At 35.2% G+C, this 1,108,537-nt stretch overlaps 4 protein-coding genes across 7 annotated transcripts; 2 read left to right on the top strand and 2 right to left on the bottom strand.

Annotated features, from left to right (window-relative positions):
• Positions 1 to 184,855: 184,855 nt before the first annotated feature.
• On the bottom strand, positions 184,856 to 957,829 carry RAD51B (RAD51 paralog B). Its single transcript, XM_031952787.1, has 10 exons — positions 957,519 to 957,829; positions 952,375 to 952,488; positions 949,834 to 949,950; positions 935,941 to 936,077; positions 918,490 to 918,609; positions 915,272 to 915,455; positions 445,433 to 445,529; positions 274,697 to 274,800; positions 199,767 to 199,845; positions 184,856 to 185,791 (listed from the first exon to the last, which is right to left on the bottom strand). The coding sequence occupies exons 1-10, from the start codon at positions 957,600 to 957,602 to the stop codon at positions 185,775 to 185,777; spliced, it is 1,053 nt and encodes a 350-aa protein (XP_031808647.1). The 5' UTR covers positions 957,603 to 957,829; the 3' UTR covers positions 184,856 to 185,774.
• Positions 957,830 to 964,513: 6,684 nt separating this feature from the next.
• ZFYVE26 (zinc finger FYVE-type containing 26) lies at positions 964,514 to 1,047,449 on the top strand. Of its 3 annotated transcripts, none has more exons than XM_012548949.3 (42): positions 964,514 to 964,569; positions 965,356 to 965,631; positions 975,088 to 975,166; positions 982,757 to 982,846; positions 984,516 to 985,032; positions 985,440 to 985,570; positions 989,410 to 989,574; positions 989,728 to 989,816; positions 990,379 to 990,542; positions 991,543 to 991,737; positions 992,765 to 993,367; positions 993,600 to 993,692; positions 994,872 to 994,940; positions 995,377 to 995,528; positions 997,706 to 997,907; positions 999,861 to 1,000,124; positions 1,001,273 to 1,001,392; positions 1,001,488 to 1,001,652; positions 1,005,488 to 1,005,706; positions 1,006,217 to 1,006,322; positions 1,006,537 to 1,007,282; positions 1,007,797 to 1,007,993; positions 1,008,801 to 1,008,905; positions 1,010,355 to 1,010,477; positions 1,011,020 to 1,011,196; positions 1,013,127 to 1,013,373; positions 1,014,093 to 1,014,191; positions 1,016,436 to 1,016,596; positions 1,017,200 to 1,017,336; positions 1,018,327 to 1,018,358; positions 1,019,040 to 1,019,176; positions 1,019,430 to 1,019,650; positions 1,021,808 to 1,021,955; positions 1,028,181 to 1,028,390; positions 1,031,963 to 1,032,181; positions 1,033,620 to 1,033,817; positions 1,034,567 to 1,034,766; positions 1,035,259 to 1,035,400; positions 1,035,683 to 1,035,742; positions 1,039,981 to 1,040,163; positions 1,041,719 to 1,041,763; positions 1,045,338 to 1,047,449. In XM_012548949.3, exons 2-42 carry the CDS (start codon positions 965,441 to 965,443, stop codon positions 1,045,539 to 1,045,541), a joined length of 7,605 nt encoding a protein of 2,534 aa, XP_012404403.1. In that variant the 5' UTR covers positions 964,514 to 964,569; positions 965,356 to 965,440; the 3' UTR covers positions 1,045,542 to 1,047,449. The 3 variants fall into 3 exon arrangements, with proteins under 3 accessions (XP_012404403.1, XP_031808646.1, XP_023358786.1); XM_031952786.1 differs by having other exon boundaries at positions 989,725 to 989,816; positions 1,031,966 to 1,032,181; XM_023503018.2 differs by having other exon boundaries at positions 989,725 to 989,816.
• A 12,232-nt stretch (positions 1,047,450 to 1,059,681) lies between these two features.
• On the bottom strand, positions 1,059,682 to 1,071,741 carry LOC100923904 (retinol dehydrogenase 12). Of its 2 annotated transcripts, XR_001121037.2 has the most exons (8): positions 1,071,575 to 1,071,741; positions 1,069,206 to 1,069,324; positions 1,068,332 to 1,068,487; positions 1,067,348 to 1,067,452; positions 1,063,900 to 1,064,109; positions 1,062,220 to 1,062,409; positions 1,060,224 to 1,060,553; positions 1,059,682 to 1,060,016 (listed from the first exon to the last, which is right to left on the bottom strand). XR_001121037.2 is itself a non-coding variant. In XM_003756371.3 (7 exons), the coding sequence occupies exons 1-7, from the start codon at positions 1,071,640 to 1,071,642 to the stop codon at positions 1,060,460 to 1,060,462; spliced, it is 942 nt and encodes a 313-aa protein (XP_003756419.2). In that variant the 5' UTR covers positions 1,071,643 to 1,071,741; the 3' UTR covers positions 1,059,685 to 1,060,459. The 2 variants fall into 2 exon arrangements, 1 of the variants encoding a protein (XP_003756419.2); XM_003756371.3 differs by having other exon boundaries at positions 1,059,685 to 1,060,553.
• A 15,290-nt stretch (positions 1,071,742 to 1,087,031) lies between these two features.
• On the top strand, positions 1,087,032 to 1,098,804 carry LOC100923639 (retinol dehydrogenase 11). Its single transcript, XM_003756370.4, has 7 exons — positions 1,087,032 to 1,087,194; positions 1,091,426 to 1,091,544; positions 1,092,522 to 1,092,677; positions 1,093,130 to 1,093,234; positions 1,093,950 to 1,094,159; positions 1,094,604 to 1,094,793; positions 1,097,360 to 1,098,804. Exons 1-7 carry the CDS (start codon positions 1,087,127 to 1,087,129, stop codon positions 1,097,460 to 1,097,462), a joined length of 951 nt encoding a protein of 316 aa, XP_003756418.1. The 5' UTR covers positions 1,087,032 to 1,087,126; the 3' UTR covers positions 1,097,463 to 1,098,804.
• Positions 1,098,805 to 1,108,537: the final 9,733 nt, after the last annotated feature.

The following is a 1,108,537-nucleotide window of genomic DNA, read 5'->3' as shown; positions in this document are numbered from 1 at the left end:
GTTGTGACAATGTTTGTGGGCTTTGTAGAGCTAGAAACTGAAACTGAATGGATGTCCATCAGTGAGAATGGTGAATAAATTGTGGTATATGAATATAGAAATTACTGTTCTGTAAGAAATGACCAACAGGATGATTTCGAAAGGCCTGAGAGACTTACACGAACTGATGCTGAGTGAAATGAGCAGAACCAGGAGATCATTATATACTTCAACTACAATATTATATGATGACCAGTTCTGATGGACCTGGCCATCCTCAGAAACAGACAACCAAATTACCCAGTGGAGCAGAAGGAATGAATAGCATGCCCAGAGAAAGAACTCGATGACTAAAACCAACATTGAATTCTAACCCTTATCATGCCCACCTGCATTTTGATTTCCTTCAAAGCAATTGTACAAATTTCAAAGTCTGATTTTTTTGTACAGCAAAATAAGTTTGGTCATGTATACTTATTGTGTATCTAATTTATATTTTAATGTATTTAAATCTACTATCCTGCCATCTAGGGGGAGGGGGGTGAGGTGAAAATTGGAAAAGAGGTTTGGCAATTGTTAATGCTGTAAAGTTACCCATGCATATAACCTGTAAATAAAAGGCTATTAAATTTAAAAAAAAATAGAGATGGTTTAAAAAAAGATAATTAAATTCAAATTTAATTGTTGAAAATCCAAAATGTCTAATACCATCCTTTAGTTATTTCATTTTTGGAAAAGTTGACTTTAGGAGAAAATCAGCTTATTATATTATGTTTATGAAAATTAATGATATTGAGAAATATAACAATCACATTTTTATAATTATATTTTGTATGTATGTAATAATTATATTTTTTGCTCCTATACAAAGACTAAATTGCATACTTCACATTAAAATATAGCCTGTCATATAGAATAATAGATGTGTTACATTCATTCTCACGTGGAACAAATTTACTAAGTTAATCTTACTTTTGTTAAATAGGATTTGAAATTTGGCTTCACTGAAAAAAAATGAATTTATGCAGTGATTGTAGTAAAATGCATGCTCCTGCATGTACACACACACACACACACACACACACACACAGAAATTGGCCAATGTATCAGCCTGGCCTGGGGAGGCCAAGATATATTGCTATTAGCTATTTAGAGCTCAGAATTTTCCTTACATTTCAAAACTAGCAGGAAAAAGAGAGAGACAAAGACACACACACACACACACACTGAGGGAGGGAGGGAGGGAGAGAGAGAGAGAGAGAAGGGTTTGGATTGTTCACTTTCTATATCTCTGGAATATTTTGGATAGGTAACTGAATAAAAAATAAAAGAGTCCTTATGGTTCATAGGAAGCTATTAGAGGACAGGTACAAATATACTTGCTCTGAAGTATGTAGAAAGTAGAAGGAAGAGGGAAAAAGGAAGGAACCTTTACATTCCAAATCCCCAAAGGAGTGCTACAAAAGTAATGAGAAAAATGACAAAACCCCCATTTTTAGGGGAGCTGACAACCATTCAAACTCAGAGAATGCATTTCAGCTTTGGCTGGGATCTCTTATTAGCTCTGGTCCCTGATTCTTTTCCCGACCCAAGCAGAATAGATTAAAAAACCATAAGGACACTCTGTATAGCCAGTGCCCCAGATTCCTAAATTTTATTACTTATTTAACTCCCAATTATTCTAAATGTTGAAAAATTAAAAATGGGAGTTTCATTTCATTTGTTAGGCAAGAAGTGGGTGGCAGAGGCATACCTTAAGGCAAGAAATTGATGGCCAAAATTGCTGTATTTTAGAGGTCATGATAAAATTTTAATGCAATTCACTTGAGTGAGAATGATGTGTTGAGGGCAGGAAAGGCCTAAAGAAATCATCAAAAATTACAGCTGAAAGAGGCCTAAGATCAGGTAGCTTATTAGTGAGAAAGAGATTGGCCACATCTATCACATTAGGTCAACATGATTGAGGGTCCTGATACTGGCTCATTTTTAATATCTTGACTCCTCTTGATCAAAGTCCAGATCAAGACCTTTTTCTAGTTATTGACAGTCCCCTTCTCACCTCCTCTCAAATGCTTTATATCTACTTTGTCTATGTAATGGGAATTGGCTAGAACACACCTGGCCACTATTAAGGAAACGGGAGGTTCCCTGATGAAAGAACTTGTGATTTGCAGCAAAATTTGGAGGCCTTTTGGTGCCTGAATCAGTTGAAAAAGAGAGCTTTCAGTTCCTATAGTATCCATACAAATTTCTTAATGACAGGGACTACTGAAGTTTAATTTTTTTTTATTTGTTTCTGTGACCCCAGTACCTAGGGCAGCTAGGTGGTCCAGCACATAGAATCCTGGGTTGGGAATCAAGAAGACTCAATTTTGTGAGTTCAAATCTGTTCTCAGACACTTAGCTGTGTGATCCTGAGCAGGGTCAATTAACCTTGTTTGCCTCAGTTTCCTCATCTGTAAAATGAGCTGGAGAAGAAAATGGCCATTCTGGTATCTTTGCCAAGAAAGCCCAAATGGGGTTTTGAAGAGCTGAACATGATTGAAATAACTGAACAATAAAAATTCCCAGTGTCTAATAGTGCCTGGCTCATAATAGGCAGTTAATAAAAGCTTGTAGAATTAAATTCAATGAGCAGGACCAGGAGATCATTATATACTTCAACAACAATACTAGATGATGACCAGTCCTGATGGATCAGGCCATCCTCAGCAACGAGATCAACCAAATCATTTCTAATGGAGCAATAATGAACTGAACTAGCTATACCCAGAAAAAGAACTCTGGGAGATGACTAAAAACCATTACATTGAATTCCCAGTCCCTATATTTATGCACACCTGCATCTTTGATTTCCTTCACAAGCTAATTGTACAATAATTCAGAGTCTGATTCTTTTTGTACAGCAAAATAATGTTTTGGTCATGTATACTTATTGTGTATCTAAGTTATATTTTAATATATTTAACATCTACTGGTCATCCTGCCATTTAGGGGAGGGGGTGGGGGTGGGGTAAGAGGTGAAAAATTGGAACAAGAGGTTTGGCAATTGTTAATGCTGTAAAGTTACCCATGTATATATCCTGTAAATTAAAGGCTATTAAAAAAAAAAAAAAAAAAGAATTAAATTCAATGGACTAGTAACTTTGTCAAGGAAATGAACATTGCATTTTTTTCTTGGCTCTTTTAAGGTTACTGAGTGGAGACACTTAAGAAGGGTAGGAGCAATCTTCAGGGAAGAAAAGGATCAAATGAGTTCTGTAAGATTCTAACTGAAAACAGAACTCTGCACTCATTGATGGTAGTCTCTCCCTAGCACCATTTGCTTTTGTGGTAGGCTATACCTGGGATGAAGAACAAGGGGCAACAAATGTAAAGCACATAATTTATACATACATTGGATCAAATGAAGGCCCTCCTACTGCTAAGTAAACACTGGCCCTTATCTCACAGGAGGGATTCTTGCAAGAATTACTTTGGCTTTGACCCAATAAAATGCCTTTAGAAGCTCACAGTCTTTGCAGCTTTGTAGCCCATCTCTCTCACAGTATCTGTGAGTATCCATAAGACACACACAAACACACAAAATCAAGTTCCACTTCAATAGGCAGCTGTAATTTATTAGCCCAAATGGACATTCATAGGAATGCATCCAGGAAATTTTATTTTGGTAAAAAGGTGTATTGAGAAGAGGGGAGGGGAAGAATGACTGTGAGCAAAGTAGAGAGTTATCTGTGGGACTGGGACTGGGACTGGGACTGGATTATTACTCCAGTCAAACCCAGTTATACCCTGGCTTAGTTTTCTACAGATTTGAATAGACCACAGATCAAATCATATCCCCTGAAAGAGAACATGGAACAGGACTGTCCTGAGTTTTTTCCCTCGACACTGATATCCTAAGCAAAGTTCCACTGTATTTTTTTAAGTCTTTTTTTTTTTAAAGGATTTGGGAGGGGTTTGGTGTGGGTGCCTTAGGGAGGAAGACAGATTACAGCAGATTTGCTGTTAAATGAAAAGATTAACATGCCCGAGATGCTTTGCAGGGGCGTGATGAGATTTGCAGCAGATGAGCTGGTTGCTGGGTGATGCTAATGAAAAGCAGGCCTCGGAGAAGTCTGAGAGCCCCTGTGGGCTGAATGATTGTACCCCTTTGCTGCTCTCCTTCCCTCCCCACCCCCTCAAACTAGCCTCAAATCAGACTCTCTGAATATTTATAAAATCTCTACCAGAAACAGGAAAAGACAGCCTCCCAGCTAGGCTTCTGCCAACTCTCTTCCTGAGCCGCTCTCAGACAAGACCCATTATGTTTTTCTTCCTTTCAGTGAGGAAGACAACCAGAGGTAAAGGAAAAACCAGAGGGGAAGAGAGAGAGAAAAAAGTGCACTCTACCCTACTAGGCTTGATTTTGGATTTAGGAGTTCACTCAGAGTTGAAGGATCTAAACTTATAAGGGTCAGCCTGTTCCACATGCCCTCTCCCTCATCCTTCCCCTCAGAGTTTGTTTTCTATTTTATCCTTCAAGCTGAGATCTAAGTCTCTTCTCCCTCTTCTCTCTGAAGGCCCTTGCCAGCTCCCAGCAGCCCCCCTCCCACCCATCCCCCAAGCATCCTTTCCCTTTCTAGAGTTCAGCACAAAGGGCTTCTCTTCCCAAGGAAGCATCAGAGGGAATGAGGCCACTATGAATTCTATGCTTCTAACATGCAAATGCCATATGAAGGGAGGGAGGGATGAAGGATATGTGAGGGGCTAGGGGGATTGGGTCAGTTGAAGCCCATACAGTTTGCTCCCAGGATAGAATCAATTCAGGATGTGGCTTATTATTACTGAAGCAAACAAATCCAATGGGCTAGTCTGTTGTTGGTATTTCCATTCTCCCAGGCACCCAAGCTTGAAATTTTGCCTCCACTTAGATTCAGACGACTAATTCTACTTTACAATATCTCTCATATCTATGCCCTACTTCCTACTATTCTTGTTCAAACTCTCCTCATTTCTTAGCTACACTAATTAAGGACTTCTAAACTGGTCTCCAAGTCTCTCTCCACTCTACCTCATCCTTCATGAAGATTCCAAAATAATATTCCTAAGATCTGACCATCTCCCTCCCCGCTCAAGAAATAATAGTAATTTTCTGTATTCATGATCTTTCATGATTGAGTTCCAATCATGATTCCTAGACTTAATATACACTACTTCCTTAATGGTATAGCTAGGTGATTCAGTAAATAGAGCACTGAGCCTTTTAGAGTCCAAATCTGGCCTGAATGACTTGCAGGGTGACCCTGAGGAAGTCACTCAAGCCTATTTGCCTCAGTTTTCCCAACTTAAACTGGATAAGGAAATGGCAAACCACTCCATTATCTTTGCCAAGAAAACCCCAAATGAGGTCATGAAAAGTCAGACACAATTAAAATGACTACAAAACAACAACTTTCTTTAATACTCTTTGCATTCCATCCAAACTAGGCTACTATTTCCTAATTTTATTCTGCTTTCTTTTGCTTTTGGACATTTGTGTAAGCTGTCTCTCACAGGCTTAAATGCTTTCTCTTCATCTTTTTCTTACTTTCATTTCCTTATCGTTGGTCATTTAGTCTTCCCCTTTATATTCCCCATCACTTCTTGTTGACTCCTTCCCCTTTAATGTTGACAGATCTCATTGTTTTTATCCCTACAATATCCCTCCCATACATTGCTTCTCTACACTTAACACAATTTTCATTCATCATTTCTTTCCTGGACTATTATAATAACTAGTCTTCCATTTGGTATCTCTGTCTTATGTCTCTGCCCCCCTCCAATCTATCTTCTACTCAGCCATCAAAATGATTTTCTTAGAGTACAGGCCTGATCATGTAACCCTCTATTCTATAAATCCAATAACTCTACATTATCTCTAGAATCTTATGTAAATGCTGTTTGGCACTTAAAGTTCTTCATAACTTGATTGGTTATATTCTACTCCCCTCCCCACACTCTCGGTCTAACCATATAAGCTTGCTGTTTCACACATATAATGCTTCATACTCTGATTCTGTGTCTTTGCCCAGGCTATTCTTATGTCTGGACTGCATTCTATTCTCACTCCCACCTTTTGGAATTCTAAGTTTCCTGGAGGATTCAAGTTCTATACAAAGACTTTCCTTACAAAAATTTGTAAAAACAATTAAGTGTGATTAAAAATTAGAAGGGAAATATTTATCTGAGAGAAATTTCTATAGCAAGTTTCCCTGGGGAATAAGCATGGGGAATTGATCCAAATATATATTCATTCTCTAATAGATACATGGTCAAAAGATATGACTAGGTGATTCTTAAAAGAAGAAAGACAATACTTTATCTTTGAAAATCACCTTGAATTGATTTTTCATATCATACATACATATATATACATATATATATGTAGTAAGGATTGGGCAGTGAGCATGTGTAGTATGGTATTGTTTTTTATGTGGAAGAGGCTAGAGAGTCATGAAAATATGTAATAAAAATGCCTTGGAAAGTCCTTATACAACTGATTCTGATCTGCTAATCAGGTGTTGAATAGGAATAGTCTTTTAATTGACTAAGATTCTTAGAGAATCAATTAAAATTAATTGAAATAATTAATAACCTTAGTAAAGGGGCAGGATATGAAATAAATACACAAAAGTAATAGCCATTATATATTATTACCAGCAAAATACAAAAGAGAAAGAAAGTGCATTTAAAACAACTCTAGAATATATAGTAAATATTAAATATTTAACAATATTCAAAAGTCTAGCTATTGACACACATACAGGAATTATATGAATACAACTAAAAGATAATCTTAACTTTAATAAAAAGAGATCTAGAGAATCGGAGAGATGTGGTTTGTACTTGGATTATGTCAATATCATAAATGTGACAATGCTACCAAAATTAGTTTACAATTTCAGTGTTACATGAAAGTACCAAAGAGTTACCTCATAGAACTAGAAAAGAAAAAAATTCATCTTGAGGAACAAAAATTCAAGAATCTCAAGGGAAAGCCCTGTTGTCTAGCTGTTTTATTTTAAATTATGCTGTAGAAAATAGTATTCCTCAATATGGAAGTCATTCTTGCCCTTTTTAGTAGTATAATTTAGAAAGCTTTCTAGACATAGTCGAAGATAATTTTTTTGTGCTTTAAGTTAGAAATCTAACTCAGTTTTAGTGCTTGCTTGAAAGAGAAAAGTTGATCATGACACACTAAAAATTGACATGATGGTACAGTATTTGATAATCCAAGTAGTCCAATTACTAATGTAAGGGTTCATTTATTCAAATGAATTCTTAATAAATTCATTTATTAAGACTATTGGGTGAACTAGAAAGTCTTCTGACAGAAATTTGGTGTAGGCCAATAATTCACAACATATACCACAAGTTCCAAGTGGATATGATCTCTATAAAAATAAAAGGGTACAACTTAACAAATTACAGGAACAGAAAAGGAGATATCTTTCACAGTTGTGGTCATGGGAAATGTTCTTGACCAAAGAAAGGATCACAGAATATAAAATAGACAATTTTGATTATGTAAAGTTGAAAAAATTTGTAAAAACAATTAAGTGTGATTAAAAATTAGAAAGGAAATATTTATCTGAGAGAAATTTCTATAGCAAGTTTCCCTGGGGAATAAGCATGGGGAATTGATCCAAATATATATTCATTCTAATAGATAAGTGGTCAAAAGATATGACTAGGTGATTCTTAAAAGAAGAAAGACAAACTATTAATGATTATATTTTTAAAATATTCTATAATAATGAAAAATGCAACTCTTTGCTTCCATTTCAAAGCAATCAAATTGGAAAATATGACAAAAAAAGGAAAGTGACAATTATCATAAAGACTTTAAGAGGACAGGTACATTGGTGTCAGCATAATGATGGACTGTAGGTAAAGTTGTAAAGAGGTCTAAGCATTTATGGAAAGCAATTTGGAACTATATTTAAAAAGTCATTAAATTGTACAATACCATTATTAGGCTTATTTACCATAGAGATCAAAGAAAGAAGATTCATGTGCACAAAATTAAGTATAGAAGCCCTTTTTGTTGTATCAAAGAACTAGAAATAAAGTGGGTACTCATCAATTTGGGAATGGCTAAATGAATGATGAATAAGCTAGTTAATTATGAATGACCATAAATGAATTATGGTAGGAGTAAGCAAACTCAGGAGAATAACTTATACAATAACTACAATATTATAAAGGAAAATTGGGGAAGACATACTATGATCAATGCAATGACCAAAGAATCGATGTTTCTCATGCTACCCCACTTTTTGGCAGAGAGGTGATAGACTAGAGAAGCATAATTAGACTAATATTTTCAGACAAGTTCAATGTGTTTTGACTAAATTATTACAAAGGAGAGGTTTTTTTTTTTTTTAAAAGAGAAAAGTTGAAGTGGAGTAGAGAGATGCTGATACTTATAATAAAACAAGGAAAAGAAAGAAAAGTGTTAATGAGTCATTTAAAAAAAAACCAAAATTCAGCAGAGTATACAGATAAACATGTTTAATTTGAAATGTTAAAAGATAAACGAAAAACCCTAAACTATATACAATTTCTTCTTCTTCTTCTCCTTCTTTGTTCATGTATGTTAATACTTGTCAAGTTCATAGTAATAATAAAAAAGTTAATTTTTAAAAAGCAAAAACAAAAAAAATTAAACAAGAGAACAAGAAAGATTTCTATAATTTTCCTCATAGGGTATTGCCAGAGGCCAAGGACATCAAGGTTTCCCAGAAACCAAATTCAATTTCTCTCAGCTATCCTAGACTGGTATAAGGTACCAAATTTGGATGTGAAACTAGTTTCCTTATCTACAAAATAGGAAAATAATACCTACCTAATGTTGTTGTGAGCCTCAAATGAGATAATACGTGTGAGTTCTCATTAAAAGCTTTAAATATAATGTCAATGTCAGCTATTATTAATAAACTGTATGATCTTAGACAAGGCTTTTCATCATTCTGAGAGTCAGATTCCTCATCAGTATATATAACATTGTATATCTCAATATCTATTGCCCAAGAACCCCTCCCTCAGGATTCTCCAGTATGTTTATAGGGGTTAGGGTATCTCTGTCTCTATATTATTGGTTCAAATCTCCACTGATTGCGCTCCCCCACTTTAGTGATCCTGTAATATTCCACTTTGATTTAACCACTTAACAGACTAACTTTTACAAAGGAATAGTTACTTCAAAGGAATAGCAAGAACAAACATACAAATACTCCCCTCCCCTCCCCCCCAACACAGCTGGAGGAGGGGCATAATCCGCTCTACACAAGCTCAATTAAGAGATTAGGTTCACAGTTTAGCTCAGTTCTCACATAGTAGCAGCCTCACCAATTTCAAGTTCAAAGCCCCACTCCCTCACCCCTGGATTTTTATCCCAGCACCCTGTTTTCTCACAGTTTCCCTCCTGAGCTAGAAGAAACATTAGCCTGGAATTGTAGCTCTAAGGTCACCATAGCTTGAGCTTCCAGGACAAGGACAAGGTGCACTCCCATCTTCTAGAGCTGAAAAGAACAAACAAAACAGACCAAAACCCCATGCCCATTTCTCTGGGGCAAAGGACCTAAAAAGGTGGTGGAAGAGAAGGAGAAAATGACCTTTTCTCCATTTGTTGGGACTCATACTTTAGGTGATGTGAAATTATGAGGCTGCTATATAAAATGACCTTGAAGGTCCTGTTCCCTCCATCACTTGATCCAGTAAATTCAATAGATTCGATTGTTTTGAAAGTATTCATGTGCCGCCTTCTCACCAACGGGAATATGCAAATCCACAACAGAAAGGAATGAAAGGGGATGAACTAGGCCCTCAACCTTGGAGTTGGAAACTATCATTTGTTTATACAGCCTGACAAAGAGAAGCTTTAGGCTCTGAACTGATATGGGAGGATTCCCTATGTGTCTGGTAGATCAACATGTTTTCATTCATTCATCTGTCAAGTATTTATTAATTTATATAATAAGAATATAGTATAATTATAATTATAGAATATTATAAAAGTTATATATGGTAAAGGGGGAAATATCATATATGGAAAGGAGCTAGATTTGAAAAGACCTAGATTCAAATCACACACACCTCTCCCCCTTCCATATGGGGCCATATGACAATGGCCAAGTCATTTAGTTTCTTGGTACTTAAGGAAAGTGACAAATTGCAGAAGAGTTGCCATCCTGCAGGAATGGAAGGGCTATCCTCACCTGGGTTTCCTGATACTAAATTATATTACATATCCAAACCTTGCCTTTCCCTCAATTCTTTCTCTTTCCTCGTCGCATCCCTATCAGGTGACAGAGATACCAAGACAAAAAAAGTCCCTGGACTTATGCATCTCTCAGGCATACCTGTCACCTATATATCAAGGTCAGCCAAGAGGCAATGGTGGATGGAAATTTTAAAAAATTAAAGTTAGGGATTGAGAGGGCAAGGAAGCAATTTTCTGTTAGGTTGAGAATCATTTCTTGTGCCACAAAGGTCATTCAATTTCCATCACCTACAAAGAAAGAATATTGGCTTGGTCTGGATTGACAATGGGGAAGATCACGTGAATAACTTAAAAGATTCTTTGAGAATAGTTCAAAAGGTATTGCTTTCTATTCACATGTTCCCATGCTACCAGATCCCTGCCTTTAATTCTAATTCACCCTGCCACAAATGAGTCCCTCCCGGTGCTGTCCTCTACCCCCTTCTCCTCACAGAAACCTTCCCTTCTTTTCTTGTTCTTAGTTCTGAGGTTAGAAGACTGATTTTCTTTCTGCTAAATATAATTTGTGTATAGTTTATCCAGTATTCCCCTTAGATGAGAGGACTCTGGAGTTCTTTCAGAGAGGCAGAGAATTGTTTTTTTTGTTGTTGTTGTTGTTTTTTTTGAGACCACTAGGGTTAAGGATTACACTGCTAATAAATGTCTTCGGCAGATTTGAACTCAGTTCCTCCTTATTCCACAGTTTCTCCCCTATCCACAGTGCACTTAGCTGCTTCTAATTGATTCTTGTAAAGAGAGTAATCAGACATCTAGCTAGAAACACATGGAATACCAGTGCTACCATATTAGTCTATATCTGAGTCACTCTCAGATACAAAGCACATTTCCAAAATGAGAAATTTTTCAAAGGAAAAAATATATATACATAGGCATGAAAAACTATTTTTAAGAATATAATTATAGATTAAGGTTTTATACAAAACAGGCATGGGTGGAAAGTGCAGCCTATATTAAACCATTAGTAACATGACATAGTGAGAAATGCACTGTATTTGAAATCAGAGAAATTGTGTTTGAGGCTTGACCCTACCACTTTTTTACTTATGTGACCTAGGACTGGATGATCTTTAGGGTATCTTCCAGATCTAACTCTGTGACTCCTGATTGTTTTCCAATCAAACATTTTATAGATTATCAGATTAAGCAAGGTACTTTCCAAAATGTCAAGAGGTCAGCTTCCCAAGCCCTGTGCAAATAGAGAATCCACAACAGTTGGAAGACAGTTGATGATGTGTCTGTAGCAAGATTCTCAATCCAGTTCTAAATCTGCCCTTAAAGAGGGTGAGTTTGTGTATGTGTGTGTGTTGTGTGTGTGTTGTATGTGTGTGTATGTGTGTGTGTGTGTTTTGTGTGTGTGTGTGTTGACAACTACCATTTCAATATGATTGTTTCTTTTGGAATCCTTTATATTATTTTAAGCATTTAAAAATATGATTCTGAGAAGGCTTTAGCAAAGAGCTCCATGACACAAAGAAGGTTAAATACACCTATTAAATAAGGGGTCTTAGATAGAAGAGATCTCAGAGATAGCTAGTTCTGTCCCTTTATTTTACTGGAGCCTGTGGCAATTTAAGTCACCCAGGTAGTTAGTAGAAGCCTCAAAATTCCGAACCAGATATTCTGGATCCAAATCTAGCAATCTTTCCCTAGCCACGTGCCATCCCTCCCAATGGATGGCACTGCCTGGCAGCTCAAGGTTAGGAAGCAGCCCAGTTTTTATCAGTTACTTTTTGACTCAGGCAAGGAAGGAAAAAAAAAGTTTTCTCCCTCCCTACTTTGTGACTCAGGCTTATGCCAGGAACAACCTGCACAGTCTTGGGAGGGAATCTAATACCTCACACAGCTCATGCCTTTCACAATAAGACCCAGGCCCCCTCCTCAAAGCTCAGCTCTGGCTTTAGCTTGGGGCTTCTTTTTCTCTCCCAGGCACTCTCCCCTTTCCCTGCCCAGCCCTTTTTCTCTCATGTCTGATTGTTTAGAGAAGGCCCTTCCCAGATTCAAACACACTCGATTGAGCCTGAATGAAGCTCAGAACGGTTATTAATCTTGCTGCCTGGCTACACTCTAAACTCCATTCTAATCCAGCCTCTGTTCTCATGAACAATGAATGCTGTGAGCCTGAGGCAGGATCAATGCTGAAGAGCTGCCTTAAATACTTTTTCCCCCCTTCTACTTTCTTTACCCACATGAGGACAAGGGACAAGGCAATGCCAGCTCTTATTGCAGGGGGAGGGATGTGGACATGGATGGGGAGGTATAGCTTAGGTCACAAGTTGAGCTCCAGGCAAGACAGCCTTTCCCCTTCTGCTGGCATATTTCACTAACTGACCAAACTCCAAACTCCTTGCCCATCCTCTCTGGATCTTGAGGCTAATGTTGATCTGTTGCAAGTTGATCACAAGCCGTGTTATACATTTGATCCATCAGATTTGTGTTAAATCTCTCTGATAATCTGTAAAATGTTTGATTGGAAAAATAAGGATCTTAGGGTCACAGAGTTAGATCTGGAAGACACCCTAAAGGTCAGTCAGTCCTAGGTCTCATAGGTAAAAAGTGGTAAGGTCAAGTGTCAAACACAATTTCTCTGATTCCAAATGCTTTGATTTTCTCCCTGTATCATGCTACTAATGGTTTAATATAATCTGCACTTTCTCGCTTCATATAAAACCTTAGCCTATAATTATATTCTTAAAAACACTTCTTCATAGCCTCGCTATATGTTTTCCATTAAGTTGAAAAATCCCAGCAGTCTCAGTTCATTGTCTAAGAAGCAGATTTCAGAAGTCCCATCCTTCATGCCCATTCTGTCTGTATCTCGACATTAGCCATAGCAGAAGCATGGCAGTCTGGCAAAGTAAGAAAAGAGGTGGGATGTCAATGGCAGGGGGCATGACAGGGTGCTTATATATCCATTGCAATGGTAAACAATGACTTGCTTACTGGTCTCACATTCTGCATGGTATTTCTGTCCTGAATTAGAACAGATGTTATGGGAACATGGAAAGAGCAACAGATATAAAGTCAGAGAAAATAAGCTTCCATCTCTGTCACTTACACCTATACAACTTTGAATAAGTCATTCAACCCTTCTAGCCCTCAGTTTCTTCAAGTGTAAAATAAATTAGATCTCTGTGGCCCGTTCTCATTCTAAATTTGTGATCCTATAGAATCAGTAGCAAAAAGTAAAGTTGTTAAAGGTCTGTCACTTGGTGGAAAAGAAAGGAAGGAAATACATATCTATTAAAAAACCTACTATATACCAGACAGTGTGTTAAGTGCTTTACAATTAGCTCATTTTGATCCTCACAATAAATCTGGGAGATGAGTTCTTTTATTATCCTCATTTTACAACAAAGAAACTGAAATATAGAGAAGTACTTGATCAGGATCACAGCTAGTAAATATCTGAGGTCAAAACCAAGGTATTCTTGCACCTACTTTGAATCCATTTTTTATTCCTTTGCATGGAAAGAATTCAATCATTTTAGAAGGGACAACAGTGAACATATTGTCTGTCCAGCTCCTTTATTGAGGACCAGAAAAGTGAAATGGCTTGTAAAAAGTCACATAGGCAAGGAGTAGCTAAGCTTGGAGGAAAATTCAAATTAGCTATTCTTAATTATCTAATGCCATTTAGTTGTTTGGGTTTTCGTTTTATTTTTTTTGAGACATTTAAAGACAGATGAGTTCAGACTAATTCTTGGGTCAGCATCAGAATACATTTCTCCATTTCTCTTGCCATCTTATTTTTACTGTTTGAATGGATTTTAACTACTGGGTTGAATGATGTTCTTTAAGCCTTAACCACCTAGTTCTTCATTACCTGGATCCAACTAAAATGTCCTTACTATTTCTCATATGCAAAATTCCATTTCTCATCTAAATATCTTTGTATTCCAATAGCTAGAATGCACTCCCTCCTCACCTGGGCCTTTTAGAATTCCTTACCCAAATCAAGTGCTGTATTTATTATATGAAGCCCGACTAGATTACCATAGCTGCTAATACCTTCCCACCTGCACATGACCTTGTACTTTTTTACATACTTTATATCTACTTATATATAACTTTTCCCCAGAATTATCTTGGACTCATGTCTCCTCACTCCCTATAAACCCACAGTTGCCAAATCTTGCCTTTTCTGTCTTCACAACTACTATCTGATCCTTTTTCTCCACTAAAAAATTAACATGTTAATTCAGGCATTCATCATCTTTCACCTAGATACAATATAGATGTAAAGTCTTTCTGTTTTGGCCAGAAACCCTAAAAGTCTTCCCCTTCCCTGATTGATTTTTTTTTTTTTTTTTTTTTGCACTACATAAAAGAAGCCATTCTTTGCCTTAATTCTTACCTAGCCTTAATCACTGAATGGGTGTGGTCTCAGTCAAACTGAGAGTTGTTAAAGACCTTAGCTTTAAAAGACTCAAGTCTCCCATTGCATCCAGGGCCATCTCCAGTCCTCCTGACCTATATCTCGACACTAGACAAAGGATATTTTTGGATAAAATATAAAACTTTGTTTACTGTTTGAAATCCTACATCCTGTATTAACCTATTTTCCCTGCTTCAGGAGGCATTATTTACTGTCCCTCTCCCATATCCAAACTCTGCAATGATCCAGCAAAAGTGGCTTTCTCTCTGTTCTTCATTCATAACATCCCATTACCCATCTCTCATCTCCATCCCTTTGTACTGACTGCTTTCCTAAACTTGAAATGGGCCAGGCTAGGAAGCAAGTCACTGTCCGCCTCATATCATCTCTCTTATAAGATAAGACTAGTTTAGCACCATCTTCTACATCAAGTTTTTTCTGATAATCTCAAGTACTAGTGCTCTTCCTCTCAAATTACCTTGAACTGAACATCTACCGGTATTTGTGATTATTCTTTTTATATTTATGTTATATATGTTTTCATGTGTCTCTCCAATTAGAATGTAAATTCCTTTTGAGAGGGAATTGTTTCAGTGTTCATGTTGGTTTTCCCTGGCACCTACCAGTGCTCAGCACACAATGGACAAGTATTGGTAAATACTTGTGGATTGTGCAATTGATATGTGTATATATTATATTCCCCAGTAAAATGTAAACTCTATGAGAAGAGGGGCTGTTTCATTTCTCTTTTGATATCCCAAGTGTTTGGACCATAGCAGACATTTAATTAATGTTTGCTGATTGATGGACTGATTGATTAATTCTACTGCTTCTAGCTTCCAGTTTATTTGGTCTTAGGGGCATCCAATTCTTTCCATCCAAAAATAAATTCATACAGAAGTAAGTTGAAATTTCAGTTCTAACATCTTAGTTTAGGAATAGTTCCTTTCCTAAGAGTTGAATACTCAAAAAAAAATTAAGGGAGGGATTTTAATGTCTGTTCAAAATCTGTGAATAAGAAGGAAACTGGAAAGTTAGTTTATAATTTTGTTCAGTTGTTTCAGTTATGTTCAACTTTTCATGATCCCATTTGGGGTTTTCTTGGCAGAAATATTGGAATAGTTTGCCATTTTCTTTCACAGCTCATTTTCCAGATAAGAAAACTGAGGCAAACAAGAATAAATGACTTTCCCATGTTCACACAGCTAAGAACTAGCTAAGCTAGTTCACAGAAGCTAAGAATCTGGCCTTGTCTGAGGCCAGATTTGAACTCATGAAGATGAGTCTTCTTGATTCCAAGCTCAACATTCTACCCATTTACAATTAGGGAATGATCTTTTGAATATGGAGAAAAAAGGAGGAAAGACCTCCTCTACTTCACTTTGAAGATTTGCATCAAAATTTATGATGTAGGCAACAGAATGCCAGCATAGATAACTTTTTTTTTTCTAATACCTTGAGATTAATTTATGCCATCACACTTTGGACCCTATGACAGAAAAGGTAACAAAACAATCATCACTCCCACTCCCCAAAAGAAAACCCATGAATTTTCCTGACTTGTTGCATTAGAAAAACCAGGTGGCAAGTTGCCATGTTCAGATGGGGAAAGCGATTCTCAGAAGGGGGAAGCTTCTTACCTAACACAAAGAGGTAACGTGTCTCTCCATCTAGAGTGGGGATTTCCATAAAAGAATACTGTCTTTTGTGGGCTTAGGAGCTTCCTGTGGGAATGCTTCATGATGATGGGGGTTCATGAGAGCTCCTGGGAAAGCTGATCCCAGCATCATCAGTGAGACCTGCTTACCAAGGAAAAGTAATAATTAAAAGAATAAGGAGCAACAAGGGTAACGAAGGAACTCAGAGGGAGTGAATGCAGAGGAGGAGCAATTTTCATTCTGATCCCTGGCAAAACTTCAAACGGTTTCTTGGAGCAAAGCATTCACCAAGAGGTGAAGCAAGAGCTTTCATGCACTATTTAGTGCTTCTGACAGGAAAAAGCTGATGGATTTGGAAATAGACGTGTGCACACATATACATATATTCACACTCACACATAAATACAGACACACACAGAAACATACACAGTCATACTCCTTCCCCATTTCTCTTATTCCAGAAATAATTTTAGAACTCCTTCATTTAAATAATATTCTCTTTTCCCAGGGTTCCTAAAGTCATATAATTTGCAGAGGGACTGGAGTTTTGTCCATCAATGTGGAATATATCTCCTACTATATTTGATTAGAGGAAAAATGCACATTTTAGTATTTCCTTTGTAATGAGAGGACTGAGCTCTCTTTAGCCCATTATAGGCACATCAGAAGTACTTAATAAATGCTTATTAAGTATTATTGGATATACAAAATACTGTTCAGATCCAAACCTCAAACCATGAAAAGTACAGTTTTCAAATGAAGACAAGTTTGTGGAAAGTTATAATAATATTTAATATAATAAGCTAATATAATAATATTTATTTATGGCAGGTTAGTAATAACTCAATGATTGAGTCAGTTTCCTTCCCCTCCTTCCCATTATTCTTTCCTCAATTTATTGTTATTCAGTCATTTTAATCATGTCTGATTCTGCATGACCCCCATTTAGGGGTTTTCTCAGCAAAGATACTGGAATGGTTTTCCATTTCCTTATCCAGCTCATTTTTACAGATGAAGAAACTGAGGCAAACAGAGTGACTTGCCTGGGATCACACAACTAGTGTCTGAGGTCAGATTTGAACCATATTTATCTATTCCCAGAAGAATTGGTCCATTTATACACATTTTACATTCTAACCCAAATTAACCTAATTGTTGTGCCTCATATTACTAGTGCTGCCTTATCTCCCATCTCAAAGCTTTTGTACTGTCTATTCTCCCTGCCTAGGATATACTTTCTTCTTAGGATTTCCTCTACCTCTTTAGGATCTATAGTTTCCTTCAAAGCTCAGTTCAGGCAGCAACTTCCTTCCCAATTAAGCCATGTGCCAGTGCATCTACTGGAAAAATACTTTTTATTTACTTTGTGGAGTTTTGCCCCTAATTAAATATGTACATGATAGTTTCTACCAATAGAATGTAACTTCCTTTGAGGGCACAGACTGTGGTTTGTTTTTACTTTTGTATTCACAGTGACAGGAACATTCTAAAAGCTTACTAATTTGGTTTACCTGTCAGTATTATTGGATAGACAAAAATACTGCTCCTCAAAATGCTCTAATTCCCAAGGCTACCTTACAGATTTGCAGATTGATGTGCCCAGGAATAGTATTTATTTATGGCTAGCTAGTAATAAAAAAAAGGAATTTTGTTCACAATTTGTACAGCAGGTCATGTTACCCAGAGCAAAAGTAGATTGGAAACTGGAGAATGTGATATATTTTTGGTACCTATAAACATAGCTGTTAGGAGGTAGTCTATCGAAATTGCTGTCATGTTTCATTTTCAGCTTGTACCTTCTTTCCATGTAATTTGAAAGCCTCTCATGGCTATTAATTTACTCATTCACCTCATCTATTCCTTGATTTCATTTACTTCACTTGTTTGAATTCACATTTCTGAATTCTGCTGTATAGACAGTTCAACTCCCAACAATGCAATATAGTATTGACCAAAAAGCATAGCGATGAGAAGTCTATTGTGTCCTTCAGGAACTTGGTAATCATGCCAGATTAAACCAAAACTCTCCAGAACAATGAATATATTCAACTTCCTCCATTCAGAATTTAGCCCCAATGTACTTTTCCATCCTTGTTATGTGGTACTCTCTTTCTCAAACTCCACAATCTAATCAAACTGTCCTTTTAACTGTTTCTTGTAGATGGAACTTCATCTTCCATCTCCATTCCTTTGCACTGGCTGTCTCATAGAATGTCCTGGAAGATATTCTCTCCTCACCTCCACCTCTCAGAATTCCTACTATTCTTCAAAGCTCACCTCTGACACTATCTTCTATCCATAGCCTATTCTTACTGACAATACCCTCCCTGTAGAGGGCTACAAATAGTGGGAAAACTCTGGGTAAGGTATAAGACCCTTCAGCCTGGAGGAAACCTGCTGACAATATCTGGTTTGGCTCCCCATTTCCCTTTGGTGTTCTCACCTCCCTCCCTGAGAAGTCAGGGAGGGCATGACCACCTGTGTTCTACTTGAAGCAAGGGATATTTACAGCAGGGTGCTTATAGTTAGCACTTGTAAAGTTCTCTGTTTTGGTTTCCTTGGGGTCTCTGAGAGCAGCTTTCCTTTCAGTTCAGTAGTCACCACAAGTGCAGCCAGGGATTTAAGTCCAAATCCTTTATTGTCTCTTCCTGGGGCTGGGCATCTTGCTGCTAGTTCTTTGCCTTCTCCCCGAATATCTCTGAATCTTCCTGGCTGAGGCTTCTAGTTTATATGCTTTACACTGAGTACAAACCAATCATTATATCACTAGGAAACCTTTATTTGTTGTAGAATTAAATCAATGCTAAACTAGATTTAACCATTGTCTCCTCAATTCCACTTAGTACCTTGTTTCAAGTTCTGGCCCATAACATCTCCTTTTAGGATTAAATCAATCATACTGAACATGCTAAATTAGATAAGTATTGTCTCTATCAATTCCACTGACTTAGGTACCTTGTAAGAATTCTTTGTTTCAAATTCAGAGTTCTGGCCCATAACACTTACTCAGTGTGATTGATGAGATAATGGTTCTCCAATTTGAACATACTTAATATGCTGTAATGATGTAATCATACTGAGATATTTAAGGGCTGAGAGGACTGGAAATGAGAAACTCCATCTTTGACCACCATCCTGTTGGCTCTCCTTCCTTCTTTACTCCTCCACTAAGATCAAAGCTGGTCCCGAAGTCCTCCAGAGAGCTAGTCCAGATACTAAATTTTGGCGCCCAATGTGGGGCATCCAGAAGGACACTACACATGATGAAAAGTCAAAAAGGCCTCAAAGTAGTATAGTAAGGTGAGAAATGGTGAACCAAACCAGACACTGTCAGCAGGTTTCCTCTGAGCTGAAGGGTCTTATACCTTACCCAGAGTTCCCCCACTATCTGTGGCCCTCTACACCTCTCCATAAACTACTAGGCAGCTAAGTGGTACAGTGATGTACAGAATGTAGAACTGGAGTCACAAAGATCTCAGTTTGAACATTATCTTAGACACTTACTAGCTATGTGACCCTAGACAAGCAATTCACTCTTGCTCAGTCCCAGTTTCTCCATCTGTGAAATGAGTATGACAGTTACAATACTTATCTTATAAGATTGTAATTAGGATGAAATGAGACAAAATGCTTTACAAACCTTAAAGCTCAATGTGCATGCTAGCAATTACTATTTGGGCATTGAGGTGGTACAGTGGATAGATTGCTGATTCTGTAGTCAGGAATATTTATTTTCCTGAGTTCAGATCTGAGCTCAGCCATTTACTAGCTCTAGGCAAGTCACTTCAATTTTTTCATCTGTAAAATGAGAGAGGGAAATGACAAACTACTCCAGGATCTTTGCCAAGAAAACCCCCAGTTGGGTCACAAAGCATCAGATGTGATTGAAACAACTGAACAACAACATTATTATTTATCTGTTTTATGTAGATGAAATATACATCTTATAAAATGTTCTTATAAAAAATTAGTTACATGATTTCCACTCCCTCTTCTGATAAAGAGGGTAAACTCTTTAAGAAAATAAACTACTTCATTATCCTTAAGGTCTGATCTTAGCACTATTAGTAGGCACTTAATAAATGCATGCTGAGTGACTGAATTGTAATTTGTATTCGTCACAGAAGGCATATTTAATTTCAGTTTTCTGAACATTTAATCAACCTCACTAATCAATTGTTAATTTAAACCTTTAATAACTCACTATTGCAACTAGACAAAAAAAAAAAAAAAAAAAAAAAAAAAAAAACTCCTTACTGGGTCATTTGATAAGCTCTCCATAACTTGGCTCTAACCTATTTTTTTAGCTTTATCTCACATTACTCTGAATTTCAGTAAAATTGAACTACTAGATTTATTATTCCTTGACCTCAATGCTCTCTCACCTCCATGCATTTTTCTATACTTAGAACCCACCTTCCTTATCTTTACCTTTTTCTTCCTTTCAAGGTTCAGTTCAAATGTTACTTTGAAAAACCTTCTCTCATTCTCTACACACACACACACACACACACACACACACACACACACACACACAAGTTTTCTCTTTCCTTAAATTTCCCTTGATCACTTCGTCTGGATTTCTCTTTTATTCCTATTATACCTTTTCTTGTACTTATTTGTATGTATTCTGCCTCAATAATTCTGCCTCTGTATTCTAATGGGGAGTTCTTTCAGGGAATGGGCTATGTCTTTCAAAAAAAAGATATTTTTGTAACCCTATTAGCATTGCACTTTGCATAAAACACTCAGTAATTGACTATTGAATGAAATACCAACTTCTGTCATGTGGAAGGAATAACTATAGTGGGAGCATAACCAAAAGTCAAGTTCTTTACTTTTTTTTCTGCAGTGCTTTCTTCAGAGTTAACTTTTCTAAAAAGGTGGGTGCATATTGACTTGAAGGAGTACTCAAGTCCTTCTAAATTCAAGAATAGGCACAGGGGAGATTGGCATGAATGTGAAGGGAGAACTAGTTCCTACCCCCCTAGAGTCTGCGTAGGTGGGACTCTTCTAAGCAAAGAGAAACTAGAATATGCTTGAGGTAGAATTAGGTGTCTGGGAATGAGAATAGGTAGTAATGAGGCCTTTGTGATATGAAAACAAAGTGCAAGTTATGGGGATGGTATGAAATTACAATGTGACACAAACAAACAATAAAGAAATTGATCCAATCCAATCTCTCTTCTACATGATAGCTCTTCAAATTCTTGAGGGCAAAGACAGAACTCAATATTCTGTGTGTGTGTGTGTGTGTGTGTGTGTGTGTAAGTACCTAAATATTTATATTTAAATTAAAACAAAGCAAGAAAGAATTTATGGCAATTGAAGGGCTATGCCTTTACTTTTAGGACTGTCTTTCTCATCCATGGAGAATGGAGGATCACCATAGTGATATACAGCACCTAGAAACATCTCATTTCCTGAATACTCAAGATACTTTAATGGATCTATCCTGCATATTTTATGAAAATCTTATTTATTGCCTCTCATATGATCCTAAAAGTGAGTGAGACTATACAACTTTATTCACTTAATGTCAGTCATACCCAACATCTTGATGACAATAGTCTTCTTTGAAAATAAAGGATAACTCTACATTTCCATGATGTCTTATTTTACTCCAGTTCTTTCTTGAAATATGTCATTTAAATTTCTCAGCCTTCCCTTATCTGCTATGTGCCCTATGTGATACTCACTTCAATTCTTTAGAGACTATAGTATTTTTATATTCTATTATTAACACAACAAAACTGGTAGAATTTTGGACTTTTGCTTTTAGGATAAACTTGAAGTCATTAAAGGAGCAAAGTCATCTTGATGGCACTGAAGGACAAAAATAGAAGGAAAGCAGCAAAAAGAATAAATAATGAAAAGATCAAATTAAAAAAATAAATATTTTCTATTAAGGACAGTAGAGTCACTCAGATTCTAACATCAAAATCTTGCAATTTTCTGAAGACAACACAACTTACTTTCCTCCTTCTTTTAAACTCTAGGCTCATTGTCCTTTTTTGATGCCTGTCACAGAGATATGTACTGAGGGTAGCCACTCTAGATTATCCTTTCAATTATACATGAAAATATAAGCACCTCACTATCCAGAGCAATTCTATACAGTAATGTATACCTTTGGTAATCATATATCTACCTATTTTAGGCCTTGCCTGATGATTATGATTAAAAAGTTGTTGAACAGGAAAACTTCCATTTGGGGAGTTATTTTTAATCTTTCATAGAATCTTGAATGATTTTAATGTATAGATAAGAAATACCTTGATGGAGGAAAGTCATGATTTTGTTGTTCAATAGTTTTACTGTTATATCTTTTGTGACCCCATTTGGAGTTTTCTTGGCAAAGATACTGTATTGGTTTGCCATTTCCTTTTCCAGCTCATTTTACAGATGAGGAACCTGAGGCAAACAGGATGATTTGCCTAGGTCACACAGTTAGTGTCTGAGGCCAGTTTTGAACTTAGAAGGATGAGTTTCTTGCCTCCGGGTCTTTTATGCACTGTACCACACAGCTGTTTGTTTGAATAATGATTGGCTCTACCAAATTAAATGCTTTTTTCTTATGGGAAAATGTATGCATAGTCTATAAACCATGTGATCCTTAGTCCCTCTCTCCTTTCTTTTTGTTCTCTGTCACCATGTCTGAAGATCTCTAAGCATTTCTATTACACAGCATCATGATTCTTCAAGAAGCAAACTCTCCAGCCTATTCCAAAAGAGGAAATACATCAACCAAGCACATTTTCTCCATAATCATCCAATAACACTGATAGAATAATGGTACTTTTAAAAAATGGACCATTGTTATTGCAAAAGTAGAAGAAGCTCAGACATTTTCTATGTTTCATTGCTTCATAGATAATCCTGGTGAAAGAATTCATTGCTAAGTAATCAGCCTATAGGTGTTGAGACTGCAGATTTAACTAGGCTGGTCCTCAGAAAGTAAACTTGATCTGTGATTAGGCCATTTTTAAAGCCTTGCCATCATGGTAAACTCTACCAGTGCTTATACTCCCACTGACATGGTCTTTAGTAACCTTCACACCATGACAAGGTATTGGAAGAAGACTTTTTGGGAAAAACACACTTTAAAAAAATTAGAATTTTACAAAGAATGCACTCAAATGTCTAGAGATTATGGGAATAGAAAAACACAGCAAGATGGTGTCCGAAGCACAGCATATAAAATTGAGGAAATGGGTCAAATTCAGCCTCTCTTAACAGCCTGATCTCAGATAAAAAAAGAAAACTCAGTAAGATAGTCATATATACAAAATAAAAGGAACAACATGGTATCTGCTTTGGCGTATCTCCTGTGGACCAAGGACCAAGGAAGAAGACAATATGATTAAGTCACCAGCCTTTATGACTTAAATTTTTTAATTCCTGGGGAAAAGTTTCTCTGAGTTATACACATTGAAATCTAAATCATGAGCAAAATTGTGGAAATGATGACAAGAATTATCATTTTATACTGGCCTTAGGAGAATTGTATTACCCCCTCTACCAACTGAGACTGTCTCCATTTTCAGATAGTCATAAATAAAGTCACAAGAAATGTATAATCTGCCCTACCTAGCTTAATACTTTGAGTTTCTGGTAGTCCTGAAGTAGTAATGGGTCTTTCCTCTTCACTCCATTTAATCTCTGTTCCTTCCCATTTATACCCAGCATAATTAATCAGTTTAGGAAAAACTAATTTTCTAAGTTTTGTTTAAAATGTTTAGCAAAGAATAAATTGTGGTATATGAAAATTATGGAATATTACTGTTCTGTAAGAAATGACCAACAGGATGATTTCAGAAAGGCCTGGGGAGACTTACACGAACTGATGCTGAGTGAAATGAACAGGACCAGGAGATCATTATATACTTCAACAACAATACTAGATGATGACCAATTCTGATGGATCAGGCCATCCTCAGCAACGAGATCAACCAAATCATTTCTAATGGAGCAGTAATGAACTGAACTAGCTATGCCCAGAAAAATAACTCTGGGAGATGACTAAAAACCATTACATTAAATTCCCAATCCCTATATTTATGCACACATGCATTTTTGATTTCCTTCACAAGCTAATTGTACAATAATTCAGAGTCTGATTCTTTTTGTACAGCAAAATAATGTTTTGGTCATGTATACTTATTGTGTATCTAAGTTATATTTTAATATATTTAACATCTACTGGTCATCCTGCCATCTAGGGGAGGGGGTGGGGGGGGGGTAAGAGGTGAAAAATTTGAACAAGAGGTTTGGCAATTGTTAATGCTGTAAAGTTACCCATGTATATATCCTGTAAATAAAAGGCTATTAAATAAAAAAATAAAATAAAATAAAATAAAATGTTTAGCAAATAGCAGTTTGAGATGACTATTCACACTATTCAGTAGAATTAGAAAGGGAATTTAGATTTCTATTCCTTTTCCATAATTCTCAATCTGTGAGGTTTGCTCTGTTTACACAGGGGACACTGAGCCTTTCAAGAATAGACCATGGTCTCTGAATGTTGTTTTTTTGTAATCTGAGAGGGAGTCTATGGATTTTGTCAGACTAACCAAGAGATTCATTACACAAAAAGATGAAGAACCTAGAGGAAAACTTGTGTAGATATTGTGTAGGTCTATGGAGGATTTGTGGGACAACCTGGACAAGAACTGAACAGGATGAGTATGTTTAGAAGTGTTATCATCTACACAGATTGTGGGAAACAGATGGATAAGTTCATGAATTCACTGACGTATATCTATTGGGCATAGTACACATTTAAATTTGATGTGGAACTTTATTTATATTAAAATAATCCCATTTTCAGTCTTATACTGTATGTACTGTATGTATTCATTTTTTCTGCCATCAGAGCCAATCTGGCTTTTGGAGTATTTTCCCCTATCTCAGCAACTTAAAGAGGAAAGAAGTTGGCAGAGCTTTTGCATAGCTCAAATGAGCTCTCAGAATTGGTTAAGGAGGTTACACAGGTGTTATTGCCTCTAACCACTGGGGGGAAAATTATATAAGCAATTGTAGACTAGAGATGGGAAAAAAACACAAGGCTGGGATCTTGTGACTGCAGAGATGTCAAACCATAAAGCTATTTTAGTTACCCTCTCCTCCTTTGCCATCCCATCTTGGCCAAATACCACACTGACGTTCCTCCTTGCCCCATGGCAGGGCAGCTTGCCATATGCAAAACCAATGTCTGTGCAGATCATATACCCACACTGCAGCTGTGTATGGACTATAGAATTTTCAGATGTCTCTGGGCCAAAGTAAACTTCACTTACTAATGGGACTGGGCTTTAGGACAGGAACCATGGCAGGGAGAAAGGTGAGGGGGCGTTGGGAAAAGAAGGAAGAGTGTCCAGAAAGATTTAGTGGTTTTGTTTAGAGTGATTCTCTCTCTTTCCTTTATGTTTCCTAGTGCTGAAGTAAGGACATAGGAAAGGACTGGGTTTCAGTTAGTAAAATAACAGTAATCTTAGAGTTCCTCTGACTAGGGGTATTATGGAGGAAATAGCTGCTTACCAAGCTCTACTGAAAGTAGCAATGAGTTTCGCTCAATAGATTAGTTGGTTTCTTTTGAAATGGCAAAAAAAGGGGGTGTAACAGATGTGAATGGAAAATGTAGGCAAAACCAGAAATAAATACTGATGGGTCAGGGAATTTGAGCATTGAAGGAAACTTCAGAGAAACATGAATTCTCTGACCAACAAGTCATCTTCTATCTCTTCCTGAAGATCTCTAGTGATGAGAGTCTCACTATCTCCTGAGGGAGAACCTATTATATTTCTCAGTAGCTCTAACTGTTATGGAATTCTTTACATTGATCCAAAATCTGCCTCCCTGCAAGTCCTACCCATCAGTGACAGGCTATCAAAGAAAACCATACTGGGCAAATATGAAAAATGTTGAGTTAAAAAATTGGCTGAGGATTGGCTGAGTCTGTTAGTTCAGGGTAAATTATAGGTCAGAGCTGGGTAGAAAGATTAGGAACAACTGAACAAGTAGCAGAAGAAGCCACAAGTCAAGCTTGATGCTTTCATCAAGACTCTAGAAACCTTCAAACATTGAAACAGTAACCAAAAGGAAAAGCAATGGGGAAAGCAGTTATCAAGAATCCAGATCAGGGTTTTAGGCAACAGTGTGACAGGCATTCAAGTGAGGAAAATGAGCAACAGGGGCTTAGGAACCCAGGCAAAATATCTATGACATAAACCTACTTACACAATCATAGGGACTTTGCTACTTGCTACTTAGTTACACTCTGACCTGACAAAGCACACATTCCCCCAAATGCTCTTTCCCAGTGTTAGTCTTAAGGAGGCTCAGGGTTTTGTCACCATTTGCTAAGTTAGAATTGCTCTCTTCAAAATTGGCCTAAGGACTCAGAGGGGTACTCCCTTTGGCCAAAGGATTCTTGCCCTAGAATCCACTGTCCCTGAACACCCACCACAGCTCAAAACTCATTGTTCATGCTAATATAGAACTATTAGCTCAGGATAAATTATGGGTCAGAGCTGGGTAGAAAGTTCCAATTCATCCTCCTACCTATTCCACCTCCATAATCTTGCTCCTATACCCACCTTCCCATATTTTCCAGTTCTCCCTTATGTTTTGCCGTTCTGTTAGAATGTAAGCTCCTTGAGAGTAGGGAAGGTCTTGTTTTCTTGTTTTTGTGTCCCTAGCATTTAACATGGTGTCTGGTACAGTTGGTGCTTTAAAAATGCTATATTAATCAATTTTTTTCTTTTTTAAAGTCTTTATTTTCAAAATATATGCATAGTTTTAACATTCACCCTTGTAAAACCTTGTGTTCCAATTTTTTTTCTCCTTCCCTTCCCCCACTTCCTCCCTTAGATAGCAATTAATCTACTATATGTTAAATATATGCAATTCTTCTATACATATTTCCATAATTATCATGCTGCACAAGAAAAATTAGATAAAAACAAATGAGAAAGAAAACAAAAAGCAAGCAAACAACAACAAAAGTGAAAATATTATGTTGTGATCTACCTTCAGTCCTCACAGTCCTTTCTCTGGATGCAGATGACTCTCTCCATTTCAAGTCCATTGGAACTGGCCTGAATCACCTTGTTGAAAAGAGCTATATTCATCAGAATTGATCATAGTAAAATAGTTATTTTTCTGGGTATAATGAATGTTCTCTTGGTTCTACCCATTTCATTGAGCATCAATTCATGTAAGTCTCTCCAGGCCTTTCTGAAATCATCTTGCTGTATATCAATCAATCAATAACATTTATTAAAAACTTAAAATGTGCTGGGGACAGTACATTGGGAATACAAAAAGATGGGGGGAAATAGTCTCTGCCCTCAAAGAGCTCACAATCTAAAGACATGCAGGGGAAAACAACATGCAAATAAATATATATAAAGCAAACAATATACAGGGTAAGTAGGAAATAAATAACAGAGGGAAAGCTCTAGAATTTAGAGAGATTGGAAAAGGTTTCCAATTAATTTTAGTTAGAACTTAAAGGAAACAAGGTCAAAAGAGGGACTGAATGAGGGAGAGCATTACAGCCTGAGAAAATTTCATGATCAAGAAATAGAGCATTCCAGAAAATGTAAACCAAAAGGCCAGATTAGATCAATACCAGAGTTTCTTTGAAGCATAAGAAGGTCAGGACTGATATGAGAAAAGAAGTGAAAATAAATGACAATGGGTAATACCTGATCAGATGGCAAAATATAGAAAACATTAGGAAGCTGAGTATTTGCTTGACTCAACCCATTTCCCAAAATGTATGTATCCCAAATGTATCCCAAAATCCTTCTATGAAGGAAGGAAATCAGGAAACAAGCATTTGTTATGTGCCTATTCTGCCTGCTGTATCTATCTATATCTGTATTTAATATGCATATCTGTATCTATCTATCTATCTATCTATCTACATTCTGCCTGAATATCTGGCTGGAACTTCAAACTCACTCCTACTTATTTCCTCTCTTTCCTAAAATAAATTTCATGCTTTCTCACCTTTGTACTTTTCCTTACACCATTCTGTCTGCCTAAAATGCTGTTCTTCCATCACTATTAAAATTCTACCCATTTGTCAAGGCTTAATCCAGTATCATGATATCCTGCTGGCTCTAGAAATGATTTCTTCCTTTAAATAATTCCTATAGAGTTTTTCTTCTACCTGTTTTTTGGCGCATCACATTTTAACATGTATTTGCTAAAATTCTAACATCTGCAGATGTGTCACATATTGCCTGTTAGATTGTAAAAGAAAATATCACCTTCCTCTGTACCCTTCTCTCCTTCCTTACTATAATTTCTCTTATATAGGCCCTTCATCACTTTTTATTTAAACCATTGTAATCATTCCCCAATTCTCTCCTTCCTCTCCTATGAGAAGAGATAAATCCCACAACAAATCTGAATGTATCACTCTCATACTCAAAATCTTCAATAACTCTCTGAAATCAAATACAAACTTTTTTTCTGACATTTAAGGCCCTCCACAGAATTCAGGCTTCAATTATTCTTATTTTTCCTTCTACTCCATGACATTTAATTTAAATTCTAATGAAAAACATTCCTTTTCTGCCTCTGTACATTTTCATTCTGTTCCTTATACATTATATATTACCTGTTATTTATATATTATATACTTATATGTTATCTGGTCCCTTCTCACCTTCTATTAGAATCTTTAGTTTTTTCAAGTATCAACTCAAGTATCACCTCCTATGGAGAATTTTCTCTGATTCCCATAATTAGTGCCCTAGTCCTCCTGAAAGTAGCTTGTGTATCTGTAAAAATCTGTAAATCTGTAAAATCTGTAAAAATCTAGTATACTCATTGATCACCATTAGAATGTAAGCTCTGTGGTCAGGGACTGCTTTCCATTGTCTTTAAATCTCCAGTGCCTAGCACATAGTAAGTATTTGTAAAATGCTTGTTAAATGAATGAACAATGATCACCAGTAACATGAGAATTCTTCTGATTCCTTTATAGCATGAGGCAGTAAATTATTATGGTAGACAGTTTATCCTAAGGTTCTGAACCCTAAAACTGCTATAGCACCCAGCATATGGTCAGTGCTCATGTTTGTTGTAGGAATATATTTTAAACCTGTCCCTTTTCTTTCTTTTTATAGTTATTATTTTACTCTAAATCTTAGCCATCTTGTGTCTATATGACAATAAAAACCCCTTAGCAGAACCCTTTCCTCTTCTATTTATTTTATACATGATAAAGTCTTCCTTGAGCTCATTTTGATCATCTTTTTTCCCATCTCAAAAATCTACAATCACTATTAATTTAAGACTCTCCTGCAATTTGTCCACACCTAACCTCTTCTCCTACCTCTCAGGTCAAGCTCTCTGCTCTAGTGAAGCAAGTCAGCTTACCATTGTCCAGACTCTAGTGGGGCCCCTCCCACAGGTGGGCAGAATAGAAGTTGTGGGTGATTTAAGGGTGGGGGATGGAGATACAAGGTAAGCATTCCCTAGGATCCAGAATACAGCCAGTAAGTAAATAAGTCTTGGCACGTTGTGTCTTGATTCTTGAAGCCTTTTTAGGTAAACAGGGGAAAGAAAACAATGTTTGTCGTCTGCAAAAAGAACCAGCCAGGAAAGGAATGTTATTGCCAAGTGTTCTCAGAGGGCAAGACAAACAATGAAGGCAAAAATCTCTCTTTAAAATCAGGTCATGGTTCCCACCTGCTGCTCCTCGGGGCTGAAACAATGGAAGGCTCCGTACTCCTTGAAGGGGATTCTTTTTAAAGCTGCCAATGCTTACGTTCTGGCTGAGCGTGCCTGGCTCCATGTGGCCCACCTCTGGGTTAGGAATACCCAGCTGAATAGTAAGGGGTGGGTATAGGCCAGAAGAAATGGAGGTCTTAGTTTGGCACAGCTGTTGGCCAGTCCAAGAGCCAATGACAGGGAGTTTATTAATGGCAGTGTTCTTTCATCAGCAGCTCATCCCCCTTCCAGGGATGCAGTCACAGAAACACCCACTGGGTTGACCTCTTTGCATTTTCCCTTCTCTACACAGCAGAAGTGTCCCTATAGCAACTGGGATGGGGGACCTCCACTGGGACTAGTCAGGACTTCCATTCTGCTGCCTTTGAAAAAGCTTTGCCCTGTGTCCAACTTCCCTGTGAACTTTATATAATAAAAACAGCAGTTGACAGTTCCCTTAACTCATGAAATCTGAGTGCATACAAGGGGAGAAAGAGAGCCCTCATTACTGAAACACAAGACTTGCCACTTTCCATGGTCCTTTAGCTCTGCAGTTTGCTGCTGCTGACCCCTCTGCCCTTCATGCTACAATAAAGGATGAGGTTGGCGGGAGCTGGGAGGAGGCAGAGGGGTTGGGAGGTTGGGGTGTGAAAGAAAAAGAAATTTACTCCAGAAATTGCCAACTGATTACCCTCAAAACCCCTTTCCATCCTCAGAGGTAGATATGTTCTTCTCAAGGGATTCAGTACAATTCAATCCAACAAACACCTACTATATGCCAAGCTCTGGGGACATATAAAAAAATAAAAGATTCTAATTTCATCTGCTGAAGAACTTTTCTAAGTAAAATGAAAAGGACAGGCAAACTCTCCATGACTAAATCAGGAGTGTTCAAACCTGGAGGCCACAACTTATTTAAAATATTCACATACACACACACACACCTCTCTGTGTGTGTATACCTATTACATATTATAAATAATATATAACCACAAATATATTTAACTGTTATATATTTGTTACATGTTATAATTTATATATAGTAATATATAATATACACACACATATATAATATATATCAGGAGGTTAGATTAATATATAATTATTTTAGTATAATTGGTTTCCCTTTTAATTCTATATATTTTATTTTATTCATTTTAAAGATATGATTCTGAGAAAGGCTCCATGAACGTCACCAGATGGCTCAAACAGAGCATGACAAGAAAAGGTGAAGAACCTCTAACATAAAGTCCTACTGGTAACTGGGAAGTGAAGGTAAATTGACAGAGAAAGGGAAAACACCGCCTTTCCTAGAAGCACCAAATCAGGAGATTTTATCTTTTATATTTTATCTATCAAGATTCTAAAGTATTTTAAACCCGAGAACTTGTCTGTTTGCCACTGAAATGCACTCAGCATCAAAGGGAACATAATAGTTATAAATAGCCATTCTACAACAGGCTTGGAAATAATGACGCTGGAAGAAACCCTTCCACATAGCTGCTGACACTCTTGTGGTCTCCTTTGGTACATAGCCAGGCAATCATTCAGACCCTTGTTGGTCAAAAGTGTTGGAGGTGGGAGTGGGGATAGTATTTTTTGGTTTTGGTTGTTGTTTTAATTAGTTGTCCAAAGGATAGCTCCTTTAACAGTGAGTTTCCAATCAATGCTGGCTTGGCAAGAAGGCATCACAAAAAGGCACCTGGATCTGAACCACGTTCAAATTCTGACTTCAAAACTTTCTACTTGTATGACTTCGGGCAAGACTTTAAGAGACCTTTATATCCTCCTCTGTAAAATTGAGGGAATTCACCTAAAAGATTAAGATCCCATCCAGCTTTCAAGCTATGATCCTGTGATCTGGGAATCTGATGTCAAAATCTATTATTTAATCTCTCTGGGTCTCTATTTCCTCATCTGTGAAAGTAAGAGAGTTAAATTGGCCAGTTGGTCACTAAGGTCTCTTCTTGGGTCTCTAATGATCTAAGTTACTTCTATAACTTTTAGTCTCCATTTCTTCATATATGGAAGCAGAGGAACTCCATGGGTTTGTGGTATAAGGATCCAAAAAGATAAACATAAAGAACCTGTATACTTCAACAAAGTAAAAATATAAGTGGAAGGTATTACCTCTTGTGCCTTAGTTTATTATCTATATAGATGAAAGGGTTAGACTTGATAACCTAAGGCCATTTCCAGCTCTATATCTATGTCATCTTCTTGAATTCAAATCTGGCCTCAAACACCTACTAGTTGTGTGACCCTGGGCAAGTCATTTAACACTGTTTGCCTCAGTTTCCTTATCTATAAAATGATCTGGAGAAGGAAATGGCAAACAACTCTAGTATCTTTTCCTATAAAACCCCAAATGAGATCAATGAAGAATTGGACATAATTGGAAAATGACTGAAAAACTGTTCTAAAGAATTAGTCAATAAGCATTTATTAAGTAACTACTATGTTCCAGGTACTGCATTAAGGAAAGTTTTAAGTTATTAGATTTCTTTATGTATTCAACCAATATCAACTGCTCCATAGCTCTTATCCATTGATCTTAGTTCTGCTTTCTAGGACCAAATATATCAAGCCTAATTTTTAATATATTTGAATATAGAATATATATTCTATAAAGTATATTTAGCCCAAATCTTCTTTGCCCCAGGCTAAATATTTCCAGTTTCTTCAGCCAATCATTAACATGGCTTCGAGTTCCTTCATCATACTGGTTAATATCCTTTAGTCAAGCTCCAGCTTTCCTAAAATATGGTACCCCAAACTGGAAACAATACTGCCGATGTGGTCTGAGTAGTACAGAATACATACAACCAGATTCCAGGTTATATCCTGTATCTAGCCAGTTTGTATATCTCTGTTTGCACCCGTTGCAACTATCTTTTGTCTTTCTTCGTCTTCCTAATGCTTACCTCAGTACCTGGCACATACTAGGGAATTGAAAATGCTTATTGACTTGGATGCTTCCCAGTTTTCTAGAGGAATAGAATGGTATAGTTTCTAAAGAGTTATGAAGATTTGGATTTGAGTTTCACTTTGACATACAATGGGTGCTTAGACTGTAGGCACATTTCAGATAAAATGTTGATCTACATTGGTGGGGAGGAGTTTCATCACCCAGGAGGTCCCTAAACCAGTGGCGGGGAGGGGAGGGGGAGGAAATCCATTTTCTATCTTTAATATCTCATTAGCTTTTTTGGCTACCATATAGCTTGCAGTCCATTCAAAACCATTTCTCTGATCTCCTTCATGGGATCATTCGTCTCAACAGTTCTATAAATGAAGTATTCTTACTTCATCATTTTAAAGATGAAGAAAACTGATTTATGAGATGATAGAGTAACATTTCATATTTCAGTTAAGCAGAAGCAAGATGGCAGAGAATTTGCCCAACCTCTCCCCCAAACCGTTCCAAATTCCTTTAAATCATGACTCTAAACAAATTTTCGAGCACCAGAACATCCAAAAGATGAAATAGAACATATTTCCAACCAAAGAAGGTCAGAAGAAAAGATCTGTGGAACCAGGGTGAGAGCCCAATGTGCAGTGCAACACTAGCACACCCCTGGCCCCAGCAGCATGAGAGGAAAGTAGGAACAAGTCTAGGGACTCTGAATTAACATTAGTACTAGTAACTTCCAGACCTCTCAGCCCAGAGACACCAAAGTCAACTTGGGAGGTCAGCAGAAAAGGTCTGTAGCAAACGGTGGGAGGCCAGGGCACAGTCCCAGCCCTGGCCCAGTACTTTAGCATGCTGGATTTATAGTGGGGTGGAGACAATCCTAACAGTTCTAGGGCAGAAAAGTGCACTTGGGTCCAGGTCCCTAGAAGGATCTCTGAAATCAGCTGCACAAAACTCTTGCAGTTTGGGACTATGCACTCTCCACCATGGAAATAGATCCTACTTTAACAGAGAGTTAAAATCTGTAATAGGCTAGAGAAATGAGCAGACAGAAAAGGTTTCTGGTCATAGAAAGTTATTGTGGTGACAAGGAAGATCAAAACACACTCAGAAGAAGATAACAAAATCAAAGCTCCCATATTCAAAGTCTACCAAAAAAAAAAAAAAAAAAGAAAGAAAAAAAGAATTGGGTTCAGGCCATGGAAGAGCTCAAAAGAGATTCTGAAAACCAAGTAAGTACAAAAAGCTAATGAGGAGAAGAATGCCTTAAAAAACAAAATTGGCCAATTGAGAAAGAGAGGTACTAAAGCTCACTGAGGAAAATAATTCCTTATAAATTAGAATTGAGCAAATGGAAGCTAATGACAATAAGAAATCAAAATACAATAAAGTAAAACAAAAGATATGAAAAAATAGAAAAAATGTGAACTGTATCATTGGAAGAGGAGGGGAATGGGATCCAGGAAGAGGCAGGGATGGTAAAAGAGTGCATATTGGGAGAGGAAGTAGTAACAAAATATTTTTGAAGGGGGACAGGTGAAAGGAGAGAGAATAAATGAGGGGAAATATAGTTAGCAATAGTAATTGTAAAAAAAGAATTTCAAAGCAAGTTTCTCTGATAAGGCTTCATTTCTCAAATAGAGGGAATTGAGTGAAATGTATAAAAAATTAAGAGCCATGTCCCAATTGATAAATGATCAAAAGATCATTTATCTGTGCCCAAAAGGTCTATAAATTCATGCATATCTTTTACCTAATAACACTACTGCTAGACATGAATACCAGAAGAGATTTTTTTTTATAAAAAGAGTATAACATATATGTACAAAAATATTTATAGCAAGCAGCTCTCTTCTCATGACAAAAACTTGGAAACTGAGGGAATGTCCACCAATTGGAGAATGGCTCAATGAAATGTGGTATGTGTTTGTGATGGAATATTATTGTTCTATGGGAAATGATGAACAGATGCTCTCAGAAAAAAAAAAAATCCTGGAAAGTCCTCCATGAATTCATGCAAAGTGAAATGTACTGTATATAAAGCAACAGCAATGTTCTGGGATGACTAGCTGTAAATGACTTTGCTATTCTCAGCAGTACAATGATCCATGACTACTCTGAAGGACTTAAGATAAAAAATCCTATTCATACCCAGAGAAGGAACTGATTGTATCTGAATACAGATTGAAGTTCTCTCTCTCTCTCAATCTCTCTCTCTCTCTCCCTCCCTCCCTCCCTCTCTCCCTCTCTCTCTCTCCTTCTCTATGTCTGTCTGTCTCTCTCTCAATGTTTCTCTCTCTTAATGTCTCTCTCTCTCTCTGTCTGTCTCTGTCTGTCTCTCTTTCTCAATGTCTATTTGTCTATCTCTGTCTCTTTTTCTTAAAGGTTTTTTTTCCCATTGGGGTGGGAGATCTTTGTTTTTTTTTCACAATGTGATTATTGTAGAGATGTTTCGTATAATTTCACATAGGGGTGGGGACAAGGGAGAGAACTTTAGAGAAAACTGTTTCAAATGCAACTGGAAAAATATTGAATAAATAAATCAAATGCAAAAAAAATCATATTTCTATAGCATTTCAAACTATTTTGCCCACAGGTAGATACTATAAGTAATGTTAGCCTCAATTTCCCCTCCTATAAAATGGGAAATAGGCTGAAAGGAGATGGTGTCTTACTCCAGAGCACACAGCAATTGTGATTCAGACCCAAAACTCATGTTTATGATTTGTGTTCAGCAGTTTGACCTTGCTATACATAGTCTAATCATATGTATCCCTGGGGGCTGCAGTGGGATCTCTGTATAACTGAATAAACAGAGCTATCTTTATGCCATAGATAACATTTTCCCAACAAGGTTGGATCTGGATAAGAACTGAGCATCCTGTCCTGTTTTCCATAGAACCTTGTGTAGCTGTGCCTGGTGTAAAATACTCATTGACTTCAAAGGGAATGCTGTGCTTGGATCAGCTTCAAGGAATAGGATAAGAAAAGGGTCTACTGACCTTTTATATTGTAGAATGAGGCCACCTTTGGGGGGGAGGGTGGGGTAAAGAACTCCAGAGGAAGGTTTTTTTTTTTTTTTAAACTGTTGCTATTGTATAGTAAAGGACTGGATGCAAAATGTCTGAAACAATTATCGGAAATGGAGTCTTTCACCTCAAGGTCACAGATTGGAATTCAGCCCAGTTTGGTGAGAGCTGAAAGTGGCAACCACCTGGTCTTATTTGGTGGTCCAAAGGAACTCATTCCTGCCGGTGATTGTATTACACCAGTCTCAAAGGGGGTTGATAGATCATAGAATTGTGGAATCATCATATTATTAGGTTAGAGATGGAAGGTCCCTTAGAGACCACATACTCCAACCCTCTCCATTTGCAGATGAGAAACTGAAGACCAGAAAAGTCAGATGATTTGCTGCCCATAATCAAGTAGATAGGACCAGAGCCAAAGTTCATATCCCAGTCCAATAACTCCAAATTGGACTCTCTTGTTACTCTAGCATGATGATATGTGTCCTTGGGGAAGCAGGGTGGTATAATAAATAATGTTGAACTTGGAATCACAAGAAATTGAACCCTGGCTCTGCCATTCAAATCACTTAAATTTTCTGGGTTGCAAATGGAGGACTCTAAATCTACAATCTTATAATATGAAATGCTTTAAGATTTTGTTGGACCTAACCTCTTTTTTATATAGTGAGACATGGAACTAAAGCTTGAGGCTCTCCCTTACTACCTCCCCACCTCCCTTGGGAATAAATCCATATTAGTGCCAAAAGCATCATTCTGATCCCCACAATCTGCCTCATTCTCAAGCTCCCATTTCTCAGGTTCAACTAAAACCCAACTCAGCAATTAAATTCATTCCAGGCCTGAAATCTAACTCTCTCTTGGGATTTAGGGAATGGTGGAATTGTGGTGGTGGTGAGCAATGTGGGAAGACACTAACACTCCCATGTATTCTGAGGTTAAGGTCTCTTTGGGTGCAGGTCAAGAGAAGCTGGCTGGAATTTGGGCTAAGAAAAATCATCTGCAAAATACTCTTAACTCCTGAATTGAAAGTTCATTTGCCGAATGGCTTAGACCAAAGTGCCTCTAAATACCCTCTCAGGAATCAAACAGACACTGAGCCTGGCTCTCCTGGGACTGTTGTCTGGCCAGATTGATAGCTAAGTCTGATATATATCTCAACCAAATGAAGGACTACCAGGCTACTCCCAGTGTGATATCTCTCAGAGGCAGCAAAATAATAACAAATAACATATATAACAGTAACAATAATAAATAACAGTTTACAAATAGGATCTTACTTGATCCTTAGAATGACCCTGTAAAGTTGTTATTATCACTTCTATTTTACAGATGAGAAAACTGAGGTGGGAAAAGATTAATTATTTAATTGTTTACATAGCAAGGAGTGATTGAAGCAGGATTTGAACTCAGCTGTGTCCCGATTTTGGGATCAAAGTTTTATCCATTATACTACCTTAGCATACCCAACTGCTTGGGTTGGTAGACTTGAAAAGGAGGCAAAGGACATTAATGAGGGGAATAAATGAAAAAAAAAAAAGACCAGAGAGATAGTGACCCCTTTATATCTCCTAAGATTTGGAGGATTCAAGTTACCTCTCTACTTAACCACTTAAAGAACATTAGACCCCCACAGTGAACCTGATCCAGCATCCTCGGAATACACCAGATTTCCCATCACACCTGCCCTCACTCCCTTTCCTACCAATGATGTAAGGGATTTGCACAAACACTAGCCTAGGTATAATACTGTTAATGATCTTGGTCTGTCCCCATTCTATGCACAGTGCATGGGAATGGAGACTGTTCTTTGGATCTAGCCAGCTGTTCTGGAAAGGTTTAAGAAAGCAATCTTTGGCTTATAATGAAAAAAGGAGTGGGGGTAAATGGGAGGGGGAAAAGAAAGAAAAGCAACAGTTCTCTATCCGGGCCAATATTAACTCTAATTGCCAATGTGTATGTCTGACTCCTAAGTAAGTCTGTGTAGTGTTGCTCAAGGCTACCCAGTTCTCCCTTGCCAAGGATTAGAATGGACTTGGGAGAGGAGGTGGAGAGGGGTAGAAAACTTCTGTAGCCTGTCATTAAGCAGCTGTTATTTCTTATGGAAAATCAGGTTAAGCCTCAGAATGTATACAATCCTCTCCCCACCACCTCAACCTTTTTTCCCCTCTTTTTTCCTTTTTTTTTTTTTTTTTTTTTTTTTTTTTTTTTTTACTTTAAAGGGAATGGCGAATTTGAGCAATCTGGGAATTTCAGTTTCTCTCTTCCCCTGAGAAAGCATGACCGATGGCCCATTTTTCAGGCCAAATCTTACTTCTTGCAGCCAGCTGTCAGGAAACCACAGAAGGTGCTTGAAGGAACACAAGGAATAGCTGGTTCTAATCTCAAGAAAAAAATGAATTAACAAGGCAGCTACTTATGGAAGAATGTTTTCTTTGCTTCAGTCCCGGCCTGCATATTTTCATAACATGTGTACTCTGTTACCCGGTCACTTCCCTGTTTTCCTTGGGTAAATAACTGGGCTTTGGAAACAGAAAATTCTAAAAAAAAAAAAAAAAAAAAAAAAAAAAAAAGCCAGGAGTTTCTTGCTTAGTCTTTACTGCCTGAGAACAGGCACCTCTGGGATGGGGGTGGGAGGGAGAGAAGAGAAAATGGACTCGTTTCAAATTGAGCTTGGCCAGTTCTGGATGTGGCTTTTAATTGAAGTTCTCCAGGTAATAGGGTGTGGGAGTCAGAGAATGAGAAGGGGGAAAGGGGAGGTGTACTGCTCAGCCCAAGCCTTGGTTTGGTATTGGCAAGGGCTTGAAGATGTTTGCCAAGTCAAATATGAATCCCTCTCTGAACCTGAGACCGTGTCAACAGGGCATTTTGCGGCTGCCCTTCCCTGCTCATATCAGGCCCACCAGCTGGTAGGGCTGGGCAGCTAGGACGAGAGAGGCCCTGGTTCTTACATGTAGCATCCAGGCTTGCATGAGATGGGAAAGCCAGATGTCTCTGCCTATTTATTTGCTTCCACCTCAGATGTTACCTTCATGCAAAAGCCTCCCTTCTTCTCCTTTGCCCCACACCCTCCAGTCAAACGGAAACTTGTTAAAGACCTTAGCTTAAAAAGACCAAGTCTCTCATTGCATCCAGGGCCACCTCCAGTCATCCTGCTCTATGTCTGGCCACAGGACTCAGATGACTGTGGAGGAGAAAGCAGGGCTGGTGACCTTGCCCAGCCCTCCCTCACTTAAATCCAATTCACTTGCATGTCCTGTTATCACCTCTGTGATGTCATGGTCCTTTTCCAGAATGAAGGACAAGCAACAACAACTCCATTCCATTCTGAGTATTCTATTTATTTTATAAATCTTATCTCCCCTACTAGATTGTCAACTGAGTCATAGCTATCTATTTACTTTTTATAAATCTTATTTTATTGTCATCTTTGGATTCTTTATTTCTGACTTCCTCTCCCACTCCCAGCAAGCTAGCGTTTATATGAATATTAAAAAAGGAAAAAAATTCAGTAAAACCAATTTATACAACATCTGCTACTGACAAAATATGCAACATTCCATAACCTTTGCTTCTGTAATGAGGGAAGGAACATGCATTTTCTAAGGTTTTCTGTATGGCCAAACTTGGTCATTATAATTAAATTCTTATTTATCTTTAAATGTTCCTTAAGTGTCTAGTTCAATATTTGTTTACTGTTGTATGGAGAATTATTAGGATTCCTTTTCTGGAACCCATATTGAAACTATGCTTGGAGATACATGGTTTTAGGCTTGGATTTGTGGGTTTGAGTCCCTAGTGAAAAAGTATCTAAAGATTTCCAAGTCATTGTTCTTTTGTCCATTATCAATGTTACTTATTCGTCCAAATTGCTATCTCCCCAAGCAGGAAAAAATGGTGACTTAATTGATCTTAATGCCTGTATGACTTTGGCAATGGGTAAAAGTACACGAATGTGGGAAGGAGGGAATAGGAAGAGAAAGGAATCAGCATTTTTGGACAGCCTACTATGTGCAGAGCACTGAGTGCTAAGTTCATGTTACAGTTGAAACAAAACAGATAAAGATTAAGTGATTTACCCAACATCACATAGCTGAGTAGGTAACTTTGAGGCTCTATTTGTACTTGTTTTCCTGACTTTAAGCCCAGTACTGTATCCATTATATCACTTTAGTTGTCCCCAAGGGGCAACTTATGGTTCTGGCGATACATTTTGGACTTTATTTATGAAGCTGCAGCAAGACAATTCTTCAGGTTTAATGTTTAGAATAGAATTAATAATCAGAAAAACAACATTCCCTTCTATGGAACCTTCTGTTCAAAAAGAGGCATAAATGAGAGTTGATCATGTTCTACAACCTTCCTGTGTTTGCTCTTTCTACCTGTCAAGGGGGAAAGTAAGGCAGAGCATGCTTACATGTCTGCTCCAAGGACTAGTAAAAACCAGAAGGGAAAGTTAGAATAAACTGGCTACAGTATTTCTGATTCTTTGAGAGACTGTAGTGCTTCAGTCCATCTGCCTGGAACTCTGGTTCCAAACTTAAATACTCTCCCACAACTTGTATATCACACACCATTCATCAAGCAGAAACCAAAAATTCAAAACTGGTGGTTGCACCTTCAAAGATCTGGTTTCCATCTGTCAAATAATAATCTTGGTTTGACTTCTCCCAGGTTTCTTTGGAATGGAGCTTGTCTCACAGCAAGTAGGCCACACCATTCAGGAGGCACACTTTGAACCTACCCTTACCAGATTTGCAAAGTGTAAAGGGAGCAGAGAAACATCTCAAAATGTCCTGAGTATAGACTTTGAAATTCATACCTAGTCAAATGATTCATGTTCTATGAAAGGCTTGTTGGATAAAGAAAAGACTTAGAAGTCAGATAGGGGTATAGTAAAGAGGAAGATCAAGGAGTACCTTCAGTGGACTCAGACTTTCTTGGGCAAGTATATGATGTAGTGGATCAGTCAGAAATTCAGGAAAACCTTAATTTAAATTCAGCCTCAGATAATTACTGGCTTGTGTGAACCCTTATTTGCCTCAAGTTTCCTCAACTGTAAAATGGGGAGACCTGTGAGGATCAATGAGATAATAATTATAAAATACCTGGCACATAGTAAGTGGTGTATAAATGTTAGCTATTATTATTTCTTGAAAATTTAGCTAAAGGATAAGGTACTTTACAATTATCAATTTAGAACTTTAAGGGATCAACTCCAAACTCCTAATTTTCCTTGACCAATATCACAGAAGCAATAATTAACAGAGCTGGCCTGTCAAGTTTTTTTTCTTTCTAAATCCAATGTTCTTTCTACTCCGTCACTATCATGCAAATTAGACTGTATCTAAAAGAAAAATCTAAAAGAAATTAGATTGAATCAAAGAGAAACCATATAGGAAGTCTCATACTAGATTCTATCTTTCTTATATAATTATTTTTGTGCATTTGGAAATGTACATTGGAGGATCAATCATATTTGGAGAGAGACCTGGGAGGGAAACAATGGTTGTGGAAAGAGAATATGTTTTGGAGAAGAGGCAGAAGGATGCTCTATGAGAAGCCTAAGGAATAATTTTTGTTAGCCCACTTTAAAGCCTGAATTCTTCACCTTTTATTTCAGGCAGAATGCTTGAATTTGACACATTTCCATTTGAGAAGTAGAAGCTCCTTTGGTTTCCCATTAGATGACACTAAAATCACTCCTTAGTTCAGGGCAAGCTATAAAAGGGCAGTACGAATGTCCCTTGTCATGAAATCTACTTTTTTTTTAAGACATGACAATGGACAAAGTAGAGTTATCAAGTACATTATGAAAGGAAAAAAGAAGGAAAAGGACAGTAGTTATTATGGGACTCCAACTTGTCACATGTGAATGGTCTAGGAGGATGGAAGTCACTAAAATGTCCTTGACTCCCTTGCCTCAATAGTGAGAAAAATTTAAAATTAATTCCATCCAATTTTAGTCCAAGGTGTGTCCAGAAAGTGACACAATATGTTTGGTCATTAGCATTCTGGAGGAGCAGAGGGAAAAACACCTTTTTAAAATTAAAAAAATAAAGATTTCTTTTTTCCTTACTAAATGCTCCAAAACAGCTGAACACGAAAATTTTCAGACTTGGCATATATGAAGACCTCTGTGAAAAATAATTTCTCAGCTCAATTTGAAAGGAAAAGAATGCTATTTTCATGGCCACATAATTTCTGGGCATGCTTAGTGTATCTGCCTTTACTTTATGATCTTATGATTATTAAAGAAAAGGTGGTTAGGAGAATGGAAGGGAGGGGAGAGGAGACGAAGAAAAGGACAGATTCAAATACAGTCTGGGAAGTAGGAGACTTGACTTATAACATATGTCTTTGGTTAAGGTTCACTATTTCTGAGACTGAATTTCTGCATTCAAAAGTAAGAAAAAAAGGCCATTTGGGAAGAATACTTCTCAGCTGATAAATAGACACCAGCACCTTAAGCCCTCCTGCATGCAAATTTTTTCTTCTGGTGTCTAGATGTTATATTTGTGTTATATGTACTCTTTGGCAAAAACAAACTCCTCTAGTTAATGAAATGTTTTTGATGGGAAATCCATACAAAAGAGGGTGCTTTGTTTACAGGCTTAAGGAGCTTACAACATTATTCAGGACTGCTATAGTGATTTATATTTATGCAATTGCAGTTCATCTTATCCGATCTTAGATAGCTAGCATTTAGAACTATCAATAACAAGGAGAGATTTTCTTCCCCCTATATTTAGAATAATCCCATCGGGGCTGCATAGTACAATGGAAAGATGACTCTGGAGAACTTGGGAAAGTTATTTAATTTCTCTGAACTTCAGTTTTCTCATCTCAAAGTGAGGTGGGGGGTGGAGGAGAGGAATCAATGTGAGAAGAAGAAGAATATTAGACCCAAAGACTATGTATTTATGGCTATCATTATATTTTCTAAACTTGATTTTATCTTTAGGCACTTACCCAATTCCCACCCCACTTCTCATCACCGTAATCCAAACTCCCCTACCTCATAGGAGATTATGCAGCCAGTGTGAGTATCCACATGTCTTGTATTGTGAGGCTATTTGCTTTGGTAGGTTGCATACCAAGAGTGTGACTACTCTTCCCCCTTTGGGTTCTAGAGATTGAGCCAGTGTACTCCCTCCATAATTATTAGTTGATATCAGTTATTCACTCAGACTTAAATAGCTTTTAGAAATAAATATTTATTAAAATGATATAGTAATAATAAGCAGTATAACACATCCTCCCTGCCAAAATCTGTGACATCTCTCTTGTTACAATTTGTGACATTTTTCTTCCGTGACATTTCTCTGGCTCCTAAATCCAAGAGAAAGTAAATTTAAGCTGGGAGGAAATTATATGACAAAAGGGAACCCTGTTCTTTACTTTGTAGGATATTTATGAAATTCCTCTTAGATATGATATTGATTTTCTTCTAAATTCTTTGTGGAGTCATGAATTCATATTCCAGGAAGTTTTTGGTTTTTGATGCTAATAATGCCTAACAATAGCTGCAGCTATTTTAGGAATAGTGTTAGGGTGCTAATTGGAAAAGTCCAAAATCCTACAGGCCCTGCAAAATTCACAAGATTATCCTCTAGCCAAAAGAGAAAGAGAGAAAAGGAAATCGAGGTACAAATCAAAACTGAAGTGCTTTCTCATCTTCCCAAATAATTCTTCTTACAGAGTTTTATTAGAATGCTTTCTTCCTAGTTTATATTTTTAATCTCTTGTATTTGAATAGACTTGATATTTCTTTATAGATTACCTCTACATATGACCAAATTTCCTCAGCCAATTCAAAAACAATTACTGTGCAATGTCACTACTGTCAATCAAAGATTTTTACAATTACTTTTAAGTCTTCCATTGATTGATACATATTCTCTCAAAAGAAAATATTCCTAGGAACATCATAGCCAAATTCCAGAGCTCACAAATTAAGGAGAAAGTATTAGAAGAAGCCAAAAAGAAACAATTCAAATATTGTATAATTACAGTAAAGATTACACAGAATTTGATAGTTTCCATATTAAAGAACCAGAGGGCTTAGAATATGATATACCAGAAGATAAAGGAATTAGGATTACAACCAAGAACACTTACCTAGCTAAATGGAATATAATCTTTCAGAGGAAAAAATGGATATTTAATGAATTAGAGGACTTTCACACATTTCTAATCAAAAGACCAGATCTGAATTAAAAAAAAAAAATTGACCTCCAAATATGACACAAAGGAAACATAAAAAGGTAACAAAGAAACAAGCAAGAGAAAACATAAGAAATAAAACAAGCTTAGACTGTTTATATTTCTATATGACAAGCTAATATTTATAACTCTTAACAATATTACCATAAGGGCAAATAGAAGACATATATGTAGACAGAGGATGTGGAAATAAGGTAACTTTTGTCTGATTGATATCCCCCCCACAAAAGAACAAAATAAAAGGGTGAGAAAGAAAACTGCATTGGAAGAAGGTAGGAGGAATAATAGAGTAAATTATTCCATTTGAAAGAGTCAAGAACTTGGGCTGGTCCCAAGATCTTCCTGAGAGCCAGTCCGTATGGTATATTTTGGCACCCCAGCATGATAGTTCTAAAGCCAGTATATTTTAGCACTCCAATTTGGGTGCTCTAGAAAGCACACTACATTTTGGTGCCCAACCTCCTTAGCAAAAAGCTTAATTTTAACCCCGAATAATTGGAAAACTATAGCAAAGGTATGTTTAAAACCCAGCGAGGTCTTACAGTGGATAGCCTTGTATGAGGATATTGCAAAGGAATTTGTTAGAGATATGCAGAGTCTGACCCCTATAGATGACTTCCAAAAGATAATAAGGACAGGCAATAGTAGAGAGGAGAAACAGAGATACCAAGACACTCATTCAAAAACAAAAGAGAGGCACCCTTTGGTGCCTACCTCCCTTCCTGAGAAGTCAAGGAAGGCGTGACTACCTGTGTTCTACTTGAAGCAAGGGATACTTATAGTAAAGAGGAATGTACATATCTATAGCAGGGTGCTTATAGTTAGCATTTGTGCAGTGTGCTATGGTGATATAATGGTTCTATAGTTGGCACATGCTCAGTGTGCTATAGTGATGTAATCATACTAAGGTAATTTAGAGGCTGAGAGGACTTGAAATAAAGAGACTCCAGCTTTGACCATCCTCATAGGTCTCCTGCCTTTATCACTTCTCTACTAAGACCAAGGACTTAGGCTGGTCCCAAGATCCTCCAGAGAATTAGTCTGGATGGTATATTTTGGCACCCCAGTTTGGAGACTGTAGAAAGCATAGTATATTTTGGCACTCCAATTTGGGGGCTCTAAAAAGCATACTACATTCAATAATAGACAATGGAAAGAGAAATTAAGAATTAATTGGAAATCAAATAATCTAATCCTGAAAAACAAGTGGGTCAAAGAACAAATCATAAAAACAATTAATAATTTCATTAAAGAAAGTGAACAATGAGACAATATACCAAAATTTATGAGATACAATCAAAGCAGTACTTAGGGGAAATTTTATATTTATAAATGCTCATATGAATAAAATAGAGAAAAAACAAATCAATGAGTTGGACATGCAACTAAAAAAACTAGAAAAAGAACAAACAACCATCAATACCCTCATTAAATACCAAACTGAAAATCCTGAAAATCAAAGGAGAGATTATTAAAATTGAAAGTAAGGCAACCATTTGCACTAATAAATAAAACTATAAGCTGGTTTTATGGGGGAAAACATAAAAATAGACAGACATTTGCTTAATCTGATTTTTTAGAAAAGAAAAAAGAAAACCAAATTACTAGTAGCAAAAATGAAAGGGGTGAATTCATCAACAATGAAGAGGAAATTAAGACAATTATTAGTAGTTGTTTTGCCTAATTATATGCCAATGAATTTAATAATCTAAATGAAATGGATGAAAATTTACAAGAAATAAATTATACAGATTAACAGAATAAGAAATTAAAAAAAAAATTTTAGAAAAAGAAATTGAACTACTCATCAGCAAACTTTCGAAGAAAAATCCCCAGGACAGAATGAATTCATAAGTGAATTTTAACCAAAACATTTAAAGAACAACTAATCCCAATACTATCTAAACCATTTGGGAAAATGGATGAAGAAAGTTTCATCAAATTCTTTTTATGACACAAAGGTGGTGCTGATACTTAAACCAGGAAGAGCCAAAACATGAAAGTTTCCCTAATAAATACTGATGCAGAATTTTAAAATAAAATACTACTAAAGAGATTACAGTAATATATCACAAGGATCATACTATGACAAGGTGGAATTTTATATCAGAAATTCAGGGCTGGTTTAATATTAGGAAAACTACCAGCATAACTGACCATATCAATAACAAAACTAACAGAAGTCCTATAATTATTTTAATAATAAAATAATTATTTTAATAAATTTAAAAACAAACCTTTGACAAAATACAGCACCAATTCCCATCAAAAACACTAGAGAATATAGGAATAAATGGAGCTTACTTTAAAATAAGAAGTAATATTTATCTAAAACTATCAGTCATTATTACTTGTGATGGTGATAAAGCAGAAACCTTTCCAAATACAATCAGGAATGAAGGAAGGATGCCCAATATCACCTCTGTTATTTAATATTGTACTAGAAATGTTAATGTTAGCAGTAAGAGAAGAAAAGGAAATGGGAGGAATTAGAATAGGCAATGAAGAAACAAAACTATCACTCTTTGAGAATATGATGGAATACTTAGAAAATCCTAGAGCAGTGGTTCTCAAACTTTTGTTTTCAGTATCTTTATCCTATTAAAAATTATTGAGGATCTCTCCAAAGTGTTTTTGTTTATCTGGATTATATTTATAGACATTTACCATATTGGAAATAAAAACTATTTTTGAATTTGTAGACCTTCTAAAAGGGTTTCAGAGATCCCCAGGATTCTCTAGACCATACTTTGAGAACCACTGTCCTAGAGAATCAATTAAAATTACTTGAAATAATTAACAGTTTTAGAAAATTTTAGGATACAAAATAAATACACACAAATCATCAGCATATATATATATATATATATATGTATGTATGTATTACTAACAAAGCCTAGTAGCAAGAGATAGAAAGAGAAATTCCATTTAAAATAACTGTAGACAATATAAAATAATTGGGAGTCTATCTACCAAGACAAATCCAGGAATTCTATGAACACAATTATAAAATACTTTTCACATAAAATAAAATTTGTCAGATTTAAACATATGGAAAAATATCAATTGCTCATGGGTAGGCCAAGCTAGCTATACCAGATTTCAGACTGTATTAGAGAGCTGTAATTATCAAATCAATTTGCTACTGACTAAGAAATAGAGTTGGGGATACTTTAGGTACAAATTACATTATAATAAATGACCATAGTACTATAGTATATGATAAAACCAAAGATCTAAGCCTCTGAAACAAAAATTTATTTAACAAAAACTGGTAGGAAAACTGAAAAACAGTATGGCAGTAACTACATATAGACCAATATTTCACACAGTATACCAAGATAAGGTCAAAATAGGTACATAATTTACACGTTTATTTGTCAGATTTATGAATAAAAGGAAGAATTTAAGACAAAAGAAGATATAGAGAGCATTAAAAAATCTAAAATAGATAATTTTGATTATATAAAATTTAAAAGGTTTTGTACAAATAAAAATAGTGCAGCCAGAATTATTAGGAAACCAGAGAACTAGGAAATAAATTGCAACAAGTATTTTTAATAAAGGTTTAATTTCTTAAATATATAGAGAACTGAGTAAAGAGGTTTTTTAAAAAAATTTTTCTTTTGATAAGCAATTGGGATTAAGTGGCTTGCCCAAGCTCACACAGCTAGGAAGGTGTTAAATGTCTAATGCCATATTTGAACTCAGGTCCTCCTGACTCCAGGGCCGCTGCTCTATCCACTGTGCCATCTAGTTGCTCCAGCTGAATCAAATTTATAAAAATACAAGTCACTCCCCAATTAGTAAATGATCGAAGGATATAAAAGGCAGTTTCCAGACAAAGAAATCAAAGCTATCTATAGTCATATATTTAAAAAGCTCTAAATAATTATTGATTAGAGAAATACAAATCAAAATAATTCTGAGGTACCACCTCACACAAATCAAAGTAGCTAATATAACAGGAAAGAAAAATGTTAGTTGCTGGAGAAAATGTGGGAAAATTAGAACACTAATTCAGTGTTGGTAGAGTTGTGAATCTATCCAACCTTTTTGAAGAGCAATTTGGAACTATATCCAAAAGGTTATATAACTGTGCTATACCATTTGATCCAGTAATACCACTGATAGGTCAACATCCCAAAGACATCCAGAAAAAACCCAAACAAACCAAAAACAAAGGAAAAGGGCATATTTTTACAAAAATATTTATAATGGCTTTTTTTTTTTTGTAGTGGTAAGAACTAGAAATCAAAGGGATAAATACACATCACTTGGGAAATGGTTAAACAAGCTATGGCATATGCTTGTGATAGAATATTATTGTGCTATAAGAAATGTCAAGCAGAATGATTTCAGAAAAGTTTGAAAGAACATTTATGAATTTATGCATAGTGAAAGTGAACAGAATCAGGAGAATGTTATTCAAAATAATAGCAATATTGTCAAATGAAGAACTATAATTGACTTAACTATTCTCAGTGATAAAATGACCCCCCCCCCAAAATTCCAAAGAACTAATGATCAAGCTTACTATTCACCTCCAGAGAAAGAACTGATATGGATTGAATACCAACTGAAGGATGCTAGTTTTCACTTTATTTCCCTTTTATTTGAGTTATTTGATACAAAATGACTAATATGGAAATGTTTACATAATTACACATACCTCTATTACCTATATCTGATTGCTTGCCATCTCAGAAGGGAAAAAGAGAAAGAATATGGAACTCAAAACTTTAAATAAAAATGTTTAAATATTGGGGGAGGGGGACTGTGTCTAATTGAAACTAATTGTTCTATAAATTTTGAAAGCCTCCAGTTTTTCCCTCTACTCTCACCAATGATAGAAGCTGTATAAGTCCCCATCCTTGGCACAGTCCTGCCAAGGATACTTTGCTGTATAAGTTTAAACTGCCTGAAGATTTGAAAAAGTTACACAAATTTCTGATAAATTCATATCTATACACAGATCCTGCTCTTACAGTCTCTTAGTCTGCCTTTTAAATAAAATATTATATAATCATTTTTTCCATTCCTGAAAAGGCCACACATTTTTAAAAATCGTACCTTTTGTAGAAGATAGGGAGACCAATAAATCATCTGTCCTTTCTCAATTAAAAAGGCAAGAAATACAAATTCTAGTACCATTACCTTTTCTAGTTCACATATAACAAGATCAGGACATCTCTATTTAATGTCAAATACTTTCAGATGTATTATTAATCAGTAAACAACAGGCAGTGGTACTGAGGGAGGCAAGAGCTGTCACTTTTTGGCACTGAGGATAGAGAGTGGAAATTGGGAAATAGATTATAATTTTCTACTCCTTTCTCAGGAGAGTCTTTTCTTTTTTAAAAAAAAATTTACTTAATTTTTACTTAATTTTTAATTTATGGGATTAAACTAGCATTTTCATAACAATATTTTTTAAAAAGATGATTGCACATACAATTGCAAATCTATTATGTACAACTTGATATTATTTTAAAATATATAATAAAGTAATACTGTTTTTAAAAAATTTTTAATCTCTCCCCTCTCTTCTGCCCTCAAGTAAGCTACCATTAGAAACAACTAACTATTCCCCAATTGACAGGCATTCCTCCTTTCAAAACTAGTTCACTAAGAACAGATATAGAAGTTGAAAAATGAAAATATAACTACCTATGCTTTGCTTCTTAGAACCTAAAAGTACTTGAAACTTGAATAAATATATATGGCAGGCTCTTAGAATTTAGTACCATTCTCCCTTTTTGCTCTAATAGCTGCAGCCTCCAGATCAACTCTTGCTTATCAAATCTCTCATCTCCTCAAGATAAATACCCCTCTTTCTCCTATCCTCTTTCTATTTATAAGCCTATCATACACAGACAGCTTCACTTTTCTGCTGGCCAGTAGTTTTATACTAAGCAAATGAGATTTGAACTAAAAGTAAGAGATAAAGAATCAATGAGTTTGCCCACCAAAAAACAAGCAAAAACAGCCTTGAGATCACAAATGCTTGGCCTGTGTAGGATTATAAAAAATTACAAAAGAAGAAGGAGTAAGAATTTTCTGGGGAAAGGGAAGAAGATGTCCCTAGATCTGTCCCTCTGGCTTATTCTCACCAACCCTAGAATTAGGGCTACTTGGTTTAGGTATTCCCACTATATTGAGACATAAGATAAGTCTTGATCTTCTTATGAGCATTTCATTTCTTACTATAATGACTGGTTCTGGGATTTACTTTCCAGTATCTTCTTCTTGCTTTTTCCTCCTTTCTTTCAAAGTGAGATTGCTTTGGGATAGGTTTTGAAGTGTATCCCTTGATTTTTAATAAATCACAATTTTCTGAAAATCTATTTAGGGTTGTGAAGAATACAAAATTGTATACTTCGTGGGCCTTCCTTCAAGATTTTATAGTCTAATTGTGAAAAACAAGTAAGATTACTAATGGCTTGTAATTAAATTCTTTAAGGTTGACAAAACAATGCCCTTTACATATATTGTCTCATTTGAGTCTCAGGTCATTTTACTTCATACTGGGAAATAAATACTATAGGCACTATTATTCTCTTTTGACAGAGGATCAAATAGATAAAGTTCCATGGTCTTATATTTTGACATTATCAAGTGTCAGAGATAGAATCAAACTCAAGTCTTTCTAATGAGAAATCTAACATTTTTTCCATCTAACCTTTCTTTCTATGAAAGAAAATCAAAGAATTACAGAAAAGCAGAGAGGCAATCCTATCAATTTATCAGAGAATCAAAGAACTTCAGAGTTGGAAGGGACCTCAGTAAGAGTAGTATAATAATTCATACCCAAAAAGGAATACCAATTACAAGATATTAAATAAATTGTATTAGTTTGATCTCTGCTTGAAGACCTCCATTATGAGAAAAACCACTGCCTCTTGAGGTGGGATCATTATAGCTCTGAACAGTTTTAATTGTTAGGAAGTTTTTCATGACACCAAGTCTTAATTTGCTTCTTTGTAACTTCCAACTGGGTTCTGCTCTCTCTTTTTGGATACTTTCTAACATTAACACTCAATGAGGTTATAGGGAGCATCTATTTTAAAAAGTTGTCACATGGTCTTCAGAACAGAAAATCTGCAACCATATTAGTCTTTCCAGGCCTGAAGTATATGCTCAACTTAAAACTACAACTGTTACTGATCTCTGGGAAGTAGTATATTTGGCTTTGATGAAGATATATATCAGTGTGTTTTTACAAGTCCATACTTGGAATTTTGCTTCATACAGATGGTATCTGAATTTTTTTTGGTAATTACCCACTTGAAAGCCAGTAGCTACAGTTTGAAAATGGGAGAATACATCTTTTTTTCCCCCTTTCAGTAGGTCTTACCTTGGCTAATTAAACCAGTTTCTGACATGACCTCTGAGTATAGTTTACTTGGATTTTATTTACAAAAGCAAACTTTGGTCCATATGTAAGACAGATGACTGAAGCTTATTCATATTGTCTGTCCATTGATCTACAAGTGGCTTTGTAAATTAAATAGCAATTTTTCCTCTTGCCCTCTGCTTCTGCTTCTCACTAATCACATATGCAAAAGTGAGGTCATTCAGTGGTTTAGCAATCACACCATAGTTCTTAACAAAAGGGTGATAACTGCCAAATGCTAGAGAAATCTTTAGCTCTTGAAGACTTTATAAATACGGACAATTCAGGAATGTTTCTTTCTTCTCTGGGTCAGTTCTCATATCTTGTTGAAATGCTATGTGACAGACATATTTGACAGAGACTATGTAAAACTTAGTGCTTGTCAACTGACAGCTTCAAACCAGCTTCCTCTAGTTAATTCAACACATTCATCAATCTTTCCTCATGTTATTGTTTTCCAAAGTCAATGAGATCATCAAGGTAACACCAATACTTCCAAGTAGTTCATGTCTTCACAACTACTTTCTCTATCAGTTGTTGGAACACAGCAGCTGCTCTTGAGATGTCTTGGGAACATATGTTCAAATTGCTAAATCCAGCTGTACAGATGAAAGACAACTTTTTCTTAAGCTTCTTCAATCCCAGGAATCTACATAAATTCCACCCTGAGAACCACTGACAGCCTAACTGACAATTCAGGGCATTCAAGAAACTTTGGCACTGTTTATTCCTACGTTAGGCAGGTGATTGGTGCAGGGAATAAAATGCCAGATTTGGCTTCTTCCCGAGTTCAAGAATAGCCTCAGACACTTACTAGCTATGTGATCCTGGGCAAGTCACTTAATCTTGTTTCCCTTGTTCCTCACCTGTAAAATGAATTGGAGAAGGAAGTAGCAAACCATTCTAATAGCTTTGTTAATCCCCCCCCAAGGGGATTATGAAGAGTCGATCATGACTGAAAAATGACTTTACAACAATAATTCCTATTTTAATTCTCTTGTTCAAAATCTGTCTTTCCACAGTTATATGCTCCTCCTATTCTTTTTCTATTAGCACCATTATAGATAATACTTATTGGCTCCTAAACTCCTAAACTGAATATTATTATTCAATAGTTCCTTAAAATTGTTTCTAAAATCTTCTATCACAGATTAAAGGGATCTCCTAACATAATTCCCTGAAAAGTGGGAAGTTGGTGAGTTACATTTTGGGAATAGCTCTTTAGGCATACCCCACATTCCAAATATGCAATGAGAACACATTTATCCTCTTGCTTAATTTTTGCCTTAATCAATCCTTCTGTTTTCCAATACTGGAGATACACCAAAGCCACATTTCTCAGGATCCACTTCTGAACAGCAAATTTTTGAACAGCAAATTTTCTTGTGATGTTCTCTTGCTACTACTTTCTATAAACTAGTCAGAATGTGTCAGCTTATTTTCTTGCAGCACTCTGCCAGTATTTTGAATAGATCTGAATTTACCCTTCAGTGATAATTGATGGATCTGATCAAACAAGAAGTACCATGTTTATCTCTCTGTTGACATTAACAACTTATCCTTAGGAAATTTCAGTCCTATTATGGGGTTTCTCAAATATGAGGAATCTATCATACAGGGCATCTAGTCCTTGGCCATTTGTAGGTTGTTCCAGTATTTTTTCTCAAATTTCTTTCAAAGAATTATTGGGATATGATGGTGCCTTGGCAGTCCTTTGTCCAGAAAATAGCATTTACCAAAATTTCACTCTTTACTATACCCCAGCTACAGAGCTCTATGAGTCTAAATAGAAATGAAGTTGTTGTTACTGAGAGCCAAGATGATCTCTTTCTTTGGCTCTTCTTTCCATTTCCTGATAAATCAATGCTCAAAATTCAGTCTTTCACACACCAAGCTTTCATTTCTCTCTCAGATATAAATATTTCTCTTCTGTCCATACATGTCACAGTAGGAACAAAAAATAATTCTCCTTTTCAGGTTATGTCCTAGGGATGTAGTTATTGTCATGGCCTATGTTCCTTTAGTCCTCTATGCTTTTTTAGAAAATCTTTTTTTTTTTTTTTTTTATTTGGTTTCTCTATTTCACAAAAGCAAGAAGTGAAGGGGATAAACATGTCCCAATTTCACTACTGATTGGCTCCGGAGTTTTGATCAGTTCTATTTTCAACCTGGGCCAGTTTTCTCCTCCTTAAGCAATTGCCTAGCCCTCGGGTCCTGAGGATTCATAACATTAGAACTAAATTTAGTGCAGATACTCAATTGACTTATCCTGTAACAACTCAGAACTTCCATGTTCAAGAGCCTTCCTGGTAGCTAGGATTACAGATGTGCACCACAATGCCTGGTAGTCATTTTTATTTCCAAGTACTACCAGGTCCCTATTAGTGTAAATATTGAATCCCTGGAAGTAGTTACACATATTCACACCATTCAAAGTTATAATTATGGAACATAGAGCAGTTTTGTCCACAATTCCATCTCTCACCAGATTTTCTATGGACTCCTCCTGCCTTACAGTGTGGCTGCACTATAATTCCCTTTCCTTACATTTATAAACAAGAAGATGTTTCTGAACTAACTGAGCTTGAGTCGGAGGGAAGACAGGTTTTTTTGTTTCTTTGTTTTGGTTTTTTTGCTGAGGCAATTGGGGATAAATGACTTGCCCAGGGTCATACAGGTAGGAAGTGTTAAGTGTCTGAGATCAGATTTGAACTCAGGTCCTCCTGATTTCAGGGCTGGTGCTCTATCCACTGCACTACCTAGCTGCCCTAAGGGAAGACATTCTTACCAGATCTACAATCATCCTCCATATTGTGCACTGTTTCTAGTAATAATAATAGCTGACATTTATTTAATACCTACCATCTACCAGATACATGTACCTACCATGTACCAGTAACTGATCAAAATACAATAAAGTATGTCAAAGCTCAGGGTCACTTAGATATTTTATCTCTTAGTTGTATATCATCCTCCTAGGTATTTACTTTGTTCCAATCCCAACTATTTCTGTTTTCTGAGGCTTCATTATTCACCTCTTAGTTTCTTTAATCAAGCATTCACTGAAATTATGAAATCAGAGGACTCTTCTCCTTTGCACAGAATGGTAGGCTAGAAGAATATAATCTATGCTTGCTCTGGTATCCCACCACCCCAAAATGCCATTGTTAGTCTTTGCAAACAAGTTTGCCATATGATTTCAGACTGGGTAGTCTTCAGGCCTGTATAGTCCAAAAACTGATCCTTTAAGGCTTCCTACAAATCAACTCTTCTAACTTAGATGTATCAATTCTGTGGTGATTCTGTTATATGGTTGATCTGAACATTCCCAAAGGGACAGGCTTCTTTTCCAAAGAAGTTTATAAAATTAGGCTTGTGATATCCTTCTTTGTCATAGGTGAGATTTTTTTCTGCTGTACCTAACCTCTTACTCACAACCAGGTTTCTTTTTTCTAGGATAAGTAGGCCTTTCTTTGTTGACAAACTCCTCTTGCTCATTAAGTTTTCTACTTTCCTAAGCAAATCCTTCTTCTTGATAGCTTAGGGATAGTGGCCTGGAGATTAATTCCAAGTACTATCTCCTGCTGTTAGCATATGAGGAATTTCTGAGTAATAAAATGAGACTGGTAATTCCTCATTAGTCTCTTCTGGCCAAACATGTTATGAATTATTTTGCAATTTCCCAATCCTTTTACAATTATTTTCAATCTTCTTACAGTGTCTTTATTATGTTTTGAGTCTATTAATATAGAAGATCTATGTGTCTCCATATCTACATGTTAATACACTTCATCCATGTATGCAAACCTTCATTTTCTCAAGAAATTGTTCCATGACTATAGTATTCAACAAACCAACAATGATAATTTAAACATTAAATACGTAGTAACACATAGTGCTAATGCACTGAAGCAATGTCATGCAATAAACCCAGTGTATAAAAAATAAAGCATCCATGCATATTAGTAGCAATAAAACAGTTGCAATAATTGTGCTCATGTGTCAAGGATAAGTATATACTAAGCAACAGCACCTAATGAATTGATATCATTTGTGCATAAACTAAATAAATCTTATAAAAAAACATATACTTAAAGCAATAATGAGTAGCATTGAAACAGGCCTATTATATCATCATTCTATGTATGCAGCAGATTGATCATGAAAGTGGGAAGTACTTAACAGATCATAGAGGTTTTTAAAAATAAAACAAAAAATGTTTGTGGCAGCCCTTTTTGTATTGGCAAGAAACTGGAAATTGAGTGGATGCCCATCAGTTGGAGAATGGCTGAATAAGTTATAATATATGACTGTTATGGAATATTATTATTCTATAAGAAACAACCAGCAGGATGATTTCAGAGCGGCCTGGAGAGACTTACAGAACTGATGCTAAGTGAAATAAGCAGAACTCGGAGATCACTGTACATGGCAACAACAAGATTACATGATGATCAATTCTGATGGATGTGGTTTGGCCAGTTCCAGTGGACTTGTGATAGAGAGAGCCATCTGTACTCAAAGAGAGGACTGTGGAGATTGAATATGGATCACAACATAGAATTTTCCCTTTTCTGTCATTGTTTGATTGCTTTTTATTTTTTCTCATTTTTTTCCTTTTTGATCTGATTTTTCTTGTTCAGCATGATAAATGTGAAAATATGTACAGAAAATATGTACATGTCTAACATACATTGGATTACTTGCTGTCTAGGGGAAGAGTTGGGGGAAGGGAAGAATCAAAACATTTGGAACAGAGGGTTTTGCAAGGGTGAATGTTGAAAACTATCTATGGATATATTTTGAAAATAAAAAGCTTTAAAAAAAAAAGTGAAGCAGAAGATTTTATATTTGATAGAGGTCTATGATCACTATTCATTCCACTACTAGCACCTTAAAGAGAAATCAGAATTCACTACATTCCCCCTAAAATTACTTTCTTCTAACTTTCCTATTCATGCAGATAACTTCCACCACCCTTCCATATCTGAAACTTTAGAATCATTTTGAAGTTTTACCTCTCCTAGATAATTGATTGCCAAATCTTGACAATTTTATCTTTGTAATATCCCTCACATCTGTCTCCTCCTCTCCGCTCCCATTGCTACTACACTAGTTCCTACCTTTATTTTACTTCTTGATTGGCTCTAGCCTATCTGTGGTTCTTCCCTGAGGTCAAAATAATATTATAAGCATAACTCTGACCATATTATTCCCAGTTTTTTTTATTGCCTATAGATAAAATACAAACACCTTAGCCTGAGGTTCTCCATAATCTACTTCCAACTTACCTTTATGACTTTATTTCACAAACCTTATACAAGCTACCTTCCAGAGAAACAGCTTTTCCCTGATCTCATTCTGCCCCCTGCCATCATCTTTTCCCTGCACTTTCAAATAGATACTGTCCCATAGACCTGTATTGCTTTCTCTTCTCACCATCACCTATTGAAATTTTAATCTCCCTCTATGGTCTAGTTTAAGTGCCATCTCCTCCATGATGTCCTATAATCAGGGTGGAACAACCGAAACATCTCATCAAGGAAACAAAGTTTAGAGTGCTACATATACTCCTGCACTTGGTAGAAACAACTGAGCTTAGCCTCTGATAGAAAGAATAATTAGTTAAAATAAGAAACTATCTCAATGACTTTCAATATTTGTGTCACCTAATCTTTGAACCACGTGATAAATTCTCCCTCCCACTCAACTGAATTTGTCTTAATTAGTTCTTGTATTATTTTGGGGCCACAAATTACACAATTGATTTGAAGCTACATTTTGCAAAGTATGTCCATGGAATCAAAATAGTTATGGCTAAGACCTCCAAGTTAAGTGTGAATTTTCTTCTTCAGATTTTCTGAAAGTATTATGTCTGTTCATATGAGGGGAGGTGGTGGTTGATGTAGTCACATGGTTTTCTAGGTCAATGTGTGGCTTTTTCTTTAGTTTAGAGGCTTTTTTCTATTTGAGTCTCACAAAACTGGAGTTAGAGGTAGTAGCTATCCTCTGGGGAAGTAGTTCAGATATAGTGTTTTATCTGAAGCTCTTATATTTCCTCATCATTTTAAAAAAATCTATAGCATACTTAATTTGTGGACCTATCATAATCCTCCATATTCCTTGAGATTGTCCCAAGGCTCATCACAACCTTATTTTTGATTAGTAATTAATATGTGGGCAGCAAGGTAGCACAGTGGATACAGCACCAGGCCTGTGATCAGGAAACGAGTTCAAACATAGACTCACACTCTTATTAATTGTGTGACACTGAACAAGTCACTTAATCCTGTTTACCTCAGTTTCCTCACTGGGAAAATGAACTGGAGAAGAACCACTTCAGTATCTTTTCCAAGAAAAGCTCAAATGGGGTCATGCTGAAACCACAAAATTAATATATATATATTTGTTGAATCGGATATATGCACATTTAAGTACACATACACATGTATATCAATTCCTCTCCCTTCCAGAGTATCTGAAAAATAAGAACCCCAACTCATTAATCAGGTTTTAGTCCAGACATCTTAAGATTTAAACTTTGGATGTCTGTGATACTGGGCACTGGCTCTGTCCCACCTGATGATATTTTTATTCTTGGCTCAGCCCAGAAACTTTAGAGGATAATTAGGGAACCGCGACTAGACAATCATTCCTTTGGATCTCCGAGGCTTTTCAGCCTTCTGAGGTCTCCTATTAAAATGCAAATACCTCCAGGAGGGGGGTCACACTAAGACTTATTAAAGAACGTCTCGGGAGGGGGAAAGGGGAAAGGGAGGGGGAATCATTGAAAATGAGCTGGGAGCAAGGCCCAGGGGAAAGGGGGTGCAGAACGGATACCTCAAAGAGTTCTAAGATGCCAGGAACAGAGCTGGGGGTGGGGGAGGCAAAGATCAACTTCTGCTTGGAATTTGCAGCCCTGCCCAGGGATCTTCCTGGGCTGTTCGGCCTCCTCTCCCAATACGTGGGGGTCACGATGCATCCCACCCCGAACATGCGCTGCCTCCAGGGACCTCCTAATCAGTCCGATTTTATTTTCCCCCTTTCGTTTGTGCTGCGCCAGCACACATTCGGTCCGGAGCACTCTGGGAGCACAAAGCTCATTCCTCCGGCCTCTCCCCGGTTCACAAAGAAGTCAGGACGGAAAACAAAAGAGACCAGAATCCCTCAAACTGGAGCGGGGGCTTGGGGGCGGGAGAGAAAAAGAAGGAAAGAAAAGCAACTTAAGCCAAACTCGGGAACGAGTTCCAACTAGCTTAAATCAATCTGCTCTCTTCCCGCTGGATCCGCCCTGCAAGCCTTTCCAATGGGGGAGTCTAAAATTACCATATTTACAGCATCTGCAGCCAAGCCAAGCACTAAACAAGATGAATAGCAGTGGCAAAACAAGGCCGTGTGTAAAAGTATGCAGCTGCGTCTGGGAACAATATGGGTGCTCGGCGCTGATACTCGTGTCATGCCTTCCCCGTCTGTAGCCCAAGAGGAGAAAAAGAGCAGAAATCCCAGAAAAAATGAGGGGTGGGGGAGAAACAGCAGAAATCCCAGGCCGCTCGGCTAATGGGCAATAGAAATCACTCACAAAGGGGAGAGGGGGAAACTCGGCTAATTAGGGAGTTGGGGACTGGAGGGCACTAAAGAAAGAATGCTGGTAACTTAAGAATGCTCCCTCCTCCGTACTTTTACTCCTCTCCTATCTGCTTCTGTCCACTTAAGGAAAAGGCTGGGAGAAAAGAGCTTGCAAACTATGTCTTCTGAGGCGGGCAGGGCCCCTCCGATTGGGTTCCTTTTGGGTAGGGATGAAAAGATGTGCTCCAGTGAGGTCTTGCTTTGGAATCCCGATGGGGGCAAACATCTGAGAAAAGAATCTGTCCTCGGGGGCTCCTGATAGGCCTTTTCAATGGAACACAGGTCAAGGAAACCTGTTTAAATGAATCCATTCTCCTCAAGGGCTGAAGGTCTGGGCACTTAACACCTACTGAAAGAATCAAAAAGAGGAATTTTTGTTGTATGCTTGTCCTGTAACCGTGGCTTCTGGTATCCTTTCCCTCCTTCCTCCACCCCCCAGCCCATCCTATCACTAAGGGTCTCCAAAGGAAAGCATAGAGTATGGGAAATTCACAGGGGGACAAAGGTGGAGGTAGAAGCATAATGGAAAAGAAGTGAGGGACTAAGGGTGAGATTGACAGAAAGGGAAATGCTGGGGGATTGAAAAAGAAACAGCTTTGGGAGCAAAGGAAGAAAGTGTGGAAAGCTCGCATAATCAAGAGGAAAATCTCTCCTGCATAATTATTTTATTGATTTCACTAGTTATTCTTGTAACCTGACCCAGATCACTTTTAAGATTCTTGAAGCATTTCTATATAGACCAATAATTGTTAACCTTTTTTGTGTCATAGACCCTTTTAGTGGTCTAGATAGACTTTCTCAGAATACTGTTTGTGGCCACAATGGAAGAAAATGTTAAATAGCAGTGAGAGAACAATGAATTAATTGTAATTTTTTTCCCATTCAAATTCACAATCCCCTGAAATCTATTCATTTACATAACCTTGGATGTCCATGGACCCCAACTTAGAAACCCCTAATTTAGACAAAAGTACATTCTTCAGGGGACAGGGAATGAGGAACACCTCATTATATTATATTATAGAATCACCTAATTTCAGAGCTTGAAGGGCCCTTAGTAACCACTAAGCTAGAGAAAACTGAGGCCCAAAATGTTGTCATTTTCCTGAGATTCTCTAGCAAAATTGACTGAGACCCACAACTCCTGAATCTAGTGCTTTCTATAACATGCTCTAAATGCCTGTCTACCTGTGAGCTACAATAGTAACTAATTTTCCTTCCCACTTAAAACTGAATTTGTCTTAATTACTTTTTGTATGATTTTCTATATCATGAATCACAAAGTTGATTGTAGAGTATAAGTAGTAAATCTCTGAGTGCTATTCACCATCTTGATTTCACTACATAGCTAATTATGGCCCAGCAGAGGAATGAATCCTATTCAGATGCCTCATTCTTGCTGTGGATACAATCCTGAGTTCTCAATGGCAAAGCCAGCAGAGGACAAGCTCTAGCAAGTCCTATGCATCAGGCTAGAAAGTCTTCAGGTGCAGACCTGGTGACAAACTATATGTCTGTTATCCAAGGACTAATCTAAGTTTGGAAAGGCTCATTACCAAGTTGTGAATATTTTGGCCAAAGCAATTCTTCAAGTCTAAACTGTAAAGGGAATTGTAATTATTTTAATAAAGAGAGTAGCCATAATGAAGAAATCACAGATTCCTGAAGCATTACCAAAGGAGAACAAAGACATACATTGCTAAAGAGAGACAATATTCTATTATTTAAAAATTAGATTAGAATATGCCAATATTCTAAATTCATTTTTGTTTTTAGTCATGTCCAATTTTGGGGTGACCCCATTTGGGATTTTTTTGGTAAAGGTCTCAGAGAGGTTTGCCATTTCCTTCTCCAACTCATTTTACAGATGGAGAAACTGAGGCAAATAGGGATTAATGACTTGCCTAGTGTCACCTGACTAGTAAGTATCTAAGGGGAGATTTGAACTCAGGAAGATGAGCCTTCCTGACTAATTCCAGGCCTAGCACTCTATCCATTGTGCCACCTAGCTGCCCCAATATACAAATACATATATATATATATATATATATATATATATATATATATACACATAATATCTGTAGATATCTATATTTATATATAGATATAGATACAATATATCTACAATATAGATTCGGAGTGGAAAGGGATTTTAGGGAGCTCTAACCAGGATGGTCTTACACATGAGGAAACTGAGAACAGATGTCAAGTGACTTGCGTAAAATATCACCAGTCACTATTTCCTATAAAGTTCATTCAGCACCGTAGCCATACAGATACCTGGATGAATCTGATAGCCCTATTGCTGTGCTTCTGTTATTTTCATCTTTGAATGAATAATTCCCCCAACATTTAACATTGTCAGACTCAGGTCAAGGTGTTCCCAAGGAGATTTATAACTCACATTAGTTTCCTCTCCGGCCTTGGCAGAGCTTACAAATTCCCTAAAATTTGGTCTCCAAGTAGGCTGGAAAGCAATAGAGCAACCCTTCTCTACTCTTTGTAGTGAGTGCTTCCAAGTAAGACAGTTTCACTGTCCAAAAGACCTGGGTGCTATGGGGAGAGACACAACAGGCATTCATTAGCCAGGCAGCCAGAGGCTCACACCTCTCCAGCAGCCATTTCAAAGGCTGCTTTGGTGCCATGGGAGCATGTTTTCACCACCAAGGCTTTGCCATAGAAAATACTGTTGTGCAACTAAAACACAGAACAATTCTCCACTGTCTGTCCTGTAGGCTTGGTGTATATGCTTCTGTGGGACCAACTACTGAAGTATCTACTCTGACCTTCTTACACTGAAACTCCCCTGGGCTAGGAGAAGTTTATCAGTTGACTTATTCCTCCAAGTACTTCCAGGACAAAACGGGCTGTGTCCCCTAAAACCACCCTCTCTTCCATCTTATCAATAGGGTGTCCTGTTTTTTTGTTTGTTTTTTTGTTAGCTTGTCCTGTTTTTGATCTGTCTTGGACTATACTGTAAGAAGACCCATTCATTTTCTCTTTCAAACCGGATTTTAGCTTCCTTAATAATAATGATAAAAACTGGCATTTACATAGTGCCCTAAGGTTTACAGAATGCTTTATATACTTCATCTTATTTGGGCCTTACAACAATCCTGTGAAGTGTCCACCAAAGATATTATTATCTCTACTTTTGCAGATGTAGAAATTGAGAGAGCCAGAGAGGTCAAGAAATTTTCCTGTGATCAAGCAGCTAATTATCATCAGAGGTGGAATTTAAACCTGAGGCTTTCTGAATCCAAAATCACTCCTGATCGTTATGCTCCCTGCTTCCTATCTCACTTTTATCAATGGGCAGTGACTGAATTCTCCTAATTCCACTCTTACCATATCACATTTTTCCAATGGGCAATACTATCCATTATATGTCATTTTGGTTACATTCCTTAGAACTTTCTTGTTTTTCTATGTATTCTTATTTGCTGTACCCAATTCAAATACACTCACTCATTCAAGAGAGTTGCAGCCTATTCTTTATAATATGGAGTGATTATAATGTTCCAAACCATAGTCCTTTGGGGATGGCAAGTAGATTGTGTGGCTTACCAAAAACTGCATTGAAGTTCCAGACACAGAACCATATGAGAATGGGCAAGCGACTTCCCTCTTTTCTATCTATAAAATTAGAGCCCTGAGTTTTGCCTGCTAAAGGTATTTCAAAATGCTGTCAGGGATGAGTGTGTGTGTATGCTTTCTCCTTTGTTTTAAAGTTTCTTCTCTACTGTGGGTAGGATGTGTGACTGAAAAATCCAACACATGACTCCTTGTGCACCTTTCCATGTTGAATAAGCATACTTCTGGCCCTCCTGCTATTTGCAATGTTCATCTCTATTTGTTAATCAGTCAATAAACATTAATTAAGCACTACTATGTGCCAGGGACTATGCTAAGCACTGAGGATACAAAGAAAAGGAAAAGACAGTCCCTATCCTGTAAGAGTTCACAATCCAATGTAGGAGACAGGAAAACACATGTGTAAAAGTTATGTATGCAAGAAATGGGAAACAATAAAAGAGGGAAGACATGAGAATTAAGAAGGACTGGGAAAGGCTTTGTGTAGAAGATAGGATTTAGTTGGGACCAGGAGGAAGCCAAGGAAGAGATTGAGAGGGAGAGCATTCCAAGCATGTGGAGTGTCTGGAGCTGAGAGATGGAATATCTTTTGCTATGGGAGAGCAAGGAGACCAGTGACTAGATTGAAGAATATGGAGTGAGAGAAGAGGCTTTAAGGTTCACAAAGAATGAAAAAGCAGGGGGATTTCAATTGGTTGATTAACATTAATTAATAAACATTTATTAACACCTACTATGTGTCTAGACAGTGGCTGGTGCTAGGATACAAAGAAAGGGAAAAGATATTCCCTGCTCTTCAGGAGTCCACAGTCTAATGAGGAAAGGAAGGTTGTTCAGGTGATTTCAAAGGTTCACAGATCTTTTAAATAAAAGATTCACTATTATTAACAGGGTAAAAATAAAATAAAATAGTGGTTTTAAAGTTGAAAAAATTTCAGAGACTGTTTAGCCTTAGAATCATAGATTTCAAACTAGAAGGAAATTTTTAAATCAATAAAACCATTTCATTTTTTCAGATGAAACTGTAACCAAGGGAAGTAAAATCACTTTTCCAAGGTCATAAGGATAGCACACATCCACAATAGCTCATCCAACAAAATGGACCATATTTATTAACTATACCATATGGTAGCTTAATACTTTTCTGTATTGTTCTGTGTGTATTTCAGCTTTTGGGGCTCATAGTGGACATGCTACTTAAGGAAATTATTTTTGCCATGTCCAACCTAGTGCAGGACATAGATAATAATTTTAATATTTTGAATGATTTAACCCTTATTTTCCAATGTTGCCCTTCCCTACAAATACTAGATATCTCTGAGTGTTTCTTATCACCAAGTGAGGTAAACATTGGCTGTTTTCCTATATGAAATGAATTCTGAGTTTCTTCTTCCACAAATACACATACATACACCCATACACCCATACACACACATACATGCATAGATGCATGCACATTCTTCCTTGAAAATCTATCTCATAGGTAATAATAAAAAGAGGAGGTAAATTTTGTGTTGCTTTAGACTTATTGCCTCATTTGCTTAAGGTATTGGATATATGCTGAATTGCCTGGTTTGGGGAGTATTTACTTATTTCTACAATCATTATTGGCTTGTTTAATTTACAGAAATGGTCAACTTGAGCTGTTTTTCTTTTATACAGTTTTCTAAGACAAGTCCCCATCCCAGTTCTGCTTACAAACAGCCCATTTTGCTTGATGGTATCATTTTTATTCAATTTCTCCAATTCAGTATTCTCTCCTTCGCCAAGCCTCCAAAGGATATGTGATCCCCTTGCTGCGTCAGATCACTTGGAAATAGATAGCATTGGCTTGGAGACATTCCATACAGGGCTGTAAAATTGTTCTTTCCCTCTAAGTGGGTTGGGCTGTGCCCAAACCTAGTCAAGAGGCTTCCAAGCAACACAAAGCAGGGGACTTCAGTAAATGGGACTGGTGACTCAGTTAATGGTTCTCTTGCATCTGAGTCAGTATTAACCTTCTTTTGGCAGAAGATCCCATGTAGGAGGTACTTCCTTTAGAGGAACAAATAAAACCAAAGTCTTCAACACGAGGGTTCCTGATTCACTTTACAAGTGTAATAGGGATATGGAAGCTTAGTCTGAATCTCCTCACTTAAGCCAAGTTCCAAACTGATATTTTTCTGTTTCTAAGTCATAGGAAAGTTAGTAAAATCAACTGCAAGATTTATGAATCTTGTACAAACTCTTCATGACCCCATTTGGGTTTTCTTCACAAAGACACTGGAGTAGTTTGCATTTCTTTCTCCATCTCATTACAGTTGCAGAAACTGAGGCAACCAAGATTATGTAACCTGCTCAAAGTCACAAAACAAAGCCAGATTTAGACTCAGGTCCTCCTGACTCCAGGTCTGACACGCCATCCATTGCACCACCTAGCTGCCCCACAAACTACCCACCAGGCAAATTTCACAAAAAATCATTTAAATTCTAATGCACATTACATCTTTTTTCTAAGCCTCATGTGAAGAAATGTTCTATTTCAAGAAGAGCAAGCAAGCAGCATGTTATTGTTGCTGTTGTACTGTGAATACATCTATTATTCTTCATATAAAAGGATGCTTTATATGTTGTCAGGTACCTATGATACATGTAGCTATGGAGTATGATTTTTTTTTTTTGAAAACAATGCTTATAATGTCAGGCTTCTGATTGGTCTACAAACTCTTGACCTCCTTTTATTTCTTCATTCCAGGCTATAATTTTTCAACAAATTTTCCCACCATTCTATCATGTCTACTTTTGACTTGAAGTTATAGAGGGTCCAGATATATATTAATTTAATTTAACTAATTTCTTCACACATAATAGACAGGGGGTTCTTAAATACTTACTGAATGGATTATTGATTTGTTAAATCTCTGGATTAATCACAATAGTATAAAGCAAGCAGACTTCTTCCTCCCTCCCCTCCCTACTTAATAGTATTTTATTTTTTCTAATTACACGTACATATAATTTTCAACATTAAGTTTTATATTTGAATTCCAAATTTTCTCCCTCTCTCTATACCCCCCTTCCCAAGACAGCAAACAATCTGATATGGGTTTATATGTGTACAACCACATTAGTCATATTGTGAAAGAATCAGAGCAAAAGGGGAAAACCATAAGAACAGCAACAAGGGAAAAAACGTGAAAATAGTATGCTTTGATCTACATTCAGAATTCCAGAGTTTTTTCCCTAAATGCATTTTCCATCATGAGTCCTTTTTGAATTGTCCTGAGTCATTGTATTGCTGACTAGCATAGCTGATCATCACAGAGGGGTTGTTACTGCATACAATGTTCTACTGGTTCTGCTCATCTCACTCAGCATCAGTTCTTGTAAGATTTTCCAGGTTTTTCTAAAATCCACTTAACTCATTATTTCTTACAGCACAATAGTATTCCATTACATTCATGTACTACAGCTTGTTCAGTTATTCTCCAATTGATGGATATTCTCTCAATTTCTAATTCTTTGCCACCACAAAACGAGTTGCTATAAACATTTTTACTCATGTGGATCCTTTCCCCCTTTTTATGATCTCTTTGGGAGATAGACCCAATAGTGGCATTTTGCACATTTTTATTGCACACCTTTGGGCATAGTTCCAAATTGTTCTCCAGAATGCTTGGATCAGTTCACAACTTGACCAACAATTCATTGTGTTCCAATTTTCCTACATCTTCTCTGACAGTTATTATTTTTCTTTCTGTCACATTAACCAATCTGATAGGTGTGAGATGGTACCTCAGAGTTGGTTTAATTTGCATTTTTCTAATCAACAGTGATTTAGAGCATTTTTTCATGTAGAAAGCTTTTTTTTTTCATAGAGAGTTTTAATTTCCTTATCTGAAAACTTCTTGTTCATATCCTTTGACCATTTATTTGTTGAGGAATGACTTTATTCTTACAAATTTGACTCAGTTCGATGCTAAGTGAAATGAGCAGAACCAAGAGATCATTATATACATCAACAACGATACTGTATGAAGATGTATTCTGATGGAAGTGGATTTCTTTGACAAAGAGACCTAATTCAGTTTCAATTGATCAATGATGAACAGAAGCAGCTACACCCAAAGAAAGAACACTGGGAAATGAATGTAAACTGTTTGCATTTCTGTTTTTCTTCCTGGGTTATTTCTACCTTCTGCATCCAATTCTTCCTGTGCAACAAGAAAACTGTTTGGTTCAGCACACGTATATTGTATCTAGGATATACTACGACATATTCAACATATATAGGACTGCTTGCCATCTAGGAGAGGGGGTGAAGGGTGGGAGGGAAAAATCGGAACAGAAGTGAGTTCAAGGGATAATGTTGTAAAAAAATCACCTTGGCATGGGTTCTGTCAATAAAAAGTTATTATAATAAAAAAAATTAAATAAAATAAAAAATTTAAAAAAAGAAAGTGAAGGAACAACAACAACAACAACAAAACAAATTTGACTCAGTTCTCTATATATTTTAGAAATGAGGGCCTTATTAGAAACACTCACTATAAAAATTGTTTCCCAGCTTTCTCCTTCCCTTCTATACTTGTTTGTGTTTGGTTTTGTTTGCACAAAACCTTTTTTAGTGCAATAAAAATGTTACATTTTACAATTTATAATGTTTTCTATCTCTTGTTTGGTCATAAGTGTTTCTCTTTTCCATAGATCTGACAGGTAAACTATTTCTCTCTTCTAATTTGTTTATGGTATTACCCTTTATGTCTAAATTATGTATCCATTTGAACCTTAGTATATAGAATGAGATGTTGGTCTATACCTAGTTTCTGTCATGTTTTTTTTCCAGTTTTTCCAGCAGTTTTTGGCAAATAGTAAATTCTTGTTCCAAAAGCTGGAATCTTTGGGATTATCATTTACTACTGTGTCTTGTGTACTAAAGCTATTCCACTTCTATTTCTGAGCCAGAACCAAATAGTTTTGATGATTGCTGCTTTATAATATAGTTTTAAGTCTGGCACTGTTAGGCTACCTTCCTTTGCTTTTTTTTTTTTTTTCAATAATTTCCTTGATATTCTTGATCTTTTGTTCTTCTGGATGAATTTTGTTATTATTTTTTCTAGCTCAATAAAATAATTTTTTGGTAGTTTGATAGTATGTCACTGAATAAGTACTTTAATTTAGATAAAACTGTCATTTTGATTATATTAGCTTAGCCTACCCATAAGCAATTGGTATATTTCCAATTTTTTTTAAACCTTACTTTATTTATGTAAAGAATGTTTTATAATGGTACTTATATAGCTTCTGACTTATATAGCTTCTGGGTATGTCTCGATAGACAGCTTCCCAAGTATTTTGTGTTATCTACAGTATTTTAAATGGAATTTCTCATATGTGGTTTATTTTGTATGCTACTATATTGCTAAAGTTATTAATTATTTCAAGTAATTTTTTAGTTGATTCTCTAAAAATACTATTATATCATCTGCAAAAACTGATAGTTTTACTTCCTCATTGTCTTTTTAAATTCCTTCCATTTCTTTTTCTTCTCTTACTGCTAATGGTAACATTTCTGGCATAATACTGAACAATAATGGAGGCAATGGACATCCTTGTTTCACCCTTGATCTTATTGGGAAATCGGTTGAAAATTTTCTTTCTCTGTTTTGGCTCTTCCTTGTTTAGATATTTGTGTCATAAAAGGAATTTGGCAGAACTCCTCCTTTGCTTACTTATCCAAATAGTTTATATAGTATCAGAATTAATTGTTCCTTGAATGTTTGATAGAATTCACTTGTAAATCCATCTGGCCTTGGAGGTTTTTCTTAGGGAGTTCATTGATGGCTTGTTTAATTTCTTTTACTACAATAGATTAGTTAAGAACTGTCTTTCCTCTTCTATTCATCTGGATAATTTATAATTTTGCAACTATTTATCCATTTTACTTAGATTGTTGTGTTTATTGATATACAGTTGAGCAAAATAGCTTCTGATTATTGCTCTAATTTCCTCTTAATTGGTGGTGAATTCACCCTTTTCATTTTTAATACTAGTAATTTGGTTTTCTTCTTCCTTTTTTTTAAAAATAAATTAATGAAAGTTTTATCTATTTTATTGGTCACTTCCCACAAAACCAGCTCTTAGTTTTATGTATTAATTCAATAGTTTTCTTACTTTCAGTTGTATTCATCTCCTCTTTGATTTTCAGAATTTCTAATTTGGTATTTAATTGGGAATTCTTTATTAGTTTTTTTTTTTCCCCTAGTCTTTTTCATTGTATGTCTAATTCACTGATCTCCTCTTTCTGGGTTCATGTAAGTGTTTAGAGATATAATATTTTACCTAATACTGCTTTGGCTGCATCCCATAAGTTTTGGTATGTTGTCTCATTATTGCTATTTTCTTTGTTGAAATTATTGATTGTTTCTATTATCTTTCTTTAGGATTTTTTAGGATTAGATTATTTAGTTTCCACTTAATTTTATTCTATTTCTCTATGACTTTATTACACATAATTTTTATTGCATCGTGATCTAAAAAGGATGCATTAATATTTCTACCTGTATTTTTAGGCATTGGATTATTCTTTTCTTTCCTTGTTTTTTGGATTGTCATTCATAAGTAATCTCTGAAGTAGTTTCAGTTGATTTTCACATTAAAGGCAGATAGATTTAAAATGAAGAAAAACATCAAGTACCACTAAGTTGGTGAAATATTTTGATAAGAAGGGGAGGTAGAAAGGACCAAATGTGAATCAAGACAAGCTCTATCATTTGTTCTTCTACTTTCCACCAAGATGGAGAGAAATATGCAAAAATAGGTTTGAGTCTTGGGTAACCCTAAACTTCTCTTGCTACATTCCAGATATTCTGCTAAGTATTTTGACCTGAAGTAATCTGTTGAATTAATCAATTATTACATATACCTTGGATAAGTATATGCTAAGTTCATGCATAGCACATACCAAATATAAGGTTATTCTGTGCTTTTAAAAATGTTTTATTCAATCGCACAAAGTATAACCTTCAGTATTCTCTTCAAGTAAAGCATCTATCACAAATTAAGAATATGCAAAATGTCATGATAGATTTAACCTTGAAAATTACTTTGCTCAATAATCCATTGGAGATCAATGGACCTATTGAAGATCAACATCAATTGAGGAATAAAGCAGAAGCATAGGTCATAGGAAAACAATGCTAGAGCTGAAAGCCCAAATGGCATTTAATGGAACCCTTTCATCTTATAGATAAGGATACTGAGGCTCAGGAGGTTCTATGACTTACCCAAAGTGTTTTCCAGTGTCATAGAGGAAGTCCTGTAGGAAGTCCAAAGTGAAGATGAGCTGAAATGTGATCTCAAATAATTTCTAAGTATGTGATCCTAGGCAAGCTAATTAACCTCTGCTTCAGTTTCCCAAAACTGTAAAATTTAATATCATTTACCTTATAGAGTTGTTGTGAGAATCAAATGAATTAATATAACATAATGTAAATAATGTAAAAAGCACTTTGTATTGTAAGTGCTATATAAATGCTTATTCCCCTCCTTCCTATTAATAGAAATATTCTCTGAACACTCTTGTTTGCCTATGATATTTTGAGATAATAGGATGCATTTAATATATGTTTATTGCTTCAATTGATAGGTTTTATTAAAGCTTGTAATCACACAGAGCCTTTTAAATAAGAGTCATTGTGATTCAAAGGAGTTCAACATCGCAATCTACACTTGAAAAACAAAATGAATGAAAAATGCATATTGCCACAATTATGACCTACAGTAATCTATTGAATTACTACATCATTACCTATATTTTTTACAGGTGCTATAGATAAAAAATGAGATAGACAAATCAAATAGGTGATATAATGGGATTACATCTGAAGAATAAAATAGCACTTTCCATGATGAAATCCTAAGCTACTCACTACCACAAACCCCCATTTTTTCAACACCTATGTTCTGCAGAAACTCAGAATCCAAATTTCAAATGGATGAGAGAACAAACATTTAAGTACTGAAATAACATAGATAGATATAGAACCAGACCCAGACAGATGGGTAATAGAGACAGAAAGGTAACTCTCTGTTAGGTATATAGATATAAACAGATAAAAGAGAAATGGATAATAGATTTAGATAATAGAGATAGTTATAGATAATATAAATAATATAGATAAAAGACAATAGATACAAATAGAGTTAGATGAGAGATAATAAATGGATGACACACAAAAAAGATGAATAATAGAAATAAATAGATGATAGAAAAACAGATAGATGAATGAGAGAAAGCTATAGAGAAACAGAGTACACCTAGCTAGGTGGTGCAGTGGATACAGCACCAGCCCTGAAGTCAGGAGGATCTGAGTTAAAATTTAGATTCAGACACTTAACACTTCCTAGCTGTGTGACCCTGGGAAAGTCACTTAACCCCAATTGCACAGCAAAGAAAAGAAAAAAGAAAAGGAAAGAAAGAAAAGAAATAGAGAACACATTAAGAAAGAGATGGACAGAGAGAGAGCATTTACTAAGTACTTAGTCTGTATAAGGCACCATAGTGATTATTTTTTCCCCAAAGTTTGTGAAGCCCTTGGAGATCTTGGAACAGGAGGCCTAGCATCTCAATATTAGAAAAGGTCAGCCTGTTCCCTCAGTTATGAATGTCAGTAAACCCAAATAATGCCATCACAGGATCACATGGACAAGTTGTAGGTCCCCAAACAGCAGCCAGTTGAGCAGTAAAATTGTCCAATGAAGGTTTAATTGCCATTTGAGAAAACATCTCCTAAGAAAGCTATGTGCCATCTAGGCTTGGCTTTTTCCTCTGCTTTATAAGGATTGGCAAGTCAAAGGATCTTTTGTTCCATTGAGTTGCTGTTTCAACCCAAGGGGCCTTCTTTTAGGAGGACAGAGATAATAATTGGTTCTGACAGGCAGATGCATTTGTCCAGGTTGGGAGTGAAGGATGTTGCTCCTGAAAGACTGTGACATTTATTTCTCTTTGGAGTAGGTCCAGGTAAGCTATTATCCAGTTAAAGCAAAGATTTTGTTAGCTAGCAATGGTTGTGGCCACGGAAGACCTGGATGCCAGATTTCAGAAAAGAAATTACTTTCCTGAAAGACAGAATTTGGGAGCTGAAAGAAGTTCAGAGTTTCATCTGTTCTCTACTGGAAAAAAACCTCCCCATAATGTGTTTAGTTATCTAATCTGATTCATTAAATATTTATTAAATGCCTACAAAGTGTCCAGGCACTATACTAAAGCCAGGGATATAATTAATAAAAAGAAAGTCTCTGCCCTTAACAAGCTTACAATCTGAAGGGGAGGCAGCATACAAAAGGAGCTAGAAAAGTTGGGGGAATGACACTTTTGGAAAATGGCTGGACAAGTTAGGGTACATAATTAAAATGGAATACAATTGTGTTATAAGAAATGAACAAGATGGTTTCAGAAACATCTGAAAAGGCATTTATAAAGTCATGCAAAGTGAAATGAGCAGAACTAGGAGAATATTGTACACAGTAGCAGTAATTATATAGGGATGATAATTGTGAAGGATTCAGCTACTCTGATCAAGACAATTCCAAAGAACCCCTCATGAAAAACGCTATCCACGTCCAAAGAGAGAACTGATAAACTCAGAATACAGTCAGGATCATATAAAACCAGAAGAGATCTTGGAATATATATAACATTTCCAAAGGACAAAATATATAGGCTTACAACTGAGAACATCTTACTCCTGCAAAGCTGTGTATAAGCTAACAATTAAAAAAAAAGATCATTAATGGAATAGAGGACTTAAATTTTTTGTTTATTTTATTCTGAATTAAGAAATAAAATAAACGTTTTCATAACATAAATAGGAAAACAAAGATGATTGTACATAAAATTCAAAATCTACTATGTACTACTTACTGTTCCTTTTAAATATGTAATAAAGTTATCATGAGACTTTTTTCCTTTTATTTTCTTCCCTCACCCAAGCAATCTTGATGAGAATACCACAGCTGAGTAGGAACCAAGTAGGAAGACAAGAATCAAGAGAAACCTAGAATGGAAAGTTTATTTGAACAATTGGGAAAAGCAGTAAGATCATGAAGTGTTAATCTAATAGAAGGAGAAGAATCAAGTGTTCTTCACAATATTCAGAACAATAATATCTTCAGAAGGTATTGAGGGAGTTAAAAAAACAAACAAACAAAAAAAAAAAACAAAGGATCTAGGATTGGAGTGGTTCTGTTCTATGGGTTTTAATAAGGGAAAGAATGGAAAAAAGTCCTTTAAGCATATTGACCTGCAAAATAATCCTGGAAGGTAGTTGCTAGTAGGTGCAGGAGTGAAGAAAGGAGGGAGAAAAGAGTATAACTTCTGGAATATATGGTTGGATATGTAATATAAATATAGCTGGGAATTTTGTGGTGGAAAGATATCTGACTTGGTATTTGGTCAACCCTGTCTCCAAATGACACTAAGATTTTCTTTTTGTGGAGACTTAGGAGGAGATCTATGCTCATAATGACAGCCTTGGGTAGAAGGAGCAAGCAGGACCTAGGATCCATATCTGTTTCTTTGATACTCTAACCTCAAGGGACTATTGGGCTAAAATTATATCTATATTCCACACATCAAATATATGCTGTATAAGAATTCAGTTCTAAGGAGTTCATAATAAAGGATACTTCCCCTAATAATTCTTAAAATGGAGATAAGTTGCCAGTCTAGCTTCCTCTCATTAACCACTGGAATAATAATAATAATAATTTTGGTGGTTCAGTCTTATCTGACTCTTTCTGACACTATTTTGGGATATTCTTGGTAAGAATATTGGAGTGGGTTGCCATTTCTTTTTCTACCTTATTTTATAGATTTCACGCTAAGGTAAACCAAGTTAAGTAAATTGCCCAGGATTGTACAGCTAATAAGTGTCTGAGGGTGGATTTGAACTCATGAAAATAGTCTTCCTGACCCCAAGCCCAGCATTCTATCCATTTTACCATCTAGCTATCCGATAATAACACTAAAAATAACATTTATTTAGTACTCTTAAGTTTTGCAAGGTATTTTACACATATTGATCCTCACAACAACCCAGGAAGGTAGGTGTTATTATTATCCCTTGTTTACAAATGAGAAAACTGAGACAGGTAAGGAATGTGATTTGTGCAATTTTACTGATAAGCAGTAAGGAAGAATTGGAGGTGGAGAAGAAGTTAAACAGATTAGAATAGAAAATATAATAAACCAGAATAAATGAGCTTTTTGGTTTGGGGCAAGATTTAAAATAACTTCAGTTTACCCAAGGAGAAAAGGATTGTGGGTGTAGAGGAGATAATTGCTCTTATCAATATTTAGCTTTTTAAACAAAGGAAGTCAGGGATATGGCCAGGGTGCTCACAGCTTATTTTCATAAAGAGATTAATAAACTATTTATAAAGGCCTTTTATGCAACTAGTTGATGCAATAGATATAGCACTAGGCCTTGAATCAGAAAGACCTGAATTCAAATTTTGATCTAAGTACGTGGAGATTGTATGACCCTGGGCAAATCATAGTCGCTATATGCCTCAGTTTCTTCATTTATAATTCTTAAAAAAACAAACAAACCTGTTTTTGCCAGTTACATGCAAAACAATTTTAAACATTTGTTTTTAAAACTTTGAGTTCCAAAATCTCTCTTCTTCCCTCCTCACTCCACCCCCTTCATTGAGAAGACACATGAAGTTATGCAAAACAGTTCCATAAAAATCATGTTGTAAAAGAAAACATACCTCCCTTTTTTCCCCCAAAAAAACTCAAAAAAAATAAAGTTTTTAAAAGGTATGCTTCATTCTGTATCCAAACAAATCAATCCTTTCTCTAGGTATGAATAGCATTTTTCATCATAAGTCCGTCAGAGTTGTCTTGGATCATTGTATCTTTGAGAATAACAGTCATTCACAATTGATCATCTTACATTATTGCTGTTACTTTGTAGGTACATAGTACAGTTCACTTTGCATGAGGTCATAGAAATCTTTCCAGGTTTTTCTGAGAGCATCCTGCTCATCATTTTTGATAATACAGTAGTATCCCATCATAATCACATTTCACAATTTATTCAATCATTCTTCAGGTGATGGGCATCCCCTCAATTTCCAATTTTTTGCCCTAAAAAAAGAGCTACTATATTGGGCCAGCTAGATGTTGCTAGATAGAGTACCAGCACTGAGCTCAGGAGGATCTGAGTTCAAATGTGACCTCAGACATTTGACTCTTCCTAACTGTGTGACTTTAGACAAGTCACTAACCCCAACTGCCTCAGAAAAAAAGAAAGAAAAGAGCTGCTATAAATATCTTTGTGCATATGGGTCCTTTTCCCTTTCCTTTTTAAGAAATCTCTTTTGGAGTATATGCTAGTAGAGATATTTTTAGGTCAAAGGGTATGCTAGTTTTACAGCCCTTTTGGCACTCCCAAATTGCTCCACTGATTGGATGAACCAGCTTACAATTCTACAAAGATGCATTAATATCCCATTCCCCCCCCCCCCCCATATTCCCTCCAACATTTTCACATTCTTTTTCTGTCCTATTCATCAATCTAATAGGTATAAAGTAGTTACCTCATAATTTTTTTTAATTTTTATTTATTTCTCCAATGAATAGTGAGATATTTTTCTTTTCAATATGACTATAATTAGCTTGATTACTTCATCTGAAAACTGTTCATCCCTTTAGATCATTTATCAGTTGGGGAATGGCTCTTTTTATAAAGAGTTCCCTACATGTTTGAGAAATGAGACTTTTATACCAGAGAAACTTGTTTCAAAATTCTTTTCACAATTACTATTGTTAATTGTATTTCCCTTATTTATTCTTTTTCTCTTTCTCCTTTCACTCTGTCCCTACTCAAAAATATTTTGCTTTTGGCTATCCCTCTCCCAATATGCCTTTCCTTTTGTCACCCTCTTCTCTTTTACTTGCATCTGACAATCTCCTTCTTCTTTTACTTTCCTGCAGAAAGATTTTTACATTTATTTATAGTTCTGAGGAGATCTGTCATCTGAAAAAGTCTTTGCCTTTTTCTAGTGTCACTCCTGAAGTCTTCTTACCACATGAAGTCCTTTCATTGCCTACCCAGTATGTAGCATTGGAAGTACAGTAGCCTCTTACTCAGAAGTCAGAAGTTGCCTTTTTCTCTGTCTGTCTGTCTCCGATTATCTGTCTCCTTCTCTCTCAGCATGCAGTCACAGAACTGCCCCTCAGGAAAACAGACCTAGATTTGAGTGGAAATGGGGGTTATGTTATAATTTTTCATGATTAAGGTTGTTTAGAAAAGATTTAAGAACATGGAGGAAGTTGTGAGGGGGTAGGCATCGGGTAAATATCTCACTTTTATCCGAACTAAACAAAAGAAGTTTAGACACACCCACCCACTAAGAGTTGCATGTAGAAATAAATCAAACTCAACCAGGAAACAGGCAAGGATAGAGAAGGGATGCTTAAGAGGAGAAAATAATACTAGGGAGGGACTAACTGAAAGCAGAACAAACTTCCTGATTGTAGAGGAGGGATTAAAGAGAAAAGATAAAAGAAGAGATTTGGAAATTAAGGTGTGTGGGGGGAGGAAGTGTCCATCACTGGGGGAATAATTGAACAAACTATAGTTCAGAATAGAACTATTATTGTTCCATAAGAATGATGACAGAGGGAATTTTAGAGAATCCTGGGAAATACAAATTGAGAGAGTTCAGTGAACAGAACCAAGAGAATAATTTATATAATGATACTGTAAAGAAAAAAATTTTGAAATACTTAAGAACTCTAATCAAACCAATAGCGTTTGTGTATTTAAAATATGAAGACATATTTTTAGGCAAAGGTGTGCTAAGGCTTGTTTTGCTTGACTATGCTTATTTGTTAGATTTTGTTTTCTGTTTTTAATTGAGGAGATGGAGAAGAGGAGCTGGAAGGAGAATGGTGATGGTGATGAGAAGAAAAAGAAGGAAGAAGAAGGGGAAGGAGAATTAGAAGGAGAACGAGCAGGAGAGGAAGAGGAAGAGGAAGAAGAGGAAGAAGAAGAAGAAGAGAACCACTGAAACATATTTAGAAGAGAACAGAAAGGAACTCATAAAGAAGAACAGACATGTAGGACAGTTTTGAAAATAACATTGAATTATTATATAGTTTCAAAAAAGCAAACACTATGGGGTCAGAGATTTATGGTGTCATATATAATCTCTATATTCTACTGTGTAGATAGCAATGCCCTTTTTCAGGGTGCTTGTCAAGTTCAAAATTTTTAAAGAGCTTTTTTCAAAGAAAGCACTTGTTGAGTTCCAAGTACCAGTGGTTGTGGCTCAGTAAGTTTTCCCCATTGTTGCATATTTGACTGATAATTCTGGAGAGTATGAAATTAGCACTGGCTTGGTAAAAGCATCCTAGTTCTAAAGGCACAACCGTCATAGAGAGGAAATTCATAATATGCTGCTTTTGTTTTCATGATATATCAAGAAAAAATCAGACAATAGCTAAGGGCTGGCCTGGAGACTAAAGGTAGATTCTTCTGAATCCATGGTTTAGAATCTTTTCACCCAGATAATAGTAAGAAAAAGTCCATTTATCACCTCATTTCCCCAAATTAAAATAATTTAAATAGATTTTCTTTTAACTCATTAATTAAATTCCATTCAGTCAGTTGACAGTGGCTAAAGAAAGATTTTTCTGTGTCCCCCAATGTTGCTTGTCCTCACTAGCCAAATTTGAAGACTGTTGAGTTCATTTATTCATTCTTAGCCAGCCCTGGTTAATGAAATGCCAGGACCTTGCCCTGCCTTGCCCCTGCTGCTGTTTCTGTTTGGTTTCAGTGTGTCCTTTGCTTGATGGTTGCTACAGAACAAGCATATTTTTCTCTTCCTTCTGTGAAGTGTAAAGGTCCCATTCTTGGCAGCTAGTGGCACTAGGGACCCCACTGGAAATCACAGAAATGCCTATAGAAGCAAAATTGCAAAACTGTTTTTCATGTGGAGCAGAGTAGGGGCAAAATAAGGGGCCAATGCTGGAAGCCTGGTGAACTTTCTTTGTTTTTGAAGCCAAGCCTGAGCCTTGGGGGATAAATTCTAAGTCATGAACTGGCTGGCATTTTAGGAAGGTGGAGCAGGGAAAAGTGAGAGAAACATGCAAGCAAAAGGCAGGGAGATTTGTACCCAAGTTGCCAAGCAAATTGACTGACCCTGGTCCAAACCTGGACAAGGACTTCTCTTGATTCTTAAGAACCTTTCCCCTCCCTGAGTCCACCTTTGGGCCAAAATGAGAAAGGCTATTACCATGTTGCTTCCAGCTTGGATGAGAGAAGAAAAGAGAAGGGTCACTAATGAGAAGCTGCTCTTGTGAGGTTCCCACTGTCCTTTCACTGATTTATAGCTGTTCAGGACTTAGGGATGAAATTCCAAAATGAAGGGCATTTGGCCAAATGAAATCATGAAGATTTGCACCTACCTCAATTTTTGTTTTTAAACCTTGGTTGACGCAAAGTTGGAGGAGCATGACCAAACAAGAGCTTTGAAACATGATTGTGTCAGCTTTGTAAAGCGAGAGAACTGAGAAAGAACAAATCTAGTGGAAAGAGCCCTGGGAAAGGGAACTTCTGGTTAAGATGTAGACATGAAGTGTCATAGAGAAGCTCTTCCACATAGGCTCCAAGAGATGATCCAAAAAGAAGCCCAGATTAAATAATTAGTAATAAAGCCAGAGAGAAATTTCAGCCAACTCCAGCAAAGTGTCAGCTAAAAGCCATCCAGAAACCATGGGTACCCAAAGTGGGTCCTTGCAGGGAAGCTAATGCAAGCTCTTATGACCAGAAAGCACAAACAAACATCTTGACCAAATGAGTTTGGTGGACCACAGAGATCTGAGGAGGACACTACAGTTAGAAAAATGGAAACCTCCATCAAGAACTGAGGAAATCAAGGTTAAAATCCTATTGTTCACCTCTGAGCATCCTTATAGTCTCCAGGGACTTCTCCAGCTCTGGACCCCAAGTATCTGCCACGAGACAAGACCCAGTCACATATTTCCCAGCTTCTGTGGCCTGTAGGGTCTTTTCCTGGTTTATACCATTCTGGGACAGAATCTCCTTGATCCTCACCCTGGAGCCTTTTCTAGGGCAGGCCCCAAACTTCAGTCTTTCATGCCTTCTCTGCTTCTGCTCCTGCCACCTTGTGATATGAATCTTCTGGAGAATCATAGCACCTTTGCTATAAATTGGACCTTGAGGGAGGACTTTGAACAGTCCAAAAAATATTTCTCCCTTAATAGAACTTTATGAAGTTACTATTACTCTGCTTGGAATGACTCTTTAGTAGCGAGCATATATCCCTTATAATCTTTTCATTCCCCTCCATCCCAGTGATTCTTAACCCCTAGCTGCCAATTTACAAACCCAGTTCCTCAAGTATACACTCCCTTATTCTTATCCAACTCAATTCAATCCCATAATGTTCCACTTCAGATATGATCATCCCTTCCATTGTACTGTCTGGAATGCCTGCTCCATAATCAACAAGCCTCTCTTTCTCTTAAGTCTCTTTTTTTCTCATTCCTTCCATCTCACTCTTTCTAATCTTCTGTTACTCACTGAGATCTGGCTTCCTCTTGATGACTGCTTCCCTCACTCCTCTTTTCCATACAACCCCTTTCCCTCAAGTGGTCAAGGTTAGGAATAAGGATACTTGTCTCCCAACCCTGTCCGCTAAGCACTTCAACTCATGCCAATGAAAAAATTGAGGCCATTCACTGAGAGCTTTTTCTTCTCCTCTTTCTTTATCTTGTATCACTCAGATATTTATTCCCTACCTCCTCCTTCAATCAAGTAAAGAAGAGGGTTTTCTACAGCTCTCCTTGACCCCATCTCCTCTTGATTTAAAAAAGTTAAACAAACATTATTAAACAAAAAAGGGCATTTTCTCACATAGAGAAGAACACAAAAGAAGGTATCCATATGAGATTGTAAATCTTCATTTCATACAACTTGCTTTAAAAAAAATTCTATGATAAATTTTATGTGTTTTGGGGATTTTTTGTTTTCTTTTACAATTTCATTTTTCTGATACCTACAAAGATAGTTTTCAACATTCATGTACTTTCATTCATGTTACTTTCAAAATTGTCTTGCTCATCCTTTTGAGTTTTTATCTTTTCTGTGCATTAAAAATGTTACAATGATCTTTTTTTTCTTTGACATCACTATTGCTAATCCCCTCTTCCCCAAATTAAAAACTGGGAAAAACAGTTGTAATGAATAAGTATAGTCAAGCAATCCAATCCATATATTGATGATATCCAAAAATACGTGGTTTTATACACTGCATTCATCTCTTCCCTGTTAGGGAAGTAGCCTGCTTCATCATAGGTCCTCTGGAGACATGGTTGGATATTGCATTGATCAGAATTCTTATTTCTTCCAAAGCTGTTTTTCTTTACAATATTGCTGTCTTTTTAAGATCATAAAATAATCATGTAACTTTCTCTTTTTTTCTTCTTCTTCCCTCCTCTCTGCCCTGTCTTAGAGTTAGAGATGATTACTATTAGGCACAAATATGTATGTGTGTCACACACATTTACATATACACCCATACATATATGTATGTATAAATATACGTATATATAAATATGTATTTATGTTTTATGTATAGAGTATGCATATATAGCCTTTATATATGTATAGTATGAATATATATTATTATTATGTATATGTATATATACATACATAATAATTCTATACATCTGTTTATCAGTTCTTTCTCTGAACATAGTATCTCTTTTCATAAGTCCTGTGTAGTTAATTTGGATATTTATAATAATCAAAATGAGTTATTCACTCAAAGTTGTTCTTACTGTATACAACAATTCTTTTGGTTCTGTTCATTTTGTTCTTTATTATTTCATGCAAGTCTATCCATATTTTTCTAAGATCCTTAAGTTCATCATTTTTTATTCCATTGCACTCATATGCCACAATTTGTTCAACCATTCCTGAGTAACCCTGTAATTTTTAGTTCTTTACCACCCCAAAAGAGTTGTTATAAATATTTTTAGACATATAGGTCTAAGCCTATAGATAAAATAATAATACTGCTAAGTATCCTGGAAAAAGTTCAGTTACCAAGGAATTATAGTCAGGATTATATAAGAGCTAGCAGCTTCTATTAAACACCAGAGGAAATCTTAGAATATAATATCACAAAAGGAAAAAAATATGGAGGTACAAGTAGAATTCACCCCTCACTTGGTGATTAGTTCTCATGGATTCAATGATCACCTATATGGAAGTGATTTCTGATCTTGATATCCAGGCCTAGACTCTCTTCTGAGTTAGTCACACATCACCAACTGCTTTTTGAACATCTCAAAATAGATGTCCTTTAGGCATCTCAGTTTACATGTCCAAAACAAAATTCATTATTTTCCCCTAAATCCTGTACTCTTTCCAACTTCCCCATTATTGTCAAGTGCACTATTATCATTCTAGTCACTTAGGATTGCAACCCTGGTATTATTTGCAACTCCTCCACTCTCACTCACACCATTATCCAAATCATTTGCCACATTCACAACATCTCTCATATACATCAATTTTTCCCTTCTTCTATAGCCACTAGTTCAGACCCATATCTCATCTGGATTATTTCAAAAGCCTTCTAATTTATCTCCCTATTCCAAGTCTCTCCCCATTCTCATCCATCTTCTGCTCATGTTACTCCCCTATTTGTTCAAGAACACACAGATTCCAAATGACAGAGTTGAAATTTGAATGCACGTACTCATCTCCAGAGTTTTCTCCACTGAACTAAGCTGCCTTTATAAATCCCCCGAGGAAACAAGTAATAGAAAGAGTTTCCAAATCTCTGGCTTAATTTTTTTTAAAAGTCTAAATACAGGGAAATAGTCTTTGGGGAACTATTCTGAAGGAGTTAGAGCTCAGAAGAATTCTAAGGATCATTTAATCGAATATAATCATTTTACAGATGAGTAAACTAAAGATAAGAAGTAGTTTGCAATTAATTTGTATGTTTATGAGATTTTTAAAACTATATCTTTATTTTTTTAATTCAATAAAAGATGACGTGTTAAAAATAAAAACAACTGTCTTTGAAAGGCTTTCCATAATGAGCTGTACACTTGGACGAATGACAGTTAGTCAGCCCAGTGATCCCAGGATTTGGAGAATGTCATATGTCTCAATATCACATGCTGAGAAATTTGAGTTCTGGTGAATCTGATGATTTTTCAAAACAGTTGGTGGAAAAAAATCAGAATGCTTGACAAGAATTGGGACAGGAATAAGAATAAGAAAGGATAATGTGTAACATAGTTTAGAGTGTTGGAAATTTGGCTCAAGAAGATAGAAATCTTGTCTTAGATATTTAGTTGTTTGGTTATGAGCAAATCATAATATCTGTCTGAATGTCAGTTCTCTCATTTGTAAAATTATAAATTAATTAATAAGCATTCATTAAAGGCCTTAGCATTAAGTGCTAAGTAAGCATTGTAGATACAAAAAGAGGCTAAAGAGAGTCCCTGCCCTCAACGAGGCTACGATCTAACAGGGAGAAACAACATGTAAACTTATATATGTGTATATGTACACATATATAAACATATTTATAGGCACAAATTAAGCTTTAATACTGGATAAATAAAAGTAATCAACAGAAGGAAGGCACTAGAATTAAGAGAAGTTGGCAAAGTTTACCATTCAGTAAAAAAATGGGATTTTAATTGGGATTTAAAAGAAGCCAGGGAATAATACATGTAGTACCAACCTCACAGGATTATTTTAATATAATTCAAGAGAAATAAATTATATGAAACACTTTGCAAATTTTAAAGAGGACTACATAGTCAGTTATTATTATATAATGAAATATGAAATGGAAATGATTCAAGTCAGGGATGAAGATGCACTGTAATGGGAAAAGGAGAAAGGATTGGGGTAATAGCAGAAAGAAGGCATGAACTTTATAGAGAATGAGGGGTAACTAGATGGCGAAGAGGATAGAACACTGACCCTGGAGTCAGACAAAGCTGAATTCAAATAGGACTGTGCATACCTAACACTTCTTCACTGGGTGACTCTGGGCAAATACACTATAGTTATTATTTGCTTTGACTAGTCTGTCTTAGGACTCATACTTTTGTCACATCAGAGCAAAAAACAACAAAAAAGATAGTCTGCAAAAATGGTCTTTTATTGAATTAAAAACTGAAGATATGGTATCAAGACATTTTATTTATTTATTTAAAAGGCAGTTAAAATGTGTGAAGTTGAGCCAAAACTGAAACAGGACTGAGATATCTAATGCCGTTTCAGCAGATATTTATTAAGTAGAAAAGAAGTTCCCTGAAGGTAGGAACTATTTTATGTTTTTTATTTGTATCTCTATCTCTTAGCACAAAGCTTGGAACTTAAATTTAGTAGGCACATATCATGTTTGTTGACTGAATGACTGCTAAGTAAAGAGCTTTGATGGTGACTGGCTGGGGAAAATATTTAGATAAAAAAGGTTAGATAAGGCATCTTGCCCTCTCAAACTTTGTCTAGTATGGGACTCACATTTCCTTGAGAATGACAGAATGACCTAAAGATAAGACCATAAAAGAAAAACCAGGCCTAATATAATGGAACTTTTAAAAAAAATTATCCTTGGAAAAATTTTTATGTGGCTTCCAATCCTTTCTTGTCAAGAGGGCTTCATCAGATAAGACCCTGAGAGCAAACATGAAAGAAAATAAAGAGAATATAAATCAAGAAATTTGTACTTAAAAAAAAAGTAATAATCTTCTCTCCCACCCTTTTCTTAACAAAAACAAAAACAAAAAACAAATCCTGATGTCATTTTGGAAAACTTTTTTATTTGGTCTACTATTAGACACAGGATTTTAATCTTAATGGTTTTTAGTTTCACACATCTTTCTGGTATTAACATAAACATTTACTATCACTAACTTGTGAATGTGCACATTTTAACCTAAATGAGCCATGAACTTTTAGAGGATTTAAGCTTACCTTACTTGCCCAGTTTTCTTATGAGTGGCTTAACAACTTGTGATAATTTTAAAACCACTTGCATCATAGACTTCTTCCAAGCAGAATTGTTTAGAAGAAAGGAAAATCAGTCGTATAATGGAAAGAATGGGTTTTAGAGTCACAGAACCAGCTTTAATCCTGACTGAAAATTACTGGTCAAGTCACAGAATAACTTACTTTGGGCAAGTAAAGAGAAGTAATTCCTCTGAATCTAGTCTGTAAAATAAATAAAAGAGAAACTAAACATGTCTCTAAACCTGTGACCTTAGAAGTCTTTGCTAGATAACTTTAAGAACTAGCTAGATAAAGCAGAGCTAGGAAAATGCTTACACAATGTCAGTGGGGGAAAAAAAAGAAACTAAACACTGTGTAATTATAATGACCAAGCTTGGCCACGGGAAAGAGATGAGGAAATGTGCTTCCCTCCCTTCTTTGCAGAGGTGGACTGGTTGTGGAGCATTGATTATACCATCAGAATGACTTGGTTAGTTTTGCTCAATTGCTTTCTCCTCTATCCCACTCTTTCTTTTTTATTCTTTTTATATAGAGGGTGATAGGGAATGGAGGCTATATTTGGAAATGAAGGAAATGTAAAAACAGAACATCTCAGACACATACACACACATTAAATATAGCAATGAAGATTTTTAAACAGGTTACATAACTCCTCCTAGTGTTAAATCAATTTGAATACAGATTTGACAGACCAAAGAGGCTGGCTAAGATTGCTCCTTTTCCAGTTCAATGATTCATTGGTACCAATAGCATTAGGGCCAAGTGGTTCCCTGATAGGCCCATGAGTTCTTGTATATCTCTGTTTTCTGCCAGCATTGTCAGCCTTGATTATACTATAACTCACCAGGCTCTAACAGAAGAGCAGAGGAAGGAAAATGTATTGAATTGTCTCACTTAACTGATTATCTTTACTCTTTCCTCCACCTACCTCCACCCCAAGATATAGCAACAAATATTTACAATATTGTAAATATTTAATCTTTTGCTTCCCAGTATGTAGAGCCTACTTCTAGGCCCTGTAAGGGTCATAGGACCCTGTTTGTCATTTCATATAGCACAACAGTATTCCATCCCAATCATATAGTATCACTTGTTCAACCATTTCCCAATTGATGAGTATTTTCTTAATTTCCAATTTTTTTGCCACTACAAAAAGAGCTGTCATAAGCAGGATGCTTTCAGAAAAATGTGAGAAGACTTACATGAATTGATATAAAATGAAGTGAGCAGAACTGGGAGAACCTTATACACTGTAACAGCAATATTAAACAATGATCAATTGACTAAAATTGATCTTGATGACTTAGCTGTTCTCAGCGATACAATGATCCAAGACAATTCTGAATGCTATCAACTTCCAGAGAATAGGCTGATGAAATTTGAATACAGATTGAAGCATGCTTTTTTATTTTTTTTAAGTTTCTTCACTATTCTGAGGGGGAAGGGAAGTTTGATCTGTGTTTATTTTTGTAACATGGCTAATATCAAAATGTTTTGGAATACTGTACATGTACAATCTATATCAAATTATTTACCTTCTCAAGGAAGAAGAAGGGAAGAGGGAGAGAGAGAAAATTTAGAACAAAAAATTTTTAAAAGAAATTTTTTTTTTGTTTACACAAAAATGAGAAATAAATAAGAAAAAAGAAAGATATGAAACAAAGTAAGGTCAGAAAGAAAAAATCTAAACTGATTCAAGGGATCAAAGCAAACTTCTTAGAGTTGGGGACATTTGAGTTAAGCTTTAAAGAGTGGATGAAAACAGTGACAAAACTTATTGACCATTCTATAATCATTTTAACATCTTTAAGATGGTTTAAAAAAAAACAAAAAACACTCCTTATTGGTCTACAAAAAGAATAAATTAGGAATATTTGTCACTTGGGGAATGATTCTTGTTTTATAAATTTGAATCAGTTCCTAATATATGGTGTCCCAAAAATCTTACTGCCATTATAAGCCTAATTTGGAAACGATATATATTTTTTTCAAAACACATGCATATATAATTCTCAATATTCACCTCTGCAAAATCCTATGCTCCAATTTTTTTCCTTCCCTTTCCCCTCTCTCCTCCCCCGGATAGCAAGGAATCCAATATGTGTTAAACATGTGCAATTCTTTTACACATATTTCCACAATTATCATGCTGCAGAAGAAAAATCAAATTAAAAAGGGAAAAATAACAAAGAAAACAAAATGAAAGCAAATAACAACAAAAGAGGTGAAAATACTATGTTGTGATCCACACTCAGTTCCTACCATCCTCTCTCTGGGTGTAGAAAGCTCTCTCCATCTCAAGATCATTGGAACTGGCCTGAATTACCTCACTATTGAAAAGAGACACATCTGTCAAAATTGATCAGACACAATAGCTTTTTTCAGAGAAACTTGCTGAAAATATTTTTCCTAGTTAACCATTTTCCTTTTATTTTTAACTGTATTGGCTTAGATAGTTCAAAAACTTTCATTTTATGTCATCAAAATTGTCCATGTTATTTTCTGTATCCTTTCCATCTCTTGTTTGATCACTAACTCTTCCTCCAGCCATATATCATTGAAGTGGACTTAATTAATGATATAGAATCACGAGTCATCCCTGGTGTCTTTAGTTTAAATCTTATCTCTAACATCTACTGACTGTATGACCCTGGAAAAGTCATCCAAGTTCTTAATGTTCCAGGCAATTCTTTAAGATTACATATTGCAGAGCAAGAACTTCTCTGTTTTTTTGTTGGATATCCATCTACCAACAAAATCATGGGTCTGATCTAAAAAAACAGACCCAAATACATATTACATATATATATATATATATATGTGTGTGTGTGTGTATGTGTGTGTATACACATATACAGAGATAGATACACAGAGAGGAGAGAGACATACAGAGAAAGACAAGGAGAGAAACAGAGAAAGACAGAGAGAGACAGAGAGAAACAGAAAGAAACATTCAGAGAAAGATAGAGTCAAAGCTAGAGAGACAGAGACAAAGAAACAGAAGGACAGAGAGACAGACAGAGAGACAGAGACAGAGGGACAGAGAGAGAGACAGACAGACAGACAGAAGAGGAGAAAAGAGAAAGACAGAAACAGAGAAAAGAGGTTTGGGGGGACGTGGGAAAGTTGAAACTTTGTAATGTAATAATGAGGGCCATAAAGGCATTTTTTTCTCTTGCTGTTCTCAGAGTTCTTGGAGAGGCTTGAGATTTTTTTTGGGAGGGGAGGGGGCCTGAGGTGAATCACAGGTAGGATTAATCTGCTTGAGTGGCTATTCTAAATTGTCTCAGGAAAGAGCTTGCTTGTTTCCACATTTTCTTCATGGTCATATGGCAACTTTAATGTATGGACTTGTTGCAGAATAACTACTGCAGGCCCCAGATGTGGGGTACTTTATTTTAATACAACCCATGTAGGTGGGCATTCCTTTTTCTTTTTTAATTAAAGCTTTTTCTTTCTTTTTTTCTTTTTTTATTAAATCTTTTTATTTACAAAACATATGCATGGGTAATTTTTCAACATTGACCCTTGCAAAGCCTTCTGTTCCAAATTATCCCCTCCTTCCCCCCACTCCTTCCCCTAGATGGCAGATAGTCCAATACATGTTAAATTTATTAAAATATATGTAAAATCCAATATATATTTACATATTTGTACAGTTATCTTGCTACACAAGAAAAACGAGGTCAAGAAGGAAAAAAACTGGGGAAGATAACAAAATGCAAGCAAACAACAATAGAAAGAGTGAGAATACTATGTTGTGGTCCACACTCAGATCCCACGATCCTCTTTGGGTATAGATGGCTCTCTTTATCACTGAAAAATTAGAATTGGTTTGAATGATCTCATTGTTGAAGAGAGCCACCTCCATCAGAATTGATCATTGTATAGTCTTGTTGTTGCTGTGTATAATGATCTCCTGGTTCTGCTCATTTCCCTTAAAGCTTTTTATTTTTTAAACATATGCATGGATAATTTTTCAACATTGATCCTTGCAAAATCTTGTGTTCCAAAATTTCCCCTTCTTCCCCCCACCCCCTCTCCTAGCTAGCAAGTAATCCAATATATGTTAAACATATTAAAATGTATGTTAAATCCAATATATGTATACATATTTATACAAATTATCTTGCTGGACAAGAAAAATCAGATCAAAAAGGAAAAAAATTAAGAAAAAAAGCACAAAATGCAAGCAAACAACAACAAAAAAGAGTAAAAATGCTATGTTGTGGCCAACGCTCAGTCCCCACAGTCCTCTCTCCGGATATAGCTGGCTCTCTTCATCACAAGATCATTGGAACTGGTCTGAATTATCTCATTGTTGGAAAGAGTCACATCTATCAGAATTAATCCGATGATCAATCTTGTTATTGCCATGTATAAAGATCATCTGATTCTGCTCATTTCACTTAGCATTAGTTCATGTAAGTCTCTCCAGGGCTCTCTGAAATCATCCTGTTGGTCATTTCTTACAGAACAATAATATTCCATAACATTCATAAACCATAATTTATTCAGCTATTCTCCAACTGATGGGCATCCACTCAATTTCCAGTTTCTTGCCACTACAAAAAGGGCTGCCACAAATATTTTTGTACATGTGGGTCCCTTTCCCTTCTTTAAGATTTCTTTGGGATATAAGCCCAGTAGAAACACAGCTGAATCAAAGGGTATGCACAGTTTGATAACTTTTTGAGCATAGTTCCAAATTGCTTTCCAGAATGGTTGGATTCGTTCACAATTCTAAGGTGGGCATTTCTGATGTGATACCTTTTTCAGGGACTTTTGGGGGCCTCAGAATAAAAGCTTTAATTTATATAATTTTTTGTTTTATTTACAAGGGTCTCATCTGCTGCCTGCAATACTCTATAAATCAAGTAAGACAAGTTTTATTACCATTTTACATATTAGGATGCTCAGTAACTTGCTTAAAGTCACATAGCTAATAAATGACAGAGAAAAGATTCAAACCCAGAGAAAAAATTCAAATCTTCTGACTAGAAGTCCAGTATTCTATCTGTGGTATCATACCTGGGGCTAAGATTAGAATTAATAAGCATTCGATGTTAAAATTCTTTCTCCTCTGCCAAGTGCCTTGAGATCCTCAGATAAAGGGTGCTACAGGAAGGCCATTCTTCATCAGGTTTTGATGAGTGATGTGAACTCTGCTGCTGATGGGAGTGAGTCACCAAATGAGATGTACTCACCATTCCATCTTTGCTTATGTAACTTCTAAACACAGGGCTTTGTGTTCCAAACAATGACTGATCTGCCTGGGGCATACCACAGTCCAACTTCCTGAAGAGAATGTCCACAAGGGAAAAAATGTGTGTGTACATCTGAGCTTAATCAAAGCTCAGTAGGTAGCAGAACTCGTTCCAATCTGTGGTGAATAGATGGCCATGTTCAGAAGCTGACTTCTTCCTGTCTACAGAATGGTCTGCTACATGTATCTGCAGTCTGACGAGCCTCCAGGACAAGGACCCATTCACCCCCACTCAGTGGCTCCACAAACTTCCCATTTGCAAAGACTTTCCGAAACCCAAAGATATCAGAAATTTGGCGCCCAACCCCCAGACAGCTGACAGACTAGGTTCTGCTTGGTTACTTCCAGGCTCCAGATCCTGGAGAAATTGTGACAGACTCACTGGGGGAAAAATAAGGGGAAAAAAAATCAACAACAGTCTTAAGAGATCTGAAAGTTTCTGTAGTTAAGAGGGAACTATGGGGAAGCTGGCACCAGTGCTGGGTATCTGAGTAGTATGGGAATATGCTGTGAAGGATGCTGTCCAGAGACACCATCTTTCATCAAGGGACTCTGAATCAAGAATGTTCAGAAGGGCTCTGTTTTAGATTATGTTCAGCCTGTGGCATCGAGGCATTTTCTAGTCAGATGGGGGCGGGGGGAGAAAATAGACATGACACCATAATGTTCTTCAGAGAGTTAAGGATGGGCAACAAGAGTAATCAGGGTTATTTTTTGGCCACAGAGCTATAGTATCCTGCAAGTCATTGTTGAATCAGAAATGGCAAAACTTAGAATCATCATTTAATGGCACTGCTGGCATCCTGACCCCTGGGTGACTTATCATATTTATAAGCTAGCACAGAGGCAGCTGGTGGCCTAGATATAAGCTGGCAAGGGAACAATGGGAATTTCCATATGAGTAGAATACACTTGGTGTTCAGAGAGGAAGAAAGGAAGGAAGGAAGGAAGGAAGACACCAGGCAATTTGAAATTTATAAGAATACAAGCCATTCTCCAATTGATAAATGGCCAAAGGATATGAACAGATAATTGTCAGGTGATGAAATTAAAATCATTTCTAGTCATATGAGAAAAATGCTCTAAATCACTATTGATTAGAGAAATGCAAACTAAGATAACTCTGAGGTACCAACACATGCCTCTCAGATTGGCTAAGATGACAGGAAAAGATAATGCTGAATGTTGGAGGGGATGTGGAAAAATTGGGACACTGATACATTGTTGGTGGAATTATACACTGATCTAACCATTCTAGAGAGCAATTTGAAACTATGCCCAAAGACCTATCAAATTATATCCTTTGACCCAGTGAGGTCACTACTTGGTCTGTATCTCAAGGAAATCATAAAGAAGATAAAGGACCCACTTGTACAAAAATGTTTGTAACAATTCTTTTTGTGATGGCAAAGAATTGGAAAATCAGTAGCTGCCCATCAACTGGGGAATGGTTGAATAAGTTATGATATGTGAAAGTAATGGAATATTATTGTTCTGTAAAAAATTATGAACAAGCTGATTTTAGAAAGGCCTGGAAAAATTTACACTGATGCTAAATCTTTGTGAATCTCCTATACTTGTGATGAGCTCTCTAAAGGGTGAACACAAGCATTGTTTCTATCAGTTCCACTTAGTAGCTTGTTTCAAGTTCTGGCCCATAACATCTCCTTGTAAGATCAGATCAATCATACTGAACCATGCTAAATTAGGTAATTATTGTCTCTATCAACTCTAATGAGTTAACACTTTGTAAGGATTCCAACACTAAATGAAGTGAGTAGAACCAAGAGAACATTGTACACAGAAACAACAAGATTATGTGATGATCAACTGTGATGGATGTGGCTCTTTTCAACAAAGAGGTGATTCAAGGCAGTTCCAATAGACTTAATGGAGAGAGCCATTTGCATGCATCCAGAAAGAGGAATATGAGGACTGAATGTGGATCACAACATCTTTTTTTCCCATCTTTTTTGTTGTTATTTGTTTGCTTTTTTTTCTTTTCTCATTTTTTATTCCTTTTTTATTTGATTTTTCTGGTGCAGTATGATAAATATAGAAATATGTATAAAAGAATAGTATATGTTTAATCTATATTGGCTTACTTGCTGTCTAGAGGAGGAAGTGAGGGGAAGAGAGAAAGAAAACTTTGGAACACAAGGTTTTGCAAAGGTGAATGTTAAAAACTATCTTTGCATGTATTTTCAAGATAAAGTTATTAAAAATGAAATGAGGCCTTTATTAGAAACACTGGTTGTAAAAAAAAACTTTTTCCCCAGGTTTGTTTCCCATTTAATCTTGTTTGCATTGCTTTTGTTTGTGCAAAACCTTTTTAATTTAATGTAATTGAAGCAGTCCATTTTGCATTTCATAATGTTTTCTAATTCTCAAATTCCTCTCTTCTCCAAAGATCTTATAGGTAAACTACCCCTTGCTCTCCTGTTGCGATACAGTGGCTGCTGGAGGTCTAATTCAGACCTGTAGAATGGATCTCTACATGTGAGAGGATGATGATGATACAAGGAGACTGAGAGGCAGTTGCTGTTCTCTGACCTCTCTCCTCTTCCCTATTCCCTCTGTTTTATTTCATTCCCAATCCACAAGGAACATCTGCATTAGTAAAGGCTGCTTTGCAACTCCTTCAAGTTTATGATTCACAACTGTTGAGGCTCTTGGAGAATTGACCTGCTCCTTCACCTAGTCATGTTCCTTAACACTCTCCTAATTTGCTTATGGTATCACCCTTTACACCCAAATCATATGCCTATTTTGATCTTATTTTGTATGAGGTGTGAGATGTAGATCTATGCTGAATTTCTGATATACTATTTTCCAATTTTCCCAGCAATTTTTGTGAAATAGTGAGTTCTTATCTCAGAAGCTAGAGTTTGGGGAATTATCAAATGCTAGATTACTATCGTTATTGACTATTGTGTAGTGTATCTAACTTATTTCACTGATCCACCACTCTATTTCTTAGCTAGTATCTGCTGCTTTATAATACAGTTTTAGGTCTGGTTTTGCTAGGCAACCATTCTTTTTTTTTTTTTTTCTTCATTAATTACCTTTATATTCTTGTCCTTTTGTTCTTCCAGTTGAATTTTATTATTTTTTTCTAATTCCATAAAATAGGTTTTTTTGGCAGTTTGATTGGTATGGAACTAAACAATTAGACAATTTAGTAGAATTGTCATTTTTATTATTTTAGCTCCACCTACCCATGAGCAGTTGATATTTTTCCAGCTGTTTATATCTGACATTTTTTTGTGTGAGAAATATTTTGTAATTGTGTTCATATAGTTCCTGAGTTTATCTTGACAGGTAGATGCCCAAATATTTTATTTTGTCTACAATTATTTTAAATGGAATTTTTCTTTCTATCTCTTGCTGATAGGCTTTGTCAGTAATATATAGAAATGCTGGTGCTTTGTGTGGATAAACTTCACATGTTCAAAATACAGTCCCCTGTTTTGTTTCCCCAACCAAACTAACTTCCTAACTTCCCCATTTCTATCCTTCCTTCCAGGCACCTAGATTTAAAGCTTATGAGTCATCTTTAGTTTCCTGGTTCTTCCATCATAACATCATTTATATTCCTTTCCTTCTTTCTACCTAGATGGCATCATCCATTAGCTCTCACCTGGATTATTATAATAACCTCCTAAACTGGTTTCCCTGCTCCCAGTCTCTTTCCTCTTTAATCCACAAACCACACAGCTGCCAAACCATATTCCTAAAAAAAGCACAGGTTTGATCATGCTCTTTTCCTACTTAAAAAACTGCAATTTCTTCTTATCTATAGGATAAAATACAAGTTCCTCTGTCTAGTATTTGAGGTCTTTTTCAACTTTGCTCCAGTTCATCTTTCCATACTTATTAATAACTAATAATGAAAAGAAGCAAACAAGTATTAATCAAGCACCTATTGTGTGGTAGGCCCTAATGCTAAACATTTTACAAATGTTATCTCATTTGATTTTCATAGTAATTCTGGGAGTTAGGTACTATTATTATTCCCATTTCACAGATGAGGAATCTGAGGTAGAGACAGGTTAAATGACTTTTCCAGTGTCACACAACTATATACAGATATACATGTGTGTGTGTGTGTGTGTGTATAATATAAATATACATATATATATATATATTTGTATATGAAGTATATGTTAAATTTTGTTCAAACTTTACTCCCTTTTATGTACCACTAATTATGACTTTAAGGCTTTATGCCACCATGCTAATATCCCTAATGCATTCTTGGTCTCATTTTTGGCATCCTAGGCCCCATTCCTCCTACCTAGTTGTAAAAACTTAATGACCTGTAAATAATTTTGGAATAGTCTCATTATGTGATAGTCCTTGGGAAGACCAGGATCTTTAAGCAACTAGAGATGGTGCAGGGAGATTGAAATTTCTTCAAAAATACCCATACAAAACCACTTTCACTGGGTATGTATCTGACTCAATTTAATTCAAAAAGAAGATTTCCAGCGGCATATAAGGAAATTTGTCAAAGGGCCTCTTTGCTAAACTTCAAATACATTCCAATTCTCTTATCTGTTCAGGGAGTCCTTTCCACAGCTGATATGTCAGGCTGGTCCCGTGAATCATTCCTATACCATGGGCAGTGTGGTAGGGAGTACTGATTGTTAAAAGTTCAACGATGCTGCTCTCACCATCAGCAATCTTGGCTGCCAGTTAGAAGTTTTCACAGATCTCTGACCTACTACTCACACAAATAACAACTTTCTATGAAATGCCATGTTCTAATTGGCTCTAATTTGTTTGGTTTTCCTATTATATTCTGAACTTAAAACGAGGTTTCAATAATTGTTTGGGGGCATGAAAAAAGTCTGGTTTCTGCTTATTTACTGGAATTGGAAGCAAGTACTGTGTTCCCTATGCAAGCTGCTACTTGCATCAACTGATAGGTTTTTTTTATATGAGAAAGGTGTTTTGTTTTGTTTTTTATTTGAGAAAGCAGAGCTGAATGACAAGCTAAATAAAGGAAAGGGACGGATAGCACCAAGGCTGGGAACTAAACTCGGGTAGAATTCACGAGAGCTTCTTGCAAATTTGAAGATGAATATTAATTAATCTGGATCTACAGTTCTCACTGTCTGTTAGATACAGATCTCCTTGGCCAGCTCAGAGGACATTCCTAGTCCTTTCTCTCTGCCTCTGGTATCTGAGAGTTGTCCTAGCCCTTTATTTTTCTTTTTGCTATTCAGCCCCTGTATCTCTGGGCCTTGTGTATTCTAAAGCCAAACTTTGGAACAGGGAAAAGTTGGCTCAAAGTCAGTAATTTCAAATTTAGGAGAAAGGGACAGGATTTCTTTTTATCCAGGTTAATTACTCAGTAAACAGTCACTCAAGCAGTTGAAAACTCACAACCAATTATCCAAGTCATCCCCAATTCTCTGTCTATTGATGGAGAGCTCTTAGCCCCCATCCTTCCACTACATTACTAGGAGAGGTAGGATGAAAAAAACTTGCAACTTTTCAAGAATCTGTAGGTAATTGGTAGGGTCCTGGTCTCAAGAGTAAGAAAAGTCTGGATTCAAATTTTACCATACACATTCATAGCTGTATTTATCTGGACAAGTCAAGTCATTTATTTGAGTCTCAGTTTCTTTATCTGTCAGATGATCCCTTTCAGCTTTAAATCTATGATCCTATAAGTAGAGGAAAAGAAGAAGCAGCTTAAAAGACTGTCTCCAGTCTTTTAGGTCTACTAGGCTAGATATTTCTAGGCAAAGTTAGAAGCACTACTACTAGTAAATGATAAACCTATGAGAAGATAGGCTCTCAGGTTTGTCAGGTAATTCAGCTTCTAGAGTAGGATGAAATGAGACACTTGTAGACTATCTATTGATGAATTTGGGAATTCATTGGTATACTGAACTCCCAGATAAGAAAAATTCTATCAATGCAAAGTGATACCTTCTCTTGCAATTTTTTGTTTCTGGTGATTGGCCAAAGCCTAGGCTAAATGACAACTAACTTAAAAAAGGAAGTGGAAAGGATATTCAGAAAGGATAGAACAACCCTGGTTCAATTTAGACAGATCCCCATTTGTTCCCCTATAAGAACACATCTGGGTGGAACACCTGAAAAATCCAAGGGGTACTGACTGACTCCTTATAAACTGCCTCTTTTTCCACCTTTAAGTGGCCAAGAAGTCATGTCATTGACTTGACTCTTAGAACCTGGAACAATTAAGTTTTGAGGACAGCTTCAATTCCTTTTAAGGAAAAACTAGTTCTAAAGCCATAAGATAAGCTAGCCCAGCCTACATGTTGGGGCCCTAGAAAACATAATTTTTAGTACAATAACACTAGACCTCCATATTCTATAATTTTTCCTTATATAGCTTAATTTTGTCACATGATACAGGGTTTGAGGTAACCAACCCAAGGTCAATCACAAATAGGAACATTTGAAGGACTCCCTCACCATCTATAGGGAAATCAATTTGGACTCTGTCGACTCATTTAAATTCCAGCAATGAACACCTTTTGGTAATCATACACTTCCCTGTTTTATGATGATTTTTATCAGAGGATTCTTGCATAGGATTATTTGTATTATGTCTTGCAAAGAATCATGAATGATTCTGATATATGCATGGGAGATATTTTACTGGAAAAGAGCCTCTAAGGCATTTTGAGCTACCAAATTGAATTTTTTTTTTTAAGAAACAAACAATTCAATAGAATCTTATATTTTCTACATTTTTTTGATTATGTGGCAAATGGCAAAGATGTGAATCACTAGTAATAATGATATTTTTTTAAAAGTCTACTTATTTCCTATTATTAACACCTTAATTGAAGATGCTGTATCTACAGCATTATGTACTGATGAACATTATAAAGATAGATCAATAGTTATTGAAGTTTCTTGGTCACCTTCTTGGAAATTATTCATGAGATCTGAGATATTTCCTCATGCATTTGGTAATGGAAAGCACCATTATCCTTCTAGTCTCCAAGATTCATAATCTCCAAGTTATCCTCAACTCCTGTTTCCCTCATCCCATATATCCCATCAGTTGTTGTTTCTATCTCCACAGCATCTTTCACGTCTGATCTCTTCTCTCTACTCATGAAACCACCACTTTAGTTAAGATTCTCATCCATTCTTGCTTAGATTATTGCAACAGATTCCTCATTGATCTCCATTCCTCATGTCTCTCATTACATCAGTCCACCCTATATACTGTTGTCAAACTAATTTTCCTTAAGCGCAAATTTGATTATATTACTTATCTTATTCAACTTTAGTTACTTCCCATTTACCACTAAGACAAAATATAAACTTCTCTGGTTTTTAAAACTCTTCACAACCTGGCTGTAAATCTTATCTTCTCCCTGAATGCCAAATATGACCCTCTATTTCCTATTTCTGTGAATTTACGCTGGGTATCCTGAATGCTTAGATTACTCCTAGTAGTCCCTGCCTATCTTCCTTTAACAAGCAACTTAAGCATCATTGTCTACATGAAAACTTTTCTGATTACCCCAGCTGCTAGTGTTCTTCCTAAGCTACCTTGTTTTAAGTCATGGAATAATCAACTGATGTGTTTTTTCTAGGAATGATAGTGTTGATTTCACCCCTATTCTTAGAGATAGATGTGGAAAGGGAGGTGGAAGGATCTTTAAGTCCAGGTAAGAGGTGGAAGTTGGAGCACAAGCATAGAGAAATATCCCAGAAGTAGCATAACAGGCTTGGGTCCAAGCAAGATAGACCGAGCCACTTTTATCTGACCAATAAAGAAGTTTGTATCTTATTAGACTCCTCTTTTGTGGAGGTGAGTGGCAGAAAGAAGAAAATGGAAATGAACAGTGTTATGGATCAACAGGTCTTGATAACCAGTCAGATGGGTAGTGAGAACAGGGAAAGAATCCAAGATGACTCTGAAGTGTGTAAATTGAAACCCATGTGAAGGATTGCATTTCAAGGGGGAAATGATGAATTTATTTGTGGATATGATAAGTCTGAAGTCTTGGTGGAATAGGATGTTGACTAGACAATTGGAAATGTGGGATGGGAGCTCTGGAGAGAGGTTGGGGTGGAGATTAAGATTTAGTGATAGCTAAAGCTATCTAAGTGGTCAAAGTTGCCAAGAGGGAAAATGTAGAAAAAGGAGAGATGGACAAGAAGAGAAAATAGAAGAATATTTATCTTAAGAAGTCAAAATAAAGACAAAAAGATTATGGAGACAGAAAAAAAGTTTGAAATGTAGAAGAAGCAGGGGATTATATCTCAGAAGTCAAAGGGAAAGACAGCTTTTGGAAGGATGGTGGTCAATAGTGTCAAATTCTGGAAAAGATCACAAAAGACTGAAAAAAAAAGGCTGTTAAATTTGGCAAGAAGTATGCCAGAGACCATAGGGATTCTGAATTTCTTTTTCTAGCATTCATGCTTGCATATTATTGCTCAGTTCAGACTGAACAAAAGTGTCTGCAAATCTTATGGATAAATGCTATATATGGGCAAAGGCAGAGAAGCACATGGTTCGGGAGATACAAGACGCAGGTATAAAAATATGACTCTTGGCTCTTGCTGCAGTGAGCAATTTCCTTTGGTCACTGGAAAAATTGGGCAGGGTGTGGTCAGAGGTATGAAGACAGGATGGTGGCTAAGACATGAGTCTAGGACTAAGTTTAAGTAAATTCTGAATGGGGGTCAGAGATAGGAAGGGGGCTAAAAAGTGCAATCTGGCAAAATAAAAGTAAACTTAAATTTTGCTTTCAGAGAAGATTTTTTTCAAATCCTCCTCTAATACAGGACTGAGCATTTCCTTTTGAAAAATAGTCACCATGACAAAAATTAGCAAGACTTTTAACACTGATCATTTAGAATTGTTACATAAGAAATGTCAAATATATTTAATGTATTGTTTTAAGCTTGACACAGAAAGTGCACATTTACAGGAAAAAAGAATGGTCTTGCCAATGAAATAGATAGTGGCTCCAATAATTCAAAACAACAGATATTTAAGGGGAAAATAAATCATTGTATTTGACAAAGATCATAAGATTTTCTCTTTGAAATAATCTTAGAGATAATCTAATCTAACCCTTTGAATTTGTAGATCTGGAAAATAAGACTCATAAGGACTAAGTCATCTAGGTCACACAAAAGAAACATCTTTTTATTCAAAAGTATTTATCAAGTGCCTACTATGTACCCTAGACTGGCAAAATTAGGGATTCAGACATAAGATCTTTTAACTCCAAATTCAGATAGGAGTGAGGGAAGGGAGGGATAGGAAGTTTTTTCATATAGGAGCATTAGTTTTTCAAGTGTTTCATGGGAAATTCTGAAATTCTGAAGTAATAAGCTTTGGGGGAAGGAAGCAGGAACCTAAAGCTGATTTCATTGCAAAGAGTTTGGTATTTTTTCTTCAAGGTTCTTTAATAAAATAAACAATAAAATCTTAGAAGGATGCAGAGTTAAAGTTACAGGCATGATAATAGCTATTACTTTTAATTTGTAAAGAGCTTTTCAATGTTTCCTTGATCCTGCCTTCTCAAGCTCTCTTCCTATCTGATTCTCTTTACTCACTACCAAAATTCTAGAAAGGCTAGTCTATACTAGCAGCCTTCACTGACTTCCTTATATAACACAAGTCCCAAAGCCCACTGGGACTCGATCCAAATCCAATAAGTTTTTGAGAGCTCTAGAGCATTTTACACCGTTGACTCACTTCTTTCTTCTTGGTATTAGTTCCCCTGTCTCCCTCTTCCTTCCAGACTTTATTCTTTCCTCTTTCTCTCTTTTTTCTTTTGGATACTTCGTCCACTTTATTCAGGCTGGAGATGAGGACATGATTTCATTGACTTAGGGGACTTTCATTACCAATGCAAGTCAGCACTTTCTCTGAAACTCTAGTCTTTGAGGATTTCCTATTGATCACTTCAGTTATTTAGCTTATTAAATTAAACAAATATTTTAAATGCATACTCAGTGTGGAGATCCATGCTAAGTGCTTATGAAATACAAAATTAAAATACAACATTATCCCTGTCTTTATGGAGCTCAAATTCTGATAGAAGAATAGATACAGATAGAAATAACTATCAGGGGTTTGCTGGTAAACGTTTAATAATCAATCAACTCTCCAGAAAAAAAGGGATTCACCACACACTTTTAAATTTAATCTGCGTTGGTAACATTTTCTCCATCATTTTCTTTAGGATGGATAGTCAACAAAACAACAAAACACAAGCTGATTTTGTAACACTTCTGGATTTCTGAGGTATCACACAGCTCACACTGAAAATTTAACTAGTTTCAGCTAGTCCCAGCACAACCCTGGCTGTACTACAAAATAAATCATAATAAATACATAAAAATACAAACTATGTATTTGTTATTTGAGGTCCTAGGGTAAGAGAAGGAGAACTTTGCTGATTTAGGGGAAGAAGAAAGTAGCATTTGAGTTGGGTTTTAAAAGATAAGTAGAGGGACAGTTGGGTGGCGCAGTGGACAGAGCACCAGCCCTGAAGTTAGGAGGAACTGAGTTCAAATCTGGTCTCAGACACTTAACACTTCCTAGCTGTGTGACCCTGGGCAAGTCACTTAACCCCAATTACCTCGGGGGAAAAAAAGATAAGTAGAATTTCAGTCCTTCACTCAGATCCCATTCTAACACTACTTTGTGCACAAAGGTGAACTTGAGTCCTTGAAATGCCCAGAATCTAGAGATGGGGACTTTTGTGCAAGGAAAAGCAGGCATGGACCTGGTAATGGACTTTGTATCTTTCTTCTAAGGACCAGCCTATCTAGGTTTGGAGCGGCTCATCACCATCAAGTCAATCATCAGATGATGACTTTTTTTTTTTTTTAATTGTACTCATATCAGGATAGTCATAGATCCTTGAATTGTCAGATTACAGAGCTAAGGAATTCAGCAATCAATCACCAAGTATTTATTAATCACTTACTATACTGCTAATGGGAATACAAAAAGTGAGAGACAATTTTTGCCTTCCAAGGAGCTAATATTCTAATAAGGGATACAATGCATACAAAGCAATTGTTTTAATCTAGGTATTCTCAGGTATTATAAGTGGACTCACAAGGTAGTAGATTGCCATATCCTTCCTAATAGCAGTGATAGTGTTGCCATTATTATTCTGAGAACAAGAACAAGAGATGGGGAAATACCCCAATATCATGGTGGATTTCTGGATAAGATATGAAGCTTGGTCTGGAATCAGCTAGATATTAAGGGATGAATGTTGTCCTAGCAGAGTAAAAGAACAACAGGAGACGAAGGCAAAAATCAGAACATCAGAAGATCTAATAGATCTTGAAAGAGACAAACAGGGAAATTAAGAAATGGGGTTGTCAATTAAGGATTAGTGGGCATGCTACAAGAAAAGTAGAGTGGCCAGTATTTCGGGTCCCCACCTCTATCTTTCTCCTCCTATACTGACTGATATTTAGAGGGGAAACAGTTCTCTCTCTCTTCTGGCCAACTGGGACTGAAATTAGCTCTCTACTCCAGATGCAAAAGTCCCGATATAGATCTACCATTCCCTCCTTGTCCCCTCCCCTTCCTTCCATCCTTCATCTCCCCATTTGATCTCTCATCTTAGTACAGGAGTCCTGGCTGCATCCTTTGAAATGTTAGACCTCTCATTTTGGTACAGAGGGAACCACTGTTCTGTCTAGGGTGGGTACACGTTTCCCCTCTTCTCTTCTAAATCTCTTGCACTTTACGAGGTTTGTTTTGATAACTGGTTCCCAGAAACCTCTTGGGCTCTAAACCCAGGAAGAAGGGAAAGAAAGAAATCTGGGAGTGGGGGGCAGGGTGAGATGCAAGCAATTAGTGCATTATTTTTTGCTTCTCCCACAATATTAACCTTGTTCTTCAGGGCTGGTGGAGGCAGCCAGCTTCAAACACCTGCTGCTGTTGCATTTATTTGATCAGCTTCATGGTCTGCTAACATAAACCTGATCCCACTGACCTGGAGGAGGATGAAAAAGCTGTGTATGCTGGAGACTGGGGAAATAAAAAAAGAGGGGAAAGAGGATAGTGGGGCTGTCACATGACCCAGCCCCCCTGGATTTAAAGCTCCCTCTTCTGCTTGCTTTTGATTCAGTCAGCCTTGGAAGCTTTGGGAGATTTCCTCTGCCCCCCAACTAGACAAACAGATGTGAAGAAATCTAGGATTCCCATGCTTTGTGAAGAATTCAGTGAAAGGCAGCTAGATCAATGGAAGGGAGCAGGGATGGGGGGTGGGGGGGTGCTTCCTGCTGGCAAACTGAGGGCTGTTGCCCTAGACAGAATAGCTACACATCAGCTGACTGAATAGCAGTCTCAGAGTAATGAGGTGGAGGGGACCTGGGAACACACATTGCAACAACAGATTTGAGGTTAAAAACCTACTCTGAATTCCCATTCTCCAATGGTTGATTATAATGGTGGTGGGTTGGGGAGGGTGTTGGGGAGGGTGATGTGAGCAGGAGCTACCCACAGACACATTTACCTTTCGTTTTTTTCTCTCCCTCACTCTGTCCTGTATTGTTAAACTGTTAGCCTATTTGATATATTAACATTCTTATCTCCTACCTACACGACCTTACATTTCTACAATACTCTTCCTCTCAGAAGCCCTAACTTCTAGATTCTCCCATCCTCCATCACTTCTAGTATTTTTTTTCCTTTTAGAAATAATTTTGTATTACTTTATATATAATTTATATTTATTACTTTCATATGTGTTGTGTCCCCCTTTAGAATATAGCTAATGAAGAGCTACATTTTTTGTCTTTTTATCTCCATAGAAAGCTCTTAATTCTTTCATTGAATTGAATACCACATACTCCTTTCAAGTGTTATTTTGGATGAAGCTATATTGTCAGTTAGGTGATTGCTGGGACTCAGTTTTCCTATCTTATTCAGGTTGGAAGTACGGACAAATTCACAGACTAACTCTATCACTGATTGGTTGCCAGAGCTTTGATCTGATCCATTGCCAACCTGGACCCACGCATCTATATTTGAATAGCCTGGAAGCCTGACTCACCTGATTGGTATTGATCATGATCAGCTTATCCCACTGCAGGCCAGGACTCCCAGACTCAAGTCCTCAGTCTCCCTAGTAACAAGGATTATAGACCTGCACCATCATATCCTGTTTCAGTTATATAATACTGAGATCTTTGCCAGAAGGTGGGCTTGGATTAAAACTATTTCCATTGTGGAATTCAATTCAACATTTATTTATTAAGTATTTACTCCATCCTGGGTACTATAATAGGTGGTGGAAGAGATTAAAAATATGAAGACACAATCCCTGCTGTCAAAAGCTTAACATTTGAATTAGAGGAATAGGACACATACACACAAACAACTATGATACAAGACATGATAAATGTTCAAGGCTACAGAGCAAAAGCTGTGCAAGGTGCAAGGAAGGAAAGGTCCCTTTGGGCTGCAATCATCACAGAAGACTTCATAGAGGAAGTTTTATGAGAGATGGATTTTGAAAGGTAAATAGGAAGATTTGTATGAGACTTTGAAAGAGGAGGGGAGAAGATTTTTCAGGCCTAGCTAATGGGGTGATTGTAAGACCATAGAATAAGAGGTGGAAGGGATTTTGAGGCTCATTTTAATCCATTTTACAGATGAGAAAACTGAGGCCCAAAGAAGTTTGTCACAGACATAATAAATGGCAGGGCCAAGGTCCTGTAACTCCAGTGATGTTGAGGGAAGAGTAGAAGGAGAAAACTATATGAAATAAGCCTGGCAATGGTCAGGTGGTAGATGTTGGAAGGTTGGGGAAAGCCTTCATTACAAAAATATAATATGGTAGGAATGCTTAAAGAAATGAGATAGGACTCTTGGTCCATATAGGAACAGGAAGTGAATACACAAAACTTTGTCTTCATTTGCCTGGAGCTTGAAACTCTATGCAATCAGACGTGTTTTCTAAATTCCACTGAATGTCAATAATTACTAGAGGAAACAGGGAGAACAGAAAGAGAAAGAATGACAGCTGGAGAAAAAAAAGTCCAAGTTTTAAGCTATATATTGGTTGACCTTGCTTTTTTGATGTTCATCTATTTGTTCATTTAATTCATTGAGGCAGAACGACTCAAGTCCAATTTGCTTTGTCTTCTCTCTCAATGGAATGACCAGTACCTACTACTGCAAGACACTTTGCTAGGCAATGAGAGAGATAAAAGGACAAATAAAACACAGCTCTCAAAAAGCTGAGGCTTTAATCAGGGAGATAAGATAGTTATAAGAAGTAACCATGATGCAAAATTGAACATGATAAGTATACAAGTGAAGCATTAATTATTTACTTAAGTTAAATGGTCAAAGGAGGGATATAAGCAAATAGTTCTCAAAAGAATTGCAAATGGTTAACTACTATATGAAAGATTGCTCCAAATCATTAATTGCAAGAGAAATCATAACGCAGAGGTTTTAACTGAAGCCTAGCAAATTGGAAAACAAAATGACTTAAGATGGAAAAAATATTGTTGAAACTGTAAAGTGTCCCAAACATTTTGGAAAGCAATTTGGAATTATTCTAAGTGACTAAAATACCTTTTGCCCCAACAAGCCCACTGTTAGGCGTACAACCTAAACAAATTAAAGATAGAAAAAAATTCCATACACATCAAAATATTTATAACACCACTTTTTATGGTAGTAAAGCATCTCCCTTTGTAGACACGGCACACCATGGGTATAGAATTTTGCCTATACTGTTAGTCTTAGCTGATAGATTAGTTTCTTTCTCTGAACAACAACAACTGCTGCTGCTGCTGCTGCTGCTGCTGCTGCTACTGCTACTACTACTATTATACTACTGCTACTACTACTATTACTACTGCTACTACCACCACCACCACTACTACTACTACTATTACTACTACTACTACTGCTACTACTACTACTATTACTACTACTATTATTACTACTATTAATACTAGTATTTCTACATTCTTCCTTCTTTTTTCTTTAACTTTTTATTTTTTACAAGGAATACTTCTCTGGATAGGGGAAACAGATGGACAAATTTAGAAATAAAGATGATAAAAAATCTAGAGATATCAATAAAAGTTAAGGTGTTTTAAATTTTAAAATAATTCTCATTTGGGGAATTCAGAGGAAAGAAAAATTTCATGGAGGAAATGGCATCTATATTTGGCCTCAAAAAAGAGATAGGTTATAGACAGACAGGAGATACGGTCATAAATTTTGAGCAAGAAGTGATTTTAGGCATCATGTTTTTCAATAGAAGTAGCTGGGTGGATATAGCATTGGGCCTGAAATCCAGAGTCATGGGTTCAAATGGAATTGCAGATAGTTTACTATTTGTGTGACTCTGGGAAGCCACTAAATCTTTATTGCCTCAGTTTCTTCAGCTGTAAAATGAAAGTAATAAAGAGATTTGTTACTGTATAGTTAAGTGAGATATTTGTAAAACACAAGAGTCCTTGGCACAAAATATGTGCTTATTTATTCCTTACCTCCTCAATTTACAGATAAGGAAACTAAAGCATAAAGTAATTGGGTCCAAGATCACACAGGTAGTATGTGACAGAGATGATAGGTGACATCTGACACCAAACCCAGCCCTTCCTACTGGGCTACACTGTCTCTAGTTGGAAAGAATAGGAGGAAATCCAAGATATGTTTGGAGTAAGACAGCACAGCTTAAGCATTGGTTATATGAAGATCAGGTTGGAAAGGCAGACTGTGGTCAGATTATGGGAGAGCTTGAGTACTATGTTGAGAAGAACTGAAAAATGGAAAAAAAATATCTAGAGTAGTTTTTCCCAAGATTTTTTTTATTTTTGGCTGAGGCAACTGGGTTTGTGACTTGCCCAGGGTCACACAGCTAAAAAATGTTAAGTGTCTGAGACCAGATTTGAATTCAGGTCCTCCTGACTTTAGAGCCAGTATTCTAGCCACTGTGCTATCTAGCTGCTCCCCAAAATTTCTTTTACAACAGCAGGTAGTAACTCTTGAATTGTATTGCCCTGAAACAAAACTCTAGACATTTAAACATTGTTATGGTTTTGTCATTAGCTTCAACCCATTTGTTGCTATGAATGAGATACAGCTTGTGAACCAGGATAGTTTTCTACATGAATAAGCGAATGAATAAAAAACATTTATTAAGTATTTATTGTATATGAAGCCCTGAATAAGTGCCGAGGATATAAATAGAAAAAGTTTGATAATCCATGATCTCAAGAAATTCACAACTGGGAAAAGCAACATCTAAAAGAGAATTCAACTTTAGGGTAGATGGGAGGACTTGAAATGTCTTAAACATGTAGCAAGCAGAAAGATCAAGAGGTTCTTTGAGTTCATCATCAAGCTGGTCTGCAAGCATTTAAAGGCAGGATAGATAACTCAGAAAAATTTAGAATATAATGGCAAATGGTTGCTGTCCATTTCACCAAAAGAATTAGAGTTGGTAACTCCCAGGCCATCCAAGTGATGTGAGCTTATTATGTGTCAGGCCCCATGCTAAGTTCTAAGGATAAAAAGAAGGACCAAAACATCTCCTCTCCAGGAGATCTCATTCTAATAGAAAAAACATTCAAACAACCATGTATATATTAGGTCTTTACAGCTTAAATGGGTGGGAAACTCAAAGGGAAAGCACAGAAGTGTAGTGGTGGATGGAAGGGGAGAAAAATCAGTTGAGAGAAAGTCAGATTTGGGTGGTGAGGCCGGTGAATAGGAACGAGACCAGTGAAAAACCCATCAAGAGTCAGGAGATGGAAGGAGGTCAGTATCCAATACCCCCAAGGGAATAAGGTATAAGAAGGGAAGGAAGAAGCCAGTCTGTTGGTGTTTTTCTCTTCTTTAAAATAATAATAGTTCTCTCTGGGAGAGAGGTTTCTCAGGAAGGTTTTCTGGAGGCAGTCTTGGTTTTAGTTGTAAGTAAATAATCACCCAAAATTGCAGCCAGCTGATAAAAGTTCAGATCTTTTATTGTGTCCTTCAATATAGCCCGGTTAGCTCAGAAGCCTATCTCTCTGCTTGGTTCCAAGAGATCTTGCAGCTTTGTCCTTGGCCTCTGCCTCTACTTTCTTCAGCCTCCAGCCAACACCCAGGTGGAAGATGCTATGAATCTCTCTTGCCTCAAAGAGAGGGCTTGTGGGCTTCCTCCCAGAGTGCTCCTCTCGGACCCCAGTCAATGTTCCGGAGAAATTCTTCTAAGCTCTAAGAGCTTCCTCCATATATATGATCTCCCAAAGGTTAACTCTTCCTTCTGGAGGCAGGGCTTAAGGGAGGTGTAAATTCGGATATCTCATACTAAACCGTGTAAACTCCAGAGTCCTTAAATATTTCTTGCTTCTATGAGCTCTCTCAAGGTGTGAACACAAGCATCGTTTCTATCAGTTGTACTTAGTACCTTGTTTCAAGTTCTGGCCCAAAATATCTCCTTCTAAGATCAAATCAATCATTGAACCATGCCAAATTAGATAATTATTGTCTCTATCAACTCTAATGGCTTAACGGATTGTAAAGATTCCAACACCAGTCCTCTCCCTTTTCCCAAAAAGTCATAGAAGGAGGAGGAAGGGATAAGAAAGTTCATAATAAGGTATATGTATATGTATACACACACATGCACACACACACACATAGATAGATATAGATATATACAAGCTGTCCCAAAAATTTTAATAATTTAAAACTGCCCTAAGACTTTTGGGACATTCTGCATTTGCATGTAAATTTTGCAAGGTCCATTCCTCACAACCACCATGTGAAATATATAGCCCAAGTATTATTAGTCCCATTATACCCTCTTATAAATGCACAAAGTAAGCATCTCAGAATCAAAATCAAATCAAACTCAGAATCAACCTCATATTTTGAAATTTCAAGTTCAATGCTTTTTTCCACTGTTCCAATCACATGAGAAATTAACAATACAAAACTTAAGAAAGAGATGGTGAAGCCATTCTAGGGAAACCAAGTTTTGTCCAAAGAGAATCTCTCTTCTAAAATTTCTCTGACCTTCCCTTTTTTGTAGTTCCTTGTTCTTTTTGTATATAAGACAAAGACTCAAGATAACGTTTACTCATTTGGAACTATGCCCCCCAAATTATCAAACTGTGCAATCATAGCTACACAGGTGGTAAGGGAGAGAAATGGGACTGGAACTCAAGCCTTTTGACTACAAGACTAGTGAGAGGTTTTTTTCCTTCCTTTGGAATAATGATGCAGGCCAGATGTAGGCCCACAGGCAATTTTTTTAAATGTCTAAATTAGGTGCTGTGTAAAACCATACCTAGATTTCTGTTGCTTAATGCTCTATGGGATAACTAAATTATAATGGACCCTCAAGAAAACCACATTCTCTTGTATTTAAAAATGTTCAAGAAAGGGAATTCTGGAGCCTCTTATTTTCCCTTCTTTTCTTTGTTGCAGTTCTTAAAAGAAAATAATCATTCAAGATAGGATTTAATGACTAGAAATCCTGGTAGGTAATTTGGAAGTTAAAAACAAATCTCCCTTGAAACGAATTAAGCAGGTGAAAGAGATTTTAGCTGTAGGTTTTTTTTTTTTTTTCAAACCACACCTTATCCGGGCCATGGCTAATCACTTCCTACCAGCCCCAGGCAAATCCCAATTTCCACCCACCAAAATGCCTTTAGTTAATAAACCTTAAACAACAACAAAACCCTAAAGTAGAAACTGGATGCCTGATTGCAGGTTGAGATATTGAAAAGGGCTGTTTGTAAACCCTCCCTCAGAACTGCAAAGAGAACAACAGAATCATTACTGAGGAAGCAAGTTTTAGAAAAAGTGGAAAGAAACTAAATGAACTCCATGAAGTATAATTGAGTGTCAACATGAAGATTAAATAAAACTTTCATAGCTGAAGTCTTATCCCGGTCAGGACAAAGACAAACATTTTCTTGATTGTTATTCACTTTTCAATTGTATTTAACTCTTTGTGAGCCCATTTAAGGTTTTCTCAGCAAAGATACTGGAGTATCTTTTCCATTTCCTTTTCTAGCTCATTTTATATATGAGGCAACTCAACTGAGGCAAACAGGGTTAAGTGACTTGCTTAGGATCACATAACTAATAAGTGTTTGAGGCCAGATTTAAACTCAGAAAGATGAATCATACTGACTCTAGAGCCAGAGGTCTATCTACTCTATCTACCTAGATTTTTTTTTCTCCTGATTAGATCAGATTAAATCCACTGCTATCAGGGACATCAATTTGCTCAACAAGAGTTTATAATCTTTTCTGGGAGAGAGAAGACCTATAGGATGCAGAGATGACAGCAAAATTTTCAGTGGGAGTATTTACATCTTAAAAATAGGCCAAGGTTACAATTCAGGGCTTGATTTTTTTGTTTGTTTGTTTGTTGATTGTCTAGGCTTTAAAAAATGATGGAGAGAACGTTAATTAAACTTAAAAAGAGCACTTTTTGAGAGGGAGGAAGGGGGAAGCCTGTCATTAAATATTTATCAGCACACCCCTGGATCTTAGCATTATTGACCTGAAAGGGCCTTTGGAGACTGACTAGCAATTCTCAATTTTTTTACTTCCCCTTTGGCAGTTTGGTGACCCCTTCTTAGAATAATGCTTTAAGTGCATAAAATAAAATGCATAGTGTCATAAAGAATATTAATTCTAGTGAAATATATTTATCAAAAAAAGTTCACAAACCCCAGGCTAAGTCCATTGATCTTCAATATCATCATTTTACACATTAGGAAATTGAGGCCCACAACTTAAGTGATTTGATAGAGCTCACACGGGTAAGTGGTGTCTTTACTCAGAATCAACTTCATATTTTGAAATTTCAAGTTCAGTGCTTTTTGGACTTTTCCAGTCACGTGGGAAATTAACAATACAAAACTTAGCAAAGAGCCATTCTAGGGAAACCAAATTTTTTCCAAGGAGAATCTCTCTTCAAATCTCTCTGACTCTTCCTTTTTGTAGTTCCTTGATCTTTTTATATATAAGACAAAGACTCAATATAATGTTTGCTCTTATGGAACTATGCACAAATGTATGTGCATACATTTTAATCCAGCAATGTCTCTATTGGATCTGTATCCCAAAGATATCAAAATAAAGGGGAAAGGACCCACATGTACAAAAATGTTTGTAGCAGCCCTTTTTAGTAGTGGCAAAGAACTGGAAACTGAGTGGATGCCCATCAATTGGGGAATGGCTGAATAAGTTATGGTATATGAATGTTATGGAATATTATTGATTATAAATTGAGACCTTTTGGGGGAAAGAGTTGGAGAGACCCTGATGTTAACTGTGTCCCCTTTAATCTGTGGGGGAGAGGTAATTGGCATCTGAAATTCTCCTCTGGGAGGGGCACACCCTTCTGACCATAAGGGAAAGTCCCCAAATAAGTAATCTCATTCAATTTTACATTGAATTGAAAATCAGTCTCTCCTATTCATCCAGTGATAGGCCCCCAGTTTGGGGCCAAAGATCAAAGCAGCCCCAATATATCTAGCTGTATGCCCAGACATTTTTGCAGAAGTTCTAATAGGATTTTGCCCACTAAGAAAGCTATCTTAGCATATTGTTTTCTTAACCCACCTTTGCCAAATTCCTAATCAGGAGCTATTTGCCCTTCTTGGAATTAGCCCACTGACGAAGATATCTTTGTCTCAGTGCAAACCCTTCTTTGCAATAGTCCTGACAGCACCTTGCCCACTAAGAAAGCTGTCTTCTTAATGAAAATAAATTCCTTTTTGCCATAGACTTTGGGTTTGTGAATTACCTCTCAAGGGACCTGCAACACTGACCAGAAGAGGATCTCTTACCCTCAGTCCTCACACCTCATCATGATTATTCTATAAGAAATGATCAGCAGAATGACTTCAGAAAGGCCTAGAGAGACTTACGTGAATTGATGCTGAGTGAAGTGAGTAGAACCAAGAGAACATTGTACCCAGCAACAAGATTATGTGGTAAACCATTCTGATGAACATGGCTCTTTTCATCAGCAAGCTGATTCAGGTCAGCTCCAATGGACTTGTGATGGAGAGAGTCATCTACATCTAGAGAGAGGACTATGGGGACTGAGTGTGGACACAACATCATTTTTGTTGTTGTTTGATTACTTTTTGTTTTTCTTTCTCATTTTCCCCTTTTTAACATAATTTTTCTTATGCAACATGATAATTATGAAATATATATATATATATATATATATATGTGTGTGTGTGTAGAAGAATTACATGTGCTTAACTTATATTGGATTACTTACTGTCTAGGAGGGGAGGGAAAGAGAAAAAAATTGGAACACAAGATTTTGCAAGGGTGAATGTTAAAAACTATCTTTGCATATATTTTGAAAATAAAAAGTTATTATTAAGAAAAAGATACTATTTGCTCAGCACAGATTGGATCTAATTCCTTATTATTTTAGCTCTATCCAGCTAGACTCTCAGTAAGTTTGAAATGGTCCTGAGCTTGCCTGCTCTCAACCTTGTGTTCAAATTGTTACCTATACCTATTTCTTCTCCTTATCCTGACCTATTCTTCCTACTTCTATTCACTAAAATCCTACCTCTCCTCTAAAGACTAACTCTTCCATGCTTTCATAGCACCTTATCCATACTTCTTATGTAATTATAATGTTCTGTTGAATATTCTGCTTGATGCCTATATTATATTTTTGATTGATTATAAATGTTCTTAAGAAAAGGGAAATCTTTGTTCCTTAGAGCTTAGCATCATGCCTAACATATAGCAGATCCTCAATGAACTAATTAATTAAAATGGAAGAGCAAATAGAATATAGTAGGAATCACTGACTTCCTCATGCTCATGAAGTGAATGGCAAAGATTATATTTCCCATTTTACAAACAGGAAAGAACATGAAAGGCCTAATCAAAGGATGTGACAACCAAGGAAGCACAACAAACGAAAAAAGGAAACCAGAAATAGAATCGAACCCGGGACTCTCAAAGCCCAGTTTCCTCCTCTATGAGGCTAGAAGTTTTAGAGGCAGGCAGTATAGAAGAGGCCAGCACTGTCATTAGTTAGCCCAAAAGAACTGCTTTTGATAGTTGGTGACATTGTTATCCCTGATTTTAAAAATAGGGAACTAGTGATTGCCTTAAACTCCCCCAATGATTGGATACCCCAGAGATTTAGTCTATGATTTATTCCCACCAACCCATCATGTTGTCTAACTATAGGTATTTTTCTCTTTGTGACCTTAGGGCTAATTCCAAAAGAGGTGGCTTTTTCCCTAAAATGGACTGTATCCTTTTTAAATGTACCACTAACTCTGGACTTCACAATTCACAAAATACTTTTATATATATGTATGTATGTATATAGATATATAAAATATCATTTTTAAATGTAGGTCTGAATTCCCAGCACTGTGTTCTTAGGACCACCAATTGTTTTTAAGAATCAGTGGTTGTATAATAATACTTCTTGAGTATTTAGGATACCTTTAGTGAAAGGAAAGTTCAGAAAGATGTCAGACCAGGAAATGAAGCCAGTACGTTACCTTGTTGTATCAGATAACAAAGGTTCAATGTAAGTTACCGTAATCCAAGATGAGTCTTGTTTCTTGACTCTTACAAAGCACATTTTGCTTTATACGTTGAATAACAATTTGAGGGGATTTATATTTAGGGTGTCAAGAAATACATCTGTGTGGAACATAATGCTTTTTTAAAAAAACCAATTTCTAAATCTTCAACCATCTCCAAATTAGGAACTCTAAATTTCCTTCTTTACATACTATAAAACTAAAGCCAGGTTTTCACAGCCTAAGCAGGGGCCCTCCTGCATGAAAGTCCTCATCTAGGATTGCAATCCAATCCCTTGGTTTAAAGGAGTTCTCAAAAATTGCTCAATATATGAGCAAGTAGCCCATTTTCTTCACAATCAATTATCGTAAATCAAAATTTAGATTTAGCTTTTGCCACCATATTATATGTAAGAGAGCTTGCCAACCCCCTCCCCCCCCGCCAGCCTTGGACATCACACAGAGCACGGCTCAGGTAATCTGAGGGCAGTCTTGGGAGGGTGAACAAGATGGCGTTGGGAGGAAGGGGTCCCACCTGAAGAAGCAACGTGGCAGTTCCCAGGAGAGGCGTGCCGGACCTTGGAGGGGAGGACCTTGACCATATCCCTATTAGGAAAGGAATGCTCACATTATAGCTACATGTAGCTTGCTATAGAGAATCATGTATTTGCTATAGGTTAGGATGTGTTTACATATGATATAGAAACTAGAAGCAGGCACTGGGGAGATAAAAGGACTTGCAGTCTTTGTAATAAATCAGTCTCACACCACCCTGGCTCTTGCCCTCATTACTCACAGTCTTTGCTATTCTAGTGGACAGGCTCACTTTGAGTGAGTAGAGCAGACCAATGGTTAGGATATGAAACATATTCACTTAGGGGTTGGCTATATTTAGTGGGATGGCTGAGTTTCTACTCACCCTCGTCTCTCACTTTCTTTTGTATCCTTTTCCATTCTTTTTCTGACAGCAATAATCAAATCAATTTTATTGGATTATTGTTGTTCCTTGAAAGGTTATATATTTTTTTACCTCTACTGATTCTTGTTCCAATTTCCCAGACCCAAAATAATAGTTCCTGGCCACCATTCCCCTTATCAGTATTGCTTCCCCTAGTTATTAAAATGTAAGCTCCTTGAAGGCTCACTTTTATATTTGTACTCTCAGCTATTAGCACATGCTTGGAACACTCTTAAGTTTTCTTTTTCATTCATTTGTTCCATATCAGAGTAGGCCCAAGGTGAGGGTTCTAACTAGGAATGAATTAATTCCACCAGAAATGTTCGCTTTTCAGCTGCTAGTACAGTGTCAGAAATATATATAAGACCATTCTAACTAATATCATTCTGATTGATTCCTTTTCTACCAGTTGGAAAACTAATCATAGGTTAAATTCACTTTTATAGTGTCAATTAAACAGTAGAAAATAGTAACAGGATACTATGGAACCTAGATATAGAGGTGAAAGGAACTCCCAAACCATCTAATCCCCAGGAAATAAAATGTCAGTTGCAGAATCTGAACTCAGGTGCTTAGCTTCAAGGGGACCTTTCATACAAGAAAGGAAAAAAGAGGCATTTCATTTCATTTCATTTGAAAGGGTACTTGGTTTAGCGGAAAGAAAAACGCTCTGGGAAGTCAGAGACCAAGAGTTTTGTCCCAGCTGTTACTAATTGATCTGTGTGATATTGAACAAATCATTGTATGTCTTTAGACATCAATCTCCTTTTCTACAAAATTAGGTCTCTTCTGGCTCTATGATTCTGTTTTGTATATCACTAAGTTAGCAACTTGATTCATTATGAATGGTCATATAGTCAAACCACTTTTCTAGGAGAAAGAAGCAGTGGCAAGGGAGCTGTTGAAGGCAAGAGTCATGTTGGTTTTATTTCTATTTCTAAGATCCATAGGGCATTTTAAAAAATGTCCCTAGTAACTAACAACAACAACAACAATAATAACAACAAAAAACAGAGACCATTAGTGCAATAAAAATCCATGGCCGGAGCCCAGCTTGTAGAACAGAGCTTTGGAAATACAAAAGCCTTAGCAGGGACTGTGGGAGAGAGGCCCCTCTGAAGGCCAGGGGATGCAGTCTGATGGCCAATGAAAAGCCTTTCACACACCCCTGAAATCCCTTTTCCAAAATAACCACTTTGAAACCCGTTAATTACAGAGACACAACAAACTCCAGCCTTCTGAACAGGGCTCTGGGCCTTTATCAGGGGAGCCAAGCCCCCAGGACTGACAGCAGCTACTCCCCGAACATGCTTTGTGTTGGGTAAATTAGCTTCAGAAAGAGAATCCAAATTAATTAAAACCGCATGGCAATCCCCTAGTACCCTCCCTCCCTCCCCTCCCCATCTCTTACTCCACCTCTCTCCCCTGGAGACAGAGGCCTGTTCAGTCTAATTTGGGCCAGTGTTTTTGTTTCCTCGGTTTGGGGGGAGAGGGAGGTAATGCATTAATAGGTTGCAGCTGATTTTAATCTTCATGCATCAGAACCTTCTCTTCTTCAGTTTTAAAGGGATTACAAATTGTGTGTCTCCCCAGTGGGGATAGAAGGAAAAAGTACTGGGTGGGAGGGAGGTATGGACAAAGAAGAATTTGGTAATTCTTGATAATTGATAATGTAGTAATTCTTAATCATTCCCCATTATCAGAAACTGATTTAAATAGGACTAGGATCTCCACAAAACTCCAGGGATTAAGGAAAATGCAAAGGACTCATTGCCATGACCCCACCAAAGGAATGCAGAGCCCGGGCTAGCATTGAGGCCATTAAAAAAGTGAGAGGAGCAGTGATCAAGGGCCTGGCATCGGGCCAAAAGGGCAGCTCGGACTGAATGCAGGGAAAGGTCCACATCCCGCCTTTATACTGGGCCAGGCATTCATTTGCTACCCACAAAATCTATTACGGAGAATTGTATTTGTTCAGAACCTCTGCTATAATAATAATAATGATAAAAGATCTTAACCTTCTAAGTTAAAAAATTATAAAATATTTTATTTAAGGAAAATATAAAAAAGATATTTATGTACTGAAGATATTATTTAAAAATAAAAATTATCTTGAAGGCAAGCATGACTTCAGTTTCCAGATAGCACCACAGCTGACAGAATGCTATGAAGAGATGCTGCAATTTTCCAGGCAAGGAAAGAAAACAATGAGATAAAATAATGTAGCTAAGATCACAAAAGAGTATCCATTTGGTGGATTTATTTGGTTTGACTCTTCTTATTTTTAAAAGGGTTCCTTTTTTTAAAAAATCTTATTTTTTAAAATGGGGGGAATGGAAAGGACAAAATTAGTAATAATTTTATCCCACCCTATCCCCCAAAATGGGGCTGTTGAAACATTTTCCAAAACCCATAAGAGAAAACAGAAAAGTTCAGGTGGAAGTGCAGATAAGCAAGGCAGTTTTGAAAGTAATGTGTGGAATTTATTATATACTTAAAACATACTATACTTGTATGTTTTAAAATGGAATATGAAATACAATATGGTATGAACTAAAACTATGATTCTGTGTATAATCCTCTTTTTGTATTCTGCTGTGTATATGAAAATACTTTTTAAAAAAATATTTAAGTTCAAAAAACAAACAAAAACCCCTCAAATTCCACAGCAACATATTGCTATGGCAAAAGTGCCGCATTTGAAGTTGGGGGACCTGTTTTGTAATTTATTGTGTGATCATGAGCAAGCCAAGATTCTTCTTTAGGCCTCAGTGTCCTTATTTGTAAAAGTGAGAAAATTAGACTAGATGACTCAGAGAAGGCTCGGGTTGAAATCATGTAAAGACCAGAATAGTTAGAATCACAGTGTTTATAGTAGAAAATGACTTTTATTGAAAAGGGATTAGATAATGGTTTTAGCAGCAAATGGAAGGCCCAGTAAAGATTTAGAATGGTTTGCTTTTGGGGACCCTTCCAGTGCCATTGACTCTGTCTAAAGAGATTTTCAGGAATCTAATTAGGATAATTACCTTAATTTGTTCTGTCCATGGGGCATTCAGGAGAATCACATCAGCAGCCTTGAAGCTATTACAGGTGAGGGGGTTCAAACCAAGATTACTACCAGGCTGAAGAGGTGTGGATAATTTTTCTGGATAGTCACATTTATTATCATTGTTGAAACCAAGAGAGGTTCTTTTATTTGTCTTGCCTTTTCACACAAAGTCTTCCACAAGTTCCTCATCTTCTATAATGACCTTTTAAGTCCCTTTCAGTTCTTATTCTGTGATCCTGTCACTAAGCAAATCAAACGCAGACCTGGGAATAGAAATCTGTACTACTGAGGCACAGAAGGAGGATATTTGTAGCCACTCTCAGCAGGGAACTGAATGACTGTAGGGGATACTTACCAAATGAATAATTGAGGGTGAGATTCCTTACCTGTGCAACTTTTAAGATTCAGTCAACAAATATTTATTAAGTGCTTACTACTGTGTTCCAGGAACAGTGCTAAGGCTGGAAATACAAATACAAGGAAAAAGAAAAATAGTTTTTGCCCTTAAAAGAGCTTGCATTTTAATTAGAGAAGATAATTCATAAAAGGAAGTTGAAAAGGGGTAGGAAGTGAGAGGAAAGAAGGTACAAGAGAGCATTCTATTGAAAGTCCAAAATATGACTGAGATAGGAGTCTGAAGGCTTTTCTCATTATAGGGAGCCCATTCCAACAAAAATTCACTGAGAGGAACAAGTTGAGGGCAAGGGGGAACTCTTCCAAGTGAGAAGGCAAGTTAGACCTGGTAGAGTAATCCAAAAAGTCAGAAGCAAAGAAGAGGTCAGGCTGGTCATGAGATAGTCTGAGAAAAAGATTAAGAAATGTTTGTCATAGAAGGTATACAAAGTTCTGTCATCAGTAAATTTTAAGCTTCTTGAGGGAAGGCTCTGTTTTGTTTTATCCATAGATTATAAGCAAGGAATTTTACAGTCATTACTTAATAATTATTTGTTGACTCACATTTATTCAAATCCCTTCACAGGTTTTCAGAGACAAATAAGTTGAACTGTTTGTATCAAATGTAGAACTCTTCCTTCCCTTTAGAAATTTTGTGGCTTTTTGGAGGTAGGGCCAGATCTAATATAGTCATGAGCTAAATTTCATGAAGTGTAGGCAGCAAACTCTCTTGAGGGTGAAATTGGATCAGTCATGTTTGTTTTGGGCATTTGTTGATTTACACCTTTAAGAAAACTAGAAGTCAATTCTTTAAAAAAATACTGTCCTGTTTTTGAGATCTGTACACAAAAGCTTTGGCTAAGCAATCAGCAGACATTGTACATAAAGAACAGTTCTAATTAAATGTAAGAAAAACAATTACTTCCATTTATAACTTCTGTTCCGCCAACCAGGGATTCTAATTTTCCTTGTGTGTGAACCACTTTGGCAGTCTAAAGGTAAAAACTCCTCAGAATAATGTTTGTAAATAATTGAAAAAAATACTATATTCAGGAAGAAGTGAAAATAAAGGTGTTTTTTTTCCCTATCCAAATTCAGAGACTCTTGTCACTATATGTCCCTTGATGCTTTTTGTTCATTATCCCTTTAAACTAGCAATTTTTCTCTCAGTAAGTGTGTACCTAGCCTTTGGACAAGAGCCTCAAACAGGTAGTAGACTTTTCATTGATCTTCTATGGTGTTAGCAGAACTGGGGCCTTTCATCCTCTGGCTCTTGACAGGCGTTTATTGACTTTGAACCTATGAAGTAATCCTCAAAAATATCTTCTGACATTGCAAAAAACAGATGATATAATAATATTATATATATTAATTAAATTGATATAGTAATTAAATATAATTTAATATTATATATATATAGAATATTAGTGTTTAAAGAATTGTAAAATATCTTATAAATATTATCCCATTTTATCCTCACAACCACCCTAAAAGCAGATGCTATTGCCATTTTACAGATGAAGATTCAGAGATAGAGGGAAGTAACTTGCCTAGATAGTGTTTGAGTTCAGATTTGAACTTAGGTCTCCAAAAACAGTGCTTTATCCATTGTGTCACCTAGCTCCCAAAGGATCTATAAAAGATCATTGTAGATAAGAAATTGAAAAGGATTTTAAAGTCCATTTAATTCCATTCCTTCATTTTATAGATGAACAAACCAAGACTAAGTGATTTGCCCTTGTCACATAGACAAATATCAGCAGTAGGATTTGAATCCAGGTCTTTCCAAATCTAGCAGTCTCTCCACCAAGTCACACCACTGTAGTAGAGTATTATATGAGGTTAGTAGAACATATTCAGGCCACTGGTAAAAGGCTATAACTAGAATCAGGAATACCTGAGTTTAAATCTGATCCCAGACACTAATTAGTCAGCTCTCTTCACTCTGTTTCTTCATCTGTAAAATGACTCTTTGCCAAGAAAACCCCAAGTAGCATCATGAAGAGTTAGATAGGACTGAAGTGAACAACAAAGAACAAATTCTAGGAAATCACACAGCAGAGATAGGCACTTGTATTTAGCCTCTTCAGAAGCTCTTTACTCAAAGACACCCTGCTGTAATGCCTGAAAACTCCAACTGATGTCGGTTCTTCCAAGTCCCACCGATACACACAATCATTTTGCCACGTGGAGCTGTTTGCTTTTGGCAGCATCAAGGGTATTGGTATTATCTAAGCATGAACAGTCTTCTTTCTCTGATCCCTCTTCAAGGGCACAGAGCAATAAGGAATTTACAGCTACAGGTTTCTCAATTTGAATTCTTTGGGCAACTCCCCTACCTCTCAACTTCTCTGAGATCACAGAAATTATAGGAGTGGTTTCCAAATTTTATGTAATTACAAGACATTCAAGAAACACACAAGAATTGACACATACTCCTCCACACTTTTCATAAAAGTTTAGGCAAATAATTTTAATGGCTGGTATTTTATTCAAATAAATAAAGAAGTTATTATGTTTGGAGCAAATGTGAAATATGCAATGAAAATAATGTAATATGGACATTTACTGATTGATGAAATCTTTTATAATTATCACATTTTATAACCAAAAAAATTAATCACAGTAATAGCATTAATATGTTGAATGAGCTTGGAGTAAAAATTTTGCCAAAATGTAGTGTCATTTATTATATTGCTACTAATAAATCCTTCCCCACTACTAATCACAAAGTGATGAAAAAAATGAGATTTTATTAATGGAAAAAGAAAAAAGTGACTAAGAAGAGACTAATAATGACTATATGACAAAATCTTTATGAGAATCACTTGCATACAAATCAAGAACATTCTCAAAAATGATAATAGCAGAGAAAAAGCAATATTTCACAAGTGATACTTAACAACACAAGTGATAATGTAACAATTGTTACGGTTATAACCCTTGTCATTTTGTAATTAATTAAAAGATGTTATTAACATAACATCCTATTTGTTTATTTTTAAAAAAACACAAAGAAAAACATATTAGAGCAAAATTCTACTTTATTGGTTCTTCTTCAACAATGTGCTCATCCATACAACAAAAACATTCAAAATTTGTTGAAAAATATGGCAACAAAATAATTTTGTTCAATGATACTCTGTCCAGGTGAAGAAGAAAAAAAGGGTGTATCTTCACCAAAGGAAGTTGGCCCTGTGATGGCAAGATGCTACACAGAGCAATTTGAAGAGGAATTGATTTTCTGTGGATAGTAAGGTCTTTCATATGCTTCTATTCAAGGATGACATTGCGCTGGTTGTATCAAGACATTGCAGAGCCTCCTGGAAAAGATCAGTAATGACTCAAAGGAATTGGACTGATCATTCACAGTGAAGACCATGTCAATGAAGAAAGTCTATTGCCCAGATTATAACATTCATTTGGATAGACAATAGTAATTTTCCATCAGTGTATAAATCGGAAACAGTATAAGTGGATAACGTGTTGATGATTCTGGAGTTGAAGAATAGAAAGTAAGTGGGTTGAATTACCTTCAGAAAACTGTAAAGTTCCTTTAATGATAGCCAAACTTCTCATGGAAACCATAGATATATGTTTGTGCATCATAAAATTGAACATTCTCCAAAGAATTAAAAATAAAGAACACACAGAAGGCAACGGAGGGATGAATGGTGGATGCAAACATGTTGCAATTGATAACTAGTGAGGAAATCTGAAGAACAGGAAAAAAAAATGTTGTCTAAAATGTATGTTAGGACAAGGAGATGGGCTGGCCATGTGGCAAGAATGAAATATAGAAGATTGATAGCTTACTGTTATTCCACCGGTGATCTTTTGATGTAAGGACAAATTAAAGAAGATCTTCACCACATTGAGAAGATTCCTGGCAATAAACTTATGGAAGATTGCAGACAAAAGTGACAGATGATAGGCAAATATGTATGAGTTAGGATCTGCATCATTGAATGGAACTTTCAAATTCATGATATTACATTTGAGTAGTTGAGTATTGTCTATGGCTCCTATTAATAAATTTAGACTTTTCATCTTTCTAGGTCAGTATTTGAGGACTTTCCATTAATTTATTTAAATTCTTAACTTTTTCAAAAATATCCATCCAATAGTCACATTTCAGGAGGACATTTCTGTTAGAAAATTAATTTGCCTTATCTTTTTGATTATCACTTCTCTTTTGAGCTCAAATGCCCTTCTGAGTAAGTATATGAAAGCCAATATATTTAGCAACACTCTACAGGTCTCTGTTGTTTTGAACCTATGTTAGTACCATTTTGCTGAGCTTTCCAGGATCATGATTTCAAGGTCTAAAAGATGGTAAAGATCCCTCATTCTTATTTTACAGATCAGGAAACTAAAGCTGAGAGAGATTAAAAGCAGAAAGTGGATTCAAGTGTAACTCCTCTAATTTTTAAACCCCTTCTTCTTTTAATTGGAGCATATTTTGATGTTATTTTTAAACTGCTGTAGCTTTAACAAAAGTTACCTAAGATCAAGGGTGGACTGGAGCTAGATTATACTGGTTCACCAAGCATCAATTTTAAAATTTGTATTCATATGTTAGAAATCAGCAAACGCTACAAATCAGAAATTGATGCTTTTGTTGATTATCAAGACTTAAGAAAATGATACAGAAAAATATTAATATCAAGATTAAATTCAAAAGTGTGTTTTACCATTTTTGAAAAGCCAGTTGTTAAAAACTTACCAAGATATCTTTGTGGGAGGGGGGTAATCTTCTGATGATGAGTGAACCTCTCTGAAATCTGCAAATAAATCAAAGAAAAAAGAAAAGAAGTTAGTACAAAAGTAAGCACAAAAATATTTCTAGCAAGTCTTTTTGTGGTGACAAAGAACAGGAAACTAAGCAGTTAGGGAATGGCTGAACAAATTGTCTATGAATTTAATGGAATATCACTGTGCTGTAAGAAATGATGGAAAGTAGGATAGTTTACTTCCCAGACCTGTGGAAGAGGAAGGAATTATGACCAAAGAAGAACTAGAAATCATTACTGATCACAAAATAGAACATTTTGATTATATCAAATTTAAAAAGTTTTTGTACAAACAAAACTAATGCAGACAAGATTAGAAAGAAAGCAATAAACTGGGAAAACATTTTTACAGTCAAAGGTTCTGATAAAGGTCTCATTTCCAAAGTATATAGAGAATTGACTCTATAAGAAATCAAGCCATTCTCCAATTGATAAATGGTCAAAGGATATGAACAGACAATTCTCAGATGAAGAAATTGAAACTATTTCTAGTCATATGAAAAGATGCTCCAAGTCATTATTAATCAGAGAAATTCAAATTAAGACAACTCTGAGATACCACTATACATCTGTCAAATTGGCTAGGATGACAGGAAAAGATAATGCAGAATGTTGGAGGGCATGTGGGAAAACAGGGACACTAATACATTGTTGGTGGAGTTGTGAATACATCCAGCCATTCTGGAGAGTGATTTGGAACTATGCTCAAAAAGTTATCAAACTGTGCATACCCTTTGATTCAGCTGTGTTTCTACTGGGCTTATATCCCAAAGAGACTAAAGAAGGGAAAGGGACCTGTATGTGCCAAAATGTTTGTGGCAGCCCTGTTTGTAGTGGCCAGAAACTGGAAACTAAGTGGATACCCATCAATTGGAGAATGGCTGAATAAATTGTGGTATATGAATAATATGGAATATTATTATTCGGTAAGAAATGAGCAGCAGGATGATTTCAGAAAGACCTGGAGAGACTTACATGAACTGATGCTGAGTGAAATGAGCGGGACCAGGAGATCATTATATACTTCAACAATAATACTATATGATGATCAATTCTGATGGACCTGGCCATCCTCAGCAATGAGATGAACTAAGTCAGTTCCAATAGAGCAGTAATGAACTGAACCAGCTACACCCAGGGAAAGAATTCTGAGAGATGACTATGAACCATTACATAGAATTCCCAATCCCTCTATTTTTGTCCGCCTGCTCTTTTGATTTCCTTCACAGGCTAATTGGACACTATTTCAAAGTCTGATTCTTTTTGTACAGCAAAATAACTGTTTGGACATGTATACATATTTAGCTTGTTTAACTTATACTTCAACATATTTAATATGTATTGGTCAACCTGCCATCTGGGGGAAGGGGGGATAGGGGGAAGAAGGGGAAAAGTTGGAACAAAAGGTCTTGCAATTGTCAATGCTAAAAAATTACCCATGCATATAACTTGTAAATAAAAAACCATAATAAAAAAAAAAAGAAATGATGGAAAGAATGGTTTGAGAAAAACCTAGGAAGAATTGAATGAATTAATGCAGACTGAAGTAAGCAGAACAAGAACAATTTATACAACAACAATTTATATAATCACATTTTTATTTTTCATTTATTTATTTATTATAGCTTTTTATTTACAAGTTATATGCATGGGTAATTTTTCAGCATTGACAATTGGAAAACCTTTTGTCCCAATTTTTCCTCTCCTTTCCCCCCACCCTGTCCCCCAGATGGCAGGTTGACCAATATATGCATAACCACATTTTAAAGATAAGTTTGAAAGTTTTAAGTGCTCTGATTAATGCAATGACAATTCCAAGGACCAGGTATGAAGCATGCTACCCATCCACTGACAGGCAGGATTCTAAATGCTTCTAGAGTCTGGGATCTGTGTGTGTGTGTGTGTGTGAGAGAGAGAGAGAGAGACAGAGACAGACAGACACTGAGAGATGAGGGAGAAAGAGATAGTGATGGGGGGGGGGGGGGGGGGGGGGGGGGGAGAAGCAGAGAGACACAGAGAGACAGAGATAGAGAGGGAAGAAGGAGAAGGAGAGAGAGACAGAGATAGACAAAGACAGTGACAGGGAAGGAGGAAGGAAGGGAGAAGGAAAGAGAGACAGACAGACAGAAACAGAGATAAACAGAGACAGACAGAGAGAGACAGAGGGTGGAGGGTGGGGGTGAGTGTGATCTTAAGTGCTGACATGCTAAATGCTAGGAATACAAATGCAAGCAAGCTATATAGCCCTTGACCCCAAGGAGATTGTATTCTAGTGGGGAAAAGGGGAGACACATAAGGGGAAGCAGAAAAGGGGGTAGCAGGAAAGAGGGCAGGGATGTGGCCTAGATAGACAAAGCCATAGCAAGTGGAGCTATAGAGGCTTGGAACCCAGGAAGTTAAGGTCAAAGCTATCCTCTGAAAGACTGGGAGGGGATGTGTTCCAGGAACTGAGTCCAGTTTCCTGTGGGGAGGGAGTTGAAATAATCATCATATTGGAGACTTATATGAGACAAATACACACACACATACACACACACAGGAATAGAGAGGGAGTTTATTACTGACGGAAAGGAGTACATGCTCAAATGGCTTCAACATAATTAAAGAAGAAAACATTTTGAATGTTATATACTAATATATAACATAAATATTATATATACGTGTGTGTGTGTGTGTGTATATAAAGCCCCAGCATATTTAGGTAGGAATCATGGGCTATTACATAAAACTTATTGTGTTATACTCCTCCCCCTTCTCCTTCCCCTCCTCCCCCCCCCCCCCCCCTGCACCTCTGATCCATGAGGTAAACAGTCTTTTACTACAAATCAATATTTTGTGCTCTAGATAAACAAGGTTCTTGGTAATTAATACAAGCAATGAACCTTATAGGCAACGAATGTGTATCAACCTGCAGTGGGGGCAGCTGTTGGCAGCTCTTTTCTGAGCCCAGGCCAAAAGCGCACAGACAGGGGCATGTGCCACCTCCCGCGGCCCCTTCAAGGCCATAACCCTCTCAAGTTGGCGGCAGTTACTTTCATTCAGCCCAGAGGCACGTTGCTGTACGTGAGAGAGCAGGTCTGCAGAGAAGCTGCAGAGCTCCTTCAGCAGAGCCTGATTTGAGGAAGGATGGATTTCTTTCATTATGTGGGGGTGGCAGGGGTGAAAGTTGAGGACAAAAGAAATCCTGTCCAATTTCCTGCTAGTGTGTTTCTCTTGCTAATAAGCACTGCTTGGGATCACTTGAAGGGTTTCTTCATCTGTTATCTCTTGCATGTCGCAAGGGACAGAATGGGAACAAGAAAGGTAATTAAACAAGGGGGTTTCTGCGACCTCATCTCAAGAGCTTTCTTAGCCACCTTCTTGAACCTGCCAGTGCTCAGGGCCTCTCTTACCCGCTGGATACAGCGTGACCTCAGGCCTGGGGTGACAGGCCACAGAGAATGAGTCCTTTGGAATCCATATGGGGTTTAGTTAAGTCTTGTAACGATTTACTGGGTACCTTTCATAAAACAAGGTAAAGGTTTTCCAAGTGTTAGGTTTTTAAATTCCTTAAAGATGGGGGGCCTTCCCCGATCCCTCAAGTTATTAGCGTTCTTGAAATCCCTTTGTATTACTTTTAAAAATTTTGGAACACCCCACAGAGTTTATATTTGCTTGTCCCTGCAGGGTTTGTAGATTCCTGGAGGACACCCACCTTTCCAGTCTTCTTACAGTTTGTTTTGACAGAGGACAAATGGCAGAGAGCTGAGACTGTGGGCCAAACAAGGTGCTGCACCCCCAACTCTGGGCAATTAGACCTGAAATGTTCTCTCTTCTCATTCCTACCTCCTGGCTTCCTTCAAGGCTGGAATGAAAATTCCACCTTCTACTAAAAACTTTTTCTGATCCCCCCCTTAATGCTAGTATGTTTCTTCTGTTCACTAACCCAGTGTTATCCTCTGTATCACTTACATGTGCCTAGTTATTTGAATGTTGTTTCCCCCAGTAGGCTGGGAACGTGACTGTTTTTTTGCCTTTGTCTTTCTAGTACTTGGCACACAGTAGGTATTTAATTAATGTTTATTGACCTGATGGGAACATTTTTTTCTGATCTATCTGGGATCTCCCAGTCTTACTAGAACTAAAATTTAATAAACACCGACTGAAATGAAATGGAAAAATACATGATATACTATATAGTGTGAAGAATCAAGGTTTAGCTCTTACCTGAACTTACAGGAACCTTAATTTCCTCCCTATAGAATGGGAATGGGAATACTTGTTCTTCCCATCTCTGAAAGTTTGTTGTAGCAAATATAAAAACTGGTTTGTGACCATAAAGCACTAGGTAAAAGAGGGAGAGATTAGAGACAGAAAAGCAGATAGAGAGAGAGAGAGAGAGAGAATGAGGGAGGGGGAGGGAGGGAGGGAGAGAGAGAGAGAGAGAGAGAGAGAGAGAGAGAGAGAGAGAGAGAGAGAAACAGAGAGAAACAGAGAGAGAGAGAGAGAAAGAAACAGAGACAGAGAGAGAGAAACAGAGAGAGACAGAGAGAGAAAGAAACAGGAGAGAGACAGACAGAGAGAAACAGAGAGAGACAGAGACAGAAAGAAACAGAGAGAGACAGACAGAGAGAGAAACAGAGAGAGACAGAGACAGAAGGAGAGAGAGAGAGAGAGAGAGAGAGAGAGAGAGAGAGAGAGAGAGAGAGAAAGAAAGAAACAGAGAGAGAGAAAGAAACAGAGAGAGACAGAGACAGAAGGGGGAGAGAGAGAGAGAGAGAGAGAGAGAGAGAGGGAGAGAGAGAGAGAGAGAGGAGAGGGAGGAGGGAGAGAAGGAAAGAAAAAGAGAGAGAGATTCATGAGACAAAGCATTCCTTAAGCTCTCAGTGATTTTTCTAATGATTTCTAATGAGGGGGAAAATTTTTCTCTCTAGGATGCTACCCATTCAAAATCTAGGATAGTTTATTCTGGGTTTCTAGGGGGATTTATGCTTGAGCTAATGAAAAGAGTTCACAATCTTTTACTCACTGGACAGACCTGATGTGGTAGTAAAAGATTTCTCTGAATGCCCCATAGAACCACATGTGGGATTGATATGTAATTAAGAGCTATAAATGTTTTTTGTTTCCTGGATAAAAGATACTACTATAATGTTTTATTATGTACCTACTCGACTTTTTAAAAAATTGATGCCAGTTCTTTTATGTTTTTCCTTTTGGGGGTCTATATAAACTTTATTATGGTAGATGCTTAGAAGCAATTTTACCATGCTATAAACTATTCCTGAAATTTCAAAGGGTCACAGATTTAGAGCCAGAAGGGACCTCAGTGGTCAAACTACTTCATTTTACAGATGTGCAAAGTGAGGCTGAGAGATGCTAAATAATTTACCATGACACATGGGTAGGTAGAAAGAAAAAATTCTCTTGAATAAGGAATTCAAACCCAAGACCTTTGACTGCATCTACCAAACTTTTTCTGCCTTTTCCTTTGTGACCAGCTCAATACTTTTTTTTTTTTTTTAAACTAGGTATAAATGTCCTCCACATAGGGATTCATAAGATCATAGATTTAATATGGGGAAAGACCTCTAGAAGCCATCTCGGGCAGAGTTTCCTAAACTTTTTCCACTTGCAACCCTTTTTTGCCCAAGAAATTTTTATGCAGTCCCTGTTTTCTTGGAACCTATAACATAAAATGGTCAATACTAATTTTTTTTAAAAAGTTTTTTTGATATAATCTGTTTCTGACATCACCATAGTAATCCCAAATTCCTTCTCTCCTCTTTTCATTCCATATAACAAATGGTATTTTTAAGAGAGAAAAAAAATCAACATAACTGATCAATAAATTGAAAAAGTCTTAAAATATATGCAATATATAACACCTGCACAACTCCACAAAGGGGTGAGCCTGTGGGGTATCTTTTCATATCTCTTCATTTCAGTCCTTTTTGATCTTTATGATTTTGTTACATTTGTTTTTGATTTTTTATTTTTTGGTATGTCTTTGGTTTATTTGATTGTTTTTTTTTTTTTTTTTTTACATTATTTTAGTTTTACTGTGTATATTTTTTCTTTTGGCTCTGCTCACTTCACTCTGCATCAATTCATAAAGATCTTCCATGATTCTCTGTATTTGTTACATATATCATTTCTTATACTACGATAATATTCTATTACATTCATTTACCACAATTTGTATAGCCATTTCCCAACTGATGGAGGTCAACACTAGTGTTAGCAAACATACTAAGGTTCTACAAATAAACAAATATACAGGTAAAAGAATTTAAATCTAATGCAATCACAGAGTATTTGCATTATATATAAATTTGGTTGTATGGGGAAGGTGCCTTCCTTTAGTTTTTGACTGAGTTTTCAGGTCTCGATCTGGGTCTGGGTCTCTCTGCCTGTCTCTTTCTGCCTCTGTCTCTTTCTAAAATAGAGATGCTATTATCCTTTATTAATTTCAGAAGGGAATTGTGGGATTAATATGTAATTAAAAGCTATACTTTTTTTTTTTTTTACTTTTTTTCCTGGATAAAAGACACTACTATGAAGTTTTGTTATCTACCCATCAACTTAAAAAAGTTAATTCCAGTTCCTTTATGTTTTTCCTTTTGGGAGAATCTATATAAACTTTATTATATATTAATCTTACCTCCTCAAGTTAAAAAAAAAAAAAAAAAAGACCTTCAAGCATCCAGAGCAGCATTTCATTTGAACCATTAGAACATTTTATTCTGTAATCTGTCCCATTACTAGGGGTTGTTAAATAGGTCAAAATGGGAGGAATTTGCATTTAATAATCTTTGTACACATATTGCCTGCTAGTAAAAATCCTGACAGTTTGCTTTTGAAGCAACATAGGGGAACAACAAGAGAACCCTGTTTCTAATTCCAGAGCTTTCCAGATCATTGAGACTCAGTGTGAGATACTGATGTTAATCCACTTTGAAAGGAATTTGGGGAGGGTAACCCAGAGATTCTTAAGCCTTTTCCATAACTATTCTGAGAATTCCCGGGACATATTCCTCCACCTCCTTGCTCTACTTCCCCTTCAATTCTTTTACATAATTTCCTCTCCATCCTCAATCCTATCCCCACCTTTGTGGAGTGAAATTATTTCTCACTTTTCAGAAGTGGTCAATAATTATATTCTTACCTTAGAAATGATTAGATTCTAGTCTAAGCTAAACTCTTGTGCCAAGCTAAAACTGGGTAAAGAGGAGTGATACGGGGCAAAAATAGATGGAACATAAATGGTAATAGTCATAATCAAGATAGATAGATATAGAGATTAGAAAAATAGATAGTCTGTGGTATAGTAGATAAAGAGCTTGCTCTGAATAAGGTCAACATGGCTTAAAATTATGTTTCTATTCCCTATTTCTCTCTATATATTTTTTACTTGATTTTTCTTGAGGGTTTTTATTTTCATTAGGGTGGGATATCCATGGTTTTTTTTTTCCCACAACTTGTCTTTTATGGAAATGTTTTGCATAATGTTTCACATGTGGTTTCTTAATTGTGGGTAAGGATAAAGGAGAGAACCTAGAACTAAAATAATCTTTAAAACAAATTTCAAAAACTGTTTTGAATATAAATGGGGAAAACAATTAATTAATTAAAATTATGCTTCTACATGTTGACTATGTGACACTCACCATATAAGAACAGTTGCCAGTCAGTATTGGTGGGATTTTCCACACCAGTAAATTTTCAACACTGATGAAAACACAGGTGAGAACTAATTAATGATCTGAGAAAGGGCTAAAATTTACACATTTAAAGTTTACAAAATGCTTTACATGTATTTTCTCATTTAGATACCAGCAAAAGTATTATTAAGATTCTAATTTTACAGATAAAGAAATTACAGAAATTGAGTGGCTTGCTCATGGCCACAAAACTAGGATATATCAGAAGCAAGCACTTGAGACAAGGTCTTCATTCTGCTCACTACGTCATTCCCTGAATCACACAATGGACCTTGACTGGCGCATTACCCCTTCTGAGAGAACCAAACCTGCCATGTGAGAGATATTTGGCAGCTGCCCACTAATGTGGTAGGCCTGAATTCAAATCTGGTCTAATAGACTGATTGGCTGTTTGACGCCTGGGAAAATTACTTCTATTTGCTTTAGTTTCCTCATCTGTGAAATGGGAATAATAATGGCACCTATCCCACAGGATTGTTGTGATGATGAAATGAGATGATATTTGTTTAGAAAAAAGGTGTAAAAAATATTTGTACTAAGATAAAATGCCTGGCACATAGTAAGTACTTAATAAATGCTTGTTTCCTGTCTTCCTTTTAAACATGATCTGTGTCAAAAAGGAGACTTCTCAGCCTTGTCACAGGCAAGGAAAACAAAGGGAAGACCCCTCAATAGGCATCACAAAACCCAAGACATTAAAAATTATGCTTCTGAGTCTTGTAAGAGTCCACGCCCTCATTACATGAAACTTTGGATCTGAATGTTGAATTTCTCTGTTCTTTCAGATGTGAGCTTTGGAAGCCAGCAATTATTTGTTTCTAAAATGGAGGCTTCCATCAGGTGGGTGGTCTTGGCTTTTTTGTTTTGTTTTGTTTTGTTTTTCCCCTTCCCCCTTTTCTCTTCTGGACTACCAAGAGTCTTGTTTTTTGCTCTCCCAGAAGAGCTTTAGGGGGCTGTGCTTACAGACCTATTTCAGGGTTTTCCCACAAGCCTTGCTGTTAAGGAGGCTCCATTTGCTTCAGAGAAACTTGGACAACTCCACGGGGAGATTCTGGGTTGCAGCTGTGGCCCCCTCCCTTCTGCAGCAAGCTTTCATCAGTTTTTGTGGGGGTTGAGCATGGCCTGACCTCCAGTCTACAGCGTCTCTCAGGTGGAAAGCTCTGTTCAGCTTGTCTGTGGCTTCAAAGGATTTCCCCTCTTGGAGTTGGAACTGTCATTGATAATGGTTTCCATTTTTGTCAGTGTGTGATCTCCCAGCAGCACCCGGCTTTTCTTTGACAGACGCCTGTTTGTGTGGTTCAGTTTCTTTGGCCGAACTCAAACCACCTTTCTGGTTCAGAAAGCACATTGACATCTTCTACCAATCAGACTCCTTTGATTGCTCAGACATGGCTTTCTCGCTGAGACAAAGGTTACCATTCTAGGAGGATCCATACACCTGGTGAATTCAAATTTGTGAATGTAACAAGGCAAAGGAATCCTTAAACCTGGCTGTATGTCAGGAGAGAAAGATCCTTTCTGAAGAAATAACCATAAGGGAGAACTATTGCTTTGTGCTCCGATTCCTTACAGGAACCTAGCAAACGCTGATTTTAGCATAGCACCCAATTCCAGGGCCTATTATTTAGTCTAAAGGTCAGGCATGTGAAGGGACCAGAAATATGGAAAGGGTCGCATTTCCCAGGGAGTTTCATTAATACATGGCTTGTAGGCAGGAGACTGACTGAATCAGATGGTCTTTTAAGGCCTTTCCCCTTTAATTCTATCATCTCTGTGATTTGATGAGAAATGGCTCACCTTGGTTGGTAAACAATCAGCTAATATGCCAAGTTTAGACCCTAGAGGCAGGGCTTGCCAAGTGAGGGGCTCCTGGAGAACTTTCAAACCCGGATTATCAACCACTATGGCCCCCAAGACAACCCTAGGGAAGCTGGGCATCAAAGGGTGATGGTGAAGGCAACCCAATGAAAAAGGTGGCTAAGTTCCCCGCTGTCTCCTCAGGAAGGCCCCCACTGAGTTTTCTCCTCTGACTTTGGGCCAGCTGTGCTTGCTACTCATTAACACAGATAGGGTTAGGTTGCACGCTGCCCTTTTGCTTCCTCATATTTAAAAAGAGGGCGGCCAAGGGCAACAAAAGTTGTCAGAGCAGCATCCTTCTTCCCCACTCTGATAGCAAAATTGTCTTCCTTCCTTTTGTTCCAACTCAAAACAAATCCTCTAGTAGAACAATAACCAAATAACCACAGGAGGAGGCCAGAGGGGAATTTATTATGCTCTGTCCTGTGGGCAGAGCCCTGGTTGACATTATCTTGCATCGAGGTCTGCTTGGAAGGAAATCTGACAGGGCCATGGGGGCTGTCTTCCTGATTGCTGCTGTCTCTCTGTCCCTGTCCCCAGTGTGCCCTTCCCCACACCCACACCGTATCCTCAGATGGTCTGGGAAGAAGCAAAATCTTGAAATCCCACTGTTGCCATAGTGTAGTCAGCCCACGCTAAGCCTTCGTCAAAGAAACGTTTACCCACATCTCATTAAAGTGGCCCGGTTTATCTTTTGTAAAGGAGCTTTCTATTTTAAAAATTCATTATTTTTAAAATAAAACAAATTCCTCTTCTATTGCTAGATAGTTATAGTGTTCCATTCCTAGCCCTTAGAGGATTGAGAAGGGCAGAAGTTTTCAGAGCTGGAAGGGATCTCAATAGCCATTTTGCCTGACTTATGCCTGAAAAAACAATTCCCAGGTTAATAAACTCAACAAGTGGTTATCCAACCTCTGCTTAAGGACTTCCAACTCAGAGGCATTCTATTCTCCTTAGGGCTAGCTCTAATTGTTACAACATTTTCCCTGACATTAAATTCAAGGTAATGTCTTCAAAACTCCCCACCCATTGCCTCTAGCTCCATATATTACCCCAAGGGGCCAAATAAAATAAGTCTAATTCCTCCTGGAATCTTTTCTTCTACACATCTCTCGTTTCTTCAAATGATCAATCTATGGCATAGACTGAAGGTTCTTTGCCATGTTGGTTTTCTTCCACTGGAAACTAAGTCAATCTGCTTCAAGGCAGGGCTTCCCTTCTTTTTAACAAAGTGGGAGTACATTATGCTGAGTGTATTTATGCTTCTATGGGTAGGGTATGATGGTACTCTTTTGGATACCTTTGACAATCTTTCATTATTTTTTCACATAGGCTGAATTGGTGGAGAATGCTTTTTAAAAAGATTGGGATTAGAACACATTCATTATGATCTACTTTTGATTAATGTTGGAAGAATTAATGTTTTTGAGGTCTAATATATTGTATTTTCTATCTAGAAACTCAACCACTTTGAGTCATCCCATGCTTCAAGCATTCACTATTGCAGAAAAGCTTTTCTAAACTAAAAGTTTACTTGTATTTAGAAAATTGAAAATTTATGCAGTTGTATCATGCAGATTGATTATTTTAGGTCCCAAGGCAAATTGGCCTAATGGGACCTGAGTCTTCTATAAGACTGTAGGCAAGTAAGGATGAGAAATCTGATCTATTCTGACCTCTTCCCTTAGTTTTCTTCCTATCTAGGGAACTCTGGAAATAGTGATAGGTCCTGAATACCTGTGAGCTAAGAATTATCTACTATCACTTATTTCACTTTATAGATGAAGATAGAGACCCACAACCGAATAAAGACAATCAAAGTTAACTAACATCTCAGAATCATGGATTTTGCATTGGAGAGATTTCAGAAGTCATTTATTCAACTCCTGAATCTGAGCAGAAACACCTTCTAGAGTGAATGCTGGACTTGTAGTTAGAGACACAAGTTCATATCTTACCTTAGACACGAACCAGTGCAAGGTACAACCTCTTAGCCTATTTCCTCATTTCTAAGATTAAGATAATTACATCCACTTCTTAGAGTGCTTCATAAGCATCAAAAAAGGTAATATAAGTAAATTATTTTGTCAAGTGTTTAAGTCTTGTATAAATAGGGTAGCCCACAACCCATTCTACTTTGAAATAGTTCCAGTTCTTTTTTTCTTTTTGTTCTGAAATAGCTCCAGTTATGACCCAGATTGTTGAGTCCAGTTTTCTTTGCTCCCAAACCCTCTGCACTAAATCAAACTGTGCTAAATGTCCCTTCTGACAAGGCAAAATGTCATGTTCTCATATGATGCAAATGCCAAGGTCAAGATGATTCATCCAGAGTTGGTTGAATACTTACCTTTAAGTGTTGCAAATTTTCAACTTATCCTCAAAAAGAGAAAAGTGTACAGACATATACACATATCCTTCAAAAGAAAACTTGGCTTTTCCTCCCCTATTTTATTGTTTTTTTATTTAACTCAGTTGTCTGACTTTTTGTGAGTCCGTGAATCTTCTATCCTCCATTATCTCTCAAAGTCTGTCCAACCTCATTTTTATTGCTTCCATGACACCATCTATCCATTTCATCCTCTGTCATCCCTTTCTCCTTTTATATTTGATATTTCCCACATCAGGGTCTTTTTCAATGGGTTCTGTCTGCTCACTATGTGGCCAAAGTATTTAAGTTTCAGCTTCAGTATTTATCCTGAATTAATTGATTAATTAACTATATATTTATTATTTTTAAGTAAATATTTATTTATTATTAATCCTGAATTAATTTTTTTATTGGCAGGTATCAAAGAAATGTTCTTTCTTCTTTTCCCAGGAACCAAAACCTCCTGTGTCTAATAGCTGTGGTTGTTTGATGTTGGGTTTTTTCCTTCTTTCTAGAAAAGGACTAATGACATTATGAAGGTAATGACTTGCAAGTGAATTGAATTTGAGTGAGGAAGCACTGTGCAAAGTCATCAGTCTCACTGTCTCCTCCAGAGTCACTGAAATCTAGTGGCAAGACTTAAGTCAGGATGAATGGAAACAGCAACAGATCTTGTCTTTTTTTTGTTTGTTTTTGTTTTTGTTTTAAATTAGGTCCTTCCCAGGTCTTAGTTTGTCTAAGACAATACCCATTCAGTGATTAAAGGATAGGTAAGAATGGAAGCAAAAGGTGGCCTAATTTGCCTTCTCAAAATAATCAATCTGAGAGGGAAGATCCTTAGTTTCTGGCCAGAACAGAAAACAATTGCTCTTAATAAGTTATTACTGATGGCCAATAAGAAACAACAGGGGCAAGGGGCTCCTTGCCTGCTCTTGCCATTGAGTAATCCAGAAAACTGTTGTTTCTGGGTTTTGGAGTTTGTTTGTTTGTTTGTTTGTTTTTGCTTTGTTTTTCCCTTGATTTCCCTTATGAATTCAAACTTCAAATTGTATACTGATTTCTCCCTTTCACCATGGTCCCCAGAAATCATTTATCTTTACAATTCTCAAATTCCTCATTTCTTTCCTCTTCTTTCATTCCTCCTGCTTGTTACTTCCCTTCCTCTCTCCTTGACACCTCTTGCTGGAAACACTCATAGGCACACACAAAATGTCAAAAACACTTAACAAAAAAAAAAAAAAAAAACTTGAAAACCATTACTTTCTTTTCCGAATGCTTCTTCCAGTTCTTTGCAACCTCCTCTCTCCAGCCACATCTTTTGGCCATAAGGATCCTTTTCCTCCAGGTGTTTCCAGACCCTTCCCAGGGGAGAGCAGCAGCCTTAGGCAATCACTGAATACTTCAGCTACCCCACCTGCCCCTGAGGGAACGACTATTCTGGTGTTTTTTTGTTTGTTTGTTTGTTTGTAATCCTCTAGATCAAAGCAATTTAGATGTAAATTATTTTATCTACCAGAATCCACTTTTTAAAAAGAAATTAGTTTTCTACTTTCACTCCAATACACTATGTTTCCAGCATGGACTTTTACTTTTCTTCACAACAGATTAATATTATTATAGCTTTTTTTCCTCCATCTAGGTGTCCTTTATTGTAGGGCCTTTCAGTGGCGACAAATATTCCTGGGGAGTGCCACACCTATATTACCTATAAAAGAAAATAAAGCCTTCTAGCTCACTCTGTAATGCAGCTCTAAGAGAGCATGGGGGTAGGAATCTATATGATCTGCTCCTAGAACACGGCACACTAGGGGAAGTGATTTATTGTCAGGAGAGAGAAAAATGAGCACCTGCGTTGGGTAAAAGTCAGAAAGTGAAAACAATAAGCATAAAGTGAAACCCAGTCCAATTTCCTTCTGTTGCTTAAATGCAAGATGCATTCCAAAAGGCCTATTTTTGTGGTTCATCTTTCAGCAGTGTCTTTGTTTGGCGTTCAGCACCCTTTATAACCCGATTCCTTTCTACTTTCCCAGTTGTATTATTCTTTACTTACCCTCCCTCACCTTCCCAAGGACCCAGCAATCCTGTCTCCTTGCTGTTCCTCAAAGTAGACCCTCCATTTCTTCACTCCTGGCGTCTTCAATGGCCATCTTCTACCCCTGGAATTCTCTCCCTCCCCAACTTCACCGCTGGCTTCCTTGACTTTGTTCAAGTCCCACTTCAGAAGCCTGTCCTTATTCCTCTTAATTCTAATGCCTTCCCTGTTGGTTATTTCCAATGTAGCCTGTATACATTTTGTTTTAACATGGTTGTTCACATGTTGCCATTAGGCTGTTTGTACTTCCTTCTCTAAGAGGCCATGATGGGAGGTGATGTTGTGGCGAGTGAATTGGATATAAGTGAGGGAGGGCTGGGCAAGGTCACACTTTCTCCTCCAGAGCCCGTCTGGGTCCAGTGGCCAGATAGAGATCAGGATGACTGGAGATGGCCCTTGACCTTTTTAAGCTCTTTCCCAGGCCTCAGTTTGATTGAGGGAATGCCCAATCAATGATTAAGGAAGGCTAGGTAGGCCATTACATTTGGAGCTATAAGAGAGTGAGAATTAATTTTTGCCTTTCCTCATTCCTAGCACAGTTCCTAGAATACATTAGGGGCTTAAGAAGTGCTTACTGACTGACTTCCTTTTCCAGTACATAGGTTTAAACAAATCCTCTATGTTGATTCATAGTACGTAATTGTGTAGTTTTAATTTATAGATTATAACAATAAAAACAACCCAAAATCCTATCTTTTCTTAAGAAGAGGGACTGGGTTTTATTTTTTAAATTGTTTGTGGAAGAAGTGGAATTTCTTTGTATTCTCAACTCAGTACGTTGGTATTTAATAAGTGCTTCTTTGACTTGTTCCAGTTTCAAGGATGGGAGCCTTCATATCCTGAAGGATATAACACCAGATCTGAAATTAGAGAATTGGGATTCAAATAATATATCAACCATTTAACATAGGTGGTATGCTGTTAATAGATAGAGAACAGTCAGGAAGATCTGAACTGTGTGTACAAGACGTACTTCTGGCACAAATGGGCTATGTGACCTTGCGTAAAAAAATTCAGTTTTTCAACACTCTAAGAAATCCTCTAAGATTATAAATTGTAGAAACATTTCTGTTTTCTATTGATTGAGTGATTTTCCTAGAAGAGTTCCTTACATCAATGAAAACACAGGACAAAACCAAAATTACTCACTGTGAATGATTCACTTAAACTTCTAAACCTAAAAAAAAAGGAGAGAGAGAGAGAGAGAGAGAGAGAGAGAGAGAGAGAGAGAGAGAATTGGATTAAATTATCTTTGAGATCTTGTTTTAGTCTGTATTCTGTCCAGATTTTGAGCCCTAAGAGGATGTCTTAGGTCCTGCTTGCAGTTAATGATATAACGACTGTGCTTTGGGAAAAATTATATTTGTACATGTATATATGTATGTATCAAGAAGACAAGGAAGCTCTTCAAATTTTAAAAATTGTTTATTTCCTCATGAGCTCTTTCTGATCTTGGTGCATTCTTATATATAGATACATGGATTGCTGCACACTATAATCCTGCCGAATGTTTAGCAAGTTATCTTGGTTTCTATTTGTTCATATTCAGTAAATTAAAAAAAATTATTTGCCTTATTGACTCAGATATAGATTTGGGAATATAGATTTGGGGCCAGAGTATACCATAGTTCCTGCAGCTGGGATGTCTGAGGATCATGGATCACCTGAGTCTGGAAGGTGCTGGACCTAACCAGCTTGTGCTCCAAGAAACTGTGCTTCTGCAAATGTCTTGGCTGCTGCAGTCTCTGACAGGATACCCTGTCTCCTAAGAGGTTATTTTAGACAGGACTAAGGCCAATAAAAAGTGAATTCCCCAAAGTGGGAAGAGGTTAATAGTTTTGAGGTCCAGGACACATGGAGATAACTTATAAGCATCAAGCAAAACATAATAAGCAAAAAAAAAAATCTGGAATGCAAGAAATAATTTAAGAAAGCCATGCAAAAGTTCTGAATATAGAAAATAATACCAATATTAAAAAAAGTAAACCCTACATCATGCAGCAAATATTAAAGTCATATAGTGGTTTAATTGACCAATTCCAATGATAAGCACAAATTCTGAAAATAATCAGGAGACTTTCAAGTATAAAAGAAAGGAAATTTGAATAATACAAATGCGCCCACCAGAAACTGCAGAAGGCAATGGAATAACATATTTTCCAAAAAAACAAAGGAGCTCAAGATGCAACCCAAAATTATATATCTTGCAGACCGGAACCATCAATAAAAACAAAAAAAAGATTGACATTCAAAATGATGAGTCAAGTCCCCAAATTGTGACAACTATATCTCACCAGGGATCTGGGTAATCCCAGATTATTGAAAAACTGGAGATAGCTTTATAATGCTGCATAACTTCCAAGCCCCTACTAGTGTGCTTCCTATCAGCCTTATGGATTGGTTACCATTTATTCAACTAGCTTTAACTAATTGGGGAAGGGGAGAAGGGAGGGAGAGAAGGCATTTACTAAAATTGTACAATAAATAAAAGTTGATATAGAACATTCATCTAAAAGTCTGTGACACTCTCACCAATATATAAAGAATCTAGAAGTGTATACTTAGAGAGCACATGTGGCAAAGGGGTAACTCAGCTCCTGATTGTTAGAAGTTTGTTTTTTCCCTCTCATAGGGCATTCAAGAAATTTCTTTGGCAGGAATAACTTTTTTGATTGTCTCTTCAGAGAGCTCTGAAGCTGTAGCTGGTCAATCTGTGGCTCTTAATTTAGATATGATCATCAGCTATTCCAGGGATGTTGATGGGAAGGTGAGATGTTCTCAAGATCCTCAAAATTCACAAGGTCCTCCTCAAGGCAAGGACAAAATGCTCTCTTCCCTCCCACCCCATCAAGATGTCTTCTCTTTAAGAGAATTTACCTGGAATGTTTTCTCCTCATCTTCTTTTGACTAAAATCTCTATCTCTACTAAATACTCAATTAATTTGAGTTCTAAATTAGTCTTCCACTTTATAGATGACCCATAATGAATAAGTAAATATTCTCAACTGATCTTAACACTTTTCCTATCAATATTACTCTAATTTGTCAAAAAACATTTATACTTGATCCAAAGTGTTTGATTTATTGGGTGACTGAGACTTGTTCTCATCTTCTTAACTCAGCAAGACACCTTTAACTTACTTTGAATGGGGTAGAAAGAACTTGATTATTTATTCAACCAACACCCCTCTCCCCAGTCCCCCACACTTAAAATATTGATTAGGTGAACAATTCTTGTGTCTCTTTAAAAACAGCCTGCTTCAAATAACTGTATGGACATGTCTACATATATTGTATTTAACTTATACTTTAACATATTTAACATGTATTGGTCAACCTGCCATTTAGGAGAGGGAGTGGGGGAAGGAGGGGAAAAGTTGGAACAAAAGGTTTGGCAATTGTCAATGCTGAAAAATTACCCATGCATATATCTTGTAAATAAAAAGCAAAAAATAATAATTTAAAAAGAACAGTCTGTTTCACAAGAAATGGAAAGGATCATCCAGTCTGAAAGTGTCTCTTCAGTAACTTTCCCAGGATCACAGTAAGTATCTGAGTGTCTTCTTGACTCCAGGCCCAGCACTATCCACAGTGCCACTCAGCTGCGTCTTAATATGTAATATGTTATTCTTTTTTATTTTTAAAATATGCTATCCTTATTGTATTTCTGTCATCTCCCTCCTCAGTCTCACTTTCTGGATCCAGTCACATTGTGACCTATTTCCATTGCTGTTCACATTGCTGATCCAAAGAACAATTCTTTTGCAGTTTAGAAGTATTGTGGCTTTATCTCTGCCACCAGGGAGGTCAGCCCTGACTCATGTAGCTCCCTCCCTGTGGAGGGACTGGGTTGTTGTCTACAACATCATGCACTGTTTGATGGACTGGAGTATGAGAGGAATTAAATAGGACACATAAGTGACATGAGTTCTTCCCTTTAATAACATATTCTGATATCTAATAGAACAGAAGTTCTTAATATCTAGACCAATTCTTAGCCTTCTTAACTTTTAGACTAATGAACTTGGTCTGAAAAAAGTTTTAAATCTCTGCATTTCCATATAATTGGGTTGTTTTTTTTTTTTTTTTTTTTTTTGTGATCCTATGTATTTAAAAAATTATGCTAAGGAAGCTAGGTGGCACAGGTTCTGGGCCTGCATTTATTAGCTGTGTGATTCTGGATAAGTTATTTCATCTCTATCTCAGTTTCCTGATCTGTAAAATGGGAATAATTGTGTGTGTGTGTGTGTGTATGTGTGTGTGTGGATCAGATCAGATAATATTTGTAAAGTGCTTAGTAGAGTATCTGGTATATATAATAGGTGCTTAATAAAATCTTATTTCCTTCCAATCACATAGCAGATATTTAATATTTATTGATTTTATTCTTTCATCTGTGCTTTACTATATAATCCATCTTTTTTTCACTTTCCTGTTCTGCTGAGGCACTAGAGGCAGCTGTCCCTCTAGGAAAAGATAAAGGCAGCCAAGCTTGTTCCTCCTGGCCCCTACCCTTGGGTGTAGTATTACTGGAAGTGGGTGTTTCTGTCTAGGAATGTATAAGGAGGGAGAGATGAATATAAGTCCCACATTGTGTTGTCAGAAGCAGTTCATATATTGCTGAGGGATGGTGTTCCTGGCCCCTTTTCAAGTGAATTTTATTTCAACTTGTCTATTTGTTTTTCCTGGCCACACATCCTGCCCCCTCCAGCGCAGTACCAATGGGATCCAACTCCCCTTTCCTGACACACAGAGCTTGAAACAAGAGTCCTCTGCCATCGGAATTCCTGACCATTTCCAGGTATTTAATGTAATCAGGTGTGTAGCATCTAATGTTAAAGTGGAAAGCAAAGGGACCCAGAGGAATCCTCTGTCCCCGCTGCTCAGTGGCAGACAAAAGGGGAACAGAACAAACAGGATGTGCTTCTGCTGAGGGAACTGCTCCAGCTCGAGAAGCAGGCAAGATGCACAGCCAGGAATAGATGGTCGCCATGAGCTTGGGTGTCAGGGAAGGCCGATGGAAGACAGAAGATGGGGCCAGAAAAATCAGCTTTTGAGATTTTTTTCTTGTTGGTTTTTGATAGAAGTCCTCCTTCAATTTACAAGCCATACAAGATTCCTTCTGCTACCAAGGCAATCCCCTTTTAGTTTTTTCCAAAACATTTGACTGTACTGTCAGTCAATAGAGTTCTGTCATCAGTCAGCTCCAAAATTAAATGTAGGGAGTTTGTATGTTGCCCGTGTATATATTCACATATAGGTTGTGTGACTGTAATTGTCATAAAGGTTTTTTAATGGCTGTCTCAAAAATCTGGTCTATCTCTCTCCAAAAGAGCATTTGATTCCTAGGCAGCTAGATAGAAGATCTTAGTTCAAACCCAGTCTTAAACACTTATTAATTCTGTGACCCCAGGCAAGTCACTCAATCTCAGCCTGCCTCTGTTTCCTTAACTGCAAAATAAGGATAATAATCCTTTTCCAAGGTTGTTGTGAGGATAAAGTGAGATAATATTTATAAAGCACTTGCAAACCTTAAATCACTATATAAATGCTAAATATTTTTATTCCTATAAGAAGAGGAACAGGAAAGGGCCCATGTATCTAGCCATTCTGCTCTCCTCAGAGAAGATACCAAACTGATTTATATCTATCTTCTCCCTCCCCTAAATATTGCTAGTCTAGGGGAAATAATTTCATATTTTAGGTTAAGTTATTTTCTGATGCTGTACCTAAAAGAAGAAAAGGTTAGCTAACAATCAAAGGCTGGACCTCTTCCCATTAAATGCTAATTATTTAAAAGGCCATCACAAATAGTGAATCTATCCACACAATATCAAAGTGAAAGCAGAGAACTTATACACATCAGAATATACCAGAAAATACAGAGTGAATAAGCTCTCCCTTTAGAAGTGAGATGGATTTCTCAGTTCACCCAGGAGATAAAAATCCTTGATGTCATCCAAGGAAAAGTTCTCTAAGGAAGGTAGAAATCAAAGGATGGTGGGGTTCCCCTACATGTTTTTCCTCCAAAGTCTTTCTTTCTGTGTGTATCTCTCTGCGTCTCTCCCTGTAGAAGTCTGGGACCACAGGCGTTATCTCTTGAAGCAGGAAGCCAGAAAATCTCACAAACTCTCACTCCAGCTCAATTATAGGCCAACAACATTGAGTCATCATCCTCTCCTCAATGAGAGTCTTATACACATGCACCAGGTTTGAACCAAGCAAGGGTTACTCATGAATCTGTCAAGACTATTCCTAACACTGAAGCATCAGTTTTGAGATAGTTAAGTAGTTATAATCCATGTATTCTGTTGAGGTTTGAACAACTACTCATAAATCTGAGAGAATGTCAGAATCCTGCACCAAAGTACTAGTTGGCAACATAATAACAGCTGCCATTTATATAGTGCTTTAAGTTTGGAAAGTGGTTTATAAATTATATTACCTCATTTTATCCTCACAACAACCCTGAGAGATTATTGGGTATTATCCCTATTTTACAGATGAAGAAACTGAGGCAGTTAAAAATTAAGTGGCTTATCCAAAGTCACCAACTATTAAGTGCAAACTAGTAAGTGTCTGAGGCAGGATTTGAATTTAGGTTTTCTTGATTCCAGGCCAGTGCTCTAGCCATTGCACCACCTAGTTAGCTTTTAGGTACCATTTTAAAATTTGCATGGCAGTTACCTCATATAATCCTCCTGACAACTCTATGATATAGGTATTATTATTACCCCATTTTACAGATAGGGAAACAGAGGCTCCAAAAGGGATTAGTGTGGAGAACCACTAAGTCAGCTACTTGTCTATTGCTTAGAAGAAAGACCTGGGAAGTTGCTTGTGCTACATAACAAGGTAACAAAGGTTAAGTGATGTGTACAAATGGGAAGCAGTATTTGAAGGCAAATCTCTATCTCAAAGCTGACACTGTATGTGTATGTCTCTCTGTCTATCTCTGGCTCTATTTCTCTCTGTCTCTCTCTCAATATATAGCTACATATCTACATCTATATCTTCTGCCATGCTGCCTTTTTTTTTTTTTTTTTTTTTTTTTGAGGATAAGGACAAAATAAACAAGCATACCTGAAAGAAGAGAAAGTGTGTGTGTGTGTGTGTGTGTGTGTGTGTGTGTGTAGTTCTCTCTCTCTCTCTCTCTCTCTGTTTCTCTCTGTTTCTGTCTCCCTCTCTCTCTCTCTCTCTCTCTCTCTCTCTCTCTCTCTCTCTCTCTCTCTGTTTCTCTCTGTTTCTGTCTCTCTCTCTCTCTCTCTCTCTCTCTGTTTCTCTCTGTTTCTGTCTCCCTCTCTTTTTCTCTTTCTCTCTCTCTCTCTCTCTCTCTGTTTTTCTGTTTCTTTCCGTGTCTCTATTTCTCTTTATCTCTCTTTGTCTCTGTTTCTGTCTTTCTCTCTCTCAGTATATATCTACATATCTATATCTATATATCTTCTGCCATGCTGCCTTATTTATTTATTTTTGAGGATAAGGACAAAATAAACAAGCATACCTGGAAGGAGAGAAAGTGTGTGTGTGTGTAGTGTTCTCTCTCTCTCTCTCTCTCTCTCTCTCTTTCTGTTTTTCTTTCCGTGTCTCTATTTCTCTTTATCTCTTTCTCTGTCTCTGTTTCTATCTTTCTCTCTCTCAGTATATATATCTACATATCTATATCTATATAACTTCTGCCATCCTGCCTTTTTTTCTGATAATAGAGATGAAATAAATAAATATACCTGAAAGGAAAAAATCTAGCAAGACCTCCCAGAGACCCTGTTCATACAGTCTCTGAGTGATAGGCATTGGGAGTAGAAGAAATAAGACAAAGCATGAAGAGCGGGGTTGGATCCTATCTTAAATACTTATTTGTTGTGGAATTCTGGGCAAAAGCACTAAATCTTTATCTGTAAAATGAGAGGTTTGGACTCAATTACCCTAATTTAGGATCCTTTGACTGTCCTTTATGAGTTTTGTGAAGAATTCAAGGGGTTTATTATGGAAACACAGCAACATGTTAAATTGTCAGTAGTTGCTATCCTATTCTTTGACAATAGCTAAAAAAGAAATCCTCACTAACAGTGTAGACACATACAAAAACATGCAACAAATAGGCTATTTTTTTATTCTCCCCAGTTACATGTAAAACAAAAAAAGTTTTTGGTTATAAATATACATTCAGTTTGTACACATTTCCCTTTGAATCATGTTGGGACAGAAAAATCAGAACAAAAGAGGAAAACATGAGGGAAAAAACAAGACCAAAAAAAAGTGAACATAGCATGTGTTGATCTACATTCAGTCTCCATAGTTCTTTCTCTGGATGCAGATTATGTTTTCCATTCAAAGTTTGGGATTGCTTTGGGTCACTGAACTGTTGAGAAGAACCAAGTCTGCCATAGTTGATCATTGCACAATCCTGCTATTGTTGTGTTTTCCCAGTTCTGCTTGTTTTACTCAGCATCAATTCATGTAAATCTTTCCAGGCCTTTCTAAAATCAGCTTGTCCATCATTTTTAAAAATAGAACAATACTTTACTTTCATAAACCATAACTTATTCAGCTATTCCCCAATCAATAGGCATCTACTTCAAATAGGTTAATTTTAAACAATTTTTATTTAGTGATGTGGTATGGAAGTCTGGTGTTGGAAGCAAAAGTGCAAGTTCCATCTCTGCCATTTGCCAGCCAGGTGACTGGACAAAGCAGTTTGTGAACTTCAATCTGCTCATCCATAAACTGGAGATAATCATACTTACCCGACTACAGATTGGAGTCATGAGAAATGTGTAACATAAACCTCAATGAATGGGAGCTGAAGACTAGACTCTCAGGATGGTATATCATGGATGTGTAGGGGAGAATTCTAAAGTATAGAAAATCAACGCATTTTGATTTTTTTTTTAAATAAAAAGCTGAGGGAAAAAACCTGTAGATACAATGTGAAATTTTCTTAAATTGATAACTCCTTCTAGCCCCTCAACAAAGCCCTTCACAAAGACTCCCAGGCTAGCCAGATTTCAAGCCCAAAGTTTTACCTGCCTTTCAATGCTTGCTTTATGACTCAAGATGAGACAGAGTCAACTTCTGGGTTACACAGACAGGGAGGGGTGAGAAAGATGGATCCATTAATCACAAAAGTGGTTATGGGTACTGATAGCTTTGCCAACTACAATCCATAAAAGGAAGAGAAAGAATCTAGAGCTAGGATTCCCTAGATCTGTGCAATGGAATCATACAGAAGGATAGGCTAAGAAGGAAATGTAGACTACTCCCCTTGCTTTATATGTTACAAGTCAGTTAGACTAGAATGCTTTAATGAAGCCCAGTATGTCCACCTAATTTCTAGTTTCTTCTCTTGTCATTAAATATGAAGTCCTATACCCATAACTTGTTTTGCAAATTTTAAAATATTATTAAAAATTGAATTTTTTTTGTTAATTCTTTAACTTTGTATTTCTTCAGTCAATAGAGTGACCACTGAATCACATTGTTAGGGTTATATTAGAAAATAACTAAAGAAACCCCCCATTCATAATGGTCATTTCCCCATAATAATCAATCAATCAAAAAGCAATTGACTGTTTCAGGCATCATAACCTAAGTGATAAGGTTACAAAGAAATGTAAAAACATTTTCCCTACCAAGGAGTTAGCAATCTAATAGCGAATAACACATAAAATAAGTAGGTTCATAGAAGACATATGTGTGTATAATACATATATATATATTTATACATATTATATAAAACAGAGAAGAAGATGATGATGATGATGATGATGAAGAAAGAGGTGGAGGGGAGGAAATCTTGTAGAGGAAGATAGTAATGGCTGGAGTATTGAGAAAAGCCTCTGGAAAAAATTGAATTGAACTGAGCTTTTAATAAGCCAGGGAAGATAAGAAGAATAGGAGAGGAAGCAGAAAATGAGATAGGAAAGGGAGTGTCATGTGCAATGAATAGCAAGTAAGACAGGATAGTGTTAAGGGAAGATAGTAAAAAGAAGATTGGAAAGGAATGAAATTATGAGAAGTATGCGTCAAGTATAAAGACTATTAAATGTTTAGTAGAGTACTTTATCCTGGAGTTAATAGGGAGCCACTGGAATTTTTTTAGTTCAGAGAGGGAAGCAGAATGATATGGGCAAATTTCAACTTTAAGTAAAATCACTTTTGCATTTAGGAACATTTCACATTTAGGAAAATAACTGAATGGAGGATGGGATAGAGTGTGGAGAGACTGGAGACAGGGAAATGACTATTGCAATTTTAAGGTATGATCAGGACCCAAATTATGATAGTGGCTATGTGTGTAGAGAGATAACTTATATGTGAAATGGTATGAAAGTAGAAGCAATTGGATACAGCAACAGATTGCATATAAGGGATGAATGATAATGAAGAATAAAGGATTTATGCCAAGGTTGCAAACTTCAGTGCATGGGTGGATGGGCTTACCTGCCACAATAATAGAAAAGTTCAGGAAATACAAAGCTTTTGTAGGAAAAATAGTGTATTGTTTTGGACACATTGAGTTTAGGATGCTAGTTCCAGTTGTAATATTAAAAACAAAACAAATGACTCCACTATGGTTTTTAACCATTTTGTGAAGCTAAGTTCAGCTACTTGTAAGTCACACATTTATTTGCCCTTCCCACTTTCATCTGACCACAAGAATACCCCACTGCTCCTCCCTGATTGTTTCCCCATGTACTTCACCAATAAGAAACCTGGGGTCACAATCACTTCATTCTATTTTTCCCATTTTTCATTCCCTCCAAATCATATATTAAATGGGTAGAAACCAATGGTCAATGTTCTTAATTAGCTAGAGCCTTGGTCCCAGATTGTTATGCAACTGGCATGCATTGCTTAATGAATGATTGTGTGGATGTAACTACTTGGTACCTTTCTTCCACCATAGTATAGAAGGCAATTGGCAATATGGGACTGTAACTCAGGAATGAGACTAAAGATAGATATACGGTTTGTAAATAATCTATAGAGAAGTAATAAGTGAACCCATTAGACATTATGAACCCAGGAGACATTATCAAAAGCTAGAGGGGGAGGAGAGAGAGACGGAGAGACAGAGAAAGATATATATATGTGTGTGTATATATATATATATACACACACATATATATACAGAGAGAGAGAGAGAGAGAGAGAGAGAGAGAGAGAGAGAGAGAGAGAGAGAGAGAGACAGAGACAGAGACAGAGAGAGAAGGAAGGAGGGAGGGAAAGAGAGGAAAACAAATCCTTGAGGGATATCCAAAGTTATTGATCATGGATTAGATAAAGAACTAAAGTTAGAGCTATCAGACAGGTAAGTGGAAATTTAGGAGAGAGCAGTGTCAACGTTAAATGCTGCAGAGAAGTAAAAAAAGATGAGGATTGAGTAAAGGTCATTGGATTTGGAACACAATGGGAGAAATAGCCAAATTCCAGTACTATGAGTTCTACAGCTACTCTGTACCTCCTAAACTAAAACACTGATTTTTCTCCTATCCTGCCTCCCCATCCATGATTCTCAGAATCAAGTATCAACTAATGTGATCAAAGACATGTCAACCTTCCTATTACTATTTCGTTCCCCTAAATATTCTCATAGAAGTGCCAGTATAATCTTCCTCCCCTCAATTCAATTGTTCCCTACAATCTCCTAGGAAACCTATTCCATGTGTTGCCCCATTCTCCCTATTATACTGACACTGGCTCCCCAAAGAGACTTCAAGATCATTGAGGGTTATCTTATCTCTTTGTGTCTCCAAGGTCCGGCACACTGCCCTTTATAGGCATACCTTGCTTTATGGAGCTTTGTTTTATTGTACTTTACAGATAATGCATTTTTTTTTAAAACAAAATAAAGGTTTGTGGCAACCCTGCATTGAGCAGGTTCATCAACACATTTTGATAATTCTTACAATATTTTAAGCCTTTTCTTTATTTATATGGTGATTTGTGATCAGTGATCTTTGTGGTTACTATGGTAATTATTTTGGGGTTCCAATAATACCCATATAAGATAGTGAATTTAATTGATGAATGTTGCATGTGTTTTGACTGCATTCCCCATTTCTCTTCCTATCACAGGAAGACATTTCCTAAGACACAATATTTAAATATGGCCAGTTAATAACCTTGTTATTCAAAGTGAATAGAAAGTGCTAATTCATGTGGCAAACTCATTGTTATCTTAAGAAATTTCATTAATAACCCCTATCTGAACAATCAGCAGCCATCAATATTGAGGCAAAGGCTCCACCAGCTAAAAGACTGTAGGTCATTGAAGGCTCAGGTGAAGACTAACATTTTTTATCAGTATTTTTTAATTAAGGTACATACATTTTTAAAGTCAATATTATAGTACACTTGATAGATATGGTATATGTATTAGGAAACAAAAAAAAAATCATGTGACCCTATGTATTGTGATATTCACTTTCTTGCAGTGTTCTGGAATCAAACTCACAATATCTCTAAAGCAATCCTGTACAAAGGAAGTACTCCATCAATGTTTGCAGCTGCTGCTAATTGTTTGCTTACTTCAAAAGATCCCTCAAATGTCTTACAAATGATTCCTTGGATTGCTTCATCTGCAATAAAAATAGTCATTTTCTTGAACATGTAGACCATCACATACATGTAACTATTATTATAGTGGAAGAAGGATGTACTTGATGTAATCTCACCAGTTTGCATTGGGCCAGAACCCCCTGGAGGCTCATCAGCATTGGCCATAGACCAAGCTGAGAAGTGATTGGTTTGTCTTTGGTATGATACTTCTGTTTCCATTAACCCTTCTTATGGTGAACTTAAAATGAAAAATATTGTAGAAAAAGTCTCATGTGTAGTTTTATTTTTATTGTTTTGAGTAATTGAAATGATTGAGATTAATTGAGATAATACTTTAGGTTAACCCTTTCATCTGAACCCTCTGCAAGATTTCTTTTTATATTCCAAATTTTTCTCCCTCTCTCCCTTACCTTCCTCTTCCCCAGCACTGAAAGTAATCTGATATAACTTGTAATTGCAAGAATTGTGCAATTCTTTTAAACATATTTCCATATTTATCATGCTGTGCAAGAAGAATCTGACCAAAAGGGGAAAAATCATGAGAAACAAACCAAAAAAGCAAAAAAGATGAACATACTATGCTTCAATCCATATTCAGTTTCCATAGTTCTTTTTCTGGATATAGATGGCATTTTCCATCCTGAGTCTATTGGAATTGCCTTGAATTACTGTATTGTTGAAAAGAGCCATGTCCATCAGAGCTGATTGTCCTATAATCTTGTTACTGTATCCTCTTGGTTCTGCTCACTTCATTCTGCATCAGTTCATGTAAGTTTTTCCAGGCTTTTCTGAAATCAGCCTGCTCACAAAATTTCTCTTTATCCCCTCCCTGAATTTGAGGGTTTTAATCTTTAAAGACACTACATGGTAGTAGATAGAAAGTAAATCTCATAATCAGAAAGACCTGGGTTCATGTCCCAACACTGATACCTGTGATTCCTGGCAAGTCACAACTTCTCGCTGTTCCCAAGGAGCTCTCTAAAATTAAAAGTTCCTCATTGTCATTGAAGTAAGGAGTTCCTTCACCAAAGAACTTCCTATACCTATGAAATCATAAATTGGGAACAAAAAAAAATTAAAAAGAGAAAGCCTTACTAATTCACTCTAATTAAAGTGGAAGATCAGCCTAAATTAATTAAAATCTAGTAAAAATTGTTTTTAAAACATTTGATTACTTTTAGATACAGTAAACACATGATCTCAAAAAGAGAAGAAAATCTGTGGCAAAATTTCATCAGTAATTTTTATCCCTAAAGGTTTTTGAAACCAATAAATATGAAAAGCGGAGTCCACCTTTTCAAAGTATCCTTCTGGTCTCATCCTCAGAAGTGTCCTTCATTCCACTTACTTGCTCAGCAAACTGAGACCTAAGATGGTAGCATGGCTCAAATACAGAATTTGCCTATAATAATCACTTAGAGCGGGAAGGGTTCTTTGAGATCATTTTAGCCAGCCTTAGAAAGGTTTAGAAAGAAATCCCCCAGATTCACACTAAACAATGGAACCAGAATTCAAAACCAGACCCTCCAATTCCAAAAAGTCAGTGCTCTCTCCATTATTTACAGGAGCAGCTAGGTAGCCCAGAGGATTGGAGATAAGGCCTGGAATCAAGAAGAGCTGAATCCAAATCTAGCCTCAGGCACTTATTAGCTATGTAACCCTGTGCAAGTCATTTAATTTCTTTTCCCCTCATTTTCTCCATGGAGAATGGAGATAATAAATAATAAATAATAAAATGGAGATAATAGTAGCACCATCTCCTGATAGTTGTACCATGTCTGGCACTCAGTAAGCACTATATGATTGCTAGCTGTCATTATTATTCTAAGAATCTTTTAAATTCATTCATCATTAAGAACTATTTGTATTTAGCATGAACACTGGATCTGGAGTCAGGAAGGCCTGAATTCAGATCTTCTCTCAGATATTTATTACTTGCATGATCCTTCTCTTAAGACATTTCTTAGTTGTAGTATTCTTCTTTTAAGAAGTCACTTAATGCCTCTCAATATCCCTATCTCTTAAATGGGGATAATAATAGCATCTGCTTCCTTGGTAATACTTTCCAAACTTTACAATGCTATATAATTACTAGCCACTATTATACTTAATGTAATCTTGTAGTATAGAGATAATAAGCCTAAGGTCTGGATCTGGAGCTAGAAGAGACTTCACAGCACAGCTAGGTTCAACCAACTCATTTTAATTATTTATTTTTAGTTATTTTATTTTTTTAAATAGTATTTTATTTTTCCAAATATATGCAAAGATAGTTTTCATCATTCACCTTTGCAAAACCTTGTGTTCCCAACTTTTCTCCCTACCTTTTTCCCTTCCCACACCCCAAGACAGTAAGCAATCTTTCCATAGTTGTCATGCTGTGCAAGAAAAATCAGATGAAAAAGGAAGAAAAATACAAGAAAGAAAAAAACCAACCAAACAAACAACAACAAAAAGGTGAAAATATTATGCTTTGATTCACATTCAGTCTCCATAGTTCTCTCTCTGGATGTGAATGGCACATTCCATCCTGAGTTTATTGGAATTGTCTTAAATCACCACATTCCAACTCATTCAACATAAAACTAAGGTGTAGGGAGAATAGATGATATGTGCAGGGGCCTCAGAGAGAATATTTGAGAGACAATGTTGTCTGATTCAGAACTTATATTAGTTCCACTCTATTATATTTGACTTGATCTTTAACCAATAACTCTACCCCCCTCCCAAGGCCCAAAAGGATATTGTAAGATGTTAATGAGGTATTAAAATTACTCTAATGACGCAACTATGCCCTGATCTCTTTAGGATGGGTGAATAGTTTTCTGTGGTGGAATTGAAAAGAGTAGTCTCTTTTGCATGTGAGAAAATTAGACTTTCTTTGGTGGGACTTTAAATAACTTTCTGTAGAGGAGATCCCTGTGGGGAAGAAGAGGCGATTTCTTTCTTCTCTTCTCTTTCTTTCTACTCCTTCCCATCCTCCTAAAAAAGGCACACTTTGAATTTAATCTCTTTTATTGACTCACTTTTTAAAGTCTAGAAATCAACAAAATAATAAATCAAGCCTTGATTTTTAGCATTTACAGATTTCCAATATGTAAATGTTTATATTGAAACTTTAACCAATGAGCTTAAAATCAACTAGAACTGATTCTAGCATACCTTTGCTCCTCTCACAATCAGCCATATTATTTTGAAGTAAATGATAGGAGGCATTGCATCTAGTAGGGACAGAGATATACACTATGGACAGAAACATATATAATGGACAATTACTTGAAGAAGAAAGCGGGTTTGAGGAAAGGGATCCCTGTGCTCAAAAGGAGGGAAAAGACTTCCAGGTGCTGTAGTTCCAGGATTTGTGAGTTATTTTTACAATATGTATATTCTAAAATTCAAGTTTGGGCCCATATTTGTTAGAAAGTGTGCTTTAGATTTATTAGGGAACAATGTTCTAACTATGCTTTCTTACCTTTTTGTGTACAAGGTGAGTTAATGGGTAATCACACCAATGGGGGCTCATGGGTAATAGTGACAAGACTACAGCACCACGGGCTTATGCTTTAGAGCCTTACGGTAGCTTGTATCTTTACAGATGGAGAAGGAATCAGATGGGAACACTTGGAGAGAGCCAGAGCCAGAGAAGACAAGCAGACAGAAGGCCAAAGGCTGAAGCACAAGCCCTTGGACTCATCTCACACCATCCTGGTGGCAGGCTCTCCTCCTGCACTTCCCCCACTGAGACCAAGGCTGGTCTGAAAGGCTCTCCAGAAAACTGCCCAGCCCCAGGAAGGAGATAATAGAGGATCTGGACTATAAGAAAGCTAACCAGGCCCCAGGAAAGGAGACAAGACTTTGAAAGAGATAATAAAGGATTTGGACTTTAACCCCTGGCTACTCCTGTGGTGATTACTCTCCTGAAATGAAGGCTATTCCAGAGACCCCAAGAAAACCGAACTAAGAACATTACATTTTAAGTTTAAGTGCTAAGGGTCATTCAGGGTGAGTACTACATTAAGATTTTAGGTTTAGAGCTGGAGTGTGTCTGTAGAGGTCATCAATGACAATCTTCTCATAGTACATAGGAGTAATCTAAGACTTAAGTACTCAGATTTGCCCAAGGGATTTGCCCAAGATCATAAAGGGATAGAATCTAGATTTAAACTCCAATCTTCTGATTCAATGCTCTTTCTATTGTGCCACACTACCTTGTTTTCAATATTTTGTTCAGCAAGCCCCATCTTTTTAAAAATTTAAAAATGTATTTATTCATTTTTACATTTAATATTTTATTTTTTTCAATTACATATAAAGCTGATTTTAATATCTTATTGGATTTTTTGATTGGAATAGTATTTTATTTTCCCCAACACATGCAAAAATAGTTTTCAACATTCACCTTTGCAAAAACTTGTGTTCCAAATTTTTCTCTCTCCTCTCCTTTCCTTTCTTCCTAAGACAACAAGCAATCTGATATATTTAAACATGTGCAGTTGTTCTAAACATATTTCCATATTCATCATTCTGTGCAAAAAAAATCATATCAAAATGAAAAAAATGAGCAAAAAATACTGCCACCAAAAAGGTAAAAATACTATGCTTTCATCAACATTTAGTCTCTATAGTTTTTCCTTTGGATATGAATGGCACTTTCCATCATGTCTATTGGAATTGCTTTGATTTCCCTCATTGTTAAAAACAGCCAAGCCTACCACATTAACATTTATTTTAAAAAATTTTTGAGGTCCAAATTGTCTCCCCCTTTCACTACCCCTCCCTAAGAAGAAAACAATTTAATATTGATTATGTATGTGCAATCATACACAACATATTTCCATATTAGTCATGTTGTAAAAGAAGAAACAGGCCATTAAAAATAACAAAAAATAAAAAAGTAAAAATATATTTTGATTTACATTTATTCAGACTCCATCAATTTTTTCTCTGGGTGTGGATAGCATTTTCCATCCTTGGGAATTATCATAGTTAATCATCACACAATCTTACCATTGTCATGTACAATGTTCTCCTGGTTCTGCTCACTTTACTCAGCATCAAGCATCAATTCATATAAATCTTTACAGCTTTTTCTGAAATCTACCTACTCATCATTTCTTATATATAATAATATTATTCCATTATATTCATGTCCTGCAACTGGTTCAGCCATTCCCCAATTGAGGGCCATCTGCATAATTTCCAGTCTTTGCCACTACAAAAAGAATTTCTATAAACATTTTGTACTTTGATTTATATTCATTTAGACTCCATCAATTTTTTCTCTGGATGTGGATAGCATTTTTTGTCTTTGGAAATTATCATAGTTAATCATCACACAATCTTGCTGTTATCATGTACAGTGTTCTCCTGGTTCTTCTCCCTTTATTCAGTATCAATTCATGTAAATCTTTAGAGCTTTTTCTGAAATCCTTTTTTCTTTTACTGGTATTGCTGGATCAAAGGGGATACACAGTTTGATTGTTCTTTTGTCATAGTACCAAATTGCTCACCAGAATGGTTGGATCATTTGCCAACTCCACTAATAGAGAATATGTCCCAGTTTTCCCATATCCCCTCCAACAACCAACATTTTTATTTTTTGCCATATTAGTCAAAAATCTGATAGATGTGAGTTAGTACCTTAGAGCTGTGTTAATTTACATTTCTCTCATAGAGATTCAGAACATTTCTTTATATGACTATAGATAGCTTTGATTTCTTTATCTGAAAACTACCTGTTCATGTTCTTTGATTATCTATCAACTGAAGAATAGCTACCAATCTCTATCTTATTGATACATATATATATATATACACACATATCTATGTAAACTTTTAGTATATGAATTTTTATGTCATTTCTGTAGTCTATAGTCTAGAGTCCCTCATTAAAAAAGATCATTTATATAGTCTTAGAGTTTTATTGATCTAGTTACAACATACTGATTAATAATCTTGTTCACAAATTTTCTGATCCATATAAAAATCACAATCTAATAAAAACTCAATATTTGACAAAAACTGCTGGGAAAATTGGAAACTAATATGGCAGAAACAAGGCACTGACTCACACCTAAATACCCTATATATCAAGATAAGGTTGAAATGGATTCATGACTTAGACATAAATAGTGATATTATAAACAACTTAGAACAACAAAATACAGTTTCCCTCTCAAATCTGTGGAGAAGGAATGAATTTGTGGCCAAAGAAGAACTAGAAATCATTACTAAACAAAAAATAGATAATTTTGATTATGTTAAGTTAAAATTTTTTTGTACAAACAAAACTAATGCAGAAAAAAATTAGAAGGGAAATAATAAATTGGGAAAACATTTTGTCATTCAAAGATTCTGATAAAGGCCTCATTTCTAAAATAATATATAGAGAACTGACTCAAATTTATAATAATTCAAGTCACTTTCCAATTGATAAATGGTCAAAGGATATGAACAGACAAATTTCAGATGAAGAAATTAAAACCATTTCTAGTCATATGAAAAGGTGCTCTAAATCACTATTGATCAGAGAAATGCAAATTAAAACAACTCTGAGGTACCACTACACACCTCTCAGATTGGCTAAGAAGACAGAAAAGGACAAGGACTAATGTTGGAAGGGGATGTGGGAAAGCTGGGACACTAATACATTACTGGAGGAGTTGTGAACAGATCCAGCCATTCTAGAGAGCAATTTGGAACTATGGCCAAAGTGCTATCAAACTGTGCATATCCTTTGGTCCAGCAGTGTTTCTACTAAGCTTGTATTCCAAAGAGATCTTAAAGGAGGGAAAAGGACCCCTTTTGGGCAATGTACAAAATGTTTGTGGCAGCTCTTTTGTACTACACAAGGCAAGGAACTGGAAACTGAAATGATGCCATCAGTTGAAGAAAGGCTGAATAAATTATGGTATATGAATGTTATGGAATATTATTGTTCTGTAAGAAACGACCAACAGGATGATTTCAGAGAGGCTTGGAGAGACTTACATGAACTGATGCTGAGTGAAATGAGCAGAACAGGGAGATCATTGTACATAGCAACAGCAAGATTATGTGAATGTCGAATATATGAATATAAGAATATCAATTCTGATGGACGTGGTTCTTTTCAACAATGAAATAATTCAGACCAGTTCTAAAAATGTTGTGATAAAGAAAGCCATCTATACCCAGAGAGAGGACTGTGGGAATTGAGTGTGAATCACAACTTAGCATTCTTACTCTTTTTGTTGTTCTTGCTTGCATTTTACTTTCTTTCTCAGTTTTTCCTTTTTGATCTGGTTTTTCTTATTCTGCAAGTATAAATATGTATGCATATATTGATTTAACGTATATTTTTTTGCCATGTTTAACATGAATTGGATTATTTGCTATCTAGGGAAGAGGGTGGGAAGAAGGGGGAGAAATTGGAACACAGGGTTTTGCAATAGTTAATGTTGAAAAATTATCAGTGCATATCTTTTGAAAATTAAAAAGCTTTAATAAAATAAATCACAATCTAAGTGAGAAAAAAGTTGATTATATATTGTGTGCATTGTAGGAAAGGAGAGAGAAGAAAAGATTACTGAGGAATTCACAGCTTTTTCTTTTGTCATAAATAAAAATAATCTTTCAACTCTTCTTCACCTTTCCCTACATTAAACATGCCAGTCACTCCTCCCAAACCACAAGACAAATAAAAACTATTCTAGAAGAAAGAAAGGGAGAAAGGCAAACACTGTACTAACAGACAGAGCGGTACAGAAAGAGCACAAATTTTAGAGTTAGGAGACTTTTGTTCAAATCCCAGTTTTCCCACCATCTGTGTGACCTTGGCTAAGTCCTTATATCTAAGAATCTCAGTTTCTTCATCTGAGAAGTAATGACGTTTGAACAAGAAGATCTCTATACTCCTTGCCAGTTTTAACTCCCAGGGCCTTCCTTCCTCTATGGGGTTCAAAGTACTACTTTCTTTTTTTCTTCTCTAATTCATTAGTAGGAGGCTGGGGTTGAGATCTATTTCTTCTATAGCTCTGATAATAATACTGTCTTTTATGTGTATAATGATTGACACTTTCCAATTTCCACTTTCATAATTCTCCTTTGATCTTCACAATAATCAGCTATTGTCTTCAGTTTAAGCTGGATCTTAGAGGTCATATAGTCCTACTTCTTTTATGTAGAAATAAATAGCAGGTTATACCAAGAGTCTAGTTACCAGGGTTTGAATCCAGCTTCAGACACTTATTATCTGTATATATGAGCTGGAGAAGGAAATGGCAAACCACTCTAGTATCTTTGCCAAGAAAACCCAAATAGTGTCTGAAACAACTGGAACAATAAGAATAACAATGATTAGGGGGAACACATCTTCATAGAATCTGTTTTCTCCGCTGTAAAATTATGTTACTTACCTTAAGGAGCAATGTGGTATAATAGAATTGATAATAGGTTTGGAGTGGGGAAGCCCTAGATTAAATTTCTTCCTTCAATCTAACTTCAGGAACTTTGATCTAGCTTTTGATTTAGCTCAACAACTTCCTGGGATTCATCTAATAGAAGCAGAGAATTGGAAGGGAATTGAGAGACCATATGATCCAACTACTACCTGAACATTTATGTGTTCTGATGGGCCAATTCAACAGATTGCTTATTCAACTGCATGGGATATTCTTAGCGATGTGAGCTCTCCTTCCACTTGGCTTTTCCTATCTTATGTCATAAAGAGTTGCTATTGCTGGAGGAATTGCTAGAAATTCCCCATAATCCCCAAATCACTTATCCTTTCCATATGGTATTTGCAAACTACCAACTTCACAGCATTTTTGTAAGGCTATCTTTTCCCATCCCCTTTTTGTAAGCAAAGTAGAGATAGTGGTGAATTGGAGTTAAAAAAATCTCAGTTCAAATTCAGCTTCAGACATTTATTTTTGTGTGACTCTGGGCAAGTCACTTAATCTCTGACACATTTTCCTCATCTGCAAAACAGTTATATTAATATCATCTACCTCTCAGAGCTGTTGGGAGGATCAAACTAAATATAACAATTGTAAAGTGCTTAGTATAGTGCCTGGTACATAGCACTACATAAAAGTTATTATTATTATTAAGTTGAAGATAATAATAGCTTCTACCTCCTGGGATTGTTGTGAGGACAAAATAAGATAATACTCAGAAAATGCTTTGCAAATCTCAAGGTCTCATGTAAATGCTACCTATTATTATTTTTGTAGTAGTAATCTTATTATTATTAATATATTATTATTATTCATAGATGCAATCAAAGGCTTAAAATAACTCTGAACTCATATGGACCTAAATTTGTGAATTTTTTTGGGGGGGGAGGTAATAATTCTCTTTGGTTCATGTTCCCTACCAAGATTTCTCTTCAAAACCTCTATATGGTCTGGTTTTCTGTACTTATCTAGAAAAAAATCACTTTTATCTTAGAAGCACCCATGGTATTGGCACTTGAGGAGGAACTATCCAGTGCCTTTCTTTGTATCCCTAGTGGTTACTACAGAGCCTGGAATGTGTTAAATGTTTAATGAATGTTTATTGACTTTGATATTCATTGATTAAGGAACAGGATGAATAGTTATAACCATAGCGATAGTTCTGCCTGTGCTTTTTATCTTTTTTTCTTCCTTCCTTGAAATTCAGATCATAGACCCTACTCTGCAAAGTCTCACAGCACCAAGTAATTAAGTCCAGTAACCTGAGTACACTGATTTTGCTGGATCTGGGGCCAACTCAGGTTGGCCTTATTCTGGCTCCTCAACTCTGGTGCTCTCTGTTTTGTGGATCTCTTCATTTCTACTGCATAGTCCTATGGTTTCTACATTTTGCTTTGCTGCTACCACATACCTTCCAGCTATGACCTCCATCCAATGCCATGAGCTCTTGCTTCTCTTATTCTTCCCCATCCTCATCTCACCCCCACTTTCTTCCACAAACTTCCTCTCCTTTTTGCTATGGTTTTTCTTTCCAACAATTCCTGCTCAGTGACCTTTGAGTTATGTAGTTTGAGTGTAAAAGATGATGGGAACGGGAATCCTCTCCTAATCAGTGCAATTGCTCTTGTGTCTCTCCTCTTCCATGCAAGGGGGAAGAGAAGAGGAAGAAAAATTTATCTGATTGTTTTTGGCTCTCCAGTTACAAAGATAAGGAAAATGTGGCTCTAAAAGTTAAAGTAAATCGATTATCCAAGATTAGTGGTAGAACAATGATTCTAAAACTGATATTATATAAAAAGTTGTACTTGTTATAGCTGGATCATCTCAAGGTTCCTCATCACAGTTTCGATATATAACTAAATAGATATTTGGGGGGGGTTGTGGAAGGCCATCAGATGACACAGAAAAAGTTTAGAAATTTAGAAATGCATAGAAGTCTGAATTATTATGGCACTAAAAGATAATGCCATAATAATTCCAAGTTCTTCTATGCTACAAAGGGAGGGGTAAAAATTTTACATGAATTTTCCAGATTGCAAGGGTACTGAGTATGGATTCCTGCAATGTGGAAGGGCTAACTCTATCTCCAAGGTAATTCATTTTTTCCATTCATTTATTCATATAATAGTTTATCAAAATCCAGCATTTCCTTACACTTCTTTTTCTTAATCTACAAGCATTTTTAAGTGTTTATTAATAGTGCCATGTACTATTTTTTTTGCCAACTTGCCATCTTCATCCTACCTGGGGACTCTGGGGCCCTCTAAATATAGGACACTATCTGATCTGTCTTTCCCAGGCTAGTGCCTCCATTCTGTTCTTCTTCCCCCTCAGATCTTGGAAGGTGGCATCCCAAAGGAAGGCAATCTATTTCAAAAGACAATAATCAATTGAGGAATGGCTAAAGAAGTTGTGGTATATGATTGTAATGGAATACTATTGTGTTATAAAAAATGATGATCAGAATGCCTTCAAAAACTTCAGAAGACTCACATGAACTGGTACAAAATGAAATGAATAGAACCAGGAGAACATTATACACGATAACAGAAATATTATATAATGATCAATTGTGAATGACAACTATTCTCAACAATACAATGATTCAAGACAATTCTGAATGACATGATAAAAATGCTATTCACTTTCAGAGAAGAACTATTGGAATCTGAATGCAGATTGAAGAATCCTGTTTTTACTTTATTGTTGTTTTGGATTTGAGGGTTTTTTTGTCTGTATTTGCTTTTACAACATGCCTAATATGAAAATGCTTTGCATGTCAGCACATGTGTAATCTATATGAAATTGCTTACTTTCTCAAAGAAGGGGAGAGAAGAGAAGGAAAGAATGTAGAACACAAAATTTTTTTTTAAAGTTAAAATTTTTATTTACATGTAATTGAGAAAAAATAAAATAAAAAAGAGACTGATAAGGCAAAGAAATGTTTTTCATATTCAACAATTATGTAATGCAGAGTCAGTTAACTAAAACACAGGAAACTTCTGTTGACCAGTCAGGTGACAATTCAGAGATGGTCTTGGAAAACTATTGTCAGTTGAAGTTTTATTTTATACTGTACTGTAACTGTCCAGATCCCCTTAAGAACAATTATTTCTTTTTTTTTTCAAGGGATACATTTTTAATAAAAACTTTTATTTTCAAAATACATGCAAAGATAGTTTTCAACATTCACTCTTTTTAAAATTAAAGCCTTTTATTTTCAGAACATATTCATGGATAATTTTTCAACATTGACCCTTGCAAAACCTTGTGAAGAACAATTATTTCAGTGGAGACCATCTGGGAAGTAAGATCAGAGAAAAAAGGCACGAACACATTTAGAGATAGGAAGTTTTGCCTAATGTGCAAGAAGACTTTGAAAATGAATCACAGGCTTGAAAAATAGCATTTATAACCAACTTCATTAGGGAATGAAACAAAAAAAAGTTTGCTTTGGTGAAGCAAGTTAGTTTTTCTCTCAATAATCTGAGTTTGAAATGAGATGGTTAGAAAGAAAAGACTATGAAATTTACTTTGTCTTAATCCTTCATATGTCTTTCTTCTAGTCACAGAAGCTTATGTTTCAGACACCAATAGGAGTAGCCTCTGATTAATCCCGGAGGAGTCCAAATTGCAAGGTTAAAGCCAAACCGGCTTCTGTTCCATTTTTGCTTTAACTTTCACATTGTCCCGTTTCAAGATGACTGCAAATTTTGGATGATGTGAGTATAGAGTGAGAAACTGGAATTATCCCAGATGGATTCTCAGACTCTGGAGGATATTTTCAGGGTCTGGGGTAACAAAGTTCAATTTCTGATTCTAAATGAAGTAAGCACGGATCTGGAAATCATCCAGAAGACTAAATCTAGAATCCCAAGGCAATATGTCTAGAGAATACTTTCCATGGCTATTTAAGATAGGGTCATAGGATCATTTGTGATTAAATCAATAAAGAATTATGTGAATCACAGGAAGCCATTTAAAAAATATACCTATGTTCTGATTCATATTTCCAAGCTTAGCAACTCAGACTTGAAAACAAACACAAAGGCTCTAATGTTAGAGAATTTTACCTGAAAAAAAAAAAAGACAATCAAAACCATGCCAAATTTCCTTACTTAATTGTACTTTTAGAGTTATTGTTGGGGCAGCTAGATGATGCAGTAGAGAGAGGATTGACTCTATCTACTGAGTACATCTTCCTGAGTACAAATCCAAACTCAATTCCTGAAGACTTATCTTCCTGAGTACAAATCCAACCTCCAACCTTAGCTGTGTGACCCCAGGCAAATCACTGAACTCTGTTTGTCTCAGTTTCCTCTTCTGTAAAGTGGGTTGGAAAAGGAAATGACAAATTATTTCACTATTTTTTCTAGGAAAATCCCAAATGGGGGGCACAAAAAATTTTATTCAAAAACAACAGCTATTTTTGGAACCCAGTGATAGCTAATCTGAGGGCAAAGGATTCTCATAGAATGAAAAAATAATGTTGTCTAATCGAACAGTATAAGATTGAGGATGAGGGCTTGGGGATTCTTCCTAGCTGACCTGTATAGTAATCAGCTATCTGTGAGGCTATATTTGGTTAAGGTCTTTGTGACTCAGGCTTAGTTGCTCCTTATGACTTAATACTACTACTACTACTACTACTATTACCACTACTACTAGTACTACTACCACCACTACTACTACTACTATTTTGCAAACCTTAAGGCATGTTTATAAATGATATAGTACTACTCCTACTACTTTGCAAACTTTAAAATACTTTTATAAATGCTATAGAACTAGTACTACTTTGCAAATCTTAAAGGACATTTACCAATGCTAAAATACTACTTTCCAAATCTTAAAGTATATTTATAAATGCTATTGTACTATTACTACAACTACTACTATTACTACTACTACTACTACTACTACTACTACTACTACTACTACTACTACTACTACTATTACTACTACTACAGCATTTATAATTATATGTAGGATTTATAATTATAAATTTGCAAAGCACTTTACAAATATCTTGCTTTACAGTTATCTCATTATCTCATAACTCTGAAAATAAATTGCTTTTCAGGTGAGGAAACTGAGACAGACATAGGTTAAGCAGTAGCCTAGAGTTAGTCACTTATTAGCTATGTGACACTTCAAGTCCAGTTATTTATGGGCAGCCTAGCTGCCTCTATATGTGATAGATAGACAACACTAACTTACTCTTAACTTTACAAGAATGTAGGGTTTTAAGAAAAAAATATAAATTGCTTTGAGCCCCCTAAGAGTTGGGAATATGGTATGGGATGGAAAAATGGAACATGACTCTTGAAGGAAGAATTTATTAACTATGTGCCAAGCACTGTACTAAGCACTTTACAACTATCTCATTTGATCCTCCCAACAATTCTAGGAGATAGGTGATATTCTTTTTTACAAATGAGGAAACTGAGGAGACTGAATTTAAGTGATTTGCCTAGTGTCACACAGCTAGTAAGTGTCTGAGGCTGGATTTGACCTCTTGTCTTCCTGATTCCAAGTCCAATACTCAACCCATTGTGGCTACCTAACTTCCCGAGGGTAAACAAGATCTTTGTAATCAAAAGCTACTTCCTATAAGGAAGAAGTAATAGAAAAAGCACTGTTTAAAAAGTGGGAAGTTCCTCTATTGTTTGAGACATCTTAAGCTTTTGAAAATATGCTCTCCTCCTGGATAATCTCCAAGCTAACAACTGACTTAATTTCAAACTTTTGTTTATGTGACCCCCTTTGTAGGCTGATAGGCAAAGGGCTATGTTTGAGTCATGAAAAAAAAAAGCCTTAGTATCTCAAAAAGCCATTGGGTTTGAGAAAGTTAAGTCAAATTTAAGTCCCTAAAGATTTAGGTCTACCAATTTCTGGTGTGAAACTGTGACTTCTACTGAGCTGAAGTGTAAGAAAAGGCAGGGAAAGCCATGTTGGTTCAATAGTAGGGTAACAAATCATCTCAACTCAGATTTCAAGTTTTGAGGAACTAAACTGGAAGAATTTGCTCTTGTCAATGTGAGACTTCATCCATTATGTCGTAGGCCTCTTGGAAATGTCCCATGGCACTTGACTGAAACACCTGGAGGCAGCCTACTCAGATCAGGAACTCATTATACAAAGAATAATAAGGGAAAGTTTTCCTCTGCGGCTGGCTGGAAGAGCCATTTTCTGGAAAACTTGTAGGACTTTGCAGAGAAGTTGAATCATGTCTGGTAATAAGTGAAGGAATACAGATGGAAGGGCAATTTTCCAGAAGTCGGTCTTTACGAAATGGGAGACCATCCCAGGCAACTCAAAATGGGGTTGTGCCATTTATATCATATACATTAGGTTCTGTTTAATTCATCATTCTGCCCCCAAAATTAGTATCTGAGGTCACTGAGGGAGATACACTAAATATTCAGGAATCTAAAATTCTTCCTCAAAGGATCATAAAATAAGTATAATAGCATAAAATTTGGTCATTCTCATTTTAGTAAATATTACCTACAGCCTTCAAAACTAGTCCTACCTCCAATTCACTAGAAAGTTGAATGAGTAACCAAAGAAAAATATATGCAATAAACTGAGGTATGCACACTGGTTTGGAATAACTTTGTCTTTTTTCTTTTCCTAGGATTATGGAGTATCCTCCTTCAGGGATTAGCTGAAATTTTGAATAAAATATTAGCAAAAAGGGTTCAACAACACATCAAACAAATTGTATACTATGAACATGAGACATTTAAAACATTGAATGTTTTAAAAATAATAAACATAATTGAACATATTAATATCAGAACAACCTTATATGCTTATGTCAATAGATGGAAGAAATAGAAACATCACAAAAATCAACTTATTTTTGTTAAATTCACTAAAAAGCATAGGAATAAATGGATCTTCACTTAATAAGGAAAATAATATCCATATAAAACCAAAACCTAGGTTTACTGGTGATAATAGACATCTCTCCAGTGAGATTAGGGGTAAAGATAAGGCTATACATTATCATCTCTATTCTTGGAAGCTTTAAGTTTTTCTCATCCAGAACAGGATCTTATATTTCTTCCCAGGCATTTCCTCACCTTTAAAATGTGAACTCCTTGAGGTCAAGGACTGTCATTTCTTGTATTTGTATCTCCAGTTGCTTAGTGGCATTAGGGCTTAATCAAAGCTCTATTTTTCTATCTACTTATTTGACATAGGCCTTAAAATGCTAGCTATGGTAATAATGTAAGAAAAAGAAACTGTGGGAATAATCAAAAGCAAAGGAGGAAAAAAGTCACTTTTTTGTAGAAGATAAAGATGCTCTATAGAGAACCCTGGGATACACTAAAAATTAACAGAAGTTGGTAAAGTAGCAGGATCAAAAATTAAACTAAACAAGTCATTAGAATTCCTTTATTATGCTAAACAAACCTAATAGAAAGAGAAAATCCATTTAGAATAACTATAGAATATATCAAATATTTGGAAATCCACCTACTAAGACACACACAGGAAATACAATAACTAAAAATATTCTTTACAGAAATAAAGACAGACAAATTAAGTAGAGAGATCTTAATTGCCCATGATTGGGCTTTAACAATATAATAAAAATAACAATCCTACTTAAATTAATTTACTTATTTAGTATCATGCCAATAAAACTGGCAAAGAATTACTATAAAGAGCTAGGGAAAAAATAACAATTCATTTGAAGGAACAAAAGGTTCTTGAGGGCTTTATGAAAAAGAAAATGGGAAGGAAAGCAGTTTTACAATACCAGACTTCAAATTAGACTATAAAGCGTTTTGGTACTGGCTTAAAAAAAAAATTCAGAAAAGTCAACCAGTCCAACAGAGTGGATATATAACATATCTCAACTTCCAGGATGACTTCTCAAAAAATTACAAGGAAAACTGCAAAACAGTTTGGCAAAAGTTAGGTCTAGATTAACATATATGAAACAGATAATATTATATATCAAGATGAGGTTCAAATAGGTACAACCTATTTTCTGATACATAACCTATTCAGAAATGGAACATTATAGACAAATTAGATAGACAAGAAAGAAAATAACTTTTTCAACTATGGGTAATGAAAGAATTCACAACAAACACAGGACAGAGAGGATCAAAGAAAATAAAATAGACAATTTTGATTACATAAAATTGAAAACTTTTTGCACAAATGACATCAATGCAATTACAATTAACAAGCAAATACCTAATGGGAAAATCTTATTGGAGCAACTTTCTTTGATAAAAGTCTGTTATCCAGATATGTAAGAAACTCATTCAAGTCTATAAGAATGACATTTTCTGATAAGTGGCTTAAGTAAATGAACCGGAAGTTCTCAAAGAAATTTAAGAGATAAGAGTCATGTGAAAAAGTGCTCCAAATTCCAAATAGTTAGAGAAATGAAAATTAAAACACCTCTGAGATTCTATTTCCTACTTATTTGGTTAGCAAAGGTAATTAAAAAGGAAAACATGGAGGTGTTTTGGGAAAACGTTATATTGGTATTTTGTTGGTAGAATTATGAATTAGTTCAAACAATAAGGAAAGCAATTTGTAATTATTCCCCAAAATCATTAAACTGTGTATACCACTTAACCCAGCAATAGCAATGTTAAGCCTGTACCAGAAAGAGATCAAAGAAAAAGGAAGACCCACAGGTTCAAAAATACTTGTGATAATACTTTTAATTATAGCAAAGATCTAGAAACAAAGAATAGTGCCCATCAAAACAAGTAATTGTATATGAATATAATGTAAAAATTTGTAGATATTATAATTTTAATAAGTTTTTATTAATTTGGTTTTTTTTGTTGTTGTTTCTTACATCACCATGGTAATCTCAAGTATCCCCCTGAGACAATCATCCCACATGATAGATGGTGGTTTTTTTAGAGAGGGAAAAGAAATCAGCACAGTTGATCAATACATGAAAGTAGTCCAAAAATGTGTGCAATGCATAATATCAGGCGACCTCCCACATCCATGAAGGAATAGATTGGAAATGTTTTTTCATTTATTTCTTCATCTGAGTCCAGTTTGATTTTTTAATTTTGTTGCATTTATTTTTGGGGGGTATGTTATTCTTTACATTTACATTGTTATAGTTATTGTATATATTGTTTTCTTGGTTCTACTTAACTTTATTTATATCAGTTCATAGAAATATCTCCAAACTTCTCTTTATTCATCATACACATAATTTTTATAACACAATAATATTAAATTAATTTGCAAACAATAATTTGTTTAGCATTCCTCAACTGGCAGATATAATTTGAAATAATATCAAACTATTAACTATCTCAAAAATGCTACTGTTGTCATTTCTTTTGGTCATTTTGGGCCAATTTGTAGGGTGTGAGATGAAAACTCAGGATTGTTTTGATTCACATTTCTCTAATTATTTGTGATTTAGAGCATTTTTTTATATGCTTGTGAATACTTTATAGCTCTTTTTTTGAGAACCATTCTCAACCTTTGACCATTTATTTATTGGGGAATAGCTATCACACATACATATTTATTTATATAAATGTATGTATCTTGGATACCAAACCTTTATCAGAGAAATATGATACAAAGATTTCTCCCCCCCCTCCAATTTGCCTACTTCCCTTATCTTAGATATATTTTCTTTTCAATTTTAAGTAATTAGAGACTTTTCAATTTTAAGTAATCAAAATTAATTATCTATTTTATCTTTTGTAATTGCTTTTATCTCTTGGTTAGTTAAGAATATATCTCCCATAACCGTGAATGGTACATGATATGATTTTTCTTCTAATTTTTAATAGTATAATCTTTAATAGTAAGGTCACAAATTTATTTAGAATGCATTGTGAAACATGGTGTAAGGCACTGATCTAAGTCTAATTTCTGCCAAACTGCTTTCTAGTTTCCCAGGACTTTTTATCAAATAAGGAATTATTCCCCTCTCCCCCCCCACACACACACTCCCCAATCAATTTATATTTGTCACTTTATCAATCATTGGGCTATTGAATTCTATTGTTTCCGAATCATCTTTGTCTAGTCTGTTTCATTGCTTTTGCTCTCTATTCTTTAACACTGAATGGTTTTAATTACTATACTGCTTTACAGTCTTGAAGTGCTATTCCCCATTTGTCCCTATTTCTTTTCATAATTTCCTTCAATTTCCTAAAATTTGTTTCTCCAAATGAATTATAATTATTTACCAAGCTCTGCAAAGTATCACTTTGATAATTTGATCAGTATAAAACTGAAAGTATAAATTAATTTTGATAGGATTGCCATTTATATTTTATTAGCATGGATTGGGCTAGAGCACTGACTATTCTTCCAGCTATTTAATTTGTTCTTTATTTCTTTGAAGAGCACTTTGTTATTGAATCTATACTTTTTGTGTGTTTTGGAAGATTGATCCTCAGATAATCTATGAATTTTATAGTTATTTGGAATGGTATTTCCATTTCTTTTATTGCTTGCATTTTATTATTATTATTATGTAGAAATGCTATTGATTTGGGAGTATTTTGTAGCCAGCAACTTTGCTGAAATTATTGTCTCAATTAATTTCTTTGCTGATTTTCTAAGATTTTTCAAATAAACCATCTCAGAAGACAGGTATTTTTATCTTTTCTTAATCTGTTTTTATTTCTTTCTCTTGTCTTATTGCTGTTGCTAGAATTTTCAGAGCTATATCAAATAATGGTGGGAAAAGTAAGCATCATTGTTTCACTCCTGTATTTTTTGGAAAAAAAATTCTGGTGTATGCCCATTGCATCTAATGCTTGCTTTTGATTTTAGCTTTCTGTGACCATCCTTTGTAGGGTTTTTTAGCAGAGAAGAGTATTATGTTTTGCCAAAAACATCTGCGTCTACTGAGATGATCAATAATGTAATGATATTGAACAAAAGAAAATGCTAAAAGAAATGAAAAGACTTGTATGAACTAATGAAGAGTAAAGTAAGCTGAAGTAGCAGAACAGTTAACTAGTAATGATACTGAAAAGTAAATACACACACACACACACACACACACACACACACACACACCAGTTTTGAAAGGCTCAAGAACTCTGATTAATCCAGTGATCCACTACTCCGCTCTTAACAAAGAAGTCTTAAGAATAAGACACATATTTTTGCATGTGGAAAGCAAATGGATTTGTTTTATTCCACAATGCTTATTAAGCATTGTGGAGTTTTAATTGAGAAGGAGAAGGTAGCTAGTGAGATTTTTACCAAATAAAACAATAAATAACATCAGTGAAACAGTTTTAAAAATTCTCAGCAGAGAATTAAAGGAAATTCAGGGGGAAACAAAAACAAGTCAGACAGGTTTGAAAGTAATATTTTAAATCTACTATAAACTTTCAGGAGGAAAAAGTAAACTGGATGTAGAAAGGCAAAACCAGCCTACCTGAAGCAGCAAGGTACCCTGAGGGAGAGACAGAAGGCAGCAAGTACCAGGCAAGTCAAACCACCCCTCACCTTTGTTCATACTCTGATGGGGGACTGTCCAAGACCCTGAACTCAGGAGCCCTGAGAATAATAACACTAAATAATGACATTAAGAAGAGGCATTAATAACTGTGTTAATTGCTGTTTCCTAAGGACTGGGAGACTTTTTTAACTGACTTGCAGCTAAAATCTCCCATAAATATTTTTTCCTCCATTAAAATGTGAACTCCTTGAAAGCAGGGCCCATCTTTATTTTTCTATGTATAGCCTTAGTGCTTTTTACGTAATAAGCACTTAATAAATGCTTCATTCATTCATTCATGTAATAGAAATACAATTGTGATTTAATATAATTCATTTTTTCCATTTGGCTAGAAGGGACCCCAAACTGCAATGTAGAGGAAACTTTTAAACTGTATTCTTGCATCCAAAAAGAATTGAGAAACCTTTTTCAATTCCTTGAAGCATTAGTCTATTTAAGGTGATTTGCACTGGCCAATAGCATATCAGAATAATATTGTTTATCTCATAGTAAAACTCACTTTAAATTACAAAAATCTATTATGACATAGTTTGTTAATCATCATTATTTTTATGAAGCTACAGCTTTAATGTGACCCCTTGGCCTGGAATGAACTCCTTCATTACTTGCCAACTCTTAAAATTCTTAGTTAGCTTCCTTTAAACTCAGATCAAACTCCACCTTCTTTTTGAGGCTATTATAGAGCACTTCAATTGCTAATGCCTCCCCTCCCAAATTATCTTTTTAAATAAAACATTGCATGCCCACATATGTGCCCATGTCTCCCCATGCAGAATGGGAGGGACCTTCATTTTTTGTCTGTAATCCTAGTGCCTAGCTTAGTGTCTGACTCCCTTTAGTCACTTAATAAACACTCATTCATTAATGAATGTTGTTTGGCTATACTTGGAATCCTAAAAGTCAAACTTGGGGAAAAATTTTCCCGAATCTTTCTAGCATTTTAAGCCTCCATTTGTTGTTAGTGGTGCAATGGATAGAGCACCAGGTCTAGAGTCAGCAAGATCTAAGTTCAAAATACAGATTCAGACACTTCCTAGCTTATGATCCTGCTCGTCACTTCACTCTGTTTGCCTCAGTTTCCTCATCTGTAAAATGAGCTGGAGAGGAAATGGCAAACCTCTCCCAGTATCTTTGCCAAGAAAACCTCAAGTATGGGGCCGTGGAAGTACACACTAAAAAAATGACTCAATATCATATCTCACTCTTTATTAAATGCTCCTTTCTTGTTGATATTCTCTCATCTTAGTATTAAAAGCAGAGAGATGACAAGTGGAAAGCCAATAATCAACAAATTCCCAGACACACAGAGCATCCTTGGCATCCTTCTGCAGTCAGCCCTCCTGCAGCCACAACCCAAAGTGAAGAATTGCCCTGATGATTATTTGATCTTGTTTATTATATATTAAGGGAGGTAATGTGGTAGAATGGTTAGAGAACCAGCCTCAGAGCCATAAAACTGGGGCTCAAGTTAAGTTTCTGATACATCATGGCTAAGTGACCTTGGAAATATCACTTTACCTCTCACTGACCACAGGCAACTCTCAAGGCCATAATTTTCAGAAAAGACTATAAATTGTTAACTTGCTTTGGTAGAGGGAGTTTCCTCACTCATCTAGGACTACTTTGGGTCAATCAATCATAGGGCTAGTCCTTATACACTATTTAGCATACTTTGTTACAGCTAATCAGTTCATTGAACTAATGAAAATATTACTAATTTGTTACCTGCCAGGGTCTGTGCTATTCATTCAAAAAGAGCTGATTAATGCGAAGCAAAGTACTGTATCATTTGTTATGAGGAATACCAAAGTAAAGGAAGATAGGCTTTTCCAGCAAGGAGCACACAATTCCCAACATTCAGAAGATATCACCTTTTCTCTTTAGTACTTGTTTTAAACACAATTACTACTTAACTTTTCTTAAGCACTCTTAAATGGCACATTTTTTTTTTTTCAAATAGTCCTCACCACTTAATCTCCTTTTCCTTTATAATTTGATTCCCAATGGAACTCTTTCTTAATTCTATCCAAGGACTTCCTAATTCTTAAATCTGATAGCCTTTCCTTCTGCTTTAATCTTCTTTGAGCTTTTTTCCCCCCTTTTTAAAAAAAACTGTATTTTTGGTATTGCTGACTCTTCCTAGGCAGGCTATCCTCCTTTCATTATCTCCTGGTCTAGTTAGCTAGTGGATAGAGTGTCTGATATGCAGACAGAAAAACTTGAGTTCATATCCTAAACTGAAACCTTTACGAGTTTTATCACCCTAGGTAAACCATTCACCATGAGTTTTTTCCGATGGAAAATGGGAATAACAATACCACCCCGCTTCACAAGGTTGTTGCAAGGATCACATGAGTTCTATATGTAAAGTGCTTTGCAAATCTTAAATATTTTTTTTAATTGCTCCTTTTCTACTCCTACTCTGATCCAATATCCTCTTGCCATTTCTTCTGTGTGACTAGACTCCTAAGGACTTCCTTGGTTCTTCGATTCATCTATATTTGAATACTCCTGTGCATGGCTTCAGTTATCACTACTGTTCAGATAAATCTCAGATCACTTGCTAGGTCTTTGTGCTGCCCATTCCCAGAATTTTTTTCTCAGGAAGCAATTTCTCAGAAATTGTTCACTTCATAGAAATTATAGAAATCCAACCTGATTAATCAGCCATGTGCTGATGAAATTTTCATTATATAGGGAGGGTTTGTAGATTCAGACTCCTCATAGTCCCTCTTGAATTCATTAACACAAGTTATACTTACTGTTATAATTTGCTAACACTTAAAGTTATCCCAATATAAATTAGTTTGTGAAAATTCTTGTTAAACACTTAACATTTTACCTTGGTTATGCATTGTCCATACAGCTACTTGTACATGTTTTCTAGTAAAATATCCAGGTCTTGGCTAATTTTCTTGTTGCAAGTCATCCTTTTTTAATGAACAGATATCTATCAATTCATCTGTTTCTTACAATGGACACAGGACCTCTGAACCCTTCACAAGGTCATTTTCAAGCCTGAACAAGCCCACCTCTGAATAGATATTTAATCACATTAAGTGAGGAAAGATCAAACAAAAGGAGAAAAGATGACCAAGAACTCAGACACAAGGTTGTTCTTGTTGGATCCCTTTGTACCAGCTGCCACATGAGTGCAATTGTCAGTGGTGACTGGCATTCTTAGGGTTACATGATGCCCTCTGGAGGACTGAAGAAAGAAAAAACTAATTAGACATTTTCTCTTAAAGTAACACAGAATCCTGGCTCTCTGTCTTTCTGTTCCAAGGCAGGAGAGGATCAATGGACCATTAGCATTTGTCAAATGATGCTAAAACAAAAGAATCATGTTCTTTTAGAACCAAGTCACAACATAACCAGAAGAAGATTGAGGGAAACCAGGAATTGGCAACTCTAAGTATATTCTATGGGATAGTTTTTATAACACATTTTAAGTTAAGTTTTTCATTTACTCTTGTGTTCTCTTTTATTTTTGATGCTTAATAAATCTATGGGAGAAGATACTTTCCCTAAAATGGCTCCACATTTAACAGTTAGAAATGTGCCTCTTCTAGGAGTTAGGAATATCTTGAGTCAGAGAGAGCCAATTGCCAAACCTCGATGCTTAACTGATGGATGTGATGGATGACATTGGACCAACAAGGTCAGGGTGGCAGCAGACCCAGTAGCTGGTATGACATACAATCTTTAAATCATCACATGCTGGTCAAGATACTTCTGAAAGATGTCTCTTTAGAAAAGCAATATTGTAACAGGAGTGGCTAGTCTGGGAGACAGAACTCTGAATGAATGGTTGATTTATTTATCAGTTGATTGGCTATGACTAGGGCTTTCAATCTAAAGAAATAATTTCATTCTTTATTAATTGCTACATTCACCTTATTCTTTTAATTTAATAGTGAAATACAAGAAACTCATTAGCCATACTCTGTGACACTGAAACTTAAATTTACCCCACAATGTAGCTAATGATCATCCAAATTCTACCCATATCTTACAATTTTTTATTTTCAATTAGACCCAACTTGTCAATGTATTCAGAGAACCATCTACCTCTTTCTGACAAAAGAAAGGGCCTTCCCACCATGCCCCAGGATTTTATTTTCTGAGTCAGTTACACTTTGGAGTCCTCAATTCCTTTGCATCTACTCTTTTGATTTTGTGGACAATAAAGCATTCAAAAATCTTCCCTCTTGTTATTACAAATCCGGTTAGTCATCCTCTATATCTCCACAGGGGAGCTGTGAGTCTTAATTAATTAATGTGGCTAAAGTGCTTTGAGGTGCCTGGTTGAAAGGTGCTATGTAAGTGCAAATTATTATTTTTTATGGTCATTGACATCCCATCAAAAAAAAAAAAAAGCTTTCTACACCATAGTTAGAGACCTAGACAAAAGTTTCTTCACCTCCATCTTCCTAGCTACGATTATAATCATCGGATAAATGGTAGAGCAGTAAAATCTGTTACCATCTCAACAGCGATCAACTAATTAATTCCATTATCCAGGTTTCTGTTTTCTTCATTCAAGCAGCTTAGGCCTATTTCATTTTACAAACCATCCTCCCCTGTCAGCTCTAGACAAAGGTCACACACAGTATAATTACAGCCCCTCTTGATTAAATATAGGGATTCTTAGGGGTCTAAAAAGTATTGTATTTTAAAATATATATATTTTGGTAAATGCACAATATAATTGGTTTTTTCTGTAATATTAAATGTTTTATTTTATCCATTAAAAAATATTATTTTGAGAAGTGGGTCAATAGGCTTCATCAGATTGCCAAAGGAATCCATGACCCCAAAACAGTAAAGAACCTCTGGTCTAAAAGAAAAAAAAAATCTTTAAAAAAATCTGCTGTTGAGGAATGCTAAAAAAAAAAAAATAAAAATTTATTTTTTTAAATAATAGCTTTTTATTTTCAAAATATATACAATGATAGTTTTCAACATTCACCCTTGCAAAATCCTGTGTTTTCCCTCCCTTCCCCTAGACAGCAAATTATCCAATACATGTTTAAACATTTGCAATTCTTCCATCCATTAAATAATAACTTTAAAAAAAAGAACCATATTGACTTTTTCAGATTAAAGCTAGATAAAATTTTCCTTCTTCATACCCAATGATCATCCAAACCAGCAGCAAGACAAATATTAGTGCTTTGACATTAACTCAATATGATCTTGAAGAAATCATTTCTCTTCCCTAGGCCTCAGTTTACTCATCTGTCAAATGAGAGGGTTGGACTTGATCTCTGGGAATCCCTTCTAGCTTTAACATCCTATGATTGTATGGTCACCACCAACATTCACAGTAAGGGGGTTTCCAGTGTGGTACTGAAGAGTGGGTAAAGGGAATGGTATGAAGGAAATTGGTTACACAGATGCAATGTCTAATATGGAATGACTGCAGACCTTGCCTGATTATCACTATGGCAGTAGGCAAAAGGGGCTGGAAAGTGGAAATGACTCAAAAGAACAGGTTTCCAACTCAGCCTTTACCAACCCAAGTTCCCCTGAGAAAACCTGTTGCTTTACATAGGCAGGAAGCTCCACAAAGGCAGGGGCTCATAATGAAGATGCTTTGTACTCTACCCAGCACACCACAGGCCATCAATATACTATCACTGCTGATGGTGGCCATTGAAATCAGCCCTGTGGGGGAGACTTTGCCTCTCACTGGGAAGCTGTTGACCACAATAAACTTGCTCCTCAGACTCTTTGTTAAAGTCGATTTAGGAAAACCTCAGAGGGTCATGTCTTCATCTGCTTTCATTTATTTTGCCTATTGAAGAACTCCCTCAGTACATTAGTAAGTCCCCATATAAAATGATTTGGAGATCAACAAAAGAACGTGGGCCCCTGGGTAAGCATTCAGAATCGGAAAAACATCTGGACATGGAAGGTCAGGTTCTCATGTGGCCTAACTGTAGGGAAGTCAAAGAAGAAAAATCTGTACATTTATTCCAAATGCCTCATTATTGCAAAGACAGTTGCTGAAGAAAAGATAAAAGGCTCAAAAGCTCTGATCAATGTAATGACCAATTCCAGTAGACCAATGGTAAAGCATGTTATACATCTCCTCAAAGTGAAGTGATGGATTCAAGGTGCACAAAGAGATATACATTTCAGGACTTGGCCAGTGTAAAGATTTGTTTTGCTTGACTAGACATAGTTGTTAAGTTTTGTTTTTTTTTTTTTTGTTTCTTTTTCCCCCAGAAAAATGAAATGGAGAGAAAATAAATGCTTGTTAACTGAAAAAGAACAAAAGTAAGTTTTTTTAAATGGCAGAAGAATTGGAAGGTAGGAGATTAGGAAAAAAAAAAACTAATTCTATTAGCTTTTGTGGAATATGTAAGAAAACAGAAACTTCATATGACCAACATCATATGATTGCTGTTATTGAAATTGAAGACTTGCATAAGCAGTATTCTCTGTAGTTATTATCAAGTATTCCTATTGGTTGTAAAACTGTTCCAACAAGATCGCATGCCGGATTAGTATAGCATGAAGCAGGTTTCTCAACTACTAATGTGCTATTTATTTACTTAACCTAGAGATATCTTCTTTTGTATACTATTAGTCAACAGAAATACTCCAACTCCAAATTAAAAAAAGGTTGGATTCTAGGAGACAGGTCACCCAACCTCAATAATTAGAAGCATGATAGTAAAGATATTATTTTAAGAGTTATTCCAAAATTCAACAATCTTAGCAGCTTAAAATTGGTATAAGAGTTAGAAAATCTGCTAGGAAATAGCAATAGGCCCACTCTTAAACCACTATGGTGAAATGGTTGCCCTAATCAGAGACAATAATAGAGTGGACTCATAAGGAAGAAGCTAGTCTATAAGAGCTTTCATGGTGCTCCCCTGGTGGTGGACTTGACAATGTCATATCCTAATTAAGTACAAACTGTAATAAGTGAAAACCTCTTGATCTAAGGTGATGGAGGGAAGGGATTAATATAATCAATTTGCCAGTTGGAAATAGGTCAAGACCATAGGAGATGATGCTATGATCTTTCAGAGGGCAAGTGACTGAGAGTACTATTGACATAAAGAATACTACTGAATAGAAGCAGCTAACTTGTTCATTAAAGGGTTCATACAGTTTTATGCTCACTATAACACAGCCTTCATTTTCCAAATGGTGATGGTCCATTATTCAATTTCTGTCATTTTTATGAGGATTTCAGTCTCCAATTCAGAAGAGGGCATATGATGTCTCTGATGGCCACTGGCAGTCAGCCTCAATAGCTGTATGCAGTAGAGATGGGTTAAAATTATCCCATTAATCCAGACACCAAAAGAGAGAGTCATTGATTTTTTTGGTCTTGTTCTCTCAATGTCTCAGAATATTCAGCCAGAGCAATGGTCACTCTCTAATATCCAGTATAAAGATTTTATCTGCCCCATTTCTGTTGTCTCTCTTACACATCAGTCACAAATTTCACATCTTGACTCAGTGAGAAGCCTTGTCAGGATCCTCATCCAACAAGACATCCCATTACCAGATTAATAAAAGTCAAAGCAAATAGGTGGCACAGTAGACAGAAAGGTAGACTTGGAATCAAGAAGACCTGAAATTCAAATCCCATGCCATACATTTGCCAATTATATGATCCTAGACAAGGCATTTAACCTTTGCCTTAGATTTCTTATGTATGAGATAATAATGGTACTTAACCTTGCTGGACTGTTGTGAGGATAAAATGAGAGCACTATATCAGGTGCTTTGCAAATCTTAAAGGTGCTACATAAATGTAAACTATTATTTTCCTTGTCATTATTATTAATGTCCACTGAAGTCCACTTATATATATCTCTCTCTTAGCAGAAGGAATTAAGGCACTGGGAAGAGGACTAGAGACCCCAGTCTCTGTTAAAATAATAATCTTCACTTCACAGGGGCCTACCTTGAGTGGAGCATTTCCATTTAGGAATAGAGATTTCCTATGCCCTATCTAGCATATTAGGGGAACCATCTTGCATCACCCAAATCATAACAGGAAACTCTGGATTCTTTTGTTCAATAACAACAAGAAGTTTATTGTGTGACCATTTTGGAGAATCTGTTGCTCCAGAGACCCAATAGTCACTCGATCTGGCTACCCCTAAGTATATACCAAAAATTCTACTCCACTTATGGGTAGAAATCTCTGAAAACATGGGCTCCCATGAAGTGCACAGAGGAAAGAGCAGGAAAGACAGTTGGATAGCATTCCTACTCTTCCAAGAGCTATAGCTTCTCTCCAAAATAGATGGATTTAACAAGGAATTTGTTAGAAGGGAAACATCAGAATGTCCATATTGGGCATATGGGTTCTCTGGAGCCTAAAGAATATAATAAACTTTTTGAGATATATAGTTTTTCGGAAAGCAAGAATCAATAGTTTATTACAGACTATACATGGAATTACAAGATTGAGTGCTATTCCTTGAATTTTCCTAGGTTTCACCAATTTACTATGTCTGGCCTAGGGATTCAAGAGGCAGATAGGCTTTTCAGAAAGGTTTTTTAAGAGAGATACAAGTAGCCTCTAGAGGCTTGGATTCTCAATAGGGCAAGGGCATTCTCCAATGTGAAGATTAAAGAAATTCAAATGTTAGATAAGACAAACTGCAGGTGTTCCCCTTGAAAAGTCACAATATTCACCAAGACTGTTAAAGCAAAATTGACTCATGTTTGACACCACTGTAAGATTCACACAATTTAACACTTTCCTGTTTGTTTTTGTTTTTTAATTAATATGAAAGGTCCAGAAATGCTATTACTGAATCTCAGTAAGTGGAATGTTAAAGATGTAAGATGCCCTTTTTCTCATCAAATACTTTAAAGCATCCTTTAAATCAACCTTGCCTAAATTATTTCTTACTTTATACTAAACTTTGGGATTTAAATGCAAAACATGAATCTTAATATCCTTTCCCTAGTTCCTAAGACTCTTGGGAATGTTTTTGATAGAATCATATATGTAAGTATGAACAGAGGACATGTTCTTATGCAGAATGTAAGGACAAACCTGTGAAGTTAATTAGCAGTCTAGATAGAGAATCTCAATCCTTTTGCCTCATTTATTCTACTTTTACCTCCATGTCTACAAACAATTCTTCCATTCCTAGTATGCTCTCAAATATTCTTGGCTAGGAATTTCTTTTTCTGCACTCCTTTTTAATAGTAATTGCTTGCTTGCTTCCTTCCTTTCTCTCTCCTTCCCCCCTCTTTTTCTTCTTCCCTCCCTTTCTCCCTTCCTTCCTTCCTTTCTTTCTTTTTATGCTTACCCTCAGCATATGCATGCACAATGTGTACTCAATGTTTGCTTATTGATTGATTTCCTGATATGAGGGGAGCTCCATGGAAATAGGCATAGGCTAGAGCTATCCTCTTACTTATAGACTTTTTCTATGAACTTTGAGTAGGGAGTCAACTCTCCTTAGTCCACTGAATTCCAGGGCTCTCTGCCCAGGCTACTCACTAGAATTGCAGTCTGTGTTACTTGTGTGGGTGGAACTTACAATGCAGACATTAGTCTTGGAACTAGATGATGAATCCTTTGATCCGTGTCCCATAGTTCATTAAGTTCATTAGTTGGAAAAAGCTTAGATCTTCTACTGACTCAAATTAAATTCAGATAAATTCAGATGGTAGTGGCTTTGGGGAAAAGGATTAAAAAACAACCAACCTAGCTTTCTCATGTAGGCAAAGATACCAAGAGAAAGGTATGAAGAATCAATCAAACTTAAGTTTGTCAAAAGGAATATTTGCTATGGGAAGCTTTTGAGGATAGTGGATATTTCTATTTACTTTAAGGTTTACAAAGTGTTTTACATACAACATCACATCTGATCTTCACAACAACCCTGTGGGACAAATACAACAGAATATTATTATTTACATTTTACAGATAAGGAAACTGAGTCTATAATTATATGATGCTGCCTTGCTTGCTATTCCTTGTAAATGATACTTCAGCTTCTCACTATTTTCACTGGTTATCCTTCTGCCTAGAATGCTTTCCCTCTTTATTATCTCCCTCCTTATATCAACCTCTTAACTTCCTTCAGATCTCAGCAAAAAAGAAAAAAAAATCCCATCTTCAATAGGAAGACTTTTTTAGTCATCCTTAATCTTGTTTGCACATAGTTGCTTGTGTGTTGTTTCTCTCATTAAACTATGAACTTCTTTTTGTGCATCCTTAACACTTATTACAGTGCCTGGCACACCACAGGAATTTAATAAATAGGAATGGACTAAATGAATCCTTAGGGAGGTTAAGTGACTTATCCATGATTACACAGATGTTAAGTAAAGACAGAATTTGGACCTATATCTCTCTTGATTCCAAATCCAGTTCTCTATTACTCTATAATGCCTCTGAGATATGCTACAAATGTTACACGTAGCTTCCAGTCTTAGTTATTTCCCTAAATCAAATTCACACTGATGGTCTGAGTTCCAAAGGGAGAATTGACAATTACTGCCTTCAGGGATAACACCCATCAGGGTGTGGGACATTTCTAATACTATTGCCTATGATTCCCCATCTGTATTTTCTAATATCATTTAACCAATCATTATCTCCAGAGGACTGATTAACCAGTTAACATCAGTTAGTATTGACATTTCTGTCCCAGAAATACATCCAGGGAATACAGCCCCGGGAAGAAGGGATCAAGCACATGAAAGGGGGTAATTAACTAACTGGGTCCTACAGAAATCAATTCCACCCTTTGCAGAATTCTCATGAAGTTGTCTTCAGTACTTAGCATGCTTAGGTCTAGTCCTGAAATTAAAGATCAATCTGTCCTTTCTCAGCTCCCAGCAAAATGCATTGTTTGTTACTGGCCAAATCTTTCCAGTGTGTGGTATCATTTCTTCCCTCCCTTGTTGACTTTTGGTAAAGCAACAAAAGCTCTGCCTTCCCTAAACACCTGAAATTTGCCTTCCAACCTTGATTTAACTCCCAATATAGTTGTTTGTTTGAACATTTTTGCTAGAATCTCCTTCTCTTATACACTGAAGCTTAGAGCTGTGTATAATTCTTTCAACTTTCAATCATCATCTGATATTATCTGATGTCTGGAAGCACTTCATTATTTCCCAAACAGATTAACTCTATTTTTCTTACCTAAATGTAAGTATGCCTTTGACTGAATCAAAGATCTAACAAAACTTGTTCACATCTAGATTATACATTTTATTGATTTTATAAATCAATCTAATTCAGTCCTTTCACCAAATAAAAGTATCAGATAGTAGTTACATAGCTGGGTGGAATGATTGATTAATTGAATCAAGTAGTCCAAGTCTTCTGTGTTTTCTTAGGATAAGGTGGACCCTTCACTCTTGCACTCAAAATCAAACAGAAAGTTGTTTCAAAAAACAAAGAAAAAAAAAGGAGCTGCAGAGATTCCCAACTCTATAAAAATCTTTGTCCCTTTGGTTTCAGGACTTGTTTGAATCCTTGGATCAAATAGGTAGAGAAATATCAGTATTTGTGTACTCTGCACCATATTCTCCAACATATACTCTCCATGCAATCTTGAGATGTCCTCACCTTGCCCCAGTCCTCTTAGCCTTGTACTGCCGCACCCAAACTAGTAGGGCCAAAGTATGAATCAGTTCAATGACTTCAGCAAACTGTGTGTATGCATGGCATGTTATTAGGTTCTGGGGACACAAAAATAACACAGTTATTGTCTTCAAGGATGTTGAATCTATTTCACTGGATCCAGAGAATTAAGCAGGTCTTGATCAAATTCAGTAACCCTCATCACATACCAACTGATTCTTTTCCTTAGAAGTAGAAATTATTTTATTTTGCCCTTACCAACCAAACTGTTTTTTTTTTTTCATCTAAAACTCTTAATTACTCCTATTATTAGCCCTAAACCAGCGGAGAGAAAAAAGAGCCTTTCTCTAAAACAACCCATTTTCCTTAACTCTGTTACAGCTTCCTTCATTTTATATTTCTTTGCTTTCCTCAGTCAAACAAACATTTATTCCCATGAGCACCACAGGAACTAGAAGAGCCAAGCTCTGAATTCTCCCCTGGTCTCCTGAAACATCAGCAGAAGAGGCAGGCTGGTTCCAATTATGGAATCTTCATTCTTGGCTGTAACACAACAGGTCAAAAGATCCCAGCTGGATTCTCTGATCCTGGGTGGAGTGTTGGCGGTGCTGGCAGGGACCGTGCACAGTGCAGGACTTGCTAATGACTGTGAGTGCACTAGATCAGAAGAGGGTCGGGAGAGAACACATATGGAGGTCCTTCCCTTCAGGTTGCTTGGGTGGGCCCAGGGAATATTTGAACCATTCTTCAATATAACACCTGTTCTTTCCTACTAGCTACAGGCTCAGCATCCTTCATTTGAATTTCCTTTGGCTGAATCCTTAGTTAGCTAAATGTTCATGTTTTCTCAACATGATGGGTGCTAGTTTTTCACCTCAGGCTCCAGAGAGAAAAGAAATTAAGTGGCTTCTTTTTCCAGTTGTTTTACAAAAGGACTGAGGTCTCCTGCTGGTGCCCTGAGAGGCTGGACCCCCCTCTTAGAAGCTAAACTGCTGGAGCTTTGGGGCAATGTGTTTCCCCTCCTTTTCTCCAAAGTTTCCAAAGTCCCACCATGAGAGACAGAATAGCTAAGGCAACACCAAGTAGTGGCTTAGGGCAACAAAGGACATGCAAACAGGATGGCATTACTATGTTAATAACCTCTTGAGAACAACCTCCTGAAGATGCTGGGAGGATTCATGTATTTTTTTTTTTTTTTTTTAAATGGAGAACAGTTCCGCTTTCTATTTTACAGCTACAATTGCATAGAAGGGCTCCTTAAAGGGTTTCAAATGGTAGCCCGTGAAATCCCTAACTGACCCCACCGCCTCTCCTGCCGTTTTATTATCTTTCCCAACTCTGTGGAACAAAGACTCTGGCCGGGTTTAAGGCCTCCAGTGGCTGGGGCCCGCTCTCGGCCTCCTAATCCCTGGGAGCTTGCAAGGAGAATGGCCTGTGGAGATGATGAATCAAATGTTTGCTTCACCTTTTATTCCCTTTCCCTTCTCCTGGAAGCTTTTCAGGTACCGTTTCATGGAGTGCTTTGATTAAGGCCTCCTGGCTAGCAGGCTTGGGGTGTAACTCCTCAGCTCTAGGATGAAAGGGTTGTGGGGTTTATTCCCACACTTTGCATTTTCCTGGATGGGCTGATCTGTCTTTCCCCATGATCCAGGCTGCCTCTCGTCATAAAGAATGAAATGGAGAAATTTTAGGCGGGAGAGAAATTACTTTTTTTTTTTTAATTGACAACCTAGATATTAAATTCTACTGTTAATCAATCAGCATGTATTTAATAAGAAGTTGTAATGTGCCAGTTAACTTATGAGGCACTGAGGATGGGATTTCATCAGTGTATGAAGCTCTATGTGAAAAAATTCTTTGACCAATTCAGATGATAAGCTTTTTTTTGCAAATTGCAGTCTTATAGAACTGCTTAGGACACTGAAAGATTGAGTGACTTGCCCAGTGTCACCCACAGCTAGTATGGCAGAAGGTGAACTTGAACCCAGTTTTTTCTTATTTCAAGGATGGCTCTGTATTCACTATAGCATGATATCCCAGAAAAACTTGTGAATCATTGAGGATACAGAAACAAAAAGCCTTCCAGGAAATTATCTATTATAGATAAAACAAGAGGAATTCAGACAAATTTTTAAAACATACAAAATCATTTTGAAGGGCACTAAAAGTTGGAAAGATAAGGAAAAATAGTCTCATGTAAAAGGTCACACGAGTTTTGAAGGAGAGTTAGGGATTCTAATAAAGGGTAGGCCAGAATGGATGGATCATAGAATATATATAAAGGAGAGTAATGATCTAAGCCAGAGGAGCTAGTTTGGTGACACACTGTGAAGGTCTTTAAGGATTGATATTTTTCAAAGCAGAGGAGAGACATGGTGACAAGTGGCAGAGGAGAAAATGGGGCATATTTGAGAGAAGTTGCAAAAGTGAAAGTGACAGCCCTTGACAACTGATTAGACTCAGAGGAGGGAAGGAGGAGAGATAGTGAGGAGTCCAGAATGACACCCACATTGCCTGGTACTTGGGTGGATAGTATTGCCCTTTACAACAGTGACATGATATTTCTAAAGTGTCTAGCACAGTGTCTGGCACATTGTTGTTGTTTAGTTAGTTTTTTTCTGACTCTTTGTGACCTGATTTGGAGTTTCTTGGCAGAAATACTTGAGTGGCTTGCCATTTCTTTCCCTAGATGAAGAAATTGAATCAGAGTTAAGGACTCAGGGTCTGAGGTTGGATTTTGAATTCACTTTCTCCTGACTCTGGGTCTGTCATTCTGTCCATTAAGCCACCTCGCTGTCCCAGCTGGTGTATAATAGGTGCTTAATAAATACTTATTCCCTTTTCCTTCCTTAGCTTATCTAAATCTCACCACAGTCTTGGAAGGTATATGCTGTTATTATTCTCATCTTATAGCTAAGGATACTGAGACAGGGGTCTTACCCAGGGTCACACCCATCTGAGGCTGGGTTTGAAGTCATGCGATTCCAGGCTCCAGGGTCTATTCACTGGGCAAGCTAGCTGCCTTTGATGAGCTGGTGACTTTTACAAAGAGAGAGGAGAGCACAGGACAGACTTACAGTTAAGTGGCAGGGCACAGAGGATGATCCACAAAGAAGACTTGGGTAAGATTAGCCAGACAGGTAAGAGAACCAGTAGTAGTCATGCAAACACAGGAAGGAGAAAATATGCAAAAAAGGAGGGTGTGCAACAGAGTCAGATATAGGTCAATATATACATATAGGTCAATAAAGATGAGGACTCAGAAAAGACCATGGATTTGGCAGTTATTAGGAGACTGAAAAATTTAGGGAAAATCTTTCAATTGAGTGATGGGATCTGAAGCTAGACTGCAAAGAGCTAAGATATAAAGTGAGAGGAGAAGCAATGTAGGCAATGGATGTGGACAACCTTTTTCTAGGACTTAGAACTATAGTGTGCATGGGTCATAGGATCAAGGGAAGATTTTTTTTAAGCTTGAGGAGATCTGAGAATATTTGTAGCTATCAAGGAAGAAAATAAAAAGATATTGAAGATTAAGGAGATATAATGATTTCAACTTTAGGAAAGAAAGGAAAGAGGGAATCAAAGGATCAAGTAGAGTGGTTGGTCTTGGCAAGAAAGGCCCCTCTTTAACCTAACAATTCTTTTATAATATAACTTTATTGGTTGTATGGTCTAATGGAAAGAGTTTGGATTTGAAGCAAATGGATGTGTATTCAAAGGCTGGATCTTCTACTTAATCATTTTTATGATCCTGAGCAAGTTATTTAACTTATTTGAGACTTAGTTTTCTCATCTGGAAAATTATATGTGTGTGGGTGTATGTGGGAATGGGTATTGGATGGTTCTAAATTTCCTTTACAAGCCCTATGATAATCTAGCCCTATGAGTGTTACTTCCTCTCTTATATGGCCACAGAAGCATCATATTTTAGCATCAAAGATCTCAGGGATTATCTACTCCTACTCATACCATTTACTATTGTTCATATCAGCTCTGAAGCAACATGATTGGTACAAAGAATTTGAAATAGGTGCCCAAGGTAGACCCAGACAAGAGGCTCTTCACTATTGCTACATTGGTAAATTTCTAATATCTCTACTCAAGGTATAAGATGTTTCTCTCCTTTGTACCCCTAGAATTGAGGCCTCTCTCTCTTTTATTTCTCTAAAATGGACCTAGTCCTGTTAATTTGAGTATCTTCAGTCATCAGGCTAAAGTGCCAAAATAAACATTTTTTAAAGCTCAGTGAAACGTAGAACTCTTGAGGGAAGGAACTATTTCTTTTTGTCTTGGTATCCCCAGCACCTAGGACAGCGACTGGCACATAATAGGTGCCTAATAAATGCTTATTGTTGAAATTCAAGAGACTGCACTATAACATCAGAGAGCTATCAAAAGACTTCAGGATACAAACTGGTATTGGAGATATAAATTAGAAAGATAGAGCACTATATTTTAAACTTGGAATGATTTTTAGGAGACTATCTAAACCACTTTCCTTATTTTGAAGAGAGGAGTATTGGCTTCACTAAAGTTCCTAATCAAATTAGGCTCAGAACTAGAAAGATTGTTTTGAGAAATCACTTTTTTACTTACCCATAAGCCTTGAAATCTATTCAGGTAGAAAGAGGCGGTGGTTTGGGCAAGGTGCCCACAGGTTTCTGGTCTAATAGCAAAGGCCTTGAGCAGAATGACCGAAAGCCACACTACTGGTAACTATGTTAATAATTTCCTTCCAAATGACTTTACTTTTCTGACAAACTTTCAAGATGGAGGTGAGAGAGAAAAGGGAGATATGTAACAAATGCTCTAGAAAGCTACAGAGGAAGATTTGAAAGCTACAGAAAGTCCAATTTATTGGGGTCTATCCAATTTCCTTGGGATCTCCTATATTTCATAAGACTGAAAAAAAACCTCAGAGATAAAAGGGACCCTGGAGATCATAATGAAACAAGAATTCCTTCAATGATATCCTCAGAAAGTATTTATCTGGTCTTCCTTTGAAACTCTCCAGTGAATGTATCCCATTCCACTTTTAAATGGCTCAAATTGTTAGGAAGCTTCTACTTCCATTCAGCCAAAATCTGCCTCTGCTATTTCTGTTACCATTGTACCTAGTTCATCCTCTGAAACTAAAGGAAAAAACTAAGGAAATCTTCTATTATCTTCAACCCTTCATCTTCTTGAAGACAGCTATCATTCCCCTCCCCCCCCAACTTCTCTTCTCCAGGTTAAATATCTCCAATACTTATATGGAATAATTTTAAGATCCCTAATAATCCTGGACACATTCCAACTTGGAACTGTTTTCTTAAGACAAGATTTTCAGAACTAAATAAAATATTCTTGACATGTTCTGACCACAACAAAATACAATGGGATTATAATTTCTTTTGTTCTAGATAGGACAATTGTGTAACTGTGTATTCAGAGTTTCCCAGTAGGTAGGGAAAGGGTTTGAAATCCAATACTGTAGTGAATCATGGGAATTGTAGTCATTGTACAGTATTGTTTTCTTCCTGCTAGGCAAGAGAAAATTTCTCTTATGAGTCTATGGCATAAATACACAGGTAGTAAAGTGGTGGAGTCTAAAATCAGTATTTGGGATTGAAGTGAAATGAATGAGAGTGATGGTGGTTGGAGAAAGAGTAGCACATGTAAGTAGTTTTGCAATATAAACTCAGAGACTTGAATCTGGGCATTATGAGCTTGATCTCAGCAGGCAAGGCCTTTGCTTTTTAGAAAAACAATCTGTTAGGGGTGGCTGCAATGGACTGGAGTGCCTGGCTATTGCTAATTCTTTGAGATTAGTAAAATGAGAGTGAAAATTTAACTCCCTGTACTCCTCTGTCTTTTTTAATGGTAGGCAATTTGTACATGATCTCCCCATTTCTTTTGGTTGTTTCTAACTCCTGGTTTAAGATCCCTAATCTTTCATATAAAACAGTGATTAATTATAGCTTTTTCATCATTTAAGTATTTTTATTGTGAATAAGGGGAGTGCATGGGAGATGTCAATGAAGAATCTATAGTAAATGGAGAAAGGAATACAGAGAAAAAAACCATTGTGTTTAAGGAATGAGATTTCTTGAATCTAAAGGTAAGATTTTATATTTGTCCCTGTTAAATTTTGACATTTCTACTTTCTTCTAAAACTCAATTCAGAGTGTTTCTATCTGCAACTCAGAATTTTCTTGATGAGCTCTCTTGATCACTTAGGAACCATAACTCTTCTTGCTTTTCTCAGCCCTTAGTTTTCTTAGCCTTTGGTTCAGTCTAGAACAGTGATCTTGTCTGAACAGAGTCAAAATCAGGATGGGATGACTGAGTCTCTTCTTCAGAAATATATATAATTTAAAATTTTTATATATATACACATAATGCTTTTATTTTTATAACTCATTTAATACCTGATATTTCCCTCTACCCTTCCTAACTGATGAGCTTCCCTTATAACAAAGAAGGGACCAAAAGAATAAAAGTAGTTCAGCAAATTCAACCACCACATCTGATAGTAAATTCAATATTCCTCATTCATAGTTCATCTCTTCTGCAAAGGAAGGATGGAAGAGAATTTTATAAACTCTTTTCTAAGGTCAAGCTTGGTCAGGATAATTACACAGTGGTCACTTTATTTTTTGCTTTTTTCATTTACAGTGTAATATTGTGCATATTGTTTTTCTGGTTCTGCTTACTTCAGTTCTTAGAAGTCGTTAAGGGAACCAAAACGTAGAATCTTGAAAGCATTTAGTTTCCTTCAGCATCTGTAGAAACAAGTATGGTTAGCAAAACTGAATAGAGGAAGCTCTCAGATGGCACACTTCTCCCCCTGCTTGCTCCTCCCCCCCAAAAGAACACCAAGAAAGCTCTTCTCAGGTCTTTTCCCCCTCAGAGACTTCCCCTTGCTGTCAAAAGTCAATAGCTTTCTGGGCCTTAAGTGTCTTAGGGTCTCTCTTTTCCAAATGAATTTGTCTTCAAATTTTGAAATGAAGTGACAAATATGGAAATACGTTTAGAAGAACTATATTTAACTACTGCTTATTGTCTTGGGAAGGGGAAAAGAAGAAGGGGAAGGAGAAAAATTTGGAACACACTAAGGCAAATGTTGAAAACTATCTTTAAATGTATTTGGGAAAAAATACTATTGAAAAAATTTTTTGACATGAAGACACATTTTTGCATTGCTAGTCCTGAACATCAACATTGCCGGTTCATGGTTTCTCTCTCTTGCTCAAAAAGTCTCCAGACTTTTCTCTCTTCTCTTCTTCTTGAAATTAGAACATTCTTATTATTATTCATATCATAGCCTGTCAACCTATTTTTTAAACTTTAAACAATTCCCTTTTAGGCTCCTTCCTCTCTATTTTATCTCCTATGACATCTGTTATTTAATATGTCTTTGGGTTCACTTCCCTCTCTCTTGCCCCCACTTCATGATAAACATTTCTAAAGACACTTTCATATTTGGAAAAAAAAAACTTTCCCCCATATACAGACCAAGCAAAGGGTTATAAATACAGGCCATGATATAAATTAAGTTCATAAATCTAGAGTTGAAATCTAGAACTCAGGAACTATCTAGTTCACTCCTCTAATTTTATTTATTTTTTAAAAAAATTATTCATTTTTAATACACATTGAATTTTACAAATCATTTTGGGAGAGAAAAATCAGAACAAAAGGGAAAAGACATGGGAGAGAAAAAAAACAGAAAAAAGAAGTAAACATAGCATGTGTTGCTTTACATTCAATCTCCATAGTTTTTTTTTTTTTTTTTTTCTGGATGCAGATGGTATTTTCTGTTCAAAGTTTATTGGGGTTGCCTTGGATCACTGAAACCACTAAGAAGAACCAAGTCTTTCATAGTTGATCTTCACCCATTCTTGCTATTATTGTGTACAATGTATTCCTGGTTCTGCTTGTTTTGCTCAGCATTAGTTTGTGTAAATCTTTCCAGGCCTTTTAAAAAATCAGTTTATTCATCAATTTTTATAGTACAATAATATTCCATTATCTTCATATACCACAAGCTTATTCAGTGACTTTCCAAATGATGGGCATCTACTCATTTTCCAATTCTTTGCACATATGGGTCCTTTTCCCTTCTTTATGATTTCCTTGGGAAATTTTATGGAAAGGAAATTAGAACCAAATGAGATTGTACAAAAATACCTTGTACAAAAGCACACACGTATTTGAGCCCAAGTTCACTGAATCCAAGGTCAGTTTTTTATTCTGCCATACCAACCTATTTTAGGGGAGTCATATGTGGGAGGGTTTAACATATTGTCTAACCTTTTTATATTCATTATTACTTGCTTAAATGATACATTAGTTAGACAGACAGAACCACAAGCTAAGACATATCTTTAGCATGAAGCCAGATCATGAGTAGCAAATTTGAATTTTGGATAAAGGTCAGAGTTGAAAGACTTGAGTTCAAATCCTATATGTGTGACCCCAGCTATATCAATCATTCTCTTTCAGTCTCAATTTCCTCATCTATAAAAAGTATAATATAACAGCACTTACCTCTCAAGCCTGTTGTGAAAATCAAATAAGATGATGTCTATAAAGTATTTTGCAAACCTTGAAATACTATATGTACACTAGCTCTTGTTATCATTAGTAATAATGATTATGATCAACAATGCCATTAACATTATTATACAAGATAAATTCTTTAGATATAATAAAGAAATAATCCATTGTTTATAACCAATAAAATAATAATTGATTATTAATAATAATAGCTAATGTACATATAGTATATAGAGTACATATAGTAATGAACATATAGTGTTTAACTTATTTTTTTTCTTTCCATTTACAGTGTAATGAGGAGGAGGGAGAAAAAAAGAAAGGGAGGAGGAAAGGGAAAAAGAGGAGTTATCCAGGCAGAATCTGCTTTCTTCCCATGATAGAGTCTATCCACAGTCCCTAGGAATCTTTTATTCTTTCCCATTTGTTTTTTAATCTAAGACTAACTTTTCCTCAAAATCTCAAAAGCTACACTGTATACTAAAATAAAAAAGTCCAGCTTTCTGATTGCATGTCCTTGGAGAATATGTAACAAAGGATCTTTGGTTGTTTTTGTTAATCTGTCCTTTGAATCTCTAATTCTCCATCAGAAAACAATATTTGTAGTTATAAAGGAAATATTTACCAATGATTTGATCTTAAACACCAGAAGTCAAAGGCTAAAGAGCAAAAGAGCAACAGTCACTTTACCCAAATTTTCCTGCACTTCAGGAGTCCCTACTAAAATCAGTAATTGTTCCCAGATTCTATGATGAAGGAAAAACATTTCCAAAGGGGAAGGAATGGGAAGATGGCGACCTCTGCTTCTGTCAGGATTGAAAACCTTCCCCCAAACAACACCATGTCTATTAGGCCTTTACACTGCAAAATGTTTCCAGTAGAATATTGCTCAAACAGTAGCTTGGAAAACCAGTGAACCTACTAGATCTCTTTTATTCAATTTAGATTGATGATTTCATTGGTATAGGGAACTCTGGAAAAGGAAATTCTCTTTGTCAGTACCTATCTGCAACTTTTCTACCACTTATAGAAATGTCTGAAAGCAGTGAGACATTAAGAAACTTGTCTGGAGTCATTCAGTTAGTGTGGGGCAGAGGCAAGACTTAATTTAAATCCAAGGTATATTACTTGGCCTCTATTGAAATTTAGAGGAGAAAGTTGCTCCTATCAAAGGCCCATTGCCCATGCTATGGACATTAATGGGAATATTATCTTTTGTAGTTTAGGACAAATCATAATTATTATATTTAACTAACACTTATTATGTACCAGACACTGCCCTAAGTGATATACAATTATTATTTTATTTTATCCTCACAACAATCCTGAAACTAGTAGATGCTATTGTTTTTCATAGATGGGAAACTGTGGCCTAACAGAGATTAGGTGACTTAATCAGGCTCAGAGAGCTAGTATGTGTTTGAGTTTGAATTTGAACTTGGGTCTTCCTTATTCCAAGGCTGGCATTCTATCCCCTGTGCCACCTATTTGCCTAGATGTAATATCTTCTGCATCTCTATAGATGAGTCTGCCATTCAGTCTGAGATATGTTTTCATTCTATATTTAAGTGGGAGCAAATTATGTTTAATGGACAAATGGCTCCAAATATCTGAAACATTACTCATAAGGTCAAAAATTCCTGTTTCTCCTTTTTAAAAAAATCATTCTTTATTTTAGTTTTAAATAATAAATAATAATTGTTTTTTTTATTTTTCAAAATACATAAAAAGAGTTTTCAACATTCAATGTTGCAAAACCTTGAGTTCCAAATTTTTTTCCCTTTCCACTTCACTCCTCCTCTAGACAAGTAATTAAATTATAAATTATAGGTTAAACGTACAGTTCTTCTAAACATAATTTCACATTTATCATGCTGCACAAAAAAATCAGATCAAAAATGAAAAAAAAGGAGAAAGAAAAAAAAAAGCAAGCACTGTTTCTCTTAACTTTAATAATCCTAGTCAGAGTCTGTAGACTTTCTTAACCAGAAGTATTTCAAGTGATACTGGCTCTCCACCTAGACTGTGGTCCCTTCACTTGCAAGTTCCAAAACCAGGCTGAAGTGTTCTAACCTTGAACAGAACTCACATTTCTCAGGGTTCTGAGTCACGAGACCCAGATCCACAATTCCACGAATGCTGTTAATGCAATAGTTCAAAATGAAGAGGAACAAAATAACATGAAATGAGACAACTAAAAGGAATAGTGTAACCAGGTACTCTCAAATATTGATACTTCAAAGATTCATAAGCCATGAGGATTGAGGGAAATATGAATGATATGGATGTATCTGAATTGTTTTCAACAGACTAGCTGCCCAATTATAAAAGCAAAGTGAATTTGAGTTTTAACTCAAGAATGTTAATAAGATCTTGTAGAACTATATGAATGCTAACTATTATGATAATCAGGGGCAGCTACGTGGTGGATGTAATATTCATTATTGTGCATTATCTTTTGTAGTTTAGGACAAATCATAATTATTATATTTAACTAACACTAACTCCATGCATGGAGTGCTGGGTCTGGAAGTCAGGAAAATTCATCTTCATGGATTCAAATCTGGCTTCAAAAACCTACTAGCTGTGTGATCTTAGGCAAGTTATTTAATCTTGTTTGCCTCAATTTCCTCATCTATAAATGAGCTGAATAAGGAAATGGCAAAACCCTTCAGTATCTTTGCCAAGAAAACCCCAAATGGGGTCACAAAGATTTGGACAAGACTGAAAAACAACTGAACAACAATAAAGCATCATAGAGACTTAAAATGAAACTTAGGACTAAAATTTTGCAATAGAAGGGCAAACTTTGTTTAAAAGAAACAGAATGATATCCTTGTGGGAATATTAAAGACATTTCAGCCAGATGAAGGATATGAATAATGAGATTACTGGCAAGACAGATTGATGAATGACTTCAACAGTTCAGACATTTGTTGGCTTATGTCCACCAAAAAAAGCAAAGGCTCTGATAGATTCTTAAATTTCTTAGTTGATAATTCAGTTCTCAGAAGATAGAGGAAGATTTTAATCAGCAAGATGGTGGGTTAGTTGCTTTCTGCAAACCTCTTCTACTATTCAATCTCAGAAGAAAGAAATTATAAGGCAAATTTTGTATACTAATACTAATGTAGAGTTAAGTTCACAAGATAAAAAGGCCTGGTTGTAAGGTAAGCCAAAGTGACTCTACCCAAACACTCCTTTACTTATACTCCACGGAAGGCATACCAATTCTGCTGAGCAACATGAAGGAAGAGGAGACATGAAGGAATAGGAAGAATTAGGAGGCTAAAATCTGCTGGACAGTAAGGTGCACAAGGGCTGACTGAAGGCACACAGAAGCCAGCAGAGAGAATTCTAGAAATGGGAGAAAGAATGAGTAAAACCTTCTAAGGAAAACCAAAGTACAATTAGCATATATTATAATGTGGAAGAAAATAAAAGACATATTCTTGTGAGCTCTCCAGATATAGCAGAACAAAAACTTCAGAATAATTCAAAAGAGAAATAAAATTCATTAAATAAAAATTAGGAATGAAACAAGTCAAAATTGAAAGCTCTCAGTGCATAACACAAATTATAAAAACATAATGAGAATAGGTGATATTGAATCCATAATGGAGAATCTCTCATTACAGCTGGAGTAGAGGAAAATTTAACAGAACAAATAAAACATTAAAAGAATTCATAGATTTTATATTTGTCAAATCAAATGATCCAATATGAGAAAAATCTCTAGCATTTCTAATTATAGACAACTAAGTACCAACTGAAAGAATCCACAGATAATAAGAAAAAAAAGTCTGCATTTTAAACTGTAGTGGCTAAGTTTAACGATTTCAGTGGCAAAAAACAAATTTTGTTAACATTGTGAAGACCTTTGATTGGGAATTGATAATATACTACCCAAAACAATGGAGCTTAAAGTTTTCACTCAAAATTATATAGCCTTCAAAACTGAGTCAAGTTATTAGTATTTTTAAAAGATGGACATTCAACAACAACAAAGAAAAAACAGCTAATTTAGACAATAAGAAAACAGAACTGAGTAGACACTGACCAACAAACACCCCCCCCCAAAAAAAAACACCCTAGAAAAGAAAATAAATATACTTATCAAAAAGACACTAAATGCAAAAATCAATTAAGTTCATGTTTATAGGATATAGTTTCCATGGTTGGAATAGTGGACAGACTCTTAAAGTCTTTTGGATAGATGGGTTGTGAAAGAGGGGGAATAGAAGTGGCAGAGGGAAGAGACTAGAAGGAGAGGGTCTTATTGAAGAGCTCTTCTAAGAGGGAGAAGAAATGACTCAGTGGTGGGTGAAGGAATACTTACAGTGTGTTCAATCTAGGGGAAACAGGAGGAAGAATGAGTAAAAACTTCAAAGAGAAGCTGAAATACAATAAGCAAATATTATAATGTGAAGGAAAGTAAGAAACTTTTACAGGGAACTTTGTGCCTGGAGAGCCTGGTTTTTCTGAGTTTTGTGTCTCAATGGGGATAGCATTATATCAAAAAGAATTCCTAAGGTCAGTCGGTATTGAGAATGCTTCAGATTAGAATGTAGAGGCAGAGGTGATGCAGCATGGTCTTTAGGGTGAACTGTGAGGGCAGGTGAAAAGCCTGGACCATGAGATTTAGGGTAAAAATCTAATGTATCACACAGCATTGCTTCTGTCTGACATTATTCCTTCATAAATTGATATTTTTAAGAGGGAGGTATAGCAGAATAAAGAGAGGTGGTACAAACTCTACAATGGCAGTATCATAGAAACTGAACTGATGAGGGATCTCAAACTGGTGATCAGAAATTTCAACCTCATGGGGAACAGAGAGAAAAAGAAAAGTATGAGTATAGCCTGTGAAGCAGGAAATTAAATCCAGATTATACTGGAAGGGAAGAAAAAGAATAGAGAAAACAAAGCAAAGGAAAATTTCTTAGAAAAAGGCACAGAAAAAGAAAGTTACTAAAAATAAGAGGTTGTAGGGGAGGGAATGAGGGAAGACTAAATTACTTGCTGAATATGGTACTTTTACAAAAACAGGTCATGTTCTAAGGCACAAAAAAATTTAAAAGTAAATAAAAAATAGAAATACTAATTATGTACAGACCATGATATAATGGAAAAAAAAGATATAGAAAACATACACAAGCAAAACATACACACCTAACTATGAGTGAGTTAAAGAACAAAATCATGGAAACAATTTAAAAACTATGTGATAGAAAATGATGATGAACCTGCATATTGAAAAATTTGGGATTTAGATAAAACAGTTCTCATAGGAAAAAATCAGATTACTGAGAATATTGATTAATAAAATATTAATAAACTGATAGTTTTAAGAATTAGAAAATCAGAAGGTGCAAGAAGCAATGAGCAGAAACAATTTTGTCTTTGTATAGGCTGTCCCAAAAGTCTTACTGCAGTTTTAAGCTATTAAACTTCAAACCTAAACTTTTGGCATATCCTATACACAATAGGCATTTAATAAATGCTTGTTGAATAGAACTGAATTGAACTTTAATCTCTAGACCTAATGAAATGGAAATAATGGAACCTTGGAAGATGACCATGTCATTTAAGGGTTAATGTGGCAGCTAAGGAAGGGAACATTGGCCAATGAGAACCTAAGCTTTCCAGCATGCACAATATGTCCTGTGTGTAGAGGCTTTCTGGGCATGTGTGATGGAGCAAGTCTATCGACTTACTGCATAGTAGAGTCAAAACTAAGTGTTCATACAAAAAATTCAGAGCTATAATCTCTTGCTTTTTTTTCCTAGGAGCTTTTGAGGAAGAAAAGAGAAGAGACAGCAGCTTTGTCTACCTTGTCTCCTCACCCAGTCACCATGTGTTCCTGATTATACAGCTTCTTCACTTAATGTGTGTTTTGTTTCTTGATTTTAGGGGTAATTGTATCTTGAGATGGGAGTATCCAAACCAACAATGAGATAGGCAGCTACATCTAGGGAGCTTCTAGATGTCCAAAAAGACTAGCAGATTTGTCAAAGATATCTAAGTTCCTGCCAACAACAAGAGTTGATGGAAGCAGTAGGTCTAAGTTTGTTGTGGAAACACATTACAGCAATACTGAGGAACAACCTGCCTGAGTGAGAGAAAAGACTCATTTATGAGTTACACCATACTTAGAAGTGAACTTGGTACAGAATCACAAAGGAGAAAAAACCAAGAATTTCTGTACCTTGCCCCTCCCCATTGTGAGTTGGAGTGGGAAATGTTTTATAATTCCTTAAATTTTAATCCACTTTCCTCAGGGACCAAAGAGAGATTTTATATACTGTTTTTGAATTGAATTTATATACTATATTTTCTATACTTTCTCAATTAATATTGCTTGGCAAAAGCTTCATTATGTTAATTGGTTAATTGATATTAGGGAAATGTTAACTGGCTTAAGGCATGCTGATGGGTGCTCATGACCAAGAGAATTACTAGGTTCTCGTTAGCCGGCATTTTCTTTCTCAGCTGTCATTAATTCTTTTTTTTTTCCCCTTTCATTATTTATTTACTTATTTATTTTTAGTAGTTTTTTATTTACAAGTTATATGTATGGGTAGTTTTACAGCACTGACAATTGCCAAACCTTTTGTTCCAATTTTTCCCCTCCTTCCCCCCACCCCCTCCCCTAGATGTTATGTTAATATATGTTAATATGTTAATATATGTTAAATATATTAAAGTATAAATTAGATACACAATAAGTATACATGTCATTAACTCTTAAATGACATGGTCACCTTCTAAGGTTCCCATTGTTTCCATTTCATTAGGTCTAGAAATTACAGTTCAATTCAGTTCTATTCAACAAGCATTTATTAAGTGCCCATTATATATAGGGTAAGCCAAAAGCTTAGGTTTGAAGTTTAATAGCTTAAAACTACAGTAAGACTTTTGGGACAGTCTATACAAAGACAAAATTGTTTCTACTCATTGCTTCCTATACTTTTTGATTTTCTAATTCTTAAAACTATCAGCTCATTATTATTTTATTAATGAATATTCTCAATGATCTAACTTTTTTCCCCATAAGCATTGTTTTATCTAAATCCCAAATTTTTTGATATAGAGGTTCATTATGGGTGATGTCCTTTGTTTTTGAAGAAGACCAAAATGACATCACCATGTTAGAGTTGAATTATAGTGTCCGACTGTGGCTGATAAGACCAATACTAGCTCTGAGTACTCTGCCACAAGTCGGATACAAATAGTCTCTATGAACATTTGGGATGGCTTCTCTAACTACATTTTGCATTTCTTCTGAACTAATTCATAGTCAGTCTAATACCTCTCCTCTCCCACACTTTCCTTCAGAGCCTCCCAAACACTGAGCTAGCTCTGGTAATGCATGTGTCAATCTCAACATCAATGTGGACATCCATGGAAAGTTATGGATGCCAAGGTAATTGAACTTATCCACAGCATTCAAAACTTCTCCTTTTGCTGTAACTGATGGTTCTAAATATGGATGGTGTGGTACTTGCTGATAGAGTACCTGTGTTTTCTTCATGTTGATTGTTAGGTCAAAATTATCACAAGCAGCAGGGAATTGATCTATACTTTGTTGCATCTCAGCTTTGGATATTGCATAGTGGGTACAATCATCTGCAAATACATCATCCATTAACACTCCCTCCACTTTAAGGTTACGACTAGAACTCTAGTTCTAGTAGCAATCACTCGTTAAGGATCCAATTCACTAATGTATAAGTTGGGAAAATAGTCCCAGAAAAGATGAGACAACTATAAAAAAGAGATTTACTGGTCATAAGTTCGGAAAGGCAAAGATGACTCACGAATGAGAAAAATAATTATTTTACAAATGAGGGAACTGAGGATCACAGCTGTTAATTAGCTTGCCTTTGATCATAGAGCAAATAAGTCTTGACTCCGAGTCTAGCACTTTAGCCCCTAAACTGGGTTACAGTCCTGAAAGGCAAAGATGACTCTAGAAGAATGAGAAAAATAGCACTGATCAAATGAGATCATATGTGTAAAGTGTTTTATAATTCTTAAAACACTACAAAACACCATTACCATTATTATTATCCTTATTGTTGTAGTTGTTAGCATTCACAGGGGGCAGTTTGATAAAATCAAATTTTAAAATATGTGTAAAAATGGAAACAGAAATATTAAACCGAGGACAAATATTGTGAGGACAATGAATTGGGTCAAGAAACTTAAAGTCTAGAATGTGATGAGGCTTGTGAAAAATGTCAAGAAAAAACAAAAGGGATTTTAAAGCTTTGTCCAACACTGACATGACATGGTCACTATAGCAATTGGTTTTGCTTAACTGTATTTCTTTCTGCATTTAGAGGATTCTATTCTAGAGTGAATGAATGAAAAAAAAAAAGCATTTATTAAGCTTTCACTTTGTGCTGGGCACTGGCAAATACAAATGTATGAGACAGTCCTTGTTCTCAAAGAGCTTATATTCTAATGTGGGAAGGAAATTCATGATTTCTAAAACCTGTGGGGAAGCCGGGAAAAGAGTACATAGGCAATGGAGCCTACGGAAGAGTGTTTTAGTCTGAGAGGTATGTGGGAGATCACTAGTATGGTGAGTGAAACAATAGAACAGTTGACAAAAATGACCTTTTCAGAAATGATTGTGACATTAAAAACTACAAAGATCAATATGTGTATTGTACACATACATGCACAAATATATTTAAGACAGGAAAAAGAACAAGGAAAGGATAAGCCTTAGTGTGTATGGAGGAGGGGGAAGGCGAGGTATTATAAGATTAAGAGAGGGGAGAGGATATTTCTTTCTCTTCCATTAAAAAAAATCTTCAGATTGAAAAGTTGAGTGGTTAAAGAGAACTGAAGCCCAAGAGAGGTGGGCACATAGGAAAGAACACGTCCCTTGGCTGTTTTAATCAGAGAAACCAGCTTGGATCACCAGCTTGCACTGGGCCTACCAGCTTCCACGGTGCTAGTAAAGATTAGCTACTTGTGTTAGTGATTTTCAGAATCCTCCGAAAATTAAGGGTACATGAATATGAATTAGATCTCAGGGAATCCAGCCAAAACCAAAGGAGTAAGATTCCCAAAGAAACAGAGCCGGAAGAGATAAGGAAATGAGCTTGAAACATAAGTCATGGGAACTGGAGATCCAGGTAGGAAGGAAGAATACTATGTCAACAAATCTGGGTAAAAGTAAACTGAACAGAACTGACTAATAAGCCAGAGCAGGGAAATGTAGATTAGGAGGCTAGAAAGTCAAAGATGAACTATAGATCAGTAAGCATCTGTAGAAGTCAGTGCCCCTTGATTGTTGGCCAGAGCCTATCAACTTCCTTATATTTTTAATGAATCAGGGGCCTGCCATTCTAAGGCTTGACATGAGGTTGGACACATTCCATTTCAGGGTACTGAAAGAAGTTGCAGGATGTTCCAAAAATTGAAAACCAGGTCATAAGGATCAATTGAAAGAACTAGGCATGTTTACCCTGGAGAAGAAAAGATTTTCATGGGACATGATTATTGTTTCCTAATATTTGACCGATGTACTCAAGAACAATTAGGGATATTTTACATGGTTTCAGGAGGGAAGAAATAGGGCCAATGGATGGAAATCACAGGAAAACAAAAAGAAATCCTTAAAAATCAGAACTATGCAATTATTGGTAGTGACTTTCCCATCTCTAGAGATATTCAGAAAGAGACTAAATGATCACTTGTAGAAATTAGGGAGGAAGGAAATTCATTATTTCTAAAAGTCCTTCCAATTCTGATGCTATGAAATGGAGGTACATTTCAAGTTAACAAAACCATTGTAATGGTTTCCAGAACTCCACAAAACATTAGTGCTGGGAAAAAGGGACCATATGGTTATCTAGTTCAACTCCCCACTTTATTTTTGCAGATAAACTAAGGTGTAGTATAGTTACATGATTTGTTTGAACTTATGCAAACAGTAAATGGCACAGCTGGGATTTGAATCCAGGACTTTTATATCTCTGTGCTATTTTCTTAACACTACTTATTTTACCTCAAGGCTGCTTTGATAAGAACTACTTTTGATCCCTGCCTAAATTCTTTAGTTATCTTTCAAAATTTCCTTTTATTTTGCTCTTCTCTTTATATGTATTTAAACACATTCCCCTCCTCTGATAGAAAGAAATTATTAATCCTTTCTCTTTGAAATATGTACTCTTCATTTCCAATTATTGCTCCTGATCCTTAGTGGATTCTGGTCCCTGAGGACTCCCATATAAACTTTGGCAGTCTCATTTGTATTAGCAATTATCAATGTGATGCTAAAACAACATCTGGGCAAATAAGTGAACCTCTGTTTGCCTCAGTTTCCTCATCTGTAAAATAAAAATAATAATAGTACCTATCTCTCAGAGGATCAAATGAGATAATATTTATAAAGTGCTCAGCACAATACTTGGCACATAGTAGGTGCAATATCTATATTAGTTATTATTATTATTATTAATTCAATGAACATTTCTCATGCACACTGCAATGCAGTGAACTTAATATTAAAATAAAATGAAATACTCATGAAAATTAAGTGAAGTATTCATTTCACTAAAAAATGAAACAAAAAATTATATAGTCTTTAATCTCAAGTAGTAAAGCTCCTTTGGAATGATAAGTAAATTCAAAGGATTTTGAGAAGCAAAAGAGTTGACAGACACAGGTATGGAGACTGATGGCAAGAAAGATTTCTTGTGGGATCTGAACTGAGTCTCAAAGGAAGACAAGGATTCTGGGAGGCACAGATGAGGGGAAAAGAAAAGGATTATACATTTATTGATGAGGGGAATATATTATTGGTACAATGGACAAGTTAGATAGAGTTAATAACATCTTATCTTACAGCCATCTCCCAAGGGAGCATCCCCTTCCAAGGGATGATGGAGAAAGTGCTTATCATCCTTGTCACCAACAATACTAGCTTCCAACCGTCTCCATCGTACAGGTAAAACCAGGAGGCCTAGGGACGGCCATCCTTCCCCACAATAACCACCTCTGCTTCCTACTTCCCCTAAAGTCATCATCCAGGAAAGCAATGCTGGGAAGAAAAATCCTGACAACTGTCTCCATACTTGTGAAAGACATTCCACTTCATCAGAAATCACAGCTACAAAAGAATTCTCGCTACCAAGTCTTTGGCAATATCAAATGGTTCAACATCAGAAATAAATGAGGTTTTATTAATGGAATTGATGCATCTAAACAGAGGATGCAATATCATCTATTTTGCCACTACATTTCTAAGGTACACTGGGCTATAAGGGTTCTTTAAATGGGCGGCCACAGTGCAACAGGAGATTTGAGTGGCCTGGAAGTAATCTCTGTGGGTATAGGGCTGCCTCTTGGGTGGGATCCTGTCCATATTGAGATAGCTTCTTAATGGGAGAAAGCGTTCTTTCTGATTGGCTGTGTGTGTGACCTCACAGACCCTCTATAAGCTCACTGCAGCAACGTAGCTCTGCCGAGTGGATGGATAGCCAAGAAAGGTAAGGAGGTTGACAGTGAACACGTGGGTCTTTGGACCAGGTGTTCACTAGGAAGTTAACAAGTCAGGGCAGTATGTGTAGCCATAATAAAGGCTTTATGTTTGCACGTGGCTGGCTATTCTTGAGCATGCTATCGGTTATTAAACTATGATTCAAGAAATTGTGGCCAGAGGCCTCTGAAGGCCTCAGAGGAGGTGAATTGGTAGAAAATTAGTTGACACTGCAAAGGTCAGTGGCCAGAGGTACCCTGAGGGCCTAGGAATCAGGGGAGACTGGTAATGGTAACTGCTATGACAGCAAGTTACACTGGGCCTTTCCATCTGACATCCTGTATATATTATCTCCCCAGTCAGAATGTGACCTTTCTAAGAGATGGGAATGTCTTGCTTTTCTAGTTGCATCCCCAGCACTTGAACATAGTAAGCTAATTCATTCATTTACTCCATGTTACCAAGTATATTTGAAAGTATGGACTATGAACTCTTTTATAATAAATGTGTCTGGATGAGTTTTCCTGACACCTGTCCCCTTTTCCTTATTTTGACAACAGAGCTAGGATGAATTCATTATGTTCTGAAATCACTTCTAATAAGAACAGAGTGACAAAAGAAACACTGGTATTCTTCATTCATTAATTCTCTGAAATAATATAACTCTTTTGGGGAGCATAGTGGGGGAATAGTCTTACCTTGAAGAACCAGACCAGCTTCCTCGATGGTATAATTGAACACAGAGAATGGAGCAAGTGGAGACTTGGCAATGACAATCTATATGCAAACATATTTGTCCAGAGTTAGTTAAAAAATATTTCAGATCTGGATCTCTTAGATGAATATTTTAACCAATGACTTAAAAGCAGTATTGAGAAACAGTAAGTAATGATATGTTATTTTTTAAACAAACCAACCAAAACTTTTACCAACAGACCAGATACCAACAGGTCTGGGCTGACCAAATCCCTCTGCTAAATGGGGAGATCAGCACCCATGATCTTACTTCACCTTTATTGACTCACTATTAGAGGAATAACTATAATAATTGCAGCTCAGATGCTGAGGCCAAGGTCTGGCCCACTGACTTCTGAAACACTTCTAGAGGCTGAGCTTTATTATTCATTTGTCATCCACTATGATCTCAATGATTCCAAGGCTTTTCCTCTTTCTTTTCTCTCTTTCATGGGGTACAGTGGATGAATTGCTGTTTCTGAAATCAGGAAGATTATCTTCCTGAGTTCAATTCTGGCCTCAGAAACTGACTAGCTGTGTGATCCTGGGCAACCCCCTTAACACCATTTACTTTGGTTTTCTCATCTATAAAATGAGTAGGAGAAGTTAGGCTCAATGTAAATTCATAATATCCAACTTAAACTGGGTCTTATTGTAGCAAGACCTTTTTATCTTCCTTGTCCTACTCTCCATAAGCTTTTTCAAACTTTCTTTCCCATCCTCAAGCTTCCCATATCTCTTCCTACTTTTCCCTCAGATGAGGATCTTGCCTCTTATCTTTCTTAGAAAATTGAGGTCATCTGATATGAATTCTTTATCCTTCCTTTTTCATCCTTTCAAAACCCTTTAACACTATTACCCTGTCCACCTTCCCCCATTATCTGATAAAAACATATCTCTTCTTCTTGCTAAGGCAATTCCATTGCAATATTTACTTAACCCCATACTCTCTTGACTTCTCTAGCAAATTGCAACTCCATTATCTTTCTACTTGTAAAATTTCCTGTCTCTCTGTAACCACTGGTTCCTTTCCTATTGCCTTCAGTCTCCCCATTCTTATGCAACTTTTACCCTATCCTACAATCCTCTTAAGCTTTCATTCTATGTTTCTTGCTTTCATAGCCAAACTCATTGAAAAAAAGCTGCCAACAGTAATTACCTCCACTTTCTTTTCCCACTCATTCTCTTAATCTTTTTCAATCTAGACCTCATTTATTCAATTGAAATAGTTATCAATGATCTCTTAATTGCTAAATCTAAATGTCTTGTTTTGATTCTTATCCTTGACTAAGCCATCAGCTTCTCCTCTTAGATTCCACCTCCTCTATATAGGTATTCCTGATACTTTCTTCTGGTTTTTCTATCAGTCTGAGGGCTCCTTCCATCATATCAGGATCTCTAACTTTGGCTATACAAAAGATTCTGTACTAGACTATCCTTTCCTTTTCCCTCCCTCCCTTTCCCTGTTTTTCTCTCCTGTCTCTTTTACTCTCTCTCTCCGAAAACTCATCAATTCACATGGATGTAATTGTCTTTTCAATGGAGGTGACTCACAAACCTATATTTCCAACCTGTCTTTTAGCTTCAGACCCAAATCACCAACCGTCTGTTAAACATTTCAAGTGTGATATCCTGTTGAGGTCAACAAAGTACTAGAAACAAGGAATAACAAAGAACTCACAATATCTTTCCTCCCACATCTTCCCTCTTCTAAACCTCTCTTTCTGTGGATGATAGCACCATTCTATCAGTACCCCAGGTTCACAATGCTGGCATTTTCCTGGATTCATCACTCTCTTTAACCCTGCAATCCAAAGAATTGCCATATACTGCCATTTTTATCTCACCTTTGACTTATTCTCCCTATTCATCCCATCCTAGTTTAGGATCTTATCAATTGCCTCTTGCTTTAATTTTTGCAACAATCTCCTGATTGGTTTCCCTTCCTCAAATACCTCACCACTCCAGTCTATTCTCCTGATGCCAAAGTGAGTTTCCTTTGATTCAGATTTAACCATGTGACTCCCTTACTCAATCAACTTCAGTGGCTTCCTATGGCTTCTAGGGATAAATATAAACTCTTTTGCTTAGCTTTTAAAACTTTCATAATCTGAAATCAAGCTATCTCTCCCGACTCATTTTATATTACTCCACTTCTGCCCTCTGTGATGTTGCCAAATCTGTCTTTCATTTCTCACATATGGTGCTCCACTTCTTGTCTTCATTTGTTTGCAATGGTTGTGTCCCATGTGCCCATCACCTGTGCCTCAGAGAATCCCTCTGCCTTCAAGATTTAGCTTAAGCACCATCTTTTATATATACTTGTTGTTTTCTCCATTAATATACGAGCTCCTTGCAAGTAAGGGATTGTTTCATTCATTATACTTGAATCCTCATCATTTTGCTTCATATACAACTAGCACTCAATAAATGCTTGTTGATTGACTCACTATATATTTCCTTCAAAGTAGTCACTTCTTAGGCTAAACAAGTAGTAGAGTGATATTACTACTCTGTAAAATATGTTCCAAGCTTCTCCCTTGGAATTCTTGGCAGAGCCTAATTATAAAGCACTGACAAAAATGTCAGTTATGTTTTTAATTTTGGCATTATGCACACACCTAAATTTTAAATCTAAAAAGGTATTATATAATTTAATCACTGCTATTTTCCCCAACCTTGAATTTGACATTCTTATGGCAATTTCCAAAATTTTTATCTATCTTCAAATAATTAACAATTTGTTACCACTAACATTTTAAAAAAGTTACCATGGTCTTTGAGTCAATGTTCTGAAATGGAGGAGGCTAAACATCTATTTCAAACCTGGGTGCCTTACATTTTGTAATTCCCTCCCAAGTCATAACTATGGCAGTATGACTGGGGCATTCCTCTTGAAATAGAAAACTTAAAGGGCACTGAAAATATCATCCTGAAGTTGCTTCTCCCTTCTCACCCTTTTTCTGGATGCTTCCTCCCTTATGCTCCCTCACATTCTGATGTGGTGTCCTAGAAGGGTTACCCCTTTACATGGGTCCAAGTGCAGAAACTACTAGTTATGGCTCATGTCTTTTGCTTCTAAGGATTGTGAGAAGACTTAAGCAATTAGCTACCTACTGCTCCAGTGGTCTTTTATCAAATAGTTTTTATCCTTTTGGGGGAGAGGGGGATAGCTACTCAACTTACTTTTTCCCTTTCTTCCTTCTTTTCTTCCTTTTTCTTTTCTTCTCACCCCTTCCTTCCCTATCTTTCTCCCTTTTCCCCTACTCCTTTCCCTCTTTCCAATTTGCTTTTCTTCCTTCCTTCTTTTTTTCTCATCTTCCTCCTTTCTTCTCTTTTCTTCTTCTTCTTCCTCCCTGCCTTCTTTTCAAATTAGACTTCTTTAAAGAAAAAAACCCAGCCCTTGTAGACGATTTCAACTTTTTGTGAACATGTGTGTGAACGATGTTCACTTTTAAGTGTGTGTCTACATCATCAATTGTAGGAATTGTAAAACATCAACCTATCTTCTTTTACCGATCCTGCCCATGAGGAAGGGTATAGTGTTCTAATAACATTGTGAGCCTCCCCTCCAAAAAAAAGTGTTTGACACTTTATGCCATATGTGGAATCCACTTGGAACCTCTGTGGCTTGGAGGCTTAACTAAGGTTAATAAATATCCAGCAACAAGTGCAGACACAGGGCTCAGAAAGCTTTCTGAGCCAGGCTTTGAGTGATGATACTGTAGGCACCGAAAAAATATTCTGAGAGTAAATGGATTTTTGAGCATGTTGTCATCATTTTTGGCCAGCTGAGTTTTTAATCTCTCCCCTCCCTTTCATGTATGCTATGTTCTAGTCAAACTGGCTGTACTTCCATTCCCCCAACTCAGCATTTCATTTTTTCCCTTTGCATGTTATTAACTGAAATGTATCCCTTTTCAAGGCTTCTTTCTAAGAATCTCCCCTTTCTTCAAGGCTCTGATCAGGTGCTATCTCCTTTGGGAAGAGTTATCTGATTTCTGTAATTTCTAACATTTTCTTCCTCCTCATTTTATTTTGTCTTTACTTCTCGGCTTTACTTCCAGGGTGCTCCTGGAGAATGGAGACTCCTTGAGGGTAGCAAGACTTTTGAATTTTTGTCTTTGTCTCCTTATCAACTAGCACAGTTTCAGACACATATTAAGTGCTTAATAGATGCTTGCCTTTATTGCCATGAGTACTTTTTACTCCTTATTCACATCATCCATAGCCTGATAAAGTTTCTGAAATCAATTCCATTGGCTTGGAAGCTTCAAGAGAAATTTTCTCCTTTTGCTGACCAGATTCAATCACCTTGATTACCTTATATGAGATGATACATGGCATACCTTCTCCATATTCTGATAATTCATATTTCTCCACTTTTTTCTCCCTCAAACCTTGCTTAAAAAATTCACTTACATCTATGAATCAATCAATCAACAAACATTTATTAAGTGTTTACTATGTGACAGACACTGTGCTAAACACTGAAGACATTGCTAAGTGTTGGATACAAAGCCATCAGGAAACCTTCCCTGATTGAACCCTCTTAACTTTAACACTCTTCTGAACCCTGTTTCAATATTTTTGTTCTTAGCTTACATAATAATTAATAATAACTATTTGTATTTCCACTGCATTTTTAAGCTTATAAAGCACTTTTCCACATATAAAATTTTAAGCATTTTTTCCAATTACACAAAAAATGATTTTTAACATTTAAAAAAATTTTTGAGTTTCCAAATTCTCTCCCTCCCTTCTCTTACCCCTCCCTGAAACAGCAAGCCATTTCATATAGGTTATACATATGCAGTCATTAATCATATTATGAAGAAAACATGAACCAAAAAAAAACCCAAGAAAAATAGTTTTTTAAAAAGTATGCTTTGTTCTACATTCACACTTTATCAGTTCTTTCTCTGGAGGTGAACAACATTTTTCATCATGAGTCTTTGGAATTGTCTTGGATTACTGTATTGTTGAGAATAGCTAAATCATTTCACAGTTAATTATTGTACAATACTACTATTACTGTGTACAATGTTTTCCTAGTTCTGCTTACTTTCACTTTGCATCAGTTCATGTAAATCTTTTCAGGCTTTTCTGAAAACATCCTATTTATCATTTTTTATAGTAGTGCTTCTTAAATTTTTTCCACTCATGAACCCTTCTCACTTAAGAAATTTTTATGTGATCTTTGGTATATAGATAAAATATATATGTATGTATATATATATATATATATGCAAATCTGATATTTACTGATAATTAAACATAATTTTGCAACCCCCTATATTCAGTTATGTAAACCCATCCAGGGTTATGACCCACAGTTTAAGAAGTTTTATTCTATAACACAATAGTATTTCATCATAATCATTTATCACTTGTTTAGCCATTCCCCAAGTGATAGACATCCTCTTAATTTCCAATTCTTTGACACAACAAAAAGAGCTGCTATGATTTATTTTGTATATGTGTGTATGTGTATGTATGTGTATATGAATGTAAAATTATTATATATGTACACACACACACACACACACATATATATATATATATATATATATATATATATATATATATCCTTTTCTCTTTCCTTTTTAAAGTCTGTTTGGGATATAGACCTATTTCTAGTATTGCTGGGCCAAAGGGTATTCACTGTTTGATTGTCCTATGGACATAGTTTGAAATTGCTTTCTAGAATGTTTGGATCAGTTCACAACTCTACCAAGAGTGCATTAGTGTCCCGATTTTCCTATATCCCCTCCAGTATTTGTCATTTTTCTTTTCTATAGTTAATCTGATAGGTATGAGGTGGTACCTCTGAGTTATTTTAATTTCCATTTCTTTAATCAATAATGATTTAGAGCATTTTTTTCATGTGATTATGGGTAACTTTAATTTCTTCATCTGAAAATTGTCTGTTCATATCCTTTGGCCATCTATCCATTGTGGATTATAAAGTACTTTCTGTGCACATGCAATAAACAAGAAATAGGCAATGTAAATATCTTTAGTCCTAATTTATAGATAAGGAAACTGAGGCTGAGAGATACTATGTTATTTACCTATGATCCAACAGCTAGGGGACAAGGAGATACTGAAAGTGGAAAGGAGATGAAAATTAGAAAAGATTTGATGCAGGAAGGCTTTCTGTCCCCAGCACGATGAGGGACAATGACACAGTGGCTTCCATTCAAAGGAGAAACATCTGAGTCTGAGCAAGGACTTGAATCTAAGTTTTCCAACTTTAATTAGTGTTCCAATGTTGTTATGTAAATATTCTTAGGCTTACCTTATGTATGTGTGGTCTCATTCTCCATCTGCATTATACATTTCCTGAGGCCATGGATTACTTATTTCTTTTTATTGTGTATACCCTAAAGTGTCTTGAACAATGTTTAGCACAAAGTGGGCATTTAGTAAACTGACTGACATTTCTTGTTACCTCTATTTTATTAAAAAAAAAAAAAATATATATATATATATATATATATATATATATATATATATATATTACACAGAAAAGGCTGTGAAACAGACTGGGTACTTCTCATTTCAGCACCTTTCTTCCTCTTTCTGTCAATTCCTTTAGGTGTTATGTCATGCTTAAAAGTACTCAACTACTTCTTCCTTAAGATATTAACTGAGAAATGATGGATATAATGAATAGGAATGCTAGATTCAGAGTCAGAGGCCATGGGTTTGAACACAAGCTCTGTTGCTAACAACTTGTGTGACTTTAGTTAGGTCAATGTTACACTCTGGGACTTAGTTTCTCAACTGTAAAATGTGAGATTTAGATAAAATTTTTTCCTGGTTCTTATCAGAGGAGGATAGGATAGAGTAATATCATATGATCTTATGACTTGAGTCGGTTCTATTATGGGCACCATTTGAATAGGAAGGTTCCAAGTATGTAAATATCCTTAAGCTTATCTTATGTGTTCTGATACTTGAAGACTGAAGAACCTTTGACAGACAAAGGAATGAATCTACAATCAGAGAACTTCATGTCCCCTAACAGAGACATTTAGGGACAAAGGAGTCTTCCTACTGTCAATGCAGTCACATCATGTAAGCAACTGTCAACTTCTGAGGAATCTGTACAGGTCAAGTCCCTTTCCCCGGGTAACCTGGCAAGCTGAGGAAGAATGCAGAACATCAAGCAAAATCTATTCTTCTCCAAATCTAACATCTAAGCAAGTGAAGGGAGTGAGTCTGAACACAAGTGAAAGTTGACTCCGGTTATTCACAAGCTCCCACAAAAGGCCCACGGGGACGCTGCTGGATCACACATGCCTAACAGTCTAGCTCCAGCACCACCCACAAGCTGGTCAGCTTGGAAGATGGTAGATAGAAAAGTAGATTGCCCAACTAGGTCTCTGCCAAGATTCTTAACATGGGCACGTCTAAAGTCGTCTTTGTTTGGCTTGAACTCATTACAGTGACACTTCCCCCCCTTGTCTTTTTATTTTTTCTGGCTGGATCCAACCACAAGAGACACTAGAAGTGGAAAGGAGATGAAAATTAGAAAGGATTTGATGCAGGAAGGCTTTCTGTCCCCAGCATGATGAGGGACAATGTCACAGTGACTTCCACTTAAAGGAGAGACATTAAATAGTTTTTCTGCATGTGGGTGGATCTTCTCTAGGAAGATTGGGAGGTTTGGGGTTGGTGTTTATCTTCCTTAATCTTTCATAGCATGAGCATTAAAGAGTTTTTGATTTGAAATCAGAAGATCTGGCTCTGATATTTGGTAACCCTGGCAAGAGCATTGGATTTGGAGTCTTCAGACCTATTCAGCTAACGACTACTTAATGTGACCTTAGCCAAGCTATTTTCCCTTCTCTAGGGCTCATTTCCTTCAACAATAAAATAAAAACATTTGGATTAAATGGTCTTTCAATAGTCTTTTCCATATGTAGATCCTCGCTTTTCTACCTATGTGCTAATAAACCATTTGGCTCAGTTTCCTCATCTATAAAATGAGAACAATAATATTAGCACTAAAAAGTTATAATAAAAGATATAAAAAATTATGCCAAGATTTAATTATTTATGTAAAAATAGGCAAGCACATCCATCTCCTTAGTATGAAAATTTGCATTTGTCTTTAATAAATGGTAAAATCATATGTATACCAAAGAATTATTTTGAAATAAATTTTCTTATGATTTATTATTTTAAAAACTAAATAGAGTTGTTGGAAAGGGGAATTTTGTGAACTATAAAGCACAAGACAATTGTGAAGCCATATTCTTTCCCTTTAGGATTCACAGAGCAGTTTGGTTTTACCTACCTTATGCACAGCTCATAAATTATTTTATATTAAAGCTATTTAAGTGCACTTCATATCTTCTTCCTAACTAGAACTCTTATGGGGTCAGGAGTTGTGTCTAATTTAAACTTTATGTCCTCCCTGTTCCCAACAATCTTCCAACTCTGCCCTGGGTCCCAGTATCCAACAGGGTACTACTCTGTTGTTTTTTGGACATTTCAGTCATATGTAACTCTACATGACCCCGTTTGGAGTCTTCTTGGCAAAGATACTAAAGTGATTTGCCATTTCCTTCCTCAGTCCATTTTACAGATAAGGAACTGAGGCAAACAGAGTCATACATCTAGTAAGTGTCTGAGGCCAGATTTGAACTCAGGAAGATGAGCCTTTCTGACTCAAAACTCAGCACTCTATCTGCACCTACTGTACCACCTAGCTATGACTCCACAACACAGTCAATGCTTATTAAGCATATCTGTTGTAACCAGTTATCATTGCCTTCATCAAGATTTCCACATAGATATATTGCCCATAAGGTTGTCTGGACCATCAATAACATTATATTCTAACCAATCCTTGTAAAGTCACAACATCCTACATCTCATTTCAGTTAGTAACTCATTGATCCTATAGAATAGTAGCTGTCAGGGAATGTTATTGTCCAGTCATATCTGATTCCTCATGACCCTCGTTTTGGGGTTTTCTTGGCAAGGATACTGGAATATTTTGGCATAGTTCCTTTGTCAACTTATTTTACAGATGAGGGAACTGAGGCACACATTCAGGTCTTCCTTATTCCAGGCCCAGAAATCCGGATTTTGTAGTATCAGCAAACAATCTTAACTGTGCAATGCCTGTGTGGGGATGTCTTGATAAAGGAATTAGGTCTGTACTGAATGGTACACCTAAAAGTTAGAGCCCTCTGAATTTGTCTATGATGCTGATTATGAAGGGCTAACTGGGGGAAAAGTAAGTTCTGCCTGTGTTTGTCTAGGACGGTATATCTGAACAGGCGGCAGAGAAATGTGATTTTCTTCTCAAGCTTTCCCCTTTTCTAGTTCCATGCCAGGTTTCCCTTCTGATCCTTTAATGCCTCCTTGCAATTCTCCCCCTTCTCCCTTTCACTTCTTTCTCCTCCACTGTCATACATTTTTAACTGAACTGGGAGCTGAAATTTTAAAATTAGAGGAAGTAAGTTCAAATTTTTGCTCTGCTCTTTATTCTTTACTCCCAAGTCATTCTGTTTCTTTAGGATTTTATTTTGTCACCTGCAAGATAAGAAGATTTAACTAGATGGCTTCTAGTTTTCTACCAACTCTAATCTTCTGTAGCAACTTAATTGTGAAAGAACCAAGACAGAGGATGTAGACAGTTATTAACTGAACTGGCAAAAAGGACTTAAATCAGAGAAGAGTTTGGTAAGGAAAAAGTCAAAGGGAAGGGTTGGATTCTCCTTCCTGCCCTTTTTGTTATATGCTACTATGTCCAAAATGTTCAAAGTGTGTGGGACTGGATTAAAGAAAATCTGAAGAAAATCTCTACTTTTTTTCTACTCCCTACCCCCCACACGGATTCCTCCCCAAGGACTCTCTTCCCCAGGGGAGGAGCAGGGCTGTGTGTGTGTTTCTTGAGAATTCCCATCAGAGATCCCTTCATTGTGAGCTTGATATTTGCATCTGCATGGAAAGGGCCTCGTTGAGAAACTGGGAAGGAAATCCATTGAATCTGTAATGTCCTTCAACAGGGCGCCTATTATCTTGGAGGCTTCAATTAGATTCTGCCTTAATAAAACCCAAAGCTAAAGCTAAACAAACCTTTCCTCTGGCTGCGCCAAGTCCCTGCGACAGACACCCTTAATGCCAGAATTTTTCTTCCTTGTCTCAAACTTAGGTTGTTTTTTCAGCTGCTTTGGAACCCAGGAAGGGAGCCAGGAAGGAAAACAAGGCAGTCCCTCTTGTGTCGATAATTCAACAGGCTTTTGATAACCTCACTTCTTCTATCTCCTCAGACCAGTCCACACAACTCTCAGCACTTGAAGACTGGGGCAGCAGAAACACTGTAAGAGGAAGCTTTTTCTGGCTGAAATGAAGCCATTGGAAGCAGTGATTTTAGAATTGTACCCAGAGATCTCCAAAGGAATCCTCTAGTCACTGCCCAGAGAAATCTGATAGAGAGGATGGCAAGGATTCAACTCCCAGTCTATATTTTGGTCTTTTATTGAAAAGAAGCTGCTTCTTCATTTGCAAATGTAGCTCTTTGGGAAAGAAAGTAGCATTACCTCTGAAATATAACCATGGACCTTGGTAATGTGGTATTGCAGAGTTCAATACTATGGTCTCAAGTTGATGATTCTCTGTAATCACAGCAAAGCCTCCTTCAGGGAAGTAGTTTCTAGTATCTTAACACTAATAAGTGATTCTCTCACCTCCTGATGAAAAGCTGGGTCCTTTGAGAAGATGCATAAAACTTCTTTGGACCAAGAGTTAAAATATGAAAGTGTGCATCAAGATTCATACTCAGATCATTATCATTGCTTCAGTAAACTAAATAGTACCATAGTGACCTGAAGTAGTTAATGAATCCAATTCATAAAATCTGCAAATATTAACATTAATATAATAATTTAATATAAACATTAAAGTTGTAAACATGACCATATCTTTTGATGCAGTGGTTCCATTGTTGGAGATATACCTTGAAAAAGTATATAAACAACAGAAGTGGTATCTACCTCTTCAAAGATTTGCAAAGCTGAATTATATATAATTTTAAAAATTGGAACTATCCAAAATGTTTAACAACAAAAGAATGGCTAGGTGAATTGTGGTACATTAATATATAGCACTGTACAGTTGATAGAGAACTAACTTCAGATATAGGAAGACCTGGATTTAAGTTTTGCCTCTGATATACATTAGCTATGTAATCCAGGGTGGTATTCTAGGCAATGATCTTTAAGTTTCAATGGTGCTGTCCTATATTCTCAATGGGAGTTTTTCTATATTAATGAAATCACAGGTCTAGTCCTGTTCTATCCTCCTTACTAATATAATGTAGATAAGTATACATAGAAATTTGGAAAGTTTTTTTTTTTTACACAAAATAATACAAAAGCTAAAAAAGAACCAAAATAATGCAATATGCAATAATTGAGACTATAGAAGAGGAAAAGTGAATAAGATGAATCAATTAATCAGTGGCAAGCCAACAAGCATTAAGTGCCTGATGAGACATGAGACTATGAGACATAAAGAACACTGGATTTGGCATAGGAGAGCAAATCCTTTCATCATTTGCTTTATTAGTGTGACTTTGGATAAGTCACCTACCCTCATGTAAAAGAAAAGAAGTAAACTAGAAGATCTTTAATATTCCTTCTAGGTCTAAGGCTATAATCCTATAAATTAGAGGAAATGATTGGAAAACATAAATTTTATAAAATTTTATAAAACCCTAAGTCTTGAAATTAATCAATTTAAAATATTTGCTAAATAAATTTAGTTGGTTGTAGTGTTAGTCAATGTACAATAAAACATGTAATTTTTTTTAAAGGAAATGTCCATTCTCCAAGTGTAATAGAATCAGAATATTTCTGTGTATGGTGTTATGCAAAAATACCAATAATACACAATCAGATAATTTGGCTAATTAATTTTAAATCACACCAACAGTGATACATTTGAAGGAAACAACATGGGTAATAGGAAAAGCACTAGGCTAGGAATCAGGATTCAAATACCTCAGATATTTATTAGCTGGGTGACTCTAGATAATAGAACCCACCTGAGATTGTTGTGAAGCTCAAATGAGATAATATTTATAAAGTGATTAGCACAGTGGCTGGCACATAGTAGATTGTTAATAAATATTTTTTATCTCATATCCCACAACCCCAGCTAATGTAAATGATAAAATGTTCTATGTTCTAATATTTTTATCTGGTGAGAACAAGTGTTTGATTGAATTTCAGAATCAATCAATCAAAAGTTTAGACTACGTATCAAGAATAGTCCGATAACTCTATTGAATAAATTGGTCAAAGAAGTCCTTAACAAATTGGAGAGGAATGAAGTTCTTCTAGCCATTAGATAAAATAATATAAAATATATTGGGATTTAGTCGAAAGAATTAGACCTACATCTGAGCCTATGAATGTTAGACAAAAGATTTGAGCAGGGGTTGGTTAAGTTTTAGAAGTGCAAAACCCAAGGTTCTTGATAGCTAATCTAAGATTCTAGACATTAGACAAAATGAAAAATTACAAGGACATCTGTGGATTCTTGAGATGAAAAGTTATTTGAGTCAATTTTTGATGGTGAGAGAAATGGTTAGAGACCTCTTATTGCAGGTTTTATAACTGAAATTGGAAATGCTCACACAAAACTCATCCTAAACTTCCTTTTACCATTCAAAGCACTACTAGAGAGTAAGTGATTAAGGTATAAAACCAAGTGATTTCAATGGGATATAAGAGAAAGAAACGGTCAATCAGAAGATAGATGCAATCCTAGTCCAAGTTAAAGGATTCAACTATCATTTCACTAGTATAGAGAGCATTACATAAATAACTGTCTCTATTTAATAGGTTAGCATTTATTCTTTAATAAGGTAGACAAGTACAAGATAGCACCTTTGGCATCGCAAAGACCAGAATGTTAGATTAGGACATAGATCTTCAGTAGCTAGAAAAAAACAAAAACAAAAACAAGCCATGTTACACATGGATTAATGTCAATTATGAGTAGCTTCTCTTTCTCGATCAGGATATGGGTCCAGTAAGTAGTATATTTGGGATGAGCATTACCATATGTCCACCCAACTTTCTCAATGAATCACCACCAGGCATTGAGCAAATCACTTCCTCTTCTCAGAGATTTTGTTTCTCCAAGATGAGGGATGGTGTTCACTAAGCATTTTTTAATAGGTCAAATGTTGTGTTGTGACTATGCATGAATATTAACAGTTTTGGTTCCATGCAGAATCTTTTTTTCATCACATACATTGTATTTGTACTCTGACTGCAAAATATTTTTTTCTTTTAGAATGTAAATTTTTACTTATAAAAATGGGCCAACAATCTTTTTCTCATATCCCAAGAGGTTCCCAAGAACAAGAGAAAATACAAATCATAGTTATTCAGGTTTTTTTTTCTATCTCAAGAGAAATATTTCAATTCCTATCACAATACCTACAAGAAAAAAATCTATTTCTAGTTGAACTTTTGGAAAGATCTTTGGACTTGTAGTCTATGACTCTGAGTTTGAATCCTGATTCTTATCATTTATACAAGTGATCTTGGGAAATTGTTTAATCTCTCTGGGCCTGAGTTATTCATTTATAAAATTAAGATACTGTACCACATGGTCTCTAAGATTATTTCTAACTCCAAATCTAAGATTCTAGTTTTAAAATTAAAAACTTAAACTGAACCCAAAGAGCTGAGGTATTGGAACTCTTTCTCTACTAAAGGGACCATATACTCTGGACTCATACATTCATCATGAATGTTAAATACTGGAGAGCTTGGCCACCTAAAAGAAGGGTCATTACAGATTCTTCTCAACATCTCTGGAAAAAAAATAACACATAGCTTTCTGATCTCCTAAACAGAAAGCCAAGATTGAGGAACTTCATTAGACCAAACACCTATTTCTGACCATAGAATCAGGATGGACAACATGGAGGCAAGAAAGCTACACTTGACTGAATTGCTGCATCCTTTCCATGTTTTGACTAAGTTTTTTCCTTTTCTTCCTCCTTCCTTCTTTCCTCCCTTCCCTTTCTTCCCCCCTTCCCTCCTTCCCTCCCTCCTCCCTCCCTTCCTTCCTTTCTCCCTCCCTCTCTCCTTCCTTTCTCCCTCCTCCCTTCCCCCCTCCCTCCACCCTTTTTCCCTTCTCCTTCCTTCCTTCCTTCCTTCCTTCCTTCCTTCCTTCCTTCCTTCCTTCCTTCCTTCCTCCCTTCCTCTCTCCCTTCCTTCCTCTCTCCCTTTCTTCCTCTTTTTCTCTCCCTCTGTCTTTCTTTCTTGTTTAACAGTTAGATGATCTACTAATATCTCATTTGATCCCACTGCCAAATCTGAACCACCAGACTAGTCTGGTTTACAGCTGTTTTGGAGATGGAAATGATAAAGTGTGGCTATTGATCACATATGTGGGATGAGAGAAAGTGAGCAATTGAGTATGATAATGAGGTTATGAACATAATGATATCCTCATCATTAATAGGAAAGTTTGAAAAGGGAATCCATCCATAACTTGGTTTATAACAAGGAAATCAAACATTATATAAATTGTTCTTTTGTTCTGCTTCATTCTGCTTTAGCTCTAAAAAGTCTCCCCAAGGTTCTTTTAATTTATTTTTAAATAATTTCTGTGGTATAATAACATTTTATTTTATTCATATACTATAATTTGTTCTACTATTTCTCAACCAATAGTCTCATTTTTAGTTTTTGGTTCTTTACTGTGATAATAATAATGATCACTCATTCTGATCTATATCTTGCCTCTAAACCCAGATGGCTCTGGAGGAGAAAGTGAGCCTGGTGACTTTGCATAGCCCATTCTCACTTAAATCCAACTCATGTTGGATATGCATGTCAAGGATTACCTCCCTGATGTCATGGTCCTTTTTTAGAATGAAGGACAAACAACTACAAATAATGGTTTAAAAAAGCACAAATAATAAAGTGTGCTCCTGTGAATTTTTCTATATGTGTTGATATGACCTTGGATAAGCTACTAATTTCTTATTCCTCAGTTTCCTAATCTGTAAACAGGATAACATTAGCATAAGTTAAATAAATATTTGTTGAATCGAATAACGTTAAACTGAACTCAGGGTAGGCTTCATACAACTTAGTGTACTCTATACTCTGCAGCTCCTCATAAAAGACCTTCCTCCTGCCTTTGTGCCTTTTACCTGGCTGCCCCCCAGGGCAATGCACTCTCCCCTCATCTTCTCTAGCATCTGGCTCACCTGGCTTCCTCCTCCCTTCAGCTAAAGTTTCGCCTTCTACAAGAAGTCCATTCCTCTTAATGCTCATTCCTTCCCTCCATTGATTGTTTCCAGTTTATCCTGACTTGTACATAGTTGTTTGCAAGAGGTCTCCCCTAGAAGAGTTGCCTTTCTTTGTGTCCCCAGTGCTTAGTGCAGTAAGAGGCACTTAACAAATGCTTGTTGACTGAGTGATCAAATCTCTGGATTTTTTGTTCTTCCCAGAACAGAGTGCAACAGGTGTGCATGGTCAGAGCTCTGAAAGTCTTCTCCAGCTTTTTAGCTTTCATGTGCTTCTTTGGAGGATGAGATCTCTTTCACAGGGCCCACAGACTTCTGGCTTTCTTTTGATCCAGTCTTAAATTTAATAGGGGGAGAAAGGGCTAGCTAACGAGGCTCCTGTCCTGGAAACAGACATAGGCATTCTTTGCTCAAGGGACATATGGAGGCTTGGTGAGCCTATTTGGTCCAGGAATGACTAGGTGGGGCTGGTGATGTGTGGTGAGGAGTAATCTGGTTGGCTGAGGAGCTGGAAGGATTGATGATTCAAAAGGCATAAAGCCAGAACGGACTTTACATAAAAAAGGATCAATACAATCTTCCCTCCACTATTTTGAGCTTTTCCTTCCTGTCAGCAAGGAGGCAAACAATACTATAAGCCACTGGGTTTTTGGTTCTGGGGGTTTTGAGGGATCATATTCTTCTGAGACAATTATTATCCTTTCTTAAAGATTAATGTGTTTTGCTTAGAGATGTCGTTTAATTTAGTAGATTTTGTGTTTCTCTCCCAGATTGATTTTCACTTCTATGAATGTGCATTCCTATTTACTTGTTCTCTCTTTAATTTCTTTGGTGAAACTTACTACCATGGATTCAAAATTTTCTATTCTGCTAATTATGTCTGCTTTTGAGGTCATAATTTCTTTCATGATTCTTATTTGTTTGCAGCCAGTTAAGAACATCCTGCTGTGATTGCATGTTACCTTGGAAATCAACAGAATTTTCTGCCTCATCAGATGTTGATTCCTTTGTCTTTCAACATTTGTTCAGAGATGTTTGGATACATTTAGATGTCCTAGAGGCTATCTTCCTATTTTGTATTAACGTCTTCCCTCTTGGTTTATCTGTTTGTATTCAGGGTTTTCAGATAAGATTTTTTCCTTCAGAGATTTCTGGTAATTTCAGTTTTTTCCTTTTATAGTTCTCTTTTGATCACTTTCTGGGATTTCCCATGGACTAAACTCCAAAGCTTTCTTATTTTCATCTCATGCTGAGAAATTCACTTTCAGTTTCTGCTCCAAGCGACTTCTAGGGGAATAGAATTAGCTTCATCTGGATTCCAGACGGTGGAATCCAACCCCTTTCCCTCACCCGTATTTCTCCACATACATATGTGGTACCCTGCCCCAAATACTGGTGATAAGACATGCTATTTACCTTCAGAAAGTGAGCCAGGTACCTGCCCCAGTTCTTTCTATTCCTTATCAAGCTTCTACTTTCCTATACCTCATCCTTGTTCTCATAGGATATGTGTGTGTGTGTGTGTGTGTGTGTTTTGAGAGAGGCAGATTTGAACAAGGTGTGTGTGCTAGCAGAAAATACAGCAGTAGGAAGGGAATTATTGAGTGATCCCAAGACAGTCCTGCCAGAGTCAGGGAGGTGCTTGATGAAAACATTAGGGATTAAGAATTAGCCTTCTAATCCTTAATTCATCAGGTTGTTACTTTATTAGGGGTTCTTCATGTGAAAAGAACTGCATTTAGTTTATTTCTTACACATAATTATTATTTTAGAAAGGTTTGAGGGATGAGAATAGGAGAAAATGTCTAATCCTCTATACTGTTGATCACCTGATCTAGAACTACCTTTAAAATTTTTATCTTTGAATGTTTTGTAATTTATATATTAACATAGTAGTAAATATATGAACTTTATGTAAATATACATAATATGTGTGTATATGTGCTAAAAATTTTTATCAATAAGAAGTTCATGATAAAAAAATGTTTGGAGATGCCTCTTTAGAGTATAGTACTAAGGAGTCAGCAGATGTAATACCCATATGTGGACTAAATTAATTTTATTCTGTTCTAAAGTTACAAAGAATGCCCTTGTCCGTAAGGCAACTATCTCACACAACTATATACCATTATGCACAAGAGATCCACATGAAAAAGTATCACTAGATAAGTGTGAATTCATCCCTAGGCCAGTAACTTAATATGCTTACCTTGCTGGAAAAATGGATCAGTATCATCATTCTCATATGAGTAATCATATAATATACATGTACCTTTCTGGAAAAATGGGGTGCACATTTTCTTCTCCACTTATATACAACCACCAGACAGATATCTATTTTTTGGTCACATGCATGTTCTCTGATAAAGACATTATCATAGTGTTAATGTAAAATACAAATATTTAGGTACTTTTTTTTTAAGGGGGTGGTTCTAACCTGTGATTTCATTTGTATGAGGAAGTTTTCGGTGTGGAGATTATCTCTACTGAGGTAGATCAGTAACTTCTTTTTTTTTTTTTAAACAAATTAGTAACCAAACACATAAATACCAACCTGGAACCTAGTGGCACTGATCAAAGCTCTGAACTAGGATCTGAGTTCAAATTCTGACTCTGCTATTTACTAACTTGTGGAACCTTGGACAAGTTACTCACCTCTGTCCAAAACTCATTTTCCTTATCTACAAAATGAAGAGATTGGACAAGATCATCTGTAAAAATCCCCTATTGCCTAGATTTATTGGTCTGTGAATTGGTAATATTTGTGAGGTGCTCAGGTTTTTCAAAACTTAAATAAGTCATACTCACAGGGCTTACACAAGTAGGTTTAGGACAAATTCATAGGAAAATAGAAGTAGAAGAAAATTAATAATTTACCCAGGAACAATTGGAAAGACTGGGAATTAAAAACTTGGTCTCCTGATTTCCATTTCAGTAGCAGGTGTGAGTGTGTGTGTGTGTGTGTGTGTGTGTGTGTGTGTGTGTGTGTGAATGGAGGTGGGGGAGATGTGTTTAGGTTAATAGACAACTACAAACCCTGGCAGCATAACAGTGAACATTTAGATTTCTATGGGAATTTCAATCTTTACTGAAGCTGCTAGTGTTGATCATTGTTAAGGGAGGGCTTAAGGACTGGATGAACTAGTAGTCAGTCACTAGGAATTAAGTTAAACATTTGAGCTTTGTTAAAAAAAAAAATACTCTAAATAAAGCTAAGAGAACTGTAACCAAAACTAACTTTCAAAAGAAGCATGAACAATTATGTTCTGTTTTTTCATGGTCCTCAGGACTTAGAAGCTTCAATCCAACTCAAAACAAAAGCCAGCCAAATATTGTCACAGACAATTTAAAGCAACAGTAACCCATTCCTTTTCTCGACACTAAATCAAAGGCATAAAAATTACAAGAAAAGCCAGATGCACAGGACACCTATTACATGTGAAGCCAAGGCCTTCTGGCAACCAGCAGGGCTTTCTAATCCCTGACTTGTACTATGGGCCCATATAAAGAGCCCTCGTGTCCCAGTGAGTTCTGAAATGGAGCCAAGGCAAAGTTCTAGGCTGGAGGGTCAGAGAGGGAAAGCTCCGGCTGCTTGATTGTTTTGGTGATGAGGTGCCAGGGGCTTGGAGGGTGTGTCTTAGAACTCTAGCCTGAGTCTCTGGGCCTGAGGTGTTACATCATGAGTTGAGCCACTGGGGCTTTCCTTTGGTCTCCTAACATGTTTCTCTGGGTTGTCTTGTCCAAAAACAGCTGGTCAAATGGGAATGGTTTGTGTAATGTACTCCATCCCTGGCACTCTTCAAGAAGGGTGGAGGAAACTATGCTGGTGAGAAATCAACAAGCTCTCTCTTCACAGCAGAGTGGAATTAATCCCCCTGTTACCACATCCTTCTTACTGTTTCCCTAAGTCCTTCTACCCACAAAATAAGGGCAGAGGCCAAGAGGGACGAGGGTGAGAGACATTTTAAGATGAATTTTAGAAAGGCTTCAAAGCATAGAAGAGAGAACAATTCCTCTCTCACCAAGGGGTGTCTTTCTTTAGAGTTTAAACTTGTTCTTTAGAGCTTGGACCAGACCTATTGTCTCAGCCAAATGAACTGTATCGTTTCTGAGGAAAGTAATAAGATATCACAACTAGTTTAAGGCTTTTCACTGAAGTGTTTCTTCAGTGTGGTCTGTAGATCAGCAGCTTGAGCTGTAGGTTAGGACCACCGCCATCTTTCCTCTTCCTCCTCATTCACTGGCCCTCATCAAAGACCCTCGACATCTCTCCCACAGACTACTGAAAACTGGAGTGAGCCCAGGGACAGCACTTACCTGGCTGAGAATAAGGATCACAACCATACTTTTGTCTGGTCTCAGGACTCCCGCAGGACAGTCAGGGAGGACCAGGAACTTGATATCTGCCCTGCCCCCTTTCAGAGGATCACAGAGAGGTGGAAGGGACCAGAGGCCAATTAGTCCAATATTTTAGAGATTTTAGAGATGAGAAAACTGAGGTCTACAAGCACCTACTATGAGTTAGGCCTTTTGCTAAATTCTGGAGAACTCTGACCACAGAGCAAGCAGTCTTTCCACTGTGCCCTTTGCCCTTCACATCAACCACCATAAAGAATAAAGACCCTTCCCTACTTTTTATGTAGGGACTGATAATCAAAAGAGCGTTATCATTGTTTCTAGGGAATGTATAACCTTCTACTGCTTAATGATCTTTAAATCCCTTTAGAATTTTTGTGATTTACTGGGTCTGTATCCCAAAGAGATCATAAAAAAGGGAAAAGAACCCACACGTGCAAAATTGTTCGTGGTAGCCCTCTTTGTAGTGACAAGGAACTGGAAACTCAGTGGATGCCTATCAGCTGGAGAGTGGCTGAATAAGTTGTGATATATGAATGTTATGGAATATACTTGTTCTGTAAGAAACAATCAGCAGGATGATTTCAGAAAGGCCTGGAGAGACTTACATGAACTGATGCTAAGGAAAGTAGGTAGAACCAAGAGAACATTGTATATAATAACAAGATTATGTGATGATCAACTGTAATGGACTTGGCTTTTTTCCAACAATGAGGCTCTTTTCTATTTTTTTTTTATTTTTTATTTTTTTATTTAATAGCCTTTTATTTACAGGATATATACATGGGTAACTTTACAGGATTAACAATTGCCAAACCTCTTGTTCCAATTTTTCACCTCTTACTCCCCCCCCACCCCCTCCCCTAGATGGCAGGATGACCAGTAGATGTTAAATATATTAAAATATAACTTAGATACACAATAAGTATACATGACCAAAACATTATTTTGCTGTACAAAAAGAATCAGACTCTGAATTATTGTACAATTAGTTGTGAAGGAAATCAAAAATGCATGTGTGCATAAATATAGGGATTGGGAATTCAATGTAATGGTTTTTAGTCATCTCCCAGAGTTCTTTTTCTGGGCATAGCTAGTTCAGTTCATTACTGCTCCATTAGAAATGATTTGGTTGATCTCGTTGCTGAGGATGGCCTGATCCATCAGAACTGGTCATCATCTAGTATTGTTGTTGAAGTATATAATGATCTCCTGGTCCTGCTCATTTCACTCAGCATCAGTTCGTGTAAGTCTCTCCAGGCCTTTCTGAAATCATCCTGTTGGTCATTTCTTACACAACAGTAATATTCCATAATTTTCATATACCACAATTTATTCAGCCATTCTCCAACTGATGGACATCCATTCAGTTTCCAGTTTCTAGCCACTACAAATAGGGCTGCCACAAACATTCGTGCACATACAGGTCCCTTAATGAGGCTCTTTTCAAGGCAATTCCAATAGACTTGTAATGGAAAGTGTCACCCACATCCAGAGAGAACTATGGAGACTGAATGTGCATCAAAGCACAATATTCTCATCTTGTTTTGTTTTGTTTTTTGTTATTTGTTTGCTTGGTTTTTTTTCTTTGTTGTGTTTTTTCCCTTTTTATCTGATTTTTCTTGTGCAACATGATGAATATGGAAATGTGTTTAGAAGAATTGCACATGTTTAACCTATGTCAGATTGCTTGCTTTCTCAGGGAGAAGGGAGGTAAGGGGGAAAAATTTGGAACATAAAATCCTTTTTGTAAAGGTGAATGTTGAAACAACATGTACTTGAAAAAAATAAAATACTATTTAAAAAAAAGAATCTTTGTGATTTCAATGGTAGGATATTTAAAATGAAGTTCCTTCCCTGGCCATTATGTCTGCTCCTCTCACATCCCTATCCTTCCATGACACTTTCTGGGAGCCTTGTTGTACTGTTAGCATACAGTACTTTGTAGTAGAGCAGCATTGTGTGCTTGGAAATTACTTTGTATTGAGTTTTTTCCTGCAAATATTGCTTTCCTTGATTAGAATTTCAACCACTTGCAATCAAATCAAATCACTACCACCTATGGCTCCATTTATGCACTAAACTGTGCATCAGTCAACAAGCATTTATTAAACACTTAATATGTAGCAGGCATGAGAGATGGCCAAATCATAAAGAGCTGGCTTTGAAGCCAGGATAATCTGGGTTCAAATCCTGACTCAGATATTTACCTACTTTGTGATAGTTGGCAAATCATTCAATTTATCAGTACTCTAAGCAACTCTCTAAAATTATGAGTTTCAAAGAAAATGCTGATCTCCATTGGTAGAAGTTTCCTCATCTGGAAAAATGATCATTATTCTAGCAAAGATATTACAGATTCAGTCCATATCTTTATCCCTAATTCCTAGGTACTATGTTGTGCAGTGAGAATATAAAGAAAAAAATCTCTGCTGTCAAGGAACTTACATTCTAATGAGGGGAAGCAACATGTATATATTTGGTATATAAAAGAAACATAAAAAGTAGAAATAAGCTAACTTATATTGAAAGGGACTAACAGCTAGAACAGATTAGGTATAAAACATACTTCAAAAATCACTAAACTCTGATGCTATTGCTAATCTTATATGACAGAGAACAAAGAAGAAAAGAATCCATATGTACATAAAAATTTTAGAAATTTGCCTCTTTATAGACGCTGAGGACTTGAAACTTAGGATAAAACTCATCAGTTAGATTTTGCCTGAACAAATCAAATGTCTTTCACATAAAACTGAGAAGGTCAAAGTCTCCCATTGCATCTAGAGCCATCTCCAGTTGTCGTGATCTATATCTGGTCACTGGACCCCGATGGCTCTGGAGGGAAAATGAGGAAGGTGACCTTGCACAGCTCTCCTTCACTTAAATCCAGGTTACTTGCATGTCATGGCATCACCTCCCTGATATCATGGTCTTCAACAACTAAGGACAAACAACTATAACAAATCTGAGAAAATGTATATGATATAGAACGAAGAGAGTAAAACTATATAGCACAATTTCTATAACAACAACAAAACCATAAGAAAAACAATGAACTATACTTAACTATACTTTAATATACTTAACAAGTATATTAAATGCAATGTCCAACTAAGATTCCCAAGGACCAGCATTAAAACATACTACCCATTTCCTGAAAGTGAAGCAATGAACTCAAGGTACAGGAGACACATATTTTTGGACATGACCAATATGGGGATTTATTTTGCTTGACTACAAATATTTAATACAGGGATTTGTTTTTTATTCCTTAAATTTGTTTTGTTATTTGGAGGCAGGAGCAGGGGAGGGAAGGAAGGAGAGAGCTAAGTGCTAGCAGTAGGGTTGCAAATGTGGACAAAAAAAGGAAGAAAAAGAAGAAAGGACAGTCACAGAAGCCTTTTTGTAAATGTCCAAAAGAGATCAGAAGGGAGATCAATAGGAAACAAACAAGAAGGACAACTTTGAAAATGATATGTTAAATTTAATATATATTTAGAGGGAAAAGCTGTATGTCACAGATTCATGAGTATATGTGTAATCTTTTTTCTATGCTCTGCTTTTATGTGGAAACACTCATTTTATTTTGTATTTGTTAAGTTTGTAATACAATTTAAAAAAAATATTTCAAAACTACGTAATTGAGGTTTATAGTTTTTTATACAATCTTCTTTCTTCTTTTCCATTCTTCTTTGGATATTAAAGTGTTTATGTTTGTTGATGATTGTTAAGTTATGTTAAGTTAACAATAAAAAAGAAACAAACAAACAAAAAACCCGCTCTATTCTTTCTCCCCATGGGAATAAGAACTTTCCATTGAAACAGGGTCATACTCCATAAAGAATTGGGAGTTGGTTTGCCATATCAGCCTGAGGATCAGATGGGGAAAGTTAGCGACATAAGCAACTTTGTACAGCTAGGTGGCCATGGATGTCCACTAGGCTGGGAGTCAGGAACACCAAAGTTCAAATTATTCTTAGATACATACTGTGTCTGACCCTGTGACCCTGGGCAAGTCACTTAACTCTGTTTGCCTCAGTTTCTTCATCTGTAAAGTAAGCTAGAGAAGGAAATGGCAAACCACTACAATATCTTTGCCAAAAAAAATCCTAAATGGGGCCATGAAAAGACAAATAGGACTAAAAACACAACAACAAAAATCAGTGAAGATCTAAAAACCTTCCTCACTTTTGCTGACCTGAAATCCCCATTGTCAGATATCAGTTTTTAAGTTAAGATATAAATACCCCCTTAAGATCGTTTGATAGAATTAGTTAACCTTAGGGAAGGGTGAAGCTAATAAACATTTATAAAGCAATTACTATGTGCCAGAGACTGTGCTAAGGTTTTTTACAAGTATTATTTCATTTTATTCTGATTGTTTTCATTTGATCTTCATAACAACCCTGTGGCTTTATTATCCATATTTTATACTTGAGGAAGCTACAGCAAATAGAGTTTAAGTGATTTATCCAAGCTCAAGCAGGTAATTGTCCAAGACAATTTGAACTTGTGTCTTTTTGACCAGGGACCAACCAATGCAGCAAGAAAAAGAAAGCAAGAACTTGATAAAAATGGAAGATTCATCACATTATTTATACAAAAAATCTTACTGGCTAACCATGAGAGAGGGTTGGTCTAGATGGGATTTTCTACATAATAGGTTAACAGTAGGTATCTCTTCTGAATTACCATAAGGAAGGAAAGGATGCAGAAAAACTGAAGTGAGGAACAGAGGATGGGACAAATAATACCCAAACAAAATCCTTATTCTTGAGGGCCTGAGGCCATGCTATGCGCTGAAGCAAGCAGGGAAAGGCACTTACAAGATTATGTTGTCCTGAAACTGTCCCTTTTGCTATCCTTAAGAGGCCTTTGTTGAATTCTTTACATTGACAAAATTATCATGACCCAATAGTTATTATGTTTAATCAGAAGGCCAAGCTATAGATATCAAATCCTGAGGTTATTTTTCTCCTACTGGTACTCCACTTCTTCCTTAACTACTTTTAGAAACAGCCCACAGTGTAACAATTGTAGGTTCATTAGGAACTGCCCTGCTTATGGCAGCAAATTATCTAGGAACTGTGCCTGCTTTATGGTGTCTTTCTCCTTGTTATACCTAATTCATTAGAGACTTAGTCTTTGCTGGTTCATTAGGAATTTAACTCATCTTAAGGCACCCTCCCCCTTATTATAGCATCTTTCCTTTGTTAATTGCTAACTCAGTTTTGGAAATTTTCCCACCAGTAAATGGCTAATAGTAAAATCTATGCCTCTTGATTTGGAGATAGTCTAAGTCTACAAATTCTCTTAAGACTCCCTACAATACTGGCTTAAAACCTTAATATATTTTGGGGTTCAACCCCTGCACCCTATCACTAAAAAAGTAAATTTCACTGGTTTCCCAATTTTAGTCCCAATCCTTATTCAAAATAGACAGGCATTCTTTGAACAGTATAATTTTACTGTCTTTTTATCTATCCTTCCTTTTGACATTGGTTTAATTCATTTTAATTCAAAAACCATTTGTTAGGCACTTACAGTACACAGAGCACCGAACTGGGCATGGGGAGCAAGGGAAGAAAAACAAAGACTAAGATGGTCCCTGACCTGAAGGAGCTTACAATTCACTCAGTTCAGAGGTATAGGGGTAGTGAGTCACTATCACACACACTGGAAAAGTTTTTCCTTCTTACTTCCTCTCCTCTTCATACTCTTTTTTGAACTTTCACTTTTATCAATTATTTTTGCCTGTCTTTCCCCATTTTACAGCATTAGAGCCTTGACAGCAAGACCTGGACCACATATCTGTCTCCTGTCCTTAGCATGGTACCTTGTGCACAATATGGATTTATGAGATGTCTGCTGAAATGAACTGATTGAATTGAATTGAATTGTAAAAATCTATCAAGCTATAAACATGAAGCCATGTCAGCATTAAGAATTATAAGTTGTAGTGAATGGGTTCCAAACTTGACCCCCATCTGTTATTGAGAGGAGTATGAACCAATTCCCAAACCTCTGGACAATGTCCTCACAAATAATAAAATCAATCCCTCCAGGAAGAGGACACATTCTTCTCACTTTGTTCAACTTCTCACATTAAACAGGCAAAAGCTTTGAGTAACATGCCAAAAACCTTGGGCTTGGCCTGATTAGGAGGGAAACATGTGAAAAGCTTTCCCCATTGTCCCCCTAGGGTACCACTTTTAAATAACAACTAATTTTTTCCCTCCTTTTCCTTTTTCCTAGGAGTTAATAATGTTGTAGAAGCAACCCAGAGCTCTGCCTAATTACTGTGGGACAAAGGCCTCTATTATAAAGACAAGAGCCCACATGAGCTCTCTTCAATGCCCTGGAATAGCTTTTCTAATAATAATGAGGAAGAGTGAATGAGAGATAACCATTTATAATGACATTGCAGATTCCTGTACACACAGGCTGGCAGATTCATCCCCTGGGCTTTCAGTAATCCAAATGGAAAGAGATACCAAAGGGTGTGTGGGATGGGGGCTGAAAGGAGAGGGAATACAACAGAAAAGAATGGGGAAAAAATTAAGAAAGTTCTTCATAAACAATGGGTTCAGATATACAAGACATTTGAGATCTTAGCATTCATCAGACACAGCTGCAGAATTTCTGGCTTCAGAAAGAGAAAACACAAGATAAGGGAGTGTGATCTCGGGGACAGATCAGGAGATGGGGATACTAGAGTCTCATATTCCATTCCATGCTCTGCTCTGATTTGCTGAGTGACCTAAAGCAGTCCTCTAAGCTTTCCTTTCTCCTGGTAACATCGGAAACATAACAAAGAAGTTCCCAATTATGCCTGGTCCTATCTAAGGACACTTGAAGGAGACGGAGCCTGTAATGAATGAGCCATCCTGTATTTATTATATAAAAACATGTGCCAGAAGTCTTTGTATACTATTTGCTTTCCTCTCCAGCATCCCTCTCAGGTAAAAAAAATGCACAACAGTTCAACTTTGATGTGGGAGTACTATTCCTCCAGTCCAGGAGCCCAAGGATATATCATTTCATCATTGTGGATACTCCATCTCCAGTTGTAGATCAAAGCCTCCACTATGCTTCAGCATCTCCAAATTGAGCCATTCTTCTGGCTATAAGATAATTGTCAATTGCAGGACCCATGTTCCAACCCATTCAAACAAGCATTAATTACTAATATGGGCAAGGCACAATGAATGAAAAGATAATAAAGAAAATGGCCCCAGAACTCAAGGAACTTGTATTCTATTCAGGAGAACATGTAAAAAGGCAAATGATCTATTTAAAGAGAGTATTATTATTTATTGTGGGTTAGTAATGTTTTCCAGAAGGAGATGGGTACATGAACTGATCCTTGAAGAAAGCTAGATTCTCTAGAGGGTGAAGGCAAGGAGGGAGTGAAGTTCAAATATGGGTAACAGCTTGTGTAAAAGCACTGAGGTGGGATTTGGAATGCTGAATTCAGGGAACTGCAAGTAGGTCAGTTTGTCAGAAAGAAGGGAAGAAAGGAGGGAGGAAAGGAAGAAAGAAAAGAAAGAATAAGGTGAATAGAAAACAAGGAATGAGAGAGGGAAGAAAGGAAAGAATGTAGTAAAAGAATGAAGGAAGAAAAGGGAAAGGGAGGTAAGGAAAAAAGGAAGGAAGGAAGAAAGGAAAAAGGAAATGAAATAATGTAGCAGGGAACAAAGGAAGAAAAGGCAGGAAGGAGAAAGAGAAAGAAAAAATGAAGGAAGGAAGGAAGAACTGAAGGAAGGAATAAAGAAGTAAAGGGAAGTAAAAGAAAAAAGAAAAGGAAGAAAGAAGAGAGGAGGGAAGGAAAGAAGCAAAGAAGGTAGCAAGAAAAAAAGGAAGAAACAAAGAAAGAAAAGGAGTATTTATCAAGTGCCTACTATATGTCAGACACTATGCTAAACATTTCACAAATATCTCATTTGATCTTGACAACAATCCTAGGAGGTAAGTACTATTATAACCCCCATTTTATAGTTTGAAGAAACTGAGATCTTTAGAGATTAAGTGTCTTGCTCAGAGTCACAGAGCTAGTAAGCGTCTAAAACTAAATTGTCCAATGTTCAAATCTTCCTGGCTCCAAGCTCAAGAGCTAAATCTACTGTGCCACCAACTAGAACATAGTATCTAGGGAAAAGAATACTGTGAAATAAATGCAAAAAGGAACCAGATTGTAAATGGTTTTAAATGCCAAATTGAAAGGTTTGAATTTTATCTTAGGGGCAAAAGGGAATCCCTGAAATTTATTGAGCCAGGGGATTGCAAATCCAGGTTTGTGCTTTAAGAAGGCTCTTCTACTTAGAGTCTTTCTGGCTTCAGAGTGCCTGCCTGATCTTTGACTCAGCTTCTATAACCTTTCAGAACCCAGAAGAATTAACTACACACCATGACTAGGCTTTAATAGTGGTTAATATTAAAGCAGGCAACAATTCTGGCACTAATACACATAAAAAAGACAGAGACATAGATGTTTGAAAATTGAACATTACATAAAAAGATGTCATACACAAAAAATCATTTCCCATTGAACAGGCTTGCTTTGTATTATAGTCATTCATTCATTTAAAAAATATTTATTGGCTATGAAAGCTACTCTGCTTAACACTGTTGGGAACACAAAAGATGAATAGGACATGGTCCTTGACATCAAGATGTCATGGAGTGTTAACCTCTGGGATTCAGATGGCAAAACTCATTGTGAAGCTATCTATCTTCACCAGCACGGTACCCTGTTGAGAAATACAGTCTAGTCTAAGTTTTAATGACTTCACACTAGAGTGAATTTCTAATGACTGGATATTCTTAAATGAAGAAAGATTTGGGATGGTTGATAAATACAAAAGATTTCCTGCTAGGTTCTACACATGTTGACTTAGGAGATGACATTTCTATTTCTGTCAGCAGACTAAAACATCTCCTCAAAAGCCATCTATTCCACCAAAAATCTTCATTCCAACTCCAATGGTCCTTTCCAAAAGTGTAAGATGTTAATTCTTTTCAATCAATGTCATGTTGAATAACCGACTACTTCTTAGCTTCAACCGGCCATTTTAGCTGGAAGGAAAATTTTAAGCTTTTTTCACTATTCAGTGAAGCTATAGTGGTGATTGGAAAAATCTTGAGTACTTTCCATCTAGCCCTTCTCTGTGTCTTAGAAGACAAGGATCGGATAGATAACTAAAAACTACAAATAATCCCCAAATCTTTTAAAAGCCATTTCCTTTAATGAAAAAAATGCAAATGAAGGTGGCCTACTTGTACCAGATCTAAAATTATATTATAAAGCAGCAGACATCAAAACCATTTGGTAACGGCTAAGAAACAGAGTAGTTGATCAGTGGAATAGGTTAGGTTCACAAGACAAAATAGTCAACCATAGCAATCTAGTGTTTGACAAACCCAAAGACTCCAGCTTTTGGGATAAGAATTCACTATTTGACAAAAACTGCTGGGAAAATTGGAAACTAATATGGCAAAAACAAGGCATTGACCCACCCCTAACACCACATATCAAGATAAGATCTAAATGGGCTCATGATCTAGACATAAAGAATGATTATACACAAATTAGAAAAACATAAGATAGTTTACCTCTCAGATCTGTGGAGGAAGAAGGAATTTGTGGCCAAAGAAGAACTAGAGATCATTATTGATCACAAAATAGATAATTTTGGTTATATTAAGTTAGAAAGTTTTTGTACAAACAAAAGTAATGCAGACAAAATTAGAAGGGGAGCAATAAACTGGGAAAACATTTTTATATTCAAAGGCTCTGATAAAGGTCTCATTTCCAAAATATATGGAGAATTGACTCAAATTTATAAGAATTCAGGCCATTCTCCAATTGATAACAGACAATTTTTAGATGAAGAAATTGAAACTATTTCTAGTCATATGAAAAATGCTCTAAATCACTATTGATCAGAGAAATGCAAATTAAGGCAACTCTGAGATACCACTACACACCTCTCAGATTGGCTAAGAAGACAGGAAAGATAATGATGAATGTTGGAAGGGATGTGGGAAAACTGGGACACTGATGCATTGTTGATTGAATTGTGAACAGATCCAACCATTCTAGAGAGCAATTTGGAACTATGCTCAAAAAGTTAGCAAACTGTGCATACCCTTTGATCCAGCAGTGTTTCTACTGGGCTTATATCCCAAAGAGATCTTAAAGGAGGGAAAGGGACCCACATGTACAAAAATGTTTGTAGCAGCCCTTTTTGTAGTGGCAAGAAATTGGAAAGTGAATGGATGCTCATCAATTAGAGAATGGCTGAATAAATTATGGCATATGAATGTTATGGAATATTATTGTTTTGTAAGAAACAACCAGCAGTCCTGGAGAGACCTACATAAATTGATGCTAAGTGAAATGATCAGAACCAGGAAATCATTATACACGGCAACAATAAGACTATATACAATGATCAATTCTGATGGGTGGAGCTCTCTTTAATAATGAGATGATTCAAACCAATTCCAATTGTTCAGTGTTGAAGAGAGCCATCTACACTCAGAGAGAGGACTGAGGGAACTGAGTATGGTTCATAACAGCATTTTCATTCTTTTTGTTGTTTGCTTGCATTTTATTTTGCTTCTTTTTTTTCTTGTGTGGCATGATAATTGTATAAATATGTATATATGTATTTGATTTAAGATATATTTCTACCATGTTTAACATATATTGGACTACTTGCCATCTAGGAAAAGGTGGGGGAATTGGAACACAGGATTTTGCAAGAGCTAATGTTGAAAAATTGTCCATGCATATGTTTTGAAAAATAAAAAGTTTTAATTAAAAAAAAAAACAATTTCCTTTATACTACTTTTCAAATGAATTATTTTCTAGAGATACTAAAATAAATAGTGAAGTTTCCTGATTTGTTTTACCTCTTTTTCTAAATATTAATCAATTGTGGAATGGTCAGAAGGTAGTCAATTGATCAATTAACAAGCATTTATTAATAGTAATTCCTACTGTGTGCCAGCCTCCCCTCCACCCATTTTTTTTTTTTTAAACAAACTCTGCTATCAAGGATCTTACATTCTTTTGATCAGTAAGAGAAATATAAGCAAGAAAAGATAAGGAAGAAGAGGAGTAAAAGACATTCAGAGTTCAGGATTTCAATAAACAATCCCTGGAGGATCATGAACTAGATCTACATGGAGTGGGCAGACTGGCCAACAACGGCCTAATCCTTAGATCAAACTCAGATTCTCAGCTACAGGAATTTGCAGGGTGTATCCATGTGACTGGAGGGGGTGTATGTGTGTGTGGTGTTATGAAAACTCTGAAGGTGCTGAGCTGAATTGAGTATGCAAAAAACCCCAAAACAATCTGCCTATCTCACTTTTTTCCCCCTTGCTAGCAGGAAAAACATCTGGTGGATAGGGGGAAGGGAGCCATGTTTTTCTTGTCCTGCCGCCATGCACATGGTTCCTCAATTTTGTTTGTGGTTATCCTTTCCTGATTTTAGGTGCATGAGTCCCCCAAGGGAGTTAGATCCATGGTAGGGTTCCCTAGCAACCAGAATTGGAAGCAGAGTCCATCGGAGGTGGTAGCAATAGTCTCTCCTAAAAGAATCATGGCCTGTGATAGAAGAAGCCCCTGGAGATGAATGTGGAGAGACAGTCACTTGAAGATAGCATCATCTTCAGGAAAAGTGAGCCCTTGGGAGAGAGAAACGGGATGGCTATTAATTCTAGAAATTGTCATATTAGCCGACTAGCTAATTTGAGCATGTTCTAAGAAACAGAATTGGGGCTTCATTGACCAACACCTCCCCACATTGTATATACCTAGAAGATAAATCAAAAAAGTTGAAGATGAAATAAATAGATGAAGACCTCACCCAGGTTACTACTGCCATTTAGAGAAGATAATCTAAGATCTCTATGGTTCTTTTAACTAAAATTCCCCCCGCAAATCAAATTACTTTTGCTTTTGCCAACCTAATATTTCTGTGGTCACTGCACTTGCATTGGCTTTTCCATTGTCAGCTGCTTCTTTGTAGAAGAATGCACAAATGACATGATGGAAAAAGGGAGGGAAAAAAAGATCTTATAGCCACAGATTGGATGCCAATCATCTGCTAATGGAATAGTTTGCCTTGAACCTCATTACCTGAACAGACCCACAAGTTTCTTCTTCAGGACGCTATCATATTAGTTTGGTTCCCAATAGGAAAGAGCCAATAGGACATATGATGCTACTGATTCCCCAATTCTATAGCGCCGGCCATATTTACTTGGATCTCCATGAAAGCTTCTTGTCCAAGTTCCAAATTCAGGGATAGATTTGAAAATATTATGTTATTAGTAACAATTTTTCAGTAATGACGAGTGCTCATTTCATGTGCTTCATTACTGCTGGAAGTAGTGGTGTGTAGATGGATTGGGAGAACATGGAGGAACAGGGGAAGTGGTAAATTTTGGGCTACTTCTACAAAGTTATGGACAACTGGGTTAGCCCAGTATAGAGAATGTTGGAATCTTTACAAAGTGTTAAGCCACTGGAGTTGATTTAATCTTAGAAAGAGTTATTTTGGGCCAGAACTTGAACTAGGTACTAAGTACAATTGATGGAAACAATGCTTGTGTTCACACCTTTAGAGAGCTCATAAGTATCTAAGAACTCAATGGAGTTCACATGTTTGGGAGATTTCAGAGAGCATGCTGGGAGATATCCCACAATCCCACTCTCAGAGAAGTAGCATAAATACAGTTCCAGTGAGCAACTCAAGAGAATTTCTCCGGAACATCAACAGGGCTCTGAGACAGAACTCTCTGGGCGAAAAGCCCACAAGCCCTATCTTTGAGGCAAGAGAGATCCATCGTATCTTCTACCTTGGTGCTGGCTGGAGGCTGAAGAAAGCAGAGGCAGAAGCCAAGGACAAAGCTGCAAGATCTCTTGGAGCCAGGCAGAGAGATAGGCCTCAACTAACCGGGCTAATTTGGAAGGAGAAATAAACGTGTGCATTTTTACCAGCTGGCTGTGATTTTGGAGTAATTATTTATTTCAACTAAGACTAAGGCTGCCCTCAAGAAAACCACCACAGAGAATGCCAGGCATAGAGTCAGGAAAGACCTGAGTTCAAATCCAGCCTCAGGCACGTCTTAGCCATGTGACCCTGGACAAGTCACTTAACCCTATTTGCCTCAGTCCCTCATCTATAAAAATGAACTAGAGAAGGAACAGTAAAGCACTCCCACTTATTTGCCAAGAATACCCCAAATGAGGTCACAGAGAGTTAAGGTAACACTAAACTGTACCTTTTGCTTGATTGGTATCTTCTTTATGGAAATAAAAAAATCTTTCTGGAAGTAATTAGTCCTTTAAAAAGTCCTTAAAATAGCTTGTAAGTAGAGAGGTTTTCTGACCTTTAGTAACAGGAAAACTGTAGCTAAGGAAACTCTAAGTGACTTGACTAAGATAACAGAGAGTATTTTGTAATTCTGAGAATAGAACCCAGCTGTCCTTTTCCCCTAGTTTGCCCCTTTGTTTCTAGCTTGGTGGGTCAGCCCCTTAGCTTTCAAGCAAGGATGTGTGAATGTGGGAAAGCATCTGGGAGTTCTAACTTGGTTTTTGCTTGGGGCTTTATAATGAGGGTCTCTGCTTCTCCCTGAACCTCATAAACATAGCCTTGAGAGAAAGAAATTTGCCAATGTTCAATGGCATATCAAAGAAAGCCACAGAGCAAGAGGAGTCCCCCAGGATGCACACAGCCGCCCTCTCTATTGCCAAACCATGGCCCTAATTCATGAATATGCTTGTACACCAAGAGCCAAAGCCACAAAAATTCCACCATTTCATTTATCTTTGGCATTTCTGTGTGTTGAGAGAGCCTTTGTGTTTTGATTGTTGTTTCATTATTATGGAGATAAAAACAGCAATGTCTCCATCATCAGAAAATTGAGCTTTCATTTCTATTCTCACCATATTAAACACTGCCTCTTCCCTACACCTTAGTTTCTTGAAATAGAACAAAATGCCTTATAAAAACTTTTGGCCAGCCTTGCCCATTGATTTTCTTTTCTCTCTCTCTCTCTCTCTCTCTCTCTCTCTCTCTCTCTCTCTCTCTCTCTCTCTCTCTCTCTCTCTCTCTCTCCTATCTCTCTGTGTCTTTCTCTGTCTTTCTCTGTTTCTCCTTCCTTCCTTCTCTCTGTTTCTCTCTCTATTTCTGTCTCTTTCCTTCCCGCCTGTCACTCTCTCCCTCTCTTTCTGTGTCTGTCTTTCTTTCCCTCTCTCTTTGTCTTTGTCCCTCTTTCTCTGTCTGTCTCTGTCTCACTCCCTCTCTCTGTCTGTCTTGGTTTCTCTTTCTCTGTTTCTGTCTCTTTCCCTCCCTCCCCTCTGTCTCCTTCTGTCTCTCTTTCTCCCTCTTTGTCTTTGTTTCTTCCTCTTTCTCCCTCTCTCTCTTTCTCTGTCTTTCTGTCTCTCTTCTCCCCCCTCCCCCCTACTCTCTCCCCTTTCTTTCTATTCCTCCTTCCTTGAGGTCAGGGGGCAGGAATGGGCCAGTTTCATTTTTGGTGAATTCATTTCTGACTCAGTAAGTTCTTCTTTTCAGGATGGATTCAACAATTTCATTCTTCTGGGGATGGGTCTCTGAAGTAGGATTCCATTTATCACCGCTTTCACCCTTTTCTCTCTCAAGGGAGTTTCCTTAATGTTTCAGTCTTTCAAATATTGCATTTCTAATAGCACTTCTAGTGGTCTTTTAAAATACATATAACTTCTAAAGTTAGTCTTTTTTTGGATGGTAATACACTTTAACCTCTCTGATCTGCTTGCTGCTTTGTAAACTGCCCCAAATTCTGAGTGAATCACATAGATGATACAAACTTCTATTGTCCTGGCTATGACCCTGATTATTGTCCTATATGACCCTAATTAGAAGGCAACAGAATGAGTTTCATACAAGAGAGTTTTGAAATGACAACTACTAGGTTAGAGTCTTCTTACTGGGCTGTTTAGGTAATACTCAAACACAATAAAGCCTGGATATATAAAGCTATTTTGTAAATGCTTGATTATGAGAAAATGACAAGTATATCCCAAGGTAAATATCAGAGCCCTAACACAACATGAGAAATATAGAAATATGTTTCAAAGAATTGCACATATTTAACCTATATCACATTGCTTGCTGTCTTAGGGAGGGAGGAGGTAAAGGAAGGAGAAAAATTTAGAACACAAAGTTTTACAAAAATGAATGCTGAAAACGATCTTTATATGTATTCAGAAAAAATAAAATACCATTAAGAAAGGAATCTTTTCTCCAATATTAAGATTTCATGTCAAAATAGAAAAATACTTTCGGGATCAGAAAGATTTTTTGCAGATTGATGTCCTCAGGTGGAAGAAACTAGTACCAAAGAAATGAGATGCCTTGTCTACAACCAGTCAGAGCCCAGTGACCTGTATTTCATGAATGGACAAATGAGAAGTAGATCTCAGAATTCCCATCTGGTATATTACCACTATGTATCCCTATCTCTCTTTTTCTCATATCCTACATGCATTTTGTGTATGTGTGTGTATAATATGTAATATCCATATAATGGTTGTGTATATTTGCATATGCATGTGTATATCTATATATGCATATATGCACACATACAGGAATACACACATGTGCATATCTGTACTTGTATGAACATATATATATAGAGAGAAATTGTATATCTTTTAAAGTTCTAAATTTTAAATGAGCATTTCCAAATATAAAGTAGAACAGAAAAAGAAAATTATTCATGAAATCATAAATCTCTATTATGTACAACAAATTTGAAATGTAACATTTAAAGCTGCCTTGCTTGTCTGAGATTCCCTTTGAAACTCCTCATTTTGTATATTAAAAAACATTCTTCAATAGTTCTCTTTTCTGTTTTGGCAGCTCTATGCTTTCTCAATTCTGCCTTCTTACCAACTAGAAAAAAAAAAAAAACTAAAAAAGTTTTGTAACACATATGCATTGTAATGAAAAACAAATTTCCATACTGGGTGTGTCAGAAAATAGTATGCTTTATCTTCATTAGCATCTGGAATCAAGGCTGGTCATTGCATTTAACAAAGTTCTTAAGACTTTCAAAGTTGTTTTTCTTTATGGTCATTCCCTTTGTTTCCAGGTCTTTGTTACAGCCACAAGAGATGCTATAAACGTTCATGTGCATATGGGTCTTTTTCCTAGTTCTTTATTCTTTTTAGGGGTATAGGCCTAGTAATGGAACTGCTGGGTCAAGAGGTGCACATGGTTTAATGACTTTTGTAGCACAGTTCTAAAGTGTTTTCTAGAACAGCTCAACCAATTCACAGCTTGACAGCATCAGTATGTCTGTTTTACCACAATCTCTCCAAAGTTATTTTTGGCTATAAGCTTTTATCATTTTCCTTCTGCAATAGCCCTCCAAGCTCCTTTCTTTTTTACAGTGGTAATTTCTAGATCTTATGTGATACTGATTTTGGCTCCTTAGGTATCTAAATTATTTCTTTCTGGCTGCTTGCAACATTTTCTTTGTCTTGAAAGCTGTCTTTTATTTGGGGGTGACTTTCAGGAGATGACTTATAGATTAATTTTCATTTGCTCTCTGACTCTACTAGATCTGGACAGTATTAACTTATGATTTCTTTAATAAATAAATTTCTTTAAATTTAACATTTTTTAAAGTAGGAGTTTATCTCTCAACTTATATCCTCTCTCTTCATATATATACACACACACATACATACATACATAACACATATGTGTATGTGTGTGTATTCCTATATATTCCTATATTATCTATATTTTTGACCTATCAAATTTGTTCTAGTATTTTTTATTATGTCATGGAGTTACATATTTGTTTAGTTCAGTCTAATTTTCAGGAACTTTGTCAATTGAGTAAGGTTTTAAACCTCCCTTCCTAAGCTGTTGATCTTGCTCCTGATCCAGACTTTTCTGCCTAAACTCTTTCTATAGTACCCATAGGCCTTTGGCTGTCTTTGTATTGCCCTTTGCTGGAAAAATGCACTTACTTTGGTTTTTCCTTGGATTTATCAATAATTATTCAGTCTACTTTCTTCTTTATCCTATCTCAAGTTGTTCCATTCCTATTCATGCCACCATTTTGAAAATGTCTTTGGACCACCCCATCTTTTAATAAAAGAGACCTCATATTTGCTTCCAGCAGATAAAAATGCAAAAAAACACAAAAACCAAAAAACTGACAGGTCAAATCTCAGATTCCCTTGGTTTGTGGATCTGTTATGAATCTGCACATGTTTACACATTACCCTTCTATCATTTTGTCCTTATCTGAATTTGTTGTGTTGTCATGTGAATAATGAAAAACTAAAAGATATATTGATTTGTACAGTATATGGGAAAAAAACCCAAGGTTTACTCTGTTTCTGAAAGGGCTGGTTTCACATGTATCTATTCTAATATAACAAAACAGTTTTATTCACTCATATGTATACACTCAAAATCACTACATGTTAGCTTAAAAAAATATGTCCTGCCTGCTTACTTGATGGGAAGCCACAAGCTAAAATTCTCAGACACTGGCCAACAAGTGATGAGATCCAACCAATCCTTAGACCACAGAAGAAATATTTTCAACCACAGAGCTGGCTCAAAAAATAGTTGGAGTTTTTTTTTTTTTTTTTTTTTTTTTTTAATAGGAAACAAAATGTTTCCAGCCCTGAGTCTTTTATTTTGTCCTCTCACTGCTATTGAGCAAAAAAGTCAAGTCCTAAAAATATGAAGCCAAGCAAACACTGAAGAAGTCCAAGACTCATAATATTTTGTTAGAGCAGTGGATCACAAAATGAGTAAATGGTATACTCGATTCAGAATTATCCTTTGAGCTCTATGGGGAGCTAGAAACTCTTGGTGAAATCAATGTGAAATGACTCTTCTGATGCACATTATTCCAGCTTAATTTATTCCAATCACATTCTGTATATGTCAACCTTAATCCCCTGTAGCTTAGCTTCCCTTAAATACATGCAGTGCTCCATGAGAAGAGGATGTCACATCACATTAGTTCATAGCTGAAAACGACCTTAGGAGCCATAGAGACCAACCCCATCATTTCACAGATAAGAAAAATGGGGCCAGGATAGATTAAGTGCCTTGCCCTGGGTTTTCCAGTTAGTATGTATCTAAGGCAGCATTCAAAACCAGGTCTTTCTTATTTCAAGTTTCACACTTTATCCACTTCCTCAAATGACCTCTTACCTTATCACATCATAGCACATCACCAATTTACTGAATGACAACCCGAGTATTATATTTGATACTGCAGAGAAATTAACCCCTTGCCCTCATGTAGACACAAGTAAACAAAGACCATTCATTTTTCATGGCTGGTAAATTTAAATTTTTATTTTTTCCTTTAACTACTCCAGGGAGACTTATGATTTTTTTTTTTTAGGATGAAATGGGCATCTGCATCTATTTCCACTTACTTCACCAACCTTTGTGCAGGCATTCTTTAATATTAATATAAGTTGGTCATTTAGTAAGTGGGAAGAACAACAGAAAGATAACCCATGAACTCTCAGGTCAAGATGATCCTCAGCCTAATGGATTTCCTGTTGTGAAAAGATTGGAAGATCATAGAGGAACATCACATAATCAATCAATAAACATTTATTAAATACCTATTCTATGCCAGACACTGTGCTAAATGCTGAAGATATAAAAAAAGAAACAAAAGGTCCTCAAGGACCTGGAAAATCAAATGGGGAAATAACAAGCACAAAAATGTAAAAACAAGCTATATACAGAATAAGTAAGAAAGAAGATTGAAGAATTAAAAGTTTGGGAAATGCTTCTTATAGAAGGCAGAATTTTAATTAATTTAATTAAGAATTTAATTTTTTTTAATTATTAAAAAAAATCCAGGAAAGCCAGCAGGCAGAGATGAGGAAGGGAAGTAAGCAGCAGAGACAGTCAGATAAAATATCTGGCAGTCTGGAAATGGAGTGGCTCATTTAAGGAACAGCCATGGGGCCAGCATCACTGGATCAAATTTTAGGTGGTGAGGAATAAGGTGTAAAAGACTGGAAAGACAGGAGGAAGCTGAGTTATGAAGGACTTTAAATGCCAAACAACAAATTTCATATGTGATCTTGATAAGCAGGCATGGATAGGTTACGATCTATACATTGAAGGGAACAATTAAAAGGATGAGATTCCATATCCATAGGAGAAAAAGAATGATGAAGAAAAAGATAAAAATGGGTACTCCTCCAACAGCATATATCATAGTCCATGCAGGGCTCCTCTTCCTGGTCTATACTTATCCATGTCTCCCCATAAATCTTCCCTCTGAGCTACACCAAATAGGAAAGTATCAAAGCAACCAGGTGGCATAATGAATAGGGCACTGAATTTGGAGTTGCAAAGACATTTATTAGTTGACCCTGGTAAATTAGGTAATCTCACAGCCTCAGTCTCTTCATCTGTAAAATGAGGATAACAAGGATAACAAAAACTTATAAGTTAACTGGGAGATAACTTAATCACATGAGGGATCAATGAGATAACAGATGTAAGGAGTTTTGCAAACTTTGAAATACCACATAAATTCTATCTTTAGTCAGCATACTTCATTTTATTGCATTTTGCAGATATTGCAATTTTTATGCATCAAGCAAGTCTACCAGTGCCATTTTTCTAAGAGTATGTGTTCATATCATGCCTGTGTGACACATTTTGACAATTCATGCAATTTCCCAAGTTTTTTTTAAAACATTATTATTATTTCTGTTATAGTGATCTGTGATCTTGATGTCACTATTCTAATTGTTTTGAGGTAACACAAATCATGCCCATATAAATTAATCAATAGTGTGTGTTCTGACTGCTCCACCAACTGGTGGTTCTCTATCCCTATTCACTGAGACACAACAATATAGAGATTAAATAAATTAACAACCCTACAATGGCTTCTGAGTATTCAAGTAAGAGAAAAACAGTGAGGCAAACTTCATTGTTATTCTTATTTTAAGAAATTTCCATACCTTACACAGCCATCACTTGATTAGTCAGCCGTCATCATAAACCTCCATCATCAAAAAGATGATTATGACTCACTGAAGGTTCAGATAGAGTTAGCACTTTTTATAGCAATAAAGTATTTTTAAATTAAGGTATGTACATTGGTTTTTTTTATATATAATTCTATTGCATAGTCAATAGACTACACTATAGTGTAAATACAACTTTTATATGCACTGGCAAAAAAAATTTTTTTTAATTTTATTAAAGCTTTTTATTTACAAAACATGCATGAGCAATTTTTTTTTAAACATCGATCCTTGCAGTACCTTCTGTTCCAAATTATCCCCTCCTTCCTCCCACCCTCTCCTCTAGATGGCAGATAGTAATGTTAATATGTTAAATTTTATACATGTTAAATATGTTAAATCCAATATATACACATATTTATAGTTATCTTGCTACACAAGAAAAATCAGATCAAAAAGGAAAAAACAGAAAAAACAAAATGCAAGCAAACAACAACAGAAAGAGTGAGAATGCTATGTACACTCAGCTCCCACAGTCCTCTCTCTGGGTGTAGATGGCTCTCTTCATCACTGAATAATTGGAATTGGTTTGAATCATCTCATTGTTGGAAAGAGTCATGTTCATCAGAATTGATCATCGAATAGTCTTGTTGCCATGTCCTCCTGGTTCTGCTCATTTCACTTAGCACCAGTTCATGTAACTCTCCAAACCTCTTTGAAATCATCCTGCTAATCGTTTCTTACAGAAAAATAATATTCCATAACATTCATATACCATAATTTATTCAGCCATTCTCCAATTGATGGACATCCACTCAGTTTCCAGTTTCTTGGCAAAAATGTTTGTAGCAATTCTTTTTGTGGTAACAAAAATTGGAAAATGAGTAGATTCTCATCAATTGAGGAATAGCTGAATAAACTATGATATATAAAGGTAATGGAAGATTATTGTTCTATAAAAAATGATTAATGCTGATTTTAGAAAGGCCTGGAACGATTTACATGAACTGATGCTGAGCAAAGCAAGCAGAACCAGCAATACATTATACACAATAACAGCAAGAATGTGCAATGATCAACCATGAAAGACTTGATTCTTCTCAGTGGTTCAGTGATCTAAAGCAATCTCAATAGACTTTGGACAGAAAATGTCATCTGCATTCAAAGAAAGAACTATGAAGACTGAATGTAAACCAACACATGTTCACTTCTTTTTTCTGTTTTTTTCCTCTCCCAACATGATTCATAAAACAATGTGTATTAAAATAAATAAATTTAAAGAAAAACAAAAGAAAAAAAACTTTTACATGCATTGGGAAATAAAAGAAAATTATTGTGATTTGTTTTATGGCGGTGGTCTGGAACCAAACTTACAATATCTCTAAGGTATACCTATACTATTATTATATCTATTATTTTTTGACTTGCCGATCTCTTTTCATCCCATACATCTCTGATTCTTCCCTCAAAAAGTTATGTTATAAGCTCTTTTTGTAATGACAAGGAGTTGGAAACCAAGTGGATGCCCATCAGTTGGCAAATGGCTGAATAAATTATGGTATATGAATATTATGGTTTTGCAATGGTGAATATTGAATACAATCCATGCATGTGTTTTGAAAATAAAAGGCTTTATTAAAAAAAGAAGTTATGCTATATATTGTAGAGGCATCATGTTCAAAAAGTCATATTGACTTAAAAATCCACAAATGAACATTATCTATATTTCAATGTATCTTTATTTATTTTGTTAAACATTTCCCATTTATATTTTTATCTGGTTCAGGTCATACTGGGGAATTTTGTGGGTCTCTTGGGGCAAGGATACTGAGAATTTGACACTGATCCACACCATACTAGAAATCTAGTATAGACTATTTGAACAGGAAAAGGAAACAGATGAAGTTCTGGGAAACAAATCACATTTATGACTGACTAAGACATTCAGTGTCTGTGAGGGATTTAAAAAACTATTAGAGATGTCATTTTGCTGAAAGCAGGATAGCCCATTGCTTGCCTTAATTATAACTTATTCCTTTGAAAGGAAATAGCTCTCACCAACAAGTAGGGCCTAGTTGTTGGGTTGGGAATCCTTGTTGGTAAGTGAGCTTTTCATCTTAGAATTCATGATAGAGAGATGCCTCTAGATTTTTGAAAAGTGAATTTCAAAGAGTTGAGAAACCAGAATGTTTAGGAGTTCATGAACCAAAATTCTACAGAATTCAGCCCGGGAGGGATAGGAAGCTCTCAAGAATGAAATTCAGATGAAACAAAGAGAAATGGTTATGCTGAAGAAAAGAGGAAGTTTTTTAAAAAAGACCATGTAGATGAACAAGGAAGCTATGGAGAGGTATCAACTTACTTAAATAGTAAAATAAAATTTGTATTTTCATGTTTCATATGAAGAGGTAGTGTTTCTCTTTGCTAAGACAAATCTTTTTATATGTATAAGTGATTCTATTCCATCCTATCTTCATGAGAAGATTACCAGCTTTATCATTCCTACTCTCTCACTAATCTTTAATCTCTACTAGCTTCTTTCCTACTGCCTACAAATATATCTAATGTTTCTCCCATCCTCAGAAAATACTCACTTGACCCATTCATCTCTACTATCTGATATTGTTGTTATGGCTTAGTCATTTTTCAATTGAGCCTTTCATTTCCCCATTTGAGGTTTTCTTGGCAAAGATACTGGAATGGTTTGCTATTTCCTTCTCCAGCTCATTTTATAGATAAAAAATTGAGGCAAACAGGCTTAAGTGACTTGCTCAGGATTACACAAGTGTCAGAGGCTGGATTTGAATGCAAGAAGATGAATCTTTTTGACTCCACACCTGACACTCTATCCACTATTACTCCACTCTATAAGAGTTAAATTCCTTGGAGAAGGCTATCTTCAATAGATACTTCTACTGTCTTTCTACCATTTTTTTCTTGACCCTATTCGGTCTGGCTTCCCATGTCATCATTTAGTTGAAACTGTATTCTCTAAAGTTACCAATGATCTCTTAATTTCCAAATTTAATGGCCTTTTCTAATTCCTTGTCATTCTTTTTTGATCTCTTTTAACAGGTCTTTGACACTGTCAGTCATAAGTCCCTAAGGCTCTGTTTTGAGCCCTCTTCTCATTACCTTCTATATCATTTTGTGTCATAATCTTCAAAATTATCATCTCTGAGCAGATGATTCTCAGATATATTTGTCTAATCTTAACCTTTTTCTTGACCTCTAATTTTGCATCCGTAATGGACTATTGAACTCTTTAACTGGATGCTAGCTAGCTAGCTAGCTAGATATAGAGCTATCTTAAATGTAGCAGATTAAAAGCTGAACTCATAGTTTTTCCCTCACCCTCACTTCCTCAATTCATCCTAACTGGCAAGGGTACCATCATCCTCCCTGTCACACAGTTACCTAGACATCATTAGGTGCAGCTTTGTCATTCTATCTCATCTCCTACATCGAATTACTCATCAAGTGCTGTACCTTTGTAACATCTCTCATATATGTTCCCTTCTTTCCTCTGATGCTGGCCCTATCACCTCACACTGCAACAGCCTGTGCTGGCTGTTCCTCCTGTCTCAAGTCTCTCCTCTTTAGCCGACAAACTTAACCTCCAAAACAGCTAATCTGACCACATCACCCTCCTTCCTATTCAATACATTCCACCAGTTTGCTATCATCTCCAGAATCAAATTTATAACCTTTCTACTTTTCTGTTCTTTGACCTCTATAATCCAGTTACACTGAACTTCTTATTGTTTGTTTCCTTGAACACAATGCTCCATTTTCCAAGTAAGCATTCTCAGTGGCCAAGAACCCTTCTTTCTTTGTTCTTCTACGTATTCTCTTCCTTCTAGCTCTTCTACTTTCCTATAAGTCTCAGTTAAGATTTCACTTTCCCAGTCCTTTTAAATCTGAATGCCTTATTACTGATATTATCTTATGCATTCCTTGTTTGTACATAACTGCTTGCATGTTGTCTCCCTCTTAGACTGTGAGCTCTTTAAAAACAGGGTGTTTCTTTGCCTTCCCAACATATATCATAATGCCTGGCTCACAGCTGGCACTTTGTAAATGTTTGTTGTTGTTGTTGTAGAGAAGATGGAAGTCACAGCAGATAGTGCCAGATTATGCCCCATTAATGGCAAAAGTGGCAAGGGAAGGGAAGGAAACATTTAAAATGGGGGCATCTATATTTATATTGGTGGTGGTAGTCAGGGGAGGTGGGAGGAGAGATGAGGATCAATAAAGGGAAAAAACAGCTGATCATGCTGGCAGAAAAAAGAAAAAGCTCATATTTTGCTTCTGTTTTTCTCTGCCAGGAAGAATTATCTTTGAACTAGAAAGGATAGGAAAAAATAGCTCAAAGGGAGTAGAAGCCCAAGATAAATAGAAAGATTATGAGAGAGTTCTTGATGAATTAAAATGACCAGGCCCAGATAAACTCTGCCCTAGGGAATTAAAAGAGTTGGCAAATGTTATTGCTAGACTGTTAGGGATTTTGGAAAGAACAACATGGGGTATGATGGAGGTGTGTAAGGAATATGAATGAGCAAATGTACTGATTTTCAAAAGTAACATTTTCAAGCTAATTTTTTTCAGTGAAGTTGGCTGAATCTTGATCTAATTCTAGAACAAACAAATAAAATAATGACTAAACAAGACCTGGAAAAGAAAATGGTGATCCTAAGGAGCCAGCATGGCTTCATCAAATACAGACTATGTTAACCTTATTTCCTTCAATTCACAGGAGTACTATACAGGCAGAACAGATACAGTTCACATATAGACTTTGTCAAAGAATTTGACAAAACTTCTTTCTTGTATTATTCTTGTAGACAAAATAGAGAGTTGTGATTTAGACAGTAGTCTAGAGTAAGCATAGAGTCAAATAAATTTGGAAATGATTGAAACACTAGATTTAAAGAATAGTTTGAGGATATGGGATGAAAAGGATGTAACTAAACATGAGTTCACATGAAAAGTATCTAGGATGTTAGGAGATTCCATATTAAGATATAAGACATGGGATCACAGATTAAGGTTGAAAGAAGCCTTAGGTATCTTCCAGTCTGATCTCCATCTCATTGTGTGGATGAGAAAACAGGAGTCCTGAGTTATTTGCCCAAAGCCACATAGAAGAACTGGAGTCAACAGGATGATATGACTTCCAAAAAAAGTAATGTGATTTTAGATAGCTGTAAGAAAGGAATAGTGTCTAGAATAAGGAAGGTGACAATTCCATTGTCTTCAATTGAATTCAGTCTTTGATACCACATTCTGGGAAGAATAGCAATAAGCTAAAGAGCATCTAGAGAAAGCAACTATGATGGTAAAGAATCAAAAGATTATGTTCTATGGGATCAGTTGGAAAAAGGAAGGCTATTTAACATAGAGAAATTAAGACTTGAAGGTGATAATAAAGCTTTTTTCAAACCTTCAAAGAGCAGTCCTTGAATGGTCCAATCCAAGATTTGAATTGTTCTATTTGGCTCCAGAGGAAAGAATATCTATATTATGAATATTTTTAAAGTAAAATAAAATAAAGGTTTATAACCAAAATTGTTTATATATATATATACACATCCTGAAATAGCAACCAAAACATTAAAGAAAACTTGTTCAGGAATCTCAGATTAAGAACACTTACTCTATAGAACCAAGAAAACATTATATACAGTAATAATAAAATTATGTGATAATCAACTCTGACTTTTTTTTTAAACAATGAGGTGATTCAAGGCAATTCTAATAGACTTGAGATGGAAAGAGTCATCTGCATCCAGAGACAGAGACTGAATGTGGATCAAAATATGAATTTTCACCTTATTTTCTTCTTGTATGCTTTTTTCCTTTCTTGTGTTATTTTCTCCTTTTGACCAGATTTTTCTTGTGCAGCATGAACAATATGGAAATATGTTTGAAGAATTGCACATATTTGACCTATATCAGATTGCTTGTTATCTTGCGGAGGGCAGAAGGATGGAAAAAGAGAGAAAAATTTGGAACGCAAGGTTTTGCAAAGGTGAATGTTGAAAACTATCTTTGCATGTATTTGGAAAAATAAAATGCTATTAAAAAAGAACTTTTATTCTATTCTGTCCCTCTCTTGATAACCTCATCAAATCCTATCACTCCCAGGTCTATGCATATTCAGTCCCAGGTTTTGTCCCAAGTTTCAGTCTTGTATCACTAACTGTCTCTTGGATATTTTTAGCCAAGTATCCAAAAGACATCTTAAACTGTCTAAAACTGAACTCAATATCTTCTCCTTCCAAACCTTCCCTTCTTCCAAACTTTCTCATTTGAATAAAAGCAAATCCATCACAGTCCCGTAAGATCACAATCTCTGCATTTTCCTCAGTGTTTCACAATTCTTCACCTCACATATCCAACTACTACCTCCTACGCATTTCAGGCTTTTATTATTTCCCAGCTAGATTATTGCAACAACTTCTAATTGGTCTCCCTGCTCCCCTCTCTTCCCCCAATCCAGTCAGATCTCCGCACCATTGCCCAAGAGATTTTTCTTAAAGTGCAGATTGAACTATATTACTTCTTGACACAAGTAACTCTGGTGGCTCCCTGTTGCCTCTAGAAAAAACATAGAAGCTTCCTCTAATAGGCTTTTAAAGCCCCATACAAGTTGGACTCAACCTATCTTTATGTCCTGAGTGGACATTACTTTCCCTCCTGCACTCAGAAATCCAGCTAAACTACATTGCCTGCAAACATCTCCCAAGTTCTGAATCCTTACATTGGTTAGCCCCATTATTAGAATCAATTTCCTCCTTACTTTTATCTCATAGATTTCTTCTTTTTCCCTAAGATGTAGCTTAAACACTATCGTCTGCATAAAGCCTTTCCTAATTCTCCTAAATGCTCAGGCCATCCTTCCCAAACTGTTGTGTAATCAGGCGTGTCCAGCTCTTCTTGACCACATGGACCATACTGCCCATGGGTTGTTTTTGTTTGTTTGGTTTGCCGTTTCCTTCTCCAGTGGTTTAAGACAAACAGGTTAAATGACTTGCTGAGGGTCATTAAGTGTTTGACTTTGGATATGAAGTCAGGTCTCCCTGACTCTAGGCTCAGAACTTGATTACCTTTCATTTAGTTAGTTTGTTATATTAATCCTTATTGAATTTATATTTATTCAGTATATAGCTTTGCCTTTGCCATTAGAATGTAAGCTTATGTTGAGCAGAGTTCTTAATAATTGTATCCCTAAAGCCAAGCATGTGTACCAAGCACATAATAAGTGTTTCATAAATATTGGTTCTTTTTTTGATACTGAGTTCCCTTCCCTTAAAATCTTTAAAACAAAGCTGGATAAGATTCATTAATTAAGTTGTAGAAGGGATTCCCTTCTGGGTGCAGGCTGGCCTTTGACACCCCATTTGACTATGAATTCTGAGATTCTTTCACTGAAGAATTAGTCTGCTAATAAAAAAGGTTCATTATTGCTTTGGGGTGATGAGTTGCTCAGCATGGTAACTTACAAATAGTCTACTATGACATGTTGTTGTTGTTCAGTCTTTTCAGTCACATGCGACTCTTCGTGATCTCATTGTGGGATTTCTTGGCAAAGATATTAGAATGGATTGCCATGTCTTTCTCCAGTTAATTTTATGGATGGAGAAACTGAGGCAAACTGGGTTAAGTGACTTGCCCAGAGTCATATACCTGTGTCTGAGACCAAATTTCAATTGAGGAAAATGCATGTTTCTGACTCAAGACCTGGTGCTCTATTCACTGTGCCATCCTGTTCCTCTGTGTACTAAGATATAGAGGAGCTGGAATCTGTGATGGTCGAGGGAGTATTTACACATCTGAAATTAGATATCATTGTTCCTAGATCTGTAGATCTTTACATTCCTAGTGCTGAATCAGTTTTTTAGTATACAATAGGTGCTTAGTCAATGTTTGTTGAATAAATGACCTTTAATGTGAGGCAGAAAGATATTAAGAGATTTAAATTAATGGTCACTCTACAACTTAGTAGAAGAATCTGAATTTGGTATAAAGGACTAATATAATATGAATTTGAATATATGCAATCACTTCAGGGTATTCATCTTCACATTAATTGGGACTTAGCTCTACTTTGTTGGGAAAGGATACTTATTTTTCAGCACCTACATGTGAATATATTAGGAAAAGGGGGAATGAATGTGGCCAGGGAAACCTCAATGGAAAAAATGATACCTGCATTGGGCCTTGGAATAAGAGAGACTTTAAGAGATGGAGGCAAAGGACATTCTAGGGATGGATTGGGTTTTAAGTGAGGGAGGTTGTGCAAAAAAAAAAATCCCTCACCTAATCCAAAGATGGAACAATATGAATAAAGGCACAGAGACAGGAAAAGGTAGGTTGCTACCAGTTCTAACATGTGCAGTGGAATCTAAAATTTAATCTCAGCATCAGAATTAACATGTATTCAAGTTCAAAATGTTTTCCACTGTAGTTGTAAGGCCTAGACTCATTCAATAGGATGCCTCAAACAAGCAAAAAAAAAAATTCTATCCTTGACTACCAGACTCCCATTACTCAAAAAGGTCCAACAATGTACATCCTCCAATGTCACAGTACCTTGTTGTTACTCTCATGAAAGTTAGTGGCTTTTTAAAAATTATATTTCATTTGCCTAACATAAAACAAAGACTGAATTGAGTTTATATACATTACCGTGTTCTGTATAACATACATTATATGTTTGATATTCTATGTATAAAAGAAATAGAGGGTTTCTTTGACTCAGTGAGTTAATATGGGAAAGAATTCATAACTCTTCTCCAAAAGGGCCTGGGAACATGGATTGTTTATTAAATATATGAAGATATATAAGAAAATCCAGATTGTTTTGAAGGTTCTTGTGGAAACTTGTGGGGGTCTCATTGCCACAGAGTTCTTAATTACTCCCAAATTCCCAGTTCAAAGGGACCACATGACAAAATAAATAGTTTTATATTCCCTCTTTTTTCTTCCCACAGTGTCTGTCTTAAAACTAAGAGACTCAGTTACCTTTTGACCCCTAATGTCTGATGTAATAATAGGTATGCAAAAATAATGACCAATAAAGTTTTGGTACTATCAAGTAATTAAAAATATTTAAATATGCTGAAGTTTATTAACAGCATTCCTATTTAATATGGAAAGTGACTTTGCAAGCCATGTAGTCCAACACCTTCATTTTACAGATGAGAAAGCTGAAGCATAGAGAGGTTAGGCTCCTTGTTCAAAGTCATAGTAAACATAGTAAACATCAGAGGGAGATTTTGAACCCAAGGCCTTTCTTCTTATAAGTCATTTCATCTTATAAGTCTAATCATTATAAGCAATATTAACAAACTAATATTTAAAAGGAGGAATGTGTGTATGTGCCATTCATTCTTTCTAAAGAAGTTTACCTACGTGGTGACATCTAAATTAAATTCCAAAATACTACTTTCACCATTCTTTCCTCCTGGGAAAAGGCTCTTCTTCTGGTAACCCTCAGCAGCAAAGAGACGTCTACATTCTGAGGATGCCAGCCTCCCCTCCTGGGACACACAAACTCATTATTAGTGCATGGAAATCTGCCATCCTGCCAGTGAGGGAGTCATGGAGTTTGGCTGAATCAACACATCTCTTTTCAGACAGGGTTCTCTTGGTTCCAAGCTCCTAACCCCTATGAGACATTACTTCCAACCATGTCTGCCATTAAAATGTTTCCTGAGTTTAGGTACATCTGGAAAGTTTTGGAAAATCCCAGAGGAAAGAGACTAGGCCAAAAGATCTCCTTTTCTCATGCCATTCAGGAAACGCTGCTCGGAATGATTGCCCTGCAGGAGAGCCCATTTAACCCTGTGACACTGGGAAGGCTAACTCTTCGATGTTGAGCACTCATAGGGATGGAGAAGAATCTTTTGTGCTGTCAGACAAATAGGATCGATTCTCAGGGAATCTGGTTAATGTGAATCCCACACCAACTTCCTAGAATTCCTAGGCAAGGATGTCTAACCAGAATGTTAGTATTTATCTACCACTCAACTTTGATGCTTTTCCTGCATCTCACTGAGCTGCGATCTCATGCCAAAGACTGACTCTGTGCTGCACTGATAAGGGAAGTGTGGCCAAATGTCACCTTTTTCATACTGATCTTTACCATCTGCATCATATCTAAGAGGATTACAACTTATAGGAAATGGGAAATGACTTTTTGTGACCAAAATAAAAAAATAATAACAATAATAAGGTATCTGAAGTAAAATGTTTACTTTTTTAGTACATTTCAAAGATCCACATTTTGAGGCAAAATAATGCAATCAGGGGACCTGGGTTCAAATTCAACTTCTGATGTTTATTATCTATGTAAGACTCTGGGCTAGTCCCTTATCCTCCTTGGATATAGGTTTCTTCATTTGCAAAATGAAGAGTTTGGGCTAGATGGTCTCTGAAGTCACTTCTAGCTCCAAATCTACCATGCAAACATTGCTGACTAAGAAGTTGGAGGCTTTGAGTTCAAAATCTGCCTCTGATGTTTACTATCTATGTGACTTTGAATGAGCTGCTTAACCCCTGTGGGCGTAGTCTTCCCATCTATAAAATGAAATTGTTGGACTAGATGGATTCCAAAGTTACTTTCCACATGAAATCTTTGACCCCATCATCTTTTCTTATCACTAGTAGGATAAAAGACAAAATCCTGCCTTTTTAGCCTTATTTCACCTGCCTTCCCTTCACTTACTCTACATTGTAGTCAAAATGAATCATTGGTTCCCCAAATATTATCTCCTATCTCCCTCCATTTACATGAATGAATGAAAATACATTTATTAAGAGTTTACAAGTACAAAGCAAGCACTTAATAGAAAAGCAAGGAGTTTTGTACTGAGGCAAATAAACAAGAAGCTTAAGCTATAAATTTGATGGAAAGGTCCAATGGTCCTTACAGAATAGCAGTGAAGCAAATAGCAATGCATCACTGTCAGGGTCCTTTCCATGGATAAAACCAAATCTGTTTCTGATCCTGATCCATTTGATAATACTAAGAATTTTAGTCCAAGGAACTTTTAAAAATTGGCTCCTAAAGAAGCAGGGGCTGCAGCATTTATAGAAGCAATTGTCAATTCACACCTCCACAAAGTATAACTTTATGATGGCTAAGTTAGGGAGGATGTGGCTGTCATGGAAGCAGAACCAATGATGTGCAGAACACTGTTATTCAAAGGAGTTTTGATCAAAAGGTGCTGGTCTGCCTTTGCAGGGCTCTGGGCTGAGGGTGGACAGGTGGTACAAAGGGGTACAATGAATGATGGAAGACTATCAGTCCCAAGAATCTGTATTTTTTACATGAAAGAACCTCAAATGCTTATTAGATGCACGATCCTGGACAAGTTATTTAAAACTCTGTTTTCTGTATTGTAATATGGGGTTAATATTAGTACCTACCTCATAGAGTTGTTGTGAGGATCAAATGAAATAATACTTGAAAAATGCTTAGCACAATGGCAGCACATAGTAGGAGTTTAATAAATGCTTATTTGGGGTGGAGCCAAGATGGTGGAAAGGACACACAAGTCTTTCTGAGCTTTCCTTTACCCTCAAACTATTTTTGCTAAACTCAGCCTAGGAATTAGTGCTCGACTGTCAAAACCTACAAATATTGGGAGTACAACACATTACCAAATGAAGATAATAAACACAGAGGGTAAAGACTATAACCCCAAAGGCTAGAGTCTCTTGAGACCAGGTCACACCCACTAAGCACCAGGAGGGACTCAGCACAATTTCAGCATGCAACTGCTGATCACAGCACAGATGCTGATCTCAGGGCAGATGCTGATCCCAGCGTGATCATTGCTGTCTCACTGCTGCTTCATTGCTACTTTCTGTTGTCTGTTGAGGAAATTTGGTAATACCATAGTGCCCCAAAAGCAGACTGCAGTTGGGTTTTTGTTGTTGTTGTTGTTAAAATGAGTAAAAAGACAAAGCAGGTGGGCTCTAACTATAGATAGCTTCTATACTGAAGGAGAACAGATTTCAAACCCTGAAGAGACTAAAAACAGTTTGTCTCTAGATCCAAAGCTAGATATAATCTGGTCCCCACCACATAAGGCTCTCATAAAAGAAACTAAAAAGCTTAAAAGCTTAAAACTAGTTTAAAAGAGAGCTGGAAGAAAAATGGGGAAAGGAAAGCGAAACTTTTCAAGAGGGTCTGGATAAGGCATGTAACTCATTAAAAGATAGAGTGGAAAAAGAAGACAACTCCCTGAAAAACAGAATCTATAAATTGGAAAAAGAAAATAACTCCTTAAATAATAAAATTGGCAAAATGGAAAAACATTCCATAGAACAAAATAACTCACTTAAAAACTCAATTGGGCAATTAGAAAAAGATATAAAACGAGTGAAGAAAATAATTCATTAAAAATCAGAATTGAACAAATGGAATTGAATGACTCAAGATAAACCTTTGATAAATTTGGTTAGAAAAAGGAAAGAGGAAAATCAAATTGTTAGTCTTAAAAATGAAAAGGAAGAACTTGCCACTAATGAAGAGGAAATTAGAGCAATAATTAGGAATTATTTGTCCAACTTTATGCCCATAAATTTGATAACTTAAATGAAATGGACCTTCAAAAATATAGGTTGCCCAGATTAACAGAGGAAGAAGTAAATTGGTTAAATAGTCCCATTTTAGAAAAAGAAATAGAATAAGCTATTAATCAACTCCCTAAGAAAAAATCCTCAGGATCAAATGGATTTACATGTGAATTCTACCAAACATTTAAAGGACAATTAAATCCAATGCTATATAAACTATTTGAAAAAAATAGAGATTGAAGGACTCCTACCAAATTCCTTTTATGACACAGAAATGGTACTGATATCTAAACCAGATAGGATGAAAACAGAGAAAGAAAATTATAGACCAATCTTCCTAATGAACATTGATGCAAAAATCTTAAATAAAATATTAGCAAAAAGATTACAGAAAATCATCCTCAGGATAATACACCATGACCAAGTAGGATTTATAACAGGAATGCAGAGCTGGTTCAATATTAGGAAAACTATTAACATAATTGACTATATCAATAACCAATTAACAAAAACCATATGATCCTCTAAATGGATGCAGAAAAAGCATTTGATAAAATCCAACACCCATTCCTATTAAAAACATTAGAGAGTATAGGAATAAATGGACTTTTCCTTAAAATAGTTAGTAGTGTCTATTTAAAACCATCAGTAAGCATCATAATGTAATAGTGATAAACTGGAAGCATTCCCAATAAAATCAGGAGTAAAACAAGGTTGCCCATTATCACCATTACTATTCAATATTGTATTAGAAATACTAGATTTGGCAATAAGAGATGAAAAAGAGATTAAAGGAATTAGAGTAAGTAATGAGGAAACCAAATTATCACTCTTTGCAGATGATATCATGATAGAGAACCCCAGAGATTCTACTAAAAAGCTATTAGAAATAATCCACAACTTTAGCAAAATTGCAGGAGACAAAATAAATTCACATAAATCCTCAGCATTTTTGTATATCACTAACAAGATCCAACAGCAAAAAATACAAAGAGAAATTCCATTTAAAATAACTGCCAATACTATAAATATTATCTGCCAAGGGAAAGTCAGGAACTATATAAGCAAAACTACAAAACACTTTCCACACAAATAAAGTCAGGTCTAAACAATTGGAAAAATATTAAGTGCTCTTGGATAGGTCAAGCAAATATAGTTAAGATGACAATACTACCTAAACTAATGTATTTATTTAGTGCTATGCCAATCAGACTCCCAAGAAACTATTTTAATGACCTAGAAAAAATAACAACAAAATTCATTTAGAAGAACAAATGGTCAAGAATTTCAAGAGAACTAATAAAAAAAATCAAATAAAGGTGGTCTATCTGTGCCTGATCTAAAACTATATTATAAAGCAGTGGTCACCAAAACCATTTGGTATTGGCTAAGAAACAGAGTAGTTGATCAGTAGAATAGGTTAGGTTCACAAGACAAAATAGTCAACCATAGCAATCTAGTGTTTGACAAACCCAAAGACCCCAACTTTTGGGATAAGAATTCACTATTTGACAAAAACTGCTGGGAAAATTGGAAACTAGTGTGGCAGAAAATAAGCACTGATCGACACAACACCGTACACCAAGATAAGATCAAAATAGGTTCATGATTTAGGCATAAAGAATGAGATTATAAATAAATTAGAAGAACATAGGATAGCTTGCCTCTCAGAGCTGTGGAGGAGGAAGGAATTTGTGACCAAAGAACTAGAGATCATTATTGATCACAAAATAGAAAATTTTGATTATATCAAGTTAAAAAGGTTTTGTACAAACAAAACTAATGCAGACAAGATTAGAAGGGAAGCAATAAACTGGGAAAACATTTTTACAGTTAGAGGTTCTGATAAAGGTTTCATTTCCAAATTATAGAGAGAATTGACTCTAATTTATAAGAAGTCAAGCCATTCTCCAATTGATAAGTGGTCAAAGGATATGAACAGACAATTTTCAAATGATGAAATTGAAACTATTTCTACTTATATGAAAAGGTGTTCCAAATCATTATCGATCAGAGAAATGCAAATTAAGACAATTTTGAGATACCACTACACACCTGTCAGATTGCCTAAGATGACATGAAAAGATAATGACGAATATTGGAGGGCTATGGGAAAACTCAGATCCAACCATTCTGGAGACCAATTTGGAACTATACTCAAAAAGTTATCAAATTGTACATATTCTTTGATCTAGAAATGTTACTACTGGGCTTATATCCCAAAAAATATTAAAGAAGGGAAAGGGACCTACATGCGCAAAAATGTCTGTGGCAGCCCTTTTTGTAGAAACTAGAAAATGGAAATTGAATGGATGCCTGCCCATAAATTGGAGAATGGCTGAGTAAATTATGGTATATGAATGTTATGGAATAGTATTGTTCTGTAATAAATGACCAGCAGGATGAATACAGAGAGGCCAAAGAGACTTACATGAACTGACGCTAAATGAAACGAGCAGAACCAGGAGATCATTATACACTTCAACAACAATACTACATGAAGTTCTGATGGAAATGACTATCTTTGGCAATGAGAGGATCCAGATTAGTTCCAATTGATCAATGATGAACAGAACCAGCTACACCCAACGAAAGAACACTGGGAAATGAATGTGGACCACAACATAGCATTTGCACTCTTTCTGTTGTTGTTTGCTTGCATTTTTGTTTTTCTTCCCAGGTTATTTTTATCCTTTCCAAATTCATTTTTTCTTGTGCAACAAGATAACTGTATAAATATGTATACTTATATTCTATTTAACATATACTTTAACATGTGTAACATGTATGGAATTGTCTGCCATCTAGGGAAGGGGATGGAGGGAAGAAGGGGAAAAGTTGGAACAGAAGTTTTTGCAAGGGTCAATGTTGAAAAATTACCCATTCATATGTTTTGTCAATAAAAAGCTATAATAATAACAAACAAACAAACAAATAAATGCTTATTCTCTTACCTTCTTCTTATGTCACCCAGCTATGGTTAGGCATATGATAGCACTGGTAAAGCACAGTAATGAAGGTATTATTACTGTACAGATAACTGTCATACCAACTACTATTTCCCCAGTACCTAATGTTGCTCTCTTTGTAACATCTTTCTGATTTACTCTATGCTAACCTCCTACTCCAATCTTTGGACCTGTGAACTTTTATGAATAAAAGCTGTTTAGCTCTTTGCATTCGTTTACCCATTCTCCCTTTCTCCCATTCTAATTTGACTGATTCAAAACACCAATCCCCCATTTCTAAAAGCCTAACATATGTTTAGTAGGATATTCTGTTAGCACCTCAGATTTCTTGGTCCATAATCTAAAAATCCAATATCTGAAGAGTACTCTATCCAGCAGCATGTTGATAAATGTTTAACAAGTGGCTGTCCAAAATTAAAAAAAAAAAGTACAGAGAACACAACTTTTTAAAAAATTGTATCTTTTCATTTACAAAACAAATGCATGGGTAATTTTTTCAACACTGACTCTTATAAAACCTTCTGTTCCAAAATTTCTCCTTCTTCCCCCCACCCTCTCCCCTAGATGGCAGGTAGTCCAATACATGTTAAATATATTAAATTATATGTTAAATCCAATATATGTATACATATTTATACAGTTATTTTGCTGCATAAGAAAAATCAAATTTAGGGGAAAAAAACCTGAGAAGGAAAACAAAAATACAAGCAAACAATAACAGAAAGAGTCAAAATGCTGTGTTGTGGTTCTCAGTTCCCACAGTCCTCTCTTTGGGTGGATGGCTCTCTTATTACTGGACAATTGGAACTGGTTTGAATCAATTCATTGTTGAAGAGGGCCAAATTGATCCTAATATAGTATTGTTGTTGAAGTGTATAATGATGTCCTGGTCCTGCTCATTTCACTCAGCATCAGTTCATGTAAGTCTCTCCAGGCCTTTCTGAAATCATCTTGTTGGTCATTTCTTACTGAACAATAATATTCCATAATATTCATATGCCACAATTTATTCAGCCATTCTTCAATTGATGGGTGTCCACTCAGTTTCCAGTTTCTGGTCACTACAAACAGGGCTGCCACAAACATTTTGGCATATACAGGTCCCTTTCCCTTCTTTAGTATCTCTTTGGGGTATAAGCCCAGTAGTAACACTGCTGGGTCAAAGGGTATGCACAGTTTGATAACTTTTTGAACATAGGAGAACACACTTTTAAAGTTTAATCTACATTATTAACATTTTTCCTATTTCTTAAGTCTAGACAATCAACAAAACAATAAATTAAGTGCCGTTTTGTAGTGGTTGCTGATTTCCAAGGGGTAAATGTTCACATCCAAGAATTTAACAATCAGTTCACTAGCCCTATGAGCTAATTCCAGCATACCTCTTGTTTTAGTTTTCCTCCAGGTCCTCTTTCAAGTTATTCTATTTCTGTTATTGGCATCACCATTCTCCCAATCATCTAGATTCCTCCTTTGCTTTCTGTCTCCTCTGCCTTTAATCCCATTTCAAGGCTCCTTGATTTCTCCTTCAAAGTATTTCTTCTTTATGTTTTATGTGCTATCTATTCCATTCCCACTGCCCCCACACATTTCCCATTATCATGTCACTCTGTTTTTCTGCACAAAGATCTCAACTGGTCTCTTAGGACTTCTGTATTCCCCTTTGCAATCAATCGCACACACCACTGCCAAATTAATCTTCCTAGAGTAGAAACCCAGATTATAGCTTCACTGGTTTACTGATGCTCACAAAATAAAGGCTAATTATGCCGGCTAAACATGGCTTCCTGGGATTCAAAACCATTCACAAAGCCTCTCTACAAAATATGCCCCAAATGGATCTTCCTGGAATAGAAGATCCTCCCCAGAAAATCCACAACTTTTGGACCTATGACTCTCCAATACATATGTACTATTTCAGCCAACGCTTACTGTTTTTTTGGACATTCCCTATCTTCCTTTCTTTCCATAATCCTGCATTAAAAAGTAGATAGAGCACTGGAGTTGGGAGACAAAAAATTCTGGGTTGGAATTTCACCTCACCTATCACAGAAGATTACCAATTGCATGAGCTGAGGCAAGCCTTATTCTAGGCTTAGTCAGTCAATTCGAATTTGTTAAGTGCCCACTACATGCCAGCCCCTGTTCTGAGATCTGGGGATCCCCAAAACAGTAAAAGACAGTTCCTGCTCTCAAGGCACCCACAATCCAATAAGGGAGACAACATGCAAACTTTGAACAAGCAAAGTTAATACAGGATAAATTGGAGATAGAGGGAAGTCACTAGTATTAAGAGGAGTCAGGAAAGTTTTATAGAAGATGGGCTTTTGGAATGAATTAACAATAGCATTTGCTTCACAGGACTGTTGTGAAGATACATAAGATAATGTATGTAAGACATCTGCAAACATCAAAATATTCCAGAATTATGAGCACTAGGTATATACAGTAGGATGGAGGGCTAGGATACAATTCCAGATCTGGAGTCAAGACGACACCTTCCCAAGTTAAAATCTGGCCTTAGTCACTTATCCTGGGCTTAATTCTAATTGCTTAATTCTGTTTGACTCAGTTTCCTCACCTGTGAAATGAGTTGGAGAAGACAATAGCAAAACACTCCAGTATCTTTGACAAGAAAACCCTAAATGGGATCGTGAAGAATAGGATAGGACTGAACAATATAATTATTGTTGTTACAGCTATGTAGCAACAATGCTTTCCTTATAATCTCTACTAAATTTTTAACTGACTTTGGGAAGACACTCCCTTCATCCTTCTCATCTATGGCATCTAGCACAAGGCTTTGAACACTCTAGATATCAGTGGTTCTGCTGATTTCCAAATTGGAATGCTTTCTGTATTTGCAAATGAATTCTTAATGGTAACAACAAAGTTGAATTCTCTAACATGGCTTGAAAGGAAGTAGACTGGTGGGAATGGTGCAGATGCAAATACAGAGAATATTTACTAATCTTGTGTATATGTGAATGAGAAAAACGTGTATATATAATTAGAAGGCACAAAGAAAGCTATTCTTCCAGCTTCAGGAATGAAAGGGCTTATTTGCCGTTAAAGATTTTAAAATGTATTAAACATCATTTTTTGATTAAGAACATAACACCAGATTTTTGTCATATGCAAATGATGTCAAATATATTAAGAGTTCATTAGACCTACTCAGCTAACTTATTACAGGCTCTTTGAAATTCCTGGCTTTTAGACAATTGTAATGGGCAAAGCTTCACTGTAATACAATGCTGGCTTTGTCTTAGATAATAATTATTGCAAATGTTAGGCTGTTTAAATTAGTCTGAGATGTCCTAAGCTTGTTAGGTTCCTGTCTGATGGGTTCAGTAGGACATTTCTTTCCCATAACTCCATTTCTTATCAGAGCAAGGGCACAAGCCAGCATCCACTTGGGTAGAGGTCTCCTTGGGCCTCAGAAATGATGGATGATTTTGGAAAGATAACTGACTCAGGATTGGCTGTAATTATTAACTGAAAAAAATAGGCTAATCCCAGAGATTGGTTGGAAACAAAAGGGACAGCCTCACTTCAACTGTCGCTTGTGTTCTTGGTCTAAAGCAGTTTACCTAGCTTTGACTCCCCCGCTAAACAGGCCTCCAGAAGACTTAAACCTTATTGAAGGGATCTATAATCTCAGTAATAATGTTTGCTTGAAAGTGGCTAGCTAACAGGATCTTCTGCTTTCTATCTCCCCCAACTACTTTAATTGACTGGAGATCCTATATAGAACCACCAGCATGTCAGGACTGGATTATGAGTGAGGCCTAAGGATTGGGAGGAGGAAGAAGGAAGTGTTATTGAGTGTGCCCCTGGCACATTCTCCCTTCCACTGTCTCTAATAAAGAAGGTGATAAATGGCCACTGTTAGAAGTAAAAGTTGTTTGTCCTTTGTTTTCAAAGAGGACTAGTGCCATCGTGGGTCAATGCTTTGACTCAATTCCTCTGAGCATTAGACAACTCTCAAAGATGATAAGTAACAAATGAGCTGCAACTTGTTCTTTCAGAAAGGATTCCCAAACTGAAAAAAAATCATCCTAAGTTTCTGATGTATTGACATACTGACAAGGCTAATATGGAATTAAAAGAAGAAATATAGAATGACCATTTTACAAAGAATAAGGTAAAAAAAAATTCTACATACATACATAAAGAATTAAAAATAAAGAATAAGTAGTTTTGTGTAATTGTAATGAAAGAAGATTTAAGGTCTATAATGGACCATTAGTGAATGTGAACTAAGTGTGCTTTAAATCTACATAAAAAGGAGTAAAGCATTCAGGAATTACAAGATGTCATTTCATTTTACTCATCACTGGCCAGACCATGTTTGGAATTAAGTTCCATAATTTAAGAGGGAATATACTCAACTTAGAGATATTTTATAGAAAAGAGCCAATTTTTTTTAAAGGAATGGAAAACTAAATGTATGAATAGGTATTATTTGTTTCAGAGAAGAGAAGTCACCCAGAATTCTGGGGGCATTTATAGCCATCACTACAGAACACAAGAAAATTTCTGTTTTCTATATTCTAATGGCAGAAATTTGAATTATGTAAGAATTTCCAAATGTTATAAATTTATTTCATCATTTATTAATGCTCCTTATCTCTAAGTTGTTTTCCCACTCCTCCTCCCCAACAATATAGACTCTCCTTTGTCTGAGATAGTGTATCATTAGTATCTGAGCTTTCCCACCCTTCCTTCCCAACAATATAGATTCTCCTTTGTCTGAGATAGTTTATCATCATTATTTGAGCTGACATAGGGATGTATATTTTTTTCCTCTGCACAGTTTCAATTCTACTGCCCCCATTTCTGAGAATACAAAATACTTCAAAATGCCCATCCATCTACGATCTCATTCTTTACAAGGGAGAGTTGGACAATAACTCTATTAGGAAATAGGAAGAAAGACATATAAGGATATTTCAAATAATTTTGGTTCTTCCTCTAGTCCCTTTAAACTCTACTTAGGGGTTAAATATGGAATTATAGGATTGAATGCATTGAAAGGGATCTTAGATAATATCTATTCAAATCTACTTATTTTATGTGTAGCAGTGGTGGTAATCATGGTGAGCAGAGAGGTTCAACTGCTTTCAAGACTGCTATTTACCCCTGACTCATTGTCTACAACTGACTCATTGTCTATACAGGGTTTCTGGTAAAATACACCTTCTCTATTCTGGGAAGTTTTTTGGAAGGATCTGCAATTCTCTCTATATTATTTAGCTCTGAGTTCCCAGTCAGAGGCAGCACATCTGGCAAAACACCTAGTTTTTTTATCTCTTCCTTCTCTGGGGAATTCAATTGCTACCTTCTAACTGCATTCCTAATAAGTATACCCAGATCAGCAAATAAGTGATGGTACTTAACACTGTTAATAAAGATAAAATAAACATCTAAAACAAATAAGGGTAAACAGACTTTCCCCATTATCTACCCAGAAGGAAATGCTTCAAGCTCCTGTGAAGGAGCCCAAAGGAAAGAAAAAGATTCAGAACTATGGCCTTAGAATCTGTCCAAATATACCATGTGCCCACTTGGTCTAAATAGTCTCACTTTATGGTGGCTACCTCTGCCCAAGCTTCTACTTTCTTAGCTCCACACAGCTTTTACAGTCTCTTCTTCCCTAGCTTCATGAGCCTCTCATCAGGAACTGAGCTCATCTTTCTTTTTTACTAATCTTTCTTTCTTTTTTTTTTTTTTTAAACAAAATCGTCTGTGGACAATGAGTGCAAAAAGGTAGGACTATAACATCATAGATTTAGAGTTGGAAAGGACCTTACAGATTATCTAATCAAACCCTCCCATTTCATAAATGAGCAAACTGAGGCCTAGAGAGATGAATTAAATTGTCTGCCATCAAGTAAGTAGTAAGTGGCACAGTTAAGATTTGAACCCAAGTCCTCTAAGTCCAAATCCAGTGTTTTTTTTTCATTATAGCACTCTATTTTTGATTACCTCTTACTAGATGGATGGATTCATGGGAATGTTTATTACTTCATTCTTTTTAAGGATAACTAACTCCATTGCCCAGTTAGGGTCAAAAATTTCAAGCAGGATATGAAAAGACTAGTCATCAAAACAGACTAAGAGATAAAGGGAAGGTTCTAGAGGGAAAGAACTATTTTACCTTTCAAGGAAAATATTCTAACTCATGCATCTTTTTTCTGTCACTGAAGGCAACCACAAACTCATGGGTGAAGGATGAAATTCCTCTCAACTAATTCCAATCTGCTTGCAGGAGCAGCCCAATATTAACATGTGGTTATGAGCAGCAAAGGAACTAGAAAGCCAACAGTAGGGGGTTCCAGGTGGATTCAGTCTCAATCACTTCCAGATCCTCTGGGGACCTCTAACCTCAGTTTTGACTTTCCCAAGCCTTGTAAAGACATTTCTGTTTCTGGAAGTCCCACAGTTTTGCAGTTCAGAATATTCACTTATTTATGACTTACCATCCCCATAGGCCATCAAGTCTGTGGACAGAAATGAGCTGATGATTCAGCAAAAAATGGTTTCAGGGATACAGAAAACATTCTAGGTTGGTTTTTCTAAAATTGCACTGGCAGTGGATAGGTTTGCTGAGGTCCATGAAACAAGGGACCAACACTCTAGCACACTTACTCTTTGTCTCGAATGCCAGCAATGTCAAGCTCTGCCAGACCAATAGGGTAAGCCTACAGGTGTGGACCTTCAAAGGAAAAAAAGCTCTTTTCACAGCACACAAACACAGATTAGATTGGCAGGAACCCCTGACTGCTCTTAAATGCTGTGAAGGTCAGTAGGGGACAGGATGAGGAAAGTGATAGAGAAGTGATCACTGAGGTAACTAAAAGTCCCAAATCATTTACAGAAGCACAGAGCCAAGTTAATTCCTCAGTTTAGTCCATTTTATAGAATAGGCTACATCTGAGACAGTCTATGATATTGAAAAAACAAAAACTGCAGCAGCAAACCTAAACATAGCTATAAAAAAGATCTTGAGTTCTCCTTCCTCTCCTCTACTATCCTCATTTTTTCTGTTTTCAGAATTTAAGAGAAAAAAAAAACCTAATAAAATTCTGTGACTAAAATCCTCAAGTTAATGATAGGAAATAATGGCCTAATATCTTTAGAGCAGCATTCTATGACTCTGTGAGCCAGTGTTCTATAGCATTACCAATGGGGAAATCTTTGCCCTAGAACCTTATTAGGCTTCACCCCATGACCGTGGGGATACTGACTTCCAGTAACACCCCACCAAATGACCCATTCTCATGACTCTTTTTGCATCAGATTCACTTCTGCAACATGTCTAGCAAACAGCATTTCCCAAGTCAAATACAAATAGCAAGAAACATTTCAAAACCCAAATTCTATGAAGGGAAAGAGAATTTTTTTCAGCCAAAGGACAATGCCATGAGTAAAGGGGGAAAAGTCTTGCTTTCAATCACTGCCACCTCTGCCTTCCTTCCTTCCTTCTACTCTGCTCCATGAGGAACAGACTCAAAATGCTTATGGTAAATAAATAGATGTGAATCTTTGACCCTCTGCACCATATTGGGAGATACTACTTTAATAAAATCCAGAGTGTTTAGATCCAGTCCTCTTAGGTAAGGGTGAAACAATAATACCATGGACTTAGGCAGCAGAATCTGTGTTGAACAAATAGTTCACTTGCAGGCATCCTTTTTTTTGCCTTTGGATTTTGAATTTTGCCTTTGAATAAAATATGATCATTAACACCCTTTCCTTTCAGAAATGAAGAATTCAAATTAGCATTACCCATACCCCCAATAATATTTGAATGTACAATAGAATCCATCATACCTAAATGGGCTTCTCCCATATTCACAGCCCTATCACTCAAACTGGAGTCTTGAAAGTGCCCAGGTAACTGAAAATAGAGTAGAGAGGCTACCATTTTACCCATGTTGGAAACCCTAAATGAGATAACTGTGACATACACAATTGAAAACTTACTGCCTACCTCTGCTATATATTCTCCCTGCCCAATTCCCCCAAACCTACAGTTTGTGAAGTTGAACAGAAGATGTAGGATTCCAGGTACATGTCTGGTGAGCACAAGGATAATTACCTTTAGAGAGAATTTTGTGACTGTGTTACTTGTTTACATGCGTAGGTTCCAGAATCTGAAAAGCTAGTCTTTAATATTATAACTTTTAAACTTTTATATAGCAGGTAGGTAGAATGTATTGTTATATTTTTTAAAAATTAACTATCTGCAAAGCTGTGCTAGAACTTTGGAAACTCCCCTATGACCAACAACATGTGATTAGAAGATCCAGGGGTTCTGTTTAATGTGTCTACCACTCAGGTTCTACACATAATTCCCAGATCTCAGTGGCTGCCTTGCCAATATTAGAAGATTACAGGTCTAGAGCCAGAGGGTAGCCAAAAGGCCATCTAATCCAACTCCTTCATTTTATGGATAAGAAAACTAAATCTTCAGTGGGTTTAAAAACTTGGGTTGAAGAAAATTGTGTAGCTGATTCAAAGGGGCCCTAGTGAAGAGGAGAAATTTAATGAGAAGAATATTTGCAAAATATTGAAAAAACTTTTAGAAAATTTGGAGAATAATCTCAAAGTCCCAGTCCAGATTCTACTTCCAGGGTTAAGAGAAAAAGAATCAAGGACAATTAAAGATAGTACAAAAGAATGAAAGAGGATTAAGAAGGCTTAGAATAGTTTGCCAGAAAGGTAAGGTAAGGAAAGGATGGAATGGTAAGAGAAACTATTAGAAGGTAAAGCAAATTGACTAAGTAGATTGGTAGGTGGAACAAACTGATGAAACAGAATTGTTAAAATTTCTTTTCATTATTTTATGACTTTTTGTGACCCGATTTGGGGTTTTCTTGGCAAAGATACTGGAGTGGTTTTTTCTTCTCCAGCTCATTTTTACAGAAGGAAGGAAGAGAAGGGAGGAAGGAAGGGAGGAAGAAAGGAAAGGAGGAAAGGAGGAAGGAAGGAAGAGAAGAAAGGAAAAGAAGGAAAGAAAGAAGGAAGGAAGAGAAAGAGGAAAAGAAAGAAGGGAGAGAAGGAAGAAGGGAGGAAGAGAAGAAGAAAAGAGGAAAGAAAGAATGAAAGGCAGAAAAGAGTCTTCCTTGCATAAGGAACACAAACAAAACAAAATAAATTCATTTAATTCTTTAAAACCAGTAGTTTATACTCTTTTTAGTCTTAGGATACTTTTATACTCTTAAAATGATTGAGAATTCCCCATCTCTCACCAAAGAATTTTTATTTATGTGAGTTATATCTACCAACATTTACTATATTAGAAATTAAAACATTTTAGTATCATTAGGAAGTTTTAACCTTCCAGATCCTTTGAAAGGATCTCAGGATTGAACAGGCGTCTCCAGACTACAATTTGGGAACCACCGTCCAAAACAATTTTGGAAGAATGAGAAGTAAGAAAGATGATTGGAGGAGTAATTTAATGGATGCAGTAAATAGATGCCGCTTCCAACAGACTGGGAAAGAATGGCCTAATTTAGGAAGACCCAAGTCATCCATGGCATCTGGGCCATTGCCAGTACAGTGACTCTGGAGGAGCGAGTGAGGCTGGTGACTTTGCCCTGCACTGCCTCACTTAAATCTAATTCACAGGCAAGTCAAGACATCATCCTCGTGATGTCATTGATCCTCTTCAAGCACAAAGGACAAACGCCGACGACTGGCCAGCCTTGGAGATGAGTGTTTTGGTGAGAGCAATGGACACTCCAGTGAGAGTTAGTGAGTTAGTGGAGGGCTTAGTAAGGGTTGGGAGGCCCAGAAGAGCACTATGGGTATTTGGCCTTGCATTGCCATTGTGAGGTGTGAAGGGTGTTCCCAGGTGTCTGCGTCCAACAAAGTTTGTGGCTTGTGCTACTCAGGCAATTCCTATGCAGCAATGTTCCAGTGTGGGGAGCAAGTAAGGACAGCCATGAAGTCAGTTCCAATCCAGTGCTGCTGATCTGAATTGGACCAGCTGAGCTTGCTTCTGCTTCTCTGTCTCTAAAGAAGCATATTTGATGACAATGGGCAATTTTTTTTCACTAAATCCCCTCTAAATCACCTTCATTCTGGATATAACTCAGATTCTTTGTCTCTGGTTTATTGGAGGTTGGGTTATTGATTTCCATTTTTTCTAATTCCCCGTTGTCTAGTGTATTCCACTGATTTACCTCTCTGTTTTTAACTATTACCAGATGATCTTGATGCCTGCTGCTTTATAATATAGTCTAAAGTCTGGAGGGGCTATTCTCCATCCTCTTTTCATCATTTCCCTTTGTTATTCTAGAATGAGGTTCACTTTCTAATCTGATCAAAGAGCTTGATGATACTATATTTTCCATCTTCCTTAATTAATTAGGTAGATGCATCTTCAAACTCCAAGTCAACAAATGAAGTATAGAATCTTATATTCCTGTTCTTTCTCCACTAAATAAGCTCCAGTGGTTCCTTACGGCCTCCAGTAACCAATACAAAATGCTCTGTTCAGTATTAAAAGCTCTTTACAATCTACTTTTCCAATTTTCTTATGCCTTACTCTCTAACATGTGCTCTTTAGTACATTGATGTGTTCTACAAACAAGACACTCCATCTTCTGACTTCATAGTTTTGTCCCTATGGTTGATTAATTAAAAAAAAATTCTATCTTTTGAATCTCTTCCACTCCTACCATATCACCTTTCATATTCCGGCAACCCCTAACCCTGCTACCATCTGTTTTCTCCCCTCCTAAAGATAAAGTCACACAATTATGCAAATGTGGTCCACTACAAATATAACTAATCTAATCTCAGTTGAGGAGATGGCTCAGAGCCTGGAGTCAGAAAGACTTGAGTTCAAATGCAGTTTCAGATACTTATTAGCTTTGTGACACTTAACCATGTTTACTTTAATCCACTAGAGAAGAAAATGGTAAACCCCACTGACAGTACAGGATCATGAACAAGAATCTTAATTGTGTTCTCAGTTGATACCATGACAATGCTTTAACTTTTCCCTGATTGATTTCCTGACACATTCCCCAAAATTGCTTTCTTAAACTTTCTGTTTTCTCATTAAGCCTTTTTACCACCTTCTCCTTATGACCAAAAGCAAGAGGATCCCACCCTTTAATGAGAAAATCTTCTATGAATCTCACTCCATAAATCAAAATCATTCTACCTAGTTCCCTCATTTTCTTTTTATGTCTCATTGTCTAAGGAAGTCACAGCCCTTCTCACTGTGAAATAGTGAGTCAAACTCCTAGGAAAAAAATACTTTACACTTCTTGCCCTATATTCATATCTTCATTTCCCATTTACTTTTAAATCCTTGCAATACAACTTTCAACTCCAGCAATGGATTGAAATTGTTGTCTCCAAAGTTTAATTAGGCAAATTGCTAAAAAGAAAGGCACACAATCATACTACTACAAACATAACTAATTTAATCTCAGTTGGGGAGGTAGCCAGATGGCTTAGTGGATAGAGTGTTAGGCCTGGAGTCAGAAAGATCTGAATTCAAATCTAACCTTTTAAATCTGAACTTTTAAGTGTTGAATCTAATGGCCTTTTCTCTATCTTTGACTTCTCTTGCATCTTTTGACATTGTTGACCATTGTATCCTCTTGATATTCCCTCCAAATTTGACTTCCAGGATACTGTTTTTTTTATTAATACTTTTTATTTTTCAAAACAAATGCATGGACAATTCTTCAACATTAGCCCTTGCAAAACCTTGTGTTCCAATTTCTTCCTCTTCTCCCACACCCTCCCCTAGATGGCAAGTAGTCCAATACATGTTAAACATGGTAGAAATATATGCTAAATCCAATATATGCATACATATTTATACAATTATCATGCCACACAAGAAAAATCAAATCAAACCAGTAAAAAGAGAGAGAGAGAGAAGCAAAATAAAATGCAAGCAAACAACAACAAAAAAAGTGAAAATGCTGTATTGTGAATTACACTCAGTTCCCATAGGCCTCTCTCTGGGTGTAGATGACTCTCTTCATCACTGAACAATTGGAACTGGTTTGAATCATCTCATTGTTGAAGACAGCCATGTCCATCACATTGTGATCAATCACATAATCTTGTTGTTGCCCTGTATAATGATCTCCTGGTTCTGCTCATTTCACTCAGCATCAGTTCGTGTAAGTCTCTCCAGACCTTTCTGAAATCATCCTGCTGGTCATTTCTTACAGAACAATATATTCCATAACATTCATATACCATTACTTATTCAGCCATTCTTCAATTGATGGGCATCCACTCAGTTTCCAATTTCTTGCCACTACAAACAGGGCTGCCACAAACATTCTTGCACTTACAGGTCCCTTTCCCTCCTTTAAGATCTGTTTGAGATATAAGCCCAGTAGAAACACTGCTGGGTCAAAGGGTATACACAGTTTGATAGCCTTTTGGGCATAGTTCCAAATCGCTTTCCAGAATGATTGGATCCATTCACAATTGCACCAACAATGTATTAATGTTCCAGTCTTCCCAATAACTCCTCCAACATTTGTCATTATCTTTTCCTGTCATTTTAGCCAGTCTGAGTGGTATCTCAGAGTTGTTTTAATTTGTATTTCTCTGATCAATAGTGATTTAGAGTATCTTTTCATATGACTTTGAAATAGTTTCAATTTCTTTATCTGAAAATTGTCTGTTCATATCCTTTGACCATTTATCAATTGGAAAATAGCTTGAACTCTTATAAATTTGAGTCAATTCTCTATATATTTTAGAAATGAGGCCTTTATCAGAACCTTTGAATGTAAAAATGTTTTCCCAGTTTATTACTTCCTTTCTAATCTTGTCTGCATTCATTTTGTTTGTACAAAAACCTTTTAACTTAATATAATCAAAATTATCTATTTTGTGATCAATAATGATCTCCAGTTCTTCTTTGGTCGCAAATTCCTTCCCCTTCCCCAGATCTGAGAGGTATACTATTCTATGTTCTTCTAATTTGTTTATAATATTATTCTTTATGACTAGATCATGAGCCATTTCAACCTTATCTTGATATAAAGTATTAGGTGTGGGCCAATGCCTAGTTTCTACCATACTAGTTTTCAATTTTCCCAGCAGTTTTTGCCAAATAGTGAGTTCTTATCCCAAAAGCTGGGGTCTTTGGTTTTGTCAAACACTAGATTACTACAGTCATTGACTATTTTGTCCTGTGAACCTAACCTATTCCACTGATCAACTACTCTGTTTCTTAGCCAGTACTAAATGGTTTTGATGACTGCTGCTAGTTTAAATAGTTTAGATCTGGTACAGCTAGGCCACCTTTATTTGCATTTTTCATTAATTCCCTTGAAATTCTTGACTTTTTATTCTTCCAGATGAATTTTGTTGTTATTTTTTTCTTGGTCAGTAAAATAGTTTCTTGGGAGTCTGATTGGTATAGTGCTAAATAAATAGATTAGTTAGGTAGTATTGTCATCTTTATCATATTACTTGACCTATCCAAGAGCACTTGATATTTTTCCAATTGTTTAGATCTGACTTTATTTGTGTGGATAGTATTTTGTAGTTTTGCTCATATAGTTCCTGACTTTCCCTTGGCAGATAGATTCCCAAATATTTTATACTATCAATGACACTATTATTTTTTGATTCTCCTACCTTACCTAGTGCTTCTTCTCAATCACCTTTCTCAAACTGTCATCATCATAATCATCTATGTCTCACCCATTAAGCATAAATACCTCCTAAGTCTCTATAATGAGTCCTCTTATTTCTCTCAGTGATCAAATTAGCTCCCACCTGTCTAATGATTGTTTCTAAGCAGATGAGCCCCAAATTCACATGTTACAACCTAATTTTTCTCCTCAGCTTCAATCCTGTATAGCCAATGACTTGCTGGACAATACATACTTAGATATCCTACAGACATCTCAAATTCAACATAACTAAAACAAGGGTTAATATTTTTTCTTCCTAAAATTACTCTTCTTCCAAACTTCCTTATTTTTTAAGTCTTCCACTATCCTTCTAGGTTCCCAGGTTTGCAACCTTGAAATCATCCTTGATTTTTTCTTTTTCCTTATATTCCATGTCTAATTACTTGATAAATTTACTGATAATACCTGCATTACCTATTTCACACCTTCTTCTCCCAACTCACTTGGATGGCACTTTGGTTAGGTACCCTATTATTTCTTGTATAGATTATTGCAACTGCTACTTGCTTCTAGTCTTCATTTTTTAGTCCACAAAATTATTAAATTAATCATATCCCAATAATATAAATATAACCATGTTGTTACCCTACTCACAAATCAATAGATCTGCATTGTTTCCAGGATGTTTATTAGGTGCTAATAGCATGATGCTAACAAACAAGGCAAAATTGATAAGTGTGACAATTGTTTTAAACCTTTGTGGTGAAAAGAATTTTGTTATCAAGAATATTCTCTTTAAGATACCATGGAGAAAGTCCTGAAGACTGCTGAGAAAAAATAAGTGACCTACCTCTCTATATTTACTTCATACTAGCTAGCATTTTTATACCACTTTATGGTTTGTGAAATATTTTACAAATATTATCTTATTTGGTCCTCACATAACTCTGAGAAGTACCCCATTTTAAAGATGAGGAGACAGAGATAGATGGAATTTAAGTGCTGTGTCCAGAGTCAGACAGCTAGCAAGTAAAAGGCAGCCTCATTTGAATTCAAATCTTCCTGATTCCAATACAGAGCTCTATCCACTGGCTGTTTCCTAAACTTGACATTCTATGACTTTTTACAGCTTCCTTCAAAGCTCAGCCCAATTACCATTTCTTACAAGAAGTCTTTCTTGGTCCCCTCCAGTTGTTAATGTTCTTTCTTCCTCAAAATATCTTTTATTTACTTATTGTGTACATATTGTATTTAATCCACCCTACCCCCCTAAATAAGTTCTCTATGGCAGAGACTGTCTTATTTCTGCTTTGCACAGTCCTTTGCATATAGGAGTTACTAAATACTGATGGAATTAAAATTGATTTTTTCCAGGCTATTTAGCTGTTGGGAACAGAAAGGATCATTGCCCAAAGAAACTGTTCTCCAGAGATACTACGTATAAAAACAGAACCAATCCAGTTAGAGAATTAAAGAAAGCCCTGACATAATTGGTGGCTAATTAAAATAGACATCATCTAATCCCTTTGGGAGTATACCCTAGTATTAACCTTTGAGCCTCTGATGTTTAGAAGTCATCACAGAAGTGGAAGATGGGTAGGCTATGTGGCTCCCACTTCTCTATGTTAGATTTCTTAGAAAGACCCTTTTTCTGTGTAGGAGGCATACATTATAGCAGCAGGAAATGGGGGGGGGGTTTGAAGTGATACTTCCAATTAAGACCATGGGGCAACTGTGCAAATTAATTTTTATTTGGGAAGTTCTAATTAAAGTCCCTTCCTGGATATATCCTAATTCAGGACATTGAAAAGCGATGATTTACTAGGTAATTTGAAAACAGTGTCTCAAGAAGCATTCTGTTGTTATTTAGTTGTGTTCAATTCTTTGTGATTCCATTTGGGGTTTTCTTGGCAAAGATACTAGAGTGGTTTGCCATTTCCTTCTCTAGCTCATTTTACAGATGAGAAAATTGAGGCAAACATGATTTGCTCGCAGGATTACACAGCTAATAATTGTCTGAGTTCAAATTTGAACTCAGGTCTTTTGGACTTTGGATCCAGTACTCTATCCACTGCACCACTTTATTGTCCAAGAAGTATTTTGGGAATCATCATTAAAATTTTTTTTTCTAAATGCAAAGGTAAAAATAGGAATCTAGTAAGGATGGTACACGTCTACATGTTCTGCATGGAATATTTTCACCATATTTATTCATTCAAACTTAAATTCTGCAATTTTTTGGCAAGCTAAATTGCCTGGGCTACATTGTTCAGATATTGTGCCTTGGTGAATTCATCCCACCACTTTTGACTGATGTCCTGAAAAAAATTATTTTAGAGTTAACATTCTATCTGTCCCTTTTTTCCATGTTTCTAATCTAGTTACCCTCTCTTGGGGATGCTTTGACTGTAGGAGTGTGGAGGAGGGAAGAGGAGAAGGGGAGGCCAGGGGGTTAGATTTCACACATGAGCAACTCTGAAAAGGTAGAGAACATTTATAACCAAAGCAATGTACTTGGCTCGAATTCTGTGTTCCCTCTGCTATTACTTCAGAGCGTTATACTTAAATAAAGGATTCTTCCTCCCCTGAATTTTCCTGCCACATAATCAAACTTCTTCTTAGATGAGCTCCTACCATGACTAAAATAATTCCCTGCTTGCTGGGAATATTGGAAAGATGAAGCACAAAACATTATGACTTGTATGAATTTTTATAAGGATAAGGGGATTTATATGTAAGTCAAAACAATTGATACTGAATCCCCTTTTGGAAAGAAGAGGGCCAAGGACAAAAAAGTGAGAGAAACAGAGAAATCATCTGTTCTACTGTTATAGTTCTTTCTGTGGAGGGAGGAAATAAGAGAAAAAGGATGTACCCTCTGTTAACCTAGAAATGATGGAAGAAGATTTAATTTCTTCTTTAACCAAAAACACGAAATTTTATACTAATCCACCCCAGTTAGTATAAGACAAGACATATACAAGTATTGTTCCCTTCATCATAGAATACCTTGAATTGTAATGGAAAGAGAGGCAATGTTTCTCTATCTACCAGTCAAAGGTTCCTCTCCTACTCCCACTCAAAACAACTAATGGAACCCTCCCTCAGATTGCATTATTTGAATCTAGAAATCAGGCCCCTTTCCAGGAACATATTCTAATTAAGTTTTCAAGGGAATGTTTAGAAGAGAACCCTTCTCCTGCCCTCACACACAGTGTATTTCCAGGTGACTGGCCTGTAGAAAGTGGGACTTGGGAAAGCTGAGCAGTTGAATATAGCACGTATCATTCTTGACCTTAAAAGAGAAAAGGTGTTTGTATGTGTGTGTGAAGTGATGGTGGCAGATGAGAGGGGGCAACTACTGAAAGGTGTTGGAGTGGTGTCTCCTGAAATTCTCTTTCCATCTAAGCTGCTATCATCATCATTAATAAAAAAGTCAAACCTGGATAATTTCTTTGTCTTCCTAGCTGTTCCCTGAAGTCTCTACTTTCTTCTCCCCCACTTTCTTTTTTCTAAACCAAATGAATAAAAAAATCCCTTTAGCCTGGCTACCACTTTGCATCTATGAGACTGAATGAAGAAAAAAATGAATATTGAAAATGAGTATATAGGTGTCTTTGCCTATTAAAAATGCTCTAGATTTGAGTGTGTAATACTGTGTATGTCTCTGATCAGATGCTCAGAAAATTGTGCAGTATTCAACACAGTTTACCAAGTATTCATTGAGATCCTATTACATTAAAGAAAAAATGAAAACTAGTTCCTGCTTTAAAGAAGGTTACAGACTACTGGGGCAGGGGGAAGAGAACCTAGAGAAAGAGGGCAACCTGTTACAGATGAAAGAAAAGTTACATACAAACTATATGTAAAATAAATTCAAAATCATTTCTGGGGATGTAGATGAAAGAGCATTAACTGAGAAAGGGTGGGGGGGGGGGTAGCAGCGGCAGCCCTATTCAGGAAAGCTCTTGTATTGGAACTGTAACCTAAGCAGAGACTTGAAGAAACTTAAATATGGCAGAGAAGTACATTCTGGGTGTGGGGAGGATAAACTTTTCAAAGGCATAAAGTTGGAAAATGGAATATAATGTTCAAGGAAGAGCAAGCAGTCTACCTTGAACTGAAAGTAGAATGTGCTATTAGTTTGGAAAGTTGGGGGTGTATGGAGAGGGGTTGCAGATTGTAGACTGCTTTGAAGGCCAAATAAGGAAATATGCAGGTTATTCCAAAGGCAGTTGTGCAGAAGAGTGATGTGGTCAGATCCATGTTTCAGGAAGGTCTCTGTGGCAGTTTCATGAAGGATTCATTAGAAGAAGGAGAGCAGTTGGGAGGGTATTGTAATAATCAAAATCCAGGTGAGAGAATCAACAAATTTTAGCAACTAACTGGGTAGGGGAAATAAAGGAAAAGCGAGTCCAGGATGATTACCATCCTGGAAACCTTGGTAACTGGAAAAAAAGAAAATATATTACCACATAGGGGAGTTTGGAAAGGTAGAGGAATAGGTGGAGCTTAAATGGACCATATAAATTTGTGATTGAGATGATAAAAATGAATGTCCAGCATTTGATGATGTAGGGCAAAAGAAAAGGTCATTTCCAAACCATAATCTTTGTACTGTGTTTCTTATTCTTCTCTTCTTCATCCTCCTTCCACCTGAACCTCACATACTGGGCTCTGATAGGTCAGTTTTCAACTTATCTCACCCATTACCCAAGTCTCCATTTCACTTATTGTTTCCAAATCATAATGTTGCTGTACACATTCCTCCCTTCCTTCTAATCCATAGTTCTTCTATTTATATGTTCTCTTCCCCTTGTAGAAGGCAAGGTCTTTGACTACAATTACTGTCTCATGCATTTACATTTACATTGCCCCCTCCCTAACACACACATACTCCCCATTCTTAGCACACTGCCCAGCATTAATAAATGCTTCAGCCTTTTCATCCTTTGGGAGTTATCTGGGATGCTAATGGAATCATCAAATGAAGGAATCTAGGGAAGGAAGAGAAGAGCTGGCTCAGCCCTGGAGCTACCCACTCTTAGGAGGTGGAAATGAATGATGATCCTGTGAAAAAGCTTTCAAATAGGCAGGAGGAGAATCCAGGAGAACCAGAAGCATCATAAATGTTAAAGGGGGAAAGAAAAAAAGGTAGGTGTGGTCAAAGGTGCTGAAAGTGACTGGTAATTAAGAAGGATGAGGATTGGAAAAGTTCCTAGGATTTGGAAATTAAGAGATCACTGGTAAAATTATAGGGAGCACTTTGTTGAGTGATGGAATCTGAAGACAGATTGCAAGGGGTGGAGAGTAAGCAAGAAATGAGGAATGAAAACAAGCATAGAAGGGGCTCCTTACTCACCTCCATCTTAGAAAATCCCTCTCTTCCTTCAAAAGGAAGACTTTCCTCATCCCCTCAACTGCTACTGTCCTCCTTCTCTAGTTACCTGGCACAGAGTAAGTGATTAATAAATGTTTATTACCTTCCCCTTTCTGCCCTTGTTTTAAAAGAAATGATTGTGGAAAGATAGATTGCAACCATATTTTGGAAGGCTCCATTTGGACTTTATTTCTTAGGTAACTAGTTGGATTTTTGTGCCAGACTTGGAGTCAGTAGGACCTGAGTTCAAATCCAGCCTCAGACAAGTCACTAAACCACTGTTTGCTTCAGTTTCCTCATCTGTAAAATGGTGGTAATAATAGCACCTACCTCTCAAGGATCAAATGAGATAATAATTATAAAGTCTTTAGCACAGTATCTGGCACATAGTAAATGCTACTTAACTATTATTAATGAGGCATCAATGGGCTCTTTGAGTGGCAGTTTATGTATATCAGCAAGTTTGGTGAGATAGTATTGTGGGGGAAGGAGTAGAAATTAGAGGTAAAGAGTCTGATTAGGACACAGGACCTGTTCTAGCATTGGGGAAATGGAAATATAAATGGGGGAATGAATACAAGATATAGACAAATGACTTACCTGTCTTCTCTTTGAGTCAAGATACCGAAGAATCAATCTGGTGTTGACACTGTGACTCCAAGTGTTCCCCAGAGCAGCCATCACACAACTGGATCCAGAAGCACCTGAAATTAAGCATGTGTACTGTATAGACATAAGTCTAGTTTTTATTCATTGCCTAGAAAGTACTTCTGGGGGTTATATACAAAGTTAGTGAGTTCAAGAATATTTTTTGGAAGGGGGATATTCAGACTGGTAATTTCAGCAGCATAAGGAAACTCAAAATATGGAAACTTCTTCCATCAAAGCAAATGAGCAACTCATCTGTCACTTATTATAGTATTGCACAAGTCAGTGACTTGTCTAAGATCTTAAAATTAATGTCAGAACTTGAACCCAAGTTTTCCTTATTTCAAAGCTTACCTTCTAACCATGATAGCATCCCACTGCCTAGACTGAAAGTAAATACTGTAAGTTCTGAGTTTAGTCACCATAAAAGCAATTAAATGAATGTTAAATATATCTCCTAATCACTATCCAGGAGTCTATACTTAAAACCACTATCACGATCAATCTCCTCTACAACTTTGTAAAAGCACTATTTTGGCACTATGGCACAACAACTCATGGAAAAAAGTTCAAGATTATGGTTCCCTTCACATGTAGTTTTCTAATGGTCAAATTTTCCTAATTAATAGCAATGATGACCTAGGCTAACATTTATATAATGTTTACTATATATGCCAGGTTCTAAGCACTTTACAATTATTATCTCATTTAATCCTCCTATTTGAGAGGGAGGTGCTATTATTATCCACGTTTTACAGATAAGGAAACTGTGGCAAATAGAGGGTCAGTGACTTCTCTGGGGTCAAAGAGCTAGAAATTTTTTCAGGTTAAATTTGAATTCAGGTCTTTATGACTTCAGGCCTGGAACTCCTAATTCTTCTAATTGTTAATGCTTTCTTCTTTGTCAAATTATCATGCTGTATCTCCACAAAAGAATGCAAGTTCCTTGAAGGCAGGGATTGTTTTTCATGTTTCCTCCCCATATCTTTAGTGTCTCACATAGTGCCTTGCCCCTAATACATGACTAATAAGTGCTTATTGAATTAATTTTGCATAAATATGTCCCTAGTGAAATAAATTAATATGATTCTCCATATGAGTGTAGACAGATAGTGCATCTATTTGAAGTTCCTTGAGATTTTTTAAGTTTCAGAAACCAGAATAATCCTTTTCCTTTACCTCAGTTCCAATCCCTTTACATTTTTAGTTGGTCTTATTTATTTATCTTCTGAATCAGAAATAACTCTTAGATTGATGGGAAAATAATGCATGCATTGTAGGTCAGAAAGGAAAGTATGATGGTATAGAGGTGTGAATGAACAAGTTGTACCAGAGGAGGAAAAAGAGAGTCACTTTCCTGGGCTCCTCTGGCTCTTCTGCAGCCCACAGTACTCGGTATTCTGTCCTGGATGCCATTCTGTGTGCTCTGTTTGACATATAAAGTCCTATCATCAGCATTAGAAAGCATTTATTAGAGCACCAATTTGCAACTATGCTAAGTACAGTGGGTTTCCTGAGAAAGACTCTCCTTTCTGCCCTCTAACATCAATCCAGAGCAGCTGGAATGTTTTCAGCAAAGCCTTTCAAAGTTGGGCTTTTACAATTAAGGCACAGTTGCTCCAATAGCCAAACCAGTCTGTTGGGGAATAGCCTAATGAACACCAAGCACAATAAAGAACACTTCTACCCATTTGAGAAATGACAATCACTACTGGCACTTTTAGAGGTTCTTAAGAACTTTAAGCATATCCTCTCTTCCAGTCCTCAAAATTCAATAAATGCTCCAGCTATTATGAGTCCCATTTTATAAATGAGGAAACTGAGGCTCAAAGAAGTTAAGTAAGTTGCCCATACTCACACAGCTAATAAGCATTGAAGTATTGAAGGATTTTAAGCCAAATCATGATCATGCTGATTTCAAGACCTGTTCTTCTCTCAAATATACTACAATGCTTATGATTATGTTTGTGGCTGAAGTAACTTTTACCTTATTGTAATTATACCTATGTAATTAGACTAGTCAAAAAAAAGAACCCTTAACTTTGTGAGGCCTCAAAAAAGCTTTCTATAAATTAGGACTTGGAGTAACCCCCTATAGATCTGTCTCTAATCCATAAGGAACCAATTCTAAGCTTAGCTTCATCTGATTTATGCAATCATGGACTTGCTCAAAGAGCTGCCCATACTATCTATAAATAGCCTGGAAATATTCTTTATTCTTTGCTTCTTTATTCACTTGTTTTTTCCTCTGACTCTAATTTGCTGGGAAACTTAAATTAGTTGATCAGGAATTTTCAGGGAGGGGAGAAAGGTAATAGTAATGTATAAGTCTCTTAATCCCATGGGACAGAAGGATGAAGTTACTTTTTATTGATAGAAATCATATCCCCAAATCATAAGGTCATAGAGTTATAGGCTTATAAGTAGAAGAGATTTTTGTAATGTTAAACTTTAATTTAACTCATTCATTTCACAGATGAGGAAACAGTTCTACTCATTCCATTGCCCCTTACAGCTTAAAAATATTCTCTTACCAAAAAAGTCAGGATGACAGATTCTTTAAAAAAATGACAAAGCCATCGCTCAAATTAACTAAGTCTCTTGTTCTGCTTTCTCAGCTAATATTAGGCCCCAAGGAAGACTGAAAATTTTTATGGATGATGAGTCTTTGGAAAGACACTGACTAAGGGGATGATGTCAGCATCTTATCAAACATCTGAAGTCTTCACATCCCTCAGGCAAGTGTTTAGCTTCCTCTGTTCTGATGTACACCGATAACCAAGGGCAAAGGGTTTCCACAAATGCAATACGTGTCCTGGTTTGGCAAGCTGCTTAACCTGATTCAGCAAGGCCTTTTCAGCTGGCCCTCACAAAAACCAGGTGGCTTGGAACTGAATAGTCCCTGGATATATGATTGACAACGCTGGACAGAACTGAGAGGAAGGATGTTTCTGATTTGACCTTGTGTAACAGTGACTTGAATTTTAAGAAAACATTGGGAAATTGTTGAAAGATGAGGAGGGGTTGGTTGAGGTCAATTGAAGACAGAAAATAGGGAAAGAGAAGACAGATATAATATTTCATTTTTTTGAAAAATAACGGCTCAATTATAAACTTAGTAACACTCAACAAAATCATATAAGCAAATATGTGAAGTTGAATCCCCTCAGATACTGTTATAAACAGTATATTTTAACAGTATATTATAAACAGTATATAAACAGATGTTATAAAAGTAACATCTTTTGTCTAATACTCTTCCAACCAGGAAACTAAATGATTTTTTAAAAATTATTTTTGCCCTTTTGAATTCCAAATATTTCTATAAAAAGTAATAGAAATCATCTTCATTTTCCATGGAAGAAATTGATGCAAGGAGGAATTTATTTGTTTATTTTTTGGAAAAAAATTTAATCCAGAATTAAAACAGTGAATTGAGCAATACAATGTTCTTTGTCAATGACCTAGTTGACCTGACTGTGAAATATAAAACTGAAGCTCTTATGGCCAGTGGGGAGAGTGCTAAACTTGAAAGTCACAGGATTTGAATTTGGATGCTTGTTCCTTTGCTTGCAACTAGTATAACATTGGACAAATCACTTAACAGTTACTTTAAATCTTAGCCTCTTCATCTATAATAAAAAAGGGAGGAAAGAAGTTAGACTAGATGATCTCCAAAGCCCTTCCATTGTACTCCTTCGAACCTGTGAATATGTCCTCCTAAACCAAACTAAAGTTGCAAAACCAAGGTTATAATTCTTTATGGCTGAGGGTTTTAAACTGCCCAAAGCATATTTTAGTATTTTATTGTGCCCCGTATTGCTAAAAATAAATGATCTGGAGCTTAAAAAATCTTTCCATTAACCAGGGTTTGTTTGTTTTTTTTTTTTTTTTACTTAGCAGCATCTGACTGTAATTGCTATCTTGTGTCTCTTTTAGGGACCTTTGGTAAATCATATAACTAGCTCTGTGATGGTTTTTCCATCTGTAAATTTTAATATTTGCCTCGAGGTAAGAAAAGGTCCTTGGTAACCTTTTAGATGAAGATGACTAGATACACAAAAGTGATGATGGTGATGAGTATGAATATGAAACTAGAAAAGACAAGTTTGGTCATTGCATTGGTGGAATTAAAACTAAAAATTTGGGTTGCAGGAGCATCTTTCAGTACAGGTATCTTTGATATTAAGTGCATATTTTGCTGGGGAGCAAAGAGAGGAGAATAAGTGGGAGTAGGGGTAAGACCTGGGCAGGAAAGCCAATCTTTTATTTAAGCCAAAGGGCTATCCCAATTTACAAATATGCTGACTTTGGTTGGATCCTTGAGCAATCAGGATCATCACTAGTGTATATACTTGGTTTCCCGAAATCATAAACCTACTTACACTAGGTTGTGTCAGCATTTGAAAGGAACTTGAATAGGAGCCTGTAGGAGAGGGAGGCCAATCTCTAATGGGAAATCTCCTCTGAAAATATTTCAATTTATGGCTATGGTACAAGACAGTTTTCAGAGAGCAAAGATAATTTTTAGCAGAGTCTCCACTCTAAAAGACAAATTCTTACATTTTGGAACAGCAAATGTGAAAACAAACCATGGACTCTCAAGCACAATGAGACATAGGTTCAAGGCCAAATACAGTTGGATATCCTTTCACTCCAAATTGAAAAAAAAATTATCAAGACTAGGAAAGAGGAAATGTCAAGAAATTGAATGAAAATTCCTACAAATGCTATCTGGACTTAAATGAATTCATGGAATAAACTTTGTTTTGTTTTTTCTTAACCAGAGTGAACAATATTTGAGGGTTCTATTTAATGGATAATAACGTATGGACTGACTCTGGGTTAGGCTCTGTTTTTGACTCTGTTACTGGGGTGTCGGTGGGAGTGTGAGAGAGAGAAGGTCAGAGAAAAACAGAGAAAGGGACAAAGACAGAAAGCAGGGGAGAAGAGAGACATACAGAGAGACAGAAAAAGGGATAAAAGAGAAAGGGAGAGGGAGGAGAGAAAGGAAAAGAAGGAAAGAGAGAGAGAGGGACAGGGAGACACTGACACAGAAAAATACACATACACATGTAGAGGGAGGGAGGGAGGGAGGGAAAGATGGAGAGACAGAAATAGAGAGAGAGAGAGACAATGAGAAAAGGGAGTGAAAAAGAGAGGGGGTGAAAGAGAAAGAGGAAAAGGGAGGAGAGAAAGGAAAAGAGGGAGGGAGGGACAGAGAGACACAGAGAAATATACATACACACAGACAGAGAAGGAGGAAGGGAGGAAAAGACAGCAATAGAGAAAAAAAAAACAGATAGAGACAGAGAAAAGGGGGTAAAAGAGAAAGAGAGAGGGGGGAGAGAGACACATAGAGAGAGATACACAGAGTCGGTGAGGGAGAGAGGGTAGAAGGGAGAAAGAGACAGACAGACAGACAGACAGAGAACACACATTATAAGTGGGAGGAGTAATGGGAATAATAGTGTGGCAGGACAAATGAGGAGACACTATTAGTCCAGATTCTATTATCATTAGCCAGCTAACTGATCTTGATTAAGTAAGTCACTTAGCTTAACACTGACTCAGCTTCCTCATCTACAAAATCAGGAGGTTAGAGTACATCTAGGTCCCTTCAAACACTGACATTCTCTGTTCATGCTCAGTTTTTTTCAACTTTTCGTTTTCTTGGTAAACAAACTAGAGTGGTTTGGCATTTCCTTCTCCAACTTTTATAGATGAAGAGGCTGAGGTAAACAGGATTAAGTGACCTGCCCGGGGTCACACAGATTCTAAGTGTCTGAGGTCAGATTTGAACTCAGGAAGATGAATGTTCCCTCTATCACCCCATCTAGCCATCTTCCTGAGTTCAAATCTGGCCAAAGATACTCTGGTATTTGTGCTAAGAAAACCATGAATAAGCTAAAAAACAACTGAACAACAGCAAAAGTTGAGTCTTCATGACTCCAGGCCTGGTACTCAATCCTCTGTGTCATTGAGCTGTTCTATCATTTTCTAGTTCTTTGAAATTTTTTTATTCTGGTTCTTAGTCTATTACCCTGCTCCCTCTACTCCCAAGGAGTTAATAATACTTTACATCAGAAAATTTAATTAAAATTAAAAGTTAATAAAAATGTTAGCTCTCCGAGTTAATAATGCTTTACATCACAAAACCTTTTAGAATTACCTGCCTCCAATCTTTTCAAATTGCCTGAAAATTATACTTAGTTCTTTCCTTAAAAGTAAGAGAGGAAAAATATAAAGCATTGTCTCCTGATTTGTTACTGCCACACTATTATTTCCATTGCTTCTCCCACTTCCTATAGTGTCTGTTCTCTCTCTCTTTATCTCTCTCTCTCTCTCTCTCTCTTTCTCTCTCTCTCTCTCTCTCTCTCTCTCATTGTCTCCCTCCCCTCTTCTCTTTTTAGCTATGTAATACTGTTACCATGTAAACATTTACTATTAGTGAATGAAACAAACATAATTCTAGGATATAACAAAAGCATAAAGATAAGAAATTATTTGGGTACATTTTATTTTCTCTCTATTAGATTTCAAACTCTTTAAGAGAAAGGTCTATTTCATTTATATTTCCATAGCCTTCAACTCTAGCAGAGTGTTTTGGACATTGCAATATGCTTAATAAATGCTCACAAAATTGAATTAAACAGAATTGAATTCTGACTGTCAGTTAAAATCCAGTATGTTTGGAAGAAAAAAATAACATGTTATTTGTCTGGCAATCTATTTTAGATGGGAAGGGATTGACAAGAAGATCTCCTCTAGAAATAATGTTTGGATACCTTTTCCTGGCCATTTGTAAAAAACAAAACAAACAAAAAAACTGATATGCAAATGGTTTCAGTTGCTCATGTGTTTTGGTCTTCTAGGTAGATTTTGTTTCCTATTTTGTGGATAAAGGAGTGTAAGGGTCTGCCTTGAATCCTTGAGAATGAACCAGCCCATTCTTTCCACCCTGCCCTTCCCCCCCAAGTTATCTCCTATGGGTCAGGCCTATGGGGAGAGAGAGAGAGAGAGAGAGAGAGAGAGAGAGAGAGAGAGAGAGAGAGAGACACGAAGACAGAGAAGGTCACATGGAGAGATAGACATGTTGAGACAGAGATAGAGAAGCACAGAGAAACAGAGACATAGATAGAGAGATACAAAGAGAGAGACACACACAGAAAGAGAAATAGCTAGAATCGGAGAAATGAGTTATGTTTACTGCAATGCTCATTGATGTCTCACTTGGATTAAGTTAGGTTATATTTAATCTTTTTTTCCGATCCAGTCTCCATTACTATAACGATGGAAACACTGATGGATATAATATTCTCAGAAATTTAAGGAAAGCCATTCAAATAATTTCAAAGTCACTTTTGTATTTAAAACAGAAAAAAAATCAACTCCTTTAAAATCTAAGTTTAAATAGCTGACATTCAAAGTAAAAGAGAAGTAATGTACTGAAAGCCTGTCATAGATGGGAGTCTGATTTGGAGAATGCCTGGTAGAGAGAAAGGTACACTGTGATGAACCCAAGTTCCATAAGGCCAGAGTTGAAATTTTAACAAATGAGGCCACTGGGATAAGCTCAAAAATCTATCTTCTAGTAGAATGAGTTTCCTTAGGGGCTTGTGGTTCACTGGCTGAACCTGGAAGCCAGCTGTGTTTTATGTGAGCTATACTTAACCAGGTCTCCAGAAGTGACATATGACTTTAGGTCTATGACCAAAGGAAATGATATTTTTGACCTATCTCTATAAATAGAGCACTGGAAAAACCCATCATGTTGTAAATGGCCCAGAAAACACACGCTATCTCTTAATTGGGTAGTCACAGTACCTTTGCTGCCATTTTAACAGTGAAAAAAATTGAGCTATATATAGTATTTGGAATTTAAAGAAACTCAAAATAATTCCCATTCTGTTAATATTTTCCCCATTTTGCTTATGAAGAAACTGCAGCATGTAACAGTGAAATAAATTACTTGACTAAAGTCATATTGTTCCTGTTTAATGAAGAACGAAGATTGTTTTTCCTTTTGGGTTAGAAGGCCCTTTTGGTACAAGGTTAGCAACATAAATGCAATTCATACTCTTTTCTAAGAGAAACCTATCCAAGTCTCACTAAGAGATTTGGAGGGGCAGGAACAAAGAGCAGAAAAAAAGGAGGGTGGCAGCTAAGACTTTTTCTTATGTCTTCCCATTGGTATAGAAGAGCAGAAGGGAATTATTGATTCACTCCAGCTGAAGGAGGAAAAGAGCTACATACTAGGTTAGGACATTGCCTTTGTACTACAATAAAGTACTGTTCATTAACACATTGAGATTAGTTCTATAGATAGTTAATAGGGAATAAATACCATAAGGGATCAAATACCTTAAGTTTCCCAAAACATCATTAAAGGAATTTCCAGGACCAACTTGAAGCCAGAAAATGCTAAATTTGGAAAGCACCATATTTTTCCTTGTGACAGCCTTACTGGGGGTCCCCAGCGCAGGGCTTCCCCACCTTATGGAATGACAGGAATCAGGGGCCTCAAAGAAAGTTAGAAAAACAACTGGGTTAGTAAGCATAAGTGAAAGGAAAAGAATATGCCTGTAACTCTAGAATAGAACTCTGACTTCATACTCTAAGGAGAACATGCCCCCAGCATATATGTATTATATCACCATGTTGCACTCTTTTTGGCTGCCAAAAGTCTGGGGAAACACATCTTTAGTGGCTGCTACTTTTTGTAAACTAGGCCCATCAATGACTAAGACCTAAACTACATTTGAATCCCCATCTTTTTTGGAAAATATTTGTTAGAGAAAAGGAAGAGAGGAAGGAAGGGGGGGAGGGAGGGAAGAAGAGAGGGAGAGAGGGAAAGAGGGAAGAAGAAAGGAAGAAGGGAAGGAAGGAAGGAAGGAAGGAAGAAAGGAAGGAAGGAAAGAAGGGAAGAAAAGAGATTAAAAGAGAGAGGAAGGGAGGGAGAGGGAGGAAAGAAGGGAGGTAAAGAGAAAAGGAAGGAGAGAGAGAGGGAGAAAGAAAGAGGGAAAGAGAGAGGAGGGCAAAAAGAGAGAGAAGGAGAGAGCAAGAGAGGAAGGAAGAGAGGGAGAAAGGAAGAAAGGAAGAGAGGAAATAAGGAAGGGAGAAAAAAGAAATAAAGAAAAAAGTTTTAAAAATTTTTATGGAGACTCTTTAAATGACAATATTTTTCTTAAAAACACTATAATTTTAAAGGATACCCAAAGAAGCTTCTTCTTGATTAGTTGTTTAGTTGTATCTGACTCTATGTGACCCCAGAGACTTTTTGTTTATGTAGTTTTCTTGGCAAAGATAATGAAGTGGTTTGCCATTTTCTTCTCCAGCATGTTTCCATTTTACAGATGAGGAATTGAGGCAAATAGGGGTTAAGTGACTTGCCTAGTATCACAAACCTAGTAAGTATCTGAGGCTGGAATTGAATTCAGAACTTCCTGACTCTAGTCCCAATTCTCTATTCTGTACCATTTACTCCTCTACTTGATTCCAGCTTTCATTAGGTAATAATTCTTCCCCACCACCACCTTTCTTAAGATTTTTAGATTATTCTGGCCAGTGCTATTGATCTACACTATACATTTCTATTCATGATGCAGAGGTGAAAGCAATGGTGAGACAGTAGCAGCAAATTCTATGCTAACTCAAGCACTGACCACAGAGGCATCCTCATTAGGAGACAGCAAGGTACAGTTTATAAACTGAGAGAAGCTGGCGACCTGCCTCTATGTTGAACAGTTACTTCTTCATCTATAAAACCTTAAAGGGTAGAATCCTTTCTCTAAGATCCTTTCCACGTCTAGATCTATAATCTATGACACATAGTAGGTATCTAATAAATACTTATTATTGATTTAATCTGTATTCACTTTTTACCCATATGATATTTGTTATAGACAAAGCTGTCTGAGAAAGAAGGAGCACAGCTGCCTTCTCTAATCCCAGATCTGGTTTCTGGGCTTGATTACTTGAAAAAATCATCAGATATGTTAGTTAAGGTAAGGGGATTTGGAGGGGGCTGGGAAAGTCATAACTGTAATAAAGACATCACCTACACCAGAGAGTTTCACAAGCAGCTGAATCAAGCACAAGATGGGATTTGGTAGTATCTTACATTCAAAGACATACGCATAAAACATTCTCAGTGGAAGACAGGGGGCTATTCCCTTTGCCCACATTTGTCTGGAAACTATCCACAGAAAAGGAAACCAACTTGATTAATACAATATGTGTTTTCGCCAATCAATATGATTATGGAGAAGACCAGACTCAGAAGTCAGGGATTCCTCACTCTTTAGCCCACACTTGACCATTAGGTCAGAGTTACTTTTGAACCTCTGATCACTCCTATAGAAGGTCATGCTCTCCTTGCAATCAAGAGAGAATGAAAGAGGAGACAGGGCAATGTTATTTATTAGCAAATAGTCCATCCATCGAAATGAACACATTTGCTTTTGGAAATCTCCAAACCTAGTGCTAGAGAGATACTGTTGAAATCCATGTTTTGGGGGGAAGCCATTCTAGTCAAATTTGAAAGGTTCTTGTCTACTGACTTGAATCCCTTGGGGAAAAGGGGGGGAGAGAACATGGATGGAGAAGAGAAATGGAAGTGCTGTTTAGAAATGTGAGAAACCAGCAAGTTTAAGCTGCTTCCAAAGCATCCACTCAAGACCCTGAGGGAATACATTCAATGTATGTGGGGAACTACTGACAGCTACATGACATATGAAGTGAGCCAAGTTGGGTGACTATGCATAGATTCATAGTTTAGAGAGATATTTCAAATTTCTTAACTTTCACTTTTATTTATACACTAATCAGCCTCCATTGTTCAAGCATCCTTTTAAAAAAAATTAGACTTAAGAAGAAGAGAGAAGAAAAGACATAGAAGCTCTGGGTATGGATCTGTAAAAACTGGGGGCATTCAACTAAAAGGTACTTGTCTAGTCTGCATGTACTCAGGACATATAGTTCACCATCCTATTAGGAAATCCTGACATCCATGAGGCCTGCTTTTGGCAATAGAAAACAGAAAGATCTGGAGAATGTTTTTAATTAACACCTTACCTATGGTGTTAAGATTTATTGTTATTCTTCCTTCCTAGCCTGCTTCCCTGTAGGGAATCAGAGTAATTGTGATATGATCAGAATATTTTGGGAGGTGGGAGGGAACAATGCAAAAATTACCTATTACATATACCCCAAGGGTTTTGAGAACAACAACAAAAAAGAAATTTAGACCAGCTCAATTAAGGAGGTTAAAAAGACTTCTTAACAAACAGAGTTCAGATCTACATAGTGAAAGGTTTTTCTTGGTACTCAGCTGTTATGTTTTATCAAGCTTCCCAGACATTTGGATTTGGCATTTCCTGAATGAAAAACAAGAGAAGCTGCGATGCTCTAGCTATGCACCACTGAGATGCCCTTGTCATTCAAGATACTTAATGGTCACTGTACTAAAAACCATTCTTGGAATGAAGTAGGGAATCAAAACCCAGAAAGAATACACAGGAAAACAAATTATTGAAAGTACAAGCACACTTCAGATTTCTGGTTATAGTGTGAATCTGGTGTAGATCTTCGGGAAGGAGTAGCTTATCACTAGCAAATTTAGGCAGAGTTAATTAATCACTTGTTGCTTGAGCAACAAGCATTTATTAAGTACCTACTTTGCTTCATATTTATTCATAGTAATTCAATCTCTCTGGTCTTTTGGAAGGGAAGACTTTCACATGGTAAACATTTACTGAATATTTGTAGAACTGAAAAAAGTGCAGATATTAACATAGTTATTTAAAGGATAAAATTTTTTTAGTGACACTCTATTATTTCTAAGACGAATGAATGAGCATTTATTAAAGGCCTACCATGTGTCAAGAACTATGCTTAGGGGACAGCTAGATGGCACAGTAGTAGAGTACCAGTCCTGGAGTCAGGAATTCAAGTTCAGCTTCAAACACTTAACATTTACTAGTTGTGTGACTCAGGGCAAGTTACTTAATCCCAATTGCTTCATGGAAGGAAGGAAAGAAGGAAGGAAGGAAGGGAGGGAAGGAAGAAGGGAGGAAGGGAAGAAGGGAGGGAGGAATTATGCTAGTCACTGGGAAAATAAGAACAAATAATGAAATGCTCCTTACTCACAAAGAGCTTATATTCTAACATATGAGATAATGTGTGTGTATTTGACAAGTACTATTCCAAATACCAATTTACCAATATTATCTCACTTAATCTTCACAAGAACCCTGTGAGGTAAGTATAATTATTATTTTCATTTTACAATTGAGGAAACTGAGGCAAGCAGAAGTTAAGTGACTTCACTATAGTAAATGGGTAACATGCCAGGTAAAAACTAGCTAGTAAATGTCAGAGGCTCAGTTTGAATTTAGGTCCTCCTGACTCTGGAACAGCTAGGTGATGCAGTAGGTAGAGTGTTGGACCCAGAGTCAGAAAGTCTCATCTTCCTGAGTTCAAATCTGGCTTCAGATACTTACTAGAAATGTGCCTCTGGGCAAGTCACTTAAACCTATTGGTCTTAATTTCCCCATCTGTAAAAATGACCTAGAGAAGGAAATGACAAACTATTCCAGTATCTTGCCAAGAAAACCACAAATGGGGTCAAGAAGAATGACTGAAGATAATTGAACAACAAACTTCCCAACTCAAATTCCCATCCTTTCCCTACTACCTCACTACTTTATAAGATAGAGATCACTATGTTCCAGGCATGGGAGGAAATCAGGGAAAAGACACTGAGATGAGAGATGAAATTTATTGTGTATGAGAAACCTATAGATCAGTTTGGCTGGATCACAAAATGCAGGAGGGAAAATAATATACAGTGATGATGAAAAGGTAGATTGGAGTCCAGTTATGAAGGGCTTTCAAGTTAAACAGAAGAGTTTGGTGGGACTTGGTGGAAAAAGGGAATGACATAGTTAGATCTCTGCTTTAAGAAAATCACTTTGTGATCAACTGTGATGGACTTGGCTCTTTTCAGCAGTGAGGTGATTCAAGGCAATTCCAAGAGATTTGTGATGGAAAATGCCAATCACATCCAGAAAGAGAACTATGGAAATTGAATGTGCATCAAAGCATAGTACTTTCTCCTTTGTTATTGTTGTTGTGTGTTTGCTTGGGTTTTTTTTTCTCATTTTTTCCTCCTTTGATCTGATTTTTCTTGCATAGCATATGCAAATGTGGAAATATGTTTAGAAGAATTGCATATGATTAACTATACTGGATTCCTTGATCTCTAGAGAAGAGGAGAAGGGGGAAGGGAAAGAGAAAAAATGAACACAAAATTTTGCAAGAGTGAATGCTAAAAACTATTTTTGCATGTATTTTGAAAACTAAAAAGCTATCATTATTCTTTTTAAGAAAGGAAAAGAAAATCACTGTGGCAGCAGAATGAAGGATGGATTAAAGTAGCAAGGGATTCTAGACAGGGAGATCAATTAGAAGGCGGATGCAATCATCTAGCTAAAGGGTAATAAGTGGTTGAACTAAGGTGATGACTTTATGGATAGAGAAAAGAAGTCAGATACAAGATATTTAGTAGATTGGCTATATGTTATGAGAGAAAATAAAATTGAGAATACTAAAAGTATGAAACTAGAAGATTGGAAGAATGGTAGTGCTTTTGACGCAAAATATGGAAATTTTAAAAGGGAGAAAAGTTGGAGAAAAGAGAACAAATTCAGTTTTAGACATCCGGAATTAGAGATGTTTCCATGATATCCACTTCAAAATGTCTGATTGATAGGCAATTATTGAGAGATGACTAGAATGCATTTCCTCCTTCCCTTGCCTTTTAGAATCACTAGATTTTAAAGACTTTGGAATTAGGGTTCAAGACTCATTTATAGATCCTTTTATTGCATTTTTCCTCCCAAAGCCTTTGGTTAAAGGCTTTTTTCTGTACATATTGAGACAATTATGTAGATTTGGATGTTTTTGTCTTTAGCATGATTAATTACATTGATTGTTTTCCTAATGTTGAATCATTTTTGCATCCCTGGCATCAATTTGATCATAATAAATGATTTCTTGTGTGGTTTATTATAATCTGTCTAACCAGATCTCATTTAAATTTTTGAATCAATGATAATGGTCTATACATAATTTTTCTTCTTTGCATTAGCCCTCTTTAGCTATTAGGACTGTATTTGTCTTTTAGGAGGACTTTAGTACTTTCCCAGTTTCTGAGAATAATTTTTGTCATGCTAATACTAATTACTCTTTTTTTTTATTTAATAGCCTTTTATTTACAGGTTATATGCATGGGTAACTTTACAGCATTAACAATTGCCAAACCTCTTGTGAAAAATTGGAACAAGAGGTTTGGCAATTACCCCCCACCCCCTCCCTCAGATGGCAGGATGACCAGTAGATGTTAAATATATTAAAATATAAATTAGATACACAATAAGTATACATGACCAAAATGTTATTTTGCTGTACAAAAAGAATCGGACTCTGAAATATTGTACAATTAGCTTGTGAAGGAAATCAAAAATGCAGGTGGGCATAAATATAGGGATTGGGAATTCAATGTAATGGTTTTTAGTCATCACCCAGAGTTCTTTTTCTGGGCGTAGCTGGTTCAGTTCATTACTGCTCCATTGGAAAGGATTTGGTTGATCTCATTACTGAGGATGGCCAGGTCCATCAGAACTGGTCATCATATAGTATTGTTGTTGAAGTATATAATGATCTCCTGGTCCTGCTCATTTCACTCAGCATCAGTTCGTGTAAGTCTCTCCAGGCCTTTCTGAAATCATCCTGTTGGTCATTTCTTACAGAACAATAATATTCCATAATATTCATATACCACAATTTATTCAGCGATTCTCCAACTGATGGGCATCCATTCAGTTTCCAGTTTCTAGCCACTACAAAGAGGGCTGCCACAAACATTCGTGCACATACAGGTCCCTTTCCCTTCTTTATAATCTCTTTGGGATATAAGCCCAGTAATACTAATTACTCTTGAATACTTTGATAAAATTCTCCTGTGAATCCTGTAGGAACAAGTTTTTCCCCCTCTCCTCCTTTGATAGTTCCTATAGAGGTTGTTCTGTTTACTTTTCTGAAGTTGGATCATTTCTCTATTTCAGTGGGTTTTTAAAAAATCAGTTTGAATGTTTTACATTTTTAGGATATTCCTTTATTTCATGATCTCAGTTTTGTCTACAAAATATATTTAGAAAATTATTTTTCTTCTGGTTTTGTTGTGATGTCACTTTGTTAATTTTCTATTTTATTGTTTTGACTTTTATGCCCTCTTCTCTTAACCAGATTGGATAAAGGGTTATCAAGTTTGTTAGTCTGCTGAAAGAAATGTTTATGTATCATTTCCATTATAGTCCTTTTGGTTACCATTTTATTTCTCCTCTAATTTTCAATACCTCCTCTTTTATGTTTATTTTGAATATATTTGTTAGCTTTTTAATTTTTAAAGATACATAGTCAATTAATTAATCATTTCCTTTTTATTTTGTTTATGCATAATTTTAAGCATTTTTTTTACCCCAAAGACATTAGAATTCCAGAAATTTGGGTATTTTGGTTCCTCATTGTCAATTTTTTCTCCCTGAAGCAAATGAAGTTAAGTGACTTGCCTAATGTCACATAGCTAGGAAGTGTTAAGTATCTGAGATCAGATTTGATCTCAGATTCTCCTGACTTCAGGGCTGGTGCTCTATCCACTGTGCCACCTAGCTGTCCCTCCTCATTGTCAGTTTTGTTCACATAATTATTAATTGTTTTTGTGATTGATTTTTTGAAATGACTGTGATTTTGACCCATTCATTATTTAGAATTTTACTCTTAACTACCCATGTTTATATGTATTTTTGTGTTCTCTGAAGTGATTGTTATTTTTATTGCATTATGATTTGTAAATGTATGTTAATTATTTTTGACTTTTTAAAAAATACTGAATCTCAATCTTATATAGGTTGAAAGTAAAGGGGTGGTGTAGAGATCTTATCCTAATATTAACTCACATGTAAGCTTTCTTCTGCTTTGTTTTTCTTTTATTTTTTCATTGATTATTAGGTATACTTATATAGGATGTCACTTTGAGTATATCTTGAGCTCCCTTATTCTTTGGAACATATTTCATTAAATCTTATATTATTTGAACTTCCTCTCATTTATGTTTCATGATTTTTCTTCTTATTGTTTACAGAATTTGTTATTTGTCATTATAACTATTAAATGTAACCATTGGAGTATGAGCCACAAAGTTTGTTTTTGTTTTTGTTTTACTAGAAGTGATCTGTCGATTCTTTTGATTTGTATTTTGCTTTCTGTGTAAAGATGTTCTGGCCAGTTTTCCACTCTTATTTCATGCTTATAGAGTTCAGGTTTTCTTGACTTGTGTTCTTCTGGGGAGATTTTAAGCTATTTTTGTGCATCCTGTTTCCTGAGTCAATATGTTTTATTTACTTAGACATCATCTTTTCTTTTAAAATCATTGATTTTTGCTTTTCTTCTTCAAGATTGCCTCATTTCTGTGTATTTGTTTCTTTAGTGAAGCTACTATCTTGAATTTGAATTTTTCTAATCTGCCAATTTTTTCCTATTATGTAGGCCATAAACCCTGCTTTCACAATTGTTAATTCTCTATTAAATCACTCAGGAATAATCTATTGTAGTTTCATGTTCTCTTAGGAATCCACAAGGTAGGTCTTCTGCTTCCTCAGATCTTGATATATTTTTCTTTGTTTTGTCATCTTTATTCAGAAATGTTTGGACTAATTTAGATGTCCTGATTTCATTTTGTCTGCTATCAATAGCCTTCCTATTAGTTTATCTGCTTGTGCTCAAAGTTCTTAACTGAGTTTTCTCCCTCCTGAAATCTTTAGTAATTTCAGTGTTTTCCCTTTATATTTCCTCTTTGATGATGGTCTCTGTGAGGGCTAGACCTCAAAGCTGTCTTAGTCTCCTTTCATATTGGGGAATTTACTTGTTACTGGCCTTAACCTTGGATGTCGGTCTCCTTTATTTCAGGTGTGGTATAATCACACACACACACATACACACACACACACACACACACACCACTGGCCCCTCACCCTAGTTCCCTGTATTCCTAATTCTCTGGCTAAATAAGCTTCTGCTTTCTTGTATGTTCACCTCATCCAAACAGGGGGGAGGGCACTGAATGCTTCTTGTTTCCACAAAATGATGGGATGAGGGCAGTACGGGGTTTTCTGACAGATTCTGCAGAAGCAGCAAGTGGATCCCAGAGTAGAAGTCTGGAGGCCCTCTTGGGGAGTCCTTCTAGAATGTGGGAGCGGGTGGGTGAGGCAAAGCTGAATGAGCATGTTAGCCTTCTCTGCTATATCCTCATATTGTTACCTTTTTGGGGTCCTTGGTGTCTTCACTTGTGGAGCCAGCTACATTCACCTTAACTTTTGTGCGTAATTCTTATATTGGGGAGTTTTGATAGTTCTGAAGGATCAAAGAAAATTTGGAGTCCTTTGCTTGTTTGTCTCATGACCATCTAAATCATCTCCTAGTTTGGACCTTATTTTTCTGGGTTCCTGATGACGGGTCCTTTCAGAGCATTGGAAGCCTTCAATGTGCCCAGCCATAATTCTGCAACTGGCTTGCTCTGATGAGGGCACCAGATAGTCTGTCCCTTTTTGATCAGGGTTTGGTTTGTTCCCCTTCTCTCCACTCCAGCTTTCTGATAAGGGGGTAGGTGGTATTTTGTCCCCACTGAGGCTTCCTTGTTCATGGGACACAATAGTTTTTTCTCGGGGTGGGGGAGGGGGGAAGTGGTTCTTCAGGCTGTTGGATGGTCTTTGGTTACTCCCTGGGACTTCCTTGTTCTGGGTTCAAGCTGCTTTTGTTACTCCCCTCCTGAGGTTATTTCAATTGGTAGAGTAGTGGTTTCAGTATCCCCTGGGGCTTCCACACTCAGATCTTTTTGTCATAGGTTTCCCCATTTCTGGCACCATCACAGGTTTCAAGTCTACAATTCATGCTAGATTCTCTGACATTTCTCTGCTTGGTGTTCTTTTGGCTATGTTTTTGTATAGTCCTGGTCTGGATAAAGGAGCTTACGCTTTGAATTTCTTGCTCATCATTCAATCTAGTTCTGTTTTTATATTATTGCTGAAGTAAAAGTAAGAATTGGGATCCTGTGTGACTTACTATGTCACTGTCAATAGACAGAAGCTTTCTATTTTCTTTTCAATTTTTTAATGACTGTGGAATGATTCTGAGTTACTGAATTGATCATTTCAAGGTTTTCTCCTGTCACAAAATTTTTTGTTAATGAAATCATGAAATTTAACCATAATATACCTTGGAGTTTTAACCAGGAGACTTTTTCCTCTTGCTGAGAGCTAACAATTAGCTGGATCAGTGCTTTGTTGTCTCTTTCCCAAAGTTCTAATTGGTTGTCTTGGATGTTAGTATTCAGTATAGCATTAAGGCTATTTTATTTGTCTTCTGGGAGACTTACAGTTCCTTACATTTCAGTTTCCAAGTCAGATGCTATTTTTAAACTGTCAATCTTACCTTCTCTTCTGTCAAATGTTCTTTCTTTTCTGGGTTCTCGCATTACAACTCTAACCTCTCTCAAAGTATTTTGGTTTGAAGATATAATCTGTTATATTTTAAGTTCTGCAAGTACTTTATATTTTTAAATTTTGTGTTGAGAGTTTTTGTTTCTGGCCTAATTTAATTTCTAAAGTTTCTTCTAAAATTTTTATTTCACTTTTTTTTGACATTCTGGAGTTTTTGTTCCTGTTTTAATTAGTCTTCATAATTGTCTTTTTTGATCAAGGTGTTTGAAATTACTTTGTTTCAGGGTATGACTTTTTAAATACTTTTCTGTCTTTTCTTTAAGAATTTGCACATTCTTGCTTCTATCTTTATAAGGCTCTTTGTTCATTAACTCCTGACCTAAGATTCCTCCTTGATCTTTCAGTCTTTGTTTTGTATTCTTGAGTTACTGGTTTTCTTTAAAACTGGGCATTTTCAGCTTTCCTGGCCTTGGAGGTTGGGGGGGCACAAGAAGGGGGTTGAAGGATTACCCCAGGTCCCTGTTCACAATAAACTGCAGGTAGCAAAAATTGACCCAGCTGAGTTTCCAATTCCCCATCTCTATGATATAGTTGGCTCTATGATTCCCTTGTCCTGTGCAACTCACTCCTCCAGCTTTCTCTTTCCTTCACATGGCTGGGCAGAATCACTGTCTGTCTGAGGCCGAGGGGAAAAGGAAGAGGAGTTCCAGATTAAGTTGGTTGTTGTGAGGGAGGTAGAGACCCTCCCCGCCTCAGCCAGATCCCGAGGCAGAAACCTGAAAGTTTGCTTGTGTTTACCACATTGAAGGATTTGAGGTGAGGTAAAGATGTTTACTAAGCTATAAATTCTATTATCTTATTTCTTTGAGATTTTTACCTCGTGCAGTTCTTCTGTTTTACCTTGTGGGTTCAACTTTAGTCACTCTGTAATTGGTTCATAATGCTTTCTGAGGTTTGGGTGATGGAAAGGTTTGGGGAAAATATTCACTGTGCCATTTTGTCAGTCATGTGACCATGGCCAAGACCATATGTTTTAAAACAGAAATGACTATTAGGAAAGTCAGTAATTTCAAACTGTGGTAAACATTTGCAACATTGTAGATCTTTGTTCATTGAAATAGTCATGCCAATCAACATAAGCTTATATCTGAACTGAAATCAAGACTTGGTCCAGTGTCCAGAGTATTGGATCAGAGTAAAGATAAGATTCATCTTTGCAATTTTTCTTTCTTGGTACTATGTGCTCCTTTTGATAATATAGAGGATGTGTCAATACTTGTTTATACTTTGGTGATAATTCAGAAAGTGGAACTGTAGACATTAATCCATAAAGTTATTATGAAATTGCTACAGATTCATCTGAATGATGAAAACTGAGTAAACTAATTAATGAGTCTGGTATGGAACACTATGAAAAGATAAACCTTTTTAAATTAAGCTTCTTCATTTCCTTTGGGAAAATGTCAATATTATTAATAGGAAACTGAAGTAAAGAGAAGCAAAATAATTTACTTTAAGATCATACAGTGAGTCACCAGGGACAACAATGGAACACAGAAATACTTCCCTCCTTCTGCAGGTTCTGGTGCTGTTGGCTCCTTAATCAATCCCAGGGGCTGCTGGGAAGGAACCACAAACAACTATTTATGGTAATGATTCCTACTCTACCTGCTTGACAGCACCCTTAGTTCTAAATTAATAAAACAATAAAAATGAGTGAAATATCTCTAGGGCATCAAGAATTTCTTTAAGCCAGCCCCTAAGGGAAGAAAAATACCTAATAGCATAAAGCAGAGGATGGTCATCTATTCTGCATTTTTTTTAAACTTAAAAGCAATTTTCTTCTTCTACACACACACACACACACACACACACACACACACACACACCCATCAAGCATTTGTAAAAAAAGAAACTCTCAACTTAAATATTTCAAATAATATGGTTATTACAAACAATTTCTGGGCAAGTTTCATCTGAGAGAGAAAGCTAGAGATGAGGGGGGAGAGAAGATAGGAGAGGGAAACAGAGAGAGAGAAAGAGAAGGAGGAATGGAGAAAGATAGAGACAGAGAGGAGGGAGGGAGATATGGAGGAAGGAAAAAGGGGAAAGAGAAAGAAGGGATGAGAGGTTGGGAAGTAAAAGAGAGAAGGAGGAGGAGGAAGAAGAAGAAGAAGAAGAAGAAGAAGAAGAAGAAGGAGCAGGAGGAGGAAGGAAGGAAGGAAGGAAAAGATATAGAAGGAGAGGCACTTTGCTGATAAGCAAAGTGGTGGAGTGATGTGGAAAGGGGAAGAGAAAAAGAGGAGGGGATAAAGTCCTAAGATTCTATGGTATATTAAAAAAAGCAACATTGTCCAAAAGGGTGAAAAGGAACAGATGGCTGTGGAGAAAGTGGCCCTCAATGCTCTGAAAAAAAGGGCAATGTTGACAGATCTTGCTGTTTCCCATTCAAGCCTCAATGTTCTGATGTGGAAAGGGGAGGCCAAGCCAAGGGAGAAATCTCTGTTCCCAGTGATTCTCTGAGAACATCACCATAGCAGAGGGAGAGAGAAACAAACAGATGTGGCAAGGAGCCTGACACTGGCCCAATCCAAGGAGGAAGATGGAGAGGGGGTGGGGGAAGGGATCAATAGCAATCTCCCAGAAAAGCTGAAACAGCTGCCTTTCTCTGGTCACAGAGTCCAGCTTTGGGGAGATGGTTTGTAGCCTTTCACATCCTTCTTTTCAGACCCGGGTTCTGTGGAAGGATCTTTGCCCCACACAGAGGTGAAGAAAAGGACAGTTGCTTGCAGTCAAGCTTTTGACTTGATATTTCTAATCATCATGTAATCCATAGGGAGAGAAACAGCACCATGGGTGGAAGATAAAAATCTCTGTTTCCTCTCCACTCCATAGAGAGATTTCTGAAATGAAACACTTTGGGAGGAAGGATGAGATAAGGATTGAAAAGATGTTAATAGCACCTATAAACTCCAAGGACAAGAGTAGTCAATGCTGGAGAAAGGGCTGAGGAAAGGATGAAATGACTGCTATGACCCCATTAATTTGATAACATTCATGTTTGAGAAGTTTCAAGCACTTTACCAAATAAATACCATGCCCTCGCCCACCAGAGGCCCAGAGCAGAGAACTAACTTGTCTGTGACAACACAAACAATAAAAGAAAAAAATGGCTTTCCCATGAAGGTTCTATCACAGATTGAGCATTTGAGTAGCCAGAAAGCACTCAGGATAGCCAAATAAACAGAGGGTGCTGAAAGCAAATCTGTCTTGATAGACAGTACATATTTATGTATATAAAATAGGCACATGGAGACTGTTTGGGGGCCAATTATTTCTAGTTGCACAACATTTAAGAGTTTCTTTTTTTTTAATTAGTGACTCACAAATCATTAAAAAATAGTATTTTGGACCTCTGGCTAACTGATGTTACAGCCTGTTTGGGAGGTGAATGCCAGTTCTTGCAGATGGATTCACACACATTCCCAGGCCTAGGGAAGAAAGGATTCTAAAGGGGCTTATAAATTTTATATGGCTAAGATGCAATCAGTGCAATTGCCTTAATATGACTGTTCTACAAAATAATCTTTCAGATAACCTCTTGACATTCCCGTTTACAAAAGAATATGTCCCTCCTCCTAGAATACTCCAAAGTGTTGTATACCCATCCTGGATCACTACTAATAAATCTATCCACAGCTCAGTTACATAAGCACTAAATGTCTCTCATACCCTTACTTTCTTTGGCCTCTACAAAAGTGAAATATCGAGGACTTGAAGATCTCACAAAATGGTATAATAGACTCTACTTCAGGGATTGTATTTCAAATTTTGGGACAGGTACCTTCGTGAACATTCCCCCATGTTCCAGGCATAGTTAAATGACCCACATCTATCATCTAAAGCTGCCTTAGCTTTCTGTGGGAACAGTGGATGTTTAAAAAAAAAGGGGGGCTGCTTTATGTAAATACACTCACTGATCTCTGCAGGCATTCATCTTCATCCAAGAGTAGGCCATCTTTTCAACATGAGGGAAGATGCAATAATAGAGCTCAGGCACTATGTATTGTGTTCTACATTGAGGATCACTGAGAAAATCCCCAAATTCAAGTTAAAAAAGGATCTAACTTTTGATAAAATCTTTTCTTTTATTTTCTTTCATCCAAATTGGTCCCTAAATTTAGAAACTTTACTGATCAACCTCATAACTGTAATTAATGCATATTAATCACTTTTAGCCTCCTACAGGCAGTCTTTTGCTGGGGAAATAGCCTGTTTAACATCTGTAACTACACAGGAACAGAAAGAAGTCAGTCAGACTCTGACACTTTTACTGAAACTCCAGCATAGTTAGAAAATTAGAGACAGAAAAGGGTGCTTCCCTTTCTTGGCTTGATATTTTTCTGAACATGTTAGAGAAATAAAACATCTATTAGGTCTGATAATCATTTTTATATTCAAACACATGTCATTGCTTAAATGCATATTTGATTTATTCTTACTCAGAATAATTGATAAACATTTCAATTGATGAGCATTTCTAATGAATAATTTTTTAAACTAATCAAACACTATTTTCCCCTTTCCTCTCCTCTCAGCCCCAGAAGCTCAAAGCTCTTTACAAACATCACTTCATTATTCTTCAAAAGCCCCATGAAAGCCTGAGAGGTAATAGGGACCATTATTCTCTCCTGGCAAGCAGAAAAAACAAGATGAGAGGAAAAAGCACTTACCCGAGCCAACAGATTAAAAGGCAAAAGGGGATATATAAAAATCTAGAGATTTTCCTGACTACCAATCTGTAAGTCATACACCAGGTAATGAAGATATCTCACTGACAGACTAAGACTTTGTAGCTTGTAGAATGTTTGTAATCAGTAGGTCCATAAACAAGAACCAATGTGAGATTGTCTTGGAAAAACCCTAAATGTGAATCAGAAGACTTACAAGAATCCAGCTCTGTACCAGTTAATTTTGTGGCTCTGGGAAAATTGTTCAGTCATTCAACAAGCATTTATTAAGCACTTACTACATGCCAGGTAAGGGAAGTACAAAAAAAGGCAATAGGTCCCTGCCTTCAAAGATTGTTTATTCTAATAGGGAGAGATGACATATAAATAACAAGGTGCATGCAAGATATATACAGAATTGATGAAAGGTAACCTGAGAGGGGAGGTCACAAGCATTGGTAGGATAGAAAAAGGCCTCCTGCAAAAGGAGGAATTTGAACTTGTCATGAAATTTCAGAGAAACTAAGTGACAGAGGTCAGGAGGGGAGAGTGTTGTAGTTGCTGGAATACAGTACAATAGAGGAAGACTGGAAAGATTGAAAGGGGCCAGGTAGTAAAGGGTTTTAAATGCCATTAGAAGAGTTTATATTTTATCTGAAGGTAACAAGAAACTATTTATTGAATTTATTTAGAGTTTAATGAATTGGAGAGAGAGGAGAGTGTGATATGGTTAGATCTATGCTTTGGGGAAACAACTTTAGCAATTGAGTGAAAAATGGATTAGAATGGGGAGAAACAGAAGCAAAGAAATCAATTAGGAAGCTATTCCAATATTCCATGTGAGAGGTATGGAGGATTTGTCTTTGGTGGTAGCTGTGTACACAGAAAGAAGAGGAATTTTATGAGAAATATAGTGAAGTTGGAAACAAGATGCAGTAATGACTTAGGTTATATGGGATGAATGAGAGGAAGAAGTGCCAAGCATGAGTGACCCAAAGGAAAGTGGTGCCTTTAATAGTAAGAAGGAAGTTTAGAAAAGAAGAGGGTTTGGAAAAGGATGAGATAGAATTATATTTAGGACTAGCTGAGTCAATCTTTATCAGTAAGCATTCATTAAGTGCCTACTATGTGCCACAGTGCTAAGCATTAGGAATAAAAAGAAAGACAAAAAACAAAACAAAACAAACAAACAAACAAAAAAACCAAATCCTGTTCCCAAGTAGCTCAGTGCAATGGGGAAAGACAACACAAAAACAACTATGTTTAAAAAATGTGCAGGATAAAGTAGAAATAATATACAAAAGAAAAGGGAAATATGAAAAGCTTCTGTAGAAGGTAAATTTTTACCTGGACTTAAAGGAAGCCAGGAGGCAGAGATGAGGAGGGAGAGCATTGCAAGCATGAGGGGATGCTCAGGAAAAATGCTCAGAGTCAGGGAATGGAGTGCCTTCTGTGAAGAACAGCAAGGAAGTCCAGGGTACAAAAATCAGTGAAAGTGAGGATTTAGGAGGGTACAGTTTAAGTAAGGTGGGAAGGCTGGAAACTTAGGAAAAGGCCAGGCTAGGAAGAGATTATAAAATTTTCTTAAAAAGGATTTTATAGTGGATTCTGAAGATAATAGGGAACCACTGAAATTTATTTAATAGGAGATGACGTGGTCAGATATGTGACTTAGAAAGATCATTTTCATAACTGAATGGAAGATGGACCAGAGTGTAGAAATTTGAGGCTTAGAGACCAATCATCAGGCTATTTCAACAATCCAGGTGTCAGGTAACAAGGATCTGTACTAGGATGATGGCAATGTCAGAGGAAAGAAGGGGTAGGGATACATGGAAAATGCTAAAATTGTCATGACTTGGCAACAGATTGTTTATGGGATGTGTGCAAGAGAGTGATGAGTCAAGGATTACACTTAGGTTTCAAACCTGAGTTACTACTAGGAAAATAATGGTACTCTTGAGGAGAGAGCTTGGGGGAAAAGATTATGAATTCAGTTTGGAACATGTTGAGTTTAATATATCTTGGCACAAAAAATGTTTGTGGCAGCCCTTTCAGTAGTGGCAAGGAACTGGAAAATAAGTGGATCCCCTATCAGTTAGGGGATGGCTGAAATAAATCATAGTATATGAATGTAATGGAATATTATTGTTCTGTAAAAAATGATGAGCAAGCTGATCTCAGAAAAGCCTGGAAAGATTTACATGAACTAATGCCGAGTGAAGTGAGCAAAACCAAGAAGAGAACATTGCACACAGCAACAACAAAATTATGTGATGATCAACTGTGATGGACGTGGCTCTTTTCAACAATGAGGTAATTCTAATAGACTTGTTATGGAAAGTACTATCCATATCCAGAGAGAGAACTATGGAGACTGAATGTCTATCAAAGCATAGTATTTTCAATTTTTGTTGTTGTTGTTGTTTGCCTGTTTTTTTCTTCTTGTGTTGCTTTCCCTTTTGATATGATTTTTTTTTAGCTCAACATTACGAATATGGAAATATCTTTAAAAGAAATCTGCACCGTTAGCCTCTATCAGATTTCCTGATGTCTTGGGGAGGAGGGGAAGAGGGAGGAAAGGGAGAAAAATTTGTAACGTAAGGTTTTGTGAAAAGAAATGTTGCATGTATTTGGAAAAATAAAATACCATTTAAAATGTCTTGGAGGTGAATAATAACAGAATAATAACAAATTAGGGAATTTCAGAGTTCATAAACATGGAAGTGGTTCACCTATGGGTCATTACAAGATCAAAGGTATGAGTTTGGGATACCTCCAAGACATCTAGATAGAGATGTACAAAATTCAGTTGGTAATATAAGACTGAACTTCAAGGGAGATAAATGTGTATGTATACGTATATACATATGTATGCATATATGCATGCATGTGTTTGTATATACATTTATATGTATATGAATCATCTTCAGGATTAATATATATAAATGCATGTGTACATATACATACAAACATACACACATATATGAATTACCTTCAAAGAGAAGATAATTGAGTCCATGGGAGCTAATGAAATTGCTAAATGAAATAGTATAAAGTAAAAAGAGAAAAAAGTCCAAAACAAATCGCTTCATTTCTAAGCCTGAATAAAACAAGGAAATCTCTAAGTCCTTTCTAGTCTTTCTTCTTTTAAGAAGTGGTAAATGGTACAAATTAGAAGATTACTGATTTAAGAGTCATAAAAGATGATCTTAAGTTTTTTTCTAGGTCACTTTATTATTGTCCCCATCTTGTTTCTTTAACTGGGAGCACTTATTACTACAGTGTTGTGGTGTGCTTTAAATAGTCCACTGTTTGCTTTACTTCGCCATGATGACTGTAGAACAAGAGTCTTGCATTTGTAGTCAAGCTTACTATTTTTAGACTTTGGGCAAATCACTTAGTATCATTCTAGTCTCAATTTTCTCATCTATAAAATGAGGAGGCTGGACCAGATAACCTTCAAATCCCTTCCAGCTCTGAATTTAGGATATTATGATCCTGTCATGTTTATAATGAAATTTCATTCTCTCTTAATAGATGGGTTTGGGCCTCATAAAATAAGTGAGAACCACTTTTAAAGGGAACAAAATTAATTTTTAAATTAAACTATTTAATATGTTCATCTCAGGGCCTCCATTTTGGGAGGGATACAGATGGACCAAACTTCATTCCAGATTTGGACACTTTGTCCCTTAGATACCCCCTCCCTTTCTACCCTTTTCAGAGTGTGTTATCTTATCTCATTAGAATGTAGTTTTACATTGTTCCAATGTAGTTTTGTTTCAGTAATTTTGCTTTTCATTGCACTCAAATTCAAATATTCTCTCCAATAGTGCAGATTGCATGGTTGTTCATCCCATGAAACTTTTGTTCATGTCCTCCCTTAAAGCTCTGCATACAGGAATCCAGGAAGCCTTCCTCATTTTCTTTTAATAGCACAATCATGTCAGAAAGAGTACCTTGGTTATCTGTCCATTCATCATTCCTCATCCTTGTCATATGAGCAAAAGATTTTTTTCTATTATTAATTACCCTGATGTCATTTTTTACTCCTCATTTGTTAAAAGTTTCAGCCTACTTGACTTTTACTGAAATCCTATTTTTACGCTTCATTCTGCAAGAGGAAAGATACAAATTGAAGAATATAGATGGAAGAAATGAGAGCAGGGCCCAACACTTTTGTCATGGTCTTGAAGCAGCAAGAAAGTGAAGCAGATAGAGAGTGAAGATACCACTGAAGCTCCACAGGATAAAGATAAAAGTAGAAAAAGATTTGTTTGGTTCTGAGCTACAACCTATACTACTCTCTGAATTCTAAAAAGCCCGAGAAAGGTTTCCCAAGTGATTAAAATCCCCTCAAACAATAGGGCATTTTTCTTTTTTTAAAAAATTCTGGATACATTATGGAACTTATACAAAAGATGATCATATATGAGGGCATAAAAATTTCACAATCAAATGCAGAAAAGCAGAAACAGCAAATGCATCCATTTCTGATCATGATACAATAAAAATTGCATGTAATAAAGGTCCATAGAAAAATAGACCAAAAATTAACTGGAAACCAAGTAATCTAATCCTAAAGAATGAGTGGGTGAAACAACAAACCATAGAAACAATCAATAATTTCATCCAAAAGAACTGGAAACTGATTGGATGCCCATTAGTTGGAGAATGGCTGAATAAATTATGGTATATAAATGTAACAGAATATTATTGTTCTATAAGAAATGATCAGATATTGCTGGTGAAACTGTGAACAAATCCAGCCATTCTGGAAGAGCAATTTGGAACTATGCTCAAAAGTTATCAAACTGTGCATACCCTTTGATCCAGCAGTATTTCTAATGAGCCTATATCCCAAAAACATCTTAAAGCAAGGAAAAGGACCCACATGTGCAAAAATGTTTGTGGCAGCCCTTTTTGTAGTGTCCAGAAACTGGATATTGAATGGATGCTCATCAATTGAAGAATGGCAGAATAAATTGTGGTATATGAATGTTATGGATATTGTTGTTCTATAAGAAATGACCAGGAGGATGACTACAGAGAGGTCTGGAGAGCCTTACATGAACTGATGCTGAGTGAAATGAGCAGGACCAGGAGATCATTGTACACGACAATAAGATTATATGATGATCAATTCTGATGAACATGGCTGTCTTCACCAATGAGACGATTCAAACCAGTTCCAATTGTTCAGTAATGAAGAAAGCCATCTACACCCAGAGAGAGGACTGTGGAAATTGAGTGTGGACCACAACATAGCATTTCCACTCTTTCTGTTGTTGTTTGCTTGCATTTTTGTTTTCCTTCTCAGGTATTTTTTCTTTCTTTCTAGATCCAATTTTTCTTGTGCAGCAAGATAACTGTATAAATATGTATACATATATTGGATTTAACATATACTTTAACATATTTAACATGTATTGGATCACCTGCCATCTAGGGGATGGGATGGGGGGAAGGTGGGGAAAATTTGGAACAGAAGGTTTTGCAAGGGTCAATGTTAAAAAAATTGCCCATGCATATGTTTTTTTTATAGCCTTTTATTTACAGGTTATATGCATGGGTAACTTTACAGCATTAACAATTGCCAAACCTCTTGTTCCAATTTTTCACCTCTTACCCCCCCACCCCTTCCCCCAGATGGCAGGATGACCATTAGATGTTAAATATATTAAAATATAAATTAGATACACAATAAGTATACATGACCAAACTGTTATTTTGCTATACAAAAAGAATCAGACTCTGAAATATTGTACAATTAGCCTGTGAAGGAAATAAAAAATGCAGGTGGCCATAAATATAGGGATTGGGAATTCAATGTAATGGTTCTTAGTCATCTCCCAGAGTTCTTTCTCTGGGCGTAGCTGGTTCAGTTCATTACTGCTCCATTGGAAATGATTTGGTTGATCTCATTGCTGAGGATGGCCAGGTCCATCAGAACTGGTCATCATCTAGTATTGTTGTTGAAGTATATAATGATCTCCTGGTCCTGCTCATTTCACTCAGCATCAGTTCGTGTAAGTCTCTCCAGGCCTTTCTGAAATCATCCTGTTGGTCATTTCTTACAGAACAGTAATATTCCATAATATTCATATACCACAATTTATTCAGCCATTCTCCAACTGATGGACATCCATTCAGTTTCCAGTTTCTAGCCACTACAAAAAGGGCTGCCACAAACATTCGTGCACATACAGGTCCCTTTCCCTTCTTTTTAATCTCTTTGGGATATAAGCCCAGAAGTAACACTGCTGGATCAAAGGGTATGCACAGTTTGATAACTTTTTGAGCATAGTTCCAAACTACTCTCCAAAATGGTTGGATTCGTTCACAACTCCACCAACAATGCATCAATGTCCCAGTTTTCCCGCATCCCCTCCAACAATCATCATTATTTTTTCCTGTCATCTTAGCCAATCTGACAGGTGTGTAGTGGTATCTTAGAGTTGTCTTAATTTGCATTTCTCTGATTAATAATGACTTGGAGCATCTTTTCATATGACTAGAAATAGTTTCAATTTCTTCATCTGAGTTGTCTGTTCATATCCTTTGACCATTTTTCAATTGGAGAATGGCTTGATTTTTTATAAATTAGAGTTAATTCTCTATATATTTTGGAAATGAGGCCTTTATCAGAACCTTTGACTGTAAAAATATTTTCCCAGTTTATTGCTTCCCTTCTAATCTTGTCTGCATTAGTTTTGTTTGTACAAAAACTTTTCAGTTTGGTATAATCGAAATTTTCTATTTTGTGATCAGTAATGATCTCTAGTTCTTCTTTGGTTATAAAGTCCTTCCCCTTCCACAGGTCTGAGAGGTAAACTATCCTGTGTTCCTCTAATTTATTAATAATTTCATTCTTTATGCCTAGGTCATGAACCCATTTTGACCTTATCTTGGTGTACGGTGTTAAGTGTGGGTCAATGCCTAGTTTCTGCCATATTAGTTTCCAATTTTCCCAGCAATTTTTATCAAACAGTAAGTTCTTATCCCAAAAGCTGGGGTCTTTGGGTTTGTCAAAGACTAGGTTGCTATATTTGTTGACTGTTTTATCCCTTGAACCTAACCTATTCCACTGATCAACTAATCTATTCCTTAGCCAATACCAAACCATGCATATGTTTTATAAATAAAAAGCTATAATAAAAATAAAGAAATAAGTAAATAAGCTCTATGCTCTGTCAAAAAAAATGCTCAGCAGGATGATTTCAGAAAGAAATGGAGAGATTTATATGAACTAAGCTAAATGAAGTGCAAAGAACCAAGAATACATTGTACACATCAATAACATGATTATGTGATGATCAACTGTGATGGATTTGGCTCTTTTCAACAATGAAGTTAATTCCAATGGATTTGTGATGGAGAAAGCTATCGGCATCCAGAGAGCAGTCTATTGGGATTGAATATGGATCACAATATGGTACCTTTTTTTTTTTTTTTTTTTTACCTTTTTTGTTATTGTTTGATTGCCTGTTTTTCTTTTTCATTTTTCCCTTTGTAATATGATTTTTCTTTTACAGCATGATAAATGTGGAAATATGTTTAGAAGGTTTGCAATTATACTGAATTACTTGCTGTCCAAGTAAGGAGGATGTGGGGAGCGAGGGAGAAAAATTTGCAACACAAGGTTTTGCAAGGGTGAATGTTGAAAATTATCTTTGCATGTAACTTGAAAAAGAAAAAGCTATTATTATAAAAAATACAGGGTACATTAAGATACCTGCTCTATTTAAACAACTCCAAAATACTAATTAAATACTCCCCTAGATTATCCTATAGCAATACATTGCCATTTAAATATGTCAAATTTTTAAAAAATATATTTTGATGGCCCTTCAAAATTTAGCAAAACAGGATTTAAGCTGTGGCCTTTATTGCTTCTATTAGATGGAAATGGTAAGTTTGGAAAATGACCAGTGCCAATGTAGAACAGTGAAGATGGCAGTGGAAGGAGCTGTCCAGCTTCAGTAAGTTTTAAAAAGAGAATGTCTTTGCCACAAAACTGGTGCATACAAAGAAGAAAGCTGGCTATAGTCAGTTGAAGAAATTCCTTATTGTTCTTATATCAGGCTTGTTTATTTCAGTTTTGATTTCATGAGCTTGACCCTAAATCACATCTGTTTTCTTGCATGTTTAGGTCAAGGTATTGAGAAAATCTATAATGCTTTGTCTTTAACATTTTCTGCTTTCTTCTTTTAAGTCATACTTTTGGAAGGAAAAAAAAGGAAGGAAGGGAGGGAAGAGAAAGGAAGGAAGCAGGGAAGGAAGGAGGAAAGAAAGGAAGAAAGGGAAGAAGGAAGGAAAGAAGGAAGAAAGAGAGGAAGGAAGGAATGAAGAAAGGAAGAGGGAGGGAAAGAGGAAGGGGAGGGAGGAGAAAAAGACAGAAGAAGGAAAGGAGGAGGGGAGAAGAAGAAGGAAGGGAAAGAGGAAAGAGAGAAGAAGGAAGGAAGACAGAAAGAAAAGAAGAAAGGAAGGAAAAAAGAAACAAGTATTAAGTGCTTATTCTGTGGCAAGCACAATGCTAAGCACTTTATAAATATCTTATTGCTCCTCACAACAATCCTCAGAGATATGTAGTATTATTACCCCCATTTTGCAGTCAAGGAACTGAAGGAAAATAAAGATTTGGGGACTTGCCCAGGATTACACAGCTAATATGTATTTGAGGCTGGATTTGAATTCAAGTCTTTCTAATTTTAGGCCCAGTGCTCTATCCACTGTACTACCTTGCTGCCTCTTTTGGTAGAGGGAGATAAGAAATCTTTTGATATGATGAAAACTGGAGGGGGAGGACACTGGGTAAAAAAATCAATATTTGTTTAAAGGAAGAATCAACCCCCGCATAGAGAATAATGCTCTCAGAGTGAGCTTTGAGTGATAGGACAGATTACAGGGCTGAATATAAAGACCTCACTATGCTGCTGCCAGGAAGAAAGACATTTTTGTAATATCTGAACTATTTCTATTGCTCTATTCTTCTATGCATTCACCATGGGAAATGAGTTAACAAATTTGCTTGCTTCCCATCTAGTAACTAAGACACATTTTTTGGTTTATTTGTTTTTAATTTCTTTCAATTTTTGTTATGTTTTTGAGATGCATTAAAAATGCTTTTCATATATGCTGGCAAAAGAAAGTAAAAGGCAGGTAAGTATTCTTTTTAGGGTGAAAAGAGTAACAGCCTGAAGAACTCATGTAGATTTATTAATCTCAAGGGATGTTGGGAGGCAGCTGATCTAAGCTTTCCCTTCCTTTCCTTCTCAATGATCTTCTTGCTGACCAAGTGGAACCTTCTGTCTGGGAGGTCAACTGGTTTCCAGGCTTAGCCCAGGGCCTGAGCTTGCCAACTGTGACAGACTGCAAGGGCCCCACTGAAGTGGTGATTCAGATCCCTCAGCTGCTCAAGGCCAAAGTGGTATGCAATGACTTGGAAATTTTCTGTTTTCCTCATGACCAGAGGGAAAGACCCCGAGACTGAAGCCTTGGCTCATCACCATTTTATATATGGGAGGTGGGAGGGGAGGAAGGAAAAGTTCTGTAACACATTAATTCAACTGGATTTGGAACCCTAAAAACGGAGAGTTCATCAGAAGAAACACTCTAAACTCTTCTCAGTAGAAATGTGAGGTATTACAGGGACATAATAATATTTGCTATCATACAAGTTTGATATTCTGGTCAGTTTTACTTAACTATTTTCTTTAGTACATGGGAGGGTTCATCAGGAATAGAAAACATACTGGGAAATTACTGTTAAGTAAAAATAAATACAAAAGACATAAATAATATGTGTTTTAATAGAATTTATCAGAAGTTAACCAAAAACGTGAATGAATCAAGTATTTATTAAGCGCTTATCAAATGGGATTTGATAAGCTTTGAAGATTCAAATGGGAAAGTAAAAAATTTACCTACTAATGAGGGAAATAATATACAGTAACAAGTCAGATGGAAAGACCCCAGCAAACCTTTTTTAATATCACTTCCATTCATAAATTCATATCCATTTGTGATATTGAACCATTTGCTCCTTCAGAGACCCAGAAAAGAAAGTTATTGACACCCTAGATCTCTGAAGAGGCAAATTTTTTTCTTTTCTTTTTTTTAAAGTGATGGCAGAACTTATTAAGGTCCATTCTCCCTCACATATATGCCTCAGGATGTCCTGATGTTTTACCTAATCTGCCAGCCCGATCTATTGGTGGCAATTGATTAACAGTATTGGTAATAGGAGGAATGATGACTCCTTTCTCCACAAGAATTGTTCCCCTCAATTATGGTCGAGAAATCCAAACTTTCTAATCTGAAGAAAAGAAATCTTCCAGATAGGTATTAAATCCTCTGATCCAAACATATACAAAAGGTCAAATTGCCAATGACCTTATTCAAATTGAATTAAATTCTTCTGGGTAAAGTCTTACTAAATTAGCACCCAAGTAGGAAAAGTAGGATTTGGTTGTTTGGGGAGGTAAGGAGGAATTCAGGGAAAGGATAATACCTTTAGCACATACTATCTTGAAACAAAGCTAACCCTAAGTGACCATAAGGAAGGGGATGGATTTGTTTTTTCTACACTTTGTCCAATGGGAGTAAAGCGGTGTTTGTGAACATGTTTTCAGTCCTCTGAGCCAGTGTGGTGTAATGAGTGGGAAGAGCATGGCAATTAGAGTTAGGAAATCTGCATCCTAATTCTGGTTCTGTGTAATCTTGGGTGATTTGTTTAATCTCTCTGGGTCTTAGTTCCCTCTTCTCTAAAATAGTCTTTAAGGTCTCTTGCAGAGTTAAAATTCTGAGCTATTCAGCTATACTGTCTCCTCTAGTCACTAAAACTACAGTTGGCTCTCTCCAACTCTCTCCTTTGGTTCTCCAGAGCCTATGACACTTCCAGGGTCACCAATGAGTCATAAAATCTTATTTTCAAGCTCAATTGACAAACAGACATGTTTGCTTCCACCAACCCTATATTGTGAAAACAACTTCAGAAAAACAGCTGATAAGACTCCTATAATGTAATAAACTTTACCAGAATGAGTATGATTCAGAATTGCTATTGATGGTGACCAAAAATTGGAAAATACGTACATAAACAGACAATGAATAACACTTTAACTTCCCAGAGACAATAGAAAGGAAGTAATGAAATTTTTCTAGTAAGAGTATTAATACTTCAGAGCCTTGGGCTAGATTTTCCATTGCTCAAAGATTTTGTCTAGTTATGACACAGCCGAGCCATTATACCCCACATATCTGAACCCAGTGCCAATAGCCACTGACTACCTGCATGACTGAGATCATTAAGTGGTGCAGTGGTCAGAGCACTGTCCTGGAGGCAGGAAGATTTGAGTTCAAGTCTGGCCTCAGAAAATTAGTAACTGTGTGATGCCTATTTGCCTCAGTTCCTCATCTGTAAAATGGGGACACACTGGAGAAAGAAATGGCAAATCATTCCAGTATTTTTTTCTTGAAAGACTGAGGGACAAAATCTACGTACAACTGAATAATAACAACAACATATATAACCTTGAACAAACCTGTAAAAGGACACAGGATTTGAAGTCAGAGGACCTCAGTTTTAAGTTTAGCTCTACAACTAATTACCATTTCAGTCCAGACTTTTGTCCCATGGGGATATTTTCAGGGATTGTATTAGTTGAATTTTACGGCCCCTTCCAGCTCTATCATTCTTTGATTCTAGGACATGTTAAGACCACAATAAAACTTCACAGACTTTTAAAATAAAGATCCTAAGATAGAGATCTTTACCAGAAATAAAGACAGTCTTTCTTTACGAATAAGCAATATAAAGAGATTTGCTTCAAGCTATAAAATAAGTCAGGAAAGGTGCCAAAACTTGAAAATAAGCTTAAGATACCAATCAGGAGACTAAAAATTTCATGCATATAATATGTTGAGCATCATCAGAACCAGAATCATTCAGATGTTAAGATGTTAAAAAAATTCACTAAAAAAGGAGTAAAAAATCCAGGATTTAATAACCTTTCCTCCCTCAAATAATAATAATTAAAAGCAATGGCATATATATATATATATATATATACACATATATATATATATAATGATTATTATGTGTCAAGCATTGAGTACTCTATGATTCTCATTTCATTTAATCCTAACATCAATCCTGGAGGGTAGGTGCTATTATTATCCCCATTTTACAAATGAGGAAACTGAGAGAGAGGTTAAGTGACTTTTGCCCAAGGTTCCAGAGCTGCATTTGAACTCAGGTCCTTCCTAACTCTAAGCCCAGTGCTCTATCCACTAAACCACCTAACTTCCTCCAAGAAGAGTTAAATATTTCCTTTATCTTCAATAACATATTTTTTTTTGAGGGGAAGAGCCAGATCTGTGATTTCTTTAGAGAATTCCCACCCTATAAACTCCATATGTCAAAGGAAGAACCTGAAGTCAGGTCCTCTTCATTCCAAGATCTACCTACTCTTTACATACTGTATATAGTTCTTTTTTATTTTAATTAGAAAGAACAAAATACTAGGAATTAGGAGATGTGTAAAGATTATAGATTTTTTTTACTCCTTTTTAAATGAATTTTTAAAAAACATCTCTGCACTTTCTCTGAATGATTCTGGTAATTCTGATAATGCCCAACATATTATACTCATGGAAATTTTAGTTTCTTGATCAGTTGATATGAAAGGGCCATTGGTTCCTTGACATCTTAAATTACTCTGAGATACCATGAGTTCTTACCTCTGCAAAGAAAAAGCACTCAGATTGTAGAGTAAAAAGAATGTTTTTACTAAGATAATCTAATGATACAGGAGCATTATTGATTAAGTACTGGCTGAGAAATCAGAACTAATAGCAGTTGCAGATGCTTGTGGCTACCTTTCTGAGTACTTACAGAAACTCATCCTAGGTTCCAATATCAATGTATCAATGGTGAGAGGCTCAACTTTTTTTTTTTAAATAAGAGCTTTTTATTTTCAAAATATATGCAAAGATAGTTTTCGACATTCACTCCTGAAAAACCCTGTGCTCCAAATTTTTCTCCTTCCTTTTCCCTCCCCCAGAAGAGGTTTAACTTTCTAATCTTGCTTTTCCAGACTTCCTCACTACGCCACCCCCCCACAAACTCTGCCACACAACCAATCCTGGCCCCATTTTGTATGGCTGCTCCATCATAATTAAATTTTTATTAAGCCTACTGTCCCAGAAGGACTTCCTCATTTTAATTCCACATAAGGTATAGCAATTAAGACACAGTGGATTTGTAAGTGGGGTCTGGCCAAAGCCCAGTACATCAATAAAATGAGAAGCAGATAAGCATTTGATGATCTCCAAGGTCACCTTTGGGTAGCTAGGTGGTTGATAGAGTACTGAACTTGAAATCAGGAAGATTCATCTTCTTGGGTTAAGATCTGGCCTCAGATACTAGATGTGTGACCCTGGACAAGTCATTAACCCTGTTTGCCTCAATAACTCATCCATAAAATGAGCTGGAGAAGGAAATGGCAAACCATTGCAGTATCTCTGCCAAGAAAATCCTAAAATCCTGTTGGAAAGGACTGAAAACAACAGTAACAAAGTTACCTTCAGCTCTACCACTCTATGAGTCTGTGATAGGGCACACTGCCTACATGCTTATGGCATAAATCCATTATCTTTATTCTAATCTTCCCTGATCAGGTTGGGCCAATTTTGGAGACTCAAAGATGACTCAAATTATCACAATGGATGCTCCCTGATTGATGTTAACATCTAACTCACCTCTTCCTCCTCAACCCTTCCTCCTTTTTTTTCAGATCTGTATTGTACCTATCCATTTCAATTTAGACTAATCTTGTTAGACAGGAGCAGGGATGGGGAACGCTTTGGTCTGCTATTTTTCAGCTGTGGATACTTGGGGCCACTATTTGTAAAGTACAATCAGAACAGTACTCACATATGTCAAATGCTGAGTGAAACCCAAATTTTTACACCAGAATCATGCATGAAAGACTTTATCTTCTCTGTATCTTTAAACTACAGCATCCTGGGAATTTGTTTGCAAATTGGTATTTATTTTTAAGGCTGTTCCCCCCCCCCATGATTGTTGTAATATATTTTCCATAAAAATAATTCCTTAGAGAAGGAAGAGGATTGTCCAAAGTACCCATTTTTGATAAACAGGGTCTTGGACCCGATTCTGCACAAGATTTGGCAGCAACAACATAGATTTAAGTCAGTGTAGGAAGGGGTTTATCTCATAGCCCCTTAAGTGCTAGTATCATTCACATCTCCTCTGGGAAAGTTCACATTTATTTAAGATGATTTAAGGTGAATGTTCTTTTATTTAATCCACACCCAGGATTGACTGAGAAGGCTAATGGTCGTGGCCAGAAGCAGACACTATTAGAGGGACACTCCCTGCAGACATAACTACCATTGAAGCAAATTGCAGAAACAGTGCTGCTGTTACCATAATTGGGAGGCAAGGCATTTAAAGCCTTAAAGGTAGCATGATAGTAGCTGCTGGCAATGGTCAATATAAGGGCACTGCTTCTTTTCTATTCTGAGGCTTCTTCTAGGAAATTTAGAAAAGGAGAAAAAAAGACAGGGCTATAGACTAGTGTCCCTTATTCTGGTGCTTACTCTGTGATTATAAAGCTGTGATTGTAAAGTTCATAACAGCAAGATACCACCTCATTGGAGTAGGTCAATGTACTTTTGAGGGATCTGGATACCCAGGTGACTTTCTATATATGCCTTTATTTAATATGTTCCCCTGTGGTATGTGTGCTCCTGGGAAAAGCCTCAGACAGTAGTCTTTTATTTTTTAACTGTTGGAGGTCTTAGGAACAAAACACAGCAATGGAATGAGGGACATGTCTGTGTCAATGATCCCAGGCTATAAATAAGTAACATAATCATTAGGGATATTACTCCATCCCCACCATAAGTCTGAAGATTATCCATAAACTGGCAAAACAGTTGCAGAAACTATAAAAGATAGCTGATTAGCTTGGATGCCATAGAACTCTCCCCTTATATGCAAACGGTAACACCTTTAGGAGCAGCCCCAGCTGCAGGAGCCCTGAAGCTTTCCTTCAATAGACACACTACTTCTCTCACCCACAGTTGAGGGATTTTCATAAGCCACCATCAGTTGGTCTTTAGGATACAGTCTATGGTTCTTTTTCTCCCTCTTTTATGATCTCTTTGGGAAACAGATCCAGTAATGGAATGCTATGCACAATTTGATAGCCCTTTGGGCATGTTCCAAACTGCTCTCCAAAATGGTTGAATCAGTTCACAACTCCACCAACAATGTATGTGTCCCAGTTTTCCCACATCCCCTCACCATTCATCATTATATTTTCCTGTCATCTTTGCCAATCTGAGAGGTGTGAAGGGGTACCTCAGAACTGTCTCAATTTGAATTTCTCTAATCATTAGTGAGTTAGAGCATTTTTTTCATATTACTATAAATGACTTTAATTTCTTCATCTGATAATTGTATATTCATATCTTTTGACCATTTATCAATTAGGGAATGACTTGCATTCTTATAAATTTGAGTCCATTTTCTATATATTTTAGAAATAAGAAGAAATAAGAAATTGGATACATAGGCTATAAAAATGTTTCCCAGCTTTCTGCTTCTAATCTTGGATGCCTTGGTTTTGTTTGTGCAGATTTGTTTAATTTAATCTAATCAAAATTATCCATTTTGCAGTTTATACTGTTCTATGGTTCTTTTCAATAGATTTGGCAAGGATGTTAAAAGGTCAAATTTTTTTGTGGGGGGAGAGAGGATTTCTAGATTAGGCAGCTCCTTGGATAGAACAACTTTCTCTACCACTATATTTTAAGGCTGAGATTTTAACCATTTGAAGAGGTTCCCTCATTGCAAAAGGTCTCTGGTGACTTCCATGCTAGCCACTCAACTAGGATCAACTTTAATATCCTATATGAATTAATTCTGCAAACTGAGAGTCAAGTTGGGATGGAAGAAATGCTAATGGAAGTATTTTGAGAGGATTTAAGAAAATTTAAAGGCTTAGCATATTTAGAGATTTAGAACCCATAATTGAGGACTATATAAAAGGATGCTTCTCTAAATAGGAAGAGGAAGGGCTTGGGCTTAATTAGCATTTGTTGTTGTTCAGTCCTTTCAATCATGTCTGGCTGGGTGGCTTCATCTGGGGTTTTCTTGGCAAAGATACTGGAGTGGTTTGCTATTTCCTTCTCCAGTTCATTTTACAGATGAGGAAACTGAGGCAAACAGGGTAAAGTGATTTGCTAGTCACACACTAGTAAGTATCTAAGGTCAGATTTAAACTGTTCTTTCGGACTCTAGGTCTGACATTCTGAGCTGCCTATTTATATAGGGCTTAAAGGTTTCCAAAGCATTGTACAAATGTTATATCACTTTAATCCTCACAACAACTTTGGGAAGTGGGAAAGTATCTTCATTTTACAGAAGAGAAAACTGAGGCAGAGAGAAATTAAGTGTTTTGTTCAGGGACACAAAGCTAGGAAGTATCTGAAGCTGGATTTAACCTCTGGTCTTCCTGACTTCAGGTCCAGAACTCTATCCACTGCACCATGAAGCTTCAAAGATAAGGAAGACCAAACTGAATGACTGTGATGGAAGAAGAACCCTGAACTTTATGTAACTTCCTAACTATGTAGTCTCTCCAGTAAGAATACAAGCTCCTTGAGAAGAGGGGCTGATTTTCTATTTGAATACTCATGGTTTAGGGCAGTGCTTTGTACATAGAAAGTATTTAACAAACATTTTTTTCTTTTGTTCATTAATTCATTCATTTATAAAAAGGGAACATAAATAATATAGGGATTACTAAAAAAGAATCTAGTTGGAGATCTTAGCCTTCCAGAATTTGGCCATATAAGTCACTGGAAACAGTGCTTCAATTGGAACTCTCCTGATGTAATGGTGCAGGTAGTAACTAACCAGGGGAATAAGTCTGCCAAGGTCAGAGATAGAAGTCCCAGGTCTAAGTTAAAGCCATCTCCTCAGTCATGTTAAAAAGCAAAAAACAAAACAAAGAAACAAAAATTTCCCTTAGATTAGGTTAAATAGGATTGGAACAGGAGATTGACTAGTTAATTTTAGAGGTAGTCAAGTTTGCCTCCACTAGAGTCCATATAAATGGAACTTTCCTGAATCTGGCAAACATAAGCAAGTTTTCAATACCCAAGCCCGTTATTAGATCACCAGGGCCTTTCCAGAGGGGACACCCAGCCATATGCCTTGCTGTACAATATATACTCCCTACCACTCCCTTCCTAACTTTTTTTCTTGCTCTGGAAGGCAATAATGCAAAATTTCAGTTAGAGCTTAGTTAATATAAAGATGCAATTTTCTCCAATCTAAATTTGCTGACCCCCTGAAATCTATCCATCAGCTCCTTAAGGGCCTGGAGACTCCAGGTTAAGGCCTTTTTATGTAAACCATAGCTTTATTTTCTTACTCCCAATTTATTTGTGGTGTTTCTTTGTTTGTTTTTTAAATTTGAATCCCTAGTACTTAGCACAATCACTGGCATATGCTTAATAAATACTTATTATTTATTATATTTATTGCATAGTATTCCTCAATTAGAAAGTAAGCTCCTTGAGAGCAGAGACTGTCAAACTTTTACATTTGTAACCCTAGCATTTAATATAGTAGTTGATATGTGTCCACCTGATCCATCTACCTTTCAGGTGGACATTGAAGATGGAAAGTAGCCCTGTGTAAAGGGCTCAGCATCCTTACCCCAGAGGTGCTAGTCTCCCCCGACACACTTGTACCTCAAAAAAGATTATATTATGGAGAACTAATATAGGGTAAGCACTCACAAGATAGAAAAAGTGATACAAGGACACTCTCAAGGTCTCTCTTAAGAATTTTAGAATTGATTGCATGACATGGGAGACACTGGCACAGGACCACCCAGCATGGCGTGCCCTTCATCAGACAAGGCTGTGCTCCATGAGCAAAGAAGAATTGAATTAGCCCAGAAGAAACATGAGATGCACAAAGTTAGAGAGTTCACCCCAAATGTTCATGGATCTATTTGTTCCTGACCTGTGAAAACATTCCAGGCTCGTATTGGTCTGATCGGCCATAAGACACAGTGTAACTCAACTCTAACATAGTAATGTCATTTTGATTCTCTTTGAGAATGAAGGACAACAATCAACCAACCAAGAAAGGTAAATCTCCAGCTTATATATTTTCTTGAAATTATATAAATACATATATATGTATGTATGTATATCTGTGTGTGTATATGTGTATATATATATACATATATAAATAATCTTTTTGCCCAAAGTCTCTCTCCTCACCACTCTATATTTCACAGTTTCCAAAGTAATATTTCTAAACCAATCAATAAGTATTAAGCGCATTTTACATATCAACTACTATGTTAGATGCTAGGGTTACAAATGTAAAAGTTTGACAGTCTCTGCTCTCAAGGAGCTTATTTTCTAATTGAGGGCTACTATACAATAAATATAATAAATAATAAATATTTATGAAGCATATGCCAATGATTGTGCTAAGTACTAGGGATTCAAATTTAAAAAACAAACAAACACCACAAATAAATTGGGAGTAAGAAAATAAAGCTATGGTTTACATAAAAAGGCCTTAACCTGGGGTCTCCGGGCCCCTAAGGAGCTGATGCATAGATTTCAGGGGGTCAGCAAATTTAGATTGGAGAAAAAATTGCATCTTTATATTAACTAAGCAGCCACACCCTAGTAAACCATTTTGGCAGATGGGCTAAACCAGATTGAGGGTAACTTTTCCTACCAGGATCCCAAAGACACAAAAGGGACCTAGGGAATAAATGGACTGATCATGAACAAAGACCAAAAGGTTCAAAGGCTAAAATAAGGAGATCCATGAGACTAGGGAACACAAAGACATATAGCACAGATCATAAGTTGTATGGAAAACCACTTTTTAGACAAGCTTGCTTTACCATCATGAGCCACTTGTAAATACACTGACAAACTGCTTGTCAACCAATAAGGGAGAAGTTCATGCTCTTGTTTGGACCAGTCATCCCAGCTACTTATAGAACATGTTATGTTGCTATCTTAGAAAAGGGAAGAGGGAAGGAGAGGCTTTGGAAGAGGAACTTAAACTATATAATCAGGAAGGTAGAACATTTAGAGAAGAAAAGAGGATGTTGGACTTTGAAAAAAAAAAAGGATGTAAACATGGAATGAAGTCACTAATCAGAACATGCCCTCTACTTAGGACAGAAGGTTCCTTGTGTTTTGCTTTAGACTCCATGATGATTTGTATCTCTAATCCCAAGCTGGCCCTTCCATTTCCTTTTTTGTGCTGAAATTACACTAGCTTGAAATATTCCAGGGGCTTCAGCCCTGTAAATTCTGACTCAAACAGGAGTTTAACAAGGTGCAAACACTACAAGTTACAGAGATCCTATGGACCAGAAACTGCTGCATTGAAAACAGATTAAAATAATAGCTCTTCTATCAGCCAGTGCCCTCCCTATTTTAGCTCAAGGCTTGTCTTCTTGTCAATATACAAAAACCTTTTTCCCCCTGCATGTATTTAGTTAACCATAGAATTACAGGGTAGGACAGAAAGGTGCCACTTGACTTCATCTAAGGTCAGCAACAACTAGACTGTAAGCCCCTTCAAAACAAGTTTTGGATTTTAGTTTCTTATCAGGTACAATAGTAATATTTGCATTTATATAGTACCTATTATGTGTTAGGGACCATACTAAATGCTTTACAAATATTCTCTCAATTGATACTCACAACAACCCTGGTTGTTAAGTGCTATTATTATCATCCCCATTTTACAATTGTGGAAACTGAGGCAAACAGAGTGAATTGGCTAAGGTCACAAAACTGGTAACTATTTACTAGCTCCAGAATTAATGCTCCTCTAAATCATAGGACATCAGAGTTTGGAAATACTTTTAAAATTATTTAATAAAAGTTTTGTCCCAACATCTTCTAGTTGTAACTTCATCCCATTTTAAGATCATATTTCAAAAAACAACAACAACAAAAATCCCTTCTTAAAGGGGTTCTTAAAACTACCATCACCAATATAGAAAACTACTTCCATGCTATTCCTGGCAATAACTTCTGTCTGTTCCTGCTATAAAATGGGGATCAAAATAACATCCCTCACAGGATTGTTGTGAAATTCAAAGGAGAAAGAATTTGTAAAGGGCTAACACAGTGTTTGGCACATAGTAGGTATTTAATATACTTGTTCCTTCTGTTAAAAACTTAAGGGAAAAGGCTAGGACTAAGTGAATGATGAAGGTGAAAAGAATGCTAGTCAGAAGATTGGCTCTTTATTTGCTGTGTGATCTTATTAAGCAAATCATTTATTTAATCGTTTTGACTCAGTTTTCTTATCTGATAAATGGAACTAATACTTGCATTACCTACCTCACGTATTGCAAGGTTCAAGTGAAATATTGTACCTAAAGCAATGTATTATCCATCATACTTTATATAAATGTGAACTCTTTTACTAAAATAATAAGTAACATTTATATCACATTTGTTTACAAGACACTCAATAAACATCTTATTTGGTCCTTATTACAACCCTGTGAGGCTGGTGATTTCTGTTCTGCAGATGAGGGAACTGGGGTCTAGAAATGTTAAATGACTAGTCCAATAAATGAAATAGTCAAGATTTTAAAACAGGTCTCTCGACTTCAAATTCAGTCCTCTCAGGCTGATTTGAACTTAGGTCCTCCTGACCGCAGGGCCAGTACTTTATCCACTATGCCATGTAGTTGCCTCTTAACAATGTCATTCTCAAGAGGCAAATTGGTAATAAAACATTTTCTGGAGTTTAAAGGCATGTAGGAGTGGGGCATGAGTGTGCTGCAATCTATGGTAACTATTTTCAGAACCCCAAATGGAACAATGAAGTATGAGCAAACAGCAAGGACTAGCTTGCAGGAGACCAGGTGACCAAGGTCAGGGAGACATCCCCTCAGCGGGAGGGCTCTGATATGTCCATCTTCTATAGTCAAAGCTCATAGATGCCATGCACATCAGTGTGTGGTCTGTGAGGGAAGCTGCAGGAATACCATTCTGAAGAACTGGCTGTAACTTTGCCATCCAGAGAGGTGTGTGGTATTCTGCTAGAAGTGGAGTAAGGAAAACTTTAATTCCTTTCATTTCCATTAGTCATAAGCTCATAAATGACTTTGTATTCTTCACAAATCATACAGTAGCTCAGAAAACTAACATGGTAATTTTTTTCTGTGTCCTTGTTGAAAGGGTTAAACAGACTAGAGAACTCACCCAGCATTTTAAGTTTTCTGCTTATCGTAACTTTGAGAGAAAGGATTAGGAAATGAATTGGGAATTGGTCCTCTTGGGTTCTGCCAATTACTTCAGAGTAACCTTCTGTAAATCATTCTTCCATGTCAACATTTCCACTTATAAAAGGGGGAAAACTGCCACAAAAATTAATGAGAACATTCGTGAAAAGCCTAAAACTCTTGGAAGGAGGTGCTGGGGCAGCAGAAAAATATTATATTGCCAAGGGACTATTGCAAACTTGGTCCTACACCCAAAACTTTTAATATTTGGAAGAGTTGGACTGGATCATTAGAGATCAGCTATTACAACCAACCATTTTATAGATGGGGAAATACTCAAATTTATATCTTTTCTCCTAATTTTTTTCTTTTAAATGCCAGCCCTTCATTTCTAACTTATTAGCTGGACATCTGGATGTCTCTACCATCAAGTTTAACTTGTCCAAAACTGAAACAATCATTCCCCCCATCCTCCATCTGCTCTCTCTCCTAATTTCCATATCTCTGTTGATGCCACAACTATATTTACCATCCATTCAGTTCAAAACCTTGGAGATATCACTCTTCCCACATCTAAGCAGTTGTCAAATCCTATTTGTTCTACATCTCCAAAATCTTTAGTTTTTATAATTTCTTCTTCTATATTTCCACTGCCACAATTCTTGTTTCGGATCTCATCACATTTCTACATTAACTATTCTAGCAAACTCCTAATTAGTTTTTCTTCCTCTAGTCTCTTCCCTCTCCAAATCATCCTTTGCATAGCTGATCTCATGTACCAGTGTGATCACACTACTTCTTTACCCAGAGATTTTCAGGAATTCCCCTTTGCTTATAGAATAAAATACAAATTCCTTATCCTGCTTTTCAAGGATCTGGTTCCTATATATCCTTTCAGTCTTATTTCATCCATATTTCCTTAATACAATTTCAGAAAAACTGGACTACTAAGCATTCTGCAATTTTGTTATATTTTCTCTCACCTCCATCCATCTGCACATGTTGTCCACTATACATGGAAAGTATTTCCTTTCTACCTTCTCCAGTCTTTTCTGATCCTTTTTCTTCTCCCTGCTGGAAATGATTTCTCCCTCCTTGAATTTGTCATATTTTTGGACTTTGTACTTAATACATAATACATAAGCTCCTTTTTAAACAATAGTTTTTATTTTTACAAATACAGGCAAAGATAGTTTTCAACATTCACCTTTGCAAAACCTTGATTATGAATTTTTCTTCTTCCCTCCCCCCCCCCCGCCCCCAAGTAGCAGGTAATCCACTATAAGTTAAATAAACATGTCTGAGAATGTAAGCTCCTTGAGGACAGGTACTATATCTTATTTCATCTTTGTATCTTCAGCATATGTACTACATATGTTGTTGCTCAGTCTTTTTTTCAGTTGTATCAGATTCTTTGTGACCCCACTTGGGGTTTTCTTGGCAAAGATACTGGAGCGATTTTGTCACTTCCTTTTTAAGTTCATTTTACAAATGAGGAAACTGAGGCAAACAGGATTAACTGACTTGCCCAGGGTCATACAACTAGCAAGGGTTAGAAGTCATATTTGAACTCAGGAAAGAGGCCCAGTGCTCTATTCACTATACCAACTAGCTGCCCCAGTACTTCATATAACAGACATTTAATAATGTGTTGAATTGAATTTTTGATTTGAAATTGAGGCTCACTTAACTCTAAATTCATTTCTCAAACAATGGATGCCAATGAACCTTTCTATCATAGATATGAAATGGGTATGAAGTTGCAGAATCTTCACTCCGTTAGTAAACATTTATTAAATACTTATCATGTGCCAGCACTGTGCTAAGGAGGCAAAAATAGACAAAAAAAAAGGCTTTGCCCTCAAAGACCTTATAGCTCATTGGAGAAAGTCACAATCACCAGAAGATCTAAAAATTCAATCACATTAAGTGGCAAAATAGGCAATCCTGGGTAAAATCTGAGAGAGAAGTTTATATATAAGAACCTATTTTTTAATTGCTCTCTGGCAGCTTCTGTCCTGAGAGGCACCGTTTAGGGACATGTAGGAGAAGAGGGCTGTTCCTAGAACTTATAGAAAAGAATTTATCAGAATTCACAAATGAGGTTAGAAATGGTTCATTCTTGAGTCAGATCTGAGGAATGCTTCAATAAAACCACCCTGTAATGAAAGGACTATTAGGGCCAGTTGAAACTTGTCAGAGACAGGATTGGGGTAGTTAAAATCTTAAGTGCAGCACAATGCCAGGAAGGATCCTTTAAGATGATCATAGAAACTGGACTGAACCTGTAGATTTCCATTCCTGGAATGGAGGGAAGGTGGAGGGGGGAAAGGGAGGGCTTCATCTCAATGGGGAGAGTTGATCTCCCTCCCATAGCAAACAGCCCAGGATGGCACAGCTGGCAAGCAAAAGGACAGTAGCCCAGCTGATATAGAGACAGACCGAATGGTCTGTTTATCCAGAGATACTGATACTCTTCCCTTTAGGTTTGGCTCAGGTTCACTGTGAGAGGAAATGGGAACTAACACAATGTGGTGTCCCAGCAAGTAGGTTAGCAAAATAGAGACAGATGGTGATTGTGGTAATTTAACCCTCCCCTCGGCTTACACCATGTACGGGCTGCAAACTTTTCAATTGCCTCCATTCTAAATTCTCTCTATTGCTTTCTTTCCATTAAACATGTTCATGATTACATATACCAGCCTGCATAAAAAGAAATTACAATAAAATAACAAGAATACAGTAATTTGCTGAAGTCAGAATAGTCTACATTTTTGGCAAAGAGTAGAAGGATTCCTATTAATCTATTAGATAACAAATTCCTCATTCTGGCAAGGAAACAAACTGATTTTTATTGAGTTCTGGTTATTGTATGCTAATTTAAAAATTACAAATATATAATACCTGACAGTATTCTCAATTCACAAAATGAGTCCTCCAGAAAATGTTTATGACCAGTTTAAGGTATTCTGTGGGGTCCCTATATCCTAAAATATATATCACAAATCTCCATCTCCTATTCTCTCCTATCTGTGCTCCTCAACCTCATTCTGAATATGCTCCATTCTAATTCTGCCTGCCATTGTGCCTCTTGAAATTCCCATTCCACAATGAATAGACCTCTCTTCATAAGGGACTTATTCCTCTCATATCCCTTCCATCTATTTTCCCTTATAAAGACCTAGCTTCTTTCAGAAGTCAATGCATCCTTAGCCATCCTCTCCACCACTGACTATATCTTTTTCTTCTAGCTCACATCATATTGGTCTTCAAAGGGGAAAAAGAATACTTGTTGCTCTGCTCCCCCTCCCACCTTTTATAGATTCTCCCTTTACTAACATTGTTCCATGATCTCATTCTTTTAAGGTCACACCTCATTAAATAGATCATGGTGGTTGTTGATTACTGTTCTTCAGGTCATTCTCCTTTTTTCTCAAGAAATTCAGCATCTGGTCATTTTTTTCCTCTCCTCCCAAACTCGTGTCCTTAACCTGTGAGCCACATATATTTTTATGTTGATGTTTTTCCCTCAGAACAGGAGATGCCAGAGAATAATAAAAAATGCGATCTTGTATTTAAGCTTCTCATTAGGATTTTGCACAGGATTGAATATTTTGCTGCTTAATGTGGTCAAATTTTTAGATCTTCTAGGAAGTATGACCTTTTCCAATAGACTGTAAGTTCCTCCAGCGAAAGGATTGTCTTTTATCTATTTTTGTAGCCCCAGTACAGTGCTGCCATTCAATTGGTATTTAATAAATGTTTATTAAGTAAGTGAAGTTTCTGCAACTTCCTACCAATCTCATATTTGTGATAGTGAGAGAGATTCATTAGTATTCATTTTGGGGTGCAAGGAGTTTAGAGCTCAGGAAGCTTCAATTTCAAATAAATGCAATTCAACACACATTATTTAAATGTCTGTTAATATATGCAGTACTGGGGCAGTTAGGTGGTATAGTGAATAGAGTGCTGGGCCTCAAGTCAAGAAGATTCATCTTCCTGAGTTCAAATCTGAACCAAATCGAGGGGAAGCTAGGTATCTGGAGTACTGGGCCTAAATTCAGGAAGAACTGAGCCTCATCTGGCTATATGATTTAGGGCAAATCATTTAACCACTATGTGCTTCAGTTTCCTTACCTGTAAAATGGGACTAACAACAGTACTTACCTTTCAGGAAATGTGTGTTGTGAGACTCAAATAAGATCATCATAAAGAACTTTGCATGGTACTTGGCTCATAGTAAAGCACTAAATAAATGTTAGACACTATCATTACTCCTCAAGACTGACTCTTCATTGAATAGCTAGCACTGATACTGGCTCCTAAGGTCTCTGCCATGGAAGCCAGTTTCTGAAGGATTCTTTTGACCTTTCTCAGCCCAAAAGGTCATAATCTGGTCAATTCTACTTCTCAATTCTCAATTCCCTATGATCAGGAAAGATAAATACAAGAGATAACAAGATAACAACAAGAACTATGAGTTCATGGACATATAGTGTCTAGGTGGGAGAGAGGTAGCCTTGCTCTCCTTACCAGGAGCTTCATAGCTACAGAATATCTGTTTGAACCTTTTATCTGCATACTCTGTTCTGGCTCAGTAGACAATTAAGAGACTCTTTTTAAAAAATTAATAAGAAAACAGTATTCTTGCATATGCTCTGAATTTTGGGGAAGGATTCCTCAAGTATGTTATCAATCAATTAATCAATCAATAATGCCCAGAAGGTTCACTGTCTTCACATGAATTAGAACTAGGAAAAGCCAAAAATTGGTTCCTCATCTTTGACATTTCCTTTTTATCTTTTTATTCCTAACTTAGCATATAGACTACTAAATAGACATTGGGACTAGATCTTTGACTCTATTAATACAGTTATCCCTTCCACACTGTGGGGCTTGAGAGTGTGACACCCTGGAGAGCTAGAAAATCTGCCTAAAATTTTTTGGCCTTCCTTTCATTCTAGAAAAGTCTGAATTTTTTTCTTTTTCTTTTATGGGATCTTTACAGTAATTTGTTGTAAATTTTGGGTTGTTATGATACTATATTCTACATATATTTTTATGTATTTTGAATTTTTCTGTGTCACCTGCTGACCTTTGATGTCATCTGTGGCTTCCACAAAATTGCCCCCAAATTCGTATTTGATTTCTTATGCAGACCCAGGATATATTGTAACTGTGACAGGGAAAGTCAAGATGTGGAAGGGATAGCTGTACAGGCAAGAGCAAAGTCCCTCTACCAATGCCTGTAGGCAATTTTCTGCAATTTATAGATGGTTGTCTGGAACAGTGAGAGCTTCAGTGGCTTAACCAGAGTCATACAGCTAGCATGTGCCAAAGCAAGATATGAACTCAAGTTTTCCTGGTTCTGAGAACAATTCTCTATCCACTTTGCCATATTGCCTCCTAGCAGTGAAGGGATTTTGTGGGCTATCTAATCCAATTTCTTCATTTTATATTCATGTAAAGGTTGAAGCTGTCCAAGAGTATACAAGTAGTGATTTGAATCCTGATCTTATTTCCAAGTCAGTGCTTTTTCCAATGTATCATCTACCTCTTTCCTGGCATATAGTAAGTAATTAAGACATAATTGATTAAATGTTTGCTATTTACTTTTAACGGTTAGTCAGAGAACACAAAACTAGGGCATATTCTCCCCAAAATATATTGAATTTCAGCAGAAAAAGAGTAGGTATATGTGGTAAAAATTTTCAGAGAGATATACATGCAAAAAAAATGCATCCAGAAAATGCACATAATATGTAGGTAACATACAGAGCAGCAACTCAGTGCTCTAACACTAACATCTTATTTTGTCCAAGGAGTGCTTCCTTCAGGTATGTCCCAACTGGTTCTTGCAGTGTCTGCTACTTTCTGCTCTTGCTTAACGCTGCTCAGGGGATTCTGTTTCACTGTCTCCAGTACCTGGTTCAGTTGAAATCCTTGATCTCATCTTCAGGTCACTGCCATAATCTTTTAGGTCTATTTACTTTTACCTGTTATAATTCTTTTAGAAAATGGTAGAAAACCTTGACCAGGATCATCCACAAGCCTTCTCTTGGGTTTTCTTGCCTTATTGTCTTCAGAGTCTTGGTTAGACTAAGCATCCTCTACTCTTCCCAGCAGGAAATTCTCCACCCCCAGCTGCCACATTCTTTTTAAAGAAAAAAAAAAGAGCAGGTCTTCCTAGATAGCTAATGATTTAATAGTTTCTTTGTACTCCACTTTCTGGATCCTGAGTTTGTGGTCTCTGCATCCTCATTCTAGAGCATGGTAACAAATTTTACAAGGTATTTATCACCTGATCTATTTCAAGTTTTTTTTTAAATCTCTTTTTCCAAAGGTCTCTGTTTCTAGGCTTAACCAGTGTGCAAGTTGCTATAGGGTGAATAAAAATAATTTTGATGTCAATGAAGCAACAGCCAGGTCATGACCACATTATGAATAAGTTCTTTTTCTCTGCAGAGATCTTCAATATTCAGTTCTCCAAACTTTCTCCTTCATTCATCAGGGAAGAATTTATGGTGAAGGGTACCTCTTTCACAACCTGCACAGGAAGAAATCAGAAAGAACCCAGGATAGAGGGCTACTTGCTCTCGCTTCTACTCCAGAAAAGTCAATGCGGGAACATAGAAAGCTCAGTGGACTGTCTTCCTAACACCATGTATCATGTCTGCACAGAATCATTTGGGTGACCTAGGCCCAGTCTTTTGGCCTTTTCCACATAACAACACCCAATAAGGACTGTGAGTAACACACATTTTTGTCATATTTCCAGTGGAGATCAGTTCTTCTATGCACATCCTAGCAAAGATCTTATGAAGATCATAGAGGCAACAACCAAAAGAAAACTACAGAAAAAAAGCTGTTTAACTTAGTTAAAAACAGCAAACAGACCTGAATGCTAAAAGGGTTATGTAAAGGAAAACATAAACAGAAGAAAAAACCAAATGTTGAAGAGAAGCTCAAGAGGTTACTCCAAAATATGCAACTCCACAATAAGTACAAATAGAGACTAAAAAGGAAAAGAAAGCTGGAAGAAATGATGTAAGACAATTTTTAAAAAATGAAATTAGAATGAAATAAGAGCTCCATAGGAAAAAACAAGCTGGAAGGAGTATAATAGCTTTGAACAGAAAGCACCCAAACACTGTACTCCCTGGGAAAAATAATGGAGCAATGAGACCTCAATGACTCAATGAGACAATGAGAATTATTAGAACTAAATCAAAAGGTTTTTTGGAAAAGGAGAAAATTCTATGTTATTCCTATCGAAAATAACAGACCTCAAAAACAAACTGAGGAATTAATTTAAGAATCATTAGTCCATACAACTCTCAGATTGGCTAAGGTGACAAGAAAAGAGAATGATAAATGTTGAAAGGGATGTGGGAAAACTGGGGCACTAATATATTGTTGGTAGAGTTGTGAACTGATTCAATCATTCTGGAGAGCAATTTGAAACTATGCCCAAAACTGTGCATAAAATTTGATCCCACAGTGTTTCTACTGGGTCTGTATTCCAAAAAAATAAATAAATAAAAAAGCAAAAAGGACCTACATTTGTAAAAATATTTGTAGCAGCCCTTTTTGTAGTGGCAAGGAACTGGAAACTTGAATGGATGCCCATCAATTGGAAAATGGCCGAATAAGTTATATTATTCAAATGTTATGGTATATTATTGTTCTATAAGAAATGATCAGCAGAGTGATTTCGGAAAGGAGAGACTTGTATGAACTGATGCTGAGTGAAATGAAGCAGAACTAGGAAGGAGAACATTGTACACAGTAACAACAAGATTATGTGATGATCAATTCTGAGGGACGTGGCTCTTTTCAACAATGAGGTGATTCAGGCTAATTCCAATGGTCTTGTGATGGAGAGAGCCATCTGGCATCCAGAAAGAGGGCTGTCAAGACTGAGTGTGGATCACAACCTAGTATTTTCACCTTTCTTGTTGTTTGCTTGCTTTTTGTTCTCTTTCTCATTTTTCTTTCCTTTTTGTTCTGATTTTTATTGCGTAGCATGATAAATATGGAAATATGTATAGAAAATTGTACATGTTTAACATATATTAGATTACTTCCTGTCTAGGGGAGGGGTGGGAGGAAGGGAAGAAGAAAAAATTGGAGCACAAAGTTTTGCAAGGGTGAATGTTGTGAACATAAAAAGCTATTATTTAAAAAAAAAAGAATCATGAGGTTTTTTTTTTTAAAGAATCATCAGACTCTCTGAAAAATATGACTAACCTAAAAACCTGTTTACCATATTTCAAGAAATCATGAAAGGAAACTGTCCAAATGAAATAGAACCAGAAAGAAAGCAAAAATAGAATTCACTGATCATCTCCTGAAAGAAACCCCAAACTGAAAATAGGATCATAGTAGTCAAAATCTAAAAAAATAATATAGCAGGCCAAAGAGAATGAGTTGAAAGGCTACAAATCATAGTCAGGATCATTTTAAGTTATTCTTGGAATATGATATTAAAAAATAGTAAAAAGATAAAAAAAATTATGATGATCATCATAATTGTTGTTACTCATTTCAGCCATGTTTAATTCTTCATGACCCCTTTTGGAGTTTTCTTGGCAAGTATTCTAGAGTGGTTTGCTATTTCCTTCTCTAGCTCATTTTACAGAAAAGAAAATTGAGGCAAACAGGGTTAAGTGACTTGTCCAGAGTGACAAAGCTAGTAAGTCTCTGAAACCAGATTTGAATGGAGGTTTTTTTGGACTCCAGGTCCTGTGCTCTATTCACTGTATCACCTTGCTTAGCAAAATAATTTACATATATTATCTCATTTGATCCTCATGACAGTCCTGTGATCCCCAATAATATCCCCAATAATAAGAATAATATCCCTATTTTCAGATGAGGAAACTGAGGCTCAGTTATGTTAAAATTTTGCCGAGAATCTAGTCACATAAGTAATCTCCAGAGGAAAGATCTGACCCCATGTATTCCTGACTTAGCTCCAACAATGGTTAACCATTTGAGCTTAGTACAACTTAGTTGCTAACTATAACTGGCCCAACAAACTAAGTATATTCCTACAAAGAGAAAAATAGACTTAATTAAAAAGATGATGTTCAAGCATTCCTGATGAAAAATGTCAGAGTTAAGTAGAAACTTTAAAATGCAAACACAGTGGTCCAGAGAAATCTAGAAAGGTAACTGATGCTAATGCTTTGTTTTTGAAGAGGGCTAATGACATCAGAGGATGAAGTGCTGAGTGTGAATTGGATTCAAGTGAGGCAAACTTGCATAAAGCCATCAGCCTCTCTCTCTCTTCCAACGTTACCAAAACGTAGTGGCAAGACATAAGTCAAGACAATAGGAGATGTCCCACAGCGCAGTCATGGCCCTGGCATCTTCAATGTCTGAGAAAGCTCTAAGACCCCCATAGCACCAACTTTAGCTGCCTTCATGGTCTCTAGAGCAGATTATTCTCATTTGCTTATTCTGCCAGGGGTAGTCTTCACATGCTTGGGGGAGGCATCTCCCTGTCTTGCTAACAGATTTAATGTGTGTAGATTATTAACCTGATTTAGTCTGTCTGTCAAGATGGTTTAATTGGAGTCTGGCCACTTTATACACTACAGCTTTTTGGAGACATAGGTGAAAGCTGGGTGATAGGTAGACACCAAAGGCTTGGCAAGCCCTCATACCAGAAGCAGTGGCCATTTGTGTGAATGGGAGAACCTATCAATGCTGAAGTATATATGCCTTCAAATTGGGGGAAGAAAACATATCTCCCTTCAGAATCTGTCTTAAAGAGCTAGACAGAGGGAACTAAGTAATATATAAACATAGGAGTGTAGTTTTGTTTTGTTTTGCTGTTTTCAAGAGAAAAAAAAGGGATGGTATAACATTAAAAGTTAATCAAATATGAGGGAGAAATAGATAGTAACTAGGAATTTCATTAGAGACCTCACTATGCTCCCATCAGACTTAGACAAATCTAACAAAAAGATAAAAGAAGAAAGAAGAATAGAATTTTAGAAAGATTTGATCATTGCTGGCAATTGCTGAAAGGAAATAGAAAGAAATATACACATTTCTTGGCTATGTATGTCATCTTTGCAAAAAAATGAATAATTAACCTCATTAACAGATACATAAAAGGGCAGAAATAGGAAAAGATAGCAGAGTAGGAAGGAGTCTAGTTCTCCCCATTACTATTCCAACTGAACTAGAAAGAATACCAGACTGAATAGTGATCAGGATATCTAACAAAAAAACCACAAAAACACAAAACCAAAAACACAGTGAGTCATATTTCCAACTTAGGTCAGCACAGGGAGACAGAGGCTAGAAGGGACTGGGGAGGGGTCAGAAAGGCCCCACACAGAGCCTCCCAGCACTAGTAGGACTGACCTGGGGCCTATAATGATTAGGACAAGGAAAAATGGGAGATTCCACAGGAAAGGGACTTGACGCTGTGCAAGGAGTAGGAATGTGGCAGTCTGCAGCAGCGGTTCAGACTGCAGAGCAGGATCCTGTATCCACTTACACTTGAAGAGTGCTGGGTCTAAATTCTGCTGACCAGGCCAAAGAGTGATTGTGATCTTTGACTCCAGGCCTGAAGCTTTGTGTCGGGAAAGAAACAGGAATATAAGTGAGTAGTACCAAGGCCATGAATTTCACCTATTTACCTAGACTAAGGCTTGTAGTTGACTGATTGGGGCAGGGAGCAGAGACCGAAAAAACCCCCTGCATTTTGCTGGTCTGAATATGCAGAACCTTCCAGCTAAGGTGTCCTGTGCTGGGACCTATAATAGTCTCCTCAAATTCTATCTAGAGGCAAGCTTCTTGTTGTATTGCTTACACACAAATTGGGATCAGGAACTTTAAAAATGCAAACCAGAGGGCAGTAATTCAGCCTTCACCATAGAACTGACAATTTTAAACACACCAAAAGTTTGCCATTCTCTAGAACTGACCTCCCCTAAAATATTTGAAACTTCCAGAGAAATAAGCAGCAAGATACCAGATAATATTAATCAGGATCAAATAAAGCCCAGATATTCCCTCTAGAAATGTAAAAAAGCCAGATCCTAACACAAAGTCCTGATCTGGGAAGTAAGGCTCCAAGAATGAGTAAACAAACAAAAAACAAAACAAAAAAACAACTCCCATGATAAAAAGTTATTGTAGTGCTAGGGACACCAAAGACACAAACCTAGAAGAGAAAGAAACTCTAAAATATCTATAAGCAAAGCTGCACACAGCTCAGATATTAGATCAACTAGAATCTTTGGAAGAAATAAAGCAAAAATTTTAAAAGGAGTTTAAATTATTGTAGAAATTAAATGAAGGTGTTACATTAAATAATTTGGGGAAAAAACGAGAGCTTCAGAGGAAAAACTTGTAAGGAGAATCAACAGTTTAAGTAGAAGAGGCAGAAAGCATTATCAAAGTAACTAACAGTGACAGAGGAGGAGACCCATGGAGGGGACCCATGAAAAAGAACAAGAATAGTCAATGAAAAATAAAAATTTTGAGGCCATACTGATTTGGAAATTTGTTTATATGACTAGATTATTTTGTTCCTTTCTCTCCACTGAAATGCAGAAAACTTTGTAGTAGAATATTTTAATATTATTAACAATACTGATATTATATTGATAAACATGATATAACATGATATAATATAGATGATAGTATAAAGAGAAAAGAAAAGGAAGATATTAGAATGCCATCTCTAGTTATAAACTAGAAAATGCAGAAGGTATGATGTTTTTCAGGGTGGCCAATTTAATCAGCTAGTATTTATTAAATACCCACATACATGTGGTACTTTACAACAGGCCCCTTCGAATACACCAAGGCATTCATGGGTCTGTTTTAAATGGGCCACCCTGTACAAAGTGGGAACCTAGCCAAAATGCTGGGGCAATCACTTCAGTTCATATGAAAGGTAGGGTGGGTTCTCAGACAACCACAAGTAAAGGATAAACCTCTAGTTTTATATCTCATCTGAAAGTCAGAAAGACTGAAAGAATCTGTTTTCCAGGACTCTGGCTACACAAAACCAAGGATACATTAAACCCTTCCATTTCCAACCAGTAACATCCTATACTATCTACATTCCCAGACCTTTACCCTGCAATTTCCCTGGGTGGATTCCCCCTCCCCCTTATTACAACTGGATCCAAGTTCATTATGAATATTCCCACATAATGACTGAAGTATTATGACCCTTGTGTTACTTATAATTAGCCAATCAAGGATTCTGGTCACTTTTGGCTCTGGGATAATGAATTCATTGTAGTTAGAGAGAGCATTCTCTTACCAGTGCCCTGCTTAACCTGCCAAGAACATTTGCAGCCTTTGCTGATTTATCAAGCCACTTTTGATTGCAATCTCACAAGAGAACTGACTGGGCTTGCTTTCCTGACATTCCCCAGTGATCTGGACTAAGCAAACTTCTGGTACTAGGTGGTCTTTGAATGCAAAGTCTCAGAGTCAACCCAAGTGAGTCATTGCCCAAGAGAAACACTTTCAGAAGTGCTGGCAGGTACTATGACTTTTCTAAGAAATTTCTGATGCCTACCAAATATTGCAGCCCGCACAGGAGGATGTCAGAACAATGTGAAGGGCTGGAAAATGTTATCAGTTCATTTGATGCTTTACTATAGAAACTAAGCTTCTTCAAAGTCAATGTACCCAATTACCTTAATCAGAAGAATGTAGAAAGTTCAAGGGAAGACAAAAATGTAATCTAATTAAGATTCTAGTGATACATGTCTTAGAAGATACTTGCTAATTGATTGATGGGCTGGCTTTTGTGATCCATTCCACTGTATGATTCAGGTTAGTGGAATGGGGGAAAGTTAGATAGGTGGGGGAAAATAAGACAAAGAGAAGGTTCAATTTGGTTTAGCTTCCAATACCTTAACAGATGCCGATACAGAAAACTTGAGTGACACGGTCAGTTTTTGCAAACTGGCATAGCATGGCTCTGTGTTATGCCCACTAAAGAGACAGCAGGCGGCTACTTGGGATTCTGTGTTTGACTGACACATTATCATGACAACCAAGGTATGCTAATAAGATCTGAATTGGGGCATGTTGTGAAAATCCGATCCCAAGACCAGGAGGAGGAGGTGAAAAATCACCCTTGGGCCCAGGCTATCAAGTCAATGTCGCCTGGAGATTTAGAAGTGAATCACCTTCAGCACTGGTGGCCAAAATGTCACCCAGGGGTTGGAATACATTGAATTTGGGTTGCTGAAAAAGCTCCATCCATGCTAACTTACACAAGCTGCAACTATGTCAATTTTTCCAACAAGAGAAATGGATGGAAAGCCAGGTCACATCTTAATAGAGCCCCAGTGAGCTAATGGGTGTGATTATTTCATTGTCTCGGATTCACGCCAGCCCAAGCTCATCAGATAGAAGAACAATCCGGGGGAAACATGACCTCACTTTCAACACAGGATTGCATCGTCAGATGCCAACAGGAATTTAGCGATCCCTTGGCGCAGGTAAAACTGAGTTCTTTACAGTCTAACTAACGAGAAGCATACCAAGGTTGCCTAAAAACAGTAAAGCTAATATTGACATTTAACTTACTAGACACAGTTAGGGTAAGAGAAGCCAGAAAAAACGAACTAAAGCCATCTGTGCTAAGCGTGTCACAACATCCATTATAGGAGAGTATTTAAGACAAATTACCATGTCCTTAAATGATTAAGTACCAGATTTATGGAGAGCTACAGCCTTAACAAGATTTCAGCAATGTTCAGTGGTTATGCTTGTAGGAAGGCAATCAGAAGGCCCAGATTCTACTACCAAACCTTCTATTGATTTATGAGGTCTTTGAGTCAACTTCTGTCCTTCTTTTCTAAGGAACTGCAATCCCTGGGGGAGGGAGGAAGGGAGAAAAATTTGCAAAGGCAAATGTTTAAAACCATCTTTGTATGTATTTGGAAAAACAAAATACTAAAAGAACTGAAATCTTATCACCTGCCAAGTTTTGATATTACTAAGATACTGGTCAAGTTAATAATAGCATTTATATAGAACTTTAAGGTTTACACAAAGTTTTACAAATATTTTCTCATTTTATCCTCAGAACAACACTGGGAAGTATGTGCTATTATTATCCCTATTTTATTTTTATTTTTTATGAATAATACTTTCTTTTTCCCCCAACTATATGTAAAAATCATTTTTAATATTAGAGATTTTGAGTTCCAAATTCTCTCCTTCCTTTTCTTTCTTTCTTCCTTCCTCCCTGAGACGGTAAATAATTTGATATAGGTTACACATATGCAATCATGCAAAAATATATTTTCATATTAGTTATGTTATGAAAAAAACAGATTTCAAAAGTACACACAACAAAGGTAAAAAAAAGTGAAAAATAGAGCACTTCAATCTGCATTCAGGCCCTATCATTTCTTTCTCTGGAGGCAAATAGCATTTTTAATCATAAGTTCTTCAGAACTGTGTTGGATCATTGTATTGCTGTGAATAGCTAAGTCATTCACATCTGTGCATCATACAATTGATTGTTGTTATAATGGATTATTATTAACTAATTATAATGTTATCCTGGTTCTGCTCACTTCATTTTTCATCAGTTCATGTTAAGTATTTCCAGATTTTTTTTGAAATCATCCTGCTCATTTCTTACAATACAACTGTATTCCATTACAATCATATGCCATAACTTGTTTAGCCATCCCCCAATTGATAGGCATCCCCTCAATTTCCAATTCTTTGCCACCATAAAAAGAGCTACTATATTATCCCTATTTTAGAGATTAGGAAACTGAGAGACGGATTTACTGACTTGTCTTGGGTCATTTGCTAGAAAGTGTCTGAGGCAAGATTTGAACTCAATTTTTCCTGACTTAAAGAATTGACTGCATCATTTAGTTCCTTCTAGAAAATTATTGAGATGATGTTCATAGAATGCTTTCACATGAAAAGTGTGCATTTCACAAATGCAAATTATTTAGCCATAAAGCATGATTTACTATAGGCAACTGATTGAGCATCACTTAGTCCCATAAGGGCTTTGCTGTGAAAGGAGGAAAATGCTATTTGGCTCGCTCCAAGAGAGCTATGTGTTGAAGTCATATTTAAATTTTGCATGTTTTTCAATTAGAATTCAGAGAAAAGAAAAAAGAAATATTAACTATTACCATAAGAACTCACTAAGAGTAGAGTTCACTACACATTGAGATTCATGGAAGAGCAAGGATTTTCACTTAAGTGAAATAAAAAATGTAAGAAAGGAGATCTTTCATTTTCACTAAAGAGATTAAGAAGAAAAGTACAAATATGCTGGAGTTCCTTAACATCCCAGAATAATTGGTTCTGGAAAAAAAAGTAACAAAGTTAATTCATATAAAACAAGGACGAATACTTTATAGACAATGAAGAAAAAGATTTCATGGGGATTTTATTTTGAATTTACTTAAAAAATGAAACTAAATATTAAGAAAAATATTTAGCATTGTAGAGAAGAAAATTTGTTATCATAATTGTGTGTTTATTATTAAGACAAAGAATGAATCAAATGTTGTTTTTCTCGATCTATTTTTTTCTTCCAAAATGGGATGATAGGATCAAAGGATCAAAGCATTAAACTCATGTTTAATTTTCCCAGCACTTCTCTATCATAAAAAAGATTGCTGCAAAAATATTCTTCAAGCTTGATTATTTTCCCCAGGGTCTCTCTCAGTCCTCTGGTGATCATCTCCTTTTGAAGCACCTACAACAGCTATTGTGAGAATCTGAGTATGAAAACTTTTAGGGGGAGATGTATGGGATTAGATGGTAGTATTAGACAAGAAGAATGTTTGAATGTAGACTAATTTTATGAGTAGTCAGTTAAATTAAGTCTTATCTTTGACACAAACTAGTTATGTGAACCTGGAAAGACATTTAATCTAGCAGTTTAATATTTACCTATTAAGAGATTCCTTTCTCCCAAAGAGATACTAAAGAAGGGAAAGGGACTTGTATGTGCACGAATGTTTGTGGCAGCCCTCTTTGCAGTGGCCAGAAACTGGAAACTGAGTAGATGCCCATCAATTGGAGAATGGCTGAATAAATTGTAGTATATGAATATTATGGGATATTATTGTTTGGTAAGAAATGACCAGCAGGATGATTTCAGAAAGGCCTGGAGAGACTTACATGAACTGATGCTGAGTGAAACAAGCAGGGCCAAGAGATCATTATATACTTCAACAACAATACTATATGATGACCAGTTCTGATGGACCTGGCCATCCTCAGCAATGAGATGAACCAAATCAGTTCCAATGGAGCAGTAATGAACTGAACCAGCTACGCCCAGCGAAAGAACTCTGGGAGATGACTAAGAACCACTACATAGAATTCCCAATCCCTATATTTTTTGCCTGCCTGCATTTTTGATTTCCTAATTGTATAATTGTATAATTGTATAATTGTATAATATTTCAGAGTCCAATTCTTTTTGTACAGCAAAATAATGGTTTGGACATGTATAATTATTTTGTATTTAATTTATACTCTAATATATTTAACATGTATTGGTCATCCTGCCATCTAGGGAAGGGGGTAGGGGGAAGAAGGGGAAAAATTTGAAAAAAGGTTTGGCAATTGTCAATGCTGAAAAATTACCCATGCATGTAACTTGTAAATAAAAAGCTTTTAAAATTTTTAAAAAAGAGAGATACTTTTCTTATATTTTAAATTGCAAAATAGGGATAGTTCTTCATTGATAGAGGGATTTTTCTCAATGGGAAGTCTGCACACCAATAAATCTGATAAAGAACAGACTAAATCCACCTCATAATTTGGGGTTGAGTAACAAGGATTTCATGTGACTTTCATTTCTCATATCTTCAGATGGCTTAAGGAAAAAAAAAGTATTTGATTTTAAAATCACTTTGCTGACTTATATAAAAGGATGTGAAGGGAAGTAAGAATGAACTCAATGAGTACAATAATGAAAAGAACAACAACAAAATAATCAGAACTGAATAATACAAAACTATAATAAAAAAGTTTGAAGAGAAGAGAAATGGGAAAGCTTTTCCCCTACCTTCTTTGAAGAGGTAAAGGACGATGGGTATAAAATACAACATGGTCCCTTTTGATATATCAATTAGTCTTTCTGAACTTTTTCCCTTTCCTTTTTTATTTTTAATTATAAAATACAGCTATCTGAGAAAGGGGAGAGGAACAAAACATTTGGAATCATAGGTGATATAAAAACAAAATATATCAATAAGATAAATTTTAAATATTTTAAAAACTTCTCTTCCCACAATTTCCCATGATCTTAATTCATACAAATGAAAACTGTAGTAAGAGAATGCTCTGTTAGTTCCAAGAAGGGAGAATTTACTTCTCCCTAGGATGATCTAAGAAAACATTATGAAGGAGAAAGAATTTGAGAAAGATCTTGAGAGAGATGTAGGAATTAGATAACCAGAGCTAGAGGATTAAAGGAGAATTTTAGATAGAGAGAGAGGATATCAAAAGTAAAGGGGTAGAGGAGAGAAAGTAAGATGATGGGGATGTTCATGGAATAAACAAAGAGTCATTTCCTAAGTGATTAAATCAACCAGGACATGGCTGCTGGGGTAATCTGGAAAAGCAACAAAGCAGATAGCAAGGAAATGATCCTGGTAGATGATTAGATAGTATGTGAAGGTGTTATATAAATGTAAATGAAGGAGGATGTGGTTCCTCACCCCTTTCAATTCAGTTGAATGTATTCAGTCACACATAATGAAGCTTATGTAAATAATATTTATCTATACCTTATGATCCCTTCTGAGTTATGAACCTCTTTAACTGGTGCAATTGGACAAGTAAACAAGCTAGCTAGCTCTATCTCTGGGAGCTTTAAGTAGCAGTCTGAAAGTTGAGGAATCTAGACTTGTGAGAAGCTTTGTGGGAAGACCCCTGGTTGGAGAATATAAGGAGATTTTTTCTTCTGCCTCCCATCATTGACCAACATAGTCTGAATAGTGGACTAAGATGAGAAACTACATCCAGCTGGGGGCAAAGATAAATACATCTGAAGACAGTGTGGATACTGAGATAGAAAGACAACTGAAGGAGAAAGTAGCTTCATGGTATAAGACCCTTTGGGACAAAAAGGAGTACTGGTAATGGTATCAAGAAAAAAGCTGAACCTAGAAACCCAGTAAAGACTTACAGATCTAAAACTAAGGGATGCTGTGTGAGGTCTATATAAAAAAGAACTTCAAGATAACACAGTAGTATAAACTTTGCACTACCTTTTGTCACATGTATATCAAATATGTATGCATTATTACCAATATACACTATATATGAACCCATTAACCCTATGGATGGTGTATATACATGTAGGAGAGTGTGCCCTGGGTTTTCAAAGGAAATATTTTATGCCAACTGTTCTTACCATACCACTTTTAGTAAATACTTTTAATGAGAGTTGAATTTATTGGTTGATTGTTCATGCAAAACACACCAATGAAGGCTTGTGAGTTCTTGAGAATTGTCATCCTTTGAGACACAATCCTCAAGTACAAATTAGGTGAGTGTTACATAAATGCTAACTCAGATAATAATTATTGTTGTTACTTCTAGGAGATAGTGACACTATCGGGAGAAGCACAAGAGAAAAGTTGGGATTATAGATTTTGACCTAGGATTCCTTTACACAGAAACATTAATCTGGGCAACTAGGTGGGGCAGTGGAGAGAGGCTTCTACTCAGGAAGACCTGAGTTCAAATTCAGCCTCAGACACTTAGCTACTCGAACGGAGAAAGTCATTTAACCCTATTTGCCTTAGTTTCCTCATCTGTAAAATATTAACTGGAGAAGGAAATGACAAGCCATGCTAGTATCTCTGTCAAGAAAAGGCTCAAAAGGAATCACAAAGAGTCAGACATGACTGAAAGTACTAAACAACAAATAGTTAATCTGGATGAATATGTGAAATAACCAAGGGATGGAGTACTGAAAAAATAGGGAATCAATAATAAAGTTCTAGGGAATATTTTATATTTAATGAATAGATGGAGAATGATTCAGAGAATATAGAAATTAAAAGAGAACCATGGAAAGTAGGAGGCCAAGGGAGAACACAATTTCAAGTTATCTGGTGATATGGAGAAGGAGAAGAAGAAGTAGGAGGAAGAGGAGGAGGAGGAGCAAGAGAAAGAGAAATAGGTAGTTTGAGTTGTAGTAAAGGCAATGGGAAAATCAAGAAGAGTGAAGTTAAGACCACTGGCTTTTGGAACATAGAATTTTAGAATTTTTTTTTATAAAATCTTAAAAAATTATCAATTCAAACACCCTTTATTTTGTAAATTTGTAATGAGAAAAGTGTGACTTATCCAAGATCATATGTAAATTAGTGGCAGACCTAAGACTGGGAAAGCAAGTATTTGTGACCCCCATTTCAATGTACTTTCCACTCTTCACATTGTTCTTTTATAACATTCTTCCATCATTGACACTACCAGCAACAACCAAATCCCTTGACCTACAAAATCTGTTTCTGGGATTCCCCCTGCCCCTATTTTGAGGAGAACATGGATAAGAATCACACATAAAATGTGGATATACAGATAGATTTCAATTTCCTTCTTTGGAGGGACCATTCGTATTGATGAGATCAATGAGGTACATTTAAATCTAAACATCAGATTTGACCACATAGTTCTCAGATTATCCGGATTACTTGTAGATGCACTTGATGGCCTATTGTTATTTTTCTTATAATGTAGAACCAGAAAATGTTTGTTCTTACTAAATTTCTCTTCTGAATGTTAATTAGGCAGGGGGTACTCAATGGGGAATAGGACCTTTCAATTCTGGCCTCAATTATTGCATGTGAATTGCATGTGAATACAGTGTGTACTGTATAAGGGATAGGGCCTTTCATTCTAATAATTTTTCATGCCATAATTTAGCTGACATGTAAACCCCCTGACCCCAAAAAAGATGTGCAGGAAGGAACAGCTGGCTTGAACATAATCCTAGGACATTTCCATATCCTGTGGGATGACTGTCAGCTGTAAATTTGTTTTTGTAGCATAAAAGGCCTAAGATCATGTAAAAATATACATTAAATAAAGCCTGTCTTGGGCAGAAGTAACATCTGGATGACCTAAAGTAATCATTCTACCAATGCATCCCATTTTGAAATGCTGAAAGGATTGTCTATGGAGGTAGTTCCTTCTTCCACTTGAGTGCAATAATCTCTGAAATGGAACAGGGCAGCTGTCTTAATGTATGACATCTCAGAATGGGAAAATAAAGGCGGTTGAATGCATTTAAAGAACAAGAGCAATTCATGGAAGTTGAACAACATCACTGACCATGTAACACCAGAATTCAGATCCCAGGATATAGCATATTTGACCTTGAGAAATTTGTCACAAGGACTTATGATTAGACTTTACACTTGATAGCTCTTCCTAGAGATAGCAGTGAACTGTACTAGTGGAATTTGGGGGAAAACAAAGTCCTGGCCTGCCCACTCCACACTTTATTGTGATTCTCTTATATAAAGGTTTTTTACAGGAGGACTCAACAGATGCCTGTTCAAGATATCATGGATATGTACTGTCCAAGAATCCTGACTGCAACTTTGAAAAAACATCTTTTTGACTTGTGATGGAAAATGCTATCCACATCCAGAGGAAGAACTGTGGAGTTTGAATGCAGACTGCAAGATAGTATTTTCACTTTTTTTTCTTTCTCATGTTTTTTTTTTCTTTCGTTCTCATTCTTTCATAACATGACTAATGTGGAAGTATGTTTAATATGACTGTACATGTATAGTCTATATCAGATTCCTTGATGTCTTGGGGAGGGTGGAAGAAAGGGAAGAAGAGAGAAAAGTTTGGAAGTCAAAATCTTACAAAATGAGTGTTAAAAACTATCTTTACATGTAATTGGAAAAAATAAAATACTATTAAGTAAAAAAAAAAAAAGAAAAAAAGAAAACATCTTTTTGTAATTTTCAACACTTGCAGTTGGGTTTCCAAATTTCCTTAACAGCCCAAACCATCTGTACTGAAGTCATTCCCCTTAAATGACTTCTCTGGAAATGTGTATCAAACACTACACTGTCTCTGAGAGTCTAAAGATTGGAATGATGTGCCCAAAGGATGATCCACATTCATAGATGATATCAACACAAAACCATGTTTCATATCCCAAGAGAGATGAATCACACGGCCTCTTCAGGACAAGCAAGTGATAGTTAAAGAGAGGAAAGCTGGAGACTGGATGAATTATATAGTCAGGGAACTAAGGAAAGACGTTCTTTGCAGTTGCTATCCCATTGCACATGCAGAAAAACAAAAGCAAAAAAAAATAGGTTTCAGAAAGCTAGCTTGAGCTCAAGACATATTTAGTTTGCACCTTATTTTGTCTGTCTCACTTTTAGGCATACTCTCCTCCAAGCTCTTCATGCCATTCCTTATTATACATCTCAGGTTTTTATTTGCTCTCTTGATTTCTTTAGTTGGTAAGCAACATTTTCTTAGATGGTGAATGCAATCTGGGTTCCCCAGTCCAGAACTTCCAAGGACTTTGCTGCTTCCTCCATTAAGTAATTTAATAAGAATTGAAGAAACAGGATAATCTGTATTTATTTTCAGGAACCTAAACCATTGATGAATTGAAATAATCTTTCTCTTTCAGGAATATATAAAACCTGTAAATGATCAGATATCAATTTTAATTTATTTAATTAATATTAATGCTAATAAAAGTGCTATTAGATTTTTAATTTTAACAAACTACCATTTCAACATGGCACATGTTCACTGATCTGAAGTTGATTTGGGGTATTTATTGGTAGTTCTGCTTCCACTTTACATGTACTTAATACACCACCCACAATAAAGGCTTATTAATGTGACTTGTAATTTTTCTTTTAGTAATTTGAATTATACCATAAATAAATTGCAGAAGGCTACTAGTTATCTTTAACAAAACCACAGTAGTACTATTTTAGGACATGGGTCATTTCTTGAACTCTCCTCCAAATGTAGTTCCTTTCTTCTTTAACTATTTTTGAGTTACTGTTAGAAGAGATAGAATGAATGTCACTGGAGACATTCCACTTGGTACCTTCACAAATATTTCTTTTCTTTCTCTATTCTTTATACTATGTTATACTACAAGTCACACAATTCTCTGCAAGTTACAAACAGTACTTAGCATTCTTAGAAGTCAACAGGACCATCTCTTTTTTTTTTCTTACTTTCTTTTTCTTTTCTTTTTTTTATTTAATAGCCTTTTATTTACAGGTTATATGTAAGGGTAACTTTATAGCATTAACAATTGCCAAACTTCTTGTTCCAATTTTTCACCTCTTACCCCCCACCCCCTCCCCCAGATGGCAGGATGACCAGTAGATGTTAAATACATTAAAATATAAATTAGATACACAAGAAGTATACATGACCAAAACATTATTTTGCTGTACAAAAAGAATCAGACTCTGAAATATTGTACAATTAGCTTGTGAAGGAAATCAAAAATGCAGGTGGGCATAAATATAGGGATTGGGAATTCAATGTAATAGTTCTTAGTCATCTCCCAGAGTTCTTTCTCTGGGCGTAGCTGGTTCAGTTCATTACTGCTCCATTGGAACTGAATTGGTTCATCTCATTGCTGAGGATGGCCAGGTCCATCAGAATTGGTCATCATATAGTATTGTTGTTGAAGTATATAATGATCTCCTGGTAACAGGACCATCTCTTAATTGTTCTTTTGCTCAAGGAGAATGAGAATGAATTGAGCACTTGAACTACATCTTTTGTATGGAACAAACATGGTACCCACTTGGCCCATAACATTCCCTCATGCTTAATAGAAAGCAGTATTCTCACCTTCTCAGTTATCTTTCAACAGCTCATGTTAATGGAACTAGGAGATCATAGATTTAGAGCTGGAAGGTAAACATGAAGGTCCTCTAAAATAGTTCTCTCATTTTACAGGGAGGAAACTTGAGGCTTAGAAGTGAAGCAACTTGCTCAAGTCTATACAAGGTAATCAATGGCAGGGATCTGAAATGGTTCTTTGACTCCAAATCCAGGTTCCTCTTCCATTCTGTCCCTTCTGAGATAATCCATCTCTCTTCTTTCCTGAAAGAACTCATGACCTAATTAAATAGCTCCTATGTGATGCATTTTCCCTTCCTTCCTTGTATAATAATGTTCTTTTTCTTCTTTCCTGCCTTCCTCTTTTTCTTTCTTTTCTTTATTTTCCTTCCCTTCCCTTCTTTCCTACCTCATTCCTTTCTTTTTTTCTTTTCCCTTGCCTCCCTCTCTTTCTCCCTTCCTTCCTCCCTCCTTCCATCTTTCTTTTTTTCTTTTTCTTTCTTCTTTCTTTCTTTGCCTTCTTTCTATCCCTTCCTTCCTTCTTTCCTTCCTTCCTTCCTTTTTCCCTCTCTCTTCCTCCCTTAAGCACTTCATCTTTTTTTATTAATATTCCTTTCATTTCCTATGATAAATTGTAGAGAGTTGTAGTTTCCAGTCATTTTATCTTCTCCACTAGTAGGTGGACTAATCTATCATTCTATATATCCATGTCATAATAATACTTCAGCACATTGGTTTGATTTAGGTCTGAGGAATATACAAAATTAACCAATATGATATAAAAAACCGTTTATTCTGCCAGTTGGTGTACCTAATTTACCAGGAAGTAAATGCAGGATATACTTTAAAAGATAATATAATCATAATGCCTTTTGCGCAAGCAGCATATATATGGAAAGTGTGATAGAGTGTTGACCTGGGTTGAATTCCTGCCTCAGATACTTACTGTATGACAGCTGGTAAGTCATTGAATGTTCTAGGCCTTGATTTTCTCATTTGTAAATTAAAGGGATTAGACTAGATGGTATCTCTAGTCCCTTCCAGCTCTAAAATTACACTCCTATACTTTTCATGGGAGGAGGCATAAAGCCTTGATAAACAAGCAGGCATTTTTTTTCAGAAGATTTTTGATTTATAGTTTCTCAGACTCTACACAATTATAAAGGTTCCAAAATATGTTTCGACAGCCTTTCCATAAAAAGCACTTCAAATGGTCAGAGGGGAAAAAATAAAAATTTTTTAAAAATCTGTTTTCATGTCTTACATAGCTCCTGAGAGTGAAATGTTACAGTTGTAGGCTACTTGAAGCTCATTTATACACTGATGTTATTAATCCCCTTCTTATATGTTTGATATAAGCCCTAGGGCACTTGGGAGAGTGATCCAATTACCCAATTCAGAGAATTGCCCTTTTCTTTCAACCAAGTTCAGAGCTCTGAATTTTTGTTCCACCAATGACTTTTTGTTTCCATCAAACAAGGTCACTGAAGAGGCCAATATCTGCCAAGGCCAACAGGGGTTTCATTTACATGCCTGCTAAATACAAGCAACATAAGAACCTCTTGAGAGCATTAAACTAGGGTGTGGGACAACAAGCCTGTTATTTATTTACCAGCTCCCAAAGCCGGTTTTCTGCTGTTCAACAATTTTGGTCACCATTTTGGATTGAGTCAAATGCTCTTCTGTGCCTTTGGAAGAAATGGGTAGGGATTTATCATCAGTGAATGACCTCTGGGGAGATTCTCAGGGCATCCCTGGAAAGTGCCTGGCGGGTCCACAGACAAGCAAAACAGTGACATTTCATGTTCCCTTTGAGCAAAATCTCTGAAATCAACATAGTAAGGAGCATATGAGAATGACTACAGTTTTGTCATTAGTCTTCCTGACCTTTATAGGTCTCCTATTAGTGAATGTTTTTCTACTTCAGATAGGTCTTCCAATCTACCCCACTCCATGAAATGGAATTCCTTATTTAATCAGTGTCAATCAAGAAAGGCATACTTTTATCATTGACTAAAAAGAAAATAATCTGGCCTATACTGTGCTATTATTGGTGACACAGAATATCTGCTGGAATGCACACTGGAATATGTGTTACTTGTACCCACAGAATAACATTTCATATAAACTTTAAATTAAAAACACCATTATTTAAAAAAAACACTAATAAAATTTAAAAATAAATCATTTAACAGTAGTTCAGGGCAAACAAACAAACAAACAAACAATTTGAAATTCATTTATCAAACACTCCCAGGGTTTCTAGATGAGGTTTACTGATTACTAAAATGATATTAATAATTTATAAAGCAAATACAAGCATTTAATAACCTATAGCATCAGTATTCCCATCTTCCCATTTTATCTTTTGTCATTTTTGAAAATCTGAAGAATATAGAATAAGACCTTGTATATCATAGAACTCTCAAGCTCAAATCAAAACAATTCATTACCTTTTCCCTCGAAATAAAATCCACATGAATGCATGTATGCACACGCGCGTGTGCACACACACACACACATATACACACACATACACAAACACACACACTCCTACCTGAACTGTCCTATTTCTGTCAGGGACACTACCAGCTTTCCAGTTTCCCAAACTGGACTCCTCACTATCCCAACACTATATCTATGCATCTTTTCTATCTATAAATACACACATACATCTATAGATCTATATAGATCTATAGATGTGTGTGTATATATATTTATACATACACATACACAAAACATAAAATCAGTTGCCAAATGCTGTTATTTCTGTCTCCACATTGTCTCTTACATTTGTACCTTCCTTATTACTCTGACAACCACCTTCTGAGTCTAATCAGGATCTAATCATCTTTCTACCTGGGTTATGGTAATTGCCACCTCATTGGTTTTCTGCCTCAAGTCTCACCCCATTACAATTCTTTCTCCAATACGTCATCATTGTGCAAGACTCACCATGTCATATTACTATTCAAAAAACTTAACAGCTCCCAATTGCTTTTAAGATGAAATAGAAACTCTTCGGGTTTTTTTTTTTTTTTTGGTAAGTTTTCTATGATATAATCTCAATATATTTTTCCAGCCTCATTTTACACTACCCCTCTTCCAGCTAGCCAAAGTGATCTCTCTGTGTTCCTAATACATTTACTGTCTCTTTGACTTCTGCATTCAACCCTATAGTACACTATTCACTATCATCTACATTAAACCTTTCTTGATCCCCATGAATTCCCCTATATGTACATATCTCCCTGAAAAAAAGCTAAACCTCTAGAGAGCAATGATTCTTTTTATTTTCTCGTTGCATACCTAGAGCCTAGTATTATACCTGTCCCATAGGTGTTATTTATTAGATAATTGTTTGTTGATTGGTTATTAGTAGTTTAAATTTTCTCTACTGAAAACTTCCCATTCATAAACTTCAACCACTTTTCTACTGGTGATTAGCTTTTGTATTTATACATTTGCATCAATTTCCCATATATCTTGGTTATCAGACCTTTTGTTAATAATTATTGAAAAATATGCCTTCTTCATTAGCTGCACTAATTTTATAAAAGAAAAAGTCTTTCAATTTTATGAAACCAAAATTATCCATTATGTTATCTATAATTCCCTCTGTGTTTTGTTAAATTAAGAATTTCCCCCTTGCACAAAGTACTTCCTTCCATTATCCTCTAGTTTTAATAAATGAAAGAACCTTTTATAATTGGGTCATGTATACATCAAGAGCTTCTTATAGTGTATGATATAAACTGTTGGTCTAAAATTAATTTCTGCCAAACTACTTTTAATTTTCTTAGGTTCTTTTGTTACAGAATCCTGTGGTTGGTGTCCCTGGGTTTATTAGGTACCAATTGTTTTTGGTTTTCTATCTAACCTCTGCATCAAAAAACTTTTCTGTTTTTATCTATTACTGAATAGTTTTGAGGAACACTAATTCATTGGATGCCAAATTCTGTTTATATTTCCTTTTAAAAAATTACTTCTTTTGAGACTTTTTACCTTTTATATTGCTAGATGACTTTTGCTATTTTTTTGTCTAAATCTAAAAAATACCTTTGATGGTTTGATAAGTATGATATTAAGCTTATGAAATAATTTAATTAATATAATCATTTAAAAATTATATTGCTATGACCCAAATGTGAACAATACATATATCTCTCTTAACTTTTTTGTTTTCTTTAATTTGTGTGAAGTGTAATATAATTGTATTATTAATGAATCTTGACTGTGATATAACAGATTGATAACCAAATGTTTTTTTGCATTTTGTAGCTATTTTAAAATTATTTTCTTTTTCTATGTTCTGAAAAGCTTTAATATGAAAATTTTGAGGATTTATGCATTTTTACTTTGCTAGTTTGCTACTTACTGAGATCACTAATTGATTTTTTTATTGAATCACCAGAATTGCTGATACAAACCATGACATCATTTGAAATTAGACATAATTTTGTCGACATTTACTACTTCTATAGCCAGAATTTTTAGAACTATGTCAATTAATAGCTGGGATAATGGATATCTTTGCTTTACTCCTGATCACAAGGAAAAGGCTCTAAGTGTTTCTCCATTACAAATAAGGCTAGTTCTTGGTTTTGGATAGTCATTGTTTATCCTATTAAAGAAATGCTGGCTTTTTCCTCGTGCTTTTTAGTGTTTTTTTATGTTAATGAGAGCTGCATTTTCCCAAACATTTTTGCATTTCTTGATATAAGCATATAATCTTTTATTTATTATTAATATTGTCTATAACTTTTCTCACTTTGAACCACCCATTCATTCTCAGCATAAAACCAACTTGATCATATTGTATAATCTGTTAATCTTTTGATACTATATCTGTTTTGTTAATATCTTAGTCAATATTTTAATATCTATGTTCATTAGTAATAATGTTCTCTAATATTCTTTCTCTGATTTACCTCTCCCTATTTTAGGTTTCAAAACCATATTTATCTTGTAGGAACTTGGTAAATCACCTTGGAGCTTTCTCTATTTTGGAAAATAATTTATGTAAAGTAGAAGTTACTTATTTTTGAATGCTTGTTATAATTCACCTATAAGTTCATCTGGATATTTTCCTTTGAGAGTTTATTTATAGCTTACTCAATATCTGTTTCTAAGATTGGGAGATTTAAATTCTCTATTTCTTATTCTACTAATCTGGGTATTTTTTATTTCCCCTTCTAATTAACTAAGGAACTCTGGCATTCTTTTAATTTCTTTGGTGTATTCTTGAAGGCCTCATTAACAAAAACATCTGGAAAAAAACTCATATATTTGCCTTTATATTTAATGAAGAAAGACAAGTTTTTCATGAAAATTAACACTGAAGAAAGGATAGAAAAGTAAAAGATAAGAGAAAAATTATTAAGCTCTATTATTCAGGAAAAAACTAGATTTTTCTTAGGCTAATAAATTCTTCAGAATTAAACTTTCATAAATAACTTTAAAAGATTAAAATATAGTCTAGAAAACTATTTTCCCATATGGTTTTATATTGTTAGATTTTTTTCTAACTATGCCTTAATCAAATTGGAAAACAATATCTTGATTTAGTCAGAATGAGGGGAGCTGATCTATGGGAAATGGATTCATGCCAACAAAATGCTCAGTTGGAAATGAAAAGGCTTGGATTTTAATTTTCAGAGATCCATAGTTAATTTGCTATGTGCCCTAGGGCAGAATGTTTCATTTCTCATTGCCTCAGTTTCTTTCAATGGAAAAGAAGGATGATGAGATATAAGCACTAGTCATCCATTATAATATGCTAATATTAATATTCCTGTTCAGTGACATGCTTTGAGGATTACTTTTTTTAAATATTTGTAGATATAAAACACTACAAAAAGAAATACGGTAAACAAGTCAGTTCTTCTAGAAGTCTTCTAACAGCATTAACAGAGTTTAGCCATCAAGAAGTTTAAATAATCCTTCAAAAAAGCTCAATTTCTTCTTTGTTTAATCCTTCTTCTTACTGTATATCCCACTGAAGTCCTGACTGTCATAATCTATTGGATATTTTTAGGACATTCCTTTCCATTGAATTCAAAGTCTGTATAAATCATCATATTCATTCTGATACTAATGTCGACTAGATTTTCAGTTTCAACGACCTTTCTTAGATCTAGGATGAGATGGGAAATCTGAAAAATCATTATATCCATGTAAGTTTTCTCTCTTTCTCCCAAACTCCAAGGACAGCCAGATGTCAGGATAGTGTGTGTGTGTGTGTGTGTGTGTGTGTGTGTGTGTGTATGTGTGTATGCACACGGCACTATGGATGAGGGGGCTGCTTTCCCCAAACCTGCCAATTGCTGTGGATTCTAGAAAATGTGAAAAGAGAAAGAAAAAACGGTTAACGGCTAGAGTTGAAAACACATTTCTGGTCTCAACATAGCAATAAAAATGAAGTTAAATTCACACACATAGGATTCTTTATGTCAGATGAAATTGGCTGAGTACGTCAAACTAGAACTATATGCAAGAGGATTCTCTGAAAAACATCCAGCAGTTCTTACTGCTCCCTTGAAGGGGCTTATTTAAGGCTAAACAGGGCTTCCCATCATAGCTGTGAGAGATCATTGTCCCTGTTGTTGCCACAGCGCTCTGTGAAGCTGTGGGAAACAAATGACCTCAGAGCCACTACAGTGTGTGTCACTGCAAAAGAAAAGAGAAACGAGGGGCTTGGGGGGAAGGAGGGAGGGGAGTTGCAGCAGAGCCAGAGCTGCCACTGTTCTCTCTTCCAATGATATCCCCCCCAAGCACAGCAGGGAATGTGTCTTGTATGCCTCTGTCCCCTTTGCAATTGCCCTGGGAGACTCAATCCAGCCAGTAACAGGATTAAATTCCTGCTCCCCAAAAGCAAAGCGGTCCTTTTGGATGTCCCAAAGCTCACCCTAGTCAAGGCACTCTAATTGGTTAGTCCTGCAAAGTATTCCAATGATTGCTAGTATCTCATTCTATTTAAGGAGTTTCTTAACATGGGTGAGTATTCACTAATACCAGAAAGAAGGGAATAAAGATAGGGCTTGAAGAATAAGAGAGCAATAAAGATATTGCATAGGAGGGTTGGAAAGGACAAATAAAACAAGTGAAATGAGGACAGCAAAAGAAAGGGGGAGAATGAGTTAAAAAAGAAAAGCATGTGTATGTGAAACGGTTCGAGTTGCAGAAGTAAATGAACAAGGGGAACGAATGACTGTTCAAATTAGTATAAGAGAAGTGGGAACATATACTATAAAAAGTGTGTAAATCAACCAATTGAGTAAATGCATATTTTTGCAATGAAAAATTTGGGGGTTATGTGTATTTATGACCAAGTCTTTCATATCCTCAAGTCATCTCATCTCATCTTACCAGATCTCTGCAATATAGATCAGTGGCTATTGAGGTTATTCTCATTTTCCAGATAACCAAAAAGCACTAAGGTGAAGGACATCTGGGGGTCAATCAATGGCAAAGAAAGGAGGAAAACAGTGTATTAGCTAGAGGGTAATATTGTCATCATTTTTATTTAAATTTCATCATATATAATGTTCAAAGAGTCCACAACCCACTATCACTTTACTATAATTATTCTGGAGGAATGACCTTTCCAGGCTAATGATATATTCTGAGAGGGAGGTTAAAGAGGAACTGTGAATTTATATGGTATAAGCATGGAAAAAATTGAATAATAATATCCCATAATATCTCAACATAATTGTTGCTTTTGATCTTCTTACTTGGTAGAATTAGTCAATAATCATTACTAAGTGCCTGTTATGTGGTCATAAAAAGAGGAGTAAAAAAGACTTTCTGTAGAAGGTAGAATTTAGTTAGGACTTGAAGGAAGCCAGGAGGTCAAGGTAAATTTTGCATATTTCTTAATCAACCATTTAAAAGGATACTTCTTATGTACATAGTAATGTGTGAGGCAGAAAATTTTCTGAGATCATTAAAGTTGTCAAATTTCTATTTGCCTGTTAATACTTGCTATGCAAAGATGCCCAACTCCTCTAGAGAATCATTTTGGATTAACAAAAAGGAAGAAATTTTTTTCTAAAATGTTGGTTCAAAGCTCTGGATTTTCCATTGAGTTCTTAGGATAGTTTTCAGAATAAGGAGGCGGAGTGAGTGCAATGAAAATTTCTCAATGTTTTCCCTTCCCTTTGTAGTCAGTAACTAGTCATTGGACCATTGTCCCAATAAGAACTTGATAAAACCCCATTTATCATTGTCAAGTTTGTACAAAAACAGTACCCTAGCAGATTAGAACATTAAAGCTGAAATATATCATAGAGATGATCAGTTTATTCATCTCTAAAATAAAGGATTGAATTAATTGATACTCAAGGTCTCTTCCAGAATTAAAATATATGATACTATAATTTAACGTTATCTCATTTTACAGATGAGGCTCAAGAATATAAAGAAGTCAGCATAGAGTAAAAAGAATGCTGATTCTTTGTGGAGGTCACAGTTCTAAACCTTGACACTTTCTACTTGTATGACCTTGAGCAAGTAACTCAACTTTTCCCTGGCCTCAGTTTTCACATCTGCAAAATGAATAAATTAATGGCCTCTGAGATTTTATGCAGCTCTAAACCTATGCTCCTCACTGACCTGTCCAACATCACATTCTACAGCTAGAACCACGAATAAAACTCAGGTCTTATGATTCTCTTTGGAACTCTTTCCATAATGCTTGCTATTGTGAGAAATGCATTTGTTATTAAATGGATTGATTCTTTTTTTGGTAGTCACATAGCATGATAATCATCCTCCTTCAATCCTTCCAAAGGAACCTACAGATCCCCTCAGAAGCTTTTATGCCAAGCAGGATGACCTGGAATTCACATTTTGATCCCTGAGTAACCCTTTCTATGAAGTAATCCGGGGTTTCTGTGGTCCCACAAAACATAACATTTTTTGTGTTATATGGGAGGTTACTGTTCCCTCATAGCTTGTGAAATTCAGTGTTTCCTAAGGGAAAACTACAAAAAAGTCTCTGGTAGACAAGTGTAGGAATATAAATCCATTTTGTACTGAAAATATTTTTGTATCAGACTGGCTTCTCACTTTGGCTAATCTTGGTTTTTGTACCAACATTTCCTACAGAGAAAAAAAAAGTATGGGAAAAAGTATTTTTGGCATAAACATAACACTAATATGTATGTAAAAAAAAGAGTAGAAAGAAAAGAGAATCTTGAGTTAGGCAATATTTCTACTAATTTGCCATAAGGCTGACTGTGTCACTTAATTTCACTAAGCCTCAGTTTCTCCATCTGCAAATTCCAGGAAAAAAGTCTTATGTAGGTGATTTCTAAGATTTCTTTCAGCTATAATATTCTGCATCTATGAGATACTATCTCTTACCTTACCCCTTACCTTCTACTGTTTTTAGTCTTAATGGGCATAGAAAATATAGAAACACACTTTTAGCAAAGCCAGAAACAAAAAAGAAGATACCAAAGAAAAGAAGGCAGAACAAAAGCTTTAAAGTTTCATTAAGGACTATCAATTTATGTTTGTGGCAGCCCTTTTTGTAGTGGCAAGAAACTAGAAATCAAGTGGATGCCCATCAATTGGAGAATGGCTGAATAAATTATGGCTTATGAATGGCATGCAATATTACTGTTCTATAAGAAATGACCAATAAGATGATTTCAGAGAATCCTGGAGAGACTTGCATGAACTGATGCTAAGAAAAGTGAGTAAACCAGAAGAACATTGTATACAGCAACAAGATTATACAATAATCAGTTCTGATAGATGTGGTTCTTTTCAGCAGTGAGGTGATTCAGGCCACTTCCAATGGTCTTGTGATGGAGAGAGCCATCTGTACCCAGAGAGAGGATTGTGGGGATTAAATATGGATCACAACATAGTATTTTCACTTTTTTTGTTGTTTGCTCTTTTTTTTTTTCCATTTTTGATCTTATTTTTCTTGTGCAGCATGATAATTGTGGAAATACATATAGAAGAACTGTACATGTTTAATATATATTGGATTTAACATACATATGGGTTGGATTAGATTTGTCATCTGGGAAGGGGATGGGGGGAATGATGAAAAAAATTTTGGAATGCAAGGTAAATGTTGAAAATTATCTATGCATATGTTTTGAAAATAAAAAGCTTTAATATAAAAGGACTAGCATTTTATTGATTAATTACTATCTAGTCCATTCTAATGTGGTTTTGTTTGTTTTTGGCCTTTGAATCAATGACTATTTTCCATTACAGTGTTTACTTCAGACACTTAGATATTGAAGATACATATGCCTTCTATCTATGTATTCTCTCTTGATAATCTTGTCAGTTCCCAGCAATTCAATAAATATCTCTATGCAGACAACTCCCAGATTTATATATCAATCCAAGCTTGGTATTTCTCCTGAACTCCAGTGCTGCATCAAGTTACCTATTGGACATTTTGAATTAGATGCCCCCCAGGCAAACTCAATGTGCCTGGACCTCACTATCTGTCTTCTTATCCCCACTCTATAACACACAACTCCCCACCAATCCCAACCAAATCCATCTTTCTTCCTAATTTTCTTATTTCTTTTGAGGGTTCCATCATCCTTTTAGTCACTTAGATATGCAAGACTGGAGTCATCCTTGATTTTACAATCTCCATTTCACCACTTACCCAATCAGTGGGATCAAGTCAAGTCAGTTCTACTACCAGAACATCTTTTGCATCCATCTTCTCTATTCACATGGCTGCCCCACTGGTTCAGACTTTTCCCCCCATCATTTCTTTTGTGGATTATTAGAATAGCTTCCAAATATGAAGCATGAGTTGGTAGTGCTTTTCTTTGCCTACAAGCATAACCCTAGTGACATCTGTGGCTATTTGGGACCAGCAAAATAGGCTCCATACTAAGTCTAGAGTCCTCTCTTGACCCATATGCTCAGCATCAAGTATTTTCTGATGCCATTGGATCAGTCCATTCCAGGACTCCATAGCACAACTCCATCTCTGCCACTAACTCAAAAGTTGGATACTTTCAGAAAACTGGAAAGTGAATTCTCTACCATTGTGTCACTTCTTGACTTATCTCAGTTCTCATAGTCTTTCATCAGCCGGGTGCTTTCGTTGCCAGTGATCTACAGACAACTCAGAGAAGGTTAACCAGTTCAATGAAATAAAATTCACATGTGCTTTAGGCACAGATTATCTAATCTGGCAGATATGATTACTCTCAGCTATACTGTAATCTGATTTTAATACAGCAGTTTGGGTATGACATGTAGTCTTTATTCCTCTTTTATTTTTACTGTAGCCTTGGAGTCACATGGCCTTTGGGACAAGGTGTCTGCATTCATATTAGTATTCCCTGACCATGGTGAATTTGTAGTTGAATTTGTAAACTTGGCACTGTGAAGAACAGGGAAAAAGTAAATTTGGCTGAACAACACAGTGTGAAAAGGGTGGCAAAGTATAATGTGGATGAAAAAATAGAGTGGGGCCAAGTTTGATGGGCTTTAAAATCCAAATGATGGAATTGATATTCTATCCTAGAGTCAATAGGGAGCTACTGGAGTTTATTAGATATGAGTATAGGAGTGCAGGGTGATTAAACCTGTGCTTAAAACAACCACCGTGTGAAGGATGCATTGTATTGGGGAAAGATTTGAGACAGGGAGACCAATTAGGAGGCCAGTAGTTCAGATAAGAGGTGATGAGAGCTTCAACTGAAGTGGTAGTTGTGTAAATAGAAAGAAGGGGTCAGAACTGAGAGATATTATAAGGTAGGCCAGCCTATGTTTCCTTTTCTAAATTTTTTGTTTTATATTCACAGTGAATTTCCAAAAATATGTATATTAATCAATTGATCCAAATATTCTAGGATTCATTTTATGAAATCGATAATGAGAATGTATTCAAGTTCTTTTAAAAATGCAGATAGTTTGAAATATATATATATATATATATATATATATATATATATATATATATATATATATAGGCAAGGAGGAAGTCTGATAGACTTTTCTGGGTTCATTTCAGCTCTATGAATCTATGGCTTTTTCTTTTTAAACTGTGTCTTTAGGAAGTCATCAAACTTAACCACAGCACAGAAGACAGCCTATTTTCAAATGAAACACTGATAACCACGGCTGAATGATTCTCAATTCATACTGAATGTTAAGATTGTCAAAATAATTGAATACGTTTCCATCTACTAAAAATATGTTCTTTTAGTTTTTTCTACCCCGTCCAGATGCCACGACACAAATTTGGGAGTGGTATGGGAAGGATGTTTATGTCACGATGTCTTTTACAGAAATAGATTTTAGAAACAACTAAACAAAAATCAGGTATTGTTCTTAAATTCTATTTATCAAGCACATGCAAATCTGTAAATAGTAGTCACTATAATGGAAGGAATATGGATATAGAATTTTAAAGCTAGAAGAGAACATAGAGACAAATCATCTAACTCTTTAGTTTTACAAATCAAACTAAAACTCTCCAGAATTTATGTCACTATCCTATGCTTGTACTCTAAATTAGTGCAGAGCTATGGCTAAAACTTAGGACTCCAGATTCTCAGTCTAGTGTTCTTTCCATCACTTTCTGAGATGATGTATCTAATGAACTTCTTCAATTTAGGTGAGATCCTCGGTGACTTATTAAGAGAAGAGCACAAAGGAAAAGGAAAAGAAAACATTTCCAGTACCTCACTGAAAGGGAATGGATGATACCACTACCAAAAGTTAAAATCTGCTCCTGGGATGTGTGCCATTTAAGAAAGAAGGCAGGCTTTTCTTATAAGAAAATGGAATCAGTGTTTATAGTTAAGGAGCACATTTATGTCTAAATCTAAAGCATGACCTATAGGAAAGTTTGGACAGAAAGGATTCATGTCCTTCCCCTTTGAAAAAAAAATAAGGAAATTGCCTGAAATTACAAGATTATTGCACAGATGATCTTATTCAAGAGTAGCAACTACTTAACGGAAATACCATGGAGGAGTCATACCTGACCTTAATAACCATTTTTCATTTTGAAAGTAATTTTTCTAGGTTTTGTTTTTTCAATGAAAAAAGAAAAAAATTCTTTGGGTTCTATAACTATTAATAATTTGATGTTCTATTTTCCTAAGAAAAAGAGACTAGTATATAGTTGATAGGGTATTAGATTTGGAGACATAAAGATCTGGTTTTGAAACTTCAGATACTTATTAGTTATGTAACTCTGAATACATCACTTAACCTTTTGGAACCTTGACTTCTTTGTAAAACAAGAAAATTATATTTGACAATTTCTAAGGTCCCCTCCAGCTTTTTGATCCTTTGATTATATCTTAAAGACCACAAAACCAAAGGGAAAGAAATATAGACAAGAAAAAAGTAATTTAGCACAGAAACTATGAAACAAAAACTTTTTCACTATCTTGTAGAATTAAATAGTTTCTAAGGGAGTAGGAATCAAAATAGAGTAAAAGTCCATGGGTGAGGAGAACTGAGCTAGATTATTACTTGTCAAAATCTCACAGAATATAAACTCCTTGAAGGCAGGCGCTATATTGTATTTTGTCTTTTTATTCCTGGGACTCAATACAGTGCCTTGAATATAGCAGGTGCTTCATAAATATTTATTGATAACACTGTTGATGTTGTTGATCAGTTTCATGCTTTAAGCTGGGGTAGGACTAAATGTTAAAATGTTTAGATGAACAAAACTTAAATCTGCTCCCACTCTGCTTTTTTTTTTTTTTTTTTTTTTTACTATATCAATTTAAATCAATTTAAATGTTGACTTGAATTGGTATCCATTTTCTGATCATCCCAGATTCTGCCTCATCCTATTCTGATATACTGAAGCTAGAGGAAGTATTAGAAAATTTAGCAATTTTAGCAGTTTCCAGTCTGGTTTGGGTTGAGAAATACTGGACTTTACTCTTAAGTAGCCTTCTTAATCTGAAATTTAGGAATTCTATAACCATGTGGTTATATTTAGTGATTATTCAGAAATGATTGAGTTGACTTTAGGCATCTTGGGATTAAGATAATGCTGAAAAATGTCATAAAGAAGTGTAGCTTTCCTAAATTTACTCCAGCAAAGATCTAGGAAGCATACCAGATGTGAATAATGATAAAAAATAATGATCAAGAAAGCCAAAGAAAATAGAAATAACTTCGTCCATCTAGTGCAGGGTGGTTAACAAGGATAAACAGAAGCCTGAGGATGCTGAAAAAGGAGTCATTATAAGAAAGGCAGAAGCCAGTCCAAGCCCCAGTTAATGAGCCTTCATGTGGAACGATCCAAGAAGACCAGAAACCATTAGCATTATGGGTATAGAAGATATAGGTAAGGCAGAAACCTGCTTAAGAACACTAGAAAGTAGGAAGAAGCCAGATAACTGCCAAACAGAGGCATTCATATAGTTGGAGATTTGCACTTTAGATTAATTTGATGAAAGCAGCAAATGAAACCTAGCAGCCCTTTAAAAAGTGTCCTAAAATGTTAGCCTTACTAACAAGCAAACTAAGACAAGCAAAAAAAAAAAAAAAAAAAAAAAAAAAAAAAAAAAAAAAAAAAAAAAGGAAAGAATAAACATAGGCAAAGAAGAAATAAAATTATTGCTTAAGTAGATTAAATAATGATTTAGAGATTCCTAATATCTAGGATATTCCTGATAATTAATGATATAAAATTGAAAAAAATACAATAATTTCAAAATAATGTAGTGGGATATAAAATAACCCCAGAAAATCAACAAACTATATACTACCAGCAAAGGCTAGTAATAAGAGGTAGAAAATGAAATTAAATTCAAAATAATTTTAAAATATAGAAAATATCTGGGAGTATACTTACCAAGATACATAAAGGAATTCTATGAATAGAACCACAAAACTCTCTCTACTGAAATACCGAAAAGTAATGTGAGTGATATCACTTATAACTGTAATGCAAATTAAAACAACTCTAAGGTCCTATCTCACACTCATCAGATTGAAAAAGATGACCAAAAAAAGAGAAAATGACAATTGTTGGGGGGGGCTGTGAGAAGATAGAAATGTTAGTGTACTGTTGGTAAAGCTTTGATATGGTCCAACTATTCTGGAAAACAATTTGGAGCTATACCTTTCTCTTTAGTCCCAATATATTACTACTAGTTTAATACCCCACAGAGTTCAAAGATAAACTGAAAAGACTTGTATGGACACAAGTATTTACAGCAGCTCTTCTTTGCTGTGGCAATAAAATGGAAGCAAAGTGGGTGTTCATTACTTGGGAAATGGCTGAACAAATTATGGTATAAGCTGAAGAGAGGCTTTGATCTGTTGATAGATGGATTCAGAAAAACTGGATAAGACTTGTATGAATAGATTCAGAGGAAAATGATCAGAAATAGGAAAACAATTTATATGACTGCTATATTGCAGAAGAAAATAACTTAAAAGCCCTGATCAGTGTAATGTATAATCAAAACTTCCAGACACTAATGAATCACACTTCACCTCCCTTTGCAGACAGGTGATGGACTGTAGGTTGTCAGTCAATAAACATTTATTAAGTTCAAAGACATTCTTTGCTCTCCAGGGTTCATAGTCTTATAGAAGACTATAAAAGAAACAATATGTAAACAATTATGTACCTGCAAGTTTTAAACAGGTTACAAAATGAGACTATAAGAGGGCTTTCATTCTGTTTAGAAGAGAGAAGGGATTTGGCAGGTGGGGAGCAAAGAGTTGAGAGTTAGTGATAATGATATGAAAAAAGAAGAAAAGAAAAAAGTATTAGTGCCACATTTAAAAAACAAGTAAGAGAAAACTAAATAAAGTATAGAAAATAATTCAGACAAGCATGGCAATGTAGATACTACCAGTGTTAAATGTGATTGATACTTAACAAAGCAAATTATATGAAATAGATTCACAGTTTCACTTACAATTCTCTTTTTTCTATTTTTTTCTAATTTAATATGGAAATGTTTATGTTTATTAATGTTTGACAAGTCCATCATGGATAAACTTTTTTTTTTTAAAGAATTGACTGCTATAAGTTTTGGTAAAACATATGACTAGTAATACAAGAAGTATGAAGAAAGGCAATCCTGCTCTAAATGCAATTGCTGTTTCTTGTTCTTTAATTCACATGGCTTCAAAAGTTATAGAATAGCATCCTAGAACTGATTAAGCAAGTAGGGCTGTGCTAGTTCACTATAGAAACCTAAGTAGATCTAGTTCTTGTCTTTCTGACATCTAAAATCCAAAAAAAAAAAAGAAAATAACAAAATAGCAGACATTGTTATAAATGTAAGCTTCTTTAAGACTGAGATGATTTCATTTTTTCTTTTTATTTCCAGAACCTAACATGTTTCCATATATATAGTAAGGCCTTAATAAGTGTTGGCTAATGTGTTTTGTAGAAGAATATGAACAAGTACAAAAATAATTACAGAAATTACATATTGATATTATGGATAAATAAAAGGTTGAATAGATTCAATATGGAAGTGATTTTGAAATGGGATTGGAACAACTATATAGTTTAAAGCAATTGAAAGAACAATGTGGGATGCTGACAAAAGCATTGATTTGGAGCCCAAGCAGCCAACCTGGGTTCAGTGTGTGCTGGAGTCAACTCAAATGGATTTAGTTCCCAAAGAGATTATTAAATTTTCAGCATGAAAATTTAAACCTTGGAAATTGACAAATAGCATAAATCATTGTTCAATTTATTATTTTTTTATTCTATAGACTTAAAAGTGATGAAAAAATGTTTCTAACATTTACCAATCTATCCTTGTCTGGGGTCCATATCATTGAACAACTAATCGTTATGTAAACATGAGTACATAAATATGCCTCAGTTTCTTTATATTTTAAATAAACATAAAAATGCTGGCAAAAGTTACCTCTCACAGTGCTATGAAGAAAGTACATTGTAAATGTTAAGCAATTAAAGAAATGTAACTGTTATGATTATTATTGTCCTTTAATTAGTTGGGGAAGGCATACATCTTCATTTAATTATGTTCACTTGACAATATATGATATGACAGAAAATTATTTTATTTTATCCACTTGTCATAGGGTTACCATATAACAGCATAGTTTTGAAATAAAATTCTTCATAAATAAGGACCACACAGGTTATTTCATATTCAGTGCAATAGTGAATTATACTAACCCCCTAGCCCTTTCAAAAATGCTTAGCCAGCAGTTTCCCAAGTGATGGGCATTGAATGCTTTGCCAAAGTGTCATATAACAGACAGATGTGGATTCTGTGTCATTTACATCTGGAACTGACTCCTCCAAGAGTCAAATCTTTTCTAGTATACCAAGGAGAGATGAAACTCAAGACTGATTCCTGGCTCAATCATGGTGATAGAATACTAATTTTAAAAGGCTCTCCCTTGCTTAGCCCTCACTCTGCAAACATCAGAATGCAATTTGTTGGACAGATGCACTAATCCACAGATGAAGGTAGTTACAGGGCTCAAGTTTATCCAGCGTTAACAAGCCCTAATAGTCTCATTCAGCTCAGACATAACAAACGGAAATGGCTTTAAATTATCCTTCCCTAGAGACATGATTTCATAAGAGAACAAACTCTATATGCGCACAGAGAGATTTCCAATGTAAACATGAGGTAGAAGCTAATAGCTGCAGTTGGGTTTCAGGCATGGATATGCCAATAGCAGGGGTATTCAATTTCAAAGACATTGGTTTCCTCCCAGTGCAAATGCATGTGTTTTTTTCCTTTTCTTTACTTTTTTTTTCTGACTATATTTTGAGCTGCAAAATATACCCACACTTACATACAAGATGCTTTTACAGAGATTTCTTTTTACCTATGCAATTAATAGATTTTATTCTGCCTTTTCTATTCACGAGTGAGTCTGGACTACAGATGCTCAAGTGCTACATCTTCCTACCAAGAACACAAGACTGATTCTAGTTCTAGCTAAATGAAATTAATATAGTTTCAAGTCACAAGAAGAAAGTCACTTAACCGCTGAAGACCTCAGTTTCTCCATGTGTAATATGAAGGTAGTTGACTAATTGATCTTTAAAGTTTCTTCCAGATTTATGAGTTCATGATTTTGTTTTAAACCCTAGAGGATTTTCAGGGAGTTTTAAAAGTATATTTATGCAATGGGACTGTCTTTTGCTTAGAAAGGCATTAAATCTATCACGTTTGATTATAGGTAGGGTACAGTAGGAGAAAAAAGTCTAGCATGGAATCAGGAATAGCTAGCATTACTATCATTTACATAGTATTTTAAAGTTTGTAAAGTAATTTACAAGGATCATTTCATTTTACCCTTACAACCTGAGGAGTTTTACAGAGGAGAAAATAGAAGCTGAAAGAGGTTAACCAACTTGGGGAGAGCCTGAGGTTGCTTTTGAACTCAAGCCCTGACTCCAGATCCAATGTTATATCCATTTTACTAGTTAAGGTCTAGTCTTGCACTCATGAGATCATATCCTAGCACTATATACAAACCATAGGATTGCAGGCAAATAATTTATACTCTTAGTGTCTCAAAAAAACAACAACAACTCTTTCTTGGTATTATAAATGAGTTTTTAATATGCTTCAGTGGAGGAAGTTCTACACTTGTAATTCCCTACATTGATCAAATCATAGGTCTGTATACCCACTTCTCCACCTTCAAGGAGAAGAAAACTGGGGAAAGAACAGGAATTGTTTCACACAGAAAACAACAGCTAATCCTTACTTCCTGCTTTGGCCTCGGACAAGTCAACAGTCTGAACCAATAAGCCCAAGACTTCACATGTTCTTTTGGTCAAAAAACAAAGCCAGACCCAAGTGAAAAGTTTATCATCAGCTTAGGTAATAAACGTTTATCTCTACTCATTTCACAAACCAAAACCTGGGGGCCCTGAAGCCTTACCATGTGGTAGTATCCATTTGGCTCTGTTTATAGAAGAGGGCAATTATCCACTAAAGTACTAGTGGAGTTTTCTCAAACACTCAGAAATTTGCACATAAACCATTAAAATCCATTAGCATATCACAGCCGCATCAGTTTTCAACCATTCCAGGCAGTTTCAACCTTCTGAAGCTATTAGTGCATTTGAAGAAAGTGAGAATTTAACCCTAGCACTTGTTTCATTAACATGTTGGTGTAAATTACTTGTATTTTACAAGGCAGCTTATAATTTCACATAATTAACAAAATATGTTCCCCTTATGTATCTCCCTGTCTTGTTACAATCACCTATGTGGCAATAAATATCAACACATCCATATATAAATATTGTACATCCCTAAATACATATATGCATGTATACATCCATATATAAATAGTATTTATATATATGTATATACATGTTTAAGTATACATACTTATATGAGTATTGTATATATGTATATGAATATATATCACATATATGGTATATAAATATATATCCATATCCATAAACATATATACATATATATGGACAGAGGAAGAGGGAGAAAGAGAGAGAAGCATGATCATGCAATTGATATAGAGTGGGACACAAAAAAACCTGAGTTCAAATTTAACCCCCTAGTGTAACCATGGGCATGTCTTTTGCACATATTGTTTTCTAAAGCAAAGGTAGAAAGCACCTTGGCCTGAGAATCAGGAGACAAAAGTTTTAAACCTGATGTAACCACATATTTATCCACTGTATTGACCCTTTCTGCCTCATTTTCTCTCTTTTTCTTTTTTTAGGTTATACATGTACATTCATTTCTAACATATTTCCATTTAAGTCATGTTGAAAAAGAAAAATCAGAACAAAAAAGAAAAACCAGGAGAAAAAAAACAAACAAAAAGATGAAAACAGTATGCCTTGATCTGCATTTGGTCTCCATAGTTCTCTCTCTGGATGTGGATGGTATTTTCATCCAAAGTTGATTGGAATTACCTTGGATCAATGAGTTGTTGCAAAGAGCAAAGTCTATCATGGTTGATCATCACATAATCTTGCTGCTGCTGTGTACAATGTTCTGGTTCTACTTGCTTCACTCAATATTAGTTCATATAAGTCTTTCCAAGCTTTTCTGCAATCATCCTATTCATCATTTCTTACAGAACAATAATATTCCATAACTTTCATATACTATAACTTATTTAGCCATTCCCCAATTAATGGACATCAACTCAATTTCCAATTCTTTGCCATCACAAATTGAACTGCTGCAAATATTCTTGCACATGTGGGTCGTTTTCCTTTTTTTATGATCTCTTTGGGATACAGATCCTGTAAAGTCCTGCTGGATCAAAGGGTATGCACATTTTTATAGCCCTTTGGCATAGTTCCAAATTTCTCTTCAGAATGGTTAGGTTAGTTCACAACTTTACCAACAGTGCATTAATATTCCAATTTTTCCACATCTTCTACAAAATGTATCATTTTCCTTTCTGCCAAATTAACCAATCTTACAGGTAGTGGCTCAGAGTTGTTTTAATGTGCATTTTTCTAATCAATTGTGATTTATGGCATATTTTATATGACTATAGATAGCTTTAATTTCTTCATCTGAAAAGTTTTTCATATCCTTTGACTGTTTTATCAATTGGGGCATGACTTATATTCTTATGAATTTGATTCAGTTCCCTATATAATTTAGAAATGAGGTCTTTATCAGAAACACTGGCTGTAAAAATTGTTTCTTAGCTTTCTGATTTCTTTCTAATCTTGGTTGCAATGATTTTGGTTGTGCAAAAACTTTTTAATTAAAGGTAATCAAAATGATCCATTTTGCATTTCATAATGTTCCCTGTTTTTTGTTTGGTCATAAATTTCTCCTTTCTCCAAAGACCCACAGATAAACAATCCTTTGCTCTCCTAATTTACTAATAGTATCACCCTTTATGTCTAAATCATGCACTAATTTTGACCTTATCTTGTTATAGGGTTTTTGATATTGATCTGTGCCAAATTTCTGACATACTATTTTCCAGTGTTCTCAGCAATTTTACTCAAATAGTGAGTTCTTATTCTAGAAGCTGGAAGCTTTGACTTTATCAAAACAAGATTACTATAATCATTGATTTTGTGTCTTATGTACTTAACCTATTCTCTACTGGTCCACCACTCTGTTTCTTAACCAGTATCAAATGATTTTGATAACTGCTGCTTTATAAAATAGTTTTAGATCTGGTAATGCTAGGCGAACTTCCTTTGCATTTTTTTTAGTTCATTAATTCCCTTGATATTCTTGTCTTTTCTTTTTCAGATGAATTTTGTTATTTTTCCTAGCTCAATAAATTATTTTTTGCAATGATTTGATTGGTATAGTATTGAATAAGTAGACTAATTTAGGTAAAATAGTTATTTTTATTGTACATATGTATTTATATTATATATTTTACTATCTTTGCCATGATCGATTGATATTTTTCCAATTGACTAGATCTGACTTTGTGTGAAAAGTGTTTTGTAATTGTATTCATATAATTCCTGGATTTATCTTGTCTGCCTCAGTTCCTTTATCTGGAAAATGAGATTAGATGAAATTTGTCTCCTCAAAATTGCTTTTCAGCTAAAAAACTAGTGTTCACATGCTATTTTTAATAGATAAACTAATTTTATTTGTCTTAAGTTATTAACAATATTTTTGGAGAGTCATGACTTTCAAGAGGAAGGAGATAATAATTCTGGTCAGACCACATTTGGAGGTCTACATTCAATTCTGGGAACCATAGATTAAGAAGAACATTGATAAGCTAGGAAACATTTGGAAGAGGGCAGTCTGAATGGTGAAGGGTCAAATAAAGTCAGCTACCTTAGCATGTTCCCCCTCACTGGAAGTCTTCAAGCAAGTTCTAGATGATAATTTGTTAGATATGCTGATAAAAAAAATCTTTTAATTTGGAGATTACTATTTAATGAATTTCCTCACTCTTCCTTCCTTTCCTCCATCTCTACTTCCCTCTAGCCCTCTTTCCTCCCTCTCTGTCATTTCTCATACATACACACAAACACATTTACACACACAGTGTGACAATGGACCTCTGAGATATATTTAATTCTTCATCCAACTTCCAGGCTGAATCATTTTTAATCTCAAATGAATGAGTACTCAAATTTCAAATTCAAATTTAATGAATATCCCTGCTCTTTTTGAAGAATCCTTCTCATATATGCTACCGTTCTTTGCCTCTAAAGCTGATTTTACTGAGATATATCATTGACTAACTGTGCTGGAAGGGGCCAATTTACAACCATGGGTCCTTTCTATAGTACACAAAAATAAAATGTTGTCTCTTTCATACAGTAGATAGTTAACAAATACTTGTTGAGTTGGACTACTTAAATATGCAATTGGAGGTATTGTTTATAATTCATGTTGTTGGTTAAAGGTTGTTTCTTAAAATCATGGTCAGCTGGTGAGTTAATAAGCATTTATTATGTGTTAAGCTACATACAAAGAATATAAAGAGATACAAAGAAAAGAAAAAAAAAGTTCTTGACCTCAAAGAGATCATATTTGAATAAGGGAAATAATAGATAGATAACTAGGTATATATATATATATATATATATATATATATATATATATATATATACATATACCTGCTCTTCTTCACACACATCTCCATACCTTTGCTCTATTACCTGAAAACCCTCCTTCCCAATCTCTGATTCTGAGAATCCTTGATTTCCTTTAAGATACCAACAACCTTTCTGGCCCTGTCATCTGCTGGTGTCATGGTCCCTCTAAAATATCTTTCATTTACTCTGTATTTTTCTATAATGTATTGATTTGTGTTTATTATCTCCCCATTAGAATATCCTTGTTTGAAGAGACTGCTTTTTCTCTGGATTCTCAGTATTGTTTATCTCAGTACTTAACAGAGTTTGCTATGGATTTGCTGATTTAAATATCTATACAAATTTGACACAGCAACTGACATTGGGTAATAAAAGATAGATGGAACATACTCTTTTCTCAAATAGTTGGGAGGGAGAAGGAATATGCATCATGTACATAAATAACTACAACAGAAGTTATTGGATAACCCAGAAAAGTATTATGAAAAATTTGCTGGGCAATAAAGGAAAATAATGAATGACTTGGCTTAAGGAAGAATGGAATTTAAGCACATAAAGACAGGAAAAGAGATGGGGAGCTTAAAGTATGGAGATGAGAGAAGACAAGAAGGGAATGATGGGGAATGGGAGAGGGAAATTAGAAAGTCACTGAGTTTGCCGGGAATGTTGAATATATGAAGGGGAGTCATATGAGATAAAACTGGAAAGGCTGTAACTAATCTTGGCTTAGGTTGCCACTGATACATTTCCATCTCTCAAGGGCTACAGAAGTAGTGAATGAAGGAATCGGCCACACCAATAGAATCTAGCCATGATTTAAGATCACTCACATTCTCCTCTTGTGTAAATCATTGAGAAACTTCCCTAAGGCACCAAGTCCGGCAGAACTAATAAAGCTCCAAAAAGGGATGAGGTTATATAGAGGCCAAACATGAAACAGTTCCGGCTCTTGATGAGCTTTCATTCTAATGATGGAACACAATGTATGTACAAGTAAATGCAAAGAAACCACAAATAAGTACAAAGTACTTTTCAAGAAGGAAAGAGTGCTAACAATGATAGGAAGGAGAGATACTAATTAGAAAGAATAACTATTACTGCACTAGGAATGCACATATTACAGAAGTAGAAATAAACACTCAGTTGCTGTCTTGTTGAACTCTTTCTCAATTTTTCTTATATTCTGAAAATAGATTTTTTTGTGAAACTTTTAAAAATGTTAATATTCAGATTATTTCAGGTGAGAAGAAGGGAGAGCTGATTAGACACAGAAGTAATCTAACTTTTACCCTGAGACATTTAATATATACATGTAACACTTAAATATTGTTGAGACCCAGTCATTTGGGGAATGACAGGTAGGAAAGGAGAGAAACAAGCATTCACATTATGTAAGAAACCAGGCTAAACATTTTATAAATATTTTCGCATTTGATTCTTATAACAACCCTGAGTCATAAGTACTATTATTGTTTCCATTTCATAGCTAAGGAAACTAAACAGCAGTTTCCTAACAGTTTGTGAACAATATGTTAACTATCATATGTTAAGTGACTTGCTCAGGATCACAGAGATAGTGAGTATTATGGAGCTGAATTTGAATTCAGGTCTTTCTGACTATAGGCCCAGCTATAGCACGCCATCAGCTTGGGGCTGGAAGTTACTAACTATAGGTATTCAAGTACATAGAACAGGAAACAAAAGAAAAAGAACTGGTTAAGGGGACAGTGGGTGGGTGTTAGGATCACGATTAATCCTAAAGAATGATTAGGTTTCACAACAGCCAAATAAAGTTTCTATTCAATATTTAATCGGATTCTCTCCAAATCTAGCAAACTGTAATCTACTTTATTCATTCGGCCTGGAAGAATGGAAAGCATCAGAAGTTTTATGGTGCCAAGAGGTCTAAGTATTTCAGGCTTGAGTCACAGATCACTAAACCATCTCCTACAGTTTTTAATCTAAATCATTTTGGGGTCTGGGAGCACTAAATCTTAAAAATATTATTTAGGTAGACAATTATAGGTTGTGATGGACTGGGGTAGGCATTAAATGAAAATAAACAGAGGGTATGTGCAAAAAGAGGCAATTAGATAGGAATTTTGTATAAAATTCTTCTCTGGTCAGGAAGGAAATTGATATCAAAAGATGATTGTATTCATCCAAGGGCAAGATTAGCACCCAAATTAGAGAGAAATTAGTAAGTAAATATAAAAGTGAAATCTCCCCCACAGCTTACCCAAACACACACAAACATTTAAAAAATAACAACAGTTTATTAAATTAACAAAGGAAATTGCTCCAAATTTAGAGAATAAATTCTTTTTCGAAGTGGATGGGACAGAATCCCATCCACTGCAAATGCAGTATCACAGGTTTAGAGCTTGAAGCCATTTTCATCTAGTTCTACTAGATGTGAATCTGAGGCTCAGAGGTTGTAAATGACTTGGTCTCATAGGTAGTAAGTAATAGTACCAAGGTCCCTCACTGCATCCAAGGTCATCTCCAGTTGTCTTGATTTATATTTGGACACTGGAACTAGATGGTTACAGAGGAGAAAGGAAGGCTGGTAGCCTTGCACAACTCTCTATCACTCAAATCCATTTTATTTGCATGTCATGGTATCATCTCCCTGATGCTGTGGTCCTCTTCCAGAATGAAGGAGAAACAACAACCTCTGTGAGTGGTAGTAGGAGCTGCCCCACTGGGGACCCAACTGTAACTGTCCAGTTGAACAATACAGCTTCCTCCTTCTTTCCTCCCTCCCTTCTTTTCCTTTCTTTCTTATTCCTTCCTTTCCTTTCTTCTTCCTTTCTCTTTTTTTTCCTTCTTTCCTTCTTTTAATTCCTTTCTTTTCCTCCATCTCTCCCTTTCTTTGTCCCTCCTTCCCTCCCTTCTTTCCTTCCTTCCTTTCTTCTTTCTTTCATTCCTTTCTTCTTTCCTTCCTTCTTTCCTCTCTCCCTCTCTTTTTTCTCTTTTCTTTTCTTTATTCTTTCCCTTCCCTCCACATAGGGTATCATACTCTTACCTACAAGCACTCTGCTCAAGGAATGTAAATTTTGATTGCTGAAACTTGGGAGTGTAAGGATTAGATTTCATTCTTAAGGACATGTCTTAAATCCAAATCACTCTAGTTATCATTGAATGACAAACAACAAGCTCCATTTGGTAGTTATTTGGGCCCAATTGGCTCAGAGTGAATGTAAATAGCAATTGTTTCTGTTTTAGCCAGAAATCCTGAGAGTTTTCCCCTCCTAGAGTGATTTTTTTGGTAAAAGAGAACATTTTTGCCTCATTTCTTACCTATTCCTTAATCATTACTTGAATATTGACTCAGTCAGACTGAGATCTGTTGAAGATTTTAGCTTAAAAAGGTCAAGTATCCCATTGCCAGACAAGAATTAAATCCAGGTCCTCTTGGTTCAAATTTAGCACTCTTTATACTATACCACAAGTAAAAAAATATAATAATCCTAAAAAGGAAATGAATAATATTCTAGTAATTCCTCTCTAACTCCCCAAGTTGGAGAAATATATTACTTGTGATAAATAGAGACACATAAGGAAAATTATCCAACTAATCAGACTCCTAGAATTGCTTCTACCATCATGAATCTCTTAGATTTTCCTACTTTCTCTCCTTGCAATGTTACAGTTTAACAGCCAAAAAAACTTAGCTAAAAATTCAGTTTCACTCTACTTATTTATTAGAAAGAATTAGAAGAATAAAGATGAAGTCAGTTCTTTTGGAAATACTAATAATGAATTCACTAACTGATAAAGTGATGATTTCAGGATTAGTGTACACTGATATAAATTTCAAGAAACCAGTAGTTTCTGATTTAGATTTGGAAAGTTTTCCTGCATAATTGATTCAAATATGGCAAGAGTCAGACTTCTGATCTATATTAAGGGAAAAAGTGACATTTATTTTTTAAAGTCCTTGAAAATGAAGGGGGTTCATGGGGTTTCAGAGAAGGTTATGTCTTGCCTAACCTTTGTACCTTGATCCAAACCTAATACAAGTTTCTTGAACTGAAATAGGATGGGGGAGATAGTATTTCTCTATTTAAAAATTTTAAAATATAATCTATGTTACCAGTTGGAGAAGGAAATGGCAAACTATTCCAATATCTTTGCCAAGAAAACCCCAAATAGGCTCATGACATGACTGAAAAATGACTAAACAACAAAATGTTACCACAATTGTGAAGGCCTCTATAGCAGGGAGTTGACCTCTATAGCAGGGAGACAGCATTTCTCTTGCTCTAGCAAAGACACTAGCATCATTCTTACTTTGAGAATATATGTAGAAGGCATTATAGGACTGAAAGGTACCTAAAACTCATGTAGTCTGTACTCCCTACTTCCTTCATTTTACAGATGAAGAACTGACATCCATAGGAGCTCTGGATGTTTAATGATCCAAAAGAGCTGAGATGCAAAACTAGTGCTTATGGTTCATAATTTAAATTCTTTCAAATGTATCAGTAGAATCAGGCTGAATTTTTAAATATTTTGGTTGTCATATTATTTTGTGGAATTGAAATATATAACACTTAAAGGAAGAAAAACAAGACAACCTGCTAAGAGGTTTCAGGTTTCATGATGAAAAATTAGTTCATGTCTAGGAAATCTGATGAAGTGGGTAGTTTTCTTTATATGTCTATATTCTTGTTCCCTAAACTAGTGTATATTCTGTGGAAAGCCTCATCCATTACCCTATTCTATAAGGCACAGAATACCCCCAAAGATGGACAATGATGACTTGCCAATCATCAAGCACTGTATGCTTGACATCTTTTGTGCTTTCCCCATTCTCTTCAACATGTCTATTCCATATGTGGTAGGATGTGGTAGGAAAGGACACTTTCACATTTGGCTGTCTTCATGATAATCTTTTTTGTCTTGGTCTGAACCTTTGAATTCTTTGGTATGATGATTTCTACTGAAATTCCCTTTGATGAAGAACACTGTAAATTCATCTGTGATTCAGAGAGTCTAGCATACCTCAAGAGACAAGACTTAAGTTCGGGTCCCTGACTCAAAAGCCAGAATTGTATGTAGAACTCCACATTACCTTGTATTTGACAATATTATTTCCCCATCTCTTCCTTTTGACCTGAAACTGTGATTTCATTTATGTGGGTTCACGATGAGGAAATTCCCTCCTAAAGCAATGCCTATGGATAATATATATTAGAAAGCTGTTTGGGGGACAGAGAGACACTGATAATCATAGGATTGCATTAACTATTTCATGAGAGTAAGATCCTGATAGTTGTCCTTTAGATTTCGAAGAAGCAGATTCAGAAATTGAGCAGAGATTAGAGGGTTAGGATGACTTCACAAACCCCAATGTAGGAAAAAAACTACCTACTCACAAAGCAGGTATTGTAAATGCTGATTACTCTTTGTCTGGTCCAACAGCTTTGCTGTATACACAGCTATAAACTATTGCAGGTGGAATCCTAAATCTCACTCCCTTGTTAAACCTTTCTTGGCCTGTTATAATTCCTACTTTTGACCTCACTTCTACCTGATACTGTAATTGGTTGTGAAATGGCTTGATTTTGGTCCCTTGTAGCTCTCAGACCCTTTCTCCCACCTTATAGGCCCCATCATCACTATCAGCCTGCTCTGGGCAGATGATTGAGCCTCAATGCAGCCTAAACAGTTTTTATAATGTGACTGAAAATTAATCATGCTTCCAGATGAAGCAAAGAGCAAAAAAAGGGACAGATGAGGAAATACATTATGAACAAAATACTTTGATGATGCTATTCAATTGCATGGATGACCAGTGTCTTAAGATTGGTACTTCATAATGCTTTAACAATATTTGGAAGTCATTGTCTGGTCCAGAATAGACCCCAAAATCACCTGATCTATTTGCTGGAATGGTAGCAGAGTTGACATATTCTATGTGCTCTGAAAGGGTGTAGACTTGCACTAAATTCCAAGGCTCACCCTGGGGACTGATGAATAAAGAAGTAATGCTACACCAATGTAAGAAACTACAATCTTCAGTGACTATTCAAAGCTTTAAGGTTAAGTCTCTTAGAATACTAGAATGAGAGTTAGGGAAGACAGTTTGTTATAAAGACAACCAGTATGAGAATGATAGGACCTGGGTTTAAATACTCATCTTGTCATTAATAACTTAGGTTATCTTGGGCTGTTAGGATTCTTACAATGTGCTAAGACAGTGGAATTGATAGAGACAATAATTATCTCATTTAGCATGGTTCAGTATGATTGATCTGATTCTTCAAGGAGATGTTATGGGCCAGAACTTGAAACAAGGTACTAAGTGGAATTGAGGAGACAATGGTTAAATCTAGTTTAGAATTGATTTAATCCTACAACAAATAATGGCTTCCTAGTGATATAATGATTGGTGTATACTCATTGTGGAGGAGGTCTCAGGGCCAGGAAGGATAAGCCCAGTAGAGGACAAGCCCACTAGAAGCTCATTCAGAGGGAGCTAGAGGCAGAAGCTGGCAGAGGTAAAGGACTAGTGGCAGGAGCTCTCGGAACCAAGGCCTCTTTTAAAAGCTATCCAGGTCCCAGGAAAGGAGACAAGACTTGGAGAGAAAATACAGGATTTGGACTTTAATCCCTAGCTGCACTTGTGGTGATTACTGGCTGCCTCTAGAAGCCCCCCTAGAAGCCTGCTTCAGAGACTATATTTTAGAGAAGAATATTATATTGGGCAAGTCATCTTACTACTTCAACCCTCAGTGTTTCCCATTTCTAAAATGATAAGAAGATTTCTGAGTTTCCTTCCACAAAATAAGTTGTTCAGTCATTCAGTGATGTCCCAGTTCTTGTGACTCCATGGACCATGACATGTCAGGCCCTTCTGTTCTCCATTATCTCTTGAAGTCATCTAAGATCATATTTTTTTATTTCCATGACAGTAGCTATCCATCTCATCCTCTGCCAGTTACTTTGCCTTTTGCCTTCGATTTTTCCCAACATTAGAGTCTTTTTCAATGAATTATGGTGGTATGGAGAATGTGGTCAAGGTATTTAAGATTCTGCTTCAGTCCTGATGAATAGCCTGAATTAATTTCTTCAAGAACTTATATAAGTATCTCTCCAACTTATCCTATATATTCTATATTTATCTTGTTAGTACATGTGTTTATATTTCAGCTTCCCTAGTAATCTATGAGCTCCTTGAAAATCTTTCTTTATATCCTCAGCACTTAACACAATACCTGGCACGTAGTAGGTGCTCAATAAATGCCTACTGACTTGACCTCCATTTTTGAATAAGATCAATTCCTATAATGCTTAATGCTTGTTCTATTACTCTATCTATAGTATTACAAAAGCATCTGTAGCATTTATGTCATGTGGGAAGAAGGGAGGGATTAGAGAAATAAGGAGATAGAAAGTCAAAGTTTTTATGAGTTCCTTAAAGGAGGATTTCATATATTTCTTTTTAGTCAGTAAAATGTTAAAAGAGAGTGAGAGGCAAGACAAAAATGAAATGGAAACAGATAAAATAATTTATGCTGGGTCAACTACAGAAGATCTGGGACTAAAAGAAATATAATAACATCACTTCTCACAGGACTGCTTTATAGAACTTCTCTATTATGTCCAGCAACTCTTTAGTTTCCTTTGAAACTCACATCCCTTCAATAGCTCTGCCTTTTGTGCTTCTTCCTCTCTCTAATTGGAAAGGATGGAGAATAGACACTAGAGAACTCCTTTTGGATCCTCTATTTAAAGAGGAGACTTAGGGTAAGGATTTCATCATTTCCCATGAGTCCTCCTCATTTTTCAGGTTCTTTGTATGCCCTGTCTTCCCATATTAGATTATAAGCTCTTTCAGGGCAGGGACTAACTTTTGGCTATTTTTATATTCCTAGTATAGTGGCTGGCAAGTAGTAGGTGACTAATATTTACTATTGACTATTACACTAGCAAAATCTTTCCCTTCATAAAGCAAGAGAAATGTGCTTTCTTGCCCAAGATAAACTATCTAGCCAGACTTTTTTGAGAATTGATACCTCCTGATATTTCAATCATTTAAAATTATTTGTTTATTATTGTTTTTCCCATTGGACAGCAAGCACTATCTCTTTGTTTGGTCCCAAATAGTCATCAAAGGTAAAGAGCCATGAAAACTGAAGATCTTTCACAGGAAAATACAAAGTGAAAAAATCACTTATTCTACTGAAGTATTCCTGAAATAATAACTTTATATCAAGCCTATAATATTCAAAATGGATTTGATTTTGATTAATGAGATATTCTGTTAAAAACATTTATATTTTGCATTTATATCTATATTTTCTCTATGTGTGTGTATGTGTCAATAAGAGTGTGTTTTTGTGTCTATATAGGGAGAGAAAGATACACCTATTTCAGCCATTTATGTTGGAAGGAAATTATAGTAAATTCTGTTAAATGAAAATTATGGAAGAGAATTTTATATTCTAAATTTTTTGTCAAAAGGGAAAGAGGTCAAGACAATAAACTCAGAGACTAGCTCTTTTTTCTAGATCAATGAAAATATTAAACACAGACATGGCATTTAAGACATTTATATAACGTTCCCCCTTCAACTGGACTTCCTCAGCTGTACAATTAACATGGGAAGAAGTGGTTGAAAATGAGGTAAAAATGGCCACTATAACTACCATTATATATCCCAGTTCCTCTTTTTTCCATGATCAGTATACTAACATTCTCCTTCTCTTCCATCCCCTATCACCTCTATTCATTAAAACTTTCTCTTGAAACCTGCAAACCTGGAAATTACTGTTAGGATATAATTAGAATAAATTGATTTTGAAGCCATTCAGTCTCTGCTCATTAGTAGCTTTTCTAAATGACTGGAAAGTATCCTGGACAAATTAATTTAAAGTCACTACGTAGGCTCCATTAAAGGGAAATGATTGCTAGTGCATAACATTCAGAAACTCCAGCATCTGAGCTGAGTGACCAAGGAAATTGCAGAACTCAATTATGGTGCTAATTAGTGAATGGAGAGATTTCATGAACACTATGAGCAAAAGAATTTTTACCTTGTACAAAATGTGCTTAGTTTCCATGAAGAACTCTTCAATAATCCAGGTAGTATAGAAAAATGTCAAATAAACCCAGTTTAGTGAAGCAACATCTGGCTTTTAAACTTTAAAACAAGCTTAGATGTGCAATGCCAAGGCTATTGTTTTTTATTATGACTTTTCCATACATAAAACCTAAAAATGGTTTCCTGAAAAGAATACATTTTCCAACATCTTAGTTTGAAGTCTCTGAATCCCAAATTAGCCACAACTCCCCATAGGAAATCCGCCAAATACTTATTGAAATGGCCAACAACTGAACCCAATATGCAGTGTCATGATTTAATATGGAAGTCATACATTTACTTCTATACTCTTAAAGTGCTGGCATTAATACTTAGATATCCCATGACTTTCATCATCTTGATGGTTATTGCAGAAACTCTGAATCATGGTACAATGGTTAAATTGAAAGAGGAGGAAATCAGAAATCCTTGATTTTATGACTTACTATCACTCGCTCAAATGAGTTTACTATTCTTTCCTTTACTTGGCCCAAATAAAAGGATTTCTACTTAATCTAGGGTATGATGAATATAAAAATTATGACATCTTAGAACTGGAAGTAACTTAATCATTTAATCCAGGCCCTTGTTCCTAGGAAGAAAAGAAGGCAAACTACCCTTGACAGACGGCTATCTTTAAAAGATCCAATTGAAGGATTTCATAAGTATTTCTTGACTAGTTCTACTATATGACAGTCAACAGGATCATAGATTCAAAAAAGGACCCTAATAGTTAGTGTGACCAATTTCCCATTCGGTGAGGAAATCTTTATAATTAAAAAAAAATTCTTTCTTTTTTCAAATAGATTACCTAAGTTTAGCTTCCTTAGTGGAATCCATTTGATTTTCCTCTTTGCAAGCCCTTAATATCACCCCCCATTATCTTTTTTTTTAAATTAAAAGATAAGTTTTCTTTAACTTTTAGTCATAGATCTTAATTTCCATGCTTTTCACCATTTTCATTGCTTGGAACATCCTCTTTAAAATACAAAAAACAAACAAACAAACAAAAAAAAAAAAAACCAAAAAAAAACTTGGACATGGAAATCTAACACAAAATTCATTTAAAAGTATCCTAATTCTGGATTAGTCTCCCAATATTATATGCCATTATTGCAGAGTTATATTGACTCATATGGTTGATTAGAAAAGCATGAATAATTCTCAGAATATCCTGATAACTTTTCTATTGGAAAAAAACTGGACTTGATTAATCCCTAATGCCATGAAAATGTTATAATTATTTCATTTGCTGAACAAGCATTTAGTAAGCACCTCTAAGGTATAAAATATTACGTTACAAAATGAGACAAAAAAGACAAAGATTAATTATTCCTGCCCCTCAAGGTGTGAAAAGAAAAAAAAAAAGAACAGATAGGTATGTTACACTACTTTCAGGACTGAGGATTGAGAAAGTAGTACAATGCATAAAGTATGTTAGAATCAATTTATTAAGACAGGGTTTCTTAAACTTTTTCTAATATGACTCCTATTTGCCCTAGAAATTTTAACACAAACCAGTCTTGAATCTAAGCCAAGGTGTTTCTGGAACTCTTTGTTCATGCACAGTACAAAGCCTTCAGAACCAAGGCTCCAGTGAAATCGTGCAATGCAACATAGACAAGGACTGCCAGAAACACCTTAGATTCATTATACTTCAGTTTTAATTACTTTTTTGTCATATGTTAAAAAACCTTTTATTTTTGCAAATTTTTTGCAACCTCTACATTCAATTACTACTCACAGTTTAAGAAGCTTTTTACTAAGGCATACTCAAGATATAAAATCAAGCAACAGTTATTAAGCACCTATTATGAGAGGTACTAGATGACACTGTGGATAGAGCACCAGCCCTGAAGTCAGGAGGACTTGAGTTCAAATTCAATCTCAGACACTTGCCACTTCATAGCTGTGTCACCTTTGTGTAAGCAAGTCACTTAACACAAAATGCCTCACCAAAAAATCAAAAAAACAAAACGAAAAGCAAACTCCATTAACTATGTTAGACATCGCTAAGTGCTGTATATACAAAGAGAGAATTAGAAAATGCTCCTTAACCTCCTTTCCAAAATATATAGAGAATTGACTCTAATTCTAAAGAAAGAGAGAGAAGTGGAGGAACTTACAGTAGTACATAGTGAGTTTTGTCAGAAAAGGAAGAAAAGAGATGAGATGACAGCATTAATGGAAAGATAAAAGGAAAATTATTGAAGGATGGAGGAAATATTGTCATTGGTGTGGTTCAGCCCTTAGGAATAACCTCAAGGCTAGCTGGCCTTAGGAATGATGTATTGAATGATGTATTTCTTCCTTTAGGTTATCTTGCCTTAGTTTACTTTATATAGCCAGGATACTGAGCCCACAAGATTGCTGGCTGTCATATAACAATCTGTTGGTCAATGATAATAGGGTTTCTGAGATTAATGAGCAACAGTAATGAGATGCTTAAAGTTAACACAGATGCAGAACAAAATTCACTGTCCACTACTTAACCTAGTGACATTTCAGGTCTAAAAACATACTTCCAAAGGGCAGTGCATCTGCACAAAAAGTCAGAACCAGACCACTCTTCAATTCCACCTCTAACTCAAAAGATTAATAATATATAAGTTACATGAAGCACCTGATTTCTCTTACTTTTCCCTATAAATTTACCTTCTTGCTCCTGGCTCTTTGCTAAATTGTTTTGGAATTTATTTATTTATTGTATTATTATTATTATACCTTTTTATTTACAAAACATATGCATGGGTAATTTTTCAACACTGACCCTTGCAAAACCTTCCATTCCAATTTTTCTCCTTCTTCCCCTCAATCCCTCCCCTAGATGACAGGCAGTTTAATACACATTAAATATGTTAAAGTAGATGTTGAATCCAATATATGCAAACATATCTATACAGTTATCTTGCTACACAAGAAAAATCAAATCTAGAAAGAAAAAACCTGAGAAGGAAAACAAAAATGCAAGCAAACAAGACAGAAAGAGTGGAAATGCTATGTTGTGATCCACACTCACTTCCCACAGTTCCCTCTCTGGGTGTAGCTGGCTCTCTTCCTTACTGAACAATTGGAACACGTTTGAATCATCTCATTATTGAAGAGAGCTACGTCCATCAAAGTTGATCATTGTATAATTTTGTTATTGTCATGTATAATTATCTCCTGGTTTTGCTCATTTCACTCAACATCAATGCAGCATCAATCAAAGTCTCTTCAGGACTCTCTGAAATCATCCTGCTGGTCATTTCTTATAGAACAATAATATTCCATCACATTCACATACCATAATTTATTCAACCATTCTTCAATTGATGGACATTCACTCAGTTTCCAGTTTCTAGTCACCACAAAAAGGGCTGCCACAAACATTTCTGCACATGTGGCTCCCTTTCCCCCTTTTAAGATCTGTTTGGGATATAAGTCTAGTTAGGAACACTGCTAGGTCAAAGGGTATGCACAGTTTTTTTTAATATATAATAACTTTTTATTGACAGAACCCATGCCAGGGTAATTTTTTACAACATTATCCCTTGCACTCACTTCTGTTCTGATTTTTCCCCTCTCTCCCTCCACCCCCTCCCCTGGATGGCAAACAGTCCTATATATGTTGACTATGTCATAGTATATACTAGATACAATATATGTGTGCAGAACCAAACAGTTCTCTTGTTGCACAGGGAGAATTGGATTCAGAAGGTAAAAATAACCCAGGAAGAAAAACAAAAATGCAGAGCTTGCATTCATTTCCCAGTGTTCTTTCTTTGGGTGTAGCTGCTTGATCAACTGAAACTGAATTAGATCTCTTTGTCAAAGAAATCCACTTCCATCAGAATACATCTTCATACAGTATCATTGTTGAGGTATATAATGATCTCCTGGTTCTGCTCATTTCACTTAGCATCAGTTCATGTAAGTCTCTCCAAACCTTTCTGTATTCATCCTGCTGATCATTTCTTACAGAACAATAATATTCCATAACATTCAAGGTATGCACAGTTTGATAACTTTTTGAGCACAGTTCCAAATTGCTCTCCAGAATGGCTGGATCCATTCACAGTTCCACCGACAATGTATCAGTGTCCCAGTTTTCCCACATCCTGTCCAACATTCATCATTATCTTATCCTGTCATATTGGCCAATCTGACAGGTATGTAGTGGTATGTCAGAGTTGTCTTAATTTGCATTTCTTTGATCAATAGTGATTTGAAGCACCTTTTCATATGACTAGAAATAGTTTCAATTTCTTCATCTGAAAATTGTCTGTTCATATCCTTTGACTATTTATCAGTTGGAGAATGGCTTGATTTCTTATAAATTTGAGTCAATTCTCTATATAATTTGGAAATGAGGCCTTTATCAGAACCTTTGAATGTAAAAATGTTTTCCCAGTTTATTGCTTTCCTTCTAATCTTATCTGCATTAGTTTTGTTTGTGCAAAAACTTTTTAACTTAATATAATCAAAACGATCTATTTTGTGATCAATAATGATCTCTAGTTCTTCTTTGATCACAAATTCCTTCCTCCTCTACAAGTCTGAGAGGCAAACTATCCTATGTTCTTCTAATTTATTTATAATCTCATTCTTTATGTCTAAATCATGAATCCATTTTGACCTTATATGGTGCTAAGTGTGGGTCAATACCTAGTTTCTGCTGATCTACTTTCCAATTTTCCCAGCAGTTTTAATCAAATAATGAATTCTTATCCTATAGTTATTGACTATTTTGTCCTGTGAATCTAACCTGTTCCATTGATCAACAAGTTTATTTCTTAGCTAGTACCAGATGGTTTTGATGATCGCTGCTTTATAATATAGTTTTAGATCTGGTACAGCTAGGCAACTTTCATTTGATTTTTTTCCATTAGTTCCCTTGAAATTCTTGACCTTTTGTTCTTCCAGATGAATTTTGTTGTTATTTCTAGGTTAGTAAAATAGTTTCTTGGGAGTTTGATTGGTATAACATTAAATAGATAAATTAGTTTAGGTAGTATTGTTATCTTTATTATATTCATTCAACCTATCCAAGAGCACTTAATATTTTTCCATTTGTTTAGCTCTGACTTCATTTGTGTGGAAAGTGTTTTATAGTTTTGCTCATATAGTTGATAACTTTCTCTTGGCAGATAGAATTACAAATATTTTATACTATTGGCAGTTATTTTAAATGGAATTTCTCTTTGTATCTCTTGTGGTTGGATTTTGTAAGAGATGTATAAAAATGCTGAGGATTTGTTTGGATTTATTTTGTATCCTGCAACTTTGCTAAAATTGTAGATTATTTCTAATAGCTTTTTAATATATTCTCTGGGTTACTCTAAGTATACCATGATATCATCTGCAAAGAGTGACAATTTGGTTTCCTCATTACCTACTCTACTCTAACTTCTTTAATCTCTTTTTCATCTCTTATTGTCAAAGCTAGTATTTCTAATACAATATTGAATAGTAATGATGATAGTGGGCAACCTTGTTTCACTCCTGATCTTATTGGGAATGTTTCCAGTTTATCCCATTACATACGATGCTTACTGATGGTTTTAGATAGATGCTACTGGCTATTTTAAGGAAGAGTCCATTTATTCCTATACTCTAGTGTTTTTAATAGGAATGGGTATTGGATTTTATCAAATGCTTTTTCTGCATCTATTGAGATGATCATATGGTTTTTGTTAATTTGGTTTAGATATAGTCAATTATGCTAATAGTTTTCCTAATATTGAATCAGCCCTACAGATTCCTGGTAAAAATCCTACTTGGTCATGGTGTATTATCCAGGGGATGATTTTCTGTAATCTCTTTGCTAATATTTTATTTAAGATTTTTGCATCAATATCCATTAGGGAGATTGGTCTATAATTTTCTTTCTCTGTTTCTGTGCTACCTGGTTTAGGTATCAGTACCATGTCTGTGTCATAACAGGAATTTGGGAGAAGTCCTTCATTCTCTATTTTTTCAAACGGTTTATATAATATTGGAGTTAATTGTTCTTTAAATGTTTGGTAGAATTCACATGTAAATCCATCTGGTCTTGGGGATTTTTTCTTAGGGAGTTGATTAATAGCTTGTTCTAGTTCTTTTTATAAATGGGACTATTTAAGCAATTTACTTCCTCCTCTATTCATCTGGACAACCTATATTTTTGTAGGTATTCCTCTATTTTAGTTAGGTTATCAAATTTAATGCCATAAAGTTGGGTAAAGTAATTCCTAATTATTGCTGTAATTTCCTCTTCATTAGTGGAAAGTTCTCCCTTTTCATTTTTAAGACTAACAATTTGATTTTCCTCTTTCTTTTTCTAATCAAATTTATCAAAGATTTATCTATTTTGTTGTTTTTTTCATAAAACCAATTCTTAGTTTTATTTACTAATTCAATAGTTTTTTAACCTTCAATTTTATTAATTTTTCCTTTTATTTTTAGAATTTCAAGTTTAGTATTTGATTGGGGGAGTTTAATATGCTCTTTTTCTGGCTTTTTTTAGTTGCAAGCCCAATTCACTGATCTTTTATTTCTCTATTTTATGCAAGTTAGCCTCTAGAGATATAAAATTTTCCCTTATTTTCCCTTACCACCTTGTCTGCATCCCACAAATTTTGGTATGCTGTCTCATTATTATCCTTCTCTTCAATGAAATTATTGTGTCTATGATTGGCTGTTTCAGCCATTCATTCTTTAGGATGAGATTATTTAGTTTCCAATTACTTTTTGGTCTATTTCCCCCTGACTTTTTATTGAATGTAGTTTTTATTGCATTATGATCTGAAAAGAATGCATTTTCTATTTCTGCCTTATTGCATTTGATTTTGAGGTCTTTTATGTCTTAATACATGATTAATTTTTTATAGGTTCCATGAACTGCCAAGAAGAAAGTGTACTCCTTTATGTTCTCCATTCAATTTTCTCCAAAGATCTATTATACCTAGCTTTTCTAGTATTCTATTTACCTTTTTAACTTCTTCCTCATTTATTTTGTGGTTTGATTTATCTAGTTCTGAGAGTGCAAGGTTGAGATCTTGCTATTTCTTCTTGCAGCTCTCTTAACTTCTCCATTAGGAATTTAGATGCTATACTACTTGGTACCTATATGTTTAATATTGATATTGCTTCATTATCTATGCTACCTCTTTAGCAATATATAGTTTCCTTCCTTATCTCTTTTAATTAGATCAATTTTTGCTTTTGCTTGATCTGAGATCAGGATGGCTACCCCTGCTTATTTTTACTTCACTTGAATCATAATAGCGTCTGCTCCAGCCTTTTACCTTTATTCTGGATGTATTACCCTGCTTTAAATGTGTTTCCTGTAAACAACATATTGTAGGATTCTTTTAATCCAGTCTGCTATCCACCTCCACTTTATGGGAGAGTTCACCCCATTCACATTTATGGTTAAAACTACTAACTCTGGGACTTCCAGCCAAGATGGCAGAGAGGACACACACATCTACTTAACCTCTGTCTTTTCTCTCAGAATAATTTATTTCATGACAAGCCTCAGAATTAGTCCTTTACTGAAGAAAAAAAAAAACACAAATAATTACAAAGAGAAGATATCCTCGAAATTCACCAGAAAAGGTTTGTTTTTGTTCTTGGGTGAGGACAGTTAGATAGGACACAAACTGAAGGCAGACAGCAGCAGCACAACAGACAGAGAAAGGCAGGCAGCTCACAGCTGAGCAGACCAGAGCGGGATGGGGTTTGATCTCAGCCGTTTCTACGGCGAGAGCATTACTACAGTGTTGGCTACTTTGCCTTGGCAGCAAGCCAGCAGACCAGCAGAAAAGCTGCAAACACATGGGGTAAAGACTATAACCCCAAAAAGCTAGGGTCTCTTGGGACCTGGCCACACCCACCCACAGTATCTCAGAACGCTCTCAGAGTTTCAGAGCACAGATATCAGCCCAGCCATTGCTGTTCTGCTAGTGCCTCACTGCAGTCCCCTGAAGTCTGTAGAGGAAGCTTGGTAATACCATCCAGCCTCCTCACCCAAAAAAAGCAGACTGCATTTGTTTTTCCTGTTAGTTTGTTTTCTTTGATTCTTCTTTGACAAAATGAGCAAAATATTAAAACGGATTCTAACTATTGATAGTTTCTATATGGATAGAGAGCAGACTTTAAACTCTGAGGAGACTAAAAACAGACTGTCTCTAGGTGAATCCCCAAATGGGGATATGATCTGATCCTCAACACACAAGACCCTCATAGAAAAAATTAAAAAGGTTCTCACAAGAGAGCTAGAAGAAAAATGGGAACAGGAAAGGGAAGCTTGGCAAGAGTCTGGATAAGTTATCCCACTTATTTAAAGATAGAGTGGATAAAGAAATCAAATCCTTGAAAAACAGAATTAGTGAGTTGGAAAAAGAAAACAGCTCTTTAAAAAATAAAATTGGTGAAATGGAAAAAAATTCCATAGAACAAAACAACTCACTTAAAAACTCAATTGTACAATTAGAAAAAGATACAAAAAAAGTGAGTGAAGGGATCAAGTGAGTGAAAGGATCGAAGGGCCTGGAATATGATATTCCAAAAGGCTAAGGAACTTGGTATGCAGCTAAAAATAACTTACCCAGCCAAAATGAGCATCTTTTCCCAGGGAAAACATAGATGGAACATAGTAGGATAGTTTACCTCTCAGACTTGTGGAGGAGGAAGGAATTTGTGATCAAAGACAAACTAGAGATCATTACTGATCACAAAATAGAAAATTTTGATTATATCAAATTAAAAAGCCTTTGTACAAATAAACAAGTGCATACAAGGTAAGAAGGGAAGCAACAAACTGGGAAAACATTTTTACAGCTAAAGGTTCTGATAAAGACCTCCTTTCCAAATTATATAGAAAATTGACTCTAATTTATAAGAAACCAAGCTATTCTCCAATTGATAAATGGTCAAAGGATATCAACAATTTTCAGATGATGAAATTAAAACTATTTCCACTCATATGAAAGAGTGTTCCAAATCACTATTGATCAGAGAAATGCAAATTAAGACAACTCTGAGATACCACTACACACCTGTCAGATTGGCTAAGATGACAGGAAAAAATAATGATGAATATTGGAGGGGCTGCGGGAAAACTGGGACACTGATGCATTGTTGGTGGAGTTGTGAATGAATCCAACCATTCTGGAGAGCAATCTGGAATTATGCCCAAAAAGTTATCAATCTGTGCATACCCTTTGATCCAACAGTGCTACTTCTGGGCTTATATCCCAAAGAGATACTAAAGAAGGGAAGGGACCTGTATGTGTCAAAATGTTTGTGGCAGCCCTTTTTGTGGTGACTAGAAACTGGAAACTGAATGAATGCCCATCAACTGGAGAATGGTTGAATAAATTGTGGTATATGAATGTTATGGAATAGCATTTTTCTGTAAGAAATGACCAGTATGATGAATACAGAGACTTGGAAAGACTTACATGAACTGATGCTGAGTGAAATGAGCAGAACCAGGAGATCATTACACACTTCAACAACAATATTGTATGAAGATGTATTCTGATGGAAGTGGATATCTTCAACAAAGAGAAGATCTAATTCAGTTCCAATTGAAAGATGATAGACAGAGTCAACTACACCCAGAGAAGGACCACTGGGAAATGAGTGTGAACTGTTCGCATTTTTTGCTTTTCTTCTCAGGTTATTTTTACCTTCTGTAGACAATTCTTCCTGTGCAACAAGAGAACTGTTTAGTTCTGCACACATATATTGTATCTAGGATATACTGTGACATATTTAACATGTATAAGACTGCCTGCCATCTAGGGGAGGGGGTAGAGAGAGGGAAGGAAAAAGTCAGAACAGAATTGAGTGCAAGAGATAATGTTATTTAAAAATGCATGCATATGTACTGTCAACAAAAAGTTATTAAAAAACCTATTAATTCTGTATTCCTTACCATCTTATTCTCTCTATATTATACTTTTCTCTTTCCTTTTCCCCTTACCCCTCTCCCCAGTATTTAACTTATGGGCACCTCTTGCTTCAAGTAGCCCTCCCCCTTTAGATAATTGTTTTGGAATATAGTCCAAAATATGTTACAGTCTCTGCAAATAGACAGGCACTGGGATATGAATTTTAAACAAAGGTAAATCTTTTCTTGGAACATTTTTCAGACCCAGAGGAGGTGGGAACAAATGGCAAATTCTACCTGAATATTTTGCTCCTCAAATTTCCCCTTCTCTGCTATGATTCTATTCTATTCTTTCTTTCTCCTTCTGTCTCCTTCTATCTGATGCCTTCTAGCTAAGTTCTTGAAGTCCTAATTCCTTCCTTTATATTGTTAAACTCTTGAATTCCCAGTTCCAAAGCAATTGCCTGGTGCTACAAAGTTCTCCCAAGTCACCATCAAGCTCTTGTTGTACCCAGGAAGATATCCAGGAATTGGTTGTACTTAGTTTTTTAAAATAGATTTTTATTTATTTCATTAAATATTTCTCAATTACAAACAAAAGATTAAACATTCATTTAGAAAAAAATTTGAATTCTAAATTCTGTCCCCCAGTCTTCCCTCCCTCCTTGACAAGAATTTTATATAAAGTATACATGTGAAGTCATGAAATACATATTTCTATATTATCCATGTTGCAAAAAAATGGCAGACAAAAATAAAACGAAAAAATAAGGAAAAAATTTTAAAGCATACTCCACTCTGTATTCAGAATTCATCAATTCTTCTGGAAGTGGATAGTATTTTTCATCCTGGAATGTCTTGGATCATTGTCTTTATCAAAATAGCTAAGCCTGTCACAGTTTAGAATCCTTAAAACATTCCTGTTACTATGTACAATCTTCTTCTGGTTCTGCTCATTTCACTTTACATGAAATCATATAAATCTTGCCAAGTGTTTCTGAAACCATCTTGCTTGTCATTTCTTATTATACAACAGTATTCCATCACAATCACATATCACAATTTATCCAGCTAATCCCAATTGATGGACACCCTCTCGATTTTCAATTCTTTGTCACCATAAGAGAAGGGCTGCCATAAATATTATTGTAGAAATAAATCATTTCCCCTACAATTTAATAGCCTTTTGGGCATAGTTCCAAATTGTTCTCCATAATGATTAGATTAATTCACAACTCCACTAACAATGCATTCATGGCCTAATTTTTTGATTTCCTCCACTTCTGCTTTTGTTATTTTCTTCTTCTATCAGGCTAGTCAATCTGCTAGATATGAGATGGTATTTCAGAGTTGTTTAATTTTCATGTCTCTAATCAGTAGAGACTGGCTCAGTTTCCTATATATTCAAGAAATAGGCCTTTATCAGAGAAATTTGCTGTAATTTTTTCCTGCAATTTGCTGTTTTCCTTCTAGTTTTGGATGAATTAGTTTTATTTGTGAAAAAGATTATTAATTTCATGCAATCCAAAGTATTATTTTACTACCTGTAATGTTCTCTACTTTGTTTTTTTTTTTTTTATAAACTCTTGGTCTATGGATATTTTCCTATGCTCCTTTAATCAATTTACGAAATCACTTTTTATATCTAAAATATGTACCCATTTTCATCTTATCTTGGTATACGGTATGAGATGCCTAGTTTCTGTCAAACTGTTTTCCAAGGACTTTTTGTGAAATGGTGAACTCTTACCCCCCCCCCCCCAAAGCTTAGATTATTGTGTTCTTTTATAATTGTTACATACCTAATCTAGTCCACTGCTCCACTAATCTATTTCTTAACCAGTACCAGATTATTTTGATCATAATCAATTTGTAATATAGTTTGAAATCTGGTGCTGCTAGTCTATCTTTCTTCACATTTAAAAAAATTGATTCCCTTGATATTCTTGACATTTTGTACTTTCAGATTAAAGTTGCTGTTATTTTTTTCTAGCTCTATAAAAAAATAAATTGGTATGATTGGTATGGCACTAAATAAGTAAATTAACTCAGGTAAGATTCTAATTTTTATTATATTGATTTAGCCTACCCACAAACAATTGATATTTCTCCAGTTTTTTACATCTTTCTTTATTTGTATGAAAATAGTCCTTTGGTTTGTCGTGGCAGGTGGAATTTCAAGTATTTTTATATTTTCACTGTTATTTCAAATGAATTTCTCTTTCTATTTTTTCTCTTGGATGTTGTTGATAGTAAATAAAATATTGATGATTTATATGAGTTTATTTTATATCCTGCAACTCTGCTAAAGTTTTTATAGTTTCAGCTGGTTTTTTAAGTTTATTCTCTTGATCAATCTCTATTTTTACATGTAAAAAGAGAGGAATCTTCCAGCTCCAGATATATAGTCCTTTTTTTTGAAGAGAAGAAAAAGATTAGGAGAGCTATTATATATAACAAGATCATAAGCTGTAGTTAGTTAATTATATTACTATAAATTATCTAGTTAATTTAACTATATTATCTTTATTATATTCGCTCAACCTATCCAAGAGCACTTAATAGTTTTCCAATTGTTTAGAGATGACTTTGGCTGTAGTTACAAGGGACCTTAGACCTTCATTTAATATGTTAGGAAATGGAGGCCTAAAAGAGAATGTGGTAAACTGAAACAAACTGAGGCAAACACTTACTCAGGGTTTCACAGCTAATAATTTCTGAGGCCACATTTGAACTCAAGCCTTCCTGACTTCAGCTGCCCCATGTTAAAGATATTAATATAGTATATAGAAGAAATGCAAGGTGACTTTTGATCCTTGTCAGTCAGCAGTCAGTCTCAATCAAAAATTTTGTTATGATCACTACTGATTGTAATATTCTAATTTTCTGACCTGAAGTAAATACCAAAACATCTTTGCTGAATGTAAACATATTATTTTGTTCAAATTACATGCATTTTGGGATTAAGAACAAATATATTACATTCAGTTTCCGAATATTGATTTTTAAATACTGATATTAGTAGCAGGCTCTCTGTCCTAAGAATATGAGTGCTTTCATGTCTTATATTTTCTTCTCTGAATGTCTAATATGCTCTGCATTGACTACTCACAAATTCTGGATGGTTTAAGTAAAATAAATGTTAAAACAAATAAAAGCAAATAAATGAAATAAAAACAAATATATAAAAATAAACTATTATTTATTTTTAAAATGTATTGTAATCATTAATGATAGACTCCTTGACCACTTGTAGCATTGCCTGTACTTTCATTCTCTCTGACTTAATGTTTAAGGTGGGGAGTTGAGTACTCCCTTGCTCTTCCCCCTCTACTTCTAGCTTCTCCCCTTACCACTCAATAACCTCTTCTTTGATGTTCATAGAGTCTGTATCTTCTACCTACTCAAAATCCTGGTAGTCATTTTCTAGAGATGTCCAGGATACTCCCCTTCCTTCATCAATGAGTTCACAATTTTTCCCCTCAATCCTTGCCGACATTATAGAGGACTTCAACAAACACAATGATACTTCTTCCAACATTAACCATTCATTTCCTCAATCTACCCAACTCTCATGACTCACTCCTATAATCAACCTTAGCCACACACAAAGATGGTCAACCCTTGAACCCATTATTACCCACAAGGGCACCACCTCCTATTCAAGAACTCTTTAATCTGACCAAAATCTTTTGGTTTTCTACCTCCTCAATAAGTAACGATTTCCAATTTTTTGACCTCCTCAGTTCTCTCCTAAGCTATCATCCCTGCATTAGCAATACTCTCTTTCCCCATCTTGGTGTCTTGCTGAACCAGTTCAATCCTATACTGTTCTCTACTCTTGAAAGGTTGCTCCCTTATCATATCAACTATTGTACTCTGCCGAACCATAGCTTTGTAGCACTCCTATCACCTGTTGCTTTCACTCCCACATTAATTTTGCTAAATAAAAATGGAGAAAAATCATGCAATCGTTCTGACTGGGTTCATTACAAATTTATATTACACAATCTCGCCTGGGACCTTTATGTAGCTAGGCAATTTTTCTACTCCTCCCATATCCATTTACTATCCCCTTTGGCTCCTCATATCTCCACCCTTTTAGATGAAATCTTGCCTCATTTTTTCCTGGAAAAAAATTGAGGCCATTCACCAAGAACTCCCACTTCTCCCCTCTTCTTCATCCCATATCACTCAAACAATTATTCCATTATCTCCTCCTTAACTCCTACTTCATATAAAGATGTAGTCATAATCCTTGCCCAGGCAAATTCCTCTACCTGCATAAGCTATCCAATTCCTTCTTGTCTCCTCCAGTAGATTTCCCCCTCTATCTTTGTTGTCCTCTCACTTATCTTAAATCTTTCCCTGATTATTGGTACCTTCCCTATTACCTACAAACATAAGCATGTCTCCCTCATTTTCAAACAACTTCTCTCGATCCTTTCATTCCTACTATAGTCTTATATTTCTTTAGTTTTTTGAGGTCATCTAAAATAGGTGCCTTGATTTTCTCTTCTCTTACACTCTTCTTAATTTTCTATACCCTGACTTCCAAGTGAATCATTTCAACAAAAATACTCCATAGAAAATTAACAATGATTTCCTAACTGTCAAATCCAATGGCCTTTTCTCAATTTTTATTTTTCTTGACCCCATTGTGCTTTTGACACTATTGATCACCCTTTTCTCATCTATTTGGATTTCTGGGACATCTTTCTCTCTGGGTTTCCTCCTTCTCAGTCTTTTTTTGCTACATATTCACTCAGGAAATACCCACAAACTGTGAGTGTCCTAACAGGGCTCTGCCTCAAACAATCTTTCTTCCTACCTTTATATCTCTGGAGGGGAACATGAGGCAAGTGGCCTTGCACAGCCCTCCCTTGCTAAAATTCATTTCACTTGCATGTCCTCCCTGATGTTATCGTAGTCTTCAAGAGCAAAGAACAAACAATAACACTGCATCATCTGTAGATGTCATCACCTCTCATTTATTAGTCATTTCTATGTAAATGATTCACAAATTTACCTACCTCGTTCTAATTTGTCTGCTGTCCTCTAGTCTTGTATCTTCAGATGCCTTTTAGATACCTCAAACTGAATATCAAAAAGACATCTTCAATTCAAAATGTCTAACTCATTATCTTTCTCCATAAACCTTCACCACTTTCAAATGTTCCTGCTGTCATTAAGGGACAGCTCCACATCTTTCTAGTTCCTCAGACTTGCAACCAAGGTCTCATTCTTGAACCCTCCTGATTTCTCATATGTCCCATGTCCAATCGGTTGCCAAGGCTGTCAATTTTACCTTTGCAAAATTTCTTAAACACGTGCCCTTTTCTCTTCTGCGGAGGCCCTCATCACCTCAAGCCTTTACTTTTGCAATATGTTCTGTCTGCTCTAAAACTCTCCCCACGCTGGTCCACCTTATATTCAGTCATTAAAGGGATCTTTGTGAAGCATTAACTTGTGAAGGTCTCACAATGTCACCTCTAGAATCAAATGCAGAATCTTGTCTTGGGCATTCAAAGTCTCACTGTTTTTTCTATTCTAGAATTCTGGAGAAGCACACTTGAAACAAGGTGGTTATCTAGTTCAGCATAATGATTAATAGTTCTCTAGTTCAGTACATATACTTAGTACTTAATATAGTTCTACAAGATTGACACCTATGATGATGTAATTATAATAGAGTATATAAGAGCCAACAAGGACTGGACGAGAGACATTTCATCTTTGATCAGGCTCCTGGTGGCTCTCCTTCATTTCTCCACTGAGACCAAGGCCCTCCAGAAGCTAGCCAGGCCCCAAGTGAAGGAGACAGATTGTGAAGAAGATAATAAAAAATTTGGACTTTATCCCTGGCTATTCTCATAGTGATTACTCAGATGACAGGGAGTCTCTCTACATTTCTCCCCTTCATACAATAAAGTGAGAGCCTGATAAATTCATAGATTAAAGATGATTTTGACAATTATAGCATCCATGTGATTCAAGTGTTACCTCTCCTTTTCTGCCACTATTCCTTTGCTATATATTACATACTTGAGGAGCTATAAGGAAAGTTGAGTAGGACTATAGGATAAGATAATTGGCTTCATATTTAGCCTTGAGGTTTTATGGTTCTGCTCCACCCTAAAAAGTAAAAACTAATATAGTATTGATATTATCTGTATAACTGGTTTTCAGATAAGCCTGGAGAAGTTTGAATGTTGCTATGTTTGCAGAAGGAGAATCCAAATTGTGGGAAGAATGCTGATGTGAGGCTTTGTATTTATGTGAAGATCAGAGATATTCTTCTTTTGGATAATGACCTTTACTCCTTAAGAAAACTATACTTCTAGACTTTCTTCGGGATTTATTCTGTTTACACAGGGAAAAAGAATGAAAGACTTTGGAAGTTGCAAACATATAGGAAAAGCTAGCTAGCTCATCATCATGTCCCTGACTTCCAGATTTCTCTTTAGATATTTTAAGAAATTTCCTCTTAGGTGAGAACAGGGCGAGAATAAGTTGAAAAATATCTAACCAACTGGCATTCTAAAAAAAGAAAGAAAGAAAGAAAACATAACAATTTAGGTTTTAGCTTCATTTTTAGGACTATTACCTCTAGTCTGAGAGCTTTCCAAGCCCTTTCTGAGCTGCTATGCACCTTTGGTATCCACCTTTGCTGAACTCTTACTTGGGGTAGTTAGAGCCTGTATAGCAGTTACTATCTCGGCATATAGGCTAAATCAGATTGAGGGTAACTGACAGATCTCTATTCCATCAGTGAGTTAGGGGATGTCTACCCAAAGCATGTGAATACTTCCCTTACCAGGATGGGTGGATAAAAACAGTTTGTTTCCATGGCCATTGGAAGGCCATTTTATTTAGGTGGAAGGAGTCAAACTGGAGAGTGTAAATAGTTAAAGACTTTTGTCCTTAAGTTATGTCAATCATATCTGGCTCTTTGTGAATCCATTTGGGGTTTTCTTAGCAAGGTGGTTTGACATTTCTGTCTCCAACTCATTTTACAGATGAAGAAACTGAGGCACACAGGGTTTCATACAACATGTTAAGTATCTGAGTTCAGATATGAATTCAGGAAGATGAGGCTTCCTGAATTGAGAGTCAGCACTTTCTCCACACTGCACCACCTAGTTATCCTTAAAGTCAAAGGGTTAGCAAACATGGAAGTGGATTTTGCTTTGAATCAAAATTGTGCCCCTAGACCAATACTATTTAGGAGGACTGATAGCTAATAAGCCTAGTCCAGTGCCCCTCTGAGACTGAAGGAAAAAATTCCAGACCTCATGGCTTTTTCCATAGACTCCTCAAGATAGGGAATGAAGAATAAACAATATTTCTCAGGTTATCTAATGCCTCCTGAGACCTAGATTAATATTTAACATGGGCACATAAACACGTCCCTCCTAAAAATGTTTCAGAATTAAAAGTGTATTGACTGATTTTGTCCAAACTTTCTGGCTATGCCTGTTAAGCTCTAGCTATCATTATCTTTGATGATCAGGTCAGGAAATTATCCTCAGGCTAGTGGCATCCACTCTTAGTCACTTTAATGGGATAATCTAAACAAGAGAAAAAAGGGGAATTTGGAAAACCTCTTGACTTAGTGATTAGAAATATCCGTTCTGTCTGTGGAAAATAAGGATAGATAGTAAGACCAGTACTAAATAGCCCATGTTGGCATTAATAGCTGTGTCTCAGCACTGAATCCCATTTCCTTTCATTTAGAAATCTCCCTCAGGATATGAACAATCATTTTGATAGAATGAACTAAACTCATAACACCATTTAATTTTGGCAGTACTTATGCAGAAAGTCTTGCTTTTTAAAATACAGGATTGGGAGACTTGAAGGACATTCCCACCTCACAGCAGAGCAGACTGGCACTTTTCATGTAGCCACAGAATTTACAAGTTCTCAGATAAATAGAAGGTTGATAACTCTAACTTTTCCAAACCATTCCAACAGCTTGGAATATTAGATCTAGTTAAGAGTAGCTTCATGATGCCCTAAAAAATACAGAGAGTTGAATTAGCAAAGATCAATAAACTCAATATAACTATTAATATGCGACCTTAATATATGGGGAAGAAGAGGTTGAACAAGAGTTCAATTATATAAAATAAGAAATTTAAGAAGTCATTTCAGATTTAAAAAAAAAGCCGTCCTTTGGCCAACCATGCTTCCTGTCCCCTGTGTCTCCTTAAAGTGAATGTGAAATTAATCAGTCTATCCATTTACTATTTGGGCTTCTTTAGCCTTGATAAGTATGTGTTTAATTCAGTGATAGGGAGCCACTTACACAGGGAAATTAGAATAAACACTACTTGATATCTGTGCTACTTAAAAATAATAGCATTTCCCCCTCTATACCATAAGAAGCTAAACCTAGGAGTTAGAGGAACAAAGAAAATAAAAGAAAAAAAAAAAAAAAAAAAAAGCACAATCAGTATCAAAAGTCAGAGGGAATGAGGGATATAGAGACATCCCAAAAATAAATGAAGAGAAAAAAAGAGGCCAGTTGGAATTCCTTCATTATATGACTATAGTCTCAATCCTCTGTAGCCACAGAAGAACTTTCTTCCTACCATAGGCTTTTTCTCAGTAGCTCTGACCCTGCTCTAGCGATTAAAAAAAGGAGAGGGAGAAGAGAAGGAAAAAATAAATTGAGGTGGACTAAGTGTTCTTATATGACCTTCTGAAATTCTTCCAGACCTCTGAGGGTCATGACCTATTCTCAGTTTGAGAAACATTCTTTTAGCATGTTAGACCACACCTTAAGGGGTGTGTATTAAGTATTTCATACTGAATAGCACTGTTTAGAGAGGAGAATGGAATGCTTCTCCCAGAGGGGCAAAAAATTTTTTTTTTTTCTTTATGAGTTTGAAAAAGTGCTGATGTTTGATACTGTGCTTTGAAGTACTGCTTCTTTAAAAAAATTCATTAAGTATCTACTTTGTGCCAGGCAATATGTTTAAATAGGCATATAAAGAAAGGCAAAAGACAATCCCTAATCTCAAAGAGCTCATGGCTTCATTTTAGACAAAAAGCAAATATGTACAAACAAACTATTGAATAAGTAGGAAATAATTAACAGAGAGAAGGCACTAGAATTAAGAGAGATTGGGAAAGATTTCCTGTGGAACATGAAATTTTAGGACTCCAAAAAAGCCAGGACACAGAGAGGAGAAGGAGGGAGAGCATTCCCTGGCATGGGGGCAGCCAGAGAACATGTCCAGATTTGAGAAATGGGATTCATGGAATAGTAATGCTATCATTAAAGAGTACCTGGAGGGTAGTAAAGTATAAGAAGATTAGAAAGGTAGGAGAAGACCAGCTATAGCACTAGATTATGAAGGTTTTTGAACACCAAAGAGAGGATTTTGTATTTGACAATTGAGGCAATAGAATCATAGCAATTTATTATATGTGTTGGGGATGGGGGAGAGAGATGATATGGTCAGACCTGTGCTTTAGAAAAATATTGGATGTTGAATGGAGGTTGGAATGGAATAGGGAAAGACTTGGGGCAGGCAGCCTATTGCAAAGTGGAGCAGTTTACAATTGTAAAAGTATAGCTAAGTGGTACAGCCAATAGAGTAGGGTATCAGTCCTGGAGTTAAGAAGACTCATATCCCTGAGTTAAAATCTAGCCTCAGATACTCAGTAGCTGGGTGATTTACCCTGTTTGCCTCAGTTTCTCATCTGTAAAATGAGCTGTAGAAGGAAATGGCAAGCTATTCTAGCATCTTTGCCAAGAAAACCACAAGAAGCCAAACACAGCCTGAAATGACTGAATAATAATGCAAAATGCTTTTGTGTGAAGAAAAAAATCATTACATTAAGTAGTAAAGGATATAAACCATTGCCTCCATTGTAGGTTAACATTTTGATGTCTTAAAAGAGTAGGAAAATGACTTTGGTTTAATTTATGTATAAAAAAATTGTTTTCAGATGGGATCCGAACAATTTTGGACCAAAAAATTCATGATATAAAATCACTTATTTAAAAAATGTAGGTTGGCACTATATTTTTATGTCAAATGTCTGATGGTTTAAAAATGACAAAGAATTTTATTTACTGAAAAAAAAAAAACAAAGACTGTGAAGAAACAGTTTCAAGGACACAAAAAAAGATGGAGGGCTTTATTGGAAATCTAATGTTGCAGGACATTCTGGTCCTGCAACTCATCTGCCCATGCATGTTTTAAGACTTTAGAGAGTAAAACTAAATAAAAATGAGAATTCATATAAGCAGTTGGAATTTGGAGTATGATTAAAAAGGATTGCTGGTTTCCTAAAGGAAATTCTGTGAGTTGTTACATTCTAAGTGAAAAAACAATCAATAAAATTCTGATTTAAGCCATTGGGGAAAATAATATAGAAAATAAATGATAGAGAACTCAAAGAGACTTGTTTATTCTTGCTCAGTCCTTTAGTCATATCCAAGTCTTCATGACCCCATGGCTCTTCTAGCCTCCAACATCTCTCAAAGTCTGTCCAAGTTCAATATTTCCATCATTATTTCCATCTCATCCTTTGCTGTTTCCTTTTTCTTTTCCCTTCATTTTTTCCCAACATCAGGACCTTGTTCAATGAATCCTGTTTTCTCATTGTTTGGCCAAAATATTTAAGCTTCAGCTTCAGTATTTGACCTCACATGAATAGTCTGAATTTCTTTAACTATTGACTGATTTGATCTCCTTGCTCTCCAAGGGACTCTCAAAAGCCTTCTCAAACATCACAATTAGAAAGTATTGATTCTGCAGCATTCATGTTTCCTTATAGTGCAAATGTCTACATTGCTACTGGAAAAACCATAGTTTTAACTATAGGGACTTTTGTAAGCAAGGTGATATCTCTGCTTTTTAGCATGCTGTCCCAGATTTGTCATAGCTTTCCTTCCAAGGAAGAAGAGTCGTTTAATTTCATGACTACAGTTGCCATCTGTGTGATCTTTGAGGTCAAGAGTATAATGTCTAATATTGCTTCTATTTCTTCTCTATGTGCCAGGAAATGATGGGACCAGTTGCCAAGATCTTAGTTTCTTTGATGTTAAGCTGTTTTTAAAAATAATAACTTTTAATTTTCAAAACATGCAAAGATAGTTTTCAACATTTACCCTTGCAAAACCTTGTGTTCCAAATTTTTTTCTCTCCCTTCCCCCACCCCCATCTATACAGCAAGTAATACAATATATGTTAAACATGTACAATTCTTCTATGCATATTTCCACATTTATCATACTGAACAAAAAAAATCAGATCAAAAAGGGAAAAAATGAGAAATAAAACAAAAAGCAGGCAAACAACAACAAAAAGGTAAAAATATATTGTGATCCACATTCAGTCCTTTCTGGATGCAGATGGCTCTCGATCACAAATCTATTGGAATTGGCCAGAATCATCTCGTTACTGAAAAGAGCCACATCCATCAGAGTTGATTATCACATAGTATTGTTGTTCCTGTGTTCTCTTTACTCACTTTACTCAGCATCAATTCATGAAAGTCTCTTCAAACCTTTCTGAAATCATTCTGTTGGCTGTTTCTTATGGAACAATATTATTCTATAGGATGTTCAACTTTAAGTTAGTTTTTCAGAGAGGGAAAAGCAGCCTTGTTGGAATTGTTTGAACAATTTAGTAATATCAATCCCTTGAGTCTTAATTGGTTGAGGAGAAGCTCAATCTCACTGGATTAGAGTTAGGGTTCCAGCTAATATTCTTGACTGTCTTCTAGAGATGAAGAGAGATTGAAGCCTCTTAGCAATAAGTATTACTCTTTGCTATTTCCCTATGGCTTGGGGCAGCTAGATGGCTCAATGGGTAGCTTCAGACTAATTGTGTGACTCTGGGCAAATCACTTAATCTTGTTTGCCTCATTTTCCTTGTCTATAAAATAGGATAGAGAAGGAAATGGTAAACCACTTCAGTATCCTTACTAGAAAAGCCCCAAATAGGGTCAAGAAGAGGTAGCTAGATGGCTCAGCTTCCTGGAGTCAGGAAGACCCGAGTTCAAATTTGGTCTCAGACACTTACTTGGGTATGTGAATTAGGGCAAGTCACTTAAGCTCTCTTTACTCTACTGGAGGAGAAAATGGCAAACCACTCCAGTATCTTTGCCAAGAAAACCCAATGGGCATTTGTGGGGCTATGAAGAATTGGACAGAGTTAAAACAGATAGGTTTTTGTAGCTACTTTATTGATGCTGAGTTTCAATTGCATTATACAGGGTGAATGAACAGCTGACAAGACTAATTTGTCTTGCTTAGTGAGCCATTCTAAGCCATTTGTCATGAACTTTAAATTGAATGGACAATAGAGCATCCTGGAGAGTCAATAACTGGCAATAGCCTAATATTAGCCAAGCTAATAAATTCCTACAATTCTCAGACTGAAAAAGATCCATTAGGGTAAACTTTGTCAATGCCCTTTTAAGAGCAAATCTAAGTTGATGAAAGGATGGAAGGCACCTTAGAGTCTATTAAGTCCAACATTCCCATTTTACAGATGAGAAAACTGAGGTGCAGTGATTTTAACTGAATTGCCCAGGATCACTTGGCTAGTAGGCATTTGAAGCAGTCTTTTAAATTCAGGCCTTCCTGATTTTAAATCCATTACTTTAAAGGCTCCATTATGTGAGCATAAAAAAAAAAAAAGAAGAGGATTTGCTGAGGGCCATCAGAAAAGCAGTCAACATAGAAGTAGCTTTGTTTATTGCAATTGTTATTGATTAAACCAGTAAAAAGCTGTGAGTCCACACAACACTGTTATTCCTTACTAACTTAACTTCCCACCATGTTTCTATAAATACGTGGTCCCTCTCCCCCCAACCCTAAATTCACTGGTAGAAAAGTATGACCTAGCTTTTGTAATGGGCTGAAACTGAGTTGATGCACTGAGGTCCGAGCACTTACGGCTAATTACCAATTGGACAATAATCTATTATCATATGCTTGGAGAAAGAATGGCCCTGCTCACTACTCTATGCTAACTCAATCTATTGGCGTATAGTGAGATTGGAAGGAGGGATTAGAGGATGGAGCAGGACAAGCGAGTATGATTGGGGGGGGGGGGGTAGAAGAAAGAGGAGATTTCTGTATCCACACTCTCTCCTCTCCCTTCGACAAAGAATAAAGATCAAGGACTTTTACTTATCCTGACTCTGGCTGATTCTAAAGTATCCAGGGTGCTAATGAGGCCATCACAAGCTTTATGTATGGATTTTAATATATATTATCTCTACATTTGATTTACTATATAAATTCCTGTGATAATACTATCTTCCCCCTCCCCCAATCCCTGCAATGTTAAGTAAATAGTTATGTTTGAGATAAAAGTGTCATCTTTGTGAGTGGCTGGTTTGTATAAATAAAAATGGATTGATGAGGACTCAAAAAATAAAGAGGTAAGAAGAAGGAGTCTATTCTTCCTCTACAGAGTTATTCCTAAGATGTTAAGAAAAATGGAACCAGACTTGGCTGTAAGAGAGCAGGTTTGAGTGAGTCAATCTAGAGAGTAAGAAAGAATCCATAGGCTTAGGTAAGATTCATAAGGTGTTATATTGTGGGTGGAGATGTATCCCAGCCCTATTTATGCCAATAAGCATTCACTTTATACAAAACATTTTAGATAAAGTGAGGGAAGGGAGGGAGAAATGGAGAGAGAGATTGAACTGGTAAAAAAAATACACAAGGCTGATAGGTTTTATTTCATTACAGGGAAAGAGTAGAGGGAAAAGAGCAGTATGGATTCTATTATACGATTAGCTGGACATTACAATAATTCTGTAAGTTGTGCATCTGGCCAATTTTATTTTGAAATAATCATGTGATTCATATGGAAACTGACTGTCCCATGATGTAGCTTTTAGTTATTTGCAATGCAACTCTCCAAATTCTCTCATTTTCTAGATCCCATCAGGGCTTTCTTAAGAATATTAAAATGCTGACACATTTTAAAATGTGGTAATAGAGCCCCCCACCTTGGTTGAATCATTTTTCATAGAAAATAGGAAACTGCCGGTACTAATTTCTTTCAACTCCCAGATTTCCATGTCATTTGCAAAGCTGCATGAGACAAAACATTCAGTGACTGCTTATGGAAATTTTTAGGTATCAAAAGCTTTAATAATTTCCAGCTAGGAAGGTACGATATAGAAAAAGGTTGTTCTAACAGCAAGCCAAATTCTGAAGGAAAGGAAGAACAAAGACTATTGGGCCACATTTCCAGAGGCTTGTCCAGTCACATCCCTCCTCTGGAGGTGCTGGCAGGCCCAACATAGAGTTGAAAAAATACTACAGCAACTTGGGGTGGTTGGCTTGGAGCTCTTAGGAAAGCCATGTCTGTGGGGTTTAGCCTGGGACACCAAGGCTTGATATGGACTTTCAACCTGTCTGAAGGACTAAAGGATCAGATCTAAGGAGATTAGTCTCTACAAGTCAAGAATGAGGTGCCTATCCTCATTTTCTTTCTATCCTGGCTGCCTAAATCCAATTTATTATATATTAAGCACAAGAGGAAGGAATTTGGAATAAAGCTTTTTACTACTATATAACTGACTTGGAGATGCAAAACCAAATTAATTTGACCTCTGTTTGGTAACTATATGGAAAAGAGTTTCAGTGGCATAGATATTTACTTTACTAAATAATTTCATAAAGTTGAATTCTTACCTACAACTTTATAATCACAGATCTTGTATAAACCAGGGACAAGATACATGGAAATAATTCTTTCTAAAATGTAGAAAACAACATAAATTTAATCTCCTATAATGAGCATGTCACTGGAAAATATAGCGTCATTTTCCAGCACAGTCATTTACCCTCACATATGTAAATTATCAGACAAAATAAAAACATACACACATATATATGCACAAAACACCTTCATTAATATTTCCCACTAAAGGGATTTTAAAAGGTCTCCAATCTAAATTTAAAAAACAGTAATGGAAGGGAACTTCCCTTTGGGTGGCATTTGAATAATTTTTAATAGATTGGCATTTAAGAAGATGTTGCTTGTAGAACTATCAAAGCATTGACCTTTTTATTATGTTTGTCACATAAGGTCACTAAGCTAAGCAATACTAATTCAAATAGTCTTCTTATTCGTTAGAAAATATATGCTTTCCAAAATAATGTAGCATTATTTTCTGTGATACTTAATATTCTTTGTCATTGAATACCTTAAATGAAGATGTAATCTGGCCAAAGGGCACTGGTCAACAATGAATATCAATGTCTATGTGGCCACAGCTACTCTTTGGATATTCATGATGACCCTCACAATAAATGCCAGATGGATAATGACAGGAGATGGAATGTCCGAAAAAAGAAAAGGAAAGAAAAAGAAAGAAAGTGAGAAAAGCAAGAAAGAAAGCAAGTAAGCAAGCAAGAAAGACTATAACAAAATCGGTTTTTTTTTTTCTTTTTTCTTTTTCTTTTACAAGTCCATGGTCTTGTAGTTGACTTCATTTCAGATTTAGGCAGAGGTCTACTTTGAAGATTATGTTCTTTACTTATAATTCATCTAGATTATAGTCGTCTCTCTTTTTGTTGTGACTAATTTTTATAGATTTTCAGGACCCTGGGAATATTTTCTCTCTCCCTCTTTCTCCCTCTCTCTCTCTCTCATTTTGTGTTTTGGTTATTTCAGGTGGTCTGTAATACCTACATCAGTCCATACTGATATATTAAATTTTTTTCTATTCAATGAGAAGAGATCATTAATTCAAAGTAAAAGCTTTCAATAAAATAGCATATTAAGAAAAGAAATATCATAAACCTGTGACATATCCTCCTACAATATACAAATCATCAGTGGAAAGAATGGATTTACCTAGGGATCGCACATGAAGATTATACATAAAGGGAATATTCAGAGATAGGGAACATTTATGAAATCACAACCCATGCTTCCTTTTTAAAAATATTTTTTTATTTAAAGATTTGATTACTAAATTCTATCCCTTTGTCCTTTTCTTTACCCCTTTCGAAGATGGTAAGCAATCAGTTATAGGTTATATATATACAATTATGTAAAATATTTCCATATTAGTTTTTTTTTGGTAGAAAACTCAAATAAAAGAAAAAATGAAATAGAGTGAAAAATATCATGTTTCAGTCTATATTCAAACAATATTAGTTCTTTCTTTAGAGGTGGATAATATGCTTCACTATTAGTCCTTTAGGATTGTTTTGGATTGCTGTTACTGAGAACGAATAAATGATTCACAATTCTTCACTGAATAGTACTGCTGTTACTTTGTATACAAAGTTCTCCTGATTTTTAGTAGGCATCAGTTCATGTAAGTCTTGGCAAATTTTTCTGAAACCATCCTGCTTGTCATTTATTATAGCACAATAACTTTCCACTGCTATCATAAGCCACAGCTTATTTAGCCATTTCACAACTAATGTGCATCCCATTGATTTCCAATTTTTAGCTACCACTAAAAAACCTGCTACAAATATCATTGTACAAATAGTTCCTTTTCCCTTATTTTGGATGTCTTTGAGATATAGATCAACAGTGCCGGACCAAAAGGTATACATATTCTTATAGCCCTTTAGGCATAGCTCCAAATTGCTCTTTAAAATAGCTGAATCAGTTTACAACTCCAATAATTCATTGGTGTCCTGGTTTTCCCCTCAAATATCCCCTCAAATATCCAACATTTTTCTTTTTTGTCATATTAGCTGATAGGTATGGGGTAGTATCTCAGAGTTGTTTCAATTTGCATTTCTCTCATCAATGGTGATTTAGAGCAGTTTTTCATAAGGCTATAGATAGCTGGTGGTTTCACCGGGGTGATGTCTTGGTGTGTAGCACAGACTGCTTTGCTTGCCTAGGGGGCTGCTGCTTTGCAAGAAGGTGGAGCCTCACTGGTAGATTTGTCCCAGGTTTGAAGTCTTGAAGCAAGCCCCTTGCTTTCAGGCTGGCTACTGTTGTTGCTCTTAAATCTAGATCCACTCACATTCCAGACAGAATTTTCTTGCCAGGCTGGTAAAAATACTTCCTTACTCTAGGTCAGTTCTGAGGTGGTTTTCTAATTTTGGAGGGGTAATTTGGAAGGGCTTCAAAGGGATCTTTCTTCATTCTGCCATCATGGCACCAGAAGTCCACAAGTTATAGTTCTAACAATGTAGAACTTCCAAATGTTTCCTCCATCCTTTCTCGTGCTTCCAATTCAGTTACCAAATACTGCAAGAACCTTCTAATTATTTTCTTTTAGTCAGTATTCTTCATTTCTCTAATACATACTCACAGAACCAACAGATTAATATTTCTAAATCCCAAGGCTACAAAAATATGATTTCTTCAAATCTTCAAGAAGGATCCATAATAAACAACTAAACAATATGCAGTAATAAAAGAGAGACAGGGGAAAAGGGGCTGAGGAGGCAAAGAGATCTTCATGTTCTCCGGGATAAGGTTTTGTTTGAGACACAGATGAAATCTTCCTTGATTAAAGTAGAAGAAAAATAATTATTTATTTCCAGTCCCAATTCAAGGAAATATTCTTCCTCTGACATGACTGGAACAGAGATAAGCATATTAGATCTCAGTAGAGTGAATAGAAGGCCAATTTTAAGTCAAGAAAACCTTGATTCAAGTCCCACCTTTGACAAATATTAGCTGTAGATCCAGAGTAAGATACTTGGTTTAAGTGATCAAGTGAGACCCTCGATGTCAATCCATTATTAAGAAGTTACTATGTATCAAATACTGTGCTACTTTTTGGAGATACAAAGAGAAAAAAATGAAATAATTTTATATTCTATCAAGGGAGACATGTACCTTTGAAATACACACAACGTAAATAGATAAATGCTGGACAATTTGCTGACTTCTGGGACGCTTTACTTAGGAGATGGTGCTTTGAGTTTTGAAGGAAAGTGTGCATTCTAAGGGGAGGAAGCGATGAAAGAATGTATACCAGGTGGGGAGGCCTGCCTGTGCAAAGGCAACTGAAAAGAGGAATGTGAGGAGATGGAGCATGACCTCAGGCCACCTGGCCTTGGAAGTGATGTAGTTGGAAATGATGAATTTCTTCCCATAGGTTATCCCGACCTAGATTACTGTATAAAACCTGGATGCTATGGCTACAAATATTGCTGGCTGTCAGATAACAGCCTGTTGGTCAGTGATAATAAAGTTTCTGAGACTAATGAGCAACAATAATGATGTACTTAAAGTTGATTCAGGTGAAAAACAAAGTTGGTTGTTCTTCCCTTGACCCAGTGATGTTTCAGGCCTAAAAACACACCTCCAGAGGGCTCCCCCCCTTACTTCCAGCTCTGCCCAGAGAATTGTGTGTATTGTACTTGCCCACAAAGTCAGAACCAGACCACTCCTCAACTCCACCTCTAAGCCATAAAATTAGCATGTTAGTAACATGAAGCACCTGGTTTCTCTTAACTTCTTCCTCTAAATTTATCTTTTTGCCCCTGGTTCTTTGCTAACTTCTTCAGAAGTTTAGCCTGCTGTTAGTGATGTAATAAATCTCTGCCCCTTAATTTGCAGACAAATTGACTCTGTGGATTTGTTTGCCAGATTTGTGACACTGACTGGGAACCCTAACATTTGTTTGGATGGCATACACCTCAACAAGGGGAGGGACTGTTTTGTGAGTAAGTCTGTAGAAAGGAGTGAGATGTAATAAGGATAAAAAAAAGTTTGGAGCTAGATTGTAAAGAACCCAGTAAAGAAATTTTTATTTGACTCTAGAAATAATAGGAAAATCACTTAAGAAGTTGTGTTAATGATAAGCTAAAGAGGGGAGTCTTAAGGCAAGGAGACCAATTAGGAAACTACTGCCATAGTCCAGGTGAGAAGTAGGGCAGAGGGGTACGCCTGGACTAAGGCGATGTCCATATGATGGAAAGGAGAGTGATATAAGAGATGTTGTGGAGGTAGAAAAAGACCAGGTACAGTTCTGAGCTTAAAGTCAGGAAGAGTCATCCTCCTGAATTCAAATCCAGTCTTAACACTTGCTGGCTTTGTGACCTTAAACAAGTCACTAAAGCCTGTTTGCATCAATTCCTCATCTATATATAAAATGGACTGGAAAAGGAAATGGCAAACCATTCCAGTATCTTTGTCAGGAAAACTCTGAATGGGATCACAAAGAGTAAGGACTTAGGTGACTTTTTAAATCTCAAAGTTACAGATGAGTTGTTGATCTGCCTCAGTGGGTAGAGTTTCTATATCGGAATATCCACACAACAGTGACATCAGAGGCCTCTCTGATAGTCCATAGAGGTTGTTTCCTTTATTCATTGTTCTTTTCGAAAGCAGCACCCACACACACTGCCTTCTTTACCCACATCCCTTAATGTTTTTGTAAGGTATTTGGCCTTATATGAATATTAATTGACAATGATTTTACCTACGGTTTACTGAAAAAATTATTAATCAAGTCCTGGGGGCAAATTCTCTCTCAGGTCATTGTGGAGTGATCAAAAATATTGTTACTGATCTCAAAGAGCAAATATTTTCAAGGAAAAACATCACAGTCTCTACTGCACTAGGAACATTAAGAACTTCGCTAGTCCTGCTTCCATTCTGAATCTTTATTTGATCTACAATCTAACTGCCACTATAACGTTGAATATGTGAAACACTTCATGGTTTCAAAATATTTTACCCATCAATGAGAAAAAAAGAATTTAATTTTGCATTTAACCTTCCAGGTCTACAATGGTAACAAAGCTGCTGCAATGTAATTAATTAATTAGAAGGCGCATTAATCCCAGCTCAACCAGGTCAACAAAAATAAATAATTCTGGAGTGAATCTAAATCAAAACTCCATTATTCTATCTCTCAGAGAAATAAAGGCAAGGCAGTGTAGTAATACCAATGTTCTTTGAAAATATTAATAAAAATATGTTGCGTTTTAATCACCCAGAGAAGAGGTCTAGCAAAAGAATTCTTCTCCTGATTTTTTGCCCAGTGCTAAATGTAATTAATAGCAATGAAGAACTCATACTAGGCATCCACATCAGAAAAAAATGCTCTAGGATGGTTTCAAATCACCCTGCTTAAAAGTTATGAAAGTTATGGTCAAAACAACAATGGATTTGCCTTGTGACTTAAAAAAAACTCCTTGATGAGTATATACAATGTATCATGTTGGCAAACTGGAACCATTTATATCTGTCACCCAAACCAAGCAGGATTTGATTCTAGAGCTTCATTGTGCCCTTAACCACCCATGAAACACTCATCTTGGCTTTCCCTGGGACAGCTTAAGTTCCAGAATTACAAGATTTAAAACCCCAAAACAAACACTTTCTATTCATGACTAGCAAAGTCCAGTAATCTTGCTTTGTCTATCTAGAGCTGATGTTGTCTTCTTAAACTGGTATCCTTGTGATTAACAGGAAAGACTAGCAGGGAGCATGATATAGGGGCTAGAAAAAACCAGTCTCAGAGACGGGAAGAGTGATGTTCAAGTCCCATCTCTAACTTAGACTGGTTGTGGGACCTGTCCATGCTTCAGGCAACTTTGCAAATCAATTGCTAATTTGCCCTAGTAAATTGAAGATTTTGAAGAAGAAATTGCAATTCTAAATTTAAAAAAAACCACAAACAAAACAATATCTAATAAAAGATGAATATAAGGCCATGGTAAATTCCTATAAAATAGTTTCAGGAATGCTAAAACTCAAAATAAATTGAGTCTAGTGAGGGAAGCTAATGATAACAAAGAAGAATGTTTATATTGAGTGTGGAAGGGAGAATTTAATAAGGAATAGAACTTGTACTTAGAGATGGCTAGGGCAATGAAACTGACTACAACAAAAGGGAGAGTTGCTTAATTTTTTATTTATTCCTTTTTTATGCAAAAAAGAATGAGTTTTACATTGAAAATGACAGGAGGAAATGGCTAGGAGAAAACAGAAACCCAAGAAAAGAAACAGTAAGAAAACACCTGAACGAATTTAATGAATTCAACTTATTTGGCCCAGATGATTTACACATATGGGTGCACTGCAAGAAGTAGAAGGTACCAATGACATGTGAAAGTCCATGAAAACCACAATATTGCAGGGACATCAATAAACCTCTTTTAGACTTAGACAAATCTAACAGAAGGTAAATAAGAAAGAAGTTACGGGCCTGAATAGAATTTTAGAAAAATAAGAGAGCCGATTCCTGGTGATTACAAAAATTGAACACATATTAAGGCATGAAATTCTCACAAACAAAAGCAAAAAATGCTAAATATATTTTTCAATAAGCACACTACAATAAAAATATATTAAAGGGCCTTTGCAGAAAAAAATTAAAAATTATTTTATTATTAAATAACAGTCCTAAATAATTAGTTGGTTCAAGAATAAAACACATAAAAATAAAAAATTTTGTCAAAAATATACCAAAGTTAATTTAATATTTATAAACATTATTATCAACAACAACAAAAAAATCCAATAGATTAATTGGTATGCAACTACAAAAAGATTGAAAAGCAGCAAATAAAACCCCAAACTAAACATCAAAGGGCCTTGAGACTTTGATATAGAAGGATCACCTAGAGAAACTAGGCATGTTCAAGATGAAGAAAAGAAAACACATGGGGGACAATATAGCTGTTTTCAAATATTTAAAAGGTTGTTCTATGGAAGATTAGATTTGTTCTATTTTTTTCCCCCACAGAATGGAATCAGAAGCAATGGATAAAAGCTGCTAAGACAGTTTAGATTTAATATAACCACAATTAGAACTGTTCAAGACTGGAATAAGCTAAATTGAAAGCTGATGGGTATTCTTTACTTGAAGGTCTTTAGGCAAAAGCTACATGAGCACTTGGGTATGTTATTCCTTTGATATATAATTCAGACTTAGATGACTGCTAAGCAAAATGCCTTCAGACTTTCTTTGACTCAGTGATTCCATATGCAAAATGTAAAGAATGTCATTGGTCTCTAAACAATCACATTGGGATATATTAAAAATTAGTGATGGGTCAGAGACAAGATGGCAGAATAATTGGCAGCAACCCAATCAAACTCACTAAATATTTCCCTCCAAAATGTAAAATAATGCCTCAAATAAAAATCTGAAGTGACAGAACCAACAAATGGTTCAGATAAGATATTATTCTAGCCTAAGATAATTTAAGCAGTAATGGGAGAGGTCTATAATCCTCGATTGGGAATAGGTCTGGAATGTATGCAACAGCAGAACCAGTTGAAATCCTTGGAGTCTAATCAAAATTGGTTCAAAGAGAGAAGAACACACACACACACACACACACACACACAAAATCTTGCCCAAAAGGGAAGTAGAAGGGAAAGAGAATAAGAGAAAGGGAGAAATGATAAGAGAGGGTGGATTAAGGAAAGTAGTAGTCAGAATCAAATCAGACTTTTGAGGAGAGAAAAGGTAAAAAGATTAATTAAAAGAAGGAATAATAGGAAAAATAGGATGGAAAAAATAGACATACTATACTGATGAACATGAATGGGATGAATGCCCTCATAAAATAGAAGTGAATAGTAAAATTATTAGAAACCAGAATCCAACGATAAATTGTTTATAAGAACACATTTGAAACAAAAAGGCACACAAACAGAATTAAAATAATTAGAACAAAATGTATTATACTTTAGCAAATGTAAAAAAAGCAAAGTCAGCAGTCATGATCTCAAAGCAAAAGCAAAAGTAGACCTAATTAAAAAAGATAATCTAGGAAAAAGTACTCTTTGCTAACAGGTACCATAGGCAATGAAGTAATATCAAAAATCTGTACAACAATTTTCTCTGATACAAGCTTCATTTCAGAAATATATAGGCAACTGAGTCAAATTTATAAAAACAAGAGCTATTTCCCAATTGATAGTCAAAAGACATAAACAGGCAAATTTCAAAAAAAAGAAATCAAAGTTGTCTATAAACCTATGAAACAATATTCTATATCACTATTAATTACAGAAATGCAAATAACAACTCTGAGGAACCACCTCACATTTATCAGAAATGATAAATGCTGAAGGGGATGTGAGAAAATAGATGCACCAATGTACTGTTGGTGAAGCTATATATTGATCCTACCATTCTAGAGAACAATTTGGAATTATGACAAAAGGGATATAAAACTGCACATACCCTTTGACCAAGCAACATTACAGCTAGGTTTGTGTCCCAAAGAGATCAAAGAAAAAGGAAAAGAACCTATATGTACAAAAGTATTTAGAGCAATGATTTTTAGGTTGACAAAGAGTTAGGAATTAAAGGGATGCTCATTAATTGATGAATGACTAAATAAGTTCTGGTATGTGATTGTAATGCAATACTATTGTGATATAAGAAACAATGAGAGGGATGGTTTCAGAAAAACCTGGGAAGACTTAAGTCAACTGCAAGGTGAAATGAGTAAAACTAGGAGATAACTGTACAAAGTAACAATATTATAATGATGATAAACTGTGAGAGACTTAATTATGCTGATCCATACAATGATTCAATTTCATCCTAATTGAAAATGCAATCCACCTCTAACGAGAGAATTGATGAATTCTGTGTATAAACCAAAGTACATAATCCTCTATTTTCTTTTCTTGTTTTTTTTTTTTTTTTTTGGTAGCATGACTAATATAAAAATAAGGTTTGAATGATTTCACATGTATAATTGATATCATGCTGTTTGCTTTTTTGGTGAGTGAAAGAACTTGGAAGGAGGGAGAGAATTTGGAACTCAATTTTTTTTCTTTTTTTTTTTTATTAAAGCTTTTTATGTTCAAAACATATGGATGCATGTTTCAACATTGTTTCAACAATGTTTCAACATTGACCCTTGCAAAACCTTGCCTTCCAATTTTCCTCACTCTCTTCCCAGCCTCTCCCCTAGATGGTAAGTAATACAATATATGTTAAACCGTGATAAAAATATATGTTAAATCTAATATATGCATACATATTTATACAATTATCTTGCTGCACAAGAAAAATCAAATCAAACAGGAAAAAATGAGAAAGAAAACAAAATGCAAGCAAACAACAACAAAAAGAATGAAAATGCTATGTTGTGTTCCATACTCACTTCCCACTGTCTCTTTTCATCGCAAGATCATTGGAACTGACCTAAATCATCCCACTGTCAAAAAGAGCCATGTCCATCAAAATTGATTATCATATAATCTTGTGGCCATGTACAATGATCTCTTGGCTCTGCATCTGCTCATGTTAAATCTCTCCAGGTTACTTTGAAATCATCCTATTGGTCGTTTCTTATAAAACAATAATATTCCATAACATTCATATACCATAACTTATTCAGCCATTCTCCAACTGATGGGCATCCACTCAGTTCCCAGTGTCTTGCCACTATAAAAAAGGCTGCCACAGACATTTTTGCATATGTGGTTCCCTTTCCCTCCTTTAAGGTCTCTTTGGGATATAAGCCCAGTAGAAACACTGATGGATCAGTATTAGCCCTTTGGGCATAGGAACCCAAATTTTTAGACAATGCTAAAAACAAAACAAAACAAAAAAACGAATGATAGGGTATTCACACAATATTTTGGCTCCCTGAATAATGTATCATATAAAGAAAAAAATTACTTGCCATTATGCTACTGAAACTTATGCCTTACCCACTCAGAAAGCAGTAGTTAACATCCATAGAATTTCAAACATCAGGATACTGCGGCAAGTTTCAGAAGCAAAGCAGAAATAAAGTTAAGTCTTGCTTTGTTAGCCATCTAAAAGTCACAAATACTATCACTAAGAGTTATTTACGCACATCAACTTGTTTTAAATTTGCTTTTTAAGGTAGAAAGAGATGCATGGAAAGTCTTTTAGGCTGGGCTAACATGGGGTCTTTTTGCAAGCATCAGATTATCCAAAATATCTGTTTTGATCTGACCAATGAGAGGGAACTTTATCTCTTATGCAGAAGAAAACTATACTCTTTAGATTTATTACCCAGTCACAGATCTAATGCCAAACTATTGTTTCTTCTAATTTGAAATAAAATGGCCATTTACTTTGAATCATGTAGGACAGCCTAGCTGGGCCACAGACTATATTATATATTCCTTCTACACTCCTACACAGATATATGAAAGCTTTGAAGATCTGTCATACTACCCCAGGAGCAAAGTTCTTCAAGCTGAAAGTCACATATAGGAAGAGGCTTACAAAAGTTCTTTCCAAGGATTATCTACTGAATACCATATGGAATTCATTTTAGACATAGATAGGCAAAACGTTTGTTAAATGTTTACTATGTAAAGATACAAATTTAAGCAAACAAGACAGCCCCTGTGCTCAAGAATAATAATAAGACTAATAATAAGAGTCTAATAAGACTTTGCCTACAGGGGTGCTACAAAAAAGGCACAGATTGTTTTTGAAGGCATGGCTGAGAAATGTTGGGAAACTGTGGTGGAAGCCTGACAAGAAAATCACCTATCAGACTTAAGGGAAAAATTCAAGTTGGTAGAAGGTATGCTGTGGAGGTCGCTAGAAAGTGCTACCATTCTGCACAATTTATTTGTGAAAGAGTTTATTTCATTGGTCAGAATATAATACTAATGTGAGTTAAAGAATCCATTCCAGTCAAGTCCTTCTGAATCAGATAGTTCCTTTAAACTCTGGGAGTTATCAGGGAAGAGAGAACCATTATATAGCATATAAAACCAGTTAAATTAGATGTAATTATCATGGGCAGAGGATGCTAGTGGTTATCATAAAGGAACAGAAAACCAAGAATCCAGGGGTCCTCTGTTAGGGTATCACAGATCCTGGTCACTTTGGGAATATTACTGAACTTCAGTACACCAACTATCTTCTTTATAATTAAGATTAAAATGATAATAATACTGACCCATTGGGAGTAGAATAAGGTTTTATCCCTTTTTTGACTTCACAATCATGATGTTACCTATCATATCTATTTTATTAGACCAAGTGAAAACTTCTAGCTTCAAATTGATGACATAAGTGCCGGTAACATACAGTAAGACAAAGGCAAAGTCAGACCCTTTGAAATAAGGAAAATGTTGTTCAAAAAAAAAAAATGCAGAGGGGGGAAAAAGTGTAGCTCTCTTTCAATGACAAGTTGTTCCTTTAAGCCAGCTACTCAGATATGTAAAAAACAGAGTACTCTACTATACCTCTACGATTTTTCTCTAGAATTTTTTTCCTTCTCAAATTTTAATATAGCTCCAGAATTCAACCCACTTATCCCACTACATCCAGTTACTTTTTTCAAGCAGTGTCAACATGAAAAGTCAGTACTTTGCACACATCATTGATGCTATTTTGGGAATAATATCAGAGAAAAAAATAGTCATGAATTGAGTTAATAAGTAAATTGCAAAAGGAACAGGATACCCTTTCAAAAAAGACTGCAAGCTCTCCATTAGACCAAGGATGCAGGATGTCCTAGGTCATTTTAGTTTGTCATGGATTCAATAAAACAGTGACCAGATTTCCTGACAATAAAAATGACAACACCTCCTCTACCCCCTCCCCCACCATGATATCAGCTGTTACCCATTTTAAAGAGATTGGGGGGGAGAGATGACATATACTTATACATATAATCACAGAGCCTTCAGAACAGCTCATTCTTTGCTATTATAAGGGCTACTTAATTCACCTGAGTGTCCTGCAATAATTTCCTTGTTAAACTTAGGTCTCTTGGAATAAACCTGCCCATATCTTCTTTTGTGACTTTTCTCCTTTGAAGCATATGTTAGGTCGCCCTTAATCAGTGATTAAGAGGACATAGCACATTGTTGTTTTACTCTGATTCCCGCTTTAAAACTTTCCAGGGAGACCAAATTTCAGTCAAACAAAAGGCTGGAGGGGGGGGGGGGGGAAGAGTGGTTATCCAGAATGAAAAGCAAGGAATGATGGAGAAAAAAAGGAAAGAGGGAAATGCTATTACCTAGCTACACATTCAGTTTTATATATCATAAAATTGTTCTAGTATTGGAAAAGAGCTTGCGCCATTTTAGGACAACTAGAACTAATAAACCCAACCAATAAGAACTGTTGCTTTCCCTGTAATAATTCTGGACAGATATAAGAGGAAGAAAAATAAATGATAAAAAAAAGAAGAAGAGGGACTGATTAAACCACATGATACAGCAGAACACACAGTCATTTTGGAGCTGGGAACATGGGCTCAGATTCTGTTTCTGCTATTTAGTTTTTGTGTGATGTTAAGTCACTATCTTCACATCATCTTTATGGAATTCTTCTCAATCCAAGATCCTTACCAGTTAGAAAACTTACAAACCACTGGGAGGGCAGGAAGGAAAAGGCAAGAGAAGACTGTGGAAAGAGATGGAGTGTTAATATGAAGAGGAGTTCAGATTACCCACAAAAACCCCAGGAACACTCTAAAAAACAAAAAACAGAAAAAAGAAAGAAAAATGATAAAGAAAAGCCAAGTTTCTCTACTAGGGCCAAAGTGCATAAGACTGTCAGAATCCTACGATACATATGATGGGGTAACTGGCAGGCAAACAACAAATTCCACAGCAGAACCAGTGCCTGTGCAGAGAGCCATAGCTATAACAGGAGTCAGGGACAGCCCAGAACATTCATAACAACCACTCCTGAACACCACTCACAACAAAATCCAGCACTCAGGCAGCCCATGTCTACCTCAGCCTCCCACGACCAAACCAGAACACAGACAACTTGGCTTAAAGTATAATAGAAGATAAGGCCAGATAAAAAATCAATTTATTCAAGCTTTCAGTGCATGCACAATTTATACCTGAGGCACCAGAAGATAAATCACAATTGAAGATAAAACAAAATAAAGATTATTAATTTATTTTGTGTCATAGACCTCTTTGACAGTCTGATGAAGCTCATAACCTTCTTTTCAGAATAATGTTTTTTTTAAATGCATAAAATAAAATTATGTATCTTTGCAATACAATTCAATGATGATGAAAGTTATTCATTTTAAAAAGTTTATGGAGTCCAGGCTAAGAACTCCTAAAAATAAGAGAATAATAGGAAATTATTTTTGCTTAATTACATGCCAATAAAATTGATAACCTACATGAAATGTTTTTATAAAAATATAAAATATTTAAATTAATAGGTAAAAATTAAAGATTCAAATATCAAAAAAAGTAATTGAATAAAACTGAATAAACTTCCAAAGGGAAAAAAATCCAAGAATAAGTTGAACACATTTGAAATTGAATTCTATCAGACATTCAAAAATAATTAATTCTAATATATGGAACTATTTGAGAAAAGATTGAGGAAAAGATACTTTCAAAATCTTTTTATTATACAAATATATTCTTGATAACTAATATAGGAAGAGATAAAATATAGAAAATTATAAAATCATTATCCCTAATGAAAACCAATATAAAACTATTAAAATATTAGCAAAAAGGCTACAACATTTAGTTGCTTAAACATTTAGAAGATTAAACTCCATGACCAGGTTGGAGTTATACCAGCAATGTAGACTTGGTTCAGCACAAGGAAAATTATAAACATCATAGAATATATCTAGAACAAAAAATAATGCAAATTAATGATGACATCAATAGATACTGAAAAAGATTTTAAAAAATCTAATTTTTGTTTTAAAATAAACTAGGAAGCATAGGAATTTATAGTCTTTTTTTTTGAAATGGCAAAACTATGAACCATTATTATATGCACCATAGCAAAGGTTAGAAGCACCTCTAACCTTGTAAGTAAGATCAAAGGGAAAGCAAAGAGGTTGGTTATCTCTTCACTATTATTCAACATAGTTCCAAAAAGCTAAATATAGCAATATATGAGAAAAAAGAAATGGAGAGAACAAGCATAGACAAAAGGGAAAATAAAAACATGTTGGGGGGTTTTTTGCCAATGACTCTAGAAACATTAAAAAAAAACTAACTAAAATTAATTGGAATAATAAATCTAGCAGAGGAGCAAGATAAAAAATAATCCACTCAAATCATCATTATTAACAAATCTAACAGAAGGAAATTCTACACAAAAGAACTATAGCATGTATCAAATATAAATTATGCAAGTACTTCATGAACTCCTACTAAACAATCTTTACAAAAATAAAGACAGACCTAATTATCAGAATAATAGTAATTGCTCATGAGTAGATTGTGCTTTATTTAAAAAAACAATATTGCCTACATTAATTTAATTATTCAATTCTATGCCAATCAAACAGTGAAAAGATTATTTTTTTTACAAAGCTAGAAAAAATAACAATGAAATTAATCTTAGGAAGAAAAGGTCAATAGCTTTAAGAGAAATAATGAAAAAAAAAGGAAAGGAGTTTTGTAATACCATTTTACAAAATAAAAAGCAATATCAAAATCAAAAGCACTAATCATGAAAACAATCTGATACTGTTTTTAAAAGTTGATTGATGAAACAGATTATGTTAATATAAAGAAACAAATGAATTAAGTAGCCTTGGGTTTTTCAAATCTCCAAACAAATTATTTGACAAAAATTATTGGAAAAACTAGGAGCTAATGGCAGAAATTAGATGCTGAAGATGTGAAAATTACACATTTTATACTAAGGTAAACTCTATATAAATAAGTGACAAATATGAAAGTTCACAAGGTTTTTATCATAAACAAATTTGAGGAAGAAAGAAAATATTACTTTTTGGAACTATGGATAGAGGAAAAGTTAATCACTAAACAGAGAGGATCATAGAAGATAAAAATAGATCATTTTTGTTACATTAAAATTTTTACATAAATAAAATAAATGTAACTAAAATTAGAAAAGAAACAGATAATCAAGGGAAAAAAAACAACTTTGCAATGTTTCTCCGATAAGAGCATTATATTTAAGATTTACAGAGATTTCATTCAAATATGTAAGAATGATTATTTTTTCAAGAAAAAAACTGAGAAAAGGACATAAATAGCCAATTCTAAAGAAAGAAGTTCAAACTATCAGCAACAACAACAACAACAACAACAAAAAAAAAAGCCTTAAACTGCTAATAATTAGAGATATACAAAACATTCCTGAGATTGTGCCTTATAATGATTGGATTAGAAAAGGTGGAAAAAAAAGAAAAAAAAAAGGAAATAAGTCATGGAGCAACTTTGAGAAAGTAAGCACACTAAATATATTGTTGAAGTTGCAAAATGACCTAGTCATTCTTCTAAACAATTTGGAACTATGCCCCCAAAGACACTAAACTGTGCATACCCTTCGACCCATTATTGGGCCTGCAATACAGAGATCTAAAGTATTTCTTTTTGTTGTTGTTATTGTAAAGACTTGGAAACCAAATGGGTGTCCATTAAACTAGGGAACAGCTGAACAATTTGTTATATAAATGAAATGGAATGTTACTGTTCTTCAAGAATGATGAAAAAAAAAGTTTCAGAAAAACATGGGGAAATTTAAATGAATTGATGCCGAGTGCCATGACTAAGGGCCAGGAGAACAATTTACACAATTTCAACAATATTAGAAAGACAAACAACTTTGAAAGACTTACTCCAATCAATGCAATGACCAACTGTGACTCCAGAAGACCAATAACGAAGTGTGCTTGCCACTTCTTGGCAGATAAGTGATGGATTCAGGATGTAGAATAAAACATACATTTGTGGGAAACTGTTGAGCTTGACTATGCATGTTAGTTTAAAAAGTTCTATTTTCCTCTTTTTCATAGGAATTGTCAGGGGAGGGTGAAGAAAGAAAAGGAGAGAGTAGGGATAGCTTTGTGAAAAGAAATAAAAGAGGGTCATTGATGGATTTTTTTTAATGAATAGGAAAGAACAGAAGAAAGGCCAGAAGGAATCATAGACCAGCAGGACAGCTTTGAAAGTTACACAATGAATGTATTATATGCTCAAAAATAAAAACAAGGTGTACAGAATTGCAGATTTATGTATAATACTCTTTTCAGTTCTACACATTTGTGTAAATGTGTCTTTGGTGTTTGCTAAGTTGAAAATTAAAAATATAGAAAGACAGAACAAAAGGCAGTCAGAAAAAGCACAGGAAAAGGATGTAACATAAGCCAGTATTTGGCTGATTTTCTTCAAGTATAATATTGTTTCTTTTTGACAAACCAACCATTAGAGAAAAAGAGATAATTTTGATTTTGAAAATGACTGTAACAGATAAGAGAAAGGAATAAGAATGAAACTCTCTTTATCTGACTAATATACTCAAGTAAAGAAGGAGAAAAATAGCATTTAATAATTTGAATATCAGTTTAAAAAATATCAGGTGAAAAGAGGAAGTCAGGTTTGGGGCTTGAGGTGAAAACAGTCCTCCACACAGCTTGGATGTCATCTTTTCCACTCAAAAGTAAATAGGGCATCTGATTTCATTTCCACCCAATACCACACTAGACTGAAGGTGCCAAAACAGGAGGAAGTCAGGAGGCCAAGAGGCACCCAGCAATTTTAGTTAAGGCAGATGTGGCTGGCTTAACTACATTCTTTTTAAAACTACAGAAGCCATTTTCAAGGTTGATTTAGAGACCAGTTTTATTGTTCCTAGCACATGAATTATGAGATGGCAGGTTCCTAGGTGAAATAAGTCTTACACCTACTGATGGCTCCAATCTCTAACATCAAAATAATAAGCCTAAATAACATCTCAAAACCCCAGAAATTCTTGGGCATTTTAGCAAAATCTTACTTTTCCATGAATTCCAACAAAATGAAAACACCATGCATGGGATATGCAATAATATGGCATGTCTAATGGTATGGCTTATGAAGTACATTAAAATCTATTGAAATTCCATAAGAATGGCAGTTGAGACAATAATTCCAATGTCTTGAATTTTTTTTCTTTTTCTTTTTTTGTTAGTAGAACCCTATTTAGAATTCACTATTTATCGGTGGGTCAATTCCTTATTTCTGAATCAATAGGAACATTTTCCAGCAAATGACAAGGACTTTAAACACATTTCAACCTCCCCTTCTTAACCCACAAAAAGGAATTTCATTACAATCATTAGAGGAGGAATGTAAAGAGGCAGAAAGGGAGGTGATTTTCCTAAAAGGATACATGAAACTAGTAATTGGCAGAGGAAAAATTACAATCTCAATCTTCAGAATATTTAGAGCTGAGATTCTTACCCTGGATATGTGAATTGTTTGTTAAAATTTTTGATAACTCTTTTAAAAATTTAAATTGGTTTTCTTTATTTCTATATATTTTATTTTGTGGATTTAGAAACATGAAACTAGGCTTCACCCTCTTATCAAAGGGTTTTCTTCTCTCTCTCTCTCTCTTTCACACACACACACACACACACACACACACACACACACACACCCTAGGTTAGAGATATAAAATATAGCTGGAAAATACAATTTCCTCATTTTATGTATTGATAAAGATAACAGAAACTTCTATAGCATTTTAAAGTATTGCCAAGTTTTTTACTTTTGCTTGTTTGTTTTTTAATTTTTAAAGCTTTTTATTTTCAAAACATATGCATGGATAATTTGTCAACATTGACCCTTGTGTTTCAGATTTTCTCCTCCTTCCTCTCACTCTCTCCCCTAGATGGCAAGCAATCCAATATATATTAAAACATGTTAAAATAAATGTTATATTCAATATATGTAAACATATTGATACAATTCTCTTCCTGCAAAAGAAAAATGAGATCAAAATGGAAAGTAAATGAGTAAGAAAACAATGCAAGAGAACAACAACAAAGATTGAGAATGTTATGTTGTAATCCACATTCAATTCCCATAGTCCTCTCTCTGGGTACAGATGGCTCTCTTCATCACAAGATCATTGAAACTGACCTGAATCATCTCATTGTTGAAGAGAGCCACGTCCATCAGAATTGATCACTGTATAATCTTGCTGTTGCCATGTACAATGTTCTCCTGATTATTCTCATTTCCCTTAGTATTAGTTCATGTAAGTTTCTTCAGGCCTCTCTAAAATCACCCTGCTTATTGTTTCTTATAGAACAGTAATATTCCATAATATTCATATAGTTTAACTTATTCAGCCAGTCTCCAAATGATGGGCATCCACTCAGTTTCCAGTTTCTACCCATTACAAAAAGAGCTGCCACAAACATTTTTACACATGTGTATCCCTTTCCCTCCTTTAAGATCTCTTTGGGATATAGGCTCAGTAGTAACACTGCTGGATCAAAGAATATGCACATTTTGATAACTTTTTGAATATAGTTCCAAATTGCTCTCCAGAAAGGTTGGATTCATTCACAACTCCACCAACAATGTATTTAGTGTCTCACTTTTCCCACATCCCCAAAATTCATCATTATCTTTTCCTGTCATCTTAGTCAATCTGACAGGTGTGTAGTGGTATCTCAGAGTTGTCTTAATTTGCATTTCTCCGATCAATAGTGATTTGGAGCACCTTCTCATATGACTGGAAATGGTTTTAATTTCTTCATCTGAATATTGTCCATTCATATCCGTTGACCATTTATCAATTGGAGAATTTGTCACGTACTTTACACACATCATTTTGCAAACATTCTGAGAAGCAGGTACCATATGTGTTATTATTCTTATTTTATAGATAAAGGAAATTTAGACTCAGCTGGTAACAAAAGTAGTATGTGAACCCAGATCTTCTTAACTTCAAATCTAACAAAAACCCAAATCAAAATCTGATTTCCAGAGAGAAAATTGTTAATGTTCCTTATAGTGTTAAATCCTGTAATCCAACAATATACTCTCCAAGATCTCCCAACTCTGCTTAGAGATCATCTGACTACAATATCTGTAACTCTGAGAATTTAGTCCAAGACTTACTCGATGATTTTGTAACTACCTGAAGTTAGGATCTTCCTTTCTCTGTGCCTCAATTTTTCCACATTTTCTGAAAAACTGGATTTTTAGTTTAGTAAATAATAACCCTGGAAGTTGCCAAATCATGTGAGAAATATACATTTTTTTTCCTGGTATTCACAAACTCTCAAATACCCCCCAAATAAAAATTTGTGTAACAGGCAAGGCAATTGGATCCATATCCAAAAACCGAAATAGCAAGATTGATGAGATTTAGGTTTTGGCGTTTCCTTTTGTAGGGAACCAAATGATAAGGTCTAGATTTAGGGAACCAAAATGAGATTAGGGTTTCTGGTGGTCAGGGAATTAAATGATGAAGTCTAGTGGCAGGTTCGGGGTTCAGGGAACCAAATGGAGAGGTTTGGCTCCCCCATACCCCCTTAGAATTTGGCACAAGGGTAGGGAGTTTTGGAGAACCCCCTTCTGGTGGCACAGAGATTCTTTGTAAAGGAATTTACAAATCCGAAAACCTAGATTGATTTAAAAAAAAAAAAAGGTTTATTATAGGGATTGGGAAGTAAGGTTAGAAATCCTGACAGAGAGGCATAAAGTCTCATTAGGGAAATAGGTGAGATAAAGAAAGGGTAGCACTGGAAAAGAATATTATCCAGTGGGCAGAGGCCTCCTTGGCATAGCAAACATGGCATAGCTGGCATGTCTAGAACCCCTGCAAAGAAATGAGTTTTTAATTGCCATTTTTATAAGGAGCTCTTTGGTTGCAAGGGAGGGCTGATAAAGAAGATCTTTAATTGAATAGGGTTGGAATTCTTTTAGCTCAGGACTGAACCAACCCCACCTAGATAATAAAAGGAAGCTGTTTATCTTGTTTCCCTTAGGTGGAGTCCCTCACTGAGGCAGAGCCCAAGGAGAATTTCTCCTTTAAGGACTTTTAGAGCTTCGGTGTCCCTTCTTCAAGATGACTAACAAGGTATCAACTTTTTGAATTAAAAGCTAATAACTTGCTAACCCTTTCTCCTGATATCCACCACTGACTTGTGTTCTAGGACCCAAACAATGGACCTAGAAATTTCTTTACTGCTGTTGAAGTCTCTATCAGCACATTCACCCTATCCTTCCTCCTGTTCTATGACAATAAATAGTAGAACTCAACTCTGCTTCCTCGAATGTAAAGGAAGGAGAGGTATAGGAAAGTGTAGGGAGCTCTCCGTCAACCAGAGTTAACTAGAGAACACCAGTGTGTGTGTATTGAGGGTTGTATTTGGAGCCAATTCTGTTCCTCCACATCCTGTAAATAAAAGGCTATTAAATTAAAAAAAAAAAAAATAAAAAAATAAAGATACTACTGAATGACAACCCTCACATAAAAAAAAATACATATTTCTTTTCAATTAAAAAAAAAAAGAAATCACAAGGACTGACACTAATAGAAAGTGAATTTGCTATTGTGAGAGTGATATAAACTGAGATCTTTTGGGGGAAAGGGTTGGAAGGGCTCTGATGTGAACTGTGTCCCTTTGGGGGGAAGGATGCTCCTAACTCTCAAATCCTGGGAGGAGCACAACCTTCCCAGACAACTCCCAGATCAGTAATCTCATTCAAATTTGAATTGAATTGAATTGAAAATCAGTCTCTCAGATTCATCCAGAAATTGGGCCGGCCAAAGATCAAAGAAGGCCCAGGCCTCAGAAGGCTAATAAAAGGCGACTTTAAAACCCTAATCTTTGCTAAATTCCTAGCTGGACTTAGCCCACTGAAGAAGATATTTTCTTCTCAGTGTCAACCCATCTTTGTAGAAGTCCTAATAGGACCTTGCCTGACAAGAAAACTGTCTTCTTAGTGTACTGCTTTCTTAGTGTAAATAAAACCCATTCTTTGCCACCTCATGCCTATATTTATTGGGGTTTGCAAATTCTTTCACAAAACCTGCTCAATCTGCCAAGAGGATCTCATTGCTATTAGGGGATCTCTTATCCTGAATTCTCACACCTCATCAAGAAGAGGCTGAGACAGTTTGGAGGTATAGACCCTAGGGGATCTACCATCAAAAAGAGAAATCAGAAAGTGATTGATGGGGGAATATAATATAAACAGAAATATATTAAAATAGAAGAGAATAAATATATTTTAAATAAATATAATAAATAAATGAAAAATAGAAGAGAAATAAAATAAATGTGTATAAAGTCTATACATAAATGTTGCAAGATAAAGAAAATTGATAAGGCATATGGATTTTCAAGAGAGTATAGAAACATGGCAGAGAAAGAGAAAAAAGAACATTGAAAGTAAAATCTAAAAGGAAATAAAATGGCAGTACAATGTCTTAATAATTGCCAGAATAAAAAAAAAACTTGAATACATGGTGATGAACCTCTCCAAAAAGCACAAAAGAAAATAATTAATTGAAAATACAAATATCCTGAAGTTAAGGACAAGTTATAATAAAGTACTATGGTAATCCATACCATACAATACCATATTTTTATTAAGTGCCTACTATATGCCATACTATATGTGTTAAGCACTAGGAATACAAGTAAGAAAAAAAAAAAAAAACAGTTTCTGCCCTCAAAGAGCTTACAATCCAATGGAGGAAGACAACACTTAAAGAAAGCTGAAAAGTAGGAGGGAAATGTAGGAAGAGAAGAGAATATCCAGCTGGAGTGCATGATGATTATGGAGAAAAAACCCAGAAGTACAGCTAATGAGAAATAAAGAGTTGTTTAGGATTCTGAATCCTCTTTAAAAGAAAAATTTGGGAGTTTTCTCCTCGTCCCCCCAATATTTCAATCAGAGGGGCAATTCCACTAAAGGAATTGATTAGGTGTGAATACCAAAGCACAAAAGTGGAAGAAGAGCTGCAAAATGCAATAATGTCAAAAGAATACATTATATCCATATAAAAAAATGCATTGCTCTAAAATAAAAAAATACATAGAGAAAATTTAAAAATCATAGCTTTTCCAGAAGAACATGACAAGGGAAAAAAAAAGAAAAAACCGTTAACATCATCACATAAGAAGTAATAAAAGAAAACAGTACCGAATTCCTAGATACAAAGAACAAAGTGCCAATTCAAAAAATCCAAAGGGCTCCTCTGGGGAAAATGAGGGTTAGTAAAGAAGATTCATTTCAAACTCCAAGTCACAGAGATGAAATTTAACAATTCTAATGACAAGTGGCAAATTCTGCAAGCAATCAGAAGAAAGACATTCAATGATAAAGAAAAGGATATTTGAATAACACAAGGCTATTTTGTATGCACCAGAAACAACAGGAAGAACTTCAATAATATTCTGTATTAAATGAACTTCGGAGGATGAGAGTGGCAATGAAGAATAAGGAGCATGTATTCTAAATGTCCCACTACTACAGATGAGTCTAAGATATTATGAGTGAAAAAGCAATTAGTATTGGAAAAGTTGGTCAAGGATCAAGAAAGAGTTAGATCTCAGTAAATGCCAGAAGATGGAAAAAAATGATAAGGAAAAGTTTTAATAAGAAAGGAATTTTTTTAAACTGTAGAAGAAGCATTCCAAAAAGTACAATAGAGGTGGGTAAGAATAAAAATAGATCAGAGTAAAACACTGTGGGGAGAAAAAAATTGAAGATCTGAGTGAAGAAAAAGGGAATAAGTTTTGCACAATTATAGGTGAGGGTTCAGAATCACTGGGATGGGGAATGTTTTGATAGCATTGGAATATAATAATCATGATGGAAAATTCTGTCAAATCATTTAAAGATACTCACACTACACAAATTGTTCTCTAAAATTAAGAAAGCATTCTACTGGATTCGTTTTATGAAACAGCTCTATCCCTTATACTTACATCAGGAAAAGTAAAAGGAAAAGACAACTATAAACAAATATAATTAATGAATATTAATTTTAAAAATTTTAATAATTCTCTGTGAAAGAGATGACCAATTTGAATTTATAAAAAGGCTGCAAAAAATCTAGAAAAAAATCAAAATAGTCATATTAAAAACAAAAATATCCAAACTATATGATTATCTCAACAGATGTAGAAAAATCTTTGACAAAGTAAAACATTTATTTCTGCTTTTAAAAACCCTACAAAATATATACATAGGTGGCCCTTATTTAATATTATGAAAATTAGGTATCTAAAACTGAAAGGAAGCATCATGTACAATGAGGAAACTCTAAAAAATTCCCCAAAATATGAGAATAAAGCAAGAATGACTACTTTTTTCAATATTATTTAACATATTTATAAAAATATTAGAAATAGAAATAATATGAGAAAGAAATTAAAGGTGTAATGATAGGCAAAGAAAAGATAAAAATTATTTGGCATGATGGTTTGCTGAGATAATCCTTAAAGAAATAAAGAGCAATCTAAATCTTGGAGGAACACTCAATGCTTATGCCTGTGATGAGGTTAGTGTCAGTGTAGAGAGTTGTGGGAATCCCTCTCTGGTTGGTGTAGGTCCAACGTGAAAAAATTCACGAACTCAAAATATTAGACTGACAAAAGGAAGTTTATTGTTGGCACTACAAAAGACAGCTTTTGCTAAGAAGACTGACTTCCCAGTGACAAAATCCTGGCAGAGAGATAAAGGTCCTAGCAGAGAAATCCTGGCAGAAAGATAAACAGAGGTGTTAACACTGAGAAGTGAATGTCTTCTCAGTGGGCAGGGGTCCTGACAGGTATCTATGCTGAGAGAGGTTCCTTGACAAGGTATGGTCCTGCTTTTGGGCCTCTACAAAGAAATGAGCCCCCAAATTACCCTTTAAATAAGAAATCTGAGACTGAAGTTTCAATTGAATGAAATTACTTCATTGTTGTCACTGCCCCCAGGACTAGATTTCCAGTAGAATGAGACCACTTAAGTCTGAGCTAAGTAGGAGTGGTCCTAGACTAATTTTCAACTCAATAGAGGGTTTAACCAGTTACTCAATAGAAATATCAGATCCAGCTCTGCAGCCAAATGAGACCACGTAAGTTTGAACTAAGTAGGGAGTGGTCCTGGACCAATCTTAATGAAACCACTAAATTACCCCCGGGGGGGGGGGGGGGGGCGAGTCCCTGTCAGGAGAGTTTCAGGGCTTACCCCAAAAGTCAAGGACAGTTTCAGGGTTCCCCCATCACCTGGACAGCAATAATATGATTTTAAAAAATAATAATACCACTAAAGTTAATTTTGCAGTTTTAATGTTTTACCAAACTATCAAATGGGTACTTTACAAAAATGTATGAAATAATTATAAAATTCACTCACAGAAACAAAAGAGAAATAACTAAAAGAGATAGGGATGAACAGAGAATAGTATTTCCACAACTCAGCATTTACTTTAAGTCAGTAGTCATCAAAACCACTTGTAATTGTTTATTTTAAAGAAAGAAAAGTAGATCAGTGGAACAGACTAGACAATGGACAATCAGAAACAATACAACTCAATAATCCATTGTTTAATGAATCCCAAAAAATAAATTACTTAAGAAAAAAAATTGATAAGAACTCTTGGGAAAACTAGAAAGCATTCTGGAAGAAATTATGCTTAGATGAAATCTTAAATCATGGTCCGTAAATAAAGATCATAATAATAAAAATTTAAAGATCATTTTTCCATGGTTATGGATAGGAGATTTTTAAAAACAAATTACAAACGATAAAGACTATATTATTTTGATTTTGTGAAACTGAAAATCTTTTGCATAAACAATATTAACGTATCTAAAATAAAAAGTGTAAGCTGAATGGAAGAAAAAATCTGCAGATCTATTTTTTTATTTTGTATCTAAGATACAATAGAGAAATGATCAAAACTCATCCCCCAACATATATGTAGCTAAGGAATATGAATAAGCATTTTTCAAAAGAAGAACTGCAAATTATTAATAACCATAAGAAAAGAATGCTCCAAATTAGGGATATCAAACTCAAACAGAAATGAGGGTCAAGAAATCATACATAAAGAAATCTGTGGACTACATATTGACTTAGAAAACCTATGTTTGTATTTCTTTTTGTTGTTGTTGTTAATATAACCTCACACAAAAAATCACATAGGAACTACATTTTAATCTAAGCACTTGGGAGTGTTGTAGGCCTTATGTGGCACCTTTGCTACAAAGACCTAATAATAAGAGAAATGAAATTCAAAACAAGCCTAAGGTTTTACCTAACACCCTGAAAAAATGGCAAAGATAATAAAAGACAGCTATAATCAATTCTGGAGGAATTGTGGGAAGCTAAGGCACATTATTTTATTATTGATGAACCTGTGAATTGGTACAATCATTCTGAAAAGTAATTTGGAATTCTTTTAATAGTGTGACTAAAACCTTTGATTGAGAAATTATGCTACAAGGCATATACAAAAAAGTGGTTGTTGTAAGAAGTCCTCACATGAACCAAAATTTTTATATTAGTCCATTTTGTAGTAACAAAGAATTGGAAATAAAGTAGATATACATCAATTGAAAAATGGTTAAACAAATTATAGTATATGCATGGTGTTAAATACTACTGTGCTATTCAAAATAATATAGAGAATCATATAAAACTTAAAAGAACTGATATAGAAGTGACATATGCAGATACAAGAAAACAACATGCATAATGGCCCCAGCAATATAAATAAAAATAATCACACAGAAATAACTACAAAACAATTAAAATAAAATGTCACAAAATTACAAAGAATTAGCATGGTCCCAAAGAAGAGATAGAAGAAGACTTTCTCCCCTTCCTTTGCATCCTAGAGGAACCTAAGGCACTAAATACTGAATATATTTTTAGACTTTTCATGCAGTTTTGCTGATATTTTCTCTTCTATTTATTTTTCTCCTTTAAAATAGTCTTTGTAAATAAGATGAATTTTTGGGAAGAGAGAAAATGATTCTTAGAGAAATTTAGATAATTTTTTAGAAACCCCAAATATTAATAAAATTTATTTTATGAAAGAATTTTAAAATGAGTGTGAATTATTTGTCACTTGTTTTACTTAAAGAAATCTGATTCGCCCTTAGCTGCACCTTTCCCTTCACTTGCCAAGCTCAACCTCATATTCCTTGATTTTACTTTTACTGATATAATATTTTTTGCACTTCCTTTTTTCAGACTGGTTAAGTATGGTTCATGACACTCACACCTTATTTTTCCTACACCTCCACCTTTTTGTCTGAATGACTTTCACCTTTGGCATCCCACTTTCAAAAATTTATAAGTTACCTCTTTCCTTCACCTTTCCTTCTTTTCTTTCAGTCTGAATACCATAACAGCTGTTCTCCCTTAATTCACTCAATTACCCTTAGAAAAGAGGAAACTTTTAAGAGATAAATATTCTTGTCACCTTCTGGCAGAATTTACACAATGAGTCATCATTTGGCCTTTTCATGCTATGTATTGTTTGCTTTTAAAAGTTTCTTTGTTTGTATTTCAAAAACTGCTCATTTCCCACTTCTTCAAGAAAAAGGACTAGGACTGATTGATTCTGTTGAAAAAAAAAATTATTGTAAAAATGTACTTAGCTTTAGAGGTTACTTTATTATTGGGTTTTTGCCATTTTCTTTTGTTTTCAACATATTGTATTCTAGTACTTTCTTTCATTTCTAAGCAGTCCTGCATATTTTAAAATGGAATTCCTTAATGTGAGAACTATCTCTTGGCAAGTCTGGAACTTATACATAAGATGTCTAGAGGAGTTAAACTTAATGTTTCTCTTTGTAGGTGTCTAATTTGTCCCCTAAATCTAATTTTTGCGGGTAATTTGTTTGAACTATTTCTTGAAACAAGATATTCAAGCTCTTTGTTTCACGGTTGTTTTTTTTCCCTCCTCTCTGAGAACATAATGATCTTTAAGTAGTATATATGACCTGAATTTACTCTCCCTATTTCTATTGACAAGAGGTATGCAAATTGCTACTATTTCTCTCTTCAGTGTTCTGTGGTTTAATTCTGAGGGTTTGGGGGTACCTAACTAGAACCCTCATCTGTGTACTTTTTCCAGTTGATTATGATTTGATGTCAATTAGCCAGCCAAACCTGTATAGCTTTATTAAAGGAAAGTTTTACTAAGGTGCTATTGTAAGAATAGTTGATATAAATAAAACATTTTCCCTCTTCTTCAAAAAAACATCTACAACACATTCTTCTGACAAAACATAGATAATCAAACGGAAAGAGATCATAGACCACATTAGGCAAAGAAGTAACAAACCTCTCCTAGCTGCTCAAAGTCCTTTTCTTCTCTTTATAGGGTACTCATGAAGTTCCAAAAGGATATAGCTTTTCTTTTGAATTTTTCTTTACATCTTAAAGTTATCTCTGATCAGTGTGTATAATTTGATTTTAGGTCCTAATAAAAATACTGCCAACAATCACTGCTGTTTGGAAGACATTGATAATATGTTAATGAAAAAATCCAAATCATCTAGCCTTCTTCCTTTGAGGAGAAATAAAGGGGAGAAGATACTTTTGTCCTCTCCACACAAACAATTCCGGGTGGAACTTCCCTCTCCTGGAATACTACTAGAATCCCCAAAATACTTCTTATACAATATTGTTTCACTTTCATTGCTCTACACTCCTCCCAAATTGATCAAGAACTTTTTGTTGTTGTTGAGGCAATTGGAGTTAAGTGTCTTGCCCAGGGTCACACAGCCAAGAAGTGTTAAGTGTCTGAGACCAGATTTGAACTCGGGTCTTCCTGTACTTTCAGAGCTGGAGTTCTATCCACTGTGCCACCTAGCCTCCCTGATCAATAACTTTTTTGTACCTAATCAAAATGCCTTTGATTGATTCAACAGTGATGCCTAGACCTTGTTCACTTCAAGTTCACATCTTTGATTGCCTAATTCAAATGAGAAATCTGGGCTTACCATAATGATTTAGACAGTGGTATAGGACTCCTATCATAACACTCAAATAATCTCAACCAGTTTCTCTCTAAATTGTCTCTAAACTTCCCTCATATTTTATAAGAAAACCACAAATGGCTTTCTACTCTTTCCATACTTTTAAATTGCTTAATATTTCTAAGTCTATCTTTATGTTCTTTTTGTCTCTTCTTTATTTCTGACATTTTTCAGAATGCTTACTATCTCATTAGAAATTTTCATCTTCTGTCCTAAACTATTAATTAGCATCTTTTCAAATAAAGAGATCAAATTTTTATTTTATTACTTCCTTATTTAATAAGGTTTATACCACTCTGTACATTCTTATAGTCATTTAATTCCTATTTCTAGAGGTTGAAGCTATTTTGTTATTTTCTTTCCATCGATATATGAGCTTACTTTCTTTTATCTCATTATATTTCCTTTCTCTTTTTTTAAATGTTTAACCATATTCTAGTTCTACTCCTTCTATCCCGAGTGCATCCTTTTAAAAAATCTTACTGATCTTTGGTTTTTACATCACATTTACTTCTAGAATATCATGGATTTATTGTTTTTGTATTGTTTTTCAGTTGCAGCTGAATCTTTGTGATGCTATTTGGAGTTCTTCTTGGCAAAGATGCTGGAGTAATTTGTCATTTCCTTCTCCAAATCATTTTACAGGTGAGGAACTGAGTCAGATAGGGTTCAATGACTTGCCCACAGTCACACAGCTAGTAAGTATCTGCGACCAGATTTGAATTCAGAAAGATGAGTCTTCTTGGCTGCAGGCCTGACACTTTATCTATTCTACCATTGTTTTATACATTTAAAATTAGAAGGGACCTCAAGAGCTCATCTGATCCAGATTTCATATATATTACTTTTATATTATATAATTTATTATATATATATATATACATAATTATATTACATTATATATATGTATATATATATTACTTTTAAAAAGCCACAATACTTTGGAATTCAATATTATCTCATTTGAAGCTATAAAAACATTTTAAAAGTATGTATAAAATTGCCTTTAAAAGCAATATATGCATTTGAAATATGAAAAATGAGCTACAGTGAGACTAAGTAGTTTAAGACCATATAGTATGTTTAAATAGAAGATGGAGGGATATAATCCAAGTTTTTTCTTCAGGCAAAAGGAAATTTTTATGTTTATGGACCAAGTTCTAAGCACCAGAAACTCATTCTCAATTTCTACAATCCCTTGGAAAAACATTGATGATTATGTTTCTTTTTCTCATGGAGGTCAAGGAGAAATCATATTAGCTTGATTAATAAAATAGAAGATCTCTTGACAGTAGTATGTCCCAAAGAAGGAGAAGAAAAAAAAAGCAAATGCAAATGGGGGCATTATGTAATACCACCCTCAGTATTTTTTTTTTTAAATTGTAGGGGGGAAAATGCCATTCATTGTACATTCCTAGAGAACCACCAATCAAGCATGCTAACATAAAAACATGTTTCCTGGCTACAGACTTGCTATAAATAAATTTAATAAGAAGAGGAAAAAATTACTGCACCATTTATAGTTTTTTCAATTCCAGCTGACCAGATCCAGGCCAGGTCTTTGTTTTACAGGAACAGCAGTAGCAAGAGGAGGCCTTGGCCATGAGTATGAAAAAACCACCTTAAGGATTTTGTAAAGAAAAGAAGAGCAAGGTGGGTGAGGAGGGTGGGGGCAAACTTGGTTGAAATTTAATCCTGTTTTAACAAAAATGCAGTAATTAATTTATTTTGTACCTAAGAAATTCAATTTATTAGCTTCTCCCCCCCACTTCATCACCACTTTCAAAGCCACAGAGGCTTGGCTGGTAAAGCCTGAAATTGTTGTTCCATAACCTTTGCTTTTAAATTAAACAAATGACTTCAGGTTTTGGAGCAGTTGTTGACTCAAGGGAAAGTATGCCATTAAAAGTGTGCCAGAAACAGATTTAATTGGTACAAGTCCCAAAAAAATGCTCAAAAGAGCACAGACTTCCCGCATATAGATTTCAGGGAAATTACTCAAAGACCTCAGAGCTTTGTCAGAATTTGAGATGTGAAACAAGGCATCTAAAAGACTCCGTATCAAAAGGGTAAATTCAATTCAGGAGATATTAATCTGATTACTTAAGTAGTTCTGTGAATCGGATATGCTCCATTGTGTACTTTTGTCCAACCTGGACAGATGGAGGAGCCAATGGGTTTGCTTTCTCTGACATATAATTATGTTTTAAGATATGATCAAGTTACAGATACAAGTTTTAAGAAATATTTCATTCAGGAGTGGCATTTACAGTGCTCACCAGTTGCAAGAAACATTGTTCACTTTACTTTTCTGAGTTGTGCTGGGGAGTGCTTGGATCAGGGCCTTGGAGCCCAGTGTTTGCGTTTCAGGCTATAGTAAGTGCTCTCTGTGCACCTGCCTGGAGGAAAAACCAGTCCAGCCGCCTCCTAAGACAAAAGGGCCCTGTACTAAGCACAGAAAACCCAGACATGAACTGACCCTGTCAAACTCTAGCCAGCAAAGAGAATATAATATTTTCATCCAAATCAACAGAAGCTGGCAGGTAGGTTTATGCATTTCCTTTCCCACCACTGATAAGTCTGATTGAGAACTTGTTGTATAAAAAGAAGCCACTCCTTTCTGATTAATCTCCTCCCCTTTTTAGACTTCTTTGTGATGGTATAATTTATTTGTCAGTAGAGAATAATTCCTTTTTTGAAGCATAACAATGTGGGCCCTAGTGACCTAATATAAGAACATTCTCTTACTTCTTCACTATGCCCATTCCATCAGGATCTCATTAGTGTCAATAAGTAAATTTCATGGGCACACTTCCCAGAAAAGTGGGTTTAATTAACTTAAATATTTTTATATAAGTTTCTAAAGATATGCAATACACAAATTTGAAGGCACACATATATTTACAAGAATGTTCATTGCCAGACCCAAAGACTTGAAAAACATGCCTTTCCCTGCCCATCAGAAATCTCAGTAACAAAGACTATATTAAAATTCTCAGCTTTATTGTCTAGTTACGGTAGCCTTCTTTTTGGAAGGCAACTGAATTTCAGCTCACCTGCACTTATGTCTGGGTGTAAGTTCAAACATATCATGCTAGACTCAAGTGGCCCAAGTGTTCTCACTGGGTGAGGTAATTTCTCACAAAGCCAAGATCCAAATTAGGTGGTGTTTCCTGTGCTTAGATTAATACCTTGAGTTTCACAAAGAGAATATGCAATTTCAGCAGAGTTCACAGAGGAATTAACAAGGTGAGTCATGTGCCACAGTCAGAATCAGAAGAACCCACAAGTTTTGATCCCTTACCCCATCTCAAGGAAGAAGAAAAGAAATAAAATATTATTTATTTTGGCCATTTGTTTAAAAAAATCAATCATTTTATATTTAAGATTTAGAGCCTTTGACATCTTTTAGTTTCTTAGTGAGTGAAGAGTAGGAGAGAAGTACCTGAGATTGTTACACTTTGAGGGGTTAACATGTTTTTCTTAGGAAGATGTGGTAAAGGTAACATTGCTTCTACTTCTTTTCCATTACTGGTCCCTGGGGACCTATAAACCAGGTGATCTGCCTAGGGAATTTTGGTTTCCCCTACATAACCATACAACAAGAATAAATTTAATTGTTTGTGTCTGGAGTAAGCGTGCAGCCAAGTGGTAATTTATCTGATTTGGTGCTCATTAAACCGCTGGCCAAGAAAAACAGTTACCCACCACAGGTGCTAAGCTACATGGCGCTACCTTGGCCAGTCTGGCAAACTCTCTGTGAAATCCCAGGCTGATTGACAGAGTGCTGTTTTATGAGTGGGTCATCACACAGGCACCAGGTGGCCTGTGATAGAGATCCAGGGCACAGGAGTATAGCACAAGCTAAATGGTAGAGCTGGCATCTTGGTAGGAACTGACCATCTAATGTGAAGATTACGCAGTTGTCCCAGGAATCACATCTTTTCTCTAAATTCCTTTGGCACCCTCTATCAAATATTGCTTTTATCCTTTTCTGTGTGCTGTGCTAGAAGTGTTACTTAATTTGTTAGTATCCTTTTAGAATCTGTGCCCTTAAAGGTGGAAAGAACTATCCAGTTAGTTCATAAAAGCTAACTTCCTTGGTTTCATAAAAAGAGGAATTTAGCCCCACTGTAGTTATGAATGATAGGTAATGGCAGATATAGTTCTTTTAAGTTTTGCAATGCAAAAAGATAAATCTTTAAAGTTTAGAATCTCATTTAGCCCTCATCCCAACCTTGGGAAATTAGTGCTATTAGTATCCATTTTAGAGATGAAGAAACTAAGGTAGACAGAGTTTAAGGGATATGCACAGGGTTATACAGTTTCTAAATACCAGGTGAAATTTGAATTCAGGTCTTTCTGACTCTAGGTCCAGTGTTCTATCCACAGCACCATGAGCTGTTTGTTAGTGTAGCATAATTTTTGGGGGGAGGCAATTGGTGTTAAGTGACTTGCCCAGAGTCACACAGCTAGGAAATGTTAAGTGTCTAAGACCAGATTTGAACTCAGATCCTCCTGACTTCCATAGACATGATTTTAAGTAGTAGCACACTCATAAGTTCTGATTCCAATTCTAGGGCTTTGCCCTATAACATGCTGCTTATGTCTTCCCTGATGTTCCTTACTAGCATTTTGCCTTGCCTTCTCTTTCACCTTGTCATCTTGTCTTTTTAGTTTCAGACTCTTCTTCGAGTTTCCAACTTTTGACATTAAAAACTTATTTTGTTATTGGTCTACTTGGTTCACCTTTACTTTCTCCCGGATAGCTCATCCCAGTTTGTGAAAGCTGATTATAGCATTTTCATTATAAAATATATTTTTATAAATAATTAAATCGGGGCTTGATTTATTGTTTTGATTGTTTAGACTTAAGAAAGTGATAGAGAAAATGGCAATAATGTAGATTAAACTTAAAAGTGCTGTATGTATATTTTCTTTAAAGAGAGCCAGTTGTTAAACATTTACCAGCACACCTCTGGATCCAAGGCCAGGCAGTTTCCTCTTCAATTCCTTTTGGTATACTGTGGAGAAACTTCCCCAGCAAGTCCCAAAATCCATCCACTATGATATCTGGAAAAAATGTCTGACATATCTGTCATGTCAGGCAGTTGCCTGACATATCTATTAGCTGTCCAACTATTTGAGTTCCTTCCTTGGGAATTGTCTTCTCTTTCTATTACTCCTCTGCCACTTTTCCTCTTAGCATACTCTAAAGAATATATCTGAGAAACCTCCCACTCTGAATAGCTAATCCTGGTGTTGAGTTCACTGATTGACTTATTGAGGTCACTGGGAAGTGCATCTTCCTGGGGCTGGCATAAGCATGCCATTGATATTTTACTGGAAGGATTAAGGACTTTTCCTGGCCCAAGGGACTCGTCAAACATTCATAGCACAGTGAAGATGAGTGAGCCTCAGTTATTAAGGATGAACTGATTGGCTTGGGTTCTTGTGGATCAGAGCCAGCCATTTTACATGGGACTGTAAAACGCAGAGCCCTCCCTTGTTAGAAAGACTCCAGAAGAAATCTATTTCTAAGGGGATGAGAGAAACAGCCTTCTCATGGGGCTCTGCCTTTCTAAGGATTTCATTAATGGCAAAATGGTAAAGTTTCTTAACTAGAGGACCGAGCAAGGAGGATTTCCTGGACAATGCCTGAAGAGATTTCCTAGAAAACAGCAACATTTTGGAGAGAAAAGGATCTTATATACTCTCAGGGACTTGGGAGAGCACCCTAATACATTATAATTGAGAGAGAAAAAAATGCTCGAGATAATCATCCAACCCAGAATTACCCAAGAAGATAGCTAGAAACCTATGGATTTGGGGAGTAGATTTAAGCTAAGGGGCAGAAACCAGCAAATGAGGGTGAAGTCAATGGTCTCACCTATTGGACTCAATATGAGATAGAATCAGCCCATGGTAGATTTCCACACTGTAAGATAATAGCCAGCTAGTGCCATGAAAGTAGGAGATCTGAACTCAGCATGATCCCTGATATGGAGTTTGTAAGGTCTGCAGCAGGGACTAGAGCCACTGCTCAGGGCTTGTCAAGAAGAACATAAACAATGCAGAAAAAAAGCATCACCCCAATTAGGTCAATAGGAGATAGAGGGAAAAAGCCAGGGATTGTGGTGGAAGGCCACTTGGTCATGATCACCCAATTCAGAACTGCATCAAAAGCAGCAGACAGACTACAGAGGAGAAAGCACCAAAGATATCCTTCTCATTCCAACTATGAATACAGGAGGGGATAAGTAACCTAACACTAAGTCACAATCCAAGAACTATTTTTAAAATATGAATAAACAGAAGAAAATGTGGGACGAAATGAAGAAACTATGGGATAAAGGAAGTAAAAAAGGTTAAAGGACAGTAACCTCATAATAATTACATGCAGAGCCTCAAAATAAACAATCATATGGTCCCAGAGACCACAAAAGTGGCAAGGAGAAATGAAGCAAGAGTTTCAAAAATGAAATTAGAGTTTATAAGGAAAAAAATTAGAATAAGTCAATCAACTAAAATTTATTAAGCGTCTACAATGTGTCAAGGCACTGTGCAAAGCACTGCAAAGAAAAGAAATAGCTTAAAATAAAAGAAAAACTTTTTTGAGACATGAATTCCTTGAAAAAATAGGATACAGCAAACAAAAATCAATAATTTCATGAGACAGACAAATTCTTGCAAATAAGGTATAAGACAAAGGCTGGGAAAGAGACTAGGTTAGGTAAATCAAAGCAAATTGTCATATTTTTCTATTATCTGTATCTCTTTTTATATTATCTGTATATGAAAATGTCTGTATAGACAGCTAGGTGGCCTACAAGTTAGAACCCTAGGCCTAGATTAAGGAAGTCCAGCCTCAGACATTTACTAGCTGTGTGACCTTGACCAAGTCACTTAATCTCTCCCTCAGTTTCCTTATTTATAAAATGAGGATAACAATAGCACCTACTTTTCAGGATTGTTGTAAGGATCAAATGGAAAAGATATTTACAAAGCACTTTGTGTAGTACTTGACTCATAATAAGTGCTGTATAAATGCTAGCCTTAGTGATGATGTTGAATGACATTTATTTAGTTCATATTAAAAATATATATATCATATATGTATAAATTATGGACATGAAGCAACTTATATAGAGACAAATCTAACATGGCATATATTTCAGTTTCCTATGAATTACCTTGCCTTTCCCAAGAGTTCCATCTTAAGAATCCACTCAACAAGAGCAACACATAAAACAATTAAATTACAAAAACAAATTCTGGCTCCCCATCCCTCCAACCTATTTCTCTGGACTTTCCTATTTCTGTTAATAGTTTACCATTTTTCTGTTTACTCAGGCTTGAAATATCAGTCATCTTTGATTACTACCCTTTCCTTCATCTCAAAAGACAATCAGTCACCATATAGTATGCATTTTTACCTCCAGAACATGTTTAAGGCCCCTCCTTTCCATGTTCACTGCTATCATCCTGGTTTAGGCCATTCATTACTACACTTTGCTCAGAGGTGATGGCAATAGTCTCTTAACTGCTCTCTCTGCTTGTAATCCATGCTGCATTTGCTTGGGAGTTGGGGGGTTGGGATGGAGGAGCTGTGGGGTTCCAGACCTATGATTTCATTGGTATAGGGGAACTCCCTGATATAGAAACTCCCTCCTGTGATGCATATCATCATCTTATTTGTAACTAACAGTCTTAAGAAGTCGCCCGAGACACTGGGTGGTTAACTATCCTTAGCCACAAACCCAGAATGTTTCAAGGACTGGGCTTGAGGTTAAGTCTTCCTGATACACTATGCTGCTTTTTATCCTGTATACCACTATCCAATTAATTGTAGGTATAACTCTTAACCATATAACCCCTTCACTAAAAATCCTCAATAATTTTGCCACTATCTACAAGGTAAAGTCATAGATCAAAATCCATAGATCTGGAAGGGTAACTAACTTACTGACTCCATATTCCTTAGTCCTTTAAAGGTCTGCCATGTTTTGACCCCAACTTACCTTTCCAGATTGATCTCTCTCACTATTCTGCAAATACCTTAAACACTAGCCAAATTAGGTTAATTATCATTTCTCCCAAAGCCCTGTTCTTTCCCACATCCTTAATTTTGCTAATTCTGTTTGCTCAATGGGCTTGGAATGCTTCCCCACTAGCAAAGAATCAAACCTGAATGACTAGAAAAATGACCTATTACTCCATTTGTCCAGCTCAAATGCCACCTACAGGAAGCTATCCTAAAGTCCCTATTCTATGAAGTTCACTGAATTGTGTTAATATATTTCACAACACTTATATTTTGCCTTGGCTTACTTTTATATGTGTTTTATTTCCTTTATTATGGAGAAAGAACATAGGGAGTTTCTGTATTAGTAGTTTCCTTATACCAATGAAATCATAGGTCTGAACCTCCACAGCTCCCCGCATCCCAAACCCTCCCCTTCCTCCTAATCAAATATGAGATGGATTACAATAAAACAGGACAAGAGAAAGCATAGATACTCATGTTGTCTACAGTGAGATAATGAACACCCACATCACTAAAATCACAGATCTATTAAGGAATGAACATCTGAGTTCAAATCCTGCCTCAGAGACTTACTAGTTTCATAACCCTGACACATCATCTAAACCCTCCCTGCCTCAGTTTCCCCATCTCTAAAATGGGGATAATAAAAGCATTTATCTCTCAGGGTTATTGTAAAGATAAAATGAGTTTGCAAACCTTAAAGCATAATAAAATGGTAATAGTTATTGTTGTGATTGATATTGAAATATAAATAGATAATACCTTCCTCAAAGATGAGAGAAGGGGAATATTCATTTGTGTATTCTCCTAATCTTTTAAGAAGAATTTATTTCTGTCTGGAACAATAGCATAGCAAAATTGCTTATGTGAGCAACCTCATCCAAATGAAGTCAATAAGAATAATTGTGTGGTATGGTTTAATAATGGGTGCTTTTGAATTATGAATAAAGATCACAGGAATTCAGTTTCCATCTGACTAACTTTTCTTTCAAGTTTTGTGTTGGAGTATTAAATAATAAAGATAGGCAAAGGCAAAATCCTCCTTCATGTAAAAGGTCAGATTTTTATATATCAGCCCAAATGTTATTCCTTTAGTTATTGTAGTTATTTCTTTCAGTAAGACTGCAAAAATATTATACACATACCTACTTTTCAGGAATTTGTCTTTTTATAAAGGTAGATCAATGTGACTACTTTCTACTTACTGAATGCCTAAGTGCTGATCAAAATAACATTTATAACTCGTCTCTTTCTCCCCCCAAAAAATAATCTAATAAACATAACACCTGTTTTCTGAAGCCCTGTCATGCCACATTACAAGACAAGCTAATTTGTCCCCTGGGGACAATCCAGAAGACAGCCATTCTTTCATTCATTATAATACTTTTTGCCTTGTGGGCCTCTTAGCCTTGGTGTAAAATTCCATGGATAGATAGAGATATGCAAGTTTCCTTCTCATTGAATTGCTCTAAACCAATAGTTCAGAATTGCTCCAGAGTCTATTGAACTTCTTGGAGTCCCTTCTTGTGGGCTTTTTTTTTTTTTTTTTTTTTAAACTCCCTTCTCTCTGGAGCTTCAATAGAGACTGTTTTTTTTTTTTTGTTTGTTTGTTTGTTTGTTTGTTTGTTTTGTTATTTTGTTTATTTGTTTACTTATACCTCTGTCTGTACTCTTGGCATCTAAACATCCATAATGACATATGCAGATCTGGAAAACTGGCCAGTGAATCCTGGAATCCAAAGAGGGAGGATCTGAGGCAGGGTGTATACTTGTGAGGAAAGAACAAGAAGAAAGGACTTTGGATCATTTGGCTTTTCCTCCCACAAACCAACAAAAAACTGTTTTCTGTGCAGGACATATTAGTCCTCACCTATTTTGACATCCAAATGTCATGCTTCAAATGCTTCTCCATGTGGGACGCTATTCCTCGCCAAATCAGACTCTAGATCAAGAAGTCTGTTGTGGTGTTCAATTTTAATGTTTCTTTTCTCGTTTTGATCTCATAGTTCTTAATTGGATCCTGTTGCTGAAAACCACATAATTTCCTCTCTCATCTTCAATGTTTATAGCCTTTCAGGATTTAAAATATAAGAAGAGTAAGAATAGCTGGGATTGATATAGTACCCTATATACATTATCTCATCTTATTCTCACGACAATGCTCTGAGGTATTATTGTTGTCCCCACTTTACAAGTGATTCTACCTCAAACTCATTATACAAAATTTATTGCATGGTAATGCTGCACATATTTGGGGATTTTTATTCTTCTTCCATAAATCAGGCAATTTCCATTCTGATAAGAGTTACTGGGCATGAAGTCCTGGTTTTTTGTTGGCATCTGCATAGTCCTGAGAGGCTGCAGAGGACAGCATATAGGCCCACCATATGCCATGCATCTCATGGTTCTTTGTCACTCTCTGATATGAGGGGCAATTTCTATGTGGATGTGTTGTATGTCTGCTGCGTCAGAGCTGAAAACAGAAGTCCATGAGGACATTTATGCACCTTCATCCGATAATCATTCTTTCTAAGGCAGCTCCATTTAAGCCTAGGATTTAAAGTCAGGAACTCTGGGTTCTGTTCTTGGCATTGACACTCACTTACTGTGTGGCCTCTGAAACAATTCATTTCCCTTCTTTATCCTTTGGTTGCTTTAGGTGGATTAAGAAATTAATCACTTTAAAGCATTTAAAAAATCTATGGAAATGCTAACATCAGCAAAAGAGATAGATGGTTTCATCCTTGGTAATATTAACCTTGGCACTATGTTGTCAAAGCACAAATTAATCTGTTAACCCTCAAGATGCTCTAAGGAAGTAGTCCTTACAACACTTTCAACCACACCCTGCTGCACAATTTTTTACCAATTTACATTTGGTTTGAATTTTGGCTGAGGAATGGCTCCAAGGTAAACTGGTGAGAGAATTCTGTTAACCTGGCCCATCCATCCCAGCTTTTGTGGTTAATGTATTACAAATTTGGGTACCAGAGGATAGTAAATCACAACTACAAAAATAAAGCTGACAGGATACACAATTTGAGCAGAAACACCAGTGGAATTTTTTTTTAATCGGAAATAAAAAAGACCATTGATCATAATGACTGTCTGAGATTAGCAGGGAACCACATTTTCAAACATCCTGCAGTAAATCCAAGTCGATCCAGCTGGAAATCAACAGTAGTTTTGGATTCTCAGAGTGTGCAGCTCACTTTGAAGTCTTTTTCTTTCACAACCAACAACTCCCAACCCTTCCATCTCACCCTCTCAACCATCCTAAACTACTCTAGCTTGGTCAGATTTGTAAATGCAAGTCCTATATTACAATGTAAACTTACAAATGGACTCCAACTTCTGGTCAGAATGGCTGGCCAGGCAGCATAAATCCTCAAATACTGTCTTTAGCAGATGAAATCAGTTGTCAAATGCCCAGTCACAGGCAGTTTGGTGAACAAAAAGATTTCCATCATTAAAATAAGATTTACTTCATTTTATGGATATTTTCTCCAGCCCTTTCCCTTCCTTTTTCCTTCTCTCCTCCTCCAACTTGAGTTATTTTCTTTCCAATTATTTTTATTTTAGTTTAGATTTCCATGCTCTGTGAAAGAATAACAGGAATGAGAATGAAAAGAGTGTCAGTTTAAAGAGAAAGGGAAAAGGGAGAGAGAGAGGTAGAGAGGGAGTGAGAGAAATGAAGGATGCTCTGAATATTCAGAATGGCAAATAGATCAATTTTTCCTGTACATCCAATTCAACATAAATTAAATGCCCACACTAGGAAACTTAAGGTGACCTAAATAAAATGCTTTCAAAGCCCATTAAAAAATTACAGAAAAGTAAGGCTCATAAAAACCTTAGCAGTGGCTTCTAAAATACAATATAGTGCTGGGCCTGATTCAGGAAAACTGAATTCAAATGTAACCTCAGATATTTAGTAGCTATGTGACTCTGGGCAAGATAATTTTCTGTCTCCTTCAGTTTCTTTAAACAGATATTAGTACATGTAACCACTGTTGAGCATGCATAAGAACTTGTACTTCCAGAACTATGGCTGATCTATAATATGTATTTCTTAAGTCTACAGTTTAAGAGTTTTTCCTCATAATCCTGTAATCTCAAAGAAAAAAATATTATTAGCTATAAGAATATATATACATACATATATATACATATATATGTATATATATAGTTTATAATGGAGATAATAATAGCACCTTCTTCCCAAGGTTGGTTATGAATTAAATGAGATAATAGTTGTAAAGCCCTTACTTAGCACAGTTTCTGGTATATAAAAGGCACTTAATAAATGATCATTTCCTCCCTCTCCTCTTCCCTTCCTTCCTTTCTTCTTCTCCTTCTTCCTTATCCTTTCTTCCTTTCACCTTTCTTTCTTCCTCTCACCTTTCTTTTTTCTCTTTCCTTCCTTTCTTTCTTCCTTCTTTCTTTCTTTTTCTTTCTTTCTTATTTCTCTTTCTCTTCTTTCTTTCCTCCTTGCTTGTTTTTTCCCTAACTTGCTTCCTTTTTCCCTACCTCCCTTCTTTCCTTTCTTTCTTCCTTCCTCTCTTTTCCTTTTTTCCTTCTTTACTTCATCTTTTCCTTTTTTCCTTCCATCATTCATTTCTTCCACAACTTTTCCAGAAGTGTTTCCTAATCTGTAAAGTAAGGAGATTAATTTCTAAGTGATTTCTAAGATCCATTCTAGTTCTAAAATGTAATGATTCTATGTTCTCACAACTATACCAAACAATGCATCTACCTTACATTATGCCCACTGACATCTCATGTTGCTCTAGCCTATTCTACATTGTCTGGCCAGATGTACTATCAGTTGTCTATCCTTACTACTTACACTCCCAAGTGATTACCTCTCTTACTGATTATCTCCCAAGTAACATATAGGTAAGTATATGATCCCTACTTGTTCGAATTTAGCTCATGAGGAAGAAAGAGGTACTATCTACTCCTAAGATGGCAGAGATATTCTTATAGTTCTATGTTATCTCTAAGATTACAAGGAAGAACTCCCAATGTGACCAAGAAATATATTTCTTAGGTCAGCTTGATAACTCCAGAAAAACCAGGGCTTTGGTAAGCCAAATCATTCTTAGTTGTACCAATGTACCAATGTCTAGACCCTAAAGAATGGACAAAATCAAGAATAAGGATTTCTGCTAAGGGATGCTTGGTCCCTTACTCTGGGCTTCAGAGTAGCTAGCTTCTTCTAGCTGCTGAAGCAAAGGAAGAGGTCAGGTATAATGTCATCTTGAAATTCCAGATCAGGAGGAAAGTAGTATAGATTCTTCTGGCATAGAACCCCACAATTCCATAGTGGAATGAAAGCACATTGAGGAGACCAATCTGAACTGAGACAGCGATCTTAATTGGTATGACTATAAAGTCATACAATGAGTGAAGCATTACCAAATACAAGCAAAAGCATACAAAACAAGTTTAATTTTTAAAAAGCACAAAAACAAAGACAACTCTCAACTTTACAAACACCAGATAGGCAGCAGCTGGTCAGCTGAGATGAAAGGAGCCTGAGAGAATGCCTTCCCATCTCCCTACTTCTCCTCCCACAACAGCTTCCCTTCAAGCCAGCAGGGATAAGGCTTTACAGCAGTGTGCAGATGACCTTATTCCAGCTAAGATAGGGACTCTCTTTTGATCTCAGCATGGGGAGGCTCTGGGCCTGCAGCTGACAGATATTAATATCCTAGAATCTTCTGGGGTGGAAAGGATCTTGAGGTAGGATGGTCACTTACAGTCCCTTTTCTGCATTACAGCAGGGGTGATTTCATTTCCTTGAACCATTCCCTGCTGAGAGAGCACCACTCAAATCACTTTATCAGTGGCTACTCTTGGTCACTCTCTCTCTCTCTGTCTTCTCATCATTGCTATTAAAGGAGAACTACTTAAGGAGTATCTTCTCTTTTGCAGCTGAAACCTATTATTTGTCATTTGATAGAAAACAAACAAGACTAATTTGACCCTTTGCTCTTCCTCACATCCTAATGTTTCTTATTGGTTTGCATGTGAGAGAGATAGAAGCAGAAAGGAACTGAAAGAAACAGAGACAGAGAGATAGAATAAGCAGGAAGTGGAGGAGGCACGTAGAAGGCATTTTTTAGGCTTATGCAATATTCAAGTAAGTGCCTACTGTGTGCCAAATACAGTGCTAAATACAGGAAATACAAAGAAAAGCAAAGGTTCCTACCCACAAGAAGTTCTCATTCTAATACAAGAGACAATATGCAAATAACTAACTATATATATACCAACAAGCTATGTACAAGATTAGTGAAATAATCATCAGAGGGAAGGCACTAGAATTAAGGGGGATAGGGAAAGGCTTCGCATAGAAAATGAGATTTAACTGGATATAGAGGGATGCAGGTGTGGGTGACAGCTAGAGGAAATTCCTTTTATCTAGGATGTTGTCCCATAAAGATATCCTTTTCCAAACATCTGTTTACTGGTTGCCAGTCCCCCATAAATGACATCTAACATATCTGTGAAGTTTTGGTAATTGAATGCTCCACATTCCAATGCACACATAGGGTTAAAATGACTTTAAAATAATTCTAACAAACATATTTCAAACATATAAAGCTACAGTAACCTGAAAAACCATAAACAATAACCCTAAAATGGATATCAGTGTTCTAAGGCATTCATCCATTTAATTTCATTGGCAAGTGACTTCATCACAAATCTTTTAGGTAAATGTATCTTTATGCCCTCCATGAGAGCCCTGCTGAATAAAGAACAGCACAGCCTTACAAAAACAATGAGCAGGACTCATCCCATTTTTAGGAGTTCATAACACAAAAAAAGCATTTACAAGTTTCAAGAGACATCTTTTCCACAAGCTGAAAAAAAATTTTTTTTGCTCTAGTTTTCTCACTATACTCTTCTGGGCCTCCTTTATATTCCAATTACAGTCTCTTCTTCAAGTTCTTTCTACAGGAAGCCTTCCCTCATCCCTCTTAATAACAGTGCCTTTCCTCTATTAATTATTTCATATTTATCTTATGTATAGCTTGCTTTGTAGGTATTTGTTTATATTTTGCCTCCATTCCCCATTAGATTATGAGTTCATTGAAGACAGGGACTGTCTTTGCTTCATTTTATATCCCTAGCATTTAGCACAATAAGCACTTCAAAAAGACAAACTTGTCATATTAAGTAGACATTTAATAAATGTTTGTTGATTAATTAATTGAATTTATTCTTAGAAATAACTTCTTCAAATCAGCAATGTCCTATTCCTGTAGAATCATTATGAAGTAGAAGAAAGAGCATTTTCTTTGAAGAGGGCATAGAACATGTGGTCTGGAGTCAGGAGTCAGGAGTCAGTAAGTTCAAATCTAGATTCAAATACCTTCTAAATATGTGTCTCTGGACGAATCATTTAATTTCTTCCTACCCGAGTTTTCTGATCTATAAAATGGGGATAATAACAGTATTTACCTTATTGGTGTTATGAAGTTCACATGAGGAATTATTTATAAAGGATTTTGAAAACCATAAAGTGCTACTTAAATGCTAATTATTATAATAACAAATATTATTTTACATCATCATGATCATTATCCAACTGTACTCATTTCAGTTCTTCAGGGATTTCATTGAGGCAGTCTCATCTCCCTCTCCCTCTCCAAGTGCAGATTCCAGTCCCTCCTACAATTTACCAGACACTTTAAAAAAGATATTATGCCAGGAATAATCAATCACCCTGTAGTCAACCTGATAATGAGTGTCTCTGACATTAACTAGGTTATTCCTTGAATGGTAAATACAAAGTTAAATCTATCACCGGGCCTAAGAAGATGTTCCAGCTGGTAAAGCCTTTTATTTTAAAATGTAAAAGCCATTTGTAGTTATTAAGTATACAAAAATAGGTGGCTGTCTGGATTTTGGCGCAGGGGCCATAATTTGCTGATTTCCATATCAGAAGATAATAGAGGGGCAGCTAGGTGAAATAGAGGATAGAGCATCAGCCTTGATGTCAGGAGTACCTGACTTCAAATGTGGCCTCAGACACTTTATACTTAATAACTGTGTGATCCTGGGCAAGACACTTAATTTCAATTGCCCCTCAAAAAAACAGAATTGAATTGAAAGAAGATATACAAATTATTTAGTTCAACTTCTTTATTTCAAAGAAACCTTTTCAAAGGAAAGTTTAAATAATTTGTTCAAAGTAAAACAAGTTGAAAGCAGCAGGACGAGGATTTGAATCCAGGTCAGCATTTTTTTTTTTTTTTTTTTTTTGCCACTATATCATGCTGCCTAGCAAAGGAAAAGGCTCAAGACAAATGTTCCAAGATCAAGAGAAAGGGGAAGGGAATAAGCCTTTATGTAGCACCTACTATGTGCCAGGCATTATGCTTTATAAATATCATCTCATTTAATCCTCATAACCATTCTGGAAGTTAGGTACTAGATATCTATTTTATAGATGAGAACACTAAGGTAGATGAAAGTTAAGTGACTTGATCTAATAAATGTTTGAAGACAGATTTGAACTCAGTTGCTCCTGACTGCAAGATCAGTGCTCAATCCCCTGTGCTTCCTGGCAACCTTAGAAATATACACTGGGCATAGCCTTGTACAGCATATGTATCGCCTTGAGAGAGTTTTTATTTTAGGGCATAATAGGACAAATAGCATGGTATAATGAATAGGGTGTAAAACTTGAAGTCAGAAAATCTGGATTAAATTCCATCACAAAGTTGATGATGATGGCTCAGTAAATAAAGCACTGGAGTCAGGAAGATTCACATTTGGCCTCCAATACTTACAAATTGTGCAAGTCACTTAACATTCTTTGCATTGAAGTTGTTTGTCCTTAGTTTTTCAATGAGGATAAATGACATTACAAATGACATCTTGATTTGTAAGTGAATTGGAATTAAGTGTGGCAGTTGCATCAAATCATCAACCTCATTCTCCATTCCAGGGAAGAAAGATCCACTGGAGAAGGAAATAGCAAAGCAATCCAATGTCTGCGAAGAAAACCCGATGAACAACATCATGGGTGTGCTACTATCCCTGGGTCATGAAGAATTACACATGACTGAATAACTAAACATAAATGTATGACTTTATACAATAAGGTTTGAATAAAGAAGTTATAGCCAGATGTGAAGGGGGTTGGGCTTGCTAATTAATCAATGGTTAGCCCTGAAGATTTCTGTTCACATTTCTGAAAGACCAGTTTAGGAAACTTAATCTGGGGCGGAGGGGGTGGGGAAGAAGGGGGAGATAGTATATAAGATGGACTGGAAAGTTTCTACAATGAAAGAAATAATTTAAGGGAGCATAATAATTATTTGATAATGCAGATATAGAGTAATGGGGGAAATGGAAAAGGGGAAAAGGAATTAATTACAAGTTTAATGTAAATTATGAAGGAAATAAAATATAGAGATAAGGAAAAAAGAAGTATCAAAGGATTTTTGAGTTCTTTTGCAAGTTTTGAACTTTGGCATCTCAGAATGAAATTGCTTTTTGTTTATTTGTTTTATGAAAATTATAGCATGTCTATAAGCATCTGAAGGGCAGCAAGATGGTGTTCTCTTCCTAACTTCAAATCTGGCCTCAAGCTAGCTATGTGACCCTGGGCAAGTCACTTACCCATTTGCCTCAGTTTCCTCATCTGCAAGATAAGCTATAGAAATAACAAAACACTCAAGTATCTTTGCCAAGAGAGCCCTAAATGGAGTCACAAAGAGATGTATATGCTTGAAAATGACTGAACAACAACATAAGCATCTTATCCAATAATGAATTAAATGCTATTCTTTCTGGAATTTCTCATAGAGAATCAAACACAGAGAATGTAATAATTTGACAGACCCTATAGTAAAGCAGGACAGTTAGAGAACGGGCTTCCAGCCTCAGACATTCACTAACTGTGTGAACCTGGGTAAGTCATTTAACCTGTATTTGTCTTAATTTAATGGAGAAGGAAATGGCAAACCAATATCTTTGGCAAGAAAATTCCATAGGAGGTCATAAAGAGTCAGAGAAGACTGAATAACAGCAACACAGTAAAGCAGACACATTAAGAGGCCAAGTAGAGAAGCAGAAGAAAAGTCAAAAGCTAATCCAAGGACTAACCTCTAAAAATTAACTGGCAGTGGACACATAAACAAGAGACAGTAAAAATGATTAATAATCTTAAATATGTCTCAAACCACTGCCTTTATTCTGAAAGAGAATCAGATCTACAACGATGATGATAACAATAGCATTTATATAATTCTTTAATGTTTGTAAAGAGTTTTTCAGTAGGTATTTTTCTTATTCCCATTTTATAAAGAAGGAAATTGAGACAGACAGAAGCTAAGTCACTTACCTAGGATCACACAGATATTTAAGGGTATGAGACAGAATGTGAATCCAGCTCTTTCCAACTCCAAATCCAACACTATTCACTGAACCACCTAAAATCCCCAAACCACAAACTGATCTAATTCATCTCTCTACTAAGATTTATTGTCAACTGGAATATAATTTCTTGAGTATGGAACAATATTGTGTAGATTTTATATATAGAAGAATTATTGAAATCTTTTTTTTGTATAGTTAACATAAATGACTACATTATTTGCAAAAGTGGCCAACATTATAACTTATTTAATTTCTAAATGGAAATCAACTTAGCTGATCAAAGACTATATTCAAGTAAAAGAAAAAAGCTAATCATATCAGTTCACTAAGCATAGTGGGAAAGCACTGGAGATAAAAACCAAATAAAATACAAATCTAGATGGTGGGTATCTTTTGAATATGGTTTACTTATGACCATAGGGAGTTCTCAGACAGAACAAGGGAGTCTCCAGAAAGGTATTGAATACAGAGCAAGATGAAGAAGACAAATTCACAAAGCTCTGGCTTAGTTCACTGGCCAGAATTTACTAACCATGTCCCTTAGCTATTAACAGGATGCTGAGAGGCAGGTGGAGATATATGTCAGGGTCAAGTTTCAGCCTCCATAGGACAGATCTCTTACCTCCCCACAGGGACAAATCATCGGCTGGAGACACCAGGTCTGCCTGAGTAGTGAGGTCTCTGCTCGGATGAGTTGTAATTTGATTCGTCAAGATAACCTGTGAACAGACATGGAGAAAGTTTGGGAGTGGGGGTAGGGACAGTAGAAGAAAGAAGGAGAAAACAACCAAATTAATTATTAGAGCTATCAAAAAGCAGATTGTAACCTAGGTGAAGAATGATAGCCACATCAGCAGGAAGGCCCTGGCTCTGACTTTCAGCGACTTTATCTCTAAGCCAAAACAGATTATGCTGTCTGTCAGCTACTGATGACGCAGAAATAATAGGTATTCAGGTAGGTTTTTCCTAAGCTTAAACCATCAAATGAAAGTATGATTTAAATTATAAATAAACAAAATTTCAAATTGAAAGATGTTTTGCCTTGTAAATCTGACAGAAAATTGGTAAAAAGTTAGAAAACACCTCTGTCCTCAGTCCTGTCTATATATGTGTTTTAAAACAAACACAAATTGTAACTTCAAGCCATAAAATATAATAGACTACAAGGATTTTTTTCTCTTTGTATTCTCAGCTTCTGGCACACATAGTAGGCACTTAATAAATGCTTGTTGATTAAATTTATTATCATGTTGATGGTGTCTAATAATGATAATAACAATAATAATAATAATCCCACTTAGAAAAATTGTACCATTATCATTCTTCAAGGGAAAGTACCTTTTATCTTACTGACTTATCATGTCATTAATTCCCTTCTTCTTTAATCTTATCTGTAAAAGGGGATGGTAGCTTGCTAAATCTTAAACTTTTATCTTCCTAAAACAGAATAATTATGTCATTTTCTCCAACTAATTGATTTTTAGAAAATGTAACATAAAAGTAATAATGTCTCTTGAGTGAAATTCAGAAATTTCTGATAATGTTGCTCTATCAGTTTATATCACATGGTTATTATTAAAGTTCCTGTCAACAAACTTTAAAGCCATAAAAATAACATTGGTATACAGTCTTGTAGTGTTTCCCCACTAGCCACACTAAAAAAAACCACAATCTTTGAAAACAGTTATACAAAAGTTTCATTGCATGATTTACAAGTTTAAACATTGAATGGGAAAATCATATGATGCTTATAGCAATTATAAAAAGTTAAATTAATCTCTAATCCTTACACAACTGAACGACCATATACAGACCACTCCTTAACCTACATAAATCTCAGTTTCCTCATTTTTAAAATTAAGATAAAAATATAACCATAGTGCCTACTTTGTAGGATTGTTGTGAAGCTCCAAGGAGATAAAGAAAATATTTTATAAACCTTCAGAGCACTATAGAAACATCATCTATTCTAGGTAAGAGCAATCCCAATGTAGCTGAAAATGACTAGCATCTTAGGCATCAATCATTTAGTTAATCAGTCAATTAATCAATCAATCAATATTTAGTAAGCACCTACTAGTGCCAAGCACTGTCCTATAAAAATATCAACTGCTCCCTGCATTTAATCCAGATCTTCAGAAAGACCACTGAACATTATTAGGTAACTATATACATAGAACATCTATTAAACAAGTTGCTTCAGTCCCATCTCAAGGATCAGTGTTGGTTTCTTTTGTGACTCTGACTTGAACAAAAATAAAAATCATCTCCATTCCCTGACACCAAGTTGATGTTTGAAAAGCTTTTCATCCACACTTCTACTCTTGTCTCTTGGGGGCAGTGACACATTATAAATCCTGTACCTGTGACATCTTAATGGGAGACAGAGAGAGTGACTGTATAGTGGGGTCAAGAAAAAAAATTAAAGGGACAAGAAAGGGAAAAGAAAAATATTTTAAAAGACACAGTTAAATTAAGTTTGTGAGTGACTGATTAATCTATAGAAATAACTTATGAATAGTAGATTTTTGTGGTATCTGATTTGTTGTATAGAAATAGATCACTAAACTTTAACAAAATGTTTAAATTTGCTAAGGACAGAACATTTTTTCCATAACTAGAAGTTGTCAGAATCTCAGACAACACAACAACCACAAATCATAAACATTTATATGTCATCATAAAATTTGTATTATCTCATCTGATTATTTGACCTATTTTCCAGAAGGAATGATTCTTCAGAAAAGGAAAAATAGATATGCATTTGTCTATCTTTAATCCATCAACTCATTCGTATTTCAAGTGAATAGCCTTTAATACTGACACTTTTCATTTGTGAGTAATCTAATTTCAAGTGGGAACAGAATTAAAGCATCATAATGAATGTTTTCAGGACAAGAGCTTATAAAAGTCTTTAAATTTCCCCTACTGACTTAAGACTACACAATATTACACACTCTTCAGAATAGTTAAAGAGAAACATGCAAATGATGGAATGTTGAGGGAGAAGAGTAGAGGAAAGAGAACAGTGTATGTGTGTGTGTGTGTGTGTGTGTGTGTGTGTGTAACATACACAACTGGTTGAGCTTCCTTTCCAAGATCTGGTTCTGACTGCCTCATGCTTAGGGCTTCATTTTATTAGTTCACAAGAGTGATCAAAGTGTAATGGTTACATTCACATTAACCAAAAATAACAGAATGACTATTTTATTAATTGATAATGATAAATATAGTTACCAAGTAGAGAAACATTCATAGCTTTTTAAATTTTTTATTTTTCTCAACGGTACATTATTTTTCCAATTATATATATAAAGAGATTTTCAACATTTATTCCTGTAAGAGTTTAAGTTCCAGATTTTTTTTCCTCCTCTCTTATTTCCCCCCTTGTCAAAACAGGAAACAATCTAATATTCATTATACGTATACAATCATTTAAAACATTTCCACCCTGCTCATGTGTGAAAGAAAAATCAGAACAAAAGAGAAAAAAAAAAAAAAAAAACCATGAGAAAGAAAAAGCAAACAACAATCACAACAAAGTAAGGTGAAAAAAAGTATACATCATTCAGTCTCCGTAGTTGTCTCTGGATGCAAATGGCATTTTCTATGCCAAGTCTATTGGAATTGTCTTGGATCACCTTGCTGAGAAGAGCAAAGTCTATCATAGTTGATCATTATATAACTGAGGCTGTGAAACACTCATAATTTAATCAGCACCCAGTGGGAAATCAATTAATATGAGAAGCTTAAGAGAACATACTAGAAAAAGCACTAATTCAACTGGGAAACTGCCTTGATTAAAGCCATGGCTATATCACTCACTAATTGTCTACACACACACACACACATCTGTGCTTATCCTCCATAAGATCCTTCAAGGACTACTTTCTATTTTCAGGGAATTCATTTAATAAATACTTAATAAATTCAACTGGATATTTAAATCGTTTTTTATTTTATGTCAAGACTGCTTGGAAATTTGTTTTGAGCTCCTGATGGGTTCTTTTGCCACTTAATTAAATGAAATTATTATTCAAACCTAAAAGTAAACCTGTAGGTATACCTCTACTATCTATGGTAACACCAGAACGAGAGTTAAATAGAGGACTTAATTTTTCTTCTGTGATAATGTGGTAGGGAAAAAAATTAATAATAGTTCCTACCATCTCAAACTATTTTGACCCTCGCTTTAAAAAAAATAAGATCCTTAAAAAATAAAATGACAGAGTGTTTAAAAAAAGATATCAGAGCTTTCTCATAGTGCTTCTACTAATGATAACATAACCTCTTTTGTATTCTCCCTTTTCTCTCTGAGACTGTCACCACCCTGATGACTCTGGAGGACAGAATAAGACTGGTGACGTAGCACAGCTCTATCTCACTTAAATCCATTTCAATTGCCAAGTCAAGATGCCAGCCTGCTGATGTCAATGGTCTTTCTTGAGAACAAAGTAACAAGTGATTAACTCAGCACTTGGAATTTAAGGGGTAATAAATAATTACTTTTTGTAGGGCAGCAAATTGGTACAGTAGATGTGTGGGGCCTGGAGTCAAAAAAACTCATTTTCCCGAGTTCAAATCCAGCTTCAGATTTCTATTGTATGATCCTGAGGATGTCACTTAATCTTTGAAATGCCTCAGTTTCCTCATTTTTGAAATGAGCTGGAGAAAAAAGTGACAGTACACTCCAATATCTATGCCAAAAAAAAAAAAAAACAAACCCTAATGAGATCATGAAGAATTAAACATGAAAGAACAAGTGTTTTATTTTTTACTTGATTTGAAGGCAATAGCATGGTGTTTGTGTGTTTTTAGAAGTTTCATTCTACAAACTGAGAAAAAAAAAAGTGTTTCCAAGTAGTATCCATTACAAATAATCACAAACTAAACAAAATATCTATGGATTTTCAAGTTAGAATAAAAATGACTGCTATTCAAGAAGTCTATTTAGCCTCTCATCACAAATCAGAAAAAGTCACGAGTCATTGTAATAACACCATTACTAAGTTCTTTCCTATATTCCCTGGCACTTCCATGTGTGACTTGCCCTGTGTTTTTATCATATCTAGAAAAACTGAGGGCTTTGGGCACACATGGCGCTGGTGGAGATTGAGGTCCTGGGGCACCTGAACCTTCTCAGCTGAGCCTGGAGGATAGAGCTCTACTTCTGGGCACTCATTTCTTTGTCTCAGTATCTCTCCCATATCGGCTTGATCGCTCCCCTCCCTCCCCAACCTGTCTGTCAATCACTGCTCCAAGTCTAAACCAGCATCTCTTCACTGAACTACTAAGAGAGCTGCCCCAGCTGCGCCTGTGTCAGAGCACTGGCTGCAGTTCTCAGGGTCTTAGACAGGTTATTTAAACTATATTTATGAAGATAAGTTGGTAAAAGAAGGCAATTCATGTCTCTTGACTTTCTCAGCCATGACCTTTGCAGGACTCTGCTATTTCAACTACCAGGATATAGACAGTTGCACAGCTATTGTCATTCTGTGGAGCATCTGTCCTCCCTGGGAAAAGAATTGATTGTCCACCCATTGCCTCTGCTCTATCACACTATTTGCCAATGAAAATGAAAGGAAAGTAGCAATGAACTCCAATGAGGAGACTTCCCCTGTTCTCCCAGTTAGGCACAATTATTTCAACAATTGGTCTCTAAAAGGAATATAATCCAAGAAGGATTAGATTAAGGAAATTGTGAGATTAGTTTGTGTTCCAAATTCTGATGAGTCACTAAATTCTTTCAGGCTCACTCTAGGTTTATATCTTGCTTAACCCTTCTAAATTGTCACATTTCAATTTACTGAACTCTTAAGAATTCAATTATTCATCATTCTGCTGTGACTGGATTTGTCCAGCAGTTCTGCCCCTATTATAATACTTCTTGTCCTTAGGAGTACTGGGTATCTTATTAATTCATACAATAAAAAATTAAAGAAAGGAAAGAAAAGCAAAGGATTCCAGTGTTCACCTTTCTTTCTCTCCATTGATATCATTTGTTTAGAATAGCAACAGACAAAGTGGGCAGCAAGTTGGTGCAATGGATAGAGTCCTAGGCCTGAAGACCTGAATTCAAATTCCATCTCAGACACTGCCTAGCTATGGCACCCTGGTCTAGTCACTTAACCCTATTTATCTCAGTTTCTTCCTTTACAAAATGAGCTGGAGACTGATATCTTTGCCATGAAAACCAAAATTGGGGTCATGATGAGTTGGACATTACTGAAAACTTGAACTAGATAACCTAGTAGGTCCCTTCCAGAACTAAATCTTTGATCCCACAATCTCCCACTGCATCAGTAAAATACTGACTTATACTTTTTGACGAAGCAAAACACTAGCAATAAAGTAGTTTTTCTTTATTTTCCCCAGTTAAACTGGGATGCATATATCTAATAGTACTGCCACAAGAAATTATGAATATGTAGGACACAAAAGCATTAGATGAATTAATGCAAAGTGAGCTGAACAGTGCCAAAGGGGGAAGAAATACACATACGTGTACACTCACACAATCACATAAAATGACTATAACTAGGTAATCTAAATTAAAATAAATAATTTAGGCTGAATATTTAGTATAATCAAATATTATTCTAAAGAATATCTGTGAGAATGATCCTTCCTCCTTTTTGTTTTTTTTTGGTTTTTTTACAGTAAAAGGAAGCCTGACAAATGAACTATTTTGTGTTGTCTATCCCAGTTACAGTGTGAGGAGCTCTTTAAAAGTCAGAGATGTTTCCATTTATAGCTGCAGCATATAACACAGTGTTTGGCACATACTAAGTATGTAAATGAGTTCACACAGTGGATAGAGTACAAACTTAGAATCAGGGAGATCTGAGTTCAAATTTGGCCTTTGATACTTAGTAGCTATGTGACTCTGGGCAAGTCAATTAATGCTAGTTTATCTCGGTTTTCTAATTTATAAAATGAGCTAGAGAGGAAATGGCAAATTCCTCCAGTATTTTTCCCCAAGAAAACTCCAAATGGGAACACAAAATATTGGACAAAATTGAAATGACTGAACAACAAAAACACTGAAATGCTTTATCATTCATACATTCATTCATTCCTGGAACACATGGCTTGGTACTGATTAGTTTTGCTAGATTGACTTTTTCTGTTTTATTAAAGATATCTTTTATGAATCTAAGCTAGAGTGGTTATAATTGGCACAAAGAAAGAAAGAAGACACCCTTGCTAGAATTTAGAATTTTATATCTCAAAATAACAGGAGCCTAAATATAATTCAACTGTAAGTCTGGATTCCCAGCATAGAGTAACTTACTCTCTCCATCTTTTGAGGGAGAATGAAACCCTTTAACATTTGATAGAAAAAAGTCTTTCCCCCAATCAACATTTATTACTAATACAATTGCTGGCCCAACTTCCTCTTTGGTTTGACATATAAAGAAATGTAATAAAATGTGGTCTACAAATCTCAACTCCTCTTCCTCCCTCCCCTCTCAACTGTCATTACCCAAAGTTAAAAGGAAGGACTTGAGATTTTTCTTAATAAAAAATGGGTTATTTTAGAGAGCCAGTTGCTAAACATTGACTAACATACCACTGGATCATGTTATGCAATGTTTTGTCATAAGGACAGGTCCCTCAATTCTATTTACAGCAAGGCTTTTTCTACAGCTCACCATAGTGGGACAAACAATTTATCTTTTTATTGATCTTCCCTGAGGGTAAGTAAATGACAAATACTTTAAATATGAGGCTAAGTCTTCTCATCTTTAAACTGGATATAATATTTTTACTATCTACTTCACAGAATTATAGCAAAAAGTAGGAGCTACCATTATTATTAACCTCATTTTCCACAGAGAGGAAATGAGGCACAGCAGACTTTCAGTTCTTTATCCAGGATCAGCACCATAACTAGAAGGAGGTAGCTATCCATCCCTCCCTTCACTGCCACCATGGCAGCAAAGTAGTATGGTTAGTAAGCTAAGTAGAATAGAGGGCTTTGATTTAGAATTCCACTGCCTAAAACTGGAGAAAGAATCTCTTTGGATTTTGCTCTGATTTTCTCTAAGATGGAAAATTATATCTAAATTAACAAAATGCTAACAAACCTGATTTCTTTCACACAAGCTGCTCTATGAACCACTTAAGTATCAAATTCTAATAGATAGCAATTAGCTGTCAAGAGCTACTACAAAAATGCAAAGCATACGAGGCAATCCAAAACAAATCTTACTACCTTTTTGATAATATTTGGTGACCCAAGTACATACATACACTTATCTCACTTCTGAGATGTAAAACAGGCTTGGACAACACAATTCCATGGGGAAGAAGTATTACATAAGCAAATAGAATTCAAGTGTTCAGTTGTTTTCTGTCATTTCAGACTCTTTTTGGCTTTTTTTTTTTTTTTTTTTTTTTACAAAGATACTGGAAAGATTTGCCATTTCCTTCTTTAGCTCATTTTACAGTTGAACAGAGGCAAACAGGGTTAAATGACTTGCCCAGAATCACACAGTTAATATGTGCCTGAGTCAGGAAAATGAGTCTTCATGACTCCAGGCTAGATATTCTACCCATTGCACCACCTAACTGCACAAGAATTCAAATAGTGGGCTTTAATAATTAGTGATGTTTCAGCTAAGTAACAGGGTAGATAGAATATTGGGTTTGGAATAAAAAAATACATATTTAAGAGTAAACTCTGGCCACAGATACTCACTAACTCTGTGACCCTGGCCAAGTCACTTAACCCATTTTGCTTCAGTTTCTGTAAAATCTGTAAAATGAGCTGGAGAAAGAAATAGCAAGCCATACCAGTATCTTAGCCAAGAAAACCCATAACAGGGTCACAGAGAAATGGAATTTCTTAACAATACTGATATCTGTGCTGATACTGTTGATTCTTCTTTCTCCCTTCTCCATCTGTCTCTCTCCTCCTTCCTTTATTTCTGCTGGTCTGTCTGTCTCTCTTGGAATAAAAAAATCAATGATGCAATGATAGCCATTTCAGGGCAACTTCTAACCCCCTACTGAGCATCCGCTTCCTTTTCTCTTCCCCTATCCTACCCTAAAGGTGTCACAATCTAAAACAAAGAATCAGAAAAGTTTCAGAATACAAAATGCATACATAGTACAGGTAGGTGCAGTGATTTACATGGCTATTTCTATTTCCCTGTAAAAGAGAATGGGATGGGGGGGACAAACAAGAAATTGTCAGTGATCAAATCACAAATAACTACCTTTCTTTTTTTAATTTTTTTTCATAATTATAACTTTTTATTGGCAGAAGCCATGCCTGGGAAATTTTTTACAACATTATCCCTTGCACTCTCTGTTCTGACTTTTCCCTTCCCTCCCTTCACCCCTCCCCCAAATGGCAAGCAGTCCTATATATATAACTACCTTTCAAAAAGAGATATAGGAGACTTTGATTTGGAGACCAAGAGACTGTCCAAAGCTACAACTGTGAATTTCATTAAAATAAAGCAGAGTCAAAGGAAACTTCATTTTAAAAAACTGGACCTTGAGTTTTTGGCAGCTGGAAGGCACAGTAGATGGAGTGTCTAGCCCAAAGTCATGAAGATTCATCTTCCTGCATTCAAATGTAGTCTCTTCCTAGTTGTGTAATCCTGGTAAAGTCACTTAACACTGCTAGCCTCATTTTCCTCATCTGTAAAATGAGCTGGAGAAGGAATTGGCAAACCACTCCAATATCTTTGCCAAGAAATCCCCAGATGGGGTCACAAAGTACTGGACATAACTGAAATGATTGAATGGTATAAAGGAAGAGAGAGAAAACCCGAGTACTAATCTAGTTAAGATGTATACTTATTAGCTAGTGTGACTCTGGGCAAGTCAACTTAATCTGTTTCCTCAAATGTAAAATGTGGACAGTAATAGCACTGACCTCAAAGAATTGTTGTGAGGGTCAAATGAGATCATATTTGTAAAGTGCTTAGCACAGTGCTTGATACACAGTAGGCACTTAATAAATGCTTATTCCTTTCCTTTCTTTAGCATTCAGGAAGACCTAGTTTCAGAGTCCTATCTCATACTCTGAGATTTTCTTTCAGGAGATTTTCTAAACCTGCAAATTCCAGATGACTTGCAAATCTGCTAGGGTAAAGAGAGCATCCATGGGAGGATTTCCCCATGGTTGTGAAATCATTAGCCTTTTCTGACCTCCATTAGTCCTAAAGCATGTTTAATGTTTCATAAGAAGGTTTACTCTGTAAAATGAAAGTGGCCTCCGTTGTGGCCTCAGCCACAGCACCTGGTGCTTCCCCAGTTGACCAGATGGATTAGAGTTGGTGATTCTCAATTCAACCAAAAGTCATTCAGTTCTTTCTGACAAATAGTCTGCACTATGGAGTGAAAGAAAAAGAAGACAAGGGAGAGGGTGTCCCAAAGGTGGATCTTCCCATACCTGCTGCCCCTTGGATTTGAATGAAGAGAAAAATCATGAAAAATGAGAAGATATTAATAAGTTACAACTTGTACCACTAGAAGGAGTATGTGCATCAGTAAAAATATAGGACCATCAATTTTATATAAATATTTTGATACAGAAACATGATGCCAAATACTCCAAAATTCGACAGTCACAAAAACAAATTTTATTTTAGTATTACTGGCTTACATTTGCTACAATAGGAAAATCTGCAAGTCATTCCATCCTTGTAAAATTACTTTTTTCTCTTACTTCATTTTAGTACATACAAAATGCCAGTGCTAGAACAAAGAACTGAGGATAGAGTATGGCAAAATACAATTTCCATCTTGAAGAAATACGTGACTTTATCTTTTTTTTTTTTTTTGAGAAAATGTGAAAAGTTTTGGGTTTTCCCCTTTTACAATAATTGTGGTAAGAGAACAAAACTCTAGGTTTAGCAAAAGCAGACACCTGTGTGGGAAGTGGACCCCCAAGTTCTATTTCTAGCTTTGCTGCTCTGGTCAACTTTCTTAGCTTCTCTGTGCCTTGACTCTCACCTTTAGAAATGTGACGACCCAAAACCATTTGGTACTGGATAAGAAATAGAATGGTTGATCAGTAGAATAAGTTAGGTTCACAGGAAAAAAATAATCATTAACTATAGCAATCTAGTGTTTGACAAACCCAAAGACCGCAGCTTTGGGGATAAGAAGTCACTATTTGACAAAAAATGTGGGGAAAATTAGAAACTATAATGGCATTGATCCACACCTAATACCATATACCAAGATAAAGTTGAGATGGGTTCATGATTTAGACATAAAGAATGAAATTATAAACAAATTAGGAGAACATAGGATAGTTTACCTCTTGGATCTGTGGAGGAGGAAGGAATTTGTGACCAAAGAAGAACTGGAGATCATTACTGATCACAAAGTAGATAATTTAGATTATATTAAGTTAAAAAGTTTTTGTAAAAATAAAACTAATGCAGACAAAATTAGAAGGGAAGCAATAAACTGGGAAAACATTTTTATATTCAAAGGTTCTGATAAAGGCCTCATTTCCAAAATATATAGAGAATTTATTCAAATTTATAAGAAATCAAGCCACTTTCCAGTTGATAAATGGTTAAAGAATATGAACAATTTTCAGATAAAGAAATTGAAACTATTTCTAGTCATATGGAAAGGTGTTCTAAATCATTACTGATCAGAGAAATGCAAATTAAGACAACTCTGACATACCACTACATACCTGTCAGATGGCTAAGATGATAGGAAAAGATAATGATGAATATTGGAGGGGATGTGAGAAAAGTGGGACACTAATACATTGTTGGTGGAAGAATGGATCCAACCATTCTGCAGAGCAATTTGGAACTATGCTCAAAAAGTTATCAAACTGTGCATATGCTTTGATCCAGCAGTGTTCCTACTGGGCTTATATCCCAAAGAGATCCTAAAGGAGGGAAAGGGACCCACATGTGCAAAAATGTTTGTGGCAGCCCTTTTGGTAATGGCAAAAAAATGGAAACTGACTGGATGCCTATCAATTGGAGAATAGCTGAAATAAGTTATGGTATAAGAATGTTATGGAATATTATTGTTGCATAAGAAATGACCAGCAGCATGATTTCAGAGAGGCCTGGGGAGATTTACAGGAACTGATGCTGAGTGAAATGAGCAGAACCAGGAGATCATTATACACGGCAACAAGAAGACTATATGATGATCAATTCTGATGGGCCTGGCTCCCTTCAACAATGAGATGATTCAAACCATTTCCAATTGTCCAGTAACGAAGAGAGCCATGTACAACCAGAGAGAGGACTGTGGGAACTGAGTGTGGACCACAACATAGCATTTTCACTCTTTCTGTTATTGTTTGCTTGCATTTTTGTTTTCCTTCTCAGGTTTTTTTTTTTTTCTTTCTAGATCCATTTTTTCTTGTAAAACAAGATAACTATAGATATGTATACATATATTGGATTTAACATATTTAACATGTATTAGACTACCTGCCATCTAGGGGAGGAGGTGGGGGGAAGGAGGGGAAAATTTAGAACAGAAGGTTTTGCAAGAGTCAATGTTGAAAAAATTACCCATGCATATGTTTTGTAAATAAAAAGATATAACAGTAAAATTTTTTTAAAAAGATAAGTGTTATATACTTTGTAGTCATTCAAAAAATACTAAATTTGAAAATTCCCAAAGTGTCTTTTATAGGCTTATATGAATAAATTTTCATTAAGTAAGGATCCATTTACTGAAAAATAGATAACTGGACACATGGATTGATAGATATGAATGAAAACAATTAAATAAATAAATAAAATAAAATAAAGAAGAGAAATAGAACAAAAAACCTCAAGTTTGTTAGAAATGAATAATTAATTTTGTCATTTCTAAAATTTAACATCTTAACCATTTATTTACTTGGCAGCTATAAAAAATTACCCATTTATTATATTAGAGAATTATACAATTTGGGACTAGTCCATAGTGCTACAGGCACAAATGATGCAATTTCCAACTCAGTCTTGGAGTATTTTTATAGCACTGAAATTTTGCATATTTAATATATTTTCCTTTCTACTCATACAATGATTCTCCTTTACTAAGTTCAGTCAAAGCATTTACACACAACGGAAGAGCTTTGTAGAGGAGTGGCTGCGTTAGCCTCTGCCATGAACTATGTTACCTGTTACTAGCTTAAGTGTTAAGTGGCTAAGAGGGTGTTTAAGGAGGCTAAATACTATAACTTCTTTTAAGTGCTTCTCCCTTTAAAAACTGTTTTCCTTCCTCAGTTCAAAAAGATGCCAAAAAGTTCCAAAGTATATCTTGGGCTCAAGTTACAAGAAAACCTTTGATAATTGAACTTGAGAGACAGGGTTTCTTTCTCCAAAAGAAAAAAAAATGTGCTTTGAAGAAACAATAATACTTGCTGCAGCATGTAGCAATTCTACATTCTAATGTAATTCTAATTCTAAAGGTCTCATTTCCAAAATATATAGAGAATTTACTCAAATTTATAAGAATTCAAGACATTCTCCAATTGATAAATAAAGAATATGAACAATTATTCATCAGAGAAATGCAAATTAAGACAACTCTGAGATGCCACTACACACCTCTTAGATTGGCTAAGATGACAGGAAAAAATAATGATGAATGTTAGAGGGGATGTGGGAAAAGTGGGACACTAATATATTATTGGTGGAACTGAATGGATTCAACCGTTCTGGAGAGCAATTTGGAACTATGTTCAAAAAGTTATCAAACTGCATATCCTTTGATCCAGCAGTGTTTCTACTGGGCTTATATCCCAAAGAAATCTTAAAGAAAGGAAAGGGATCCACACGTGCAAAAATCTTTGTGGCAGCCCTTTTTGTAGTGGCTAGAAACTGGAAACTGAATGGAAGCCCATCAATTGAAGAATGGCTGAATAAATTATGGTATAAGAATGTTATGGAATATTATTGTTCTGTAAGAAATGAGCAGCAGGATGATTTCAAAGAGGCCTGGAAAGATTTACAGGAACTGATGCTAAGTGAAATGAGCAGAACCAGGAGATCATTATACACAACAACAAGACTATATGATGATCAATTCTGATGGACCTGGCTCTCTTCAACAATGAGATGATTCAAACCAGTTCCAATTGCTTAGTAATGAAGAGAGTCATTTATACCCAGAGAGAGGACTGTGGCAACTGAGTATGGACCACAATATAATTCTCACTCTTTCTGAAATTGTTTGCTTGCATTTTCTTTTGCTTCTCTTTTTTTCTTGTGTGGCACAAAAATTGTATAAATATGTATGTGTATATTAGATTTAACATATATTTCTACCATGTTTAACATATATTAGACTACTTGCCAGCTAGGGGAGGGCATGGGGGAAGGAGAGGAAATTAGAATACAGGATTTTACAAGGGCTAATGTTGAAGAATTGTCCACTCATATGTTTTGAAAAATAAAAATCTTTAATAAAAAAAAAGAAATATGATGAACATTTAGTGGTTATTGTTGCTGTTGTAGTTGTTGTTGTTCAGTCTTTTCAGTCAGGTCCAACTCTTTTTGAACACAGTTTGGGCTTTCTTGCAAAGATATTGTAATCGTTTGACATTTCCTTCTCTAAATGATTTTACAGCTGAGAAAACTGAGGCAAAGAGAGTTAAAGGAGTTGCTCAGGGTTACAAACAATAAGTTTTTGAGGCGAGAATTGAACTTGAAATGTCGTGCCTCCAGCTTCACACTATGTCTACTGTGCTATCTTACCACCCTGATCATTTCACAAATACAGTGAGAGGATTAAGACAACTAACTCTGTATAATACCTTCACATCATGGGACATGTGCCACATAAACATCATATTATTGTGCCAACTCATTGAAACATTTTAATTGACATTCACCAATTTATTGAATGATATTTTCCTTCTCTAAGAAAATTTTGATAATATTTTTTCTTTTTCTTTCCTTTTTAATTAAAAAGTAGAAGAAGGAAAAAAAAACAAAGAGAAAGAGAGATGCAAATTTAATAAAATAGAAATCCCATCACATAGTAAAAAGACCCTGGTCTTGGAGTCACAACACACCAGTGAGCATTCTGGCTCAGCCACTTCATAATAACAAATAAACAGTACTTATTGTCCATTTTGTTTCATAGCCTAGATCACTGGTAGCAGGTGGTTTGATGGTTGTATCTTCAACACAACCTCTACATCCTGTAAGAGCTCTGAGGCCTGCAGCAGGAAGTAATCTATCTTTGCATTAAATCAAGAGCTTGTTCACAGTGACTTAAAATGAAGCTGTGTAGATATAGCCAAGCTATTATTAGTGAAGCTGAAGAAAGTCTTGTTTAAAAGAAAAACTGACAAAAAAGCACCCAGAAATATAAAGTAGGTATAAACCCACAGTCTTTCACAAAGAAACTGGAGTTTTTCCTATATTTCTGTTACTGCTGTGACCACATACATTCAGAGGAAATATACTGCAGGCTAGACATATGCCTGCTTCTTAGCCCAAATAAACACTGAGCTCCATTAAGCAGGTTAGGTCCACAAAGGAGGTCTTTTTTCTTGGCTCATGTCTTTTCATCTAGACATGCAGAGGGACCCAAGTGGAAAACGTCAGATGGTCCGCAGGACAGAAGCATATGACATAACATATTCTGGTGGCCCAGATACACAAGATGGAGCAGGGAGGAGACTGAGGTTAACAAGTTGTACTTCTTGGGCCTGGGAGCTGCTGACAGTCACCAGAGCCACGAGAGCAGAGGGGGTGTGACATTTCCATCTTCCCCAGAACATTTGCGTATTCTTTGGCCCCCAGCAGGAAGTTGCATGTACTGGGCTGAAACTGCAAGCTGTGCTCACAACACCTTAGAATCTGGAGCATTTGCTATTGTGTGCAATTAGCAGCCAGAAGGCAGCCAAAAGGACATCTCAGGTCAGCAAGCGTTTAGGAAAGAAAAAAAACAAAACAAAAACAAGAAGACTAATTTCAGACAGCTTTGAGGTTTAACCAGATATGGAACAAACTTTCCTACTGTGGTATGTTGTATAGTAAAACTTCAAGGGCTAAATCTTTTTTAGTCTTTGAGGTATATTGGGAGGAGAAATTCTGTTTCCTCACCTTTCATCGACCACCCACTAATCTGAAGCAAAGAGTGAAGGAGGTGACTTTCCAACAGCACCCTGAGTTTCTGTTGACTTTTGGGGGAGTAGTCTAGTTATTTGAAAGTACTTTCTTTTCACCATATATTCTCATATTTTGGGGAATCCCCCTCATTTTAATTTTAAAGAAGAAATAGAGACATAAATGACCATGGCAAAATACTGATATTATTAGCTCATTTCCTCTCATTTTCTGAGGGGGCCTTGTTTGGTATTGAGAAAAAGTTCTGTTGAGTAATTCCCCTTTGGTGAGTGTGGGCTTAGAAAATGGCATGTGGCAAGGTCAGAATTTGGTGAATATCAATGAGGATTGATTCTAGCAGTCTTCACCTGATGGGGAACATCAAGTGTGGATATGAAGTTCCACAACATATTCAGATTTCCTGTTATCCTTAGAATCCCAAAAAGTGAAATTAAATCAGGTTTAGGCTTACTGTCCTGGCCTAAACCCTTACCCTTAATGCTGGTCCAGTGCTAAGTGGGCCTCTAGCTAAAAGAATCATAGGGCTATACATTTTGAGCTGGGAGTCACTTTGGATATAATCTAATTCAGGAGTTCTTAATCTATTTTTTTTTTATCTTGGACCATTTGGGCAGTCTAATGAAGTCTTTGAACCCCTTCTCAAAATGATATTATTTTTAACTGCATAAAATAAATGAACTACAAAGGAAACTAATTATACTGAAATACAATTATTAAAATATAGTCTAAAAGTAGGTTCACAAAATGAATGGATGCCCATCAATTGGAGAATGGTTGAGTAAATTGTGGTATATGAATTTTATGGAATATTATTGTTCTGTAAGAAATGACCAGCAGGACGAATACAGAGAGGATTGGCGAGACCTACATGAACTGATGCTGAGTGAAATGAGCAGACCCAGGAGATCATTATATACCTCAACAACGATACTGTATGAGGATGTATTCTGATGGAAGTGGATTTCTTCAACAAAGACAAGATCTAACTTAGTTTCAATTGATCAAGGATGGACAGACGCAGCTACCCCAAAGAAAGAACACTAGGAAATGAATGTAAACTGCTTGCATTTTTGTTCTTCTTCCCAGGTTATTTATACCTTCTAAATCCAATTCTCCCTGAGCAACAAGAAAACTGTTCGGTTCTGCACACATATATTGTATCCAAGATCTACTGTAATCTATTTAACATGTATAGGACTGCTTGCCATATTGGGGAGAGGGTGGAGGGAGGGAGGGGAAAAATCGGAACAGAAGTGAGTGCAAAGGATAATGTTATAAAAAATTACCCTGACATGGGTTCTGTCAATAAAAAGTTATTTAAAAAAAATAAATAAAAGTAGGTTCATAGACCCTGAGTTTAGAAACCCCAATCTAATCCAAATTCTTAATTTTACATCTGAGGAACTGAGACCCAAAGCTTTTCTTTAAGTTATAGTGAAAGATTTGTGATATGAATCCAGGTTGTCTTAATCCAAATCCTAAGTTAGAAACTCCTTTGTACATCAGTGCTTAAAATGATGCAGACAATTCTAGTCCTCACCTTAATCTTCATTCAAACAAACTCTGAAGAGTGAGATATCCTCTGGAAAAGAGTCACATAAATTATTGTATGTCTTTTCAGAAAAGATAAAGCCTGATCTATCTATCCTATGCCCATGGTCACATATATTATAAAACATAAAAATGAACCCCCCAAAGTATATCTGGTTTCTTTATATATAATAGCTCTCTCTTAAGCACAATGAAAGGAAAGCTGAAGAGATGGTGTCATATGGAATAGTGGAAAGAATGCTGGATTTTACATTGAAGTCTGGATTTGAATTTATTCGGTGCTATTTACCTTAGGCAGGACATAATATCTTTGGATCTCAGTTTCTTCATCTTTAAAAATAAGGAAATTAGTTTAGTGTCTCTGAGATTCCTACCAACTCTAAATCTATGAGGTCTCTATTTTCAAGAGGTTTATCCTGCTTCAGTGGATGCTGTCAATGTAGACAAATAAGAAAGACTGATTCAATACATAACAGACGTGCAAAGATCAGACACAGAATATACACATTAAAATGGCTAAATATTTATGTGATAAATCATAGCAGGATTCACTCAGTGAAGATAGAATGAAAATGGATTTTAGTCACTCATTAGATGTTTGTATTGGGTCAGTTATTTAACTCTCAGGCCTCCATTTGTTTCATAAATAACATGAATGAGTTGGATATATGTCCTTTAAAGTCTTTTCAAACTTCAGCAATGTAAAATTCTTAACTTTTCTTTTCAACTTTCTCTATCCTGCATCGAAGGCTGAAGCTTGGCCCAAGGCAAGATGAGCAATATAATAAAGAGAATGGAAACTTAAAAAGAAGTGGATGGTATAGAGAGGACTACTACACTTGGGGAGAGATAAGGAAAAAGGAAAAATATAGCTAGTGCAAGAGTAGTGGCCTAGCAGAAAACTGAGAGGCAAAGGGAATACAGGGTAGAGAGCCTTATAAGGGTTTTCATGAAATGTTAAAAGAACCATATGCAGAACTCTGTTGGTTTGATTATGTTCCCATTGGAGAATTTTCCAATACTCACTAGCAAAAATTGCACAGGATAAAGAATAGATGTTGAAAATAATTTTATCAGAATGATAAATCATGACTTAAAGATCATGTAGAAATTGTCTTTGAGGTTTTTCTTCTTTTTATAGAATATTTTCTGTACATCTTGGGTGATCACCGGTTGTCTTGACCTTTCCCTTGACACTGAACTTCAATGATCTGGAATAAAGAAAGGCCGATGGCTTTGCACATTTCTGCCCCAATCATATCTAATCCATGTACAAGTCAAGACAATCACCCTCATAATGTCATTGGTCCTCTTTGAGAATGAAGAATGAACAACAGCAGCTGAATATAATGCTCTTCAATCATCCTTAATATGAAGTCCCAGTTGGGACATTCTACAGACCACCCAGTCTGTGGCTCTGTAGAACATTAATCTATTAACTTGAGCTTTGTCATGGCCTTATTATGGTAAGATAATACAGTAGAAAGAGGAAAGGATCTGGAACTAGAGTAGTCGGTTTTGAACCCCTGCTCTGAAACTATTTGTGTGACTTTGAACAAGCCACTTCATCTTGGTTTTCTCATCAAAAAGGGGAATAGATAATCAACTACCAGGTTCCTTCTAGCTCTAAATCTAGGATATGATTTCACCAATGGACAATTGAGAAGTCAAATTTTACTCCTAAATTTTAGTTTAGACAATTTTCTCATGTCCCAAATTTGAGTGTTTTGGTTGTCCTTTATCATTCAGCCTAAATTAATAATGTCAATTTATATTTTACATAACATTTTATACTTTTCAAAACATTTCCATATATATTAACCTAACAATTCTCAAACTCACAAAATAATATTCATTCCATTTTGCAAATGAGTAAACAAACACATGCTGTTCTCATTTCCAACTCTGTATAACATGAATGTTAGTTGTTCAGTGGTACCAGTTGTGTTCAACTCTTCATGATTCAATTTGGGGTTTTCTTGGTAAAGAAATTGGAGTTGCCTTCTCCAGCTCATTTTTACAGATGATAAAGAACTGAGGCAAATGACTTGCTCAAAGTCACATGGCTACTAAGTGTCTGATAATAGATTTGAACTCAAGTCCTTTAGACTCCAGACCTGGCACTTATGATAATTATAATTTTTTAAATTGTAGCTTTTTATTTACAAGATATATGCATAAATAATTTTTCAGCATTGACCATTGCAAATCCTTTTGTCCCAACTTTTTCCCTCCTTCCCCCACCCCTTCCCCCAGATGGCAGGTTGACCAATACATGTTAAATATGTTAAAGTATAAGTTAAATACAATATATGTATACATGTCCAAACAGTTATTTTGCTGTATAAAAAGAGTGGGACTTTGAAATATTGTACAATTAGTCTGTGAAGGAAATAAAAAATGCAGGTGGACAAAAATAGAGGGATTGGGAATTCTATGTAGTAGTTCTTAGTCATCTCCCAGAGTTCTTTCCCTGGGTGTAGCTGGCTCACTACTCTGAAACTGATTTAGTTCCTCTCATTGTTGAAGAGAGCTACATCCAGTAGAATTGATCATCATATAGTATTGTTGTTGAAGTATAATGATCTTCTGGTCCTGCTCATTTCACTCAGCATCAGTTCGTGTAAGTCTCTCCAGGCCTTTCTGAAACCATTCTGCTGGTCATTTCTTACCGAACCATAATATTCCATAATATTCATATACCACAATTTATTCAGCCATTCTCCAACTGATGGGCATCCACTCAGTTTCCAGTTTTTGGCCACCACAAAGAAGGCTGCCACATTCTTGCACATACAGGTCCCTTTCCCTTCTTTAAAATCTCTTTGGGATATAAGCCCAGTAGTAACACTGCTGGGTCAAAAGGTGTTCACAGTTTGATAACTTTGAGCATAGTTCCAAATTGCTCTCCAGAATGACTGGATGTATTCACAATTCCACCAACAATGTATCAGTGTCCCTGTTTCCCCATATCCACTCCAACATTCCGCACTATCTTTTCCCGTCATCCTAGCCAATCTGACAGGTGTGTAGTGGTATCTCAGAGTTGTCTTAATTTGCATTTCTCTGATTAATAACGACTTGGATTTTTTTCATATGGTTAGAAATAGTTTCCATTTCTTTGTCTAAGAATTGTCTGTTCATATCCTTTGACCATTTATCAATTGGAGAATGGCTTGATTTCTTATAAATTAGAGTCAATTCTCTATATATTTTGGAAATGAGGCCTTTATCAGAACCTTTGACTGTGAAAATGTTTTCCCAGTTTGTTGCTTCCCTTCTAATCTTGTCTACATTAGTTTTGTTCGTATAAAAACTTTTCAGTTTTATATAATCAAAATTTTCCATTTTGTGATCAATAATAATCTCTAATTCTTCTTTGGTCATACATTCCTTCCTCTTCCACAGGTCTGAGAGGTAAACTATCCTATGTTCTTCCAATTTATTTATAATCTCATTCTTTATGCCTAGGTCATGAACCCATTTTGACCTTATCTTGGTGTTAAGTATGGGCCAATGCCCAGTTTCTGCCATACTTGTGATAATTATTACTAGTACTAATAAAGTCCAACAAGTTATCCTTGTCACTGGGCAAGAAAGAAGTTGGCTGACTAAAGGAATTCAAGTCCAGATAATGTACTTAAGTAAGAGTAAGAACATTATTACCTTAAGAACACTCTAGTAGCTGTGAAGGCCAGATAATAATTTTGAAGTGCTGGCCAAAAGACCTCTACTATTAACTGGTTTGGCATCGTGGTCAGTCCGATGGCAGGATTAAATTGCTCATGACTATTAAAAAACCCAAGAGTGGCAGGGGGTTATAGACTGCTCCAATTTGAAACAGCAGTAATGATCGGATTAAAATGGAAGACAAAGATATATCAGAAATTCTATATACTTTTAATAAGCAAAAGGCAAAAGGTTAAGGCAATATAAGTAGGAGTCAAAAAGAAGGCAAGAAAGAGGCATTTATTAAGCACCTATTATGAGCACTTATTAAACACCTATTATGTACTAAATACTTTATACATATATTCTCATTTGATCCTCATAATAACCTAAAGGGATAGATATTATTATTATCCACACTTTATATTTGAGGAAACTATGGTAAAGAGAGATTGAATCAGTTCACGACTCCACCAACAATGTATTAGTGTCCCAGTTTTCCCACATCCCCTCCAACAGAACTGAGACTCTAATACATTGTTGGTGGATGTGAACTGATCCAACCATTCTGGAGGGTATCTAGAACTATACCCAAAGGGCTATCAAACTGTGCATTTTCTTTGTTCCAGAAGTGTTTCTACTGGACTTATATCTGAAAAAGATTATAAAGGAAGGAAAGGGACCCACATGTGCAAAAATGTTTGTGGCAGCCCTTGTCGTAGTGGCCAAAAACTGGAAACTGAATGGATGCCCATCAGTTGGAGAATGGTTGAATAAGTTATGGTATACGGATCTTATGGAATATAACTGTTCTATAAGAAGTGATCATCAGGATTTCAGAGAGGCCTGGAGAGACTTATTTGAATTGATACTAAGTTAAATGAGCAGAACCAGGAGATCATTGTACATGGCAACAAGATTATTATATGATGATCAGTTCTGATAGACATGGCTCTTTTCAAACAATGAGATGATTGAGGCTAATGATCTTATGAAGAAGAGAGCCATTTGCATCCAAAAAGAATTGTGGGAACTGAATGTGGAACACAACATGGGATTTTCACTCTTTTTGTTATGGCTTATTTATATTTTGTTTTCTTTCTGATTTTTTTCCTTTTTGATCAGATTTTTCTTGTGCAGCATGATAACTGTATATATATATATATGTATATATATATATATACATATATATACACACACACACATATATTGGATTTAACATATTTTAACACGTTTAACATATATTGGATTACTTGCCATCTAGAGGAAGGAGTAGGGGAAAGGAATGGAAAAATTTGGAATGAAAAGTTTTGCAAGGGTCAACGTTGAAAAATTATCTATGCATATGTTTTGAAAATAAAAAGCTTTAATAAAGGACCCACAACTCAAGGATACACAACTAAGTGTCTAAGGCAGAATCTGAATTCGGGTCTTTCTGATCCAGTGCCTAACTACATAGCCCAAAGAACAAAATAAAACAACTCAGTGTTCAACCCAAGTCTTCTTTTTTTTTTTTTTTTGGGGGGGGGGGCAGAGATTTAAAAAGCAAAATCAGAGGAGCATGTAAAAAAATTCTGATAGTTTTTATGGTTGCAAGAATTCCAGCAAATGAAAATGTAAGCTGGATCAATTCACAAAATTTAGATATTTAATGGAATGAATAACTGGATAGGTACATAACAGGAAGAAGTTAAACTCTTATGTACAAAATCAACCAAGGATAAGGCCACATAAAATCCACAGTTATTGGCTCGAATATTTTACCAGGTCTTACAATTACTAACAAAACATTTTATCAACTCCTACTCTGACATAAATGTGACCCCACATTTTCACCAATCAATAAGCATTTTTAAACACATATGTTGTATTAGGCACTGTGCTAAGTACTGGCAATGAACCAAAAAGGTTTGATTAATAACTTAACAAAAAGCAATTCAATATTAAGGAAACACAAGGTCTGAAGTCCCAAGGAAGCTACACAAAGATTAAAATTCCTTAAGAGTTGTAAGATATAAGATGGAAGAAGAGGACTGATTGATAGACATTTTCAGAGTACATAATAAACAATTAGAAAAATTAGAGAAAAACTTTTGAATCAAGCAAACATTTCTTCACCAATTATCTTTTTGTTGGAAAGGAATTTACAGAATATTTAATTCAGCCGCCTCACTTTACAGAAGAAGAAATGAAACCATAATTTGACCCAAGTTCCTCTGATTCTAAAGCCAGTGCTCATAAATAGGGTAGTTTACTTCTTGATATATTGGGAAGATGCAAGAGTGGAATCATCCTTTATGAGTGACATTAGCATAAACCAAGCTTTGACAGTAAAGTACCAAAAGAGCATAAAACAAATGGCTGAGTTGAACAGACAAGTTTATGAAATTGGAATAGGTTTATGAGAGCAATTTAGGACTGCCACTAGAAATTAAAGAAGGATTATCCTAAATGAGCCAGCCTGAACATTTAACATAGTTCATACAAGGAAACAACTGTACATGTATATCAAAAAGTGAGCAAAATATGGCCCAGTGGCTAAACCGTACATTTTGGAAGTTTACAATCTTTCAGGTAATAATAATTAATGAATCCTCTTACTTTAAACACAGACATTCAAATATCATTAAACTATCTATAAAACTATAAAGGAACAAGACTATTATGCCAGACAGAACTATCATCCATAATGACTCAATTACAACACATATGTAAAACTTTAAAAACAGTGCTTTTAATAGATATCATTTCCAATATAAGCAATCTCTATATTTCCAAGCCACATGTATCAAAAAGCTTTCAAAATACAGTCTTAGCAGAAGCCTTCAAAATCAAAGAACAGGATAAGACATACATTATTTTCATTGTCCTATTTGCTACTGTAATTTACAGAGACAATTTCAATTACCCTACAAAGTGTGAGGTTATGTTCTACTATGTTTATTCAACTACAAAAAAGTAACTATGTTACCTACTATGCAGTAGTGTGTAGAATATTATATATAGAATAAAAGCATGATAGTAACTAGTCTGAGAATAATTTGAAATGTAAACTAAGAATATTAACTAGATCATAGCATTAATAGCAATAACAAAAATATTCAAAAGGTATTTTCAAAAACATATCAAAACAGTAATAATAGCAATAAAAATATTCAAAATATATTTTGAAAAATATACCAAAGGTCAAAAGGGATACAGAATTTTAAAAAAGTATTATTTTAATCGCCTTATTAAAACTTAAATCTCAACATTTGAAAATAAATAGAAAAATAAAATTTGATGGACAATCATTTTATATCTGGTTTATATATATATATTTGGAAATTTGTGTTTGTTGAGGGTAGTTCAGTTTGTAAAGAAAAAAATTGCTAAACCAAATAGTTTTTTTTTTTTTGATAAGAGCATAGATTTTGAGGTAGAAGGGAACTCAGAGGTCATCTAATCCTCCTCAGTTTAGAGTTGAAATAAACTGAGGATCATAAAGAATAAATGACTCGTTACAAATAACATTGATAATCAGAAACTCAGCTTCAACAATAAGATGCGAAAAGAGTTTAGAACAAATAGCTGAGTTGTATGTAAAGGTTTATGAAAACAGAATGGGTTTTTGATGGTAATGATATTTGACATGATTTATAAAAATTTCATGCCTGTAAGAGATTGGAAGACTCTTAGAAAATGAAGAAACTAATCAAAAAAAATATAGATGCATTTCATATATTTTTTCACAATTTCAAAATAGATGGTGTTTATTCCAAATAATAACTTAATCATTTTAAAGATAAATGAAACAAATTGTTTAAAACAACAACCAAAAAGTCACATATAGATATATTCTCAAGAGAAAGTCTTTTCTATTTGACTACTGAAGTTCCCAATATTATGACTTTTAGACATAACAAAATTTATATAATCAGATCTTTTGTTGATAATCTGTGCAAATACAAAATGAATGAATTTAGCAAGTGAACATCTTCCATTGGACAAATAACTTCAGTAAGAAATTAGAAATAAAAATCTCACCTTAGATCAAATGTGTGTATATTATTAATTCATAAAAATACTGGTGATTGGGGCAAAGCACTGAAACTTGTTTCAAGGAGAGACCAAATTGATTTTCATGATGTTTTCATTAACTCCAAGAATTTTGTCAAGGGTTTATGGGAAAATGAGTCAGAAATTAAGAGACCCCTTCAAAAATTGCTTTTAAATGTACAGAGCTGAAGAACATAATGGAAAGATGAGCAATAGAATTTTACAATCAGTATTAGAGTACTTAAATAAATATCCTTAACTTTTACATTTGTATTTTACATTAGATTGCTGATTTGGACTCCTTAGGGTATTGCTTCCATATTACATATATGTCAGTTATGTTGCTAATATACTCTATAAGAGTTCCAAGTGGGTTCTAGAAAGCCTGAGTACCACATAAAATGAAACTATTATCAATTATACAGAAAAATAAATTGTAACATTCATTGATAAAAAAAACAAAACTGCAAGTATTTTGTTTCTCAGAGAAAAACATAAGTTGTTTAAGAATTGTTCTATTTTATAAAACATGGAATTTTATGGATAAAATAAAGTATTTTCAAGCATGAAATTAATTAGGTACTCTTATGTAGGAGCCAGTATGACAGTTAGAACACTACTCCCATAATAATACCGAAACTTTATGAAATATTTAGCAATCCAAACAGTGAGGAAGTATGCTCCATTGGTTAGAGTAGAGGACCACAAGAACAGACGTCCTGGCTTCTATTTCTGCCTTTGACCAGCTCAATGAGCTTTGGAAATTCACTGCAAGACTATTTTCACTTCTGTTAAAAGGTGGTGATGAATACATTGCAAGATAGGTCCCAGACAATTGCAAATGACAAAATAAAACTGGACAGTTATCTGACTAAATGTGGGACAGCCACAAAGAGCACCAGGATTTGTAAACACAGCTACAGTTGGAAGAAATTGTTCTTGAACTTAATTATTTTCCAGTCACTCTCATATATGAATGGAAAAATTACCAATGCAATTTTTAAACACTTGAAGATAATATACAGGATATATTTAAACTTAGTCTAACTTGAATTCAATGAAAATTAATAAATCAGTTTATTCTTTATTCCCTTTTATTATCATTTTCCAGGATTAAAAATTACATTGTTTAAAACCACTTAAAGATCTCTAAGAGTTACTCAATAATGACATTTATGTGTATGTATATATAATATGCACACATACACACATACATATGTGTATATATAAAATCTTAATTAAAAGAACAATTGATTTTTATTATCAATATAGAATCACAAAATTTTAGAGCTATAAGAGATCTTTCATATTTCAGTTGATCCAATGCTCATATTTACAGACAAGGAAACTAGAGCCCAGAGATGAAGTAATTTTCTCTGATATATATATATATATATATATAGATATAGATATAGATATATATATATACATATACATATATATATGTATATGTATATATACATATAAAATAAAAATATATAAAAGTATACATATATAATTTTAAAATAAAAAATAACAATGATGACATTAACATTAACACCTCATTTGATCTTAACAGCACTCCAATGAGCTAGATATTATTGCCCACATTTTATAGATGGGGAAACTAATGTTATGCCACAGTTCTCTTTTATTATCCTGATTCAGTTTCCCTAATTGTTCTGCCTCAGTTTATAATTGTTCTGCTCAATCTTGCAAAACTACCCCTCCCTCTTAATCAGAATATTTGATAAGGGTAAAAGCTCTTATGTTTTAGAATATCAGAATGCCTCTCCCCGTCCCAAGCTAATGGAATGTCACATACCATCTTATCAAGATGCCTCTCCCCATCTCCGGGGTGTCTCCCCCATTATGTCATCCCCATCTCTGGTGGTTCGTCCCACCCTGTCAGAGTCCTGTTCCCACCCTCAGCACCCTGATTTCACCTCTGCCTCAGTCTACCCCCTGTGTCTGAGCCATGTGTATTTATGTCTGTGAGAACTCACATTGTTTGCTGGTTTCTTTTGAGATAATAGTCTCATTCAGCCCTCAGACCAAACCATGGATCCATTTGGTCCCAGTAAATCTCTCTTTTTTAAATAAATTATTAAATATTCTCTAATCTCTATCTTGCCTCAGTTTCTCTGGCATTAAATTGTGGAGGCCACAGTGAGACATTAGAAAATGAGAGCAGGATTCTCTATAGGTACATTCTATATAGAGACATGTCTCTATAGAGACAATAGAGACATTCAGGTCTCCACCTTGGGCCTCAGGGTGACTGGGGATCTGAGTTACTGACGTGGAGAAGTTGGTCCTGTGGATTTTTTCCCAGAGCCTCTGGGCTGGAAAGAACAGTTTCCAGCTCAACTGTGCCTGATGGTGGACACTCCATTTCAGTCACGGGAGAGTAAGTCTGGATGTGTTAAGACCTGTTCTGTTCTGTCTGTGGTAGCATCTGGATTCTCAGAATAATGAAATGCTGACGTGCATAAATTCTGAGAGTAGTGTCCAGTAGATACAGTGAGCACTACCTGAGTATCTCCTAAGACACATCTGATTCTGTGTGCCAGCTGGCACAACTCTGGGCATTTCATAGTATAAATCTGGGTGTCTTTTTAAGACACCATCTGGCTCTGGTTTTGAAGACAGAGAAATACACCAAACTGGGACTTGGGGGGAAAAAAGCTCCCTTTGGATTCTGGGAGGGAAGACTCTTGAGCTGACAACTTTCCTCAGGGGCTATTCTAAGGTTTCTAGATTGCCCCTGGTCTGTGGGTTAAATGTTTTGACTGTGCAGTCTATGCTTGTGTGTTCTGTGTGACTTGTTTGTCTATCTTGTTAGTTGGGAGCTCTGCTGAGATTTTATGAATAATGATTAAGAAATTCGGGAATTGGTTATTTCAATGTTGCAACTGTATTTAGTATAAAATTTACTTGCAATTTTAAACATTTAAAAACTGGCACTCTGGCTTTTCTTTGAAGCAGTTTAAAATTCAGGCATGGCTTGGATTGAGCTAGCATAGATAAGGCCTCTGGAGAACAAAAGGAGTTTATGCTAATTGCTTCAAACTCTGGCTGGAGAAAACATTTGATTAGGAATTTTAGGATGATTCTGAAATTGTGGGAAATAATTTTACTATTGCCTTTGCATGGCAGATTTGTCTGAGTACTCTTTTGGGCAGTTTTAAAACTGTGGGAAATAATTTTACTATTGCCTATGCAGGCTAGATTTGGTTATCTTTGAATATAATATCTTAAGAAGTTCTGTCAACTTGCCTGAAAGGAGTCACATGCCTCTAATTAGGTAAAGAAAAGTCTGACTTTTCTAACGGCTCCAATTCTGGCCAAAGTTGGAGCTTAGTCCATTGGGAATAATGGCCACATGGGGCCAGAGAGAAATTCATTATTTAAAATATGACAGGAAAAGCAGTTTTATATTATTGGGAATTTAAAGCTGTATTTGATTGGATTTTAAGTTAAAATATAGGTTATTAAAACAAAATGTCAGTAGTTTACCTTAGGGGAGGTCGTGTTTATATCTCCCTACTTAGATGGTATGTTGCTTTCTAGAAGTATTGGGTAATTTATAAATTATGAGTTATGCCTTAAAAATGTGTCAGATCTATTGGGTATACATATAAGTTTTATGAAATTTGGTTCAAAATTATTTGAGAATCTTGAAGTTTAAAGTTTTTTTAAAAAGTGATTTAAAGACAAGGGACAAGAGAGACTGATTTGCAAAAGCAATTAATTAATAGTTTAAATGGAGCATCTAGTATTGGTTTGGGAACGTTTAAAGTATGTCGGGGAAGGTTTTAGCAAATAGGCATTGGGAGGAGAAATGAAGTTGGGTGGGGTAAGGATAGGCTCGGCTTCTTTGGACATGGAGTGGGGGGAAGGGTGGCCACGTGGAATCCTCCCCATCCCCACCCCCTCACTAAATGTGTTCCAGCCTTTTTCTGCAGAGGTTTGGCTTTGGCAAAAGATTTTAAGAGATAGGCCCGCTTTTAAGTGAATTGACTGATCTATAATTTGGTAGGGCTATTTCTAAAAGTTTAAAGGATATTTTTAAGAATCTTTTAGATTCTTGTATCTGGAATTGGGTATTCTGTATAAGTTTAATTAATTGTATCCTGAGGTTATGCCCATCATTTAAAGGGCTTCTGAAAATTATAGTTTTTCCTTGTCCTTTTGAAAATGTTTCTGTTAAATATGAAAGATAACTTGTGAACTTACTGAAATAAATTTATTATTGTTATCAATATGAGGTTATGGTATTTCTAAAAGTTTAACAGTTTTAAGAACCTCTTCGATTCTTTTATGTAGTATTAGGATATTCTGTATAGGATATTCTAAGTTTTAATTGATTTGTATTGGGTCATCCTGAGGTCATTTAAAGAGCCTCTGAAAATAATATTTTTTGTCCTTTTGAAAATATTTCTGTTATGGACAATATGTAATTTGGGATATTTATCTGTGTATTGGGTATTTTTAAAAGCAAAATGATTTGTATGTATAATGTTCACTTGTGAAATTGTCTACTTAGATATGAAAGAAGTGAACTTAAAGAGAAATTCTTCCTGTTATAAATATAAGGTTATGGTAAATATCTGTTTAGGATTTATCTGAAACTTTAGTTAATGGGATTTGTTATTGGAGATAAAATTTCTTGGGCTTATAGTTAATGCTATTTGGGAGTTTTAAAGCTCCACCCTCTGGCAGTTAGGACAATTAGCTGGAGCAAAAATGAATTAAACCTATTTTATCCTGTTTTGCTGAAAGTTAAATTTAAACTGCTTATGTTATATTTGTGTCCCTGCATTTTTTTTTCCTCCTGTAACTAATTTCTAAAATCAGAGCAATGGTCAATAAAAAACTGTTAATGCAATTCAATTATGTCATACCTTACTATTTCCAACCTAGTTATATGTAATCATTATAGCCTACATACTTGACAAATGAGTATTTACCCTGGTCATCTATCTGCTACTGAATATTTGTGTCTGTGGATATTCAGGTTTTTAAAGGTTTCTAAATGAGGGAACAGTTAACACAGTGAGACCTAACTGCTATTTATTTATGGGGACTAGAGCTGACAGCTGTTTGCCTGTCCTGTGAAGAAAACCTATTAAGCTGCTGGCCAATTCATACTGGCTTCTTCACATTTTATATCAGTCTGTTCTAACCTTAGTTTGTTAGATTTGTGCTTTTTTGTTCTAGATTTTGGTGAAATTACAGGTATTGACTTGCTTCTGGGACCTAGATCAGCTTTGATTATCAGCATGCCAGGTCACACCATATGTATCCTCTATGTGGACTGAGAGTCTCTTGCCAGTGTCCAGTTTGAAGCAGTTTTGAATGAAGCTTCATTCCTTACCCCTGATGGACTGATATGGGGAATTTAGGAACTCTGATTGGGTCATCTATTACTGTATGCTTAAAATTTGGGATGGATTTGTTAAAACTTTGTAACTATTGCTGCATGTTTAAGGGATATTTAGGAAACTTACTTTACTAGTCTGTTATGTATAGGAATTTTGATTCACTCTTGGGATTTATATGTGGAATGGTTATTTGAGAATTCCTTTCCATGAGAAAAAAAAAAGAAGAAGAAACTGGTTAGGAAATTGGGAAACTGATGTATTTTTCTTAGGCACTTATGCCCCACCCCCTATCTCATTAGTTCAGATTGAGTTGGAAATTATTTAAACAGTCCTTTTCTTTTTTACTCTTGCTTAAAATTTACTGGACTATGATTTGCTGGTTGTGTTTTAACTTTGAAATCCCTTATTCTGTTGGAATTGCCCTGGCAGACTAAGTTTTGGGGATTATTTTTTAGAAAAAAACAGAAATCAGACACATGTCTTGGAACTGGCAGTATCTCTGATCTGCTTCTCCACTCCTGTTACCCTAGTTCCTTAATTAGTATTTCAGCATTTTAGTATCAGGCCTCTAATAGTTCAGGGTTGCCTGCCTTGGTATAACTGTATAATCTGCTCAGAAATCTGTTTCCCATTAGCAGCTCCTGTTCTACTGAGAGGGGACAGGTGGAGCTACTCCAGGCCCCACATTTTCCCCCTTTTGGAGTGCCTGACAGACTTGGATTGCCCTCTTAGGATGAGCAGCAGAACTGTCTTGAGCACTGCTACTTCCTATATAAGCAGAAGCTGTTAAATGAACAAATGACCACAGAGGTATCTCACAGTGAACTGTCCATCTCAAACGGGATTCTCTGGCTGAGATGCTCCCCAACTGCAGAGGACCTGCTATTTCTGCAACAGGGAGGCCTGTGTGCCTCCCTAAATGAGGAATGCTGTTTTTATGCTAATAACTCTGGGGTTATCAGGGAGAGACTTGTCCTTGCCATATGTCCTTGCATTTTTCTAGTTTTACTTTGGTTTATTTGCTTTACATAGGGTTGATCAAAATTATGGTGCTAAGACCTTCTAGAGCAGAGGTCCTCAAACTACAGCCCCCAGGCCAGATGTGGCAGTTGAGGACGATTATCCCCCTCACCCAGGGCTATGAAGTTTCTTTCTTTAAAGGCCCACAAAACAAAGTTTTTGTTTTTACTATAGTCCGGTCCTCCAATAGTCTGAGGAACAGTAAACTGGCCCCCTATTTAAAAAGTTTGAGGACCCCTGCTCTAGAGGAAGGTAATTCAATCATCTGAATAGTTAGAAGAGAGAGTGTGTGGAATATTATGCCACAGTTCTCTTTTATTGTCCTGCCTCAGTTTATAATTGTTCTGCTCAATCCTGCAAAACCACCCCTCCCTCTTTATCAGAATATTTGATAAGGAAAAGATCTTATGTTTTAGAATATCAGAATGCCTCACCCCATCCCAAGCTATCAGAATATCAGATACTGCATGGATCCATTTGGTCCCAGTAAATCTCTCCCTTTTAAATAAATTATTAAATACTCTCTAATTTCTATCTTGCCTCAGTTTCTCTGGCATTACAAGAGTGAGGTTCAAGTGTTAGCTATAAATGTCTGTTTTTTCATCCTGAATGTGAGATAATTTTCCATAGTTTTTCTTTACATTACACTGAGGCACAAAAAAATTAAGTGCCCTGTCCAGGGTCATCCATATGAGTGTCTAAAGCAAGATTTGAACTCAGATCTTCCTGATCCCAAGTCCAGCCTTCTATCTCCTATGTCACTCATCTGACTGAAAAAGCTGGTATTGGAACAATATCATCTCAGTTCAAATCTACTTCTCTTTATACTACACCACATTTACCAACACACATTGTTGGTAAACAAACTTGATTCTTCAGTGCTCTAATATTCCAATGCACAGATGCTCCCATTGTTTCCTCCAATGATAACAGATCATAATCACTCTGTGACTTACTTGTACAGATTATCCATATTCTTCAATAAATTGATCAATTTTACCTCTTTACATCTGTCAAATATGTTCCTTCTATCCTTTGACACTGTGAACACTCAAGTATAAGCTGTCCATCACCACATATCTAAATATTGGAATAGCCTTTTGGTAACTCTGCTTGCCTTAGGACTCTGTCCATTCAAATCCATTCTCCAGCTACCAAAGTGATTTTTCTAAAGTTCAGATTCAAACATATCATTCCCTGATCTCCAGTGGCTCCCTATTGCCTTTAGGATCAAATACCAAATCATCTTCTTGATGGTTAAAGCTCTTCATAACCTAACATCTTCCTACTATTCCTATTTTCTTATGCATTATTCTCCAACATATACTATTTCTTCCAAGGACACTGGTCTATTGGATCCACAAATAAAATCCTTCATCATAGATTTGGGTATTTTGTCCAACTGTCCTCCATGTCTGGAATGTTTTCTTCCTCATCTCTTCCTACTAGTTTTCATGAGATCCCTTCAAGTCCCAAATAAAATTCCATCTTTTAAAAGAAGCTTTTCCCAACATCTCTTAATTCTAGTGCCTTCAATCTATTAATTTCTTTTTATTTACCCTGTATAGAGTTTGTTCGGTATATACTTTTTTTACATTGTCTCCTCCATTATCTTCCATAATCCTCCAGATTATCTTTTGCTTTCTTTCTTTAAAAAAATTAAATAAGAAGTTTATTTAAACAACAAGATGTTTGACTTAAAGGGACAACAATGTAGGATAAAATTTTTATATTAATTTATCCCTACTGAGAGATAGAGATTACCCTACATGTAACAGCTACATACAAAAAAGTTGTAAAATCATCTTTGATTTTACAATGATAAAAGAAAAACATTGAAATTATCCAATCAAATAAGGTTTACAAGGATTTTTTTGTGGGTTTTTGTTGTTATTAAACAGTGAGATCAAAATAACTTGCTGGAATACAAAGATAAAAGTTGAATGAGCCTGTCACTAATGGAGAAAAGGGATATTTTCATGGAATCAGTTTAGTTTTTCCTCTCCCACTCTCCATTTGATGTTGATCAAAACACACCATCAGCCATTTAGTTTAAAAAAAAAAAAACAGATTATGTCTCTGCACATACACCACTTACTTTAAATACAATAAAAAAATAGGGGAGGGGAATAAAAAAAGGAGAGAAAACTATACTGCAGTAGTCAGGAAATAGATGATCCAAATCTTGTTTGCTAATTGCAAATGTATTGTTTTCCTTGAGAGCACAGTTGTGGAGTAAAGTTGCAGATGCTCTTTTCAGTAAATAGCTCCTTGTCCAATGATGGAATACATAAATTATATCTCTATCCTCCATTTCCAAATGTGTAAGTATGTTTGTTTTATAATTAGATCGTCCATTAAATCAGAATCTGATCTGCTTCATTGACAAATTCGATCATAATTGGCTTTCATTAGTTTACTAAATGGTGTATGTTTTTTAATCTTAAATTATACCACTGACCCATCCTTCCCTGCCACCTACAAATTAATGTCATTGTTGTTTTTGGTCTTGACACCTTCCTTACGCTTTTCATTGGTCATTGCAAGTCCGGGAGTACCCTCAGCCATACTGCACAAAACAGGAATCAGAACGGATGCTCCAAAGTAATGGGGGCAGCAGCAGGAGAGCGAGGAAGAGGAAAATGATGGTGATAATGGTGAGGAAGAGGAGGAGGAGAAGAAGGAGATGATGGTAATGATGGCAAGGAAGAGGAGAAGGAGGAAGATGATGGTGATGATGGTGAGGAAGAGGAGGAGGGAAAAAAAGGAGAAAAAGGAGGAAAACGAGGAAAAGGAGGAGGAGGAAGTTTTGCTTTTTTTTTTTTTGGCTTTCTTTCCCAGGGTCACACAGCTAGGAAGTGTTAAGTGTCTGAGGCCAGATTTGAGTTCAGGTTCTCCTGACTTCAAGGCTGATGCTCTATCCCCCGTGCCACCTAGCTGCCTCTTTTGCCTCTTTTTTATAACACTGTTGCTTAGCACAGTGCCTGGTCCAGAATAGGCATTTAATCAATGTTTACTAACTAACTCATCATAGGGGGTCCCTGCCATGTGCCAGAGGCCTTCTTCATATGACTAAGATAACCATGGAATGTGTGAGCTATCTGTTGCTTATATTTCACTCTTTTAAAATGATATATAAAAGAAGAATTGCATATATTTAACATAGATTATTTGCTGTCTAGAAGAAAGGTACTGGGGAAAGGAAAAGATAAAAACTTGGAATACAGGATTTTTCAAGGATGAATGTTAAAAACTACGTTTGCATGAATTTTGAAAATAAAAAAGCTATTATTAAAAATAAAAAAATTAAAATGATATATTCATACTTTCTTTGCAAAATCTCTTATTTATAATATCTGTGCATTTACTGTGTGCTTTTCCATTGCCCTTCCAACTTCAAGACAGATAGCAATGTTTACAGATTTTCGATCATATAGTAATCATTGAAAGACTATTAGTGTGAAAAAGTTGGACATTCCCTTAAAAGTTTGGATTCATTTTTTAAAAATTTCTAACAAGACATTCTCATATTCTAAACTAATTCTGGGCTCAGTTCCTTATCCCCTTTTAGTGTAAGGACAAGCTCTATAGGTTATCCATGCAACTCCAGAGCACAGACTTGATGAAAAGCAACTTTGACTCATCCTGAGTTTATTTGTCCCTGAGCGTTTTGATAAAGCTATTCATTCAGTATGATGGTCACAAATGGAATAATAGTAATAGAAACTAAAAGGGCTGTCTTTAGTTTTTAGTGACAGCATGCTAAAAGAAAAGCTTTAAGAAGACACATGATGAGCAAAGGTCAGTAAAGGCTAGGGGCTTTTCCCTTTGATTCTTCAAGCTATGTCATCACTATGATTATCTTTTATTTTCAGTGGAATGGAACTGTTTTTTAAGAGCAAAGACTATCTTTGTGACCCTAGTACCTACAGATCGATCAACAAGCATTTGTTTAGAATATCCTATGGTAGGCACAGTGCCAGGTATTACAAATAGAAAAATTTAAAAGGAAATAGTCTCTACCCACAAGAAGATTCTATTTCCCTGGATGACATACAAGACATTCATATAAATATATACAAATATATATTTAAATATATATATATATAATATATATACAAAGCAATGGGTTGTCAACAATGGTTAAAGGTATCAGGAAAGATAAAGAGATGGAAAATTGATTTTGATGTGAGAAGAATGGAAAAATTGGAAAATTTGGCTTGAGACACACAGAGAATAAGAAAAACAATGTGTAACTTCAGACAACTAGGGTGAAGCCATATCATAAGAGGCTTTAAATGCCAACTGGAGGAGTTTGTAGTTTATCCTCAAGGCAATAGGGAGACATGAGAGCTTTCTGAGTAAAAATGGCATGGTGAAACCTGTGATTTGGGAATAACACTTTTAGACAGCTGTGTGGAAGATGAATCAGAGGAGAGAAACAAGACAGGGAGAACAATTTAGGAAGTCTTTTAATAGTCCAGGTCAGAGATGAACAAAGCCTGAATTCCTCATATCCAGCTCTCATTACCTGGTTGCTGTGTAGAAATAAGAGAGAAGTGAATGGCTATGAAAGATGTGTGGGAGAAAGAATTGACTTGACAACTGGTGGGATATCAGGGCAGCTATATGGCAAAAAAGCATCAGGATTGGAATTGGAAGACTCCTCTTCATGAATTCAAATCCTGCTATAGACATGTAGCTGTGTGAGTCTGGGAAACTCATTTAGCCTCTTTGCTTCAGTTACATCACCTACAAAAGGAGCTGAAAAGGGAAATGGCAAACCACTCTGGTATCTTTGCTAAAAAACAAAAAACAAACAAACAAACAAAAACCTCACATGAGGTCATGAAGAGTTAAATACAACTGAAATGATTGCACAACAAATATAATTAATAAATTGAAATGAATTAAATTGAATTAGATTGGATTCCTTCCTCAAAAATGTTGTGAAAGAATCTTTCTATAGGGAATATAGATTTCCAAAAATCCACTGTCCCATTTTCTTTAGCAATCCAAAACTAGGAATAGGACTTAGGTAGGTTTAATAACTAGAAAAAAAATGACATAGATAGGACTTAACACTAGGTAGGAAAAAAAGGATCATGCAGAGAACTGAAACTAACTCTCCCCCTAACCACAACCTCTTTTCAATGGAAGAATAAGCAAGCTATGATGCTTTTTTTTTATTTGCTTGTTTAATAATATGGCAATTTTATAGAGTTGTTATCTGATGGACGTTTTGTGCCCTCCCAAGGACCACACTGACATAACTAACTACCAATCTTTCTAGTGAATTGAGTCAATTCTCTTTAAGTTTGTGGTCTAAGACTCCTTGTTGGCTTATTGAAAAATTAAAGGGGACTTGGAGTAGAACCGTCAATCAGTAACCAGTATAGGAATGAACCCATTGTGGAATGTACCAAAGGGGGGGAGATTAAGAGAGAAGGAAAGGGGAAATTCAACCTCATGAAATGGCCATTTGTTTGTAGAACAGAGAAAATTTCACATGCAGCATCATTTAGGAAAAGTTTTATTAAAGGCTTCCCATCTTGCTGGGAGAGCAAGTACAGGAACGAAAACAAAAATGCCTCAAATGATCTGCCATTTATTAGAGCTGGTTTTTTTGTGGTTTGTGCTGTATTCCATCAGCTCAGCCAAAGATCACAGGCTAACAGACTGAGACAGTGACTCAGCAGGCTTAAGGCTATGAAGAAGGTCAATTTTCCTGCAAGGTTTATAATTCTTTTACTTCTAAACAATAACTACTTCAACAACCACCTGAATTCCCTACCTTCTCAACCCAATCACAACAAACTCTCTCAATCTTTATTTCTAAAAACAAAAAAGAAATAATAAAAAGGAGAAAGCATAAAATTGTAGATTTCAGAATTGTAAAAGGTTCTTGAAGGCAATCTGGTTCAATCCCTTCGATTTACAGGTGTTTACATTGGGTCCTAGTAAGTTTAATCATTTTGCTAATATTTTACTTAAAATTTTAAGATTAAAATTCATAAAAGAAATTGTTCTATAATTTTCTTTCTCTGTTTTGGCTTTTCTTAGCTTAGTCATCAGCAACATATTTGTGTCATTAAAGGAATTTGGCAGGACTCTTCCTTTACCTATCTTTCCAATAGGAAAATTTATATCTTTTTTCTTTGTTTGAACATAAATGCTATATTACTATTTCAGTTGCTAAAATATATTATCTAAATGTCCCTTAACTTTTGTGTTTGTTTCAAAGTTTCACCTCTAATCTTTTTATCATGAATGCTTGAAAAGCCTATTTTTTCATTAAATGTGTATGTTTTGCCAGTAAGATTACACTTATTTTTGTAGGACTAAGTTATTCTTGATTGTAAGTCTTAATATTTTTGGAATAATGTTACCCAAGATTTCTTGTCCATTATTATTATAGTTGCCAAATCTTGTAAGATACTGACTATGGTTCCTTGGAACTCTTCCTTTCTGGATGTAGAAAACTACTGTTTTGTCCTGGAAGCTCTGAATTTTGATTCTGATATATGGGACTTTTGATTTTGATGGGGGGGGGTGGTTTGCATGTCTTTTTTTTTGCAGTGTCTTATATATATTGTCCTTTGACAAATAGATCTAGGCAGCTTTTCTTTATGCTATGGTGAAAATTGATTTCTTTTTTGATCACGATTTTCAGGGAGTCAAATGATTCTTAAGTTACTTCTCTTTGGTCTGTTTTCTGGACTACGTGATGTTGAAAATGAATTCTTTACAGAGAGGCTTGGAGAAATTTACATGAACTGATGCTAAGTGAAATGAGCAGAACCAGGAGATCATTATACACTTCAACAACAATACTGTATGATGATCAATTCTTTCTTTCTTTCTTAGCCTTTTATTTACAGGCTATATGTATGGGTAACTTTACAACATTGACAATTGCCAAACTTCTTGTTCCAATTTTTCCCCTCTGTCCCCCCACCCCCTCCCTCAGATGTCAGGATGACCAGTAGATGTTAAATATATTAAAATATAAATTAGATACACAATAAGTATACATGACCAAATCGTTATTTTGCTGTACAAAAAGAATCAGACTCTGAAATATTGTACAATTAGCCTGTGAAGGAAATAAAAAATGCAAGTAGGCAAAAATATAGGGATTGGGAATTCAATGTAATGGTTTTTAGTCATCTCCCAGAGTTCTTTCTCTGGGCGTAGCTGGTTCAGTTCATTACTGCGCTATTGGAATTGATTTGGTTGATCTCATTGCTGAGGATGGCCAGGTCCATCAGAATTGGTCGTCATATAGTATTGTTGTTGAAGTATATAACAAATGATGATCAATTCTGATGGAAGTGGCTGTCTTCAGCAATGAGAGGATCCAAATCAGTTCCAATGGATTAGTAATGAACAGAACTCGTTACACCCAGCAAAAGAACACTGAGAAATGAGTATGGACCGCAACATAGCATTTCTACTCTTTCTGTTATTGTTTGCTTGCATTTTTGTTTTTCTTCTCGGGCTATTTTTACCTTCTTTCTAAATATGATTTTTCTTGTGCCGCAAGATAACTGTATAAATATGTATACATATATTGTATTTAATATATACTTTAACATATTTAACATGTATGGGACTACCTGCCTTCTGGGGGGAGGGGGGTGGAGAGAAGGAGGGGAAAAGTTGGAACAGAAGTTTTTACAAGAGTTAATGTTGAAAAATTACCCGTATATATGTTTTGTCAATAAAAAGCTATAATTAAATTAAAAAAAAATAAATTCTTTATATATTTTTCTCCTCACAATATTATGATTTTCCCCCAGTATTTATTATTTTTTCTGGAGATGTAGATTTTTGTTTAGGCTATTCCAATTTTTAGGGAATCTTTATTTTCATATATTTTAATACCTTACTTTTGAAGCTATGGTATTTTCTTTACAATCTCTCTTCTAGCTACCCTATTTATTTATAATTTTTTTATCCATTGATCTATTTATTGAGGATCTAGTTATAATTTCTATAAAGTTATTTTTGTCTTTTGATTTATCTCTTGGTCTTCATCAGATCAATAATTTTTCATACTTTCATACTTTCTTTTTTGCTTCTCACTGCACTCTTAGAATGATCATGCTATTTTTGATACTGACCTTGATTTTCTGGGTTCTTACTGTTGATTTCCCTTCTCTCAGATGAAACTATTCTTTATGATTAGATTCTTTATTTTCCAATGAATTTTGGTCTATTTTTCCAAGTTTTTTATTACATGTAATTTTTATTTTATCATGACTTCAAAAGAATGCATTTATTATTTCTGTCTCTTTGCATTTGAATGTGAACTTTTATGTTATATGGTCAATTTTTGTGTATGTGCCTTATACTGTTGAGAAAAAGGTATGTTTTTAACCTCATTCAATTTTTTCAAGAGATCTATTATACCTAACTTTTCTAAAATTATATCCTTAACTTCTTTCTTCTTTATTTTGGGGTTAGATTTATCTATTTCTGAGTGGGGAAAAATTGAGATCCCTCAGTAATATAGTTTTGCTGTCCATTTCTTCCTATAACTCATTTAACTTCTCCTTTAAGAATCTAGATGCTATACCATTTGGTGCATGTGTTTTTTTTTATTAAAGCTTTTTATTTTCAAACTACATAGATAGTTTTTAACATTTACCCTTGTAAAACCTTGTTTTCCTAATATTTTCCCTCCCTTTCTATCACTCCCTCTCCTAAACAGCAGGTAATCCAATATGTTAAATGTATGCAATTCTTCTACACATATTTCCACAATTATCATGCTGAACAAGAAAAATCAGATTAAAAAGGGAAAAAAATGAGAAAGAAAACAAAATACAAGCAAACAACAAAAAAGATGAAAAAACTATATTTTGATCCACACTCAGTCTCCACAGCCCTGTCTCTGGGTGCAAAGAGCTCTAGCAATCACAAAAACATTGGAACTGGCCTGAATTACTTCACTGTTGAAAAGAGCCATGTCCATCAGAATTGATCATCATATAATATTGCTTTTACTGTGTACAATGATCTCCTGATTCTGCTCATTTCACTTAGCATCAGTTCACATAAGTCTCTGCAGGTTTCTTTGAAATCATACTGCTGGCCCTGTTTGTAGTGGCTAGAAGCTGGAAACTGAGTGGCAATGTGCCAAAATGTTTGTGGCAGCCCTGTTTGTAGTGGCTAGAAGCTGGAAACTGAGTGGCTGCCCATCAATTGGAGAATGGTTGGGTAAATTGTGGTATATGAATGTTATGGAATATTATTGTTCTGTAAGAAATGACCAGCAAGATGAATACAGAGAAGCTTGGAGAGAATTACATGAACTGATGCTAAGTGAAATGAGCAGAACCAAGAGATCATTATATACGTCAACAACGATACTGTATGAAGATGTGATTTGATGGAAGCGGATTTCTTTGACAAAGAGACCTAATTCAGTTTCAATTAATCAATGATGGACAGAAGCAGCTACACCCAAAGGAAAAAAAAAAACCACTGGGAAATGAATGTAAACTGTTTGCATTTTTGTTTTTCTTCCCGGGTTACTTCTACCTTCTGAATCCAATTCTCCCTGTGCAACAAGAAAACTGTTTGGATCTGCACACATACATTGTCTCTAGGATATACTAGGACATATTCAACATATATAGGACTGCTTGCCATCTAGGGGAGGGGGTGGAGGGTGGGAGGGAAAAATCGGAACAGAAGTGAGTGCAAGGGATAATGTTGTAAAAAAAAAAAATTACCCAGGCATGGATTCTGTCAATAAAAAGTTACTATAATAAAAAAAATTTTAAAAAAAGAAATCATACTGCTGATTGTTTCTTACAGAACAATAATATTCATAACATTCATATACCATAACGTATTCAGCCATTCTCCAACTGATGGGCATCCACTCACTTTCCAGTTTCTTGCTATTACAAGAGGGGCTGCCACAAACATTTTTGGCACATGTGAGTTCCTTTCCCTCCTTTAAGATCTCTGTGGGATATAAACCCAATAGAACACACAATATATTTAATGTACCAGTTTTCCCATATCCTTCCAACATTCATCATTATCTTTTCCTGTAACCTTAGCCAATCTAAGAAGTGTGCAGTGAATGGTACCTCAAACTTGTCTTAACATACATTTGTTTGATCAATAATGATTTAGAACATTTTTTCATATGACCATAAAGGGTTTTAATTTTTTCATCTGAAAATTGTTCATATTCTTTAACCATTTATCAATTGGAGAATGGCTTGAACTGCTAAAACTGTGAAGTTATTCTCTATATATTTTAGAAATAAGAACTTTATCAGAATCTTAGATATAATTATCCCCCACCCAGTTTATTGCTTTCCTTCTAATCTTGTATGCATTAGTTTTGTTTGTACAACAACTTTTTAACTTGATATAATCAAAATTATTTATTTTGCATTCTATAAGGTGATCCAGTTCTTCTTTGGTCATAAATTCCTTCCTTTACCACAGATTTAAGAGGTAAATGATCCTTTGTTCTTATAATTTCCTTATAGTATCATTCTTCATGTCTAAATCACGAACCCATTTCAACCTTATCTTGGCATAGAGTGTTAGGTGTGGATCAATGCTTAGTTTCTATCATACTAATTTCCCCAATAATTTTTTGTCAAATAGTGAGTTCTTATCCCAGAAGCTGATGTCCTCAGGTTTATTAAACACTTAGATTATTATAGCATATATTGAACAGTAATGGTAATTGTACATATCTGAAATCAGGATAACTATCCCTGCTTTTTGTCTACTTCATTTAAAGCATAATATATTCTGTCCCCAGGCTTTTATTTTTATTCTGTGTGTTTGTGTCTGGTTCAAATGTGTTTTTTATAAACAAACATATTACAGGACTCTCGCTTTTAATCCACTCTGCTATCCACTTCCGTTTTATGGGACAGTTCACTCCATTCACAGTTATGATTACTGTGTATTTTCTTCCATCCTATTTTTCTTCTTTATTATTTTTCCCCTTTTCCTCCTCACCCATGTTTTGCTTCTGACCTTTACCTCCCTCAATCTACCCTTCCATCAGGACCCCTTTTCTTTATCCTTTCCCTTCCTATTTATTTCCACCCTTCTATACAGCCTCTTCTTTTTCTTTCCCCTTTTTCCTTTCCCCTCCTACTTTCCTCTAGGGTAAGATAAATTTCTAAACTCAATTAACTGTGAATATTATTCCCTCTTTGAGCCAAAGTCAATGAGATTAAGGTTAAAATAATGCTTGTCCCTCTTCCTTCTTTCTCTCTATTGTAATAGATCTTTGTGCCTCTTTTTGTGATGTAATTTGCCTCATTTTGCCTCCCTTTTCTAATTCTCCCATAATCCTTTTTCCACCCCTTAATTTTTTATATCATTATATGAAAGTCAATTTATACCCACACCTTCTGTTTACATATATGCCTTCTAATTGCCCTAATAAAGAAATATTTCAAGAGTTACAATATTGTCTTCCCATATATGGGTGTAAACAATTTAACATTTTAAAACTTTTATTTAATAAATAAATAATTTCTTTCCTATTTATTTTTTATATTTTTCTTGAGTCTTACAGTTGAAAGTGGAATTTTCTGCTTAATTTGGTCTTTTCATTAAAAATGATTGAAAGAACCTTACTTTATTGACTATCTATATTTTCCCCTGAAAGTTTATGTTTAATTTTGCTGAATAGTTATTAGGTACAGTCCAAACTTCTTTGTCTTTCAGAATATCATATTCCAGGCCCTCTGACTGGAATGGGAATGGAGAAGTTGCTAAGTCCTGGGTAATTCTAACTGACTCCTCAATATTTGAATTATTTCTTTCTGGCTTCTTACACTAGTTTCTTCTTGTTTTGATAATTCTGGAATTTAACTACAACATTCCTTGAAGTTTTCTTTTGGGGGTCTTTTTCAGGAGGTGATTTGTGTATTCTTTCAATGACTATTTTATTTTCTGGTTCTAAGATATCAAGGAAGTTTTCATTGATGATTTCTTGAATTTGTCTAGGCAATTCTATTTTCATTATGGTTTTCAGGTAGTCCAATAATTCCTACATTACCTCTCCTGGATTTATCCAGGTCAATTGTTTTTATAAATGTTTTCATTTTTATGGTTAGGGTTAGGGTTTTCAGCTACACACAGCGAAAGAACTCTGGGAGATGACTAAGAACCATTACATTGAATTCCCAATCCCTGTATTTTTGTCCACCTGCATTTTTGATTTCCTTCACAGGCTAATTATACAATATTTCAGAGTCCAATTCTTTTTGTACAGCAAAATAACGGTTTGGTCATGTATACTTATTGTGTATCTAATTTATATTTTAATATATTTAACATCTATTGGTCATCCTGCCATCTGGAGGAGGGGGTGAGGGGAAAAGAGGGGAAAAATTGGAACAAGAGATTTGGCAATTGTCAATGCTGTAAAGTTACCCATACATATAACCTGTAAATAAAAGGCTATTAAATAAATAAAAAAAAAGAATCAGGCATTTAGGCAGAGAATCCATTGCTGATTAGATGGAAGTATTTGAAAGGAAGTATGGTAACAAGGCATCTATTAGAGGGTCCACTAATGAAGAGCAGCCTCTGAGAACTTTTTTTCCATTCAACACAATATATTCAGCTTTCAGAGCCTAAACATCCCACCCTTTCAGAGAAGCACTGGAAAACTGAAAGGAAGACATTTCAATACTCTTTTTGCCAATGGGAGTGGGGGCCCATACAGCAAAAGACAATCCCTCAGTTGTAAGGGACAAGTGGTGTGTGTATGTGTGTGTGTGTGTGTGTGTGTGTGTGTGTATGTGTGTAAAATTTAAAGATTACCAAAATTTTATAAATTAAACACATTTGAAAACCAACAAAAAGAGACAGAACACATTTGCATAATAAAGGGATAGCTGCCACAGGAAATGGAATTTTGGGGAAAATCTTAATCAACCTTGGTAATAGAGATTGGAAATCTCCAACAAGTCTTAAATAAACAATAACCTTAAGTGGCTTTGGTAATTAATATTTATTTCTTGTGAAAGCATCAAGATATACTTGTGGTGGTCATCAGAATATTACACTCTTGTCCTGTAAACAAAACCTTGAAGAGAAACTCCAGAATGAGAGAGGGTGGAAGTAGGCTAATCTGTCTATTCCTACTCTAGGAGGATTCGCCAAACAACTTAAGATTCAGGCAATCAGTCTCATTGGGAAAAGGTTCTCAACAGTCCCTTTCTTTTGGCTAGTTTTGAACACTACTTTCACTGCAGGGTTGCACTATTTAGGAAAGGCGTTAAAAATCCTTTCACTAAGTTTACTAAGTTCAAAGAACAGTTTAAATTGAAATTTTAACAAATGAAACAAATTGGTTAAGTCTCTGCTAATTTTTTCCTCTACTGCCCTGAATAATAGAAGGTTTTACTACCCACAGGGAAAATAGGATGGTCAACCTTTGTTCTATTTTTTCAAGAATTCCCTTAGGTCGAAGTAGAAATGCTGGGAGGAACAAGGGCATTTCAGTTCACTGCACACTAGGTCCTAAATGGATAACATGAGTGGCAGGAACAACTGAGCTTTGAAAAAATCTGGAAGAATGTTTTCAAAAAAGTTAGCAAACCATGGCACTTGAGCATCCTAATTTTACAAGGAAAGAAGGATCTGAGGTTCAGAAAAAACGGAGGTGACTTGATAAAATGCATATACAAAGTTATTTGTAGAAGAAAAAAATGGATGAACTCTTTCAATAAAATAACTTTACTATCTCTTTCCTGACATTGGCCAAGAATGTTTGAGACCTCCTTGATACAGAAGTGATATGATCAAAAAAATGCACACAAGTTAGATTGCATTATGTTTTTCGTATGTATACAAAGACTATTTTCATCTCTCAAAGTGATTTTATTATACGGCAAGGGTCATCAGGAAGCTTCCCTTCACTACCCCCAAAACATGTTTTCTAACAAACTTACTTTCTGGTTTCATATTCTGAGTGAAGGTACACTTTTTTCTTTCTTTCTTTTTTCTTTTTTTTAATCAAGGAGTTAGATTTTTGTATCATTGACCTTAGAGATTACCAAACATAATTTCTCCCATTTTTGGATTAGGAAAATGACATTCAGAGAAAGTAAAAGATTTGCTCTAAATCACAAAGTTTCTAGGGGCAAAACTAGACCAAAGTCAATTCTTTTGGATTCCAATATAGTGGTCTTTGAACTATAAGTTAGTTTCCCACTATAACTAGACAATGAATGGCATTCAGCTGTATCATCTTCCCCACCCTTGGTCAAAGCCTTTTCCATTCTAAAGCACATTGCTAAGGCTCTGATCCTTTGCTGGAAGGCAATAATCTATTTTAAAGGGTATTGGGAGGGAAATATCTTCATTTTTCTTGAAAAAGTCCTCATGCATAGCTATTACCATTTACATAAGTCACATGCCACAATGACCAGAAGGTGGATTCTCACAAATACAATTTTTGAGTGAACAAAACAGTACCATCCCTGCTGTTGCTAAACTTATTGCCTCTTTAGTTGATCACCAAAAATGATTCCATAAAAATACTTTCAAATAAGCTAATAAGTGACAGAGCAGGAGAATAAGTAAGCCAAGAGTTATGGCCCTACTAATGTTCTCAATCAATAATAAGTAACACTGGCTTCCATATTGCCATTTCCTTAAAATGAAAGGATAACATAGAAAAAGAGGAAATAATAAGAAAGTCAAGAATAAAGTTAATGCTTTTGAAGAAACTGAGACTCATTTACCCTTTCTCTGCAAGTTCTTGAACTCATTTTCCCTCACAACTCAGTCACCATACTTGAAGGCATCCAATTCTGCTTGTTTAAGAAAAATAAAATGATCTCTTCTCTGATGTTCTTTCAAGCTGCCAACAGTTGTGAATGGTGGAGCTCTCAAAGAAAAGGGAGTTAAATCTAGTGAGTGATAAAAGCATCAGCTGTCTAGCTAAAGGGAGTGGAATCACAGGTGTGTTCTTCAGTCTTAGTCTCATCCTATCACCAGAGCCAGAAGGATGACATCTGTGGGAGAATATGTATCACCACACTGCTCGTGTCACAGCTGGATAATAGCAGCAACAATAGCACTGAAACAAAATATGTCTATCTTAGAAACATGTGGAATGTGGAACAAGTCTCAAACTTAATCACAATTTAGTTAAGAACAGGATGTGGTCTTACTATTTCAATAGGTCAGCAAATGTTTATTGGATGTCCACTACATTCAGTGCTCAACAAGGAAAAGACTGGATTCTACCCTCATGTATCTGAGGGTATAATGAAGAAGAGAGAGCAGACTTTGTGTGTATGTACAGACATATATATCTATATAAATACATATATCTTAAATTATGGGCCAATATATATGAGATATACCTTTGAATAGCTCTTTTCATATGTACACAGATAACACTAAACTTTCCAGGGATTTATGAAGGGAAGAAAATAATGGGTATGAAGTCTGAGAATGTTTAGTGTAAGTCTAATGAGTAAATAAATTGATGTTTCTTAGAAGGAACACAGGTAGAGAGAAGTTGGGAAGAAATTTTGTTTTTTAAAAGTTAATTTATTATTTTTAAAAATTATACCTTTTTATTTACAAAACATATTCAGGGGTAATTTTTTTCAACATTGACCCTTGCAAAACCTTCTGTTCCAAAATTTCCCCTCCTCCAATACATGTTAAATATGTTAAAATATATGTTAAATCCAATATATGTATATATATTTATACAGTTATCTTGCTTCACAAGAAAAATCAATCTAGAAAGAAAGAAAAAACCAGAGAAGGAAAACCAAAATGCAAGAAAACAATAACAAAAAGAGTGAAAATGCTATTTTGTGGTCCACACTCATTTCCTATAGTTCTCTCTCTGGGTATAGATGGCTCTCTTCATTACTGAACAATTGGAACTGGTTTTAATCATCTCATTGTTGAAGAGAGTCATGTCCATCAAAATTAATCATCGTATAGTCTTGTTATTGCTCTGTATAATGATCTCCTGTTCTGCTCATTTCATTTAGTATCAGTTCATGTAAGTCTCTCCAGGCCTTTCTGAAATCATCCTGCTGATCATTTCTTATAGAACAATAATATTTCATTACATTCATATACCACAATTTATTCAGCCATTCTCCAATTGATGGGCATCCACTGTTCCCAGTTTCTGGCCACTAGAAAAAGGGCTGACACAAACATTTTGGCACATATAGATCCCTTTCCCTCCTTTAAGATTTCTTTGGGATATAAGCCCAGTAGTAACACTGCTGGATCAAAGGGTATGCACAGTTTGATAACCTTTGGAGCATAGTTCCAAACTGCTTTCCAGAATGGTTGGATCTGTTCACAGTTCCACCAACAATGTGTCAGTATCCCAGTTTGTTGGGAGGAAAGTTCAAATAAAAAATACAGCATAATCATGTGCAATGGTAGTGAAGGAAGAATTTTGAATGGTCCCAAGTCAACCTATGAAAGTCAGAAATCATAGAATCAAAGACTACCAGAGCCAGAAAGCACCTCAGAGTTAATCTAAACCAACCTTTTCACTTTATAGAGGAGGAAGTTGAACCCAGAACAGTTAATGATTTAACCAAAATCAGAGCAATTTATTGGCAAAGCCAAGACTAGAACCCATTTGTTCTTTTGACTCCTAATCTGGTGAGGCACCTATGCATGTCAAATATGATCAGATCATTTACAAACCTTTGACTCATGACACTCCAGAATGAGGTAAAGATCATCCATGAATAAGCAACTGCTGATTCAACCACATCAGCAAATTCAAGTGCTCCCAACCCACCATGGGTTTCACTTCTCTACAAGGATGGGATCCAAAATGCCCCCAGGAGGAAGTGAGAGTGAACAGCTGGTACTCATTTGTCTTTTTGAAGATGTACAATTTATACAAATACATACATACAAATACAATACAGAGTAAGTTTGTGGGTGTGTTTATGTGCATGGAGAAATATACAGACATATTCTAATAGTTCAAAAAAAGAAGAAAAAAATGTACATAAGATTGTTTGACAAGTGTGTTGAAAGGGATATTTCCCAGAGGAAAGATAAAATTGGCCAGATTTTCTTTACTAACAGAAAACACAATTCTTTTTTTTTAAATGTTGCTCAAGAGGTTGCTTTGAGATTGTGTCTGAGATTTTTGTTGTTTTTAGCTCTCCTTTCCACTTCAACTATTGCTTTTTTAAAAAAGGCATTTATGTTATTTGCTTAAAACCACAATTAGTTACAGAATGACTAATTAATTTGAAGACTGGTGGAAAATCATTTCATCTCTGAAAGGTTCAGTTTCCCCTCAGTAGGATAGGGAGCAGGAGGTAGTACTAAATGAATTATCTAATTTATGATGATGTAACACTTTGAAACTAATACTAAGTTAAATACTATTATCTTAATTCTTAATTTAATACTAACTTATTAGAGCCGTGTGGACTGGAGTGGACACATATACTAGAATAATCTTTTGCTGAGATTGGTGGTCTCAGTTTAAATTCTGTACTTTCAAGCAAAATTTTGCAAAATGAATTTCCATGAGATTGTGGACTAAATAATGCCAAGCATTGGTATAGCAATCTTCTGACAAAATAACAAATTTCTAGAAGTACTGCTCATTGAACAGACTCAAGACTTTTGTATTCCCTAAGCAAAACCTGGAAATTATAACAAATTCCTCAATTCCTTACTTTTCTCTCTCCCTTCATGTTTAAAAATAAAATAATACTATTCAACAGAAGCTCCACTAGAAACTATGAAACTCTAATATCATAAAATCCTATATGTTGAATAAAGCAAAATGTTCTTCTATTGAAATATGTATTTATTTATTAAAAGAAATTAAAATATCTCTTTGCTCTATAGATGTTTCAGCTTGGATGGCTATTTTCCTTAACTCTTTATCCTAATTTTATTTATAAATTGCCATTAAAACATGATAGACTACTAATCAATTAACTGATATTGATTTGCAGAATCACAGAATTTGGGAGTGAGACAAGACTGTTGGCCATGTAGTCAAAAACATCCTTGAAAGGAATATCTACAATAACATATAACATGATAAATAATCAGCTAGTTCATTCTAAATGATTTCCAATGAGGAGGAAACCCTACATTTCTTAAGGTAGCCCATTTTGCTTTTGGACCGTTCAAATTTAGAAAGTTTTTGTTGACAATTCTAAATTTGCTTTAATTTAAAAGAACATTTAAACCATCTATAGTCACATAAAAAATGCTCTAAATGAGAAATTAAAATTAACACACCTCTGTACCACCTCACACCTCTCAGACTGTCTCAGGAAAAGATATTGATAAATGTTGGATGGGATGTGGGAAAACTAAAACATTAATTCATTGTTGATGGAGTTATGAACTAAATCAGCCATTCTGGATAAAAATGTGAAACTATAACCAAAGGGCTATCAAATGGCATACTCTTTGATCTAGCAGTGCCACAACTAAGTCTATATCCCAAAGAGATCATAAGAGGGGAAAGGATCTACTTGTGCAAAAAAAATTTAGCAGCCTTTTTTATAATGACAAGATATTAAAAAACAATGAGATGCCTATCAACTGGGAAATGGTTAAATAAGTTATGATACCATAACATAATATAATGTTATTGTTCTCTAAGAAATGATGAATAGGCTGGTTTTTCTATCACAACATGATAAATATGGAAATATGTTAAAATGACTGTATATGTATAATTTGTATCAAATTGCTTCCTGTCTTGGGGAGGAAGAAGGAAGAGACAAAATTTTAAACTCAGAATCTTACAGAAATGAATGTTAAAAACTATCTTTACATGTAGTTGTAAAAGTAAAATGGATTGAATTTTTAAATTATAAATATTTTATAAAAATAATTTATTATAACTAAATAAATGTTAAAGAAAACTTTTATTAAAATAAAAATATTATAAATATAAAGAATAAAGGATTTAATTAAAAGTGTAAATCTCTGGACTCAGGCTGAACGAGATTAAAATGTGATTAGAAAATACTTAATGAAATAAAAGGACAATTACAAAAAAAAAAAAAAGGACCTTTGACATGAAACCAAGATGTTCCATCACCATTCTGGCTGTCTTCCTATGAACAGTCTCTAGTTCTCAATGTCCTTTTTAAAGTGTTTTGCCCAGAAATGAACATAATAATCAGGCAAAGTACAATGAATATCACCATCCTTTTAATGGAAACTATGTGGCTCAATTTAGTGATCACATCACCTTTTTCGCGTTCCCATCACAATGCTAGACTGAGCTTGCAGTCTGCAAAATCTTCCTGATTTTTTCATATAAATTTTTGTCTAAATATTTCCTTTATACATTATATTGAGGAGTTTTTTTAAAGCCAAGTATGAGACTTTACATTTATTTCTAATGAATTTAAAATCATTGAATTATTTCTACTGAACCTAATTTTTCATTTCAACCAAATATTCTAATCCATAAAGATTTTTTTTGTATCCTCACTCTCATATGCTATATGTCAATAAACTTCTCAGTTTTGTATTAGCCTTAAATTTGGTAAACATATCATCTATACCTTTGTCCAAATTGTCAACAGAAATGTTAATTAGCACAAGAAAAAGCACAGATCTCTGGGGTTGTCCAGTGAAGCTTTCTAACCATTTGATATAGAAGCATTAACAATTATTCTTTCAGTATACCTTATAGAGAGAGCTAGATTTTCATAACAACTCTTTGATACAATTCAGAAATGTTTTACAATCTCCATATTTAACAAGCAAAGAAATTAGTGCTTATAGAAGTAAATACTAGGTCATATGGCTAATAAAGAGACTAAACAAGTCTCCTAAATGTAGTGCAATGTATTTCCCTGGTGTCATGCAAGATCCTGGTGTGTTAAAAAAATAGAAAAAGAAATGTCCTAATCTCTTCCTTCAAGGAGCTCACATCATCATCTAAGACGAGAAGTAGTTAAATAGATTAGGCTAACTATAGATTAGGAAACTATTTAACAATAACAATAATTATTATTATTATTATAGCTCACATTTCTATTATTATTTTAAAAGTTTTTTCCCATATCTATCTTTGGAAGTAGGTCTTTTCATTTATGATAACAGTTTTATGAGCAGAATGGATGATAAATACCAAATAAGTGCTCTTAACAATATGGGCCATGGGTATTCAGAAGAGAGATTGCTTTCAGTCAGGGATACTCAGAGGGGACTTCATAGAGAACAGCTCTAAAATGGATCTTTAAAGGATCTGAAAGAAGCCTTTTTATACTACCATATCAGTCACTTAAAAAAAAAAAGGCTCTGCTTTGCCATTGCTCAGTTTTTCTCTTTGCCTAAATTGTGTGTCTAGAATTCGATGTTAGCTTTAAAGCTTTTGCAACATCTCTTCAGCTGTAATATCTATAAGTATGTTTTATTAATTGGCTGTGGATGCATTCTTTACAATCAGAGAGACAATGAAAATATATGAGAATTATTATCTTCTGATTCAAAATCTACAGATAAATCAAATCATTTTGGAAGCAAATAATTCACTGTGATAAACTTGAAGTCTTGGTATATGTGGTAGGTAAGTGTTATTATTGTCAATTACACTTGAAAAAGTCAAGACATAAGGAGGTTATATTATGTCTTGCTCAGCATCACATACTGTAATGAATAGGATGCAAATCCTGGATTCAAACACTTTTTCTTTTTTTATTATAGCTTTTTATTGACAAAACATACTCGTGAGTAATTTTTCAGCATTGACCCTTGCAAAAACTTCTGTTCCAACTTTTCCTCTCCTTCCGCCACCCACTCCCCTAGATGGCAGGTAGTCCCATACATGTTAAATATGTTAAAGTATATGATATATATATATATCATATTTATACATATTTATACAGTTATCTTGCTTCACAAGAAAAATCAGATTTAGAAAGAAGGTAAAAAATAACCTGGGAAGAAAAACAAAAATGCAAGCAAACAATAACAGAAAGAGTGGAAATGCTTTGTTATGGTCCACACTCATTTCCCAGTGTTCTTTCGCTGGGTGTAGCTGGTTCTGTTCATCACTGATCAATTGGAACTGATTTGGATCCTCTCATTGTTGAAGAGAACAACATCCATCAGAATTGATCATCATGTAGTGTTATTGTTGAAGTATTTAATGATCTCCTAGTTCTGCTCATTTCACTTAGCATCAGTTGATATGTCTCTCCAACCCTCTCTGTCATCCTGCTGGTCATTTCTTACAGAACAAAAATATTCCATAGCATTCATATACCATAATTTATTCAGCCATTCTCCAATTGATTGGCATCCATTCAGTCTCCAGTTTCTTGCCACTGCAAATAGGATTGCCACAAAATTTTTTCACATGTGGGTTCCTTTCCCTTCTTTAGATCTCTTTGGGATATAATGCCAGTAGAAACACTGCTGGATTTAAGGGTATGCACAGTTTGATAACTTTTTGAACATAGTTCCAAATTGCTCTCCAGAATGGTTGGATCCATTCACAACTCCACCAACAATGCATCATTGTCCCAGTTTTCTCACATCCCCTCCAATATTCATCATTATTTTTTCCTTAGCCATCTTAACCATTCTGAGAGATGCAAACACTTTTTCTTAATGCATAGCAAGTACTGTTTCTACAACATTACACCAAGTCCAAAAATTATGCCCAGTCTTTCAGCTCCTTCTTGTGAGGGATATTATATGCTTTCCATCTTTAGGTAACTCTTTTTTTTTGTCTTCTTAAAGGAAGAAAAGAATAGCTACTGAAGAGCAAGAAGCAGTTTTAGGACCAAGTTTCAGTAGGTCAACTGCAGGAATCTTCCTGTTGTAGGCAATTCATTTCAATTAATTCAATGAAAAATGGGTCAGTTCAAAATTTAAGCTTATTATATCAACAAATTTCATCCACAGGCAGTAGGTCAGGTTCGAGGTTGGCCATAATTTGTTGTTCAGTTTATATGGTTCTATTCCAATACCTTATTTTTTAAAAAATATTTAAACATTTTTACTTAGAAGTCTATTTGTAAGTTGCTTCATTTGGTTAAGTACCATACTAATAAGTCCAAGGCCACAGATTTAAAAATCATTCTGTCCCATGGCTACAGATGTCACCCAAAAGCCCAGCCAGATGTCTTATAAATGAAATGTTGCTGTTTGTAAGGAAGCCAGGCAAAAAATGTGTGGATGGATCTGAGCAGATATATCATCACTCTTGGAAAATCCAATGAGGTCAAAATATAGTAGGTCAAATAATAAGCATGTGAAAGACTTAGAGGTTTTAACGAACTACAGATTCAATGAGTCAACAATAGGAAATGGTAGACAAAAAAAAAAAGGAATTTTCATGCAATGTTCGGTTTTGTAAAAAAGAAGAATACACCCAGATCCCTCTGCTAAAGTGCTTCTCCTTGTAGCATTGAGGTAATCCTGGTTTATTAAATGCTTCCCTAAGTCTGATACCAACTCCTGTAGGTTGGAAAAAGTTGAGGGTGTAATTAAAAAGATGGACTGCAAACCCAAACTGTATGTCTTGTCTTTTTCAGATCAGGCTATATGAAAAAAAATACTCATCCTCATTAACAGATTACTAGGTGATGAGTTTTTCAGTCACAGAAACACTTTAAAAAGTTATGACTTTTTTTTCCCTTGATGGAAAAAAATACCAAGACAGAAAATCATAGATCTTTGAAATATGAAAGTATGAAATATGAAATATGAAAGTAGTGTCCAAAACAAGAGATACAATGATCCCACTCGACTCTGCACTGGTCATGCTACATCTGGATGCTTTTATTATGGTCTAGGGCCATATTCTACATAAAATACTGACAATCTTCACTTAACAATATTATCAATGTTTGGGACAACAAAGTATTCTAAAAGGAACAACTAAGGCTTTGGCGGGGAAACAATGGGATCCAATGTAGAGAAGAGAAAAGGGTGGCCTTTATCAGGGTGTTGGAGAATGGAAGCAAAGTAAGAAAAAGGAGAATTATATAATTGGAACTGAGAGAAGATACTTGAGGTTTTGACTGAGGAATAGTCTATTTGTTGGTAAACACATACTCAATTACACCTGAAAGTGAGGTAAGGAGAGATAGTCTTTTTTTTTTAAATTATAACTTTTTATTGACAGAACCCATGCCTGGGTAATTTTTTACAACATTATCCCTTGCCCTCACTTCTGTTCCATTTTTTTCTCCTCCCTCCTTCCACCCCCTCCCCCAGATGCAAGCAGTCCTATACATGTTAAATATGTCACAGTATATCCTAGATATAATATTTGTGTACAGAACCTAACAGTTCTCTTGTTGCACAGGAAGAATTGGATTCAGAAGGTAAAAATAACCCGGGAAGAAAAACAAAAATGCAAACAGTTTATATTCATTTCCCAGTGTTTTTTCTTTGGGTATAGCTGCTTCTGTCCATCATTGATCAATTGAAACTGAGTTAGATCTTCTCTTTGTCAAAGAAATCCACTTCCATCAGATTACATCTTCATACAGTATTGTTGTTGAGGTATATAATGATCTCCTGGTTCTGCTCATTTCAGTTAGCATCAGTTCATGTAAGTCTCTCCAGGCCTCTCTGTATTCATCCTGCTGATTGTTTCTTACAGAACAATAATATTCCATAGCATTCATATACCACAATTTACCCAACCATTCTCCATGGTTTGATTGGGCATTGATTGATGGGCATCCATTCATTTTCCAGTTTCTAGCCACTACAAAGAGGGCTGCCACAAACATTTTGGCACATACCAGTCCCTTTCTCTTCTTCAGTATCTCTTTGGGGTATAAGCCCAGTAGTAGCACTGTTGGATCAAAGGGTATGCACAGTTTGATAACTTTTTGGGCATAATTCCAGATTGCTCTCCAGAATGGTTGGATTTGTTCACAATTCCACCAACAATGCATCAGTGTCCCAGTTTTCCTGCATCCCCTCCAACATTCATCATTATTTTTTCCTGTTATCTTAGTCAATCTGACAAGTATGTAGTGGTATCTCAGAATTGTCTTAATTTGCATTGATATGAGTGGAAATAGGTTCAATTTCATCATCTGAAAATTGTTTATTCATATCCTTTGACCATTTATCAATTGGAGAATGGCTTGATTTCTTATAAATTAGAGTCAATTCTCTATATATTTTGGAAATGAGCCTTTATCAGAACCTTTAACTGTGAAAATGTTTCCCCAGTTTGTTGCTTCCATTCTAATCTTGTCTGATTTTATTTGTGTGGAAAGTGTTTTGTAGTTTTGCTCAAATAGTTCCTGACTTTCCCTTGGCAGATAGATTCCCAAATATTTTATACTATCGACAATTACTTTAAATGAAATTTCTCTTTGTATCTCTTGCTGTTGGGTTTTGTTAGTGATGTATAAAAATGCTGAGGATTTATGTGGATGTATTTTGTATCCTGTAACTTTGCTGAGCAAAGTTGTAGATTATTTCTAATAGCTTTCTAGTAGAATCTCTGGGGTTCTCTAAGTATATCATCATATCATTTACAAAGAAGGATAATTTGGTTTCCTCATTAACTACTGGAATTGTTATTTTTTTTTAAAAGCAAGGGCTCTTATGTCTACATATGTGATCTTTTTGTATTGTACTGTTTATTTGAATATGTGTATTAGGGAGAGGTGGGTGTTTAAGTTCAGAATAAAATTTAAAAATTGAAGAAAACAAAAAAGATTCTTTAATGGAAAACAATAGGTACCTGAAAGGATAATGAATGAATCAGCTCAGGACTGAAGGAGATAAATATATCAAATGCACCTCACTCAATGCAGATGATATCAAATATTTAACTTAGGGAAGAATGCCAACAGGCTCATTCCATTGAATATAATTAGTGTTGGCCTTCTTGGTTCCAGTCAACCACATAGAAACGTTGAGGCTTACTTCCATTGTTGGTGATTCAGCAACTGAAAGACATGGACATTGAAATGATAAAGAAATTTCCTCACTACCTGCTCAGCCAAAAGAGTCAATGCTTAATTGACCCTTTATCAAATTTTATCTAACTTTTAATCCTCCAGGTAAAATCGTGTAACTTAGTAAATTGCAGAAAAGAATAAGAATTCTGACAAAGTCACTAGACTCAATCAAATTACTTCATACTTTCTTGGATTCTCTGCTGGACTTCCAGTTCTCCATTTGTATTTCATCATTGTTAAATAAACAAGTATCTATCCTCAGATGGACATGGCCAGGCTTGGAACCAAAAGAAATCTTATGAGTTAGTGAGGTGTAGAAATGCTAGGTCCAATGAAGTGAAGGTGACTGGCATCAAGAGGAGTTTCTTATTGGGCAAAATGATTACCAACAAAAAAGAATAATGGAACAAGCTTGTCTTATTTTAGCAGTGGACATATACTAGTTGTTGTACAGAGAATATGGTTAATCAGTTGTTTAGACAGTGCAAAGCTGAAGTGAAATATAAAATGCCTAAAGGGTAATCCTTCAAATTATTTTATGTACTCATAAGATTTGTGTATTAGTGTTCCAGCATGTTCTAACAATAATTATAAGTCAAGTTATTTAATCATGCTTTAGGTGTGTTCTCAAAGGTGTTCTTGTGACAATTCTGTGTTTAGCATTTGTGTTGGATAGAGGAAATACTTATTGTATACCAGATTTATATATTTCATTGAATACCTTTCTACTTCCTTTTTGGGGGGGGGAAATCCTAGTAGTGAGTTTAAAAACAAAATTTAAAAATCCTGTCCCCAGATAACTGGGTGGGGATTAAATAGAGGTAGGAATTAAAGAAGATTAGAAAAGGGAGTTTAACTCATCTCATTAGAAGTCAACCTCCTCCATGACTAAACCTGCTCCAAAAGGTATGCCAAGGTTAAGAAGAGCAGTCCTCTTAGCCAAGAAGGAAGTGATACAGTCCAAAACACTTTGGATGTTAATGAATTGTTAATCTGCTTTGCTGAGATTGTAAACCAATAAAGATGATGTAATTAAAAAACAATAGCTATTGTTCATATAAGGTTTTTTTTTTATTTATAGAGTACTTTTTCTTAGAAGCAAACATAAAATTGATAACATTATTATTCCCATTTTCCAGATAATGATATTGAAACTCAGACTAAGTGATTTTTTAAAATGGTTTTGGTTTTTTTCTTTGTTTTATGAGACAATTGAACTTAAGTGACTTGTCTAGGGTCACACAGGTAATAAGTAGTACTATGTCAGATGCCAAATTGGAACTAGGTCATCCTGACCCCAGGACTGGTATTCTACCCACTGTACCATGTAGCTGCCCCTACTAAGTGATTTTTTCCAAAGTCTCATTATTCTTTAGGTCTTCTCTCTCCCAGTCTTATGCTCTTTCCACTATTCAACACTGTCTCTCTAAAGGGAGTTATAAATTTTAAAAGAGAAAAAAGAAATAGGCTTGAGTTACCCAAAATAGACATTGAGGAACAACATAAATTTGGATAGTATAGTGGGATTAGACTTTGTAAGGCATGAAAGCCAGACAAAAGATATGACTGGATATAATTTTTTATCGTTTTAAATTTAACTTAATATAAATTTAAACTTAATATAATTTTTAAAAGAGGGGAATTTTAAACGATCTCCCAATATAAAGTATTCCAAGCTGTAATAGCTTAAAACTTCACAAAGACTTTTAGAACACTCAGTAAAATATTTAGGGTCACAGAATTTTGGAACTGAGAGTTCATAGACTCCAAATCTCTCTTCTAATAGATGTAGAAACTGAGGCTTAGAAATTAAATGATTTGCCCATGGTCACATAAGCTAGTTGATGACAAAACTGGCACCACAATTTCAGTCTCCTAACTACCTATCTCTTTCTACCACAGTGCCAGCAGACTGAAATGTTGTTCAGTTATGTTTGACTCTTCATAACCCCATTTCAGTTTTTTTAGTAGAGATATTGGAATGGTTTGCCATTTCCTTCTTCAAGACTTGGTAGATTTTAAAAATAAGGAAACTGAGGCAAACAGAGTTAAGTGACATTCAGGCAGGAAATGTCATGCTAGGATTGAACTCAGGAAAAGAAGTATTTCTGACTCTATCCATCCCTGGTAAGAATTACCTAACTGCAAAGAACAGTAGGGTTTTTTTTGCCTGACTTTTCATGACTTCCTTTTGATATGTCCATGAGGATTTCTTTGCAGAGTTACTGGAGTGGTTTGCCATTTCCTTCCCCATTTTTAAGGTTAAAGAAATAAGGAATCTGAAGGCAATATTAGCAACATTCTACTCCCCTATTCTGAGGAAATGGACCTATGTTTCATATCTGTTCTCTGGGAACAAGATTGCAGTTCAACTTAGTTCTACTGTCTTTTATTATTATTCTTATTGATTCCCTTATGATAGTTATTGCTAGAGTGTTCTTCCGATTCTACTTTTTTGCTCTGTATCCATTATACTATTCTTTACTAATTTCTTTGAATTCCTCTTATTTTTTATGACATAATAATATCCCATTATATTTATCTGCCATTTGTTTAGCCATTCCCTCAGATAAGGACACCTATTTTGTTTTCCAATGTTGATTTTAAAACCTCAGGTTTAATTTGTCTGTGAAATGAAATGGTGTACCTCCAGACAAAATGCAGACACAATTTCTCCCATACTACAATAAAAGGTCCTGGGTTCAAATCAGTCACTATTCACTATTTATTATTATAGTAAATTTAGTGGAATATTCAGAAAATCTTGAAACAATCCAATTAGCCACCATATAAGGCATGTATTCTTTCAAGATGACAGGGCAGATAAAATGAAATTGTAACATATTATGTAAACAATTATTTGCTTTATGTCTCTTCCTTCCTTTCCTCCTCCTATTGTAAGTTTTTGGTTCCTGTTAAACACCTGAAGGTCCTGGAGAGACTTACATGAACTGATGCTAAGTGAAATGAATAGAATCAAAAGAATACTACTCACAGGAACCACAAAATTATGTGATAATGAACTGTGATGGATGTGGCTCTATTCAAGGTGATTCAAGCCAATTCCAATAGACATGATGGAGAGAACTATCTCTACCCAGAAAGAGGACTATGCGGACTGAATAGGGATTATAACATAATATTTTCACCTTTGTTATTGTTTACTTACTTTTTTATTCTTTTTTATCTGATTTTTCTTGTGCAGCATGATAAATGTATATTTAAAAGAACTGCACATTTTTAACCCATATGGGATTATTTACTATCTAGAGTAGGGGATGGGGGGAAAGAAGGGAGAAAAATTTGGAACACAAATTTTTGCAAGGGTGAATGCTGTATGGTGCAAGCTGAATACTATCTTTGCATGTATTTTGAAAATAAAAAACTATTATTCAAAATTAAAAAAACAATATAAAAGCCTAAAATTGCAGATAAAGGAAGGATGGTTCTTTTACTAATTCATTTAGTGACAAAGGAACTATATACATGACAAATATAGATAAAAGTCTATTACACGAGTCATATGCATTAACAAAAAGACTGGCAAGAGGCACTCTAAAGCCAGGGAAGTCTTCAAACCAATTAATCAAAGTTACTATTTGGAGTAAGAAAACAGTGCTGGTAACTGTGGTCCATTTTGGTAGTAAAGATTATAAATAGCTAGATTTCTATAACCTTCCAACTAAGAACAAAGAAATGATAGAAACACCTTCATTTTATACCTCCATTGTCCCATTTCATGAATAGATGTTTTCAAAATTAGAGTACATAATCATTTCAAGTCCCATAAGGTAAACGTGATTAAATAAGTGTGAAAGGGAGACTTAGGATAGGACTGTAATACAGTTGCTTATCCTGGTACATTTACATTCAGGAAAACTTGTGTACAAATCCTACTTCTAATGCTAATACAGTTATACTTATAATTAAGCTTATACATTCAGTTATATTGCCTATAATAATGAATATTGTTCAGTATAACATGGAGAACAAAATAATAGACTTGTAAACAAAAGACCTAGATTTATGTTGTCTTCACCAGTTCTACATTGTAATATTTATTGTGTATCTACTGTGTGTAAAGATTATGGATTGGCCCTTGGGGTATATGGAATAATGAAAGAGAACCCCCAGTACCAAAGAATTTGTATTCTACTAGGGGACAAAATAGAAAAATTTTAAAAAAATGACAATTATAAAAAGAGAAAACATTAACACAAGGGAGAGAAGAGTATATCCTATGAAAAGTTGCTAATAATACCTGTTTTTCTTATGAGAAAAAAGCACCAAATTCAAGTTATTATATATATATATATATAAATCAGACATTTATTCCCAATATTCATAGTAATGGCAAGACATTCCTCCAACTTTTAGTTGGCATTATTGCCTCCTTTTTCTGTCATTAGCATTATCTCTCTTTAGTCTTATTCTCGTATTTTTCTTCAGCCAAGAAAGAAGTGGAAAGCAAAGATTTTTGAAAATAATTAATAATTCCCTACATAGGACCCCTGGAAGGTATAAATATGCAAAACAGAACATAAACTCTTAGAGTGGTGCTTAGATTCATGTTTATAGGTAATAAAACTGAATGAAGTCAGAGGAAGAATAAGTTGAAGTTGAAGGATAAAAGATGAGGAAGTTGTAAATTTTTCCATTTCTTTCCATGTGCTATCTCCATGATTTTGATTCATTCACTATTCAACTAATATCTATTTTAAAAACTCTTCCTGTCTATCCACAGCTTGTTAGAATCTAATGGAGAATAAAAAAAAATAAAAGCAGTCTAAGACTTTAAAGAACTTAAAATTGAGTTCAAGATCTGAGATAAAAGACATTTAAAAAAAAGAATAATATTACATACATGATTATGTAATAACAAGAACAATAGCATTTATATGATACTTTAAGATTTTGAGAACTTTTATGAACTTCTCATTCTACTCTTATATCAACCCTGAGAAGTGGGTATTAATATTCCCATTTTTATAAGTGAGGAAACTAAGGCAGACAAAAGGTGAACAGCTTGAGCATGTCAGATAGTTGGTTAAGTATTAAAAGAAGGATTTGAACTGGACTGTTCTAATTCCAAATCCAGTCTTCCATTAACTACACCACCTAATTGTTTATAGCCATCTAACTTACATATAAAGTACAAAAAAAATTTACTAAGAGCTAAAGGAGCATAAACTAAGGAAACATGCAACATGGAATATGGCTGAGATTGATTATTTCTTGAATAAAGTAAATCTCCAAAGAAATGATAGACAAAAACTGGCAAAGTTCTGTGGTGAAAGGATAGGAATTTTAAGAAGAGAAGGCTGATTGCAGACACAATGGAATATGAGAATTTTCAAGTTGAGACATTTGAAAAAACTTCATATTTTTCTTATGACATAATATGACTACAAATCATACAATCTCAAAATCTCAGGATAATTAAAAATACATGGTGTCAATGAGAAGCCTGCAATATAGTTTGAATTAAAATTGTCACTAGAGATGTAGCATCAAGAATGTCATCAGAGAGACACATGACTAGAACGAGTTGGGCCCATTATGTAGTGAGATTAATGGATGTACAGGGAAAAAAGTCAAAAGGAAGACCTTAAGAACAGTGGATAGACACTGTATACAGAATTTAAAGAAGATATATAAATAATAGACATACAGGCTGGGTTATAATTTGCACTATCATACAATGAAACATTATGGATGACGCAAAGTTCTTTCAGGATAATACATATACTGAAGAATATTCTAAATTAAAATATAAAAATAGAATAACTTTGGATTATCTGTTATACTGTTTTCCCAATCCTATATTCTGTTCTACCACTTCAACCAAACAGACGGATAACTAAGATTTACTAAGACAAGATAATTCTAATTTAATGGATAAATAAAATAATCTTGAATATTTGAGAGTCCCCTGCTGAAGTTCAATTCTAAAATAAAATGATTTGGTCACTTAAAAATTTAAGTGTGAATTTTTATTAGCTGTCTATATAATCCATGGCAGCCATAGCATCTGAAGTATTTGTAGCAGATGAAGAGGTGGTGATAGCTGAAACTAAGACAGTCCAATGACAGAACACTGGGGTTGGAATCAGGAAAACTCACCCTTAAAGATCCAAATTTAGGCTCAGACATATATTAGGCGTATGACTCTGGACAAGTCACTTAATCCTGTTTGCCTAAGTTTCCTCATCTATAAAATGATATGGAAAAGGAAATGGAAAATCTTTTAAATATCTCTTAAAAAAAAGAAAAGAAAAATAAAGAAACATCCAAATGGAGTAACAAATTATCAGACTTGACTGAAAGGACACAATAAAAAGAGAAGACATGAATATTGGATTTTGAGAGAACACTTTTCAAAGAGACCAGGATAGGCAGGATGCCATTAGCTAAGATACTATAAAAGAAGTCCAAATGAAATTCTGACATTGCAAATGCAAATTATTTTAATAAAGAATAAAAGGACAAACTCTCTCTTTAAAAGAGAACGAATCTACATAAGAAATGTATTAATGAATTTACATTTTGGAAAGCCAGCTTTAGTAAATGAGAGCAACAGCAACTGACATTTAGAAAGATTCTGAGCTATGCAAAACACTGTAATATATAATCTCATTTGATCATCACAATAATCTTGTGAGGTATATCATGAGATATATCCCCATTTTACAGATGAGGAAAGCAAGACTCAGTTGTTACACGTTGTGTGTGGTCACTAAGAGTAATTAGTAAGTATTAAAGACAGAGGTCAAGTTGAAGATTCTCCTGACTTGAAGATTATTGCTCTTTCAGCCACAGTGTGATGTTTTGCACAGCTCTACCTCATTTAAATGGAATTCACTTTCAAGTCAATATATCATACTCAATGTCATTGATCCTCTTCAAGAATGTAAGACTAACAAAATAATAATATGTTTATGAGGGCTGCTTAAATAACTAGGGGTGAATATAAGAGTGCCATGATTTTGTGAAATTGTCAAGAAGATAAATGTGTACAATAAGTTGAACTGTGGGGGAATGCAAAAAACAACAAAAAAGGTTTATGTTTTAGAGAAACAGTGGCAAGAAAAAGATAAAGGGGTAGGGTAACTACTTAGAGTAATTTGGATGATTATAAAGGAAAAAAGGAAAGCTAATATGTCATACTTTATTCTTATATTTACAGTAAGGGAATAAATTATAGACTAGAAAAGATGGTTTGTCTATAGATAGAAAAGATAGAAAAAATGGAACTAAAGAAATCACTCCTTTCCAGCTATATTCAGGGGTAAAAAAACTTTTCACTCACTAAAGGTTTTCATGCACTGAGCAGAGAAAGGCCTGACTAAAATATTGCCCTTTGAAGTCATGAGGACTAAGCTTCATGGGTTCAAATCACATTTACTAGGTGTGTGATCCTGGGAAAGCCATTTAACCCTGCTTGCCTGTTTGCTCAAATGTAAATGAGCTGATGAAGGAAATGGCAAACTACTTCAGTATCTTTGCCAAAAATAAATAAATAAATAAATAAAAATTAAAAAAAAAACCTCCTATGGGAGTCATGAAGAATCAAATAAAACTGAAAATGACTAAACAACAAATTTAATACAAGCTCCTTGGGCATAGAGACTGTCTTGCTCTTTCTATTTGTATCCACAGTGCAGAGCATGGTGACTGACATAAAAGTATTTATTAAATGTTCATTCATTCATTCAATAGTCTTTCCAAAAATGCAAAGAATGAAAATTGCAATTGGGCTGGAAATGGGTAAACATTCAAATTGTTTAAAAAAACAAGCAGAAGGCATATTATTTCAATTATATGCTTGATTTTGATTCCTTAGGAAATTTCAAAATATATCATTAAAGTTTGAGAGTACAAAAGAAAATGTTATATCCATTTAAAAAAAAAGCAACTTACAAACACAGGACAAAGGAAAAAGTGGCTACAAAGGAAGTTGATATGAAAAAGAGATGGCTATTTTAATGGACAGCAGCCTCAATATGAGTTAATACCACTAAAAAGCTAATATAGAATACAATCTTGGACAATCTTAATAGAAACATAGTGTGCAGAAAGAAGGATATGACCATTTCAATCCACTTTGCCCTTCTTGGACCACATCTGAAGTATTGTATTCAGCTCTGGACACCATAATTTAGTTAAGAACAAAGATAATAAGCTGGAACACATCCACAGGGCAGTAACCAGGATGGCAAGAGCACACAAAATCATACTATATAAATATCAACTAAAAAAGAACTAGGAGTGTTTAGCCTGGAGAAGAAAAAAAAATAGAAAGGATATGATCACTGTCTTGAAATATTTGAAAGGCTGTCATGTCACAAGAGGTATTTGACTTGCTCTGCGTTACCCTAGAAGGCAAAAATTGGACCTGTGTGTGGAAGTTGAAAAGAAGCATATTCTTGGCTACTACAAAGAAAAATTTCCCAATAATTATAGCTATTCCTAAGTAGAATGGGATGCATTAGGTAGTTGTGGGTTCTTCCCTAATGAAGACCTTGACATAGTGGCTGGGAAGACCATTCTGGGCAGAGGTTATAGAGGATATTCTTGTTTGACTTACAGGTTGAAAATAGGTGATGTTTTCTACAACTTTGAGCTGCCAATCTATTCTGAGCCATACCCTGTCTAATTAAAGAGAAAAAGTCATGAAATACAATTTCTAATAACCAAGAGTCACCAAAATCTAGAAATTTACCAATTTGCTATATTTATGAGTACCTAAAATTTTTTCAATAGTTTAATAGGCACCTGTCCAAACCTGTGGTATGATAATGAATCACAGACTACCATAATCACAGAAAAATAAAATGGCAAGTGATTCAAAAGAAAATGGAAAGATGGGTGGCAGGTATAAGTAGGATGAAACATATTACCAAGGATGACTTTTAACTGAAATAACACCAGATTTGGAGTCAAAGGAACTGACTTTGAATCCTGAACTTACTTTCACTGTGTAAATTTAGAAAGGTCATTTGGCCAAAGTAGGTCTCACTTTCGTTGCTTGTAAAATGGAGAAGGGAGAATCAATTAAATAGCTTCTGAGCTTTTCCTTTCCAAATCTGAAGTTCTAAAGAAGAGAACGTTCTTTGTGTATGACATTGTTCAAGAACTTTAGTAATTCTTTACAAATATAAAATGGTCTTAGTTTCTTTATGTATATAATAAATATATTGGATTAGATGATTTCGAAGGGTCCTTTTCCAGCTCTAACGAACATCAGTTCTAAAATTGAGGAGCAGATAAATATTTACTGGCATTGCTATTATAATATAGATGAGCGGGTTAAGCATGACATTTTGTTTTCTTATAATACCAAAAAATAAAGAACTATCTTGCTTCCTTTCTTCCTGGCTTTCTTTCTTTCTTTGTTTCCAGAGTAATAGTGTATCATTCTTTTAAAAAAAATCCTGCCTCTACTCCTACCTTTGCACTTATAAGGCTCTGTTTAGAAAATGAAGATCTAAAGAAAGAAACAGATAGAGTAGTAAATAATAGGCAAGTTAAGCAAGTTGAAATTTCTTTTAAATGTCGTTCTTGCTTTTAACAGCTATTCTTCTAACTACCTATATTTAGATTCAACCTTGAAATTCAGTATGATATTTCAGGGAATAAAATTTGGCCTGGGAAAGTTTCTTTCTTTAAAGTGAATTTCCTTTTATTTATTCTCCCCAATATTAGATCTAAAATGATGACCTATCCACATTCTTTTAAATACTTTAAAAGGTTTCAACTTATTTACTTTAGTCAAAATAGGAAAGAGACTGGGACATCTTCCATTCCTTAAGTATCTTTCCTTTGAAAAAAAACATTGCATGCTTGGACCTTTCACTTCATGCTTTCATGAAGGAATTTTAATGGAACAAGTTTTCTCTATAAGTAAGGATTAGGGGAGAGAAGTAGAAAAGTAAATTGTATTGTACTATGAGTCTAAGTACATTGGAGCTTGCCAATAGTGTTATGTCTATAAACAAAACCTGTGAAGAGCTCTGTGTGAAAAGTAAAACAGGAAAAGATCAATCCCTTTGTTTTTTTCTTGGCCCATCAAGTGGAAATCCAGGATTTGTCAATGAAACTGAACAGAAGTGAATTTAGAATTGTTATCCAATGTCAATCTTTTCCCTGAGAGCACTCGTTCCTTTCACATGTAGTTAATATGAATAACAAGTCTGAGCTGGAAAGGTGATGTGTTTAGAATCAAAGACATTAGTTGCATTGTTTATGCTACAATAATCAAATATGGAACTTGAGAACAGAGGGATTAAGGCAACTGAACATCTGGTTTCTCTTTTTACTGAAACATCATCACTCAATCTGAACAGAGACCATTTGATCTCTCATTGAAATTTGTCAATATGTTCTCGTTTTTGCCTTTTTATATCTTTTTACCTCTATCCATGCATGCATACTCATGTGTGTGAGCATGGGTGGGGCACAAACAAATAATACATTTTACAAAGAGAAGGTGGTTTTCAGACAAATGATCCAAATTTGAATTTTAGTTGTCACTACCCTTTCTGACTCTGGGCAAGTCCTTTTATTCTTGTACCATCATTTGCACATTTGTAAAAAGACATGTTGGAAGAGATTTTGGCAGCTAGTTAGTATAAACCATTCAGAAAATGAAGCCTTAATCCAACACACCCATCAGGTGATGCATATTACATTCTCTGCTAGAAGTTCTTCAAGAATAAGGAAACTATATTTTGAGGCAGCTACACTTGGACAGCTCTACATGGGGACAAGACTTTTCTTCCCTAGTCCGTATTTGACCTCTTTGCAACTGCTACCAATGAATTCTAGTTCTGTCCACTAGTACCAAAAGGAACAAGTCTTCTTTTCCATAGGATAGCTATTCAAATACTTGAAGATTCAGCTGTTACTTATGCCTTTCCACCCCAGGTCGTCTCTTTTTCAAAGTATATATCCCCAGTTCTATTCATCCATTCACATATGGCATGAATATTATAAGACGCTTCATCATCCTGTTTATTACCTTCCTCTGGACACAAGTCATCTTATAAATATCCTTCTGAAACCATGGCAACCACAACTAACATAATCTTCCAAAATGGGGTCTGACAAGGAAAAAAGTATAGTGGAACTTCATGTTCTTGGAAATCCGAATCCCAAAATCACATTAGTTTTTCTGTGTCACATCAATCACGCTGCTAACTCATACTGAACTTTAAGTTCACCAAAACTTCAAGATCTCTTTCAGAACAACTAATGTGTAATCACTTTTTTCCATCTTATATTTGCAAAGTTCATTGCTTGCACCAAGTGTAAAATTTTGCATTATGTCTATGGAACTTCATCTTAACAGATTCAATACAATGTTTTTGCATACCAAGAGACATTTAGATACTAACTCTAAGTCACTGACCTGAATTTTCCTTTCAGATTTGTGTCAGCTGAAAATTTGGTGTCCATACCATGTGTGCCTTTGTTAAGGAAGTGGGAATCTGGGATATAAGTTTTCTCAAGAGTTCTAAGAAAATTGGTTATTTTCATTCAAGCATTTTGAGATCATTGTTGCTAATAAGAATATGACAAGTTGTAATATACTGGAGTGATAATGGATACTTGAATGGTTTTATGATTATAAAACAAATATTAATTTACTTGATAACAGACCAAAGATGAGGATTGAAGACTAAATGTAAGTTAAGAAACTTCTCCAAAAGGATTCAAAGAATGATTCAAGAAAGATGAGAGAAAGACAGAAAGAAAAGAGATGAATTCAGAACTGCATTAGTTAAGCTGAAAGCTTCAAGTAATGTATAAAGTGACTCAACTAGAGACTTCCATTTACAATAACACAATGGAGCCATTAATGACCCATCTTTGAAGCTGACCAACCACAGAGTTTTGAATCCATCTGAGTGTATTATAGTCTCATTAATATATCTCCATTTATTCCACAAAATAAGATACTTTATCAAAAATTTTGTTAAAATCTGTATATATTATATCCACAGCATTCCCCTCATTCACTAGTTTAGTAATCATGTCGGAAAAGGAAAGGAGTTAAATCTGTCTTGACATGTTCTTGATGAAGCCATGCTGGCTCTTTGTAATCACTACTTCCTTATCTAAATGTTCTCCAACTCCTTCTTTAATGAATTATATTACAATTTTCCCAGGAATCAATCAAATTAATTCTCCCATACTGTTAAGCCTATCATATAGATTGATACATGTAATAAACTCAGTGTATGCTGGTAATATTAAACTTAAAACAACTAGGACAATATACAAAAGGCTATAAAATCTGGATGATAACTAGGTATTTTGTGCTCTTCTTCCATTGTTAAAGACAAATGAAATCAGTATCACTGTAGCATTCATTTTGGAAAACATAAATACAAAGAATTATATAGTATTTACAAACATATAATTAAAAGAAAGTGATTTAAATTTCAACTATTTCCCTTCAAATTAAAATAATGTATGTTGAAAATTACAAGAAAGTTAGACTTCTTGACTCAGAAACAAATATAGAAAGCTATATAGAAAATACAGAAATATAGAAAATATAAATAATAGAAAACTATAGAAAGAAGCAGTGTCTCATTTTACCAGTGTTTATTCCAGAAACTTAAAAGCAAAGCTTGTGGAGCAAAAAATCTTTTCTTCATCCTGGGGATGGGTGACTATCAATTGCTCAGAAGGTTGAGGCTAAAAAGAAGAGGCAAACTTAACTTAGGAGAAAATTCAGGGAAGGATCATAAAGATGGGTTAACAGTTTCAGATGGCAGCCAGAATAGTTCATATTAACTTGAGTTGCATTAAGTTAAAGTTTTAGGAATACAGAGATAGTAGTCCCACTGTCACCAGCCCTGTTTAGACCACATCTGAAGTATTATGTTCAGTTACATGATAGTTTAAGAGGATATTGATAAGCTACAGAGTATCAAGAGTATTAAGAAGGTGGTGAAAGGTATTGAATACATATCAAAACAAAGTCAGCTGGAGAAACTGAGGATTTTTAGTTTCAAGAAGAGGACACACAGGGAAAGTGAAAGCTACCTTCTAGTGTTTGAGGGGCTGATGTGTAGAGGAGAGATTAATAGACACATTCTATTTGGCCCCAGAGGAAAAAAACTAGAAGTAATGGGTAGAAGCTGTAAATGGGGAAATTTGAGCCCAATTATCAGGAAAAAGTTCCCAACAATTAGGGCTGTTCCTAACAATTCATGTACCTCTCTGCCTCAAGAGATAATAAATTCACTTTGTCTGCAGGTCTTTAAACAAAAACTTAAGGATCACTTCATTGTGTTATATTCAAGGTCCTTTTCATGTGTGGACTACACTAAATGATAAATGAAATCCCTTGGACCTATTTCTGAAAACTTATGCTTTTGTGAAAGGGCATGAAAATCAATTAAGAAGAAATGGAAAATTTCAAATGTATATGTGACTCATTATTTAGAAGATTCCTATTACTACTATTTTCATAAAGCAAAGAAAGCTTTTGTAATGCAAATAACTACCTTTTAATTTATCATTTATTAAAATACCAGTATTCTTATATTGTGCTTCATTAAAGTGGGTCACACTCAAACTTTAGTCCTAGGTCCTATGATTTTAATGTTTTCCTCTTTAAAAAATTATTTTTCTTTTTCTCTAGTAATTTTATTTCTTTAGTAATAGTTGTATTCCATAGTATGCAAAAAAATAATGATACAATTGTGTTACTCTTCTGTCTTACTGTTACCATACTACTTGATTTGTAACTTTATTGGATCATATACTCGCTAGTGTTCTGAATCAAGTGTTCCATAAAAATCAGCTTTATGTCCCCATAATCATTATAAACTCAGAACAAACTGGGTTATACATTATTTGACAAAATACTTGCTGAAAGGCATACCCTACTTGTTTCAACATCTTTGCCACCTTGGTATTTTAAAATCCCAACCATTCTTCAAGATCCAAATCAGATACTATTTCTTTCAAGGAGAAACTTCTTTTACTTCTCCTCCCTCTCTATCCAAGATGGGATTGAGCCCTCCTTTTTGGTCCTCTATACAGCTCTGTCTCCACCCTCTTTGGGAAATCTTCGTATTGTTTTATCAATCATATAAACAGCAAGGGCATAGTGGATACCAAAACACCCTTAGAATCAGGACAATCAGAGTTCAGATCCTCCTTCTACATATTATCTGTGCAAAATATTTATGCTCAGTCTAGCAGCCAATTGCCTCAAGACTACATAAACTCAACAATTACATTTACATAGTCATTTAAAGTTTTCAAACTACTTGGTATATTTTATCTAATTTTATCCTCAGTACAACTCTGGGAGGCAAGTGCTATTATTACCATATTTTACAGATAAGAAAACTGAGGCTAAGAGATAGAAATGACTTCTGGTATTCCTAATTACAAGTCCAACATTCTATCTACTGCACCACCTTGTGGAAGAATTCACAGAACTATTTCAGATCTGTACAGGAAGTATTCTCACTATTATTATTATTATTATTATTATTAAAAAAAGCTGCTCACCCCCCAAAAACAAAAACAAAAAACTAAACACAAAATCATACTCATTTTTGTACTTTCCTTCCCTAGACTGAAAGCTTCTTGAAGACTAAAACTGTATTTTACAACTTAGATCACTTTCTTATATGGAGAATGAATGAATATTTATATACATGAGAGTATGGGAGATGGGTAACTGGATTGAATAAGCATAAGACTCAAAAAAATGTGTTATGGGAAAATGTGTCTCACATACATTAGTATAGTAACTCTGAAATAAACTTTCATCTTTATACAGCATAATCATTATTAATATTCTTCTTGTCAATCTGGAAGTTTACTTAGGACATTGGAGTCATTGCCCTCTAAACATATCTGCTACAGTTTATTTTACCCCAAATTGTATAAAAGCAGTAGGGTTGAAAAAATTAAAATGAAAGTTGTAAGGGGAAAGATGGTATAGAGGGAGATGGGATCATGTAGAGAAGAAGAATATGAAACAAAAATCCCAAAGCCAATATCTTGGAAGCATCTGTTTGGGAATAATTTCAGCCAGTTGCCTGTCAAGAAAAAGTTGGCTATGATACTAGTTGGTTAAATCTCACATAGCCACAGATGGTTATGTCTTAAGATTTTGTTTCAGCACTCTAAAGTAATAAGGCTCTTGAAAGAGGGGATTTTGTGATGTAGCTACTCTGACACCTAGTGCTCTATACATGCTAAACAGCAAATCTAAAAAAGATATACAGAGTTCTAGACAGGAAAAAAAAAAGTGTCCTATTAAATTTTTTGTTCATTTGTTTTAAATGAAATGCATTGCCTCTAAAAGCCAAAAGCTTTTTAGGCATCAGACATGTGGGTTAATACTGTGGTCAATTCTCACATATACTATTGTCTGAAAAGACAGTGAAATTTTACAGACAGAAAATGAGCTTAGCATACTACCTTGTAAAAAGAAAACCCACCCATTTTAATCATTATTCAAAGAATTCCAGTGAAAATATTTTAAATATTCCTTCAACGAAAATGTAAATATGACAACACTGTGGGTATGAGAACCAAGAAATGAAATCACATAGGCTTGGAAAGGAAAATAACTCCCACAGCACTTTCAAGTCTTCAAAGAGAGAAAAAAGTAAACAAAACTTAAATAGATACTGGAAAGACTGATTTTTAAAAAATTATCTTGCTTTTATAAGCTATGATGCTATTTAAAAATACAAAAAACATTTTCTATCAAAATATTTTTATCATTTTGCTAATAAGCCTTAACTATGTTTAAAACACACAAATGACATATCCATCCCAATGCATATTACTTTGTGAGGTTTGTGTAAAAGTTATTTGACTTGGACAAAGTTATTTGTGGTTAAAAGAGTGATACAATAAAAAAGTATTCCGTTATGACAACATAACATGTAAAATTTCTCTCTGTGGTTTAATTCTCTTTATAATCAAAAGCTGATTATTTCTAAAAATGTTTCTCCCTGGAATGACACTACTATAAAAAGGCAATCCTGATCAGCAGGCCATTCCAGAAAAACTTTGAAAATTAATTTTAGAGGCATAGACTAGGCAAAGTTCTGTTCTTTAGAAAAGATCTACCCAAGAATAAAGAAAAGGAAGATAGTCACTAAATTTGAAATCAAGAATAAATAACTGTACCCCTATTGTTCAGGGTGAAACAATAGCAATGATACAATTTACTGTCAAAAGGAGTACATTTCCAGTTAATATAGCTGTGTGAATGATTATAGAGAAACTCAAGTCTCATACATGAGCTTCAACAAAGGTTATAAAGAGCATTAGACCAAATAATGTTGAGAAATCTAAGGAAAAAATATCATACATTTCAGAGCTGAACTGAAAGACATTCAGAACCTGCAAAGCAATGGGAAAGGAATCTCAATAAAAAAGGCAACTGAGGGAAAAAAGAAGACCAGTAGCCTTCAAGTGTGGACCAGAGATGCTCTAGGGGCACCTAAAGTCTACAACACTCCATATCATGGGGCAGGAAGACAGAAAAGTACAGAAGGATGAAACTTCAGGGTGGTTAGAAATCCTCAAAACTCTGACTGATCCAATTATGAATGCGGAGACAAGAGCTGGCAATGCTCACAGCAAAGATCCCACAAGGGTAAATATTTATAATAACTTTGAAAGAAAAATCTCCAGGAGGTGCTGAAGACCACAGACTACTGGGGGAAGGGCTGTAACTTAGTAACATTCTGAACACATACATACCAGGAAAATAGAAATTAACAACAAGAACCCAGAAAATCAAGGCCAGAATCAAAAATAGCATGATCATTCTAAGAGTGCAGTGGGAAGCAAAAAAGTAAGTATGAAAGTATGAAAAATTATTGATCTGATGAAGACCAAGAGATAAATCAAAAAGACAAAAATAACTTTATAGAAATTATAATTAGATCCTCAAAAAAAGAAAAATTGATTGGCCACAAAGACTTATAAAAATCCTAGAATAAATAGATCAATGGTTAAAAAATTATAAATAAATAGGGTAACTAGAAGAGAGATTGTAAAGAAAATACATAACTTCAAAAGTAAGGTATTAAAGCATATGGAAGTAAAAGATTCCCTAAAAATTGGAATAGCCTAAACAAAAATCTACAATTCCAGAAAAAATAATAAATACTGGGGAAAAATCATAATATTGGGAGGAGAAGAATATATAAAGAATTTATTTTCTTTTTTTTTCATTTAATTATAGCTTTTTATTGACAAAACATATGTATGGGTAATTTTTCAACATTGACCAACCTTGTAAAAACTTCTATTCCAACTTTTCCCCTCCTTCTCTCAACCCCCCTCCCCTAGAAAGCAGGTAGTCCCATACATGTTAAATATGTTAAAGTATATGTTAAATACAATATATGTATACATATTTATACAGTTGTCTTGCTGCACAAGAAAAATCATATTTAGAAAGAAGGTAAAAATAGCCCGAGAAGATAAACAAAAATGCAAGCAAACAATAACAGAAAGAGTAGAAATGCTATGTTGTGGTCCACACTCATTTCCCAGTGTTCTTTTGCTGGGTGTAGCTGGTTCTGTTCATTACTGATCAATTGGAACTGATTTGGATCCTCTCATTGCCGAAGACAGCCACTTCCATCAGAATTGATCATCATACAGTATTGTTGTTGAAGTGTATAATGATCTCCTGGTTCTGCTCATTTCACTTAGCATTAGTTCATGTAAATTTCTCCAAGCCTCTCTGTAAAGAATTTATTTTCAACATCACCTAGTCCAGAAAACAGACCAAAGAGAAGTAATTTAAGAATCATTTGACTCCCTGAAAATCGTGATCAAAAAAGAAATCAATTTTCACCATATCATAAAGAAAAGCTGCCTAGATCTATTAGAACAAAAGACAAAATTTATATATATATATATATATATATATATATATATATATATATACACACACACATACATAAAGAGAGAGAGAGAAAGAGAGAGAGAGAGAGAGAAAGACACTGCAAAAAAAAAAAAAAAAAAAAAAAAGACATGCAAAACTCCCCTCCAAAATCAAAAGTCCCATATACCAGAATCAAAATTCAGAGCTTCCAGGACAAAACAGTAGTTTTCTACAGCCAGAAAGGAAGAGTTCCAAGGAACCATAGTCAGTATCTTACAAGACTTGGCAACTATAATAATAATGGACAAGAAATCTTGGGTAACATTATTCCAAAAATATTAGGACTTACAATCAAGAATAACTTAGTCCTATAAAAATAAGTATAATCTTACTGGCAAAACATACACATCTAATGAAAAAATAGGCTTTTCAAGCATTTGTGATAAAAAGATTAGAGATGAAACTTTGAAATATAAACACAAAAGTTAAGGGGCATTTAGATAATACATTTTAGCAACTGAAATAGTAATACAGCATTTATGTTCAAACAAAGAAAAAAGATATAATTTTTTTTTCAAGATTCTAAAATCTCCAGGAGTCATAATGGAAGTGAAATAAGAAAAACAGAGGGCCTAAGATGGTTTTGTTTTGTTTGGATATTCTCAAGAAAAGAAAGGAGAAAGAGGTGGAATTTACTATTTCTCATAATTAGCATATGCAAGAGAAAGAGCATACAAACATGGAAAAAGGAGGATTAGACATCACATGAAATTAACTCTCCTTTGAATCTGACAAAAGATTGTTCAACAAAACATATATACAGACAAAGAATGGTATATTAATAGTTTATACTTATAAAGGAAGCAGGAGGGAATAGTTAAAAGCAATACAAACTTTAACTTCAGAGAGTGGATCATGAAGTAAAACTGGGGGGAGAGGGGAAGAAAGAGAGAGAGAGAGAGAGAGAGAGAGAGAGAGAGAGAGAGAGAGAGAGAGAATGCAGACTTTAATTCTAAAGAATTAATAATTCAAAGAAAAAATCACAGAAAGAACTGATAATTTCATCAATGAAAATAGACAACATATTAAAAATTTTGGCAATGCACATGAAGCAATGTGTAAGGAAAAACCTGAATTGCTAACGATTTTCATGAACAAAGGAGCAAGAAAATAAATCAAAGATTAAGTCATGATACTCAAAAATACTAGAATAACAATAATGACCACAAAACAACTAAACACTAAAATTGAAATTCTGGAAGATAAAGAAAGAGATTAACAGAATTTCAAACAAAATTCTCAAAAACTTGTTAATATTTAACACAATTCACTCTGATAATGTTTGGATTCCAATTGCTGAACAAACAGTATGAATCAGAGAAATCAATGAAGACAAGCAACTAATAAGTAATGATAAAACCTCTGGACGAATATATGCTATATCATCCATGAGAAACTGGAGAAAGATCTTAGGGAAATAGTAGAGAGAATAGGTAGCAATAATCAATACACACTTATTAAGAATTTATCAAGGTCCCAACGCTGTGCTAAGCATTTGATTCATAATAGAAAAGCAAAAGATGTATGCCTATTTTCTAGGAATTCTTCTTCTAATGGAAGAAAATAAAACACAATCAACTGGGTATATACAATTTACATATAGTGTAAATGGAAGGTAATCTCAGAGGAAAAGGACAAAACAGGAAAGGCCTCTTGCAGACGCTGGGATTTTATCTCAATCTTAAAAGAGGCCAGCAAAGTTAGGAGTTGGAGGCCAGGAGGGAGAATGTTCTGGTTACAAATGACAGCCAGTTCAAAGGTCACAAAAATGAAGCACATTTGGATTATAGAGTAAGTAGAAAGAAACAAAGTGCAAGATGATTAGAAGATAAGAAGGAGCTAGGTTAGAGAGGGCTTTAAAAGAAAACATATGATTTTATATTCAATACTGGAGGTGATAGGGAGCCAAAGGAGCTTATAAATTTGGGGGAATTAGAATGTATGTACATACATATGTGCATACACATACATTATAATTATAATTATTGTTTTATGACTCTACTATACTATATATTATAATGTAATGAATTATATATATTAAATCTTTTGGTTATTGTCAAAAGTTTTTTCTGACTCAACTTCTTTGAGGTAGCCTTCATCACTCTCAAATATGCAAAAAAAAAACTAGAATTTCTTAGAAAATGACATTTATATGCTTTTAGTGATTAGGGAGTCTTGCTATATAGATCATATTCCTCATAGAAAATGGCAAATATGGTTAGAGTCATTGGAGGAAGTGGCTTAATGTTACTGAAAGAAAGTTATTTTTAGAAATAAAAACCTATTTTTAAGATCTGAAGTAAATGTCATAATCTGGAAAGTCTCTAGCCTGTAACTAATTAAAAATAAAGAAGAATACTTGCTTGATTATAAATCAACATATGATTATGATTGAGCTAGATTTCAGTTTACAGTAATTGCAAATGAAATGCCAAATGAAATGCATGAATATATGAATAATATATTCATTATATTCATGTATATATATATGTATATGTATAGTTTCCTGATGTTATTGAGAACATGTATAACCCAGACAAGGACAGGCACATCATGTGCAAAGTATGAATTTCAATATATTTAAATCAGAATGGCATATCACTACCACTGAGAAAATTTTTTCAAGATCATTAAAAATGAAAAAAAGTAATAATTAAAAGGGAAATCAAACATCCAACTCTGGCTTTATTCATTACTCTTTAACAGTTGACAGAGAATAATAGAATAGAAAAAATCAAATCCAACTGAAATAAGTGCTGAATGAGTTCCTGCTGTGTGCTCAACCAATCATATTTATCAATTAAACAAGCATTTATTGTGTCTATTATCTGCCCAACAAAGTGCTAAAATGCTTGGCAAAGCAAAGAAAAAAAGGAAAACAATACTTGCCTCAAGTTTATATTCCACTTAGAACCAATGAAATAACTCATTTCTACAAATATATACAAAGTGATTTAAGGATTGGGATCAGGAGATTGAGATTTTGGGAACAACTTCTTGGGGAAGGTGGAGTTAAATAGATATTCTAGAGAGAATTCATGAAAAACCTCAGGCCAAAATATCATAGGGGAAAAAGATAAAAATAGTAATAGCCAACATTTATATTGTATTTTAAGGTTTTCACAGTACTTAACATGTTATTTTCTTATTTATTTTTTGCATCCTTATGAATTAATGATACTATTATATTAATTTTGCATAATGGAGAAACTGAAGTTCAAAGTTTAAATGAATTGCACAAATTCAAACAGCTAGCAATTATCTAAGACGGGATTTCAACAGTCTTCCCAGTCCAGTATTCTACCAAATACAACAAAATATTGGGATTAAGGAACATTGCATTCTCATTGCTGAAGAAAGCATACACACCAGTGGAATCATTGCTGCACCAAATTCTACATATAGTGTTTGTAGTAATAATAAGCAAAGGGTATTTAAATAATCACAGAACACAACAGTGAACAAATGCAAAGAAAAATACAAACCAACATGAAAAATATTGGAATAGGAGATCAACAAGTTCTAAAGAAATTGGAAAAATTGTATCAAATATAAAACAACAAAAGATTGTGAATTTTAAAATGTAATGGCCTATTATTCATATGTTAAATGGTTTAAGTAGAGATTCTGACATACCTATTATATTATTACCACCACCAATAACAATAACTGATTTCCCTCAAAGAGAAAAAAAACTATAAGGAAAAAAAACCAGAATGGGTACTTTAAAGTAACTTTTAAAAACGTGTAAAATTAAAAACTCAACTAAAATAAGTACCTGTACTATAATTTGAAATGTTTTCAGAATTTTGAGCAGCCAATAAAATCATGTAAATGCCATTGTCTTATCTGAACCAACATTTCTTGAAATATCATAGAATATCTGATAAAGTTAGTGACTGGTTTCACACACAACAAACTTCTCAAAAGTGCATTTCAAAGCAGATCACTCATGGTAAGGTTCATGTGTTCATATATCAAAGTAAACTAACAGAAGAAAAGATGATGTATTTCATTAGCAACTCCCTATCAAAAGTGAGCTCTCCATCATTCATTTTTGATTTGTTTTAATTAAATTAAAATCATTTCTTAAGCACCTATTACATAACAATGCACTCTGAGAGAATTGATGGTAATTCAAAGATAAAAATAAAAGTCTTTTCTTTTAATGGTTGTATAAGGTTTTCAGGGAAGATTAGTACCTTTGTCCTTTTCAGAGCTACTCATTTGTCTTTAATGTCCAACTGTCACCAGACTCTCACCTGTGACTCCAAGAAGCTATAATGTGTACAAAGACTGGTAAAACCCATCTTGGCAGAAAGGTTAAACCAAGATTAAGAAAGGTATCAGTGAGTTAGGGGGATTTCTACTCCAAGCATATGAAGATTTCCCTTTTGGAATGGGCAGATGAGAATAATTTGTGCCAATAGCCATAAAGGCAGCTGTGAAAGTGCTTAGAGCTTGGTGAGATTTTGAAGTTTCCAAAGTTATTCACTGCATCCCAGGTCATTGTCAGTCACATTAATTTTTGTCTTTCCACAAAACTTTGGTGACTATGGAAAAAAAGAGTGAGACTGACAATTCTGCAACTCTGCTTCACTTAAATTAAATGTATGTGTAAGGCTTGGGGTGGGGTGCAGTGGGAAGATAGAAGAAAAAAGAAAGGGGGTAGAAGGAAGAAGGGAGAGAAAAAGGGAAAGGGAGAAGGAGGAAAAGAAGGTGAAAGGAAAGGGGAGAAGGAGGAGGGAAGGGAGAAGGAAAAAAAGGAGAACTGAAGGGAAACGAGGGGGAAAGGGAGAGGAATAGAAAAGGAAGGCAAGAAAGGGGAGAGGAGGAAGAGAAGGGGAAGAAAAGGAAGAAGGAGGAGGGGGGATAAGAGGGCAAAGAAGAAAGGAGAAGGGGAGGAAGAAGAAAAGAGAAGGGGTACAAAGAGGGTAAAGAAAAGAGAAAGGGGGAGATGAAAGAAAAAGAGGAGGAAAAAGAGGGGAGAGGAGTACAGGGTAATTGTATAGCTATAGCCTACACACAGTGTCTCAAAAATCTTGGTGCCAGACCCATATTACAAAAATGTTTGTAGCAGCCCTTTTTGTAGTGACAAGGAGCTGGTAATTAAGTGGATGCTCATCATTTGGAGAAAGGCTGAATAAGTTATGGTATATGAATGCTATGGAATACTATTGCTCTGTAAGAAATGACCAGTAGGATGATTTCAGAGAGGCCTGGAGAGATTTACATGAATTGATGCTGAGTGAAATGAGCAGAACCAGATCATTATACGCTTCAACAACAATACAACAATGATGATCAATTCTGATGGACCTGCCTCTGTCCAACAATGAGATGATTGAGGCCAATTCCAATGCTCTTGTGATGAAGAGAGCCATCTACACCCAGAGAGAGAATTGTGGGAACTGAGTGTGAATTATACCATAGTATTTTCACTCTTTTTGTGGTTTGCTTTCATTTTGTTTTCTTTCTTATTTCTTTCCTTTTTGATCCGATTTTTCTTCTGCAGCACAATAATTGTAGAAATATGTATAGAAGAACTGTACATGTTTAATATATATTGGATTAATTGCCATCTAAAGGAAATGGTTGAGGAGAAGCAGGGAAAAATTTAGAACAAAAGGTTTTGCAAGGGTCAATGTTGAAAAATTATCCATGCATATGTTTCGAAAATAAAAAATTTAATAAAATCTTGGTGCCCATTTATGTTTTAATAGCTGTATGTGAATGTATGTATATGTTTATATATATATGAAAAGACACATATATGTAAGATATCACCCACGATGTCCTTAGTCCTCTTTTTTAAACAAAGAAGGAAGAACAACAACAATTACAACTCAAATAATTTAGTCTCAATGGACCTCCATTTCATCATCTTTAAAATGATGGAACTATTTAAAGATTCTTACACACCAAAATTCTATGCTCATATAAATATTTTTATACAAGTACAGAAGAAATTTTATACTGACACAATTAAAGGAAAAAAATCTGGATCAAATCTGATATTTTGGAAGAACTGGGCCCTGAGTGATATGTAAGATTTTGATGGAGGGAGGCTATTTGAGAAAGAAAAAAAATATTAGAAAAGACATTGAGGCAAGAAAGTACAATGATGATATTAAGGAAAAGTGAAATTCTGGACTGGCTGGAGCATAAGTTTGTTTTAGAGAATAGGATGAAATAAAACTGGATAGCAAGATGTGAGCCAAACTCTGAAGGGCACTGAATGGTGAACTCAGAAGGATAGACAATTCAGTAGACAATAGGTTACCACTGAATGATTACATCACTTTATGGAGAATATTATGCCATGACAATCAAATCAGGGCTCTTGGGAGAATAATGTGGCAACAATATATGGATTATAGAGGCAAGAATCAAGAGACAAGGAATCCAGTTAGGAGGCTATTGTATAATGTAATAAAAACTATTATAGAAAAACAATGAGGCTGTCCACCAAATTAAAGCATGAAAATATCATTGTGTGCCTTGAAGAGAAATAGAATAGACAACTCTAGCCTCTTTTCCCAGAATCCTTCTCCAAAGAATACTTTAATTTCTTCCAGGAAGGGAAATAGTAAGGGTGGGCCAAATGCTTGACCACTGTGCTCTTCTCAAAAAGAAGGGGTACCAAGCTAGAATTATATTTATCTGCACTCTTACATAATGTTAGTCTAAGAGATGCAGTTTTAAAGTCTAATAAACTTCTGATTGTTGTTATGGAGAATGGAGGATCCACACTTAATATCCAAGTCATGACTTCTTTCCAACCAAATACAACTTCCATAACCAACACACATAATGAATAGCAAAGATACCCATTTGTTTCAGGCAATAAAAAAAAGAAACCAGGGAAGGCATACTTAGAAGAATATATGCCAGATATTACAGAATGAAGGAGCTCTTCTATTGGAAATAAAATCCTAAATCTCACTCATAGGGGATAATTTTCAAAGTCTGTAATGGAACAAAGTGGGAGTTAGAAACATGATGGAGACTGCTACATCCTCTCACATCAGTCTTTTCTCAAGAGTCTTATTCTTCCTTCAATAATCTGAAGTAGGATTATCACCCATCTTCTTTTTTTTAAAGGTAGAAGTCTGAAGCAACTTTTGAACCAAGAGTCCAAAGAGATTCCATAAAAATCAAAGAAACTATGAAGAGACTGAAAAAGTCTCCTCTCCATTATCATCCCACTCATTTATGCAGGCACAGGGGAAATGATTTTTGCCAAGGAGAAAATATTATACCAATGGGTTTGGGGATATGGGTTTATAAAGGAACAGATAAAAGAGAGATTGTTAGGTGAAATAAAATTTGCAGAGTAATAAGATGAAAAATAATGAAAAGAGAGGCCTACTTGTACAATGTGAGAGGTAGGGAAGAGTAGTGAATAGCTTCCTGAACTTGAAGAAAAAAAACACTAGATTCAAAAATTGACTCAGACATTACCTTGTGACTCTGGACAACTCACTTAAACACTGCCTTAAGTTTCCTCATCTGTAAAATGGATGGACTAAACTAGATGTCCTCTAAGGTCCTTTCCAACTCTAAAGCTATGATTCTATGCTCCTAACCATAATCTGTCATAAACCAAGTTGTTAATAAATTCTTCCTCCTTAAGTATTTCTGAACACATTTTATGTTGTTTTCCCCTCCACAGAATCTATTACAGCTCTGCCCCAACACTCCTATCTTGTCTTTGTTGGAATGCAAGAATCTCAAAGGCGTGGACTGTTTTGGTTTTATTTCTGCAACCCTAGCACCTAGCACACTTATCTTCCATTATATAAATGTTTGTTGGAGTAAGGAGCAAAAAAAAATAACATGACAGAAAAGCTATATTCTAAAACTCAGGGAAAATTGGCCTTCATCACTAGCTCAACTGAAATGATAATGAAAACTTTTTATGTCTAAACTGATCTTCCTATTTGGTGAAAGTAAAGGCTCTATTGGGTAAATCACACATAAAGTCAATTGATCTGAGATACATATTCATGATAACAAAAAAATGTGCTAGATGATACAAATCATTGAACTAACAGCTAACAGAAAAATAAAATATACAGCTGGGCTTTGTAACAGGAGACTCATATTGCATTTCAAATATGAACCTAATAACACACTGGAAAACATCACCAATTTATATACTAAAAGCCAAATAATATAGAAGCATTCTGGACATCACAACAGATATTTTGCTATCTATAAATATAATAAGCCAGTAAAAATTAAGAGCATGCATAGTCTAAAGAGACTATTTTTATTATTTTTAACTAATATAAATAAACTAACCCTCCTCCTATGTCCATGTAACATATTTTAACTTATATTCTAGATAATTTTTGTTCTAATAATTTTAAATTAAAAATGTAAAATATATTTATCATTTTTGGGGAGAGAAAGAAAAAGGCCTACATGAATTTAGTCTGAGTGAACTGAAGATTGAAATTAATTATACATTAGAGCACATATAGGAAGTATTTGTACTACTCAGAAATTAAGTCTCAACAAACCCATATCACATGAAAACAATAGATCTTTTGCAAACTGGGCACAATATTGTAATTCACTAATGACTCACTACCAAGAGCAAGTTCTTGTGCCAATTAGTACAACAATTTTTTCTTCTATAGAAGACAGATAGTAGATCTTTATTATTAATTTCTGTAGGAAATGATGATAAAGTTTTGAGTATTTAAGAGATACAGAAAGATCAAAGAATTAATCACCTAGGGAGACATAGAAAGTAGGTTGAGAAACAAGAAGTTAAAACAAGTTTTAACAATGCCCATTCATGTTAAAAAAAATTTTTAAATATAATATTAAAAGGACTGTTCTTTAAACATCATAAACAGTATCTATTTAAAAAGCATTATCAGTAATGCACAAACACTAGCAAACTTTTAATAACATCAAGGATAAAACAAAGATGCCAAATATCAAATATCATCAGAAAAAATTTTAGAAACGTTAGACAAAAATAAATTGAGGAGAAAATCTAAGGAAAGAAGAAACAAAATAATTACCTTTTACAAATGATATGGTTGACTTGGGAAATGCTAGATAATCAACTAAATAAACTGAAAAATTGGCAACTTCAGGAAAGAAGCAGTAAATAAAATAAAACCACAAAATCATCAGACTTTATGTATATTATAAGTAAAACACAACAAAAGAGAGAGAAAAAGAAATTCCATGTAAAGTAAATATAGAATATATGCTATTGTTGTATCCATCTAATAAAATACACATATATGAGTTGTATGAATACAACTTTAAAATATAAAAATAATGATGGACTTAAATAATTGGAAAGATATTAATTTTCATGGTTGGGCCAAGTATGAATGTATGAATCAGAATGTAACCCACATTGTCACAGAGATAGAATGTGCATGTAGTAGCACAGTGAAAAATGAATTTCTGGCTAAAAACACAAAAACAGACTTGAACTTAAATGGAAGTTTAGAATTTATCCTAAGTCTTGGAACCATATGGATGGGTGTTGTCAGGGCCTAACATTCCTCAAGCTTACTTTCTGGAGAAAACCTGTGACAAGGGGTTACTATTGTTGCAGCTGCTGAGTGTATTGATGTGACAAAATAGACACCATTGGAGAGATGACCTAAGTGTTTCCTAAGAAATATTTTCTTTTCCTCTATCTACAAAGAAAGGAAATAGCTGTTGTCAACTGTCCTATTCCTCTGGCATTTGCCTTGACTGGTCCACATATAAAAAATCTAAAGAAATCAGCTTTCTGCTAAAGATTTAAGACCTCAGTATAGAGTGTGCAGACAATGTAGATTCACAAATTATATTCTTGATTTGTGTTCTGTCATTGTTCTGTTCATCTTCTATGTACATAAAGAAAAGCTAGGACCTGCTAATCTTTAATTAATGTGGTTAATGTTAATTAAGCACTAAACATTGCCAAAAGAGATTTTGGAAGAATAAGTGAGTCTAGGTAGAAATAGGAAAGAGACTCCACAGGGAGGCAATGTACTCAGTGATTTCTCCTAGGAATTGTAAACATTTTGATGTATGTCCTAGCAGACTCAAGTATAAATAAGTACATTAAGAATAACAGTGACTCATATCCCTAAATATCACAGAGTAAATGGTACAAGCTAACCAAAATCTAAGAAAAAAGATTTCTTATTCCCTGAAAGTAGGTGCCTCTTTATATAGCTATTTTCCTCTCTATATAGATGAGAACTTCATAGGGTAAGGGACTCTATTCAACCATCATCATCATTCACAAAAAAAAAAAAAAAAAAAAAAAAAAAAAAACAAGTAGAAGAATATGGAAAAGCTATTCTCAAGAGATGAAATCTGAAGTTCTACTTCATACCAACCAGACCGACAAAGAAAAAGGAAATGAAAGTTATAGAAGGAGCTATGGGAAGACAGGTACATAATATATTGCTGTTTAAGAACATAAATTGATCTAAGCATCCTTTAAAATAATTTAGAATTATACCCAAGAAGTAATTAAACTGTATATACCTAGCAATAGCATTAATATACCAAATTAGTACCCCCAAAAGACTAATGTAAAAGGGGAAGGAATCATATGTACAAAAAATACTTATAGTACCATGTACTGTGGCAAATAACTAGAAACAAAATGGGTGTCTATTTACTATAAGAATGGCTGGACAAATTATAAATCCAGAAAATAAGAAAATAACTATAGAAAATAACACTAGGGAAACACTCAAAAAAGCCATGAAAATCTAACTAAACTGATAAAGAATAAATTGAGAAGAAACAGAAGAATAATTTGTATAATGAAGACAACTTCACAAAAAATGTCTAGGAGAATTAAGAATACTGACTGATCACACCTCTAAAAGGTCATACTTCATTTAAAATCTCTTGGCAGAAAGGTGATGGACTAGACTATATATTCTTATTTGTTACAAGAAAGAACCTTTTTCTTAATAGAGAGTAATGCCACGTAACAATGTAGTGCTGATAGAAATAAAAAAGAAAGAATTAAATTTATGTATACTTTTAAAAAATCAACTTATACATAATAAAAATTCCTGAAACATGCATGTCTCCTTTTTTCCTGTTCTTTCTATACAGAAAAATTTGTTAATTTATCTTTCTCAATTTCATAATAATACAAAATAAAGATGATTTTTAAAAAAACTATCTCTTCATTAGCATGAACATTCCCCCACAAAATACTGAATGTTAAGTCTGCTATACTCAATGGTCAACAAAGTCAGAATGTAATAGCCAACTGAATGGTGATGAATTTCTACAAAATTAACTTAGATATCAGAGGGCAGACACATATTTGATCATAGAACATGGATTAGAAGCCATTCTCCTTTCACAGAACCTGTCAAAACTTGTGTACCAGCAGCATTGCCTTGTTATTCCTCTCCAACCATTCTGGGACATTTCAGTTAAACTTTGTTGGAGATACAGACATTATAAATGTCCTTATAAAACATAAGGACATTTTAGTTCAGTGCTTCAGTGGTCTGAATTGTCTTTTTCTTTGTCTAACTTCAAACTAATTTTTTTGACCCTTTTGATCAAAACTTAATCAATCTAGTGAGTACTGGGAGATGTTCCCTGGTGGTTTCAAATGAGTCAAGGCAAGAAAATCATTAACCAGCTAGTAGGTATTTGAAAATGGAGAAAAAGCCACCCTGTAAATAAAGCCTTCTTGAGCTACACATTGCAACAGCTGGAAAGATAGATTTCCATATCTGAAATAACTAGGATAACTTGCTATTTGTTCCTTGATCTCTACATATAAACAGAAATAATACAGTGATTTGCTTCTGACAATATACTAACTATTCTATTGTGTTTGTTCTTCAAGAAATGAGAATGTAGGAAGAATATAGGTGTAAGAAGTCAGAAGTCAAGAACCTGAGAAAACAAATATATATTCCTATCATGTCTTATGATATTACTTCAGTTTTTTCCTTCTAATTCTCCCTCTCCACAAACATCTTCATTCCTTGACCTTTTTAGCTTAGTTTTCATTTCTCCAAACCCCCTCATGGAATGATATTTATGAATGATATTTATATTTGTCTTCCTTTCCTTTCTGTTTTCATTTTGTTCACAAGTCAATATTATTTTAGTTATCTTTCCTCCTTATCCTTTATACATGCTGGTAATCGGTATCTCTTATCACTTTTGTTTTCATTTCTTAATTCAGGTTGCCAAATTACTTTTATCAATTACATCACTTTCAGGATGTGTTATTACATATTTTTCATTTAGCACTGTCCAGGTCCTACTTCCCTGAAGGAACATAAGCCCTATGACAAAGTTAATTAATGACATTTTTTACTTTCCACTTCATTTCTCCTTCATTAGCAAGTGTTTTATTGCCTTGAAAAAAGTCTGGTAGCTGTATGCATTCTGCTTAACATCTACTATTTTAACCTTGAAACCCTCCAAAAGCCTTCTCCAAAAAATTCCTACCTCTCCTTTGTCCATTCCCCCATGTTTGTATATTACAACTCCCTTTTCATGTTCCTTGATTTCAATATTTATCCCACATGGACTGCATAAACATTTATTTCCAAACCTAACTTCATCAGCTCTGTTGCTTTTAATTCTGTCACTACCTTATATAATTTCTCCTGAATGTGTTAGCAACGTCTTGTTTGTCAAGTAGTTTCAAATCCAAATCTCTCTTTTTGTCTTATATATTCTTTTACAGCACTTTAAGATGTACTTCTACTACCTACCCATCCAGACAAATCATTGCTTTGAAAGCTGCCATATGAGGGAAGATTTAAGTAAAATTTCATTAGCAGGCATCTAATCCATTCTGTTAACAGATTGGTAGGCACAGAATCATGTTGCTTATTTTGCAAAGTACAGATAACTTTGATCTCTGGCAACTGATTAATGAAACAAAACTGAAGGGAGGAGAAGAAGTAAGAAATTAATTTAATTTTAGGAGCAAGATATAGAGGAGGCTATCAGAAAAAGGAGAAGAAAAGTAAAAAACTGAAATTGTAAAAAAAAAAAAAAGGAAATATGGGAAAAGGAAGAATAAATCAAGAGAAAGAAAGGTTAAGAAGAGAAAAAGGAATATGGAAAGGTGTCATCCAGCTGTAAATTCGTTTGGGAAAATAAGCATGAAGGAAAATGTCTAGTAATAAGTAAATACAGACGGAAAAAGCTTTCCAAAAATGTGTCATCTCATTAAAAACAATTTTTATTAAAATATATTTTGATATATGATTTGTTACAATAAATCATTCTCTTTGGAAACTGATTTTTCTCCTAATCTTCTTAAATTGAGTGACTATATTCAGAATCCTCCAAGATTTTTGTCCTATCAGACCACGCAACTAATGAAAATTAACAGAGACTCTTTAATGATGAAGCAAATTTATGCTAGGTAAGCTGGTTTTACAAGTAGATTGGTTGTGACTATGACACTCAAATAATTTTCATAAGACCTTGTATGCCATGAACTTTAAAACTAATTGATATATCAAGACAGAAAACAAGTAAATTCCCTACCCTTTTTGTGGATTATATTTAGACATTTCCTAAGGCCCTCTCATAGGATCACAGATTTGGCATCAGAAGGAAACTAAGAAGACAGCTAGTCCAAATACATCATTGAAACTGAGGTCCAAAGCAAAAATGATAGAGCTGAGATTCTAAGCCAGATTTTCTGACTGCAAATCCAGCATTTAGTCTTCCTTTTCTAAACTATTTAAACAATAAGTTTGACTAATTGTTGAACAAGAGCTCAGAGAACAATGACTCAAAGAGAAAAAAAAAAACAAAAAACATATGACTAAAGCTTGACCCTCTTGAAAAATCTGAAAAGTTAAGGTTTTTGTGACAGCCAGCTAAAGGATACAATAAAATCCACTTGGTTTTTTCTGATTTCTTTCTTTTACATTAATTTATTTTTCATTTGGGTTAAAAATGAAAATGTTTTATTTTGAGGATCAGGTGAGGAAAAGAAGAAAACAGAGCAAAACCAAAAAGGCTAATTCTCTGATTGATAAATGGTCAAAGGATATGAATAGACAATTTTCAGATGAAGAAACGGGAAACTATTTCTAGTCATATGAAAAGGTGTTCCAAATCATTATTGAGCAGAGAAATGCAAATTAAGACAACTCTGAGATACTACGACACACCACCTCTCAGATTGGCTAAGATGAGAGGAAAAGATAATAACAAATGTTAAAGAGGATGTGGGAAAACTAGGACACTGACATTGTTGGTGGAACTGTGAATGGATCCAACCATTCTGGAGAACAATTTGGAAATATGCTCAAAAAGTTATAAAACTCCACTACATGGCATTCTCATTCTTTCTGTTGTTTGCTTGCATTTTGTTTTCTTTCCCAGTTTTTTTTCCTTCTTGATCTGATTTTTCTCGTGCAGCAAGATAACTGTATAAATATGTATACATATATTGGATTTAACATATATTTTAACATGTTTAACATGTATTGGACTCCCCGCCATCTAGGGGAGAGGGTGGGGGGAAGGAGGGGATAATTTGGAACAAAAGGCTTTGCAAGGGTCAATGTTGAAAAATTACCCATGAATGTTTTGTAAATAAAAAGCTTTAATTAAAAAAAAAAAGTTATCAAACTGTACCTACCCTTTGACCAGCAGTGTTTTTTACTGGGCTTATATCCTAAAGAGATCTTAAAGGAGAGAAAGGGACCCACATGTGCCAAAATGTTTGTGGCAGCCCTCTTTGTAGTGGCAAGAAACTGGAAACTGAATGGATGCCCATAAATTGAAGAATGGCTGAATAAATTATAGTATATAAATGTTATGGGATATTATTGTTCCATAAGAAACAACTGGCAAGATATTTTCAGAGAAGCCTGGAGAGACTTACATGAACTGACGCTAAGTGAAATGAGTAGAACCAGGAGATCATTATACATGGCAACAAGAAGATTATGCAATGATCAATTCTGATGGATGTGGCTCTTTTCAACAATGAGAAGATTCAAATCAGTTCCATTTTTTTCAGTAATGAAGAAAGCCATCTACACCCAGAGAGAGGACTATAGGAACTGAGTATGGACCACAACATAGCATTTTCCATGTTTTCTGTTGATGTTTGCTTGCATTTTGTTTCCCTTCTCAGGAATTTTTTTTCCTTCTTGATCCGATTTTTCTCGTGCAGCAAGGTAACTGTATAAATATGTATACATATATTGGATTTAACATATATTTTAACATATTTAACATGTATTGGACTACCTGCCATCTAGGGGATGGGGTGGGGGGAAGAAGGGAAAAATTTGGAACAGAAAATTTTGCAAGGGTCAATATTGAAAAATTACCCATATATATGTTTTATAAATAAAAAGCATTACTACTAATAATAATAACAATAAAGATGAAAAAAGTAAAAAGGCTACTCACTTCTCACTAGTTTAATTTCTTTTCAAACTCCTTCCCATATAACACTGGCCCCTTCTGTGTAAGTTGAGGTTCACAGTTCCAGGTACAAAACTCCCAAATAAACCAGAACAGGAGAAAAATGATGAGGCAAGTAAGAGAAACATATGGAAATAAGCCAGTGATAGCAGGTTAAGATTTTGGACATAGTCATTACCATGGGTAGCTGAGATTTTGACTAGTAGTGCGAGGCCAATTCCTGACTCACAAGCTAAAAAGACTAATGGGATTAAGAGGGTTATGGATACTGAGAATATGTGAAAGTGGGTAATTAGGAGGGTTAGGAGGATGAATAGGTACAGGACTAGGCCATTTCATTGGTAACATATATATATATATATATATATATATATATATATATATATATATATATTTCCTAAACTGGGCACTGGAAATTGGTCTAGCATTTTGGCTTTAGGATATGGCTGTCATATCTTCAATGAATCAGTAAGCATTCATTAATGCTAGATACTGGCAATAAAAAAGATGGAGTACTTGCATATAATCCTACATTCAAGCTTAAATGAGATCAGAGGAGAAAACATGAATAGATTTAAGTACAACAAATAAATCTAAAATAAATAAAAAATGATAGTGATGGATAAACTAAGAGTTGAGGGAATTCAAGAAAAAGCATCTTCTGTAAATGATGAATCAAGGATAATACCAGCCCAAGAGAATAGAAAATAGTGGTTTCCATAATAGAAATTACAAAAGATTGATAAAAGGGAAGGCAAATAGGGAAATGAGTTCTTTGTTGGACATGCTTAATTCTAGATAGAACTAGTCTATCCAGTTTGAAATATCCAGGCAGTTGATGACACAGGAATATCTTAGAAGCAGGAGACTGAAAGTATATAGTTTTGTGAATGATTGGCATGGAAATGCCAATTAAATCCATGGGAATTTAAGAGGTCACCATCTAGAAAAGTGGAAAGAGAGAAGTGCACCTAATAGAGGATACTTGGTATGGCCTTCAGGTAAGGATCAGTAACTTAAAAGAGGTTGCAAATTAGAGAGGGATAACTGAGAAGAAAAAGGAATGGAGGATCGTTTTTCCAGATACATGGCAAAGAAAAATTCTATCTCAATAATAGAGAAGTGAAGAAAGAAAGAATAGTGGTTGATATGAAGGGTTTTTAAGATGAAGGTGAATGACCTCATTCTCAGTAAAAGTAATAGATGAATTATTAAACTGAGGGCAAAAAGGGAGAAAATAATTTAAAAAAACTTTTGTGGAGAGTGGGTTAATTAATTAGAGGGGAGTAAAAAGATCCTCAGTCCTTGGAGAATTATCTTTGGTGTAATGTGATCTGACAAACCAGAAGAAGCACATGAACATAACAGCAAACATAAACTCAGTTGTATTTCAGGGGTAATCCATATATACCTATATACATATATACATACTCCAGTCTGTAAGTGGAAGGTTGATCCCATGTGAAAAGGGGCAAGTTCATATCTCAAAATAATAGAAGTAAAGGCTTTATTTCAGCATTTGGCTATGTTTCTCCATCTGCATCTTGAAGCCAAATAATCTCATAATCCAGGCATAGTTTTGCAAAAGCCAGTGATTTTAACAAGGATTATAAGTCATCCACTCTATCCTATGTCATTGCCAGTCATCTTTACTTTTGTCTTGGCAATGGAGTTTGATTAATCAGGAAGAAAGATTTTGGGCAATTTTCAAGCTGAAGACTAGGCAATTCTACTTGATTTAAATCCAATTCATGTCCAAGTATAGACATCACCTATGATGGCAGTGGTCATTTTTGAAAATTAAAGACAAACAATTTATAGGTGAAACATGATTTAGGGCATGCCCAAGGGACAAGTAAACCAAATTTGAGAATTATAAAAATACAGCATATGTAGAATTGGAAAGGGCTTCATAAGACATTTTTTTTTCTAATTTATTTCTCAAGAACTATTCACTCTTTAGGAAATAGTCATTCAAATTTTGATGGAAAAATTTTATTAATAAAGAACTCTTGAGGAAGTCCATTATAGCTTTGGATGGCTTTAATTATTAAGTATTCTTTTACATGAAGTCCAATAAAACAATGCTCAGGGAAGACCTTTGGTGTGAGGTTTGTCGAATGCTTTTCAGAATTGCTTTCCACCCCTGCTGTATAAATGGTCACTCAACACCCTACCTGAAAATCAGTGTGGCTTCAAAAAGGGCTAAGAAACTATGAATATGGTTTTTACTGCCTGACAACTCTGGGAGAAATACCAGGAACAGAACAAAGGACGGTACTCAATGTTCATCATTCTGACCATAGATACTGGCTTTTGGAAGATCATGGAAAAATCTGTATACCTGGATTATATACTAATTTCACAATGGCATGTTGACATGGATTCTAGATAATAGATTATGTTCTTGAACTTTCCCAGTCACTAAGGGAGGGAAGGCTATGTACTTGCTTCTATCCATTTTATCAATGTTATTGTCAGAGGTGTTCACACAACAAGGAGAAAAATGGCATCAAGCTAAGTTACCACACTGATATTAAACTATTTAATTTAAAAAGGCAACACATCAAGTCTAAAGAGAAAGAAGAGATGATGTGTGACTTTTTGTTCAAATTGTGTATTCAATACAACCTCTGAATCTGAGATACAAAAGAATACGAATTCATCCTAGTTGGGCTAATTTTGGCCACACAATTAACACCAAGAAAATACTAGTGCTCCATCAGGGAGCACCATAACACGCATCCATCAAACCATTGATGACAGGAAATGAAGACTTTTTGAATGCCGTGGATAAGTGCGCTTACTTTGGCATTATAATTTCTGACTGTATTCATAAATGATGAGGGCAATACACACATTGCCAGAGCTAGCTCAGTATTTGAGAGGCTCTGAAGGAAACATAGGAGAGGAAAAGTAATAGCCTGTCAAATTGAAAGTCTACAGAGCCACAATGCTTACTATGTTATTATAAGCTGATGGCCTGGAAAGATTGCTACCCGCCTGCCAGAAAACTGAATCACTTACATTTGAATTGTCTCAGAAAGCTTCTGAGATCACCTGACAAGAACTCCAATGTGGAATTAAGGACACATTTGGGCGAGTGATTCTATGGAACCACGAAGGAAATAAAATGTTCTCTGAACTCTGATCCTAAAGCATCTCAACTTGAACAACTCCGTTTGTTTTTAGTTTATAGCACAATGACAGCATATGTAGTACAATTCAAAACAAAAGGTAAAAAATAAAATTTCAATGCACAAGGTAAAGCAAAGAAGTTGCTTCACTGGTATAAATAACAATCTGTCATCTTAAAAGAAGTTTTCTTAAATTTCCCATCTGATCACAGAAGACAAAGTAAACCAATGAGTAGAACAGACTATCTGAGTAAAAGGATTTATGGTTCATGAATAGTCACAGGATCAAAGAACTAGAATGTAATATAGCCCTTATGTTCTGGATGAAAAAAGTGATGAACTGAAAAATGAAGTGATACTTGTTTCTCATGGGCAGATAAGTGGCTCAGTGAATGCTTGACCTGGACTCAGGAGAACCTGAGTTCAAATCTGGTCCATATACATCTTAGCTCTTTGATCCTTGGCAAATTATTTAGCTCTATCATGTGTACAGTGAGCTGGAGAAAGGAATGGTCAAGCACTCCAGTTTTGTTTTGCTTTTTTTTGTCAAAAAAAAAAAAAACACATCTCAAAAAAACAAAAAAACCCACACAAGAGAACAGCAACATATATCTCATAATATTGACTCCTTTTGTAACTATAATATAAAAGATAGTTAATATCATTATTTCTACTATTTCTGTTATGTTAAACTGAGTTATTTGTTAGTTTTTTTTAAACATGTTTAAAACAAAAAAAACGCAAAGGAATTTAGTAACTAATAAAGCTAAGACTGAGACATAAGTGTCAGCTAGACAAATTTGTAAACAGCTGAATGAGCTACAAAGATGTCATTAGACTATGTTTTGTTTTACATTTGATGATGATGCTAATAATACTCCAGCAATTGGTAGATATTTTTGAGATGTTGTTTCTGCATTAATGATACTTTGCATTGAAACATTTACACAAATTGATAAAATCCAGACCAAAACAGTTCTCTGGTTCCATCCCCTAAATCTGACAAACAGGAAAAGATTACAATATTTTCATACTCTATATAATTATATGAAACATAAGAAAAGTAAACACAGGAAAATAAAGCAGAATTTATAATGAATTTTGAAAATAAAATGCCAGGAAAACAAATGTAATGTTATATTTCCCTTTATCAATGACTAAATAAAGGCATAGATGGCCTGTTAATGAAAATTATAGATTCCACAAAGATTTAAAAAAAAAAAGAGGGCTAAAACGATGAATAATAGAGTTGGTATCCAAAAAGTATCTCAACTGGAAAAAGATGAGTAAATTTTTTAAAAATTGAGTCAAAAATATTGTATTAGAAACGCTAGCTTTAGCAATAAGAGCTGAGAAAGAGATTAAAGGAATAAGAATAGGCAATGAGGAAACCAAATTATCACTCTTTGCCGATGACATGATGGTATACTTAGAGAACCCCAGAGATTCTACTAAAAAGTTATTAGAAATAATCCACAACTTTAGCAAAGTTGCTGGTTATAAAATAAACCCACATAAGTCATCAGCATTCTTATATATCACTAACAAAATCCAACAGTCAGAGTTACAAAGAGAAATTCCATTTAAAGTAACTACTGATAATATAAAATATTTAGGAATCTATCTGCCAAGGGAAAATCAGAAACTTTATGAGCAAAATTACAGACCACTTTTCACACAAATTAAGTCTGATCTAACCAATTGGAAAAATATTAAATGCTCTTGGATAGGCGAGCAAATATAATAAAGATGACAATATTACCTAAACTAATCTATTTATTTAGCGCTATACCAGAGTCCCAAAAAACTATTTTAATGACCTAGAAAAAATAACAACAAAGTTCATATGGAAAACAAAAGGTCAAGAATTTGAAGGAATTAATGAAAAAAAATCAAATGAAGGTGGCTTAGCTGTACCAGATCTAAAATTATATTATAGAGCAGCAGTTACCAAAACTATTTGGTATTGGCTAAGGAATAGATTAGTTGATCAGTGGAATAGATTAGGTTCAGGGGATAAAACAGTCAACAAATATAGCAACCTAGTCTTTGACAAACCCAAAGATCCCAGCTTTTGGGATAAGAACTTACTGTTTGATAAAAATTGCTGGGAAAATTGGAAACTAATATGGCAGAAACTAGGCATTGATCCATACTTAACACCATACACCAAGATAAGGTCAAAACGGGTTCATGACCTAGGCATAAAGAATGAAATTATTAATAAATTAGAGGAACACAGGATAGTTTACCTCTCAGACCTGTGGAAAGGGAAGGTCTTTATGACCAAAGAAGAACTAGAGATCATTACTGATCACAAAATAGAAAATTTCGATTATACCAAACTGAAAAGTTTTTGCACAAACAAAACTAATGCAGACAAGATTAGAAGGGAAGCAATAAACTGGGAAAATATTTTTACAATCAAAGGTTCTGATAAAGGCCTCATTTCCAAAATATAGAGAGAATTAACTCTAATTTATAAAAAATCAAGCCATTCTCCAATTGAAAAATGGTCAAAGGATATGAAGAGACAATTCTCAGATGAAGAAATTGAAACTATTTCTAGTCATATGAAAAGATGCTCCAAGTCATTATTAACCAGAGAAATGCAAATTAAGACAACTCTAAGATACCACTACACACCTGTCAGATTGGCTAAGATGACAGAAAAAATAATGATGATTGTTGGAGGGATGCGGAAAACTGGGACATTGATGCATTGTTGGTGGAGTTGTGAACAATCCAACCATTTTGGAGAGTAGTTTGAACTATGCTCAAAAAGTAATCAAACTGTGCATACCCTTTGATCCAGCAGTGTTACTACTGGGATTATATCCCAAAGAGATTATAAAGAAGGGAAAGGGACCTGTATGTGCACGAATGTTTGTGGCAGCCCTCTTTGTAGTGGCTAGAAAGTGGAAACTGAATGGATGTCCATCAGTTGGAGAATGGCTGAATAAATTGTGGTATATGAGTATTATGGAATATTACTGTTCTGTAAGAAATGACCAACAGGATGATTTCAGAAAGGCCTGGAGAGACTTACATGAACTGATGCTGAGTGAAATGAGCAAGACCAGGAGATCATTATATACTTCAACAACAATACTATATGATGACCAGTTCTGATGGACCAGGCCATCCTCAGCAACGAGATCAATCAAATCATTTCCAATGGAGCAGTAATGAACTGAATCAGCTATGCCCAGAAAAAGAACTCTGGGAGATGACTAAAAACCATTACATTGAATTCCCAATCCCTATATTTATGCACACCTGCATTTTAATTTCCTTCACAAGCTAATTGTACAATATTTCAAAGTCTGACTCTTTTTGTACAGCAAAATAACGTTTTGGTCATGTATACTTATTGTGTATCTAATTTATATTTTAATATATTTAATATCTACTGATCATCCTGCCATCTAGGGAGGGTGGGGAGTAAGAGGTAAAAATTGGAACAAGAGGTTTGGCAATTGTTAATGCTGTAAAGTTACCCATGCATATATCCTGTAAATAAAAGGCTATGAAATAAAAAAAATAAAAATAAAAAAATAAAAATAAAAAAAAAAATAAAATAAAAATTGAGTCAAAATAGATACAAATTCTTACAACTATTACAAAACGATCAATTTGTTTAGTACAAAACAGAAAAGATATGAATAACTGCTGTTCCCACCACAACCCCCAAAAAGTCTTGGGACTTTGTCAACTTTAATGTGGGTGTGGGTTCATATTCATGTGATAATCAATCCCCCCTAAAATCAATGTGGGAAAATATTCTTGTGACAGTGAAAAAGCCCCCCAAAACAAATGTCATATGAGGATCGAGGAAAAAAGGCTTAGCTTCCAAAAATAGGGAGCTAATAATCTCACTAAAATCTGCACACAATAGCATTCAAGTGGAATGTCATGGTCAGTTCTCAGGACCCCATGTTAGGAAGTAAAATAAGTAATAGGCTGAAGAGCATCCATAGAAGAGTATAACATTAGTGAAAAGTCAAGAAACTATGTAATATGAGAAGCAGTTTAAAAAACAGGGCACAGTTAGCCTGAAAATGAGAAAATGTAGGAGAAACAGGTTAAAGAAGAAAAAGACTTGTTCTGTCTGGCTTCAGAACCATATGTGTAAAAGATACAGAGACAAATTTGTGTTTCAGTGTTAAAAAAGACTTCCTAACAATTTCTAACAAGTGTCAAAAAGTTGTGTGTTCTCCCTCTTTGAGGGGCTTCAAACATGCATTTATAGATCCATTTAATTTTGGCTCAATATCCCACAAAACAACAGCCTTCTGTCAACAAAGAGTATTAGAAGATTTTTTTTATCATTATATAGTACCAATCTCTGAGTCATTTGTGGATGTTAACTGGTTCCCCAAAGTTTCCACAAAGTTTGATTGAAAGCAGGCAAAGAGTTTTGTGTGTATTCTGAATATTCAAAGCAACCATGAAATATTTGTGCATGCTTCAAGGATGGGTCCCCCATTGTACAGGCTGCACCATTAAATATAAATTAGTAGAAGAGAACACTATTAAATACAGATGACTAGAAGAGAATACAACAGCATCTGAATCTAGAGAAAAAACTTATAAATAGAAAATAGAAAAATATATAAAATCATTTTTACATATTAATATATGTACATACACACCTATATTTTAGGCTATTTGTGACTAATTGTAGCCATCTTGGAAGGAATGAAAAAAGAAAGTTATATAACTATATATATTAAAATTAATAGCAAGTTGTATATAATTTCCAGATTCATGTGCAATCATCTTTTTTTTACATGCAATGTTATGGGATGGGGAGAATCATCAGTCAATAAACATTTATTAAAAACTATGTACCAAAAAAAAAAAGATTTTGTGCCAGGCCTCGTAAGCCCTGAGGACACAAAAAGATGCAAAAGAAAGTTCCCACCCTCTGGGAGCTTAAGGAAAAAAATAAACAAATTTATATATATATATATATGTATATATATATATATATGTATATATATATATATACATATATATATATATACATACACATAGTTTATAATCACGCATACATATATACATATATATGTAACCCCAATCAAAATATTGGATGATTTTCTACTCCTTTGTTCAGTAGCACATGTATAGTAGCAGTAAAGGTGACAAATGGTGGGAGTGACCTAAAGCTGAGATTTGGCAGGACTTAAGTGGCAAAATTATAAGGGGACTGAGGATTCAAGAGAGGAAGACAATACAAAATTCACCAAGGAAGTAAGATGAGGTGAAAAAAGGAGAAAGTGGCTAGTGCAGTGGACATGAATTGGGAGAGAATAGAGGTCAACAGATTGAAGGTCATAATGTAGATGAAAATTTGGGTTCTGTAAAAGAGGGCAAAGGGAAAGATTCAAAAGCAATTAAGTACGCAAAGGAAAGGAGATTTCAGAATTCTAGAACATGGAGATACATTATATTTGCAAATTATAGCAAGATCAATGGTATGGCCATCTTTGAATAAGGCAAAGGAGCAGCTAATAGGAAGTTAGAAGATTGAGGAAGTAAGTAGTTACAGGGTTGAAAGAGAGTTGATGTGTATTTTGAATACCCTAGTATGAAGAGAACAGTTGAAAAAATATAAATTATAAAACATGTATTGAGCTCATTGAGAAAAGAGTAGTTTCTTGGAACTCTGTAGACAATGGATACTAGGATTTTGATTAGATAACAGATATGAATAGCATAAACCTGACAGGAAAAGAATTATTGAGTAACGGAAGTAAAGGGAGAGCCCAGAAGTGACAATGGAAATGAAGAATATTCTTAACTTGCTCACCCCATGGAAAAGGTAGCTAGGGAAATATGTCACCAGTAAGAAGTCAGCTTTCAGTAATGGCTAATAAATGAAAGGCATGATTTTTTTGATGATTGAAAAAATTAATTAAAATATAAATTTAAAAAATAAATGTCATCATAGTTTCAGTTATGTTCCTAAGAACCCAGGATATTTTAAAACCCTGAATGTAAAATATATAGAAAACCTTATATTACAAGTATACAATCTAGCAAAAAACTTTTCCTGCCATATTAAAGACTCATAAGGTAAGGTACTATTTTCCTACTCAAGTGACAAGGATCTGATCTGAGGATAAATCTGATCTGGCACAAATATTAAAGGTCACAAGTGTTGAGGCAATGAAAGAGAATATTTTATTTTCTTGACAATAAATAATGTCACCTTAAAATAAAACTTCTGTGAGTGGTTGCATTTCTTACGCAATGAAAACCAAAAGACAAAAAAGTATCCACAATGTCTTGAAGTCCCAAAGCAAACAACAGAATAAGAGATTAAAGAGTTTCTATTTTCATTCCCTTGGGGGGAAAAAACCGTCCCAAAGGCCAATGAATGGCCAGTTATGAATAAGCCTCATGAAGTATTTCCTGTACACTATTGTAAATACCTATGGGAAATAAATGACATATTCAGAAATATTTTTGTCCCCAGATACAAATATCTCCATGTGTCAATTGATGCTTCTTCCTGTTTAGCATTATGTCAATGTATGGAATAATTTTTTTTTACTGACTTGTGTTCTAAATTGTAATAAATGCATTTTCCTGCCATGATACAAGTATCTGGCAAGAAAAAAACAAAATGTTCTCCAAATTCTTAGAACTTCAAGTTTTTATTTACTAAATATACTTTAGAACCCCTGGAGAGTTCCTTTTAATCAAAGCACAAAAAAATAACAACCAAAAGGAATTGAAGTGACTGCTATTTTCATAGATTGACCACAAAACTGGGAAACTATTACTACAACACAGCACAATAAAGAGACTTGCTAACTAAACCCTGAGGGAAAAACCAAAAAAACAAAAACAAAACCCTCCATTTGTTGCATGTGGATATAAGGCCAAAATTTGACGCATTTTATTCTAAATGTCATATGCATAAATTTGGAGGCTGCCATTCTCTTTAACTCAAAACACTGGTGTGCATTTGGACTAGATCCATAATACAGAAGGGAACCATCTGGAACACTAAATATTCTAGTGCCTCACAGGCCAACCATAAATCATGGCTCTAAAAGAATGACCAACTTAACTCAGAAGTTAAGTTTCCAGTCAACTTAAGCCTTTACATCTCTTGATAATCACATGAAAAGGAGTAAACAACACTGGATTTTTATTCATTTCAAAGATTCTGAAAATATTTATTGAGTCATTATTGTACATAATACATTATTTTAGGGACCTCAAAAGAAGTTTACAATCTAATAAAGAGGTTATGAGACATAAACAAATTATAAAAAGTCACAAGTTTGTTGTCATTAAGTCAGGTCCAACTCTTCATGATTCCATGCTATACTTTACTATCTCTCAATGTCTATCCAAATTAATGTTTGGCATTTCCATGACACTATCTATCAGTCTTATGCTCTGCTGTCTGCTTTTCTTTTTTCCTTTGATCTTTCCCAACATCAGGGTCTTTTCCAATGAATTCTATCTTTTCATTATATGGCCAAAATATTTAAGATTTAGCTTTTTTTTTTTTAATTTTGACTTTTAAATTGACTAAATTGATAAAATAGTCAAAACAGTACATTAGAAAAATTATAATGGCAACTACAATATGTAAAATATGGATGGGATATAGAAAGAAAAAGAGTCTACAAAACTTTGATTTGTAGTACAGGCAGTCTCTACAGTTTAAGTGAGCGACTGATCAGGATTTGTACTAGGTTGATGACAAAGTCACTAAAAATAAAGGAAAGAGTGTTAAGAGAGATTATGGAAAGGGAAAATCAAAGACGGCTCCTAAATTACAGGCCTAGAAGAGTGGGAGGAAAATGTTGTTATCAAGAGAATGGAAAGCTGAGCGGAGGGACAAGTTGAGAAGAAAATATGAAAGTTTTAGTTTTGGACAAATTGAATTATGGGTGCCAATAGGACTTGCAAATCACTACAGAACATACCAGAAGAATACACTATAAATGGAAAGTCAAATCAATACTAGTAATGGAAGGAGTAGGAAGACTTCTAGCAAAAAAGTCTGATTTGGGCTGGGTCTTGAAGATGGTTAAAAAAGAAAATAAAGATGAAGAAAGAAACAATCAATGTACACATCACTACAAAACTTCTAAATTTATGCAACACAAACTTGGCAAGTATCATGGGAAATCATGGTCAATCTTCAGGTAATTTAGGTCTAATATTAGAAGAAAACTAAATACCAGTAGTAAATATGACAGTTGCTAAAAGCAGTTTTACTTGACCATATTAGGGGGAAGAAATTCAAGAAAGATATTTAGTGAAATATTTGGTCAAAAAGGTGACAGCTAAGCACAATTTCACCTTGAGTCTACATTACCCAAGGTTGCCCCATCAAATATCAGGGAAGAGTTGAAGTTCTTGTAAATAACCCAAGTCTTTACTCTTCTCAGCTCATTAAGTCCTGAAGACCAGGAACTCAACAAGGTCCTACAAGAAAAATAACTCACCCAAAAGCTTAACAGGGGACTTTGGTAGATAATGTTCCTATTCCAGCAGCAATTTTCATGTTTTTACAAATTACTTAACAATGTCCCTAAGATGTATTACAGCTGTGTTGTCATTTGCATGAGTAAAGGAAATAAACACTTAATAAACACTATAAAAATGTTAAAAAGAGGATGTAGTTTTTTTGTTTCTATAAACACACAGAAAATTTTTGTCATTATCTTGTTTTGGTTTATGTGCACCTTAAAAACAGACTTTAATCAAAACTGTAAGTTATCAAGTCAGCACTACAATTGCTGGAAAGGGCATGTAAATGTATTGCTTCTTGATGGCTTTAAATGAGAAATGAAGGTCATTCTATTTGATCCAGCTTGTTATAACAAACCAAAAGAAGTTTAGGAGAGTAATATGATCAGATATGCACTTTAGGAAAATCACTTTGGAGGAAAAAGGAAGAGGAAAAGATGCTCATTAAAAAAATTGCAACAATCAATCAATCAAATGAATAATGTAATATACCACTGAAGGAAAAACTGATCAAAGTTGGAAGAAAAATAAGAACAGATATCTTGGGCTTTGTTTCTCCATTTTGGAAGAACAGAATCCCAAAACATACATGGAAAATTCTGTAAAATTCATGGAAGGTCTCCTGTTGCAAAGAGGTGACAATGATCACCTGGAATATAAGAGCTACAACAGAAATGATAACATGTTTTAGCACAATCATCTATTCCTCATTATAGGTCAGGATAATCTGTAGTAAGCCAACTAAGGAATCCATTTTTTTTACATGCAGTTTTTCTTGATAAAGAAATTTGATCTGAACCATTAAACCCTGCTTTTGAGTTCCCCAGCCACTCATCTTCTTAAAATTCCCAATGGAAGAATATTTTAAAATGCTTCTTCTTTTATATCTCCATTGAGGGGATTTTCCCTTCATTCACAAGGGCTGGATAAGGACTCAACCCCAGCTCCAGCCAAGAGCTCAGGATTACTACCATATCAAAGAGACAATGCCCTTTCTTCCAAATAAATACACATTCACAATGTTTATGCAAGTAACAGTTTCAATTTCCCCATGCTTTTAAAAAGAAAGGTACCTCCCAACAAAGCTGGTTCCCACAATGTCTAGGAAAAAGGGACTTGCCAATTGAAGTGGACCAAAGCTGTTTCCCTCAGCTATTTGGATGGGACAAGGATCCTGAGGGCTTCAGGATAAATACAGAACAGAGCATCAATTGGAATTTGATCCAAAAGGAGCCTGTCTATATTGGGTAAATCTTCCTGGAAGAAACGGCTGGATCAGAAAGCGCTCCCTCTTTCCAAGTATGACTCTGATATGTCATGAACACAGACTCTTGAATGATGGACACCTGCTTTTGGCAGTCAAGGACATTGTGATAATGGCAATAGAGGAGGAAAACTTCTGTTAACTGACTACAGGTTAGGTGGGGATTTGGATTTGCATAAATTCATCAAGAGTAGCTGCCACAACCTTAGTTAGGATGATCTAATGAGCCCATTTTGAACAAAATATGATATGGAAGGTCACATGTCAGAACTCTTTTCCAATATTTGTCATTGTTGTAAGAGATTCTACTTATTTAGTTTATGAAATATTATGTCTCTGATGAGCACTGACAACACACATGAATAAAAACAGTATTCCAAATGCTTTAGTACATTATAATAATGATGAAACTTTTAGAATATCCTTTATGTTCAGTGGAATGTACTGGATAAAAATTCTTCTATTGGTCATTACACCAAAAAGGAGAACCACTGATTGTCTGATCTTGTTAACTTCAGACCATAGACCATTAGCCAAACTTGTGGCCACTATCTAGGCAATCAGTGTAAAAGAAGAGTTTACCCAACATATGACTCAAGGCTCTCTCACATACCAGTTATGTGGCTCACATGAGTATATGTGTCAGGATCCATATTCCCCACAATAGGTTTGGTAGCTCAATTCCATGCCTTATTTGGGTTATCACTCTTAATGCATTCCATAAATATTTAGGAAAATTTATTTCCCCAAAATAGCAGGGGACAGATAAACTCATGATACCAGGATTAAAAGAAAAATCATGAGCCTATATTAGTCATAAGCATGGTTTCATGAGTATAGTGATTGCGGAGGAGAGAGTAGATCAGGAACGCTTTCAAGAATGATGGTAGAACTGACTTAGTCATGGTTAAAGAACAGAGTGGACAGTGGCAAGAGTAGACAAATGGCATCAAGGATACTGAAGAAGTTGGTAAATAAAATGGCTGGACAGTTGCTTAATGGTGTTTCATTCTTGAAGAGGAACTAAATGACATCACTACATTAGAATCAAGTTAGACTGTGTTTGACTGTGATTGAGCAGACCAATACAAGCTCAGAATGTTCTATGATAGGTTGGGCTATGAGTCCAATGAGAGTCCATGAGAGCATTCAGGATGGATTCTCAATTTGAATATGTCACAGTTTGGTTTTGCTTTTTTAATTAAGCTATTGTAAATGTACTTGGCTCAAAGAACACAGCACGTTCTTTAATAAGTGCATGCCATGCTGAGTGATTCTGTGCAACTGTTTCTTATGTCATGCAATCAATTCCAAAGATCTTCAGAAAGACCTTGAAAGGGTCCCTGGATCATTTTTTCTGACCACGTGTGAGTGTTTACCTTGTATGGAGTGAAGTAAAACATAGCTGGACTCTGACTAAAACAGTGGGGCAGGTGAAACAGGAAATTGCAATTCAACAACTTAAAAGAAATGGAAGAATATCTTCAAAAATATAGCTTGCCCAGATTAACAGAGGAAGAAGTAAATATCCTAAACAGTCCCATCTTAAAAAAAAGAAATAGAACAAACTATTAACCAACTCCCTAAGAAAAAATTCCCAGGACCAGATGGATTTACATGTGAATTCTACCAAACATTTAAAGAACAATTAACTCTAATGCTATATAAACTATTTGAAAAAATAGGGATTGAAGGAGTCCTACCAAACTCTTTTTACGACACAGACATGGTACTGATACCTAAACCAGGTAGGCTGAAAACAGAGAAAGAAAATTATTGACCAATCTCCTTAATGAGTATTGATGCTAAAATCTTAAACAAAATATTATCAAAAAGATTACAGAAAATCATCCCCAGGATAATACACTATGACCAAGTAGGATTTATATGAGGAATGGGGTTTGGTCTAATATTAGGAAAACTATTAGAATAATTATATATCAATAACCAAACTAAAAAAACCATATGATCATCCAAAGATGGAAAAGCATTTGACAAAAAGAAAGCATCCATTCCTAATAAAAAACATTGAATATAGGAATAAATTGACTTTTCCTAAAATAGTCAGAGCATATATTTAAACCGCAGTAACATCATTGCAATGGGGAAAAATTGGAACTTTTCCCAGTAAGATCTGAATGAAGCAAGGTTGCCCACTATCACCATTATTATTCAATATTGTCTTGAAACACTAGTCTTGGCAATAAGACAGAAAGAGATTAAAGGAATTAAAGTAGGCAATGAGGAAATCAAACTATCGCTTCTTTGCAGATGATAGGATGGTATACTTAGAGAACCCCAGATTCTACTAAAAGCTATTATAAATAATTCATAACTTTACTAAAGTCGCAGGGTATAAATAAATCCATAAACCTCAGCATTTTTATACATCACCCAAAGTCCAACAGCAAAGATGCAAAGAGAAATTCCATTCAAAATAACTGTCGACAGATAAAATATTTGGGAATCATCTACCAAAGGAAAGTCAGAATTATAAGAAAATTCAAAAACTTTCACACAAATAAAGTCAGACTTAAATAACTGAAAAATATTAATGCTTCCTGATAGGCTGGAGCGAATATAATAAAGATGACAATACTCCCTAAACTAATCTATTTATTTAGTGCTATACCAATCGAACTTCAAGAAAATATTTTAGTGATCTAGAAAATAACAACAAAATTCATATGGAATAATAAAAGGTCGAGAATCTCAAGGAATTAATGAAAAAATCAAATGAAGGTGGCTAGCTGAAATTTGATCTAAAACTATATTATAAAGCAGCAGTCACCAAAACCATTTGGTATTGGCTAAGAAATAGATTAATTGATCTGTGGAACAGGTTAGGTTCACAAATCAGAATAGTCAACTATAGCAATCTAGTGTTTGACAAACCCAAAGATCCTAACTTTTGGGATAAGAATTCATTATTTGACAAAAACTGCTGGGATAACTGGAAACTAGTATGGCAGAAATTAGGCATAAACCCACTGTACACCAATATAAGATCAAAATGGGTCCATGATTTAGGCATAAAGAACATGATTATAAATAAATTAGAGGAACATAGGATAGTTTATCTCTCAGACTTGTGGAGGGGGAAGAAATTTGTGACCAAAGATGAACTAGAGACCATTATTGATCACAAAATAGAAAATTTTGATTACATCAAATTAAAAAGCTTTTGTACAAACAAAACTAATACAAACAAGATTAGAAGGGAAGCAACAAACTGGGAAAACATCTTCATAGTTAAAGGTTCTGATAAAGGCCTCATTTCCAAAATATATAGAGAATTGACTCTAATTTATAAGAAACCAAGCCATTCTGCAATTGATAAATGGTCAAAGGATATGAACAATTTTCAGATGATGAAATTGAAACTATTACCACTCATATGAAAGAGTGTTCCAAATCACTATTAATCAGAGAAATGCAAATTAAAACAATTCTGAGATATCACTACATACCTGTCAGATTGGCTAAGATGACAGGAAAAAATAACGACAAATGTTGGAGGGGATGTGGGAAAACTGGGACATTGATGCATTGTTGGTGGAGTTGTGAACGACTCCAGCCATTCTGGAGAGCAATCTGGAATTATGCCCAAAAAGTTATCAAACTGTGCATACCCTTTGACCCAGCAGTGTTACTACTGGGCTTATACCCCAAGGAGATACTAAAGAAGGGAAAGGGACCTGTATGTGCCAAAATGTTTGTGGCAGCCCTGTTTGTAGTGGCTAGAAACTGGAAAAAGAATGGATGCCCATCAATTGGAGAATGGTTGAGTAAATTGTGGTATATGAATGTTATGGAATATTATTGTTTTGTAAGAAATGATCAGCAGGACGAATACAGAGAGGCTTGGAGAGACTTACATGAACTGATGCTAAGTGAAATGAGCAGAACCAGGACATCATTATATACTTCAACAACGATACTACATGAGGATGTTTTCTGATGGAAGTAGATTTCTTTGACAAAGAGAAGATCTAATTCAGTTCCAATTGATCAATGATGGACAGAAGCAGCTACACCCAAAGAAAGAACACTGGGAAATGAATGTAAACTGTTTGCATTTTTGTTTTTCTTCCCGGGTTATTTTTATCTTCTGAATCCAATTCTCCCTGTGCATCAAGAGAACTGTTTGGTTCTGCACACATATATTGTATCTAGGATATACTGTGACATATTCAACATATATAGGACTGCTTGTCATCTAGGGGAGGGGGTGGAGGGAGAGAGAGGAAAAATCAGAACAGAAGTGAATGCAAGGGATAATGTTGTAAAAAATTATCCTGGCATGGGTTCTGTCAATAAAAAAAAAAAAAATAAAATTAAAAAAAAAAAGAAATTGAAGTTTAGATTCTCAGAGGGTAAAGCACAATAAGCTAATACTGGTCTTACTTAGTAGGAAAGGTGTCAAGACCAGGCCTAATGATGGATTGTATATCCATTCTCCAAGGCTCAGTTTAACCTAATTCAGAAAGGCTTATAGATTGGCTATATCGGCTATTGATAATTTGATCTTATCTCTCATTAGAATGTGAATTCCTTGAAGGTCAGGGTCTATGCTTTTTTGCCTTGTTTTCTCCAGTACTTAGCATAGTGCCTGGAATATAATAGCTATTTCATAAATACTTGGATGGAGGGAACACCTACCAATCTAAAAACAAATCACTGAAACATTTAAATAAATGGTTACCCATGGGAAAAAAAAAAGAAACAGGAAATTGCAACCCTAGAGCAAAAGTTCAATAAATGAATTTAATTTAGCATTTCTTGTTCTTACTTGAATTCATACAGGCTATTGTTGATCACTATCTTTCATTTTTAAGTCACCACAAACTTAGTTTGATAATCTGATTGATATCAAGGCTGTGAGGCTATAGTTTCTATCCTGGAATCTTTTAATATATTGAAACATTTAAGGTTTTGTTGCTTTGGCAGCTCTTCAGTTGATTTCTCAAAGATTTCTAAATTTTCTTACCAGTCTGGCATTTAAGTTTTAAGTGGGTACTTTTTTTTTTCTTTTACTATATATTGTATTTTGATCTTCTCTTCCCCTTAAAAATTTTGGTCTTCCCTTTTTAAGCTTGAATATAATTTTCCATCCTGAAAACATAAGCAAAATTGGATTTTAGTAGTATTGTTTTTCTTTATAATATATAACCCCATATCATCTCTACCAAATAGATGGCCATCTCTTGGCCATTCTTTTCTTTTTCCTTTTAATACTCTAGAAATAACTTTTAAAATTTTTTTAAATTTTTAAATTTAAATTTTTAAAAAATTATTTACAAGATATATGCATAGGTAATTTTTCAGCATTGACAGTCGCAAATCCTTTTGTCCCAACTTTTTCCCTCCTTCCCCCTACCCCTTCCCCCAGATGGCAGGTAGACCAATACATGTTAAATATGTTAAAGTATATGTTAAATACAACATATGCATACATGTTCATACATTTATTTTGCTGTACAAAAGAATCGGACTTTGAAATAGTGTACAATTAACCTGTGAAGGAAATCAAAAATGCAGGCAGACAAAAATAGAGGGACTGGGAATTCTATGTAGTGGTTCACACTCATTTCCCAGAGTTCTTTCGCTAGGTGTAGCTGGTTCAATTCATTACTGTTCTATTGGAACTGATTTGTTTCATCTCATTTTTGAAGAGGGCCACGTCCATCAGGATTGATCCTTGCAATATTATTAAAGTAAATTTACCTTCTAAAAAGTTAATCTGATGATAAGTGGCTAAATGGAACTACATGGTAGTCACTGAAGTCCTAAAAAGAAAGTAACTGGAGAAAACAAGTCAAGGAAAGAAAAGAATCTTTTAAAATACTGTAGAATCCTGGGGTGAGATTAAAGTGTAATAATAGTCCTGAGTCTGAGAGTGAGGCCAGAGCAAATCCATATTACAACATGAAAATGAATATCTTTTTTTAAGCAAAATGGAACATGAATAATTCTTTTTATTTTTAACAAAGTACTGAGTTAGAAAAATATACTTCCCAAAAAGGGTAAGTCATACAATAATGAAAATACTTAAGTAAGGGAAAACTAAATGTACTGGCATTCCACAGAAACTCAAGAATAAGAAAATGAAAGCAAATGGATAAACATGGAAACTGATTTTTAAAGAATGGAATATGAAAATGAAATGTTAAATGGAAAACATTTCTCTTTGTGATAAACTATTTAGATAAGTAAATGAAACTTAGGGTTCCTAAAAAGTCTATAGAACTGTTAGAAAGTAACTAGTCAAAGTGAAATGTAATTTTGTAAATAGCTTTTTCACTTAAAAGTTGAATATTAACTATTACCTACTTTATGACCATGTCATTGAACTGAGAAAATGATGTCAAAATAATGAAATAAAATAAAAAGACTAGTGGCTCTGAAATTTAAATCTCACTTTTGATTCTTATTCTCTAGGCAATGTTTGAAAAGATACTTAATTCCCCAAGGAATGCAATTTCCTTGATTATAAAATAAGTTAACCAGATACTCTATAGTTTCTGAAATCCCTTGAGGTTCTAGATGTATGATTCTATGGATACCCAAAATAATCTTATTTCTTTGAAGGTACGAGAGACACAAAATGTAACTTCTCATTATCCTCAATGAACTCTAAACCTAGCCATCAAAGGGGATACTGCCAGATTTGTATGACATTAGCAAATATACTATGTTTTGCATTATCTGATGGTAGGTGCAAGCAATAGGAAAATGAAACGAAAAATATAACACTTCCTCGAGGAACACAGAAGCAAAAATATGACAAGTAAACAAATAACTAAGAGAGAGGGTACAATATAATTGAGACAAAGATGTGACCAACATAATGTAACTGAAGAAAAAATTAAGGATATATCACTTGCAGCAAAGAGTATGGTATTTGAGATGACCTTTGAAGAAACAGAAATTTATTAAGAAATTAGAAAAATGTGCATTTCAGGACCAATTTCTGAATAAAATGAATGGAGATGAACAAGTGGTGAAAATAGCTAATAGTCCAGTTTGAATGTATCACAAAGTATGAGAATTCAATTCAATTTAATTCAAAATTTAAATTCTTACTATCTTCAAGGCATTATGCTAGGCACTTAAAATAAAAATTAAACATTTCCTACTTTAAAAGAGATTACATTCAAAATTCAATTTTAAGTGGCTTGGAAATGTTAGAGGAAAAACAGGGAGAAACTTGCATAAAGGTATTTAGTTAAAATAACCCAGGTAAATAGTGTTAAGCCAGATTATAATCTCAAAGTCTCCAGATTTGGACTTCTTATACCTATAATCAATCCATATAGTGAAAGGAAGTAATGAGAAATAAAGTCATTTTTATGGACATTTAAAAATTTCTTTTATTCCTCCTAAAGTTATTAAGAATAATCTCACCTACCTTCAAGGAGAGAAAGGGATCATATATGCAAAAATTTTTGTGGCAGCCCTTTTTGTAGTGGCAAGGAACTGGAAACTGAGTGGATGCCCATCAATTAGAGAATGGCTGAATAAGTTATGGTATATGAATGTTATGGAATATTATTGTTCTGTGAGAAACGACCAACAGGATGATTTCAGAGAGGCCTGAAGAGACTGACATGAATTGATAGAGTGAAATGAGCAGAACCAAGAGATCATTGTACACAGCAACAAGAAGATTATACGATGATCAATTCTGATGGATGTGATTCTCTTCAACAATGAGATGATTTGGACCAGTTCCAATTGTTCAATGATGAAGAGAGTCATCTACACACAGAGAAAGGACTATAGGAACTAAGTGTGGACCACAACATAGCATTTTCACTCTTTTTATTGTTGTTTGCTTGCATCTTATTTTCTTTCTCATTTTTTTTCCGGTTTGATTTGAATTTTCTTGTGCAACAACATAATTGTACAAACACATATGCATATACTGAATTAACATATACTCCTATCATGTTTAACAAATATTAGACTACTTGCCATTTAGGGAAGAGGTGGGGGAAGGGCAGAATTTGGAACACAAGATTTTGCAAGGATTAATTTCAAAAAATTATCCATGTATGTGTTTTGAAAAATAAAAAGCTTTAATAAAAATTTAAAAAAAGGATTAATCTCATCTAACCAAAATCTATTCTATGGGATGGAAAATTTTATTTAAAGCCAGAGGAAGAATCTCAACTCACACTCACACTTCTCTTTCCTCTCCCCCACCTCAACATTCTCTCTCTCTCCTCCACCCTCCCCTCCCTTCTTGTTGTCATGCAAAATCTCTTCTTAAACAATTAATTTGGGAATGCTCTAAAAGTAATTTAATCTGTAGCCTGATTTGTTTTATACCTATGAAATTTGTTTGATGAGATTTATTTTCATAGGGTATGTATAAGACTATGATTGTTTAAGGAAGTTTGTGCAGTGTTTATGACATTGAAGGAAGTATAGGATTATGGATATATGTAATGACCATGTTAGCACACAGAATACCTTAGAATTAGCCGGAGTCAAGATAAGCAAAAGTCCTTAAGTCTTTATTCTTGGTCTTCAGGAGTAGAAGTGAAGGGGATGGAAGTAGGATCTCCCCAACCTCCTTCTTCCTTGGCCACAGCCAAGTGACTCTGCTAGTCTTACTCCATCTCCTAGTCCCTCCTACAATCCTCTGTATACACCAATCATTGAGACAGCACAGGATAGTGGGAAGGGCCATTTTCCAAGCATATGCCCATAGAGTATTGTCCAATCAGAAGTTAGCCTCAAGTGCTCAGCTGTCCTGACCTCAGTGCACCAACTCAATAGTTTTAGCCCTTTAGAGATATGGATATCTTTTAACTTTTACCACCTAAACGGAATATAAAAGACTGTAATATGTGAAAGAATTACTTCTTTGCCACTCTGTCATAATTTTAGCCATAAGAAGGATTATTAAAGTGCTAATTGGGGTTCAAGTTTTCTTTGAGGCTTGAATTTAAGTATTTTTATAATTTCTGTACTGTATACATTTGGCATCAATCCCCGTACATGAACTCAAAAAGGAAATATTTTTTCAATAACAACCACAATAGTTTCTTATTGGTCTGTGAAAAGTAGATGGCTTTTGTTTACAACTTAGAAAAAAATATGAAAAAGTATAAAAGTCAGTTGGTACTGGCCAAAAGAGAAATCAAAATAAAAACTATATTTATAAATGATTCTAAATTAACCATTTCTTTAAGAAAATTCATTTGGCATTTACTTGTATGAAATGGTTATCTCAAATGAGATAATGTATGAAAACTGTTTTGTTAATTTCAAGGAGCTGTGGTAGTCATTTCTGATGTTTTAATAATCAGAAAAACAACATTTTTAAAGTTCCAAGGATACAAAACGCAGGTAAGTCTACTTTGGAGAACTGGGCTTTAGTATTGATCATGCCTTCAACAAGATAAGTGACTCAATTTATTCTCTACCAAATGCATAAATTACTTTGGTTCACTTTGAAAAATTCAATAATAGCATTTAGAAAATGAGTTAATAATTATCATTAGGTCTAATTAGCAGATTAACAAACAGCTATTGTAGAACTGTGAGGCTCATTAAATAAGAGATGCCTTCCAGGTACACAGTAAGAATAGGATTAACTTAAAAGTAAGCTCTATTATAAAAATTTTGCTGGAAGGTCCAGAATTTAATCTTATAATAATGACTAAACCCATCAAAGTTAATTCAATTTGTTCCACAGTTCATTTTTTAGGACATAAGGAACAACTTCCTAACATCCACAAGTTTGTTTGTTTTTTTTTTCCCCTGCCAGTTTCTCTGATACTTTTACGGAGAAATAAATTTAAGCCTAAAAAACAACCCACAATTACAAGATTTATACCTGAGAAAGAAACTTAAAGATCGATTAGTCTTTCTGGCAGGTGATAGGTTAAATAAAAATGCCACAGATATGGTCCAATGTTTCCTGGAACTGGTCATAACCAATCTAGTAAACTGAACTTGGAAGGAAATAGTTTAATAATGCTGCAATAATCCCCAAATCAAAGCCTCCATTAATATTTCTTATGTTCTCCAACTCCCCTGTGTCTGACAATAAGATCAGTTTCATGAATAGGAAAGGTGCCACAAAGGAAGTGATTAAAAACAACAAGAAGATGATTATTTCTTTGTGGCTTTCACTTGAAAATCTGAAACTTGAGTAGAATCCATCTCAGGTTCTTTAATAAATTCCTTCTCTGCTGTCATGCAGATAATTCACATTTTCTCCTACTCAGATTATTGGGCGGTGAAGGAGTAGAGGAAACTAGCCTGTGGTCTTTAGATATTTTCCATAGCTGGACTGTGGGGACAAAAGAAATGAGAAAGCATTCTGTTCTCTCTGGAAGACATATTGAGTAAAGTCTGGTCAAGATTGCAACACAAGCAGGTGACATTCTGCATCACTAAGGAACTAAAATTTTCTAAGTAAAAAGAATAGAAGCTACCAAAACTAAAGAGCATTTGGTAAAGATAATTCACAACTATTACTGAATGAGGAATGGTGGAAAATGAAGGCTGGATTGCAAATTCAGTCCCCAAATGAAACACTGAAAGAAGAGAGAAAACTTGACAAAACTTAAATTGAGCTCATTTTTTCTTGCTAAGATATTCTTTTTTCCTTCTAATCTCAATGCAAACAACCATTCTATGGTGTAAGATGGAGAGTTTCCATTCTGTCCTTGGCAATATTACCAACCAGCAATGATCAATCCCCCCAAAACAATATATTTCCTTGTAATTAATCAACAAGAAAAAAGTACACGACAGAAGAGATGTGGTTTAACATCTCTTTATGTAAATATAACCTAGGATTTAGTTGACAGAAAGTTAAATAGAATACTCAATTGATAACACTATTAAGAAAGACAATGTAATCTTAGTCTACATTATTTGATGTGTTATTTCCAGAATAAGAATAATCATCCAACTTTATATTAGCCAGACCTCAACTGGGATCTTATGTTCATATTTGGGCGCTGGTCTGAGAGATATTTAAAGGATGGTTACCAAGATGGTGAGACATCTGAAAGTCATATTAAATTGCAAATGGTGAATGGAACTGGGATTGTTTAGCACGAATAGAAGTATCAAGTGAGACATGATATCTTACCTTTAAATTTCTGAATTTTTTCTAAAGTAGTGACTATCCCATAGAGCACTCATAGTGACAAGCTTGAATTCTGGCTACTTTCATTAATATATTTGGTAGCTAAGCTTTTCCCATAGGGCACTGAGCATTCACACAGGAAGCTTCTCATAAGGAATAGGCTTTGGTCTCTTGATAAACCCAGGCAAAGGCTTCTTTTTGCAAAAGCCCTCATATATTATATTTAAGCAGCATCTCTGGCGAGGGATCATATTGAAGAATATTTTTACCTAGGTAAGAAATGCCTCATAATCAGAAGAATTTAAAAGAGTGACAATTTTTGCACTTCTTTTAACTTCCTTTGAGCAAGATAGAGGAAATGTTACTTCCCTTTCTTTCTCCCTGCAGTTGTTGCTCATCCATGACAATAATTCACATTATCTTACTCAAAATTAAAAATATGGGAGGCAGGACCGTTACTTGTCTCATTGTATTTAACACAGAATCTGGGCTTCAAGGGTATCTGCTAGAGATCCCATGGTAATCTGGGGGACAGGGTAAATTTGTTCATGAAGAGGGGATTTTTCTAAAGCTACCTAGACAACTGCCACTATAGGTGCCCTGGCAGATGTTAGGTTATACTAGTTCCTCAAATCTAATGAGTGCTTCTAAAGGAGAAAAGGAAAGATTTACACTGTGGGAGTGCTGAGGCAGAGTACAAAAGTGTTAAAAGAGAAAGGTAGAAATAACTGGTCACAAGCTCCAAAACTGGCTATAGTACCCAGAGGTAAAATCTAACTTACCTTCCTATCTTCAAATTGAGTGATCATAGACCTCCTTAGTTTCAGACCAGGACTTATGAATCCTCATAGGTGGGTCCAATCAGCCTTCATTTTGGAGACTACTTAATTATAAAGGAGAACCAAGACCAATAAGTGAAAGCTATTGGGGAGGCATATTTTAGTTAAATATCAAGATAAAATTTCTAGCAATTTGTCAATAAGTATTTCTTAAGTGCCTATTATATGCCACACTAAGGCAGCTAGGTAACTGAGTGGATAGAGCATTAGACCTGTTGGCAGAAAGACTTGAATTCAAATTTGGCCATAAATACTTATTAGCTGTATCTATGTCAACCTATTAGTGTTAATTCACTGGAAAAAAATGGCAAACCATTACAGTATCTTCATCAAGAAAAACCAAGGACAGTATGGTTTGCAGGGTGATATAATTAGACATAAATGAACAACAAGAATAGTGTGCCAACTACTGTGCTAGGTTGTGGGAACCTGAAACCAGAAATGAAATAGTTTCTGAGCTCAAAGGGCTATCTATCTATCCATCTATCTATCTATCTGTTTATCTATCTATTTATCTATCTCTAGAAAATGTAAACAATAAAACCATTTTGCCATTAGGGCACTAGTAACTGGAAACAACAGGAAAGCTTTTGTGTAAGATATAATTCATAAGTTTAAAAGAAAAAGAATTTCAAGAAAGGTAGATGGAGAATTGAGTACCACATAGGAACAAAGAATAGGACAGTAAGTTCAGAGGACAAATGATGAACTTAAGACATAGGAGGAGACATATGTTTTTGAGTAAGCTAATATGGTCATTTGGTATAACAGACTAAGTATATTCCTACTGGGGGATTTTAAAAATTTGTTGGGGGATAGTTGAGCAGAGGGAATATATTAATTTAAAAATACTTGTTACTTGAAAAAAATTAAGAAAAATTCTCTTAAGAGAAAAAAAAGAGATGGCTGCAAGGGAAAAAAGTACAGAGAAAAGAAATGGATTGTTGTTTCTGAGATAAAGATGGACAGTTTGTTAGGATAATAGACATATAATATACATAATAAATCATATGAGGAAAAGAAAAAACATATCGTCAAGTTGCATAGCAGGAGCTTATTTTGCCAGTCTTTTTTTAAACAAACATATGAGTTTATATTTGATCATAAAAGCAATAGGGAATCAGTAGAAAACAAGATGGTCAGACATGAACTTTAGGAAACCGATTTTAGCAGTTGTGTGGACGATGGATTGAAGTTGAGGAGATATATAAGGCAACTGAAAGACTAGGTAATGATCCAGGTGAGAAATGATAAGAGTCCAAAAGATGGCATCTATATGAGCAGAAAGATGGGGGGGGGGGCGCGCAGATGCCTGAAATGTTTCTGGAGTTGAAATGACAAGACTGGGCAACTGACTGCTATGAGTAAGAATGAAGATGTGAAGACAAAGATGAAGTTGAAAAAAGGTGGTATCTTAGAATGAAAGAAATAAAATTTGAAAATTGAGTTTTGTGAGAAAAGACTACTCTTTTGGAAATAAAGAATTTGGACATATTTAAAGACCTAAAAATTTATTTTGAAATGTCTAACAATAGATGAAGGTAGAGGTAGAGTTCAGAACAACTGTAGGTAGATGTACAGTCATAAATATAGAGTTGAAAATTAAACTCAAGGGACCCTATAAAGCCACAGAATGAGAAAAAAAGAGAGCAAAGCAAAGAAAAAAAACTATTAGAAATATTTTTTAAATGACATTGCCTATCTTATCAGTTAGAGTTTCTTAATAGCTGGAAATGCTTAAACAGAGAATGACCATTAGATACTATATATACAAAGTTGGACTAAAAGATCAAAGCTGTCCTAACAACAAGATTTATAATTTTTAACTGATCTAAGACCTATAAATGTAAGTATGGATCTATAAAAAGAAGGGGTCCTCATTATGTTCTTTGAGATTGCTATTATATTATAAATATAATTTTATGATCCTGTGAATAGAAAACCAAAAATGAATTTTATTCCACTTGTTTCCAAAGTCAGTATATATATATATATGACAAATGCATTCATATTCATTCAATAATCTTAACTTTGTGGCATTCAACTCAAAATATATATATATATATATAGAGAGAGAGAGAGAGAGAGAGAGAGCACCAGCCTTGAAGTCAAGAAGACCTGAGTTCAAATCCAATGTTAGACACTTAATACTTCCTAGTTGTGTGACCTTCAGCAAGTCACTTACCCCTAATTGCCTCAGAAAAAAAAAAGTCACTACCCTAAAGAACCTTAACTTCTAATAGAGGAGATTATGCTACAAGTAAGAAAATTTACTCCAATTAGATTCTTAAAGCAGAAAAATAATTTTTTATGAATGTTGTAGTACTTTTATTAATATTTTCATAATTTTAAATATGCTTAAGACCTCTGAAGACAGTGGTCATATATTGTTGTTATTCAGTTGTTTCAGTCAAGTCCAACTCGTTGTGACCTCATTTGAGGTTTATTTGGCAAAAATATAGGATTGATTGGTGATTTTCTTCCCTAGCTTATTTTACAGATGAGGAAACTGAGGAAAATAGGATTAAGTGGCTTACCCAGCATCACACAGACAGTAAGTTTTTGAGACAAGATTTGAACTCAAAGAGAAGTCTTCCTAATTCCAAATCCACTACTCTATAGTAGTGCCACCTAGCTGACAGAGTGATCATACACCCAGCAATACATTAAATAACTTATTTATGAAAAATGTGTGTCATGATTATTTAAAGAATAGAGAACTTCTTTTCATCATCTAAAAATTGTGGAATGTACATAACATCATAGAACGGTGAGACATTTCCCCATCCTTCCACATTTAAGAAAGAAAAAAACAGATATAAGAGAATATATTCTTTCATCAGTAGAAACATAGAGATCAGAACTAAGAAACCGCCATAAAAGATGGAGATGATACTGTAATATATTTAGCATTGCATTGATGATATAGCAAGTATGGTCAGTATAGACTCAGAAGAGATAAAATATGTGTTCAAAATCCATCTCAAAATGGGCAAGCCATTTAACAAGTAGCTCTTTAAGACTCTGAATCCTAGCATTGGTAGAAAGAATTCCCAACCAATGCAATCACAGGCTCAACACAACCCTACCCCCATCCCCAAAATCAGAGGCATGTTATCTGACAACAAATTATCAACAAACATCATCCTGTGATTTGGCTCACTGTTATCATGAAGAGTAATGATTATACCAACATTACTATCAGCTCATAATATGCTTCTATACACGAATAAGTAGCTGAAAAGCACATTGCACAATACTAAAATACTGTGTGAGTCAAATAATAACTTGACAGGCTCATAAACAGTAATATGATATTATTTCTAGCTTACAAATGAATAAACTGAGTTACAAATAAAAGTGAAAACCTATAAAGCAGCCCAACAATAAAGAGCCAAGAATGAGATGCCTTCAGGAATCTGATCAGGAATGTTGGAAGGAGGAGATACAAAACTTAAATATGTAAGGATTTTTATTACTATTTATTATTTATGGATTCATATATGCAGATACTATTTCCTCAATTACAATGCAACCACTCAAAAGATGAAAAGTTTTATTGCTTATCTTTATTCAGATATTTAAGTTGCAGTCTCCCTATTCAGCTGTGTCTACCTTTTGATGACTCCATTTGAGGTTTTCTTGTCAAAGATACTAGAGAAGTTTGCCATTTACTTCTTCAGTTCATTTTACAGATTAGAAAACTGAGGCACCCAGGATTAAGTGACTCACCCAGGGGCAAGCTGCTAAGAACATGAGGGCAGATTTGAACTCAGGAAGATAAGGCTTCTTGACTTCAGTCCCTAGACTCAATCCATTATTTCTTTTCTTTTATGTCCTAGAATAATTAGTGACAGTACTGAGTATTCATTCATTTAATAAGCTTTTTTATTGTAGTAAATATGAAATAAGCGTTGAAAATACATAGTCAAAAGTGAAGTAATATTTGGCCTCAAAGAGTATCTATTCTACTGTAGAAGGAAAAAAAACATGCATAAATAAATTAAATATGACATGTTCAAAGTAACCTCCAGTGAGTAGAGCACTAGCATGAGAGAAGGCCAGAAAAGGTTGTCTCAGGAGGCCATACTTGAGCTGGGGTTTGAAGGAAGTTCGGGGATCTATGAATTTGGAGGCAGTGAGATGGTTCAGTAGTTAAGGCAATATACCTTGAATCACGAGGATCTGAGTTAAATTCGAACCTCAGATATTCCTTAGCAATATGATCGTCGGCAATTTACTTAACTTCTGTTTGCTTTTGTCTACTATACCAGCAAATAGCCAACTACTATATTTTTTCCAAGAAAACTCCATAAGGGTCACAAAGAATTGGACATGGCTGAAAAACTGAATAAGAAGAAGGAATCTCAGAGACAGAAGGAACAAACTATTCAAAAGCTATAGATATGGAATGTCATGTATAGGTTATAAAGAGAAAATCAGTTTCACTGAAAAACTGAGTACAATTGAAATCAAATTGGGAGGGGCATTATATGTAAAACTAAGGAGTTTGCATTTTCTGTGGAACCACCAAAGATTTCTGAGGAGATTGATTACCTGTCCTTTTTAAAAATTTTATTATATTAACTTTTTATTGACAGAACCCATGCCAGGGTAATTTTTTACAACATTATACCTTGGACTCACTTCTATTCCGATTTTTTCTCCTCTATCCCTACACCCCCTCCCCTAGATGGCAAGCAGTTCTATATATGTTGAATATGTCCCAGTATATCCTAGATACAATATATGTGTGCAGAACCAAACAGTTCTTTTGTTGCACAGGGAGAATTGGAATCAGAAGGTAAAAATTACCCGTGAAGAAAAACAAAAATGCAAACAGTTTACATTAATCTCCCAGTGTTTTTCTTTGGGTGTAGCTTCTTCTGTCCATCATTGATCAATTGGAACTGAATTAGGTCTCTTGGTCAAAGAAATCCACTTCCATTAGAATACATCTTCATACAGTATCTTTGTTGAAGTATATAATGATCTCCTGGTTCTGCTCATTTCACTTAGCATCAGTTCATGTAAGTCTCTCCAAGCCTCTCTGTATTCATCAGGCTGGTCAATTCTTACAGAACAATGATATTCCATGACATTCATATACCACAATTTACCCAACCATTCTCCACTTGATGGGCATCCATTCATTTTCCAGTTTCTAGCCACTACAAACAAGGCTGCCACAAACATTTGGGCACATACAAGTCCCTTTCCCTTCTTTAGTATCTCCTTGGGGTATAAGCCCAGTAGTAACACTGCTGGGTCAAAGGGTATGCACAGTTTGATAACTTTTGGGGCATAATTCCAGATTGCTCTCCAGACTGGTTGGATTCATTCACAACTCCACCAACAATGGATCAATGTCCCAGTTTTCCCACATCCCCTCCAACATTTGTCGTTATTTTTTCCTGTCATCTTAGCCAATCTGACAGGTATGTAGTGGTATCTCAGAATTGTTTTAATTTGCATTTCTCTGATTAATAGTGATTTGGAACACTCTTTCATATGAGTGGTAATAGTTTCAATTTCATCATCTGAAAATTGTTCATATCCTTTGACCATTTATCAATTGCAGAATGGCTTGGTTTCTTATAAATTAGAGTCAATTATCTATATATTTTGGAAATGAGGTCAGAACCTTTAACTGTGGAGATGTTTTCCCAGTTTATTGCTTCCCTTCTAACCTTGTTTGCATTAGTTTTGTTTGGACAAAAGCTTTTTAATTTGATGTAATCAAAATTTTCTATTTTGTGATCAATAATGGTCTCTAGTTCATCTTTGGTCACAAATTTCACACAGGTCTGAGAGATAAACTATCCTATGTTCCTCTAATTTATTTATAATCTCGTTCTTTATGCCTAAATCATGGACCCATTTTGATTTTATCTTGGTATACGGTGTTAAGTGTGGGTCCATGCCTAATTTCTGCCACACTAATTTCCAGTTATCCCAGCAGTTTTTGTCAAATAATGAATTCTTATCCCAAAAGTTAGGATCTTTTGATTTGTCAAACACTAGATTGCTATAGTTGACTATTCTTTCTTGTGAACCTAACCTATTCTACTGATCAACTAATTTATTTCTTAGCCAATATCAAATGGTTTTGGTGACCGCTGCTTTATAATATAGTTTTAGATCAGGTACAACTAGGCCACCTTCATTTGATTTTTTTTCATTAATTCCCTTGAGATTCTCGACCTTTTATTATTCCATATGAATTTTGTTGTTATTTTTTCTAGATCACTAAAATATTTTCTTGGAAGTCTGATTGGTATAGCACTAAATAAATAGATTAGTTTAGGGAGTATTGTCATCTTTATTATATTCACTCGGCCTATCCGAGAGCACTTAATATTTTTCCAATTATTTAAGTCTGACTTTATTTGTGTAGAAAGTTTTTTGTAATTTTGCTTATATAATTCCTGACTTTCCTTTGGTAGATAGATTCCCAAATATTTTATGCTGTCGACAGTTATTTTGAATGGAATTTCTCTTTGCGTCTCTTGCTGTTGGACTTTGTTGGTGATGTATAAAAATGCTGAGGATTTATGGAGATTTATTTTATACCCTGCGACTTTAGTAAAGTTATGAATTATTTATAATAGCTTTTTAGTAGAATCTCTGGGGTTCTCTAAGTATACCATCATATCATCTGCAAAGAGCGATAGTTTGATTTCCTCATTGCCTACTTTAATTCCTTTAATCTCTTTCTCGACTCTTATTGCCAAGACTAGTGTTTCTAAGACAATATTGAATAATAATGGTGATAGTGGGCAACCTTGCTTCACTCCAGATCTTACTGGGAAAAGTTCCAATTTTTCCCCATTGCACATGATGCTTACTGACAGTTTTAAATATATGCTCCTGACTATTTTAAGGAAAAGTCAATTTATTCCTATACTCTCAAGTGTTTTTATTAGGAATGGATGTTGGATTTTGTCAAATGCTTTTTCTGCATCTATTGAGATGATCATATGGTTTTTGATAGTTTGGTTATTGATATAGTCAATTATTCTAATAGCTTTCCTAATATTGAACCAGCCCTGCATTCCTCATATAAATCCTACTTGGTCATAGTGTATTATCCTGGGGATGATTTTCTGTAATCTTTTTGATAATATTTTGTTTAAGATTTTAGCATCAATATTCATTAGGGAGATTGGTCAATAATTTTCTTTCTCTGTTTTCAGCCTACCTGGTTAGGGTATCAGTACCATGCTTGTGTCGTAAAAGGAGTTTGTAGGACTCTTCAATCTTATTTTTCAAATAGTTTATATAGTATTGAGTTATTGTTCTTTAAATGTTTGGTAGAATTCACATGTAATCCATCTGTCCTGGGATTTTTTCTTAGGGAGTTAGTTATAGTTTGTTCTATTTCTTTTTAAGATGGGACTGTTTAGATATTTACTTTCCTCTGTTAATCTGGGCAAGCTATATTTTTGAAGGTATTCTTCCATTTCATTTAAGTTGTCAAATTTATTGGCATAAAGTTGGGCAAAGTAATTCGTAATTATTGCTCTAATTTCCACTTCGTTAGTGGCAAATTCTCCCTTTTCATTTTTAAGACTAACAATTTGATTTTCCTCTTTCCTTTTTTTTTAATCAGATTTACTAAGGGTTTGTCTATTTTGTTAGTTTTTTCATAGAACAAACTCTTACTTTTATTAATTAATTCAATAGTTTTTTACTTTCAATTTTCTTGATCTCTCCTTTTATTTTTAGAATTTCAAGTTTAGTGTTTGACTGGGGGTTTTTAATTTATTCTTTTCTAGCATTTTTAGTTGTTCAATTCATTGACCTTCTTTCTATTTTATGCAAGTAGGTCTTCTAGAGATATGAAATTTCCCCTTATTACCACTTTGGCTGCATCCCACCCATTTTGGTATGATGTCTCATTATTGTCGTTTTCTTGGGTGAAATTATTAATTATGTCTATGATTTGCTGTTTCATCCAATCATTCTTTAGTATGAGATTATTTAGTTTCCAATTATTTTTTGGTCTACTTTCCCCTGGCTTTTTGTTGAATGTAATTTTTATTGAACGTGGTCTGAAAAGGATGCATTTACTATTTTGCTTACTGTATTTGAGTTTGAGGTTTTATGTCCTAATATATGGTCTATTTTGTATAGGTTCCATGAACTGCTGAAAAGAAAGTGTTCTCCTTTTCTGTTCCATTTCTGTTTCTCTAGAGAACTATCATTATATTTTCTAGTAGTCTTTTCCTCTTTGACTTCTTTCTTATTTATTTTGTGGTTTGATTTATTCTAATTTGAGAGTGAAGGTTGAGATCTCCACTTTATAGTTTTGTGTCTATTTCTTCTTGCAGTTCTTAATTTCTCTTGTAAGAATTTAGATGCTACACTACTTGGTGATATATGTTATGTTATTGATATTGCTTATTATCTATACTACCTTTTAGCAAGATATAGTGCCCTTCCTTATTATTTTAATTAGATCAATTTTGCTTTTGTTGATCTGAGATCAGGATTATACTGCTTTTTTGGACTTCACCTGAAGCATAGTAGATTTTGCTCAATCTTTTATTACTTTATTTTGTATGTATTCTCTGCTTCAGGTGTGTTTCCTGTAAAAACATGTTGTAGGATTCTTGCTTTTAATCCATTTCTAGCTAACTGCTTCTCTTTATGGGGAGTTACTCTGTTCATTTATGGTTAAATTACTTATCTGTATTATTGCCATCTTTAATTCTGGTTATGCCTTTTCTCCTTCTTTCCCTTACCCGCTTTCCAGTATTAAATTGTGAGACCATTTTGCTTCTCACAGTTCCTCCTTTTAGTATCTCCCTCCTCCCACCTAAGTTCCTCCCTATCTTATCTTTCCTCACAGTTTTGTATTCTTCTGCTTAGCTTATTCCTTCCTTTTCTTCCCTTCTACTTTTCAATGAAGTGGAGACGTTTCACCATAAATTGAATATGTCTAAAATTTTTTCTTAAAGCTAATTCTGATGGCAGTAAGATACCACTATATTCATCTCTCCATTCTTTCTCTCAGATATAATAGGTTTCCTTTGCCTCTTGTGAGATGTAGTACCCCTGCTTTACCCTTTTTCTGGTAAAATGTCCTTTCCACCTCTAGTTTCAAGAACAAGGTATACATGTATTCTTTATACATCTTTACAGCAGAAGTATAGTTCCCAAGATTTCTTTTTACCTTTTTAGGTTTCTTTTGAGTTCTATATTTGTAGATCAAACTTTTTGTTAAGTTCGGGTTTTTTCATCAAAAATAGGTAAAATTCGCTTATTTTGTTGAATGACCATCTTCTTCCCTGGAAAAAGATGCTCATTCTGGCTGGGTAAGTTATTTTTGGTTGCATACTGAGTTCCTTAGCCTTTTGGAATATCATATTCCAGGCCCTTCAATCTTTTAATGTGGATGCTGCAAGATCCAGGGTGATCCTTATTGTGGCTCCTCTATATTTGAATTGGGTTTTTCTAGCCGCTTGGAGTATTTTTTTTCTTTGTTTGAGGGTTCTGGCATTTGGCCACTATATTTCTTGGTGCTTTGATTTTAGGGTCTCTTTCAGTAGGTGATCAATAAATTCTTTCAATGTCTATTTTACTCTCTGTTTCTATTACTTCTGGGAAGTTCTCTTTGATAATTTCCTGGAAAATAATGTCCAGGCTCTTTTTTTCATCATATTTTTCTGGGAGTCCAATAATTCTCAGATTATCTCGCCTAGACCTATTTCCCAGGTCTGTTGTTTTCCCAAGAAGGTATTTCACATTTTTCTCCATTGTTTGAATTTTTTGGTTTTGCTTGACTGATTCTTGTTGTCCCCTCATTCAATTCCATTTGTTCGATTCTGATTTTCAATGAAGTATTTTCTTCACTCACTTTTTTTGTATCTTTTTCTAATTGTCCAATTGAGTTGTTTTGTTCTATGGAATTTTTTTTCATTTCGCCAATTTTATTTATTAGAGAGCTATTTTCTGTTTCCAGTTCACTAATCCTATTTTTCAAGGATTTGATTTCTTTATCCACTCTGTTTTTAAATGAGTGGGATGACTTCTCAAGACTCTCTTTCCAAGCCTCCCTCTCCTTTTCCCATTTTTCTTCTAGCTCTCTTGTGACAGTCTTTTTAATTTCTTTTATAAGATTCATCTGTGCTGAGGAACAAATGATCTCCTCTTTTGGGGATTCACCTGGATACAGTCTGTTTTTAGTCTCCTCAGGGTTTAGAGTCTGCTCTCCATCCATATAGAAGCTGTCAGTGGTTAAGGTCCTTTTCAATTTTTTGCTCATTTTGTCAGAGAAGAATCAGAGACAAACTAGCAAAGTAAAAAAAAAAAAACCAAATGGAATCTGCTTTTTTGGGGGGCAGGGCTGGGTGGTGTTACCAAGCTTCCTCTACAGACTGCCGTGGGCAGCAGCAAGGCACTAGCAGGACTGTGCTGTGCCTGCGCTCTGAGACTCTGAGAGCATGCTAAGACGCTGTGGGGGAGAGGTGGCCAGGTCCCAATTAACTCCAGCTGTTTGGGGTTGTATTCTTCACCCCCGGTGTTTTTAGCTTCTCTGCTGGGCTACTGACTTGCTTCCAGGGCAAAGTATCTAATCCTGTAGCAAAGCTGTCCCTGCAGAGATGGCTGAGATCACAGCCCACCCCCCTCCGGTCTGCTTGGCTGTGAGCTGCCTGCTGTGCTCTCGCTGTAAATGCGCGCCCATGCCCTCAGCTTGTGCCCGATCTAAAACCATCCCTGCCCTCGAGCAAAAACAGACCTTTCCTGGTGGATCTCAAGGATGTCTTCTCTTGGTAACAATTTGTGGGGTTTTTTTCAGTCAAGCATTAATTCAGAGGCTTGTCATGAAGTGAATTCTGAGAGAAAACAAGCTTACACAGCTGTGTGTCTCCCCTCCGCTATCTTGGCCGAAAGTCCCCGATTACCTATCCTTTAACAATGTTATATATGTGTAGAATATAGTGAAGTAAGGGAAATACTAGCTACAGGAAAACTATTGTGGCAGTGGAAGTAAGAGGTAATGATAGTTACGTGAATTTTAAAAGAGGGATTAAATGTAAGAGATATTACAGAAGAAGAAAAGAAGATTTGATAACATACTAAATGTAAAGGATGGGAAAGTGGGAAGAATTTAGTATACCTCCATGATTGTTAACCAGGATGACTCTAAGAATGGTGATTTCTTCAATAGAAACAGAAAAACTATGAAGAAGGAAGGATTTGGGGAAAAAGATAATGATTCATGCTTGGAAGATATTTCACCTCAGATGTTCATAAATAATATAACTCAAGATGACTAATAGGTGATGTAGGTTTGGAGTTCAGGAAAGATACTAAAGTAGAATATCTACAATCGAATATAAATATCGAAAATAATTGTGTTCTTAGGAGTGGTTGAGGTTATGATGAGAAGTTGTCTGTAGACAGGAGAGTAGCATTTCTTGGGATTGGCAGGCCTAAAGACATAGGTGATGTGCTAACAAAGGAGAGTGAGAAGTTATGAGACAGGGAAGAAAAGAACCAGGAAGGAGGAGAATCATGAGAACCCCAGGAGGAGGGAATATCTAAGAAGCTAGAGAGGGTCCATAAGCATCAAAAATACTGTAAAGAGATCTGAAGAAAAGAAGGAAGAGAAATGAAAAAAAAAAAAGATATCCGATTTGGCAATTGTGGAGAAGTGAGATGATAACATGGAAGCAATGAGACTAAGTAGCTTTTTCTGGAGTTTAGTTTTGAAAATAAGGCAAATAAAAGATAGCAGTTAGAGAAGACAGTTCAAAGGTAGATTTTTTATTTTTGTTGTAAGGATTGGGGACTTACAGGTATATTGTAGTACAGAAAGTAATCAAAGAAAACTTAAAAATCAGGGAGAAAAGAGAGGGATAGTCAAAAAGGAAAAGTTCACCAAAAAGATAGGCAGAGGAAAAGGGGCTGCTATATGCAAGAACTATCTCTAAAACTGGAACAACAGGAAAAATAAGGTAGTATGTTCCAGTAATTTGGAGTACAAAGTTGGGGTGAAGCAGGTCACTTGAGATGACTTAACTTTTTTGTCAAGTATAAATCAAGATCTTTTGTTGAAAGGACAAGGAGAAAGAAGATGGTGTAGATACCAGCTTCTCAAAAGGAGGTTCATACTCCCATATGAGATCTTATAATTGAATGTGGGAGTTACAAACCTGATTTATCAGCAAATATTTGGCTTATATGCCTATATACCAAAGATCACATAAAATGTCTTAAGCAAAAAAGAGTCATAAGTGGAAAAAGGTTAAAAAGACCTAGTGTGGATGACTCGAAGATAACAGAGTTTCCAATCAATCCTCAGGAAAATTGGATAGTGAGGCAACTGGGAATGAGTAAAGGGAGTGTGGAGTACAGCAGTGAGAAGCCGATTGTAATTATATAAAATAATTTTGAAGTAAACAGTTGTTTGACTTCCTCCAACAATAACCAGTAACCCAGGAAAATTAATAAAATTAAAGGAAAAAAATTTTTAATTGTTATATTCTGGAATATAGCTAAAATGAAAAGCTAGATCTCTAGACTTCAGGATTATATTTCATATTTGTAAAGTTAAGACTGACATGCCTCCACCAAGCTTTGTAAACTCTGTATACATGTCTTAGCTGTAGTTGTATTTGCCTCATATTGCAAAATAAGTCATCTCTTTCCAAAGTGAAAAACATTTTCCATTGGGAAGTTACATTTGCAAATGTGATGTTGAAATGTTCTTCAAGCAAAAATTTCAATCTCTGCTGCAAGAGAGGGGGAAAGAAGAAGCAAGATTTGAAAATACAGTTTTCGACACAAATTAAATAACCAACTTTATTTGTTTTATCTCAGGCACATCTCATCTCCAGCATCTTACCATTCATTCCATTTTCCCTAATTTTCTAAAGGAAAAGACAGTTGAATTGGTTTTTTCCACAAAAGAAAAATGTGATTTTCACTCAAGCAATAGGGATGATAAACGACTATCTTCCACTGAAAAAAATCAAATTAAAGTAAAGATATGACTGATGATGAAAATGGAAATTATTAAAAAGCTCAAAGAGAACTAAATAAAGCATTCATATCCAACCACCACAGTCTATTATCATATATAGCTTCTAATTCTCTTAGGATATGGCAGCATACATCTGCTACACAGAAACTTAAATTAGTTCCCAGTTACAGTAATGATAATATAATTATGTAACTATTTAATAAAATTAAGTTTCTTAGCCTTGGAAAAGGAGAATGAAGAGAAATGAGTTGGTGTGAAAGAGGAGTTCTGAGCTTGAAATCTGAAAAAGTGGGTTTAAATTCTACTTCTCACACCTAAAACTTCATGACCATGGAAAAGTCATAATCTCACATAACTTTTACTTTTCTCATCAGTGAAAGTTGAGATGAGATAACGTTTATCCAGGATGTTGTGAGGAAAGTAATTTGATAACCTCCACAAACAGATGTAAGTAAATATGTAATTTTTTCTATCAGTAGAGAATATTTTTTATTTATTCCATCTAATTACTTTATTTAAATTTATCAATAAAGAAGATTAGGTACAGGAAAGGATTTAACTGACCATGACAATACCAGAATGAAAATTAACACTTTGATAATTATAAACCCAGTAATGATTTATAAAACTCCTTGTAATTTTTAAGTTTACAAAAAATATCGAATGTCTCAGAGTTTCAAAACCATATATGATATAAATTTAATTTGAGACTTCCCTATTCAAATGATCTAAAATCTGGGCTGGATTCTTATCAATATTATTATAAGTAATTAAATTAATATAGTACCTAAAGGTTTAAAAAGTAACCTTAAACAAAAGTTTAAAAATTCAAAAAACTTCACATAATTGAATATATTCAAAATGGAATCCTATTATAAAGTTAACTCTCTTCTAACATAAAGGTAAAATTAAGGAATAAAATAAAGTAAATTAAGGGTCATTGCAACAAACCTAAGTGATAAATTAACAAGAACATTGAATTAGGAATCAGGGTGTGGATTATAATATTGGCTCTGACATTTACTAAAGCAAATCACAATAACTTCTTTTAACCTCATATTTTTCAGCTGTAAAAATAGAAATAGTTATATATATATGTATATACATATATATGCACTACTTATGTCAATGGGTTACAGTCAGAGAACTAATTTCTGAACTTTAAAACACAATTATTTTTCCATTATTCCATTATTATTGCTACACTGGCCACTTAAGTTATTTGCTCAGTCTCAATGAGACTTTGGGGCCATGAATGGGAAAGGCTTGATAAAATTGAGCTAAGATGATTTTATTATTGCAAAAGAAAAAAAAAATTACAGGCTAGCAATTTAACCTTTAGACAGGAAAGCCCGTAGCTTTTCTAAACCTACTATACAACTTTTGATAACTCTCTCATGGGTCTTCAGGAAGTTATCTTCCTTTAACAATAAAGGTAGAAGGTACTCAAATAAAAGTACTTCATAAAAATTCCTTTGAAACAGTGACCCTTCCTATGACTAGTTAATTAAGAATTCAAAAACAAGACAACAAGGCAGCTGCAATTTATGATAAAGGGTGGCATAGTATTTCAAACATAGCATTATAGTTACTGGAACCAACAAAGCTCCTTACATCCGTTTCATACATAACCTTGGTTTTGTCTGGCCAGTGAGTGACCTGCCGAGAAGTGAGACATCTGAGTTGAAATTTAACCCAGACTCTAACAAAGTTGTATCACACGACTGGAAAACCAGTATTATCACAACTAAGGGGAACCCCCACTTTTCTCACTGTGATTGGACTGGGTAAAGGTGGTTTCTAAAACACAAGTCAAAACCAAAAGTAATTGGTTGGTTCCAGACAGCACTGGAATGCTATCTAAACATTCATGAACTTTCTGAGTCAAACACTCTTATTCTTACATAACTAAGTTAACTTTACAGCCAGCCTTGGGCAAATATTCCTAGATTAAAGAAAGTAAACAAACAACTCTTGTGTGATTAATGACACATACCAAGTTTCTCTCTTCTTAAATGAAGGAAATCTCTTCTCCCATGCAGCTGGCTATTCAACTAGTACAAAGCTTCTCTCTGATTTATACCATAGGGCCAATGCAGTCCGGATTAGATGGGAGAAACTTGGGTGCTTGAACAGCAATTCAATACTTCCTTCCAAGTTTGGAAAGGAAGGTATCCCATGATCTCTTTCTTAATAAAATATGGGCTGGGGAATTGCCAGCATCCCATGACTTATTGAAATGACTTCAAAAATATCTTCTTTTTCTTTAAAAAAAAAAAAAAAGTACTGAGAACTTAATCACCTAATAAAACCAGCATTTCCGTATACAAAAGAAGATAATGAAAATTTTAAATGAAATGAAGAATCTCAATTTCTTATAGCTTGCTTTATTAAGTTCTTTAGTTTCTTTTTCCCCCTCTCTTTTAGTGTATTAACTTCAAAGTTACTTTCAAAGATAATCTACTTGATTTGATTCTTTATGAATTTTCTTCTGTTTTCCTTTAGTAATTTTTTAAAACTTTTTCTTTTTTTCTTCTTTTTTTTTTTTTAACTAAAACTGTAGCTTGCTTCTCTGCTCTCTCTCCCAAAATGATAAAAAAAAAATTTTAAAGGAAAAACAAAGTTCTTGAAAACAAATATACATAATTAAACAAAAAAACATATCCACAACCTGTATGGCGCCAAAATGTCTTGTTTCATTACTTACCTTGAAATCATCAGGAGGCAGAAATCATATTACATCTTTAATTTCTAGAGTAATAGTTCATCATTTTCAAATTTCTTGTTATTCAGGATTGGTTTTTTCCAATGTTGTTAAAATATAAATAGTTAATTTCTGCTTACTTTTTTATTCCCTGTCAGTTCAAACAACTTTTCCTACTTTCCCTGGAACTAGCCCTTTTCATCATTTTTAGGATGCAATAATATTAGTTACATTTACATACCTTAATTTTGTTTATTCATTCCTAACTGAAGAGTAGTCAACATCCAGTTGTTTGAAAGAAATAGAACTGCTATAAATATTTTTGTATATCTGATTCTTTAAATTCTTTCTTTGAATTCATTGGGTTTACATGTGCAGCAGTTTTAATATTAGATCATAACCTAGTGGCTTTTGAGGTACAATTTCAAGTTTCTTTTCAGAAATTCTGGACAAATTCACAGCTCACTATTAGTGCACTATTTATGTGCTTATCCCCCCCCCCCCCCCCCCCCCCCCCCGCCCCATTCCTTCCAACAACAGTCATTTTCCTTAATTTTTTTTTGGTCAACTTTGCTAAACTGATAAAATAGAGCCTCAGTTGTTTTAATTCACATTTACCAACTAATTGTTAGTGATTGTAAGATTTTTTTCAGTTGACTATTGTTAACTTTGAATTTCTTTGTTTGATAACGCATGATTTACTAGCTATATGTTCCTCTTAAGTCATGAAAATACTCTCTGCCTTAGTTCCGTAAATAGAAAATGAGGAAAATAATAGCACCTATTTCACAAGGTTGTTGTGAGGATCAAATGAGGTAATATTTCTAATGTGCTTAACATTGTACCTGGCAAACAATCCACACTTAATAACTACTTATTTTCCCTATTTCTTTCCTTTCATTTTATCTATTAGATAGGCTTTTTTCTTATATATTTGGATCAGATGCCATATATGTTAGATATTGGAACTTTATTAGAGAAACTTTCTTCAAAAATTTTTTTCCAAATTAACTAATTTCCCTATAATTTTAATTGAACTGATTTTATTTATAAAAATTCATTTCATTAATAATCTCACTCATAATCAGTACTATTTTATATGTACAATGCTCTTATTGTTTTTTATTAAATGAAGAATGAAAAAAGAAAAATAGTGAAAGCAACAGAAATAATACTCAGGTTTAATCACAGTAACAATAATTACAACTATTATTATTTGTACTGACTCTTGTAAGGACAATAAACTGCACAGAGAAGTAAACAGAAGAAACAGACTAAGCTAGATTGTCACTGGTAAAGTGTACAACACTTTTTTTTCCCTTTCTTCAAGGATCTTATATTCTTTTTTTATTATTATTATAACTTTTTATTGACAGAACATATGCCTGGGTAATTTTTACAACATTATCCCTTGCACTCACTTCTGTTCCGATTTTTCCTTCCCTCCCTTCACTGCCTCCCCTATATGGCAGGCAGTCTTATATATGTTAAATATGTATTAGCTATACAACACTTTTAAAAGACCTCAAGATTTTCCTTGAAATAAACATAGATAAAAAGATAGAGAAGGAAATGTGAGAGAGAGAGAGAGAGAGAGAGAGAGAGAGAGAGAGAGAGAGAGAGAGAGAAAGAGAAACAGAGAGACGGAGACAGAAGAGACAGACTATATAGGTTAACCTTGACATCAAAACAGATCATTTATGTTCAAAAAGTTCTATATAAAGATGTCCATAGAAATCTTTTTTTATTGTTCTGTTCTTACAATCTACTACATCTACTCCTCATGATTATTGTGAAGGAAGTAATTTGAAGATTTTAAATACTATGCAAATAAGAAGTAATATAATCATATTAAATATATTATAATATCAGCAACCCACATATAATCCCATTAAGGTGAAGCTACCCATCCACAACTTCCCTTCTAATGCAATTTTTGTTTCTAATCTTTCAATACTTGCTATTTATTACAATTAGTTATGCAGTATGTTTAAGCTTTAGTAGCTTTGGAATAACCATATAGTACAATAAAGGCACATAATAATAAAATATAACAGCATATTACTGTGAATTTCTGTTCTATATAGAAATGAAGAGAATAGTATAATGGCAAGAGTGCTCCAATCTAGAAGAGAAGCAGGGTCAGATCCAACTCTGCTTTTTGTTACTTGAGTTATCAGTGTAAAGTCAATTTTTTTTAACTAGGAAAAAATGAGGGCTTTGGATGAGATGATTATACTAAAATTTGGTTATATATTATTTATCACATGTAAATCTTTAACATGGCATATATCTATGTATAGTACATATCAAGAAAATAAATACATATTTACATAACATATAAGAAAAAGTAGATTTATCATATGGCAAAAATAAAACATAAGACATAAACACCTATTATTCTGTGCTCTTTTCTTCCCTTTTATAATTAAACTCTGGAAAAAAAAAAAAAGCTGTCTACATTCATTAGCTATACTTCCCCATTTCGCACTCCTGCTGAAATCATTCACCTTAAAAGATGTCTTTCTCAGTAGACATCCCTTTTTGGCCTTGACAGAATTTATTTAACCATCCCTGTCTTCTAAATAGTTTTTTCCCCTCAGAATTTTTACAACACTACACTGTCATGATTCTGTTTCTACCTCCCTATCTGATTCTTCCCAGTCACCTTACAAGATTATCTTTCCTGCTCTAAATTACTATTGATCAGAGAAATGGAAATTAAGACAACTCTGAGATACCACTACACACCTCTCAAATTGGCTAAGATGAACAGAAAAGATAATGGTGAATTTTGGGAAGGGATATGGGAAAACTAGACACTGATATATTAATGGTTGGTGGAGTTGTGAATGGATCCAACTATTCTGGGGAGCAATTTGGAACTATGCCCCAAAAGTTATCAAACTGTGCATACCCTTTGATCCAGCAGTGCTACTATTGGGCTTATATCCCAATGAGATCTTAAAAGAGGGAAAGGGAGCCACATGTGCCAAAAATGTTTGTGGCAGCCCTTGTTATACTGGCAAGAAACTGGAAATTGAGTGGATGCCCAACAGTTGGAGAATGGCTGAATAAGTTATGGTATATGAAGGTTAGAGAATATTATTGTTCTGTAAGAAATGACCAACAGGATGATTTCAGAAAGGCCTGGAGAGACATGAACTGATGCTAAGTGAAATGAGCAGAACCAGGAGATCATTGTACACAGCAACAACAATATGGTACAATGATCAATTCTGATGGACATGACTTTCCAACAATGAGATGATTCAGACCAGTTCCAATAATCTTCTGATGAAGAGAGCCATCTACACCCACAGAGAGAACTGTGGGAACTGAATGTGGATCACAACATAGTATTTTCACTCTTTTTGTTGTTAAAGTTTTCTTTTGTTTTCTTACTCATTTTCTTTCCTTTTTGATATGATCTTTCTTGTAAAGCAAGATAATTGTACAAATATTTTTACATATATTGGATTTAACATATTTTAACACATATAATATATATTGTGTTACTTGCCATCTAGGGGAGGAAGTGGGGGAAAGGAAGAGAAAATTTGAAACACAAGATCAATGTTGAAAAATTATCTGTACATATGTTTTGAAAATAAAAAATTTTAATAATAATAAAAAACAAACAAACAAACAAAAACAAAAAACAAGATTATCTTTTCATGTTTCATTCCCCATGATAGGACCAGAGTCCCTGATATATCTTTTTCAAGCACTTTACAAATATTATCACATTTTAGCTCCCAAAACAAGTCTGGGAGGTATCTGAGGCCATATTTGAACACAGACCTTTCAGATTACAGGCTCAGCATACTACACACACTGGTCTATCAAGATGTCTATAATTGCATATCTTCATTTGCTCAGATTGCATTGGTGCCTCTCTGTTCAACTTTTAAGGTTCTTAGCAATCAGACCAACATATTTTCCCTAGTTGGTCACTCCTCTTCAATTATTCTAAGTTCAAACCAAAAGAACAAGGTCCTACTCTCAAAGAATTATACTATCTGCACAAGGGTCCTTCTCTTACCCCTGCCTTTTAGCACAGGCTATCTATCCCCTATTTTTGGAAAATTCTCCATCCCCCTTTTTACCCACTAGAATTCCTAACTCCCTTTATGGCTTATGTCATGAGACTCCTCTTTCTAGACTTCTCTGATTTTTATAATTGTTAGTAACATCCAAAAACAACAACAAAAACAAACAAACAAAAACAAACAATCCCCCTACAACTTTGTATTCCTTTTGAATCTATTTTGTATTTGATTACTTGTGTACATGATGCCTTGTATAAAGTAAGCTCTTGGAGGAAAGGAGTTATCTTATTTTTATCTCTGTGTTGCCAATACTTAGCACAGTGTAGTACCTACTAGGCACTTAAAATAGAGTATCTCAGATGTCAAGTGCTATTTTAAGTTCCAAAGCTTAAACTATTTGTGTATACTGATTGACTAATAAATGAACTAACATTGATAGAAAATTAGAGACAAGACTTTTTTTATTCTGTTGAATGGATCTTCTATAGAGGAATGATAAAAGGAAATAGAAAAGAATGAGACACAAGATGCATAGCAAGCAGCAATTTGAGAAAAATGATTACTAATAATCAATGACTTAAGGAAATCTAGCTCTTCCCCCACTCCTTCCTTTTTATAAAGTCGAGATTTTAAAAGTTCAATTTCTTGAAGAATGTTACTGATAATAAGACTAGACTATGATCCCTACTCTAGAAAGTTACATATTGTGTATAGCTCAAACTTCAGTGGGGGATAATTTTTTGAATACATGGCCTAAAATTGGGGATGGTTGGGGTGTAGAGATATTCTGTCCAGAAGGGTCATGATTTCAACTAAAACTCACCTTTGATTGTGTCAGCGAATCGGGGTTGATTGTAACCCCTCAAGACCATCAATTTTGAAGGACATATAAACCGTCAACTTTCAGCCATGATTATTTTTATTTTAAATAACCTTTCAAATGCCCCTCTTTTTATTAATAATTTGCTGGCCTTATTAACAAAATAATTAAATTTTCCAGAAACAACATGTCTCAAACATTTTTAAGCACATAGATGAATTGTGAATTGTACCCTTGGAAGGAGCAACGCTCCTCCAAGAGGTCACTCAATGAAAACTCACTTAAGAACTATTAAAATATAGAAATAAACAAACATATGTATACATATGGCCAACAAGTTAGCCAACTGGTTATAGCACTGAGCTTATGATCAGGAAGATTCATCTTTCTGAATTCAAATCTGCTTATTTACTAGCTACATGACTCTGAGCAAGTTACTTAACCCTATTTGCCTCAGGCCCCATATATATAACATGAACTTGGAAAAAAATTGGGAAACCACTCCAATATCTTTGCCAAGAAAACCACAAATGGAATCATGAACAATTCAGACATTATTGAAAAACAATAACAAAATACATACACATGTAATTTAACTTTTTGCATTTTGGGTACCTATTTTTGAATCCATACTTTGAAATATTAGTGAAGAGAGGACAACTGGATAAATATGTAAATCAAATGAAACAAAAGAAATGTTTTACATTTTCATATATGTTGCTCAGGAGAAAAAAATCCTACTTTTAACCCCAATTAACCCTGTAATTATGTATTCAAATTTATAACAGGTCAGATAGGTTCTGAAGTAAAGCTAAAACCAAAATGCTAATCTGAATCAGTCTCATAAGAATTGAATGGCTTAATGTGTCCGGTTTGGAACAAATAGACCCCACAATGAAGTTATATAATATAATGTAGTTAAATCCCAAATCAGTTCATTTAGCCCCAGAAATTAAATCTTAAAGGGGGAAATTATATAGTTAAGACAAAATATAAATTTGGAATAAAAACTGAAGTTTTAAAGGTAGGCAAGGAGCACAATGAATTGGCTTAAATCTTAAAGGGGGAAATTATATAGTTAAGGCACAATATAAATTTGGAATAAAAACTGAAGTTTTAAAGGTAGGCAAGGAGCACAATGAATTGGCCTTTCTAAAAGGCTACAAAAATCCTAACTACCTTACTGAAGAAAGGATAGTTACTTTTCACTCTCACCCTTTATATTAGCATAATCACCTCACCATATCCTGAATAATCTTATAAAACTAGAATAAAAATAGCATTTAGGGTAATATTGAAAATATTTATTTGAAATTCAAAACACTTAAAATGTATGTACATTAAAGGTAACTAAATTTATTAACAACAGAATATTAGCAAGCAGGATTCCTGGGGCTTTTACTCACTGTTTTTCCAATGACTCACTCTGTGACAGTGTAGATATTGCTTTTTGTGTATTTTCCTTTCTTGGTCTATAAGCTGGAAATAATTATTTAGTGTACACCCCCTTTTAAAGATTCAATGTTCTTTAGCACTTGTTCTCAGATGAAAGCACCTAGAGAAGTGGAAAACTGTTGGTGATTTCCTATAATGTCCTTTCTAGTATTTCATCTATTTGTCTCTTGCTTTTGATGGATTCTGCAGTGAAATCCCAATCTAGCAAATTTGAAGCCACAGGTTTATGGTTTCATTGTAGAAAGGGGGCAGGCTGAGAAGGAGCAAGGCATAGATTTGACACCACAAATATCTCCAATTACCAAATGTGGAAAGCAAAACAATGGGAAAAAAGAGTGTGTCGGGTGAAGCTATTAGTGTGCTTCAAAGCCTCCCCTTTAAGATAAAAGTTCCTCTTTCCGGCATCCAAAGCTGAAATATTGGACAGGCTGCACACCTGCAGTGCATTAATGAGTCCCAGATTCAAGAGGTGAAAAAGGCTCTATTTCATCTCCTTTCTTCATACAATCCATTTTTATAAAAGCCTATGGTAATCTAGCAGCTTAGGTATATGGCATCCTACCTATTCATAAAAGGCTGAACCCTGGATTATCTAACAGCTATTATTCACCACCTAAATCCCACTGCTCATCTATGTAAACACACTTTCATCTCTATTGGTGCAGTTCAAACTCTACAATTTCATTGTGTTGAGAAAAGGAATTGTGTCCAGAAAAAAAAAAGAGCCCACTACCCAATCTCCTTCAAATCTCCCAAAAGAGTTCCCTCAAAGAATACTTCAAACTTAATGCACTTCAAACTTAATGCACTTAATGAAAACTATGAGTTTTCATATCAATCTACTGATTTAAAAAGAAATGCAACTCACTTTTATGCCAATGGCTTAACTTTGTTACCTCCAATATATGTTTATTATACATATATATGTATTATACATATATAATACATATATATATGCTACCAGTTTATTAACTGATTTAGTATTCTCTAAACCCTGTGTACCGAACTCCTCATTATTGTGTTGCTGCTATTCATGCAATCTAAAATTCTAAATCTGCTTCCTCCCTTGAAAGAGTTTTCAGGGGCTGGGAAAAAAGGGAATTTTGGTGGGGGAAGCCCTACTCCTGCTGGTTGGATGTTTTTCTCCCTTCTTGCCTGAATCCTATTTTAATTCATCCTCTGGAAACAATCCTGCTCCAGGTTTAACACAGGTTTAAACATTCTGACTCCTATATAAGTGCTCTCTCCAGAGCAACCCAACTACCATAATTACTGGGTGATATGCAGGTCAATAGTTTGACTCCTTCCCCTCCCTCTTGGGTTTGTCACCTCCCCTTCTTTCCTCTTATTTCCCTTCTCTGGCTCATCCTTTTGCATTTTTTCATTAATAATCTTGTTTTCAAAATTCTGCCTCTGCCTTCTCCCCCAAAACCACAAAATGAAATAAAGTTCACCAGCGACTTGAACAATAAGCTACTGTGACAATTTTCCAGGCAAAATGTTTCTTTAACTTAATTTTAAATTTATATCTTTCATTTTTATATTTTCTCAATTTCTAAATATATCTCTTGTTCCCCTTACTGACCCAGGAATCTATCCCTTGTAATAATGATTTTAAAAGGAAGAAGAAAAAAACATGCAATTCAGTAAAACTGGAAGCATTGTGATACAGTAGAAAAAAAAAGTAATACTCTAAGGATTTCAATTCTCCTACAACATGAGTCACTTTACTTACTCTAATGAACCCAACAGCCTCTAAAATATCTTTCCACTCTAAACCTATGATAATATGAATTAAAAATATACATCAGAAGGAACATCCTGTCAGCATAAACAGTGATCCACAATTCTAATGCCTCATTTCTACAAATTAGAGAGTGATGTGCATTTTTCTCATCTCTTCTTGTTGAATCAATGTGGTGATTATGATTCCAGTGTTTGGTCTAATCTATAGATCTGGATTTTTCCATTTATATTATTTCTTATTAATATGCATATTGTTTTCCTGGTTTTATTTCTTTCATTTTGTATTTTTGTCCATGTTAAGCAAATTTAAAAATCAACAAGAAGATGTAAAAACGGTACCATATGGATTCCTGTATTTATATCAACTTTTTTGTGGTGGCTGAGAATTAGAAAACCACGGGATGCTCATCAAACAAGCTGTGGGATATAATTGTGAGATAATACTATTGTGTTATAAGAAATAACAAAAAGGATAATTTCAGAAAAATCTGAAAATGCTTATATGAACTGATGAAAACTGAAGTGTGCAGTAACAGCAATATTGTGTGATGAAGAAATGTGAATGTCTTAGCTATTTTCAGCAACATAGTAGAGCAACACAATCACAGAAGATTCATGATAAAACATACTCCAAAGAAAAAACTATTACAAACTGACAATAGACTAAAACATGCTATTTTTCACATCCTTCTTCTCTCCCTTCCTTTATTTTTATCTTTCTTTATTGAGTCTTGTACAAAATGATCACTATGGAAATGTTTTACATGATTGCACATGTGTAACATATCAGATTTCTTACCATCTCAGCAAAGAGGGAAGAGAGATCTTAGAATTCAAAACTTAAAAAAAAAAAAAGGTTAAAAACATTGCATTTAACATGCAATGGGGGAAAATGAAATGTATTGAAAGAAACAAAAATATAGGGAACCATTTGTTGTTTTGGTTTTCTTGGAGTCTCTGGGAGCAGCCTTCCTTTCAGTTCAGTAATCACTACAAGGGCAGCCAGGTGTTAAAGTCCAAATCTTTTATTATCTCCTTCAAAGTCTTATCTCCTTTCCTGAGTCCCAGTTAGCTTTCTTAGAGGCCTATTTCTCTCCTTGGTTCCAAGAGTTTAAGCTCCTGCTGCCAGTCTTTTGACTTCTCTCTGAATATCAATCCTGGCTAAGGCTCCTATTTTATATGCTCCACACTGAATATACACCAATCATTATATCACTAGGAAACCATTAATTTGTTGTAAAATTAAATCAATGCTAAACTAGATTTAACCATTGTCTCCTCAATTCCACTTAGTACCTTGTTTTAAGTTCTGGCTCATAACACCATTGACCGACTTAATAAGGGTAAGTGCTATGGTAACCAGTTTTCCAGAAAATGAATGTACTTCTTACATTTTTCAGTTATATCTGTGCCATTAACATTTTCTCTATCATGTTCTTAAGTCTAGACAATCAATAAAGTAATAAGTCAAGCTCTGACTTGTGACATTTGCTGAATTGTGAGTTATTAATGCTCACACTGAAATCTTAACAATCTACTCCAAAATCATTTAGACAACAACCCTGGATAAAGGGAATATTCAGCAACAGGGAAGACACAAAAAGCCAGTCTCATAATCAGAAGAACACAAATTAGAATCCTGCTCCTCAGACAAATTATGTAATCCTGAGCAAGTCCCTTAATTTCTGAATTTCATGGATAACTTTCTAAAGACTGTAAGGGGAAGAAGAGTTGCAAATCTAATTTAGCAGAAAGAGTTCCCTCAGCAGAAGCTAAATAGAAAGGAATCTATCAGTTATCTCCTGAAAGAGACCCTAACTAGAAATACCAAAGAATGTCATAATCAAAGTTCAAACTTCTAGGTTAAAAAAAAGATACTTAAAGCAGTGAGAAAAAAAATTATACCAATATCAAGATCCTACAAAACTATACCATAACTATTAAAAAGGAAAAGAAAACTTAAGATACAGTATTCCAATAGGCAAAGTAAAAAGCTTTACTACAATAATAACTTGCTCTATAAAAGTGACTTTAAATAATGCTATAGGATTTTTTTAAATAAACATTTAATAGAAGACATTTAAATACGTTTGATGAAAAGGCCTGAATGGTCTGAATATCTGAGAACTAAACCACAAAAATAAAAAAATAAAAAACTTAGAAAGGTAAACCTATTCGAGCAACCAAATGGAGCTAAATATGGTAAAATCCTAACATTTCTAATGGGATGGGGGAAGATAATAATGCAGTAATTACAGAGCCAATTGAAAACATTTGGAATCACCCAAAAGAGTTTAGTTTATCCATCTGCATAAGACAAATCAAGTTGATGAAGACTGCCTATTGGTTAGATTATTACATATATTTGAATTAAAAACTTTTAGTGATTATGAAAATGTATGACTATATATATATATATATATATACACACAGATACATAATGTATGTATATACACTTACACAACACATATATCCACATATATACACAAGTATGTTTATACATATACACACATATAAAGGTATGGACAATAAGCTAGTCCCAGAATTGAAAAGGAGGAGTTTCTGCTGGATTGCTTTGAGGATATTGTTCTCTAACTGACCCCCAAATTTATTATGAAAGAGAAAGCACATATTTTTCCTTTTACTGGTATTACTACATGATATTGAGACATGGAATAACATTACTTTTGGAGAACTAGATTAAAAGTATCATAAAAATCAACAAGGAGGTAAATCGTGGGTTTTAGTTAGTTACACCACAAAACAACCAAGGAGGAACTCTAAAGAACAGGGGTAAAGAATGCCATCCAAACAACTCCCGGCCTTGGGCAATTTAGACAAAAAATTTTGGTTCTACCCAAGCTTTAATTTAATGGAATTAAACTTAAATGAGAAATTCCTTATAAATTTAGGTCAGGACAAATAAAGAAGATTAATTTCAACTTCACAAATGAGGTCTAGAAAACAGAAAAAGGGAGTATTCTGAAAATCTCCTATCATTAGCTATTAATAATCATTTCTGTCATCCAATCTCTTAATCTGTAAAATGGGAATGACAATAACACCTACTTTACAGGTTCACTGTGGAGGAATGTAAGAAATTATTTTGACTCCTTCCCTGCTCCAATACATATTAATCATTTTGAATTCTGCATAACTCACATAGGAATAAATAAGTTCTTATAATGGGTCTCAAACTTTAATATAATGTTCACTACTTCTTTATCAAGTTATAAGGCTCATTTGCACAACCACAACATTGCTGACAAAGATTTCTCCATTGGATTTTACTCAAATTCCATGCCTAAACCCAGCACAAATGGGATATATTAATGCCCTGGAAAGGACCCCACTTTTATACCTCCAAACAATTTTCACTTATCCAACATGAATAGTGACCATATGATGACCATTTTATGACTACTTACTTAGTAGAGATGCCCTCTGCTTCACCCAATCCTTAGGTTCACCACTAGTTGATATGGCCCTCAAAAGCTAGGTTCTGTATTTCACAATGTTTCTTTTACATATTTGGATATGGAACCATACAAAAACAAGGTACTGGAAGAAGGGGACACCACAGATCAGGAAGAAGGTCTGAGGTACATCTTAGTCACAGGGGACCATGAAAACTATAATAAAGTGTCATTAACACAGAGTTCTGTCTCAGTCTCTGACTGTAGGTTAGACAATTGATCCTCACAGGATCAAATAAGGAAACACATAAAGTGTATTGCAAACTTTACAACTCTATAGAAATGCTATCTATCATTATGATGATAATGATCATCTTTTATATACATGAAACATCACTTTTTAGTTTCACTAATATTCCCTAATTCCCAAATCAGTGCAGTAGTGTTCCTGACACTCCTAGTTTCCCTAAATAGAGATCTGACACAGTCAATTACAATTACCTAACGCCCATTCCTCTGAGAAGGGCAGGTAGGGGCCACCATAATGTACAGAGTATAAGGCTTGAAGTCAGAAGAGTCAGTCTTCCTGAATTTAAACCTGGCCTCAGACACTAACTGTGAGAGCTTTGTGCAAATCATTTGACCCTATTTTCCTCATTTCTAAAATAAGTTTAGAAGGAAATGACAAATCTCTCCAGTATCTTTGCCTAGAAAATACCCAAGGAGATCACAATCAGACACAATTAAAAAAACTAAAGAGTTGTTTCATGACTAAACAACAACAAAAAATCAGAGCTACGCTCAATATTAAAAGGAAAGTTTGGCAAAAAAATTTAATATTTCTGTACTCTGTTGACTGGTTGGTACTTGAAAAACAGATTCAGTCTTTTGTCAAGACCATAGCTGAAACCTTTCTAGAAACTATGGATGCTTACATTTGGCTAACATAGATTTTGTAAGTCACCTTCATGTTATGAAGAGACATTAATTAAGACATTGTAAAAATGAATCAGCATCCATTAGATAAAAGAAAGTAAAAAAAAGGGCGGGGGGAGGGAAATAATGGCAACATTTTTTTTACTTTCATTTCCTAAGAAGCCATTTGGTATTTTAGGATCCTTAGCAACTCCGTTCCTATTTTAGCAGTCCATCTAGTAATGAAGTAATCACAAAATAGATCTACCTTATAAAAAGGGTGTGCCTACTGGTGAGTAAGGTTTAAAACACAGGCTAAAGAACACTGTAGCCTTATGGATGTAAGCCAAGAAAACTGAGTTATAAAGCAAATATTGAACTTCAATTTGTATTTGACTTAGAGATTGAAAAAATGTCTTGAAATCACCGGTGGCCTGGTAAAACTTACTTTAACATTTCATCCAAAGGAAAGAATTTCTAAGAATACATACCACTTAGTGGAATGCTCAAGGACTGACTGTGAAGAGAAAGAAAACCCTAAATGAATCACCAACAGCTGTCTCTTTAGAACCTCAAACAGGTGTGTTCCTAGGAGATTTTCCTTGCAAAGGCCAGCCCAGTCCAATTTTGTTTAGACTGTGAAATATGATGAATTCATCATCGCATGTGGTAAAGTCATTGATAAATGTATGTAAAGTTCTTAAAGTCATATACATGATGAATAAAAAGAAAATAATCTGTCTGATGAATTTAATACTTAACCTTCTAAATGATTGATGGAATGCAAATATTACACCCCATGATTCTATTTTGTCACTGTAATATGTACACAGATTTCATTAAGTTACATAAAAACATATTGAATCATTTCCCTCATGAATGTTTGTAATAGGATTAAAGAGAGGGATATTAGCCTAATAATTTTCTCTATAACCCCTATCACTGCTATGTACAGTTAGGGTAATTCTTTCCCTAAAAGCCAAGGAAGCAATCTCTAAGATATGATAGGCCCAAAGGGCTAAAGCTCAAGCCTGGTAGCTGGTAACTTCCTGGTGGTTTCAGGAAATGCTGATAAAGTTCCTTTTTCATCTAAATTCATTCATAAAAAGGCCAATCTACCTAGATCCCAGAGGCTTTTAGACTCAATATTGCAAGGCTCAAAAAATCACTACTGAACATTATTGCTGGTTCAGTGGCCAATTGTTCTTAGACCTACTTGGCAACACTGTTGGAGGAGGCACCCTCAAGCCTGCAGCTATTATGCTGTACCAAGTCACCTCCTGAACTTGTTAATGTCTGATAAATATCATATTATAGGAAACTGGGGAGGAATTGAAATGCAATGATCCACCTCCTTTTACTGACATGAACTTTACCAAACTGTCTTTATCTCATTATGAAAGTTAGTTATCAATAAAAGCTGGCTCCATCTTGAAGTCTGATCTCCAGAAATGAGCCTGTCAACATGTTGCTACTTGGTCATATTTTAATAAAGACTTTTTAGTTTGCTTTGGCTTGAGTTTTGCTTTATCAGGGCCAAAGCCTGAACAAAGAATTTTCCTCTTTAACAATCACAACCTGCCCTGCAGAACAGAGATGTTTCCATATAGGGTTCTGGGGGTCAAACTCTAATAGACCCTAGAGTAGCATAGTTGTTGAATATCTTTACTATGAGATGACTAAGATTCTTTTGTTAACTGATAAGTGGTGCTTGAACATCTCACTCCATTCCAATATGGAAATAAACTACCAGGGAAATGTACTGATACAAGCCCATCTTGCAACAGGAGTTTCAAATAATGTATTTCAGGTCGCCACAACATTATACTAAGAGTTAATGAGGAAACCTTATCTTCATTTCCTAATTGAGTATTACATGCTAGATATTTTAAACACTGGATAGAATACAGCAATAGCCTGGATCAAGGAAATGATTTTATCTTTAAATGTATTGAAACATGAAATCTTTTAATTTCATTTCTTTCTTTACCATTTGATGTTTATTACTCTTCAGAGCACCAACAACATACTAAGATATACATAACATATACATAGAGTTTACAGAAATGACCTATCTTGCATTTTGTAAAACTGCCATGAATGGAAGAATGTTCCTATTGCCTACATCTGCTTCTCCACAAAATTTTAATGTCATCCACCATGAAAATATTTGCATCTCTTTCATGAGATCCTGTATACTATATACATTAGACCACATGTTTTAAAATTTATACTAAAAAATTCTGCATGCTTAAAAATATTAGGGTTACAGAATGCCAGAATAAGCCTACCAACCCATAAAGCTAAGAACCTTATTAGTGATTTATAACTTCAGAGAGTTGATTGGGACACTAAGAATTTAAGTGAGTTGAAAAGGCTTAAACTTATGTCTTCCAGTCAGAGGTCATATCTTTATCTTTTACAACAAGGTGCTGCCAGATTCTATAGTAAACACCGGAGTGTTTTTCAATGAGAATACAATGCTCATGAACCTGACTTTGTCCATGGGGATATTACTTAATATGGAAGCATCCATGTGGAAGAGAGCAGACACCTATTTCTGGGGTAAGGTAATCTATGCTAGGTAGAAAAGATAGAATGCTCGTCCAAGAGTAAGGAAGACCTGAGTTCAAATCCTATCTCAAATACTGACCGGCTGCAGCCCAAATTCATTTAACCCCCACCTGTTTGCTTTAACTACTCTTAGCTATAAAATATGGATAACAAAAGCATCTACCTATTTTGCAGGATTTTTGGAAGGCTTAAATTAGGTAATAATTATAAAGCATTTAGCAAAGTACCTAGCACATAACAGATGTTATACAACTGTTAGCTATTATTATTATTACAATAAATCATCATTATTATTGTGCAATACCGTATGGTTGGGAACATTTATCTTTCCATTGATTTTCAAGCCAGGACTGGCAGCATCTTTAAAAACTACCAGATTGTGACAATCTCTCTTTATGGTATACAAGGTGATGGTGAGCACACAAGAACTATGGACACAATGCACTAAACTGGATATGGGGGGGAAATCTACTCCCTCCCCCAGGTTTGAGGCTCTATGACCTAAAAAATTAGGTTTGTGGTCCATTTAGTTTTTCCTTTTGCATTTCTAAGCTCGGGTTATAGGGTTTGCAGATGCTTGAGCTTGCACCACAGAAAGCCTGAATCCAGAATCACAGGCTGTAAATTGCCAGCCCAGCAAGTAGCCTTGGGAAGGTGGAGGGTAGGGATGGAAGGAAGCAGAGTTGAGGAGTGTACTTGGAACCAGGTGACATTCTGTATGCTTTTTAGGTACTAAGTAAAGCTGTAGATGTAAACCTGTACTTGGCTGCCAAAAATGCCATATATGAAGATGGCATATCGGGGATTATGCCCCCAGGTGCCAAGATAATAATGTTTGTGGCACAAAGTGCCTGAACTGAAGTTAAAAAAAACTTCAAATTCAAATCTGACCTTACACACACTCTAGCTATGAGACTCTAAGCAAGTCACTTAACCCTTTTTTCTCAGTTTCTTCATCTGTAAAATGAGCTACAGAAGGAAATGGCTAACCACTCCAGTATCTCTGCCAAGAAAATCCCAAATGGATAGGGCAGCTAGACAGCACATTCTACAGACCACCAGACCCGAGTTTAAATCCAGCCTCAGACACGTAATACTTAACTAGCTGTGTGACCATAGGCAAGACACTTAACCCCGATTGTCCCTCAAAAATAACTATAACAACAAAACCCTTGGAAAATCCCAAATAGTGTTATAAAGAGATGAATGTGACTGAAATTAATAAACAAAAATAACACCTTTTCTACCACAAGTTATTTTTTATAATTCACTGGAAAGTGAATTTTTCCTGCACTTCATTAAGACCCTGACCATAAAAACAGTACAAGCAGAATGAATATAGCTAACAGAATGCATTTGAGAGCATGGAGAAGACAAGACTGGGAGTTAAGACTAAGACACAGCTGCTACTATGTTGACAATTATCAATGGTAAAGGGCATCTTAATGAAAAACAATCAGAGAGGAATGATTTACACAAGGCTATATATAATGAGAAGGAATCCCTACAATGTAAAGATTTAAGGGTTGTAGTTTTATTGGCTACGAGATTTCCCCTTCATAAACCAACAAGAAGCCACTAGATGTCTAAATACAATTAGAATATTTTGATAGGCTTTACCCACCTTATTATTACTTTATTTTTTCAAATCCACACAATCTTCATTGAAAAAACATATATAGTATTTTTGTTCAGTTCAATCATTTTCATCATGGACAACCTTTCAGGACTCAACATGGGATTTTATTGGCAAAGGTATTTGAGTGGTTGGCCATTTCCTTCACCAGCTCATTTTATAAATGAGGAAACTGAGAGTTAAATGACTTGGCCAGCGTCCAACAGTTTTTAAATAGCTGAAGCTGGATTTCAATCCAATTCTTCCTGGTTCCAGGCCCAGGATTCTATCCACTTTTTCACTATGTACCCTTGTATCAGTATAGCCTTGAAGTTATAATATGAGAAAAGTTCATAGAAAACTTAAATCAAAAAATTAGAGCTAGAAGGGATTGTGGATATCACCTGGTACAGGTTTTGTTGCCCTGTTTGTCATCTGGAAAAATATTTACTAAACGTAACTAAATGATAGATACATTAAATATTATTATATAATTTTATTATTGACTACAACTTAATCACAACACTGTAGTAATCTTGGAATTTCACTTTCATTCAGACTAAAGATAAAAAGAACAGGAAGAAATGTGATGGAATATTAAAGAAAATAATGATTTACTGACAAGAACATAGAAAAAACTTACATCTCAATTAAAGGCTGTTACTTTAAACTACTATCTGATTTCAAAATAGTATGTATATTTGAAATATATCAAGGATTGCAAGAACATAACATAGTACAAAATAATCTCATTACCTTGAAAAAAATCTAGATTTTAAAAATAAATACATTACTTCTTATATCAAATTAGGGAATGTTAAAAAAAATCAAAGAAATCATATCTTTAAATTTATTTTAGAAAACATTATAAATAAATGAAAAGTGAAATTCTGAAAAGTGACCAATATTTCATTCAATCTACAATGTGTCAACACTGGGAATACAAATGAATGAATACATTTTTGAAACTCAGTTTCTGATCTCAAGGAGGCCTCAGTCTGATTGGACAGAGAAAAAGAAAACTATGAAAAATCAGATATCTATATAAGAAAAATTAAGAATAGTCTCCTGCAGAAGGCAAGACATTGAGAATTGAAGGAAGGTAAGAAAACTAGATGGGAGAGATGAAATGAGAAAGTATTCCAGATATGAGGGAGAGAGAAGGAATTTTAAAATCATATATGAAGAAAGCTTCAGTTAAAAGAAGTAATCCTATATTTGAAAAATAATTGTGTAAAAAACTTTCTTCAAGTAAAAGAATAAGAATTAATAAATTTGATGAGGTGTGAAAACTGGGGAATAAAAGATTCCCTCTATGGATGTCACATGCAGATTGCCTGCAAAAGAATTTCCAAACCTGAAATTTGTGGCAAAAAGGGATTTATTTACACTAACACAGTTTGCTAAGAAAATTTTCTTAGTGGGCAAAGAATTCTGTTAGGATAATTTAGCAAAGATGGGTTTACACTGAAAAGAAAACATCTTCATCAGCTGACAAACCCTTGGTTACATCAGGTCAGTCTTGGCCTGGAGCTGGGGAGCTGTTTGAGCCACTCAATAGAGGATGTTGACTATACCCCAGGCTGAGATTTCCAATTGAATGAGATTACTTATCTAGGAGTTGTCAGGGAAGGATGTGCCCCTCCCAATATTTGAGAGTCAGGAGCACCCTTCCCCCGGAAAAGGGACAAAGTTCACATCCAGACCTCTCCAACCCTTCCCCCAAAAAATCTCAGTTTATATCATTCCCCCCCTCAAACAGGCCCTCCCAAATTCATTTGGGGCAAAGGGCCAAAGGTCTCATTTTCAGTAGCTGCTTCAAGCTGACATGGGCCATAGAACTGTCTCTATGCTCAATGAGGGGTTCAGGCCAGGAGGGGAAGTGCAAGATCTAAAGACAGCAGCAGCAGCAGCATCTAAGGGGTGTGGAGTGTCCAAGTCAGATATCCCATGATCTTCAGGCTGAAGGAGCAGTTGAAAATTTTTAGCTTGGAGCCTGGAGGAAACAAATCTTACAAGCAGATTAAAAATGGGGTAGCATCCAAGGTGGAGATGGTGACATTTGGGAATTAGGCCTTTGTAAAAAAAAAAAAAAAATTCATAAGGTTCCCTGTGAAGGCTGCCTTGAGGATGCTGACAGCACACCCAACAATCCTGAATGCCCCCACTGCCCACAGAGCTCCCTAGTCTGAAAGGCTAAAAAGGAGTTAACTATTGGCAGGGGCCATAGAATGAAATCAAGAAAAGCTGGGGAGAAAATGGAGTGAGAAAAAGTTAGGTAGAAGGGTGAGAGTAAGAGAAAGAAGGACAGACAATTTCACCCTTCTTTCTCCAGAATTGTTCACAGTAGCATTCTGAAATACCTAAGAAGTAAAAGCTGGACTCTTTGTCACTCTGCAAGGAGTCAGGCAGGCTTAGACAAGGTTTGATCTCTTTTAGCAAGCGCCTTGATACTCCTGAGCCTTCTTAGTCCTGCAGGGAAAAGCTTCTTCCCAATTAGTTAAAGGTGTCAGCAAAGACCAAAAGCAACTTAAAACCAATCTTCCCTGGATGTGTGCCCCTTCTCTAAACAGGATTCAAGAGAGGAAGAGGTTTAACAGTTTCTTCAGGATTTACTTGGGCACAAACTGGGCAAGCCTGGCAAACCTGTCTGATGTTTCTCCCAGCTTGTGACTAGTAAAAATGTGTTTCACAAGGGATTGAAGAGCATTTCTTCCCAGGTGCATGGCCTGATGAAGACTCAAAATCAGTTTTCACTGACTTGTCTCTGGGATTAAGAGTTGGTTTGAGAGTGTTTGAAACCAGCCAAAAGGACAAAATGTATATCCCCTTTCTTCTGCAAGAGCTTGCTCCTGTGGGCTATAAGAAGAGGTGTAAGAATCAGGGAGCTGGAGGATTAAAAGTGTCATGATCGGGGGTGAAAGGGCAGTAACTAAATCTACAATCCCAGTCCCCTTGGATTGAAATGAATCTCCCTTCTGGGGTCCTTTACTAAATATGACTAAAACCTCTATGGGTTTATGGACAGCCTGTAGTACCTATTGAATTTCTCCTGCATATTTAATAGGAGAGTTCTTTGCTGTCAAAAGTCCCCTTTCTTTCCATATAGCTCCATGAGCGTGCAAAACATGAAACGCATATTTGGAGTCAATATAGATGTTCACTCTCATTCCTTTCCCCAGTTTCGAAACTCTGGTCAGGGCAATGAGTTTGGCTTTCTGGACAGATGTCCCAGGGGGCAGTGGCTTGGCCTCAAAGGTGCTATTGAAAGTCACCACATTATAACTTGCCTTTCCCCATTTTCAAAAAAGCTCGACCCATCTGTAATGTCTCTTGACTGAGTGTTGTCAGAGAGCAAAGTGGCAGAATTTAGGTTATGGCACACCCAGAAAGTCAGGTCTTGCCCCTCAGGGCAAGGACTGAGGAGTTTCCTCCGACAGTTTCCATGACATCTAAAGCATAAACCCCTGTGGTTCCCGCAAATAGCAGCTAAGAGTAGGCTCCAGATCTCACTTTAATTCTGCAGCCTCTCTCCTCTGCAACAGTTTTATCCCTATCATTAAAGACTCCAACAGCTGTTTCTAGCAGCTGAGGAGAGAAATTTGAGGGCCCCAAACTGGCTTCTGCAGCTTCCTCCATAGATCTGGGGCAGATTGTTTAAGATTAACATCTCCCCAGGAAAGACCAAGGAAGGCATTGGACCCCTTGAAAAACTGGGTGGGGTCCTCAAAGTAATGGCCAGGTTTTTCTTTAGTCTGAAAGAGATTTGACATTGAAAGAGGCACCTCTGCTTTGAGTGTTTCTCCCTGAGAATCTGCTGCTTCTCCCAGGGGATAGAGGTTAAAATCAGTGTCCTGAGGAGGAGAAAAGGGCGTCCCACTCCTTGTATCAGAGGGATTGAGGAGTGAGGGCTGGGAAGTTTCAGGATCTGGTTCAGTTGAGGGAGATAGAGTTAAAGAGATATTGCTGGACAAAGTCCTGTTCTGGAAGGGACCCAGAAGCCTCATGCTAAGGACTGCATAGAGGTGCAAAGGAGGGATCCTGTGTCCCTAAAGGAGCAGGAAGGAGGGAGTTGATTCCTTCCAGCAAATTTAAACAGCATCCTGCAGTGCTGTTTTAATTTAAACTTTTTTTTGAGCCTCTTAAGCCAAATTTGTCTGTTTTTTAAGAGACTGCCTAAGAAAGAATCCTTAAGGATAGAGGTAGATTGTCCACCCAAATTCCCAGGAAAATTTGGGTTGTTGGAGCTCCACACTTGAAGCAGAATTCTTTGTCTGGGAATGCCCAGACTGGGAATTCCTGTTCTCTAATAGAAGTCTGTCATCTCCCTTTCTAGCGACACCTAAGAGAAGGATGAGGCGCTATAGAATTGGGGAAATCTAAGGCTTGTGGCAAAATGGAACAATCTAAACCCATTCTTTGCCACAAATCTTTTGCCTGTAATCTAGTAAACAATATCTAAATGTAGGCTTTTATTATTACTGTTAATTTATGGAATGTTTGTGCTATATATCAATAAAGAATTAAGAGATCTATATGAAGGACTATAACACCCTGGGATAGACTTTCTGTATAAGACTTAAAAGGATAAATGTCACACAGGATGGCATGTGACCTATAAAATAAAAAAAGGTAACTAGATCAATGGGCCACATACTACTGGTTATTAGTGATGGTTATTATTGAAAAGAAATAACTAAAATAGTAAGAGGGTATGTTCAGGATCTGAGCTGGAGAAAGAGAAGGGCATTGCAGTGAAAGCAGATCACTTTAGTTTTAAATTTAAATACCTAAAAAAATTATTAAAAATAAAACGATCTAAAATTAAAATAATGAGGCATACAATTTTTAAAAGTATAAAAAACAACAAATAAAAACAATTAAATACAAAAATCAAAAATCAAAAAAGTCATCAATTATAATTTTTTTTTTTTTTTTTTTGCTGATGCAATTGGGGTTAAGTGACTTGTATATGGTCACACAGCTAGGAAGCCTTAAATGTCTGGACCACATTTGAACAAAGGTCCTCCTGACTTAAGGCTGGTGCTCTATCCAGTGTCTCACCTAGCTGCCACCAATTATTAATTTTATTATTATTATTATAACTTTTTATTTACAAAACATATGAATGGGTAATTTTTCAAAATTTACCCTGCAAAATCTTCTATTACAAATTTTCCCCTCCTTTCCCTCCCTTAGATAACAGGTAGTCCAATACATGGTAAATGTTAAAGTATATGTTAAATTTAATACATGTATATATATTTATACAGTTATCTTGCTGCACAAGAAAAATCAGATCTGGAAAGAAAGAAAAAAACATGAGAAGGAAAACAAAAATGCAAACAATAACAGAAAGAGTGAAAATGCTATATAGTGGTCCACACTCATTTCCCATAGTTCTCTTTCTCAGTAGATGGTTCTCTTCATCACTGAACAATTGGAACTGGTTTGAATCAAGTCATTATTGAAGAGAGACACATTTATCAGAATTGATCTTTATACAGTCTTATTGTTGCTGTGTATAATGATCTCCTGGGTGCTGCTCATTTCTTTTTCATTATGATTATTATAGCTTTTTATTTATAAGATATACGCATGGGTAATTTTTCAGCACTGACAATTGCAAAATCTTTTGTTCCAACTTTTCCCCTCCTTCCCCTGCTCCCCGCCACCCCAAGATGGCAGGTAGACCAATACATGTTAAATATGTTAAAGTATATGTTAAATACAATATATGTATACATGTCCACACAGTTATTTTGCTGCACAAGAATAATCAGGCTTTGAAATAGTGTACAATTAACTTGTGAAGGAAATCAAAAATGCAGGTGGACAAAAATAGAGGGATTGGGAATTCTATGTAATGGTTCATAGTCATTTCCCAGAGTTCTTTCGATGGGTGGAGCTGGGTTCAATTCATTACTGCTCTATTGGAACTGATTTGGTTCATCTGACTGTTGAAGAGGGCCACGTCCATCAGAATTGATCATCATATAGTATTGTTGTTGAAGTATATAACGATCTTCTGGTTCTGCTCAATTCACTCAGCATCAGTTCATATAAGTCTCTTTGGCCTCTCTGTATTCATCCTGCTGGTCATTTCTTACAGAACAATAATATTCCACAACATTCATATATCACAATTTATTCAACCATTCTCCAATCAATGGGCAATTTCTGGCCACTACAAAGTGTACTGCTACAAACATTCTTGGTGCTGCTCATTTCACTTAGCATCAGTTCATGTAAGTCTCTCCAACTCACTCTGAAATCATCCTGTTGGTGATTTCTTATAGAACAATAGTTTTCCACAGCATTCATATGCCATAATTTATTCAGCCATTCTCCAATTGAAGGACATCTATTCAGTTTCCAGTTTCTTGCCACTACAAAAAGGGCTGCCACAAACATTTTTGCATGTATGGATCCCTTTATCTCCTTTAAGATCTCTTTGGGGTATAAGCCCAGTAGTAACACTGCTGGGTCAAAGGCTATGTACAGTTTGATAACTTTTTGAGCATAGTTCCAAATTGCTCTCCAGAATGGTTGGATTTGTTCACAATTCCACCAACAATGTATCAGTGTCCCAATTTTCCCACATCCCCTCCCAACATTCATCATTATGCTTTCCTGTCATCTTAGCCAATCAGGGAGGTGTATAGTGGTATCTCAGCATTGTCTTAATTTACATTTCTCTGATCAATAATAATTTGAAATACCTTTTCATATAACTAGAAATAGTTTCAGTTTCTTCACCTGAAAATTGTTCATATTCTTTAACTATCAATTGGAAAACGGCTTGATTTCTCACAAATTTGAGTCAATTCTCTATATATTTTGGAAATGAGGACTTTATCAGAACCTTTGAATGTAAAAATGTTTTCCCAGTTTATTGCTTCCCTACTAATTTTGTCTGCATTCGTTTTGTTTGTACAAAAACTTTTTAACTTAATATAATCAAAATTATCTATTTTGTGATCAATCATGACCTCAAGGTCTTCATTGGTCACAAATTCCTATTGTAATACATGGGAGCCACCTGACAGTAGCTGCTGGATGGATATCCAGCAACTTAGACCTGCAAAATGGATCTTTTCTTGTGAGAGGATGATACAAGGAAACTGAGAGGCAGTGGCTGTTTTCTGACCTCTTTGACTGAGAGGCCGCTGCATTGTCTGACTGTTAGGATTCTTACAGGGTTCCAAGTCAGTGGAATTGATGAGACAATGATTCTCTAATTTACATGTGCTTAGTACTTACTATAATTCCACAAGATTCACACCTTTAAGAGAGCATATATAAGAAGGAGCTCTCAGGGCCAAAGAGAGAAACCCATTAGAAGCTGAATCGGAGGAAGCTAGAGGCAGAAGCTGGCAGAGGCAAAGGACTAGCGAGCAGCAGGAGCTCTCAGAACCAAAGAGAGAGAGAGACCTCTATTAAAGCTAACTGGGCCCCAGGAAGGAGACAAGACTTAAAAGGAAACAAAGAATTTTGACTTTAATCCCTGGCTGCACTTGTGGTGATTCCTGGTTGCCTCCAGAAGCCCCCCAAGAAACCTGCTCCCAGAGAATATTACATTTTAGAGAAGAACATTGCATCTGACCTCTCTCCTCTTCCCTCTGCCTCCAATTTATTTCATTCCCAGTCCAAAACACCTGTGTCAGCAAAAGCTGCCCTGCAACTCCTTCAGATGCTATCATCCATAGCTGTGGAGGTTCTTGGAGAATTGATGTTCTGCTTAACAAATTCCTTCCTCCTCCACAGGTCTGAGAAGTAAATTATCCTATGTTTTTCTAATTTATTTATAGTCTCAGTCTTTATGCTTAGATCATGAACCCATTTTGACCTTATCTTGGTATAAGGTGTTAAGTGTGGGTCAATGCCTACTTTCTGCCATGCTAGTTTCCAATTTTCCCAGCAGTTTTTGTCAAATAGTGAATTCTTATCCCCAAAACTGCGGTCTTTGGGTTTGTCAAAAACTAGATTACTATAATTATTGACTATTTTGTCCTGTGAACCTAATCAACTAGTCTATTTCTTAGCCAATACCAGATGGCTTTGATGACTGTTGCTTTATAATATAGTTTTATATCAGGCACAGCTAGGCCACCTTCATTTGATTTATTTATTATTATTTTTTTTTTTGCATTAGTTCCCTTGAAATTCTTGACCTTTTGTTCTTCCAGATGAATTTTGTTGTTATTTTTTCTAGGTCAGTAAAATATTTTTGGGGAGTCTGATTGGCATAGCACCAAATTAAAAAAATTAGTTTAGGTAGTATTGGAATCTTTATTATATTCACTCAACCTAACCAAGAGCACTTGATATTTTTCCAGTTGTTTAGATCTGACTTTATTTGTGTGGAAAGTGTTTTATAGTTTTGCTTATATAGTTCCTGACTTTCCCTTGGCAGATAGATTCCCAAATATTTTATATTATCAACAGTTATTTTAAATGGAATTTCTCTTTGTATCTCTTGCTATTGGATTTTGTTAGTGATGTATAAAAATGGTCTATAGTTTTCTTTTTCTGTTTTCATCCTACCTGATTTAGGTATCAGTACCATGTCTGTGTCATAAAGGAATTTAGGAGGAGTCCTTCATTTCCTTTTTTTTTTTCAAATAGTTTATATAATATTAGTTAATTGTTCTTCAACGTTTAGTAGAATTCACATGTAAATCCATCTGGTCCTAGGGACGTTTTCTTAGGGAGCTGATTAATAGCTTGTTCTATTTCTTTTTTTAAAATGGGACTATGTAACCAATTTACTTCTTCCTCTTAATCTGGATAACCTACATTTTTGTAGGTATTTCTCCATTTCACTTAGGTTATCAAATTTATTGACAAAGTTGGAAAAGTAACTTCTAATTATTGCTCTAATTTCTTCTTCATTAGTAGAAAGTTATCCCTTTTCATTTTTAAGACTACAATTTGATGTTCCTCTTTCCTTTTTCTAATCAAATTTACCAAGGGTTTATCTATTTTGATAGTTTTTTTTCATAAAACCAACTCTTAGTTTTATTTATTAATTCTATAGGTTTTTTTTTAAACTTCCAATTTTATTAATCCCTCCTTTAATTTTTAGAATTTTGAATTTAGTATTTGATTGGGGGGGGGTTGATTTGCTTTTTTTCTAGCTTTTTTAGTTGCAAGCCCAATTCATTGATCTTCTCTTTGTCTATTTCATGCAAGCTCTTTCTCTATTTTATGCAAGTCTTTAGAGATATAAAATTTCTCCTTATTACTGCTTTGGATGCATCCCACAAATTTTAGTATGTTGTCTCATCATTGTCATTCTCTTGGATGAAATTATTGTGTCTATGATTTGCTGTTTCAGTCATTCATTCTTTAGGAATTCTTTAAGTTTCCAATTACTTTTTGGTCTATTTTACCCTGATTTTTTATTGAATGTAATTTTTATTGCACTGTGATCTGAAAAAGAATGCATTTACTATTTTTGCCTTTCTGCATTTGATTTTGAGGTCCTTATGTCCTAATATATGGTCAATTTTTGTATAGGTTCCATGAACTGCCAAGAAGAAAGTGTACTCCTTTCTGTCTCCATTCAATTTTCTCCAAAGATCTATCATACCTAAATTTTCTAGTATTCTATTTACCTCTTTAACTTCTTATTTATTTTGTGGTTTGATTTATCTAATTCTAAGAGTGCAAGGTTGAGATCTCCCACTATTATAATTTTGCTGTCTATTTCTTCTTACAGCTCTTTTAACTTCTTCTTTAGGAATTTCAATACTATACCACTTGGTGCATATATATTTAGTATTAATATTGCTTCATTATCAATAGTATTCTTTAGCAAAATATAGTTTCCTTCCTTATCTCTTTTAATTAAATCAATTTTTGCTCTTACTTGAATTACCTTTGCTTTTTTTACTTCACCTGAAGCATAATATATTCTGCTCCAGCCTTTTGCCTTTACTCTGTATGTATCACTTTGCTTTAAATGTGTTTCTTGTAAACAACATATGGTAGGATTCTGGCTTTTAATCCCGTATGCTATCCGCTTCCGCTTTATGGGAGAATTCACCCCATTCACATTTATGGTTAAAACTACTAATTCTGTATTTCCTACCATCTTATTGTCTCTGGATTACACTTTTCTCTTTCCTTTCCCCCTTACTCTCACTTTCTATGTATATCCATAACAGAAATACAGTTCTCAAGAATTCTTTTTACCTTTTTATTCTTCTGAGTCCTTTATTTGTAGGTCAATTTTTTTGTTTAGCTCTGGTCTTTTCATCAAAAAGAAATAGAATTTACCTGTTTCATTGAATGCCCATCTTCTTCCCTGGAAGAAAATGCTCAATTTAGCAGGGTAGTTTATTCTTAGCTGCATTCCAAGTTCCTTTGCCTTTCAGAATATCAGATTCCAGGTCCTTCGATCCTTTAATGTGGAAGCTGCTAGATCCTGAGTAATTTATGGCTCCTTGATATTTAAACTGTGTTTTTCTGACTGCTTGTAATATTTTTTTCTTGGTCCAATAGTTCTGAAATTTAGCCACAATATTCCTTGGAGTTTTCATTTTAGGGTCTCTTTCAGGAGATGTTCGGTGAATTCTTTCAATGGCTATTTTACCTTCTGATTCTATGACACCTGGGCAGTTCTCTTTGATGATTTCTTGAAAAATAGTGTCTTGGCTTTTTTTTTTTTTTTTTACAACATGGTTTTCAGGGAGACCAATAATCCTCAGATTCTCTCTCTTAAATTTATTTTCCAGGTCAGTTGTTTTCCCAAGTAGGTATTTTACATTTTTTCCTAGTTTTCATTTTTTTTTTTTTTTTGGTTTTGCTTGATGTATTCTTGATGTCCCATCAAATCATTCATTTTCTTTTGTTCACTTCTGATTTTTAGTGAATTATTTTTTTCATTTACTTTTTATATTTGTCCAATTGAGTTTTTAAATGAATTGTTTTTTTCTATGGAATTTTTTGTGCATTTCACAACATTTTTTAAGGAGTTATTTTCTTTTTCCATTTCACAAATTCTGTTTTCCTGGGAGTTATTTACCTTTTCCAATTCACAAATTCTGTTTTCCTGGGAGTCCTTTAGCTTTTCTATTTCACATATTCTGTTTTTCAGGTTGTTGTTTTCTTTTTCTACTTTATCAAACCTATCTTTTCATGAGTTATATACCTTTTCCAAACCCTCTTTGCCGAGTTTTCCTTTCCTTTCCCAATTTTTCTTGCAGCTCTCTTTTGAGATCCTTTTTGAGCCTTGCATGGTGGGGACAGGTTATATCACCCTTTGGGGAATCATCTGGAGACAATCTGCCTTTAGTCTCTTCAGGGTTTGAAATCTGTTCTTGTCTTTCACTATAGAAGATGTCTATAATTAGAGCTTGCTTTGCCTTTTTACTCATTTTTTTTTAAAAAGTTGGGGATCTGCTTTTAGGACAAGGGGTATTGTCCAAGTCTCTTCTATAGGCCGCGAGAAATGGCAGTGGAGTGGCAGTGGCTGCACTAGGATCACGGTGATTCACTCCCAGTGCTGGGTAGATGTGGCCAGGTCCTGTGAGACTCCAGTGTTTTGGGGTTCACTCTTTACCTTTTGTGTTTTTATTGGATGTTTTATAACTTCTCTCCTGACCTACTGGCTTGCAATCAGGGCAGAGTAGCCAACACTATTGTAGAGGCTTCCCCATAGATTCTCTGCAAGACGGAGTTGGCACCAACCAGCAGAGACCGCTCCCTACCTAGAGTCTGAACAGAGTGTGCTGGCCTCTGTGGTCTGCCTCCCTGCCTGTACCTGGCTTCCTCCTTCCATGCCCAACCAAAACAGACCTTTTCTGGGAATCTTTGAAATTATCTTTTGCTGATAATTTGCTGCACTCCCAATATTCATGAATTCTGCCAGTCCAGCACTAATTCAGGGGCTTAATTTTGTAATTAGTGTGAAGATAGTAGGAGTGCTCAAAAAGAAACATCCATGATTATCAATTGTTTTTAAAACACTGAATTTATTGTTTTAAAAAGATCTTTTGCCTCAGCGTAGAGCTCATACCCCATTAACAAAATAAGTTCAAAATGAGTACTTGATTTGGGCATAAAGGATGATACAATAAACAAACTGGAAGAGCAGGGGATAATTTGCCTATCAGATCTTTGAAGAAGGGAGAAATTTATGGGCAAAGAAAAATTAGAGAGCATTATAAAAGGCAAAATTGGGAACTTTGATAACATTAAATTAATTTTTTTTGCGCAAAATGAAACCAACAGAAAACAAAATTAAAAGGGAAGTACAAATCTAAGGGAAAACATTTTTACAACCAGTGTTTCTGATTAAGGTCTCATTCCTAAATTATATGACGAACTGTGCAAAATTTTTAAAAATTCAAGTCATTCCCCAATTGATAAATTGTCAAAAATATGAACAAACAATTTTCAGATGACAAATTAAAGCCATCTATAGTTATATGGAAAATGCTCTAAGTCACTTGATTAGAGAAATGCAAATTAAAATTAAAACAATCCTGAAGCACCACCTCACACCTCTCAGATTGTCTAAGATGACAAGAAAAGATATTGATAAATGTTGGAGGGGATATGGGAAAACTAGGATATGAATACATTGTTGATGGAGTAGTGAAATGATCCAATCATTCTGGAGAGTAAATTGGAACTGTACTTACAGGGCTATAAAACTGGGCATACCTTTTGACCAAGCAGTGCCATTATTGATTCTGTATCCCAAGGAATTCTTAAAGGAGGGAAAAGGGCTCACATGTGCAAAAATGTTTATAACAACTCTTTTTATGGTAGCAAATAATTGGAAAATGAATAGATGCCCATCAATTGGGAATGACTGAACAAGTTGTGGTATATGAAGATAATAAAATTTATAAACCTGGGAAGATATACATGAACTGATGCTGAGAGAAACAAACAAAACCAGGAATACATTGTACATAATAACAGCAAAAATGTGCAATGATCAACTATGAAAGATGTGGATCTTCTCAGCAGTTCAGTGATACAAAGTAATCCTAATAGATTTTGGACAGAAAATGCAATCTGCATACAAAAAAAGAATTAAGGAGCATGAATGTAAATCAATACATGTTATATTCACTTCTTTTTTCTGTTTTTTATCTTTCCCATGGTTTTTCCTGTTTACTCTGATTTTTCTCTCTCAACATATTCATAAAGTAATGTGTATTAAAAATAAATAAATTTGTTGGAAAAAATAAATAATAATGAAGCATTTGGTGAGGAAGTCATAAAGTAGATAATATATTATTTAGTCTTACTAAAAAATAGGAAGTAAAATGAAATTGACAATATCAAAAAATAGAAAAGAATTTTCAACAAATGAAAAAGAAAATAAAGAGTATTATTAGACAATAATTTGCCCTATTATATACTAGGATCTCATAATTTAGATGAAGTAGAAAAATATTTACAAAAATATACAATCACCAGATTAAAAGAATAAGAAATAGAGAATTTCAATAACCAAAAGGCAGCAAAATTAAATAATGAAAGAATAAAATAAATGGGAAGGAAATGAAACTACCAGTAGTATAGTAGACAATAAAAGTTACTGACAAACAGTAAGCATCAAAACTTCTTGGTTTCCTAAAAAACAGAAAACTTGATCAGTCTAATCCAGAAACAAAGGAACAAAGTAGCTTAGTTTTGAAAAGTGCAATGATCCCAACTACTGGGCTAAGAATTCTATTCCACAATACACAAATGTGTCTTCTAAAAAAGGACACAAACAACAAATGGTAAGCTGAGTCCAAAACCAATTTCACTTCATGAAAGCTGGGAAGAATAGAATCCTAGGTCCCAAAGAAATGGGCTGTCAGCTAAGTGTAGGGAGGTGAAATCTAATATAAATTCAATTACGGACTCACTGTATGAATTTGGCAAAGAAAATAAAACAATTATAAATCCATAATCAGTTTTATTTTTTAACTAGAATAAAACAAATACACCAGCTTCCTTGATGTCAATTACTGAGATAGACTATTTCAAAGATTTGGCTCAAAGGTAAAATGATTTATTGGAGAATCAGACCAATGTAAGTTAATAATTCACAGGATTTGATTCTTCTTTCATAATTTAGACCTTATTATCTAGAAACATGCCTGACTGAGCACACACAAAAAAAGGCATCAACAGCAGAAAGAAAATTATTCAAAGTAGGGTTCAGATTATATAAATGTAAGCCTCCTTCAATTCTTTCTGTGTTACTTCTCATTTTACAAGTTGATAAATATGAAATCAATATATTGAATATAAACTTTGTTGAGAATAGGGAAAGTGGATATGAGTATAGAAGTAGAGGAGGAAGAGAGAAAAAAAAAAAGGAGACACTTAAAAATTCCTTAAGCAACAATTAATCACTTATTAAGCAGCTTCTGTGTGCCAGACATCATGCTAAATGCTAGAGATTAGTTGTGTGTGTGTGTGTGTGTGTTGAAAATCACTTTTTAAATGTGTGAAATATATAGGATTAAAAGAGAAGCCAATTATGTTGAAATATAGTTATCAAAATATATGTAAAATAAATGGACAGATCCCAAGTTAAGAACACGTCTTACTAGCACAATCTCCTTTCCCCCCCTCTTCTATATATACAATATAAATGTTCTCCCCAAGGAAGTATATTTAATATAGCATCTATTCAGAATGGTGCCTCCAATTCAACCATGGTTTTTTTCCTTCTTTTCTTTTCTTCACCCTGTTACACTCTCCTTTCTCATAACTTTCTATTTTGAACATTAGTGTTTTGCTTGCATCATATATTTCCTACAAATTTTAAACTGTTTAATGCTATTTTTTGATCTTTGTTTTAATACACTATACAAAAGTATAATGTTATTCTTATTTGTAGAATGTTATGCAGATGAATAAATGTCATTGATGTTTTCTTAATTGCTTAATTAAATGGAATGCAATCTCTGTCTCAAAGCCAACTGATAAGCAATTCTCTCCTTAATGGTGAAAATGAATGCCCTGTCTTGTTTGAAGTTGGTGCAAAAAGGCCAGACCAGGCAAGACATGAGAAAGGCTGGAAATTTCCATCATGTCCCAAATCTCAGCTTGCTCCACCAGACAATTTGTTAAATTTTCCATTAAGTAAAATCTAAAATTCTCTCACTTAACTGGACTGAGTTACTTTGCTACCAATGGAAGAGCTCCTTTCTTCACTTATTATTTAGAATGTGTTATCCTATATATATCTTCTCTGATTTCTCTTTTGCTACAAATATAGATAAATGAGTTTGTTATTCACTGTTTGGAACTTTGATTCCAAAATTATACAAAATAAGAAGTTAGATTTAAAGTGATCATATTTCCAGGACTAATAATATCTAAGGAAGCAAAGGGATATAAATGTAGCTTGGTATCCTCTCTCTCTGAGAAAAACAAAACAACCAAGCCCAAATTCTTACTTCCTCAGCTGAGAAGAACTAAAGTTGCTCTTGGAGAATGGTGTGGGGAAAAGCAGTGAGAAAAATATATAATTTGCCTACCTTGAAGCCATATAATAATACCCTCATGCTATAATCAGGGGGTTGTAAGGGAGACGGAAACAAGTCATAGCAATTCAGTTAAACCTTCTCTTTAGCTTTATTGATAGATCAGAACATAATTTCATCCTTTCCCTGACCAACAACACAAATAAAAATAATTGATAATTAAGTCATCTGCATAAATATAGATACACCACATATACAAAAAGCTCTATTACATACTAGGGCAGCTTGATGTCACATTGGATAGAATGCCACACCTGGAGTTAGGAAAATCTGAGTTCAAATCTGACCTCACATATATACCAGCTGTGAGTTCCTGTGGGCAAATTACTTAATTGCATCACTTTCATCATTTATAAAATAAATTAGAGAAGGAACTAGAAACCACCCCAGTAACTTTGCCAAGAATACCCCAAATGGAATCCTAAATAGTTGGATAAAAACTGAAACAAGTGAAAAACAAAAACTATTATGTACTATTTTAAGAAGTGTTTTTTTTTTCATTTACATTTTCATATACACATGTGTATGCCCTCCAAATAGGATCTTATCTAGTCAAATCATTTTTGGATCAGTGAAGTAAACTAACTCTTGCTATGGTAAGTTTCTCTAAAAGATAGCTAAGTAACAAACACATGAATAATAGATCATTGGCCTAGCATCAAGAAGTTATGAGTTCAAATTGTACTGTACACTATTTGTATGATGCTGAAAAAGTAACTCCATCTCCTTACCTGTAATATGGAAAGAATAACAAATCAATATTTGTAAATCACTTAGTATAGTATATAAGTTATTCCTTTCTTCCCTAACTTTTACACATTCTTCATTCTGTATTCCAAAGTTACCATGCTATTCAGCAGATATATCAACATCAACCAGTTAAGTACAGAACTGGACTGAATACAAATCATTAAAATTTGTGTTTTCCATATAAAGAAACTGAGGAAATTTTACCCAAAAATTCATATAAGAGTCAAATGAGGCTGATGTATCTGCTATTTTCATGAATTAGTGACCAAAACTCCTTCTTTCTTTAAAATGAAAAAAAGACAGAAAGCTAGATGTGAGGCTCTATAAGAATATTAAAGATCAAATGTTTAAATTAAAAGGCTGATATGTATAACCTCAGGCAAAATATAACAGAAGTTAAAATTTATTTAATTTGCTAGATTACTCAGGATTAGATTCTATGGATTGTAAGAACATGATAACAAGTAACAACAATAGTCATTGTAATAGTAAAATATTAGTATTAAAATAACTACCACCCTAATTATCTAAAAAAAAAAAAAAAATGAAACTAGATCAGATTAAGAGTGAAATGTTTGTTCGATGGCCCCAACCAGGACTAACAGAAGATTTTAAAAGGTCATTGAATTTAAGAAAACTATCAAACTCCAAAATGAGGGGAAAAAAATATTTACTGGTATAAAATCTAGACATGGTTGACTATTTCATGCTTGGTTTCATGATTAAATCATTCTCCAAAGGAAAAGAAAATTGCCTTAGTAGAAATTATATATCAATTTTTCTATTATTTCTATTAAGATAATTAGCCTCTTTTTAAAAGTATATGCATTAAGTCATTTAAGTGGGTGTGGCCTATCCCAGTGAACCATTATTTTAAATTATCTCTAACCTTTAAGATTTATAGGGTCTTTTTTTTTCCCCCTGAGGCAATTGGGGTTAAGTGACTTGCCCAGGGTCACACAGCTAGAAAGTGTTACATGTCTGAGGCCACATTTGAACTCAGGTCTTCCTGACTTCAGGGCTGGTGCTCTATCCACTGTGCCACCTAGCTGCTCCTATAGAATCTTTTTGAAATCAAAATTTTGATTTGAAAAAGTTGATTGAATGAAAGGCATGCTGAAATAGGAAAAAAGGTTTGGGCCCCTATCAATCAACCTATTATAACTTAATGATATTTAGATGGTGTGATTAGATTTTCAAATTGTATTGCTGCTTAATTTAAATTCCAAAAGGCTAATGTAATCACTCAGATTTTATTAGTTCCCAGTAGCCTGAAGGAGGGAATTTATATCTGAAATCTAGAAAATCTGTTTTCCATCTAGATAAGATAGATCTTGATAAGAAAGAAAATGGTTTAATCTTGATAATATATTCTGAAAGAAACTAAAATAAAAATCTTCTGCTAAAATCACCATCATCAAAAGCATGTTGATCACCACAGCAAACAGGTTTTTATGAGTATAATCTCACATGAGATACCGTGTAAAACTGACTCATATCTTCATCAAGACTGACTCTTCCTACGCTCACTCTTGATCTCAAAGTCTTTTCCAGCTCATGAGTCTACTGATAACCTCATTCTCGCTCTAATCTTGCATCCCTCCCTATATCCACTGGTTATTTTCTATTGCCTAAAAACATGACCATGTCTCCCTGCATTCACAAAAAAAAAAAAAAAAAAAAAGTCACTTGAACCTAATAATAACTAACATTTTATAACCTTTAAAAGTTGGCAAATTGGTTTAGTCATATCATCTGATTTGGTCTTCACAACAATCCTTCCATGTCCAAATTCTAATTTATACTTTATAATGAAATTCAAAGTGATGATGTAAGTTGCCAAAGATCACACATCTAGTTTGGTGAAGGAGAAAGTATTTGAACTCCTGATTCCAAATGAAGTATCCAACTAATTATGCCACCTATATATAAACCAATCATCCCTCCTAGCCATCATATAAATTCCCTTCTTTGCTAAACTCCTTGAAAAATCCATTCATACTCAATGTCAACAATACCACTTCTTTCACTCTCTTCTCAGCCATCAGCATTCTTAAGGCTTCCAATTTTTTATTATTTATTTATTATTCAAGAAAATCTGCCCTCTCTGAAGTTAACAATGAATTCTTAATTAGGCAATCACACTTAATAATCTCAATTCCTATGGATTTATTTATCTTCCCTATGTAGGTATTTCCTGGATGGGTGGAGCCCTATGAATCATTGCTGTATTCAACATTTTCTCAATTGCCTGTTGGATATATGTAATTGAAAGTCCTATTAGTGAATGTATTTTTCCCAACTTTCCTATGTTGAACTTCTTTATCACTGTCAAGAAAAATACCATATGCTCAGATCCAGGTTCTCAACCAATGTTATTCTCAACCTCACAAATCTAAATCTTGTTGCTCTATTCACATTCATCATATGTGTCCTCTTCTCTCTATAGCCTCCATCCTTGATCAGGCCCTCATCATGTTTTACATGGATTATTTAAATAATTTTCTGACTGGTTTTCCTGCCTGAAGTCTCTCTACAATCCAATCTGTCCTCTATTCAGCAAACAAAGTGACTTTCTCAAAGTCAGACCATCATCCCTCTTTATTAGTTCTTTAGTCACAAGTAGCTCTTAAAACTCCTCGACATCCAAGCTTCTTTCAAGGCTCAGCTCAAATTCTCCTTCCTTAATGAAGTCTTTCCAAATTGCCTTAGTTATTAAGAACAAACTTGGCAAATCACTAGGAAGGAATTTTGTATATATTATATGTTTACTTATCTTTGACAATGTTGTTTTCCCAGAAGCAAGTAAAATCTCTGAGGAAAGCAATTTTATATTTGCATAATCAGAGAACTAGAATGGAAGATGACTTCATAAATGCTGATTGGTCAATTCATTCCTACTTTTAAAATTTCAAGAATCATTCTAAGAACTTTAAAGAACTTTCAGAACCATTATGCCTAAAGTAACAAAAGAATTAAAAACATATGATATAGTCAACAACAATCCCTTGATGTTTTATATTATTATAGAAACCCATGAAATATATATTTACTTACTTGGGTTTTTTTCAATAAAAAGCTTTATACACAGCCAAGTCCTCAAGGAAATTTTAGTGACAGTGACTTTGAAATAGTGTAAAAATTCTAAGTCTAAAACTCAATCACCATCATTAATTGAAACTATGATCTCATACTCCTACATGAAGCACAATTAGTTTTGGAACATAAGTGATTTCTTATAAAACAAAGAAACAAACAAAAGCAAAATTATCTCTACCACTATCTTAATGACTAGCATTATTATGTATGTGTGTGTGTGTAATTATTTCTTTCTTGATTGTTAATAACTAAAAGAAAGGAGCCCTGATAATGTAGATAAACATGTTTAGCTTGAAGTTAAGAGACCTGGGTTCAAATTCCACCTCGGACAATTCTTAAGCATATGAATGACAAGTGACACTTAAACCTGTAAAAGATTCAATTTCTTTATCTATAAAATCAGGATAATATGTGTGCTTCATTCTACTTACTGCCTCTTTACCAAATTCATAATGTTGGATTACTGTAGCTATGATTATTTTCGACCAGAATTTATAACCTCTTGGAAAAGTTATGCTAGGAAACAGATATACAAAGGGCAGTGTTTAACAAAACTATATCCCTGTCCCCAAACTCTCCATGTACAGGTGTACAAGATCCCCAGAGAATGTGGACGGAAGCTTGGAGAGCACAAGTAAACAAAGGGCTAACTCACAGCTTTTAAGTTACTGGAAATCTCCCTTCATGGAGTCCAAAAGCATAGATCTTTGCTGAGTTCCAGGGGTAGATGCCCTTCAAGGCCTTAGATACTACCTTGCCCAAGCTTATTTAGTTTGTCCTTAATATGCCTATAATAGCTACAAAGCAATTGCTGCTAAGGACATTGTCCTTTTTTTTGACTTTTCGATATTTACAGGTTCTTCCACTGGTCAATGAAGAGAGGGAAAAGAAAAGGAAGAAGAGGGGAAAAGATAGAAAGACAGAGAGATAGAGAGAGAGGAGACAGAAAGACAAAGAGATAGAGAAAAATACAGACAGACAGACATAGGGAAGCAGAAAGGCAGGCAGGCAGTGTCTGCTAACACACTCTCCTTTTGATGTGAGCATCAATCAGTGGAATGCTAATGGAATCTAATGTGTGACTTATGGGGGTCCACAGGTGTATTTAATTCTTTCAATGAATCACAAGTTGTTATTTTGGTTTTTTTCTGGCATGAAGTGATTTATATTTGTCCAATGTTCAAAGCTTTTTTTATTTTTTCTCAAATTGATTTAGGACCTGTTTATATCTAGTTTACACTTTTGATTAATCTACTGATTGATTGATTAATTGATTGAGAAGTCTGGGCTTTCTATGATTATATATAATTAGTGAGAATGAAACACTTAAAAATTACTTGCGTATATAATGAAATTATATTAGTTGAGACATAGCAAAAAACAGATAAACATGAAGCTAATGAAAATAAAGAAGGTATATTTATAGGGCTTGAATAGGAATTCTAAACTGTACAAATACAAATTAAATATTTTGAATTTTATGATAATAACATCTTTCATTCATAGGAATCTAAGAACTTTATACATTCTACTATTAATTCTAACAACATGCCTATCCAGTAGTCAAATGTACCAGGATTATTATGCTCATTGTATATTTGGAAAAACCACAACATAAGAGTAGAAATCTATTGCTTCACAAAGGTATGTCATTAGAAGAACTGGAAAGAGAATATACGTCTCTTAATTCATGCCCTAATGTTCTCTTTACCAGACTATCATTATCATCAATGAACACTTAGTTTTTTCCCGCTGGGTACATGGAACCATATACAGAGTTACATGCCAGACAATTTTCTGCTGGGAGAAGAAATTAATGTAACACAGTATTTTGATGGTGGGGAAGGCTCACAAGTTCATCTCAGACCACTCTGATATCTCTATACAAAATCAGATCTAATAATATAGGACATAAAAAACTTTAAAAAATAAGTCCAACGAAATATCAATCCTATTAAACGTAAGATTTTCAATCATTACTAAAAAAAGAAAGTAAAATGAGAAAAATAAGCATATTTAAATGACAAACAATGGGATCTGGAGACCCTATAATTTCAGTCAAGTACAAATCCAGTCAAGACCCACAGTAACAAGTAACTTATAATAACTCTTTGTTCGTTAGTGAGGAATACTAAAGTTAAATCCACTTCTTAATTGACAAGTATCCATGTCATAAAACAAATACTATTCTTGCTCCTGATTGGCCTGGGGGGATAGGAGGAAGGCAGAGAGGGATTAGGCTAAATAAAGTGAAAAGCAAGCCTCTCACTAGAAAAAGTAATATTTTCCCCCATTCCAAAGGGCTAATTCCTTCAGAAAGGAAGTACAATCCATAAATAAATGTTTGTCTTGGTATATGAAGGCTACTGTGCTCTTCTGTGTATTCCTGTCTAGGGAAGGCCATCTGGGTTCTCCAGAATTATCATCACCTTTTCCAATTCCATCATGAATTAATGTCTGCTGGGATCATTACAAAATCCCACCATGAATTAATAAGAGAAGCAAAGAAACTGAATACAATTTTACCCTTGCTAAGTAAATTTTCATTCATTCTATTAAAGGACATCTAAAAATACTAAAAAGTATATGCAAATCTCTAGCAGAGGAAAATTTAGAATGATCCCATTCTCTGAACTATTATTTGGCATTATTTTAGAAATGGTCATCTAAGGCAGTAAGATAAGAAAACAAAATTAAAGCTCTAAATATCTGCAAAGACAAAAGTCTTCTCTTTTTGCATATTACTTTGTACTTAAAACCAGAATGAAATGAAAATGATAGAAATTACTACATAAAAATAACTACAAAATAAACTAGCTATGAGTTCATTAACTCACAAGCTAGCACATGCACACACACACACACACACACAAATTTGAAGCATTCTTTACACATGTAAGAGAAGAAAATAGTCCATTGTTGGGCCATGAGAAAAGATTAAAAGTGATGCTACCAAAATTAATATGAGATTTAGAATTATTACAACCAAATTGAATCAGCAAATCAAAAAATAAAGTTTCATTTGGAAGAACAAAAGATCTTGAATCTCAAGAGACTTTGAAAATATAAAAATAAAAGGAAAAAAAAAAAAGAAAGAAAGAAAGAAAAGAGAGAAAAAAAATTAAAATCATGGTTAAAGGATCTGAATTTAAATCCTAATTCTAGACCTTGCTATTTGTATGACTCTTTCTTGTCATATAAGTTTTACAAGCCTCAATTTCCTCACCAGCAAAATGAAGAGATTATATCAGATGACTTCTGAGATCCTTTCAAGTTCTAAATTTATGAGACAAAAGTAACCATGACTGTATCTGAAAAAAACCCTGTGAATACTACTTTCATGTGACATTGAGTTAAACTACAAAGGTAACATTTAACTACCCTCAGTTTACCAAGTTAATCGACCAGATTTGTTTACTTTGTCTGATTTAGTAAGACAAATGCCCTTTGGAGTGTCTGAAATGTTTTATCTGGCTCTGGGAAAGGAAAACTAAAAGAGGGTTGTGCTTTTATTAATAGATAAGTGTAAATAGCTTCCATCCTATCAAATGAACAGCTAGAACCTTTGGCCACTGTTTACTAAAAATAAAATTAGCCTTGGCTGGCAGGTACTTATCAGATCTGAGAATAATTAACTGTTAACATCTGGTACATGTTTCTGAAAATGCTAGTGGGATACATTAACTTTGGGCTACTTTTCCTAAACAGCCAACATTCATCCCCCTAATATCACCAATGGAATGCAATCTACATTCACAAACAACCTCCCAGCTTAACCAAAGCCTGTTTAGCAGCTTTTTTTTTTTCTTCCTCCACTTCAGACTGACCAGAAAAACAAAAATTATCTAGACAGCTAAAACAAATCACTGAGATACAAACAGGTTCCCACCACACCCTACCTAATATGTCCACCAAAACCTCAGTCTAGAGCACACTGGGAACTTTTCAGACAAAGAAGGGTCATTTCAAGTTAATCAATAATAACATTGTGCAGTTCAAGCTCTTTTTGTGAGTGGACTTCAAAGTACTTCACTAACAATGGATTACAAATCTCACTGACCTGAGAAGCAGGTGGAGTTCCCATAATGCCTGCAGGAAAAAAACAAATAAAATCCTAGAGGGCACAGGCCCACCCTCACTTATCTTAGGATCTCCCGAGCAGAGCCTGGCTTATATATAATAGGGATTTAATAAGTGCTTGTTGGACCAAAGTCAGAAGACTAGTAATCAAATTAAGGATCTTGGAATCTAATTTCTCGATTTTCAAGCTTTGTCATAATCTTTCACAAGTAACAGTTTTCATGTTTTTTTTTTTCTTTTTATTAAAAAAATTTATTAAAAAAAGATATACTTATATTTAAACATTGAAGAGTGCAGTAAATTATTTGAAATATATGACAAGCTACACAACAGATGAGAAATTCAAGGGTTAGAAGACTTAAACTTGGCTCTGTAATTATTTTTCTCTGAAATTCTCCACCAACCACTTCAGGCCTCAAAGTCTCAGCTTTTGATTTTGTAAAATCGAGACAATATTAATCCTATATCAAAGAGTTGTTAGAAGATATAATTAATCGTAAAACCAGTAAAATACCTGCAAACAAAAAAAGCTAAAGAAATGTAAAAGAGAAATTCATAAAAAACAGATTTCAAAAGTAGGACTCTATTAATAAATAGTTTAGATTATCAGTCAAAAATTTTCCCAGTGTTTTAAAAATAATGCTTGCAGTGCATAGCCCTATTTAACAGATGAAGTGATTTTTTTTTTTTTTTTGCCAGTTATTCTGGTCCTTAAAAAATGATCTTAGGGAACCATGGTTCGAAATAAGCAATATAAGTGCTCCCAGGAAAGTACTTAAATTATATCTTCTTTTAAATTAAAAATCCCTATTTTCTATTCATAAGATCACATATTTTTAACACAAGATTTACCTACAAAAACCAATAATTAGGGATATATAGTCTGTCTTTCCCTTTGTGCACTAAATATATTTTGATGAACAGGCAATGAGTCAAACAACTATGTTTGTAGCCATCATAACCAGAGATAAACTAAGGGATGGGATTTGAGCTTGGTGAATGGAGATTATGGAAAAAGATTTATGGAAGGGAGTAGTTTAAGAGTGAAGGCAGAACATGAAGAGCAAAACATAAGAAGAAGAAACAGATGAATGGATATTTATTAAATGAGGTTGTGAAAGAGGTGGGCTATTTGAAGAGACTGCCAGAGATATACCTAGTCTTTATATGGGGGAGGTGGGAGTGAAGGGGAAATTCTGTACATATACATTGGTAGGAAGGAAGGGAGAGAGGAAGAAAAGGAAGGTGGAAGAGAGGGAGAGAGAGAGGGAGAGAGAGAGAGGAAAGAAAAGTGGAAAGGAGTGAGGGAGGGAAAAAGGAAAGGAGGGAGGTGAAGGGAGGAATTATTAAATGGCTATCATATGCCACACACAGTACTATGTGTTTTACATATATTATTTCATTTATTCCTCACAACAAACCCTGGGAGAGCTAAGTGCTGTAATTATCTCCATAGCAGCTTGGGGAAACTAAGGAAGACAAACTCAAGGCAAAAATTGATTGCTTGATCAAGTGATCTGACAAATCAAGACAGATTTGGTTAGAAAGTAAATGAAATATTTAGTTGGCTTCAGTAGGGTTCTAGTGAATTAAAAAGAGCTAAGAACAGTTTGGGTTTCTAATTCTGAGGTCAAAATCCCAAGGAAATCAGAAAAAAAATTCCCATACATACCAACATATTCTTAAGAATTTTTTCATGCTTAACAAAAAACTAGAAATAAAACAGATGTACACAAATGGGGAATTAGCAAAAACGAGTACTATAATATAAATGCAATTCATTATTATAAGAAATTACAAATAAGAAGAATTCAGAGAAATATAAAAGGTAAAGTAAACCAAACTAGGAAAACAATATAATTGATTAAAGCACTGAAACAAATATCAAATAAAGCTATGTAATTAAAGGTCTATTATGTACCAGACAGGATTTGAAGAGATAAAAACATATAGAAATAAAATCATTCCTTGCCATCAAAAAGCTTAGATTTTGAGTGTGTGTTTGTTTGTGTGTGTGTGTGTGTGTGTGTATGTGTGTGTGTGTACCCACATATAAGTAAATTAAATTAAAATTGACATAAGTAGTTTCATGGAATACTACTAGTAAGAGGGACAGGAAAAACCTCACTTAGCATTTGGTAATTAGGATGAGTCCTGAATAGAGAGGTAAAGAAGCAATGTATTCATTCCATTACAATTATCAAACCTCAACTTTCTCAGTTCGTGCATCAGGCCTATCCAACAATAAAGAATATATCTGAAACAGAAAAAGATGATCACAGTCAGATGTAAAAATCCCAGTCACTATGAAGAGAGGTAGTCAAGGGAATGCTTTTGTTAAACAACTGGCTTTGTGAGAAAAAATTTTATTCATGGCATACTTTTAAATTTAAGTTTCACAAGTAAGTTTTTTTCCACCACTTTCTGAATACGAGGCAATCCAATGAAACGACAAATCAAGTCCTAATTTGTCATGTTTGTCCATTTCAAAGGGGTAACAAAATCATTGAAAATTTAAGAATTGGATCTCCAAAGCAAATTTCAGCTGGCTCTAGCACACTTCTGATGAGACAAGGACAAAAAGAATATAACTTCATAGTCAACTGGATCTGCCCATCCAAATTTTTACCACAATCAGCGATTTTTCCAGATAAAATTTCAGGTGAGACGTTGAGCTTAAGCAGGTCTTTTAGCCCCAAACCCAAGTATACTGAAAACTCTGACCAAAAAGATTTACTCATTCATGATTCAAAGACATTGTTCTTCTTTTTTCACTCCTCCTGGCTCAATAACCTCTCCTAAATTCTTATCTTTGATTTTGATACTCCCTCTTCCTTATTTTTGACTTTTGTCTTCATAAAAGGTCTTTGGAAAATGATTTTTGCTTTACTTGTGTCTAAAACCCTCTTTTTCCTTCCCTAACCCCATTTGTTTCCCTGTGTATATGTATGCATATGTGTGTAAATGTTTAACCTACTTTATTTTATTCACATGGAAGCCAAACTCATGAAATATTTGTTCAACCTATAACTTTGCTATATGTTTGTATAATTTTTTCATGTACTCAATTCCACAAAATAATTTTTTAAAAAAATATTTTTTACCTTTTTAAAAAATCTCTATACTTTCCCAAAGTTTAAATCTCATTTCTTTTAGCTAATATAGCTCCACCTTACTTAAGACCCCCATCATCTTTAATCTAGAATATTGTTGTAACCTCCTAACTGGGATCTGTACTCTTTACTCCAGTGTCTGTTATCCTTTGCTGCCATAATAATTTTCCTTAAGTTCAAGCCTCAGAAGGGTTATCTCCTTGTCCACCCAACTCTAGCAGCTTCCTGTTACTTCTAGGATAAATTAAAAAATCCTCAGTTTAGCTTTTAAATCCCTACCTAAGGAAGTTCTACTCCTGCATTCTGCAAAATAGAAAAACTGCACTTCTCTCTATATTCCTCCCCTATAACACCATACCTCCTATTTCCACACTTTTGCACTGGTCATATCATTTATAGAACTACCTTACTTATAGGGTAGCTAAGTGGTGCGAGTTCAAATGTGATATCAGATACTTATTAGCGCTGTGATTCTGGGAAAGACATGAAACTTGTTTTGTTTTTTTTTTCCCTTAATAGCCCAGCCAAAAAATGGAAATATTGACAGCATTTACCTCATATAAAGATTAAAGAAAATAAAATTTATAAAGCACTTATCATGGTGTTTGACACATGATAGGCGCTCTATCAATGCTTATCCCATTCCCTTCCCGCTACACAGAGTCCTTTTCTTCAGTTAAGATGCAGTTCAAGGACCATTTTCCTCATAACACCTTCTCTAATCTTCCCCAACTGCTAGTGCTTTCAATCTTTAAATGACATTATAACTTAGTATTGTGTGATCTTGATTGTGGTTACTTGATGGTTAAACACATTCTTTCTGTAAATACACCCCCACACACACAAGTGTGTGTGTGTGTGTGTGTGTGTGTGTATGTGTGTGTGTGTGTGTATGAATACTTATAGAAACACATATAAATTGACTTGGAACGTATGAATTTTTATTATGGTATTTCTGAGGGTTTTCAGTTGAAGTTTCTTTTAGGTAGTGAGCTGTGGATCATTTCTATTTTTAACTTGTCTATGATTCTAATAGATCTGACTAATTTTCATATTTCTTCAAATACTTTTTTTTCTTTTCTCACGGTTTTGCAAAAGATAGAATGAGTCAAAATCTTTTTCCAATTAAGAAATGATTCTTAAATTATTTCTCCAGAATTGTTTTCTAAATCACTTGTATTTGGTAGAAGACACCTACTTTGTTTACTTCACTTCTCTCTCTCCCTGCCCCCCAATCTTTATGACTGCCCTACTTTTTCATGTTTTTTCCTGGAGTGAATGGATTCTGATTTTTCAAGGGTTTGTCATCTGGGGTAGGGTTTTTTCTTTTTCTTTTTTTTTAGTTATAAACTATTTTTTCTTCTATACACATTTTCTTTTATAGGTCTTTTAAATTTTAACCCTTTCTTCAGGTGTTTCAGTCATTCTTATGATGCTTGAGATAGTCATTTTTTAAACTGGTGTTGTCTTAGCATTTACTATGGAATTAAATCTTTTCCCTTGGATTGACTTTTGAATTTCTCTGGATCAGATGGGAATATTTTTCCTCTAGCTTTCTACTAATGTATATTTGGGAAAATTGTTTTTTTATGTTTTTTTCTGCTTTTGCTGGGTCCAAATTAAATTCCTGGAGATAGTAAATAGAAAAAGTAGGACACAACTGCCTGGGAGCAAATACCAGAGACCACTTCTTCTTAAGGTCTGGGCAGTGTGGATTTGGGATATAAAACAGTTGGGTTTGGCAGAACTTGACTTTTACTTTCTTCAATTCCTCTCCTTATACTAGACAACTTAAATATATATTTTAATACTCTTTTGAACTCTCTACCTTTTAATTTCTCAATCACCTTCACAACAATTCCACCTCATGGCCATACATTAATGGCAAGAGATTGTATCTCAAAATTACCTAAAAGTATTCTACTTAATAAAATTAAAAAAAAAAAACTCTGACATTTTTGTTTTTGATCCTTAATATAATACTATTCAAACTGTCCCTATTTCTCACTCCTATTAAACCATATCTCATCAAAAGGCTGATCATTCTTTGAAATATTACCTTCTCAGGACATTTATAATCACTCTTATTTCACTTTTTCCCTTTTACATAATCCAAATATTAAATCAATTCAAGCTAAACTTTCATATATTCTTGAATCTCTTAAATTTTTGTCTATTTTTATTCTTCTCTTGACAAATTTGAGTCCTAGATTATTCTACAATCCGCACTAATACTCAATGTTACTGAATAGAGCCAGGAAAAGTCATAAAATTTGGCTGAATAGATACACTAAAAATTCCTATATTCCAATTTAAAACTGGGTCCGTGCTGAATCAATGTAATCTATTTTTATTAATATTTACTTGCTTCAATACCCTACTCACAACAGAAACTATATAAAAATTTTTCTTTTCTCAGTCTTCTCACAATTCTCCCTCCTACCATCATCTCAACTGACAACCTAATCTCTTATTTTACATTAAAAAAAGCCATTGCCTCAAGCTTTCTCTTCTCCCATTGTCTTCATCCCCAAATTCCTAGACATTATCTCCCACATTTTCCTCTTATTCTTCAATATTTAATACATCTGCTGAATCAATTGGTACAATAACAAAGAATGAAGTATTAATATATTTAAAAGCTGTTAACCCCCAGTAATCAAGTACAATGTATTATATCATACCAAGTATTAACATCATAACCTGGTAGAATTAAAAGAGCAGTTTTTATTGGCTGGGAAAATCAGCTACATCTTGGGTGTCCACAAAAAGATTAACTTGCTAACATGTAAGTGGTCCAAACCTGGATCCAGAAGTGGAGGAAAAATTCAAATCTTGGAAGGATATACTGCCTCTGAAAATATAAATTACTCTGGAGTAGAAATTTCACTCTTAGTATGTATATTACTAAAACCTAGCCACGTGCCTAAAATTTAGAATGAATTTAATAAATACTTTTGGTTGATTTACTGATTGGAGGTGGTAGGGAATTGGAGGTGGACGTTATCCACTCTATTGTGTTTTTTAAAGAAATGGAATTACATTTCAAAAACAGCTAACCTAGCCAATACAAAATTGATGTATATAGAGGAACAGACTCTGGGAAGCCAACTAAATAAGTGATCACTAGAGACACTGATTCTGGGGATGTGAGAAAGCTTTGTAAGGATTCCTCAGGAAGGAAAGGACAAGAGGAATGAGTAGTCTTGAGTAAATGTCTTTTACACATCTGCCTTCCCCCATTACAATGTAGGTATATGTATAGTATACAAACTCCTCCCATGGAAGCCTTTTGAACTAGTGAAAGAATTGATCCAGGTTTAGGAATAGAATATTGCAGTTACTGGTGTGTCTGCATCATCTTAGAAAATGCCTTCTGAAAGAACAAATTATATCTATTGGCTATTGATAGGATCGATTAGGATGGAGGCTCATGTGCTATAGTTATAGAAATAGGTACTAAGAGAATACCTCTACAACCAAAAAAAAAAAAAAAAAAAAAAAAAACAGCAATTGCCCAGTAGGGATCCAATCTATAAATCTCTGTGTATAAATTGGAAGGAAAAATATACCCAAAGAAGTGCTACATTTATTGTGTACTTGTATCCTCTATATGAATTTTCATTCCTTAAAAGTAGTTAGTAGTTGTTCCATTCTGGAGAGCAATTTGGAACTATGCCCAAAGGGCTATCAAACTGTGCATCCTCTGCAGTGTTTGTAGAGGGACTTATATCCCAAAGAGATCTTAAAGGAGGGAAAGGGTATGTGCAAAAATGTTTGTGGCAGCCCTCTTTGTAGTGGCAAGAAAAGGGAAACTGAGTGGATGCTCATAAGTTGGAGAATGGCTGAATATATTATGGTATATGACTGTTATGAAATATTACTGTTCTACTAGAAACGATCTATAAGAAATGGGATAATTTTAGAGAGGCTTGGAGAGACTTACATGAACTGATGCTAAATGAAATGAACAGAAATAGAAGATCATTATACATGGCAATAACAAGACTATACAATGATCAATTCTGAAGGACATGGCTTTCTTCACCAATGAGATGATTCAAACCAGTTCCAACTGTCCAGTAATGAAGAGAGGCATCTACACCCAGAGGGAGAACTGTGGGAAGTGAGTGTGGACCACAGCATAGCATTTACATTCTTTCTGTTATTGTTTGCTTGCATTTTTGTTTTCCTTCTCAGGTATTTTTTTCTGTCTAGATCCAATTTTTCTTGTGAAGCAAGATAACTATAGTTTTGTATACATATAATAGATTTAACACATAATTTAATATATTTAACATGTATTGGACTACTTGCCATCTAGGGGAGGAGGGGAAAATTTAGAACAGAAGGTTTTGCAAGGGTCAATGTTGAAAAAAATTACCCATGCATATATTTTGTAAATAAAAAGATATAATAATAAAAAAATTAAAATTAAATGTTACATACTTTGTAGATATTAAAAAAATACTAAATTTGAAAATTCGCAAAGTGTCCTTTATAGGCTTACATAAATAAATTTTCTTTAGGTAAGGATACATTTACTGCAAAATAGATATATGGACACATGGATTGATAGATATGAATGAAAACAAACAAATAAATAAAGAGGAAAAGTAGAACAAACAAAAAACAAAACAAAAATTTATTAGAATTGAATAATTCATTTTGTCATTTCTAAAATTTAAAATCTTAACCATTCACTTGGCAGTTATAAAAAATTACCTATTATATTAGAAAATTACACAATTTGGGACTAGTCCATAGTACTTCTTATAGGCACAAATGATGCAATTTCCAACTCAGTCTCAGAAATTTTATATATTTAATATATTTTCCTTTCTACTCACTCATACAATGAGTCTCCTTTACTAAATTCAGTAAAGCATTTACACACAATGGAAGAGCTTTGCAGAGGAGTGGCTAGTTTAGCCTCTAGAATGAGCTAAATTACCTGTTATTAGCTTAAATGTTAGGCGGCTAAGAGGGTGTTTAAGGAGGCTAAATACTTTAACTTCTTTTAAGTGCTTCTCCCTTTAAAAACTGTTTTCCTTCCTCAGTTCAAAAAGATGACAAAAAGTTCCCAAAGTACATCTTGGGCTCAAGATACAAGAAAACCTTTGATAATCGAACTTGAGAGACAGGATTTCTTTCTCTGAAAGAAAAAAAAAATGCTTTGACGAAATAGTAACAGTTGCTGCAGCATGTAGCAATTAAGTTAGGTGCCATTTACCATGATAGACCTTAGTACATATGTCAATAGAAGAAAATTTGTTTTATAAATTTTGAGCACTTACTTTTCTATCAAATTTATCATTTACACAAACTTGTTCAAAGATTCTATGAACAAATAAAATTGACATCTAATATATATTTTAATAATATAATAAATCTAATTATAAGTGGCTGAGAACAATTAGATTAACTAATCCAAGCAATCAATAGCAAAATCAAGATAGGTAAGCAGTCATTTACCTACTGAAATACTATTGAATATATTCTTCAGCATTTCATACTGTCACCTAATCAGTTCCTACAAATTTCTCCTCCTAATATACGAATTATTCCTAAATTTATATATCTCCTTAAACGAGGGAAAAGGACCCACATGTGCAAAAATGTTTGTGGCAGCCCTTTTTATAGTGGCAAGAAACTGGAAACTGAGTGAATGGCTGAATGGCTGAATAAATTATTGCATATGAATGGTATGGAATATTATTGTTCTCTAAGAAATGATCAACAGGATGAATACAGAGAGGCCTGGAGAGACTTGCTTGAACTGATGCTAAGTGAAATGAGCAGAACCAGGAGATCATTGATACATGGTAACAACAAGACTATATGATAATCAAAACAGGATTTGGGCTAGAGTTAAGTGACCTTTCTACTTAAAATAAAAATTTAAATGTGATGTCAAATTATTAAAATTGGTTTCAAATCACTGACAAAAATTGTGGAAGAAGACTTTTCACCAATTGATATGAGCTAGACCAAGCTTTAACTACATCCCCAAAAAAAGAGATGGACATGACCCTCTTCAGCAATGAGATGATTCAAACTAGTTCCAATTGTTCAGTGAAAAAAAGAGAGCATCTCAAAATGTTTGTGGCAATCCTGTTTGTAGTGGCTAGAAACTGGAAAATGAATGGATGTCCATCAATTGGAAAATGGTTGGGTAAATTGTGGTATATGAAAGTTATGGAATATTATTGTTCTGTAAGAAATGACCAGCAGGATGAATACAGAGAGGCTTGGAGAGACTTACATGAACTGATGCTAAGTGAAATGAGCAGAACCAGGACATCATTATATACTTCAACAACGATACTGTATGAAGATGTATTCTGATGGAAGTGGATTTCTTTGACAAAGAGACCTAATTCAGCTTCAATTGATCAATGATGGACAGAAGCAGCTACACCCAAAGAAAGAACACTGGGAAATGAATGTAAACTGTTTGCATTTTTGTTTTTCTTCCCGGGTTATTTCTACCTTCTGAATCCAATTCTCCCTGAGCAACAAGAAAACTGTTCGGTTCTGCACACATATATTGTATCTAGGATATACTACAACATATTCAACATATATAGGACTGCTTGTCATCTGGGGAGGGGGTGGAGAGAGAGAGGAGAAAAATCGGAACAGAAGTGAGTGCAAGGGATAATGTTGTAAAAAATTACCCTGGCATGGGTTCTGTCAATAAAAAGTTATTGTAATAAAATAAAATTAAATTAAATTTTAAAAAAAGAAAGAAAAAGAGAGCATCTACACTCAGAGAGAGTACTGTGGGAACTGAGTATGGACCACAACATAGCATTTTCACTTATTTTGTTGAGATTTGCTTGCATTTTGTTTTCATTCTCAGGTTGTTTTTTTCTTTCTTGATCCAATTTTTCTTGTGCAGCAAGATAACTATATAAATATGTATACATATATTTGACTTAACATAAATTTTAACATGTTTAACATGTATTAGACTACCTGCCATTCAGGGAAGGGGGTTGGGAGAAAATGGAAAATTTTGAACAGAAAGTTTTGCAAAGGTCAATGTTGAAAAATTACCCATATGTATGTTTTGTAAATTACAAGCTTTAATAAAATAATTCTTTTAAAAAAAAAAAATCTATATATCTCAGCGTTGTAAAGGATCACAGTCAGTGGGGAAACTCTGGGTGAGGTATAAGACCCTTCACCCAGAGGGACATTGTTAAATGTCTGGTTTGGCTCCCCAATTCCCCTAAGGGCTCTTGGTCTTCCTGAGAAGTCAGGGGGCGTGAACTTGTGTTGAGATTGAAGCTAAGTGATATCAGGTGGAAGAGTGATACCAGGTGGCAAACTATGTACAATAGCAAGTTGTTTATGTGATCCAACATGCGCAACGTTGTTTCTGTTACATTATATAAAAGGGAAGTTCCTTAAAATAAACAGACTCCATTTTTCCACCATCCTCAGGAGTCCTGCCTCATCACTTCTTCATTAGAAAGGTATATTTTAATCATTCCAGCATGGGGGCTCTAGAAAGCAAAGATATGTTTTTGTTGAGGTCAGGAACCGAATGTTGAGGTGTAGACCACATGTTGAGGTCTACATTTGGGGTACCTAAATGAAATTAGGGTTTAGTTAGGTCTAGTGGCAGGTTTTGGAGTAAAGGGGTCAAACAGAGTTCCCCTGCAACCCCCTTAGATTCGGCGCAAGGATACGGCGGTATTTGAGGTCTAGTAGCGGGGCAGAATTCCCAATAAAAGCATTTATTGGCCCAGAGAGCTAGATTAATAAAAGAGGTTTATTACTGAGTTTAGAAGTAGGAGATAGGTGAAGGTAGAGATAAGGAGGGCACTGAACAGAGGGTCCAGTGGACAGAGGGTCCTCACATGGCGACCATGTTTGTAATTTCTGCAAAGAGGGGTTCCCAGTGTGATCCTTTTAAGTCGGAGACTTAGCTCGAGGGGCTTTGGGGTGTAGCCCCAGAGTTGGCTCAGATCCGGGTGGGGCTGGGACAGGTCCGGACCTTCTATTGGAATTCAAAGGGACCAGGATTTGTGAGTCAAAGGGTAATTTACATTACCTAGGGGGGTTGGGAATCAAAGATTGGAATCTTTCCCGCATCATTTTGTCACCCCAACTTAGGGCCTCTAGAAAGCAGGACACAACATTTGGCACCCAAACTTAGGGCTCTAGGTGAAGCTTCTACACAAATCAGCTCGACTAACATGATCCACAGAGTTTGGTAGAGAAGTCCCTGTGACCCGGAAGGGTAAGTATAAAAATATTCAATCAGGAAGAATTGGTAAGGGTTAATTTAGTCACTTTCGTTTTTCAACAGAAATGAGGCAAATACTCAAAAATGAGCCTCCCTACTGAGGGAAGTATGAAGCAGGCTTAGTTAGGTTAGAAGCAAGGTTTGTTGGTAACTCCAAGGCAGATCACTGAGTTCTCAGATGCTCTGGAGTGCACATCTCTGTGGCTTTGTAAGAAGGAGAGTTTGGAGCCAGAGATGTGGAAGGTAGTGGGAGAATAACTACTGAATACAATGGAGTAAAAATTGGTTTTAATGAATCCCACAAGTTTTAAAACAAGAAAAGATTTTAACTTGGGTGGTCAAACCAGGAAGTATAAGGAAAAAAACAAGCAGAGGGTTGTTGCCTGTAGCCCTAGCCCTGGAGGGTACAGCACCTAGGGCAGAGTTAAGGAAGCTTTTTTTTTTTTTTTTTTTAAGCATTTTACTGATTTCACTGGCCAAAGATTATGGCAAACGCCTATAAATTTGGCATAGGAGGATCACTAGCAACTGAATTTGGGACTTCTCCTCTGGGGTGGAGATTAGGGGATTTTGCTCATTTTTTTAGTGTTAAAAAAAAAAAAAAGATCCCCATCCATCTATGGGAAAGAGACCTCTTACAACAATTAAGTACTTCAGCTTTTTAGGCAGGGCTGCTATAGAAGACCAGCCAGTACTCTCACCTATTCCCAATTCAATGGAAAATTAATACACTGGTGTGGGTGGAACAGTGTTTCTTAATCAGTGAAAAAATTCAGGCCTACTGATACACACTCCGGAAATTCAATTTGGTGATATTTATCCAAATTTTGACTCCCAACAACAGAATCCAGGATCAAGACACTCCTCCAAAAAAAAAAAAAAAAGAAGAAAGAAGGAAGAAGAAGGAAGAAGGGAGAAGGAGAAGAAGAAGAGCCACAGATAACCCTAGAGAACTTCTAAATTTAACTTTATGTATTAAAAAAAATTTTTTTTTTTTTTTTGATGAAGATGCACTGGCTCCAGCAGGCAGGTTTCATAACCCACCAGGAGGGCAGTGTCCAGTGCAAACAGCTCCACTATCATCAGGTGATGTGGAGAGATCCAGAAAGTGGTGAATGGAAGGGGCCTAACAGGTTAACTGCCTGGGGAGTGGGTTTGTTTTTATCTCTACAGAAGGAGAAGGAATCAGAGGGGTACCAACAAGCCATTGTCCCCATTGTCTGCCTTGTGCATGGGAGAGGGATGGAGTGGGGGAAGACCCAAGAGGCATCAGGTGACTGTGCTGACTGTGCCCACCACTGAAAGAGCTTGGCAGTTAACCCTTTGTGTACTCATGAACATCAGAAATAATTCTCAATGAGACTGATGCAAGATTTCACAACCTACAGGAATCATCAGATTCCCTGACACATAAAGTGATGGACAATAGATTGCTTTCGGACTATTTCTTGGCTCCTGAAGGAGGTCTATATGTGATTGTGAATTGATAGTTATTTTTAACACCTTCCTTCTGGGACTCATGGAAATCTTTATAATATTTTGTTTATTCATATTGTTTGTTATATTACTACTTACTTGTATGAAATTACAACTTGCCTGTGTAATTCCTCCCATCATGATGGATTTAGCCGCTGGCATATACCTGCTTCAATTAAAACAAAAGAAAGGTCGAGATGTAGAGGGTCACACAATGGGGGAAATTCTGGGTGAGGTACATGACCCTTCAGCCCAGAAGGAACCTACTGACAATGTCTAGTTTAGCTCCCCATTTCCCCTAAGAGCTCTCATCCTTCCTGAGAAGTCAGGAGGCAGTGACAACCTGTGTTGTGATTGAAGCAGAGTGATACCAGGTGGCAATCTACGTACAATAGCAAGTTGTTTATGTGGTCCCATGTGCACAGTCTTGTTTTTGTTACATTATATAAAGGGAAAGTCATTGAAATAAATGGACTGCATTTTTCTACCATCCTCGAGAGTCTCCAAAAGGTATATTTTAATCACCCTAGTCACCCCCAGCTTTGGGGCTCTAGAAAGCAGGGCACAACACGTAGCAATTTTTTTTTTAACTGAGCTCCAATTACATATATCTACCTGTTTTTCAACTCAGTTCTTCCTGGATCAAGCTGTTGGGTTGTCCACTATTGGAAAATGTAGGTTCATTAAAATATGAAAACAGGATTTGGGCTAGAGGTAAGTGACCTTTCTACCTAAAATAAAAATTTAAATGTGATGTCAAATTATTAAAATTGATTTCAAATCGCTGACAAAAATTGTGGAAGAAGATTTTTCACCAATTGATATGAGCTAGACCAAGCTTTAACTGCAAACCAATAACAGACTGTTAATTGGAAACTAATGCATTGTTGGTGGAGTTGGTGATCCAACAGCTTCTAAAGAACAGTTTGGAACTACATCCACAGGACGATAAAACTGAATAAACAAATCCTTTGGTCCAGGAATACAACTGATAAATCTATACTCTGTATTCCAAAGAGATAATAAAGGAAAAGGGGTAAGAACATATTTCTCCAAAAATATTCATAACAACTCTTTTTGTTATGGATAAGAATTAGAAATTAGAAACTGAACTGAGAAATGGCTGGTAATATATAATTATAATAGATTATTACTGTGGTATAACAAATGACAAGCAGGAAGATTCCAAAAAAAAACTTGGAGTCTTACATGAACTAATGCTGAAGTGAAACAAGAATTATGAGAACATTGGTATACAGTAACAGCAGAACTGTATGATGAAGAATTATGAATAAATTGGCTATTCTGAGCTATACAATAATTTAAGATAACCCCATAGGAATCATAATGAAAATTGCCATAAACCTCAAAAGAACTGATGTTAGCTAAATAAAGGTTTAAGCATGCTATTTTTTTTTCCCTCTATCCCTCTTTCTGGGTATCCTAGGACCAAATGAACCAGAAGTGGAGATGAAGAGAGTATTATGGGGGACAAACAATGCAAAGATATGAGATATAGTGTCTCAAGCAAAAAAAGGATCAGTGTAACTAGATCAGCAAGTGAAGAGTAATGTGTTAAGAAGACCAGGAAAAGCTTTAAATGCCAGAGCATTTTATATTTTCAGTTTTTAAGATAATTAGGAGCTACATGAAATTACTGAACAGAGCGGTAACATGATCAGATTGTGGTTTTAGCAAAATTATATTCATTTTGTTCTTTAGAAAATTATACTCCCCACCCCACAAAATGGAGCATTTCCCTTAAAAGACTGATAAACTTTACCAAAGTACAAAGCAGAAATCTTTATCATGGCTATTTTACCATTATGAGTCTCGGTTTTCTTCATCTGAAATGTGATGGTAATATATTAACTACTTAACATGATTATTTCAAGGATAAGTACTTCATATGACATAAGATGTTCTTTAAGTCTAATCTACATATAATTATCATCACCTACTACTATGAAAAATCCTCTGAGGGGCTTTGCCTATTACATGACCTCTTATGAAGATAATCCTACTGAACTGTGAGACATTAAATGACCATCAAACCTTGCAAACACATATACACATAAATCTCTCTGAACAAGCAAGCTCTTCTCAAACTTTCTGAATCTATTACCTATAAAATTGGACTTGTTTCTTTATAAATTCAACAAAAGTAGATAAAGTACACATTATGTAAAAGGCACTAGGATAGCCATAGAGGACAAAATAAATGTTAACACGGACTCCATTTTCAAGTAGCTTATACTCTAATGAAGGAAAATACATGTACACAAATAATAACACTACAAGAAATGTGAGAGAGGTACAAACCAGAGGGCTAGGCAAAAGGCCAGCAGAAATTTGAAGGAGGAAAAACTTTCAAATGAGAGAGTTAGAAAAGGCATCATTCATGGAGCTGGAAACTAAGTTGCTCCCAAAAAGGAGGTCCTGGCATGAGAGCAAAGGAAACAGCATAAAGCCAGGGGATCAGACAGTACAAGAATGCTTCATTTTGTCAAAATATAGAACTGATGATGGTGAGTAGAATAAAATATGAGTAAAACAATATTTGGCACATTTAAGAAAGACTTGAATAAGGAATCAACTGTTTTTATTTGTAAGCAACAGGGAATCAGTGAAAATTTTTTAAAAGAGGAGGTTTTGGAGGAGTTTCTCAGTTTGCATTTTTTTTTTAAAGAAATATTACTTAGGCATTAGTGTGAAGAGAAACATAGAAACAAAAAAGATTAGTTGAGAAGTTAATCTATGAGAAAGAGAACTAGACCTAGGCAGGAATAAAGTAAGAATTAAGCGGGAATAGTTATGCGTGAATATTTTATTATTTAGATTCTGCTTTGATTTAAAAGTAAAAGCAATTTTGTTTAAGAATCTTAGAGGAGGTTTTATGAAAATCTTGAAAATTTTCAGTGCTCTTAAAAGTAGCCTAATTGAAGGTAAAGTTTGATCGTTGTTCTGATGGTCGGAGATCTGCAAGTTCTTGATCCAGTTTGGATCTGGGTGGCACAACTCTAAAGCTGTTACCTGGTTGGAGGTCCAATAAATGGCTTTTTACTTGAGGTACACTCAACTGGCTTGTAGGCTGGCTCTACATTCTCTTATGGATAGAACCTGCCACCTCTTTTCGGTGATATGTCTTCACCGATCACTCAGGCACAGGTCTTAGCAGAGGCTGCTACCTAAAGCTGTAGTGCTGCTCTGAGGTTTGAGTTACAATTGCTCACTTCTGTTCCTACTCCTCGCCTGATATACAGGCTCAAACCTGTCCCTGTCTAAGTCTTGCAGCTATTGGGTTTTAGGTCCAGCTCTGAAGTCACGAGAGAAGTTTTCACAAAACAGTTTGTCGGACTAAACAATCCCCAATGCCTTCAGCCAGGCTCTCTTTGTGACTCTGGGTTGGAAAAATGAGTCACTATATTTTCTTTTTGGTTTTTCCCATCACAACTCTTGGGGAAAGCTCTTTCCACATCTTTGTTAGAATGGTTGGGCAACACCAGGCTATACTACTTCCTCCAATTTCACCAACTTTGTTGGTCTTCCGATTGTTACTATATCTTTAAAAGTCAAGAGAATCTTGAGCTATTAAGTGTGTCTGTTATTATGTAAAGGATATTAACCAAGATTGTTGAAGACAAACTTTCTGAGAGAAATGAGTTTAACCTTTATCTTGCAAACAAATATTGAGAATTCTTGAGAAATGACTACTTATCCTGAAAAAAAAACTGAATAGTGTGAATATGCTTCCATAATTGAGAAAAAAGTGACAATTATACTTGTAAAAACAATAACAAGCATTTACTAGCACTACTGTGTGCTAGACTATGAAGATATGAATGCAAAGAATGAAACAATTCTTACTTCCAAGGAACTTATATTCTAATGTACCCCAAAGACATATGGCAATATTGAGAATAAAAAGAAATATTGAGAGGATAGTTAAATAAAGCTTTATTTAGATGTTACTGAATGAGCTGCACCTTCAAGAAACAGAAGTATTACATAAGATGAGGTGGCAGTACATTCCAGGATTGGTGGAAAGTCTTTCCAATGGCTTACACAGTGGTGATAGAATTTTGTAGTAAAAATAATGCTTAAGGATGATGTGACAATGATATACGAAAACAAGGAGAAGGCAAAACTTTTATTACGTTTGACAAAAGAATGGCGTTTATACTAGAGATGACAGAAATGTCCTCATTATTTTATTTAATATTGTGTAAGGCAAAGTCATCAACTGAAAGTGGAGGTTTAATAAGAGAAGTAGCACAAATAATAAATTAGAAGGGTTTTATTTACTGCAACTGAGATTATATAAACATAAATTTGAAGTAAATAGTTCAACAGAGTTTCATGACTTCCTAAAGCTCTATTCAGTAGCATGTAAACAGGAGAAAATGAGGCAGAGAGAGAGAAAGAACAATCCAAGATTAGTAACTGACAACATATAACTGACAATCTGACAAATGTTGAAAGGATTCAACTATCTCTCTTGGGCAGAGCTTCCATACTCAGCCAAATTTCTAATATTTAGAGCTCAAACAAGACAGTGACCTAGAGAACAGCATTTCTATCAAGGTCACCACCAATTCTAGTTACAAAGATTCAAAATCTTAGATTATCTTTGACTTTTCATTCTGGATTGCCCCATAAATCCAATCACTTGCCATATCTCATCAGTTACAATACCACGACATCTATTGGAACTGTGCTTTCTCTATACTTATTACTTCATACCAAATACCTGCACAAAGGAACTTATAAAGAATAAATCACTGATCAGATCATTCCCCTAATTCAATAAATTATAGTGGTCCTATGATTATAGAGAATTTCCTTTGTATAAGTTATTAAAGTTTTTCACATCCAAACTTCAACCTATCACACACATTATCTTCTTTCTAAACCTCTGTGTTCTAGCAGTAATTCCAATGGCCTTTTTGCTTTTTTTCTCTCATATGCTTTTGACTTCTGATCTCAGTGATTTCCAATGGCTGCTTCCCATATGTAAAATGTATTTCAAATTCACCTCAATCTCTTAGAATTGCTTATCACATAGTTCCTTCAAAACTCTATTCAAGAAATATCATCTCTATGAAGCAACTCCAGAACTCTCTACTTTTTACTACTCTCTCCTTCACTGTATGAATCTCCAAATCATAGAATTTTTCATTTTGTAATATCTACATCGTATGATGTATATTCTAGATAAGCATATAATATTTGATTTTTTAAATTTGAATTTCCCCCAGCACCTCAAACTAAATTGCATCATTATCATCATCACTATGATGACTATTGATGATGATGAAAATCATCATCATCATCATGATAATTACATCAACAACAAAAATGTTCATAATTGCTATGGGCCAGAACTCTGAACTTGAAACAAGGATGCTTACAAGGTACTAAGTGAAATTGATGACACAATGGTTAGTTATCTAGTTTAGCATGGTTCAGTATGATTGATTTAATCCTACAACAAATAATGGTTTCCTAGTGATGTAATGATTGGTTTATACTCAGTGTGGAGCATATAAGCAGGGACTGAGAAACACAGAGGACAGGTGCAATAGAAGCTCTCAGAGCTAAGGAGACAGAAATTCATTTTACCTTCAGTAAGGCTCTTGGTGGCTGGCCTGGTGTCCTGTACTTCCCCCACAGAGACCAAGGCCAGTCTAAAAGGCTCTCCAGAAAGCTAGCCTGGGCCCCAGGAAGGAAATAATAAAGGATTTGGACTTTAACACTTGGCTGTTACTGAACTGAAACAAAGGCTGCCCCAGAAATCCCAAGAAAACCAAACCTGAGAACACTACATTTTGGCACCTGAACGTGGGACGAAGAACCTTCATCTGTGACCCAGAAATTAGGGTGAGTACAAGAAGGAAACTTTGTAAAGGGTTAAGCAAGTACTTCAGTTAAAATGGGACAAATGTTTAGAAAGGAGCCTTTTCCAATTCAAGGAAAATGTGTAGAGAGCATTGTCAGACTTATGAAAAACCAAAGTTTGATTGTAAACTTGGGAGAGATCATTGAACTTTTAGAAACAGTACGGTATATATCTCCTTGGTTCTCTAAGGAAAAATAATTAAATGCACATGAGTGGAAATTAGTAAGAGAGCAACTATGTCAATTCTACAATGACAATGGACCTGACTCAATTTCCAAAGAAATACTTTATACATATAACCTGATACAACTGGCTTTAGGAAATTATATAAGTTATAGAATAAGGAAAAAGAAGAAAGCACAGGAAGGGGAGCATCCAGATAAACTAGATGAAAGGAATCGGATAAGAATAGAGTTAAGTACAATTCTGAGTGTGGTGCTTCACAGCAGGAGCCATTAGAATATTCCTCATCTCATGAGCATCCCTCCTCAATTAACCTTAAATGGATAGAGGGAGAGAGGCAGAGGCAGTAACACAATCAGCACCACCTATTAAGCAGCCTAAGGTATTAGTTAAAGCAAAAAAAAGACAGGACATATATGATTTAAAAATAAATGTATACCCTGTGATTGAAGACCTTGATTCTTCAGGTCAACAAAAGACAAGATACACTCCTTTTGATCTGGAAAAAAATTAAGGATTTGAAAAAGGGTTGTACTCTTTATGGGGCTACATCATCTTATGTTAAGATGTTACTAGATAATTTGGCTTATGAAATCTTAACCCCTAGTGATTGGAAACCTATAGCAAGGACATGTTTAGAACCTGGACAAAACTTGTGGCTTTTGGAGTACAGTGAACTATGCAGGATACAAGCCCAACACAACAGGCAAACTGAAGTTAATATAGCAACTAGTAGGTAACGGTCAGTATGCAGATAATTTAGCACAGATTAATTACCCCATAGGAGCACATGAGCAAATTGCATCTGTCCCAAGATGCAGCTACAAGAATGATGATAAGACAACTAGCTAAGGAAAATGCTAATGAGGTTTACGGAAGAATTATATGGGGACTAGACAAAGATGCTCCTTTAGAGGAGATTATAAGACTCTGTGCCACAGTGGGCACAAATGCCTTTTATACCCAGACTATGATAAACATGGGAAGACAGGATCCCTCTTGCAAGGGACTGCTAGAGAGAGTCATCAATGTTTTCAGTGTGGAAAAATTGGGCATCTGAAAGCCCAGTGTAGGTATAGAGATAGAGTAAAAGGACAGGGTGAGAGAATAAGACCCAAAATCCTATGTCCAAAATGCAACCGAGGTTTCCACTGGGCCTCAGACTGTAGATTAACCCAGGAAAACAAGAGACAGGACCCAGCTCCAAAACCTCAAACAAAAAACAGGTGGGCATGATGGGAACAGAGGTTACACCCAGAGAGTCTTTAGAAGTTAAAGACTCTGATGTGATCTATCAGCAGAGAAGCAATCTGATAGAAGAAAAGGATTACATGATCAATCAGCCAAAAAGCATTCAGATGGAAAAAAGTGATTATAATTGGGGAGAATACAGGCTTTTTAATCCAACAGAAGGGCAGTGTCCAGTGCAAGCAGCTCCAATGTAATTGCCAGGTGATGAGGAGAGATCTAGAAAATGCCGAATGGAAGGGACCAGATAGATTAACTGCTTGGGGGAAAGGGTTTGCTTGTATCTCTACAGATGGAGAAGGAATCAGATGGGTGCTAATGAGCTATATTCACTTTGTCCATTGGAGAGAGACAGAAAAAAGAGAAAAACCTTGAAACAAAGGAGACCTAAGAAACATCTGACACTGAAAGAGCATGGCTGACAATGAGACTGTTACAGAACTTCAAAACCAGCAGGAATCATTGGATTTACTGAGATAAAACATTGTTGATAAGATGTTGCAGAACTTCAAAACCCACAAGAATCATTGGATTCCTTAAGATAAAAAAAAAATTGTTTATAAGACTGTTATAAAACTTCAAAACTAGCAGGAATCATTGAATTCTCTGACACATGATGAGACTATTGCAGGATTTCAAATCTTGCAGGAATCATTGGATTCCCTACACACATGAAGTAATGGACAATAGATTGTTTTTGGACTATTTCTAGAACTTATGAACTTATGGATATATATAATTTGTCACATAACTACTAGCCTGTGTTATATTGCTATGGGCTTATGTAATTTATGTAATCATGTGTAATAATTCCCATGTTGATTGATTTATGTATACCTCTTTCAAGTGAGCCCCTTCAGAAGCCCACTAATCTGATTTGATTTCCCATTTCCCTTTAGTGTTTTCATCTCCCTTCCTGAAACGTCAGGAAGGTTATGATCACCTCCTTTAATGTTTCACCCCCTTTTTTGAGGAGTCAGGAAAGGCGTGATCACCTCATTTTGGGGGGTTATCACCTCTTGAGAAGTCAGGGAGGGCATGACCATCTATGCTTTAAAACAAAAGAAAGCAGGAGATGTAATGGGCCAGAACTCTGAATCTGAAACAAGGATGCTTACAAGGTACTAACTAAGTGGAATTGATGACACAATGGTTAGTTATCTAGTTTAGCATGGTTCAGTATGATTGATTTAATCTTAAACCAAATAATGGTTTCCTAGTGATATAAAGATTGGTTTATACTCAGTGTGGAGCATATAAGCAGGGACTGACAGCCACAGAGGACAAGCACACTAGAAGCTCTTGAAGCCAAAAAGACAGAAATTCATTTCACCTTCAGTCAGGCTCCTGGTGGCTGGCCTGGCCTCCTGCACTTCCCCCACAGAGACCAAGGCTTGTCTAAAAAGCTCTCCAGAAAGCTGGCCTGGGCCCCAGGAAGGAGATAATAAAGGATTTGGACTTTAACACCTGGCTGTCCTTGTGATGATTACTGAACTGAAACAAAGGCTGCCCCCAGAGATCCCAACAAAATGGAATTGGAGAACACTACACATAATTATCATTATCTTTATGCTGGGCTCCTGGTAGCTAGAAAGACATGATCAAATCGCTAAAATTATATGTCACAAAATAAGTATCCTTTATAAATTAGCAGAAAACAAATTCCTTAAAACAAATAAAAATCCTAGAAAATTCAGCCAAATAAGTGAATTAGAAGCAGAGTAACATTACATAGTGCTATTAAGAACAAGCATCCAAAAATAAAAATTCATCCATAAAAATTAGCATATTACTGGATATCCCCATAGTAAATAATAAACATCATGGAAGGAAAAACTTTAAACCTCTAAAGACCCAGTATGGAAATTAAAACTCTATGGAAAACAAGATGAGATAAACATCATATTCTCTTCTACTTGAGTTGGACCTATGATGCTTTCAGTGAATCAACAAAAAGAGCTTCCAAATTAATACTTTTATTCAATTAAAAAATAGTCATTTTAATTATCTATATAAAAGATCAAAATATTAAAACTACCTTCATATTTTTCCATCTGAACTCCTTCAAAAATATCAAAACAAGATAACAATGAGGAGAGTACCAACAACAATAATTTCAATTGTACCTTTTATTAAGACTTAGACTTATACAAAGCACTACTTAGATAAGTAGTATAAGAATTATTTTCCTCATAGGGAAGCCAAAACTCAGATAAGTACAATAACTTCCTTATGTTCACACAATTAAAAAACTTGAAATACAGAATCTGAATTCAGGTCTTCTAACTGGACTCTTTCCATTACATAATGTCTGATGAATAAATGAAATCAGCATACATAAGGAGAAATGAAATGCCTTCTTTAGATAACTCATTCAGAAAAAACAAAAGGCAAGATTGCCAAATAAGAGCCTGCAAAATTTAGGCCTTTACAAGAAAAATAACAAAGCAGAATTCTGTTCAATTAAGTAATAAACATTATGTAAAGTATACTGTTGATAAAACAGACTATTTTTCAGAAGATATCAGTAGCTGAGCCAGATCCAGAACAAATGGTCTCTTTTTTTCCACAATCTATTATTAAGCCTCAATGAAATTAGAAACAAAAATTCTTTACTAAGTGCACCTGGATTTTCTTCTTCCACCTCTAATCCAAACCATCATTAAAGGGGTAGGAGGAAAGATATTACAAGAAACGTAAATGCATGACCATTCTATCATGAAACTGCCCAAATGTATAGTTTAATACCATTCATCTCATAAATTGCCACACTGGGGAATTAAAAGAAAAAAAGAAACAAAACAAAAACAAAAAACCCCCAACACCTCTCATCAATAACATTCTAGAATTGCAAAACTAAATAGTAATCAGGTAAGTAAGTACTTTAGAATTGTGCAGCCCAGTCATATATGTACAGGACACGGTTCTTCATAAGTTAGAAGGGAACAGTTTGTGCAAAACAAGAACGTTCTGTTTCTTTAAGGTAACCTACCTATTTATGTTCTACTTTTTTTAGAATTGTGGATGACCAAAAAAATGTGAAATTTATTTTTAGAATAGAAAAAAGTATGTTTCCCCTATTTCCAAACTCAAGAGATTTAGATAATTTTATTCAGATTTCCTACCAAATTAGTGCTTGAAATAAAAACAAAAATGTTAAATGTTAGCATAGAAAACAATTTTTAAATGTAGTTCTATTAATTACACTTAAAAGGCATTTAGAATCACAAAATCTTTAAAATAGAAGGGCAATTTCAGATGTGATTGAACCTCCCACTCATTACAGAAATCTCCTCTAACATATCCCTGTCTTCTTTACCTTCTGCTAAAATGGAACCTCCCAAGTTTGTTCTATTGCATTAGAGTTCATATTTTTTAAAAGTGCTTTCGTTAAAGAGAATATAAACATTCTACCCAGAAACCACTAACCATTAGTATAGTTATACCAACAGGTCCTCTCTTCCTATAACGCAGTATAACACAAGTACACACATTTTTTGAGTCATAGATATTAATACCAGTTATTCACTTCAAAAAACACTTAGTTTAGTGTCCAATATATAGAAGGCATTATGCAAGGGACTGAATGAACCAAAGAATTAATAAGGGCTTTTTAAATATTCAGTATGTGTTAAAAGCTAGAGATGCCAAGTGGAAAAACTCAATAATCCCAGATCTAAAGGAATTAACTTTATAATAGTGATAATATACAAAAGAAAATTCAGGAAGGCATAAAATTCCTAAGCATGCAACCCAGGAACTGAAGGCAAAGCCCAGAAGTGTTTGGTTTAATTAAATAGTTAAGATGACAAGGCCAGAGAAATAAAACTAGAGGATCTGAAAAGGCAGTAGCAAAACAGATAGTGAGTCAAGATGTTGGTCTATCTCAATATTTCCATTTCAGTAAAATCTGGAGACAAGTTACAACACAACAAATCTGGAAGGCAAGGAAAGGGAGCATTAATATTGATATTCTTTTGCCCAGTCATGGCAGTGATGTATGACAGTCTGGCTAGAAGGGGAAAAGAGTTAAAAGCCTCTGGCAGTAACAGTAACTCTATTTAGCTAAATACAAATATAGAAATAGTTCAAGTTCTGGTATAGAAATGATGTAAGTTGTGACCTTAAGTACATCCTAGTGGAGGGATACAACATGCACCTGGATAAATAAATATAGGGCAAGTGCAAAACAAATATGAAATAAATTCAAGACAGGGAAGGCATTAACCAAGGAGAGCATTAGCAAGGACTCTATACAGAAGGTGAGTCACATATGGAAGCCCCTGAATGAGACTTAAATGAAGCCAGGGATTCAAAGAGGGAGGGGGAATTCAAAGCATGGGGGGGGAGGAAAGTAGGGGAAATATGCCATAATGAAATGGCATGAAAGCAGGAGATGGAATGTTACACTGAGGTAACAGTTTGGTTGGAATGCAAAGTATGGAAAAAGGATTAATGTAAAACACTTCTAGAAAGGCAAGATGAAACCAGATGGTGAAGGGCTTTCAATATCCAACAAAGGAATTACATTATAGCCTAGCAACAAGGAGTCACCGAAAATTCAAGAGCAAGGAAGTGACAAGGTAAGACCTGTGCTTTAGAAATATTATTTAGGCAGTGTGTGGAACAGTAGCGATAACAAAAACAATCAGAGACTCTCAGAGTAAGAAAAAGAAAACGGGCTTTATTAGTCTAATGAGAAAAGACATCTCCCATCTAACAAGGGGTTTATCAGTATAAGGAGTACAAAGCATATACTGCAAAACATAAGATTAAATAGAATAAAAGCAATTAGAAATATATAGGACTTATCAGCTGCCACAATAAAAGACCACAGGTCCTGGAATCACTGTCTACTGACAATGTGGCCCAAAATAACATCCATAATTTTTGTTTTATGTTTTTGAATGAGAAAAAAATGGACATTTAATGAACTTGCAGATTTTCAAGACTTTTTACCAACTAAACAAGAACTTAACAGAAAATTTAACATATAAAAGCCAACATCAAGGATCAATTTTAAGGAACTCAACATGGAAAAACTTTTAAAATGGACAAATTGTTTATTTTTTTATGTATCATATGTTTAAGATTCATATTAACAGTAAGATCAAGAGAAAGATTAGCAGAGTTACGATAAAAACAATAATCACATAATAAAAATTAGGTGCACAGGAACCACGCACAGAGATATTGGATGAGGGCTCATAGTTCTGAAAACCTACTTACATCAGGAATGGATTCAGTAGATAACACTACATATATACCATAAGAGTATGGTACCCTCCAAAATCTATAAAGAAATAAAGGGGAAGGGATGGGCAGATGAGGAAGCAAAGAGTGAGGGAAGATGATAAGGGAGGGATCCTTGGGTGGGGAGAGGTTAAATAATCAGTCAGTTATGGACCAGAATTGAATTAGTCAGCAGGGATAAGAAAAGACAAGTATGTAGGTGGGGTATGTGTGTGTGTGTGTGTGTGTGTATGTATACATGTATACATAAATATATCCTTTTTTAAACTGTAGCTTTGCTTAGGGGTAGTTGGGGGATGAAAGGAAAAAAAAAGAATAAAATTAATGAGGTAAACAGCAGAGAACCAAAGAACAATTTGCAATAAGGTAAAGAATAAAATAGACATTCATAAATACAATTTCTTTTACATATATATATATATATATTTTCTTTAACCAATTCCTGTTGACATTAAGTTTTCAGTTCTACCTACGATTGTTTGATTAACTTTTTTGGTATCAATATTTCTCCTTTCCCCTTTCCCTCACTCTCCTCTCCCTCCTCCCCTCCCCCCCCATCATTTGTATGTATTTAATGACTCCTTTTGTATCTCTCCTACACAGATGTTTTAGGATAACCTCATCAAACTCATCTCAGGCCAAGCTTTCATTCCGAACTATCAAAATAAAAATGGCAATTATAAAATGGCATATTTTCACATGTAAAAAGTGAAAGATTTTACCTTATTGAGTCACTTATCCTTAATGTTTATATTTCTCCTGGATGTTAGATATTCAAATTTCCCTTAACTTCTGCAGTTTTTTTTGTCACAGATACCTGAAAGTATTTCAGTTCCTTAAATGTTCTCTCTTTTTTTTTTCATTCTGCTTCTATACAATATTGCTGGTTAAGTTACCATTGATCATAATCCCAGCTGTTTTATTCTACAAAATATAGACCTATAATCCTTAAATGTAGTGTTGTGTGTGTGTGTGTGTGTGTGTGTGTGTGTGTGTGTGTGTGTCTGTTACATCTTAGATAATCTTGATTGTTAGATCCTTGTTAAATTATGTTTTTTTCTCATTTCTTCCAATATTTTCTCCTTAATCTGAAGGTATAAAACTTGCTTATGATATTCCTGTAAATTTTTCCTTCTGAGATTTTTTTTCTAGTGGTGATGCAGGCATTTTTTTCCATTTCTGCTTTGCCTTCTTGTTCAAGACTTCAAGGCAATTATCCCTCATAATTTCTTGTAAAATTGTATCAAGATTCCTTTTTTTCCTATAATTTCAAGCAATCTGTCTATTATTTTATCAAGTCTCTTCTAATCTGTTCTCTGGATAAATTGCTTTTCTGATGAGAATTTTTCATTTTTTAATTTTTACTATTTATTTGTGCCTCAAAATTTTGTTTCATTTTTGTTTCATTGTTTTCAATGTGGCAAACCACATTGTACTTATTGAGCAATTAATTTCTTCATAAAGTTTTGGTTTCTCTGTTTCAAGCTAGTTGAATTACTTTTCTTAATTTTTTTGAATTGCTCTTAAATTTTTTCTAGTTTTTCTGCAACCTCTCTGATTTTTAAAGTCCTTTTAAAATTCAGTTAAATATTTTTGTGCTTGCAACCATTTGATGTTTCTCATTTTAGATATATTATCTTCTTCCAAATATGAACTCAGATCTTCTCTATTCCCATAATAACTATGTATATTTGGGTTCTTTCTTCTTTGCTTATTCATTTTCATTTATTTTGTGTCTTATTTCATGTTTGCAGGTTGTTAGTTTAATCAAGTTCAAGTTCTGAGGTATGGGGAATAATGTCTCAAGGCTTAGGTCCTTCTCATTTTAGGGTCTGTCCCAGGACTCAAACTTGAGCGCTCCTCACATCTGATCAGCACAGCTGTGCTTAACATTCATAGACAATTCTTCAGTCTTCTATTTGACTGTCAGTCTTAAATCACCCATTAAACTCCCACAACTCCCATGAGATTTAAGTTTCTAAGATGGGGGCTGTCTACCAGTTCCAAATGATCCAAGAGCTTGTTTGCCGATTCAATAGTCACATTGGAGTTGTTTGCACTTCACTCAGACTGAATTGTTTGCACTTCACTCAGGCTGAATCTCTGGCCTTGGAGTTCAGGGCTTTCATAAGGACTTCTTAAGTTGTCTTAGAAGAACAACCACTTTGTAAATTTACTCTGAAGGAATGTTCTGCTTCTTTCTGTGGAGGAGATCTGGAGAGCTAAAAGTTATCTAACCTATTATGTCAACATCCCAAAATATTCTCTATAAGTTTGTATTTTGATTACATTTGTTTTATCTGTGCAAAATATTTTTATTTTATATAATCAAAATTATATATATATAATATATATGTGTGTGTATATAAATATATATATATATATATATATATATATATATATATATATATATAGTAATGGTCTCTATAGTTTCTTATATCCTAAGTTCTTCCCTTGTCTCTTGTTTTATTGTTCTTTGTTCTCAAAGACAAATAAAATGAACTCACTATGTTAGAGTCGAATTATGTTGTATCCAACTATGGATGATCAGACCAAAACAAACTTAGAATCCTGTACCACAGGTAGAACACAGTTACTTAAATGAACATCTGGGGTGGCTTCTCTAACTTTGGCGTCTCATGTTTCTACTGAGTTAATTCTGTTTTGCTCAGAGATCACAGTGCCAGAGCAAGTCAAAGAAATATTTTTGTGAAGATCTGGAAACCCTTATTATCAGTCAATGTGCCCAGAGAAGACAAGCTTATGATTCTAGGTAACTTTACTGCCAGAATAGGCTCAGATTACCTTGGAAAGGGTACCTTGGGAAGAATGGAGTTCTGAACAACAATTGCAAAGATCATTTATTAAAGAAGACTTGTGAATCTCACGACATTCTTATTAGTAACACTATATTCCATTTACCTACTGCAAGAAGACTTTATGGATGTGCCCTCATGGCAAATACTAGCATTGTGATTATTTTTAAAATATATATAGGGACAGCTTGGTGAGCAGTGGATAGAACACCAGCCCTGAAGTCAGGAAGATGTGAGTTCAAATCTGACCTCAGACACTTAATACTTCCTATTTGTATGACCCTGGGCAAGTCACTTAACCCCAACTGCCTCAGTCAAAAAAAAAAGTTTGAGTGTGTATATATATGTATGTATAAAAGTACACACACACATACATGTAAATGGATAGAGAGAGGTAGACATACAGAGAGAGACAATGAGACAGACATAGAGGATGTGAGAACAAAGAAGGGAATATGTAGTGCAGAGTGCTGGACTAATCATAGACTTAACCTCTCAGAGCTAAACAGTCCCACGCAACAAAAGCAATGACCCCTTGGCAAAAAGACTACTAGAAGAATTAATGTCAACAAATTAGAGATATTCTCTGAGAGGAAAGATGTTGCCAATTAGGAGGATAAGTTGACCCAACATACAGTTGGCAATTATAAAGCAAAAAAGAAGGGAACTACCTGAAGAGTTTTGATGGACAGCACTGCAGTTGCTTATCTGGTTCAGAATACTTGAAAACATGAAGATTGGTTTAATGAAAATGATGGGGAAATACAGAAGACAATAAATAAAAACCGAGAACTCCATAGTTTGTACCTTATATTGGCAAATAGACTACCAAGTATTTTATTATGTCTACACTCATTTTAAATGAAGTTTTTCTTTCTATTTCTTCCTTCTGGATTTTACTGTAAAAGTATACAAATCTTGACAATTTATGTGGGTTTATTTTGTAAACTTCAACATTGCTAAAGTTGATAACTACTTATAATCATGAAAAAATATGTTCTAAATCACTATTTACTACAGAAATCCAAATTGAAACAACTTTGAAGTACCAACTCACTACTATCAGCTTGGATATGTGGCTAATATGAGAAAAAACAAAAATTATGGCTTTTGGAGGGGATATGGGAAAATGAAGACATTAATGAACTGTTGGTGAAGCTACGAACTGATCCAACCAATCTCGAGAGAAATTTGAAATAATGCCCAAAGTTCACATGATAAATTGTACATGTACTTTGAGATTACAGCAATACTCCTATTAGGTCTACATGTCAAGTACATTGGGTATGGGAAAGGGAAGAAGGAAGGAAAAAGGACTTACGCAAAAATATTTACAAAAACTCTTTTTTTCTTATGGCTAACAATTATATATAGAAGGGATGCCCATTAATTGAGGAATGGTCACAGAAGCTGGGATATATAATTTTAATTGTCTATTATTGGGCTATAAGAAATAACAAGAAGGATGATTTCAGAAAAACCTGGAAAGACTTACATAAGTTGAGGCAAAGTAAAGTAAGCAGAACCAGAAGAACATCATATACAGTGACAGCATTTTTGCACAGTGAATAACTATGAATTGTAAGGGTCAGGGGAGGAGTCAGGCACTGCACAATCAGGAAGTAGCAGAGGCATATGAAGCCTGAGATCCACGGATGTGATTTCTGTTAACCATCAGGGACTACCTCATGGGCAGCAACTCTGGTCTCAATGAGATCCACATCATCAACAGGAGGCGTCCCCTTCTCTGATTGGCTGTGTGTGTGACCTCATAGACCCTATTTAAGCTGTGGGATGAGGAAGTAGGTCTCTCTGCCCAGAAGTTCATCAGGAGCTCACTAGGAGTCAGCAGGAGGTCAGCTAGGGGCAAGATGTGAACCCGTAGAATAAAAGATCTTGAGCTTGCACATGGCTGTTCTCCAGTGCTCTATTGTACATTAAACCACCATTCTATGAAATGGTAACCAGAGACCTCTGAAAACCTCCAACAGAGGAAAGCTTGGTAAAATTGGTTTAAGCACTGCAAAAGACAATGCCAAAGATTTCTCTGAGGGCCTGGGAATTAGGAATGACTGACAGTAGTGAATGCTGAGTGGGCATTAACAAGGGCATTCACAATGAATGACTTAACCATTCTCAGCAATACAATGGCCCAAGACAATCCAAAAAGAAAATCATGACAAAATATTTACCAACAGAAAGACCTAATATTGTTTGGATACAAACTTATGTATGCTTTTTTTCAATTTCATTCTTTTTCTTTTATTTATATGTTATACAAAATTACTAATATAGAAATGTTTTACATGATTGTAAATAAATAATGTGGATCTGATTCTTTACTATTTCAGGGAGGAGGAAAAAGGGAAGAGTGGAATTTGATACTCAAAACTTTTTTATATATTTTACAATTTTATTTTAACATGCAATGGAGAAAATGAAATATATTAAATAAAAATAACAAACATTTAATTAAATCTTAACCTATTTGAAAGCAAAGACTATCACAAATATTTATCTTTGTATTTAGGCAGATTATATTTATTTACCCCTTACTTTGTATAAGATACCAGATCCTAACAGTACTTAGTAGAGTGATTTTTTTATAAAGTAAAATCATAAGATTTAGAGCAGGAAGATCATCTACTTGTTAATATTCCTTATAAGTACTAACTCTCCACCCAAGTCCTACTAATTGGTTAAAAAAAATGAAAATAAATATGTCTTTCTGTACATAAGAAAAATATTAAAATACAGTCAGTTACATCACCTCTTTTTAGTGCAATTTCAGTCAGGTTCCAAAATGAAACATTTATTAATAGACAGAGAGAATTTCAAAGCATCATTGACCCTTCTTGTATCTTTTAATCCCATAAATTTTCAAGACAAAAAAAAAAAAAAAAAAAGAGCATAAAACCTTTGCAAGACAACCTTTTCTATTTTCTCTGGAATTCAAAGCCACTTTTATCTGATTTCAATTTTTGTTCAATTCATTTAAAAAAACCATAATTTTTGCCTTGTTCAAAGGACCCTGTATTCCTTTGAATTAGAGAATACTAACACTGGAAAAGTTCAAATAGAAAGAAATATGATATGTTAATATATGATTGGCTGTGGAAGCTGTCACAATTTTCATGAAAAGTTATCATGGGAGCAAACCACTACTGTCATTCTTGGTAATATTCCTAAAATTAGGAGTTCAACAAATCGATTTTTCTCCTGACTTAACACATAAGTGTCAGAAAAGACAAAGAAAAACCAACATGTGTGAATAAATCAGTCACATATAGGGGAAGAACCAGTAGATCACAGTGTCATGCAAGTTAAAAAAGGCAAGAATGCCAGTTAGAGTGATTAACAATGTAACATACAATAGAAAAAATGAAATAAAATGAATTCTGAGAAACTAGAAGTTGAAAAATGTGGAAAAGAAAAAAAAAGTATAGAAGAATAACTAGTAAACACTTGTAATTAAGTAATAACTATGAGTTTTTTTTCCTGATAAATAAGGAACTGGGCACTCTGTGGAAGAAACATATGTCTAGTGCTTGAATTATTAGTTTGATTTCTTGGTGTCTGAGTAATGAGAAGCAGACTATGGAAAATGGGTATTATTGAAATTTTAGAGCTACAGAAATTTAGTATTGTTAATTTTGTGGTAATTATTGAAGCAGAAGGGAATAACACTTTATTGGAATGGAATTAAGAAATTATATTCTTTCAAATCATATAAGTAAAATAGTTTTTATTATATTCCATGGTACAAGAATGTATTATCAAATTCTAACCCAAAGACCACAATCTGATTCATGGACATGTACCAGAGTTTACTCAGAATATTTAGTAAGGCAGAGGTTTATTGCCATAATGTAATAGCTAATTCTATTACTAAAGTGGGTGAAGGGGATTGTGATGATAAGACCAAGTACTACTATATATTTTTATTATATTAGTTCTAAGTTATCCTCTTTCTATTAACTGTAGAATGACCTTCAAATGATTAAATTCATTTTAAACTTACAGGATGTTTCTACCCTAATACCATGAAGGATTAAAAAGATCATAAAATGATTGGATTAACAAAGAGCCTAGTTAGAATAATTTTAGATATACATGGGGAATCCTGTCAACAGGATAAGGAAGAAATGCCTATTGATTTTGTGGGTTTTTATAGAAAGACAAGAAGCTTCTATGGGGAAGTAAATGGGGAAAGGAAGGAACATCAAAGTGAACACATTCACCACTGTAATAGCTCCACATAGACTAGCTGGTTTTCTTTTCACACTTCATCAGTGATGTTCTTTTTTCGTAATTAATAAAGTAATACTTATAGAACATTAATTCATTCAAAGAATATTTAAGACCTATTATGGTCTGGACATATGACATGATGGGTATGTGGAATCACAAGGATATAAATCAAACTAAATATATTAACTTATAGTGTTAGAAAACTGACTGGAAACATTAATTAACTGATTTACAATAACCATCAAGTTAATATGTATAACAGATAGGATTTGAACTCTAGATCCTCCTACTATGCAATGCTATAATTTATTATTCCAATAAAGATTTTCCAAAGTACTTTTAAATTACTGATTCCAATAAGTAATATCAATGACAAAACAATATTAACTATTTGTAAACTAATTTTCTTTTTTTAATTAAAGCCTTTTTTTTATTTTCAAAACATATGCATAGATAATTTTTAAACAATGACCCTTGCAATTGTGTTCCAAATTTCCCTCACCCCCTAGTTGCCCTAGATGGCAAGTAATCCAATATATATTATACATGTTATATATAATATATGTAAACATTTATACAATTATCTTGCTGCATAAGAAAAATCAGATAAAATAGTAAAGAAAATAAGTAAGAAAACAAAAAGCAAATGAACAACCAAAAGAGTGAAAATGCTATATTGTGAACTACACTCAGTTCCCATACTCTTCATCACAAGATCATTGGAATTGGATTCAATCATCTCATTGTTAGAAAGAATCCAGGTAGACTACTTTTCTAATTCAAAAGTTGGAATTAATTTCACAATATGCCATTTGAAATAAAGTAAATATACCAAAAATAGATGTTTGGTATATGTGTAGTTACCTATTACAGAGTAGCTCTGAAAGATTTTTATGAACAACTAATTAGATGCCAAGAGTCAAAGACCAAGGGAAAAAAGCAACTTATTTTTTGACAGTATAGATTGAACCCTCTCACAGGGATCAAGGTTTGAATTCTCAGAATATCTAGGGCAACTGTTTTTTTAAGTAGTACATTTGTATAATTTACAAATTACAGCTGAGATATATAAGGCTATACAAGATATATAAGTGTCAGCTAAGAAAAGCCTCTCTTACTAAATATTAACTTGGCAGGCATTCCATTGGATAACAAGATAAGGAAAGCTCACAACCTCAACTCTACTAAGATTTTTAAATATTAAAGAAAAAATGCTTCCACTTTTCCTCTCAAGATTCAGTTTAGCAGAACACAACAGGGACTCTGCTGCAACCCAGCTGTCAGACCTAATTTCCCAAGTCTGTATGAAAATAGGAACCCCAGCTTGATCATATGATAATTAAATCTGAATTATTACAGGCAGATTTTAAATCCCTAATAATTTTGAAATGTGCTTAGATCGCCCAATAATGAACACAAGTCCAAATATATTGTTGTACGTTCCTTGTGTATCTCTAAGATACATGCTGTGCCAGCCCACATGATCAAGTCACATATATTTACCAAACAGGAAAAGTTACAGAATATTTAGAAGATATAACATTTCATAACTGCTAACTCAGGAAACCTTAAAATAACTATTGTTAATATTTTATAATGTAAATGAGATCTATGTTAATTATCACGCCATGTAACAAAAATTCTTCCTTTCTTAAGAGACACAAAAAAATTATATAATTAAATATACTGAATAACCAACAACGTAGTTTAAGCTTACATCACTCTCAGCAAGATTGTTTCAAGGTCCTCCTTCACTTAAATTCAGTCTCCACATAACTGTCAAAGTGATATTCTTAAAGTGCAGATCTGTCCATTCTACTCCCCTAATTAACTAGTGCCTGTAAAATAGTTCCTTCACAATCCAGTCCTTATTTTTCTAAACTCAATAAACCCATCTGAGACGCTTAATATGTATGACATGCTTTTTCAATAACCTTGTCAGTGTGAGGAGTTCAATTATCATCCCTATACAAATGACTCCCATATGTATAAAGCTCCTGAGTTGGATTCTCTTATGCGTCTTGCTGGATCTTTCAAAATGGATATCCCACAGTAATTTCAAACTGATCATGCTCAAAACTTGTCATTATCTATCCACCCAAAGCCGAGCCCTCTTCAACACATCCCCACTTATGTCCAAAGTATTATAAATCATTGTGATAGTTTCCCAGGTTCACTAGTTCAGTCATTCTCACTTTCCCTGTCTTTTTTTTTTTTTTTTTTATCTCCATAACATCTCTAAAAACAATTCCTTTCCTCACATTCCCACAGCCACCAAATTCTTAATGAAAAGTCTATGGACTCAGATTTCTTCCCTCTCTCAATCATTCTCACAAATACCAAAGGGATATTCCTAACACACTAATCTGATAATATCAATCTTCTGAATTCAAAATACTTCGAAGGACCAAACAATACTCTTCTATTCAGAATTTAAAGTCCTTCATGAACTGGATTGATCTTTTCCGGGTTTGTCAAAAAACTACTCTCTTTCATGCATACAATTATTTCATGCATATAATCTTCTCACATGCAAACCATTATCTAGCTGGTTTTCTTTGTTGCTGGTAACAAATGACACCCCAATATCCATCCTTCAAGGAAGCTATTCTTCATCCCATGAATTCACACATTCCTCAACAGTGTCATACTTACAAAAAAAAAAAAAAAAAAAAAAAAAAAAAACCTAAAGAACTGAGCTCACCAGCATGAAAATAACATGTATTAATAGACTATAAATGCTTACATCATGAATATTAATTGTGTGAATACTGAAGATAAAGTGTACCTTTTATCCTTTTATGGCAGTTTATCTACATACCCTCAAAACCACAGAATGCAAGTTCTTTTAGTGTAAAAATTATTTCATTTTATCTTTGTAATTCCAAAACTTAGGATAATGTCCTTGTGTGAATATTGAAGATTAAGTGTACCTTTTATGTCAGTTGATCTACAAACCCTCAAAATCACAGAATGAAAGTTCTTTTAGTGTAGGAATTAGTTCATTTTATCTTTGTAACTTCAACATTTAGTATAATGTCTAGCACATATGAAAATCTTAATAAATTCTGTAAGAATGACTGATTACTATATGATTGGCAAGGGCAATCCATCTGAAATCTTTTGTTCTTGCTATATGACAAAATCATTTCCTTTTATATTCATACATCTCTTGGATGATACCTCTGATTTGGCTTCTTGTGTGTCACTGACAAGATGTTAAAAAAAAAAATTATGTCATTAGACATCTCTCTCCAGCTCCTTGAGAAAGCCAAAATTTCGATTCTTTAAATATCATGGCCAAATAACATCATGGGAAGAATACAAAAATAAAAAGATGAGTTTTCCAGGATTCAGGTAAGCATAACAGCAAGATTCCAGCAAAATATAGTTCTCATACAAAATAACAAAGAAACAATAGAGAAACTTTTCAGAGTTAACAGAGGCTAAGCATAAGACAAAACCAGCAATCAACTTTTCACTCCCACTTAGGATTTAGCCTAAATCTAGTATAGAACTCATGTAGGTATTGGAGTTATTCCTAAATAAAAATATATATACCCAAGACTCAGAAACTCCCAATGAAAAAAGAAAAGCATAGAAGGAAAAGGAAGGGAGAAGGCGAAAGGAAGAGAAAAAGGGAGACTGGAGAGAGAGAAGGTAGGAAAAGGAAGGAGAGAGGGAGAAGAGGGACATTTAAATATTATGCTGTACTAAGTGCTGGAATTCATAGAAAATAATTCAGACAGTCCTTGAAGATCGCATGACAGAAAGAGGAAACACATATAGAGGAATGGAGGCCAAGAAATATATTTTGGTTAAAAATGTTACAGGAATTAGGAGTAGAGCCATGTAAGAGAAGACAGACATTCCATTTCCAAAAGCAAACACAAAGTATATTTGATTATGGTTCAAGAACTAACAAAGTACAGGGGGATAAAATAAAAGATATATATACTGCAACTTTAAAACTGAAATGGAGATATTTAGGGAACAAAGTGAACTCATAGTTGCCTATGGTTTCAGGACTAGGACTGAGAGAAAACATCAGGAAAAGTAAGATGAGATTCACTGAGAGATGCTGGATTTGCTTTCTTGGACATTTTTATGCAGAAGCTAGACAACCATTTGACCAGAGTGCTATAGGAGGAATCTCTTCCATACATGAGGTGGACGAGATATGTTCAGGGGTTGCTTCCAACTCTTAGATATGTGATTTCCTGACATAGTTAAACCTGCGACTACTCAGTAGCTATTTGGTAGAACTCAGAAAAATAAATCAGTCATTGCAAGAGTCTTGGTTATATTCTAATTAAATTTATACAACAGAAAGAAATATTATCAGAAGTGGATATTGATTCTGGAGGCCTAAGAGAAGAAAGGAAAATAAAAAACCCGTAACCATGGGGCAATCAAAGAAAGAAAAAACAGAACAGAACTATAGGGGAGAATGAAACTATCAAATTGGTTAACTGGCCCTAAAGACATGCAAAAGGCTTGTACAAAGTACCCACAGACTCAGAAATTAAGGGAACTCTCAAGAAAAGATCTACTATTTCCACAATGTCCCCCTTTTTGTGCCTGAAAATTAGTTTAGAAAAACTAACTTAAAAAGCAGTGAACTTTCTGAAAACCATGATTAAAAACATCTTGTTACATTGTATATTAAGAAATCAAAAATAGTTTTGTAAATCTTTAGAATCTGTTTTGCTTAAAAATAAAAATTTCCTTCCTTTCCTCTTTCCCTTCTTTTGCTTCTATGTCACTGCTGAATGAAATGTTTTTGTGTAACCAGTTGAGTTTGTGTAATCTTCTTTGCTTTGACAATTTCAATCAGTCATAAGGTGTCAGATTAATGTCAGCTAATCCCTCAAATCTTTCCTTCTTATCTATGAAGATATTTATTTGTGCTCCCTCATTATATAACATAAGTTTTTGCCTAATTTTTCTTTTTATTCCTCTTCCCCACTAGTGTAATCCTTTTCAACTTTCCTTTTTTTTTCCATAAGATAACCCATATATAATAGAACAACACTCAGGATTTCTAACTGGACTCTCTCTATAAACCCTAATGATGAGAGAAATCAGAGGGGATATATTATTTTCTCACTCATATTTGAATATAAGTAATTTATCCTTTTGAGATTTGATAACTGTTCATTCATGTTCCCTTAACTATCACTCCAGTATTTGTATTTCAAATTCTCTACACATCTATGGTCTTTTCACCAAAAATAGAATGAAATCTACCATTTCATCAAAGTTACAATTCCTTCCATGCCCATCCCCTGACTTCCTTAACATAAAATAGGCTTAATTTTGCTGGGTATAACTCAATATCCTTTGCCTTCTGGAATAATATATTCTGTTCAATGCTTCTTTTGATTTGTGGCTAAAAGATCATGTAATACTGACTATATAGCTCCTTGATATTTAATTTCTTTCTTTCTGGTTGCTTTTAATATTTTTTTCTTAGATTTAGAAGATCTAGATTTTGGCTATGATGTTCCTAAGCATTTTGAATTTGGAGTTTCCTTCAAGAGGTCACTGATTAATTCTTTCCATCTCCCCTTGGCCCTCTGATTCTAAAAGATTTAGGCAGTTTTCTCTGAAGACATCTTAAAATGTTATATAGGATGTTTTTTACATCATTGTTTCATAATGATTCTTAACTTTTTTTTCTTGTCATTCTTTTTTTCCTGGTCAGTTGTTTTTCCTATGAATTGGTACCTTACATTTTCTTCTATTTTCTTTCCAACAATTTGACTTACTTTTAATATTTCTTTGTACCTTATGGACTAATTGTCTTCTGTTTCATCTATTCAAATTAATAGGGAAGTAGTTGCGTGGGCAAGATTTTGTACAAAGAGCTTGGTACAAAGAGCTCAATATTCCCTGCCTAATTCTTTTGTCTATAACTCATTTCTTTTGTAACTTTTCTGGTAAGTACTCTCAATCCATTTATAAAAATATTTTCAACTTCCTCCTAGATGTGTGACACTGGACAAGTCACTTAACCCCAATGGCCTCAGCAAATATATGTGTGTGTGTGTGTGTGTGTGTGTATTAACTTTAAAAAAACAAAAAAGTCTTGTTTTATCTTTTCTAGGAATTTTTAGTTAAGTGCATAACCAGATTATGTTTTGTATCAGATAATACTTTGGAATCATTTTCTTCTATGTTTGTATTTTGAACATATCTGCCACCATAAGTCAGTATGGTAGATTTCTTTTGTTGTTGTTTATCCATTTGTTCAGATTTAATTTTAGATATGATGTTGGTGATGTTCTCCCATACTTCTAAAGGAAAGAAGTGGGCTGAGCCTATTACTGCTTTTTGGGGGGTTCTGTTATTTCAGAATCTCACAGATAGGCTGAAAACATTAAGTTTTCAGTGTTCTCAAAGTGGTCAGATCTAGGACAAAATCTCATTGCTTTCTCCATGGTCTGAGGTTCAGGACCTGGGTCCAGATGTAAATAAGAATATACTACTGTTGGATTCTGCCCCTAGCAGCCAATTGGAATGCCCTATTGGATCAGAAAAGCAAAATTGTACCATCCTTATAAGTCTGAGACTCTTACCTTAATTATTCTTTTGCAGGCTGAGTTAAATTTTGGAAGTGAGACCTTGCTCTGAACCCTAAGTCTGAATTATACCAATGATGCTGCTTTCACTACTGATGCTGTTGCTTCAGCTTTGCTGGTTTTTGAACTTCTTCCTTTTTCCCTATGAAGGCCAGTACTTCTCTACCAGAAAATATCACTGCTAAAAAAAAGGTCCCCTTTTCATTCACCCCAACATTTATCACCCAGAACAAGAGATTGAGTTACAAATCTAACAGTTGGCAGCTGACTTCAACATAATTGCCTCGTATGGGTCTGAGGCAGTGGGGACACAGTATGTATATGAGCCAACCTTACTGCTTAGTCACTAACTGGGTGTAAGAGTTTACCAAAACACCAAGTTCCCAGTCTGATAAGTCCCCAGTGTCCACACAGTTATCTCTCTCCCTTTTCTGATGGGGATTAAACAACCATGAATTTTTGTCAATTTTATCATCTAAATCTTTTAGCCAACAAAGAAGATATTGAAACAGAAGATAATATGGCTACTAGGACAATATGACTAAAAACATCTCTAAATAAAAATTTCAGGACAAAGAAAACTGATTCAACAGATGACACAAAAAAGAAACTAAACAAACATGTGATAAAACAGAAGACTGTATGGATTTCCAAAAGAGGAAAGAACTGCAGTTACTACTGTTACTATGAGAGAAATGAGAATCCTGAAAGGAAATAAAAAGGAGTAATTGGTACGATTTATGACCTACACAAAAGAAATAATAGCCGAAATAGAAACTTGAATTTATAGTAAGTAGTTTCTACAATGAATGAAAAAAGAGGAAAAACTTACTGAGAATATAAATAAACTTAAGTAAAAGAGAATCAGTAAGAATATAAAAAATTGCCAATAATCTACATATTACTTTAAGGTTTTGCAACACTCTTTAACTACATTACTTACTTGATCATTACCACAACCATATAAGGTAAATTCTATTGTTATTTCCATTTCTGGAGCAATTTACCTCCAAATATGGAAGCTGAGATTGAGATATTAAAGTGTTTTTCTCAGAGTCACAGAGATACAAACTTCTTCTTGACTCCAACTCCATTTCAAGCACTCTCTACACTTATCCACTTACTTTTCTAATAGCTTTTGGGTAAGTAAGCAAAGTTCTTTTCAAAAAGATATGATCTATGTATAAAGAAAACACATTGAGCTCAAGGACACTGAGATTACTTAAGGATTAGAGGGTTCTTACAAGAACATAAGTAAAAAAAATTTGACTTGTCATAAAATATTTGTCATATCAAACACCATAATGCTAGAAATAATACAAGAAGCATGCTCAGAAGTTCTGAATATAGCAAACCACCAAGAGAAAGAATAGACTGCCACCAGAAATGTTAAAGTGTGTTAATGATTAACTACAAAATAAAAAAAATAATTTTTTTTAAAAAGAGACAAATTTTCAGAAAGAAGCTTAGGATCATCAAAGAAACTACTAATTCTTTCCAAATGCAAAGTAGAAGAATTACCTTCTTCATTTGAATTTGGGATTCAAGTTCATTTTTCATTTAAGATAGACTTCTATTTTCCTAGACAATAACTTTCCCTAGACAATAGGACCTAGTCATCCTTATGATTTTTCCCATGTGAATATTTGGATGAGCTCTTTTGAATGATTGCTGATTTCATTTTTAAAATGCTGCAAACATTCTGGGGATTCATGTAAGAGATCTTTCAAGGGTTCAAAGGTTTAAAAATAGAAGGAAAAAAATTTTTCTTGGAAGAAATACTTTGAAAAGCATCTGTAAGTAAACGTGTGATACCCTAGGTAAACAGAGGGAGAAAAGAGGAGGAAAAGAGGGAGGGAAGGAGAGAGGAAAAGAAGCAAGGGACGGAGGGAGAGAGTAAGAAAGGGAAGAAGGAAAAAGGCAGGAAAAGAAGGAGGGAGGGAGGGAAGAAGAGAAAGGAAGAAGTTAGGGAAGGAAAAGAAAGAAAGGAGGGAGGGAAAGAAAGGAGAGAGAGATCTCCTCCTTTTACTTCTTGATTAACTCAGATTGAATGTAAAATAGCAATTTTTTTTCTGCTTAGACCAGAAACCCTGAGGGTGTTCCCTTTCCAGATCTATTTACTTATTTGTGTTTCTTATTTATTGCTTTGTTGTTGATGCTTTTTGGATTAGGTGAGAGTCCATTCTTTGCCTTGATTGCTTCCTAACCTTAATGAATGAATGGGTACAGCCTCAGTCAAGTTGAGATCTATTGAAGATCTTAGCTTAAAAAAGTCTAGATTTTCTACTACATCCAGACACAATTCTAGTCGTCTGGATCTGTATCTGACATTTGGACCCAGATGGCTCTGGAGGGGAAAGTGAGGCAAATGTCTTTGAACAGTCCTCCCTCACTTAATGCAATTCACTTGCATGTCACCTCCCTGATATCAAGATCCTCTTTGAAAATGAAGGACAAACAACAACTATAATTATGTAACCTATAAAGAAGAATATCAAGAGCATATTACTATATTCAGTGAATAACTCTTCTATTTAGATTCTACCTTGTGCAAGCTTGTAAATAGCCTACCAAAATACATAATTAAATTTCTGTTAAAGCTATATTTCTAAGATAAAGTATTAATGATAGGAAATCTCACATTTCCTATCTGTAGTTCATAAATTTCTGGTCCCTATTTATCTTAGTTTGTAGATTTCTTTCTTAAGGACAAACCACACCTAAAAAACAAATCAATCTGGCTCTCAATAATATACTCATAATATGGTCCAGGCTAAACCCCACTTAATCACTGTTTCAGCCCTGATTAGTTCAGAAAATTAATAGTAATTATTTCTGTTTTGGCAAAAAAAAAAAAAAAAAGAAAAGAAAAGAAAAGAAAACAAACAAACAAAAAAAAAAAAAAAAACACATCCTGAAGACTTTCCCTTCCCAAACTGATATTTTTAAAACTAGGTAAAAGAAGCTTTTCTCTGCTTCATTTCTTACCTAGTTTAATAGAAAGCAGGAATTCATTTTTGTTTCCGCTAACTGGAAATTGGAATAGTGAATAACTAGACTGAGGAAAGGCAACTTTTCTCACACTTTTCATTTGGACAAATCTTCCCATAGGCAAACAAGTGGCTATATACTGTCCAAGAAGGACGATATAAAATTCTAACCTAAAAAAGTCCAGGTAATTTGGACAAGAAATAAATTTGGGCCTCTAAGATATCCAAGAATAAAGACTGAGGTAACCAGAAGTAAAATGGGTTACACAGGATAAATCAAACTTATGATTTAGAACACAGGTAAAGAAAAGAATGATCAACAAACCTAGATAACACTAAAGTCATTTGGATGGTTTCATGTATATATTAAATATGTATTTCTATAGACAATAAAATTTTATATCTTAATTGTTATTATTTTTCTGGTAGCATTGTTGATCTAAATTGTTGTCTTAAAAGATAAAGACAACCTCCAGGCAGAATCAAAAAAAAAAAAAAAAAAAAAAGTGAAAATTCAGTTATTTGAGAAAACTTTTGCTCACATTTTTAAATTGTATTTTAAACAAGTATTTAAACATTTATTTCAACAAAGAAGCTTCTAAATGTAATTGTGAATTGTATAGATTCAGAAATCACAACTGAGGAACTGGTTTTTTGAATAAATTACTGTGTAACTTTTAGCTCTCCAAAGACAGAGAAAACTTCAATTCATAAGAAACTTTTCTCTCATCAATTTAAAATCAAGTGAGAACAGAGGACAGGGGGGAAGGAAGCATGTGTTATAAGAATCCAAATTGCAAAAGTAAAAAGGAAATCTCAAAAGCTAGCACAGATCTTAAAAAAGAAATTATCTCTGGATGAATATTTGTCATAAAGAGTCTTTCTTAATGTATGTATGTATGGCATGATCTGTTTAGTGTGAATGGTAAACTGCTTTGAATTTAGCTGTCTTATTTTTGAATAGGGAAAACCTCCAACTACAAAATTTTTAACAAAGTACTTATTTCATGAAAAGGAGAAAAAAGGCTCCAAATTAAATGAATTGCTAGAATCTGTTATATCTTGGTAAACTGCATTAGACTGGGAATTAAAAATTAGAATGTTTGCCATCCATCCCAACACAGACCAGGCCCAGGAAAGGCTGAGTATTTTGCTAAGCATTATTTATTGCTTTACGAGGTAAAGTATGTCCAAGATAATTTATGGCTAGAACTAGAAGTTGTTAGGTTAACCCCTTACTTCTGACCATACTATGTTTGGTATTTTAAAGTTTATATCTGTAATAATTTAAGATGAATATGTGGTTTAAAAGGGAAATTGCATAAGTTCTTATTTTAAAAAGCAAAATGGCCTTGAAAGGGATGAAAACAGTTTACATTAAGCTATTTCATTTTCTGCTAGTGATTAAGATATCTCTGTAAAAACATTCAATACAGTATCTTAATACAGCAGGTATCTATAAATATCATAAAAGAAAAGTTAGTTTATCTTTTGTATATTATACACTTATATGTTGTATATACATGTTTCAACATGTACATGTTGAAAATAGTTTTTGATTATAAAGGTGTTTTGATTTCAGATGGTTTTTTGTTGATCTAGTTGTTTTCTTTTTATTTTTTTAGGAGGCTCCTTTCTTCTCCCAAGAAAGAAGCTTGTATTCTTATTGTTAATTACTATTTATTTTATTTCACTGAAGGAGCAAATGATTATAAACAATTCTAAGCTTGTTAAATGGATGATTTGAAAGATAAAATAATGCTTCTGACTTTTCAAATAACTTGTTTTTAATAACACTTGTTAGACAAAACTTTTTTATATAAATTTGAAATGTTATTAAATATTTTGTATGTATATTTCATTTCAATCAACAAACAGATGAAGATCTGTTTATATACAAAAGTACATTCACAAATGTGTACACATAATACCTCCCACATATATAGAGGTATAGCATCAAAATAAATATAATTGTGAAATATAATTATTTAATTGCAAAAATAAGCTTTAATAAATTTTAAAATATCCTATGAAATATTTAGAATATATCTAAAACTGAAGAAGCAATTTATATACTTTATGAATGATTATTTTGTTTTTTATTAAAGCTTTTTATTTACAAAACATATGAATGGGTAATTTTTCAACAGTGACACTTATAAAACCTTCTGTTCCAAATTTTCCCCTCCTTATCCCCCATCCCTTCCCCTAGATGGCAGGTAGTCCAATACATGTTAAATATATTAAAATATGTTAAATCCAATATATGCATATATATTTATACAGTTATTTTGATGTAGAAGAAAAACAAGATCAAGAAGAAAAAAAAACCTGAGAAAGAAAACAAAATACAAGCAAACAACAGAAAGAGCAAAAATGCTATGTTATGGTCCTCTCTCTGGGTGTAGATGGCTCTCTTCATCACTGAACAATTGGAATTGGTTTGAATCATCTCATTGTTGAAAAGAGCCATGTCCATCAGAATTGATCATTGTAAAGTCTTGTTGTTGCCATATATAATGATCTCCTGGTTGTGCTCATTTCATATAGCATAAGTTCATTTAAGTCTCTCCAAGCATCTCTGAAATCATCCTGTAGGTTTTTTATTACACAATAACAATATTCCGTAACATTAATATACCATAATTTATTCAGTCATTCTCCAATTGATGAACATCCATTCAGGTTCTAGTTTTTATTCCACTAAAAAATGGACTGCCACAAACATTTTTGAACGTGTGGGTCCCTATGAATGACTATTTTAGAATTGTATATTGAATGGGTTTATGTAATTACTTTTCCTGCTGAAAACTCTCATATTTCTGCCTCCAATATATTTACCACTACTGTTCCTTTTTATTACTAATATACTTTTGAGGCTGTATATAACTGTGAAAAACAGTAAAAAAAAAAAATTTCACTACAACAAACAAACCACATATATAAAAGATCAGTCACTAAAACCTAATTCTATCTTATTTATATTTTTACTTGGTCATGATGGATGGCTATCAGAAATAACTTATACAGAAAATCAATTATAAAAACAACAAAATGTACTGATTATCTTGATGAAAGTTGAAGTATGTCAATCTATAATGTGAAATTTATGTTGTAGCCTATATGGCAAGTATCTGGATAACAAATGTGAATAGTTACCTGTTATCTTAATGTGAAGATAACTTTTTAAAAAATTATCACAGAAAGAAATGCAAAGGATCTATCAGCCTGATAATATGAGAAATATTACTAGAATGTATAGTGGTAAACTATCCCTATATTTTCAACTGTGCTTCTTATATAGTCTGTAATGAACTTAGCATTTCCTCTGCTAGCCCTATTCCTTCTAAACATCAAAACTACTGTTGTCTCATCTTGAAATTTCCATGACAGCTTGAGGCTTCCATGCCCTAGACCATCCAGCTACCTTTGTGGCTGTCTGACACTGGAATACCACTATTTAAAGTTTTGTGTCCTTCTCCCACAAATGAACCACTCATTTTGTGATTTAAAAAAGGGAGTGTTCATATTTCTCTTGGAGTTCTTTCAGTCATAAAAATGACCTCTCTCTTCCCTTTTTCCCATCCCCTCCCCCTCAGTTTAGCTCCCTTGTATATGCTGACTGCCCTCATTAAAATGTAAGATCCTAGAGGCAGGAACCTTCATTTCCCTTGTATTTGTGTAAGCATCTCAGTGATGCTCAGGATAGTGCCTGGCACTGTACCATACACTAATGATATAGTATACACTATATGATGGACTACATAGTTGTTAATGGTGCCGAACACTAGTAGGCACTTAATAATATTATTGTTTCCTTTAATCCTTCCTAAATAGAGTCTGGATTATTGTAGAGTCAGTGTTGTAGGGGGAATATCATGAGAATGTTAAAATTAGAAGAATATTAGGCTAAAACTCCAGTACACATTGATTGATACCTGGAGGATGTACCCTTTACAGCAAGAGAATGAACCAGATGGAGTAAAGAATTTCATAAATGTGTGAACAAAATAGGTAATTTCCCTTTATGCATATATTGGGGAGAAAAGATATACATCTTGACTTTTCCTATTTTAAAGTAATGAATTTTGATTTGGAATCTTTAGTTGCTTTACAGAAATAACAATTGACCATGCAACTTAAAACATTTACATAATAATTGAAAAGTATTACCTGATACCTAAAAGAAAAAGACCTGTATATGGTCTAATACCTAGTTTTTAATCTGGGGTGATGATGAGGCTGGCTATTCAGTCATGATCAACTCCTCATTACTGGATTTGAGCTTTTCTTGGTAAAGATACTGGAGGGGCTGCCATTTCCTTCTCTAGTTCATTTTAGAGATGAGAAAACCAAGGCAAAAATTTTAAGTGATTTGTCCAATGCCACAAAAGTAATAAGTAGCTGAGATCACATTTGGACTCCTGCCCCCAAATACTGGGAATATAGAACAACAACAACAACCAAAAAAAAAAAAAAAAACTAGAGAGAAATGGGTAAAGGAAATAAGCCATTGTTTCTTTTAGCATAATGAAATGCATAAGTTTTCTCTTCAGTATAACATGTGTCTCAACCCATTACCTTGGTCCTCAGGTAAAGTTCTGGCCCTATGATCTATCTCATCACTCATAAAACTCCTGTCTTTCCCTAATGCTTCTCCCTTTCAGCTTATGCTCTTAAAGGCACACAGAATCCCATGTTTTGACATGGGATTATTTTTCAGAGGCCACACAAAGAGGAGGACTTGTAAGATTTCTTTACTACCAGCCTCTCTTTGAACCTCAACACAGCCCTCAGGAATGTTTTTTACTTTGGGTGAGCTGATCTTGGATTATCTTCTCTGCAGAGGAAGGAAATATTTCTTCCAGTGATCTTATTCATCCTTTTACTCCTTGCAGAAGGCTATATATATGCTCTATGTACTCTATGAGAGCTCTTTCTACGTCTGCAAATATTCATTTTTACCCCTGTTTCACAAAAGGGGAAATATGAGGCAGAGATTAAACAAGTCAGTTTACTTTAAATACTTTTATTTAAAAACCATTCTCTTCATGATCATCAACCCTTCCATTTTTGTTTTTTTTACCTTTTCTTACAGATTTTATAGTTCCATGCTAAGGAAGATTTTGACGAGCTATTAAAACCAAGTGCTGTCTAAGTGACCACTAGGTAATTCATACCTGAGAGATATTCCAGTAATCCTTACCGTCATACCCTTGTTCACACTGTGTTTAATTATATGATCTAAATTAATTACATCTGAGGGGCAGAGCCAAGATGGCAGAGAAGGCACACATGACTTTCTAAGCTCTCTCACACCTTCACAACCAGTTATTAAATTCAGCCTCAAAAATAGGGTTTGACTAGTAAAACCCACGAAGATTAGAAGTACAACAACTCACCAGCTGAAGATAATCTGGAATTTCATCAGAAAAGGTTTGTCCTGAGGGATGGGAACAGACCAGCAAAAGCAGGGATAGAACTAGAGACAATTGTTGGTCCCCAATATAAAAGGCTCTCCTAGAAGAGACTATTAAAAACCTTAAAAGAGAACTAGAAGAAAAATGGGGAAAGGAAAGAGAAGCTATGCAAGAGAGCAAAAATTTCCTGAAATGTGAATTGAAAAAGGTAAAAAACTCCCAAGAAGTGAACGGAAACAGAATTTATGAATTGGAAAAGGTTAAGAATTCCCAAGAAAATAGGATTTGTGAATTGGAAAAAGAAAATAACTCGCTAAAAAAAATTAGTGAAATGGAAAAAAAATTCCATAGAGCAAAAAAACTTATTTAAAAACTCAAATGGACATATACAAAAAAAGTAAAAAAAGCTAAAGAAGAAAATAACTCACTAAAAATCAGAACTGAACAAATAGAAATGACTGATTCATTGAGACATCGAGAATCAATCAAGCAAAACCAAAAAAATGAAACATTGGAAAAAATGTCAACTATTTACTTGGAAAAACAACAGACCTAAAAAAATAGATCTAGGAGAGATAACCTGAGGATCATTGGACTACCCGAAAATTATGGTGAAAAAAAGAGTCTAGATACTATTTTACAAGAAATCATCAAAGAGAACTGCCCAGAAGTAATACACCCAGAAGGTAAAATAAACGTTGAAAGAATTCATCGAACACCTTCTGAAAAAGACCCTAAAATAAAGACTCTAAGGAATATTGGGGCCAAATTTCAGAATTTTCAAACTAAGGAAAAAATATTACAAGCAGCCAGGAAAAAACAATTCAAATACCGAGGTGCCACAATAAGGGTCTCGCAAGACCTGGATGCCTCAAAATTAAAGGATCAAAGGGCCTAGAATCTGATATTCCAAAAGGCAAAAGAACTTGGAATGCAGCAAAGAATAAACTACCCAGCTAAGCTGAGAATTTTTTTCCATGTAAGAAGATGGACATTTAATGAAAGAGAGGAATTCGATTTGTTTCTAAGGAAAAAACCAGACTTAAACAAAAAATTTGATCTCCAACAACAAGACTCAAGAGAAGTAGAAAATGGTAAAAAGAACTCTTGAGAACTGTATTTCTGTTGTAGATATACATAAAAACCACATGTATAATTTGATTTTAATGATATAACATAAAAAAGGGAAGTAGAAATGGAAAGGTGATAGTGTCAAAAAAAGGGAAAAGGGGAGATAAAAAGAGGGAAACTACATGCAACAATGAAGCCTATCATATCTGAGGGAACTTAGAGAGGGGGAGGAACATTGTGTGAATCCTACTCTCATCAGATTTGCCTCAAAGAGAAAATAATTGACATATTTGTTTTACAGAGAATGTTCTCTCATTTCATTAAAAAGTGGGAGAGGAAATGAAAAAGGAAAAGGAGTAATAAGGGAAGGGTACAAGAAAGGGGAAGGAATTCAAAGGGAGGAGGGAGGGATCCTTGCGTGATGCAAGTGGGACCAATAAGTTTAATACTAGGGAAGGGGTAATGAGGGCAAGAAAAAGAAAAGCATAATCTGGGGATATTATGATGGCAGGAAATACAGAATTAGTAATTTTAACCGTAAATGTGAATGGGATGAACTCTCCCATAAAGAGGAGGTGGATAGCAGACTGGATCAAAAGTCAGAACCCTACAATATGTTGTTTACAGGAAACACATTTAAAACAGGGACATACATACTGAGTAAAGGTAAAAGGCTGGAGCAGAATCTATTATGCTTCAGGTGAAGTCAAAAAAAGCAGGGATAGCCATCCTTATCTCAGATCAAGCAAAAGCAAAAATTGATCTAATTAAAAGAGATAAGGAAGGAAACTATATCTTGCTAAAGGGTACTATAGACAATGAATCAATATCAGTATTAGACATATATGCACCAAGTGATATAGCATCTAACTTCCTAAAGGAGAAGTCAGGAGAGTTGCGAGAAGAAATAGACAGCAAAACTATAATAGCGGGAGATCTCAATCTTGCACTATCAGATTTAGATAAATCAAATCACAAAACAAATAAGAAAGAAATTAAAGAGGAAAATAGAATATTAGAAAAATTAGGTATCATAGATCTCTGGAGAAAACTGAATGGTGACAGAAAGGAGTATACTTTCTTCTCAGCAGTTCATGGAACCTACACAAAAATTGACCATATATTAGGACATAAAGACTTCAAAATTAAATGCAGGAAGACAAAAATAATAAATGCTTTCTTTTCAGATCACAATGCAATAAAAACTACATTCAACAAAAAATTTGGTGTAAATAGACCAAAAAGTAATTGGAAACTAAATAATCTCATCTTAAAGAATGATTGGGTGAAACAGCAAATTATAGACACAATTAATAATTTCACTCAAGATAATAACAACAATGAGACATCATACCAAAATTTGTGCAATGCAGTCAAAGTGGTAAATAGGAAAAATTTTATAACCTTAGAGGCTTACTTGAATAAAATAGAGAAAGAGAAGATCAATGAATTGGCCTTGCAACTTAAAAAGCTAGAAAAAGACCAAATTAAAAACCCCCAATCAATTACTAAACTTGAAATTCTAAAATTAAAAGGAAAAATTCATAATATTGAAAGTAAAAAATGGTTGAACTAATAAATAAAACTAAGAATTTGTTTTATAAAAAACCAATAAAATTGATAAACCTTTGGTAAATCTGATTAGAAAAAGGAGAGAGGAAAGTCAAATTAGTAGTCTTAAAAATAAAAGGGGAAAACTTTCCATGAATGAAGAGGAAACTAGAGAAATAATAAGGGGTTACTTTGCCCAACTTTATCCCAATAAATTTGATAACCTAAGTGAAATGGATGCCTACCTCCAAAAATATAGGCTTCCCAGATTAACAGAGGAGGAAGTAAATTGCTTAAATAGTCCCAGTTCAGAAAAAGAAATAGAACAAGCTATTAATCAACTCCCCCCCAAAAAAAATCCCCAGCACCAGATGGATTTACATGTGAATTCTACCAAACATTCAAAGAACAATTAGCCCCAATGCTTTATAAACTATTTGAAAAATAGGGAATGAAGGAGTCTTACCAAATTCCTTTTATGACACAGACATCATACTGATACCTAAACCAGGTAGGTTGAAAACAGAGAAAGAAAATTATAGACCAATCTCCCTAACGACTATTGATGCTAAAATCTTAAATAAGATATTAGCAAAAAGACTACGGAAAATCATCCCCAGGATAATACACCACGATCAAATAGGATTTATACAGGAATGCAGAGCTAGTTCAATATTAGGAAAACTATCAGTATAATTGGTCATATTAATAACCAAATTAACAAAAACCATATGATCATCTTAAATAGATGCAAAAAAAGCATTTGATAAAATCCAACATCCATTCCTATTAAAAACACTTGAGAGTATAGGAATAAATGAATTTTCCTTAAAATAATCAGTAGTCTCTATTTAAAACCATCAGTAAGCATGATATGTAATGGGGGCAAACTGCAACCATTCCCAATAAAATCAGGAATGAAACAAGGTTGCCCACTATCACGGTTACTATTTAATATTGTATTAGAAATTCTAGCTTTGGCAATAAGACTTGAGAAAGAGATTAAAGGAATAAGAATAGGCAATGAGGAAACCAAATTATCACTCTTTGCTGATGATATGATGGTATATTTAGAGAACCCCAGAGATTCTACTAAAAAGTTATTAGAAACAATCCACACCTTTGGCAAAGTTGCAGGATACAAAATAAACCCACAAAAGTCATCAGTATTTTTATATATCACTAACAAAACCTAACAGAGTTACAAAATTAATTTGATTTAAAGTAACTACTGGTTGTATAAAATATTTAGGAATCTATCTGCCAAGGGAAAATCAGAAACTTTATGAGCCAAACTACAAAACACTTTCCACACAAATTAAGTCTGATCTAACCAACTGGAAATATATTAAATGCTCGTGGATTGGGCAAGCAAATATAATAAAGATGACAATACAACAGGATAAAATATTTGGGAATCTATCTACCAAAGGAAAGTCAGGAATTATATGAGCAAAATTACAAAAAACTTTCCACACAAAGTCAGACTTAAACAATTGGAAAAATATTAAGTGTTCCTGGATAGGTCGAGCGAATATAATAAAGATGAGAATACTCCCTAAACTAATCTATTTATTTAGTGCTATACCAATCAGACTTCCAAGAAAATATTTTAATGATCTAGAAAAAATAACAAAATTCAAAAAAAGGTCAAGAATCTCAAAAGAATTAATGAAAAAAAAATCAAATGAAGGTGGCCTACCTGTATCTGATCTAAAACTATATTATAAAGCAGCAGTCACCAAAACCATTTGGTATTGGCTAAGAAATAGATTAGTTGATCAGTGGAACAGGTTAGGTTCACAAGACAGAATAGTCAACTATAGCAATTTAGTGTTTGACAAACCCAAAGATCCTCACTTTTGGGATAAGAATTCATTATTTGACAAAAACTGCTGGGATAACTGGAAATTAGTATGGCAGAAATTAGGCATGGACCCGCACTTAACACCATATACCAAGATAAGATCAAAATGGGTCCATGATTTAGACATATAGAGCAAAATTATAAACAAATTGGAGGAACATAGGATAGTTTATCTCTCAGACTTGTGGAGGAGGAAGAAATCTGTGACTAAAGACAAACTAGAGACCATTATTGATCACAAAATAGAAAATTTTGATTACATCAAATTAAAAAGCTTCTGTACAAACAAAACTAATGTAAACAAGATTAGAAGGGAAGCAACAAACTGGGAAAACATCTTCACAGTTAAAGGTTCTGATAAAGGCCTCATTTCCAAAATATATAGAGAATTGACTCTAATTTATAAGAAACCAAGCCATTCTCCAATTGATAAATGGTCAAAGGATATGAACAGACAATTTTCAGACGATGAAATTGAAATTATTACCACTCATATGAAAGAGTGTTCCAAATCATTATTAATCAGAAAAATGCAAATTAAGACAACTCTGAGATACCACTACACACCTGTCAGATTGGCTAAGATGACAGGAAAAAATAATGATGATTGTTGGAGGGGATGAGGGAAAACTGGGACACTGATACATTGTTGGTGGAGCTGTGAACGAATCCAACCATTCTGGAGAGCAATCTGGAGTTATGCCCAAAAAGTTATCAAACTGTGCATACCCTTTGATCCAGCAGTGTTTCTACTGGGCTTATACCCCAAGGAGATACTAAAGAAGGGAAAGGGACCAATATGTGCCAAAATGTTTGTGGCAGCCCTGTTTGTAGTGGCTAGAAGCTGGAAACTGAGTGGATGCCCATCAATTGGAGAATGGTTGGGTAAATTGTGGTATATGAATGTTATGGAATATTATTGTTCTGTAAGAAATGACCAGCACGAGGAATACAGAGAGGCTTGGAGAGAATTATATGAACTGATGCTAAGTGAAATGAGCAGAACCAAGAGATCATTATACACTTCAACAACAATACTGTATGAAGATGTAATCTGATGGAAGTGGATTTCTTTGAAAAAGAGACCTAATTCAGTTTCAATTGATCAATGATGGTCAGAAGCAGCTACACCCAAAGAAAAAACACTGGGAAATGAATGTAAACTGTTTGCATTTTTGTTTTTCTTCCCGGGTTATTTTTAACTTCTGAATCCAATTCTCCCTGTGCAACAAGAAAACTGTTTGGATCTGCACACATATATTGTTTCTAGGACATACTGTAATTTATTTAACATGTATAGGACTGCTTGCCATCTAGGGGAGGGGGTGGAGGGTGGGAGGGAAAAATCGGAACAGAAGTGAGTGCAAGGGATAATGTTGCAAAAAAATTACCCTGGCATGGATTCTGTCAATAAAAAGTTACTATAATAATAAAAATAAATAAATAAAGATGACAATACTACCTAAACTAATCTATTTATTTAGCGCTATACCAATATACCACTATACCAATCAGATTCCCAAAAATCTATTTTGATGACCTAGAAAAAATAACAACAAAGTCCATATGGAAAAACAAAAGCTCAAGAATTTCAAGGGAATTAATGAAAAAAAAATCAAATGAAGTGGCCTAGCTATACCAGATCTAAAATTATATTATAAAGCAGCGGTTACTAAAATCATCTGGTATTAGCTAAGAAATAGACTAGTTGATTAATTGCATAAGTTAGATTCAAAGGACAAAACAGCCAATAACTTTAATATTCTAGTGTTGGACAAACCCATAGACCTCAGAGTTTTGGGGATTAGAACGCATTATTTGACAAAAATTGCTGGGAAAATTGGAAATTAGTATGGCAGAAACTAGGCATTGACCCACACTTAACATCATACACCAAGATAAGGTCAAAATGAGTTCATGATCTAGGCATAGATTGAGATTATAAATAAATTGGAACAGCATAGGATAGTTTACCTCTCAGACCTGTGGCAGAAAAGGAATTTATGACCAAGGAAGAACTAGAGATCACTATTGACTACAAAATAGAAAATTTTGATTATATCAAATTGAAAACTTTTTCTACAAAGAAAACTAATGCAGACAAGATTAGAAGGGAAGCAATAAATTGGGAAAACATTTTTACAGTCAAAGGTTCTGATAAAGGCCTCATCTCCAAAATATATAGAGAACTGATTCTAATTTATAAGGAATCAAGCCATTCTCCAATTGACAAATGGTCAAAGGATATGAACAGACAATTCTCAGATGAAGAAATTGAAACTATTTCTAGCCATATGAAAATATGCTCCAAATCATTATTAATCAGAGAAATACAAATTAAGACAACTCTGAGATAACACTACACACCTGTCAGTTTGGCTAAAATGACAGGGAAAGATAATGCGGAATGTTGGAGGGGATGTGGGAAAACAGGGACACTAATACATTGTTGGTGGAATTGTGAATACATCTATCCATTCTGGGGAGCAATTTGGAACTATGCTCAAAAAGTTATCAAACTGTGCATACCCTTTGATCCAAAAGTGCTAATAATGGGCTTATACCCCAAAGAGATACTAAAGAAGGGAAAGGGACCTGTATGTGCCAAAATGTTTGTGGCAGTCCTGTTGGTAGTGGCTAGAATCTGGAAAATGAATGGATGCCCATCAATTGGAGAATGGTTGAGTAAACTGTGGTATATGAATGGTATGGAATATTTTTGTTCTGTAAGAAATGACCAGCAAGATGAATACAGAGAGTCTTGGAGAGACTTACATGAACTGATGCTGAGTGAAATGAGCAGAACCAGGAGATCATTATATACCTCAACAACGATACTATATGAGGATGTTTTCTGATGGAAGTGGATTTCTTCGACAAAGAGATCTAACTCAGTTTCAAATGATCAAGGATGGACAGAAGCAGCTACACCCAAAGAAAGAACGCTGAAAAATGAATGTAAACTGCTTGCATTTTTGTCTTTCTTCCCAGTTATTTTTAACCTTCTGAATCCAATTCTTCCTGTGCAACAAGAGAACTGTTTGGTTTGCACACATATGTTGTATCTAAGATACACTGTGACATATTTAACTTGTATAAGATTGCTTGCCTCTGAGGGAGGGCGTAAAGGGATGGAGGGGGAAAGTCAGAACAGAAGTGAGTGCAAGGGATAATGTTGTAAAAAAAAATTACCCAGACATAGGCTCTGTCAATAAAAAGTTATAATGAAAAAAAATACTATATGATGATCAATTCTGATAGACCTGGCCATCTTCAGCAATAAGATGAATCAAATCAGTTCCAATGGAGCAGTAACAAATGGAACCAGCTACACCCAGCGAAAGAATTCTGGGACATGACTAAGAACCTTCCCAATCCATATATTTTTGTCTGCCTGCATTTTAGATTGCCTTCATGGGCTAATTGTACACTATTTCAGAGTCTGATTCTTTTTGTACAGCAAAATAACTGTTTGGACATGTATACTTATTTTGTATCTAATTGATACTTTAACATATTTAACATGTATTGATCAACTTGCCATCTAGGGGAGGGGGTGGGGCAAAGGAGGGGAAAAATTGGAACAAAAGGTTTGGCAATTGTCAATGCTGTAAAATTACCCATGCATATAACTTGTAAATAAAGAGTTATTAAATAGGAAAAATATAAGAAAAAGGAATACTCCCTCCCAAAAAAATAATAAATTAATAAGATCTAAATTCAGGCACTGTGCACAAGTTAAGATTCACAACAGTATACAGGGGGAACGTCATGACAAATATCATGTAGGACAAAATAGAATTCAAGGTACCAAGAGCATGGAGTTACTCTCTATGTTTAAACTCAGTTTTCCCATAGACTATATGCACTTATAGAAAAATTGAGCTGGATAAGCCCTAGCATGTAGCACACAATTTATGGACCATTCTCTAATAGCAACTTAAATGAGTTCACCAAATTTCTAGAGGGATGCTAACTGTATCTGCTCTAAGGGTTCTGAGGTTTCTGATACTATCAACTGTTAGTCCCCATTCACTGTCCTCTCTTTAAATTCGCACTTTTAACCTAGGTATCAAACTTCGTAGATATGCCTCCTTCATAAAAATCAATGTTCTTGAATTGTTTAAGCTTCCTTTCTTGGCTGGCTCCAGATTGTGCTTGATATGTGCTTCTCAATTCCTAATGAAGAAAGACACCAACCACTAATGTTAATGAGATGCTATTACCCAGTCTCATGGAAGACCAAAGATTCTATCCTTTCAAAATTTGCAAAGTCATCTTCTGGTAAATGTACAATTGATAAGAAGAAAAGGAACTTAATCTTTCTTACCTTCATGGGTCCATCAACCACCATTATTATGGCCTGTTTTAGACTATTTCTACCTGGCATGCTCTATTGTATAGTGGCCCAAATAAACGTTTGCCTAATTGTTTCAAACAATCCCAATTAAGTGCATCATCATCTGATTTCAAACAATGATCAAAATATTTTACTCCTCCTCAACAAACGAGTAAGGATTTGTTTACAACTAGTTTACAAGAAAATTTGATACATAAATCAATTGAATAAAGATATCTGGACATTCAGTTATTAATTATTTTGGGAGGGTGTGAAGACCGCGTATTTTAAAATCAGCCGGAGTCAGGAATTTAGGTTAGGGGAAAATTGTCACTCTTTATTCTCAGTGAAGAAAGATCAGAGGTAGAAGGGAATAGGCGATAGCAATGTGTGCAGCTGAGTCAAGAAGCTAGTTGACCAGCAGCCACAGGGCCAGTAGCTACAAGCATAAAACCCAGGCCAATCTCTCCCCGCCTCTCTTCCTGTCTCTCTGCCTCCACCCACCAAAATCGTCATTTCCTATACAACACATCAGGACTTGCACAGAGAGTGGGCGGGGACCATTCTTTATCCAAGCATGTATATTAATAGAGAATAGTCCAATTACTATTTAGCCTCACATGCTTGGGACCTCAGTGCATCAACTCAAGCCTCAGCCCATTACAGGAGGGCATGTGGAACAATGTCCTTCCATGTTCACTACACATTTTATACATGAAATGTATTTATGTCATTTAGAGTAAATAATTTGTGTTGAGCTAATTTAAAAGAAATGCAACACACATGAAAAGGTTTTTTTTTTTTTTTAGCATAAATTTGCTTGCTTTTTAGATGACTGATATCTATTTTCTAAAAACTTATTCTGAGCTTCTAGATTAACATTCAATTTTATTCTTCTTTCATTTAGCCTTTGAATTAGTCTTACATGAATTTCTCACAATTCTTTCCCAAACAGCTGTCTTATATTTTTTTTTCTGATAATATACATTTCATGCTGCATATGTAATGAAACTGAATAATCCATTTTCCAAAGATTCCGAAGAGGATAAAAGAGTTTCATAAATATTTTAAGCTAAATTCTGAGATTGCAAAACTAGAAAAGTGGTAGAATAATTGTTTTCTGCAAATCTTGATAAGCCTAAAATCTGAGAAAAAACAAATTGTGTACCAAGAAAACTAAGGAAAAATAAACCCCCAAAATAAGAAAATACAAACACAAAACAAAGTTAAAATATCATGAATTAACATTGCACAAGGAAAAAACCTAAAGCCCAATTCCCCAACTTGAATGTTGGGCACAAAGAATACAAGTAATCTCACCAATTTGTGCCTTAGGATCCAGATTTCAGGGTTCTTTCACCCCAAAGAAATGCATCAGTTTAAATCAACTCAGATCTCAAGAGGCTTTATATTGATTTTGCCTAGCTATCAAAAAGGAAATATTGAACAATTTCAGAGTCAAAGGGGCAAAAGATGCATTCAGTAGAAAATCAACTAAAGGAAAAGTTAACTACTTCCATATTTAAGAAGAGGGAAAATGAAAATCCAGATAGGCCAGATTCCTAGGCAACAAAGGACAAACTTTCGCTATCCCCAAAAAAGGCAGCTGATTATGGCCAAATTTGTAAGAGATATGATTAATAGTGAGAACTGAAAATGTACAGGAGTGAAAGAATGTCAAACAATGAGGAGAAAAAGTAGAAACAAAGGGAAATATAAAATTGTAAAAAAATAAAGTTCCAGATAGAAAGTTTTAATATAAATCTAGCATAAAAACATATAAGACAAAAAAATTTTAAAAGATGGGAGAAAAACTGCATTAAAATCCAAATAAAGGTCAAAATGCAAAGAACAAGTATGAAGAAACAAGAAAAAGGAAAGAAAAGAGACATCTTGAATCTCATTTCCTATAGAAAAATAGCATAATAGTCCAAAGTAAGAACTATAGGTTCTAAAAGAAAATAATAGGAATGAAATAAGGTCATAAAATAGAATTATCAATAAGGAGTTTAAAAAGACAAGTAAAATTCTGAATTGAAAACACATAAAGAAGACAGTCTCCAAAGAATCACATGTACTGAAAGAGGAAAAGATAGACTTATATCCTAAATTAAAGAAAAAATAATTGAAATTGAAGGAAAATTTGACTGAAAAAAATGCAAAATTGAACATTAAAAGAATGAATGAAGTCTACAAAAGTCAAAGAGATTAATCTTGAAGACGAGATACAGAGAATTATATTAGACTTCCCAGGAGAATATGACAAATCAAAATTCCTGAATACCACATGACAGGAAATAAAAGAAAGAAGAACATTGGATAGTAGACCTCTGAATACAAAGAAGAAGATAAGGAGATGGGCCAAAGGATTTCACAAAAATAAGGAGCTTCCAATGATGAAATCTCCTCAACAAATCAAAGTCTGCATCTTATTTGCAACTTATACTCTTGGTTTCAAAATGAGGTCTCACCACTATACTATATTTCTTGTTACAAAAAAGAAAACACTGATCAATATTGACAAAATATGATTGAAGAAACCCAGATGTAAAAAATTCCAAAGAGAATAATAGTTACATTTCAGAATTTCAACAAAAAGTAAGAAATTTTGCTATAAAGGAATAGCAATTTGAATAACCATGGCTTGATGTACAATCATAAGAAAATGGAATATATTCCAAGAAAAGTATATTCCAACGAGGCAAGAAGCCTAAGCTGCACCAAAATGACATGTCCAGAAATGGGAAACCTAATTATACAAGAGAAAAACAACTGGGCAACTAACAAAAAGAGGTATTTAAATCAGTTTCTAGTTTCTGTGAGAAAAAGAAGGGGAGGAAAGAAAAGGATTTAAGCCACATAAAAAGGAAAAGGAAAACATGTGGGCTATTTGGTTTGGTTTGAACTAGTGAAATAAATCAGAAATTTAATTTGTGGAGAAAAAGTTTTAAGAAATTGAAAATGTCAAAGAGAACAATTATCAGACCCAATTACTAGTTAAAATCCTATTTGCAAATTTAAAAAGAAATAATCTGGGAAACAATTGAGGATGTAAAAAGGATTAAGGAAAATTAGGAAGCAGCATTCAAAAGAGAAGATTTAGCAAAAGTAAAGAAAATATAACTGGGGAAAAAGCAAGCCAAGAAAAGCTAAGTAGAATAAAAGAGGATAAAGAAAATTGTTAGAGCAGATTAAAGCATGCAGCAAAGTGCTTGGAAGAAAGGCATTATTAAATGCTTTTTATATGCCAAGTATTGGGCTAAATTTAGGGGGATAAAAATGTAAGTGAAAATGACAGGGCATGACCCTAAGGAGTTTATATTCTAATGGAAAAGAAAATATACAAAAAGAATAAGAAAATTGGGGGAGAGAGGCATGAGCCCAGAAACATGATTATGAAAGTCAAAAACAGGATCAGGTAGGTTTGGGCTTTACCCACAGAATAAAGGTCACCAGAGGAAAGCACTTATGGAGAGAAAGGAGTAGCCTTGTAAAGTGAAATTCCTGTCAGAAACTCTTGGCAGGCAAAATATTTCAGAGGAATAGGTTCCAAATACTAAGGAAATTTGAAAAGTAAAATTACATCAGAGGCATATTTTGAAGTACAGAACATCAAGAACAAGGCCAAGAGAGAAGTTCAGGTTGGCTGTAAAAAGTTTTAATTCAACAAAATGGCTTTAAAACATTTTAACCAAAATTAAAGATGTCATTTATTTTATCTCCTCTATACCAACATATACATATTGTGTTTTGTAAGATTTAGTTTTAGGATTTTATAAAGTTTCATTTTTTGTAATAAGATTTTGTCATATATGAATTATTTTTATAATCTGGAAGCTTAAAATATGTATTAGAAATGTTTACTGTAGAATTTTTCAATAAAAATAATTTATAAAATTTGAAGAAAACACGTTTAATTTAAATGAAGAAGTCAAATTTGGGGTATAAACAACCACATGAAGTTTTAAGATATGATGGAAAATCTCAAAAGATATGAATTGAATAGAAAATCCTGTAATGACTTACACCGCAGTTATGTTTATATTTCAATTAAAAGCTGAAAACATAAGTCATGACATTTTACAAGGAAAACAAAAGGAAAGTTACATTGGTTTATTTATTTATTATTTTTATTAAATTTTTTATTTAATTTTTATTTACTTTAATTTTAATTTAATGTATTTATAAAAAATTAAAATTTATTAAATCAAAAAATATGGAACTACAGATATGAATTGAATTAAAATAATAGTCAGTTGCCTAATTTAGCATGAATACTGAGAAATCTCTAACTTCATGAATTTAAAACAGAAGTTACAATGATTATTCAAAGTTAACTTTTAATTTGTGATTCAATTCCCTTAATCCTCCCCTAGAGTGAGGAGTCAACTTTGGGAAAAGTTTAATCATAAAAAATGCTCTAAGAACATGTTAGTTCTGCACAAATAATAGTGTCATTCTAGGCTATACGGTGACATATTCCAACATCTATAGAATTTTGCCATTGGAGTTAGGGTAAGGGAGAGATGAAAGTTCATTTTTGTAATAAGGAGTCATAGGGATTATTATGTTGGAAGCTTAAAATAAAAAAATGTTACCCAGATGGTTATATTTGAAATGAAGAAAGAGATAAGGAAGAAGTCAAATGGAAAGGATAAAGCTGAACAGGAAAGGTAAGGAAGAGGAAAAGTCAGAAAGAATGAGTGAAAGGAAATGTATGAAAAAGAGAATAAAAAGTGAAAGGAAAGAAAGGAAAAAGGAGAAAGAGGAAAGGAAAGGAAAGGAGAAAGGAAAGGAAAATAGTTAGAAAGGAAAGGAAAGGAAAAGTGAAAGGAAAGGAGAAAAGGAAAGGAGAAAGGAAAGGGAGAAAGGAAAGGAAAAGTGAAGTGCAAAAGGAAAGGAAAAGGAAAGAAAGATGAAAGGAAAGAGAAAGGAAAGGAAAAGGATAAGGAAATGTGAAGATAAAGGAAAGGAAAGGAAAGGAAAGGAGATAAGGAAAGAGAAAGTGAAAGGAGGAAAAGGAAAGGAAAGGAAGTGAAAAGGAAAAGGAAAGAGCAAGGGGAAAGGAGAAAGGAAAGGAGAAAGGAAAGGAAAGGAGAAAGGAAAGGAAAGGAGAAAGGAAAGGAAAGGAGAAAGGAAAGGAAAGGAGAAAGGAAAGGAAAGGAGAAAGGAAAGGAAAGGAGAAAGGAAAGGAAAGGAGAAAGGAAAGGAAAGGAGAAAGGAAAGGAAAGGAGAAAGGAAAGGAAAGGAGAAAGGAAAGGAAAGGAGAAAGGAAAGGAAAGGAGAAAGGAAAGGAAAGGAGAAAGGAAAGGAAAGGAGAAAGGAAAGGAAAGGAGAAAGGAAAGGAAAGGAGAAAGGAAAGGAAAGGAGAAAGGAAAGGAAAGGAGAAAGGAAAGGAAAGGAGAAAGGAAAGGAAAGGAGAAAGGAAAGGAAAGGAGAAAGGAAAGGAAAGGAGAAAGGAAAGGAAAGGAGAAAGGAAAGGAAAGGAGAAAGGAAAGGAAAGGAGAAAGGAAAGGAAAGGAGAAAGGAAAGGAAAGGAGAAAGGAAAGGAAAGGAGAAAGGAAAGGAAAGGAGAAAGGAAAGGAAAGGAGAAAGGAAAGGAAAGGAGAAAGGAAAGGAAAGGAGAAAGGAAAGGAAAGGAGAAAGGAAAGGAAAGGAGAAAGGAAAGGAAAGGAGAAAGGAAAGGAAAGGAGAAAGGAAAGGAAAGGAAGAAAGAAAGAAGCTCCTAGAGCTTCAGGGTAGTCACTTTGGAACATTGCCAGGAGTCAGAGAGGAGCACTCCCCACTCTTGGAGGTGGAGTCAGATTTATTCCATTTTCCACCTTTGTGCTGGTTGGAGGCTGAAGGACAAACCTTTGGATTTGGAGAGAATCCAAGGGAGCTCTTAGAACCAAGCAGAGAGATAGACCACCAAGAAAATTAACTGGGCTATTTTGGAGGAAGCAATAAAAGATTTGAACTTTTATCATCTAGCTGCATTTGGAGTGACTATTACTTGTAACTGAAACTAAAGCTTCCTCCAGAAAACCTCCCCGAGAAACCTGCTCTCTCCCAGAGAGAACCATTATATTTTAAAGAAGAGAACACCACATTTTAGCGCCCGAACAGGGACTGACAGGATCCTGATCTCAGTGGAAAAGCCTCTGATCCTGATTCAGTAGAAAAGTCTCCTCAACCCAGAAATTAGGATGAGTACAACAAAGAAATTTTGTTAAAAGAGTAAAAGTAGAATATCAGCTAAGATGGGACAGATGTTTAGAAAACAGCTTTCTGTTTCTGTTCAAGGAAAATGTTTAGAGAGCATTGTCAAAGTTATGAAAATCCAAGGTTTGATTTTAATTTTGCAGCATATCACTGAACTTTTAGAAACTGTAAAGCACATATGTCCTTGTTTTTCTATGGAAAAAGAATTGGATCTAGAGGACTGGAAATTAGTAAGAGAGGACCTTTGCCAATTCTATAATAAAAATGGACCTGATTCAATTTCCAAAGACATACTTAATACATATAATTTAATACAACTGGCTTTAGGAAATTTTATAAGTGTTAAAATAAGGAAAACGAAGAAAGAGCAAGAAGTGGAAGTGCCAACTAAAGTAGGTAAACAGCAGGAAGAATCACATAAGAATGGAGTTAAGTACAGTTCTGAGTGTGATACTTCACAGCAGGAGAAATTAGATCATTCCACAGCTCATAACCCTCCCCCCTCAATTAACCCTTCATAGGTAGAGGAAGAAGGAGGAGGGAGAGAGGCAAAAACACAATCAGCTTCTTCTGTGAAGCAGAATATGACAAGATTAGAAGAGGCATTAATTAAGGCAAAAAATGAAGGAGAAGTTATATCTGATTTTATAAACGCATATCCTGTGATTGAAAAGCTTGACTCTTCAGGTCAAAAAGGGAGAAGATACACTCCTTTTAATTTGGAAAAAATTAAAGATTTGAAAAAGGGTTGCATTCTTTATGGGGCTATATCCTTTTATGTTAAGCTGTTACTAGATAATTTGTCTTATGAAATCTTAACCCCAAATGATTGGAAATCCATATCTAGAACATGTTTAGAACCTGGACAAAATTTGTTGTGGCTTTCAGAGTTTCATGAATTATGTAGGATTCAAGCCCAACGCAATAGGCATACAGGAGCTATTGGACAAATCACTTTTGCCCAACTAGCTGGTGAAGGTCAGTATGGAGAGAATTCATAACAGATTTATTATCCCATACCAGTGTATGAGCAAATTTCTAATGCTGCAATAAAAGCTTGGGATTCCCTCCCAGGACAAAAAGATTGAGGGGAAGCCTTTACCAAAATAGAGCAAGGTCCCAATGAACCTTTTGCGGATTTTGTGGGACATTTGCAAACAGCTGTAATAAGAACCATTGAAGATAATGCAGCTACAGAAATAATGACCAGACATCTGGCTAAGGAAAATGCCAATGAGGTTTGCAAAAAAATTATATGGGGACTAGACAAAGATGCTCCTTTAGAGGAGATCATAAGGTGCTGTGCCACAGTGGGCACAAATGCTTATTATTCCCAAACTATGATGAACATGGGAAGACAGGATCCCTCTTGCCAAGGGACTTCTAGAGAAACTTGTAGATGCTTTCAGTGTGGAAAAGTTGGACATGTTAGAGGTCAGTGTAGATATAGACATAGAGTGAGAGGAGAGAGTGAGAGAATAAAACCCAAAACCCCATGTCCAAAATGCAACTGAGGCTTTCACTGGGCCTCTGAATGTAGATTGACCCAGGAAAGAGAGGCGGAGCCCAGCTCCAAGATATCATACACAAGACAGATGGGGCATGATGGCAGCTGAGGTTACACCCAGAGAGTCTTTACAAGGTCAGGATTCTGATGTGATCAATCAGCTTAAAAATAGTCACATAGCAGAAAGAGATTACACTTGGGGAGAATACAGGCCTTTTAACCCAACAGAGCAGTGTCCAGTGCAAATAGGTCCAATGTAATTGTCAGATGATGAGGAGAAATCCCAAAAGTGGTAAATAGAAGGGAATTAGATAGGTTAACTGCTTGGGGAAGAGGGTTTGCTTGTATTTCTACAGGTGGAGAAGGAATCAGATGGGTGTCACCAAGCCATATTCGCCTTGTCCATCAGAGAGAAACAGAAAAGCAGAAAAACTTCAAAACAAAAGAGAAGATTTAAGAAACATCTGACACTGAAAGAGCATGGCTGACAATAAGACTGTTAAAATAACTTTAAAATCTTCAGGATCACTAGATTTCCTAACACAAGATGATACTGTTTCCTTGAGATGAAAAATTGTTGATGAGACTATTGCAGTACTTCAAAGCTTGCAGGAATTATTGGATTCCTGGCACATGAACTAATGGACAATGGATTCCTTTTGGACTATTTCTAGAACTTATGGACATGTATAAATTCTTCATGTTGATTCATGTTATTTGTTACATTACTACTAGCCTGTGTTATATTGCTATGTGCTTATGTAATTTATGTAATTATGTGTAATACCTCCCATATTGATGGATTTATATATACCTGTTTCAAGTGAGCCCCTTTAGAAACTGGATAATCTGATTTGATTTCCCATTTCCTTTGGTGTTTTCATCTCCCTTCCTGAGAAGGCAGGGAGGGTATAACCACCTTTTTTTTATGGCGTTTTCACTTCTTTTTTAAGCAGTCAGGGAAGGTGTGATCACCTTCTTTTTGGGGTTCTCACCTCCTTGAGAAGTCAGGGAGGTCATGACCACCTATGTTCTAAATCAAAAGAAAGGAGGAGATGTTGGAATCCTTACAAAGTGATGTCAGTTGCCTAATTTAGCATGATACTTAGCAAATTCTCTAACTCATTAATGTATTTAAGTACTCATTGGAGTTCACAAGTATGGGACATTCACAAAGTTAACTTTATAACTTTGTGAATTCACATCTCCCTTAATCCCTCTCTCAGAGGAGGAGTCAACATTTGGGAGATCATATAAAAAGAAGCTCTTAGAGCTTCAGGATAGACACTTTGGAACATTGCCAGGAGTCAGAGAGGAGCACTCTGGGAGGAAGCCCACAAGCCCATTCTCGGAGGTGGAGTCAGATTCATTCCATTTTCCACCTTTGTGCTGGTTGGAGGCTGAAGGACAAACCTTTGGATTTGGAGACATTTGGAGGGAGCTCTTAGAACCAAGCAGAGAGATAGGCCACCAAGAAAACTAACCGGGATATTTTGGAGGAAGCAATAAAAGATCTGAACTTTTATCACCTGGCTGTATTTGGAGTGATTATTACTTGTAACTGAAACTAAGGCTGCCTCCAGAAAACCTCCCCAAGAAACCTGATCTTTCCCAGAGAGAACCATTATATTTTAAAGAAGAGAACACCACAATAGATCTCTGCCTGCCTCAAATACTTCAACTATAAATTGAAAATAATAACAGCACATGCCTCTCAAATTATGAATGTGAATCAAATAAGGCAATATTTTAAAAAGTCTTTAGTATGGTGACTGGTGCATAGTAGATATTTAATAAATGCTTATTTCTTTCCTTGCTTCTTGCCTTCCTTCGTGATATAGGAGGAAAGAATAGGATGCTCTGAGGAGAAAGAAGATATGTGTCTTTTGCTCTCTATTCACTATACCACATAGCTTGTTCAATTTATCTTCTTCTCCTTAGGTAGTCTCTAGTAAGCCCCAGTGACAAAATTACTTCTTTTTCTCACTCCAGTGATTTTCATGAAAATATTCTTTTTCATAATTTTCTTGTCTCCTGATTTTCCTCATTTGAGTATATCATCTTCATGTACATTGCTTCATGCCTTCCTCCTTGTAAACAGTCAATGAATATTTACTCACAATCTGATAAGGATACAATATGTAAATAGTTGTGTACAATCAAGCTCTATTCCAAGTTTTTCCTATAGCATTTCTTTTGAGTAAAATATAATTTTTCAGAGCCATAATCTAGATATGGATTTAATTATGCTATATCATGGAGGACAAATAGCTCTTCAACTCCTACTTTGTATTATGAAAAAATGCAATACAATACAAACTATTATAAAATAATACTTAATACCATCACTTTTATACTAGCTCGTTTGCTGAATGCTTAGTCTTGTGATTTTTTTCCTATTTCAGATACTATACTTCTTCCTCCTTTGCAGCAATTCTATAATATCAACATGTGGAATAGGTTACTTCCAGACTCTGCCTTTTTGATAATTTCTTGCTTCCTTTTTTTAGATTTGTCTCATCTCTGCCCTGGAATCTGTTAATGCTACACTATTAATTAAGATTTGAAATACAAATTATGATTATTTTGGTAAATGGATCAAGCGTCTGAAATAGAACAATAGTGTCATAGTTATGGGGGACTAATTGTCCACTTAACTCTTGGAGTCCTCCTTTCTCCTTACCTCTCTCTGAAACAGGATTTCTATAGAAACTTAGTTCTTTAAAAATAAAAGCAATCAGGGAGAAAAAATTCTATTCTTAGTCTGATTGTCAACAAAATAAAAAAACACAAACAACAACAACAACAACTGACTGCTGGGGTTAAAATGATGAAAATCTTACAAAGGAAAGATTAATTCTGCCTACACTGTGTGACAGAGGAAAGGAAATTTAAAGATATTCTAACAAATATCTCAGATATATGGAAAACAAATTTCAAAGAATTCAGAGCAAATATAGGTAGGATACCAGAAATTAAATTGTTCTAAAGGAACTCAATCCTGGAAGGATGGGAGACTGTCAAGAACTGAAATCTAAAAATAAATACATGAATTATTTCAAAGAAATGGAAAAAAATGACATTTGTCTCAAGAAATCCAGGTGGATACATAGGTATCACTTAGATTCTTTAGATTCAAATCACTTAGATTCTTTAAAAATGTGAAAAAGATCGAAACAAAATAAAATTAAAAAATAGAAATACATGAATAAAGGATGGTCCTATTAAAAACTGAGCCTGAAAAGGTAAAGCTCAGAAAGAATTTAAGATGTTAACAGAGGTTATGAGCAAGAAAAAGAGATTCTCTCTTTAGCTATATTATTAGAAAAAAGAAGAACCAAGAGAAGATGGTGATATTAGTGATTGAGAGGATGACAGTAACTTGAATGCAGAGAGAAGGGAGATGGTTCATAATATCAATTATAATCAAGCAATCAACTTCCTCTACTCCTACTCCTGATGAAGATTGAACGAAATCTAATATCTATAAAAGGTGGATTTTGCCTAATCATAAATAGAACCAGGCCTCCATACCACTTTGTAAGAATTTCCACCCCATCTCTTGGCATCAACTCCCTTAGTTATCTGATCCTTCTCCTTATAGAAATTCCTACATGAGGGAACTAATGAAAAATTGGAAAGGTCATTACTAGAAGTAAAATTCTATTTTAACACAGCAATCATCAAAAAGTCTGGTACTGACTAAGAAATAGAGTAGTAGATCAGCAGAAAAGGTTAGGTACATTAGACAAAATAGTTAATGAGTATCGTAATCTGTTATTTCATAAACCCTCAAAGGTCAGTTTTTAGGATAAGAATTTGCTACTTGACAAAAATTCCTGGGACAACTGGAAATAGTATGATAGAAACTATGTACAGATCAGCATGTCACATCATACACAAAGATAAGGTAAATTGGGTACAAGATTTAGAGTTAAAATGTTTATGATAAGAAAATTAGGAGAACAAAGGATAGTTTATCTACCAGATCTTTGGAAAAAGCAGAAATCTATGGTCAAAGAACTAAAGAACATTATGAATTACAATATGGATAAGTTTAATTATGTTAAATTAAAAAAGTTTTACACAAATAAAATCATTACAGACAAGATTAGAAGTAAAGCAGAAAGGTGGGAAACAATTTTTACATCATTATTTCTGATAAAGATCTTATTTCTAATACATATAAAATCTGAGTCAAATGTGTAAGTATAAAAGCTATTCACCAATTGATAAAAGATAATGGTATATGGACAATTTTCAAGTGAAGAAATTAAAACAATATATAGTCATATTAAAAATTCTCTAATCTACTATTGATTAGAGAAATTAAAATTAAGACAACTCTGAGGTACTGGTACTACCTCACACCTTTCAGATTTGCTAAGGTGTGAGAAAAAGATAATGATAAATTTTGGAGAGGATGCGGGAAAACTAGGACACTAATGCATTGTTGATGGAGTTGAGAAATAATCCAATCACTCTAGAAAGAAAGTTGGAACTATGCCCACATGGTTATAAAACTGTGCATACCTTTTAATCCAACATTACCCCTACAAGGCCTGTATCAAAAAGAAATTAGAGAAGAAATCATAAATCTTTCTAGAAACTCTTTTTGGGGTGGCAAAGATTTAGAAAACGTGTAGATGCCCATCAATTAAGGAATATCTGAATAAGTTTCAACATATGAAATAATGGAATGTTATTGTTCTATACAAAATAATTTTAGGAAGAACTGGAAAGATACTAAGTGAAGCAAGAAGAAGCAGGAAAACATTGCACACAACAATAGCAAGACTGTATGATGAGGAATTATGACAGACTTGACATTTTACAGCAATTCAGTGATCCAAGGGAATTCTAATAAACTTCGGATGTAAAAAGCCATCAGCATCCAGACAGAGAACTAGGGACACTGAATGCATATAGAAACCTTATATTTGCATCTTTTTTCTACTGTTTTTTTCCTCATGAATTTTCCCCTTTTATTCTGATTTTTCTCTGCCAATAAGACTCATATGGAAATATGTAAAGAATGAATTTCCATGGATAACCTGAACAAACACAAATAATTTGTTAGAAAGTCCTTACTATGCTCATAAAATTATCAAACTGTACATTCCCTTTGATCCAACAGTGTTACTACAGAGTTTATATCCCAAAGAGATCTTAAAGAAGAGAAAGGGACCTGTATGTGCAGGAATGTTTGTGGCAGCCCTCTTTGTAGTGACCAGAAACTGGATACTGAGTGGATGCCCCTCAATAGGAGAATAGCTGAATAAATTACAATATGTGATGACCACGTATTTTAAAATCAGCCAGAGTCAGGAATTCAGGTTAGGGGAAAATTGTCAATCTTTATTCTCAGTGAAGAAAGATCGGAGGTGGGAGAGAATCAGCAATAGCAATGTGTGCAGCTGAGTCAAGAAGCTAGCTAGACCAGAAGCCACAAGACCAGCACCACCAGAGTAAAACCCAGGCCCAATCTCTCCCCGCCTCTTTTCTCGTCTCTTTCCTCCACCCACCAAAATCGTCATTTCCTATACAACACATCAGGACTTGCACAGAGAGTGGGCGGGGGCCATTCTTTATCCAAGCATGTATGTTAATAGAGTATAGTCCAATTACTATTTAACCTCACTGCTTGGGACCTCAGTGCATCAACTCAAGCCTCAGCCTATTACAACGATATATGAATGTTATGGAATAACATTGTTCTGTAAGAAATGACCAGCAGGATGATTTCAGAGAGGCCTGGAAAGACTTACATGAACTGATGTTGAGTGAAATGAGCAGGACCAGGAGATCATATACTTCAACAACAATACTATATGACAATCAATTCTGATAGACATGGTTCTCTTCGACAATAAGATGAAACAAATCAGTTCCAATTGAACAGTAATGAATTGAACCAGCTACACACAGTGAAAGAACTCAGCCCTTCACAGGTTAATGGTACACTATTTCAAAGTCCAATTCTTCTTGTGCAGCAAAATAACTGTATAGACCTGTATATATATATATTGTATTTAACATATACTTGAACATATTTAACATGTATTGGTCTACCTGCCATCTGGGGAAGGAGGTGAGGGGAAAGAGGGAAAAAATTGGACAAAAGGTTTTGCAACTGTCAGTGCTGAAAAATTACCCATGCATATATCTTGTAAATAAAAAGCTATAATTTAAAAAAAAAAAAAAGAAAGAAGGTCCTTGATGATGAGATTGTCTTGCTTGCATTTTTATCTTGAGAATTTTACTAGTCTACAATAATTATTTAATAGATGTTTTATTTATCCATCTACTTACTCTTACTTTATTTCTATTTTCTTGCCAAAAATATGGAGATTAATAACACTTGGCAATCCTTCATAAATCTAAGTCACTTAGCCCTGATAAAATTGTCAGAGTGTCACTACAATGTGAAAGTAGCATGAGAAGTGGAAGATTGAAGACAGATAAAAATTTATCAAATAATATTCTAATAAGCTTGACTTTTAATTTCTAGGAAAATTTCCAAAAAGATCCTTATAGGAAGATGGTGAAAATCTAGAAAGAGAAGCAGTGATTAGAGAGTCAATAAAACTTAATCAAGAAAAGGTAGTACCAGATTGCTATTTTTAAAAAAATAGAATGTCTTGGCACATGGTTATTTCAATGTTTACATTGTAGAGTAATTTATGATGCAAAACAGAACATAATCTTAGGAGGGAAGAAATGAGTACCTATACCAGAGTAGATAACTTTCAACTAATCTAGCTGAAACATAAAAGCAATGAAATTTAAATATAAGAATAAACAAAAAAAGCCATTTAAGAGCAATTGTTAAATATAAAAGTGCCCATGCAATAATACGTAAAAGCGAAACAAGCATCTTTCAAAAATCCCAACACCTTAAATGGTCCTTAAATGGGGTTTAAATCAGACAACCATAAAACCTGAGCATGATTTGAATTCTGTTTCACTGATCTTAAGTGAGAATAGAATTGGAAGACAAAAAGAATTCCACAAAGGAAGAAAAAAAGTGAACAACTTAATATTTCTTTTAATTGGAGTGTGTAAGCAAGAGTTTACAAACATGGAAGAAAGCGAAGGGAGAAAAGGCATCTCAGAACATTATTATAATCTGAATCATTCAAAGGAGGGTTGAAACATATGCTCTAATAAAGAATTAAGGATAGAAATATATTGAAATCCACAGAAAAAAAGTGACAGAGAAAAGGAAGGGAGTTTAAAAGGAAAGATAGAATCCAAGAGTAAATACTCAGGAACAACACAAACTTGAATTTAGGAGAATGGGTCATAGGATATTTTATCAAAAAAAGAACCAGAAATCATAGAGAATCACAAATTCAAAGTTGGAAATACAGAGTTGCTGTTTAAAAAACAGGTAGACTTTGAGATGTACATTCATATATAAATAAGGAAGCAATGTTCTCAGGTAATTTTCTTAAATTAGATGTTTCCATTAAATTCCCATTAGAAACTCATCATTCTAAATCTTAAAAGGCAATAGCAACATAGGTAAATTGACCTTTTAATCTTTAGAGTTTTCCCTTTTCTGTCTATCCTCACCCACTTAATACTGACAGGAATAAACTATAATAGGTATGTGTGAAAGGAGCATTTTCCCAAGTCTCACTTATCCCCCTTCAGAGTTATTAGATAGAGGAAATTTGTTAAGTGATATTATACACATTACCTCCAGAGTTGCAGTTACCATCCAACTAAAGGAGTCAATTGTCTGCCCCATTGATATGCTAAATTATATCTCAAAAGCATTAAATATTTTCAATAGTTCCCTTCTGGATGTTCCTAAAGGGCATACCATACTTAAAACTTCTAACTCTCTAAAAATCCATACTGAAGGTTGCAATTAAATTTCCTCAATTAAATTCAATTCCATATGCCTTTTTTAAGCACATATGTATGTGTAAGATCAGTGTTCGGGGAATATGACAAAATGAAAACTAACTCCTGGTCTCAAGAAATTTGAAGTTGACTCGACTATAATCAACATACTTCCTAGAATATAATATGCACTTCACTTAAAAACAAACTGAATACATGAATACTTGAAGGAAAACTCACAATTAATAAACCAAAAACTAATAGGGTTAGCAAAAGCTCTTTGACCACCTAATACATGACACATAATTTGAGTTTTGGAGAAATTCCAGGCCCAAAATCCCCATTACTGTCACTTCTTTGATGACAACTGAGGCTTTTCTTATCAAGTTAGAATTTCACAAACTAATACTTTGGAGCTTGAGATATAAATCATGGTTTATAAATATATATAAGAAAACTTGAGATTTCCCTGAGGAAAGAAAAAATACTGAGGAAATTTTGGAACCAAAGAAGAAACAAAACCAAAAAATTGTTTCACACAGTATTTTTTATACATATATAATTTTGCATTAAACATTTCAAAGAAAAATTGAAACTGAACTAAGATTTTTGGTATATAATACTATCCAAAATTTAGCTCATGGAGCATTTGTTCACATTACAAGATCAATAAGGATCCATCAAATACAGTTGGGAAATTGCTGCTTTAAATAATGACTTATCATACCATCAGAGCTACTAAGATAAGATATTCTGGGATCATTCTGCACTACAACTTAGGGAGAGAAAACTAGGTAAGGACTTGGTCCTGAAACCTTCCTTGTGAAGAAAAAGCACAAAAGTCATTAGAAAACAAAGTATGTTCTCTTTTTCTAGCTGGTTTCTCCCAGTTCTGGATCTGGCACTAATATTCATCTAGTTTTTCCCCCTCCCTTATCTTCACCTTAAATGGCAGAAAATTATATAAGCTTTTAAAAAAATTAGAGTCTCTATATTTTTGCTGCAACAAAGAATCCCTCTCCAATACAAACTCAACTCTCTCCAGAAGAATTTTAAGTTTAACTTAAACACAGGGGGAAAAAAGTATTAAAGGGATAGAGGTTTGCATAGTTTTATCTGCAAGTTTCTGTCTAGTGACTACTGAGGTGACTAGAAGCTGATCCAGAAACTCATCACTCCTTCTAGAAGTCTCCAGCACCCCTAACTACATCCCTACCTCTCAATGTATTTTAAAAGTTATGTGTCTTTTTCTAAGGACATTATCTTCATCTCATTCTGTACATATATAGGATCAAGACCCAACATTGAAACTCATTATTTAACACTAATAAAGTAACATTCCCAACATTTAAAAGTTTAGAAAAAAGAAACAAGAGATGAAGAGAATACAGTTATAGGAAAAATATTTTTAATTGATACAAATAAGTTAGGAAGACACATTAAAAAGACACAAATTATTTAACTGGAAGAAATAAACATTGGAATGTGACAAGTTTTCAAGTACACAAGATTGCTGTATGAGAAATGACAGAAATCATATCTTTTCTCATCTCATGTCATCATCAGATATTAAGAAATGGTCAAACTGTAGCAAGCAATAAAAATCAAAGAACTGCAAATGTTAGGACTCAAAGGAGCTTTAGATATCATTTTATCCAATTTCATAGAAAATGAAATCCATAAAACTGATTTGACCAACATCTTCTAAGTCACAATGTTGGCACTTGAATTCAGATGTCTTAGCTGCTATTCCCATGTTCCTTTCACCATACCATTTTCAAGACTAAAAGAAAATTTGGGTTCTAATCCTTATTATTCAACTTACTAAGGACTTAACTGTGAGTAAATGATTTGGTTTTTCTAAATCCCGGATTCTTCATTAGTAAGACCACAATAGTCACTGGCCCATTATTAAGGAAAGTCTAATGCTAGCATTCTCTTATTTCAAGTTTGGTGATGGAACTAAGACTAACAAGTCACTGAACATTTAACAAAAGTAGTTGACTCAGCACTAACATAGCAAGGATAAGTAACAAAAACAATATCACTAAGGGATAGTTAATATACCCTTCTTTTTTTTTTCCATATGTAACCTGTCTCTTATCAGAAGGACATAGTATGGTAATCTGAAAGAATCTGATATGGGCATCAGTAGAAGCCTAAATAAACTTTTTGCTATGAAAAGCCAAACCAACATATCTAGTGGTCACCTTGCCCTATTGCTATACTAATCAAGTCCTAACTTTGTTACCTTTTAGGGAAAATGGAATCTAACCCATGTGCGCAAGATTTTAATTCCAGTACATCTATTTTATGGAGATATTCTGAAAATCAAATGACATAAAGCATGTGAAACAAAAGCCCCACAAAAATATATTATTATTTTAAATTATATATTATTATACTGAAAGAAAAAAATTGACTTTCAAACTATTCAACATTGAAATAAATTGGTTAAATTCATAGGAGGACTTTAAAAAACAAAATAAAAACAACTGATTATCTTCATTACTTGGACTTTATTAGATAACCTAGTTTCCTAATTACCTTTTTTTTTAAACTGGGGTAATTGGGGTTAAGTGACTTACCCAGGGTCACACAGCTAGGGAATTTTAAGTGTCTGAGACCAGATTAGAACGCTACTGTCCCCTAATTTCCATTTTTCATTTGAAATTTCCCTACTCCAAAGAAGCTATAGGAAAACAAAAGTCACTACTCAAGATATCAACTGCCAGCCAACAAACACTCAGGCCCAGAACTAATAATTTTAATAACAAGAGAATCAGTCCAAAAATATATTATGTAATTCATACTATGAAATGAAGATAAGAAATGAATTAAGGTAAATTTAGCTAAAACATTAACTTTACTTCATCTCTTTGCTGAGGTTAGAAGTCATATATATTTTTTGCTCTTTTTTATGTATTGATCAATTATGCTGATTTTACCTCTCTTTTTTCATTTTTATTGTCTTTCAAAAACACTATTTGTTATATGAGATGGCTTGAAAGGAAAGGATACTAGAAAAATTTAGATGATATTTCTGAAAAAGACATAAAAACTTATCTAAAAATAAATTCAATAGAGCAAGATGGTGAAATATCTATTATAATTACTTATAACCAGTTGAACGATACTTTGTAGCTCAGATTTCATATTTTTAGCAGAAGAACTGAAAAATTCAAGGGCATCTAGACAGAACAGTGGATAGAGCACCGGTCCTGAAGTCAAGAGGACACGAGTTCAAATCAAGCCTCAGACACTTAATAACTCCTACCTGTGTGACTCTGGGATATTTATTTAACCCCAATTGCCTTAGCAAAAAAATAAATAAAATAAAATAAAATAAACCCTGAAAAAAATTTTAAATGGAGGGAAAAAGAAACAATGTATCAATGTTTCAAGAAATGGACAAAGACCAAAGTTCAGGGAAAATGCCAGTTTCTTAACTCAGAATCCATGGGTAGAAGCATCAAAAGGAAAGATGCCTATAAGAGGCAGAATGAGGTTATTGAACAGCTTGCAAAAAAAAAAGCTAATTAAAATTAATAGCTTCAATGTGTTTGGAAACTGTAACCATATTACAAATTTTTCACTATGCATGGAGTCTTGGCAAGTATCAGTTGAAGATACTTAGCATTTAAACCAACAAGAATTCAAGTTATTTTAAAATGTAAGATGAAAAGCACAGTGGATAGTGACAAGGCTTTATATTATCTTAAATTATTCATATTTTGCTCCACAATGGCATATTTCCAGAATATCTATGCCCAGATAACACATCTAGAATGCTGGCTTCTTGCTATTCACTCTTTGGGCCTCAAAAATTGATTTCTTAATCCAGTCACACTTAAAAAAAGGGAATAAAAACTGTCCAATTAATAGAGCAAAGTATTAGACTTATGACTGTTGAAATATTTTGGGAACCCTAAACAAAAAAAATTCAATCTCTTGAAAAATATTTTTCCATCATAATATAATAAATTCTTTATTTCCCTCAAAAAAAAAACAAAAAACAAAAAAAACCTTGGCTTTCTGGAATATAAAAGCTAAGAAAGCAAACTTAACCTTATGACTAGCACCAACAAAGTAAATATCAAGGGTACTCAAAAAAGTCCAATCCAACTTGATGTTTACATAAGAAAGAGACATGGATGAATTCATAATATAAACTGGGCTCATGGCCAAATTATTAAAGTCTTATTCAACTTTTCTGCATTTTATCAAATTTTCAATCATGTCCCTACCCACCCAGCATAAACAGATCCTTGTGCTTTAGACAGGGACCATTTCAAATATGTAACTTTTAAGTCTTACTACAAAAGACTAATTAATGGCCATGAAGTGACATGAAAAACAGGGAAAGCAAGAAAACCAATTCCTAAATCAAATCCAGAATCCTGGGAATAAACACATTTCCACATGATGTAATTATAACAATGTGACATACTTACTTTCTTTGAGAATTACAATAACAGGATTTTTTAAAGAATAAAGAAATGGAAAGAGAAATTAGATCATATACCAGTTTCTGCCTATTGTTAATAAGTGTAGCTGCTCAAACCTAAGAAAAAGAAATCTCAATTTATCTTGGTTTAAAAAAGATCCTGGATTACTGTTAATTCACTTTAAAAAGTTTTTGTTTAAATTTTGTTAAAAAGCTTACTTCTTGAAAGATATTGAGGCTGCAAAGATTTAAAATGAAATATCTCACAATAATTACATGATAAAAATATTAATAATGATGTGACCTAAATAATCAAAATGCATCATGAGAGTTAGAAGGTAAGTCTATGACCTCCAAATACAAAGAGCTTTATTTAGCTCTTCTTACATTTCCCATTATCCTCCTGAAGCACTGAGCTAAAAAGAAGTAATCATGTGCTAGGGCATTTTGTTTTTCAGCAATCTGGAAAAGACCTTCCAACTCAGTCACATTTGCCAATCCAAAGCTAAATACATTTCTTACAAACTATTGAGTGAAGACAATCTCATGAAAGGATATAGCTCACTTGCAAATTCAGGTACATCTCCAAATGAAATACATTGAAAAAATATTGTGAAACCACTTTATATAAAAATGAAGAATTCTGTAAAACTCTTTAAAGAAATATTTATACTATTACATTTCATTTGATAAATAACAACAAAGCCAATTAGTCAATAAACATTTATTAAATACTTCATACTAAAAACTATGCTAAATGCTAAAATCAAAAGAAAGGCAAAAGATACTTTAAAAGATCAAGTCAATCAATAAACATTTTTTAGTCACCAATCAGCATTGTGGAACCAAAAAGAGGCAAAAAATAGTCCTCCTTAAAAAGTTCCCAAGTTAATGGGGGGAGAATAAGCAAGCAATATGTACAATCAAGTTATATACAAGATAAACAGGCATTAATTAAAAGAGGTGAGACACTAAAATTAAGAGATAAGACTTCTAGGCAATGATGGGACATTAGCCTAGATTTTAAGGTCTTCCAACGCATTAAAAACCATCTCCAGTCATTCCAATATATATCTGGCCCCTGGACACAAATGGCTCTGGAGAGTTAAGTGACAAATGACCTTGCATAACACTCACTCACTTAAATCCAATTCACCAGCTTATCATGGCATCACTTCTCTAATGTAATAGTCTTCTTGCAGAAGGAAGGACAAGAAACAACAACAATAACAAGGGCCAGAAGACAGCATGAGGAGAAAGATCATTCTAGCAAAGAGGTAAAAGAGATAAAGAAAATATTCAGATCTGAAAGATGGAGAGTGTTATTTGTGGAATAGCAAGAAAATCAATGTTAACTGCATCAAAAAGGTCATGGTAAAGATTTAGGTATCAAAAAACTAGAAAGATAAGAATGGGCAAGATTTATAAGACTTTGAACACCAAAGTTTCTATTTGATCATAGAGGAGTAAAACTACCTGAAAGAGAACCAAAGAATTTTATTGAGCAATGAGGTTAACATGATCGTACCTCAGCTTTTGGAAGGGAAAGGGAAAAGAAAATAAGTATTTTCATAATACTTACTATGTGCCAGGCTCTTTGCTAAATTCTTTTTTATAGATATTTTGTAATTAGTTCATGTTGGTGGGTGAATAGAAGATAGATTAGTGTGAAAAGAGATTTAGGTCAGGGAGACCCACTAGAATGCTATTGCAACAGTCAAAGTATTTGGGGCATACATTGTAGGGGAGCAGTGTTACAGAATAGAAGACAGCAGATTTGAGAGATGCTGAATAGGTGAAGTCAATAAACCTTACAAACAGATTGGATTGGGGGGTGAAAAACACTGAAGAGTCAAGGATCATGTCTACATCCCTAGTATTAACTTCATTAGATAAGTTACTTAACATTTCATGTGAAAAATGAGAATAAAAACTGATATTTAAACTAAGATGCAAATTTTGTCATCTACAGTGTGGCTAACGTCATTCTTAAGTAAAAAATGAGTTACTTCATTTCATTTCATGAATTGTACTATTAAAATGCAATAGTGCGGGGACTTCCAGCCAAGTACGGATACTTCTGGCCAAGATGGTGGAGAGGACACATGCATCTATCTAAGCTCTTTCTTGCCCTCAGAATACATTTTTTCATGACAAGGCCTCAGAATTAGTGCTTGACTGAAAAAATCCACAAATACATTACCAACAGAAGATATCCCCGAAATTAGACAAAAAAGATTTGGTTTTGCTTGCTGGCAGGGACGGTTAGATCAGGCACAGACTGTAGGCAGGCAGCAAGAGTATGGAAGACAGCTCACACACTGAGCAGACCTGAGGGAGGTGGGGTATGATCTCAGGCAGCAGAAAATTTGAGGGGAGAACTCTACCACAGTGTAGCTACTTTGCCCTAGCAACAAGCCAGTAGATCAGCAAAGAAGCTATAAACGTATGGGATAAAGACTATAATCCCGAAACTCTGGACCAGGCTACACCCATGCAGTACCGGGAGTGACTCAGCACATTCTCAGAGTCTCGGAGTGCAAACCCTGTGCAGGCAGTACAGCCATTACTGTTCCACTGTTGCTTCATTGCTACTTCCTGCAGTCTATAGAGGAAGCTTGGTAGTACCATATGCCACCCCCCAGCCCCCCAAAAAAGCAGACTACATTTGTTTTTTTTATTTGTTTGTTTTCTTTGATTCTTCTTTGACAAAATGAGCAAAAAAATAAAACGTATTCTAACTATAGATAGCTTCTATGTGGATAGAGAGCAGACTTTAAATTCTGAGGAGAAGAAAAACAGGTTGTCTCTAGATGAATCTCCAAAGGGGGAATATGTTCTGGTCCCTACCACAAAAGATTCTCTTAGAAGAAATTTAAAGGGCTCTTACAAGAAAGCTAGAAGAAAAATGGGGAAAGGAAAAGGAAGCTTGGCAAGAGGGTCTGGATTAAGTCATCCCACTCATTTAAAGATATAGTGGATAAAGAAATCAAATCCTTGAAAAAAAAGAATTAGTGAATTGGAAAAGGTAAACAACTCCAAGGAAAACAGAATTAGTTAATTAGAAAAAAAAATTGCTCTCTGAAAAAATAAAATTGGCAAAATGGAAAAAAATTCCATAAAACAACTCACTTAAAAACTCAACTGGACAATTACAAAAGAAATTTTAAAAGTAAATAGAGAAAATAATTCATTAAAAATCAGAACTGAACAAATGGAAATGAATTACTCAAGGAGACACCAAGAATTAGTCAAGTAAAACCAAAAAAAAAAAAAAAAAGAAACAATGGAAAAAAATTTCAAATACCTAATTGGGAAAACAACAGACCTGGAAAATAGATCTAGGAGAGATAATTTGAGAATTATTGGACTCCTTGAAAATTATGATGAAAAAAGAGGCTACACACTATTTTCCAGGAAATTATCAAAGATAACTACCCAGATGTTATAGAAACTGAGGGTAAATAGACATTGAAAGAATCCATCAATCACCTACTGAAAGAGACCCCAAAATCAAAACTTCAAGAAATATTGTGGCTAAATTCCATAACTATCAAAGGAAAAAATACCATAAGCAGCTAGGAAAAAAAAAACAATTCAAATATAGAGGAGCCACAATAAGGATTACTCAGGATCTAGCAGCATCCATATTAAAGGATTGAAGGACCTGGAATCTGATATTCTGAAAGGTTAAGGAACTTGGTATGCAGCCAAGAATAATTTACGTAGCAAAAATGAGCATTTTTATCCAAGAAAGAAGATGGACATTCAATGAAATAGGTGAATTTCATCTATTCCTGATGAACAAAATGTAACTAAAAAAAGTTTGATCTCCAAATATAGAACTCAAAAGAAACATAAAAAGAAATCTTGGGAACTATATTTCTGTTATAAAGAACACATGCATAACTTGGGTATTACACTCATAATATAAAAAAGAAACTAGAGGTGGAAAGGAAATTGTACCAGAAAAAGAGTAAAGTGGGGGTACTATATCTCATGAAGAGGCAAAGGAAAACTATTATATCTGAGGGAAAGAAGGGAGGGGGAGGAATATAGTGTTTATCTTACTCTCATCAAAAATGACTTAAAGAGAAAAATATTAGGCATATTCGACATATTAGACAGAGAAACTTCTCAGAAGTGAGTGCAAGGGATAATGTTGTAAAAAATTATCCTGGCATGGGTTCTGTCAATAAAAAGTTATTATAATAAAAAATAAAAAAAGAAACTTTATTCCAAAATGGATCAACTCTACACATGATAGATTAATGTACCTTTTTTTATTGCTTCTCTATCTGCTGTTATTTTTTAAAATAATATTTGCCAACCTTATTTACGTAGGAAAAAACCTCAAATTAGTTATTAACATAGAACAGTTTTTTCCACATGCTAATATGCTACCTTGGATAACATCCTTTGAATACTATTCATATTCCTTAATCATTTATCAATTAGGGAATGAAGTTAGCATTGTTAAATGTTTGAATCATTCACATATATCTTCTCTAAGAAACCTTTATGAAAGAAACATACTACAAAGATATATTTCCAATTGTCTGTTACCCTTTTTTTTAAATTTCACTAATTATATTTTCTTAATTTGAATTTTATGTAAATATCACATTTGATCTCTCTAAGCAAAGTTTGGTCATAAACTCTTCCCCTTTCATGACCTAAACATAAAGATTGAGACTATAAATAAATTAGAGGAACCCAGGATAGTTTACCTCTCAGACCTGTGGAAGAGGAAGGAATTTATGACCAAAGAAGAACTACAGATCATTACTGATCATAAAATAGAAAAGTTTGATTATATCAAACTGAAAAGTTTTTGTACAAACAAAATTAATGCAGACAAGATTAGAAGGGAAGCAATAAATTAGGAAAATATTTTTACAGTCAAAGATTCTGATAAAGGACTCATTTCCAAAATATATAAAGAATTGACTCTAATTTATAAGAAATCAAGCCATTCTCCAATTGATAAATGGTCAAAGGATATGAACAGACAATTCTCAGATGAAGAAATTGAAACTATTTCTAGACATATGAAAAGATGCTCCAAGTCATTATTAATCAGTGAAATTCAAATTAAGACAACTCTGAGATACCACTACATACCTGTCAGATTGGCTAGAATGATAGGGAAAGATAATGCGGAATGTTGGAGGGGATGTGGGAAAACAGGGACACTGATACATTGTTGGTGGAATTGTGAATACATCCAACCATTCTGGAGAGTGATTTGGAACTATACTCAAAAAGTTATCAAACTGTGCAAAGGCTTTGATCCAGCAGTGTTACTGCAGGGCTTATATCACAAAGAGATCATAAAAAAGGGAAAGGGATCTGTATGTGCACGAATGTTTGTGGCAGCCCTCTTTGTAGTGGCCAAAAACTGGAAACTGAGTAGATGCCCATCAATTGGAGAATGGCTGAATAAATTGTGGTATATGAATATTATGGAATATTATTGTTCGGTAAGAAATGATCAACAGTTTGATTTCAGAAAGGCCTGGAGAGACTTACACGAACTGATGCTGACTGAAACGAGCAGGGCCAGGAGATCATTATATACTTCAACAACAATACTATATGATGATCAATTCTGATGAATGTGGCCATGTTCAGCAATGAGATGAACCAACTCAGTTCCAGTGGAGCAGTAATGAACTAAACCAGCTATGCCCAGCGAAAGAATTCTGGGAGATGATTAAGAACCATTATATTGAATTCCCAATCCCTATATTTTTGCCTGTCTGCATTTTGGATCTTCTTCACAGGCTAATTGTACAATATTTCAGAGTCCAATTCTTTTTGTACATCAAAATAATGGTTTGGTCATGTATACTTATTATGTATCTAATTTATACTTTAATATATTTAACATTTACTGGTCATCCTGCCATCTAGGGGAAGGGGTGGGGGAAAGAGGGGAAAAATTGGAACAAAACGTTTGGCAATTATCAATGCTGTAAAATTACCCATACATATAACTTGTAAATAAAAAGTTATTAAAAAAAAGAAAAAAAAGAAAAAACCAGAAAAAATAAAAATAAAAAAATAAACTCTTCCCCTATCTATAGCTAAAAAAAATAATTCTTTCACTGCTTTTCTAATCTGTGATGTGATATATTTGAGTCATAGATACATATAGAACTTATCTTGGCATCTAATGTGAGGTATTCATTTAAAATTAATTTTAACCAGACTACTTTCCAGTTCTCTAACAATTCGTATAAAATAATGAGTCCTCACCTCCAGATGGTGGAGCATGGAAACTTATCAAATTCTAAGCTACTAGGTTCATTTCTATCTTTATCTGCAATATCTAACCACAATTAATACTTGAATTCTCAATTATGGAATATTACTGTTCTGTAAGAAATGACCAACAGGATAATTTCAGAAAGGCCTGGAGAGACTTACATGAACTGATGCTGAGTGAAATGAGCAGGACCAGGAGATCATTATATACTTCAACAACAATACTATATGATGACCAGTTCTGATGGATCAGGCCATCCTCAGCAACGAGATCAACCAAATCATTTCTAATGGAGCAGTAATGAACTGAACTAGCTATGCCCAGAAAAAGAACTCTGGGAGATGACTAAAAACCATTACATTGAATTCCCAATCCCTATATTTATGCACACCTGCATTTTTGATTTCCTTCACAAGCTAATTGTACAATATTTCAGAGTCTGATTCTTTTTCTACAGCAAAATAACGTTTTGGTCAGGTATACTTATTGTGTATCTAATTTATATTTTAATATATTTAACATCTACTGGTCATCCTGCCATCTAGGGGAGGGGGTGGGGGTGGGGTAAGAGGTGAAAAATTGGAACAAGAGGTTTGGCAATTGTTAATGCTGTAAAGTTACCCATGTATATATCCTGTAAATAAAAGGCTATTAAATAAAAAAAAAAATACTTGAATTCTCTATTTTCTGAATATTAAACAATTATTTTGATGATTATTTCATCAAATAATTTGAGAGTGGCCACTAGGCCACTTTCCTATCTACTTTCCAAGTTTTTTCCACCAGATAAGCTCTATTATCATTTTCTCTAGTTTTATACAATAATCTTTAGGTAGTTCAATTAGCAGGGCATTGAATATGTAAATTAATTTTGATAGTACGCCATTCAAATTACATTAGAATGGCTTAAACATGGTGAAATAATATATCTCAAATTATTTAGATTTTTTTCTGAAGAGTATTTATAAATGTAATCATGTTGAACCTCTGTGTTTGTAGATGAACTGCACCCCTCCCTCAATATTTTACATATTACATGGTTATTTTAAATGTAATTTCTCTGTCATTTTCTACTGGGTAATCATATAAATATATTGGTTGATGATTTCTATGGGTTTTATATGCTGACAATTCATTAACATTATTTAATTTTATTTTCATTTAACCGTTTATGACCCTAATTAAAAAGAAATAGTTCTGTTTCCTCTTTGTCTATACTTAATCCCTCGATATTTTGTCTTCTAAGATTTTAAGCATTCTATCAAATAGTGGGGATAATAATGGTCATCCCTAATTTACTCCTGTTCTTAGTTAAAAGAATCCTAGCTTTTTCCTTGAATATGATATTGGCTCTTGGTTTTAGATAAATATTACTTAAGATTATAAGGAAAAATCAACTTATTCCTATGCTTTCTAATTTGTTATTTTTTAAAACAAAAATGTAGGTTGAACTTTGTCAGCTACCTTTTCAACTCATACTGATAGAATCATATGGGAACTTAATCACTGTTTAATTATTTTCACTTTATAATTTGTTTTAATTAAACCATTTCAACATCCCTCATACAAAATACAGGATAATACTTGCAATGATGTTGTAGCTTTTTTGCTAACATTTTACCTAATCTTTTTGTGTCGATTGTTAATATGGGTATCAGTCTATGATTTTGTTTCTCTATTTCTTAGATTAAGTATAAAAACCATATTTGTTTCTTAGAATGAACTTCGGAACCTTCTTTTCCTACTTTTTATGAGACGGCTGTTAAATTTTCAGAGTAAGCAATTACACCTTGGAAATTGTGGCAAATACTATAAGTCAATGTGTGTGTGTGTGTGTGAACAATTTACGTAACACTGGAATTATTTGTTCCCTTTGAACATTTGATAGAATCCCATGTAAAATATATCAGATCCAAATACTAAGTGGGGGCAGGGGATTAATGATTTTTTTTCTAATATTGGATTATATATATAATCAAGTAATTGTTGAGGTAAAATGGGTATTTTTAAAATATTTACTCATTTTCCTAAATTACTAGATTTGGGAGCACAAAATTGGGCAGAATACTTTCTGTTATTATTTAATTTAATCTCCATCTGCTAATAATTCTTTTTTAATTTTTTATATCAACAAGTTGGTTTTCCTTTCTTTTTTAAAAATCAGAAATATTTATGAGTTTTTCAAATTGCTCCTAGTTTGATCTTTAAATTCAATTTTTGTTTTGAATATGAATCCCTTTAATTTTCAGAATTTCTAATTTGGTATTTGGCATGGCAGTTGATTGTTGCTTTTCAAGTTTTGTTTTTTTTTAAAAGTTGTATGCCTGGTTCATTTATCAATTCTTTCTCTTATTGGTTAAAACATTTAAAGATATTAATGTTCCCCTAAGGACTATTTTAAATAACTCCAAAGTTTGGGGACATCATTTCATTTTTCACATGTCTTTCCTGGAAATTTTCTATTGGCTATAGAATTTGGTTTTGGACCCACCAATTTTTTAGGCTAATTTAGTTGTCAATCATTCTTAACCTTTCTCCAAGAGCCCTTAACTGAATACAGTTTTTATTGCACTGTAGGCAGGAAGAAGTATTTAATATTTATGCTTTTCTACTTTTGCTTGTGAAATTCTTATGCCTCATATCCAGGTAATTTTTGTAACAATGTCATAGAGATGAAAAATACTCCTTGATATTTTCATTCTTCAGAGATCTATGATAGTATTCTACTCAGGTCCTTCTTCCTTGTTTAAATTTGTCATAGATTTTTTTAGGACAGAAAAGCTGATCAAATGTATGTTCATGTTTGTTATTTTTAGCTATGAATTTATTTCCATCATAAAACTACACTTTTCCCTCTTTTAGTTCACTTTTAACAAAAAATAAAGGTAGTAAAAGAACGTGGTTTACACTAACAATCTTTCATTGAATCTATCAACTTTTGTTCTTTTGTTCCTCTACTCTTCCCCTCAACCTTAATCACAAGTTTTTAATCTTTCTTTTCCTCTACTTTTGTAACATCACTACAATTACTAGCTCATATAAACTCAATGGACACTATAATATTTTCTAAGATACATATGGTACCCTTCTCCAATTATTGGAAGTTTATTTTAGACAAAACATTACAACTTCAGTCACAATCATTCCGAGCTCCCAGTTAGGAAAATTCCTAACATTTAAGATGAGGTTAGGCTCTATGCCTAAATTTACATTTATATCTTTCTCTGGTTAATCCTTGCTGTCTTTGTGGTTGGGACAAAATTAAGTTGACTGGAAATGTTTGAGTAACAAAATCGCAAATTATATTATAAGGTCTGGGCATAGACAAGAACTAGGAGGGTTAGTTGGATAAAGAGCTCATATTTTCTGGGGATTTCTCTCAGCCAGGGCATTCTAATCCAGGATGGCTACATAGTTGACTGCACTCCACAATATGAGACTTTTCTACCATAACTCACTCAACTTTTGTTTCTCAGAAGTGTGCTAGAACTATACTTCAAAAACCCTTTCTGTTACTAGGACGGATTCTTCTTTTTAGGCCAATTCCTTAGGACATAACCAAGTTTCTCACACGATTATATTGGACCCAGGGAAGTAAACAGGCCCTGTTCACAAGTATTCCAATTAAGTGATTCAATCAAAGAATATTCTTAGCAAACAAGGGTAATTACTTCTAAGTGAGAGGGATAATAATGGAGTTCCATCCTTACATTATTCCCTTTCCCTTTCCTCCCAACAGAGTTTTAATATCCCTCAACAAATCTACTGCAGTGCATTTAGCAAAGTCCATGGTACCAATTCCTGGATAACTCTTTGAGAGATTCTGCAGTACTTTTTTTAATATTTTCCTCAGGGACTTGTGCATCAGGAGGAAAAGTCAACATAGCATATTTGGTAATTAAATCCAAGAATTAACACACTTTCCTCTCAAGAAAATTTAAAGCCCATTTCAATGGGCTAGCACCCCTAGTTTCATTTTGCTCATAACTGTACCTTCCCAATTTTGTCTCTTTTTAATTTTAACTCTCTTCCATCTGCTTTTTAAATTACATGTATTTATACAGCAAATCAGATATGTCTATGATTTCAAATCTCTTGTCCCATTCACATAAGTCACATTAGTATGATGTCCATTTCTACTCCTTCCCCAGTTATTCACTATATTTTTATATTCCTCATCTTGTTGGCTCCTATTATATAAAGTAGCAAATTCCCCGCCTTGTTCCTTTTCTAGTCTTATTAGGGCTTTGCTATATTCCCTAAACTTCCCTTTTCCCCCCTAAGTTCATGAAACAAACAAAAGAAAATAAAAAAGCATCATAACTTTTTATTTAACTCCGAGTGAACTTTATAAGAAAGTTCAGGAAGAACATGTTTCTTTTTTTCCCTTTTACAATGCAACAACTTCATATATAGCCCCTTCCAAATTTATTTTGGAATGAAATTACTTTCTAGCTGTGTCTAGAATGCAACTTACATTTACATTTCAAAGTTACTATCCTATTTAATCAGGAATGCGTTAAAAGAGTTAATACATTTAAAGGCCCATATTTTTCTATAGGATTATACCAATTTTTGTAGCTTATTCTTCATGGTTAGATTTTATCTTTTGCCTTTTAGAATGTCAATTTCTGAAATTTTCTTTTTTAATAGTTGCAATAAAGTTTAACTTGAGCTGTTTGGTGCTAGAAACAAGCCATCATTCCGGTTAATTTTAGTGTTATTGATTTTATTTTGATTTGGAAACTCCAAAATTTGGCCATAACAATCCTTGGAATTTTCACTTGGGGGTTTCTTTTAGGGAGTGACCAATAGATGGGTTTTAATTTTCACTTTAGTGTGTGGCTGTAATAGATATAGGAAGTTTTAATTTATACTTTCTTAAAATATAATACCTGCAATCTGCAAAAGAAAAACTTTTTCAGGTAATTCCAATGATATTTAGATTATCTTTTTTACATCTATTTTCCTAGGTCATTTGTTTTAGTATCCAACTTTTCATGATCCCAGGGACCAAATGTTCAGTTTACTTGACAAAGATATCTGAAATGGTTTGCCATTTCTTTCTCCTTTGGATTAAGACCAAGAGGAATTAGGGCACTTTCCCAGGGTCACACATCTACTGTTTGAAGCCAAATTTGAACTCAAGTCTTCCTGCCTCCAGGTCCAGTGATCTATCCCAAGCCACCTACCTGCTGCCTCATTTTGGATAACATATTTCTTATTTTTTCCCCCAAAATTTAGACTTCATATTAAATTTTTTTTATTTTTTCATAGAGACAATGCTTCTTGTTTGGCCCAACTTATTATTTAAGGAGTCTAATTTTTGGATAAAGCATACCATCTTCTATTTTAATCAATTAGTTCTTCTTTCCATTCATTCTTTCCTCATTGTCATTTAACATTACATTTTGTATATGCTTTTCATTTCTTCCAGATGATCTTCAAGACCTTCTAGACAAGGCCTTCCTTTCTCTGAGACTACACATGAACTTGTTGGGAAATTTTCTTCTTCTGGGTTAATTTTGCTTTATATGTTATTTCCTTTTTGTAGATAGCACATTCTCCTAATTACTCAGATCTTTAGTGTAAAGGGCTGAAAACTCTGAGCAGATGCATTTGGACAACCGAACCCTTAAGGCTAGTTATTGGACAATACTCTATTAGCATATGCTTGGAAAATGGTCCACCCTACTATTCAGTGCTGGCTCCATCTGTTAGTGTAGACAGAGAATTGTAGGAGGGGATTAAAGGGTGGAGTAAGACAAGCGAGAGTTACTTTTTGGCTGTGGAGAGAGAGAAAGAAGATGTGGAGATTCCTGTGTCCATTCCCCTGACTGTTACCCCAAAAGACCAAGAATAAAGTTCAAGGACTTTTGCTTATCCTGACTCTGGCTGATTCTAAGGTATCCAGGGTGCTAACTTGGTCTTCACACTCTAGACTAAGTTTCTAAGTTCCAGCCTTGTATTTAAGGGGGACTCTCCCCACTTGTCCATTTGAATGGTATTGGAAGCCTCTGCTTGGTCCTAGACATGAAGGCTAAAACTGAGCACCTCCCTACTCTGCAGGAATACTTAAATATTGCCTCGCTTTCTTGGTAGTTTCACATGAGTCATGCTCCTAATGACTCCTATAGTTTCTTTCCCTTCCACAATCTCAATCCTGGAATTAGCTTAAAACATCACTAAAACCTAGTGGACCCAAATGAGATATTGTCGATTTTACTAGTAGAAGTTTTGTTTAAAGACTTTAGATGTTTTACTTTCTAGGTATCATGTCATAGTTTCCATATGTTGTAATCTTATTGTAAATTGGGTATGAAGTACCTGAAGGTTTCATTCCTCTTCAAACTGTACTGTTTCATCTCCACAAGATGTTCTTTACCATGCTACATAAATCTTTTTGCCCTTGAAGCTCACGCCACCCCAGAGGACTTCTCACATAGAGTCTCTGACCCTGAGAACTCACTTTTTAATTGGCCATTTCCTCCCAGAACCTTCAGTTTAAGGAGGAGCTCCAGGCTGAATTTCTCATCATCTTTCTCCAAACTATGACTATTTCATCTCTGCAGAACTTTCTATATTCTAACTACTTCCCCACTTTTCACTTCCCTTTTATGAACTCTCTCCTCATTAGAATGCAAGTACCTCAAAACAGACTTAGTAATGATATTGTTGGGTCAAAGAGTATAGATCATTAGAAAAAATAGATAAGAATCCATGTTCTAAAATGTTTTCTGCAGCTCCTTTGTCATGGCACAGAATTGGATATTGCAGGAATTCCCAACAACTGGGGAATGGTTGAACAAGTTATGGTAGATGATTATGACAGAACACAACTGTAGAATAAGAAATACTGATCTCAGTGATCTTATAAAAACATGGAAAGACTTGGCAAAATAATAAAGAGTGAAATGAGCAGAATCAAAAGAGCATTGGATACATTAAGAGCAATAGTGTTTTAAAAACATGGAATAAATAAATTATTTTGATTATCATATATCTATCCAAATTAATTACAAAAGATTATATATATGAATATACACATACCTCTATAAATATATAAAGAAAGACACAGTCTACATCCATATAAAGAATTAATACACAGACATTAAACAGAGAATAATGTTGAACATAGAGATCTATTTGTCTAATAGTAGTCATCTCTATGACAGGGTAGAGGGAGGAAAGAAAAAAATTAAAATTAAAATTTACCTGATAACTTTATTATATATATTGAATGGAAAAGCAAGCTGTACATAATATATTTACAATTTCATGGATAATCATTTTTATTATACTATGTTATGGAAATTCTTGTTTTATTCCAAAAATAAAAATGGAATAAAATTTTTTTAAAATATGTAAACCCATTAAGAACAAAGATTGGTTTTTTTTCTCTATTTTTATCTGCACTCCTAGCATTAAAATCTAGCACAGAATAAGAACTTAATAAATGTTTATTGACTTAACTGTGGCCAGTATAGATTATTGAGAAATATTGCTAATTCTGTGATAGCCTGCCCATAGAATTTTAAATATTATATACAATAATAATATGCATAGAGCTTTGTTCTTTTTTTTTAATAGCCTTTTATTTACAGGTTATATGTATGGGTAACTTTACAGCATTAACAATTGCCATACCTCTTATTCCAATTTTTCACCTCTTACCCCCCACCCCCTCCCCCAGATGGCAGGATGACCAGTAGATGTTAAATATATTTAAATATAAATTAGATACACAATAAGTATACATGACCAAACCGTTATTTTGCTGTACAAAAAGAATCAGACTCTGAAATATTGTACAATTAGCTTGTGAAGGAAATCAAAAATGCAGATGGGCATAAATATGGGGATTGGGAATTCAATGTAATGGTTTTTAGTCATCTCCCAGAGTTCTTTCTCTGGGCATGAGCTTTGTTCTTAGACTCACAGAACTAGTAAGAAGTTCAGAGACATACTGTCCAGTAAAAGCAAGGTTATAGGGCACCACTATTCTGTTCTAGTTCATTCTATCCCTCTATAGCAAATCTAACAAACAATGAACCAAACTTTACTTCAACATCTCTGTACATAGAAAACTTCTACCTTCTAAAATAGACTATTCCATTTTAGGTAGCTCTAATTATTTATAAGGATGTTTTTTTCTCCCTATAATCATAACTAAATTTCCCTGTGCAACTTCAACCAATTGCTTTTTGTTGTGTCTCCCCCTGGGGAGAGGGTGGAGGAGATAAAGGTCTAACTACTCTTCCCTAGGACAACCCTTCCAACACCTAAAGCCAGCTAAAAAGTTAACGGAAGATTCCCACCCCCTTGTCTAGACAAATACATTCCCAATTTCTTCAAACAATCTTCACATTCCCTAACATCATTTCTTTTCCCAGAACCAGGATGTCCCAGAATTCCAGAAGGTCAAGTGTTAGAAGAGCAGTCCAAAATTCATCTTTTCATTATTCCCTAACATCACCTGTCCCAGAATCAACCTCAAACAACCAGGAAGAACATAAAATATAGACATAAAGGGAAAAAAACTTTATTCCCTCAGAAGAAATGGAAGACAACTGGGTACCACCATCCAATCTATCACTCCATAAAATCCTACATAAGTACCAGAGGACCTTGGCTCCTTCTGTCTTTATTTTGAAGCTCTGGAGTCACCTAACATGTTCATATCAACTATTTTTTTTTTAAATTAAAAACCCTGAGCCTTGGCACCCATCATAACACAGCAGCCTAAGAACTGGATTACAGACTTTCTCATTTACACTATAAAAAAATTTTTATGTGGAGGACTTTTCCCAATTAATGTATGAAATCTTTGAAAGCTGTAACTGTTCAGATTTTTCCATGTTTAATCTCAGACATAGTCCTATGTTTGTCACATGGTAAGGACTTAACAAAAGTTTTTTTATTCAATAATTTATCTTGGTTAGTCACCTTTGGGTGCTCTCTAGCTTACTAAAATTCCAGGTAAAATACGGCACTTGAAATGGATTCTAATACTCCAGATTCACTTAAACCAAAGGAGAATAACCTTTTCCTCTTTAATACTAAACTTTCTGCTTTTCATAATACAATCTAATATGGGGAGAAAGGAAGGAAGAGAAACTAAAGGGAGATGGGGCAGATACGGAGATATAACGGAGGTGGAAAGACAAAGCTCCCTTTCCTGAATAACCCATTACAATACATAAAATACTATTATTATCCCCATTTCACAGATAGGAAAACTAGGCATGCAGAGATAAGGTTAATGAACATTAAAGTTATTGAAGATTTTCAAATTCTGTACAATTTTTAGTCTAAAAGATTGCCTAGGGCCTTGAGAGGTGACCTAAATATTGCCAATGACCCAATAGTCAGTTAAGTCTAAAAGCCAGAACTAGATAAAACTCATCTTCCTGGCTCTGCGATTATCACTATATCCATTATATCTTACTAACAATAAACTATCTGAATTGGGCTAATCCTTCTGTGCACACAAGTGGTGAATTCTATTCTTAAGTCTTAGTACATACATGAGCTTAACTGCTCAAAACTGAACACTAAGGGAGGTTCTCAACTTGATTTAAAAAAATCAAACATGACATTTCAAAATTGAGTAAAATCTTCTGTGGCTGTCTTGTAATCCACTTACAAGAATGATGTGGGTTAACATTCATCCAAATGGTATGTGAAAAGAGACATGATGTCAATGATGTCTAGAGATAACCCTACCTCCAAAGCCACTCAGTTTACATATATTCTTTAGCAAGGCTCTGTGGTGATGAAAAGCACTTAACAGAGAACTGTTAGGGGAACATGCAATGGAGTAGGGAGATTAGATAACTTTGTCTTAAAATTATAAATTCTTAGTCACATTGTGTGACATTTTACAAGACCCAAACGTTCTTTCAACAATTTATTATTATATTACAGACATTATATGACAGACAAATGGAAAATGCTGGTACATACTGTCTTATTTATTATATAGTTAGGGCTTAACCCTCATTCATTCCATGTTGATGATGTCATGAAAACTTGAAGAAACTTGGAGAAATGAAAGATCCAAGCTCTCTCTGCATCCCTCATTTAAAAAAAAAAACAAATTATACATACTAAAGAGAGAATTCTAAATTTACTAATAGTTTTATAAAAAAAAAAGAAATCACACCATCTTTAAAGAACAAATATAATTCACTTATATAAAAGAATTTTAGAGTAATAATATAATGAACTCAATTATTCAGGAGCAAATTAATTTCTTTGTTTTTAATATTTTTATTCTCCTGCCTGCCTGACTTTTGGAAGTTTCTTGGTTCATTAACATTTTCTCCCAAAGATTGGCAGGAAAAGTAAACAGACCAGAAATTCAAATCTTCAAAGATTTAGTTTTGTCTTTAATCAACTTGGTAAAGTTTGGGGATAATCACCTGAAAATAAGCTTGAGCTTCTCTAGGGACCATTTATCTATTCAGATAAGTGATTTAATTACCTTTACAATTCATTATTCTAACTAATCTTTACAATCTTACAAATTATAAAAGCATAGTTATAATCTCTGCTCTTTCTGTGGGGAAACAATTCGAAAACACTCAAAGAAATCAATATTTTAAAAATATCAAATGTATATAGTATACCTAAATTAGTATCAAATGAAATTATGGATAATGGAAACTTAAGAAAGTTAAGGACTAAAGGAATAATGGCCAAGATCACACCACAGATCAGGAGTTTGACCTACTACATGAAGCTTGGTCGATAGATTTCCATACAAACTGCCTCATAATTGTTATTATTAATAACAATCTAAAAATAAATCTATTATGAAATCAGGCACATTCATAATTAAAACTATTTCTAGCTCATTGGTTTTTAAAATGTTCAGAAAGAAAAATGAACATGCGATGAAACGATAGATAATACTGTATTATTGCTTAAATCTACTCTTTAAAAGAGAGGGATTTCTGGCCAAGAGTATATGAATTTTTAAAAATATATTTATAAGTGTTTTAAATGTTTATAATCCTTTGTATTTTTTAGTTTACACATTTAAAAAGTGATGAAATGAGATAATATGTTTAAAAAGTAGCAGCCTGGCATTTGAGGCCATAAGCACTTCACAAACAAGGACATTGATTCCCTAAACCTTCGTTTAAAAAGGTTAAAATGAGAATCCATCTGTAGATTTCATTGAAAATGTTGAAAAGGTTCATGACCAAGAGAAAAGAATGGTAAAAAGATATTTCTAGTTGATAATGCTAACAAAAAAACACTGATCTTCCTTTCTGTTTCATCAGATTTTCACATATTTCAGTTATGAGCATAGTGTAGATAGAACAGATGAGCATAGATAAATTGATACATAACACAACTGTCTGATCAGGAATAAAAGGAAAAAAGTTATCAAAATATTAGCCCTAAAAAACTCAAAAACCAAAACTTTTCATATATATGTCAACTAAATTACCACATTCTATGTTTAATCAGTTTTTCTTATTGAAATTCTTTATTCTTGATTAGACTCCCTTTAATACAAGAGTTGGCAATCACACAAATTTCATCAAAGCAGAACGATTAACGATATTAGATTCTGTGCCCTCCCAAGGCTCTAGTATTATGTGGTAAAGCTGTTAATCCACTGTCAGCCACCTGCAGAAGACTAATTTTAAAATTTCCTGTCTTCTTCAGAATGTAATTTCCTCTAAGAATCCTTATACTAAAAACAAACAAACAAACAAACAAACAAACAAAAAAACAGCAAACATTCACCAAGAAAATGCAATCTATTCAAACACAAACCTTCATAACTTGCCTGGGAGGGTGTGTTTTACATGAATGAGAAAATGTTGTCATAAAGCAGAAACTATTTTAAAAACATAAAACTAAGAGCATAACATAGCAAGGAATAAGATGTAGAAATCATTTGTGTTAATATAAAGAATCTTAAAAAAAAATTTATTTGGGAAAAATTTAAGGATATATGTCTAGTTACAAAAGGAAGAATTTATTTTCAACTTCAACTTAAAAACTGGTTCCCAAAGTGACATTATTATCATTGAATAATGATGAAATGAGTACCTAAGTGGCTAAGTTAATGGCGCACTAGGCCTCGAGTCAGAAAGACCAAATCCAGTCTCATATTGGAAAAGTCAATCAATTCCTTTCTGCCTTGATTTCAACAACCATTAAGTGAGAATAATAACAGCAACAATTTTCTTTTTTAATTTTTTATTAAAGCTCTTTATTTACAAAGCATTTACATGAGTAATTTTTCCAACATTGACCCTTGCATAACCTTTTGTTACACATTTTCCCCTCCTTACCCCCACCCTCTCCCCTGACAGGTAGTCCAATACATGTTAAATATGTTGAAATACATGTTAGATCCAATATATGTACACATATTTATACAGTTATCTTGTTGTGCAAGAAAAATCAGATAAAGAAGGGGAAAAAAAAGAAAAACTGAGAAAGAAAACAAAATGTAAGCAAATAACAGAGAGAGGAAGAAGGCTATGTTGTGTTCTACACTCTGTTCCCATGATTCTCTCTCTGGGTGTAAATGGCTCTCTTTATCACTGCACAAGTAGAACTGGTTTGGATCATCTCAATGTTGAAGAGAGCCATATCCATCAGAATTGATCGTCATATAGTCTTGTTGTTGCCATAACAGCAACTATTTTAAAGGGTTGTCAAAGGGTAGCAAAGTGGCTGGCACATAGAGTATATTATATAAATTCTTATTTCCTTTTCCCTTTCCATCTATAGTGGCATTCTATAGGGCTCCTGACAAATTAATAACCTCTGATATTAGTACAGTTTCTAGTACATAATAAATGGATTTTATTTTTTAATAAAAGAAAAAACAATGGAATAAGCAATGTTATTCTACAAAAAACATATTTCTTCATAAGCTTCTTCAAAGTTTAGATAATTAAGGTAAGTGGAAAAGAATACTCCAAAACAGAAAATAACGATACCTCTATTAAACAATTTTTTGGTTTTTTTTAAACTTTTAAAATTGATCACTCATTCTACCACATTATAACATCACTGACTAAATCCATTTCAAAGAAACCTCATTCCTCACCATGAAAATAAGTGGAAAATGTCACCAGATTATAGCAATTCATGAAAAAAAGGACCTTAGATGTTATCTAGACCACTGAATTTCATTTTACAAGCAAGGAAATGAAGGCCCATTAAGCTTGATGGCTTTCCTATGGTTCTAAGGAGCAGAGTAAGAAGTCAAATTCAGGTTTTATGACTATAAATTCAGAGCTCTTTGCACTGTTTTAATAAAAAAAATTCAGAAATCTTTTTAAACATTATCTTTTTAGATTTCTAGTAAGATAACTCTAGGAATTAAAGATGGACCACTTAGCTTCCATAAACCAGCTCCAGCAATAAATTCCAAATCATTCCAAAACAAATGATGATCAAGAAATCCAATGAGAAACTATAGTAAATTACTACTTAAGCCAGAAATTCAAAAGTTTATTGGCAGTAAGAAAGGATGTTAGCAGAAAAGCCAGGAGCAAAGCAAACAACCCAGAGGCCTCCCTAAATGATCAGAGATGCTAAAGACTACAAGATTCTAAATCAGAAAGCAACAAGCCTAAGAGTCCCCAATCAAAGTTTCAAGGTGGTCAGAAAGGTAGAGAGAGAACTATAGAAGTCCACGGAATGGGAATGAAAAACTAGGGCATGGCAATACCAAGATACAGAAACTTGAAGACCCCAGATTTTATCAGGTTACTGAAAATTCTGTTTCCAGAGAAGGTTCTCAAAACTTAGGATATACAACCTTAAAAATTGCGGATAGGGCAATGCACATTTAATTCTAGCAAGTAAAGGTAAGCATAGGAACTCATCAAAGCAAGGTCAAGAACCTCAGTCTAAAACAGGTCCAATTTGGGAATTAGTTTCAAGACATAAAATAAAAAAAATACAAATTTTTTTTTTAATCTAAAAATGCCCCCAACTCAAGCAAAAATATAGAAAGTAGTTCCATAATGAATATAAATAAAATTTCAAAAAAAAACCCAAAACTTTCTGTAATGGGCTGAGGTTTGAGTTGATGCACTGAGGTCCCAAGTACGTGAGGCAAAATAGTAATTGGGCTATACTCTATTAATATACATGATTGGATAAAGAATGGTCCCTGCCCACTCTCTGTGCAAGTCCTGATGTGTTGTATAGGAAATGACGATTTTGGTGGGTGGAGGCAGAGAGAGAGAGACAGGAAGAGAAGCTGGGAAAGATTGGGCCTGGGTTTGAGACTCCGAGCTGCTGGTTGTGTGGCTGCTGGTCGAGCTAGCTTCTTGACTCAGCTGCACACATTGCTATCGCCGATTCTCTTCCACCTCCTATCCTTCTTCACTGAGAATAAAGACTGACGATTTTCCCCTAACCTGAATTCCTGACTCCTGTCGATTTAAAAATACACGATCTTCACAACTTTCAACACTGACTACATGAATATCTATAAGAAATGAAGGAATAACTTTTTTAATAAAATGAAAGTCTGAAAGGATTAAAAAAATGAATGGCTCAGAAGAAAAAAGTGTTAACAAGTAACAGACTTTGAAAACTAAAACAAAACAAGCAAAAAACCAATGACTCCATGAGACAGCAAGAAATGTTAAAACAAAATTAAAAGATTGGAAAAAATTGTACAAATTAAATACTCTAATTGGTAAATAGTAAACAAATTGTAGTTAATAATGTTATAGCACTATAAGAAATGACAAGAGATGATTTCAGAGAATATTATAAAGTAATGCTAAGAAAAGTGAGCAGAAAAAGAACAAATCATACAAAAATAATAACATTGTGAAAAAAAATTAATATAAACCTTGTCTTTAGAGAACATGTTAAACCAACCTCCTGACAGAAAGGTCATGGACTTAATAAAAGATAAAGATATTGGAACATAAATTTATTTGACCATGATTACTTGTTATAAAGATTCCCTCCCTCCCCAATCAGCCCCATTCTATATCTACTTTCATATTTTAATGGGAATTGGAAATGGATGGAAGATGTATGGCAGCAGTGATATCTCAAAAAGAGCCAGCAAAACATTTTGCAAAATATGCAAAAGAGATCAACATGCAATTAAATTAGGCATCAAGTTAGTCTTCCAACAGTATATTTCCAGGAATAATCAATGGAAAATTAAGTGAACAATAAAACAATGAAAAACAAGGACATGAGTAAGGAATGTAGAGTAGCGTATTATATGACATTTTTAGCAGAAATGTGATAGATATTGAAATCAGTCATACATAAAATATAGCTCTTAAAGACTTTCACAGGTTGATCTATTACAAAATAAATAGACTCAATGATTATGTGAAGACAATACATGAACCTTAAAAAGAAGTAGAAATTTAGACTTACATACTTACAACAAACACTTTCTAAGAACTTATTCATTGATCTCTCTTGTCTTCTCTTTCTTCCAAGGAATTATTTAGGGGTTTATTGTCTTTTGTTGTTTTTAAGAAGAAAAATTAAAAATAATGTTGCTTACCTCAGAAGAAAAGTAAATGAAAAAGGAATGTATGCACCTATACAATGTCACCAGCACTAACAATAAAAGCTAAAGATTGGCCAAGAGAACTTATTTGACAGATCAGTCACCCATAAACATAAATGCTTATGAAGAATATGAATTTCAACAAAATATCCAAAAGAATATGAAGATAAACTAAGCCCAATATTAATCATCATTTCATTTTAGACCAAGTTTGACAATTTAATTTAAAAGAACACCTACCTGATTTCAGAAAAACAACATACAAAACAACTATAAAGGTGTAAAAAAAAAAAAAAAGGGCAAAAAGAAGATTAAATTGAATGCTGTGTAATAACAATGAACAGATTTGGCAACAGCTAAGAAGTGAAAACAAGCATGTTCTTTTAATGGAATAGTGTGGAACTATGAGCAAATTTGAACATTTAAATTTCTAAAGCATGTCTAAACTCTTACAGATCTTGAAAATGAATATGCTTTGTAACTTGTATAATAATAACTGTTTTTAAATTTTAGTGAAATTTTTCTTTTGAAGAAATCAATAATCATCAAAACTTTCCTGACTCAGCAGATTCACCAAAAGTAATAAATATGAATTTTTGTTAAACCAAACCAATGGACGTCATTCTCCTTGTAGGATGTTTTTAATTTTGGGAGTAGTTGTAAAACACTATAGGCAAAAGATTCCCTTTACCTTTAAAAGGAAGATTTATTCCAAAGTTTCAAAGATATCTCATATTTACAGATGTTATAAGAAAATCTCAAGGCAATGTTAAACTAAATTACTAAGATTATCATAGCATTCTTATAGTGATAGTATATATCACTATATCCTATAGTGATAGATGACTGAAGCAAAGGAAATTAAATCCTCTGAAGTATACACAGATCATTGGAGAAACAAAGACACCATAGCGTTCTAATTTCTACTTCAGTGATACTTTAAAATAATCCCATTTTCCTGAACTATACCCTAACTCATTCATAAATGATACATTTATTGAAGTTAACGTGCTTGGTACAAAGTACAGACAAAAATTTGCCCAGTTATGTTGCAACAAATGAATAATTTATAACAAAAATTAAATATTTCCCACCTCCTCAATTTGGTTTCTTTTTTCTTCCAAATACTGTTTTAGAATACACTTATATTCCTAAATTTCAGATATGAACTTGAAATCATGTCAATAAGGTCACAAAGCTTAATTCTTAATGATAAATGCCTTCTGTCTGCATCACTCATAAGAAGTTGCAAGATGATTTATATACAAAAAGTCTTTGCCCAGAAAGAATTTTCTCATATGCATAGAAACACTGACCTGAAATAAAGAGCGAGTCTTTAGTGAACAGAAGCTATCAAAAGAAGCAAGTACATTGAGAAAAGGAAAAAAAAAAAAAAAAAAAAGGCAAAAAGAAGCTTTAGCCGGGACAGCAATTTGATATGCCTAAGCAGATTGGAATATATGGCTTTGTTCCATCAAAAGACTGTTTGAAGCTCAGCATTTTATTTTTATAGTGGGGTATTGAGTTATGAGGTCTCTGATACACCCGAGGGAGCCAGCAAAATCCGGCCACAGCATGGTGCCAGCCGCCTGCTGGGCCACTAATGAAGATGGAGAGCTATGAATGCACCCAAATAAAACACAAGAAAAGGCGTAAAAGGACTCCAACTTAGGTCTATTCCTTTTATTCCAGAGAAGCAACCTTTTCTGTACTTTAGGGGCTAATGAGTCGTGAAGGAGAGGTGGGAACAAACCTCACAGTGTGCTACCAAGAGTGACAACACATTTACCCTTTTGTGTTGGGAGGATGGGTTCAGTTTTCAGCTCATTTCCCAGCTAAGACCAAAAGCAACAGAATAAAGAGACAGTAGCAGGGAGACACTTATGTTGTCGTAGTCAATACCTGGGAGAGGCCACTGCTGAGAAGATGGGAGGAAACAATCTTGCCAAACAAACCTTTGGAGTACATAGATTGAAAAAAAAAGTGCTCTTATTCAAAAAACTAGTGGGGAGGGGGAGAATGCGGAGTGAGGAGAACATTGTGTAATTACAAAGGATTTTTTCACTGCAGTAAAAATGTATTTAACAGCACATAATTAGGAAGCACCAATGCTGTACAAGGGCTTAATTGTCATTCCAGTCTGGCTTCATCTATCCAACACACCTTCAAAGGCAAAAAAAAAAAAAAACAACTTTCATAATTATGGTAGGTAACAAATCCCAACCTCCTCCCCCACCCCCACCCACCCACACAACACAAAAGATGTTTCCAAGCATAACCAACAGATGCTGATTTTACAACATGAGAAATTTCCCAAAATACATAGAAGAGGAAGAAGAAAAGAAGCCAAGATAGGCTAAAGTGTGGAAGATGATTTTAGGGAGTCCAAAGAGGGGTACAGTCACTTTGTCAGAAAGAAAATCACCAGTTCTCTATTACTGCCCAGGCTAAATAGAGAGATTTGGTAAGGAGAGGATTTGTTTTCAAGTACAATGGTATCAATGATCTGATCTCTCTTTATATGGTAACTAATGAAAAAACTCAGGATTTCAAATAAGAACCTTGAGAATTGGTCAAAGACTGGGAATTACCACACTGGGGTGCATACACTGAAAGTTTTGTTTGGTTTGTCTGATGTCACAGTGATTGCTGTTTGGAGAAGAAGCCTAGACTGAGATTTTACCTCTATTGCTTTTACTCAGTTGTATCCAGCTCTTTATGACACCATTAGGGATTTTCTTGGCAAGAATACTGCCAAAGGAGAGCAAAGTCTAGGAACATGGCTTGGGCCAGGTTATATGACAAAATCACCCATCAGGACATTGTAGACTTTTTTCACCAGAATTTCACTGCAGAGAGGCTAACATCCCTCAGGCCATAGTCTCTGATCAGAGAACCAAAGTTTTAAGTTGAATGGCAAGGTCCAGTGGTCCAAGCAATGAAGTAACTGACAGGTAATTGGAAGAAAGACAAGGAAGAATGTTAATCATGGCTGGGGGCAGCTAGATGTAATGAGCCAAATGAATTGCTGATTAACACAGACAAATGAAGTTTCAACAAAAGGAATTCTCTACAGAGATGAAGGGCAGTTAGTTGGCACAGTGGATAGAGTGCCAGACCTAAAGTCAGGAAGACTCATCTTCCTGAGTTTGCAAAGCTGGCCTTGGACACTATCTTTGTAACCCCAGGAATACCACTTAATCCATTTAGCCGTAGTTATATCGTCTCTTCAGATAAACTGGAGAAGGAAATGACAAACCACTGCAATACCTTTGCCAAGAAAACCTCAGAATTAGCCCCAATTGACAGAAAAACAATAAAATTCGCTAATACTTCAAAGAAATTAAGCGAGAATCTTCATTAGATAAAGTTTAAATACTTTGGCCACATAATAACATGACAAGATTCAGTGGAAAGGATCCCAATATTGAAAAAGATTGATGTAAAAAGAAAAAGTGATGGCAGAGAATGAAGTAAATATATAATGTCATGGAAGCAATGACTATGAGTCTAGACAGACTTTGGGAGGTAGTGGAAGACAGAAGGGTCAGGTTTCATATGGTCTACGAGAGGTACAGAATAGACATGACTAACTGAATGAACAACTACATGGATTAATTTATGAAATCTATAATTTCCCAAACAAAAGAGTAATAGTCCTTGGATATCAGTCCCTACTATGTGGGGTCTTCTCCAGTTACAAGTTCATTAAAGGTAAGACTGTTTTTCTATTGATATTCACAAAGTTTAGCACAGTATTTGGCAAGTGGAAAGGCCTTGAAATATTTTTCCATTCATTTATGTAATCATATGGTTTTACTGATACTTTCTAATATATTATTGATTATTTTTCTAATGCTTCAATAATCCAACTTAGTCATAGTTAATTTTTAAAATATATATTAATGTAATTTTTTGGCTAAGATTTTATTTTAAAAGTTGAGTCAATATTCATTAGTGCACTTATTGTCTATTTCAATCTCTTTTCTCTTCTCTTCCCTGTCTTAGATGGTTTGATATAGCTATTAATTCTTCTATAAAATTTTTGAAAGAATTGACCCTGAAATATTTTTTTCTTTTTTTGTCTCATTCAATTTTGGTGTAGTGGGCAAATCACTTAATATATATTGGTCTCGATATTCTCATTTGTAATTGGATTGGATTGGAATTGGATTGATTACTAAGATTCCTTCTACTCTAAATCTAGGACCCTATGATTTCATCTTCAATGATTTTATCAATATATCAGATAAATCACTTTAAGCAAAACTTAATAGCAAAAGGTTGTACTTGGTTAACTCTGTACTTTAGTATTAAATTAGAATCAAAACTTTATACTAAAGTCATTAAAATACTAAATGTAGTGATTTGTTTACCTCCCATTTAAAAACTTTAGCCTTACCCAAAAAATATTATTATTTATAATGTTGCAAAAAAATAGCATTGGAAGAATACTAAAAGAATTATCATTGAAATATGAATTAGAAAGTATAGGTTAGATGCTCAAGTAAAAGCTATTTTTCTTTTCATTTTGAATTTAGCAAATATATCCCACATTCTAATATATTCCAAGATAATCCTATATGTGAAAACATTAACCTGTTTAATAAAGTTTATTTTTTAAAAAAATATAATAAATTTAACATGTAATTGTATACTTTTTAATAGCTCTACTCTTTTTTCCTTTCCTTTTTTTTCCTATCACTCCCAGCCAATTAAAAAAGAAGAAAAAAACCACATATAGCCAATAAGATCCATCAGAAAAAACAAATCCATACATTGGCCATGTTCAAAAAATGCATGTCTTGTTCCATACCATGAGTCTCTAATTTCTGTCAAGAAGTAGGTATCATTACTATTTATCATAAGTCCTCTGGAGATGTGATGGGCTCTTGCTTGGATCATACATCTTAAAATTTTCTAAGTAATTTTCTATACAAATTTCACTGGATAAAGTCTTCTTATGATTCTTCACACTTTACTCTTTATCAGTTCCTACATCCCAAGATGCTCTTAAATTACTTAGCATCATTTCTCATACCTCAATAGTACTCCATTACTTTTTCATATGTCATTCTTCTTGTTGAAAACCCTTTAGTTTCCAGTTGTTTTCTTTCTTTTCATCATTTTAATCCTCATTCAGGATAAGAAATTTTGTTTTTTCTCACAATTCTCCCCTTCTTGGTACTAACCTCACTTGGAACCTTCTGTCTATTACTTCTTTTCTGCTAAATTATCCTTTCTTTCCATGTATTGTATTCCAAATCACAAATCGTCTCTTTTGCTCCTTTTTTGTGAGATTTACCGTGGTGGATTCAAATTTTTCTATCCTTTGAATATTATAAATTCTTTCCTGAATTCTCATTTCTCTTTTATACCACTCAGAAAAAAAAAAACATGATAGGATCTGTGATCTCCTTAAAAATCTCCATGGTCATTTGTCTCATCAGGTATTGAATCTTATTCTTTCATTTCAAAGCATTTATTCAGGGATGGTAGAACTTTTTTTTTTTACACCAGAAATGGAGTTTCTTTTTTTTTCTGATTTTAATGTTTCCCTATTGGTTTTTCTATTTATGCTCAAGATATTTGAGTTGTCTTCTTAACATCACTGATAATTTCTATTTTACTTTCTGATACTGTCGCCTTTGATGGAAATTTCCATAGAAACAGAATCTCAAAACCCCAGATGGGCAATTTATCATTTCCCAGACTCAGTCTCTAGCCCAAGTGACTTGAAGAAGTGATGAAGCGGGGCAGAGAATGGCATTCAAGGACAAAAAGCTAGCCCATGCTGGAAGAGAGACTCTTTCCTTCAGGAGGAGTTAAAATGTCATAGAAGCTACATATCCTTTCCCTCTATTCCTCTATTCTTTGGCCAACCACTATCTTAATGCTGTCACAGTGTGAGAAAATTTCTTTTATTTAGATCTTCTTGGCGGGGGAGGGGAGGAGAGGGGGGTGTTCTAACTTGAACAGATTTCAATTCCTTTACAATCAGACAGGAAGACTTAATGCAACTTTGCTATTGCTTTATGATAAAGGATAGAGTGAGAAACTCATGAGCACTTTAGAGTTGGGGGGTTTTTCTGTTATTAGATATGATTATTTAAACTTTGTTTAAATTTTTTAAGTCCTAGACTACAGAGAAAATTGAAATAATTTATCCCTTACTAATACTTCCTATTTTGGAGAGATGTGAGAGATCATGAGAATAAAAGAACACTTCTAGTTCTCTATCATGTGATGCAGAAGCAGGACATCATTTTTTAAAAAATCATTACCAAATAGCATTTATTACCAGCTATATTCCAAGCACTGTTCTGTAATAACCTCTTCTCTCAAATAGCTTATGCTTTAATTAAAGAAGTACGTTTCCATATAGATAAGTGCAAAACATATGTTAAATTAATATCAGGCAATTGATGAGGGAAAGGAGAGAGAGACAGAATGATTACAGGAGAAGTCAAAAAAAGTCTTATGAAAAAATTACAGGTGAATTTTGAAGAATGCTGGGAATTCAAATAGACAGAAAAGGGCAGTTAAAGTGAATTCCAACTACAGGGATGGGACATATAACAGCGTCTATGTGTATACTCATGTACCTACATGTGCTTGGGAGGTAGAGGTGAATGGGGTATTTAAAGCAAATAAACCACTTTGGCTATACAAGAGTGCACAAAACGTCATAAATCTGGAAAATAAGACAAGAGCCAAACTGAAGGGCTTTAAATGCCAAATAGAAAAAAGTTTAAGCACAGGAGTGACATGGTCATGTCTTCACTTGTAGAATATCCTTCAGCAGTTAACTATAGTGAACTTCATCTGCTGTTTCCAATTTCTCAATTTACAAAACAATCATTTCATCATCTTGGTCAAATTCTATATAACGCAAAAACATCTTAACTGAACATTGGCATTAAAATAGGAGCCACTCTTTTTCAACATCTAAGTATTGCATGTATCTTTATGAATATTACATTAACAGAAGGATACATTACAGGAGACTTCAATTTCTTTAAATACAACAGACAATTGTACTCTTTAACCCCGTTTAACTCTTTAACCTCCTGCCATTTCAAAAACACAGAAACATGGAAACGGACATTAAAACACTGACCTATCCAGTTATATCATAATACGTACTAAGTGCCTAAAGTAAAATTTGAACCTAAAACTTCATGATATTATATATCCAGTATGTTCCTTAACTTATTGTTATCTTCAGTGATATTCTGGTGATCCCATTTTGATAGTTCTATACTGTTAAATCTGGCTAAAAGAGGATACTAATAAAACTAACCATAAAACTAGATTAGGATTTAGCATAAAACTTTGCACAGGAAAGCTCCTATTAAATATCTGAGTAGATTATAACAGCAGATGGAGTTGATAGAACTTTAAATCATATGCTACAATTTGCTCAATAAACTTTCAGTGATTTTTATCGATGAGCAGTGTTTCTAGGTTTCCATACTCTTCTTCATTCTATATCAAAAGATAAATTATCTATTTCTATATGATTAATTTTAAAACTAAATATTACTGTAGAATTTTTCTAATCAGTATGAACCACAGTGAACACAAGTAAGTCTGTTTTTCAAATAAGGAAACTCAATCATTACCTCATGCCCCTGAAAAGCATATATATCAACACCAATTCATACACACACAGAGACAGAGAGAGAGAGAGAGAGAGAGAGAGAGAGAGAGAGAGAGAGAGAGAGAGAGAGAGAAAGAGAGAGAGAGAGAGATTAAGAGAAAGAAACAGAGAGAGAAAGAGAGACAGACAGACAAAAACAGAATGTCAGAGAGTATGTATGTTTGGGGATTAAGAAGAAAATTTCTAGTTATAAATGATGTATTTGGGATTTAGGACCAAATATTGAGACTTATGTAGATGCCAAATGTTGGGCAATCAATCAGATGAATAATTGACAATGGCCATTCTCTTTAGTAAAAGAGAGGTTTATTAGGAAAGGAAATTACAGATATAATGAAGAGATAAAATAGATACCAGATATGGTAAATATGAAATAGAATTTGAAGAGCATATGATTAGAAAGCAAAATAGTATTAACAATTAATGATGGAAAAAAAAACACGTTATCTAGTAGAACTCACAATTAACCAGGAGAAAGGGAACACATCATCAGGTAAGAGTATACTATTGACAAGGCAGGCTAAATCCTAAAAGGAATTTGGCACCCTAAAAGAGTTAGTTAATTATAGGAAAAAGAAAGACACCATATTTTGGTGGGAGAATGAGAACATTGAGACATTGAGACATGAGACATTGCATAAGGATGAGAGGGCATAAGGAAAGAGTGAGGAGAAAGACCACATGGAGGCAGAGGGCCCCGGAAATCAATAACCCCAAATGAGATTCAGCAAAGATGGCATGAGTCACAGGCAGATTTATAAGAAAAACTTAACATTCTGGGTTTGACATAACTTAGATTTCTTGGCAGAACACAGCAAGATGAGGCTACTCATAACCTCCACAGGGAAAGGGACTACAATGATTAAACTGATCCCCATCAGTGTCCTTCCCTGCTTGGTTCAGGGAGTAATTTTATCAGTACTTCTCTGTCACCTCATCTAGTTACTCAGGACCTCATGTATGTGTGTTTAAACATTTTTGTGTTGGTAGGAAAAATGACATTATATAAAGACTCTTAAATTCTCATAATAGATTTAATTTCTGACTCATTGGGGAAGATTTTTTTTGTGTGCTTACTTGACTAGAAAAAGGAAACAAAAATGGGAAGAAATTCACACTTTGACATTATGAGATCAGAAATGTGGCTAGAAAATATACAATTAATATACATCATATACAATAAATATACATCAAGCTGAAAATATTAGCTCAAGAATCATTACATGAAAAGTGAAAAATAAATGATACAAGTTTCATTTTGAGAATGGTGAAACCAAGGTACAAAATGAGAAAATGTATCAATAGAATAGCATTTTAAAAAAAATCCTAGGATTTAAAAAAAAAGTGACCTTGGAAATAAGTCTAAAACTAAGTTTCCCATGGTTTTTTTAATACCTCCACTCTTGAATCTCCAAATTGAACCTCTTAACCTATTAAACTTTAACCTCTTGAACTTGATATCCCATAGATATATTAAATTCATCATGTTCAAAACTGAACTCATCTCTTCCTCAATTCACTATTATTATCAATGGTACCATGATAGTCCCAGTCATGAAAGTTATTTCTTTTTTTATTATTATTATTATAGTAACTTTTTATTAACAGAATCTATGCCAGGGTAATTTTTTTTACAACATTATCCCTTGCACTCACTTCTGTTCCGATTTTTCCCTCCTACCCTCCATCCCCTCCCCTAAATGGCAAGCAGTCCTATATATGTTGAATATGTCCTAGTATATCCTAGATACAATGTATGTGTGCAGATCCAAACAGTTTTCTTGTTGCACAGGGAGAATTGGATTCAGAAGGTAGAAATAACCCGGGAAGAAAAACAAAAATGCAAACAGTTTACATTCATTTCCCAGTGTTTTTTTCTTTGGGTGTAGCTGCTTCTGTCCATCATTGATCAATTGAAACTGAATTAGGTCTCTTTGTCAAAGGAATCCACTTCCATCAGATTACATCTTCATATAGTATCGTTGTTGATGTATATAATGATCTCTTGGTTCTGCTCATTTCACTTAGCATCAGTTCATGTAATTCTCTTCAAGCTTTTCTGTATTCATCCTGCTGGTCATTTCTTACAGAACAATAATATTCCATAACATTCAACATTCATATACCACAATTTACCCAACCATTCTCCAATTGATGGACATCCACTCAGTTTCCAGCTTCTAGCCACTACAAACAGGGGTGCCACAAACATTTTGGCACATACTGGTCCCTTTCCATTCTTTAGTATCTCCTTGGGGTATAAGCCCAGCAGAAACACTGCTGGATCAAAGGGTATGCACAGTTTGATAACTTTTGGGGCATAATTTCAGATTGCTCTCCAGAATGGTTGGATTCGTTCACAGCTCCACCAACAATGTATCAGTGTCCCAGTTTTCCCGCATCCCCTCCAACAATCATCATTATTTTTTCCTGTCATCTTAGCCAATCTGACAGGTGTGTAGTGGTATCTCAGAGTTGTCTTAATTTGCATTTCTCTGATTAATAATGATTTGGAACACTCTTTCATATGAGTGGTAATGATTTCAATTTCATCATCTGAAAATTGTCTGTTCATATCCCTTGACCATTTATCAATTGGAGAATGGCTTGGTTTCTTATAAATTAGAGTCAGTTCTCTATATATTTTGGAAATGAGGCCTTTATCAGAACCTTTAACTGTGAAGATGTTTTCCCAGTTTGTTGCTTCCCTTCTAATCTTGTTTACATTAGTTTTGTTTGTACAGAAGCTTTTTAATTTGATGTAATCAAAATTTTCTATTTTGTGATCAATAATGTCTTCCTCTTCCACAAGTCTGAGAGATAAACTATCCTATGTTCCTCCAATTTGTTTATAATCTCATTCTTTATGTCTAAATCATGGACCCATTTTGATCTTATCTTGGTATATGGTGTTAAGTGTGGGTCCATGCCTAATTTCTGCCATACTAATGAAAGTTATTTCTAACCATGCTTCAGCAAACATTTAAACTTTCTTATTACAACCATCAAAACAAAATGGAGTAATCCCTTTCATACAAATAGAATTGAGCTAGGAATTATTTTAAAGGGACTCAAAGACAAACAGAAAAAACAGAACCCAAATGTTACAGCTCTAAGGAACCTAAGACATCATTCCAATCCCTTGAAATAAATTCAACTAACATTTATCTGGTCCAAAGATTTAGTCCAACCTCCTCATTTGAAATGCAAACCAACATTATAAAGGGCATTTTTCCAACCACAGAAAGATGATGAAATTCATTTTAAAACAAAAGTCTTTTGCCACTTGTATTTATAATGCATTTTGCTCCTCTAGGATCAAGATAGAATATTACACTACTTAAAAAAAAAAAAAAAAAAAGGACCATAAGGCTTTGATTTCAAAAATGAGGTTTGGGCAAATTTGGATAACTGTAATTGTAACTTATGTTATTTATATTATACTCTGTATACCAACAACATAAGTATAATGTAACTTAAAATATAATTAAAATTAGAAACCACTTTGTTCTTCTCTGTTTTCTAAATGAATCAGAATTTATACTGGTAATGTAAATACTTAATATAGCCAAGAGGTTCTCACTTTTCTTAGAGAAAAAAAAATGAATGAGGACAAAAAAGAGAACTATAAAAAAATTTCCCATTCATAGAAAGCAAGCGTTAATAGACAGTGAAGGGATATGCTTAAATTTTGCTCCTGGATGGAATGAAATTTACAGGAACAAATTACAGAAGGGAGGTAAATGACAATATTTTGATTGGGCACAACTTTTAAGTACTAACTTCCTAAGATTAATTCAGCAAGGAGCACACAAAGAATCCAATATGTGAATAATGGAAATAGCCACACAATTAAAATAAATACTAGTAAAGAAAGGAGTAAACAAACTCTAATTTTTTTTTTTTAACAAACTCTGGAAAATATCTGTGGTAACCTAACATGGATTAGGATAGATATACACAGATTTCATAAAGATAAATTTGGTTTCAAAAGAAAGTCTAGTGTGGTAATCTTTCTGCAGCATGAAAGTATTCAGGAAGCCATTCAAACAGTCCTGTGGTTTTAAAATAGGTCAATCTAAGAAATTCAGAGTTTTGTTAAAAGTGATTGCACTGTATGAAAATGAAGTACCTTCCCTTATCCAGAAAAATAAAAGGCTAGAAAATTTATGAACAATTTAAAGACTAATTAAAATATCAGGTTTATAAAACATTCCATTTACAAATCTCAAAAACCTAACTTTGTTAGAGTAAAGAACCATTAACATATCTACACCAAGAAGGACTCCAGGATGAATAGGTCAAATTGCTTTCCCTTTATAATCTGTGGTGTATTAAGTTTTCTAGCACAACAGGAAAAAATAAGAAAGGCCTATCCAAAATTGCATTTTTCAATTTTCCAAGATGAAATGGAGGGAGGGAGTAATACCAGGAAAGGGAGAAGGAAAAGAAGAAGGAGAAAAAAACACAGAAACAGAGAGAAAGGTGGGGCAGGGAAGGGAAAAGCAATAAAATAGATTTAGCAATTCCACTACTCTGTGTTATAATTTAAAATCCCTTTTCCATTAGAAGCAGCATGGAACAGTAATCAATATAACAATCTTGGCTAAGAATCTGAAATGCCCCTGATATATACTATGTGACAATAATATTCTAAGATTATAAAAATTACAAAACAATTCATTATCTTCTTTGGTCCCCAAGATTCCCCCCCCCCAGATTAAAAACCATGAATCCCAAATGAAATATATATGAGGGCTGGAACTAAGGAGGAAAGACTAGAATCCAAGTAATAAATTCTGTGTGTGTGTGTGTGTATAAAATATACACATGTGCACACATGCTTCTTTCCTCAATTAATTTTTTTCTTTCCTATCCAAAATCTATCCCCATACTAGTAGTCTTTAATATGTTCATTGTAATTCTTTCCAATATCTTAAACTCTCTATTCATCAATTTACCTATTTCTTATTATTCAGAATAATACACACACACACACACACACACACACACACACACACACATACAATATCTTGATCTTGGAATGGTCTAATCATTTCATTAGCTTTGTGGGGTTAAAGTACCTCTAAGATCTATTTGTCCACCTCTAATCCTGTATCAGACCTCCACTCTTGAATCTCCAAATTGAACCTCTTAACCTATTAAATTTTAACCTCTTAAACTTGATATTCCATAGATATATTAAATTCATCATGTTCAAAACTGAACTCACCTCTTCCTCAATTCACTATTACTATCACCATGATAGTCCCAGTCATGAAAATTGACAACTTATGTGCCCACCTCAATTCCTAATTTATCACATCTCTTATATTCAATTAATTGCTAAATCTCTTCATTCCTAACATAGTAACATGTGTCACATTTGTCTGTTTCTAGCCTCTGACACAGCCATAACCCTGAAGCAAGTCCTTATCACCTCATACTTGAATGAACTATCGAAACAGTTTTCTGGTCCTTCTCCTTCCGTCAAGTTTCTAACCATACCAGTCCATCAAATCAATTTTTCTAAATCACAAATATGATTTTGCTAAGACCCTTTTCCAAAAAATTTCAGTGACCCCCTCCCATCAATTCCAGGATCAAATATAAAATCTTCTCTTTAAGATGTAGTGTTTCATAATTTAATTTATATTCAAATTTCCACTCTTGTAAAACGTTACTCATATTCATATACCATGAACAAGTGACATAAGCTTCCTTGCTGTTGCTTGATTAAGTTAACATTAAATCTTAAAACTGTACTAAGCCTTTTAAAGCTCCCTATACTATCATGCCCTCTTCCATAATCTAAATCTACTCAATTCCTTCAGTAATTCTCAGATAGCATAGTCTTGAGTCCCTTTACTACTCTACTTAATAACTTTTCAAGATATTCTCTTGCTTATCTTTCCTTACTATATCAATTCAACAACAACAAAAAATTAAATACTTTCTCCAAGTATACTACTGGAACAGATGCCAGTCCAGGTTCCTTTAGAGCTAATAATCTATTAAGAAATAATGAGAAGATAATGTTTGCCCTGCACTCCCAAACTCCCCCAAATCACTATAATAACAAGCAGTTCATCATACCCTGGTGACCCACCATCTAGTTTAGATATATCCTAGATATCAGTCAATAATAAAAGAGCACTACTAGGATGCAGAATAGGTCACTGAACTATAAACCTCAATGAATATTTCCCTCAACATGATGCCAGTGCAATTCCCCTTCTTTGTCTTACTTCAGTGAACCTATACTTATAACAATATCATAACCATACATTAATACCCTGATGAGTGGGCTATTCTATATACATTCTACATAACCACATGCACAGTTTCACCAGTTTTAAGACCTCCCCAAGTTTGAAAAGTCTTCCTATAACTGAGATTTTGATTTTTGATTTGATTTTTGAGGTCAGCAATATTTACTCTACAAAAATCCTTGTCTTGCTTTGCTGAGTTGCTAACACCTTTAAGGATTTTGTTCTATCCACTGTGAGCATAATTCTTAATAAATGCCTTCACTTGATTTGGAAACAGCTTGAGTCCTGAATTCTTTCAGCCACTGGGAATCATGTATCCAGACACCAACAATAAGATACATAGGCAGGGGACTATAATGCAAAACAATATATAAAAAGTAAATTAGTGAGATAAACAAAGTAGCTGTTTTATTAGGTCAAAAAATACATTGTTGTGACTGGAAAAGTGGAGTAAAAGAAAGCTTAAGTTGGACTCTAATTGAGGATGAGAAATTGAACCACTAAAAATAAGGAATACTTAAAACACAAGAAATAACATTAAAAAGTCCCAAGTGCAGTAGTACACAGGAAAGTAGTTCAACTCATCAGAATTAAAGAAATATGAAGCACAGTAATGTTAAGATAAAGCAGAAAAGGTATTATGTCCCCAAATTTTGAAAGGGTTTGAATGGGTATAGGTTAGCAGAGTACATATATTCAAATTCAGGTTTTGCTTTATAGTATTTTTACTACATGGTATCTCAAGTCCCCTCCAAAACTACAAATAACATTATTATGAACATAATTTTTATGTTTAATAGGAGGAGACTGAATATATGACCATATCATAAAAATTAAGGAAATAGAGAATTTGGGAATTGCAAGTAGCTTAAAGGTGTGCGGGACAGGTACTAGACCCCCTTTCCAAATTAAGTAATCGGAGACATCTTCAGGTATAAAGAGAAAGCATTTATTGAGTCCCTGCTGCAAGGAGAAGCCCAGACATACCTGGCAGCCATCCCAACTCCCTCCATGTGTTCCTGAGCCTAATCAGCAGGAAGTAGAACAGCTGGTTAAACAGGAAAAGACCCAAGCCTTTTCACTGGATAGACCAAAATGACATTACCATGCTTGACCATGGTCCCCAATGTTATCCACCTTCCACAGGTCATGTCACTTCTTGCAAGTTCACTAACTTCCTGTATCCAGGGTTCAAGGCCTAGGAATGGGATCATATGACTTAGGCCTAGTCTCATAAACTAGTCTCAAACTTGCGAAAACTTCATCCTATCAGTCCCATTCAAAGGTAATGTGTTCCAATATTGTGCTAGGAGCATAAATCTCTTGTAATATTTTTGGTGAAAGTCATATTATTTCTGACTAGATATTTACGATAACATGGAACTCACTAACTAATCTTCTAAGGCACTTCATTTCACTTTTAAACAGGTCTAATTATTAGAAACATCTTCTTCATAAAGTGTTTCTCAATGAACTTCAAAAAAATAATCTTACTTCCATTACAAGTTACAAAATAATTATTGCAACCCTGCCTGGACCATTTTGATAGTTCAAGCTCAGAATTAAGATAAAAAAGACATCTGTAAATTATAAAACTTTTTTTAAATCTTCATTATCCTTTATTTTACCTGAGCTGAAAATGGAGCAACTTCCAATCCTATTATTGATTAGTACAAAAGCTTTAATCTGTTCCATGTCCTTGCAGAAATAGATTGTCTCTATATTGGTGCCTAGTACCTCTCCCCAATCCACCTCCCAATTCCACATCCTGTAAAATCATAATATTTATGTTGGAATTAGTGAGAACACTTTGCCCTCAATAGCTTAAAACTCTCATGTTAAAGCAATCAATTACTCTCAGCCATCTCAGTCATAGAGATTAAAAGTGCCATGAGTCCTGCCCTACATATAAATTAAGAATTTGGAATTTACTTAGCAATGGTATAGAAATTATATTCAACAGGGAGATAACATTGGTTCAGATGGATTTAGATCTCTTTCTCTCCCCCTGCCCCCCCAAAAAAATGAAATAAAGAGATGTTGATATCCATGGCAATATGGAGTCCATCAACCCTAAGGAGAATGCAAAACTTACTAATAATTTTTCTTTTAATACTTTAGTGACCAGGATGCTATGAACAGTACAGGTTCAAGTTTTAGTTCATTGTAAAAAAAAAAAATCTTGGTGACATTTTTTATGACTTTTGTCATAAAAAGTAGCTTGGCCTAAGTTGGAGCAGATGTTACACCTACCACATCATTCTCCTCTATGATGGTAAGGTCTAAAAGTTTTGTAGGGTAAGTTCTATTACTTAAATAGTCTGAAGGTGATTGCTGGACAACTCTGACTCTGAAAATGAAAAAAATCACACACAGAACTGGAAAAGAAGCTTAGTTCAAGTTTTAAAAAGATTAACAATAAGACAGACAAAAACAAGCAATGTAGCAGTCCATGGACTACAATTGAAGTCAACAAGCAATTCTTATGTACTAATAATTGAGCTAAGCATTAGTACAGAAAATAAAAGTAAAAGAATAGTCTTTAACTTCAAGGAGCTTACATTTTGATGGGAAAAGACAACACATAAGAAGTTGAAAAGCACAGGTGTAGAAAAAGAGAAGATATCCACTTGGGCTTATGGTAGGGCTTATGGTAGAGGAAGTCTGAAAAGTAAAGGAGTAGGAGCTGAAGAGGAATGAACACATGACTGGACTCTATATAAAAATAAAGGTTCTAAGAGAAACTGACTAATAATTGAAAGGTCCTACAGTGGTAGAGTTAAATTCTAATGTGAGAACATCAAGGACTGAGTGAACTTCTAGGGTGAGGAAGCAACAAGGACAAAGTGAACATAAAGTATAGCCTCTAAGGAAATAATAGCTATGATTTTGGAGAGCTTCTGTTCTGGCAATCTGATTTCAAAGTTCTCTGGCACTGGCAGCCAAAAACCCAACCTAGGAATACAATTGTTCTGACAATCTATCTCATTCCGAATAGACCACTCCTCAGTCATACAGGTTCTGGCCTCAGGACAAGAAAGACAAAACTAGTGAACAGATCAGTCCTCAGATCATTGCTGACTCAGATAATCTGTTGATCAATGATAACAAATTCCAAAGACCACTCCTCTGGGCCATAGAACTGGCATGTCAGGGATAAAATGGAGGATAAAGGACTCTCCTCTTTTTTAGGATTTACCAATTTCTTTTGGAATTCAACCTGTTTATAATAGCATTACATTAAACTTTGCCCCCACCCATTGACAAGGAAATAAGGTCAAGCTTGCAAATTCTGTTCAGACACCTCACCACACTCTATGACCCTAAAGTATTGAGGTTCCCTTCCAAACTCAAACAACATACAGAATCAAAAGGCTACTACTGCATTGGAGGTACAAGAGGCATCTACTAAAACTTCATTGTCTCCTATAGCTAGGATAACTATAGATCATTCTATGAGTGTGACCAAGGTGACTAAATATGGAGGAAAACAAAAATCAAAGAAGTTGTCTACATGTTTATAAAGGATTAGATTTCGAATTTTAAACAATTTGATTCATACATTAGATGATGACAGAGGCACTTTACAAGAAAATATCATTTATAAGCGCATTTACCAATATAAAATTGTGACAATAAGAAAAAGCATAAGAAATAGCAAAGCCATATTGCCAAATGTGGCCATTCAAGCAGTCACCAAACACAGCAATCTTCAAAGGCAAAAGACATTTGTAATTAAGGTAATGAAGAAGTCATTTCGATCTTGCATATATTCTGTCCATAGTACAAGTTTTATTCTGTTACATCATTTATTCTTTGTCCCCTGGGCAATCATGCAGAATTGATGTAAACTGTGTCCCGCTGATTGATTACACACACACACACACACACACACACACACACACACACGTGAGGGAGAGGGGGGGTTGGATCTAGGTTACAGAAAACCTAAAATCTCAATCCCTCCTGACCTTTGAGAAGGGCCTCACCCTCCTAGACGACTCTCATGGAGATCTCCACCTACAATTCCATTGGAGATTTTGGCTTGGGGCATAATCACCACCATTTATTGCACTGAAAATTATCCCTTAATCTCCCTAGTCTAAAACTTTAGAAGGCTAATAAAAAACAACTGCACCCCAAACCTTTGCTAAAATTCCTTTCTAGATTTGGCTGCTGGAAATTTGTTTCTCAGTGTGAACCATTTTGCAAAAATCTACCTTTGCTAAATTCTTTTGGAACTAACCCTCTGAGAAATTGTTTCTCAGTGAAATGAACTCACTTTTTGACAAAAAAAAAATCTTGCCTGCATTCAGGTCTGTAAATTATTTTGCAAAAACCTGACACACCAGCCTGGGGACTCCACTGCTGCTGGGGATCTCTCATCAGTCATTTCTAACACCTCAACAGAATACCTTCATTTATAATGCACCCTCCATCCTCCACATTACGTAAAGAGAAGGGGATAAATTATTCCAAATTTATGCCTAATTATAAATCTCTGTTAGTTTCATGGATAGTTAGAAAGGCAGTTTCAATTGCTTTGTTTCATTATAAAGCAAGATAACTCCCAACAAATGTACCTCATGGTTCTGAATAACAAGTCATTTCACAAAATATTCTATTCTTTAGTCTCTGGGTAAAGGCAATTATGGGTTCCACCACATAACATAAAAAGGAAACAATGATAATTATAATATGATCTTCCACTAACTTGCATAAGAGCTGCACAAAAATATCAACAAAGTCCACCAAGGAATGGTCTAAATGCTATAAAGGCTATCAGCTAGTTCATTCACCACTGTTTTAAGACAATCTCAAAACTGAGAGTGAGGTCTAAGAGTAACAATTAACCCCAATACAAAATAATATGAATTAAATAATTGAGTCTTTTTGTCCCTCTGCATTCAGGACATAGTTCTTAAAGATTCAGAACTTCTACTTCCACCTAGTGAATACAATCAGAAAGTCTACTTTACTTTTCACTATATAGACAATTCAGTTTTTCTAGCATCATCAAAAAAACAAACCCTAACTAATTAATAAAGCAAAAGAAAAACAAAAACAAAAAACCCAGAGGATGTTAAGTACACTACAAAAAACATAGCCATGCAGTATCAGGAGGCCAAAGAGGATCAGGTTTCTAACAATCATCTCTCTCCACATTGTCCTTTATCTCATTCAACTACAAGGTCACTTCATAAAAACTGTACTGGCTCTGAGCCAAGCATACTTTGGTCTCACTGCAAGTTCAGTGATAGAATAAAATGATACACTTTTAGACCATATATACCAAAAGGAATCATCAACAGCATGGAAAGAATATTCCGCAGGAATACTGCATTGTTTCAAATGGAGGAAATTCTACTCATCTCCATAGGGAAACAATAATTAAAAGGGTAAGTTACCTAGGAAAACTACAAAAATTCACAAGTTCAATAATAGCAAATTCTCATAAGTTAGGATATTTATATTGAAAGTGGACAAAGTTTGAACTCCAGTCCCTGAGACTAATAAGGTTTCAAAAATGGTTTCAATGGCTAGGGAGGAGACAGGTTAAAATATAGCCTAGACTAAATGTTTTTTTCTACCAAATCCCCCTAATGTTTTATTATCCAGGATAACATTCCCTGTTTCCCCACATATCCATATCTGATAAAAGTACTTGAGCAATTTCTGAGATAACATTGTATTTTAGATTCCCATACTCTGGGGTGAAAATATAGATGAGAGAACAAAATAAGGATATGGCCGTTTGCATAAAAAGAAGCAATTAAATTTTTTTATTTTGTTTTTTTTCTAAATTCAAGTAAAGATCATTTTGAACATTCATTTTTGTAAGACTTTATGTTCCAGAATTTTCTTTTTTGCTTATCTCCCCAGTCCCCAAGACAGCAAGCAATTTTTTATAATTTAAATGTTAAAAATCCTTTGAAATACATTTCCCTATTTTTCATCTTGTACAAGAATAATCAGACTAAAATGGAAAAAAAAAAACAGGAGAAAGAAAAAAGCAAACAAAACAGTAAAAAACATTATGCTTCACAAAATTCTTCACATGTATCCATTTTCTTCTATACAGCCATGCCCCTAAGTCAGGTTCCTAATACTTCTGGCTAAAATACTGCAATACCTTTCCTTTTATTCTCCCAATCTCAATTTTCTCTTTTTTCCACTATAGGTTCCATACATATGCAAGGTGATTCTCAAGTATAGATCTGACTATATCACTCCACTACTCAATAGCTAAAGGAACTTCATATTCAATCTAGTATCATACGTTGTTTGATATTTTCATTGCTCACATAAAAATGCATAAAATTATTAGTAAAATATTATGGTATTATAATACATTTCCTATGGCAGAAAGAACATATGAGAAAACTTTGTGCTGACAGCAATGAATGATGCTGAAGTATTACAGAGAGCTTGGAGGTTGGTCACACAATGAAGACAACAAAGTCATTTACTCCATCACAAATCATCACAAATCTTATTAACTTTTGTCTTCCCACTGGACTTAATTGACACTGGATGAGAGAGGCAGATGCCTTTGTACAACCCTGTCTTACCTCCCTTAACTGAATTCACAAATGGATCAAGATATCTACCTAATGATAAACATCAGGATTTTGATTTTTGTCCCCAAAGGTATTCATGAGACCTAAACCTGTCTATAGCAAAACTAATGATAATTGGGTACAGTGAAGAAAGGGGCAAAATAGTCATAGGAACAAATGATACTAAACTACATAAGAAAAATAGATAACAAAAGGAATTAAGTAACAAATAGAGTGTAAAGAATAATATTCCCCAGAAATACTGCACCATTTCAAATGTATACTCAAGAATTACCTAAATGAAATGTTTCGTTCTACAAATGAGGAAAATGAGATCACTTAACAGTGGGTAAGCAATCTTTTTGCAAACACAAATAATAAATGATTCCGCTCATTTTTTACTTTAGTGACTTTTTTACCATATTGCCTCTTCAAATGAACTTTATATGTTTTAACTTTCTGGAAAAGAATAAAAACATTTTGTAATGCAAAAATAAAGTGGTAGTATTATATATCATGAATGCATTTCTATCTCAATGAATTTGAGATTTCTTTGTTAAAACTTAGGATGTAGAAATACTTGACAACTCATAGGCTTAAAAAAAATTAGAATCAGGAAGTACTTTATAGATCAAAAAGTTCAGTGGTCACTAAAGTACAGGTTATAGCTTGATACTAAAAAGTAACTGTTTAAAAGATAAGAGAAAATGGAAAATTGAATCACATCGCACCTTTCTGAAAATAGACAATTCTGGAGCTCATCTTCAACATAACCATACCTGGCTCTATTCCCAAACAATCCCAAATTCCACCACCTCCCTCCACTGTACAAGCTCCCAACCTCTCCTACTGCCCCATAAGTCTTCCTATCCTACCTAAGATGGTTGTAGGTCTCTTAGGGTAGTTATAAACTAACTGCTCCCCAGTCACCTGCAGAAACCAATATACAAGTGCCATTGAGAAAATCTCTCCCATTGATATAACACTCCTGCCCCACAGTCTCAAAGTTGTGGAAGGCATCACTCAAACAATGGGTTTTCTGCAAAGTGGCATATGAGAGCTGTTCCTCCCTACCTTTTCATTTGCATCGGGACAAATAAGTCACATAGGTATGGATAGTTCATTTACTAAGCTCTTACAATGTGCCAAGCACTCTGCTAGGTGTTTGGGATATAGAAAAAAGATGCAAAAAACAGTAGCTTCTCTCAAAAAGCTCACAATCTAATGGAGGCAACAACAAGCAAAACAAATATCCAAAAACAAGAAAAATAAGAAGAAATTAAAAGAATGGAGGCACTAAAGTATAGAGACATTTTTTAAAAACTTCTTTTAAAACATGATATTTTATTTGGGAATTTAGTTAAGAAAACCAGTACATGGAGATGAGAAGGGAGAGAATTCTAGGAATGGAGGACAACAGAAAAAATGCCTCAAGCTGAGAGACAGTATCTTGTTCATAGAACAGTAAGAAAGTATCTGTCCCTGGATCAAAGAGTACATGGTAGTAAGATATAAGAAAACTCTATAGACTGTGATCTTCATTACAAAGTGCATGTTATTATAGCCCTGAAGCTAAGCTGCCTTCCAAATGTGCCTATTACTGTCAAAGGGACAATAATTCTTCCAGTAACTCAAGACCACAAATCTGGCATCAACTATGACTGATCACTCATACTCACCCTACATAATTAAATAAAATAATTAATCTAATCTTATCGTTCCACACAAATAAAATCAGATTTAAGCAATTGGAAAAATATTAAGTGCTCTTATATTGGTCAAGTGAATATAATACTCCCTAAACTATGACAATACTCCCTAAACTAATCTATTTATTTAGTGCTATACCAAACTCCCAAGAAACTATTTTACTGAACTAAAAAAAATAACAACAAAATTCATCTGGAAGAACAAAAGGTCAAGAATTTCAAAGGAATTAATGAAGAGAAAAACAAATGAAGGTGGCCTAGCTATACCAGATCTGAAACTATATTATAAAGCAAACGGGTCATCAGAACTATTTGGTACTGGCTAAGAAATAGAGAAGTTGATCAATGGAATAGATTAGGTTCACAGAACAAAATAGACAATGACAATAACAATCTGGCATTTGACAAAGCCAAAGGCCCCACCTTAGTGATAAGATTTCACTATTTGACAAAAATTGCTGGTAAAATTGGAAACTATTAAGGCAGAAAGTAGGCATAGAACCACACCTAATATCACATACCAAGATAAGGTCAAAATGGGTTCATGATCTAGACATAAGGAATGATATGTTAAACAAATTAGAAGAACATAGGATAATTTACCTCTCAGATTTGTGGAGGAGGAAGGAATTTGTGACCAAAGAAGAACTAGATCATTATTGATCAGAAAATAGATTATTTTAACTATATTAAGTTAAAAAGTTTTTGTACAAACAAAACTAATGCAGACAAGATTAGAAAGGAAGCAATAAATTGGAAAAACATTTTTACATCCAAAGGATCTGATAAAGGACTCAATTCTAAAATATATAGAGAATTGACTCAAATTTATAATAGTTCAACCCATTCTCCAACTGATAAATGGTCAAAGGATATGAACAGACAATTTTCAGATGAAGAAATTGAAACTATTTGTAGCCACATGAAAAAGTGCACCAAATCACTATTGATCAGAGAAATGCAAATTAAGACAACTCTAAGATATCACTACACACCTATAAGATTGGCTAAGATGACAGGATCAATTTGGAGGGGATGTGGGAAAACTGGGACACTGATACATTGTTAATGAAACTGTGTATGGATCCAACCATTCTGGAGAGCAATTTGGAACCATGCTCAAAAAGTTATCAAACTGTGAATACCCTTGGATCCAGCAGTGATTCTACTGGGCTTATATCCCAAAGAGATCTTAAAAGAGGGAAAGGGACCCACATGTGCAAAAACATTTGTGGCAGCCCTCTTTGTAGTGGCAGTAAACTGGAAACTGAGTGGATGCCCATCAGTTGGAGAATGGCTGAATAAATTATGGCATATGAATGTTATAGAATATTATTGTTCTGTAAGAAATGACCAACAGGATGATTTCAGAGAGGCCTGGACAGACTGACATGAACTGATGCTAAGTGAAATGAGCAGAACCAGGAGATCATCACACATGGCAACAACAAGACTATACAATGATCAATTCTGATGGATATGACTTTCTTCAACATTGAGATGATTCAAACATTGAGATGTGCAGTGATGAAGAGAACCATCTACACCTACAGAGAGAACCATGGGAACAGAATGTGGAACACAACATAGCATTCTCACTCTCTCTCTTGTTATTTGCTTGAATTTTGTTTTCTTGCTCAGATTTCCCTTTTCTTCCTTCTTGATCTGATTACGAATAACTGTAAAAAAAAATTATACACACACACACACACACACACACACACACACACATATTGGATCTAACATGCATTTCATCATATTTAACATGTATTGGACTACCTGCCAGCTAGAGAAGGGGATAGGAGTAAGAAAAGAAAAATTTGGAACAAAAGGTTAGACAAGGGTCAATTTTGGAAAAATTACCCATGCATATGCTTTGGAAATAAAATGCTTTAATTTTTTTTTAAAAAAGGGGTGGGGGATGTAAAAAGGGGAAAGGAAAGGGAGGGTAAAAGCAATGCCATAGATAAGCAAAGATAAAGAAGGTAGAATTTGTTATTTCTTATAACTGAGGTAAACTGAATACATATTCATATGCAAAGGGTTGAATATGATAAATGGCAATTTATACAAGGACTACAATGCAAAGAAAAATAATTGAAAGTTTTAGGAACCCTGATCAATGTAATTTACCTAGAGATCTGACTAGAGGACTTAAGATGAAGCATGTCATCAATTTCTTGACAAAGAGATGATAATAAAAACAAGATGCAGAAAGATTATATAGATATATTCATATACATACAAATAATTAGATACACACATGTATATGCATGTAATTTTATATATATATATATAGATAGAAACAGAATGAGACATAGATATAATTGTTAAATAATCATTGTGAATTAATATTGCTTGGCTACCCTTATGTATTACAAGGCTGGTTTTTTCTTTCCCTTATTGGCATCGTACACAGATGGAATGAACATGCAAAAAAATTGACTGAAATATTTTTTTAAATGCACAAAAGAGAACAAAAGGAAGTTCAAAGAGAAGCACAGATCAACAAGGCAGTTTTGACTACAACCTGTAGAACTCTATCACTTTTTTGAAAAAATACTATTTTTTTCTTAAGCAAAAAGTATAAATTGGAGGTTCACTGTTTCAACAAGAAGTCTTTTTATTTGCTCTATGGTATTTGTAAAAATGTGTGTGTGCACGTTTAAAATCATTAAAAAAAATTTTTTTTGAAGAACAAGTAGTCAGAAAAGACAACTTGGTGGCCCAATGTATAGAGTACTACCTGGAATAAAAACAACAATAACAACAAAACTTTCTGAGTTCAGATCTGGCCTCAGACCCTTACTAGCTGTGTGATCCTGACCAAGTCATTGCTAACCCTCAATTTCATCCATAAAATCAGACAGAGGAGGAAATGGTGAACCACTTAATATCTTTGCCAAGAAAATCACAGATGGGACCGTGAAGAGTCATACAAAACTGAAAAACAACTAAACAACAAAAACAAAAGCAAAAAGAAAAATGGCATGAATAAAGAAAAGGTAAAGAAAGAGCATGATGTTTGCAGGAGGAAATGAATATAAGTGTGACACATATGCTTCTGGGATAGCAATAGGAAATAAGGTTAATTAGGGAGAATAGGAGCAAATTATGTAGGTCCTTGAACCTACATAAGAGTTTAGAGGACATATTACTGTTGGGAAGTCATGGGAGTAGACATACAGTAATCATGGTAGCATAAAAATGATATCATAAAAGCTAAGCTTTGGAAAGCTTAATGCAGAAGCTCTATCAGTGCTTGAATGGACTGAAAAGAAGCTACAAGAAGAACCAGCTGGGCAGGTGCTGTAGCTAGAAGGGATAAATCATTGCAGGCCTAGTCTACAGTGATAGCAGTTGGAACAGAGGGGAAAAAAAAAGCAAAACCAAGAACATTTCAAAGAACTGTTTGCATTCTTGCTGAGATAACCTGAATTATAATAGAAATTCCAGAAGTTGAAGGCAAGGTGATAGAAGAATTATCAAATTAGGGGGGAAAAACAGCCTACGTGCACCTGAAGTAAATGGGAGTTTACATCTATTGCTGGAACATATGTAGATTAACTTTCAGAAAAAGAAATTAGCATGGAATTAGTGGGACTAAGCCTGACCTATTAGGAAAGTTAGACATTCCATAATGAAGCTGGAGTCGCCTAAAATGTCCAAGCACATTCAAAGGACAGCAATGATCTAGAGAAATAGGACCTGTAAAATGCTTAGAGATTAGAAAGTAATTTATGACTGCTGATTAGTCCCCAAACCACTGGACAAATTGTATTAAGAAACATCTGCCATAGTAGGAACCTTTAACTCTAATCCATAATATAAGAAATGCTTTGATTACGCAACATATACCTATCTAAACATTGTAAAATTTACTTATTCCTGTGTACACATTAGTCTTTGGAATAGCATTACAACCCTTCAAATATATTGATACACTCCTAAAAGCTGCCAGACTTCTGATAAGAATTCTTCTCAAGCGTAGCTGGACCAGAATTAAAATTATATTATAAAGCAGCAGTTACCAAAACCATTTGGTATTGGCTAAGAAATAGACTAGTTGATCAATGGAATAGGTTAGGTTCAAAGGACAAAACAGCCAAGAACCTTAATAATCTAGTGTTTGACAAACCCAAAGACCCCAGTTTTTGGGATAAGAACTCACTATTTTAAAAAATTGCTGGGAAAATTGGAAATTAGTATGGCAGAAACTAGGCATTGACCCACATGTAACACCATACACCAAGATAAGTTCAAAATGGTTTCATGACCTAGGCATAAAGAATAAGATTATAAATAAATTGGAAGAGCATAGGATAGTTTACCTCTCCTATCTGTGGAAGAGGAAGGAATTTATGACCAGAGAAGAACTAGAGATCGTTACTGATCACAAAATAGAAAATTTTGATTGTATCAAGTTGAAAAGTTTTTGTACAAACAAAACTAATACAGACATGATTAGAAGGGAAGCAATAAATTGGGAAAACATTTTTACAGTTAAAGGATCTGATAAAGGCCTCAATTCCAAAATATATAGAGAATTGACTCTAATTTATAAGAAATCAAGTCATTCTCCAATTGATAAATGGTCAAAGGATATGAACAGACAATTCTCAGACAAAGAAATTTAAACTAGTTCTAGCCATATAAAAAGATGCTCCAAGTCATTATTAATCAGCTTAATTCAAATTAAAACAATTCAGAGATACCACTACACACCTGTCAGACTGGTTAAAATGACAGGGAAAGATAATGCGGAATGTTGGAAGGAATGTGGGAAAACTGGGACACTAATACATTGTTGGTGGAAGTGTGAATACATCCAGCCATTCTGGAGAGCAATTTAGAACTATGCTCAAAAAGTTATCAAACTGTGAATACCCTTTGATTCAGCAGTGTTTCTACTGGGCTTATTTCCCAAAGAAATCTTAAAGAAGGGAAAGGGACCTGTATGTGCAAGAATGTTTGTGGCAGCCCTCTTTGTAGTGGCCAGAAACTGGAAACTGAGTGGATGCCCATCAACTGGAGAATGGCTGAATAAATGGTGGTATATGAATGTTATGAAATATTATTGTTCTGTAAGAAATGACCAGCAGGAGGATTTCAGAAAGGCCTGGAGAGACTTACATGAACTGATGCTGAGTGAAATGACCAGGACCAGGAGATCATTATATACTTCAACAACAATACTATATGATGATCAGTTCTGATGGACGTGGCTCTCTTCAACAATGAGAGGAACCACATCAGTTCCAATAGAGCAATAATGAACTGAACCAGCTACATCCAGTGAAAGAACTCTGGGAGATGACTATGAACCACTACATAGAATTCCCAATCCCTATATTTTTGTCCACCTACATTTTTGATTTCCTTCACAGTCTAATAGTACACTATTTCAAAGTCCAATTCTTTTTGTACAGTAAAATAACTGTATTACATATATATATATATATATATATATATATATAAAGAATTCTTCACAAGATACAATTTGTTGAAATGCTTTTAGCATTTTAATGAGAATTCAATTAAATCAAAACACTGCTTAAGATAAATTTTTCTTAAATATAAATGAAACACCACACCAAAAAAATGCACCCATGATAACAAACATCTAGTCATGTGTATCTTATGGTATGCATTCTATTCATACAATGATGCCATCTAAAAATAACAAACTTCTTCTGTGGATAACTTTATGACAATCACAAGTCTAAAGCTTCACAAAAACACAGGAAACCTTTGGAAATCAATATGCAAGAAGAATCAAAAAGGCTAAGATGTAAGCTGTAAATATTAATGCAACAATAAAGCTAGACATGCTATTAGAAAAGATATCTCCAAACAGAGTATAATACAAATGTAAATTTCATTAATGTCATTCTTATGAAAACTAACTGGTAAATATAACCTTCCTGAGCAGGAAAGTTCCTGAAGAATATAAACACAGAAGGGAATATGAAGTCATAGATCTTACTCCCTTTGGAGAATAGCAGCTACTAGAATTTAATTATGTCTTCTATTTTTTTACAAGTCCTTCATCTCCACATGATCATCTTCTCTTACTATTCTACCTCTCCCTCAATTGAATTTTCTCTGTTCTCTCTTTGTATTCTCTTCATACTGAGAAAATAGTGATTAAAAAGCTTTAATTATTAAAGTGTTCTTACTTTTAAGTAAGTCTTTTTATTGATGGGTAGTCAAACATGTTCCCATATTGATTCTTTAATAATCTTTTTTTTTAAGTCCAAACAACTTATTTGTCTTCATTCTTCTCTTCTTCCATTTCACTGTCCCGAGGTTCAATGACTTTAGCATCTTGTTCATGTTCTGCCTAGCCTATCCCCTACAACTATCATTAGAAAATTAAAATTCATGTTAATAACCACCTATTAGAATATCCATATAATTTCCCATTAATCCAACATCCTTTAAACACCTGATATGCTCAACCCTTGAGACCAATGGTTTTCAAGCTTTTTGCCTCTGGATGTCTCTACACTCTTAAAATTACAGAGGAACGCATTGAACTTTTGCTTATGTGGCTTATAAATATAATATTATGAAATCATAATATTTGGAGTAAAGGGACTGCAGTCAGAAAGGCTCATCTTCCTAAGCTTAACTCTAGGCTCAACTACTTATTAGCTATGTGATCCTAGGAAAGTCACTTAATCCAATTTACTCAATTGCTAATGTATAAAATAAGCTGTAGAAAAAAATATCCAAACATTCCGGTATCTTTTATGAAAAAATTCCAAGTGGTGTCAATATAATTCAGGCAGAAATGATACAACTGTACAACAAGATCATCTGCTGCTATTTACCCATATTAAAATTTAAACATCTTAATACTTTGATGAAAAAAGTTTTAGACTCACTTATCTTCTGCAAAGGTCTTGGGAACTTCAGAGATCACACTTTGAAAATTATAGCTTTAAACCTTGGTGCTAAAGCCATCTACAATATCTTGAGAGAGCTGATTTTTCAATTTTCAGTACAAACATTTAACCTTCAGAAATCAGAAACCTATGAAAATTTGGACTTGACAATTTTGTTGATAAGAATTAATAAAGTGTTAATAATGCAGTAAACTTGATAGCATGTGCATAAATTTTTCTTTCCAAAAAGCCCAGTTATACTACTTACTTTAAAACACTGCTGGAGTTCAGCAGTACAGGTAAAGGTTATAGAGAACAAAATTATCACAAGACTGTAAGCTAAAACAGCAACAATAATAATTGGCATTTAAATATCACTTATAATGTTTCAAAATTGCTGTATATTTATTATATCATCTGAGCCTCCCAGTAATCTTGCTTTTAGAGTTCCTGTCATTAAGCCATTTACAAGATCTTGAACTTGAAAACTACAATCTCCTCCTAGCAAAATATATACCTTTCTTACACTTTGACTCTGAACTAAGCCTATTTTTGAATCTTTTATAGCTTCGGGTTCCTGGACCCATTCTTGTTTCCCCATTCTTCCTTTATTGTGTTGAATACTTGGTCTTCCACATGTATATTTTTTAACGTAGTCCAGAGTCTGAAAGTGAGTGATTTTATTAAGCCAGTGGGTGCTGAATAAATGTTTTGGACTGACTCTTTCCATAGTCATAAATCAAAAAATCAAAAACATTCTAACCCTCCACACAATGCTTTGCCATCCCCACCCATAATCTATAATACTAGGTAGCTTCTAACATATATAGTAACTTTACTACTTCCATTGAGGCTCCTCAACATCATTGGCAAAAATCACAAGAAACATTTATGTAGTAACAAGATATTATGGAGAAAAAACTATGAACAGAACCTGAGTTCATATTCCAGTTATACCACTGCATTTTTATACAGATTTCCTCTGTAGCTCAATTTCTTTCTATATAAATTTGGGAGTGGGTGGTTTGCTGTCCTCTAGTATCCTTAAACCAATGACCTTTTTACACAAATTTTAATGTTTCAATGGATCTATGATGTTATCAAAAGAGGTTAGTACAGTTACAGTTGGATTAGTATTCATCTACCACAACTGTTGCCCACCTTCTTCCATAGGTCCTTCACATAAGAGCGTGATAAATTCTAATGACCCTAAAGTATAAAATATGATACTACAATTAAAAAAAAAACATGTTCACTAATCTTTAAATTTTTCTTTGGAACTGAATTTATTTTTTTAATTATAGTTTTTTATTTACAAGATATATGCATGGGTAATTTTTCAGCATTGAAATTGCATAACCTTTTGTTACAATTTTTCTTCTCCTTCCCTGTACCCCTTCCCCAAGAGGGCAGGTTGACCAATACATGTTATATATGTTAAAGTATGTGTTAAATACAATATATGTATACATATCCATACAGTAATTTTGCTGTACAAAAGATTAGGATTTTGAAATAGTGTACAATTAGGACTTCCGGCCAAGATGGTGGCTAGGAGGCACACAGCTGTGTAAGCTCCCCGTTTTCTCTCAGAATTCATTTCATGACAAGCCTCTGAATTAATGCTTGATTGAAAAAAAACCCACAAATAGTGACCAAGAGAAGACATCCTTGAGATTCGCCAGGAAAGGTCTGTTTTTGCTCGAGGGCGGGGACGGTTTTAGATCGGGCACAGGCTGAGGGCAGTGGCAGCGAGAGCACGGTGGGCAGCTCACAGCCGAGCAGACTGGAGGGGTTGGGGTGTAATCTCAGCCCTCTCTGCGGGGAGAGCTTTGCTACAAGATTGGATACTTTGCCCTGGCAGCAAGTCAGTAGCCCAGCAGAGAAGCTAAAAACACCTGGGGTGAAAAATACAGCCCCAAACAGCTGGAGTTCCTTGGGACCTGGCCACCCCTCCCCCACAGCGTCTCAGCACGCTCTCTGTGTCTCAGAGCACAGGTGCAACACAGTCCTGCTAGTGCCTCGCTGCTGCCCCCGCAGTCTGTAGAGGAAGCTTGGTAACACCACCCAGCCCTTACCCCAAAAAAGCAGATTCCATTTGTGGTTTTTTTTCCTTTTTTTCTTTGCTAGTTTGTCTCTGATTCTTCTCTGGCAAAATGAGCAAAAAATTGAAAAGGACTTTAACGATTGACAGCTTTTAAACTGACAGAGAGCAGACTCCAAACCCTGAGGAGACTAAAAATAGATTATCTCCAGGTGAATCCCCACAGGAGGAGATCATCTGTTCCTCAGCACAGATGAATCTCATAAAAAAATTAAAAAGGCTCTCACAAGAGAGTTAGAAGAAAAATGGGAAAAGGAGAGGGAGGCTTGGCAAGAGAGTCTAGAGAAGTCATTCCACTCATTTAAAGACAGAGTGGATAAAGAAATCAAATCCTTGAAAAATAGGATTAGTGAACTGGAAACAGAAAATAGCTCTCAAAAAAATAAAATTGGCAAAATGGAAAAAAAATTCCATAGAACAAAACAACTCAATTGGACAATTTTAAAAAAAGATATAAAAAAAGTGAATGGAGAAAATACTTCATTGAAAATCAGAATTGGGATGCAAGAAAACTGGGACATTGATGCATTGTTGGTGGAGTTGTGAACGAATCCAACCATTTTGGAGAGTAGTTTGGAACTATGCTCAAAAAGTTATCAAACTGTGCATACCCTTTGATCCAGCAGTGTTACTACTGGGATTATATCCCAAAGAGATTATAAAGAAGGGAAAGGGACCTGTATGTGCACGAATGTTTGTGGCAGCCCTTTTTGTAGTGGCTAAAAACTGGAAACTGAGTGGATGCCCATCAATTGGAGAATGGCTGAATAAATTGTGGTATATGAATATTATGGAATATTACTGTTCTGTAAGAAATGACCAATAGGATAATTTCAAAAAGGCCTGGAGAGACTTACACGAACTGATGCTGAGTGAAATGAGCAGGACCAGGAGATCATTATATACTTCAACAACAATACTATATGATGACCAGTTCTGATGGACCAGGCCATCCTCAAACAGATCAACCAAACATTTCCAATGGAGCAGTAAATGAACTGAACTAGCTAGCCCAGAAAAAGAACCGGGGATGACTAAAACCATTACATTGAATTCCCAATCCCTATATTTATGCAATGCATTTTTGATTTCCTTCAAAGCTAATTGTACAATATTTCAGAGTCTATTTTTTGTACAGCAAATAACTTTTTATGTATACTTATTGTGTATCTAATTTTTAAATTTTTAAATCTACTGGTCATCCTGCCATCTAGGGAGGGGGGGGAAGAGGAAAATGGAAAAGAGGTTTGGCAATTGTTAATGCTATAAAGTTACCCATGTATATCCTGTAAATAAAAGGCTATTAAATAAAAAAAAATAAAATAAAATAAACTGTACCCTGTTGGATAGAAAAAAAAAAGAAAGAAAATCAGAAATGAACAAATGGAATTGAATGACTCAAGAAGACAACAAGAATCAGTCAAGCAAAACAACAAAAAAAATGAAACAATGGGGGAAAAATGTCAAATACCTTCTTGGGAAAACAACAGACCTGGAAAATAGGTCTAGGCGAGAATCTGAGAATTATTGGACTCCCAGAAAAATATGATGGAAAAAAAGAGCCTGGACACTATTTTCCAGGAAATTATCAAAGAGAACTGCCCAGAAGTCGTAGAAACAGAGGGAAAATACACATTGAAAGAATTCATGATCACCATGAAAGGGACCCTAAAATAAACACAAGAAAATATAGTCAAATTCCAGAACCCCAAATGAAGGAGGGTTTCCACAAGAAGCCAAAATTTGGTCACCAAATGAAGGAAAATATTCCAAGGGAAAAACCAACAAATATAGAGGAGCCACAATAAGGATCACCAGGATCTAGCAGCATCCACATTAAAAGATCGAAGGACCTGGAATATGATATTTTAAAAGGCTAAGGAACTCAGTATGCAACTAAAAATAACTTACCCAACCAGAATAAGCATCTTTTTCCAGGGAAGAAAATGGTCATTCAACAAAATAAGCGAGTTTCACCTATTTTTGATGAAATAGTATATAATTAACCTGTGAAGGAAATCAAAAATGCAAGCAGACAAAAATAGAGGGATTGGGAATTCTATGTAGTGGCTCATACTCATTTCCCAGAGTTATTTTGCTGGTGTAGCTGGTTCAATTTATTACTGTTCTATTGGAACTGATTTGGGTCATCTGACTATAGAAGAGGCCACGTCCATCAGAAGTGATCATCATATAGTATTGTTATTGAAGTATATAATGATCTCCTGGCCTGCTATTTCATAGCATCACTGAAATCTCCAGCCTTTCTGAAATCTTCCCCTTTATTTCACCAAAAAATATTCCATAACATTCATATACCACAATTTATTCAGCCATTCTCCAATTGATGGGCATCCACTCAGTTTCCGGCCACTACAAAGAGGGTTGCCACAAACATTCTTGCACATACAGATCCCTTTCCTTTCCTTAAGATCTCTTTGGGGTATAAGCCCAGTAGTAACACTGCTGGATCAAAGAGTATGCACAGTTTGATAACTTTTTGGGCATAGTTCCAAATTGCTCTCCAGAATAGTTGGATGTATTCACAATTCCACCAACAATGTTTTCCCTGTTTTCCCACATCCCCTCCAACATTCCACATTATCTTTCCCTGTCATTTAGGAAATTATATAAGTTATAGAATAAGGAAAAAGAAGAAAGTGCAGGAGGGAGAGGATACTGATAAACTAGGTGAGAAGGATGAAGAATCAGATAAGAAAGGAGTTAACTACAATTCTGATTGAATTAAGGAATGTGATGCTTCATACCAAGAGCCATTAGGCCATTCCCCAACCCCTGACCTACCCCCCTCAACCAATTCCTCATGGGTGAAGGGAGAAGGAGGAGGGGCAGGCAGTAGTAGTGAAAGATCAGCACCACTTAGGAAGCAGCCTATGACAAGATTACAAAAGGCACTAGTTAAAGCTAAAAATGAAGGACAGGATATATCTGATTTAATAAATGCATGCCCTATCATTCAAGAGTTTCACTCTTTACATCAAGAAAGGAGAAGATGTTAAAGATTTGAAAAAGGGTTGCACTCTTTATGGGTCTACATCATCTTATGTTAAGATGGAATTAGAGAATTTGGCTTCAAGGACATGTTTAGAACCTGGACAGAACTTGTTATGGCTTTCGGATAGTGAACTATGTCTTAGAATACAAGCCCAAAGAAAAAAGCAAACTAGAGTTAAGATACAAATCACCTTTGACCAATTAGCAGGTAAAGGTCAAGTGTGCAGATACTTCAGTACAGATTAATTATAGCTGTCATATAAACAATTGGAGAAAATGCAACTATAGGAATAATGATCAAATAAATCACTAAAGAAAATGCTAATAAGGTTTATAGAAGAATCATGTGAGGACTACATAAAGATACTCCTTTAGAGTCCATCATAAGAGGCTGTGCCACAGTGGGCACAAATGCCTTTTATACCCAGACTATGATGCAAAACATGAGAAGATAGGGTCCTTCTTAGTAAGAGACTCCCAGAGACACTCATCAATGCTTTCAATGTGGTAAAGTAGGGCATTTGAAAGCTCAATGTAGGCAAAGAGATAAAGTGAGAGGACAGAGTGGGAGAACAAGACCTAAAACCCCATGTCCAAAATGCAATAATGGCTTCCATTGGGGCCTCAGAATGTAGATTGATCCAGGGAAATGAGAGGTCGGGCCCAGCTCCAAAACCTCAAACGAAAAACAGGTGGAGCATGATGGCAGCCAAGGTTACACCCAGAGAGTCTTTAGAAGTTCAGGACTCTGATGTGATCAATCAGCAGAGAAGCGATCAGATGGGAGAAAGGGATACAATTGGGAAGAATATAGGCTTTTTAACCCAACAGAACGGCAGTGTCCAGTGCCAGCAGCTCCAATATAATCTTCAGGTAATGTGGAGAGATCCAAAAAGTGGTGAATGGAAGGGACCAGATAGCTTGTTAACTGCTTGGGAGAGAGGGTTTGCTTGTATCTCCATAGATGGAGAAAGAATCACATGAGTGCCAACAAACACCTTGAAAGAGACAAAAAAAGAGAAAAAACCTCAAAACAAAGGAGAAGACCTAAGAAACATCTGACACTGAAAGCATGGTTGATGATAAGACTATTATAGAACTTCAAAACCACCAGAAATCATTGGATTCACTGAGATATAAGACTGATACAGGACTTCAAAATCTATAGGAATCATTGGATTCCCTGACGCATGAAGTAATGGACAACAGATTGGTTTTGGATTATTTCTAGGACTTATGGACGTGTATAATTCCTTATGTTGATTCATGTTGTTTGCTATGAAATACTTCTCATGTTGATATATTTATATATACCTGTTTCAAGTGAGACCTTTCAGTAACCCACTAATCTAGTTTGATTCCCCATTTCCTTTAATGTTTTCATCTCCCTTCCTGAGATGTCAGGGAGGGCATGATCACCTCCTTTTTTTAGTGTTTTCACCCCCTTTGTCTGAGAAGTCAAGGAGGGCGTGATCACCTTCTTTTTTGGGATTCTTACCTCTCTGAGAAGTCAGGGAGGGTAAGACCACCTATGTTCTAAAACAAAAGAAAGCAGGAGAAAAAAATGTAGTGTTCTGCTTGGTTTTCTGGAGGTCTCTGGACCAGTCTTTGTTTCAGTAGAATAATCACCACAAAAATAGCCAGGTGTTAAAGTCCAAAGTCTAGATTCTTTATTGTCTCCTTGCCTGGGGCCTGGTTAGCTTTCTTGAGGCCCTTCAAACGGGCCTTGGTCTCAGTGGGGGAAATACAGGAGGCCAGCCACCATAGTGGTGTGAGATGGAGTGAATGTCTCTCCTTGGCTCTGAGAACTAGAGCTCTGGCCTCCAGTCCTCTTGTATTCTTCGAGTCTGTCCCCAAGCCTCTCGGTCACCAAGGAGAGCCACCAATCATTCCCTCTTAGTCTGAATCAGTCTCTCCCAAAGGGCAGGAAGAAGAAGAGATTGATCAAAAGTGGAATGTCTGTCTGAGTCAGAGGCTACCACAGCTACAACAAAGGTGGAAAATGGAATGAATAAATCTGGCTGGCCAAGTTTCTCTCAGCTTATATACTCTATTCTAATTACATTATCATAGGTGTTAATCTTGTAGAATTATATTAAGTACTAAGTACATGTACTGAACTAGAGAAATACTAATCACCATGCTAAACTAGATAACCATTGTCTTATCAATTCCACTGAGTTAATATCTTGTAAGAATCCTTGTTTCAGAGTTCTGGCCCATAACATGTAAGAGACTAGAGTGGGAAAACACTTGAGGCAGGGAGATGAAAGAAAAGCCTATTGAAAATAGCACATTGGTTAAATGATAAGAATCTGCACCAAGATGGTAGCAGTATCAGAGGAGAAAAAGAGGGCTTATGTAACAAATGATATAAAATAGAATCATCTGTCAGGAAGATAGATCTGATCCTGAGTAGGTTTCATCTAAATTACTACCAGTGGATGTTCCCATTTGTGACCAAATTTTTTAAGATTCTATACAACTTTAAAAGATTTTAATGTCAAAATGAAAAAATATTAGACTATGCAGTAATAGAAGGGATGTGTAAAGAAAGTCAATCTAATGAAGCTCTTAATTAGTATCACCATTCTGAAAAACAATTTAGAATTATGGAAATAAACTTATTAAAATGTCATATTCTTTGGCCCAGATTCTACTGCTAGGCTTATATCCCAAGAATACCAGTAACAAAAAGAAAGATTCCATTCATATACAATAAATTATTTATAATAGTTCTTTTCTTTCTGGTGGCAAAGAACTAAAAGCAAACTAGATATTTGTAAGTTGGGAAATGTTCAAATAAATTGTAATAGACAAGTAATATTACTGTACTATAAGAAGTATCCAACTTAATGAATACACAATAAGGTTGTCATGAACTGATGGAAAGATAAGTAAGGATGAACAAGAAAATAATATGCACAGTAACTACAACAATATAAATAGAAATAACCAAAGCAAAATTTTAAAAAAAAGTTTCATTTCAAAATTAAATTAAAATAAAAATAAAGAAAAGCATGAACAAAAAAATGATAGGAGGTCCACAATAAAGAAAAACTACAAAAATGTCAGATTTGTTTGATGTGTTTATTCACTGGCTTTAATGGATTTTTTATGCTCGTTTTTTTTTTTTTTAAAGCATTTCTTTTAAGGAATGATTCTTAAAGACCTCAAAAAAGTAAAGCTGTTCTACAGAAAAAATTTCCCGTTTCCTTTGTAAAATGAAATGTGAAACTCTAATTTACAAAAGAAGAATTTAGAATAAAATATTAGAATAGAATAGAATTTTGTACTTAAAATGAAATCAGAAAATATAGAAATCTAAAGTCTATAACCCAAACAAATACAACTAATATCAAAAGAAAAAGAGATAACTAAAAAAAATTTGGGCAGCAAATTTTTCTGATTAAAGTCTAGTTTCCAAGATATATAAGAAAATGAAGATAATTTAGAAAAATAAGAGCCATTGCCTGTTTGATAAATACTCAATGTGAATACACAATTTTCAAAGAAATAAATTCAAGCTATCCACCAACATTAAGAAAAGTTTCACATCAGAAAAAAAAAATTAAAACAAGTTTTAATAACTCATACCATAATACTGTCAAAAATGACAAGCTAAAATGTTGGAGAGACTATAGTAAAATATGCAAATTAGCATTGTGTTATTGATGCAATGGACTGGCCCAGCTAGCTAGAAAGCAATTTTTAATTATATTCCGTAATGTCCAAGCTAGCCTTCTCAAGGATCTCTCTAGAGTCTTCACAGACTGAGATTGAGCTCAAGTACATACTCACTCCAGTCTCTCTGGAAATTGATTATTTCAAGTCCTCTCAGCCCTTATATACCTTAGTCCAATTACATCACTACAGCACACTGAGCATGTGTCAACTGTAGAAGCATTACATCACACTAAGTACTAAGTATATATGTGAACTAGAGAACCATTTTCTAATCAATCACACTGAGTTAACACCCTGCTGTAAGTATCCTTGTTTCAAGTATACTTCTCCAGAGTTCCCCAATATCTATGGTCCTCTTAATCTCCTGCTCTCCTGCTTTCTTTTGTTTTAGAACAAAGGTGGTCATGCCCTCCTTGACTTCTCAGGAATGGAGATGGGCACCAAGGAAAAATGGGGAGCCAAACCAGATATTGTTAGCAGGTTTCCTCTGGGATGAAGGACCTTAATTGAAACAAGTATACATAAATCCATCAGCATGAAAGGTATTACACAAGCACATAGTAATATAACACAGGTTAGTAGTGATGTAACAAACAACATGAATCAACATGAGTCCATAAGTCCTAGAAGGAGGGTATATAAATAACAATCACATATACACATTCTTCAGTACCTAAGAGATAGTTCAAAACTAATCTATTATCTATCATTTCATATATCAGGGAATCCAATGATTCCTACAAATTTTGAAGTCCTGCAGTAGTCTCATTAACAATTTTTGATGTTCATGAGTCAATTGTCATACAGTGAGTTAATTAGCCATGCTTTTTCAGTGGCACATATACTCAGAGATGGAACCATCTGATGTTTCTTGGGTCTTTTCCTTTATTCCAAAGGGGCTTCTCTATAATATTCTTGGTTCGATTTTCTAGAGATCTTGGACAGCCTTAGTTTCAAGTGAGTAATCACCACAGGAACAGTCAGATACTAAACTCCAAAAGTCTTTATTGTCTCCTTCGCCTAGTTCCCAGCTAGCTTTCTCGTGGCCTTCAGATGAGATTTGGTTTCAGTGGAGAAAAGATGAAATGAATCTCTCTCCTTGGCTCTGAGATCTTGAGTTCCTGCCTCCAGTCCTTTGTCTTCTCTGCCCTGACTCTGGCTGAGGATCGCAGCTTATATGCTCTACACTGAGTATAAAACAATCATTATATCACTAGGAAACCATTATTTGTTGTAAGATTAAATCAATCATACAGAACTTAGAGAACTATTAATCACCATGTTAAACTAGATAACCATTGTTTCATCAATTCTACTGACTTAACATCTTGTAAGAATCCTGGTTTCAGAGTTCTGGTCCATAACACTTCTCCATCTCTCTCCAATGAACAAGGCAAATATGTCTCGTTGGCACCCATCTGATTCTTTCTTCATCTGTAAAGATACAAGCAAACCCTCTCCCCCAAGCAGTTAATCTATCTGCTCCCTTCCATTCGCCACTTTCTGGGTCTCTCCACATCACTTGGTGATTATCTAAAGGTAACAGAACTGCTCGCACTGGACACTGCCCTTCCGGTAGGTTATAAAATCTATCAGCTGGAGCCAGTGCATCTTATCAAAAATCAAAAACTTAATAGTATAAAGAGCAAAATTTAAAGGTTCTCTAGGGTTACCTGTGGCTCCCCCTTTCTGTTTATTTTGGAGGAACATCTTGATGTCTGTTTCTCCTCTCTACTATTGCCTGTGTTTGAGGATTAAAAGGTGTGTTAAAATCTGATACTGTGCACAAAAGTGTGCAAAATGTTTAGAAATATATGCAGGTCCATTATCTGTTTTTATTGCTTGGGGCACACCCATAATTGCAAATGCCTGGTATAAAGAATTCAGTGACCACTCGGGCTGTCTCTTTTGCTACTAGTATTGCAAAAGTGAATCCTGAAAAGGTGTCTACCACAACATGGATAAAAGACAGATGACCCAAAGATTTATAATGGGTCACATCCATTTGCCAAATTTCATTGAGTGTCAAATCACAAGGGTTCTTCCCTGGAGGGAGCATAGTAGCGAGGAAAGGAAGTCAAGCTGTACAGTCTTTTATTGTGCTCTAGCTTCCTCTTTTGTTATCCCAAATTGTAAACATAAAGCTTGAGCAGCCTAATGATATTTAGAATGATATTCATGGGCTGCTTGAAATAAAAGAGTATTGGCTAACATGGTTAGAAGGCTACCTGTCTTTGAATTTCCATAAAAAGCAGTACCTGGAAGTCCACAATGTGAATGGATATGCAAGTAATAAATTTTATCTTGATGCTTTCTTACTTGCTCTTTAAGTTCCTTAAAGAGCTGATATATATTAGAAGTTACAAATTTTATTTGGGCTCTAGCAGTTCTTTGTACCACACCTACTGAATAAGTCGAATCAGATATTATATTTACATCTTCTGGATAATAAGTAAAAGCTAGCATGATTGCATACAATTCATTCTGCTGAGTGGCCTGAAAAGGAGTTCTGACTATTCTCTTTATACTTAAGTCATGAGAGTATACAGCACAAATGTTATGTTTGGATGCATCTGTAAAAATAGTTGGTCCTTTAAGAGGAACCTTAGAAACCTTTTCTTCAAAAAGCCATTGCCAATTATGTAATATCCAGATTATCTTTAATGGAGACCCATGTATAAAATTTGGAGCTATGGCCAATAAAATTTGTCACTCTGGGATGCTTTCACAGCATACATTAATTTGTGTATTGGTATAAAAGGTGTTTATCTTGTCAGGCCTTATCCCAGATAACTGTACTACTCACTTAATGACTTTTAATAAGATTCTAGCCACAAGCACTGGGTAAGGAGTAAGACTTTGGTCTGGTTGTGCTAGGTGGGTCACCCACTGATCACACTGTCTCCTTGAAGAACTGCTGTGGGGGCCTTTTTACAGTAAAAACTGATATTTCCAAGGGTTTTTTGAGTAACTTTTTCAACCACATTGGATAAAGCCAATTCAACTTCTCCAAAAGCCTCTTGAGCTTCTTTTATTAGCTGGCATAGTGAGTTTGAAACATGTCTCCCCTTAAAATGTCACATAATGGTTGCAATTGATAGACAGTTAAGCCTAAAACTGGATGCATCCATTGGACATCGCCTATCAATTTTTGAAACTCATTTAATATGTTTAACTTCTCTGTCCTTAAAAAAAAAGCTTTTGTACTGCAAGCAGCTTAAGATATACTTCAAATTCTAAATATTGAAAAGGATCATGCTTTTGAATTTTTTCTGGAGCTATATACAATTTGTAGTTCCTTGGTGTTTCTATGGTCTTTTGTAGACATGCTTTTAACGTTTGCTCTTCAGGTGCACACCCCAAGATATCATCTATGTAATATAACAACATAACTTTTGAAACTTCTTTTCTTACTAAAGTAAGAGCAGCAGCCACATACGTTTGACACACAGTAGGGTTATTGTTCATCCCGTGGCAAAACTGTCCATTCATATCTTTTATAAGGCTCAGCTTAACACTGGGTACTGAAAAGGCAAATCTTTTCACATCCTCCTTTTCTAGAGGGATAGAATAGAAACAATTCTTAATGTCTGTAATCCAAAGAGGCCATTCTCTAGGCAATTGAGTAGGAGGTAGAAGTCCAGGCTGAAAAGTTCCCATAGGTTCTATCTGTTCATTTATTTTTCTTAAATCAGTCAATATCCTCCATTTTCCAGATTTCTTTTTACAACAAATACAGGGGAATTCCAAGGACTTAGAGAAGGTTTTAAGTGTCCTTGGTCAAGTTGCTCCTGTACTATATCTAATAAGGCCTAAATTTTTTTCACTTAAGGGCCACTGTTCTATCCACACCCTGGTGTATCAGTTTTCCATTGAATAGGAATAGGTGAGAGTGTTGGCAGGCCTTCAACAGCAGCCCTGCCTAAAAAAACTGAAGTACTCATTTGTAATCCTAACTGTTGTAAGATGTCTCTTCCTCATAGATTGATGGGGATTTTATTTACTATAAAAAGAATAAAAACTCCTGTTTCAATTTCAAATATCCATCTCAAAGGGACAGCATTAATTTCAGCTGCTACTGATCCGCCTATGCCAGACATATAGGTGTCTGCCTTAATCTTTGGCCAATGACTGGGCCAACTGGAACCTCTAATGACTGTATGATCTGCACCTATGTTTACCAACCCTTTCAATGATATGCCATTTACAAAGCTCAGCATAGGATGGTCAGCTGTAACAGCTACAGTCTAGAATATTCTTGGATTCTGTTGTTGGGAGTCAAAATCTGGATAAATATTACCAAATTGCCTATTAGGAGGCTGTATCAGTAAACATGATGCTACTACTTCTCTTGGGTGATGTCACACATTGTCTACCCATATTAGTATCAGTGTGTATGGATGGACACTGTTTTGTAAGCACTCTCAGGAGGTGAAATGGTCAAGCTTACTGTATGTGGAGGCAAGGGATCCATAGACCGGACAGAGACAGATTTCACCCCTCCAGGGGATATCTTAGTAGTCTCAGCTGCATACAACTCTATTCTCCGCAATTGTAATCTCTTTCCCCCATCAGGTTGCTTCTCGTCTGATTGATCGTGTTGTAGTATTGAACTTTTAAAGACTCTCTGTGGGTGTAACATCGGTGGCCATCATGCCCCAAAAGTTTTTGTTTTTTTTTCCTGGTGCCCTGGACCTCCGATCACTGCTTCCCATTTCCCTAAGTCAATCTACATTCTAATGCCCAATGGAAGTCTCTGTTGTATTTTGGACATGGGATTTTAGGTCTTATTCTCCCACCCTGCTTTTTCACTTATCTTTATACCAACATTGAGCTTTCAAATGCCCTACTTTACCACACTAAAAGCATTAAGGAGTCTCTGTGGAAGTCCCTTGTAAAAAGGGACCTTCTCTTCCCATGTTCAGATCTTGAAAAGTCTGCATCATATTCTGGGTATAAAAGGCATTTTGTGCCCACTGTGGCACAGCATCTTATGATCTTCTCTAAAGAAGCATTGTGTAGGCCTAGTATAATTCTTCTACAAACCTCATTAGCATTTTCTCTAGCAAGCTGTCTTATCATAATTTCTGTTGCTACATTTTCACCAATAATTCATATGACAGTTGTTTGCAGATGTTTCACAAATCAGCAAAGGGTTCATGTAGACCTTGCACTATTTTTGTGAAGGCTTTCCCTCTATCTTTTGTTCCTGGAAGGATGCCCCATTCTTTGATAACAGCAGAAGCAGTATGCTCATATGGTGCTACAGGGTAATTAATCTGCTCTAAAGTGTCTGCATAAGAACCTAAACCTGCTAATTGTTCAAAGGTGACTGGTCTATTAACTCCATGTTGCCTATTTTGGTGGGCTTGTATTCTACAGAGTTCACTATACTGAAAGCTACAACATGTTTGTACAGTTTCTAAACATGTCTTTACTATGGATTTCCAATCACTACGGGGTTAAAATTTCATTAGTCAAATTCTCTAATACCATCTTAACATAAGATGATGTAGACCCATAAAGAGTGCAACCCTTTTTCAGATCTTTGATAATTTCTAGATTAAAAGGAGTGTATCTTCTTCTTTCTTGACCTGAAGAGTCAAACTCTTTAATCACAGGGTATGTTTCTATTCTGAAATCAGATGTATCCTGTCCTTCCTGTTTAGCTTTAACTAATGCCTTCTGTAATAGTATGATAGGGGATGGACAAAACTGCTTCATGGGTGGTGCTGATGATGTCATGCCCCTCTCATTCTTCCTCCTCCCTCCACCCACAACAGCAAAATTGAGGGAGGATGATCAGGAAATAGGGAATGTCCTAAGAGCACCTTGCTCAGGTGTAGGCAGAAGTGAAACTGAGCTGTGAAAGTGAGAAGCACCACACTCTTTAAGCTCATCAGCACTGTCCTTAAGGTACTTAACTCCTTTTCTGTCCAATTCTCCATGCCTTTCAGCTCCTTTGTCAGTAAACCCTCCTCCTGCTCTTTCTCTTCACACTTCCTTGTCTACTGTCCACATTAAAATTTTTCCTTTTTTTTTTTTTTTTTTTTTTTTTTAGAATTTGTGGGTTCATTTGTTACTATGCTCAAAAAGGTATCAAATTGTGCATACCCTTTGATCCAGCAGTGCTATTATTGGGCTTATACCCCAAAGAGATACTAAAGAAGGGAAAGGGACCAGTATGTGCCAAAATGTTTGTGGCAGCCCTGTTGGTAGTGGCTAGAATCTGGAAAATGAATGGATGCCCATCAATTGGAGAATGGTTGGGTAAATTGTGGTATATGAATGTTATGGAATATTATTGTTCTGTGAGAAATGACCAGCAGGATGAATACAGAGAGGCTTGGAGAGAATTACATGAACTGATGCTGAGTGAAATGAGCATAATCAGGAGGTCATTACATACTTCAACAACGATACTGTATGAGGATATATTCTGATGGAAGTGGATTTCTTAGACAAAGAGATCTAACTCAGTTTCAATTGATCAAGGATGGACAGAAGCACCTATACCCAAAGAAAGAACACTGGGAAATGAATGTAAACTGTTTGCATTTTTGTTTTTCTTCCCGGGTTATTTTTACCTCCTGAATCCAATTCTTCCTGTGCAACAAGAGAATTGTTTGGTTCTGCGCACATATATTGTATCTAGGATATACTGTGACATGTTTAACATGTATAGGAGTCCTTGCCATCTGGGGGAGGGGGTGGAAGGAGGGAGGGGAAAAGTCGGAACAGAAGTGAGTACAAGGGATAATGTTGTAAAAAATTACCCTGGCATGGGTTCTGTCAATAAAAAGTTATAATTATGAAAAAAAACAGGGTTTGAATCCTGCCTCCATGACTTGTTGAGTATTCCTGGACATAATAAAAATCATAATATTCTTTAGGGAAAAAAAAGAACTTGTGGGCTCCTTTAAAGCCAATTATATTATATTGTATATAAGGAATGTTTCCTCACAAATTGAATCAGGACCCTTAGTTTCGTAATATTTAATTAGTTACTCTCCCACTAGTTTCTACATATTTGACTCTAATTTTTCTTCCTTAGAGAGAGCCAAGGAGACGTGCACTCTATTAAGAGTTCAATGATCTGCTTTCAAGTTACCAACAAACCTTGCTTCTCTATTAACCTAACTATGCATTCTACATACTTCCCTTGTGATGGGGGAAGGCTCTTTTCTTAGTATTTGCCCCATTTCAGCTGAAAGTGACTTAGTTTCGTCCTTACCAAAGTTTCCTGCTTATCCATTTTTGTACTCACACTACTTGCAGGTCACAAGGACTTCTCCACTAAGCTTATGATCGCACCAGTCAAACTGCTATGTCCTTGCATCCAGATTCTCAAAATGTGGTGTATTTATTTCAATGCCCCACAATGGGCACCAAAATGTAATGTCCAGGCTAGCTTTCTCAAGGATGAGTCTGGAGTTTGAGATCTAGCTCGAGCACACTTTCACTCGAGTCTCTCTCAAGTATGCTTATTTCAATTCCTCTCAGCCCTTATATAGCTTAGTACAATTACATAACTACAGCATACTGAGCATGTGCCAACTGTAGAACTATTACATCACCACACTAAGTATATATGAATTAGAGAACTATTATCTCATCAATCACACTGAGTAAACACCCTGCTGTAAGTATCTTTGCTTCAAGTATACTTTTCTCAGAGTTCCCCAATATCTGCAGTCCTCTACAACAGCCCCAAAATTTCTAACCTGAGAATACCCTCTGACCCAGTGATTCCACTATTGGTCTACATATCAAAAAGATCTTTTTAAAAGAGAAAAAAGCACCCCTTGTCTTTAAAAAAAATTGTAGCAATGGCAAAGGGGTAGAAACTAAATGAAAGGCAAATTCAGAGAAATCAAAGAAGACATAAGAATGATGTAAAAAAAAAAAGTAAATAAAAATACAAAGATTTATACCATAACATCATTATTAAATTAAATAACTTCAAAAGACTTAAGAATTCAGATCAATCCAATGACTACAGAGGAAAATGATCAGGCATGCTAAATACCTAATGACAGGTAATAAATTCAGGGTACAAAATATGATGTGAATTTTTGTGCTTATTTACTGCATTAATTTGTTTTGTTTCAATGTACATTATTTATTACAAGGGTTTTATGTTACTTTGTTTTTGCCTTAAGGAAAATAGAAATTTTAAATTAGAAAAAATGAAAATTTTAATTTAAAAAGTCTATGATTGAAATCTGTAAGATTAGAATAAAAATACTTATTACAAAAAAAATTCTGGAAAGATTTCTTAACATTTTACAAATCTAAAGAGGTATATTTTCCTTCCTCCAAAAATAGCAATATTGGTCAATGGGAGCTTGCTTATTCTTGGATTTTAGCAAAAAACAGATCCTATTTCCTAATCCCACATATTCTCAGTAACATAATAACTGATTCTGTTTAACTTCTTGTAAGATACAACAAGCAAAACAGTCAAGTATTCAACCCCCTTCAGGTCCACATCTCCTTCCAAAAAATTTCATTTACTATGTGCAGAAATAAAGTACCTAGAATAAAAAGCAAACCCTGATTATTTAATCTAAGAATTATAAAAAGCTTCCACAAACTACAGATTTTTGCTAGAAAAGATGAGAGAAAAAGAACGAGTATCTACACTGGTTATGCATCTAAAGTTAATCAGTACCAAAGAAAATAATGAATCTCTCTGACATTGAAATGAACAATTGTGTCCAAAATCAAAAGAATGGGGAACTTTTTTTCGACATTCTGAATGATCTGAGATCCTACATATCCCTAAACAATTTTGTTCATATGTTCCTTTTTAGTAAAACATTTTGACCATATAAGTTTTTGTGGTATAGTGTTTATCTCATTCAAAAGTGTATCTCTTCGTGCTTGACAATTATATATGTACTATTATATTAATAATTATGTACATTATAAGCTTAAACAAGTAAGACATTTTGAAATTATAGGAAAGAAATGAAATAATATTTTACTTTAGAGTGCAGGGGAAGCCACTTACAAGGGAAGAGGGGAGTGTCATGGTCAGACCTGCATTAAGATCATTTAATTCCAGGGCCATTTTTCTGTTAATTATTTCCTATTTGTTCTGTCCATAACCTTGCTGACTCCCCTTTAGACTGGAAGATCCTTGAGGAGAGGGACTGTTTTATGTCTCTGTGTACCAAGAGTTTACCAAACAACAGGTACAAAGAAGTGCTTACTATAGGAAAAGGAAAATCATTTTTTTTCTTTTTTTCTTTTTTTTTCCTGAGGCAATTAGAGTTAAGTGACTTGCCCAGGGTCACACAGCTAGGAAGTGTCAAAGTGTCTGAGACAAGATTTGAACTCAGGTCTTCCTGAATCCACGGCTGGTGCTCTATCCACTGCGCCATCTAGCTGCCCCAGGAAAATCATTTTTTAGCTGTGTCGAAAATGGAAAGGAGAGAATTGAGGCTGAATAACAATTTAGAAGTTTACTACAATGGTCTAGATGAGATGAGATCGACATCTTGGGTAAAGGAGAAAAAGGAAATAAAAGATGCCTTCGAGACAGAAAATTTAAGGTGGGAATAACTAATTGGACATGACAAGTAAGGGAAAGTGAGAAATCAAAAACAAAAAAACAAATTTGTGAACCTGGGTGACTAGAAAAATTGCAATGACAAAAATAGAAAGTGATAAATAATGTAATATCTGCTGGGAGCAAGTAATATAACATTATGATAGAGACCATAACCCATCATTACATGCTTATCTCATGCCCCCCCCCAAACCCCATGCAGTGCTACAAAAAGTGTTCTTAGGTATTTTAAGAGTAGAATTTCCCTATTTGTATCTGCATAGCTTGTACCAAGGAAAATTAAATACTACTTAGGTTCTAATCATCTTGAGGATCTGACACTAGGCTTAGAAGGGTGGAAGGTGGAAGTTTGCATAGTAAATTGGGAAAGACTGGGACATAAAAGTAGGCAAAGACAGCTGTGATGGAGACAAGAGATACAAGTGGAGGGTAGAAAAAAGGCTATGAGACCTAACTTCACAGTTGGTCTGTGATTTCAACACATACTCCTTAGGGTCAGATACCTTCTGAAAGCTAGTGCTCTAGATATGCTGCTATAGTATAAATTCAAATACCTATGTATTAGTTTTCTTTAATATTCCCGACATAACCATCACATTTTCCTTTTCTAGTTGTACAATGTTCTAAAAATTTCTTTGCATGTTTTCCGTTCTAATGATTACTATTATTATAGCTTATTCATACCTAATATGGTCCCATTTACAAACTGTCTGCTTACCATGGTTAAGTACAAATAGGACACACAAATGGAGTTATTTTTCCTTCATAGCAATTTATGAAATAAGAAAAATATAAAATGAGAAGCTTGTGAAGAACTTTAAAATCATACCAGTATGGGTTTCTAACAGTGTTCCAGTGCTCTGAGAAACAGTCAGAAAAACAAATGTCAGTACAACATTTTGAAAGTAGAAAATATTCTTACTGTTTCTTAGATTAAAAAAAAAAAAATCTATCCAAGGAACATTTCAGTTAAGTGACATGGAAAAAAATCATCACTGCTAGTCCAGTGATAAGTTTATAGCACTCATCAGCTTTAGCAGCTGAAGTGTATGAAAAGAATCCACATCACATTTTCTTTCTCTTTCTATCCCTGTTAACAATTTTGGAATTCAGAACACTTTCTACAAGTTCTTTCATGATACTAAGAAATAAAGAAATTCTTATTAATTTATTCAAAATGTTATTCCATTTTCCCCTTCGAGGCTTATTTGTCTCTTTGTTTTCCTAAGGGGATTGTTGTGGGCCAAGAAGATGATAGAACCTAAGGAAGCTTGACTAAACCCCTACATTACCAAAACTCCAGCTGAGACTATTGTGAAGAAAAAGTTACACAACAGACCAAGGGCAATTTGAGTTAACTTTCATGCCAGGGGGACTATTCTGGAATCCAAATGAGGTCTATGTTGAACAAAGAAGATATAAAATCAGCTCTAAAATTGTGAGCTCTTGAGACTTTTCTCCATTCAATGTTTTTAACCTACATGCCCGCAGCTTTTACTTGATTCTATCTTCTGAACTGTTTTTATCAGCCTTGGGGAAATTGTTTTGAACTGGGGACCTGAAGAGAGTGTATGTCTGTGTATGTGTGTGTGTGTGAAGTGAAGGGATTGTTTTGTATGTGCGCGCGCGCACACACACACACACACACACAAATAAAAAGTATGTCTTTGAATTTTCAAAATCTAGATAATCTGGGATTACCTATAAGAATTCCTACTTCAACTGGTTCAATTATAAAATATAGGGAGTCTAAGATAAAAGAGAAGATGGGCAATAAAAAACCAATGTGTTAATAAATCAGCCTTGACCTCCTATCTACACAGTAATGCAAAAGAATATTTCATGAAGTTGGAAAGTCCTTAAATTTTAGTATTCTCAAAGGCTTTGTTATTAGTCCCCAAATCGATTGTTGTGGCTGTTTTGGTTTTTTTTGTCTTCTTGTGCCTTTATTTCAAGAAACTGTTTGATCTGTTTATATAATACCAAATTCTACTCTGATTTTTAAAATATATAGGTGGGGCAAGGTTGTAAAACAGTTCTGGAACTTTTCCATGAATTTTCAAAACATCAGAGGAGTAGAACATGATGGATTTGGAGAGGATATTGGCAAATTTGGGGCCTTTTTTTCCCCTTCAGTTTAAGAATTCCAAATTCCATTTCTTATTTAAAAGATGTTTGGGCTTAAATTTTGTTTCTTCTTATCTGAGGAAAAAATGCAATATAAAAATATTTTTAGGTTTCTCAATGCTTGTCAAACTTTAGGTATTTTTCCTAACAAGGCATTTGAAAAGTTAAAGTGCAAATGAATTAACAAAAAACAAAAATAAAAAAGAAAATTTTACCCAAAATGTTATTTCATTTAAAAAGTAAAAATAAAAGGGAAATTGCTTTGCAAAATGAATATTTTGAGTTTTGTCAAACCTCAAAATTTTGAAAACAAATAAAAGTCTGCAATATTTGACCGGACTCCAATAGGCAACAAGAGATTTTCACCAATCTCCATTTGAGAAAACAAGCATAGGTGTAATTGTTATAAAGCACCCTCTGTTGGTCAATGAAGAGAACATCCCCCTGAAGTTGAGAGTATCATCAGTTACCAAGAAAACTGAAGCTCTTTAGCAAACACACTTCAATACCAAACGTGACAGGATCAGTGCTTACACGTAGTTCATTTCTTCAAAGTTATTCCCCCCCCCTTTTTATTCAGAAACACTCTGAAATCAGGATCATCTTTCATTCTCTCTAAGGATAATCAATGTTCTCTCACATTTGTGATTATTAGAGAGAAGTGCTGGACTGTTGAGAACGTGGTTTCCTGTGTCTCAATAAGACAACCCAAGTTCCACAGGCAATTAATCCCTGGAAGGTTTTGTCATGCCATCCCCCGACACATTTGATAAATATGGAAATTGTTAAAACGTCCTGACTTGTTAAAACTTCTGCAGCCTGCATAATGCGCTCTTAGGCCTGAACATGTACAAAGCTCTAACTTGGCAAGCTGGAGGAACCTCTATCACCTTTTCCACAGTGTACACATTGACAGGTTGAGCTTTCCCCCTAGAGCATGAATAAGTCACACTTCATAAAGAAATGTTTATTTTATACTCTAGGAGGGACTCTTTTCTCAAGGAAACAAAGGTGTGTCAAAAGTAGAAAAGAAGGGTGTGTGCAAATAAATGTGGCAGAAGAGAAACATGACTCTAAATTCTAAATGACTGCAAAGCTTTTTACAAACAATGAAGTTAATAAAAAATCTGGGTCAGGGGTTAGGAGTGTCTGAAGCTGGCTCTTAACAAATGTTTCGGAGTCTGAAATTACCACTGTAAGAGACAAACATTCTCCTATATTTTCACCTTCATAAATCCTAATAAAAAGTAAACACTTTTTCCTTACCATCTAAAGTTGGGATTGTAGGATTTTTTTTTCTTTTAACTTCTAAAATTGGTAAACTTAAAACATGCAATTACCTATAACTGGGCAATAGCAAATAAAAGCAAGTCATAAGTAAATCTAAGTTGCACTGAACCATGTCAGTGATTTCATCATTTTTCTGAATGAACCAACCACTACAGAAATGCATGAGAAAGAATCACAGAGCTTTATTGAGGTTTCTATACTCCTTGAAAAAAATCCAGATCTAAGACTACAAAGAGTCCTTTCAAGAAATTCCACAAAATTTTCAAGACAAAATTCTAGTCCTAAAAAGCTCAAATAACTACAAGCAGTTTAAAACAGTAGTTTCTACTTCCTATTGTATTTATTACTCTATAGACTGCACACATCAAAATAATAGTCCTAAATTTGACTACCCTTCTTTCTGTTATTATTCCAATAAGGTTATTCTTGCTCAGTGATGATGGCAGTTTTAAAACAGTAGTTTCTACTTCCTATTGTATTTGTTACTGTATAGACTGCACACATCACAATAATATTCTTAAAGTTGACAACCCTTCTTTCTGTTACTATTCCAATAAAGTTATTCTTGCTCAGTGATGATGGTGATCCCTAATGAAGTCTTTGTGGCCTCATTTTTTTAATACCTCTAAGCAGGAGAGCAACTCTAGACATTTCCAATGCCAGTAGCCAGTGAGTACGCCACTCAATAGTAGAAGAAAGAAAGAAAGAAAGAAAGAAAGAAAGAAAGAAAGAAAGAAAGAAAGAAAGAAAGAAAGAAAGAAAGAAAGAAAGAAAGAAAGAACAAGGCATAACTAGGAACAGGGGAAGAGAGAATACTGAAGTTAAAATTGCTTCCCAACATCCAGGATTTAGAAAAAAAATTACTCAGATTAAAACTAAAACATCACAATATTCAAACTTGGGAGGGGTAAGTGGTCATATGGCTATATTCAAAATCTAGTCAATCTCCAGTCATAATTTAAATGAGGCAAAAGAAAATTGACTATTACAAGGAAGCATTTTTTCACATTTTGATTGCTAATCTGAAAAAAAATCTCATAAAGTAAGGTTAACAAAGATAAGTAAACCTATTTGCCTTATACATAATGAAACCTTACTGACATGCTAGTATGCATGTTAAGAAAAGAGAAAGCGATGACTATTCCCTAAACAAATGATCAATTGTTTCTAAAGTTCAGGACATCTAAATTCCAGAGATACAAAGACAAAAGTGAAACACTCCCTAGCCCATGTAACTAGAATAGGAAATATCCATAAATGTAGTTGGAAACAAGATCCTTTGGGGAAAGAAAAGGGAATGGAAAAGGTAAGGAGAGAGGCCACAATACTCTACAATTCCATTTGGAAGATACTTAACTTCCTGAAAGTTAAGTTAAGGCAACAAAAGGAAGTTGTTAAACTCCCTGAAAGAAGTTAAAGATTATAAAATGCAGACATTAAAGAAAGAGTACATAATATCTTGGGAGAATAGACAATGGAAAGACACCAAGAGAGCAGAATGCCACATGCTAGGTACAGTAAAGGGTGGGACTGACTACATTAAAGCATTATGAATCAGAGCACATATTAAGACTAGAAAGATGGAATGAGATTGGGTGGTAAAGGGATTTAAATGATAAAAAGAAAAACATGCTTAAATGACATGCATTCATTTTTATAAAAGCCATTTATAAAAGCAGGAAAGAGAACTAGTTAAATCTGAGCATTTAGACTTCTGTTGAGAATATACTCTGGGAGCAGTAGTGGAAAGAAACTGAAAACTGAGTGGTATCCATCAGTTGGAGAATGGTTAAATAAGTTATAATAATATTATTTTTCTATAAGAAATGATCAGCAGGACGATGTCAGAGAGGCCTGGAGAAATTTACATGAACTGATGCTAAGTAAAGTGACCAAAACCAAGAGATCATTGTACAAGCAACAACAAGATTGTACGATGATCAATTCTCATGGACGTGACTCTAACAATAAGATGATTCAGGCCAGTTCCAATGATCTTGTGATAAAGAGAGCCATCTGCATCCAGAGAGAGGACTATAGGAACTGAGTGTAGATCACAACATAACATTCTCACTCTTTGGTGGTTGTTTCCTTGCATTTTATTTTCTTTCTCATTTTTACTCCCTTTCTGATCTGATTTTTCTTGTTCAGCAAGGTAATTGCATACTTTGCAATCCATATATTGGATTTAATATATATTTTAACATGTTTAAAAAAATAAAAATTAAAAAAGGAATTTTAAAAAGAGTATAATATACATTGAGTGAAGAGAACTGGGGTTACTGAGGAAGAACAGAAGAAGGAAGAGAGGGGCAAAAAAGAAAGAAAGAAGAAAGGAAGCATACAACTGCTAAGGGCACTGCCTAGGGTCACGTGGCTGCATCTGAATTTATGTCTCTCTGACTTCAAGCCCTGCAGTTTTATCCATTGTACTATAGAAGTAATCTGAGCATGTTTATAGGCAGTGGAGGAGCCAATAGGTAAAAAAAGTGACAATGAGAGATGATAGGATAATCCATGGAGCAACCTTTCAGAAGAGCTGGAAAGTAATGGGATCAAAGGGAAATAAAAAAGTGAAATAAGTGCTGGGAATATGACAGTTGTGTGCATAGTAAGAAAGGAAGAGATATGAGAAATATTAAAGCAACAGAAATAAGATTTGACAAGTAATTGGATACATGGCTAAGTAAGAATAAGGATTTGAGGATAACACAGGTTGTGAACAACAGCGTGTGAGGTGAGTTGTCCGAAGTTGTATATAGAGTCATAAAGAAAGCGAGAGGAAGAGGAAAGCTGGTACTGCAGTGCTTAAAAAGAACATTGGTCTTAAGAGTCAGGAAGACCTAACTTAAAAATTTAGCCTCAAAGTCTTTCTCACAATCTTTCAAGCTCTATTTGTCTCAATTTCCTCAATTATAAAATATGGATAGTAATAGCACCCATATTTTAGAACTGTTGTAAAAATCAAATGAGATCATTTTTGTATTGTTTTGTAAATCAATTAACATTTATTAAATGCCTTATTTATTGGTCACTTGTAAGCACTGGAGATACAAAAAGAGGCAAAAGTAAGTCCCTGCTTTCCAAGGACTAATAGAGGATATAAGAAAACAACTATGTGAGTTCTGTGGGCAAAATAATATTTATGACAGTGCTTATCACAAAGTGCCTGGTACATACTAGGCAATTAATAAATGCTTATTTCCTTCCCTTCTCCCACTTCATATAGGTAGCAAGTAGCAAGGGCAGGATATGAATGGAGGTTCTAACTTCAAATATACTTTTTAAACTATATATTAGTCCTTTATATAAGGGATATGTTTGTGTATTTATACGTAAATGTGTATAATTTATCACATAATGTAAGCAAAAATTCTTTCAAGAAATCAACAAGCATTTATAAAGTACCTACTCTGTGTCCAGGACTGGGTGATGTGTGATATACATGAATGAAATAATCCCTATTTGCAAGAAACTTACATTCTAATGAGAGGTAAAGTGAGAGTACCTGGAGGGAACAAGTACATATATCTATATACAGCATAAATATAAATTGAATACATACAAATCTACAAAGTAGTTGAATATAACGCAGTTTGTAAAGGATGGCACTAACAGTCTGGGGCATCGGGAAAGACTTCATACAGAAGATGGTGTCTAAGCTTCAACTTCAAATAGGTGGAACATTGTGGGATGGAGATTCAAGGGAGAGTGCCAAAATTAGGAATTCGGGGATAGCTACTGTTAATGCATGGAGACAGAATGTGGGAGTGTCATGAACATAAACACAGCCAGTTTGGCTGAATTGCAGAGGGCCACTGGAGAGTGAGACCCATGAAGCAATGCAAAGTTAAGGCCAAGTTGTAAAAGGTTTTAAAAGCAAAACAGAGAAACTAATATTTTGCTTTAGAAGTCAATGTAATAGATTGAGGAAAAGTCACAACAGATCTGAACTTAAGGAAAATCACTTTAGTAGCATTATGTAGAAAGAACTGGTTAAAGAGACTTGAAACAGGAAGGCCAACTAAGACACTAAATGAGAAATGATAAGTACCTAAATGGAGAGAAGGGTTCTGATGTGAGAGATGTTATACAGATAGAAATAGCAAGATTTGCTGACTGATTAGATATATGTGGTATATAAAGGGAGAGTGAGGAGAGCAAGATAACACCAAGATTAAGAAGTGTATAAACTGCAAAATAGCATAACATTGTATAAAATAGGTACTATTTTGTCCCTCTCTTCCAAATGTCTTTTGAGTTGTCCATTAATAATAATTTCCTAAAACATATGGTTGTGGTGTCTATATGTTCCATATTTTCCAGGACACTTCTGACTACAAGAAAATACACTTTACAGAATGTTTTACAGAAGGAATGATATTTTCTAGGCCATATTTCTAATTTTTTGTTCAGATATGGTGACTGGGCCTATTCTTTAAAGAGTATGTGGAAGTAGATAAATTCTATAACTAAGTTGGTTACATTCCCAATAAAAGGTATTTTCAGAAATGGGAAGTCCTCCCTTTTTTATGAAGAATGAATTTTAGGAAGGAGAAAGAAGATTTGTACACAACTCAAAGTCAATCTCATCCTACCTTTCTGACTGAATGATTTACGATGATTATTAAGTGTAAATTCTCATCTCAGTAAGAGTTTTAAAAATGTCTGGGTGAGAAATTATACTTTCTCCCTGCAAAAGCTTATTAATCCCATCTACCTTTACTGTTGTCCCTTCAATGACTGCTGCTGATTAAGCCCATGAATAAGTTTGCCATCATAACATAGTCTTTACCAATCAAAGGCTATGCTTTTAGTTGTTGAATGAATGGAGACAGTTTATTTTAATTTTCCTTATGCTTGTGACCTATCTTTTCTAGGACTATATAAGGAGATCTAGGAAGTGATGGATGCTAAGCAATTAAAAGAGTATTCTCTCACAAAGGCCAGAAGCCTGGGAGTGAGCATCAAGAGCTCTTTGAACAGCTCCAGCCCCACAACATTATACTCTCTTGCTTTAGATGACAAATTGCCCTTTATCATTTTCTTTGTAACAATAACATTATTGTCTATGGAATAAAGAGGGCCCCAAAATCACATAGGAGACTGGGATACATTTAAATCTGCCCCATTGGAGATCATACCTGATATCATTTAAATACATACATGATATCATTTAAATAAGACATCCAATTTTTAAGAATAGAAGACCTGAAGTATTTCTTCACACTCCTAAGTACAAAGAAAAGACTTGAGAAAATCTGATGACTCATTTCTTTTCAGAAGTGAAGGACTATGAATGTAAGTAAAACACTGGGTCTATCAGACTCTATCAACATATTTACTGGTTATTTTTTTATTTTAAAAAAAAGTAACTATCCTATCTATGAATCTATGACCAGATGTAGCCAACTATGTTCCATGTTAGTTGATTGACTATGTAAAAGAGGTTGAAATCATTTCACCTAATACATTTTGGAGTGATCTTGGGGTTTTAGTGACTGTTAGACCCTGAACTCTTTAAAAAAAAATTGAATGGTTCTGAGTGAAGATTTAGATGACCTTATATCCATCAACTGAGAATAAAAAGGAAAGAAGCTTTTGATGAAATAGTTGGCTATAAATGCTCATTAAACCATCTACTGCAGTACACTGATGAAAGTGTAACTCAAGAAGGGTAAACCATTTCAACTGAAGTTGCAGAGAATGCCAAGAAACGCATCTAAGCAAAGACAATGGCCAAAGAGACCTGCAAACAGAAGGCAACTGATGCCATAAACGGAGGAAAGCATTGGAAAAATGCAATGGGTTTCTAATGAGAGAGAGCTACCTGGATCATAGGACCATAAGAGGGATGTAGGCATCAGAGCTGTGGGACATAGGTTTGATGACATCTTCGAGATAAGTAACAACAACTAAATGCAACACACACTGGGTCTCGATCAAAGCTGGACATTTTTCATTGGTTCTTCTCATTCTGCCAAAATCCTTATGGAGTGATTTACTAAATTTCCACACATAAACATGAAGATAGAGAATGGTGCTACATTTCTTATGAAGTCAGGCGATAGATAAGATAGCATCCAGATTTTCATTTTAAAATTGATAATGTTATGTGCTTATTTGTTTTCCTAGTTTTCAAAACTTAGTTTAAAAAAAAAAGACCCTGGGCAGGACTGTATCCCTCTTCTTTTTTTGTATGATACTACATCAGTGATAGCATTCTATACACATGAAATTGTAATTGTGCATAAACCAGGATACTTTCAGAACACATCGAAGGAAAATATTAAGACAAAATTCTAATTTTAAAAGAGAGATTATTATAATCAAAGGAAAAATAAGTTTTATCAAACTTAGCCCTGAATAATTTTAGCCTCCAAGAAAAGATATTAGAAAATAATATCAATATTTCTTCTCAGTAAAGAAGTAATGTGTGTGTACAGTGGCACTCCATTGGTTGGGATTAACTGATTCTGATTACAAAGACGGGCTGGGGAAAGGGAGAATGTAATTGCAGAAATGACTGTATGAGAAAGCGAGGTAATACAGAAGAAATACTATAGTCAGGAAATGTAGTGCTGTAGTCAAGAAGACCTGAATATAAATCCTAACTTAGATACTTTCCTAGGTATATGACCTTGGCAAATGATTTAAGTCTGCCTCAGTTTCCTCATCTGTAGAGTAGAAATAATAACAGCATCTATCTCAATGCACTGTTGTGAAAACATAATGAGACAATATTTGTAAACTGCTTTGCAAGACTTAAAAAACCATACAAACATGATCTATTATAATTACTGAAAACTGGTTTTATAACATATTTCAAGACTCTGCTGAATAACAATTTAATATTAAATATATAACAGTAAAAAAGGCATCACTTTGATTCGTCTGAAAAAGGGTTTCCATTTACCTCAGATTTCTTTAAATGGAAAAAAAAATTTCTTAAGTTAAACACATCAGGATAAATGTAAGGATACATAGCTGTTAAAGTAATTGTCTGTCTGTCTCTCTATTTCTCTCTCACTCTGTTTCAATTTATGTAAAAACAGTCCTGAATTTGACCAGTGGAAATAGATGCTATATATAAACTAAAAATGTTTTATTAATTTTGTATGAATTAAAGGCATCTATATATTACATAATAAAATACAAACACTCATGCTCAGGAGATCCTTGCTGTATAAAGAAGAACATCAAAACAGGAAGATAAATCTACATAGATCAAACTTGGGGAAAAGACTTTACTCCACTAAATTAAACAAATATTTACAAGTGGATTGTGGATCATATAAATGAATTTTTCTATGGAGGAAAAATCCTAACAAAAATTGTTCTGCATAGCAGTGTTTTAGGCATCATTATTAATGAGAAACCAAAATTTTTAATCTTCAAAACATAAAAGAATACATCAGAACAAGTTTTAAAAAAAAGTTTTAACCAATTCTAATACCAAACCAAAAAAAAAAATTAGGACTTAACAGAGTCAATAAGATAACTACTTCCATGCAAACTAATATGCCCTATATTTTCAAATACAGATTTATTTTGTACATGTTCTGAAAATAGTTTGAAAAGAAAAGGTAATCTGTTGGTGTTCTCCTTTTGTGAAAAATCGCTTTCCAAACCTATTATGAAATCCTATGGAACTATTTATTTCCAAAAGTAAATCTTCAAAGTCCAGAGAAATGTATAGAATATGTGTTGTTTATCTCCACAAGATGTGGCACATGGAAAAATTTAGAACCGTCAAGTTTTATTACATTGCAAAACAAACATGTGGATGAACATAATAAGAATAAATATAGTGAGGTTTCTTCACAAATTGAAGAAGCTGAAAGCATATGGAAGAGTTTACAGAAATTGCAATGTTTAACAGATCAGCAAAAACAGTGGGCTCAGCCTGTTCTTCAGAAGAGATCATTTGCAATATATTCAACTGTTCTTACTGAAATTACAACACAAGTTCAGGCATGCAGGTTAATTTGAGAAACAGCCCTTCAAAAATGGTAATAGCCAAAAACAATTTCTGTCCTATATTGTAGGTGCCAAGAAAGCATTTTGGCTAGTAAAAAGAAATGACAAAGTAAAAACTCACAAAAAAAAAAAAACAACAAATCCTGCTAAATGACAAGCAATTAAAAATAAATCCAAATTTTAAATGTATCTTAGGCTATACCTAATAGGAGGTATGAGAAAATATATTTGTTTTTTTTAAAAAACCATGAATCCCACAAGTGGATAGCTTTTAAATTTTGGCCAAATTTGAAGCACTACTCATACAAAAAAATCAGCACAAACGCCAAACTGAGGCTACAAGGGAAAAAAATAGCAATTTTTCAGTCAGCTGAAACAGTCTCTTAACAGGGTCCAATATTATGATTTTTAAAAAAACCATCTTATTTTCCCCATGTAGCTTTCATGAAACCAAATTTCAACACACTTCTCAATGTCAGAGGAACTGTGAACAAAATCCCTTTTGAATCATTAGGTTAAATATCAAAAGGCAAAAGGTAACCTATTGTAAATAAATAAGCTTTTGAACAAGTCTTTCACTTACTGAACCCAGAAGACTAAATAAAGTTTGACTGTTTTTCTAATTTCTTCAGAGCCCTCCAATCCCTGCTTTGTAAAGCAAAGAATAACCCAACAGTGGAATACTTTGACACATGCACATACTTTCCACCATTACCTTAAAATTGTCTACTGTGTATAACTGTGTACAAGAAAGGTCAAATGTTTCACTGAATAACACATAATATTTAAAATCACAAGACCAAAAGAATCTATTTCTGGATCTGTCCAATATTAACTTTGTGACCTGTGTAAAATAATTATTCTGTGTCTCAAAAGAACCATGTTTTATTCTCGTCCTTAGTAAAATGTCTCTTTAATATAATATGTTTTTTGAAATATTTAGGAAGGCATTTAAGTTTCTTCACATAAGATAACTACTGCATCTCTAAAGATCACAAGAAACAGGCAAGCCAGTTACTACAAGAAAAACTCTCCCAAAAATTACTTATTTGTTTTGCTAATAGAAAGGTTCTTCAAAATGTATCAAGCAAAAAAATTGCTTCTGTGCTAAACACTGTGCCACTACAGGTATTCAAGATGCAAATGGAACACTCCTTTAAGCTTTCCCCTTTGCCAAATTCCTATTCAAAAGTTCAGTCTCACAAGGGGTGAGAGGACACACAAAAACTAAGAATTCAGAGATTGAATGCTAACAAAAATCTTACTTTTAGAAAGGCCACGATCACCCACCGCATCCCAGCTTGACTTCTTTTTTGTCACTGGACCCCAATGACTGGAAGAAAGAACAAGGTTGATGACTTTTCCCTGCTCTGCCCCATTCCAATTCTCACCCAAGACAACACATGACACTCATGAATACATTAATCATCTTTTTGAACAAAGGAATAACAACAAAGACTCAGGGCACTCTGTAAATACATTCCCCTCAAGTTGTAGCTTACAAGATCTTACAAATATATTCACTTTTAGTCTAGTCAAACAAAAGACATCTTTATCTCTTAAGAACACATTCTCTCTAAACCCTATCCTCTTTTTTCTTTCCTGTTTTAGTCTAGAGCCATCTTCCTGGTCTTCTAGGTGCAAAATCTGTATGTCATCCTTGACTCCTCTGTCTCAACCATACTCCACATAGCCAATGCTGCCAAACTGTGAATTCTCAGTTTCTAAAATATATGTCCCATTCTGTCCTGTGACACCACTACTATCCTGGTGCCCTAATTACCTCATACTTGGACTATTGCAAAAGCTTAGACTAATATTACTGATTGGTCTCCCTGATCCAAGTTATTCCCCTGCCTAGTTCATTGTTTAAACAAATATTAAAGTGATCTTCCTAAAGAACAAGTATGACTATGTCACACTCTCCTTCCTCCCGCCAAATGAATAATCTCCAAAAGTTTCCAAGCATTTCTAGGATCAAATGTAAAATTCTTTCTTAGGTATATAGAGCCTTTATAACCTGCACTTCCTACTTGTTCAGCGTCCTTTTGATTTAATATCCTCACCATTGTCCCACATCCTTTGCAATCCAGGAACACTGGTTTCCTTCCTGTTCTTCACACACCACACCCCACCTCCTAAATCCTACCACTTTTACTAGCACTCTCTTCTTCCTGAACGCTCTTCCTCCTCACATCCACATCCTGGCTCCTCGGCTTCCTTCAAGTCGCAGGTAAAAGCCCCATCTTCAATAAGGAATGCTTCCTGATCAACTTAAACCTAGTACCTTCCCTTTGTTGATGATCACCAGTTAAATATATATATATATATATATATACATACATGTATACATATATGTGTGTATATATACATATATATATATATAATGTTTGTATAAAGTTTTTTATATGTTGTCTCCTGCTCAAGAAAAGGTGCTTGTTTTAGAAGTGGAGGGAGCATTGGGTAGGGGGGCCAGGGAAGGTAGCTTTTCTTTGCATCACCAGCACTTAACATATTGTCTAGCATGAAGCAGATACTTAATCAATTTTTTACTAACAATTATCTTAATACAAAGACATTTACTGAAATAGCAGAATAAAAACAGCTCATGGCACAGTATGATCTAAAACAGTAGCACTAATACCCCCAAGAAATACAAACATATACAGGATCAATGGAAAAAATTGACATTCACAGAGTTCACAAATAGAAAGGTATTTTTAAGACAAGATTCATCTGTTCTTCAGTGTGCTCAGATGTATTTTTATGATATCTTTTCATTGTTCTCATGGGAAATGACATCTGTGCTGGGAGAATTGTCCTTCACATCCCTGGACATGTTCCTGGACCAGGCACTTTATTGTGACCTCCCACTGTCTCCAGATTTGGTCTCAAATGAAATTCAGGCCCAAGATTCTGCTATGCTGTTTCAGAAAGTGAAACAAGCAAGCAAGCAAGAAACTGGTTCTGAGATCTCCATTTCTGCAGCAATATAATAGCAGCAGTCTAATATTGTCTACTCCTCTCTCAGATTTAATCTACTCTATTCCATAGCTTCACTCCCTAACAGACTTCAGTGTGTTTCTTTAAACTTTTTTCTCTTTCATTTGACTGTGACATTGAGTAGCCAAAGAAAAATGTACCAAGATAAGCCTTTTTTCTTCAAGATACTATTTATGGAGATTGAAGGAGAAAGAAATCGACCCTATTCCTATTGCACTTTATAAAGCCAAAATGAGAAAAGTAAAGAATACCAAGAACTGAGTTTTTCTTCAATTGCTGGCTCTCTTTTCAAGGGCTAAAATTTATTCTTCTCAGAGCTGGAAAAAGTGTGATTAACTCAGGAAATCATTGGATTTTCCAGTGTGGTAGTCTTCATTCCATGGCAAAGTCCTTATGACCTCTAAAAACCTTCAAATTTTAGTGTTACTTATGGTAAGATTTCTTTGACATCTCTTTTAGACTAGGACAAAAACCAAACAATCCCAATTCTCAAGAAGCTCACAATATATAAAACAGATCTATATATGTGATTTCATTAGTGTCAGTACTCTTTTCACTAGCACATAATTGAGACTTCCATGGCTGAATTTATTAATTGCAATGGCTAAAAAAATTTTGGTGATAAATTTGTCTCAACATAAGTTAGTTTGTTCATTGAAACCCCCAAAGAATCCTTTAGAGTCAGACATGACTGAAAAATAAACAAATGTTCCCATTTCCTTCAATCTTCTGCCACCAGTTACCACTAGAGACTAAGGCTCCCCTGTTCTAATTGTCTTCCTAATTGGAATTAATAAGTTTTCCCAAAGAAACTATGTTATAAAATAATGTTTCAGTTCTCTAATACAACTCAAGCTACAGTCTATATCAGTGGTTTCAAATATAAATAAAAACAATTCTATTTGGGCACATGTTGACTTAGAAAACCACAAATTTTCTGTGTTGAACTGTATTTTATTTATTTTGTTATACAATCAAATTAATCAACATTTCTCAATTACATTTTAATTTGGTATGTAAATTCCTTTGATACCTCTGGCTTATAACAATTCATACACTGGTTTTCTTTTGGAAATTCCTTACATAACATCATCCTGCATATTTTCATTATACTGTTGGTAAAGTCATTTGATATCCTTTTCTTTTTGTTTTAAAAATGTAAGCTGGCCTAAAATTCATGAAAAAGCAAATAGGTTAATTTTCTCTTCTTTATATCAAAGAATACTTTTACATAAATATCATTATTTCTGAACACATTTAATACACTATAAATATTTTAATATTGTCAAATTCAAGTCCACTGACAATGAAATATATCTTGAAAAGGAAAAAAAAATCAAGTTTCAGTGAATAAAAGATAGAAAGCCAAGTCCAGAAATGATAATCTATTTTATTTATATATATATATATATATATATATATATATATAATATATATATGATATATATATATATCATATATATATCATATAACGAACAGAACTACAACTAAAAGTACACAGAATAGGTTAAATTATATTATATAGGGCATAAATCATTTGTAAAGCACATTGTCATTTGGAAACAAGATGAAAATTCTGAATAGCAAAATAAATAAATGATGCTAAAACCACCCAGAATATCTCATATCTATATTTTGTGTTTGTAAAACATCCTATGCTTGCCTCTGATTAAAATTCAAGACTGATTTAGTTAGTTTAAAAACTAGATCTATAGGATCAACAAATCACATTTTTTTTAGATACACCCTTTAGGCAATTAAAATCTAATGGAAAACCTTAATGACAATGAGAAATGAGTTTTAGAATATTCTGACAACTCCTCCTTGAACAGAACTTTAGAGGGGATTAATTTTCCTTAAGGGCCAGTAGTGCTTGATTATCTCTTTTTAAGCAGTTTCTAATTCAATATAGCTTTTTTTCTGATAATTGGGGGACAGATGGAAAAATATGATTTGTGAATTTAGATAAGGTGAAATTAGGATTTATTCAAAGAGGCATGATATACAAAACATGGAAGATAAAAATTCTGCCATTTTCTACCCTAATAGGACAAATCTGGAGTTCTTGTCAAGTTCAAGGAACATTAATTTACAAAGCTGCTGGACAAGTTGTAGCATGTCCAAAAGTGGATGACCAAGATGGTGAAAGGACTATAAAATAATGACCCTCTAAATGAAGGGGAGCTTGGATAAAAGATGACTTAGAAGGAATATGACATATTTTTAAAGCATATCAGGTATAAGAAGGATCAGATTTATTCCATGTAGTCCTTGAAAACAAAATTAGGACAGATAAAAGTATCAAAGGAACACACTGAAAGACAGTTTAAGGGTTCCAATGGATAGAGGGCTGTTCCAGGAGTACAAAAGATTCAGACTACTAGCTTTGTGAATGATCCTTGGCTTAGCCTATTTCCACATCTAGAAAATGGAGATGATCACTAACAGTACCTTCCCAAGTTGTAAGGATGAAAGAATATTCGATAATTACTTTGCAAAACATAATTCATGATATTTAAAAGGTATCATTATCACCATCATCACCACTATCATCATTTGGGCTTGTAAGTAAGGAAGATTTCAAGTCAAATTAAATAAAAATGTTCTGATAATTAAAGCAATCCAATGACATGGAATATTCAACAGGGAGAGCTGAATTCAATATTTCTAAAAAACTGAATATTTCCAGCTAAATGATGATCTCTAAGATCTGTTTAGAGAGGGTTCATTATTCCCTTTATAATTAACTGGATTAGATGGCACAGAGATCCCTTTACAATTCTAAAAACTATTATTTTTGTCATTTTTTTTCAATATTTCTTAAATTTGTCCCCTCCTTCCTTCCTATTCCCACTAGTGCAATTCTATTTCACATGCTATTTACTTCTTTTTTAGACTACCACAATGCCATTAATATATGCTCACCGTAGCAGCAATAGCATCTGAAGTATTTTCAAATTACCAGATTGATAAAGATAGCATTCCCTTACTAAAATCTATCTAACCACTCCATGTCCCTAATCTATATCTTAAACCTCTGCTTGAAGATGTTCAAAATATTTTCCCGAAATACCAACTAAAATCCAAACTCCTAGAAAAAGCGTCATATGAAAAGCCTTTTCCAACCTGATTCCAAAAAGCTTTTTGTATTTTAGTTCATAATACTAATTGAGAATATTCTACATTCTTGCTATACAGGATTACTTATGGTTCTTCTTAATTCATCCCATCAACAATGCACTACTGAGGTTGTGAACTAATTTCACCATTCTGTAGAGCAATTTGACATGATGCCCAAAGGAATATAAAATTGTACATACTTTTTAAACCAGTACTTGCTCTGTATTCCAAAGAGATTATTTAAAATGGAAAAGGATCTATACATGCAAAAATGTTTATAGCAGGTCTTTTTATGGTAACAATGAAATAAAATTAAATGGATACTCATCAATTGGAAAATGACCACAAATGTTATGGTATATCACTGTAATGGAATACTTTTGATCTATAAGAAATGATGAACAGGATGAGAAAAACCTAAAAGGTTTTACATGAAATGAAGCAAACAAAACTAGGAAAAACTGCACAAATTAACAGCAATATAGTACAACAATGAAATATGAATGACTTACCAACATAAAGAACTACAAAAATGCTAAAGCATCTTGTGGTTTTTAAAAAGCATCCATGTCCAGAGGGGAAAAAACTGATAAAATATGAATAGGGAGAATTATTTTATTTTTAATGGGAGAAAAAAGTAATGTTTGACAAAATGATTAATATGGAAATATGTTTTACATTTTATACATATTATCAAATGGCTTTCCTTCTCAATGAGTGTAAAATAAATGAAGAATAAGAGATAATTTGGAACTAAATTTTTTTAAATATTTAAAAACTATCTTTATGTGGAATTGAAAAAATAAAATTTTAAAATGTCAAATCAATCATCTCATCATTCCTGAATTTTATGCCTTTATTCATGCAACCCTAACTAGTAACAATAGTAGCATATTCTAGTTATCATAACCAACAATTATATTGTGATTTGAAATAAGCAAAGAAATCTACATGTTATTTCATTTGATCTTCTCCTGTGAGATAAATCCTAATTATTATTTCCATCTTATTTCCATAGGGGAAAAAAAGTAACAAAAGTTAAAAAGCTTTCCTATATATAATTTGAAATTTTTACATACATATCTACAGTAACCTATAATTCTGAAACATCACTCTAACCAAACTTTGAGATGAGCTTACCTACTTTAAGGAATCCAATTAAAAGAGAGAGATCAAGTATAACAATCAGCAAGATAAGGCTACACATACTTACAACTGCTGTAGAGGAATGTTTACATATTTAGGATATTGGGGATGGAAAAGATTAGTGCAAGTTAGCTTTCAGAAATGGAGAAGGAAGGACAGTTAGATGGTACAGTGGATAGAGCACTTCAACTCAGAAAGACCTAAGTTCTAGTCTGTTCTCAGACACTTAACACTTCCTAGCTGTGTGACTCTGGGCATGTCATTTAACTTCAATTGTCTCAACAACAACAAAAACAAAAATCTGAACAATGATGAAGTTAGTAGTGGACAGATTCACAATCAAACTGATGACTTTTTGGCAATAAGTTCTAGGACTTATTGACACTCTTTGCAAAGTATTTTCTTCATTGTAAATGTTTAAGATTTAAAATAACATCTTCGGGATCTCCTTTCTGTCACTCAGAAATGGACACTTAAACTGTTACACACTCAGCACACAAATGGAAGGTTAAAAAAAAATCAACAATAAGGCCACAGAAATGGATAAAAATTATTTTCAACATGTAATAATCTGAAAAGCTGTTTCTATGGAAATTTGAAGTTCATTCTCTGCCTAATGTTTTACCAAAATACAAGCACATTAAAAAAGTAATCTGTATGCATTGTTGCTTGGAGTTGTGAACAGATCCAACCATTGTGGAGAGCAATTTGGAACTACACTCAAAAAGTTAGCAAATTGTACATACCCTTTGATCCAGCAGTACTACTACAGAGCTTATATCCCGAAGAGATTTTCAAGAAGGGAAAGGGACCCGTATGTGCAAAAATGTTTGTGGCAGTCCTTTTCATAGGGGTTAGAAACTGGAAATTGAATGGATGACCATTACTTGGAGAATGGCTGGGTAAATTGTGGTATATAAATGTTATGGAATATTATTGTTCTGTAAGAAATGACCAATAGGATGAATGCAGAGAGGCTTGGAGGGACTTACAGGAACTGATGCCGAGTGAAATGAGCAGAACCAGGAAATCATTATACACTTTAACAACAATACTAGATGAGGATCAATTCTAATGAATGTGGCTCTCTTCAACAATGAGAGGATCCAAATCAGTTCCAATTGATCATTAATGAACAGAACCAGCTACACCCAGCAAAAGAACAATGGACAATGAGTGTGGACCACAATATAGCATTTCTACTCTTTCTATTATTGTTGTTTTCACTTTTGTTTTTCTTCTCAGGTTATTTTTACCTCCTTTCTAAATCCGATTTTTCTTGTGCAGCAAGATAACTGTATAAATATGTATAATATACTGTATTTAACATATACTTTAACATATTTAACATGCATGGAACTACCTGCCATCAAGGGGAGGGGTGAAGAAAAGGAGGGGAAAAGTTGGAACAGAAGTTTTTGCAAGGGTCAATGTGGAAAAATTAACTATGCATATGTTCTGTCAATAAAAAAAAAAGATAATGGAAACTAATAATCTGACATTAGATGGAATCAATATAAATTCTTACATATAAGTTTAAAAAAAATTACCTACCTAACTACAGGATATAAAGGTAATGACCATTTACTTTTTTTTGTTTTCTTTTGTTTTTGTTCAAGACAACTATGTTTTTGTTTTTTGTTTTTTTTTAAAGGCTATGCTGTATAACAAAAAGATCATTAAAAAAAGGGTAAGAAACTAAAAAAAAAGTAATCTATACTTTACACATTTACAAAATGAAAACAGGGATGGAGGGAGTAAGGAAAAGAGAGAGGGAGGGAGAGGAGGAAATGATAACATCTTAACAAATAAGAAGCAAGTGGTAACCAAGTTACTGGAGTCATTTCAAAACCTACTTGCCTTTGGGCAGTCAGATTATCCAGTAACTAGAGCAATAGTCAACACCAACAACCAAATTACCGGAAGAGTAAAGATGAGAAAAAGGCACTTATGTGCAGTTAAAACGCTTCCAAGACATTAACAATGAAGAATAATGAAGATGATCAAAGTAAAGCCGCTGACTCTGATTATCATGATTGCCACAAGGAACAAGACCCTAGAAACCACTGCAATCAGCAAATATTTGATCTCCTGCCAAATATAGAACAATTGCAGCCACTGGCAATATTGGTTTAGAGCACAAGCATATTTGAAAATTATTATACAACTTGACAAATGATAATGAACACAAAACAGTAAAGTGCAACAGAAGAAAAAATAAGACTATAGAAAGTTTTGTGTAAGATCCAACTAAGCTAGATTATTCCAAGAGCACTTATAATTAAACATCAAAAGAGGACAACAAATATATTATATAAACCAGATTTATCACCAATTCTATAGCAATCTGTTCTTAACATCAGTGACAGTAGAACTTTCACATTTAATGTTAAATGTTTCAGTACTTAATATACTATATAAGGAAATAAAACTGGCACTTGAGATGATATAAGAAACAATGCCTAGACTTCGCTAAATAGACATAGAACTTGATATTATAAAAGTATGAAAGAGCAGAGACATTAACTCTCAGAATGAAAAGAAGGAAGTGAGAGAGGCTGGGAGGTAAAGGAGAAGGGAAGGAAGGAGGAAGGGAAGGAAAGAGAAAGGGGAAATGAAAGGAGTAAGAGAGAAAAGGAGGAGGAGAGGAAAGGAGGGAGGAAAGGAAAGAGGGAAGGAGAGAGAAAAAAGGAAGGGAAGGAGTCAGGGAGAAAGGAAGGGAGGGAGAGAAGGAAGGGACAGAGGGAGAAAAAGAGGGAGAGAGAGAAGGATTACTGATTGACATTATTAATTTTTAAAAGTGGCCAAGAAGAAAATGGAATTAGTAATCTATATGCCTTTCTCTTCTGAAAAAAAATGTTTGTGGAAATATTCTATACTTGTACTGAAGATATCATTGCTGAAAAATATTAAAATGAAACATGCAAGATTTTACAACAAATCATGTGAAAATATATTCAGTTACAAAACTGAAGATTTTTCATTCTTTCTTTCTCTCTCATTTTTTTTTTTTTGTTTTGCTCAGGCAATTGGGGGAAGTGACTTGCCCAGGGTCACACAACTAGGAAGTGTTAAGTATCTCAGGTCAAATTTGAACTCAGGTCCTCCTGACTTCAGTGCTGGTGCTACCCACTGCGCCACCTACCTGGCCCACAACTGAAGATCTTACTGCCTCTATTCTTTATGGATTACACAGAAGCATTTGTAGTTTGCAAACAAGCATCTAATTCAGTAGAGCATGGTACAGCTTTATATGCTCTCTTCCAATAAGTTATTTCCTTGGGATATATTAATGTCATTCAAGATTCCTTGAATGCCACCAGATTGACAATCTTTTCATTATCAGTATGAGTCACGATATGAAATAAGAGGAAATAATATTCACTATGGGTAATTCACATTATCATAGAGGACATACTTTGCCTAGTACAAGTGTAAAAGATATCTCCGTATATGATGAGGCAATTCCTGGTTCTTCTTAATTAATGATACTGTATAGACTAAATCACATTCCATAATAATTTAAGCCTCTTCAATGGGATCTATGATCTCACTACAAAGAGATGATCCTAACAAACCACTAAGGAAAAAAAATGGATAAAGAATATATAACCTGAGGCCTGGAGAGACTTACACGGACTGATGCTGAGTGAAATGAGCAGGGCCAGGAGATCATTATATACTTCAACAACAATACTATATGACTATCAATTCTGATGGATGTGGCTCTCTTCAGCAATAAGATGAACACAAATCAGTTCCAATGAAGCAATAATTAATTGAACCAGCTACACCCAGCAAAAGAACTCTGGGAGATGACTAAGAACCATTACATTGAATTCCCAATCCCTATATTTTTGCCCACCTGCATTTTTTGATTTCCTTCACAGGCTAATTGTATAATATTTCAGAGTCCGATTCTTTTTGTACAGCAAAATAAGTTTGGATATGTATAATTATTTTGTATTTAATTTATACTTTAACATATTTAACATGTATTGATCATCCTGCCATCTAGGGGAGGTGGGGGGGGGGAAGGGGGGAAAAATTGGAACAAAAGGTCTGGCAATTGTCAATGCTGTAAAATTACCCATACATATAACTTGTAAATAAAAAGGATTAAAAATTTTAAAAAAAAAGAATATAACCTACAAAATCTATACCAAATAGTCCATTCAGCCAGTCTATCATATGCATGTTGGATAGATAACACAGAAGGACAATAGGCTCAAACTACAATTTAATAGAATGGGGGAAAAAACAGATTGCAATATGGAGAGAATTTTTTCAATGAATCCAGGCTGCTCCCTAAAACAAAAACCAATTTGTTATAACATTCATTACTAATATTCCCCAGTGATTCATGTTCCAAGATCCAGAAATTTATTGTTATCATCATCATAACATGTTTATGCTATGAAGTTTGGAAAGCATTTTATATAAATTATTTAATTTATCTCAAAATCCCATGAAATAGGAGACTTCCAGCCAAGATGGCGGAGGGGAGACACACAGCTGTGTAAGCTCCACATTTTCTCTCAGAATTCATTTCATGACAAGCCTCTGAATTAATGCTTGACTGAAAATAAACCCACAAATATTTACCAAGAGAAGACATCCTTGAGATTGGACAGGAAAGGTCTGTTTTTGCTCGAGGGCGGGACGGTTTTAGATCGGGCACAGGCTGAGGGCAGTGGCAGCAGGAGCTCGGCAGGCAGCTCAGATGTTTGCCTCGAGCGGCGGAGATGGGGTTTAGATCGCCATGGCTGAGGGCGAGTGCACAGGAGCTCGGCAGGCAGCTCACAGCCCAGCAGAACAGAAGGGAGATGGGGTGTGATCTCAACCCATCTCTGTGGGAGAGCTTTTGCAGATCTGGCAACTTTGCTCCCTAGCAGCAAGTCAGCAGCCCAGCAGAGAAGCTAAAAACACCAGGGGTGAAGAATACAACCCCAAACAGCTGGAGTTCCTTGGGACCTGGCCACCCCTCCCCCACAGCGTCTCAGCACACTCTCAGAGTTTCAGAGCAAAGGCCCAACAAAGTCCTGCTAGTGCCTCGCTGCTGCCCCCCCAGTCTGTAGAGGAACCTCGGTAACACCACCCAGCCCCTCCCCCAAAAAAACAGATTCCAATTGGGGTTTTTTTTTTCCTTTTTCTTTGCAAGTTTGATCTGATTCTTCTTGACAAATGAGCAAAAAATTAAAAAGGACCTTAACGATTGAATTTTATAAAGAGAGCAGACCTAAACCCTGAGGAACTAAAACAGACTGTCCCAGGTGAATCCCTTAAAGGAGGAGATTCGTCCTCAGCACAGATGAATCTGAAGAAATTAAAAGGCTCTTACAAGAGAAATAGAAGAAAAATAGGAAAGAGGAGGTTGGCAAGAGAGACTGAGAAGCATCCCACCCACTTAAAGACAGAGTGGATAAAGAACAAACCTTGAAAAAGGATTGTGAACTGAAACAGAAAATTTAAAAAATAAAATTTTAAATGGAAAACAAAAAACTAAATGGACAATTAGAAAAAGGAAAAAAATGAGTGAAGAAAAATACTTCACTGAAAATCACAATTGAACAAATGGAATTGAATACTAAGGAGACAACAAGAACCAAAGCAAAACCAAAAAATCAAACACTGGAGAAAAATATGAAAACCTTCTGGGAAAACAAAAGACCTGGAAAATAGGTTGGAGAAAATTAAATTATTGAACCCCAGAAAATATGATAAAAAAAAAGAATCTGGACACATTTTCCAGGAAACATCAAAAGAACCCCAGAACTCATGAAACAGAGGGAAAATAGAAGAAAGAATTCATTGATCACCTACTGAAAGGGATCCAAAATCAAAACACCAAAAAATTTGGCAAATGCGAACCCTCAAACAAGGAAAAAATACTAAAAGTTAGAAAAAATCCTTCAAAATGAGGAGCCACAATAAGGATTCCCAGGATCTAGCAGCATCCACATTAAAAGATCAAGGGCCTGGAACATGGTATTCCAAAGGCTGGAACCTGTATGCAACAAAAATAACTTACCCAGCCGAATGAGCACCCAGGAAAAGAAGTGGATTCAACGAAATAAGTGAATTTCATCTATTTCTGATGAAAAACAGAACTTAACAAAATGTTTGATCTACAAATATGTTCGAGAAACCTAAAAGATAAAAGAAATCTTGGGAATATATGTTCTATAAAGATGTATAAAAATTGTATACCTTGTTCTAGAAACTAGAGGTAAAGGACATTGTACCGAAAAATCAAAGTCGGGGTACCATCTCCAAAAGGAAAAAAACCTATTATATCAGAGAAAGAATGGAGGGGATGAATGTAGTGGGTATCTTACCAATCAGAATTTTTAAGGAAAAATTTTGACATATTCTTTATGGTGAAACTTCCCACCCCATTGAAAAGTGAGAAGGAAAAAAGGGAAGGAATATTAACAGAAGGGAATACAGAAACTGGGGGAAAAGGGTAAGATAGGGGAGGCCTAAAGCAGGGGAGGGGATACCAAAAGGGGAGATATGAGAAGGGGACCCACAAGAATTGGGAAGGGGTTAAAAGAAGGAAAAACATAAACAAGGGGGTTAAAAGATGGAAACAAATTGGTAATTTTAGCCTAAATGTAATGGGGAAACCCCTCATAAAGAGGAAGATTAGCAGAATGGTTAAAAACATAATCCTACAATATTTGTTTAAAAACCACCCTAAGAGGGAGATACATGGGTAAAGATAAAAGGTTTGGAGCAAAATCAACTCTACTTCAGGTGAAGTCAAAAAAAAAGGGGTAAATCCTGATCCAGATGCAAAGCAAAGATTGATCTAATTAAAAGAGATAAGGAAGGGATTATTTCCAAAGTATAAATGATAATGAAGCAAATCAACATTAAACATATATGCACCAATGGTGTAGCATCTAAATTTTTAAAGAAATTAAAGAGCTGCAAGAAAAGTAGACACAAAACATAATATGGAATCCCCTTTGCACTCAGAATTAGATAAATCAAACCACAAAATAAATAAGAAAAGAAGTCAAAAGGTAAATAGAATACTAAAAGTTAGATATGATAGATCTGGAAACAATGGAAGAAAGGATACCTTTTTTCAGCAGTTCTGGAACCATAAAAATGAAATATTAGGGACAAAAAACCTCAAACTCAAATGCAGTAAAGGGAAATAGTAAATGCATCCTTTTTCAGACCAAGTAAAAAAAATTAATTCAACAAAAAGCCAGGGAAAGTAGACCAAAAATAATTGGAAACTAAATAACTTACAAAAAGATTGGGGAAACACAAATATGGAATAATTTAACTTCACCCAAGAAAACAAATAATGACAGCATAACAAAATGTTGGGGCCAAAGGGGTAAAAAATTTCATTTCTACACTCTTGCACAAAATAGAGAAAGAAAAGAAAAAAAATATTGAATTAATTAATAAACAAAGTTGGTTCTATGAAAACCAAAAAATAAACCCCATAAATCTGATTAAAAATTTGTTATCTTAAAAATGAAAAGGAGAACTGCCCCAATTTAAGAAGAAATTAGATAATAATTAGGGTTAACTTCCCCTTTAGCCAATAAATTACAACAAAATGAAATGAAAGAAACCTTAAAATAATTTTATATTAACGAGGAAGAAAAAATTCCTAAACATCCCATCTTAGAAAAAGAAATAGAACAAGCTATTAACCAATTCCCTAAGAAAAAATCCCCAGGACCAGATGGATTTACATGTAAATTCTACCAAACACTTAAAGGACAATTAACTCCAACGCTATATAAACTATTTGAAAACATAGGATTGAAGGAGTCCTACTAAATTCCTTTTATAAACCAGGTAGGCTGAAAACAGAGAAAGAAAATTATAGACCAATCTCCCTAATGATTATTGATGCTAAAATCTTAAATAAAATATTAGCAAAAAGATTACAGAAAATCTAGGATAATAATTGACCAAGTAGGTTTATACCAGGAATGGGGCTGGTTCAATATTAGGAAAACTATTAGCATAATTGATATATAATAACCAAAAACAAAACCATTATCATGTCAATAGATGCAGAAAAGCATTTGATAAAAATCCAACATCCATTCCTAATAAAAACACTTGAGGTATAGGAATAAATTTTTTCCTTAAAATATCAAAGCATATATTTAAAACTTCAAACATCAATGCAAATGGGGAAAAAAGCTTTTCAGTAAGATCTAGGAAGCAAGGTTGCCCACATCACCATTATTTTCAATATTTATTAGAAACACAGCCCGCAATAAGACCGAAAAATTAAAGGAATTAAGTGAAATGAAAACCAAATTATACTCTTGCAGATGATATGATGGTTACCAAGAACCCGAGATTCTACTAAAAGCTATTGAAATAATTCATAACTTTAGCAAAGTTGGGATACAAAATAAATCCCTTAAACCCCAATTTTAACATCACAAACAAAACAACAGGAAAGATACAAAGAAACTTCAAAATAACTGAAGCATAAAATATTTGGGAATCTATCTACTAAAGGAAAGTCAGGAATTATATGAGAAAATTAAAAAACTTTCTAACAAATAAGTCAGAAGACTTAAATAATTGTTTAAGGCCTTAGTAGGCCAGTATAATAAAGATGAAAATCCCTAAACTAATCTTTTTTTCTTACTAATGGACTTAAAAAATATTTAATGATCTAGAAAATAAAAAAAATTCAAATGGAAGAATAAAGGTCGAGAATCTCAAGGGAATTAATAAAAAATCAAATGAATTATTTTTCCTGATCTAAAACTATATTAAAGCAGTACCAAAACCATTTGGTATTGGCTAAAAAATTGATCAGTAGGTTAGGTTCAAAGGAATAGTCAACTACACAATCATTTTGACAATCAAAAGATCCTAACTTTTTGGGATAAGAATTCATTATTTAAAAACTCTGGATAACTGGAATTAGTAGGGGATGGGCATGGACCCACATTTAACACCGTATATCAAGATAAACTGGGCTAGATTTGACATAAAGAATGGATTATAAATAAATTAAGGAACATGGATAGTTTATTCTCAGACTTGTGGGAAGTAAGAAATTTGTGACCAAAAGAATAGAGACCATTACTGATCACAAAAATAGAAAATTTTTGATTACATCCATTAAAAAGCCTTTGTAAAACAAACAAGAAACAAGATTAGAAGAAAACAACAAACTAGGAAAACATCTTCGTTAAACATTCTGATAAAGGCCTCATTTCCAAAATATATAAGAATTGACTCTAATTTATAAGACATCGCCATTCTCCAATTGATAAATGGTCAAAGGATATGAAAAAATTTTTGATGATTTATTGAAACTATTACCACTTTATGAAAGAGTGTTCAAAATCACTATAGATCAGAGAAATGAAATTAAGACAACCTATACCACTACACACCTGTATTGGTTAAGATGAGAAAAAAAATGATGAATGTTGGAGGGGATGTGGGAAAACTGGGACACTGATGCATTGTGGTGGAGTTGTGGGCCCAATCATTCTGGAGCAACAATTATCCCAAAATTATCAAACGTTAACCTTTGATCCAAGTGCCTACGGGTTTATACCCCAAAGAAATACTAAAGAAGGGAAAGGGACCTGAAAAAATGTTTGTGGCATGTTTTATGGCTAGAAACTGAAAATGAATGGATGCCTATCAATTGGAGAATGGTTGGGTAAATTGTGATATTTTATGGAATATTATTGTTCTGTGAAATGACCAGCAGGATGAATAAGAGGTTGGAAAAACTTGAACGATGCTATGAAAGGAGAACCAGGAGATCATTATGCTTCAACAACAAAGTTGAAAGATGTTTCTATGGAAGAGATTTTTTAAAAAGAGACCTAACCAATTTCAATTTGACAAGATGGAAAAAAGAGTACATCCAAAGAAAGAAATTGAGAAATGAATGTAAACTGTTTGATTTTTGTTTTTCTTCACGGGTAATTTTACCCCAATCCAATTTTCCCCTGCAACAAGAGAAGTTCAGTTCTGCACACATATATTTATTAGGATATATTAAATATTTAAATATATGACTGCTTGCCATCTAGAGGAGGAGGTGGAGGGAGAGAGGGGAAAAATTGGAACAGAAATGAGTGCAATGGATAATGTTGTAAAAAAATTACCCTGGCATGTGTTCTGTCAATAAAAAGTTATTATAATAATTTAAAAATCCCATGAAATAGTTATTATAACTACTATGCTCCCAATTTTACTGATAAGGAAACTTCAAATTTAGAAAGGGCAAATCTAATACACAAGCATCCAAAGAAGATGGGATTTAAATTCAAGTCATCCAATTTCCAACCACTCTTTTCTCCCCACTATATCATTTATTGTAGGAATACCAAAAAGCCATGAAGAAGTGCTCAGAAGTTATAAATAAGCTTCAATATATGACCAATCTTGACTTGTGTGAAACAAGAGGTCCCAAAAATAGCAACATGGATATATATAAATGGAAAATTAAATCAACCAGTCACAGAACAAGACTGAGGAATGACAAATGGATGTACAATGAGAATGCTGTACTATTATCTGAAAATATTTAGATGACCTGCTTTGCATGACTAAAGCAGCACTAAATTGCTTTACTATGGTACTTGCTACTATGGAATCTCACTATATAAAATGCTTAATTCATAATAGAAAAAACCATAATTGATATTACAAAAAATATTTGAATTCACATAATTGCATTTAATGTCAATCATCAATTAGCTGTCTTATCTGAATTCAAATTTAAGTTATATACCTATAACAGCAAGGCCTCCAGTGGATACAATCCATCATGTGCAAGCATACAAATCAAAATGCAGAAAACCAAAAGAATTGGAAGGATTGCAATCTAGAATATTGAAAGAAATATCCTCAATGATTCACTGTATAAATCAAAAATCTTAGCATTTTCAGTGATACTCCCATCACTGGCTTGGAGCCAGCACTGACATACAAAGAGCAACTTCTCACTCCAGGATCTTCGATCTTGTTTTCAATGCTTTCTCCTTTCTATCACTTACTCCAATGTTCTCTTTATTTAAAAAAAAAATACAGGACATTCTCTAAATCACAAAAAAAGGAATGGCTCTGGAAAGCATGTTATCTAAAAGCAGCACTACTTTTACTGTGGTACTTGCTACTATGGAATCTCACTATAGAAAATGCTTAATCTATAATTGAAAAACCATAATTGGTATTGCAAAAATATTTGAATTCACATAACTGCATTTAACATCAATCATCAATTAGCTATCTTATTTGAATTCAAATTTAAGTTATTTAAAATCAGTATCTTCTCCAAGGTCTAATCCACTTTACCCTATCCCTCAAACCCACACATTTCCTCAAAACCTTCCTTCCTTCCTAATTTGAAAAATATGTATTGATTTGAACTGATATTAACTAATATGGCTATGGCAAGTCTTTGACAATAGTGATTGCTCTGATCCAAAATTCAAACATATGCCAGCATTATTAACTATTTCACTGAAAGACAGAAGCCCAACTTATCTGTTCTTTTTAAATTTGTACTTCCAGCTTTTAAGTTTCTCTCCTTCCTCACACCTAAAACTACCAAGAAGGTAAGAAATATGATACATACAAAGTCATGAAAAACATTTCCTTATTTCCCATACAGCAGATGACAAAAACAAGAAGAATAAAGATTAAATAAACATGCTTTAATCTGCACTCAAGAGTTCTTCAGTTCTCACTTTGCAAGTGGACAGTATTTTTTGTCATGAGCTTTTTAGAGTTGTTGTGGATCATTACACTGACCACAGTAGTTACTTTTTTTACAACTGATTGTACTGTTACTATATACAGTGTTCTGGTTCTAGCTTTACTTTGTGTCAATTCATACAAGTTTTAGCAGATTTTTCTAAAAATCATCTCCATCATTTCTGACAACAATATTTTCCATCACAATTGTAAAGGGCTGAAACTCTTAAGTTGATGCACTGAGGTCAGTTCGAGCACTTAAGGCTAATTACCGACTGGACAATATAAGCATATGCTTGCAAAGAAAATGACCTTTCTCACTACCTGTGATGGATCAATAATTGCTGTATACAGAGAATTGTAGGAGGGACTAGAGGGTGGAGTAAGACTATTGAAGGTGATTCTCACTGTCACAAGGCAGCTCAACCCCCATCAATCCCAGGAAGGGAGGAAGAGTAGTGGGAGGGGCAGTGATACCACCAGCACCTCCCCACCCCCAAGCAATCATCCCCTCCTCTGAGGAGATTGCAAAAGGCACTACTTAAAGTCATAGAGGAAGGGAAGGATATAGGTGATTTGAAACTAGGTATATATCCAGGTGATTCAACAGTTTAACTCTTCAGATCAAGAAAGCAGAAGATACACTCCTTTTGATCTAGAAATCCTCAAAGACCTGAAAAAGGCTTGCACTTTATATGGGGTTACATCATCTTATGTTGAGATGTCATTACAGAATTTGGCTTATGAAATCAACCCCTAATACCTGGAAATCTATAGCAAGGACATGCTTAGAACCTCGACAAAACTTGTTGTGGCTTCCTGAATATAGTGAGCTCTGTAGGATACAAGCTCAACAAAATAGTCAAAGTGGAGTTAATACTCCAATCACCTGTGACCAACTAACAGGTGTAGGTTCTTATGCAGACATTTCAGTACAGATTAATTACTCCATATCAGCATATGAGCAAATTGCTGCTGCTGCTATCAAAGCATGGGCTTCTCTCCACAATAAAAACAACAAGGGTGAGGCCTTCACAAAAATTGCACAAGGGCCAAATGAACATATTACTGATTTTGTGGAACATTTGCAGACAGCTATCATACGAACTAATGGTGAAAATGCAGTAACATTTTGATAAGGCAACTTGCTAAAGAAAATGCTAATGAGGTTTGTAGAAGAATTATACTAGGACTATGCAAGGATGCTCCTTTAGAGGAGATCATAAGACACTGTGCCACAATGGGCACAAATGCCTTTTATAGCCAGGCTATGATACAGACTTCCCAAGATCCCAACATGGGAAGACGGGGTCCCTTCTGGCAAGGGACTTCCAGAGAGACTCCTCAATGCTTTCAATGTGGTAAAGTGGGGCTCAATGTTGGCATAGAGACAGAATGAGAAAACAGGATGAGAGAACAAGACCCAATACCCCATGTACAAAATGTAAAAGAGGCTTCCATTGGGCCTCAGAATGGAGACTGATTCAAGGAAATGGGATGAGGGGCCCAGCCCCAGGGCCCAAGACAAAAAACCCTTGGGGCATGATGGCAGCCAATGGTGCACCCAGAGAGTGCCATGACCAATCAGACAGAAAGTCATATGATGGGAGAAAGGGATTACAATTAGGGAGAATAGAGTTGTAAGCAGCTACGACAACTGAGATACCCCCTGAAGAGGTGAAATCTGTTCCTCTCCAGTCTATGGTTCCCTTGCCTCCAGGCACAGTAGGCTTGACCATTTCACCTCCTGAGAGTATGCACAAAACAGTGTCCATCCATACACTGATGTGGAAAACTGGGGAATGTGTAGATAATATCCCAGTCACTAATACAGGTAAACAATGTGTGACTTATCAACCAGGAGAGGTAGTAGCATCAGGTTTACTAACACAATAAGCAATTTGGTGATAGTCGCCCAGATTCTGACTCTAAGCAATAAAATCCAGGGATATACTGGACAGTGGCTGTGACAGCTGACTGACCTATGCTCACTATTATAAATGGCATACCATTGGAAGGATTGGTAGACACAGGTGCAGATCATACAGTCATTAGAGGTTCCAACTGGTCCAGTCACTGGCCAAAGATTAAGGCAGACACCTACATGTCTGGCGTAGGAGGATCAGTAGCAGCTGAAGTTATTGCCACCACTTTGAGATGGATTTATGAAGGCAAAACAGGAGTTTTTACTCTTTTTATAGTTGAAAAATCCACATCAATTTGTGGGGAAGAGACATTTTACAACAATTAGTGTTAAAATGAATACTTTTGATATTTTAGACAGGGCTGCTGTTGAAGGCCTGCCAACATTTTCACCTATTCCTATACAATGGAAAACTGATACACTAGTGTGGATAGGACAGTGGCCCTTAGATAGCGATAAAATTCAGGCCTTATTAGATATAGTACAGGAGCAAGTTGACCAAGGACATTTACAACCTTCTCTAAGACCTTTGAATTCCCCAGTATTTGTTGTAAAAAAGAAATCTGGAAAATGGAGGATGTTGACTGATTAAATGAGCAGATGGAAACTATGGGAACTCTTCAGCCTGGACTTCCATCTCCTGCTCAATTACCTAGAGAATGGCCTCTTTTGGGTTATACACATTAAGGATTGTTTCTATTCTATCCCTCTGGATAAGGATGATATGAAAAGATTTGCCTTTTCAGTGCCCTGCGTTAACTTAGCTGAGCCTTATAAAAGATATGAATGGACAGTTTTGCCACAGGGAATGAAAAACAGCCCTACTATATGTCAAATGTATGTTGCTACTTATACCAGTAAAAAAAGCAGTTCCAAAAGTAATGTTATTACATTACATGGATGATATATCGGGATGTGCACCTGAGGAACAAATGTTAGAAGCATGTCTACAAAAGACCATAGAAACACTAAGGAACTACAAATTGTACATAACTCCAGAAAAAATTCAAAGACATGCTCCTTTTCAATATTTAGGATATAAAGTATAACCTAAGGTGCTCACAGTACAAAAACTTTCCTTAAGAACACAGAAGCTAAACACCTTAAATGACTTTCAGAAATTGATAGGAGATATCCAGTGGATGAATCCAGTGTTAGGTTTGACTACCTATCAATTGCAACTATTATATTACATTTTAAGGGGAGACAGTTCTTTAAACTCACCATGCCAGCTTACAAAAGAAGCTCAAGAGGCTTTGAGAAAATTTGAACTGTCTTTATCTAATGTGGTTGAAAAGAGTCACTCAAAAACCCTTCGAAATATCAGTTTTTGCTACACAAAAGGCACCCATAGCAGTCCTTCTTCAAGAAGACAGTGTGAAAGAGTGGGTGAACCTCCCAGCACAACCAGAATAAAGCCTTACTCCTTACCCAGTGCTTGTAGCTAGAATTTTATTAAAGACCATTAAGCAAGCAGTACAATTATTTGGGATAAGATCTGACAAGATATACACCTTTTATACAAATTCATGTGTGCTGTAAGACCATCCCAGAGTGACAAATTTTATTAGTCATGACTCCAAATTTTACACATGGGTCTCCATTAAAGATAACCAGACTATTACATAAGTGGCAATGGATTCTTGAAGAAAAGGTTTCTAAAGTTTCTCTTAAAGGATCAACTATCTTTACAGATGCATCCAAACATAACATTTGTGCTGTATACTCTCATGACTTAAGTATAAAGAGAATAGTCAGAACTCCTTTTCAGGCCACTCAGCAGAATGAATTTTATGCAATCATGCTAGCTCTTACTTATTATCCAGGAGATGTAAATATAATATCTGATTCGTCTTATTCAGTAGGTGTGGTACAAAAAACTGCCACAGCACAAATAAAATTTTTAGCCTTTAATATATATCAGCTCTTTAAGGAACTTCAAGAGCAAGTGAGAAAACATCCAGGTAATATTTATATCTTGCATGTCCACTCTCATAGTGGACTTCCAGGTCCTATTTTTGATGGTAATTAAAAGGCAGATAGCCTTCTAACTATGTTGCCCAATACTCCTTTATTTCAAGAAGCCCAAGAATCTCATTTTAAATATCATCAGGCTGCTCAAGCTTTACGTTTACAATTTGGAATAACAAGAGAGAAAGCTAGGAGCATAGTAAAAGCCTGTCTGGCTTGCCTTCCTTTCCACGCTCCTACACTGCCTCCAGGGAAGAACCCTCGTGGTTTGAGACCCAATGAGATCTGGCAGATGGATGTGACCCATTATAAATCTTTTGGTCGTCTGTCTTTCATCCACGTTGTGGTAGACACCTTTTTGGGATTCACTTTTGCAATACCAGCAGCAAAAGAGACAGCCTGAGTGGTCACTGAATTCCTCACACAAGCATTTGCCATTATGGGTGTGCCACAAGCAATAAAAACAGACAATGGTCCTGCTTATACTTCAAAACATTTTGTACACTTTTGTGTACAGTATCAGATTTTACACACCATTGGCATACCCTTTAATCCTCAAGGATAGGCAATAGTAGAGAGGAGAAACAGAGACATTAAGATGCTCCTCTAAAAACAAAGGAAAGGGGGAGCCACAAGTAACTCTAGAGAACTTCTAAATCTAGCCCTTTATACTATTAACTTCTTGATTGTTGACAAAGATGCACTGGCTCTGGCAGACTGGTTTTATAACCCACTGGAAGGGCAATGTCCCAGTGCGGGCAGCTCCACTATCTTTAGATAATCACCAGGTGATGGGAAGAGACCCAGAAAGTGGTGAATGGAAGGGACCAGATAGATTAACTGCTTGGGGGAGAGGATTTGCTTTTATCTCTACAGATGGAGAAGGAATCAGATGGGTGCCAACAAGCCGTATTCACCTTGTCCCTCAGAGAGAGATGGAGCAGACCTTGAAACAAAGGAGAAGACTCAAGAAATATCGGGTGGTTCCATTGCTGACTGTGCCCACCACTGAAAGAGCATGGCAGTTATTGCATTTGACTCATGGATATCAAAAATTGTTGGATTTCAAAACTCTCAGGAATCATTGGATTCTCTGAGACATGATAAGACTGCTGTAGTACTGCAAAGCCCTCAGGAATCATTGGATTTTCTGAGAAATGATACAACTGTTGCAGGACTTCAAAATCTGCAGGAATCATTGGATTCCCTAACATATAAAAAGACTGTTGCAGGACTTCAAAAACTTGTGGGGATCATTGGATTCTCTGACACGTGAAGCAATGGACAATAGATTGGTTTTGGACTATCTCTAGGCTGCTGAAGAAGACGTATATGTGACTGTTGTGTACATACTCTCCTTCTAGGATTTCTGGAAATCTTTTACAATACCATGTTGATTCATATTATTTGTTATACCACTACTTGCATGTACAATTCATGTTTGTTACACCACATTGAGCCTGCACTGGCTGTGAGAAGAGTCATCACTAATAGCCTCTGCGTTATTGATATGTGCTTGTGTAATACCTCCCATGCTGATGGGTTTGTGTCTATCTGTTTCTAATAAGACCCTTCAGCCCAGAAACTTGCTAGCAACCCTCACTTCCCTTTAGTGCTTTTCACCTCCCTTCATGAGAAGTCAGGGGGGGGTGGTGATCACCTCCTTTTTGGTGTTTTCACCTCTTTTCCTGAGAAGTCAGGGAGGGCATGATCACTCCTTTTTGGGGTTCTCACCTCTCTGAGAAGTCAAGGATGGCATGACCACCTGTGTTCTAAAACAAAAGAAAGTGGGAGATGTAAAGGGCTGAAACTCTTGAGTCGATTCACTGAGGTCAGTTCGACCACTTAAGGCTAATTACCAAGTGGATAATACTCTATAAGCATATGCTTGGAAAGAAAATGGCCCTTCTCACTATCCTGTGCTGACTTGATAATTGGTGTATACAGAGAATTGTAGGAGGGACTAGGGGGTGGAATATAACCAGCAAGGGTGACTTCTGGGTAGGAGACGAAAAAGGAAGGTCGGGGAGATTCTGCTTCCATTCAATTCAATCCTACATCTAAAGACCAAGAATAAAGATCAAGGACTTTTGCTTATCCTGACTCCAGCTGATTCTAAGGTATCCAGAGTGCGAACGCAGTCATCACAACAATCATATACCACAACTTGCTCACCCATTACTCTATTGATTCATACCTTCTAGTTTCAATTCTTTGCTGCCATACACCAAATAAGGAGCTTTTGACTTCATCCTGTAGAATTACATTCACAACTTTGTCCAGTTCTTCTGCAAAATCTCTTTAATTCAGTCAATAAGAATAATATCTACTCTGTATCACAAACTAAAAATACTGTATTTGTAAAAAAAAAAAAAAAAAAAAAAAAGTAAATAGTACCTGCCTACAAGGTATATACAAGTTTCATCCCCATAAAATACCAGAAGAGAGATAACAGAAACCTATGTTGGGATCCAGGAAAATTTTACTAAAATATCACAAATACTTTTATGTTACTAAAACTATAAAGAGGGGAACTTGGGAGAAAGTAAATAAGGAAATTAAAGATAATGTGTTAAGTTACTTGATGCTAAAATCAGCAGAAACATTAGAATTCAAAACATAAAAACCAGATTTCAAAATAGTTAAAATTAATGTTCTTTCCCATTCTAATCACAACAATTTTCAGGGACAACAGAATGCTGCCATGATTTTCCTCGCAAATATTACAGATGAACAGCAACCAAAAGAAAAGATAATTATATTCTAGAATCTTATTCTAGGTACAAAGCCATTGGCTTTGCAAACGCTATATAACATCATCACACAAATAAAGAAGATAAGGCTGAAACATCAAAGAAAGAGAATTCATTTCAAAGAAATATAACACTTAAATACACTACAGAATTCTAAAATAATAATAATAGCTTACATTTACATAATATGTGTGGAAGACACTATGCTAAGCACTTTATAATTATCTCATTTGATTCTCATAACAGCCAAATAAGGAAGATATTATCTCCATATTATAGATGAGGAATCTAAAGTTAAATGACTTGACCAATCTCACACAATGAGTATCTGATGCTGAATTTGAATTCAGGTCTTCCTGACTACAGACTATCCATAATAACAACTAACTGCCCAAAGGTGATTAATCCATGCCAACTTTCTGGATAAAATATTAGACATCCTGCTATATTATCATTAGATCTTTCTAATGATAATTGGAAATATCTAGTGCTATTTTCTCCATAATAAAAATATGCTGACTTGGGTTTTTTTTTTTTTTTTGGAAGGGTCAGTCTAGTGCAATAATTGCATTTGTATATTGAGAAAAAAAATAGCACAAATTTTTAAAATGCCACAAGTTACTAAATGACCATATATTCGTGGGACTAACCTGAATACTCATTATATTGAACACAGGCAAAATAATCATTGATCATATGTTCTAAATCAATACTTTCAGATCATATGGTCCCAAATGATATCAACCTTGTTTAAAAATACCCTTTCTTTTCTTGAAAACATGTCTTCCAGAAAAATCTAAGGTAATTAAAGCCTCTAAACATGAACAACAAAAGATTATGAATTTTTTGTCCATTCATATAATAAGCTATAGTTCTTTTAAGAAACTGTTTCTCCACCACCCCCCCGACTTTGTCACTTGAATGGTGTTTGTAAATGTATTGAATTACTTCTTTCTTAGCTCTGCTTCCTTTTACCATAATTTTCCACTTCTGCTTTAGCAGACTTCAGAAAATAGAAATGCCTCCAACATTATAATTCTAAGTTCTTCCCAAGAACTTCCATTTAAATAAGTGTTCAAATCAGCTACTCTCACTTCTCACCTACCACTCTTAACTCTCCACAGAGTTCTTCTCGAAACCCCAATTTTCCTCGAATCTCTTCATTTCAATTCCCTTTTATATGTTTTCCCCCATAAAATGGAAGCTCCTTATTTGTTAGTAATTACTGATATAAAAAGGGTTTTATTTTCCTAGAAGTACTAATCATACAAAGACTATTCAAATTTTCATTTTAACATTCCTACCTATTAAGTATATTTTATATTTGGGTCCTATAAGTAGTTGACATACTAACGACATGTGAGCCATGTCATTAATCAAGATGTCTATTTAGAGGTCATTTTAAAGTATTTAATTGTGAATTAAAACTCTTGTTTTAATGCTGATATGTGTTCTTACTATCATCTATATATCCAATTTTGACCCTAGTTTTTCCAGTTGACTGTATAATGTATTAGAATTTTCCTTTTCCATCAGCAGATTTGTTAAATTGGTAAAGGACAGCTTGCTACTGATATTTAAAACACACACACACACACACACACACACACACACACACAAAATGGCTTTCATGATATTTGTATACTTCTTCAGAATTGCCCATCTATTTAAGAGGGGTAAATGCTTTAATTTGGATAGTCCTTCAGTTTCTTTCCATATATCTCTTTAGAGGTGTACTATAAAATTAAGATACAATAAAACATATGATATTATAATAGTTTTAAATTTTCCTTCATGTATTTAATTGAAATAAAAGTATTTAATGGGGGGAGGGGGGAGTTCTTAGTGGGTAGAGGCTGTCTTTTTTATATATAAATATTATGGGTGTTTCTGGCACATAGTAAATATTCAATAAATACTAATATAATGGTATACAATTTATCATTACTTATTCTTAACAACTGTATGAGATAAAGCAATATTATAAATCCAGCTTTATGAAAAGGAAAGCTGAGTTGTTTTCTACATGTTCCTAAATGAATTTATAATATCCAGAGGTCAAAACTTGAGTGTCCTTAGCATTTTTAACTTTTCCAAAGTCTTAAAAATAGTTTAGGAGGAGAGAAATTTAAAGGTTTGGTAGGTGGGGTTTCTTTTTTTTTCCTAACCTGGCAAAAGGGATTAAGGAAGAGTCCAAATATGGGCTCTAAAATTGGGAGCTGGAAGAAAGGACCCCACTATTGCTTGCCTACATGTTTCTAGAAAAAAATACTGAAAAAATTCAGTTCAAAAGAATGTGGAACGGACAAAAACCTTAGAAACTTAAATTTCAAATATTTACCCGGAGCCCCGAGGAACTCTACTCTAAATCCTTAATAAAGTCATATTAAGGGTACTAACTAACTTCTTACATTACTTTCCCTACATGTAAAACAAAGCTACTACTGACCTACCTCACCTAAATGTTAGGGAAATTAATAAGCTACTGCTGGTTGTAAGGGAGCTTTGAAGATGAAACATTATAAATATCAGAAATTAAATCAAATTAGAGATAACTTGGTTGGGCAACCACTGCATATGTTCAACCATTAATTTTAGCCCCAGGGTAACTGTTCTGTTGGCTTATTTTTTTTTTCAAAAGATTTCTTCTTCAAGATCATTCCTGTCTACTTGGCAATAACACACTAAAAAATAAAAGTTGGTTTGCACACATATTTTGCTAGTATATTAAGGACTGCTCCTTTCCTGAATAAATAGTAGTTTATGTGTATTTTTAAATCTTCCTTTATTTTTCCTTTTAAAAGCAACAAGGAATGTTAATTATTTCTAAAATACAAATATATTGATGAAATGGAAGAAATGGTAACTCTAAATAAAAAGAGGGAAAAAGTGAAATTTCAACCCACAATTTCCATGCAGAATCATTGTTACATGGTATCAACTATATAGAAAAGGGCCCTTTCTTCTCATATAACTTCCATAAAAGGCAATCTTACATGGTAAATATGGAGCTGGAATAAGACTGAGGAAGCCTTGAGCTAAAAGTCAGCAACTAACAGATAATGGCTGCATAAATCTGGGCAAAATAACTTAACTTTTCAATTTCAACTGCCTCAAGAAACACTCCAAGATTCTTAGTTTTGAAGTACCACAGATCTGCAAAAGAAAAGTATTCATCACTGGGAATTCCCTATAATTATAAAAGCAGAGGTCCACTCCAAAAACTGCATAATAGTGAGTTACAGATACTTATTTTCACACTGAATATATAATTCATATCTTAGCAATATGTAACATCCTTAGAATCTCTATATCTAGATTCCTTGTACATGAACTTCACTATGGTCAAATTTCTATATTTATGTGTACCAGATGCCTAAAACTTTAGGGCAAAAACATTTACCACTTATCTAAGAGTTCTATAAAGATACAAAGTTTGGAAACAGGAGTTTATAACAAACTCAGAAATAGAGCACATACCCAAAAACTACAATACAAAATATTACATGCTAAGTATTTAGGAATGCTGTTTGTCAAACACTTTTTAAGACCTCAGGAGGAAGGAGCATTTAAACTGTAATTCAAAGATAGATAGAACCATATGATCAGAACTAGACTTAGAAGGTAAATCAAAACACCTGAATTTAAACAAAATTTGAGAAAGGGTGAAAAAAAAGGTGGGAGGCATTCCAGACAAAGGGAGAACAGAAGACAGAATTAAGAAAATGCAGAATACTTATAGTTGGTTAATAGTGCAATATTGCTACTACATTAAATAAGTTGTAAAGAATATAAATGCTACAGCAGTCTGAATTTTATATAATAAAGCCAAAGAAAATCACTTCAGGGTTTTTAAGAGAGAAGCCTGGCTAAAACTATAGTTCTGGAAAAAAAAAATGGCTGATAATAGCAGGAAGAATAGACTGGATGAGGAAAAGAGTAAATGTAAAATGGCCATTAAAGATTTGTATTAGGAAGGTGGCAATAAGAAAAGGGAATGTGAGAATGCTTTGGAGCATTTAACAGGATACAGAAATGGTCAGATAACTGGATTGAAAGAGTAGTTGTTAACCTTTCAATATTAGCAAAGGAGAAAATCTCCAGGAGAGGATCCCAAGGATCTGTGCTTGTACATGTTTTCAACATTTTGTCAATGACTTTGAAAAAGGCTCATTAAACTGAAGGCATTGTAATGTTCAGCAAGATCGCTAATACAATGAATAATGGAGTTCAGAACAAAATAATTCTGATGAACTAAGTAACGGTATTAAATTCAATAAAATTAAACTCAATAAGAATAAATATATAATATAGTGATCAAAAAGCCTATAGATTCTAATTACTTGAATAGGGACACCTTAGTAAACAAAAATTACAAGGAAAATGAGGAAACAGAAATAAGATACATATATCTCATGCCATATACCAAATTAAGTTATATGTGTGCATGTATGTGTAGGTATAGTCTAGATATAAAAGTTCTACCATAAATAAATTACATCAGCTGAGAAGGAAAAACCATTCACAACTATGGATATGGGAAAACATTTTGACCAAACTAGAGATAAGAAAAAAAAGAGGCCAAAAAGAAACGATTTTAATACATAAACTTGAAACGATTTTGCATAAAAGAATTCTATTCATTTAGAAGGAAAAGGGGAAAAGAAGGGAAAGAAATAATTGTACAGCCAGGGAGCCAAGTATATTGAGCTCTAGGCCTAGAGTCAGGAAACCCCAAATTTAAATCTAGCCTAAGATAGCTGTATGGTCTTGGGTACAACATTTAACCTCTCCTTGTCTGAGAATTCTCATCTGTAAAAGGAGGATAATAACAGCACCTCCCTTCCAGGGTTGTTGTGAAAAACAAATGAAATAATTATAAATCTCTCAGCACAAAGCTTGGCACATAGTAAAAACTATAGGAATAGTCATTATTATTATTAAATGTCTGCTTTATACATGTATACACAAAATATACATACGTATTTTGCATGTACACATGAAAAACATAAATTTGGCCAAAGAAAGTGGGTTTTTCTCCCAAACTGAGTTCTGAGGATTGAGGGAGAACTGAGCTGACCTTAGTAATATATATGTTAGTAGATGGGACAAAACAAAGGATAACTGATTGAAGATGCGTGACAGAAGAGAGGAAAATATTAAAGAAGGTAAGAAAGTTTGAGATAAAGAGTATTCAGAAAAGAAGACTCAAGCTTAAAAAAGGAATGCAGATTTAATCATCATCTCTATTCTAATGATTCTCAAAGCTATCAACCCTAACCTCTATCTCACATCTTCAACTTCCTTTTAGACACCTCAAACTAAATGTTAATTAGTTACTCCAAAGTCAAAAACATTCCCCTCTCCTAAAAATCTGAAGGAAATACTAACCTTCTAGTTCTCCAGTTAATCTTCTTTACCTTCTCACTATTTCTCACTACTATGATTGTCTACTGGTGGGTCTACCTGCCCCAACTCTTTCTCTACTCCAGAACATCCTCCACTGAGCAATCCAAGTGATTTTCCCAGAATTCAGGTCCAATTAGGTTATTCTCATCTCTCCAATCAACTGTAATTGTTCTATATTGCCTGAAGAATTTTAAAGAAAGTCCTCCATAACCAGGTGACCTCCTCCAACTTTTCCAGTCTTCTTAAACATTGTTCTCTCTCATGGACTCCAGAATTCAGTGACAATGTCCTCCTTGCTACTCCTCATATAAGATATCCCATCTCCCACTCCAATTCCATGCATTATCAAAGAAAAACCTTCCCTCATTTCTAACTCCTGATTTCACAGCCTTCCTCTAAGTTTAAGCTGAAGTCTTACTTTCTACAAGAAGCCTTTTCCAATTCTCCTTATTCTTTGTGCATTCCCTCTGAGATTATTTTCCAATTTATCCTGTTTATATCTTGTTTATACATACTTATTTTCATGTTGTCTTCTTAATTAGACATTTCTCATGCTACTTCTCTCTCTCTCTCTCTCTCTCTCTCTCTCTCTCTCTCTCTCTCTCTCTCTCTCTCTCTCTCTCTCTCTCTCTCTCTCCCCTCCCCCGAATCAGACTGCCACTAAAATAAATAATTCCTGTTTTTCAATTTTCCAGCAAATTTGTGAAAATGTAAAAACTCATTTGGGAGTACACCCCTTCTAAATGATAGAGACTGAGGCCCTGGTTACTAGAAATCCAAAGGAGGTTAAACATATGGTTATTACAAAAAAGGCACTTTATTTTTTTCTATTTTTTTTACTCTTATTTCTGTTTTGTCTTAGTTTTGATTCAATCATGAAGTTTGTAGGTTTTTGCCTCAAAATCCAAAGGAATTGAAAAATTGTACGAGCACATTTTAGTCAACTCCTAAATTACAACTCCCACTTTCTTAATGGGTAGTAAAAAAGCATTAATAACATCTACATAGTAATCTTGCACAACTAATCAAAACAAAAGGTGAATTGTATATTTATTTGAAAGCAAAGAAGAAAGAAGCCCAGTCATAATTTCTGTCAGACAAAATGAGATTATTCTTGATTAGGGAATTTTGTAATATCTATATCCATGCAAATCTAAATTTTCCAGATATTCTGTCTAAAAGATCTTCCCCCATTTAAACTGATGGAATATCCTATCTAACTTAATCATCATCTGTTGGTGTTTCTTTTCCCAAAACACTGCCAGGTGATAAAAGAGTTCAGATCTTTTATTGTGCCCTTCAATATAGCCTGGTTAGCTCAGACCTATCTCTCCGCTTGGTTCTAAGAGCCTCCATCCTAATGTCTCCAAATCCAAAGGTTTGTCCTTCCGACTCCAGCCAGCACCAAGGTAAAAGATACGATGAATCTCCCTTGCCTCGAAGATAGGGCTTGTAGGCTTTCTGGCAGAGTTCCTCTCTGACTCCTGGGAATGCTCCCAAGAAAAACTCCCAAGCTCTAAAAGCTTCCTGTATATATGTGATCTCCCAAAGGTTAACTCCTCCTTCTGGAGGGAGAGGGATTCTGGGTTATCTCCCAGAGTGCTCTCTGGCCCTGAGGGAGGTGTGAATTCGGTGTTTCTTTCTAAACCCTGAACTCTCCCAAACATGTGAACTCCATTGAGTACTTAGATACTTATGAGCTCTCTAAAGGTATGAACACAAGCATTGTTTCCATCAGTATTAGCAACTTATCACCTTGTAAGGATTCACTCTAAGGTGTGAAATTGCATTTCACAATCTAGCTTATTCTCTCTCTCTCTCTCTCTCTCTCTCTCTCTCTCTCTCTGTCTCTCTGTCTCTCTCCTGTATCTCTCTCTCTGTCTGTCTCTCTTTCTTTCTTTCTCTCTCTTTCTCTCTCGCTCGCTCTCTGTCTCTCTCTCTGTCTCTCTCTGTCTCTCTCTCTCCCCTCTGTATCAATTCTATTGTATTGTAGCAGCATTGTATCAATTCTATTGAGTTAACACCAGGATTCTGACATCACCCTTGAGTTTTTACCTTGTTTCAAGTTGAGTTGACACTAGGATTCCAACAATCATCATCACAATATGATATCATTTTGCCTTCAAAAACTCAGGGACATAGGTTTTATTATCTCATTTTACAGATAAGAAAATTCAGAGTAATAAGAAAAGGGTATTTATGTTTCAGCCTTTAAACAGAAAAATACTCTGTATTTTATTTATTTACTTTTCTATGGAATTGCCTTATTAGACTAACTGAGAAAAAGGTAAAAGTGGTATTAAAAGTTGAATTCCTAAACCTAGCTATTACTCAGGAACATCACTTGATAATTTCCTACAGGAAAACTAGGATTAGGCAAATAAACTAATAAGAGCATTTTATAGGTGGATTACACAATTGCTTGCACTAGGAGAAATCTGGGTTTGGGTGTGTAAAAATGGGCAAGTAGGAAATTTTAAAGAAAGACATCATGTCCTCTAGATTAAGACATTCATATGAGCAAAATACATCAAATTTTAGTGGAAACTGTCAACTGTGCATTTTAAAAATACATATCTTATTTAACCATGAGAAAAGAAAGCCATCAACTTAAATACTTTTTTTTAAAAATCTCATATATAAAGAAAATTTTATTGCCTTGACTGTGTGTATTATTCAGAGTTCATAGAATCATGGAATTGGAAGACTTTTAAAGAATATATAATACAGTATTCTAGATAAGGAAATTGAGACATATCAAATTTAAAATAATGCAGATTAATGCAATAAAGAATAAATGATCAATCACACTTAATACTACTGTCTAGGAATATATACTAACAGCCACAAAATGATTACTATTATCATGAAAAAGTAATATGAATAGATTATTATCTAATTTTGTCATACATACACATGTAAAGGCAAAGGAGCAAAATATTTTGAATTTAAAATTTTTTCTTCCTTTTCCACAGCTTTACTTCTTGGTTCAAATATTCACTAGATCATACAACTCAGAATATAATACAATATCTCCCTACTATTTGGAAAAATAAGCTAGATAAATATAAAAATATTCCCCAACTATAACTTCTTAAATCAAAGTATAAAATATAACTTTCCATTGTATGCTGTTCCTGGAAGAATTGAAAGAGAAACTGTTTTACATATTCTAACATAAGAAGTATTAAAACTAAATTTAAATCAAACAAATATTATTATATTTTTTGAGTTGTGGCAAGAGTTTTTTTTTTAATTTATTTCATTAAATGGCAAAAGAAGCCGATAGTCTAAAATACCTTTCATTTCCTGGAATTTAAAAAAAAAAAAAAACTACCTCTTAGCAACATTACCAGAACTATTTAAGTGAACAGAAGCAAGGATATTATCAATTCAGCATTTCCTATGTGTATGTGTGTGTATAAACACACACACACACACACACACACACACACACACACACTTTTCAGTCATTTCATTCCTATAAACTTTGGCTGAACCACACTAAAGGTTATTTCACTAAGAATGCAATTGCCAAGTTACACACATGGGCATAGAGATGCAGAACCACAATATGGAAAATGTCAAATGTTACTCCCAAAATATCTTTACTAAAGTATATGCTGAGTAAGACTTATCCATTAAGTTTGGATAAATGTAGAATTAGTATTGGCCCTCTGAAATAAATAATCAAATGAAATATAAAATTGCTCTAGACAGTAGTTAGTTTAGCAGCTTCTTATGTAAACCTTTATATTCCAATCTCCATATGAAACCAAAAGGGAATTAAATCTCAGCTAAAATTTTAAAGCTTACTGAATTTAAAATTCAATGTCTCTCCAATGTGCTTAACTTCAAGTTAATGTTTATCTTTAATCAGGAGATACATTTATCAGGAAAATCTTAATATATTAAAGAAATTTTTTTGTTTACTCATTTTACATTGAAAAACCTACTTTTTTTACTGGAGGTTACTCCAAAAGTTTGAATTCATACACCATACAGCACTTGAAAAGGTAATAGAGGAGGAACATGTTAAACTAAAATAAAAAGAAAAAATTTTTTTAGGATGCAATATTTTTAAACCTTGAATGCTATGAATAAAAGATGCAAGATTCCTTGTTTGCCATCCACTGAAATATCAGAACATCTGCAAAAGCTATTATATAGCTAACATACTTTGGAAAAGAAGTCAATGAAATTTACAAAGTATTTTCATAGAAATATGAAAGTAAATGTCACACCAATTTTGTGGAATAACGGAGTCCAGCTTTCTGTAATGTATCAACCATAAGGTTGCTAAGGTTACCACATTATTCTGTTTCGTTAATGAATGTCAATTAATCAGTCACTTTCTATTCTTGTGTTTAACACTCAAACAACTCAATCCAAAGAAGAGAAAGGTACTCAGATGAACTGATTTATAAAATGATAAAAATGCTGTATGTATGGGGTATAGTACCTACTTTTTAAAAGTAGAAAAGACCTTAAACTTCTAATGTGTTAGACACTATGGGTATTATAAAGAAATAGTTCTTGATTTTTCTTATGCAGCAAGATAATTGTATAAAATGTATGCATATATTGAATTTTAACATGTGTAACATATATTGGATTGCTTGCCATCTAAGAGAGGGGTTGGTGGAAAAGAAGGAAAATTTGGAACACAAGGTTTTATACAGGTCAATGTTGAAAAATTATCCATGTTTTTATTTTGAAAATACAAAGCTTAAAAAAAGGAATAGATTTTAGTCCCAGATTTAAGTAACTTACAATTTAATTTTAAAGTCTGGACGTGAATAATTTAAATGTCGAGATATTTCCATGGATCGATCTAATGATGTGTAGATATTTCCTTTTCTGACACAGTTCAACTCATCTATACTTTCTTATCTGAAGCAATTCTCCAACAAATCCTCAATACAGGAGACAATCAAGATACTAGAGGCTTTTCTCTAGATCAAGAGCTCTTAAGCTGGGATCCACAAACTTTTTTTTTAATTTTAATAACTTTTAATACAAACAATTTTCTTAATACTCTACATTATTTAATGCATTTAAAAACATTATGAAGTGTCCATAAGCTTGATCAAACTGCTAAATGAAGCCACAGGATTAAAAATATAAAAAAAATTTTTACATATCATGGGTACCAGTGGAACAAGAAAATTCTCCTTCTGTTTTTCCTATCAACACCTGAACAGCCCCTCTCCCTGCATTCTCCTGATATCTCATTTACTCTATATCCCAAAATAGTTTTTAAAGTATATGTAATGTATTTATGTACATGTCAATTTTAGAGAATATGAAACAATATCAAAAGAGATGTGATTGAGTACATAAGTAATAAAAACAACTATCTACAGTTCAAAGAAGTATGGGATGGAATAGTCCTGGAAGATTTCCTGTAAGAGATGGGACTTAAATGAGGATTCACTATATGATAGGTCTTTCAAAAGTAGAAAGGAGAAGCAGATCATTCCCGGAAACAATAAAAAAAAACCCACTGTGAAAAAAGGGCCAAAAAGATGAGGCAGTAACGATATGAATTGGTTATTTAGACTACATTTTAAGTAAAATAAGGATAATAGTAAGTTAGAATATGGAAAACCTTTTGAATGCCACTCAAAGGATGCTGGTCTTTATACTGCCAGGTTTTTTGAATGAGGATGTGATATGATTAAATTGATGTATTGAAAACTATCATCTGGAAGCTGCGTTCAAAAGAGACAGGAGTGGGGAAACTAGAAACTATTAGTTAAAAAATTAATTTCTAATGGTCAAAAATCTTTTTTATCTTTTTTGTTTGGTATATTATTTATTAAATTATTCCAAAAGTAATCTTAAATTCTAACCACTTATATCAATTAAATTTTCTCTTCACTAATAAGAGAGAAAAGTTTAGACTCACAAGCACTTTATTGAAACTTGGTTCTATGTAAGCATTTTCTAGCCAAAATTCTATATCTAATGTCCAAAGATATAATCTGATTTCTAGAAACATGTTTGTCAGTATTCAGCATAAAGCCAACAACTAGATATTAATTGAGCATAACAATCACAGGATCAAAGAATGATAGACATAAGAGGTAGAAAAGACCTTAAACTTCTAATTCAACCTTTGATTTTAAAGATGAGGAACCAGAAATCCAATAGTAAATTGGTTAGTTTTCAGAGGTCGAAACAAAGGTACAACATAGGAGAACCAGGATTCTACCTTCAAATCCAAAGCTCTATCCACAATACCATTAGCCAACCACTTGTACTCATAAATGAATAACCAAATAGCCTGGTATTCATTATCCTAATCTGTGAATCAAAGAAAACTGGGTATTGCCAGCTTTACCAATAATTTACTCTCATCCTAGGCAAGTTACTGCAGGATTGCTCTAGTTTCATTAACTATAAAATAAGGAATGTACTCTTGCCAACAGATAATTAATATGTAAGTGTTATGAGATCCTTAGAAAAGAAATGCCATGCAAATATAAATTATTATTGCAATAAAAGAGTCTTCAGTACCACCTAAAAGAAAAACTTGGCTGTGACTCTGACAGTGATTATATAATTATAAGTCATTTTCTGTTTTCAATACATTTCTCTCATCTAGATTCTGGTCACCTCCTTAATGGATATCATGACTCCTTTCCCACTAACTTCCTTACTTGCAGCATCACATTCAGATACACTATCCCAATCAGTCTTCTTTCAAACACACCACTTTGACTACCATTTTCCTGCTCCAGTTAAGTCCCATCACCCTTCAAATGAGTTTCAAACTCCTTATGACTTCAAAGAACTCACTCAAGTACTCTATCCCATGCCAGTGTCATCATTCCTTATTTTTGCATTGTCCTACCTATGGCCTCCATCCTAGTCAAATTAGCTTAAAGCAATCCTATTCCCTCACTTGTTTTCAGATATTTGACCATGGTACTCTTATATATGAAACTGATTCCTTTGCTCCATAAATCAAATGACAGAGTTCCTCTCCTAAAGGACATGGCCTAGAGTCTACCTAGAGAAATAAACTTTTCTAGAATGAGTGAGAAATTGTAACAGAGGTCATTTTCTATTTTTCTGCTGTACAAAATTACTCCTACAATATAAAGGATAAGTAGATTTGGGAGAACTGGCTCAGTATGGGCTCAAACTAAACTACTACATAGCAAAAAGGTTTTTACTTCTATGGTAGATACAGAATAGTATAAAATTTGTCACAGAGAAACTACTGCCTCATCTTCTAATGGACAAACTGAGCCCTCTATATAGATTTCTAAAGACTATCCTACCTCCTAGGGCTGAGCTATGCTGCTTGATTTAATTTTTCTAGTTCTTGATCCTATTTACCCATTTATGTTGGCATGCTGGTATTTTCCCAGCCCAACTAGATACATCTGATACACAAAAAATCCTTTTGGCTTTTTTATTGTATTTATATTTAAGAAAATGATGATAAGAAAAGGTAAAATATATTCACACTGAACAAAATGCACAATGCAATTGGAACTAGTCTTCAACACTTAAGTTAATCACTTTTATTTTAGTTTGATATATCTCAAATGGAATATTCCATATACATATTAAACTCAACATGTCCAAAACTAAACTCATCTTCCTCCCCATCCCAGAAACTTCTCCGCATTCTAACTGTCCTATTATTCTGGAAGGCACCATCATCCTTCCAATCACCCAGCTACACAATTTATATATCATTCTTGAATCCTCACTCTTGCTCCAAATATGGACATTTTTGCCAATTACTGTTAATTCCACCTCTATAAAATTTCTTATCTATTCCCTATTCTCTTTTCTGACATTTGTACCACCTGCACACAAACCCCAATTATCTTATGTCTGGACTACTGATGTAAGTTTAAAAACTGATTAGCATGAGGATCGTGCTAATTTCAGATTTCAGATTTCATAAAACTGATTTAAAAACACATTAATATATATGCTATACATATATATGTATATAATGCATATTACATATATATAATACATATATATAATATATATAATGTATAGCTGTACATAAAATATGTAGAGATAGATCAATCAATCGATATGGCTTGGCTAATGTGGAATTTTGTTTTGCTTAATTATATGTATTTGTAATAGAGGTTTTCTTTAATTCTCAAAGTAAGAAGAAGGAAAAATAGTTTTTTTCTGATTAAAAAAAAAAGTTAAGGGAAAAATAAATAGGACAGGACAGATTGAGAAAAATAGAATCTACAAGATGTGGAAAAGAAGTAAAGAAACCCCAAAAAGCCAATAATTAATTCTAGTATAAAAACCTAAGAGTCTTAACTTATGGTGGCACCATTAACAATAGGAAAGAAATCAGAGAGAAGAGTAATTTAGTATAAAGATGAAGACCCAGGGTGGAAAGGAGCAGTGAAGAAAAATAAAATACAAAAGAGCTTCAAGGTGAGAGGTGAATTTCCAGTGATATTTTTCCCCCCAAAATTCAACTGGAGTAAAACAAATAAAGTCCTCCTACAAAAAGTAGCATTTAACCTGGTTCTTGAAAGAAACCTAAGTGAAACAAAAAGATGACCTATCTTAGTGCATATAGAGAGCTACTGTTGAAACCATAAAGGCCAGAGGTTGAATCCTATATTTTTTTACCCTAAGCTAACATTACTTAATTTATTAGTTCTTTAAGCACCTTTCTAAAATTTTACTTGTAAGGAAATTATTAACATGCATTGGTCTCTTCACTTGCAATTCTGTGTACTAATGTAATCACAAACCCATATACAATTCTATCCCTTCAAGGAAATAAGGTAATTTGAGAGAGACATAAAGGGGAACGTCCCAGATATGGAAGAAAGCACGTGGAAAGTTATGGAGATATTGACTGTGAGGAAAAAGTGTCCAGTTTAGTTGGATGATGAAAATTGTGGAAGAGGATAAATTATTTTTTAAAAAGTGAGAAAGAAAATAGCCTGTGAAGAGGTTTAAATGCTAACTAAAGGACTTCATATTTGATATTGACAGTGATAAACAGCAACTGAAATTTATTAAATAGGTGTCATAAAAGATGTATGCAGAAAGAAAATCAGTTTTACAGATGAATAATGAGTTTTTAAATGGAGAAACAAATTAGAAGATTACTGCAAGAGTCCAAGCAAACCATTATTGAGGGTCTAAAGTAAGGTGGTGGGGATAGGTGGGAAGAGAGTAGGGAATATAGATGAGGAGGATATTATGAAAGTAGAAATTAAGACAGCTTCTGGCAACTGATTAAATATGTGAAATAACTGAGCATGAAAAGTCAAAAAGGATGCTGAATCCCAGATAGCTGGGAGAATGCCAATAGACTCCAACAATACAAAAGTTCAAGAGATGATGCTGGTGCACTCAACACTAATAAGGCATTTAAAAGAGGAATGAACCTAGGGAAAAGAGAATGAATTTTGTTTTGGATATGTTGAGTCTGAGATTTCTCTGAGACATCAAGTCCATGATATCCAGTAAGGAGTTGGTGATGTAGACATCCAGTCCATGATTATCCAGTAAGGAGATGGTGATACAATAAGGAGGAGAGATGAGGACTGGAAAAAGACCTAGAACATCAAATAGTAGATATCAAGAAAGGAAATTAATTTAAATGTGGAGATTTAGGTATATTTATAGGCACCTGTAAATACATACAAAGAGAATTTTACAATGGATACAGAGAGAAATTTAGAGTTATGTGTGCAATCTGAAGAAACATGAAGAAATGGATTTCAAAGATGCACAATAAATGACTGGAAAAAGAAAGGAAAAGGGCAACCTCTTCACAAGAGAGCTAAATTAAGGAAGAAATAAATGTCTGAAGGGTGTAAGATGAGGAAAATAGTGTGAATAGGAAGCTCTTTTAATAAACAGTAGCCTCAATTTTTAGTATAGTATATATGTGTGTGAGTGATGGCTACATCAAAAAGTGTGAACATCACTTTATCATATACTTAATATGTGCCAGGTGTGGTGCTAGGTGTTTGGAATGTAAATGCATATTGACAGTTGTTGCTCTCAAGGTGCTTACATTCTAAAGGTAGAAGACAATAGAAGGTAGAAGACAATACATAGAAGGGAGTTGAAAAGCTTGGAGAAATATGGCAAAGGAAAGCCAGAGTGTAAAAGAGAGGAATGAGGCATAGTTGGTTTAGGTTCCCCTCTTTAAATGGAGAATCTTGGTGGAAACATCCAGTTAGAAAAAACATTATAAGCCAAGCATGCTTCTAAAGTATGATTTCTAAAGTGTGGATTCTAGAGATGGAAGAAGGCTTCATTATGAAGAGCTACAGAGTTCTGCCTGGAGAAGAATGAATGCAGTTGAGATGAAGTGGAGGAGTAAGTCTTGGGGACGGAATACAACAACTAATTGAAAGTTAGATTATTTATGGAACATTCATGTGTATTGCTGTAGTACCTAAGTATGAGAACAGGAGTTGGGATACAGATTAAGAGTATGAGCCAACTGGAGAGACTTACACGAACTGATGCTGAGTGAAATGAGCAGGACCAGGAGATCATTATATACTTCAACAACAATACCATATGATGACCAGTTCTGATGGACCAGGCCATCCTCAGCAACGAGATCAACCAAATCATTTCTAATGGAGCAGTAATGAACTGAACTAGCTATGCCCAGAAAAAGAACTCTGGGAGATGACTAAAAACCATTACATTGAATTCCCAATCCCTATATTTATGCACACCTGCATTTTTGATTTCCTTCACAAGCTAATTGTACAATATTTCAGAGTCTGATTCTTTTTGTACAGCAAAATAACGTTTTGGTCAGGTATACTTATTGTGTATCTAATTTATATTTTAATATATTTAACATCTACTGGTCATCCTGCCATCTAGGGGAGGGGGTGGGGGGGTAAGAGGTGAAAAATTGGAACAAGAGGTTTGGCAATTGTTAATGCTGTAAAGTTACCCATGTATATATCCTGTAAATAAAAGGCTATTAAATTAAAAAAAAAAAAAAGAGTATGAGCCAAGTAGTGAAATGATAAGAGACTGTCCTAGGACTAGGAAGATTAATAGGAATCAAAATTGGATTACATAATGAATATGGATAGCATATATATGACTGCATTAATCAGAAAGGAAAATATGTCAATCAATACTGGTTGAGGGAGAGTTTGCATATGACAATGGGGAGCAAAGAATATTCTGACTCCTCACTAAGAAGACTTGAAAGAAGGGATATTATGAAAGAAAACATTTAGGACAGGGGTCCTCAAACTTTTTAAATAGGGGGCCAGTTCACTGTCCCTCAGACTGTTGGAGGGCCTGACTATAGTAAAAACAAAAACTTTGTTTTGTGGGCCTTTAAATAAAGAAACTTCATAGCCCTGGGTGAGGGGGATAATCATCCTCAGCTGCCGCATCTGGCCCGCCGGCAGTAGTTTGAGGACCCCTGGTTTAGGACATAAAAGGATATCTAAGCAATTGGTGTTATTAAGAAGGGACCCAGGCTTCAGTTATTTCCAGAAGATAGAAGGATAAAAATATAAAAGTTTTAAATGAAAGTGTTTAATTAAGAGGCTAGTAATCCAAAGAGCAAAATGGAAAGTCTAGGCTGATCTGGAATATGACATTAGGGGAGGGAAGAAAAGGACTGAATCAAGCTAGATGGAAATGTTAATAGACACTATGATGTTAAATTCATCTTTATTCATAATACTAAATTATATTTTAGTTGTATTTGCACATTTCAGAACTAACAAAAATTATAACTAAATTTCTACTAATCAGATGTTTTACAGCAAAAGTATTTTTTACCTTAGCGGTGAAGTAAGGTCCATGAGCACAAAAGTTACAGTTAATTCTGTAGAATGTCATTATTTGGTCTTTACATACTATAGTTATTGGTTATGTGTAGTAATGTAACAACTAGATTTTTCTTTCTTCTCCACTGGCAAAATGGTAAAAATCAACTTTTAGCATATGTAAGCATTTCTATGCTACAATTCCTTTTGTGGGAGAGAAGGAAAAAAAGCAGCACCATGATTTGTTGTCAAAATGAAATATTTCTGATTGAAATGATTAGAAAAAATGTTCCATGTAGTAAAAGATGTACTTAATAAATTTAGGGTGTTTCCCAACCTTTTTAGATCCTCAGCTCCTTTTCCGAAAAGGAGAGTTTTCTATATGTTTGACACTGTGTTGTGACCAGAAAATATAACTTTCTTTATTTCAGTATGATGCTGCTTTCTTTTATTCATTATTGCTTACTACATTATGTAAAGTGATTTATAACTCCTATGCTAACAAAAGTTCAAAGCTTTCATAAATTAACAAATTTGTAATTACCATATGAATAAAATATACTACTAAATTTATTATGCCAAACAGGAGATCTTATAAGAAAACCAAGGAAAAATACAACAAAAAAGGATGCTTCTTTAATAACAGGAATTTAGATCAATAAAGTATTAGAAAAAGTATGGCACAAGAAGATAAAAAGTTCAAGTCTTTTGACTGAAATATGTTAACCAAGTAACTATACGTAAATGAATTCACCTATCAGAAACCCAGACAAATCTGTTCATACATAAGTTAGATGAGTTGTTTGTCTACATCAGTAGAAGAAATTTACATAGTAGGAGCCCAATGCATGGATGCAATCATAATCCCTCCCCCCCAAAAAAAAACAAAATATGACTACCACCAATATTTACTTTCTAAAATTCCTATCATTTCTTCTCCTCTCTAATCATCAGAAGAAAAAAAAAAAAAGAAAACCTTCACAAAGGGTCATAGCTTTACTTTTCTAACAATGAGCTATCTCCAATATGTTTGGTGGCATTCAATTGACTGATTAAGTTAATACAGCAATAAACTATGTTCAATATGTTAGATGATATTGAATTGATGTGATAACTTAGTGAAGATATCCTATTAATTAGATTATTAGACAGTTAGATAATTAGATATTAAATAGATTATTTATAGATAATAGATTAGATCTATTAATTAGAAATAGGCCATTGGAAAAAAATGAGTCTAGAGAACAGATTTGTGAATTATAAATAAATCATTGTATGAAAACAAAAAAGTGAATAAGTTTCTGTAGGAATTACATTCATCATTAAAAGGAAAAGAAGACCTAGAATATCAGGACACCTGATTTAACGATTTCAAAGAAATCAGAGGAAAAGAAGGAAGAAAAATGAAGCCAGTGTCAACTATTCAAACCCATTGGATTTGGCCCTACATACGACACTAATAGAGGAATGCTTAAAACTAAAGTCCAAATGAATTTATCTTTAAGAGAAAAGAAGCAGCATAAGCAAAAAGTACAGAATACAAGAGAAATGAGACATTGGAAGAAATAAGGTCTAGATAAAGGCTTTGTTTTAGAAATTAAAATTTGGGGGTTTTATTGTTTTCTTTTTGAGAAGAAGTAATTATTGGGTTGGCTTTTGTTTTACATTTTTTCCCCTAATGGAGAGGGGAATGGGTCCTATATTTAAGGGGAAAAAATCTAACTCACTGGAAAAGGAGAGGTTAAAAGTGGAAAAAGAATTTGATGGATTCTTATTGGAATAAGTACAAAGCTTCAAGGGATAAGAGGCAGAAAAAGAAAGAAAGTATGCTCTGTAGAGACCTGAGGGGAAGTGGAACAAAGAAATACAGAAGTCTGAATATATTAAGATAGCAGTGGGGAATAGCTGGGGAACTTCACACCTAATATTTCCCATCTTTGCAGAGATGTATCTTAAAATCACTAGCTGTGAAAATACAGCAGATAAGTACTAATCTTTTTTTTTCTGCTTTCTTTTTCTATGAATAGAAAAATCTACTGCTACAGATTTGAAAACATGACCATATTTAAATGTACAAACAATGGAAACACCAAATTATGTTTTCATTACCAATATGAGGTTATCCATACTGAAATGTGAAGAAAATATTTTAAATCAAAGACAGAGAGTCAGAGAGAAACAGAAAGAAGAGACAAACAGACAGACAGACAAAGCAACAGACAGGGAAAGAAATAGGGGGTGAGGGAAGAGGATAAGAGAATAAGTGAGTGAGAAAAAAAGATGAGGATAAAAGTTTTCTTCGGTAAGATTTAGAATTGTACCCACTCAAAAATGAGGGATTCTCGCTATCACTCATTCTTATTTCATATCCAGCTCCCAATAAACAATAATAAAATATTCATATTTTTAAATGGGGAGTAAAACCCCAAGATGCTTACTTTCCTATTTTTAGCACATTTATGTTCTGATTCAATGTTACATATATTCTTGGTTTTGCATGGTGAATAATTACAAGATGCTGACACAATTGCATTTATTTCCTCTTTCTTAGGATCCCAATTGAGGAAAGTATTCAGGAAGAAAAGATCAAAGAGTATTCCTTTTTAAATTTTTTTAAACAATCTATGCCAAAGGGTTAGTTGAAGAGCTGAGCTCCAGCAGGCCAAAGATCAGAAACCTTGAACTTCTTGCTACTTAATACCTGTTATGCTCTGGGGTACTCTGAAAACTTTTACTTTGATAGTTTGAGGCTGAAAGCCAGTTTTGATAGCTTGCCAGAGGGAACATTTCTATGAATTAATCATTTCATACAACATTACTCCTTCATCAAGATGATGAAATATAGCTCCTTGTTTTCCTTGGAGAGCTAACTAATCCTCATTTATGGTGAAAGAGGTTAGAAAATCTATAAGACATGAATAACATAGCAACATTATCACCCTAAAATTATTTTAAAATCTGTTTGACTTCCTATAATAAGCAAAGTATGTATCTAGTGTCTATCATGGGTTAAACAGTATTTTGGCTATATTTGGTAAGTTCCCTGTCTTTGCCAAGTATGTAATCTTGTTAGTAAGTCAAAATTTACATAGATGAAATTATTAGAAAATAATTAAGTACTAATCTAATTGTAAGAAAAATAGAAATTTAAAAAAAGAAAAGATCAATACAGTCTAAAACACGAATTTGGGGGCAAATGTTCACAAAGAATGTATATGATTTAGATTAGCAGAAGAAAAGTACAAGAGGAGAAGAACATGGCATATATAGGTATGCTTAAAAACTATGGCTATATTGGGGGGCAGCTAGGTGAGGCAGTGGATAGAGCATCAGCCCTGAAGTAAGGAGGACCTGAGTTCAAATATGACCTCAGACACTTGGCTATATGACCCTGGGAAAGTCACTTAACCCCAATTGCCTCAGGGGGGAAAAAAGTATAGCTATATTGGAACAAAAAGTGAGTATTAGAGATAAATGGAACACAAAATTATAGGTTTAGAACTGAAAGAAAACTTCAAGCTTTTCAAATCCAATCTCCTCATTTTATAAATGAGAAAACTGAGATCTACAGAATTTAAATGATTTGTCCAGGATCACACACTTACTAAGTGCCTGAAGGAGAATTCAAACCCAATATACTTCTTAACTACAAGTCTACTGCTTTATCCACTCAGACTATGAGTGGATTTCTTTATTTCACTATGATGCTGCTTTCTTTTATTCATTATTACTAGATCCCCTTGGAGTCACCTTTGTCCCCAATGTCTTGGACAAACTAGTCAGGGAGAAATACTTAGTGAAATGGTATTCCTCAAATGGAGGATGAAGAAGACATGAAAGGAAGAAAGCTAAGTGATATAGTGTGAGAATACTAGATTTGTATTCAAAAGTTTGGGGTTCAAATCATAGCTCTGCCATTTACTCTAAACCCAGCCAGTCAATCTCTACTTAATCTCTGGGCTCTGGAAATTTTTTCTGGATGTCTTCCATTTCTGGACTTCTCTCCCTCCTTGACTCTAAATATTGACTACCATCACTTTCTTTAGGTCCCAACTAAAATCCCACTTTCTCCAAACTCTTTTAATTCCAGGGTATTCCCTCTGTTAATGATTTCCTATTTATTCTGTATATAACCTTGCTTTATATATATGTGTGTGTGTGTGTGTGTGTGTGTGTGTATGTATCTTTGCATGTTGTCTCCAGAAACTCTTTTTTGCTTTTTTTGTATCTCCAGCATTTATTACTGTACCCAACATGTACTTAATAAATATTTACTGAATAAATGAATGGAGTCTTAGTTTCCTAAACTTTAAAATAAGGGGAAAAGATGCAATGACCCATAAGGTCTCAACTAACTTTAAAAACCTATGATCCTATGATCTAATTTAACATAAATAAGGAGGTTAGTTTGAGAAGTATTCAGGATGGATTGAATGAAGTAGGCACAGAAAATTAGCTAGTGACCAAACAAGGTGATAAGATGTCTTTTACACATCATACCTTCCTCCCCACCAGAAATCAAATCATGTGTACTGGAACAATTTTATATGGGTTATTATTCTTATTCCTAATATTCCCAACACTTAGGACAGTGCCTGAGACATAAGGCCCTTAATAATAAATTCTTGTTAAACTAGGCTGAACTTTCAGGTATTAAGTGACCTTTTAAAAGAAACTCTGAAGGAGTTTTACAATCCATCTAATACAAAGATTTCATTTCCCCAAATAATATACATATACCAAGGAACCTTTCCATTAAAATGCTAGAAATACCTTCCTACAAATCCCTAGACCTAGTAATCAGGGCAAATTTGTAAACTAAAAAAAATTTTGTGTTCACTCATTCAGAATAGCTACCACCCAGGATGACTAAAATAACATGAATTAAAGATAATTGAGTTAAAGGACCACACCAGGTTTGTAATTCAATTTGTTCCATACTGTTTTTGGTTAGTTTGTCCCCCTCCAGCAAACCACTGTTTAAAAATTTCATCAGATGAGAAGTACAAAAAAGAGAACTCTATAATGAAAATATATACGATAAAGAATTTACATAATATCTACTTAGATTCTAATTTAGACAAAGTAAATTTTAAAAACTAAATGTAGAAAAACATATTTAGACTTCTCTTGAGCTTTCTATACAAGCAGATGAACTAACATTCTTTCCAATTTCTCACTCTATCACTACGTATAGGATATAAAATATTTGATGTGGTGATTTTCTAATTCTGTGTGCACTTCAGACACTAGACCCCAAACTGGATCAAAAATCAACACTTGGTCAAAGGTATGATTTTTTGGCACAATGAGCCTTTCAGCAGACTTTGATACTGTTAAATATAAGATGCCAACAGATGTGGCTATACTGTCATCAGAGTGTTGATAGTAATATTCACTCAATGGGTCTAGCCAGCTTAGACTTGTCCCTTGAAAAATGTACAGATAAAGATGCCTCCAATCCTAGGAAATGATTTCAGATAGTGAGCCAGGATGATGAATTTGGTATAAATTCTCACCAAATCTTTTCAATCACAAACTTGAAACCAGGTGTCTTCTGTTTCTCTCTGACTCTCTGTCATTGATTTAAAATATTTTCTTCACATTTCAGTATGGATAACCTCGTATTGGTAATGAAAACATAATTTGGTGTTTTCCATTGTTTGTACATTTAAATATAGTCACATTTTCACATCTGTCACCCACCCCAAATGAACAGTTTTAACTCTAAATAGTGAGATATCTTTATAAAAACAAAGGGCTCAATATAAGTCTTCATATGAAAAAAATATGGATTTCTTTAATACTCAATAAATTAAATAGAAAAGCATGAAGTAACAGAAAGAGCAATGAACCTAAAGTATTCAGACCAAAATTTGGGGGGGAATTTGTTAAATGGCATATTGCCTCAGCTGTTACCCACTCCATTCCTTTTGCTACTAGGGGCTACTCCTATTCTGGAAACTAGCAAAGTTCTCCTATACTGAATTCTAAATATATCTGTGCTACCCTTACCAGGTAATACCACTGCATTGTAATAGCCGCTGATGCAGCCACACAGTTGCTAGAACTTGAACCTCAGCCCAGGTTAAGTACTGTTTCCCCCCCACCCCCCATGGCCCAATCTGGACTCCATTAATTATTACTGGAGCTGAAGATCAGGGCCTCACTACCCCTAGTTTGTCCAAGACATTGGGGACAAAGGCGACTCCAAGGGAGATCTAGCCAACCAGGCCAGAGTTTGGGTTTCTGCTATGGGGACTATCCTCTCAAATCAAAAAATTTCTCTGAAAAGCCTAGGAACTTCTTCCAACTAAAATTAACAAGACTTTCCTCAAAGCTAAGAACACCTGTATCAGATCATTGTTCAAAGAAAGATATAGAAAGCAAAGAAAAAACAAAAAAGATACTAAGTCAGACACTACCATTTCTGTCAGGATAGGTGAGGGGCATAGAGCCTGAACTCCAATGAGATCTCTTACCCTGCCTTATTGGAAGATTTTTTAAAAATAGAAATAGAGGGGGGAGGGGGGAAAGGGGGAGAGCAGGAGGGAGGGAGGGGAGAAAAAGGAGGGAGGGGAGAGAAAGAAGGGAAGAGAGGGAGGGGGAGGAAGAGGAGGAGAAAAGGGAAGAGGGAAGAAGGGAGGGAAAGAAGATAGAAGGGAGTTATTTTCTTTGTATAGAACTAAAACTAAGATAATGAGTGCTTAGTAAATAGTTTTTGAGGATGGTGACAATAACCTACACCAGGAAATTGACTATGCCTAAGACATCTTTGTCAAACTAGACATTTAAAAAGAAACTATAATGAGGCATAAGTTGAATTTTCTACTATCAAATTTCTTCCATGACAGGCTTCAAAATAAATTCCTAATAATAATAATAATGAATCCTTTTCTCACAAAGATGATTGGCTACAGAAGGTCCAGATATTCCCTACCTCCTGCCAATCAAGTACAAAAGTTGATTTCAGTCATGATAATTAAGAAATTCATACAATATGGTGATGGAAATTCTTCAGATTAGCTTTGGAGCCACACTGTGTGGTAACACAAAGTATCCTAACAATTTAGCAAACTGATGACTTGGGAGCAAGACCTGAGTTCACATAGAAAAATGTGTTCTTCCCTTAGTCATATTTATCTTTTCTTCCTAACCTGCTCTGAGCTTGTTGGGCAGGATAGAGATGGAATGGTTTTGGTTGCCCTAATTCCCATATGGCTGCCACGTTTCAATCAACAACTAGCGCCTCTGTTTCTCATACACATTTTTTTCCTGATACCAAGAGAATATTCCAAGAGGGAAATTTCCTGGTGTCCAGTGAGACCCAACGATACATGAAACCCTCAAAGAGCAATTGGACCAGTAGCTGCTGAGCCTGCTGAGTAGCCAGCCAGCTTAGCAGTCAAGGGATCTAATTGACCCAATAAAATATTATCCCATCAGCCAACTCTCCACAGCCAATCAGCTCAGCTAAGCAAGTCAGAAGTGAACTTAGTGGGAATTCTGCAAAACGATGAAAAGTATTTCTAAGGCTAAAAGCCTCACCTCCCCCCTCACCTCCTAATGTGCCTGACTATGTAGAAAATAATTTTGAATTTCACTAGAGACATTTTTTGTGCAAAAATGAAAGAACAACCCTGATCTGAAAGATATTTTATACTTTCTATCCATGCTATACTTCAGTAAATGTTCACTTGTCAAAACCAATTGATGTCAGTTGGTTGATGGACACTGGAGAGAAGGTTGGATGGGGGTCTCCTGAGCAAAGGTGTTAGAAACCTCAACCCTTAATTTATGCTTTGTTATTGTTGTTTTTAAATCACTTAAGTCATGTCCAGCTGTTTTTTGTCATATTTCAGGCTTTCTTGGCAAAGATACTGGAATGATTTGCCATTTTTTTCTCCAGCTAATTTTATACATTAAGAAATTGAGGCAAACAGGATTAAGTAACATACTAGGGATTCATACAGCTAGTAATTGTTTGGGCCACATTTGGACTGATAAGGATGAATCTTCCTAATTCCAGGCCTAATGCTCTATATTTTCTAACTGACCCCCTGTAACCTTAGAACCCTTGGGAACAGTAGTCATCTGCCAATAAGAATGACAGCTGGGAGAGTGAACCCAAGGAAACAGACTGCTAATCTCAAAACAATCCATACATTCCAAAGGTGAAATCTCCTTTAATTCTTTCACTTTCTCAAAAACCCAGACTGAATATTTCAGATATTATGAGTCACCAAACCCACAAATCAAGCACTTAAAATATAGGAGCTTAAAACAGTCCAAACAGCCATTGCTATTTTACTTGAGAAATCTTACAGGGGATGGTGGAAAGGAGGGAAGCACATTTGTCCTGGTTAACGTTGTTATGCAACATTTTCTAAGGTTTGCCTTGTAGGCATGTTGAAATCATAATTAAATAAATCAATCCCAGTAACAAAAAGGAATAATACACCATCTCCTTTTCCCCTAAGATGCCTAATGGAAAAATGTGTCTTCTCCATTAGGAGCATACTCTTTGGAGCTGTTTTGTCAGACATCTCAAATTTTAGTTTTATTTTAATTTTGGTAATCACAGTAAATTCCTAGTCTTTGACAAGAAAGGGCATTTTTCCTGGCAGAAACCCACTCACTTTCCTTTCAAATTCCTGGAGCTGGAGAGATCATTCAATCAGTGACTGTGATGCAGAACTCTTTTCCTTGAAGAAAACAAGCATATAAATATAAGATCCTTACTGGCATTTTCATCAAGAAATTACCCAAAAGTACAACCAAATGAGTTCTGATGTAATGTCAAGAGAATTGGGTTTGGAAACGCATAATGGGTTCCAAAGCTCAAATCTCTGAATCTACATCTCCCTCACTACTCTTCACAGATTCAGTGTGTACTGTTTTTGATAATCACTTCTAAAAATCATAGTCTAAGCTCACACCAATACAACACTCTTAATTCAGTTAGAAACTATGTTAATCATAAATCCAATAACAAAAAAAAAATTTTAGTTAAGGCATGAATAAAATGTAAATTATGAGAGAGTTTAACATTACAATAACCTCTGTCTCTATGCCCAAATGGGTGTAATTCTTTACCGCTTCCAGAGGATTTTAATCTAAATTCTTCCCTACACCCCTAGCATCTTGGGAGGGGGACCAGTCCCAGCAATCTGTCAAATCTCTGGTTTGGGCATCTGGGTCATTTAGCTTCCTGGACTCGTGGAATCAACGATGCCATTCTACATATGACTGCAATAGAAAAATGCCTCTCTACCTCTGCTCACTCATTGTATTATTGAGAAGCTTTACTTTAAAAAAAAATTCTCTCTTCTATGTGTGAAGTATGCATCACTCTTTCTTTGAAGTACATGCATCTCAACATTCATTTGAGGCACAAATCTGACAGGACTATGATTCCAGAAGCTTTTCCCAAGAAACTGAAACTCCCCTACTTTAATCAGGATGGGTAGTTGAACCTACACATGGAGGTCCATTATGAACATTTGAAACCCAAATACTTACATATATCTATAATCCTGGATTAATTTTCACAGGATCGGAATTGGAAGGAACCTTAGAGTTCATCCTATCACATTATCATTTTACACATAAAGAAACTGTGGCATTAAGAAAATAAGTTAGCTCTGAAATTATGATTATATGACTCTAATATGCTCTAAGCTGCAATTGAGCCCAGTTCCTCTGACTCCAAGCCCAGGGCTGTTGATGCTACACAATCACCTTCAGTTTTACTTCCGGCAATCACAAGACATATACCTGTCCTATAAAAAAATCTATGGTCATATAAAAATCAACAAATTTTCCTTTCCAATTATTTTTCATTTCTTAGAAAGGCAGAAAAGGACTAAGAGAGTCCCAACTACATAAGTAATGTTAACTCTGAGCAAATAATTTCATAAGAAATGGACTAAATTTCACTAGAAATAGACTAAACTGACCCTGACTCAATAGTTCAAACCCCTTATTATAGATGAGAAAATAGAAGCCCAGAAAGATTGCCTGGGAACAAAGGTTGCCTGGATAAGCATTTTATGTTAGGTTCTTAATAAATATCATCTGATTTGATACTTATAATTCTGTGAGACACATACTATATTATAATCCCCATTTTACAGGGGAGGAAACTGAGGTACATATAGAGTTTAAATAAAGACTAAGATGTGTTGAAGGTCATGTCATCAGTATGTATCTAAGACCAGACTAGAATGGAGGTACATCTAAGTTATTTGTCGAGGGTCATAAACATTGTGATTTCAGCTAAACTTATCTGACTCAAAATATAAGTGGTTTTCAAGAGTTAAATAAAAATAATCTTGGTTGTTAAAACTGTAAGGAGCACTTCGAGACTAACTCTTATGTTATAAATGATTATAATGAATCACAGAGAACAAAGTTTTGAAGTCCTGCAATAGTCTCATCAACAATTTTTCATCTCAAGGAATCCTATGATTCCTGCTGGTTTTCAAGTCCTGCAACAGTCTCATTTTGTGTTAGGGAATCCAATGATTTCTGCAGATTTTGTTCTAGGTCTTCTCCTTTGTTTTCAAATTTTTTTCTTTTTCTGTCTCTCTCTCTCTGATGGACAAGTTAAATACGCCTCGTCTCATTGGCACCCATCTGATTCCTTCCCTATCTGTAGAAATATAAGCAAAGCCTCTCTCCCAGTCAGTTAACCTATCTAGTCCCTTCCATTTACCACTTTGGGGATTTCTCCTCATCACCTGGCAATTACATTGGAGCTGCTTGCACTGAACACTGCCTTTCTGTTGGGTTAAAAAAAAAAGTCTGTATTCTCCCCAATTGCAATCCCTTTCTGTCATCTGATTTCTGTTTTGCTGACTGATAACATCGGAGTCCTGAACTTCTAAAAGTTCACTTCTATACTCTCATCCTACAGAATTTCTACACTCTCTGGTGTGTAAACTCAGCTGCCATCATGCCCCACCTGTATTTTTGTCTTTTGATTGATATCTTGGAGCTGAGCTCTGCCTCTGATTTGCCTGGGTGAATCTACATTCTGAGGCCCAGTGGAAGCCCTTATGGCATTTTGGACATAGAGTTTTGGGTATTTCTTTCACCCTGTCCTCTAATTCTATCTCTATATCTACACTGGGCTCTCAGATGTTCTATTTTTCCACAATGAAAATATCGACAATTCTCTCTAGAAGTCCCTTGCTAAGAGGGACCCTGTCTTCCCATATTCAACATAGTCTGGCTATAATAAACATTTGTGCCCACTGTGGCACAGCGTCTTATGATCTCCTCTAAAGGAGCATATTTGTGTAGTCCCTATATAATTCTTCTGTAAACCTCTTTGGCATTCTCCTTAGCCAGCTGTCTGATCATTATTTCTGTAGCTGCATTTTCTCCAATGGTTCTTGTGACAGCTGTTTGCAAACGTCCCACAAAATCCGCAAAGGTTCATTGGGACCTTGTTCTATTTTTGTGAAGGCTTCCCCTCGATCTTTCCCTGGAAGGGAATCCCAAGCTTTTGTTGCAGCAAAGGCAATTTGTTCATAAGCTGTTATGGGGTTATTAACCTGTGCTGAATTCTCTGCATAATGACCTCCACCTGCTAGTTAGTCAAAGGTGACTTGTATATTAATTCCTGTTGCCTATTGCATAGGGCTTGAATCCTACACAATTCATGATACTCCAAGTTTTGTCCAGGTTCTAAACATGTCCTTGCTACGGATTTCCAAACACTTGGGGTTAAGATTTCATAAGCCAAATTATCTAGTAACATCTTAACATAAGATGATGCAGCCCCATAAAGAGTGCAGCCCTTTTTCAAATCCTTAATTTTTTCCAGATCAAAAGGAGTGTATCTTCTCCTTTTTTGACCTAAAGAGTCAAGCTCTTCAATCACAGGGTATGCATTTATTTTTAAATAAGATATATCCTGTCCTTCATTTTTTGCTTTAACCAGTGCTTTACAAGATTACAATCTTGTCATAGGTTGTTTCATAGTAGGAGCTGATTGCATTACTGCCTCTTCCCCTCCTCCTTCTCCCTCCACCCATGAAGGGTTAATTGAGGGAAGTAGGTCAGGGGATGTGGAAGACCTAATTTCTACTGCTGTGAAGTACCATACTTAAAATTGTACATTCTTATCTGATTCTTCATCCCTTTCACCTAGTTTATTTAGATCCTTCTCCTCCTGCTCTTTTGTCTTTTTCCTTATTCTATAACTTATATAATTTCCTAAAGCCAGTTGTATTCAATTGTATGTATAAAGTGTATCTTTGGAAATTGAGTCAGGTCCATTTTCATTGTAGAATTGACATAGTTGCTCTCCTACTAATTTCCACTGCTCTAGATCCAATTCTTTTTCCAGAGAGAACCAAGGAGAAGTTTTCAGTTTCTAAAACTTCAGTGATGTGTTCCCAAATTATAATCAAACCTTGGCTTTTCATAAGTCTGACAATGCTCTCTACACATTTTCCTTGATTTGGAAAAAGAAGGCTGTTTTCTAAACATCTGTCCCATTTCAGCTGAAACTCTACTTTAGCTCTTTAACAAAGTTTCCTTGTTGTATTCACCCTAATTTCTGGGTCGAGGAGACTTTTCCACTGAAATCAGGATCATGTCTGTCCCATGTTTGGACGCCAAAATGTAATATTCTTCTCTAAAATATATTCTTCTCTGGAAGCAGGTTTCTTGGGGGGCTTCTGGAGGCAGCCTCCGTTGCTACCTTTGCACCTTGTGCAATAATAATCAGTACTCCTTACTTTACATGGTTTCATTAAAATTCAAATGAGATAAAGGTGAATTAAAAACATTTTGTAAATATTAAAGTACTAGGCGAATGTTTTTATTGTTCCAAGGTACAAGGATATGCAGGTGTTCTTTAAAGAAAACAACTAAATACTGTGGTAAAAGTAAATACTGTGGTAAATTTTACTGTGAAGGAGAAAAAGAACCTTTTTTGAACATTAGATAAATGATATAACACTTGGAAATGGGTCGGTACTTTCATATATTTTGTAACAGTATTTTAATATAAAACAAAATAAAAGATTTCTAAATTTTCTAAAATTAACATGTCAATGTCAAAGATAGGATAAGAAGAGAATCATTATTTTGAAAATAATGAAATTAATTTAGAAATACTCTAAATTTAAAAACCTTGTGCTTTTTTTATTAGTGTTTATATCTGCAAAGTTCAGAAACTAAAAAATAGAAAAATAAGACATCTGGATGTTTAGTAATTTGGGCAAAGTTATTGCAAAAAATAAGTTAATATATAATAAAAACATACTGAGAAAAACTCTGCAATAAAAGGCCAGTATTCATGGAACAATTAAAGCTGGTTTGTGAAATAGGGAGAAATCTTGAAAAGAGGAAGGCAAGGGGCAAAAAATGACAAAGGAAGAGAAAATTAAAACAGTGGAAGGAATCAAAACTTTCTTTTTTAAGTTATCAGGCCAGAAAGTTTCTCTTTATGTATAAATATATTCCAACCAGGAAAAATGAAATGAGTGTTTATGTCTATAAATATATCCGTTCTGGACAGCTGGCTTTGCAAATCAGAGCCATAAGTTTAGAACATTTAATGCTTTAAAAGATATACAATATTATTTATTTGGAGTTGGAGCATCTTCAGAAAAACGTTGACTTCATCCCTCTGGTTTACTATCTATCTCATCAAACTTAGTTTCAGCACTCTAATAAGCCTATTCTAAAAAAGGCATAGATGAAAATCAAGAGGCATTTTTTTCTCAGTTTATCGTTTATCTAAGTCTTCTGTTTATTCTTTTTCAGCCTTGAATCCTTCCCAAGTTTATATGACAAGCATTTGGTGGTAAAATGTGAGCACCAAACCTTTCCTTCATGCAAACCAACGTGGGTGGCTTCTTTTTCTCATCTTTATGGTGGCATAAGATTCCCTACAGTTGTGTGAGAAGGAACATTACTTAGCAAAGTAAGTACCCATCTGTTAAATCCACCCTTTTGTTTTGGGATTCTGCTTTTTCCTTAATGGATTATAGTAACAGTAAAAGAATGAGAGAAAAGGAAACATATAAGATGCAAATCTTATTCTTCAAATAATAATTCAAAAGGTTCCTTGTTTGTATAGAACAGTATTAAGTATGATGCAAACAAATCTAAACAGACTTGGCCCCTGCCCTCCAGAAGCCTCTATGCTACAATGGCTATCACAGATATATAAATAAAAATACACAACAATTATCAGAGACAAGATGATTATACATAAGAGAAACATCAGGAGTAACTAAATATTTGCAATGTGCATGAAATTTATGTGTGATGTCTTTTGTGTAAGGTACATGATTATCTCTGGAACTGGTGAGCTTGGCAAGGTTAAGATGGTTTCTTTTCTGCTCAAATTCACTCTTTGACCTAAGACTTCAACAAATTCTGAATGGTTCTTTTTTCAACCAAAAGACAATAACTTAAATTTCACATATGCAGCACAGTCCAAAAATTATTACAGAAATAATAAAATCTATCATAAATAGTAAATATTGTGAATTATACTAATTTACAAAAGAGGGAAAATTGCATTGTTAAACACTGCCTTAGAAATATTCCCTGAACTTCTATAGTTCCCATACATCAACAAACAAGAAATATACATTAACGTCCACTACAATGAAATATGCTCTAAGGACCTTTATCTCATTTCTCATTTTCACAGATAAGTCTCAGGTTCTGGAGTAAGGTTCTAGGAACAAGGACAGGGTAGAGGTAATTCTTATGCCATCCATTCTAGTCCCAACTAATAACCTCCTCCTAAGAGTCTCAACTTAGAATTATTTTAATCAATTTGCCTTAAGTAGCTTTTATAAGTTTATTTACTAAGGCTGTATGATTAAAAAAATGTATTATAAAACATTTTCCATTCCTCAAAACCCTAAGATATATTCACTACTTTCTCATTTTCCAGCAGAAATGAATTCAAAGTAGAAAGGATATGGCAAAGTGGTCCTTCACAATTTTTGGTTGTTTGAAGTGTTTTAACCCAATTTATGGGGTGCTCAAGAAGTTCCCTGTTGATATAGTTTAATTTCTCTCCTGGAATCTTTATAGAGTCATGAATTTTTATTTATTTCAATCTTTCTTTGGGTCCCAACATAAGCACTACTGTTAAATCATCTTCAGATGCTACTAAGATACCATAAAGGGAAAATAGGAAATCCAAAATCTTTTGAACACTTCAAAATTCACAAGTTCTTCAAAGTTCTAGAGGAAGAGGCTGGACCAAGGCCTAAATTGAGGTTTCTCCTTCCTCCTTCTCTAAGCAGATTCTCAGAGATTTCACTGGAAAGTCAAACTTGCTTAAACTTAACAATGATCTGAATTTTTTTTTAATTTCCAGATTATCCTTAAGACACAGTCAAGTTTCCTAAGCATATCTAAAAGTATTTCATCTAAAATCTTTTATACTTTGATTGATTGATTGGTGATTGAGGATCAAGTTATTTTAAGAGGGTTGGAGTGACTTGATAATTTACTCAATTGCTCCATGCTTATATTAGCAACTTAAAACACTGATATAATCCTTTACTATTTCACATCAAAGTATTTTATTTTGTTTTCTGAAATTTCTGTTCCTTCCATTATTTCTATCTCTCTTCTCTTATTTCCTTTTTCTTCATTTCATTTGTTAATAGAGTTTGAGGGCTAGGAGCCAAAAAATATAAATACTTAGAAATTAAAGTAATAAAGGGAAAAACTTTCTTAATATGAAATGAAATTTTGGGGAAATGTTTATATTATAAAACTTTAGAAGTTAAAAAAAAAAGATTCTAGAGATCTTCTAGTTCAGATGTATCAAAAACATGGCCTAGCAATAACCCAAAAAATTCCCAAAGAGGTCAGAACCTGATGAAAATATAGTTCTTATCTGATTTTAATGTGTTGGTGCACTAATAAGAAAAGTGTGATTTTCTAATATATAGCCCTCAGGGATTTTTATGTATAATTTCTTCCTAATTAATTAAGTTTTCATCTCCTTTTAAACATTTTCCATCCCTATTATGTATTCCTCAAACTACGTAACATCCTGGGCTACAAAGATAAAACTAAAAAACTTCCTGCCCTCAAGAAGTTTACATTCCTCTTGAAGGAAAAAACATATTTGGAACCTCTTGGCCCCATGGCTTCCTTAGTCCAGCTCTCTCCTTCCCAAATTTCTATGAATTTGCTTGGAATGTCAGACTAGCAAGTCCAAAAGGGGTAGGAAGAATGCTGAGTTGAGATATATAATATATATGATAACCTGAAAAAGGATCAAGCACTCACAACAAAATGGATCAGAGACGCATATTATATTTTTTTTCATAGCTTTTTATTTACAAGTTATATGTATGGGTAATTTTACAGCACTGACAATTGCCAAACCTTTTGTTCTGATTTTTCCCCTCCTTCCTCCCAGATGGCAGGATGACCAGTAGATGTTAAATATATTAAAGTATAAATTAAATACACAATAAGTATACATGACCAAACCGTTATTTTGCTGTACAAAAAGAATCAGACTCTGAAATATTGTACAATTAGCCTGTGAAGGAAATCCAAAATGTAGGCAGGCAAAAATAGAGGGATTGAGAATTCAATGTAATGGTTCTTAGTCATCTCCCAGAGTTCTTTCGCTGGGCATAGCTAGTTCAGTTCATTACTGCTCCATTGTAACTGACTTGGTGCATCTCATTGCTGAAGATGGCCAGGTCCATCAAAATTGGTCATCATTGGCCCTGCTCGTTTCACTCAGCATCAGTTCGTGTAAGTCTCTCCAGGCCTTTCTAAAATCATCCTGTTGGTCATTTCTTACCGAACAATAATATTCCATAATATTCATATACCACAATTTATTCAGCCATTCTCCATTTCATGGGCATCCACTCAGTTTCCAGTTTCTGGTCACTACAAAGAGGGCTGCCACAAACATTCGTGTACATACAGATCCATTTCCCTTCTTTGTGATCAGAGAGGCATATTATAAACAATGTCACAAGAACTGAGTTTTAAATGAAGGTGAAAAATCTAAGAGACATAAATCATTTATGATGAAGGGACCACAGCCCATTCAAATGAAAGATGGTGGGAAATAGACTGTCAATTTTATAGTAACATCTAAAAATTTGACAAGGAAATAGAGTATATAAGAAAGATAATGTGTAATAAGCCTGGGAAGATAAAGTGAAGCCAACTATTGTAAAGAGCTTTGAATGTGAAACAGAAAAATTAAGTGTCTTTCATAGGTAGAAGTAGATACCTGAATTTTTAAAGATGAAAGATATGAATACATTTTTTAAATCATCATTTATACAGCATGTACTATGCTTCTGTGTCATTTACTTTGTAAATACAAAGACAATTAAAGAAATAAAAATAAAAACAGTGCCTAGCCTCAAAAAAAAAAAAGTGGGGGAAGAACAAATGGGTCAAATTCACAGCCCCATTCTCAATCAGATTAAAATGTAATTAGTAAATATTCAACAAAATACAATGCAACCTAGATAATGTTAATGTGTGGTTTCTAAATCAATACATTTCCTGAGAACTTTGATCCAGTTTGAGTTTGATATACTCTAAAGATTACATGTAATTATGTCTAAACTCTTAAATTCATTCAGAGTAGATGAAAAGTAACCTCACAGGAAAAGACTCTGGCAGCTGCAGGTAGGGAAAAAGGTTATCTACAGAAAATAGATTTCAGCTAAATCTTAAATAAAAACAAAGAAGGGCATAAAGAACTTACAAGATACCATACAGTGTGCTAAGTACTGAGGCAAAACCATTCTTATCTTCAAAGGGGCTCCTCTGGAAGCTTTGCACAAAGAGGGAAGGATTTTGATTAGAAATTTTATTGGGACAGTGATTGAAGGTATAAAGCAATCAAAGTACCCACTCAGCTTTCCAAGTATTATATGGAACACCAATGAGAACTCATCCCTTAAGAACATATAAAGGATTGTATGATATAATTCCCTCAAGCCAACTTTGGAGAATATATAGATACAATTATCTCTTCCACATTGTGGGGTTCGGCATGTGGTATCTTTGTGTCTTGAAAAATCCATATAAAAATATTGGGCCCTCTATTCACATCAGAGAAGAAGTCTGAATTATTATGGAGTTAAAAGATAAAATATGTTGATATCAAACAACACTATACAAATATTTTATGCATTTCTGAGTTTCTAAACTTTTTCTGTGCTGTCTACTAGCCTTTGTATATCATAAAACTCCCCAAAAATTCCTATTTCATTTCTTATACCAACCCATGATATATTAAATCTAAACAAGACTAATCATGATATTTAAGAGAGAAATATAGTTCACATAAACAAAAGAAAAATTTTGCTTTGATCCTAAAAAAAAATTAGTGAATAAAATGCAGAAGTACATTTTATGTACATTTTTTGTATTTTTATGTACTTAAAAGTACCCCAAGTTTAAAGAAATCTAGTTACATAAAGTAAAATAATCAAAATACTGTAATAATGCCCTAAAAGTTGATACTGTCCAGGTTAAAGTAATCTGGTCATTTTTAATCTGGGATGGGTAGGGGGAGGGTGGTGTTGGCTGGGATGATGAAAGAACAAGCACCAGATTTATGATGAGAAAGTCAGGTTCATTCATACTTTGATCTAAACTGCAAGTTGTGATTCAGAATAGATAACTATATTCTAAGATTATCTGATTAGGCTGTGTGTGATGCTGGGCAAGTCATAAAACACTGTCTGCCTAGGGGATCATAATAGCAGCTCCCTACACTAGTAGTTGAGGATCAACTGGTATATTTGTAAAAATACTTAGCACAGAGTTTGATATAAACCTAATCAAATTAGTCTGATGTTCCCTTGTGGTTGGCTGTGGAATCAGAACCAAAATATGCATTCCTTCATCCAGGTTAAACCTATGAGTTCGTTTACTTTACTTTTATCAGTTTTGTCTTTCCTTTCCTTGGGTGAAACATTTTGAAGGGTCAGGAATGCACATTACCAAAAACCCTGAAAGTGCCCAGGCCAGAGTCTGTCGAGAGCTATCTCCAAAGAACTTCTAGATATGCATAATATTACATTTATGTATAGGTGATGTGACCATTCAGCAAGGAACTACCTCCATCCTTTGGCTATGTTACATTTGGGAGCAAACACGAAAGTGAGCCCATTCTTCCAGGGACAGAAATGGTGGAGGGGAGAGAGTACCTTTGGTTGAGGAGAATATGTTTTTATTTTTGTTCATGCTATATTTTCTCAGTAAAATGTCCTTTTATAAAGGTTAATAGATATTAATTGGCTAAATGATAATGGACTCCTAAGTACTGGTTCAAACAGAGAAGAGGTCCTAACTGTACTGGTATTTAATGTTGGGGAAAATACTCAAAAATGGAGACTCAATCCAAAAGCATTAGAAAACCATGTCCACCTCTACAGTATCCCTAAAGCAGATATAAGGATTGACACAGTTATAATAGCAAGTCTAATTTTGGGAACCTAAATTTATCAGTGAAAGTAGGAGTGGGGATAATCAATCAATAAATATTTATTAAGCACCATGTACCATTCACCTTGCTAAGTACTGAAGATACAAAAAGAGGTGATAATTTGGACCCTCAAGGATCTCACAATCTAATGGGTTATTTTAAGGACCCCCCTAAATATCAGCCACCCAGGAATGACAGAATTAGTTTATTTTATGCTGGGCTAACAGTGGAAAGAGCATGACAGAAGGTAGCCAGAATTCAAAATGGTGCAAATGGGCAAATGAACCTAAAAGCTCTGGATAGGAACAAAAAGACAAACTAAGCTGAACATGAAGAATGAGGTGCAAAAAAATAATAATAAACAGACAAGATCACTTCAGTGCTTTTAGGAAGACTATTCTGGTAGATACTTGTAGAAAGGAGTAGAGAGGGAAGAAATTCAAATCCGTAAGTTAAATGAGCATATTTTATATATCAAATGCAAAGGTATGGAAATTTAATGTGTATTCATCAAACTTTTAAATGTTTTCCTTTGGCTAATCTACAAACTGAGCTACAAGCTATCAAATTTTAAGGCACCCAACTTCTGCCAGTTATTAAAAAAAGGTAAAGAAAACTTGAGAACAGAAGAAATAGTCCATACTTCAGCTAAAAGAAAGAAAGCAATTATACTTTTAGTAGTTCTCCCCAATGTGTAGAGCAGATAAAGCACTCAGTTTATATAAAGGAACAAATCAAAAATTAATCAAAACCCCAAATCACTCACATGCTACTTTGGCCACTGCAATTTGTTCATCATTTCAGTCTCATTTTACCAACTCTCAATAGACCAATTATTGGATGGGTTTTTCTACCTACAGCTAAATTACCTTCACAGATTTCTGAAACCCAAAGATCAATCTGGATGGAGCTGCTCTACTCTATAATGTTAGTTAATTATAATATTTATTTAGTTAGTTTGGTGTATTTCCAAACATAAGGCAACTGCTTTCATATGCTACAAAAGATGGCAGAAACTAAAGTAGAAATAAATGGACCCAAAGATTGGAGTAAGTCTTGCTGCCAAGTAGCAGCAGGCATAAACTTGGCAGAATCCCAGACATTCTTCTAGGACCAAACACCTGGAGACCGTATGTATTCTGCAAAATATGAAAGTGCTTTTCCAATACCATGACCTAAGGATACTATTTATTTTAGAAACCATCATACTACTGCAATGAAAGTTTGCTGCAAAGGCTATTCCTTCCTCAACTCTATTTTGGAACCCTGATTTTATTCAACATTCATCACATATATCTATTCTATGAATCTTATTTCCAAAAGATACGTAACAGAATAAGTTGACTGACAAAAATACATATCACAATATGCTCAAAATGAATATGTGATCTAAATATAAAGATGACATCATGAAAAAACTAAAGAATAGACAGAAAATAATAATAATAATAATAATTGATAATAATTAGAGTTAGATTGATTATTCTTTTTTCAGGGGTATTCCTAAGATTATTGGAAAGAAGGCAAAAAGTAAACATTAAACAAATGGTTGGATAAATTGGCAAAGTTCAAGAATTTCAATATTTTGGGGGGATAAGGGTCCATTTTAATGATCTCCTGATCCAAAACAGATCTCAGGAACATAATTATCCCTTCTTTCTTTCTTCTTCCTGCTTTTTGATGCCTTTTTTATTTTTTATTTTTGATTCTCACAAGGCCTGTCTGGATCCACTTAATCAGATGAGTAATATAATCTGCAATCTTGTTGCAAAGCTTCTTTCTGAGGATGATGGTGATCTCACAGGTGTTTGTTGGTTTGAAAGTTGACACCTAGATTGTGTAGTATTTTTCCATGACCTGTATCAACTTCTTTACAATCTGAATGAAACCCATATTGGCTGTGGGTGTGAAGGGACTACATAAGATATTCATTATAAATAAAGGATAGAAGTGATGATCAAAGAAGATTGACTTTTCCTCCTTCTCATTGGCAACTTAAAAATATGGATGGTCAGTATTAATGGTATTTGAAATCTCAGAAAAGTACCTAGCACATAATAAATACGTTATATGTATCTATCTTATCAAATATGGATTGTTTCATTCAATTTTATCCTATCCCCAGGGTCTGATAACACTGTGCCTGGCACATAATAAATAATAATGGGTTAGTGACTAAGTAGTCAAAGTTATTAGCAGAAAAAATGCTTATTTGTTTTTTCTGTTTTAATCATAAGAACTCTGTAGATGTCTGGATGAATAAAGTCTTCCATTCTTGCAATTGAAGCCTGTAACCTATTTCCCAAATATAGTTATTTCAATATCTGACAGTTGCTACCCATGTGAACTGCACAAGACATTTCAGCTTTTTCAGCCTCAGTTTCCTCATCTGCAAATTAAGAGGGTTGGAGGAAATGGCTACTAAGATCCTGTTTTGCTCCCAATTAATGATCTTATGATTGAAACTTGAAGAATTGGCTAGATTGATGATCCTTATTTTGAATGCATCTGTAATCATAATTTTCTATCTGACAGCTTGTAATTAATATGGAATAAACCATTATTGTATAATGACATTGACCAAAGACTGAAATTCATGTAAACAAGATTCCATTTTATGAGCTATAAATGTGATTTTTAAGAAAAATAGTTTTTCAATTTCTGTAAAAACTCCAAAGAAACACAAGCTTGTACACAGTCTGAACAAGAATAGAGTTGACCACAGTGAAACATGTTTCTACTTTCCTGTGTAGTCTGATATAACTGGCATAAGAATGAACCCAGAAAGGACTGGGTGACCATCACTAAGAAATCCCCACTTTGCTGTGATCTGAGGGCAAAAATTAAACTGTGAGGGACAAGAAAATCTGCCAGTCACAAAGCTACCTTTTTTAGGAACTTCTATTATTAATGAGGTAGACGTTAAAAAAAAAAAAAACTGGAACATAATGCTACCAAAATATTCTATGGTAAGACACAGCAACATAAGATCACAATATAATTAATTATTTAGCAATTATCGTACCCAGCATCAGATAAACAAGATGTGAAAGTGAATGGGAATAAAAAAGGAAAAGTAGAAGAAGGGCAATTTTCTACCATGAAGTTATTTTAGTTGTATGGGTTTTTTTTTATTTCACCCCAAATTTTACCATATGAAAAGGAAGTCTGTGAAAAAATAAATTGAATTGGACAACTCAAAAAAAAAAAAAAAAAACAAATATAGTTATTTCCTTTGTCAGGCCAGGTGGTTTGTAGTATAATCTAAGTGAGAAAACCCCTTCTGTTTCCTCTTCTGCTGACCTTTACACTAATGCCTGCTGGTTCCTAGATTTTTCAAGTGTAACTTTTTAATATTCAATGTTAGTACCCTCCAAGTCTTTTAAATAAGATATAACCAATGCAGAGAGATCTTCTAACCATGGGATTAATCCCACCAAGTGTCTTCTCAGGTCAAATTTAAATTAAGACTACAATTCTCTCCTGTTGCTTGAACTTTGAATATTTGAGCATAGATATTTGAAGACAGGGGTTTAATACTGGTTCCTTTCCTGAATTCTCTCTCCTATGAATATCAAGTTATTTCATGTGCAGTTCATCACTAAGTGTCTTTACTCTCTACATACTAGATAAAAGTTACCTTTATCCTTCTTTGTCTTCCTTTGTTCAAAAGCCTTTTATTTAAATTTAAGACAAGAATACTTAGAACAATAGTTGGCAGAACATAGCAGGAGCTAATTAAAGGCTAGCTAAAGGGACAGTAGGCAAATAAATGTTTACCAGATTTTGTCAGTATTACATTTAACATATCTCTCTCTTCTGCTCCCCATAATCTAGTAGCTGTCTTTCAAAGTTACTTTTATAATTTCATACAAATCTAACCCCGATGTTTTAATTCTCTTTGCCCCACCCTAGCATAAAGCCTTTTGTTATGACTTGCCCAAATAAATTATGAATGGGTCTCCTCAGTCTTTGCTTTATCGTTTTTTAGCAACTATGTTTTTTCTTATTCTTTGAGGATTAGATATTCATGGCTGGAAATATCAGATTTGCTGCTTATTGTGCAAATAGCTTGCTAAGTCATCACGATTAGCCAGTCTTTCTCCTTCCCAATGTACAAATCACAACTTGAATTTTATACTTAAAATAAGAACTTCCCTGATACACTAATTCCCTAAGAAAGAGTACATGGTCACAAAAGCAACAAGACTAGAAATTTTCTCTAGTGCCCATAGTTTCTCCAAATCAGAAACCATATGTCAAAGATAAAAACTTCAGCCATCTTCAAGGTCTAGGACACCCAAAAGACAAAAGAAGGTTAAAAAAGCAAAACATGACCCTTTTTAATTCTGAGTTCACTGGGGATCCCTCCCTCCCTCCTCTCCTCTCTCTCTCTCACCTTTCATACTACCAGCAGTGAACCTTCACTAGAAGGCCAAAGGACACAATACAAGCTTACCTCAAAGTCTACTCCTCTATCCATAGCCCCTCCCTCCTTCCTGTAAACCTTAGCGCAAGGTTGTACAAGCCCTCAAATTCAGCGTGGCCATAGCCCTTTAAAAGGAAAAGTCTGCTGGGGACTGCAACCCAAGAAGTACTGCTGGTGGTGGGGAAAGCAGGCTCCACCAGTGCCAGGAAAACAGGCTGTGAACTGTCAGTGCTAAGTCACAGGACTGAGGAACTGGGAGTGAAACAAGTCACCAGAACAGAGTAGCATGCATGTAAGGACCCTGTGCATCATTGCACCAAGCCTGAGGGCAAAGCAAAGTCCTCAGCTGGCATCAGTTCTGACCACCTAAAAATCAGCTGGGAAAAAAATCTAGGCAGGGGAATACTGAACTGCCCAGTGAAGAAGGAGGCTGAGGGATTTTAAGATCCATCCCCCAAGGAAAACACAATCAGAAGAGAAGGAATCAAGAAGTATGTGATATGAAAAATAAAGGGAGACAAGGAGAAAAGACTGAAAGCACAAAAAATTTCAGGAAGAAGAAACCTCAAAGACCTTGAATATAAGCAGAAAAACCAACAAGTAAAACAGTAATAGCAGAAAGAAATATGACCTTCAGATCTAGGGCATGTATGAACAAATACTACAAAGGTAAAGGCAAGCAATCAAGCATCCAGTAAGACAGAAGACCCCGTGGAATTTAAGAACATGTGATTACAACATGTTGTTCCTGAGTGGTTGAAAAGAGGCATAAGAACTATGACAGCTGAATATAATGAATATGACCAAAAAACTTGAATCTGCAATAGGGAAGCCTCACCAAAATAACAAAAGAGAGAACAACGAATTGATTTGGAATGCAAATACAAAATACACTTTGCCAATTCTAATTTTAAAGGGATTATTTTCTTCACTGAAATTTGTTATTGGCCAGAACTCTGTACTTTAAACAAGGATTCTTACAAGGTGCTAACTATGTGGAATTGATAAGACAATGGTTATCTAGTTTAGTATGGTGCTTAATAGTTCTCTAGGTCAGCAGTATGACTGATTTAATCTTACAACAAATAATGGTTCCCTAGTCATATAATGATTGGTTTCTACTCAGTATACTGTAAATGATCTAATAATACAGCATATAAAGTGGGACAAACTCAGGCTGAGAGACAGATTCATTCCATCTTTGGTCAGGCTCCTGGTGGCTCTCCTAGGGGACCAAGAGGCTTAGAGACAGACTCAAAGAAGACAAGAGTTCTGGAGATGGGAGCTCAAGCTCTTGGAGCCAAGGAGAGACATTCACTCCATCCCCCACCACCATGGTGGCTGGCCTTCTGCATTTCCCCCACTGAGACCAAGGCCTGTCTGAAGGACCTCAAGAAAGCTAACCAGGGAGACAATAAAGAATTTGGCCTTTGGACTTTCAACACCTGGCTATTCTTGTGGTGATTAATCTACTTAAATGAAGGCTGGTCCAAGACCTCCAGAAAACCAACCAGAACACTACATTTTGGCACCCAACATGGGGCTAAGGATTTACAATAAGGAGTCCAGACTGACATGATCCTGAATTCAGTAGAAAAGTCTCCATGACCCAGAAATTAAAGTGAAAGGGGACAAATATTTAGAAGGAGCCTTTTCTACCTCAAGGAAAATGTGTTAGAAAAGAGCCTTGTCCACCTCAAAGAAAATGTGTTGAAAGCATAGTTAAACTAATAAAAAAAACCAAGGTTTGATTGTAACTTGGAAATAGATCATTGAACTCTTCGAAATATTAAAATACAACTTAGAGAACCCCAGAGATTCTACTAAAAAGCTATTAGAAATAACTCACAACTTTAGCAAAGTTGCAGGATACAAAATAAATCCACATAAATCCTCAGCATTTTTATATATTACCAACAAAATCCAACAGCAAGAGATACAAAGAGAAATTCCATTCAAAATAACTGTCAATAGCATAAAACATTTGGGAATCTATCTACCAAAGGAAAGTCAGGAATTATATGAGCAAAATTACAAAACACTTTCCCCCACAAATAAAGTCAGATTTAAACAATTGGAAAAATATTAATTAAGTGCTCTTGGATAGGCCGAGTGAATAAAATAAAGAATTTTCTCCCTCATTTGGCCCCAAAACGTAGAACCAGAACAACAAATGGAAATTGTAATGAAGTGAATTTAGGCTCAATGACAAGAAAACTTCCCAATAATTAGAACTATCTAAAAGTAGAAGGAGCTACCTAGAGAGCAAATGGTTTTCTCCCTTGGAGGTCTTCCAGAAAGGGTACTTGTTGAATATCTTAGCTTTCTTTTGGTTATAACCTGGAGTAAATAGCCACCAAAATCCCTTTTCAACTCTTAAGTAATATGATTCTGAGTCTGAAACCCTTATTTTCATTTTTGTAATTTTGTTGTGTTATACTTAAAGTACTTAAAAATGTTTTGGGCAGCTTGATAGTGCAGTGGATAGAACACTGAATTCAGGGTCAGGAAGACTTTCATGAGCTACATCCAGCCTCAGAAATGTTCTAGCTATATGAAGCTGGGAAACTCACTTATTAACCATCTTTGACTCATATTTTTGATCTGTAAAATGAACTGGAAGGAAATGGAAGACCACTCCAGTTTTTCTGTGAGGTAATAGTGTATTACAACGAGTCGAATGACTAAAAATGAGTGAACAATTATCAAAAAAATAAAGTTTATATAGAATTGAATTTATTAGTTTCTAAATCTGTAAAATTGAGAAATTGGAAATCCTACTTCTGCCATTTTATTACTTATATGACCTGACCAAATCAAGCTTTCTGGGTCTTAATCTCTTCTTCTGTGTAATAAAGCTAGATGTAATAATCTCTGCAATCCCTTCTAACTCTCTTTCTATAACCTAAAAACCTCTGACTTCTAGAAAACCAAGATTATTCAAACATTCCAAAGATTTCTTTTGATCACTAGTCAAGAGTAAAAAAAAAAAAAAAAATCCTATCTGTTCGCCAAAAGCCTATAAAGTTGGCAGCTTCTTTATAAAAAATTATAAGGAAATATTTTCCCTGACGTCCCTGTTTTGTTATGACAAATTTGCATTTGGATGATAGTTGGAAAACAATATTAAGTCTTTATAAAAGCTAATTTTTAGATCATAGCTGACAGTATATTTATAGTAAGATTTATAGTAAGATGCAAATATACTAACTCCATATGGCTAGCTAAATTAAAGATTCTTGATTTCTCAATGCTATGGGAATAATTAGGCAAATTATGCATTCAGTTTGTAAAGCTAGGATATCCTGTTGATATGAGAACTGTATGTTCTGTGTTAAGAAAAGGAATAGATGTAACATACTTTTGTTAAGAAGTCTATTCATTTGAACAGAGATATAAGTTAAATGGTTTTATTAGAAATAATATATCCATTGCTTTAAAATTTAAATTGTGATTATTTTAAATTATTACTCAATATATTTATGTATCCATCCCAGAATCTTCTGTCAACATTAGATAAATCTAGCAGCTTTAGATAAATTCATTTTTTTATTGGAATACATCTTGTAATATTAGCTTCTGATTTCTGTTTATAAATAGGTGGCATAAATGGAAGATATAGATGATAGGTAAAATTATAAATTCTCTGGCCTAATAAAAGATCATATAAGGTTTGAGCTAAATTTCATTATCTTATCTATTTATTAACATAGAAAAAAAACATGTTTTCAGATCAATTTTGTAGGAAACTTCTGTTTTTCTCTAGCTCAGGCTTCTTGTAGATCAGAGCCACAGAACTGCATCAGATCTTTTTAGAGGAAGAGAAATATCTACGTTTTCTATTCGAGACTTTCATCTGTAAGGTCTTACTTATCAAAAGGGACTGCCCTCTTTGATTTTGCCAATGTTATCAAGGAGATTTCCTCCTTTCATTGTTGTCAAGCTGTTGTCCATTTTTCCTTTCACATCGTCTCCTCTCATATGTCCTAAGACAGCCTTGATGAAATACTTGTCTTTGGTGTAAAAGAGATGGCCAATGACCATTCTTTTTAATAAACTATTAATCTTGTTTTTGAAAAAGTGATTAAATTCCCCCAAAATGTTTTAAACAACTCAAGAGAATAAAATAAATACATAAGCAAAAAGCATAAGCAAAAATCTGTAAGCTTTTGTGGAGCCCTTGACTTATGCTTCTTTATATAAGAGAATCTTGCATATACCTATTATTAGTTACTTAATAAACATTTATAAAAGAGGCATTCTTTGCCAAGCTTAACAGAGTGATTCCAAAGACTAGAGATCTGCCCAGAAAAGAGGAAATATATAAAATACAATGGTCCAAATTTATTCAACTCAAGCACCTTTCGAAAAGCAGATATGTTGTCACATACAGAAATATAATCAAAAGAAGAAAAAAAAACCTTCAATTAGTCTTCAGTATAGTCTTAAGTATGGTTATTATGAATCTGTATCTTTAAAATGTACTTTAGAGTGAGGCTTTAGGAAGGAAAAAATCAGAATAAAAGATAAAAAAAGAACACAATACAAAAAAAAAAAAAACACCTCAATACAAAAAAGAAAAAGAAAAAGCAGCTGGTAAACAAGACATTGTTGAATGAAGCCAATTCCCTATTGTATACTTAGGGTTGAATAATGTCTTAAATTTTCCAAGTGGCAAACCCAGAAGAAACAGAGCAAACTGGAGATTTATCTATACTGAAATAATTCTCTTACTCTTAGAAATAATCTGTTTTCTCAAGAATATAGTATGTAACTATCTTACAAGTAAAATATGTTCATAATGGCTTTTTCCCCCCTTTTCCATTGTCTTACTTTAAAAAGTCTAAACCAGTTTTGTCCAATTCAAATAGAAACAAAGGTAACTAAATTGTACCTAAGTGCATACATAATTGTACATTGTCTCTGTAGTTGCATATTAATTTAGAAAACTACATATTAACATTATCAATGTTTTATTGTACTTTTATTTTATTAACTATTTCCCAATTACATTTTAATTTAGTTAAGGTCCCACATGGGAGTATTGTAGGCCACTCTGACCTAAAAAATATCGCTTGCTGTGATGGTCACTATATATTATTTTTGTTTATAATACTTAGATCAAAGGATGTCAGATCATCATTTAAAAGTTCCATTTCAAAAGTTCATTACAAAAAATTAGGAAACCATGTTTATAGTACATTATAGATCACATTTCACATTTTTATGGACACTTTTCCTGTTTTCTCTTTACTAGTCTTATGTTCTTGTTCACCCCACATAAAGATTTTACCCTCCTCTCTCCTCCAAAAAAAACCCAATCTGCATTAGTTCTATGAGACAATAAAGTCTCCCAAACTTCCTTTTGAAAATACAACAGTAGATCTAAAGAAACTTTCAATTCCATTTCCAGCACTGCCAGTGGTTTATTACATAATTAGGTGAATCATACTAATCAGTGATCCAATAAGGATTTTTTCAATGTCTCCTATGTGCTGACAGCTAATAGAAATGCTAAGTGAATATAGGAAAGAAAGGAGCAAGCGCGAATTTAAACACCTATTATGCACCAGGCACTGTTATAAGCATTTTAAAAATATTATCTCATTTGATCCTCACAACCATCCTGAAAGGTAAGAACTATTATTATCATCCTCTTTTTACAATTGAGGAAACTAAGGTTAAATGACTTATCTAGGTTTATATAGCCATTAAGTGTATAAGGTCAAATCTCCCTGACTCCAGGTATAATGGTCTATTCATTGAATCACCTAACTACCATGGGAATAAGATACATTCTAAAAGAAACAAGAGTTGTGCATACCATGTACAATTAGGTGCTAAATGGTAGTTTCAGTCCATAAGTGCTACAGGAGAATAGATATGATATAGATAGGAAATAGATACCAGATATAATGGAAATAATGCTAGATTTGGTATCAAAATATCTAGGTTTGAATCCAAAATATGCTATATAAATTACCTGTGTGATCTTGAGCTTTTAAGCTCTATTGACCATTTTCCTCATCTATAAAAAGGAGAAATATTTAATTTAAATTTAATTTTTTTACAAGCATGACTGGCGTGTGAACAGTAGGCAATCCCCAATACTTTTCAGAAAAGCAGCTCGGGGCATTGCATATGTATAGTATCTACCACTAGGAGGCAAACCAATACAGCAATTCAGTAGCTCGCTTACAGGTGAGAGGTCCTGTTCAGGCATCCCTGTCCACACAGCCACTAGCTGTGACCCTTGGCTTACACTCGTTCCCACAATCACAAACCATTGTTCCTTGGTCAACAAGGGCATTTCTGCAACATGGCAGAAAATTTATTGTGCATCAAAGATCGAGGTGACTTCAGTACTCCCTCTCGGCAGGGTCCCATAACTCAGCAATTCCCAAAGTCCCTTAATGACCTGCAACCTTTGAAAGGACAGAGAAAGATCTATAAAAGCATCCTAATATTACATTACAGGGCAACAGCCAAGCAGTAACAACATAACAACAACACAGGACAATCCATGATTCTAATTTTAACCACCATGAAGAGGTATAATCAAACCAATGTTTGATTTTTTTCAGCAGTTTTACCTGGTTTCAAATCTTCATGAGAAGCTTTCTCTATATTAGATGCTAATTTATATAAACTTTCTATGTCACCTTCAATTATGTTATTGAAAAATAAACCATTCAAATGCCTCTTGATACTGTCCCAATTATAATCTTGATCTGTATGATTATAGAGCAAAGGGGTTACACAAACCTTTATATCTGTAATCACATTGTAATTGAGCCTGGAGTGTCAACAACTCTGCTTCTGCTATTTCCAATGATACTTTCCTTAAATCTTCTATCATCTGATACAACTGTTCATCTATCTTAGCTTATCAGGAAAAACCCACTGAGACATTCCTAGCTAGTTCCTCTATATATCCAGCTTGTACTATGCTGTTTTGTATGTTAGATATGGACATTGCAAGTTAAACTAACATAGTGATACCTAATATGACAACTGATATATCTCTTTTTTCTAATGGGACTAAGGTCTGTTTCCCACTTTTCTATTATGATTTTGAACATATGATCAGTCTTAGTAAGATACCATTTCTCACTTTTGATAGGAAGCATTGATACATGAGCTCTAGTGATCACAAATACAGTCTGATTTTCAATTTCAGTATACAATTCCAACAAGTAACATTGTAAAAATCTAATGTTTCCTTGGTAACAGTTGCAGAGTCTCCCTGGATAAATGCATATATTTCCCTCCCAGACAGGCTTTAGTATAGAACTGAAATCCAATTCTCATGCCATTTGTCAAAGAACCAAGTCCCAAGATGTTTTTTCCATGTGCCATACTGCTGGTCAAATTCTTGAGTGACAAGAATGTGTCCCATGGAGGCTTGTGAGGGACCAACCTGATCATCCTTTAGGTAGACACACTGCTGCCACCCTCCTGTGCAGATGAGGGTATTGCTATGACAGGGTGTCGCCTGCATGCCCAGCATGTGTCACATGATACCCCACTCCCCATGAGACAAACCTAGGCCATGGTGGGTCCATAACCCATCTTTTGGCCTCTGTTGCCAGTCCTGAGTGTATGTAACACAAACCCATATATATAGAAAGCATCTTGCTAGTAGTCTTGGGGGCACGTCTTCTCCTGTTGGATGGTCGCCTCTTCCTCTTTCTTTTCCTCTTCAAAAGATAGATAACTTTGAGATGTCTGGTGGGAATTCACTGTTGAAGGTTTTCTCCTGTGGAGATACAAGCATATCCTGCGAACCCCAGAGGGTCCCTCCCATTCTTCAGACCATTACAAGACAAGGGGTCTTGTTCTTAGGGGGGGTCTTCTTAATGAAGATGGGATGTTATCTTTGAGTGATTCTCTATGTTCACTAAAGTATTTCATAGGTGGATTTAAATCATTTAAATCAAATTTAAGTAATTTATTGTGTACACTGCTTTTTCTATATCTTTCTAAATGACCTTCTCCCTCTTTTTGTTTTTTAATAAATATCTTGAGGGTCTGATTAGTCCTTTCTACAATGGTCTGTCCTATAGGGTTATAAGGAATCCCAAAAATATGATGTATGGAGAATTCCTGTAAGAACTGTTTTAATATTTTTGAGGTATATGAGGATTTATTATCAGTCTTGATGGTGTGTGGGAAGCATAGAGGCAAAACAATGAAATAAGTGATTTGTAACATGTGAAGCAGCTTCCCCTTGTTGAGAGGATGCAGATACAAAGTCTGAATACATGTCAATTGTAACATGAAGGCCTATTTTTCCCATGTGTGTAACATCCATTTGCCATATATTATTTGGCCTGTCAGCTCCAGGGATAGTCCCCAGCCCTACAAGTCTTTGAGAATATGGTACACAAGCTACATATCTTTTTACTATGCTTGCTGCTTCTTGCCAGGACACCCCATATAATCTCTGGAAAGATCTGACAGATAGATGCAGATGCTCATGAGCTTTTATTGCTTGTTCTAAAGGGCAGAGAATAATGCATTGTGTAAGCAGACCATTCACTATTTTATTCCCTTCAAAAACAGGATCCAGCCCATCCATAGGAGAGCTGTGCATTATATAAAAAAGGATACAGTCTCATTAAAATCACCTCTTGTACCTCCTGAAACAATGAGAAGATAGGTCCTGTTTGATCCTTTATATATCTGTTTCTATTCTCTGGATCATCCCAACTGCATAGGGACTAGCTGAAATGATATTGATGGTTTGTCTGTTTTCAATGCTTGTATAATGGCAAACAACTCATTTTGCTGTGTTGAGGTGTAAGGTGTAGTAAATACATTAGAGATGTCCAATTGTGAGAAATACGTGCCATTTTATTTTGCTTGGTGGCATCAGTGAACACATTAGGGCCTTTATTAAGTGGATGTTATTTTTGTTTTTGTGGGAAATATCCACTGCCATTGTTCATCTCCTAACCTTAACAAAATGGTCCAGGTTTCCTCAGTAGCTATTATTATTATTATTATTATTATTATAGCTTTTTATTGACAAAACATATGCATGGGTAATTTTTCAAAATTGACCCTTGCAAAAACTTCTGTTCCAACTTTTCCCCTTCTTCCCTGCCCCCCCTTCCCTAGATGGCAGGTAGTGCCATACATGTTAAATATGTTAAAATATATGTTAAATACAATATATGTATACATATTTATACAGATATCTTGTTGCATAAGAAAAATTAGATTTAGAAAGAAGGTAAAAATAACCTGGGAAGAAAAATAAAAATGCAGGCAAACAATAACAGAAAGAGTGTAAATGCTATGTTGTGGTCCACACTCATTTCCCAGTGTTCTTTCCCTGGGTGTAACTGGTTCTATTCATTACTGATCATTTGGAACTGATTTGGATCTTCTCATTATTGAAGATAGCCACATTCATGAGAATTGATCATCATATAGTATTGTTGTTGCTGTATATAATGATCTCCTGGTTCTGCTCATTTCACTTAGCATCAGTCCTGAGTAGCTATTACGCAATCTAACTATTCTTGTTTATGCTAATCTATATAATTCTTGTTTCTCCTGTTAATTGGATACTTCTAAGCAATGTTTTCCTTGCTATATCAGCTGTCATGTCGTTTCTTTATAACAAATATAGAAGAGTTCTATGGGCTATATGTTTCAATGTGTCCTAATTCTAATGGTTCTCCTACTAATTGATTAGAGTGGGCTGTTTTTTTACTTTAGTCAGGGGACACTGCTCCACCCATACTGTCGTGTTGGTTATCCAAGTAATTTTTAGAGCAAGCCACTCCTAAAAATCTGTGGTGATTTTCATCCCAAATTGATGTAATATATCCCTACCCCACAAATTAATATATAAGCCATCTATTATTAAAGTAAAAATGGTTCCTGTCTTTCCATCTTTTTGCCTATTTACCAGTTCAGCAGATATCAAAGCCTTCTTTTCTGGTTCTGATATCAGACTTTGTTTAATGAGATTATATGTAGTAAAATTAATTTTATTTCTCCTGGGGGCATTGCTTATCATAAGCAGTGAGCTGTTCATCAAAAACAATTCATCTATCACAATTATAACAGCCCTTCTCAGGTAACCATGGAGAAACTTTATAAGCAATGTCCAGGAATTTCCTAATGTCTCCTAATTGAACTGTGCACCCCTGCTCTTTTATACATTTATATATGGTCCTGACATATGCTTCCCTATCTGAAGGGAATAGGGTGCCTATTTTCTAACTCATTAGGTTACTTAACCATCTCTGCTACACTCTGCCTGGTCTGGAAACAGTGTAGTTTGGTGGGTTCTCCCTCTAGAATCCTCATAGAGGTTGTCTTGACCACGTAGCAGTGCTTGAACATGAATGGTCATTCTGGCACCTTCTAAGTTCCTCTCTATGTTCCCAGATACTAGTTGTTGTGGCCATCTTTCAAGAGCTCATGGAATATAAGCCATTTGATCTCAGAAGCCAGATGAATGAGGCAGGAGACTCAGAGTGTGAAAAGAGCTCCAGGTTATTATGCCGTACAGCCTTGTTGATATACATTTTTATAAGCATGATAGCACATAAATAGTAGACAATCCCCAATCACCATTTAGAGAAGCAGCTCATAGGCATTTCATATGCATGGTGTCTGCCAATGGGAGGAGAGCCAATTCAGCAATTCAGCAGCTCACTCACACGTGAGAGGCCCTATTCAAGCATCCCTGTTCATGTAGACACTGGCTGTGACTCTCAGCTTACACTCATTCCCCTGATCACAAATCACTGCTCAAAGAAGAGCATTTCTACAACATGACAGAAAACTTATGGTGTATCAAGGCCACCTGGTGGCCCTGGTACTCCCTCTCAGCAGGGTCCCATAACTCCGCAGCCAATCAATTTTACTTTATGATAATCAAAGGGCTACAGTGAGACCTACTTTTACCTAAAAAGCATAATCAAATGCCTACTCTTCTATAACTGGGCTTCCACTGCTAATGAGAACAGATCCATCATCTGATGCTACTGGGGCAATTCTCAGCTCCTGCTGCCACTGCTTTCTGATCCACTTTTCTGCCCACTGCCATATGCTGCAGTTAGGGCTTCTGTCTCAGACCACTGCTCACTGCTACCCCTGAAGTGCCACATCTGTACCCACTGAAAGTGTTCCCAGGGCCATCACCTGGGCTTATTGGCACCAATCTCACCTCTGACTGTTGCTGAAGCCTGTGACACTACCAAAGTTAACTGCTACATCCTATGGCGATATGGAGCAACTTCGATTCCTGGGTCCCTGGGTCCCTTCCCTATGCTGGAAAAGAACATAATATTAGGCCTGAACATTTACTACTTTAGTGCCAATATATCTGTCTTCCTTTGCTCAGCAATAAACTATGCAGGTACTGATGTTGGGGCCTGACCCTGTGCTCCTATTCTGGGGGTAAGACACATGGTAAGAAAAAGCTAGAGATTTCTCAGGTCTAGGATATATATACACAGTCATTTCAATTGAGGCAATGTACCTGAGACATGAAAACTACACTTTTCATGGGTGTCTCATAAAAAGCTTCAGGGAGAAAGAATTATAATTCAGTTTAGGGATGAGAATGTAAACTTTCTAAACTTATACAGCATTCCTGCCTACGCTTAGATAATGGAATTGATGTAATTACCATACTGACTCATTTCTCCAATTCCAGAAATGCCTCTGGGTGCCTTTGTCTTTTCAAGTGCCTTCCCCTATAGATTACACCAAAAAGTAACAATAAAACCCAGGAGGTAAAACTGTGGTAAGTCTCTTAAATTCCAAATTTTAAGAACTAACAAAATTTAAACAGTTCTTCAGACAGTTGTTAGTACTAAAATTGTAGGGAACTAACTTGGTTTGCAATTGTTCATCGTTGGGGATGTGCTCTACACAAAGTGACCACTTATTAAATGAGTTATTCGTTCAATGCTTCATTCAAGAAGCATGTGTTATTTTCTAGACATATACTAAGCTCTGGGATACAAAGAAAGGCAAAATGACAATCCCTCTTTCCAGGAGCTCATAATTACAGATCACAGTAATTTCAACGATAATAGTGAAATTAGGAAGAGGAGATTTGTAGCACAATATGATAAACTACATTTTGGAAATGTTAGGTTTAGTTAGGAAGTCAATGAGCTCTTTTTTAAGCTCTTATTATCTACATGGCATAGTATTAAGCCCTGGGATAGAAAAAAAATTAAGAAAAAAAGAAAAGAAAACAGTTCTTGTTCTCAAGGAATTCACAATCTAATGGGTAAAAATAATAATAATAATAATAAATAAACATACAAATAGCTATGTATAAACAAGCTACATACCGAGTAAGTTAGAGATAATCATTAGAGAGGCAAAATGCTAAATTAAAGAGGATCAGAAAAGGGTTCTTATAGAAAATGGGATTTTATATGAGACTTAAGAAACTAAAGACAAGAGGTAGAAATGAGGAGGAAGAGAATTTCAGGTATATGGGGCAGAGCCAGTGAAAATGACTATTCAGAGATGAAATACCTTGTCTGAGGAGTGGCAAGGAAAGCAATGTCATCAGATCACAATGTACATGGAGGGGAGAGAGTGAAGTATTTAAAAAAAATCTTAAAACGCAACAAGTGGACAGGTTGTAAAAGGGTTAGAAGAGGGTTTATATTTGAAGTTGGGGGTGATAGGAAGCTACTGATGCTTATGGAAGAAGCTGGTGACAGGGTCAGCCCTGCACTTAAAGAAGACTTTGGTAGCTGAGTGCTGGCTGGTGTGAGGAGAAAATTGATACAGAAAGACCACAGCAGGCTCATTTGACTGTTGAGGCATAGCAGCTTTTTTCTCAATTTCCATTCTTTTTGATCACTCTTAAAGCCTTTAATACTGTCACTCTTCTCTCTGGGTTCTTTTACCTTTTTTATCTCCTGTTACTTCACAAACCTGGACCCTCATTCAGGCCAAACACTCTAACTTTAAGTTGTGCCTCAGCTTTCTATCTGGGCCCTCCTCTCATCCCCCTCTTCAATGCTTCACTTGGTGATCTTATATACTTTCCTAGATTTAATTAGTCTCTCTCTCTCTATCCCTATCTGTTGGCATGCTAATCTTTGGTCTCCCAACATTTCAAACTAGATATCCAGTAGATATCTTAAATTCAACATGCCCAAAAGAGAATCCATTATCTTTCTCCTTTACAAACTTCTCTTTTGTTGTCAAAGGTACATCATCCTTCTAGTCTCTCAGATTTATCACCAAGTATCTCACCAAATGGATTGTAAACTCCTTGAAGGCAGGAAACGTTTTTTGCTTCTTTTTGTATCCTGAGTGTTTAGTGCCTAGCACATGGTAAATACTTAATAAATGTTTATTGACTGACTGATGTCAAAGGTGAATGATGTTCAAAGGTAGAAATGAAAGGACTTGGACACTGATTTAATACATGGGATGAGAATGAAGAATTAAGGATGAAACCTAGGTTTTAAGCCTGGATGACTGGGAGGATAGTGGCATCCTTGACAATAATAAGGACATTAGGAGACTAGGCTATTATCCTTCACCAGTTAAAGAATTCAGTTTTAAAAATGCTGAGTTTAAAATAGGACATCCAGGTCAAAGTGTCCAAAAATGAACTTGGAAATTCAAAACTAGAGATCAGGAATAGGGCTGGACAAGTAGATCTGATAATTTTTAAACAGAGGGGGATCACTGAAACAATGGGTACTTGAAGATGTGAGAATGGAAATAAGGTGAGAACTTTGGGCTCTTAAAGCAGATGTAGGAATCATCAGCACTGAAGTGAATATTAACTTCATGAGGACTTAAGAAATAAATAAGTGAAACAGTAGGAAAAAAACAGAAAAGAGGGCTCATGAAAGAATACTGGTTTGCTCAGAGACACAGGTCCAAATGTGAAAGAATTCAGGAACCCCCAAAATCAGTGGCAAAATGGAAGGTTTATTTTTCACTAAGAAGCTCTCTCTTAGCTGACAAGTCTCTTAATAGGGGATTTGCAAAGAATGTATTAATAGAAACCTACTTCATGAGCAAATCTTGAGGCTGGGGGCAGTTTGAGCTGATTATCAAATCAAAATCTCCCAATTAAATGAAATCACTTTGAAGGCTTTTCCCATAATTTGGAATTTCCAAATCTGGCTACCCAAAAGACCAATAAGGATGATTTGCCCAAAATCTCCAGTTGAATGAGGCTGCTTATCTTAGAAAAAGACTAGTCTAGAAAATATACCCCCTTCCAGACTCTCTCTGGGAGACTCTGAATCTCCCTTCTTTTACATACCAAAGGGGACACAGTTTCAGAGTGATTATTTTACAGATAAAAGGGGGGCACAATCTCAGAGTTCACCCCCATCAGTCAGTCTCACCCAGTTAGCAGAACATGACCTGCATAAAGACCCATCAAGGAGACTGAGAAGGACTTTATCGGGTATAAGAAAAACTAGGATAGAATTGTATTGCAAAAAGAAGAAAATAGAAAAAGAATGATTGACAATGTCTAAGTATCTCTTCAGAGTAATTTCTGAAAAATTCTGAAATTCCCCTATATAAGTCTTCTCCCTGCTAGACTCTGATCCCATGCTCATCTCTTGAAGAGAAGTCAAGCATGAGAATTTCAGAAAATACCATTCAATTTGGCAATTAAGAAATCACTGATAACTTTGGAGAAAGCACTTTTGACTGAATAATAAGAGCAGGACTACAAAGTTAAGTAAAGACTGAGAGGAAATGAAGTAAAGGCAGCTATTCCAAACTTATGGAATTTATTGAGAAATGAGTATAGAGATATGAGGCCATACTACTGTGGACAGGTCAAATAAGAGTTTGTAATCTGGAGGGGAACAACTAGTAGTTGCGAGAGAGGTTTGAGGAAAGATGAAAGTGGGAAAACCCACTGTGAGAAGTGGGAAAGTGACCAAAAGGATCCCCTTGTCATAGTGAGGACTTGGTTGAGATCATGTAGCATAAATTTGTAGTGAATTCACTCAGCACAGTTTCATGATTTTCTCTAGCTATATACAGCAGCAGCAAGTGGGAATGAAGGCAATAGATGGTAGAAGTAACACAAAAGATCTTCAAGACAATAAAAGGGGGCAAAGAGTTTGAGAGAAGGGTCAATGATTCACAAAAGACTAAGATGGGGAAAGGAAGAGAGAGTGTGGCAGGGAACAAATTGGGAAAGAAATCAGGAATAGGGATTGGAAGTCACATGAAGGTGAAGAACAGGATTTGGGGTTGCAAAGCAGAAAGGAACTTAGAATGAATAACAGGGATCTCTGACAATGGAATTTCAAAGTTCCTGAACATGAAAGAGACAAGACAAGAAACAGATAGAGTTAAGTGATTTTTCCAGGTCACCCAATTACTAAATGTCTAAGGTAGATTTCAAATTCAATTCTCTGGAATTTGAAGCCCATATATAATCCATTAAGACACCTACCTGCCAGAATTGTACACCTATGGCTGAAAGGAAATTCCAACCAAAGACCATTAGCCCAACACGAGTAATTTCTGAGAAATAGAACCTTCCCTTTATCTGAGACTTTTTCCCTGCTAGATGCTGATCATCCCTACTTGAGATAACCCAGACTTCTCTAACTCAACCTTCCTCAACATCTACCCAATCACTAACTACTGCATGAGATCCACCAGGCCTGTCCTAACACCTCACCTTCCTAGATATTGTTTAATTAGAATAGAAGATCCTCAAGTGCTGGGGACTATCCAGATATCTTCTTGCTCAGCACTGTGCTTACGGCATACAATAAGAGCTTAGTAAATGCATTTCTATCTAGTCTAATACCTAGACTCCATCTAGTCTAATACCTTACTTTACAGATGAGGTTCATGTGTACATCACAGACTGTCTTAGCATCACAGTCTCATCAGGTTGAACTCCAGACTACTCTTCATTGTCACTGCATACACACATACCTTTTTAGTTTCCTTTTTTGTGACTGACCATTGTCTTCCCTAATTGGAATGTAAACTCTTGAAGGGCAGGGACTGTCTTCCCTTTCTTACATTTTTATTCCTAATACTTAGCTCACCATCTGGAACTTATTTACTGACACAGAACTGGAATCTATCTCCAAAACCAAAAAAGTGGATAGAGCACTGACCCTGTAGTCAAGAAGACTCACCTTTCTGAGTTCAAATCTGACCTAAGACACTAGCTAGCTGGGTGATCCTAGGCAAGTTAAACTTATTTGCTTCAATTTCCACTTTTGTAAAAGAAGCTAGAAAAGTAAATGGTAAACCTGTATCTTTGCCAAGAGAACCCCAAATGGAGCCACAAAGAATTGGAGATAACCGGAAATAACTGAAAAATCACAACAAAATCTCTCTCAGAATAACTTCCATTGGAGAGGCTAACAATGGATATAGCAAGGTGAATGAAAATAATAATACCTAACATGTATATAGCATTTTAAAGTTTTACAAAGTAGTTTACATGTTAACTCATTTAATCTTCAAAAAAACCTCGTGAGATAAGATACTATTATTATCCCCATTTTTTCAGAGGAGCAAACTGAGAAACAGAGATTAAGTAGCTTGCCTAGAATCACATTGGCCTTCTTGATTCCAATTTCTGTGCTCTATCCACTGCACTATTCTATACCTCAAATGTGATGATTTAAGCAAATCATCAAAACCACTATTTCAAATATTTTAGAAGTATGAATAAAAATATTGCTACTTCTGTAACACACAAACTGTTACTAATGCATGTTTAGATACAATAATTAGATGGGATGCAATATGGCTTAGTGAAAGAAGAGCAGACCCCAGAGTATAGAAGATCTTAGTTTAAGTCTTACTCTGGCACATCTGATCTATAACTTTCTGCAAGTCACTTCATCTCTAACTGTCCTTTCTGCAAGTCACTTCATCTCTAACTGCCCCCAGGCAATTCCCTGAATTTATTCAGACCTGTAATGGGAAAGGGAGTTTCATCATTAGGAACTCTCTATGCCAGTAAAATCATAGATCCAACACCCCTTCCACACACACACACCATCATCTCACTAAGAAAAAAAAGGTATGTGGTAATGTTTATATTCTAGGTAAATATTATCTATGAAAACTGAGAATTCACCTTAGTTATAAGTTTCCTTTCATATTAGATTTGTTTTATTTAAAAATAAAATCAATCATATTCCCTTTTAGTCATACTTAAGTCTTTATTCTATTTTCTCATTCCTTTTCCTTTTCAATATAACAAAAAGCCCTTATGGATCTTTGCTTCAATTAAAAAAAGATAAAATATATTTGTATTTATTCTTAGTTTCTTTCTACTAGGATTCTGGGAGCTTCATATATATTACTTTTGCTCATTCTGTCCATCACATCTCTTCAACAATTTACTCTTCTTCTTCAACAAATACTCTCAAATCTGCCAAACTATTACATGTACCTCATAATGTGTAAAAAGCTGAAAGGAACCGTTGGGAAGGTATTTCAATATTTCATTCCCAGACGAGAGTTTTTTGAAACTAAAAGTTGCATTTCAAAAGGAAAAAAAATAAAGATGAGAGAAAGACAGATAGAAAGAGAGACAGAGACAGAGAAATAAGGATTGGAGGGAGGAAAGAAACATCTCTTTCCTGGACTTGACCCAGACAACGAAAACTGTCTTTACACTCAATTGGTTCTTAATCCTCAACAGGATTTTGGCCTTTACCCTCAAGTTATTTATTTTTCTTAATAATCTCTTATGAGAGACCTTATCAAAAGCCTTTAGAAATTCCAAGTGAATTATAACTAGCAGATCCTACTATTTTTATCAGCCTCTCCCACACACACACTTCTATCGCAGTTTAAAAAAAAAAAAAAAAAAAGGCAAACAGCTCTTTCGGAAAAGTAGTTCCTCACCCTAAACAAGGGTAATCATTCTTTCTCTTATTCAAGTGTAAATCTATTCAAGGCTTTCCTTTCCTTTTCTCAGTCAGGTCTAAGCAGATGCATAAAAGATGAGATGTGGAAATCAAAGAAAACAAGATCAATGCCAAGGAGTAACAGGGTCCATCTGCAAACTTTGTCCCATCATAGCAGCATATGTCACTGACATTCTTTTGGGAAGGATTCTCCCAATATAGAAGAACTAGGTAAAAAGGACAGAGACTTTTAGAAGGGTGGCTGCACTTGCTATGCTCTACCATGCATTTATCTTTACAAAGGCACTACTGGCTAATGTGTCATAGGACTATTACATTATTCAGACTTGCTTCTCAAGGTCAATTTTGATTTTAATCCAGATGAGAGGAGAGAGTGGCAGGAGGGTAAATATACCTATCAGGTCTCAGATTTCTAAAGCTTCAAAGTCCAGAAGTAGAAGGTCAAAGGAGAGTATGGGACTGGGGAAAAGACTCACCTCATCAATCACACCCCATGAAAAATATGGGCATTAAGACATAATATTTAAAATAAAATAAAATCTACTGTATTTTTTTCCTTATTTAAAAAGACCTGACAATCCTTTGGCCAAATCACGATATATAGTAACCTTATAATCTATTCAAAACAAAAGAGAAACCACAAGACCAGGAGAGTTTCATCATCTCAAACTCAAACTCTGTTGGGACTAGGAAGCTATTCCCAAGGGTTTTTAATTCAAATGTCATTCTAACTCTGCATTATTTTTAGTATTACACTTTGGATTCTACCCCCACAAAGAATTCCCAAGTCACAAGAGGACCATGAACAATGTCCAGATGGAGAAAATGCCCAAGTACAACCCTCCCACTTGTGGGTTCCAAGATAAACACCACAAGAAGTATGTGTGACTGAACTCAGCTCTCATTCCTAATTAAATACTGCATCACGTGCATAGTGTAGAATTTAAAAAACAAAACTCCACAAATATCCTGCACGGTTCATAAGCTAGACTTGGACAAGCACATGACCAATTTGTAAGAAGCAAACATGAAATGGAGAGGAGGGGTGAGAGTGAGAAAAGGTCTCCGTCATGCCCTTTCCCAGAAAATCTGTGCTATTTTCAGGGAACGTTACTGCAATGTGGCACATAGATGAAAGAGGAAACGGCATTTTTCTTTGTTCCTGCTGACAACCCTGAATTCTGAAGCTGCACAGCAAGTGGGGGAACCCTGCATGGATTTCAAAATCCCCAACTAAATCTGCACAAACACGATTTTTTTGAAAGCACAAAGCTAATGAATACTTCAATGTCTGGCATGCTAGTCCAGACAGAATCCCTTTGACCTATCAGTTGTGTTCTGGACTGAGTGCATATAACCATAGGGGTCAGAGAAACAGTACACATGGGTCATGTGAAAAACCTTCTAAACTAACTTGTAATTTGTTTGGGTAGGGGAAAGGGAAGATGAAGAAAAATTAACATCTTTTTACCACCTTCTTATTTTGTTTTAATTTGTCTTCTAAATAAATCTTTTAAAGAACTCACAAGACTATATTTTAGAAATAGTCAATTCTTGTTTTCATATTTATAAGGTTTACTTTCCAGTTCAGATGCTCTAAAATTTACTTAATATGTGTGTGTGTGTGTGTGTGTGTGTGTGTGTGTGTGTGTGTGTGTCTATAAGGGGTCAATTGGCAAATATTTGTTAAAAGACTATTTATTGGGATAATAGAGCATGTTTGAAAGTTAAGTACATGTTGGATATTAGTAAAATTGATGAAAGGAGAGGAGCTGCCAAGGCAATGGATCCAAATGAGCCCTCTTTTGCTTTTTTCTGAACCCAAAGAAACAAAAGAGAAGAAGGTGAGAGTTTCAGGCATAGAATTCTGTAAAAGCACAGAGTGAGAAAACTGTAAGATCATAGATTTAGAGCTGAAAGGGACCTCAAAGGCCATCAAAGTCCAGCTCCTTCATTTTATAGACGAAATAAACTAAGGCCTAGTTATCTGCCCAAGTTCTATCAAATCAATTCCTCTGATTCCAGAATCAGTGAGTATTCTTTCAGCTACACCCTATGGCTCATGTAGGAAGGACAAGTAAGTAAACATGTTTCCCTGGAGCAAAAAGTACATGGACAGGAATAATGTATAATTGGTCTGGAGCATGACGGTAGAGGGCCTTTACATTACAGACAGAGAAGTGAATTTGTATTGTCTTGGAGGTAGTAAGAACCCACAAAGTTTTGGGGCTTTTGACAGGGTCAGATCTGTGTGTGCTTTATGAATATCAATCTTGGAAAGTAGTGAAGCTACTAAAAATATAAGAACAGTGAGTGAGGCCACTATAAATAATCCATATGAATGGTAACACTGGCCTTTATGAGGGTGGTTGTAGTACATATGTAAAAAGGATGTTGGCAAGGTTAAATCAGTAAGACTTGGCAAGTAATCAGATACGGGCATGTGAATTGACTCTTGGATATGAACATGGGTGATTGTAAAAATGGGTGTCCTTTGTATTCTGATGGAAGTGGATTTCTTTGACAAAGAGAAGATCTAACTCAGCTTCAATTGATCAATGATGGACAGAAGCAGCTACATCCAAGAAAGAACACTGGGAAATGAATGTAAACTGTTTGCATTTTGGTTTTTCTTCCCGGGTTATTTTTACCTTCTGAATCCAATTCTCCCTGTGCAACAAGAAAACTGTTCGGTTCTCCACACATTAGGATATACTATGACATATTTAACATGTATAGGACTGCTTGCCATCTGAGGGAGGGAGTGGAAGGAGGGAGGGAGGGGAAAAGTCGGAACAGAAGTGAGCGCAAGGGATAATGTAAAAAATTACCCAGGCATGGGCTCTGTCAATGAGTCTTTTCAGAACCAAATTTGTATAAATAATGATGAATGTTTTGTTTTGCTATTGATTTCATTATCAATAAATTGCATATTCAGCAATTTTTTAAAATGGGTGTCCTTGAAAGAAAGAAGGATGCTAGAAAGACAAAGAGTTTGGTTTAGGATGATTCAAGTTTATATCCAAGTAGTGATATTTAGAAGACATAAAAGATGCCTTGGCCTACAGAGATTTTATATTTAAGCAGGCATGAGAATTACACATTATAATTAAATATTCTATGAGAATGAAAATACAGAACACATGTATAAAAGATATTTAATAGTTATATATATATATATTTTTTTTTGCTACCTTTTTTTCAATTTACAAACTTGATAAGGATATCTCTGCCAATCACGTTCTCCCAAATTTCCCAGGAATTTTGGCAAAATTGTCTGAAAGCATGAAGCAATGAGGGTCAGAGTCACCAGCTGCTATCCAGAACACTGGGGCAAAGTCTAAATAATCATGAGAGTATAGGTCAAGTTCAGGGAAGACCAATGGGTTTACAGATTATAGAAACCTTTTTTTTCTCATTCTGGTTTTTCCAGGATTTGCCAATGAGTTAACTTTCTTTCTTAAAGATCTAGGAAGTCAACGATGTGTTGTTATTCTACTAGTGCTCAATCAGTGATATTTGATCAAGAAAATTAATATCCTCTGTAATTAAGATCCCTTCCAAGAAACAAAATGAGAAGGTAGAATAATGTGTGGTTAGGAATAAATGAACACACACAAGTGTTCTCTAGCATCACAAAAAAATTAACCAAGGGCCAGGAAGACAAACAATTGGCCACCAAATTGTTAATTACTAAAGGAAAAAAGATACCGAACTAAAATGTGCCATTTAGTGGATCTTCATTCTTACATGGAAAGAGAACACCCTAAGTAATGTGGTCAAAAAAATGTTGTTTCACAATAACATCCTTAATACATTATAACCAAAACCACAGTAGTTCAGAAGAATGGAGAAATCCTGTTCCATCTCTCCTCTACAGCACTTTTTCAATGACTTTTTGCCTAATGAATTTTAAAGAAAAGATATTAGATGGAGACTGCCTGCAGAATCAGAATGTCATGAAATTAATTTCACAATAGAAAGCAAAATGGCAGCACAGTATAAGTGGACAGGATTTTATTCTTGTTGTTCATGTACCAACTCTCCTATATATTATGAGTGTAACAAGTGACAACCTCCCAGTGCCCCTAATAAGAATGTAACATGCAGAGAAGGCTCTGACTTTACAATGACAGAGGAAAATCCTCACCTGGGCCAGAACTCTGAAAAGGTGTACTTGAATCAAGGACAGCAGGATTGCTTATAGTTAAGCACCTACTCAGTGTGAGATAATGGTTTTCTAAACATACATTTAACGTAATATGGTGATGTAGTGACTCTCCTAACAATTGGCACATGCTTGGTGTGCTGTAATGATATAATCGTACTGAGATATATAAGAAAGTGTGAGACACAGAAGACTCTCAGCCACAGACACAGAGAAGACTTCAAGCTCCAGACGCCATCTTTGACCAGCCTCGTGGTAGCCCTCCTGCCTTCATCACTCCTCCTAAAGACCAAGGCCCATCTTAACACCCTCCAGAGAGCTAACCCGGACATTACACTGGTGTTCTTTACCCTAATGAAATCATAGATTTTTATTTTTATATTTATAAAAATCTGAAGCAACTTCAATGAATAAGACACTCTACCTCTCAGGTCTAAACATTTTTTCTAGCTATCTCTTAAGCTTGAAACACTCTTTTCTCCTCTGCTCTATTGTCTTCCCTGGCTTCCTTCAAGTCACAACTAAAATCTCATCCTTTCCAAGAAGCCTTCTCTAACACCTCTTAATTCTACCACTTTGCCTCTTTTAATTACTTCTGATTTGTCCTATACATAGTTTGTTTTGTACATATTAGTTTGCTTATTGTCTCCTATCTTTAACTAGATTGTAAGCTCCCAGAAGCCAGGAACTGTCTTTTACTACTTTTTTGCATTCTTACTGCTTAGTATATATAGTGCCTGGCATATAGGAAGCACTTAATAAATGTTTACTGAATGAAGTGAAAGCCACATCATAATACTTATTATCCCATCACTTATTAATGATAATATATTGAGGGAAATATGTGCATAATTACATTTATTTATAAGTGTTATATATTCAAATATGTCTACAATCTATTACTACAAATTATATACTTGCTTATGGTATGACTTCTTATTAAATGGTAAACAGCTTGAGGAGCAGGGCAGTATCTTTTATTTAATATATTTTTGCCAAAAATTTAATATAAAATATACTGATCTTAATTGTGATTTCTTTGAAGTCACCTTATTTTTGCTATTTTTGTATTCTGTCATAGTAGTGAACTACAAACAATAGTTTTGGCTTTTTTATTGAATATATACCCCAAGAGCCTTTCTTATTTCTTTATTGAGACAATTGGGGTTAAGTGACTTGCCCAGAGTCACAGAACTAGGAAGTATTGTATCTGAGATCAGATTTGAACCCAGGTCCTCCTGACTTCAGGGCTGGTACTCTATCCACTGTACCATCTAGCTGCCCCAAGAGCCTGCTCTTAACAAAAAACATGACGACACAATTCTCAGTATATCATAATTCAGCTGTTCTACAATACCTCCATTTGTAATACCTTAAGTTTCTATGCTAGCTTAACTAGTATCAATTACAGGACAATTCCATAAATAAAAAAGTTCTCAGCAGGATCCTAGAGCCAGAGGTAATAAATGATAAATACCTTAACCCCCTAGAGTTTTAAACTAAAAAAAGAAAGAAAGAAAGAAATCAGAGGCAGAAAGCTAAAATCATTTGCCCAGGGCCAATCACCAAATCAGTGGTAAAACCAGGATTAAAATTCAAGCCAGACAGAAATAGATCTCTAAGAAAATCTACTCCCATGACATCAAGTGGCATTATTTTTAAAGTGACCTGAAATTCAGGAAATTTATCAATAATAGAAAGTACAAGAATTTGCCATAAAAATTTAATTAAAGACCACCTACCTGACCTGTTATTCAGGATAACCCCCCTCTTCCAGCCATACCCTCCCCTGCTTCTTGGGAGGACAGAAAAATCAGCCATCCTCAGGATGCTGTAATTTTAGGCACTGAACTTTTGCAATTAATCCCTTTAGAGTTTCCCAGGGAGGCCCTTACTCTCAATTCTCCCCAACTCTTCCAGTCTGACTTCCTGGTTCCCACAGTTCTTAAAATGATATTTGGAGTTAACCTTGTATTACAATTATGGAGGTATCCCAATACCAGATAGATCATCAGAAGACAAGGGAAAAAGAAAATGAGATCAATTCAGAAAATTGTAAAGCCTGTGAAACGAGGAATCCTAAGGAAAGATAAGGGAAGATGATGATTAAAATTTATTATGATAGCATAAGAGGAAAGAAGCAGTCAGTAGGAAGAGAGAAAGAAAGGTGGAAAAGAGAGACAGGATTTCTAAAAACATTACTTTCAGAAGCATGCTGCATTCTTCTCAAGGTCTCAGAGAAAATTATAACAGCATTATGATTTCTCAAGTGAGTAATACTGTCAAGAAAATTTTCAGTAAGGACAATAAAGAAAAACCAACCAAAAGCCATCCGAACAGGATAAAGATAAAAGAAAAAATAACTCAGCAAATTGAAAAAACAAACAAATAAGATTAAAAGAATACAAATACTCAACAAAATTAAAATACTAAAGTTGAGAAAAGACTGTAACTTTTAATAAATCACAATGAAAAAATATACCAGAAATATGTAACTATATGTATTTCTTAATATATAAATTTCTGGAAATGCTGATTACAGGAACACCACCAAAAAACAAAATCAAAGGTGTAAACATCACAAAAAGAGATAAAATGAAAATAACAAGTTTCATTGCTAAGAATAAAATTTTTAGAAAACAAAAAGGAAAAAAGTAAAAGCTACATAAATATTACTAGACTTCAATTTTTATTATATACCAGTAATAACAAACTATTTGATATAAGAAAAGTGGATAAGTAGAATAAATCATATGAGGGGGGGGAGAGAGAAAAGGGGAAAGTAAGAAACAAAGATGTATTCCAGTGTCTGATAAACCTAACAGCATAAAATAGAGGGAAGGACTCTCTTTTGGATAAAATGCTAGGAACACTGGAAAATAATTTGACAGGAATTAGATTTAGATAAGTTCTTCATACCATATAATACAAAAAGTTCCAAATAAAAATAAAAGATCACAAACTAAATAAAATAGAAAAACCAGAAAAGAAGATAAAATAATTTTACTACAGAAAATTTAAAAGTTTTTACACAAATAAAAGCAATGATGAAAGAAAGGTAAAATTTTAAAAATTAGGGAAATATTTCCATCAAATACTGAGAGAAGTCTGATAAAAATATATAGTTCTCAAAAAAAAAAGTCTTCAAAGAATATGAACAGTTTTTCCCCAAAACAAATTACCAAGTATAAATGATCACCTGAAAACAAATCTAAATCACTATGAAGAAAAATGCAAATTAAAACAATCCTGAGATTTCAGCTCACACCAAGCAAATAGAAAATATAAAGGATTAAAAACAATCAATAATGGAAAGACAAGCACTGCTGGTAGAGTTGGGAAGCAGTTTTCAATTTGGAATTAAGAGAAGAAAAAAAAGTGATTTCCCATGCTCACTGACCTAGGGATTTTACTTTAGGCAAGATGTACCCCAAAGAGCCAAAGTCCAATAAAGTACCAAAAAATTTATGTCAGCACATGGTCTTTCAGGAGGTACATTAGTTAGAGTGTTGGACTTGGATAATAACACGTACTTCATCGGATAGTTTTGAGTATTAAATGAAATGCTTGTAAAGATCTTTGCAAATGTCAATGAAATATAAGTTATTATTAATTTTGTGATAGCAAAGAATTGTAAACACATTTAATGCCCATATATTGGGAAATGATTGAAAAAACTATGGTTTACAAATATACCAGAATATTAGTACACAATAAGAATAAATATGAATAATTAAGAGAACATTAAAAGCAGTTAAGCACTAAACAATGGAAAGGGAAAAGGGGAGAAATTCTATTAATGAAAATTATCTCATCCCATTCATGGCAGAAAAGTGAGGGACTTCAAGGACAACACAGTAAATACCAGAAGACACTCCTTGTAATACAATATTCTTGTTTAATTGTTTTTCATTTTCACAAGGTGAATGGAACAGAAATAGAAAATAACATGAAATAAAGATAAATATTATCAATAACTGTTGTTTTTAAGGAAAGAAGAAATTTCTCTATCTTTGGAATTTTTATTTTTGAATTATTATTATTATCTTACAGTTATTATCGTTGAATAATCTTTCATTTCTCTCTAGCCTGCACTACTAACTTCTGTTCCATGACTCTAGAAAATTTTTCATCCTGGAAAATCATTTCAGCCCAGGAATTCACATTTGGAAGAACCCAACTCCCTTTTCCCATGGCTATTCCTCAAGAAAAGATATGAATTCAAATCCATCTACAAATATGAACTAACCTTGTGATCCTGTCTGTCTCAGACTCCTCAACTGTAAATTGGGAATATAATATCAAATACTTCTTGGGTTTAGTATGAAGATCAAATATTTGTAAAGCACTTAGCATAGCACCTGGCAACATAGTAAGTACTTGTTTTCTTTCTTCTTTCTTTATTTCCTTGCTTCCTTCCTAGCCCTGTACAAAGTGATTGGCAGGAAACAGATTAATAAATGGTTTCTGATTTTACTAGACCTGAATATGCAATTCACTTTACAGCTTTAGGGTCTAAACTATATTCTCTTACAGAAGAAAGCATTATAAAGAGATTTTTTTGGTTAAGTCCACTAGTAAATTGATTCAGACAGAAGCCTAAGAATCAAGATTCTATTTGATAGAATACATCATATCTACAGCATCTCTAAAGTTGCCCAATTTATAAAGTTCCCCATTCAAACCTTTCAAAAAATATATTCATGAAGACTAAGATACTCTGATATAGACAATGATTCAAATCATTTCCAAGGGACTCATGATGAAAAAAATATTATTCACCTTCTGAGAGAGAATTGATGAGCTCTGAATGGATAATGAAGCATACTTTTTTTAACCTTCATTTTTCTTTTTTTATTTTGTTTGTGTTTTCTTTTATGATATGACTAATATGGAAATGTTTTACATGACTTCATATGGATAAAGGGCATTGTAATTGTTTTTCCTTCTCAATGGATAAAGAAAGGGTGGAAAAGCGAGAAAATTCAGAACTCAAAAAATTTTTAACGTTAAAAAAATTTTTTTTATGTGACTAGGAAATTTTTAATGAAACAAAAGAAAATGGTGGAAAATATATATATATATTTATGAGAGTTCACTTTTTTCTTTGGTAGGATGATGAAATGTGGGTCATAAAATTATTAATTAAATAAACCTACAAACGAGAGAACTAAAGGCCAGAATTATTCAACATTTCTATTCCTTTTACTCCTTATGTCAATGGGAAGCAATTTGTACCGCAGAGGCCATACAATCTTGATGCATTATGATTAATGATTAGCATTATCACCTACCACTCCCTACCCTGTAATATGTACCACTTTTTTTTCCCCTCTTTCCTTCAATCTTAGTGTTCCTCTTCCCTCCAGTCACATAATTATGACTTGGTCTTAACACTGACACTCAAAAGCACAGCTTAACTAAGTTTTATTCAAATAGAGAACATATTGGTTTGATGTCTGGGGTCCTTTCTATGATCTACAGACCTCGCCATTCCACTTTTCTAATGAAAATACTCCATCTAGTGGTTACAATTCTCCCTACAGACAGCCTTCAAGACTGGAATAATCACAAAAAATTCATTTCTCAAAGGTAAAAGAGGGAATTTAAGCAATCTTCACTCATTGTTACCCTTCATAACTGCATCATATACATATCTTTCTGGAGATAACTGGATAACTGAAGATTTTTCATATTTCCAATTGAGCAGAAATCAGCAGATGAACTAGTGTTCTCTTAACACTGAAACAACTTTATTTTATATACTAAAATCCAAATTCTACTTATTATTTAAACTTATGTAAAATGATCATTGAATACAGATAGAATTGCAGTTTTGCTGTGTCTTACTAAATAGAATAATAGCAATAAAAATTAGCATTTATGTATCACTTTAGTTTGGAAAGCTTTTATTTGCATTTATTGTCTCATTTGATCCTTCCATCAACACCATGAAATGGTACTATTATAATATGCACTTTACAGATGAGAAAACACATTTGGATAGATTAAGTGACTCTGTTTAGAAAGTGTCAGAGGCAGAAATTTTAATTCAGGTCTTCCTGACTCCACATGCAGTCTCTCATGTACTTCAGGTTATTAACAGAATCATGAAAAGCACAACAGTAATTTAAAAGTTTCAAACTTAACCCAATTCAATTAAATTCAAAACAATTTTATTAAACATTGGAGATGCAAAAGGAAAAAATGTGACAGGTTCAAATTTTGAGCCAGCTGACATGCTTAAATCTAAGTTAGTATAAAATAATTTCTAGGATGAAAAATCACTCTTAACTTGTGGGAACATAACACCAAATGGGCTTTGAAGACAATTGAGAATTCTAAGAGGTAGAGATAAAAGGATGCACTGACAGATAAGGGTCCACCTATGCAAAAGGAAAGAAAGAGCTAGCACGTCGGACTGGCCTAAATAGAAAGCTCATGGAGTGAAGTAAAAATGTAAAGAAAGAAAGGGAGTCAAACTATTAAGAGCTTTCAATGGCAGGTTGAGTAGTTTGTATTTTATCCTATAGTCATTAAGACTTCAGAGTAGTGAAGTGAAAGGGTAAAAACTGTTTTAGGAATATCAATTTAGCAAATGGATGGATGGAGAAAAGTGGGAGAATTAAGAAAAAAATATTGGAACCTGGGATGCCAATTAATAGGTGAAGAGAACCTGAACTAGGAGATAGAATTTCTATGTAGATAAAAAAAGAGAGATATAAATTATGTTGTGAAGTTATGATTGAAAAATCTTGGCAAAGTATAAAAAAGAAATAGCCCTGAAAGTCAATGGTTTGGGATTCAAAAACTCCTTCTGATTCCCTTTGATTAAATCCCCTCCCCACTACCTGTAATGAGAAGAATTTAAAATTTCCTATTGATGATTATTAATCTGTGCAATCTTTGATATATCATCTGGAGTGTTCCGTTTTCTTATCTGTAAATCTGGACTGTTTGATTCTGGCTTCCTTCTACCTCAGTATCTATGAAGATCCAATGGTAAGCTAGATAGTAAGCATCTGCAATAATCCCTACCTGGTCTCAATGAGAGCCATGTTGAGGACCTTTTTTCTGGTTATGAGTAACTGAGGAAGTGGTACTGTGTGATGACAAGGAATTTTCTGGTTGGTATGAGAGGGTATGGTAAAAGAAAGTATTTTTGATCCAGAACTGGAAAGGAATAATCTTAGCCAACTTAGCTTCTCTTTCCATCATATGCTTGTCATAAAAGACAATGATGAAATAAAAGCAAACATATTTATCAAAACAAACAGGAAAAATTAGTCATCAGGAAAGGCAAACAGATTAGCTTAGGTGAGTAGATACATAAAAGGCAGAGAATTTTGTTATTTGGGATCAAGATGAAATGTCAGCTCAACTGGGGAAACCGATCTTACTTTTTGGGTCCATTCATACAGTATTGCAGGTGCTAGAAATTAAAAGGCTTTTTGTGACAGAATTTCTGCTTTGTAATATAATTTAAAAGATATTTCTCCTATACTCCTTTCCTCTCCCCAACTATTGGCACTTAAAATCAGAACCCACTCTCCAGAGGGATCATGTGCACGTGCAGAGAAAAGCAAATGCTCCCAATTTAAGAGATGTTTTATCATTTCTGTCCTCATTATATTTTCTTAGTAAATATTCTCTTGTAAAAGCTGAATGAAGTCAATTGGCTGAGCAATATTGGGAAGTACACTGGATGGGGACTTGTAAGCAAATAAGTTGGAAAGTACATCATCTCAAGGATATAGCTAGAATTCTGAGAGAAGCAAGTGTCGAGAACCCAGTCAATGCAAGAAATGGTTGGAATGGTAAGTCTTGAAGAGGTGCCACTATTCTGTAGCCTATGATGATAAACCTAGGTGACTGGAAAGATGGTTATATTCAAAATATAAATTGTGAAATTTGGAGGAATTTAGATGGTTTGGAGGACAATAAAATTAATTCCCTTTTGGACATGCAGATTTTAAGATTTCTATGGGATGTCAAGCTAGAAGTACATAAAAATACCTAGGAAATGCAGGCTTAAAATTCAAAAGAGATTAAGGTATGTATTATATATGGATTCATACATGCATACATATACATTTGTTTACACATACACACATCCACATAAATATTTATGAGGCAGAATTTTTTGTGGAGAGGTGCATTCTGAGTTAAGAAAACCTGAGTTCAAGTCTCACATCTGATACACATTGACTCTGTGATGCCAAATAACCAATTAATCTCTTAAAACACATGCAATTCTCTGTATGTATAATTTGCACAAATCTACACTGGTAGAGGGAGTTTTCTTCCTGGAGTTCCCTATAACAAAGAAATGACATAAGACCAGTTCAAAACTTTTTTTTTCCCTAAAAGGAGTTATCTTCACAGAGAAGATAATTAAACTGAAGGGAGGTGATGAGATAGATCATCAAAGAAAGTAGTGTAAAGGGAGCCCTGTACAGGGCTCTGAAGGATATAGTTAATGGCCACAAAGCAAGATAAAATAAATCAAAAAAGAAGTCTATAACTACCAGATAAATAATTATAATTGAAAAATAAGAGAAAATAACCCAAAAAAGGAGTCTATAACTATTAGAAAGAAAAAGGTCAAGGAAAAAGATGACATCCAGGAGGAGACTGCCAACTCAACACATCTAGAAGGACAGAGTCAAAGCTTCAGAGTGAACGAGGGGAACATCAACTGAGAAAAGGCCACTAGATGTAGCAGTTAAGAAATAACCTGAGAGACAGACATTTCTGCTGAGTGATCAGATCAGAAACCAAATATATCAAACTGAGAAGTGAGCAGGAAGTGAGAAAATGGGGGCAAATACTGGAAGGAGTTTGACTACAAAGAGGAAAAAACCAATAGGGCAATAATGTGAAAGCAGATGGGCAAGGCAAGGTGAAAGGTTTTTTATGGATGGAGCATGTTAGCAGAGATGTACAAAAATTAAGAAGATGAAAATGAGAAAGAGAAGAAATGATCATGGACTCAAGTTCCCAAAGAGATGACATCAAAAGGAGTCAATTAGATGTTGTCCTTGTCAAGGAAAAGGGTCACCTCTCTTCATCAGAAATTGAAGCAAAGAAAACAGAAAGAAACTGAAACAAAGTAACATACAATAGGATGTGATCAAAGGGGTCTAAGAAATAAAAAAGGGAACTCACCCTTTCTGACTTCTATTTTCTTCAGTTGGTGGATAGATAATAAGCATTTATATAGCATGTGCTATGTGCCAGGCACTGTACTAAAGTCTTACAAATATCATCTCATTAGATTCTCACAACAACCCTACAAAGTATGTGCTATTTTTTACTCACATTTTACATATGAGGAAGGTGAGACATGACCTCAGGATCAGACATAATAAGTGCCTAAGGATGGATTTGAACTAGGTTTTTCTTATTACAGATCCAATACTCTGCTGGAGATGCCACTTCCCTACTTCAAAAAGGGACAAGTAAGGAAATAAAGGTAATGTAGGAGGTTTGAGGAGAAAAGCATTGGAAAAGCCACTATAAAGAGTATATTAGAAAGACAACCAGAAAATAATAAAAGAATGGTGCAGCACAATAATTGAACAAATATGTATACATATATTGGATTTAACACATTTTAACATATTTTCCACATAATGGATTATTTGCCATCCACGGGAAGGTGTAGGGTAAAGGGGAGAAATTTTGGAAAACAAAATTTTGCAAAGGTTAATATTGAAAAATTATCTATACATATGTTTTGAAAATAAAAAAGCTTTTAAAAAAAACAAAACAATGGTCATGTAGAAGTGAGGATCCAGTAAACATCAGATAATAATATAGTAGTAAAAAATAAATAAATAAATAAATAAGCTGGGGGGAAACGATTGTATGAAATTCTCCAGCAGAGTTCAGTAGTATGTGAATAGGAATGGAGAAAGTGGAGGTAACCTAGATTTCAAATTTGGCAAGGTATCACCAATCTCTGGACAAGGGAGCAGTAGAATAATTCTAAAACTAATCATTTCTATCATTCTCCTCTGTGTTTCCTTGCAACTTCCTTTTCTGGGGGCTCCCATTTAATTTAAATATAAACAGAGTGTCAATATGAGACAAAAGCCATTAATAAGATGAATAAGGATTAAGGATGAGAGATAAAGTGCTAAGAAGTTGGCACTATTTACCAAAATACTTTACTATAAAATTTAAGAGAGAAAATTGGTTCATTCATGTCAAAAGATAATAATTTTCAGTATTTTCACCAAACTTAAGCTTGAAATAATAAACTCTGCCAGAACATGAAAAAAGTTGGAAAGTGCAAAAAATCTTAGTACTGAGGATGCCACAAGAGAGAAACTGCCATATCTTCTGGCTGAGAAGCACTGATGCACTGTGGGAAATAATAAAGGGATGATCTTCAAGGTTGATCAGGCCATTGGGCAACTAGAATTCAAAATTTTTACGTCTAGACATAGCAAAGAAATTTTAGCACAAGGATAAGATCAATTAAGAAAAGGTTTGTGGTTGTACTTTGAAGGCTTTAAAGCACTCTGCTTTTAAAAGAAAAAAGTATCATTGATAATCAGTGTATTTCCAACTCTTGTGAGGGGCTACCCTGAATAATCAGGGATTTTTAAAATAAATTGATTAAGTTCTGTGCACATGCACACACATGCATGCATACATACACACACACGCTATAATGGCAATGTGTATCTTTTTTTTTAAAAATTAAACAGATTTTAGAAAACTATTTTGTGTAAGAACTGACAGAGGCATTTGCTTTCTATAATGCAAGCTGGCTTTAAAAAACATTATAGCAAATTTATTCAAGTCAAAAGTCACGCATATGTGTTAATAGTTATATGTGCAACCAGACATGCAAAACAATTGTATTTTTTAATAAATATTTTAACAAAAAAATCAGTGTCAGTAATCTACCAGAACTACTAATATTCACATTTATAAATATTCCCAATTTATAAAAATTCCCAATAGGTACTTCCATATTTCAATTTTTAAAGTCATATGGCATAGCTCCTCTAAATTCTATATAAAAGTAAGTTTCACAAAATAAAAAATATCAAGTAGCATAGACTACATTATAATATTTAACTGAAAAATATTCACTGAACAATGAACTATTAATATTTTTTAAAATCAAACACCAAATACCAAAAAGTCTCATAAAAGAGCAATCTAATGTCAACATCAATATTTTAAGAACATGATATTACTAGTAAAAATTAGAATGGTACTGCAAAAAAACAATGTGAGAGGACACTGGAAATTTTTATCTGAGAAATAAGTATATATGGATCAAAGGAAATGACAATAATTTTGTCAGGTTCCATAATTCCATTTCTCCTATACCACTAAACAAAGTGGTATGGCACTTTAAAAAAGAGAGCTTTAAATGAATTCTCTGGGTAAAACATATATAAACATTTACCTGATATTCTAGTTAATAATAAAAGGTGTAAATCTCTAGGATGTTCTGAGAAAAAACATTCTGAATTTCTTTCTCAGAAGGCTGTAAATATCACCACAGGTCTTTCTGGAAGAAAGGCATCAATTTCAGTCTTAACTGAAAACCAACAATGCTAGGCTTTGCGAGAGAAGTCAAAACAAAGTGTAAAATATAAACCTTACCCTCTAAAAGTTTTATAATCTGGCTAGTGAGACAGAATTAATAAATAAGCACTTGCATGTGAAACTAATAATGAATGTGATAAGATGCAAGAAAAGATAGAAATCAATGTGAGCACATAAAGTCAAAGGTTTCATGGAAAACACAGAACTTGAGTAGGACCTTAAAGTTTGAAGAGGAAAAAAACAAGAGAAAAGAATAAGCATTGATTAAGCCTCTACTATGTGCCAGGCTAGAATTAGATAAGCAGAATAGAATTATCACTGGAAGGGGGAATATATATTACTACTTCAGGGAGTTGTGATTGAATTCATCAACCAAATCATAGACCCTTCATAATTAGTACTGAATTCTTTCAGAGTTGTGGCCAAAAAATTGTTCATCCTGTAGCCAATTTGGTGATGAGTCTGGCAGAACTTAACCTCCATAGGTAGCAGATAAATATTAGGCCCAATAAATGCAACAAAATCTGAGAGTCCTTTGAACCTTTCTTACTAAATGAGGAAAATCTCTAACCCCAAAAACTCATGTAAAGAATCTCCAACCACTACTGAAGGATTATGCTTTGCTTCCACCCATCCTCACAGGACTTTGAGGGACATGGAATGAGATTTTATCCAGAATTTTCCAACTATTCTTTCAATGGTTTATTTCGAAAACACACTATTATGTATTGTAACTAGACTATTGAAAAGCTTTTGGCTACTTACACCTCCTCCTACTCAAATGTCTAAATTGCATATTATTCAGAAACAAGAGCCAAAGAGGAAAAAAGGTCTCTGGTTCCAAAAGGAATATTAGTTTATTGTATTGGCAGGCTTAAAAATGGGAAGAGACTTTTTTTAATGCTGCAATTTTAAACAATAAAAATAAAGTTTCTAACTTCCATGGCACAACCACGTAAACTGATTAGGGAAGATAGAGGCATTTCATGTCTAAATTCAAGAGAAATGCAGAAGGGAAACAATTTATTTAATTCTGTCAACATTACTTGGTAATATAAACTAGCCAGCCAAAAAACCTATGTCAAGTCCCTATAACATGTATCTTCCTGAAGAAGACCTAAATTTAAATCCCATCTTTATCATTTGTAAATAGATAACTATTAAGGACCATGTCTAAGTGAAAGGGACCAGGTCAATTCTCCAAAAGCCTCCACAGTCATGAATCACAATATCTTGAGCAAGGCCACTTTTTAACTCTCTTTTCTCAACTATAAAATAAAGCCATTAGGCTAGATAACCATTAAGTTTCCTACCAGTTCTAATTCAATCCTACCTATGTGACAGCACATATGTTGTTAGAACAAATTGTGGGAAATGGGAGACCAGTTGTGGAGTGAAGGTAGGACACAAAATCAGGAAAGAAAGGAGATGAGACCTCGGCATTTCCCCAAAAGTTCATTCAGTTTTTTCATTTTCTTGCATATTCCGTAATTCCTTCCTTCAATCATTCCTCTATTCAATTGTATCTGTCAAATACCCATATCCCAATCAGTTCTTGGCTTCTGGAGGAACCAGAAGATAGGAACTAAAGCAGAGATTAACTAACTCTCAGATGGTCATCCTCTATCTAAACAGCTCTCCCACCAAAAACAGAGAATGCAAAACCATGTATTTCAGACTGCACAAGTAAATAACTGAAGGTAGCAACTCAAGGAGAAACTTCTCCCTTCATATTGAATTATATTGTCTCAATAATCCCTATCTTTTTCCTCCTCTCTTTTTCCTCTTCCTATTTAATTCTCATTAGTCTTCCTTCTGGACACCAAATCCAGAAGTGAAATAAAAAATATTGGAATCCTGACTTTATTCACCTTAAAACAATTAAATCATCAGTTATTACATTGCCAAATATTTTTAGGATGGATGAGTAGAGATTTCAGAATAGCATTCCTGGGCTTTCCTTCCTAATTTCAAGATAGTCTACAGGCAATCACAAAGCCGGACTACGGAGAAGCTTCTATTAAAGCTCATGACTATAAAAGAGAACTACTTCCATTTCTCATTTTCCTTTCTAAAATATCACTGTCACTTCTACCATCACTGCTATCTGTATCTATAACAGAATTAAGAATAATGAATAATAGCACTACAGACTTTCTTATTATTACAAAGTAAAAATGATTATGACTTATTTAAAAAAATAGAGGTACCATGGAAGATTTCTGAATTTGGAATGACTTCATTCATTTTACAAATAATTATCCTATGTTCAAGGCATTGTCTAAGAAGTACAAATAGAACAGATGTATTTTCTGAACCAAACTATGTTAAAATAAAGGTTCTCATTTGATTTTTTTAAATCCTATTTTATTTTTGCCCTACCAAATGTAAAAATAAACTTTTTTTTTAGCTTTGAACTCCATTCTTCTATGCCTTTCCTCTCCCTCCCTGACACATGAAAGAATCTGATATAGGTTATATATGGGTAAATATGCAAAACATTTCCATATTAATCATTTTATGGAAGAAAACACAAAATTCATCTTTAAAAAATTTTTTAAATAAAATTGTATTTTCTTATCTTGCTCCCAGGATTGTCCTTGTAAAATATGGGATGCAGGTTGAGCTAGTAAGTTAAAGTTTAGGGATGGGAGAGTGGAGAGAATCTCTATTAGAAATAGATTTTCTTCCACTTATTTCTGGACTATCCTCAAAAATCTGTAATAAAAGTTACTAAGACAAATTGGGAACCAGTGCTCAAGGAGATTATCATCTAATAGAGAAGATAATCATTGGATTTTATTTTTGTTCTTTTCAGTATGTTTGACTCAACTTGTGATTTTATTAGTAAAGGAAATTGCTCCCACGGATGCAGAACAGGACCTCATCTGTAATTTACAGCCTTAGAGAGTTACTTGAGGCATTAAGAAATTAAACAGCTTGCTTGGGATTGTAGCCATTATGTATCAGAGGAGGGACTTGAAGTTAGATCTTCCTGACTGATGGAAGATCTCTATCCATTATACCATGTTGTATCTCATAGTCATGATAATTTATAATAAATAAGTGGGTGCAAAATAAATTTCATATAAGTACAGAGGAGATAGAAATAACACTTCCAGATAAGGAAATCCAAAATGGAATCATGGAAAAGAGAGCATGAGTTGGACTATAAACAAAAGACAAAAATTCAACAGGCAAGATTGAGAGCAAGAGGGAATTCCAGACAAAAATAATATAGCACAGAAAATGAAAGTGGATGATAAGTACTGTGCATGTTTATTGAATAAGAAGGAAAAATAATCATGTTCACTACCTCTTAGGTTCAAAGAACATAAAAGTAAAAAAGACAGAGTATCTAGTCCAATCTCTTTCACAAGAGATTTCACAAGAGAAAAAACTAAGTTCCATTGAAATCAAATGATTCCCCCAAAGAGGGTTCAAGCTTGACACCTCTTATTTTGATCTAGTGCTGTTATCACTACACCAAGATGTTAATTTACTCCATAAACAAAAAGTGTGAGAAATTTAATTTATTAAATCTTAAAATAATCAATCCAATTACTTTTTTTTAATCCTCACAAAACAGCTATGATCTTAATGTTCATACTCTGAAGACCTTTTGGCCAAATAATACTCTTTTTAAAAATATTATTTTTTTGAAGTGGGCAAAGTGAAGGGATCCTAATTCCAATGTTACAAAGGGAAATGGAAGTGTTCCCCAAAGTGGGTTAATGACTTTTCTATGGTCACAGCAAGCTAAAGCCCAAGGAAAAAAAACCTCGAGTTCTACTTCTATTTCCAAACCTAGTGTTCCCTCTTTGGCCCCCATGATTCTCCCACTTCATCCTATTTCTATCCCAGGAAGTGGTCAATTTTCTATCTCCATTTCTTGGGTTAAAGGACCCAGAAACTGAAATGATTTGCCAAAGCAAATGCTGGTAGCTGAGAGCAAGGGTAAGGAAAGAAACCAAGCAGTAAAATGTCTCCATTGATCACTATATCAGAAGTGACGTTACTGTTAAGCAAGCCACGGTTTATCCTACATATGCTACATTTCCATATGACAAACAGAGAAGGGAAGTGTGAGAAAAGGAAGACATGTGGCAATGATCAGTTCTTCCTGGATCTGCTTGCTTTTCTCATGAAAGGCAGTCAAGATGGCCAACATTTGTCACAAGAGAACATGGTCAGCTATGTGAGACAACGAACAATTTCCCATTCTTCTCTACAAACCCTGTCTATTCATTTTCATTTTTGTCTCATTCCAGTTCAGCCAATATGCCCACAGTTCTTTTGTACACCACAAAGATTTCTCCAAGAATTCAGAACACAATGTTTTCTGACTACAATGCTAACCAAAATCCTGAGAAAGGCACAATGTTGTTTCTCTGTCCTCCTTCGATGCTTCCCCCAAGTTTACAATATCCTATTAATATCTCTACTACCTAAAACTTGAAAATATCAGAAAGAAGCCAAGACTTAAAGAAAAAGGGATATTGAACAAGAGATGAACAACAATTCCTAGAAGAACTAAAGTAAAATAATTTTAAAAGAAAACAATAAATGAAGGGAAAGGGACCTATATGTGCAAGAATGTTTGTGGCAGACCTCTTTGTAGTGGCCAGAAACGGGAAACTAAGTGGATGCCCATCAATTGGAGAATGGCTGGGTAAATTGCGGTATATGAATATGAATATTATGGAATATTATTGTTATGTAAGAAATGACCAGCAAGAGGATTTCAGAAAGGCCTGGAGAGACTTACATGAACTGATGCTGAATGAAATGAGCAAGACCAGGAAATCATTATATACTTCAACAACAATACAATACGATGATCAATTCTGATGGATGTGGCCATCTCCAGCAATGAGATGAACCAAATCAATTCCAATGGAGCAGTAATGAATTGAACCAGCTACAACCAGCGAAAGAACTCTGGGAGATGACTATGAACCACTACATACAATTCCCAATCCCGCTATTTTTGTCCACCTGCATTTCTGATTTCCTTCACAGGCTAATTGTACCCTATATCAAAGTCCGATTCTTTTTGCACTGTTTGGACATGTATACATATATTGCATCTAACGTGTATTTCAACATATTTAACATATACTGGACTGCCTGCCAGTTAGGGGAGGAGTTGGCGTCAAGGAGGGGAAAATTTGGAACAAAAGGTTTGGCAATTGTCAATGCTGAAAAATTACCCATGCATATATCTTGTAAATAAAAAGCTATAATAAAAAAATAAGCATAGGAAAAAAAAAGAATAAAGAGAGGGAGATTAGTCAAATAAGAATGGTGAAGGACAAATGGAAAAATAAATGAGTGATGCAAATATTTTTTATTAAAGCATATTATTTACAAAGCAACTGCATGCGTAATTTTTCCAACATTGGTTATGACCTTTTGTTCCAAATTTTCCCCTCCTTGCCACCAACCCCTCCCCTAACTGGAAGGCAGTCCAATAGATGTTAAATACAGGTTAGATCCAATATATGTATAAATATTTATATACTTATCTTCTTGCACAAGAAAAATCAGATCAAGAAGAAAGAAAAAGAAAACAAAATGCAAGCAAATAACAACAGAGTGAGAATGCTATGTTGTGTACCACACTCTGTTCCCATGGTTTTTGTTAATTTGATTATTGATATACTGAATTATCTAATAGTTTTCCTAATATTGAACCAGCCTTGCATTCCTGTTATAAATCCTACTTGGTCATGGTGTATTATCCTGGGGATGATTATCTGTATCTCTTTGCTAATATTTTATTTAAGATTTTTGCATCAATATTCATTAGGGAGATTGGTCTATAATTTTATTTCTCTGTTTCATCCTATCTGGTTTAGGTATCAGTACCATGTCTGTGTCATAAAAGGAATTTGGTAGGAGTCCTTCATTCCCTATTTTTTCAAATAGTTTATATAATATTGGAGTTAATTGTTCCTTAGATGTTTGGCAGAATTAAGATGTAAATCCATCTGATCCCGGGGATTTTTTCCTTAGTGAGTTGATTAATAGATTGTTCTATTTCTTTTTGCAAAATGAGACTATTTAAGTAATTTATTTCCTTTTCTGTTAATCTGGGCAATCCATATTTTTGCAGGTATTCATGCATTTTGCAGGTATTTGTTCAATTTTTTGTTTAGCTCTGGTCTTTTCATCAAAAATAAACAGAATTCCCCTGTTGAATGTCCATCTTCTTCCCTGAAAGAAAATGCTCAATTTAGCAGAGCAATTTATTCTTGGTTGCATTCCAAGTTCCTTCGCCTTTTGGTATATCAGATTCCAGGCCCTTCTTCCATCCTTTAAAGTGGAAGCTGTTAGGTCCTGAGTAATCCTTATTGTATTTGAATTGTTTCTTTCTGGATGCTTTGTAATATGTTTTCCTTAGTCCCATAGTTCTCAAATTTAGCCACAATATTCCTTGGGGTTTTAATTTTGGGACCTCTTTCAGGAGGCTTTCAGTGAAAACCTTCTGTTTTTATGATATCCAGGCAATTCTCTTTGATGATTTCCTGAAAGAAAGTGTCTAGACTCTTTTTTTCATCATGTATTTCAGGGAGTCCAATAATACTTAGATTGTCTCTCCTAGAATTATTTTCCAGGTCAGTTTTCCCAATTAAGTATTTTATATTTTTTCTACATTTTCATTTTTTTATTTTTGCTTGATTGATTAGATATATTTGTCTCATGGAGTCATTCATTTCCATTTGTTCAATTCTGAATTTTAATGAATTATTTTCTTCATTTACTTTTTTTACTTCTTTTTTTATTTGTTCAATTGAATATTTAAATGAGTTGTTTTATTGAATTTTTTTCCATTCCACAAATTCTGTTTTTAAAGGAGTTATTTTCTTTTTCTATTTCATAAATTTTGTTTTTTAAGGAATTATTTTCCTTTTCTGTTTCACAATTTCTGTTTTTCTGGGAGTTGCTTTCTTTTTCCATTTTATCAAATCTATCCTTTAATGAATTATATATATATGCTTTTTCCATTTCACTAAGTCTATTTTGTAGCGAATTTTCCTCAGATAGTTTCTCTGTTGCCTTTTCCAAACCTTCTTGCAAATTTTTCATTTCCTTTCCCCATTTCTCTTCTAGCTCTCTTTTAAGATCCTTTTGAATTTCTTCTAGGAGAACCTTGTGCAATAGGGACCAGGTTATATTGCCTTTTGGGGATTCATCTGGAGACAGTCTGCCTTTAGTCTCCTCAGGGCTTGAAATCTGCTCTTCTCTTTCACCACAGAAGCTGTCTATCATCAGAGTCCTCTTTATTTTTTACTCATTTTTTTTTAAGTTAAAGTCTGCCTTTAGAGCAGAGGAGGTTTTCCAAGCAGCCAGGGCTGCACTGGGTCATTGCTGATTCACTTCTGATGCTGGATAGGTATGGCAAGGTTCTGTGAGATTCTGGTATTGTGTTAGATGTATTATGACTTCTCTGCTGATCTACTGGCTTGCAACCAGGACAGAGTGGCCAACACTGCTGTAGATTCCTCCCTGTAAATTCTCTGCCACACCCAGTCTGCAACACGGACAGAGTCAGCACCACCCCAGGACTCTGTGCTGGTGTTTCTGTTCAGTTATTTGCACTGGCTGCCTCCCTCCTGTTTCCAATTGAAACAGACCTTTTCTGGCAATCTTCAAAATTATCTTCTGCTGATAATTTGTTGCACTCCCAATATTTGTGGGTTCTGCCAGTCCAGATCTAATTCAGAGGATGGATTTCATAATTAGTGTGAGGGTTGGAGAGAAGTCAAAGAGAAATGTGTGTCATCTCCGCCATATTGGCTCTACCCCCCAAAGTGGTGCAAATAAATTATGAAAGACAATTAACAGGTTTGTAAGAAGAAAAAAAAAAATACTATACAAAAAATTTCTTTAAAACCAGAATTGACCAAATAGTAAAAGAAACAAAAAAACTGAAGAAAATAACTCCTTAAAAAGCAAGAGTTAATGAAATCAAAAGAGAGAGAAAACCTCACTAAAAAAATAATTCCTTAAAAATTAGAATTGGACAAGTGGAAGATAATGACTCTATGAAACATCAAGAAACAATAAAGCAAAGTCAAAAGAATGGAATGTTAGAAAATGTGAAATATTTCATAATAGGAAAAATAAATGACTTAAAAAAATAGAATAATATGGATAATTTTAAAATCATTTGGCAACCTAAAAGCTAAGAAAAAATGAGTATAGGTATCATATTTTAAAGAAGCAGAGGGCAAAACAGAATTTGAAAGAATCTACCAGTCACCTTGTGACTTGAAACAGATTCCAGAATTTAAACTCCCAAGGATGTTATAGCCAAATTCCAGAGCTCCCAGGTAGAGAAGAAAATCTTGCAAGCAGTCAGAAAGAATTCATGTACTTCAGTACTTAAACTGAACTTCAGACAGGATCACACAAAGTTTAGTAACTATCACAAGAGAAGAACGGAGATATTGGAATGTGATACTCCAGGAGACAAAGGAGCTAGAATCACAACCTAACAAAACTGGATATAATTATACAAGAACAAAATGAATGGTAAATGAAATAGAAAACTTTACATTATACTTGATTAAACAATGACCAGAACTAAATAGAAGATGTAACATTTACATACAAAAATCAAGAGAAATAATGCCATAAACTGTTTACTTTCCTGTTGACAAAGATGATATATGTAACCTCTAAGAGCTTACTTAAAGGAAATGAGTTTGAGTCTATTATATTGGAATAATCTCAAAAGAAGAATGGGGAAAAAAGAGATGCATTGGGAGAAGGAGCTAAAGTGCAAGAATGGGGAAAGTTATTTCACATAAATAAGGCACACAAAGAAAAGTTTATATACTGGATTGGGAGGAAGAAGATAACAGTTGAATTTCATTCTCATCCTGCAGATGGACTTTAGGACAGACAGACGGACACACACACACACACACACACACACACACAAAGCGGGATTCAGAAATTCACCTTACATAACAGGGAAATAAAGAGAAAAGTCTAGAAGGGGGTGAGAAGAGCAGGATAAGAAGGAAAGTAGTTTACACCAATGGTCAAAAGAAAACAAATTTTAGAGCAAAGGATGGACTAAAAATAAAAAATACAAACAGAAGAGAAAAAGATGTACTGAAGTAAATATCATAACTGTGAATGTGAATGTTATTAATTTATGTAAAAATGAAAGAGGATAGCAGAATAGATTAGAAACTAGAATCAAAAAATATTTACAAAAATCACACCCATTCATCATTTATTCAATAAATAGTACTGAATGCAATCATGACCAAAGCAAAAATAAATGTAATTAAAAAAACAATCAGAGAAACTAAATAATCAAGCATAATCAGGGGTTTTGCTTTAAAAAAAAAAAAAGTACCCTCCTGACAATGACTTAGTATCAGTAATACGACAAAAGGCAAAAGAGCCAGATTCTGAAATGAAAAACTAAATGCATTATAGAAGATGAATAATAAAATTAATTGTGAAGAATGTCAGTTTATTATAGCTCTACGTAAATCTAACTATAAAATAAAAAATAAATTAAGGGGATGAATACAATTTTAGAAAAGCTAAATAGGAGGGACCTCTGCAGGACATGAAATGAAAACAGAAAATAGAATGCCTGTTTCTCTGGAGTTCATGGCACCTTCACACAAACTTACCATGTATTAGGTAAACCTCACAACATTATACCAGCTATCAAACTGTACTATAAAGTATTTATCATCAAAAGAAACAGAAACTGGCTAACAGAAAGAGTGGCATATTAATAGAATAGACTGAGTACACAATACACAATAAATAATGACCATAGTACTCTAGTGTCTGATAAACATAAAGCTTCAAACTTTTGGAACAAGAACTTACTATTTGACAAAAACTTCTGGAAAAACTGGAAAGATGTTTGGCAGAAACTAAATATCAACTAACATTTCATATCACATACAAAGATAAAGTCAAAACAGGTACACAGTTTAGACATAAAGTATAATACTATAAGCAAATTAGGTGAACATGGAATAGTTTTCCTGCAAAATCTATGGACAAAAGAAGAATTTATAACCAAACCTGAGATAGAGAATATTACAGGATATAAAATGAATAATTTTTATTACATTTTTTAAATGTTGCATAAACAAAATCAATATTCCTAAAATAAAAGAAAAGCAGAAAACTGGGAAGGGGGGTCACAGTAAGTTTCACTGACACAGGTTTCAGTTTTCAAAGAGATAGAGAATTGAATCAAATTACTAAGAACACAAGTTATTTTATAATAGATAAATGGTCAATGAATATGAACAGTTTTCAGAGGAAGAAATCAAAGCTAGGTATAATAATATGAAAATATAGTTCAAATCAGTGGTTCTCAAAGTGTGTTCTAGGGAATCCTGGGGAGGGGGTGTAATGTCCGGGTTTAGCTTTCTGGAGGTCTTGAGATTAGCCTTGGTTTTAGCAGAATAATCACCACAAGAATAGTCAGGAATAAAGTCCAAAATCCTTATTATCTCCTCCAGAGTCTGTCTCCTTCACCTGGGGTCCAGCTAGCTTTCTGGAGGCCCTCAGGAATGGATCTTGGTTTCAGTGCAGGAGGCAGGAGAGCCACCACTGATGAAGTCTGATGAAGATGGAATCCCAGTCCTTGTTGGCTCTTATATACTCTACTATAACTACATCATCCTACGTGTCAATCTTGTAGAAGACTACGTGTCAACTTGTAGAATTATACCAAGTACTAAGCACATGCTAAAGTAGATAACCATTGTCTTATCAAGTCCACTGAGTTAACACCTTGTTGTAGGATTAAATCAATCATACAGAGCTCCTGCCCTTTACAAGGGGGGATTTTTGAAACTCTTTCAGAGAATCTACATATTCAAAATTAACTTTTTATTTTTAATATGGTAAACATCTATAAACATAACCCACATAAAAACTCTTTAGACAGCTTCTCAGGAATTTTTAATGGTATAAAAATACTGAGAAGAAAAGTTTGAGAACCATTAGTCTACATAATTATTGAATAGAAAAATGCAAATTAAAAGAATTTTAATGTATCAACGCATATCTATAAGATTTGCTAATATGACAGAAAGGAAAAATGACAAACATTGGAAGGGATGAGGGAAAATTGGGACACTAATGCACTGCTGATGAAGTTGTGAACTAATCTAACCATTCTGGAGGTTAATTTGGAATTCGGACCAAAGGGCTATAAAATTGTGTATAACCTTTGACCCAGGCTTCTAATTCTGTATATATATTTTTAAAAAATCAAACTAAAAAAACCTGTATATACAAAAATATTTCCAGTACCTCTTTTTATGGTGGCAAAGAACTGGAAATTGAGAAAATGATCATCAATGAAATGGATGAATAGTTTTAGAAAAAAAGATGGGTAAAGTAATGTATCAGGGAAAAGGGATAGACAAGTACTATTTTTTCCTAGTTGAAGTATATCAGAGAAAGAATATAAAACATGGAAGATGGGTTGGAGGAAGGGACATCATGTGAAATGCACTTTTTTTTTCTGGAACAAAGGAAGTTTCAAAACACATGCATATACATACATAAAGAGTTTGTTGTAAAAATACCTTAAATTTAACTAGGAAATGATGTTTAAGAGGAAGAATAAAGTGGTACAGGGAAGGGATACAAGCAAAATATAATTCAATTTCAAAATATGAATTTAAAAATGGGGTATTAGCAAGAAAGTATGACAAAAAGTGATCAGAGTTTGGATGAGAACAAGGTAGAGAGGGTAATGACATGGGAGCAAACTAGTTCAATAACAAACTAAACATTATAATTATAACATAACTTGGAGGAAAATACAAAAGTTAACAATTTTCATCATTGTGAACATTAGTGGATTAAATTTACCCAGAAAATGAAAGAGTAGCAGAACACATTAGAAAGTAGACTACAGTGGCAGTTAAGCAGGGCAGGCCCTGGAGTCAGAGGACCTGACTTCAACTCTGACTTCAGACACTTAACACTTATTAGCTGTATGACTCTGGGCAAATCACTTAACTCCAATTGTCTTGCCGTTTAAAAAAAATTTTTTTTTTAAAGAGGAAAGGAGACTTGTAAGAAAATAGATTACAAGGTTGTTATTATTTACATGTGAAATATACTCATGGAGAGTCAAAATGAGGTATCTCAACAATCATATTTTCTGGCAATTTTTAAAACAAGTAATAATAGTCATCTCATCCAAGAACACAATAAAAACAAGCATAATTCAAAAAGATAAGCAGGAAAACTACCTTATGCTTAAAGATAACACAAAAAATGAAATTACATGCATATATGATGACATAGGCACTGAATAGCATAGTATCTAATTATGTAAGTGAAAAAATTCAATTTCAGGGGGAAATATAGCAAAACTATATTTGTTTAAATAAAAATTTCTCTCAGAACTAAACAATTCTAACAAAAATATAAATAGGAAACAAGTTAAGATAATAAAATGAATTTTAGAAAACAGATATGATGAATTTTTAGCACACTCCAATTGGAGAACTATGTGTATTTCTCAGTTGTGAATGACATGTTTACAAACACTAATGATGTAATAATTACATATAAGAACCTCATTAGTAAATTAATAAAAGTAGAAATAAAAATTATAATCAATAAACTGCACTTGAAGAAACTTTTCCATTGAAACTTAAGTGGAATCTAAATAATATAGTCTAAGAGAATATGTAGGTCAAAAAAATCATAAAAATAATTTCATCAATGAAAATTACAACAGTGAGAAAACATAAAACATGAAGTCAAAGCAGTAGTTGGGGGAAAATTTAAATCTCTAAAAACTTTCAGTAATAAAAGGGAGAAAGAGCTGATTACTAAATTAGAAATAACAGTTTTTAAAATGAAGAATTCAACATAAAATGAGACATCCTGAACAAAAAAGTTAACAAAACTGAAAAGTTAAAAAAAGATAACTAAAACTAGAAGGTAAATTCTATCAAATATTCAAAAAACAAATAATTTGAGTATTATATAAACTATTTACCAAAATAAGAAAAGATGTTCCTAAAAACTCTTGATGTAATAAAATATAAACCTGAAATCTTAACTAAGAAAATAAGAGATAAAAAATCATAAATAACTCTCTCTTTAATAAATCAGTACAAAAATATTGACCAAAATATTGAAAAATAATCTTCAATAATATGTTTAAAAGGTTATATACTAGGAAAAAGTTCTATAACAATGGAATTCAGCACTGGTTCAATATTAGGAAAATAATAAATATAATAAGCTGTATTATTAAGAAAATAACATTATATAATCATGTAAATAAAAAGCCTTTTACAAAATCCCCTCATGTTAAAAACAACATCTAAAAAATTTAAAAATAAATAATGGATTATTTCTTAACATGGTAAATAATATCTATTTAAAATCAAGATCTAATAGTATCTACAATGGAAAAATGCTAGAAACATTTTTCAGTAAAATCAAAAGTGAAACCAAATTGATTCTTATTTTTACATATAATTAGAGGTGATCATTAAATATTGTTAAACCAAACCAACATACTAAAAATGAAAATGTGACATAAATTTATTCTGTATCAAATCAATTAAATCATATAAGAACCAGAAAAAAAATAAATAAAATTCACCTATAAAACCAAAAGATCAAGTATCCCAAAGTAATCAAGGAGAAAAAGTGAAAAGGAAAAGGATGTAATAGTACCAACTCCTAGATTATAATATAAAGTAATAATCAAAAACTAATTGATACTAGTTAAAATGTAGAAAAGTTGGATCAGAACAACATCTTAGCCAGAAGTCAGAACCAACTAATAGCCCTGGATAAACCCTAAGAGTCCAACTAATGGAGTAAATTCCTTTACAATAGTTACAAAAACTAGAAAGATGGCTGAAAATAATTAGGTTTATACTAACATTTCATATCATATGTCACATATGTGCAAATAGATACATAAACTAGATATGAGAGGTCACATTTTAAATGAGCAACTTAAAGAGGCAAGGAAAGAGATCCCTTTGAGAACTAGGAATAAGGGTAGAGTTCTTGACCAACTATGAAGATCACAAGAAATGAATTACAGATAATTTTGATTACATAAAATTGAAAAGGTTTTGTATGAAAGAAATAAATAAAATTTGAAAAGAAATGGTTAACTAGGAAAAAAATCTTTACACAAACTTTTCTATTATATCAGTCTGGTTTCCAAAATATATAGGGAAAAAGAGAAAAGCCATTCCTCCAATAAAGAAATGGTCAGAGGTATGATCCAAAGGGTCAAAATATACAGGAATCGCCACTAAGAAGAAAATTCAAATTAAAGCAGCTCTGAGATTTCCCCTCACTCTCATGAAATCATCAAAGATGTCAGCTGTAGGTAAAATTTCAGGAAGAGAACTATGATCTGAATAAAGCATTCTGGAAAACAATTTGGAAATTCACTAAACTATTTATACATTATCCACTGATACTGCTAAATATATGCCCCAAAAATATCAAAGAAAAAAAAACTCATAAGCACAGAACTATAGCAGCTTTTTTTTAATATTTGAATAGAACTAAAAACTCATTAATTAATTAATGCTCACTAATTGAAGAATGATTCAACAAATACTGATGTAAAAATAATGGAATATTACTATACTTATTGTAATAGACGATGAAAAGATTTGTATGGCCTGAAGCAGGGTGAAGTTAGAACCAAGAAAATAATTTATCCAATTTATCCACTATAAAGAAAAACAACCACTTAAGATTTAAGAACTATGACATTAACAATAACCAATCATAATTTCACAGAAGACTTTTCATGAATTATGCATTCTACTTCTCAGAAGAGAGGTTCTGAACTAAAGATACAAAATGATAAATATTTTTTCCACAGAGAATCAATGTGTGATTTATTTTGCTTGATTATACTTTGTCTATATTTCTTTGCTGAAAGGAAAAAAGTTTTGAATTTTCTGAGATTAGGGAGGTATTTTTGAAATATTTATGATGAAATCAAAAAAAGAAAAGAAACAACTTTCGATGAATAATCTGAAATAGGGGAGGATTTAAGTAAACATGTTAAATATGCAATATACTTTAAATATATATACTTTTTAAAACAACTTTTTATTGGCTGAAATACATGTTTCATATGCATAAATGTTTAGCTATATGTTTGTGTTCTCTAATTTTTTATTTGTTGATAATAAAGAAAATAAGAACTTCCCCAAGAATTAATGAAATCTCCATTATTTAAATGGATTTTTCATAACAAATATCTCTGACAAAGGCTTCATTTCTCAAATATGTTTTTAAAAAATGAGCCAAATTCATAAGAACACAATTTAGTCCCCAACTGATAACTGATCAAAGGATATGAACCAGCAGTTTTCAGACCAAAAAAAAAAAAAAAAAGCTATTTATACTCTTATGTATAAATGCTCTAAATCACTATTGATTAGAAATATGCAAATTAAAACAACTGAGGTATCATTTCACATGTGTTGGAATAACTAATAAATCATTTTTTAAAAGCGCATATTGGAGGGAATGTGGGAAAAACGCTAATGCATTGTTTACCCACTGATCAAACCAATCTGGACAGCAATTTGGAACTATATATACCCTTTGAGATTCAGCAATATCACTGTTAAATGTTAGGTCTGTATCCCAAAATGATCTCCCCCCAAAAAAGAAAAAAATTCATCTATACTAAAATATTTAAAGCAACTTTTTCTATAATCGCTAAGAATTAGAAATTGAGGCAATGCCTATCAACTAGGGAATGGCTGAACAAGTTGTAATAAATAATTATAATAGAATACTACTGTGCTAAAAAGAAATGATGAGTAGGAAGATTTCAGAAAAACTTGAAATACTTACATGAATCGATGCAAAGAAAAGTGAGCAAAATCAAGAGAATCCTGTACACAGTAACAGAAAGTGTGTACAATGAAGAACCGAATGACTTAGCTGTTCTAGGCAATACAATGTTCCTAAATGATTCCAAAGAACCCATGATCATGATGAAAAATAGTTTTTACTTCCAGACAGAAAAATTATGTTGTCTGGATACAGACTGAGCATGCTATTTTTCTCTCTTTCTTTCCTTCTCCTTTTGTTTGAGTCTTCTTCTACAAAATGATTGATATGGAAATGTTTTACATGACTACATATAGAGAGTGTGTGTGTGTGTGTGTGTGTGAGAGAGAGAGAGAGAAAATATTTTTTTAAAGTGGCTAGTTGAAAAGATATAGAGAACTGACTCTATAAGAAATCAATCCATTCTCCAATTGATAAATGGTCAAAGGATATGAACAGACAATTTTCAGATGATGAAATTGAAACTATTACTACTCATATGAAAGAGGGTTCCAAATCACTATTGATCAGAGAAATGCAAATTAAGAGAACTCTGAGATACCACTATACACCTGTCAGATTGGCTAGAATGACAGGGAAAGATAACGCGGAATGTTAGAGGGGATGTGGGAAAACAGGGACACTGATACATTGTTGGTGGAATTGTGAATACATGCAGTCATTCTGGAGAGCAATTTGGAACTATGCTCAAAAAATTATCAAACTGTGCCTACCCTTTGATCCAGCAGTGTTTCTACTGGGCTTATACCCCAAAGAGATACTAAAGAAGGGAAAGGAACCTGTATGTGCCAAAATGTTTGTGGCAGCCCTCTTTGTAGTGGCTAGAAACTGGAAAATGAATGGATGCCCATCAATTGGAGAATGGTTGAGTAAATTGTGGTATATGACTGTTATGGAATATTATTGTTCTGTAAGAAATGACCAGCAGGATAAAGAGGATTGGCGAGATTTACATGAACTGATGCTAAGTGAAATGAGCAGAACCAGGAGATCATTATATACCTCAACAACGATACTGTATAAGGATGTATTCTGATGGAAGTGGATTTCTTTAACAAAGAGAAGATCTAACTCAGTTTCAGTTGATCAAGGCTGGACAGAAGCAGCTACACCCAAAGAAAGAACACTAGGAAATGAATGTAAACTGCTTGCATTTTTGTTTTTCTTCCCAGGTTATTTATACCTTCTAAATACAATTCTCCCTGATCAACAAGAGAACTGTTTGGTTCTGCACACATATAATATTGTATCTAAGATCTACTGTAACCTATTTAACATGTATAGGACTGATTGCCATCTGGGGGAGGGGGTGGAGGGAGAGAGGGGAAAAATCGGAACAGAAGTGAGTACAAGGTATAATGTTGTAAAAAATTACCCTGGCATGGGTTCTATCAATAAAAAGTTATTTAAAAAAAAAAAGGGGTGCTGGTTGTTCACTTATGGAAGATGCTGTAGAAGGCATTTTAAATCAAGTACAAATGTTTGAACTAGACCATCATTTATGATCCCATAATTTGGTGACCCCTAAAGACTCTTCCAGGTCCACTATTCTGTGATTCTAAGAGGCCCAGAAAAGTTACAAGTTTCCTAAAATCACAGTTAAGGCTAGTTAATGGTAGATCAAGAGTTATAAACTAACTCCTAGTGCTACTTTTTTTCCACTATTCAATTAATGAGAACTTAATTTTGAGTTTGATCCATTAAGTTTCAAAGAACAAAAAGTAGAGGTAATGTGACTTCCTGTTCCGGACTTGGCACAGTGATGGAGAAACGTCTTTTCACAGGCTGCAGGGCAAACCCATGCAATGGTATTATACAACTTATTTAACTATTCTAACAATAAAATAGAACAACACAGTAAGACTCACTTCATTTCCAAGCCATTTCAGAAATGAAAAAAAAAATTTATAAACTTTAAGTTAGAGCATGAAGGAATTCTGGCTTCTATCATACTTTTAACAATTCTTAAGTATAATGTAGCTCGGTACAGATATTCATTGGGTATCACCTTACTCTAGTATTAAATAGTAATGGAGTTCCCTCAAACATGTACATACAAGCGATGTAAGACCCTTGAGTCATGATGCCTATAAAAACTACTTGAAGTTTTAGGTTACTAGGAACTTTTAATTAAATTAACTAAGCTTCTATGTTAATGTATAGAACTAGGAAATTTACTGGCTACATCTGGCAATGAAATTCCCTCTCCTGAAATGAACTAAAATTCCTGGTGTCCAGTCTCAGCATGTACTGAGTCTTACTAAGCCCCTTAGGAGAATTCTACAGAAGCTCTTTATATTTCAGAGATCCCCAATTACAAGCAAATACCCTTCAAAATAATTCCTAGGACAACATGCCTACCACAAAAGTTAACACAAAGCATCTCTCCCCCTCCTACTTTACTGAGATAGAGGACTCTAGTTGTAAAATTCTGTATAGATGAGACTTTTTATAATATGTCAGTTTTCCTAAACTGGATTTCTTTCCTCTCTTTTTTATTCCTTCTAATAAGGTGGGAAGGAGGTAGTTCTGGATAGCTACACTGGGAAATGTTAAATAACATTTTTAAAAAGGTAGCAATACAATTCATTTTTTTAAAAAAGCCTAGAAGCTCAGTAAAGTCTAATCTAGAAATATAGGAAGTAAAATCCTCTACACCACATTCACTAGTAAGTAAAAAGATATTAATAATAGTTGCAACTTGTTAATAAGAATTTGTTGATAAAATAAACTCAACAGATGCAAAGTACTGCTGAATAAATAGTGAGCTCAAATGAATCAATTCATTAATCCCCTGGAAAACTGTATTGTATTGAAGTCTACAGTAGATTTCAAGGGCTTTGTGACTGTATGGGAAAAGGTACGTCTTTATTTCAATATGAATTATTTTCTCTATAATACTATGTATTTTATATTATGCATTTTAAAAGATTACTCTGAAAAAGAGTCCATAAGTTTTACCAGAATGCCAGAGTTCAACACAATAAAAAAATTAATAATTCCAACTTTAGATAGTAAGATTCTCCAATTACTCTTTTTCATAGAAGCCATCATATTGCATCAATTATTAGTACACTACAGAGTTTCAATCAGTGAAATCCAAAGTAATGAAAATAAAAATGCTTTACTATCAACATTAAAAAACAAAGTGGATGAAAAATGACAACATGCAACCGGGTGGACATTTTCTTGAATTAACCCATCAAAATGTACAACAGAAAGATTCACAGTGAATAAGCTATATTGTATTATTAACAATTTGTACATAGGAAGTGGCACAAATGGGGTGAGCTGGTTAAGTTTGGAAAATGCCAATAGACTGACCACTAAACTGACATTTCTAAGTGACTAAAAAAAAAAATCAGGACAACTAGATGATGCACTGAATAAAGCACTGGGCTTGGAATGAGGAAGACTCATCTTCAAGAGTTCAAAACTGGCCTTGGACACTAATTAGCTGTATGACTCTGATGACACAGTAGACAGAATGTCAGGCCTGGAGTCAGAAATACTCTTCTATGTAAGTTCAAATCTAGCCTCAGATGCTTACTAGTAGGATCCTGGCCAGATCACTTAGCCATTAGCCTCAGTTTCCTCATCTGCAAAATGAGCTGGAGAAGGAAAAGGCAAACCACTTCATTCTCTTTGTAAAGAGAATCTCAAGTAGGGTCACAAAGAATTAGACATGACTGAACAACAAAAGAACAAGAGGCTTCCAGCCCATTAAGTAGATTCTCTTTTGAGGATTGACAAGGAAAAGAAATGTACTTATACTATATGGCATGCAAAAGTACCACACAAGATGTGAGTTTTAGGATGGTAGCTAAACAATGGATTTAGAAACAGAAGACATGCTTTTAAATCCAACTCTGCCACAAAAGATTTGGCTTTTTCCCCCTTTTTTATTACATTAATACATAATCATGGACTTAATCTTTCTAAGCCTTAATTTATTCATCCATAATATGGAGATGATAATACATGCCCCACACACTTCAGAAAGTGGCTATGAAGATCAAATGAGGTAACTTAATGATGCACTAAATAAGGTCAGCTATTGTCACTATTGCTATGGTGTGATTAGAAGTACTATTACTGACAGGCAAAAAATAATAGTTCCACCAGGTATAAACACAAGTATACTTCATGACATCTCTAAACAATCAGCAGGACATACATTAAAATTTTAAATGAGATGAGAAACAATTAGGAATTGCTAATTGTGGCTAATGAACTGCTATTTATACTAAAAAAAAAAAAGGATTATGGCATTAATAATAACCAGTTACTTTGCCATCAAAATGCATATTGATTATTTGAATCGCTGCCTTTTTTTTTTTTTTTTTTTTTTTTTTTTTTTTTGCACTAAGGCAATTTAGGTTAAGTGACTTGCCCAGAATCACAAAGCCAGGAAGTGTTATCTGAGACCAGATTTGAATTCTGGTCCTCCTAACCTTTAGTTATTCTTTTCATTATGTCACCTAGCTGCCCTGGAATCTGCCATTTTTACAACCACTGATTTTTCCTCATAAAAGCAATCACTTCCATCTAAACAGAATTCTAGAAGGTAATCTTATATATAAAGTCTCAGAATGAAAAACTGGATTAAATATAGTCTAAAACAATTAAATAAACATGCTTGTTAATCAAAACTTTAATACATAAAAATAACATTAGGTCTCTTTTGCCCTCTTACTCGCTTGATTCACATCTTAATTCTTCTATAACCACCAAATAAGATCTTTATTTGAGATTGGAACCTCCTATTACTTTATATAATGGTTCTCATTTTAATTTCTTTTGTATTTTAAGGTAGCAGAGTATAGAGTCAACAGGCTCCGTTCAAGTCCCATTATCTGATAACCATGCCAAGTGAGTGACTGTGGGCATTTCACTTAACCCTCTTAGTTCCCTATGCAACTCTCTTCAGACCACAAACTACAAAGACTTTAAATTAACCTGCATTAATAGAAAATGTCCCCATCTGGAAGTTTCCTATGTCAATGAAAGCACAAATCTAAAATGTGATAGAGAATGGAAAGAGAATAAAAACAAATGGGGAAATATAGCATTAGCCAGATTATTTCAGTTCATTACATAGTAGAACAAAAAGCAAAAAAAAAATTTTTCAAGTGATAAAAACAATGGCAACTTTTTAAAATGCAATTAGTTTTAATCCTCTTGTTACCAGGATCACACATAAAGATTTGAAAATGTGAATAGTTTCATGTTTACATACTATTTTAAACATTCAAGGGGTTTTTTTTTAACTCTTCCTTTAAAATAAAACAAATTGTTTATTTGAATATATATGCTTCTCAAAGGGATTTTAATGTATATATTTTAATGTATATATTTCTCCATGAGTCCTTTAAACTCAAAAAAGTTCTATGAGAGTGAAAGCAACACATGTCATTTTTTAAAAGATAATAACTTTGTATAAGGCTTATACTCTTTTAAAATAAACTATCAGAAAGCCTGGTTCACTGATTTAATAAACCAATGCATGACAGAAATGAAAACATTAAAAGCTGCCAAAAACCTAGTCAGGTTTTAGGTTGCCAGAAAATTACTTAAGCTCCTCCTCAGGGAAAAAAAGAATGCGATGTGATTTTTAAAAGGGGGAAAAAGTGAAACTTAAAAATAGGCAAAATCACAATAGCCACAGATAACCTGATACAAAGGAAAGGATAGCTAATTCACTCAAGGAATATCAAGGAAGGAATATCCAAAAAAGTATTTTTTTTTAAGTCAGGCAAAGTGATGGTTTTGTCTTCAATCGAAAAGCTTAAGTTACCCTTTAACCATTCTCTTAAACAACATGGATCATGTTTCAGAATATTCATTTGAGTCTAATTAAACAGAAGTTATAGACTGTAGTGTTCTTCTTTTCTCTAAAATATAATGATTCTCTGGGAGGTTTCCTGGGGGGCTTCTGGAGGCAGCCTTAGTTTCAGTTCCAAGTAATATTCACCTCATATGCAGCCAGCTGTTAAAAGTTCAGATCCTTTATTGTCTCTTCCAAAATAGCCCAGTTAGCTTTCTTAGAGGCCTATTTCCCTCCTTGGTTCCAAGAGCAGCTTGTCCTTTGCCTCTGCCAGCTTCAGCCTCCAACTCTCTCTGAATCTCCAGTTCTACTTGACTCCTGACTGAGGCTCATCCTTTTATGCGCTTTTAGAGGTGTGAACTCAAAGATTGACTCCTCCTCCAACAGAGTGGGATTGTGGGTTTCTGACTTGTGAATCTCCGGGACTTTGAACTCTAATGTGTGAGCTAATGTGGGAACTCTCAAAGGTGTAAACATAAGCATTGTTTCTATCAATTCCAGTGAGTTAACACTTTGTAAGGATTCTAACAATAGACTGTTGGTAGAGACTCTTCAAAACCAAATCTAGTTTTCTTTAGTAAAGGCTTTAAACACAAAGAAAGATTTGGTCTAACATTATGCTAAGCATATAAACAAAATGTAAAAGCAAAAAAATAATGAAATCTCAAAAGTGAAAATAAAAAAACATAGTGTAAAACAATAAACATGCTAACTAAAAGTTTGAAATATACAATATTAAAATATCTACAAGAATAATAAAATAAGAGCAGCTAGGTGGCACAATGGATAGAGCACCAGCCCTGAAGTCAGGAGGACCTGAGTTCAAATGTGGCCTCAGACACTTAACACTTTCTAGATGTGTGATGCTAGGCAAGTCACTTAACCCCAACTGCCTCAGTAAATAATAATAATGCTAATAATAATAATAATTTTTAAAAAACAGCAGCTAGTTTAAATTGTGTAGTGAACACAGTAACTAGATTCAAACTTGAGTTCAAATCCAGCTTTATATACTTACTAGCTGTGTGACCCTGAACAAGTTACTTAACCCTGATTGCCTCACTTCTTCATCTGTGAAATAAACAGGAACAGGACATGACAAGCCAGTCCAGTATCTTTTCCAAGAAAATTACAAATAGGGTCATGGAGATTCTGTCCCAAGTCAAAGAACTTAATGACAAGCTGTGTGACCTTAGAATTCACTTAAATTCTGTTTGCCTATTTCCTCAAATGTAAAATAGAAATTATCATAGCAGTAATCTCCTAGAATTGGTGCAAATAATAAATGAAATAATATTCATAAAGTTCCTAGGACATAATATATATATGCTAACAATTAAGAACAAAGGTCAAAAAATAGAACTATGAAATTTTCAAAGAAAACACTTAGTAATAATGCAAAAACATGCTATAATAATCAATGAAAAGAAAAAGATCACAACCAAACCCAATCAAAAAAGTAAAAGTAATTTAAATAAATGCCATAATTCAGTTTAGGGAGGTTGTAGGTAAATAGCTACTCAATACATTTTTGGTGGAACTACAGACTAAAAAATATATATATTTTTGGTGAAATTACTGATATAATGATTTGGAGAACAATTTAGTATTATGATAAGAAGCATTTTTTTAATTAGCAATAATTATGCTGTGAATAAACGTCACTGGCTGTTATGTCTCAAAGATGTAAAGATAAGTCATCTCAACAGCCAAGACTTCATCTTTAAAATTAACATAAAAAAGGAAAATGGGACCCCTCAAAGATGTTTTGTAGTGTAGATGTTTTGTTTTAAACAAAAAGCTGGAATCAAGATATTTATCCAACAATTAGGGAATGACTATATAAACTATGATATGAAAATAAATGGAGACGCGCAACCTAGACCGTGTATTCACTGGAATGAGGAATTCCTGGTATAAACAATCCTTCCAAAAATACAGGGGCATAAACATACTAAATATATAGACTTTTATGAAGTAATTTAAAAGAAGAATCAGCAGTACTAGAATTGTATACACATAAGGGGGAGGGAAGAAGTTTTGTTTATTGATAAAGATTAATGAATAACTCTCCTCTACCAATGCAGACTGTTAAATGATTTACAAATGGCAGGCTCAGAGCACTGACCCAGGCAGACACTATCTGTGAAACCTTGGACAAATCACTTAATGAATCTCCTTAGTCCTCAATTTTCCTCATTTATAAAATGAAGTACTTGATTGGATAGCCACTGAGTTTCCCTCTAGCTATATGATCTAATGAGCCTGTTATGTGATTTCTATGAGGTCAAACAGCATATCTTTAAAACGTATTGAATCCTGATTATCCTACCTCCAAGAATAGTTCTCTGTTCATAGCTCCCTCATATGATTTATTTGGTTATACTTCATAAAATGCTTAAGAGTTTTATTTAATAAATTAGAACATAAGATAGTTTACCTCTCAGACCTGTGGAGGAGGAAAGAATTTGTGACCAAAGCAGAACTAGAGATAATTACTGATCACAAAATAGATAATTTTGATTATATTAAGTTAAAAAGGTTTTGTGCAAATAAAATTAATGCAGACAAGATTAGAAGGGAAACAATAAACTGGAGGAAACATTTTTACATTCAAAGGTTCTGATAAAGGCTTCATTTCCAAATTATATAGAGAATTGACTCAAATTTATAAGAAATCAAGCCATTCTCTGATAAATGGTCAAAGGATATGAATAGACAATTGTCAAATGAAGAAATTGAAACTATTTCAAGTCATATGAAAAAGGTGTCAAATCACTATTGATCAGAGAAATGCAAATTAAGACAACTCTGAGATAACACTACACATCTCTCAGATTGGCTAGGATGACAGGAAAAGATGACAAATGTTGGATTAGATGTGGGAAAACTGGGACACTGATAACATTGTTGGTGGAACTGTGAACGAATCCAACCATTCTGGAGAGCAGTTTGGACTATGCTCAAAAAGTTATCAAACTGTGCGTACCCTTTGATGCAACAGTGTTTCTACTGGGCTTATATCCCAAAGAGATCTTAAAGGAGGGAAAGGGACCCACATGTGCAAAAATGTTTGTGGCAGCCTTTTCTGTAGTGGCAAGAAACTGGAAACTGAATAAATTCCCATCAATTAGAGAATGGTTGAATAAATTATGGTATATGAATGTTATGGAATATTATCGTTCTGTAAGAAATGACCAAAAGGATGATTTCAGAGAGGCCTGAAGAGACTTACATGAACTTATGCTAAGTCAAATGAGCAGAACCAGGAGATCATTATACACAACAACAATAAGATTATACAGTGATCAATTCTGATAGACATGGCTCTCTTCAATAATGAGTTCATTCAAACCAGTTCCAATTGTCCAGTAATGAAGAAAGCCATCTACACCCAGAGAGAGGATTATGAGAACTGAGCATGGACCACAACATAGCATTTTCACTCTTTCCATTACTGTTTGTTTGCATTTTTGTTTTCCTTTTCAGGTTTTGTTTTCTTTCTACATCCAATTTTTCTTGTGTAGCAAGATAAGTGTACAACTATGTATACATGTATTAGATTTAACATATAATTTAACATTTAACATGTATTGGACTACCTGCTACCTAGGGGTGAGGATGGGGGGAAGAAGGGAAAATTTTAGAACAGAAGGTTTTGCAAGGGTCAATGTTGAAAATGTTACCCATGCCATATGGTTTTGTAAATAAAAAGATTATAAATTTAAAAAAAAAGAATTGGGGAAAAAAGTTTTATTTAAATTTTTATTTTCTATTTTGTTTGTCTTTACTGAAGTCCAAACTAATACAAAACCAGGAGAGCAACTAAAATGAAGAGACCCAAATCCATGTCATATAAGGATTATTTGAAGGAACTAGGGACATTTAGCTAGAGGTGGAAGACTTAAGAGAATATTAAGTATCTTCAAGTATCTGAAAGGTTTCCATATGAAAAAGAATTTTATTTATTTTACTTGGCTCCAGCAAATAGAGGAAAAAATGGATGGAAGATGCTTGAAGGCAAATTTGAGTTCCACATACAGGAAAGCTCTAATTATAGTTATATAAAAATACATGTACTCAAACAGAAGCAGGTGACCATTTTAGGGCAATGTTATAAAAAAAAGAATTCTTACTCTGGTACAGACTAGATTAGATCACCTCCTAGGCCCTTTGCAAATCAGAGGTTCCATAGAATTATAATGAAATAATCAGTTCAATAATACAATGTATCCACGTTACTACATATCAAAAGAATGAGGGGAAAAAAAACAAACAAAAGACAATGCTAATAACTCTTAAGGACCTCACAAACAATTATCATCAGAAAAAAAATTTACCAATTTTACTGATTGTTAAATACCTATATTTATATGATATATGTAATTTTATTTATATTTATATATTATAATATATTTATACTCTCCATATGTGTGTGTATATTTGCATACACACACATACCTGCACATGTCTGTTCATGATTAAAATCAACTATGACTTTGGGAAATTAGAACGGACAGAACATGACAAGATCCTACAATTTCGGTTCCTAAAGTCCCCATGATGCTTAGTCCCTACAGAATATATAGTAGGGCTAATTATCTCCCTTGCTAAGGAGAAGAGAAACATTAAGACATATTATAAAGGTAACAACAGCAAAATGACAACTGGTTGAATGTGTGGGGTGAGGGGTAGTGAAGAAAGATACATAATATTGAAGTTGGATTGAATAGGGAGCCTGGAAGACTTTAGGGAAGTTTGATTTTTAAAAAGGTGAGTTTGAAGACTTGTAGTCTTTAAAACCCAGCTCTACCATTTGCTACCTGTATGACCTAGAAAAAGTATCTCTTTGGGTATCATATTCCTCATGTGTTAAATAAGAATTGCACAATATGTCCTCTAAAGTCTACATCTCTTTATATTCTTTCTTTGGACCCTTTAAAATCTACTTGTGAAGTGTTAAGATGGCCCTATCTTCTCGATGACATTTGCAAGAGGGAAATAGTAGTTTCTTCACAATGTCCCCAGTGTTTCTCTCTCAGTAACAATAATAACAAATAATATGAACATATAACACAGTTTACATACATGATCTCATGTGTATCTGACAAAAATCCTGTAGGTAAATCCTATCATTATTTTTCCCATTTTATAAATGAGGAAACAGACTTAGGCTAAAATGGTTTGCCCATGATCACAGAACTCCAAGTCAGTCCTGTTTTTCCTTAAAAGGTATCTTCAAGATTTGATTGGCTTAAGGTACTAAAAAGCTTCTGCCATCACTTCAAGTTGCCATAGAATTCCAGAGTCCTCACTTATGCTTGACTAATAAAAAATGATAGACAACTCAATCATACAACTCACTCAACTGAAATCAATTCAAACTGTCCTCAAGGACAACTATCAATTGACTATCTTTCTTCTATTGTAGCTAAGTAAAATTATTTGTTGTACTGAATAGCATAGAAGTCTCATATTCTCCAATATTAAACATAAAGTGCCACACATCTGGCCTATATTAAGCCCTAGGCTGGCTTAAAACAAAGTCAAATTTGAATTTTTCTTCCACCTATAAAACAGTGACAAATTAGTTCTTTCTTGGTATGAAAAACAGAGAGAAAATAATAATGTCCCTATTACAACTCCCATTTTTGAAAGATGAATTTACCATTAAGGCAAATCAGAAAAATCATATTTTTCTTCAAGCATTAGGTTTTCTAATTTACTTTATCTGTTGCCTCCACTTTATCCATTTGTGTATCAATAAAAGGACAGAAGCAGACCTTTTTATAATGGCAAGGAACTGGAAATTGAGCAGATATCCATTAGTTAAGAAATGGCTAAATAATTTATGGTATGTGAATATTATGGAATATTATTTGTTCTATAAGAAACAATCAGCAGGATGGTTTCAGAAAGACCTGGAGAGACTTAACATGAACTGATGCTAAGTGAAGTGAGTAGAACCAGAAGATCATTGTACACAGCAACAATAAGATTATGTGATGATCAACTGCGATGAACATGACTCTTTTCAACAATGAGGTGATTCAGGTCAATTCTAGTAGATTTGTGATGGAGAGAGCCATTTGCATCCAGAAAGAGGACTATAAAAATTGAATTACAATAAAGTATTTTCACGTTTTTTGCTGTTGTTAGTTTGCTTTTTTAATTTTTTTTTTCATTTTTGATCTGATTTTTCTTGTGCAGCATAATAAATGAGAAGAATTGCACATCTGTAACCTATATTAGATTACTAGCTGTCATAGGGAGGATGAGTGGGGAGAAGGGTTGGAGAAAAATTTGGAACGCAAGTTTTGCACAAGTGAATGTTAAAAACTATCTTTGCATGTATTTTGAAAATTAAAAAATCTATTATTAATAGGTTTTATTAAACATTTAAAAAAATAAATAAGAGAACAGAGAAATGATGACAAAGTTCCTAAAGCATACTCAGATTTGTTCTTCTGGGTAGGTTATATAGAACATATTTAATTGCAACCATGGGAGTTTTCTAGATTTATGAAGACCAGAAATACAGATGAATCAAGCTGAATTCACATACACACAAATATACCTTTTGCATTTTTCTGGAGATCAAGAACTGTTATGAATGACCAGTTGATGTATAGGTCCGTGAATATGTGATGCCTCTGTGTATTTTGCTTTTCTTATTTTTGTTCTTTCCTGATATTAAGTGAATAAATATGAGAATACTGAGAAGGTCCATCAGAGCCTTCAAAGATGTCTCACTGGTAACTGGAACAATGTCAGCCGAGTCCAGTGGGAAACCAGCCTTATTTGATCCTTTCCTTCAATGGATTTACCCCAACAAATTAGTACAGCTAAGAAAGGAAGCATCTTTTCACAATATTTTGAAATGAAGTTAGTGATGACAGGATAAAAGGATTCCACAGGTCAGAGTTGCGATATGGCCCTTTAGGCCTACATGTTCTTTACTTGTGTGATTTGTGGTCTTTGTGCTCTAACTCTGAAATACTCTTCCCAGGAACAATGTGTGTGCTTTTTTTTTTTTTGTAGGGCATCTGGGTGGGTTAGTGGATAAAAAGCAGGGCCCAGAGTCACAGACACATCATCTTCCTTCAAATTTGGCTTTAGACACTTACTAGCTGTGTGACCCTAAGCAAATCACTTAATCCTGTTTGCCTCAGTTTTCTCATCTGTAAAATGAACCAGAGAAGGAAATAGCAAACTATCCCAGTATCTCTGCCAAGAAAACCCCAAAATGGAATCAAAAAGATTCGAACAAAACTGAAAACACACACAAAAGCTAATTGATGTTAACTGTTTAATCACTCATGGGAAGCTTATAAATGATAGCCCTAGAAATTCCTAGAACCCTGAAGAGAGCAATTAGTCAGTTGCTTTCAGGGACCCAAAGTATGAATCGAAGATGAATGAGTGAGCCCCAAATATACTTAATTTTTTTTTTGCTATATTTTTTTCCTTTAAATTTCTAGGCATATCATCTGGGGAAGGGGTGGGGAGGAGGGGAAAAGTTGGAACAGAAGGTTTTGCAAAGGTCAATGCTGAAAAATTGCCCATGCATATATCTTGTAAATAAAAAAATAAAAAAAAATAAATTTCTAGGCATATCTAAAGCTACTTTTCTTTCTAAATTATAGCTAGCTACCATAACTAGCTTGGTACATGTTCATAGGCAGTTTTTCATCATCCCTTTCCTTTTCCATTTAAAGTCTTCTTGGTTTGGATTTGGGAGATTTCAGGGGGGAAAAAATTTCATCACCATCTTCTTTCCCTACCATATTTAAATATTTCCATATTTAAAAACATGGTTCAGAAATCGAAATCTGAATTTCAGGAACCAACTTCTTAACCAGAAGTTGTTTACTTCCTAAGACAGCATGACACAATTTCAGTGGAGATCTTCTGAGAAATAAAAAAGTTAAACTGACAAAAATTCACAGGATGATTTGGTCACATGCAAAAACACTTGACAGTTCCTATGCAGAGCTGTGCCTCACCTTAAGAAAGCTCTCTATACTATAATTCAAACTTCAAAAGTGATAGATTAAGAAATAATTATTTACATCATAACAGAATTTACTCCTAGTTCCTTTACATTTTCCCTAAAAATTATGTGACTTAACAAAATTCAAATTGTATTCAACTTTTCAGGAATACTGAAGATTGTTGTACATATACAAGATTAAATCTATTTTGATAGCACTTTTCTATAGAATTTTACCAGAAAAAGGGAAAATATTATCCTTGATTTTGCAAAGTTTACATTTTAACACAAATTAATCAATAAGTATTTACTAGGTGCAAACTATGTATCAGTCAATATGGTAAATAAATAGTGGGGAGAGAAAGGCAAAACACAGTTCCTGCCTTCAAGGAGTTGACAACCTGATAGAAGGCAAAACAGCTGGATGAAACAGTAGATAAAAGCTCTGAAGTCAGAAGGATCTCAGTTAAAATTTGGACTCAGACCCTTCCTAGCTGTGTCACGCTCAGAAGATAATATGCAAAGAATTATGTGTTTGTACAGAATATTTAGGAAGTAATCAACAAAGGAATGGCAATAGAATTAAGAGAGATTAAGAGACTTCCTGTGCAAAGCAGAAAAGGAGTATAGTAGTATGCAAGGTCTGGAGCCAGGAAGACCTAAGTTCAACATCTGGCCTTGGATCCTTCCTAGCTGTATGACCCTGAACAAATTACTTAACTCTGTTTGTCTTGATTTCCTCACCTGTAAAACAAGCTGAAGGAAATGGCAGATCTCTCCAGTATCTTTACAAGAGTAGAACACATTGAACTAACTGAACAATAAGCAATAACAAAGAAAGACTTCCTAGACAGGCAAGGTCATAAATGGGGCTTGAAGCTAAGAGGGAGAAATGAAGAGAGAATATTATAGGAATGGGGGACAGCCTGTAAAAATGTCCATAGTCAGGAGATAAACAGTCTTAGAGAAGGAGAATTCCCTGGAAAGGCGGAAAGCATAAAAGGAATGAATAAACACAAAAAAAATAAAGTGCTTTTGTCAAATACCATCAAATAGGATTCATATGGAATGCTTTTTTTTTCCTTCATCAAACTAATTCTCAGTTGGTGGTTGGCACTTCCTCTTCTTTAAAGTGAGAAAATATTAAATACAAGTACTTTTCATTTCTTTTTCTCAATAGCTTTAAACATTTTATGAGTACAAGTATTTCAAAAGGAACAGTTAGGCAACAATGCATATTCTCAAAAAATACATAACCAAGTACAAAGATGGCAACAAAACAGAAACTGGTTATAATTACATATTGGCAAAATGTTTAGTGTTTTAAAATAGGCATTTGCAACTAAAAGAAAACTGTGTCTTCCAAGAACATGTTCTAACTATTATGTCCAAAAGTTGCTTGAATTACTCTGTTTCTCACACACTGTTAAACAGTATTTTCCCCATTTATTAGGAAAATTTTACACAATAAAGTAGAAAAGATAGAACAGAAAAGAAAGAGAAGGGTTCAGATACTTGATCACTGCTGAAATGCTAACAACTGCATCTCATTCAGTGAGTCATCTAAAGTGGTAAAAATTCTAATATTGATTTCCCAAATGATTGTTTATATACTGATTGTCCTAGGAGCATCATAACAATGTGAAATCAGTTGCAAAAACACTTTCTGAAGGGTGAGGTCTTTGTAAAACTATGCAAGATATTTTCATATTGGAAAGACTTATGAATATTTCAATAAAAAAAATTTTAAATCCTGTAACTATCTGTGCCAAATCTAGGAACTTCAATCAAAAATAAAACTCCAAGTTCAACTCTGAAAGGACAAAAATTACTGTTAATAAGTTCAAAGAAGACAACAACAACAACAAAAAAAAAAAAAAAAAAACATGAAACTGACAACAATATGCCTTCTATGATGAGCATTAAATATCTGTATGGACCTTTATATTTGCAAAAGCTTCCACCATGATCTTGATGAACTATCACTCTTGATTAGGATTACCTTTCCTTTTTTTTTTTTTTTAGAAGTACAAGCAAAATATCAAACTGCATAAGCAGCTAACTATATATACCAAGTATAAAATGTACATGCTTTCTGTTGTAATCAAACAGAATTTATGTGATGATACTATAAATAAAGCATATATAGTAGATTAAAAAAAACTCAAAAATTACGTAATTAGCACTGCTTCTTTACAAGATCAATTTTTTTTTTTCTTTTCTCATATCATCACGCTCATGGTATCAATATGGACTATTTTCTTTGATATTGTACACTATCCATCATACCAAAACCACCATCATACGTATCCTTAGACTCATTCAAATTCACAGATCCCTTTTTTCCCCCACTTGTGGTAGAACCTCAATACTAATGGAGAAATTAGGAAAAGGGGAGGATTTGGATGAAAAGACACTGAATTTCATTTTTTATATGTTGCCTATGAGATTTCTAGAAAATAAGGGATATCAATGTGAGATATGCAAGATACAATTGGTGGTATGAGATTAAGGGTCAGGAGAGAGAATAGGGCTAGATAAATAGATCTGGGAATTATCTGCACAGAAATAACTGAATAAACTGAATAAGTTTATCAGTTTGAGATTATCATAGAAATTGTTGATTTCCCTTTATTATTCAGAACTCAGGGCAACACCTATTACAAACTGTGGATAACTAAAAGTCTGTCCTTTTTCTAAATTAAGTTATGTGGCATACTGGGTTTGGAATCAGGAAAACGCATCTTGTTGAATTCAAATGTGGCTTCAGACACTTACTAATTGTGTGAACCTAAACAAGACACTTAACCCTGTTCACCTCATTCCTCATCTGAAAAATGAACTGGAGAAGCCCATTCTTTGCTAAGAAAATTCCCAAATGGTGTCACAAAGAATCATTCTTGATTGAAATGACTCAACAAGAACAAAAATCTGTTTTAATATTAACTTCATATGTATAAAACTTGTCCCACAGGGTATAAAAATTTACCTGGAGCCATAAACTTTCCTTAGATAGAAAGCCAAAAGAAGACTCTGTCCCTGACTTCTTGGACACGTGTGAATTTTCCTCCTTAATCAATTTGTAAATCTCTAAATGTAATTTAACCTGTAACTGGACTTCATTTACCTATAGAGTTTATTTGATGAGATTTGTTTCCTTAGAGAAATATGAGATTATGACTGTTTAAGTTTATTCCAAATCTTTTATGACTTAAAAGCACTGTACAAGATTGCAATATGCAAATGAAATTGTTTTCATTGATGTAATTTTGACTAGAAGTCTTGTCAGAATCTTTATGGTCATTCAGGATTTTCTATACTTGAGCATAATAATAAAACCAACCCACCACATGAATTCAGTAAGCATTTAATAAAGGTTACCTATTGTTTGATATTATGATTATTCCAATTAGAGGCACCTAGTGGCCCAAGTGAATAAATCCCTGGACATGAAATCAGGAAGACCTGACTTCAAATTTAACTTCAGATAATTACAACAAGCTACTTAAGTCACTTAATCTCTGTGACTTGAGGCAAGGCACATTACCTCTATTTGCCTCAATTTTCTCAATTGTAAAATAAGAAAAATGAAAGCATCTATCTCCCAGATTATTAGATCAAATGAGATATTTGTAAAAAGAGCTTAGTATAACACCCAACATAATAAAAAAATATACAAATATTTGCTTCTTCCCTCCCCCCTTTTTTGCCTACTAATGAATATTATGATTATTCTTGCTTTTGACCAATTATTTTAAAAATGTGTTATGTTTAAAAGTAAATAATGTCAAGGTGAAAGACTGTGTAAATGGGAAGCACACTAATGGTAGCTCAGGAGCTATAGTGGCCAAAAATAGGAGTGCATCCGTGGACACACCAGGTTTCCCCTAAAACCCTGAGAAGAGTTTGAGTTATAATCATGTGGTGGTTACTTTATTCTGTTCATCTTCAAATCTGCCAATGTGAGTGCCATTTGAGAGAAAGAGACTGCAGGATGAGAAGGGGCTCTCACATTACTCCCTAGGCTATAACTAGAGTCTGACCTCTATAAATTCCTCCACATAGTCCTTTGGAGATTTTTCAATAAGCACCAATAAGGTAGAATAGTTAATTCTGAAGGTTGATGGAAATCAAAAGAATTTGTTATGAAACATGCTGCCCAAACAGACAGAACAAAAATAGGTTTAGACTAATAGAAATGTATTTTTCTGACGCCTTAAGGGAGGAGAACAGTTCAGGCATGCTTCCAAATTGATGAAGCATCTCCAAAAATAAAGAAATTTAAGTACCAGTCAGTGAAATTTATTGAGAGAACAGACTGTTTAAGGCACTTCGGATTTAAATCATACGCCTCAACCCCCCCTCCCCCCCATAGCTAAAGCCAAGATGAATTTATTTGTAATATCAACAAGTGAACCATCAACAGGTACAGTGTACAAAGAAAAAGTCAGTTTAAAAAAGTTTTGAGAAAATGAAGTCTTATATTTATATAATCTGCAAAAGTGTTTCTTTTAACTTTTAAAATTAGTGGCATACTATAAATTTAGAACACTAGAGCAATAGGAGCCTTAATCATCAAAAATATATATATTTTTTTTTTTCTTTTTTCTGAAACAATTGGGATTAAGTGACTTGCCCTGGGTCACACAACTAGGAAGTGTTTAGTGTCTGAGACCACATTTGAACTCAGGTCCTCCTAACTTCAGGCTTGGTGCACAATCCACTGCACCACCTAGCTGCCCCCAAAAATATTTTTTTAAAGAAATGGACAAGAGGACTTCCTGTTATGATGAGTGCTTAAATGAAGGCAGACAGCCTAGCTTTCATACTACTCCAGGAAAAACAAACAAACAAAAACAAAAAGTAAAAAAATAGTACCACACTGAATAATGAATGGTCAATAAATCCAGTAAGAAATCACAGTAAGTTTACTTCATCCACTACAGAGCCACACAAAAAGTCATATATAAGTCATAGTCGAGAGAAAATATGTCCTACCAGAAAATCTACTACGAGAGTAGGCAAACAACATGGAAGCCCCCCAGAATAACTGAGAAGCAATTTAGACAAACAGCAGATACTTTGAGGATCTATATCCAAAGAGAAAAAAAATTAAAGAAAAGGGCTTCTTATGACAAAGTTTCTGAACTGCCAGAATCCCACAATGAAAAACTTGAAAGCACCTGGGAACAGCAATGACAAGTTAAGACAAGATTTAGATATGAGATATTCAGGCAAAAGTCTCCAGGGGTAGGAGAATCCATTAAGTATCCCAAAGATATCAGTACTCTGATCTTCAACAATGATAGGGAAGAGATATGGAGGTAAGGAGAGGAGTCTAAAACCTACATTATTGATATAACATCCTATAAGACTCTCTATTCATATGAGTCATACTCTTACATGTGAGTATTTTGTCCAAAGTAATATAAATTTTGATCACTTATAATTTGGAAGATATGTTGGGATTTGGGAAGTAGTTTTTTTTTTTCTTCTCTACGTATTTATCCTTTTTTTTCCAAATCACTGGGACAATTAACTCATTTGTCTCATGTAATTTTCATTTGTAATTTCTTGGAATATAGCTCTGAAAAATTAGTATTTGATAAAATCCATTGGAGTTCAAACCACTCTGGCTCTCACTGATTGGCCAATAATAGGTCCCAGTCCAACTCTCCCTTGCTTATTGTTTGGGTTTTGATGGCTCAAAGAGAATGTAAATGCAATTGTTTCTGTTCAGGCCAAAAATATTGACTTATCTGGATTTAAATAGGCAGTACGTAACAAATGAAAAATTTCAAAATATAACTTTCTGACTCTAAGGTCAGCTCTCTAACCATTATGCCAAGCTAAATTTTTCTTCAATATGCTACAAACACTATTGCATAATCTTGAATTTCTAAACCTTTCACTTCTTTGGCCCTCAACTTACCCTATATATAATAAGGAATTTGTTTAGATGATCAACTGTCACTGGGGAAATCCTAACAATACAGCCAGTAACAAAATAACTTTGAAGTGAATGGTAAAAATTATCTTTATATTTATTTGGAAAAATAAAATACTACTTTTAAAAATAACAAAAAAGGAATTCTAAGGAAATACAATTATCTTAGTAAATGCATAATTTGATTTTAAAAAATATATTTGAAATAAATAAAAAAACTGAGGTCAATACCTTCATTTAATACTTTTTTAAATGGTCTAACATTTTTTAAAGTAGTAAAAGGCAAAGATTAGTCTACATTTTATACAACTCAAAAGCAATTATTTTGCTTGTCACAACTCAATTAGGCAAGCTTCCAGATTAATTTTGAGGCTGTTATAATCTGTATGTTAATTAATTTTACATTTAAGTCCTTGATTTACAGCATCCTCAATCATCCAGACAAACTCCCATGTCATCAGGAAGACAGAATGGAAATGAAGCATCTCAAAACCTAAAGCCAGGGGAGCTCTTTATAAAAGTAAACTCAATGATTTAACCAATCTGTTTAACCAACCAATTTAACCTTGATTTACAACAGATTAAAAGCAGAAATTAAAAAGAAAGAAAAGAGAAGAAAAACTGCAACACTTTAGAACATTTATCATCAAGGTAAGAGACAGTAGAGGCAGCAAAATAATCTCCCATAAAATCCTGGAGACATTTAAGGTTGGATGAGAAAACAGTCATATATACATCTGATATCTCCTATATTACTCACAGAAGAGAATTAGAAGTGATATATAATGACAATGATCCAAGTGAACATGAAACTAAATAAAGCATATTGTCTTTTAAAAATTAGGGGCAGGAGCAGTTAGATGGAGCACTTGGCCTGAAATCAGAATGACTCAAGTTCAAATCTGTCTCAGACACATAGCACTTTCCAAAGTAATCCCAACAGACTTTGGATAGAAAATGCCATTTTGCATCCAGAAAAAGAACTATGGAGATTGAATGTAAATCAGCACATGCTATGTTCACTTCTTTTTTTCCCGTTTTTTTCTTTCTCTCCCATGGTTTTTTCCTTTTGCTCTGATTTTTACCTCCCAATATGATTCATAAAGCAATGTATATTAAAAATAAATTTTAAAATTTTTTTTAATTTTTAAGAGGTAGGGAAAAGGAATACTTTTTAGATAAATTTCCTATAACTTTTTTTGTTGGGGTGCTTAAAAACATAAATTTTGATTACCAGAAAAATTCACAGATGAAAGCTAGCTCATTTTCTCATAGGTAGACATATCATATTTTCTTTGATAAGTGAATCTGTACTGAAAAAACTTACATAAACTGATGCAAAATAAAATAAAAGGAGCCAGAATATTATACACCATTAAAGAAATACTATGTAATGAATAGTAAATGACTTAGCTATTATCAGCAATACAATGATTCAAGAAATTCCAAATTCCAAACCAGAACATTACAATTAATGATGAAAATCCACATCAGAAAAAAAAAAAAAAAAAAAAACAAAACCTGATGAAATCTAAATGCAAACCAAAATATTTTTCCACTTTACTTTTTTCTGTGTTTTTTTTCTTTTGGTCTGTGTATTCTTTCATAACATGACTAATATGGAAATAAGTATTGCATGATTGTACACGAATAACCTATATCAAATTGCTCATCATGTCAGGGAGGGGAGAAATTAAGAAAACAGGAAACAATTTGGAGCTCAAAATTTTTTCAAAATAAAATGTCCATGTTTGTGGCAGCCCTTTCTGTAGTGGCAAGAAGCTGGAAACTGAATAGATGCCCATCAGTTGGAGAATGGCTGAATAAATTATGGTCTATGACCACTACACACCCGTCAGATTGGCTAAGATGACAGGAAAAGATAATGATGAATGTTGGAGAAGATGTGGGAAAACTGATACGTTGTTGGTGGAATTGCAAATGAATCCAACCATTCTAGAGAGCAATTTGAAACTATGCTCAAAAAATTGTCAAACTGTGCATACCCCTCGATCCAGCAGTACTACTGCTGAGCTTATATCCCAAAGAAAACTTAAGGGAAAGGGACCCATATGTGCAAAAATATTTGTGGCAACCCTTTTTGTAATGGCTAGAAATCTGAAATTGAATGGATTCCCATCAATTGAAGAATGGCTGAATAAATTGTGGTATATGAATGTTATGGAATATTATTGTTTCTGTAAGAAATGATCAGCAGGATAATTTCAGCCTGAAGAGACTTAACATGAACTGATGCTAAGTGAAATGAGCAGAACTAGAAGATCATTATACATGGCAACAACAATACTATATGATTATCAAATCTGATGGACATGGCTCTCTTCAACAATGAGATGAGCCAAATCAGTTCCAATTATTCAGTAATGAAAAGAGCCACCTACAACACCCAGCAAAAAAAAAACTATGGGAAATGAGTGTGGAACACAACAAAGCATTTCCACTCCTTCCGTTTGTCTGCTTGCATTTTTATTTTCCTTCTCAGGCTATTTTTACCTTCTTTCTAAATCCATTTTTTCTTGTGCAGCAAGATATCTGTATAAATATGTATATATACACATAGTTTTTAAACATATTTAACATGTATTGGACTACCTGCCATCTAGGGGAGGGAGTGGAGGAAGGAGGGGAAAAGTTGGAACAGAAAGTTTTGCAAGGGTAAATGTTGAAAAATTACCCATGCATATGTTTTGTAAGTAAAAAGCTATAATAAAAAAAAATACAAAAAAAAGATGCAGTAATAAAATTAAAAATTAAAAAAAAATAATTTTTAAAATGAAAAAAATTATGGCATATGAATGTTATCGAATATTATTGTTCTTTAAGAAACAACCACCAGGATGATTTCAGAGAAGCCTGGACAGACTTAATAGGAACTGATGCTAAGTGAAATGAGCAGAACCAGAAGATCATTGGCAACAACAAGACATTACGATGATCAGTTCTGATGGACATGGCTCTCTTCAACAATGAGATGATTCAAACTAGTTCCAATTGTTCAGGGATGAAGATTGGGCCATCTACACCCAGAGAGAGAACTGTAAGAACTGAGTGTGGAACACAACATAGCATTTTCACTCTGTGGTTTACTTCCATTTTTTTTTCTTGGGTTTTTTTTCTTCTTGATCTGATTTTTCTTGTGCAGCAAGATAACTGTATAACAATGTATTCCTATATTGGATTTCATATATTTTAACATATTTAACATGTACTGGACTAGGTAGTGGGGGGGGAAGAGGGGAAATTTTGGAACAGAAGGTTTTGCAAGGGTCAATGTTGAAAAATTTACCCATGCATATGTTTTGTAAATAAAACACTTTAATAAGAAAAATTTTTTTTAAAATAAAAAATAAAATGTCCAAAATTATCTTTGCACATAATTAGAGATGAGGAGAGGAGATAAAATATTACTTGAAGCTTAAGAAGAAAAAAGTGAGTCTATGAGTTGCCTAGAGCAGATTGCCAAATTGAGCTAATAAATAGTGTAGTAGAAAAGATAATATACTTAAAATAGAAAGACCTAAATTCAAGTCCTACATTCATCACTTTCTAGCTGTGATTTAGATCTAGTTCCTTAACTCTTCTGAATCTTTATTTCTCCTCTGCAAATGGAGATGATCAATATTCCTCTTGTGGACATATAAGGGTTCTTATGAGAAACTATAAAGAATTACATAAATATGGGTTGATATTATTCTTGAACTAACATAAACCAATTAGTTTCATGATTTAAAAAAAGGCATAAATCTTGTTTTTAATCTTTATACTTAAGAAAGCAAGTAGGAGGGAAAGCAGGAAGGCAACTAGATGGCACAGTGGACAAAGCACTAGTCCTGATGGTCAGGAGGACCCGAGTTTAAATCTGACCTCAGATACTTAACACTTGCTAGCTATGTGACCCTGGGCAAGTCACTTAACTACAACTGCCTCACACATACATACACAAAAAAATTTCTTAAGTAAGTCAAGCTATAAATATCATTACCACAGGTATGACACAAATAGTACAAGCAGTCCCTACTACTTACTTAGACAGCTCACTAAATCACTCATAGAGCATTACAATTTCTTCTTCTACGTCAAATTCTGGTGATGTCACTTAGAACTAAGTATGAGTAAAAGATAAAAGGGAAAAATCAATACAAAATGGGAACCAGAGTGAATCAACTGATAGTGCAAGGTAGGGAAGAGCAATGTTTCCATTAGTAAAATAATATCAATATATCAACAGAATACTTTCTTGACTTTGACTCAAGGGGCAACAAAGCCTGACCTGACATGGAGAATTTAATTTTTTTTTCCAATTCAGGAAGCTGACAACAGCCCAGTAGTACCTTCCCATTTCTCTCCAATCAAACTTCATCATATTGTATGTCAAGGAAGACAGAAAAAAGATTAGCTACTTCCAAACATTCAAGTACGGGACAGCTAGATGGCACAGTTGATAGAGCATTAGCTTTGAAGTCAAGAGAATCTGAGTTCAAATGGGATCAAAGACACTTAACACTTTCTAGCTGTGTGACCCTGGGCAAGTCACTTAACTCCAATTGCCTCGGGGAAAAAAGTATGAATAGTATTTGAAATTTATCCTCTTGTTTCAGGAAGTGGGATGTAACATCTTGAAAGTTCTTAGGAAAGTAAGAAATGTTTAAGCTAACAATCCCATTAAAAAGGAACCACATTATAGTATCTTTTTCAAAGTCATATAATTGTATTTAAATCAAAAATTTGCAACTGCCAACCCACTGTTTACTTACTATTCTGTTAAGTAGAAAGGAAAATTTTATTTAAAAAAAAAGACAATCTATTGTTTACAAAGAGTTTGAAGAAACAAAAATTATGAGAATCACACAATGCAAAAAAAAATTCTCAATTAAATTAAAATGGTTATTTAAAAAAATTCTTCCAGCTCCTCTTCAAGCAGAGGGTGGTGACTGACAGGCAAGGGTACCAGAAGCCACTGCATCTCAGCTTCAGACTTCAAAGGATTCTCTCCTACCTCCACTTTCCCCAATATTGTTGTGAGGTAGTCCTGAATGTTACTACTATAATACTTATCCTTAAGGGCTTCCATGGTCCCATGGATGTTTCTCCTAGTTAGTCTTACTACTTCACATTTGATGAACTGCTAACTGCTAACAAAATAATGCTCCCAAAGTACAGATTTAACCACTGTGACTTCCCTATTCAACCAACTTTTGTGAGTCCCTGTTGCCTCTAGGATAAAACATAATTTTCCCCTTTTTAATTTTTAAAGTTTTTTACAAGCTGGCTTCAACCTATCTTTCCAGTCTCAAATGACATTATTGTCCTTTCCACATACTACTATCTAGACAAACATGTCTTCTCTTTTTTTCTCATAGTTCCCATGTCTTCATATTGGCTATCCCCCATACCTAAAATATACTCTGTCCTTAATTCCACCACATAAAATTCCTCTCTTTAATTATGAAGCTTAAGCAACTATCTTCTCTAAGAAAGTTTTCTGATTTCCCCTTCCTTAACTATGTATTGTATCTGACCTCCCAAATTAATTTGTAATCAATTATTTTGTATTTGTAATACAAAGTATTAGTATATTTGTAATATATTTGTAATAATTCACCTTATACTTTTGCTTTAAATATCTTTATATTTGTGCTGCAATTATTTCTAAATGCATTTACTATCTCCCCCATTAACATGTAAGCTAATTGCAAATAGAATTTTTTTCATTATTTGTATAGTAGTTCCAGATAAATGTATATGACACATAAGTGCTTAAAAAATACTTGTTAATTTATTGTTCCATGTCAACAATCATATGGGATTATGCTTCTTCCTTATAAAGTACTTAAGGGTTTTTTTTTCCATTTTATTGTGACATCAGCAGGATAAATAAGGTTTCTGGAACAATCAAAGGTATGTTATTTGAAAATTCAAAGATGAATAAGAAATTTTCTTCCTGTTAGCAATCATTCCTAGACCAAGATTTAAGTCAATATGTGATAAAAATTTATCTCCTTTAACTTATTACTTCTGATAAGACCCATCTCAAAATGGAAAACTCCTACTATATTAATGGAAAAAATCCCAAACCTAATTCAAGTACCAAGACATTTGAAGGTAGCCAGAATTGTGTGTTCAGAGCTCTAAAGGATCTAACCAAATGTAAGATGATGCCATCGAACCTCCACACTCACAAATACTTTATCTTTCATACTTGCAAACCAAAATACCCAGCTATCAACACAACTTCATCAAATGCTTTATATACGAACATCAAGTCTTTAAGGATCTCTTTACAAATGATTTTAGTTCTAGCATAAGAATCTTAAGGTCAAATTCTATTAAATATAGAGTATAAGTAATAATTTGAAAATGCTACCACAAAGGAACAGTGACTGGGACTAAAGGTTAGGCCTCTGCCTGGTCCATTTCATTCAGATTAATTACACAAATGTGACAAAAATAGGGAAAGAAATATGAAATACACCCACAGAATGAACAGGAAGAATGACTGGAGCAATTATATTAAAACAACTCTGAAGTCAGCCCTTTGCTAAATCTGAAAACAGAAATTGAAACAAAATAAGTAGCATGATGATGCTATTTGCTAATAGCAACTAGACTGCACAGTCTATTTAAAAATAAAACCATCTGTTTTTCGTTTTCTTCCTTCTATGATTTTATGACTTGATACTAGATGTCAGAGTTTAAAGAAAAAAGAAAGAAAAACTTACTATTATTGAAAATTCCTCAGCCAAATACTTCAATAATGATGCTTCTCTTGCCAAAAAATTACTTCTCTCTCTCATATTCCCTTGAAGTTGTGTATCAAACTCCTTTCTGACCACAGAAGCAACAGAATCAATAATCAAAAGTTTAACTCCATTGGAGATAATTTCTTCCTCCAAAGATTCAATCCTTTAAAAGAATAAATATTTTAAAATATTAACTATATGGAAGAAATGTCAGATAATTAAAAATGTTAAAAATTGAATTTTTTTAAAAAACTCATTTTGTCCTTTCCCATATTGCAGGTACTCAAAATAAGACATTTTCCCCCAGCATCTCAGCAATTTATTAATTTTCTGTCCCTCAATGAACCAAACTATTCAGGTTTCCAGGTACTTTCATTCTTTGGCTTCCTATACCCAAAGCAGCAAGGTTGCTACCACTATAGTGTTACTTAAATCAAAGAGAGTTCATTCACTTAAATTTTTGTTCTATTTTCACATAAATACTTTCATCACCATTAGAAAGAAATTAGAATGCAGCAGATAAAAATAAGAGCAATGACAAAACAAGGATCCTATTATATTTACAAGACTCAAACCCATCCATCATTTATTCAATACATAGTACTGAGTGAATACTGATAAATGCAAGGTAGTCAGGGAAAAGTCCTCTCACTTGTAAATAGTTTAAAGACCTTATCTGAGAAAATCTGATCATACTGTTAAAGAAAAAGGTTTTGAGATCCTTAAGTAATCATAAACAATCATTTGATAAATGATTCCTATATGTCAGCAGTGGTTTGTATAGCCGTTAGTTAGTATAGTATTTGTAGAAGTCTACAAATATTAACAATTTAAAAGAATTAAGATTGAGAATTACCTAAAACAGTAATCAAAAGAACTTGATGGACAAGGATAAACAAATTGCCAACAAAAATACCACATAAATAAGTGGCAAAAATTATATCATCACAGAGACAAATAACCGAAAGAATAGATAGGCTAGTCATAAAGAGATCAAAACAATAATAGAAACAAATGTATAGGGATTAGAAAACAACTGAAAATTATTATTGACTAATTACAAAGAAAAACTTTTGGTCCAAAGAAGTATGAGCACTTCTGCAAAAGTGGAAGGTCTACAGGGATGGAAAAGTACATGCAAGACATTACATAAGACGTTCACTGAAAAAAAAATTGGCTCTATATACACTAAGATATTTATAATAGCATCTTTAATGGTAATGGTGCTAAGGAATAGGAAACAATAGATTCTCCATTTTCTAAGAAAGGGCTAAACACACTGCAATATATAAATGTAATAGAGCATTACTGTGCTATAAGAAATAAACATCATGAATATAGAGAAAATGGAAAAAACTTAATATAAACTGATAAAGAAAGAAAAGAGAATCTGAAAAACAATATATATAATTGATAAGCTCTAGATTTAGGGAACGAAAATGAGATTAGGGTTTCTGTTGGTCAGGGAGTTAAATGATAAGGTCTAGTGTCAGGTTTAGGGTTCAGGGAATCAAAGGGAGAGTTTTGGCTCCCTTGCACCCTCTTGGGATTCGGCGCAAGGGTAGGGAATTTGGGGGACTTCCTTTTGGTGGCACAGAGGTTGTCTGTTAAAGGAATTTACAGACCCAAAAACCTAGATTGATAAAAGAGGTTTATTATGGGGATTGGGAAGTTAGGTTAGAAATCCTGATAGAGAGGCACAAAGTCTGGTTAGGGAAATAGGTGAGGGTAAAGAGAGGATACCACTGGAAAAGAATATTATTCCAACAGGCAAATCTATGGAAAATGGAGTTTTGCACTGAGAATGCACTTCTCAGTGGACAGAAGGTCCTGGTAGCAAAGGGAGCTGCCAAGGTCCGTCTGTAAAAGACCTTTGTAGATGGAAGCTATTATATTGAGTCTTAGTGGGAGTTGGGACAGCTAAAGAAGAGCAGACCCAGTGGGGGCTGGGACAAGCCGGATCTCCTATTGGAATTCAAAGGGATGCTTTTTGACCAGGATTTGTAATTGAATCAAAGGCTCTGGCATCCAGGAAACACAACTTGTCTGGGGAGGATATGCCTCAGTGAGGAGGGGCTGGGAATCTGAAAGGAATCACAGATCAATAGGAAATACAGTTTCTTAAAGGGACTACAATCCACTTCACAATTACAACAATTAAAAATGGAAAAAACAAAAAAAGTATGCAATTGAAAATCAATACTGCATAAGTATTAGAAACTTGAGGAAACATCTGCCCCAAGTCCTTGAGGTGGATAAAGGGTCCACAGGTATAGAATATTGCCAGATTTTTTTTTTGTTTTCTGAAAGATTTTGCTGGGTTTTTTCCTTTACTTCTTACTTTTCTTTGTTTTCCTTTAAATTCTATATTATAAAGAAAAGAAGTAGAGTAGAAGTAGAGAATCTAGGCAGTGTAAAAACAAAAAAAATCAATAAAAATCTGTTTTAAAAAAGACATAAACTAATGGATAAACATTGTAAAGAGATCAATAGAAGACTCCAATAATACTAAATAGACCCCAAAGACCTCATGAAGATCATGAACAATAGAATGAATTTATGAAGATCATGAGATCGGACGAGCCCAACACTAAGGTCAACAAAGTGAGAAGTGTCAAAACTGATTCCAGACTTTTAAACTTGAGTAGCTGAAGGATAGAGGTGCCATAATATAAGCTGGAAAGATGGGAAAACTCAAAGGATAAGTAAAGAAAGATTTCTTCTTGTAGAAGGTGAAACTTTGGCTGGAACTTGAGATGCCAAGGACATCAGGAAGCTAAGATGAGAAGGGACAGCTAATGAAAATGCCTGGAGAAAAAAAATTATAGTATCTTGTGTAAAGAACAGCAAAAGGCTGGTGTCATTGGATCTTAGAATATGTGGTAAAGTGAGAAGATGGAAACATGGGGGGCAAGAACTGATTTTAAAGGCCTTTCGATGCCAAACATAGGATTTTCTAGCTGATCCTAGAGGTGACACAGAATAAATTAAGTTTACTGACTGATAAAGGAAATAGGATGGGGAATGGGATAGTACTCTGGCAGCCATGCAACCTGAGGGGAGAGGATTGGGTCAGGGACACTAAGCAGAAGATGTTCCTAAAGTGATGAGGACCTGCACCAAGAGAGTGGAAATGTCAGAGAAGAGAAGAGGGAGGTTATGTGATAGATGGAATTTGTCTATACTTGAGTGCTTACCTTTTTAGTACATCGTTGCAAGTAAGTTCCTGATACAAATGAATTTTACTGCTCATTGAAAGTAATTTTTCACCAGTGTTGAAAAAGCTGGGGAAACGGAATTCTGCTATCCTGATTAATCTGTGGAAATAAAAATGAAACAAAAATTCAGTAATAGCTAAAGCTAAGTGGCTAAATTCCTTGCACATCCCAAGTTAGCTAATTCAAAGGATAAAACTACAACAAAGGCTTTAGAGATAAATATGCACATAGATAATAGATTCAATGCTGAAAATTACCTTAAAAGTCATATAGTGTAACACTGTACCACACACGTATTTTAAGAGGAAGGAATTAAAAATGCGATAGGTGAAATAACTTGCCCAAAGTGATGCTCATAGGAGGGGCAAAGTCAGCACCTGAACCCCAAGTTTACTGGATTCAAATCCAGTATACTTTCCATAAATGAATACCAATTAATAATGATGGATTCTTTTCATTAATAAACAAAGACCAGTTAGAGCCATAGTAAGAATAATAATTTTTATGGGTAATTAGTCATTTTATTAATAATGCCAGCATTTTAATAAAAGGTCAGCTCTTGACTGCCAAAGACCTGAAATATAAATTCTTAAAGGTCTTCATGTTCTAATCTCAACTTATTTATTCCTGGACAAGTTGCATTCTTCTCTCTTATTCATCTGTCTTTCTGCAGATAATAAATACATTGCTATAATATTTTGGCTAACTGTTACAAGACATGTTAACAAGAGAATGAATACACTAAAAATATCTTCATTTTCTTTGCTGAAAATTTTTTTATAAATATGGCTTATATAAATCTTTAAAGTTTCAAAGTATTCATAAAGTCTTTTAAGGTTTACAAAAGCACTTTATGTATTATAACTTCATTGATGATAACCAAGTAAATCTGTCTTAAGTCCAGCCAATCTTCTACTGAATTACAAAATAAAATCATATAAGTGAATTGTTCAATCTAAAAGTTTCTTGAGAGGCAGCATAGTGTTGCAGAAAGCAGGCTGGAGTTGGAATGGAAGATTCAAGACCCCCCTCTGATAGATACTAGAAAAGACCCTAAGCAAATCATTCAACTTCTTATCATCCCCAACCAGTTCTCTAAGAATAATAGTCACATACAAACTGTTTTTGTGAGGGAAGGTACACACTAGGAGTTTTCTATACAGATAAAATCATAGGGGCAGATGTTGGGCCCACACACAACATAGACATATATACAAAAAACAAAAAACAAGCATTTTGGAAACGGAATACTAATTTTTTTACAGGATTAAGTAATGCAGGATCAGGCTTTGAAAGTCAACAAGTTAAATCAGACAGAAATACATTCAATCAAAATACAAAAAAAACAAAGAAAAATTACAAGCAAATGTTATTTCTGTTTGTTGATATATCCTTTTTAATAAATATATGTAAAGAGAAAGAGTAAGAGAAAAAGAAATAGATAATAAAATTATAATACTAAATTACTTCAATATACGCCTTTAAAAGTTAGACAACTCCAATCAAACCTCAATTTTATAAAAAGTAGCCATATCTTCATTAATTAATAAATTAGAATCAAAAGAGGTATACATGTTTCTTAGCTATGCAAGGCATACTTATAAAATTGACCTGGCATTGTATTAAGGGCCAGAACTCTGAAACAAGTTTTCTTACAAGATGTTAAGTCAGTGGAATTGATGAGACAATGGTTAACTAGTTTAGCATGGTGCTTAATAGTTCTCTAAGTTCAATATGATTGAATTAATCTTATAACAAATAATGGTTTCCTAGTGATATAATTATTGATTTACACTCAGTGTAGAGCATAAAAGCTGGAAGCCTAAGCCAGATTCAGGGAGGCAGAGAAGACAGCGGACTGGAGCCAAGGATAGAGAGATTCATTTCTATCTTCATCAGCCTAGTGGTGGCTGATCTGGCCTCCTGTACTTTTCCACTGAAACCAAGATTCCAAAAGATCTCTAAGAAAGCTAGCTGAAGCCCCCGCAAGGAGACAAGACTTTGAAGGAGACAATAAAGGATTTGGACTTTAACATCTGGCTATTCTTGTGGTGATTACTGAACTGAAAAGAAGGCTGACCCAAAGACCTCCAGAAAACCAAATAAAAACATTACATTATTCGGTTACTAAAAACCTCACAAATAAATGCCCAAAAGGGTGTATTAAAAATATTCTTTACTGATTTTAATATAACAGAAATTATTTCAATAAATGACTTTGAAAAAATGATTAAAAATTAACCAGATTTCTAGATCACCTGACCCACAATGGAAGCCTAGATATTTTTTCCAATCTTCAAATCTCTCACATTTCTCCAAAATAGGAATTAAATGCAAGAAAAAGCAAATTTGCTGTCTCACCAGTTTGACACTAAACATACAAACAAAATAGCAATCAATGAATTACCGGCAAAGAAGGCTAACCCATACCATACTCATTCAGCATCTACTAACTGAACATGTAGGGATGGCTACAAAAGCCTCACATACTTAAAACAATGCTTGACTCTCTCCTTCTACTGCTAGGGAAAACCAAAAGGCAGAAAATTGCTTTGGAAAGGGTAGCTGTGTAGCAATAATGCTGTCACAAAGCTCAGTAAGAAACCTGAAGAGGGACAGCTAGATGATGCAGTGGATAAAGCAACAGACCCAAAGTCAGGAGGATGCAAGTTCAAATCCAGCCTCAGACACCTAACACTTACTAGTTGTGTGACCGTGGGCAAGTAACTTAATCCCATCTGGCTCATAAAAACAAAGAAAGAGAACTAGGAATCAGAAGTTCCTAAAGCTGAGTAGCACAACACCAAGTCACATGACCAGAGTCACATGCAGATGGCAAAACATAATTTTTGCAATACTTAAGAGGTTTTGAGATTCCAAACAAAAAAGGGAAGGAGTTAGAATATTAAAAAATAAAGCATTCAATAAAGATAAAGGACTGAAATTCCCAAAGATCTCAAGAGGAGAAAAAACACAGTAAAAATCTTGAGCATGAGCAAATAAATCAACAAAGATATATTCATTAAAGCTGAAGGCAACATGGGCTTCAAATCAATTCAAAGAGACATGCACCTAAGAACAAACATTGCAAGACAAAGGAAAATTAATCAAAAAATAACTAAAAATAATAATGCAAGAAATAATATAAGAAAAGTTTTCAAAACTCAACCCAGAAAACAAAGTATTAAGGAAAACAATCTACAGATTGCCTCAAGGAGGGGGGAAGAAGAAGGGTGACTTACAATACAAACTCCAAGACACAGTGGTTTAATTTAACAATTCCATTGCCAAAAAACAAATTTTATAAGCAATCAGGTGAAATCTGAAGAACACAGAATCTTCTTTTCCTACCATAAACGACAAGAAAGAATGAAATAATGGGCTTCACAGAGCAAAGGAACTTAAAACGCAACCCACCAGAGGGAAAAAGCTAGCTAACCTGCACCTAATTATTAATAACAATAAAAAAAGAGACTTTGGTTTTTTTTCTTTGTTTGAGGGATAAGGGGAGGCAATGACTTGCCCAGGATCACATACATCACAGACACTTATTGTGTCTGAGGCTGAATGGAAACTCAGTTGTTATGATTACAAAGCTAGTGCTCTAACCACCATGCCCCCTAAGTACCCCCAAAGTAAAATACTTTCAATAAAAAAAGAATTGTGTGAAGTATTTATAAAATGAAGTATCACTAGATCCAGACAAGTGATTTGCTTCTCAAACATCCCAAATAATATAAATACAAAACAGGTCAACAAATATAACAACAAAACAACAACAGTGAGATCATTAAAAGATTTCTTTGTAAAAGTAAAGATAGAGAAAAAAGTGAAAACAGGAGTCAAATAGAATTGATTGTGGATAAGTAAGCCTGAGATATCATGGAACAAATCTTACACCACTGCACCTACAAGTTAACCAATGTTTTTATGAGACTACACTACAAAATAAAAGAGCATATAAAAGAGAAGAAGGGAGGAAGAAAACAGAGAGGCATATTTGGCATTCCCTAATCAAGGTAATAAGATTTAGATTTAGGAAACCAAAATGAGATTAGGGTTTCTGGTGGTCAGGGAGTTATATGATAAGGTCTAGTGGCAGGTTCGGGGTTCAGGGAACCAAATGGAGAGGTTTGGCTCCCCTGTACCCCTTTGGGATTCAGCACAAGGGTAGGGAATTTGGGGGACTCCCTTCTGATGGCACAGAGGTTCTCTATAAAGAAATTTACAGACCCAAAAACCTAGATGGATAAAAATATTTTATTATGGGGATTGGAAGTAAAGTTAGAAATCCTGACAGAGAGACATAAAGTCTCATTAGGAAAAGAATATTCCAGTAAACAGAGGCTCCTTGGCATCCCAAGCATGACATAGCATAGCATGTTAGAACCTCTGCAAAGAGAGGATTTAAGATTGGCTCTTTTATAATGGGAGCTTTGGCTACAAGCTGAAGGGGGCTCATAGGTGGAGTCCCAAGTTGGCTCCTACCTGGGTTTCAGCTTGAACTGGAATTTGAATTGAATTCAATGAGTTTCAGGACTGAGCCAACCCCACCTAGATAACAATGAAACTGTTTGTCCCTCAGGGCGGGGAACCTCACTGAGGCAGAGTTGAAGGAGATTCTCTCCTTTAAGGATTTTCAGAGTTTCAGGATCCCCTCTTCATTCCCCCCTCAAGCAGTGATCTCCAAATGCATTTGGGATAAAGGGGCAAAGATCTCTTCTTCACTTAACTGCTTCGAGCTGACAAGGGTTGTAGAGATTTCGGGGGTTCATGCCAGGAAATGAGGCATGAGGTGTGGAGTCTGAAAACAGCAGCAGGGCATCTAAGGGATGTTTGTCCCGGTCAGTGATCCCCAGTCAGTCATCCCATGTTCTCCTGGTTGAAGGGCAGTTGAGAATCCAAAGTTTGAAGCCTAGAGAAAAGAGATCTCAGGAGCAGATTAAAACTGGGATGTCATCCAGGGTTGAGATGGTAACATTCAGGAACGGGGCCTTTAGTAGGAAATGCATCAGGTCCCTTCTGTGGGCTACGTTTAAGAATGCTGACAGCCCATCTAACAATATCGAATACCAAAGAAAGGTAGGAGAAAATGCTAGAAGTAGAGTTTAGTCCTTTCGCTCCAATTTCCAGGAAAGCTAATTTCTCCTGGGCTTGGGTCAGGGTGGCAGGGAGTAAGGGTGTGAACTCAGAGTCAGGCTATGCAGGCTATCCTTGTGTAAAGTCCGAGCTAGCTCCCTGGAGGCCTGGAAATCAGCCAGAGATAAGATAAAAAGTCCTTGGTCTTTAGGGGGAGAAATGAAGGAGATGGGAAAAACTGTCAGGAGTTTTGCCAAGGATCCTTCCTTGATTCTAGAGTCCAGAGTCTCCACAAATCTCCACACTTTTCTCCTCTTCGTAGTCCTGAAGCCAAGTGAAGTTCTCTTGCCTCTCTCATTCCAACCCCCTAATCCTTACCTACAATTCTCTTAACCCCAAGCACTGAGCCAGCATTAACTGAGAGAAGAGAAATTCCAAACATATGCAAATAGTTACTGTCCAATAGGTAATTAGCCTTAAGTTCTCGGTTGTCTGATTCAAGCACACCTTTTAAGAGTTACAGTCCTTTGCAGCCTTAATACCTATTAGGTTTAATAAGCCACTGATGTCCATAGGCTTTTTTTAAAAAATGTTCTGAATCCCTGGGGTTAATGGCTAACCCAGGTTTAATATTTACACCTCTTCGATTATGAGGCTTTTGATTAAAAATAGTCACTGATTTGTTTGTGAGACAGGGTCTAGGGATGGGCATGTCAGGGTTGCAGATCAAGATAAAAATGCAGTTTAAGTTTTTAGAAATCTCTTAACTGTCTGTGCTGCTTTTTCTTTTTTTATATTGCTTGGAGCTTGCTCCAATTCAGTGACCTTTCTCCTCTTGACTACAGCCTGATCATTAAAAGACCCCAGTGTATATAACAGTGGAGTGGGAGAAGGACTCAAGCGTGGCTTCTCTTAAGTTTCTCTGGTTATCTCCCCAGGACAGATCAAAGAGAGCGCTGGCCTTGGACCCTGGAGAGGGGTCCCCAGAATGGCCATGGGTCTCCTTGGAGGGGGGGGGCAGGGAAGGGAGAGGGACGAGGGGAGGGATGTTAAAGAGACACTTCTTGTCTTGTCTCAGAGTTCCTGCCTGAGGGCAGGGCTTTAGGAGTCCCTTGAGATGCAAAGGAAGGTCCTTTGTCTCTGGAGGGGCTGGACAGAGGGAGTTTCCTCAAGCCATCTCTGCTAAAGGAAGGATTTTTAGTGGCAGAGGTTTCTAGATTGTGGAACGGTAAAAGCTTTTAGTTTTTCCAAATTCTTGCTGCATCTCTCATGTGTCTAGATATCCCTCTAGAGACAGAGAGTGACACAAAAGGAGGCCTTTGTCAATCCACAGCAATTCGTAGAGAATTGTGCATGAGCATAGAGTTCTAATAATGACCCAAGCCTGACCCGGGTGGCGTGGGTGTCCACTACAGAATAGGGAAAGAAAAAAAGGTCTTTTACCTTGTCCAGAGTTCCAGATTTCCTGGTCCCACTATCTCTATTGAGTGTGACAAAAAGAAGCCTTTTTGCCCAAAAATGCAAATATTCTCCCCGGGAGAATACTGCCCATAGCCCAGACCTGGTCTGGGTGGCCACTATCTTTAGAGATAGAGTGAGACAAAAGGAGGAAAATGAGGATATTCTCCCCAAGAGAATACTGCTTCAACAGCTCAAAACCCAAGTTGGTTCTGAGTGTCCAGAGTTTGGAGATTCTGTTTGGTCACCAAATGATGTCTAGTTTTTTTTTTGGGGGGGGGTTCCATTTGGTCAGGGAACCAAAATGATAAGGTTTATATTTAGGGAACCAAAATGAGATTAGGTTTTCTGGTGGTCAGGGAGTTATATGATAAGATCTAGTGGCAGGTTCAGGGTTCAGGGAACCAAATGGAGAGGTTTGGCTCCCCTGCAACCCCTGGTATTCAGAACAAGGGTAGGGAGTTTTGGGGAAACCCCCTTCTGGTGTCACAGAGGTTCTCTGTAAAAGAATTTACAGACCTGAAAACTTAAATTGATAAAAAGGTTTATTATGGGGATTGGAAGTAAGGTTAGAAATCCTGACAGAGAGGCATAAAGTCTTGTTAGGGAAATAGGTGAGATAAAGAGAGGATAACACTGGAAAAAATATTCCAGTGGACAGAAGCTCCTTGGAATCCCAAGCATGGCATAGCTGACATAGCTGGCATAGCTGGCATGTTTGGAATTTCTGCAAAGAGAGGGTTTTAGTTTGGCTCTTTTATATGGGAGCTTTGACTACAAGCTGAAGGGGGCTCATGGGTGGAGTCCAAAGTTGGCTCATCACTGGGTTTCAGCTTGAGCTGGAATTTGAATTGAATTCAATGAGTTTCACAACTGAGCCAACCCCACCCAGATAACAAGGATGAAAGTATTTGTTCCTCCGAGCAGGGTCCCTCACTGAGGCAGAGTTGAAGGGGATTTTCTCCTTTAAGGATTTTTAGAGTTTCGGGGTCCCCTCTCCAAAGGCAAAGATTGACAATGAAAGGAAAATAATTCCTGTAATTTCTCAAGGAAAAAGAAAACCTGCAGGAGAATAAGCAAGGATAATTAAGGAGGAGGAATTCTTGTTTCAGGTGCAGGAAGAGATATCATTGATGCACACTTCTATGAAGGAAGAAAGAGATTTTATAAAAGGACCATACAATGCGTACAATCTTGAGAAATTTGGTAGACTACCCATCTTGCCCCAAAAGGAGAATCAGAGCTTTGGGAGACAACTGATTACCAGAAGAGTCTGGGTATGGATTTGGGAAGGCTACTGCATGGCAAATGGGGGGGAAGGGGGAATTCTGGAAAAGGTTAATAATTATAGACACACAAAAATTCTTACCATGAAGAAATATCATCTCAAAATTCGTTACCTTAGAAGCATTCATTGTATAAGGAATAGATCAAAGAACTAATGAATCAAAGAATAAGTCTCATAGAAAAAGAAGATAAATGAAAAGAAGAAATCTAGTTTTAGAGAAAGGTACAGAAAAATAAATTTTAAAATTAAATTTTAAAATTAATGAACTTAAGTTTAAGTTTAATAAGTTTAATAAACTTAAATTTAAAGGGAAGGAAAAAAAAAAAAAGATTGTATTCAGCTATTTAACCAAAGGGGAAAGAGGGGGTATAGGGATTAAATAACTAAATAAAACAATAAAAAGAACTAATAAACTAAGCAAAACTCCAAAATTAAGTAAAAGATAAGAAAGTTGAAGAGTAAGAAAAGGCATTTGTGGGTTCAGTGTGAAGACAAAAAAAAGATGAGAAAAAAGTTACTTTAAAGCAGATTAAGATAAATTAACTGAAGAGATAAACTACTGTGTTTATAGAAGAAAAGGAAAAATACTAATCTGAAGGAAAAATATTAGAGACAAATGAAGAAAAATATAAACCTACATCTCTAAACTTTAACTGCAAATAGATTAAATAATCCAACAAAACAAAAAAATCCCAAAATTTACTGATTACAAGAAACACATCCTTAAAAAAAAAAAAAACTATCGCACATATTATGCAGAATAAAAATGAAGGGCCAGGTAAAAAAACTGACTATGAATTAGATGAATATAAAACTCTATAGTTGAAATCTTGCTATCAAAGAATACCAAAACAAAATTCACAACATAAAAAGAGATTTTTAAAAGCTACATTATGCTGAAAGGAAGCATTGAAAACAAACTAGCATCATTATTAAATTTATATGCTCCAAATGTCTAAACATCTAAATTCATAAAAGAAAAATTACCTGAATTACAAAAAGACACAGAAACAAATGAAATAGTGACAGGACATTTCAATGTCTTTCTTTCAGTTATGGATAACTCTAAAAAAAGATACCCAAAGGAAGAAAAAGAAATAAATTGTTAGCAAAACTATAGCTAAAAAGATTAATGGAGTCTTCTAAATTGAACAGCTAAAAATATGTATATTTCTCAACACTATATAGAACTTTTATAAAAACTAATCATGTATTAGGACATAATGATATTGCACACAAATGTAAAAGAAAAGACAGAAATATTAAATACATTCTTTGTAGACTATAACATGATAAAAACCGGTATCAGTTCAAGAATGAAAAACAAAAGTCACAGACCTAAATGAAGATTTAATGAAATTCTAATTGCTAAATAGGTCAAAGAACACATTTTGTAAACAATAATTATGTAACAGAAAATGATGATGACAAAAACAACATGCTAAGATTTCTGGAATATAGCTAAAGCAGTTAGCAGGGGGAAAATCAAATGCCTATATTGTAATAGAAAAAAAAGGAAGATTAAAAATTTGAATATGTGTTTAAAAATTACAAAGCCAACAATTAAGCAAAGCTAAAATAATCACAAAAGATGAAATATTTTAAACTAGATCAAGTGGAAACTTTTTTTTAAATCACAGAAATGATAAAACTAAAAGTTTAAGGAAAATAGGAAAAGCCAGCAGGTAAAACGTGAGGAAGAAGATTATTCAAGGTCATTCAGACATAAGAGTCTGGAGAAGTATTACTGTATTAGAAAGGTAAATTGTAAAAGATAGAAAAGGAATGTATTGTAAAGGATTTCAAAAACCAAAGGCTTTTTATACTCAATCCTAGAAATGATAAAAAGTTACTGGAATCATCTGAGGGGGTGGGTGGTAGGTGTTTAACATGATCATACCTGTACTTTAGGAAGATCTAATAAGGTAGCTAAGTGGACAACTACCTAAAGTGGGGAGAGACTTGAGAAAGGAAAAACAATCAAAAAGCTATTCCAATAGTCCAAGCATGAGATGACAGAGCCTATAGCACGACAATAATAGTATAAAAGATATTTTACAGATGTTGTATAGGCAGAAAGAAAAAAATTTGGTATAATACTATGTATGGGAGCTAAGTGTGAAGAGGATGACATTGAGACTGCATAACAAGATGACTAAGAAGATATTGCTATATTTAACAATAATATGGAAGGGTGGAAGAAAAAAGGTGGGGAAGAAAAGATAATTAATTAAATTTGGACTTGTTCAGTCTGAAATACCTATGGGACACCAATTTGGTGACATAAGATTGGACATCAGGAGAGAAACTAGGAATGGATAAATAGATCTGAGAACTGGAAGGAGAGGGAAAGACTTCTTTCCAGCTAAACAATGACCTCCAAAACGTGCGATGCTTTGCTTTACATTTTGGTAGATAACAGTTATTATAAGCTTGATACTGGTGATAAATTTGGATTGAGTGGAATGATCCTAGAAGGTGAAGTTACTGAGTTAACAGAATGGGTATTCAGAAGGGTCAAAGGGGAGCAAGAAAGCTATCCTACCTCCTTCAATGAGAGGTCTGGTGAGGAAGAATGAGTACCCAGGACAGAAGTTACTCAAAGAGGTAAAGAAAAAGTCACAACTGAGTTGGGCTAGGAGTAAAGTGAGCACAAGCAGGGTTCCTCCTGAAATGTTGGTCCAGCAGAAGAAAGCCACATCTATTTCATGCTATATAGCTAAGTAAACTTCGTTTCCTAAATGCTGAAGGAGCAACAAAGGTCCCCTGCTAGTTTAGGTCTGATCGACCTATCTGTGACAAGCATAACTCACAAGCATCCAGGAGGAGATTCAAGAGAAGAGCTTAGGAGAGACAAAGAAAATGAAATGCAAGACAGAATTGAGGTAAGTGATGAAAGAAAAGGATAGCATTGGGAAAAACTTCAGTGGAAAAATTCTGCAGCATATAGAGAAAAAGCATGAATGTGCTCTAATAAAGTTAAGATGGGCTTTGTTGATAGATAAAAAAAGACAGATCAATTACTCTGATATTTAAATCAACTGATTTGGAAGGAATTGGTGTGAGGGATAGTTAGGGCAAAGCACTATAAGCAACATTGTTTTTGTAGATTAGATGCCAAGTCAATAGGAACAGCAATAAAACTTCCCAACTCTTTGGCAATGGTTATGGAATAGTTGATGGGCAATAATAACTCTCAGCCTTGGGCTGGATTTTACCCAAGTGTCTGAATAATGAAAAAAATCTTATAACTGGTTTTGATTTTTGTTTTCCCATTAAACTCTTGTATAAGGAACAGTAGTTAATATAAAGACATCAACTCACTGTTCACAGCTACAAAGGGCTAAATTGCTATATCCAATGAGTTGTTATTCAGATATAAATATATCTTCTCCCAAGTTTTCTATTTATTTTCCTCAATTGTTTTTTTTATTTTAGGAGGAAAAAACCTCACACATTTCAAATAAATAAAAATGCAAATGTCTAGGGGCCTCATGTTGATCATGGTTATGTATTTATGACAATTTTCATCACAGAATTCTTATTTTGATCAGGAGAATTAATCAAAATGCAAACCTGTAGAAGCAAATATAACATGAAGACAGTGACATCTACTGGATGACTTTTTTTAAAGATTATTTCAAAAGAACAATCCACAAAAATTTAATTCATAATATTAGTCTTTTTCTTTTAATTGGATGGAGATGTCACTGGTGAGGAAATTTGGACTCATCCCTTTGTCACTTCCATTTCCCTCAAAACAAATGGACACGTGTGCTTCAATTTCCTATCTTAAAGAAATTTCCCTGGGGTACAAGGGATCAGAATAACTTGCCAGGTTACACAATTAATATGTGTTATAGGCAAGACATAAGTCCAACCTCTCACAACTCTAAGGGTGGCAGTTAGTTATAGTTACTTTTTTTAAAAAGTCATCAACCCTTTAAATAATAAAACATAAAATAAAAATTTAAAGGTTATCCAATAGAACATGGTGCTTTCCTTTTCAACTGTTTAAAGACTTCCACTTCAAATAAGAAATCAATCTTATTCACTGATCCTCTGAAGATTACGCCAATAACAAGTCAGTTAAAATATGTCTTGAAGTGTTGTTTGAGTCTCATTGCTCTCTCTCTCTTCCCAAGATAATTTAAATAAGCATTAGACAAAAAAGGGCTGCAATAGATCCTGTTCCCATAGTAGTGGTACATCTCCCTTCATTTTTAAAGGAGCCAGCTTTTAACAACTGCCCTTTCCTCTCCCAAACCTATTCATATTGAACCATGACTATTATCCATTTCTGGACAGAAGGAGGGGAAAAAAATCACAATGAATAAATTTTAGAGAGATGAGTTATTTAACAGAGTCATAATGGATATTTCTTTTCTAACATCACAAAATTAAAATTTTATGTCAATATTTCAATGTGGTTTAGTGAAAAACCAGTGCATTTTAAATAAGGGGAACTATGTTCAAATACCAAGCCTATAACTGACTACTTATATACTTTTGGGTGAGTTATTTAAGCACTCAAGGTTTTAGTTTTCGCACATCTGTAAATAAGAGGGGTGGACTCCTCTAACAGTTCTTCCAATTTTAATTAAATGATACTAATTCAGTAGATATCTAATTTTATACATATAAGTACTCCTTCCAATAAGAATAGCAATTTATATCAAATCTTCTCAGCCCATGAAACTTTTGTTCCACCCAATATGACAGAGGTCTTCCTCTAGATCTTTTACAATGTAGTATCCATATGATCTGTCACACCACTCACAATCACATAACTATTAGAATAATATTTTTATACATTCTTTTTCATTTTGAATTAAATTGTAAGCAATATTCACCAACATCAAGACAAAAATAACAGAAAAAACACGTAAAAATATCAAAGTATGTTATATTTATATGTGTTTACATACATATATGGATATGTATGGACATATAATGGACATTAAATCTATGGAAGGGAAAGACTAAGGACTAAATAAAGAAGTATTAAAAACTATGAATCAATGAATAAAAACAAGATTAGACAGAGAAGAGAACAAAATAAAGGAATGCTTTTTAAATAAAAACAAAATTTAAAATGCAAACAAAAGACTTTGGGGAAGAAGAGATGGGAGTTTCTTAACTGGAAAGAAAAAGAAAAGGGGAAAAGTGTGAAAGAACTAACAAATAACCAATAAAAAGGAATGAAGAATTACAAAACTAAAAAAAAAAAAAAAAAAAAAAAAAAAAAAAGGAATAATATATACAAGACAAGTTAAGGAGAATGGAAAGAAAACCTACAAAAATAGAGTGGCCTTAAGAGAGATTAAGCAAAAATAATTAGAAAGTCTTGTTTTAAAGATAAAGTAAACAAACAAAAAATCCTAATTCAGAAAAGAAAAGCAATAAAACAATAATTTAAAAAAAAAGAAAAACACAACCAAATTCTCATCCTTTAAATGCGAGTGGATTAAACAAACAAAATAAGAGTAAAAGATTGGATAATTAAGCAAAGCCATAATCTCTTGCTCATAAGAAATAAATTTAAAAAGTAAAGACACACTGTAAGTGACAAACAAGAATTACTATGTATCAAATGAATTCAAAAAAGGAGTTGCAATTATGCCATTCCACAAAGTAAAGACAAAAATTCTCAATTTAGACATTAAACAAAGAAATTATGTTATAGTAAGAGGAAACACAGAAAATTAATATATTAGCATTAAACTTATATATGCCAAGTACCACTATAAAGGAAAAATTAACCGAATTAACAAGAAGACACAAATAAACACTATAATAGTAGGAGACTTTAAAATCTTCTTCTCAGATCTGGGCAAAACTAAAAGATAAAAGGAAACTATGGAATTGAACAAATTCTTTAAAAAAAAAAAACAAAGTTAAAAAACTTATGAAATCTTCTAAATGAAACTCTTAAAAGAGCACTATTTCTCAGTACTAAATGGCATTCTTAGAAAACTAACAGGGTAGAAAAAAGATATTAGCAAATAAAAGTATGGTAGAAAAAAGTTTTAAGAAAGACATTCTTTATAGATTATATAAAACACAATAAAAGTAGGGATCAGTTCAGAGAACACAAAGGGCACAGATCCAAATGGAGAAATAATATTAATTATTATTAATATTATTAGAATTCAATATAAACTACTAGTCAAATAATAAACTATGGGAAAAAATAATTATGTGAGAGTACAGTAGTACCTCAGCACTTGTCTGCTGTGAAACTCATTGAATTCCATATTTGATACATTTTGAGAAGGAAAAAAAATGCTTTGCCTGGCTCCTGTTGGTGCTGCCCTCACAATAGCAGCTCCTCCCTAGCAAAGGTGGCAATACACAAAGGCACTCAGGTTGGAGCCTGCAATGCTGAGGTGCATGTCAGCAGGCAGGTTATAGGATAGTTCCTGCAGGACAATGTACCTGCAGTGAATAGTCTCCCATTTCCCAAAACAATAGAACTGGAAGGGGGATGGAGGTGGTATACTCAGCAGGAAGGGAGGGGGGGCGCAACAGCCGTGGGAGAGGACCCAGGACTCCCAACACACAGAGCAGGGCTCTGGGCAGCAGAAGGAGCCATAGTGGGGGGAGTATAAAAGTTGGGGTATAAAAAAAAGTTAAATTGGATCAAGAAGGAAGGAGCCTTGCTGGGTTGGGATGGCTTATTTTTCTGCATTTGGTAGTGAGCAATGTTGGTTAAGTTGCAGACTAGAATTCATTCAGTATTGATCATTTCCACCACTCACTGTACCTTCAGGAACCAATTAACAGAAGTACTGCGGTACCACTGTAAGAGGAATAAAGCAAAAGGAAAAAACCACAAGTACAAAGACAGGCAAAGAAAAAATAAAACTATAACTGATGATAGAGGTTTAAAATTCAAGGAAATTACTAAGACTACTATCTCAATAGTATCTTTGTCAAAGTTACAAAATAAGCCCAAAAAGAACAGCATTTATGTAGAAGAATAATGTAATGGAAGAGGCAATATAATAAAAAGGGAGATGTAATTCAAAAAACTAGAAAATGCATAAATTATCTGAGATAGGTAGGTGTCCATCTCACATAAAAAGCAACTTAAAATATAAAGAATAATCAGTCTTCATGTCTGAGCCACACCAACACAATAAAAGAATGGTACTAACAAAGTTAATTTATAAACTATCAACATTCAGCTTAGGTATCAAAAGATCTAGAATATTAAGGGAAATAATGCAAAAAAGTAATAATGAAGGGAGAATAACACTTTCAGACCCTCACAACTATATTAAGAGTTATCAAAACCATTTTGGCCTAGCTAAAAAAAAAAGTACATCAAGGAAATCAACTAGGTAAAGGAGACTGAGAAATAATGGAATTCAGTAATCCAGTATTTAATATAAGGGATAGCTCTCTAGGTAAAGAAAAAAGAACCTATATGGGAGGAAATTTAAGAAATGAAAAAGTGTGTGTGTGTGTGTGTGTGTGTGTGTGTGTGTGTGTAAATTATTTAGGAAAAAAGTCCCAATTTAATATGAACTGTCGAGAAAATTGAAAAGTAGTCGGATAGAAATTAGTATTAGATCAATATCTTATATAGCACATTCAACAATAATTTAAATGGATATGTGGCCTTAAAGATCACACTATTAAAAATAATAGAATTGAAAATCATATATTTTTCATAGATATAGGATATTTATTCTTAACCAAAAAAGGAACAGAAGCAAAATTACAAAAAATAAAAGACAAGTTTGATTACATGAAATCAAAAAGCTTCTATACAAACAAACAAAAAAAAAATATATATATATATATAGAGAGAGAGAGAGAGAGACTAAAAAGCGAGGAATGGCCAAACTAATTATGGTATATGAATGTAATGGAATATTATTGTGCTATAAGAAACAATGAAACAACAAACAAAAAAAAGCATGGAAGGACTTCCATTAACTGATGCAAAGTAAATAGTACTAGGAAAACAAAATATACAACTATGGCAATGCAAATGAAAAATTGCATAAAACAATCAAAACTCAATTTTGGAAATTTACAAAGTAGAAATGAGCCATTGCAGGATTAAGAGACCCATAGGTATGGAACACTGAATATATTTTCAAAGTTTTTCATTATATTCATTGGTTTTGCTAATTGTTTCCCCTTCCTTATTAAAAAAAAATCTAATTTTTTAAAATAAGGAATGATTTTATTAAGCAGTGGAAAGAGAAAGAAACATAGGGAGTGATTTAAGAAATTTAAAAATAAAATGTATTTTTTTAGAAATTCACAATAGATTAAAAATGACTTTAGAATAAAATATTCTTCTGAGCCTTTGAAAAGAAAACTAGTTAGATCTTTCACTCAAGTGAGATCAAGGACTTCAAACCAAAGGACTGTTTTAATACTGTTTTGTAACTATGAGAAAGGAGAGAAAAGGGATTAAAATGGAATCTTAGTCTGCTTCTAAATCTGGGAAGGTAGGATGTAACCCAATTCTAAAAGGCTTTAAATGCCAAGCAAAGTTTATATCTGATCCTAGAGGTAACAGGAACACTACAGCAGATTTCTGAACAGGCCAAGAATATGGTCAAACCTGTGTTTCAGTAGCTGTGTCAAGTATGGATTAGAATGTGAAGAGACCATAGGCAGCAAAATTTATTAATAGTCTACTACAGTAGTACAGATAAGAGATGATCCAAGTCTAAATTAAGGAACTAGCCAAGAGTATAGAGAAAAGGGAATGGAGATGAGAAATAGAGTTAACAAGACTTGGCATCTATGTATGTGCAGAAAGATAAGGAAGGAATCAAATATGACAAAAGGTTCTAATGCCAGATAACTACTGTCGCCCTTCTCAGAAACAAATTCAGTATATCAGTACTTTAGTAGAAAAGTACATTTTAGTAGAAAACAACGAGTTCTATTTTGAACACACTGAACAAAAGAAAGACAAAGTCCACTGAGGAAAATCTGAAATACTGGACAATTAAACGGTAAATAAAATTTCACAAAGGAAGGTCTGGGTACAGTAACAAGTGAATAAAACATCAGGTTAACTTCCAATTTGCCTTTGAGGTCTCATTCTCTTCCTGAGATCATTCCTCACATGGCTCCTGCCATCAAAGGTAAATCAGAATAAACGAGTTCATTTTCCTGGCTTATTTACTAAAGTTGTGATTAAAACTCTCATGCTGGCCCAGATGTGATCAATAACTTACTTTAGATCAATTAATATTTATAGCATATCTACTAAGTGCAAAAGCTCAATACTTTTTTTACTACTTAATTAAGATCTGACTTTAACCCAGAAATTAATTGCCTACTATTGTAAGGAAATAAAAAACAGTTTCCTTTTTGTCTTTCTGACTTATCCATTTCTCTTCTCCTTTTTCAATTTCCTTCTCTACTATATTCTCATGTCTTCTCACACCAAAAAGGGGAAAATTTGATTTTGCTATTTTAAGAATTAAAGTTACTGTAATCAGAACCTACCTATATGTTTAGCTTTATATGTTACTGGTAAATATGAGCTATTTCACATGCCTCATATAAAAGAAGGAGCAAAAACAGTATGAATATGCTGGATTAAGATGAATAATAAAATCTCTTACCTTTCTGCACTAAATGCTGATTCTGTGTCAATATATATAACAGACCCTTCTAATCCTCCCATAACTGTGGGCAACGTAGTTAAAACACTCATCATCATACAAAACTGGGTTTTGCCACAACCTGATGGACCTGTAACCTGAAGGAAATGTTATTTATATAAATAAGAAAGGAAAAACACGAAAAGAAAACCAACTTTAAAATGTTCTATAAACAAAATTATCTTATAGAGTATAAAGTTTGAGATTTCAAAGATGTTTAATAGATATCCTGGAAAAAAGAAATTCCTTAAGAGTTTAAATATATGCAACAAGAAAATCTTACTTCTATTACAAAATAGTAGACACACCTAACATCACTAAAGGAATCGTGTGTTAGAAATTTGGTAAATAGAGAACATATTAAGGAAGGAAATACAGCAACCAAAAAATAAAAGTAAATTTATTCAAAAATATTTTAATTTTGGAAGGATCCTTATTACTTTCCTCTCTTTTAGAATGTAACGTGCACTTTATAATCATAAAGCCTCTTCAAAATCCCAAATGTTCTATTTCTATATCAACATACTTTGAAGGAAACTAGTGATTTAAACCACCATGAAAAGGCCAGAAATTAGAGTAGATTAGAGGGACAAACAGACCAGTTTGATCAAAATGGAAAGTGGAACAGGCAAGGGAAATAGTTCATGCTGAAACAAGGCAATAGAAGATGAAATGTTGCATGGAAGGAACACAACAAAAGTCAGTTTATCTGGACCAATACATGATATTACACATTATATACAGCAATAATAAGCCTGGAAAGGTGTGAAAAAGGCTTTAAATGCCAAACAGAAAAGCTATTTTGTCCTGGTTGTCATAATGAGTCACTAAAGTTTATCCAGTTATATGGTTATATCTGTGTTCCATCACAGTGGAAGCTTTGTAGATTATGTATTAGAGAAGGGAGATTAGCCTGTACGGGAACCAAAAATCTAACACTCTAAGTGAAAGATGTTGAGAACCTGAAATAATTATGTTATGTAAATGATATTGCAGAGATGATCTAGCTAAACTCAAAGAATGTTGCTATACTCAACATTATTAATGGTGGGGGGAAAAAAATTAGTTGAAGTAAGTTGAGTTGAAGATGTCTACATAATATACCAGTTTGAAACTTCTAACTGGCAGTGGTGCAGTGGATCTACAACTCAACTGAGAGATCAGAGCTAGAATTATAGGTTGGAGAGTCATCTAAACAGAAGTGATGAAGCAACCCTTGAGAACTAATTAAGGCACCAAGAGGAAGCGTGAACTGAATGAGGAGGGCCTAGGAGGCCTGGAACATAGAGAACATCCATAATTAAGGAGTAGAAGAGAGAGAATGATCCCATAAAGGACCTTAGGGAGGCACAGTTAGCAGGGAACCAACAACAACAACAAAGCAGTGTCAGAAAAAAACAGAGACAGAAGTATTCAGGATAGGCAGCCACATGAAGTGCTACAGAGGTCAAGAGCAATAAGAATTAAGAAAAGACTATCAAATTCAACAATTAAGAAATCATTAATATCTTTGTTAAGAATAATATATACAAATTCCTATGCTAAGAGATAAGGCACACTATAAATAAGATAGTTATTGACTTTAAGAAAAATGAGAGGTACACAAATGAATCCCATAAAATATGCAGTCAAAACTTAAAAGTTACCAACTAATTTAATAATTATAAAGCCCTTTGAACTGCATGTTCAACTAGATTTTTAAATAGAGAAAAAAGACAAACAAAGATAAAACAATCTCCTTTATAAAAATGACACAGGGTCGGGGAGGGCTTAAGAAAGAAAATAATTTATCAAGATATATTTATCAAGCCAAGTCATTATTAATCAGAGAAATGCAAATTAAGACAACTCTGAGATACCACTACACACCTGTCAGATTGGCTAGAATGACAGGGAAAGATAATGTGGAATGTTGGAGGGGATGCGGGAAAACAGGGACACTAATACATTGTTGGTGGAATTGTGAACACATCCAGCCATTCTGGAGAGCAATTTAGAACTATGCTCAAAAAGTTATCAAACTGTGCATACCCTTTGATCCAGCAGTGTTACTACTGGGCTTATACCCCAAAGAGATACCAAAGAAAGGAAAGGGGACCTGTATGTGCCAAAATATTTGTGGCAGCCTTGTTTGTAGTGGCCAGAAGCTGGAAACTGAGTGGATGCCCATCACCTTGGAGAATGGTTGAGTAAATTGTGGTATATGAATGTTATGGAATATTATTGTTTGGTAAGAAATGACCAACAGGATGATTTCAGAAAGGCCTGGAGAGACTTACATGAACTGATGCTGAGTGAAATGAGCAGGACCAGGAGATCATTATATACCTCAACAACAATACTATATGATGACCAATTCTGATGGATCTGGCCATCTTCAGCAATGAGATGAACTAAATCAGTTCCAATGGAGCAGTAATGAACTGAACCAGCTATGGCCAGCGAAAGAACTCTGGGAGATGACTAAGAACCATTACATTGAATTCCCAATCCTTCTATTTTTGTCCGCCTGCATTTTGGATTTCCTTCACAGGCTAATTGTACAATATTTCAGAGTCCGATTCTTTTATACAGCAAAATAACTGTTTGGACATGTATACTTATTTTGTATTTAATTTATACTTTAACATATTTAACATGTATTGGTCATTCTGCCATCTGGGGGAGGGGATGGGGGGAAGGAGGGGAAAAATTGGAACAAAAGATTTGGCAATTGTCAATGCTATAAAATTACCCATGCATATAACTTCTAAATAAAAAGCTATTTAAAAAAAAAAAGATATATTTATCAAGTGATTTCCTCTTAAGTCTAATAATAAAACTACAGAAGATAAAGGTCAAGTAACTAGAACAACAAGGTGTTAAACTTGTTTTAAAAAAAAAAAAAGTTCCCATATTGTTTACTCCTTTACAAAATGTTTCGAAGTCTTTAAATCAAAACTGATGTAATTAAAGGGTAGCTAGCCAATGGCCAGCCAAGGTTCAACTACATCCTGCACTGAGGAGCATGATCTCTATGCTGGTCATTGATGTGAAGAGGCAGAAGGAACCAATGAAAACTGACTGATAGTGCACCCTGAGAAAAAGACAAGGGCCATCTGGGAAAGTCCAAGTGTTATACTACGTCGAAAAGAAGTTGATTGGATCCCTAAATTGAGAGCAGCAGCATGAGGTAGCATTAAAGATCAAACTTGGTAATACAACCAATACTGGACAAAATATCAGATAAAAGTGTTTTTCTTTATTAAAGGCAGGGCAGTACTGATATGGGTTCAATCTGAGATAAGGACTATGTTTTATATTATAGATCTGACAGAGTTCTGAATTTCTCCTAATTAATCAAAATCTGGTGAAGAGGATGTATATCTCATTCTGAGCCAAACACACATATCTGAAACAGGTCTCCAAGGTGAAGATTCTCTGAATGTTAGATCACTAAAAGTATGGAAAGTTGGCAAGAAATAAAGGATTTTAATCATTAGTTATGAGAACAACATCTTTTCAATTACACAAAATTCACTCCCTGTATCCCCTGGGCTTTCAGAGGATTGATGAGCTAATATCTGTAAAAAATGCTTTGCAATTCTTGGTGGAAAAGCACACTATACTACAATTTCACTTTAAAACTATAGTCAAGGATTCAAATAATTATGCTTTGTATTTTCCAATTTTATTTTAAAGCACTGTTTAGTATAATTTAGGGAAGAAGGACTTAATATTATGATCTACTTTTCCCCAAGCACACATGAACACAATTTTGGTCAATGTCCTGAGTTTTTTGATATTCAAAAAATCAAGTATTTGATGTTGATCTTTAGACTCAGATACTTTTCAAATGCTCTTCCTTTTTTCATAATCCTAATAATTCATGCTACAATTTTTAAAGATTCATTTAATGAATGAAAAGATTTCATTATCTATAAAGTTAAAATTTTTAAATGGTAATATTAGTTACATGTTGTGGAAATATACTAAGGTATTTCCTACTTTGTTCCCTCTCAAGCCTACATATTACAAAATAATATTAGGCCAATACTTCAGTCTTTGGTCCCATCTAAGTGGAAAACGTTATCTGTAATTTAATCAGTTTCGTGGTTTTAAGTTCTTTTTAATATCCTTGTCAAAGGCCTAACCCTTTTCAAAGGAAAACTAAGACAAAGTCCAAAGAGGAATTCTAATCCGCTTGTAGGTGAAATTAGGGTAATACCTCTCCAAAAGTAGGACTTAGTACTCTCTTTCCCTATGATTTGACCAGATTGGGTAAAATGATCAGAGTAAAAGGAAGAGGTCTTTGATTAATTCAGTTAAAAAAAAAATATTTCTTCAATTCACCTTTGCTAGGGCTGAAAGAAGAAATGATTCAGGATAAAATAAAATTTGGATGATTTTAAGAAACTGATTCTCCAGAGTGCCCCAAAATTAAGTGACTTTTCTTTCTGTTCAGTGTCGAAACTGTTGCTTGGGGTTTATCCCTCAGTTTTATTTTGATTATAGACTTTGTCTTTGTCCTTGAACTTTATAAATTTTAAGTTAGACTTCTGTCCCTTTGTATGTTCATTCTCTAACAATGTTGTTTAGAATTTAAATTTATTTGATTTAATTAATTTGTCTCATGAAGACTTATACTCAAAACACAGAATACAGAATTTTCCTTCTATAGTGTGTACTTACATCCAAACCACAAAATTTCAAGTTTTCATTTCATTTCTAGCTTCAGTATTAATGGCAGTTAAGCAGAGAACGCTTGCCAGGGCTAGAAATGTCTTAAGTCATTTGCTTCCTGGCAACTCAAAACTAAACACAATATTTACATACATACAGAACAAACCAATAAAAATACTATTACCATTATACTCTCAAATTAAATTTAAATGTTCAAGATTAGGAAATACAAAAATTAAGGGGGGGAAAGTGACAAACAATTAGTAATACAGAACTCTCACACATCAGCAAAAAACAAAAAACAGTTAATAGCCAACTCTTAAAGAAAGAAGATTTCCCAATAAGAAAATACAGTTGTCTCTAGTCTAGCTAAACCAAACTAAAAATGTACCCAATGCAGTCATTTTCTTTGCAAGTTATAAGGTATAATGCTTGAGCACCATGTGAAACTTTAAATCTCAATAGGTAAACCCTCTACATTTAAGATGGGGGAGGAACTAAAATGTAATACATTTAACAAAAGTCATATGTGGATTTGGCAATGTGCCAGAATAACACTGCTGAGGAAAATATGAGGTCTGATTATTTGTAATGGAGCGAGGGGGAAACAAACAGAAATCTTTTTTAAACCATATTTTAAAATTATCCAAAGTGCCCCCACCTTCAAAGTTTATTTTCAAAGACACTTCCCCAAACTTCTTTGCAGAAGTGGGATACCTTCAATGTGGAGCAATACATATGACACATCAGGATTTTTTTGACATGATAATTAAATGTAGGTAAACTGGGCTTTTTTCCCCTCCTTTTTATTCTCAATTGTAAGGAATAGATCTCTGGGAGGGGAAAAGGTAACGTGTACAATGAGAAATATAGATGATATCAAAACAAAAGATTTCAATTAAAAATGAACTATTTTAAAATAGCTTTATTCTTTTTTTAACTAATGTTTATTCATTCAGTGGTAGATGCTATAATCACATCTGAAGAACTACAGTAGTCTACCTTTAAAATAACACTAACTTCTCTAAAGTCTAAAAATCAGGAAAAACAAAACAAAAAAATCTAATCCTTAGACAAGACGATCAAGCTGTACCTTGTCATTTTAAAAGCCTACCACTTGAATTACTTTACAACAACAACATGTGGAAAGTGTTATATCTTGGATTCTCTCCACCTACTTTTAGGTCACACTGATAGTTACTAGGATCCTGTAAGTAGGGAGAGATGGGGGAGGGAGAGCATGGAAATGCTGACAACTCACACCACAAGCTACATGCTTAACAAAACCAGAACATGTGTTACAAGAAAAATAAATCAAAAAGCATTTATCAATTGGTAGGCAGATTATTTGTCCTAATATAAAAGAAAAAAAATCTGTCATTAATAGAAGAAAAAAAAAATCTCCCTAAAGTGAGAAAGTCTAGGCGGCACATCCAATGCTCATCAGATCCAGATGCTCTTATAAAACATACCTACCTAGCCAAGGCAAAGTTAGTACTTAGAAGTGGAAAAATTAATAAAGGACACTGTTGCCCAATATATGGAGCAATAAGAAAGGAACTCTCAGAGAAAATGAGTCTTAGTTATTTTCTCTCTAAAACTGCTATATTGCAACATAGATTATATCACTTTCAGGAAAACAGCTGTATTAAATGGGAACATCCTGCTTTTTTTAGGGAAAAGAATGAATGCCAAAATCAGACAGTGACATCCTGCCTCACTCTCTCTACAAAAATAAAACTATTTTGCTAAAAGGAGGTCATGTTATCACCCTTTAAACATAGACCTTAGTGAAATAACAATAACTAGCATGTATATAGAGATTTAAGGTTTGTAGAGCTCTTTATGAATATAGACTGTCCCAAAAGTCACTGTGCAGTCATAAGCTATTAAAGTTTTTAAATTAAATATTCATATTGCTACATAGATATGAACTAATATTTAATATTAAATTTGATGTTGTTATAAATAATTTAAGATAATATTAAATTCTTAATAGTTTAAACTGCACTGAGACTTATGACATAATGTGTACTATCTCATATTACTTTCACATCAACCCTGGGAAGTTAGTTCTTATAATTAATCCATTTGACAGATGAGAAAACAGAAGTAGAAAGAAATTATCTGCCCAGAATCACACTGCTTTTACAAGTGTTTGAAGCTAAATTTTAATTCCAGGTCTAGCTTTCAATCCATTGTGCCTAGTTGCCTGTTAAAAAAAAAAAAAACAAAAAACAAAAACAACATAAAAATGCTGATTCATTTAAAAATATCTAGACAAGAGAATTAAGTATAATACTCATCACATAAAATTTGACTTAACTTCATACCATCATGGAGGTGATGTTGATGTAAATTATAAGGATATTACAACCTCTTTTTGACACTAGTTTCCAACTGTTAGTGAACTCAAACCTAGGTGTTAAAATGGCCTTTATGCAGAGCTACCCACAAACACCACTTAAATACCACTTAAACACCAACTAACTGAAAAAGCAATTGTTTTCCTAGACTTTTCAACTATAAAACTCAAGAGATGAAAATAATCGATCCCTGCTGAACAAATAGCAAGTTTGCTCTCTGAGGAACAAAGTACTCACAGTAAATAGTCCAGGGCTCTACAGTTTTTTAAGCTTCTGTGATCCCTCAAATTTTGTTTCCATGCTTTCCATCTCCTTGTTTTTGTTTGACCTAAATAATATTTATCTCATTCTATTATTATTAATTAAAGCTGTACCTGAATACATAAATGAACCTAGAATATATTCCTAAGACAAAACTGTTAAAGGGGTGAGCCCTTATGATATAACTTCCATAATAGTGTTATTGTTGTTGTTTTTTAATGGCAATTGTGTGGAAAGAAATGCCATAAAAACACTACATTTGGGTATTTAAATTTATTTTCACCCTCTCAATCATCTCAAATGCCTCTTTTTCCTAACTAACTTCCAAGTCTAATATCTCCCTGGAATTTGTGAAATCTAGCTATACTTTTTGGCATCTTAAATTTTCACCAGAAACAAAACTGAATAAACTTCATTTTAACACCTTTACTGATATTTCTGAAATACAGAATTAACCAGGAGAGAAAAATGAATTCATGTCAAGAGACTTAACCGATTAAATAAAATCTTTAAAAGATCTTTTTTCATTTTTTAATAGGAAAAAGATCACAAATAAAAAATATACTTTTTAAAAAACATTATATTCTTCAAGGAGAGGGAGAAGATAAAATAAGCTAATAAAAATTGGGGGAAAATAGTTCTTTCCTAGCTATGAAATTATAATAAAAAGTAAATACATACTAAGGAATGGTGTTAAAGTGATGAAAATTGAAAATATTTTAGTAATGAAATTATAATAAAAAGTTAATAAATACTAGGAAACGCAATAACACTATTTAAATAAGAGCTTCCAGTTTCCCAAGAACTTGATGGGAGATTATTCTCCACTCATCTCACAATCAAAAGTTCCCTTCTAACTACACATAGGGCCACCATTCTAGTTTGGGCCCTAAACAACTATCCTTTAAAGTACCGACATAATTGGTCTGTCTTGTGTTTAAAAAATTCAAAAGAATTTCCAGGTCATTAATCATTTTATTAATCACGCTACCAATAATTAACAAAAGGGTTAGTGGCACTTTGGAATGCCCAAGACCTTTAATGGAAGGCACTCCATTCTTAGATGCCCTTGGAAATTGGGGATGGGGGGGAGAGACAGGGAGTTCCCCAGCATGACAATCAACTCAGATTGGTAAACAAGAAATAAAAGTATGTTATAATAAGAGGAAGATCTACTTTAATGAGGGTCTGGGAGCTCTGACTCTGATTGTGTCATTTACTTACAGACTACCCCCAGGCTTTGGATAAGATTTCATCTCCTAATCAGCTCTGCCCTTCAGAGAACCAAGTTTTGACCTAATCTCCAAATGAGGAAGGAAAAAAGATCCTGAATCTTCCCAAAATTTAGTAATTCAATAATCATTTTTCTGTTTGCATGCAACCATTCCCTTTCCAATATACCTTCCCCATAGCTGTGAATCTGATGATCTGACAATGTCACTTCCCTGCTCAAGAACCTATTATTTGTAAAATAAAATGTAAAACCTCTATTTAGCATGTAGAGTTCTCAGAATCTGGCTTCAAACTGCCTTTCCAAACTGATCTGACCTCCCTTATTCTCATGTAACTAGATTTCAATCAAACTGACTCACTTGCTGTTACCACATATGCCATCTGAGCTACCATCATCGTTACTTTGTGGAGCTTCTCCCCCTATGCCTGAAATGTTTTACTGTCCCTCTGGGGAAGGAGGGAATTATTTCTAAATGGAGAGTTCTGATACTTCATGGAAGAGGTAGTACTTGCTGGATAATTAAGAAATAAAAAGATGTCAGCAAGCAGAGAGGAACAAAGAATCCACTTCAGGCATCTTATGAGAGTGTGGATCAGCTTGTTCTCTTTAAAAGATAAATAATTAAGAATGAAGACAGTACTAAGAAAAGTGTTTATATTTTATCCTACAGGAAAGAAGCTACTAAACATTTTTGGGTAATGGTTTGACATGTTTATGAACTGCTCAAAGCCAGGCATTATGAAGATTTCTTGGGAAGGAATCAATCACAAGTATTTATTAAGTGTCTCCTACATGTTAAGAACTTTGCTAAGTGAAGGGAATACAGAGAAAAAGGTTGGGGGGGGGGAGCGGAACCTATTTCCCAGGAATATATGTTTTATAAGGGGCAGGACATATTCAATTAAATTTTATACAGAATAAATAGGAAGCAATAACTGGGAAGTAGCTAGGTGGCTCAGTAGAGAGAGTGTGGGGCCTAGTGTGCCCAAGTTCAAATCTTGCCTTAGATACTTACTAGCTGTGTAACCCCAGGCACATGCCTTAACCTCTATTTACCTTAATCATCTAGACAAGGAAATGGCAAACCATTCCAGTATCTTTGCCAAAAAACAAAACCAAAAAAACGAAACCACTGACATTACGATTGAGTGAGATATACACAGATATGAAGCTTTCTCAAGAAGTCTATGAGACTAGGCCTAAGTCACAAGATTTCTACTCCCAGAGGTCTGCAGAGCCAGAAGATCAGGTCTTGGGCCCAGGTTGCAGAAAGTCACATCATCTCTAGGTTTAGAGGTCTCTAAAGGCCAAGAACCTAGGTCAGTGCCAGGAAGTGACATGACCCACAGAAAGCAGACAACAGGGTCAGTGAGGATTACTTGCAATGAAAAGGCTTGGATCTTTTGCTATTTAAACAGTTTTCCTGTTTCTGCCTTATCAGATCAGGCACATGTTGGGAACTGAGATGTCTCCCAGGTGTGCTTGGGCACACTTTGTACCTGAGATGTCTCTGATTAGTTAATTTGAGGAGGGGGGTCTAGCACCCCTCCCACACATGATCCATAGGGACATAAAAAGTCAGGCACAATTGGAAAAACAACAACACAGAATACAAAATTCACAAAAGGTGGTTAAACACAAGGTGATTGGGGGAAAGAAGTACCAGCAGTCAGAAGTAATTGTGAAAAGCTTCATACATAATATGATGTTTGGGTTGTATCTTCAAAGAAGAGGAGTGTTCTATGAGACAGAGATGAGGACAGAATGGTTTGCACACCTATGGGAAGAAGGAATTCGTAAGGAACTGTGGAAAAAAAAGTTAATTTTCCTAAACCAAGAAAGTACCAGGAGAGTAATGTATGATGAAGCTATATATGATGAGACCAGATGCAAGTGGCTTTAAAAACTAAAAAAAGTTTGAGAGAATAATGAGAGGTGCAAAAACTAAAAGTTGGAAAAGTGGAAAAGAAGAATAGGTTTGAAAATTATTCACATGATACACCAACTCTGTCATTAGGAGAACCTGAGTTCAAATCTGACTTCAGACACAACCCTTGCTGGCTGTGTGACCCTATGGAACTCCAATTGCCTTGCCCAAAAAAAAAAAAAAAAAAAAAAAAAAAAAGGAAAGGAAAGAAAGAAAGAAAAAGAAATGGGGGAGGAAGAAGTTGTTCATAGAAAATGACAAAATAATAAGCAATTTTGGTCCAATCAAAGAATATCAGTTTATGATCAAGGAAGTGGACTAGTAGGTAATGGTGAATTCAGAGTGTGACCATCCCTGTGTGTGGTTGAGTTGGAAAAGAGAAGGAGATATAATGGGACTGAAACTGAGGAAGTAGGAGGTTAGATTATTTAGGGAAACATCAACCTGAATGTGGAAGTGTACTAAAATAAGGGCAGAAGTTGGAAAAGAGAGAAAAACAGTGAGTCATGTGATAAAGCACCACAAGAAAGAAGGAAAAATGGCCTGAGGCAGGTAGAAAAATTCCATAATCTATATGGGATGAAATCTTTTTGCAAAATGAATTTCATATGAGAAAATATTGATGAATTATGACAGTAAAGAGTCAAAAGTGACAGGTAAGAACAAAAATATTTCAATATGAGTGAAATAAGGATTGAGAAAGATGAGAATGAATAATCAGAAGGTAAAGGATAAGTATAATTTAATTTTAAGATGTAGGAGTTTGCTAACAGTCAAGGTAATAGTAGCAAGCAGATGAATTGGAATGCTCACAGTAAGTAAAGTCCTAAAAGTGGTTAAGTTCAGCAAAAGAAATAGAATAAGAGAAGGGAAAGAAAAAAAAATTTTAAATTGAGAAGGAATAATTTGAACTATTAGTAGAAAAAATGAAGTCAAGTCAAGGAAAATGAAAGAAGAGAATAATAGGAACATGAGGGAGTAGCTCACAAAGTCAAATGATACAGACTTGTTAAAGAAAGATAAGGACTGAGAAGAGTATGATTTCTTTACAGGGATAGCAACACAAGTCTTATTCTCCTGCAGGGAGCTGAAGACTATGGGCAATAATGCATTAGATCCATTTGGAAATTAGCATTGAAGTATGGGAGAATAAAACTGAATGACAATCTGGGAGAAGAACAGAAAGAAAATTTTGCAAGTTTTTATTGTTTTTTAGGATAGGAAAGACTGAGACAATGTGGCACTGGATTTAAAATTGGAAAAACCTCCTTCTGAATTCTGCTTCAGACTCCTCAGTCACCCATCTTCCCAAGGCCCGAGTCTAAAAAACAGGATAACAACAGCATGTATTTCGGAGGGTTATTATTGAAGAAAAAAATGATAATATCTATAAACTTGTTCCTGGCACATGGTAGGTACCATTAACACCAATATTGTTTTTGCTGGTGAAAGATCAAATCATATAATATATATATAGCACTTGAAACCTTAGTGTACTATGTAAATGTTAGCTATTGTTATTTATAGACATGACAGAAGGACCTAGCAGGAGGAGAAACCCAAAGCTAAGAGTAAAACAGTGGCAACAGCATTAGGACACAAGGGAAAGCATTAGCTTTGAAAAAAGAAGAAATCACTCATTTTCAAACAAGAAGAGAAAAGGTACAAATGAATTTTAAAAAAAAAGCTTTTTTTTCTTTTTTGTTAGATAATTGTGGTTAAAGCGATTTGTTCAGGCTCACATAGCTTGTAAAGGTTAAATATTTGAGGCCAGATTTGAACTTGCACTACAGGGCCATTGCTCAATCCGTTGCACCATCTAGCTGCCCTGAAAAAGCATTTATTAAGCACTTAATATGTGTAAAAATTCAAATAGTGTCAAAACTCAAATGGAATCAGATCTCTGTGGGTCTTTTTTTAAACTTTCCTTCTATTGTCCAATTGTTTCAATTGTGTCTGTCTTCATGATCTCATATGGCATTTTCTTGGCAGAGATGCTAGAGTGGTTTGCCATTTTCTTTCTATAAATGAGAAAATGAGGCAAACAGGGTTAAGTAACTTGCTCAGCACACAGCTAGGAAGTGTCTCTAAGGTCAATTTTGAACCTGATTCTTCCAGATTCCAAGGCTGATGCTCTAGCCACTATACCACCTACCTGCTACTCATATTGACTTACAAAACCACAAATTTTTATTATCTATGCTCTATTATATTTTTATATCTCTTGTTAAGCATTTCCCAATTACATTTTAATCTGGTTCAGGCCATACTCCCACATTCATTCATTTGTTTATTTATTTAGGGGGATGTTTGGGTTTTTGAGGGGTTTTTTGGGACTAGGTGAAATGCCTCCATTGCTACATAGCCTTAATCACTGAATGGGTATGGAGTCAGTCAAACATCTTGGCTTAAAAAGTTGATGTCAAAGTCTCCCATTTCACCCAAGGCCCTTTTCCCCTGGACCGAGGCAGCTACGGAGGAGAAAATGAGGGCACAGCCCTCCCTCACTTAATTCCAACTCACCTGCCTGTCATAGCATCACCTCCCTGATGTCTTGGTCCTCTTAGAGAAGGAAGTACAAACAACAAGGTGGGCCATGAGTAACACCTCTAGGTAAAACACTGTACTAAACACTGGAGATATAAATGAAACCAGTAAGACAATTCATGCTTTCAAGGAGCTCCCTTCTAAAAAAGGCTTCCCAAATAGAAGGTTCTAGCTACAATTCAAATACAAAGACCCAGTGACCCTTGAGATTCAACATCAAAACATAATCTTTAATTCCATTGAAAAAACTATATCCAAGAAGGAAAGAGTAAAGACTGAAGGTACAGATGAAAAAAGAGCTCGTGTTAAGTTGACCTTAGTCTTCTCAATAAAGGAGAGAGATAGTGATGTGATCCACTAAGAGACAGCAAAAATGCCAAAGTGCATGTGACCAATTTCTAGGAGACAAATTATAAGGACATCTGCTAGCATATTTTAATATTAGTGACTCAGAGTAAAGTTTCTACCTTATCCTCCCTCAACAACTGAAACACTCCTGCTTATATCCCTTTGGCATCAGATGATGAGATGGTCTCTTCCTTGTCTCAGCTTTTTTCTTGGCATATTTTTACAGAAAGGAGAAACCAAGCAGGGCCTGAAGATGAAAGAGGAGAGGCTGACTAAGAAAACAAGGTTCCAGAGGAGTAGGAAAGGCATGGGATTAAGGGCACCAGTCGAAAAATAGGGTGTTCCTTCTTTGAAGCATTCACAATTTAATTCATGAGATAAAACAAATTTTCATGAAATAATTGATTTTACTAACCCACTTTCATCTTGGCTATTTCCATTTAATTAATGTCTGTGGATTGGATGACTATTGACAAGAAAACAAAAGAGAAAAAAAATATTTCCCTTACCTCTGTGAGTGAGCCACAAGGCACACCTCCATGGAGGGCTTCATCTAAGCTGGTAAGAGTTGTGGCTAAGAAAGCTGAAGAAAGATCAATAGATTTCTCAAATTTCATTCCATAAGCCTAAAGAGCAAAAATATTTAAGTAATAAATAAAGAAAAAAAAAGTTCTTATTCAAATGGTTAATCAAAACCTACAACATTTACTCCATACTTTCATTTTTGCCCTGAAACAGTGTTACCAACTCTAAATCTTACAATTCTCAAAGCTCCAACACTTAACTTTAATATACACATATAGTACTACCAAGCATACAGAAAGCAAATTATTCCACAGCACCGTTTTTATGAGACACTTATGAATGCCCCTACTTGATATTATGAAGTCATTCATTCCAGACAAAAACTTTCCCCTAGTTTTCAATGAAGCTGGGGTGCTCTTGCCTATTTTATGTTAGTTTTTATAGATCTGAATGTGTCAAAAGTACAGAAAATTAACACTTTGGAAAAAAAATTATTAAAAGGTTACCTTCTGATTGATGGCATATTCAAGGTTTGTTCAAGGATAAAAAGAAAAAAAATCCACTCTTTAAATGTAAAGTTCTTCTTAAAAAGAAAAAAAAAACACAGCTTTTTAGCAAACTGCCCTTTCTTTAAAAAAAAAAAAAAATACATCATCATTTCTATAACCTTAGGTAACTGGTGGCACAGTGGCCTGAGTGCTAAGCCCCAGAGTCAAAATCCAACCACAGATACTTTCTAGCTATCTGATCCTAAGTGAATCATTTACCCTTTGTTTGACTCAGTTTCCTCATCTGCAAAATGGGGATAATAAATACGTATCTCCCAGGATTGTTGTGAACATCAAATTGGAGGCCAAGAATTCAAATTTCATTTCCAACTATAGTATTATGACTCTGGGAATTCTACCTCTGTTAGGATGACAGAATTTCACCTCAGGACTTCTTAAAGCAACCCTTATTAAACACTGTTTTTCACCAAAATTTTTCAAAAGACTATAAGCAAGTATAGAAAATAATTAGAAGATGTAAGAGATATAGGAGGAACTACACATGTTAACATATATTGGATTGCTCATTGTCTGAGGGAAGAAGGGAGAGGGAAGGGAAGAGGGGGGAAAACTGGAGTACAGGTTTTGCAGAGCTAAATATTGAAGGCTATATTTGCATGTGTTTTAAAAATAGAAAGTTACTAATTTTTTTTTGCTGAGGCAATTGAGGTTAAGTGATTTGCCCAAGATCACACAGTTAGAAATGTACTAAGTGTCTTTAGTCAGATTTGAACTTAGGTTCTCCTGACTTCAGGGCTGGTGCTCTATCCACTGCACCACCTAGCTGCCCCAAAAGTTACTATTCAAAAAAAAAAAAAAAAAAAAAAGACAACTCTTTAAAAAAAATAATAATAATAATTAGAAGAGCCACAATAAATCTTCATGTGATTTCCATAGAATCTGCATATCTGTACCTATCTTCAATTACTACTACAAGAATGGGACAAGAATTTGCCAGGCACATAAAATCAGCAAATTAGTAAAAACTGAAGCATTTCATCCATTATTGTCAGTAATATGATAGAAAAAAAATTTGTTTCAGATCAATATAGAACAAAAGAAATACAGGACAAAATTTCAAGATTATGTAGCATGCACTTAAATAGGCATTTTGCCATTTAACATAACAAGCCCAGATGTAAACTAGGAAAAAAAAAAACTTTCCTATTGCTCTTACAATCAGCATAACATCCTACACAATATCTACATGTAGATAATTTAGGTTACTATTATACAGAGGACACGTTAGAATTAGAGATTTAATTGTAATTAAATTGCAGAGCCCCAGATTCCCAAGCAATGTAAAAAAAAATTTTTTAATGAAAGTTTATTTAACAACTATTAGAAGAAAAAAAAATTACCTGCTGCCGACATATTTGGGGAGAACATTAATGAGTTGAAATGAAAATTTCACAAGTGGCAGGATTTTTTTTTAATCACCAGAACAATACTATCAGATGCTACCTCATACCACCATATCATTTGCGATGCTCAGCTATGAGCAGTTGGTTCTTTTAAAAAAAATTAATAGAAATGAGGATTAAATTGTTCTAGTCTCCCAGTTTAGCATAAAAACAAGGCCTCAGCTAGTGAGTCTTAAGTGTCTGAGACAGCATTTGAACTCTTCAGGGTTGGTTCCTCTTCACTGCACTATCTAGCTGTCCCAAGTATTAGATTTTCAAAATTGAAATGAAAGTCTCATACCTTTTAAAGAGTAATTATTTTATAAAGCATTTTTATATTGCCATGTGTTGCAAATTATTAAAATACAACCATTACAAGCAAGAGACATGGTTATATACTAAGTAAAAATCAACAGCAAAACAATTAAAATAACTGTCGGATTGTGGCATAGAGAGGACTTAAGCCTCTTGATCAGAAAGTTAAGTCCTCATTAATCATTATTTTGTTAAATGACTTCTTAAAATCATTTTAATTCTACTGCCAATTAATTACCAAAATCAAAAGGAAGCTTACAGTTTGCATTTGAGGGGCACAGGCTCTGCTAACTGTGTAAAGAAGCTCACGGACACCCTGGTAACTCTGGCCAGTCATTTTCATGAGTTCCAATGGGGAAAGACATAGGAAATCCTGTAGAAGCATGCAGAGAACAGTTTAAATTAACATGAATTACAAAGGAAGTTAGAATTTTATGGAAACCCTCTTATGTGAATTATACGTTGATGAGAAAATAACATTCCACATTTATCTTTCACCACAGTACAATCTTAATAAACAAATTCTCTCTTATAATTAAAAGATAAAAATCTATCACCACAATTTATCTAATTGAATTTCCAGGTTTATACATCAGCAGCTTGGAGTCTAAGGAATACAATCCCCTCTAAGAACTCCAGAAGCAATACCCTGTTTAACCACATGTAGAAACATTTTAAACATCTAGAGCTGGGAAACCTTTTAAGTGCCAAGGGCCATTTGGACATTTTTGACATCATTCATGGGCTATGCAAAATTATCAATGTATAGAACTCAAGCACTGGGAGGTTGTTCTACCTAGCTTTCAGCTCATCATTACCTGCCATTGATTACACAAAAGATTTCACAGACTGCCAGATTTTATGATATAGTTGCAAATAAGCACATTGTTCCTTCAACTGTCACATTTACTCATTCTTATTAAACAAACACAGAGTGCTTTAAGGACTTCTGACATGTTTACACACAGAAAAAATTATTAGCTATTAGTTTGATATGGGCTCCTTAGAAATCTAGATGACGATAATCTAACAATTGAGAAAACAAAAATATCTTGCCAAAGAGCCTACCTATTTGACAAAAATTGCTGGGAAAACTGGAAAGCAAGTTAGGAGAAAGTAGGCAAATTGGTATATGACATCAGACATGGCCCCATTTCCCACCCAATTACATTTATTCTGGCTTCCCTACCATACTCCTGGGCTAAGTACTTTCCCAGACAATCCCTACTTTTCAGCTTTCTTTTATTCCACATGCAATGGAGAAGAAAGTGGGGTTGGTGATTTTGCTAGTCCTCATTTAAATCCAACTTATTTGCATGTCATGGCTTCACCTCTCTGATGTCACCAGGATCTTTAAGGACAAAGGATAAACAATAACCTTCTCCCTCATAGATTAGTAAGGTCTTTATCTTAGGCGCTCTTTGCCTAGCACAAAGTAGGCAATCTTAATAAAAATTTAATGACTTTTTTATTATATAAAGTCACATTGTAAGCCACTTGGAGAAATAGGGAATGAGATACCTTTCACAACTATGAAGGGGAAAAAAGGTTTTGTCCAAAAAGGAATAGAAAAAATCATAGGAAATAAAATACAATTGATTCCACAAAAGTGATATTTTTGCACAAAAATAATGCAGTTAGAATTAGAAAGTAACTAGGAAAAATTTTTCGAGCACACTTTTCTGATAAAGGTCTCATATACAAGTTCTATATGGAACTGGTACAGATTTATAAGAACAAAAGCCATTTCCAGTAGATAAATGGTTCACCAATATTCAAAACTGAAGAAATAAACTATCAAAAATCACATAAAAACTCTTCAAATCATGAATGAGAGAAATGAAAATTAAAATAATTCTGAGATTCTGAAATAAACATAGTCAGGGATCCAAGACCCCAAAAACAATGAAAAGTTTTCAGTGAGTGGAAGGAGCATTTATTACATTTCAACAGGAAGTAGGCACTTCCTTATGGAGAAGGAGTACACTAACAGAAGGCACAGCATGCTTTTATTAACAAAACCATTCTCATTTACCCATCTATCATCTCCTAGTCATTCCGGATTGGTTAATATTGCGGTGACTTCTAGCACCTCCCTCTCCGTCTTCTTCACATCCTCCTAGATATTTCCCCCTCCTGAGTCATACATCCCATGTTCAAAAATGGCAGAAAACTCCTCCTATGGGTTCTGTTGGTTAATACGCAATTAACCTATCAAGCATGTTCATTCCCCATCTGCCTTTGCCAAGTCACTGACATATGACTAGTTTGAGCCAGATCAAGGTCTGTGGTAAAATTGTGGTTAAAAAGGATAAAAGAACCCATTTCTGATTGGTTGAATCCAGCTGTTTAGCAATTTTGTTAATTACTTGCAGAATTCTAGTTCTCTATAGAAATTTATTTTGCTATCCCAACCTGGGGCTCCTCTATCTATCATAGGTTCTATGTTATGTCTACCAGCCCAACAAAGACAGAGAGAGACAAAGAAAGAAAGAGAGAAAGAAAATTAAGAAATTGACCAATGTCTGGAAACCCAATTTAGAATTTTGTGGCAAAAATCATTAAACAACATTCTCTCTGACCCAACAATACCACTACTAGGCATATGCATAAAACAGGAGAAAAGAATGCCTATCAACAAAAAAAAAAATTTATAACTTTTTATATATTTGTAGCACTTTCTGGTGTTTCAAAAGATCTTAAAATAAAATAGATTTTTTTGTTTTGGGAAATTTGGGGAATAGGTGAATAAATTAGATGACTAATGAAAGACTTAGCATTTAACAAGAAAACAAAAGTCTCTAAGTGTATCTAAGTACAATGGAACATTATGGCAATATGAGAAATAATGAAAGATATTTAATTCTGAGAAATCTGGGAAGACTTAGATGAACCTGAGATAGAGTGAATTGAGTAAAACCAGAACTATTTATATAATAACTATAACATTATAAATAAAAGCAACATATATTAAGACTTAATAACTAGTCAATGACTTTTAACAATTCCAAACATCATCTGCCAATGAAACACACAGATACAGAATGAATAATACATTTTTAGACACAATCAACACAATTAAATTTTTTATTTGTTTGCTTGATTACATTAATTAGAACCAGTAAGTGGCACAGTGGAGGGACTGCAAGGCCTAAAGTCAGGAAAACTCAACTTCCTGAGTTCAAATCTGTTCTCAGACACTACTGTAACCTGTATGACCCTTAGAAAGTCATTTAACCCTGGTTATCTGTTTTCCTCATCTGTAAAATGAGCTGGAGCATGAATTGGTAAACTATTCCAATACCTTTGCAAAGAATATTCTAAATGGCATCATAGAGTCAGACATGACTGAAACAACTAAACAACAATTAATTTGTTATAAGGAAAATGTTTATGAGGGAGAATAAGAGAGGAATATGTGGGAAATAAAAACAAGTGATGCCAAAAAAAAAAAAAAAAGAAATAAAAGGGCATCAATGAAACATTTTAAAAATATACAGAGAACAAGTTCAGAAAGACACAGTAAAAGTTGTGTCAGTACTTCCACTTTAAATTTAATATCTATTTTAAAAAACAAGCTATGTGTAAGAGTTACAGTGTTGTTTGTACACATGCTTATTTTCCTGTTTTTCTTTATATACAAATGTTTTCAGTGGTGATTTTTCTAATTCATACTAAAACAAATTTTTATATTATCTTTCCATAGGGGTTTCCATGGAAAATGTTAACATAAACATAACTATCTATTTAATTGAAGGCTTGATGATTTATCTTCAATATAAAAAAGAAACTAATAAAATTATAGCACAGAGTGAAAATCTGTCTTTTTCACAAAATCATATTTTTCCAATGTTATTACCATGCACACAAATCCAATGCTCTCACCACACATTTCTAAAGCCATCAGATTCATTCAGGTGGAACAAATAAGCTCATCATCTCCAAAATTGCTCTCAAGAGAAATCAGTCATAATCATATGATTTGCAGATTTCTTATGCAAGGAAGCAAGATAAATAAATAAGACTATAATGGAATCCTGCTGCATAGCAGGATTCAACAAAGTCAATTCAATTGCACAATTTATTAAGCCCTATGGCATGCAAAATTACAAAATACTATATAAAGCTAATATTCTTCAAGGAGAATTAGGAGAACAACATAGAATGTGATGGGGACCTATAAAAGAAACAAAGAGCTCTAGGAAAATCTGTGAAAGAAAAAATATTTCCAGTCAAATGAATCAAGAAAGGTTTCACAATTTAATTGGCAAGTGAGTTGAATTAAGAACAACTGAAGTAGCAGAGACAAGGAGCAAAAGCATTTCAAGTGTTTCTAGGGGGAGGTGGAAGGAAATGAATTTTCTACAAATGCAGAAATGTTGAATTCTGAAAGTTTATTTGTCCAATCAGACAAGGGTGTACAAAGAGCTTTAGGGACAGAAATGTGAACCAGTGACAGTATTCTAGAACTAGGAGAGTTGAGGAATTGTTTCAGTGTTTTCCTGTAAAGAGTCTTTAATGACAATCTTTGTCCATTTGTTTTGTTTTTCAGTCATGTTAAACTCTTCATGACCCCATCTGGGGTTTTCTTTGCAAAGATATTAGAGTGGTTTACCATTTTCTTGTCCTTTTTCTTTTTTTTAACAGACAAGGAAACTGAGACAAATAGGGTTAAGTTTTTGTCCAGGATCACAAAGCTAGTAAGTGTCTAAAGTTATATTTGAACTCCAGAAAAATGAATCTTTCTGACTTGAAGCTGGGGAGTCCACCTAGTTGCCTAATGACAGGCTTAGGAGTTTGTATTTTATCCAGCCAGAAAAAAAATAAAGGGCAGTTTATAGAATAGACTAAAGGCTAGAAGAAAGCAATCATGAGTGACTGAATTAGAGTGGTGGCAGGATGAATGGAGTGAAGGAATGGAAAAGATACTGTGGAATTAAAACTGATGTAAATCTGCAAATGATTAGATGTAATGGAGTGGGAGAGAAGGGAGAAGCAGCAGTTGAAAATGAGTTTATATTTTCTTGCCTGAATAACTGAACAGTAATAATCAGTAGAAATAGACAACTGGGAAGACAGAGCATCTAACAAAGGAATGTGAGGAAATGTGTCTCAGACATTAATTTGAAAGTGTATTTCATTTTACAAAGGTTTTTCCTAAAAGAATATATTCCAGAAAGGAGTGTGTACAAATCAAATTTTTTCAAGTTGTTATATACTATTTTAAATATACCAAAATAGTCTTATTTAAAAATATAGTACGATGAATCCTTTTTGAAAGTCAATTATCACCTAATATATATTTTCTTAAAACTCAAAATTTTACTTCTGTTTGCTTAAAATATTTCTTAAAATTAAAATTAAAGTTTTAGTAAAAATATTTATAAAAAGTCAAAATTTTACCTGACAAGTAACAATCTGATGTCTATTCAACCGGTCACACAGATCCTGTGGTAACCCTACTCGAGTTAATTTCTTGTTGGCCATGCCACCAACTGACCTTAACAAAACATATAAGAAAGGAATAATGCAAATCTATACTACATAAAATAACAGGGAATACACCAAAAAATTTATCCAAGAAAAATTATGCAACTTAATCAAGCTTTTCCACAGTGAAAACAAAGCTGAATTTAAAATAACAGAATTATCACTTTTAATAGACTTGAACTTTCTAAATGTAATAGGATAGGGACAGAGAAGGGGTAACTCATAAAGGTGGTTCCCATCATTATGATTCTATGATTTGTTTTTTTCAAGGATATATAACAGGCTTTGAGCAAGCTTCCCAAACAAGGCATTAACAAGTGATGAGTCATTCTAAGTAAGCACAAACAGGTCATCCAACCAGACAATCAGACAAAACATTCTGAATTACTAAATCTTGATCACTCCAAGTGTTGTGTCAATTTTAGCAAAGGAAATAGTAATGATCTCAATGGCTCTATTCAGGACCACTTCACATTGCAATTAACTTTTTTTTTTTCATTTCTGTACCAGAATCTTCCAGGAAAATTAATACAGCTCAGCTGACAATGGAAGTCAAACTGAAGAAGCAAATTGTGATTTTGTTAATGCCTTGCTAATGTAGTGAACCTCACTGAGCTATCAAAATATTGAAAGTAAAGGCAAGGATTCTTCTCTTTCAGTTGAGGATGGCCCTAAAATATCTTGTGAAGTAAAAGTATCAAGGGTCCTGCACACCAGAAACTGCAGGGTTAAAGTTTGTTTTTTTAAAGTTGTAGTTTTATTTCTAGAAATGTCTAGGCACTCTAATATAAGTTGGTTGCTCTTTAAAAAAAAATACATACTATATATATACGCACACACACACATATATATTATATATATTACATATATGTATATTATACACATATTACATATATATTATATATAATATATACATATATATTACTATATATATATTACATATATGTAAAAATAATACACCCACCTCAACACTGCAACTTCCCTGAAAAATATCCAAAGCAAAGGTTTTTTTTTCAAGTCACTGATTGACCCCATTGAAAGGATATTTTTTTTTAATTTTTTTAAGTTCCAAATTCTCTCCCTTCTTCTACCTCCTCCTCCACCCTTGAGAAGGAAAAGAATACCCACTATATATGTAAAGCCATGCAAAATATATTTCCATATTATCCATGGTGAAGAAGGAAGGAAAAAAGGAAGGGAGGAAGGAAGAAAGGAAGGAAGGAAGGAAGAAAGGAAGAAAGGGAGGAAGAGAGGGAGAAAGGAAGAAAGGGAGGAAGGGAGGGAGGAAAAGAGGGAAGAAGGGAGGAAGGAAAAGAGGGAGGGAGGAAGGAAGGAAAGAAGGGAGGAAGGAAGGAAGGGAGGGAAGAAAGAAGGAAAGAAGGGAGGGAGGGAGGGAGAAAGGAAGGAAGAAAGAAAGGAAGGGAAGGAGGAAGGAAGAAAGGAAGGGAGGGAGGGAGGAAGAAAGGAAGGGAGGGAGGAAGGAAGAAAGGAAGGGAGGGAGGAAAGAAGAAAGGAAAGGAGGGAGGAAGGAAGAAAGGAAAGGAGGGAGGAAGGAAGAAAGGAAGAAAGGGAGGAAGAGAGGGAGAAAGGAAGAAAGGGAGGAAGGGAGGGAGGAAAAGAGGGAAGAAGGGAGGAAGGAAAAAAAAACATACTTCAATCTTTCAAAAGTTTATCAGTTCTCTTTTTATAGGAATGGAAAGTATTTTTTATTAGAAATTTTCATAATTGTGTTGTAGATCATTGTTTTGATCAGAGTAGATAATGTTTATAAATAAAATAAAACGAATAAAGTTACAAAGGAAATAAATAACAATTAAATTATAAAAAAAAAAATTCTCAACATCATGTTAAGTACCTCCCCTAAAGTTATGATGCCACCTAAAGTATTTTAATTCTAGAGAGCAAGCCTTCATTAAATGTCTATTATATGCTAAGTATTGACACAAACGCAACAATCCCAATTCTCAAGTTTACAACCTTAAGCAGTTTCAAACCCAATAGTAAAGAGGGTCTCTCCACCCATTAAGATGTATTCTAGGCAGAAAAATCTCCCCCCTTCCCCTCTTCCCCTAGACCCCAAGAATGATGAATGGCTACTGGCTGGGAGAGGAGAGCCATCTCTTACCCTGAGCCCCCCACTTCCGCGAGGGTCTCCCCAGGAGTTATTTTTAAAAGGGGGGAGAAGGTGGGCATGTAATGAGGAAGCCCAGCACCCCCTCCCTTCAGCTCCGCACGTGAAAGCCCAGGCCCTCGCCTTCCCCGCCAACATCCAAGGCCGAGCCACAAGACGCTCCAACTCCAAGGTCTAGGTCCCACGAGCAGTTTCTATAGGGAAAGGGAGGAGAAGAGAGGAAGAGAAACAACGAATCAGCATCAGTCACAGCTCCAACTGGCCCAGCGACACACAGCGGGGACCTGCTTTCCCAGGGAATAGGCCAGAAAAAGGGTGGGGGTGTATTGAAAGGATTCAGGTGGTCTCAAGTAGTCAAACCCTACAATTTCTCAGTAGAGAAAACTAAGGGTCAGTAAGGTTAATTACCCAAAATAGAAAGGGTGAAGGTAAATGTAGATCAAGGTGGAATCAAGCACCTAAAAGTTCCTTCGATTCTCAGACCAAATGCACAAATTTATGATATAAATTTAAAATCTTGTTCATTAAAGATTTATGGCCCAAGTCCTATAGACACTCAGGCCATTTTCTCATCTCACTGTAAGACAAAGGTGTTGAATCTTCTCTGTGTCCTTTGGCAGTCAGTCTAGGAAGCCTGTGGACCCCTTCTGGGAATAGTTCATTTAAAGTTATTAAGAAATATTTTCTTATTAAATAATTAATATTAAATTATTATTTTTAATAATTAATTAAATTAAATTAATATTAAATAATAAAATAATGAAAAATTATTAAGAAATTTTAAGGGGAGCAGCTAGTTGGTGTAGTGGAGGATCAGAGTTCAAATATGACCTCAGACACTTAACACTTCCTAGCTATGTGATCCTGGGCAATTCACTTAACTCCAATTGCCCCCTCAAAAAAATATTTACTATTACAAAGGAAACCAATTATACTGAAATACAATTATCAATTGGACCCTAACTGTAAAAGAAGTGGAGACGGTGGACTTGACTAGAACAAGCTACCCAGGTTTAAGAAAACCTGTATTCAAATTTAGCCTCAGACATTTCTTGTCTGGAAAAAAAAAAAACATATTAGTATTGTGTTTTTATTACAAATAAATGACTGGATTTGTCGATAAGAAATCTGAGTTTAAATCTTTATGAGTTCAAATCAAGTCTTAGATACTTCCTTTTTAGACTAGGTCTACAATGAGGTACTCTCCCTTTTCATAGTATCTTCCCTTTAATGGTATCTCTTCCTCATTATAGCCAACTCTGGGTTAGTCTGCTACATTACTCCATGGAATTTAGCTTGCCAGTTAATGGGGTGCTCATACCTTGTGGCATTTTCCTTTAATGGATTCTTTTAAACTCCTTTCCTTGGATTTCATCTCTATTTCATGGATTTCATATCTACCATTCCTGGTGCCTACATTTTGCCTGTAACTTTTTCTCCTAAATAAATGTCTCTTTTAGGAAAGAGAATGGCCATTATGAATTTGTCACATTTGCTTCAAACTAGGAATTGCTACTCTGACCCTATCACCTGTGTATAGAAGCATATGGAAGGGAGGCAGGAGAGTGGAGAGAAAGCACTAGTCTCTGAGGTATCAGGAGACACTTCATGTAGCAAGAAGGTGCAAATTGTGTTATAACTCCAAAAGGTGGAGGTTAAGTAAGGTGAGGAGGCTGCGTGCAATTCAGGAATGGGACACAACTATTGCAAAGAAAAAGACGGGGGACAAGCAAGTAGTACAATGTGGCTAGAATGTTGAATAAGTTGAGAGAAATAATGTCTAAAACTAGTAAGGTAGGAAAGGAGCAGGTTTTGAAGAGCTTTAAATGACAAAATTTGAATGATAGGAAGAAAGGTCTGAGTCAGGAGGAACAAATAGAAGATTGCACCATGTCTGGGGAACTAATTGGAAATTCAGAAAGTTTTGCTTCACCCATATGCCAATAAATACCAAAACTCTGAGAAAAGGCTCTGAGCAGAGGTGGCTAAGCATGAGATTTGGTTTCAATTTGTAGATGAGCTGAGTGATGGCAACAGTGGTGGCAGCATCCTTCTCTGTTTCCCAGGTGAATTAATTAATTAATTGATTGATTGATTGAGTAACAACAGTAACGGTGAGGCTAATAAACCCTTTAGCATCTAAGCAGTAAGGGTTTGAAAAGAGAGAAACCATACACTTAAGTGTGGGAGAATCCTCCTAGAGTTAAGCCTCCCTACAGGGCAACAAAGAGTTCACACTAAATTTATCAATTACGATAGTCAATTTTAGAAATTGAGAAAGAATAAAATAAATTAAGGAAAATGCAGAAAGCATTTATTCTCTCCTTTCCAAAAGAACTGGTGTTTACATTGATATTTTACTATTCTTTTTGTTTATTTTATATTTTAATCATACTTAAAAGTCAGTCAATAAACATTTATGAAGCACCTATTAAGTGTCAAACACTATGTGTGATCTGGATAGAGATAACAACATTCCCCAATTGATAGGCATCTACTTTCTTTCTAATTCTATGTTGGCACAGAAATGCTGCTCTAAATATTTTTATGCATGTGCAGCCTTTTTTTTTTTTTTTTCTTTGATCACCTTGGGATATTTGCATAGCACTAGAATCTTTGAGTCAAGAAGTAAGGACAATTCAGTCACTTTTTTGAGCATATTGTTTTGATGTAAATTTTTCTTAAGGGATTTGGGGTATTTTCCTACCAGGTTGTTATTTAATTTACCATTTCTTCTTGGAAGAATGGCTTATCTTTTGCTCAATACCTTAGTAACTAGAGGTTTCTGGTCATACATTTCTGTTCATTGTCTACATAGCTTGTCTATCAAACTTTTATCAGAATATCTCATACAAAAAATATTCCCCAAAAGATTATTTCCCTTCTTATCCTATATGGGCCAATTTTATTGTGCAAAATTATTCAATATCATATAATCAGATTTATCTATTTTGTCTTTTGTAATTGTCTCTACCATCTTGTCAGGTTAAGAATTCATCCATTACCCATTGATATAAAATGTATATGATCTACTTCTCTTCTAAATTTTTTTATTTAATATTTAATTTTTATTTTTATATTTATTTTTAATATAAATATATTATATATTTCTATTTATTTAATATTTAATTATTTAATATTCAGGTCATATGCTCTGTTTGAATTTGTGGAATATAGTGTACGATGTGAGTATAAGACTAATTTCTTCCAGACTGCTTTCCAATTATCCCAGGAGTTCTTATCAAATGAGTTCTTTTTTAGATTATTTGTTTTCATGTTTATTAAACATTGGATTATTGAGTTTAATTTATATTTAATTAATTTTAATTAAATTTAATTAATTAAAATTAATTTAATTAATTAACATAATCATTATAATTTAAAGGATATTTTCATATCCTTTTTTAGTATGTTCTGATCCATACACACTAATTGACATACTTTTTCTATTATTGTAATGCCGAAGAAACTGAGCAAGACAGAGGTTAGAGACCAATTCAATAATTTATTAAATGGAGAGAAATACTGGGACCAATGCATCCCGGGGCTAGACGAGACTAGCATCTCAAAGAGTCTCTAGCCCTGAGTATGGGGGCAGCAAGCTTTTTATGGAATAACAAGAACAATGACATTACTGATATTCTAATTGTCAAACATTAAGGATTGTCTATAAAACCTTTATCTCAACCATTAAGAGGGGACGATTATAACCTAAGGCAGCAACTGGTCACCCCATTAAAAGATAACTTTGGCACAACATCATCAAATATTTTTGATGATTGTTGCTTTTATAACATAATTTGAGTTTTGAAAATACCTTTCCCCTCCTTTATAATCACATTTTAAATCATTCCTTTAATATACCTTTTTCTTTCTGCAAATGCATTTTGTCATGATTTTGTTCCTGCAGATGAGTTTTGTCATTATCTTTCTATAAAGTATCCTTTTTTAGTCCATCAAATCTATAAATTAGTACTAAATTTGTAAATTAACTTTAGTGCTGTGTTCATTTTTATTATTTTGGCCCAGCTTATTTACGAACATTGAACTTTCCTGCAGCTATTTAAACTGTCCGTTATTTTCCTTATGGAGCACTTTTAAGCAGATGTGTACATTTTGCCTAGGTGTGCACACACAAATGCTGAACGCCCTTTGGAAGATTGACTCTAAAATACTTTATGCATTTTGTGATTATTTTATATTGGACTTCCCTTCCTCTTTTTTACTTCTTAGCTCGGACTATTATTATTTATAAATGCTGTTGATTTTTTTTTATTTTTTTTTTTAATTTAATAGCCTTTTATTTACAGGTTATACGCATGGGTAACTTTAATGCTGTTGCTTTCTATTGGCTTATTTTGAAGGCTATGTTCAATTGGTTCCTAAACTACTCCTTAGTATTTTCGAGACAAATCATGTTATCAACAAATACAGTGAGCGCGAATTTATTTGTCTCTTTGCCTTTCTATCTTTAATTTCTTTCTTCTAATTGGTGTTGCTAATATTCCTAGTCAAATGATGACGGGGGACAGTGGACATACGCGATGGGGGAGGGGGAGTGGAGGGAACGCGTTTCCTTGTTTTGGGAGAAAGGGACGTGCGATCTGGGCCGGAAGTCTCTAGGATAATACCACCCCAAACTTCCGGTCGAGCCATTTTCTGCGGCTTCAAACGCCCTAAAGAAGTATGGCGGCTCATTTGCATATTTCCGTCGCTCCACCAATAGAGGCGTTGGCCCGCTGACTGCTCTCCCTTCCGGGAGAGAATTGTCACCTGACTCAACTCTAAACATGGCGGCGCTGGCTTGGGCACCGTTCTCTCTGCTGGGACTAGGTGAGTGCCAATCACCCCAGAGAGTCGATGGGCTGGCTCGCTCTTCGATAGCGGAAGGGGGGCGGTTCCGACCCCGGCTCCCGGCTCCCGGCTCCCGGCTCCCGGCTCCCGGCTCCCGGCTCCGACCCGATCTTTCCGGGCTTGTCACAGGTCCGGATTCCGCTCTGCTACTTTGGCAAAATCGTCCAAATGAGGGGGTCTTCTTTTCCCAGACGTCCCCCTCTAAAGGAGCGGAAGGAAGCAGTTTTTCTCTGAGACGCTCGGAGCCTAGAAGGAGCAGTCATTTGGGGAAGGGGCGGAGAGAGAAGTTCTGAATCACCTTTGGGCAGTGGCAATGGATGTCCCACGGAGATGTTTCCGTACCTCCGAGGAGGCCGTCCCCTTGCTGCTCTCTCCGTTTCTGCCTTTTTGGACTATTTGTCTTCCTGCAGTGCGAGTCTCAGGTGCTGCGTTCTCTTCGGAGCCTCCCTGTAACCCCACCGTTCTGGTCGTTAGTTCTTCCTCCTCCCATCAATTACACTGTTTTTCCTTAATTTGCGTACATTTCTAATCTCTTTCAGAAGACTTTTTGTCGCCGTTTCCCTGGCAAGTAACAGCGCCAGCAGACACGTGTTTGTTTATTCAACTAAATACCTCCAAGAATATGGAAGAAAAAATTATATAGTCAAATTTTCAGAATGAGAATTAATAATTTTTTTTTCCCCAATAGAACTAGCAATTGCAGAGTGATCTAAATCCAAGTTCCTCCACTGCTTTTCTGACTCTTTTTGTTTCTTCCGTTTCTAGAAGGTGTTCCAAGAATGGAAATATTGAGGACGGTACGTTTAGTATAGCTCACTGTCCTCCCTCCCTTGCACTCTGTGCTGGGAAAATGCATCCATTTGGAAGAGAGGAAGCTGCCTCGGTAGAACACCTCTTTGGGTTTTTTTGTGAGTGTTTGAAACATGGAGAATGGGAACTGGCACAAGCCTGTGTGCCTCAGCTACACAGAGGACAAGGGGATATCCCCAAGAAGGTGGAAAACATTCTGCAGGCTCTGGTGGCTTGTCCAGACCTGATGAGGTAAATACTCTTTTTCCATCACCAGCACTGTCCATTCATAACTTAATTAGTGTATAATCTTTACATATAGGTGCCACTTAAACTTTCTATTAAGCTGATTAGTAGAGTGAAATTTCAGGTTTAGTTTAGGCATTTTCCCACATTCAGTAACTAGAGGAGAAATTTCCTTTGATAGTGAGTAGAGAAATAACCGCAAAGCGAAGAACACCTGAGTTCATAGTTCATATCAGAGGTAGATACATACTGGCTATGTGTTCTTGGGCAATATACTTAACTTGGACATCTCAAACTATATATCATAGACATCTTAAATTAAATATATCCAAAATTGAACTTACTGTCTTCCAAAAATCTTCCTCTGTTCTTAACTTCATTATTGCTATCAGGGCAACCACCATCCTCCCAGTTATCTAAGCCCAATGTCATCTTCAGCTTCTCATTCTCACCCACTCAGCCCCATATCCAGTCAGTGATCTGATCAAGTGTTGTCATTTCTGTTCTCATAACGTCTTTCATTTATGAGTTTTTCTCCTCCAGCACGGCTTCATGTATAGATTAGTTTGCTAATTGGCCTCCCTATTTCAAGTCTGTCCTCGCTCCAGTCTTTCCTTCTCTCAGTTGTCAACATGATCTTCTTAAAGTGCAGATGTGACCATATACAGTAAATTTAGAAAAATAAAAGGCTATTAAAATAGTAAAAGATGAAAATGCTCATGGCCTTTTATTTTTCTAAATATATGCGAAAATAGTTTTCAGCATTCACCTTTGCAAAATCTTGTGTTCCAAATTTTTCTCCTTCCTCCCCACCTCCTCACATAGACAGCAAGCAATCTAATATAGGTTAAACATGTGCATTTCTTCTAAATATATTTCCATATTTATCATACTTCAAAAAAAAAATCAGATCAAAAGTTTTTACCTTTAACCAAGCAAACAACAAGAGCAACAAAAGTGAAAATATTATGCTTTGATCCACATTAAGTCTCCATTGTTCTCTCTCTAGATGCAGATGACTCTTTCCATCACAAGTCTATTGGAATTGCCTTAAATCACCTCGTTGTTGAAAAGAACCAAATCCATCATAGTTGATCATCACATCTTGTTGTTACTCTGTACAATGTTATCTTGGTTCTGCTCACTTCATTCAGCATCATTCTTTCCAGGCTTTTCTGAAATCAGCCTGCTCATCATTTCTTATAGAACAATAATATTTATTATCTTCATATACTATAATTTATTCAGGAATTCCCCAACTAATGAGCATCCATTCAGTTTTCAGTCTGTCTCCACTACAAAAAGGGCTGCTATAAACATTTTTGCACATGTAGGTCCTTTTCCCTTTTTTATGATCTCTGTGGGATACAAGCCCAGTAGAGACACTGTTGGATCAGAGGGTATTCACAGTTTGATAATCTTTTGAACATAGTTCCAAATTGCTCTCTAGAATGGTTGGATCAATTCACAACTCCAGCAACAATGCATTAATTAGTGTTCCAGTTTTCCCATCTCCCCTCCAACATTTATCATTATCTTTTCTGTCATCTTAGCCAATTTGAGAGGTATGAAATGGTACCTCAGAGTTGTCTTAATGTGCATTTCTCTAATAAATAGTGATTTAGAGCATTTTTTCCTATGACTAAAAATTATTTTTTTCATCTAATAACTGTGTATATTTTTTAACCATTTAGCAATTGGAGGAATGATTTGTATTATAAATTTGAGTCAATTCTCTATGTATTTTAGAAATGAGGCCTTTATCAGTATCACTATACAGTAAATTCTAGAAGCTTTCTATCACTTTCCAGGATCAAATATAAAATCTATTTGACTTTTAATGACCTTCATAATGTAGCCTCTTTCTAGCTTTCCAGTTTTCTTATGCCTTATTCCCCTCCAAATACTTATCGATCTATGAAACTGACACTCCATTTCTTGATTCTATACATTTCACTAAGTGTACCCATGCCTAGAATTCTTTTCTTCCTCATTTTTAACTCCTAGCTTCTTTCAGGATCTCAGCTCAAATTTCATCTTGTAGAAGAACCTTTTCCTGGTCTTTAATACTAACATTACTACCTACCTTCTGAGATTATCTCCAGTTTATCTGGCATAGACTTTGTTTATATATAGTTGCATGTTGTCTTCTCCATTATATCATGAACTCCTTGAAGATAGAAACTAGTTTTGTCTTTCTTTGTATATGTAGTAGTTAGTAAAATTACTACCAATGGTTCTCTACTGGAACAACTTGGAGTCTTCTAGACCTTTCACATCAATCAGTAAATGTTAAGTGCCTACTATGTGACAAGCACTGTGCTAAGTGCTAAGTTAAAGTTAAAGTTGATCCTGCCTCTAAAGAACTTACAATGGAATGGTAGCAATAACACACCAACACTTAGGTGCAGTTCAACTATTATATTAAGGGTAAATTTGAAATTGATTGTTTCAGAAAGGAAGTGCTGGAATTAAGGAAGCTAGAAAAAGGCTTTCTGTAGAAGATGAAATTTTTAGCTGGGAGAAGCCAGGAGATAAAGGTGAGGAGTATTCAGGCACAGGGAACAGCCAATGAAAATCCCAGTCAGTACGTGGAATGTGCACAGCAAGATGGCCTGTGTCACTGGGTCACAGTGTGCAGGGGGAGAAAATATGGCCAATTTATGGATTGGCTTGGGCACTGAACAGTATTTTATATTTGATACTGGAGGTGATCAGTAAGTAATAATGGTCAGACTAGTGCTTTAGAAAGACCACTTTGACAGTATCAGTAGAAGACTGTTCAAAAGGACCAGTCAGAGGATTTTTACTAAAGTCTTAAGAGTGAGGCAATGAGTGATTACAGTAAGGTGGTAGTGATATTAGGATTGGTATTAGAGGAGAAAAGAGGACATATACAAGAGGTATTGCGATTGAGGTGTGAGAATTGAGGATTGAGAGATCTCCCAGTCAATGTCACAGGTTGTTTGTGAAAGAATTTGAAAACCCGAAATTTGTGGCAAAAGTGGTTTTAATATACTAAGAAGACAGCTTTCTCAGTAGGCAAATCCTGTTAGGATATTTTTGCAAACATCAGGGCACTTAACATATGATTTTATGGGGTCTCTTTGTCTCAGAGCCAAGGACCAATCTCCAGATGAATGAGGAACTAATTTTCAACTCAATAGAGGGCTTTGACCATACCCCAGGCCGAGATTTCCAATTGAATGAGATTAGTTATCTGGGAGTTTCTTCTATGAAGGATGGGGCCTCTCCCAAAGGCCAGGAAGGTTTGAGACTCAGGACTACCCTTCCCTCCAAAGATTAAAGGGAGGGCAGTTTATATCAGGAGTTTTCCAACTCTCCCTCCCCTCCAAATATTAAAAGGGACACAGTTTACATCATTTCCAAGGTAAAATGGACAGACCTTGACAACAGGGAGTCCACAAAGTAAAACTCTTTGCATAATATTACTGAGACATTATGACTATAATCTACATAAAAGCTTTTTAGGGAGTTATCAATAATTTTTTACAACTATAAAGAAGTATTAAGACCAAAAAGTTTGAGATCTGCTGCCAATATCAATGAAAAATCTAAAGTCCAGATTCTAAGTGTCTTAGTTTTATTGATGCTGTTTGAATGGTCTAGATTTCTGGTGGTCTAGAGGTTAGTGGCTATAAGAGAGTTATTAAGAATCCCCTTTAAGTCGGCTTCTGGTTTTAATAGTGAAAGAATTCACTCATTCCCGAATTATTAGTTGCAAAATGAAAGTTTATTGTTAGATAGAAATCAGTTTACCCAGAGACTGAGGTCTATAGTGGCAGATCTATGGAAAATGGAGTTTTGCATTGAGAATGCAGTTCTCAGTGGACAGAAGGTTCTGGCAGTAAAGGGAGCTACCACGGTCCATCTGCAAAAGACCTTGGTTGAGGAAGCTATTATATAGGGTGTCTTGTTGGGGGCTGGTACAGCCTGGATCCCCTGTTGGAATTCAGAGGGATGCTTTTTGACCAGGATTTGTAATTGAATCAAAGGCTCTGACACCCTGGAAAGACAACTTGTTTGGGGAAGATATGCCTCAGCCAGGAGGGGCTGGGAATCTGAAAGGAATTGCAGATCAATAGGAAATACAGTTTCTTAAAGGCACCAGAACCTGCTTCATTATCAGGCACTTATTAATGTAGCTTATGACTATTATATAAAACTTGGTACAGAGCCTGTATCTTTGGGACAAGCTTTTTCTTGTTTATAACTAGTCTCTTTGAGAAGTGATGGATAGAACATCTCTTGAGAGCTTTTTCTTTCATTCCTTCAAAAATACAAATCCCGTGTTCTCCTGTATGTGGGTGAAAATTTCATTGCAGCTTAAGCAAAAGAATGAAAGAGAATTCCATTATGTATTCATAAGTGTTCCTGCCAATAACAATTGATGGCAAAGAAACCTAATATATTATTCAAACTTTTGTCTTTTATATTCCATCTTTTGTACTTCAGCTTCAGGTAAACATAATATTCCTTTCTTCAGGTTTTAGATAAAATACTTTTCTTACAGTTTTTGTTCTGAGCAGTGGCAGTTGGATTTGAGTTGCAAAAGAAAACCCCTAAACTCCCATATCCTTTTCTTTGTATGCAAAGAAGAAAGAAAAGCAAGGAAAATGAGCTAGAGAACATAATATATCTCAAAATAAATGTATGTTTTAAGGAAGCAAAAATAGATTTCAGTTCAACAAGCTTTACGGGTCCCAAAGTTGGAAACCCTGGGGTAGATGTTAAGAATTCAGACAGTCCCCCTCCAGAAAGGAATTTGCATCTCTTTTTAGACTGGGCTTGAAGGAGATTTACAGATGAAAAGGAAGATTAAAAGTCCATTAGTTCAGGACTCTTAAAAAAAAAATAGAATAACAATAGCATGTATTTAATAGGTGTTTTTTAAAGTTTACTACTGCTCTATTTAGCAAAGTTAATTTCTTCTCCATAGCTCAGATCTCCCTATTCTCTACAAACTATTTCCTCAAAATTTTAAAATAACATTTTTTCCATCTTTTAATTCAACCTGAACGATCTCTAAAAAATACCATATTCCTTTAAACTATGTCCCTTGGAGGTCATTTTTCTTTTTATTGTTTCCAAATTTTGGGCCTAACTGGAAGGAATGGTACATTCTTTGTTCCTATTGCCTTATACACTATTTTCTCTAAGTACTTTCCCTCCCTTTTTCCCTTTAGAAGCCTGAGTAGTCCTTTTATATGTGTCCATCCTCATTTTTTCCCTTTAGAAGCCTGAGTAGTCCTTTTATATGTGTCCATCCTCATTCTCTGTAGGTGACTGTGGATAATGTGTTAGGCCCAAAATTAGGAAGATATCAGTTTCTTGCTGGCTGTGTGACCCTGAACAAGTCATTTAATTCTCCTTACCTCAGTTTTCTCATCTGTAAAATGAGCTGGAGAAGGAAATGGCAAATTACTCTAGTATCATTGCCAAGAAAACCTCAAATGGGATCACAGAGTTGGATACCACTGAACAACATACATTTCCAACTTCTAAAGTGACTTTGCTAAAGTTGATGGTTCATCATTTTTTATGTGCCACCTTTTGTCATGAAGATTTCGGTATATATGTTGAAAGATCTGTATAATAATCTTTTTATGCAATTCATCACTGTTTTCAGTTCCTTCTGTTCGTTTGTTGACTTCTAAGCTCATTCTATACAGTGACTGGTAACAAAATTTTTTACCTTCAAGGACAGAATCATACATCATACCCTCTCACAGCAGATGGATTTAACCTAGTGGCAAGAATGAGACAGTATATCAGAATTTATGGAATGTAGCCAAATACTTTCATTAACAAAAGAAATATTTAGCCCTTGCTGAGAAGATGAAGGCCATTTTCCCCTCTCTCAGCCCTCCTTCATTTCTCAGAACTGCTCAACATCATCACTAAGGTGGGATTGCAGAGAAAGCCTGGATGGAGATCTGCTCATCTTTGTAGTCCCTTCTCTGTGGAGAGATTGGAAAACCACACCTTATTGTATCAGAAAACCAATTTGTAATACCGGAGAAACTGAGGCAAGATAGAGATTGCAGAGTATTTAATAATTTATTAACTTTAAATTTATTAAATAGGAGAGATTTATACAGACCAAATGGAGCCAAGGTTTGGTCCCAGGGCTGAATGAGACTTATCAAAATCTCCAAGAATCCAGCAAACAATGAGAGTTCTCAGTGACATATATGCACATGGCTCAGACTCGGGGGGTAGACTAGGGATGGGGGGACAGAATCAGGGTGCTGAGAGCAGAACGGGACTCTGACAAACCGATTCTGACAGGGTGAGGGGAGATATGATGGGGAGGCACCAGAAATGGGAAGATTATCTGATATTCTATTGGGGAAAGGTATCTGATATTCTAAAATATGAGATCTTTTATCCTTATCAATTATTCTGATGATCAAGAGGGAAGGACGGTATAACAGTCTGAGGTTTGGGGCAGAATGACTAAGGTAGGGCAGTTCAAGGAGACTGTGGCATTACAATTTATAATGTCAAAACCAAAGTTAAATTTACACTATTAATCTGCTCATAGCTTATGCCATCTTCGCTGAATCCCTTTTGAGTTAGCCTATCAATCAGTAATGTGATCCTCTTCCCTTGCTAGCCCCTTTTGAGGTGAGTCTGCTTAAACTTCTCTGCCAATTAATGACATTTCCATCTCATAGTGTATTCCCTTTATTCTGGTCAATTCTACTAGGGAATTTGTCTTTTCCGTTTTGATTGTTAAAACCTCTTTCCTTACTAACAATAATCTTTCAAATGCTCTCCTGATATTATTTTATGTTTACCACTTGTGGTGTCTATTTTACCTCTTCATTTTCTCCATAATCTCTTCTCATAAATAAAGCTACCTTTTATTAAAGAGAATGTCATTGAATATTCTTCACATGTGTATTGCACCTTGTATTTGAACTAGGAATTGTTACCCCAACCTCATTATTTGGTGCTGAACCTCATCGTTTGGTGCCCAACCTCATAAATTACCTATCTTCTCTTTATTTCCTCTGATGTTGGAAAAAGAGATTTTTGTGAATCTTCCTACTTGCATCCTTGGTCCCATTGCCTCTTACCTTTTCCAGGACCTCACTTTAGCAATCATTCCCTCTTTTTAAGGTGCCTTCTATTTTTCTCTCTATTGGTTTCTTCCTCTCTTCAATTCTAAAGAATTGTTCCCTTGACCATTCTGCTCCATCTAGATGGATGTCCTATTATGGCATTCTCCTCTCATTTATTGCTAAACTTTACTTCATCGCTACACGTTTTATCCTCAGCCGATTTCATTTGAGCTTTTACCTCCAGAACAACTCTGAAACAGCTCTTCTAAGGTCACAAACGACTTCCTACTAGCCAAATTCACCAGATTGATTTTTTTTTTTTCATTCATAGGATAACCAAAGGAATGGAAAAAACCATCTAAGTTCTTGCTATGCTAAGCAGTAGAGGTATAAAAAGAAAATCAAGGTTGTCTCCTGCTCCCAGAATTCACATTTCTCATAGGGGGGAGGATTACATTTATAGAAATAAATGATGAGGTCTAGATATGGGGTACCTAAATGAAATTAGGGTTTATTTGGGGTCTAGTGGCAGGTTTGGGGTACAGGCAGTCAAATAAGAGTTCCCCTGCAACCCCTTTGCATTCGGCGCAAAGATCCGGAGTTTAATAAGGTCTAGTGGCGGCACAAAGGTTCCCAATAAGGGAATTTATTGGCCCAAAAAGCTAGATTGATAAAAGAGGTTTATTATGGGGTTTGGAAGTAAGGTTAAAGTATAGTTAAGGAAATGGGCAAAGGTAGAGATAAGGAGGACAGCAGAAATAGGGTCCAGTGGACAGAGGGTCCTGTTATGCCAGGTGTAAGAGGCTGGCATGTTTGGAACCTCTGGAAAGAGAGAGTCCCAGCTTGGCTCTTTTATAATGGAAGATTTAACTAGAGGGGCCTGTGGGTATAGTCCCAAGCTGGCTCAGATCCAGGTGGGACAGGCCCGGATTTTCTATTGGAATTCAAAGGGACCAGAAAGAAAGGAATAATCAGTTCTTAAAGGGACCACACCCGCATCATAAATTCAGCTGTATTGTAGAGTTTCTAGGTTGTAGCAGCAAAGTAGATTGTAAAGCTTGATGATTTTTTTAGTTAGTGATCCCCTGTTTATTGTGCTACATGATTGGCCAGCTCAATCCAACAGTAGCACTGTCTACTCAGCAAACCTATTATCTTTGAATGTTATTTCTCCATCACTTCTCATTTCCAGTCATTTACCAGTTCTAATAGTTTTGCCTCAGAGTATCTTTTGCGTGTATCCCCTTATCTAATACAGGACCTCATCTCCCTTTATTAATTTAATAGATATTTCTACCTCTTGGTACTCTCCTTTGCATTCCATCTTTATTACCAAATCTAGGCCTGGTCAAGCCACTTCTCTGCTCAGAAATCTTTAGTGACTTCTTACTGCCCACCAACTAGAATTCATATTCCTTTGGTTGTCACTGAAGGCCTACCAGAATAAGGTGGATGCTAAGCTATTTCCCAGCATTATCTCATATTACGATTCTGGACCTCAGACAAACTCTCTCCAGAACACATGCAGTTTTCACTCCTTCTTTCATGTTGCCATTCATGTTTTTCTCTATTCCAGGGATGTCCTCCCTGAACTTCTTCATCTATTGATTTTCTACCCATTCTTTAAAAGCTTAGCTCATATTCTATCCACTTCCATGAGGCATTTCCTGATTCTCCATCCCTCTTCCTGTCCCAGCACTTTGAACTGCTCTGATGCACTTACCATGTAATATTTTGTTTGTGTGTGTGTTTTATTCCCTGCTAGACTATAAAATCTACCAAATGAAAGCAGGGATAGAATCTTATCTAAATATTTTATCTACCCTCCTACCTTATACATTGTACTACACACAGGAATATTTAATAAATATTTGTTGGGGTGGGGGGTAAGAGGTGAAAAATTGGAACAAGAGGTTTGGCAATTGTTAATGCTGTAAAGTTACCCATGCATATATCCTGTAAATAAAAGGCTATTAAATTAAAAAAAAAAATATATATATATATATATATATAAAATAAATGTTTGTTGGATTTACTTAACAATCATGGAAAGTAGGTTGTTTCAATTTTTAAAATGAGGAAACTTAGATTCACAAAACTATAAGAGCTAGCACCTGAGCCTTAGTCATCTGACATCTAAGATCAGCTACAGATTAAGTCCCTCAACGCAAATATATATAAATAAATAAATAGAGATGAGTCTTGGAGTACTGATTATAATGGGGATTTCCTAAGTAAAGCTTCTAGTTGTTTGACTGCTTGTTGAAATCATCTTGCTTTTTCAGATTTGACAGAAATGGGGGAACCTGTGTCTGAAGAAGTCAAAATAAATTCTCAGGAGATCCTAAGTAACTCTTTTTTTCCTTCTCAGGTGTAAGCAGCACAACAGTCCCCAAAGATTGGCCTGGATCTGGCTTCTGATACTAGAAAAATGGCTAGAATGGGACGGGGTAAGAATTTTCTTTACAATTCACATTAGCCTCTGAGGCAAAGATTTGAGAATGAGGTGTTCATGGTGGAATCCTGGTGTTTTCTATTGGTGATTTATTTTTATCTAAGATTCACTTACTAAAATTTGCATAATAGTGCTTCATTGAACAGAGCTTCTTACTGGTTCTATGTGTGAACTACTATAGAGTACAAGAATGGATATGAGAAACAGTATAGGAAAAAGGTCATAATATTAATAGCAATCAATTATTGATTACATATGGTAGGAGGAAATATGTAAATCCAGAAATATTTTTAAAACTTCATTATTATATATATGGTTCTGGATGTATTTTGCCATACATAACACACTCATTTATGTAATTGTAACTTATATTAAGGGTACAAATAGGGCTTTTTAAACTCTTTAAATTTTTTTTTTTTTTTGGGCAAGGCAATTAGGGTTAAGTGACTTGCCTAGGGTCACATAGCTAGTATTGAGTGCCTGAGATGAACTAAAGTAGTCATGATTCGGAAATCAGTGCTCTATTCACTGCACCATCTAGCTATCCTTTTTTAATGGTATTTTTTTTTAACTCTTAATTATGAGACAAATTTTTTCTTCCCTTTAGGAACACAATTTACAAATGTTTTCTTCCCTTTCGGAACATAGTCAAAACACATTTTTAGGGTTACATAATAAATCAGTCAAAACACATTTAGAACCAATATTAATATTTGATAGCTTTTATTTGAATTACTGCATACATTAAAAGATTTTTGTGAATCTACATTTATGTTCCAAATCTTCTCATCAGACCATTCTTTCCTTCATCCCAAATTGCTTTTTTACTCTGTTTTTATTGTCACCAGAAATCAAATCTTTTCACTAGAGGTAAAAAAAAAAAAAAAAAAACAGTCAAGGTAGCCAACTTAAATTGACCTCTTTTCTCTGCCTTCACCTGAGGAAGAAACTAGTGAACAACATAATCTAGCAAGTAAAAAGGAGACCCAAGAAGCAGGGTGCTTTCTTGAGCAGTGAATAGTTTATTTTAGATTTGTAGGGGTTTGAAATAAATTGTTTAATAATTTCTGAAGAAAAAGAAAAAAGTGGGAAAGCTTATTATTTTCGATTAGAGATGTTTGTCTCTTAAACATTGAATTTCTTGAGCCAAGTGAACTTTCCCCTCTCATTTGCTTGCTTTATGAACAGTTGCTCAACTAGATCAGGAGTTTCCCTGTATCAGGGGATTTCATTATCCCCAGTCACTCCTTTCTTGAGCTATCCTTTTCCTTATTCTACTACACAAGCTCAGCATGGCTTTTTTGCCTTAGTTTCTCCAGGACTAAATTAAACAGTTTTGCTCCTTAAAACAGCAGTAACTCTTTTTTTCAAAGCAACTTCAAAAAATGTGATGAATCTTCTGGGAGCTTATTAAATCTACCTAAAACTTACCACATGAAACTTGCAACATTAACCTCTGACCTTCCTTAGCAAAGTGTTTCAAAAGCAGACAAAAAAGTCTTTTGTTATTCTAGACTGCTTGCTGTGGTTTCTTTTCTAAATCTCCTAACTTCTGGTAAAAGTTTCCTTGTTCATTTTCAGATTAATGTGTGATCCTCTTCTCCTTTTATTTGTTCTATTTTTGTTTTGCTCCCTTTCATTTTGTTGTGATTTTTCTAAGAATTATTTTTCAGGATGGGTTTTATACTCACGATGATAAACATTTGTGTAAATACAGTAAATAAATTCTTGAGTATTGAGGAGAAATATAAAATCTGTCTGAATTTGTGGATAATGATTGTCAAATAATGAATAAAATAAGCATTGGCTTAGTTTTAGAACTCTAAATGAAAGCCTTAATCGGTTCATTTCAGTTAAGAATATGCTGCCTGAATAGCTTATTTATTTCTCATAGACTCCTGCATACAATCATACATCTTAACTACGTGAATTCTCTTCTCTTGACTATGGTAGATAGTCCTTTCCCTCTTTGTTTCCTCCTGAAAATACACTGGCACACAAATTAATGAAAATATCATTTAAAAAAAGGAACTATCTTATCAAAAAGCTTAATGAAAACAGTACATAAGTTTAGGGGATTTGCAAGACATAAATACCAATATCATCTGCATTCTTATTTACTAGTTATAAAGATCAAGAAAGAACAATTAAAGCAGAAATCCTATTTACAATAAAATAAAGCCCATTAAATATGTAGGAATTGGCCCACCCAGAATACATAGAATCCCTATATAAACACTATAAAACTAGAATAAACAAAATAGCTCAGGGCCCAAATGATTGGAGGGGTATTGGTAGGTGAGATTAATATACTAAAGATGACAAATGCCCAAGTAAATGTATACATTTAATCCAATCAAATCATCAAGAGTTTTCTTTATAGAATGAAATAAATATTATAATGTAATTTATATGAAAAGTCGAAGAGCCAAGAAGAACAAGGGCACATTGAAAAGTTGATGAAGGTCATCTTGCACTTCTGGATTTTAAAATTTTATAAAGGGATTAAACCTTCACTTGGCAAAATAAGAAAATTTGTTGGTAGTTGAGACTTTGATGTAAACCTTTACCTTTTACTATATTATCCCAGAGAAATCCTTCAGGGTGATAGAATTAAGCATTTTTTTAATATAAAAAAATTGAAAGAAACTGGAAATAACTCATTTGTAAAAAGAAGATAAATATTTTTCTGTGCAACAAATAGAAAAGATTATTAAGGACAAAGATATGTTTTCTGACATTAAATGAAATGTCATGGTAATGAAAGGTAATGGGGAAATATTTATAGCAAATGTAATAGATAAAAAACTTGCCATTTAAAATATGTAAGGAGCTATTCATCAAGAGCATTTTCAGAGAAAAAAATTGTTAATAACCACTTCAAAAATCTTCAGCTTCATTAATAATCAAAGGATGCAAATTAAAATAATGATGAAATACTACATCCCACTCGTCAGACTTTTGAAAATAATGAAAGACAGTGGTGCTTAGTATATTGATAAGGTTGTAGAGGAAGAAGCCAAACTTGAAGTGTGCAGTAAAAATTGTAGTAGTCATCCCTTTAGACCCACCAATTCTGTTTTTGGAAATATACTCTGGAAGTATTTAAATTAAAAAAAAGAAAAAAGCTATCTATTCCAAGATTAAAATTGAAGTTTGAAATGTAATTGTAATAAACTGGAAGCAATATAAATGTCCAAAAATAGGGAGATCTTGAATAACTTAAATTAATGGGCTAGAATACCATTTATTCAATAAGCATTTACATGTAATGCCATTGAGACTGAGAGATGTTAAAGAGATATACATATACACACACACAAAACTGATTCAAATATATTAAAAAAGTCATTCCCCAATAGAGAAATGGCAAATAATATACATAGGTAATTCTCAAAGGAGAAGGATGTGGAGGATAGGGGTGGGTTCCAAAAAGAGATTTGTGATAGGGTTATCCATGAATAGTAGAGAATAAAATTTCAGTAAAAAACAGACAAGTAATATAGTTTTGAAAATATGTTGAATTCATTCTGTATACTTAAAAATTAAAGTAAGTTGGTTATTGTTGGAATCTTTACAAAGTGTTAAGACATTGGAGTTGATAAAGACAATAATTATCTGGTTTGGCATGGTTCAGTGTGATTGATTTGATCTTAGAAAGAGATATTTTGGGCCAGAACTTGAAACAAGGTACTAAGTGGAACTGATAGAACAATGCTTGTGTTCACACCTTTAGAGAGCTCATAAGTATCTAAGTACTCAATGGAGTTCACAGTTTGGGAGATTTCAGGGTTAGGGTTTTGCACTCTGGGAGATAACCCAGAATCCCTCTCCCTCCAGAAGGCGGAGTTAACCTTTGGGAGTTCACATATATAGGGGGAGCTCTTGGAGCTTGGGGACTTACTGGAGGTGCTTACTTGAGTTAGTTACTTGAGGAGTTACTAGAAACTCTGGGAGCTCGAGAGAGTTTTACTTGGAGTCGGAGAGAGCTCTTGGAACCCACAAGCCCTATCTTTGAGGCAAGAGATTCATTGCATCTTCCAACTTGGTGCTGGCTGGCGGCTGAAGAAAGCAGAGGCAGAAGCCAAGGACAAAGCTACAAGATCTCTTGGAGCCAGGCAGAGAGATAGGCCTCAACTAACCGGGCTAATTTGGAAGGAGAAATAAACGTTTGCATTTTTACCAGCTGGCTGCATTTTGGAGTAATTATTTATTTCACCTGAGACTAAGGCTGCCTTCAGAAAACCTTCACAGTTATAATAGAGATTTACAGCTTCATATGCTCTTTCTGTTCTTTGCATATGAAAATTGTCAACTTATTTGGCATTAAGATTAAGATTTTAAAGCTAAATAAATCTGGAAAAGTATGTAATGTACTTATGAAATGATGCAAATAGAAAAGACTTTGAACTAAAGGAAAGGCTATGTATTAATTACAATCATATAAGTTAAGTAAATTAAAATATAATATTATTAAATTAAAAAAGTAAAATTAAAGTAAATTAAAATATAATATTAAGTAAATTAAAATATATGTACAAAGAATTTTGATGAATATTTTGATGGTGACGGATACTGTAGGCATTGGAATTAGTTTAAATGTAATTACTTGCTAACCAAGTAGAATTGGTTTTAGTCATTCAGTTTAATATTAAGTTTTGAATAGTATACTTAATAGGAGAAAAAAAAAAGAAATATGATTATGCATCAAGAACTTTTCCCTTTCGTCCCTTAATATTTTGAATTGATAAGTAGGTAAAGCCAATGTCCATTTTCATATTGGCAAATTCTTCCTAATTTAGCTTAGCATACCATTAATATTGTTTCCTATTTAAAGGAGATATAGCAGATGTCATCAGGGTTTTGATGGATAGCGTTATCTTTTATTGGTCCATGGGCCAACCTTAGAACACAGATTTATTCTTATTGGTCCATGGGAAAATAGGGTTGTGATTCTCTGAAGGGGAAGAGGGGATAAAGACATAGATTTTTTTAAAATTTAATTTAATTTAATTTTTTTTTATTATAATAACTTTTTATTGACAGAACCCATGCCAGGGTAATTTTTTTACAACATTATCCCTTGCACTCACTTCTGTTCTGGTTTTTCCCTCCCATCCTCCACTCCCTCCCCTAGATGGCAAGCAGTCCTATATATGTTGAATATGAAAGACATTAATTTTTGAAGGAAAAAGGTAGTGAAACTTAAAGATTTAGGAAGTATGCCTCTGGGCTAAATGTAATTGTGAACTGAGAACATGTGACTTTTTTCCAAGTAGACCTTTGATTTCACTGGTGGAAGCAGTACCTAGTGAGGAACTTGTACTGATGTGGGTGACCAATGTAGATTTAGAGAACTAGCATGTCAGAGATGGGATTTGAACTCAACTGATTCTTAGAGCAGCTCACATGACTGCTTGGAACCTTTAGACCAGCTCACATGACTGCTTATAACCTAACAGAAAATCACCCACTCTGGAATTTGGACTGAAAAATGAGTATCCAGCACTTCCTTAAGCCTTCAGAATTCTTAGAGAATGATTCTCCTATAAGCTTCTCATCATACAGCACCACAGATATTCCAGCATAAAAGGGGTCATTCGAATTGTTTGAAGCTGATTGCTGTGGTCTTTTGTCTCATTTGTTCAACTTAGAAGTAAAGAGGGGACTTGGGCAAAAGATTGATAGCCCTTTAATTATCAATCAGTTAACGAACATTTATCAAGCATTTCCCTGTGACAGACACGGTGCTAGGATCTCAGTATATAGTAATAAAAGTGGAAACTTTTTTTTCTTCCATGTGATTGACAATCTTCCTGAGAGATACCACATGTATGTTCATACAAGGGTAGATATAAGATGGTTTTGTGGGAAAGCCATTGGTTTCTAGGGACTTTAAGAAAAGTCTTCAAATAGTAATACTTCGCTTAAGTCCTGAAGAAAACTAGAGATTCTTAAGTGAAAGTGAAGAGGAAGAAAGACCATTCCAGACATGGGAGATAGTCAGTGCCAAAGTGAGAGATGTAGGAGTGTATAGGTTGGAAGAATTGCGGTTTACAGGACAGTTGTTTGGAACCAGTTGGTAAAACACTTTAAAAGCCAAACAAAAGAATTTATAGTTGATCTTGAAAGCAAAATAAAACTATTGGAATTTGAGTAGAGGAGTAATGTGGTCAGCACTTAAGGAAGACCATTTTGATAGCTGTGTGAAGTATAAACTGAAGTGAGAAGAGACTCACGGGAGAAAGGCCAAACAGGAAGCTACTGCAAGAGTCCAGGAAATCAGTAACAATTTAGTAAGGACCTATTATGTGCCAGGCACTATACTAAGTTCTGGGGATACAAAAAGAGGCATAAGACAAAACTTGCCTTCAACAAGCTGAGCACACATTCTAAAAAGGGAGAAACAAGGTAACAAATATGTACAAATGGGCTATTTATAGGATAAATTGAAATAAAAGTGGGAAGGCACTAGAATTTAAAAAAAGATTTAGAAAGGTTTCCTGTGGGAGATGAAATTTAGTTAAGACTTTTGAGGAATCCAGGGAAACCCGAAGGCAGAAATGACATAAAATGGGATGTTTGAAAGCAACAAAGAAGGAATGAGTAGCACATAGAAAATGAATATTAGAGAAAAAGAAGGAATGATAGTGCAATATGATAGAGAAGAAATTAGAGGATGAGATTGATTAACTACCATGCATTTGTTAAACATATACTATAGGCCAAGTACAGTGCTAGTATTGAGTATATAAATATAAAGACAAACCAATCCTTGCTCTCTCTCAAGAATACACATAATGGAGAGAGCCTTCGAAGGCATAAAAAGAGATTGGGATTTAGGAGAGAAAGGGAGGACAAGGTCAAGAAGCTTTGAGATAAAGACAAGGGGGAGTCGGGGAGAGTGATATTCCCTCAGACAGCTAGGAATTCAGTATCACTGGGATTGAGAGAGTAAAAGGAAAGTGAGAATTTATTAATCATAGAGAAAGGGTCCAGGCAGAGAAATTCACAACTTGTGTTGGGCCTCACCTTTGTGGTATGGGGATGATCTATCTTTACTGGCTCTCTGCTGAGTTATCATGAGATCTGGTTAGCCTGTGTGCTCTGCCACCACCTGTTTAGCTGTTCTCCAAGTGGTGGGCATCTCCTTACTTTCCAGGCTTTTGCTGCAGCTATAGGATCATGAAAAGTTATGCTACCAGTATTTTTGTACAGTATTAATCTTTGATATCATCTGGGTATAAGCCTAGTTAGTGGCATTATTGGGTCATACAATATATAGAGAGTTTAATGACTTTGGAGATTCTGTATGCCCTAATAAATAATTAACAAATAAATATACAACTTGCTTTTGTTATTTATTTCCATCCAGACCTGTCTAAAGTTCTATCACCTTTGGTCCTGTTTTCCTTTCTTTTCCAGTTTTTTTTTTTCCTTAATATTGTTATGTTTAGTGTGCATACAATTCTGATCTTTCTAGTTTTACTACATTAAGTGTACTTTATAACAGGCTAACCTCAACATATAGGCCTTCAACTTTGACTTCAACCTCTATTTCAGCCTCTTCTTTCAATTCTTCCAGAAATTCCCTCCATCTACTCTACGGAGAAGGATAGAGTTTCTTTTGCTGTCAGAAGATCTACAAAATAACATTCCAGAAGACATTCTTAAGGTGAGCTTCTCTGGGGAAAAGACTAGAAAGAAAGCCTGTATTGCAGGTTTCTTTCCCCAGGCTATTCTCAGTTATTAAAGTTGTTCCCCTTGCTAATGTGTCTCTAGGAGAGGCTGACTTTCAAGAAAGTGTTCTTTTCACTCTAATATGAATCTCGGTTTGATTTAATTCAACATACATTTATTAATCATTTGTTGCATGCAGGGCCCCTTGCTAGGTCATGAAGATGCTAAAACAAGAAGGAAAAAACAAAAAGTCTCTGCCCTAAGGACCTTAAATTCTTGATTGGACCATTCTGGAAGAGCAATTTGGAACTATGCTCAAAAAGTTATCAAACTGTGCATACCCTTTGATCCAGCGGTGTTACTCCTGGGATTATATCCCAAAGAGATCCTAAAGGAGGGAAAGGGATCCACATGTGCAAAAATGTTTGTGGCAGCCCTCTTTGTAGTGGCTAGAAATTGGAAACTGAGTGGATGCCCATCAATTGGAGAATGGCTGAATAAATTGTGGTAAATGAATATTATGGAATATTATTGTTCTGTAAGAAGTGACCAGCAGGAGGATTTCAGAGAGGCCTGAAGAGACTTACATGAACTGATGCTAAGTGAAATGAGCAGGACTAGGAGATCATTGTATATGGCAACAACAAATTTGATGGTCGTGGCTCTCTTCAACAATGAATTGATTCAGACCAGTTTCAATTGTTCAGTAATGAAGAGAGTCATCTACATCCAGAGAGAGGACTGTGGGAACTGAGTGTGGACCACAAGATAGCATTTTCACTGTTTCTGATGTTGTTTGGTTGCATTTTTGTTTTCCTTCTTAGGTTTTTTTTTTTTTTTTTTTTTTTTTTTGTAGCAAGATAACTGTATGGATATGTATACATATAATGGATTTAACATATATTTTAATATGTATTGGAATACCTGCCATCTAGGGGAGGGGGGGGGGGGGAAGGATGTTTTGTAAATAAAAAGCTATATTTTAAAAAAAAAGTTCTTGGTTGGAATACAACCAAGAGAGGTTGAGATTGAGACATCTCTATCAAAGTATTCTAGGCAATGTTCTGAAGCTTATAACTACTTGTTTTACCTACTTTCTTCACTGCTTATAGATCAGCCAGATTGTTTATTAGAAAAGAAAGGGAAACAAATTGTCACATTATATGAGTAGAGGCACCACAGCCCCATGAACCATTTCTGAATCTATAAAAACTATTATTGAATAGCTATTATGTATCTTGCCCTATACTAAATTATGCAACATATAAGAAAAATAAAAACCATGGTTACTGGAGAGACAAGACAACATACCTGGAGCAATTAGGAGCTAAACCAAATACTAATTTTAAGTGCTAATATTCACAGAAGAGAGAGGGCCCTTTATTAATGAAATCACAAGGCTAGTCCTTATCTCAAACAATGTGTAGGGTATATTGGGTTGGGGAAAGACTGAAAGCAGGAAAGTCAGCTAGAAGGTTGTCAGAGTAATAAAGTGATGAGGCCCCAGTAACTGTGAATGAAGAGGAAAGGATGACTTCAGGAGTCATTTTGAAAGAGGGAACAGGTTTTGGTAATAAATTCTATGTTGGTAATAAAGAAAGGAGAAAAAAGCACAAAAGTGGTAGCTTTTTTAGGCATTTCTGACCAACTATTTTTTCCCCCAGGAGCTGTATGAGGCCATACCACAAGATGATATAGGGCCTTTGACTGACAGTATTAGGAAGAAAGAGAACTGGACACCCCAGCTCAGCACAAAAACTGTTTCCACTCTCTGGGACCTCCTGTGGCAGGCATCCCCACAGGCACAGGCCCTGCTGGATCTCTTACTTGGAGAGGATAAAGGAGCCTATGGCTGGCCTTTGCAGAAACTTTTGATCGACTTTATTCAGAAAGCACTGAAGTCTCTAAAAGGGCTCAGCCCCATTCCCTGTGGGGTAGCTGATGCCATATATGGGACTCTGCGTATACTTCGCTGCCCTGGAGAACCACTTGGGATTGAGTGGCACCTCCTATGTGGGGAGCTACTTAGAGCTTGTGAAACTGAAGGTGGTCCCCTACAGGAGGAGCAACTCTTGGGGTGTCTGATAAGGAAAAGCAGCTGGAGCCTCATTGCTATATATGGCAATATTTATGCAGAACAGGTGAAGGAAAAAACATTGGGCTCTAAAACCTTGGGAAAAGGTAAGTTTTCTTTTCTTTTCTCAACCATGTGTATATCCAGGGACACAGATTCTTTCCTTTACTAAATTCTGGTCTGCTCACTTCTTTTGGGTCCATATCCTCCATATAGACTTATGAAATATAGTAAGAAAAACTAGATATTAATGGATAGTAGGGAGTGGAGTGTTGGGTATTATTTTGTCAAAGAAACATTTCATAAGCTAAAGTAGTGATAATAGGGATAGGTAAATTACTAGCAGTAGGGAAGAAAGATTGGATTTTGTTTTTTTAAGAACAAAGAGAGAAATGGGAAAGCTAGTTAAAGTTGTGAAGTTATGAACTTTTCCGTCAGTTTAAAAACTGGAGTTGACCATAGGACTTGGTCTTGGTTTTTCCTCAGTAACTCCTTCTGTATTATTGATTTCTAGTTCCATCTGAACATCTGGATCCTGAGAAGGCAATGCTGACCCTGTTCTCCAATCCTAATCCAACCCAAGCCTGGAAGATGGCCTATTTTTATTGCTTGAGTAGCCACAAACACTTCCTGGAGCAGATCGTGGTATGGCAAAGTTGGGTTACTCTGAGTCATAGAGAATAACAGATCTCAGGGCACTCTGACCCTGGAGATGTCCTGCCAATGACATTGAATGTTTAATGGAATGACTACTCTGAATTTGTCCATTTAACCAGTTATATGTTCACCTCTCTGTCTTCTCCACAAGAATAAGTTGAACTACTTTATTAAATGTTTTGTTAAAAAATTGGTAAACTATATTTAGGCATTCCTTTCACCTACAAATTTAGTATCCAAGGATGCAGTTTATCTGGGCCAGGTGATTAAAATCCATCAAAGACAACTGAATGCTCTTTTACTATCATTTTACTTACTTTGAATATCAGCTTCCTGTCAACTATTGTTGTCATTTCCAGGCCATAGGTCATTCTTCTGGATAGAGGAAATAGAAGCAAATTGACTTGCTCTGTTTCCTCTGTAGTTAGTTACTCTCACTCCAACTCAAACAGCAGTCCTGTCCGTTCTCACAATCCCTTCTTGGTGTCCACATTTCCCTTTATCAACCTTGGCTTATTCTGGACTTTAATATTCCCGATGCTATTTTTACTTTTCTCAATAGTAGTTATTTTCCCAAATATGTATAAAGATAGTTTTCAGCATTTCATTTTTGTAAGAGTTTGTGTTTCAATTTTTTTTTTCTCTCCCTTCTTATCACCCACTCCCCAAGTCTGTAAGCAATCTGATATAGGTTATACATACATAATACTGTTAAACATATTTCCATATTTTTCATGTTATACAAGAAAAATCAGACCAAAAGGGGAAAAAATTACAAGAAAGAAGAAGCAAACAAAAATTTTAAAAGGTTTAAAAAAAATTTTTTTTTTTTTTTAAATACTGTGTTTCAATCTACATTTAGTCTCCTTAGTTCTCTCTCTGGAAGCTGATAGTATTTTCCCAAGTCTATTGAAATTGTCTTAGATCAACGCATTGCTAAAAGAGCTAAGTCTGTCACAGTTGTTCATCACATAATCTTGCAGTTAGTTTTTATGGTGTTTTTCTAGTTCTGCTCACTTCACTCAGCATTAGCTCATGTAAGTCTTTCCAGGCTTTTCTGAAATCAGCCTGCTCATCATTTCTTTTAGAACAATAATATTCCATTAACATTCATATACCATAATTCATTCAGCCATTCTACAACTGATGGGCATCCACTTAATTTTCAGTTCCTTGCCACTACAAAAAGAGTGGCTACAAACATTTTTACATATGTGGTCTACTTCTCTCTTCCATGATCTCCCAGTAGACACACTGCTGGATCAAAGGTGTGTTGGATCAAAGTTTTATGACTCTTTGAGCATAGTTTCAAATTTCTCTCCAGAACAGTTGGATCATTTCACAATCCCACCAATATTGTATTAGAGACTCCACTATTTTAGCCAACTATTTACTTTCCAGTTTGCTTTTTTCTTTTGAACCGCTTGCTATCAGTGAACTACAATGAGGGGAAAAAAACCAGTCTGTGCCTTTATCAGTCTCTCACTCAAAATCTCATAATCTTTTATAATACTTTTTGGATTCCTTCTGATGATATTTTTTGTGCTTATATGAATCACCAGAGTTACATTGCAGACTTCCATTTTGATGAGTCTTAGATATATGCCACCAGAAGATAGTAGGCTTCTCTATTGTTGCTAGGTCAGCAAATAACTGTTTTAGTAACTCCTGATCACCTCCACTTTTCATTTCTTCCTCTGACCCTTACAGGAGTATTTCTCCCTGATAGCTTTGATGGTTCTGCTGTGATCGCTTGGAGGAAAATGCAGCTGCCACTTCTTCAGAGCTTCCTTCTCTTCAGGAAGAACATCTATTATTTAGTTATCAGCATACAGCTGCCTTTTTCCTTCTCTTTCTACAATCTGTAATCTCTTTTACTCTGTCTTCTACAGTCTAGTCTCCCCTCATCTATTCAAATCTCGCCCTCTTTTTTCCCCCCCATTGAAACTCTGCTTTCATTTATTTTAGGAACCGTTAAATTACCTTAATGACCTAGAATATAGAGAGACGAATATATTCCTTAGGTCCCTTCATCAGTTCTTCAAGGAGGAAGACCACTCTATACTTGGAATACATAATTCTCTTGATTATGACAGAAATGCAAATATTTGTATAGTCAGTGCAAGTCACTGCAGAATTCTCTCCTGATTTCCATACCATTTGTGATGTTTTAGCCTTTTGTGGTTCTTGAACTATTTTGGGGTATTTCTACTACATTCCTAAGAACTTTTTAAGATGCTACAACTATTTATCATCTCTTAATAACCTTCCTTTCTTTAGTATCAACTATTCCACAACTATTACACACTCTTTCCCTATTCTCTTGCACCAGTTTCTTATTTCACCAACTTGCCCCCTAATCGATGCATTCTGCCCATTTGTTTAACCCTGTAGTTTGTTCCACCTGTCTTTTCTTACCCTGCCCGGTAATTAGTACCTCCTTTCCCTTCTGAGTCTCTTCATATCCTAATAATTTTATCTTCATTAATCCTCCTTGACCTTGCTCCTTTTCTTTTACCTTTTCTCATAGAGGCTGGAACTAAAGGTATGTTCCTCTTCAAATTATTCTAAATTTATCCCAAATTTCTCTTCAAGTGCAAACCTTTTGGGGCAGCTAGACGGTGCAGGGGATAGAACACCAGGCTTGGAGTCAGTAGGATGTGAGTTCAAATCCAGCATCAGATCTTTAACATGTACTAACTGTGTGAGCCCCTGGGCAAGACACTTAACTCCAATTGCCTCACCAAAAAAAACAAACATGTACAAACCTGTTATACAGTGTCTTGCTCCTTATTCAGCTCAGGTGCTTCCCTCTTCTCCCAGGTAAGAAAGAGAGCTCACACCTTTGATCACCAGATTTGATTCATTCAATAAGTATGCATACATAGTTATTATAAAGGCTAGGCATTATAAATATGATTGACTGTGGTAAATAATACCATTCAACAAATGTTCTTGATTTGAAAAGACTATAAAGATAAGAAGTTTTCATTGTGTTGAAGTTATCATTAGAGAACCAGATTTTCAAGGCCTGAATTTTAATTCCTTCACTATTTATATGGGCCATTTACTTGACTGCATATATAAGATGAAGGGGTTGGAGCATATAACCTCTAAGGTCTCTTCTTGCACTGAATCTATGATCCTCTGTATTTAAATCAATAATTACAAAGTTGAGAAGTTGTGTCTTACAGTAAAAAGAGTGCTGGATTGGGAGTCAGGACCATCATTTCTGGGACCTCAGATCACTTAATCTCTTTGAGACTTTCTTCATTTTTCAGATGAAAGCGTTTGACTAGATTGTTTCTCAGTTCTAAATCTATGATCTTGATACAAAGTATTTTCAGGAAGAAGATAGCATTAATAATTGGGGAAAGTGGAGATGGTGGTGATCAGAAACAGTCTCATGTAAGAGGTGGCACCTGATTGATGCAAAAGAGTCAGGAGGGAATGACATAGAAAACCACTTATATTAAAGTCCAACAGCTAATGGGATTACTTTGCACATGTCTCTTGAAGTAAGCAGAATGTCAGCAAAGCCTTGGGAATACTCTAGAAAGATGATGCTATTTTTTTTTCCTATTCCTTCGATGAGTTCATGAGATTCAGGACATTATGTGCATAGAAAAAACTTTTTCTTATAGGCTGTAATTCCCTTTGGTAGAACCTAAAAATTGGTCTTGCTCTTCCTCCTTTGTCCTTGCAATTGCCAAGAAGCCCTATACTGTCATTTAGAAGCTGTCACCTTTGTTATTCAAACCTAGTTCATTTAGATTTTTTTTTTAATGGGTCTGTCAGTTTGTTATAACCGTTTTCTTGGCTTATAGGTGACAGCATTGGCGTTATTGAAGGAAGAAGACTTTTCAGGTCTGAGTTGCTTGCTGGATAGAGAATTCAGACCTCTTAGTCAACTACTCATACTTCTAGGATGGACTCATTGCCAGAGCCTGCAGTCAGCCAAGTTGTTGCTGCAAACTCTTCACAGGACTGAGGTAAGTCTCCCATTTTAAAGCCTTGGATATCTCTAGTAATGGTAGCTGTAAGTCTAAGTATAGGCTTAAGGATTAGCTTTAATAGGGATGGTTTCTAGTTTTTGTCCCCAGGTATCTGAGGCAACATCTCTCCTTTCTCTCATTTGAAAGCAGAATCAAGAGTGTGACAAACTCCTCAGAGATGCCTGTGATGGTTTATCAGCACACGTCGAGGTCTTAGAGTGGTGTCTGCAGCAAAGCAGGTAAGCATAGGTGATCCCTTTTCTTGTTCACTTCTCCATCCTGTATTAGGGATATCCAGTAAATCTTTATTGATGGTGCTGCCCATCAACTCTTTTAGCCTTCTTCAGCATGAACTTATAGTTACTAGTTTTGTCCTGGCCATAGGAGATTGATCTAAGAAGCAGCTTGACTCAACTCTTCTTTGATCTCAATTCACTTGGGATTATATGCTCACTTCTTCTCACCTCATCAGGATTTCCCAAAGTAGGAGGATGGTGGAGAATAGTGATCTCTGTTTAGTCACTGTTCTAGGACCTGTCAGAAGTACTGTATTGTAGGGGAGTTCCTTGTCAGCAGACATTATAAGGCTTACTAATAAGTTTATCCTTCAAGATCTCCTGCAGTCACAGTGATAGTGGGTAGTGATTTAAGTTCCATTCCAGATCTGGCACTTTTTCAGTGCTAAGAAAAGTGAGATCTGTGAACTGAGGAGTGAATTGAAAAATCAGAGGAAAGGAAATCAAGTTTTCCCATGATAGTACTATGAAATCAGCTCCCACTTCCTCAACTTTTTCTTTGCAGCCTTTCCATAACAGAGAGAGATATCCTGCATCACTTACATAGTGGAGGCAGCCATTCGGTGCTCTACTCCCTTCATCACCTCACAAACCTTCCTGCTCTTAAGGAGAAAGATGTTCTTGAGCTACTGCAGAAAATGCTTATCAAGGATCCACAACAGGATCAGTGTAAGTTGAAATAGAGGTAGTCCAGGTCATGTCCATCCCCCAAAGTCTTACTGCCATAACTTCTCAAATTGGTAGACTGGCAGGAGTCCCCTACAGTGTTTTTGAACTTGAAAGAACAGCAATGAATCCTCCCTATGCCAGGGAAATCAGGTTTCCTCACCTTTCATAGGAACTCTAAGATGTTGGAAATCTCTGGAGCAGAATTGTAAACACAAGACCTCTAACCTTTCTGAGGCAGTTTAGGTTACAATTGACCAACCTGTAACTTGAAATTGTCTAAACATGTGTTTCCCAATTGAACAAAATTTGAAGCTTCTTTTTGAATTGCTTGTATTGTCAAAGAGGATAAAGACTGAGAAAAGGGTTTGGAAAATTAAAGTAGTGATTCTGAGCTCTTGCAAATGAGGTACAATGTTTTACCACCACCACTCCAAATCCTCAAAGAAATTAGAATTATCTTATTCTCCTATATAAAAATATAAAACCGTTTCAGTATAGTGATTTAATTCTGAGCACTACTGATGTGTTAGGACATAGATATGTACTTTAGGGAAAAAAATGGATGATGATACTATGCCTCTGTCAGAGGTATAGCATAATATGAATTCTATTCTATTCATTTTCTGGAGTTATCTTATGGGTAAAGGGGGACTTCTTAGAATAAGTGACTATGGGAAAGGATTTTTAAGGAATGTCAGGAAGTACCTTATATAAGAAAACAGGTTTGAGAGGGTAGATAGGACAAAGACCACATGGTTTCTGAAGTCCCTTCTAAAACTCAGGTTTTGTGATTAATTAAGGAGTAAGGAGATAAGCAAATTACAAACTCTAATGTTTAACTCAAATAGTGTAAAAGAAAAAGAAGTGGTGTGGAGACATCTAAATGATTCAAAAGCTCCCCATCTCTTCATTTTGTTCTCATAGCCATTGGGAATGTGAAAGAATTGAGCCTCAGGAGTTTCACCTCTTTCTTTTCTCCTTCCTTATAATTAATATTCAGCTGATGTCTCAGTCTCCAACCATCTCAACCAATGTCAGAACCTGACACTCTTCCAGGGGTTCTGTGCCATGAAGTATGCGATCTATGCCCTCTGTGTGAATTCTCACCAGCGCTCTCAGTGCCAGGTCTGCAAAGAAGGAGTCTCTGAGAATCTGGAAACTAACCAGGCGACAATAAAGGATTCTTCTTCCCCAGGTAGAGTCATTGGGTCCCATTGTCTGCATGGACTTAGTAGTAAAAATCCAATATAGATTCTTTGTGCTGATAATTACTTTAACTATAAGTTTCAATTTAGAGGTTTTATTGTTCACAAGAATTATTTCAGTGATATCAATTATCATCTTCAGTGTTTTAAAGGAAAAAACAAAAACACGAAGAAAAAAATAATTTGTCCAATATTTCCTGCCTTCCTTTTCTTTGCTTTTACTAATACAATTTGAAGTCTCTTTGTCTTCAGTATATCTTATCTATAAAGTACTCGGCTTAGTTAAAGGTCACTATTTACCACCATCATCAGCCTAGACTATGTATGAGCAAGTTTTTTTTTTTGAGCATAATCCTCTTGCTAGTGAACATCTAGACACAATTGAAGTCTAAGCTCTGGGTTTACTCCTGTGGGAAGAAATATAGAAGAGGATTAAGGAAGAGGTAGGATTAAGGAAGAAGGTAGCAGTAAATCAGAAAGAATGTTTATAAGAGAAAAAGGATAGTAAGATAGTCTAAGACCTACCTTCTTGAAATTTCAATGCTTTAGCTGAAAGTACATACTGAATATAAGTATGGGAAATTTACCCAAGTCCTATGAGTGAAAGAAAAAAAAAACACTTAAGTACCTGATAAATCATAGTACATATTAAATATGTACTATGATATATCAAGCACTGTAGTAAACACTGAAAAGAGACAGTCCTGGCTATTTCCAGACTTCAATACAATGAGTCCATCCTATAAACCCTAATGTCTTGTGCCTGATTTCTGCTAAAGTCCTGAAATCTTCCCAAAGTACACTGCCGGGGTATTGTAGCATTTATCATGTGATACATCTTACTTGTCTTCTGACTATTGCTAGTCTCCAGGCTTAGAAGACAATGCCCAGATAAGAAAATGTAAGGCTAGCAGGTGATTTTTATGTTTTGTTTTGGTTTTAGAAGCCTCTACGAGTACATGTGTGAACTTATTTTTTCTTTTTCTGGCTGTTTCTTGGTAACTACTTATCTCCTAGGTGTCTCAAATCTCTTCTCAACATACCTGGCCAAGTGTCAACATTACCTATGCAGTGTTCCCAATTTTCTCCGGCTAGAACTTCTGGAAAATATTTTCTCTTTGCTCCTCATCACCTCTAGTGACCTTCATCCAGACCCTGTGCTGCCTGAAGACTATGCTGAGGAGGATGACCTTGGTGGGAAAAGTCCTCCAGACCAAGGATGGTCTCCTGAGAACACCCAGCATGTACCCCAGCCTGAGAGAAAGCCAGAAGGGACTGTCCTCGAAGGGCTCAGAGACCTCCCTCACACCTCCCCAAGCTGTCTGATTGCAGAAGCAAGAGCCAAGAACCAAGAACTAAGCTTTCTGGATCTGAAACACTTTACTAGTGGTAGCAGTGGGTTTTTAGCTGACGAATTAGCAATGGAGTCTTTTCTCAAGCTTCTTCAAGAGCAACTAGAGGAAATCCTCAATTCTCAGCCCAGTGAGGACCTAAAACTGGTAGAGAATTCAAGCAGCTCGGGAAGCAGGGACGGACTGCAGTACCGACTACACCAGCTCTCCAAAGTTCTCTCTGAGGCACAGTGGCGTTATAAGGTGGTGATCAGCAACCAGAGTACAGGTGAGAGAAGGGCTCATACTGGAAGGGTGGGAGAAGGGAGACAACTAAGAAAGGATTTCAAAATCCCATAATCACCTTGGCCCAGATAGTTTTCAAAGGACCAGATGCCATGATAACCTGTATTGTAAAATTTGGATGTTGCTCCATTCCTTTGCTATCTACTATACCAAGGGAGAGGGTGGAACCAAGCCTGTCTCCTTCCCTTTATGACCTGTGGTGGTTACCATTTTAGAGGAGCAGCTGACAGCCTCCCAGAAGTGCCACACCCTTGCCACACGTCACTCCAGTCTCCGCCGGGCTCACCGAGCAAGAAAGAATAAGTCAGGTGAGCTTAGAAGCTCCTTCCCACTTACTAGGCAACTTGTGTGCTGCTGCTTGCATCCTAAGTTGGTTGTATATCTGTACCTGCCAACCATCTGGAAACTTGGAGAGACACAGGAAAGGGAGGAGGGACAGGGCAAAATCTCTATCCTCAAGTTAGGGAAACACCATTTGAGAACAAATAGATGCTAAAGTAGGTGGTGCTGTAGCACCAAGCCTGGAGTCAGGAAGTCCTCAGACATTTAAGTATTATCCCGGACAAGTCACTTAACCTCTGCTTCAATTTCCTTATCTATAAAAAAGTGATAAGCATAACACCTGCCTCTCAGAGTTGTTGTAAACATCAAGAGAGATAATATGTCTAAAGCACTTTGCAAAACTTGGAGTGCTTTATAAATGTTAGCTATTGTAACTACTAATATGAGTGCAAGGGGGGTTAAAATAATAATAATAACTTGTATTTACACTCTTAAGAGATTTTTTAAAAGGTGCTAACATGAGGGAAAAACTTCTTGGGCAGAATAGGACTTGAACTGAACCTTGAAAGATGAAATAGGTAAATGGATGTTTTGGGGCAAATCTGAGAGGTCTGTGTCTCAGAAATTAGGCAAAGAAACTATAAGAACATGAAGCTGCTGGGCTCCCTGGGTTCCCCATAAGGGACCTGGATTTCATGCATTTCAGATAAAAGTATTACAGATAGGAACAAGTATGCTGTGCTCATCCAGGGAACAAAGTGGAGTTTGAAGGCAGTGTGGGGCCCTTGTCTAGGACCAGGGTTAGTACTCACTAAGCCAATCCAGTAGCCATAGAGCCTCTTACCTATAGAAAGAATCAGGTCATGGAAAGTGATACAAAGAAGTACAGCCTGATGTCTTCATGCCTGTGCAGGATGGAGTCTTATAATTTTCTCTCATATCTGTGATAGCAGCTGCTTACTGAGAAGAGGAGTAAAGCTCCTGTTGTAGAGGGATTCTTATCCTTTAGGAGTTGTGCTGCTCACTAAAGCCAGTTTTGCTATATGGATGTTTGCCTGAATGTATGGATGGAGCAATTGCTTGTTGTATGGATGCAGTCCATTCTCAGATTACCCAAGCCTCCTCTTAATAAAAGGACTTGACATTTTTTTATACTACAAGAAATTGATAGCAATTTTTTTTTCTCTTCTTTCTCATGCTTTTAGATGGTCGGGACAGAGTCTCCAGCCTGTCATTGGAAAGTACAAGTAGTGAATTAAGCACAAGTACCTCAGGTATTGATTGGGCAAGTCCTGTCTCCCATCTTTGCCATAGGAGAAAGTATTCTTTCATTGTGGTATAAAAACTGGGTTCCCATGGCCTGGCTCTGTGTGAATACTGACTCAAGAATTAGATCACATTCACTATGTACCAGGCAAGTAGCAGAGGGAAAACTAAGGATTAACTCTACCGAAAGCCTTTCAGAGACTTCAGAAAGAGAAAAAATAGCTTTCTGGTCATGTTTGTTCATCTTTAGCCAAGACAAACAGGTTTCTCAGTACCTGTCATTTGTTGAATTAATTTAGCTATGTAAGCAGTCGCTCCTCCTGAGACAGGTCAGGTCCTATTTCCAGACTTCTCCATGGGGGTGCTCTAATGAAAGTGACTTAAAGATTCTCCAATGCAAATCATGTGCTTCCCTGATTTTCTCTCATCATGTGTTCTTTATAGAGGGAAGTCTGAGTACTATGTCTGGGCGCAGTGAACTAGAGGTCCAGCTCCAACCCCAATCACAAAATGCACTTATCCCTATGATGCTGTCTCAGCCTGAGTCGCTTCTTGCCTCTTGTATTCTTCGAGGGAACTTTGTGGAAGCACATCAGGTGAGAGGAAGGAACTCGCTGTCCCTGCCCCTCAAGTGGCATCAATTTTGATCTAAATTGCATTTCTGGGCAATCTAGAATGTCTAAATGGTTGTTTTAGGCCAATACTCAACAGGTAACTGCTCTTTTGAAAGGTGGTATGCCATAGTTTTAATTCCAATCTTTAGCTTTGCCCTTAAAACCATTCCAAGGGGTTGTTGATCAGAACCCCAAAATGGAATCAGCTCACAAAAAATCTAATATACCAAAATATCAATTTTTCTGTATTTGTTTTTGAAGCAAAGAGGACTATAATTTTCAAGTGATCAGAACGTCTCTGTAGTTGTATGATGGGAGCACTAGTCTAGAATGAGAAATCCTTAATTTGCTCTTAACTAGCCTTGTGATCTTTGAAAAGTCATTTTAGTGCTACCTCTCTACAGAAATAACACAGCTTTTGGCCTGCCCACCTCAAAAGTAATTATGAGAATCACATGAGACTATATATAAAAAGGGTAGAGCTTGACCAGATTTACATAAGGTAGGCAATCCTCCTAAGTCATAGCACTCAGAGAATACAACAAGGGGTATATTTCTAATACCATGGAGGATTTTTGTAATGTCAAATTGCATGTGAAGGTTATAAACCTCTGGACATGCTAGAGGGTTCATAGGATTTGGAATCAGATGAAACAGATTTAAATCTAGCTTCTACTACTTATCACCACTACCATGTTGATCCAGTCTTTTTGTTTTCCCAGGCCTAAAACAAGGATATAAGATCAGAATAATATCAGATATATCAGAAATCATCAAACTATTGCCCAGGGGAACCATCTGTTTATTGTAAGGCTCAGAGTTAAGAATAATTTTTATATTAATCTTTTAAAAATTTATTAAGATAAAACTTTATTTTAAAATGTAAAATAATTTAAATATTATAAAATTTTATTTTAAAATGTAAAAGTCATGGGTTGTTAGCTAAAAAATTTTCTGCTCCCTGGACTAAATGATTCCCTAAGGTTCTTCTTGGTACAAGATCCTTCTCATCACTGGATCTTGTAATCCAAATCAAAACAATCCATTGTTAACATAAATCCCTTATCCTGACCCTGGGGTAAAAAAATGAGAACAATAAAGAAATTTACAAATGCAAGATGGTACTATCATAATGCTAATATTATCATGTCCACCAAGGGACATACCTGTTACCAAGTAGGAGAGTCTGTTGGAAAAACCAAATAAAGTTGAGTTTGTCTTATCTCTTCCCTTCTCCTGACTTCATTCTAGACAAAATTCACAATATTCCATCAGTAAGCAATTATCAAGAGCATACAATTTGCCAGTTTCTACTTTAGGTACGAAGACAGATCTAGGCACTGTTGCTGACTTCATTTTTCTAAGTTCTATCCCATAGCTCAGTAGGTGGTATAGGAATTCTTCTCTTATCATCACTGTGAATAGATCATTCTAGGAATGTTGGTAAATCTGTTCAAATTTGAGATTATTTGTTTTTGTCCTTCAATTTTTATCACCAAATGTTCATAGGATAATGGGATTTAGTTGACTCTGATACCAAGTTCTTGGCAGACTTAAGTTTTCATCTATTTTGTTGGGTTTGGAGTTGATATCACTACAAATGAGTCTATACTCTAAATTGCTATTCTGTCTTTTTTGAAAGGAAATTCAGTTTTCTGGTTGATACAATTTCGAGGTTCTTTGTAACCTTTTTGTTATAACAACTACTTAAAATCTGAACTCACCTCTACTTTTTCTGACTCTACAGTTGACCCTCTGTCCATTGTGCCATGCCAACTAAAAGGATATGGTCAAAATCAATGTTTTTACTTTTGTCTTCTTATTTTCCAAAGTCAGCCTCTTGTTTAAACAGGTTGAATCACACACAGTTTGTTGTCTTCTTAAGCATGTAGGTGAACATTTTATTTCCTTTGATTTAGGCAACAGTTAAATTGATCAAGGGCTATAAACTATTGCCAACTATCCATCTAAATACCACTGGGAAAAATCCCAGGTGACACAAGTCAGGCTTGCACTCCTTCATATTCTTACTTTTATGTCATCTATAGTATAGTAATAATAACAGTGACCCTAATCCACATAGCCTCCCTAGCATCCACTGTAAATCTCATGACCCTTCAGCCATAGAAATAATCCATTCCCATACATCCTTGTGACAGGTTGTGTTCATGTTTGACCTGAAGTCTTCTCCCAGCTGTGGTGAGCTCATGTTTATGGAGTGCTACCAAGAAGTGATTCAAGAGTTGGCCCAAGTAGAACACAAGATTGAAAATACAATCTCAGATGGGGTCAGTACCACTGTTCGACGAACCAGCAGTGGCCGCTCAACTCTCCAGGCCATTGGTAGTGCTGCTGCAGCAGGTGAGAATATTCTTTTTCAAAATAGGGGAGGTAAAGTAGGAAATAGTGCATGCTACTGGTAATAAGGAAAAAAATTTCAAGAACATGAACCACTTATATGAATGTTATGGAATATTATTGTTCTGTAAGAAATGACCAGCAGGATGAATACAGAGAGGCTTGGAGAGACTTACATGAACTGATAGTAAGTGAAATGAGCAGAACTAGGAGATCAGTTATATACTTCAACAATGATACTGTATGAGGATGTATTCTGATGGAAGTGGATTTCTTTGACAAAGAAAAGATCTAACTCAGTTTCAGTTGATCAGTGATGGACAGAAGCAGCTACACCCCAAGAAAGAACACTGGAAAATGAATGTAAACTGTTTGCATTTTTGTTTTTTTCTTCCTGGGTTATTTTTACCTTCTGAATCCAATTCTTCCTATGCAACAAGAGAACTGTTTGGTTCTGCACATATATATTGTATCTAGGATATACTGTGACATTTAACATGTATAGGACTGCTTGCTATCTGGGGGAGGGGTTGAGGGAGGGGAAAAGTCAGAACAGAATTGAGTGCAAGGGATAATGTAAAAAATTACCCGGGCATGGGTTCTGGCAATAAAAAGTTATGATTATTTAAAAAAAAAAAAAGAAGAAGAAGAAGAACATGAACCACTTAGGCAGTCTAATGAAGTTTATGGACCTCTTCTCAGAAGAATGTTTTTAAATGAATATTTAAATACATAGATTTAGATACATAGCATTATGAAAGACATCAATTATGTTGAAATATAGTTATCAGAATATTCCTGCCCAAGAATATCTTTCTTGAGGACAAAGAAAACTATGGAATACAGATCTGTTTCATCTCCACTATGATATGTTTTAGATACCAGCCATTAGATACTCCCTTAAGTTTTTCTGCTGTATTTGGACTTAAAAGAGAAACCATTTTATACTGCTTCTCCATTTTCTTGGCATCAGTCCTAGTGCTTCTGTATATGATTAACCATTTTGTTTCCTCCCCATGTCATTATTCAGGCTTTATAAAGAATGTCATTTTCTTTAATTGATAGAGAATATAGGCTTGTTAAGTACTGTTGTACCCCTGGGATATAGCTGTCTACTCCAACTTGGGCTCTTTTTTTAATCACTTCTTAAAATTTGATCTCTTATTGCCATCTCTCTCTCTCTCTTTTTTACATAAACCTGGTCACAGCTATTGGTATTCAGTATAGTAGAAGTACCATGAAGCAAAGTCCCAAATTATAAGAGCATCCTTATTTGACTTGGCAAGGAAGGCTTGCTCTTCCCTTTTCATCAGCCAGTCCCTTTACAACTATGTCTCCCTCCTTCTCCAGCAGAGGGCGCCTACCGTGTCCTCACTCATTCATTTTCAGTCTCTCCTTATCTGATGATGGCTCTTTGCCTGTTGCCTACAAACATGACCATTCCCCCTAAAGTGATCTTTCTCCTACTCTCTGTATCCTGTATGTGTCTCTTTACTTATATATTGTCTCCTCATTAGTATAAAGCTCTTTGAGGGCAGGGACTGTTTTAACATTTTAAGCTTTTTTTTTTTAATCCTCTAGAGATTAGCACAGTTCCTGACATATAGGGAGCCTGTCCTCATGTCTATAGTGCTCACCCTTCTCACTTATGCTTTTAGAATTCCTAGCTCCTTTCCAGGGTCAGCTCAAGCATAATCTTCCATCTGAGGCGTTTCCTCATCCTTCCTCAAAAAAGAAAACTACCTTATACTTAATATCTGTATATTTTTATATTTACATATATTGTTTCTCCCCAGTGACTGTAAACTAATTAAAGATAAAAACTATTTCTTTTTTTGTCCTTGTATCCCTCGCATGGTACCTCACATGTAGTGAGTGCTTATCAATACTTTTTAATTGGTTGATGATGTTCATTTCAATCTTCTATATTTTTTAATTGTACTGTTTCTTTTCTAGGTATGGTATTTTACTCTATCTCTGATGTGACTGACAAACTGCTTGGCATCTCTAGAGACCCCATCCCCATCCTCCAAGAGGACTTCTGGATAAGTAACATGCATATAGAGCCCACTGCTCCCTTGAGGGACATTCTGGAAGACCTCAGTCCCCCAGCTATGGCTGCATTTGACTTAGCCTGTACCCAGTGCCAATTATGGAAAACTTGCAAGCAGCTTCTAGAAACAGCCGAACGACGTCTGCACAGCAGCTTCGAGAGCCGTGGTAAGGATGCTTTATGCTTTGTGTTTGTCCCTTTAGCTTCTAGTAAGATAAATTTCTTCTCTGTTCCTTAAGGAGAAAAATGAGATTCTTTGAAAGATGGAGGGAGAAAGAATTGCTCCTTCAATTTTCTTCTTATTACCTATTTATCTCTGTCGTCCAAGCTAATTTGTGTGGTTAAGAATGGCCTAATTGAAAACCTAATGTCTAAATAAACAAATTTATTTACGTGATTCTAAACACTTAGTCACTTGTAGAATCTTCCTAATTTATGTAAGATTTTTGTGAAAGAAGTGATTTTTTTTTCCCCAAGGAAAGATAGTAATTGATCATTGCCTGAAATTTTATTAGATTTCTATAAATGAAAATACTTTGAACTTGAAATTTGAAAGGAAAGGAAATAGAGAAGAAATGAAGTTCAGAGATGAATTGGGAATTGAGGAGAGGAGACAGCTAAACTAAGCCCTTTCTCATTCACCAAATCATTTCTGACTTTTCAGTTAAAATACCATTTGATTTTCATTTCATTTTGTTTTGTTGAGAAATTCTCATTTCAGTAATATGGCAGTACTGTTATTACCATATTAAACAGATATTTCTTCCACCAGCCTCCCTGCTAGGCTACCAATATTTTGCTTTGTAAAGGAAGAAATAAAATTTTGTGAGTGAGCTCTGTCTAGGCTGCAGCAGTTTTTAGCAACAGTAGTTTTATATCAGTCAATCATTTGTTGACTATTAGTTACAATCTTAGAAATGTGCCAGGCAAGATGGTAGGGGTACAGAAGAAATGAGCCATGACAGCATAGAGGTTTATATGTAAATCATCAAACTCCTCAGGAATAACTGGCAGAGCACCACAGTAACTCATGGCCACAATTCAAAGGATTTCAGAAGGTTTCAAATCTACTGCTACCTGTCACTGCCAGACTGTAGGCACAAAGCCAGGACAGCTGTCACTGCAGGCTACCTGGGAAGGTTTTTTATAACCACCAGCAGTTCGGGTTCCACAGCAAAGGACAAGGAAATAATATATGCCCTTGTCTCACCTGAAAGAGAGAAAGAAAGTAAATGTAACAGTGATATGGCACTGATATTTTAATTTCTAGAAGCACCTAACCTTGCCATGTTCCCTTGCCTTTATTTGATCTCAGGTCGAAAGCTGGACTATGTTCTCCTGAACTCTGAAGGTATTAGAGGCTTTCCAGTTGTCCTTCAGCAAATTGGAAAACTTCTCAACTACCCTTTTGTGCCAGTAGGACAAATTAAATTTGGTAAGGTGTTTTCCCTTCCTTCTCTCCTGGATTAATGCATTAGGAGTCTGCCCTTAGGCTCTCTCTTCAACCTCACTTTCATTTGCTTTCCATAGACAATGTAGAAGAAAAAGCAGGCAGTCATCCTCGTTACAGTATTAGAGAGCTCCTTCAGATGTGCCTCCCAAACCTGACAGAGGACTGTGTGTCAAACCAAACCACCCTTTACCAGCAGCGAGAGCAAATTCTCCAGACGCTGATGCAGGCGCTGCAGCTACCAGGTTGGCTTCATCTTTCTCTGCCTCCTAAAGATTGCAAATGAAAAAGAACAAGGGCTCAAGTAGGGGAAATACAAAAAGCTGGCAGAGAGGAGTGGTAGATTGGGCATTTAATACAAAGACCGAAGACTCACAGAAACCCAGTAATGGGAGAGACCTCAGTGACTGTCTAATCTGACCTGTACCTCCCTACACAGTCATTCGTTTTACATTATTCCCAACAAGTAGTCATTCTTTGCTTGAAGAACTTATTTAAAAAAAAAAAAAAAATTCCATTTTTTGACAGCTCAGGTGTGAAGAAAATTTCACCTCCCATTTACCTCTTTTTACTTTCTATTCCTTATTCTTGTTTTTCCCTATAGGGACAAGAAGAACAAGACTAGAAAATGGGGAAGGGAATAAACTTTTTTATAGCACTTTCTGTGGGTAAGGCACTTTTTACAAATATTACCTCATTTAACCTGGGCCTTCTGCCATATGATAACCCTTCAAGTAGTTGAAGGCCTAGGTCTTCTCCCCATGCTAAACAGCTTTAGTTCTTACAGCTGATCTTTGTATGTCATGCTGTCAAGCTCCTCTCCCCTCAATGCCCTGCTCATTATCATTTGATCAATGCCTTTCCAAAATGTGTTTTTCAGAATTAAACAAAATACTCAGTCTTTTTTTTTTTTTTATGGTAAGTTCTCCTGTGTTTTCAAAGTTGATATTTGAAATAGCGTAAGATATTACATTTATCTCTATTATAAATTTCATCTTAATAAATTCAGTTCATTATCCTATCTGTTAAGATCTTAGCAAAATATTTGACAAAATCTTTCCTACTACTCTTGTGACTAAGATGGAGGGATATAGCCCAGACATAATATGAACTGATAAATGATGAACTAATTAAATGTCCAGGCTGAAACAATAGGTATTAATGTTTTGATGTCATCTAGTAGAGACACAGACATACCGTGTTCCCTCGAGAGTTGTTTACTGTCCAGCCCTTCTAGTCAAAGGCCATAGATAATATTTTTATCATATTTGTGAATGACCCAAAGTTAGAAGGAATGGCTAATATGTGAGATGAAAGAGCAAGATGCAAAAAGATCATGACAAGCTACAGTGGCGTTTTGTGGGGATAGATGTAATATCATACTTGGTTCAAAAAATCAGATTTACTTCATAGTATAAGATTAAGGGAGATATTGCTCATCTAGAAAAGATCTTAAGGTTTTAGTGAACTGCAAGTTCAGTAGTATTCATCACAATGATCAGGCAGCCAAGAATGCTAATGTAGATTTAGGCTTTATTAAGGAAGGCACAAGGTCCGAACTAAGAATGAAATCATCCCTCTCTACTCTGCTTTGATTAGATCAAATCTTGAGTAGATTTGGTTTTATGTGCCATGTTTCAGAATGTGCACTGATAATATGGCAGGTATTCAGAGAATGACTTCTAGGATGGTAAAGGACCTCAAGGTCACGCCATATAAATATGAGAGGAAGGAATTGGGAATATTTAGCCTGAAAAAGACTTAGGGAAGATATGTTAACTATTGTCAATAATATGAAAGTGGAAAAAAGAAGAAAGAAAATAAGCATTTATTAAGCACTTACTATGTACCAGACACTGCATTGTGCTTTAGGAATTTTGTCTTATTTGATCCTCACAACAACCTGATAAGGTAGGTGCTGTTATTATCTTCATTTTACAAATGAAGAAATTGAGACAGAGTTAAGTGACTTGCCCAGAGTCACATAGCTAGTAAATGCCTGAAACCAGATTTGAACTCCCAGGTCTTCCTTGGCTTCACGCTCACAGCTCTATTCACTGACCACTTGCTCCTTTTTCTACTTAGAGCCAAAAGAGCAAAAGTGTGGAAGGTCCAAAGAGACAACTTCAGAGTTGACATCAGGAGATATTAGATTTTTCCAACGGTAGATTGAGCAGCTGCATGTTGAGGGTATTATAGTGGGGTTCTTGTTTGAATATGGGTTAGAACATGTGACTTCTGAAGTTCAGGAAGCATAATTTCCATTTCTATGCAAGGCTCTCTTGGGCCCGCATCACCTTTAAGCGCTTTACCTTGGTGATCTCATCTATTTACATAGGTTTCATTATCTTCATTATTTGGTTGACTCCCAAATTCATATTTCCAATGTTATCTCTTTTCATCTCTGACCTATGTCACCAGCAGCCTACTTGACATAAATGACATGAATTCCAAAACAGAATTCATTACCCTTCCTTTATCCCAACATTCCTGTTTTGGTTGAGGCGTCATCATTTTTATATTCACCTAAGGTCAAAAGTCATAATCACACTACCTTCTTCCCTCTTCCCCTCAATCTACAGTTCCTTTCATTCTTCCCATCCTCATGGGTACTACCCTAGTTTACGCCCATATCACCTTTTGCCTGGAATATTGTAATATCCTCCTTATCTATCTTTTTGCCACAAATCCCTCCCCTTTCTCTAATCTATCCTTCAGTAACTGCAAAAATAATTTCCCAGGGGCATAGATCTGACCAAGTTCTGTGATTCTCAAGATAAAATACAAAGTTATTTGTCCAGCATTTTAAGCTGTTCACAATCTGACTTCAATTCAGAATTATTGCATGTTGCTTTCCTTCACATTTTCTACATATTCTAACTGGCAATAATCCATTCCCCCTGTCCAGAAAGTTATGTCCCAGTTCTGTACTTTTGTATTCCAGGAATAGAGAATAATTTTTATATTGTCTCTTCCCATTCCTCATTAGAATCTTCAAAGACTATATTCAAATATGACCCTTTCCATGAAATCTTCCGTGTACATAATATATTTCCATTTATAGAACATAAGCTCCTCAAAAGCCAAGACTATTGAAGTTATTAAATGATTATTTGATTGAATTGAATTACAATCAATAAAAGAGAATAGGGAACTCAGAAGTAGAATTCAGTGAATATAAAAGTTTTGTGTTTGGTAAACCTACACTCAGACTCAAGGAAATAGAATCTGAAAACAATATGAAAAATAATAGATTTGGATCCATCATTCATACCATATACTACAACAGTAATATATGATATTAGTGATATAGATATTTTTAAGCAATCATAAAAGAATTGAAAAATATATATATTTGTTTCAACTGTAGAGTAGGGCATCATTTTTATTAATCAAAAAGAATCCTTGAAGACAAAATTAATGAATTTGGGTTATATAAGGAATTGAATTATGCAAGTTATACATGGCTCTACCTGACTTGCCCAGGTGATATATATCACATACCTGTGGGTATGTTTTCCTATCAGAAAGGTGAATGATATAACTCTGTGAGGTAGTATATAATTATCACACTATATAATCTTGTACCCAAAAGTGTTCAATAAATTCTGACATCCTTCACCTGAGTATTTCTGTGCTACCAATTAAGGTATTTTGTATGCAGTGATCTTGCCTCAGAGTTTTCCCTCCCAAGTTCTTTCTCCTTCTCAGGTGACTCCCCCACTCCTGCTCTCCCTGCTTCTGCCTTAGCTTTCCTCAAGTCTCACTCAAAACCACTGACAGTTCTGGCGTGCTTGGGGGCTACTTTTGGGTCACAAGTCTCTACTATTGCCAACCTTCAGACACAAGCTTTTCCTCAGTTTAAGTCAAGAATAAAATCTTAGGTCTCACATTGAGAAATGATTGGGTAGGTTGATATATTGAAAAAATTTTGTTTATCTTTGCCTTATGAGCAAATAGCTTAGTCTACAAATAGAAGCCAGATTTAAATCTGGAGAATTTTAATTCATGGGGTTGTAATGGAAATTCAAAAAGCATAGTGGTCCAGTAGTCCTTTATTGCTTATCTTCTTCTCCTTAGAACCAAAGGGAAACCTACTATCTTCCTTGGTGGCACAGGCATCTCAAAAATTACCTGAAATAGGAGCCCACCCTGTGCAGATTCAGACACATCTTCTCATGAAGAACTTAAACAGTCAGGTCCCAGGAGACAGTGGAACAGTTGACTATGTGGGTGCCTTCTTCACTTACTCAAATACTATGGCTTCTGTGGTCCTTCGAAGCCTGAGTTCTGAGCCTGGTAAGTAGTAGATTTAGGCAGGTCCCTGCTCTTGGGGATAGGGATTCATTATAGTAAGGGACCCTGATAAATTGGAAGGGTTTTGAGCCTAGAGAAAACCCTAGGCCAGTGACCTAAACTTGAGCTCACAGGTTTTCAGTACAGGGGTGATTGGTGGGCAAAGGTGGTAGATATCCAGGAAGTAGGATTTGTACTCCCAAAAAGAGAAGTGGTCTGTTATAGATGGTTCAGCACGAGAAGTATCCACTCTGTTCCCTGTAGATTCCATTTCCTTCCTTGCTAACAGTAGATCATGCTTAGACTAAGTCTGGTAGGGAGAAGGTGAACTTGAAGTCAGAGGGACACTGACAGTGCTGCTGGGCCGAGAATGAAGAGATGAATTTAAGCATGCCCCTAGCACAGTCTTCAGCTTCATCCCATGCATATTCCTTGATGCCTCCAAGAAGCCTATGTCTTCCTGCTGATATAATTACCCTAATACACTTCTCCTTATTCTTATTCCCTATATAGATCACGCAGTGAAGGTGAAAGTGGGGAACCCTTTCATCATTCTGCATCAGAGCCCTTCCCAACTTATGTCCCACCTCCTCCTTGAAAGACAGATTCCCCCAGACAGGTGGGTGCTTTGGTGTGGTTTTTTTTCCACAGACCCTTTGATTTCTGATCCATCAGGAAAGCTGTTAATGGATAGAAATGGTAGTCATTCAAGAAATTAGAACTGAGATTTCAATACCAAACTAACTCTTAAGCTTCCATTTACACTAATACTTTAATCTTGATTTCTTGGTTTCCTTCTTCCTTTTACCAAGCTCTTACTTCTTTTTTTACAGGCTGGCATCTCTTCTGTCTCAAGAACAACTCGGCCTGAGTGTGCCACAGATCATCATCAGCTGCTGTTGTGAGCCCTTTTCCCTTTGTCCTTCTCGGCAGAGCCAACAGACTTGGTCCCTTCTGACCCATTTGGGTGTATTAGCACAATTGCACACCTCCCATTACCTGACAGACATTCCACTCCCAAGTCTTGGCCCAACAGAACCAAAAGAGAAACCTATGTTGGATCTTCCTTCTCCCTCCTTCTCAGGTGACTCTCCCACTCCTGCTCTCACTGCTTCTGCCTTAGCTTTCCTCAAGTCTCACTCAAAACTGCTGACAATTCTGGCATGCTTAGGGGCTACTCTGGGGTCACAAGTCTCTAAGCCCAGTCTGTCTTGGAAGGAACTATGTGGTCGGAGAGAGGCTCCTTTGGCCCCAGAACAGGTAGCCCGGGAATGTGAGATCCTCCTGAATGAAGTCCCTATGTTAGAAACCTTCCTCACAGCTGCCTGGGAGCCTCTCCGGGGCACCTGTGAGGAGGAACAGAGTTTGGCAGGTGGATTGTGTGGCCACACTTGTGTCTCTGCTGTTCTCCTGGGCTTGCACTCTCCTGTTGCTATGGATGTGCTGAAAAAAGCCTTTGAAGAAGCACTAATAGCCAGGGACTGGGCCAGAGCTCTTCAACTCATGGACTTGTATGGACAAGACATGGAGGAACTAAGCAGCATAAAGGATGTAGTTCTGAGCTGTGCCACAGTGAATGGTAAGTAGGATCAGGACTTTGAGAGACAAAAGGGTTGCACTTGGGAGGAAGGAAATTCACTTCATGGAAGTAGTTAAGAGATAGTAGATTCTGTCCCCACCCTTGGAAAATTTGGTTCCAAGTGGTTTGTCACATTTATGAAATTGGACTGGGAAACAAATGTTTACTTATAGTTTGCTAATGTTAATGGTGATGGCAAAGAACAAAGTCAGAGCTGAAGTATCTCAATTATGATACTTTTGTTGCTTGTCACCAGGGTGAAGATGTCAGAAAATGCTCCTAATAATCCTATTGATTATATGTCCTCCAACTAGTACAGAGAATGGAAGACCTTTGAGGGCTTACACTTACAAATACATTCATTCCTATGTTTGGGATCCATATTATTTCCTTTTGGGTGTTAGATAAATGTGTATCCTTGAATGTTGGTAGAAGGAGGGGACAGAGAGGAAGAAGTCTGTCATTGTCATAATAATCTGCTTGCTGACTGCAGGACTTCCTGTTTTCCTTCTAGATAAGGATGGCTGGCAGTATCTTTTTTCGGTAAAGGATGCAATTCTGAGAAGCAAAATGGCCCTTTGGTTAGTGGAGAAGTGGCCCCTAGAACCTTGCCTAGAAATTCTGGCATTTTGCATTTCGGAACCAGCCATTCCAGAAGAATTGGTATCAGAGCTGCATACAAAGGTGAAGGAACTCCAAGTTTACCAGAAGGTAAAACCACCAACAATCAAAAAGTAAATAGACTGTTTAGCCTACCTTTGTCTTGACTATTTACATGAAGATAGTAAGAACTTTGAAGTAGATTTGCCTTTGCTATCTTTTCAGCGCTTTATGATTTGTGCTTGCTTCATTTTTATAAGGATCTCTTATAACTATAATTTCATGCTTTAGTGTGCATCAAGCAAGAATGAAGAACTTTCAGGTTCCATATATATATTACCTGCACAGAAGATATATACTTGTTAAAAATTATTTTAGTCAAAGCTACAGCTAAATTTCAAAGTCCACTTTGAAACTTTATGACATTGTGGTCTTGGATTTATGTTGTATTCAAAATTGAGAGAAGCACCTGGAAGCCAATTTTTAAAGATGCATATATATCCTATGTGTTAAAAAAAAAAAAAAAAGTCTATTGTATTTTATCCCATCTGAGAGATTGTAGGGTTCTTGGGAAAATACTTAATTGGAACAAAAATGGAGTCCAGAATTCTGCCTGGAGAACTCAAGAGTCAGCTCCTCCAGGCTTTTCTCCTTCCTTTTTGGCTTCTTGCCAGCAAGGACTAAAATTCAACCCTAAAATGAAGGGGCTTATAAAATGTTAGTTATTTCAGATGGAGCCATCACCTCTAGGATCTTTCAAAGCTTTCAGCTTTTTAACCTGTTTACTGTCTGATTCTTCCTTTTTGTTGGCAAGTGTTTCAGGATCTGTGGATACCTCATTTCCAGAAGAATCAAGGGTCTTCAGTATGGATCAAGAGCCTGTCATGTGGTTTAGGTTTTTTTTTTATCTTCCTTCAGATTCTGGACTTGCAGTCCACTCTATTGTGGCCTGATTGGCAGACATTGAAGAGGTGTTGTGCCGACAACCCAACAGTGGTCATGGACCTGATTCTGGAGGCAAAGGTGCAGTTTTCCCAAACTGTCCCCTCCCTCATTCTCACCTCAGAAGTCATTCCTCTGAGAAGCTTGGGGTATCAGCTTACTTGTCTGGGGAACTCTTGGGTGGAGTGAAAGACCTCCTTGTTCATTTGCTTCAACACATTTACCACCTCCAAAAAAAACCAAAGAAGTAATATTTAGGTCCTAAGGCCCACTGGCCTATTTTACTCCTTTATTTGAGCTTTCTTATTTTGCCCTTTGAAGAGAGGTGAGGTGAGAGCCAACAGAGTTATGGAATAGTAAATAAAAGGAGAGTAATTAAGAATATTGAGTTTTTCTAGGCCTTCTCCTTGTCTCCAGAGGATCCCACAAGAACCTGATGAGAACAGTTAGCATGCGAATTTTAGAGTTTGCACAATGCCTAATCTCATTGAGTCCTCATGGCAGCTCTGTGATGGCACTGTCAATTGTTATTTTGCAGATGGACAAACTAAGGCTCAGAGAGGCTCACTTAGCAAATGCATGTGAGAAGCACACTTAAAGTTACCTAACTTTAAGTTATAGGTGATAACCTTATCACGACTTCTAATCTGGCATTTTCCCACTATTCCACTCTCCTCAAAAATGATGGACTGAACTACAAGCAAGGACTTCTCATCCTAGGCAGTAACTTGAGGCTATGCTCAAGCTGCCTTAGATATTCTTTGTTGTTCAGTTGTTTCATTCATGTCTGACCATGACCTCATTTGGAGTTTTCTCAGCAAAGATACTATGATAATTTGCTATTACCTTTTCCAACTCATTTTACAGATGAGGAATGGAAGCAAACAGGTTAATTGACTTGTTGGGGGTCACATACCTAAGAAGTGTTTGAGGCAGATTTGAATTCAAGAAGAGTCTTCTTCTAGACTTCAGGCCTGACACTCTGTCCCCTGTACCACCAGCCTACTCACTGGAAGGCCACCTCATGTGCTAGCTGGAGCATACCATGCACTAAGCACCATTGTTCTCATGATTAGAGAAAGTATTGCTCATGGGTTTTTGGTTTTGGATATTGGGTGTCCCTGTCTTGACCATGCTAGAAGTGCGATGGCCATCTTGCTATTTGGTACAGAAGCTTTAACCTGTTCTTCTTTTTTTCCCAACCTGAGCTGAATTGTCCATCCTTGAGCAGCTTGGGAACCCTCTTCTCCCTCTCACTCATCATATTGGTGCAGACTCCTGACTGCAGCTCAGAACTCCTGATCTCAAGTAATCCACCAGCCAGCACCATGCTGGCCTCATCCAACTCCAGTCCTGATTTCTCCAGCTTTAATCCTACAGCATCATCCCCTTTACAGCTCACTAAATAGCCTTAGAGCTACCCTAGACACAGGCCAAATGTGTGCTCAAAAAACCAGGCAGAAATTAGGTGTGTAGCAAGGCTTTATTGGAGTAAAAGCATACATGTTTTGTTTCTTCTTTCCACATCAGGAATATGAGCTGTGTGAGAAGTGGGGCAACCTTTATCCTATTCCAAGAGAACACTTAATAAGCTTGAACCAAAAACATCTCCTCTACCTTCTAGACAGTGGAGATCATGAAAAGGCCCTTCAGGTAAATCCATTTCCGTTTGGTTGGAAAAGAGAATGAATCAGATAAGATGTCAAGTTCCACTTTAAACTCCATAAGGCACTCTGGATAGATGGCTGAGTCAAAAGAGACTTGGGTTTAAGTTTTTCCTGTGACACATTCTGCTTAACAGGCTTGGGCAAATCATTCTCAATGCTACCTGGCACCTCTCAGGTGATCATAAGTTACAGATGAGCTATTGCTCTGCCTCACTGAAGGGAATTTCCACACCAGGAGTTTACTGCCCCCATTAGCATAGAGAGGAATCGTAAGTCCAGACCAAAAGATCAGGCGGGAGCAGAATGGGTCCCAGCAGTGCATCAGCAATTCCAGATCTCTGCTTCACATAGAAATTAAGAACATGTTACATATACATAGTGACAGGACATTTCCTAGCTAACTTTCTCTATAAGGTACAGCTGGCCAGCTGAGTTTGAGATTCTACTAAATACTAGATCTAAAACTTTGGCCTAGGTAGTTGTGATTGACCCTGGGTTCACTTCCTCTTCTACCTCTCTTCCTTATAGCTGCTTCAGAGAATCTCTGACCCCACTATGCGTCTTGATGTCACGGAACGTTCCCTTGACCAGCATCCTGGCCTAGCTGCCTCTCACTTCTTAGCCAACTACCTCACCACTCACTTCTACAAGGAACTGACAGCTACTCGACACTATGAGATCCAAGCTCTATACGTGGGGTCCAAGGTAAGGAGAACATTTTATAAAGTTTATGTACATTTTGTGAAATGGCACTGTGAAGGTAGTGCTCCCAGGCGGACCAGCTTTATCCAGAACTCAGAAATGATCTTTGTGATGCTCTACCATGGAGTCATCAAACCCTCTGCTCTCAGCTACCTGCCTTGGATTTGTCCTCCCTGGCTTGGAACACTCATGTTCTTTGTGAACTCTCTCTTCACTGCCTGGGGCCCTTAATAGATCACTCCATCCAGATCTTTCCTCAGTGAGTCCCCACCATGCTTCTGACCACTGGGGAAGGGGCCTTCCCCATATCCCACTTCCCTACGGTCTCCAGTGAAAAACTACTTTATTCCCTATGATTTCTGAGTCTCGATTAATTAATCATAAGCTACTCTCCAATACAAAATATGAAATTTGCATTTGTATGTAAAGAAGAGTCTTTTGGAGACTGTATCCACCTCTCTGTCTTTGCTTAGGGAAATGATAGTAAAGGAAGGAAATTCAGATCAGCTAGAAAGCAATATATAATTTGAGAATAATTTTAAGGCACTTAAGGTTTTTAGCTTATATTAAGTAGGTAGCTATCTACTTATATGTAGTACTGTGCCTGTTGGTTAGCACTAGGTACAGTCAGTCATGAAAACAAAAATTGTCCAGAATTTAAATACTGAATGTGCCTGACATTTAACATAATCATTTTCTTTTCCTATCCTTTTTTTCCCTTTTTGGGTCTAAAGAGAATTTGTATATGAAAGTAACAAGTCTTGTTTTTTTAGTTAGTGTTTGTTTTTTCAACCTAGTAAAGTGAAGAAATAAAACCTAAGAATAGAAGGTGTCAGCGTAGATCATATAGATGGAGCTGGTTCAGATATTTCAAGCCTTGTGATTTTGAAAGAAGAAGCCCAAAAAACTATCTTGTTTCCATCTCAGAAGTTACTACTTTCTATATGACTTTATGCATCCTAATGTCTCAGCTAACATGAAAACCATGTCTATCCCATAAATCAGCAGAATAATATAAAGAGTCTCTCAGTTTATAAACAAACCATTGTTTGGAGCCCTTTGAAAAAGATCTTGAAATCATTAATGTGTGATAATTCTAATTTTTTGGTCCCAATTTAGGATTTTGTTGGTAGAGAAAATTTCCGTTTCTCAAATTCCCTTTTACTAAAACAGATAGATAACTGTTCTACAGGTATAGTATTAGAGACTTGCATGGGACACTAAGAAATTAAGTATCTTCCATAGTCATCCAGCCAATATGCTTTGTGTTAAGATGTAAGATTTGAACCAAGATTCCTTTGATTGAGTCCAGGACTGTTTTTCTATTCTCTATCCCACACTGCCTCTTTTTAGATTTAGGTACAATAATGGCTCATGTTTCAGTAGTCCTATAAGATTTTTCTGCATGATTTTTTTTTTTAAAGATTTCCTGGGGCAGCTAGGTGAAATCCCTGAAGTCAGGAGGACCTGAGTTCAAATCTGGCCTCAGACACTTAACATTTTCTAGCTATGTGGCCCTGGGAAAGTCACTTAACCCTAATTGTATCAGTCCCTCCCCCCCCAAAAAAAAAAAAAAAAAAAAGGCTTACTTCATAATCTTCATAGATAGTTTATATTGACCATGGGGAAACCATTGATTAAAGCAAAAGCTTGACTAAATTACCAGGTATACTTCAATGAGTTTAAGCTCTTCCAGTCACCAGAATGGTTGAGCCAGTTGTTTGGGTCACCATTTCAGCAAAATCCTTCCTTCCTGGGTCTGGAGAAAGTGAGTTGTAGAATTAGAAAATCTATGGATCTAGATCAGAATTGGGAACTCTCTTCTCCCAAGAGAAACCAATGAGTTGGTCTTATGAGTTGGATTGCACTCCATAGGCATGTCCTCCTAAAGTTCATATATTACCATCCCTCCTATGATCAAACTTCCACACAGGTTTTGCTGACTCTGCCTGAGTCACACCGGGCCAGCTACTCCCACCTGTCCTCCAGCCCTTTACTCATGCTGGAGCAGCTGTTGATGAATATGAAAGTGGACTGGGCTACTGTGGCTCTGCAGACTCTACACCACCTGCTGGCTGGGCAAGAAATTGGCTTTACCATGGAGGATATTGATGCATTGCTTTCCAGATATGCAGGGAAAGCACTCGACTTCCCATATTCATTGAAAGAAAAACGATCAGGTAAGTAACTGTCAGCAGCATGCTGGGGTTTTGGGATAGCCATGGAGGACCCATATAACCATGCTGCACTTCTAATTTCCCCTTCATTTGTTTCCCAAGATGCTAAAGTTCATAGAATTATTATCATACAGGAAAAAACCCTGGATTTACAGTTGCTAGATACAAGAGCAGGATTCCTAGGTTAATGGTATGTCTGAAATAGCATGTCTGCTGCTGGCATAGGCACAGTCATTTTTTAAGTTCTGTCACTTCCAAAATTACTCCATTACACTGCAGTTTGTTACTGAGGTACAAGCAGCCTCTTGGAGCGCTGAAGTAAAGTGAAACCAGTACTTGAAGAAATCTGAATTTAATCTCCAGGTGTAACATCCCTTTAGAATCTTGACATCTTCTTTGGACATTTTGAGACTTGATTTAGAAGAATTCAGTGTTCATTTTGGGCTTCTAGCTAAAGGTAAAAAGTTCAGCTATTTCTATGGTCAGGTACCAGAGCAAAGGTTTTTACCACCAAAGGGGAGGAACCTACATGCTCTTAGGTTACAGGGGGTTTTTAATTCTATCTATAATCTCAAGAAAGCAGTGAAATACTCATCACCCAAGCTGAAATGGCTTTGAGTTAATTTTTTCCATTAAAGTAAACAGGGATACATTTTTTGAGCCATGTTTGTAATAACATGTCATCCATAACTTACTCGTTTTTAAAATTTTTCCTTCCTTAGATTCTGTAATTCACCCCCAAGAGATTTTTAATCAGGTATCAGAGTCTGAGACCTTGTCTAGATCAGCATCAGTTGAGTTATCTGCTACTACTTTTCCTGGTAAGTTTCCCTACATTTTTTTCTTCTAATGCTGTCTTTATATTCCTTTTTTTTTTTTTTTTTTTTGTATGTGTGTGTGTGTGTGTGTGTGTGTGTGTGTGTGTCTTTCAAAAAAAAAAACTCTACATCTGACATTCTGCAAATTATTCTTTTGAAGTTTGACAATTTATGATCCTTGTGGGGCTGTTTTTCATTAACCAGCTATCTAACCAGACTACTATGTTTTTTCAAACTCTCCAAATTCAAGCTTAGAAAGAATAAGCATTGGGTGAGCCATAAAGACTAAATTTGTCTTAGTAAATTACTGAATTAAAGTAAAAGGTGGTCTTTTCTCTGCAGAAGAAGCTGAACTCTTCTCCATCCTTTACCAGGAATCCAGAAGGGTTGAGAGCCTCCATGTTTAGGCACACCCTTGGGTACTAATCTAATTCTTCTAAAACATACTTCCATATTTGTTATGTTACACACAAGAAAAAACAGATCAAAAAGGCGGGGGGGAAACCATGAGAAAGAAAAAACAAACACCACTACCACCAAAAAAAGTGAAAATAACTCCATAGTTCTCTCTCTGGGTGCAGATGGCTCTTTTCAACACAAGACTTCAATAAACAGCTCTGGGTGTATATGGTTCATAAAGACAGCAGATCCTCATGGAGAACCCCCAAAGTGTTTTCATCATGACATCTCACCTCTGTTTCTCTGTACTAGTTCCTTTCACATAAAGATATCGGAACACTAGATTGAAACTAGCCCCAGTGATCTACATGTGCAAAAATGTTTGTTGGCACCCCTTTTTGTAGTGGCAAAAAACTAGAAACGTGAGTGGATGCCCATAAGTTGGAGAATGGCTGAAAGAGTTATGTTATATGTATGTTAGGGAATATTACTGTTATGTAAGAAACGATGAGCAGGAGAATTTCAGAAAAGCCTGGAGAGACTTACATGAACTGATGCTAAATGAAGTGAGAAGAACCAGGAGATAATTGTACATGGCAACAAGATTCATACGATGATCAATTCTGATGGACATGGCTCTTTCAATAATGAGGTGATTGAGACCAGTTCCAATGATCTTGTGATGAAGAGAGCCATCTACACCTAGAGAGAGGATTATAGGAACTGAATGTAGATCACAACATAGCATTTTTACTCTTTTTGTTGTTGTTTGCTTTCATTTTGTTTTCTTTCTCATTTTTTTCCCTTTGTGATCTGGTTTTTCTTGTGTAACACTATAGTTATGTAAATATGTATACCTTAAAAAGGAGAGAGAGAGAATTGCCCCAGTTCTAATACTTCTAGCTGTGGAATTATAATCTCTCTCTAAGCATCCATTTCCTAATCGGAAGTATGGGGATAATACTCCACTACTTCACAGGATTTTCAGGAAGAAAGTGTTTTGTAAACCTTCAGAGAGGACATAAATATGAGCTGATATTGTTATCTAATCCCAATTCTTACTAACCATGTGGCCTTGGGTAAATCGTTAAGCCCTCTAAGCCTCAGTTTTTTCATCTGTAAAAAATAAAGGCATTTATACATGTCCTGCCAATATCATGGTTGTCAGTTACTAGAAACAAATGATGAGCTCTCTGAAAGTTTTTTGAAAGTTGTAAAGGATTCCCTTCTATAAATGAACTCCTCTTGTCTGGACCCAGCTGTACCACACTTGTTAACCATGTGACTTCAAGCAGATTAGTTATTCTAATTCTCTAAGGCCAGAATAAAGCCAAAATCCTAAGTTCTTATCTCTATCACTGACTTATTTTTAGACCTGGTACAGTTTATTGTTTACATCTTAGTTTTCTCATTTATAAAACAAGAATGATAATTTTCTTTTTTATAATGATCAGGAAAATATCCTAAGCTCCTATTCCATAAAAGTAAATTGACAATCTCTTCTCAAACTTTTATCTGGTTACTGTAATAAAAACTTCCAAGAATAAAAAGTGTCTCTTATCTCAACACTTTGCCTCATCTAGGTTATAAATCCAAATATACAGGCGTGATTCTTCCTTATACGAAAAATCTTATGATTTATCTTTTATGCCTCAAAACTCAGGAGTTAAATTTTCCAATCAATTCTATTCAAAGATGATTTCTCAATTTTGTCAGGATAATATGCCTCAAAACAGACAGCTAACACAGCCAAATAGGCTTTTAGGCTATTAACATCTGAGTATGGCCTAGCCCACTTGGCTCTATTCAAGCTCTAACATTAGCTTTCACTTTGCCTCTGAATTTTAGGAGTTTCCTTTGCACAATCTTCAAGCTTAAAGGAGAGAAGCTTCCCACACAATGATCCTTTGGAATTTGTGCCTCCGGAAAAACCCCCAGCTAGGCAGCAGTGGGTACCAGATGAAATGGAAATCACCTGTATGGTGTGTAGAAGTGAACGTTTTACCATGGTAAGCCACTGTCCACTTCATTTCTTACTGAGAGACAACCTCAAATGAAAGTCAAAGGACCTATGTTTTAGACCCAACCCTATCCTAACAAGCATTTTCTTGTATTTAAAAATGGGGATGATAAAACTTATCTACCTTACCCTTCGGCCATAAATATGAAATGATCTTGGTAGGTTAAAATGCTTTGATAAAGTATTGTTATTGAGAAATATAGGTTGATTGGTTCTGTTGAGCTGGTTGGCACAGTGTCTGGCACAAAGCTAGTACTTAATAAACATTTAAACATTGATTGTTTAATTGAAAGCTATTGGTTTAAAAAAAAGAGTATCTCTTCTTTCTCATTGTGTCATCCCCACCAGAAGGTAAGACTAGTTTTCTTGATCACTCCAATGTTAAATTTGTAATGAACTTTAGAGTTTTTCCCATCAGCTGAAAGAAAGGCTCTTTTAGGTAGGGACATCAGTTACATACTTGCTTTAGCACCAAGACCCACTGTGTCTTCTGAATACATAGTATGAAATACCTGGAGGAAAGAAGGGGAGCCCATTGATAGAAGCATCTATTAAACTACCCATTTCCCCTTTCCTTTTCTTTATTTCTTAGTTTAACCGCCGTCATCACTGCCGTCGCTGTGGTAGGCTGGTGTGTGGCTCTTGTTCCACCAAGAAAATGGATGTGGAGGACAGCAGAGAGAACCCAGCTCGGGTGTGTGACCAGTGCTACAACCACTACAACAAACAGTGAGTGGGGATTAGGGCAACAGGGGCTCTGGTCCTTCCCCTAAGCCTTCAGGTTCCCAAAATTCTGCTTCTTTGACATCAGCCTTCCTCAAACAAACATGTAGTGACATCTGGAGCAGAGTGTTTGTGAACATAGTATATATAAAGTCTATAAGTACGGTTAATCTTCTCCAGACAAAATGAAAAGAAATGTGTTCAGGATTCCAGTCCTAGGTTTCTCAGTGGAAGGAATTTATTTCTCCATCCTGACCTCAAAAGTCTGTTTTCAGCATCTATTGTCAATGAAGTGATTAAATCCTTATCTACTTGAAACAGACCCTGCTTCATGGATCCTTTCTGAAGAGGACAGTTTAATTAAATGTCTGTTAAATTGAATTAAGTGTTTCCTATCTCAGTTGGGCACCACTTATCATATAAAATCCAATTACATAATATATAAAACACTCTGTAAAACCTTAGAAATATGCAAGTGTCGACGTTTGCAATTATTGTAACCTTATCTGTGCCAACAACCATATTTACTGATAACCCATGATTTTTAGATCATCAAACATGCCAGTCACAATTTCCTAATAAATCTTCCATCTGGTCTCATACTTCAAAAAAACTATGAGAACCTCTGGAGTTCATGGTAGATTGGACTAAGTCCACATCTGTGTCATTAGTTCTGTGTTGAAATAGGTATTTCTGGACAGCATTGGAATCAAATAATATGACTAATTCTCTTCAACTGTTGGAGAGATGACAGCATGGGAAAGAGCTCTGAGTCTAGCGTCAGACCATAGGTTCATATCCTCTCTCTAATATTTACTATCTGTATGACCTTGGGCAAACCAATTAACTTCCCTAAGCCTTAATTTTCTCATCTGTAAAAGGACAGTTAACTTAGCTAGCCTCTGAGGTCCCTTTTAGCTTGAGATCTGTGTCTCAGGGATACTTTGAACTATGAAATATACAAAACGCAATTTATTTTTCTGTTTCTACTTTCAGTTCGCCAGAGGACAGTATGGGACATTCAGAAGGTAAGGCTAAAAGATATTCTAATATTCTTATATTGGTTTCTAAACTCAAGTTTCCTGTATGTTTAGGACTTATTGCAATGAAAACCCCATTGAATAGGCCTATCAAAACCATTCTCTTACTACTGCTGTCAGTGATTTATTTAATTTTAGAGCCTTGCCATGTGCATCTGTCAATTATTGAAGCCAAGGACCATAAAATTGAGTTCTTAACTCAGCAGGTCATTCCAGGGGTATGGAATTACCACCATCTTCACCTTAATAGCAGACCATTTCTTAATTGGGTAGTCCACAGAACAGATGAGCTAAAAACAGATCCAAATTCCTATTAAAGTTGTGCATTGTTAATTTTCAGTCTTAAAGTTCCCACAGACCAAAGTTAAATGTCTATAGGAGAACAAATATTTATGTATCTTTCATTCTGAGCAGATACAGAGAATCAAATTCCTTATTATTTATTACTGTCTATTAAACATCAAAATTCTGTGTACCACAGTGTAGATATTTCCTCAGCTATGTCTGTCTTACAAGAGATGCTAGTCCCTTCAGAATTCTCCCAAAGGAAAGGAGATTTTGACCATTATTATCGAATGTCTGCACTGTTACTCACTATCGATAGACAGAACACTTATGACTCTGAGGTGCCCTGACTGATGAATGAATGAATGCCATTTCTGTCCTCAGCCTCAGAGAGCATCTCAGTGGAGAGCCCCTCATACTTGGCTGTGGTACGAGTCCCCAAAGCAGCTCAGCTGGAGTGGACTCTAGATCTGAATGAGGAAGAAAATAATCTGGTGCGGAGCGAGTTTTACTATGAACAGGTAATGGCAAGATGTGGGTGACAACTGGCCCTGCAGCCACTAGTGCCCCTGGGAAAACAGGAGGTCTGCCAGAGAGTGTTACACAGTGGGTCTTGGATCCCCTGGATTCATATTAATTCCACTATCACTGTACAAGAGGATCTTTTCTCCAAGTCTTTTCTGCCCTATTTTACTTGGCCCTTTTGTCCTCTCCCACAGCAGGACTTGAAAAATGTTTCAGTTGGGCCCTGCTTTCTTCTTATTCTCTGGTTAGGCCCCTAGTGCTTCCTTGTGCATTGCCATCCTGAACCTGCACCGTGATCCCATTGCCTGTGGTCATCAGTTAATTGATCACTGCTGCCGACTGTCCCGGGGCCTGACCAACCCCGAGGTGGATGCTGGACTACTCACAGATATTATGAAACAGCTACTCTTCAGCGCCAAGATGATGTTTGTCAGAGCTGGTCAGAGCCAAGACTTAGCACTGTGTGACAGGTAACCATCTCTTGTGGGAGAGGGGCATTTCCCTGTATCTGTTATTCAGTTTATTATTGTTGTTGTTATTCTATTATCTATTCTATTAATATAATACCACCATTATTATGTTATCAAATATACTTCCTATTATCCCACCATCTCCTTCTTCAACCCATTCTAATAGATTCATATTAATGAGTTAATTGTTAAATCCTATATGATTTCACTTCACTTGTGTTTTAATATCATTATCCATATTTCCATACTAAGTCTCTAAGAATAAAATTTGTATCAGTGAGACTTGAATAGGAAGAAAATGCAAATCTTGATTTTAAAGTCTGATCAGCATTGTAAGGTTCATTTAAAATTTATTGCTTTCTAGTACCAAGGAAAATTTACTAAATCTTGTCTTTCACTAAATGCTAAGACCAAGTAATATCATAGTCTTGTAGATAGGGTGTGGCAAATAATGAATCATGTCATTTTGTAGATGGCCTGCTAGCATCACATGTGGCAGATTCTAGAGTTACTTTTCTCAGAGATAGTAAGCCAGTGCTTTATCTTAAATAACAAAGGCAGAGTGGAATGGGAGAAAGGGCTGCTCTTGGATTTAAGAGAAACCTGAGTTCAAGTTTCACCTCTGGCACTAACTAGCCATTGGGCAACTCACTTAAGCCTCCCTGTGCTTCATTTTACTCATTTATAAAACAGGGGTAGTAATTGTGGGACCTACCTCAATCATCACAAGGATCAAGGGAGTCATATAAAGGACTTTGTAAACTTTCAGTTACTTTATAAATGTCAGCAATTGTTGGAATCTCTACATGCAAATTAAAAGTAAACTAGAAACTAATATTATGGCTTCACCTATTCTACTTGACCCAGAGCATTGAGCTGTTGATTCAGTACTGGAGATAGCAGTAGCTATATATAGCTGAAATGTGGTCCATGATGAAAAACAATGAGAATACCTTGCTTCAAATTTCACCATTGACTTAGTACTTTTAATTCACTTTATGATATTTGGCAAATCATTTGGGCCTCAGTTTTCTCTTTTTTTTAATAAGGGGATTGGACAAGTGATATTTAAAGGTCCATTTTGATGTGAAAATACTAGAATTCTTCAAGAGATAGCTATTATTCTCTCTAGAATAAACCATAAGAACCTTTTTCTCAGTAAAAATATGTGAAGTATTGGTGATTATAAAGTACTTTGTGCTGTCAATAAAAAGTTATTATAATAATAAAAAAATAATAAAGTACTTTGTGCTCATATAACACCTTTTATCCAGACAAAAATATCATAGTGCAGCCTCACAATAGCTCACAGTCCCCTTACAGGGAAATCCAATTGAGCAAAGATTATTTACTAATACAGGCCAGAATCTACTGCCAGGAATCCAAGGGTTTACACAATTGGAATCAGGAGTCTAGTGGCACAGTGGATCAGAAAAGACATGTCCAGTAGTACCAGATAGAGTAGGTTAGATCTTTGGGCTCAACTTGAAACAATCATTGTCGGTCAGGGATGGGAGCCAGGCAGAAGCTTATTGTAGGCTTTAATATGTGTTCACAACTAAAAGGCAACAGAACCTAAAGCCTAATGAAGGAATTTCATTTGAACCAGGCAGGGAAGCAAGAATCTAAATAAAGGATTAGAGAGACTCTGAGAAAAACAACTGGGAAATTAAGTGTTGTCATCTGGATACAAATCTGAAACAGAATCTAAATTGATAATGATTCATATGAGGGCCTCACTGAAGCAAAAAGGCCAACAGAAAGCACAAAGTCCCTACCTTTTACAAGAAGCCTTTCCAAGTCCTCCTTAATGTTAGTACCATCCCTCCAAGATGATCTTCAGCTTATCCTGCATAGAACTATTTTCACATTGTCTTCCCCCATTAGATTGTGAGCTTCTTAAGGGAAGAGTCTTGCATTTCTTCGTATTCCTAATGCTTAGCACAGTACCTGGCATAATAGATGCTTTTTAAATATTAGTTGCTAATTGACAGGTAATGACAAACAAACAAACAAAAAAAAAACCCTAATTTCTGCATAAGCTTTGCTTCCTGCTCCTTGTGACCATTGTAGACAATTAAAGCTAGAACTCAGGCAACAGTTCCTCTACGGGGAATTCTGTGTAAATTCATTTCTCTACCCCTTTCTTTCTATTAGCTACATCAGCAAAGTAGACGTACTAAATATTTTAGTTGCTGCTGCCTATCGACATGTACCATCTCTGGATCAGATCCTACATCCAGCTGCAGTAACAAGATTAAGAAACCAACTTTTGGAAGCTGAATACTATCAGCTGGGTGTGGAGGTAAGAGAGGAATACAGACTGCATCTAACTTGTGCCTTTTACTAGCCTCAAAATTCACTCTTGTCAGCTATTCTTAGGAATAGGCAAGTACCCTGGGGAGAGCCAATGGCAAAGCTGGAATGGGGAATAAATTTTTTAGTTTAGGCATCCCACTGTGGGGAATTTGTGCCATGACAAACCAGAACCAAAACCATAATTCAAACCCAATAACATACATTTAGGGACCATCAAGGTTTTGTGAGCTCCACCCACATAATTATGGATTCTCCAAAGGAACAGAACAAGGTTTTTATAGTTTTTGTTTATAGTTTTGACTTAGGGATAAGTTAGATACAGGACACTTAGGATTGGAGAAGGCTGTTGCTGAGCTAGCAGCAGGAAAAACTGTTCTTCAGATTAGTTATCTCTTGTAACTCTGCCCTAAGAGACCAGGCTATCCTTGCTATTTCAGTAATAAGTAAGATCATAGACAGGATGAGAGTTGTAATACAAACAGAATCAGGGACAAGATAGAGGAGCTACAAACAAAATGGAATTACTTTAGCTTTCTCAGCTACACACAGTTCCCTTTGAGTTTATAAATATTCTCACCTCTCCCCCAAAAAACAATTTCCAAGATGATATCAGTTCAGATAAGCAGCTTACAAAATAGCACACACAGAGTTAATAAGCAAAATTACAGTAGGCAGAATAAAGAAATCCAATATAGCAGAAGTTTTAAGTGTGTTAAATTCTTTGACAGCATCAATGATTTTCAGGTATCTCGTGGATAGGTCAGGGAAAATTTGTGGTAGGTAACTCCTTGACCAACTCCAGATTCTAATTCATTTGTAGAAATTCTCTGGGCAATGCTTTCTAGTGCCTGCTATTGATAAGTCTTAACATAATTTAGTAGAACATGATGAAATCCAGTGAAATTGATCTTCAATGTAGTGAAAACCAGTTCATATCTTATGAAAAGAGTCTTATAAACAACCTACCTAAAAGAAAAACATCAAGTAAAATATACTATAAGGTATCTTATACTTGCATAACATTATAGCACTTCAGAGGTAGTAAGGTATTCCAGTAACAGGATTAATGATATTAAAAAATTATAGTTTTACTTGCTATGATTAGAAAGATTTACACTGAAAGAAAGAAACGAATTCTCCTCGACTTTAAATTCATCAGGGTATAAAAATCATTAGAAATGAAGAAAATAATCACATTCTGGATAAATCTCTAGACTATCAGATACTTATATATTAAAATAATGGATGTTATTAATTCCCAAGGGGAAAATAAGTCTTTAAGACTGTGTATTGAAAATAAATTGACTCAAGATATGATTTCAGTTATATGCTATTCCAGCTGTAATTTCGTGATTCCCATAATCACATATCACATAAATCATTTCAATATGATGAGCAAGATTATAAATTTCTCATTCACCTCCGGCAAGGAATGTTTATTATGAAAGAAGAGGTCATATTTCTCAGAAAGTTATTTTCACAGCCTTGCCCAAGCAAATAGTTCCAAGATACTGAAAGTTTCAGATAAGGAGATTTTACAAAGTCATTTTTTTCCCCTTTTCCCACAAAATAAATAATTACTATTATTTCTTTTTAAGCCATTTCCATTTAAAAATTTGATAGGTTTTAGCGTTATGACAGTAGTATATGGCAGTATACCTAATTTAATAATTTCACAGTATCCAGAACAAAAGGAGTTAGATTTTTCAATAATATAATTGCATCATTCTCTTAACATTTCTTATATAATAATTTCCCAGATTTTGCAATTCAAAAAAATTTAGAAATGCAGTACAAAAATACATAGTATCATGTATTTAAAACATGAAACAAAACATATTTCCAGTCAGGTGGTATCTGTTCAGTTGAATACATTTCCAAATTATCTTGTAATATCTGGGCTAACTTTCTGGAGGATTTTTGGATGAGCCTTGGTCTTAGTAGGAGTCACCATGAGAATGGTCAGGGTTAAAGTCTGGAGTCCGAGATCCAGCTCAAGCACACGCTCTCTCACTCACTCTGTCTGCAATCCTCTCAGCCCTTAAATACTTTTAATAAAATAACATCACTACAGCACACTGAACATGTGTCAATTATAGAACCATTACATCACCATATCACACTAAATACTAAGTATATGTGAACTAGAGTACCATTATCTCATCAATCACACTAATTAAACACCCTGTTGTAAATATCTTTGTTTCAAGTATACTTTTCTCAAGACTTGTGGCCCTCTACATTATATTATATAGAAAATCATTTCATTTTTGTCACTTTTGGCATTTTATACTGTTTGCATTCAAGACCAATATCGAGTAATTTTAATACAATTTTAACTTTTACTTTCAAAACATACTTCCTTAATTGCAGATATTAAGTATCTTTTCCACTACAGCCTTATTTACTTAAAAAGAATAAAAGATCACAGTTGTCCTAACAGGGAGAATACATCTTATTTAAAATGAAATTAGAATTAATTAAATCACATCTATATCCACAGTTACAAAGGTGTAATACAGAATCTCAATTTTCCTAAGGGCTGTTTTACTACTAACATTTACCCTAGGGCCCACTTTCATTTAGTCTGCTGCCAGTGTTTAAATTGACAGTCTTGTATTCTCACCTCCTTTTAGGGTTCATGAGGACCTTATGGTCTCCATGTAATGACCAAAATTAACTTTTCCAATTGTCTTTGAAGGATAGAATTTTGATATGTTATCCTCAAATAATTCCATGCTGTTTTACTTGTTATTTAAATTTCTATATCCTAAAAAATAATCTCAGTTTTTCATGTCTTTCTTATATTAATGAGACCAAAAACCTCCCTCAAGCCTCTCTTTCCAGGATCCCAAATTATTGGCTTTCAAACCCTCCATTCACAGTCAGTGCAAACAGACTCCAACTTTCTTTTCATTTTTTTAAAATTTTAATAGCTTTTTATTTAACAGGGGTCCTCAAACTTTTTAAATAGGGGGCCAGTTCACTGTCCCTTAGACTGTTGGAGGGCCGGACTACAGTAAAAACAAAAACTTTGTTTTGTGGGCCTTTAAATAAAGAAACTTCATAGCCCTGGGTGAGGGGGATAAACGTCCTCAGCTGCTGCATCTGACCCGCGAGCCATAGTTTGAAGACCCCTGATTTACAAGTTATATGCAGGGGTAATTTTATAACATTGACAATTGCCAAACCTTTTGTTCCAATTTTTCCTCTCCTTCCTCCCACCCCCTGCCCTAGATGGCAGGATGACCAATACATGATAAATATATTAGAGGATAAATTAAATACAAAATAAGTATACACGTCCAAAACATTATTTTGCTGTACAAAAAAAATCAGACTCCGAAATATTGTACAGTTAGCCTGTGAAGGAAATCAAAAATGCAGGTAGGCAAAAATATAGGGATTGGGAATTTGATGTAATGGTTCTTAGTCATCTCCCAGAGTTCTTTCGCTGGGTATAGCTGGTTCAATTCATTACTGCTCCATTAGAACTGATTTGCTGATGATGGCCAAGTCTATCAGAATTGATCATCACATAGTATTGTTGTTGAAGTATATAATGATCTCCTGGTCCTGCTCATTTCACTCAGCATCAGTTCGTGTAAGTCTCTCCAGGCCTTTCTGAAATCATCCTGTTGGTCATTTCTTACAGAACAATAATATTCATATACCACAATTTATTCAGCCATTCTCCAACTGATGGGCATCCACTCAGTTTCCAGTTTCTAGCCACTACAAAGATGACTGCCACAAGCATTCTTGCACATACAGGTCCCTTTCCCTTCTTTAAGATCTCTTTGGGATATAAGCCCAGTAGAAATACTGCTGGGTCGAAGGGTATGCACAGTTTGATAACTTTTTGAGCATAGCTCCAAATTGCTCTCCAGAATGGTTGGATGTATTCATAATTCCACCAACAATGTATTAGTGTCCCTGTTTTCCCACATCCCCTCCAATATTCTTCATTATTTTTCCCTGTCATTCTAGCCAGTCTGACAGGTATATAGTGGTATCTCAGAGTTGTCTTAATTTGCATTTCTCTGATTAATAATGACTTGCAGACTCCAACTTTCTTTAACTTTCTACACATGCTTCTCTCATTCTTACTTGCTTAAACTTCCTTCCTTCCTTTCTTTTAATATCCTTCCACTTAAAGCCTTTCAAAGCTATTCCTTTCTTATTTTTTTTTCATATTCTGATCCAATATTTCAGTTTTCCTTAATTGTTCTAATTTTTTTTTCCCAATCATATCCTTATTTTATTGATTTTCTCCCAAGTTTTTAATTACACAGTACCAGTTATGTAATACCAATTAATAACCTTTTGGGGGTTCTTAAAAGTTTGTAAACACATAGGCCATTCCAGTTTCTTTTAGGTGATTTTATTTCTAGTTTTTACCTAAACTTTTACATTCTATTATATCCTTCACAGAAGAAAACATGGTGGTAGCACAAAACATTTTCCAAAATTAAATTTTATTTACTTGTAAGTTGGTTCTTGATTTATACAAGTTTCTCTCTTTTCATGGTCAAAAAAATAAAGTTCTTAATTACCAGACAAATTTAAATTTAAATTGCAAGCTCATTTTTTTTTCTTCATTTTGGAACTTCATTTTCAAACTAGTTTCATTTTCCCTTTTTTTCTCTTTTCTCTCTAATCAGTAATCCTTCCTTGCACTGGAACAATAAATCTTTTACTCTCCTGGGAAAGTGATAAATGGTCTACATGCTGTTTCCATGTAACTTTCACAGTTTTATTTTTAGTTTCCCTTAAATTCTACAAAATACTACCTCAAAACTCAGATAGTTAGGCATTTATATAAAAAATTCAAACCACAATTTGGAAATTCATAGAAAAGAACTTACATTTCAGCCACAAAGTTCATCTCTAATTAGTTTATAATGCCATAAATTTTTGCAGACTAGGAAAAGAGTCCCTTTTCTTATTTGTATTGCCTGCTATCTACCTCCCTAGCTTGGCCAGTTAAAAATACAGAAATATTCTGTCAAATGTTTTGAAAACCTTATGAAAATCTTTCAATCTTTACTTCTTTTTTTCCTAGATTTATTAGACCACAGGAAAAAGTCAATTGGATTTTGCCAAGATACAAAACCTGGACAATGAGAACAACATACTGGACATTAAATACAAATACTTAAACTGAAACAAAGACAAAAAGACACACAGAAACACTTATTCATTGAAGCCTTTTCCAGAGAATCTAGTTTCTAAGCCAAAACCAAACAACCAGTTTGATCAGAATGGGGAGAGGTGGGAGTTCTGCCATTTATAGATCATTGTAACCACCGCACTAGCTCCCAGGACACCCCAGAATCAGCTGGAGTCAGGATAAGCAAAAGTCCTTAATCTTTATTCTTGGTCCCCAGACGCAGGATCGAACAGGATGGAAGCAGATTCTCCACCACCACCTTCCACTCTTCTACTGCCAAGAGTGTGTCCCTGGCTCTTCTTACTCCACCTCCTAGTCCCTCCTACAATCCTCTGTACACCAATCATTGAGCCAGTACGGACAGTGGAAAGGACCATTTTCCAAGCATATGTCCATAGAGTATTGTCCAATCACTAGTTAGCCTCAAGTGCTGGGTAGTCCTGACCTCAGTGCATCGATTCAGTAGTTTCAGCCCTCTACAGATCATGATCCTCGACCACCAAGCAAAGGAACCCAAAGCATTCTCAAGTTGTAACCCTGGGAATTCCCTGCTACTAATCCCATTACCGGCAGACATTTACTGTGGTTAAAATTCTTTGTGCCTCAGCAAACCAGAAGCAAAACCCCAAAACCAGAACCCTAACCTAGGGTCATAAATTTAGGAACCAACAAGGTATTATTGAGCTTTCCAGCAAGAGAACCCCACCCATACAGGGAGAGATTCCCCAGAGGAAGGAAAGGACAAATAAATTGAGGCAGGAAGTGAATTGAGTAAGGGGTTCCTTAGGATTGGAGAGCTGAGCTGGCTCTTTTTCAGGTTACCTATATATTGTAACCCCACCCTAATAGGTAGGACTGTCCTTGCTGTTTCATTAGTAAGGTCATATATAGGACTGCGGGGAGGGGAGAACAGACTATGGCCACTAGGGAATTAACAAATAAGCAGAATCATGAGCAAAATAGAGGACCTGCAAACAAAATGGAGTTGCTTTAGCTTTCTTGCTTCCCATGACTCAGATAAATAATTTTTGCCTCCAGGTGTCCACAAAAACTGGACTAGATCTCACTGGTGCATGGCACGCTTGGGGTATGGCTTGCTTGAAAGCTGGGAACCTGACAGCAGCACGTGAGAAGTTTAGTCGATGTCTCAAGCCACCCCTTGACCTCAATCAGCTAACTCATGGCTCAAGGCTGGTACAGGATGTAATTGAATATCTGGAGTCCACAGCAAAGCCTATCCTGTCAGTGGTAAGAGAACAGCAAGCAAAATACTTGGTTCAAAGGAGGAGATGTCATTGTATTAGCATAAATAAAGAGATCACTCTTGCCTTTCAGCTCTCTCCCTAATATTATGTTTGATTATGCATGTATCTTATTCTATTAAATTAGAAATTCCTAAGGACAAAGATTACCACACAGTAAATGTGCTTAATGCTCAGTAAACATTTATTATAGTTTTCTTCTTTGTATAGTATTTTTCTCCAATTATGTGTAAAAACAATTTTTAACATAAGTTTTTTAAACTTTTGAGTTCCAGATTCTCTCCTTTTCTTCTTCCTTATCTCCCCTTTTGAGAAGGCAAGCAATTTATTATAAATTTTACATGTGTAGTCATGAAAAATGTTTCTACTAATCAAGTGGTAAAAGAAAACCCTCAAGAAAAATAAAGTTTTTAAAAAGTATGCCTCAATATGTATTGAGACACCATCAGTTTTTTATCTGGGAATGGACAGCATTTTTCATCATAAGTCCTTCAGAATTATCTTGTATCATTGTATTACTGAGAATAGCTAAGTCATTCACAACTGATCATCTTACAATATTGCTATTCTTTTGTACATAGTACATATCACTTTGCATCAGCTCTTTTGAAGTCTGTTCAAGTTTTTCTGAGAACATCCTGTTCATCATTTCTTATAGCAAAATGGTATTCCAACATAATTACATATCACAATTTATTCTGTCATTCCCAGTTGATGAGCCCATTTCCAATTTCCAATTCTTTGCCACCAGAAAAGAGCTGCTATTAATATTTTTAAACACATAGGTTCTTGTCCTTTTCTCTTTAGTTTCCTATCTCTTCTATGATGCAGACCTACTAGTGGTATTGCTAGGTCAAAGGTTTTGCATGATTTTTTTTTAGCCCTTTAGGCATAGTTCCAATTTGCTCTTCAGAATGGTTAGAATCTGTTCACAACTCCTCTAATAGTGCAGTTGTCATTTGTCATTTTCCTTTTCTCTCCTATTAGCCAATGTAATAGGCATGTAGTAACACTTCAGAATTGTTGTGATTTGCATTTTTCTATTAAGTAGTGAGTTAGAGCATTTTTCACTTGACTTCAGATAGCTTTGAATAATTCATCTGAAAACTGTTCATATCTGAGTACTCTTCCCCCAATCTGCCCTTCCTTCTATAACACCCTCTCCTTTCTCTTATCTCCTTCCCTTTCTACTTCCCTGTAAGGTAGGATTGAGTGTTTATTTATTGGTTCAAAGAAAGAATAAATAAACACTCAACCCAATTGAGTGTTTATTTATTCTTTCTTTGAGCCAATTGTGATGAAAGTAAGGTTCATTCATTTCCCATTACCTCACCCTTCTTCCTCTCCTCTATAAAAGCTTTTTCTGGCTTCTTTAATGTAAGATAATTTGTTCCATTCTGTTTCTTTCTTTCTCTTTCTCCCAATGCATTCTTCTTTCACCATACGTTTATTTTTTTAAATGTCATCCCTTCACATATCTGTAGATATATAGATATATATACACATATGCTTCTTCTAACTGCCCTAATAATGAGACAGTTCTTATGAGTTATAAGTTATTACTTCCTTGTAGAATGTAAACATTTTAATTTTATTTAGTCCCTTATGATTTCCCTTTCTTTTTTTACCTTTTAATGCTTCTTTTTAGTCTTGTATTTGAAAGTCCAATTTTCTATTTAGCTCTGGTCTTTTTGAAAGTTCTCTATTTCAATAAATGACCATTTTTTTCCCCTAATAATTAGTCACTTTTAGGAAGTGAATTGAGTATGGGGTTCCTTAGGATTGGAGAGCTGAGCTGGCTCTTTTTCAGGTTACCTATATATTGTAACCCCATCCTAATAGATAGGACTGTCCTTGCTGTTTCAGTAGTAAGGTCATATATAGGACTGGGGGGAGGAGAGAACAGACTATGGCCATATAGATAGATGATTATTGGTTGTAATCCTAGCTCTTTTGCCTTCCAGAATACCATATTCTAGGCTCTGCATTCCTTTAATGAATGTAGAAGCTGCTAAATCTTGTTATATTTGTGTTATTCCATAATATTGTATTATTTCTTTCTGCCTGGTTGCAATATTTTCTCCTTGATCTGGGAACTCTAGAACTTGGCTATAATGTTTCTGAAAGTTTTCATTTTGAGATCTCCTTCAGGAGGTGATCAATGGATTATTTCAATAATTATTTTAGTTATAGAATATCAGGGCAATTTTCCTTGATAATTTCTTGAAAGATGTTATCTAGACTTTTTTTTTTATCATGGCTTTCAGATAGTCCAATGATTTTTAAATTCTATCTCCTGGGGCTATTTTCTAGGTCCTTTGTTTTTCCAGTGAGATATTTCACACGATCTTCTTTTAAAAAAAATAAATAAAATCTACTGATTTTGTTTTTGTTTCTTGATTCCTTATAATGTTGTTAGCTTTCATTTGCTCAATTCTAATTTTTAAGCAATTATTTTCTTCAGTGAGCTTTTGTACTTCCTTTTCCATTTGGCCAATTCTAGTTTTTAAGGAATTTTTTTCTTCAGTGAATTTTTGTGTCTCTTTCCATTTGGCCAGTTCTGCTTGTTAAGGTAGTCTTCTCCTCATTAACTATTTGTATTTCCTTTACCATTTGTCCTAATCTGTTTTTTTAAGATGGGTCTTCTTTTTACCAAGCTGTTGACTTTTTTTTTCATGATTTTCCTGCATCACTCTCATTTCTCTTCCCAATTTTTTCTCTCTCTCTTACTTAATTTTCAAAATCTTTTTTGAGCTCTTCCATTACCTAAGACTAATTCATATTTTTCTTGGAGGCTTTGTATGTTAGGAGGTTTGACCTTGTTATCTTCTTCTCAGTGTATGTTTTGATTTTTCTTATCACTATAATATCTTTCTATCGTCAGAATCTTTTTCTGCTGTTTGCTTAAATTCCTAGTCTATTACTTGACTTTTTACTCTTTGTTAAAGTAGAACTCTGCTTCCCAGGTAGAGAGTATAGTGTCCCAAGCTTCAGGAGTTTTGTGTAGCTGTTCCCAGAGATACTTCAGTCCTTCCAAGGTGGTATGATTTAGGAAGAGATATTTAATACTCTTCTGATCCATGCCCTGATCTGTGAGCAACCACAAGCACTCTTTTTTGCCCTAGAACTGTGAGTAGTTCCCTACTCCTCTGTGGCTACAAGTTCTGGTGTGTTGGTTCGCCTTCCCTCCCTGGGATTGCCATCCACAACTTTGCTCTGAATCCAAGTACGGGCAAAGCAACAGAGTGTTGTCTCAATGCTTGCAAAGAGACCTCTGTAATCTTCTGACCTGTGATCTCCTAAAGCTCTCTCCTACTTTGCTGGGGCTAAGTCTGTTTTGGTATGGGCTGTACTGGACTTATTTCTCCATCTTTTTGTGAGTTTTGCTGCTCTAGAATTTATTTAGAGTCAGTATTCAAAGATATTTGGAGCAGTTTGAGGGAGAGCTCAGATGAGTCCCTATCTCTATCCCATCATCTTGGCTCTGCCTCTCATTTTAAATATTATTTATTAAACAGAATGCTTTTCCTGTGTTTTCCTGTGTCCTCTTCCTCATAGCAGGATGATGATTATTTTGCTACTTTGAAGGAACTAGAAGCCACTCTTCGAACTAAGAGCCTCTCTCTAGAAATGATTCCAGAGGGGAAGTCTATGCACAATACTTACTACCAGGAGTGCCTCTTCTACTTACATCACTACAGCACCCATCTGGCCATCATTAGCTTCTACATGAGACACAACTGCATGAGAGAAGCTTTACAGCATCTCCAGAAGAAGGTGAGTGATCAGTGACAGTAGGTACCTTCTTATGTCATCCAGCGGTAAGGTTGGAGGCTTGGAAATCATAATCTCTTTGGGCTATAGATTCCCTCTGGCATAGATTTATAGTAATGTAAATTTCTCCCTATACAGTGACAGTTCAGCTAATACATAAGTCTTTTTTATTTTTCATTATCAAGTTTAATCTTTATTATTAACTTTTTCTCCATTACTTTTTCTCATTTAAAAATTTTTTGCCAGTTATATGTAAAAACTATTTTTATCATTTGTTTTTTAAATTTTGAGTTCCAAATTCTCTCCCTTGCTTCCCTTTTCCCTCATTGTGAAAGCAAGCAATTTGATATTGGTTCTATATGTACAGGCGTGCAAAATATATTTCCATATCAGTCATATTGTGAAAAAAAATCACAAACCAAAGAAAAGAAAGTTTTAAAAAAGTGCTTCAATCTGCATTCAGACTCTTATCAGTTCTTTCTCTGGAAATGGCTAGCATTTTTCATCACAAATTCTTCAGAATTATCTTGAATCATTGTATTGCTGAGGAATAGTTAAGTCATTCACAATTGATCGTTGTACAACATTGCTGTTACTACATATGCCATTCTCCTAGATCTGCTCACTTCACTTTGTATTAGGTCATGTAAATCCAGGTTTTTCTGAAAGCATCCTGCTCATCACTGCTACACTTCTTGTAGCACAATAGTATTCATTACATTCATATACAATCCCTTGTTCAGCCATTCCCCAGTAAATGGATGGACATCCCCTCAATTTCCAATTCTTTGCCACTACAAAAAAAGTTGCTAGAAATATTTTTGCATGTTGTCTTTTTTTTTTTAATCTTACTACCCAATAATGGTAGTACTACATCAAAGTATATGTGCAGTTTTATAGCCCTTTGGACATAGTTCCAAATTGCTCTCCAGAATAATTAGCTCAGTTTATTCACAGCTCCACTAATAGTGATTTCTTGTTCTGCAGTCATTGAGTTGGGTCCAACTCTTTGTGACCCCATAGACTCTTCTATTCTGGAGAAAGACTATTTATTTTCTGTTGGGCTTTTTTTTTTTTTTTGAGGGGGTGGGGGGAGGCAGTAGATTACAGGACTTTTTAACCTGGGATATTTGAATTTTTTTTTTCCCACTTAATAGTATTTTTTCTAATTACATATAAAGATAGTTTTCAACATTTATTTTTATGAGATTTTAAGTTCCAAATTTTTATCCCTTCCTCTCTTCCCATAATGCTTCCCTAAGACAGCAAGCAATCTGATAAAATTTATACATAAATTTATACATAATCTTAAATCAGTTTCCCAAGGTCCTAGGAAATTACAAAAGGAAATTGAAAGGAGAGGTTACACAAAATTAGCATCATGTTGATTTAAAGGCACATATTACATACTGCTCCAATGTTTTCCTTTCCCCTTCTGTAGGAAAGTCCTCCAGAAGTCTTTATTGAAGGCATCTTCCAACCAAGCTATACAAGTGGGAAGTTACACATTTTGGAAAATTTGCTAGAAGACATTGATCCGACTTTGGAGAGCTGGGGAAAGTACTTGATTGCTGCCTGCCAGCACTTACAGAAAAAAAACTACTACCACCTTCTCTATGAACTGCAGCAGTTCATGAAGGTAACAGTAGCCCTACCCAGAATCATTGGTGTAACATTGAAATTATGTGAGTTTGGTTAAGCTACAAAAGTTTGGGAAACAAGATTCCATAATTTGGTTCCATAATATGCCATTAAATGACTGAAGTCAAGTTTGTTGCTTTGTGGCTTTCTTAAACACTGCAATTTCAATCTTAAGTGGGTAACAGTTCACTAATAGGTAAGTCTTAATCTCATTAAGGACCCTTTTTTCTTACTCTTTACTCTCCTTAGTGATTTTATCAGGCATCTTGAATTTAGTTATCATTTCTATAAAGACGATTGACAAATACTATAAGCATGGGGTAGTTAGTAAAAAGAATTATATTCATGTTTTCAGAAATTAAAGGAGAATAATTAACTGTATCCTGGGAAACATGCTTATATGTTAAAATTTGAAGGTTGACAATATGAAGAAGACAAAAAGAATAGAATTATTCAACTACAAACTATGAAAAACCAAACAATCAAAAACATGCTTCCCTGAAATATACAACTTATATGCCCCAGGCCTGTTTTTAAAGAACATCATCCCTATGAATGAAAGCAGAAATCAGTCTGCTACAGGATTTGATCCAATTCAACAAATAAATAGAAAACTTAGAAAAGCTTTTCAAATTTTTATCTAACTAAATGCTGGTAATAGGGCTTCATGGACCTGACTCCAGTAAAAATGATCACCAGTACCATTTCCAAATCCCCTATCTCTAACCATCTCTTCTCTTCCTGTAGGACCAAGTCCGTGCTGCCATGACCTGTATCCGATTCTTTTGTCACAAGGCAAAGACATATGCAGAACTGGGAGAGAAACTTACATGGTTGCTTAAGGCTAAGGATCATCTAAAGATCTATCTACAGGAGACATCCAGAAGCACAGGGAAGAAGAAACTCACTTTTTTCCGGAAAAAGATGAATTCAGCTGATGTATCAAGGTAATATCAAAATGTAGGGAAACTTCAGCCTAGGGCAGGAAGATGGGCACTAACTGTAGTTCAGTATTTGTTAACCTCAAGAAAACCATCAAAAATGTTGAGCAATTTCTCCCTCACTTCCAAATCTTTGGGGAGAAATTCTGGCAATAGTTCTCACTTTAGAAGAGTTCAGAATGGTCATTCTTATCTTGGAGACTAGAGAAACTACAGAGGGGGATTGGAAGGATACCCCCAGTCATTAGAGTAGCTGTTGAATGTCTTGGGTTATCTGTTTTTATCCTCCTACAGTCTCTTAGAAAAAATGTATACACAGATATTTCTCCTACCTTCTCTTTTACCTCCAGAACCAAATTCTATGCCCTTTCTACTCGTTTTTTTTCCCTTTCTGTTCTTGCTACTGATGCTGCTTCATTTTCCAGCTCCCAGTTACATCACTTCTAAGAAACAAGTAGAGACTGCTTATTGCTTATATATATTATTGAATAATTTCAGGCACATGAATACTGTTGGCCTGCAACTGGAAGTTACCAGGTTTCTACATCGATGTGAGAGTGCTGGGACTTCCCAGATTACAGCCCTGCCCCTGCCAACCCTGTTTGGAAACAATCACATGAAAATGGATGTTGCCTGCAAGGTATGTGCTAGTTTTTACAGCTTGTACCTGACAGAATAAACTATTCACACATGTCATGAGGTCATCAACTTAAAGATGAAAGGGACCTTACAGAGAACAGTCCAGCCTATTCATCCAGAGGCCCATTAGGAAAAGTGACTTGTTTGGTATCATGAAGCTTGTTACTGATAGAGCTGAGATCTGAATGCTAGTCCTCTTTCCATTGTTTCTTCCTGATTTGCTTAAACAACTGGCAGTTCCAGCTGTGTCATTCATTGATTTCCTTTTTCTTCTTTCTTCTAGGTAATGCTAGGAGGGAAGAATGTGGAAGATGGTTTTGGGATAGCATTTCGTGTCCTACAGGTATGGCTCAGATTATAATGAGGTTGTATCAAAGGGACACAGTACCTAACCCCAGTCCATCAAGAGTCATAGACCCTCTGAGCTGTAGGGAACCTCAAAAGTCATCTCATCCATTCCATGCCTGAACAGGAATCCTTTCTACAATATGTCTGACAAATATCCAACACCCTACATACACTTGAAGACCATCAATGAAGGAAAACTTCCCTTCCTTACCTTATTTGTCCTCAAACCTACCCCAGCTTCCTCCCACTCTACCCTCTTAGGCAGGAGTCTCCCATCATATTTCACTGAAAAAATTGAAATCGTTTGTCAAGGGCTTTGTCTTCTCCTCTCATCTCATATCACTCAGACATCTTCCTGCATTTCCTCTATTCTTAGATAAAGAGTTGACCCTTCTCGTCAGGAAGAATCCCTCTGCATGCCCTGATGTCATCCCATCCCAATCTCTCCAGAAAATTGCCCCCACTATGCTCTCTCTCTCTCCCTCCCCTTCCCCACTATAGCTCTCCCTCTTTATCTGCTGCTTTCCCTATTGCTTACAAACACACACGTTTTCCCTATTCATAAAAGACCCTCATTAACACTAACTTTCCTTAGTAGATATCAACCTATATCATCTTTTTGTGACTACCTGGGAAAGCTGTTACGCTATGCCATATTTCTCCCTTTACTCTCTTTTAAATCCTCTGAAGGAGACTTTTGGCATCATTAAAAAAAAAAAAAAAAATCAAGTTACTAATGCTGTTTCCCAGTCCAGATCCTTCTTGACCTCTCTGTAGCATATGAAACTGTTGGTCACTTTCTCTTCTCCAGATTTTCTCTACTTGTTATTTTATCTGTCCAATCATTCTTTATCGATCTCCTTTGCTAGTTCTTCATCATCTTATATCCACTAGCCATGGGTCTCCTCCAAGGCTCCATTTCTGGCTTGCTTCTCCTTTTAACTCCATTATATGTCTCTTAGAACCTTTATCAGCTTCTATGGATTTAACTGCATTTCACATGGATGACTTCTGTATTTTTATTTTCAGTCCTATCTCTCTACTAAGCTTCAGTCCCATATTTCTATCTTCTTTTTAGGTATCTCAAACCGAATATCCCATGAGCATCTTAAACCAAAATATCCAAAGTAGAACTCATTCTTTTCCCCAGAACTTTCTCTGTTCTAAACTTATCATTTTTGAGGATGCCAAAATCCTTCTAGTTAATTCAGGCTCATAATTTCAGTGTCATCCTTGACTCTTCACTCTAACTCCATATACTCTGTCTATTATCATTCTACCATCATAATATCTCTTATATACATCTCTTTCTTCCCACTGACAGAGCCACTAACCTAGTTTAGGACCTCATCACTTTTCATTTCCTATCTCTTAGTTATTACAATATGCTTCCAACCTGTCTCTGCACCTCAGGTTTCCCCCCAATCCATTATATCTTCTACTCATTTGCCAATGTGATTTTTCTAAAAGGCAGGTCTGACCCTATCACCTTCCTGTCCAAGAAGTTCTCATAGCTGTCTTACATAGTCAAATGTTAACTCATTTGTTTGGCATTGAAAACCTCTTTTTTTTTTTTTTTTTTTAAATTTAATAGCCTTTTATTTACAGGATATATACATGGGTAACTTTACAGCATTAACAATTGCCAAACCTCTTGTTCCAATTTTTCACCTCTTACCCCCCCACCCCCTCCCCTAGATGGCAGGATGACCAGTAGATGTTAAATATATTAAAATATAACTTAGATACACAATAAGTATACATGACCAAAACGTTATTTTGCTGTACAAAAAGAATCAGACTCTGAAATATTGTACAATTAGCTTGTGAAGGAAATCAAAAATGCAGGTGTGCATAAATATAGGGATTGGGAATTCAATGTAATGGTTTTTAGTCATCTCCCAGAGTTCTTTTTCTGGGCATAGCTAGTTCAGTTCATTACTGCTCCCATTAGAAATGATTTGGTTGATCTCGTTGCTGAGGATGGCCTGGTCCATCAGAACTGATCATCATATAGTATTGTTGTTGAAGTATATAATGATCTCCTGGTCCTGCTCATTTCACTCAGCATCAGTTCGTGTAAGTCCATTGAAAACCTCTTAAAGCCCACTTAATATCTTTCTTCCCTCCATGCATTTCAAATCCAGCTAGACTACCCTGCTTGTGACTCCTTGGACATCTCCCATCTCTGTGCCTTTGCTTTCCCTCTCTTACCACCACCACCAGCATCCCTGGAGTGCTTTCCATCTTCACTTTTCTGCCGCCTGATTCCTCTGGTTTCCTTCAAGACTCAGCTTAAACCCCAACTTCTAAGGAAAATTTTTACTGATCTTCTTTCTTCCCACATTACTGATACCTTCCTTTTTTAGATTGTTTTCTATCTACTCTATCTATATCTTATATATATTTAGATATTTACATATTATCTCCTCTATTAGAATATGAGCTACTTAAAATTAAAGACCTCTTTTTTTGCCTTTCTTTGTATCTCTAGAGGTTAGCACAGTTCCTGACACATCATAATGGCTCAATCAGTGCTTGTTAGCTTTGTTGCCTGACCATCAACCAAATCAGCCCATTCTAACTCTGGCCAATTCTCACTCTGAGGAAAATTTTTCTTAATTCAAGCCTAAATCTACCTGTGTGCTACTTCTACTTATTATCCTTAGTTCTACCCTCCTTACAGATTAAGTCCAATCCCCCCTTCCTTCAGATATTTAAAAATTAGCTAGGTGTCAGCTGGGTGGTGCAATGGATAAAATGCCAGGCCTAAAGTCAGGAATACTCATCTTCCTAAGTTTAAATACAGTTTCAGATGTATTTAGGTGTGTAACCCTATTTCCTCATCTATAAAATGAGCTGGAGTAGATAATGGAAAATCACTTTAGTATCTTTGCCAAGAAAATCCCAAATGGGGTGACAAATGGGCTAGGAAAAAAATTTGACTAAACAATAACTCCCCCTTCAGACTAAACAGTCCTAAGTTTTTCCAGCCAGCCCTCCAATGTCAGGGACTTCATGTTTAACACCATTCTGATTGCTCTTTTCTGGATATGTCTTCTCTTGTCAGTGGCTATCCTCAAAAAATGGCTGAGTGCCTAGCACTCATCATAATAAATGAAGAGCTAGCATTTATATGACACGTTTAGGTCTGCAAAGCATTTTACATGGGGGAATCTCATTTGATTCTCACAATTCTTTGAGGGTAGATGCTATTAATATTCCTATTTTATAGAGAAGGAAACTGAGCTTGAGAGGTAAAGGATAAGTGACTTGCCCAGGTACACAAAACTCTGGCTATTGCTTCCTTCCTTCAAATGATATCCCTCCCTTAAAATAGGCTAAGATTACATTACCTTATTAGGCCACTTTGTAACACTATGGAAATTTATCTCTATTAATTTTCACTTTCTTACATTTTTAGCATTGTTATAGCCTATAAAGATCTTTTTGTATCCCTACTGACCTTCATCATATTAAATCTCCTTCTCAGCTTTGTGTCATGTACAGATTTGATTAAGCATGTTATCTATGTCTTCATCCAATGTAAAGAATTGCTCTGTGATGATAGAATACCATAACCTCTTAGACTCAGTGTTGGTTGGTTTTTTGGAATTGCTTATTTTTGCTTTCTTTTTTATTTTTTTTTGTTACAAAGAATGACTTGCCAAATAGGAGAAAAGAGAGTTATGTTCAGAAATGAACTGGAGACATAAAAACAAAATAGCAATAATTTTCATCTTAATATTTTATTCCAATTATGTGTCAAAATAATTTTAACCATTTTATTTTTTACCATATTGAGTTCCAAACTTTTTCCCACTCTTCTCTTCCCCCTCATTGAAATGGCAAGCATACAATTCAGTCATACAAAATATATTTCCATAGTAGTCATATTGTAAAAGAAAACACAAACTCCCCAAAAAAACCAAGAAAAATGAAGAATTTAAAAACAATGTTGTTAAATTTGTATTTAGATTCTGTCAATTTTTCTATAAAGGTAGATTTTTGCATTTTTTACATAGTTCCTTCAAAATTGTCTTGAATGTTTGTATTGCTGAGAATAGCTAAGTCATTCACAGTTGATCATTAAATAGTATTTGTATTTCTGTGTACAATATTCTGGTTAACTTTCTGGCTCACTTTACATCAGTCATATGAGTTTCTGAAAGCATTCTGCTTCTCTTTTCGTTCTTCCCATCCCAAATCCTTTACTGTCATTTTGTGCTCTAGGACTTCAAGCTGGATGCTCCTGCTACTTACTGTAAAGTCGCCCAGCAACTGGTGAAAAGAGAAAAATATAGTGAGATACGCCAACTACTCAAGTGTGTGAATGAGTCTGGTGTGGCAGCCAAGAGTGATGGTGATACTATCCTTCTTAGTTGCCTGGAGAAATTTGGGAGTATCCCATCCCAGGTAACATTCTTCCCCATTCTGCTCACTCACTTCCCTCTATAATATCTTAATGTCTTATTTTTTACTCTCTGCTCCCTTTGATGCCCTTGTTTCCCTACCCCTTTACAGTGAGGGCCTTTCTGTAATAGGACTCCTCCATGTAAAAACTACTATCTCCTAAGTAGAACTGGGATACCATTAGTTGCTCTCTTCTTGGGAACAATATTCTGCTAGTCTTATGCCTTGGTAACATTCCCCAATTTTATTTTAATCTGGTCCAGACAATCTGATTTGGGACTCCAGAATGGTTCACAAGTTTGATCTCTCTGTGGATTCTTTTAAGTTTTGTCCATGTATTTCCTAAAATGTTGCAACACTCTAGATATGACCTTAATATAGAAAAATAATACAAGACTATAACCTATCTTGTTCTGGACATCACGCCTCTTGCAATGTAGTACAAGCATCTATTAATTTTCAAACTGTCATACTACAGTTGCATTGGTTTTTTAAAGCTCTGAAAGAAGCCTCAAATCTGTATCTACTTTGGGTTTCTCCTGGAGATGTCCTTGCAGTCAGAGATGAGTTTTGCTGTCTTCCTGTGGTTCTAGAGAGGACAGCATCCTGGCAGTAGGCCTTCATGAAGAAAGTGGCTATTTTAATATGACTTTGTAAATGGTCATTTTTGTAGCCACAGACAATTCTGCTTTTCAAAACCAATAGGAATTTATTTTGTGATTAAATTCAAGGAGGCAACATAGTGTAGTCAGAAAGACCTAGGTTCAAGAGCTGCCTCTTACTCATTCCTGCTATGCCAAGCAAGACTTGTTATTACAGGCAACTCAACAAGGTACAGATGAATTGCCAATCAGCATCATTGGAGAAAGTTTCCATATATTATATTCTCACATTAATGAAATTATAGATCTGGATTAAATTACTTTAAAAGCCTAATCACACATCACAGCAAGAGTCCAAAGTTTCTGGATAGTCCAGGCCTTTTCTCGTCCACACTAGATTAAATTATACTGTTTCATTGTCTCTTGTGTCCTGGTTTTGATTTTATCCTTGGCAATTGATTGACTTTACATAAAGCAAGACATCAGGACAATACCCATTCTTAAGAACTGAAACTATTTCTTCTCTGTTGAAGAAATATGGCCTTCCTTGAGCCTTAAATTAGCAATTTCCCAAATTGATTCTATATAATAGTCTTTGTGGCATGATGGATAATCTTTTAGTTAAGATCCATTCTTTTTTTGTTTTTTAATTTCATTGATAAATATTATTTAAAGCATTTTTCCAGTATTGATCTTCTTGTTGGGAAAGTTTCATTCATGAACACTAAATACAGTTTTCTTAGAAACCATTTCTTTTTCCTTTATCTCCCAAGTTACCCAGAATTGATTACCAATTGATTTTCTTTTAGCTCCCCATATATTTGAATCTGTTTTAGGAAAGAAGAGCTAGAAGGCATTCTCAATCTCATTGTCAGAATTGCTTAGCTGAACAAGAAACAAACTCTCTTCCTTTACCCACTCCCACCTTATGTTATCTGTATTTTTCTTCTTCACAGGAGTTAGATGGTCTAATCCAAGCAATACACAGTGATGACAACAAGGTGAGCAGAAAGTCCCCGACTCTCCATATCCCTCTAGATGGAATCATCTTTAAAACCAAGTTTTCTGAATTTCTGATCTAAATTGGTTAGAAGCACTTTAAGCTCAGTGTTGTCTCCTTTACCCCTATCATAGCATGATAGAACTAGAAAGTTCCTTAGCTGCCCCATCCAACTCCAGCTTTTACATCTGAAGAAACTGATGCTCAAAGCGAATTCGTTTCTGATTGCGGGTGATCTTGTACTCTTCCATCTTCCTGTATATGTGTCCTTGTCACCCTCTCATTTAGCTCTGTTAGTTAGGTCATGCTGTGGGGAGAGGCCATGTCTTCACTACATAAGACAGCCTTCTTCTGCCTCCTAGAGAGCTAAAAACTCTCTAAACTATTCCTAATCTTATTTTTCATATTGAGACCTATTTCTGGGAAGCTTTCTTTAGTCACTCAGTCAGCTAATTTTATTTAGTTACCAGAATCCTGTGCTTCTTTACTAAGAAATGGACACAAAAGAAAACTTCTGCCTTCATCCATTGCTCAATACCTTCTGGCTACTCCTCATTCCCTAAAACAGCTTCCTTCCCCTAAGGATATTGGGGAGGAGTATGAAATAGTCAGAAATTAAGATTTTTTTTCTTCTTGGTCAGTGTGGAGTGGGTATCTATTTGTTCAGGTACTGGAGAACTCTTGGTACTAATAAGGCTTTTCCCAGAGATCTTCATGACTATTAAGGAAGTAAGCCAGGTTTGTCCTGCATTGGCAAACAGCACATACTGTCTTGACTTAGTTTATCCATGTGTCCTTTGTGATCAAAATTGGGTGTTCAAAGAATTGCTCCCTGACCTCAACTCTGATCAGGATGATGTTACAGGTGACTTACAGAATATTTTCCTGTCAAAGAATGTTCAATATTCCATCTTATCCCCTTAACATCCTGGTGAAATAAAGAAAAATTGTATTTTAATTCATTTTATTAAGTTGAGGAGATGGGATTGCGTAGAGATGGAGGAGGTTGCTGTGCATATCTAGAATAGTCAGAACTAGAACTAGAACTATGTTGTGCTATACTATGCTATTCCTTCATTCCCTGCCTTCCAGTTCTTTTTCATTTTACACAGGCTCTTGATAGATCCATCGAGGGCATACGCTTTTGAAATGTATAAAATAAATCTGGACAACTCTCATAGTTTTTGATCATTGTTCTTCACATTAACCCTTAGAAAATAATTTGCTCATGAACAGGGGCATTGTGATAATTAATACATATTGAATACTCAGGTAGCAATGATCCTAGACATCAAGGAACCAGACTTTGGAGAAAAAGGCTTTTTTTATCTTGGGAATTTTATTTGCACTGCTTTTTTAAAATGTAATTATTTCTTTAAAACATAAATACAAAATAGGAGGAAAAAAACAGTAGAAAAAGAAAAAAAAATGTTATGTACACAGCAGAACCTAAGAGAGAATTCAGAATATGTAACAACAAATTTCCATTTCAAGAAAACATATGTAATAATGGAATAGTTTGCATTCAGAATTGTCCATCTTTTCTTTGTTTTCTCGTAGGTTTTTTGTTGTTGTTCTCTGCTATGCACTTTTTACTTTATTCTTTTTTTTCCCTTTCCTCTATCCCACTTCTCTTATTTATCTATACGCATACACACACACACAGTTCTACATATGTGTATATAAATTCCTCTGATAGTACACATATATACATATCTCTCTATAGTTGTGTTGTGTTTATTTGTCCTCTGTTTCTCTGAAAGTAGATGACATCATCCCTCTTAGGTCCAAGTCTTTCCATACTTTTCGAAATCCACTAACTCATCATATCCTATGCCACAACAATTTTCTAGCCTTATACTATAGTTGAATAGTCTAAAACAATGTTAATATGGCTAATATATAGAGTTCTCTCTCTTGATTGAATCTTCTTTAACTTTGACTTTGTCCAAGTTCAGTGACTACTACCCCTACTTTTTTTCCTAATAAATTCTACTCCTGATTATTCTTGTGTTTGTGTGTGTATCTCTTGTTTCCTATCCTATCCCTAGAGAAATCTGCTTTATTTCTACCAGCTAGCTTGCTTTACTATCACTCAACCGCCCCCTCTCCAAGGATCTCTCCCTTATCCTCTCTCCCTCACCTTTTCCCTCCTTCTTTATCCTATTCCCATTTATCTATACACCCCCTCTTATTTGTAGATTTTAGAGAGTTTTATCATTCCCAATCTGAGTAGGATTTCAGAAGTATCAGGCCTTCTCCCCTAATTCCTCTGTGTCAGTTCTTGTTCCCACACTTCATTCATACAACATAATTACTGTGTTTACCTTTTCCTACATGTTTTACTTTTAATAATCACATCATATTCAGCTCTACCCCAGTGTTGTTTTTTTTTTTTTTTTTTTTTTTGCATTACCGAATTACTAATGATAATCTTAGACATGGTTTATATTTCCATGTATAAAACAATTTGTCCTTATTGAGTCCCTTGAAATTAATCTTTGATGTTTACTGGATATTTCTCCTGGTTCTTATATGTCGGATTTTCTAGTTTTTTGGTTGTCTTGTTTGTTTGTTTGTTTGTTTGTTGCCACAGAAGTCTGAAAATCTGGCAGTTTGTTGAATGTCCTTTTTTAGAAAAAAATTCAGGATTATACTTAATTTGCTGGATATAATATTTCTTACTACAATTCTAGTTCTTTTGATCTTCAGTATATAGTATTCCAAGACTTGCGGCCTTTTATTGTAGCTTCTGTTAGGTCTCATGATTCTCACTGTAGCTCCAGCATATTTGAATTGGATATTTTTTTGTTATTATGTATGAAATTTTTTTCTTCAATCTGTGGGTTTCAAAATTTAGCAATGATATTCCTATAGGTCTTCCTCCTAAGATCTCTTTCAGGTAGAGATTAGTGGATTTTTTTCTTTTTCTAAATTCCCCTCTTGTTCTAACACTTCAGGACAATATTCTTTAATTATTTCCTGTGTTATTGTATCCAGATTGTGTTTTTAGTCTTACCTTTCAGGTAATCCAATTATACTTACATTTTCTCTTTTTAATCTATTCTCCAGATCTGTTGGGGTTTTTTGTTTTGTTTTTTTTTATAACAGATTTCTCACATTCTCTTCTATCTTTTCATTCTTTTTATTTTGTTTTATTATTTCTTGGTCTCTTTCAACTTAACTGGCTTCCCCCTGCCCAAATCTAATTTTGAAAGATTCGCTTTTTTCCTTAAGGCCCTGAATCTGCATTTCTAGTTGGTTGACTTTCTTTTCATAATCTTATTTTTCTTTTTGTATTGCTTTTAATATATGTTTAAAATGTTTTGACATTAACAGATGTAATTCTAGAAGACTGCTAATATGTTAAATCATTAGCATTCCAAAAAAAGTGAGCCAATCTAGGAATCTAGTAATTCTTGAGGTCAGAACAGATAAATAACCTTGGAGAAAAAGGACACCAAAGCTTCTTCCTATTTACAGATTCTTTTGATTTATTAAACAAAACTCCATACTGCCCCCCTGATCTTACTAATGGACTCCCCTTTTCTCCTTCCTGCACACATGACTTCAAGGTTCTGGCCTATCTGATGTGCAGCAAGCTGCGTTCTGCTTACCTGATAGCAGTGAAGCAAGAGTACTCCCGGGCCATGGACCTCGTCCGGCAGGTGCAGCAGGCCGCACAGAGCAGCGGGGATAAAGTGGTCCAGGAGATCTGTGGCCAGTGGCTTCTCAACTCCCGCACAAGGTGTCCCCATGGCTTCAGTTCCAGGAAGTGACTGCTGGGCAGCTCAGAAACTCAGTAGCGAAGAACAGGAGTCATGCTTTGTTCATATTCCCAAATGTCAATTTGGGAATTCCCAATTGTCAATTCCCAAAATGGGGGCACTGTCCCCAGTTTTAAATGAGTGGAATTGAAAGCCTGCTCGCCCTCTTTACAAAGGACAGGTCTCTTCACACAAGTGCCATGTGTCTGTGGGTGTGGGTGTCCTGACAGCCACTTCTTTCTACCTCACATTTTGTGTGTGTGTGTGTGTGTGTGTGTGTGTACATGTGCGCGTGCCTAGGCTTTTTTGAACAAACTAAACTCTCTTCCAGTGAGAAGAGGCACTTTAATTTTTGCCTTTTTGCCCTTGAAACTCTCCTTGTGTACTTTAGTTCTTAACTTAGTACATTCTGTTTGTACACAGTCTCCCCAGTGCAGAAATTTTTTGTATTGTCTCAACTACAATGATTTTACAGAGGATTACAAAGCACTGCAAGAAAGTTTACTCTGTTTCCCTTCCAATCCTTCTATAAAATTCAGAGACTTATTTTTGAGGATCATGTTTATTGTGAAATGAAATTGATTTTTCCCCATAGAATGCTTTTCTCCCATGAGCACAAGTTAACATAAAACTTTGGAAGTTCATGAAGTAGGAAATGGGTTCTCATGGTTTTTAGAAATGAGAATTGTGGCAGGGAATGTCAGTATCCAGATGCCACTTATCTGTCTAACAGTCCATGATGTGGGCAGAAAGTACATATCACTGCTAAGCCAGCATACTAGAAAGGAAACAAACTCTTTTTATAAGATGTAGTGCTAAGTTTAAAAGCACAGTACTGCCTTTTACCAATTGGGGATTACCAGTTCTAAGGGAAAAAGGAATACATAGGCCTTTGTGTGTAAAATATCTTTACAGCAAGGATGATTGGTTAAGAGATCACCATCCCCCTCTTAGAATAGAAGAAGTAAAACAACAGCCTAGATTTGAACATCTACTCTAACTAAATAGAATAACTTTTCATTGCTGATGCCAGAAAATGCAGTTTTGCCTCTTCAAATAGGCTTGGGAAGCTATGTGGACTGAGGCCTCCCTTTTTCCTCCTGTTTCCCCGGCATCTCTTCAAGATCAAGGTCTGGGGTACTCTAAACATTACAGAGATTGCCTGTATCTTCTCTATATTATAACAGTGAAAATACTCAAGGACTTGTAAACAAAAGAATTTATTTCTTTTTGAGCCTATGGGGAAAAAGAAAAAGGAGAAAGAAAAGGGAAAAGATAGGGGAAAATCACTTAGTACAAAGCTGCTGCTCTTTTGATAGATTCCAAACAAAAATGTGGCTGCTGTAAATAGAGCTATGGTACTTACTGACTTGAGTCTAAAAATGGCTTATCAGTCAAGACTATCCATCTTTCAGCTCCTAGAGAGGCTTCTTGCAATTTGGAACTTAATCTAATCATCTCATTTGATGCAGAGTTCAATGCAGGGGATCCTCCACACTCATGTGGATGTAGTGCTTGGAGGATCTATTTGTTTCCTTCTATCTAGTGAGAAGTCCAGAGGAAATGTTGGATCCTCTTTGGGAAAAGCTTAAAGTGTATAAGCAGCTTTTCCTTCCTTTTGTCAAAGAGTGAACTCTTTCCATGGGGCCAGTGGTATATCTCTAGAGATATTTCTGTCTCCTTCAAATTCTTTCCTCTTTGCACTGAGCCATATGCACTTTATACTAATGGGTTACAAATTTTTCAGTCCAATTCTGGGTTTTAAACTCACAGTGTTGCCCTCTCATGATTTAAAGCAGATGGTGGGTGGTCCGATATGTAAAGATTTTTGAGCATGATGCTGGGATCTCTAATGAGAAAATATGTTCTCGGGTATTGTGTTTTTACAAACTAATCATAATAAAGTGTCTGTCCTACAAACTCTTCTGCTTCTGCTGTGTCTTCCTGCTCTCTTTTTCCTTCTACTTCGCATATTTCTTCCTTGTATGCATGGAAGAGGTCAGGTGAACTTTGACTCTCATTAAATAATTCTTCTTATAGAATGTTAAATGCAGAAAGAAAATTAGGAATCACTTCCTCCAAAGTCACTGAGCTGGTTATCATTATGGAATCAAATCTCCTGATCTCTATGTCAGTATTCTTTCTACTGTACCATTGTGCCTTCCATGATTAATACCTGTTCCATTATGTGTGACGGCACCCAGGTGATACACTGGCTCCACACTGGCACTCTTAGCTGTCTCTTACTAGCCAGACCCCAAACTCAGATAACCCAAGGGCAGCCTCTGAAGCTGGCTGGATGCCAGCCTCTTGAAGGTCACCTACTGTCATATAGATTCTGGATTGTTTCAGTGTTTGGAATTTTGTTAAGAAGCTTATAGAGGCTAATGCATATTTACAAATCTTGAGAGATTAGCTTAAGTTCTTTGATAACAAGCTTCAAAACTATAGAGATGACTAACAAAGAAAGAAAATATTTAGATCACAGATGACTGCAGAATCAATTGAACAGGGTATTGTGTTGTTACAAAATGTTAAAATCTATAGCAATGAAGAGAAGCATACATACAGAATGATAGGTACTATTAACCCTGTAAATGCAGTATATCAGCCTAGTTCCTTGGAACCAGTGATCCACTCACAGCCTACCCAAACTACCTTACCTTCAAAACCTGCTCAGTTATGTAGCAGCAAAGATTAGTTCTGTGATGCAAATTAATTCCAACAAAGCAGCACTTCCCTAAAGCACTTGAGAAATCTGCCTCAGTCTTGACACAGCAATTTTTGGGAACAATTTTAAATGCCCCAATAGCAGATTTTCTTATTCTACATCTGGTAGAATAAGTTATGTTGACCTCTGACTCCAGGATGACTAACAGTATGGCTCTGTCAAAAAGCAAAAGAACATACATCACGTGTCTGATTATTAGACTAGAAACAGATATTAGCAAGGTAGCTCTTCCAACATTTATTTTCAAAGGAATGCTGACTTTTTCACCGATCTGGATTTGTTTGTGAGCGTCAGTGATAAAAAGGACCAGATAATATAGGTCAAACAATGTTGTCTTTATACCTTCTAAGCAGGAAGGATAGGAACGGTTTCTGAAAAGATTTACATTTTAGATGAGGTCTTTCAGGGCTATTGTACACTGTCCATGGAGACAGAATAGCAGAGGCCAAATCAGAAGGTCCTGTGCTTGGGACTTCCAAAAACTAATGTTTGTAGCAGAACAGTTTTCCCAATCATCCATATCAGCGTTTTATGCCAAAGTTGCTTTAGCAAGAGGATCTATTTCAGTACACATATAGAAGTCCAAATTCTTGGAAATGTGTTGTCTCATCTAGTTTATGATGAGCTTTGTATTCCTATCTCTCCTTGTGGCTATGTCTTGTGCCTTCAGTGAAGCTGGGAAGAGAATGAAGTATTAACAGCTCCAAGACCAGCTATAGCACAAACACCATCCTCTACAAAAATGCCTTTCTATGGGGACAAAAAGCACTGATCACAGCTGAAATTTTCCCTCCAAATTTTAAGAAATCTCTAGGTTGATTAAAGGAGAATGAGATGCTGCCATGAACAGAAACAGGAAACGGGAAAGATCTTTACAGATAAGATGCCTATAAGCAAGAAAGTAAGACAAAGTGTACAAGTTATGCAGCTTCTGGAAGGATGTCAATTACAACTTAAAAATCAAAGCTATTGACGCAGCAATGACAACAAACAAACAAGCAAAAGAAAACAGACTAAAAAACAAAGCTGAATCTTGAGAGAGGAAGAAGTCCAGTGGGAAACCAGATTATTCTATGAAGATAGAAGAGTTTTGGGTCTATGATAAACCAGCTTGGTGCAAGTGAACATTAAGCTTCAAAGGAACTAGGAGTGTTTGTCCCAAAAGTCTGGGGATAAAGGGGGATGACGGGGAGGGGCTATCATAATGATATAAGTGCAATTACCCAAAAGGAAAGGCTCTCAGCAGGGAGTCTTTTTTTTTTTTTTTTTTTTTTTTTTTTTTTTTTTGCTGTGGTTCCTATCTCCGGGATACTGAACTTACTGATGTAGATGAAAAATTAAAACAAGAGTTTTCTCTTTTTTTGGTGTCAATCACTAGATCTTGACTTTTGTTCCAAGGTTTAGGATGTGAAACATTTCTGGATACAGGGTTCAAGCTTTATGTGTGCTGCACACAAACTAGTTCCACTGCTCAGGTTCAAAATATCTCACATACCCCTACTTCCATATATAAACACACACACACATAATAAAAATCACTTGTCCCTGACATCTGTAGAGATTCCTGTGACTGGATGCACAGTTTATTAGAAAATCACTTAGCAAACTATAAAATCGTGTTTTGGCATTTCCTCTAACTCAAAGTAACTTTTCTTTTTATATTGAACTTTTGAATTATAGCTAACCGTGCTTATACTTTTAATTCTATTATATTTGGCATGTTAAGGCTTCATCAAATTATTTTTCAAACTTAAAAAAAATAAGCCTAAGTATTATGTGTTCTCAAAATTAGCAGTGAAGGGCTATCATGAATAAAATATCTTTTCCTGTTTTGTCTTTTAAAGATTCTTTTAAAAATTACAAATGAAGTATTTTTAAATGCTGTGGGTGTGTGTTTTGAAGATTTTTTAAAGAATTGCAAGTGAAGTATTTTTTAAATGCTGTGTGTGTGTGTGTGTGTGTGTGTGTGTGTGTGTTTGTATGGTTGCGCAGTGTTTCTTTCATAGTAGTGCTGACCAAAAATATTGGTATGGATCTTTAAAAAACAAAATTAAGGTCATATTTTAAACTCAGCAGAAATATTCTTCATCTCCTTTTAGTTTTAAAGTTTGCTGCACAGTACTCAATCCAGAAACAGTAGGCACAGTGTTGCTGCTGAATTTATTCACACATACACACAATGTCTGTCTGTCTCTTTCTGTCTCTCTCTCTCTGCTTCTCTGTCTCTCTCTTTCTCTGTCTCTAACTAAATCTCCCTCCCTTTTTCTCTACTTCAAAGACGATTGAGTTACCTTCGTCAGAAAAGGCCATTTTGCTATAAAACTTCATACTCCTTGATTCATCAATACCACTACTATGTCTGTATCCCAAAGATATTTTTAAAAAGGAAAAGGCATGTAAATGTACAAAAATATTTATAACAGTTCTTGTTGAAGGTAAAGAATTGAATGAGGGAATGTCTCAATTAGGGAATGATTGAACAAGTTGTGGTATATGATTGTGATGAAATGCTATTGTGCTTGCCTTAAGGGATGATAAGCAGCAGAATACTTTCAGAAAACCATGGGAAGACTTACATGAACTGATGTAAAGTGAAATGAGCAGAACCAGGAGAACATTGTACATAGTAACAGCAATATTAAACTATGAATGACTTAACCTATTCTCAACAATACAGAGATGCAAGGTAGTTCAAAAAGACTTATGATGAAAAATGCTATTTCTCTCCAGAGAAAGAACTGATGGTGTCTGAAGGCAGATTGAAACATAATTTTTTTTTTTGGTCTGTTTTCTTTTACAGCATGGCTAACATGGAAATTCTTTGCATGACTGTACATCCATAATCTGTATCACATTGATTGGCTTCTCAAAAGGGAAGAGAAGAGATGGAAAGAGAATGATTTTGGAATTCAAAATCTTTAAAAACAAATTTTAAAAATTTTTGTTTATACATAATTAAGAAAAAATAAAAATTAAATGTTAAGACCCTTTTTAAAAAAATGTTCATAACTGCTTAGTAAGATCATAGGGTTTTGAGCTAGAAGAAATCCCAGAAACCATTTTCTCTAATCTTTACAGTTTAGAGATACAGAAACTAAGGATCCTAGAAAGATTAAGTAATGTTCATGGTCTCATAGTAAATTCTCTGACTCCTGTTCCACTACACCATAGCAACTTGGGAAGAACTGATAACCAAATGAAGTAAGGATAAGTTGGAAAACAGCACACACGAGTGCTACAACAATGTAAATGGGAAGAACACCAAGAGAAAATGAAACTGGTGTATGATTAAACTTGGTCCCAAAGACTAAATGAGAGAATTCATCTCCTTCCCTTCTTTTGCTGGGAAGGAAGACTAACAGATTAGATGTAGAATAATACATGTTTTTTGTTGGACTTAGCTGATGTATTAGTCTGTTGCTTCTGTCCTAGTCTTTAAAAAAAAAAAAAAATGTTACAATAAATGACTCTCTGGAGAGGGGAGAGAAAGTAGATATGTTTGGAAATGAAAAAAAAAAAAGCTATCCATTTTTTAAATCCATCAGAGGGGAGGAAGATAAAAGCACAAAAGCTGAATCTAGGTCAGACATCTTGTGATACTTAGAAACTTGAGAAACTCAAAGGTAACTTAAGTCCCTGTTTGGACATTTATCACACTCCCCACAGCATCAATTCCACACCATTTCTTCTCTCAAACCCCTTCCATCAGTTCTCCCTCTCAACAAAGGTATCATCTCACATTTCACAGAAAAACTTGAGGCTATCTCTTGCAAACCTTCTTTTCTCCAACTCTCAATTCACAAATGACTTCAATCTTTAGGCTCTCCACCTTCACTCAATTCTCAGAAAGAAGATGCCTTCTTGGCCAGTGCCAGTTCCCCTCCTCACCCCTAATTCCATCCCAGGAGTCTCCTCCCCATCCTGAATACTTACCCCTCACTGGCTCTCCAGAACACCTCACTTAAAAATTTTCCAAAAAAAAAAAATAACAAAATAAAAACTTTCCTACCAATCTTTAAAAAAATCCTCAATTTCCTTTGCTGCTACCAAAATCATATTTCTAAAGAAAAAGTCTAATATTGATCCTATCCTCAAAAAGCTCCTGGGATTCCCTATTGTCCCAAAATAAAAAAATAAACTCCTCTGGTATTAAAACTCCTTTACCATCTGCCTTCAGCCTATTGTTCAGGATTGATTAACAACTAAATTTGTGTCTACTGGCTATTCCTGATACATCATGTTCCATGTCTTTTTTTCATACCTTTGTAACAGGCTATCCACTATGCTTGAAATTCATTCCCTTCTCAATTCCACTCTTAGGATCTCTTAACTCCTTTTGAAGACCTACTTAAATGTCACCCACCTACATATGGCTTTTCCTGGTTAGGATCTTTCCCCACCCTTTACCTGTTCTCCCCCTTTCCCTCATGTAGAGGTGCACGTGTGCACACACACACACACACACACACACACACTACTTAGGGTTTCCTTTGCATATATTTTTATATTTTGTACCCCAGGTGAACATAACTTACTTGAACATAGGAACTATTTTGCCTTTTTTAATCACAGTGCCCAGCACATAGTAGGTGTTTGCTTGCTTGTTTGATATCCCCTATTAGTGAGTTTACTTTAGAAATAAGAAACTGTATCTCTGTTTCTGTCTTTCTCTCTATTTCTGACTCTTTCATTCTCTTTCCACACTCTCAATGATCTGATCAGCTTCTACAGGTCCAACTATCATATCACATAGGTTATTCCCAAATCTATGTCTAGCCCTCCTCATCTATTTTCCTGATCTTCAAAACTTCATTTCTAATTGCCAGCTAAATATCTCCATTCAATTAGCATCTTAAACACATGTCCAAAGTCTAACTCATTGTCTGTCTTAGAAAGATTCTGAAGATACCAGACACTGAGGCTCTTTCTCAATCTCAACTGCCAAGCGTTCAACTCTACTGCAGAGAGCACGACTCCATTGAGCTGGGCCACACTGTTCAATTGTCAGATGGATACTTTCCAAAAAAATTTTTAAGGAAGAACTCACACAAGGCAAGCACTCAAGGTGGTCAAAAAAGCGATACAAGGTCGCTCTCAAGGTATCTCTTAACTTTAGATTATATGACTTGGAAGACACTGGCACAGAACTGCCCAGCACGGCGTGCCCTCATCAGAGAAGATCTTGTGCTCTATGAGCAAAGTAGAATTGAGATAGCTGAGAAGGAACAGGAACTGATGCACAAAATTAGAGAGTCCGGGAAATGTTATTCACATGGACTATTTGTGCCCAAACAGTGACAGAGCATTCCAAGCTCATACTGATCTCATCAGCCATACGTGGACCCACTGTGACTTGATTCTATCATAATGTTATTTTGGTCCTCTTCCAGAACAAAGGACAACAACCAACCAATCTTGCCCCAAGCTCATTCCTCCATCCAACTGCTTTGTTGTCTAACCCTGCCACAATTTAACTCAAACTATCTTTCGAGAAACCCCGACACAAATTACAACATGTTTTTATTTCCAACTTTGAAGTTGGGAAAATAGGGCAGGCAGAGAAACTGTCAGCTTCCAGGATTGGATGCTGTGTGAGAATCTGTGTAAACCTGAAATTACATTCCCAAGTGACACATCCTTTTATACAACTGCCCCAGCTGGGTGATAAGGTAGGTGATTTAGAGCAAAGCTTCTTAAATTGTGAGTTGCAACATCAGTTAGGGTCTCACAACTGAATATAGGAGGATCACATAATTATTATTTATTATCAGTAAATGTTTGATTTGTATGCTAATTTTATATACCTATGTACCTGGAGTTATGTAAAAATTTCTCAAGGAAAAAAGGGATTGCGAGTAGAAAACATTTAATAAGTCTTGGGTTTTACTGGGTCTAGGATCCAGATTTGAATTTAAATTCAGCCTCTGATACTTACTAGCTATGTATCTTTGGGCAAGTCCCTTAAATTTCTATTTGTCTCAGTTTCTTCAACTGTAAAATGGAAGTAATAATAGTAACTACCTCCCAAGAATGTTATGAGAATCAAATAAGATAATATTTATAGAGCATTTAGCACCATGTCTGACATATGGTAGGTACTTTTTGAATGTTTTTTTAAGTCATTTTTCAGTCATGTTTAACCCTTTGTGACCTACATTTGGGATTTTCTTAGCAAAGATATTGTAGTGGTTTGCCATTTACTTCTCTAATTCATTCTACAGGTGAAGAAACTGAGGCAAACAGGGTTAAGTGATTTCCCAGGGTTACACTGTTAAAACTGTCTGAGGCCAGATTTCAACATTTTCCCAACTCCAGGTCTGCACTTTATCTAGTTGTCCCCAAAATGAATGCTAATTTCTTGTTGCTGCTGCTGCTGCTGTTGTTATGGTTTTTATCATCTGCACTAACCTACAGGCCTGACCATATCCCTCTCACTGAAAAACATTCAGTGGCCAATTATTGCATCAAGGATAAAATACAAACCTCTGACACTTAAAGCCCTCTACAATCTTGCTGTGTCCTACCTTTGTGAACTTATAATAGCTAGTAATAATGATAATAAAGTTAACAATTATGAAGAATTTTAAGGTTTGCAAAATGCTTTACAAATGTCTCATTTTATCCTCACAACAAACCTGTGAAGTAGGTGTTTTCCACTTTACAGTTAAGGAAAATGAAGTTATGTCTGAGGCAGGATTTGAATTCAAGTCCAGCTCTCTCTCCACTGTTACCTCACTGTCCTATTATTCTCATTTACATCCAAACAAACTGGACTGCTAAGTTATTGCTGCTCTCTTTCTGCCCCCATGCATTCATATAAACTCCTCCAGAGACCTGGAATGCAGTCATTCCGCATGTCTACCCACTGAAAGCCTTTCTTTTTCTTTCAAGAGTCAAGTAAGATTGACATGTTTGGCCATCTTTGGGGGCCTCTGTGAAGCATTTCTTGTGTCTCATCAACTGAAAGTTTTCTTTCCTCATTAAGTGTTCTTAAGCCACTTTGTGTGAATCTCTCATTTGCTTCCATCATGCTCTATTTTGCATTATATTTTTGTAAGTAATTTTCATCTTCTGCTATAAGTCTTTACCCCGTATACTTTCTTAATAAGTTCTTATTTATAATTATACACTTCTATGCTTACATACAGTTTATGTACATGTTGTCTCCCCTCATGGAATGTAAGCAACTTGAGGTCAGGTACTATTATTTGTGTATTTGTAACTGATGCTTATCACAGAGTCTGGCCCACAGTAATCATTTAATAAATGCTTATTGATTGATTGACATCATATTCCTGCTAGTAAGTAGATTATGCAGTTTTAGCTTCATCAAAGGGTAGGTAATTCCAAAGTGCCACAGAGAAAAACACTGCCTCCTCCCATAGGACTAAGAAACGGGATGCGTGTGCCACTAAGCCAGGTGTACACGAAGACCTTACCTCACACACCATGCCTTGTACTTAGTAAACCCCTATTAAAATATTAACTTAGTTAAGAAATATTTCCTTTGTATACTTGTTTGCTAGATGGCAGAATGAATAAAATTCAGGAAGACCTGAATTCAAATTGGTCTCTGTCACTTATTGTGTGACTTTATACAGATCTTCTAAAATTTGCTAAATCTGTTTTCTCAAATCTAAAAAAATAATGTTTTTTTTTAAATAAGGAGGATCATAATAGCACTTACCTCCCAGGATTGTTATGAGGATCAAATGTGATAATATTTTTTTAAATAATAGCTTTTTTATTTTTCAAAATACATGCAAAGATAGTTTTCAACATTCACCCTGCCAAAACCTTGTGTTCCATATTTTTTCCCTTCCTCCCCTTTTCCCCCCTCTCTTAGACAATAAGTAATACAATATAGGTTAAACATGTGCAGTTCTTCTAAACATATTTCCACATTTATCATGCTATACAAGAAAAATCAGATCAAAAAGGGAAAAAAAAAAAAGAGAGGAAAAAAAAAACTAGCAAACAAACAACAGCAGCAACAAAAAAAGATGAGATTACATGTTGTGATCTACATTCAGTCCTCATATTCCTCTTTCTGGAAGCAGATGACTCTCTCTATCACAAGTCTACTGGAAGTGGCCTGAATCACCTCAATGTTGAAAAGAGCCAAGTCCATCAGGATTGATCATAGCATAATCTTCTTGTTGGTGTGTACAATATTCTCTTGGTTCTGCTCATTTCACTTAGCATCAGTTCATTTAAGTCTCTCCAGGACTCTGAAATCATTCTGATTATTCTTTATAGAATAATAATATTCCATAATATTCATATACCATAGCTTAAGTCATTTGGGCATCCAGTTTCTAATTCCTTGCCACTACAAAAAGGGCTGCTACAAATATTTTTGCACACATAGGTCCATTTCCCTTTTTTATGATCTCTTTGGGACGCTGCTGGATCAAAGATTATGCACCATTTGATAGACCTTTGGGTGTAGTTCCAAATTGTTCTCCAAAATGGTTGGATCAACTCATAACTCCACCAACAATGTATTAGTGTCCCAGCTTCCCACATCCCCTCCAAAATTTATCATTACAAGATAATATTTGTAAAGTGTTTAGCATGTACCTGGCACGTAAGTAGGTGTTTGATAAAAGCTTCTTTCCCTTCTCCCTTTCCTTTCCTTTTCTGATTCTGTATTTTTTTTCCTTTCAATTTTGTTTTTTCTTCAGTTTTCTAAAGAAAGTTCCTCTGGGAAAATTCTAACCTTGTCTCACTTGAACTTAAAGGAAAAGAATATTTTACTCAGTTCTGAATATCCAGAGACAACAGCATCTCCCATGAAAGCAGATGTGATCCTATGAAACAGACAGAAAAGAAAAATATGTGGAGTAAAGGAAGAGCTGGAATTGTTTCCTTAGCACCTGGATATTTTTCTCTTAGTTCCTCATAATTGGTGGTGGTATTTGGAGTCCTGTCTATGGCACTTAGAGATGGACTAAAAAACAGTATCTGTGATTATATTCACCTATGAAGAAGAAAGATCCACAGATTGGGCATCTCAGGGCATCAATATCAGCAGAGTAATTTGGGCACTTCTCTTCTAGAAAGACTACTTGAGATGAAGACTGGCACTCTATTCTTTGGGAAGGGGACAGTCTCTTCTCCCCTGCCCAGGCAATATTCTGACCAAACAGGCTGTGTCTCAGTTAGGATTTCAAGTTGAGTCTTCCAGAAGAAAACTGGAGACAGGATGGGCAATGTAGGGGCTTTGTATAATATGGAAATGGAAAATATTGGCAACCTTGGTTTTCTAGAGATTGGAGCTATATGATGAAATGGAATTGAGCAACGTATCTTCTCACTGTAATTTTAAGGCTTAGACTTCTGTGTGAAAGGTGGAGCCTCTTCGAAGAGGAAAATTTCTCCACCAAAGAACCTACCTATGGTTCCTAAAGCACCAGGATGTACATTTACCAGTAGCTAATCATTTCTGGATCTAAAATCCTTTAATGTTTGAATTTCAGGTGTACACAATACTCATTTCTGGGTAAACTTCTTTCTCTGAAAAACCACCCACAGTTGGTTCTTTTCAACAATGAAGTGATTCAAGCCAATTCCAATAGACTTGTTAGGGAAAGAGCCATCTGTACACAGAGAGAGGACTGAGTGTGGGAACTGAGTATGGATCATAACATAGTATTTTTCCTTTTGTTGTTACTGTTGTTTTCTTGATATTTTTTCTCTTAATTTTTTTCCTTTTTGATCTGATGTTTCTTAGGCAGAATGATAAAAGTGGAAATACATTTAGAAGAATTATACAGGTTTGACCTATGTTGGATTGCTTGCTGTCTGGGTGGCCAGAGGAGGGAAGAGAGAGAGAAGTTTGGAACATAAGGTTTTGTAAGGGTGAATGTTGAAAACAATCTTTGTATATATTTTGAAAAATAAAAAGCTATTAGCATTTTTTAAAAAAGAAAAAAAAACATCTACCTTCCTCAAGACAGAGAGTCATAACTTCAGAAAATCAAAGGAGCTTGGAAGTTAATCAGATAGTATCTCTACAACTGTCCCAAAGTATACTCTTTTCTTTATGCGTTCTCTATTTTCTTTCTGCTCTTAAATTTTGTTCCCAGGTTCTACCTTAATCCTAGAACTCCATTAAATTCTAGACATCTTCTGTCCAGGTCTGCCTGTGCTTTGTTCATCATCATTTCTTACCAGCTCTGCCTCCAATCCAACGCTTCTGTTCTTCCCTTTCCCTTTTTCTTGTCTTCCCTTATCCCTACACAACTATTTCTAGTACACTTAGCCCATATCAAAGGTTCCCTTGATCTGAGCAAATCCTGAGCAAAATCATCACATCCTGATCTAGCTAATCCTCATCCTGTTATGGGGAATGCCCAATCTTCTCTTTTATAGGACAAGAGGTTCTAAAGAACTCCCAATGGCATTTTAGCAGAGGAACCAAATCACTTTCATGGGCAGGGATATGCTATTACAAGATGTCCAAGGAATTGTCTCTAGGTTGGAGTCAGGACAATGTGGCTTCCTTTTAGTACTTGGCTGATCATCTGGATTATTATGAAGGTCTAGAAAAATACTAATTCGGAAGTTTGTGGCCTCTAGATTCTCAGATCCAGTCTTCCCAGAATAATATGATTGGCCTTATGGGGTTATAACCTTTATATAACCCTTATGGGGTTATAGCATCTCATTTCTAACCTCTTGTCTATAGAAGTAGGAAGATAGGGATCAGGTCAGATTTGAACCTGAGCCATCATGAAATTTTAGATAATCGAAATTAGGGAAATATCTGCATTTGACTGTCTTACAGCTGTTCTACTAAGTAACCTGTGCTATCTAACCAAATTCTCTGGTCTTACTCTGTAGGAGAGAGCAATAGCTGTGTGATTTAGGTCACTGCCAACATGGTTCATACTCTGAATCATCAATCATTAAGGCTTTACAGGACCTCAAAGATCTACAGATGATGAGAGGGCACTAGTGTGGATCTCTACATACACCAGTTCCCCTGGGAGCCTATGGGCTCCCTGTTGTAATCATGTTAAGAATAGTGGGGGAATTAGTTTTCAAGTCCTGACTCTGAAACATGCTATCTAACTCCAGGCAAGTCACTTCTCAGTGTCCCCAGTCAACTCCCAAAATTACAGATAGCAAAGCAAATATTGAGTCTGCACTGATGGAGGGAGTTATTTTCCTTATAACTCTATCAGGGGTCCTCAAACTACGGCCACGGGCCAGATGCAGCAGCTGAAGACGTTTATCCCCCTCACCCAGGGCTATGAAGTTTCTTTATTTAAAGGCCCACAAAACAAAGTTTTTGTTTTTACTATAGTCCAGTCCTCCAACAGTCTGAGGGAAAGTGAACTGGCCCCCTATTTAAAAAGTTTGAGGACCCTTGCGTCTAGATGGATGAAATCACAGCTTTAAGGGCAAAATAAAAAGAAAGGTGTAGGTTATATGTAAGGCCATAAATGAAGTCAGAATTATTAAACTCCCCATAACAACTTCTTTTCCATGATCTTATGATTCTGAGAGCAACAGCAACAGAAAAGCAGAGATGAAGAATTTATTTGGTCTTTATTTTCTCCAAAAAATTAAGGAGAACAAACAAACAAAAAAATTACCAAAGGAAACTGTTCCCATGCTTAGAGATGAGAAAGACTGTCTTTACAGCAGCAAAGCAAGGTGGCTCAGAGGAAGCGGCCAAAGGAGAGTCCAGATTTAGGGAGGATTTTCCAGAGGGTGTCCTGACATCATTGACAAAGATTGGTTTTCTAAAGATAAGAAGGATTGGTCATGGTAACTCTAGGCCCTTTTCAATTTATCTGAGGTCAAATAAAAAATGGAAGACTAACCAGCTGGAACCAGGTATGATGATGGGTAAAGCAATGTTAGCTTCCTCAGAAGCCTTTCAATGCTGCCATTTGTGAGTTGGGGCCTGCCCTTTAGGCTTAAGCCAACAATGCACATGCACTACTCACCATACTCTTTGGTAAGAAGATTGTGTAAGTGTGAATATCTATCCAAATGATCCAAGCTGGTAGGAGGACAAAAGGAGGACAAGGTTCTCAGACAGGTAATGGAGACAAAATACAGGCGGAATGTGTCCACAGGCAGCAGCTGATCCTTCCGTGTGTCTTCTCCTTTGGCTTTATGGGCTCAGTTAGTCCAGGCTAAGAGTATAAAGTCACCTCTCTTCTGCCACCATGTATTTCCACTAGATGCCCAGGAGTTCACAGCTGACCTCCCATAAGCGCTTGGCCGTTTTGTTGTTGCGACCCTTTGGGGACACCCATGCTGTCCTGCAATCACTGGTTAAGAGAGGAAGATGTTTAGAATATAGGAGAGAAGTGTGGAGGTCCAGCTTCTGGAGCCCAAGCCAGACAAATGTCCTATGAGATTTCCATTTTCTATGTCCTTGATGGAGAGTGCTGTTCTTGGCAAGGCAATTGCTATTAGAATGAACCTGAAAGAACAGTGGCTCTGGATTCGTAAAACCTTTCTTTTAGTACTTGGCTGAATGATTAGACACTTGTCTGGCTTATTATGAAGGTCTAGAAATTTAGAAGTTTGTGGTCTCTAGTTTGTCAGATCTGATCTTCCCAGAATGATACAGCAGATGTCCTTCAAGGTTCCTTTTGGTCCTAGATCTAAGCTGTTATAACTGACCTTCATTCAGTGCTTTGTATTAGGCTGGATTAAACAATTTAGGAAAGAAACTAATAGGGGATTCCAAGATTGAAGAGGGGAAGGACAAAGAGGATCTGGACTTTCCATCATATACTTTTGGAAACATGAACTGGCACTTAGCATAGGATGAGGTGAGTGACATTACCCATCCTACAGAAGGAGAAAAGCATGGGGATTCTGGTCTAATTTCAAATTTGTAGAATTTGAAATTTGTAAATATTGCCCTTAATTATGGAGCAGCTATGTGAGGCAATGGAAAGAGTGCAAAGTCCAGCATAAGAATTCAAATTTGACCTCAGACACTTACCAGCTGTGTGACCCTGAACAAATCACTTAACCCTTTTTGCTTCAGTTTTCTCATTTATAAAATAAGCTAGAGAAGGAAATGGCAGATTACTCCAGTAATTTTGCCAAGAAAGTCCCAAATGGACTCATGAAGAGTTGGACCCGACTAAAACATGACTAAATCATAAACAACAAATCTGTTACTTTTATGCAAACTTTCTTGATTTCTGCTTCTCAATTACCATTTTTAACAAGTATCGAGGAGTAAAAGAGCAGGAAGAAGCAAAATTATAGTTATAACACATCCACTTCCTGGCACCTGTTAGCAAGCCACAAGGCTGAGCAACAAAGATGAACACCCATAAAAGAACTTCATTCTGTGAACTATTCATACTTCCAATTTTTTTTTTTTAGAGAATAACAGCATAATGTTTGTCCCAACCCCTAGCTACCAGCCCAACACTGGGCTCTCCTTTTCACTACTAGTACTAGAAGGAACCTTCAGTGTGGGAAATGATTAATTTAGACCCCTAATTTATTTTCAATTAGTATTATTTAGTTGAGTTTGAGGGCAATGATTATTTCTGTTGTACTTGTCTACTGATATGCAGTTAGTCCATCTAGTGAATCCACTTGTGTTTTGTGTTTTCTGTATCATTTGCGGATCAAACACTATAAAACTAAGGCTTTAAAGAAAGGAAGCATCTCAGATTGTGAGGAAGATCAAAGGTCTTCTTCATTAGAGGGGGCCATGGACCTTTTAATAAAGAACTATTGACTTAGAGTTCTACTTTTATTGTAGATGGGACAATTTTGGACCCCACACTAGTTCCATACTAAAAAAGACAAATGACTTGTCTCACATAAGTATTAACAAATGGCTGAGCTCCTGTGACATGAAATCTAGTATTCTTTCCGCTGTGCCAAAGACCTATCATTTCTTCTCCAGAGTTTAGAGACTTCATTTTTTCCATACAAACAGAGAATCAGGCTAATACCCACCTGAAATATCTGCCACTCTGAGACTCAATACCCTCAGCCAAAGCACAGTGGAGGCTGGTTTGAGCTCCTTGTTGAGTTGACTTCACAAAAGGGGTAAACAGACGCCACAGCAAACACATGAGGAATGAGTGACGCATCAATTCAGATTGGACAATACCTGGGTGGACTGCATATGTGGTGACACCAGTTCCTATGACACAAAAGGAGAAGGATTTGCAGAATAAGTACCTATAGCTCCCACTTGAATTATGGCAGGGTTTGATAGAAGCCGTCTCCCATCAGATATAACCTGATAAATAATCTCTTCCTTCCACCAGATAGAATCACTGGCTCTGTCCTACAATCAATTGGAATGCAGATGGTAGGGTTGATGGAAGTAGATCTGAGTGTAAATCCAGCCTCAGACACTTATTAGCTGTGTGGGGAAATCACTTAATCCGGTTTTTCTGTTTTCACAATGGGGATAATAGTAGCATTTCTCAGATTTTTTGTAAGGATTAAATGAGGTAATATTTATAAATCCCTTAGTTAGCATGGTACCTGGCACATAGAAGGAACTTAATAAATGCTTGTTCTCTTTCTCAAAACCTAAAGAAAGTCAGTAGAATTTTCTCAAACTTTACAGAATCTTAGCATTTTAGGCTTAAAAAGCAACTGTAGAGATCATATAACATCCAGATCTTTCATTTTACAAATAAGGAAACTAAGACCCACAGACTTTTATTGTCTTGTGAAAGTTCACAGAGTTAGTAAGTGGTCAAGACAGGACTTCACTGCATGTTTCCAGTATATTTTTCCTTAGATCACTCCAAGCCTACAGCTCTATTTATTCTTACATATATTAGATTTTAAGCTCTTTGAGAGCAAGGACTATCTTCTGTTGTTGTATTTGGAGTCAAGAAGACAGATTAAAATCCTGCTACTGACACTAGCAATGGAATTTAGAGAAAATCACTTAACCTCTGAGTATCAAAATAGAAACACTATGCCTATAATACATCAGAAAATTGTTTTAAGTTTCCAGTGAGATAATGTACATAAAGTGTTTTCCAAATTTTAAAGCATTATCACTATATAAATATCAGGTTGTAGTAGTAGTAGTAAAAATAGTAGTAGCAGTACTAGTAGTAGTAATAGTATTAGTAGTAATAATAGACGTAATAATAATAGAAAAAATAGTAGTAGTAATAATAGAGTAGTTCTCACAGTAGTCATAGTAGTTGTAGTAGTTATAGTAGTAGTAATAATAGCAGTAGTACTAGTAATTGTACTTAGGCCCAGTATTTAACACATATTCGAGGAAATTTCTTGTTTGTTTTTTTCTTTTCTTTTCTTTTTTCTTGAGCATTGGGATAAAGTGAGGATAACATGGGGAGGATTGTTCTGGGAGAGTAGGGCAGCATTGGAATGAGGAGCTCTCATTGTTGAGGGTCTTTATTATTTTCTGATCCTTACTCCCACTATTTTTCCTTAAATTTAAATCTGTGCCCTGTACCCCCATTTCTTGGCTCCAAGATTCACCTTTATTTTTTCTCCTGAGGCAATTGGGGTTAAGTGATTTGCCCCAGGGTCACACAGCCAGGAAGTGTTAAGTGTCTGAGACTAGATTTGAACTCAGGTCCTCCTGACTTCAGGGCTGGTTCTCCATCCACTGCACCACTTAGCTGCCCCAAAACTCACCTCTTAGCCGATAAGCCAATTCACGGGTAAAAAGCACATTGGCCAGCTTGCTGTGGCAATAAGCAAAGGCACGATTGTAATATTTTTCCCCTTGCAGGTCACGGAAGTAAATGCTACCAAAATGATGAATCACGGAAGATAAGTTCACTATACGGGATGGAGCTGACTCTTTTAGCCTCTCCAAGAGCAGGTGAGTCAGAAGAAAGTGACCTGTGAGCAGAATAGAGGGTTAGAATGATGAAGAAAACTATGAAAATAAAAGCAACTGTCCAAAAACAGGAAATAAGAGGAAGTGACTATCTCTACTTTAGAATGAAAAAAATGCTGAACATTGAGCCAGGAGAGAACCAGGTTCAAATCCTGGCTCTGACATTTATCAATTATACAATCTCCCTGCCTCAAGTCCAAGGTAGGCTGGAACTAACTTGAACTAGTTATTAAATTTTCAGTATGAGCACTTAAACCTCAAATCAGAAAACACAGTTTAAAGTTAAATGGATACACTTAAACATTTTGTTTTGTTTTGTTTTCCTGAAGAACTGGTTGTTAAACATTTATCAACAAACCTTTGAGTCATATTTCTCCTCACTCTGCTCTATCCTTCACACAGCTGCCAAAATGATTTTTCTTAAGCCTGATAGTCTGACCATGTCATTCCTTAACTTAATACACTTTAATGCCTTCCTATTGTTTTAAGGACAAAATACAAATCCATGAATAACTTACAGAATCCTTAACAATCTGCCCCAACCCATCTTCCTAATTTCATTATGTTTTCTGTTCCTCATATCCTGCAGTCCAGCTAATCTGATTTTCTCTCTTTTCCTCATCTCGTCTCCAAGCCTTTGCATTGGCAAGTTCTCATGCTTAGAATGCCCTCACTACTCATCTCTGCTTCATATAATCCTTATTCCTTCAAGTTTCAACTTAAACCCCATCTTCCACTTGAAACCTTCCTGATTCCCCCAAATCTTCCCCCTCTCTCCATAATCATTCATTTTTAATTCATACTATGTTTGTACATACTTACATGGTCCATAATAACAAGAATTTGCATGGTAATTAGCAACTATTAGGCACTTAATAAATGCTTGTATGTATGCTTTGGTATGATCTTTCCAGTTTTATTACACATTACTACCTTGATTGCTGTTTCCCAATTCCATACTTTTGTGCTAGCTATCCCCTATGCCTGGAACACACTCCCTCCTCACCACCACCATCTCTTAAATCTCTAGACTATATTCTACATGAAAATTTTATTTATTTTCACTCCTACCCATTCTCTCTCCCTCCCCCTAGCTGTTAGTGCCTTTATATCTATTTATATATAATTATGTATTATTTCTTCCAGCTGAAACCCATTTTATTTTTATCTGTGTATCTCAATCACTTAATACTAACCCATCCCTGGCAAACAGTAAGTACTTAATAAATGTTTATTGATTGATTGATTAATTAGTTGAAGCCACTTCAACCTGAGCCCAAATTTCCTTATCTATAAAATGGGGGCGATACTATTTTCAGTAACTATCTCATAAGGTATTGTGAAGAAATCATTCTTGCTACTCTGACCCACTATGGTTTTTTGCAAGGTAATTAGGGTTAAATGACTTCACAGGATCATATAGATAAGTATCAAGGATCTGAGGCTGGCCTTGAACTCAGGTCCTCCTGACTCCAGGGCTATTGAATGAATGAATGAAGCTATCTCAACTCTGCCCCATTAAGAGATGAGATTAGAAAATGAGTCCATAAGGGAATTTTTACCACATATACCACAGTCTCTCCCTTTTCCTCAAATTTATGAACAAAGGGAAGGACGGGCAATTTCTTTATTTTTCTTGCCTCTCTTGATAATTCCAGTCTCTGCTCCTGCCCACTTAGGAGCAGAGAACACTAATAGCCTTTGCTATTAGGCCATGATTACATCTATGTGGATCCAAGCCATAGGCAAGAAGGAGAAAAGAGGGCAGAGGTCACAAAGGCCTTGGAGGACTAACAGACTGAGAATTGGAAGTGATCTGGGATACCATCCAGTTCAACCCCCTCATAAAGAAATAGGGCCAGAGGCTTGCCTGAGTCCACATAGGTAACAAGTACAAACTGTCAAGTCACTCTTCGTGACCCCATTTGGGGTTTTCTTGTCAGAGATAATAGATTGATTGGCCATTTCCTTGACCAGCTCACTTGAAGAAACCAATACAAACAATACCAGGATTAAACGACTTATCCAGAATCACATAGCCAGTGTCTGAGGCCAGATGTCACCTCAGGAAGATGAATCTTCCTGATTCTAGACATGGCTCTCTATCCACTGCACCATCTGCTGCCCCATCAGATAACATGACTGGGGTTTAAGCCTAAGGACCCTCTCTCCAAATCTAACACTCTTTCCAGGAGTTTCCCCACTGCTATTAGCACAATAGCCTTCACTTCTTTTCCCATTTGGCTTTTCAAGCTGTGAGTGCTCCCCAATTTTCTCAAGCTTTGAGTCTCTCTCTAGTGCCTCTGCCTGATTCTTTTAGCCACTCTTTTCCCAGACCTGACCTTGCTCAATATGTCCTGTTCTAGAGCCACCCCTGCACTAGACCGAGACCATTCACCCCAGTATCTCCTGAAGTTCTGGTTTATATGGGAAGAAAATTCCATTTTAAATGAGAGATCAGGGAAGAGAGATGAATCAGCACTAATGCATCTGCTTGATATCAGTATGTCCAATATTGTGCCCCTGGTTCAATCTGCCATATCCTGGTTTGGGGGCATCCCCATATGAAGAACAGGAAGGGACATTAAGGAGTTCACAGTTGGGCTGAGGGCTCACAGATGCTTCTAACCAGAGCTATCCTGAGGCCACAAAAAGTAGCAACCATATTCTTCTAATTCTGGTAATTAATTGGTAGAACAGACATGTTGGGGAGTTGCCCCCTGATAATTTGTATTGCGTATGGAACAGTTATTGAATGAGTACTAAAAATGAGTAGAATATCAGTGTGATGATGAGGGAGAATGATTTAGAGAATGACATTAATGTATGGAAAATAATGCCTTTTTGAAGATCATGTGAAGATCCCTGGGCAGTCTGAAGGTAATTTGTCTTGGTGTATTCCCCAGGTTTGTCCCTAGGATGAATCTTAATTTGTAGGATCATGGAAAGAGTGACAATTACTCCCTGTCTGTGTGTTCAATATGTAAAACTGCTCATTTGTGCTAATAAGAATGTTCTGTGTGTCCCAGAGCAAGAGTTTGGGGGCAAGAGTTCTGCCAGATGTTATATCAGGTTATCATGGTTCTAAACCTTTAGTATTGTCCATACAAGAGAAGAGAATACTGTGGAACCCTAAATTCGGGCTAGATATTCCTAAATCAAAGGAAGGTGACATAAATGGCTTCATTCTCTGGAAGTGAGACTGAGAAGAGGAAGAGCATGAATGGGTAAACTACTTACCCAAGTGGTTGACTCCAAACTGGGTCTCAAAGCCATCTACTGTTTTGGAGTAGGGACACATCATCACCCCTGCATTGTTAATCAGTATGTGGAGCTGCTTTTCCTCTGGCAAAACACAACAAAAATAGAATGAGCTTGTCACAGTCCTAATTATTAAGATCCTGGGTACCTGCCCTGGGCCTTTATTCATGATTGCACCTAGCGGATTCACTCAATCCAATCCAATCTAATCCAATAAACATTAAGGACCCACTATGTGCCAGGCACTATGCTAAGTCCTAGATATGATAATAAGTTTGATAATAATAATTAATGTATATTAATATAATTATTTATTATTTAAATTGTTTTAAAATTAAGATAATAAAAAGAAAAACAATCCCTGCCCTCAAGGAGCTTACCATCTAATTGCATCTAATACACAATGGAAAGCATGAAAGTGTGCATGTTGGCAGTTACAAACATTATGTATAACCTTCCCAACAGAAACCAAGTGCACATCCTGTAGGGTGCACTTCCATCTAGGATGGTGTTCCATCCTAAGCTTCTAAATATCTTTCTAAATGGCAGGCAAAAGCTGCTTATCCATCTTCCATGACTCCAAAGTGTGGTACCAGCTGATACGCCCTACCTAGTGTGCCGATGGCCACAAAATGTCGTTGGCTCACTGACCATCAAACAATAAAGGACAATGTAGGGATTCTGCAATGTTGGTTCCACACCTTGATGTTATAATTCAAGCCCTGGCAAGGAGCCTAGCACTTCCCATCTTCTCATAGCTGAGACTAGAGGAAAATAAGTGCCCCACCCAATTTGTCTAGCTGCCCTTCCCTTTGCTTCCTTCCAGTCCCTGTCCTGCAGGTTCTTGTAGCAGAACCAGTTGGTTGGGGTCTGTGATGCTGATGCAAGGAGAAGCTCTCTAGGTGGAGAAGCCACTCCTACAACCTGTATTCTTTCTTCTCTACCTTCCCTGCTCCCCATCACCTGCAAGGAATCCTTCCGCAAAGGCTCGGATTGACTTGGTGTCAGACAAGTCCAGCTTCCTGACGAACACCTGCTGGTTCTTTGTTGCAGCCCGGATCTCACTTGCTGCCGACTCTCCCTTCAGTACATCCCGGCAGGCAATATATACTCTGGCTCCTGGGCAAAGGAAAGAGGAAAAGAACCAGTTACTTGTGTCTCTGGGTTCAAATTCATGCATGAGATTTGGAAGGTAACCAATGAGGAGGTATCTGGAGCTGAGCACTTTCTAGAAAATAAGTGGGCTACATTCTTCAACACAATAGTGACAATTTTCGAATTTTCAGGAACTTGTGCACTCAGAGCTGTTAACCTAAGTGTGATTCCAGGATATATTCCCTTGTATGTGGCATTAATGAGATGGAGAGAAAAAATGCACAGATGTTGAATGTATGCATTCAGTTTTTCTAATAAAAGATAGTAACACTTTATAGATATATTAATAATTATATCTGTCACATAGTAAGAAGAGGCAACAGGGAAAGAGGTTTACAATGTGACTCAAGTCCAGTGTTTGAAATGTTAAGTCTGTGGAATTTGAACTAAAAATTATTTAATGGTGCCATAAAGCAGTAAATAATTATCAAGAATTTGATAAGAAATATGTCAAATTACCCTGGGAATTCACAATACATGTTTTTGGTTGAAAGGGTCTTGCAATACAAAAATGTTGAGAACCACTCATTTAGTTCAGGCCCTTATATCTTACTAATGAGGATACTTGCTAAAGATGTTCTTGAACTCCTGGCCACATGCCTAAAACTGGAGAACTAACAGTAAAGACAGGTGAAATGGGACAAATTGGATGACAGTATCAGGAAGAAAAACATGGGCTTACCTCTCCGAGCAAGCTCTTTGGCCGTCTCCTTCCCAATGCCCGTGTTGGCTCCAGTGACCACAACTACCTTTCCAGGAAGCTGCACAGTTGATGTGCAAACTCCACCAGCAAAATACTTTCTATAGATACACAGAAAAGGTTATTAAAACTCATTTTCTTTCCCAATTCCTATCTGACTTGCATAAGAAATGATTACAGATTTTTTCCATTCTTTCTCTATGCAATTTGAAGACATGGAGAACATGCTCCTTAACCTTAATTTTTTTTTGAGGTCAACAGATTATTTTTGGCTTAGGGAGGCAATCCGATAGAATTCCCTGTTAGAAGGTGATGTATGCCTGTGAGCAAGGGATAATCATCTGGGCAAAGAGGATAAAAAGGCTTTGTTTTGATTTGTTTTGTGCGTATTTTTCTTTTGCTATTGTTCCTGTATTTGAATGCTTACTTATTTTTTAAAATTTTAAGCCAAATCAGAAGAAAGTTTCCTTAATAGCAACAAAGACTGTGAAAACTCAAAAACAATCCATGAGGTAGCAGAGGACATAGAGTCACAGGAACTTAAAAGTTCAAAGTGATCTTAAAGGACATATGGCCAGGAATACCCTCTATAAGATCTCTGCGATATTTACAAGTTTGTTTTAATGGGTCCTTTAAAAGTAGGTTCCTTACTTTACAATACCCTATAAATAATACACATCATACTAAGTATAATATGCTTTTAACAAGACTTAATTTATATGGAATATTACTGTTCTGTAAGAAATGACCAACAGGATGATTTCAGAAAGGCCTGGAGAGACTTACACGAACTGATGCTGAGAGAAATGAGCAGGACCAGGAGATCATTATATACTTCAACAACAATACTAGATGATGACTAGTCCTGATGGATCAGGCCATCCTCAGCAACAAGATCAACCAAATCATTTCTAATGGAGCAGTAATGAACTGAACTAACTATACCCAGAAAAAGAACTCTGGGAGATGACTAAAAACCATTACATTGAATTCCCAGTCCCTATATTTATACCCACCTGCATCTTTGATTTCCTTCACAAGCTAATTGTACAATAATTCAGAGTCTGATTCTTTTTGTACAGCAAAATAATGTTTTGGTCATGTATACTTATTGTGTATCTAAGTTATATTTTAATATATTTAACATCTACTGGTCATCCTGCCATTTAGGGAGGGTGGGGGTAAGAGGTGAAAAATTGGAACAAGAGGTTTGGCAATTGTTAATGCTGTAAAGTTACCCATGTATATATCCTGTAAATTAAAGGCTATTAAATAAAAAAAAAAAAAAAAAAAAAAACAAGACTTAATTTAAAAACTAGTCTCTGGACAAATTCTGAGCAGACGCTGGTCATCTGCTATAGGAATACTCAGCTCCAGTCACCTCTCTACATCTCCATAGGTATAGGAAGAGCCATCTGAGGTACAATGCTGCTCTTCTATTACAGTAGTAATCCCAGCACTTAACACTTGTTAACAACAGAACAAAACTCTCAAGTCTAGAGCTCTTCCTTACTACCCATAGCTGCCAACTCATGATTTGAATGAAAGAGGAGTAACACGGACCTAAGGGGATGTGGCTGTTCTTCCGAATTTTCAATTATTGACAATTCTCAGATTTTCCTTAGCAATTCTTGACATTTACAAAAATCTAACCACAGAAATCACAAAACAGAATGAGAAACGAAGTCTGTAAAGTATGAGACTTTCAAAGGAAAAAAGTTTATTCATTTATTTCCCAGAATTCCCCTAAGCATTAATTAATTAATCCCTCAGCACTCATGACCCATGTCATTCCATAATGCCATCTGGACTAGAAATGTTTAGTAGACAAGGAGGCCGCCATATCTTAAGAATAATCAATACAGTTAGATTCCAATAGCAAGTTATCTACTCACACTTCCTACCAATCCCCAAAGGATTCAAAATCACCCATCCTCTGGAGGGACATGTAGAGCTGGTAATCATAACTGAATGTGAATGAGATGTGCTCTCCCATAAAACAGAAGTGAATAGCAGAGTGGATTAAAAAAACAGAACCCTACAATACGTTGTTTACAAGAAACCCATTTGACACAGAGAGACACTAGTAAAGGTAAAAGGCTGGAACAGAATTTATTTTGCTTCAGCTGAAGCAAAATCATCCTTCCTTCACAGCATGATCCACCTGGCAAACTGGCTTGACCTCCTTTCTCATCTTTCAGGGTGATAGCCATAACCACTGCCTTCCTGCTGTTCCTGCTCCCGCTCACTTCCCCCAGTCTGTCCCCATCACTTTTTCCTCTCTCAGCAGAAGTGTGTCCCTGATTCAGGAGTAAATAAAGTTTTTAATGAGCCAATGAATGAACACAGACCTGATGTAGGGAAATGCCATGTACAGGAAGGAAAGGAAGGAGGTGAGCAGCACGAAGATGCCTATCATTTTTCCAACCTGCTGCTCCTGCTGTTGTAACTCACTTCTCTCAGGTTCCTGGCCGTCAGCTTTCTCTGCTGCTCCCAAGCAGACTGGATCTGAGCCTGACTCAGAATCGGATTTAAATTTGTGAGCGGTGAGAGCATGGCCTGCTGGGAGATGTAGTCCAATTCTTAGATGTCGAAATGGGACTGATAGGGAGGGTCCAAACGTTCAGATTGTTAGGAAAGAGATTGTGGGGAAACCAGAGAAACTTCTTTGCAGCTCACTCTTCCCGTCACATTTACATCCCTAAGAAGGGTTTTCCCCCCTCTCTTCGGGTCTTGAATTGAAAAGTAACTCAAAAAAAAAAAAAAAAAAAACTTCAGATTGTTAATATTTATATAGGATTTACTATGTGCCAGGCACTTACTAAGTACAATTACCTCAATTGATCCTCACAAAAACCCTAAGAGATGTTAAATAGTATTTTTTTTCCCCACTTTGTAGATAAGGAAACTGAGGAAAGCAGAGTCACATAGATGGATTTGAATTCAGGTCTTCCTGATTCCAGGTCCAGTGCTCTATCTACAGCACCATCTAATAAATAGAGAAAACATTTAATAAGTCTTTATTATGTTCCAAGAACTGTGCTAATCATTGGTAATACAAATACAAACAAAAATTGCTTGTCTCCTCAAGGGATTTACAGTCTAATGGGGGGAGGACAACACAAAAAAAAGAGATGTTATTTGAAAAACAATAGAATAAAAACAGCTCTATATATTTATACATGAATTTTTCCTTAAAGGCCACAGAACTGGAAGAGACTCTAGGAGTTTTCTAGTCTAACTAATCTTTGAACAGACTCTCTTCTACACTATTTGAATAGTGATTGCTTTTCCTTTTCAGCATTTTCCTTTCCATCTTTATGCCTGGACTTCACTTCCTTGTCAGCTCTCTCTTAGAAAAGGATTAATTTCCTTTAAAGGTGGCCTCATTATATAGGATCTCCTTTGATCCTAAGGTTGCTGATGTTCTCACCCCTGCCAAAATTACTTTGTCTTTACTCCTCTGTGTGAACATTGTTTCCCTTAATAGAATTTAAACTTTTTAAAATAGTATTTTCTCCCAATTACATGTCAAGACATTTTTTAACATTCATTTTTACAAGATTTTGAGTCCCCAAATTTTTCTCCTTCTCTGCTCTCCCCTCTTGCTAAAATAGTATGTAATTTGACATAGATTATACATGTACTATAATATAAAACATATTTCCAAATCAGTCACACTTCTTGTAAAAGGCTGAAACTCTGAATAGGTGCACTTGAATCAGATAATTGAGCACTTAAGGCTAATTATCTATTGGACAATGATTCTATTAGCATATGTTTGGAATTGCTTTTCTCTCAGTTAATGCTGGTTCAATGTTTGGGGTTAAGAGAATTGTGGGGAAGGATTAGGGGATGGAGTGAGAAAGGGGAGAGAACTTCACTTGGCAGCAGGACCAGGAGAAGGGAGGTTGGTGGCAAGGTAATGGCAGTTTGTCTGTCTCACTTCTCCCCTGAAGACCAAGGACTTTTACTTATCCTGACTCTGGCTGTTCTTGAGGCCAAATGTATTATGTTGTATATATAGGATATGAAAAGATTTGCCTTTTCAGTTCTGAAAGAAGAAATAGATCAAAAGGGGGGAAACCACCCAAAAAAAAAAAAAATAAAGTGAAGTAAGTATGCTTCAATCTGCATTCTGAATATATTAGTTCTTTATAAATGAGAATAGCATTTTCCTTCATAAATCCTTTGTACTTGTGATATTGAGAAGAGTGGAATCAATCATAGTTGATCATCACACAGTGTTATTGACACTGTGTACAATGTTTTCCTAGTTCTGCTCATTTCACTTTGCTTCAGTTGATAAAAATCCATCTTTTTTCTGAAATCTATCTGTTGATCTTTTTATTACACAATAGTATTCTATTACATTCATTAGCATTTCTTGTTCAACCATTCCCCACTTGATGGTTATCTCCTCAATTTCCAATATTTGGCACCACAAAAAGGGCTGCTATAAATATTTTTACACTGTATGTCCTTTTCCCTTTTTTAAAGAAATGTAGGGCAGAGACTTTTTCCATTTTGTCTTGGTCTCCAAAGGACTTAGTATGGTGCCTAACATATAGCAGGTACTTAATAAATGATGAATAGAATTTAGAACTAGAAGGAATCTAATAATTTAGTTCCTAGTCCTTCATTTTATCATTAAGGAAACATACAAGTACTCGATCATCATTTTGCCAGGGAAGAAACTGAGGCTCAGAGTGAGTGACTTGGCCAAAGTCATCCAGTGATGATGATGACAGTGATAGAGCTTGGTCATCAGTCTTTGGGTGTATTTTTCCGCCATATCACACTTGCTGATGTTGACATTTTCTTTTTTTTTTTATAATTACAGAGAAGGAGGGTATTGCAGAGGTGAAGAAAAGAGCCAGTAAGTAAGCAGTGGGATCCTGTAGGAAGAATGGAAGGGAGGATTCACCCAGGGTCAGATTGCCGAAACTTAGAGCTGTTACCACAGCAGGCCTGCTCTATTCCCACAAATCTAAGACAATCAAAAAGGACTAAAGAAGGATGAAGAAGGAAGTACTTGTCATCTGGGTGAAATTAGGTCCTCAAAAAAATCTACAGTGATTTCTGATTGTTTTTATATTGAATCTCATTTCCAATCCCAACTCCTCTGATCATGATTCAATGGAACATCTTTGGCTGAGGAGCAGGAAAGTCCAAGAGAAACACATTGCTTTCCCATAGTACTGTAGAGCAATAGGTGAAAGGGATCATAAAACATCCCATTCATCTAATGTTAGGTTATGTGATCGGGGTCTAAAGAGGGAACAGAAATAACTTGATGAAATAATTATTAAACATGATCGTTATAACCCAAAGTACCCAATTGATTTTGTATAATTCTTTTTTTTAAGTGAAAAAAAATGATATCAAAAGGAAGATGTTTCTCAACCCAGTATTGGGACATTCTCATATTAGTATTACAACATAAGGAGTACAATCATTCTTGCTTTTATCACTATCAAAATGCATGTGCCTACTTGCTCATGCTGTCATGCTAACTCCTAAAGACCCCTGACCAAATCCCAGCCCCCGCAGCAGCTTATAGTAAAAGCCAGCTAAAATTTAAGGCAAAGGGCAAGAATGATTCCACACTGCCCACCTTGGTCTACCCTGCCCCCAATCTTATCTCTTCATTTCAGCCAACTTTATGTACCCTGTTGCCACAGGGTCAACAAAACAATTCTTTCCATGATATTTGGCTTCTGTTATTCTATGCCCCTTATTTACAATGGACTTGCTACTTAGAATTTTCATAACTTCAAAACCAGTCTTCCATTATGGACATAAATGGATATTACCTGATACAGAATGCACACACACATGTATGAAATATATACATATATGTTTAGGTGTATATAGTTGAATATATATATATAATGTGTATGTATATGTATTGTATGTATAATCCAATTAGTTGTTAAAGCAAAGGCTCTATTATTCTGTCTCAACAATTAACCATTTCCCATGGTATTGATCAAAGTATTTAGAAATAATAAAGAATGCTTAGCTAATATTATTGTTTCCCACTTATCTATGAAATTTATGTCTATTTCACTATTTGTTGTATATCCCCCAAATATTGGAGAAATCTCTGTGTAAACAAAAATCGCAATAATATTCAGTTCAAGAGAACCAGTTCTCTTAGCACAAAGATTCTTTCTTCTTTTATGATTTTACCTTTTTTTATTAATTTGAACTTGGCAAATATCAACAGATTCAATCATTACTATATACAAGAAAAGCAGAAAAAATAATTATTTATGAATAAATTTCTATTATACACAGATTTTTAAGCATATAATAAATTTAACACACCAATTCTAACATAGTCTACTTTTTAATAATAATTAATAAATATAGCTAAGATTTACATATCTCTTTGAGGTTTGCAAAATGCTCACAACAATCCTAATAATAAAAGCTATTATTATCTCCATTTTACAGCTGAGAAAATTGAGGCTAAGACCAATTAAATGACTTGCTGAGGATCACAAAGCTTTACTGAATGAAATAGGATTTGAATTAAGGTCCTCTTGACTCTAAGTCCTGCACTCTCTCCAATGCCACCTTGACTATGCTCCTGCTTTTGTGTGACTGTGCTCTTGCTGTACTTTTTGTTTCGTTGATGTTCTTTCCTTTTCTTTTTCTTTTCTTTTTTTCGGTATCATTACTGCTATCCTCCCTTCCACAACTCTTCACAATCCCCTATTCTACCCTACCTTGCAACAAATAATTAGAACAAAGTACAACAGACCCACACATTGACTAAGTTTCATGTTGCATTTAAGCTGAATGATCTTTAATCATTCACTTCTTTGTCAAGAGGTAGAAAATATGATTCATTGTCCTCTTTGATACTGGGTCCTTAAGTTTTTCAAAATTGTATTCTTTCATAAGATTATAATTAGTCATGATGTAGAAAGTTTTATTGGTTGTACTTCATTCTGTATCAGTTCATACAAGTCTTCCTAGATAGTCTTTGAATCTTATCCTTTCCTCATCATGATCCCTTAAATCTTTGTTCATAATTTGCTCAGTTTTTTCTACAATCCTGTTAAAGACTTTCCCCTTTGTAAGGTCATTAACCAGTAGGAGTTGTTTCATTTATTTTATTTGCATCCCCAGTACCTAATACAACGCTTGAAACCTAGTACCTCAATAAATTTTTCTGAAATGATTACTAATTAGTTTTTTTTTTTCCCTAGTTCTTTCTTACACAGTTTAATAGCTGTTGGAAGGTACCTCCAAATTGCTTTCCAGAATAGTTGGAAGAAATCACAGCTTTATCAACAGTAGCAAGGACTTTCTTTTCTGAGTGTTCAGTAGCTGTGGTGTAGTACCTGCAAGAGCACTTGGCAGGCTGAATCTCTACTGGGATCACTTTCCAAGATACATTGCTATTTCCAAGGCTCAGAAAGTTGTATCCATCAGATATGGAGGGATATAGTGGTTGATTCGGTGGTGGTGGTTTGAGCTGTGTGGTGCATGCTATCTCCTATTTTTCCTTCAGGATACTTTGCTGCCTCAAATTAGATCATCTTGTCTCCCCTGTGAGTGGTTAGCATTTGGTGGGCTGTCTGGTCTCTTTTCCTCAAAAGTTGTTTTTCCACTATGCTCAAAAAGTTATCAAACTGGGCATGCCCTTTGACCCAGCAGTGTTTCTACTGGGCTTATATCCCAAAAAGATTTTAAAGGAGGGGAAGAGATCCACATGTGCAAAAATGTTCGTGGCAGGTCTCTTTGTAGTGTCAAGAAATTGAAAAATGAATGAATGCTCATCAGTTGGAAAATGGTTGAATAAGTTATGGTATATGAATGTTGTGAAATATTATTGTTCTGTGAGAAACAACCAACAGGATGATTTCAGAGAATCCTGGAGAGATTTACATGAACTGAGGCTAAGTGAAATGAGCAGGACCAAGAGATCATTATACACGGCAACAACAAGACTATACGATGATCAATTCTGATGGACGAGGCTCTGTAAGAATGAGAAGATTCAAACAAGTTTCACTTGTTTAGTAATGAAGAGAGCCATCTACACTCAGAGAGAGGATCATGGGAACTGAGTGTGGCTCACAACATAGCATTCTCATTCTTTCTACTGATGTTTGCTTCCCTTCTTGATCCAATTTTTCTTGTGCAGCAAGATAAATGTGTAAATATGTATACGTATATTGGATTCAACATGCATTTTTAACATATATTGGACTACCTGCCATATAGGGGAAGGGGTGGGTGGAAAGAGGAAAAAATTTGGAACAGAAGGTTTTGCAAAAGTCAATGTTGAAAAATTACCCATGCATATGTTTTGTAAATAAAAAGCTTTAATCATCATCATAATAATAGCTCTCTCCCAAATGAGGGTTGTTAGAGCTTTGGTAAAAGGAGGACTGGAGGTCTGGAGGGACATTGCCATTCTTGGGGATCCTGTGCTCATTTTCTTGTTGGTAGCAGTTGGTCAGTAGTCCATGGTGGTGATGATGAGAAGGTGGCCCTCCTTTTCACCATGATTTATTCCCTCAATGATGGCTGCAGGACTGGACTAGAAATAGATCTGGTGCCCTGGGGAGCACTACTATTCCCAAGGCTCTGGAGTTCAGAATCCTGGCTGTCTTCAGTTTCTCCCTACATACTGGCTTCTCTCTTGACTATAAATACTCTCAAAACTTGTCCAATAAAAACTCTCATTCAATCTTACAATTATTGTTCTAATTGTTTTATTCCCTTGTTCTAGTCCCTCTAATTATCATTCTATTTAATCTTCTTTTTTCATGTCTATATTCCATGAGAAAGTTATTTAAACCCTCTGCAATCTGGCTTTTAACTCATCATTAAACTGAATCTGTTTTCTCCCAAGTAATCAAAGATTTTTAAAATGCCAGATCTAATGACCTCTTCTTATTTTTCATTCTTCTTGACTTGTCTTGCAGCCTTCAGTATTGTTGATCCTTCTTTTCTCCTGGATATCACTCCTCTCTTAGGTTTTCATGAAACTGCTCTCAACCTATTTCTCCATCGAATGTATCTAGCAAAAAAATCATTCATTTTCAATGATTTTTTTATAGTCTGTTGATTTTTCTTTCACTCTTCTTTTCCCTCTTGATTTTGCTTTAGTTTTGTTCTCTTTTTTATTTTTAGACTCATGTGTATTACACTCAATCTGTCACACTCCTATGTTGGATATAAATGTCAGTGTCTACTATTGATTACTTTGAATTGTACTATTGATTTAGTCAGATCTGATTTGCTTATTTAATTTTTTTTCAATATATATAATATATACCAAAAAGGTATATATTAAAGGTATATATACCAAAAAGGTATATATAAAGGGTATTTAGAAGGATTAGCACCTCTGGTGGGACAGCTGTTCATGCACCTTTGGTGTCTGCCTGGCACCTAGCTCTTACCCCATCTCTAAGAAGCTGTGGCACACGCTGGTAGCTAAACCAGACTGAGACTGCTGGTATATTAAGTGAATGTCTACCCCAAGCATGTGGATTGGTGGATGAGGGCAATTTGTTCCAACACTGATGTAGGCACTGTGGAGACCTTAGAGTTTAGTCAGGCAGACACAAGATTGTCCACTGCATTCCAGCCCATCACCGGTCATCTTGACTTTTGTCCTTTGAACTTCAGTGACTCAAAAAGAGAAAATGAGGCTGATGACTTTGTGCAATTCTGCCTCACTTAAATCCAATTCATGTACAAATGCATCACTGGTGGTGATGTCATTGTTTTTTTTTTTTTAAATGAAGGATATAACAATAACATTTACAAAGAGCAAAGTTTATTTTAAAGTGGACATAATCTTTGCTAAGTGCAATGAGCAGCACCAAGACAATACTGAACACAACAACAAGATTAGGTGATGATCAGCTGTGATGGACATGGCTCTGTTCAACTAGGTCATTTGAGGCAATTCCAATAGACTTAAGGATAGAGAGAGTCATCTGCATCTAAAAAGGAATATGGGGACTGAATGAGAATCAAAGCATAGTATTTTCACTTTTTTGTTGTTGTTTGTTTCCTTGTTTCCTTTCTTTCTTGTGTTTTTTTTTTCCCTTTTGATCTAATTTTTCTTGCACAGCATACACAAATATGGAAATATGTTTAGAAGAATTGCACATGTGTAACCTATATCAGATTACTAGCTATCTTGGGGAGGGGAAAGAGAGGGAAGAGAGGAGAAAAATTTAGAACACAAAGTTTTGCAAAGGTGAATATTGAACACTATCTTTGTATGTATTTGAAAAAATAATTTTAAAAAATCTTACTGTTAAATTTTTTGAGGGATAAAGGGTTCACCTAGTTACATCTGAGATAAAAGTCACATGAGACCAAACATGAGGCTCTTCATGACCTCATTTTACAGATGAAGAAATGGAAGCAAACAGGATTAACTCTGAAAAATACTAGTTTGATTATTTTATTTCATTTTTTCTTTTGATGTTCTGAGGATGGAATTATATTCAGTTTTACTTTTGCAATTTTGAAAAAAGAATAAGGATATTGAAAAATAAAGATCAAGAAATTAGGAGAGGGCAAGGTAAGTCATAAAGTAGCTAAGTGGCACAGTTGAGAGAGTGCCAGGTCTAAAGTCAGGAAGGCTCATCTTTCTGAGTTCAAATTTGGACTCTGGGCTGCTCACTTAACCCTGCTTGTCTCAGTCCTCTCATCTATAAAATGAACTGGAGGAGAAAATGATAAACTATTTCAGTATCTCTGCCAAGAAAATTCCCAATACCTACTTTTTCCCTTTGCATCTTTTATCTATAAAATCTATTTATCAAAGGCAGTCGCCTTTTTTGATTTTGTCAATGTTGTAAAAAGGGATTGCCCTCTTTACATTTTGTCAAGTGCCACCCATTTTTTTATTCTTCCCTTCACATTATCTCCCCTCATAAGTCCCAAGAAACCCTTCATGAAGTGTTTGTCTAAAAGAGATGTCGAGGGGAAGCTAGGAGGCACAGTGGATAGAGCACTAGCCTTTAGTCAGAAGGACCTGAGTTCAAATTTGACCTCAGACACTTAACCCTTCCTAGCTGTGTTAGGCAAGTCACTTAACCCCAATTGCCTCAGCAAAAAATAAAATAAAAGAGATTTCCAAATGACTATCCTTTTTAATATAATACCTTATTGACATTGTTAATAAAATGATTAAATAACAAAAAAAAAAAATTCCAAAAAGTAAAAGTCAGATATGACTGAATAACAGCAAAAGATAATTCAAAGCAAGGACAGGAATAGGGAGGCAATACAATACAATCGTGTGAATTGCATGATTTATTGGAGACTGAGAAAATGCTGGATTGAGAACAGGTAAAGGTACCTGGAAATTGATCTCCTTTTCTAAGGAATATGAGTAGTTGGTTGGCAGAGTAGAAGCTCTAATAAGGAAAGAGCTGACAGCAAGGAGATTGAAGAGGATTCTCAAGTCATCAAGCAACACCTAACATGTAAGAAGGGGCAAAACTAGATCCTCTGGGGCAGGAAGAGATAGTTCACCAGCAGGTGAGGCAAGGACTCCTCAGTTAAATAGAGACACATTGGTTATGAACAAAACTAGAATTAGATATACAATTTCAGAGTCTTTGGTATTACTAATTCATTGGTGATGGAATATGCCCAAAGAATTATTAACTGCCTTTGGCCCAGCAATACCACTAGTTGGTCTATTTCCAGAAATAATTAGGGAAAAAGGAAAAGATGCTATGTGTTCTAAAATGGTTTTAGCAGCTGTTATTGTGATGGCAAAGAACTAGAAATTGCAGAGATGCCCATCAATTGGGGAATGGCTGAAGAAGCTGTGGTATATGATTTTGATGGAATACTACTATGCTATAAAAAAATGATGAACTCAATAATCTTAAAAAAAAATGGAAGAATTTACACAAAATAATGAAGAGTAAAAAGAGAACTAAGAGAACATTGTATACAGTAACAGCAAAATTGGTTAAAAAATGACTTTGAGAGAATATTATTTTGAATATATACCCAAATTAACTATAAAGGCCATTTGAAGAAAAATGCTATCTGCATCCAGAGAAAGAACTGATAGATGTATTTACAGAATTATTGTACATATATCTGCCTTTTAGGGCCTAATGATAGCCATCTCTAGGGAGGGGAGGATAAAGAAAAAAAGAAATTTACACGATAATTTTATTGCATTTTTGAAAGAAATAATAAATTGTACATAGTAGGTTTTCAGTTTTATATGCAATCATCTTTTTATTGTACTATGTTATGGAAATCCTTGTTTTATTAAATAAATTTAAAATGTTAAAAAAAAAAAAAAAAAGAAAGAAAGCGCCATTATGTTGTTGTGGTTCAGTTGTATCCCATTCTTTGTAATCCCATTTGGGATTTTCTTGATAAAGATACTGGAGTGGTTTGTCATTTTCTTCTCCAACTCCTTAATGTTTAACTCCATGTTTAACTGAAGTAAATAGGATTAAGTGACTTGCCCAGGGTCACACAATTATTACATATCTAAGGCTAGATCTGAATTTAGATCTTCCTGACTCCAAGACAGGAATTCAACTGCCTCTAGATTGTTGGGGTTCAAAGGGCCCCCAAAATGTTGGGGCTCCATACTGGTATATTGAGGTGTCTCAAAAGAACTTACAGGCTTGTACCCACCTCCAAGTTAAGGAGCAAAGTTTATTATAATTGTAATGTCAATTAATGTGAGCTAAATTCCAAAAGAAGTTAACAAAAACTCAGGAGTAGGAAGGTAAATGTTAGAGAAATCCAAGTACTCCATGTCACTGATATGCTAATTTTATGGCTTAGAGGTGGAGTTGAGGAGTGGTTTTGACTTTGTGCACAGTGTGCAGTACCTATAGTTCTGTGGGCAGAGCTGGGGTGGAGAAAGGGGAAACCTTCCAGAGATGTGTTTTTAGATTTGATACGTGGCAGACACCCAATTTTGTCCTGTGTTAACTTTAAGTACCTTATCATTGTTGCTCATTAGTTTCAGAATCCTGTTATCCCTGGCCAACTGTACCCTCAACTTGGTACAATAGCAATTCTTTGTGCTCACTTTCTGAATAAATTCAGCTGCAGCAAAGTCCCAGAATGGCTTCACATTAGCACCAGTTGTCTCTGAGCTTGGACAAACACTTGCAGAAACCCTATTCCGGTCATAAAGCCCTGCTCTGAATTAAACTTCTCCCATTTTGCCCCTTTGTCAGGAATACATAGCCATTGCTATAGTATTGAGATGTGGGCTCAATAAAGCCAGTTTCCAGCACATGTTTTGAGCTTCTCTCTCCAACAGAATAAAGAAAGCTTTCTGCTTATGATCATTGTTAACTCTTTGTTTTTATTTTATTTTATTTTATTTCTTAGAGTTAATTGTGATTATGATAATTTGTGTGAACTCTTTGGTAATTTCAGAGTTAACATTGGTTGCATAACTTCTATACCTTTTTAGTCATTTGTTTTCAGATCTGACAGATAACAAATACAATTTTCTCAATCACTGAGAAGTAAGTTTTTACAAAATTAGAAAACTGAATAGAACTATATAATATGAGATGATGATTATGTTATATTTTAATAAGAAGTTTAAAATATTTTTAAAATTTAAATAATTATCTTTTCAAATCATTTTTTAAAACTTTGTATCATTTATACTTCTTAAAGTTATTAAAGCTTAGAACTGCAATAAGACTTTAAGACATCTTTTATATATATATATACATATGTATATGTATATGTGTGTATGGGTGTATGTGTATGGGTGCATGTGTATGTGTGTATGTATTGCTTTCTCAGACCAGTAGAAAAGGTCTTCTTGCTTACCTCAGTGATCTATTTCCATTAGACATTTTTCACACACACACAAACAAAAACAGACAAGAAATATATATACATATATATATGCATTTTATATGTATTTGTATATATATATACATACCTACATAATAAGGTTAATAAATTAGTTGTGCCCTTTGATACACTGAGCCTACCATTAGATTTAAGGATGATATTAAGGGAGAGGTGGGGAGAAGACCTATCTGTAGAACTATATTCAAAGTTGCTGTTAGAGTGACCAAAAAGTTAAATTAAGTTAAATAGTCTGGGTTAAAACTGAATCAGGCCCCAGAACATAAAATCTGAAAATGTTTCTGATAGTTTTAGGGAAGATATGAGATTGTTCTGTTTTTTGCCTTGCCAATTTTTCTTGGTAGGGAATGTGACAATAGCCTAAGGATTGATTGCTGGTTATATGGGACGATTGTTCTGAAGAAGGAAAGAGAAGAGAACAGATAAACAAAAAACAGATAAAAAGATAATGAAGATAGTTGGGGGAGGTGTTGCCTGCACAATGTCCTATATTAACTTTAAGGCTTAAAGGACATGTATGATAAAAGGCTTACTTCCATGACATAGAGGTATCTGATGGTGACAAGGGGAGAGAGCTCTTTTGGGGTAGGATAAAGGGATATTATGGAGAATGGTTTGATGGGAATCCTGTATTCAGCACAGAGAAGAAGATTTAGACTTCAGTGTACACTCCAGGGCTCTAAGTAAAGTTGGATGCTTAGCACAGTATTGGGAACATAATAAGAGATTAATAAATATTGACTGATTGTGAGTAAATGGCATTAACTGTTCCCCTTCAGTTAAATTGAGTCAAATGAGACAATACAGTTTCTTACATGCATTTGAAAAAGTCCTCAATTTCTGAGTTATCTTATGAGTGGTGATTTCCAAAATTTACATAGCAATGGTTCCCCTTTTATTAAAAAGCAACAATGCCCTATTTTTCATAAAACAATCTATCCAAAAAAATGTTCTTAGTGAGTGTTGTTTTCCATTTCCTTCTCCAGTTCATTTTATAGACGAGGAAACTGAGGCAAACATAGATTAAGTGACTTGCCCAAAGTCACATAGTATTTTTTTTGAAGTCAGATTTGAATTCACAAAGATGAGTACTCCTGACTCCAAGGCTGGTGCTCTATCCAGTGTATCACCTAGTTGTCTTTTTTAGTGGACATTTTATTCAATTAAAATTAAGAATTTATTGTAATTCTGTAACACAGAAGCAGTGTGGAATAATGAAAAGAGAGCAGACCTCAAAGCCAGGAGACCTGATTTCAATTTTGTCGCTGACACATACTGTTTGTATAAACCTCAGTGTTCTGGAAGCAGAGAAGTTGCCCAACTGCATAGTTTCCTCACCCAAGAGTCCTCTATACCAATAAATGTAATCCTTATACTTATTCCTTTGTAACACACAAAACAAAGTCTTAAACAAGTGTAGCTTCTTCCTCACTTAGGCTACTTATTGGTCTCCTGAAGGATAGTTCTATGAGCTACATAAGAACACAGAGATGGGACTCCTGACTGGCTAAGAGATTTCTGGGAGAGAGAAGAGAAGAGATATTAGATAAGAATTTTTTAGGTTGATATTATAATATTTATTAAAATAATGCTATGAGTTAATAGAAACAGCAAAGAACCAAAGAATTAAAATGCAAGCTAAGTAAAATTCCATCTAAATCCTAAATGTGTCTAATGTATTCGTTCAGTAGCTAGACAAGCCCAAGCCCAAGATAAAACAATACTCTCAATATAATAAGAATCTGAAAAACAATTGTTAATTTTCAGTTATCAAAATTGTAGGTTTTGCATTTTGTATTCTTTTATCAATCAGGGAAAAAATTATTTTTGAATGTTATATAACGTATATAAAACAAGGTAGAAACACACATTATAAATTGGTAACAAAGTTACATTATCTAACATGTTTCTCATAGGTAGGTTATGTTAGATACATAGCATGAAAGTAAGATAATAAAGTTTAGACAAAATACAGCAACATACAAACAATATTCCCATATACCCACGCTACAAAATTTACATAATATTGTTAGAAAAGGTCTTAAAACTATATATTTTAATAAGAAATAAATTCAATAAAGAATGATAATGCTGAGAACCAAGGCAATCAGAGATTTCAAAACTCATGCTTTTTTACTTAATCCAAAAGTGTCAAGTTTTCAAAAGTTTGTTTTGAACAAATGTTACTTATAAATGTCACACATGTATTTCATACGCTTAAATTCTTCCCAATGAAAGACCTTTGATAAACATCTAAAATATCCAGATTTATCATCATTGAAAGATATGGATTTTAAATGTTGAAGGGACCAAGGTGAGGGAGGAATAAAAATTTGGAACAGCAAGTCTTACAAAAATGAATATTGAAAACTATGTTTACATGTATTTGGAAAAATAAAATACTATTTAAAAAAACCAGTGAAGTGCTACACTTGTATATCCTATGTCAAATTGCTTGCCTTTTCAATGAGGGGTGGAAGAGGAGATAAGGAGGGAATTTGGAACTCAGAATTTGAAAAAATGTTAAAATTGTTTTCATATACAACTGGGAAAAAATAAAATATTAAATTACAATTAAAAAATTCCAGTCAGACAATTTAATATACCAAATTATATTGATAATTATATTGTTGCGGGGCTCAATGAGGTGAGTGAAGGTCTCAGTAGTGCTGCAAATGTAAGAAATTATGATTACAACATAATAGAGATCATTGGTTATCAGATCCATTAATCTGTAAGCTCTTTGAAGAGCAGGAACTGTCTTTCGCCTTTTTTTATACATGTAGCAAATGTACTTAATAAATGTTAATTGATTGAATTGAAGATTAATGTTAAACCAATGGAAATGTTTTATCCTATGAGTCACTAAAAACTGTAATCTATACAATTTAATCTTAAACTTTCTGATTTTGAATGAAACAGTGATTGAATTTTTCCAATAAGGAATTCATTAAGTATTTGCTATATATATTGAAGAGACTGTATGGTATAGTAGAAAGAATGTTAGAATTTAAGTTGGCAAACCTGGGTTTAAATCCTGCCTCTGATAATTCTCTGGGATTTAGGGGAAAACCACTGACTCTCAGGTCCACAAAGACTTAAGTGTTGGTCCAATAAAATAATCTCTGGAAAATACTTGATAAACTATATAAATATCAGCTTTTACTACAGGGAACTGTCCTTGAAACAAAGCCTATTTTTCCCCTCTCCTTCAAGTTATATAATAATGATCATGAAGATTTATTTTTTGATTGAGTAGTTGTATCCGATTCTTCATGACCCCATTTGGGGCTTTCTTGGCAAAGATAATAGAGTGGTTTTTTTTCCTTCTCCAGCTCATTTTACAAGAAACTGAGGCAAACAAGGTAGAATGACATGGCCAGGATCACACAGATAATAAATTTCTGAGGTCATATTTGAATTCAGTCCTCCTGATTCCAGTGCTGACACTTATCACTAATCCACCAAAATAGCTAACATTCATATAGTGCTTGAAATGTGCCAGGAACTATACTAAGTTATTTACAATTATTATTTCATTGGTGGGGTGGGGGGAGGGTGTATGTTATTATTATCCCCATTTGACAGATGATAAAACTATAGGTCATTAAGTTTAAGTGACTAAATTATGTGTGATTAAAACCCAGACAAAGGAAACTGATAAACTTTTTTTATATGAAACCAGGTAGAACAATTATTCACTAGTAAATTCAAAGAGTCATTTTATCCTCCGTTTGCCCCTCCATTCCCTTCCCAAGTGAGTAGGTAAAAACCTCTGGGATGGGATTTACTAGAAATCCTGTAGCACTAATCCCAGCTTCTAAATTTCGGCTTCTAAGAAAAGTCTAAATTAAACTACATTGCCCAGAAGCCTTTGTTTTTTTTTTTTTTCCCTAGTTGAACCTATTGCAACTTAAATAGGAAGTGCTCAGAGAGAGCCAGCCATAGTAGCTGGTGCTAGTTAGAGGCACCAAGACATCTGCATCATCCTTACCTGGGGCTCAGCCCTGCCAATTTAGGGAAAGATGTTCGGGGTTCTGGTGCTCTTGGCTTCATTTGTCTTCCTCCTGGTCTTGGCAGCACCCTACATCAGGTGAGTGAGGGCTGGTGGCCGGCCGGCCGGCTCTGCGGCCATCCCATTCCTCTCCCCTTTTCTCCCTCAGCCCACCTTCCTGAAGAGGTGAGGGGCTTCTCGCTGCGGAGGAAGCTCCTAGCTGGAGGGCCTCCGAGGGCTGAGCCCGATGGGGGCTCCTTGCAAAGGGTAGTCCTAGCCAAACGCGGGGGAGGGCTCAGCTTGCGGGCCCGGCTTGTAGTCCGGTGGCCTCGGGGAATCTCTGATCCACTCCCAGTGGCCAGAGTCCTGGGAGATCAGGGCGGCTCCTTCCTTTAGGAGGTTTAATATGCCCATGGTGGCAGGGGCTCAATGGGGTTTTGGACAGTCCCCGTGAGAGAAGATGAAAAGCAAAAAATAGTGTTTTTCTTGGGATCAATGCAACCTCCACGAAGTTGTTTTCTCTAGTGGAAGTAGTTTGAAGAAATCATAGACCTAGGACCCAACCTCCCCCGGCCCAAACTCAACATTCTTAACCTAGGGTTTCAGATTAGAGAGAGCACATTTCCCCCTGCCCCCTGCCCCCTGCCCCCTCCCCCCGCCGTAATTCCCGTCCGCACTGATAATTTACAAAATCGCTGTTCTGGCTAAGTCTTGATTGTTATCTCTTTTGACCTTCCGGCAAAAGTACAAACTCACTGAAAGAGTTCGGCTCCAAAGAATTGTAACACCTTCCATTTTTCATTAGGAGTATGAGCCAGGGAAAAAATGACTCAGTTGCTCTCTTAGTCTCAGAGTCAAAAGAAAAAGTTCACAGAGGGTATATTTTATTAAGGCTGAGGGGGATACGTGTTACTTCCTGAATTGCATCTCCTTTCATTAGGACTTAGAAACGTACCTGCTCACTTTTTTGAATGGGCTTCATTTTCTCAAAATCAAGGGGAAGACAAAGATTTTCCCCTGAGCAAAGAGGAAAACTACTGTGTGTTGATTGGTTGAGTTTGGATGACTAACCAAGAATAATTTTGGAGCATCAGAAGATGGTGGGCAACTAGTGGCATTAAATGGCATTTAAGGATTTAAATTTGTTTCTTATATTCTCTTCTTTCTGTAGCTCTTTCTCCTTAAATTCAAAAGATCTGAGTTAAGGTTTGACCTCTGGCATGTAATGTTTTGCAACAGTGAGAAAATTCCTTAAATTCAGTGTCACAGGCAACTGAATGTCTTACATTGTAAAGGTAGTTGGATGAAACTGATGAAATCGCAGATTTAGATAATCTATGTCTAGATTCTTTTAACTTTAAGGACTGAAACATCAAAGTGCTATGGGAAATAAGGAGGAGAGCCCTGTTTGCAAAATTTGGTAGTTTGATTTTCTTTGGTTTGGTTTTGTTTTTAACATTGAATAGTCCATGGAATAGACCATAGAGACTGTTACAACCATAAAATAGTGAGGGTGTATGTATGAAATTGCATCTTATAGATTCAAGATTTGAATGGGAAAAAAAAGCCCATTGAAACATCTTCTGTGGCATGAAAAATAGATTGTTTTTTAAAGAGTCCTAAGAATCAAAAAGCTGGCCTTTTTCATGGCTTAGTAGAAAAGGAGATCATAATATGGGGTAAACAAACCTTAACAAGTTGCAGTTTGCATTTTTGTTTTTCTTCCCGGGTTATTTATACCTTCTAAATCCAATTCTTCCCGAGGAACAAGAAAACCGTTCGGTTCTGCACACATATATTGTATCCAAGATCTACTGTAATCTATTTAACATGTATAGGACTGCTTGCCACCTGGGGGAGAGGGTGGAGGGAGGGAGGGGAAAAATCGGAACAGAAGTGAGTGCAAGGGATAATGTAAAAAATTACCCTGGAATGGGTTCTGTCAATAAAAAGTTATTTTTAAAAAAAAATAAAAAATATATATTCCTCAGATCAACAGAAAAAAAAAAAAAAAAACCGAGTTGCAACTATATTTGTTCTTAGTCTGAATACTGCCTGTCCTCATGTTGGTTATTTACTATTCTTGTTTCTTTACTTTCAGAAATCCTGTTTAGGATCCTATATACAGTACAGATAATCTTATCTGCAGATTGGAGATAAAGGTGCAAACTAAAGATTTTGGAGGCAATCTAGGAAATAATTTATATTTGTATTATTTTTTAAGATTTATAAAATATTTCTCAATGCTTGAAGAAAGTAGTATAGATGTTACCCCACACTTTGCAGTTATGGGTACTCTAGCCCAGAAAGTTTAGTTGCTGTACCCAGGGACACATAGCTAAAGTCAGCACCAGGATTGTACATATTTAATTTATATGATTGCTTGCTGTTTGGGGGTAGAGGTGGGATAAAGGAAGGAGGGAGAAAAATTTAGAACACAAAGTTTCAGAGAAATGAATATTAATGCCAGCACTAGATTTCTATCCCAGAATTGGTTTCAATCCAAGCAATCTTCTTCCATCTTACTGCCTCACTAAACAAAACCTCTTACACAAGGATCAAGTATTATAATTTCAAAAAATTTTTTTCACAGGACTGGCTTTGTGCCAAGGCAATAAGAAAGCATACCCAGTGTGCAACAGAGATGTAATCTTTCTACAGAATAAGGCTTGTGATCTGCTATGTGCCAAGCACTGTGCTAAGTGTTTGGGATACAAAGGCAGAAAGTTAATTGTTGAAATTGAAGCCCAATGCCCTCCTGACCGAGAGTCTAATTCTCATTTTTTTAAATTGCCATTTTAATATAAAAAAATGTAACTTCATTTTTCACATCACAGTTATTTCCCAATATGCCTTCATAATGAATCCTCACTTGTAACAGACAGTTAAATAACTTACAAATCTGCTTTCTGACATTCCATATCCAAGGCACTTCAAACTCTCCGCTTAGGTATAGAGTATCCTTCAATGCTTTTTTTCTAAGATCAAAATTGGTCTTTTCAGTAAACCCAAATTTGGATATTTGTTTCCATTATAGTAGATTTATACTGTGTTTTGCTTTGCATCAATTCATATATTTTTCCCATTTTTTGAATTAGTTTGTTACTTTTAAATATATACATAAATATGGCATTTTGTTAAATATTTCTCAATTAACATTTAAAAATTTTTGTTAACTTTCATTTTTTTAAATTTTGGGTTCCAAATTCTCTCACTCCCTCCTATACCTCCCATACCTTTTGAGAAGCAAGTAATATACTGAGTATGCATGCAAAGTCATGCAAAATATAATTCCATGTTAGCCATGTTGCAAAAGAAAACATACAGAAAATCCTGGGGTAGGGGGGTAAAAAGAAAGTGAAAAAAAGTACTTCAGTCTGTACTCAGTGTTCATCAATTATCTCTCTAGGGAGAAGGTGATAGCATCTTTCATTAAGGGTTCTTTAGAATTGTCTTGGATTATTGTCTTGATCAGAGTAGCTTAGTTTTCCATGGTTACAATTATTACAATATGCTGTTACCATGTACAGTGTTCTGGTTTGCTTACTTCACTTTGTATTGGTTTATAAAAGACTATAGGTTTTTCTATAAGCATCCTGCTCATCATTTCTTATAGCATAACAACATTCCATCATAATCATATACCAAAATTCCCCAATTGATGGGTACCCATTCTGTTTCCATTTTTTTCTAGTCCTAGTTCTTAAGCTCTTGTTGTTTGTCCTTCATTTTCTAAAAGAACCCTGACATCAGGGAGATGATGCCATGACATGCAAGTAAATTGGATTTAAGTGAGGGAGGGCTGTGCAAGGTCATCTGCCTCACTTTCCCCTCCAGAGCCATCTGGGTCCAGTGGGAAAATATAGATTAGGAAGACTGGAGAAGATTGTGGATTCATGAGATTTTGGGGGGCAAAGATACTGGAGTGATTTGCCATTTCCTTTTCCAGTGGATTAAAGTAAACGGAGGTTAAATGACTTACCCAGAGTCACATAATTGGTAAATGTTTAAGACTGGATTTTAACTTGGGCCTTTCTCACTCCAAGCCCAGTACTTTATCTATTAACCATCTAGCTGCCTCTACTATTAGCATGAAATAGACACAATTCATTTAACTGGAAGCACTAAGACTACTTGCCTTTGCAAGCTCCTTCCATCTTTTCCTCCAAAAAAAAGTCCAGCCTCAAAAAATCTTTCACAGGATAATAAAAGATGTTTATTGTCTGAAAGCCACTGCAATGGGAAAAAAAATCAAATAAGTATAAGAAACCCAGGCTGAGGTGGGGAGCTTGTGGGAGAAAAAAATGAATTTTTTTCTTTTCCTCTGTAGGAAAGCACTTTCCAAAGGAGTATGTACATCAACTGTTCAGCTTCCTGGAAAGGTGGTAATAGTTACTGGAGCCAACACAGGCATTGGGAAGGAGACAGCCAAAGACCTTGCTCAGAGAGGCAAGTTTATGTTCCTCCAGTCCTCTCCAGCTTTTATTTTCTTTTTCTTGTTATTTCATCTTTTCCCTCTTAGTTTTAGGTATCTATGGTTCAGAATTTAAGAGTATCCTTGGAACCTGAATTTTGTTGTCCCCACTTGAGTTCTGATGCTATACCACTACAAAGCTTTGCATACCATGATGTGTACTATGAATGTTAGTAATTTGCTGAATAAAATTCTAATACTTTGTGCCCCAGCTACCTTCTCTGTAAAATAAATCTAATAGATTCCTCCTTGAACAGTTCATCCTGGTCAGTCAGATTGGTCTGAGCTTACTGTCCTCTTAAGAATCTCTGTTGTTAGGAGAACTGTATAAATATGTACACATATATTGTATTTAAGATATACTTTAAAATGTTTAACATGTATGAAACTACCTGCCATTTAGGGAAGTGGGTGGAGGGAAGGAAGGGAAAAGTAGGAACAGAAGTGTTTGCAAGGGTCAATGCTGAAAAATTACCCATGCACATGTTCTGTCAATAAAAATCTATAAAAAGGAAAAAAAGAATCTCTGTTGTTATACCCTATTTATACCCATCCTGAACTTTGGGTATCTCCCCCCTTTCCTATCTCCATTGATTACCTGAGATTTATTCAGTAACTATTTTGTCTTTCCTTATTGCACTTTGCCTCAATGCACGGGCTCCCAAGCCTGGTGGGAATTAAACTGAGTGGATCATGCTTCCCCTTTACCCAGATAGGATGATTTAACTTCCCCCATATTCTGGATCCCAACTTGTGATTCCCTTTTCCACATGATGAAGAATTAAGGGTGGGGGTGATGTATATAGAGTATAGATTTACGAGACAATGCCCCTTTCAGTTATGTAAGAACCTCCCCTAAGTCCATCATGAGCATTACCACTAGATTTGTTCTCAAAATCAGCACAGTAGTACTGTACACAAAAATTGAACTTGTTTATATCTTTACTCTTAGGAGCTCGAGTATATATTGCTTGTAGGGATTTACAAAAAGGGGAGTTGGCAGCCAGTGAAATCCGGGCTAAGACGGGGAACCAACAGGTGCTGGTGCGGAAGCTGGACCTGGCTGACACCAAATCAATACGAACTTTTGCTGAGGCCTTCTTGGCAGGTGAGAGCAAAACTGAATAATCGGGAGAAAAGGATCAAAGAAGGGACAAGAAACAAGAATGGGAATAGCACTCTCACTGTGTGGCTCGCTATTCTAAAAAAAAATCTCTACATTTAAGAAACGCCTCACTTTCCATAAATAAGTGACTTCTGATTCTTCTCTTAAGGGTCTGGAAGTTACCTGCATCTGTCAATTTCTTGCCTACTTCATGCAAATCTATCTTCTTTGTAGCATATGGAATTAGATAAAATCTATTAGTAGGATACAGGATTGATTATTGATCTATGGATTGAATGTGACCTATGCAACTGATAGAAAAATAAAGATTTGATTCTTGAGTCTTTTTTTTTTTCCCATGTCTCATCATATGCAAGTAGGCTGGGCATGTATCCAGGGCATGGGTAGCTTTATGGCTGCTGCTAAATCCTCATCTCTTCCTCTGTACTTTGCAGAGGAAAAACAGCTTCACATCCTGATCAACAATGCAGGAGTGATGATGTGCCCCTACTCTAAGACAGCTGACGGATTTGAGATGCACATCGGAGTCAATCACTTAGGTAAGAAATCTAACAGAGTTAGAAAGCAGAAGATATTGCCAAGTTCTCCTTCCTTACAAGTCTCTGGTTTAGATTCAGTTTAGTTTAGGATGTTCACAGCCATCACATTGCTTTTACACCTGCAGTTGCTTCAGCAATAATCCCTTATCACCATGTCCATATTTTGAACCTGTTGTAGGAGAAATTCCTAATCTCAGGCAGTTCCCGTTGAACAGAAATTACTCTCTGGCATCTAACTTCTGGCGCCACTTCATCCAAGTTGTTCACAAAAAGATCTGATCCACTATTTATCCAAAAGATTGGATTCTGGTACTCTCTCTGGGCCACTGCATTTGTGCCCAGCAACTTCTACAGTCATATTGACTACTTCACATTTATCTTTGGGATAGTGCTAATTTTTCATTAAAAAGATAGCATGGAACAGTGGAAACCAAAAGTCCACTTCTGACCCAGCTTTCTAGTTGAGAAACATAGGGCAAGTCAAAAATTTAGTTCCCTCATCTGTAATGAGAATAGTATCTTTAAGTACCAATCTTTCCAAGTTTTTGGTGAGAATCAAATGAGACAATATATGTAAAGCACTTTATGAACCTTAGCATTATCTGTAAACATGCTAGTGATGAGATAAAATGAGAAACTTGATTTGACATTTTCTCTAATTGGCCCCATACTATTATTGCCTCTGAACTTTCTCCTTTTCTGTATTCCTTCTCAGGTCATTTTCTTCTGACCCATCTGCTGTTGGACAGGCTGAAGGAATCAGCCCCATCAAGGGTGATAAACCTATCTTCCTTGGCATTTCACCTTGGCAGGATCCATTTTTACAACCTACATGGCGAGAAGTTCTATAACCGGGGCCTTGCCTACTGCCACAGCAAGCTGGCCAATGTGCTTTTTACCCAGGAGTTAGCTCGGAGACTAAAAGGTAGACCTGCAGAAGAATGGAGGTAGTAGAACAGAAATGGTAAAAAAGCAATAGGGAATCCAGTTGTCTTCCCTCCCTCTTTATTTAGGCAGAATCTTCCTAAAATGTATAGGATAAAGAATCCTACAATATGGGCCTCACCTATTACTTCTTCAAGCATCTCTTGCTCAGTGGCCTGTTGGAAAATAAATAAGGATCTACAACCTGAGGTAGCTAGGGACTTGATCTTCATTTATCAAGGTGTAAGTTTGGACTCTTACCATTTCTAAGTCAAATAAAGTAGCAGGTTTTCAGGCTTGTTCTGTGTAAAGATGGGTCCCATTGATGGCCTCAAGAGCCTGCCTTATGCCCTAGACTTCTAAGATGATGTTGGTAATAAACCAATGATTGAGATTTTGGGTTTTTGTATGTGACCTCCCACAATCCCTGTTCTTCTCATTCTAGGTACTGGGGTAACTACATATTCTGTGCACCCTGGAACCGTCAATTCTGAGTTGTTCCGGCATTCAACTTGCATGAAACTGTTATTGAAGCTGTTCTCCTCCTTTAGTAAGACCCCGCAGGAGGGAGCCCAGACCAGCCTGTATTGTGCTTTGACCGAGGGCCTTGAGCCTCTGAGTGGGAAACATTTCAGGTATGACTGTGTTTATAGAGGTCAAATTTTTCCTCCATAGAATGTCATTTGCATGACAACATATCCAGAGTTTTTAAATAAGCCTTATATTGATAGAAATATAAATTATTGAGTTATTTTCATGTTACTGATAAATATTATTGATAATTTTTTTGCATATTGATATTGAGTTGGGCAGCTCCTGAATGATTTGTCCATCATGCTTCTAAGTCATATTTGAACTGTTATGGATCTTCTGCACCTTAATTATGATACCATGAATTACAAAATTCACAGTTATTTATAATTCTCTTGATTCATCTATAGTTCAATTTTGTCCTGTACATCTGTTCAAGATTTCAGAACTTTATGATGTAAGGTTTTCTGGTAAGCTCTATTGTCCTAATAAGCCAGAAGGTTTTGTCCTTTCTTTCTTCATCATTTTAATATAAAAATACACTTTATAATGATTATAGTTACACTCCTAAAGTTAACCAATATTGGCTCTCAGATGCCTAAGGACAACCAAAACAGATACTCCTGCATTCATATAAAACAGGAATATCTGAGTCAGTTAACCTCAGATGTGTTCTCTTGTGGGTACATCATAGTTTCCGTTACACAGGTTTTCACCTAGGGCTATACTCTTACTATAAATTACCATATTCAATCTCCATAGTTCTCGATCTAGATGATGATGGCATTTATCTGAGAACCCATGATTATGAATATTGTGGCTATATACATTCTATTAGTAAGATGTAGGGTTCCAACTACTTATCTACTGGAGCAGATTTCCAAACATAGCCATAAAATATTCTTATCATCTATAAAATTTAGAAATACAAAATAGATAAATCTTTATTTTCATTGACTTAGGAGCAGTCTTCTTCGAAAGATGATCTTTGAAGAGGGATCCCTTTCCAATTTTATGGACTTTAATTTTAGTCTGATTGCTTTGGTCAGTTGTATATTCAACAAGCATTTATTGAGGCACAAGGAAATATAATGAAGATAAATTAGATATATTCTTTGTGCTTATGGAGCTTTTTTAATACACCACTATTGTAATTCAAACAGTCATTATTTTTCACATAAGCTAGAAGATCTTTGTCTTCAGTCTCTTCCCTCTGGAATCCATCTTTCACTCAAGTTTAACCTTTTAACTTCTTTGTTATATAAGTTCCATTGCCTTTAGGATCAAACTCCTTTGGCGTTTCTAAGTAGGTTTCAGTCCACCTTTCCAGGATCATTACCTAGCAAACAACAAAGCATTTATTAAGCAGCCTCTATGTGCCAAGTATTGTGCTAAGTGTTAGGGATACTAAAAAAAGCAAACACCAACATTGTCATCAAGAAGCTTAAAATCTAATTATTATACATTAATCCCCTTCTTGGGCTTTGTGGTCAAAGAAACTCACTTTGCTATTTTTCAAACATAACAATTCATGTTATTCATCCCTACTCACTGATAATCCCCCATTCCTAGAACACATTCCCTTTACATCTCTTTCTCTTAAAAGTCTCTCACTTCTTTCAGAGTTCCACTTAAGAACCACCTCCTACATGAACATGAAGTCTTTTCTAATTCCCCAGATGCTTGTGTTTTTACCTTGTCCTTCAAAATATCTTGTAATTGCTTTTTATATATTTTATATTTTCTTAAATATGTATGTTGTCTCTTCTGAGGGGTTGGAAAGTCCTTGGACATAGAGACTCTTCATTTTAATCTTTTTATTTGTTGTACCTAATGTAGTGCCTGGCACATAATAAATACTTAAGGCTTATTGGTTCATTTATAATGATAATGTACACTGTACCAACCACTATCAAGTGGTAAAGTAAAAGTTTCATTTTAATAGTTCATTCTATCTTTTCAACAACCATCTGTTAATCAAAGAATGTTAAACCTGGAAAGGATCTTAGATCATCTTGTTCAATCCCCTAATTTTATTGATGAGGAAACCCAGGGCTAGAGAGGTGACATGGCATATGTAAAAGAAACATGATTTCTCCCTCCCATTCTTCCTCTTTCTATCTTATTGGAAAATTTTTCTGAAAGAAAATGCTAATTTTCTCATAATACAAATAATCTAGGCAAAACAAATTTACTCATTGACCATGTCCAAGAATTCATGTCTTATCCTGTATTTTAAACCTCTGGCAGGAGGTGGATAGTGTGTTTCATCTTTAATCCTCTGGACTTGTTTCTGGCTCAAACTCAGATTTGAACTCAAGCCTGTGGAACTAACACAGTGCTTTTTCTGTTATATTAGGTAGCTAGGTGAAATAGTGTATAGAGCACTGGGCACGGAGGGAGGAATACCCGAATTCAAATGTGGCATCAGACACTTACTAGCTATATGACCCTGGGCAAGCCAGGTTTGCCTCAGTTTCCTCATCTGTTAATTATAGCACCTACCTCCTAGGGTTATTGTGAGGGTTAAATGAGATAATAAGCGCCTGAAATAGAATGATATATAAATGTTAGCTATTATTATTGTTGCTATACTTTATCCAGAGCTTGGACCAAACAAGTCTGCTTCATGGACAAAGTCAATAACATCAGTCTCTCTTTTCTCTCTAGTGAATGTAGTCCTGCATGGATTTCTTCCCGGGGACGCAACATGACAACAGCAAGGCGTTTATGGGATGTTAGCTGTAACCTGCTGGGAATCCAGCAGGACTGATGGATTGGTCTGTCCCCAAAGAGCAACTTCAGACTGCTTGGTTTTAAAGTGCCAAAAGGACTTCTACAAAGTTTATTCAAAGGGAGCACAATCCTTCTGCTGATAACACATTTGCCTACTTGACATCAGGGTAACAATCTCATGCACTGCCAGATCTTTCTATGTCTTTTTTACTTGTATGTCTCTGCCTTGTCTCTGTCCTTGCCAGGGCCATTTGTAATATTACAGGTCAGTAAGACTCCAAATTACGTGTGCAGATAATTCATTCTTTCTATTCACCTCTGGGCGAATGGGACCAAACTTTCAAGAGGGAAGGATTATAATGAAAGTTTAGCCCTCTTTGACCTTTAATTGCATAGTGTCAAGTTCCTACCAAACTGATCTTCATCTTCAGGAAAATAGTTCTGTAAATAGTCTAGAGACCCTTCTTCAAGACCATTATCAGGTTCCTCCTTTGGTAAAACCAATCCAAAACTGATGTCTAGACTCACTCAGGAAAATCTTTATTAAATCCAGACCTTTGACTCTTTCCTTTAAGTATCTTGAAGCCAGTGTAATTATGGTGGAGCAGACTGTGTTTCTAATAGGATGGCTTAAAAAATTTTTTCCAACTCTCTCCTTCCACTCCATTTAGGAGAAAATAAAGGCTAAGCGTTCTTTGTCATTTCTTGCTGTTTCTGACAAAGTTTAAAAAAAAAAAAAAAGAGGAATAAAAGATCTAAAGGATCAGGCCTCTCATTTCCTTCTTCCTTTTCCCTTAATTTCTCTTTGTAAAAAATCAGAAGGAAGAGGGCAAGGCTATTTAATTATTGTTCATCACCAGTCACATGTGTGACTGGTTTAATTTAGTGACTGCTACCAAACAGTAGAGATTGAACTCACTGTTACACAACAGATAATATGAATGAGAGAAGGGAACAATTGTCATTTGGTCTTCATACGTTCAACAGAGTCTATTTTTCTTTATAGTTTTGGGCTTCTATGTCATTGATGATTACAAAACAGTTAAGTGAGTAGGTCTTCCTTTCAATTGTATCTGTGCAAATGGTAGGGAAGCATGTGGAGAAATTAGAAAACAAAGGATTAGAGAAGGGCAGGGTGGGGTTGTTGCAAGTTGAATGATAGTAGAAGAGGCTTGTCTGTGAGATAGTAGATAAACTAAAATGGCAGTCCCAACCAGCACTAATATAGCTAGGGAAAGCATCTTCATAGTGTAAAGAATCTTTTTCTATAACCCAGATGAAAACATACTGAAATTATGCATCATTTTATTCAATTTCTAGGCAGCTAGGTGGCACAGTGGGTAGAGTGCTGGGTCTGGAGTCAAGAAGAGTTCAAATTTAGCCTTAGGCACTAAACTGTGTGACCTTGAGCAAGTCATTCAACCTCAGTTTCTTCATCTGTGAAATGGAGTTAATAATAACACCTACCTCGGAGGCTAGGGATGTTATAAGGATCAAATGTTGTAAAGTTCTTAGCTGAGTACTACTTGACAATGACTGAATATTATGTAAACATTAGCTATAATAATATTATTATAATTTCAGAGTATTTGTTTATCATTAGGATTATGTAGATACACTTAGAACTGCTATATGTGGAATTTAACTTTTTACAACATTAATGCTTGCAAAGAAAAACACGGGAATTAGAACGTGTTTGTTTTAACTGTTCAGAGAATGGTGACTTGCTAGAGTTTGGATGTTATTTTTCCAGTACTGATATTTCAGATGTTTAACTTTGACAAGGTATGATTTTAGGCCTAGTTATGATTATTCATATTTAAACATTTCTCTCTTCCATGTTGTATCATTATGGCCTAGAAAACGGATCTGTTATTGTAGCAGAGGGGAAGTTTTTCTGTTTTATAAAACATTATGATAGAACAATTGAATTAACACACTGGTTTTTAACTTATATGGAATGGAACATAACAAATAAAAATAAATGCTATTCATTCTGTATTGTTATTGATTTTTTCCTCGTGGTTAACATAATTCTTTTTTGTAATAATAGCTTTTTATTTCTCAAAATACATGCAAAACTAGTTTTAAACATTACCCTTTGCAAAACCTTTCCAACTTTTCTCCCTTCCTCCCTGCCCCACCTCTCCTAGACAATAAGTAATCCAAAATAGGTTAAACATATGCAATTCTTCTAAACATATTTCCACATTTATTGTGCTGTGGGAGAAAAATCAGATCAAAACAGAGGAAAATAAGGAAAAAAAAGCAACAAAACATAATGTAATTTTTTTTTTTAACTGGACTCGTACTTTGATTGATGTAGGAAGTCCTAGTGAGGAAACTCCTTCCATCAAAGCAATGTGCAGTGACTCTTCTGCTGAGTTTTAGAGCATGATCTGAGGACCACTGTTTTGTGTATCTAGCTTATTTCACTGATCCACCATTCTGTTTCTTAGCCAGTAACAAAAAGTTTTGATGATTGTTGCTTTATAAGATCCCTTATACTTTTAAAAATTATGGAAGAACTCAAAGAACTTTTGTTTACATGGATTATATGTATCAGTATTTAATGTATTAGAAACTAAGGTAAATTTTAAAATATTTATTAATTTAATTGTAATAAATCTATTACATGTTATTGTCATATACTTGAAAAACAATATAAATTTAGTTCTACAGATAATGGTGTTTATGTTGAAGCATTATGCTGCTAAATTTTCTCATTCCAGTGACAAAGTACTTTGCTTATTTTTTAAATTTCTCCCTCTATCTATATATTGCAAAGATCTATATATTCATCTTTCCTCTGAAAACAGCTCTAATAGGGATAGAAGCAGTTCTTTAGCAAGAAAAATGCAGAATATAATTTTTTGTACAGAGGAATTTATTAGGAAAAAAAGGAAGGAAAAAACCTTTCTGGTACCTGTGCCCAAAGAGGACCCAGCTAATTCTGAAAGGATACTTTTATTATTGTGCTTCTTAATCAAGCAATCAATCAACATTTAAGTGCCTACTAAGGGCAGGCATTGTGTTAAATGCTGAGGCTTAGATCCATTATCTTGGCTCTGTTAATGGGGTTATTGCTCCATTGAGGATTAATAGAAGCTGAATCACTTTCTATTCACCATCTTTTCCTAGCTTCTCTGAGTAGAGACAATAGAAAAGTAGCAAGCATTTATTATTAATTTATTACTTAATTACTTATTACATTATTACTATGTGCCAGATATTATGTTGAGCACTTTATCTTACCGATAAACCCCCACCTTCAGCCCAAGCAGGGGATGTGGTTGGGGAGGAGAGTGGTTCAGTGACTATTTTTTCAGAGAAAGTGGATGACATCATTCCATGTCCTTCCTTAGTATTTTTCCCCCCACTGACCAGACAACTGCAACAAAAATTATCTCTGATTTGACTATAATATTCTGTCCTGTGTTTTACTAGTAAAATTATGGGCTACGTGTATGTAACTGACCACAAAATCCTAGTATGTCTCATCCCAGCATGAAGGTGACCTTGGATTCTTGAAGGCTTTGCCACTGAAGTACATGCTCAGATAGGTTCTACCAAGTTGGAAAGACTTTAAGAATGGTCCTGGTATTCTGTGACCTAATAAACAACCCAGCTAGGTTTTGCAGAGGTTCATCACCAGACTGTTGGCCACCAGGATCCACAGCAGATACCATATCATCTTCATTCTTCATTAAAAATACCAATTTATATACTTTTTTAAAAGAGATACATTTTTGGACATAGCCATTTTGTAACTTTGTTTTGCTTCCCTTCTCTTGTTACGTAACTGATTTTTTCTTTCTTTTTCTAATAAGCTGGGCAGGTAAAAGAAAAAAAAGCTCAATTACTGAAAAACAATTATTTTTTTTCCTTTTTTTTTTTTGTATATAATGAGAACTTTTTATTTTTTTTAATATATGCAAAGATAGTTTTCTTTTTTTTTTTAATTTAATAGCCTTTTATTTACAGGTTATATGCATGGGTAACTTAACAGCATTGACAATTGCTGAACCTCTTGTTCCAATTTTTCCCCTCTTTCCCCCATTTTCTCCCCCAAATGGCAAGACGACCAGTAGATGTTAAATATATTAAAATATAAATCAGATACACAATAAGTATACATGACCAAACCATTATTTTGCTGTACAAAAAGAATCAGACTCTGAAATATTGTACAATTAGCCTGTGAAGGAAATCCAAAATGCAGGTGGGCAAAAATATGGGGATTGGGAATTCAATGTAATAGTTCTTAGTCATCTCCCAGAGTTCTTTCTCTGGGTGTAGCTGGTTCAGTTCATTACTGCTCCATTGGAAATGATTTGGTTGATCACATTGCTGAGGATGGCCAAGTCCATCAGAATTGATCATCATATAGTATTGTTGTTGAAGTATATAATGATCTCTTGGCCTTGCTTGAAAACAATTATTTTTTAAAAGTCATCACATTAACTTTATTTTTTTTAATAAGATTGCCAAACTGGTAATTCAGAAGATGCTACAAATAAGTTTAACAAATCATTTGACAAAAATTTCTCATGCTTTTCCTATGGGGAAAAAATGGAGAGATGTGGAGTAGAAATTATAGATTTTATAGATTTGAAAATGGTTGAATGGTTGATTCCTATGCTTAATTGTTAATAATTAGTTGTCATGGTGGAAAAGAATTCTCCACAACCTGAATGCCTCAAGAATCTGTGCTTGATCCCATATTGTTTTACATTTTTATCCATTTTATGGATAAAGGCAAAGATATATACCTTCAGATTTATAGATAACAAAAATCTGAGACAAAAAATAAACACATCGGATAAAGGCTACAATGTTGGGTAATAACTAAGAGAATATTTAAGATTAATGGAGAGAAGTATGACTAGGAAACAAACTGGGAAAGTCAGGTAGTAAGAATGAGGAGTCACTAGTGGAATATGCTCCCTTGGTATGGATTCTTGCAATATCAAGAGATCTAAATGCAACTTTTTGCCAGAAAACCTCTCCTGCAGGATTTATAGGAAGGCATGGACAAGAAATACATAAAATGAAAATTTATAGATGACATGATCTGTGGTGTCCAAGAAAAAATTTTATTAACACTAATGAAAAAAAAGTAAAACTTTTAATCAAAAATACTTAATTTTTAAAAAATCCAAAATCTATTTTTTTGGCTTGTCTTTCCCAATTTTATTTATCATTTATCTATATCCAAGCCATCCTTAGCTTGGATAGGAGATGTCCAGACTATACCCATGTCCTCCAACATTACTCTGTCCCACAATTTCAGTTAACATTTATAGACAGAAATCTTGAAATAGTTAAAAATAGGTGGTTCATTCTGGGTTAACATTCCTGTATTGAATAATGAAGCCACTATCTCATTCCTTCTAGATCATATCTTTTTTCTGACCCATCATTCACCTTTCCAAAGATTTTAGAGAGATTGTTAGAGGAAAAAAAAAATTTCTTAATATTTCTAGAGAAACTAAAAAGGATTTAAAAAAAATTTTGCTTCCAGTTCAAGGATATTTTACTTATTCATTCTTTTTTTTTTTTTTTTATATTTTAGAAAATTACCCATAATAGAAATGTCAAACATTAAGACCAGGCTGAAACAATCCTGACTATGGGCCAGAACCAGATTAATATTGGAAAATATTTTTAAAATTAAAAATACAATAGCATAGGTAATATTATTGTGTGTTTTTAAGATAATGTGTAGTTTACAGGGATCCTTACAGAAAGTTATGACTTTTTTCTATTTGAGTCTGACCTAAAGCACTAAAAGGTTCAGAGATTTGCCCAGGATGATCCCAGTAAGACTTAAATCCAGGATTTTCTTGTTTGGAGGCTAAGTTTCTATCCACTATGCCATACTGCCTTTCTAGATTTATGTCAGATAAAATTTCCTAATGATCAAAGTATACTGAAGTAGAATGTGATGCTTCAGAAAGTACTTGAGCATAGACTGGATGACCACTGATTCTCAGTTGATGATATGTATGTAGACTCTTGACCTTCCTTCCAACTCTCAAGTTCCATGATTCTTATTATATTCAAGTAGGATAAAATGACACAAGTCAACAAAGATTTATCAAGTGCCTAGCAGTGCCAGGCCTTGTGTCAAGCACTGGCGATACACAGAAAAACAAAACACAACATTTGCTCTCAAAGAACTCACAGTCTAATGAGGGAGACAACAGGCAAACAACTATATGCGAACAAGATTTTTATGTATATATGTATGTGTGTGTGTGTGTGAATGCATACATATATATGAATACCATACGCACATTTATCTGCATGCCCACATATATATGCAAATTTGTGTTTGTGTGTTTTATTTTTTTTGGTATCTCCAATGCTTATCACAGGAATTATTAAAAAAACAAACACATACTTATACTAACATATATATGACAAATGGAAGATAGTCTTAGGATAAATAAATATACATGCATATATGATAAACTGGTGATAATCTCAAAGGGAAAATATTAAGATCAAGAAGGACCAATAAGTATTTCTTGTAGAAGGTGAAGCTTTAGCTGGGATTTGAAAAGCCAAGAGGCAGAGATAAGAGAAAATTCTAAACATGGAGAATATTAGGGAAAATGAACGGAGTTGGGTGATGAAGTACCTTTTTGCAAAGAACTGTAAGGAGGCCAGTGTCTCTAGACCAAAGAATACATACGTGAAGGAGAATAAAATGTAAGAAGACGGAAGGGCAAAAAGAAGCCAGATTATAAAGAACTTCAAAAGTTGGGGTAACTGAGAAGAAAGTGGTGCCTTTGATAGTAGAAAGGATAATAGAAAGAGGGGAGGGTTTAGAGGGAAAGATATTAAGTTCAGTTCTGGACATGTTGAATTTGAAATATCTATGAGATATCTACTTGGAGATGACTAATAAGCAGCTGGAAATGCTTGACTAGAGATCAGAAGACAGATTAGGGCTGAACAAATACTTATTGGAATCAATTGAGTAAGATTATAATTGAATCCATGAGAGCTCATGAGATGACTGAGTGAAATTATACACACATACACAGACATACATACATGTACATATCATTTATTTATTTTTCCCTAATTGTATGTGAAAATAATTTTTATCATAATTTTAAAGTTTTAAAGCTTTTTATTTTTAAAACATATGCCCGGATGATTTGACAACATTGATCCTTGCATAGCCTTGTGTTTCAGATTTTCTCCTCTTTCCTCCCACCCCCCTCCCCTAGATGGCAAGCAATCCAATATATATAAACATGTTAAAATATATGTTAAATGCACTATGTATAAACATAGGTATACAATTCTCTTTTTGCACAAGAAAAATCAGATAAAAAAAGCAAATGAGTAAGAAATCAAAATAACAAAGAATGAGAATGTTATGTTGTGATCCAAATTCATTTCTCACAGTAGAACTTATAGGAATGTATGAATTCTTTTTCTGTATTTTATTTTCATTATTTCTGTGTTTCCTCTATGATCTGTATAATATGTGCAGGCTCAAATCTACTTGAGCTTGGCCAGCTAAAAACATATTTACTTAACCTGAGCTGATGACATTTATTGGTATTTGACATTTATCGATATTTAGTCTATTAGCTGAACCACTCTCTGCTTAATTAAGTCTGAAGGCCTGACTTTCTGTTTCCTAGAAATCAGGAGATTTTGGGGAAACAGAAACCTTCCATTCCAGTCTCCCCAAATAGCAACAACCAATTAGATGCCTCCCCCTCCCCTTCTCAATGCTCTCTTACTTGTGATGTAATTTCTTGTATAAAAGCTATGTATCTTTACTACTTCTTTAGCCCTCCTACAGTGAGCTTTCTCTTTCTTATCTCGTGATGGGATGGCTCATCCTCCGAAGGTTTTCAATAAACATCTTTTCTGCCTTCCCACTGAGTGATCTCTGAGTAATCATTTTGGATAAGGGTCTTCTACATCCCTCACACCTCTCTGGATGTAGATGGCTCTCTTTATCATAAGATCATTAGAACTGGTATCAATTGTTGGGAAGAGTCATGTTCATCAGAATTGATCACTGTATAATCTTGCTGTTGCCATGTATAATGATCTCCTGGTTCTTCTCACTTCACTTAGTATCAGTTCATGTAAGTCTCTCCAGGCCTCTCTACAATCATCCTGATGATTGTTTCCTTACAGAACAATAATATTCCATAACATTCATATACCACAATTTATTCAGCCATTCTCCAATTGATGGGCATCCATTCAATTTCCAGTTTCTTGCCACTACTGATGCGGGAAAGATTCCTTTCTTTGTGACTCCCAAACTCCTCCCCCCTCTCCCCACCAGTTAATGTAATTACCTTTTAACTCACAAATCCTGGTCCCTTTGTATTCCAATAGAAGATGCAGGCCTGTCCTAGCCCCCAGGAGGATCTGAGTCAACTTTGGGGCTGCACCCACAAGTCCCCTCTAGCTAAATCTCCCATTATAAAAGGGACATGCTGGGATCCCCTTTTTGCAGAGGTCCCAAACATGCTAGCCATGTCAGGACTCTGTCCACTGGATCCTCTATCCGATGCCCTCCTTATCTCTACCTTCGCCTATTTCCTTAACTATGCTTTAGCCTTGCTTCCAAACCCAATAATAAACCTCTTTTATCAATCTAGCTTTTGGGCAGATAAATGCCTTTATTGGGGACTCATGCTGCTACTAGACCTCATTTACCTCCTTATCCTTGTGCTGAATCCAAGGGGGTTGCAGGGGAGCTCTGTTTGACTCCTTGCACCCCAAATCTGCCATTAGATCTCAATTAAACCCTAATTTCATTTAGGTACCCCAAATCTAGACCTCATCACAGCTTCCACAAACATTTTTGCACATGTAGGTCCCTTTTCTTCCTTTAAGATCTCTTTGGGATACAAGCCCAATAGAAACATTGGATCAAAGGGATGCACAGTTTGCTAACTTTTTGAACATAGTTCCAAATTGCTCTCCAGAATGGCTTTACCATTTGTTTTTAAAAAATTTGAATTTCAAATTCTCTCTTTTCCTCTCCTCTCTTTGAGAAGATAAGTAATTTGAAAGAGGTTATATAGGTGTATATGCAAAACATTTTCACATCACTTATATGGTAAAAGAAAACCAGAATTTCCCCCCCCCCCAAAAAAAAAAGTAGATTTCGATCTGCATTCAGACTCTCTGAAGATGGATAGCAATTTTCATTATATATTCTTCAGATTGTCTTGGATCATTGCATTGTTGAAAATAGTTAAGTCCTTTATAATCCATCACCATACAATATTGCTATTACTGTGTAAGTTCTCCTGAGTCTGCTCATTTTACTTTGCATCAGTTCATCGAAGTCTTTACAGGTTTTTCTTGGAAGCATTCTGTTCATTATTTCAGTATATGCACAATTGCATTCCATCACAATCATATACCACAACTTGTTCAGCTATTCATCAATTCATGGGCATCCAATTCTTTGCCACCAAAAATAATATTTTTGTACATAAAAATCCTTTTTCTTTTCTTTTCTTTTCTTTTTTTTTTTTTTAAATTAAATCTCTTTTTAGGATACCCTCAGTAGTACTATTGCTGGGTTAAAGAATATGCATGATTTTATAGCCCTTTGGTTCTAAATTGCTCCCCAAAATGGTTCAATCAGTCCATAACAATGTATAGCATTTCAATTTTCCCACGGTATTTGTAATTTTCCCTCTAAAATTTGTTATTTTCCTCTTCTATCAAATTAGCCAATCTGATAGGTGTGGGATGGTACCTCAGAGTTGTTTTTAATTTGCATTCTTCTAATCAGTAGTGACTTAGAGCATTTTTCATGTTGCTATAGTTTTGATACTTTGTCTTAAAATTGCCTATTCATAGCATCCAAATCAGGTTATCAGAGTAAGGTATTGTTTCCTGCAGATGGAAGCCCAGGAAGGCTTAATGCTGCTGATATTGGGAGTCACTTACATGCATACTTAAATACAATCATTCTTAGATCTTGAGATAGTTCTCATGATTAGCATTTCTTGGGAGAATACTGGTATTCTTGGGTCCTGTGGGAACATCCATTGTCTCAAGTTTTAGGGGGCACAGAAGCAGAGCTTTGTTTTAGAAATAGGAGTGCAGAACCTGTCAGTGACAAGGTACAGAGATTGTGAGCCCTAGGAAATAAGGGGAGCTAAATCCTCCAGTGAATACCTAGTGCTGATCCAAGCAATGTACTTTGACGGAGGATGATGAGTGCAAAGGATTATTGTTATGGCAGGCTTAGGACCCAGCCTGCTTGCTTGGTCTTAACATTGAGGAAAAAAAAATATTTTGACAATATTTTTTTTAATAAATCTTTGGTGTATAGATCTAGCAATGATGCAGTTAGAACAAGTTTTATAGCCCTTTGAGCATAGTATGGATCCTTTTTTTAAAGATTCTTCCTGCAGCTTCTTGATGACATTGTTCATACCAGATATTGGGATTAGGTACTGATAGAAAGAACAAATGCTAGTTCCAAGTGAATTATGAGTTTCTAATGTAATGCCAGAGAAAGTGAGGCACGAGAGAGATTAGAGAGTTTTTAATATTTTATTAATGGGAGAATATAATTGACTGGACAGGACTCTTGTTTCAAATTATTCAGTCAGACAGAAATCAGAGACCAATTCAATAGTTTATTAAATGGAGATATATACTGGGACTAAAGGATCCATGTTGGTCCCAGGGCTGGACCAGACTGTCATCTCAAAGAATCCAGCCCCCAGCGATGAATGGGAGAACCCCATCTCCTTAAATACCTTTTACAAACAAAGGAAGGGAAAAAAGCGGGAAAACTTCTGTCAGGATCAGGGGAGGCCATAAATTCTTACTAAAAGCCAGAGTCAGGATGTCTGAATAAACAGAGGTAAAGATGTCAGTGAGATATCCGGGTAGTCTTATCTCTTGAAATATTTTAGAGGATAGTGTAAATTCTTGAGGACAGAAAAAGTCAGAAAGTCTTGCCGACAATTTACAACCCCAGAGCAAATGGTCCCCAGTCTTAATGGACCAGAGGTGGGGTTTTACAATTAAGGGGAACAGTTAAGGAAACTGAGACAGAAACTAGTGCAGGGAAACTAATACAGGGAAATT

Source organism: Sarcophilus harrisii, chromosome 2, assembly GCF_902635505.1.
Source record: "Sarcophilus harrisii chromosome 2, mSarHar1.11, whole genome shotgun sequence".
NCBI lineage: Eukaryota > Metazoa > Chordata > Mammalia > Dasyuromorphia > Dasyuridae > Sarcophilus > Sarcophilus harrisii.
This window is presented reverse-complemented; position numbering and strand designations above follow the sequence as displayed.

Bases quoted from the DNA above. Each gene is read 5' to 3' on its own strand.
- RAD51B (XM_031952787.1), bottom strand. From the start codon at position 957,602: ATGGCCAACAAGAAATTAACTCGAGTAGGGTTACCACAGGATCTGTGT. The intron at 952,489-957,518 runs GTAAAATTTTGA...ATGCTTCTACAG, and splicing joins ATCAGATTGTTACTTGTCAG to GATTTCCTATGTCTTTCCCC. The intron at 915,456-918,489 runs GTAAGCACTCAA...ATTCTTTTAAAG, and splicing joins TGCAACGATGTACTAAAAAG to GATTGAATCTTTGGAGGAAG.
- ZFYVE26 (XM_023503018.2), top strand. From the start codon at position 965,441: ATGCATCCATTTGGAAGAGAGGAAGCTGCCTCGGTAGAACACCTCTTT. The intron at 1,017,337-1,018,326 runs GTGAGTGGGGAT...TTCTACTTTCAG, and splicing joins TACAACCACTACAACAAACA to TTCGCCAGAGGACAGTATGG. The intron at 1,033,818-1,034,566 runs GTAACAGTAGCC...CTCTTCCTGTAG, and splicing joins AACTGCAGCAGTTCATGAAG to GACCAAGTCCGTGCTGCCAT.
- LOC100923904 (XM_003756371.3), bottom strand. From the start codon at position 1,071,642: ATGATAGGCATCTTCGTGCTGCTCACCTCCTTCCTTTCCTTCCTGTAC. The intron at 1,069,325-1,071,574 runs GTCTGTGTTCAT...GTGTATCTATAG, and splicing joins ATGGCATTTCCCTACATCAG to AAAGTATTTTGCTGGTGGAG. The intron at 1,068,488-1,069,205 runs GTAAGCCCATGT...TCCTTTGCCCAG, and splicing joins CAAAGAGCTTGCTCGGAGAG to GAGCCAGAGTATATATTGCC.
- LOC100923639 (XM_003756370.4), top strand. From the start codon at position 1,087,127: ATGTTCGGGGTTCTGGTGCTCTTGGCTTCATTTGTCTTCCTCCTGGTC. The intron at 1,087,195-1,091,425 runs GTGAGTGAGGGC...TTTCCTCTGTAG, and splicing joins TTGGCAGCACCCTACATCAG to GAAAGCACTTTCCAAAGGAG. The intron at 1,093,235-1,093,949 runs GTAAGAAATCTA...ATTCCTTCTCAG, and splicing joins CATCGGAGTCAATCACTTAG to GTCATTTTCTTCTGACCCAT.